General features: G+C 45.7%; 1 protein-coding gene and 4 pseudogenes across 2 annotated transcripts; all 5 read left to right on the forward strand.

Moving 5' to 3' along the window:
* The first annotated feature begins 132,759 nt into the window (after positions 1-132,759).
* Positions 132,760-648,182, forward strand: LOC147668707 (phospholipid-transporting ATPase IC-like). Of its 2 annotated transcripts, none has more exons than XM_086948491.1 (28): positions 132,760-133,015; positions 291,015-291,266; positions 340,899-340,996; positions 346,044-346,157; positions 351,797-351,895; positions 352,032-352,093; positions 364,546-364,618; positions 364,716-364,786; positions 368,640-368,752; positions 377,979-378,137; positions 384,412-384,500; positions 397,814-398,013; positions 416,091-416,299; positions 427,116-427,159; positions 454,367-454,523; positions 454,648-454,836; positions 466,245-466,357; positions 513,465-513,629; positions 521,407-521,518; positions 541,029-541,104; positions 553,801-553,897; positions 561,799-562,087; positions 578,444-578,667; positions 586,444-586,527; positions 605,145-605,390; positions 616,172-616,310; positions 639,796-639,926; positions 645,169-648,182. In XM_086948491.1, exons 2-28 carry the CDS (start codon positions 291,038-291,040, stop codon positions 645,400-645,402), a joined length of 3,816 nt encoding a protein of 1,271 aa, XP_086804617.1. In that variant the 5' UTR covers positions 132,760-133,015; positions 291,015-291,037; the 3' UTR covers positions 645,403-648,182. The 2 variants fall into 2 exon arrangements, with proteins under 2 accessions (XP_086804617.1, XP_086804616.1); XM_086948490.1 differs by having other exon boundaries at positions 132,946-133,153.
* Positions 648,183-935,875: 287,693 nt separating this feature from the next.
* On the forward strand, positions 935,876-937,597 carry LOC147668708 (18S ribosomal RNA; annotated as a pseudogene).
* A 957-nt stretch (positions 937,598-938,554) lies between these two features.
* LOC147668709 (5.8S ribosomal RNA) lies at positions 938,555-938,724 on the forward strand (annotated as a pseudogene).
* Positions 938,725-941,857: 3,133 nt separating this feature from the next.
* On the forward strand, positions 941,858-943,579 carry LOC147668710 (18S ribosomal RNA; annotated as a pseudogene).
* A 957-nt stretch (positions 943,580-944,536) lies between these two features.
* On the forward strand, positions 944,537-944,706 carry LOC147668711 (5.8S ribosomal RNA; annotated as a pseudogene).
* Positions 944,707-947,161: the final 2,455 nt, after the last annotated feature.

A 947,161-nucleotide genomic window follows, 5' to 3' on the forward strand; every position in this document is an offset into this window, starting at 1 on the left:
GTAGTAAAAAACATTCCACAAAGGCTGATCTTCGATTTCGAGACAGAAATTTATTTTATCCTACTCAACACCTGCATAAACCGATTCTTCGAGTTCATCATAATTCTAAGCTTGTCAGACAGAGGTCAATGAAGCACAATTCAGCTCACCTTCTGAAATGTTTAGTGGCCATCGTTAAGAAAAGATGTCAAGAGCTATGTAAGGTCTTGCACAATGTGAGCCCAAGCAAAAAACTGAATCTTAGCAAAGCACTGAAAATTCCCACTCAACTGTAGTATGGTAACAGTAGATTACACCACAAAGATAGCACACTTTTCTTCTATGAGTAAAGTTTAAACTGCTGAGCAAGGTGCTTCTTTTTTCAGATTTTGTCAAATGTCATGGTTTACCCAAGAAGATAATCTCTGACAGAATTGTTCAGTTTGTTTGTAAAATCTGGACTCGTCTTTATGAATCACTGGGCATCCGTAGAGCTCTTTCTTTCAGATTTCATTCAAAAACCAATGGTCAAACCGAAGGAATTAATAAAATGCTAGAAGAATATCTACAATGTTTTATGAATGCAAAACATTCTAATTGGATGACCATTTTACCTTGTATGCAATTTGCCTATAATAATGTTCAGCATTGGGGGGCGGAGATAGCTCGCAACCAAGATTGCTACCTGAGTCGAGAGCTCCCTCGTCTTGAACTCTATCCTGCAAATTCTCCTTACCCAGTGTGGATCAAATGCCTTCTATTTGGGTGGTTGCTGGCATCGGAACCCGGGCGCCACGATCTGGAGTGGCCCTGACCCCACAGACTGGCTTGCGGGATGAGGGAAAGTTGCGGAGGCCCGAGACGTTGAGGCACGCCCACAAGCCGGCTCTCGAGTCAGGAGGACGTCCCGACTGGGACCGACAGCTCGGTCAGCCCTACACGGCGCGAATCCCAACAGTCCCGGTGAGGGGATATCGCCCGCATTGACTACGTGGGCTGAGGAGACCCCGCCACGCCGCGAGAGAGACGAGAGTGAAGAGGCCGGTGACGGTGTTGCTACGGGAGCGGGAGCTCCCCTGCCCGGCGACATACACCACGCACACCCGCAGTGCCCCCAGGAGGGAAACGTGGCACGTCCTGCGGGAGCAACAAGGCAAAAGTAAGAGCTCCTGGACAGATATGGAGGGGCTCGCAGGGCGGGTCTGGGATAATTGTGATGATGGGGGCCTCATCCCTGCTTAGCTCCAGCGCGAGACTAGGAGGCTTCTGCCCCCGCCGGCGGCTGCAAGACCCGGGACACAACTACACACGCCTATACCAAAGCTGCCCCATAGCCCAAGGTGTGTGAAGGTTTTAGAAGAGCGCTCCCCCCCCCCCTTTTTTTGCGCGGCCGGCACCGCAGCTTGCCCATGAGTACAGGAAGGAGGCGGAGGCCGCCATTCTGGGCGTAGGACGAGAGGGCACGTACAGCAAGCCAGTCCGTAGAGGAAGATACCGCTGCTGGGATATTCGGGGCGAAGGCTGGGCTGCTTCTAATTTGCGGTGACTGAGCGCTTCGAGGGACGTGAGTTTGCCTTGCGCCGCAACACCTTCCCCCATATGCACGGGTGGTCACTTGCCTTTGGGAGAGGTTGCAGGGGGCGGCTGGTCGCACGTGAATAGCGGAGGTGCCCCGGGCCTGCTGGGCTTGGCCTTCCCTGCTGGCGTGGACTCTTCAGCTCTGTGAGGGAGATAGACAGGGCACCTACACGGGGCTTGGACCCACAGAGGGGAGGCGAGGCTACTCAACCGGAACATTCTCTGTAGAGGTGTACAAAGACCCGGTGCAGTGCGGGAGGCCCCGGAATGGTAGCCCATACACCAGGCAACACTTTGAGGATACATTTGATTGCGCTTGCCCGTCTCCGCAGCGTGGTAGCGTCCAGGACTGTTAATATGGGACGCACGGACAGATCACAACCAAAGCTATCCTTTGATCCGAAAGGCTCCAAACCCAATGACACTGCTGCGGGCAGGGATGAGGGGGAGCGCGCGCCGGCAGAGGACGCCTCGCCGCAGGATATTAGGGGTCTGCTACTTGCCATGGAAAAGGGACTATAGGGTAGCATAGCTTTGTTGGGTACTAAGATCGATGCCCTCACTTATCGTATGGATCGTATGGCGGAGAGGATGGACAAGCAGGTGGAGCGTATGGACATGGCGGCATAACTCCGCCTTACGGAGGTGGAAGAGGCGCAGACCACACTAGATGCGGACAACAAACAGACGGCCAGAGCAATGCAGGCATTGATGGATAAAATGGAAGACTTGGAAGCCCGCTCCCGACGCTGCAACCTACGCGTCACAGGCCTTCCGGAGACTACGCAGACGGGCAACATGGAACTGTTCATGGAAGGCCTGCTCAAGACCCTACTGGGGGACTCTGCTTTCTCGGCCAGGTTTGTCATGGAAAGGACACACTGCTCTCTGGGCCCACGTCCCAAACCAGGGGCCCCACGAGACCAATAATTGCCAAATTGCTCAATTATAGGGATCGGGATACAGCATTTCGGTTGGCATGGGAGAAGCAACCCTTGCAATATGAAGGCTCATCCATTTCATTATTCCCTGACTTTACTGCTCGAGTGCAGGAAGCGAGACAGCAGTTTGTGCCGATGAAAAGGCAATTACGTGAAATGGGTGCGGACTATGCCATGCTGTACCCTGCGAAACTAAGGGTCAACTGGCAGGGGAAATCCTTGATTTTTACGGATCCCAAGGCCCTGCAAAGAGCGATGAAGGACTGGAGGAAGGACACGAGGCCCACCGTGAATGGAGGCTCAGAGGACACGGGGAGCTCGCTCAATGAATAGGACTGACTCTCCGCCATATAGATCGATATGAGGCGAGACACGACGGAGCAGCTACACCAATGTGATTCTCTTTAGAGATTTCTTCATTTTAGTGACCGCCCGACATCCTGTTGTCGGGTTATGCGGCTGTACCCCATAGGGACCAGACAAGATTCCTGGAGTTGCCAAGATGCCTGGGGGACTGCCCACAGTACATGGTAGGATGTACATTGTTGTTTACAGGCTACGATAACACACAAAATACTGATTATGGAGACGGGGAGGCAGGGGGTGGCTACATGTCTACATACTGTATAAAACTGGACTTCTGCTTGCTACATCGGCCCACGCGTGAACTCCACAAACTTCAATTGACAAGGGTGCGACCCTTAAGGGTTGGGGGGGTTTTGTTTGCATGTTGGGAGGGACTGGGGTGGTGATAGGGGAGCTCGCGACCAAGTTGGGGATGGGCAGGCGTGGGTGGGACAGAGGAAGGGAGGAGTGGAGCCGAAGGGGATTGGGGGGGACGGCCCACTGACTGTTTTGGTTTTTTATAGTTGTTCATACATTTTTGCACAGGGCAGGCACAGATTATTTCAAATCACAACACATGCGGATTCCATTATTACAAGGCATCGCTCGCAGATGACACCTGAACTGACTCCGTTAGAGACAGTTTTAGACACACTGACTTTGATAACGTGGAATGTAAGAGGCCTTAATGACCACAGGAAGGTCAGGAAAGTCCTGCAGTACCTTGCCAGATACGAGGAGAATATAGCTCTGCTGCAGGAAACACCTATTTTGGATAGCCGCATACTCCGATACAGGCGCTTCTCGGGCAATGTTCATGCTGCAGGTTTTACGTCACATGCACGAGGGGTCCTCACATGGGTCAACCCGAAAACACGACTAACTATGGCACCATTGGTGACGGACGCTGACGACAGGTTAGAGATCTGTATAGTTAATATGTATGGACCCAATTATGACCACCCTGATTGTTACTCTGAAATAACAGCCAAGTTAGTGACATACTCAGAGGGGGAGATTCTGTGGGGAGGGGACTTCAACATGACCTGGCACCCTCACATTGACAGATCAGATCGCCCTGATCGACGTCCCACAGCGTCAACCAGAGCACTGGAGGCCCACATGGACAGATTGGGCATGAAAGATGTCTGGAGATACCGACATCCCACACAGGGAGGATATATGCATTACTCTGCACAATTTAATATACACACACGAATAGATTATTGGCTTGCTACACAGTACCTGACAGCCGCAGTACAGAGATGTGAGGTGCTCCCATGCACGTATTCAGACCACTCACCGGTGCTGATATCGTTGGTCACGCCGGAGAGACGAATACCACCATTTGCTTGACGATTCCCACCCTATTAGATCTCTCCTTCAAGGAGGAGCTGGCAACAGCCATTGAATCATACTTTGAGATTAATGAGGGATCAGTGCCGTCGCTGCAGAGTGTTTGGGACGCATTTAAACTGTATGTTAGGGGTGTTACCATATCTAAGCACTCAGGAGTTCTCATAGCAATTAGAGGCAGCCTACAGACTCTGGAATCCAAGCTCAGGGAGCTGGAGAGTAGTCAACTCACCAACCCTAGTAAAGCTCTCACCAGCGAATTGTCCGAAACACTGAACGAATACAATGGAGAGGCCAACTTGGAGGTTAAACACTTAGGGAAGTACGCAACTGCTAGGTCGTACGGGGAAAGCGAACGGCCGGGGGCCGTGTTGGCGCGGCTAGCGAAACGGAATAGGAATAGAGATTGGGTGCCAGAGATGCGCAATGATAACTCGGAAGAGCTGCTCTCAAATGTCCAAGTGACTGAAAGATTCCGGGAGTATTATGCTGCTTTGTATGCCTCCAGAGGCCCCGCTCCTGATGATCGTATCCTAGATTACTTGACGCATATCAAGTTGCCGTGGCTCGCGGATACCGACCGGAGATACCTGGTACGCCCCATAGAATGGGAAGAGATAGTAGTAGCGCTGTCGACCATGAAGTCTGGAAGAGCGCCTGGCAGCGATGGCCTAACGGTAGATTTCTATAAAGCTTACTTAGATCTACTGCTCCCTAAGCTACTTGCCCTGTTCGAGGACATGGCAGACTCGGGCACTATGCCGCCCACAATGAGGGAAGCGATCCTGGTTGCGATCCTCAAGCCTGGTAAGAGCCCGAGCGATTGTGCTTCGTATCGGCCGCTCTCGCTGCTGAATGTGAAAGCGAAAATTTTCACCAAATTGATTGCTAACCGTTTTAGCCCCATGATCACCAAAATAGTGGCCCCGGAACAAGCCGGTTTTGTCTCTGAGCGAAACCTCACCTACAATTTGCATTCAGTTTTCACAGCTTTTCAACACACACGTCCGGAGATACCAGCTGTGGCAGTCTTTCTTGATATGGAGAAGGACTTCGACTCCGTCGAATGACCTTTTCTACGAAACGTGTTAGCTCGCATGGGAGTGGGACAGTTATTTCTACAACTGCTGACTATACTATATACCTCCCCCACTGCTCTGGTACGTATTGGGTCGCTGACTACTGGTACTATTCGGATAGAGAGGGGCACAAGACAGGGATGCCCGCTGTCCCCTCTTTTATATGCCCTGGTGGCGGAGCTCGTGGCTTGCGCCCTGCGTGAATACCATAGTCACAGGGGCATCAGATTCCCCACCTATAACCTGATAGTCTCTACGTACGCAGACAACACGCTATTATATGCTAGGGAACCAGAAACCCATTTACCGGCGGTCCTACGTGAGGTGGTACTGTTTGGATCGCTTTCTGGAGTATGCGTCAATTGGAACAAGTCTCTTATGTTCCCACTGACCCCCGTTACAAAGCAGTTCGACCCGGAGTACCCCATCCAATGGACCACAGACTCAGTGAGATACTTGGGGATCAAGCTACACACAGATCCGGATGTGATCTTGAGGGAAAACTATGGGACTGTGGTCTCTAAATTGGAAGACAATATTGACAGATGGATAACGCTTCTGCTGTCACTCTTAGGGAGGATTGCCCTCATGAAGATGGTGGTACTGCCGCGCCTTCTGTTCTTGTTTTGTAGGCACCACAACTGTCCCAAGCTCTCTGGGAAGGACAGTACTCTCTCAGAAGAGTTCAGGGAAGCTGGGGGGGGTGAAGTACTTTTGTTCCTGGGACTTCTTAACAGGGAGCCAGCTCTCCTCAGGCCCTTGGAGATTCCTTCAAGCAAAGGGACACAGCACAAAGCACAGTCCTTCCCCTCTCCTTGGCAGCAGAGCAACTGCAGGTCAGTCCACAAGCACCCAGCAGGACAGTCTTCCTTCTTCAGTCTTCCAGCCTTCTCCTTGGCAGAGGTTCCTTCTTGATTCCAGGATGATCTAATTTTCTGTAGTCTGGGGTCCTGTACTTATACCCCTAAAAGTCTTTGTTCCCTTTGTGCAGGAGGGCTCAAAGCCCGGTCTGAACCTGTTCTGGGTGTACCTTGAGCACTTTGTTTTCCTGGCCTCTCCTTTGCTTTCAGAGAGAGGGGCAGGGTCGTCAGCCACCCAGCAGGAGGTGGAGCCAGCATTATGGAAGGCAGGCACAGCCCTATTCAGGCCCAGGTGCTACCCCCTCCCACCACTCTAGATGCAGATGGAGCTATTCAGCCCAGGGATGGCCTACTCAGCCTCTGGTAGCCACCCAGCCCATGCCACTCACAAACCAGACAGTCAAATCACAAACAGGCCAAGTCACACAGAAAGGTCAGACAAGGGAACAGCCACTTTCTAAAAGTGCTGTTCTCAAACACAGGGTTTAAAAACCACTGTTCCTAAAAGATGTGCTATTAAATTCTGAGTTCAGAGATACCAGACTTTTATGTCCTATCTTACTCCTATGGGAAGATATGCAGGTAACCACTGTAGCCAGCATTCCCCATGATAGCCTATGGGCAAGATAGCCTTACAATAGTGAAAAACAAAAATGGCTGTATTTCACTACCAGAGTATGTCACCTGCACTAGTACATGCTCTACCTTTCACATACGCTGCACCCTGCCCAAGGCGGTACCTTGGGCCTTCCATATGGGTGATCAATGTGTACAGAAAGGGAAGGGTTAGGCCCGGTCAGTGGGGACACTGACCAGGTTGACATGGCTGTTCACAGACTGCACACAGGCACTGCAGTGGCAGGCCTGAGACACAATTTTAGTGCTACTCATGTGGGTGGCACAATCAGTGCTGCAGGCCCACTAGTAGCATTTGTATCACCAGCCCTGGCACACTCAGTGCACTTTACTAGGGACTTCTTGATGATACAAATATGCCAATCATGGATAACCAATTACAATTATAATTTATACAGAGAGCATATGCACTTTAGCACTGATCAGCAGTGGTAAAGTGCCCAGAGTCCTATTGCCAACAACCACAGGTCAGGCAAAATAAAGGAGGAAAAAGTTTGGGGATAACCCTGCAAAAAGGGCAATTTCCAACAGATACTCTGAGTGAAAATTACCATAAATATTTCAGACAAATCTATTGTTTTACTCGAGGGGCTATACATGCAACGCAAAGTCAGGAATGTGTTTTAAAAAGATAGGAGGTTGAAAGAAGAGGGTAGATATAGCCACTCCAGTAGAACTGAAAGGTGCTGCTGCTGTTTTGATTTGAAAATGGGGCCTGCATTTTTTTCCACAAGCAGAGTAAGAAGCAATATATCAACTTTCTAAATGCAAGGTGTCTGGAATTATTTTTATACTATTCAATTACCTAAATTCTGTAGGCTGTTTTCCCCTCTTATTATATGATAGATGATCACATGTTTCACAACAGTTATTGTCAACTTTTGAATCCTGTTTAGGATCACTATGTTTACTCAAATCCACTGCTAACAAGAGTATTAAACACATACTATAAGATCATTGTATAAGTTGTAGAAAACCGAATATCAAGGATAAATGATCACCTGATACATTACAATGATTACATCAACAGAGGACTTCAAATAGCACATATGAAGAACATGCACATCTCTGGTGCTGATACATCAATCTGTCATCTGACAAGGGCAACTGAGAGTTGGCAAACACTTTTGTGAACTCAGTTCACAAAACCTATATTTGAGATTCACTTATTCTTCATAAACTCGGAATCCTTATTTCTATATTTACTTACAGAGGCAGAATAAGGAACATGAGATACATTACTATTCAATAAACCCACTGGTAGGAACAACCGACGACATTACAACAGTGCACAACCTCGTGCACTTAGGAAAAAGCTGCTATTCAGGAAGTTCCTGCTCATAAGGTGGAACAGTACCAACTTACAGGGCCATTGGTCTGAGGCTGACAATATCACTACTAGTTTGATCTACATATATTATACATTGTTTATAACTGGGAAAACAGAAGTATAGGAGAAAAAAACAACCTCAGAGAAAGCTAACTGAGGGACAAACTCAGGGAAGAGCCAACACAATAAATAGGTGCCACAACATACAATAAAACATCTAATGGGTGAAAAGATAATCAACAAGCACTGATGCATACTTAATTCAAATAGTCTCCATCTGGAGAATCCTATGTTCTCTTTTAAATGCAACAGGATTCTAAAGGATATGCTAGTCTATACTGGGTCACAGAGATCTATGTAGTAAGTAACAAATAACCTCTGCAACCTACTCACAATTTTTGAACAGTTTCTGTGTGGGCAGTGCTCAGGCAGCAGGTTTACATCACCTACAAAACCACTAGACCGAGGTCTGCCAAGGCTGCAGGAACTGAGAAATCACACTAATCGGAATCCTACAAATGTTCAATATCTCAACCGGTGCCCTTGTGGTCTCAAGTGAATCAGGATGAACTTAGGAAATATAAGAGTTAGGATATGAGAACATAGTAGTAATATCAAATGTGTCCATAATATGACTAAAATGACTGTCCATTTCTTGACAAGTGGATCATCTATTGATGATCTTATATCAGGCATTATGGAAATAATATCAAAGAATACTAACATAATAAAAATATTACTTGAAAGGAAACAGAGGTGGGTGCATAGATGCAAAGCCCTTGGATTCATCTCCATTCACTATAATCCTGGATCTAACCTGGCACAGTATATGGAGGCCCAGCAGTAGGCACAGCCCTTTGAGGGTTTCCAAAGCTGTTAACATTCTGTGCCATATGTGTAATCTCGATAGACCACATCCACATGGAGGTGAGGTACCCCTTCCATTCTTTTTTGAGTTCTTGTCTAATGCTTTCCTTCTTACCTGCATTACACGGGAGTGAGTCAATGTCCGACCTCATGCCTAAGAGAGGGGCATTGCGAGCAATATTATGTCTTTGTTCGCAATACATTATAAAGAAGTTGAGCTTCAATCATGCATAAGCTGACATTTTCCACTTTTTCTAAAAATTTCTTGTCTAATGTTTAATCTTGATATCAACTCTGATGGATGCAACTGAAATGTGATCATTTTACTTATTCTTACATTTATTTAGGATAATACGTCACCAGAGATAGTTGTAGGACAGTTATTACCAAAACACTTTCCATAATGATACCTTGTGAAACGTCCCCCTGCCCATTGCTGACATTAATCAATCTATCTTTTGGACTATGTTTCCTAACATCAGCATTGCCAAATAAGCATGTGTCACATGATGCGCACATCAGATGCAACGGGTGCTGCCAACTAAGCAATAAGCATGCATTCTGAGCTTGGCTCCTCGCGATAGTTTGGATTCTGTGTAAACAGGTATATGTAGATGGGCATAAACTCCCAAAGGAAATGATTATTTGTACACCTCCGGGAATGACCAACGCAGTGTTAGCTAACACAAATTGGACTACCCTTCACAGCATTTCTTTGGCATATAGGGTGTAGCTTGGTCAGTACGATTGTGGGGGAAGAAAGGAGGAGCTTATAATTTCCAACAAACACGCTGGCATGTAAGGTTAAATACATTATACTAGGGCAAGGTGCATGAGAGGGGCTTAAGGGGCACTAGAACGTGAGAGGAATGCAGATTTGTATGACTACTAAACGTGGAAAAACACAGCATTTTTTAAACTTACAAAATAATTTAAAGACTTTCGAAAACAGAGAAAGAGAGGGTGTGTATTTGTTTTTATCTGTTTGTATGCGGCAATTCCTGGTGAAATCTGACAGACACCTCACCATGCCTGATTGAAAGCACCCATACCCAACTATTAGGGGGGTGTAACACCCCAAACACCCCCCCACACCCCCTAAGGCTAAGCCCCGCATACTTACACATGTCACATGACGCAAAAGTCACATGCCATGCACGGTGCATAAAATCATGTATTCAGAACCTTCCAAGCCACAACATTCTTTAAATACTGCAGCACACACCCATGTGGTGACTCCAGCTAAGAACAACGATGGGTAACCTAAGGATAATCCTCATCTTGGCACTCTTGAGAAAGCAGGTATTGGGGCTGAAGTAACCAGGGAAATTATATACAGAATGCATATCCGCACACGGTTTGTCTTAACTCCATTAACTCCTCAAACCATGAGGTGCTTTAAGGCATGGGCAAAGTGAGCTCAGGCCCAGGGCCCCGTCCTTTCAGGGGGTCCCCTCATAGAGCTAGCTCTTTTCTGCAGTCTTGTCCTGGTGACCTTGAGTAATGCTTAGGTAGTTTGTTTTATAAACCATTTTTCTTTAATTTAATTTTAATGTGGGTGATGTGTGAAAGTCTATTACAGACATTTTGCAGAGACATGTTTTGTTTATGTTTCATGCAAAATCCATATAAAAATGGAATATGAGAAATCAGAGGGTGACACAGAAGTTATTTGCAGTACCATTAGTGAGCTGCTGCTGTGTTACAATATTGAAAACACAATTTGCTATCCCTTAATATTAGATGTAAACACATTTAGAATTTGCAATAGTGTGCTTGTGCACTGTCAGTGACCTGGCCAAAGGTTGCATGAAAGAGCTTAAATAGGATCATACATTCAAAACTGTTCCACACAGGATCCCCCAAAATAATTTGGGCCAGGGCCCCCAAATCCTTAAAATGCCCCTGCTCAAACCCCTACCTTCTTTCCTTCCATCCGTTTGGCACAGCGTGTGACTATAGGAACGGCAACCATTGTTTCCTATAAAGTGTGATACAATAACAACTAAGGTGAAAGACTGACAATTAAAAACATAAAATTACTATGCGTCTTGATCACCTCTAGTTTGCAGTGCTGTATGTTTAACTAGTTATATTGAATACTACATATATTGTCTGTACCGTCTATGTGATTTTTAAGCAGGATGATACATTTATTCTCCCTGTGCAATACATCATGAAAGTTGTATTGCATGCAGTGTTTGCGGTTTTGTTCATATCTTCATATAATGTCGAACTCGTACTGATAGGCATACCTTTATTACTCCAGGGACACAACCAGGTGCTAGATGCTGGGGCTAAGTCTGCACGTTTTCTTATATACCCTTAGGGCCCGATGTAGGTAGCCCTTTACCGATCTGAAACGGCCGAAAATACCGATTTTCGGCCGTTTCCGATCGGTAAAGGGCTACCGAGATGTAGGGGCACATTTTCGGTAATTTTACCGATTCGGTAAAATTACCGAAAATGCTATGTAGGTAGGCAATGTACCTTCTGCACATGGCTTACAGAATCGGTATTTTACCATGGAATACAAATCCATGGTAAAATACCGATTCCGGTGTGCATGCACATGTGTGCATGCACACCTATGTCATGTGACAGGCAGACCTGCCCTTAGGGCAGGTATGCCTGCCACATGGCACCTGTGCCTGTTTTGGGGGTGCCAGAGGGTGTCAAAGTGACACCCCCTGCACCCTTGTGAATTCTTTAATTACCGATTCGGTAAATACCGAATCGGTAATGCCTAATCATTCCTATGGGCTTCAAAGCCCATAGGAATGAATGGGCATTACCGATTCGGTATTTACCGAATCGGTAATTAAAGAATTGCTAAGGATTCGGTAACGAATCCAGATGTTGGGACCTACATACCATTTACCGATTTTGAAATACCGAATCGGTAGGATTCGGTATTTCAAAATCGGTAAATGGAATTTACCTACATCGGGCCCCTAGAGTCTGCCATAGGGTGCTCTCCCAGCCATTAAAGGCCTGCTCCAGTGTTAAATGCCCGAGCCAAAAGAGATGGCATTTAACAAGGGAGCGGGCCTTTAATGGTTGGCAGAGCCCCCTACAGCGGGCTCTAAGGCTATTAGAGGGGATTGAATTCCCCTCGGGCTCCGTGAGGCCGTTTGTCGACAGCAACAACTGTGAACAGACATTGGAATGTTTGAGCTCTGGTCTTCTACTGGGCATTAGAAGCCCGGAGCACTCCATTGTTTTAAAAGGAGCTCCCAACATTCCAATGTTTTAGTATATGTTATGTTAAAGTGATTTGTAAAGCGCTCGTATATTCAGAGGTGTCATAGAGCTGGCTTTGCTTGAACACAACCAAGAAACGATCTTTAATTATTAAAATGACATGTTTTCAACTCCTTTCAAAAGAAGAGCAGAGAGGGTAAGGCTCTAATGTACAGTGGAAGACTATTCCTGCTCTTTGTTGAGCCCGTAGTAAAGCTTCTTTCTCCCCAGCTCATTCGCTTAAATCTGGGGACCACTGTTTTCATGGCCCTGGATGATTTGAGATTTCTGATGGGGTCGTACCAAACAAATGCCTGCCTCAGAAACTCAGGGCCTTTGTTATGTAATTCCTTATAGGCTATACAGAGAGCCATCAATTGAATGTGATTCCTGACTGGCAGCCAGTGTAGCTTATGTATTGCCTTGGAGACTGAATTGAGCTTAGGCATGCCAAGTAGTAACCTGGCTGCCGCATTTTGTAAAATCTGTAGTTTATTCAGATACTGTTCTTGCTTATTTAGATATAGGCCTTTGCAATAGACAAGTTTTGACAAGACTAATGCTGTGATATTGGGCTTTTTACTGTCTGGTGGAAGAAAAGAAAGCATCTCTTTGATCATTCTCAAGATGAGAAATGAGGATGAAACAACAGTGTTTACCTGATTTCCAAAATTCAGTTTATCATAACAGACCTCGCCTAAGTTCTTACCTGTACCACATAAAAATTACTAAACTGGTTGTAATAGGTCTGGATATAGAGCAGGTGTTACAACATTGCTCCTAATGAAAGCCTTGGAACCATAGTGTCCTGGGAACTGTCTGAAACAAGTCACCGTGTATAGGGATGTACGGACAATATTACCAGTGAACATCCATATGCATTCCTCTTAAACTATATCAAGGACGCGCAATATAAGGGGAAACCAGGGTGACCCTTAGGCATTTTTATCTATATAACCACACTAGGAGAATATCCAAAGAGCCCCATGTGACATGGTTCAGCCCATCCCTGTTTATAGGGACCATAATGAGCCCCGATGATGAAGCATGCCACTAATAGAGTGGGTGAGAGTCTTCAATGACAATTAGAGCATTTCTGTTATACAGGTACCAATTTCCCAACATTGGGATCACTTGTTTGAGTTGTTGGATACCAGTTGTGCAATTGATGTAGTGAGGGAGATAGTATCCTAGATCCTTATAAACCCCCTCTACCTCCCCAAAAATATATTTTTGTGTGTATGTGATTGAGAACATTGCAGTGCCAACAACATTAGGCTTTTAGAGTCTAAGTACTCACCTCCCAGACACTGACGTTTTGATTGATTTGCTGGAATAAGTTAATACTGAAAATATCTATAATATCAGTTGCAATGGGTGCTAAGAAGGCATTTGACCTAATGAATTGTGAATTTATGTTTGAGAGATAAAGCAGCTAAAACGTGCCTGCCATTTCACAAGGTCATTAATATAATTTTACACTGGATCAAGAGTCTAGATTATAATAAATGAAGCATAGAGAATAAGACATAGAATCCATAAGGATCGCATTGGGGCTTGTGGGCGCAGATGGTTTAGGCATGGGCATCAGAGGAATACAGCATGTGTGACCAACCAAGGACTCCGGCAAATGCTCAAGAATTATAGAGGGCACATCAAAACTAAAGTATGCGTGTAGCACTGAGTAAAGGTGAAGTACAGGCAGTGCTTAATTTGCAAAAAATACGTGTCAGGACTCTTGTCAGAAGATCACTGCAGCTTGCACCATACATTGCCCTTGCCATTATACCAATGATAGTAACAACATAACTATTAACCATTACTCTCTTACAAGTGTGACAATTCAGATTATGCCAGACCCCCCAAAACTATAAGGATGGCTTGGGCTGCAGGTTATAGTCATTTTTAGTGTATATTAAATTAATAATTAATGGTTGTGGTCATCTGCAAGTAGCCAGACAGTGTCACCCTGTGGCAAACTGTCACAAGCAGCAGTGTTGACAATTAAGAGAGGGTGTCAAGCACCGGAAACCACCTGCTCAAACTAAGCACTGGGTATTCCCCACCTACTCCTTTTATTCTGCAATACGTTCTTATCAGCTCCATTTTGCATGGTTGTGAAATTGATGAAGCAAGAATGCACTAGCTCTCCAACATTAACATATTTGTGGATGAACAAAGAAAGTGCTAGAATTTTGTCTGATGTACCATACGTGGAGTCCTATTTGGAAGAATGACAAAAGATTTTGATGGGCAACCCAAGTTTCTAGTTCATGCATTAAGATGTTTGTGTAATATTTGGCTTCAGCATCAAGTACTGCAATTAATCAATAGTTATGATGGGCCTGAAAGGGGGCAATTTTAGGTCGAGCCTAACAGACAGTGAAAGATGTCTGACTGCAAAGGACATACTGTCGGCTTAACAAGAAAAGATTGGGATTTGCAGCCCACCCATTACTTACTGATGGCTGGCTTTACTGTCACCCTTATATGCTTGCTTTCTATTGGATGGCTTTCTTTGTTTCAGCCTGTCCATCTATGCCATGGAGCATAGCCTCTTTACCATCTCTTTGACTGGCAGGCCTCTGTGCTTCCTCTGCTCGCTTTTAGGGAACTTCTTGTTTCTTTTTGTTGAAGCACTCAATGAGTATGCAAGTGTTTTCCAGCTGTCTCCCTCATGAGCTTTTCTTCCACCCAGGTTGCTTTCTCTTTTGCCCATGCACTTCTCTACCCCCTCTCCAGTTGCTCTCTTTTGCCCATGTGTTTCTCTCTTTGACCCTGTGTTCTCTCCATTGTGTTGTTTCATCTCCCAACCCCTCCTAAAGTTGCTCATTTTTTTTAACCTTGTGATATGCAGAGACACAGCGGCAGTCAAGAAGAACAATATACACTGGATAGAGCACAGTATTGAGAAAATGCTTTCAATGGTACACAGAAAGCACAAGATGCACTGCGCGGGTAGTTCAATGAGTACTAAGTGGGGTCAAATTGGATTGGACGATAGAAGCACTAGAGGAGTGAATCAACTGGGGGGTGGGGAGTACAAGACATGTTAAGTTGGGTATGGGGAGCAGAAAAATGGTGCACGATGTGTAGGTAGTACAGGGGACTCTAAAATGGGGCACTGGACAGACCTTTTTACAAGGCAAGACATACTGTAGTTTCCCATATACGAACTGGTCAAAAGGCCTGTGCCTCTGGACTAGCATCACGATGCCACCAATGCCAGTTACTTTATAGCCAGGTAAAAGGGGCAGTGGCCACCCTCACTCATGGTAGAGCACTGCACTGCTACCGTTTTCCCCTCATACATTTCAGTAGGTCAAACCTGCCAAAATGTATCTGGTGAACATTGCCTGATAACTATCGGGTCATGATCATTTTGGTGGGTGCATGCTATTTCTATTTTCGGTGACAAACTTCTAAGTGGGGGTTATTTATTGGACCTGATAAACTCCAACCAGATGGAGTTGGATTTTATTGCTGGGTCCATTAAATATCGGCCAAAGAACCGGGCCATTCATAATGAGGACATTGGCGTTTAGTCTTAACTTGCACACTTTATACTAGAAATATTGACTTTCCCAAAGTAAACCTTGGCTTGTGATTTGTGATACTTGGGGTCAAGATCATGCGACGTTATTGACGGAAGAGTTGTCGGAGGTTGTATATTAGCGTGTGATATTCCATCAGCTGCCACTGGTATTTTGTTGAGTTGACATCATGGTTCTGAACCAGCTTTTTGACAGTATTATCACAGCATCAATGACTTATAGTATATAGGATTTTAAATAATTACATAGCATAACCTATGCTGTCACCTGGAACCTCAATGTGTAACACTCCACATTATTGATTCTGAGATATTATGTTGCATATGTATCCCTTGCTAACACCTGTAAGCTAATTTCAACAAGCATTTGCAATGCAATAGGTCTCGCATTTGCAAGAGTTTAAGTTTTTGGCATTGCAAATGACAATGCCTTTTATTTGTATGTTTGGATAATTAACACATAAATAAAAGGCATTGTCATGTACAATGCCATAGCTCAAACTCTTGTAAATGCAAGACCTATTCAAAGAAGCATCCATCATTGGCTCGGGCTGCTTAGAGAGTGAAAGCGCGCATGGCACGCTGAATGTTGCAGGAAAGCATGTTGTGCCTGCAGAAGGAGAAACTATTTAAAGAAAATACTGCTTACAGACTAAAAAAGACTCACTGTGTAACAACTGAAGTAAAAGGGCCAGTCTTAATGGGCGGTTACGAATGAAGACAAAGTGGTACTAAGGAGGGACTAACAAGCCTATTAATGAATCAGAAGCCAGCATTTACGAAGGACAATGACACAAGCCAATGACAAAAATAGGCAGAGAGTTGACGGGGCTTCTATTCCATAGTCCAATACAGCATGGCTTGCAGAGCGGCGCATGCGCTGCCCAGGTTTGACCTATAAATCAAATGTACAGGCAGACATGAATTAGGGGGCAGCAATACATACCATGGCCTTTCATATTCTCGCTGACTTTCTTTGGGCCCTTCTCTTCTTATACATTAAAAAATATTTCTGGTTCCCTGCTATCTTCCTCCACCACTCTCCTCTCCTAGGCTCATATATTTTTTTTAAACTTTGCATCCTGTCACTTCCTCCCAGCACCTATCATAATGGCCTCCAAGCCCCTGTATATTAAGTAAAACTTATGTGTGCCTGCGCTTCGCCATCATCTACAGCAAAACCCTTTCTCCCACTTTCCCACTCAAATATAAAAACATGTCTGGTGCCCTGTCACCATTATCCACTTCCGTCGGCTCCTTTTCATACACTCTCAGCTAAAGGCCATGCTCTCTGCACTCAAAGCACTGGTGTGACGAAACTTGAGGGGCTTTCCTGCAAGGCGTGTGGAGGAGCCCCCTCCGGACTCAGTCATGAGCTATCCGGTCAGAGTAATGTGCTGATGGGGCCCCCTGAAGCTTTGTGGCCTCCTGCAAGGCGGAGGCCTGTGTTATGCCACTGACACAAAGCAAGAGCGACCATCAGGGGAAGCACCCGCGCTAAGGCGGCGGAGGAGCGTCTCCCCACTGCTCTCACAGCAGTGGACAAAGAAAAAAATAAAATGATTATAACACAATGTTATTATGATTTTGGCCCTCGGGGAAGGCCAATGAGCCTTCCCCGAGCGGGACTCAGCAAGACCTCTGCTTGTACTAGGTGTGGCCACGACCCAGATGAGTTCCTCCATATGGTATGGGCTTGTGCCTGCTTGGCGCATTTCTGGGGGGAAATAGAGGAAGAACTGTTGTATGCTTTGTTCTCATGTTTCTTTAACTGCTCCGCGTGTATTAATGTTTAGTTTTAAACCTGCTACTTTAATCTGTTGCTACAGCACATGGAGTTTCATGTTCCAAGCAACAGAAGCCCTGATGATTTTTACTTGGGCAGTCACGTACTGTGCTTTCTGAAAATAAACTAATTTCTTTCATATAATGAATACTTGGACTGGATTACTACAATTTTGGCGATGATTATTACTGGGACTGCTAGGTTTCAACACAGGAGCGACCAGTTTCACTATCCTACGATATCTTTTTTTTGTACAGTTTTGTTTTGGCCGTTTTGTTTTCCGTTTTATTACTGCCGGTTATTTCTACAAGTATCGTCCTACAAGTATCGTCCTACAAGTATCGCGGATTGTGTGCTCATTTTGCAGCTGTCTCCGGCATTACTTTGCCGCTAGTTGAGAAGACGTTGTCAATTTCCAAGTGATGGTTTGTTCTTATAGGTGAGTTCTCTTTCTGCTGGATTTCACCATTGTCATTCTAAAATAACTACATCTCACCAAATCTACTCCAAGGTAAACTGAACCCAAATAGACTGTTTGTTTTGGGTACCTGTTTACCGGCGTTGTGTGGCATTATCCCTCGTGCTCCGTGGGGAGTTTGAAAAGTTTTGCGGATATCACTTGACATCATGCAATTTGAACCACCTTCAAAATTTCTCCAGAATAAAGGAGAACCTCCCATACCGTAGACCAGGTGGAGGGAAGAATGTTTAACCTATCTCAAGGCCATTGATGGAGAAAGGCTTTCTGCTGAGAGGAAAAGAAATATTCTTTTGCACTCATTGGGTTCAGAGGGTCAAATTGTCTTCAGAACACTTCCTCAAGCTGATAGGAGTGGAGATAGTAATGTGTTCGATGATGCTATGGCTCAAATTGAAGCTAGATTGAAACCCACATCGAGTGTTGCATTGAATACATTCAAGTTCTATACTAGAGCCCACGAAAGTGCAGAATCTTTTGACTATTTTCTCACTGCTTTGCGTTATCTTTCAATAAATTGCAACTTTGGTCCTATTACTGATGAGATGATTAGAGACCAGATATTTGTTCATACTAAAAACTGTCAAAGCCATGGAACAGTCCAATAAATGGATCAAGTCTTTAGATAAAGAAGCTAAAGGAAAAGTTGCGGATGTATGGCTGAGATACCCGCCACCCCCTCTCAACACAATCCCCAAGGATGGGAAACCGGAAACGGTTCTGAACTTTTGGAAGGCGGGAGGGAGTGACCCTCCCGGCCGTATTTATTAAAATATGAAACAAAATCAAAACATTAAAATAACAGTTTCATATTATGTACAATTTCATTTCCACATTACGATGTTTGGCTAACCTTAACAGATCTCTAATACAAAGGTTCTCCTAGCCGAACTAACATCCTACAAAACATTTGACTTGAAATTGTACATCCTAACGTTAAGGGCCAACGGCAAGGTCGTAACCGGTGTCAGATCCCTAAACCAGAAATACCACCCTCACTTGTGAGGGGAGCGACCGCACAGAGGCGTACCTCAAGTGCATCTACCAATTTCCCTTGAACTTGACGGGGGCCCCAAATGAACTCAACGCCATTTAACGGTCGTCCGAGGACTCGTGTGAGGTGTCTAAAAGGTAGCGTAAACCCCCTCCCGAACCCCACACAACTTACCCATCTGCCGTCGCAGATGTCCTGGCCCCGGGAAATTCCCCAGGAGGGCCCGTAGCCCCTCCTGTCCAGGAAGGGGCCTTGACCACCTTTCCTTTCCTTCCGGCGGCCTATCCTTAGACGGGACCGCCTCCCCGTTGAGGGGCCAATGGCCACCTCCCCCGAGCGCTCCCATCCGTAATGGGTGACGCCCCCCCATAGGGATCTTCCAATTACTGCTCACCGATCATGACCTTACCGCCCGACCAAAATAAATACGACAATTCTACCTAAATTACTAAATTACAAAACAATCATAATTTATTACAAGCATGATTACTGATCAACACTAGTGCAAAAAATACTTTAGTTGCAAAACATACTGAAAATGACCATTCTTTATTGCATATTCAAAAATTATCACGACAATTATCACAACCTGCAAGAAAGAGAGTTACCACATCAAACTTTATTCAAAACAACTTGCTGTCCTCAGGGGCTGGTGGGTGGGTCAAAATTGGCTCTTCGTTCCGTCTCGAGATCACGTGCAGCGGGGAGGTGCAGCTTCAGAGCACAGGAACAAGAGGATGCTTTCATGACTTGTTGCTCCTTTTATCCGTCTTCAGGGCGGGCGTAAAACCCGCCCCCGCCTGCCTCCGAGGGCGTGGCCGGCCGCGTCAGTGTCTAGGACAACCCACTCCAGGGCGGGAAAAAGGCGCGCCCCGGCTACGCCGCTTCGGGCATACCAGCCGAGACTCGCCTCCCGCCCAAGATGGCTTCCCGGGGGGATCGTGGTACTCCACCATACGTTCGGGGGGACCGAATGGTCGCCCCTTTCCATATGGCTGAGATACCCGCCACCCCCTCTCAACACAATCCCCAAGGATGGGAAACCGGAAACGGTTCTGAACTTTTGGAAGGCGGGAGGGAGTGACCCTCCCGGCCGTATTTATTAAAATATGAAACAAAATCAAAACATTAAAATAACAGTTTCATATTATGTACAATTTCATTTCCACATTACGATGTTTGGCTAACCTTAACAGATCTCTAATACAAAGGTTCTCCTAGCCGAACTAACATCCTACAAAACATTTGACTTGAAATTGTACATCCTAACGTTAAGGGCCAACGGCAAGGTCGTAACCGGTGTCAGATCCCTAAACCAGAAATACCACCCTCACTTGTGAGGGGAGCGACCGCACAGAGGCGTACCTCAAGTGCATCTACCAATTTCCCTTGAACTTGACGGGGGCCCCAATGAACTCGACGCCATTTAACGGTCGTCCGAGGACTCGTGTGAGGTGTCTAAAAGGTAGCGTAAACCCCCTCCCGAACCCCACACAACTTACCCATCTGCCGTCGCAGATGTCCTGGCCCCGGGAAATTCCCCAGGAGGGCCCGTAGCCCCTCCTATCCAGGAAGGGGCCTTGACCACCTTTCCTTTCCTTCCGGCGGCCTATCCTTAGACGGGACCGCCTCCCCGTTGAGGGGCCAATGGCCACCTCCCCCGAGCGCTCCCATCCGTAATGGGTGACGCCCCCCCATAGGGATCTTCCAATTACTGCTCACCGATCATGACCTTACCGCCACAGGCCGGATAGTTGACCGGCTATCCGGACCCCCCACAACCACTCCTGCCTAAAGGTCATGTTTTAAACTCTTTAACCAAGCTATGAGGTCTCCTATGAGTAACTCATTCCCCACCCGGGACAAATGAACCCCATCCCCCAAATACATACTGTCCCCTTTGATACAACCATGCGAAACAGAATGCAGTGTACTTGAACGAAACAATCTACTCACTTTGTTATTTATTTTCCTTACTGAATGATTCAGAGCAGAAACCGAAATGGCCCCCCGCCACACTTTCCGTGGGATCATATGGGACCATGCAATTGTGCACCCTGGAACTCTTCTTGCCAACCAACTTACTGTGGAAAGCATTGCCTCAAGAAGAAGTCGTCTACCAGTGGCCACCAAATCGTTGCCCCCAAGATGGACTATGATTATAGACGGCGGTGACCTTGTCCGCCCTAACAAACCCTCGAAAAAGGATTGAAACTGGTCAATACAGAGCCCGCCCTTTCCGTAGAAGGACACCCTGTACCCGTATTCCCCAGCCACGTGAATCATGTCACCTGCTTTGAATACGTCCGCGGCACGCCTCACGTATGAGTGGCCCACGACCCACACCTCCTTTTTCGCAGCCAGTGATGTCTGACCGCTGGTCCCCAGGTGTCGGGTCGACTGCACAGTCCGCCCCGCCTCGTAGGCTTGCGCAACTGAAAACCAAACAAAAACAAGAAGCGTGAGTACATCATTACAGCTTCACAACATGTGCAACCGCACATACCTTTTATAACAGTTCGAGGACCAACGCCCCACACGTTTTACTTCTTCTACACTCAGACCCCTGGCTGTAGCCTCAGTAGCAGCCCCTATCCGAAAGGAATGGGTCCCGAACTCGCCGGGGTTCAAGCCCGCGGCCGAAATCGACATCGCAAGCACCCGCTGGAACTGAAACCTCGTCAGTGGGGTGGCGTCAGCCTGTCTCAACAAGGTCCCCCCCCATGATTGTGTATTTCTCTACGCAAACAACAGGGCACATGGAAGACCCGGGAATCCTCTGTATGATTATGCAGTCCCCAATCGCACCCTGATCGGTTTTGGACCTGACAAACGAGACAGTCATCGTCTCCCCCTTGACCTGGATGTGCTCTCGGCACAGTCCCCCCATCGTATCCTGCTTGTTCTTCGCCACTAGTTCGCTTACCCGCATAGCTCCATGGAATGCTAGCGCAAAAGCGGCTCGGAATAACACTGTTTCATACTGGGATGAACACGTTGCAGGGAGTACGGATAATAACAGGGCCAACCTATCCAGACCTATCGGGTGCCTCTCATCTGCTCTGCGACCCTCAAGGCGTTGCCACCCACGTAGCGCTTTCTGTACCACGAAAGACGCTGTCGGGTCCTGGATCCCATGAGCCTTTGCCATAAAGGAAATGGCGGCCCGATGCCTCTGGGCCGTAGCTACTGATTTGCCTGCCTGATGCAAAGACAGCAAAAATTTTACGACAAGCTCTTCCTGGCCCCAAAACTCCCCCCTAGCAGAACCCAAAAAGGACCAATAGGAACGGAACGCCCCTTCATATGCCTTCCTTGTCCTGGGTGCTAAACTCTCTCCCACGAGGTTTTGTAGTTCGGGGCACCGAGAGACCAGAGAGCTTCGGGAAAGGGTGCCGCCACCGGGTCCGCTGCGGGCAGAAAGCCCCAGAAGGCCTGCATACGGAAACGAGAAAGCGCATCAGCCGCTTGGTTCAGTACCCCCGGGACATGTCTTGCCCTAAAGAGCACATTCAACTGCATGCACAATAACACAATTTCTTTAAGCAGTCTCAGCATCCATTTGCAACGTGCTGCCTGACTATTGATACACTCAACCACGGTCATGTTGTCAGACCAAAACACCACAGAGTGATCCCGGAACCCCTCGGGCCAAGTTTTCAGGGCCACCAAAATAGGGAAAAGTTCGAGAAAAGCAATGTTACTCGTCAGTCCGCACTCGTGCCACCATGACGGCCATTTTTGAGCCGACCATTGTGTGCCGAATATTGCACCAAAACCTATACTCCCCGCCGAATCTGTCCACAGCCCCAGCTCCTCAGAGGACACCGCCGGTTTGTTCCAGACAATTCGACCATTGAAATCCGCCAGAAATGCCAACCAAATGCGCATGTCCTGGCGAACCTCTGCCGAGAGCCTCGTGCGGTGATGACCCTCCTTCAGGCCGACCATGGCTTGTGCAATCGAGCGGGAAAAGGGGCGGGCCATCGGCATTACTCTCAGGGCAAAATTCAACTGGCCCACCATTTGTTGCAATTGATGCAGTTTTACCTTAGTCTCACTAATACATGTTTCAAGGGATGCCCTGAATTTTAACACTTTTTCTCTTGGTAATCGAAAACAACCTTCTACCGAGTCGAGCTCGATCCCCAGAAACTCGAGGGAAGTCGAGGGACCCACGGTCTTACCTGGCGCCAATGGCACACCAAAATGGTTCATTAAGACACAAAATTCATTTAAAGCCTGTCCACATTCTGGATCCCCGGCTGCCCCCAGGAACAGAAAGTCATCGAGATAATGCATAACATGTTGAAAACCCGTCTTCTTTGTGAAGACCCATTGCAGAAAACAACTAAACTTTTCAAAATAGGCACAAGATATAGAGCATCCCATTGGCATACATCTATCCATGTAATAGCGACCCTGAAACATGAAACCAAGGAGACGCTGATCGTCTGGGTGTACCGGGAGCAACCGGAACGCTGACTCGATGTCTGATTTTGCCATCAGCGCCCCGGGCCCCAGGCGATTCAACATGGCGACGGCCTCATCGAAAGATGCGTACCGCACCGAACACACTTCCGGGTCTATCGCATCATTCACGGAAAGACCACGTGGGGCTGACAAGTTATGTATCAGCCGAAACTCACCCGGGTCCTTCTTGGGGACCACCCCTAGAGGGGAACAAACAAAGTTAGCAACCGGTGGCCAATCAAATGGACCGGCGACACGACCTCGAGTCACCTCCTTCCCAATCTTTACCTGTACTACGGCCGTATGCTGCAAGACCGATAGTTGATTCTTACAGTGTGCTACACCCTGAAAATCCCCCACTGGGATGCGGAAACCATATGAAAACCCGTTTCGCAACACCCCAGCGGAAGCATGATCCGGGTATTCGTTGAGCCAAGGAATCATTGCCATGGTATCAATCGGAGTAGGTAAAGGCGCCCCTCGGACTATTTCAGACCTATTTGGCGCTTCCCCTACCACCGTTATCACCCGTTTTGGCTCTGCACATGGACTCAGGATGGGATGGCTGCCCACACCCCCCACATTCATGTCTGAACTTGCATGACCCCTGGGGCCTCGTACATTTCCCTCTGTTAAAATTCCAACAAATCCCCCTTTTTCCTGCGTTGCCACTCGGCTTCGAGTGATACTCGTTACCTGCACCCGTCCGAAAGGGTGTCCCAGAGTACTGGCGGGAAGATTCACCCCCGTTACTCCCTGACAATGGTACTTTCAACATTCCTGAACTCTCCATTTTTTGCCATGAAATGGAGTCGTAACAATCCCAAGTCAGAATTGGGTCGTGTTCTTTAGCTTTTCTAAAAATATTGTCATAACAGAACCACTGATTGCCCCGTATGCTACGGAATACTCCATGATCCGTGACTGATAAATAGGCAACTCGGTCAGCAACTCGGGCCTGCGCTCCCCCATGATGGAGGTAAAAATGCCCCATGCTCTGCCCCAAGTACCAATGTTTTCGTCGACCTTAAAGGCGGCCATTTTTGCGCGCCAAACACTCGGATGCATGAGCTCCTTTTGGCTCTTAACATGCTCCATCTCGTAATGATCGGTAAGCAAAGAAAAAATGTTCACATACTTATTTGCCCAAATCTTTTCCTTAATTTCCAGTGGAACATGCTGAGCCACCTTCTCCCTTCGTGAAGGTACAGACCCCTCCCCCGCAATCGGCAATGGCCGCTTACCTGAACCAGATACTGCATTTGCCGCCGAACTTGGGCCTGTTGCATTTTCCGCCGCCGGAACTGGCGGGGTAACAGAAGATGGTGCCTTCGCAGCCTCTCTAGATTCCCGCAGTTGTCTCATTACTGCCCGGGCGTCGTCAGCCGTGGTGCCCTTGCTATCTTTTCCCAACCACGCTGCCAATTGCGCCGCTAACTCGGGAGGCATATCTTCCCCGGTCACGGGGGTGACCACTACGGGGATCGGATGCCCCTCCTTCGGAACCGGGGTTGGCTCCTCAAGTGGGGTATCGGGAACCGGGGTTTCCCCCCCCAAGTGCCCCCCTTCTGGACCTCTTGCCTCTCCCACCAGGGACTACTCCTGGCAAAGGTCGCTTCGGTCCTCCCTCCCCGTCCTTAGCCGCCATCTGCTTCTTCAAATCGGCTATCTCCTTCATGAGCATGCGGAGCATCTGATCGGTACCGACCCGCTTTCCGACTTTCTTGCCTGGCATTCTCACACGAGATATCTGTAAGACAAAAGAGAAAGATTACCACGCTCAAAATTGGCTCTTCGTTCCGTCTCGAGCTCACGTGCAGCGGGGAGGTGCAGCTTCAGAGCACAGGAACAAGAGGATGCTTTCTTGACTTGTTGCTCCTTTTATCCGTCTTCAGGGCGGGCGTAAAACCCGCCCCCGCCTGCCTCCGAGGGCGTGGCCGGCCGCGTCAGTGTCTAGGACAACCCACTCCAGGGCGGGAAAAAGGCGCGCCCCGGCTACGCCGCTTCGGGCATACCAGCCGAGACTCGCCTCCCGCCCAAGATGGCTTCCCGGGGGGATCGTGGTACTCCACCATACGTTCGGGGGGACCGAATGGTCGCCCCTTTCCATTTGCTTTGTTAAATCTGATACTCCTACCGCATCTAGTCAACGCAATTTTAGGAAAATTTACTGAAGTTTTCACTGTTTTAGATGTGGAAGTCTAAATCATTGGGCATCTTATCCCAGATGCCCTGCTTTGGGTAAAGAATGCAAAAGAAGTGGTAGGCATGGGTGTGAGAAGTTGGCCTGGTATGTGATGCTCACTAATTCTAGTGATCACCTTGTACCATGCCAAGCAACCCTTATGATGATCGGTTGTAAGTCAACCTTATAGACCAGTTATCCTAGTGGTAACGTGGACAAAGCAGTCTTAGGCTAAACTCTGAAAGGCATGTGAAGCCAGCTGTATTACAATACACAACCCCCTTGAATACCTGACCACTGTGTGGATGACCCTAGACAGACACATACATGCTAGGGACATTTAGGTTTTCCTGCCAGGTTACATTGTGCGTACATTTTAGTTCTCTCATTAGACCCTCTGGTATACTTGTTTTGTAGTATTTCTGTACTGCGCCACGTGCTTAGGCCTCTATTATTATCAATTATGCATCCATGATAGTATTTTTTTTCTGCGTCACGACGCCGTCCCAGGCCTTTATTAACTTATTGATCTTCCTTTGTTTGCTGGAGCTGCAACAGTCTTAACTAAGGAATATTAAGAACCCACATTAAAACTCAGTTTCAATAACTAATCAAAATCTCCTTTTGTTTCCTTCACCAAACATCGTTCAGAAGCAACTACAGCCTATCAAGCAACAGCAATAGAATTCTCTGCAACTTATTGAATATACTTTGACGTATGGAAGCAGAGTTCAAGTGGAGTGGTGAACTCTGGTGGCCACACTCTTTATACGATTGTATGACGTTACAACAAATTCTGTTGCACCGCATGCCTTTACCACGCATGCGTTACAACGGAATTCGTTTTCCACGCATAACCTTTACCTCGAATATTCCTTTACCACGCATAGGTTTACAACGTTTTTGTTGTAAAGTTATGCATGGTGAGGGAATATTCTTGTTAAAGGTTATATATCTCGCCTTACATGCCCCCATCCTCCACTCATAACTACCCCTGCCCTTAACCCTTAATTTATATATATATTTTTTTACTAAAATGCCCCTTACCTTTTAACTCGCCTCCTCCATCTTCTTTGGTTACGTCTGTCGTACGTCGCAAAGAGGAAGCAGAAGTTACTTTCCGTTTCCTCTCTAACGACGCTGATTGCATCAGCTTCGGCTCTTCAGGTTAGTTTTGTTTTTGGGGGGAGACCCCCTCCCCTAGCCCCCCTTTTTATTCCAACGCTTTATTTTATTTTTTTAGGGGGAGACCCCCAAACCCCCTTTTTTTTCTTTTCATTTACCACACATGCCTTTACTAACTATTTCGTAGTAAAGGTATGCGTGGTAAAGCCTCTCGTTGTACCCACGCATGCGTTGTAATGCATGCGAGGTAAATGTTTTCGTGGAAATAGCCGCGTTGTAGTGGCCGTTTCCCCTTTACACAAGGTAAGCACAGTAGCCTAGATCTCCAAAGCCTTTATAGGAATGCATTAGAAATAAGTCGGCATAACAGGCGTCAGTAATGCAGTAGGCACTTCCATATAGAGACCACTTGACAAGTCAAATGTACCAGGTACACTGCACTCGTAAAACTGTAGTGTAACTTTTATTTATGAAAGGAGAGAGGGCCATATTATCAAACGTTGGCAACAGAATTATCGCCACTTTATCGTCAGGAAAGTGGCGATAATGGGTTTGATAATATACTCTATGAAATTCCAATCGAAGCTCATGTTAGATGTGAAGGACATCTGACATGAGCTTCGATTGGAATTCCATAGAGCATATTATCAAACCCATTATCTCCACTTTAGCAACACTTTCCTGCCGATAAAGTGGCAATAATTTTTGTCGACCACACTTGATATTATGGCCCAGAGTCCGTAGTGTACAGCAGCTTCTCTGTAAAATGTTTAATTACCTCCGAGCAGTGACAACAGATAGGTTACAACAGTCTGTCAAACAGATCATCAACCTTATTACGCCACTTTTGAGTCACTTTTAACATAGGTAAAGTGATGCAAAGAGCTAGTAAATCTACTAAGCTTGGCCCGAAAATCCGTTCCGCTCGTGGATTTTGCGGATTTTCGGTAAATTCGCAATCCGCAAACTCTTGTGAATTTGCCGAAAATCCGCAAAATCGCAAGCAGCGGATTTTTTTGCTTGTTGATACAATATTGCGGCGCGCGGCGTTCACTTACCGTCATTCAGTGTTTGCCAAGTTGTTTTTCTCGATATTTTGCGTATGCTGCGCCATTTTGGATCTTGCTGCGGGATCCCGCGGGAGTTTGGCGACCGCGATTACGTCATTGCGGCTTGCTACCTTGCACAACGAGAGTTTGTCAACGCGAGTACACCGTGATCACGTATCGCGGGAGTTCGCAATTGCGAACACGTAGATGCGGCGGGCAGCAACAATCTCGCACTCGCGAAATTGCAAAATTTGCAATTCTGCACAAGAAATCCACCAGCAAGCAGCATAAACCTTCTGAAAATGATGATTTTTATCAGAATAACTCCTCAGGTTAACATTTGCCTGCACTTTTTTTTGCAAGGAGTCCAATTTGGGGGGGGGATGGGAGGAAGGAAGTGCCCCACAGTCTCCAACTTCCTGTTCCTGTCCAGCAGGCTCCTCCCAGTGCTTTCTTCATGTGCTGGTCACTTTCATTCGGATCTTGATCTGGAAGGATTACTTTTTGTGGATGATGCTGGATATTTGGATTTGAGGCCTTTTTGACTTTCTTTGGATCACTTTTGGATTAGAAATTTCACAAGTAGGTTTGTTTGGGGCATTACAGTTGCTGCAACTACAATTTTGGAATTTTTCGATTTTGGGGCTGTTGTTGGGGCCTTTTGCCCAGGGATAGTGAGTGGTGCATGGGCCTAGTCTTTCTGTGGGGTGTCTTGACTTTAAACATCATTGAGGGCATGGATGGCATGGGATTGTGCTTATTTTTGTATGTTTTTCGATTTTTTTGGCTGCTGTTGGAGCCTTTTGCCCAGGGGTAGTGAGTGGTGCATGGGCCTAGTCTTTCTGTTGGGTGTCTTGAATTTAAACATCATTGAAGGCATAGATGGCATGGAATTGTGCTGATTTTTATGTGTTTTTCGATTTATTGGGCTGCTGTTGGGGCTTTTTGTCCAGGGCTAGTGAGTGGTGCATGGACTGAGTCTTTTTTTGGGGTGTCTTTAATGTAAACATCATGGAGGGCATGGATGGCATTGGATTGTGGTGATTTTTGCGTGTTTTTCGATTTTTTGGGGTGTTGATGGGGACTGGCCATGTGGGTGGGGGCCATTTTGAGTGTTGGTACAGGCAGGCCCTTGCCATGTGCTGGGGGGCAAGGGGGCATTTTGAATGCAGGCAGTGTTCTCAGGCCTGCACCCATTTTGCCTAGCTTTCATCCATTATGCCCAGGGGCAGTGAGTGGTGCATGGGCCTAGTCTTTCTGTGGGGTGTCTTGTATTTAAACATCATTGAGGGCATGACTGGCATGGGATTGTGCTGATTTTCTGTGTTTTTCGATTTTTTTTGGCTGCTGTTGGGGCCTTTTGCCCAGGGGTAGTGAGTGGTGCATGGGCCTAGTCTTTCTGTGGGGTGTCTTGACTTTAAACATCATTGAGGGCATGGATGGCATGGGATTGTGCTTATTTTTGTATGTTTTTCGATTTTTTTGGCTGCTGTTGCGGCCTTTTGCCCAGGGCTAGTGAGTGGTGCACGGACTGAGTCTTTCTGTGGGGTGTCTTTAATGTAAACATCATGGAGGACATGGATGGCATTGGATTGTGGTCATTTTTTTGCGTTTTTCGATTTTTTGGGGTGTTGATGGGGGCTGGCCATGTGGGTGGGGGCCATTTTGAGTGCTGGTACAGGCAGGCCCTGGCCATGTGCTGGGGGGCAAGGGGCCATTTTGAATGCAGGCAGTGTTCTCAGGCCTGCACCCATTTTGCCTAGCTTTCATCCATTATGCCCAGGGGTAGTGAGTGGTGCATGGGCCTAGTCTTTCTGTGGGGTGTCTTGAATTTAAACATCATTGAGGGCATGGATGGCATGGGATTGTGCTGATTTTTCTGTGTTTTTCAATTTTTTTGGCTGCTGTTGGGGCCTTTTGCCCAGGGGTAGTGAGTGGTGCATGGGCCTAGTCTTTCTGTGGGGTGTCCTGAATTTAAACATCATTGAGGGCATGGATGGCATGGGATTGTGCTGATTTTTCTGTGTTTTTCGATTTTTTTGGCTGCTGATGGGGCCTTTTGCTCAGGGGTAGTGAGTGGTGCATGGGCCTAGTGTTTCTGTTGGGTGTCTTGAATTTAAACATCATTGAAGGCATAGATGGCATGGAATTGTGCTGATTTTTATGTGTTTTTCGATTTATTGGGCTGCTGTTGGGGCTTTTTGTCCAGGGCTAGTGAGTGGTGCATGGACTGAGTCTTTTTTTGGGGTGTCTTTAATGTAAACATCATGGAGGGCATGGATGGCATTGGATTGTGATGATTTTTGCGTGTTTTTCGATTTTTTGGGGTGTTGATGGGGACTGGCCATGTGGGTGGGGGCCATTTTGAGTGTTGGTACAGGCAGGCCCTTGCCATGTGCTGGGGGGCAAGGGGGCATTTTGAATGCAGGCAGTGTTCTCAGGCCTGCACCCATTTTGCCTAGCTTTCATCCATTATGCCCAGGGGCAGTGAGTGGTGCATGGGCCTAGTCTTTCTGTGGGGTGTCTTGTATTTAAACATCATTGAGGGCATGACTGGCATGGGATTGTGCTGATTTTCTGTGTTTTTCGATTTTTTTTGGCTGCTGTTGGGGCCTTTTGCCCAGGGGTAGTGAGTGGTGCATGGGCCTAGTCTTTCTGTGGGGTGTCTTGACTTTAAACATCATTGAGGGCATGGATGGCATGGGATTGTGCTTATTTTTGTATGTTTTTCGATTTTTTTGGCTGCTGTTGCGGCCTTTTGCCCAGGGCTAGTGAGTGGTGCACGGACTGAGTCTTTCTGTGGGGTGTCTTTAATGTAAACATCATGGAGGACATGGATGGCATTGGATTGTGGTCATTTTTTTGCGTTTTTCGATTTTTTGGGGTGTTGATGGGGACTGGCCATGTGGGTGGGGGCCATTTTGAGTGCTGGTACTGGCAGGCCCTGGCCATGTGCTGGGGGGCAAGGGGCCATTTTGAATGCAGGCAGTGTTCTCAGGCCTGCACCCATTTTGCCTAGCTTTCATCCATTATGCCCAGGGGTAGTGAGTGGTGCATGGGCCTAGTCTTTCTGTGGGGTGTCTTGAATTTAAACATCATTGAGGGCATGGATGGCATGGGATTGTGCTGATTTTTCTGTGTTTTTCAATTTTTTTGGCTGCTGTTGGGGCCTTTTGCCCAGGGGTAGTGAGTGGTGCATGGGCCTAGTCTTTCTGTGGGGTGTCCTGAATTTAAACATCATTGAGGGCATGGATGGCATGGGATTGTGCTGATTTTTCTGTGTTTTTCGATTTTTTTGGCTGCTGATGGGGCCTTTTGCTCAGGGGTAGTGAGTGGTGCATGGGCCTAGTGTTTCTGTTGGGTGTCTTGAATTTAAACATAATTGAGGGCATGCATGGCATGGGATTGTGCTGATTTTTCTGTGTTTTTCGACTTTTTTGGCTGCTGTTGGGGCCTTTTGCCCAGGGCTAGTGAGTGGTGCATGGGCCTAGTCTTTCTGTGGGGTGTCTTGAATTTAAACATCATTAAGGGCATGGATGGCATGGGATTGTGCTGATTTGTCTGTGTTTTTCGATTTCTTTGGCTGCTGATGGGGCCTCTTGCCCAGGGGTAGTGAGTGGTGCATGGGCCTAGTCTTTCTGTTGGGTGTCTTGAATTTAAACATCATTGAGGGCATGAATGGCATGGGATTGTGCTGATTTTCCTGTGTTTTTCGATTTTTATGGCTGCTGTTGGGGCCTTTTGCACAGGGCTAGTGAGTGGTGCATGGACTGAGTCTTTCTGTGGGGTCTCTTTAATGTAAACATCATTGAGGGCATGGATGGCATGGGATTGTGCTGTTTTTATGTGTTTTCGACTTTTTGGGGGTGATGTTGGGACTGGCCATGTGGGTGGGGGCCATTTTGAGTGCTGGTACAGGCAGGCGATGGCCATGTGCTGGGGGGCAAGGGGCCATTTTGAAGGCAGGCAGTGTTCTCAGGCCTGCACCCATTTTGCCTAGCTTTCATCCATTATGCCCAGGGATACTCAGTGGTGCATGGGCCTTGACTTTCTGTGGGGTGTCTTGAATTTAAACATCATTGAGGGCATGGATGTCATGGGATTGTGCTGATTTGTATGTGTTTTTTTACTTTTTGGGGTGTATAACTGATGATCCTCTGTCTTCCATTGCTTTTAGGTGCACAAGAGAACCACCAGTGCCAGGAAGAAGTCCTGCAGCGGTGTGTGTGCAGCATAACGTCACGCGACGTCACTTGTGGCCACAGACAAGACAACTCTGCAACTTGTGCAACTGCGGCCTGCTGTTCTGACATCTGAAGAAGATGGCCCCAAAAAAAGTTCCCCGTAGCTCCTCTAGCAAGAAAGTTGCCAGTAAGGAGCAGAAGAAGCAAGTTACCAAGGAGACTGGTGTGCCGACCGCCACATTTTTTGGGAATAAGAAAAAAAGTACGCCTGCAGCAGCAGCGGGATCTGTTGGGGACCAAGCTGGGAGTAGCACCCCCGCTCCATTGGGCTCAGTGCCACCACCACCACGCCAACTTAAGTCCAAGCCCTTGAGTGCGGCAGAGGCGCTTACTCTAGTTGTTCAATCACCATTGACCAGTGATGTTGGCTCATCGCAAGAAAGTAGCAGCAATGTCCCTCAATCAACACAGGTTGTTGTAACTCATCTGACGAGTGTTCAACAACCACAGCCGCAACAACAACCACATGTGCAAGTACATGTGGAAGGAGAGGCAGCGCAAGGAGATGTGCAACCAGAGGTGCATGGAGGGGCACAAGTGCCCACAATAGTTGTTCCTTCCGAAGTAGGGGCACATCAGGAAATCGACATTCAAGCCGAGCTATCATTTGAGGAAGCCACTCCTCCTGATCATTCATTGTCTTCCACATCCCTAGCAAGGAAAAGATCAAGGATGGTGTCTACATCTTCTTCACGCCCCCTTCCTTCTGATGATATGGATCTAACTTGGGAACCACCACTGCCGTCTGAGAGTGAGGCACACCATGATCTGACAAAGGTAGCTAAGCGTAAAAGGAAGGTCCCCGAAACTCTCGTACTTATGGAGTGCGATGATGACGCTGAAGCAGAAGTGGCGTATACTACTCCTGCTGATGAAGACTCTCACAACGACGACGCAGTCATCATACACGCCACTCCAGCCTCAGCGGGCATGCAGCAAACAGACATTTTGACCCTAGCCCGAAAAGCTGCTGAGCGTGATGTTGTCGACGAGGAGGCAATGGGAACACCCTCATTGGAGTTAACTAGTACACCACCACCTACCGCTTCCATATTTTTTTCTCGCCAGAAGGGACCTCCGTCCTCCTCGACCTCAATTAGTGGTGGTGCAAGTGCACAACGTAGTAAAGTTCGGCAACACACATCCTCCACTTCATCTGGCATTAGCAGCATGACCACTAGTATCGCCTCCTCTGCCCCCCACAAACATTTGAAGTCCACAGTTTGGGACTTCTTTAGTGTTTGCACAACAAGGGAAAACAGCCATTTGTACATTTGCAAGCTTGCAGTTAGTCGTGGTAAGCTTGGTACCAACTATGGTACCGGAGGCCAGAGAGGTCATCTTGAGAGACAGCACACTGTCCAATGGCATGCGCACCTAAAGGAGATCAAGGAAGCCCGAATTGGAAGTCAACAAACTGTATTCGTTGATGTTTCATCTGATGATGACGAGGAGGAAGAAGCGTCAAACATTTCTTCACTTACACCCAGTACCCCTGTCAGCAGCAGCACACCCCCTGTAAGCAACACTAAGAGTGTGGGAGAGAGTGAGACACCAATGCGAAAAAGTTCATCATCACAGTACAAGATTAAATTGTTTGCCACTATCCTCGCCCAGCGGCTCAAACCCCACTTGTCCACGCTGGTTCATCCCGACCAATGCGGGTTCATGCCCTCACGCTGCACCAAGCACTATCTCCGTAGATTGCAATCAGCCTTTGCCCACCAACCTCTGCTCACCCCTTATCTTGCGATTCTTCTTCTAGATTTTGAGAAGGCCTTCGATTCCATGGATTGGGGGTTTTAGAGGATGTCCTTGTCAAAATGGGACTCGGGCCCCGCTTTCGTGCCATGGACAGGGTTCCATGCGCACTTCCTCCGGCTTGTGTCCTGGTGAACGGGGTCCTGTCGGAGCCCTTCTCGGTTTGCAGGGGAACGAGACAGTGTTGTCCTCTTTCCCCTTGCTCTTTGCCTTGGTGATGGAGCCCTTGGCATCCCTGCTGCAGCCACGCGAGCATGTGAGGGAAGGGAGTGGCCCAGCACCGAGCCAGACAAAATTGCACTCTACGCAGATGACATCCTCATCTATTTAGCAGATCCCGCCTGGTCAGGCCCCTATTGTCTCCGCATTCTGAATTCCTTCGAATGGGCCTCTGGCCTCCGGTTGAACCCCAACAAGTCGGTTCTAGTTCCCCTCCACCTGTCCCGCGAATGATTCTATTGGCAATCCAATATACCTCTTCACCGTCAATCCTTCAAATACCTGGGGATATGGATGACCTTGCTCCCTGAGCTCAGCTGGGCCCTTACCGTCACTTCCCAGGTGAAACGGGCCAAGGCAGACCTCCAGAAGTGGCAGTCATTGCTCCTGAACCCCATGTGGAGGGTCGCCATATTTAAAATGATGGTGCTCCCTCTACGTTCTCTTTCCCAGGGTCTGGTTACGCGAACTAGATAGCATTGCCAACAAGCTTTTGTGGGGGAAAGGTAGGGCCCGACTGGCACTCATTGTCTGTATGAGCATCTCGTTTGATGGGGGTCTAGGGATGACCTGTCTCTATTTGTATTACCTGGCCACGTAACTTCTCTCCATACATGATTGGTTCACCGGTTGATGGTCTGACTCTTACAAGCTCGAAGTGGGGGAATTGGGCATCACCAGGATTCAACCCATGTTGTATGTGGCCACTATACCTTTCCGCCTACCAGAGGTGACGTGCTCTGTGTTACTGGCCTGGTGGGCTGCTCTGCAGCACACCAAATGGACACACACACTGACCCAATATACACCCTTTTTGCAGGGGACCTGGTTCAAAGAGGTTAACGAGCTGCAGGATTTCAGGGCTTGGGACCTTATAGTTATTTCACAATTAGGCAATGTATGGGTGGGGATCACATGCGTTCCTTCGGCAACCCCCAAAACAGATACTTCCTGCCTCAATCACAATTATATAGGTATTTCAACAGCGTTACGTCCTCCAAAAGCACCTTACAACAGGTACACGTCTTCCTAATCACAGCCCACCAGAGGCTCAGATTATGTTTGGGTACCTGGGGAAGGGTGGCATCTCCCACATTTATCGCACACTGATCAACAATAACCCCACTTGCCTGGACCAACTGCGGGCTCAGTGGGAGGGTTGGGTGGGCACCTTGGAGGAAGAGGATTGGCGTGATGCCCTTATGGCTCCTAGGATGGTCAACGCATCCGCTAGACTACGCTTGGTGCAACTCTATTATTTACACAATGCATGTCTTACCCCAATGTGCCTTCCCGAGCGGGACTCAGCAAGACCTCTGCTTGTACTAGGTGTGGCCACGACCCAGATGAGTTCCTCCATATGGTATGGGCTTGTGCCTGCTTGGCGCATTTCTGTGGGGAAATCGAGGAAGAACTGTTGTATGCTTTGTTCTCATGTTTCTTTAACTGCTCCGCGTGTATTAATGTTTAGTTTTAAACCTGCTACTTTAATCTGTTGCTACAGCACATGGAGTTTCATGTTCCAAGCAACAGAAGCCCTGATGATTTTTACTTGAGCAGTCACGTACTGTGCTTTCTGAAAATAAACTAATTTCTTTCATATAATGACTACTTGGACTGGATTACTACAATTTTGGCAAAGAATATTACTGGGACTGCTAGGTTTCAACACAGGAGCGACCAGTTTCACTATCCTACGATATCTTTTTTTTGTACAGTTTTGTTTTGGCCGTTTTGTTATCCATTTTATTACTGCCGGTTATTTCTACAAGTATCGTCCTACAAGTATCGTCCTACAAGTATCGCGGATTGTGTGCTGTGCTCATTTTGCAGCTGTCTCCTGCATTACTTTGCCGCTAGTTGAGAAGACGTTGTCAATTTCCAAGTGACGGTTTTTTCTTATCGGTGAGTTCTCTTTCTGCTGGATTTCACCATTGTCATTCTAAAATAACAACATCTCACCATATCTACTGCAAGGTAAAGTGAACCCAAATAGACTGTTTGTTTTGGGTACCTGTTTACCGGCGTTGTGTGGCATTATCCCTCGTGCTCCGTGGGGAGTTTGAAAAGTTTTGCGGATATCACTTGACATTATGCAATTTGAACCACCTTCAAGATTTCTCCAGAATAAAGGAGAACCTCCCATACCGTAGACCAGGTGGAGGGAAGAATGTTTAACCTATCTCAAGAGTTCGCTTTCTGCTGAGAGGAAAAAAAATATTCTTTTGCATTAATTGGGTTCAGAGGGTAAAGTTGTCTTCAGAACACGTCCTCAAGCTGATGTGAGTGGAGATAGTAATGTGTTCGATGATGCTATGGCTCAAATTGAAGCTAGATTGAAACCCACATCGAGTGTTGCATTGAATACATTCAAGTTCTATACTAGAGCCCACGAAAATGCAGAATCTTTTGACTATTTTCTCACTGCTTTGCGTTATCTTTCAATAAATTGCACCTTGGTCCTATTACTGATGAGATGATTAGAGACCAGATAATTGTTCATACTAAAAGCAATAAATCCAAGAACAACTATGAATTATGGGAGATCCTAATTTAAAAGATGTTATCACCACTGTCAAAGCCATGGAACAGTCCGATAAATGGATCAAGTCTTTAGATAAAGAAGATAAAGGAAAAGTTGAGGATGTTTGCTTTGTTAAATCTGATACTCCTACCGTATCTAGTCAACGCAATTTTAGGAAAATTTACTGAAGTTTTCACTGTTTTAGATGTGGAAGTCTAAATCGTGGGGCATCTTATCCCAGATGCCCTGCTTTGGGTAAAGAATGCAAAAAATTTGGTAGGCATAGGCATTTTGCCAGTGTGTGCAACAGTAGATATACCGGAAATTCTAACAGAGGGAAACATTCCTTTTTGAATGAGGAAGAGTGTGGAAAAAATGTGTGTAAAAGAGGAATAGTAGTTTCCATTACTGATGCTAGTAACCAAGAAGGTTCTTTCTTTTCTTTCAAACCTCCTAAATGCTCTGTTCACTTTGAATCTCATGGCAGACTCTTTGGACCATTATCGCCAAAGATTATTTCATTGATATAGTCAAAGGTGTAGTAAGTCCTCAAGATTGAAGAAATCTGATATTATTGCTGAAGCTTTTGATGGAACTGTCATCGATATGGAAGGTTATATAGGAGTTGATATGTCTTTTAAGGGACATGTTGCATATGTTAAGCTATATGTTGCGAAAAAAGGTGTGAATGTACTGGATGGAGAGGCCAGTGGAGTTTGTGGAAAATTCTTAATCCCAGGAACTGTGAGCCTGTTATGGTAATAACAGATGGTGTGCAGGAAGATGATGTCATAAATGGTATCATTGATTAATTTTCCAAAGTATTTTCTAAAAGTTTCGGAATGCTTAATAACTTCAGCCATAAGATAAGGCTAAAAGAAGGTGCTATACCTGTTAAGCAAAACTGAGGAATGTACCAATTAATGTGGTAGGAGAGCTTAAACTTTTATTGCAAAATCTAATTGATGATGATATTATTGAGGAGATAGAATCCTCTGAGTGGGTTTCACCCATTGTTTTGGCACGTGAGACAGATAAAAGTTTGAGGCTCTGTGTGGATTTGAGGGCATTGAATGCTAATTTGGTAATAGATTGTCATCCCCTACCTAAAATAAACGAAGTAGGATGCATGTTAGAAGGGGCGAAAGTGTTTTCCACATTTGACTTGCGATCAGCGTATCACCAGATTGCTTTAACCAATGACTCTAAAGAACTTATTGCTTTTCTGACGCCAGAGGAACTTTTCCAATACAAGAGAATGCCTTTTGGATTAGCCTCAGCGGCGTCAGTTTTTCTGCGAGCTATGTATCACATTTTCAAGAATTTGGATGCTTTCGTAAAATGTTTCCAAGACGACATACTTGTATTTTACCCTAGTCATGAAGCTCATAAAGGACATGTCATGGAGGTCTGCAAGCGGTAGGAGTTGAATGGTTTGTCTCTTAAAGATAACAAATATAAGATGTTCCGCATTACAATTGAATATTTAGGTCATGCTCTTTCCGGGGATGATGTGGTACCCAAGACATCTCTTGTCACCAGGCTAGTCGCTCCCCCCATCCGCCACGTAGCCCCCTGTGGGGTGAACCTCTGTTACCATTTTTGCCGACTGACTGCTCGCTCCCTCTTTCATTCAGTACCCCTGCGCTTGGCATCCAGTGCCACCTTGTTTTTCTTGTTATTTTTCTCTGCCCCTGTGTTTTTGCCTTCTGTACCCCTGTGCTCTGTTGTCCCCCTCCCGCCGTCTTTTCACGCCGTTTTTCCCCAGTTCTTCCCCTGCCGCTGAGCCCCTGTGGCCCGCCCCCTCCATTCCCATTGGCCACCCCGCTCCTACCTCCCAGCTGCTCCTCCCTCCCTCTGCCCTCATATGGAGGCCACAAGGAGGTGGTAGAGAGCGACCTTTGACCCTGCCACCAGGCAGGTCGCTTCCCCCATCTGCCTGCCACGCAGCCCCCTGTGGGTTGAACCTCTGTTGCCATTTTTGCTGCCTGACTGCTCGCTCCCTCTTTCATTATGTACCCCTGCGCTTGGCATCCAGTGCCACCTTGTTTTTTTTTTTTTTTCTCTGCCCCTGTATTTTTGCCTTCTGTACCCCTGTGCTCTGTTGTCCCCCTCCCGCCGTCTTTTCCTGTCGTTTATCCCCGGTTCTTCACCCGCCGCTGAGCCCCTGTGGCCCCGCCCCCTCCACTTCCATTCGCCACCCCGCTCCCACCTCCCAGCTGCTCCTCCCTCCCTCTGCCCTCATATGGAGGCCACGAGGCGGTGGTAGAGAGTGACCTTTGACCCTGTCACCAGGCAGGTTACTCCCCCCCATCCGCCACGCAGCCCCCTGTGGGTTGAACCTCTGTTGCCATTTTTGCCGCCTGACTGCTCGCTCCCTCTTTCATTCTGTACCCCTGCGCTTGGCATCCAGTGCCACCTTGTTTTGTTTTTTTTCTCTGCCTCTGTGTTTTTGCCTTCTGTACCCCAGTGATCTGTTGTCCCCCTCCCGCCGTCTTTTCCCGCCTTTTTTCCCGGTTCTTCCCCCGCCGCTGAGCCCCTGCGGCCCCGCCCCCTCTACTCCCATTGGTCACCCCGCTCCCACCTCCCAGCTTCTCCTCCCTCCCCCTGCCCTCATATGGAGGCCGCGAAGCGGGCGCGCCGCTGGCGCGCCGAAGGCACGCCTAAGACAAGCGCGTCTGTTCCCATCCGCGCCTGGACCGCGCCCAGCGCCAGGACCCCTGGCCCTTAACGACACCAGCCCACCCAACTGACTTACGTCGCCGCCACCCTCCACGCACTCAACACCGGCCGGAACCCCACCTGCCACCGAGCCACCCCGAAACGCACCCACGGACCCTTCACCTGCCAAGCCTGCAAATTCACCTGCCTCCCGACCTGCACCGCACCCGCCAGGCCAGGCACCAGCAACAATCACCTCAAATGCATCCTGCTCAACACCCGCTCCGTCTACAGGCACGCCGTTGAACTCTGGAACCTCCTCGACACAACATCACCAGACGTCGCCTTCCTCACAGAAACCTGGATGAACCACTGCCGATCACCTTCACTTCCAGATACACACCGACCCCAAGACCACCCTCAGAGGCACTCTCATCTACAGACCCCCGGGACCACGCACACAATTCAGTGAAGCCATCACAGACTTCATCAGCCCGTACACCCTCACCTCCTCAGACTACATCCTCCTAGGGGACCTCAACTTCCACCTGGAAAACAACAACGACAACAACATCCACCACCTTGATGGACAACCTCTCCAACCTCGGACTCAAGCAACTGGTGAACACCCCCACCCACTTCCCCGACCACATGCTTGACCCCGTCTTCTCCTCCTGCAAGCACATCTCCTTCAGCCACTCAACCGGACTACACTGGACAGATCACAGCTGCGTCCATTTCAACTTCAGGAGAAACACCACCCACCACCACCCGCAACTGGTTCCCCGAAGAAGCTGGAGCAAGATCACCGCCGACCAGCTCACCACCTCCCTTAGCCAGAACCCTCCCACCAACACGACGGATCCCAACAAAGCAGCCAGCAACCTCACACAGTGGCTCACCAACTGCACCAATGACCTTGCACCGCTGAAGAATCCTCCCAGCAGACCCGGCAGCAAGAAAACCTCATGGTTCACCAACGACCTCAAAAACTCCAAGAAATCCTTCCGTACCCTCGAGATAGCCTGGCGCCCCGACCAGTCAACAGAAAACATCACAGCCCTCCAGAACGCCATTCGCAAACACCACCAGCTGATCCGAACCACCAAAAGGACAACATTCAGAGAACGACTAGACAACAACACCCACAACAGCAATGAACTCTTCAGCATTGTTAAAGAGCTCTCCAACCCCAGCGCCTGCAACAACGACATCACACCCTCGCAAGACCTCTGTGACTCACTTGCCTCGTTTTTCCACCGCAAGATCGCCGACATACACAACAGCTTCGGCGCACAGACCACGCACCCAACCACCGAACCAGGGCCCCCCACCACCACCCTCTGCACCTGGACCTCGGTCAGCATCGAAGACACCACCCGCATGATGAACACCATCCACTCCGGCTCGCCAACCGACCCCTGCCACACCACATCTTTAACAAAGCCGACTCCATCATCGCACCCCAACTCCGGGACATCATTAACAGCTCCTTCACATCCGCCACCTTCCTGGAGAGCTGGAAACATGCCGAGCTCAGCGCCCTCCTGAAGAAACCCACCGTGGACCCCACGGACACTCCATCTCGCTCCTCCCTTTTCCTGCCAAAGTCATCGAGAAGACCGTCAACAAACAACTCTCCGCCTTCCTCGAGACAAACGGATCCCTCGACCCCTCGCAGTCCGGTTTCCGAGCAAACCACAGCACCGAGACCGCCCTCATCGCAGCTACCGACGACATCAGGTCCCTGCTCGACAACGGGGAAACAGCTGCCCTCATCCTCCTGGACCTCTCAGCAGCCTTCGACACCGTATGCCACCGCACAATAATACAGCGCCTCAGCAACACCGGAATCCAAGGGACGGCCCTGGAGTGGATCATCTTGTTCCTCTCCGGAAGAACCCAGAGAGTCCGCCTCCCCCCTTCCGATCCGCGGCCACGGAAGTCATCTGCGGCGTTCCTCAAGGATCCTCGCTCAGCCCCACCCTCTTCAACGTCTACATGAGCCCCCTTGCAGCCTTCGCACGCCAACACAACCTAAACATCATCTCCTACGCTGACGACACCCAGCTGATCCTCTCCCTCACCAACGACCCCGCCACCGCCTGAGCCAGCCTCCAGGAAGGAATGAAAGTCGTCGCAGAATGGATGAAGCGCAGCCGTCTGAAACTGCACTCAGACAAGATGGAAGTCCTCATCCTGGGACCACACCCCTCTGCCTGGGATGACTCCTGGTGGCCCCCTGCACTGGGCACCGCCCCCAAGCCCTCGGACCATGAACGCAACATGGGCTTCATCCTGGACTCCTCCCTCACGATGACCAAGCAAGTCAACGCCGTCTCGTCATCCTGTTTCAACACCCTGCGCATGCTCCGAAAGATCTTCCGGTGGATCCCCACCGAAACCAGGAAGACGGTCACCCAGGCCCTCGTCACCAGCCGACTGGACTACGGGAACACCCTCTACACTGGAACCACAGCCAAACTCCAGAAAAGACTCCAGCTCAAACAGAACGCTTCTGCATGACTCATCCTGGACATCCACCGTCACAGCCACATCTCTGCCCATCTGAGAGACCTGCACTGGCTCCCCGTCAACAAGAGGATCACGTTCAGACTCCTCACCCACGCACACAAGGCTCTCCACGACATGGGCCCCAAATACCTCAACAGCCGCCTCACATTCTACACACCCACCCGCCAGCTCCGATCCGCCAGCCTTGCCCTCACCACCGTCCCACGAATACGCAGAACCACCGCCGGAGGAAGATTCTTCTCCTACCTGGCGGCCAAGACATGGAACTCCCTCCCCACCCACCTACGGCTGACCCAGGACCATCTCTCATTCAGGAAACAACTCAAGACCTGGCTGTTCGAGTAGTAGCGGCTCCCCCTCCTCCCAGCGCCTTGAGACCCTGGCGGGTGAGTAGCGCGCTCTACAAATATGTCTGATTGATTGTCTGATTGATTGTAGAAGCTATAGTGAAGGCTCCTGCACCGGACAACAAAGAAAAACTGTTGTCTTTTGCCGGATTATGTGAGTATCATAGTAAATTCAATAAGGGATTTGCTACCAAAATGGAGGAACTTACTAGGCAAAACACAGAGTTTCTTTTTGTGTAAACAAACTGTGTATCGTTACTGTTGATGCCAGTTTTTAGGGTGTTGGAGGCGTTCTATCTCAGAGAAGCGGTAAGAATGAATGGTACGTTGCGTTTGCTTCTCGCACCCTCAGTGACACTGTGCACGATTCACAGAATTAACGTAAGACAAATTCCTAAACTTACTACTTTTGGTATTCACAAAATGCACTCACTACTTTTGGTATTCACAGAATGGATTTATGACTACTAACTTTACGACCGCACTCGGGCCGGAGCTTCAGGCCTGGATGCGGAGCTTCCAGCTCGGAGGTGGAGCTTCCGGCTTGGAGGTGGAGCTTCCGGCCCAGAGGTGGGGATTGCGGCCGGTGGTGGAGATTTAGCCATGGCCTAAATCTCCACCTCTGGGCCCATATGTTTTTATGGTCTGCCCCCCAGGTGGGGGGGGGGGGCAGATCTCGACAATAATTAAACATTTAAAAGCCCACTAGACCACCAGTGACTAACTGTGGGGAGTGACCTCTTGGGCAAGGGTCACTCCCCATTGGGGGCAATGTTTTTGGCTATCTGCTGTCTGTCTGCCTTGGGGGGCAGATCTCGCCATGTAATGTTATTTTAGATGCCCACTAGACCACCAGGGACTAACTGGGGCAGATCTTGTCACTTAATTACATTTTAAAAACCCACTAGACCACTAGGGACTAACTGTGGGGAGTGGCCCTTGGGCAAGGGTCAGTCCCCATTGGGGGCAATGTTTTTGGCTGTCTGCCCGCCTTGGGGGGCATATCTCACCATGTAATGTTATTTTAGATGACCACTAGCCCACCAGGGACTAACTGTGGGGAGTGGCCCCTTGGGCAAGGGTTGCTCCACTTTTACGGGGTGACTATTTTATTTATTCTCTTAGGCCCACCTATCCCTTAGCTTGGCTGGTGCATATTTGCGTATGTGATTGTAATATTTTTTTCTCCTTTTATTCTAGTGTAAAGCTTTTGATTCTTGTTTGCTGTTTCGGCAGTGGTTGTTCTGCAGTTTAGCGTAGTTGCCTTTATTTGGTAAGAAAAGCATTTTTGTTGTGTTTACTTCAAATGAGTATTATTGTCATGTATGAATTAATGTTTTTGTAAGTGTGTGATAATGGCAGCATATTTAGTTAGTGTTTATAGGTCTTTGTGATAAAGACGCATTTTTGTTTATTACTTATTTTACATAGTGTTTGTTGTTGTTGACTTGTATGACCAGTTACCTTTATTAGTAAGAATTATGGCTAGCCGTTGAATTACTGCTCAGCAGGTGGTTGAAATGCTTTTTGTATCTTCCTCTGACCATGATTATGAGACTGATAGTGAGTCTGAGGGAGAGGAGGGAGGGGAAGATTCAGGCAGTGAGTTTTCTCTCCACTGTGGAATCATTGGATAATAAAGCTACTCTCAGTGCGGACGAAGCTACTCTCTGTGTGGATGAAGTCACTCTCAGTGCGGATGAAGTGCCTATTTCAGAGGAGGGCACTGATGTGCCGATGGTGCAAGAGGCATCTGGATTGCAGCCTAGGGCTGTAAGGCTTCCCATTGGTAGTGCTGGACTCTGGGTTGATCATTGTGCAGCCGGTGTTGCCTGCCTTTAGTAGTGTTGCATGTTGTAGATTGAATTGTGATTTTTTTGCCCATATAGTTTTTTCAGTTGTTTATGGATAATGTATTTTTGGCTGAGATTGTTTAGCAGACTAATTTGTATGTTGTCAACAAAAAGAGAGAAGTAATCTCTCCAGCACAAGGCTGTACTTTAAAGTCAACAAAAAGAGAGAATGCCCCCCTGGTAAACCACTGGAAAGAAAAGAAACACAATGAGACAGAGATAAAATGGATAATATTGGAAAAAATCAAAGAACAAACAAGAATGGGCAATAGCTTGAAAAGACATAAACAACAAGAACAGTGGTACATAATAAAATATGATACCATTAAAAAGGGTTTGAACACTAGAGAAGACTGGGACTTTCTGATTTAAGAAACATGTATGCATAGCATAATATTATCATACATGGAATCGCCCATGACATTACGATCCCTGTATCTTTAGACAGCCCACAATGTTGTGTAACCCTATGTTGTGCTTAAATCCTTTAACATGAGGGACTATAGCAAGATAGGTCAGTAATGAAAAATTATAAAAATCAAAAATGTATTAGGGTAAGGAGTAAGATTATATTAATACCTAGGACCCACCATGCAATTCAAATCATAGAGATATGAATTATGGCAGGATATCTGGAGTAATGAAATTAATATGCATCTGTGGACATATATATGGACTAATAAAATCAAGATGAAACTGTGGAGATATGTCCACGTTGAAACATCCGGAGATGCTCAAAATATTGCCTGATACAATGTCTGCTAAACTCATGAATGATAAATACCTAATTTCAATTATGCCCAAGTAAGACAACTTGTGGAAATAAAAATGGATAGATACGATTAGGTAGTCCAAATAGAAATATGCTAAAATTTTATAATTACTCTCATATGGTATTAGCCCTTAAATAATGTATAAATAAATGTAATAGGAAGGCTTATACGCATGCGTGGCTTATGCCTGACATGGTACCCGCAAATCAAAAAACGAAAATTAATATCAATATAATGTTGGGGATTTAATCAATCAAAAGAAGGTAGGCGCTGAAGAGAATGATATACTCTGAAACGATATCCTTCTAAATCATGCCCCTGTATCTTTTTCGTTCAATATCAGATTACGTCTAACACGAAAAACACCACTTAGTGATGGCGCCCACTCGCAAGGTGGTAGGGTAACGCCTCGACGCGCGTCCTAATTTGCAGAGAAGAGCACATAACTGGACGTACCCGTGGCTGCCCATGGCTCTAAGATAGCAAAGGTAAGCGGGAGGGATTAAAACCCCGTCTTAGCGAGGGATCGCTTTTATCCTATACCGTGCCTATCTTAAATGTAATACTATGCAAGGACTGTAGAACGAACATGATAATTTAGATGTATAGAGAGGGGGGCTTTAGATGCCTGAGTATTCTAACTCTGCAGGAATGAGATCATGTAGGAGTGGTCCTTATGCCTAAGTAGTTCAAAGAGGGGCTATAGCAAAAAGCGAGTCTAAATATACTGACTAAAAAGACAGAAAAACATGTAACAACAAATAGGTCTCCTAGAATAGACACCTAGAATAGGGTTGAAATACATATTATCTTGTGTAGGAATACCGCAGTGCGAGGCAAAATAAATAGCTAATTAGACGAACCTGAAATAGGGCAAAACAAACACATGGAAAGGGCAACAATCTGTAATTTACTTTCCCCGCAGATCTATCGGAGCATCTACAATCCACTACCCGTTATCAAGAGGCGAGTGGAAGCTAAACAAAAGAAAGACAACCACGGGGAAGGGAACACCCTATGTATCTTAAGGTAGGTACACGACTGAGCCAATAGCTAGGGCATATGGAAACCTGAAAATCTGAAAATCTCTACAAAGATGTATATTTGTATTATTCCTTATAGGGGTTATATGTATACAACTGAACAAGATAATAATCAGAAGTCCCATATCCGGAGGGCAATTTCCGACACTTAAGGGCGAGTGAACATCCCTATCGGTAATATACATTAAATATTTTTGTGCTATAATTGTGAATAGATATTTATGTTTGAAAACTTAGAAACGGGAAGTCTGTGATCCAGTAATACATATTCCTGTATACTTTATCACCAGACTCTTCGCAATATCCACCGACAGACCGAGTCTACAGTCCAGTTGGGTGAGGAAACTGTCAAAATCTCAATAGAAGAGATTCAGATCCCTATCGCAAGGTCAGTAACTCTGAGCGAGTGGTATGACTGAGTAAATAGATCTGGTCATCAACTATGTTATAACGGAGGGAGTAGCAATCTAGCCAAAGACTAAATCATGAGGGGAAATCTCTGTAATTAATTGTGTAACATCAGAATATACAATGTCTCTCTGAATGCAGATATGTCCGTAACGCATGCGTACAATCTTATGCTTAGGATTGACATTACCCTAGATAAGAAAATGACATTGAACCACAAAAGTTACCATATATTGATTGATCCTTTTCTAATACACAGGAAGGATATATGTTATAACCCCAAACGATTCTGAACTGTCCTGAGGAAGGTGTGACCATATCCAAGGGCCGACACACCGAAACGCGTCAACGCTTTTTGTCTTATAGAATTCAAGCCCAGGAAATTCTCGATACGTGGCATATTGCAATACGGGAAACCTATTTGAAGTATTGTAAGGGCTGGTGAATCTCAAAATCCGTAACAAAAAGAGGTGTTGTTTTAGAGTAGGGGTTGCGTTTCTTTTTATCTCATCGTAGAAAGTATTTGTCATTCCTTTGTCTTCCTTAATAATGTTTTCTACGATTTTGATAGGATTATGTTGACACTTTAGAATTTGTATTCTCTTTCTCTGCTTGATCACTGTATAAAAATCAATGTTTTAACATTCTTTTTAATTTATTGTACAATATGAAATGTTTTTATTTTACATGTATTATGGAATGTTATGTTATGTTATGTTATCTGTATCTTTTATAGCGCTCGGCTACTCCAAGGAGTGTCCCGGCGCTTTTATTTTTAACCTGTAACAGAGAACACAACAGGGCAAATGAAAAAGAGACCAGAAATCAAAAGAAAGAGCATATCTAGAGAGCAAAAAGCCAAGTTTTAAGGCCCTTCCTAAAAGCTAACAGGTTGGAGGTGCTACGCAGTGACACGGGCAGAGTGTTCCATAGCTGTGGTGCCAGCAGCCTGAAAGACCGGCCCCCAATGTGTGCCCTTTTTACCCGAGGAACCGCGGCAAGGAACAAAGACTCGGATCTCAGGGATCGGGCAGGATGGTAGAAGGCTAGCCTCTTTTGAAGATATTTCGCTCCAGAAGCGTGAAGAGCCTTGTGAGCCAAGGTCAAAGCCTTAAAAACTATCCGCTTCCGGATAGGCAGCCAATGAAGTGACTGCAGGAGGACAGAGGTTCTGGCTCGCCCGTAGAGGCCAAAGATGGCCCGTGCTGCCGAGTTCTGGACCACCTGCAGCCGTTGCAAGAGATACTCCGGCAGGCCGAGATAAAGGACATTGGAATAGTCCAATCTCGAGCCAATTAGGGCCTGAACCGTGATCTTCCTATGATCTTCCGGGAGCAGAGGAAGAAACTTGCGGAGCATCCTAAGGAGGCCAAAGCATGTACCCGTTAAGCCCAGGATCTGTGATCTCAAAGTCAGGCCGTTATCGATCTTGACCCCCAGATTCTTGGCTAGCTGGAAAGAGCCTGCTGGAGGAAACATGTTGACAGGCCACCATTCCTGCCAATCTGGATCAGACGGACAACCGAAGAAGAGTACCTCAGATTTATCTGAGTTGCACTTGAGGCTGTTAAGCTGGAACCAGTTAAAAACAGCCCCAAGGCACCCGCGGATACTCTCTCCGTCAAAATCTGCTCCCTTCCCACACGTAAAGAGGAGCTGGGTATCATCAGCGTAGGATACGATCTGGGCCCCAAAAGACTCCGCCAGTGCCGCCAGAGGGGTCCTAAAGATGTTGAAGAGAGTCGGGCTCAACACTGAGCCCTGCGGGACTCCGACTCCCAATGGCGGCATCATGGCAGAGCAAGGGGAGGCCCAGACCGTTTGTCGGCGGCCAGCCAAAAAAGATCTAAACCAGCTGAGCACCGTCCCCCTCAGACCGATGTCATAAAGTCTGGCGAGGAGACCCTCATGGGGGACGGTGTCAAATGCCGCCGACAAATCAAGAATCACAAGCATAGCTTTGCCTCCTGAATCCAGTACCTCCTTGATTGCCTCCGACACTTCCAAAAGCGCCGTTTCGGTGCTTAAGTTGGTCCGGAAGCCGGATTGGGTGGAATGCAGCAAATTGTGGGATTCTAGAAAATTGGAGAGCACAGTGTGCACATGCTTCTCCAAGATCTTAGCAAAAGCAGGCAGGAGAGAGATGGGCCTGTAGTTGGCGAGAATCTCAGGATCTAAACTAGGCTTCTTGAGTAGAGAAATGATCATCGCCTGCTTCCAAGCCTGCGGGACCACCCCCACACCCAAGGAAAATTGATTTTGTAATGAAATTTTGTATCTATATGTTTTTTAATAAAAAGACTGTGAACGGTATAAACTAGTTTGTGACCAGTGACTTAAATATTACCTGTAGTATTAAGTGTGAGTGAGATAACTTCCCGTAAAATCATCCTTTCCAGGGATAGTTCTTTGACTTTTCATAATTTGTATGTTGAACAGTATTTGAGGGACAACAGTGCCAGACTTAGGCCCCGCTCTAGAGCTACCCAGGGAACTCCCACAAATCTGGATGAGATAAAGTAGTTTTTGGGTTTGACTTTTTTGATGGGCTTGATAAGAAAGCTGTCCCTGGCCTCATATTGGTCCACCAGTCCCTTGATGGCAACGGCCATTGCCACGAGATCACCCTGACTGTGACCATCTTTTTGAGATTTGGCCTGCTCTTGATAACTTTGTAGATCGATTTTCAGAGATCTATACTCCAGGCAAAGAAATATCTATTAATGAGTCTTTGGTCCTGTTCAAGGGCTGTTTGTTTTTTAGGCAGTACATTCCTTGCAAGGGGGCACATTATGGAATTAGGTTGTATATTTTATCTGAGTAGGGCAGGATATGTCTTTAAGTTCCGGGTGTCCACTGGTAAGGATCTCACTATTGACACCCCTGGTTGTCCATCCACTTTAGGAGTTTCAGAGAAAAATGTGTGGAAACTAGCTAGAGGACTGTTTAACAGAGGTCACCATGTGTACCTTGATAACTTCTACACTGCTGTGCCATTGTTTAAGGAATTGTTAAAAGTGGACACTTGTGGCACAATCCGCTCTAACCGTAAAGGTTACCCAAACGAGCTTGTTTGCAAAAAGCTTCAGAGGGGACAGTGCAGTGCTTTCCGTAGTGAGGAACTGCTAGCTGTGACATTTGTGGACAGGAGGGATGTGGCGTTGCTGACTACCATCCATGATGAGAGTACTTCACCTGTGACTGTTTGGGGTCAGGTTGCTGAAGTGCGCAAACCTGTGTGCATTGTAGACTACAATAAGCACATGAGTGGTGTTGATAGAGTAGATCAGAGGTTGGAACCTTACACTGCTGTTCGTAAGGCTTACATTTGGTATTAGAAGTTGGCCATCCATCTCTTCAATTTAGCAACTTTTAATGATTTTGTTGTGTTCAAGGAATTTTGTTCAGTTTCAGGAGTCTGTGATAGGCAGCCTTGTTGTTGTGGAACAGGCAAGTGTTCCTAGAGTTGGAGTGGTGGAGGATGTGGCTAGATTAAAAGAGCGCCACTTTCCCGATTTAATTCCTTCCACGCCCAAAAAAAGCAATCCCTGTAAGAGATGTAGAGTCTGTTTGCGAAGAGGTATGCGGAAGGAGAGTCCTATGCACTCTGTTGATTGTCCTTCTAATCCTGGGCTGTCTGTGCCCACATTTTTCAGATTGTATCACACCCGAAATAGGTTTTGGGAGCAACCATGAGTCTACTAGTGTAGTGACTGGTCTGTATGGTTTTATATAGTTGTTGTTCAGTCTCACTGTTGGCATTAGAATGATGTCTTTAGTTACTGCTGTTGTTTTTGTAGTTATAGTTTTGTATCTAGTTGCAATTTGTTAGTGTTTTTATTCTTGTTAAAAAAAAATTGATGACGGTGTGCGTGGACTGGCGCTTGACTGACTGTGTGCGTGGACTGACGCTTGGCTGACAGTGTGCGTGGACTGGCACTTGGCTGCTTGTGTGCATGGACTGGTGCTTGGCTGGCGGTGTGCGTGGGCTGGTGCTTGGCTGGCGGTGTGCGTGGTCTGGCGCTTGGCTGGCGGTGTGCTTGGACTGGCGCTTGGCTGGTGGTATGCTTGTGCTGGTTCGTGGCTGGCAGTATGCGTTGGCTGGTGCTTGGTTGCCGGTATGCATGGGCTGGTGCTTGGCTGGCAGCATGCATGGACTGGTGCTTGGCTGGCAGTGTGTGTGGACTGGTGCTTGGCTGGCGGTAAGTGGACTGGTGCTTGGCTGGCAGTGTGCATGGACAGGTGCTTGGCTGGTGGTGTGCATGGACTGGTGCTTGGCTGGCGGTACGCGTGGGCTGGCGCTTGGCTGGCGGTGTGCGTGGACTGGCGCTTGGCTGGCGGTGTGCGCAGTCTGGTGCTTGGCTGGCGGTGTGTGTGGGCTGGTGCTATGCATGGGCTGGTGGCGTGCGTGGACTGGCGCCTGGCTGGCAGTGTTCGTGGACTGGTGCTTGGCTGGCGGTGAGTGGACTGGCGCTTGCCTGGCGGTGTGCGTGGACATGAGCTTGGCTGGCGGTGTGCATAGACTGGCGCTTGGCTGGCAGTGCGCGTGGAATGGTGCTTGGCTGGCGGTGAGTGGGCTGGCGCTTGGCTGGCAGTGTGTGTGCGCTTGGGTGGTGGTGTGCGTGGACTGGTGCTTGGCTGGCGGTGTGCGTGGATGGGCGCTTGGCTGGTGGTGTGTGAGTAGTGACTTGCTGCGGGTCACTACACACACTGCTAGCCAAACGCCACTCCATGCAATCCGTGAGCTGGTGTGGTTGCTGTGTCAGGAATGTGGGCGTGTGAAAGTGATGGGCCCTTGAATGGCGCTGTCTGCTGGTGTGAGTAGTGTAATGTGCTGGGCCCGCTGCTGGCGGTGTGAATCGTTTTGTATATGTCACACGTATGAAAGGTGTATGAATGGCCTGTAAAGCGGTTGGTGCCTTGTCGTTGCTTTACAGCTCACAAGCTGTGATTCAATGGTTCAGTTTCTCGCCATTTCAATTATTAACAGTGCATTTCATTTTTGTGAAATCTCTGGTTACTACAACTGTATATACTGAACCATTACTCACTCTTGTGCCAAATCCAACCAGTACGTCTATGTGCTTGAAGAATAGGTGGTTGTGAAGAAATATTTGCCTTTTCTGTGTTTCTCAAGCAGGGTGTACCTTGTCCCTTTTTGTGAATATTGTAATGTGTTGGTTTCGTGCCTGGTGGTGTGAATGGTCTCGTGTGTATCACGTATGAAAGGTGTGTGAATGGCCTGTAAAGTGGTTATTGCCTTGCCGTGTCTTTACAGGTCACGAGCTGCGAGTCACTGGTTCGTTTTTTTTGTCCTTTTCATTATATACAGTGCATTTCATTTTTGTGAAATCTCTTGTTAATAACATTTTATATACTGGCGCTCGTGCCAAATCCAACCAGTATCTGTGTGTGCTTGAAGAGTAGATGGCTGTCCAGTAATCTTTGCCTTTTTAGTCTCTCTGCCAAGGTGTACATTCCATCTAAGAATAACCTACAGTACAAACTGTAGATATTGCTGTAAACTAAACATCCATGGGAGTACATGGTGATGTCTCTCTTTTGGATACCAACACTTTATCTTGCCCACAATGCTCTGCAAACCTCAAAATGTCAGTCACATTTTCCTTGCATTAGTGTGCCAAAATGTTTACGCTGCAGAAAGAAATAACAAATTTACTACCCCCGCCTTTCTACAAGTATCCCACTCGTATGGGAGGTCCAAGTACATGTGACAGGCAAGGACCCACAATGTAGTGAGGCGACATCAAAATTGCCTATCATAAAACAACCTGGGTTTGCAAGGGGAGGGTCACCTGGGTTTTTGGCCCTGTGCTCGGCGGCCATCTAGGGAAACCTACCAACCCCATACATTTCTGAAAACTAGACCCAGGGAGGTATGGCTTGCATGGATTCCTCAACGTTTCCTTTCCCAGAATCCCCTTCAAACCTCAAATTCCGATAAAAATGGTGCCTCACTGATGTGGGAGGCCCAAGTACACGCAACAGACAAGGGCACAAAACGTATTGAGGCAACATCAAAATTGCCTATCACAAAATGTTTTGTGCCCTTGCCTGTCGCGGGTACTTGGGCCTCCCACACGAGTGAGGCACCATTTTTATCGAGAGACCCAAGGGAACGCTGGGTGGTAAGAAATTTGTGTCAGCCTGGTGATGCCAGAACTTTCCAACACAAAAATGTGTGACAAAAGTGATATTTTTTTCAGCTAAATTTGAGGTTTGTAGAGGATTCTGGGTAAGAAAACGTTGGGCAATCCACACAAGTCATACCTCCCTGAAATTCCCTGGGTGTCTAGTTGTCAGAAATGTGTGGGTTTGGTAGGTGTCCCTAGATGGCCGCTGAGCACGGGGCCAAAAACCCTTGTGATCCTCCTTGCAAAGCAGGTAGTTTTGAGATAGGCAATTTTTAGGTCGCCTCACTACGTTTTGGGCCCTTGTCTGCCGTGTGTACTTGGGCCTTCCGCACAAGTGAGGCACCATTTTTATTGAGAGACCTGGGGGAACGCTGGGTGGGTGGAAATTTGTGTCAGCCCAGTGATGCCACAACTTTCCAATACAAAAATGTGTGAAAAAAGTAAATTTGAAGTTTGCAGGGGATTCTGGGTACGGAAACGTTGGGGTATCCACACAAGCCATACCTCCCTGGGATCCCCCGGGTGTCTACTTTTCAAACATATACAATGCGATGAGCAGGTAAAGGACAGGCGCTCAACAAGATTAAGCCAACAGTAAGTTTTCCTTTGTAAGAGATTTCTGCTACAAAGCAAAGAAAAGGAAGGTCACCTTTCTTCCTTACTCTCGTCAACACGGGTACGTGGCGAGTTGTTCTGTTTATAAAAAAGAAAGAAAAGTACATAGAGTTCTTAAGTATCAACCTGCTACACTTAGTATTCAAAATGAATCGCATAACGAACCGGGCAGCTTACCTCCAATGCACAGCGAGTACGCCAACTGGGAACACATTCAGCAGCAAGCGTTCAGCACGGGCGCCATTTTATTTGTACGCGTGTAAAAGTTGCGGAATAGGTCGCCATCTTGTAATGGGTACATTTCTCCTTATCTATATATATATGGAGAATTACTTTCTTCCCAACACTCTATTATCACTAGTATCTATACCAGAATTATGTTTACCGTAGTTAAATACTGACAACACGTACAGCATGGAGTAAAGGTCAAAATCCTAAATATATGCAACCTCAAATGCCCGCGTATGTAACGAAAACCTCTAGTTGTCAATTTCAAGATTGGTATGATTATCGTATACACAAAACATGGATATTATATCAGTGCAGTTATTGTTCGAATCCCGTTAAGACAATTAATAATATTACAAGCGTCCAAATAATTATAACCGGACTTCCTAAGGGAGTATTCGAACCCTGGTCAAAAAAGTAATCTCTTGATGCTCCAATCTATCGTGCCACCGCTGCAGTTTGTAGCCCTAATGTGAAAATGTCATATAGAAGGTACTGATCAGTACATAAATACCACAAATACTAGTGTTATAATACCACATGAACTATGGGATGCCCACCCACGTTCCAGAGTTATAACCTCGAGTATACCTGGAAATCTCAATGAAACGCATACATATTTCTTGAGTTTGTTGGGGGGAGAAGGAAAGTTAGTGGCAAGTCGGGGGTGCCGATGTCGGGCAAAATAGACAAGAACATTTTACAATCAAATGCACTGGTAATTCATCACTCTTCAATACGTTCACTACATGGTGTTGTTATACATTACACATATTGATACTATCTCATTTCTCAAAAACAGAGGATTAGAAGAAGTCTCTTTCTATCTGTGACATCATCCGTCACTCAGCAAAAAACACGCCCCCGATTCCGAAAATTTCGGAGGTTTGCGGCCGCCATTTTTTTTCTTGTTTTCAGTCTTTTCCCTTTACGCTAACATCCCTTTTTCCTGCAGGAACAGGCTTCATATTGTTTGTTGACCTATCACATTTCCACACTGCCAGGGAGGGTAAAGCGGGTTTCCTCTGTGCTATTAATATTACGTTTTCTGGCAGGGGAGAAAGGAGCTCGGGGCCCGCAGCTTTGAGGAACATGGACGAATCCTCTCAAATGTGTAATATTAAGGCGCTGCACATCTGCAATGTCTCTGTTTCATTCTGAGCCTGAATGTTTGTTGCTGGCTTATCTGCTTCCATTTGATTTTACACTTGTTCTAGAATTTAGTATCTTTTAAAATACATCGTGGCACCCTTGTCTTCAGACCGCGCGTGGTATGCTCCCAGTGCACGCACCCTAGTGTGTCCGAAATCTTGGTATTGCTCTTGCAGCTGCAGGAGAGAGTGTCTCGAGCCCGGTTTGTGCGTAAGCGGGGGGCTTGAGGCTGAGCCGGGAGTCTCCGGGGCCGCCTGTGGCTCGCCGCCTTCCCACAGTTTCACAGCACAAAAGATGTATGGCTTCCGGGCTGCTGTGTAGCTGAGGGTGTGACAGGAGGTTCGGGCCAATCCTTCACTCATCGCAGCCATGTCAACTCCTGGGTCTGGCGAGAGAAACCCGAGGCGTGCCTGTAAGTACAACTTTGTATTCACTCCTATCCAGTAACACCGGTAATTACTAATGGGGGCATGACAGGTTCTGACGTGTGTGGGGAAGCAAAACAAACTCCTCTGAAGGACTGACGTTACAACTGTTTGCAAAGGGCGTAGCTTTTAATAGTGAGGCGGGAGGAGTGGCACCGGAACCAAGCAGACCGCGGGCCCACTTTACTCCCTATTAGTGGCTGGATTTTACAATCAACCCAGTGGATGGAGGGTTGGGCTGGGTTACTTCTCACTTGCTACGCCACTGCCTTTTTGAGTGTCCGCTGCACAGTGGGAGGAAGTGTGCTGTCACAGGGGTTCGCGCTTGTTCTTGTACATTGTTAATACGGTAATAATGCGCATCACAATGGGGTGTAATGAATGAAGAGGAAACAGCTAAAGCAGAGCAGAGGAAAGTGGGAGGCTTAACGTGGATTTGTTGCTTTGTTCTGTTGTGCTGTAAGCTGTCAGGCTGTGCTTTCTTCCCTGCCCCCTGGCTGTGCTTGCTTCCCTGCCCCCTTGCTGTGCTTGCTCCCCTGTCTGTGCTTGCTTCCCTGCCCCCTGGCTGTGCTTGCTTTCCTGCCCCCTGGCTGTGCTTGTTTTCCTGCCCCCTGGCTGTGCTTGCTCCCCTGCCCCCTAGCTGTGCTTGCTCCCCTGCCCCCTATTTGTGCTTGCTCCCCTGCCCCCTGGCGGTGCTTGCTCCCCTGCTCCCTGGCTGTGCCTGCTCCCCTGCCCACTGGTTCCCCTGCCCCCTCGTTGTGTTTGCTTCCCTGCACCCTTGCTGTGCTTGCTTCCCTGCACCCTCGCTGTGCTTGCTTCCCTGCCCCCTCGCTGTCCTTGCTTCCCTGCCCCCTTGCTGTGCTTGCTTCCCTGCCCCCCTGGCTGTGCTTGCTACCCTGCCCCTGGCTGTGCTTGCTAACCCTGTCCCCTGGCTGTGCTTGCTCCCCTGTCCCCTGACTGTGCTTGCTCCCCTGCCCCCTCGCTGTGCTTGCTTCCCTGCCCCCTCACTGTGCTTGCTCTCCTGTGTGTGTATGTGGCTCTGTGTGTCTATGTGGCTCTGGGTGTGTATGTGGCTCTGGGTGTGTATGTGGCTCTGGGTGTGTGTGTGGCTCTGAGTGTGTGTGGGGCTTTGGGTGTGTGTGGGGCTCTGTGTGTAGGGCTCTGTGTGTGTGGGGGGCTCTGTGTGTGTGTGTGGGGGGCTCTGTGTGTGGGGGGGGGCTCTGTGTGTGTGTGTGGCTGTGTGTGTGTGTGTGTGGGTGTGTGTGTGTGTGTGGCTCTGTGTGGGTGGCTCTGTATGTGTGTGTGGGTAGCTTTGTGTGTGTGGTTCTGTGTGGGTGTAAATACAATTGGTCATGCATTTGCGAGCGATTAGGCTATTGGCATTACAAATGATAATGCCATTTATTTAGCGATTAAGCTATTGGCAATGTAAATGACAATGCCATTTATTTATGATTTAAAAAAAAAAAGTCATGAGCAATGCCAATAGCTCTACCTTTAATAATGCTGAGACTATTGCATTGTAAATGCTTGTTCATTGTGAAATTATGGTGTGTCCATGTTGCGTTTTGCGCCATTTCATGTCGCTGGCACTTGGTCTAACCATGCAAGTGAAGTACCATTTTTCTTTGAAGACTTTTGGGAACGCGGGGTGGGTGGAAATTTGCAGATCCATGCATATTCCAGAACTTTGCACCACAGAAATGTGTGGAAAATGTTTTTTTTTTAATGTTTTACCTTTGCAAGGGATTCTGGGTAAGAGAACCTGGTGGGAGCCAGTCAAGTCACACCATCATGAATTTCCCTGGGTGTCTAGTTTTAAAAATGCATAGGTTTGCTAGTTTTCCCTATGTGCTGGCACATCTAGGGTTCAAAAACTACAGCTAGGCACTTTGCCGAAAAAGGGTCATTTTTCATTGTGAAATTGTGGTGTGTCCATGTTAAGTTTTGCGCCGTTTCATGTCGCAGGCACTTGGCCTACCCATGCAAGTGAGGTACCATTTTTCACGGACAACTTTGGGGAATGCAGGGAGGGTAAACATTTGTGGATCCATGCATATTCCAGCACTTTCGACCATAGAAATGTGTGGAAAATGTGTTTTTTGAGAATTTGTTATGTTTGCAAGGGATTCTGGGTAACAGAACCTGTTGGGAGCCAGTCAAGTCACCCCATCCTGGATTCCCCTGGGTGTCTAGGTTTTAAAAATGTATAGGTTTGCTAGGTTTCTCTGTGTGCCGGCAGAGCTACGGTTAAAAAACTACAGCTAGGCACCTTGCCAAAAAAGGGTCATTTTTCACTGTGAATTTGTGGTGTGTCCATGTTGCGTTTTGCGCCGTTTCATTTTGCGGGCACTAGGCCTAACCATACAAGTGAGGTACCATTTTTCTTGGAAGATTTTGGGGAACGCTGGGTGTATGGAAATTCGTACCTCCACGCAGATTCCAGAACCTTCCCCCACAGGAATGTGAGAGAAAATGTTTTTTTTTAAAAATCTTTAGGTTTGCAAGGGATTCTGGGCAAAAGAACCTGGTGGGAGCCAGTCAAGTCACCCAATGATGGATTTCTCTGGGTGTCTAGTCTTCAAAAATGTATAGGTTTGCTAGGTTTCCTTAGGTGCCAGCAGAGCTAGGGTTAAAAAACTACAGCTAGGCACTTTGCCAAAAATGGGTAAATTTTCACTGTGAAATTGTGGTGTGTCCACCTTGCGTTTTGCGCCGTTTCCTGTCGCGGGCACTAGGCCTTCCCATGCAAGTGAGGTACCATTTTTATTGAGAGACTTAGGGTAATTCAGATTTGTAAAGCAACTGTTATTGCCTATTGACTTTCAATGCATTTCTGCCTTCCAAATGAAAGACAATATGTAAAAAAGAAGTCATTTTGAAAAATGCCCGATAATTCTCATGGTAGTATGAGTATTCCCAATTTCGGAAATATGCAAATATATACTGTTTCTAAACTCTATATTTTGTTCCCATTTCAGAAATACTTAGGTGGCTTTCATACTGATTTTCCATGTATACATTTTCCCAGAATAATTGTTATATACCCGGTACATAATAAAAAAACATTGCAAGTCGCTGCTCATTTTTTGGCTCTGGGTTCGTCGGGTTCTTGGTGAACGTACAAGTCCTATATATGCCCACAACCAGTAAGGTCCCACAGATGTAACAGTATATTGATTTTAAGGAGCTGTCATACTTAGTAGAAGTTACAGGTGAAAACGTTAACACAAAAGGATGTTTTTTTCAACTAATTTTCAATTTTTCCTATATTTAACTGTTAGTATCTATAACAAAAACTTGAAAAATCTACACAAATGACCCCTTACTGAATTCAGAATTATGTCTACTTTACTAAAATGTATAGCTTTCCAGGATCCATTATTGCTTTCATACCCATTTCTACCATTAACTGGAAGGAGATTGAAAGCACACAAAATAGCAAAAATAGGCTATGTCCCAGAAAAATGCTAAAACTGTGTAAATTATGTTCGTTTTCTGACAAAAGTCTGTAATTCCCTAAAAGCTAGGAAAATCATGATTTCAGCCCCACAAACCCTTTTTTGACACTATTTGCAGGAAAAAACCCAGACGCTTTCATTTGCAGCCCTTTAGTCCAATTTTTGCCAGAAAAATCTAAGTTTAGCTTTATTTTGGCTAATTTCTGGGTCCCCTCCAGGGGAATGCACAAACCCTGCATACCTTCAGAATTCCTATGATGTTGGAAGAAAAGGACGCAAATTTGGCGTGGATACCTTATGTGGTCAAAAAGTTACAGGAGCCTAAGCACAAACTACCCCAAATAGCCAAAAAAAGGCTTAGCACAAGGAGGGAAAAGGCCTAGCAGCAAAGGGGTTAAACAACACCAAGATAAAAATGAAGCTATACCATGATTCCAAATGGAATGTTAGAGATCCTACTTTTGTTGTGGGTGACTTAGTGAGGATACGTAAACCAGGATTTATGGTTAAAGATACTTCCAAGTATGGTCCATCTCGCAGAGTTGTGAAAGATAATCTCAATAGCATTGTCACTAATGATGGAAAAGAATGCAATGTTAGACGTGTTGGCAAATGTCAGAATGGTACAAGTTGTGTTTTTCTAGAAGGTAAAGAAGAAATGTATTCTTTAAGGACCAAATTTCCAACTCGTTCTGACAATCTCAGTGTGAGTAATGATGCTAGTCATATTTTGGTTGATTTCTCTGATAATCTAACTGGTGACAATTCTGTGGCTTCCAGAGTTAAAGTAAGTGGAAGAGTTACCAGTCCTCCTGTGAAATTTAGAGATTATGTTTAATTGTGTTAGTGTTTTTTTTCCTTTGCTTTGTTTTCTCTTATGTGGGGATGTTTTCTGTTACAGGGGTGAGATGTGTTGCATTCTATGTTCTCATGTTTCTTTAAATGCTCTGCTTGTATTAATGTTTAGGTGTCAACCTGCTACTGTAATCTGTTGCTAAGGCACATAGAGTTCCATGTTGCAAGCAACAGAAGCCCTGATGATTTTTACTTGGGCAGACACGTACTGTGCCTGAAAAACTACTAATTTCTTTTATCTAATTACTGCTTAGACTGGATTATTACAAGAACTCACCGAGGTTTTAGGGTGGGAGGTCCCCCATGACCCAAAGCACACGATCCTGGGCATCACTGATGGGTTGGATGGGTCTCGGAACGAGAAGTTGTTTTTCAGTACAGCAATGGCGGTTGCCAAAAGGGACATAGCGACCTCCTGGAACCTCCCTGAACCTCCGAGTGTTGGATGATGGAGGACTGGGGTGGATTGGTGCGCCAGGCAAGAGAAAGTTATGTATGAGGCACGTGGCTGTTCCAAGAAATACCGTAGGGTTTGGGGGAAATGGTTGGGGGTGTAGTTAAGTCATAAATGAAATGTCCAAATTCATATTCTTATGCTTTTACCAGTATCTGTAAACTAGGTAGTGATTTTTTTTATATATCCCTCAGCCCACCCCACCACCCCTGTTCCGAAGCAGACACCACTGGTGAACAGGAATCACTGACATAACCTCAACAGACCGAATATCGACTAGACAAAATATCGATGAGGAATTATCGACTACAAAAATATCGACTCCCAATACTTAACCCTTTCCCTGCTGCTGTCGGTCAATGGCCGACGGCAGCACTACCTCCCCAGTGCTGCCGTCCGCCATTGGCCGAAGGCACTCCACCCGCGCACGAAAACGCCTGCACCCCGGCGGAATTACGGCCGCGGTTAACGGGTTAAACAAGAAATAACAAAAATATCGAAACCACAATATCGATAAAAATAAATCAACTACAACATTATCGACCATCAATATTATCGCATGTAAAAAACATCAACTTGCAATCCTTAACATAAAACATAGCCAAAATATCGACCATCAAAATATAGAATACTAATATATCGAAAGTTATAGAATATCGACTTTACAAAATGCATATAAAATGTACTTTCTAATAAGAAATACATATTACACACATCACAAATATCCATAAACTATTTTATAAAATAAATACAACATACAATAAACATTGCTAACAATTTTTAGAAAACATTAACATCAAATAAACAATTTATAACACATACACAACATTGCAAATAATAAAACATTTCTTAATGCACATTATAAATATTATTTCACTTTAAATATTAAAAAATGCCATTAACCATTGCAAAAAATGTCCTTACCATACAAAAAAACAGTAATTGGCGTCACCCATGTAAGGAAAACAATTAACAAGTAAAAAAATTCAAATAAACCAATAAGAAAAAGCTATCAATTTGGACAACCAATAAACTCTCAGAAACAATTAAACTAATTAAGCATGGGTGAATTTTGCGAATCTGGCGTTCGCGAATTTTGCGAATTTGCGAACTCGCAATCCGCAAAATCCGCGAATTCTCGCGAATTTGCGGATTTTTTTTGTGTGTTCGCAAGGATTTCTGCCAGTTCGCGAGGGTTTTGTACCAGTTCGCAATTGCGAACTTACATGTCGGCTCGCAACGGTCGCGATTATGTTGTTTCTACGTCTGGTTCATCATCACAGGTTCCCAACACCCTCTGTTTCACCCCTGCCACCCTCTGTTTCACCCATGCCACCCTCTGGTACATCAATGCCACCCTCTGGTTCATCATCACTGCAGATTATGGGGGGAAAAAGCAAGCACACCTGCCCTGCTTCAACTGACATGAATTCATTTGGGGTTGATTTATTAATGTGTCACGGTTTTAAAATTCCAGTCCGGCACCTGCTTCCTTATCTGTAATTTGCTTTCTGTTGCAGTGCATTTTTTTTTCCAGGACCTTTGTGGCCTACTTGTAGCGATTCTATGATCCGGCTGTGAGGGTCAGAGCAGGGTCATACAATTGTTGCAACTAGCAACTGAACTCTGGAGGGGCTCCAGTCAGGAAGCACTACAGGGAATGGTTACTAATGATGAATTTGAACTTTTGCACCTGCTGAGTGCTTTCAGTTTAGCAAAACTCGTTTTTCTGCAGAACAGCATTACAGCAACTGTAATGCCCCAAACAAGCTTACTTGTGAAAGTTGATTTCTAATCCAAAAGTGATCCAAAGAAAGTCAAAAGGCCTCAAATCCAAAAAAGTGCAGGCAAATGTCAACCTGAGGAGTTATTCTCATAAAAATCATCATTTTTAGAAGGTCTATGCTGCTTGCTCGTGGATTTCTTGTGCAGAATTGCAATTTTTGTAATTTCGCGAGATTGTTGCTGCCCGCCACACCTACATGTTCGCAATTGCGAACTTACACTGCACGCCGCAAAATTGTATCACCAAGAAAAAAAAATCCGCTGCGTGCGAATTTGCGGATTTTCGGTAAATTTGCGAGCGTTCGCGGATTGCGAATTAACCGAAAATCCGCAAAATCCGCGAGCGGAACGGATTTTCCGCCCATGCTTAAAACTAATCCTGCTAAAATCGCAATCTAAACCACCAAAGAAAAGGAAGGAGAAACTCTGCCGGATTGCTGAAAGAAAAATGATTGACTTCTACCAAAAACCAGCTACACCTATCTAAAGTAAGTACTACCACCTTAATCTATTTCCAAAACATAAATCTAAAACTTCAAACCTGAATTTGAAAAACAAATAACTAAAACATCTCTTTTACTCCTACTCTATTTTCCACAGCTAAAAAGAAAATATTGAAAAACTGCACAACATCTATACTTCAAAGAAAAAAGATAAAAAGTAGGTATATAATTTAAAACATGACTGAAAACCTTAATAAATAGAAAACAAAGTACAAACTAGCTAGCAAAGCACAACAAAAGAAACATAAATAAATGTAACATCTTGTAACACATTTTCTACATCTTAACAGGTACTGAAGAAATACACAGAAAAGAAAAATGTGAAGAAAAGCAACACCTGAATTCAACAAAGAAATAAACTGGTAAATAATGAACATGCAAAACAATGTTATTATAATAGTAAATACATAATTTAGGTACTTTTCTAATAATGTAATGTTTAATCTCTCCTAGCACCAAAAAGCAAACATGACTGAAGGAGCAACATTTGTGTATTCTCAGAAAGGGAAAATGCTTCTTTGTTACATGGGATAGGTATATACTGAAGAGAAACAGAAAGATGTGAAAGTTTTTTGGAAATGCACTAAATATCATTCTAGCAAATGTTATGGTAGAGCTATAACTCAGGAAACTACTGTGACCCACCCAATGTAATAGAAATAGAGATTAGAGAAATGCTTGATTCCCTTAAAGAAGCTAGCAATACTACTGATGTACCAACAACTGCTATTCTAAAACAGCATTTAAGTGTTCTACCCCAACATGCCTCTAGCCAAATACCAAGTATAGATTCCCTTAAAAGAACCATAGCTAGACAAAAAAGCTACATCAACTACTCCCCCACACCTAAAACTTTTGAAGAAGTGCAATTTCCCCCTGAACTCTGTCTAACTCATAATAATGAACCATTTATACTATATGACAACAACTCAAAAGATAAAAGAGTAATACTGTTTGCCACTGCAGACAACCTGATTAAAATAAACCAATGCCAAACTTGGATGAAGGATGGTACTTTTGCAGTATGTCCTAAACATTTTTACCAATTGTACACTATCCATGGTCATTTCCAAAATGAATTCCTATATGCCCTCCTACCAAACAAACAACAATCTACCTACCAAGAAATCCTAACTAAAGTCAAACAACAAACTAATGACTATTTTCCACAAAAAATTATCATTGATTTCGAAAAAGCAATGATAAACAGTATCCTTAAAATATACCCACACACAGCAATACAAGGTTGCTATTATCATTTCAATCACTGTATACGGCGACATCTACAAAAATGTACATTATGGGGCCCATTAGGATGTCCGGCGGATTGCCCCCACCAGGCTGGCGGTAGCCACCGCCAGCCTGGCAGGGGCAATCCGCCCGACATCCTTCCCTGAATCCCCCCCCTGCATATTACAATGGCGGGGGGACCGCAGCGGAGTAAAACACCGCCCGCCACTTTTACGCCCCGGTCGCATTGCGGCCGGGGCGGAAAAGGAATAATATGGTGGCGGTGTCTGACCGCCAGCCATATTATGATGTGCTTTAGGCAATGCCTTTCCGTGGCGGCAAAGCTGCCATGGAAGGGCAGGCGGACTTCACTCTGGGGGCCCCGTGCGGGCCCCTAGAGTGAAGGAGAGTAGGGGGGTGCATACGGGGGGGGTACCTATGGTACCCCCTTGCATTTGCATAATCAAAGCGGCAGGCACCGTGCAGTGCCTGCCGCTTTGATTATGCAACTCTAAAACTGTTTTTAAGCATTGTGGCGGGCGGTGCTTTAGCCCACGCCCGCCACAATGCTTTACATGCAGGATGTGCCCGCCACTGTGGCGGACACATCCTAATACCACCGCTGGGACCCCCGCCCTTATTGCGGGCGGTCCCGCTTACCGACAGGGTGGCAGGCAGACAAAGTCGGCCCGTCATCCTAATGACCCCCTAAGTGTCCAATACGCCACAGATAGCACCTTTGCTTATCAAATAAAAAAATGTATTTCCCTAGCCTATGTTCCTGTCACAGACGTTGCAGAACACTATAACCTATTATTAGACAGCCCCTACTATAAAAGAAATGAAGAAAGGCTAAGGGGCCTATTAAGTTGGCGGGCGGGCTTTGCCCGCCTGCCACCCTTCCGGTAAACGGGACCGCCCGCCTAAAGGGCGGGGGTCCCGATGTGGGCATTAGGATGCGCCCGCCACGGTGACGGGCGCATCATGCAATAACATTGCGACGGGCGGTTTTCACACCAGCACCTGCCGCAATGCTATTAATGCTTGTGATGCATTTGCATAATCAAAGCGGCAGGCACCGCGCTGTGCCTACAGCTTTGATTATGCAAATGCAGGGGGGTACCACAGGTACCCCCCCGGTGTACCATCCTACTGTCCTTCACTCTGGGAGTCCGCAGGGGGCCCTCAGAGTGAAGACCGCATGCCTTTCCATGGCGGCATTGCCGCCACGGAAAGGCATTGAAATTTGGGCATCATAATATGGCTGGCGGTGTCTGATAGACACCGCCACCATATTATTCCTTTTCCACCCCGGCCGCAAGGCGACCAGGGCGGAAAAGCGGCGGACGGTCTTTCCGTCCGCCGAGGTACCCGCGCCATACTAATTTGGCAGGGGGGGAAATGTAGAGATGATGGCGGGCGAATTGCCCCCGCCAGGCTAGCGGTGGCCACCGCCAGCCTGACGGGGCAATCCGCCCACCATCATAATGGGCCCCTAAGCCCTGTGCTTGACTACTTCGAAGATACATGGGTAGGAAGGCTACACCGATCTGGTCATAAAAGACAACCTAAATATCAAATTTCCTGGTGGAATGTCTACCTTAGCACCCTACATAAAGAAGCAAAAACAAACAACGCAGTTGAGGGATGGCATAATGCCTTCCAAGCAACCACAGGCAGAGGAACATCTTCCCTTCACAAATTAATACAATCCCTACAAAAAGAGCAGAGTTACCAAGAGCTCCGAATGGAGCAATCAGTAACCCTGATAGGACCAAAATTAACTAAACAAACCCCAAAAATGTATAACACACTCCAAAGCCAAGTTACCCTCTATCCAAGTACCAGAGGACTTGAATATCTCTCAATGATAGCTAAAACGATTCTATAAAATATATCACAACTATACATCCAACATTACCCACTTCTAAATATAACTGTTCCTACCTTTCTTATATCTAACAAATTGTAATTAAATTATCAAATAAATTTAAAACACATATGAAATGTATTATGATAATTTACTTGCAAACTGTTACATATAATGTAGCAATACAACAAATTAAAACAACTTTCCCACCCCAAAACATTTCTTTATATACTTACAGTTTCCGTCGCTCCTTCAAAAGTAATCCAATGATGAAAAATCCATACCAAAGCGTTCAAAATGTCCATACAATCCAAGGAAGCCCCAAAAAAATGAAAAAATACAAGCAAATCTATGGCGACTCCTCTCCAATGTAATCCACAGGGTATACCCTTCAAAAACCGAAAATAGTAATTTAAAAAAAGAAACGCTCATGAAAAACCCGCAAAACAAAGTATGTGTGTAAAAATAAGAGTATATAATATTCGTCACACTACTAAAAAAAAACGGACCTCCTCCAAAAAATGAAAGGGCGAAGACAACCTGAAAAATAGAAAATACATACCCACCCACACAAATACACCCATACACATATAAAAATACATATTTGTACTAACAACATATCCATTTACTAACATTTAAACATATAAGCATACCTCACACACCTAGCACTAAAGCGCGGTAAACACTAAGGGGCCGATTCCAATTCGGGAAAAACCGCTCCGAATAGCCGTTCAGAGCATTTTCCCCGTACAATTCGTACCCTGCAACGTCCCCTGTACGTACGACGAAGTACGATTCGTACCAGGAGCCGTACTCCGTACGAGTCGTACAGAGACCGTACGAATCTAATCTCCGTACGATTCTCCCTCGGAACCCACTGTACGCGACATCTGTTCGGTTCGCGGCTGGTTTTTACGACCCAGCAACTACGATAAGTGTCGGGTACGCACCGTACGACCCTTTTTCTACAGAGCTGAAAACAGCCGTAAAAGCAGAGTTTGCCCCGAAACAGGTACGGAACGGCCCCCGGGTATGGTGCGTACCCCCCATGATCGCAGGGGTACACACCGTACCCCTGCTATCATGGGGTGTACGAGCCGTACCCCATGTAGGATGGGTGTACGAGCCAAACCCCATGTACGATGGGTGTACGAGCCGTACTCCATGTATGATGGGTGTACGATCCATACCCCATGTACGATTGGTACACCATCGTACATGGGGTACGGATCGTACACCCATCGTACATGGGGTACGGCTCGTACACTCCCATCGTACATGGGGTACGGCTTGTACACCCATCGTACATGGGGTATGGCTTGTACACCCATCGTACATGGGGGATGGCTCATACACCCATCGTACATGGGGTACGGCTCATACACTCCATGATCGCAGGGGTACGCACTGTACCCCTGCGATCATAGGGGGTACGGACCGTACGGCGTGTATGTGTTTGTGTGCTTTTCCGTACGACTCGCCCTTACCTGACGTGGACCGTACGAATCACGTCCTCATACCCCGGTCCGGATCGTACTCGTCGGGTCGTACGGCATGTGTACGAGTCGTACGGCTGTAGTGACCGGGTTTTTGGTTCTATTTCTAAGTGATGGTGACTTTAGCTTGGTACCATCCTAGATCCCTATTCTTAGCTTGTTTGGTCCTTTTCAGGTCTCTTTTCAGACCTAGAAGCATAAACTAGAGGATAGCCGCTTTATATGATGATAGATCCCTTATTTCTGACTCTAATCCATCTATTGCCTATTGGCTTTGACATAATTATGTGTCATTTCATCATTTTCAGGCCTGAAGACCTATGGTAGAGGGTGGATCCTGTAGTTCTGACTTTATATTACCTATTGGTAGGGTTTTTGTATGTACTCTGATAGAGCTATGTGTCTATTTCATCCTTTTCGGGCCTACAAGGCCCAGAACCAGAGATACTCCATTTTGCTTTCTGCCTCTGCAGACTGAGATGTTTGTAGGCCAAGTGTGATGTTTTAGTTATGAGGTGTTGCTCGCTCTTTGCAAACTAGAGAGAACCGTCCGGAGCTGAAACTTATCAAGAAGTGTCCCTGGGGCTCAAGTCTCTAGACGAAACAAGCAGCTGATCACTATGAGAGCGTCTGGAGCAGGGAGCCTGGTACATGGATTTGGTGGGAGGAGGATAGTGGCTGGAACTTTCCACTAAGGGAGAGCATTCCATATTAGCGAAGTGCAGAGAGGTGGAGTTGTCAGAAGCAGTTGTGTTCAGATGGTTTTTGGAGCTGAAGAGAGCGGTCATATGGATCTTGGAGCGGTCAGATGAATCTTGGAATGGTAGAAGGCAGTTGGTCTTTGGAGCCGATGAGAGCAGTCAGAGATGATCCTTGGAGCTGGAACTGTCAGCTGGAGCTGCCAGTTTGTCAGAATGTATTGAAGCAGTTGCCAGTCAGATGGAAGAGCTTTTGGAGCAGTTGGAGCCAGTGGAGTGAAGCCGTGGTGACAGAGGGAGAGAGCCCGGATTCCACCAGAGAGAGAGAAACATTCCTTTCTTATAGGGTGAGGTATTCTAAACTAGTTTGCTTTACACTTAATCATTCACTTTCCTTTATTTCCTAGGCTATATTCCCTACTGTATTGTTGCACTGATTAATCCCTTTTCTTTCAGCGGTGTGCAGTCCTGTTATAATTCATTATTCAGCTATATGTGGATGTGTTAGTAATAAAGCTTTCTTGTCTTCATTCTAATAAAGAGACTCTGCAGATCTGTGTATTCCTTAGATGTACCTATTTCCCTTTTTTTCCGGCTATGTCTAGATTGCTATTTATTGTGATGTTATAATTTGTTATTGTGTAATAAAGGGACCCCAGTTCTTAGTGAACCATTGTGTAACTGTTGTTTTTATGGTAAAGTTAACCTTTCTTCTAGTCAGATGCTGTTATGTGGACGGATGTGTTTCCCGTCCGGGTAAGTGGTAACTAAGCAAGGGAGCAGGGAGCACTTATATCAGAGAATAATCTTTGCATATTGTAATTTGGCCATTCTTGTGTGAGAGGATTGAACTGTCTATCTATAACATAACCTATAATATTGTATATGAGATATCCCTAGTGGTATATAGTGAAAATTCCCCACAGAGAGAGAGAGAGTTAAAGGTATCAATAGGACAGTGATCGCCGCTGTGTAGCGGCGTTAGTGAGAGCACCGGGAGGACACGGTGTGTATACCCACAGGATTGTGGCTTGAGAGAGAGAGAGAGAGAGCACCGGGAGGATACAGTGTGTATACCCAGAGGATTGTGGCTTGCGTGAGCACTGATTCAGGTTAGTGTGTAATGGTAAGTAATCATAACTGCCCCCTTCACTATGAGTAGGAGGGTAGCATAGTCTGGGCCTAAGTTGCCGTGAGACTATAAGGTGAGATCATAGGATGTGACATGGAATTCCTTAGTAATCAGTGAGTATTCCTAGTAATCCTATAAATTTAGTTGTGTTTTTGATGATATGAGCTTGTATATTGCTAATTCCCCATACCCAGGAAGGTACCTAGGTACTGTGGTAAGTAGGCTCCGGGGAGGGAGATGGGTACGTTTCGGCTGGATTGGTGGTGTCTTGGTGAGCTGGTGATATCTGGTCTGAAAATCCGGTTGTTACATCTGGCGTCACGAATCAGTTTCGAATAAAGTGCTGGGGGAGTGGCCCCTGACATGTATGTGGACTTGGAACCCTTAAAATTTGACATCTGGGAACAGTCTGTGAATTGCATGGTGCGGTGTGGTCCCTGACCTATGGGCTTGAACAGTTGGAGTGTAAGGAGATTGCAGTACATCATGACATCTGACTTATGCAGTGTAGGAGAAATGTTTTTCATCTTGGTTTTTGAACTGGCAGACTTGAAGGTTAACAGTACGTGATGAAGCCAATTATATCTTGATGATGATGCAGTTGTAAATAAGTGTATGAAAAACGCTTGTAAATTACCTATTAAATGGATTGCTGCATTTGCTTGTGCTGTGAAATGTGAAATGTATTCAGTGTATTATGACTTGTTGAGTTCCTTGTGAATAGCGCCTTGTATATATGACCTGTGAATGTCTTGTTCCATTGAGCAGGGAAAGGCTGGATCCTTTCCAACTGTTCAGAGACATGTCTTTAAAAAATAAATGTGCACAAGTGTTATGTGATAACGTGAAGAGATAAGTTCTTAGATTCCCCATGTGTCTGCAGCCATCGGGGAACGATTGTGTTTGAGCTGCCAAAGGGTTAATATCTTGATTTAGGATGGCAGTGTTTGTTTCAATATGCTGTTTAATATGCATGGTTACAAGAGCTTACACTAAAAGTCAGTGAATGTTTGGATTAAAGATGGTTTGATTTCACTTTTTAATTAGTTGCCACATTTCTATTTCTTATGCTGAGTGTTAGGTGGAGTTTTTTCTGGCCCTTAGTAGGTTTTGTTTATGTTTTCCCATTTTCTTTCATTTTGATGTTAGTGTTCATAGTCTAGGGTGGACATTAGTGACAGGATAAATTGTTCTATTTTGATTAGTGGTGACTATGACACACTAACATCTTAGTGTAGTGCTATGTGTTCCCTTATATTAGTTTACTTTGCACTTAGTTGTAGGATTCGCCTATGTACTTTGACAGGCTGCTGATGGAAAGGTAACATCTTGCACGGGAAAAAGCAGTGTTCATTAAACATACTGTTTGATATGCGTCCACGAGTCTGTGTGGATTTGCCTTTGAAAACATAATTAAATGTGTCTGATTCAGAGGTCAGAGTGTTATAAATCAACCAGTCAGACTGCGAGGCATACACATGTGTTTTAACCTCATAGCTGCTATTACACATTCCTCCCCAGTGCTGCGCTGTCCATTAGAACTAGTGCTGAATGGACGTTCAATGGTCGTGCGCAGCACTGGGGAGGTAGCGCTGCTGACGACCATTGGCCGTCAGCAGCACTTAAGGGGTTAAATGAGCATTAGGAGAGAATTTTCAGCTGAGAATAGATGGTGCAGAGAGATAAGCAAACCAGTATTTTAGATTAGTGATCACCGGTTGTGGAAATAAAACAGACCCAATGTAGAATGTGCTTGAAAAAAGTGAAATGCAACCGTGTGCTTTTAAAAAAATGCTCTGTAGTGTATTTTGCAAATATAGAAAATATAACTGATTATTCCCCTAAAGCAAGCTGCCCCTTTTGTTTACAGTTCAAATGCAAATGATTCTGTATTTTTGCGCTGATATGAAGCAGAACAGCGTGAGAGAGAAAAATTTGATAACATGTTCCCATTTAGATAGGAAACTAAGGCTATCTGCAGAAATAAATCGGACTCTTTTAATCATTATAACAGAAAAGCTTGCGCACATTTATGAATTCCTGGTTATGCTGTGCAAATTTACATGTATAACTTTTTTTTCCATTGTTTGCATTGATGGTGTCCCAAATGTTATTATGAAAAGTGTCATGTGATTTTTCAATGTTGCTAAACGTTTTGCCTTTTAGCTGCTAATAATGATTAGAGTATTTAGTTTGTTACTAAATGTTTTGCCCTTTAGCTGTTCATAATGTTAGAGTGCTTAGCCTGTTAAGTTTGTTTTTCATATTGCTGTAGACAATTAATAGTTCAGAACTTGCTTAAATTAGTTAGAAGTAACTGTGGAGTGTTTAAACATGAAATGCAGGGTTTGGCTGAAGGTCAAAAGAGGTTAGGTCTATTTCTTGTCTAAAGATGACAGTATGAGGTTTTATTTAAGAACGAGAAGCTTCACAGGCTGTGAACAGCTAGGTTTTGACCTTGAAGAGATAAGTATGCATTCCACAAAGCCTTTTCTCTTCTCCGTGGCTTTTTATGAGGGAGGGGTGACTTATGAGAGCAGAGACACCCAGTTTTTGGCTATGATTCAGTTCTTTCCATAGAGAAATGTTCATAGAAAGGAAGGGTCAAATCGCTCTTCCTTACAGTCAGCCCAGACAGCTTCCCCGACTAGAAGATATGGGATGCTTGCAGATGAATAGTTTTCCCCTCAGTAATGTAAACAGAAAAATTGGCAGACGCTTGGCCCTTGGAGTTAGATAAATACAGTCAGCCCAGAAAGCTTCCCTGGCTAGAGATACGGGACGCTTGTAGATCAATAGTTTTCCTTTCAGTAATGTAAACAGAATAATTGGCAGGAGCTTCGCTTCTGCAATGAGAGCAGTATTGGCAGCGACTCAATTTTAGATTGCAGAAGAGCAGTTCGTCTCCTGCTTGTTATGGTTGAAACTGAGCCAGCCCTGGGACGCGGACATCTCTGAAGGGAGGGGTAAGCTAGCAAGGAGTGAGAAAGTAGTGAAGTTAGCTGCCCAGCCCTTCTAGCTGTGTAAGGAAAAATTAGATTTTGTCCAAACAAACTTAGAGAATATAATGCAAATAGTTTCATTAAACTTTTCCCAAACTTGGAGTAGGATTTTATAAACCACAGGGTTCTTAGAGTGACATAAAAAAAGAAATGTGTTTTTTGAATTGAAGTTTTTCTTTTGCAAGATTGATGATACTTGTCTTTTGTTTTAGGTTGCTGGGATTTGTTGTCGAGGGTGCGAGTGACACCTTTTCGCTGCCCCGCCCTGTTTGTTTTTTTGTCTATTTTTTTTAATTTTTTTTTTTTTTTTTTTTGAAGAATGGAACGATCCCCAATCCTGGAGCCAATGCAGACGGCTGTTAGCAGACGGGTGCTGACGTTCCATGGATGACGAGATCGGATGGGATTCTTCCTTGGCAAAGGATACAGATGAAGATGGAGGGTCGTGGCCTACACGAATGAACAGTTTTTCTAAGAAGAAACCAACAATGGATTATGAAGAAAAATGCAAGCAATATGCTTTGCCCTTTCCTATAGAAGAGAACTTTTCACTTAAATATATTGACTGAACTTTTAAAATTAGTATTAGAATCTACAGTTGGCTGCCCTAGCAGTCAGGTTAAAATTCTATAACATATCTGGATTTCCAAACAAATTTTTTTTTTTTTTTACAAAGCCAATAGTTCTATTTAAATATATATATATATATATATATATATATATATATATATATATATATATATATATATATATATATATATATATATATTCTAAAACAACCCATTTTTTATTCGGTTATGATAATGTTTCCCACAAAAGGAGTCTGCAATGTAATTCCTTGGCCTGCATTCTTGAGTCTTTCATTTTTCCCATGTTTCTATTTCAGATGGACATTCACTTATATGCCCTTTGATGCCACTTTTGCAGTTACCACATACAGGCCCCAATGCCAATTTTATTTTCCAGTCCTGTTCATGGTTTTGATTTTCCAGTTTAAAAGATGCAGTGCCACATTAATGATTAGGCCTTTGGTTCAATGATTCCTTTTGATTTATGTAAATGATACTGTTTGAAAGTCATAGGGTGCAGTGTAAAATTAGTGGGCTGCTTTAGTAATCTGATGCCCATCAATTACCGTCATGATGTTTTGATTTTAGTATGCTACGCTATTCTATCATTGATACAGATTGGCTTTGCACTTGTCTATCTCTTATCTACTTTATAGTTTTACTGTTTTCTGTAAAACAGTTTTGCCAATGAAGGGAAAGCAGTGTTCTGAATGATGGTGCACACATGTGTTCCACAGATTGATACAGAGGGATTAGGTGCAAACTGTTTCTTGAGTTAGATGATTTATGACCTTTGACTATTGCCTTTGGCATGGTCTCCTATCACTCAGTTTTCCAAGTTTAAGTCTATGATTTAACCATTTTGGTTGTAGGGATTTCTGGACAGACTACTTATGTCTGAATTATCTTTTAGAAGAGTATATGCACCACACTTAGATCATTTTTATGATTTCTTGCTAAATATGCATAGTGCTACACCAGCTAATTTGTAGAAATGGGGTTGTTCTTGTTTCCCTACTATTACACTTCCACTTTGATCCATGAACTCTTAATTAGAACAGTGGGATTAGTTCCAAGGGTGGTCACCTTAGACTTTAAGTTATCCTGGGAGGTGTGTCTTTTAGTTATGTTATGTCCTAGATCTATTGGAAATGGTTGCCCAGACTTTGAGGACCCTTTGTTGTGTTTATTTGTCAGATTTTACCAAATCCGTTCTTAAGTTGACCGAAGTAGTTAGGCCTCATTTAGGCCCTTTGTTATTTTTGTTTGACAGACATTTCCCCACATCAATAGATTTCATGAGTTATCACTAGAGGTTGAGGCACATTTAGTTCCAGGGTGCTTTGGTTAGTTTCTGTTGTTATTAGATCAATCTTAGTTATATTTCAACATTCAGATCAAGGGTGCTTTGATTAGTTTTCAATTGGTTGTCAGATTTACATTCCCTACATCAAGTATTAGGTGGTATTTTCTTAGTTGTCATTCACTTTAGGGATTCTTTTTGTTTTAGATTTTGTTGTTGTTTATTTGTTTGTTGTTGTTTACGGATGTTAGCAATTAAAGTCAAGGGTGCAATGTAGTGACCGGGTTTTTGGTTCTATTTCTGAGTGATGGTGACTTTAGCTTGCTACCATCCTAGATCCCTATTCTTAGATTGTTTTGGTCCTTTTCAGGCCTCTTTTCAGACCTAGTAGCATAAACTAGAGGATAGCCGCTTTATATGATGATAGCTCCCTTATTTCTGACTCTAATCCATCTATTGCCTATTGGCTTTGACATAATTATGTGTCCTTTCATCATTTTCAGGCCTGACGACCTACGGTAGAGGGCGGATCCTGTAGTTCTGACTTTATATTACCTATTGGTAGGGTTTGTGTATTTACTCTGATAGAGCTATGTGTCTATTTCAGCCTTTTCGGGTCTACAAGGCCCAGAACCAGAGAGTCTCCATTTTGCTTTCTGCCTCTGCAGACTGAGATGTTTGTAGGTCAAGTGTGATGTTTTAGTTATGAGGTGTTCTTCACTCTTTGCAAACTAGAGAGAACCGGCCGGAGCTGAATCTTATCAAGAAGTGTCCCTGGGGCTCAAGTCTCTAGACAAAACAAGCAGCTGATCACTGTGAGAGCGTCTGGAGCAGGGAGCCTGGTACATGGATTTGGTGGGAGGAGGCTACTGTCTGGAACTTTCCACTAGGGGAGAGCATTCCTTATTAGTGAAGTGCATAGAGGTGGAGTTGTCAGAAGCAGTTGTGTTCAGATGGTTTTTGGAGCTGAAGAGAGCGGTCAGATGGATCTTGGAGCGGTCAGATGAATCTTGGAATGGTAGAAGGCAGTTGGTCTTTGGAGCTGAAGAGAGCAGTCAGAGATGATCCTTGGAACTGGAACTGTCAGCTGGAGCTGCCAGTTTGTCAGAATGTATTGAAGCAGTTGCCAGTCAGATGGAAGAGCTTTTGGAGCAGTTGGAGCCAGTGGAGTGAAGCCGTGGTGACAGAGGGAGAGAGCCCTGATTCCACCAGAGAGAGAGAAACATTCTTTTCTTATAGGGTGAGGTATTCTAAACTAGTTTGCTTTACACTTAATCATTCACTTTCCTTTATTTCCTATGCTATATTCCCTACTGTATTGTTGCACTGATTAATCCCTTTTCTTTCAGCGGTGTGCAGTGCTGTTATAATTCATTATTCAGCTATAAGTGGATGTGTTAGTAATAAAGCTTTCTTGTCTTCATTCTAATAAAGAGACCCCGCAGATCTGTGTATTCCTTAGATGTACCTATTTCCCTTTACTTTTCAGGCTATGTCTAGATTGCTAGTTATTGTGATGTTATAATTTGTTATTGTGTAATAAAGGGTCCCCAGTTCTTAGTGAACCATTGTGTAACTGTTGTTTTTATGGTAAAATTAACCTTTCTTCTAGTCAGATGCTGTTATGTGGACGGATGTGTTTCCCGTCCGGGTAAGTGGTAACTGAGCAAGGGAGCAGGGAGCACTTATATCAGAGAATAACCTTTGCATATTGTAATTTGGCCATTCTTGTGTGAGAGGATTGAACTGTCTATCTATCACATAACCTATAATATTGTATATGAGAAATCCCCAGTGGTATATAGTGAAACTTCCCCACAGAGAGAGAGAGAGTTAAAGGTATCAATAGGACAGTGATCGCCGTTGTGTAGCGGCGTTAGTGAGAGCACCGGAAGGACACGGTGTGTATACCCACAGGATTGTGGCTTGAGAGAGATAGAGAGAGCACCGGAGGATACAGTGTATATACCCACAGGATTATGGCTTGCGTGAGCACTGATTGAGGTCAGTGTGCAATGGTAAGTAATCAGAACTGCCCCCTTCACTATGAGTAGGAGGGTAGCATAGTCTGGGCCTAAGTTGCCGTGAGACTATAAGGTGAGATCATAGGATGTGACATGGAATTCCTTAGTAATCAGTGAGTATTCCTAGTAATCCTATAGATTTAGTGGTGTTTTTGATGATATGAGCTTGTATATTGCTAATTCCCCATCCCCAGGAAGGTACCTAGGTACTGTGGTAAGTAGGCTCTGGGGAGGGAGATGGGTACGTTTCGGCTGGATTGGTGGTGTCTTGGTGAGCTGGTGATATCTAGTCTGAAAATCCGGTTGTTACAACGGCATGTGTACGAGTAGTACGGTTCACGGTTTCAGCCTTGCAATGCGTACGGATCGTGACGATTTGGACGGATTCACGGAATACGAATCGTACTTTGCGATTTGACAGACGGGTACGATTCGTACGGAGAGGGCTCCGGATACAAATCGTACGGACGTTTTTTTGCCCGAATCGGAATCGACCCCTAAATATCGTACACTCGAGCTAACACCTAAAACGCAATCTAGGATCGATAATATAATCCAACTAAACCTAAAGACACCTAACATACACTTAAATTCACTTTACTAACTTATAAAATAAAATAAAAACAAACTTAGCCTCTTCAACGCATCGCAGCATCCAACCACGAACTGTTCCAGTACCAAATGAGACAAATTAACATTACCGGTTAAAAAATAGTGCCTGTATAAGTGAAAAGGCTATTTATTTTTTATTTTCTAACACTTAAAAATTAAAAGTATAGTCTTACATTACATATTTTTTTTCATGATAATTTTTTTAAATAATTATAAAAGTATATATGTTTAAATAAATTATTTACAATGTTATTTAACTAACTATTGAAAAGAAAATATTATTTATATGTGCACTTTGTAATTAATTAAAATGTTAAAATTACTTTTATAATTCACTTTGTGTTAAACATTATGCTTATAAATATGTTAATGTTATTATAAAATGTACCTATAGTTTTAAAATTATTTCTCATTATTTACCTCCGTAAAAGTTAATATTATGAATATTTTCAATATTAATTTTATTATTTTCTAAATTAAAATATTACCATTTTGTAACCAACAAAAATGTTACTATTTTGAAATCTGAAAAAAATGTATCTATCAATGATTTCTACTTTAAAATATGAAAAATTGTATGTACAACAAATATAACAATTATTTTCAACATGTTTATTATTAAAATATTTCCATTGTGTATGTGATTTAAAGTAATTGTTATTAAATAAATTGGACACTATGGGGCCGATTCTGATCTGGTAAAAAGTGCTCCGAATAGCCGTTTGGAGCCTTTTTCCCGTACGAATCGTACCCTGCAAGTCCCCCGTACGTACAATGAAGTACGATTCGTACCAGGAGCTGGACTCCGTACAAATCGTGCAGAGACCGCATGACTCTAATCTCGTACGATTCTCCCTCGGAACCCGCTATACGCGACATCTGTACGGTTCGCGGCTGGTTTTTACGACCAAGCAAGTACGATACGTGTCGGGTACGCACCGTACGACCCTTTTTCTACGGGAGCTGAAAACAGCCGTAAAAGCAGAGTTCGCCCCGAAACAGGTACGGAACGGCCCCCCTGGGTACGGTGCGTACACCCCATGATCGCAGGGGTACGTTGCGTACCCCTGCGATCACGGGGTGTATGAGCCGTACCCCATGTACGATGGGTGTACGAGCCATACCCCATGTATGATGGGTGTACGAGCCGTACCCCATGTACGATGGGTGTACCCATCGTACATGGGGTATGGCTCGTACACCCATCGTATATGGGGCATGGCTCGTATACCCATCGTACATGTGGCACGGCTCGTACATCCATCATACATGGGGTACGGCTCATACACCCCATGATCGCAGAGGTACGCACCGTACCCCTGTGATCATGGGGTGTACGGACCGTACGGTGTGTATATGTTTGTGTGCTTTTCCGTATGACTCGCCCTTACCTGACATGGACCGTACGAATCGCATCCTCATACCCCGGTCCGGATCGTACTCGTTGGGTCGTACGGCATGTGTACTAGTCGTATGGCATGTGTACGAGTCGTACGGTTCACGGTTTTAGCCTTGCAATACGTACGGATTGCGACGATTCAGACGGATTCACGGAATACGGATCGTACTACGCGACTCGGAAGGACAGGCACGATTCGTACGGAGAGGGCTCCGGATACAAATCGTACGGACGTTTTTTTTCCCGAATTGGAATCGACCCCTCTATGAACAGAGGGGCTTATTTACAAGCCCCTTGTGCCACCTTTGGATAATTTTTAACCTGAGAAAAGTGACACAAAAGTGACCCAAGGGGCTTGTAAATCTGCCCCCGAGTGGTGGCTCCGCTCCTTTAAGCACTTCTTATGCTTACGGAATGTGTTCCAGAGAGTATTAGCTGGTGCCAGACGCAAGGGTTGCATCGGCAGGAGCAGGGAGTTCACAGAACACAGCAGTATCAAGGTATTTACAATGAACATTTGATATTAGTTTTGTCAATATTCTGCCTCCTCTTCTGGAATGATTAAAGGCAAGGTGGATGCTACCAGTGGACATACGTAACAATTGAGCACCAAAAGAACCTATTTTGAGGGCGATATCTTACGCCAACAACACACAGTTGATGTTTTCTTTTAAAGATCAGGGAGCGGATTCTTTTAAAAATGATAAAGGCTGCCTGAAGGACATAGCTCTTTGGATGAATAATAACTAACTTAAACTCAATTCTGAGAAAACTGAGGTATTATTCTTCTGCAAGATCCAGCCACCTGCAGCGGATCTGTGGTGACCAACAGATATGGTCACCCAGCCTATTCCAGCAGGCACCGTAAAAAAATTGGGAGTAAAATGGGAGGCTGGTCTCTATTTTCAGCGCAGATACAGCAAGTGACAGCTGCCTTTTTCAGCAAGCTGAGACACCTGCAAAATTTATTCATTTGTTCCCAGAAGACTCCTGCCGGGTCATAGTTCCCGTCATGGTGAAATCTAGGCTGGACTATGCCAACGGCCTTTACCTGGGTTTGCCAGCGTACCTAATCACATAAAGACAGATGATACAGCATGCGGCTGCGAGATTGATTAGACACGTTCCATTTCTTCATCATATCTCTCCGCACATCAAAGAGATGCACTGGCTATCGGTTGAAAAAATAATCGAATTAAAAACCCTAACGTTAGCTTTCCGGTCAGTTCATGGGAGGTGCCCCAGTTATCTGAGACAACGTTTATGTATCTACAGACAGAATCGCACCTTGAGGTCAAACTCTCAAAATCTGCTCTTTATTCCGTGAATTAAGAAAGCTTGACTCGACGGCAGATCGTTTACAGTGGGGGCATCCAAGCTATGGAATTCCTTGCCCAACCGCCTACGTCTGATTAAGTCTGAACCACTATTCAGGAAAGCTGTGAAAACATGGCTTTTCAGCTCAGTTCAAACTGCTCTCTGGACAAGGACATGACACTGCCTGGCTACTCGTTGCTGATTGTTTCTTTAGCGCCGGGACACCTCTGCTGGAGGTAGCTGTTCGCGCTTAACCAATGGCCTTTTTCTTCTTGATATTATTTTTGAACAGACAAAGAAATGTAATGGCATAAATATATTAATGGTTACTATATGGACTTATGTGAAGAACCTCCAAATCTATAGTGACTGTTATTGCTTCCAGTAGTAAGGAAATTTACCATGTTATTTTTAATTCTTTTTTTAATTTATTTCAGTGGTTGGTTGTTTTTTTATTTTTTGTATAAGTTATAGTTGTGCTTCCTAGAGAATCACGGCAGTTGTCAGTATGGCTCTTCCGCCACAATTTCTCTTGGAAGCTGGAGACCCTATCTTTCCATGGAAGAAACTTTTTAACTAATTTCTGATCACTATTGGTGGTGAAAAGTTTTTTCCTGCAAGGAAACAAGGAGTTTTGTTGCACCATTTGGGCATCTTGGGTCGCAAAATCTGCGAGAGCTTAGATGAGCTAGATGAGCTAACTATTGGTAATGGTGAATGTGAATTGAGGGATGTTTTCGAAATGTCCATGACAATTTTTATAGAGACATTTTGGGCCAAGGATCACTGTGGTAAAGGAAAGGCACAGGTTTTTCACCTGATCTCAATGCCAGAATAAGACAGTAGGGAACTATATAGCATCACTTAAGAGCCTTACACGTGCATGTGATTTTGGGTATCATAATGATTCCCTAATAAGGGACCAGTTAGTATGTTGCACAAATGACCCTAGGTTGCAGGAGAGATTACTGGCAAAAAATCCAAATTTAAATGAAGCAGTTGATCTAGTTGAAGGAATGGAACATACATCGGGGTGGGTCAAGGAGTAGTGAGGTAAACCATCTGGTATGGCTGAAAGAGTGGCCAACCTTAATATCAATACAGATGTAAATGGAGAGGCCAATATGGATGTTCATAAACTGAACAGTGGCATGGGTAAACATCGTTTACCATGAATACTTTTCCCCGCAGGGAATTACAACGCAGTTGTTACAACGACCGCATTGTAACAACGCATACAATTACTCTGCAACAGTGGAAGAGCGACTTGCGGAGGGTGGACAAGGTGTTGGATTTAAAATCCAGCACCTTCCCTACTGTTGCACATACTTGAGTTGGAATAGCAAATTATACTATTCGAACATCCAGCGCCCCCCCCCCCCTCCGCAAGTAGTTGTTATGACTTACAGATTAATGGTATGCATTGTTACAACGCAGTTGTTGTAACGATCACGTTGTAATTCCCTGCCGTGAAAAAGCATGCGGATAAAAGCGGTATATCCATGGCATTAGTAAAACAGTTAGGAATGTAATTAAAGGCATCAAGATAAAGTGTTACAGAAGTGATAACCCGAACAGTCTCTCGACAACCCTGTTTGTTTTCCCAAGAATTTGATTTGCAGAAACTGTGGGAAAATGTGTCATCTGGCAAGTATGTGTAAAAACACTAAAGTGCATAATGTATTTGAGCAACTTGAAGTGAATCAACAAGCCATTCTTTGTGTATCTCATTCAAAGTTACCCTAGGTGAATCAGCTGGTTGGGGTAGTGGATGGATGCCGTGTTAGATTGCCTGAATGTGAAGCATTAGGGGGTGACAAAGGGTCATGGTTTTGTCGGACTCTGAATCTCCCTATACACTAATTGGGGGCAAGAATTGGAAACATAAATTTGTCAAGGAAAGCATATAAGTACATGCTCCAGATATCAATCGGGGTGGTTATTGGGGCATGGAAATTGATCTTGTTGGTTACACAGTGATAAGTATCATCATCAAAACCTTTGTTTTGGCTAAAAGAGTACCCATAAAAGCACATCACATAAAATATCACAAAAGTGCTCCATACATTACCTTCTACAGAGTGTACCAAAAGCCAAGAATGAATAAAAATAACAAATATATAAAATAACATAAGCATAGCGAAGAGTACGTTTATATGAAATGTTATATATCTGGCAACTCGGGCTTGTTCAAGACAATTAGTGGACCTCAAACTCCTCTCTCGGGAGATAGGGACTGCAATTACACAAAATCAATATTTAACACAAGCTTTACAAAACAAAGAGGAGCTAAAATAAAAGTCCCACAAATTAATCAAGTCCGCTTAAAAGTGAGTGGTCCTCTCCCCTAAGAAGACATGTGGGAGATTCATACTGCTGGAAGATGGGAAGGAGGAACCTAACAACTAGTTGTGCTTCTTTTCAATGTAGAGTGGTAATGAGAAAACTCTACTTAAATGAATTTAACTGATTACTATCCCATAGGGATGTAATATGAATACAACCACAGTTGCAATCTGACTGTAGATGCTGTTAACGTTTGTATTACAGTTGCTTAGTAATGAATGAATGCTTCTGACCAAACAATGCTAAAATCAAGCTATATATTGCATGTAACTGCTTCCTGATTGATATCCTGCTGTAACACATGTACTGAGCTGAAAACTAATACAAATGTTTCCCAAAAAAAACTGTCTGCCTAAAAGTCCTAACCCAAGGTGAAAAACAACAAAATTACCAGGCACGGCTAAAAATGCTCATAGCTAAAATAACATGCATTACCTTTTGGTTAAAAAAAGGATTTTGGATCTCCCTATACCCCAATTGGGGACAAGAACTGGGAAAACATTTTTGGCAAGTAAAGCATAAAAATATTAGCTCTAGATATTAACCTGGGTGGTTATTGGGACATGATAATTGATCTTGTTAGTTACACAGTGATGAGTACCAATTTCAAAGACTAACAAACTATTGGCAAAGTGTATGTGGCAAGACGTAGCAATAACTTGTTGGGTAGGCGTCACCAAAGGAAGTTAGGTATTATACTCAATCTCAATGCAATTATGAAATTATGTTAATAGCCAATATTAGTGATGATGATGATGATGATGTTGTGAATGAGATTCAGAGGTGTTCAAATATGACCTAGGGATGTTGGAAGGGTTCAAACACCACATTAAATTTAAACAGAATGGGAAACCGGTGGTACATAAAGTCAGAAAGGTTCCTAATCTAATGATGGTACCCTTGAAGGAAGAACTGGGCAGACTGCTGAGATTGGATGTGATTGAAGAAATCAAAACATCAGAATGGTTTGCTCCGGTGGTATTTGTACCCAAGAACCAAGATGAGGGCGTGTGTGGATCTCAGAGGGGTTGTACCAATGTATTTGGGTGGACCGACAACCACTCCCAAATATAGCGGAGACATTATCAGTGTCAAGGGGTGCTCATTTTTAATGTGCCATAGATCTTTCTGCAATACGAAAGGGGATGATGGACGGAGCGTTTGAGCAAATCAAACACTCACCCCCAGTCCACTGATCTGGGTTTAATCCATCATCATTCTTTAGCTCACTCCACCACCCCAGTTCAGACATGGCCATATGCAAATCAGTCTGACCCTGTGCCTCATGGGAACAGTCCAGCCCGAACTGCCAAGCCATGTCTTCCCTGGACCGGAAACAAGCATCCTGGGACCGGTTTCAAGCTAATCAGCCGTCATCAGCCAGACTAGCTTGAATCCAGTGGCAAAGTGAGCAATGGACCAAATCTGGGCATACACTGCCAACTTAGGGCAAACAGAGCGATACCAAAGGGGATGATGGACGGAGCGTTTGAGCACATCAAACACTCGCCCCCAATCAACTGAGATGGGTTAAATCCATCATCATTCTTTAGCTCACTCCACCACCCCAGTTCAGACATGGCCATATGCAATCAGTCTGACCCCATGCCTCATGGGAATAGTCCAGCTTGAACTGCCAAGCCATGTTGTCCCTGAACCGTAAACAAGCATCTTGGGACCGGTTTCTGGCTAATCAGCCGGCATCAACCAGGCTAGCTTGAATTCAGTGGCAAAGTGAGCAACGGACCCACGTCTGGGCATACCCTGCCAATTTAGGGCGAACAAAGCGATACCAAAGGGGATGATGGACGGAGCGTTTGAGCAATTCAAACACTCACCCCCAGTCCACTGATCTGGGTTTAATCCATCATCATACTTTAGCTCACTCCTCCACCCCAGTTCAGACTTGGCCACATGCAAATCAGTCTGACCCTGTGCCTCATGGGAACAGTCCAGCCAGAACTGCCAAGCCATGTCTTCCCTGGACCGGAAACAAGCATCCTGGGACCTATTTCTGGCTAATCAGGCATCATCAGCCAGGCTAGCTTGAATTCAGTGGGAAAGTGAGCAAGGGACCCACGTCTGGGCATACCCTGCCAACTTAGGGCAAATAAAGCGATACCAAAGGGGATGATGGATGGAGCGTTTGAGCAAATCAAACACTCACCCCCAGTCAACTGATCTGGGTTTAATCCATCATTCTTTAGCTCCCTGCACCATTCCAGTTCAGACATGGCCATATGCAAATCAGTCTGACCCTGTGCCTCATGGGAACAGGCCAGCCCGAACTTCCAAGCCATGTCTTCCATGGACCGGAAACAAGCATCCTGGGACCGGTTTCTGGCTAATCAGCTGTCATCAGCCAGGCTAGCTTGAATCCAGTGGCAAAGTGAGCAAGGGACCCACGTCTATGCATACCCTGCCAACTTAGGGCGAACAAAGGGATACCAAAGGGGATGATGGATGGAGCGTTTGAACAAATCAAACACTCACCCCCAGTCAACGGACCTTTCACCAGGTGGCATTGAATGAGGGTTTGTGTCATCTTATGTCCTTTGATACACCACTAAGAGCGTATAGATTAAAAAGGATGCCTTGTGGATTGGCCTCAGCAGCTGCATGCTTTCAAAAGTTATCAAATTGGCTACTAGAAGGAGTTAGCAATGTATCATTCTTCCAGGACAAAATGTTAGTTAATGGTGAGGATAAAGAAACTCATGATGTCACCATGAGACATGTTTTGGAAAGATTGAAAAGCAAGAGGGAGAAGTGTGAGTTTAGAGTTGGACCTGTATCACACCTGGGTCACATTAATTTTGGAGAGGGTATACAACCCAAGGTTAATCTGACAGAATCTATAGTAAAGAATCTGGCTCCTGTGGTCAAGGATGGTGTTCAGTCATTCCTCAGATAGAATGAATACTATTCTAAATTCATGGATGGGTTTGTAAGTGTGTGACGCCTTTGAGATTATGGTTAAAGAAGGAGGTAAAGTTTGAGGGGTCACAGGAGAGTGAGGAAGCATATTCTAAAGTCAAGGAAGAGATTGGAAAAGTCTTCATTTGGGACAATTTGCTGTCACCAAAAATACAATCTTGACCACAGATGCCAGACTAAAGGGTTTGGGAGCAGTCCTGGCATACATTGTGAATGGGGAACAGAGAGTGATAGCATTAGCTTTATGTTCCCTCATTGGAGCAGAGGAGAAGTATTTGGTTATTGAGAGGCAAGCTCTGGCATGCATGTGGGCTATACGCCATTTTAAGTTCTTCCTATCAGGTTTAACCTTCACCTTAATAACAGGCCACAAACCTTTGGCCCAGGTGTTCCCCAGCAAGGGGTTGGAAAGGGCTACTCCGCATATTAAAAGGTGAGTGGAAAGTGTGCCTGGAATTTAATTTCAAAGTTAAATATCATCCTGGTCTTCGTAAAGCAGCAGCTGTTTGTCTCTCCAGATTGTGTTTTGATATATTGGAGTCTCAGAAGATGTTTCCCCTGTTTTGGGAATTAGGGAGCCAGCTTTTGAATGAAGACGAATGGAACAGTGAATGTGTGAAGGATGGAGAGCAGACTAAGGTGATGGAATTTGTGATGTTGGAGTGACCTGAGTGTACTGTGCTTTCAAATGAGGTGATGACATTTTAGAGTGTGAAAAAGGAGTTGCTTCTTAAGGATGGTAAATTATGCTATGGGAACTGCCTGAATCCGTCACAGGAACTGAATGACAAGATCATGAATTTGGCATGGGGGATGTTAGATTAGGGGGTCTCTAGTTGGTAGAGGTAGGTAACTTTGACCAAATAGGGACCCTTGCGTCTAGTCAGGGTAAGGGGGTACACTCCTAAAATAACTCCTGCTCACCCCCTTGGTAGCTTGGCATGAGCAGACAGGCTTATCTCAGAGGCAGTGTGTAAAGCATTTGTGAACACATGTAGTATCCCTGCGACAACACTACAGATGGACACCACACAAGTTGTAGAATAAAAAGAAGTATTTTTATATAGACTTAACACAAGACCACAAACAACAAAAATCCACAATAATGTACTTTAAAAATGGTAGAAATAGCTTAGTTCTCTTTAGATGTAAACTTCGACACTTTGAGTTCAATGTACCTTTGAATACGTAACGCTATACAACGAAAGTGTTGCAGGGAAAGTGATGCGTAGGCTCTTGAGTCGTGCTTCCAGCTCCCAGTGACAAGCAGTCTCTCAGAAGCCCCCACCAAACAGCAGGCACTTCAATTCCCAGCAGGGGAAGACAGGGGAGCTGGTTGGTGAAGTCTGCTGTCCCTGAGACTTCAGTAGTAGGCAAGTTCTATCTCAAGCCCTTGGAGATCCTTTGCAAGTTGATTTGAAAGTAGCACAAAGTCCTTTCTCCTTTCTTTGGCAGTCAGGCAACCACTGCAGGCCAATCCCCCAAACAGCACTCAGCTTAGGGATAGTCTCCTCCTCAGTTTCTCTTGTTCCTCTCCTCAGCAAAGGTTCTTCTTGTTTCCCAAAAGTAATCTAATTCTCTGGGGTCTGGGTCCCCATATTTATACAAGCAAATCCTTTGTCCTCTGAAGGCAGATGGTCCTGTACCCAGTCCAAACCAGTTCTGTGCAGTCCTGGTGCACTTTGTTGACAAGACTTCTTCTTTCCTTTGACAGAGTGGGCCAGGGACATCAGACGCACCACAGGAGGTGGAGCCAGCATTGTGGAAGGCAGGCACAGCCCTATTTAGGTCCCAGGTGCAACTCCTCCAACCCATCTACATGCAGATAGCTCTATTCAGCCCTGTGCTGACTCACCCTGTCCCCTGGAATCCCCCTGCCCCTGTCACTCAAACTCCAGACAAGGAATACACAACTTAGCAGAGGCAGGCTTGGACAGTTAGGCAAGAAAATACCTACTTACTAAGGGCCGGATGTAGGTAATCCCAGTTTACCGACTCTTAAATACCGAATCATACCGATTCGGTATTTTAGAATCGTAAAAAGGGTTGTAGGTAAAAAATCTGTAAAAATGACCGAGTCGGTAACAATCGGATTTCTCGTATCGGTATTTACCGAATCGGTAAATACCGATTCGGAAACAACTGATTCGGTAATACCCATTCAACCCTATGGTACTCCAGGCCCATAGGAATGAATGGGAATTACCGAATCGGTATTTACCGAATCGGTAGAATACCAATTCGGTAAATATCGACTAAATACCGACTCGATAAATACAAAAAGAACCACATTGAGCCTGTCAACCGATCAGGAACACCCACCACACCCCACAACAAAGCAACAGAGGAACCAACTACCCCTCCCCAGTACCTGGAAGTGGCCACACCCATGCAGGTGCAGAGCAACTGAACTGGTTGGAGAGCTGGAGGAAACACAGAGGAACAGGCTGCCCTGAGCATAGCTGAGCTGCATAATGGAGTCCCATGATGGCCAGAAGGATGGAGCTGAGCGTAAGAGTAAGATGAAATTCAGCACGCAGAACTGCAGGTGCTGGTGGAGGAGGTGGTCAAACACCACACCCAGCTCTTTGGCAAGCAGTCTCTGCATGTTGCAAAGTCTGTTAAAAGGAACACCTGGCGGGAGATCCAGTCCAAGGCCAATGCCATTGGGATCATACACAGGGACATTGATGACCTGAAAAAAATGTGGTATGATCTGCGGATCATAACAAAACAAAACTTGCAGCCCAGAGAAAAGCAGCCAGACCCACTGGTGGAGGGAGGAACCGTGCACCAAGACTAACAGACCTGGAGCAGATGGTGGAATCCACCCTGGAGCCAGATAGTATCCATGGGATCGGGGATGCTGACAGCTCAGCCAGAGCTGCACAAAAACAAGGTAAGATGCATGGAAATGAATCCCCACCCTTTTCCCTGACCCCCTTCCCCAATGTGGGTGTCTGCATCACACTCCAGAACTGCTTTTTGGTTTTTCCAGCAATGCATCATGGGAGACGTAGTCATAGGAGCATACATGAATGCAGTCAACATAGAAATCAGCAAGGCATGCAACACACTACATCCATAAGCTGTTGAGGACTAGGCAATTGTGTGATAGGAATGTGATTTAATAATGAGACACAGGTGAACAACACCACTGACCCAATGTTCAGATCTGTCCACAGGAGAGTCATCGCGCAGTACAGTGCAGGAAAGGGAGGAGAGGGCACCGGCAACGGAGAGGAGTGAGAAAACACCAGAAAGAGCAGGTCAAAGCACTGTTCTGTAAGACACACCCACAGTGCAGCCAGACACTACCCTGGAGCGAGCCACCACACCACAGCCTCTGTCACCTCTGCTGTTTGGCTCACAACAGTTGGAACCACCAGCCCTTTCCCCCACACCAACCTCAGAGTCATCTGTGCTGGTAAGGCCAAGGAGACATGATGTGCCCCCTCTCAGGATTCTGGAGTCCTCAGATGAGGAAGATGTGGAGGGTCTTACACCTACAAATCCACCTCTGGCTGACAACGCTGGGCAGTAGACTTCATCTGAAGCTGTGCATGCCGGGGTACGAGGCCGAAGGGTACGGGTGAGAGGCGAAGGCCAGGATGAAGAGGGGGTCTTCTGTGGTCTTGAGGCCACCATGGTTAAAGTCCAGCGCCTGCAAGCAAAGGGCATTTTAGCTGTATGTTATGTTAATGTTATGTTAATAACATTTATTAGGCGCAACAGCTGCCCCAGCAAATATAGACAGGTGCGCACATTGAATACCAGGATGGCCAACATAGACCGGGGGATTGGCTCCATGACAGAGAGCATGCAGTCCATGGCAGAGGTAATGAGGGACTTGACACAGAGCATGAGTGCTCTCTGCGAAAAACTAGATAGTGACCACTCCGAGAGGCGCAGGGATCGACAGTGCATGTGGCAACAGACCAAAGCCATGAACCGGCTTGCCCCAGCAACCTCCCTGCTATGTCGACGCTCTGTCGCCATGCAGGATGACATTGTGTACTGTTGCACGGATTTGTCGAGGGGGATGGGGAGAGTCACCTCTGCCATGGAGCTACTACTCACACACCAGGCAGCCACTCCTGGGGACACAGGTGTCGGGGATACTGAAGACTCCACCAGCAGGAGTGGCTCTAGCACTCCTGTTCCTGACATCCGAAGGAGCAGCAGGCGCCAATCTGCTGACCCAGCCACCACTGCAACCGTTGACACCCAGCCTCGTGCATCACGCACTGTAGTGCGTGGGCGCAAACATTGATGATGCCCTCAACCCACAGGACAAGTCACGGTGAGGTAAACTGTGACCACCCAGTGTGGAATACAGACATTGTAGTACCATGGTGTGGTATCAGTAAAGTGCTGTAGTGACTATTAAACTATGTGATTCAAATACTAAGCCTTACTGTGTCTCCTTACTTACTTAGAAATAGCTACGTGTGATCTCTGCCCGTCTCAATCTCCCATCTGTTGCTGGCGCTGCTCCTGAAGCATAGGGCTCTGCCTGTTCTGTTCCATCATCAATGTCCTCATGATGTGTGATCTCCACCTCTGTGCATTCCTTAGTGGCAAGGTTGTGCAGCATGGCACAGGTCGCAATTATTTTGCAGCAGATGATTGGAGTGACCTGCTGTGCACCTCCACTCTTGTGGAGACAGCAGAACCTGCTTTTTAGAAGTCCAAATGTGCGTTCTACAACGCTGCGTGTTGCTCTGTGTGCCACATTGTAACGCCTCTCACTCCTGGTATATGGATTCATGTAGGGCGTGAGAACAAAGGACCGCAGAGCATAAGCACTATCACCTAGGTGGAAAAGAGAGTGCCATTAGTTACATACTCATGATTGATTCATCTGCATTGGGGCGTGGCTTGGACGCCGATCGGGATGGCGGCGTGAGCTCGCAGCTCCGCGCGGAATCCCGCTACTTCTCCTGTTATTTGCACCCTGGGCGACCCGAAGTCGACGCTCCTACCCTCCGAAGTGTAAGGGGACAGCCGGGCACGATCGGAGAGCTGTTGGGGGACTGCTGGCCCCGAGGAGATCGAGTTGAGGCGACGGCCGAGGTGTTGCCGAGAGTGAGAAGAAAATGGCGGCGAGGAGGTCGGGCGGCCCCGGACTTCAGCTTTGGGCCAAGTTGTCGCCGACTGGCAGGAGGTCCTGCAGCCGATAGATCGAGGCACTAGGACCAGCGGTGCCGGATCCGGAGATTAGGGGACAGTGACTCGCACCGCCCAGTCCCTTGGGGACCCTCGCTGGCCGCCATCTATATATCTATCCTTCCCCCCTCAGGCTTCCGAAGGAGTCGGCTGAACAGTGCTCGCCAAGCTGGTCGTTGATCCTGAGGGCATCGGCACTGACCCTGCCCGGTGCCGGGGAGTTGGCACTGAACGACGAGTGCTGAAGCCGGACGGGCGCTTGGGCCTGTGACGCAGTACCCTGAAATGGCGGCGGCGGCCGGAGGGCTGGTGGCCGAGGAGCGCGCTGAGGGGGACCCGGCGACATCGACTCGGATGGGCGAGATTCCCTCGCCGGAGATGGACCAGGAGCAGCGGCTGAACCGACGTTTGGATGCCATACTCGATGCGATCACCTCGACCAAGGAGGCGCTGCACCAAGACATTGCCCAAGTGGCCACGGGACTGGGGCTATTGCGAGCGGACCACGCAAAGCTGGCGGATAGGGTCAAGGACCATGATCAGCTGTTACTGGACCTGAAGCCATCGGTGGTGACCGCAGAACACAAGATCACGGACATATTGGCCCGACTGGACTCGCTGGAACGACGGGCGGAGGATGCCGAAGGCCGCAATAGACGGAACAACGTGCGGGTCGTAGGCCTGCCGGAACGGATTGAGGGGGAGGATGCGGTGGCCTACATGGAGACCTGGTTCCGCACAGTGGTGGCGCCGGAGGGGCTTACTCCTTTCTTCACTCTGGAGCGAGCCCACCGGGTGCCTGCTCGCCCGCCAGGGCTTGGCCGCCCCCCCCGACCGATGGTGGTGTGGCTCCTCCACTATAAGGACCGGGATCTCCTCATCCAGCGGGCTAGGATGTCGGGCCCGTATGAGGTGGAAAACAGTAAGGTCACGATTTTCCCGGACTACACCCAGGCGGTCCAGAGGAACAGGGCATCGTTCCTAGCGGTGAAGAAAGAGCTCCGGGAGGAATGCATCCAATATTCCTTGCTCTACCCGGCCAAGCTGCGGATCATACTGGATGGCACTACGCACTTTTTTCAGACTCCGGACGAAGTGTGGCAGTGGCTGGAGTCGTATAGAGCAGGGACGGACAGGTCGCATAAAAGCAGCCTAAGCCACCCCGGATCCGACAATCGCAGCGCATCAGGTCCCGCAACAGGCGCCAGCGGGAGAAACGGGAGGCTCAAATGGCGGCGGAGAAGAGGGATGCGCTCGCAGCGACGGCGGCCATCACGGGGTCGCAACAGAACAGTGAACTGGCAGAAACGGACTCGGGCGGGGAAGGCAGCAGAACGGGAGAAGACCTCTCAGAAGCGGAAAGTTCGAAGGGGCCAGTGGTGACCCCCCAGACATCTGATGGGATATTTTGCGGCTGAGACTGTATTGGGACTTGATCGAGACTTCATGGTAGGGTGGTATCCTGTTGGGGATGGGCGGGTTGCCGGGATAGGGGGCTAAGCGCTTAGTAGGGGATGAAGGCGCGGGGAGCGGGCTCCGCTAGCTGGGGTCGGCGGTAACTCACCCCCCTTGGGCCCTTAAGGCCTACTGTGGTGGAGACCACAGGGTAGGAGAATGGGAAGTTGGTTCAAGGTTTGGATGGGGGCTGACATTGGGTTCGTGCGCTCTGTCCTGGGGAGTGGGGTTTGGGGAGTTTTTCTGTTCAGGGTGTGTTCGGGGGGGGCGACTGCTTTGGGGGGGTTGTGAACCTTTGTTCTTTGAATCGGACTGTTCGAGGTTGGTATGGGGACATTACCTAATTTGAAATGCCTTACGTGGAATGTCCGGGGGCTGCGCACTATGGTTAAACGCCACAAAGTACACGCATTCCTGGTGCGTAGGGGGGTTCAGATTGCTATGCTACAGGAAACTCATCTAACCAAAAAAGAGTGCGCTGCATTGCAAAAAAGATGGCGGGCCAGGTGTTCGGCACCACTTACTCAGCGTATGCCAGGGGGGTGCTGATCTGGGTGAGGGCGGGGATACCATTTCAAGTGCTGAATCAAGTGGTGGACCCTGATGGTCGGTTCGTGGCGGTAGAGGGGAGGCTGTATGGAAGGGACGTGGTTCTCTGCTGTGTGTATGTGCCGAACACTGATCAGGCTCGATACTTTGATGGCCTCTCTGGGTCCTTGGCCTCTTTCCTGGCGGGCCCGATAGTGTTAGGGGGGGACTTTAATTCGATCACGGATGTGGCTCTGGATAGGTCCCATCCCCCTCTGGTAGACTCCCCGGTGCGCAGGTTGGCCATGCACAGGAAGGATTGGCAGGACAGGTGGGGGTTGCTGGATGTTTGGCGGGAGCAGCACAGAGACACCAGGGATTATTCCTTTTACTCGGCTCTCCACGATCTGCATGTCAGGATAGATTCGGTGCTCTGCGGTGGGTCCCTAGCCCCATTGATTTCCCATACGGAGTACCTGGCTAGGACCATCTCGGATCATAACCCCCTATTGGTACACATTCAGTGGCAGCTGGAGCGCTCAGCGATACCAACATGGCCGCTCCGGCCAGAGACGCTGGAGGATTCAGTATTCAGCGACGCGGTCCAGCAAGGCATTGTCAGCTATTTTTGCGAGAATGAGGGCACGGCCACGAGTAGATCCACTGAATGGGATGCAATGAAAGTGGTGGTAAGAGGGGTGTGTTTGGGTAGGTTTTCGAATGCTCGTACGACTGTGGTGAATGCACTCATGAAAGCGGAAGAGACTTTGAGGGATTTGGAATGCCGCAGGCCGGCCAGGCCAGACTTACAGACCCAGTTATTGGAAGCGAAGGAAGTGGTCGCCACCGAGACAGAACGGTTGCGGTGTTACGACTACAGGCAGTACGTCGTCAGAGCACATGCAGAAAGGGACATGGTGGGCACCCTCTTGGCCAGACTTGCTAACCCGGAACTTAGGGGCTGCCCGGTCCTTAGCATTAGCACTGCCCGGGGGGAGATGGTGTACTCCCAGGCAGCGGTGTTGGAGTGTTTCCGGGAGTACTATCAGGAATTATACCGAAGTCAGCTGGGTGTGGAGGTCCAGGAAATAGCAGAATATCTAGGGGAGAGGCAGCTTCCGGTCCTAGACGAAGAGGACGCGAAGGAGCTGGGCGGCCCGATCACGCTCACTGAAATACGGGTGGCCATCAAACATATGGCTCGTAATAAAACGCCCGGGGCGGACGGACTGCCGATTGAATTTTATCAACAGTATGTCGACAGCCTGGCTCCCAGGCTTCTGGTGGTGTACACGGAAGCTTATGAGGCAGGGGGACTGCCTGGGTCCATGCGAGAGGCCTTGATTGTACCGCTCCTAAAGCCCGGCAGGGACACAACGGATGTAAGGTCCTATCGCCCGCTATCCATGCTGACGGTGGATTATAAGATCCTGAGCCGAATCCTAGCCACCAGACTGGCCCCACACATGACGGGCCTGGTGCACAGGGATCAGGCTGGGTTTATACCCACGAGGAGCACGGCGCTGAATATTCGCCGCCTGGTGGGAATAATGGACACCATCTTGGATGGGGAAGGGGCTCCAGCGGTCCTGTCTGTGGACATCGAGAAGGCCTTTGATAGCTTAGAATGGTCTTTCCTGGATGGAGTGTTAGAGAGGTTTGGCGTGGGAGAGGGGTTCCGCCGGTGGACGAGGGTCTTGTATACCTCGGCGATGGCGAGGGTGCGCTTGGGCGGTCTGGTGTCTGCGGCATACCCGGTGGGAAGGGGCATGCAACAGGGGTGCTCCCTATCCCCCCTATTGTTTGCTCTAGCGATGGAGCCTTTGGCGGTCCATGCGAGGTCAGGTGACAGATACGCGGGGATAGCCAGTGGCGGGCAGCAGCACTATATATCGTTATATGCGGATGACCTGCTCCTGTACCTCAACGACACGGCGCGGGCCCTGGAAGGAGCGATGGACCTGCTATCGGAGTTTGGCCGGCTATCGGGCCTTAAGGTCAACTGGGCGAAGACCTGTGTGTTTCCGCTGAGAGCGGAGTCGCCCAACCCTGGTCGCGATTTGGGGGTGGTCTGGGAGCCATCTTGCTTCACCTGTCTGGGAGTGCGCATCTATCACGCGACTGCGGATCTATTGGAGGGCAACATTGGTAGATGTGTCCGGGCACTGAGGGGCAGCATGTCCTTCTGGTCGACCCTCCCACTGACGGTTTTGGGTAGGATCGCTCTTTTAAAGATGGTGGCACTCCCCCGCTTCCTGTACTACTTCCGGACATTGCCTATCTGGATTCCTAAAGGGATCTTCAGAGACCTGAGGACAATGATTATTGGGTTCCTATGGGGGCATGGCCGCCGTAGAGTGGCGCTGAGCGCGCTACTTCGCCCCAAGATAGAAGGGGGTATGGCTGTGCCCGATTTCGAGCTATATTATTTGGCGGCGCAGTTGCAGGTCCTCACGCAGAACGTGGCTAGGGTGTTCAGGGGTCCGGAGGAGGACCGAGTCCGGGGGATACAACGACATGTGCTGTCCTATATTGTCATGCAGCAGAGACTTGAGTTACGGGGCCTCACTATGGAGGAACGAACACTCTGGCTGTGCTGGCAGAGGAGCCTTAGGAGAGTGAAGGCGACGCGGCCCTATGCACCGGAGATCCCGATCGGCATGATGACGGCACTGCCGCACGGGGGAGATTGGTCACCATTGCTGGATTGGGAGGAGGCGGGCCTACAGGTGGTGGGTGACCTGTACGTCGATGGGACTCTGGCACCGTTCGAAGCGCTTCGGGAACAGTTCGGGCTGCCCGATGGGGGGTTCCTCCTGCACGCGGCGGTGGTGGCTGCTATACAGAAGCACTGGAAAAGGGGACTCATGGAACCGACCACGACTATGGCGTGCCAGTATGTGGTAATGGCGGCGGGCACGTTCAAGGCTGTGACATGCCTCCATAACAGGATGCTGAATGAGGGACTGGAACCACTCCAGGGGCTCAAGGCTAAATGGGAAGAGAGTGTGGGCCGGCCTATCCCGGACACGGCGTGGGGCCACATCTTGCGGCGCACGTGGAAAGGCACGAGAAATGCGCGCATCCAGCAAGTGCATTTCTATGTGCTCCATAGGACCTACTTAACCCCCGAGAAGATACGGCGGTACTTCTAGGTGCCGGACGCCCGATGCCCGCAGTGTTCATCTCCGGGAGCGGACATGGATCATCTGCTCTGGGGGTGCTCGCACTTGGAGGCCTACTGGGCGGAGGTGGGAGACCTCCTAAACGATGTGACTGATAGGGAAGTGGAATTCGATATGGCGGCATGCTTGTTGCTCTGGTTCCCGCACACCAAACACACCAAGGTGACGAGCAAATTTATTGATCTGGGTCTGATACTGGCGCAAAGAGAAATAACGTGGCATTGGAGGTCCAGGGGTGGGCCGTCACTGCGTAGATGGAAGAATGAATTGCTGCGGTGGTCTGAATGCGAGAGTGTGCTCCGGATGAGGCAGGCTGTTAAGCTTGGGAATGAGAAGGCTTTGGATGTAGCGCGTGCGTGGGAGTTGGTGGTGCAGGCTTTGCGAGATTCTTTGGTGGAGGATGAGGACGGAAGATATTAAGCCAGCGGACACTGCGGGGCGAACGCAAACAGAATTGCACATTACGCTGTAGTGGATCCATCCAACACGTCGGGACGAGGCATACACCTTTAGCAGTTGCCAGGGGGGGGCTTTGGGGGGGCAAGTTAGTGGGAGTTTGGGGTGGGTCGGAAGCCGAATAGCTGGTCGTCTGCTAGGGCGCCTTGAGTTCAGTAGACCAGTAGGGTGCTGTGCGGAGCGAGGAATGGCTGGGGGGAGCGGCCAGGCATGATAGACCCACAGCGCTCGGGGTAGCTCCCGACAGGGACAGTACCACTGATTACACAACAGGGATGGCTGACGGGAGTAATGTTGGGGGTGGGGGGGTAAAAGCAGATACGTAAAATGACATATCAACCATGGTCCCTATGGGACGTGCACTGTGATGTTTTCCTACTGAAGTGGAGTATTACGCCGCCCGGCCTCCGGGATGCGGGCTGAATGGCTGTGTACGATGTACGTTTTACTATTGACCGGGGGGGATGTCACGAGTGGACTGGTTGACTAATTGTATTCTGTGGTTTCTAATTCTGCAATAAAAACAAATTAAAAAAAAAAAATTGATTCATCTGCATTGACTATCAGGGTGTGTCACAGTTATTTACCTAGCAGGTATCCATTCCCGAAATCTCCAGCAACAAGGCGTGTGTATATCCCACTGTTCTGGAAGATGTACAAGTCGTGGGTACTCCCTGAGAATTTGGCCACAATGTCTGTTATGATGTTCCCAGCGTTGCATATCACCTGCACATTGATTGAGTGCGTTGACTTCCGGTTCCTGTAAATGTGTTCTGTGGCTGCAGGTGGACAGAGTGAGATGTGGGTGCCATCTATACAGCCTATGACGTGAGGGAAGTGTTCCAGTTGATAGAAATCTGTTTTGGTCTTCGCAAGTTCCGCAGGTGTGTCAGGGAACCTAATATAATGATGCATTCTCTGCATCATGGCCTCAAGGAACTTCCTGAAGAAACGGGACAGGCAGCTCTGGGACACACCACCTACTGCAGGAATCACACTCTGGTAACTCCCAGAGGCAAGCAGGTTTAGGCTACACAGCACCTGCACATGGGGTGGGATGGCGTACGTCCTTGGTGTTGGGTGATCCAGGAGTGGGGGAAGGTCCCTGTCCAAGTCCAGAATGGTTTGGGGTTGTAGCCTGTACCTTTGCCGTATCTCTGGCTCAGTCAGTTGGAAGAGCGTTATCTTCTGCCTGTAGACTTGCTCCTCCCTTCGCCGTACCCTCTCTCCTGCTGCCTGTAGCCGTAGCCGCCTTGCTATGATGTAGAATGCCGCCATTCTAGTAACACTGTTGCATTTTGGGTCCTTATTTTATAGCCTGCACCTGGTTACCACCTGCTTTCAATCCATGGTAAATACAGACTCTTAAATACCGAATTTCATGAAAATCTGTATTTTTTAGGTTTTATACATCTCGATAGTCATTTATTACCATTTCTTATTTACCGATTCGGTAAATAAGAATTCGGTAAATAAGGATTCGGAACATTCCGAACATTCCGAATCGGTAGAATACCGACTCGTATTTACTGATTCGGTCGAATTTTGACTCCTACATCTCATTTTTAAAATACCAGTCGGTAATGGCCGAAATTACTGAATTTCGGTCGTTACCAACCGGTATTTGGCTACCTACATCTGGTCCTATAAGTGGTATTTTCAAAAACAGAATGTTAAAACCACCTGCACTTATCAATCTGAGTTCAGGCATACTAAACTCGAATTTCTACCTGGTTCCCTTAGTCAGTTAGGATTATAAGATGTTACAATCAAACTTCCCATTCTGTCCTATGGGAAACAGGTAGCCTTACAATAGTGAAAAACGAAAATGGCTGTAATTCACTATCAGAACATGCCACCCACATCAGGGAATGTCCTACCTTTTACATACAATGCACCCTGCCCTTGGACCTACCATAGGGGTGACTAATATGCAGAGAAGGGACGGTTTAGGGACTGGCAAATGGGTGCACTTGCCCAGTTAACATGGCAGTACCAGGCTGCCCACAGGCTCTGCAATGGCAGACCTGAGACACACATTTTACAGGCTGCTTCTGTGGGTGGTAACACCAGTGCTGCAAGCCCACCAGCAACATTTGATTTACAAGCCCTGGGCACATGCAGTGCACTGTAGTAGGGTCTGACAAGTAAACCAAATCAGCCATTCATGGAGTCACTAATCCACTAATGCAATAGGGAGAGCATATGCACTTTAGCACTAATCAGCAGTGGTAAAGTGCCCAGAGTCATAAAACAGCCAACACCTGGTCAGAAAAAATACAGGAGGAAGGCAAAAAGGTCAAGGATGACCCTGCAAAAAGGGCCGAGTCCAACACAGCCCCCTTCCAGCCAAAACGCAGAGGAGACCAATCACTACCCTGATGGGCTTCTCTGATTTGGGCAATGGAACATGGACCCTGGCCCGCAATAGCCGGGGAATATTCCAGTTCTACGCCAATCTGAACTTTTTTGGAACTCCATACTCTCAGGGCTCACCATGCTAACCCATGTGGAACCCTTCTCCTCACCTGTGGACACCATCTGTGCAGCACCTATCCACATATTGCTCACAGGTGTGTCCCACCAGACAGACAGCAAGCCAAAGTGGCCACTGACAGTAGTCAGTGATGAGACCCAGGCCTTATGCCTCTCAGGGCTCTCAAACCTCTGTGGTGTCAGAGAGCGGGGGCAGTAGCCCCAGGTGCTTGGCACCCTTTGTCCACTCTCCCTCCTGTCAGGTCAGGTATGACATTCTGACACTGACCCACCAGCCCCAGGCATGTACCCGGTGGCTGGACAAGAGACTGGGGTGGGCTCTCCCACATCCGGTCTTCCTCCTTAGGGCTTTGTACCCTCCCACCTGAGCGGTACCCCCTTCCAGAATTGTCAGGGTGCCTGTAGCAGGTGTCCTGCAACATTCGCCCACCAGTTCAGGAGTTCTATCCTGCAACTGGGCTTCCAGTTCAGAGGCGACACCTTGAACCTGGCCCTCCAACCTAGTGTCTAAACCCTCCAGTTGAACCGGGGTCAGAGGCGAGGACTCCCTCCCTCTGCGCCCCCTTCCAGAACACTGCACCCTCCCAACTGGAGGGGTGCCCCTAGACGCTACATTGGTCAGAACACTGATTGCAGTTGCCTCTCCCTTCAGGTCAGAAAATACCTGAACCTGGCTTCCCAACCCAGGGACCAATCCCTGCGGTTGAACACTTGCCCCGCGCACCAGGACTTCATTGGGAGAACATATGCCCCCCCCCGGGTGACACATAACTCATGTGTCGTGTGACCGTCTGCCTGGTGCAGATCTCCCGACCCCTGTCCATATGACAGTGCGTGAAGATCCCCCAGGACAGAAGTGGGGTCACCATGGTCATTCACCGGTGACTCAGCCCTTCTGGCTGGCCCCTGACCCACTGGTTCTTACACTGGGGACTCTTTCAGCAACCGCTGAGCCTACTTCCAGGCGAGGTTGCCCCCACTCACCGCTGCTCCTGCCGACTCCTGCCTCGCTCTTTTACTGCTTTGCCGCTCCTGCCTCGCTGCTGCCTGGAACGTCCCAGCCGCCGCAGAACCGCTAATTTCCCGCCGCTGACTCCCGGCGGCCCCGCCCCCCTCCTGCCCATTCGCCGCCCCGCTCCCGCCACCCAGCTGCTCCTCCCTCCCGGCTCCTTACTTATGCCGCCCACACGCACGCGCAGCGTTCGCCGAAGGCGCGCCAAAGGCAAGCCCGTCTGCGCCCGTCCGCGCCTGGACCGCGCCCATTGCCAGGACCCCTGGCCCCCACCGATGCAAGACGACCCAACAGACCTATGAATCCGCCGCCCTCAACGCACTCAATGCCGGCCGGAACCCTGCCTGCTGCCGGGCCACCCCGAAACGCATTCACTGACCCTTCACTTGCAGAACCTGCAAGTTCACCTGCCTCCAAACCTGCACCGCACCCGCCAAGCCAAGCACCACCAGCAACCTCAAGTGCATCCTGCTCAACACCCGCTCCATCCACAGACACGCCGTGGAACTCTGGAACATGCTCGACACCACATCCCCAGACGCCGCCTTCCTCACGGAAACCTGGATGAACGCCTCCTCAGCCCCCGACATCGCCATCGCCATCCCGGACGGGCACAAGATCATCAGGAGGGACCGCATCAATAAGACCGGAGGAGGCATCGCCATCGTCCACAAGAACACCATCCGCATCACGACCGACTCCAACAACACCTTCGCCGCCGCTGAGCACCTCCACTTCCAGATTCACACCGACCCAAAGACGACCCTCAGAGGCACACTCATCTACAGACCCCCGGGACCATGCACACAATTCAGCGAAGACATCACGGACTTCATCAGCCCACACGCCCTCCCCTCCGCCGACTACATCCTCCTAGGGGGACCTCAACTTCCACCTGGAGAACAACAAGGACCGTAACACCGCCGCCCAGCTGGACAACCTTGCCAACCTCAGACTCAAGCAACTGGTCAACACCCCCCCACTACACCGGCCACACGCTTGATCCCGTCTTCTCATCCAGCAAGCACATCACCTTCAGCCACTCCACCGGACTCCACTGGACCGACAGCTGCGTCCACTTCAGCTTCAGAGGAACCACAACCCACCACCACCTGCAACAGGTTCCTCACAGAAGCTGGAGCAAGATCACCACCGACCAGCTCACCACCTCCCTCAGCCAGAACCCACCCGCCAGCACAACGGACTCCAACGAAGCAGCCCGCAACATCACGCAGTAGCTGACCGCCTGCGCCGACAACCTCGCACCACTGAAGAACCCTCCCAGCAGACCCAGAAGCAAGAAGGCCTCCTGGTTCACCGACGAACTCAAAGACTCCAAGAAGACCTGCCACACCCTCGAGAAAGCCTGGCTCCTCGACCAGACCACTGACAACATGACCGCCCTCAAACACGCCACCCGCAAGCACCACCAGCTCAACCACACCACCAAGAAGAAATCACTGAAGGAACGACTGGACAACAACGCCCACGACAGAAAGGAACTCTTCACCATCGTCAAGGAGTTCTCCAACCCCAGCACCGGCAACAACAACATCACTCCCTCACAAGATCTCTGCGACTCTTTCGCCTTGTTCTTCCACTGCAAGATTGCCGACATCCACAACAGTTTCGGTGCACCATCCACGCACCCAACCGTCGAACCAACGCCCCCCACCGCCACCCTCTGCACCTGGACCACGGTGACCACCGAAGACACAGCCCGCACGATGAACACCATCCACTCCGGATCTCCGACGACCCCTGCCCCCACCACGTCTTCAACAAGGCCGACTCCACCATCGCACCCCAACTCCGGGACGTCATCAACACCTCCTTCAACACCACCACCTTCCCGGAGAGCTGGAAGCATGCCGAGCTCAGCGCCCTACTGAAGAAACCAACAGCGGACCCCACCGACCTCAAAAACTTCCGCCCCATCTCGCTCCTCCCTTTTCCTGCCAAAGTCATCGAGAAGATCGTCAACAGACAGCTTGCCGCCTTCCTCGAGACGAACGGATCCCTCGACCCCTCGCAGTCCGGTTTCAGAGCCAACCACAGCACCGAGACCGCCCTCATCGCAGCCACCGACGACATCCGAGCCCTGCTCGACAACGGGGAAACAGCGGCACTCATCCTCCTGGACCTCTCTGCAGCGTTCGACACGGTCTGCCACCGCACCCTAGTTAAACGCCTCAGCAACATCGGCATCCAAGAGAAGGCACTGGAGTGGATCATCTCGTTCCTCGCCTGAAGAACACAGAAAGTCCGCCTCCCCCGTTTCGATCCAAGGCCACCGAAGTCATCTGCGGCGTTCCGCAAGGATCATCACTCAGCCCCACCCTCTTCAACGTCTACATGAGACCTCTTGCTGCCATCGCACGCCAACACAACCTCAACATCATCTCCTACGCCGACGACACCCAGCTGATCCTCTCCCTCACCAGAGACCCCGACACCGCCAGAACCAGCCTACACGAAGGGATGAAAGACGTCGCTGAGTGGATGAAGAACAGCCGCCTGAAACTGAATTCAGACAAGACGGAAGTCCTCCTCCTGGGACCATCGCCCTCCGCCTGGGACGACTCCTGGTGGCCCCCAGCCCTGGGCACCGCTCCCAAGCCAACAGACCACGCACGCAACCTGGGCTTCATCCTGGACTCCTCCCTCTCGAAGACCAGACAAGTCAACGCCGTCTCCTCATCATGCTTTCACACCCTACGCATGCTTCGCAAGATCTTCCGATGGATCCCGACCGAAACCAGGAAGACGGTCACCCAGGCCCTCTTCACCAGCCGACTGGACTACGGAAACACCCTCTACGCCGGAACCACAGCCAAGCTACAGAAAAGACTCCAACGCATCCAGAACGCATCCAGAACACTTCATCCTGGACACCCCCCGACGCAGCCACATCTTCGGCCACCTGAGGTACCTGCACTGGCTGCCCGTCAACAAGAGGATCACGTTCAGGCTCCTCACCCACGCACACAAGTCTCTCCATGACCTGGGCCCCAAGTACCTCAACGACCGCCTGACCTTCTAAACGCCCACCCGCCAGCTACGGTCTACTAGCCTCGCCCTCGCCGCCGTACCACGCGTCCGAAGAGCCACCGCCGGAGGCAGATCCTTCTCCTACCTGGCGGCCAAGACATGGAACTCCCTCCCCATCCACCTTCGGCTGACCCAGGACCATCTCGCCTTCAGGAGACAACTCAAGACCTGGCTGTTCGAGCAGTAGCGGACCCCTTCCCCCAAGCGCCTTGAGACCCTTCCGGGTGAGTAGTGCGCTATACAAGTGTTATGATTGATTGATTGATTGATTGATATCCCTCTCTCACCCCTCAATCCGGGCTACTGTTATGTTATACTTGGCTTGTGGAACTTCCCTACTGCTCAGCTGGTGTGGGTCTTGGAATGCCTGATGACATCATAGAATCCTGGGTGCCTGGCTTATGTGTGGAGTGGCAGTTGATGGCAGGCAGGCTGAGCGGCAGGGAGGCTGCTCCTGGTGGGGTCTTTGTAATCTTTTACTCATCTACTTGAAACTAAACTTGGAACTAAGCTTCATTAAATCCAGCGTGTTTTATTTACCTGGCTCAATGACTTTTTAATTACAACATGTATCTTCCACTTAGGAGTGGCACTGCCAGACTCTAGAACTGATGGAGGCCTGCTTACAGACACTCCCAGTTCACGGAACACTAGGGGATCCCCCTCAACAGTCGGACCCATCAGGACAGCCTAGGTTCCCCACCTGGTGTTCTCTTAAAGAACCATCTAGGCTCTGAGACTGAGTTTCAGGCACCTTGGGCAGCTTGGGACACGCAGCCCCATACTCACTCCGTCCCCACTGTGACAGGATGTGAGCCCCTACACCCTCCCACTACAAGGGGACCTAGCTGGGCTAGCTGGGCTACTCTGAACCACTCCCACCACTCTGGGTTGGAAGATACCTGAGCCACTCCCCTCTGGGTCACTCCCCAATGCCTCCCCAGACCCTCTGGAATGCACCAAAAGTTCTACCTCCAATGTGAGCTCCCTGAGGTCAGAGAACTCACTCTCCAACAGATGTTGGCATAGCTCTGGAAAACAGGGACTTACAATATGCTCTCCCACAATTGGATCACACAGCCCCCCACAGGGGTTAACCAAACTATCTTTCACCTTACCATCTAGTACCTTGCACCCATATTCCACAACACTCTCCTGAGATTTGCAAGACAGTATCCGACTGTCTCTGTCATTCAACCCAAACTCTTCTGGGTGGTCGTCACACTCACACACCAGGACTTCAGCCATGGGGGAACCCCTCTCCCTGCACCTCCAATCTAGAGTCAGTAGAGTGTCCCGCCCACCACTAGGACCATGAACCCCTGGGTCAGTTTACCAATTCTCCTCAGGGACACTGCACACTACTGGAGCTCCCTCATGTCCTTGAACCTCCTGGTGCATGTTAACCCCCTCCTTCAAGTCAGGCACCACATTTCTGGGTATATGTACTTCTCCCTCAGCACTAGATAACCCAATTTTGCTGCCACCATCTGAGCTGGATTCCACCTCCAACCCAGCAAAGCTCACTTCCTGAGCTACACACATTTCTTGTTTTCTGGGCTAAGACACTCATGGCCTCAAGCCTCTCGAGCTCCAAATCAAGCTCCCTCATTCTCAACTCATGCTCAAACGGCATCCTCTTTTTCTCTAGGGCCAATTTCCTAGTTTGCAACTCAAATTCTAACTTCCCACTCAACTTGAGTTTGGTCAGCTCCATCTCATGCATCCTAATCTTCTCCCTGTCCTCCAGCTCTTCTGGGGACATGCCCTTGGCACAAACACTGCTACCTACTGGGGAAGTTGCTTTCCTCCCCCCTGGACCCAATGGCCCTTCCAGCTGCTCCTCTGCATTTTCAACCCCCTCCTCACTCTCAGGTGTATTCCTTGCTTTCACTCAGGCCCTCTGCGCCTTTTGGAACTCATCCCTCTTGGAGAGACCCGTCATAGCAACTTTAAATCTCCTGCAGAAGTGCTTCAGCTGTTTCACATTGTAGCATTCTAGTTTCTCCTCTTCCCAATCAAAATCAACAGATACGATGGATGCTGCTTTACTCATGGTGGCTAAACTTGGAAGTTCTTGGCAAAAATAGAAGATCCCAGGAAAAACAATCTACCAAAAGTATGTGGTTGCGTTTGGTCTCACTAGTAGTGTTCACCAATCACTGTATATGAGCCACAAATGCAAGTCCCGAATCAGCTGACCACCAATGTTAGATTTGAGGGTTTTCAGTTGGCACAGGTAGGTACCTTTGACCAAATAGGGACCCTAGCGTCTAGTCAGGGTAAGGGGGTATACTCCTAAAATAACCCCTGCTCACCCCCTTGGTAGCTTGGCATGAGCAGACAGGCTTATCTCAGAGGCAGTGTATAAAGCATTTGTGAACACATACAGTAACCCAGTGACAAAACTACAGATGGACACCACACAAGTTGTAGTATAAAAATAAGTATTTTTATAAAGACTTAACACAAGACCACAAACGACAAAAAAAGCGCAATACTGTACTTTACAAATGGTAGAAATAGCTTAATTCTCTGTAGATGTAAACTGCGACACTTTTAGTTCAATGTACTTTTGGATGCGTAAAGCTAAACAATGAAAGTGTTGCAGGGAAGGTGATGCGTCGGTTCCTTACATGCAAGAACGGTGATGAGTCGGGTCCCCACTGCTGCGTAGGGGATGCGTAGGTTTTCTCCGCGTGGGGAGGTGATGCGCTGGTTTCTTACTGCGCTTCCGTGGTGATGTAGCCAGCAGCGCTGTGATGCGATGAAGATCCAGTGCAATGAAACAAAATGGCGTCTTCTTCTTGATGCGACATGATGTGTGCACACCCAACGGCTGTGCAGCGACTCAACTAATCTTCTGAGCCAATGACAGGCCCTGCGTCATGCTTCTCCGGTGATGCGATGGCGTCTGCTGCAACGGCGACACTCTTCTCCGGTGACACAAGGCGCTTTGGGTGATACGATAGCGGCAGCTGCGGTACGCTTCTACGGTGATGCAACGGTGTCTGCTGTGATGGCGACACTCTTCTCCGATGATGCAACAACAACGGCTGTGGCGGTGACACGCTGCTTCATCTTGAGTCGCGCTTACAGCTCCCAGCGACACGCAGTCTCTCAGAAGGCCCTGCTCAACAGCAGGCACTTCAATTCCCAGCAAGGTAAGGCAGGCGAGCTGGTTGGTGAAGTCTGTTGTCCCTGAGACTTCAGCAGGAGGCAAGCTCTATCTCAAGCCCTTGGAGATCCTTTACAAGTTGATTTGAAAGTAGCACAAAGTACTTTCTCCTTTCTTTGGCAGTCAGACAACCACTGCAGGCCAATCCCCCAAACAACACTTAGGGATAGTTTCCTCCTCAGTTTCTCTGGTTCCTCTCCTCAGCAAAGGTTCTTCTTGTTTCTCAAAAGTAATCTAATTCTCTAGGGTCTGGGTCCCCATATGTATGCTAGCAAATCCTTTGTCCTCTGAAGGCAGGGGGTCCTGTACCCAGTCCAAACCAGTTCTGTGCAGTGCTGGAGCACTTTGTTGACAAGACTTCTTCTTTCCTTTGACAGTGTGGGCCAGGGACACCAGACGCACCACAAGAGGTGAAGCCAGCATTGTGGAAGGCAGGCACATCCCTATTCAGGTCCCAGGTGCAACTCCTCCCACCCATCTACATACAGATAGCTCTATTTAGCACGGTGCTGACTCACCCTGTCTCCTGGAATCCCCCAGCCCCTGTCACTCAAACTCCTGACAGGGAATACACAACCTAGCAGAGGCAGGCTTAGACAGTTAGGCAAGAAAATGCCTACTTTCTAAAAGTGTTATTTCATTACAAGACCGGAGGCTACCATTATGCATATAACTTTTAATGCAACTCCAAACAGCCGCATATGTCACAAAGCAATAGTTCCAAATAGAACATTCTTGACAAAACAATTCCTGTAAGCACTAGGCAATCAGCCTCTTTTAAATGCGGCTCCAAGCAGATAAGTCATGTTTTTCTCTTGCTCTCTAATCTGACATTGCTAGTCATCTTAATTGTTGTTTGTTGCTATTCATAACACGTATTTACCGTTGCCCTAATGCTGTTACATTTCTGCCAGTATCAATTTATAGTTGTGATGTTTTTATTTAATTTTCTTACTTTTTTAACGTGGGACGTTCTGTTCCCTTCCCATCTTTAACTCGGTCGTTCACCCATCCTCTAATTTATGGCGGTCGGCTCATTTTATTGTTTTTTACAAGACGGTCTTAATCGCGCACTTTCGTTTCCTTTTTCTCTGAACTGTTTTGTAGTCGCGCTCTCCCTTTGCGCGATGGTTTTGTTTCAGTGGTTTTATTTAGATTCCTTTTAAGTTTTGGGGCTTCCGCTTCTACGTTTATTTATCGCCTGGTGTTCCTTGGTTGGATCTCTCGCCTCGGCTCTGCCCGTGCCCCCCTTTCGGTTCATAACTGAGGAAAGGCCCTTAGCAACACACGTGCTGCGTGTTATCATTGCCTGGTCACTTTCCTCAGTCTGCACGCTCACAATGAGCGTCTCTGGGCAACCAGCTGATCGCGATCGGGGAAACTGACAGTTTTCCGACGCGATCAGCTAATTTACACGGAGATATCGTTCCTGCCTTACTTTCTTTGGATTTAAATCCAATCTAACCTTTCTTTGTTTACAAGCCTAAAACGAAGCCTAAAACGAGCTACATTCCCACCCTACTCTCGCAAAAATTGTATTTCAATTGATTATATATTATTTAAAAAAAGGGGGAATTATATTTCAATTGATTATATGTTATAAAAAAAAGGGGGAGAACGAGAGAAAGAATTATTTATTTATTTTTATACCTCTCTTTTCCCATCTTTATCATGTCTGACTCAGATTCAGACCAAGATAATCTTTCTCTCCCCAACATTGACAATGAGGCATTTAAATCTTTAATACATAAAGAAATGAGGTCTTGTATGTTTTCCACACTCTCTAAAGTCATGGCATCTAATAGATCCTTTTCTCCTGAAGAGGAGGATGATTTTCAATATGGATTTGAAAATGATAATGACCTCACTGGATTAAGGGGTAAAAAAAACTAAAAATATTGATTCTACCCCTACGAGCACTATTTCAGGTCCTAGTCCCTCGGGTGTCCCTAGCGGCACAACATCTAAAGGTGTCCCCCGCGGCACAAATTATAAAGGTGTCCTCAGCGGCAAAACCTATCCAAGTGCTCAGAGTAATGAATTCATCCGCCATGATGATTCTAACAACTATGACCATGATGATTATAATGACACTGCCTCAGATTTCCCTGACGAATACATCCTTGACTTGGATGAAGATAACCAGGATTTTGAATCCATTGACGATAATTTACCTTCCTCCTCGAAGGATAGCATTCTAGACCCTCTAGGCTAAGAGATGTTTTCACCTCTTAACATTAGACATCCTAGGAGCTCTGATTGGGTTCCTCTGGACCATGTTAGAAAATGTATTACCAAATGGATCAGGAATCCTCTTGAGAGAGACACTTGCAATCTCTTACGAGCAGAATGCTCAAGACCTTCTATCGAGGGCAAAGTATGCCAAACACCTAATCTTGATCTTCAAGCTCGGTAGGGATCCCAGGAAGGGTGTGGAGAGATCCCTTAAAATTTGTCAAGACCGACTTCTTGATATCTTAGGTCCTCTCACTAAAATTATTGATGCTGCTGAATATAGTCATATCAACGGCTCCACCTTGGACACTGATCTTATTCGTGGTTGGAGTCAAAGGGCACTAGTTCTTTTAAGAAACGCCAATGCCGGTCTCAACTACGAAAGAAGAAGAGTCGTTCTCATAAAATTAGCCCAAAGTTGAGCGACTTAGCCGATAAAGAGCCTTCCCTCAATCCTAAAGGCCTACTTTTTGATGAAGACCTAATCAAAACATTAGGTAAATATGTGTCCACCTTTACAGCCCTGGATAAAGCACATCAGAATATGAAAAAGGTCTTCAACTTCAACAATAATAACCTTTTTGGCATGGCCGGAAGAAGGGGCCAATCTTTTGGCCGATTTAATCGTAGGCCCTTCGGTAGATCTAGAGGCTTTAACACAAGAGGCAGCTACCAAGCCTCCTACCAATCCCAATTTTACCCTCCAAGAGGAAGAGGCTTCCGTTCAAGAGGTTCCAGACCAAGAGGAGGATCTAACGACGCCAACCCACAAAGTAAGTGCTTTGATTCCTTTTTCTCCTCCCACGAAAGTGGGAGGCAGACTAAAATTCTTTCTCCGGAACTGGAAACTTATCACGCAAGATCCATGGGTTCTGAACACTGTTACCGGTTTCACAATAGACTTCATAGATACCCCGATTCAGGTTTCTTTCCCAAGAGTAATGTCTCTCTCTCCGGATCAAGAGAAGATTATAGAAGAGGAGATCTCCTCAATGCTCCAGAAAGGCGCAATCATAGAAGTCCCTATGGAATTTCTGAGGTTTATAAGTACTCTCTTTCTCGTAGAAAAAAAGGACAAAGGTTGGAGACCCGTCATAAATCTCAGGGAACTCAACAAGTACCTTGTTTACAGACATTTCAAGATGGAAGGTATCCATCTTCTGAGAGATCTCTTGTTAGAAGGAGACTGGTTGGTCAAACTAGATCTCAAAGACGCCTATTTTACCATGGCCAAGGAAGATCAACCCTTCTTACAATTTATTTGGAAGAACCGACTTTATCATTTCCAAGCTCTCCCCTTTGGTCTCTCATCAGCCCCTTGGTGTTTCACCAAAATAACGAGAGCAGTTGCATCATCTCTAAGAGAGAAGGGTATTCGTATGATTATTTACCTAGACCATGGGTACTCACAAACTTTCTCTCGGGGGCCGAATTTACAGTGTGGTTTGTGGCCGCGGGCCACATCGGTGGGGGCGGGGTCATTTGGGGGCGGGGCTAAAGGGGGTAAAAAAAGACCACTGCCGTTTCAAAACATTACTAGACAGTGCTGTATTTCCAAAGCAGATTTAACTACATGCAGCACATGTTTATAGTATTTTTTTATTAGCAGTCAGGTGTGGCCAGAAAGAGCAAAACATCCCAATTGTTAGTAATTGTTTGGCATTTCATTGCCCAGTTACAGCTTATTACATTATATAATTCAACAATGCAGCTTCTTAAATATCTATTTGTAGTAATCAAAGATGGGGAGAAGGAAAATCCGTGATCCCACCAAGTTCCTTGGCTTCAGATACTGTTAAACAAAAAGGGGGGGAGGGGGGATCACTTGTCCTGTGTAACCTGGGTACAGTTCTAACTAGAATGACCCTTGTTTAAAAGACCCTCATACACGTGCAATCATGGTGGTATGGGCGGTGTATCTTGATTCTCCGCCTTCGTTTACACGTCTGTGCAGAATCACAGGGTCAGTTGGTATGCACCCTCCACCCGGAGGAGAACACCCTAGGTTAAAACAGTAGTGATCAGTGATTATTGGTGAGGTGACAGTGCTCTACTTAAAAGCAATCCAATCTTGCCGGGAATGAGATAATTTTATTAGCCGGGATTGAATTGGCAATGGAGGATATGGTTGAATACGTGTAAGAGGAATTATTAGGATTCATACATATTCAATCCTCCTGTGTACAAAGATGGTCGACATGTTTCAGCCTTTGTCGCCCAAAGGGTCGGTGCGGCTTTCTTCAGGACCAGGTGAGTTCAGTGAAGGAGGTGGCTTAGGCCTACTCTCTATTGACGGTCAGAAATGGACCTATAAGTGAAAAAGAGGTAGTGTTGCTAGGGTGTGGGTCATGACAATTAATGCAAAAAGAGAAAAATAACGTGGTGTATTTTTACAAATTAAAACTACGCTGTCAGACTCCCTGACTCAGGGGGACGAAAACCACCTACTCAGTACTGGCAAAACAAGTCATGAAAGGGGACTTTAAATGGTACTTCGTTGAAAGGTAAGTGCCAATTTTTACATGCTCCTCCCCTTCGGTACCTTGAGACATAGGTAAATCAGTGGGATATGCAAAGATCTCTGTAAAGAAGGCAGCTACTACAAATTCCCTGCATAAGTTCGGGGTATGCGGGATAATGTTATTGTTAAAAAATGCTGTTTTTTTACTACCCCAAAAAAGCGATAAAACACTCCTCTTAAAACACATACCTTCCGTTAGTTTTTTGGAACTTTCCACGGGTACCCAGAGGCTTGAAGGAGGGGCTCCTACAAAAATATAAGAAGATTAAAGTCTTGGGGCCCAACGGGTACTTAACTCTGTTAGGTTGTTCGAGCCTTCGTTCTAAACGCGCCATACCTTGTAGCTCCACTCGAAAACCTGCAGCTTGTGCTGTCTCTGCCTCTCGCGGTCCCGGATGCGGCTGTAGCCTGCAGTGCCGGGTTAAATGGTCGTATTCCGCGTAGAGGTGGAGAAGAGACTATTGCGAGTTATTTAGTCAATCATTAATAAAGCGTAATGAATGTAAACATAAAAGCGGTGTTTTTTCACAAGGATGTGATATTTTCTTGGAGTATGATATATGTTTATAATTTACATGTGGAAATGAGTGGTGATTTTAAGGAAGGGAATGTCACTGACAGAAAACAGACTTCCGTGTTGGGGTCTGTCTTACGTGTGTCAGAGTTAACCTTTAGTTCTAGTACCCTGATTACTTTGAGGCACTGTTATTAGTATTAGAGGTATGGTAAAAAGGAGGAAGTGTTCTGGGTTCATACATTGATCAGTGGAACCTGGATTACATTCATTTGGTTCTCGATCTTTTGTTGAAATCTTGTAGAGGCATAAGTCATTTGTAGAGGCTCAGCCATGGGACACCATCGTTCAATCCCCATTGATCTGTTCTCAGACGGTGAACCCACCTCTGTTCTTTCTCGAACAAGATGCGCTCAGCATTATGGTCTTTGGTGGTCAGTGTTTCTAAGATGACCCATTTGAGGTCTTCCACGGTGTGTCCTCTCTCCAAATAGTGGTTGGCCATCTTGGTCGTTGCCTTCTTGCATTTGACATTGCTTCTGTGTTCACAGATTCTTTGCCGTATCTTCCTGCATGTCATTCCGATATACTGCATATTGCAGGGGCACGTGATCATATAGATCACGTGACTGGAATTGCAATTCGTGTGGGATTTCATGTACCATTTCAGATCTGGTAACAGTTGGATCGTTCTCGTGGGCGTCGTTAGGGGACATACTGAACAATTCCCACATGGAAAGTGTCCTTGGACAGGTGGAAGGTCCCAGAGGCGTATTTGTTTAGTTCTCTGTTCCAATCGCGGTCTAGTATGTACTAGGATGTCCTTTAAGTTCTGTGTCCGTTTATTAGAGAATCTTGGTTTCGGCCATGAAAGATCTGCCGAGGTGAGGATTCGCCAGTGCTTATTAATTATTTTCTTGACCTGATTCGAAGCCGGACTGTATGTCGTGACACAGGTCATGAGATCTTCTTCTTGGATTCTCGGGTTGGTCTCCAGGAGGCTTTCACGGTTCTGGTTCCGTGCTCTTTTTTTGCACTTCTTAATCACTCTCTGTGGGTAATCTCTTGCTGACAGTTTTTTGCATAGATCGTTGGCTTGGAGTTGGTATTCTTCAATTTTGCTGCAGTTCCTCCGTAAACGTAAGAACTGGCTGAATGGGAGATTATCCCTCAGAGGTCGTGGGTGATGGCTGTTGAACGACAGCAAGCTGTTTTTGGCCGTTGGTTTAAAAAAGGTTTTTGTTTGTAACATGCCATTGTCCACGTAGATGGTGATGTCCAGAAAGTCTAGACTCTCTTTGCTTGAGGTGTATGTAAACTTCAGCCATTGGTCTTGTTCATTCAGCCATTTGTGAAACTGTGCCAGGCTGTCAGCACTGCCTTCCCAGATAAGGAGAACGTCATCTATGTAACGCTTCCAGAAACGGATCTGTCTCTGGAAGGGGTTACATACATTGTTGACAAATGTCCTTTCGAAATCACTGACGTACAGTCCGGCCACACTCGGGGCGAATGTACTTCCCATCGAGGTGCCGTGTCGCTGTTTATACATGGTTGTGTCAAAAAGAAAATAGTTTTCTGTTAACGCCAGTCTACAACACTCCAAAATAAAATGCCTTGGTGTCTTGTAATTCCAATCCATATTGAATAGGATATTCTCCAAGGTGTCCAGAGTCTTTCCTTGTGGGAGACTTGTGTATAGACTTTCCACGTCCAATCCTACAAGGATCATGGAAGTCTCACAAAAAGTTACAGAGGTAAGATGGTTGAGCAAGTCTCTCGTATCCTTGAGGTACGTTGGAGTCTTTTGAGTTAGAGGTTTTAAGTATTCATCCACAAACTGGGATAAGGGTTCCAATATTGAACCAATACCGGACACTATGGGGCGTCCCGGAGGAGGGCTCCTTGCTTTATGTGTCTTCGGTAGAGAATAAAAATATGGTATTCTCGGGGTATCAGTATGTAAAAAATCAGCTTCTTTTTTAGAGAGCCAGTTATGTGCCTCAGCTTCCTCAATCATCAGAGTTATGGTTTGTTGTAGCCTGGGTGTGGGATCCTCAGTTATTATTTCATAGAAGGTGTTATCAGATAGCAGTTCCAGACATTGTTCTTGGTATCTCTTTTTTGTAAGTAGGACAATCCCTCCACCTTTGTCCGCCGGTTTAATTACCAGATCATTGTCATTTTTCAGTTCTTGAAGAGCAAGTTGTTCTCTCTTCGAGATGTTTTGAAATGGTTTCTTTGTCAGAGTTGTTAGGTCATCAAGATCATACATTACTGCTTGTTCAAAGGTCTGTATTTCTATCGGTACCTGTGAATTCAGAGGGCAGTATCTTGACTTTTTCCTGAGCGTGGTGTCTCCATCATTAGTAGCTGTTCCTTGTCCTCCAAAAAAGGCTTTCAGTTTCAATTTCCGACAAAATTCAGATACCTCACATTTGGTTTTGAAAATATCCAGGTTCGGTGTGGGTACGAACCCTAGGCCTTTATTGAGTACCTTCACTTGATCTTGAGTGAGTATCTTTTCTGTTAGATTTACAATCAGGTCGCTGTACTCGGCCCTGCTTTGGCTTTGGTGACACTCCTGGTCTGTACTTGACGTGGTTGGTCGGACCAGGTCACTCCTCTGCCTCTTTGTCTCTGTGGGGCACGGCCTCCTCCTAAAAAAGGACGCTGGTTGAAGTTAGGTCCTAATTGTTGTTGTTGTTGATGGTTTATTGGGGGGCCTTGGAAGAAGGGAGGCATCCAGTTCTGAAAGTGTGGATTGTATGGTTGAAAGGGCATGGGGGGGCCCATTTGGTAGTGTGACCACATATTGTTACCTCTACGGTTGCCTCGTCTGTTGAAATTGCCTCTTCTCCTGTTGTTATATTGGTCATCCCCACCACTGTCGGACCCATCCACGGAAGAGCCGCTGTTGGTGCTGTGATTGGAAGCATTGTCATTGCTTTTGAAATCTTTGCTACTGTATGGATGTATTCGTTCGATGGAGAACCTCTTAAGCTCCTTAGAAAGTTTCTGGAGTTTCTGTTGCGTGAGATATTCCTGGTTGTCGCTCATTTCTTTGTTTATTTCATCCAGCTTTCGTTTGTAGATGCTTATATCTACCATGGTGTTTAGTTTAGTCTCGATTACTTGTATCTTAATCTGTAATTCGTCTGTTAATCTTGTCGCCGTTTTGATTATAAGTACCAGATAATCTCTGGTACATTTCCACGAGATTGATGACTAATCTTTCCTAAAGGCTAAGTCTTTGAGGAAGATTCGTGGGCTATTTGTCACCCAAAGGCCTCTGGGTGCAGCATTGACGCGAAGATATTCAGTCATAATGATACCGTGAACAGCGGTTCTTATCTGTTCTTTTTTTAACTCTGTTAGTTCATCCCATTCATCCTTGTTCACCAGGGTTTGAGTCAGATTAGCGTCCGCCAGGAGTTGGGGTCTGGCGAGTATTTCGTCTATTTCCTCTATGGAATAGCTTAGGCCAAAGTTGGACGCCATGGTAATCTTGGTCCTGCTATTTTAGAGTCCAAAGTTCTTATTGACACCTACAGAAGTAGTGTGTATGTGTAGCTCCCACTGCTGTTCGCAGCTAACACGTAGTAATCAAAGATGGGGAGAAGGAAAATCCGTGATCCCACCAAGTTCCTTGGCTTCAGATACTGTTAATCAAAAAGGGGGGCAGGGGGGAATCACTTGTCCTGTGTAACCTGGGTACAGTCATAACTAGAATGACCCTTGTTTAAAAGACCCTCATACACGTGCAATCATGGTGGTATGGGCGGTGTATCTTGATTCTCCGCCTTCGTTTACACGTCTGTGCAGAATCACAGGGTCAGTTGGTATGCACCCTCCACCCGGAGGAGAACACCCTAGGTTAAAACAGTAGTGATCAGTGATTATTGGTGAGGTGACAGTGCTCTACTTAAAAGCAATCCAATCTTGCCGGGAATGAGATAATTTTATTAGCCGGGATTGAATTGGCAATGGAGGATATGGTTGAATACGTGTAAGAGGAATTATTAGGATTCATACATATTCAATCCTCCTGTGTACAAAGATGGTCGACATGTTTCAGCCTTTGCCGCCCAAAGGGTCGGTGCGGCTTTCTTCAGGACCAGGTGAGTTCAGTGAAGGAGGTGGCTTAGGCCTACTCTCTATTGACGGTCAGAAATGGACCTATAAGTGAAAAAGAGGTAGTGTTGCTAGGGTGTGGGTCATGACAATTAATGCAAAAAGAGAAAAATGACGTGGTGTATTTTTACAAATTAAAACTACGCTGTCAGACTCCCTGACTCAGGGGGACGAAAACCACCTACTCAGTACTGGCAAAACAAGTCATGAAAGGGGACTTTAAATGGTACTTCGTTGAAAGGTAAGTGCCAATTTTTACATGCTCCTCCCCTTCGGTACCTTGAGACATAGGTAAATCAGTGGGATATGCAAAGATCTCTGTAAAGAAGGCAGCTACTACAAATTCCCTGCATAAGTTCGGGGTATGCGGGATAATGTTATTGTTAAAAAATGCTGTTTTTTTACTACCCCAAAAAAGCGATAAAACACTCCTCTTAAAACACATACCTTCCGTTAGTTTTTTGGAACTTTCCACGGGTACCCAGAGGCTTGAAGGAGGGGCTCCTACAAAAATATAAGAAGATTAAAGTCTTGGGGCCCAACGGGTACTTAACTCTGTTAGGTTGTTCGAGCCTTCGTTCTAAACGCGCCATACCTTGTAGCTCCACTCGAAAACCTGCAGCTTGTGCTGTCTCTGCCTCTCGCGGTCCCGGATGCGGCTGTAGCCTGCAGTGCCGGGTTAAATGGTCGTATTCCGCGTAGAGGTGGAGAAAAGACTATTGCGAGTTATTTAGATTTCAACAAAAGATCGAGAACCAAATGAATGTAATCCAGGTTCCACTGATCAATGTATGAACCCAGAACACTTCCTCCTTTTTACCATACCTCTAATACTAATAACAGTGCCTCAAAGTAATCAGGGTACTAGAACTAAAGGTTAACTCTGACACACGTAAGACAGACCCCAACACGGAAGTCTGTTTTCTGTCAGTGACATTCCCTTCCTTAAAATCACCACTCATTTCCACATGTAAATTATAAACATATATCATACTCCAAGAAAATATCACATCCTTGTGAAAAAACACCGCTTTTATGTTTACATTCATTACGCTTTATTAATGATTGACTAAATAACTCGCAATAGTCTTTTCTCCACCTCTACGCGGAATACGACCATTTAACCCGGCACTGCAGGCTACAGCCGCATCCGGGACCGCGAGAGGCAGAGACAGCACAAGCTGCAGGTTTTCGAGTGGAGCTACAAGGTATGGCGCGTTTAGAACGAAGGCTCGAACAACCTAACAGAGTTAAGTACCCGTTGGGCCCCAAGACTTTAATCTTCTTATATTTTTGTAGGATCCCCTCCTTCAAGCCTCTGGGTACCCGTGGAAAGTTCCAAAAAACTAACGGAAGGTATGTGTTTTAAGAGGAGTGTTTTATCGCTTTTTTGGGGTAGTAAAAAAACAGCATTTTTTAACAATAACATTATCCCGCATACCCCGAACTTATGCAGGGAATTTGTAGTAGCTGCCTTCTTTACAGAGATCTTTGCATATCCCACTGATTTACCTATGTCTCAAGGTACCGAAGGGGAGGAGCATGTAAAAATTGGCACTTACCTTTCAACGAAGTACCATTTAAAGTCCCCTTTCATGACTTGTTTTGCCAGTACTGAGTAGGTGGTTTTCGTCCCCCTGAGTCAGGGAGTCTGACAGCGTAGTTTTAATTTGTAAAAATACACCACGTTATTTTTCTCTTTTTGCATTAATTGTCATGACCCACACCCTAGCAACACTACCTCTTTTTCACTTATAGGTCCATTTCTGACCGTCAATAGAGAGTAGGCCTAAGCCACCTCCTTCACTGAACTCACCTGGTCCTGAAGAAAGCCGCACCGACCCTTTGGGCGACAAAGGCTGAAACATGTCGACCATCTTTGTACACAGGAGGATTGAATATGTATGAATCCTAATAATTCCTCTTACACGTATTCAACCATATCCTCCATTGCCAATTCAATCCCGGCTAATAAAATTATCTCATTCCCGGCAAGATTGGATTGCTTTTAAGTAGAGCACTGTCACCTCACCAATAATCACTGATCACTACTGTTTTAACCTAGGGTGTTCTCCTCCGGGTGGAGGGTGCATACCAACTGACCCTGTGATTCTGCACAGACGTGTAAACGAAGGCGGAGAATCAAGATACACCGCCCATACCACCATGATTGCACGTGTATGAGGGTCTTTTAAACAAGGGTCATTCTAGTTAGAACTGTACCCAGGTTACACAGGACAAGTGATCCCCCCTCCCCCCCTTTTTGATTAACAGTATCTGAAGCCAAGGAACTTGGTGGGATCACGGATTTTCCTTCTCCCCATCTTTGATTACTACGTGTTAGCTGCGAACAGCAGTGGGAGCTACACATACACACTACTTCTGTAGGTGTCAATAAGAACTTTGGACTCTAAAATAGCAGGACCAAGATTACCATGGCGTCCAACTTTGGCCTAAGCTATTCCATAGAGGAAATAGACGAAATACTCGCCAGACCCCAACTCCTGGCGGACGCTAATCTGACTCAAACCCTGGTGAACAAGGATGAATGGGATGAACTAACAGAGTTAAAAAAAGAACAGATAAGAACCGCTGTTCACGGTATCATTATGACTGAATATCTTCGCGTCAATGCTGCACCCAGAGGCCTTTGGGTGACAAATAGCCCACGAATCTTCCTCAAAGACTTAGCCTTTAGGAAAGATTGGTCATCAATCTCGTGGAAATGTACCAGAGATTATCTGGTACTTATAATCAAAACGGCGACAAGATTAACAGACGAATTACAGATTAAGATACAAGTAATCGAGACTAAACTAAACACCATGGTAGATATAAGCATCTACAAACGAAAGCTGGATGAAATAAACAAAGAAATGAGCGACAACCAGGAATATCTCACGCAACAGAAACTCCAGAAACTTTCTAAGGAGCTTAAGAGGTTCTCAATCGAACGAATACATCCATACAGTAGCAAAGATTTCAAAAGCAATGACAATGCTTCCAATCACAGCACCAACAGCGGCTCTTCAGTGAATGGGTCCGACAGTGGTGGGGATGACCAATATAACAACAGGAGAAGAGGCAATTTCAACAGACGAGGCAACCGTAGAGGTAACAATATGTGGTCACACTACCAAATGGGCCCCCCCATGCCCTTTCAACCATACAATCCACACTTTCAGAACTGGATGCCTCCCTTCTTCCAAGGCCCCCCAATAAACCATCAACAACAACAACAATTAGGACCTAACTTCAACCAGCGTCCTTTTTTAGGAGGAGGCCGTGCCCCACAGAGACAAAGAGGCAGAGGAGTGACCTGGTCCGACCAACCACGTCAAGTACAGACCAGGAGTGTCACCAAAGCCAAAGCAGGGCCGAGTACAGCGACCTGATTGTAAATCTAACAGAAAAGATACTCACTCAAGATCAAGTGAAGGTACTCAATAAAGGCCTAGGGTTCGTACCCACACCGAACCTGGATATTTTCAAAACCAAATGTGAGGTATCTGAATTTTGTCGGAAATTGAAACTGAAAGCCTTTTTTGGAGGACAAGGAACAGCTACTAATGATGGAGACACCACGCTCAGGAAAAAGTCAAGATACTGCCCTCTGAATTCACAGGTACCGATAGAAATACAGACCTTTGAACAAGCAGTAATGTATGATCTTGATGACCTAACAACTCTGACAAAGAAACCATTTCAAAACATCTCGAAGAGAGAACAACTTGCTCTTCAAGAACTGAAAAATGACAATGATCTGGTAATTAAACCGGCGGACAAAGGTGGAGGGATTGTCCTACTTACAAAAAAGAGATACCAAGAACAATGTCTGGAACTGCTATCTGATAACACCTTCTATGAAATAACAACTGAGGATCCCACACCCAGGCTACAACAAACCATAACTCTGATGATTGAGGAAGCTGAGGCACATAACTGGCTCTCTAAAAAAGAAGCTGATTTTTTACATACTGATACCCCGAGAATACCATATTTTTATTCTCTACCGAAGACACATAAAGCAAGGAGCCCTCCTCCGGGACGCCCCATAGTGTCCGGTATTGGTTCAATATTGGAACCCTTATCCCAGTTTGTGGATGAATACTTAAAACCTCTAACTCAAAAGACTCCAACGTACCTCAAGGATACGAGAGACTTGCTCAACCATCTTACCTCTGTAACTTTTTGTGAGACTTCCATGATCCTTGTAGGATTGGACGTGGAAAGTCTATACACAAGTCTCCCACAAGGAAAGACTCTGGACACCTTGGAGAATATCCTATTCAATATGGATTGGAATTACAAGACACCAAGGCATTTTATTTTGGAGTGTTGTAGACTGGCGTTAACAGAAAACTATTTTCTTTTTGACACAACCATGTATAAACAGCGACACGGCACCTCGATGGGAAGTACATTCGCCCCGAGTGTGGCCGGACTGTACGTCAGTGATTTCGAAAGGACATTTGTCAACAATGTATGTAACCCCTTCCAGAGACAGATCCGTTTCTGGAAGCGTTACATAGATGACGTTCTCCTTATCTGGGAAGGCAGTGCTGACAGCCTGGCACAGTTTCACAAATGGCTGAATGAACAAGACCAATGGCTGAAGTTTACATACACCTCAAGCAAAGAGAGTCTAGACTTTCTGGACATCACCATCTACGTGGACAATGGCATGTTACAAACAAAAACCTTTTTTAAACCAACGGCCAAAAACAGCTTGCTGTCGTTCAACAGCCATCACCCACGACCTCTGAGGGAGAATCTCCCATTCAGCCAGTTCTTACGTTTACGGAGGAACTGCAGCAAAATTGAAGAATACCAACTCCAAGCCAACGATCTATGCAAAAAACTGTCAGCAAGAGATTACCCACAGAGAGTGATTAAGAAGTGCAAAAAAAGAGCACGGAACCAGAACCGTGAAAGCCTCCTGGAGACCAACCCGAGAATCCAAGAAGAAGATCTCATGACCTGTGTCACGACATACAGTCCGGCTTCGAATCAGGTCAAGAAAATAATTAATGAGCACTGGCGAATCCTCACCTCGGCAGATCTTTCATGGCCGAAACCAAGATTCTCTAATAAACGGACACAGAACTTAAAGGACATCCTAGTACATACTAGACCGCGATTGGAACAGAGAACTAAACAAATACGCCTCTGGGACCTTCCACCTGTCCAAGGACATTTTCCATGTGGGAATTGTTCAGTATGTCCCCTAACGACGCCCACGAGAACGATCCAACTGTTACCAGATCTGAAATGGTACATGAAATCCCACACGAATTGCAATTCCAGTCACGTGATCTATATGATCACGTGCCCCTGCAATATGCAGTATATCGGAATGACATGCAGGAAGATACGGCAAAGAATCTGTGAACACAGAAGCAATGTCAAATGCAAGAAGGCAACGACCAAGATGGCCAACCACTATTTGGAGAGAGGACACACCGTGGAAGACCTCAAATGGGTCATCTTAGAAACACTGACCACCAAAGACCATAATGCTGAGCGCATCTTGTTCGAGAAAGAACAGAGGTGGGTTCACCGTCTGAGAACAGATCAATGGGGATTGAACGATGGTGTCCCATGGCTGAGCCTCTACAAATGACTTATGCCTCTACAAGATTTCAACAAAAGATCGAGAACCAAATGAATGTAATCCAGGTTCCACTGATCAATGTATGAACCCAGAACACTTCCTCCTTTTTACCATACCTCTAATACTAATAACAGTGCCTCAAAGTAATACAAGGTACTAGAACTAAAGGTTAACTCTGACACACGTAAGACAGACCCCAACACGGAAGTCTGTTTTCTGTCAGTGACATTCCCTTCCTTAAAATCACCACTCATTTCCACATGTAAATTATAAACATATATCATACTCCAAGAAAATATCACATCCTTGTGAAAAAACACCGCTTTTATGTTTACATTCATTACGCTTTATTAATGATTGACTAAATAACTCGCAATAGTCTTTTCTCCACCTCTACGCGGAATACGACCATTTAACCCGGCACTGCAGGCTACAGCCGCATCCGGGACCGCGAGAGGCAGAGACAGCACAAGCTGCAGGTTTTCGAGTGGAGCTACAAGGTATGGCGCGTTTAGAACGAAGGCTCGAACAACCTAAAAGAGTTAAGTACCCGTTGGGCCCCAAGACTTTAATCTTCTTATATTTTTGTAGGAGCCCCTCCTTCAAGCCTCTGGGTACCCGTGGAAAGTTCCAAAAAACTAACGGAAGGTATGTGTTTTAAGAGGAGTGTTTTATCGCTTTTTTGGGGTAGTAAAAAAACAGCATTTTTTAACAATAACATTATCCCGCATACCCCGAACTTATGCAGGGAATTTGTAGTAGCTGCCTTCTTTACAGAGATCTTTGCATATCCCACTGATTTACCTATGTCTCAAGGTACCGAAGGGGAGGAGCATGTAAAAATTGGCACTTACCTTTCAACGAAGTACCATTTAAAGTCCCCTTTCATGACTTGTTTTGCCAGTACTGAGTAGGTGGTTTTCGTCCCCTGAGTCAGGGAGTCTGACAGCGTAGTTTTAATTTGTAAAAATACACCACGTTATTTTTCTCTTTTTGCATTAATTGTCATGACCCACACCCTAGCAACACTACCTCTTTTTCACTTATAGGTCCATTTCTGACCGTCAATAGAGAGTAGGCCTAAGCCACCTCCTTCACTGAACTCACCTGGTCCTGAAGAAAGCCGCACCGACCCTTTGGGCGACAAAGGCTGAAACATGTCGACCATCTTTGTACACAGGAGGATTGAATATGTATGAATCCTAATAATTCCTCTTACACGTATTCAACCATATCCTCCATTGCCAATTCAATCCCGGCTAATAAAATTATCTCATTCCCGGCAAGATTGGATTGCTTTTAAGTAGAGCACTGTCACCTCACCAATAATCACTGATCACTACTGTTTTAACCTAGGGTGTTCTCCTCCGGGTGGAGGGTGCATACCAACTGACCCTGTGATTCTGCACAGACGTGTAAACGAAGGCGGAGAATCAAGATACACCGCCCATACCACCATGATTGCACGTGTATGAGGGTCTTTTAAACAAGGGTCATTCTAGTTAGAACTGTACCCAGGTTACACAGGACAAGTGATCCCCCCTCCCCCCCTTTTTGATTAACAGCTTCTTAAATATCTCCAGCTAGCTGAAAGTACAAACAAGGAAGCAAGCATTAGCAAAGCCAAAAGGTCTAGCCTTAGCAAGATTGCAATGAATTGAGAGCTTGATGCAGTCTTTGGCCCAGTCACTGAAAGTGCACAGGTGCACTCGCCTGAATTCTCAATGTGTTTACATTTTATAATCATGGCTAGTAACTGTTTCCAATATTGTAACACAGCAGTAGCTCACTAATATTTCTGCAAGTAATGTCTGTGACTCCACTCCTATTTCTCATATGTGAGTTCCTGTTTTGATCTGGTTTAGCACTTAACTTGACAATAAAACAATCCCCTTTTACAGTTCCTTATTGTGATCCACTCCGTATTATTCCTCCCCTAGAATGAAGCAAATGCTACTGCATCTCTATTTTTTTAATTAAACACAATTTGACAAAAGAAAAACTTCCCATCAGAAACCCTGAAACAAGTTTTCAGTTTTGGGCTAGTATTATTTGAAATGCAATCTTTAAAAAAAAAGGAAGCATATTTTTCTTTTACACAGGGCATTTTAATTAAAATAATTTTGGGTCGGGCAGGTGGGAGAGGAGCACATCATGGCAGTATGTCTGGGACATCGTGGGCTGTGGAAATGCGGAAAGGACGTAAGGCGGTCTGGTCTGAATGACAGCGTTTTTCGGTACAGAACCTTGCAATTGTCAAACACCTTCCAACTAAGTCCCTGCTGCAAAAGCCAGTCCTTCCTCAAGAACAAAACAATACATACTGCAAAACAGGTGTTCACCCCTTTTCAATCCATGTCATTTAATTGAGGTCAATGTCAATTATGTCAACCATTCTACCCTGCCACTTTGGTGAATCCACCTTCATGGAAACGTGTTCAGGTGGTTCGGCAGGAGTTGGAGGTATCAGGGCACCCAAGGTGGAATGCAGTTTAAGGTTCTCTTCCCCATCTTCATTTCCCTGCCCCATCTTCCCTGCCTCATCTTCATTTCCCTGCCACATCTTCTTTTCACTGCCCCATCTTTATTTCACTGCCCCATCTTCACTTCCATTCCGTTTTCACCTCTGTTTCCATCCCTCCCCAGTCACCTCCCCTCCCTTTCCATCGCCTCTCCCCTTATCTCTTTCACTCCCCCCCTTGTCTCCCACTCACTTTCTATTTGCTTCTCGGACCCCTGTTCAGCGTGCTTCATTGCTGTGCCGGCACAAATTAAGGTCGTTTGCTTTGTCCCCCGAGCTCAGCTGTAGCCCACGCCCACCCCCAGTAGCTAATCTGCAGGCCACAGGACAAAGGATGCTTCCAAAACGCACGTCTCCCCCCAGAGCCCCTCTAACATGCACACGCCACTTTTCTGTTGTAACACACTGTTTGCTACCTCTCACATTTTGTTTGATTTCCATACTTGCACAAGTGCCACCATTGCCTACGTAACGTTTGTTCTTTGTTCTTGTGTTGGAGTGTCCTCCATTTATTGCAGTATTATACCATGACGTGTACTTTGTACGCTTTTGTAACCTTCACACATGTCACTTTTTCCTCCTATATTGCACCGTTTCCTACCTCTTGTATTTTGTTTCCTCACGATTGTCACTTTTGCCTCATGTATTGTAACGTTTGCTTTTGTTATTTGTTCACACGTAATTGTTCTCATTTATCAGCTCTGTTGGTATTGTGAGGCCTCTGACACCTTCGGGTAAAGTCCGCGCGAGAGAACAATGCATAAATAAATGCCTATCGAGGCAGAAAACTTTACGGCGGTAGTGAAGATCTCGGTGACTGGGGGCAGCGAGGACTTCAGTGAAGATTCTCCCCGGCTGCTCCAATGCGAGGAAGATTCTCCGGGGCTGCTGCAGAGAGGGCCGTCGACGTCACCACGGACACAGGAAGCTCTTTAACAGGCCCTTTAAAAGTCAGCTGTAACAGCACTAGTTACAGCTGACTTTTAAAGGGCCTGTGCTTCGCGCCGGGTGCCGGGGGTGACGTCACAGGGGCGCAGTCCAATCAAAGGCAAACAAAAGCAAAGAAGATGGCCGCAGGAGCAAACGTTGTGAATACGTATTTACAACGTATGCGCCTGCGGCCATCTTCTCCGTTTAACGTTCAACTTTATCCATGAAGGACATGCACAGGGTCCGCGGGCCGCTGGCGGCCCGCGGGCCGTACTATGAGTACCCCTGACCTAGACGATATCCTTATTATGTCTCAAGATTATACTCAAATTCTTCAAGATCTCAAAACTGTTATGGATCTTTTAGAAAACCTAGGATTTATTGTAAACAAAGAGAAGTCAATACTGTCCCCCTCAAAGTCCATGGAATTCCTAGGTTTCACTGTAGACACCACCAATTGCCTTCTCCTTCTTCCTCCAAAGAAGATTTCCAAAATCAAAAAAGAAATAAGACATGTCCTCAAACATCAAAATCTTTCCTTAAGAGAACTAGCCAGACTCCTCGGTCTTCTCTTATCTTCCATTCAAGCTATCTTTCCAGGCCCTCTAAATTATCGAGCCCTTCAAAGGATAAAAGGAAAAGCTTTAAGATCAGGTCTCTGGTACGGAGACCGTGTTTCCCTGAACCAAGAATCCATTTCAGAACTAACTTGGTGGTTAGAGAATTTGGATGCTTGGAATGGCAGAGCGATATTTGGTTCAACACCAGATTTTATTTTGGAATCAGATGCGAGCCTTCATGGCTGGGGTGCCTGTCTCCTAGATCAAAATACTGGTGGAGTCTGGTCTCAAGAGGAGTCTTCTCACCATATAAACTACCTAGAACTGACTGCAGGCCTTTATGCTCTAATGAGCTTCAAACACTCTCTTCAAGGCAGATCAGTTATTCTAAAAATGGACAATATGTCTGCTGTTGCATACATAAACCGCCTGGGAGGAACAAAGTCAGAGGACTTGTCAAATTTAGCCAAAAAACTTTGGATCTTTTGTCTGGAACACAAAATATCTCTAAGAGCAGAATACCTTCCAGGGGAATCCAACCTTTCTGCAGATTGGAATTCAAGATTCCTCTTAGATCATTTAGATTGGAAACTCAACACCTTAGTGTTCAGATCCCTCAACTACTTCTGGGGTCCCTTCGAAATAGATCTTTTTGTGAGCAGGTTGACTTTTCAACTAGATCTTTATTACAGCTGGATGCCCGACCCGGGTGCTCTAGCAGTCAACGCTTTTCTTCAATCATGGGTGGGAGTCAACGCTTATGCCTTCCCTCCCTTTGCCATGATCCAGAGGGTCCTCCAGAAAGTGAGACATCAACTTGCCTCCATTGTCCTGATAACTCCTTTTTGGCCTTCCCAAGCCTGGTTCCCAACTACTCTAGAGATGTCTTACGATCTTCCTTTCCTAATTCCTTCTCTCAACAACCTTCTCACCGACATAGAAGGTCAAATTCACCCTCTTGTTCAAATAGGGAAGTTGAACCTTCTTGCTTGGAGAGTGTCAGGAGATCCAATGATCTTGCAAGGCTTTCGTCAACAGCTTCAACTCTCCTCGGAGAATCTTGGGCCCCTGGAACACACTACCGGTATAACAACATTTGGAAAGTTTGGTTACGTTGGTGCTTGGAAAGGGACTTGGATCCCGTGGAAGCACCTATCGTTGATATAGTCAATTTTCTCGGAGAACAATTTGACAGGGGTCTAAGTTATAGATCTATCAATTGCTATAGATCGGCTATTTCTGCTGGTCATTCCTTGGTCAACAGTAAGACGGTAGGTAAAAATTCTATCATTTGTAGAATCCTTAAAAGTATCAGACTTAGAAGACCTCCAAAGCCTAGGTATCAATCTTTTTGGGATGTTAAATTAATTCTTGAACTTTTCTGTAGTTGGCCAGATAACTCACTTTTGAACGGAAAGAACCTTTCTATCAAATTAGCTACCCTTCTTTGTTTAATCTCATGTCGTAGAGTTTCTGATGTTAGAGCTCTAGATATTTCCTATAGGTCTTATGATATGTTTGGCGTCAAATTTGAACTCCACAGAAGGACAAAGACTATGTCTGATTCCATTTTCTATCCTCGTTTTGATATTTGTAAAAAACTATGTGTTGTTGATTGTATGAAACAATATGATTTGAGAATGCATGCTCTTCGCCCTTGTGGTGTTAATCAGTTGCTTATTTCCTTTGTTAAACCTCATAAGGGTATTTCCTCTGCCTCTATTGCAAGATGGGTCAAAATTGTTATGAATTTTGCTGGTGTTGATCTAAATATCTTCAAACCACATTCTATCAGGGGTGCTATGGCCAGTAAGTCCTTTTGGTCAGGAGGTAAGTTGGATGATATTCTTAAAGCTGCTGATTGGTCGAATTCTAGAACTTTTGCTCATCATTATTGTAAACCAATCACTCATATGTCTGATGTTGTCTTACATGGCTACCAACATGCAAAATGGTAGCCTCCGGTCTTGTAATGAAATTGCGATTCTCCTATTAACAAAACTAGAGAATCTGGATTTCATTAAAGACACGGAGGCTAACATTATCCCTCCAACCCTCCCTGGGTGGTTGATGGTTGATCTTTTGCTTACTGTTATTGTAATATGTTTGTAAATGCAATGGTGAACTTGCCTTGACAATAAACATACTTTAATTAATGGAATGTTTTATTTGAATTCTCAATGTTCCTTGTCAGGATTAATCTTTGTTTATATTTCTGGATTTATTTACACTTTTTTTCTTTTCAGATAACCTCTTGTGAACTCATGTTCCTGATTCCTTCTCTACGGATCTTGGAGATTTCGTTTGTCTTTCATCTACCTTGATTTTGTGAAGTCTCATCGTTGAAGTTTTTATTGGGACATTTCCTTTCTCTCCTTTACTCCTTATTTAAAAGAGGCTGATTGCCTAGTGCTTACTGGAATTGTTTTGTCAAGAATGTTCTATTTGGAACTATTGCTTTGTGACATATGCAGCTGTTTGGAGTTGCATTAAAAGTTATATGCATAATTTTAGGCTCCGTGTCTTTAATGAAATCCAGATGCTCTAGTCATGTTAATAGGAGAATCGCAATTTTCAAACACAGAATGTTGAAACCACCTGCACTAAAAGATGTATTTTATCATTCTGAGTTCAGGCATACTTAACTCGAATTTCTACCTGGCTCCCTGAGTCAGTTAGGATTTTAAGATGTTATAATAAAACTGCCCATTCTGGCCTATGGGGAACAGTTGCCTTGAAATAGTGAAAAACGAAAATGGCTGTAATTTACTATCAGGATATGCCACACACACATCAGGGCATGTCCTACCTTTTACATACAATGCATCCTGTCCTTGGGCCTACCATAGGGTGACTAATATGCATAAAAGGGAATGTTTAGGGACTGGCAAGTGGGTGCACTTACCCAGTCAACATGGCAGTATCAGACTGCACACAGGCTCTGAAATGACAGACCAGAGACACACTTTACAGGCTCCTTCTGTGGGTGGCACACCCAGTGCTGCAAGCCCACCAGCAGCATTTGATTTACAAACCCTGGGCACACGCAGTGTACCGTACTAGGGTCTGACAAGTAAACCAAACCAGCCATTTATGGAGTCACTAATCCATACATCAATTTACAATAGGGAGAGCATATGCACTTTAGCACTGATCAGCAGTGGTAAAGTGCCCAGAGTCATAAAACAGCCAACAACAGGTTAGAAAAAATACAGAAGGAAGGCAAAATGTTCAGGGATGACCCTGCAAAAAGGGCTAAGTCCAACAGGGGGCATCTAGGTAGAAATCTCACCAAGTCTAGGATGAGGGTAAACTTCTGGTGCCCAGGTTTGGACATGCAAGTTGAAATGGTTGTGAGTGATTGTTTTCTTTGGGCCAACAATGACAAGACTAAATTTGTGAGAACTGCCCATTTGTCTCCTGTTGAAGTACCTGATGAGCCTTGGTGCAGGTTTGGTTTGGATATAGTGGGGCCTTTTAATTTGCTGTCTCCAGGTGAAACGTTTGTCCTTGTACTAGTGGATTACCTGTCCAAATATGTGTTTGCATGTTGTGTTAGATCAGGAACCACAATAAGTGTGTTGTAATTTCTAAGAGATGTGTTAGCTTGAGAAGGAGTCCCTACGACCATTTTAAATGACAATGGGGTTTAATTTGTGTCAGAAGAGATGAGAAGCAGGGGTGGGCGGAAGTCGCGTAAGGGACTTTCACGGAGAGGCACGGAGATTGAACCAATCTCCGTGCCTCTCCCCAAATTTCCGTTACGTGACACCCGCCCGCCCGCCTCCCGCCGCCCACCCGATTAACGCATGCCTCACGCCTGCAATATTAAACATTCATTAAACCCTAAAATACGATTTAATAACACTTACCTTATCGTGGGGTCATCTTCCTGGTCTATCGTGCCTTCTTCTTGAAACTGCGCATGCGGGGAGCCTGCACATGCGCATTCCGTCCACAAATGTGCATGCACAGGCTCTCGCGCATGCGCAGTTTCAAGAAGAAGGCTTGATAGACAAGGAAGATGACCCTGCGATAAGGTAAGTGTTATTAAATCTTATTTTAGGCTTTAATCAATGTTTAATATTGCGGGGGAGGTGGGCGGGAGGCGGGCTTTCAACTTCCGTTCCGACCCCGAGTGTGCGGAGATTTGCCCTGTTTCTCCTCCTTCTTTGCGGAAGGCGAAAGGGGCAAATCTTCACCCACTCCGTGGGCGGAACGGAAATGTCCACCTAACCCTAATGAGAAGATTTCTGGCAGAATTATCGATTGAACATCATCACACTGCATTATATGCACCACAGGTGAATGGACCGATTAAGAAAATGAATGCCTTAGTAAAAGTTTGTGCCCAAATAGAAATAGCTGTGGAAAGGAAGAGTTCTCTTAGAAGGGTTTTGAGTTAGAAGTTCTGGGCTCATCACACCACTCCTAACCTGATTACCAATTTGTCTCCATTCCAGTGTTTGAAAGGTCGAATAGCGGGGTCTAAGCTCAATCAATTGTGGTTGGTGTGTGTAAATGAGGTCTCTAGTTGGAAGAGGTTTACACCTTGTCCAACTAAGGACCGCCACTCTAGTTAAGGTAAGCTAGATACACAGTAAAAGATAACCTGTGCTCACCCTCTGGTAGCTTGACACAGAGCAATCAGGCTTATCTAAAGAAGCAATTTGTAAAGTATTTTTACAACACACACACACAGTAACACAATGAAAACATTACAAAAAGATTCCACACACGTTTAGACAAATAGACAACAATCTTATAAATAATCAAGTCCAAACGACAAAAATCTAATGGATAGAAGTCAATTTATGATTTTTTAAACATTAAAAAGAGTTCTAGCGCTTAGAAGCAATAAGAACGTATGGGGGTTATCGGGTCGAACGGGACCAGAGCAAAGTAGTAGTAGTAGAAATTACTTTATTTGAATTCATTTAAATCGTAAAAAGAGCGGCATCACCGCTAAAACACATAAAATTCATGAGTAAGATACAGATTAATTGATAAATTCTAGTTACAATTTGCGATAAAAACTTTTAAAATCAGAGTACAATTGGTTCCTTCAGTCTTGTAATAGTGAGTCTAGCTATGAGATACGTAGTTCTTATACAGGCTGCTGGCTGCTTAACTACACTTTTTCATTATACACGCTTTGCCGGTTCAAGCTCTCTGTCTCTCTTCTCTAGTTTGTTCGCAGCTAAACTCAAAAACTTTATTGCTTTTCATGCCAATTGTACTGTTGAGCCTCCTAAACATTTTATTATGGCGGATCTGCAAGTCCTTATTTGTTCTCTTCTAATTATTGGCCGCAAAAGTTCTTTCCGTGTGGCTGATAGTGCCGGACAAATACAGAGTAGGTCGAGCAATGATTTGTCTCCTTGTCCACAAAGGCGGCAGTCCATTGACACCCAGGTCCGTTTCCATTTTGGGATTAGGTCTTTAGTTGAATAAACTCCCAGTCTCAGTAAAGTCAGTTGCTGCTTCATGCGATTTGCGACGTGTTCCAACAGGCGGCCAATAAAGCTGAGCAAAGCCCCATAATTGCATCTACGGTATTATCATTCCATGTTAATCGGTTTAAGTTGTACAGTTGGGTGAGTTGTGTGAGGGCACTGGTTGGTCGGGAATTTTCTCGAATGTTGGTTAGTATAAAAGATTGAGGAAAGTGGTCGCTATCTACTCTTTTTGTTATTTGAAAGTTCGTAATGAAGAGAAATAGGTCTGGGTCTGCTAGAGTAAAGTCAATGGTTGCTCCTGATTTTGCTGTCACTCTTGTAAAAGCTGCCGGGCCATCTTGTGGGCCTCGTTCATTTAAAGTGTACAATGATTGATTATCCAGAGCAAAGTCAATAGTTCAAGCTGATCGCGATGGAGCACAGGCCAACTACAGGACACACGCAGGCCCCGGTGACCAAAGTACCTTATCCTAGTCGCAACAGCGAGATGTAGGGGGCAGTCGAGCAATGCATCGATGCCTATCCCTCAGGAGTGGCGATGCACCAGTACCATAGAGGATACGTCCAAGATGCGTTGGTTTCAAAGTGCGAGGCGCCAGGTTTCTCCACGCAGTCGAAGGATCCATCGTTCTCTCCACACTGCTGCAGCAGTGAGGTGTGGTTCCGATGTGTTGTGGCTCTCAAGGCAATGCGTTGGTTCTGAGAGCGATGCACCGATTCTACTTTTGCAACATGTTTGATGCACCAGTTCTGGTACATACAGACTGGAGATGCGTTGATTTCCATGATGCAAGTATCTGGGTCCACTTCCAGTAGATCAGGCACTGGAGCAGGGGTAAAGAATTTGATAACTTTGAGTCTCAAGCAACAGGAGGCAAGCCAACATACCCATGGAGATCATTTCAGTGCAAGGCAGAGTCCAGGTCTTTTCAGCAGAGTCAGAAGGCAGTAGGGTAGCAATAGAGAAAAGCAGGTCTTCCTGATCGGCAGTCTAGCAGAGTGTCAGTCCTTGATTCAGCACATCAGTTCTACTGACAGAGTGCAGTTGTAGGTGCAGAAATGCCTGATTTGGTGGGGTCAGATAGCCAGTACTTCTACCCAAATGTACCTTTGAAGTTGAGGGTGACTTCAAAGAAGAGTTTTTGAAGTGAACATAGGTCCTTTCTTGCCAACTCTGCCTCTAGACTATTAATAGGGATTGATCAGAACACTGCCTATTCAGGCGTAAGTGTCAGCTACCCCTCCCCTTCCTGCTTAGGAAGAGCCATCAGAATGCAGCTAAGTATGCAGACACCAAAATAAACACACATCTAAACTTCCTGTGTTTGTGCCTGTCTAGAGGGAATTCACAAAGTGTAGCTGTCACCAACCCCAGACATGTATTGGAGACAGACTGCAGGCACACAGAGCAGTATGAGTAAAGAAATGTCTACTTTCTAAAAGTGCCATTTCTAAGATAGTAATGTATAAATCCAACTATACGAGTAAAAAGGATTTATCATTACCATTCCCAAGAAATAAAACATGAGGCAGCCACTCCTTTCTAATCTGGAATTACAGCTTAAAGGTGTATTAAGGAATTTCCAATGTTAGCTTATAAATGGAGTGGGCCTCACAGGAGTGAAAAAACTAATTTGGTGGTTTTTAATACCAGGACAAGCAAAACCTAAAAGTGCATATCCTACCTTTTTTATTGCACTGCACCCTGTCCTGTTGGCTACCTAGGCCTACGTTAGGGGTGATTTATGTGTAAAAAAAAAGGGGAGTTTAAGGCTTGCGAAGTAGTTTTAAGTGCCAAGTTGAAGTGGCAGTAAACTGCACACACAGGCCCTGCAATGCAGGCTTGAGACATGTTTGAAAGGCCACTTGTACGGGTGGCACAATCAGTGCTGCAGGTCCATTAGTAGCATTTAGGTTACAGGCCCTGTGTATATGGCATACCATTTTACAGGGGACTTACAACTAAACTAAATATGCCAATTGTGTATACATCAATGTCATTATGGTTAGGGGAGACGCATGTGCACTTTAGCTCTGGTCAGCAGTGGTAACATGCTCAGAGTGCTCAGGCCAACAAAAAGAATCATCAAAAAGAGGAGGTAAGCAAGCAAAAGGTTTGGGGTATGACCACCAAATAATTACAGGTCCAACAGTGTGTTTCAAGGATCTTACAGTTTATGACCCCAGGAAGGTGGCTCACTGTTAAAGGAAATATGAAGAACAGTATGACACTAAACATGGGGTTAGTAAAATAAAATGGTGTGTGGGTGAGATGGTGTTTGTGAAAGGACCGAAGGGGGTCTCTAAAGGTGAATCCGGGTTCATGGGACCTTTCGAAGTGATTGATGTCAAGAGGAATGTAGCTGTACAGGAAATGGTGAAATATGGAGAATGTCACGTTTGGTCAAGGGTTTTCAACAGAGACAAAGGTGTGCCTCTGAATTCATGGATGACTCTGTAAGTGTTGTGCGCAAGCCAGATGACTTTTGTAGGGCTGCAAACTCGCCGCCGGTCTCGGTTGGCAAGAATAATGTAGGCATACCTATCAGGAAGAGCTCAACCTATTTGAAGGATTATGCGTTGTGATAGGATTAATTTATTCCACCCCTTTTGGTCTCTGCACAACTTTTAAAGGTGTTATAACATTTGTATTGGTGCAACAGGACTGATAATGTTGCCATAGCTTGTGGTATATGTATTGGTCACTTACCAAGTTTTATTGTATTGCCTGTACTTATCAATATGTTTTTTTTGGGGGGGGGGGGTCTTTCTCTTATTTGTTGTTTTTGCATTTGGTATGTTCTGGGAGGGGGAGATGATTTGCGGCCTACATTTTTCTCCTAGGAACACAGTGTATGTCGTCAAGGGAATCTTGGACGTGGGGATTCTAGGAGAAGAAAAAGAGCTGAGGAGATGACATGCTTGTTGTTCGTAGAAATAAATTCAACTTGCCCTGAACCTGGAGTGAAGTGTATCCTTGAATCATAACAGTGTGCTTAAAGAAAAACTAAATTCCCTGATGAGTGTTGTGGAAGGATACAAAGAAGCTATGCTCCAGGGGACGGACAAAACAAGAAGAGGAACGACAGCCATCCAATAAGAAGCAAGTAAATGAGCATGACAAAAAGATCAACAAGTAGCAGGTAGGTATTGGCATTGTCCACACATTGCAATTGCGTCATCTTGTTCTCTTTCGAGGGAGTGCTTAACTTAAGCAGGTGTTGGGCACTGGCGCTCATTTTTGAGGACTGGTCCTTAATTTTCCTCATCAGACTTTGACCCATAACAAGAGAAGGGTAGAAACGGGAAAAAGAAAATCGAAGAGAAAGATAAGAAAACAGTGGCAAAGGGAGAAATCATGACGGGAAAAGGAGCCTGCAAAATAAAGAGCAGGTGTAGGGCGATGGAAGAGAAAGCATGGGGTGGAATCCTTACTAATAGTAGGCAGCCTCACTATTAGGAACCCGGCTTCATTCGCTTAAGCCAGTAGAGGACTTTTAAGAAAAGCTTTGGGCCCCTTCACTGGTTCTATTGTAAAGCGCTCAGACACTTTCAGGTAAAGTTCGCGCATCGCGAACGCATACATTAAATAAAACACTGTTAACGTGCTTCCATGTTGTTTCTCTGCAGATTTGTGGGCGCCTGTTGTTGTGCTTTGAATGTGTAATGACTACAGCAGGGTTCCTTCCGTCCCGCCCCAGCCTGCTCTTTAAAGCTACCTGGACCCGATATTGGGACTTGAACTCAGCAGCGCATCATTAGCACGAAAGATCCTGAAATTGAGGGAGTGCCTGCACCCTCTTCTTGCACTTCAATGCGTGTTTTGTGCTGGTGCTGGTGTTTTTACCGACGTGTTTGTTTCCTCTGCGTGCGCCTGGCTAATAGGGTAACCTGAGCTATTCAAATCCAGTCGCCGGGATGTAAGGGGAGGTGGGTGTGCCAGGTGGAGGGCTGGGGGTAGGGAATCCCCACGCTGACCTCGCCCTCTGGCCGCGGGAGGGTCACATGACCTGGCCTGGTTCTTTTCCTTGGTGGGGCTCAGGTACAGCTGTGGTCTTTCTTCTTTGTCCCTCCCCCGTGTTCCGGGAGTGAGGTGAGCGCACCAGGCGGGGAGCAGCCGAAAGTTGCCTAACTAGTTGGGCGAGGGAGTGACACGGCTGCCGAGGGGAGGAACCATTCGCGCGGCATGGAGTGAAGTGGGCAGGTGTGTTCCCGGAGCTTTTGTGTCCGCCTTGGACTTTTTTGGGGGGATGAAAATAACTTTCGGCAGGTAGAGGCGCCGACCGCGGGAGAGGGAGTAGGAGGGGGGCAGCAGGCGAGCCCCCCATCGTCCGCCCGAGAGGTAAGGGACCATCATCTGCTCGGCTTCCCACGGAGCTCTCTTCCGGGGCGGGCTCCTCGCCGGCAGTGGGCAGCCTCCGCACCTGGGTTGCGGGGGCTTTCATCCCCTTTGCCTAACGACCCTTTGGTGGTTGACCGCTGTAACTGTTCCCTTCCCTCCACCCCACCCCGTTTTAGCCTGTATAATTGTAATTGCTGTGTTCGCAGACCCTTTCTACTCCCTAACACAAAAGCCCCTCCTAACCTTTTTCTTTCCGAGCCTTTCACCACCCAATTCTTACTATTTCTTTACTACTTCGAAATGCTTTTAAGAAAATAAAATTGTAAAACAAAGGAACGGCTTTTTTTGCTAAACCTATTAATATTTGTTTTTAATGTTCGTTTGGAACACCTATTTTTTGCTGTGCCGCTTTTTTTTGCTTTGAGTCACATTTGCTGTTGGATGGTAGAGGGCTCTTCATGTCAACCCATATCCGTTCACCCACCAAAGTTCATTTGACCCTATTTTCACTACAGTGTTGCCTTATACAGTGACTATTAATTATTAAATGGCTGGTATTGACAGGAACATGCCACCCGAGTTCTGTTGGTGCCATGTATCTCGATTTTTGTTTGCTAAATGGCCATTGTGAACAGGGACCTGGTACCCGGGTTCTCAAGGCATCCTACTCAGGTAAGTGCGTGCCCCTTGTTCTCCGGCACAGCTGCCCGAGCTCTCGAGGTGCCCCGTACCCTGGCTGCTGTTTGAAAATTATACATTTATATCACAAACGAGATACAAGCTGCCGTGTATCATGGCCTTTTTCTATGAATTTCCATTGTTATTGAGGACACGTGACGTTACCCCAGTCCTTATTTTGAGCCGGTGCTAGGCACCTGCAAGTAGTTGTGCACATTCGGTTATTGGCGGCGCTGGCACCTGCAATGTGTGGTGCAAACTGCAGTGGCCTCCTCACGAAGGCCAGGCGCGTATTTGTTTACAAATTATGCGCTGCTTTATCCTTGCTTTTAAGTGTCACAGTTTATGTTTTGTTTCTTAAATGTACATTGCCATTAGAGAATGGTATCCGGGCTCTCAAGGGCGTAATGTGTCGCGGCTGTTGTTTGATAAATGTCTACCGTTATCTCGTGCAGCTATCCAAGCTCTTAAGTTAACCCCACTTTTATTTGTTAAATGCCCATTGTTCGCTGGCACAGCTGCCCGAGCCCCCATGGGGCCCTGTACCGTGGCTCTTCTTTGCTAAACCTCCATTGTTATGACGGACCTGCTACCCGAGTTCTCACGGTGCCCTGAACCATGGCTTCTATTTGCTAAATGCCCATTCTTAACAAGAGCAAGCTCAGACATGGTACCCAAGCTAATGCGGTGTCCTATATTCTTACTATATAATATATGGGATTCTGCAATCCCGGTATAACCTGAAAAAAACAGTTTCTAAATAGGCGACGTGTGACACACCCAGTAGCCTACTATAAAGAAATGACTTGAGCACTCAGCTGTAATAACTAATTACATTTGAGTTTTGACATCACAGTGCCTGCTGCCAGAGCCAGTGAGGGGGAAGCCAGGTCATCATGTTACTGAGCATAAAGAACAAAAAAATGAAACGAGGCGCTTCTTACATCTGCTTTCTTTTGTAGCTGTACCAATCAATCAGTGACACTTATATAGCGCGCTACATACCCGTAGGGTCACAAGGCGCTGAGGGGGGAGGGGGGGGGGGGTGCCGCCACTGCTTGATCAGCCAGGTCTTCAGCTTCTTCCTGAAGGAGAGGTGGTCTTGGGTCAGGCGCAGGTCGGTCGGGAGGGAGTTCCAGGTCTTGGCGGCCAGGTAGGAGAAGGACCGTGACCAACAGGAAGGGTAACATGCTTATTTTTGTTGGAATCTTTCTGCATGGTTCTATATATTGAGTCACTGTGCTTTTATAGTAACTGACTTGAATTAAACGGATTCTAATATTGTTTTTCAACAAATATCTAACAGTTTTGTTAAAGTTAGTTTTGCACTAGCAGGGACATCTTAATGATTTTGGGGGCCCTGGGGCAAACCTATTTTTTTGGGGGGAAGGGGTGGGGATAGGAACCGCTTTGAATTTGTGATTCAGTTTCAGCTCTTTCATGCCCTCTTTTGCCAGGTCACTTTCAGTGCACAGACACTCTCTTCTACATGTGTTTACATCTAATATTCAGGCAAAGTGGCATGTGCTTTCAATATTGTAACACAGGAGCAGCTCACTATTGTTACAGAAAATAATCTCTGTGACACCCTCCCATTTCTCATATGTGAGGTCCTGTTTTGATGTAAAAAAAAAGCCTGTTTTATGACTGTTGCATGAAACAAACACATTTTCTGCAAGATGTCTGTAATAGATTCTCACACATTACCCACATTAAACAATAAATTAACCCCTAGGGTGCTCATGACGGCTCCACGCCATCATGAGTCACGGTAGGCGTGTGCTCATGACGGCGTGCAGCCGTCATGCCGATCCGCCCATGCGGCACTAATTCCCTGCCTCTGCGGGCTAATTAATGATGGGGTCATGATGGCACCACGCCATCATGAGCACTCTCCTCCCATGACTCACAATGGCGTGGAGCCGTGATGAGCACCGAAGTGCCACACCCACCACCTAACCCCCCCACCCCTCGAGCTACGGCGGAATTGGTGGCGCAGGTAAGGGGTTAAAGGAGAAAGGCATGTTTAAGAATTATTCAAGGTCATCAGGGGAAAACTCTGCAGAACATATCTGGCTGTATCAGAGGACCCTCGAAAAGGCTGGGGCCCTGGGCCAGGGCTCACCTTGCCCATGCCTTAAACCATCTCTGTGCCCTAGAGATTCTGTTTTCATTCTTCATGTTTGCAAACATGTTCTTTTTTCATTTAAAGGGGCTACGCACCAAGTATTTAAGAGGTGTGTTGGAAAGGTGTTGGTGGGATGACGTATTATAAGGAATAAAGTACCCCCTGCAATACATGAGGATATTGCAAGTCACCTTGGAGTTGCATAACCTTATAAAGGAACTCTGCCTTCCTCCTCTTTACTCTAAATGGTCATGAAACTCCTCAGTGACTTGCTATATCCACATAATGCACTGCAGGGAGTACTTTATTCCATATGGTCTTTTTTTTAGTTAAATGCCCAGAATCAATAACGTGAGAATCAACTGATATTGTGTGTGTGGGTTTTGTTTGGGAAAAATATTTTTTATATTGGTGCCAGCAAGGCCCAAAGGGCGTTGTAGCACCTCTCATGAGTCACCAGTTTGTCTGATAAAATAAATAAGCATTTGGGAGTTACTTAGAATCATTAGGACAATACTTTTCTAAAGTAATTACAAAGAAGAACAAGCCCGGTTTCCTAGAATTCATCAAGCACATATTTCAAAGTTGATCCTTGAGCTACTTCAGCAAACTATTTAACCAGGGCTCAGTTTGTCCGCATTCATTGACTTTGAGAACAACTAACAAGATTAGTGTTCTGTTAAAACAATTATCACATAAGAATTAGAATATGTCAACAGTTTCCCAAGTAACTCTCTGGGTGCCCCATACCTTTTGGCACTTTGCTGTATCCCTGTAACTATTGGGGAGAGGATGTAGCCTTACGGCTAGAGCGGTCGACGTTGATGCTGGGGAACCAGGTTTGAGTCTCCGCATCGACGCTCAGCATCCTGTGATTCTGGGCAAATAACGTAATCTCCCCGTGCCTAACAAAAATGAATGTGTCCTTGTGTAACGAAACCGGTGCTATGTAAAGCGCTCAGATACCCGATATCTTCGGGTCTAGTTCGCCCTATATAAAACCAGCCGCGGACCGTGGAGGGAGTTCCGGTACGGCAGAGAGGCAGGACGGGTAGGGGCAGGGTGGGAGATGCTAAAAACCGGAATATGGATAATTTGAGGTAAGTACACAATTTAATTTATAAAACGAATTTCGTAGCGGGCGCTGCATCGCATTTTGCGATGCAGGGCACGCTACGAAATTAGTTTTATTTCTTAAATTGTTTACTTCCCTCCAATTATCCACGTTCCGGATTTTAGCGCCCCTCCTCCGCCCCGCCTTTCTGCCCCACCAGAACTCCCTCCACGGGCCGTGGCTGTATAAAACTCAAAAAATAAATATCAAGAGGATACTGGAGAAGCTCTCATACATCCCACGTCATGGCTTCTGTAGCTACATGTCTAGTTATGCCTTGGATCTGACCTAAAATCTCGAGATCACTAGACTAATGGCTGCTCATTGATGTCCAGTGCTGACCTGACCGGTGGTCTCTCGATGGCTCAACTCGGACTGTTGCTTGATAAATTGTCAATTGCGATCTGCCATCTGACATACTTTCTCGCCATGCTTACATTATGGCTATCGATGAATGACTCGCGCTATTGAAACGTATGAAGCTCCCATCATGGCTCTTGCTTGCAATAAGGTAATTTCTGTCAGCAGGTCCATCCTACTGTGAATGTGTTTTAAGTGCCCCTTGCTATCGCAAACATTCAAATGTCCTTGTCCTCCAAAGCATGGTGGTTCTTTACTAAATGTCTGTCTCACATTTTGAAGAGCTCAGAAGATGTCCATTCATGTGTCTGTTCTTCATCACATACTTGCTGTTTTTAGGGGCAAACTAGAGTTTTGAGTGGTTTCTTGTGGGTACTGAAAGGTTCTGTTTCTGATGAGACGTTTCAACCATTCATGGCATTTAGGCCTGAGGTTGGCATTTGGGAGCTTGAAAATGTGAAACCTGAATATGGATATAAAGGCTGAGGTGTTATTTTTAAGGATATGCTTTAGTGAGCGGCTAATGTTTTTTTTTATGTTTCTTGTAATCTGTGATTAGAAAAAAACATAAATTGAAAGCTTTGGATACCTAGTGCAGAACTCTCCGTGAAGTGAGATATGTTAAACTATCCTTGGCTTTTTAGCTCACATCACCTAGAGCTCTGGGTCTTGTGCATTTATGTACCCCATTCTAAATGCTAGTCTACATGCACTGCTGCAGTTGTAAATTCCAGGCAACAAGTACCAGAATCTGTAAATCTCCCAATCTAAATGCTACACTGCGTGCAACAGCACATTTATATGTATTATTGTGAACATGAGCCCACAGGCAGCAGGACGTTTACTGCTCTCGTAGTAAATGCTAGACAGCAATCACCCACATGCAAAGTAGACTGAGATTAAAAGGCCACAACTGGTTGGAGATCACAGGCCTGATATCGAATGCTTGGAGAGCGCTGTGGTAGGGCGATAGGCATGATCAAGAGCTGGGGCCCTCTTTTGTGAGATTTCCTGGCCTCAAGGTACGGACATTAGCAGGGAATGTCGGACCCCAGAATTAATGAGAAATGGACGCCCACTTGTTTTTTAGGTTTCGCCCAGGTAATGCATGCTTTATGTATATTAAACATGCTGTATTTACAATTTGGGTTTCAAGAACCTCCCAACTTTTTTATTTGTTCCTGTTAATGCCCTTCGAAAATGCCTGCTTTTGTTTGGTACATTGCTTAATTAGTCCCTCCTTTTGGAGTTTTGGAACCTCCCATGGAGACTGCATCTGTTACACGTGGTCTTACTCTTTTTGTTATTTATGCTACTTTGTATGCACTGTTTTTTGGTTTGCCTTGGCTTATTTTTGGATTGTAGTTACTTTTTTAATTTACGACTAAACGCATTTATGTGGTGACATTTGTACTTTACTTGTACAATCTTTTTTGAGTGGCTATGTTTGTTTATCTTGTTATCTTTGTATCCTCCCTCGGGCTCGGCAGGCTGTTAATTGGAGGAGGGGGTAGGGTAGAGCCAGGGCTTGTTCAGATTGGTATTTATCTTCAGAGCTCTCTGAGATCACATGCGCTTACCTTCTATGGCTCCGAGCACTAACTGCTCAGTTATATTTTTTGGGTTTAAAAAACACATGCACCGACCTCACTGAGCGCTTTATTAATAGAAGCAGGGAAATTCAGGACCAAAAACAGCGCGCAGTTCAGGGGCTGTTCAGCACGTCCCTCTCTGTTGCTGCCTCCGTTTCTGCAGGCACACTTATTGGAGGAAGGAGCCGGGGCACTCTGTGGGTTTTTTTTTCTCCTACCACTGCTTGTTTTGCTATGGCTGGGTCACTCTAACAGACCTATTGCTAGATCATTTATGTCCATAGAAGGCTCTTTATATCAGACTTACAGGGCAATACTTTGCCCTCTGCGTTTTTTGTCCCCGTTGATGTGACATAGACTCCTCTAGCCTCCATCAGAAAACTATCACAAGGTTCAGCAGTATTCAATTCCTTTAGCACACCTTTAATTGTATCCTGAAATTAGTCTTTTCCCATCTCCTTGGTGAACAAGTTAGTACTTTCTATTTCTTTCACCCTTTGTCTCACACCAATACAGAGGCATAAGGTGAGCGGTAAGTAATGTGCATTGTTTCTAGGCTGTTGGAAAATAACTATATTGTATTATATATATTTAGTGCTTTCTATGGATGGGAGAGGGCTGAATGAACAGCCAGTGTTGGTAGGAAAGCTTCAGTGTGGAAATCATCTTCTAAAGCTGGAGACTCAAAGTCCGCAGGTTTCTTATTCCTGTCACTTCCTAATTTTGAGAGACTGCTTTTTATCTCTCTGATGGTGATACCCTATTTGCCAATCTGTCTTGCCAACACTGGAACCATACTAGAAGTGTCATGGCTATGGTTGGTGTGTAATGGTGAGTATGTAGGAGTAGGAAGGTAGGAGTTTCCGCAGAGCCTGGTCTTCAGTCCCTTCAGTTTGCAGGGAGATTAAGAGCATCAATATGTAGTTCCATTAATTAATGGAGAATTCCAGCTTTCTGTTTGTTTTAAATATATATTTGCTTCTAGTCTGGTGATTACTTGGCTACTTGTATTGTGGTGTCTCGCTGATTAGCCTTACACAATGCATTTGGAGGAATGTTGACTGTTATTAGGCGATTTAGTTCTTTTAAGGTTGGGTGGTATGGTCAAACTTCATCGAGTCTATTTTCAAATGTGCTGCAGCATATCGGCTGTCTTTCAGAGTGCCGCTGTGATGCTGGAAAGTTCCTTTTATGTGAGACAGGTCTATGGTTCTGACAGAAATTCAAATGATAAGCAGGATGACACCATGCTAATATATGCCAAGTTTGCCAACCTCTTTGGGCTTGGGTTGTCTGCTCTCAATAATTTGTCAGAAGTCTTAAGAGTTGGGTCTGGGCCTGTCAAATAACTTATATTGACAGAAACCACCTGATCTAACCTCCTCTACCGTGAGACTAGGATAATGAACAGCTGGAGAAGACTGTCGAGAACCCTTTCATCCCCAGTTTGACTATTTGTCTGGTGCCAGCTTTCTAAAATGATTGTCCAAGTTAATTAGGGTGATTGGCAGAACTTGCTAGGAGAAACTTTGTTTCAGACCATAAAACAACTGACCCCTATTAGATGAACAGACATGGCATAACTCAATCAAGGTTTTTGCAATTCTTTAGCTAGCACGTTCCAGGATAATGTGCTCCATATTTTCAAGGATTTTACAAACCATAACGATTCAATGGGAGTACCCCATTCTAGTCCCAATCTAATTTGCATCAAGCACTTCAATGCCGCTTCAGTATCACAGATTATTGAACTCCTTTCACAGGTGAAAGCTGCATCCCCTGCTGACCCGTGCCCCCCCACCCCCCTCCCCCCAAGATTATTCGTATGGCTTCTGAAGTCATTGCACAATACATTTTTACAGTCTTCTCATCTATGTTTGATACTGGCGTTTTTTCCTATTACCTGGAAAGCAGCATCACTACTTCCCCCTTTTTAAAAACATATGCTCAATCCTCTTGATACCAACAACTATCGAACTATTGCTAGACTCCCTTTTCCGGTGAAACTAGTTGGAAAAGTCATGAACCATCAGCTTTCCTCCTTTTTTGAGGACAACCATCTCTTGGACACCTCGCAGTTTGGCTACAAGGCAAATCATACCACTGAATCTGCACTGCTTACAGCCACAGAGGAAATTAGTTCATCTCTCTACCTCAAGGGAAATGGTGTTTTGATTCTTTTGGATCGCTCTGCAGTCTTCGATACGGTCAACCATGTACTACTGATTGACAATATAAAGGAATTAGGGATAACAGACCTGGCATTGGCTCTGCTTAAATCATTCCTCCCAGGACGGTAACAAGTGGTATCCCTTGGTGACTTTGTTTCAGGTTTTTTTTTCTCCCATGTGGGATTCCTCAGGGATTGTCACTGTCCCCCACCTTATTAAATCTGTAGCCTCACTTGTGGCTGTGTCCTGACTCCATACAAAGACAGCATATCCTCTGTAGTTAGCCTGTAGCCAGGTCAGGGAAAGCTGGATGCCTAGGGACTTCAAGGGAAACCTCTAGAAACTTCTCCCACTTTCCAGAGTGAGGGCACCAGTTATAAATATTCGACCCCGGACACTAACTCAATACGCTTCTGGACCTGTGGTTACTCTTCTAGGAAGAACAGCTGTCCTGCTGAAAGGACTACCAATCTGCTGACCTGTTGCTCCGATGGACTGCTGCCCCACTGTGCTGACCTGCTGCCTTCTTGCCTGGGTGAGAAGGATTGGACCTGCATCTGTTGAACCCAGAACCCCAGAGTGACTCCAAAAGCTAGCTGGCTGGTCTACTGACTTGCGCTTCTGGGACCGAAGGCTCCAACAGCCTTGACCACAGCACCTGGACTCTACCATCCGTGAGTCTACCCTGCCAAGTGTTACCACTCCTGTCTTGGCCCCCCCTGGAAGTGGGCTTAAGGTGCTCTGCCAGCCTCTCTGTGGATCCAGCGAAGCCAATGGCTCACCTGCACAACCCTGAGCAAAACCGATGCATCACTGCTGCTGTGTGGATAGTCTTGTATCGTAAAGAGCCAAATCACAGCCCTTCATCTCATTGGATATGCTTCTTTGGGACACATCTCTTTGCAGGCCCTCCCATCCTGTGTCAACAGCCTCGACGACTCCAAATTGCAGCTCCTCAGAACAGACACATCGCTCCAACTGCATGACACTTCCTTGCCTCCAGGCTCTGTTACTAATGCAAATATTTCCAAATAAAGTGTGGCTTTTAATTTAATCTGTTTGATATTGTGGCATTTTTATTGGATAGTTTATGTACATGGTTATGTGTTAGAATCTTTTAGATGTGTACTTAATCATCCATTAACCATAACATTTTATAAAGCTGTGAAACCAGGAGGGATCGATGTGCTTGTATTACTTCAAACCTAAGTAATACACAGACAAGCCTTTTTAGGCATGTTTTTTTAACTGCTCAGGGCTTTTGCACTGTCTTAACTCATTCCAGAGCTTCAGCGCTTAACTTCCAGCAAGGGACATATTCTCAAGCAACCCCATTAGCACCAGGAGAGCTCAACTCTTTGGCCAGTGCACACCGTCCAGTGGTACAAGTCCAAGGTGTTTACAAGAATTCATTCAAGAAGACAGCTTCTGAATGAGAATCTTTGTTTCAATGAATAGTCATTGTAAAGAAGGCAGGGTTGAGTTACCTGATTACATTTGAATATACCAGAGATGGAATGGTCCTGCATTGCATCTTATGCAGTTTGTTTACCAATCTTTGAAGGCACATCAATAAATGGAGAGCTTTCATAAAAAAACCTTGGGTCCAATAACGATGTGAGCAATGGTAGCTCATGATTGGTAGAATAGAATGGTGGAGCTCGTCAATTAGACAAAGTTAATGTGTGTTTTTGGTGATGACTGTTAGACCTCACATTTTTGGCGTGGTTTCCCCTGACTTTTTGCCTCTATTTCCTGTATTTTTGACGCTGTGCTGGATTTCGTTTTTGCTGGTTTAGATGCCTTGAGCACGTTGCCACTGCCAATTAGTCTCAAAGTGCAAGTGCTCCCTGGGTAAATTGCTATTATGATTGGTTATCCATGATTGGCAGATTTGTTTCATCAGTAGGTCCCGAGTAAAATGCACTGAGTGTGCCAGGGCTGGGGATTCAACTGCTACTAGTGGGCCTGCAGCACTGATTGTGCCACCCACACGAGTAGCCCTAAAAATGGTGTCTCAGGCCTGCCACCGCAGTGCCTGTGTGCAGTTGCTAACTGCCATGATGCCCTTCGCCAGTGTCCTCACTGGCCAGGCCTAACCCTTCCATTTCTGTACACAGTGGACACCGCTATGGAAGTCCCATGGTACCCCCCTTGGCAAGATTCGGTGTATGTGAAAGGTAGAGCATGTACTCGTGTAGATGACCTGCTCTGATAGTGAAAAACCAAATTGGCAGTTTTTCACTATTGAAAGGCTATCTTGCCTATTGGCTAGAATGGTGAATGCTGTGTATAATATTTACCTGCATATCTTCCCATAGGAGCGAGATAGAAAATTGAAGTCTGGTATCCCTGAACTCAGAATCTAATAACCCATCTTTTAGGAAGGATGTTTTTTAAATCCTGTGTTTGAAAACAGCACTTTTAGAAAGTGGCTGTTTTCTTGTCTGACATTTCTGTGTGCCTCTGCCTCTTTGTGAATTGACTGTCTGGTTTGTGAGTAACAGGGGTTAGGGTGGCTCCAGGAGGCTGGGTGAGTCCGCACTAGGCTGAATAGCTTCATCTGCATCTTGAGTGGTGGGAGGGGATAGAACCCTGGCCTGAATAGGACTGTCCCTGCCTTCCACAATGCTGGCTCCACCTCCTGCTGAGCGGCTGATGACCCTGCCCCTCTCTCTCAAAGGAAGAAGGTGTCCACTGGCAGGAAGCACCCTGGACTGGTTTAAACCGGAGAACTTGCAAACCGGAATCCATACAAGGTATCGCATCACCCCCCCCCCATACAATGCAGATTCGAAGCACCCGCCCGCTGCGTGCAGCAGGGTTGTCGCATCGTCTCCCCAAGGTCTCAGGAGTGACACGTCGCTTGTTTTCTGACACTGCAGCTTGGAACTTTTGTCGCATCAACGGGTACATTGGGCTAAAAGTGAAGCAATTGTGGATTATTTTGGTGCAAATCCGTGAAACTCTTTTTAAAGTTTTATTTTGGAACAGTGCATGTTGGATTTTTGTTGTTTTGGTCTTGTGTAGTCTAGATAAATATTCTTTATTTTTCTAAACTGGTGTGGAGTCCATTTGTGGTGTTTTCACGGTTACTGTGAGTATTGGTACAAATACTTTACGCATTGCCTTAGTTAAACATATCTGCTCGTGCCAAGCCACCAAGGGGGTGAGCAGGGGTTATCCACAGAGTGTATCCCCCTTACCCTGACTAGAAGCAAGGGTCCCTATTTGGACATTGGTACCTACCTCCGCCAACTAGAGACCCCCAGATCTAACAATGACATTTACTGGTTCTCATTTGTTTATAAAGGATACACATTTTTTTTCCAAATTCTTTGGTTATGTATGCAGTCTGTGAATCGTGTATTGCATTGTGAATGTGGTTGTAAAGATGGCTTTGTACAACCATGGTAGATGTGATGAATTCTGTTTGTGGCGGCATTTAGTCATTAACTTAATTATTGATGAATATTTATTGTGTCTAAATGTAACATGTGATGACCTGGTGTTTATTTTAGTGGGTTTTGACATCCCCCCCCCCCCACCCCCCCTGTTTAGATATGGGGTTTGACAGAGCAGCTATCAAAAAGACCTATTGCTAACTATATGCACACTGTGTATTTTGAGTCCTCAACTTTCAACCATTGCCTTTTTAGATCCGCCTCTTTAAGCCATTGACTTGAAAATGTGTCAGCCATGTCTTGGTTTACTCTACCCACTCCAATGCAGCAATGAATTACATGAGAGACTACAACTATAGCCCTCTCTGTCTGCCCCTGCTGTCTCCCACTCATGTGTCTTGATGTACAATTGATTCATGCATTGGCACTTAAAACGTAGACCTATTGGCTTTGCCAGTGCTTTTTTATTCATTTGCATAGTTTATTTTGTGTCTGTACTGTTCTTCAAAGGAATACATGTTCAGTAAAAGTTATTACACCACATAAAAATGTTTTCGAACTTTTGTCAATTTAAATGCCCATTTAATGTGGTTCGTATTGAGCTCTTTAGCTTTTTTTGTGATTATTGGAGATTAAAACACTCTATTAAGGTAGAAATCCTTGAACAATGTTGATCGATTCCACATCTTTCAGCACATATTACATCTATGAGTCTGTATTAAATTTGGTTAACCGAAGTTATAAGACAAAGGGATTTAAAAAAAAAAGAAATCCTTAGAAAGTAATCTTGAATACCAGTGACCTGCGAGTCATAGGCTTTCTATGGCACTAAATAACATATTAAATAAATACATCTATATGTTTACCAAAAACATAATTTTATGGGATGTTAAGGTGGTTGAGTGTCAGTCACTACTCCAAAGTGGGTACAACATCAAACCTAAAACAAGTGAAATTCACAACTCAAGGTAACTTAACCATCTGGAAGTCATATGCCATATGTCAAAGGTGAAAATGAGATGTAAAGAGACTGAGTTGACATGTCGGTGAGTCTGTAAGAGTTTGAGGGCTATCCCTTGTAAGTGTGATATGACTTGAAATATAAGCAAACACAATTGATGGACGGAATGCAGAACAAATCAAAACATTCACCCCCTGTCAAGAGATCTTGATTTAATCCATTGTTCTTTTGCTCACCATGCCACCCCAGTTTACACCTGACCATATGCAAATCAGTCTTGACCCTGTGCCTCATGGGAACAGTCCAGGCAGGTCCCCCTCGACCGGAAACAAGCATTCTAGGACCAGTTTTGGGGTTTCATCCCTCATCAGCCAGGATAGCTTGAGCCCAGGATATGGCTATTTGTGTTTCAATATATAATGGTACTCCGTAAAGCCTCCTCGCATTGAGGTAACGCTTCATAGATTTGATGTTATGATCTTGAGGTGTTACAATATACTCTTTTTATAGCCTGTGTTTGATTATACTTTGTGTTGTAGGTAGGGTTCCCTCATGGCCAATTTTCTGCCGGCACCACTGGTATTTTAATGTCCCGGTTGGTACAAAATTGAGCAAAATCATCTAAAGCCAGTGTTTTTTTAGCCTTTACTTGCACATACTTAAAACAACAAATAGAAAACATTTTTTAATGTGTTCTAAAGCTTTATTAACCATCTCTGACTAAAGCACAAAAAGAAAATTAATGTTACAAATAAATACATTTGATTTTGTTGAGTGTCCTACTTGGTGTCATGCCCAGGCCTTTTACACACTACTAAACAAATGGCCCGTATTGTTTGGTGGGTTAAGGGGGGAGGTAGCAACCCTATTTGCATGGTAGTGCTAAACGTTTCGTCATTTAAAAATGGAATTCCATCCATGTGTTTTGATTGACATTGGAGTGTGTTATGTATATGGGAAGTAACTATTCACCATTTTAATTTATTTTGCTCGCAAACCTCTTATTGGAGTTTGTTTCAATTTTGGGTGTTGATTTTTGTTTTTGGTTCATGTTGAGTGTGAATTGGGGTTTTTGATTTTCCTCCAATTTTCGTGAACGCTTTTAAATTGTATTTCTTTGGTGCAAGAGCTGTTGCTGATACTTTGTAGACTCTGTGTGTTACAGGTTCAAGAAATAATCAAGTACATTGTTGCTTTGTGTACACAAACGTTCACTGATGTTTCTTTTTGGAATGTACACCGTGACCTGTAGGTATGAGTTTAAGTGGCCGATGTCAAGACTGCAGCCTTTGCCTGTGGCAACCTTAGCGATGTTGCTTGGTTGAATACCTCCAGCATCTGCTGATGTTTGGTATTGTAACATATTAAGTTGTGACGTGTAGGGTTATGTGGTAAATCTATCAGGTGGTCTTTGCCCATGCTAACTTTAATTGTTTGATGTTCACAGTTTTATATCAGATTTTTATTTTTTTTAACCGAACATAACGTGGAATTTGTTAGTACATTTTGTCAGTCGGGGACTTGGGCCTTCTCAAGCGTCCTGGGATTTGGGTTCCACCCCATATCATGTCTCAGGATTCTTGTTTTCCGGTCCAGGGAGGACCTGGCCTGGCAGTTAGGGCTTGACTGTTCCCATGGGGAGCAGGGTCGAGGCTGATTTCCGTATGGCTGGGTCCAAACTGGAATGGCGTGATGAAGAAAAGAACAATGGATTAAATCCATATCTGTGAATTGGGGGGGGGGGAGGGAGGGCTGTCAGTGTTTGACCATGTTCAACATTCCGTCCATCAACTTCTTGTGTTGCATCTAACTCATTGCAGCCACTTCGTTATGGGTTGGGATTATTGTTTTTTGACTGAAAACAGAAAATCGAGATCTAGGCAGAAAAAAACTCTGGCTTAATTTTGAGTTTCCATGTGCTACCACTAAAGTCACATATTGACTTAAAAACTGTTCGCTGCTATTCTGGTGGAGACAATATGCGAACCTTCAATGTTTACTAAGTATATTTTATTATTTCGAACTTTAATAACTAAAATGCTGCAAAGGCTAATTGATCCATGTTCCGTTCCTCTACAAGTAAAAGGGGCATTCATGAATGGATGCACTGCACTAATATGTTACAAGTTTCAATACCCTCGTTTTCATTTGAGCCCACGGATTAATGAAAAGAAAGACTAGCTCAAAACTAATCTTGACAAAATATGCATCCAGTGGGATTAAAGTATCAAGGCCATCAATTTAAGAATGAAAAAATGCTCAAATTACTCTGTACAGAACCAAAGCAAAATCCTTGTCCATGGATGTACAGAATATTATTTCAAATGACCACAACCCAGAGTGCACCATCACCAACATCCAACAACTTCTGTGACACTATTATGAAACCAAAAAATATGAATCCCCTCTCTGGAGCAAGAAGGCCATCTCAATCGGATCAGCACCATCTCATTTAATGGCAGACCTCTACTCTGCACAAACGTGGAAGGAAATCCAACTTGCACATCTGCTGCCTTCACAGCAAGAACCATTCTCAACAATATGCCAGGTCCGGGAACCTTCTCATCCACCCGCAGTCACAAGTAGAGGACCACATTATGTAGCATGGTTGGCTAATTTATGGAGCACGAATACGAAATGATGTGATCTATTCTGTGGCTACATTCTCAGTTATGCCAATGCTGCAAATATTAATACAAAAAAAGATACCAGACCGCATGCACAATACAAAAGGTATTAAGAAAAAAGTGTATATTTGCACCAGATCCTATTGAAAATATTGATGAAGAAAGAATAGTTTTATCTTCCACAGAATCTCAAATAGTAAAATATTTTATTAACACTGTTCCTAATAGCTCCTAGGGTAGAATAGTGTTACAAGGTTGCACGCGTGGGCTTGTTTTCTGCAGAACACAGCATTGTTTCTTCCCTTATCAGAAAAGAAGTCTAATCTGCACATTTGTAGTAAAAACCGTGCCTCTTCTATTGCATATGCCAGTTCTATTTTACAGCTGGCTTACATTCTAAGTTAACTCTTTGCTTCGGCCTTTTTGATGTCTCTTTCCCCAAGTATACCTGCATAGGAGTATTGAAGATTACTTGTATTTAATGTGTCTCAATTAGATCTACTGTAAGGTTCAATAATATTAAAATGTTGGTGTTTCTAAAACGTGAGTCTAGCTGGTTAGCAATTGAGTGCAGTACATGGGGCAAGCCTCCATGGGAATGTATTGGGTTACTGATGGATAGGGTAGAGCTACTGGAAGGGGTGATAAATCAGCATATGTAATGTACAGTTTCTTGATCAGATGAGTTTTCAGTGTCTTTCTTAATTATCTGGGTTGCATGGGGGAAAAGAATAGATAAAGGGTGATGTGGTCTGATTTCTGCTTCCTCTTGATAAGCCATGTTGATGCCTGAAGAATGCCTTTTAGGGGAGCAAGGGTGGTCTCTGGGATGCCGTTTGCCAGAGAGTTGCCGCCATCTAGTTGAGAAAGGACTAGGGCTTGAACTGACACTCTGGATTCTTGTCCTGGGAGAAATGGGTTCACTGTTTTCACGTGAGTTAGTTTGAATCAGGCTATTTTGGTCTTCTTGATAATGTTATTTCAGTGAAAGGATAGAGCTGAGTGGGAATTGCCCTGTTCTGTTACATGGCAAGTAAATCCCATTCGGTTTAAGTTGGACAACCACGACTAAATCAAAGAAAGTTGTCGTTATTGGAGAACGGGAGGAATTCGGTCTTCATGGGTTTTAACTTCAGGTAGTTGTTTGTTGGCATCCGTTCAAAAACATCGGACTCAAATAAGTAAAATGTTTGGGATTTATCTGTTTTCAGAATGCTTTTTAATGAATGATGCAAATAGAACAGTGACTCCGTCATAAGGTAAATTTGTTTGAAACATGAAACAAAATGTTTTTTTTCATGACAAGGAATTATAACCACTTTATGTAATTTGCATAAAATATGTAAATTCTTTTATTGATGACGACCAAGCCATTCCAAAGTTCAATGACTTCTGTGAAGGCGAGCCAGATGCGTCAGCTATATCCCTCTGGGCCCCCTTGTACCCTGCCACCACAGCTGCCTAATGAGCCAGGAGGATACATATAGGCCTATTATATATATCTATTTTTACATTAAGCACATGTATGTAGAAAAATACATTTTGTTAGTGGCCCTCTGATGTGCGACGCCCACCCCTAAAATTCAATTCTAGAGATGCCACTGCCAAAGTTCGGCAGGTATGGACAGTAAAAATGTCAGATGTTGACGAGTTTACTTTGACAAAATGACTGCTACTTCATTTCTTTCCTAACTTCGGATTATTTGAGATGGAAACATTTTTTTATTGAAATCTACAAATTATGCAGGAAGTAGTTTAATATACAGCAGGTGTGGTAAATCCATAATTAAGCAGAATATCCCACAGATGCGTAACTCGGCTTCCCGCCTGTCATGGATGGTTATTCACTAAAATGCCAAAGTAGCAGAAGTGATTACGCAAACCCTTTGGCCCTCGACAGCATTACTTAACTACCTTACCACCTCAAGCTGTTACCAACTAACTCCAGCTTCTTTATGCGCCGCTAAGGGCATACTGTGAAAAATGAAGAAAGTAAAGAGGGCTTAAGGAGTCTAGTATAATTTAAATATATATATAGCGTTTTTGGATTGCACAACTCTTGCCAGCTATAGGCATGAGTGCACTTTACAGTTAAACAACATTGGAGATCGACAATTTTCTTACAGAGAACACGGAAGCGGAAGCGCTAAAAACCAAGAACAATGGCATGCTAATTAACTTCCGGTGGAGCCATACAAACACCTGTAAAAGAATTGGCAAGAAGGGCCGTGAGGTGTTGAAAGGATGAGTAAGCAGGGATACTATTTGGGTGGGGCGGGAGAGGCTGAGGAGCAAGACTTAAAGCATGCTGTGCGAGCAAAGCAGGAGAAAGATATTTGGGACACAACTTTGGGCGAGGTAACGTGAAACCGACGTGGGACTAGCAAAAAAACGAAGGATCACTGAAATGAAGGTAGAAAGTGAAACGAATAAATAAGAAAACGAGAGTTAGGATTAGGACGGGCTCTGAAGAGAAGTGCAGGATAGTACCTTATAATTAATATTGAGGCAGGAAGTGGAATGTAGAGTAAGAAAATGAAAGATAGTAATTGTGAGAAAATGGGGTTCTGTTGCAATACCCTAACCCCACACTTTTTACCTGGTGTCTGGTGCAATTTCAACTGAAAGTGTGCAGGGTCCCTGCTAATTGGGTCCCCAGCACCAGTGTTCTTTCCACAAAGTGTTCCACAATAGGCCCTTGAGAACCTCCCCTGTAATTCTCTAAATGGTGCCTGGTTACCTAGGGCATTGGGACTGAAGACGGTCCCCTAGAGACCCCTCACCTAGACCGTGTAGACAGAAGAAAGTCGTTGTGGCACGCTGCAATGCCAACTAGCTCTGCCTGAGAGAGAAGTTAGTCACCCCTCTAGCAGACCTTTACAGCTCTAAGGCAGGGTGCACAATTCCACAGGTGTGGGCATGGCTGCATGAGCAGATTTGCCCTTCAATATGGGTCTATTCTTAGAAGTTGTAAATGCCAAGGCAGCCTTGGACAATACATGGGCTGTAAACTCGACAACTCCAGTTACCCAGCACCATGAAGGCCGCCATGAACACAGGAGTGTTTGGTACCAAACAACTCCTCTTAATAAAACCACACTGGTGCCAGTGTTGGATTTGTTAAGCCATGGGCTCGGAGGGTACCATAGAGGTTCCCCCTGAAAACCTTCCAACCCAAGTGTCATGTCTGACTGGCTTTAGGCAGCCAGCCAGCCACCATCAGATATGTTTCTGGACCCCTGGGTGGAGAGCCTCTGCTCTCTGGGACCAGAAACCAAGCACATCCTGGGCAGAGGTGTCACACCCCCCCCCCTTTCCTCCCCGAGAATGGGCACAGTGCTCAAGAGGGAAGCTTCAAAGGCCTGCTGCCTTTGTAATGTTACACCCCACACCTCCACCCCCCCCAGCCTCTGCTGCTAGCTGCAGGTGGTAGCCCCTGGTTTAAATCCCCACTTTGGGTGAGAAACCAGTGGGAAAGGCTAGGAAGAATAAGAGGTGTGCCCAACTCTGCCACATTCACCCCTAAGGTGTAGGAGGTGAGGTGAAGGACATCTTCCAGTCCCCCCCATCTTGAAGATGGAAGAACTCTCCCAATCATGGTTAGGACTAGGTCTCCTCCCACAGGAGGGTGGCATAATTGAGGGTGTAGACACCCCAAGTAAGGTGCTCATTAGCCCTACCTGTTACTCCCTTAAAACACCCCTATAATTAATATTTGGGTGGCTCCCTCAGACCCTGAAACGATTTCTGCCAACTTAAGAAGAATAAGGACACGCTGTGCAGAAGATGACTAAAAACACCTATCGACTTGGCGTCAACCCTACAGGCCTGTCCGCAGCCCTTGAAAATCCTGTAAAGAAGCTACGCCTGTTCAGCAGTGATGGAACTCCACAAACCCTGGGGGGATTGCCTACCTCTGACCACTCTGAACCCAATGCCTCTGGCCTATGTCCTGGTGTTATGCAAGATAAGCACTGCCCACGGTTTTGCACCTTTGATTCAACTTGGAGTAGTCCACCAACTGGACATCACGCTGTGCACTTACAGGACGCCAGGGCGGTGCTTATCTTTCCTACTTGAATTCATGCTCGTAGATCAGTGAGCGTTACTTAATCTACAAGCAGCACCCTAACAAGCCTTTAAAGGAACTTTCAAATCTTGTTTTTACACTTTGGTGTGCATGAACCACCATCTTATATCTATGTGCAGGTGGCCTATCGATTCAGAAAAGGCTCCCCACTGTTCCTGAGTCAAAGTCCAGCGTTGGCTGACCCCCCTCCTGGAATCCACAACCGTGCCTACAGTGTGAATCCAAAGGCTCCAGTGACCAGCAAGAAGAACCTGACATCATAGGAAACCACTGCACCTAAATCCCCTGAGCCTTGGGGAGCTCAAGCAACAGTGTCCCTATCACCCTAAACACCTCACCTTACCTCTGCTGTTGCTGGTTACCTTCATGCAGCCCCCCATTCGGCGCCTGCAACCTGTTTGTCCAACAGAGTTTCTCCATTGAAAAACATTGGGTGTCCAATGCTGTATTTGCAACCTGCATCCGGCTGCCCCTGTGCGGCTGGTGGTGTGTTTGGTGCTGCCTTGTGACCGCCCCGTACTTGCTCTACCCCCAAAGCTTAGCCCATGCAACCAATTTACTTACCTGCAAGCAGCGTTGCTTCAAGCACTTCCAGTCTCCATTCATTTGCATTGGGCCTATTTCTGAATTTGACCACTGCACCCGGGCCCCCAGTGCCGCTGGTGGCACAGACTTTATACTTACCTGAACCCTGCCCTCTACTGACATTATACCCCGAATACCACAAACTGCGGCTGGGCGGCAGATCTTTCGAGGTGCAGTCTTCTAAACCATGGAACTAACTCCCACTCCATCTGCGTCTGCTGTAATCAGAAACTGAATTCCAGGGAGCCTTAAAAACCTGGCTCTCCAGGCAGTGATAGTTGGCCTACACGACCCACACATGAGCACTCCGCTAGCGCTGGGTCACTTCTGCTGAGGTAGCTGTGCGCTCTAGAAATCCTCATTCGCTCATTCATTCAAGATGCAATTTTTTTAGGATGTTGATGTCAGCAAGTGGGGAGGTTTTTTGCTATAAGCAATATGATGGATTACTTCACAAGAATTATGTCTTAGTGGCTTCCTGTATAAATTAAACTGAATTATATCCAGGATTGATTCCTTAGGAACTCTACTGGAAATGGAATGTGGGTTAAAATACATTTGTACAAGCCTTCACAGTTGTTAACAGTAAGCTAAGAAAGACTGGCCTGTGTAAATTAATATATTGGTTTTTCTTAAAAAGCATAAATGCTCATGATTAGCTAGCATAAGTCAGCTTGCATGGTAAACAAAATTGTTTATTTTAGAATTCTGTAGTAGTATTATTCAACAGATTAGAGACTGCTTGAGATATGGTAGAACGAGGTATTTAGGAGCATACAGAGAGCAAATTGTCCAGTTCGTAAATGTAAAAACCAAGGTAGAAAGTAAAGGAAGACCCTGTGCTGTTGGAAAGAATCAGCATGAATTGTAAATTAATGAGTACATTACTGAATAAATTAATATGTAGTTACAAACAGGGCACTCGATTTTTAAAAAGGTACACCACAAAGCTTTAAAAATGACATTTCCCTCAAGATAACTGACATCATTTCCTAGATATATTTGGTTTCCATGGCCAGAATTGCTGCCTTCTGGCAGAGGTTGCCTGACTGTCTTGCAAGTGCCTCTAATGTTTGTGAAAGGTATGGGACTGTGAACTCTTCTTATAGAGCGTAATCTAGGTCTTAAACTTCCTTGATATCAGAAAAGAGTTTTTTTCGGGTGATCCATGTCCCAACCTGTAATGAGTTAGAGAAGTACAATCCAGTTTGGAACGAGGAATTTGAAATGTTAGGGAATACCTGTGCATTTGTTCTGCCCACCTACCATTGGCTGATTTTTGAGAACCCACGAGTGGCCTAGACAACAGACATTTTGTTTTAGGTACATCATGTAGGTTTGATCAACAGAACTGAAGGGAACAGTTGAGTAGCATATGTTCCAACACTTGTTGTCAATCTTTGGCTGTTGAGTGGACGGACTAGAGTTTACATAGTCTGCATCATAAATTGAACTTAATTCAAAAGCACTGCCTTTGTAAGGTTGCTGGATTGCATAGCCCATGTATTGCTTAGCTGGTCTTCACATAACCTGTGCAAGGTATTATAAGAATTACATTTTTACATATGGGAAGTAAAGTTTACTATTCAGTATTTAATTTTCGATTGGTAGGAAAGTCCTAGATTCCTTGCTCCAAACCCCAGTCCTCTAAGGTCACGTAAGACGCATGTGTGACCGACCAGGCTGTCCTCTGTAGGGCGGTCTGTCGTTCCGAGTCTGGCTGCGTCCCAATTAAACCGACATGTCTTTAATAGGTTAATTTTAAGATCTAGAAAAATTTGAAAATGTGTCCCTTACATCATATGGCATTCTGAAAGCTACAAGGTAATTAAATATTCATAGGTGCATATAAATCCTACATTTACCCTCACAATAATGACCCTTCAGTACTAGACAGACTCAGAATCTTGGAGAATCTGAGGTACTTGAGCTCAGTCAGACTAGGGCATAAAATATCTTCAGAATCTAAAGCTCTCAAATGTCCCAGGTCGAAGCTTGAGTAGCTTATCCAGTTGAGTTTCTGTTCTCCAATCATGGCTACATTTCCCAGCCAGCAAACATAAGCCTGACCTGCATCATCTATTCAAGCATTGGCCCTGGAACCATGAGGTCTGTTGTATCCACAGACTTAAGTGGAAAATGCAAAGGAGAACCGAGCTGACCATTCCTGGGGAAAATCGAGAGGAAGTCCAATATGAGGAAGGCTCCTTGATCCAAATATTTATTTTCTTTGATGTAGGCTATCCGGTGTTTGTAAGACTCCAATTCTCCCCCTTCTGCGGCAATTTAAACCCATGTTCTTCCCAATCTTCTCTTTAAATGAATCCTGAGTCTGTGAGCACCAGCTAGTTACTGAAAAGATATTGTGTTTGACCACCCACTATTCTAAAGTTTTTAGTTTGTTTCTAGTAATAACAGTTTCATATATTTTCTGATGGGGATGGAAATGAAAACCCTGAGAAACAAAAGTTTTAAAATACAATTTTTTTGTGGTCAGGCGGCTTTTCCCACATGCCTTATTTTTTTAAGTGGTACTTGACTTGCCTAGGGCAGAATTAATTTATTAATTCGTTTATTTTATTTAGTGGATTTTAAAATATAACGTTTGAAGAGGCGATTTCCATAACTGCTGCCACCCGAAGTTTTTTCAATGAGCTATTCTGCTTGTTTTAGTTGAACTTAAATCTGTCCGCATACAAGCTGTTGCATAGCATTATGTGCCAAGAAGATATTCAATATCACAGGCTTGCCAACAGCCCTAACCTTTCAGGAGACTTACAAAATTCAGATAAGGTAATTTGGAACAGTTGGATCAAAATCATGAGTGACTGGATGTGAAAATAAAAGCTCCATTCACATTCTACGGGATAAAAACTGAGGAACTTTTGTTAAGGAAAGCTTCCTACCTCGCTATCGAATTCAGCCTAAACGATCAAATAACGAATGGAGATGGGTTAACAACACAGAGTGGAGTGTTTTGCTAAAAGGTAAAAGCATGGGTCACCTCACATTGCTTTCGTTAATGACATGCCGATGCTTGTTTTATTTCTGTAACGATCTCCTGAATTGGTGGGTATGTACGACTATTGCAGAATTTAAAAAGAGTTGTAAAAGCCTTTCTTGCCATAGGCACATATGGTATTGCTACAGTTTGTATCGTGAAAAGTATACAGCCACACAAACAGAATGTATACACCACAATGTTTGTATTCTATTTTTAAAGTAATCAGAAACCGAAAATGGAATAGAGGTACACCCTAGGGGTTTTTTTTTTTTTTTTTTTTTTTACGGCCTTCCAGTCAGGGAAAAGTGCCATATCACCTTGCGATTAGTGTCAAAGTCACTAATACTTTTTTCGAGACTTACAAATATATATATATTTTTTTTTACTGCCATTCATAAAAATGTAACTACTTAACTTGCACAGGCTACCAATGCTACTCCATTTGTTAGCATGTGCATTGATCTTTCACTAACTATCAGGTCAAAAAAGTATTGACCATTTTCTGTGAAACGACGCCATATTTCAGTGGCATTACTTTTAAGTTTAGTGGGTATTTAAGACATGAGAACAAGAAGATAAGCAAGATTTGCCTAGGTGAGTTTGGCAGTATTTGTGTGTACGGGTATGTATGATATAACGGTCTATACGTCTATCATATATATATATATATATATATATACATCTCAAAATCGGAAAGAGTTTCGCTCTCCTTTGTTAGTTCAGCTTTTGTTCCCAAAAATTTCTCACGATTATTTCCATATACATAAATTGATCAGGATATTCAATCAATTAAAAAATATAAACAATTTGTATATAATGTTAAAATCATGTAGAAAAAAAATAATATATATATATATGCAGTTTATACATTCCGTGCAAATTCGCTCTGTGAAAATTCGCTCTGTGATGTGCAAATTCCGCAAAAGGAAAACATCATTGATTAAATGGGAACGCATAGTTTGGATCAATTTTTCAAAATTGTGCCCCAGTGGGCATTTGCTGCTACATCTAACCACTGCATCCACAATGCTACAATATGGGTTCAAAGACTGGTGCACTTTAGGAGATTATCATAAATATAATTATGATAAACAAAACCCTATACCTGGTGATTAAAATTGTTGATACTCCCTTCACCATGATTTGGAGTTAAAATTCGGAGGCAGACTATTTACATGTTCGACTCAAATACATTGTTACCCCTTCGGAAAACTGCAGTTACTGACAGACTTAGGCCCACCGGTATGAACAATTAGATCCCTAATAAAGACAAGAATGTAAGTCTTACGTTTGGTTCAAACCATTGGGGGCCTTGGAAATAAGCTCCAAAATATAGCGTGTTTCCAAAACTCTCAATTGGGCCTCTCTGTCACCACCTCTGCGAAGAGGCGGAATCATGTCAATGGCATAATACTGCAGACATCCTATGTCCCCACCATGGCACAGATTTACATGTCTGGCGACAGGGTATGCCTCATCTTTGTTGCTCACTGCCCTGAGGTGTTGGAGAATGCGCTTGTGAACCTGCAGCTTCGTGCTGCCCACGTAGCGCAGGCCACGAGCACATTCCAAGACATAGACCACGAAGTCTGACTTGCAGGTGATTTTCTTTTTAATCGTTCTCCCCTCGCTATTGAAGGCAGTCATGTAGGTAGTCTTGTTTTTACCTATCCTACATGCTTTGCAGACTGCACATTTTAGGAAGCCCTTACTCTTTCCTAGCCAGTTGTCATCGGCTACTTCCGGGCTACTCTTCACTATCATATCGCTCATGGACCTAGCTCTACTGTAAGTTATGGCTGGTCTACTGGCAAGGGTCCCACCAATGACCGCATCTCCTTTAACCACTTGCCAGTTTTTGCGAATGATGTTAAATATTTCTTTGTGCTGTCTGCTATATGCCGTTATCAATCTTGGTTGACCAGACTCCTTCTCTGTGGTCAGTGTAGGCACAGCATCTGTTGTTAGACTATGCCCTGAAGTTGAATTGGCACGTCTCATGGCACCCTCCACCATCGTTCGTGAGTAGCCTCTTTCAATGAATCTCTGCCTGCTGGCTTTCTGTGCTTTCTCACAGCTGTCACTCGTGCTGCAAATCCTTTTGATCCTCAGCATCTCCCCGTAGGGGATGCTTCGAATCAATATATATATATATATATATATATATATATATATATATATATATATCTCAGGATCCCAAAGAACGACCGCAGTGGGCCAAACAAGGGCACAGACTCCAGTTAAAGATGCAATACATTTTTTTTATTGTCTTAGCAGGTCAGGATGACAAGTTTCGACCACAAGCCTGTGGTCTTGATCACATAGTGCACTATGGTGAGAGGCATTCAATTTATAGTGACTTGTGACTTTACTATGTTCATAGTGACAAGGCAAGAAAGTTACACTTTTGCAGCATGTAGTAAAACATCTTGTCATGCAGTGATGACTAGGCGCAGCAATGACATACAATTTTGGTAGCGGGTACAGAGAAAAGTTTACCCCTCTATATGTAGGTGTCGATGGCCAAATGTTCTGTAACATCAGTTGATCACAGCAGATTGGAAGGTAAGCTTGTGTGCTAAATGATAAATCAATGCAATGATTGGGTTTGAAGTTTCCCAAATGTTGTGTGATGGAAAACAAAATTAGACTGTGTCCCTCATGAATCGTGGGTCTGTGAATACATCCTAGAAACCACGACTGCCATGTGGCACAATTAAATGTGGGAGGAATCTGGTGTACCATCATAACTAAGAGGGGAACAATGTATTTAACGCATTCATATTTGTAAAAGCGTGTGGAAGCCACTGCCAAAGTCTATGTATCAGTCGGCGTGCAACTAATTCAGGCAAGAATTATAAGCTTAGTGCTGGTGCGGAAGAAGGGCCTAGATGTTGCTCTAGTTTAATCTTAACATGTTGAGGGCTGAGCCTGATGTATGGAAATCGAGACAACTTCTAAAAAACAAGTCGAATAGGTGAGAACTGCTCTACAGTGCAGTCACTTATGGGTAAAGTTAAATATAAGTGCATAATTGTGGGAAAACGTAGTGTTAGTGCTGTGAGATGTGGTGAAGACAAAAATCCTAACAGTAGCTTAAGGAATAGGCGAGATTGGAGCAGTATAGTTAAAAACTCCAGTTTGTAGTGGATTAAAAACGGAACAGCCAACTTGAAGTCAGCCGACTTAAGAAAATTTCAGATTGGCGAAAGTCACAGAGCGCAAGACTGGAGTGAATAATGTAAATGGACACTATAGAAAGTTGTAAAGGTCTTCACTGATGTTTAATCCTGCTGGGACCTTAGTGTTGAGTTCTATTATGTATTTCGACTCCAGTTGTCTCAACAGTTTCTCTGTTGCCACCACGTCTGAGTGGCGGAATGCTATCAATGACGCAGTATTTGAGGTGGTCTAAGTTGTCCTGGTGTGTCTTTTTGAAGTGCCTGGCAACATGGTATGTAGGGTCACTGTTGACAATGGGTCTGTGTTGCAAAATTTGTAGGTGCACTTGGAGCTTAGTGCTTCCTACATATGAGTCCGCAGCTGCAAGTGAGAATGTACACTGCGAATTCTGTTCTGCAGGTGAGTTTCTGTTGTATCATTATGGGTTTGCTTCTGAATTCTGTGGAGATTTGGGTGGAGTTAACTCCAAATCTGCAAGCGCTGCAACTGCTGCACTTGTGAACCTTTTAGCATTAGTTCATTAGTTAACCAATTGGTGGTATTGGGTATTTCAGAGCTGTTCCTGACTGTAGGTTCATGAATGGACCAGGCTCTTCTGTAAGTGATGTCAGGTCTAGGGGCAACCACGGGTTCTAGTGTGGAATCGGTTTTGAATATATATCTATATCTATATATCCTACTGGCGGTCGCCAGTAGGTAGTTATAGTTAGGACTATTTTCTATAGGAAAACCGCAACATTCTATTGGGACTAACTTTGGCGCCGATTGAGAGATCTGCCTGTAATTTTCCTCAAATTTGCCTCGCTGCGCTCCGCTCAGTCCCTGAAAGTTTGGGGGGGATTCGTCAAGCGGGGGCCGAGATAAAAGGGGGGTCCCAAAACGTGTTTTCCCCATGTTAATTTCCATAGGGCGGTTGGACTCACTTTTAGCCCGAACGGCTGAATGGATTTCCACCAAACCTGGCAAAATTGTAGGGACTGGTAGCCCGATGTGCCTTTGCTATGTCTCAAGATATGTGCTCCAGTGGATTTTGAATGATTTAGGTTCAAAAAATATATATATCTAGAAGCGCGTCCCGGTACGCGCACGGGGACGCGCCCCAGCGCGCTACGCGAGCGGAAAGCTGATTGGCTCTCGGGTGTCTGTCAACATTCCAAACAGTCTGGAGCGGCCGCCATCTTTTGTCTCGGTAGGAAATGACCAAAAGGAGGCAAGGTAGACCCCCCCCCCCCGACCCCCTAGGTTTGATGTGGGGGCCATAAAAGGGCCCCGCGGGGCAAAAAAAAATATTTTTTTCGATTTGCGCGGGGGGAGCGCCGGTACGCTCACTGCGGAGTGTACCATGGGGAAAAAAGACTGACAGAGTTTTTAAAAAATGTAGCATTTTTTTTATAAATTGGAGGTAGTTCTAAAAACTGTTTTTTTTATTGTTTTTGTTGTTTTTAAATTTTTTTATTGTTTTTTGGAACATTTTTTACTTTTTTTTGCTTTTATGAACAATTGTAAATTTTTTTTGTAATTTTTATGGGGACAAACAAAAAACGGGGAATTGTAAACGGCTCAACTGGAGCAAAAAAATCAGGAAAAAATTAAGGTTTCTTTTTACAGTTGTGGTTGTCTCCAGCACGGTTGATGAGTTTAATACTTTGCTCTCCATAGCAAATTGTAGTCCCGCAAAATTTACATTCCGTTTTAAAATCTCCAAACTGGGGTTGGATATTTGGGACCATCTCCCTTGTCTCTGGACCCGATGGAGTGGGTTGTTTACTTTGGGAGCTGCTGGGAGAAGATTGGGGAGGGTTTCTGGTCAGTTCTCTGACCTCTGCCGCAGCATAGTTGTTTGGGTGCCGGCGTTGCATGTGGCGAATCATGGTGGTGTTGCCAAAAGAATACTTTTTGACAGGGTTCCCCCTGGAAAGTACAGTGTCACAGATCAGACATGTAACTTTCGGAGCATTAACTTTCTTTAGGCCCCTTGGGATTTTAAAAAACTCCCAGACAATGTGCTCCTTTGGCGTATAGGGGGTATTATCTTCAGGGAGGAACCGCCTCTCCTCGTCCTCGTCCTCCTCTTCTTCTCCACCACTGTGGTGTTGTGGTGGTCCTTGTGGTGGTGGTGGTGGTGGTGGTGGTTGAGGTGCTCCTGCTGCTGCTTCTACTGTAGCCATTTCTCAGTACAAATAGGCCTCCAAACAGGTCTTCCTCAGTCAAAGTACAAAGTGAGAATGAGAAAAAAGGGTGCATTGCAGGCGCGCAAGTTATAGTGAGTCCAACTAACTATAACGTGGGAATTTCAATGGTTTTATGTCGGTAAAATCTCCAGCTAACTATAACTGGTGTCAAACCTATGGTTTTTTCAGTGAATATATGTATATGTATATGTGTGTATGTGTATGTGTATGTGTGTATATGTATATATACATATACACTACCCAGAGTTCTCTCCTTCATTTCTTGCATAATTAATGCTGCGCTCTAAGTGTATAGTTTGGACTTGTATTGGTTGATCCTTTGTGTCTGAACCAAGCTAAACGTATCTGAGGCACTGTAATGACAACAGGATACGTCTGGGGCTGCGTTTAGCTCCCCACAGCCCCCAGTGACTTGGGCAGTTATGGGTATCCCAGGGCACCCACTTTGAAATAATATTTAGCTCCTGTAGGCACCCAAAATTACTGCGTTGCCCCAACCCTTTTACAAACTTTGCAAATCCAAAGTGGGACCGGGAAAAAATATTATAAAAAAATAATTATAAAAGGGCAGCAGCAGCAACAGCTCATAGTTTCTTTTTTTTTCTATGCAAGTAGTGTCACATAGTGCCCTGTGAGCATTTTTGTAAATTATATTTTTCTTCCTGGTGTCCCCTAAGGAACAGGGTCACCACAACCATTTGTTAATAGTGTTGTGCTGACTCTTTGATAAAGCTAATAGGACTGCTGCTTTTTCTATTTAGTTGTTCTAACTCCTTGACGAAGCCAATGGGTCTACATTACTTAGAATGACACCCTTTATAGTGTTGGTTGACACCAGCTGTGCATGGCAGTAGGGTGGTTGGGCGCTCTCAGGGATTTGCGTGGGCCCTGGACCCAGGCCAGGCCCTGGACCCATCCCAGCACCATGAAGGGCCAGCGGCTTAAAAGTGGGGAACATAGGGAGACCTGGCTCTCTTATCCTGCTGCACCCAAACATGCACAAACTCTTTGCATGCTCTTGTCTTGCGGTACAGACTACCAGTTGATCACACTGTTGTATAAGGCCATGCAAACAAGTGCCCTTGGGCCCCCTCTGCAGTCGCGTGGAACACAGACCTGGATATTGCACTGGATGATGGGTACTGGACACGAGTCCATGACCTCACACATACACTTTCCGTAACTCCCGCTTCAAGCTGGTTCACTACAATTTCCTGCACAGGACCTACCTTACCCCTGAAGGCCTGCACCATATGTCCTCCTCCAAACTGGACAGTTGGCCACAAAGTGGTAACAGTGGGGCAGGCTTTTTGCATTTAGCGTGGCCTAGCCAGGAGGTGCATTTCTACTGGACCGAGTAGTGACAGGTATAAAGAGGACCGTGCACCTTCACCTTGAACTTGAACCTCAGTGCAGTCTATTGGGCAACTTCAAATGAACAAAGGGCAGGTAGGTGGCATAAAATATTTGCAACTGCCGCTAGTCCTGGCCAGTCGCAGGATCGCCATTACCTGGATGAGGCAGAGGGCACCTGAGTTGGACTGTTGACACCGTGATATACAAGTTTTGTCATTAACTGAGGAATCGCACATGAAGCTCAGAACAAGGCGGTTGAGGAACTCTGTCTGAAGGGACCTCTTGCACACTCCTGGACCCCGAGACTGATACAACCTACACAGCTAGCGAAGAGACAGATGAAGATGATATAGAACTTGCATAGAGGGAAGGGGACAGTGGAGAGAGGCTGTCTGCTGGTTGGGCTTCAAGTAATCCTGTATGGGATGATTGGCTACAAATGTGACCTCCCTGGATGTGCCGCATTGCTGTATGTCCCAGTCTCCAATAACTGTGGCTGTCTTGTTTATCATACAACTGAAAAACAAAGGTTTAGAAAAAAAGGGGGGGGGGGGGTACATGACCATAACAGTGTCTGCTGTTTTGGTTTCGAGAAAACAATCAGGTCTCCTTTGAGGGTGCACCTGTGGCTGTGGTATTCAATAGTGTTTGAGAAGCTTTACCCCACTGAAAAACGTGGCCTGGTACACAAAGAAGAGCTCCTGTTATTTTGGGACATTATGTGCCTCATAACAGAAGTCCCAGAACATTTACTGCAAGGTCTTATCACATTTATTTAATAGTGTTTTTTGAAACAAGTGAGTAAAGTTGCGTCTTTGGAAGACTGTTTTATTTGTAAATAATTTACCTTTTACAAAACATTTTCTTTGTTGTGCATTGCTTGGTCTCAGTGCTAAAAAGGAATAGAATGCTGCCTCGGAGTACGAACCCCTTGGACACACTACCTTCTTTATTAAGGTGACATCTAACACTTGGTCCTTGGATACATTCCTTATTGAAGCTACTTGGCCCTGATGAGAATCCCCTTCAACTCCTGAGGATTTGAAACTCGTAGGCCTTTTCGTGCCTAGTGTCTGCCCCTTTTTGTTTTCCCTTAGTGTCAATACACTTGTACACTATTGGTTTTGACATTGTGTATTCATTTTGAAAAAAACTGTGTTATCTGATTAATAGGATTTATTGGAATTATTTCCAAAAGTATTAGTTCACTTTAGAATTTCATGTAAATATTTGTATAGCACGGAGCAGACGCAATACTTGGCCCATTTGTTTATTTATACTCAATAGGGCTGAGTATTTCTGTGTTGCATGTATGAATGGTTGTGGAAAGATTGTGACATGATTGAGTTTGGAATGCATGTTAGATTTTAATATTTCACTGTTTGTGTTCATTTTTCTATGTAATTTAAACATTGTTCTGTTTCTATTTTTTGAACAGTATATGACTAAGATGTACTTTATAAATGATTTTGTTAAAATAAAAAAGCTATTGAATAGCATGACCGAGCTTTGATAAGGATGTCTTTGGTTTGGGAATAAGAAGTTAAACAGATTATCAGTATTGGCATTTCTTTTTTGGTATCTAGTGATTACGGCTCAGCCTTACTGATTAGAGCCAACCCTAGTTGTTTTCAGGCTCGGAGTACGATCAGCACAAAGTATATTTCAATCCAGTTTCTCACATTTCTTAGTGAGTGTATTGTAGTTTTCTCCTCCTCTGATCTGTTATGGAGAAGTGATTCATCATCTTCCTACTTAAACCACAGTAGTGAAGTACTCCAGGAGCACTTTTAAGCCCAAGTATTTCTCAGACCCAGCCGCTCTGGTTGGCATTGTTACTCGTTTAGTTGTTCCTTATTTTATGCCTTTGCTTGTGCATTTTGTTCCATCTTAACCATCCTTTGGCTTGACTGATTTGTATCCTTCCACAGCTCACTTTGTATTTCTTTTCGCTTAAGAGCTGCATGAGAATGCATATTTTTTTCAGTATCCACACCCACGTTCTCCAGGTTTGGATCTCCCTCGTGGTGGTCTCTTGCTTGTGTGCTTCTCTCCTGCACCTCTGTTGCTTTCCCTCGTGGTCAATTTTACCCTTCCCCGCCTACTCCCATTTGCTTTCTGCCCACCTTCTCGCTTCCCCATTGTCTCCCATCCCCGCAGTCTGTTTAAAAAAGAAAAAAAAAAAATGCATTTTTAAGGGATGATCAGGCCACAAATTGCTGCTTTTTTTTTTTTTAATGAAAAGTTTTATATAAGGCTGGCTAAACCCAGAGGTATCAGACGCTTTACATGAGGAGGTACCATTGATTCCAAAACATAGTTACAACATTTTCAGGTACATAGTAACTGGAGAAACAAGAATTACAAAGGCATAGCTCAGGTAAGGGGAAGGAAAAGCAGGCACAGGAGTGAGGTTCGGGTAAGAGAGGAAGAGAGTAGAAGGAAACAAAAAGAGTGAAGGAGGAAAGAGGAGAGGGAGGTGGTAGGAATCACAAAGGAGCGATCAGAAAAGACAGTGTCTGATGATCGGATGGGTAGGTGACGGCCAATAGGGGGAACCAGAGCCAAACTCCTCAGTGGCTGCGTAGGGCAACTCCATCGGCCAAAGGTTAGCTCGGGCGCCGAAGTACATCAGAGGGTTAGGGTATCAGCCTAGAGGAGATCATCAATAGATTTCAGAGAGCGCCTATCAAGGTGTGATCTGCTGGTTTCCCAGCAATAATGCGAACGTTTCTAAAAACTTCACTATGTGGGAATCCATAAACACTGTGGACTCTCTGAGATGAATCTGAGACTGCAGGGCAGGAATGCTGGATCCCTCCCCAACAAGGGGAGAGGCGTGCTTTGGCAAGGGGCACATACATGGAGGTCATTGAGGGACTGGGGGGCAGAGGGGGAGGACCAATCGAGCAGAAAGGGGGAAATGAGAATAGGTTCACTGGTACAGATGCCTACCATCCTAGTGCAGCTAACGTAGAGGAAGTGGGAAAAAGCGAAGAAAATAATAGGTGTAGTCTGCCAAACAGAAAGGGAAAGAAGAGAGGTGGCTGAGCATAATAGGGCCACATCTCCAGCCTCGGGGGTTCGGTGAAAAAGGCTCATCACGGCGAAATAGAGGTGTTCGCCCCAGCAGCGCTGCCAGTGTGAAATCGCTGTTAAGATGTTCAATGTCGGAGGCGTGCAAATGGGACAGTACCATACTGGCACCCTCTGAGAACCTCACTCAGAGCGTCCACTTAGTCTGCAGGAATGGCGGTGCGGTGGAGCATGTCCCTGTCCAAGGGTGAGCTCGAGGAACCAGGATCAAGGAGGCACAAGCTCATCCGACAAAGGGAGGCTCAGCAAATGTGCGGACCGGAGCCCAGTCTCAAAGCCCCGGGAGCACTGCGCAAAGGTCAAGAAAGGACCACGGGGGACCGAGCCGAGCTCTGGTCCGCTGCTGCGGGAGCAGGTCACCACCTCCCCAGGAACAAAACACATCTCCGCTGTCTCCTCAGGCCAGGTGCATACTCCGGACCAGATAAATGAAGAATAGTGAGGGGGCAGTTAAATCAGAAGTCGCAGCGACAATGCATCGCATCTGCGTTGGGAACATCCCGCCGGCTACCCTTAATCAACCTGTCCGCTTTAGTCCGTGAAAAGGCATCGGAGTTGACAGCAGGATTCAGGTAGTGTTTTGCTTGAAGATTATTCTTTGATGATGCAGTTACCTTAAAAAGGGTAGTTGCTTATTATTATTATTATTAAAGAATAAAAATGGCTCCCAATAGAATTGCGTGCTAACTTCACAACTGCTTGTCTCACCCACAAAGCTCTCCAAACTGGTAAACCCACCTATCTAGCCGGCAAACTCAACAAAGCGGGACAGACGAGAAATCTCAGGAGCACCAACGCTCTGCTACTCATCCCCCGAACACCTGCAAACAAAAGACCTTATCTCGATCTTTCTCTGCAAATGCACCCAGAATTTGGAATGACATCTCTGTACATATCAGGACTAGCCCTTTCTTCAAAGAATTCAAATGCCAGCTCAAAGTGATCTTCCTCAATCGAGCTCTCCAGGTATAACAAAGGTCCTACAATTTACTGATCTGATCTGACTCACCTGAGGATCCAGTCACTACGATAAGACCAACTCCTTATAGCATCTTACTTTTACCCAGCACATTACTCTCCCAGACTATTACCACCTCCACTGCTATTCTGCATTCGAATGATACATGACTTGTACAGAGTAATGACTCATCTTTGAACACTTTATGAATATTGCACTCTTTGTATACTCAACTGTTAATCAACAAATGCTGTAAAGCGCTCCGATACCTTCGGGTCAGGCTAGCGCTACATAAAATGCTTAAATAAATAAATAAAACAATGCTTTTTAGGTCTCCATTAGGTTTTTGCTATGCTGACGAAGACCTGTTGTCTGCAGTACTTAGAATAGTCTTTAGGACATTCCCTTGCTCATTGTTGGGTGGTTTTCCTGTCTCTCTCAATTCAGTGCTCAGGACTAGATTGCTTTCAGACCCCTTTAGTTGTCCGCGGAGCAGAAGGGAGCTACTGATCACCCTCCATGATGTTTAATGTAATTTGCCATAGTGTCTTAGGCTCCATTGACCTATGCCTATGCAAACTGGCCCAAGTACAACCCTTTCCACACTTTACTCACAGGGTAATGAGAGTGAGCAGTCACAGGCTTCTCAGAGATGTAGAGTGGAGGACAAGAGATCAAAATCAAGCAGACTCAATAATAAACTGTCCAGCACAATGTGTCTTTTTAAAAATAGTTTTACTCTCACAGTGAAAATAAATGTCTGTCTGGGAGGTGCTGGAGGCACACTGGGGAGTTCCAGCCTGTATTGTGCTGATTAATCGAGGAATTGTTCACTAGACATCAGGGCTGTTTGTTGGGTGATCTCCAAGGACTTAGCTTAGGTAGGGTCCCACAGGGGCACCAGCTCTCGGCAGCAGCTGCCCTCTCAGCTCGCTGTGAATGTCAATTCAGCTGGCAGGCATTGCAGTGTCCAGGGCAAATCCTCGTTATGTGACAAACCAGTTGTGACCAACAGGCCAGTTTGGGTCTCTGGTTGCCATTGGCAACTCAGTCAATATGACCCACAGCAGGATGCTGGGTTATTTCAGTGGCATGCTTCCGGTAAACTTATAGTGCAGTTTAATCATTAATGCATAGAGCTAGACCAGGGGACCCCATCACAGCAAGGATCACTTCTGGATCACACACAAAGTTTGTAAGCTTCCTCCGTTTTCCTACCCAGGTCAGAAACCTGCTTCGCCTCTTCTTCCTGGACAGTTGCTCCTCCTGCTGGGCCATGCACACTCCTTATTTGTGTCAGCATGCAGACTTCTAGGTTTTTTCAAGCAGGTACGCCTCCAGCAGAGAGTAGTGCCTGTAAAGACGTTTCAGCACAGATGCAGAAAACCAAAATACGCATTTTGCGAGTGTCCTCTTTTTCTGTTTAAATTGCATTTGTGTAGCGCCTACTACTCCAGACGAGGCATCGTTGTGTGCACGTGCAATCTAGCCTTTCTGCAGAGCCCGGTGTAAATAAACATCCGTGTGTCAATCAATCAATCAGTCATAGGCATTTATAGAGCGCTCTACTTACCCAGAGGGTCTCAAGGCGCTAGGGAGGGGGGGGTGCTGCTGCTACCCGAACAGCCAGGTCTTGAGCTTCTTCCTGAAGGCGAGGTGGTCTTGGGTCAGGCGCTGGTCGGTCGGGAGGGAGTTCCAGGTCTTGGCGGCCAGGTAGGAGAAGGACCTTCCTCCTGTTGTCGCTCTTCGGATGCGGTGGACGGCGGCGCGGGCGTGACTGGCTGATCGGAGGTGTCGTTTGGGAGCGTAGAAGTTGATGCGGTTGTTGAGGTAGCTCGGGCCTTGGTCGTGGAGAGCTTTGTGTGCGTGGGTAAGGAGACGGAAGGTGATTCTCTTGTTGTCCGGGAGCCAGTGCAGGTCTCTTAGGTGTCCGGAAATGTGGCTGTGTCGTGGGATGTCGAGGATGAGTCTGGCTGAGGCGTTCTGGATCCATTGGAGTCTCTTCTGGAGCTTGGCGGTGGTTCCGGCGTAGAGGGCGTTGCCGTAGTCCAGTCGGCTGGTGACGAGTGCCTGGGTGACAGTCTTCCTGGTCTCGATGGGGATCCACCGGAAGATCTTCCGTAGCATGCGCAGGATGTTGAAGCACGACGAGGAGACGGCGTTGACTTGTCTGGTCATGGAGAGGGAGGAGTCCAGGATGAAGCCCAGGTTGCGTGCGTGGTCTGTCGGTTTGGGTGCGGTGCCCAGGGCGGGGGGCCACCAGGAGTCGTCCCAGGCGGAGGGCGAGGATCCCAGGATGAGGACTTCCGTCTTGTCAGAGTTCAGCTTCAGGCGGCTGGTCGACATCCACTCGGCTACCTCTTTCATTCCTTCGTGAAGGTTGGCTCTGGCGGCGGCGGGGTTGTTGGTCAGGGAGAGGATCAGCTGGGTATCGTCGGCATAGGAGATGATGTTGAGTGGTGTGTGTTTCTCTAACCCGCATACACTGAGGTGTGACCCCTGTGACACAGGTTGCCCAGCTGCACCTTGGTGGTAGATTTGTACCACAGATATCCCCAGTAATAATAAGTGTGTCTGTAAACGCCGACAGCCTAAACACGGGCGGTAGTCATGTTTGCACGTTGAGGCAGACGGAGTGAATCAAGGTTGCATCAAACTCGGTACAGGGGTAACTTTTCCATATGGCCGGGGAGAGTGGTTCAACTAAGTAATACAGGAGATGAAAGCGATGCTGGTGCGGTAACAGAATAAAAACAGGGTCTGAACACAGTCCCCTTAAATGATCAGTCTGTTAGTGTGAACATCAACACCACAATTAAGTTAGAGAGCAATGTGTGCGGTTAGTTTGAATGAAACAGACATAAAATGAAACATCAGAACAAAACATTTTTGTCTATTTTTAAAGCACAGTCGAAAATGTTGGCTTGTGTTCGTCTGGCAGTTCTCTTGCCTTCTTCCAGCAGGTTAGAGGCATGATGGACTGTTGTACAGCATCCCTCTCTGGAGTTTTCATGGTTTCGTTATCATATCCGACAGTAAAACGAAGCTTTTTATGATTAAACGTACACTTCTTGGAGATACGGCCCAAGTGCTGCTGAGTGATGACTTCCGGTTCATAACTCTAATGTTGCAACTGGGACTGTTTCTTCCTGGAGGGTGAACTTCATTTTCCGGGGTGTGTCACTTTTTTCAAACCAATGGCAGAATTTATATACGCCTATAATCGTGCCTTTGCCTGTCAATCACTGCAAAAGTGTTTTTATGAGTATCGCCATTCAAATTAATTTATTGAAGTTGTTTCGAGTCGAAAGCAAAGCAGCTTCAGTTGGAAATTAAGTTCTTCTGTCCTGTGGGGAGGTAAGACCCAAACATGGAAGCCTCCCGCCTGAATTGGGAGGGTTGGCGTGTGTGAAACCGTAGTAACTCCCTTGGCGAGAATTAATAAATGGCTGGACTTTCTTCACGCGTATCAAACTAAAGGCTTTATTTAGTAAGAAAGTAACACGGACAAGCCATGTGGGGAAGAAGAATTACAATACAATTAGTATACTTTAGTAATGACACTGCCCCTCGCCAGAAATGTACCAAGAACAGCAAGCCTTATCTATGTAAAACATTGTAGCATTCCCTGATCACAAGATCTGCGATTCCAGACATCTGGAAACTGCTGGTTTGAGATGTCAACCCCGCAATCTTAGTTAATAAAACTTTTAAACAGTTAAAATCAATCAATAAAATATACAGCACATCTCTGGGCTACATGTTTGTTTTATTTGAGGGGGCATTTGGTAGCTCTCAGTAGAAGCCACCGTCTTATCTGTCAAGGCAACATTTAATGTGTGAAAGTGCCAGCCTCTAGCTATTTAGCCAAAGTTGTAATGAAGAAAGCAGAACTACAGGCCCCATCGTAACAAGCCTGCGAGTGGTGCGCATGGGCGCCACAAGGAGCGATCTGTTTTCAATTATCGCGCACATGTCTGGACACGATAATTGAAAACAGATGTCGGCTTGCGGGTAACGGACACCAATAGGCCATTGGCGGAGCAACGTGACCGCCCATGGCGTGCTGTCTTTCTAAAAAAGACGACCGCAAATGCCAGTACCGTGGACAGAAAGGATTCGCACACGCACAAGTGTTTGCGATTCCAGGGTATGATTTGGAACCCTCCACAAAAGGGCTCTAGCCTGCGCGAGTAGTGCTGCGCATTGCATCGCTAGGGGCTGGCCCTCAAAAGTGCTTGTTTTGTGCTTTTTGCCTTGTGGTAAAAACCATGACCTACACAGGTCCAACTCTGTTCGGATGACAAGTCATTGATCAACAGTATTAATTAGTTTATTATAAAAATGTATGCCAAAGGCAGTAGTCCTAACTTATGTATTGTAAAAAGCATATGTTCAAGCCAATAGGCATTTAAGGGTAGATTGCCTTTACACTGTATTAAAGCCGTTACACCGGTATTGCTATAGAGGTTACCTCACAGATTACCATACTAGGTAAACAGTTTGGTGAAAGAGCTTCGAGAAGAGGATTTCCACTTTGAGAATCCTTACTATGCTGTTTTAGGAAAATTGTATTTTGCTTTGATAGCTGTCAGGGGGTACATATTTGTAATGTTAGGACTGTGTACCGATAGTTGTCTTGTTGGAAAGCTTATTCAGAATACAGAATGCCTGAGTTGGAGCACTTTTGGTGTTGGTTTCCTCTTCTAGCATACCCTGCCGGTAGATTTGCACTTTGATAATCCTTGTTAACTCTTCGAGGAGGTACTGAATATTGTTTTGCAAAATGTAATTTTGTGTGTATTTATAATTGTTTTATGGTAGCCTGAGGGTTACCTTGTGGGAAAGCTGATGTATAATTCAGTAGTTGGTAATCCAGACCAGTTTATTGTGAAAAGCATTTGTTAGAGCTGATGGGTCTTTATATGTAAATTATCTTTCAAGGGTGTGGACGGAATAGCTGGTTACGTGAAATATTAGATTACCATAGTAAGTAAGAATTTTGTTGTTGGTTACAAAATTTGAAGATGTGCAAAGTGATAATCCTGGTTACATTTTTTTCTCAGTGATAGTCTATATGCCTGATTCTAGCTCGAGCTCAATACCAGAAGAAGTCCTGAGAAATGTTTAACTCTTTCTTGCAATAAACTGGGAGTGAAGATTGTAAAAAAAATAGATAACTATAGTAGGCAAATGAGCTGGTGTTGACTGGCAGGCTGTGTAAATATGTGCATATTTGTAATAATATGAATGTATGCTTTTTTTATATAAGCAAAGTTTATTATTTTACTAGTATTCCGATGATACATCAGCCTTATGTCTAACTTGTCTACATCATTTTTTTTATGTTTCCTTCACTTTCACATTTTTATTAACAGTTACAACATTTGAGAACACATTTCTACGTTAATACTTTCATATCATTGTGCTTATTATCAACCACACTTAGTATTCAACTTGACTAGTCTCGAGTTTGGCATCAGTGAGTCTGTTAGCAGGAGGGCAGTCAGTCCCATTGCGTCTCTTGTGTTGTGATCTCACATTACAGTTGTTCCTTCTTTTTCTCATGGGCCTCAGTTTAACTTTTTATGCTTCTTTTAGTGCTCAGTTTGTCTGTTTCATCGCTGAATGTCTGTGCAAACTCCGGTTTTCTGTCCCTCTCTTTGCCTCGGCCTGCAAGAATGCACCCGCGCATGCTGCCCATTTCATTGCCATGCGTGAATACTAGGAGAATATTTTGTGTTTATGGTTATTCGCCACTTGCCTATTGGCCAACAGTAAACCTAGAGGTATGAATCCAGATGTGGGTCTTTTATTCCTGAGATGCTGGCATAGTCCCACTAGAATGTTTGTGGTGTGCCGTTTGAATATCTGTGGCTTCTTTAATTGATTAATGTTGTCCCACATTTGCTCTGTATTAAGCATCTCATATCTTGTGTTAGAAGTCATCTCTAGATGTGTCTAATATTCTTTTGGTTTAACGTTGGAGCCCTGTATGTTTGGGTGATTCAGCATGTACTGCTTTCGAAGTCTGGTTCATGATTGTTTCTATCGCCCATATAGAAAGAAGTGTCCTTTCAATATGTCGTACTCGCCAGTCACCTCCTGGTACGGTCCAAAGGTACTGGCCAAGCTCCTAAGTGTGTTTGGCCTTTCTTTTGTGTCCACAACCTCTCCGAACTCTTTATTTGCCAGAGAGTTATCAGTCCTTGCAGTGGGGCATATGGGATTGTTGTTCATGTCCATCATAGTCTGCATTCTCAGCAATGATTTAGGGTGTCCTCCTGAGTCTTCACTTTGCCAGTAAATTCTGCATGGCCACAAGTTTCCTGACCGGCTCAACAATTTGTTTGGTATATCCTAGGAGCATCGTCCAGAGGGGAACAGTACTGCAATTCTATCTATTTCCTCCGTATTGTGTGCCACTTCTGCCCAGCATCTTATCACAGGGCACACCCATTCAAGATGGAAGAACACAGCCAGCTCAAGACCACTGCATGCACATCACAAAGTTTTGGTGGGGTAAATTCTATGCAGGAAACTGGGAAAACAAAGTCTGTTCAGAAATGTAAATTTCAGCATGCTCTTATACTGCAGTGCTTTCATCAGTCCAGTGGTATTGGTTCCCCCAGATCTACTTCCCATTTGGCAATAATTAAATGATCTGCCAACTCAAATTGCTGTACAGTTTATAAACGGGACTTCAATAATGGAGAAGTGTGGCTCAGGGGTTAGAGGCGGCAGACCCGGAAGCTGAGATCGGCCCTGGACCAGGGTTCAATTCCCCGCCTCGGCGGGTCTTGGGCTAAAAATTCCACGGACTCGATAATTCTCGCTCCGGTGCCTTCTCGACTCACGGGTTCACACTCTGCGACTCTGGGCAATAACTTGCTTAATCTCCACAACGGCCCCTCGCGGCGGGATGCCTGGCTTTCACCGTGTGGATACCCTGCCGGGGTTATCTCACAGGGGAATACCAGGACGGGTTCCCTAAGCAAGCGCCGGGAAACCCACTGCGGGTAGCTGTGCGCTATATAAGCTCAAATACATTTACATTGACATAATTTGTGCCAGTGGTGAAAATTCTGGGGGTTCGTCCGAGGATGCAAGATTTTGTTGCTTTTCCGAGTCTGTAATAATCAAATAAGTGGAGCTAAGTTTTCTCACCTCCCTGTGTTGTTTGAGGGTGAGCAATTTCTGATCAGGGTATAGTTAGACCGGTTTGAGAAAGCCAGCCTTTGCCAACCTTATCTGGATCCCCTTCTCAAGAATGGGGGTGGGCGGAGGTCAGGATTCCCAATGAGCCCCAATTGCAGACCGTATAAGCCCATCAGAAGATAAAGTCCTGATCCAAAAAGACAAATGACATAGGACGGTCTGGATATACTGAAGGGGCATGCTTGGTTTGAGCTTAACTTAGTATGCAAACTATTGTCTACATGATCCATCTTCATGTGTAGGAGTGTGGGACTCTACTCTGTTGATCATACCTGTAAGATGAGAATCTCCAGTTTCAGTCTAGAATTCTTGATGTCCCACACTAATCTGGTAAGTAAATATTTCAATTTAGAGGAAAATGTTTCATCTAGAGGGATGGAGATGTTGTTGAACAGGTATAGGAGCCTGGGGAGTATCAGCATTTAGCCACTTGGCCTGCCATGGAAAGGGGGAGCGTCATTCTATGATCTATTTGACCAGACCAATTGTCTATTCCGGGCCATAGTTATCTCTAATGATCATAATTCCCAAATATTCGACCGAGTTCTCACACCAACTTAGTGGATAATCAAGTTGTGGTCTTCTTGCGTGGAAGCAGCCTTTACATTGCAACTTGAACCATGCTGGACCTGAACGCTGTCCTATACACGGATGCATCTTTTCAATGCATTCCTTTAACACACAAGTTGTTACAACGACTTGCCTTAAGGAAAGTTTGTTGGACTTAAAGTCCCACGCTTTCCCTAATATTGAGTTGGAGAATTCAATTATACTATACCAAAATCCAGCACTTTTCATAAGGCAAAGCATTGTAACGATTTGTGTGGTAAAGAAATGCACTGTAAAGACAGATTTGTGGCTTGGACCACGTTAAGGCAGGAATGATAAATGCCTGTGTGGTTCCAACCTACAACCCTTTGTGTTGCCTTCATCAAGGGAATCTGATTTTCCTCAGTTAATCGATTCCCCAGAGATTTCTCCATACCTCACTAGTTCTTCCACCAGGGGGACCAGCTTCATAGCCGGGCATCTGAAATATAATTTGATGTCATTTGCGTAAAGTGATAATCCTATGTGCTGGAATGGGAGAGTGATAATCCCTGTTGCTGTGGCACTCTTGCTGTCAGGTTGCCAAGTGCTCCATGGCTTAAGAAGACTGGAGGAACAGGAAGCCCTGCCCCGTACCTCTATATATCTGAAGCGCTGTTAAATGTAGTCCCTGATGTGTACCCATGTTGTGGGAACCATGTACAGCTACTTAATAATTTCTTAGATGTTTCCACTTACACCTAGTCTGCGGAGCGTTGCAAATAAGTACCACCATTCCAGTGAGCCGAATGCTTTCTCAGCGTCCCGAAAAACCACCAAAGAGTCAACTTCACGTTGTAGCTGACGTATGAGAATAAACAAAGTTCAGAAGTTATTACAGGTAGCCTGAGCTGGGATAAAGCAGATTGATATAGGAGCACTGGACTCCTCATGAGAGAGAAAAGTGTTTGCAATTATGAGAAAAGAGTTTGCAATTATGAAGGTAATGTTCTTTTGTCCAGCTCAATACGCTTTAAAGGCCTGTACGGACCACAGTTTTGGGGTACTTTACCTGGTTTTGGAATGACCATAAGTAGGGCTTTCTTGACAGTGGGGATTGAGGGTTCTTATCTTTGTCCATAGCCTCCTGGTTGAAGTCTGCTAGACGGTGGGCCAGAATTTGGCCATCAGGCCCTCTCTGCCAGAGCTGTTGCCAGCTTTCCAGTCCCTCAATTGCAGTCCTAATCTCCTTCGCATCAATCCGCTCTTGCAAAAAGTTTGAGCCCTGCCTCTTGTCTTGAGCTACCCCATTTCAGGAAAAATGGGGACCTACTGGTGGTATATAGCTGCTCATAATACTCCCTGAATTTCTTTTAAAATATCCTCTTACCCTTCTAACTTTGCTAGTTGACCTTTTGATAGTATGTATCAGATTACTCGGACATGCCTTCTTTATTAGACAACAGTGGGTCCTATAAGGGAGCTCAAATTCGCCATAGCTACATGCCAGGAATCCCATCCAATATGCAAGTATTTGTTCTTGGCCAAGTCTCTGTATGTATGGAGAGTAGAGCCAAATTCTGCTAGCACACCAGAGTCTCTGTTTCACATGTGTTTTTGTTTTAGTTCCAAGGGTTGCTCTTCAATTGAGTTTGTGAGTAAATTCATTGGAGTACCCTAACTTGCTTGCTGACGGTGAAACCTCAAATGTAGACCTTGAATGTCTCCCAGATCGTGGCGGTGCTATCTACTAACCCCTAGTTTAAAAAAAATGTCTACAGCCTCCTGATTGTCTGTCGGTAAGTATTGTTGTGGAGTGCATTTAAAGTGGCTTGCCATATTCTATAGGGCAAAGGGTTGTCTGGTGCCTCCAGCTGCAGCAGCACCACAAAATGATCTGGGCAGGTACAAAGCAGAGAGATGTCTGTGGCCCACAGCAGCGTGTCGGGGGAGGTCAGCCATAAATCAATGCAGGAGTGCGCATTGTTGACAGATGACTAAAAGATTAAACAGTGTCCGGTCATATCTTTGACCACCAAACATCAAACAAACCATTTTGAGAATTGGGTTACCCAAATGTGATGCCAATGGATGCTTTGCCCTTTTGGGGTTGTTGCTGTCCAGGTTGGGTTGCAAAGTTGGATTAAAATCCCCACTGCATAGTATGTTAATGGCTCTGTGTTGTCTATATGTTGCTACGAGTGCTTCAAAGAAGTCAGGAAAACTCTTATTAGGGGCATATGCATTAATAACCAATAATGGGGAATCATAGATAACCCCGTAATCATTAAAAATCTCCCCTGTATGTCCCTGTAGTTTTTTTTAGCAGCAAATCTACTCCTCTTGCACATGTCCTACTGAGCCACTTACTACATCTTCGGATGCGTACCAGGCATTATATTTTCAATATAAATTCACTCAACTGAAAGTTTTACCAGTGTTGTTACTTATTGGCAACCCGGACCGCGATCATCATTTAGTCAGGACTTTAGCAATCTGTTAGAACCATATCTGGCAAAACTCAATCTCACCCTGTTGCGTGATTTTAATTTTAATTTGGACAAAGCCTCATGTGAAGATACTCAAACCCTCTTGGAAACTCTGGGTTGTCACATTTGGTCTTGAGCCCCACCCATGTGGCAGGACATATATTAGATGGCATATTTTCTAACGAGTTATGAGTAAAAGTAGGAGAGCCCATATCCCTCTCCTGGTAGGACCATTATGCCATCCCTTTTAATTTTCAGACTTTGGTACCAGGTAATGTTTCCGCCAATAACCGGGTAACCAAGAAAAAGAGAAATCTTAACCTTATCAGTAAAGAGGCTCTTCTTAATTTTTTTAAAGAATATCAGGCACCCATGTATTTTGATGCTAACTTAGTGACTGGTGATCTCTCTAATTGGCTTTTAGCAGCCATGAATACCTTGACGGCCTTTAAGGAGCACTACACAGCGAGGAAAAAGCCTTTTGCTCCATGGTTCTCTGAAAGACTTAAAAATTTGAGGCAGCTTTGTCGTAAGCAGGAAAGGTTATGGTGTTCAGACCTAAGTCCTGCAGGTAGAGAGCTACACAAACTTCGCCTGAGGGAATATAAAATGGCCATTATGGAGGAAAAATGTGTATTTTACGCAAAGGCTACTTAACTCAAATCTCCTAGAGAGCTTCTTAATGTTAATAATTTGCTTGTTTCGCCTCCCGCCTCTGATCTGATGTACATATCTCAGGAGCTCTGCGATAAAATTGCAGATATTTTTTCTGCACTAAAATCATGAATATTTACTCCCCATTGGAAATTGCGAATGTTGAGAGGGCCCCGTCAGTTTTCATAAATCCCTCTCACCTTTATTCTAATGACTCCGCAACAACGGAGGAGTTACCTAAGATTCTCCCCGTCCTCACCCCTCCCCATGCCCCCCCTGTCTCCTGAACTCATGGAGCACTTGCTAGGGGGGATTACTTCCGGGTCCCCCCCCGTTGGAGTCATGTCCTTTGAAGATCCTGAAAATGGGGAGGGAAGCTATTGTCCTCCACTTCACCTTAGCACTACATACAGCGATTTCTGTAAGGCAGTACGGTACTCCATCCCCTGGAATACTGAAGTAGTTAACCCTTTTCTGAAACACCTTCTCTGGATTCAGCAGAACTAAGGAATTATCGCCCCATCTCCCTGTTACCAGTTCCAGCCAAAGTGTGGAGAAATATCTCAATTCTCCCCTCGGTTCCTATTTAAGGGAGTACCAGCTGCTTGATGGCTCGCAGCATGGCTTTAAAGGTGAACATAGTACGGAGACCGCGCTAACCTTGGTATTTGTCAACATTCATCTTCAGGTTGATGCAGGACACTAAGCATGGGCGAATTTTGCGAATCTCGCGTTCGTGAATTTTGCGGATTTGCGAACTCGCAATTCGCAAAATTCGCGAATTTGCGGATTTTTTTTTGTGTTCGCGCGGGTTTCTGCCAGTTCACGAGGGTTTTGTACAATTTCGCAAACGCGAACTTACCTGTCGGGTCGCAAGTTTCGCGAACTTGTTGTTTCTACGTGTCCAGCCTGTTTGGGACACTCTTCTTCATCACTGCCACTCTGTCACCACTGCCACTCTCTGACTACTCATGCCACCCTCTGGCCCACCCATGCCACCCTCTGTTTCATCACAGCACCCTCTGGTTGTCCAGTCAGTGTACATTATTGTGGCAACGCAAGCACACCTTCCCTGCCTCAAGTGACCTGAATTAATTTGGGGCTGATTAATGTGTCACAGAATATTTTTTTAGCTGGCACCTGCTTCCTTAGTGCTTCCTGATTAGTGATCTTTTGCACTTGCTAAGTGCTTTCATTGTAACTAATTTTGCAACAACACCTGCCCTGCCCCAACTGACAATAATGAATTAGGGGCTGATTAATGGATTTGAACTTCCAGCCTGGCTCCTGCTTGTCTCCCTTAGCTGTAATTCAGGACCTTTGTGGCATATGTGTAACTATTCTGAGGTTCAGAGCAGGGTCACATAATAGTTGCAACTGGCAACTGAACTCTGGAGGGGCCCCTCAGGAAGCACTACAGGAAATGGCTACTAATGATGAGCCTGAACTTTTGAACCTGGTAAGTAGTTTGTTTTGCTAAGATCGTATTTCTGCAATTTTGCGCTTATTCGCGGGGCGCGAAGTTGTACTGGGAAGCCGCGAACTCACGCGAACAGTGCGAGCAAGCCATAAAATCCGCTGCTCGCGGATTTTGCGGGAGATTCGCGAATCTCGCGGATTGCGAATTTACCGAAAATCCGCAAAATCCGCGAGCGAAACGGATTTTCCGCCCATGCTTACAGGACACGCCACGCTGTTGATTCTTCCTGACCTGACCGCAGCCTTCGTTACCCCATCTCCTCTGAGACTGGGTTAACGGCTCAAGGAGATGGGGATTGGGGTCATGGCCCTCGAGTTACTTACCTCCTTCCTCTGTGATCATGCTCCGATTGTAAAAATGGGTCAATTCTACTCTGCTCCTAATCATTTGGTTTTGTAGTCCTGCAAGGCTACTCTCTGAGCCCGACCTTTTTTTAATGTTGCCCCACTGGCAAGGGTTGTAAGGTCATTTGGATTGGAGGTACTGACCTCTGCTGATGACATGCAAATTATGGTGTCTGTTCCTCACAGCATTAGTGAATCTGCTACGAATTTAGAAAATTGCATGCAGACGGTCTCCTCTTGGATGGTGGAGAACTACCTTAAACTTAATGGGGGAAAATAGAGGTCCTGATCTTTGAAAACCAACAGAACATCTGGTCGAGTGAATGGTGGCCAGATACGCTTGGTTGCTGCCCTCAGGTATCCATGGTAAAAATCTTGGGGTCCTAGTGGACAACTCTCTCTCACTGAGATTAATAGAACAGTTTCCACATGTTTTGGGATCATTGGGATTCTCAGGTAAATCTCCCATTTACTCTCTTTTGCCTCTCGAAAGCAGGCAGTGATTGCCTTGGTGATATCCAGACTGGACTATAGAAATGCCCTCCATTTGGGTATTAACAAAAGCCTGGTTCGTCGTCTGCAGCTAGTGAAGAACGCAGCAGCAAGGCTGGTGATGGATCGTCCAAAATACCACTCGTTTCAGCCTCCCTGAGCAAGCTGAATTAGCTTCCTTTAAATGGAACAATTCAGTTCAAAGCACTATGTCTTACCCACAAGGCTTTTTATGGCCTAGGCCCGCATTCTATTAAAGGGGTTCAAAAAGACTAGATGGGGAGTCAGGGCTTTTTCCATTACCGCTGTAAAGCTATGGAACTCCCTCCCTGGTGATCTCTCTGGACAAATGTCTTACTCTTTTCCGCAAGGCTCTTAAACTGACATCTCTGTAAAAAGCCAGGTCTTGAGTTTCTTCTTTCGTTTCTGTATGATAGTCCCTCCTGCAGTGCCTTGATGCCTCTGGGCTAAGATTGCGCATTAGGAATCTAATATTCATTCATTCACTAGGGGAGGCAAAGTAGTCGACTGTCAGGTTTCTTCAAAGGAACCAGCCGACCCAGTACCCAGGTGCGTCTCTTGAAGCATGACAATCTAGACACCATGCCTCTCCATGTAAGGCAGTCTCTGTCTCTGTTTTTTATGGTTACCTCGCCACTATGTGTTCCAAGTCACTGCTTTAATAGTTCTCATTTCGCTATGAAAAGAAAAGAGCCTTCCTGTTCAGCTGTTGTGCCGTTGTTGCAATTTCAAATAAACACAGATATACATCTAACTGTCCCTGTACTTTGAGCAATAATCCTAAATGCTTTACATTTAAAACCCAAATCCACCTCCCCCCCCCCCCCCCCCCACACTGATCTACCCAACTTTGAGTTCCATATCCTGAAATATTTTAAAGCATTAAGCCCCAGGGACCATCACTGACCATGCCATAGCCCAACTATTATAGCACTCTCTAAACATGCATGCGTACAATCTACAAGAGCATTTTTACTCTTAGATTTGTGTATTGCACCTTCCTACGAGACCGCTATATGTCCCTGACATCCATGGACACCAATAGTGGCTTACTCCTGATGTGAAGCCAAACCTTGGCAAGCAAAACTTGCGGACCCTCCATGCCCCAACATAGGCCAGTGCTCAGTCCGAGTTTCAGCTGAAGTGGTCTTCTTTCAGCTGCAAGAAGAATGAGGATAGGTTTCATGGTCGAATTCATGTAGGGATCCAGTACATGGTGGTTCTGCTTCTCTCCAAGATCTGATGATGATCTTAGTGAACTTCAGGGCATCCTCTGGGTTCCCAGAAACCTGCATGCAGTCATTGGCTTGAACTTTCAGTCAAGCAAGATGCAGCATTGTGTATTTTACATTCTGTGCTCTGATGAGTTTTAGCTTCACCAAAGGCTCTCTTTTTCTCCTGCACAGAAAGTCGTGGTAGAATGAGTTTATCACCCAGGTGTCAAAGGTTTCCCCTCTCTCTCGCTAACCTCAGGACAATATCCCGATCTCTGTAATTTGGTAGTCTGGTGATGATGGGCCTGGGGGCGCACCTGGAGGTTGTCTAGGACAGATGCATCTGTGCGCCCGCACAACTACAAGTGAGTCTGACAAACTAGATCAACCCAACGGCTTACCTAGAAGTGATTCAATACATCGTAATTGTATAGCACTTACTACCCCTTACAAGGTGTTGAAGTGCTTTTGAGTGAGCGGCATGCTACTCCGGAACCCAAAGGGTTAGTGGTGGATTAGTATAGGGAAATATAAATTGTTAATTTGTGCGGTGGTAATGTGATGTTTCTGGTTTCCTCTTGTTTATAGACTCCGGCAGACCTATAATGTGGAAATAATTTCTGTGACCAGTTATAAATCTCCATTTTTCACTGAGAATCTGTGCTGCTCTTGATTAATTATTTTCAGAGTTTTTGCATGTCAGGGGAATCATCTTCTACACCAGAGATTCTGCCCTCATCTTTGTCTAGGCGTTCACTATGTTTGTTAAGCTGATCTTTCATATTATCCATCAACACGTTCAGATGATCAATTTTGGTGTTAGCTTGTAGACTGGATCGTATGTCAAGGATTATTGATTTAGTATGTCTTTCAGTTTGTTAGCTTCACCGGCAGCCTGCGTATTTGGAAGGGAGTTAAGGCATGATTATGTACTGCTAATTTTTTTGGGCTTAAAAATGAGCTCCCCTGCTTGTTATGCATTTTTCCCATCATTGCAGGAACGTAACAGAAAATTACAATGTTCCGAATGTACCTAGTGGAAGCAGTGAAGGTGCCGAAAGGGGTATGGGTCACTGGTTTTATGCCAGAACATCCCTAATGCTGGTAGCTGCACCAGAATTATGTTGTCCATTGCTTAGAGTATCAGTAACCGCATAACATCGAGACCATGTATCTGTTTTTAGGCGAGGGATCGGCTGGTGAGGGTCTATGGAGTCGAAGTTGACCGATCTGGTATTAAGGCCTTGTGCATGGCGTGCTGATGTGCAGCTCCGGTTGCTTTAGAGGGGTGAGTGTTCCACATGTGCCTTTGGTGTAGGGCTTATTGTGCATCAGGACCCCTGTTACCATAATGTCTACTAGCTGGGCCGCCATAGTTCCCACATTGCTGCCGCCATTTTGGGCCTAGTCCGCCAGAGCACCACGCAGGCTTAAAGTCTGAAGGGAACCCTCCAGGTCCGCACCTCTCCCTCTGGTCCTGGTGCGTCCCTGGGTTCATTGAGGACTCCTCACCTCCAAGCTGCCCTGGCAGCTACAGTAGTCCAACAAGAGTTTATTCTGCGTAGCTGTCACCAGTGTGGCAGAATCACATCAGCCGCGATCGATGATTTGTTCATGCCACAGTTGAGTCCACAATGCACCCAATGTTTTGTGATGTTTGTTTTATGGCCAATGGCAAGCGAAAAGGCCTGACTGCAGGCGATGGGCAGAATGTAGGGCCCAGAAACTAGAGTACTTAGCTAGAGGACAGGAGACTTGGATGGGGGCTAGCCACACCCCGTCTTATATTATAATAATAATAATAATAATAATAATAATAATAATAATAATAATAATAATAATAATAATAACTATGCAGTAGTCCATTAAACATCCATCAAGATGAACTTACCGTTTATAGATACCATTAACTTTTCATTCCTATAATCATGAGAAGAGGCTTCTTCGACATTGAATGCCACAAAAATATTATTGTTGCAACAGAAAAATAAACCTAGATCATAGCTCAAAAAGAATCTGATTTATTAATACTTGCCGCCTTATGCTGTTGGACACGGAGTACAAAAAGAACAATTGATGGACAGAATGCAGAACAATGTCATACATTCATCACAGTACAGAGATCTGGGCCTAAATCCATCGTTTTTTTGCTCACCATGCCATTACAGTTTGGACCCAGCCATATGCAAATTAGTCTTGACCCTGCGCCCAATGGGAACGGTCCAGCCCAAACTGCCTGGATGCTGAGTGGCTTTAGCTATTTTAGCATGGTACTCTTTTATTTCCTACCTTCAATAGCCCAATATGATGGGCGGGGCGATCAACCCCTTAACACTGCCTGACCTTAAAATGGCAACCGCACTAGTAGCGCTCGCTCATTACCAGTTCTTTATCGTTTGTGCCCATGTCTAGGTGAATTAACGCTTTAACTCACTCATACCAGATCCATGCCTTTTCGCTTGCCAGCTGCCCATTTGTTATCTGGGTACAATAACGAGCATCCTCATTGACTCTGATCTTCCTGCATATAAGATGGCGCCCGCGTAGTGGAAACCTAACATTCCACATCCACGCACTTCTGACCAGATAATGCAGAAGCCTGCTAAACACCTCCCAATCGCATTGATAGATCGCTCTGAAGTACAGGTACTACAGACGGAGGCATGGAAGACGATGCTTCACGGTACCTCCCCATTGCCGAGATGACCCAATGCGGTGGCTTAATCTTGACACTGGACTTAATGACTATGTGACCCCATCTGAGCTATGGGCCCGTTTACTCTTACTTCCTGGGCCCCTATGAGGTATTTCTCTCCCACTGGCGATCTGCCAGAACTGTTTCGCTTCCCAGCCCCCTGTCCACCCCCCCCCTCTATTCCTCTATTCGGGACTTGTTTCTTCTGTGTTTGACTATTCAATCGTAACTAATGTAACCTTGCTTTCCCAGACCGCTGAGACCTGAGCAGCATGGCTGATGCCCGGTGGAGCTGCTAGACCGCTATAGAGGAGATCGGCCCTTGCGTGCCGCCTCGGCCGTCACCTAACCAGCCGGACATTGGGCACTGTTCTCCCGGTCTCCCCGCCGTGTCTCCTTCCTCTCCCTCCCTTCGACGAATTACTGTAACATTGTGTTTTTTTGCCTATGTTTTACTATGCTCTGGTAACGGATGTAATTTGTAACTTGTAATGCTACGATTCTTCATGTAAAGCGCTCTGATACCTACGGGTCTAGCCAGCCCTACATAGAACTCTTTAAATAAATAAACAAAATTAATAATTCCATTTCTGAAAGTATTCATTTTTGGTCTCATTAATTCGCTGAAAACCTTTGTAAATGGTATCCTATTGAAAGCTGTTCCGAACAAGGGGCCTCAAGATAAGTCTGGCCAGGGCTCCACAAATCCTTAAGATGTCTCTAATGTTGACAAACGAAAAGTTAAACTGGATCCTTTCTGGGCTATGCGAGGTCTGTCTGTGGATTTCGAATGCGTGGACTGGCCTCGAGCTTTACTGAACTACTTTCCTGGGGCCGGGCTGTCCCTCTCCTCTCCTTTCCGTGACACGACCTTTTGCCCTTCCTCTCAGCCAGCAAACTCAAAGCCAGTCCCAAGGCGTACAGGTGCTTTAAAAATCCCAGCAGAGCAGGCTGGGCCCTGAACGCCCCCTCCCCTCCCCCACTTCTCCCCCCCCCGTTTCTGGCACAGGATACAGCCCCTCTGCTAGCTTTGTCTCTGGTTGGAGTAAAACCAAGACATCTGGATTTCTAAATCTCCTGAAAAACAGTCAAACGGGTTGTCATTTGCAGTGTTAGAACAATTTGCCTATAAATGATTGTGTACGTTGCAGGGTGTGGCTCGGTGACATTGCTGTGAGACGGCAGGTGGTGGAGGGCAACTTGTGCTGCTGGGGGGGGGGGGAGGTGCTGCCAGAGCGGGGGCCTACTTGATGTGGTCGCAGTGCGTGTTCATGTAGATCTAAAACTAGCAACATAGGAAGAGAGGCAGAAGCAGGTAGCCCAGGTCTTCATTTACACTGAACTATGTGGAAAGGCTCGACCTGGCTGAGGTCTCGGTTTCCTCCTCTGCCCATATTTAACTGGCTTGTGGTGAAGCCATGCCTTTGTTTGGGACATGGAACCTTATTTACTCTGTCGGCTGCAAATGGATCTGTTAAACAGCACGGTAAATTTGCCTTTCTCAAATTGCTGCAACAGGAGACAGGATGTAAAAGGTTGTTAGCACAAAGGTGTCTTTGAATTCAGCGGCTTATTCAAGTGAACTGTTCTAGTAAAGATAAAAGTGGCACTGTTTTCATCAGTTTTATTTTTAATGAGCATATTATTATACTTACCCATCAAATTGTCATCTACACCCGCACACCTATAAATATTTTTTATGATTTGGCGGTTCTTGGCATGAATTGTGATATTGTACCCTCTTGGGTGAAGTTCAACTATAAGGGTTTTAATCCAATTTCTGGGTAGTGAATAAGTTAGGCAGCCTCTGAATCGCGTTCCATTACTTGATTAGGAAATCTTCTAATGTACCCCTCCATGCATTGGTCACTGTATCCCCTCAATGGCGTGTCCTTGTTCTCCAAACCTATCTTGGTAGCACTAACTTGAACTGCACCAACATTTCTCCCAAAATAACCGTATTTGTCCGTTTATCTTCCCAGATAAAATCCCCTTAGTATTTGCGTCGTACCAGCCATGGAGATCTTCTATGGACGAAAACAGAAAAGGGATCATCCGCCACTAAGCCATTCTCCACTTCAGTGATAACTTCATATTTGCGATCGGAGCAAGAACTCCGCACCAGTCTGTTTACAGTTTTACTCTCAAAGATAAATGATAATATATCACGAACTGCACAGACCTAGTAAATACTTTGGATGCCAGATTTGGTTCTCAGTCTCTCCAGGCTCATGGTGAAGTCTCACAAAAGGAACAGATTTCTGTCAGTATTGAGTAGTGCAGCCAATTAACCAACATACTCACTATTATAATGCACCCCTCTCCAGAACGACCTTAACGTAGTGGTCGATCCCAGATCACCATTTATCATTCCCTATTACCAGTTCAGCCTCACGCACAAGAGATTATCTCTTGATACAGAACATCACTCTGACAAAAAAGTCTAGGCTTCCTTATCTATGGTGCAATTTTCAAGCCACTGAAACCGGTACAATGATTGGTGATGCACCACCATCGATGCCTGGTGTTTTTGAGACTAGCAGACCAGTCACAGCGAGCCTTAAAGAAACTGCCACCACTGTGCATCATCTTGTAAAGTAGTTTGTTCTTTTTACCTGTCTTCCCCTGCTGCTACTACTGCCCTGCCCCGATGATTCATTTTCTCAAGGAAATTTAGAATTGCTACTATAGGCACACAGATAATAGAACCTTTACAATGCATCACACGGGCTTGCACACTACTTCACAGTAATTACCTGTACCTCGGACCACATTATAACTCCACTCGTAGTAGCAATGAATGCTCTGCACACTATCTTGAGGAATCAGTTGACTTGATAACCGTAACCCCCAGTTTTTGATGTGCTGTAGACTACAGGGAGTTCTGTTGCTGATAGCAATTCCCTGGCAACATACTAGTGGTAGAACAAAACATGTTATGTTATGTTATGTTATGGCACGTTCACCCTGGGGTTTCTTGGTGCTGTGTACCGCTGGGGAACCTGTCCTGGCTTTCCCTGTGAGATGGTCCCTATTGGGCATCCCCAAGGTGAAGCCAGGCATCCCCGGCAGCGAGGGGACCGTTGTGGAGATTAAGCAAGCTATTGCCCAGTGTTGCAGCATGGGACCCATGGTTAGAGAGGCACCGAGGCGAGATTTATCGAGCCCACTGACATTGGATCCGTACCCTGCCACGTCGGGAATTGAACCCTGATCCCGGGCCGCCCTCTGCTTCTGGGTCTGCCGCCTCTAACCGTTGAGCCACACTTCTCCACATCCACTTTCTAGTTCAGCACCAGCCCTGTCATGCAATATTTGCTTGCGGTGACTGTCTCATGACTCAAATCCTTAAGGACCATTTCATGAGCACGTTTGCATGTTGAGTTCAAAGCCTGGTGAACCGACTGGTAGGACATCTGTTGCTTTATTCCTGGAGCAGAGTCCGTAAACCAAGACCCAGCTGCTGCCTGTTTCTCAAGTGAACGACTAACTTGGGGACAGTTGACGGACTTCTCATAAGAGTCTCAATGACATAAGTACCTCCGTAGACCATCCTTCACTTTTTTTTGCTGTTTTGAGTGAGTGGGGATATGCTGAGCTGTGGGTCCCCCGGGGACTGCAACTTCATCTATCACTTTCCTGCAGTTTCTTTGTATTTATTTAATTGTCTCTACCTATTGCATGATATCTGCTAGTGATAGTTGACCAAGTCACCTTATCAGAAGTGAGTGGGTCCGAAAAGTAGGCAGACACCACTGTGCCATTTACCAAGCAACTAGAGCATATCTTTCATTCCTCACCGTGCACTGGTCTCACCGTAGCGCTGCCCAAAAGAAAGTCACTTTGCTATGCAGTTGACCTTTCTATCCTTTATGTAGCCCACTTTGTCAAGACATGCATGCTGTATATACACATGATTGCATACTCCTGCCGTCTAGTGTTGGGTCTGGATGTTTGCAAGTGTTTTTCTTCGAAGAAGTCTTGCCCAGTCAGGAAGTAAGGTGACTTCTCCTTTTGGTGATAGTGCACATGGGCATCAACTCCATTGTTAGATTGTTTTTGTACAGCCATTGGGTTCTGACATGTATGGCTGCGCGCCGGTTCGAAACCGTCCTTCGGGTTTCTCTCAGTGCGCACTGTACCCTCGACGGTATTGTTATTGTACGCATTTCCCTATTCTCCAAGTATCGATTCAATGGGGAAACTCCATCTTCTGTCAAACATTGTGGGCGGCCTTCGGGCATAGCTGCGTCAGTCTAGCCTTCTCCCGATGGAACGGACTCAGTTTCAATTCTGTCCTCTGTACCACTCCAAACACCCACGCACCGACCTACATAAAGTCTGCAACGTGTCTCTCACTGGAGCACAAGGAAGAAGATTGAGAGGATTGTCAGTCATTCCGATCGAAAGGCGCTTCGCGATCGTCACGCTCAATGATGAGAAATGCAGCACCAAAGCATCCAACATAATCTGGATATCTTCAGAAAAAAATCCGAACAGGAAGCGGTCGAAATGACAGCAGTGGATGAACAAGCCTTCTCTCACCCAGAAGAGGACGTGTCACGGGGACAGGGTGCCGTGAGTACTAAAGCCTTTTTATCCCATAAACTCTCTTCCACCAAACATAAGGCTTAGGAACCACCTCTGCCTTCGGGCCTTTGTTGGCAACGAGACGATGTTTCAGGCGCCCCACCCTCAGACCCTGCACCAAAACAAACAGCCAAGCATTCCGGCTCTGGCTCGAACGGAAACAGATAGTCTTCGGATCCGAAACCTTCCGCTCCGAAACAAGAGGCCAGTTCGGAAACAAAACCTTCTGCTTCCAAGCTCATAACCGACGAGTCTGGTTCGGCATCGAAACCTTTGGCGCTGAAATGGAAAGAAGACCATACAAAGCCCACGGAATGAATCCTGGACATTATGAAAGAAAGATTAGACCCTAAGCAGAAGAAGCTATACATCAATCCAGATACTGGGCACATTTTAGCTAAAACACTTTCCAAGTCAGTTCAGAGGACACTATTATATTGAAATATTCAAACTCTGCTATTGCAGTTTCAGTCCAATTGATACTTGGCAGTCAGGAATTTCATGCAATTATTAGGAATGATGGCATTATGCATTGCAATAGTGCCTCATGCAAGGTTACACATGTGTCCTCTACAAGAATGCTTAGCACGTCAGTGGAACCAGTCTCCGGGTCCATTAACTGATCTAGTGTTGGTAGACAGCCGCACCCATTGCTCTCTGTAGTGTTTGAATACACAAAACTTATCAAAAGGGCTGCCCTTCATCAATCTGGACCACAGATCGTGCTAACAGCAGACGCATCTAAGAGGTTGGGGTGCCCGTCTCCACAATTTGACAATTCAGGGTCTATGGGATGACAATTACAACAGTCTTCACATCCACTATCTAGAGCTTCTAGCTGGGTGTCTAGCACTCCAAGCTTTTCAGTCTCACCTCAAAGGGAAAGTTGTCCTAGACCACATGGACAATATGACCGCTATGTACTATGTACAAAAATGGAGGAGGGGGGACACTCTCTTCAACTGTCACACCTCTGGTAAACAATTTGGCGTTGGGCAATCCATCACAGAATTAATCTTCTGGCAGACCGCCTCCCAGGAGTGAACAATCAAATTGCCGTCTTCTTCAGCAGGATGCGGCAACAAATACACAATTGGGAACGTCATCCCCAAGTTCTCCTTCCATACTTTCAATAGTGGGGATACCCACAAATAAATCAGTTCGCCTCAGAGGACAACTCAAAATGCCCAAACTTCTCCTCCCGTTTCCCACAACCTCTATCCCAAGTCAATGCCCGATGGTTGAATTGGTCAGGGATATTTGCCTTAGCTTTTCCACCTTTCCTTCCATTTCTGATTTGGAGGCTCAGGCAAACAACACTCAAACTGATTCTGGGGACTCCCACTGCGTCCATCAACCGTGGTTCACCACACCCTTGGATAGTTCCACATCAAAAGCTACATCTCAATTCCAGCCATCTCACTCAGAACCATGGAGAAGTCTGACACCCAAAACCCCAAGGAGCTCAATCTAGTGATTTGGCTTCTGAAGTCGTAGAGTTTGGATATTTAAATTTGCCACCAGACTGTAAGACTATTCCTAAGGAAGCAAGAAAGCCTACCACCAGAGCATTTTATGCAGCAAAATGGAGAAGATGTGTGATATATTGTAACAACAATATTAATCCACTAGATGCCTCTATCCAAAATATTATGTGTTACCTTTTGCATCTACAGTGTGCCAGTCTAGCCTACACATCCATTTGATTGCATCTTGCAGCAGTAGCCGCATATTTTGCAGAACAGACAATATTTAGCTTTGTTCAAGGTTCCAGTAATTAAAGCCTTTTTGGAGGGCTCTAAAAGTGTATGACCACCCGGGGTACCTCCTGCACCAATTTGGAATCTGTACATTGTGCTTACAAGACTTTTGTGTCAACCCTTTGAGCCATCACACAACTGTCTGTTACAGTTTCTCTCATGGAAGGTTGCCTTCCTCATTGCTATCACTTCATTAAGGAGAGTTGGTGAGCTACAAGCATTAACCTTAGAAGAACCCTTCTTTCAGCTACACAAAGTAGAGTAGCTCGCACCAACCTAAAAATTCCTTCCAAAAGTGATTTCTGCTTTTCACATCAACCAATCAGCTGAGCTATCTTTGTTCTTCCCTCAGCCTGTTTTGGTAGCAGAAAGAGCTCTTCACACACTTGATGTCAGAAGAGCGTTATTGTACTATTTTGAAATGACAAAAGATTTTTGTGAAACAAAACAATTGTTTTTTACATTTGGTACACCTCACAAAGGCAATCCTCTCTCTAAATATGGTATTTCAAGATGAATTGTTAAATTAATTCAAACTTGTTATGCTAAAGCTAAAATAACTATCTATACCTCCCAGAGCACATTCCACTCGTAAAATAGGAGTGTCTGTGTGCTTTTTAGGTAACATCCCTATAGCTGACATTTGTAAGGCAGCAACATGGTCCACACCACACACATTTACCAATCACGATTGTGTGGATGTGTTAGAACTTCAACAAGCCGATGTAGGGCAAGCAGTACTAAAGACACTTTTTCAAACAATCTACCAGTTAGCTACCACTTTGGGAGAATACTGCAATATAGTCTATGCAAAGCATTAGTATCTACAGCACACATGCCTCGAATGGATTGTGTACTTGCCCAGTAAGCATATGTTCTTGGCATGTAGAGCTCTAGATTCGCATGCGCCCTCCCACCTCCCCAAGCAACTGTAGTTGTTGCAGTTTTCATTATTTACATTACATATGCATGGACATCTCTGTACTACACTCACTTACTCCATTCTCATTGTCTTGCTGGAAAATAATCTAACAATGGAGTCGATGCCCATGCGCACTGTCACCAAAAGGAGTCCCCACCTTACCTTGTAACTAGGAAAGGCTTCTTAGAAGAAAATCAACTTGCACACTTCCGGACCCAACACTAGATGGCAGGAGTATGCAAAGCATGTGAATTTACAGCTCTACATGCTTAGAACAGATGCTTACTGGGTAAGTAACATAATCCTTCATTATTTTATGTGGCTAGGTGTGTGTGGTGTGTGTATCTATATTTGTCATGTTGATTTGTGTAGCACAATAATTACTTGAGAGGGTATCCAGGCTCTTGGGCAGCTGTGTCGGAGTGTGGTCCCCAAGGTGATTATACCAGGTCTTCAGCCTCTTGCTGAACTCTAGAAGTGAGGAGGAGGCTCTGGTGTTTTTAGAACTCGTTCCATGACTTTGGTGCGATGCAAGAGAATGAGCGACTTCCAGTTTTGCCTTTTGCGGATGCGGGAGTGTGCGAGTGAGGCAGAGCGTAGGCGTCTGGTGGGTTGGTGAAAGTGTATGCAGCTGCTCAGGTATGCTGGTCAGTTGTTGTGTAAGATTTGTATGTGTGCATGAGAAGTTTGATTTGGCTTTGCTACTAAATGAGAACTCGTGGCCACCAACTGGCAGTATTTGGTATTAAAAATGCTGTACATCGGGTCTGTAAATGTTCTATAAAGCTTTTTATTGTAGAGCATAAAGAGCAAAGGCAATGCTACTCTGCCTACCGACTTTGTGTGAACCTCACTTCTTTATCTTCCTGCTGAATAACCTAGTTAAATTTCAAAGTGTTTTATAATATTGGTTTGCTTGGTTGAATTGATGAGAACACGGATGTGTTCATGCAGTTGCTTTGAGGTTTGTGCTGTAGTGTGTGCTTTACGGTCCCCTCCCTGTTTTTCAACGTAGCAATACTGTTTAAGCAAACCTAAATGCTTGTTTTGAGTTTAGCTCATTGAATGAATCATTTCTGTGTTGATTGTATTTCTTTTTATAGAGATCAACACATTTTACTTGAAGGTTGTGTGACCTACTTATTTATGTTAGTGTGTGTTAATAATATTATAATGGAGTACCATCTTGCTCGTGTGAATTCTGTTAAGGAAGTCTGTCGGTCAGTGTCTTTTGTCCAGCTTATGTTAACTTGTTTGCTTTCTGTGGATTGCAGTAATCCTGCATTTATCTACTTTTTGGAGTTTGGTTTGTTCTTAATCCCTTCGCTGCGGGGGTAATTCCCCTGCTGTGCTGGGGGGAGGGGGGCGCGCACAGCGCCTGCATGCTCATGACGAGCTGAGCTCGTCATGAGCTACAGTGCTCCTGTGCTCATGACGAGCTCAGCTCGTCACAGGTGCATTGGCTCCTGTGGAACGCTCAGCACAGCAGGGGAATTCTCCCCGCACCTGAGCGTTCCACGGCCCATGAGGAGCTGAGCACGTCATGAGCACCGGAGCACCGTGCCTCATGACGAGCTCAGCTCGTCATGAGCATGGAAAACGTTAATACTGGCTGGGCAGTATGCATTACGGTTGATGTAAGTGACCAAGGAGTGGCACAACCGCGATGGAGGGAATTATGTGGCGTATACCTCCCATTCTGTAGCCAGTAAGAACGATCGTATTCCGTAGAAGAGTAAGAAATATTGACCTACACATGGGTGGTGCATGCGCTCAAGAGTTGTGTAGGAGTCCTGGTTAACCCTTCAGATATAACAGAAGCCACTTATTTACATTTTTGGCGGTGCAAAAGTACTTTTTAAGAAATCCTCAACGCGATTGGCTAAATTATGTACAAAGAACAATAACAACAAACCTCCCCCTATGGATTAATTAATATATAGGTGGCACATCCTATGATCGAAATAACATCATTGTCCCCCCACAGACAGTATTCTTTTATTGATTATTTTATCAAAACCTTTTTGGCGATATATATTCATTTATAAAAACGGATGGAGCAGCCCCACCATGACATTATACAAAGTCTACATGGACATAGCAACACCACAAACTCGTTGTCTCACACACTCACAGACTCATTGTCAGTGAAATTGCTCTCCCACCCTCGCAGCTCCACCATTAAGTGAGGTGCCGGTGCCCCTGCCCCTGCACTCTTGAGCGTTAGTGATCGAGGCCCTCCTCCACCCGCAGGTTTCCCTGCGCCTCATCCCTGGTGGTCCAGTGGGCCTCTGTCTCCTTTCTCTCACTCTGCTCCTTCACTCGTTTTTCTACCCTTTCTATCTTTCACCTTTCTGCATCTCTGCTCTTTTGTGCCTTATTTCTGCCCATTTTCCCTTTCTCCCCCTCTGCTCCTTCACTCGTTTTTCTACCCTTTCCATCTTTCACCTTTCTGCCCTTTTCTGCATCTCTGCTCTTTTGTGCCTTATTTCTGCTTATTTTCCCTTTTTTCTTTATCCCTTCTTTCCTCCCTTTACCTTTCCCCGCCGCTGCATCGCCCGTGTCCACTCCCCCCCAGCGCGACCGGCCCAATCCAGCTCCTCTCCCCGCTCCCTCCTCCCAGCTGTCCAGCCCTCCCCGACCCCTACTTAATGGCGGCCACTGCGGGGACAGGCGAGCAAGACCACTGACTCATTGTCAGTGAAATTGCTCTCCCACCCTCGCAGCTCCACCATTAAGTGAGTTGCCCTGCACTCTTGAGTGTTAGTGATCGAGGCCCTCCTCCACCCGCAGGTTTCCCTGCGCCTCATCCCTGGTGGTCCAGTGGATCTCTGTCTCTTTTCTCTAACTCTGCTCCTTCACTCGTTTTTCTACCCTTTCTATCTTTCACCTTTCTGCCCTTTTCTGCATCTCTCCTCTTTTGTGCCTTATTTCTGCCCATTTTCCCTTTCTCTCCCTCTGCTCCTTCACTCGTTTTTCTACCCTTTCCATCTTTCACCTTTCTGCCCTTTTCTGCATCTCTGCTCTTTTGTGCCTTATTTCTGCTTATTTTCCCTTTTTTCTTTATCCCTTTCCTCCCTTTACCTTTCCCCGCCGCTTCTGCCCCCGTGGCCCCTCCCCCCCCCCCCCCCCCCCAGCGCGACCGGCCCAATCCAGCTCCTCTCCCTGCTCCCGCCTCCCAGCTGTCCAGCCCTCCCAGAACCCCTTCCTAATGGCGGGCTGTGGGCGCACCGCTGGTGCACCGAAGGCGCGTCAAAGGCAAGCGCGTCTGCGTCCCTCCGCGACCAGCACCAGGAACCCTGGACCTCCGCCCCGCCAACGATACGACCCAGCAGCACTCCAAAACTCAACCCAGGCTGCAACAACAACTGCAAGCTAGCATCACCAGCCGACGCTCATGGACCCTTCAGCTGTCACCACTGCGGCACACCTGCAGCACCGCCAAGAACACAGATCCAGCACAACCCGCCCACAAGAACACAACCGAACCGAAGACCCTGCAATGCATCCTCCTCAACGTCTGATCCCTCCAATAACACGCCACAGAAATCTGGGACCTCCTCGACAGCACCACCCCGGACGTAGCATTCTTCACCGAAACCTGGACCAACGCCACCTCAGGACCGGACATCGCCATCCCCCAAGGATACAAGATCTACAGGAAGGACCGCCCCACCCGCCCAGGAGGAGGAATCTCCATCGTCCACAAATCCAGCCTCCGCCTGAGCACACTCCCTGACGAGTCCACAGAACTGATGGAACACCTTCACTTCAAGATACTGGCCAGCCCCACTGCCGCCCTCCGAGGAACCCTCATCTACCGACCCCCCCCCCCGGACCCCGCGGACCCTTCGCCAACTCCATCACGGACATTATCTCCCCGCAGGCCATCGCATCCACCAACTACACCCTGCTGGGAGACCTCAACTTCCACCTCGACAATCAACTGGACCCCAACACCACATGCCTCCTGGACAACCTCCACAACATTGGACTCTGCCAGATCGTGACTGAGCCCACGCACTCAGCAGGACACACCCTCGACCCCCTCTTCACTACAGGAAACTCCATCACCTTCAGCCACACCACCGAACTCCCATGGACCGACCATCGTTGCGTCCACTTCACCTTCAGAACACCCACCATCCACAGACACCAGCACCTGCTTCCACAAAGAAACTGGACCAAAATCACCGACGACCAGCTCATCTCCTCACTCAACAACTCCACCCCAACCATCGCGGAAAACGACGACCCCAACACCGCAGCCCGAACCCTGCATAGATGGATCTCGGACAGCACCAACACCATAGCCCCCCTCAAGAAAAACAACAATACCCGTGCCAAGAAAGCCAGATGGTTTACCACCGAACTTCGAGAGTCCAGGCGCACATGCCGCCGCCTCAAAAAGGCCTGGAGAAACACCAAATCCACAGAAGCCCACAACAACTTCAGAGCCGCCACCAACGCTCACCATCAACTCATCAGAGAAACGAGGAAAAAAGCGATTAAAGATAATCTCCACCCACGCACACAACAGCAAGGAACTCTTCAGCATCATCAAGGAGTTCGCCCAACCCACCAGCGAGTCTACCGATATCCCTCCGACACAAGACCTCTGCGACAAACTCAACACCTTTTTCCACCACAAAATCAAGAGCATCTACGACAACTTCGACGAAGACAACCAACACACTGAACCCTCACCAACCACCCCCGACACCCGGAAACCAGCGATTGATGACTGGACAGCCCTCACCACCAAAGACGCACTGAAGACAATGAAGTCAATCCACTCAGGGGCCCCCACGGACCCCTGCCCCCACCACATCTTCAACAGAGCCGCTGACACCATCGCACCGATGCTCTGCCACACCATCAACCGCTGCCTGGCGACCGCCTCATTCCCCGACGACTGGAAACACGCCGAGGTCAACCCCCTCCGGAAGAAACCCTCAGCGGACCCCACCGACCTCAAAAACTACAGACCCATCTCCCTGCTCCCTTTCCCAGCGAAAGTCATTGAGAAAGCCATCAACAGCCAACTCGCCACAATCATTGAAGAACACAACATCTTCAACTCCTCCCAATCCGGCTTCAGAAAAAATCACAGTACGGAAACCGCCCTCCTCGCCGCAACAGACGACATCCGCACCCTACTGGACAAAGGAGAAACAGTAGCCCTCATCCTCCTAGACCTATCAGCGGCGCTTGACACAGTCTCCCACCGCACCCTAATACGCTGACTCAACGGTGCAGGAATCCAGGACAAGGCCCTCGACTGGATCTGCTCCTTCCTCTCCGGTAGGACTCAACGGGTCAGACTCCCCCCTTTCCTCTCAGACCGCACACCTACCACCTGCGGAGTCCACCAGGGCTCCTCCCTCAGCCCGACGCTCTTCAACGTCTACCTGGCTCCACTTGCCCCCAACGTCAGAACCTACGTCGTGTCATATGCAGACACCCAGCTCATCCTATCCCTATCCAACGAGCCCAACACCGCCAGACGCAACTTTCGAGAAGGCATTGAAGCAGTCACCAAATGGATGAAAAACAGCTGCCTACAACTAAACACCAACAAAACAGAAGTACTCATCATGGGCCCAAACCCCGACGCCTGGAGCGACACCTGGTGGCCCACCGTCCTCGGAAACCCGCCAACCCCCACAGACCACGCACGCAACCTGGGAATCATCCTGGACTCTGAGCTCAAAATGGACCGCCAGATCAACTCTCATCTTCCTGCTTCCACACCCTCCGCCTCCTTGGTAAGACCTTCAAATGGATCCCCCTCGAACACAGAAAGACAGTCACTCACGCCCTGGTCACCAGCAGACTCGACTACGGCAACACACTCTACGCCGGAATAAACAAAAACCTCATCCGCAAGCTACAGAACATCCAGAACGTCGCCGTAAGGCTGGTCCTCAACCTGCCAAAACACTGCCACATCTCCCAGCACCTGCGCACACTCCACTGGCCCCCCGTCGAGGCGAGAATAACCTTTGAGATGCTCACCAACGCACACAAGGCCCTCCACGGCACAAACCAGCATACCTGAACAGCTGACTCAAATTCCACGCACCCCAAAGGACCCTACAATCAACCCAGATCTCCTACGCCGAGGTCCCCCGCACCTGAAAGACCAGATCGGGAGGCCGCTCCTTCTACTTCCTCGCGGCCAAAGCATGGAACGCCCTTCCGCTCCACCTCAGACAGACCACATCGCTCCCCATCATCGCAAGAAACCTCAAAACCTGGCTCTTTGACAGACCCCCTCCTTGATGGAATGGAACCTGCACCCCCCCCCCCCCCCTCACCCCTAGCGCCTTGAGACCCTTACGGGTGAGTAGTTGCGCTTTAACAAACTCCTGATTGATTGATTGACAAATCACAAGCACGCCAGACATACCATGCACAACTCAATAAAGAAAAACAACAATCCATCCAACGAACCATCAGTACAAAAATAACATAAATATTTCAGAATTCATAATTGAACAACAAACAGGCAGCGCCGACGCACGTTTCGGAGTGGAAATTAGATCAACAATTCCTTCGTCAGGGCGCAGAAGGTACAATTCATGAGGTGGTCAGGTCCCATCCAAAGATCTCGGACATATATTTACAAAGTGGTGTAGGGGGCTCTTATTTTCACACTATATATGTGTGTGTAAACCTAATCTGTGGATGACCATGGAAAAGCATATATAAATATATATCAATACCTAATACATGTAGGAGCTATGGTGAAAATAGACTAGAGAATACAACCGATTTTCCCTGTCCTCTCCCTATATTTTGGAACCCAGGGACCCTCTTTTGTATTTTGAGTAAATTATGTACAAAACCATTAGAATTGGATTTTCAAGTGGAAAATTGGGCAGATGCTGAGAACCAGAAAGCCGATATTTTGTTAAGGCGGTCCTTGCATGTGAGTGGGAAGAATAGTGTGGAAGAAGTGAAGGGAGAGCTTATAGTCTCACTGGAGTAAACTGGTTGATCATGAGTGAAGGAACATAAATGACAGGATACCAAGCAGGAAAAGGTTACACTGAAAGTCATACAATAGGTTAAGACACTGTGGTCTAAGGAACGTTCTTAGTTTGACACTGTATTAGAGAAAAAGGTTTCATGATTATTGGTGTCCTCTGATGGAGCTGGAGGTTCTAGAGTCTGTTGTCTAAAAAGAATTTTAAGTGTTACAAAATGCCACTGCTTGCAGTGAATTTTCTGGAAAACTGTAGGATAGGTTAGAAAGAATTTTTCTGGGTCCTCTACCCAGTAAAAATCTGGGCCTACTGTAAATTGTTTTGCTTTGATTTTAATTGTCGTGATTGGAGGAGGTTAGGCTGTCAGTTTTTGATACACAATTTACATGGATGGGTTGACTAAATATACAGTTGCAAAAAGAACAATTGATGTACAGAATGCAGAACAATGTCATACAGAGATCTGGGGCCTAAACCCATTGTTTTTTGCTCACCGTGCCATTCCAGTTTGGACCCAGCCTAATGCAAATCAGTGTCGACCCTGTGCCCAATGGGAACAGCCTAGCCCGAGCTGCCAGGCCAGGTCCTTCCTGGACTGGAAACGAGCATCCCAGGACCGGTTTCGGGCTTTCAGCCCTCATCAGCCAGAATAGCTTGACTGTAGTGGCATGGAGAGCACGAGACCCACGTCTGCGCATACCTGTCCCATTTGGGGTGACAAATGCAAAAAGAACAATTACAATATACAGTGTCAGACATTGGAGTCCAATTAGTTTTTGCAGGTGTGCAGAAATTATTGAACATTACTGGATAAGTACGTAATAGTTGTAGTCTCTGTCACCATCAAAGGAATGCTGTGGTAGAATGGACTAATAGGCATGTGAGTGATTATATGCATTTGTCTGCTGTAAATGGATGTCTGTATCATTGAGGGGATTGTGGGCCTACCTGTGTGCGCTCTGCACTAGAAACCTAAAGTGTCAAGAATCCTAGTTTGTTATCGGTAGAAAGATATATTTTGAGGAGTTCACTAAAATTGTTCCAAGTTTATTGAAATAGGAAGGGTGTTTTCAAACTACGTTCTGGATTGTGAAGGCGAGTCTTCATATACAGACTGCTGTTTTCAACCAAGCTTTTGAATTTCTTGAAGGGCATGGTCATCTCTTAACTATTGGAAAATAAAAAGGTAGAGGAATTAGGAAATTGTTTTTACAGATGTGAAATTAATATTGCAGCTCATAGGGATACTTGGAGCTGTAGCACTGCTCCATAGTTTTATATTTCAGTGGGATTTTGCGCAGAGGAATGGGAGGGAGTTTGGTGGGAAATCGACCGAAGGATTCATGATGTGGAAAACCTATCTAACTTCATTTGCTTGTAGCCCGCTCACTCGATGTTCTTGACCACTTAGGTTTCTTACCAAGGAGTGTTACATTTTTTCAAGATGTGACCCATTTTTTTGCACATGATAATTCATATGATTGCATTTGATGAATTTACAAGTAAAAACAAATTTCCTGTGAGCATATTTTTTCACTTACACATTTAATAAATACCTGTCATGGTTTTGACTTTACAATCAATCCGTCACTTGCAAGGTAAGATGCCAGTGTATGCTGCTGTCCTGGGTGAGCCCACTTGGCTATTTCCTTTATTCTTCTTATGTCCACATGTATCTCGCTGTTAGCTGGCCTGTCATTCTTCGTTATATTGATACCCGGAGCGGATTGTTTGCCTGCCCTTGTTCTAGAGATTTTCTTTCTAAAGAACACCTGCTTTCTGGAATCGGACTCTTAAGCGACCAATCATACCCAGCAAACCATATAGTCTCGATCAGAGGTAGGGGAATGGCAGCAGCTATTCTTAGTTAGATCAACGAGGACACTGTTCCTTGTTAAAAGGGTGCATGTATGTCATCCAAATTGAGAAGAGAAAGACTAAGATAGAGGAGAGGTAAGAGAAAGGGGGTGAAAGAAGGGAAAGAGGCAGAGGTTCATCTCCAGTTTCAAGGATCCAATCCCGAGGGGAGGGCCAAGTCTTGCCTCTTAGTCGCCCTCACACACCCAGAAGGGTGTCATGCTTCATCATCCGGCTTTTTGTGCTCCTTGTCGGGCTGGCGCTGTAATGCCCGCTGGGCCCCTGAAGGGTCTCTTTCACAGAGATCTTTAAAGAGAAAAGGCTGTGTGGTCAGTGCTGGTGTGGGGACGTGGAAGGAGCAAGAAGGGATCCAGAGAAAAGTGGTGGTGTGCTGCATGCAGGGAAGGATAAAACTACCTTGGGCTGTCCACTGTTGGGTGATTTATTCTTGTGGTACCCCTGGTAGGCTAAAAAAACCAAAGGGTTGGTGATTTACATTAAGGCTTAATGCGCCAGTGTAACTAAACACCACCACTTTTCTCTGGATCCCTTCTCGCTCCTTCCCCGCCCCCACACCCGCACTCACCAAACTGCTTTTTCTCTTTAAAAGATCTCCGTGAAAGAGACCCTACAGGGGTCCGTCGGGCATTGCAGCACTGCCCCGACTAGCAAAAAAAGCCCGATGATAAAGCATGACACCCTTCTGGGTGTGTGAGGGCGACTAAGAGGCAAGACTTGGCCCTCCCCTTCGGGATTCGATCCTTGAAACTGGGGATGAACCACTGCCTCTTTCTGGGGACTCACCGAAAGCCGTTAGGTGAACGGCCAGCATGTCCAGCATGTCCAGGCTCCAGTACCGTCGTGAGGGAAACGGCCAGCGTTACCGGGGACTACAATACCCAGGTGCCCCGGCGGCGGGAGTGACGCCGCACGAGCGCCCGGAGGCGCCTTAAAGTACGGAGCGCCCAGAGCTCCTTGGGGGACTCACCGAAAGCCGTGAGGTGAACGGCCAGCGTGTCCAGGCTCCAGTGCTCCAGCACCGCCGTGGGGGAAACGGCCAGCGTTACCGGGGACTACAATACCCAGGTGCCCCGGCGGCGGGAGTGACGCCGCACGAGCGCCCGGAGGCGCCTTAAAGCACGGAACGCCCCTCGCACCCGCGAGTCGCGCGCGGGAGAAGCCCGGGACAAGGGCGGGGCCGTCTGCGGCCGTCTGCGGCCGTCTGCGGCCAGAGGAGGCTGGGCTGGGCCACAGACTTTGGCTCCTTGTTTCCGGACTATGGACTTAGAGTAAGCCCTGCTTTTTAATCATTGTTTTATGTTTGTTAAATAACTTGGTCTTATTTATTTCTATTTTTCTATTTCTATTTAAAAATATTTATACAGCGCACGTACACCAGCGGTTTCATGGCGCTAGACTGACAGAGAGCTAAACATGGGGGGAGAAGCTGGGGGAGTTAGTTAAGAAATTTTGCAAAAAGATGTGCCTTGAGCTGTTTCCGGAACAGTAGGTACGAGGTAGAGGCTCTGAGCTCCAAAGGCAGTGAGTTCCTGATAAGTTCTTTTTATCACAATCGGGCTTGAGTCTTGCTACCTTACATACCCCACAATTTGCATCTGTAGGGCCTCATTATGTCTAAACTCAGGTCGGCTAAACTAGCGGCAGTAAATGAGTTCCAGACAATGGATAATTATCTTGTTAAGGTTGTAAGCAAAATTAACAAAGATAGGAGACTATCACTAGGTAGGGGTAGTTCAGATAGTTCACCTATAAAGCGGAGTGCACCTTCCACACTGCTGCCTCATATAGACATTGGTTTGCCCGCTCCAAATGATGACTCCTCAATTAATGATGTTTCCATTATAACATCAACAGAGGAGCGGGAAATTGTAACTGAAGCTACCCCTAGTCAGAGATCATCACCCTCCCCAAGGCCCTCACCACCTCAAACACCTGCACGGAGGATAGTGCGTGCTTGCAGGAAGGCACCTGTTAAAAGGGTGGTGGGAAGGAAGACTAAAAAGACGGGGCCCAATAACACATAATAGGGAAGATAGTCCCGAGCCTGCAAATACAGTGGGTGGGAGCAATTTACATCCAGCCCACATTGAACTCTTGGTAACCATCATGGAGACAAAACTAAAGGCATTGATTAGACCACTGGAGGAAAAGATAGATCTAGTTGCCAGTGAGGTCTCTAGACTTGGTAGCCTTTTAGATTCCCACATGACCCGGCTTCCTATTCAGATGAGTCCTCAAATTGGCCCACAAGGTCATTTGGGTAACACTACAGAGGGACCTGTTGGTCTAGTATCACTTAGCTCTAGGGATAATGGCCTAGGGGTTACTGTTCAGGCGCCCACAGTTGTACATATACCGAACATCCCGACTGTAAAGCCACTAATAGTGGCAACACCTATAGTACAAACACCAGCACAACCCCAAGCACCACTAAATGGTACCCAAAACAGCTTAGCAGGGGGAGACACTGCCGGGCGAAGTAGGATTAGGAGGAAGAACACTGTTAACCTCCCACCGGAGTGTGTTCCATACACGGTGGTTCTAACAAATGTGCCTGAGGTGGACTCCTGCCTAACAGACCCTAGGCTAGAAACACATGTAGCCTTAAAAAATAAAACCCTTGCCTGGTTGAATAGGAACTGCGGCTTTCCGTATGCCTTTTCTAACGATATAATATCCACACGTAGAGTGAGTTGGATTGGCAATGGTAGGAAAAATACAAGTGGGGATTGCATTATTGTAAATTTTAAACATCCGCAACATGTTGCAACAGTCCTCCTTAGAGCTGCCTCCTTACCAAACCTTGATAACTCAGTATGTGCTAGACCTCTTGGCTTTTTTTATAATCATCTGGACAGCTCCCAACATCAAGTGCCTCATAACCAAAGGTATCCTGCACATGGGCATGGGAGGGGAATGACTGGTTGTGGGTCGAATGCCCTTTTAAATGTACCACTGCAACACAATAGAGCGGACTCTTACTGTTATCAGGTGGCAAACAGGCAGTTTGATCATAGTTTACCTCTCTATAATAGTTTTTCTGCCTTGTCATCATTAGAGGAAAACGATTGACTGCCTGTTCCGGAGAATTCTAGCCAGATATCAATTCCGTCTTTTAAAATAGCTACATGGAACATTGCTGGCTTGAAGAACAAAATTGGGAATGTTGATTGGCTACAGTCATTGAAATTCTACGATATTATTGCCCTACAAGGGACTTGGGACGAAACAAATAGTTTTTCTTTGGATGGATTTTGCCATTTTTTCATCCCAGCCAGTAGTAGTGTGGCAGGAAGATCTAAGGGGGGCTTGTTAACCCTGTTCAAATTGGACATAAAAGGAACATTAACTCAATGTTCTTCGGGCTCGGAAAACTGTCTGATTGTTGAACTATCTATTCAGGATAAAACCAAGACTATGTTTGTTAATTTTTATAATTCACATGCAAATGAGCATACCAGTCAAAACTTGGAACTATTGGATACATTTTTGTCAACGTATAGTACTAATGTAGATGCCTTTGAATTGATATTACTAGGGGACTTTAACATTCACCCATGTACATTACCTTGTATTATTCATGATGCAGATGGTCCCCCTTTCTCCACACCTGTCCATCTGGAACATACTAGGCGAGGAGAGCTCCTTGAAACATTTCTTGCAAGATGGAACTTACATGAATCAGGATGTGGGGATGGAAAAGATAGGTCCCCTACCTTCAAGGGTAAAGACGTGGGCACTATTATAGATTATATTTTTGTGTCTTCTTATCTGTTACATAATGTGATTAAATACTATACAGAGGTGTCAGTTTTTAGCGATCATAACCCTGTTTTAATTGAAATGAAGCATACGGATTTAATTTCCTTAAAATCAGTAAAAGTTAGAGGAGGACAAAATGTTATGGTGAAAGATCAAAACCGTAGGCTGAAACGGACAAAAAAAGTCCCTGAAACTTTTCTTCAAGAGGTTCTGTCCAAAGTGGAGGATGATGTTGCAATATGCTTAGTGAATAGAATAGAATGTAAGGATGTTATAGCAGCATTTGATAATATCTGTATTGAAATCAATCAAAGTCTGCAGAAAAAATCGAGGCAGCCCCCGCTACAGGGAAAAAGATGGTTCGATAGGAAATGCTCAAAAGCGCATGGCGCACTATTAAAAACTCTGAAAGCCATCCCTAAGAACCATGCAGATATCGCTAATGCTAGGATTGCCTATAAAACAAGCATTGGAAATGCAATAGGTCTCGCATTAGGAAAGTTTGAGCGATTGTTATTGTAAATGACACTTTTTTATTTATGTGTTGGTTTTGAAAATAGCTTTGTCAGTTACAATGTCAATAGTTTTAACTTTCGCAAATGTGACACCTATAGCATTTGTAATGCAATGTGTGTTGTATTTACGTGACTTAGATGTATTGATATTACAAATAACAATGGCTTTTATTTTTGTAAATAATTAATACTTAAATAAAAGTTATTGTAATTTATAATGGCAATACCTTAAACGTTTGTAAATAACTTTTGTGAAGATTATGTTCAGTGTATTTTATTGTGATGAAAATCCAAGAACATTGCATTTGCACCTACACACACAGAGCCACACACACACACACACACACACACACACACACATATAGATGTGGTGGTGGTGGATGTGGTGGTGGTCATGGATGTGGTGTTGGTGGATGCAGTGGTGGTGGATGCAGTGGTGGTGGATGCAGTGGTGGTGGATGCAGTGGTGGTGGATGCAGTGGTGGTGGATGCAGTGGTGGTGGATGCAGTGGTGGTGGATGCAGTGGTGGTGGATGCAGTGGTGGTGGATGCAGTGGTGGTGGATGCAGTGGTGGTGGATGCAGTGGTGGTGGATGCGGTGGTGGTGGATGCGGTGGTGGTGGATGCGGTGGTGGTGGATGCGGTGGTGGTGGATGCGGTGGTGGTGGATGCGTTGGTGGATGTGGTGGTGCATGTGGTGGTGGTGGGTGTGGTGGATGTGGTGGTGGTGGGTGTGGTAAAAGTGGTGGTGTATGTGGTGGTGTATGTGGTGGTGTTGGATGCGGTGGTGGTGGTGGATGTGGTGGTGGTGGTGAATGGGGTGGTGGATGTGGTTGTGGATGTGGTGGTGGTGGATGTGGTTGTGGATGTGGTGGTGGTGGATGTGGTGGTGGATGTGGTGGTGGTGGATGTGGTGGTGGATGTGGTGGTGGTGGTGGTGGATGGGGTGGTGGATGTAGTGGTGGTGGGTGTGGTGGATGGGGTGGTGGATGTAGTGGTGGTGGGTGTGGTGGATGGGGTGGTGGATGTAGTGGTGGTGGGTGTGGTGGATCTGGTGGCGGTGGATGTGGCTGTGGATGTGAAAAGTTTGAGCTTTTGGTGTGTAAAATGTAAATACATTTTATTTTTTGTTTATGGATCTACAGATGAGCACAAACAATGAGCTATGGAAGGAAAGTGCTCTACAGATTAGCACTGAAACAGTTAAGGAAGGAAAGGGCGCTACAGAGGAGTACTGAAACTAGCTTAGTTAGGAGAGGGTTCTGCAGAAGAGAGCAGCATCAACAAACTTAGGAAGCAGAGGGCTCTACAGATGAGCACGGAAACGAGCTTAGGAAGCAGAGGGCCCTACAGATAAGCACAGAAACAACTAGCTTAGTTAGGAGAGTGTTCTGCAGAGGAGGGTCGCCTCAAAAACTTAGGAAGGAGCAGGATCTACGGATGAAACTTGAAATGCACAAAACGGCATGCTAGCACCTTCAGAGCTGAAGGTAAACTACAGTGTTGTATTCGATTTAGCTTGGCTAGGCTTCAAGTGAAGAGTGGCCTTCAAAAATGCGTTTTTTCGGCAACCAAGGATAAGAGACGAGCTAAACCACATGCATGACGTGTTGCGACAACCTAACTGGTCACGTGTGATTATATTAATTTCAGGTTCACAGAGAAATATTTAGGCAGTGCACCCAGGCTTACAGTCGTGATTCGGTGGGGGGACAACAAGTCAAAAGGTTAAGAACCACGGGTGTACTGTATTGCTTGGGTTGTGCATGAAGCAGCGCCCACAGTCTGAACTTCCGACAGCACATACCAACAAAGCTTGCCAGAGGCGCGGCGCCCGTCTCGTCCCCGATGCAGAGGGCTCTACCTCGGTGACCCTTACGACTCAAGCCAGGTGTGCAACAGTCACAAGTGACGCAATTCCAACATTCTCGTTTGAAGAACGAGTCTGTTTAAATTCAGCTACGTACGTGCTATAACGAGGGAAAAGGAGTCAAGTCAAGTCAAGTCAAGTAATTTATATAGCGCACTACATACCCAGAGGGTCTCAAGGCGCTTAGGAAGGGGAGGAGGATTACTTGTCAAATATCCACGTTTTAAGTTGCTTTCTGAATGCTAGGTGGTTCTGGGTAAGGCGAAGGTAAGTGGGGAGTGAGTTCCAAGTTTTAGCAGCCAGGTATGAGAAGGATCTGCCTCCCATGGTGGTCTTGTTGATGCGGGGTACAGTGGCGAGGGCTTGGCTGGAAGAACGTAGTTGGCGGGAGGAGGTGTAGAAGGACAGTCGTGAGTTGAGGCATTCTGGTCCGATGTCGTAGAGTGATTTGTGAGCGTGGGTTAGCAGTCGGAAAGTGATTCTCTTATTGACGGGTAGCCAGTGGAGGTCTCTCAGGTGACCAGAGATGTGTTTGTTGCGCGGGATGTCTAATATGATCCTGGCTGAGGCGTTTTGGATTCGTTGGAGTTTCTTCTGGAGTTTAGCGGTAATACCTGCGTAGAGGGTGTTTCCGTAGTCCAGTCGGCTCGTGACCAGAGCATGGGTGACTGTTTTCCTGGTTTCGGTGGGGATCCAGCGAAATGTTTTTTTGAGCATGCGAAGAATATTGAAGCAGGATGAAGAGACGGCGTTGACTTGTCTGTTCATTGAGAGTGAAGAATCCAGGATGACGCCTAGGTTCCGTGCGTGGTCTGTCGGGGTGGGTGCTTTTCCAAGGGCTTCCGGCCACCAAGAGTCGTCCCATGCAGAGGGGGATGTACCTAAGATGAGGACTTCTGTTTTATCGGAGTTCAGTTTCAGACGGCTGTGTTTCATCCATTCGGCAACTTCTTTCATTCCTGCGTGTAGGTTAGTTTTGGCGGTGCTGGGGTCATTGGTGAGAGAAAGGATCAGTTGAGTGTCATCCGCGTAAGAGATGATGTTGAGGTTGTGTTGGCGGGCGATGGCCGCGAGGGGGCTCATGTATACGTTGAAGAGGGTGGGGCTGAGTGAGGATCCTTGTGGTACGCCACAGATGACTTCAGAGGCCTCGGACTTGAATGGTGGAAGGCGGACTCTCTGGGTTCTTCCGGTGAGTAACGATGTGATCCATTCAAGTGCTTTTCCTTGTATTCCGATGTTTCTGAGGCGTTGTAAAAGGGTGCTGTGGCAGACTGTGTCGAATGCTGCAGAAAGGTCGAGGAGGATGAGGGCGACTGTGTCTCCATTGTCCAGTAGAGTTCGAATGTCGTCTGTTGCTGCGATGAGGGCGGTCTCAGTGCTGTGTTTTGCTCGGAAGCCAGATTGTGAGGAGTCGAGGGATTTGTTGGCTTCGAGAAAAGCGGCGAGCTGGTTGTTGACAGCTTTCTCGATTACTTTGGCCGGGAATGGAAGGAGCGAAATGGGGCAGTAATTTTTGAGTTCGGTGGGGTCCGCTGTGGGTTTTTTCAGAAGGGCGGTGAGTTCAGCGTGTTTCCAGTTTTCCGGGAAGGTGGCGGAGTTGAAGGAGCAGTTGATGACGTCTCGGAGGTGCGGTGCTATGACGGAGTCTGCTTTGTTGAAGATGTGGTGAAGACATGGGTCTGTGGGTGATCCTGAGTGGATGGAGTTCATCAGGCGGATGGTGTCCTCAGTGGAGATTGGGTTCCAGTCGTCAAGGGTGTTCACGGGGGGAGAATGTTCAGCATATGGTTGGGTGGGTAGGTCTCCGGGTTGGTTGTCGAAACTGTTGTGGATGTCTGCAATCTTGTTGTGGAAAAATGAGGCTAGGGAGTTGCAGAGGGCTTGAGAGGGTGTGATGTCGTTGGAGTTGGCCGAGGGATTGGAAAATTCCTTGACAATGTTGAAAAGTTCCTTGCTGTTGTGGGCGTTGTTGTCAAGTCGATCCTTGAATGCTGTTTTCTTGGCCTTTCGGATTAGTTGGTGGTGAGTGCGGGTGGCGTTTTTGAAGGCGTCCTTGGTGCTAGTGGTTGGGTCTTTTTTCCAGGCCTTTTCAAGGGAGCGGCAGAGTTTCTTGGACTTCTTAAGATCATCGTTGAACCATGAGGCCTTCTTGTTGCCAGGTTTGCTTTGACGTTTTTTCAGTGGTGCTAAGGTGTCGGCGGTGTTGGATAACCATAGGGTGAAGTTGGCGGCGGCTTGGTCTGGGTTAGAAGAGTGGGCTGGGGTGTTTAGAAGGAGCGATGAGGAGATCTGGTCGGTGGTAATTTTGTTCCAGTTTCTTTGCAGAGTTGGTTGGGGGTGGTTGATGGGTTTGGGCTTGTTGTAGGTGAAGTGAACGCAGCTGTGGTCAGTCCAGAGGAGATCCGTAGTGTGGCTGAAGGAGACATGATTGCTGGAGGTGAAGATGGGGTCGAGTGTGTGACCTGCGATGTGGGTGGGGGAAGTGACCAGTTGTTTAAGTCCGAGGTTGGCGAGGTTGTCCAAGAGGGTGGTGGTGTTGCGGTCGTTGATCTTTTCATGGTGAAAGTTGAGGTCTCCCAGAAGGATGTAGTCTTTGGAGGGGAGCGCGTGTGGAGTGATGAAGTCCGTGATGTCTTCACTGAATTTTGCGCGGGGTCCTGGTGGTCTGTAGAGGAGGGTGCCTCTGAGTGTGGTCTTGGGGTCGATGTGGATCTGGAAGTGAAGGTGTTCGGAGTTGGCGAGGTTGGTGTCAGAGCTGGTTGAGATGCGGATTGATTTCTTATGGACGATAGCGATTCCTCCTCCTGTGTGGTCGTTACGGTCTTTGCGAGTGATCTTATAGTCTTCAGGGATGGCAATGGTGATGTCTGGGGCGGAGGAAGCGTTCATCCATGTTTCCGTTAGGAAGGCGATGTCTGGAGAGATGGTGTCTAGTAGATTCCATAGGTCAATGGCGTGTCTGTGGACCGAGCGGGTGTTGAGAAGGATGCATTGTAGGTGGTTGGGGTCGGGAATCTGTGGTGTGGTCGTAGCGGAGATGTAGTCGGTGCCGCTGAATTTGCAGGAGTAGCAGGAGAAAGGTCCATGGGTGTGTCCAGGAGCGGCTTGGACGCAGTTGGGGGCTCGACCAGGGTTAAGGGCTAGGAGGGTGGCGGCGTCGTAGGTAATGCGGGAGGGCTGGGCGGGACGGGGGCCAGGGGGTATGGCGCTGGGCGCGGTCCAGGCGCGGAGGGGCGTAGACGGGCTTACCTTTGGCGCACCTTCGGCGAGGCCGAAGCGCGTGGACGCTGCGCGTGGGGGCATTTGGCCATAAATGGATGGTGGGGGGGGCGGAGCGTGGGAGGGGCAGCAGCTGGGAGGCGGTGGCGGGAGGAGGGGCTGACCAGGGGCCAAACAACAACAACAACACAAAATGGAGGGTCAAAGGCGAGCGCAGCCAGGGGCAGAAAATGCTAAGCGAGTAGTAATAGAGCCTAAAGCGCACTAATTAATATCAGTGTAGCGGCAATCAATGTAACAGACTCGGCGAGGACGCGCTACAAAATTAATAAATAATTGTTCAACAGTGCAGCGCGAGTAAATTAATGGATCGGCAGAGCAGCGCTGTAGTTAAATAAATAAATAGATGCGTGCAGCGCTAGACGAGAAAGCAAGCTTGCTTAACAACATTCAAGCATACACAATGCAAGAATTCACATAATTGCCCGAAAATACGCAAAGATAGAAGAAGACGGAGGGAAGGCAGAGAAGGGGAGGGGGGAGGAGAAATGTGACACGGCGGGCAGGGGAGGGGGCGGAGCGGGGAGAGGGTGTGAAAGCTGCAGGGGCCTTGAGTGCCATACGTTGTCTTCATGTCATGTTAGATAGGGGGTGGCCTCCCCCAACCAAACAAGCTTGGTTAATCCTCGAGCTGGAATAAACGCCACACATCCTGTTGTTGCCAAAATATGGCGTTTCTCTATCTCGCATCTTTAACTTGCTACGTACGTGCTATAACGAGGGAAAAGGAGAGTCCACTTGAACAGAACGAACTATGTAAATTAATAAACTGATACAAACTTGAATTCTGGCGAAATGCAGACTGGTGATGGCAGAATAAAACGAGAAAGCAAGCTTGCTTAACAACATTCAAGCATACACAATGCAAGAATTCACATAATTGCCCGAAAATACGCAAAGATAGAAGAAGACAGAGGGAAGGCAGGGGAGGGGGGAGGAGAAATGCGACACGGCGGGCAGGGGAGGGGGCGGAGCGGGGAGAGGGTGTGAAAGCAGCAGGGGCCTGGAGTGCGGCTGAGGGAACGGAAGAAATGCGACACGGCAGGCAGGGGAGGGGGCGGAGTGGGGGTGTGGGAGGAGTGCGCCTGGGGGAGGCAGGCGGCTGGGGGCATGTGCACGCGCTTTTATCTCAATGCGCATGCGCATTGAGCTTGAATTTCACGGGCACTGCAAGGAATCGCCACGATTCCTTGCAAGTTGGTTAAAGAGTGTTTAAGCCCCCATAGTCTCGCAAGCTCGATGCGCATGCGCATTGACAGGCGAGACCTAAAAACTATCCTGGAAAGGAAGAGGGTCCTAAAAGACAACGCTTTGGCCCAACTTCTTGAACCAGAAACTTTAAAAGATAGTGGCCTTTTTTTGGAAAATTATAAACCAGCCACTCTTTTCTGACTAAGAAAACACCCCCCTAGAGGCAAATATCCCAGATGAGGGCTGGATTGAACATTTTAGCCAAATATACTCGGAAGCTAGCAGTGCCACCACTTCTATTTCCATTACAGAAGCTGAGGAAATCATACCATGTACTTCCTTGGAGGCCGTTATTTTTGTAGCTACAGAAGTGGAAAAGGCGATAGATCAGACTTTAAAAAATAAGGCACCGGGTCCCGATGGGGTACCAGGGGATGTCTTTAAAAGTGCCCCGAAATTTTGGTCTATGGTTTTATGTAATGTGTTCAATGCTCTTTCATCTGATAAAATCCCGGATTCCTGGAAAAAATCCATCATTATACCGGTCTTTAAAAAAGGTAACAGGCAAGACCCATCCTGTTACAGACCCATTTCATTGATAGATTCATCGGTGAAAATACTGGGCCGGGTTATTTTATCAAAACTGAATGATTGGTTAATAGAAAATAGGGTCCTATCAAACATTCAGTATGGCTTTAGATCAAATAGGAGCACAATAGATCAAGGCCTTAATTTGCATCTGTTGGTAGAAAAGTATACAAGGGCCAAAGAGGGGTCCATGTACTTAGGTTTCATGGATCTCTCGTCAGCCTTTGATCTGGTAAATTGTGCTAAATTATGGAAAATTCTGCTTGAGATAGGACTAGATAGGGCACTTGTTTGCCTTTTAGCAGATTTACACACTGACCTAATAGCCTCGGTCAGAGTTACCCAGGAGGGGCGTTGCACAAGCCACTTTAAATCAGAAAGGGGGGTTAGGCAGGGGTGTATTTTGGCGCCTCTCTTATTTACAGTCTACATAAATGCCCTGGAACCAGCACTTAGAGAGGCATCCATTGACATTCCACGTATAGGAGAACTGGGAATTCCGGTTCTACTATACGCGGATGACGCCGTCCTGCTCTCGCGTACTGGTGTCGGTCTCCAAAGACTTTTAGATGCCTTTGAGGACTTTATGGGGTCATTGGATCTAAAAATTAATGTAAAAGAGTCTCAAATAATGATACTGGGTAAGGGTACAAAAAATAAGCTAACAAAAACATTTTACTTGTGGCAAACAAGAACTCTGCAGGGTTGCCACCTTCCCTTATCTAGGTATCACTTTTGATGACAAAGGCACTTGGGGCCCCCAGATAAAAAAATAGGAACATCTCCCTTGCCAGATCTTCTTCTGCATTGCAGGGCTTTTCAAAAAAATTGGGAGCCAGGCCAGTAGCAACTCTTTTAAAAAATCTATAAAGCTAAATGTCTTGCCGTTGCTACATATGGAAGCGCTATATGGGGCTATTGTTCCATGGAAAATCTGCAGATTACTGAGAACAAATTTTTAAGAGTCGTTCTCTCTGTACCACAGTCCTCCTCAACATATATAGTTCACACTGAACTTGGTTTAGGTTATATTTCAGACCTGATTAAAGTGGCTCCTGTTCTTGCTTGGCTAAAGACATGGCTGAAGCAAGAAATTCCCCTTAATCATATTATCCTAAAAGACTGCTTGCAGCTGGACAGAGTAAATAAAATCCAGTGGCTAGCCTATATTAAGAACTGTCTTGTTAAAGTGGGGAGATCAGATCTGTTTTTATCCCCGGCCTCTATAACTGTTAAAGACATTGAGCTTATTAAAGGCCTGATGGGAGAAGCGTTAAGGCTGGAAACGGAACAGACAGAGCTCGAAAAACCAACAGTGCGGACTAGTATTATTCTGAGTACTTATGCTGGACCAGAATCATACTTAATTATTGTAAATCAACCTTTTCATCGCTTTCTTTTGACGCGTTTTCGGTTCAATTTGATACATTTAACTCACGGACATTTCTCAACCTGGAGTACTCCCGAAAATGCTATGCCGTGTTCCTGTGAAAATTTCTCAATCCAGAACACTCTACATTTTTTAATGTTCTGTGATCACTACACGGCACCAAGAAGGAAATATCTGATGCCTATCTTAAAGGAGGCAGGTTTTATTCAGGTTAAGCCGGCGCTCCTGTTCCTACAGTTATTACAGACCCCCAGGATTATGTTCCATGTTGCGAGTTTTTTAGTGGGGGCTGTTAGGATCAAGAAAAGGATGTTGTCCGATAATATAACAAATATGACCTCATAAGTGATGAAATCAAATACTGGTAATAGGAAATTGTTTTACTCCATGAATTAATATCCGGAAATGCAATATGTATATATGGTTTTAACTTACTGACCTCTTTTTAATACTTTTTTTTTTTTAATTGCGTCCGTTATATGATAATGTGTTTATTATTTTTTCCTTTTGTAAGTAACTAGAGAATGTAAATTAATTAATATGTGATCATGTATAATTATGTGTTTGTATAAGATTGTATTTTTGCCTGTCTTTTTATGATATTTTATCGAAAATAAAGTATTTTGACTGACTGACTGACACTGCCTCTTTCCCTTCTTTCACTCCCTTTCTCTTACCTCTCCTCTATCTTAGTCTTTCTCTTCTCTTTCAATTTGGGTGACATACACTCACCCTTTTACCACGGAACAGTGTCCTTGTTGATCTAACTAGCATTCGAGGAGCACGGACACTGGACCTCAACGAGCTCCTGGTCCCCCTCTCTTTGTTGATTCTTCAGCTATTATTATTCTATATATTCCTGCTGTGATGAGCAGCTTACCTATACGATTCAAAGGGCGCAAAACTGTAATACGCTTCGGATCAGCAATAACACCGCTCACAATATTTTCTTAATTGTGTATTGTTGTGTGGGTTTCCATAGGAATAAACCTGGAAGTGAGAGGATTAGCACCTGCTCCATTACTGCATTCTGCTTCTTTCTTTTGATTACCTGCCAGCGTGGCTGTCTTTTCCCAATAGATAGTCATCATCACTCAAAGGCAGTCAGACAAAAGGGTTCTGCTGTGTTCGTTTTTTCTAAATTGAGTCTGATTCTAGTACATTAACACTTAAACAACCCTCTTCTTCTCCACTCCCCCCAACCTTCTTTTTTTTAGGGATTCCCAGTCATTTTCTGGGTACATTTGATGGTTTTTTTCACTTTAAAGTCATGTCAGCAGCCTTTAGTTTCAATTAACATGATTTTGACGTAACAAAGAAGTTCTATATTTTATGTCTCAATTTTAGTCCCCTGCCTCTTTATAACAACATGGCCACATCTCTGACAACCTACAACAAGAACGAAACCTCTCCTAGGCAACACAATAGTACATGGGTAATATATCCTTCATTTAATATACATCAACATTGTCCCACAACAAAACTTGTTTGATAAATAGTATTCTCTTTTATTATTAGACAAAAAAGATATATTCATAACACATTAGTGTTATCCAATTTTCCATTCTATATATACAATTCCTTGATGTACATATTTTATTTATACAATGACCCCCAAAAGCAAAATTTCATACATCCATCTAATAGCACCACACATCCTCACATGCATCAAACATACCATGCACAACTAAACCACAATGAAGCAAATTGGACAAGACATCACAATAATCATAATACAGAAAAATATATACAAAACATTGTAACAGAAGGAGGCGCCAACGCGCGTTTCGGAGTAGGACCCGGGTCCACAGATCCTTCGTCAGGGCTGAGTAAATATAATTCTTTGTAGGCGGAGCATTCCTTAATGTTTACAGTTCAATCAACATGATGCAACAAAAAAGGGCGGCTCAATCTTGAGATGCAATCAACAGGATTAGATCATCTGTAGGGGACAATGAGACATGAAATATATAGTTACATGTTTTCTTATTACACAATTCGAAGCTATGGCAATAGTCTGTGGAAAGAACCAACACCAGTGTTCAGGGTGAATCCAGAATGGAAAGTGCTTAAAAAGGGAGCGAGTAAGGAAAATATATCAAAGGAAAAACCTCAAAAGGAGACCTTTTGGTGAAGATGGAGAGTACCATATGCCCCTGAAAAGCAGAAACGGGTGTGAATACCATGCGTAAAGCCCAAATATATATCAAAAAGATGCGATTTAGACATACCACCTGCTCCGCATAGATATCGGAGATGCAAAGTCGATTGCCTGGCAAGTCACTGGCAAGTCGTGCAAAGCACTGGGATCTTAGATATCAAAAGAAAGCCTGATCTGGGAATAAAAACGAAAGTTTAAAAACTGATCTAATATATAAGATCTATCGGAGTTCTACACAAGAGCCTAACTGGACTGAGGGTGCTCACACTTACCGATGCAGGAGCGCCACGAAGCAAAGCGCCCAGCCTTCCAGCACACAACACGCAAGTAACCAGCATTGGTAATGCATTGGGTTCGCCTGTGTGATGACTAATGAGCTGGGCCGGAGTCCGGGTCGAAGGGACGAAGAAAAGAGCTGCTCCTGCCGTTTTGTTGCTTTGACATCCATGGATGAAAGGCTGAGTCAGAGCTGCTTAGACAAAGATGACCGTTATTAACAGGCCAGAATCTGTTGAGGGCAGAATTACAGACACGGCCATCTTACCAGGACCCTTGCCAAGTAGTACAATCATTGAGTCCATGCATTATTAGTATGCAACGCTCCCCACCCAAGTGGCCGGTACATGCATGAGAAAACCGCCAAGAAACAGTTCCCTGTTCAAATAAGCCAGCACCTATAGCACAGCGTACGCCGTGCTTGGTTCACCAGTGTATATTTAATGCAGGATAGTTTGGTGACGCACTATTTTAATTATAGTCTGATGTAACTCAGGTTGGAGTCCTGTTAAAGTAGCTCTGTGGGTTGTGCACTTGCTGCAAACAATGTGAATTTATCCTGCAAGGCAATTCAATCTTTAGTGGTGGTATCAGCACTTCTTTTTAAGTGGTTTGTAATGCAGCTCCATGGCTCAGTGAGATAAACCCTTGCTGCCATAACACGCAGATCCCAAGTCTGATACTTTAGGCTCTGCCTTCCGTCCTTCCCACTGTAGGAAATAAAGTGCCTTTAATCTGGGCAATGCTAAGACCTTTCCTTGAGGGCCCCTAAAAACAGTACCTCTGATGTGAAGTGTTGTGTAAAACATTAGTGTGCTTTATTTTTATGATTCTTATTGTCACACTTCACATCTTACATTTGAACAAATCAGCAAGTGAACAGTTGAGAAATAATTTATTTAAGAAACAAAATTGTGTGTGCTCTGAAAATGTTTGCAGAGGACGGCTGCATTTGTGGTGTTTTGGGGTGCACAGTATACGATCCATTATTAAGATCCTTCAATTATGGGATATGTCTCACAGATCAACCCTATACAATCAATGTATTAATTTTGAATTAATACATTGATTGTATAGGGTTGATCTGTGAGACATATCCCATAATTGAAGGATCTTTGTAATATGCTTTTGATTTAATCAACTCTTGTGAAAATATTGTTTGAAGACCATTGTATTTGAATATTGTTGAAAACCCAGGTCTTTCGACTTTTTGGGTCACCCCATTTCTGATAATAGTTTTCAGTGTATGATCCAGACTTCTACAGCGACTCAGAGCTCCAGACTCTAGATCAACAAGAAATAGTAATCTAAGAGGCGCACTGTTGTTTGTGTACGTGTAATATATTACATTCAGAAATCCCCGAAGTCCAAGTGCAAGAACTTGGAAACAGCCAAAGCTTTAAAACATCCTGCAACAAGAGTATGAACCTTTTAGCCCCCTCTTAAAGGGGTGTGGGATGTCTGACATCTTAAACAGTGCGCCTAGAAATTATTTCCACAGACTGTAAAGGGTAAATTAAATATTCACTTTCAAAACATAGGGATAGTCACTTACAATCATGTGACTGCCAACCAATGTTATTGACATTGAATGGAAGAAGTGGGAATGTTCATAATATAATATTTAATGGCCGCGTGTAAAGTTAACGTGTTATTTATAGCGCGTGGGATACAAAGCCAGCATTAAGTCTGCTTTCTCCACAATAATTTACGTTTAAAAAAACTTGTGTACAAGTGCTGTCCGGAGCTCAAACTCATGAATTTTATTCATGTAAATGTTTGATGTTAAAAGAGAGGGTTGCATGCATTGCCACATCAGCCGGTGTCGTGCTGCTCTACACGCGTGTATGTGGGCCGGTCAGGCGGCACGAGATCTCGTGGTCTATTGGATCCGTAGCCTCTTGTGGCCCCACTAGGCTTTCAGCATGCGCTGGATTATTTCTGCTGCCTATTAGCAGTCTGCACGGGATTCTCACATTCACTTGATCCCCAGCCAGCAGTGGATTCCCATCTCGCACCAGTCCCTTACGGCATGCATCAAATGGCCATTACTCCTTCCCCTATCTGCAATCTCTCCAAATCCTGCTCTACAATAGATTTCAATCCTGCCCTGAGATCCCAGCTTGCATCAGATCCATAATCTGCCCGGTGGGTGATAATGTGCTGCATGGTTAAACACTTACAAGGTCCCAAAGGCGAGACCTATTGGCTATGCCAATGCTTGTTTGAATTGGTAGGGCACCCCTTCCCAAAATAATAACTCAATTTCTGGCAGTATAAGCAGAAATCGCCTGCAGTAAGTACAGTTACACTAATGGAAAATTAAAATCCAATCCAATCCAAAAATTCTTTATTTCAGTCATTTAGACCATAAAAGATACATTAAAACATTCATACATTAAAACATTCATATTAAAAAAGACACTTTCCCTTATATAAAAGACCATTACATAAAAATTAAATTCTTTGGAAATCTGTTCATGGGGGGAGTACATTACAGTTCATATCAATGTTCAGTCTTTTAGAAGTTTATTCCTTATATGCCACATGGCCAGTATGTATTTGGCAACTGCAAAGACTATGTGGGGCAAAGTGCTAGTTTTCAATATTCTGTAGGAGTGCAGATAGCTCCTTATGCCCAGGTTCCTACATAATGGCAAAAGCCAATATTTCCTTGGTCTATTGTAGGCCGGGCAAAAGAACAGGACATGAATTTCCCCCTCGTCTTGATTAGCGCACCTCGGACAGGTTTTATCATCACTCTTTGTCCATTTGCAGGTAAAAGTTTTGATAGGCAGGGTGCCCAGCCTCCATTGGATGAACAGTTTTCTTGCTAAAATGGGGAAGATAATGTCCATAAAACCTTCAAATTGGTAAGAAATTTTGGAATCCAAAAATCGATCTGTTAAAGTGCCGTTGAGGAGTGCAGATACCTGGGTAGATAGGCTTTTTTCCTTGTGTATTTCCACCAATCTTTTACGGGAAACTCTTTGGCAGCCTTGCTCCGGAACATCCCATAACTCCTGAAGTCTCAGGTGGTACAGTTTTTTCTTAATAAAAACCAACCAGGGAATTCTGTCGCATTTATTCAAGTTCATTACATGAATAAGGTCTTGCCTGTAATGAGCGAGCTCATTTGTGGTCCAAAGCCTGTGCCAGAATCTTAAAGGCTTTAATTCCAACTCCTCAGCTATAGAAGGAAGACCCACATCTAGTCTCAAGGGAAGCAAGGGTGTGCCACGGGGTAGGGCTAGAAGACATCTAAGGAAGTTATTTTCCACACAAAGAAGTTCTGTCCCTGCTTTATACCCCCATAGCTCACTGCCATAGGAAGCGGCCGCTTTAGCTTGAGTTTTATACATTTCTATTGCCGGGCTAATGGGTTTAAAGGTAGAAGTGTTTGCAACCTTCAGAATTGCACCAGACAATTGACAAAGCTTAAGCCGGAATCCTACTATTTGGAGCTCCCAGGATAAATTCTCGTGTAGGGTTACACCCAGATACTGGAAAGTTTTTACCCTTTCCAATCTTGCTGTGCCCAAGGATGGGTTAGGTCTGGTTTTAGGGGAGGGGTTAAATATCATGAACTTGGTCTTCTCTGTATTGATTTCGAGACCATGTTGTCTGCAGAAAAGACAAAATCCATCTAGGATCCGCTGGATCCCCATCGGTGTTTTGGAAAGCAGGACGGTATTATCGGCGAACATGATAGCCGGTACCCTCCTGCCTGCCAAAAAAGGAGCGTTGTTGTCCCTAACACTGTCGAGATGGGATATGACACTGTTAACGTAGAGGCAAAACAGGGTTGGTGCCAAAACGCAACCCTGTCTTACCCCTCTAAGGACTGGGAACCTAGATGACAACGCTCCATCCCTCCCACACCTAACCTGTGCAAAATTACTAGTGTGAAGCCTAGCTATAGCGTGTAGTAAATGAGTAGGAACACCCATCCCCTTTAGGACCTCCCACAATTTCTTGTGGGTGACCAGGTCAAAGGCTGACCTCGGGTCCACGAACACCATGTACAGCCTCCCCCCCTCGATCCTCACAGTTTTCCAGTAGAGGAGAACGAGGCGGAAAATCTGATCCATGGTGGACGTGTTTTTCCTGAAGCCCGCCTGGAGGGGACTAAGAATCTCATTTTCCTCCATCCAATCCAGGAGCTGGTCCAAGAGAAGGCGGGAAAATAGTTTTTGGGGAACATCTATGAGGCTGATCGGCCTGTAGTTGGCTGGGAGGAGAGGAGAGCCCTTTTTTAAAGATGGGCACTATCTCCGCCCCCAGCCAAGTACTTGAGATCTCCATTCCCCCCGCGATGGAATTAAACAAAACGAGGAAGTACGGGCCCCATATCTCTGGGTGGTATCTAAAGAGGTCACCAGGCAATCTATCTAATCCCGGGGCCTTCCTCTTCGCCATTCTCTCTATTGCGCTAACCACCTCGAGGGTAAATTCTAATCCAGCTACGGGATTGGATATAACATCCGGGTCCACCTCATTGGCAAATTGTACCAAGATACCTCTAATTTTGTCAAAGTGGTCTTCCCAGACGGAGGATGCAATGTTTGGCTCCACTGCAGCCTTTGGTTCTCCTGTGCCTGTGTTTTCCAAAGACCAACATTTTCTAGAGTCCCTTGCTTCAAGCGCTAGGGAGAGGTCCTGCCATCTGTTCCAATCCCATTCTAGCCTTGCCTCCACCATGGCTACCCTATAGTTCCGCCTAAGCTCAGCGACCTTACCCTTATCAGAGCCTTCTTTTATTGTAGCTATCAACTCTGTTTTAATCTTTCTGCAAGAGGAATTATACCAGTTGGAAGTTCATGTCTTTTTCTTCTGTGGGACTACCAAATTAAAATCTCATAGTATCTTCTGGAGTTAAGAAGTTCAGCTTTTACAGAATAGTGTAAGGGTGTAGCAAGTAGGCGGTTTAGTCAGTGTGTTAGTTGTATAAAGTGCAGTTGCGCTATAGGGTCTGGTGCATAAGTATTGATGGCAATGAAGGATGTAAAAAATGGTGTACAATAGTGCTGATGCCTGCTTAGCCAAGCAATCTTCCCTGAAAAGATGCAGGTGGTGTAGGTAAATGTGGTGTATATTGTGAAGGTGATGTAGGATCTAGTTGCAAATTATTGTATATACTTGTGTGCATTGTTTGGTGTGTCTAGTATTTGTGACAATATAGAAGTTCGTTTTGTGTTTCTCGTTAAGATATGGGTGGTGGTATAAGGTGTAAGGGTCCCAGAGTTTTCACGGCGCGTTTTGGGCATATGGTGATGGGGACTTTAAAACTGAAAAGAAGGGTTATTTGCCGGGCGCACAGCGTTTTTTTGAAAAGTTTTTAAGGTTGTATGGATCTCCAGAGTATCGCCTTCTGTCTGGAGGCGTAATGTACTGAAATAAGGGCTGCACTCTCAACACTGAAAGATGTCCTCTAGGATCCAAAAATGTCCTTGAATCAAGGTTTCACAAAAAGATTATGACTCTACTCCAAGAGTTGTAGTCTAAATGTTTTATTCACATGTGTTCATAGCTTGTTATGTTCACAAGCGTTTGCTGCTGTTCCTGTTCCATTAACATTTTGCACTCATACCATCCCAATGCATTTCAGCATTTCCATTATGCCTTCATCTGGGGATATATTTCTAAAAACGAAGAAATGCTTATATTTTACATCATGTAAAAAATAGTTCATAGGCTGCCTAATAGATACTAAATAATTATACAACAGCGAGTTCATGCAATGCGAGTGGTTAAAAAACTGGTTTGTCACAATGAAGGGTGATATAACGTGAAAGAAAAAGATTATAGTTAAAATAATAAAGTCTAAAGTGCAAGGTGAAAAAACATGTGCGTTAAGTTGCTGACTCGTGCTGGTAGGAAAATAACTTGTGCATTTCAGCTGCTTAACTAAAGTAGACGGAGTGCTGTAAATTATATACAAATAAAAGCGAGAATTTAACATGTGAAACTCCTAAGCTTGACATTAATCAAACACCTAAGTGTCTTACAAATTCAGTGGCTAAGGGAAACGCTTACCGCGAAAGAGCAAATGTGCGTCTGTGATAGTAAAGGCTGTAGCTGGGTTCGGCAAAGGTCAGTGACCCGGAAATAAATATATAGAAAAGGTTGCGTGAGGGCGCGCCCTGGTAGGGACTGTGTTCAAAGTAAAATGCAGGGGTGAAAACGGGTAGGGAGCACGTTAAAAAAGTGGGATGTTTAAGGGTGGTGAAAAAAGCGTGGTGAATGAAAACCAGTGGTTCACTAGAGATCACAATGAATAATGTTACTTAAACTAACATGTAGTATAATAATATCAGGCCCTGTAAACAAACTAATATGATTAAACATGAATTACAAGCTTTGAATGGTGAAATGAAAAAACCACTCTGCGCAGGTAAGGAGTCTTTGGCTGGGGCCCCAGCTCTTCAAAGATAACATAAATATTCCACTCGGTCATTTAGGCCGAATGGTTTCATGCTGCTTAAGGTGAAAATCCAATAATTTTCTCTTTTTAATAATTCCTGATGATTGTCTTTACCCTCTTGTTGTTTCACAGTTTCCAACACGCAATATCTTAGCTGGCTGATGCCATGACCAGCTTCCAAGAAATGTTGAGCTACAGTGGATTTTAGGTGCTTATTTCTTATATTAGATTTATGCTCGGTCAGTCTTATCTTGAGTTTTCTCTGGGTTTGTCCAACATAAATCTTGCCGCATGGGCATTTCAACATATACACCGCGTTGCTGGTGTCGCAGGTTGCTGTAGCTCTTACTTTGATTTTATTGCCCTTCATGGGGTGGTTAACTGTAATCCCTTGGATAACATTATTGCAGTCGTTGCAGTTTCTGCATGGGATTGTTCCTTTGTGTTCCGTGTTGGTTGAGGGAGTTTTTAACAGTTCTCCTAAGTTTCTTGCTCTTGTGAAAGCAAAGGTAGGTTGAATGTCAAAGATTTTGTTGAAGTCAGGCTCTATCCTTAGGATTTCCCAATGTTTTCTGATTATTTGTTTGAATTGGTGACTTGCTGTGGAATATTTGGAAACTATGGTGATTGCTTCTGTATCAGTTGTCGCTGTGTAGGACAGTAGTTGACTCCTGGTTTTGGTTTCCGATCGTTGGATGGCCTGCTCGAGGACATGGTGTGGGTACCCTCGGGCTTTGAATCTCTGTAGAGTGGTTTGCATCTCTTGATGGAATTGCTGGTTTTCCGAGGTGATTCTTTTGGCTCTGATGATCTGACTGTATGGTAAGTGGTCTTTTAATGGTTGTGGGTGAAAACTAGAATAGTGTAATGTGTTGTTCCTGTCTGTTTTTAAAACTGAAGCAGTGGATGGAAGCAAGACTAGCCATGGAGGATGGTGGGGGTGATCATCTATTCACTAACATCCGCCTGTCCTTCCACGCCGTTCTCTGATTGACTGGACGGGTGCCAACATCACCTCTCCGAACTGTGAGTGTACTATCTGCGCCCTGCCACAATACCTTTATTTTCCACTCTTCACCCAGCTCCTTTTGTACTCTACTATCGATCATTCTTCTCTCGGCCCAATTAGTCCCCGTGCCTTTGTCTCCTCCCTTACTCCCACCTTTTCTGGTGGCTGTTGTTGCCCCTGCCTTCAGTGTTGGAGCCTCGCAAACTGGTTTAATTCAAAGCCTGCAAGGCTTCAGGTCAACAGGATTAGATCCACCGAGTTGGGTAACATCTCCAGTGACGTAACAGCCACCAGATACAAAGGATACAATTATCTACAATTGGCAGTCATTGGGGCCAGACATGGAGACCCCAGTAATGAGTACTTAAAGAGTACTTAAATCCTGTCGGTCATATCATGTACTGCCTTTGGCAAACACGAAGAGTAAGGAGGGCCGATCGCCTGTTCACTATGCCACCACTTTCTGGTCGTCCTTTTACTGTGTTTAGTAAATGCACCATTTTGTAATCATTCTATTTACAACATGTGCTCCAGGTGATTGTGAAACGACAGCAGAAAGTGCAATGTTATGAAAACGATAGAGGAACGTCGTGGTTCTGACCGGGGTAAAAGGTGGTGCCGGCCGACCCATACCCTGGTAACTTTCGCGCGGGCTTTATGCTGCGTACGTTGTATTCACAGACTCCAGAATGTTAAATGCATAGATAGTGCACGTCATAGTTGTGTATGAATCTGCCAAAAGATGCTTGTGATCTGTCAATCGTGCAATGTAAATAACTGTTGTGAAACTTTACAAAATGCACAAGACAGCTATTTGTTAAATAAGTGCACGCCATAACTTTAAGTGCACTTTGAGTGTTCGGTCTGGATGAGCGTGAATTCAGCGAGCAAAGGGCGACTCGAGCACAATGCTTTAAAATCCAGCCTTTCTCGCGTCTGTCGGGGGAGAGTTGGGAGTTGTTCATCTTGTTTACACTCTGAAGTACCCGTGGAGTAAATAACCTGCCCATCCTTTCGTACAAGGGAGCAGAGCCGTCCTTGCGCAACCTTTCAATTGCGGGATTGCAATTCTAGGCACGCAGACCATGCCGGGGCTTGTTGGTTTTTATGGAGCGGCTTAGTTCAGGTGGGTGGCGCTTTTTTTGCACCAGATGTTTATCTCTAGCAGCATTTTTTCTACTAGGAAATGCTTTGAAGTGTTCAATGTCTCTTTTTTTATATTCTTGTATTTTGTATTCTATCATATTTAAGTGACCAAGGTAGACTGGGTTTGCTTGTGCTTTGTTACACGTAGGGTGACTGCTGACATTTACACCAGAGAAGATAAAACGAATTCAAACCTTTTTGTTTTTTTGCGTTGTGTTTTCTGTGACTTTGGCGATGCACCAACCTCACTGAAGGGGGCCTGCAGAATTCCCTTGATTACATCTACATAGTAACACCTCCCGCCTGCTGCCCTCCGCCCTGTCTCGGGCTGTAGGAATAACATGAAAGCAGGCAGGCTTGTGGCGGTTCAGCGCTTGATTCATTTGCACGGACTGCAGTGTGAGTTCACCTGTAGGCACAGGACTGTTTTGAACTTAATCTTCATTGCATCGAATGGACCGTGTTTAGAGCTTTGCCAGAAGGCTGTAGAAAGTTGTAAAATAAATAGTGTTTCATGAGCAGAAAGAAAGGTTGGGATTAAGTGGACTCAGAACGAAAGGTGGGAGGGAGGGTATTCCAGAGCTCAGCAGCGATCGAATAAGAGCTGTAGTGAGGAGGGTGTGACATTTGTACCTCTGCGCCTTGCCGAGGAAGAGTGGAAATCCTCCCACTTCCACAGCACACAGATCTAGTGGAAAACATTCATGCAGATTCAGAAAGAGTGCCTCCTAGTTCTCGCTGGCTTTCTTGAGTGATTGTCCCTCTCACATATTCTGAACATCCATTCATCTACAAGGCCCATAAATATAACTTTTCTGTTTCCCATTCCTAATTCCTAAATCTCTTGACATCTTGTGCTCTTTTGTTACCAGCCACACACTATCTCCAATTCCATTTTTTGCTAAATTCTTTCCCCATCCTTCTGCAATCCTAACGATGAGTGCTTTCGCTGTACCTTACCAGAGCGCTCTTTCTTCTGCTTCCAGTAGCAGCCAAAGACTCTTCACAACCAAACACTTCAGCCTACCTTCACCCAAAGAACCCAATCTCTTGCATCGTAACAGAGCAGAAATTGAACTCATTGTGGCGAGAGGTGTAATGGTTCCCTGAGCACAAGCACAGCAACATGAAGGCATAGTTGCCGAATGATGGCTTATCATACGCAGTCATGTTGTCCTTTCACCGTACCAAGTGTACCCATGATGAGAGGGTTGGTCCTTCTGCTGAGGACCCGCCCTCACCACATCCAGTTATCGCATAAATATTGGTAATGTCTAGTCAGACATGTTATCCTCCACCTTGATAGCAGGATAGATAAGGATCGTATTTGCACCTTGCAAATTTGGGTGCAAACTCAAGACTACTCCATGTCTGCTCTGAGGCTGAAATCATAAATTCAACATAATATAAATGACAGTAAAGCATATTTTGCTCAGTTACAGGTGAATGGATTTGCAAAACATTAACAATTTAGTCTTCAGTCAAATAAATTAGACCTGCATCAAAACTTCACCTGAATACAGGATACATTAATAGGATTCAAATAATGCAATTTAGTAGATGCAAATATTGTGTTAAGAGCAGCATATGCAAATCAAGTAAAGCTTTGTTCCCATTATTAAACACCATAATGTAAGCTAAGATTGTGGGCAAATCTGGGAATTTCAAAAGCAGTAGATTGCACCAAATTTAGCATAAAAAAAGAACCAAACGAATGTCCCAATTAGAATGAGAGGGAATGTAGTTGGTCTTGAAAGTAGCTGTATGAGCAAGAAAATAAGGACCATTTCGGTTTCGAGGAAGGTGCGTCTGCCTGCAAAGGTGGACTAGGACGAGAAGTCTAACCAACTTGCAAGCTTCACACAAATAAAATTGTGAAATATCATTAAGTGTTAAATTACACAAGTGCTCACCAAACAACAACCAAACCCAGTGATCTTACTCTACTTGGGGTCAACTTCCTCAAAAATATTGCAATGCAAACTTGTTTGATCATCATGGCCTTCAGGATATCGCACAAAGGAGTTTTCACCTTCTCTCCTCCTGTCCTGCGTGTGCTGGGAAACCTCATCCAAGCTAATTGCTTGCTACTTTACAACTTTTAAAATGTAAGCTAACAAACATTTCCCAATAAGAACACGGTGTCTCTTGTGCCCAAAACAGAATAAAATGTTAAGCACAACAAGCAGAAAAGTAACATTATTTTCAAATGGAGTATGGCAGCTAGTCCTACTCATGACAAACCCTGGGCGTAGTTGGCGAAGTAGCGCTTTGCGTAGCCACGCGAAGTGCACTTCGCGCTACGCGAACTGCGTAGCGCACTGTGCAAAATGCTGTTCGCACTGAATGCACAGTGCCGGATGCTTGTCCGCACTGTGCAATCAGTGCAAACTGCATCTTGCACAGTGCAAGCGGTCATTTTCTGCCGCTAGAGTAGATTTCTACTCGAGCTGTAGCTTTCTCAACGCGGACTGGTAATTTCTCATTGCGAGCGGTCTCGAGCATACGCGACCACTCTCAATGAGAAACCGGACATCCCCACTTTGAGAATCTCGCCGGGAGGTTTATTTTCCACGCTCGAGATCGGCAACTTGATGTGGCTGATCGCGAATGAGGAAAAAGTCTTGCAGGGATGTCATTTTGTTTGCTCACGGTCGCCAACTTGACGTTGAAGACCGCGAGCAAGCAAAACAGGACCGCAGCACTACGCTACGCGTGTTTGCACTGTGCTATGTGCAATGCGCGTAGTGCGAAGTAGCGCAAACTTCGTAAACTATGCGAGCATAGCATAGTGCTTTGCCCAGGGAAACTCATGACCATAACCATGTTAAAATCCACATGTGCTTACTGAAGCTAATCAAATGAGGTGATTAACTTGGTTTACTAAATCTAAATGCAAAATAACATGTCAAATAATTTGTGAAATAATGCATAAATGCTGAATAAATAGTGTCTAAATCATGTAAGCTCATGGTTATGCAGGTTACAGGTTAACATATCATTAAACGCAAAGGAATAATAGGAACACTACGTCATCACCTCCATGCAGTGTATTAATACTTGCAAAAAAATCTGCTGACTCTAAAGGATATCTGTCTCAGACATTACAACCTTGTACACAGTTAATTGTTGATGCCACTTGCAGCTGCATGGGATGCTACTTGCTGTGTCTGTTTGAATGCATTTTTATATCACCGTGTTTGAAGGTTCTTAATAGTGTTTTGTGTTTGGCTCCTAGCCCTGCTTGTGCAAGGAGGTCTTTGCTTCCTCTGCAATTTATTGATCTAAATGGCTTTATAATGATGTGGGACCCATTCATACGTTCCTCAGCGAGGTCCTGTCGTTCTGCAGTTGTTTATCAGTAGCAGCCAGTGTGCTTGGATTGGCAGCTTACACGAGTGCTTTCCTGCTACGGCAGGCGGTCTGATTATACATCTTTAATGAAGGGTAATATTCAATTTGACTTTTTGGCAGGGATCAGCGGCAGCGGGGGCGGAGGTGGGAGGGCATCGCGTCTCATTAATTCAGATCACGGCGTGGCGGGGTTTAAATGTCCGGCAGGAGCTGGAGCCCGAGCAGGGGCCTTCGATACCTGGGCTGCGAAATGCACATTAAGACTGTCCGAAGTGGATGCGTTTTTAGTGATGTAATAATCCTCTGATTTGCTTTGAACCCTTGAAGTAGAAAGAATCGAGGAACACTTTACCCTCTATTTGGTCGATTTCTATATCATAGAGCGGTTTCGCAGCTGGAAAGTGTACAATACTTTTAACTCGAATTATATATGTTTTTATGGTATCCTTACTTTTAGGGGCTTTCAGCCAGCCCTCTGCATTGATTGTGGTGTTCACATTTTAATTCTACCCACTACAGCATGGAGAACTGGGTCCGCCCACTTCAGCCGTTGGCTAATCTCACTTTATGTAATGTCTTCTTTCACATTCACACCAAGTTGTATTTCTTTGAGTGACCGGTGCTACTATGGCAATGAGTGCCTTTAGAGACAACAACAATATTTTTTGTTCATTCAAGGTTTTTAGGATTCACCTGAACAGTGCACAAGAACAGAAGGTACCGTCTGCCGCCCTTCGTGCATCTATTTATGACTTGCATGCTACACACCCGTGCCTGCTGCAGGCACTCAACCCACTGAGCTATCCGACTGGCTAGGAGTATCCTGGCCAACAATCCTCAAAGGATTCCTGAATTTGAATCTACGCATTCAATGACCTCTGAATTTTAAGTCTGTTCCCTCTTCCTACTACATTGTGTTTTGTGGGTCACTCTTGTGTCCATCTGGTTTGACATATACATAGTATAGTCTGACCATACCGCCCTTCTAGTCAGTGAATTAGATTTACGATGATCCCTTAGATGTCAAGGCCAGTGCAAGAAAGTGGAAAGCCTCCTTTCATTAGGCCACTGTACTGTTATCAATGGGTCACATGGCCGGATCCTGGCAGGGCTATCTTGGTCTCTAGACATTTTGCGGTTGATAAAATGAATCCTGTTGATTTGTGTTACAGTAACAACTTCTTAAGTGTTATGTAATAGTGTTGTTATTTTTTTTACCATGGTTATGGTTCGCAAGGCCTCAGAGACCGTGTATGTGCAAAGTGCCTCTTTGGTGCTCCTGGTAGGTTGCAGTTTCAAAATCTGTGTAAATGTGATTTTTACTTGAGTGCTGGTATCAACATTCACCAACCCTATTTCTGAACAGCAGGGTGCTGTCTGTTGAAAATACCTTTGTTTATTTGATCTTGCAAGAAGCCTTTTACTGATCATCTGCTTCTAACCTGTAATTCTGCAGCATAACAAACCATGTGCTTGCTTATGTGCTGTGCACTGTATTCTAAACCACAAAACGCTTTCTATACAGATGTACTCCAGCGCCTGGGAGTGCAGTGTTGGCATGTGGTGCTTTACAGTGACCATCCAGTGAACTGAAAGGAGCCCTTCCCGCAGCCTGTTTTATTAGTAACCAGCACACCCGATATGATGTGTTTCTGTTTTTTGTAACTATCTCGGGATAGGGAGGGGAGTGAGAGTGAGTGAGTGAAGGGCAGCTGAAGAGAGCAGCCAGGTGACCTTGCATGGCTCTGGAGGCCATGGAGGGTTTTGCTGATGTACCGAGCACTGCATTTTAAACCACAAAACACTTACTATATAGTCCAGTGAATTGAAACACGTCCTTCCCACAGCCTGCTAGTAACCAGTGAGCCCTTCATTACAGGTTCCAGTTTTTTTGCATCAAACTCAGGGGACAAGAATGAGTAAGTGAAGCCAGGGTAGCTAAAACGAAGCGGTCAAGTTACCTTACAAGGCAATGGAGACCTTGGAGGGGATTGTGGGCTTTTCGGCTCTCTCTACGCATGCTCTCCTGGTAATTGAAAAGCATGGTGTGGCTTGAAAAACAAGATATGAACATGATTTACAGGCTTGCTCCATCAGTCAGAGTAGCACAGGGCAATCCGCTACAGGTGCTATGGATGGAGTAAGCAACAACAGGAGGAGGGAGATTGGAGGACAGGAGAAGTAAAAAATGCTGAGTGGGGGAGAGCAATTTCATAACAGTCTGAGAAGCACAGAGCAAGCGGACACTGGGATGCAGGATGGAGAAAGCAACAGCGGGAGGAGAGTGATTGGGAGACTGGATAAGAAACAATATAAGAACAGTATCTACAGGCCTATTTACAGAAACAGCGCTGCTCTCGGAGCAAGTGAAAACCAGACTGCTCCTGAGGTGGGGTCTTAAACCAAGAAAAATTAAGTTCCTAAAATGGTAATTAAATGGGAGGAAAGGATGGACAGTAGTAATTGGTCCATGCTCTTGGGGCGGGCTACACACTGGAAGAGGCGTGACTCATTCCTCCTATGGACAAATTGGGGGATGGGGAGGGGAGATTACTTGAGTGACCATGGACTCAGCAAATGGGACGCTTAGGGGCAGGCTGAAGCCCCCAAAGTATAAACATGTCTTTTTGAGGCAATACATGCGCTACCTAGAACTGAGGTCTAAAAAGACTATACAGTATAAATATATGACTAACAATTTAATGCAATAAAGAAACCTACTTCTCTTGAGTATGAGCAGTAAGAAAAGATGGCTGTTTGCAATCACATTGTAGAGGGCCTTTGTCTCAGACTGCTTAACTAATGTACTACTGTTGTTCTACAATTGACTTATTGTCGCTAAGCCTTATGGGAAAATATTTTTTTTTCTTGTATATTTTTTTCTTGTTTTTCTAGACTTCTGCTTTTTAAAACATAATACAAGTTAAGTGAAGCATAAAATGAGCCTCTGGTCTTGCCATAACATTTCTATTGCATTAGGAGACTTCCCTCAGTCATAGCTATGTTTACTGTGCTGGATTACTATAGAAATACTAGAGGGCGTCCTGCGATCACTTCTCTTCGATACTTGAGTGGGACTTTGATTTGGATTGTGATATACACTCAGCAACAATTATTGTTCGACTAGGCTGATCTTTTTTTTTTTTTTTTTTTTTTAAATATATTTTTATTGCCGGAATTAGTAAATCGTTACAATATCGACCAGCATTGTATCATAAGCAATATCAACAGAATAAGATCCTCTGGCCCCCCCCCGTAAGTTCCGTACACAGCCATCCGACCCACAACCCTGGGGTCGGGCGGCGAAATGCAATGGGGGATCAGTAGGATGCTCGAGCTGGTCCGGATGATTCACTGTCCGTCATCTGCTTTTCTAAACAAGCCTATAAACCCAAAAGAAAACCCCCACCCGCAAAGGACTACTAACTAAAAGAAAACCCACCCAACCCCACCACCAGCGCCAGGGAGCTACCGATACAGGATCTGCCATGGGACCCACGGGGAAAGCAATAGGACTATCAGTACAAACGTTTACCGGGACTCGGGGCGAGTCGCTTCTTCACCTTCAGAGTCGCTGGGGGCACAATAATCCCTGAGGGCCTGCACCAACATTTCCCACTCCAACGCGGCCTCCTGCGCCTTCTCATTACGCTGCCTCCAAGCTAGTTGATATCTCAGCGCGCTCTCCCCCGCCGCCCACTTCAAAAGCTCACTGTGCCATCTGCTGCCTGTCGGACCAACCCGTGCCTTCCAGTTCCTGGTCACCTCTCGTTTAGCAAGGAGGAGCCCTAGGTCGACAAATTTACTAGAAATTTTATTCCTGGGGGTATGGGGGAACCAGTGTAGGAGCCCCACCGCCGCATCAAATGATAAGGATCTCCCCGTCACCTCCTCCAGGGTCGTCTCTACTTCCTGCCAGTAAGATGACAGACCTGGACAGGCCCATAACATATGTAGGAGGTCCGCTTCCTGAGCTGGGCACCTAGGGCACGCCACCGAAGTCGTGGCAAAATAGCGCCTGATTTTCACCGGGGTCAGGTACGCTCTATGGAGAACGTAATAGTGGACCAACTGAAAACGGGCGTTGCGTGTGCCCTTCCAGGCTCGTCTCACCAACTGAGACCAAGTCGTCTCCGGGATTTCCCTACCAATGTCCTCCTCCCAGCGGTTTCTTAGAGTGGTGAGAGGAGCCAACCCTTCGTTAATCAACCTGCCGTAGAGGCAAGTGACCGCCTTCACCGTGCCCGCCGACATCATCACGTACTGGCACACCTGAGATAAGGGGGGTTCCTCCTGCCCGTTCTTCCAGTGTGCCTGGATCGCTCGCACAATGGCCGAGTGTAGCAGAAAGTCACCACGGGGGATCTCGAAGCGGTCAATAAGATCCTGGAAGGACAAGAGCGCTCCGTCCTCGTACAGATCCCCAACCAGCTGTAAGCCGGCGTCCTCCCAGGCCACCAAGCGTGACCAATCCCCTCCATGGGGGAGGGCCGTCAGCATCCCCAACGGTATTTCAGGCGCATATGGTATCCTCAGTTGGCCTCGGGCGTGGGCCCGATTCCAACACAGGCGGACAGTCCGCTCCTCCATCGACAAGTCCCGCAGGGCCAAACGTTGTCGCAGCGCTATAAAGGAGAGAACATGCCTGGCCATGCCCGTCCCCCTCCCTTCTTCCGGGCCCCGGAATTCCCTGGCGATCTCCTGGGTGAAGGTCTGGAGCTGCGCCGCCAGATAATATTTTTCAAAGTCCGGCACCGCGAGCCCCCCCTCGTCTTTCGGCCTCATCAGGGTTTTGAGGGCCACCCGACGGCGGCCCGACCCCCAGAGAAATCCGACCACCATGGAGCGTAACAGTCGAAACGTGGCCGGCGGGACGCAGATCGGCAGTGTCCGGAAGTAATATAATAGCCGGGGAAGCGCCACCATTTTAAGCAGGGCGATCCGTCCCGCCACCGATAGCGGCAACGTAGCCCAAAAGGCCATGCAGCCTCGGAGTGCTCGAATGCTGCGGGCAATGTTCCCATCTAGGAGGTCGGGTTGGTCGTGATAAACAAATACCCCAAGGTACTTAAAGCAGTCGGGTTCCCACCTAATCTACCTACTGAGGGCAGGGGCGGGAGTACCCCTGCGTACTGGAAAAAGACAGGTCTTGGACCAGTTCACTCGGAGGCCCGAGACCTCCCCGAACTCTGTGAGCGCCACCGCCGCTCCACGTAAAGCGTCGAGCGGGTCCTCCAGGAAGAGCAACAGGTCGTCCGCATACAGCGAAACATAATGCGGGCCCGCAGGCGTCCACAAGCCCGTATAGTGGGTTCCGGATCGAAGGTGCAGCGCGAGTGGCTCCACCGCCAGCGCAAAGAGAAGAGGGGACAATGAACACCCTTGCCGCGTGCCTCGTTCTACCGGATACCGCGAGGAAATCAGTGGTCCCGCCCGGACCCTGGCCGAAGCAGAGGCATAGAGAACCGTGGTCCACCTGACAAAGCCCTCCCCGAGGCCGAATCTCCGCAGCACCGTGCAGAGGTAGTCCCACTCCAGGCTATCAAAAGCCTTCTCTAGGTCCACCGACAGGACGACCGGGGACGGGGCATCCACGAAAGGTTCCCCTAGCAAACGGAACAACCTGCGAATATTCATAGTCGTGTTCCGCCGTGGGATGAAACCAGCTTGGTCTTCATGCACCAGGGAACTCATGTGTCCCAACAGCCTCGAGGCCAAGATGCTGCTCAGTATTTTATAGTCCACCGTCAACATCGATAGGGGACGGTAAGACCCCGGGTCGGACGAGTCTCGGCCCGGTTTGAGGAGAGGAACCACCAACGCCTCACACAACGAGCTCGGGAGTCGCCCCAGCCTCTTCGCCTCCCTGTATACCACCAATAATCGAGGGGCTAGGAGGTCAGCGTAAGCTGCATAAAACTCCACAGGCAGGCCATCCAGGCCCGGGGTCTTGTTTCTCGCCATCCGCTTAATGGCCCCGCGGATCTCCCCCAATTCAATGTCGGATCCCAGGGCTTTCGCCACTTCTTGATCCACTTTGCGGAGCTCCAGTGGCCGTAGATAATCATCAAGTCGGTCAGGGTCTCGTGCGGATCGACTACGGTACAAACATTCGTAATAATGCCGGAAGCAGCTAAGAATCTCCGGTTGGGTGTGTACCTCGGTTCCGTCTGCCTCACGCATACTTGTCGTCAATTGGGACTGGCGCGTAGGGTTGGCCAACCACGCCAACAACGCGCTCGATCTGTCTCCCTCTGCGATGGACCGGACCGTATAGGCCTTATAGTCAAAACAGCGGAGCCGTTCGACCTCTGCCTCCACCTTTTCCCTCGCCTCTGCCGTTCGTATTTGCAATTCCGGATGTCCCGGGCGGCGAAGTTCAAGCTCGCGGAGTTTCCGATCCGCTGCATCTAAGTCAGCTAAGATAACGCGCCTCATGCCCACCTTCTTAGAAATACAGTAACCCCTCACCACTACCTTAAAAGCGTCCCACTCTAACGCTCTAGTACTCGCGGTGCCGCCGTTGGATGCAAAATATTCCAATATCCTGTCCCCCAGGTCCGCCCTGAAAACACTGTCCTCAAGGATCTCGGGTCGCAGCTTCCATGCGGGCACCGCCGGCGTCCCGGGGAACCAGCGAAGATCCAGCAGGAGGGGGTTATGGTCCGAGATGGTCCTGGACAAGTACTCAGATCGGATCGCTGCCGAAACCAGTTCGGACGACCCAAGAAAGCCATCTAGTCTGACATGCAACTCATGAAGGCTCGAGAAATACGAATAATCCCTAGATGCGGGGTGATGCGCCCTCCAGATGTCCGTCAAACCCCAGCGGGTCTGCCAATCCTGACGACCCTTAGCCGTGCGACGAACCGGAGAATCTGGAAGCGGTGGATGCGAGCGGTCAATGTCTACGTCCACTACAGAATTGAAGTCTCCTCCAAGCAGAAGGGGCCCGGAGAAAAAGTGGGCCAACGAGCCCGATAGCCTGGAAAGGAAGGCAGTCTGGTCCATATTAGGAGCATACACACAGCAAACGTTCAAGTCCCTCCCTCCTAGAGTGCCCGAGATGGCCACGTAACGCCCCTCTGGGTCTATCACTGTTCTCGTGACTTGAAAGGGGACCCCTGCCCTGATCCATATTAGCGCCCCTCTGGCATAAGCGGAGTACGACGTGGAAAAGACCTGCCCCCGCCATCTACGCTGTAGCGCCGCCCCTTCCGCCTTGTTCAGATGAGTTTCCTGCAGCAGCGCCATTTGCACTCCCCTACGCACCAAATAAGCATGGACCTTGTGGCGCCTGGACATAGTATGAAGCCCCCTTACGTTCCAAGTGACACATTTAAAGTTAGCAACATCAGCCATTGTCCCATATTATTCTTGCACAGTCTCCCCATCCGGGTCCCCATAAAGAAAAGACATCATTCCTCCCAGCACTGATGGCGGCCATTTTCCCCAACCAAAACCAAACAACCCAAAAACGAACCAACCCCTCACCCACCCACCCCAGAACAGGACCCAAACTGCACCATCCAGATCCCATCCAAACCTCGCCTTCCATCAACCCAATAACCCCGACTAATCCCACGGTCGCCACCGTAGGAAGGCCTTAAGGGCCAGGTGCGGGCCGGGCGGAGGCAGTGGGCCCTCGACGCTCAGGCCACCAGGACTAACACAAGCCCTAAACAGTGCCAAAACCTCTCGGGGCAGAAACAGGGGCACCCCACCCCTCCCTCCCTCTGTGTCAGCAGCAATGGACGGCCACCGCCTCCCCCCTGCCGGGCCCCCTCCCAAAATAAGGCAGCACACCCCGTTACCCTTGTCCATCCAAAAGGTCCTCCACCGATTTCGGCGTGATCACCGGTGTGTGGGCACTATCAGTCACTGAGTCCTCCGAGTCCGATGGTGCCTCCTCTCCACCCAGGTTTTCTTCCTCCTCAATGGCTTCGTCCCGTGCACCCGACAACTCTGACAATACTTCCAACACTCCCCTCCGCTCCGACGACGTCTCTGCAGTTGAGGGCCCTCCCGTGCGGCCGCGGCGATTCCTGATCCTCCTGGATCGCCGTCTCTGTTCCGGCTCATCTGCCTGTTGGGACGAGGAGCCGAAGCCATCTTTCCCTGTCCTGTAAAGTTCGAGCCAGGCACAGACATCCTCCGGGGTGTCGAAGAACTGAGTTTTGTCATCGACTATGATGCGGAGCCTTGCAGGGTAGAGGAGCGAGTACTGGATGCCCTCGCTCCTGAGCTCGCGCTTGACCGCCAGGAAGGAGAAACGCTTGAGTCTCGTAGGTGTAGTCCGGAAAGATGTTCACCTGACTGTTCGCTACTTTGAATGGACCATTATGTCTGGCGGCATTGAGGATTAAGTCCCTGTCCCGGAAGTGCAATAAGCGCGCCACCACCGGCCTCGGGGTGCGTCCCTGTTGCGGTGGCCGTGCCGGGACTCTGTGGGCACGCTCCAGAGTGTAGAAGGAGGATAGCCCCTCCGGGGCCACCTTGTCACGGAGCCAGGTCTCTAAGTATGTCACCATGTCGCCATCCTCGATCTTTTCCGGGAGGCCCACTACACGAATGTTGTTCCTCCTGTTGCGGCCTTCCGCATCCTCCGCCCTCTGCTCCAGGGTCGCAATTCGGGATAGGGCATCCTTCATAGTCGCAGCCAAGGTTCGCTGCGCCGGCTCCAAGGTTTTCACCGAGCTCTCCACTTCCTTGACCCGGTCCGAAAGTTTGCCGTGGTCCGCTCTGAGGAGGCCTAGGCTCGTCGCCACCTGGGCAATGTCCTGTTGGAGGGCCGATCTCGTGGTCGTTATCGCCTCCAGGACGCGGTCGAACTGTTGTTGCATCGACGCGCCACCAGAACTCTTTGGGTCCCCATGCTCCTCTTTGTCCTGGGCTTCCGAGTCCGAGGCGGTCGGGGTAGTCCCCTTGGCTCCTCTAGGTTTCCCCATGTCGCCGGGGGCACTCCGTGAAGGTCCCGGAGTAGGCGTCTCCGGGTGCAGATGTCGACCACGACCTTCCCGGTTACTGGTCCTCAAATCGAGTGTGGGAGACCTCCTTCTCCAGGGCCTGTGGAGACTTCTCCGCTTCGGCTCACGCCACCGCCACGACGTCCGAGGGCACCGATGAGGGGGCGGAGACAACCGTCGCCGAGTCGGGCAGGCCCGCTCACCCGCTAGAGACCCGGGGTGAGAGTCACCAACTCCACCGGACGATTTGTGGCGACAAAGTGTCACGCCTCCCATGGAAGTGGACTGGCCGGGAAGACGTAGCTAGGTGCGGAGTCGTGAGTCGGGCCACCGCCTGGATCACAGGGCGTCCGCTCCCGGGGTCCCCTATAACGTGGGCATCCGCCCGGTCACCCAACCGAGTGCAAACTCGATGTAAAAGTCCGATCCAATAGACAGCCAGTGCCCAGAGCAGCCGGGGATGGCAAAGTCGGGCGCAAGTCGCTGCTCGCGACGCTCCTCCAAGTCAGTTGGTCCGACCAGGGGGACAAAGAAGTCCGGGCGCCATGTTGGGTCGCACTCCGCAACTCCGCAAACTTCAGTTTTACTCCGGAGCAACCCTCGTCCGAGCCCCACCAGGGGCCCCGGCAGGTCTTCGTCGGTCCGTTCAACAGAATGCGGGGTCTGGGGTGCCCCGCAGCCTCCGATTTACAGGATAATCCCGGGCTCAGTCCCGGAGCCGAGCTCTCAGGCGACCATTGCCATCGGCGCCCAAGCCACGCCCCTCGACTAGGCTGATCTTTATACTCTTACTGCCTGGACAAAGTAATGCATGTTCTTCTCACATGCCATGTTCTTAAAGATCCGCTTACCGGCCCAAAGGTTCCAAATTCCAGCAATGGGGGAAGCTTCGTTTTCAAGCTTTCTAGAAGTATAAACCGTAATTAATATAAAAAATCAGCTGAGCAAATGTACAGTTTTTGTTAGATCCATTAAGTAAAAAAAAAATTGGGTAAGGATCCTTTAAACAAGTGGTCTTTAAACTATGTCGGAACAACCTCTGTCTCAAACTATAGAGTCACAAAGAAATCCAAGTATATTAATAATTCTTCATTGGGCATTGGTCTCAACTAAAGGATTGAGGCTGCCTCTTGTTTTTAACCAAAGCAGTGTCAAAAATAATAAGTAAACGGAACTATTGCATTTTTAAAAATTCATTATTGCTCCATATGCCCTGACCAGTCTTTTAGTAATGGTTAGGAAAATTCACATATCAATTGAGCGAAAATAAGCACTAGTAAACGCTTTTTTAAATACCATTTAAATAATTTGCTCTTGGGCGCATTTTTAACCTTTTGAATTTACATGCAACTTAGGTGTATGTGCCACTATTTGGGGGACATTTTGATATAAGTAATTGCAGTTATTACATATCACCTTTTTGGGCAGACTGTTATGGAGTCCCTTTGAATTTCCGCATCTCTAGGGCCCCTTCGTGAAACAGCTATCATCGATCTAGTTTTGTGTTCGGCTTTTTTTCTGTGGGCTAAGCAATCGTATGAACCTGGAAATAAATTACTTGAGCTCGTCATTTCGGTTTAATTAAATCCAAGTGTGGTTACTGCTATAATATTTTACTGACATCAGTTCCTATTAACATGATTTGTCTGTTTTGTGATTGTATTTTATTTTGCTAATCATTCTTTCTCTAACTGGTTAGTAGGTCTTGGTAGCGCGAGGCAGATCACTGGTAAGTCGCTTAGTATCACGTGACACACTCAGCCAGTCCTGGGATTTTAGTCAACAGTATTTCACAACCTGAGACCTCGAAGGCCATATTTATAACGGAAAACCACTTTTCAGCATTACCCTGAAAGCTGAATGAACCGAAAAATAATCATTTCTAGATCAGTACATCTGGGTATAGGTGAAACACATAACATATTTACGCTCCAAAGGCTGGTGGAATTTGTTCGTCGACGGTCTCATGTCAGACAAGAGGCGGGAGATTCAAAAGTACTCCTGCCAGATGGGAGAAAATAAACGCTCCACTGCCCATGCCTGTGCAGGCAGGCAAACTACGGCCTCCCACGGTTGTAGTCCCCGGGACATCGCAAGTGAGCGGCCCCAGGGGATGGGGTCACCGGGACCATTAAAGGCTCAGGCAGTGGGGCCCTGCCCTTTAAATAGTTTATCGGCCCGAGGGCTGGGGTTCCTGGGACCTTTTGAAGTCTCCTTCTAATTGGCCCACATAGCTTTTTTTGTTTCCTTTGGCCAATCTCGCTCCTACGGAAGTGATTGTCTACCATTAACATGAGAAAAATGTTTGCTGGCAGCCATTACAGGAGTTGGGTTGGACTCAGTCCCTTGTCCTGAAGTTTGGAAAATAAAAGAAGATAAGGGAGCAGGGTAGAGATATCCCAGGCCGATAGGCCCCACGGGAAGACTCCGAGGGACCTTCACCCACCCCCACCACCCCACTGGGCCCAAAAAAACCTAATCTACAGGTCCCGTGGGTCACACGCAAAATTGGGGTGGGGGGGTGGGGAGGGGGTCGGGGAGTTAAAATGGCGGTCCGGGGCGCAATGTTTAATTGGGGGGGGGGGGGGGGGGTGGTGCACAACCTCCGTCCCCGAACAGTTTTCGGCCCCGGGGACCCCATTCCCCCAGGGTCCACTTTAACATTGGGGGCTCATAGCCACCCTTGCAGAGCCATTTTCAGCCCCAGGGTCCCCATCTCTCAGAGCTGCCCTCTCCAGGAGGGAGCAATGGCAGCTCCCGTACCATGAGGGGAGCCAGCTAGGGCCACAGGGGATCCAACCTGCAGCCTCCAGCCTGTTTATGGGTGCCTCAGGTGGTCGCCCACCTATATTAAAATCGGGGGCCAGGGAATGAGTTCCCCAGGGCAAAAAAGGCTCTACGGAGGGGGGCACTTGGTCCTCCTTCCCTTCAAAATAAAAATGGCGCTGGTGGATAGGGTCCCCAGGGCCTAATGAGGCTCGTGGAGGGGCAGCCAGATGGGCCACCTCCCCTTTGAAATAAACACACCCTGTGGGCATGGGGTACCCCTGGGCCTTATAAGAGTCAAGGGAGAGGACCACATATTACATAATGGTCGGCCTCTTGGGATGAGTTTCCCCTGGCCATAATATAGCTCTGGGTGTTTCCTTTCTCCCCCTTTGAAATAAAATAATAAATTACCCCTGGGGATAGGGTCCATGGCCAACTGGCTCCCCCACCCCCCCTTTTGTTTTTTAACTGGCCCTGGGGTGGGGTCCTAGAAGCAAATGAAGGGTTGGTGAGGACTGTATGCCCCCTTCCCGTAATATATAGATATATATTTTTCCCCAGGGGATGGGTCCCTGGGTACCGAAGGCCAACCCTATGCTGTGCATGCCGAAGGCTGTGTGTGGTGTGGGGTTAGCTGCCTGTGGGGTTGGACACAGGCCTGGTGGGAGGCCAAGCCCAGTGGCCAGCCCCCGATGCATATGGCAAAGGCTGTGTGCAGCATGGGGTTGGCTTCTCGTGAGGAGCTAGAAACAGGGCCTGGCTGCATTCTGGCATTGTGGGTAACTCCACACCATGCACAACGAAATAAACCACAGAGTGTCAAAAAACGATCTACTAAAAATAGTGTAAACTCTGTGCAACAAGTAAAAAAAAATGACACTATTTGCTCAAAATAACAAAGGTTTACAGGTGCTATAGACCATACTGTCTGCAGCCTTCATATTGTAGTGAACATTTTACAAACAGCCCATCTTCAAAAGCCAACAAAGCACATGCACATAGGTTAGTACCTGGTGTACATAGGCTTTCATGTTATAATCATCACACTGAGACGATTCTGTCTAATATCTCAAAGCTGCAATAATAAAGTGCCTCCTTTTTGCATGATTGCCCCCACTTGTTGCCAAACTGTTGATGTACTTTGACTGATTGTGCCCTGGGTTCCTGCCAACCAGGTACCCACGGGTTATGGTCTTTCCCTAAACTGCATTAAAACAAAACCCAGTTGGCCCTCTCTAGCCATATGTCAGTCCTTTGTAAATGATACCAAAGGAGCCAAGGGAACTGTGGCCAGGGTAGGCCTCTAAGGGCTGCAGCAGTTATTGTGCCACCCTTAGAGGCCCTGTATGTGTATATATGTGTGTATACTACTTAGGTACTGTTAGCTAAGTAGATATGTATTGTTTATTCAACATTATGAACATTGCTGCTATTCAGGTTTTTTGCAATTTTGCTTTAGTTATTTACCATTCTAAGATGGGGCTCATGATTTGTAACATTATCCATTTTCTATTTCAATTATTATGCCTTATATAACTTCCGCCTTGCCGTCGCCAGCTGACACCGACGAAGGCAAGTGCTGAAACGCGTCTGTTACTTTGATAGTTTTGTGCAATAAACCTAGACAGTTTTAACCTAATGTGAGTGCTGATTTTTGCTGTTTTCGGACTGCGGAGCTTGAATGAATATATATATGAATATATATATATATATATATATACACACTCATATAACCGCAATACTACACTATTTCGGAAGCCCACAGCTGGGAACATTACATTACATGCTGCTAGTTCCCACCCTCAACATTTGATAGCCAGTATACCATATGGGGAGATCTTAAGATTAAAACGCATTTGCAGTGATCATGAAGATTTTTTAGCATGTCAAGACAATATGTGTGCTCGCCTTAAAAATCGCGGATACAGCAACAAAGTGATTGCCAATGCCATTAAAAAAGCTAGTGAACGTCCAAGGAATTCTCTGTTCCCTCAGCCTCCATGTGAGAAAGCACCAGCTAATCAGGTTTCTGATAACCCCAGATTTATTACCACCTTTTCTGGGCAAGAAAGGAAAATCAGAAGTATCATAACTAAACATTGGCCAATTGTTTTGACCGATGTTATACTACAAGAAAGATTGCCCATCACACCTTCTATTACCTTTAGGAAGGGTAAATCTATGGGTACTGAACTTGACATTAATTCTCCAGAAACTAAAAAACCAACATTGTGGCTACACACTAGCAATGGCTTTAGGCGGTGCACTTCCTGTCGTGCTTGCAAATTTGGTTGTAACAAAACTACCTATCCAATACCCTTTCAGACATCCCCAGTTCCAATAAAAGGCAGTTACAACTGTAAAACTGAATGTGCTGTTTATGTTTTGACGTGCACTTGCGGGCTTAACTACATTGGTAGTACCAAGCAGCCAGTGCACGTCAGAATATTGCAGCACATAAGGGCAATATTGCATAACGACCCTGCCTATCCTGTAGCCAGGCACTTTGCTCAATGTCATAATAAGGACATCAACTGTCTGTCATACTATGTTGTCAGCGCCATTCCTAAATCTAAGAGGGGTGGCAATAGAGAGCGTCAACTGCGACAACTTGAAACTAAATTTATATTAGTTTGACAGCAAGTGGCCTCAGGGTTTGAATAACACAGAGGATATGCACACTTATCTTTAGGGTCATAATATCATTTATATTTGCCTGTCTCAAAGAATTTAAAACAGTTGTTCTTCCATTTCAAACCAATTTAATGATATCCTTATTCAACAGCAGTGCTACTGAACAAGTCAGCAACCTTTTCTGCCTTATCTTGATTACTATTTTGCAATGTGCTCATTTTTAGCAATTAAGCTACTTTTGTATAATTTTATCAATTTTAATGTTTTACCCGGACGGAGTATCTTATTATTGATGAATTGTTATACATGCTTGCTATGAATTCGTATATTGTATTTTATAATATTAATCAAGGTTTTATTATATTTATTGCACTGCACTTCTTTATGCTCATTTGCACATCACTGTCTTTTTTGCACTGTCTGATTAGTCCTTTCAATAGGAATTGTCTGCACTACGCACTTTAATCGAGTACTTGGTTGCTTGGATTTATCCGGATATTTTCTCAATATACAAGATGGGCGCAAATTTATCATGTTACATTGTAACATTGATACAAACTTGGATTTATCCAGTTAGAAATGTTTAGTATTGAAATAACTTGACTTTGCAAAAGAACGCTATAATTTATAAAATTAATGTATGTGCAACACATGAACATGTATTGATATTTTATAAATTATTTTAATAGCGACTGAAGCAAGTATTGATGTCAGGTATAGAAGAAGTACTAGGCAGTATATGAGAACAGTCTTTTTTCAATGCCTTTTAATCTTGTGAATCTCACTGAAATGCAACTCAGGTGTGCACTTTCACTAATTGTTTATAAAGAAAAAAATGGCGCAGTTTAGCTGAATGTGATCAAGGGCTGCACAGCCCGAAACGCGTCGTCGTGAGAGGTGACAAATAAAATACTTCTTGCCTGAAACATTTGCTGCTGAGGCCTGAGTTTCCTTCTTCGCCTGGCGTTTGCTTGGAAGTGGTGGGAATCGTCTCGAATATATATATATATATATATATATATATATATATATATATATACACACACACACTCATATAACTCAATACTGCACTTAAACAATGTCTAAGAATTGGCTTAGACACTGTATAGGTACAGGGCTCATGCGCCCGTACCTTTGCCACTGGTATAGTGCACCCAGCTAGAGAGGTGGCTGACCTATGCCAGTGCAGTGGGTTGTAGGCATCGCACAGGGATGTGTCCCATATCGAGTCTTCGCTTTGCTCTGCACCAAAACATGCAGCCTGCAATGGGTATGGGAGGGGGGTGTGTGTGTGTGTATGTATATATGTGTATATATATATATATATATATATATATATATATATATATATATATATATATATTACCTACTGGCTATCGCCAGTAGGTATATATAGTTAGGATAAATTCCCTATGGGATTTCTGAAAATTCTATGCCTAATAACTTTGGCGTTTGAGGACGGAATCGGCTGAAATTTTCAGGAAAATGGCACATTTTGTTTCTGAGCAGCCCCTGAAAATTTGGTGGAGTTTCGTCAAGGGGGGGCTGAGAAAAAAGGGGGGTCCCAAAACGCGTTTTTTCCATTCATTTTTCCATAGGGCGGTTGGACTCACTTTTAGCTCGAACGGCTGAATGGATTTGCACGAAACTTGGCAAAATTGTAGGGACTGTTAGCCCGATGTGCCTTTGCTAGGTCTCAATATATGTGCTCCAGTAGTTTTTGAGAAATTAACGTTCAAACCAAGATATATATCTGTAACAGCGCTCCGGGCAGCGATCCGGTCCGCTTACTTTTCGCGAAACGGAACTTTGCGCGCAGAAAGCTGATTGGCTCTCCGGTGTCTGTCAACATTCTAAACAGTCCGGAGCGGCCGCCATCTTATCTCTCGGTAGGATCGAGAGAGAAGAGGTGAAAAACGAAGGGGGAATTTATTGAAAGGGTGCAAGGTATACCCCTCTTGACCCCCTAGGATTGTTGTTGGGGTTATTAAAGGGTCCCGTGGGGAAAATAAAAAAGAATGATTTTTCACGGTAGAAGCGTTTCCCGGGCCGCGAACTGGGCCGCAAACTGGTAGCGAAACGGGAATTCGCCATTTTGTGCTTCGTTTTAATTGTTTAGAGACAAAAATTATCGCCGCACATCGGCCACAATGCATGAATATCGTTGAAAAGTCAGCGATATTCATGCATTATCGAGCAAATGCTCTTAGCCATGTTATCCACCTTCCATTGGATAACAGAAAGCTGATTGGCTCTCCGGTGTCTGTCAACATTCTAAATAGTCCGGAGCGGCCGCCATCTTATCTCTCGGTAGGATCGAGAGAGAAGAAGAGGTGAAAAACGAAGGGGGAATTTATTGAAAGGGGGCAAGGTATACCCCTCTTGACCCCCTAGGAATGTTGTTGAGGTTATTAAAGGGTCCCGTGGGGAAAATAAAAAAAAAATTATTTTTCACGGTAGAAGCGCTTCTCGGGCCGCGAACTGGGCCGCAAACTGGTAGCGAAACGGGAATTTGCCATTTTGTGCTTCGTTTTAATTGTTTAGAGTCAAAAATTATCGCCGCACATCGGCCACAATGCATGAATATCGCTGAAAAGTCAGCGATATTCATGCATTATCCAGCAAATGCTCTTAGCCATGTTATCCACCTTCCATTGGATAACATGGCTAAAAACCGCTCTGTGCGTGGTTTTTTTTTTTTTTTTTTTTTTTGCTGCGTGACGTTTGTTAACGTTCGATTCGATGGAAATCAGGAAGTGTTGAACACCATTTTGTCACTGCGAGTAAATATTTTGTTATAAATGAATCCTTATTGATAAACATTGTCTGCGCCATCTTGCGTTTTTGTCCAATGCCACAATTTTGTCGTGCACGGCAGCTATTTTAGATGCCTTGACCAGACCCACTCTCTGCACGCCGTCGATTCTCAGCATGGCTCCCCACCCTCGCACGCATCTCCCCCACGCAATGGTCACCCCCGCTCTCTCTCTCTCTCTCATGCATGGGCCATATACTTCCCCCATCTGCGCTGCTCTTCTCTGAGAATCACACCCTGTGCCCGTTCGACACCTCCCTTTCACCCTATTCACTACCGCACCCTCTGACACTTCTCTTCCTCTGTGTCCGATTGTCCAGGCCGGACCTAGGCTATCACCTAGCCCTGCGGATGTAGTGTATGGCTCCAGCTGTAGAGTATCCAGACATGCCAACCCTCCCGATTCAGGTGTGAGACTACTGATTTCAGTGCTAGTCTTTCGCTTCTCGATTCCTGCAAGGAAAAATGCGGGGGCATATTACCAACAACTAGCGGTAATTTTTGTCTCTAACTTGTTTAGAGAAGAGGCGAATTTTATCGCACATAAACCTTGCTATTAGCAAGGTTTATCGCAAATGCGATAAAAAACGGCCGCAATGCATGAATATCGCTGAGAAGTCAGCGATATTCATGCATTAGACAGCAAATGCTCTTAGCCATGTTATCCACTTCCCATTGAACAAGCGCATGGTCTTTTAAAGATTTGTGAAGTACTCGGGGCGGGGGGGGGGCACTGGCACAATTTGCAGGCCAGGCAGTGTTCAACACGTGCATCACCCTTTCTCTGCCTGCTATTGCGCTCCATGTTTCGGAAAGGTAAGAAAATGAACGTGCATTTGAGTTTGAAATGTCCGATCTTGTAGCAGTACACTTGCAAAGCCCACACATGACAATAACCCGATTCAAGGCCCCATTCACCCGATTTTTTAAAAAAATATAGTACTCCAAGACAGTTACATTTTAAAACTTTATTAATATTTAAATATAACGAACGCAACAAAAACTGTAAATATATTTAACCATTTTTTTAAATTAACCAGAACTATAACGATAACAACAACAACAACAATAATATAACTTTTATGTATAAATTACGCAAACATTTAGCTAATCTGCTAAAGGGGGGAGTCGCCATTTCTTTACAATAATCAATAATGAAAAATCCACATCAATAGGGTTGCCCGTTTTGTCGATGCAGCACTATAGTGCAATATACACAGCACCTGGGGTGTCAAGAGTGAACAGGTCTTTCTTTGTTCCTTAAGATGTTATCTCCGAGAATGCTGATGCATTGGTGTCTGTACACTTCTTTGTCAATTCTGTCAAGATGATAACTGCTTTATAAACAGACGATATCTTTGTTTCGTCATTAGTGTTAAGTGTGTCTGAAACTACAGTGCCCTTCTGGTTTTTTTTCTTCAGGCTCTACAGAGTTTTGTGTGTTGTTCTTTTGAGCGACAATTATTCCAGAGGTTTCAGGTTCACTTGATTTGTTCTGCAGTGAGTTAACAGCTTTAGAGAGTTCATGTTTATTTGCTATGTCCTGCTGTTCGTGAACTGCTTCAGAGACGTCAGCCTCATTTTTTATGTTTCAGTAGATCCTGGACCTGCCCGGCCGCGCCCAAAATGGCGCCGGTGTAAATGGGACTCGTAACTGCTTGTTGTGTACTGGTTGCCCAACCTTGATATCACGAGATACATATGCAGTTTTGAAGCACATGGCGGAGGCTTGTCTGCTGTAGTGGGGCGCCCCTTTATCGTTTCAGTCGCCATTCCGCCCGCTTTTGCTACACTGTGCCTCATCCGCCATTCAGCTGTTTACCGCCCGCTCTTACGGCTACAGCGTCTCGCTCACCATGTAGTTGAGTTGCTCCCACTCTTGCGGTGCAGCGGTAGGCGGCTTCCACAGGACTCTTAAAATGGCGGCCGGCTCTTCGGATTTGGGCCTGGTCCAGTAAAATGGCCCTGGGACACCTTGGAACTCGGTCGCTTGTCTGCCAGGGCTTGGGTTCCATTCTCGAAAGCGTCCCCTTAGCCTTGAAGATTGTACAAAAGTCTTGGGGGCCCTCGACTCCCGCAGGCTTCCGGTGGAGAGCGGCTGCCATGATTGCTTGCGGAATGGCCACGACGGAGCTACGAGATGGTGGTGCTCTCATGGTGACGCCAGCTTCAGTCTGAAACATCCAGAAACAAGGTGGGGCTTTTATCGTTTGGGGAAAAAAAATGTTTTAATCCAATGAAAAGTGTTATTTTTAGGTCACATGACCTAGTCTTACATAATTAGGAAAAGAAAAGTAAAATGAACCAATGAAAAGTTTTATTAACAAGTCACATGACCTGTTATGCTTACGTTACGCGCTGCGCGGCGCGCTCTGGATCGTTTCCGGGAAGCTGCGCCTTGCGCACCGGAGCACATCCGGGTGCGCTAACGCGTCGCGTCATATGACGCATTACGCGACAATGCAGGTGCAGAATATAGTCAAAATGTCTCCACCAACCAGCGGTCGGAATTCCACCGCTTTCAGCAGTCCAAAAAGTTCGGTCAAATCTTAAGAGCGGGAGCACCTCAACTACATGGTGAGCGAGACGTTGTAGTCGCAAGAGCGAGCGGTAAAGAGCTGAATGGCGGAAGAGGCACAGAGTACCAAAAGCGGGCGGAATGGCAACTAAAACGGTAAAGGGGCGCCCTGCGACAGCGTGTCTTCAGGTGAAACGGATTGTGGGACAAGGTCCAGAATGAAAGATTCTTCAAAAGGGAAAAAATTCCGCCGGACCCCGGGAGCCGGCCACCTATGCCGGGGGCGATCTCAGGCCTCACCAGGGCAACACGACTTGGGGAGGGGGCAGGAGCCAAGCGCCCCCTCTCAGTCCGCGCCATCTCACCGCCCCTCGGGAGCCTCCGTCAAGCGGTTTAGGGAGGCACCGTATCACATTGTTTTCCAATGCAGTCAGGTCCACAAATGGACCCCACTACTTTGAATAGTGAAGCTGCAGCAGGTGCAAATAAGGTTTAAACAGTGTTACAAGAACTGCTTAGAACTCTGAAGTATGGCACTCAATAACCAGGACTTATGCCATTTATTTAAGGCAGTGACATGGAAGCAACTCTGGGACAAAAAGCATGAACGAACATTCACGTATGAAAATCTTATTTGGAGAAGGGGTAGAATCCAAACGCCCCCTGCCAGTTCGCGCCACTAAACTGTATGTGGAAAATCTGAAGACATCATTCTACAAACTCTCAACGCTTGTTATCAGTGCATGACTTTCATGCTCAATCGATTGAGCTAGCCGGATCGGGCAATAAAAAGTATAAAATAGTTATGTAAATAGTTATTTAATAAAATGTTTTATTCTGTTTCTTTGGTGGTGTGTTGTGTATATTTATAATATTTGCATAGGGTTTGCCGTTATTTTTGGCGGTGTGGGTGGCGGAGTCGAGCTGTTTTGCAGCCCTCATGGTGTGGAGCTCAATTCATTTCACTATTTTCGTATTTCTCATGAAGGGTTATTCCTAATGTTTGTATTTTACCGAGGTTAAAAAGAGATCGAATTAGTGGTCTACTGATTTTGCTCGATTACTTTTATTTTTTTACACGATTTTTCACTATCTGCAAAGACTAAACAGAGTATTGCGACTTTGTGCTTGTTTGTAAATAGAGAATGATCCAAAGAGAACCAATTGTAAAACAGTAAATGCTTGGATAATAATCAATCAAATGGAGAGACAAGCAGGTACGACGGATTACAACAGGGGTAAAGGTCTGCGTTAACTACCGTTCACTATCTGCAAAGAGAGAGTACTACTAAGAGAAAAGAGGGGAGTGGGGGGGGGGCAGCGTTCAAAGCACATCAGCGTGCATAAACACAAAAACGTTTTTACCTATCACGTACTTGACATTTGACAGCTTTTGATGTTTGCTATTAAAAAACCATTGAAATTCACAGAAAAAACCATAGGTTATACTCGATATATAGTTAGGAATTTGCATTTACAAAACCTTGAATATTCAATGAAAAAACCATTGGTTTTAGGCCATATATAGTTAGGGATTTGCATTTAGAAAACCTTATTTTACTCGCATAAAACCATTGAAATTCCATATATAGTTATAAGCGCTAACTATATATCGCGCACCCGCAATCCACTGCTGATGATGTCACATATTACATCATTCATGACATGGTTAGTGACATCACTGATGACATCACTGATGACATCTCAAATGACATCACTGATGACATCACTGATAACATCTCATTTGACATGACTGATCACATCACTGATGATATCATTCATGTGATAATACCATGAACCTCTTCAGACTCTAATATAACCTTAGATACAATCAGTGTAAACAGACAGTCACTCATCCATGGAGTTACTCACACACCTAGTCAGTTATGCCAAAAATCAATCACACCTCCATTTTCTCAACTATACAGTTATACACACCTTACTTATTCAAACATATACTAACACATATTTACTTTACTCTCTTATACAATCTCTGATACATGTTCACAATGATCCATACAGCCACTCACACATTCACTGGCTCTTATGCACAGTTATTTATAGATGTCAACTCTCACATGTACTGTGTTTTACATATGTACTTAATTTGACATGTAGCACTGAGATATCCATTCACTCACTAATACACTCATGCACAGTCAACCGCCCATACAGCTGTTTGCACATGCACTTTTGAATCTATACATATAGTCAATCAACTACTCACACATCTATGTACAGAGTCACACACCTCCCAGCCACCCATACACACACACTCAGTTTCCCATACAAATACTTGGACAACCAATCAATAACCCATACAGTTACTCATATAGCTACTGATCAACATATGCAGCAGTTTGTAGAACAACAGATATAATGATGCACAAATTAAAACAGTTTAGTCATTAACCCATGCACTCAGTGAGACACATTTAATCACTCACTCAATCAGTCAGTCATGCACCTAGTAAATCCTTCATCCAGACACTTATATATCCACTCATTCTTCAATAAGTAAAACATATTTTAACTTTACAGAAACATACAGTCACTGGATGTTGTCATCAGTGATGTCATCAGTGATGTCATTTGAGATGTCATCAGTGATGTCATCAGTGATGTCACTAACCATGTCATGAATGATGTAATATGTGACATCATCAGCAGTGGATTGCGGGTGCGCGATATATAGTTAGCGCTTATAACTATATATGGAATTTCAATGGTTTTATGCGAGTAAAATAAGGTTTTCTAAATGCAAATCCCTAACTATATATGGCCTAAAACCAATGGTTTTTTCATTGAATATTCAAGGTTTTGTAAATGCAAATTCCTAACTATATATCGAGTATAACCTATGGTTTTTTCTGTGAATATATATATATATATATAACCTACTGGCAATAGCCAGTAGGTATATATAGTTAGGATTTTTTTCCTATGGGACTTTTGAAAATTCTATGTCTAATAACTTTGGCGTTTGTGGGCGGAATTGGCTGAAATTTTCAGGAAAATTGCACATTTTGTTTCTGAGCAGCCTCTTTGGGGGGGGGGGGGTCGTCAAGGGGGGGCCGAGAAAAAAGGGGGGTCCCAAAACGCGTTTTTCCCATTCATTTTTCCATAGGGCGGTTGGCCTCACTTTTAGCTCGAACGGCTGAATGGATTTGCATGAAACTTGGCAAAATTGTAGGGACTGTTAGCTTGATGTGCCTTTGCTAGGTCTCAATATATGTGCTCCAGTGGATTTTGAGAAATTAACGTTCAAAAAAAGATATATATCTGTAACAGCGCTCCGGGCAGCGCTCCGGTTCGCGTACTTTTCGCGTAACGGAACTTTGCGATGCGAAGCTGATTGGCTCTCCGGTGTCTGTCAACATTCTAAACAGTCCGGAGCGGCCGCCATCTTGTCTCTCGGTAGGATCGAGAGACAAGAGGAGGCCAAAACAAAGGGGGAAATGAAGGAAAGGGGGCAAGGTAGACCCCTTCTGACCCCCTAGGATTGAGGGGAATATTATAGAGACGCGTCTTGGTACGCGAACCGGGCAGCTAACCGGGAAGCTAACTGGCAGTGTAACGGGAGTCTGAGGAGAAGCTGATTGGCTGTTAACATTGTAAACAGTCTGGAGCTGCCGCCATCTTGTCTCTCTGTGGGATCGAGAGACAAGAGGTGGAAAAAAAAAAGGTGTAAATGAAGGAAAGGGGTAAGGTAGACCCCTCCTGAACCCCTAGGATTGATGAGGGGGCTATTAAAGTTCCCCGCGGGGCAAAAGAAAAAAAAATTGCGATTTTTCGCGGTAAAGGTGCTTCCCGGTACGTTAACCGGGCAGCTAACCGGCAGCGTAACGGGAGTCCGACATATTGTGTTTTTTGAACGTTTGTGATATGTGCACGTGTGGATTTTGTCTAATTAAGGTAAAAAAAAGATATATCTATCTTTAAGCGTGCTCTGGCGCGCTTACGTTACGGGTTTGGTTTGCGCTGCAGAGACGATACGTCACGGTTATGCGATGCATCATGAGGCGTCTCACGGGCTACGTGATACGTCACGTAATAAAGAATATATTTTACAGCTATTTTATATATATATAAGCTATATATTTTAGCTTTTAAAAAACCAATGAAATTCACTGAAAAAACCATAGGTTATAGACCATATATAGTTAGGAATTTGCATTTACAAAACCTTGAAAATTCACTGAAAAAACCATAGGTTATAGACCATATATAGTTAGGGATTAGCATTTACAAAACCTTATTTTATTCGCACAAAACCATTGAAATTCCATATATAGTTAGTTGCACTAACTATATATCGCGGACCCGCAATCCACTGCGAATGATGTCGCATATTACATCATGACATGGTCAGTGACATCACTGATGACATCACTGATGACCTCTCAAATGACATCACTGATGACATCTCAAATGACATCACTGATGACATCACTGACATCTCATTTGACATTACTGATTACATCACTGATGATATCATTTATGTGATAATACAATGAACATCTTCAGACTCTAATATAACCTTAGATACACTCAGTGTAAACAGACACTCACAGACTGTCACACATCCATGGAGTTACTCACACACCTAGTCAGTCATGCAAAGAATCAATCACACCTCCATTTCCTCAACTATACAGTTATACACACCTTACTTATTCAAACATATACTAACACATATTTACTCTCTTATACAATCCCTGATACAAGTTCACAATGATCCATACAGCCACTCTCACATTCACTGGCTCTTATGTTCAGTTATTTATATATGTCAACTCTCACATGGACTGTGTTTTACATATGTACTTACTTTGACATGTAGCACTGAGATATCCATTCACTCACCAATACACTCATGCACACAGTCAACTGTCCATACAGCTGTTTCTACATGCACTTTTGAACCCATACACCTAGGGAATCAACTGCTCACACATCTATGCACAGAGTCATACACCTCCCAGCCACCCACACACATACTCAGTCTCCCATACAAATACTTGGGCAACCATTCAATAACCCATATAGTTACTGATATAGCTACTGATTTAAACATGCAGCAGTTTACAGAACAACATATATAATGATGCACAAATTAAGACACTTTAATCACTAACCCATGCACTCAGTGAGACACATTTAATCATTCTCTCATACAGTCAGTCATGCACCTACTAAATCCTTCATCCAGACACTTATACATCCACTCATTCTTCAATATGTAAGACATATTTTAACTTTACAGAAACATACAGTCACTGGGTGTTGTCATCAGTGATGTCATCAGTGATGTCACTGACCATGTCATGAATGATGTAATATGTGACATCATTAGCAGTGGATTGCGGGTCCGCGATATATAGTTAGTGCAACTAACTATATATGGAATTTCAATGGTTTTGTGCGAATAAAATAAGGTTTTGTAAATGCTAATCCCTAACTATATATGGTCTATAACCTATGGTTTTTTCAGTGAATATATATATATATATATATATATATATATATATATATATATATATATATATATATATATATATATATATATATATATATATATCTATCTATCCTAACACTAGTGTCCTGGCTGAGTGGATGCTCGTCAGATGCCACCACCAGACATGTTTCTAAACCCCTTGGTCGAGACCCTGCTGCTCTCAGGGGGTCTGAAACAATGCACATTCTGTGGTTGGGTGCCAAGCCTCCAGGGTCCACGAAGGAGAAGCTTCAAAAGATTGCCGCCTTTGTGAGCTACCCCAGCCATCTGCTGCTTCCAGCAACTGGCCCCCACCGGTTCTAAATCTAGTATTTAGGGGCAACCCCGAACCTTGACTACTCAGATAATAACCAACCAAAAGCAGGACCAAAAAAGCCGTGTTGAACTAAGAGGAGGATGCCCACTGACTTGGCCCCAGCCCTACCAGCCTGTCCCTACCTCGAACCTGCAAAAGCAGCCATCAAGAACCCATAGGACCTGCCATGCCTTCCAAAACATTGCCTCCTGTGAGCACCAAATTTTCTCAACAGACTCTGGCTCCGGCCAAATCCGCGAGTCTGCACTGCTCTGCACCCGATGCCAACGGCCTGAATTCGAGTGGCTCACACCACGAGGAGGTCTCCCCGGAGATTCAGACCTGAGAACTGGTGATAGCTGACCTGCCTCAAATCTCCAATCGACGTCTGCACCCCCTTTCTTGAGGATCCCCCTGACTGCAACCAGAGCTGGTAAGAAAACCTGACTCCTAAAGACACCCCTGCACCTGACGTCCCACGGCCTTGTGTGGCCCAAACGACGGAGTCCCAGCATTTCCAGGCATCCAAACTTACCTCCACAACCAGTTGTCAACTGCAGGAGATCTTCGTCCCCGAACCTGCAATGTTTGTTACAACCAGAGAATCCCATTAAAATCAATTGGGCATCCAACACCAAAACAGCACCCTGCGCCCAGTCGCCCCTACGGGTGTTCTTTGGGTGCTTACTCAGATCCCACTTTTCCCTGAGCTTACTACCAGGAGCTTTGCTACCACAACCTTGTGGCCTGATCGTGAGAAGCAACCGACCGGAGGCCCCTTGTCTCCCATTGGATAACATTGGGCCTCAGCACTCTGCACCCGGCCACACTAGTGGCTCTGAGGTGTGAATCCTCAATCCTGGGGGAACTCCGGTTCTAACCCCAATATACCACCTCCCACAAATAACTACTTACCTGTAAACCAATAACTGCATTCCCTCCCGTAGGGTTGCATTGACTGCTTTTAAACAAAATTGTTTAGCGTGGAGTTGGTTTGTATGAAAACTTAAAAAACTGCAACTGTACAAAAACAGATTTACTGACCTTTTGTCTGGGAGATGTCTGTGTGATATTTAGGCATATCCCACTGATTAGCAGAAGTAATCTAAAAAGTAACTTACACAGTAATCTGTAAAGTAATTGAAAAGTAATTTCAAACTGTTGACTTACCTGTAATTCAACCAACTGCATTTGAATCTGCATTCAACTGTAAATCATTGCATACGATTTTGCAAAGTAGTATTTCCCTTACCTGCACCAGGCTTGGCTTGGCCCAAGAAATAAAAGAACTAAATAATATTTTTGATACAAACAAATTGGTCTGAGTTCAGTCTTTGAGTGTGACAGAATTTCTTGCCTGAGTGTATGCAACACATGCTTAACACCAGCCTCTTATAAAGCCTTACTGCTTGCCCACACTACCACAAATAGAGAGTAAAGTGCTATCTACTTTTATATCTGCCTACCTTTGGAGTTCCACTGGACTCTGTGCACACTATACCTCATTTTGGTATAGTATATACAGAGCCAGCTTCCTACAGCTGCTTTACCCGGTTAGAAATGTTTTCTGCAGAACCAAAGAACTTGTGTGGAACTTACTGGTCACTAGTCATCAACTCTTATCTGCACACAGTTACTGTCCAGTTCAGAGATTTATAACGTGTTAGATTCCTCTACACACCTATGATGTATTGGGAGTAGATACGTTAAGTAAACACATACACCTATTAGCTGGACATAGTTTGTTTTTATAGTTTACATAGTTGTGGGTAACTACCATATTATTTTTCTACCTTATTTTGGACAGCGTAACATTATTAGATGATGTCATCAATGATGTCATTTGGGAAGTTACCAGTGATATCCTAAATGAAGTCATAGAACAAGTCATGAGTGATGTAATATGTGAGGTCATAAGCAGTGCATGGGGGCACAAGTTATAATTGGCGCTACTAACTATAACTGATGAATTGTGTTTTATTTAGTTCAAAACATTTGTTGTCACTGACATATTCACCTAACTATAACATTACTTTAACATTTTTTTACACAGCTGGTGCGAGTTGCAGGGACGGGCTTCCCCTGTAATAAATTCACCACCAAGAAAAGTTTGCTCCTTGATGCCTGAGGCTTGAGCCGGGCAGTCGCTTTTAAATTGTTCTTAAATCTTGTTGAGATTACTTTCCTGTGTGTCCTACTTGCCCCCCCCCTGCATCAGCGCGCGGATCTATCGCAGCGCGTGTCTCCACCGATTGAAGGTGGAGGCATTCACTTGATTTCATTATTTTAAAATACCATCTGCACCCCCCGAATTCCGCGCTGCACGGACAGCTCCTCAGCCTCCCCCCAGAGCAACCGGCCACTTCAGGGCTGTCTTACCTGGGGCACGGGCGGAATACGGCGGCGGCCATTTTGGGTAGGGCTAGCCACTATAAAAATAGACTGCCATGACTCCGCGCAGCGGACGCGCTCAGCGGGCACGCCGCATTAACGCCGGAGTCAAGCCAGAGTCCCGCCCGTCTGCGCCCGTCCGCGCACAGGCCGGGCGCAGGGCCAGGGACTCTGTTAGGAACATCATACCCAGGAGTTATAATAGACAAGATTTGCTCGCTCTACAAGCAAAGGCCTGCTGTGACTTACATAAACTTGATCCCTCAGACTGGGCAGGCCCGGTGAGTTGCCAGACCTGCCACCGCACTTTTCTGTGGTCTCAAGTCTCGGCCTTCTCAACACCCCATAATAGCCTTAAGGCAGCCCTAATAAATGCTAGATCTGTGCCGAAGCATGCCCAGCATATTCAGGACCTACTGACAGACGACAATTTAGATTGCCTCTTTATCACTGATACATGGCTCAAACTCTGGTGCACCCCCGATGTGGTGCACGCCCTGCCTCCTGGATATGGTATACAAAGAGTAGATAGAGGGAATGAACAACGGGGTGGAGGAGTGGCCATTATACATAGGGACACCCTCAGCTGCTCGGTGATACAACTTCACGAGTTAAATGATGCGGAAGGGATGGGTTTTATTCTAAAAATTAATGATAACTTCTCCTTCACTGGGGCATTGATTTATCGCCCACCAGGACCATGCACAGGCTTTCTGGGGAGCATCGGAGAGGTGCTCAGCCCACTGATACTTGGGTATTCTAATTTTACCTTGATGGGTGATATAAACATCCATTTAGAGTCCACAACAGACGCATCTGCTGCCTCCTATCGGGAAACCATGGAGGTACTGGGCCTCACTATTCGTGACACCCAAGCCACCCATGAGGCGGGTCATACGATAGACTGTATCGCCACTAATTTAGACACTTTAACAACCGACCCCCTTAGACACCAAACTTGGACTGACCATATGCTGATCCCTTTTATGAATGAACATGAGAATGAACGCAGCCAGGCCAAAAGGGATGAGTGGAAAACGATATTGTCCCACCCAGAACTAATCACCATGGCCAGGAACTGTAGCCCCAGCTGGCAGGACCTCCAAATCCCACTACTTTCAGAACATGGATGAATGAACTGAAAGGTACGGCTGGGCAGGGAAAAAATAGAACGAGGCGCGAAAGAAAGAAGACATCCGCACCTTGGTTCGACCGAGAACTCAAAAATAAACAAGGGGAGCTAAGAAGAGCTGAACGAAGCTGGCGGAAAAATTATTGTAGCACAGAACGTAGCCAATATAAAATGATAAAAAGTGCCTATCATGCGCTAATTAAACATGCAAAAAAGAGGTATTTCTCATCGGCGATAGAAACAGCTAACAGCAAACACAAGGAAACATTAAAAATTGTGAATGGTTTTAATAAACGGAAATGTTTAGCGCAGGTTATTCCGCCCTCACAGACGCTCTGTGACAAGATCGCAGACTTTTTTGAGGGAAAAGTACAGGGTTTGACGAAGGACTTTGATGTCCCTATATTAGAGCCAAGAAAAGAGGGTGACATAATAAGGCAAGGGGCTACTCAGTTAACAACCTTCCAACCAATTAGTCTGGAGGAGACTAGAAGAGCAATTTTGGCAACAAAATTTGGATCCCCTTTTGACCCATGCCCTGTTGGACTCCTACACCTCATTGTGGAAATTGCCAACCCAGTAATAAATGCTATTGTCAACACCTCACTGTCCACGGCCAATGTCCGCCTAGAGTGGAAACTGGCAGCAGTGAAACCACTGCAAAAAAAACAACTTTCCGACCCCACCACACTGTCAAACCTACGACCCATCTCACTACTTCCGGCTCTGTGCAAAATCACAGAGTCAATGGTAAACAGCTTACACGCTTCTTGGAAGATAGTGAAGCATGGCACCCTAACCAAGCAGATTTCAGGACCCAACATTCCACAGAATCGGCCCTCCTGTTCACTACAGAAACTATCCGCTCATCTCTAGACCAAGGTAAGAAGGCCGTCCTGATCTTATTAGATCTATCGGCGGCCTTCGACACGGTCTCACATGTCATCTTAATAGACCGGCTAATAACATCTGGCATTACAGGGATAGTACTAGAGTGGATAAAAAACTTTTTAAGTGACAGGAGACAAGTGGTGACCCTGGGGGAATTCTGTTCCAGTGAAAAATCACTGTTGACGGGAGTTCCTCAGGGTTCAAGCTTGAGCCCGACTCTGTTTAATGTTTATACCACACCTCTGATAAAGTTGATATCGTCATTTGGCATAGATGTAATAGCCTATGCCGACGATACACAACTGATCCTGGTAATGGATAAGGATAACCGGGTCTGGGAGGAAAAACTCAAAGATTGCCTAACGGCCACTTTTGAATGGATGTGGCTAAATCACCTAAAATTCAACAATGGTAAAACTGAGATCATGCCAATAGGCCCAAAAAATGATTTCATCCCCAGACTATGGTGGCCAGAAAAGGCAGAAATACCGCCTCATACTACCAACTCGGCCCGCAATCTGGGGGTGTATTTCGACGCTGACCTGTCTTTCAGACAACAAGCGGCTAGAGTGGCAGGCATGTGCTTTGGGGTGATAAAGGGACTGAGAAAGTTCTTTGATTTGTTGCCCTTTGAAGCAAGAAAAACCGTTACGGTTGCACTAGTAACATCGCGCATCGACTACTGCAATAGCCTCTACACTGGTACAAATAAAGCAGTCACACAAAAACTTCAGATGGTGCAGCATGCAGCAGCAAGGCTGGTTCTGAAATGGCCGAAAAGATCATCAGCAACCAAAGCCCTCAATGCATTACACTGGTTGCCCATAACAAAAAGGGTCTTGTTTAAAGTACTACTAATTACTTTTCGAGCTGTTCATGACCTAGGCCCATTATACCTAAGGAAAAAATTTAGTAGATACTGCCCAACTTGAGCATTACGATCCTCAACTGCCAAACTGCTTACCGTCCCAGGTTTCAGACTCAAAACCCGAGGGGGCAAGTCCCTGGCGGTATTGGGTGCAAAAGCGGGAATACTCTCCCCCCCACATCTGAGAATATTGGACAAGGAAACAGACTTTCGTAAACACCTAAAAACCTGGATCTTTAATCTCCAAGATACAACTGCCAGAAGCCTAGTGTGATTTTGGATCTGGTCAAGTAAGCATAGTGGCAACCTAACATCTGGTTGTCCTTACTCGGGCGCCTAGATGCTCCTTGGAGCGATTGTTGCGCGATACAAATTGGCATTTACATTACATTACTCGCACTCCTCCAGGAAATGATTTACAGCACACAGCACTTCAACCATGGTTGAAGTGCTGTGTGCTGTAATGGCACAATGATAAATAAAACCTGCTGAAATCATTTCCTGGAGGAGTGCAAGTATAATTACTTTGGTGAAAAAAAAAAAAATATATATATATATAGTATGCATTTTTTTTAATAGTGATCTGCAAAGTGACTTTGACAAAAAGCTATAGGCAAGTAATACATTGATGATTTACCTTGTGGAATTTGAATATGTTCATAGAAGTGTTGGAAAAACAACGAATGTAAGTCAAGTTCTGCGCTAAAGGTAATGTTCCAGATCTGTGTTGGACATGGCTTTAGAGAAATACGCTTGGTGATAGACGCGCAGGAAGATATTCAACGTATCTCACTCAATAATCGTGTGAATGTTTCATTAGCACTGTGTAGTAATGTGTTAAATTCTTCCCAGTCCAGCTTTCATGAATAATTCAGAAGAGGTACGGTAGCTTAGTTAGCAACTTGAATTATTAACAACGATGGTTTGTGAATGGAATTGCAGGCAGTAATGTTTTCATGGACTACTCCTGCTGTGTTCTTTTTCGTTTGCTTGCTCGCTATCTTTTGGGTTTGGTTTGAAGCTTTGTTCACCCTTTCAATATACTATATACATATGTGCCTGTGTTACAAATAGATTCAGGATTAGAAAAAGTGTAACTGAGGTAGATCATTTGAAACATGTTTAACTAGTGTGTAGTTAATACAAAAAGCAAAAACTAGTTGGCAGAATAAAAAGAAAACACTATAATTGAAGCATTGTAACTGCACCCTTTTTCATAGCCATAAGCAGTACAAATATTCAATATGATAAACCGTACCTGTGTAAAATAGTTGAACCAGAATTGCTTTGGGGAGATCTCTTTACAGAAACAAACAGCAAAAGCAAGGAGAATACCCAAAGAAGTAGAATGGGCACTAAAAAGGGAAAAAAGAGAAGGTTTAATGTTGAGTCAAGAGCAAGACTCGAGAGTTTAATGGTGGAAAAAATTAACAATGTATATGGTTCTTTTTATTGGAATCAGATGACTGCAGCCATTTTAGCCTGTCTCGCCGACAACATTTGCACTTTGCAAACTAAACTCAGATCAAAACTTACTTTTTGTAAGCCCAGTCTGATTCCCGCATTCTGGTTCTTCCATTTATATTCCCTTACCTGATAATCATCAACTCTTCCAACCCGAACAGAGTGTATATTCCATTAATCAAGATTTAAAGCAGTATCTTTTGTTGGTTTAGCAGAAACTGTGACTTTCTCAAATGTATCACTAAAGTGTGTACTTAATTAAAACAACGACACTAAAACACAGCAAATTCATTAGAGTTGTGTTTGCAATACTAAAGGCAACATAAATTAAACAAGGCTTTCCAATTCTTCGGATCTGTCTTGTGTTAATTGTATAAGTAAATGTCATAAAGTGCAGCAGTTCACAACAAGCATTTGCAATGCAATAGGTCTCGCATTTGCGAGCATTTAAGCTATTGGCCTTGTAAACGACCATGCTTTTTATTGATCTGTTTTGATAATTAATAAATAAATATAAGACATTGTCATTTACAATGCCAATAGCTCAAACTCTTGTAAATGTGAAACCTATTTAATTTCAAAGAAGCTGCTGCCATTGTCCCGGGCTGCTCGGAAAGTGAAAGCGAGCATGGCGCGCTGAATGTTGCAGGAAAACCTGTTGATGATCCTCTCGACACTGCCGCTAACTCGCTCCGTGCTAATCTTCAAGCATTGGACCTCTATCAAAAGGGATTCCATGTAACACACAATAGAGGTCATCTTCTCGACACTGTCTTTAGTAATATCAACGACATCACAGTGGAGCCCTCCATCCCTTTACCTTGGACGGATCATTTTGTGATACCTTTCATCTGGCGCACAAATACCCTCCCCTCTGCCCACTGTCTCGCCAAACACCAAGCTAGGAAATGGTCTTCTCTCTCCCTCCCTGCATGGGAAGCTGCTTTGGCTAGAGACCCCCCCGGGAAGGTGATGCATGCCAACATAGCAGCTAACAATTTTGACGGCTGGATCACCTCTACACTTGATATGGTTCTTCCTGCTCAAAACAACAATCTTACCAAAAAACCAAAAACTGCTCCATGGTATACCCCCGCACTTAGGAGTATGAAATTAGCCTGTCGTAAGCAGGAGAGAGCCTGGAGACAGGACTATTCCCAAACTAAGAAGGATGAATATAGAGCCAATATTAGGCTCTACAAACAGGAGCTAAAACTAGCACAAACCTCCTTCTACGACAGCAGAATTCAAGCAGCCGCTAATGCCCCTAGGGAAATTTTTAAAATTGTGAAATCCCTCGTTTCCCCCCCAGTTGAATGCCCCGATACTGAGGGCGCTCAAAACCGCTGCAACGATCTGGCTAACTTTTTCTCTCAAAAGATTCTCACAATCTACTCCTCATTTGAGGACACAAATAACGAGCTGGAACCTTCCACTCCCCCAACCTCCGATGCCTTGGCTTCTTGTAGGCTAGAGACAATTCCTCCTTTGGACGCCCCGGCACTAGATAAACTGACTGCTAAAGTCACCTCTGGATCTCCCAATGATCCAGCACCCCCACACACTCTTAAACTGGCGATGGATACGATCCGTCCCATCATATTGGATGTTCTTAACACCTCCATCTCCTCCAAATCCGTTCCCCCGCCATGGAAGTGCGCAATGGTAAGAGCGCTGCTGAAAAAGCCCAATCTTGACCAAAGTAACATGGCAAACTACCGTCCCATCTCCCAGCTCCCCTGGTTGAGCAAACTGCTTGAGAGGCACGTAAACAACACCCTAACGAACTATCTGGAGACAAACAGTCTCCTGCATGCCTCACAGACAGGGTTTCGTCCGCGACATGGGACAGAAACTGCGCTTCTAGCGGTCACGGAAGAAGCAAGAGCTGTGCTGGATCAGGGTGGGAAAGTCGCCATTCTTTTATTGGACCTGAGTGCCGCGTTCGACACGGTGAACCATGTCACGTTGTTGCAACGACTGACGGACATGGGCGTGTCGGGCGGGGCCCTGGAATGGCTGACATCCTTCTTGACCGACCGGTTTTTCCAGGTCTTTGAGGGTGAGGCAGTATCATCTAAACATTCTCTCAGGTGTGGGGTTCCTCAGGGCTCCTCCCTGAGCCCCACCCTGTTTAATGTTTATATGGAGCCTCTAGACAGGATAGTCCAACCCTTCGGTGTGCGTATTGTCACCTACGCGGACGATACCCAACTGGTGGTCTCTTTAGACCACGCAGAGGGTTCGTCCCACACCTTGGGTCCCTGTCTGGAGGCGGTCGCCAGATGGATGCATTCCTCCTGTCTAAAACTTAATGGGGAGAAAACGGATGTCATTCTGTTGGGGAATTCTTCCCCCTCCGCTTTTACATCCATCTGGCCACCATGTCTGGGTGAGCCCCCGACTCCCAAGCCCCAGATAAAGAGCCTAGGGATCTGGCTTGACCCAGCCTTGAACTTTTCAGTACAAGCCACTAAGATTGCAGCCACCTGTTTTGGGTTGATGAGGATGCTGCGGAAGGTGCTCCCCCTGCTTCCTTTTCAGGCCAGGAGGATACTGGTCCAGGCCCTGATATTATCGCGCCTGGACTATGGGAATGCTCTTTTTTTGGGAGCCCCTTCCTTTGTTATCCAAAAGCTCCAAGTCACCCAAAACAGTGCGGCCCGCCTTCTCTACAATCTGCCTCGCCGACAGTCAGCTAGGGATGCCTTAAGAGAACTCCATTGGCTCCCTATTGCGGCGAGAGTGCAGTTCAAATCTATGTGTATTCTACACAAGGCCTTCTATCACACTGGTCCCGCAATTCTGCAGACCTTGGTCACCCCTTACGTGCCTGTGCGTTCCCTCCGTTCTGGCTCCCTTCAGCTGGCCACCTCCGTCAGAGTCAAGAAGGCTCGATGGGGTGGCCGCTCCTTTTCACATACCGCGGCCAGGCTCTGGAACGCCCTCCCCCTATTTCTTCGGGAAACCACTAACCATCTTGCCTTCAGAAAAACCCTTAAAACACACTTGTATGCAAAAGCACACTGATCTGCCCTGCTCCCGCGCTAATAAAGTGTCAGTCATGAGCGCTACGAGGCCTCCGGGTAGATAGCGCTATACAAGTGTAATTTAATAATAATAATAATAATAAAGTGCCTGCAGAAGTAGAAACTCATTAAAGAAAATAGTGCTTACAGACTAAATAAGACATTCTGTGTAACAGAAGTGAAAGGGAGGTTATAAATGAAGACAAGGTGGTACTAAGGAGGGACTAACAAGCCTATTAATGAACCAGAAGCCAGCCTTTACCAAGGACCATGAGACAAGCCAATGAAAAATATGAATGGAGAGTGGGCAGAGCTTCAAGTCCGTACTCGAATAAAGCGTGCCTCGCAGAGCAAGGCATGCGCTGCCCAGGCTCAACCTAAAAAGCCAGCGCGAGGGGATTAAATCACACTGAAATTGCAGGTGTGAAAAAGCACTGCAGTTTGCAGAAGTGTCAAAAGTAATGTCTCTACCAAAAAGTAGTCCACAGTGTCGCCTGTCAGCAGTACACTAGTGATCGCATACATGGGGAGGATGAGTTACCCCGTTGTGAGCAAAAGTTACTAAAGTGACACTGTTAGACCAATGAATGGAGAGCAGTTGGCGACAACAAGGAGCCTCGTCTTCGGAAATAATGATAGGTCATTTGAACAATTACCCGAGGAGTGTGAATGGAAATATGATAAAGCACCCTAGTTACGCCTTCTACCCAAATGTAGCTATAGCTTGATTCGGATTAACTTCCTAATTTATACTTACTTATGCTGTCAAATGGAACCTGTTGTTCTCAATCATCCTTCCCTTTTAGCACACGATCCAAAGGCAGTTTGCATGGCTGGTCCCAGTTTGAATATTTACCACACCAGAGCCAGATTTAAAATAAATTGTATTTTAGGAACAGAAGCTAAAGTAGTCTGATGTGGAAACCATAACACCCGTTTATGGAGACCTCTCATCTTCTTATGGGTGGAATGTTCTTTTCACAATTTCAGTTTTTTGTTTTTTAGAATTCTTATAGTTTAAAAAAATATATATTTTTTTGCAGGACAGCAAACACTGCAGATTGAATACTGTGTATAAACTGATTTCTGCTTCACAGTGTCCTGTTCCTACGTTTGATAGCATGGTGTCATGAATTTGATTCATAGTGTCCTGTTCCTAATTTGATAGGTTTGCTCAAAATCTCTGGATGAAAATTCAATATGTTTATATTATTACAGTAGTTACAGTAGTGCCTGACCTCTTTGGCCAGTCACAGCTCCCCAGCGCACCTATGCCGTCCTACCACCTGTTGCCTGGCTATCACCGTATTACATTTGCATCTTGCAACACCCTTTATCGCCTCTACCACGCCTGCCCTTTCTCCCCGCCACTCCCCCGCCTCTCCCAGTACTTATTATTATTATTATTATTATTATTATTATTATTATTATTATTATTATTATTATTATTATTATTATTATTATTATTATTATTATTATTATTATTATTATCACAATAATAATGGAGGCTGCAGCGGGATCTCAGTGAACAGTGCCTGAGCTCTTGGGCCAGTCACAGCTCCCCAGCCACATCTCCATCTCTGCCTGCCTGCCTCTTGTTGCCTAGCTACTGCCTGCACAACATTCTCACCTTGCTGCCCCACTTTCCTGTTGCTGCTGCTCACCCCCACTCCTCCCAGGAATTGTAATGGAGGCTGCAGCGCAATCTCGGTGAGCAGTGCCTGACCTCTTGGGCCAGCCACAGCTACCCAGCGCATTTCAGCCTGCCTGCCTCTTGGTGCTTAGCTACCACCTGCATTACTTTTGCCTCTTGCTGATGCCACTTTCTTGCTGCTCCCACCTCCCACCTCCCCCTGGCCCCACCCACCTTCCAGGACTTGTAATGGAGGTAGCAGCGTGGGCACACCAAAGGCAAGCCCTTCTGGGCCTATCTTTTTCTGGGCCACGCCCAAAACCAGGACCCCTGGTCGTACAACAATCCACTGCTACACCATCATTAGGTCCTGGACACCAGACACCATGACAGCTGCTTCACGTCCTTCCCATGGTTGACCAAAGGATCCTTCACCTGCCACCACTGCAGCTTCTCCTGTGACTCTGAACCACCTGCCCAAACTGACCACCTTGCTACCTCCACGCAGAAGACTATGAACAACCAAATACCGTTCCAATACATCCTACTAAACACCTGCTCCCTCTGCAAACACACCATGAAAATCTGGGATACCATCACTACCTACTCCCCGGACGTCACCTTAATCACGGAAACCTGGTTAAAACCTTCCCCAAAACCTGACATCGCCACTGCCAACCCGATGGCTACAAGCTAATACACTGAGACTGCATCAACAAACATAGCGTGGGCATCGCCAGCATCTTCAAGGAAACTACAGGATTCCCCATCACCAAAGACAACTCCATGCCTTTCATGGAACACCTCAACATTCGACCACAGACAACCCCAAAGACCACGATGCAATGCACCCTCTCCTACAGACCTCCGGGACCCTGACTGGCCTTCTGCAATGCCATCTCCAGCTTCAGCGCCCCCCCAACCTTGCCATCGACTCCCTCTGCTATGTCCTGCTCTGCCATCTCAATTTCTACCTCAACGATCCCAACCCAACCTCCTTCCTGGAGAACCTCAGCAACATCGGCCTCAGCCTACTGTTCACTGAACCCATGCACAAAGCCGGACACACACTTGATGCCATTTACACCTCCAGTGGCAGAATCAAATTCACCCATGTCACAGAACTCACCTGGACCGATCATGACCTGGTCCACTTTACCATCTCCTTCACTCAGCACACCATCCCCAAGCACCACAACACCACCACCGTAGCTGAGGCAAGGTAACCAAGACCTAATGGTCACAGGACCTTTGCACCTCACAGCCCAAGCCCATGGGGGACCTTTACCATTATCGACATTCGGCTGTCTGCTGAATCACAGTAATCGTGTTGCATAGTACGAAAGGGACAGTGGTGCGGGGACCTTTGCAGGGGTTGAATTGTCGTGATGATTGATGAATAATATGCATATGTATGAGGAATGCACAATAAACTACATTTTGGAAAAACAAATGGGGGACCTTGACCACGCGGTCTAGAAATTCACTGAATGCGCTGACAGTTGCCCCACTTAATCCATCAAAAACCAGCAACCCCTCCAAGCAAGCCAGATGGTGCACTCCAAAGGTCAGAACTAACACTATTGCCTCCAACTCGCCTCCACATCAAGGTAGCCAAGAGATCAGCAATCACCGCCTCCATAGACATTGCAGCCCACCACATGGAAGAACTCTTCAAAATTACCAAGGAATTCTCTAACCCAACAGCCAGAGAGACCACCATTCACTCCTCCCAGAAACTGTACGACACCCTCAGTCTACTTCCACAGCAAGATTGCCACCAGCAACAACTGCGACTCCCAACCCCAACTCTCATCCTCGACAACCTCCCTCAACCAACAAACACCAGCCACATAACCACCTGCTCCCTGATCAACACTCAGACATGCTTAGCCATCATGTCATCTATCCACTCCAGGGCACCCACTGACCCCTGCACCCACAGTCTCTTCAAACTCCGAACGAACCCTATCGGGACAGAACTCACCAGAATTCTCAACACCTTCATCTCCATGGCCATCTTCCCTGGTGAAAGGAAGCATGCAGAGGTCAGACCCCCCCTCCTAAATAAGCCCCATCAACGTCCAGAATTAAAGACCAATTTCCCTGCTCCCCTAACCAGCCTAAGTTCTTGAGAAAGCCATCACCTAGCGGCTAACAGAATACTTGGAACTAATCCACCTTCTCTACGCTTCACAATCAGAATTTCGTGCCAACCACTGTTTGAAGAAGGCACTTATTGCCGCCACTGACTAGCTCAGGACCCTCCTTGACTTCAGAGAAATGGTAGCTCTGATCCTCCTCGACCTCAGTTTGATAGTCTCCCAGCACACCCTACTTGATAGACTCCACAACATTGGCATTCATCAAAATGCCCACAAGTATATTGCCTATTTTCTCTCAGGATTCACACAGAGCACCAGCCTGCCGCCCTTCACCTCTGTACCCAAGGACATCACATGCAGCGTACCCCAAGGGCAATCCCTTAGCCCCACCATGTTCAACAGCTACATGCACCCTATCGCAGACATTCAGATCCCACTGACTCAACATAATCTCTTTTGCCAACAACACTCAACTGATCTTCTCATTCACTGAGTATTGCCACAATATCAAAACCACCTTCTTCAACACCATGACCTAAGTAGCACAATGGATGAGACAGCTGCTCTAACTAAACTCTGACCAAACAGAAGTTCTGATCTTCGAGAAGAATACTTCTGCATGGTCCTACAGTTGGTGGCCCATTATGATTTAATGGGGTGACCCAAAAACGTCCAAGAACCTGGGTAGTTGTCGATATAGAAAAACAATGGGCCAAGACTTATTCCATTAACAGTTTAGCAATAAGCATTCATTATTTAAAAAGTACATTAGGTATGCATACAACTAGCATAGGTTCATTCATGCACCATCAAATACTTCAATGTGGAAGCATGTACATCTCCATAAGACAAAAAGGTATTCAATCTGGTAGCAGAAGCGCATGTGGCACATATCTGCACCTTCATAGAGGAGGCCGACTACCTAGACCCATGTCAGACCGGCTTCCATCCTGCCCATTCCATTGAAATGGTAATCCTGTCTGTGATGGATGGCATGCGAGCGGAAGATGACAACGGCTCAACCCAGGCACTGGTGCACCTAGCTCTGTCGGTGGCTTTCAAAACTGTGGACCATAACCTCTTGGCAGACCATGCCGAGGCCACTGGGCTGAAGGGCCCAGCACTCAATTGGATCCCCTCCTTAAGAGAACGCTCCCAGTCCCTATGCCTGACTCCGTTTACCTCCTCCCAAGGCCATCTAGACTGCGAAGTCCCCAGGGGTTTTCTCTACCCCGCCCCATCTCTTCAACATAAATATTCGCACCCTAGTTCACATTCTCAAACTGTACAATTTACAACTATGCAGGCGACATGCAATTACTCTTCAAATTAGATAATTCCCCCTGCAATTGGATAAACATCAACCACTTGAAATTAAACGTGGAAAAAACAGAAGTTATTACCACCAAAAATAAGCTTGAATATTAGACCAAATCGTTCTAGCCACCCGAGTTGGGAGCTCCCTCTATCCCTAAAAAAGCAGTAACCAGTCTCCTTAGGAACTACAGAGATCATATATGGTGTTTTAAACGTTTTGCTGTTTTTAAATTTAGTGCAAAAACAGTTGATGGACAGAATGCAGAACAATGTCATACACTCACCCAGAACAGAGATCTGGGCCTAAATCCATCGTTTTTCTTGCTCACCATGCCATTCCAGTTTGAACCCAGCCATATACAAATGAGTCTTGATCCTGTGCCCCATGGGAACACTCCAGCCCGAACTGCCAAGCCAGGTCCTCCCTGGACTGGAAACCAGCATCCTAGGACTGGTTTCGGGATTTCAGCCCTCATCAGCCAGGATAGCTTGATTCCAGTGGCCTGGAGAGCACAGGACTCTCATCTGAGCAAGCTATCCTGGCTGAAGAGGGGAGAAACCCATGAGGCACAGGGTCAAGAATGATTTGCATATGACAAGGTCTAAACGGGTGGCATTGGGAGCTAAAGAGAGATGGCTTTAACCCAGATCTATTGACTGGGGGTGAATGTTTTGATTTGTTCTGCGTTCCGCCCACCAATTGTGTCTTTTGCTTTCTCACCCTAAGTGCGCCAGGTGTGCCCAGACGTGGGTCCTGGGCTCACTGTGCCACTGGAATCAAGCTATCCTGGCTGAAGACGGGTGATGCCCCAAAACCGGCCCTAGGATGCTTGTTTCCGGTCCAGGGAGGACCTGGCTTGGCAGTTCAGGCTGGACTGTTCCCATGAGGCAGGAGTAAAATTGATGGCACTTCATTGGGCACGCAGATCCCAGGCTTACTGGGGCAAGGGCACAGAGTGTTGGCTAGAAATTCGACCAGCATGGCTCAAAAGTCTGCATGCAAATACTTTACTTCCTATGTGATTTTATATCCGTATACGTTTGTGAAGGTCCTCTCTAGGCATACGAGCTCAATTAAACGAGCAAGTAATATGAAAAAATAAGACAAAGATAGAAATGTTTCAAGAAACGTATCTCCTTGAATGCGCGTCACAGGCTTATTCATTTAACGTTTTTGAACCGGGTACATTCCACACCAGAGCAGTTGCACAGGTATGGGTTACGGGACACCGCAGAATGTGAACTCTGGGGAGAAAGCTCTGCAGATTTTTTTTCATCTAGCATGGGTATTATGCCCAGGGATTGCCAATTTCTGGGGACTGATATTTAAAGCCTTGGGGGACATTATGACATTGGTTCCGGACCTATTGGGGTATTCCTTACACTTGCCAAAAGCGGTGGGGCGGCTAATTGATATGGAACTTGTGCCAGCTAGGAATAGGGTAGCGTTTTGTTGGTCCAGTGACCTGATTTCCACTATGGCATGCTGGTCAAAAGATATGGTATACTGCTATACACCGACTATTACAGCGATCTGCTCCCTCGTAATCGTCCCAAAATTTTTGAGAGCTATACCAAACATATTTGGCTACCAAAGAGAATGAGACTATGAACGCTGACACCCCTAAGACATGAGTAAGTACAGTACCGACATGTAGAGTAGCTGAGGATAAAGTGTACGTTTTTAGGATCATCACTGGGTCCTAACCACCGACTGCGGGTACGGATTGTTGCTACTGGTTGCAAAGCGATATATAAAGATGGGTTTGTCTATTCGTACAACAACACTGGAGAGAAGAATGCGCAAATGTGCTGATGTGCTGCTCTGTACCTCAGGATTTATTGTTGTAATGGCAACGCGACGATATTAGATGGTTTTTCACGTGGGGATTTTCTTACAGGACAGCTTGTGACATTGTATGCTTTGTACGCTGATACATAAAATGTATGTCTGTCTTTTTTATATCCATAAAATTCAATAAAAAAAATGGAAATGTTTCTGAATCTGAGACCTGTAGTTTCTCTGAGAAGATCAAGCACCTGATCTCATGACCTCATGTATGTCTTTGTTGTGCAAGGTAAGGGATGTAAACATGAATATCCAGTTACCTTCCTGTTGAGACAATGTCTGGTACGTCTTGTACAGCCGGCAGGTTGAAAGCAGGTCTCGAACAGACAATTCATTTATTAGACAGGGTTGTAGCTGTTTGAGTTGCTTCATAATTTCATCCCTTGGAACTCTGAAGCGGTGATAATGGTTTTTGCCTGAAATGGGCAGACGGGTGTCTCGTCTGACTGGGTGTGCACTGAAATGTGTGCCATACTATGTGGGTTTTAAATTACTTTTGGAGTGGGTCATTGACCAAACGTTATTTTTATCACGATAGGCAAGGGGCCAGTGACTGCATCATCAAACACTGAATGCAGGTTGTATGACGGAGGCACACATGTCTAAGTCACGCATGCCTCTACAACACTGCCTGAACAACGAATGCGCCTGAACAACGCATGCCTTTACCAGGCAATGTCGGGGTAAAAGCATGACTGGTAAAGGGATGTGTGTGGTGAAGATGACACCCCATCCCCCATGAGCCCTAACGCCCTAAACACTACCTGACACCCTCCCTGAGCCCTAAGGCTACCCCCAGCCTAACAAACCACCCCACCCGAGTCCTAGAAACTACCTCAACCCTTTAATTACCCTCCCAAAACCCAGCCCTAGCCTTGCTTACCATAAAGCGTCCTTTTCCAATCCTTCCTCTTCCTGCGCCCGCCCTTCTCAACATCTATACCACACACTGCACGCGTGGCTCAGACCGCGTCTTAAAGGCCGTTTCCTCAGAATGAACGATAGTCAATTCATTAGGACTGTGACAAACTGTATGTCTGTGTAAATATAGAAATAGGCTTTTTGTAAGCCATACACTCCTTTATTACCAATGTGATCCTGGCACTTAAGTAAGTGATTGTAGCTTGACTAATTCAACTCATCAACCGTTTAGAAAAGAAAATAGCTTTAATACTCCTTGACCATTCTTCCCTTACATTATGGCAGACCATAGAATTCTTCTGAAGAAGCTGGATAACTGGGCGGCAGTGTCTGGTCTGAGTTCAATCTTTACTCGCCAATAGTAGACAAAAGGAATAAGGACTAGTTTAGTGTATTTGTCCCCATTACCAGTGTCCTGCTGTTTTACCCTGGGTTATTGCTGTCTTGCTTCCCCCCCCCCCCCCCAAATCAACATAGGGCCCCTCAATGAGGTACTTCAACCATATCAAGTGAACTTCAAAATGCCTGCCCAATTAATTTCTGGTTGGAGAAGCAGTTACAGGGGTTAGGAGACGGATATCTGAAGCCTGAACCATGTGTTTTTAGCGGATCAAGACTAGTTTTCTCTGCATAAATGGAGCTAAAACAGAGTTTATGATAATGGCTGTGGCAGAGCGCAGTTCCACTGCAATTCATCAATCTCATAGCTATTGGAAAACCTCCATCTGGCTCACTTAAAGTAGTCTGAGGATTATCTTTGACTCCGGGGTCTCAGTGCACCATTGTTGTCAAGATGGTCTACATTCAGCCACTCTAAACTGACCTCTAAGGGAGCTCCTAAAAGCTCTGGTTATGGAAGACCTCGATTATTTCGATGTCCATGTCAGAGGGGCTCACAAAACAATTGGTTCAGTTATAAGGGCAACTAAACCAGGCAGACACATTGTTCCTGAATCTCTGCAACTATCACCCTAGTAGATGTGTCTGAAAATGACCACTGGCTCCCTGTGGACTCAAGGATTAAGTTCGGATGTATGACATTACAACGCATGCTTTTACCACGCATGCTTTTACATCGCAACTTTTACAACGCATGCCTTTACAACGCATAGTGTTGAGGGGTGCTGGATATTGAATAGTTTAATTTACTATTCCAACTCCAGTCCCCATGGATAGTAGGGAAGGTGTTGGATAGTAAATTAAAACTGTTCCCTATCCTAAAGCGCCCCCCAGCGCAATGCGTTGTAATGGTTTGCGTTGTAAAAGTTGCGATATAAAAGCACTGCGTGGTAAAAGTTGCGTTGTAAAGGATGTTTCCCATTAAGTTCAGGGTGTCTGTTATGTCCACAAAATCTGTTGGGGGCAGTGACTCAAATAATCTGCCCAAAGGACCAAACCCACACCAACCATTATTCACCAAACAGGAATCTACATTCAGTGACTGCATACTTGATTAGCAGACAAACCTTTAAAATACAAACAGTTGGTTGGGAGTTTACATCCCCAAACTGTGTAATGTCCCCAGTCTGAATCTGGATGCCGCACCAAATGATGAAACATTTGAGAACTTTACTTTTCCAGGCTTGCACTCCCCTTCGATGCAGACCAGGAGTTTGAACTGTAGAACACTGAACAGGTTTCCCACTGCACCCATCAGAGTTTAACTCCTTGTTGCGATGTGAGCTGTCTCAGTTCAGTGAACCTTTAACGGTAGAACCGCTAGATGTTTCCTCTGGGATCCATGCTCTTTATCCCTATTCATCTTATCGCAACATTCTTTATTGTTAAGAGTCTTTACCTATGAGGTCTTCGTTCCCATGTTTGGTAAAAGGGTTTGTTTATCCCCATTTAAAATCATGGTAGTGGTCCGTGGCTGGAGGAGCGACCAGGGATGACACCAGAGGAATTGTGAAGGTACCGCACACTAGAGTCCACATTCGTGGTCTATTTTTTGACACGTCTACACAATCATTGGTAAAAATGTTACACTTGGCTTTTTCAGATTTCTGTTGTGCACCACAGAATTGGCTAAACGCCTCAGATCACATATTTAAGCTGAGATAAATGCTCCATGATTACACTTTCGTTATTGACCGCTGAAGACCATCCTTACTGTAAAGATATTATTTCTTTGTGAACGCCCTCTATGCGGCAAACCAGGATTTTTCTTCACCAGAAAACTTCTTTATCAATAAAACCTTACTTTTGGATTTAGCATTTGAGTTTTTTTTCCTTTGCAATCTTGTTAAGTATCAGGCATGCTCCTTCCTTCAAGACAAATCTGCAGTGCTACATGAAGCCTTTAATTCCTGAAGGAGCTAGTGAAACATACGCTGAGGAGAAGGAATGTTATGCAAGTCATTGGTCTCATGTCCCTGACTCTGAGCCAAAACTGTCTTTTGACTAAACTTTTATCCAGCTCTGCTGACCGTACCCAGCTCTGCGGACCTTACCCAGCTTTACTTACCAACTATTACTAGCACCTGCTAGTTTGCTAATGTGATAAACCCTGCTCCAGGCAGCCCTTCCTATAGACCTGATCGATCCTGACAGCAGACTGCAGTAATGTGAAGCTGCCATCTTGTAGCCCTGGCAAATCATGTCATTTAATATTTGATACTTTTATGGTCTTCAGAGGAGGGTCCCAAATCATTTAGTCGGCCCAAAAATCAAATAAAGAGAATGTATTTATTCATAAAATGATGGATGAGATATGTGGTGCTGTAATGGGAACCCATATATTGAAAAGCTTCATGCAGATCAACACGCTATACCAAACGAAAAAAAATAAGACGCAAGCAAAAATTTATTCTTAGCCGTATTGATGACCTGCATGTTAAGTTCACTTGCCGCTTTCTGCCCGTCCCTCAGTGCTGTCAGAAGCCAGAGCCAAAGGCTATCATGGCTTCAGTGATGGTATGTCAGAGGACCAAGGTATCAACCCTTTTAGCATCATGAAATTTACAACTTAATTTTTCAGTATCTCCTAAACAGGGAGTTCACAACTCTTAGCCAGTTAGAACAGCGATTAAGAGAAGTGGAGCATTTGAGATGTGATGAGTGTACAAACACAGATAGTAGATATGTGTTATCTGATCATAAAAGCAGAGTAAAGTGTGGAGTGGGTGGAGTCTTGATGGCCCCAGGGCTACACCAACCAATGGGCCAGGAAGAATTAAATGTCTACCTATAGAGTGGGGAGAGGGGACTGGAAAGTGCACTTCTCTAGCAGTGCCGCATTATTTCAGAAATTCCTCGCAGTGTTGGAGGAAGTCCTCTATCTCTTAAGATTATGTAAAGGTTTCAGCTGTCCTCTATGGCGGCTACTGGTTTCCAAAAATAGAATGGGAGCCTTAGGGCAGGTTTTTTTTCCTGTCCCAGTAGCTCAGGGCACAGAGTGGTGCCAGCCTGTGTTGTGGTAAAAAGCGCCCCTAGTGTTAAGTACCAGATACTTGATAAATCAACCAAAGTACCTCTACCTGGCGCCTTTCAAGTCCTGAAACTGGACACTAACATTTCTCCCCCAAAGACCAGACCCATGTGAGTCAAACACAGTTATGGAATGCGATGCTATGGTGACATGCTGCAGTCTTTCTGGGAAGAGTAAAGTAGGAGAATCCATTTTGGGGTATGAAGGTAATAGGCTAACCCTAACCTTAAAGAAAGAAGACTAAATACCTACATTCCCCTGAACAGTGAGTAACATTCACTCAGTCATCACTATAATGGCTGTGGCTTCAACACACATGAAATGTGCAGCAAGGTGATCAGGGTAGCACCTGATCCTGTAAATGAATGTTTCTGTGGGCTCCCGATGCGATCTTCGTCCTAGTCCAGTAGGCACAGGGGCATGGAAGCATTACTCCAGGAAGGGCAGTGGAGGCCTGTGTCTTTGTATGGGAGAATCTCCACTCTCATCCCTCTTCTGAGATAACCAACATGGTGATTGGGCTACAACTCTTATCCTAGACTTCCCAGGGCCTCAGATGCCATATTACGAGGAAAGCCAACTCTGCGCAACCAAGACAAGATGGTTGTCTTGGTTGAGCAAGACAAGCCAGAATACTCCCACCTACCCAGAGAGTTAAACATGTTTAGTTCCCACTAATCCGTAGGATCTGCGTGTTTGTTGGACAACAAACTTTAGGTGATGTGCCTAGACTGATTTAAAGTACACTTGCAGGATATGTTGGCCTAGAGAGCAGTTGACTCACAGTGCCACCATAAGCCCTCCTAACCCTACCAGGGAGCGAATGGTTTCTGGCAATCACTGAACATGACAAACCTGATCCCTCAGGGATCGCGATAACAGATCAGAACCTCTCGCTCAGTCACTCTTGCTCTTTTGTTCTTAGAGATGTACACATGGGCATCCGCAAGGAGGGGCGCTTGCCCCCTGCTGGAGCGACCCTCCTTGCCCCCCCTGCGGACGCCCATGAAAACCGTCACTTCAAGACGGAGTTCTCACTCTCTTTCCTCTTCCTTTCTTTTATTTGCTTCCCTGTGAAATGGATCCAAAAAAGAAAGACGCTTTTGCTGGAAATGTCATATTTTTCTGACATTTTAATTCTAAGGTGCAGCATTGGGAATAAAAGGCTAAAAACATGAAAAAATAGATAAATAAGTAAATAAAGTAAGACAGGGTGGTAGCAAACTGGCCAAACAGATTTTATTCACACTGAAACACAGTAGCGCCACTTTTACAGAGTTTGCCAGGGAAGTACAGAGTTTGCCAGTGAAGCGCTATTTTTGTTTTCTTGTCTTTGTTTTCCCTGGACTTGGAACTAGTGCACCTATCCTGTAGGTACGGCAATCTGTGGATTGGAAAACAAAATGTCTGCTGCTGCTCTGCGTCCAGGGATGTGGCCTTTTTACCATACTGCTTACGTTTAGTAAGGATATAAGCAATGGCCATTGAAAAGGGTCCATTCAGGGCCCTATAGTCGTGTCCTTAACTTTTCAGGCAAAAGCACCCACTGATTTCTGAATAGTGAGTGTAAAAGCTTTACGGTAACCATGTTGTTCCTGCTTACATTTCCCATGGTTTGCTAAATTTTGCATTCCCTATAAGTGTTTGCTTTTTCCAGGATGTTGTTACTTTTTTTTTTTTGTAGGCCGCATATTGCTCTTGTCTAGTGCATAATTTAAATTGAGCCGCATCCAGGTGTTTATAGCGGGCAACAATTGGGTTGTAGTTGAAGACAGTGTGAGTTTTTCTCAGTGGGGCAGTACGCTGTTCAGTGGGGGAGAGGATGTTGCACTATGGTCAGACCTGCTGAATTTGGAACTGGGAACCAGGTTCAGCTTTAATAACCAATCCACCAGACCACTCTCCTGTGAGAGCACAATCACATGCTAGACCTTAGAAGGCTTCGCAACACCTTAGATGTCCTGGTGTCTTCGCACCAGCAGGTGGACCCTAGCATAACAAGTGTAGGTTAACCTTCAAGGCTTGTCCACCACTATCCATACTGAAGTTCACCTCCAGTCTGCGGGCAGGCCTATGAAGCAGCACGCCCTGGAACAACAGTCACTAAGGTCACAGGACCCTTGAGAAGGGCCAGCTCTAGGGCAGTGCAACCAGTGTGACAGCACCAGGTGCTGACTTTAGGTGGAGGCATCAGGTTTGCAAGTACATTATGGTTTTAAAAACTCTTGCTGCCTCCTTCCTGGCCTCCAGCAATTTTCAGCAACAATAAAAATGTCATGATGACTCTGGAGAATAATGTTCTTCCTAGAGAGATCAGAATTTTGTCTAGTGGAAGTTTTGACTCGTGGAAAGGTAGCTCCGAGGGTTAATGTACCGGCTGCAAAGAACATGCGCCATGCAGATCACAAAGTGCACATAATGTAAATAGGTCAGTGGGCTTCTGCTTTTGTCAGAGAGATCCTTTTGTTACTTGCAGTTTATAAGTTAAAATCCTAACTTAGAACAGTGAGCTATTAACGGTCATCTAAGAGCTGCATACAAACTGCAAGGTATAAATTAGAGCGTTATGTGACCCCCCAGTCTTTGATTATCCAAATGTCCCAAAAAGTGTTCTTTTGGACAGAAATCAATTCTGATTATTAAGGAAAACCCCCACCATGGTATTACGTTTTAAATTCCAGGTATTGTGTTTCTCCAGACCAATCAATATAAAACTATACGGTCTACTAGTATGGTTGTCATGTGACTCCTACACCTTGTAGTCCTTAGTCTTATGTAACATTTTCTATACAGTGATTTACACACATATTGATTGTCTCTGTGTAATGTGTGTGATGTAAAGTGCTCTGACACTCTACAATGGTATGAGTGGCGCTGTAAATCAAATTAAATGCATCTGAGAGAGTGGTTATGGAAAATGGGGGGCACAGTTAAAGGGTGGTAGTGAGGTAATCCATGGCAGAGGTGGTCATTGGGGGGCACTAACAAACATTAATGCACAGGACACCACCAGTGCTGTGGCTGGCCCTACCCTTGAGGCCAGTCTACCTCAACCATAGGTACCTCCATTGGCCTTGTTTCAGCAGTAGTAGCTGCAACTCAGCAGGGATTGGCAGGGCAGGATTTGCACGCACACCAAACTAAGTTAGCAAACTGACAGTCACCCAGCTTCATTCACAAGCACTTTTAACATGTGCTGCCTGCTGTGGGGCCACTGGGATTAATTATGCAGCAAAGGATGACATTATGCCGTAGTGTTGACTAAATTATGCATTAAAAAAAGGCTGCAGCGTAATTCAGTATATTTTCAGATATTTTATTATTTTGACATGTGTACACATGCTAACAGTCTCTGGAAAGATTTTGCCTTATTTGTACCAGTGTAACATACAAAGGCACCAGTGAGAAAGGTGACCAGTCAACCTTTACAATAGGCCATCCACTCCGCAGCAACACAAGTCACATTTTATATTAACTTTTGATATGTTTGAGCTACAAACAATTCATTCGTTTAAATGGTCAGATCATGCAGCAGATCTTGCACTATGAGGCAAATATGGCAGACCCATCATTTTAGAGAAAACATTTGCAAACTAGGATATTTTGCCATTCATGTCTGAACTGCTGTTGTGGAAAAAGGTAGTAGTACTGATGACAAACTCCATGGCTCGGAGACAAAAGGCTTGTGTTTGCACATTTTATCGTATTTGGTACATTCTTTGATTAGAAGCATATCCCACTTTGTGAATATATTTTAATGTCAATAACTTATTATAACCCTAAATAATCATGTGTATCCATTGGTTGATTAAACTGGGCAGTGAAATGCCAAACAAATACAAAAAATTGGGATGTCTGCGCATTCTGGCCACACCTCTGGCTCCACCCACAGATCCAATCCTTGGGTTATTCCTGCCCTTTTATTCTCCGCCCACTGTTCCCCTACTTTTTTCCCCCACTTTGACCACGGTGTAAGACTCAGCATCCCTGGACCTGTGATGTGCCGCCACTGCGGGCACCGCATGTGCCACACATTTACGGTGCCAGGCTTCCGCATAAAGGATCTGGCCATTATTGTATCCCTAAACGTGGGCACGTTGTCAGCTTGACATTGACTACACGTAGAGGGGCTCTAAGTTTCCTTTAAAAAATATAGCTAACATTTGGACCTATACATTTTATTTGTATAAACGAATTGATTGTGTGTAAAATTTAGCAATGCCCGGGGAATTCTAGTAAAGGGAGCACCCATTGGCGAATCACTAGCGTGTGTGATTGCTGAATTATTTATTACTAACTTTGACGTTGTGCTTTAACTTTGGATAAAAGTTATCATGAATTCTAGCACCAAGAAGCCAATATTGGTAAATATGTGTGCTACAAATAATCCCTAACATACACTTTGTGCATACAATATATTTAATCTGGTGCTTTAAACATAGGCTGTTTTAAAGTATTCTGATAAAATCGAATCGTGCTGAAGACCGCTTTGATTGGTGTTGGATCGAGGACCCGGAAGTCTGCACACCTAGCACACAGAGATAAAGCACCTTGTCAGAAAGTTTAGCGTTTTCCCTACAGGTGGTGTTTGTTGGCCTGTGGCAGGGTCAGTCACATGTCCTGGATTCCTGGCATTTAATTGAGTCTATCCCAGTTCTGCGCCCCAGTGTTTCTTGTGGCCCACGTGGCACACATGTTGGAGGATGGTGATGATGTTAACATTTTGCCCCCCCCTGGAAAAATTTCTGCGGACGCCCATGGATGTACAGAGAATACACACTGGGAAGTTTTCAATATATTTATTGAACCAACGTTATTCTTGTATAAAACATGTGCTGGGATAATCAATTTCATCTGCTTCTGTCTAATGATTATCATCATCAAAAGAGTATATAGCAGGTGGTGCTAAAACGGTGTGTATAAGAAGGCACATAAAGAATGTAGTAATCTGGCGTACTCATGGTATGCAAACCCTACTCTGTGTGTGTCCAGAGTGTATGTATTTGTAAAGCCAAGAAGACCCCCCAAGGGATGATCCAACCCCTTTACCTGGCGGGAGAGAATGTAGGACCCTGTCTTGGTCACGAACTGTAAACCCCCCACGGAGATATCAGACAACTGCATGGTGATGTCTCAGCAGGCAGGGACCCTCTGTGTCCGCTAAAGCGCCTCCTCCGCTAATCTTACGAGATGCTGAATATTTATAATAAAAAGCATCCTTGTGATGTATGCATGAATTAGCAATGTTATGGATATGTAGATAGCCCTGCCGCCCTGTGGATACCCTGTGGATAAACATAGAACAACATTTGTGCATTCATGTGTAAAGGCCTAGTACTTGGTGTTGGAGGCATTGTGATAATGTTATACGAAGTTAGATGTGCAAACAGAAGTAGTTTCAGAAAAATAAATCCAATATTGTCATTCAGAATTGTTATTGTGAAAAACAGGACAAGGTAAGAAATGAGCAGCTTCGCTACATGGGCCTAACCCGGGCACATAACAAACATGTCTTGTTCAGTTACTGTTTGTTGCTTGTCCCTATATGCTCTCAGAAGGCATATCCATAGGTTATCGTATCCTCAGGGAAACTGTGCATGGAACCAAGCTATCCATAGGTAGCCTTCCATTGGATCAGTATCAACTTGATGCTCTTGGAATCCCCTTCTCAGAATAACTCATCCTTTGGGCCCTACACAGTTTGGGCTTTATCCACCTGAACACTGCATGGTAGTGGGCACCTGTCTCCGTTCACCGAACGCTTCAACACATTTTTCTCTACTTTCTCATTCACACTAGAACATTCTTGCCACCAGAGAGGTTGCATGCTCTCATTGGGCACGTTGGCAGCCTGAATCCACCCATGCTGTCCATTCCAGACCATCCCTTGACATAGGCTACATTATCGCTTTAACTCGCCTCCACTAGGTCTTGCAAAGCGGTGCCACCTAAGAGATTGAGCAGTATACTCTAAGCACGCACTCTCCTCCAAGTGACAACATCCATGTACTTATTTATAGCAAGAGAACTCTACATCGCATTCTTTCTGATATGCACCTTTTAAGGTTTGGCATGTTGTTTACTTACTGATGTTGATGAGTACTCTATATTATCGAACAGGCTTGTGCGCTGCAGCACCCCCCAAAATAAGCCGCTGGAGTTCAGGAGGTGAATGATTGCTGCTAATTCTTTTATCATGAAAAAAAATTGGAGTTTACGTTTCTTTCTCTAATTGTGAAGCTAGAGCTTTTTGTAAGATGGAATATCTGATCTTGTTGGGGTACATAGAGTGTGAAAGGAAAGTCTGTAGGATGTCAATTATTTCTTTAACACAATAACATTTAAAACCAGTTAATTAACTGCACAAATAGTTCAAATTTTATCAGCAGTTAGAAATACACAAACGAAACACATTTTTTTGTAATTATGAAGTGTGATGAAAACAAAGATTTTAATAGGTTCACAACATTTCAAGACACTTTACTTCCTGATGCGTTACTGAGGAGTATTTGTTAAAACCCGATTTTCACATGGTATCATTTGTGCGTTGTGGTTTTATCAGTAAAACTGCATGTCGGTGCAAATTTTGTTACCATTTTATTAGAAAATCTGCAGTCTGTATGCTCCAAAATGCTCCCCCGGCTGCATGTCACACACACCCAATTGCTGCGCTCCACCTGAATGGGCGTGGCTCATTTGCTATACTGCTTGTGGAGGGTTGGATTTTGCACAGTCCCTATGACCTCAGTGATGTAACATTGATGGCAGCACCCCCACTCTGGACCTCCGAACATGGCGGTATTATACCGTTTGTTTGTAAAAGTTAGTTTGGGGTTCTGTAAATTGACATTGCTGAATTACCCAGAGATCCGAAACACTCTTGTTCCTGTAGTATGTGTCCTTTCTCCTTACTATAAAACAAGGAGATGACATTCGGTTTAACTCCTTCCATGGAAACCCATGTAGAAGGTCTGTTTTAATTTTCTGTGGTCACCACGCATTGAAATTCTTTTGTTTGTGTTCAGTGGTGCCTAAGCGTTTTAATCTTAGCTCGTTGAACAAAAGTTGCTTTGTGAGCGTTTCCCTTTTCTTCATTTCTTTTGTCTGCCAGTGAATTGCCAGGTTACACAGGTGCCAAGCGCTGATTAGATTATTTAAATTAGCAATGCTGATTACTACCTGGCTGAGCCGTGTGGCCGTATGCTTTAATGAGTCCTTGCAGAGTACAGTAAGGGGACATCATCTACTCCTTTCCAGGTCTCTGAATCCGCATCCTGTAGTAGAGAAGCGGGCGGTTGTCGCTGCTCCCTCCTATTAATTCAGGATTACCGCATGGCCCAAGGGGCTTAAGAGCAAAGAACAAACATTTTAAAATATGTGGTTTCTCGATTCTTCAAACATTATTTACTGTTGTAAACATCTCAATTATATATCTTGTATGAATATGCACTTTTAATTTAAGACGTAGTACTAGTGTTTCATAGGCACGGGTAGATACAATCTGGCTATTTTGTTCTGTAACCACATGCATTCCATAGCTCTATAAAACTAACCAGATTTTTATCGTCTTTTTAAATCCATTTGTGACTAGGTATCTGATGGTTGCTCAGGTATTACTGGTGGTAAATACACCTGTTCTGTTATATTCTGGGCAAAGCACTAGGTTTAACTGGTCAGTGATCCGCCTGCACCTTTCACCAGGTCCTGTAAGGAAGCGGACAGCATCCAATAGTGCTATATATAAGCCCACTGAGTTCGTTCATCGCGCACACACTTTTTTTTTTTTTTTTTAAGTAGGGAGTTTGCAAAATATTCTTTGGCCGTCAAATTAGCTGTAGTAATAGAAAGAGGATTAGTTCACTATTTGACAATACTGAGCTTTTATGGACAGTTACAGTTTTTGGCTCTGATAATTGCATTTCTTCTAAAGTTCATTTGGTCTAGGCACTTTTTGTATTGTCGCCTTGTTATTAAAGCTTGTCCAGATTCTCAACAGTGCTACAGAACAACTCTGGTGTGTTAATTATTCAAAGAGCTTTTTCTTGCACAGTTGTTTAGACCATGATTAACCAACATTTTACATATCTTCCCATTTTGCTACTTTGGGTCTTGTTCATCCATAATCAGTGCAATTGGTATTGTGTAGGGTAGCGATTTTGGTGAACTTCATGCATGGTCAGGATGTTTTGGAGAGCCAATAAGGCTTTAGACAAGGTTTCTAGACTTATGTTCTTAGAATCTCTAACTCATTCTTTGGACTTCACGATTTGAGTGCTTCTCACCAATTTTGAGGATGGAAGATAGAAGGGCACGCAGTAGTGATCCAACCAGTCATTTGGGATTGGCAACTCATACTTAGTAGCACTTTCCTTACAATATTAGATCCAAAACAGAGACCTTTTTTATGATTAGGAGGATTGAGTAAGTTTATATCTGTCTACGATTCTGCCACTTCAGAAACACAGATAACATTGTGGTATCCTCAGTGTTTATCAAAGCCCACTAGCATGGCATGGTTGGGAGAAGAGGGATGGTTCTTGTTATTTCTGCTAAGAGGAAAAGGATGATTAGGATTAGTCAACCCTCAGGATCTTTCAATTGATTGAGTTTCTGAAAATAGTTGCCACTTACTCACTAGTGATCTTGTCTAATGATTGAATAGCTTTTTTTATGAATAGATCTATTGCAGCCTAAAGCATAGCTTCTGGTAAAATTGTATGTCTAAATCTTGGTTAGTAATCCAGCTTCCACGCGGATTGCAGTCTACTGAGCAGATCGCTTTACCGATCCAGGATCCCGGACGGCTGTTAACCTTCGCCTCCACGGTTTCCACATCGGGAGACAAGCAGTGGATCGCCTGACCCTGCTGCGCTTATTCCAATTAATTATTCATCAAAGCCAGGACGGGGATCCGTTCCTGTGCTGGATTATTTTCCCACTCTGGGACACGGGCAGCGGATCACTGGACCCTGCCTCAGAAACTTTGATATTTCTTTCCCTTTATCTATTCCAGAATGGGGCTCTGTTTTTTGGACCCATTCACGCCTCCATTCACTGAATCCTGTGACTGTACCTCTCCTCGACTGTCTCCACCTTTTGGTTCTCCCATGGCCTAACGGGGCTCCGTTACTGCGCCTATGCCAAGATCACCATCGTCAATCCGCAACCTGGTCCTGATGAAGACCCTAATTCAATAGGATCGAAACGCCGTCGACTCACAATACAGCGCAACTCATGGCGCAGCACTTCCTCTGGTTCCCAAACGAATTGTAAATACCCATTCACTAAAGAGGAACCAGCAACTCTGTATATATTTTTTATCTTTGTCAATTGTGTCCTTTACTGTTTTTTACCCATATGTCACTTGCGCCGTCACCGTTTGTCTCACTATCACGTAGCACACAAAGCCCTCTTGGGTTGCCAAATGCATTATATGCCTCCAGTGCTGATATTTAAAACTGTTTCCTAATTGTCTTTGTGTAAATATGCCTTTAAATATATGATGCTATATGCACTTCTAAATCAATTGAAAGTCCGAGTCTCTCTTTAGTCTGTCCAGATCTTTTGTAATGTCTTTTACATTACAAAAGATCTGGACAGACGAAAGAGAGACTCGGACATAAAAACGTTTCTGTTACCAAAGTGAATCCAATTAAGATATTGTTGTTTTTTACATAAATCTTGGTTAGTGATAATTTCCGCAATACTTAGTTCATGACTAGAAGCTATTTTACAGTTCTGCAAGAAACTATTTCAAATGCATTGCCTTGTTTTAGCTCATTTTTATCGGTTCAGTCTCAAATCTAATCAGATTTTTTTTTACATTGTTGGTCTTTTAGGAGGGATCTGAGCTAACTTCTTTAGCCTAGTATCCAGATTTACCGAGACTCCTTGCAGTGTACTTGTTGCTGTTTCCATTTTAGTCCTGTAGGAGAGGTTCTGTCTTACTCATTCAGAAGTATGATGCATTTTTCGGTGGCAAGATTCACTAGTTCAATTGTTATGATGGGTGAGTCGGATGGGGGTGGAGGGTGGGGAAAATGAGCGAGGTGTGATCAAAGTACGCTATGGGTGCTGACCTATTCATACCCTCTGTGCAGTATGGCCGTCGCCCACCACTATTCATCTCTCCAGCTGACCTGAAACTGAGTAATTCCCGGTACCACAGCCATCACCACCTGGCATCTGTCGCGCTGAAGTTGGCTCCGTGGTCGGCAAATCATCAGTGATTCGTGGACCCTGGTCTCCATCTTCAGGTCAGGCGGGTACCTCTCCGAAAGGCTCCTCTCCTACTCTTCCATGGTTTCTCTCCCGCCTATGCTTCCCTCTACCAACTGAGATTCGACACTTTCCACCGCAAAGAACTGCCTATCAAATCAGCATTTCCTGTGTGAATATTCTCTCCCTTCGCCTCGTTTTTCCCAAGGGATCGCCATCTTGGGGTCAGGAAAAGTCGATATGTTTGTTCTGGTGTCTGGCTCTACTATTCATTTTGTCTCCCCAAATGTCTATCGGGCCCATTAATTAGGGCCACACTTACGGCAGGCATTGCGCTTTGCATGCGCAGGAATGCACTCGTAGCTGCATCGCTGGAGCGATCTTCCCCGGGCCCTCCCACGGCTCGCCTTCTATGACTGTGTGCTCCCGGGCCCCCTTGTACGCCGCGGACTGCTGGGATGTTGTCAATAGACTCACAAAGTCAGTCCTCCTTACCTGCAGCCCCACGTCCGCTGTCACCGTCTGTCGATATTTGTGCTGATTACCAGGTCCTCCGGCAGGCTCAGTCCTCCGTCTCGCGGATGTCTTGCTTTTACTGTCATGGTGGTAGGTAGGAATCAAGTATAAAAATTTCCAAGAGGAAAGCGAGAACAGTGAGCCATCTCTGAACGTTTCTTCCCAGGTATATACCTTATAAACAAACTTGTGACGACTCAACAACACTATCCAATAATTTCCCCTTGTCTAACAAGCAAGCTGCACACCTCTCTGGATCAGCTGTCCAATACCCCCAATACTGAAACAATGCAAAGATCGCATCCCATAATTAATTCACTTAGTCCAGAATTAAAGCTTCAGACGTCTTGATCAGTTTGCAATAAAGTGAATTCCTTTATTGTTCTTAAAATATTTAGCTAATACAGCACAAGCTTCTTCAGGGTTTATATTCTAAACGTGTTGTCCAAGAAGCTTGTTTATTGTTCATACATCAGTGAAATTGCCTCTATTGGCACATTCCAATGGAATGTCCTTCAGATCTGTAGATAATTATGTAGTGTTCCACGTGCAAACCTCAAATCACCATTCTATTGGGCCCATGTCAACAAACCAGGCAATCAGGACATAGAGGGTCATCCATGTACGTACAATAGTTCGAGAAGCCAAATGTATCACATCATGGGCTTTAAAAAAGGGTTTCAAATTTGCCTCACAGTATTTTTGAAAGCCACATCTTTGAGACACTGGAGCTTTCTGGACTGTTGTAGTCTCTACATGGATGACCCTTTACGCCTGATTGCCTGGTTTGTTTATCAGATAGGGAAGCATCCCCTAATTGCTAAGACAGGAGGTAGACTTATGAAGCGAGGTAAGAGTTAAGGTTGGCAAAAATATACATTTAACTTGTGGCTTTAATTGTACTGTAGACCTGGCACATGATAGATCGCACCCACCCCATATAGATTCCACTTGCAAGGCAATTCAAAAATTGGCAGCAGAGGTTGGGACTTGTGAAGATGTTCACATCCAGACTCTAGGGATATCTCACATTACTTAGGGATGCATGATCTACGTGTGGATACATTTTTGGGCCACCTGAGTGTGCATAGTTAGGTACTAAATGGTGAGTACTTGGGAAGGACGGTTCAGATCATAATCCATTTGTGCTATTGTTGAGGTGGAGTAGAGAGCGGCCTGAGATACCAGATTGGTGTTTGCGGGTAGAGACTATTTTGTATTTTTTCACACTATCTGAGAAACTGTGCAGAACTACTTCCTAGATAATTAGGCTTCGACAATGTTTCCTTTGATGGAGTGGGATGCGTTCAAAGCAGCAGTTCAGGTGCGTTGTAGAACAGTGGGTGGGCGAGGCACACTAGTGAGCGATATTGAGATGCATGAGAAGGTACTGCAGGAGCTGGAGTTTTCTAGGCCATGTGATATGGTTATGATACAGCAGCTCGTAGATACCAGGGAACAACTAGCAGTTCATATGGAAAAATTAAGCTGTTTTGAAAAGAGTATATGGCCTGTGTGCATGAAGAACGTAATAAGGCAGGTACTCTGCTGGCTGGATATCCCAAAAATATAAACTTTCAAATCTTCGAGTTGGACTCAGAGGATGGCAAAAACATCTATACACAGGAGGGCATCAGTAGTAGATTTAGGGACTATTATTAAGTGTTATGTGCACCACATCTGATGTTACATACTCCGTTTATTTCTGGGTTTTCTAGACCCTGTCGAATTGTCGATTCTTCTCCTGTGATGAACCAAGAGAACTAGGTGGAGAGATTACCATTCAGAAAGTGCAGGATGCCATAAAACCTATGGCAAGAAGGAAGGTTCCTAGGACAGATGGCTTATAATAGAATTTTATGCAGCTTATGCTGAGGAGTTGGCCCAGAGACTTGTTACCCTAAACTCTGCAGCCCAAGAGGCGGAATCCTAGCCCTCCACAGTGGCTGAGGGATTATTAATTCCGTTGTTATAGCTAAGAAGGCCTCCTAAGGATATATGGGATATTGTCTAAGGTCAATTCGGATTACAAAATCCTTAGTAGGAGCCTAGCAACAAGCATGCCACCATTAATGCCCAAGTTAATACTCTCAGATCAACCTGGGCTCATCCCATGGGGAATACAGCACACAATTCAGGAGGGCTCTGGCGAATATGGAAGTAGAAATTGAAGGATAAGAGAAAGCGGCAATAGACCTCGAAAAAGCCCATGATGCTCTTTGCTGGGATTGAAATGGGGAAATGAAATGAAATAAAATTAAATGAAAGCAAGATTTATAAAGCGCATGGCTGCCCTGGAGCGTCCCAGCGCGGGAAGAAGAGTTGATTTGTCCAATGGACTAAACTACTGTATTTAACACCTACTGTCAGAGTCCAGACTGGAAGGTATATTTCATAAAAATGTGTGGTGGGTGGAGGAGTGCGGTAAGGCTGCCAGCTCGCCTCCTTATTATTTGCTATTGCAGTTGAACCATTCACTTGTAGCATAAGAGCTGGTGGAGTCTACAGGGGACAGGGCATTGTGCATTACTCTGCTCTCGATGCAGATGATACGTTTTTGTTTCTTAGAGATTCAAATGTAGATTTGCCACATTGACAAGAAGCTTGCCCAAAACGTTCAAGCAGATTTATCACATGCTTTATTAGGAGTAAATCTCACCTGTGCCCATTACTAAAAGATGTACCTCAAACTGAGGATCTAGAGGGCTACATGGGAGGAGACATTACCTCTGAGGGTAAAATTGTACCTTGAACCTCTGACCTATTGGAGGGTAACATTGGTGTGACCACTATAAGTGTAGAGTTCTAGAAGACACTGCTGCTATTGGTGGGTGGGTGTTTAGCGATAGCAAAGATGGTGGCACCCCCCAGATTGCTTTACTGCACTACCTATAGTGAAACCCTGTAGAAACTTCCGTGAACTGGATTCATTATTGATTAGCATTAAATGGGGAACGGGTAGGTGCAGAGTGGACGGTGCAACATCTAGCAATTATGGGAGGAATAGCAGCTCCAGGTTTTGAGGCCTATTTGGCGTCACAGTTGCAGTGGTTTGCTCAATGAATCCATTCCCAAAGATTTTCTGAGGAGTCAAATATGGAGTTGTTACCAAATCTATGTATTCTATACTTAATCCTTCTGGCTCTGAAGAGGCCTGTTCAGGAGACTCGCACTGCATTGCAGGTTGCTTGACAATGTTGGTGTTGTGCTCTCCAGTGAACTTATGCTCCTGTGCCCATGGCCCGGAGATCCCATTGAGCAGTTTGGAGCAAATTATTCCTGGTGGAGGTTTGACGGGGCCTAATGGAATGGTCTATCCATGGAAGTTTTAGGGAGCCTAAAGGAATGTTCTATCCATGGAGTGCGTAGAATAGGAGATCTTTATAGAGATGGGAAACCTCTTTCGTTTGAGTAATCCGCTTCCTTTTAAATCCAGAGAGGGAATCTTTATTGCTTTGGGTGGTAGTAGCCTGGGTGCATCTTCATTGTAGAGCCTCAACAACTGGGTGCTTGCCAGGTGTTCTGTACTATGTCTGGTCGATTTAGGGCAGTGACTTATCTTTACCAAGCATTATGGAATGATAAGGTAACACCTCTAGTGGGACTTGGAAATGGAAATGGATTTTGCACATCGTATGTCAGAGGCACATTGGGCACAAATACTTGCTTGTTCATATACTCTATCTAGGAATGTTAGATTTAAGCTGATTAATTTCTATTATTTACATAGGGCATATTTGACTCCACTGATGTGGCATGTCCTTGATGTGGTGAACTGGGAGTAATTATGCTTCACATGGTGTGGTCTTGTCCACTATTGGTGGATGTTTGAAGAAAAGTAGTGACCTGCATTAATGAGTTACACAGAGATTAATTGATTATCCTCCCTTTATTTGTCTTCTGGGGAGATTTTCTAGATCTGCCAAGTGCAAAAATATATCAGGATTTATTGACTTTGCCCTGATCCTTGCTGGTCGCGGGATTGCAATTTATTAAAAACTAGTATGGCCCCCAGGTTTGAAAAATAGAAGGAGGAGTTGATTTGGTGGGTTGGCTACGAGAGTGCTGTGTTACAAAGAGAAGAGAAGTAAGGTAAGGAAGGATATCAATTGACCGGGCTGAAGCATGGGGTCATTTATTAGATTGTGTAGTAGGCTGGCCTAGTATTTGGTGCTCACTTATGTAAGTGTAGCACCCTGCACCAATCCAGACAACCCTTATGGTGATTTTAGTGGTCTTAGACAACATTAGAAAGCTCTCTAAGTGGTAGCTGTGGAGAGCAGTCTTCAGGCTTAGTCCAGGAGGAGTGTAAAGCAGCTTGTTTTACCAGTACTTAATCTTATGGTATAGGTTAAGTGAAAAAGAACCATACAGTGTAGTTTATACAAATAAGTATGTATTACTAACACTCACTATTATCATGAAATATCTTCTACCCAGAGATAAAAACACAATTATTTGTCAATATAATATGTAAGTCTCCAGGGAGAGATCAAACCATACACTAAAATAGTGGAAAGCAAACCACGACCAAAGTCGAGAATGGACCGAAAAAACAAAGAAGAGCTGGGAACCCAAAGATCCACCCAAGGTGATTATCTAGGAACCCCATGGCGGTCGTGTGTAGAGTGGGAATACGCCTGTGTGCCCAATAGAAGTCAATGGGTAAGTCGTGGTTGCAATTTTACAGGACCCTTCCCAGAGCACCCTGAAGAAACCCTGTGGAAGATGGAAGTTTGGAGAGTCACCCCACCCATAGATACTCCATGAACCAGGATACCTACACCAGGGAAGCCCAGTGGATTGGTGCAAAGTGATGTTGGAACTCGCGCAGACCACAATGGTGGACTTGAGTAAAGATGCCGCTGGCGAAGAAGGGGGAAGAGTCCGGTGGAACCTAAAGGTGGATTCAAGATGAGAGGTACCTGCAAGCAAAGGGGACAGAGTCTATGCCATTCTGGAGTGACCAGGAGGCACAGAAGACGAATTCCCACCAATGTTGGAGATGCAGGAGAGATGACCGTGCCCATGAAGTTGCAGCTGTGCAGACGGTGTGAGGGTATGATTCTATGCACTGTAAAGCTCCTCCCGGAGGCCCTCGGGGCTCCCGGTACCAGTCTTCAAGACCCGGACAGCAAACTATAGCTGCTACTGAAGAGAGACACTGTTCTGCCCTCCTGCTGCTGAGTCAAGCTTGAGCAGGGGAAGACCGGACACTAGGTTTCCTGTAACAGGACTTAGTGTTTTGGGACAGGGAGGGGACGCTTGCCCATAACAAGGTAGCTGCTGTTCGAGCTGATCGGCTCACGTTTTAGACATTACATACATGCAGCTGCAGGCCAACGGAGATTCTGGCGCCTTTAATATTGCACTGTAGGCATGATTTCAGGCACTTGGAAGAATTCCGATTCCAGAGAGAAAGAGCTTTTGCAGATCCTGATGTGATATAATCCTGCTGATCTTGGAGGTATGGGTTCCCCCACATAAGCCTAAGAGACCTTCTATATTTTATAAAACCTAGTTCCTAGCAAAGGAGGGTGATATACTAGGTGCTATAATACCTGTTTTCACCATCATTGTAATATGATTTCTCCTTATGTGTTTTATGGAGTTGTACAAATGCTGATCATATTACTTCTAATCATATGTCTCCCTATGTTAGCAATGATATTGCATCTTAGAGCATGTCGTTAAAATAAATATTTGAACCTTTCCCGTCTCTATTTTTACTCCTGTTGTGGACTGGTATGAGAGTATAACGAAAGAGTGTTCTTGTTTCCCACCATTCCTGAGTATAGCCTAAGTTGCATGTTCTGGGTTGTCTAATCTTTGCTATAGCACAAAGAGCTAATGTGACACTGATGCTAGCTGGTTAGGGTTTCTAGGTACTGAGGTGAGTTCTTTTGGTCCACCACAATTCACTGAGGTCCTGGGTCCCTGGGCACAGTTCTGTGTAGCCCCTTCACATTTGATTTTCAATATCCTTGTAATCCAATCAGATCTATGAAGCAATACATGTATACTCTCCAATTTCTCATTGCAATGAAGATTTTTTTTCCCTCCAAATTTGAACCATTCCTTTTCTCGAACTACGACTTTGAAAAAAGTCATCTTATTTCTGTTCTGGATTTTTAGACATTTTGACGCCAGCACGTTTTTACTTGGGGTCAAGACAGAAACAGCCATAGGTTTGTAGTGTGCATTCAGTAAAACTTACTGCCTTCTACATTATTAACATGGTCCCTCGCCATGTTGTCCTGTGTTGTGCTGTTATCTAGAGTATAACAGTTTTTTTTCTTCTTGCATATATTATTGCTGATTTACGTAAAGAGATCAGTATATAGAAAATATTTGATCGTGTAGATTGCCTGTTCTGCATTATGGAGGTTTTTCATTATTATGCGCGTTTGACAATGTAGCTGCAAGCTTATTGCAACTACATCCTGCTTTAACCCTTTAATTGCTGCCGACGGCCAACGGTCGCCACAAGCGCTACCTCCCCAGTGCTGCGCACGACCGTTGGCCGTCGGGTCAGCATTCGTTCTCCGAACGTTCAGCACTGGGCGCTGAACGTTCGATGCTGGGAACGGGTTAAATAGAATGTCTATGTATGTTTTAAATATGATGTTTACTTAACTTCATATAATAGTATTCCAATTGTATTTTTGTTTTACCTGCATATTGCTCGATTAACTGTAAAATCTGTAGATGCCACTATTGAGTCAGGAAATATTTACCTTGATGAGTTTTTGGTACTATGTGCAATCCGAAATATATCCTCAAGCAGCAGTTGGTATGACTCACAGAGCTAACTGGTTCTTTTTGTTACATTTGAAAGGTCTTCACCAACCCTAAGCAGATATGGACCGGGACTTCAGTGATCCAAATATGAACCCGGATTTCAGGGATTCAAATATGGACCCGGACTTTGATGCAACGTTTGATGAGGAGTCCCAAGAGCCCAACGATGAGGTGATGCCATATAGTGATGATGAAACGGAGGATGAGTTAGACAGACCGGAGTCTGCGGAGCCAGGACAGAATGAAGCCAACACAAAGACAGAAGAGCGACAGAAGACTCTGACTAGAGGTATGTGAATGACCCATCTATTCTTGATCGAGGAGTGCCAGAGAAGGCATGTGTTGTACATTTTGGTTACTTATCTCTATTTGGGTTATTGCTACAGTATGAGCAGTTTAGATTTGACTCCACTACAAACCACCTCAGGAGCATGGATGTCATTTAGGGGTGGCCGCTTTGACCTGTCTTTAGCTTGACCCCTGGCTTGTTGCTTGCGCCCCCCCCTGGCTTGTTGCTTGCGCCCCCCCCTGGCTTGTTGCTTGCGCCCCCCCCTGGCTTGTTGCTTGCGCCCCCCCCTGGCTTGTTGCTTGCGCCCCCCCTGGCTTGTTGCTTGCGCCCCCCCTGGCTTGTTGCTTGCGCCCCCCCTGGCTTGTTGCTTGCGCCCCCCCTGGCTTGTTGCTTGCGCCCCCCCTGGCTTGTTGCTTGCGCCCCCCCTGGCTTGTTGCTTGCGCCCCCCCCGGCTTGTTGCTTGCACCCCCCCCCCCGGCTTGTTGCTTGCGCCCCCCCCCCCCGGCTTGTTGCTTGCGCCCCCCCCCGGCTTGTTGCTTGCGCCCCCCCCCTGGCTTGTTGCTTGCGCCCCCCCTGGCTTGTTGCTTGCGCCCCCCCCCTGGCTTGTTGCTTGCGCCCCCCCCCTGGCTTGTTGCTTGCGCCCCCCCCTGGCTTGTTGCTTGCGCCCCCCCCTGGCTTGTTGCTTGCGCCCCCCCCTGGCTTGTTGCTTGCGCCCCCCCCTGGCTTGTTGCTTGCGCCCCCCCCTGGCTTGTTGCTTGCGCCCCCCCCTGGCTTGTTGCTTGCGCCCCCCCCTGGCTTGTTGCTTGCGCCCCCCCTGGCTTGTTGCTTGCGCCCCCCCTGGCTTGTTGCTTGCGCCCCCCCCGGCTTGTTGCTTGCGCCCCCCCCTGGCTTGTTGCTTGCGCCCCCCCCTGGCTTGTTGCTTGCGCCCCCCCCTGGCTTGTTGCTTGCGCCCCCCCCTGGCTTGTTGCTTGCGCCCCCCCCTGGCTTGTTGCTTGCGCCCCCCCTGGCTTGTTGCTTGCGCCCCCCGCTCCAGCGTGTTGCTTGCGCCCCCCGCTCCGGCTTGTTGCTTGCGCCCCCCGCTCCGGCTTGTTGCTTGCGCCCCCCGCTCCGGCTTGTTGCTTGCGCCCCCGCTCCGGCTTGTTGCTTGCGCCCCCCGCTCCGGCTTGTTGCTTGCGCCCCCCCCCCGGCTTGTTGCTTGCGCCCCCCCCCCGGCTTGTTTCTTGCGTACCCCCGGCTTGTTGCTTGCAAACTCCCATCTGCTCCCCCCTTGAAGCAAATAAGTCCATTGTTGACTGGAGTCCCCGGGTGTTGGTTTCAGTGCCCCATGAGGTTGCACCACTGCATAGTAAATATTAAAATAGTACAGCACGGTTTTGAAAGTTTAATGAAGTTTGGCCTCACCGTTCATACTCTGCAACACTTGCTGCAATTTAACCAGTGAGGCGGCAAAAATCAAACTGTGATAGACGAAGGTGAGCGAAGGTGGGGCCTGCTGTTCCGTTCTGTCAACAGTGGTGAGGTCGCATTTCACAGTATGGCATTTTGTCATGCATTGTGGAGTGTTGTGGCTCACTGGTTAGAGGCTGCAGACCCGGAAGCAGAGGACGGCCTGGGACCAGGGTTCAATTCCCGATGCGGCAGGGTCGTGAACCAGGGTCAGCGGAATCGATAATTCTCGCCTCGTGCCTACTCTAACCAGGGATTACACTCGGCAACTCTGGGCATTAGCTTGCCTAATCTCCACAATGGCCCCCCACAAACGCCGGGGATGCCTGGTTTCACCTTGGAGATACCCAGGAGGGAACATTTCACAGGGAAAGCCAGGACGGGTTCCCCAGCGGGCTATAGCGCCAGGACGCCTGCGGGTAGCAGTGCGCTGTACAAGACACACACATTTACATTCACTGACCGACATCGTGGGCAAAGTTGTTTATGGAAGTCAGCAAATGAACCCCAAAAAGGAGCACTGTGTATTTGCACGTTTGCTTGGGGACGATTTAAATTATTTTGTTTACTTAATAACCGAATCGGACTACTACAGCAACAAGTCTGGAAGCAAATTAATTAGTGCACCATAACTTGGAGTCCTTTTTATAATGACGTTTAAGTACTGAAAAGCTATTTAGATTGTTGTTTTGATACCGGTGAGAGCCTTTGATTATCGGGGTTTGGGTGGAGCGCCAAAATGACAACTTCTGTAGCATTTCTGTTAAGCAATTGAAGTGAATAAGTTTCTATTTTCCGGTTTAAGCATGCGGGATAGGGAAATAGCCATTGGTGCACTGTTCCGAGTGCCAGCACTTGAATGGAAGTAGAAACAATATGTGAATGAGCTGCAAAGCTCTCCAGTTGTCCCATAACTTGCGTATGCGCAATTCGCCGAGTCCCGACGGGTTGTTTTACTTTAATACCTCTACTTCTGCATTTAAAATGGGGGAAATTTAGTTACTAGTGACAGAATGCTAAGCTAAAATCCGGATTAATGCGAGTCCCGCGCCAAAGGACGACTCCAGACTTCTAACTCCCACAGTTCTATTTTCCAGTAACTGCACGTATACATCGATTATTTGTGCGATTTTCTGGTTCTATACATGAGATATTCACATATTTAGGTCAAATTAGGTGCATTTTAGAGCACTGTGAAATGCAACAGTTCTGGATTTATTACTGCTGTCTGGATGTTAAAATCCCAAACTAGTTTGACAGCCCTTCAATGTAAAAATAGAAATGATCCACAAGGTGATGGAACTTGCTGATACTAGAGCCCTTCTACCTAAAACCATTTCACCCATAGACGGGGAATTGACAGTCACCAGTTGCAAAGGGCCAGTTTTGTCAATGCTTAGTTGCATTGCGACCTCCAAGCTGAGGGTGGGAATGCTCTGCGCTGTGTGCTTGTTACCATGCTGAAACTAGAATTGCCACAGGAACTAGAGTTGCATCAGGTGCACTCCAGTGCATTTCTCTATCAATCAGAAATGCGTAAGATTCTACACTAACCTGATCAATGTCACACCCTATGATTGCAATGTTTTTGTGGAACAAGATTCTGTGCACAAAATGCATTTTGCTCCTGTGTAAATCATGCTGATTTACAGATGCGCAAAATAAAACCTTTTTTTAAAAATCTACAGTAGCATAGTTCAGGTACAAAGAGTCTAGAGACAACAGGCTGGACATAAGGGTGCAAGAGCAATTAGTACCCACAAGAGAGTTATCCATGTACATAGGTTATAGGGGGCTTTGTGTTCACAGATGAAAGGGGGTTGATGGGGTTAGCTCCACATAAAAATGAGGTGTACATTGCTAATGGAGACATAGTGAAAATTGACCTTGTAGTCATTGGCACTTATAGGTTAGCAGGAGTTATATACAGTTAAGTGGGGCGAAGTGGACACATGATAGACAAGGGCTATGTGAGAAGGGGTAGGTGAATAAAAGAAAACAGTATGTCCAATTTAAGTGAGTTGTTTGGGTGTGGTTCTGTGCAACAGCCGTCAGAGCCATCAGGATACAATGTTTAAGGTTGGGCATGTTTTGGGTGAAGGAATTATATGTGCAGACAGGTGAGTAATGTTATATGGATGCAGATGACACAAGTAGTTACACACAAGTAAGAGATCTAGGCACACCCACATGAGATGAGACTAGGGAAATACAGGTGAGATTATGGTGTACAAGCACATACTTGAGAAGGGGGCCGTACATATATAGTGGTAATATTTGGCTTAGTGAATGCAGGTGCCGGAGACATATGTACACATAACGGCTGAAGTGTATAGGTGCACATATGTGAGATAGTGTGGCAGGGTATGCTCAGACGTGAGTCCCTTGCTCACTTGGTCACTGGATTCACTGGATTCAAGCAAGCCGGGCTGAAGACGGCTGGAATGCCAGAAACCGGTCCTCGGAAGCTTGTTTCCGGTCCAGGGAAGACATGGCTTGGCAGTTCGGGCTGGACTGTTCCCATGAGGCACAGGGTCAGACTGATTTGCATATAGCCATGTCTGGACTGGGGTGGCAGAGTGGGCTAAAGAACGGTGATGGATTTTGACTGGGTGTAAGTGTTTGATTCAGATGATCTGTCCATCACCACCCCCTTTTGTACGGCAGATAATTTTTTGGGGCACAAAATGAAATGAAAAGACAAGAAACATGCCGCTACTTAAACGTGATGACCGTACGCTTGAAATCAAACTTTTAATTAAAGATCTAAAAGACCCAAAAACTGCTGTAATTTAGAACGTGTACTAACATGTTGATAATTCGATTAATGAACTGTAGCAGTGCAATAAATGAACACATTGCTCTAATTATCTCATTACTACGAAGGACTGTTTATAGTGGCAAAAGTTCATAAGAGCAAAAAACTTAGTAGTTCTTTTTGCAATTGTAATTTTGCTCTGGTTTCTTTTCACGTTGTCTGCTGGCTCTGGTGCCAGGCTTTGTGACGTTACAACTAATGTGTACTAACCTATTACAGTAGAGTTACTTTGTAATTTTATTATTACGGTTGCTTGTGAAGTACCAACTGCAAGATAATATGTGGGATAAAATATGACCTGCAGTACATTACAAGGGTATTGCAAGCCATAGGAGATAATCAAATAAAGTAATGAGGCAGAAGGCAGAAAAGGTTATAGCTAATCAACTCCGAGGTCCTTGGCCTTATATAAGGCCATTGACCTCCAAGGTGACAAGCTATAACCTTTTTAGTCCGAGGGTATTTTATTTCTTATAACACATGGTCACACCTTCACTCTTCAAACAACCCACTAAAATTCTTGGTCTCCTACTCTTTCACATGAAAATGAAAGTATGGTTGCAGGCAGGAAAGAATAAAAGGGAAATCTGTAGTGTAAAATTAAACACCCCAAAAAAATGGAATTTGCTGCAAAAATATTAGAATCAATTTATTGTAGGTCCGATTAATCAATTCTGTAGCTTGGAAGGTGAACATCCATAGAGCTGATGTTTCCTATAAAACCAATGGAATACGAAATAAAAAAATTCCCATACATATCTCCTTTCTGTAGATGACTGTTCATTTTAGAACAACAAACAAGAAGGAAAAGCTGCTTCTTTTATTTTTTTTTTATTTTTTTTTTTCATTCAAAATATAGTTGTATTTATGCTCTGTGACCTGCCAATGGCTGCCATTAACATTGGCTCACTCTGGCAGCAGGCATTATAGCATTTCTTATATCGTCAATTTCCACTACCTCTGAGGCGGAAGCCGGAGGCGATTTGCACTCGTGTTTTTAACCTGTAAATAACTTGTGATTTGTGTTTTTAATACTGCTCCGACCTCACCCCGAGCTCCTTTCAGGCACAACGCCAAGCAGGCACCCCATAAGCAGCGGAGCTAGCGCTGCTTAGGGGAACAGTTGTTTTGTAAGCCGCCCTCGCTGCACACGCGAGGCCACGCCCACCTGATAGGCCACGCCCCCCGCCTATTAGAAGCGCTGAGTGATAGCGCGCTCGTCAATTTCCACTACCTCTGAGGCGGAAGCCGGAGGCGATTTGCACTCGTGTTTTTAACCTGTAAATAACTTGTGATTTGTGTTTTTAATACTGCTCCGACCTCACCCCGAGCTCCTTTCAGGCACAACGCCAAGCAGGCACCCCATAAGCAGCGGAGCTAGCGCTGCTTAGGGGAACAGTTGTTTTGTAAGCCGCCCTCGCTGCACACGCAAGGCCACGCCCACCTGATAGGCCACGCCCTTCCTTTCCCTAAATGTGCCAACCACGCAAGCGCAGCGGACGAGCGCAGCGGGAGCGCCGTTTGCGCGCCGAAGGTGCGCCTAAGGCAAGCCCGTCTGCGCCCGTCCGCGACCATACGCGGCCCAGGACCCGTCCCCCTGGCCATACCACCTCAGACCAGTGTGGGACGGCAACCTACACGAGGCAGGCGTTACTACATCTGCGCAAGGTGCTACCGCCGGAATGCGAACACACGCTGCACGTGGAGCAATGGCCCCCGAAGTGTGATGGTTGCGGCTATACTATCCTCCGAGACCAAGAGACGAGTAAGGAAGGTAACGATCTTTCTGCCTTGCTACTGAACTGTCGCTCGTTGAAACGTCATAGCCTGAACATTTATGACATGCTGATAGATGACAACCCTGACTTGGTCTTCTTGACAGAAACATGGTTAGATGAGCAATCCCTCCCTGATATTATAGAGGCCCTTCCCTCCGGCTACAACATTCTCCAAATCAATAGGGGGATTCAGAGGGGGGGGGGGGGGGGGATAGCTATTGTCCATAAAATCGAGCTGTCATGCTCTCTTGAACCGACTGCCATTAAGAACTGTGAAGCTGGACTATTTTCCATCTCGATTGGCCCTAATTGCACCATTAAGGGCTACCTTATCTATCGCCCGCCTGGTGCGGCGACCGCGTTCATTGAGAGCCTCCTGGAGGCTCTAACGCAATCTGCTTTACGCCACAATAAGTTCATGATTGTAGGAGACCTCAACGTACATCTGGATGATGTCAACTGCAGAGAGGCTGTATCCCTGATTAATGCACTTAGAGCACTTATGTTTGTTTTGGCCGATAACAGAGCCACCCATCAAGCGGGGCATTTACTGGATCCAATTTTTGCTAATTGGGAAGATATAAGCGTATCTGTCCCGATTAAGATCCTGTGGTTGTGTTACTGTCAATTTTAGCGCCAAGAAACTAATCAGTGTTAGCGCACTTTATAAGTGACTTAATAACATAACATAACATAACATAACAGAAGATTGCCCAAAAGGGGGCCTATACAGAAACCCCCCGCCATTAGGCGCAGGGACTGGAGGAAATTCAGTCATGATGCCTTCAGTCAAGCCCTTGGACAGGAACCCCCTAAGATCAGCGGCAACTTAGCGGAGGCGTGCAGGATGTATGATGTATGGGTTGAGGGTGCACTGGATAAAGTTGCCCCCTGGACTCAAAGAGCCATGGCACGGAGCACGAAATCCGCTCCGTGGTTTACTGCGGAGCTACACGCCGCTAAAACCAAATGTAAGACTCTGGAGCCTAGATGGAGAGTGGAATATGCCCCCCAACTACGTGAAGTCTATAAGAGTGAACTAAGGTCTTATCACAGTCAGATTAGGAAAGCTAAAAGAACTTACTATAATAAGAGGATTGACCGTGCAGAGAATACATCTAAAGAGCTCTTCATGATTCTGAAGGAACTCTCCGCCCCCCTAACCAGTCCAGGGGAAGTCCCCCCCTCAACAGAGTCATGCAATGAGATTGCCGACTTCTTTGTAGGGAAGGTAGAAAAGATCTATGCTTCCTTCCAGGTGAATCCTGAACCCACTGATTCGCCAGACCCTAACTGTGATAATCAGGTTATGATAAAACTTAGGAAGTTTGTGGTCCCCCAAGCAGAGGAGCTAATTAACATCGTATCGGACATTCACTCTGGCTCTCCCTTAGATGCGATCCCAGCGAGGATTCTTCGCAGTCATCTTCCCCTGGTAGCGGAGCACATAGGTAACATGGCTTCTCTTTCTTTCCATGAATGTCTAGTTCCGGACATCTGGAAACTGGCCCAAGTTGTCCCGATAAAAAAGAAAGCCCATATAAGCATAACTCAATTAGACAACCTTAGACCAATCTCCCTTCTTCCCTACTGTGCGAAGGTAGTAGAGAAATTGGTTAACCGACAACTGGTGAGCTTTGTGGAGGAAAATAAGCTCCTCCACTCGTCTCAGTCGGGATTCAGAGCCAAACACTCGACCGAGACCGCTCTCCTCCTATCGACAGAACTGCTGCGGTGTAGGGCGGATGAGGGTCACACGGCCGCACTGGTCCTGTTGGACTTAAGTGCGGCGTTTGACACCGTATCGCACTCAGTATTACTGGACCGTCTGAGTATGAAGGGAATAACCGGGCCTGCCCATGAGTGGTTGGCTTCCTTCCTTAAGAACAGGAGATTTCAAGTGCATTGTCCGCCATGTAAATCCAGTATAAGATGTCTTAGACAAGGGGTTCCACAGGGCTCAATTTTGAGCCCCACGTTATTCAATCTGTACATGGAACCCCTTGCCAAACTGGTGGAGTCATACCGTGTTGACATAGTCTCCTATGCAGACGATACACAACTGGTGATCAACTTGTCCCGTGATCCAGTTGTGGATGCTGAGAATTTCTCGGCCTGCTTGGTGGCACTTGATGGGTGGATGAAGCATAACTATCTCCGCCTCAATGGTAATAAGACGGAAGTTCTTATCGTTGGTCCCTGTCCCTCCATCTGGACATCTGCCTGGTGGCCCATAGAACTGGGATCTGTCCCTGCCCTGGTGGACACAGTTAAAAACCTTGGCATTCTTCTTGACTCCAATCTAGCCTACACTAATCATGTTGGTAATGTGGCCGGTAAATGCTATGGCATTTTGAAGGTCCTGAGGAAAATCCTGGACCTACTGCCCCCCAGCACCAGGAAAACAATGGTACATGCCTTGGTCACCTCCCATTTAGACTATGGGAACTCCCTACTCTGTGGACTCAGCAAAAAAGGCCTAGCACAGCTGCAACGCGTCCAGAACGCAGCTGCCAGGCTTGTCCTGAACCTCCCCAGGAGGGCATCTGGGAAACATGCATTACGTTCCCTGCATTGGCTCCCAATAAAGGAACGAATTAAATTTAAAACTATGTGCATCACCCATCGTATAGCTCACAAAAAAGCTCCTCCATATCTCCAGAATTTGCTCCCAATCTATCGTCCTTCTCGCCATCTTAGGTCAATGGGCAGCATGCTATTAGTGGTTCCGCGGATCCACAGAGCAAGGATGGGAGGACGGTCCTTTAGACACCTTGCCAGTAAAGACTGGAATGACCTACCCATCGAATTGAGGATGGAACCATCTGAAACAAGGTTCAGACAGAGGCTGAAAACCCATCTCTTCCCCAAAACATAATCAATACTGTTTCCCCTACTCCTGAGTTCATCCTCTGTGAGCTAAGCTGAAGAGATGTTTAGTGGGACTGTCAGCGCGGGGACGCACTGTTCCTTGTGCAACCAGGCGCTTAACAAATGCCATTAAATTAAATTAAATTATATACTATCTTATTAAAATAGAGCAGCCATTATTACAGATGATTAGAGACATCACAACTCTACTGCAACACAATTGGAGACAGACTTTTTTTATCACCCTTTTTTACTGAAAGTTGTCATTAATTTTAAAACAGTACATACAACATGGTTTTACAGATGTTTCAGAAAGGTGAGTAGAGTTTGAAAAACGTACAGCTATCGTCACTCAAGTTTTGATGAATGTTGAAAGTCTCTAGGTGAGAGGCACAGGCTTTTTATACAGGGACTGTAGCTTCTCAAGTATTATAAGAAAAATACACAGTTTAAAAATATATTATAGGCCACCATGTAGCATATAGCACTGTGTAGGCGTTTTCAAAACACTTATGATCCCAGAGTTTTAACCTCGTTCCTGCAGCTCTTTGATTGTAGGTTTACCCACCCATTTACAAAGATTTTACTGTCAATAGGTTATCTCTTCTGTGCCCCATGTGACGTCACATAGGACTATACTCTTAACACATATACTACGACAGAGAAGGTGTGGATGATATTTCTTTGCCCCGACCGTCCCATTCTTGTTTGAAGTTGTTGTTACTTCAGTCATTTTTTGTGAGAATAATAACAAGACACTCCAGATAAATCTTTCCACTACAGGAGACTACTATAGTAGGAGCAAATAGATGAGTATTCAAACCGGTCGCTGTCCTTCATGGTGCAACGCTATTTCCCTTCCCCTTCGTGAAATGTAAATATTCCTCTAATATTTCTTACTCTGTTTTTAAGCCTTGTGGTGTTAAAGCTGATGGCTGGTTGTCTCCAGCTACAAGTAAAGAGTACCCCAAGAATTACATTTTCAGTGTAGTTTGCAAATCAGATGGCCTGCTATATTTAGAGTAAATTAGACTAAAGAGTAATGGGTTAATTATAGGACGTACACTTTGAAAGAAATCTAGATCAGGTATAATTAGATGAAGATATCCCATTTGTAGAAAAAAGATCCTTGAGTTACTTCATTAATATGAGCAACAACGCAGAGATTAGAGTCCATAATCGCCCCAGGATTCATTACTTTGTAGTTGAACCATGCTCTTTAGGCCCTGTGGGATACAGGTTGTCATTGGCTAAGTTACCACAAACTATTAGCTCAGTTTTATACACGCTTAGCTTGAAGTAGTTAGTTAGCCTTTTAAAAGCAATATCCTGTGTTGTGGGAATTGAGAAATGGTGGATTTCCAGTTACTGGTGTGAGTAGGTGAGGTGGCGTGCAGGTTGAGCCTTTGGGATTCCGGTTTGGAGGAGAAAGGTAATCAGGAGAAAAGGGAAAGGGATGTGTTGAGAACTTTGGTAGAGAGGAAGAGACAATCCACTAAAGGACAATACCCCATATTCCTATGTCTTCCAGTCTCTAGTAGTGCAGCCTGATGGATGGTACCAAAGGCAGAGGAGATGTCTTGTGATAAAAGATATGGAATGAATTTGAATAAATTGTGGTTTGTTGCAATCAATGCAGTTTCTTTTACTCTGCTATGACAGACATGGTTTTTCCTTCAATGAATACTGATTGACAGAAGGCACATCTTTTAATGAGGTAAGTTAGGATTGAGTTTTCCAAATTGATAATTGAGCTTGTTCCTATTTAGTGTAGGTTATAGATAGGAGTACTTTAGTCAGTTTGACCAGTGGGGCAGTTTAGTGAGATTTGATGGGGAGGGGGGCGATCACCTATTTTAAATATATTTTTACTGCACGCACGCCTCCTCATCTCTACTGCAAAGGTGAGGACTAGAAACATGGAGCCCTGCACGTGGACAGAGCTTCGTGTTTCTAGCCCTCACATTTTATAAATCATTTTATCAAGTGACTGATGGCCCATGTGCGAAGGCTGAGTCTCAAATAGAGGGAGTGCAGGCATATTAACAGAGCAAGAGACCAGCCAAGTGTCAGGCTTGGCTCTAAGAGTCTGTGCACGAGCTGAACCATGAACATGTTTGCCATGTATATCGTGCAGCAAACCTAATGTAAACATATGATGCACTTTTTTGAATTTTGAAGAGCTTGTATTTCATTAATATGCAGAATCATTTAACCATAGTACATCAGATTAGAACACTGCATAGACAGGCATTTGATATTGATATTTTCACCTTCACACAGGAGTGGCTCGCTTTTTCCTTCTGGAATCGCAGGGATTCTCATTTGCATAAATATATTTATATAAAATCATTCAAATGATTGATAATGCATTTTACATTTAAGTGAAGAAGCAGTAAGGTTAATGCGTTCATTCTTGCAATTTTAATCATTCGATGTAAGGCCTGCCCTTTTCAAAATGAGGAGAGTGCATCTCAACTGGGTTCAGACAAATAGAATTGTCAACTTCCTGGGATACTCTGAGATCGAGCAAAGCTGAAGCTGTGGGTCATTCACCAAGACCTGCTCTGTGCCATTGTCTGGCTTGTGGTGGATTGTCTGCTGCACACGTTCATGCTTACACACTCTCACCTTTGTTGTCCCCACTCTTTTAAAAACTGTTGCTCTTCTCCTGTCCGATCTGTTTTTGGAAAACGAAAAGATGAGTGGCTTGGTTTTAGCTATAGGGGGTGAGCCGCTACATGGAAGTTTATTTTGTATTTTTTTTTCTGTCGTTATAGCCCATCTCCATGGTGTTATTTATCTTTTATGAGGATTATCCCCTGCGCCCATGTTTTTTCTCCTTTTATTGGGAGAAGTCGGGCAACTGGACTGTTCTTCTCACTGAGTACCATGGTTTGGAATCCTGCAATGTAATGCAGGGAGTGAAATGATCAGCCATGTGGTGGTGCGTGGCAAGAGGGCCACATACCCTCTAGTTAAATTTCCCATTTTTAGGTCGAGTCTGGCCACCGCATGTGCTGCTCTGTGAGCCATGTCGTATTGAGGTAGAGACTTGAAGCTCCACCCACTCTCTGCCCACATTTTTTATTGGCCTGTCATTGTCCACTGTAACCTCTGGCTGTTGTTTGGTCCCTCCTTAGTACCACCTGGTCTCATTTTGTAACCTGCCATGGCGAAACTCCCGGTTACGTGTGTTGTTGCTCGGGAGGCTCTAATTACAGCCTCCAAGCACTATTTTCTCAAATAGCTTTGTCCTGCCTGCTGTTGCAGGCAGGACACGCTTTCTCCTAACGTGCTTTTTACATTTTTATAGCACGCATTTGCAATGTAATAGGCATGGGCGTAGGAAGTGTGGGGGATGCAGGGGACATATCCCCCCCAGATTTTGTAGTGGGGGGACGAGGGGACAAAAGTATTTCCAATCTCTCTTCTGTCTGGGCCATTGGTATGTCAAAGAGCGAGTGCTTTGACGTGCTAATGGCTCTGTACTTGACCTGTGACCTTCCCTTTTGTTCGTCTGAAAAAGCTACAGGAATGTTTTCACACCTCCCTTACCGCACCCACTGCCTGCAGTCTGCATTTCATTTCCAGTTCAAGGAATAGAGGTAGTTTGTTGATTGCGGACTCTGCAGGGCTGGCTTTAGAGTGGGTGGCGCCCAGTGCGACCATCTCTGTGGGCGCCCCAACAAACGTGTTAATTTTGAGTTATGCAGGAAAACAATGCTGGTGTAATGTTTGTTAAGGGACTCAGATGTACGGCGCTCTGAGCACATGAGATGTAAAATGTGCTATTTACTGCTTTCCTGAAAACAATAATGGTATTTGGACTAGAGGCACACAAAGTAAAGGAATAGAAAGAAGTGCCAAGAATGCAATCGGCACACACCAGACATGCCAACCCTCCCGATTCAGGCGTGAGACTACCGATTTTAAGGCTAGTCTGCCGCCTCCCGATTCCTGCAAGCAAAAACCAGATTCCTCGGAGTTTCAGCTGACAGGGCTCGGTATTGTGTAAAGTGCTAATTCTTCCAGCAACAGTCAGAGTGGCCATGCAGGGGCTCTAGAAGGGGTGAAAAACCAACAAAGCGTCATTAACAAGGGAATGGTCTTTTAAAGACCGGTGAAGTACTGGGGGGGGGGGGGATTGCGGCTGTGTGTGTGCACAGGAACCTGTTTCAGCCCGGGCTGTCACACAGGGGGGTAGGGGGGTGGGATCATGCACTGCCAGCAACCTGCCAGGCCAATGCACAACACTTGCATCAGCACCACCCTCTCTGCCCCCCATTGCGCTCCACGCTTCTGAAAGGTAAGAAAAAAACGTGCATTTGTGTTTCAAATGTCCAATCCTGCAGCAGCACACTTCCAAAGCCCATACATGCCAGTAACACGATTCAAGGCCCCATTCTCCCGATTTCTCTTTTTTTTTTTTTTTTTTAATCCCCCTCTTTGCTCCTCTGAAATGTTGGCATGTATGACACACTGCTGAAAGGCATTGTGCGGCACACACAGTGGCAGGTGCAAAGCGACGTGAAGCACAGCTAGTGCACGGTGCTTAAACCAATGAGACTTCTAGAATGAAATGCAAACAATTGACATCTGATGCTCTATAAGACACGAAGACAAAGTATTAGCAGGTTAGGCCAGGGTGTCCACCCACCATTTTATCCACTTTTGTAGTTTTCATATTCTGCAAACTTGGCCGAATGGGACCACAGTGCTTCATGTGAACACCATATTATAGTATACAAGTCAGATTCATGTTTTTTCCATGTATGGGGAAATTAAATACTTTGCCCAGAGTCACAGCATAGTGAGCCAACGCCGGGATTTTAGCCTAAGTGCCCAGTTGCAAAGTCAGAAGCTCTATGCGTTAGGCCACATCTGGTATCCTAGCCACTTGAATTCGTCAGATGGCAGACTGTATATGCATGGAAAGCGGTGTAAAGAAAGTCTATACAAGACTGTACACACCTTGACAGAAGCGGAAAACTGGTATGGGGCAGACTGTACACACCAGAACAACACAAGCCACAGCAGTGTAAAGAGGATCGAAAAATAGACTGCATATAAGGGGTAGCAGTTTAGACACACAAGTAGGATGTACACCAGAATAGTAGCGTAAAGAGAGATGAAGGCATACTATACACAGCACACGGGGTCGCTGGGACCCACTGGCCTAAAGGGACCATTTTCTTTCTTGCACTGGGGTCCATGACACACCGATAGGCCTCTGGTAGCAGGAAAGCAGTGAAAATAGGCACAGGCATACTGTCCACCACTGTAAAGTAAGACGGTATGGATCATAGCAGCAGTGTAAAGCGGGCAGGCTGTAAAGTAAAAACATTAACAAGCAGACTGTTCACAATAAAATGTAAAGACATGAAAAACGGCGAGACAAGGAAGGCTTGTACATACCAAACGACAAGAGCTGTGTTTTCAGCCACAGTGCTTTGCCTCAATTTCCTGTGATGGACGCTCGGGTGAAGGCCAGTGCTGTTCCTCTCCTGTATCTCAGGGTTGCTCCTGCGAGAGCCCTCTGGCTTGTTGTCAGAAGCCTAAGGGTGCACAGCTGCTTAGACTAGCTGTTGTTGCACAGCACAAGCACTGGTACAGTGGTGGACACGGGGCCCAGCAGCAGCGCTTGCTGCATGTGCAGCAGCAGAGGAGGCATCCTCAGAGGGTCATACTTATTGTCCGTGTACATCCATCCGCAACCACGTGAGCGCATTTGTCCATCTTCTATTTTCACGATGTTGTGGAAATGAAAGAGGACAGTGCATGCATTTTGGTCAGAGGCAAATGACGCCACCTGAGCTTAGTGCCTGGCCCAGTGGCACCGGTCGCACCACCCTAAAGTCGGCCCTGGCTGACAGCATACTCTCCCTCCTCAGCCCAGACCCCATCTCATTTGACTGTTTCACACTGCGAAGTTCAGCCACTCAAAGCCTGATGTTTTGTTGGAATGTTTATTTTGAGCAGTTGAACCTTTCCCTGGAACATAAGAACAAGTAGCATCAAACGCAGTGTAAGCTATCTTGCATTATATTGTGTCATTATATTGTGTCAAAGTGCTGGTCTGTCCTAATATTTACACAAATAACTATTTAAATACCACTATTTTGTCTTATTTCTTTTATAGCGCTACTCAACCCAATCCAGGCTGTTGGAGCGCTTAAAATAACACATACATATTATACATTCAAAATAAACCAAATGTGTGTAAATCAATTTACAGAATGTGTTACATAAGATAGTGAGGGTTACAAGGTGTAGGAGTCACATGTCCTTTCCTTTATAATTCGTTGTGCTATATTATAAGGATTACAAATCATGAACTGCACATAAATAAAGGATATCTGCGTTAAAAATAACACATAAAATAAATATTCGTCATCTGTATATCACATTATGTGCTTTGCGTGAGACATTTTAACCCTCTACGCTACATTGATTCAAAACTGGGACTAGACAAAACAACTGTCTCTCCAGCAAGAGCATTCACCTCCAGAGTTATCTTACCATTATTATCATTATTTCCTGAGATTTACTGGGTACATAAAGAGCACTGCACCAGGTGCCTTAACCCCATAAGATATTTAAAAATGCAGAATTTCTAACCAATTAAGCAGAACAGATATACAGCCATGTTTCTCCTTGTTGCCAATTTCTTACTGGCAGAGTTTTAATAAATAAATGTATAAGTGGAGGCCTAGTCCTTGCACCGGGGTTGCATCACTTTTTGGCACAACTTCGACGCAAACTCTAATTTGTTAAATATTGTAATGCGCTCGAATGTACTCCTGATAGACCTGTTTAACATATGCAAGGTCTTAGAATCTGATGTGATTTTTTGTGATATCATTTGCAGTGAGGTCATGTGTTGTGATGTCATGTTCGATGTCATGCGCTGTGATGTCACTTACATACTGCCTAACTTGGTTAGTGCCCCACTTCTTTTTTTTTTTTTAGGACTTGTGCCCTGTTGGGAGAAGTATATTAGAGAAGTGGTGTTGGCGGTTGTGGGAGGCTGGCTTAGGATATGGTGCACATTGCACATTCTCAGGAGTGATGCACTTTGCACTAATACAGGCAACCCGTATGGTGATTATAGTGGTCTTTGATAACTATATAAAGCTCTCAAAGTGGTAGTTGAGTAGAGAAGCCTTCAGGCTTATCTTAAAGGAGTGTAAAGCAGCTTGTGTTTCTACATTTAATTAACAGTGTAGATTAGATGAAAAAGAACCACACAATGTTTATAAAAAAAAGGCTTTTTATTATGCAACACAATCACTAAAAAACTGGTATATCTTCTACCCAGAGATATCAACAATACACAAAAGAATACTTCAAAATAATTAGGTAAGTAGCACAAATATACACTGGTGTCCAGAGGAACACCAAACCATATGCAAAGAAAGTGCAATGCAAACTTCAAGGAGAATGGGACTTGGACCAGAAAACTCATAGGAGATGGGACCTCAAGGGGCTGTGTGCAGAGTAGAAACACAGCTGCATGCCTGATGGAAGCCAATGAAGAAGTTGCGGTTGCAGTTTTACAGAAGAAGGACCCTTCCCAGAGGACCCTGAAGAAACCCTTTGGAAGTTCGGAGGGTAGGAGAGTAGTCCCACCCATGGATGCCCAGGAAACAGGTTACCTTCACCAGGGAAGCCAGGTGCATAGGGGTGAATTGATGTCGGAACCTACCACAGATGACAAAGGAAGACTTCAAAGAAGGTGTCCAGTGGAATCCAAGAATGGATTCTTGAAGAAAAGATCCTGCAAGCAGAGGGGATAGAGTCTATCTCACTCTGAAGTGACCAGGAGGCACAGAAGCACGTTTTCCACCGATGTTGGGAGGTTCAAGAGTGAAGACGGTGTCTGTGTTGCTGCAGCTGCGAGGACCAGAAGATGCTGAGGCAGACCAGGAGGCATGAACAAGCTGTCCCATATTGGGTGTCGGTGTTCAGGTGGTCGGTGTCTAGCACGAGGACCAACAAGCCGCAAATGGCATGGAAAGCAAACAGATGCAAACATTGGGACCAGTAAGATCCAAGCGACTCACCAAGTGCAGGAGAGTCGGAGCAGGACCTGAGCAAGCAGGAGAGCCCACTGAAGCAAAGGAAGACCCTCAAGAAGACCCACATGCCGAAGAAGTCACAAGAGGACTTCAGGCAGCTCACAAAAGATGGAGGCCCACAGTGCAGAGGATGCTGATCTTTGAGGGATGAGGTTCTGAAGGGTCTTGTAGCCCAAATATCTCTGGAGTGCAGATCCAACAAGCCTTGGCAACAGCAATTTATCGCAGTGCACATGAGTGGTCCCAGAGGCTTCGATGAGATATACTGACCTCAAAATTGCAGAGAAGACAGGTCAGGCCTCTAGCTGCTGTAGAATCAGAACCTGTGTTGCTGGGTCACGTGAAGTCCGTTGGATGACAGGAGCAGCAGACCGGTCAGCTTTGTTGGGGTGCCTGCAGATGCAGGAGAGTGACTCCTTCATGACAAGGGAGATTGCTTCGGATGTCCTTGATGCCCACAGGCCTTCTGGAGAACTTAAGTGATGCACAGACACAGATGACACAGAAGACTTGAACAGCGAGACCAGGAACAGGAGCCTTCCATGATGCAGTCTCGGGTCAAGTCAAAGTTCGACAAAGTCCAAGTGCCCAAACGGTAGAAGAGTGTCTTGGTTTCAAAGGTGAGTCTTGTTCCAAGAAGAATCTGAGAACCTACCCACGGGGGAGGCCTTAAGTACTCTATGGAAAGGGTTGGAATGACGTTGGGGTCCCTCCCAGAGGAGGGCCTGGACAGAGAGGAGGATACTCCCCTTTTCTTTGTCCATTTTTGTGCCAAAGTGGAAACCAGGGGTTCCTGAACTGTCTCAAACAGAAGTATGCAAGACAGACACAAATGTGGGCCTTCAAAGTAGTCTGGTGCCACTGGCAAGCCCCCCCCCCCCCAGCCCAATATAATAAGTCCTGTCTGGGAGGTGGTCACACCTCCCTGTAACAGGAAACCTATTGTTCTACCTTCCCTTGCTCAAGTTGAGCTCAGCAGCAGGAGGGCAGAATCGTGTCTGTGGTCGGCAACACTAGGTTGCTGGCAGACCCTGAAAGGCTGTTACTTGGAGTACAGGGGGGGGTCATCTAAGGAGCCCCCAGTACTTGGAGTCATTCTTCTAGCACCAGAGTCAGTGTTGGGGTATGATTCCAACACGTTTGATACAAAACATGACCAGGTCCAGTTCAGCCATTATTTAGTTAGACCTCTCATTATAACTGATGTCCACTATATACCTTAAAATGGCTGATCGCTCTTGCAAAGCCTGGAGAATCAACTCCGGGGCCTCTAGGGGTGTCCTGCTCATGCAGGGGCACCCTCATATTTGTAACCAAGCATCCTGCCTACCATAGGAGTGACATCGTTTTTAAGTGCAGTGACCTCAGATATAAGGAACTTTAATCTGTTGTGAGAGGTGCAAGCACCATCTCACACAGGCTGTAATGGCAGGCCTGTAGTCAAGTTTAAGTGGACTCCTACTGGTGGCAAAATACATGCTGCATACCTTTGTGGCATATACTAGTGACGTATAATGTTACACCAGTAGCCAAATTGATGTACCAAAGTACTTACCAGCGCCAATTTAGGGCAATAAGCACAGTTGCTGGCATACTGATTAGTAGGATCCCAGCAGACTACAGTCAAAACACACTGGCCCCAGGAAAAAAGTGGTGGTAACCATGAACGCAGATCCTACTTTCCTACACCCCCTGCCCCAAACTTAAAGATGAGGCTAACCTTGCCCATTCGAGGCTTCTTTGTCTTAGTTGAAATATCTGGAAAGTCCATCTTTGTTGCCATGGTTACTCCCAAGTCTATGTTCCACTGAAAAGTCCATCCCCTGTAGGGAAATGGACCACCTCAGAAGTTTGAGTTTTTCACCCTTCATCTGTTTAAGCCATAAGAGGGGCTTAAGGTCTGTCTGAACAATGAAGTGAGTGCCCAACAGGTATGGCTGATCAAGGCTTCTCCCTGAGGGTCATCTTTCTGCTTATAAAATCTACTGATTGACCCTGGCCCTCTGCATTAAACAGTGACAATACTGCACCTATCCCTATCTCAGAGGCATCTGTATGGACAATGAATGGTTTGAAGTAGTCTAGACTTTGCAGAATTGAAGCAGAGCACAATGCTTGCTTCAGGTTATCAAATGCCTTCTGACAGCTAAATGCTAGATATGCTGCACTACAAGCTTCCAGACCTGTTAAGACTTTATTCACCAGCCTCTGAAATGTGGTAGGTGCCTATTTTAAACCAAAAGTCATCACAATAAATTGATAATGTCCACTGGGGGTCGAAAATGCTATTTTAGGTTTGACATCCTCATTTAGTCTGATTTGAAAATAAACAGCAGTCAAGTCAAATGTACTGAGCTATTTGGCAGGGGCCAAAGTATCAATCAGTTCATTTGCCCTTGGAATTGGATGGGCATTAGCCCTAGTGACTGCATTGAGACCTCTATAGTCATCACAAAAACAAATTTCTTTCTTACCATGCTAGCTGTGAACTTTGGGTACAAGGACTACAAGACTAGCCCGAGGGATATCTGAAGCCACAATGACTCCCAACTCTGGCATCTTTTGGACCTCTGTCCTGATGCAGTCTCTGACAAGGTCAGGCTGTCTGTGCATTTTACTCCTCACAGGCATGCTGTCACCTGTGTCCACTTCATGGGTACACTAGGTGGTTTGACTGGGTGTCAGAGAAAAGAGACCAGAAAACTGAGAACCTGTCTACAATTAGTTTGCTGTTGATCAGTGATACTGTCTGCCAAGGTTACTCCTTCAAATGATCCGTCTTCAGGGTCCTGAGAGAGGAGATTAGGGAGAAGATCACTCTCTTCCTCCTGTCTCATCAGTGGCCATGAGCAAGCTCATGTCAGCCCTTTTAACAAAAGATTGAGCGAATCACATGAAGTACCCTGTGGGGACTTCTTGGAGTACCTAGGTCAACTTGGGGCCACTCCACTCGTCATAGAGATCGGCGGGGGGCACAGGCCCCAACACTCACACTTTCTGTCCTGGCCAGTAAACAGTAAGGACAGCCTTTTGGTCATATCAAGCTTTCTGAAGCTCCTGACTGGCCTCAAGGTTTTTGCTGGCCGCCTTCATATGCTCAGCCATGTGAGAAGGCAGGCCCAGAACATAGTCTGTCTTGTTCAGGAGGCTTGAGAGGTTGCTCCCATCCTTCTTTGACCATCCATAATGGACCCCTAACTGTATGCCCAAACAGAATTTAAAATGGGATGTAGCCCACCCCTTCTGAGGAACCTTTCTGTAGGGAAAGAGAAGGCACAATAGTAAGACATCCCATTTTCCCATCAGCTTTTCTAGGAGTCCCACGATCATACCTTTGAGGGTCTTTTTGAACCTTTCAACAACCCCATTGCCCTGTGGATGCTAGGGTGTGGCAAACTTATAGTTCACACCACACTCTTTCAACAATGCAGTGATGTAGCTAGACATGAAGTTTGTACTTCTGTTTGACAATACCTCCTTAGGGAACCCAACTCTGAAAAAGATTCACAGGAGAGGCCTGGCCACTTCAGGAGCTGTAGTGGTCCTAAGGGGACTAGCCTCTGGATATAAAGTGGCATGGTCTACCACCACTAAGATAAAACTTTGTCCAGATGCTGTTGGAGGGTTTAAGGGACCTGCAACGTATATCCCTACCCTCTCAAATGGAACCCTAACCACTGGCAGAGGGATTAAGGGGGCCTTTGTAGTGCCACCTGACTTACCACTGGCTTGGCAGGTGACACAGGGCTGACAAAACTCCTTGGTGTCCTCAGACATGTGGGGCCAATAAAAGTAAGGGACACGCCTGTACCAAGTTTTGCTTTGCCCAAGATGTTATGCAGGGGGAATGTTGTGTGCCAGAGTCAATAAGAACCCCCTGAACTTCATAGGTATGACCAACCTATTGGTAGCACCAGGCTTGGGGTCTCTACTTTCAGAAAACAGGAGCCCTTCTTCCTGATAAGTCCTGTGGGACCTACTGAGATGTCCTGCTTCCTCAGTAGCAGCTTGATGATGGAGTTGTTCAAGAGAGGGGCAGGCCTTCTGCGCCAGACTGAAGTCTTCCCTTGAAGGACCCCTAACCCCAGTTGCTCTGCCTTGTCAGGCCTAAGCTCCTCTAGTACAGCTCCTTCACAAGTACTGAGATCACCTCCCTGAGGAGGCTGCTTCTCATTGTAGGTGTGAGAGAAGGATACATCTGTATCCTTCTTGCTCGTTCTCTTGGGATCTGGTTGGTCCATTTCTTTAGGATCCAGGGCTCCTTCAGTGCCTAACGTCTTGGCCTCAGCCCTAGAGACAACAAAGACACTGGCTGAAATTCCCATAATTTCTACATGAGTCCTGAACTCCACTTCAGACCAGTCTGAAGTTTCCAAATGATTGCCCAGTAGACAGTCCACAGGTACGTTGGGGGGTGCCACAACTCTCTTTGGGTCAGTTACCCCCTCCCCAGCTGAGAATGACATCAGCCATGGAATGATCTTTCCTGGTATTGTTAGCATCGGTCACTTGGTAAATCTGTCCAAGTAGAATGTGCTTGGTAAACGCACATTTTTCTTTCACCATAGTGACACTGGCCCTTGTGTCCCTGTATACCACAGCTTCCTGACCACTGATGAGAGGCTGTTGTCTGTATTTGCCCAAGTTAGTGGGACTTAGAGTAAGGGTGGGGAGCTCAGTGCCACCATCACGGACTAAAACAGCCTGAGTGGGTGTCCTGACTAGGCCAGAACCCAGTATAGTACACAAGGTTAACCCAGCTAAACTCTTGGGGGCCCTACTACAACCATTGCTATTGCTAGTGGCACTAGGAGGTTTAGGAGTAGTAGTAGCACTATTGGTGCTAGACTTAGAGCAATTGGCATCCTTTGTCCTTTTACGTTTTTCCTTACACAAATAGCACCAAGGTTCTTGTTAGAGTAGGAAAAGGAATGGGACCTTCCCCCAGAGAAAGATTTTGAGGACCTTCAGAAGACTCTTTTCTTTAGATTTCTCGCCACCTTTCTCTTGGACCTTAGAATAATCTTGCTTCTGGTCAGCTCTACCATGAGATCTTTCTTGCACTCTGGTACAGACCCACTTTTCTGCCTTCTTTCCCAATACTTGGGGAGAGGTCAGATCCAAGTCCACCATATACTGGTGCAGTTGCTGATTTTGACAGTTGTTAAAGATCTGCTTCCTCACAAGTAAATTGTACAGTCCCTCACAATCATTCACATGTCGCAAAGAACATTCAGTTTATTCTTCCTTTTTAGTCCCATCTTTGTATGCTTTGTGCATGAAAGTGTAAGATTCAAAAACATGTTTTTTCACATTTGGTCTAATTACTTTGTGAATCGAAGCATACTTGCAAACTGTGACTACATGCCTGCCTTTTATCAATGTTTCACTACAAAACGATGCAATTGTATTCTTTTAACGGAGTGTACGGTTCCAGACAATGTTCGATTTGTATCGGGACACTGGAAAGTCCAAAAGGTTGTCCCTGCCCCCCCCCAGAAATGTAGTGTTTCCTACGCCCCTTGTAATAGGTCTCGCATTTGCAATAGTTTAAGCTATTGGCATTGTAAATGAGAATGCCTTTTATGTATCTGTTTATACATAAGAGGCATTGTCCTTTACAATGCTAATAGCTCAAACTCTCATAAATGCGAGACCTATTGCATTACAAATGCATGTTCTTTCTTCCCACCCTCCTTGTCTTGCTTATACCTTTTCCAGAGGCACATTATATATGCTGTGATTTTCCTTTGTGTTCTTAAATAAACCCAAACTGTAGATGGACTAGATCGTCAGACTTGTGGGGTTGTATTCTAGAGTGTCTTTTTACCAAATAAGTGATACTCTTAATTATGGGCTGCTTACTTAGCCAATGCCATTATTAAATTATTACACTTTAGAAGGATAAAAACCTTGTTTGGGGTGAGAAGATCATAGAAGCTGTTGAATTGATTAGTTTGTTCTATGGATTTTGTCTGAAGGTATGTTTGTTTCTATCTGTCCTGCTTATGTGAAGGAGGTGCAATTTCTTTGTGAGCAAATTACTATGGAGGTACAGTGTCTGTTTTTTAAAACCTTTTTACAGTTGTCTTCTGGAGATCCTTTAATGGGTAGGTAGCTTCTGAGATTGTGAGATTTTAATGTGATCTTGGGAGAAAATGCCAAGCAAGGTGAGAATAGTTTAGTAAATCTAGAATTGTACGTGGGATTGTCTGCATACAGGACGCAATGAAAATATAACGGTTGAAGTTAGAGTATTATATGAGTAGAGCTGTACATTCTGGAGCAGTATCCTTGTATATAGATTAGGTAGGTTGAGAGTTTTTGTTGACAATGTCTAACCCTCCAGCTTCCCAATAGAAAGGTGAAGTGAAAAAGAAGACAAAGGGAGGCAGTAAGATGAAAGAAGCAGGGCCATTTAAGGTTTGACATGGAGCCTCATGTGTACAGCAAAGAGTGAAGGAAAGTAACAGGTGGTGGAAAGAGCAGGGAGTATTTACAGAGATGAATAAAATGAACTGTGATGGGATTTTTTGTTATTTAAATGTATCACATACGCACAGACCATAAGCCCCTAACCAAGATCCTGAGCCCAAGGGGTGCTGGTAAGGGATCGGCACGGTTAGCAAGACTGGAAGCCCGGATGCAGGAATACAGATACAAGGTGACACACATACCGGGATGGCGTAATGCACAGGCAGACTGATTGTCAAGATTGTCCCTATGCAAGGAAATCGATGTGAGCGCAAAGAAAGATTGTGAGCAAGAAGTGGCTGTAGCATACTTGTGTGATGTGGCAGATTGTATAGGGGGCAGTGACTGCAGAGGAATGGAACTCCGGAATGGAGCAAGATTTGGTTCTCAAGGAGGTGGAACGGATGTTGGTCAAGGGGTCAAGAAGGGAAAGTGCTGTCTGACCCAGTGTGAGACCATTTATTAAAATCATAGACTAACTCAGTATGAGTGAATCCAAAGTGCTTATTAGGGACGATAAATGTATCCCTCCCTATGCCATCAGATCGGAAATTATCGCGTTGGTCAATGAGGGTCATCTGGGCCAAACTTTAACAAAGAAACGCGTTAGGGAAAACCTCTGGTGGTCCTGTATGGATGAAGAAATCAATGAGTGTGAGCTGTGTGTCCAGAGCGAAAAGAGAGTCAAGACTGGTCCCAAGGCAAATGTTGGCCATATTGAAGATCCAGGTCTGCTTGGAACACTGTTTGTCTGCATTTTATTGGTCCTATGCATGGCGTTGAGGAGCACATGAAGGATGCCTTAGTTATGGTGGATGTGCATTCGAAATGACTCATTGTAAAGTTCATGTCTGAAGTCACAACGCAAAGTAGTATCGAGGAACTTAAAATGGTCTTTCAGGAGGAAGGACTTCCTTGTGTCAGTGTTACTGATAATGGGACTCAATTGGTTTAAAAAGAAATGAGAAATTTCTTGAACAAGTGCGGCATCACACACCACCGCACTAGTTTGAACAACCCACAGGCTAATGGTATGGTCGAGCGGGCTAATAGTCTTGTCAATGGAACTATTTCCATGACGGTACAGAGCCAAAAGAACGTTAGAGGCATGGTGAACGAAATGGTGTGGGCAGATCCTACGACTGTGCACAGCTTTACAGGGGTCTGCCCTTTTGAGAAAATGCGTGGGAGGAAAGCAGGAACAAAGCTTGGACCAGCTTGGCTTATGTCGCCCAGTTCACCCTTTTGGAGCGAGATAATGGCTCAAATGATCACACATCAAGTAGCTGTATGAGTGACTTAGTTAAAATCAGACCTGGTAGGACAGTACGTGGCATGTCAAAGTTTTGGGGGCCATTCAAGGTAAAGCAAGTATTCCAGAACTATGTAGTTGTTGAAAATGGCAACAAATGGAATAAGCGCAGGGTCGCGCTATATTGCAAAGGAACAGTGGCTAAAAAGAAACCTGATGGGACTAAGGTTGAAAAATCTGATGCATGTTCTAACGAGTTTTGGCTTTTTGAATGATGTGGGTGTTGACACTAAAGAAAGTTGAGGAGGGAGTGACGGTAGTGGGGGGCCCATCTTTGGTAATGCTAACAACTCTCTATAGGGTACCTCTGCTCCCTCCATTGCACCATCCTTGAGGATTGACTCCTCTCGGCCATGACGTAACCGCAAACCGCCTAGTTATTCGGCTGACTATGTACTTACCTGATTTCCGTTTTTCCTACTTTATTGATTCCCTCCTCATCCCTTCTTCCTTCTCCCCTCTTCATTTTTTTCTTTTTCAGGGTGAAGGGAGGGGTGTGTGTAGTGATGTGACTTGTACCTTTTTGGACTAGGCTGCGTCCAGGCCTTTGTTCAATGTTTAGAATGTTCATGCCATAGTGTTCTCTGAGCGTCAGTTGGTGTCGGGCTGGTGTTGTGTGACGCTCGCTTGTTGCTCTGAGGAAACAGTTTCTTCTCAATAAACATCTGTTCCTGTTTACCGCTGGTGTCCGGTGTCATCACTACAATGGACTAGTTTCAGGATCTGTTTGAGTCCTCTATTGCGACCAGAGCACAGCGCGAGGAGAAGTACACAGGGGCCATTACCTGCAGAGACGCTGCCCAGGAGGAAATCGTTGCGAAGACCGCGAGCACCAGGCACGCCACCGCCGCCTCGGGACTACAGGTCCCGGCAGCCTTTGCGGCCGAGGCGCGTTCCCTGACGCCGATCCTAGGCGCCAGGAGGGGCTACAAAAGCATCTAGCCCTCGGTGAAGCGGGGGGAGTCCTCTATTGCGACCAGAGCACAGCGCGAGGAGAAGTACACAGGGGCCATTACCTGCAGAGACGCTGCCCAGGAGGAAATCGTTGCGAAGACCGCGAGCACCAGGCACGCCACCGCCGCCTCGGGACTACAGGTCCCGGCAGCCTTTGCGGCGGAGGCGCGTTCCCTGACGCCGATCCTAGGCGCCAGGAGGGGCTACAAAAGCATCTAGCCCTCGGTGAAGTGGGGGGGAGTCCTCTATTGCGACCAGAGCACAGCGCGAGGAGAAGTACACAGGGGCCATTACCTGCAGAGACGCTTCCCAGGAGGAAATCGTTGCGAAGACCGCAAAACCAGGCACGCCACCGCCGCCTCGGGACTACAGGTCCCGGCAGCCTTTGCGGCGGAGGCGCGTTCCCTGACGCCGATCCTAGGCGCCAGGAGGGGCTACAAAAGCATCTAGCCCTCGGTGAAGCGGGGGGAGTCCTCTATTGCGACCAGAGCACAGCGCGAGGAGAAGTACACAGGGGCCATTACCTGCAGAGACGCTGCCCAGGAGGAAATCGTTGCGAAGACCGCGAGCACCAGGCACGCCACCGCCGCCTCGGGACTACAGGTCCCGGCAGCCTTTGCGGCGGAGGCGCGTTCCCTGACGCCGATCCTAGGCGCCAGGAGGGGCTACAAAAGCATCTAGCCCTCAGCTCAGCGGGACGCGAGCGGGACGCCCGGGGCGAAGCCCGGGCAAAGGGCGGGCCCTCTGAGGCCCTCCGAGGCGCGACTAGGCCAGGCTAGGCCACCCCCCTGAAGACGACTACGTGGGCTTGAGGTACGGCTGTTTGGTACCTTAATGTGGGAGTAAACTTCGGCCATTAACATAGGTTTTTGTCAATTTCTTCGAGTCGGCCACCTTATACAGAATTACCCGTCAAGACCAGCAAGTTATTCAGCTAAAGTTTAGCCGACAGCGTGAGTTTATGACTCTACAAACATTATTTTAAAATATGGGTAAAAAATTGGTTCCTCAACCTTCCGAGGCTGTGAATACCCTTGATTCATACCTAGTTCAAGTGGTAACCAGCATCAACAGCAAGAGAAGGCAATCTCTGGGCCTAAGTCAATCACCAGTGCTGCTTGCAGATAGCCCGTCCACAAGCACAGCTATGTCCGATTCCCTGATAGGAAACGCACAGTCTATTGCTGTAGATTCTGGCCCTAACTCTCCGATCAACCACATTGAAGCCACTGAAAACTCGACTTCTGATAAGGACAGAGCTGATCTTATAGATTTAGCTGATGACTCCTCCACCGAGACAAGTATCCAGACAGACGTCATTGATGAGGTCCCTCAGCTCCAGTCTCCCCCTAATCGTGCTGTAAGAGCATGTAGGAAAATGGCAGCCAAGAGAGGGGGGAAACAACAGGGGAGGAAGAAGCCAGCCACCCCACCCTCCAGAAGGACGGGTAACTTCACAGACCATGAGTTAGATCTCGAGTCTAAGCGCATATCTGATGATGATCTCTTCAACAGGATCAAAGAAATGATGGATATCAAGATCAAAACTATTATAAAGCCCCTGATCGGGAAAGTGGACAAATTGACCGCTGAAGTTAAGAAATTGGGAGGGGTTCACGGTAACTTGGCTAAGGAACTAGAGAACCTTTCAACCCTCGTCGCGGATTTAATATCTACGGATGAGGATGTTCCCTCTACTGACAGTAGTGCGCAGCCCACTCAATCAGACTTGCCACACCCACCCCCATCCTTAACATCAATAGCCCCGAATCAGAGTGCGGCAACTGGGGGCCCTCAAGTCACCACCACTGACGCAACAGTGGCACGTAATCAAGAGACCAGCCCAGTTCAGTTTATAGCGGAAGCCTTACCGCTAGTCTTGGTATTAGCCAACGTACCTGTCTTGTCACAAGATAAAACAGAGTCCAACCAGGATCTCAAGGACAAAGCCCTACATTGGCTCTCTAACAACATTTACATGGCGCAAGAAGGGTTTGATAAATTGGCTGGTGCTATAGTTTCGACCAGGAGGGTACCTTGGATTGGCAACAAGCCGAAAAAGTTTCAGGGAGACTGCGTCATCATAAACTTCACTAACGCAGATGTTCTCCCCGAAATCCTGATCAATCTTTTTCCGCCTCAACGACGTAATGGATCCATAGTCCCGTTAACACTCAGATTTTTTAATAACGAGACCCAATCTGCTACTTTAGCCAACACCAACAGGCCAACTAAGTTTAGGAACAATAGCAGCTGGGGAGGGGCAATGGGTTCCCGATTCACTAGCCATCGGCCTCTGCCTGCATCGCAGCAAATGCCAGGAAGAACCAACTACCCATATGAGCGGATCATCCCCCCGGCTCACCCGCAAGTGCTGGGACTTAACGGGTGGGTGAACGGCGAACCCGGTCTTGAATACAGTGCACGGGGTATCAGGCCAACACGGTGGCAGAGAATGGACCCGGCCATGGGCCACCCAATCACACCACATCATCAGTGGAATCTAGCCCATGCTGGTCAGATCCACCCAGGCACCCCTTCTGCTTGGGGCTTCACCACAGGCAATAGGTTTGGCCCCTTATCGGACCTTAACACCTGTGATTGACTTGCATTAAGATCTAACCCAAACAATTCTGGACAAATTAATTCGAACCCACGCAAAGAGGGCCAAAACACCGACGATCTCCAAAGTTCTTATAAGTTTAACGCAGTCATAGAGCCACATATACCCATCACTCGTGGCCAGCAAATACTTTCATTTGGGTCAGATGCTGGTCCTGATATGGGCACTATTAGAGGGATGACACAGCATCGCTGTCATGTGAATTCTACTAGGGCCACATTAGCGCAAGTTTCAGAGGAAGGCGACTCTGGGAGTGGCAGTGAACCTACGACCATTAGGGAGTCATGTAGGATTTTAAGCTGGAATGTGGCAGGCCTAAGCACCAAACGCCAGGACCCAGAATGGTGCAGCTTTATTTCAAAGTATCACATCATTGCACTGCAAGAAACATGGGACACTTCCAGCAATATCTGGTGGGATGGGTACACCAGTTTTGCAAGTTCCGCTATCCCTAGTAGAATGGGCAGAGCCAAAGGTGGCCTGGTGCTCTTATTCTCCGTGGATCTAAAAGGAAGTTATAGACAGATCAGGTCTGAATCTGATAACATATTGATCGTAGAAAGGACTATCAATAAAACCAGCAGGACCTTATATGTCAACTTCTATAATTCAAGTAACTGTGCTTATAATGGTCGAAATATCGCTAATTTAGATAGCATTTTAAACTCAGTCCTACAGAATATCTCTTTTGTATTTGAGTTAGTTTTACTAGGTGATTTTAACATTCATTTATGTAATTTAGCCTGTAAGGGAAGAGTAGCATGTGATGGTGAGGACGATGCCTTGGTTGCGCCCCACTTCGAACATACCACAGAGGGACAGGAGCTTGAAGACCTACTGGCTAATCATAATCTTTATGAACCCAATTTTGGTGCTAGAACGCCAACCTTCAATGGCAGTCTGAATGGCTCTGTGATAGACTATATTTTCGTTTCTCTTGGTATTCTATCTTTTATTACGGCATATAGGACGGTGGCAACCCACTTCAGTGACCACAACCCAGTGCTACTTGAAGTGGCGTGTGGCAGCAAGATGGGTACAGCACCATCAATCGTATACTCAGCCTCCTCTTTGAGGACTACAGATCAAGATAGAAGAATTAAATGGGCAAAGGTGATCCCGGAAAACTTTTATAAAAAATGCTTCCCTAAGATTAAATTGCAGACTGAGTTGTGTCAGAATCCAGATACTCAAGGGAGCCTATTGGTTTCAGCCTACGAGGAAATATGTGCACAGGTCTCGAAAGATCTTATAGCTAAACCTCTTTCGGGAACTCAAGTTCACAAGCGTTGGTTTGACACTGCATGTTCGAAGGCCCACAGAGATCTGTTGGCGGCTCTTAAAATCGTTCCAAGACCAAAAGAGGAAATTGCGAGGCTAAGGAAAATCTATAAGTCAGCAGTAAAGAGCCGCAAGGACTCCATTAAGCGCGAAACATGGGAGGAACTCCTCTCAGCGGCGGTGCTTAAGGACAGCAGAAGATTCTGGGAAATTATCAAGCACCCTCTTTTTTCGGAAGACGACAATCTACCAATGGACTGCGTGATTACTGAGGAAAAATGGCTATCCTTTTTTAAAAACGTGTATGGGGGCAATGCAGCCGTAGAGGACACTAAAAGTCGATTACCTTCTAACGGGAATGTTAACCCTATTGTTTTTAATCCCCAAGAAGTTGAAAAGGCGCTTATGGAAACCTCCAAACATAAGGCTCCGGGCCCGGACGGAGTCCCGGCCGACTTTTTTATGTTCTCTCCTAAAATGTGGTCGAGAGTGTTGTCTAACGTGTTTAATGCAGTAAACTTCAACGCAGCACCCGCCTCATGGGCTAATTCCACTATCGTTCCCATTTATAAAAACAAAGGACAGAGGGACGACCCAGCATTTTATAGGCCTATATCTCTGTTGGACTCCACTGTAAAAATTTTGGGGAAAGTTCTTTTAGTAAGATTGAGGGAGAACGTTGAGGGATGTGGCGGGCTGTGCGATCTACAATACGGCTTTAGAGAGAGTAAAGGTACGATCGAGCAATGCATTAATTTGTATCTACTCATCTCTAAGTATACAATGGCTAAGGAGGGCTCGGTTTTTCTGGCCTTCATGGACCTTTCGTCGGCCTTCGACCTCGTCAATAGGTCTAAATTATGGTCGATTTTGTTAGATATGGGAATTGACGAAGCCCTAGTCATGTATATGGCCTCGTTACATCAGGAGCTTTTCGCAGCTGTCCGAGTGTCCAACAATGGTAGGTGTACCTCCTCATTTAAATCCCTCAAAGGAGTACGCCAAGGCTGCATCCTGGCCCCTACGCTTTTTACCATTTATATTAACGGTTTGGGGGCACACCTGAGGGGCAGGGGCACGGACGTACCGCGCGCAGGAGACACCCACATTCCGGCACTCCTGTACGCGGACGATGCCGTGTTGATAGCACGCACGGGTGTTGGCCTGCAGATTCTTCTCGATGCCTTTGGTTCCTTCATGGAAAATCTGGACCTAAAGGTCAACGCATCTAAATCCCATACCATGGTCATGGGTATAGAGGGTGCAAAGAGAAGACATAAATCATTCTTCTGCAGTGGGACTCCTGTGTCCGAGGTAACCACATTTCCCTATCTGGGAGTGCTGTTCGATCAAAAATGTACTTGGGGCCCACAGATAAATGCAAAGAGGTTGGCAGTAACTAGATCTTCCTCCGCACTCCTGGGCTTTGCCGGCAAATTGGGTGCCAGGCCCATGGAAGCGATGTTGAAGATATACAAAAGTAAGCCTGTTGCCATCGCATCTTATGGATCATCTGTGTGGGGTTATGTAAACCTCGACCCCATTCCGAGAGCAGAAAATAGATTCATAAGATCTCTTCTCTCTGTTCCCCAATCAACCCCCACCTATTCCATTCACAAGGAGGTTGGGTTGCCATATCTGTCGGACCTATTAAGTGTTGCACCACTGACCTTGTGGTTGAAAATGTGGTTAAATGCTGATTTACCTCTGAACCATAAAATCCTGAGGGACGTCCTATCACTGGACAATCAGAACAAAATTCCTTGGCTGGCCTACCTAAGTAAATCATTCTCAGACCTGGGTCGCTCAGAACTTTTTCGCTCCCCAGAGAAAATTACGACCCGTGACATAGTCCAAACAAAAAAAGCCTTTATAGAAAGGAAGGAAGCAAGCCGTGAGGCAGTCGAGCTTCAGAAGCCGGCAGTAAGGGCTCACTTTTTATTGATGAGCGATTCTCAATTGGCCCCTTACCTCCGTTTCGTAACTATCCCTTACCATAGGTTTTTATTAACTAAACTAAGGTTCAACCTTATTCATTTTCACCTAGGCTCTTTCAAGGGTTGGCAGAAGCCAGAACTAGCCGCCCCTTGCAGCTGCAACCATTTTTCTGTGCAGGACACTATGCATTTCGTCATGTTTTGTAGCCTATTCCATGAGCAGAGGAAAAAACACTTGCTCCCCTTACTCAAAAATGCTGGGTTCACACAGGTGAACTACCTACAGCTTATGACCAATCCATGCACAGCATTTGGTCTTGCAAATTTTCTAGTCGCGGCAGCTAGGGCGAAAGTTGCTGGCCAACCTCCGTCCTAAAAGTTTACAAAATGTATGAAATTATATCATAGGCACTGTTTTATATATATACATACCTTTTAATCATGTGTAAATAGTATTTAAAATGTGTATTGAGTTAGATGTTTTTAAATGTCATGATCGCAATGGATACTTTTTAAACGTGCTGTTTTAATGTTTTAATGTTTTCTTTCTTTGTATGACTTTAATTAAGTCGAATAAAGATATTCTGACTGACTGACTGATCTGTTTGAAAGAAGTAACAAAAATAGTTGTGGCAAGTAAAAAACTGTAGTCCGCTAAAGCTGTTGATCCATCATTTTGAAATGTTCCAAAATAGAGCGACCATAGTAAACCTCTTAATTTACTGGTTAAATGATTGCTGGCATTGTGCAGTTCATCTTAGACCAGAATCTTCACACACTTCATAATAACTTGTTTTATGTTTCTTTCACCTTCCACCTTCTTTTTTGATCTGTAATATCCGTAGGTTAGATCAGTTAATCGTTTGCTGATCACAGGAAATCCTGGTGCAAATCCTCTGTTGTACGCACAATATCCTAATAAAATGTTGTTGTTCTAGTGTAAATGGCTTTGCCATGGTTCGTAAAGGCTACTTGGAAAGATCCGACAACACTTTCTTAAGCTCAGTCTCTGTCCAGTTTGCTTTGCATTAATTCCGTAAAATTGTAAGTTATGGAAATGTAACTAGTCCTTGTGATTACAACCTGTGTTTTTAGCGATCATTTTAGCAAGTCTGTTCTTTTGGGAACATTAACTTTGGTAGTGCTCACTCGTCTCTATTTTAAATCGTGCTTTTCTATTGATTCCTTTTGTGGACCTTGAATAAACGTGCTCTGTGCTTTCTGAAAGGCTCTGTCACAAGGTTTCTTCTTTCAAAGTCCATTCCAGGTCAAAGCATTGTTGTATATTATACTGTAATGGGACGATGTTACGTTAGTATGTTTTCCATTTCTATTAGCAGCGTCATACACGTCACCTTGGAATGTTAGGAATGTATTTATATGACGTCATCTGAGCCATTTGACAGATGACAGCTGCCGTTGTTGACACCAGTTGTTTCCCGCTACCGCGGGCCCTTGTGATTAATAAATACTTAAAGAACACTTCATCCATCTGTGTTCTGAATGCTACAATTGGCGACGAGGGTCTTGTCACTACAAGGGTCGGCGGAGATAAATGACGGATTCACCGATGATTGAGGATCGAGACATCCATGAAAAGTAAATGCGGGAGATAAAGAAAATAAACTGAAGCAACACGGAGTGAGTACTAAGCGTTGGAATTAGGCGCTGATTAAGGAAAGCTTGCGTGAATAGACAAGTGGCAGCGTGTAACGTAATGCTTCAAAGGAACTTAAATTTAACAAATAAGAATTGAAGTGTAGCGCGGATTGGAAGCGAGAACCTTGTCTGACGGCCACGCTGAGTAATCTGAATCGTATGAGAGGATACAAAGCAGGCGGCGGCGGTGTGTGAAATTGACGAGGAAGTTTTCGCGCGTTGCGATGGCAGCGCTCAGCTGAGGCGTCAGTCAGTTACCTCAGCTGAGACGCGTGAAGCATGCTGGGAGCGCGCTGATTGGAGCACAGCACGACGTAAACAACGTGCGGCCATTTTGTAAAAGTGCCGATCACCGGCTGTTCAAACAGGCCAGCTGAGGCATTTGTCACACGCGCAGGAAAGTGAATGAAAGAATAAAACTAAGAGTGAGGAAAATAACACAAGTAAGCCACAGAATAATAAATCGGAAGCAGGAAAGACATACTTTAAGTGAAAAAACAAAGTGGGAATATCCTTTAAAAATAAATAACATGGCTGAATGCAATAATATATGTGCTCCTCCACGTTTCTTGGATGAGCCAGGAAAACCCACCATGAAGTGGAAGAAGTGGGTGAGGGCTTTTGAAAACTATATTGTCTCTATAGATGGAAAAAATTTCGATGCAGAAAGAAAATGTTCTTTATTATTCGGACTGTTGGGCAAAGCAGGTCAAGATATCTTTGATAGCCTGCCTGAATATGAAAGTCCACCTGGAACATTTATTCCCCTGAATGAATATCAGGAAGCATTAAAGAGATTGGAGAGGCAATTTGATGAGGAGAACAACATTATGGTTGCAAGGCATAAGTTTGCTCAGAGGAGACAACAAGAAGGGGAATCTGTAGAAGACTATGTTGCATGTTTAAGAGTCTTAGCAGTGGAATGAGAGTATGAGGAAATGACTGATATATACATCAGGGATCAGATTGTATTTTATTGTTACACTAAAAAGGTGCAAGAAAGACTGTTGGCATGCAAAAGACCAACTTTACAGGAGGTCATAGATATTGCTAGAGGTATAGAGAGGTCATTGACTTCCACTAAAGAAATATCTTCTACAGGAAATAATTCTAATGTATTGTATTTGCAGGAAAAGAAGAAGGGTGATGGTAAGACTATTGAAAGGTACATGAATGAGAGAAAAATGGGAGGTAAGCAGCTATGCTGTTTTAGATGCGGATCGAGTGACCATTTAGCAGATTTTAAAAATTGCCCTGCTGCTGGGAAGAAATGCATTAAATGCAAGAGGTATGGCCATTATTCTACACTGTGCAAGACTAAGAGAAGTAGCGGTAACACAAGTATTAACACAGTAGGAAATTTTGATGAGGAAATGTGTGCGAATATTGTTTTGTACATAGAAATGGAAGATGGTAAAATAAAGGGTCCTATTAGTGATGTCAAAATTGGGGAAGTAGAACTTAAATTTACAGCTGATTCAGGTGCCCCAATCACTACTATATCAGATACCCTTTTTGAGGATAGGTGGAAGGGTGTGGAATTGACAGAGTCCGACATGAACCCGAAGGCATTTGGAGAAAAAGACATAAATATGTTGGGGTATTTCATCGACACGGTAACCTTTAAGGGGAGAGTGATTGAGACAAAGGTCTATGTTGCAGAAAAGGGAAGGATACTGGTGGGATGGAGAGACTTAGCCCAGCTGGGGGTGGTTTTGGTCCCGGGGGCAAAAGATCCAGTAATACTGAGGAAAGAATGGATGAATAGTATTAGTGAGGAGAGTGAAGACATGGATTTAAATACTGTTTTTCAAAAATATGAGGATGTGTTCAAAAATGTAATTGGATGTGTAAAGGGGTTCAGTCACGACATAAAATTGAAAGGGAATGCAGTCCCGTGTAAGCACAAGGTAAGAACAGTGCCCTTATCCGTAAGAAATGAGCTAAGGGAGGCGCTAGAAAAATTAAAAGAGGAAGGTGTAATTGAGGAAGCAGAGGAATCTGAATGGGTTTCTGCTATCGTGGTGTCCAAGAAGAAAAAAACAGGGGACATCAGATTATGTGTGGACCTGAGGTCGCTCAATAGGAACATTATAATAAATTGTCATCCCCTACCAAAAATACAGGATATCCTTCAGTCAACAGCTGGGTCAAAGTACTTTTCGCTCATAGATTTGAAGGCCGCTTATCATCAGGTGTGTCTATCAGAGAAGTCTAAATCGTTAACAACTTTCATCACGCCGTTTGGAGCATTTAGATACGTAAGACTTCCCTTTGGCCTGGCGTCATCTTCAGGAGTTTTTCAAAAACTCATGGATGTCTTGTTTGGAAAGGTGAAAGGGGTAGAAGCCTTTCAAGATGACATTTTATTACATTCTAAAACTGAAAAGGAGCACGTAAAATTGATAGGAACTGTTCTGAGGATCTTGAGAGACAAAGGCATGACAGTTGCCAGAGACAAATGCAAATTCATGACTAAAGAAGTGGAATATCTGGGACACGTCCTGAATGCCGATGGGATTTTACCAAAGGACGATTTGGTTCGTGCAATAAGGGAAGCTCCAGAACCAAGGAACAAGGATACTCTCAGGTCATTCCTTGGCATGAGTGAATATTATGCAAAGTTCGTCAAGAAGTACGCAGAAATGGTGAGTCCACTCAGGAAGCTACTTAAGAAAAATGTGAAATACGAATGGAATGACGAGCAGGGTGAGGCTTTCAGATTGATCAAGGAGGGAATGGCCAGAGCGCCAGCATTGAAACCGTACGATCCACAACTGGAGAATATAGTAACTGTGGATGCAAGCAACGAAGGGATAGGAGCTGTGTTTTGCCAAAGGAAAGGTCATGAAGAAAACACTATAGCTTTTATTTCAAGACAACTAAATGAAACAGAAAGACACTACAGCACTATTGAAAGGGAGACGTTGGCTTGTGTGTGGGCTGTACACAAGCTCAAAGACTATCTATGGGGCAAGAGTTTCAAACTGATAACTGATCATAAACCGCTTGTGCACATGATGGACGGCAAGGGTCGTGGCAATGGCAATGCAAGTTCCAGGCTAATCAGACTAATGTCGAAACTTCAAGAATTCAACTTTGAAATAGAGCACATTAAGGGAGGAAAGAACAGCAGAGCAGATTGCTTGTCCAGACTGCCTGTGAGAGAAGTAAAAGATGAGGAACAGGACGACAGCGAATGCATAGTTGCACACATCGATGCAACGGTAATGTGTGAAGGATCAATAAGTAAAGATGAATGGGAAGATAATGCGAAAGAAGATAATGTGTTGAGAAAAGTGAAAGAGTATGTGCAATCAAAATGGCCACATGTGAGAAACATGCCTAAAGAACTAAGAAATTATCAACAAGTGAGTGATGAGTTGACCCTTGAGAATGGGTTTTTGAAGAGAGGTGAAGTCTTCATACCACCATTTGGACTCAGACAGAAAATTATTCTAATGGCTCACAGAGGGCACCCTGGCACCACGGCCACTAGGAATGTCCTGAGAATGCACTATTGGTGGCCGGGGGTGGACAGCGAAGTCAGGAATCTTATTGACAAGTGTGAACAATGCTTGAAATCTGACAAACACTGGAGAATGGAGAGAAATGAATTGCAGATGGTACAAATCCCAGATGGCCCCTGGGCTAAAGTAGCAATAGATTTTGCAGGTCCTTTCAACATTTTGCCCAATGAGTGCAAACATCTGATAGTTCTTATGGACTACTACACCAAGTGGGTGTGTTACAAATTCGTGGAAGTAGTTACTACAGAGGTAGTGATAAAGTTCCTAGAGAAGATTTTTGAAAGAGAGGGGCAACCAAAGGTCATCGTATCCGATAATGGATCACAGTTAATATCACGAGCTATGGTCGAATTTCTGGATAAGCGCGGAATAAAACAGGAAAAAACTCCACTGTACAGTCCCAAGAGCAACGGACAAGTGGAAAGGGTAAACAGGTTCTTCAAAGAAGGAATCCAAATGGCTGTGGCTAATGGAGTGAATGTGAAAGACTTTATTAAAACCAAGATCAATGCGTACAACAATACGCCAAAGGAAGCAACGGGGTTTACCCCGTTTTTCTTGATGAGAGGAAGGGCATGCAACAATGCCATGACGCCAAAAATAGGTGTGTGGGAGAAAACAGCTGTTGAGGCGAGACAAATATGCGACAAAGAACTAAATGTGAGGGAAAACATAATATGCAAGCAAGCACAGAATAAAATGTATGCTGACAGGGTAAACCGAGCTAAGGATAAGGTCATCACACCTGGTGATTGGGTACTAATGAAAAAGCCTGGTTTAGTAAGCAAAGGAGAGTCGAGACTCAGCAGACCAATGAAGGTTGGTAAAGCGTCAGGAGGTGCGGTGTTTGTTGAAGGAGAAGGATGGCGCAGTAAAGATGACATAGTAAAACTGAAACCAGGCCAAGAACAAATCATTATGAGAGAAGCTGAAGAGGGAGACGGATGTCTTGATGAAAGTGTCCTAGAGTGGGATGATGTGTCTAGTTGCTCAGAGGTATTTCATTCAAGTGCAAGTCGAGGACAGATGTTAGATTCTAATAAGAACTTCACCAGACTCTCCTCTAGCCTGGAGGGTACTACTTTTGTTCAGGAGGATTCAATGATAGACAATGAAACAGAAAGGAATGGAATTACAGTAGCCGGTATGAGTGAAGTTGGCAACCACCCTGGTGGGGAGCAAACTTCTAGAACGGGCAGAGTAATAAGATTGCCCACCAGACTGAAAGACTATGTTATGGAATAAATTCAGGTTTTGTGTTCATGGAGGAAGGGAGATGTTGTATATTATACTGTAATGGGACGATGTTACGTTAGTATGTTTTCCATTTCTATTAGCAGCGTCATACACGTCACCTTGGAATGTTAGGAATGTATTTATATGACGTCATCTGAGCCATTTGACAGATGACAGCTGCCGTTGTTGACACCAGTTGTTTCCCGCTACCGCGGGCCCTTGTGATTAATAAATACTTAAAGAACACTTCATCCATCTCTGTGTTCTGAATGCTACAAGCATACATTGAGAATTTAAATCTTAGTAATAATACCGCCTCTACCCTCTTCTTTCTCAGTAACCACTGTTTACCTCTGGTTTGAATGGGCACTTTATGATCGCTGTTAGCTTTACAGCCTGGATAATCTCTCAACTTGGTCTTCCTTTTATTCCAGAGCTGCACAGAAAGAACACCTTCACTCAAGCTATCTACAGTGCTTTGCATACATGTCTGCACAGAGCTGGCTTCCTCGCTCAGAGGAAGCTGCTATTAATTATGCAATTGCATGTAAAACACCTTTCTCAACTCCGAACAGCAGGAGAGTAATTTCTGTATGCATGGGAATGAATATTTCTAATGATCATTTCTCAGTATTTGCTGAGTCATTTACAAAAATTAAAATTTACTCTGAATCGTTATGACCAGGGGAGCACAGAATTATACGTTTTAATACTCATTCAAACGAGGATTAAAATCAAATCTTTGACCTCTTCTACAATGAGCTTTCAGAATAATTAAATTTTCCTAAACATAATGTTGAAAAAATTATTTACCCATTTACAGTTATAGCTCCATGGGCGGTATGTAAAGTCGATATAGTTGGTAAGGTACAAGGTAGTGTATCGTTTTCGAAATATAAAATATAGACATGAAACGAAGCCAAATATTAAACATCTGTTACAAGTGTGAGTCAGTCCGGCCATTAGGCTTCATGGAAGGATGTGGAAAGTCATTGAGGTATGTTTTATGGGTGAAACATATGATGTGAAACAAGTTGTGTAGGTGATAGAACATTTTATTTAAAATATCCAAGATGAGGAGATTTAAGGAAAGGATGGTTGTGATAACTTGTATGTAGGAGTGCAAGTGGATGTAAGGAGATTGGGGTTTTGCAGTTGTGTATAATTTAAAGAAAGTGGCTTGGTAGAGAATTTAAAATTTGTTTTTCTGACAAACTAGGTGAGTTGTAAAGGTTCATCTAGTATTTAGAAGTATATTTGGATGGCAATTTTTAGGATGCTCAAGCAAGGTTTAGGCCTAACAGAAGTACACGTCTGTTAATACAGTTTGATTGTCTTTGCCTAGCGACTGATGTGGACAGTGTAGCTAGCTTGGTTTTATTAGATCTTTCAATTGCATTGGATACTGTCCAGCACACTCTTCTTATAAATAAACTCTGCTTAGCTGGCATTTGAGGCACTGTGCTGATGTTTTTCTGAACCTTCCTCTCCGAGATATTAATGAATACCCGTTGTATTTCCCAGGGTTCTATGCGGTCCCCTTATCCATTTATTCTGTCTCTTCGACTACTTGCTTTACTCAACTACTCTATCATTCATCGGTTATATTTTTTGAGGATGGCGCCCAAATATTTAGATTGAGTGACCTCCTTGGAGGTGATTTCTCTTCAGCGATATTTCTCTGAAGTTAGAGCCTGGATGGGCCACCACGGGCTCAATTTAAATATAGAAAAAGAAGAGATTTGTCAATAGTGTAAATCCCAACCTTTGGCATCCATCTCTCTGGGCCCTAGATTTTGGACCCCAAAGCTCTGAAGAGTGTGGGAGTAAAGACTGATTCTTCCCCCTTATCTTTCTAAAGACTGTTGCTGTGCTTTCATCATGGCATTGAACTCTGCAGTGATGCCTACCTAGTTATAAAATCTGCCCTGAATCAGTGCCTTTGGCACATAGAAAATCAACAAGCTCATATGGAAGCCTAGGCACCTTGGCTTGGACGCGTCTATCTCTGTTCTGGTTGCCTATCCAAGCTTGTTTCTGCTTTAACGTTATATGTTTAACTGACTGCCACGTCATTTGATCTCTAAATTCTTGGATACAGGCCCAGCAGATCACCTTGTCCTCTTAACTTACTTTCCTTGTACACATTATGGAAAGCACATCTGGGTGGCTGCACCTTATTAGTTTCGGTGCCTTCACTGTGGAATTCTCTGCCACTGAGTGTTATACTCATTACGGCGCATCTTTGCTTGAGGTAAGAGTTATGTTTCTTTTTAACAAATATCTTGCTTAGCAATTGTCTGTTCCACTGATTGACTGACTTTATTGGCAACAAACTAGACTGGCGATAATGCACTTTATAAATCATTAATCACATAGCACGACATGAGGGGAGACATTCATACCAGGCCCTTTCTTTACTTACAATTTGAATCATAAGCAGTGTTGGACTCTCTGCCAGTGCAGTACATGCTAAGTCAATGATTTACTAAATCAGGTGTCTCCAACCAGCCCATCGTGAGCTACCAGTAGGTTGCAGAAACCTTCAGAGTAGCTCACCGCCTTGAGTTCGTTTAACTAAGAACTGCAATAAGTAAGTGTTGCGCTTTTCCTATTAAAGTTAAGGAAAGGCTATTTTTATTTTAAATTATCAGGCTTCAGACAGTAGTGTCTGATAATAAGCAGATCTCAGTCGGTTTTATGACCCATGTAAGTCACAGAGGTTCAGAACTGAAGCACTGAGTTATTTAACTCTTATAAAAATCCTTATCTCAAAATTGGAGCATGAGAACAAAATTATATTTCTGAATGCTTTTAAATGATAGAAAATTAAAATGAAAGCATTTACAACAGCAGCAATCCTGCTCTCGTTGGCTGGTAGGCACAATGCCATATTTTTTTCTTTTAAGTGGGAGAAATCTTTAAGGTGAAGAAATATGTTTTTGTGAAACGCTCTTAATGTTTTACGTAACTTTACATTAAGTCAGTTAAGTCCTAATGTTTTATGAAGCATGTTTCTTCACTTGAAATTTCTCGCATTTAAACAAATGACTGTATTTTCCTATTATAAATATGGCATCATGTCTGCAGGCTACCTGGAGTAATATGCATGCTTTTTGTAAAGATACCTTGACTTGGGGAAAAATAAAATAAGTTTAATGAAGTGCACATATACATAAAGTTAACTGTTCAGTCAAATTTTAACAAATTTCAAAGTGTAACATTTACAAACAGCAGGCATCTTGTTCCCAGTGACTGGTAGATACGCGGCCATATTTATAACTGAAACATACAGCCAGATTTTTTTTAAATGGGAGAAATTGCAAGTGCAGAAAAATGTTCCATCAAGTGGAGAAATATGTTCCTTATTAGGAACATTTCTGGAAAACATTTTACTTTTTATTTCTCCCGTTTAAAAAATATAAATGGTTGTATGTTTGTGTTGTACATGTAATCTTGCCACATATGAAAAAAGGTATGTCCGGTGTCACAAGTACCTACGACACTGTCTCTGTCACCCACCCATACACCTATCACATTCATCCACACACATGCTCATACATCCTCACAGACCATGCAGTCACTGACGTGTGATAGGCAGCCCTTTCATTGTACCTCTAGTCACAGTATTTTGTTCAAACCATAATATCAGGCTCCATGGACATTAGGTGTAAAGTCATTGAATCTGGATGAGGTAGCATCTGGTAACCATGCACGAGTTACATGGCCTTTAGTAGCTCACGACTATTTACACTGATCAGAATGAGCTCTCATTACAGAAAAGGCTGGAGACCCCGGAGGTAGACAGTAAGGGGGAAAACGAGAGTAACACGGTCAAACTTATCAAGTGTCTTGTAAGAGAAGGTATGTTTATAAAGAATCATCAAGCATGTTCGGGTTGCTAAATGGCTGCTTTAAGAGAAGACTGACGTGAGTTTGTGCTTTGGTTGGCGCAGTCTAAATTAAACTGTGTGGGAAGAAAATCTTCCTTTACCGAAGGGCACATATTTGATCGAGGCTTTGAGTAAAGCCAAGTGTGGTGTTGTTTTTTTTACTTTAAACTGGATTAGAGAGCAGCCTAGCATTGGATGAATTTGGATGGACAAACTCACCATAATATAGTTTTATTCACATGACGTCGAGTTCTCAAGTTTGTTGGATGTCATTTGGATTAGTATCTATGTTGGCTGCATTTCAGCAGTTGATTTTTGTATCTGCTCAAGTACATAAAAGAAGTAGTAGCATTCTAAAATGGTATTTTGTTTTTTGGTAATGTGGGAGAAGGACATTACCAGAGTATGGAAATTTATGTTGAGGGCTTTAGAGAAACATGTTACTTATAGCAGGCTTATGGGTTTTGTTGTGAATATGTAAACTGGAGTATTTGAGTCTAATCTTGGTAGTTGCAGAGCTTTGCAAAAGCCCAGTTTCTAAAAGAGGAAGAGCCACTAGTCTAATTTCTCAGTTGGTGCCAATTTCATGCCAAATGTTTACCCACTTTCACATAGAAAATTAAATGTTGTAGGTGGCTCTGTAAGAATGCAGAGGATTTTGGGTCAGAAGATTGTCAGATAGTTTGACTACATAAAGTTTGGAAATGCAGATGTACCTGCCTTCAACCATATGTTGCAGAGATTGGGAGTTATGCAGCACTCATGCGAGTTTATATCAAATATGAGTTCAGCTTTTGTAGTTTAAGGGACGTATTGCATCTCCATGATGCAAAGAGAATGGCATGATCAGCCTGAATGCAGATATTCTGTTAACTTCCCGATGTTGGCGTTTGTGGATCATTGAAAATTTCAAGGTTTTTTTGTGAATGGGAAAGCTGAGGATTTAAAACCGTTCTTGGGGGGTAAAAGTACAATCCATTTGGTGGTTTCCTAAGTAAGAAAAAGATCTAGGAAAGATCAAAGACTGCCAGGCCTAAATGTTTGCTACTCTGTTGCTACTTGAGTTCAATCTTAAAATTGAATATAATCCTTCGGAGGGTGGTGCAGTGTGAGTGCAGAGGGCTTATCAAGAATGACAACCGGCTATAGGAGTGGGTGGAGTTTGTCGAAGGAGATGAACCGAATTAGTTATGGGAGCATTAGTGTGTCGACCGAGTTGGCCAAGTGTAAAGAAGGCTTTTTGGACTGTAGTAGACTAATCAACAGTAGTATATAATGTGCTTAAGAGGGAAGACCTGCTTAGGCCAACTTAAGCGTTGAAGAGGAAAACCATAGAAACTATTCATAAGGGTCATCAATAGATGTAGAGGAAAGTTGCCAGCAGACCGTTGAAGGTTTGGGATGGATACAAATGTGTAGTGTACAATTAAGTGGTTTTGTGGTCCAAGTGCTATCATATATCACAAAACTGCTTACGAAAAGATACATACGAATCAATAAATATAGTCCTTTGAGTGAGTGCAGTGTTGCTGAAGGATACAGTAATGACCTTATTGTAGTCTTTCCACAGCATAGAAACTGAGGCTAGGATTAAAACACCTTTTAAACTGTAGTGTGGTAAAATGGTGTTTTCAGTTGTTCCGCGTGTGAAAAGAATTTTAGCCCCATGGAAGTAGGTCATGAATGAGACCTGGGTGGATGAAATTGATGTATGATGGCAAAAAAGGTGTAGGCATTCCAAAATTGCGAGCTGATGTACATTAAGTATTCCGAGGAACGGGGTCTTCTAATTTTAGTAGTCTGTGTGTGCTAAAGTGAAAGGCAATGCTGTCCGAGATTTGGTGGTGGAATGCGGAACCCCTTGTTAAAATCTTAGATGGCGACTTGAGATGTTGGTACTTGAGAGGAGGAGTACAACAAACTGGGGCAGACCTACGCCCCAGAACCTGGGGGCAATCAACAATATTATAGCAACAGTTGTTCAAGAAAAAATGTTTTTTAACAAATTTCTCAAAGCACAACACATACATGTAACAATGAATTAAAAGAAAATTAAACCCAATGAAATAAGGTTTCCACAATAATTATATAAAAAAGCATTTATAATCGAAAAATATTCCAAAAAGATAAACCCTATATACAAACATTCAACTGGTGCTCACAATGTTGCACAGAACATACATAATAGAATAAAACAAAATGCATTGTAAACAGAAAGACCACAGCAGAGGGGAGATAAACACAATAATGACAGAACAAGACACAATGTATGCTTCCTCCTAATTCGCCAAAGTAAGGCGTTGACGGTGTTTTGACCTTTGTTAATTCATTAGGTCATCATCAGTACAAAAACATTGCAAGCAACCATCAGACTCCATCTAGAATTCAAAACACGGGGATTTAAGGGGGTACCAAATTTCATAATATAAACAACTAAATTAAGCCTGACACAAGACAAATCACCCGGGTGTCATGCATAACCGAACCATCACCAACCTATTAGTTAGTTCAAAAGACAATTGAAACAAGCATTGGCATAGCCAATAGGTCTCGCATTTGGGACCGTATAGGTGTTTAGTTATCCAGCACAATATCCTTGGTGCAACAACATCAACTGTTGCATGGCTAAACACTTATAAAGTCCCAAAGGCGCAACCTATTGGCTATGCCAATGCTTGTTTATTCTGGTGTTGAGATAAAATTCAATAAAAAGATTTAAAAAACAAAATCTATGTTACAAGTGCAGCACGAAAACAACCTAAACCAGGAATGTTTAAAACATTATTTTTAACAACATCAACTTTGTAGTCCTGATCATGTGCATTAATTCTTTGTTTCATGCGTTTTATATTTCGCTGTCCTGGAAATGCAGAAACGATGTAATTATATTAAGTTGGGTTAACATGCAGAAAAAAAATAAGAAAGGTACAAAAAGTCAAACTGCAAGGACTGAAAACCATCTAATATAACCATAATCCCACTGTTGTTGCTGTGCGTGTGTCCTTTGATGAGTAATAGCTGCCCTTAAGACATTTCAGGCTATTAGCTGAGATCATTAGCAGTCTTCACTTAAACGTGAAATGGCTGCCTCGGTAAATGCAGACTAAGAATAGATGGTTAAAACAGGGGATTGAACAGCAGGACATTTAGGAGAGATGTTTCAATCTATTTATGCATAGGTACTGGACTGATGCATCTATATATCTTTATACAACATAACGAAAAGCAGTAGTGCTGTCGTTGCAGCACACAGAGAATAAAATGTATGGGCATTTGTAGAAGCCACAACCATAAGCTACAATGTAGAACTCCATACTTTGCCATTTGTGCAGGATAAAAAACATGTTTTGAGGTGATATACTCATTACAAAATGAAGTGGTACCTGTGGTGAAGGATATTTAATGGGAGGTGTCTATTTATCCGCGACCGGCTAAATGGAATTGATTATTTCATTTTCTGCCGGCAGTCTTTTGAATAGCAATGGTTATTTACAAGCCGCCCAGCCTCTGTCTGAACAGAATTACCTAGTTACTATCCAGCCAGTAGTCACCTAAATAGTTATGATTATTTAGTATTCAGCTGGCAGCCATATAAATGACCATCGTATCAAACACCCCGCCTCACGTGACAAGAATGTCGCATCATATCCTGAGCATCTTCTCTCTGATGACTCACATCAGGTGAGGACACATAGTTACATCTGGGGACTCCGTACCGGAGAAAGTCAGCATGCTGCCTGGGACATCGAGTAGATTGTGGGGGAAACACGCAAGCTGGAAGAGAGTGGAAAGACTGCCAGGAAGCGAGGATAGTCTAACAGAGAGGGTACAGGGAAAAGGATGAGCAGGGTTAACAAACTGACTAGGAGACGAGCAGACATACTGTGAGGAGAATAGGCATATGGAAATAAAACAGAGGAGAAGCGGCAGGCTGAGTCAGAGATTGGGTAGGCTGAGCACAGATCAAGTAGGCTTACTGGCGAGTGGGGGAAATAAACCGACTGGGAGGAGAGAAGGAAGGCTTTGATGAGAAATGGCCAAACTGAGAGGAGAGTGGCCACAGTGCAAGAATTAAGGGTAGGCTGGAGAGAGTTGGCTGAGGAGGTGAGCACGAAGAAGAAACAGACCGGGAGGACAGGGCTTCAGTGCTTAATTAAAAAGAAGAAAAAACAAGTATTGGCCACGTGGCCCGTGAAAGTGCTGCGCGACCTGCGGAAGTGAAATTGATCGCAATCAAAGACAGATGACGGCAGCGCGCGTGCACGCTCATGTGAACGCAAGCACTAGGCCAGCCAGTAGCACTTTGAAAACTCACATACTGAATGTCTCTCTGAACAGCAGATGCGCTGGCTTGGCAAAACCTAAAAAGTGCTCTGAGGAATACCAAAGTAAAATATCCTTGGAGTCACTACCTCCAATAAAACATCCCCAGTGCAAATAATAAGTTATGTTATGTAGTGTCTTTTATAGCACACGGCTACCCCAAGGGGTGTCCCGGCGCTTTGGCAAAGAGAACTGAGGAAGAAAACACAACACTGCTACTCGCAGAGGCCGCAGGAGATCATACAGAAAAAAGCCAGGTCTTCAACTCCTTTCTAAAAGAAAGGAGACTGTTGGCTTTCCTTAAGGAAACAGGAAGCTCATTCCAACCACGTGAAGCCAAATATCGGAAGGAGCGACCACCAAATCGGGCCAGTCTGATAGGCGGGACATCGGCTTTGGCTAGCAAGGCCGACCGTAGGGTCCTCCTTGGTGCATAAAAGGCCATGCGCTTCCCGATATATTTAGGGCCAATTGAATGAAGGGCCTTAAAAGCAAGGGTCAGGATCTTGAAGGTAATTCTTTTAGAGATAGGCAACCAATGCAATCTCTTGAGCAGTTCGGAGGCTTTTGCCCTCCGCGGAAGACCAAAAATGGCTCTTGCCGCCGAATTCTGCACAATTTGCAGACTGGCTAGCAGATATTTAGGCAGCCCTAGATAAAGGGCATTCGCGTAGTCCAATCGCGATCCTATTAGAGCCTGAACTACGATTTTTCTGTGTTGCAGAGACAGCAGCGGAAGAAACTTCCGAAGCATTTTCAGAATGCCAAAACATTTCCCGGACAACCCGATAATCTGAGGTCTGAAAGAAAGGCCGTCATCACACAACACACCAAGGTTTTTAGCTTTTACAGAGGCCGCATCAGGAGGAAACATATCCTGGGGCCACCAAATTTTCCAGCTGGGATCAGGCGAACAGCCGAAAAAAAGCAGCTCCGACTTGTCGGAGTTGCATTTCAGACTGTGCCGCCGAAACCAGTCAAAAACCGCACTCAGGCAGTCTTTCATCCTCCTACCATCAAAAACCTCTCCCTTCTTACACGTAAAAAGGAGCTGGGTGTCATCAGCATAGGATATGATCTGGGCACCGAAGGACTCCGCTACCGTCGCCAGAGGGGGCAATGTAGATATTAAAAAGGGTGGGGCTCAGGATGGACCCCTGAGGGACCCCCACCTCTAGCGGCGGCATTTCAGCGGAGAACGGAGGTGCCCAGACCACTTGTTGGCGGCCGGTCTAGAAGGATTTAAACCAGTCCCACACCGTCCCCCGAGGTGTGATGAATACACCTACTTATAAGTACAAGAATCCGTCCAAAAACAAGAACCAATCTTAAACACAAATGCCCATGGTCCCTAAAACGAGGCCTTCTTTAATTATAAGCACCCAAAGGTCATTAATTATAAGCACCAAGTCAAGAGTAAATCAGTTACACCAGGCACTTGAGGGTCCAGGCAACAATTATTATAAGGTACCTCCTCCGAGTTGCTATCACCTTCCAGCATAAAGATATTAGAAAAAGGTAGGCAATTTAGTTCGACTGCCCAAAGGCCATTACACTAATTATAATCCATCTAAGTTGCATGTCCATTTACCTTTGACACATTATCCTTTAAATATTGTAACTTAAGATGTGGACAATGAAATCCCTGCAGTCAGCTAAAAACCTAAAAATAAATTGTTTTTAGGCACGTTTGCTTTCTATTTATCCTCTTCATCAAATATCTAACTTAATTTTGTATAGCTAAGGTTTTAAACTGTTTTCTGGCAATGGCTGTGGTAACGCCTGCATTTTAGTGCTCAAAGTGATGATAAAAAAATTCTTTACAAAACAAATAAAGTATGTAAAGGTCATATGCGGGTCTGCACCTTCCTGAATAGCATCCGTGTTAGGTCTTTTAAATGGTCCTATGATATTTTAAACCATGCTTTTAAAGTTCTGTTTTTTAAGTAAAAATATGAACTAATTAAAAGGCCAGCTAAAGACATACATGTTTTAATTGTTCAAGATCATGGTAAACCTTTGGTCTTGGCTAGTGACAAACCAGAATTTCTTTTAAAACTGCTTTAAAGTCCATGATCTTAAACTGTTTAGTTCAGTTATTTAAGCAATTTACTATGTGGATCTGTTAATTGAATCTAGAAATTCTGGTTGTTTACCATGTCAGGCGGCTAACTTAACTACATGGGAGTGCCCAATGGCTCTCCTTCTGTTATGTAATGATTGGCCAGAGTCACACAGGTTCTGTCGCTGTGACTGATTGATGAGAGGATTGTGTGAAAGTTTGAGATGACCCCGCCTGCTTCTTGAATGAATAATGTGAATGAAGGTAAAAGGTAGCTCGATGTGCGACTGGACGGCATTTGACTCCTTTGGTGTAGTGGTTTGGTACATACGGTGGGGAGTAAGTCATTTTGCAGTTGTTTGTGTTGCTATTATATTCTGATGCAAGATGGCAAGTCAGTCCAAAATTAACATGACCTAAGCGACTAAAGGAAAAATAAACATCTGTTTGAAGTGCAGCTTGTTTGCCCAGTAGCAACTTTATGGTAGCTGCTTGTCAATATTTCCTGTATATCCCTGTGTTGAAATATGTAATTATCCCACTTCTCCCCACCCCAAACGTGTACAGTGCTGGCTACAGGGCTGTGTATGGTGCCTGTGTTTATCTTTGCTGCTAGCAGTTAATGGGCTGATGTTTCTCCTGCTCAGTTGCGCTAAGCATTAATTCTTTCAGTAGTTGGTGAGTGCAGGATGTCAAAGGTGTGCATGAGATCCTTTAGAAGTAAGCATTGGGCCCATTCCTGGCTTAGTAATCCTCTTATAATAAATAAAAAATAATAATGATTACTTTTGTAGTGGTCATTACCTCAGAGATGAAGGACTGTATTCATTTTCTCCACAGATTAAGGGGACTGAGCTAATTAATATATTGGTTCATGGATTCTTATACCGAATGGTTTCCCCTAGGCTATTGTGGGAGTACGTTTCGGTGTTTCCTGTTGTGGGTGCACTCATATTAAGTAATTGAAAGTCCTACAACATCCTTGGCTCAGTGAAAAGAAGTAATGTTTCCCCTTCCAATAGTGCAAGAAAGGTCAAAGATGGAAATGCTGATGAAAGAACTGGCTGTTCAATTTTTCTGGGCTACACCTGCCTGTTCAAATTTTCTGGGCTACATCTGGCTGTTAATCGCTTGTGAAACTTGCAACTACACTGGCACACACATATGAAATATAGATGGTAACCATAGCTGGTGTTTTCTTTCTTTCATTATGACCTACGAAGTGTTTTGCATTATTGTACTTTAGACCAGCAGAATATGGTTTCCCTCCCCCAGGTACACTGTACCACAAGCATTGTACATGTGTCCTCAATATGCATGCATAGTTCACAATTGTGTTTTCTTGAATTTCCAGATTGCTCTTGGCAAGTTCGTGCAAATGACCCCTACTTCTACAACCTACCAGAGTTTCAGAAAACAACGTATTTGTGCATAAAGAAGAGCAAATATTCAGTAAGATTACTTTTTTTCTTTGTACTAAAACCACGTGTCATACCTGTTTTTGACCAGAAACCCTGTTTCTCAATTATTGTATGTTTGGATGGTTTGTTATGGTCTATTTTACTTTAGCTGAATAACTTAGTGGCTCACAGTTCAAAGGTGTCATCTATTAAAAGCCAATAACTCAGACCATTACATGATTCTGCACCCCGACACATCCAGCAGTGATTCGTGCGTTATCAACCTCCTCACACCCCGTGCTCTAGTGTTGGTCTTCTATGAATGCAAACATTTGGAGGTTGTCCTTTGAGCCACCTCTCTGCCAAGCCATGGAATCATTTGAAAGCTAATCATCGACAAAGAATTTCCGATCTAGATTTCAGGAAAAATCTATATACCCATCTCGTCCAAAATTGACTTAGTGTTGTCCGTCTAACTGGTGTTGCAATTTAATGGCAGAACACCCTTAGTTGGGTAACCGTTGATCTCTGTAAATTATCATTCATCATTTAAATGTGGGACCATTAAGGATATCATTTAGATATTTAGAATATGTATCAAGGGAGTCCTACCTATCGAGTATTGTTTGCTCTAAAGAACTACCGGACAAGTTCATAAAATTCAGTCTGTGCTATTCCTTGGATGTACCCAGTATCTTAATGACAGATGTTGAGTAGTAGGTAATAGAAGATGAGCGAGCAGGAACCTCTGAAGTAGATCAGAGTTGTGTGTCATCCCAAACAAGTCTATTAAATGATCACGATTGAGTAAAACTACCTCTGCCTTACGTATGTGCACATGAAGCGGTAGCGCAATAAACGCCACATGGTTAATTTGTTACAGCTTTAAAGAGTAATTTCCTTGGCACCAAACAGCATGCAGCAGCCTCACAAATGCTACTAGATATAATGCTGCCACCGAGCGTACCAAGGTCCTCCATGTCGTTTGAATGGGAGGCTATGGAAGGTTCTCTACCTTAGATCACAGAACACATAAGGTTCTTGTTGCCCAGGAGCTGTATGAGGGTAGTCTCTTCTACAGATCCTCACTTGGGGGCGGGGGGGGAGGAAGGGGGGGGAAGGCAGGGGGGTTGCGGGTTGGGCGCAATACACTTGCAGCCAAAGAGCCTCATATTTAGTAGAAAAGTCAGTTGATTTTACTGAGATTCCTAAGGAAATGTATAGCCTGAAGTGTGCCAGATTCTGGATCTGCATACTTATGGTACAATTGTCTCTCCAATGTATGCAATTGTATCTCTCACCAAACATTTTGTACTGGTCTACTCCCACCTTAGAATTGGCTGTTCCTGCAACACATTGATTGTCTACCTAATGCATCACCAGAGGAAGACGCTCCTAGATGCACTAAATCATGACCTGAAATGCAAAGCAAATATGAGGCCAAACCACCAGCTTCTTCGAACAGCTATCAGGCTGGCAAAAAAAATCAAAGGCGCAATCCTACACATCATCCAGGACCCACAATTGTAGGGTTGTTGGAAATGCCAGCCTATTCAAAAAAATGTCCACCAGTGGCTTTCTATGTTAATATTTAATGGTTAGGTTTTAAGGTCTTTAACAACTGAACTAAATTCTATTTTTTATTTATGTTAACAAAGAATCCTTAAACAAAACTTGATGGAAGAGAACGTTCCCTACCTCTTTTCTGGTTGTGTAACCTTTAGGTCAATCCCACAATTGGTAAACTACACCAGACAATGCCAGATAGTGTTTCAACCTATATTTATTATTAAAGTGATGAGGAGGGTGTTGATGCATGAATTGTTTCTCTTGTGCCAGACTACTTGTGCCATGTTGTCCAGAGTTTATTCGTTCTAGTATCTGGGACCACATTGTTTGTATCAATTATTCACCCAGGTCCCAGCGACTTTCTGGGTTAACCCGTGTTTTTACAGCATGTTGTCCAGAGTGTCACAGCTTACCTTTAAGCTTCAGAGTTATCCATTCTTGCTAGCAGACTGAGTTCCACATACTCTTGAGAATGTTATCAATCCTTTCCCCATGTTCGGCTTGCACTAGACAATGCATCTTTTTGTGAATGTATAGAGACGAGAGAGAGATCACACCAATTGCTATCTTTTTAGGGTTTTTTCCAACATTTGTATCCGTTGTTGGGGGACCTGTTCCAATATGTCAACCTCTGAACCACATACACTAAAACCAAATTGTTTACTGTTCATTCAACCCAAAATGTGCTTTGTGTGAACCTAACCACACACTTTATCTCCTTGCCCTCATTAATGTGATTGAACTGGATTGCTCCAAGTTACATTATTGATCTTTATTTGTAATCGATTGTGAAGTTGCACATTTGTTTTATTTTAAGCGACTATTTTCCCTTTTTGCAAAGGTCTAAAAAAACTGTAATAATTCTTCTGTATTGCAGTCTTTCATGTCAGTAGGAGTTTTCGCATTTACATATTTGGGAATCTGAAACTCAATAAAAAGCTCTGAAGTAATATAACAATTCTGTATAATCAATAACATATTCAGTTTTTATACTAAATTACCAACCCCTCAGCCAACTCCAACGACATCACTCCCTCTCAAACCCTTTGCGACTCCCTAGCCTCGTTCTTCCACGACAAAATCGCAGACATCCACAACAGCTTCGACAACCAACCCGGAGACAAACGCCCCAACAATTCTGCCGTACCCTCACCCCCCTTGAACATCCTCAACGACTGGAACCCTATCTCCACCGAGACACCATCCGCCTGATGAACTCCATTCAGTCTGGTTCCCCGATAGACCCATGCCCTCACCATATCTTCAACAAAGCAGACTCCATCATAGCACCACACCTCCGGGGCGTCATCAACTGCTCCCTCAACTCCGCCACCTTCCCGGAAAGCTGGAAACACGCCGAACTCAGCGCCCTTCTGAAAAAACCCACAGCTGACCCCACCGAACTCAAAAACTACGCCCCATCTTGCTCCTACCATTCCCGGCCAAAGTCATCGAGAAAGCTGTCAACAACCAGCTCGCCGCCTTCCTCGAAACCAACAAATCCCTCGACTCCTCACAGTCCGGCTTCCGAGCAAAACACAGCACTGAGACCGCACTCATCGCAGCAACAGACGACATTCGAACTCTACTGGACAATGGAGACACAGTCTCCCTCATCCTCCTTGACCTCTCCGCAGCCTTCGACACAGTCTGTCATAGCACCCTCCTACAACGCCTCAAACATCGGAATCCAAGGAAAAGCACTGGAATGGATCACCTCGTTCCTTACCGGAAGAACTCAGAGAGTCCGCCTCCCACCATTCAAGTCAGAGGCCACTGAAGTCATTTGCGGCGTGCCACAAGGATCTTCACTCAGCCCCACCCTCTTCAACGTATACATGAGCCCCCTCGTGACCATCGCACGCCAACACAACCTCAACATCATCTCCTACGCTGACGACACTCAACTGATCCTCTCACTCACCAAAGACCCGAACACCGCCAAAACCAACCTACATGAAGGAATGAAAGCAGTAGCCGAGTGGATGAAGCACAGCCGTCTGAAACTGAACTCAGACAAAACAGAAGTCCTTATCTTAGGTACCTCCCCCTCCGCCTGTGATGACTCTTGGTGGCCTGAGGCCCTTGGAAAAGCACCCATCCCAACGGACCACGCACGGAACCTAGGCGTCATCCTGGACTCCTCACTCTCGATGAACAGACAAGTCAACGCCGTTTCATCATCCTGCTTCAACATTCTTCGCATGCTCAAAAAACATTTCGCTGGATCCCCACCGAAACTAGAAAAACGGTCACCCACGCACTGGTCACGAGCCGCCTGGACTACGGTAACACCCTATACGCTGGTACCACCGCAAAACTTAAAAAAACTCCAACACATCCAGAACGCATCAGCCAGACTCATACTAGACATCCCGCGTAAAGACCACATTTCTAGCCACCTGAAAAACCTCCACTGGCTCCCCGTCAATAAGAGGATAACATTCCGCCTCCTAACCCATCCACACAAAGCACTTTACGAACTTGGACCCGAATGCCTCAACACTCGACTTTCCTTCTACACCCCCTCCCACCAGCTACGCTCCTCCAACCAAGCCCTTGCTACTGTACCTCGCATCAACAAAACAACCATGGGAGGAAGATCCTTCTCCTACCTGGGTGCTAAAACCTGGAACTCACTTCCCATTCACCTTCGCCTCACTCAGAACCACCTACATTCAGAAAGCAACTTAAAACTTGGATATTCGACAAATAATTCCCCACCCCTCTTCAAGCGCCTTGAGACCCTCTGGGTATGTAGCGCGCTATATAAATTATTTGACTTGACTTGACTTGAATCCCCTGAATAGTATTTATTTAACTTCTATCTTATGTTGCTGAATACTACTACGATTCAGGTTTGAGTTCTACAATACAAACCACAAATACTCAACTTCGTTTGAGAGAAACTTTTTTTAAAAGGTCTGGAGCTCCAGCACTCTTAATGCAGCACTCACCTGAGCTTTACATGTACTAAACTTGCACAATTTAGAATCTCAATTCATAGTGTGTAATCTGTGAATAAACCTGGTCCTGTGGAGCAATGCTCAGGTGTTCCTAAGACGAGTACTGCATTGCCATCAATGCTGAGCCTCTGTTCTTTTTCTTCTCTGAGAAACTATTTTACACGCTAGAGACTGCAGGTCATCAGCACTAAATTAGATCCTAAAATAAAGGGTATGCCCAGAAAACATTTACTATTTAAAATGATACTTCTTTCGTCTTCCCCATCAATGTACTTGCTGCAACAAAATAGGTTAGATAAGAGAATGAGTAGGGCTAGGAATTATGAAGATTAACAGAAAGATAATCGAAGAATTAGGATTTATCACAGTTCTTAACTGTACTGTGAGGCCCGGAGTGAGCAAGAGAATTAATGCTAACTAACCTGTGCATTGAATGTGTCAAAGTAGAATTGGGGTAAAATAATTGTTCTTCATATAGTTAGTAAAATGTCCAGATATGTTGGACTAAAGTTGATTGAAATGTTATCTGGAAACACTCACGTATGTTATTTTTTTTTTAAATAGGGAAATGCAATTAAGACTTCCAAATACAACCCAATCACCTTCTTACCCATGAATTTATACGAACAGTTTAAGAGAGCAGCCAATGCTTACTTCCTTGCCCTGCTTATTCTCCAGGTAAGTTGTTGATACAGACACACAGTAGGTAATTGCTTTGATTTCAGAAACTGTATCTTCCCAGTAGACAAAATTGCCCCGAATGATTTAATAGTAAGGTATAGAGTATTTTTCACAAGAGACTGTGGTGTCCGGAAACTTATGATGAAAGTATGCACAACCCCTCATAATCGATATCACTGGTGTGTAGCATGTGCTGTATGTCAGAGATGTTTCTGTTTTTTATCTTGTGCAGAGAAGTAGACATAAGCGTAATGGTACTTGTTGTAAAGGCATTCTCCAATAAAAACACTTTATGATATTTAGTTTTATGAGAACTAAAACAATTTTTGAAAGGGAAATTATAATGATACTTTTGATTTATTATTAGAAAGAGCTCTTGTATCCACATCGGTATCTTGAAGCTAAAGAACACTGAGATCAGATAGAAAATGAAAACTCAGGTCATGACTCCGTAATAACATTTTTAAAAGGCTAGAAATCTGTAATAGAATAAATGCATTTTAAGAGTTTTTGTAAAGGTGAGGTGGAATTGACTCGCTTTAAGGTATAACAGAAGGTTATTCCAGTGGAGGGTCAAGCAGACGAAGAGACTGACTTCCTAGCTGGCAACACCTATGGCAGTAGAACCAAAGTAAGAGCAAGGAATTAAAGCCTTGGCTCTTATGTGATTTGTAGGGACTAAAATGTTTGCGGAAACCAGATTTCCCCCTTGCATAGTATACTATTGGGCATAAAGCTGAGCACCTTATATTTAGTTGTCTGCCAGTCCTAGCGACTCGCAGTTGAATTTAGCTTCATGTAATCTGAGTGGATATTACAGTGGTCAATTTAGATGCTACTTTAGCGTGGAGTAATTGTGGGGAGAATGGAAAGATTTTTTCTAGGAGCTTTAAAGTGTGGAAGTAGACAGATGAGCCTGCATATACCTGCACTGTGAAGGCAGTGCTTGTCTAGGATAATCCCAAGAGGCCACGCTTAATCTGCAGGCAGAGGAACAGTGTCCATGGCCAAAGGCACTTCTGCCATCAACCTTTGTCATTGCGTATCACAGAAATGTTGATTTTGATTTTTTTCAGTTTAAGAAACTTCCCTGACGGGACCCCAAGCAAACTTTCGTTCGGGTTGGTTGTTTGCTGTCTTTTATGGTTGGTGATAAAGGTAGATGGTGAATTGTGTACGCTGTGCATAAATCTAGTTGCAGCATTCTAGAAGTAGGCAAAACCAAAGGGGGTGATGGACGGAGTGTTGAACATTGCAAGCACTCACCCCCGTTAACTGATCTACTGATCTGGGTTTAATCCATCATCATTCTTTGCCTCACTGCGCTACCCCATTTCAGACATGGCCATATGCAAATCAGTCTGACCCTGTGCCTCATGGGAACTGTCAAGCCTGAACTGCCAAGCCATGTCTTCCCTGGACCGTAGACAAGCATCCTGGGACCGGTTTCGGGTTCATCAGCCAGGCTATCTTAAACCCAGTGGCAAAGTGAGCAAGGGATCCACGTCTGGGCATATCCTTCCAATTTAGGGCGACAAAGCAAAACCAAAGAGGATGATGGACGGAGTGTTGAACATTGCAAGCACTCACCCCCAGTCAACTGATCTGGGTTTAATCCATCATCATTCTTTAGCTCACTCTGCCACCCCAGTTCAGACATGTCCATTAGCAAACAAGGCTTCAGTTGTTTAAAGCGTACGAGTTTTCATCTAGCAAAATACATGATTTGTGTGATTAAATTATCGGGGAGACCTTAGATTATAGCTTTCCTGATCTTTGGAACCTACAACAAGAGTCAGCAGTTGTTGTACTGGGGGAAGGGTCAGTGCGAGTCCCAGGAGGTAGAATAGAAGAAATCTTTGTTGCTAAGGCTATGTCCATCACAGACTGATTCTGGCAACCAGCCCGACTCGCCAATGGCACGCTGCTGTCAATTGGCTTTACTTCTGATGCAGCAAAAGAAAATAGCAGTATGTTCTCTCAGAAGGCTATGCGCTTGACTGTTTTCCTATGAAGCATTAGGCACCCTAACTCTCAGTAGGGTGGTGGCTGATCATTTTGAGGTTGGTTTTTTATTGTTCCGTTTTAAATTTTGACGAAGGGTTCAAGCCATGCCATTCTTATATCTTATGGATCAGGGCTGTAGATTATCCTGCATGAAAAACTGTGGGAACCTTGCTGAAGCATTCCTAGGGGTAAGCAGTACCTCGTCCCAGCTGTAGAGCCTTTCTACTTTGCAACAGTCTCTGCCAGAGGAAAGAAGCATACACCTGCTGCCTGGCTGAAAATGAAAGGATCATTTATTATGTTTCAATATTGGAGTTGTGGACCCTTTTACCCGAAAGCTGCCTCAAATCGTTGAGAAAAATCAGAGCTTTGGTAGCTGTAGTGCCTCCACACCTCAGTCGAGCAAGATTTGCCAAATTAATTTTAAAGTCTCATGGAAATAACAGCTTAAGTGCTCAAAGAAACCCTCAATCAATCAATCCAGCGTTTATTAAGCGTAGACTACTTGAAGGTCTCAAGGCGCTGGGGGTAGCAGGCCCCAGTGCCTCGGGGGGAGGGGTGGGAGTGTAAGTTGAAGAGCCAGGTTTTGAGGTTTCTTAGAAGGTGGGGAGCACTGCTGTCTGTCTCAGGTGGAGCGGAAGCGCGTTCCAGGCCTTGGCTGCGAGGAAGGAGAAGGAGTGGCCTCCCGATCTGGTTTTTCTGGTGCGTGGGACCACTGCATAGTGGAGCTGGGCTGATCACAGGGTTTTTTGGAGTGCGTGGAAATGAAATCTGCTAAGGTAAGCTGGTCCGGTGTCGTTAAAGGCCCTGTGTACATGTGAGAGCATCTTGCAGATGACTCTTGCTTCAACAGGGAGCCAGTGCAGTGTGCGAAGGTGCTCGGAGATGTGGCTGTGTTTTGGCAGGTTGAGGACCAGTCTTGCGGCGGCGTTCTGGATATTCTGAAGCTTGCGGGTGAGGTTTTTGTTTATTCCGGCATAGAGTACATTGCCGTAGTCTAGTCTGCTGGTGACCAAGGCGTGCATGACAGTTTTTCTGTGTTCTGGGGGATCCATTTGAAAGTCTTACGTAAGCAGTAGGACATGACTGAATTGATCTGGAGGTCCATTTTGAGCTCTGAGTCCAGGATGATTCCAAGGTTGTATGCGTGGTCCGTGGGGGTGGGGGTTGTCTGAGGGCGGGAGGCCACCAGTTGTCTTTACAGACTTTGGGGTTTGGTCACATAAGTAATTCCGTTTTGTTGGTGTTGAGATGAAGGCAGTTGCTTTTCATCCATGTGGCAACAGCTTCCATGCCTTCTCGGAAGTTGTCTGGTGGTGTCGGGTAAGTTGGTTGGGGAGAGGATGAGTTGGGTGTCGTAAGTGTATGACACTGTTGAGTCCGTAGGATCTGATGATGTTGGCAAGCGGCACCATGTAGACGTTGACGAGGGTCGGGCTGAGGGAGGATCCCTGGGGGACTCTGCAGGGGTTTGGAGTATGGTGCGATGTGAAAGAGGGGAGTCTGACTCGTGTGTTTTGGCAGAGAGGAAGGAGTTAACCCTGTTATTCTTTCAAATGCCTGTTTTGGAATAAGATAGAGCATCATATTGGCACATCCTAGCTAACACTAAGAAAACAACTGTTCAAGAAATGGCTGTTTGGTGTCGTTCTCCAAAATAAGACAGAAGACTTATTGAGCAGAGAATCAAATCATTCAGTTGATTTCAACCCATTTTGAGATGAACTTTGAATAAAAACATATGAAGGTGTAACTAATATTTAAACATTAGGTGTTAGACCTGGCATTAATGGCATAGTCCCACCCCCCTAACTTTTTGCCTTTAACCCTCCTGTTTTGTGGACTTCGTTTTTGCTGGCTTTAGGACGCTGCATACTTAACTGCTAGCCAGTGCTACATGACTTGTGTTCTCTCCTCCAAACATGGTAAAATTGGCTTATGCCTAATTGGCATATTAACTTGTAAAGTGACACTACCTATGCCCGGTGCCTGTTAACTAAATTAGACTAGTGGGCCTTCAGTACTAATTATGCCACCCACTTAAGAAGCCATTGAGATATGTCTCTGGTCTGTCACTGCAGCCTATGAATTCAGTATTAAACTGGCATTCCTACCTGGCAAAATAAACGTCTTGCCAGGCCCAAACCTTCATTTTATTACACAGAAGTCATCCCTAACATAGTCTTTAGACAGCCCAGGGGGCAAGGTGCAGTGCATTTTAAAAAGTTGTACATATTCTTATAAGTTTTATGTGTCCTGCTAATGAAAAAAAATCTATATGTATTTTTTATGAAATTGGAGTCTTAATAGAAACCAGTTTGTTTGGTGTCTTTGGAATTGTAATGAATACTCCTCTTATGGTAAAGCCCGGTTTTAAATTACAGTTTTGAAAATGCCACTTTTAGAAAGCTTGCATTTTCCTGCCTGCTGTCTGTTTCTGGGTCACATGGCTTGATGTAGACAGCTGCACACAATAGAAGGCATAGGTGTACTTGGATGGGCCATAATCAGCAGGATAGGAGGGCCTAATTGTCTAATGGAAAGTACAGGTAGCACATGAACTTGCGTGGACACAATGTGGCCAGTGGGTAATATTTCTAGATGTCCGGTATGGTGAGTGCGTGATCACTGCGTATCCTGATTGGCTATATGTTAATTGTGGCATCTGATTTCATGATTTTTTTAGGAGCGCGCATACCCCTCCAGCCATGTGTGTTTTATTCGGGCCAGTTTCCCTGGACCATTTTCGTGGTGATTCACCTATCTGTGTGATTGATGTGAATGAATGTATAATTTTTCATTTTAGCATCGACTTTTTCCATATTAACCATTATCAGCATGGTCGCCACCTCTAAGTTGTGTGTGTGTGTGTGTGATACATATTTGCTCTTCATATCACACATGCATTTTCTTAGAGATGTAAACCTTCCTCTTTCTGGATTTAATTGTGACCTTGGAAGGATAGAATTCTGAGTTAGCCTTGCTAGGAATGCACATCGCAATAGAGAAGCGTTTAACTCCTAGAGCCATCTTGACTGCAATAAAAGGCTGTATGGGCCAGAGTCTGGGGATAATGGGAAAAGGGAAGGCAATGTATGCATTGGTGGACTTACTGAGCTGAGCATACAGGAGTCTTACAGGACTTCATTAGAGTCAAAAAATATTTGGCACCATTAAGCATGCAATCCTCACCCTAATGCCCCACCCCATAATAGCATCACCACAAACCATGTTTCTTCCCTTCATCATTACCAGAGCCATCCTTGCTTTGTACTCTGTTCCGGGTCTTCCCCTCACACAAGTGCCTTTACAGTGTCAGCTATGCTCGGCATGAGTAAGTGTGGATCATGGCTGGCACACCCTGTGACCAGGAGTGTCCTAGGGTAACTATTACTCAGTAAAGTGAATCATATATTGTGACAGCCTTTAAACCTGTTCCCAGCCCAGAGTCCTCGAACACACTAGTTCCTATGTGTGCATACTAACTACATTTATCGGTCTCATGTTACCTTAAGCAGGGGCAGTGTGTTGGCCAATTCGAATTAATTTTCTCACCCTTTGTACCTGTGTTGTTAATGAGTGTTCAAACTTAGTTCAATAGAAACGTTTTTTTTTTATAAATCTTTTAGGCTATTCCGGAAATCTCATCTGTGTCCTGGTCCACAACCTTGATACCTTTGTTGCTGGTGCTTTCGATAACTGCCATCAAAGATCTTGTCGACGACATTGTAAGAAGCTTTTTGTCAATGTTTGTCAATGTTTACAAACTGCTTTGTGCATAAAGTTATGTTGTGATATATTGAATTTTTTTTAATTCACAATGTAGACAACAAACTTTTTTTTTTTTGTGTAATACACCTTCAGGCCCGTCATCGAATGGATAATGAAATCAACAACCGGTCGTGTGAAGTTATTGCGGATGGCAGGTATAAACCTTTTTGCTGGTTTCCCTACTGTGTTATGAAACATTGGTGTCCATACGGACCTGATCATTTGTCTGTGCATAATTTCTAGACACATCTTTTTGGAACACTAGAACTGTGTGCCCTGTAGCGGATTTCTAAATCAGAAACACATTTTAGAAATTAATCAGCTACTTGAGTTTATTACATGATTACTTCCTCTTAGAGGGAAGAGTGTGTTTAAGGGAGACCTTCATACAACCTACATGATAGGGTAAGGACTGGGTATTTACTGATTTCCGCCAATGCGTTATTCTTTCAGACTATATTGAATATCTCAATATGCAGCAGCAACACCTTAAACTGCAATTGTTACAAAATGCTGAAACCAGACTTCTGTCAGGCATATCTAAATTTAAGTCGTTAAAAACTGAAATCAGAAAGCTCCATTGGCTCATGGTACTGGCTCACTTCTTCTCAGGCAGAGATTGAAATGGTATATTCCCATTAGAACACTTGGTTCTCTGGGAACCAAGACCCTGGTGGTTCCCAAATTGAAGAGAACCAACTGGGGGGGCCGTAGCTTCTTTACCTGAACAGCCTATGCCTGGAATCTGCTCCCCTCTCACATACTTTCCTCCTCCCAACCTGATCACTTTCAGGAAGGATTTGAAAACATGGCTATTTAACAGATAGGTCCAGTATTGTCTTAGTCCTCTTTTTGTCAGTTGTTGTTGAGCAAGTGCTAGGACACCTTCGGGTAACCATTGCACTCAAGTCATATAACATAACATGACTAGGCCCCAACACCTGCAGCAAAAGACCATTTTTATATTCTAATCTAAGTTTAAACAAGCATTGATAAATGCTTCTTCACCCGTCTTTTGATAGTGATATAAATGTGTTTTCGAAAACCACTGGATGCTATTGATTTTGCCTGCTCTGGGGTTCAGGATGCACATGGTTATAGCCTGTGTTTGTGTTGGTGCTTTAACACTGTAGTGTGTGACTGTAGTGTTGCTGTAAAGTTGTAGATGTCAAGTTATAGTGCTGGGGCATTAAAGCTGTAGAGATTTAGCGTCTGAGATGTAGCATTGAACCGATTCAGTTGTTTTGTCGGAGAAGTAGAATTATAGTGTTGGGGCTCTAACCTGTGAGGAGCTGGAGCTCTAGGGCCAGATGTAGAGTTGTAGTGTAGGAACTGTAGTTTTGTAGATGTAATGTTGGATGAGCAGAATATGTATTGTTGTGGAGTTGTATTGTTGTGGAGTTGTATTGTTGTGGAGTTGTATTGTTGTGGAGTTGTATTGTTGTGGAGCTGTTCTGAAGTAGAAGCTATATTGTTTTTGAGCGGGAGCTGTTGTGGAGGAGGATCTGTAGTGTTTGAATTGTAGTCCTGGAGCAGTTGTGTAGCAGTGTGTGGCAGTAGTGTTGGTACTAGAGCCTTAGTATTGTAGCAGCTGCCGCAGTAGCGTTGGGGGTCTGGAGCAGTTGTAATATAGAGCTGCACTGCTGTAGGGCTGGAGCTGTACTGTTATGAATTGGAAGCAGGGGGGGGCGGCCACTCCACTTATCATAGCGCGGGGACACGCCGGTGGCGTAACCAGGTGCTCTACAAATGTCCAATAAGGTATAGGGCTGTGGTTGTGTGCTGCTGTAGTGCCACTGGGCCTATTCATTTTGTCTCACTTTATCTCCTTACTCTACAACTCAGATTAATTTACTTGGTCCTCCAATCGATCTTAAATCGTGCCGAGAGGGTTATAGGGGATCTAATCCAGTTATCCAATGAGGGCCATGCATTAGATAACTGACCTATAAACTTGTAATTAAATTCATATTCAGAACTTTCAAAACTATGCTATACAAATACAGGAATATTATAGCTAGACCAAATCTGAAGAAATCCAGTCAGACTAGAATCATGCAAACAATAATTCTGTTAGAGCTATGCAAAATAGTAACATGAAAATCTGTTGACCAGAGACGTCTCTGTTAGAATTCCCATCCCTCATTATTACTACATTGTAATGCACAATCAATTATTGGAGACAAGTCATGGAAAGACAAACCGGATTGAGTTAAGATATGGTTTTAAATGCAGATTTTAGAATAGTAAATAAATCCATGTCGGAGTTTACATTTAGAAATGCAGAATAATCAAATTATCTCTTGTGGCCCATTAATTACCAAAGTTATAGAAATGTTCAGGAAACAGCGTGAATCATATCAGTTCATTAGTTCTCTCCCAGTGAGGGATGGGAGTCTGGGAATAGCGCACATAGCTTATACGTCAGCCCAAGAAAAGCCGGTACAGTCCGCAAGAAGCGAAAAACTGTCTTTCAGTCCACAAAGAACAAGATGAAGAAATAGACTACCATTTTTTTTATATATATTTTTATTGCAGGAATTAGCCAAAGTTACATATCAGATCAGAGACACATCACCTGTATCAATCATAAGAAAGAAACCCCTATAGGGGAACACCCCTTGTACACAGCCATTCAGCCCACATCCCGGAGGTTGGGCGGCGTGTGCGGTGAGTCCACGGATGAGGGTCTAGTAGTCTTCTGGTGCCGATCCGAATAAGTGAACGGTCTTCTTCTGCTTTTCTAAACAACTTGAAAACATCCCTTTCTTCCCACCCGACCCAACCCCCCCAGAGGACCAAGAACTAATCACACGGTATGAGAAACAGCAATGTCAGTAAGAGTATTCTACGCTTCCCTCTATCTCTATCCACCACCAACCTCCCCCTGCCCCGCCATCGGTGTGCTGTGTGTGTGTGGTGAGAGCTTGTGGAAGGAAACCATTTCCTGCTATATAGAAGATCGTTGTGACACATTTCTACTAGGACTGAGGCTGTAAGAAATAGACTACCATGACACTCTCTCTCCCCCTCCCTCTCCCTCTCCCTCCCTCCCCTCCCCTCCCTCCCCTCCCTCCCTCCCCTCCCTCCCCTCCCTCCCTTTCCCTCCCTCCCCCTCCCTCCCCCTCCCTCCCCCTCCCTCCCCCTCCCTCCCCCTCCCCCTCCCTCCCCCTCCCTCTTCCTCCCTCTTCCTCCCTCTTCCTCCCTCTTCCTCCCTCTTCTTCCCTCTTCTTCCCTCTTCTTCCCTCTTCTTCCCTCTTCCTCCCTCTTCCTCCCTCTTCCTCTCTCTCCCTCTCCCTCTCCCTCTCCCTCTCCCTCTCCCTCTCCCTCTCCCTCTCTCTCCCTCTCTCTCCCTCTCTCTCCCTCTCTCTCCCTCTCTCTCCCTCTCTCTCCCTCTCTCTCCCTCTCTCTCCCTCTCTCTCCCTCTCTCTCCCTCTCTCCCTCTCTCCCTCTCTCCCTCTCTCCCTCTCTCCCTCTCTCCCTCTCTCCCTCTCTCCCTCCCTATTTTTCAAGTTCCAGTGTGACTCCTCCTGGGTCACCTCATCTGGTCAGACTACTTAATCTATTGGTCAGTTCGTACAGGGTGATTGTCATGCAGCACAAAGAAGACCCATTCCTCACAGTAGATGTTCCCAAAGTAGCGAATAGTCCTAGTATGTACATGGGAACTCTTTTTATGAAACCTAGTTTCATCTCACGTTGCGAGTTATAAAGCCTTTCTGTGAGAAAAAAATCAAGAAAAGACAATGCAGGCCTAAATTGAATTCTAGTTCATGAAATACAAGATATAAATTAATAGAAATATATATTGCATTTTAGAGTTTCAAAAACTTTATATTTTTCTTCAATTTATGGTACTTATAAAGCATTTAAGTTTCTTTGAAATGAATAGGTGTAACTATGACATACTACTACATTTTCAAAGTACCAATGTATAAAATCATTTCAAAATATAGAATATTAATGTCTTTTCTAGTAATTCTCATTAGTACAAAACTTTTCAATAAACATTTATAGTGTTATCTATATTAAATTTAGTTTAGTTAATTCTTCACATACATCATTTAAAGGAGAATGGTTAATGGAACCTCTATAATATGCAAGTCATCACATTCACATTTCTATTCCACTTTAAAGAATACACCAGTGTTATTTAGGAAAACATGGTCCTATGTTATTCAAACAAGCATTTTCGTCTAGTCTACACTCTTCTGCATGCTTTTATGATGCAGTAACTAAGTCTTTCTATGATCTATTTCTCCAGGTTCTCCAATGTCGAGTGAGCACAAGTTGTGCACATTTGTCATTTTTCTCTCAAAGGTGTGAATATCGGTTTTATGTGTCCACTAAGGGATTTAGCAGTTTATTTACCTCACCAGCATGCAACAGACAGCAGAAGAATAGCTAAAGAAAGAGTAACCTATCAAGGAAGACATTAAGTATTTTGAACTGAAGATCCTTTAACTCTGTTTAATGTGACAGAAAATGCACCAAGGCCATAATACATACAAAGTCATTGTAAGGGAAAATAATTATTGACGCTAAATGTTTGCTCTGTCTGCCTCGGCTACTTTTTACAAAGCGCAAGGCAAAAGTGCACTCTTTAATGTGGTAAACAATATTTGAGTATGCAAATAATGCAAGTATGTGTGTGTGTGTGTGTGTGTGTGTGTATATATGGAAGAGGGAAGTTCTTTTAACAAAGCAAGAACTGGGGTATTTGAAAGTTGATCATCCTTTGACCCCTACCATGTACTTAATACCCAAGATTCATAAACAAGTGTCTCCGGTCCCAGGCCGACCTATAATCTCGGCCCAAGGTAGTCTCATGGAACCAATGTCTAAATATGTTGATTTCTTTTTGCAGAATTTTGTTGTTAGTTTACCTTCCTACATCAAGGACACTGGGCACTTTTTGTCTAAACTCAAAGAGGTGGAATGGAGAGAGGGATATAGTCTGGTAGCTCTCGATATCAGCTCCCTTTATACCAGTATCAAGCATGCAGATGGTCTTAACGCTGTACAGCATTACCTTAGTCAACGTAAAAAAATGTACAAGAACCATAATGAAATGTTGATTACTATGATCAGGTTGTGTCTTATGAATAACTACTTCTTATTCAACAAGGAGACTTATCAGCAGTTAAGAGGAGTAGCTATGGGGGCATGCTTCTCTCCAACCTATGCATGCTTGCATGTAGGGTGGTGGGAGGAGCATGTCCTCAGGCATCTCCCAGAATTCGCCAATAACATCGTCCATTATTGGAGATTTATTGACGACATCTGCATGATTTGGAGAGGGGATGAGAAATCTGCCATTGATTTTGTCAAAAATATCAACATTAACAACTTGAATCTTTCTTTTACTAGCCAAATCAGTAAAACTAATATCCAGTTCTTGGATGTTGACATTTACATCCTGCACAACACCTTAGCCACCAGACTCCATCGAAAAAATACGGCGGGCAACTCAATTCTGCACGCGTCTAGCGCGCACCCCAAACACCTCATAAAAAGTATTCCTTATGGGGAATTTATACGGATGCGCAGAATCTGTAATCTAGAGTCTGATCTGAAAATTTGCCAGGAAGAGGCAATTCAAAGATTTGTAAAACGTGGTTATATTATGGATGATCTTCTAATGGCTAGAGATAAAGCAAACAAAGCTAGTATTGATGTTGTCAGAGAAGAAGGTTCGGAGATTGCCAGTGAAGATATAGAGAATGCCCCTAAACATAACATTAATACGGTCAGCTTAATTACCACCTTTAATACTGAGGAGAGAAAAATAAGGGGCATCCTAAAGAAACATTGGCCTATTCTCCACACCGATATTAATCTGTCTCCCCTACTACCCATTGAACCCTCCATCATATTTAGGAGAGGACCCTCGATGAGAGATCACTTAGTAAAAACCAGCCCAGAAGTGAGCAATAACATAGTCAGAATTTCCAACAAAAAGGGTTTTCATAAATGCATTTCATGCAGAGCGTGCAAGTTCGGGGTAAACACGGAGGAATTTCAATCCCCTTTCAATCCGATGCCTACACCCATCAAAGAGCTGTATACATGCCGTACAGATCACGCTGTATACGTTTTGGAGTGTACGTGCAAACTCAAATATGTGGGAAGCACCAAGTTACAGGTGTTTAACCGCATATTGCAACATCTAAGGGCAATAGTGAACTCCGACTCCAACTATCCTGTCGCCCGGCATTTCGAACTTGTACACGCTAAAAACTTGAACCATCTTACCTACTTTGTTATTGACTCCGTCCCTAAAAACATCCGGGGGGGGGGATCGTGAAAAGATTCTGAGACAATTAGAGAGCAAGTATATTGTCCTCTTAAATACCAGAATACCCAATGGGCTTAACAGGGGGGAAGATTTACAAGTTTTCCTGTAAATATACCTTTGAATCAACCCCTCTTGTTGTAAACTTGATTGGAGTAACCACTGTTAGTAATCTTTGTTTTCCCGCTGTAATTTGTGGAATCTATTCTTTGAATGTTAGCCCAATTTTCAGTAGATATTGTATAGTTGTAAAAAGCTTTGCAAACTTATTTGATTTATTTACAATGGTCTTGGGCGTTTAAACTTTATTTAGTCACTATGGCTATAGTGAACGTTGAGCATCAGCAGTAATGCCTATTTTGTTTTTAACTGTGGAGGGTTTCACAACACTAGCGCAGGTACATTGTGTTACATGACATCTTTGTGTCATGATGTATTGCTTTTATAGCATATATGTACTTACTGCGAAAACTTTATGAACTTCGGGCACTTGAGCACTTTTTTCCTTGATAACATAAATGGAGGTCGTGTATTATGTTTTTTAGGACATGCTACGATAATATTTTGCACACATGTGTTGACTGTCATAATATTTGAAATTAATTCTATTCTCTCATTTGGCATTAATGTATATACCTTGTAAATACGGTTATTAGATATTGCACTAGCACTTTATTTTTCATGATATTGTAATGTCCATTTGAGTATCTGTATTTTGTACATATGTGCAGAGCGGTAGTATTTTTTTCTATGTCCTTGACCCCCTTGACACACTGTTATCATTTCTACCTCTATGTTTGACACAGTATTTAAACACCCCCATTGGTAATTTGAGGCCATGTGATCAAGGCCGTTTTGTGACGGCCGAAACGCGTCATGCCGATGGCGAGGGAAAAATAAAGCCACATCTTGAATAATCTACCTTTGGTGTTTCGTGATCTGTTCCACGGCGGTGCGAGGAGACGCATTGCAGGACCCTTTGTTTTGATACAATTCAGGCAGAATACGGCCGTTTCTGTCTAAACGGATCCTCTCTCCTACAACGAGTTGCTGTACGGATATGGCAGAAACCGCGCATGCGGATTGTTCTTTGACCCGGAAGGAGTAATCTTGGCAGCAGCTCCCCGTGCAATCTGGAGAACTACGCGGCGAGCACTTCCAGCGAGAACGCGGCGTTTCCAAGTAAAACCATTGGTGAGTCGAAGGACCCCCGAGGGATTACAAGGACTCGTGCGGTAAACTGGTGAGTGCATGCCGCTGCTCATTCGAGCTCAAAGTTATATAGCACGGGTGGAGAGATATTGTAAACACCGCATAGTTTGCGCCCTCAATTTTGAGAAAAGAATTCGTCTTTGAAGGGCGGTGGCAAAAAGAATCTATTTTTCCCTCCCAGTATGTCTTCATCGGCGGAGGCAATGAAAAGCCGGGAGGCATTGGCTGATGCCATGTTCGTAAACCTGCCAACAGTCAGACCAGTTGCAGATAGCAGAAATAACAATAACCCCAATGTTGATCTCAAGGGGAAACTGAATAAATTGGAAAAACTTTTAAAGACCGAAACCACAAAATGGTGGGAAAAGCGATCCCTTGAAAAATATCTGGAAGTGGGAAGAGTCCCGAGGGGGTTAAGGGTACTTATAGCGCCATCATTTGAAAACCCTAACCCTCTCATGTTAAAAGAATGGTCTACAAACAACTTGGAGGCATCCAAAAATATGATTTGCATTTTGATCAAGTATGCGGAAATCGACAATTGACATTCTCAAAGAAATAGAAACACTTAATAATGAATTGGATGCTCATAAAGAAACTGAATACATTAAAAAATATCGAGAAGAAATTAACACTCTCCTCAACAAGCACCAAGAAACCATTAGCTTGCGCAAACAATACAAATTCGCCAGAGACAAACAAGATTATGAAACTGGGAGAATTTTCACGTTTGCAAGGAAATATGACACCATGAAAAGACAGGCAATGACACCAAAAGCCGTTTCCCCAGCAATCAATGAAAGTGGTGAAATAATTGTGTCAGAACAAGAATTAAGTTCCAATGCAAGTAGTGGAGGCTCAGATGACGAACGAGCAGCGGGTGTTTCTTCTTCAGCAGTACCCACTCATTATGCACCATCGGAGGAATTGGGTTTTTTAATCGAGGACAGGTTGAAAACTCTACGGCCAAAAACCCAACAGCAGCGGAACAAAAACGCAAATGCAAAAACCGCAAGTGCCACGAAAGAAGGAAATGTCGCAGGGAGAGGTTTCGCAAAAAGAGGGAGGGGCAAGAAATGGTAACTGTGTTAGAAACTAACAATGCCTCAAGTTTGCCTACTAACCATGAATCTGGCAATACAGATATCATGGACAGCGAACCTACTACCAGTCTAGATAACACTGTAATCAATTTATCTGATGAAGTCCTTTCAAAAGCAGAGATACAACTTTTGTCCTTGGGCCTATCCTTCTGTCCCAAGAATGGTTACAACTACGTACAAACCAGGATTGATACATTCAAATTTATCCGTAAATTGAAGTTAAAAAAGCATTTTAAACTTGCTCATGCCCAGGAAAAAGCCACTACCATCAGTAGCTCCTTACATCCCTCCTCCATGTTCCAAGTAGCGGATATAGGGGCATTGCAGACGGCCCATGAACTGGCATTAGATGAGAGTGTCTCTAGCATCAGTACTCAGACTAAATGTGACAGAATGGGGGTGAGTATCAATGCACCGAGTGAAACCCCATTTAAACCCAAATCCACATTTATGCCCCTGATGCCAAAGGATGCTATCAACACTTTTAATGATATGATCACAGAGGACCTGAAGGCTTTGCAAATTAACACTGCCAGGAAAAACAAAAGACTAAAATATATGGAAAAACAATACTTCAAGTTAATGAAAAAATTGCGGAATAATTCAAATTTGATTATCAACAAGGCTGATAAGGGAGGCAATATCGTTATCTGGCCAAAGGATCAATACCTGACAGAAGCTGATTGCCACCTCTCAAACCCTTCCTGTTACCGTAAAGCGAACTTGGGGGAAGTACGTAATCTTAAATAAAGAATTCACAAAGAACTTAATCAATGGAAGAGGGAAGGTCTTTTAACAAAGCAAGAACTGGGGTATTTGAAAGTTGATCATCCTTTGACCCCTACCATGTACTTAATACCCAAGATTCATAAACAAGTGTCTCCGGTCCCAGGCCGACCTATAATCTCGGCCCAAGGTAGTCTCATGGAACCAATGTCTAAATATGTTGATTTCTTTTTGCAGAATTTTGTTAGTTTACCTTCCTACATCAAGGACACTGGGCACTTTTTGTCTAAACTCAAAGAGGTGGAATGGAGAGAGGGATATAGTCTGGTAGCTCTCGATATCAGCTCCCTTTATACCAGTATCAAGCATGCAGATGGTCTTAACGCTGTACAGCATTACCTTAGTCAACGTAACCTAATGTACAAGAACCATAATGAAATGTTGATTACTATGATCAGGTTGTGTCTTATGAATAACTACTTCTTATTCAACAAGGAGACTTATCAGCAGTTAAGAGGAGTAGCTATGGGGGCATGCTTCTCTCCAACCTATGCATGCTTGCATGTAGGGTGGTGGGAGGAGCATGTCCTCAGGCATCTCCCAGAATTCGCCAATAACATCGTCCATTATTGGAGATTTATTGACGACATCTGCATGATTTGGAGAGGGGATGAGATCTGCCATTGATTTTGTCAAAAATATCAACATTAACAACTTGAATCTTTCTTTTACTAGCCAAATCAGTAAAACTAATATCCAGTTCTTGGATGTTGACATTTACATCCTGCACAACACCTTAGCCACCAGACTCCATCGAAAAAATACGGCGGGCAACTCCATTCTGCACGCGTCTAGCGCGCACCCCAAACACCTCATAAAAAGTATTCCTTATGGGGAATTTATACGGATGCGCAGAATCTGTAATCTAGAGTCTGATCTAAAAATTTGCCAGGAAGAGGCAATTCAAAGATTTGTAAAACGTGGTTATATTATGGATGATCTTCTAATGGCTAGAGATAAAGCAAACAGAGCTAGTATTGATGTTGTCAGAGAAGAAGGTTCGGAGATTGCCAGTGAAGATATAGAGAATGCCCCTAAACATAACATTAATACGGTCAGCTTAATTACCACCTTTAATACTGAGGAGAGAAAAATAAGGGGCATCCTAAAGAAACATTGGCCTATTCTCCACACCAATATTAATCTGTCTCCCCTACTACCCATTGAACCCTCCATCATATTTAGGAGAGGACCCTCGATGAGAGATCACTTAGTAAAAACCAGCCCAGAAGTGAGCAATAACATAGTCAGAATTTCCAACAAAAAGGGTTTTCATAAATGCATTTCATGCAGAGCGTGCAAGTTCGGGGTAAACACGGAGGAATTTCAATCCCCTTTCAATCCGATGCCTACACCCATCAAAGAGCTGTATACATGCCGTACAGATCACGCTGTATACGTTTTGGAGTGTACGTGCAAACTCAAATATGTGGGAAGCACCAAGTTACAGGTGTTTAACCGCATATTGCAACATCTAAGGGCAATAGTGAACTCCGACTCCAACTATCCTGTCGCCCGGCATTTCGAACTTGTACACGCTAAAAACTTGAACCATCTTACCTACTTTGTTATTGACTCCGTCCCTAAAAACATCCGGGGGGGGGATCGTGAAAAGATTCTGAGACAATTAGAGAGCAAGTATATTGTCCTCTTAAATACCAGAATACCCAATGGGCTTAACAGGGGGGAAGATTTACAAGTTTTCCTGTAAATATACCTTTGAATCAACCCCTCTTGTTGTAAACTTGATTGGAGTAACCACTGTTAGTAATCTTTGTTTTCCCGCTGTAATTTGTGGAATCTATTCTTTGAATGTTAGCCCAATTTTCAGTAGATATTGTATAGTTGTAAAAAGCTTTGCAAACTTATTTGATTTATTTACAATGGTCTTGGGCGTTTAAACTTTATTTAGTCACTATCGCTATAGTGAACGTTGAGCATCAGCAGTAATGCCTATTTTGTTTTTAACTGTGGAGGGTTTCACAACACTAGCGCAGGTACATTGTGTTACATGACATCTTTGTGTCATGATGTATTGCTTTTATAGCATATATGTACTTACTGCGAAAACTTTATGCACTTCGGGCACTTGAGCACTTTTTTCCTTGATAACATAAATGGAGGTCGTGTATTATGTTTTTTAGGACATGCTACGATAATATTTTGCACACATGTGTTGACTGTCATAATATTTGAAATGAATTCTATTCTCTCATTTGGCATTAATGTATATACCTTGTAAATACGGTTATTAGATATTGCACTAGCACTTTATTTTTCATGATATTGTAATGTCCATTTGAGTATCTGTATTTTGTACATATGTGCAGAGCGGTAGTATTTTTTCTATGTCCTTGACCCCCTTGACACACTGTTATCATTTCTACCTCTATGTTTGACACAGTATTTAAACACCCCCATTGGTAATTTGAGGCCATGTGATCAAGGCCGTTTTGTGACGGCCGAAACGCGTCATGCCGATGGCGAGGGAAAAATAAAGCCACATCTTGAATAATCTACCTTTGGTGTTTCGTGATCTGTTCCACGGCGGTGCGAGGAGACGCATTGCAGGACCCTTTGTTTTGATATATATATATATATATATCTCAAAACAATTCCCTTGCAGGCATAGAGTGACGCATAAATTATGCAAAAAAGGATAGAACTATGGGTAGTTCCCAAGTTTAGGTAGAAGGCAGCTCCTGTATAGAGCACCCTCAACACCAGCGACACTCTTAAATTTGCTCACCTCAAATGTCTGCTTTTGTATCAATGTTTTTAAGCATAGGATTAGAACAGTGCTATCCACGCCGAGATAGAAATGGACAAAGTCTTTTGCCATTTGTACAGCAAAGTCTTTAAGCATAGGATTAGCACAGTGCTATCCACTTAGCTTTCAAATTAAACAGGGCAGATGACCTCTGTACACCACCTTAACAACATTGGTAAAAAAAGCAACATTTTTAAGGAACAATTGCCAGCTTGACCACATTCAGTTATCACATTGCTCTGTGTCCCGTGTACCACATTTTGGAAACTTTTAGAAATTATCTAAATTCTGGTGTTTGGAGTTATGAAAACCTGGGCGTTTACTTTCACTAACTTAATTATACTTATTTCTAAAAGGCAGCAGGTATTACAACTGTGGATGTTCTGGAAGTATATGAAGCGTCATCAAATGTCTGTACTAATTGTAGTAACTGATTTTCAGATTTAAAAAAACCAAATGGAAGCATATAAAAGTGGGAGAAATAATTCGCCTGAAGAAAAATGACTCTGTACCTGTAAGTAAACTATGTGTTGCTTGCGCTTTGAGGGTTTGGGATTTGTGAGTTTCAAAAAAAATCATGATGTATTACTTTATCTATTTTTCATGGATAGGCGGACATTCTCTTGCTAACCAGCTCAGACCCGAACAGTCTGTGTTATGTTGAAACAGCAGCACTGGATGGGTAAGTTTGAAACTAAAGTTCACAAAATATATCTTTGCTGCTGTATTTATTTGTTTTTGTTTGAGAGGGTTGGAGGGGAGAGGAATCATTTGGCTGTGTTGTGCCTTACTCAACTGAAGATGTGTATGTGTGGATTGCTTATCAGACCTACGTAAACAGTCTGAGCCATATAACAGCTTACTTTTACCTTTACTAGAATGATGTCATATTAATATATAGGGGCTTTTAGCCAGCAGTCTTCTTCATTCATTGGTCCAGTGTTGTAATTCACAGTTTTCTTCTACCCAATACAGCACTGGGCATTTTTGCCTTTTCCTGACTTCACTACGAGTGCCTGCATTCCACTCTTTCACATGGAGCACATCTGCTCACAAATTATCCCTTTCCATTGAAAGATATTACAGTGCAATGTTTGCTTTTTGAGACCAAAACAATTGTTTTGCTTTAAGCCATTTTTTTTCATTAGTGAGGGCCGAGCAGTTTCCTTAAGCAATACAGTTTTGCTATACTACGCCTATTGTATTTATAAGTATTTGTTGTATTTAGTTTTTTCCTTCTGCCTGGATGTATATCCGTTCCTTCTGGCAAATACAAGTGTGAATAACTTTATAGATTCCAACTATGTCAACCCCATTAAGCGAAACTCAAATAAAGGGCTTTTCAGCTTCCAGAATAAAAAAGAATCTTTATTATGTGTGAAAAGAGTTTTTTTTGTAGGATAAAGTGAATCTTTATTTTCATCAAAATTACAGTATTATCACTAATCCAGAAGTCTGTTTTGGATTTCTGAGCCTTTAGTGGTAAACTAACCTTCACAAACACCTCAGCCTACCTGCAGATCTTTGTCTGTAGGAGGATTGCACACAATTTTTTTTTGTTATGCGGTTTTTGAATCATTTAAAAATAGTTTCTAGCTGATCCTGTTTGAAAATTAGCATTTATTATATGTCAAAAGTGAGTTACTGCTTGTTGATTTCAAATCTAGGTCATATACACAATGGTATTTTTCTTGCCCTGTAACTAATAATTTTCTCAACCATTGTTAAGACCTGAACAGCAAGACTTAATAGAATGATCTGACCTTGTTACAACATTCTTGTTAAAGAATACAGCATATGAGAGTAAGCAGCACTGCTTTAATTAAAGAGGACATTTTTATAAGAGAAAAGCGTAGCCTTTGACAACGTTAACACATGCTACCATGAGTGTTTTGTGGGCCACAAGACCTAAATGTGCTGGAACATTTTGAGGAGTCCCAGTGAAGGACTGGGTTCTTTTGGACCCAGCGGTGCCAGGGCACAACACCTGAAACCTTCGTGGGTAACCTGCTCCGGCGTACAAGTCACAGAGACACGGGACACTTCCTTCGGCGTCAAAGAGTCAAGGTTTATTTACTGCAGGGAACACAGAAGTCACAGGAAGTACATCGAGTGTAGTTCGGGGAGACTGCTTCAAATTGGTTTTGTGGATCGCTCCTTTTATACAGTTTCTACCCATAGGCTAACATGATACACAATAGTTTACAACCCGGTTCCCACATTTAGCTCTCAGAGGGGTCGCTTTGGTCACTTTGAAACACATAAGGTCCGGAACATAAGTACGGAAACATTTGGCGGTTCCCAACTGTAAAAACCCATCTTCCCACCATTAGCAAATTCCAATCAGCAATAAAGTAGATCGAAATAGGAACGAAGACAGGTGCAGAGGAAGACGGAGACAGTGGGGAGATCGGAAAGGGTGTAAAAGGGGAGGTAACGAGAAGCACGAGATACAGGCATCAAAGGGACGTGCCTAATGAGATGCACGGCTGAGACAATAAGTCCGTGCGGCGAGATGAGCCTCGAGCGGCGCCATCTGCCTTACAGTAGCAACCCCCTCATCATAAAGACACTTTCAAAGAACATGTGTCTTCCGCAAATATCTTGGGAGTCCCAGGGTCGCGAAGCGGACAGCGTCCGTTCGCTGACTACTTGAGGGCAAGAGACAAAATGGATGCCGTATCTAAGATGGAACCCGTGGGTACAGATGAGAAACCCACATAACAAACGAACGGTTTAAGTTAGCACAGCGAAACTGCGCACACTTACTAAACTCGTCATTTGCGGTTCATAGATACCAGACTCGACCATATTCGTACGAGTCGAAAACACCACTTACAATTGTCACGGAACCTCACCAGGATGGTCCGGAGCGATTGGGCTCCAATTCTGACAATTAGAGCTTTTTACCACTGACATCCTGGGATTCTGCCTTACTATTGAACCCAAGTACACTCCTTTAGCATTAGTGCAACAGGATAGTGAAGGCGAGCATTCCAAAGGCCTACTCGGTGACGTTAGGGCAGAAATCTGGAGCTCAGTGAAGTGAAAAACCCTAGTCAATTGATCATCGTCTAGCAGTGCTTTTTCTTAAAATTGAAACTTACTTTAATTCTACACATACAATAATATTCTAAATAAAATATCACTATATGGGAACCCACTAGTATGGTGTAGGTGAACCTTGTAGCCTGATGCCGCCTGCACGCCTACCTGTGTCACCTCAGTAAGGGTGACCAGAGAGCTGGTACTGGCTGCCATGAAATAATTCAAACTTTTCTGCTTAATTCTTTTATTTAAGTAGTCTTCCCCTCCGTTCTCGCTTGCTCCAAATGGGAGTGGCCATTGGTGAGCAAGTAGTAAATAGCCTATTATATTTTGTCCGAGTGGGACGTGTTTGAGGGACTACTTTGCAATGTGAGTAGCTTCACTCCCAATTCTTTCACAAAACAGCATATGTAAGTCATGTAATTGACAGCAAAGCACCTGGGGATGGAGGCATGATCTACCTGCAAAAAGATTGTATTACCAGACCCAGGAGTAGATACTGTCTCCATGGCACACCCAAGATGGGAAGGTGGATTCCACCAGACAGTGAAAAACTTTCTTTGTGGGAAGGATGGTTCAGTTGCTGTGTGTTCTTGCCCTCTGCATACCAGATTGCAATCAAGTGTCTGGGAAGAGGGCAGTCAAAGATGAATATGCAACCTGGTGCTTTCACTCCCTCAAGATTACTAGCAACTGTTTGTGTTCCGTCAGAGGTGGTAAACTCAACTGCAGGAGTGACCTATCTAGACAGGTCGACTCGATATCAAAGTTTATATTGATGGAGACGAGGTAGTCTGTTCAGGGTATAGCATTACTGGATAGAGGTAGGGCAGTCCAGTAATGTTCACAGTAGGGCTCCAAAGCTTAGAAATTGGTAAATACTTTTCAGTTTTTTTAAACCGGCAGAAAAAACATTCAGCTTGGAAATGGTAATTTTAGTCGCAACATGTAATGCGCGCAGTAATAGGTGCAGTGAAGTGTCCTGCTGTTGCTGGAACATTTTCCTGTTCATTTTGTCTTAACTATTAGAATTGCATCAAAACGGAATGTCTGATGAATACAAAAATATATATGTATCCCTTTGCCAGCATTTGATGAGAATATTAGTTGGCTTGGTTTAGTTCACACTAAAGGTTTCATCTGACAATTCTTATGCACTGATTTCCTATGTTTAGCTCCCACCACTTATGTGCAGGTCTTTTCATGAAGTGTTACATTTTTCTGTAAAACATTTTGTTAGGCAACTCATTCATTTCGCAGTGAACATAATTGATACATTTTATTTGGCCCTAATCCTTTATTCCCAAAATATTGAGTTCCATGTGGATTAAAGGTCTGGTAACATGCTTGTACATTACGCTGACTCACACAAGCTTCTTTCCATTTTTAGCCATTACAACTGCCTTGCATCTCAAATTCAATCAAGTCTTTCTTTTTCACTTTACCGCCCACTGACACTAATTGTTTTCTGAAATCTTTCTTTGTAGAGAAACAAATTTGAAATTCAAAATGTCCTTGGAAGTGACAGATAGGTTGCTCAAGGAAGATGGCGATGCCGGTGGATCAATTAAAGAAGAAAAAAACTTGGCCGATTTTGATGGTTGGTGCGACCATAAACATTATCTTTTGTGCGATGGGACTATATGCTTTACAAGTGTTGATGGTAATGTGCTTACGGACTTTAGTATATTGATGAATTAACAGTAGCCCATTTTTTTATAAATCTGGCCAGAGCTCGGTCCACGGAGTCCAAATTCGCACACTCCTAAACATGGTTGAATGACAGGTAAGCTAACTGAACGGACTGAAGGACACAAGGCTCTCTGTGGAAAGACAGCTGTGGCAATTATACCTTTTCCTAAATTGTTCTGATTTGTTTTTTTTTATTGCTGAGGATCATTTAATTCCTAGTGAAAACATATCATTAGTTGTTCTGTCACGGCTGAGTGAAGTGTAGTCATAAGTACTTGAATAAACACACCTCTTTTCTGGCTGGAATGAGCATCAAAGTACATACTGTACTTTCAAGATTTTCTGTGCTTGGCTTTTCCATAGGTTTTCCCCACCCTGCAAACGTTCCCAAAATTTAGGCTTGGTTTAGAATTACAAGATACCCACCCTCCTCCCATAGCTATGAAACTGTGTTGGTCATTGAAGTGCCTGAATTAGAAGTCAGTGTAGTGATCCTCTGTGGCAGGCAGTGACTGCAGGTCTACAATTTCGGGTGCCATGCAGTAAAAAAGAGGAAGCAAGTGTATCAGGGGAGAGCCATTTGGGGGCTAATGGCATGCTAGTATGGCTCAACTGGGGTATTTGCCACTGTATCCAACAGTTGTTGTCCAAGTGTTGACGTTCCCAAGGAATTGGTTCTTTCTAACTGCACGAATGGGAGCCTTGGTGAACAGGGGCACATATTGCAGCCGCCCTGCAGACCCAACAGTAAGTGCCTGAAGGACAAGTTGTCAAAAGAATGCATATAGATGCCCCTGTTTTAGGACTGTTTACAATCTTCCCAGTTATTGGACCTGGAAGGGATGAAGCCCAACCAGCGAAGTTGAAGGAGACCTTGCAGGAAAAATAAGAGAAAGCATTAGCTGGGGTGTAGGTGACTGATCATACATGCAGGAGTGACCGTGGGAGCAGATTGTTAATGCTGTTCACCATGGGTTTATGATTAAGATGAATTCATGTTTAGTTATGTTTTGTTGCAGATACATTTAAAATATGCCTAAAACGTTATATTTTTATCAGTGCAACACTCAGTGATTCTAATATGTGGTATGAAAATGCATATACATACAAGAACAACCTCTGATAAATTTTTACAAAGAAATACATCCATTTTTTGGGGCATAGGTTTGCAATTATTGGTTAATTTACTATCTCATAAAAAACCTAAAGTAATCATTTGATACTAAGTGTCACAAGTCATCTGTGTCTGAAATATCATTTGACAAGCTCCTTCAATCCCCCCACCCCCCAATAAATTTGCCTCCAAATTCATGGACTTATTGTGATGTCATATATGTCTAACAGTTGTTAGATTAAAAAGCTTCTTCATCCTATTAGCAAGCATTAGCAATGCCAGCAGGTCCGGCTTTAAAGAAATGTTGTATGGCAATATGAAGCATTACAAGTAAATAGCCCAGGAATAAATATGTATTTGTATGGAGGTGTTGGACTTGACCCTTTTTGCTGGGTCATCCCAGAGCTTTTTGCCTTTCTCCTGTATTTTTTCTGACCTGTTGGTGGTGGTTTAATGACTCTGGGCACTATATCATTGCTGATCCCTGCTAAAGTGCATGCGCTCTCTTTTAAACTTGGTAAGATTGGTCTACATCTATTTGGCATCGTTAATTTACCTAAAAGTCCCTTGTACAGTGATATCCCATATACCCCAGGGCCAGTAAATTAAATGCTACTTGTGGGCTTGCAGCGCTGCTTGCGCGAACCACCCAAGTAGCCTTTCAAACCGGTCTCAGGCCTCTGCCACTGCAGGTCCTGCGCATGCAGTTTACTGCCGCTGCAACATGGCATATAACGTGCTTGCTGTGTCTGCAACTCCCCTTTTACTACATATTAGTCATCCCTAAGGTAGGCCCTAGCTAACCCTATGGGCAGGTATTGGTGTAGGTAAAAGGTAGGACATGTGCCTTAGCTGTGAGGCATGCATTGGTAGTGACAAACAGCCTATTTGGTTTCTCACTGCTGTGAGGCTACCCTCTCATAGGTTTGTATTGTGAATTTCCTGATATGTACTTCAGTGGCAATTCCTGACATGAGGTGCATGTTTGGAATAGTAGTGATAAATCCTGTTAATTAGTGAAAGCAGATTTATTATTACTATTTTAGAAATGCCACTTTTAGAAGTGGACATTTCTGTGTGCTATGTGTCTTTGTGCCAGCCTGGATGTGTATTGACCATTGGATATTTTGACTGACAGGGGAAAGGGGCTGTGCATGCACTCCAGCTAGTCCCTGGGGTGAGGGGTTGCTCGAGGTGTGTCCTGCCCTGCCTGGATGGCTCTGCGTTATGCTGAATAGACCTTGGCTGAATTTAGAGTTGCAGGAGGAGTTGTCCCTTGCACCTGAATAGACCTGGTCACCATTTGGAGTGGTGCTTTGACTTGCACCTTCCCCTGAATAGGGCTGTGCCTGCCTTCTACAATGCTGGCTCCACTCTCCTCTGGTGTGGCTAGGGCCTGGGCTGAAAATATGAATGTGGGTGTTGTGCACTTGATTAGTGTTTGAAGTGCCCCCAGATCAGACATTGCACTAGAAGTACAGTGGATGTGACCCCATTATTGTTTAGAAGACACTGCGTGGAATTTGTTGCCAGATGCTGCTGGCTCTGTATACTACTGGAGGACTGCTGGTTTATCAGGGGGAACCACCTGGGGTCTTCGCCCCTCTAGGGTGCTGACCTGCTGCCTATCAGTCTGAAAGGAGGACTGCAGCTCTGCACTGAGGACTTTTGTGCTGGCCTACCAACCTGCTCCTTGCTGGTGTGCCCCCAGTGCTCTCCCAGGTGTGCTGTTATGCACTTTGTTTTGATAAACTAGAGTGCTTGATGAGTGCTAAACTAGAGCGCTTGGTGAGTGCTGTATCTCCCTTCACTGTGAGGCCAACAAGCGTGTGTGAAGTGATATAACTGGTTCTCTTGCAAGAGAGCATATGGAGGGCTGCTCCCTGCCTTTTCTTATACCCAGTTCTAAAAGAGGGGTTCGCATCTTGCCCTGCCAGATAGGCTTCACGTGGACATGCTGGGACGCTGATTGATTTCCTTAGGTTGTAGAAGCCAGCCCGGCCGTCCTCTGCCCTTTTGTAGATTGTTTCCTTTACAGTGCCACCGGGGTCCCTGCAGGGATCTACTGGAGTGATTCCATCCCAACGTGCACTCAGTAGTTCCCCCGGGGCAGAGTTTGGCATCTGCTCTGGGATTCTCCCATGTGCCTTGGAGACCAGCGTGCCTCATCCTCCAGACCTGCATGATCCCAAACGGTTGGCTCTCCCTACTCCTCGCACCAGGAGAAAAGGCTGAATCAAGACGCCACAGTCGGCGGTAGTGCTCCGAGACAGAGGAGCCGTCCTGGAGCTTGTGCGCCCTGAGCAGTGCATGTGCTTCTGTTGGGGACACCTCCCCTTCCGAGTGCTCATCGGCCCGAGATGGGGGGGGGGGTGGGGAGGGACGCAGGGTGAGAAGTGAGTGCTGAGATTCCCCTGCTGTGCTGTGGTTGTTGGGTTGCCGGCCAGGCCGCATCGTCCTCCATGCGGTCGGGGTGGGTTTCCACCCTCAACGTGCTTTGTGCGGCTGGCCCGTGCCTGCTACACACTGCATTTAGAGGTGAAATTGAAGGCCTAGTGCCGGGGGTGGGGGAGGGGGCATGCGGATTGCCGCATTACCTTCAGCAGTGCCAATTACCGTCTACACCGCTAGGAGCAGCGCAAGTGCACCATACACAGGGAATACCTACACAACCAGGAAGGTCCCTGGTGATTGGTGACTACTGCATGGTTCTTATACCCTGAGGTGGTGCTATGGGTCGTTTCAAACCCTGAACTATAAATATATGTAGTGGTATGTCCTGTGTGGAAATGGCCAGTTCCATAGCCGGATACTGCCTAGGGACTCCGGATTGCGTATGATGGTCATCAGTGATGATTCATGGGCCTTATCTTGCACACTGTGCCCTAATGTGAAATGTTGTTACATTGCCTGTGTTCGCCCCATGGATATAGTGTTGTGATAGTGGTAGGTACAATGTCAGCAAGGATATCTCCATAATGTGTGCAAGTTCACTAGTATTTACTATATTGCACTGCAGATGTGGTTTATGCATAGTGTTTTACGTTAAGTGCAATCCTGCCAATAGTTACTGGTAACCCTATCTGTAATGTTTGACAGTGGCCCGATTTATGTAATGCCTGTGAAGTCATGAAAAGTGCTTAATGGCACAGTAATATGTGATTGTGTACTAATGTGTTGTTTTTTTTTAAATCATGTAAAGGATATTTTTATATAATCTTGTGTGTGGTTTCTTTTGTGGTGTGCCTAGTGTGTCACTGCTGTGTGTTGCGCAAACGCTTTACACATTGCCTCTGGGATAAGCCTGACTGCTATGCCAAGCTACCAAGGGGTGAGCAGGGGTTAACTTCGGTGTGTAACTCCATTGCCCTGACTAGAGTGGTGGGTTCTGCCTGGCTTAGCTGCATATCCTAGCCAACCGGAAGCCCCATTTCTAACAGGAGGAAAAGAACTCTAGAACAATAATGGTGTAAATTATAAAGTTAGGTGACGGTTGCACTGTCACGTTAGGCCTGAAAATCCATTTAGGGTAATGACTGCTCTCCTATTATCTGTGCTGCTTCTAGAGAAGATCAAACTTAATACATTATCTAGTTATCTGAGACACCTTTACAACATTACAATGTCATGTGTGTGCCCCTGAAAGTTCAAGCTCAGTCAGCTGGCTAAATAAAATGATCACCCCTGCAGTGAAGGGAAAGCCCTTTTTCGTGGAAGTACACAACGTCTTACCAATGAAAACATGTATACTGGGATCCCAACATGTGGGAAGAGCCACTGTCCCTCTCTAGTGATGCTCACATATTGTCTGGTGACAGCTACGCTGTCAATCAAGACCATATAAAGGAGATAAACATTTAATTAGGATTCATGTTGGATTTGAGTTGTTTCCAAGAGTTATTCTTACCTTATTAAATAGATATTTGGTTGCATTACTTTTAATTTCTGAATTTGTGAATGGGAAGTTATTGTTTCCGATTACCCAATTGTCATTTCCTTTATTTTGCTAAAAGTGGGTTTATTGCATCGTTAGTCTCAAAATTGAAAATCTCGAGCTCCTGACATTGAATAAGAAAAATAAACCATGCTAAGCTATTGTAATGCTTTTGCATTACTGTAGTACAGAAAGACTAAGGAGATGCTAATGCTGTATTTCGACCTGGTTATGGAAACTGCTGTCAGGAAAACAATAGCATCCAAATATCCATCTTATACCTAACCGAGGAAGAGTTTAGTAGCCTTTAGAGCAAACTATATCACATCTAGAAAAAAATGCTGACATGAATGACCTGGCCAGTTACCCCCACAATCACTTATTTCAAGTCCTTGACTTACTAGTCCCTAATAATAAGGAAAGTCCAGAAGAATAGAATCAAGCACCAAAAAGGGCCCTTATCGGTAGAGGCTCATTTTGTGTGGGCTTCCGAATGACCGTAAAACCACTGCATGAAAATTATTCATGATAAAGCAGGGTTATGAATTGACACAGTCTAAACATTAAAAAACTAATTATGACTAATGGACTTCATAAACTCCTTCAGTGTTCGTAAATTCTGAAGAATGATGGAAAAAAAACGCCTATCTGCTAAACCTATAGTCCTTACATGGCGAAAATCAGCATATCTGCTAAACCTATGGTCCTTACATCGATCAACATTTGGACTCCTGTGCTTGTCTGTGATTTCACGTGTGACTCTGGCAGTTTGTTGCATTGTTTCTATATGCACCACTTTGCTGCCAAGGAGAATCAGAGAATTGAATTCTTTTTACTGACACCTTGTGTGACCTTCAGGTCACCAAGACAAGACGTACATACCATTCTATCGTCCTGAAGTGAATAAATGCATACCCTTACATTTAATAATAGTAACATCTTATATATACTGCACTTCAGTATCAAGCAATATCTAAAACAAGTTCTAACTATACTTTGTAGTTCTTATTTTAAATTGATAAAAACCTTTAGCCCTTTGTTCTTTAATTTTAGTTGTCAAGCTTAAATATTCATATTCTCATGCAGCCAGTATAGGGAAATACTGTTGCTGCTAATACATGGACACCTTGCATGTATGCAGTATTTTAAATACACATACATACAAATGGGGTAATGCTGTAGTCCAACATATCTGTAATTTCAGTTTTTCTTCTATTACAAAACTTTAAATTGTACTTTGCTTGATCTGTTATGTTATTTACTCTTTTATAGTGCAGGAATCACCCTGGGGCATCTCGGCGCTGCCTAGAGAAACATCACTGGTAGCGAGGGCCTGAGCTATGGTACTTTAATAGAGGAAAGCCTTAAGGTGTTTCCTGAAGGTTCCATATGACTGAAAATCCCTCCGGGCCTTAGGCAAGCTGTTCCAGTACTTGGGCGCCAGATAAGAGAAGGCTTTGCCTCCTGTACGTTTAAGACGGATACGAGGGATCTTGAGCAAATGCAGGGAGCCAGATCTCAGATTGTGGCCTGGAATGTATTTTTCCAATTTCTTTTGTAAATAATAAAGGCCTCGTCCATTTAACGCGTTGAATGACAAACAGCAAATTTTAAAGATGGATCTTTTTTTTACCGGTAGCCAATGCAGGTCTTTTAGCAGAGGTAGAGAAGGGGAGCCTGCTGGCATATTTAAGATCATTCTGGCAGCGGTATTTTGGATGACCTGTAATTTATTTAGTAATGTCACACCCAACACGGCCAACAAGGCATTTCCGTAGTCCAAGCGACTGATCACCATCGCTTGGACCAACGTTCTACGATGGGCAGTCGGTATATAAGGGAGGATTTTACGAAGCAGTCGTAAACTGTAATAGCAGGAGCTTGTGGTAGCTGCTACAGGATCTTTCATTGACAGTGATTGATCCAGCTTTACGTCCAAGTTTTTAACACTCTGCTTGGGGACAGGGGCGACACCCAGCCTCAGGGGGCCACCACTCATCAGACCAAACTGCCGAGGCATTTCCCAATAGCATGACTTCCGTTTTTCCGGGGTTCAACTGGAGTCAGTTGTTAGTCATCCAGTTGGATATCGCCATTATACCCTTGGCGAAGCGGAGCTTGTCGGATTCTGGATTAGGGCCGATGGTGAACAGCTGAGTGTCAGCGGATGAGATTGTTTCAAAAATCAGGGCTTCTACTGCCTTAGCCAAAGGGGCCATATAAATGTTAAAAAGGGTTGGGCTAAGGCAGGAGCCCTGAGGAACACCCTTGTCCAGTGGTATTTTATCATATTGGAAAGGGCCCAAGATGACTTGTTTGAGATCTATCCGCCAGAAAGTTCTGAAGCCATTTAAGGGCTAATCCCTGAATGCCACAGGAAGTTAACCTCTCCACGAGCTTTGTGTGGCAGATGGTATCAAAGGCCGCGGAGAGGTCAAGAAGGATCAGTATAGCTGATCCGCCTGCATCTATTGTCATCTTCAGGGAGTCCGTCACGGCTAATAGAGCAGTCTCCGTACTGAAACCTGGATGGAACCCTGATTGCGAGGGGTCCAAGATAGTATTGGTTTCAAGGTAGTTACTCAGTTGCCTGTTAACGATACTTTCCAGCGTTTTGGCCAATAATGGAAGCAGGGAAAATGGGTGATAGTTGCCAAGGTCGGGTGGGTTTGCCAAGGGTTTCTTAAGAGTAGGGCGCACAAATTCTTCTTTCCAAGCTGTGGGTATAATCCCAGATTGGATAGATGCATTAAACATTTTTTGAATGGCCGGGGCACAGCTGTGGGCCAGGAGATCCATAATTTTGGGAGGGCAAAGATCTATGGGAGAGCCTGATTTGGCCGAACATAGTGCTTTAGATATTTCTTCCAGTGAGGCAGGTGCAAAGCAATCAAGAGAGCAGTCTACCATTTTTGTGGGTCCTTCAGGGCAGGCTAGAAGTCGCAGATTTCGCATGGCCGACGATGGAAAATTATAGTAGATGGTTGAGATTTTTTCCTGAAAGAAGACAGCCAGGGAATTACAGAATTCTTGGGATTCCAGGGGAGTTTGTTTACTTGAGGTGAGACAGTTTTTAACAATGTCAAAGAGAGCTTTATAGGAATTGCTGGAACGCTCAATTTGATTCAGAATGTACAGGCGTCTTGCTGACTTTAGGTTATGATGGTAACTAGCCAGAGCTTGCTTGTACACCAATCTGTTCTGGGAGGTTTTACTCACTCGCCAGCGTCTCTCTAGTTGTTTGCAGGAAGATTTTTCCTGTCTTAATTCTGTAGAGTACCACTGTGTTGAGATTCGATTAAGGGTTGAGCCAAGATTGGTTTTTTTAAATTGGAATTGTCAAGTCTAAGGCTCTCACAAATGCCTTGTTCAAGGAGGCCAACATTTTAGATACTTCTAGTTCGTTTGTTTGTGGTTCCACATGGAACACTTTATCGAAGGCCTCTAATGAGAAATTGCGCCAGGGTCTACGAGCTAAATATCGCCTGCTCGCAATCTGAGGTATGCTTTTTGAGCAAAGGCTAGGGATGGAAAACTTTATCATGGAGTGGTCCGTCCAAGTGAGGGGCCACAAAGGGTCACAAATCAGATGGTCAACGTTGGAGAAGATGAAGTCCAACGTGTGGCCCACGAAGTGTGTTGGGCCATTAACTCTTTGGGTATGACCAAGCTGCTCCAGACCAGAAAGAAGTTTATTTACCTCCTGTGTTTCAACAGCACCACACTGCTACATGGAGTTCTTTTAGGTACTTACTATGCTAGCTGTTGGGAAGGGGTAGTTGATCAATATTTAGTGCACATGTCTGACATTTGTTCTTTATGCATGGTTATCAGCTTTTCTGTTGAAGAAACCAGTGTCTTATTTACCGAACAGTGTTAAGTGGGTACCAGTAAATAGACTATGTTGCATGTAGTTTTTACGCTTGGAAGTGAATGTTTCTTTTCTCTATTTTATGGTATAAATTAGACACTTCATAATTTTAATTTTGTAATCCCTAATTAAAATTATGCATTTGGAATGGTATTACTAGATTTTTAACTATAACATTTGATAACATGAAAAATATTGCTTTTGTTTTGCATTAGGGGTGGTTGAGTGTGAAGAGCCCAATAATCGACTAGACCGTTTTATTGGCACTTTAATCTGGAAGAACAGGAGCTATGGTTTGGATGCAGATAAAATATTACTACGTGGCTGCACGATCAGGAACACAGAGGTCTGTCACGGGCTTGTCCTCTTTGCAGGTATGGGCATTACCAAGTTGCAGTTCATTTATGTTACAGTTCGAATTGTTTTATATCTGCCTTTCAACTGTACCCATGTTTTTCATTATAAACTAGAAATATGATATTGGGTTGTACACTACATTTCATTTTAAACAATTAAATATGGATGGATAGTCAACTTTTGTTTGACATTCCCCTTGTATACGTTGTGCCATTTTCTCCTTTTTCCCTAAATATTTATTAGAAATAATTGCACCAGTATGTCATTAACAATGTGTGCTGCAACACAACACCTATTTTCTGTCCGTTAGAGCCACCAACATTTCAACCAGATAATATTGGTCATCTATCGTGCTTGCCTCTATTTTTATCTATTGCCTTTCTTGGATCTCCATTTTTAGTAGTGGGAAAAATGCCCAGAACATGCAGGTGCAATGTTCTCTTTATATTCCTGGAGGTATATTTACTTGCTGCATTGTGCTAGACTTCCTGTAATATTTGGAACGTTTATTTCTTCTCAGACCTATCATGCTACAGTGAGCTCTGTCTTTTGCCTTAATCATAGCATGCACCACACCAATAACCATTCTATATAAGTGAAGTAGTGTGGCTCACTGGTTAGAGGCGGCAGACCCGAGAGCAGAGGACGGCCCGGGACCAGGGTTCGATTCCCGACGCGGCAGGTTTCTGGACCAGGGTCAGCGGACTCGATAATTCTCTCGCCTTGGTGCCCACTCTGATCAGCGATCACACTCGGCAACTCTGGGCATTAGCTTGCCTCATCTTCACTAACGGCCCCACCAGACCGCCGGGGATGCCTGGTCTCACCCTGGAGATATCCATTAAGGGACCATCTCTCAGGGAAGCCAGGAAGGGTTTCGCAGCGGTCGAAGCGCGGAGATACTCCTCCGGGAGCCGATCCTAGCGCTATATAAACCTGCAATTAATTAAAAATTAATTAATATTGTGGTTGAACCGGGTATACTGAAAGTGGTTTGCCAAGAACCCCCAAACCACAGGATTGCTTATTGTTAATGAGTGCCAATTCGCATGAAACACGTGTGCATGGATATCACACACTTCCTGTTCAACAAGAGGTGGCAAACATTTGATTTATTGTGAATATAAACAATTTTGAGGATCTATCAGAATGCACTAGGGGCTGTTGCAGGCCACTGTTTAAAGTCCCTACATGGTGGCTTGATTTTCACTTTCAATGTTCTTACGGCCTTCTTATAGCCATTTGTTTTAGAGTTCATGTTGCAGAGTACATGGCTTTGATCAGCTTCAACAATTCCTTTTCTACTGTACTATATTTTCATTTATTTTGCAACCCTTTACCATTACATGCCTTGGAGGTGTCTCAGCAAATGGATCTGGGTCAAGAGAAACGCTGCCCTCTTTTGTTGATGTAAATTAGAAGCGTGGCTAGGTCAAACCTCGCGCATTACCATGGATTATAATCTAAGTACCAATATTATCTGATGAGTGCTCAAGGGAACCGTTGGGGCACTACCGCCCACGTATCCCGAAGTCCTCTGTGACCAAAGGTACACCAAGCGTAAAGTACAAAAGAAGAACCCGTTCCCGAGCACAATGCAAATTATTATCACAAAAGTTAATGCAAGAAAATATCAGTCCAAATGTTATATGTTGATAGTCTTCTTTATTCTCTCATCCTATTCAGAACCGTAGATGTATTACATATGGCTCCTGATAGCAAAAGGGCGTAGCTGGTATTGCTGAGATGTAGCCAACACGTGTTTTATCTTGGGTATATCACCCATCGACTTTCTCAGGGCAAATTTGAATTAAAGAAAAGTTCCGCCAGAGTCGAGCAAAACCTCTAAGCAGTCCCATTCAGCATGGGTCTTGGTGGGGCTTGTATATTATATATTATAACGATCTACAATCAATCTGGTTCCCACAGTTTCCAGTTTTCGTATTTCACTTTCAGAGATGACCGTATTGGGAGCTGAACTCATACCTGTGATGCAAAAAATAACTTGCCTGCAGGCCGCCTTGATGGACATGGAGAGGTAGCTAAATTATTTTACCCAGTGGGATTCTTGCAGAAAGTGCCTATTGGCTGGCATGCATCCTCCTGCAAGCTCCTCCATAAATAACCCAACTACAAAAGTTACTTGTTACCGCTGTTCTTAAGCTGTAGAGTAAAGCCATTGTTTTCCATGTATCTTCCTATAGTATCTGCCAGTTAATTCATGTGCTAACCACATGTACCTTTATGCTCAGGGGATATACACAATCTGGTTCGCAATGGTTCTGACATCTTCTACTGTGTGCAGATGGCAGTGGGATTGCAAATTGTTGTTTAGGGATTCTAACCCAATACCTCTTCACAAGTGCATTCAGTAGTCTTTCGTCAGCTACTTGTGATCCTGCTATGGAGTGGAGTTGGTGGAGTACCCTAAAGATGTGCCACAGTCATAGTGTCTGGCCAGCAACGCACTGTGATGTACTTTTCTGTCAACAAAGGATGAGTACAAAACATGTGGAAGTAGTCCATTTATGTTTTAGGTCGAGGACTGTTGCACTGCGTAGCAGTGGAGTGAGCCGAAGATTTTATGTTTCTTAGAGGGGGCTGGAACCCACCCTTCTTCTCCATTGGCTGGCTTCCTAAACAGAGGCCAGCCATTGGATTCAGGGGCATGTTTTTTGCATTCTTTCTATCTGTGACGTCATCAGTCACTCAGCAAAAAACCCGCCCCTGAATCGCGGAAGTTTTGGAGCTTTGCGGCAGCCATTTCTGCCCGACCTGCATATGAATCGGTTGCGTAGTATAAAGCGCTCTAATACCGCTTATCTGCTGTTTTTGTGCCCCCTAGCGCTTAGGAGCGATTTCTTTTAAAATTGTGCTTAGCCCCATATTATTACTTAAAATACGGGTGCTCACCCCTTTCTGATCCCTCATCTACCGGGTGCCTACCCCGGATTGCTGCCTGAGTCCACTTTTCTCCCTCCGGGCCGCCGCGCTGCCTGCGACGACCGGAAGTAGTGGGCAGAGAAACCGGAAGTGGACTGGAGCCTATCCAGCGATCCGGTGCAGAGGAGTGAGGCAGGAAGCGAGCAGGTGAAGCCGCGGGGCTCCCGTGTTATGGTAGAGCACCGCCTGCAGCCATGAGGAGAAGGAGCAGGGACACAGAGAAGCCGCCTGTTCCGCATCGGGGCTCCCGGGTGAGGAGGAGAGCCCCGTGCCCTGCAGCTGCTGTGTCCATGAGGCGGAGGGGGCCCGAGGCACATTACCGGTGCCTGCCCCCACCACAGTGGAAGGAGACGTGCTGCAGGCCCAGGAAGCCGGTGAGTAAAAGCCGGCTGGGGGGAGGGAGGGGGGGGGAAAAGGTGCGAGGTCGCGTACCCGGGCGGTGCCTTGACCTGAGCAGCCCCGCTCTGCAGAGGGCTGCTCCTACATTGCTGTTGGTGTCTCGTGCGGCCCCATTTGGCAGTGGGCAGCGCCTCTGTGATTTGGGGGCATTTTTCACTTCAGAGTCCCCCGAGAGGGACTCCCACAGCTGCGGGCAATATTGACGGTAGAGCGGCCCCAGTGGGCAGCGGGCCACTCCCCCAGCTGGCAGTGTTGTTTCTCGAGCCCATTAGGCTCAGAGGGGGCATTTAGTTTCTTGAGGACGCTCAGATTATCTTTATGCCTTAACATCTAAACGTAATTTTATTTTTACTTAACTGGCTTCAGCGGAGCCCCTTTTTTTTTTTTTAAGTCTGGACAGAACGCGAAGGGTACTAGTACTAGTTTGAGAAGTTTTATGGGCAATATCTATAAAAAAATAAGATTTGGGGTGTTTTCGTAACAGACGGGTGCCAGCTTTCTCCTTTGTGTCTGCTAGCTGGGCCTTCCCAGGGAGGGACAGGGGCAGAGGTAAGTCACACTGCACGCGACTGGGTTCTTTCACCGTTACAGCACACTTGGCACCTGGGCGGCAGTCCCGACCTACCTGTGTTGCAGTATGGGCGACACCTTTGAGTGATGCTGTTCGGGGTAGCCGCTTTCCGACAGGAGAGCCCTCACACCTCTTTCCCGCCCCCTCTTCCCACTGTGAGAGGATTATAAAGAGGAAACAATCACGTGCTAATTAACCTGGTAAGTACCACCAACCCAAGCAGCACACACCATGAATAACAGGAGTGGGAAACAAATGCTTGTATGTTTTTAGGGGGAATTTATTTTTGATATGCTGTGAGAATTTATGATGTGACTTAAGTTTGCGTTCCACAACCCACTGGAGCTGCATTATTTATTTGGAGGGATACATGGGCCCAACACTGCAAATTAAAAGGCCTTTCGGCATTTTTTATGCTTATCTATGCTCAAATTGTTTGCTTACAAGTAGGTTGTTTTAAGGCTTTGTCATGAGGAAGCCCCATTCCCCCATTTTGGCCGCACCCCCACATCACCCAAACTAGGCACCAATAGCACTTAAAAGGAAAAACTTGGTTTATGATGGAGCAGCTTTATTAAAAATTGGCAAACCACACTTGTGAAAAAACAGTCATAAAAATTCAAAGTGATAAAAGGCATGTGAGTAATGAAAGTGATCTGGTTTTTGTGCCTATGTGCCCTGCTTGTGATCCGGTTTGTGTGCCTCTGTGCCCCCCTGCCCCCTCGTTGCTTGTGCTTGCTCTCCTACCCCTGCCCCCTCGTTGCTTGTTGTGCCTCTGTGCCCTGCTTGTGATCCGGCATTTGCGCCTCTGTGCCCCCTGCCCACTCGTTGCTTTTGCTTGCTGCCCCCTCGCTGCTTGTGCTTGCTCTCCTGCCCCTGCGTTGCTTGTTGTGCTTCTGTGCCCTGCTTGTGATCTGGTTTTTGTGCCTCTGTGCCGGCCCTGCCCCCTCGTTGCTTGTGCTTGCTCTCCTGCCCCCTCGTTGTGCTTGCTTTCCTGCCCCCCGTTCCCTCGTTGTGAGCGTTTTTTCTGGCCTCTGTTCTCTGTGTGTGTGTGGGGCTCTGTGTGTGTGTGTGGGGCTCTGTGTGTGTGTGGGGCTCTGTGTGTGTGTGTGGGGCTCTGTGTGTGTGTGTGGGGCTCTGTGTGTGTGTGTGGGGGGCTCTGTGTGTGTGTGTGGGGGGCTCTGTGTGTGTGTGGGGCTCTGTGTGTGTGTGTGGGGCTCTGTGTGTGTGTGTGGGGCTCTGTGTGTGTGTGTGGGGCTCTGTGTGTGTGTGTGGGGCTCTGTGTGCGTGTGTGTGTGTGTGTGTGTGTGTTGGGCTCTGTGTGTGTGTGTGTGTGGCTGAGTCCGCAAATACTCTCTACTACTCTTTAATGCTCACCTATTGCCATTGTAAATGACAATACCACTTATTTATGTTTAAAAAAAATAGTCATGAGCAATGCCAATAGCTCTACCTTTAATAATGCTGAGACCATTGCATTGTAAATGCTTGTTCCAATTGTTCTGGAGTTGTTTTTCTTCATCCAAAGCTGAAGCATAGCTGAACAGTCTATTAGGAGTGGCCTGAGAGGTGCTGAGGGGTAAAGCGCATGAAGTTACATTGGTGGGGTAGTTGCAAATCGTGTTTTTTTGTGTTGTCCAAATGATACACAATGTGTCGGTTCTCTGATAGGTACTGAGAAGTCAAACAGCTGCAGTGTCATGTCATGCGTCCAGTCTCAGGTTCCTAACATCCAATCCAGAATTTGAGGTCTAAGATCTGCGTTTTCCTCAATATGCATCACACACTTTTGTGGTACATCTGCTGTAGACTGTTTCTACAGGAATGATGTACTATATCTGCCCAGCTATCAGTACCTTGATGTGCCCCCTCCTAAGCAGATCGCACAAGCTTCCTGCAGATTACTTGGCACAATCTGCTCGTCTTGAAGGGGCATCTTTGAGTATACACACACATGAGATGGGCATACGTTGACCCAGTGACAAAAAATGGATGAAAGATGCATTTCTGTATTCTACTTTGTATATAAAAATGCCTGTGCATCAAAATGCAAAGCCAGCTCCAATGCTCCACATCTGGTGGGTGCATTCAAGTCCAAAACCTTCTCCAATTTATATCATCTGGCGGAAAGCCTACAAAAAGGTGGGTGAGCAATATGAGTGCATGCTCACTGATCGGAATTGGTTTGTAGCAGGCTTTACAAACAGTTTTACTTAATTGCTAAAGGCATTGTTTTATGTCACTTTGCTAGGTTCCTTGGGATATTTTCATCAGTTGTTTATACGAGAGAACCCAAAAGCGGACTGCCGTTGTTTATACTTAATTGATATACAGAGCAACTAACACATAATGCATTGTAATTATATTTCATTTTTTAGGCGCTGATACGAAAATCATGAGAAACAGTGGCAAAACTAGGATGAAACGGACCAAAATTGACTATCTGATGAATTACATGGTGTATATGGTAAATATAGTGAACTCGATATGTCCACTTGTTACTTTAGAGACAGATAAGTCTTCATGTTAACTTTACTTTGAAACCCCGCTTTAGCAGGAGATATTTCATATGGTCTATACTTTATTTGGCGTTTTTGATCTGTGCTGACATAGAACTACGAAATTGTCTAAAACTGGGAGCTGAAAATACATAATATATTTCATCCCCAATAAAATCCAACTGGCATTCTTCATGACCCCATTCACTTGCTATGCATTTGTTTGTGTTTTAAGTAAGTTGCAAATGCATAATCAGGTCCATTCTTTTTAGCATAGATCACTTGGGGAGTTATCATTTATAATCATGTTTTTTATCAAGCAGAGCCTTTACCACGCAGCCTTTCTCATGCATGCAATTTTTGGTGCCTTTCTCACGTATATCTTTACCACGGTATTTGGTATATTTTATTTATTTGAGTTTTATATAGCGCTAGCTAGACCTGAAGGTATTGGAGCACTTTGCATGTTATGCAAAGATGTTTAATAGATTCTCACCAAAATGCACAACAGCTTTAGGAGGGAACACACAGCTCACCGTCCCTCCAGACTTCTGTTCTGCACTCGCCACCAGTTTCCGGTATTTATTTCATACTGCCAACACGTTTCAAGTCACACAGACTGTTCTTCATGGGCTGTTTTCAAATGAAGTACTAACTCGATTTCCTGTTTGTTTCCTCTTTTATAAACAAACAGGAAATTGAGTTTGCTTCTTTTCACCACAGCCTACTAAGGTAATAATTAAAATGAAATACAAAGAGAACACTTGAACTTACTATAAGTGCAATGGTACCGCTGCAGGGCTTTGTGTCCCATCATTCTGCACAGAAAAGAACTGCACTATGCAAATTGCCACTAGAGGCTGCTGTTGTAAAAATGCCGGGAATAAAAGGAACCGGATTCAGAAGCAGTGAGTGTTTCTAGCTTTCTTTTTGAGCCCATGAGGCAGGGGCGATGGCCCTGAAACGCGTTGGCAAAAGCAAAATAATGGGGTGCAAAGAAACGGGCTGCTAAATAAAACCGCATGGTTGGGAGAAGTCGAGTGCGCTCCGATGCGCAACGGCACATTAGTTTCAATATAAATAAATATACATTTAAAAATATCTATATCTATATCTATATATATATATATGTAAATATATATAGATATATAGATATATATATATATATATATATATATATATATATATATATATATATATATATATATATATATATATATATCCACTCGTGTCACAGTCACCTTCTAGCGGCAGTAAATCGCGAACATCAGCTTGTATAAAGGTAGCCTTTTATTCAGCAAAAAATTGTTCGGCAATCTTACTCTATGCGTTTCGGGAAAGTGTTCCCTTGTTCACAAACTTTCCCGAAATGCGTAGATTAAGATTGCCGAACAATTTTTTGCTGAATAAAAGGCTACCTTTATACAAGCTGATGCTCCTGATTTACTGCTGCTAGAAGGTGACGGTGACACGAGGGGATTTTGAGGTTCGCCACCTCTTTACGAACCACTGTCAAGAAGTGGCTGGAGCATGGCGTTGCTCAGCTGACACTGAGCACAAGGAGCTTTTAATATATATATATATATATATATATATATATATATATATATATATATATATATATATATATATATATATATATATATATATATATATATATATATATATATTTATGTAACATATAATACATTCAGTCAAAATTCTTTACTTAGATAAAAGAATTAATAACAGATACATGCAATAAAATCAAGGTTTAAAAAGTAAAAAAAAGTTTAAAAAACAGAAATACAGCCCTGAATTATATGAAAATTTGACATGCTGCTTATGGTCATACCGGAATCTCATCGGAATCTATCCTTAGTCAGTCTCAAACAATCGATTTGCCAGATGACTATTTCTTTTCCTTACTCTTAATGCCTCAAAAATAAAAAATAAATATATATTCACAAAAAAAACTAGGTTAACATAACGTTCTAGTTAGGTGACTATGTCCGTGACAACGCTAATGTTTTGAACTAAACAAAACACAGAAATTCACCAGTTTTAGTTAACAGAGGTAATTATGCAGTGTGCCCTGCCATGCACTGCTTATGACCTCTCATATTACATCACTCATGACATGTTCTGGAAATCATTTGACCTCACTGATTAGCATTTTTATGGCTCCCAAAGGCTGGGAGCGGACTGTGTTTCTCCCGTTTGGTGGGAGATTCAAAAATGCTTCCTCCAGATGGGAGCAAAAACGCAATAAAAACAAGAAGCAATAGATATACAGACTGATTATACAATGTGGCGCAACAAGGAACCTAATACATCAATCTAAATCTAAAAATAAGCCAAAGAGAAAAGGCAATAATAAAAAATGTACCTAAAGAGAAAATAGCATTTTATGTTTTTTTCTTTTCAGAAGGAGTATAAAAGAAAAATAAATAAAAGGAGAAAAGAAAAAGTAGGGGAAAGAAACAGAGAAGGGGAAAAAAGGGAAAACTGGAAATATAATAACATCTTCATCTAACATAATATTGAAACGTTAATCTTATAATAATGACATTGGTTTCCAAAAACATTGTAATACCTATACGTGTGACATATGACAAAAAATAAACTAAAAGAAGGTAATCAAATATTCATAGAGGTTGATTAACCAAAAGATCTGTCTCGATTACATAGCGCAGATGCAGATAAGTAGTTAGTGAGTGGAGACCAAAGGGCTTCTTTATGAATAAGTTGTTGAGAGGTTTTGGAGGAAGCTCTGTCTAGTTTGTGGTGATAATAAAGAAGATTCTACCAGGCGAAGAAGGAAACATTGGATGCATCTTTCCAATTAGAAGTGATTACCTGAAGGGCGATAGTAATTAACACGTCTACAAATATGCCTATCTTCCGAGAACGATACCAATATGAGGAGTTACTTCCTTAAAATATGGAGTATATATCAACGTGAAAATTAATAGTGCAAATAGAGGAAATTGACTCACACGCTCTAGTCCAAAAAAGGGCAATATTAGGGCAAAGAAAAAAGGAATGCATAACAGAACCGGGAGTAGAAAGACATACCCAACAATTCGGGGATAAATGTGAACTATATTTGGAGAGTGATAGTGGAGCTAAAAATAATCCATGATAAAAATAATAAAGGGTCTGAGTGGTACTAGAATTGCAAGAGGTATGATGTATGCGTGTCCAAATGGAGTTCCATGTATCAACTGAGAGGGAATGTTGAAGATCAGACTCCCATAAAAGCTCAACTTTATTTTTAGGACGGCTTGGGTTAGAAGAGAAATGTAGATATTTCTAAGTTTGGGAGGCTTTAATGTAAGGGGAAGAGGGTAAAGGTTCTAACAAAGGATCTTGAGGGGGAAGAAAAGAACCAGAGAGTCGAGAAATATGTTCCGTTAGAACAAACGTAGAGATTCATATCTTGATAACGAGGAAGCAGGTAAGTCAAAAGCGGACCGAACCTCTTGTAAGGATAGACAACGAGAATCCTGTAGCAATTGTTTAACTTGAAAGATCCCTTTAGCAACTCATGTTTTCAAAAAAATAGTGCAATTGGACAATTTGATGTGTTTGTTATGCCAAAGAAGTGAGTCCAAAAATATCTGCAAGGGGCTTTGAGATTTACATTTAATAGGATAAAAATTGGAAATAAATTTGGAAATCATAGGGTAATTTAAAGAACTGGGAGGAATTGTCGAAAATTGGGAAAATGGACACCACCCAGATTCTTAGGAGCAGAGAGAAAGGCCAAAGAGATACAAGCTTTCTGACCATTCCAGAGAAATTAACAAAAAATTCCCTTTCTTGTTTGAAAAAGTGTTAATGGTATTTTTACAGGTAACATGGATAAATAAAAACTAATAACTGGAAGCAGCATCATTTTAATGGCTTCTAATCTACCCCACCATGACAAAAAAAGGAGAGACCATCTAACAGTCATATTTTTAATAAAACCTCATCCAAATTAGACTGAATTTTTTCTAGGGTGAAAGAATATTTAAGCACGTAATATTAGTATTCCATTTAAAATAAATTCCCTCAAACATGCTTCGTAAACAGTTTTTATTTAAGGGGAGCACTTCAGATTTGTTAAAATTCAATTTATAGCCTGAAAAGGCAGCATAAGAAGAGAGAAACATGTAACATATCAGCATAAGCCATAAATTAAATTTCAACAGATTTGTGCGTAAAACCTCAAAGCGGGGGAGTGTCGTAAAGAGTGAAGAAAGGGCTCGAGAGCAAGGATAAAAAGTAATGGGGAAAGAGGGCATCCCTGACGAATACCTCTTTCTAAAGGGAAATAAGAAGATTGAGAGCCATTAATGAAAACTGAAGTAGTTGGAGAGGAATATAATAAATTAACACGGGACAATATAGAAGGACCAACACCATGCCATTTAAGAGCGCGCATCATAAATTACCAATGAACACGGTCAAAAGCTTTTTCTGCGTCCAATGTGATGGCGGCTATGGGGAAGAACTCTTAGATGCTAGATAAATAATATTGAGGAAAGTTCTGGAATTATCAGAAATAATCCTACCTTTAACAAACTCTGTTTATTCATAGTCCATTAAATCTGGAAGTACTTGATTATTACAAAGGGCTAAGATCTTGGCAAATAGCTTACAATCAAGGTTAGTCAAGGATACGGGACGATAGTTGGCGCAACAGGAAGGGTCTTTATCTTTTTTAGGAATGAGACAAATCATAGCTTCAAGAAAGGAAGCTCGAGCCGCTCCATTAAGAGCGATATATTGAAAAAGATCAAAGATGTGGCAGAAGAACAGACGAAAAGCAAGAATAGAACTCCGCAGTAAGTCCATCAGGACCAGGAGCCTTATCCTTAGGTAGAATGGACAATCCGGAATAGGGGAAGAGTGGGGATGTAACGAATCAAAAAATGAGTCTGATTAGCATCAGAAGGGGATGATTCAAGAGTATAAAGGGTTTTATATAAATCTGTAAAACATGCTAATATTGCTTCATCTTTAAAATGAGGAATATCATTTTCATCAATAATCGTAACCACTCTAGCTCTTTGAGATTTCACCTTCAAATAGTTTGCTAACAACTTACCGGCTCGGTTGCGACTGCCATTAAATTTAGAGTTTATTTTTAGAAATGTCCGGGATGCCTCTTCTGTGGATTTCCTACTAAACTCAAGCCTTGCCTGGACCAAAGAAGTGAGGGAATCAACTTTTTTAGTTGAAAAATACGTGTGTTCCAATTTTTTCATGGAGGAGAGCAAAGAAATTGATTCTTTGCAAAATGTTTTCTTTTTGGTAGCTACATAATCAATAATGAAGCCTCTTGTGGTGGTTTGAAAGGAATCCCAAATAGTATGAAAGGATATATCAGGAGTAGAGTTAAGAAAGACTTCAGATTCAAAATCTTTAATATGGCTTAGAAAGTTGGGATATTTTAGAAGATCATTGTTAAAACGCCAACGTTGAGATTTTGAGGACAAGGAAGGAAGATCTAAACTAATCCGAACAGGAGCATGATCGGAGATAAGAATCGAGCCAATCTTTGCATGAATGAGGTTGGAAAGAAGATGCGGACTTAGAAATATATAATAAATTCTAGAGGTAGAATTGTGAGCAGGAGACTAAAAAGTGTATTCTAAACTATCAGGATTGAATATTCTCCAAGCGTCTACTAGGCCTCTTGCAGATATGGTCTTAGCAAAGGTTTTTTTGCATTTTATTGGGAATGTACTTAACGGAGGATTTCCTATCAATGATGGGATCCGTGATCTGATTACAATCGCCACCCACTGTGAGATTAGAACTAGAACATGCATGAAGACTGTGGGACATGGATTGACAAAATAGTGAACACATGCCTGTGCGACCATAAATGTCCAATAAAGAAACATGAGAACTATTGATAATATTGTGAAGAAGGAGCCAATGACCATTTTGATCCTTCCCTCCTTTTTCTAATGTGAGGGATAAGGATTTGTGAAAGAGTATTTTCATGTCCTTGGAAGGGGAACAATATACGTGACCCACCCATTGCTTCCTAAGGGAATTGACATCACTCTCATTAAGATGGGTTTCTTGTAACATAGCAATTTTACATTGGAGTTTAGAGAGATGGGTATGTACCCGTTGCTTCATAACAGGATTACTCAATTCTTTTACATTCCATGAGATGATTCTAACATTCAGTCTTTACAATACAAACAAGACAGTAATATTATTAATGATGATGTACAATACAACATAATTGTACAGAACAAAACCAAGAAAAAATTGAGAAGTATGCGATTGAACATAAAAATAGCGATTAATGCAATTGAGGAAAAGAGAATAGGCATGAAAAAGAAAATGAATGAAGTGAAAAATTGAAAAAACAGGATAGTAAAGGAGAGGAGAAAAGAGGGAAAAAATAAGAAATGCAAGTAATGAATTAAAAGATAAATCCAAAAAGGGTGAAAAAGGAAAAATCGCAAAGCGAGAAAAGGAAAGGAAAGTATAAAAAACAAGTGATAGAGAAAGATAAGCTGACTAGAAGTCGGGAGACTTCAGTCAATTGAGAAGAAATACATTTCCATGGTGAAGAAAATAACATAGGGAAGCCGGAAGCTGCAAGGGAAGACAGATGACAAAACCGATACGGACAACGAGATCATTCTAAACTAAAGAAATATAATATTTAAATAAAAGAAAGTAATTGTATATAGAATACTAGGCCAGGGAGATCAACTACATAACATAGAATAACATAGGCGGAAAAATAGCGACCAAAGAAAGACAAAGCAATGAAAAACTCAACACTTACCAAACATAAGGGATGACCGAGGAGTCTAGGGTCAGGATGGAAGGGCATGAGGTGGGAGACATCTGGGTAAAGGATCGGTACAAGAGGAGGAACAGCTACAAGAAAAACAAGGAAAAGTCACAATATGAAGAGTTCATTGAAGAAGACCTCCAAGCCATTAAAGGCAAGGGAAAACAACAACTACAAATCATAAACCACAACAACATAGAGGATAAGAATCCTCAGAACAATTAAAGAGAAATAATAATCTCAAAAAACAAACACATAACAGAGTAACAGTGTATCTCAGGGTCCTCCAAAGTCCATATCGTCCCCTTTATGGCAAGAGATGAATTGTCTCAAGTCTTCAGGACGATCGAAGGAGTAGGACCTCCCTTTATAAGTAACCTTGAAAAAGCATTAATGTACTAAACCATATCTGGTGTTCATGGATCGAAGGATCGGATGGAGAGAAAGCAATTCTTTGCAACATGCTGCAATTGCGAGGCCACATCTTGAGAGAAGAAAACTTTTTGACCAGACCACAGCATCTGCTTCCTAGACTTTGCTGCTGAAAGGACCCCCAACAGTTCAGTGTATTCCAAAAACAAAATAACTATCCCTCTAGGATAATTTACTGACTAAGGAGAAGAATCTGCAGATTTAGGACCTATGCCATGAGCGTGCTGTAAGTTGAGAGTTGTGCAGTCTTTGAGACCAACAATCTTGGGAATATGTAATTCTAAAAAGGCCAGCATGTTGGACCCTTCCTCTCCCTCAGGAATGCCATAAATTTGAAGGTTATTGCGTCTGTTACGATTTTCTAAGTCTTCTGTTTGCGTTTTGAGGAGAGCAATCGCTTGAGAAATGGCCGCCACCTGAGGTAACAAGTCCTGAGTATCCCTAATCCTCTGTTCCACCGCAGACATTCTTGAATCCAAGTTAGACCATTTCTCATCCAACCTCTGAAGAGTAGCGTTAATATCAATGACAAAAGGTTTAATCAACGTAATCTCTTCCATAGTAATGGGTAGTGGCGACTTGGTAGGCGAAGTGGGTTCCTTCTTATGTAGTTTAGGAGGAGCGGCCAGATTAGAATCTTTGCGGAAGGAAGACATATTTGTTAAAGTTGTTTTCTGACCAGGAGAGGGAGAATGCTCCGTATAGATAAGAATACTGAAAAGTTGAGTTTTAAAAATACGCAGCGTAAAAGACACTAAGTGATATTATACAGCAGTCATCAAATTCTATTTCTTTGTATCAACAAAGCTGAAGTGTGGTCATTGACTCGGTCAGCATGTCATAGTTAAATGAGGCATAGCATATTAAGTCTATCCAATGTAGAGACTATTTAAGTATAGAGTTGAGTGTCGCACGTAGGATTTTCCTATGAACTGTTTTCTGTCAGAAAATTTTGATATATAACAGATTTTGAGGAGGCAAGATTCAGTCATAAAAAGTTATCACATAGGCAAAATCAGGTGCATAACAATAACCTATGTATTGGAACAGTAAAGCAACGAAAAGCTTCCATTTATGCGCACAATCTCCTCAGGGAAAGAGAGAAGAAACCCGGTGAGGAGAAAACCAAAGATAATGCATTTTATTTGCACAAAATGATGGCGGTCGCGATGTATGCATGAAATGCGCCGCATGTTGTAAATGCATTGCAGGCAAAGTGGTGGTAAAGTCAAAATTTTAAAGGGGTCAGCATCCACTTCACATATTTAGTGGGAGCGGCGTACCTTCAGTGTGCCTGTTGCTGAGCTGAGATGAAGCTGCGTTCGTCAGAGCGCACCGCATAGTAAAGCCAAATTTCAGAGGAATACAGGATCACGGCAATGCGAAAAAGGTATCCTTAGTCTCAGCGGACACTCATTCACCTGAATCCACTGTCAAATTCCACCTAGAAAGCACTTCATCGGCCGCCCTGCTCAGGAATCTTGATCTCGGTCCGGAGCGAGATCAACCCACTGCCATCTACGTCGGCGCTCAAGCCACGCCCCCTCAATGTCTGTGTTCTGAATGATCAAACCGACAACAAAACACTGTACATACCAAAAGAACAGTGAATAGGGGAGCAAAGCCCATTTTTAGGTGCAGGGAATAATCACCAGTGCTGGTTCTGATTTTCCCCCTCCAAAAAGAATCGTATAGACTGTTCGTTGGTTTGCACATGCAGCACTTTGAAGAGGCAGTCCCCTTCCCTCAGGAAGCATCCAAGATTTCGCACTCATTAGATGTCTCCTATAATTTTTTTACCTTTTGACATATTATGTACCATGTAAAGTTTAGAGTGAAGTACTTTTTTAAAACACTTTGATGGACTCTGAATTATTACCTTGTAATTGTTGGTTTGCTTAGTTCCAACTCATTAACCCAGAATATCCTCCGTGAGTAAGATTTGGGCTGCTTGACTCCATTATCCTGAGGGCAAAGGTCTAATGGGTTCTATATGCTGCTCAGGTTTGGGTTCAGCAGTAACGGTAAGACCTAGAACACTATAGATACAAAGCTTGGTTTGTCTCGATCTGAGCCATGTTGCCTCGGTCTGCCCTGGAGCCCCTGATATATTTCCAACAAGGGGTGTCTTGCTGGAATGAATTAAAAATTGCAATTAACAGCCAAAGGGGTGAAATTATATTGCTCTGAGTTGAAGAGCTTTTAGATAGTCTAGGGTAAGCGGTAAATGTATGAAAGGCGCTCCTATATTAATTCTAATTACTATGGTACACCTATTTAAAGGAAACAAACGTAATCAAGCTGTGCTGAAGACAATTTGTAGATATGTACATAATGTATATTTACTTTAGACCATATTAATAAAGGTGAATTCCATAATGTGGGTTTATGACAAAATCTACCTGTTTTACGCCTGGAAGGAATTCACATAAGGGTGCATGATGGCAGGGTTAACTCAATTTACTAATGCCTACATCTACCCCAAGAGTGCAAAGTTCTCCACCACTCTGAATCCCACTGGACTGGTTCAGATGGGGAAAAGTGGTGTTTTAAGACATTCCACAACAAAGCATGGTTATGTTTTGACATTTGTGAATGCCTTCCAAAAGGTAGGTTTCGGGGATTCATAGATTACTTTCAATCCCCTTTCTACCAAGTCATGCAAGGCATGGGTTGACGTAAATCTTTTCCAAGGTGATAAAGGATCACCTAAATATTTGCTGGTGGTGTAGTGGAAGCCGGTTTCTCCATATCTCTATAGGGAATTGTGTTTTTCCACAGTGAGGGAGAAAAGGTGTGTTCACATAAGAGATCCTATTTATCTTGTGGAATGCTGCACAGAAGGACTATAAGCTTGTAGAAATCTGGCTCGGTATCATGAAAGTGGTCTGGTCCCTATCATGTGACCTGAACTCAAACGTGCACAGCACTTTTGGTTAAATACTCACTTTGTTTTAGATTTATCTCTGATTAATAACTCAGTCGTCACTTTTCTTTTTCATATCTATTTGCAATTTATTCTTCATTGCATGATTTATATCAATCCAATACAATTTTTATTTTTCTAAACATTAATAAATGCATCTATAAATTAATTGATTCATCATTGATTTGACAATATACGTATTTTCTGCGGCCATTGAGTGTTTGTAAGTTGAGCCCCTATTGCCATGAGAATAGTTTGGCAGCCAGCCTAGCTGACCATTTAGAGGCCTTTTTAGAACTTGCTTTTCCATGCAATTGTATCTTGATGAAAGAATGCACTTTGAATGTGTTTCTTCCCGAATAATTAGCATAACATATGCAGCCAGCTTTTAGTTTTGACCATTATTTGATACATTTAGTTTTCTAAAATACACATAAAGTTCAGTACTACAATGTTGCGTAAAAGTTGGGAGGATACAATGCTGCTTTTACATATGTAAGGTCGTGTTTTTTTATGAAATGTCAGTTTTCTTTAATAAGGTGAACACTATGAATAACATTGTGGCTTTATATGAGTTTGAAATGGTGAAGTACCCATTGTTCCATATATTTTACTACAGCTCTGCATTGTATAATTTCTTTAGCCTTATGTAGAGCCCATTTTCACTCCACACCCATGAAGCAGTCAGTGCAGGATCTTTGATATATGGATAACCTAACAATTTATAGTTATATATTATTGCGTGACCAGAGGCAAAGAATTATGCAGCTTTGCATATAGTCCATTTGTACTCTTTAGTGCTCAGATAAAACTATGTATGGATTTGAACATTATCCTACAAGTAACAGCTTGTCCCTATTTGTGTTTTTTTTCTGTGTACACATTTTGTATTAATGAATAGCACATATAGTTTTATAATACACAGATCTCAATTAACAACTAAACACTCATGGAATCATTTTCAATAACCGTGCAAACCAATTCAACATTACAGGATGGAAAAACAAGTATCTAATTCCCATTATGTCTATCCACTTATGGGTGGCATCAGTAGTAATGCATAGCATGTATCTACAGCACAACAAAATTATTACAACTAAAACTAACTTCTAGAAGTTGCTGGTGGGCTTAAAGATTTCTTAACCACAATCGGGCAGAGTAATGCAGGGATAGGTGGGTTGAGGCATATGCAATATCATATGACAAAAGTTACAATTAAACATTATACAATTAAACAAAGGTCACTTTTTTAATTCATTTCAATTTAAATTATTTATTTCGGCCAACAGGGCCATAAAAGCACACACCATATACAATAGATACAATGTACAGCATAATTAGAAACCATTGCAAAAATGATCATATAAAAAAAATATCAGCCAATAAATAAAATCTATACGAAAAGAAAAATGTATAATTGATTATCAGATAAAACAAGCAAAAAATGAAATGCACTCAAATAGTGCATGTCAAGTCGAAAGGTGTCGAAGGGCTTTACCACAAATCATCCACATAACACCTAAACATTTTGCAACAGAAATGGCCATTACAGGACGAGAGTCTGATCCAAAGATAGGCAGGGCTTCCTGATAATTTTGTACACCTATTAGTCAACAGATGGCTACAAGCCAGGTATACTGAGCAGATGGATAGGATGGACATGCAAAAAAACACAGGAGACACTTTTGCTTAGGTGATCACAAATCGGTCATGTGGTACCTCTTTTACCAGTCCATCCTGCTGTAAAGACTCAAAGCGGTAGGGTGCCTATGCGAAACTGTAAGTAAAGATTCCTATGCAGTGGTACAGGCACTATGTCCCAAAATAACTCCAACCTGCAGATGGGCTTAAAATCCATAAAATTGCCAGTTCGCTTGATGGTGGCAGCGTTCTGCAAATCCCCAGTCATCAGAAACCAAGACCAATATAACCATTTCATTGCAGCCTTTGAAGTAAAAACAGATGTCAGGGTGATCTCACAAATTGTGGATCCCTAACAAATATAGGGTTAGCTTAATCATTTTGAGCCTAGGGATTTTGTTAAAATAGTCTGCCTTCATAACATCCAGCAGGGAGTCTGTGTCATGGGCAAGTACGGGGTATTCCACCCATGTCTCCAAAACAGTACAAGAAGCAAGCGTATTTATCCAAAACCTTGGCGGTACCGAAGTCACTAAACAGAGGATATAATGGGATGCTGGCTGGGAGAGATACAGGATTCCTCAGGAATTTGTTCTCATTTCTTGTAATATCGTCATATTTTGAAAGCCCCACAGTTCAGCCACATACAGGGCTGACCTAAACCCTTGGCCTCATAGATCTTTAGCGCAGGAGAAATAGGTTTAATATGTGATATCGAGAGCTCTTGAAGTATTACTCCTGAGATCTGCTTAAGCTTCATGGTTGCCTTAACAATATGAAGATGCTAGGTCATGCCCCAGGTATATATTCTACCTTCTCTAAAGGAACACCTCACAAGGTCAATTTTCCCTTAAAAGATCTATGCTGATTTCAAGCCCCGGCCCTCACAGAACTCATTAAAGTGGAGCTAAGGTTTCTGGAGTCCTGAGGAAGCCTTAGAAATCCACACGGTATCATCCGCAAAAAAAAGGGTTTGTGTTTTAAGTCCGGACAAATATGGAGCATCTGCTTCTACTTGGGACAAAAAGGATACAATGTCTGTAATATATAATGAAAACATGGTGGGAGCCTAAACACTGCCTTGGCAAACACTTTTAGAAACTGGTACCCTTTGTGTCAGCTGAGCCTGTTCCCTTCCCCATCGTATTCATGCATAATTATCTTTATAGAGGCAGATTAGAAGAGAAGATATCAGAAGGCATACCTGGGACAACTAAAACACTCCAGAGTTTGGCTCTTGGGATCCGGTCGAAAGCTGATTGTAAATCAACAAAGACAACATAGAGACTGCTTCTGCTAATCAAAACGGTTCTCAAGTAGATCATAATGGTTCTCCAGTTTATCTTAATGGTTCTGCAGTCGATCACTTATTGAGTTGAATTTTAAAATGTGATATTAGCTTTTTGTTAAGTTCAAAACATCAACTACTAGATTTCTCATTTCTCATGCTGACTTGCTTAACAATTGTTACTGTTTTTTCCTTCCAGATTTTTATACTCCTGATCCTTGCTTCTGCTGGTCTTGCAATTGGAAATTCATTCTGGGAAGCTCAGATTGGCAACTATACTCTGTCATGGTACCTTTATGACGGAAAGAAAGCATATTCTTCATCCTATCGTGGATTCCTTGCATTTTGGGGCTACATTATTGTATTGAACACCATGGTTCCCATTTCCCTTTATGTGAGGTAAGTTCAATTAATCAGCTTGTACTATTCAAATGAAATTAATTTTGGCACCCTGGGAAAATATATAAAATAAATCATGACAAATTAAAGTGCAAAAAACAAGGGTATACCCCGCCACCCTATGAGAGTATTTATAAAAAGAGTTAGGAGAAAATTAAATACTACTAGGACAAACCTTACTCCTCTGGGCTAATGGCTACTCTTAACATCCTGGTATTGAGATTAACACTCATATACAACGTCCTCGCTTACCCCTGCATCCCCAGAACTTGCTAGACTTTCCCTCTCCGACCTCATTCTCTTCACCTCCAATCAAACAAGAGATCCACCATTTCCTGACATATTGTCCACTCTCACCTCATTGTCAGATTACACTCTTCTTCAATATGATGTTACCTTCCTCCTGTTCAAATGCTGCCGATCACTCAAAATCATATGCAGCCCTCTAACCTTTCTTAGAGAACTTGGAAAGGCCAACACATTTTCTTTCAAATCGAATTTTCACTAAGTCCCATCACCTTATGCGCTCTTTCTCTGTGCCTTTTTTCTTTATGCTTTCTTATCCCTTTTTTTCTTCCACCAGCTTTCTTCCTGCAGTTTGCCAGCCACCCATGAATGAGCTTAGTCCTATCCTCTGACGATATAGTGCACCACACCTTCTCTTAAACTGTTCTCCTCACATTCCATTTATCATGGGACCCATTTTTATGAAGCTTTTACTCTGTCTATTAGCATGTTGAGTAGTCCCATCTGCGGACTGCGGATTGTACAGTTTCACTCTATATCTTCTCTATCTTCTCTAGGGAGCTTGTATTTCATATGCAAACCTTTTCTCATCCCACAAACAATTCATATTTGCTGTAATCCCTGCTTCCTCTGGATCTTCTTTTAATCAAGTGCCCACATACAGTTCTGTTTATTTTCAGTGTTCTATTTTTACAATCAGGGCAACACTCCGCCCACTGCGAAAAATCATAGTCTATCCTTTGTTCATCCTCTAACACCACTTTTTCTCTTTTTCTTTTATGATTGTCTGGCCCAGATGGCCTAATTTGCCAGCTGTGTTAATGGTTTACCTACCTTTTCAGGTGGTACAACTCTCTCTCCTTATAGCAACATCCTGATTATCATGCTGATGATTTCTCTGACACTTTAATGGACAAAGGCACAACGTTTTAAACCCACCTTTCTTCTTCCAGCCCAATCTCACCAGCCCTTCTACTTCTGCAACATGCTAAAATACATTGCCTTATTTTTCCCCTCCAAATGTTCTTCTACTTTTTTACTTTCTTTAATCAAAGTAACCATACATTCACCCAGGCAAAATTCCTTTGACCTACAATGCGTATTGCTCCACCTCAAAGGCAAATATTTCAAACAATGTGTGGGTTTCTCCAACCGACCACGTGCTTCACTACATACTAAATCTCTTGTTACCTAGAAACAAATATTGCCAGCCTATCTGACCATTTGGCAAAATCACAAGGTCACCACTGAACAATAAGAGCATCCTTGTATTGTTTAACCCCTTTGCTGCTAGGCCTTTCCCTCCCCCTGTGCTAAGCCATTTATTTGGCTATTTGGGGTAGTTCATGTTTAGGCCCATGTAACTTTTTGACCACATAAGGTATTAACGCCAAATTTGCGTCCCTTTTTTTCATCAACCTGTGGATTCTAAAGGTACCCAGGGTTTGTGGATTCTTTTGGTTTTTCTTTGTTCGCCATAAGTTGGCAGGGTATGCTCAGACGTGAGTCCCTTGATCACGTTGCCACTGGATTCAAGCAAGCCGGGCTGAAGAAGTCTGAAATGCCAGAAACCGGTCCTCGGTAGCTTGTTTCCGGTCCAGGGAAGGCATGGCTTGGCAGTTCGGGCTGGACTGTTCCCATGAGGCACAGGGTCAGACTGATTTGCATATGGCCATGTCTTAACTGGGGTGGCAGAGTGGGCTAAAGAACGGTGATGGATTAAACCCAGATCAGTTGACTGGGGGTGAGTGCTTGTATTGTCAACGCTCCGTCCATAATTTTTTTTGGTTTTGCTTTGTTCGCCATAAGTTGGCAGGGTATGCTCAGACGGGAGTCCCTTGCTCACTTTGCCACTGGATTCAAGCAAGCCGGGCTGAAGAAGGCTGAAATGCCAGAAACCGGTCCTCTGTAGCTTGTTTCCAGTCCAGGGAGGAATGGCTTGGAAGTTCGGGCTGGACTGTTCCCATGAGGCACAGGGTCAGACTGATTTGCATATGGCCATGTCTGAACTGGGGTGGCAGAGTGGGCTAAAGAACGGTGATGGATTAAACCCAGATCAGTTGACTGGGGGTGAATGCTTGTATTGTCAACACTCCGTCCATCATTTCCTTTTGGTTTTCCCTTGAGGGGACCCAGAAATTAGACAAAGTACAGCTAAATGTTAGTTTGTTTTTTGAATGGGAAAAAGGGCTCCAGATGAAAGTGTCTGTTTTTTTCCCTGCAAATGGTATCTAAAAAGGGGTTGTGGAGCTGAAATCACCATCTTCCAGGCTTTTAGGGTCAAGCAGACTTTTGTCAGAAAACCAAACCAAAATTTTTTACACAGTTTTGGCATTTTTCTGGGACGTAGCCTATTTTTGCGCTTTCAACCTCTTTACAGTTAATGGTAGAAAAGTAGACCCAATTATGAATTAAGCAAGGGGTCATTTGTGTAGATCCTTCAAAGTTTCTTCATAGAAACTAACAGTTAAATATAGGAAAAATTGAAATTTAGTTGATAAAAACTAGCCATTTGTGTCAACGTTTTCACCTGTAACTTCTTCTAATTATGACCGCTCTTTAAAAGCAATACACCGTTACATTTGCTGGACCTTTCTGGTTGTGGGGATATATAGGACTTTTAGGTTCACAAAGAGCACGACAACCCCAGAGCCAATAACTGAGCAGTGTCTTGCAATGTTTTTTTTATTATGTAACGGGTATATAGCAACTATTTTGGTAAAATGTATACATAAACCTATGTTTTTCTGAAATGGTAACAGCATATAGAGTTTAGAAACAGTAGATATTTGCACATTTCCGAAATTAGAAGTACCCTAACTAGCATGAGAATTATAGGTCATTTTTCAAAATGACTTCTTTTTTTACCCATTGTCTTTCAATTGGAAGGTAGAAATGCATCAAAAGTCAATGGGTAATAACAGCTGTTCTACAATTCTGTGTTACCCTAAGTCTCCCGATACAAATGGTACATCACTTGTGTGGGTAGGTCTAGTGCCCCTGACGGGAAACAGCTCAAAACGCAAGGTGGACACACCACATTTTCACAGTGAAATATGACCCTTTTTTTTGCAAAGTGCCTAGCTGTAGTTTTTGAACCCTAGCACTGCTGGAACCCAAGGAAACCTATACATTTTTGAGAACTAGGCACTCAGGAAATCCAGGATGGGGTGACATGACTTCTTCCCGCCAGGTTCTGTTACCCAGAATCCCTTGCAAACCTAAATAATTGTCAAAAAACACATTTTCCTCACATTTGTGTAGTGGAAAGTTCTGAAATCTGCGTGGATCCACCAAATTCGACCCACCCCGCGTTTCCCAGAGTCTTTCAAGAAAAATGGTACCTTACTTCTATGGGTAGGCCTAGTGACCGGAAACTGCCCAAAACGCAAGGTAAACGCATCACATTTTCACAGTGAAAAAAGACCCTTTTTTGACATGTGCCTAGCTGTAGTTTTTGAACCCTAGCTCTGCCGGCACCTAAGGAAACCTAGCAAACCTATATATTTTGTAAGCTAGACACCCGGGGGATTCATGGGAGGTATGGCTTGTGTGGATCCCCCAACGGTTTCTTACCCAGAATCCCCTGTAAACCTCAAAATTAGCTGGAAAAAAACTTTTTTTCACACATTTGTGTGGGAAAGTTGTGGCATCACCAGGCTGACACAAATATCCTACCGAAAGCGGCTGATTACGAGCGGAGATAGCAGACGAGGAGCGAGGATTATACCCTATGAAATTGAAACTTGATATATAATAAGAACTTCTGGATAATAAGTTAATGCTTTGACGACCTGTACAACGAACATATGACACTATAAATAGCCTTGAAAAAGCCCCGGCGCAAATCGCCACAGGGGGCGAAACACGTGTCGGCTGTTCATGTTTTAAATATATTTAATAAAAGAACTTTTTCTACATCACTTGGACTCCGGACTCTAATTATAAGAACAAGGATTTAGCCTAAGGATACCTGAAATTTGATCAAACGCACTCATCACCCCCTTCAAAGACTCAGCTGTTACAAAACTCAAGCGGTCCAGAGTTTTTTGAGTGTGTTTTTCGTCAATACATGAAACGTGAAAACTGACATAGACTTGGGATCCCCTGTGGACCACTCTCTTTCCCTAGAAACAAATATCCTACCTCCGAGCACTCCCCAGGGTCTCCAGATAAAAATGGTGCCTCAGTTGTGTTGGAGGCCCAAGCAACAGGCAAGGGCCCAAAACTTATTGAGGCGACATCAAAATTGGCTATCACAAAACGAAGTGGTTTTGCAAGGGGGGGGGGGTTACCTGGGTTTTTGGCCCCGTGGTCAGCGGCGTTCTATGGAAACCTATCAAACACACACATTTCTGACAACTAGACATCCGGGGGATTCCAGGGAGGTATGGCTTGCATGGATCCCCCAATGTTTTCTTACCCAGAATCCCCTGCAAACCTCAGATTTAGCTGTAAAAATCACTTTTTTCACACATTTTTGTGTGGGAAAGTTGTAACATCACCGGGCTCACACAAATTTCCTACCACCCAGCTTTCCCCCGGATCTCCTGATAAAAATGGTGCCTCACCATTGGGCCCCCTTGTAGGGGGCCCAAGTACTGAGACAGGGTAGGGGCCAAAATGCCCCCATCTGCACCCAGGGGGGGCTTTGGGGTACCCATAATGGGCAGCCCCCACCCTTAATTTACATAAAATAAATCCCTGGTTTCAAGTGGGCTTTCTGCCCAGGGGGGAGGAAGAAAGACTGGAATTTTGTGAGGGGATGGGTGGGGGCATTGGCATGCCCATATTGGGCAACTCCACCCTAATAGCATATGCAACAAAAAAATTCCTGGTGTCAAGTGGGCTTTCTGCCCTCCTGTCAGAACCCATAGAACTCAGAGCGCAAGTGGCGTCAGTTACCCACGGTAGATCAAGTGAAAGATCGGCAAGGCGCTCCTGGTCCGAGCTAATGCGAATTCGGCATTCTAAGATGGCCACCGGGTTCGCGCTCGGGTCAGCAGTCTAGTCATGAAGTGAGGTCATCGTCTGAATCCAGGTAAGGCGCACGCTAGATTGAAGCTGCGCAATTCACCGAGGATCCTGATCTGAGAAGAAGCGCCATTGGAGTTCGGAGTAAATTCAGTCATAGTTTTAGTCTAGAGAACATTTACAGAGAAAGTGACAGTATGAATAACTTTAGTAGAGAAGCTGATACCGGTGTGCAGAGCTAGTCCACAGAGTTCGTCTCTCGTCAGCAGTCGTCATTCAGCAGGTAGCCGGTTCGTGTATCTGTGAAGAGATAACGACAACGGACATGAGCTAAGTCATAATCTACGAATTAAATACTTGCCAGAGAATATTCATTTACAGAAAAAATACATTTAAAAATACTTACCTTGTATTAGGATTTGAACGTGTAAGTTGCGCAGATAGAAGTCAATGCAATATTGTTGTTGAAGATATCCTAGAAAAGAAGCGATAAGTCCACTGTAAAAGACCAGCACTGATAGCGATATAATAGCAATAGGATAATACATCAGGAAATAAAAACAAGAAAGAAGAAGTCAACATCAGATAAGACTAATAGTGAGTAAAACAATAAGAGAATAGTAAAATTGTCAAAGGGTTTATCGAAGGTGTGTAAAATAAATGTTACTTGCATGTGCAGAGTTATCCGACTAGAAGGAAGAGAGAGCCATTAGAGAAAGAGGTTGGCCACACAATATCTCCACTGTGAACATACTACAGCTGGTTGCAAGTGGTTAGTGGTTAATGTGAACAATAGAAGAGAAGCAAGTCCTTGGAAGTAATAGGTGGGTCACTAAAGAATTAAATAAATAATATAGAAGGGAAAGAGAGTTAAGGAGGAACAGATTAGGAGGTCTCAGATGAATGTGCTTATTCCTTTCCAGGTTCCCGTTCAGAAGGTCTGCAGGACAGACTGAAGAAAAGAACCAACCAAGACTGCCTCTTCTCTTCTCTCTCTGTTTGTTATTTTATCCAATATCCCCCTTCCCCCCAAAGATAATAATTTGGAGACTCGTTGCTATCGAGCTCTGGGTTGTTGTCTGGGTGGATTCGGGACTGAGCATCTCTGTTCCTGTGCTGCTAGAGATAATCGAAGTTTCTTCAGTTCTGAAACCTCCCAAGGGGGGCAGGTTGGGGGCTACTGCTCCCATCTGCCTACCGGGGGGAGGAGGTCAGAAAGGCTGTAATGGTGGCGGGGTGGGGCCATTGCCTTGCCTGTTTTGGGCAGTCCCCACCCTAATTATATATGCCCCCAAAAATCCCTGGTGTCAAGTGGGCTTTCTGCAAGGGGGGGCAGTTTGGGGGCTACTGCCCCCATCTGCCCTCCCGGGGGAGCAGAAAGACTGAATATGCCCAATTTTTTGGGGGGAGCAAAGGCCCTTGCACAAGGGCTGCTCCCGCCTCCCTGGTGCCTAGTGGGTGGATCCCTGCTTGGGTATCGCCCTTCTGGGGAAATCCCCAAGCATGGATCGACTAGGGAGATATTCCCCTTTCCAACAATACCTCTCTTGACTTTCTACGTGCTCAGGGGGCTGAGATATCCCCATGAGTATGTAGAAAGGGAAACTGAAATGAGCCAAGAGGCTCATTTCAGTTTAATTTTCATTGCAATTACATCAGTGCGCCATGTGCGCGATCGGCATTGCAAAGAAAATGTAAATTGGCCCTGAGCGGTTTGGTAAGCTCTTCTCCAACCTTCTGAGGCCAATAAAAAAGGGGAAATCCCTCTGCTGTTTACAGCAGAGGGATTTTCCGCCCCTGTCCTCATGACGGAATGGTTCCGTCATGAGCACAGGATTACCGGTGCTCATGACTGGACTATTCTGATATGAGCACCGTAAGGGTTAAGAGTGAGGAACTATCAAAGACCATGTTTGGGTTAAAACTACTCGGATTTACAGAGAATCTAAGCCATGGATAGCCTTTCTTGGCCATTCAGAGGCAACTACTAGTTTCATAATTTTGTTCTTCTCTCCACAGACAGGTTCATCTGACAAGAACCTACCCGAGCAAACCATTGGCAGCATCCACCATAAAGACTATATGAGCATCATGTCACCTAACCTTTCAGCATTGCTTTTTTAATGGTATTTGTTTTAATATGGCAAAAATTTAAGGAAATTACAAAAGCACCACAAACTCCCATGCTTCTAATCCAAGAGTCAACGGGTCATTACAGTAATACACATTTAATATATTCCCTCCAACCGTTCCATACGCAGTAGCTGTTCAAGTTTCCCTGAGGGGTAGGGGTGAAACTGAGTGTGTCAGAAACCCAGGCTATCGTCCTACTTTGTCTCCCCTTCCAACTCTGATGTTTAGGGGGATTCAGCGTGCCGGTTTGTTGCACATCTATGAGTTCCTGAATTGTGATTGTGCCCCTGTTGCCAGATCATCAGCTACTTTCTTATCTCTTCTAGATGCTCTGACATTTGGCTTCTCGAATAAAGCACACTCCTAGGTAACCCTGAACCATATGTTTACAGATGGGCCACAAGTACAGGGCCAGCCCATGGCTATTTGCTGTTTTGCCAATACCAAAATCAGTAATGCAAAACGTGTACTGCATTTAGCCTTCAGGTTTGGGGCACCCCTAATAAACTTTGTTTGGGAGAAACTTCCAACTGAAGGTCCCTTCAGCCTCATGAACACTCACTACCAGAACTATGACACTTTATCACACAGCCATGTGTTATGCAGAAAAGAAGTCTCCCCAACCCCACACTTTCAAATTCCAAGCAATAAATCTTTCTCAATTTTACTGGTGTCAGATTTGTGTGGTGTAAGAAGTTAGTGTATTAGTCTGAATCTAGCGTTCCATGAGATCCCACTTACCAGAAAGCATGACTCATCTCACTCCCTGTCCAGGAATATGTTCATGAAAGTTGATCTCTCATATCTGCATGCTCTTCGGTGGTGACTTGGCCCTACCTGCCTGTCCCAAAGATTTCACATGGCAATCTGAGTCCAGCTGCAGAATAACCTTTAATATGCAGGTGGCAAATTCAGAAAGTCACTCGAGATCTTCCTGGTGTACTGCAGGAGTTGATACAGACGCACCTCAAACTTTTTCTGGGAAGGAATGAAGACCTCATCAGGATTTAAGTCTCCCAGTGTATAGCATAGCCGCATTGGAAAGGTTGTAAGGCCCGTAGATCCAGTTCCCTTACCAACGGCTGTCTTTTCAGGATTCTTTTGCCTACCATTTCCCAGATATTTCTAGTCTGATGTGTTAGTGTACCTATTGGTCTATACGCATTGAAAGGCTCTAATGTTTCAGGCAACTAGAAAATCAGTGAACAGTAGAGTTCTACTGAAAAGTGTCATTTTCAGGTAACTTCCCCTTAGGCCTTTTTTATTCCTTCCAACATTATCTTAGATTCCAACTCTTCTACAATAATCTACATGCACCTTGGAAGTCTCATGCTCTCCATATATCTCACAAGGTCAGCGAAGCGGATCTTACACTCCCATGAGGCGGTTCTTGTCATTCCCGCCCCTGGCAGATGGCTTATTCTGTCCCCATGTTCCAACCAATCCCAAATCTTTCCAGGTGAGTTGAAGTGCGATTTTCCCTTCATGTATTGCTCGCAGTTTGTCCAGGGAAAGGGAGCATGTTGTTCAAGTTCATAGCCTGTGGTTTTGCTTCACTAGCTTGCAGGACCTTTGGAATTACTGTACTCTGAGTGTAATCTTTAAATATTCTAATGACCTCTGCCTCAAGCCACCTCTCACTCACTTTTCTGGCTTTAACAATAGTTCAATAATTTGGCTACGATGGCTTTGGATTAAGGACTGGAAGGGATATGAGGGGGTTTGCACCCTAGGCACTCTCTCCTCTATAAAGCACTTTAAGAGTTTAATGGGCTGGATAGTGTACATTAGCCAGCTTTCCAAGAACGTCTCAGAATCTTGTACCTCTGTCTTTTCTGGAAATCCTATGAACTGTAGATTGAACCTTCATGACCTCCCCTCTGCTTCCTCCTCTGTTTATCAGCTGATTGGCTAGTTCTAACCGGGATTGAAGTGAGCTGAGTTAATTTAATTCAGCTTTTAGTTCATACACTGCCCTGGAGACCATTCAGTAACTTTATCTGAGTTTGTCCAAAGTGGTTTGATCTTAAAAGATATGGCGTCAATATTTTTCTTTAGTGTACTACTGTTTCTTTCAATTGCGGGAAGAATTTAATCCCCAGTAGCGTTGCCGGTGCAGCCACCAACTCTTGAACCAGCTGTGTACTGGTTAATTTTAATTCGCTGGGTTACTTTAGGGGCTTTGTCCCTTATGTTGAAGATGGTATTATGATGATGTGCTCAGCCAGTTAGGTCCTAATGCAAAGAGGTTCCTTAACCTTACTAGCAGAACAGCGAGATCTCAATGAGTGGTGTCAAGAGCAGCAAAGTCCAACTACCCTCTGGTTAACGGTCCAGTAAAGGGCGACATTAGACTCCAGGTCCAGAAGGATCCAGTCCAATAGAGGTGCAGTAGATGTTGGATCCATCCAGAGAAGCCCCCCAAGTAGGAGCCAGAGGGCACAAATAAGGGCGAGGGCCAGGTTCATGCAGGAGGGGTGCAGCCCAGGCTACATGTCCGCCCAAACGGGCCAAGGTTTCTCAATTCCCCACAACTGGCCCCTCTGGCCTGGCACAGCCACCACCCAACAGTAGAAATCAACTGCAAAACCTGAGTTTCAGGTGGAGCCGAGAAGCAGGCCAAGGAGCACAATCCAACGAGCTTGTCAGCTTCGCAGGATCAAGAAATGTGCAGCATGCCCAGGCTGCTCACACGCCACCCTCCAATTGGAGTCTCACAGCAAAACTAGAGCTCCAAGGGGGAACGGCAGTGGATCACTCATTCCATTCGCCATCTCATCCATTCAGGCCCCCACATGGGTGGGAAGTGCCATCCCAGAGGCAGGCCTCTAAGGACGGGCCGTGTGGTGCCACTATGTTTCTCAGTTAAGAAAGGAGTGCTGGGCATTTGAACCAGGAATGTGTAGCATTCCCTTGGGTCAGCAGTCTTCTGGGCGAAGAGAGAGCACCTACTTAATCTTCGGAGCACTCCAGTAGCTCCCTCACAAGCTATCTGGGCTCAGGGTACTTAAGAATAACTTTTTGGCTTTAGGAGCCACCGGTTACTTAGTGTTGCCGGCCATATTGCTTGGCCACGCCCAATTAGCATTGCATGGAAGACTGCTTCTTGTATGCGAAATGTAGCTAGAAAGATTATGGTAGGATGAGGACAGTGGAAAGAAAAAGTGTATATAAAAGCAGACTATTCAAACCTAATTGACAACCCCTCCCATCCTTCACCCCCTCCCTCCCCAAGCCCCTGTACTCAAACATCGTGTTCCGGGCATGTGGCGGCACAATCCTTTGTCAGTCCCCCCGGGAGACTGTAAGCCCCGTGATCCAAAGTTAAATCTACTATTCCGTACCTCCCCTTCCATCCTCGCTTGCCCTCTGACCCTACTTAGCATTATGCCCTTATTAACTTGATCTCCTATGGGAGCTGTTATCTTTAGCCCCTCTTCCCCGCGCCCTCCCACCAGATGGTCGTATCTTTGCCAGTCATATATAAAAAAGGAAAAGGATATGCTGTTGATTTAGCCTCTTTGGCATCGCCTGATGCCCCGTTCGGCTTGTCTTGATTGCTCCCAGTCTCTTGTGGTTGAAATGTTTTGGTACACCTCACTAGACCAAGAGCAGTGTTGCATCAGCTTTGATTAGTTTGAGGTAGACACGCTTGGTCCTTAAATTGATTCTTGAGGTAAGTACATGCTTCCTGAGGTAGGTGTGTTTCTTTCTCCCTGTGGCAAATGCTGCTTTGACTCTGCTAGTGCACGTGTGCGCTCTTATGTAGGCAAGTTTCTTTTGCTCCTATGGTAAATATGTGTGATCTGCGTTGGTTACTGTTTAGTTTCTGATTGTGCTTGTGTTTATTCTCGGTCTTCGTTCCTCCTGCTTATTCCACCCTTCGTTCCTGTGAAGCTCTTCTCTTGCTCGACATTGCTTGCGAGGTTTCCATTTTATGATGTAGTAGAGTATGCTGAGGAAGCCTCGCCCACTCTCCTACCATATTTTTAATTGGCTGGTGTCATTGTCCTTGGTAAATGCTGGCTTCCTATTCAATATGAGGCTCGTTAGTCCCTCCTTGTTTCTGCCTTGTCACCCATAATGACTGGACCTTTTACTTTGTTCATGGGCACTTATGGGGGCAATGACCGATGCAATTTGTTTGTATTTGTATTCTCAGCGCAGCGTCCACTTCTGGGACACGGTGCTCTGTTTATTTGTTGGATTTTTGGGTGGGAGGACTTTTATAGTGAGCGCTGTGCCTGCTTCAAGGACACTGCGCTCAGCGTTAAAGTAAAAAAAACAAAGGGAAACAAGCATTGGAAATGCAATAGGTCTCGCACCATTAGAGTTAGTGCTTTTAGAATTGTTTATGGGTTTTTTTGTAAATGTTTAGCATTTTTGTTTCCTGTAGCCAATGCTAAAGTATTACAAATAAAAAAAGCCATAAACATTTCTAAAAGCTCTAACTGAAATGGTCTGAGAACTATTGCACTGTGTGAGGGTGAGTGAGGGTGAGGGTGAGTGAGGGTGAGGGTGAGTGAGGGTGAGGGTGGGTGAGGGTGAGGGTGAGTGAGGGTGAGTGAGGGTGAGTGAGGGTGAGTGAGGGTGAGAGGGTGAGTGAGGGTGAGTGAGGGTGAGTGAGGGTGAGTGAGGGTGAGGGGTTGAGGGTGAGGTGTTGAGGGTGAGTGAGGGTGAGGGTGAGTGAGGGTGAGTGAGGTGTTGAGGGTGGGTGAGGGTGAGTGAGGGTGAGGGGTTTTGGGTGAGTGAGGGTGAGGGGGAGTAGTTGAGGCTGAGTGAGGGTGAGTGAGGGGTTGAGGGTGAGTGAAGGTGAGGGTGAGTGAGGGTGAGGGGTTGAGGGTGAGTGAGGGTGAGTGAGGATGAGTGAGAGTGAGGGTGAGGGTGAGTTTGAGGGGTTGAGGGTGAGTGAGTGAGGGTGAGTGAGTGAGGGTGAGTGAGTGAGGGTGAGGGGTTGAGGGTGAGTGAGGATGAGTGAGAGTGAGGGTGAGTGAGTGAGAGTGAGGATGAGTGAGAGTGAGGATGAGTGAGAGTGAGGATGAGTGAGAGTGAGGGTGAGTGAGGGTTGAGGGTGAGAGGGGTTGAGGGTGAGTGAGGGGTTGAGGGTGAGTGAGGGGTTGAGGCTGAGTGAGGGGTTGAGGGTGAGTGATGGTCAGGGTGAGTGAGGGTGAGGGTGGGTGATGGTCAGGGTCGGTGAGGGGTTGAGGGTGGGTGATGGTCAGGGTGGGTGAGGGGTTGAGGGTGAGTTTGAGGGGTTGAGGGTGGGTGAGGGTGAGTTTGAGGGGTTGAGGGTGGGTGAGGGGGAGTTTGAGGGGTTGAGGGTGGGTGAGGGTGAGTGAGGGGTTGAGGGTGAGTGAGGGGTTGAGGGTGAGTGAGGGTGGGTGAGGGGGTGAGGGTGAGGGTGAGGGTGAGGGTGAGTGAGGGTGAGTGAGGGTGAGTGAGGGTGAGTGAGGGTGAGTGAGGGTGAGTGAGGGTGAGTGAGGGTGAGTGAGGGTGAGTGAGGGTGAGTGAGGGTGAGTGAGGGTGAGTGAGGGTGAGTGAGGGTGAGTGAGGGTGAGTGAGGGTGAGTGAGGGTGAGGGAGAGTGAGGGAGAGTGAGGGTGAGGGGTTGAGGGTGAGGGTGAGGGTGAGGGGTTGAGGGTGAGTGAGGGTGAGGGTGAGGGGTTGAGGGTGAGGGGTTGAGGGTGAGTGAGGGTGAGTGAGGGTGAGGGGTTGAGGGTGAGTGAGGGTGAGTGAGGGTGAGTGAGGGTGAGTGAGGGTGAGTGAGGGTGAGTGAGGGTGAGTGAGGGTGAGTGAGGGTGAGGGGTTGAGGGTGAGTGAGGGTGAGGGGTTGAGGGTGAGTGAGGGTGAGTGAGTGAGGGTGAGTGAGGGTGAGTGAGGGTGAGTGAGGGTGAGGGGTTGAGGGTGAGTGAGGGTGAGGGGTTGAGGGTGAGTGAGGGTGAGGGGTTGAGGGTGAGTGAGGGTGAGTGAGGGTGAGGGGTTGAGGGTGAGTGAGGGTGAGTGAGTGAGGGTGAGTGAGGGTGAGTGAGTGAGGGTGAGTGAGGGTGAGTGAGTGAGGGTGAGTGAGGGTGAGTGAGGGTGAGTGAGGGTGAGGGGTTGAGGGTGAGTGAGGGTGAGGGGTTGAGGGTGAGTGAGGGTGAGGGGTTGAGGGTGAGTGAGGGTGAGTGAGGGTGAGGGGTTGAGGGTGAGTGAGGGTGAGGGTGAGTGAGGGTGAGTGAGGGTGAGGGTGAGTGAGGGTGAGTGAGGGTGAGTGAGGGTGAGGATGAGTGAGAGTGAGGGGTTGAGGGTGGGTGAGTGAGGGTGAGGGGTTGAGGGTGAGTGAGGGTGAGGGGTTGAGGGTGAGGGTGAGGGGTTGAGGGTGAGTGAGGGTGAGTGAGGGTGAGTGTTTGAGGGTGAGGGGGAGGGGTTGAGGGTGAGTGAGGGTGAGGGGTTGAGGGTGAGGGGGAGGGGTTGAGGGTGAGTGAGGGTGAGGGTGAGTGAGGGTGAGGGGTTGAGGGTGAGGGGGAGGGGGAGTGAGGGTGAGGGGTTGAGGGTGAGGGGGAGGGGTTGAGGGTGAGTGAGGGTGAGGGTGAGTGAGGGTGAGGGGTTGAGGGTGAGGGGGAGGGGGAGTGAGGGTGAGGGGTTGAGGGTGAGGGGGAGGGGTTGAGGGTGAGTGAGGGTGAGGGTGAGTGAGGGTGAGTGTTTGAGGGTGAGGGGGAGGGGTTGAGGGTGAGGGGTTGAGGTTGAGGGTGAGGGTGATACCAGTGACTGCCATACTAGGAATGAAAATATCAGGGAATTGCCTGGTAGACGAACCAACTAACCACGCTAACAGAAAAATGTGTAATCTGAATTTCTCCATAAAAATTTTTAAAAAGTGGGTCTTTGCAAAAAAATCCCATCAATGAACCAGTGGACATTACCCACGCAACTATCATATCTTCCTGCCAAGTCAGGCAAGCTCTTGCCACACTACACATTTCGTTTCCAGGTCCATATCTCTGAAAACAAGTTAGAAAAATCAACAGCCCCCCGGATATACAATACTGTAGGCTAGCAGGTCAAACACGGTGGATTTCAAGAGATTGTACCAACGGCTCATGCAGCGAGACAAGTCGATGAACGAAGGCTTTAAGAGCCAACTTCTTGCTTTACAAAACGTATATGGATATCTACAGCAAGTGGAAAGAGCAAGACGCATGCAGACGACGGGTTCAGTGGACTGCGACTGCTCCATGTGCGGGATGGGCGGTACCTGAAAGAGTCTACGCAAAGCAGGGTAACCTGACCCAGGAGGGGGGAGGAGGGAGGAGAAATGCGTCTCGGCCGGAGCAGGGGGCGGAGCAGGGAGAGCGGGCTTCACACGGCCAGCCGGTCGTGAAACTGAAAGCATGGCCGGCCGGCCGTAAGACACAAGCAAGGTGGCGAATGCTTCTATGCAAACTAACCGGCATCCCCGTATAGGTTAAACCACGTTTTAAAGGTAAAACGAACCAAACCACTGAGATCGGCCGAGTGAGGGGAAGGCGGCCAAGATGAAAATGAAGGTCCGGGAGGGCTCGCCAGTGGAAGACCATGGAAATGGTGCGACAGCTGTGACGGGTTCAGTGGACTGCGACTGCTCCATGTGCGGGATGGGCGGTACCTGAAAGAGTCTACGCAAAGCAGGGTAACCTGACCCAGGAGGGGGGAGGAGGGAGGAGAAATGCGTCTCGGCCGGAGCAGGGGGCGGAGCAGGGAGAGCGGGCTTCACACGGCCGGCCGGTCGTGAAACTGAAAGCATGGCCGGCCGGCCGTGAAAGCCTTTGATGCCGCAGGGGGTGGAGCGGCACCAGCTGGGAGAGTAGGCAAGGCAGGCGGCTGGGGGCATGTGCACGCGCATTTAAGCTCAATGCGCATGCGCATTGAGCTTAAATTTCTCGTGCACTGCAAGGAATCGCCACGATTCCTTGCAAGTTGGGGATAAAGAGTGGATAAGCCACCATAGACTCGCAAGCTCGATGCGCATGCGCGTCGACAGGCGAGACCTAAAAAAGAAACCAATCGTCGGGCTCAGGCTTTAACTTAACCATTTGCAATGCAATAGGTCTCGACTTTACGCAAGTTTAAGCTATTGGCATTGTAAATGACAATGCCTTTTATTTATGTTTTAAAAAACAAATAAATAGGCATTGTCATTTACAATGCCAATAGCTTAAACTCTCGTAAAGTCTAGACCTATTGCATTGCAAATGCTTGTTATAAATTGGTGTGGATCTTCTTATTGAGTCTTGTCTCCTTTATTGACTATTGTGTCTACCTATAAATGGCATAAGCCACAGCTGTCCATGAAATCAAGTCAATAGCTTAGCAAAATATAGCTAGTCACTGAAGCAGCCCCAGGGGTGTACTGATCATTTCTCTTTTATGAAGAACATAAGCCCAAAATCAGTACCTGACTGCTAAACCACAGCACTTATGGCTTCATAAAAGGTGCTTACTTTTGTATTGGGTGCTGGTGAAGGTAATTGCACAACAGCAGCTGCAAATTCAAATCTACATGGATGACACCATTCTTCATAACTCTATAGATGCTAATCTGCGAGTATGAAACAAGATCACCACCTGTTGAGCCATAAGTACCAGTGAACAACCTGCAAGAGGTCTCTGAAGACCTTCTTCTCCTTCCAAGAGTAATTTGTTACTGTTTTGTCCTGCGCCATTTCTAATGCCTGCAAACACTCCCAAACTACACCTAAACCATGTATGAAGATCTTTTGCACTGTTCTTACTATACAGTCTTCACTGCCACAAAACTGACTGGCGTGCCATAATGAAAACACTATCCATATGCTCAGCGACAATCCAGAGGTTTACAAAACACCTCATTAATTTAATAAATGCGTGTTAAATAATTGATCCAGGGAAAGATAAATATCTATCTGTTCTCTCATTTCAGCGCTTCTTCTCTTTCCCAAAATGGCTGCAGTAGCCTAATCTTAAAGGGTCTGAGATAGTTATAAGTGAGCCTTTATTTCTGCCAGTGTCTGACTACCATTTGCTTTAAAAAGCTGTCAGGGTTGGGAATACCCAATTAATGAGTCCAGTATTAAGATTTTAACTGCTCTCTTGAAACATTCTTAAATTCTAAAGAGGAGCATGTTTTGTTCCATTTTCCACATCTTCCGAGGTTCTATGCAGGATCTTTACTCCTGTAGGCATATGCACTTAGCACATAAAGCATCAGACTGTCCTTACTTTTTCTTTTTGGCTTTGCTCATGTCTGTCTTGGTTATGTTATGTTATAGATGATTTGTAGCGCGCACTAATACTCTGGAGTGTCCTGGCGCGTAGGTAGGCTAGGCTGTAAAAAAAAAAAAAAAAGAGTAATTCGGAGGAGGACTTCTGATCCTATTTCTAGAATACCCAGCACAGAATTCACAAACCATCTTGCTCCAAAACGCTGCAAGAGCCTTCCATAAGATATAGCACTCTCCTCCCTAACTATCTTCATCAATGCATTAAATAAACATCTATTCAGAAGATGTGATTTTAAAAAGTTGATGTAAGTGGAATCCTGTGACACTGCCTGCAAACCTGGAGATTGCCAATCAAAAAATCTGATGGTAGCTAGGGCAAGAGGACTTTATCTCCAGCCCTCCCCATTCTGAAAGAACCATCCCTAAAATAATATAGTATACGATTTCTCGAAGTAGCCTGCACTGGTCATTGGAGAACCCAGTTTTAAGGTCGAATTTTGTTTGTGATTTTTTTTTTTTTTTTGCTTCTAAAACGTCTTTAAAGTACTGTGACTAAATTTAACGTGGGTGGAGTAGAACATCTGAAAGATGTCACCAATGTGTGAGGCATTACAGAGCACTCTACAATGCAGGTGTCTTAGTCACAGAAGGACCTTCTTGCACGGACTTTCGTTGGTGATGCTCACAATGAAACTATGAAAGACAACAGGGGCCTTATTTATGAAGGCCTTGCGTCAGTTTTGCGCCGCCGGTGCGTCACTTTTTGTGACGCACCAGCGGTGTAAAAAATGTGCCTTGTTCCACCATATTTAAAAAGTGACGCATCTAGGTAGATGCGTCACTTTTTAAAACCCTGCGCCACATTATACCTGCGTCAGGTATAATGTATGCAGAGGGGGCGTTCCCCCGCAAAAAGCCTTGTAATAGTGACGCAGTGAAATCTATGAGATTTCACTGCGTCACGTTTAGGACGCTGTTGCGTCAAAATCTTGCGCCTGCCTCACAGCAGGCGTAAGACTGACGCAAGCCCTTTCACATGGGGCTTTTCCCATGTGAAAGGACGCATTGCTGGAGTTGCGTCACTTTTGTGACACACTCCAGCAATGCGTCACTTTTGCGCTTACAGATACGTCAGAAATACTGACGTATCTGTAACCCCTTGCGACATGATGCGTCATACATTAAATATGACGCATCAGGAATGTCTCAAGGAGTGCGCAGTGAAAAGTGACGCATCGCTGTTTTCACGCAGCGATGCGTCACTTTTCATAAATGAGGCCCTAGGTTTATTGTTTCTGCCCTGCCTTTACCGCGCAAGATGTGCACAGCATGAGAATCTGCCTATATATGCCTCAACACTAAGGTGATCTGTAACTAACACTTTTCTGTTATTGTAGTTGGTCATGGAGGATGACCATGACCAACTACTTTAAAACATGACCTGTATCAACACTAACTTGTAATTACAGACCATTTATAACAACCTACTCATGTTTTTCTTTTCCAGCGTTGAAGTGATTCGTTTGGGTCAAAGTTATTTTATAAACTGGGACCTACAAATGTACTATACTCCGAAAGATACACCAGCAAAAGCCCGAACCACAACTTTGAATGAACAGCTCGGACAGATAGAGTATATCTTCTCAGATAAAACAGGAACACTCACACAAAACATCATGCAGTTCAAAAAATGCTCTATTAATGGAGAGACATATGGTAAGTTGTAAGCATTGGTTACATTTAATCGGCAGTGCCAATTGCAATCATTAACTTTTCATTTTTGTGTGTATTTATTTTTATGCTTGAGAAGGTAGTCTGGCATAAACTTGTCAATAGTATTTTTTTAAAGTAGTAGTTATTCAACTTATAAATGCGTTCAACTGAGTTTTAACCCCTTTAGTGCTGCCGTCGGCCAACGGTCGTTGCGAGCGCTACCTTGCCAGTCTCCGCACGTCCATTGGCTGACGCGATCGCACCCGTTTCTTCGAACGTTCAGCACTGGTGCAGAAAGTTCGAAGCAACAAAGGGGTTAAAAAGAAATAGTTTGAATAGGTGCAACATGTTTCTCAGTCTAGAAAAAGCAGCCATGTTGGTATTTCCCCCATTTCAAGTCATAGGTCAACTACCAAAAATGTCTGCTCTGCTATACAAGAAAGTCAATAGACTCTACTAGAGGCCTAGCTGGAGAAAATCTTGTGACAATCTACGATAATGCAACATTTCTGTCATGATAGATAGTGATCATTTTAGTTTAGTCATCATCTTAAGGAAAATAGGTTGGCATAATCTTTTACAATGGCATATGTTGTATTGCTCTTCTACTTTGCAGATGCCTGATCTCTGACACACAAACCAGACTGCATATAACAAGGTGCAGTCCCATCCTTTAAGAGCAGATCCTCTAGCACTTGAATTTGACACTAAAAAGTGTGGCCAACATGTCTAAACTGTGTCAGCACTGTGCTCGACTCAAGGCTCGAGATTCTAAGCATCAAATTTGCAGGCTTGAGGGAGTGGTCTGCCGTGCTGCGGAATGGCCGCTCTGTGAGCTAGCTCCGCCGGCCAAGACCTCATCCTGCATAAATCCGAACAAAAAGGAAGTAGAGGTCATGCTGTGCATGGATCACTTGTAGCGGAATATATGCTGTACTGAGCGGCGACACCCTTGCCTGTTTACCCTGCTCTGGCGACGCGCTATGAGCCCTGCTGTGTGGACAGCGGCGGCGGGGGCGCATCCGGGTGCTGGGGCAGAAGAGCGGCCTGAAATACTAGAGACCGCGGCTTCAACAGTGATGCAGTCTCAGCGGGAACATTCGTTGAGAAACCTGGAGCCTGTCCGCCCTCTGCTGCAGTGCTGGATGAGCCTGAGGTGCCGGAATGCTCCGCAGTGCACCCTTACAGACACACACTTTACCACACAGGTAAGCTAAGGCGGCAAGGGATTTGCGGGGTGCTCTGGAACACGAGGGCGTCATTTTGGGCTTGCGCAATGTGCTCCCTGATCACAACTTCACCCAGTGCGATCAGACTGGAATTACCATCTCAACCCCCTGCGCTTGATAGGTGGCAGATGCCACAGCGGACCCTGTAGATCAAGGTCATCCTCAGAAAATAACTACTTGCTGGCCTGCCTCCGTCTGCAGTTGCGGTGTGCTGGGCCCTTCTTGCGCATATAGAAGAGTTGACGGAACGCTGGGCTGGTGCCTTTGGGAAGAGCAGCTGGAGGCTGGTGATTGGGGGACAGAGCCCTGGGTGAACTCTCTACCACATTGTACCTCTGCTGACGAGCAACCCTAACTTAGGGCGCTATATCCCACGGGCCGGCCCAGTGTGGTGCGGACTTTGATTGTGTTGAGTGCCCAGCTCCACCTTTTGCAGGAGGAGAATTACACAGCTTACAGAATCAGACCCGGAGCATGGGCCTTCGGGGACTGCTGAGGGAGACTAGGGAGAAGACATTTGAAGCTCATGCTGGAAATGAGGTCCAGCCTCTGCAATATTGACGCCAAACTGGATACTCTGACGACCCAAATGGAATCTGTCAAGACTCAGGTGGGAGCTCATGAGCATCGGCTGGATGAGCTAGAAAACAAGCAAACAGATTTCCATGAGTTCCAGGTGGAGACGAAAGAGCAACGGTTACAAATGGATAAGTTATTGGGTGTCATACGTGCCAAAAATAAAGATTTGGAGGTGAGGTCCCGCCGCAACAACTTATGCATTACCTATATTCCGGAAACTGCGGCCATCTCCAAAATGGAGTCGGGAGTGACTGATCTGCTGCGAGAACTCTTTGATGCACACCTGTCTTCACAATAGTACCTTGTGTCCTAAACCTCCAGTGGGAGCCACCCCCCCGGCCCATCCTGGCAAGACTCCTCAGTTATCAAGACCCAGGATATGATTTTGCGATTTTGACACAGGCATGTGAGATGGGGAAAATCAGGCATAAAGGGAACCAAATCTCCTTTTATCCAGCAGTACAGTTGGCGAGACGCGAGTTCTTGCCTGTAAAACGGATCCTTATGCAGGCAAACATCCCCTACTCGCTGTTATACCCCGCCAAGCTTAAAGGGTCACATGATGACTCTTCCCACTTGTTTACTGACGCCAAGTCTGAGCTTAAGTTTGCAAAATATATAGGAGGTAAACAGGCAAAGAGAAGCCCTAGATTGGAGGACTCGACTGAAAACCAGCTAAGTGACAATGATTGAGGGCACGCTGAACTTGCTTTGTATATCGCTCAGCTTTTTCTCCTATTTAGTGTGTAAATCTATGGGTTCTGCTGTTTGATAAATCGTTCCTTGCCAGATTATTTGACAATTACTGCTGGTTATAGCTCTGCATTGGAAGCTTCATATATCTGTTCCGTGATGGCCATGCACGAGATGGACAGATGACCCTGGTTGTTGTGGGGAAGGGTTGATTTCTCTGCTATTAATATAGGGTAGGATGCTAATGGTTGTCCGCTATCTTGTCATGCTGGAATTGGTGGGGTTGGGGAGCCGTGGAAGCAACTCACAACATTTAGCCGCTATCTGGTTCTCTTGTTAGGCAGCAGACCTAGCTCTCTGCAGTTTCTTGGCCACCCTGCCACAGTAGGGAAGTGAGCCGGTGCTCCCACATCCCCATGGGAATTTTCCTGAATGTAAGTTGTTTCCTTCTATGTTGTTGGGTGGGTTCTCTTCAACCTGATTGAGGGGTTGGTGTGGGTGGGGGGTGGAGGGTTGGGAATGTTGATATGTTTTGCCAGTATACCTGCATGCTATTGGATAAATTACACAGCCAGGCTTGCGACTACGATGTGTTGCCCTGGACACTGTGCTTTAATACATATTGCATTCTTGTATATCACGATAACAGCTTGAATTTCCTGACGTGGTACATTAGAAGTTTAAATGACTCTTAAAAGACTCTTCATCCCGCTGCTAGCAGGGTCTTGAATGCCATATTTGCAGATGGCAACTTCGTTGACATCTGGTGCTTGAGGAACCGCTTGTCTAGGGAAGGCACTTGCTTCTCTGAGCATCACAAAGCCTGATCCCGGTTGGCCTTTTGTCTGGCATCTAGGGATGGGGCCAGTTGGATTGTGGATGTGTTGCACTTGCCGCGGATTGTCAGATCACGCCCCATGCATACTGCGCCTGATACTCCCCGACTCCGTGAAGCGAGCGTTTTCCTGGCTAATCCCTCCACATGCCTTATTGGACGAGGTCTTTAAGGAAGAAATACGGACTGACATAACTGGCTATTTTACTCTTCATGCAGGATCTGTCGACACAGTAGCCTCTTTGTGGGAGGCATTCAAGGTGGTTATTATGGGTCAATGTATCGCTGCCAGGCGGGGGTGCTGAAAGCCATTAGGAGCATGCTGACCTCATGTGAAGCTCAGATCAAAGACCTTAAAACGCAATGTTATTCTACTGATACACCTGATACTTTGGCTCTCTTGAACACCAAACTGCTAGACTATGCCGAAGAAGTGTGTAGATATGGGGAGGGATACAAACCGGGAGGGACACTTGCTGTTATGATTCGTACCCCGCCGTCCACTACTTATATTCCCGAGCTGATTAACGAATAAGGAGGTACTATTGGGCTCCCTGTAGCTATTTCTAATGAGTTCTTCTCGTTTTACTCTTAGTTATATACGGCCACTCAGGAAAATTGCCCGTAGAGCATGCCGGCCTTCCTTGACTGCTTGGAGTTCATTTGGTTCAATAACAGACATAGGGAATACATGGACATCTAGTTTACTGTGAAAGATGCCGCTCAGGTGATTAAAGATCTGCCCCTGGACAAGGCCTCTGGGACGGACTGGTTGATGACCGCCTTTTATAAAAACATATGTTGAGGAGCTAGCGCCTCGTCTGTTGGCGGTATATGTGGAGACCCAAACTTTGGGCATACTGCCCCAAATGATGTGGGAGGCGATCATTATTACTATGCTAAAACCCGAGAAACCTAGCACTGAGCTGGATTCATATCGGCCTTTGTCGCTAATTAATGTAGATGTTAAGTCTGGACCAGTCTGGACCAATCTGGATTCATCCCTGGGAGGTCCACCTCTCATAATCTTCGGACCGTTTTTTCGGTTCTGCACTAACTACACCCGGATGTGCAGGCTGCAGCAGTGTTCCTGGAGGCCACTAAAGCCTTCGACACACATGAATGGCCCTATCTTTTTGCATGATTAGCCAGGATGGGGTTTAGTCCCATTTTTATTAATTTGATCCGGTTATTGTACACTAGGCCAGCCGCTCGGATACGGGATAATGGTCTACTGTCAGATCCGTTCCCAATCTCACAGGGGTGTCCCCCTATCCCCCCTGCTCTTTGCCATTGCGATGGAACCTCTAGCCACACGCAACAGACATCATACGCCCAGGGGTATCGGGTTCAGTACTAGAAGCCTCCTTATATCGCTGTACACGGATGTACACTCTGTATATTACAGACCCCGCAAGGAATTTAGACATCATTTTAAGAGAATTCATAACATTTGGAGAGTTAGCTGGCATATCCATTGGGCTAAGTCAGTCATGTTTCCCCTGACAGACAACACTAAGGCTGTGATTTCTGAGTTCCCGCTGAAATGGGAGGCTGAGAAGGTCAAATATTTGGGCATCTGGATTAGTCGTGACCTACAGGAGGTATGGAATTTGAATTATGGCCGAGCCATAAATTGGCTGGAAGATAAAGTTACACTATGGGCTAAACTTCCATTATCTTTAGCCGGGAAGATAACCCTGGCAAAAATTGTAGTATTACCTAAATTCCTGTACCTTTTTTATTAATTTGCCGATCATACTTACGCACGCCTTTTTCAAAACATTACGTTCTCTACTGATCTCTGGTGTGGGCGGGTGGGCAGGCTATAGTGTTGTGGGAACTACTGTCCCATCCGTTAAAGCAGGGAGGTATGGGTGCTCCGGATATGAAATTATGTGCACTCTGTGCGCAAGCACAGTTTTTACACTATTTGGTTCACCCAACACCATTTCAGCCCCACATGGCAGTGGAGACAGACGCTGTGGTGCCAGTTCCTATCCGGGTGCACTATACCTGACATATCGATGCAAATTCAACGGTTGTGGGATCCGGCATTGCCCGTTTGGTCAATCCTGCCTCGTTTCTCATGTGCAATGCTTATTTGGTGCGGTGTCCGATTCACATGGTGTGACCCTCAGAGGTGAGGACACACCAATAATGGTGCTGCATTCTACCTCATGTGGCACTGCTGAACCTGTGCTTGTGTCTGTGACCCGAATTGCGTTGTGTGTGACTTGTATCAATGTGCACCGGACATTGTACCTCATGTCCAGGGAGGTACTAAGCATGCAACTCTTCGTTGTGTGGGCCCACAGTTTTCTGATGCATATCAGTGCACACCAGATGTTGTGCCCAGATTGCCTGGGTGCGACTTTGATCGACTTGTGCTAGGCAAGGTGTCTTTCTTCTGAAAGGGGCCCGCTACATTCCCCATTCATCGCTTGTTCCTTTTGGGCCCTCAGTGTGGCGGACCAACTGCCCTCTCCTCACCCAGGCCCCTACGACATTGGGTGGCCAGGTATTATTGCTCAGATCGGGCCTGGGTGATGCCGTGAGGCGCCTAGTAGAACCATTTTGAGTGACCAACTATTGCCTTCTTCCCACTTCTGCTCCGCGTCCTGTGGGTGAACTTCCGGAGTGGTGGCCAAACCCCCCCCTGTTTGATAACTGCTTCCTAATTAGTCCTACTACCTACTTCCCTGGGACCCTGGCTAAGTGTGACTTCCGCCGTGTGTGGCCTAGTCTGGTGGGAGGGCTGGTTATTTCCAATCTGGGCAAAAGGTAGCCAGGGTGAGTTGGAGGATGGAGGAAGGCTTTGGCCACAGGGTCTGCTGTGTGTTACCAATTGACTGGCTGGATATCTGTTGCATTGCACTGCACTACAGTGCTTTGGGGGTATTTGGACTTGCCCGATATCCATTGCATAGCGTATTTTGTGTATCTGTGTGTGTGTATGAGAGTGATAGTTGAGGACTGCTTGTGATTAATGGCACTGGCCAGCGGAGTTGTTACAGGTTGGTTTCTTGCCAGAAGAACACTGCCTTTGACATTTGTTTTATCCATGTGGCCTTGGCCCACAGTGCTGTTTAAAAGTGTTATAATTGTATTTATGTACATATTTCTAATTTCGTAACCTGCGGTGCACACTATGACTGTTTGGTATTGTATTAGAGAATTGCCATGGTAGGCCTAGGTTTGACAACGTGTTGCACCGCATAAGGGTGCTGGGAGGGGGGGTAGAGTAGGATCTTTACCAAGTGAGCACACTACTAATGTAATTTCATCACAGTTCGACCTAGTACTGCTAGTAATTGTGTGATTTATGGCCAGAAATACATGACGTTCATATTGTGTTGATTTATTGTGTGTTGAATACAAAAATCATTTACACACATCCCGTGTGAAGTCTCTTTTGTGACGCTAGGTATATTTTTTGTGAATGCTTTACACATTGCCTCGGTTTTAAGTCTGACTGCTTAGTGCAAGCTACCCAAGGGTGAGCGCAGGCTATACAGTGAGTGTTATAACCCAACCCTGAAGGGAGTGGTAGGTTCTGCTTTAGAAATGTGAATCTGGCAGAAGAGAGGAGGCTGACCCCTCCCACCCCCCGAGCCCCCCCCATTTTCCATTGCCCTTTAGCACCCGAACAGGAGGGAAAATTAGCTAGTCAGGTAGGCATGCCCACCCCCAGGCTAGTACCACCCAAAAGTTGTCCGACCCAGATGTGGGTGCAACTTTTCAGAAATGGCCATCTTTGGGTAGGTACAGTAAGGAATTCTGGGACAGGGGTATGCCCACTACCCTATCGGCTACTACCCTACACTCCCCTAGCGCCCCTAAATTTTGTATTTAGGGAAGCCCCTGGCACCAGAGAATCCTATCCTGGTGACCTATGAAGGACACGGAAGAACAGCAAAAGCAGAAGACTGAGCACCAACCCAGCCGATCAGTCCATTTTTGACCCTAGACCAAAGACTTCTTGTCCTGCAACTGCTGTGCCTCCAAAGTCTGGGTTGACAGTCTGCCTTTAACAAAGACTCAAGAACTCCGATAGAGCTGCTTCCCTGCATCCTGCAGGTACCCCAAACGAACTGTGAGAGTCTGAACTCCTGACGGAAGACTATGGTCTGCTGACGGGGACAAAAATCTGACACCCCGAGCCATCACTGCACCCGTACTCCTGAGACAGAGCTAAAGTGGGCCAACAGTGTAAGGCACCATGGGTTTGCCCACTGTGAACCCTCCAACAACACCTGCAGTATCTGTATGCGGGCCCTCTCTACTGTTACCGGTGATGAGAATCCGATGCCACCAAATGACTCTACCCCTGGTCTTCTCAGCCCATGGAGAAGAGGACCAAAAAGGTGTCGACACTCATCGCAAGACCTGAAGCCACTTGGTGGTTTCCCTGGGCTGACCTCTCAGCTCCCCTCCTCCCCTGCCCCCATAGCCTCTTTCTAGCCCCATCAATCTGCATTGGGCACCTGACGGTGTTTGTAGCACCAGACACCCTGCTCTAGTGCACCTGGAGGTGTTCTGCTGATGCTACCTTGGACCATGTCCCTCTTGGTCCTGTAACCCGAGAGTCTTGTCCTGTAAGTTGCTGCAGAGAACTGGTAAATCGCATATGTTTTTCCTTGTTCAGGTTAACATTGCAGCCTTCATATATTTAATTAAGTATTGACTTTTCGAACTCAAGAGTATTTCTACTCAAAAACATATTTACCTGAACGCCTTGATTCTGTTGCTAAAACAAATACAAAGATACTGGTTATTTTTATAAATTGATGTGGATCTCTTTGAGTTGTGTCTCAGTAATTGACAATTGTGTGTATTTGCAGACATCTTGCAGTCCTCTGTGATAAGCCTACGGCTACTCGACCTCCTAGAAGAGCAGCTTGGGAATTCCATACTATGCCCCTGTCCACTCATAAGGGAAACCCAGGACTCTTACACAATATATCTTATTTTGATATATCCTAGAATAATCCAGCTTTCTACAACAAGTGTTAAGGACTATATAACCCCATATGATAAGATGGGCATATTTATCACCAGAAAGAGATGTGACTGGACCTCTATTGTTCTGGAATTGTCTTGTCGTACAGTGCCGCCATACTACTCTTGGTCTAACCTCCCATTTATCAGTGCAACTCAACTTAAACTCTCCGGTCTCATTACTGTCACTTCATATAACTATTTTTTGAACTTTGCATAATTGTTAATCACTTCCGTCTCCCATGCCCACTTCAAAACCTAAAGCGAAACTGTTTGTATCCCAAAGGGTCAGAAGGATGCCATGAAATATAATGTATGCATATTCATTAGTCCTACCATAATAGTGCAAAGATTCTCAAGATGTACCACATAACAGAGAATGCAATGAAGCCATTGAAAAGACTTTGACTCAGGTGGGGTTCCAGCTTGTTTGTGTGTCTGTGTGTGTATGTACACAGGTGCCAAGGGGGGGGAAGAGATCTCGGAACTCCATTCCAACCTTGAACTTTTTAGGATTCCTTATGGAGCAGAAGTGTCCATTATTATTTCTGACCTCATATAATTGTAAGTTGTCAAAACCAATAGGCATCTCCTTTCAAAATTGTTTTCCGAGCTATTGGCTTTGCAACTACTTGTTAAAGCAGGCATGGCCCAGAAAAAAAAAAACAATTCCTAGATGGCTGCTGGTGCAACACAATGCATACACATGCATAGCCAACTATCTTTGAATAATTTATCTTTTATAAAAACTCATTCCCTAGATTGTTGTCAGTCTGTCACAATATATGCACAACAATTGGTGTCTGATTTGGGCATTGTTTAAGAGAAAAATCATACCGAAATGTCTACAGCTGTGTCCTCATGCTTGCATGTAATTGTTTTCCCATTAAAAAGAAAGCATTTCAAGGCTGGTACACAGGTGTGCACATGGTTCATGATGCACCAGCAATCATTTTGGTATTTTAAAAAAAATGTAATTTACTTTTCCAAGATAGGAGACTGCCAATAGTAGTAAATGCCCCAGTAGCAGTCTACAATTGTAGTGCCCTGAACAAAGCAATTGTATTAATTTAATGTAAAAAAATAAACAATGTTTGCGGTATGTGGAGTGGAGAAACAAAGAAGAGGTAGAAAAGGGAAGTCTTGAGGGAGAATTTAGGGGCAGGCATGTGAGGTAGAATGAGCAGATGGTAGACAACCCAAGGAACCAAGTAAAAATTATGCAACTTGTCCATTCAGAAACATAAAGTAGAAATGCTTCAGGGGCAAAATAAACACAAGGATTGCTCTAGTTTAGGAAAGAGCTGATGATTTTCTTTACCAAACACTGTCGCAAATAAGTAACCGTGAACTTCTGCTCCCAGAACACAGCTTCCTCATCAATCATTTTTTGGCTATATCTTTGAATTTGACCATGTACAGCTCTTTAGTGCCTTAATACAAACATACACACAAGGATCGGAAGGAAACACATTGAATAAGGAGCAGTGAACTGGGATAAACAAGCCATCTACTCATCAACAAGGGGTTGGCACAAAACCAGCTCATGTTTCCTCTAGTGTATCCTCAAATATCATTTGTCTTGAAGAAAGTTTGAAAATATTTTTTGAAAATCTGAAAAGAATAGAGATTGTAGTTTAAATACTATGGTAAGGTATACCTTGGCACAAACGTTAGGCAATAAAAAAAGCCTAAAGGAATAGAAAAGGGGGGACAACAGACCAGAAACATAATTAAAACAAATGGTGCTAAAACAATAACCAAGTCCCATGGTCGGTGGACTGACTGGCCAAAGACCCAACATTTATAATTGCATGCAGAGCCCAATGAAGCCCATAGCCACTCAGAGGAGTTTAAATGAGAGATTGAAAAATATCCCAAGGCTTTAGTAGAACAGCTACAAAAAGATGCATTCTATGGCAGCTAGCACATTTTTGAGTGGCATAGTGTCTTAGCTACTAATACCGAAGGGATCCCATGCAAGAGTACAAGCAACAACTCTAATAATGGCAAGGTGTCCTCTGAACTTCTCTTGTCTTTTGATACTTCCATTTCTGAGAGTCAAATTTGTACTTCGCCTTCAACATTCCACTCCTGGCTGTAAGAAAATGGATATGTAGCAAAGGAAAGTTGTGCCATAGACATAAGTAACTTTCTCAAATTTTAATAGAATTAAACTCAACTTTTGGTTTAAGATTGCTTAGCCACAATTTTGAGTACATTGAGCTTGCAGTGATACATTATGTTTATTAAAAGGTAAGCAGTATTCTAATTTCATTTATTTGCATAATTAACCAACTTAGTTTTTAAAATTTAGATTGTTAGATAGTTTATTAGGATTTTATACATTTTGTGTTTGATTGTACACATTTAGTCTAAGTTATCAACTTTGATTAGATACTTCAAGACACATACTGAACTTCATATATCTCAATCAGCAACAGTGGATAAATTATGTTTTTTTTAATGATTTTACCTTTAGGAACACAGAGGGATTTTTCAGGACATAAAACAGGAAAAAGTGGGGTAAGTAGGCGATGTTTGCAGTTTTGAATTCTAATATATTGTTTATACACAGGTAAATAGCCATGCATGACCATAGACATCTTCCAGAACAAGATGCAGCTTCTTTTTATTACCCATTAGATCATATTATGCAACATGTTGTCAGAATTGCGTTTAGACTCATAACAGTAGCCTAATCATTAACATAACCTCCTTTAGAACATATTTTAATATATTTTAATATTTTGATATAGAATTCATGAGGTAGTCAAGTGGAGGAACTAACACTTCAAAGTTCCTGAGAAATGTGTGATGGAAAACAAAAATGTAATCTGTGTTGCAGCCAGATAGGTGGTTTTTGCCTCCTTGTACGTTAAGGGTTTTGCTACAAGAGTAAGGGGTGACAATAGTCTTTGACAATATATGAGATTGCCCTGTAAAAATTAACATTGAGTGAACCACTTCTTGCTGTACTGGACATGTAGGGATTGAAAGTTGATACATAAGAAATCTTAGTAAACACAACATGATGGACGGAGTGCTGAAACCTTTCAAACACTTACCCCAGTCACAAATCTGGGTTTAATCCATCATTCCTTTGCTCACTGTGCCACCCCAGTTAGGACCCAGCCATATGCAAATCAGTCTTGACCCTGTCTCTCATGGGAATAGTCCAGCCCGAACTGCCAGGTTAGGTCCTCCCTGTGTCATGTAGTTCCTACTAGTCCGTAGGTCCTGTGCATTTTTTGGACAACAAACTAGGGGCTTGGTGAAAAAAACTGATTCTGAACACCCGCATGATATGCTGGCCTATAGACCAGCTAGCGCTCAGTGCCAGCGTAACCCCCCCCCCAACTTACCAAGGAGCGAATGGTTTCTGACAACCAAAGAACATAACCCAGACCCCCAGGGATTGTGGAAATAGTACAGAACCTTTTACTAAGTCACTCGTGCTTACTTATTCTCAGAGAAGTATACAGGGAAGACACAGTGGGACATTTTCAATATATTTATTGAACCAACGTTATTGTTGTGTATATAATACATGTGCTGTAATGATTCGTAGACAGAAGAAGATAAAAGTGATTACAAGAACCAAAATTGTGAATACTAGATCTAGTTCTACCATGTTGCTAAAACAATGAACATATGCTGGCATATAAAACCATTTAGAAAAGGGGGTGGTGATGAACAGAGTGTCTGAGTTAAACAGACCACTCTTACCCAGTCCAAAGATCAGGGCTTGATCCATCACCGTTATTTATCTCACTGCCCCATCCCAGCTCAGAACCTGGCTATATGCAAATCAGTCTGTCCCTGGCCCAGTGCATCATGGGAACAGGGCAGACTAAACTACCAAGCCAATTCTTCACCAGAAAGGAGACAAGCTACCGGGGACCGGTTTCTGGCATTTCAGCCTTCTTCGGCCCGGCTTGCTTGAATCCTGATGGAGCAGTGAGAAAGGGACTCATGTCTGAGTATACCCTGCCACACCTATAGTGGCCAAAAACGATTTAGAAAACCCCTTTTTGTGGCATATAAAACCAGGCAGTTATCAAAACTACTCCTACAATGCGAACCCTACTCTAAGGGTACCTAATGTGTGTGTAGGTGTAGAGCCAAGAATCCCCCCATGGGACGATCCAACCTCATTACCTGGAGGAAGAGTGAAGGACCCCATCTTGGTCACGAACTGGACACCCCTCATGAGATAGCAGACCACTGCTTGGTGAACTCTGGAAACAGACAGTGATGCAGAGGAACTAATACATATATACTTCTATAGGGGGAAAAAACAAATTAGTCCCTATCAATGAGTCCTCAATGTCTACAATTAGTTCCTTTATACCAATATACACTCCAAAAACGGTTGTTAAAGGAAATATTTTATGTTTTATGTTGCTAAACACACATAAAGATACATACAAAACATGAACATAAATACAAACATTAACAAATCCTTCCTACCCATTGTCTTTACATACGGATGCTAAAAATAAACAAAAAACGTAATTCAAAAACAGCAATCCTAGATAGAGGGAAGTAGTCCATTACACACTCGAGGAAATCCATCAACCCTCCACTGGTACAAGAAATGTGTAATCACAATCTTTTATGTATTATTCATAATCTGTCAGACTCCTCCATGATGCAAGGTCGATGCATTTCGCCCCATTCATACGGGCCTCATCAGGACAGAGGAGACAAGAAATGGCAATGCCTAGGTACTAACTGAGGAAAAATCAATCAAAAATACTCTCGATCTAGGGGTCTTCGGTATGTGCAGAAAACAGTAGGAGCTCCTCTTTAGGACTTGTCACTGAAAACTATGGAGTTATGAGCGTGGAGGTCCCTGCACACTAAAGAGAAATATCCACTTATATTTTTTATTTATTTTTAACTTATAAGGCGCACAGCTACCGGCAGTGGGTTTCCCGGTGCCAAGGGACAGAATAAGAGAAGTAAAAGAGAGCAACCGTAGATCATTGCCAAAAGAGCCATGTCTTGAGTCCTTTGCGGAAGCAGAAAAAGTTGGTTTCAGTTTTCAATGCAGCAGGCAGAATGTTCCAAAACATAGGACCTAAGTGGGAAAATGAGCGGCCACCCATTTTTACCAGCCTAAATCTGGGAATTACAAAATCACCTTTGCAAGAAGATCTAAGAGAACAAATAGGGTAGTAAGCTTGAATGAGTTCCTGTAGGTATGCAGGGGCCGTGCCTTGTTTGATCTTGAATATGTAGCAGAGAGCCTTGAACTTAATTCTGCTGGCAATCCTAAGCCAGTGAAGGTCATGAAGTGATTGGGAGATAGAGGCTCTCCACGGAACATGGCATAGGAGTCGTGCAGCCGCATTCTGCACAACCTGAAGTTTTCTAAGAGTTGCTTGATCAGCTCCTAAATAAAGAACATTACCGTAGTCCAGGCAGGAAACAACTAAGGTCTGGACCACCGTCCTCTATGTGGAAACAGGGAGCATCCAAATAATTTTGTGGAGCCATCTTAAAATAGTAAAGCAGGTGGAAGCCACCTTTACTACTTGCTGCCGCATAGAGAGATTCTCATCAATGAGAAATCCGAGTTTGCGGACCTGGGCAACAGGTTGGGGAATAGCACCCATTTCTTTAGGCCAATGTTGAGGGCCCCATGAGCTCTTCCCTTTGCCCAGGATGACAACCTCGGTCTTGTCCCCATTAAGTTTTTAAAAGTTGTTACGCATCCTTTCTGAGACCTTAATCAGTCCTTGTTTAAGAGCTGAGATGTTGCCATCTTCCACAGTAGAGAGAGAAACGATAATTTGCGTATCATCGGTGTACAAAAATAACGTAAGGCCAGCTTTCTCCACAATAGTGGCAAAGGGTCTAACGTAGATATTAAACAATAGAGGACTCAAGATAGACCCCTGGGGTACACCGTACGCTGAAGAACACATTTTGGAAGAGGCTTTCGCAGAAAATACCTGGAAGGTGCGGCCGTTTAGGAAGGAGGCCAGCCAAGCCAATGCAAGGCCCTCAACTCCCAAAGACCGAAGAGATGCGAGAAGGATAGAATGCGACACCGTATCAAAGGTCGCACTCAGATCGAGTAATATGAGTGCAGATGTTTCTCCGCGATCAATAAAGTGAAGCAATCTCTTGGTAACTCCCAAAAGAGTTGTTTCAGTGGAGTGATTGGCCCTAAAGCCAGATTGAGAGGGATGTAAGAAGCCCAAACTTGCCACAAAATGGGTAAGCTGTTTATTAATAGGTCTTTCCAGAACCTTGGAGATAATAGGCAACAGAGAGATAGGCCTGTAATTTGATAGTTTAGAAGGGTCAGCTCCAACCTTTTTTAATAGTGGAATGATCACTGCATGTTTCCACTCAGGTGGTACAAGAGCCTTTCTCAAAGAAGATTTAAGAAGCTCCTTCAAAACACAAAGGGAGTCCAGACTGAGTTGTTTCAGAATTTTGATCGGCAAAGGATCGCGCGGGCAGCCCGATTTAATACTTTCCAGACAAAGAGCAAAATATGTCATCCAAAGGAGACCAGACAGCAAGTTTAGCTGCGGAGTCAGACACGCTACTATAAATGGGTTTGGGGAGCAGAGTGGATTCCCCTGGGGGGACGGAGGAGCCCAGAGAATCCTAGATAAGCTCAACCTTTGCAATGAAGAACTCCGCAATTGAGTCACATTGCGCCTCATCTAGAATCGGTGGAGTAGGGACAGTGTCAGAGCCTGTCAACTTCTTTACACCTGAGACGAGCGTACGGGAGCAATTTTGGGCGTGTGTAACAGTATTAGCAATATAGGTGGCTCTTGCCAATTTGCACAGTTTATGATATTCTCTGAGGGTGCCTTTATAGTCAACTTCAAGGGCAGGAGAATAGAAACACCTCCATATCCTCTCCAGGACCTTACATTTAGATATCATGGCCTTTAGGTTCTCTGAAAACAACGGAACTGGGAGACGGTGAGGCAAAGAGTATTTGGGCACCAGAGGAAGAGAAGTATTAACAGCAACAGTAAACCAGTTCGAAACAGCCGAATCGAACAAGTGTAATGACAAACTGGTGTCTGGCAAGTTCCTGGATAGGAGAGCATTTAAATCTTCAACGTTGAGCTTGCCCCAACGTCGAAAGCTCTTATGAGTATCTGCACAAACTTTTTTTCCAACCCCCGGGAGTGACTGAGGAATTGAACTGCAAAATGGCCAGACCACTCTAGGGGGAGAGCAGAAAAACAGTTAAACAGGAGATTGGAAAGAATAGGGTCCAGTAAGTGCCCTGCCATATGTGTAGGTCCTGAATTACATAGGAAAATATTAAGGGCTTTTAAGTCGGATAGAAAAGATTTACTAATATTACATTGCGAGTCGTCTAAATGTAAATTAAGGTCACCAAGAATGGTGAAATTAGCAGCTTTTAACAGAGGGACAATGGCTTCTATAGGGCAAATGTCCCATATGTAGAAGTTAAGACTTCATAAAAAATCTTCAAACTCGCTCATCCTGCACCATGTACTGTTAATTAAACAACACAGTGGGTGGCTGCTGAAGTACGAAAGTGCTCTCGGCGGAGTCTTCCATGCTTTCAGCTGCGCCCTCCATATCGGAATATTCCGGGGTGAACTCTCAGCATGCACGGACCTCTGGTGTCAGCTGGAGTGCCTCCTTTGCTAATCTATTGGGATGCTAATCTTTTAATCTAATAGGTCCGCCTGCTCCTCCTCTAGCCTCAGTAATGCCACATTGGACAAGATCTCCCCTATGAGGTCCCCGGCATCCCGCTATTTGCTTTAGTGTAGTTCTGTATAGTAATCTAGGAACAACCTATTAATTCCTAGTTCAGTGTACACCGACCCTCCCGTTGGGGTTGTCAGTCCCAATATAGGCGAGCCCCGGGGATTTCGGTTAGCTAGCCATGCCAATAAAGGGCCCGCTTTGTCCACGTCCGCATGCACCCGTGCCAGATAGGACTTGTGGTCAAAGCAGCGCAATTGCTCCACCTGCGCGGCTACTGCCTCCTTAGCTTCCAAAACTTCCCTTTGTGCGCCCGGAGTCTACGGGCGATTCCTTTCGGCTGTTCGCAAACATTGTTCTGCTGTCTTGATATCATGTACAAGTGTCTTCCGTACCCCCACCATTTTAGTGATATAGGCCCCGTGTTACCACCTTAAAGGCATCCCACTCTAGTGCCAATGTTGTTGCTGTGCACTAGTTCTTATCAAAATATACTGGGTGATGCCTACCCTAATTTCCCCACGGAAGACAGGGTCCTCCAGTGCCTCGGGTCGTCACCTCCATGTCGGTACCACGGGTCTCTCCCGGGTCCAACGTATAGTTACTAGTAATGGGTTGTGGTCTGAAAGTGTTCTCATGAGGTATTCACTGTTGCACACTTTAGAATGGATGTCGGAGTAACAGTATTGCGTCGAGTCGCACATGCAGCTCGTGCAGAGCAGAAAAGTAGAAATAATCCTGCTCTTCTAAATGATGCGCGTGCCACGTATCCACCAACCTCCATCTCTCTTGCCCTTCACGCCTAACCATGGAGAATCTATGTATAGGTGCGTCGGGCAGTGGGGGGGTGGGATCTATCCATCGTGGTGTCCGCTATGGAGTTGAAGTTCCCTCCCATTAATAGTGGCCCAGTCAGGTCTGGTGCTAGTCTCCCAGATAGATGACTAAAAAAGGGGACCTGATCCTTGTTAGGGGCATATATACTACACAGTGTTACATCCACGCCATTAAGGCGACCCGCCACTGTCACAAACCTCCCTTCCAGATCCACCACACTGTTTGTCAGTTGGAATGGGGCTCCTGTTCTTATCCATATTAGCGATCCCCTTGCAAAAGCTGAATATGCCGTATAAAAAAAGTTGCCCTCTCCACCTGCGTTCCAGCGCCATTCCCTCTGTTTGATTTAAGATGCGTTTCCTGGAGGAAAGCTAGATGAAACCCCCTACGCACCAGATAAGCATGCACCTTATGGCGTCTAACCATCGTGGTAGCCCCTGTACATTCCAGGTTATACATTTCAAAACAAATAACGCCCCCATGTCGCATTCCAATTCTCTCAGACGACCGCCCACTCCCAAACCACTTATAGGGTAGTTCTTCTGGACCCAAGTTAAGTAGGGGCCAACATCCTCAGAAGCACCTGTGGTTTTGGGTTGCCTGCCCTGGTGTATCCAGGTGTAGAGGTGCTGGTAGCAAGGGTAGCCTTGAACGCTACAGCTGAAGTCTATGAAGAGACCTGTAAGCAGAATACTACTGCAAGTGGGGACTTTGGGGCAAGTCTGATTAACCCCAACGGGGGTTCAGTTCTTGATGGTCTCTGGAACAATGGTGCACCGTCGGTAGGCTCAAACGTAGGGTGGGGAGGCTCGGGTGCAGTGATGTTTCGTCTGGCTAGTCGCTTGCGTTAGGGGCTCTCACTTTTAGGGTCGACCTGGAGATTGGGGCAAAACAGGACAGTAGGGCCACTGTCGGTGCTGACTTTGGTGATGCTGAAGTCCCTAGTCAGTAGGTCAGTCTTGTTGGTGTCCGGGCTGGATACTGAACACGCCTTGGCTGCTTCAAGGAGTCTGGTATCCCAGGAATTAGTATAGGGTGGCTTCTAGGGGTCCTGGCATCTCCAAACTTGGATGGGGAGATGGATAGGACCTCCATTAGCATGGTGAGCAGGATATCTGCTGCGTTAGTGGACCAGGTGGTCAGCAGATAAGTGAACCGGCTGTTCTGGTCTGTGGCTGCAGGGAAGCGGCTACTCCACTGATGCAGATGCTGATGGGTTGGCAAAGTGTTGGCAGCTCTTCAAGGCTTTTAAAGGATGCACAGATGCAGGACGAGTCAGGTCTTTGCAATTGTTGATGCAGGCAGGCTTGGCACCAAGTCCACAGCTAGCCTTCGGTTCTTGCAGTCTTCAGCTCTTCTTTGTCCTTCTCCTTGTCCAGGTCTGGGCGAAGCCAAGATCACATATTAAAGGCGGCATGAACATGGAAGTCCCTGGCCTTGATATGCTAAACCACTAGCCAGCTGGAGGAGGTGAGAACGGCTTCCTCTGGAACAGGCTTTGTTTCTAGCCTCAGAGTGTGGGCTCTCACCTGCAGGGGGTCAGAAACCTGTCTGTGGTGGCAGGGTGGACAATACCAGTCAGCCAGCACACTAGTAGGTTTCAGGGGGTACCTATAAGATGCCCTCTTGGTGCAGGTCATAATAAAGCAAATGCTGGAATCAGTATGGATTTATTAAAACAAGGTGTTTAACACCAAACACCGTAGGTTTCAGGGAAGCCATCCTGTAGCTGGGGATCTCGTAATGACCAGTGGCTAGTACATACACTTAAGATAGCTTCCCTGTCCTCTTGTATCATCTAGTAATTGAACTAGATAGAACAGGGACAAATCTGCTACTGCTATTGTGTCCTCATCCATAATATAATGCACCCTGCCTTAGGGCTACAAGGCCTGCTGTCGGGGTGACTTGCATATATCCCATGCAATTACCTTTGCATACACAAAGTGAGTGTGCCATGTCGTGCTTTCCATCATGGCTTGCACAATGGCATGCAGCCTGTAGTGACAGGCTGTAGGCAATTTGTATGGGGGTCCCTTATGGTGGCATAATACATGCTGCAGCCCTTAGGAACCCTCTTTAGTACCCATGCAATAGCTACAAAGGTACCACTTTCTAGGGATTACACAGGTGTTAAAGTGTGTCAGTTGTGTGACATTTAGACCGTTTTACCTTGTTTTAGGGAAGGAACACTGGCAGGGGGACATGGTTAGCAGGATCCCAGTGCACATCAGTCAAAAATCATCGGAACCAATGACAAAAAGGGGCACTTTTCTACATCTATTCCAGCAGTTTGGCAAATCTTCTTCAGCACCCTAAATGATAGAGTTGCAGTTGAGTGGGGTGGACCTAAGAACCTAACTAGAACCTCACATAAGAGGATTAGGATCCTGGGAATCTGAGCCAGAACTGTCCCACTGCTGCTAAGAAGCTGGTGGAGGATTACCTTGGGGGGCACATTTTTAGGCCTGGGCGGAGCTTGCGGAGTTTCACTCCGCAGAATTCCACAGAGTGACTGAAAAGCTGCTGAATTCTTCATACCCGAATGCTGTGTAGGGCTTCCTTTATAAAAACTGCCATGAACAACCAGCAGGGGGAGTTGTTGCAGAAGGAAATATTAATCCATGGCAGCTAGAGAAGTGTTTTTTGTTTTTGTTTTTTTTGTTGCCAGGTTGGTACCATCACAGCAGAGTTCTGTTGCTGAGGGTCAGATCTTTGTACACAGTGAGTGTCACGGAGGGTTCTACCGTCCTGATTCCTTCGGATACGGTCGCTCCCCAACGCTACTCCCTGCCCTGCGAGATCGAATTTGGTATCGTAGCTGCCTGCATTGACCATCACCGCATTGCTTATTGCGCTAGATCGCCTTAATTGGCAGCTCTTCTGTTTAGCGCAATATCGCCGATTTCACCAGCTCATTTACATAATAACGCGTCGCTAGTGCCAGTCTGTTGCATAGACCATTACTGCATTGCTTGCTGTGCCAATTTGTTGCCTGCACTGACCATTACGGCATTGCTTATAGCGCTAGATCGCCTTAATTAACAGCTCCACTGTTTAACGGTGTTCTGCCGTTTTGACGAGCTCATTTGCATATTACCGCGGCGCTAGGCTGCAATAACGCGCTGCTACGCTCTGTTTATCTGTGTTGCCTGTGCTCTGTATTTTTGTGCCTGGTTGTGCCCTGTGCCGGCTCCACTACCTTAGTGATAGCGTTTTTATGATCATAGTGTGCCCCAACCCGTTCTTCGAATTTGGGCTGACTGCCATTTTGTGTCTTCCTGTTGTTGTTGTTGTGCCTCCCTGCCTTGATCTCCGCCCCGCTCCCGCCTCCCAGCTGCTCCCCCTCGCCCCTCCCCCTCCACCTTCCACTTATGACAGTAGCTCCCGCGCGCAGCGTTCACGCGCAGCGACCGCGCCCAATCCGCGCCGAAGGTGCGCCAAAGATAAACCAGTCTACGCCCGTCCGCGCCTGGACCGCGCCCAGCGCCAGACCCCCTGCCCCTCGCGCTCCCCAGCCCTCCCGCATTACCTACGATGCCGCCACCCTCCTAGCCCTTAACCCCGGTCGCGCCCCCCAACTGCGTCCAAGCCGCTCCTGGACACACCCATGGACCTTTCTCTTGCTACTCCTGCAAATTCATCGGCACCGACAACCTCTCCGCTACGACCACACCACAGATTCCCGACCCCAATCACCTACAATGCATCCTTCTCAACACCCGATCGGTCCACAGACACGCTATTGACCTATGGAATCTACTAGACACCATCTCTCCAGACGTCGCCTTCCTAACAGAAACATGGATGAACGCTTCCTCCGCCCCAGACATCACCATTGCCATCCCTGAAGATTATAAGATCACACGCAAGGACCGTACAGGCCACACAGGAGGAGGAATCGCTATCGTCCATAAAAAATCAATCCACATCTCTACCAGCTCTGACGTCCACCTCGCCAACTCTGAACACCTTCACTTCCAGATCCACATCGACCCCAAGACCACACTCAGAGGCACCCTCCTCTACAGACCACCAGGACCCCGCGCAAAATTCAGTGAAGACATCACGGACTTCATCACTCCACACGCGCTCCCCTCCAAAGATTACATCCTTCTGGGAGACCTCAACTTTCACCTTGAAAAGAACAACGACCGCAACACCACCACCCTCTTGGACAACCTCGCCAACCTCGGACTTAAACAACTGGCCACTTCCCCCACCCACATCGCAGGTCACACACTCGACCCAATCTTCACCTCCAGCAATCATGTCTCCTTCAGCCATACTACGGATCTCCTCTGGACTGACCACAGCTGCGTTCACTTCACCTACAACAAGCCGAAACCCATCAACCACCTCCAACCAACTCTGCAAAGAAACTGGAACAAAATCACCATCGACCAGATCTCCTCATCGCTCCTTCTAAACACCCCAGCCCACTCTTCTAACCCAGACCAAGCCACCACCAACTTCACCCTATGGTTATCCAACACCGCCGACACCTTAGCACCACTGAAAAAACATCAAAGCAAACCTGGCAGCAAGAAGGCCTCATGGTTCAACGATGATCTTAAGAAGTCCAAGAAACTCTGCCGCTCCCTTGAAAAGGCCTGGAAAAAAGACCCAACCACTAGCACCAAGGACGCCTTCAAAAACGCCACCCGCTCACACCACCAACTAATCCGAAAGGCCAAGAAAACAGCATTCAAGGATCGACTAGACAACAACGCCCACAACAGCAAGGAACTTTTCAACATCGTCAAGGAATTTACCAATCCCTCGGCCAACTCCAACGACATCACCCCCTCTCAAGCCCTCTGCGACTCCCTAGCCTCATTCTTCCACAACAAAATTGCAGACATCCACAACAGCTTCGACAACCAACCCGGAGACCAACCCACCCAACCATATGATGAACATTCTCCCCCCTTGAACACCCTTAACGACTGGAACCCAATCTCCACTGAGGACACCATCCGCCTGATGAACTCCATCCACTCAGGATCCCCCACAGACCCATGTCCTCACCACATCTTCAACAAAGCAGACTCCGTCATAGCACCGCACCTCCGAGACGTCATCAACTGCTCCTTCAACTCCGCCACCTTCCCGGAAAGCTGGAAACACGCTGAACTCACCACCCTTCTGAAAAAACCCACAGCGGACCCCACCGAACTCAAAAATTACCGCCCAATATCACTCCTTCCTTTCCCGGCCAAAGTCATTGAGAAAGCCGTCGACAACCAGCTCGCCGCTTTCCTCGAAGCCAACAAATCCCTCGAATCCTCACAATCTGGCTTCCGAGCAAAACACAGCACTAAGACCGCCCTCATCGCAGCCACAGATGACATTCGAACACTACTGGACAATGGAGACACATTCGCCCTCATCCTCCTCGACCTCTCTGCAGCCTTCGACACAGTCTGCCACAGCACCCTTTTACAACGCCTCAGAAACATCGGAATACAAGGAAAAGCACTTGAATGGATCACCTCGTTCCTCACCGGAAGAACCCAGAGAGTCCGCCTTCCACCATTCAAGTCCGAGGCCACTGAAGTCATCTGTGGCGTACCACAAGGATCCTCACTCAGTCCCACCCTCTTCAACGTATACATGAGCCCCCTCGCGGCCATCGCACGCCAACACAACTTCAACATCATCTCTTACGCGGATGACACTCAACTGATCCTATCTCTCACCAATGACCCCAGCACCGCCAAAACTAACCTACACGAAGGAATGAAAGAAGTTGCCGAATGGATGAAACACAGCCGTCTGAAACTGAACTCAGATAAAACAGAAGTCCTCATCTTAGGTACATCCCCCTCTGCATGGGACGACTCTTGGTGGCCGGAAGCCCTTGGAAAAGCACCCATCCCGACAGACCACGCACGGAACCTAGGCGTTATCCTGGATTCTTCACTTTCAATGAATAGACAAGTCAGCGCCGTATCCTCATCCTGCTTCAACATTCTTCGCATGCTCAAAAAAACATTTCGCTGGATCCCCACCGAAACCAGAAAAACAGTCACCCATGCTCTGGTCACGAGCCGACTGGACTACGGAAACACCCTCTACGCATGTACTACCGCGAAACTCCAACGAATCCAAAACGCCTCAGCCAGGATCATTAGACATCCCGCGTAACGAACACATCTCTGGTCACCTGAAAGACCTCCACTGGCTACCCGTCAATAAGAGGATCACTTTCCGACTGCTAACCCACGCACACAAATCACTCTACGACATCGGACCAGAATGCCTCAACTCACGACTGTCCTTCTACACCCCCTCCCGCCAACTACGTTCTTCCAGCCAAGCCCTCGCCACTGTACCTCGCATCAACAAGACAACCATGGGAGGCAGATCCTTCTCATACCTGGCTGCTAAAACATGGAACTCACTCCCCACTTACCTTCGCCTTACCCAGAACCACCTAGCATTCAGAAAGCAACTTAAAACGTGGATATTTGACAAGTAATCCTCTTCCCCTCCCTAAGCGCCTTGAGACCCTCTGGGTATGTAGTGCGCTATATAAATTCTTTGACTTGACTTGACCTTGGCGTGTGATCCAAGCAGGATTCAGACCATAACAGTGCACACTATAGACAATGCACTGTAATCACATGCAAGGCTCTGCCCCACATAGGCAGAGGCAACTGCTATGTAGTGTGCCATTTACCCTGCGTTGCCCCCTCCAAAACACGTCATCATAATTTTCTCACCTACATGACCATTATTTAAACCCCCATCTCTCCTGTGTTTCCTCTGGTATTCTCCCCCTCCTACCACTGTCTTCCTCCTCTGCTCTCTTTTCACACTCTAAATCTCTCACCTACTGCTGTTGTCTTGTCCCTCTTCACTATTATCTCACCAAGGGAGCAGCCAGACAAAATAAATACCCTCCACAACTTGGACCGCATCCAGAATGGCTGAGAATATGATCGTTTCTCCCTAAAAAGGTTATTCTTTCATATTTTCCACCTTTTCTCTATTCACCCCCTTCTTCTAGGGAGCCCTTCCTTTAATCCCCCCGTTTTTCATCTCTCCTCTCCCTTCCCAGGTCTCGCTTCTCCTTTTATCGGTCTTCCCTCTTCCATTTACATCCCTTACCTCTTTCTTTAGACTTACTCCACATTTTTTTACAGCTCTGTCCTGCCTACCCCTTTTTTATTTACAACTACCACTTCTTCTCTCTTCCCCTCCTGCTTATCTTGCCCAATCTCTCACTTCCAATCACTCTTTCGCCTCGCTCCTCATATCTCATCCATCTTTCTGTTCCATTTTTCTGTTCTCTTTTCTCACCTGTAACGCCTCTTCCCATTTCTTTCTTTTTATAGCACCCCTTGGGGGGGGCGTGGCTTGCAAGCCATGTGCACGGACGTGTGCCGCTAGAGCTTCGGCGCTGATCCGGGCAAAATCCTGACAAATTTGCCTTGGGGACCCCTAATTGGACAACCGGAGGTGTGCTTCCATCCCCTGCCTCCCTTGACACCGACCGGAGTGTGGAGAAACGGCTTGCAACACCGAGCCAGTAGCGGTGCGGCCCTAGACGGAAGTGCGAAAGGGGAAGCCGGGACCCACAGTGCGAGGTGCAGCCGCCCGGCCTGCAGCTGCGGTCACCGGAAGTGTCGGAAAGCTCCCGATCGAGACCCCACGGAAGGCGGTGGAGGACTCTATGTGCGACCGAGGATCCTCGGAGGGCCCCCCCCTACCCCCCCCGGAGGTGACCACGTGCAGAGGTTAGGTGCGGCGTGGCCGCCACCGAGGGGACATTCGGGCCGCGAGGCATACGGAGACGCTGACCACACGGGGACGCCGGCGGGCGGTGCCCCGAGACATAGGGACTGACTGCCGAGTGGAGCTGCAGAATCAGTGTTGGAGGTGAGGGGGCTCCCCCTCCGTATCGTCACCCTCTGGCCCTGAGATCTCCATTGGCCTCCCTGCACTGAGAGGACACCGGGGGCGCTCCCCGGTGGGGGGTTGATTACTGAGACTGCACGTGGGCCCAAGAGGTCCTGATTCACCCCCTGGAGGGGGGCGACGCATAGGGGGAGCTGGGCATTGCTGGACACAGACGGAGGAGGCCACTGGAAGGAGATTTTGTTCTTTCTCCCCCCCCTCATATATCCTTAGGAGGTGCACAGGACGTGGTGCATTGCGGCATTGCCGCCGCGCGTCCCTGTGACGGCCTGTGGGGGAGACTGCGTTCGAGGCCGACATATCTGCTGCGACACCCCTCCGTCCTGCGGACGTCTGGCCTAGCGGCCCCCACCTGGACTCTGTCTGGCAGGGAGCCGCTGAGGTGGACCCTTCCCAGAGGACTATACACGGGAAGACGCACAGGGCCTATCACTGAGGACTACATATATCGCCAAGCATTGGGGACCGAGACTACTGTGCCAATGGCCCGTAAGGGGGTGAAGCAGGCAGAGAACCCTGGAAGATTTCCGACGGCCACCACAATGCCACCAGCCACCGAAAATGGGGCGCCGCAGCAGCCTGGGACGGAGCGCCAAGCGGAGGCACCTCACTTAGATAAGTTGGCCATTATCCTGAAAGAAATCAGGGACTCCAGAGCGGTCCTGGAACAACAGATGGGCACCCTGACGACAAACTTATCCCTTCTGAGGGTGGACCATGGTAAATTGGCGGACAGAGTCATGGTTAGGGCCTATCCGTTGGCGCGCTCATGCCAATGGTGGCGGACCATACGGTCTCCATACAACCGCTCCAAACTCAGATGGCCTCTCTCATGGACCAGGTGTAGGCCCCGGAGGGCCGTAACCGCCTGAATAACATCCGCGTTATAGGCCTTCCGGTGAAATGGGAGGGCCCTCAGGCGGCGGATTTTATAGAGCAGTGGTTTCGAGATCACGTAGCGGAGGATGGCCTCTCTCCGCACTTCTGCGTGGAAAGGCGCACAGGATTCCGACTGGCAGGCCAGATCCCGGACGACCACCGCGCCCATTGATAGTCCGGATTTTTAACTACCGAGATAGGGATGTTCTGCTGCAAAAGGCCCGGGAGAAGTCCCTTATCCAGTATGAGAATCACAAAATCTCCCTCTATCCGGACTACACTGACCTGGTTCAAAAACGTTGTTCCTCCTACCTGGACGTGAAGAAGAAACTACAAAACGCCAACCTCAAGTACGCATTGCTGTTTCCGGCCCGTTTAAAAATCCTACACGACAGGAAAACGCACTTCTTCGAGAGTCCTGCAGATGCTGAGGAATGGTTGGAGGTGATGGGCATAGATGGGAGGAGGGACCCTCGCAGGAATCTTATGTCGGGCGAGTGAGGAGGTCTCGAGACAGGAGTGGGACGGAGGTCCCCAAACCACGACAGAATGGAAGGAGCCACGGCCCGTCAAAGACTCAACAAAAGGAGATACAACGGGACGCTTTGGAGGTGGCAGGCACATTTAGAGAGGACTCCCAGAAGATATTGACAGACTTGGAGGACAGCACGATCCACTCGGACTCGGACCACAGTGTACTGCTGTCCCCCAATGTCATGCCTGGCACTGCAGACGATGTGATGGACAATTGTGGAGGGGAAGACCGGGCCGACAGCAGCTGAACGGCCTAAGAACCGTATCGTATTCCCTACTAGTTTGTTCATCTGTTGTATTATTGCTGATGATGGTTTGGAGAAGGGAGGCAGAGGTAACAAACGTGGTAGACACTGTTATTCGCAGAATATATCCTGATGTTCTAACTGTATGGTCGCGACCACGTGTAAGGAGTAGCTGCAACACGGGCGACTTGATATTCCAATTTCTTTGACTATTGGTAACATGGCCCCTTGACGGCAGCCGTAGAGCTTGCGGAGCCCATTGGGCTGAAGGTACAGATATCAATGGCGCTCGACCACCCCCCCCCCCGACGGCGAACGCACGGGATTCTTGGTCCTATTACGCTTTGTTACATTGTTGGGCTCAGCTTGGTTTTTAGGCTGCGCCGTTAGAGTTCACGGTTTTTGTATTTTGGGTGGGGGGAGGGTAGTTTCCTGGAGACGTTCATATGGGGTTCGAAACGGAAGGCGGTTGAGGTTGCATGTACGGTACACATATGAACATGGCTGACGCGGTGGGGAAATATAACATCACGACCTGGAATGTGAGAGGGCTGGGGGTGGTTCAGAAGCGACACCGAATTCACGCATTTCTGCTGCGTCACCACACGCAGATTGCATTTATACAAGAATCCCACCTCACGGCCTCCGAAGCTCTTAAAATGCGGAAGAAATGGAGGGGTACAATTCTGACCACGACGTATTCCGCTTTCTCTAGGGGCGACAATATGGATTAGACACGGTACACCATTCCTCGAAGCAGAAAGGAGAGTAGATGACCAGGGATGGTATATCTTAGTGAAGGGCACACTAGACCATACACCAGTGGTACTCTGATGTGTATATGCTGGCGCTAGCCGACTGGACGGACACCCCCTGGGTATTAGGGGGGGATTGGAACATGATCATGGATATCGACAAAGACAGGTCACACCCTCCCCTACAAATGGCAGGTGTCTCCAAACTGACGGAATTGTTTTGCACTTGGGCGACTGGCTGGGGCCTGAGGGACGCATGGCGGGCCTCCCACCCGGAAAGCAAAGAATACTCTCATTACTCGTGCACACATGCCCTTCATACAAGGATAAACCGGTTTCTGTGCTCTGAGGCTCTGATTGCTAAGATTGATAGTCCAGAATACCTAGCAAAAAACTTTTCTGATCATAGGCCCCTAACGCTCACCATTCTTTGGGGCAGAGTTCCTACCCAGGTTCCCACATGGCGGCTAGATCGCTTCTATTGGAGGATGGCCCTTTTAGAATGTCCTCGTCCTAGACGCTGGATAAATACTTTTTAGAGAATTGGGACACCGCCTCCTTGAATTTGGTGGTTTGGGACGCCATGAAGGTAGTGGTTCGGGGGGCGTCGATCGGACAGTTAGTGGGAGCCCGTCAAGAAACCCTTAGGAGGTTGCAGGATGTAGAAGATAGATTGAAGAAATTAGAAAGTGAGGTGGGGCTAGACCCTACTAAACGTGATGAGTTACGGCTGGAGAACATAGAACATGCTGACACACTTGAAACACTGTGAGTCATAGACCATAGGGAGTACCTACGCCGACAGCACGCTGAGGCGGACAGATCGGGAGCATTGCTGGCTCGTTTGGTAAGGGAGCACCCGGACATCTCGGTGATAACTAGGATACGAACGCGGGGTGGACACGTAGTAGGTATGCAAACGGAATTTAACCGCGCATTTTACGACCACTTGACTGCTTTATACACCCAGCCTGAAGTAGTTGACACAGACCAGATCGCCGCCTTTTTAACTGACCTCCCATTCCCTGTCCTGACCGCTGATGCCCAAAAAGATCTCGAAGTTCCCATAACGCAGCAGGAAATTCGGTCGGCCATTAAATCTTTGAACCGCAATAAGACGCCGGGCATGGATGGACTCCCAGTGGAGTTCTACGCGACATACTCGGACATATTGGTGCCAATATTGGAGAGAGTGTATCGAGTGGCACTGACGGAGGGCCATCTGCCTGATTCCACGATGCAGGCACTCGTCGTCTCCCTGCCAAAACCCGGGATGGACAGCCTGGACTTGACGAATTATAGACCATTGTCCATGCTTGCCACGATAGCTCGGCTATTGCAGCAGTATCTCCCGACTCTGGTTCACAGAGACCAATGCGGGTTCCTACCAGGTAGGAGCACCTCTATGAACACACGTCGGCTGCATGCGCTTATGGCGTCCACTCCACATGACCTGCCTAGGGCGGGTTGCTTAGCCTTAGACCTCCGACAGGCTGGTGATTACCTAACCTGGTCGTTCATGTTCTCGACCTTGGAGAGGTTTGGGTTCCCGGCCTCCCTCCTGGCATGGACCAGATTGCTCTATACCGCTCCCACGGCTAGGGCGCGAACAGGGCGGAATATTTCAGATAAATACAATTCACCGTGGCACTAGACAAGGGTGCCCATTGTCTCCGCTGTTATTCGTGCTGGCACTGGAACCCTTGGCCATTGCCCTAAGGGCTGGGATGGAGTACAGAGGGATACCAAGTGGTGGCGATTTACACCTACTGTCCATTTACGCGGACAATATCTTGTTGTTCCTCAGGGACCTGGAGGCAGATCATGCCCCCATATACGAAATCTTTGAGAGATTCTCTGCAATTTCGGGCCTAACTATAAACCCCGGGAAGTCAATCGACTTCTATTTCAGGGTCACTCAGGATCCAGGTGTACTATGGTTCGGCACCAATGTTATCCCGATAGCTCCTGACACGTTCAAATATGTGGGGATTCAGGTCTACAGACAGCAGGAAGATCAGATAGAAGGGAACATCAAGAAAGCCATAGCAAAACCTCGAGCCTCTGTGGGGTTTTGGACGACGCTACCCTTATCAGTTATGGGCAGAATTGCGATCTCCAAAATGATAATGCTCCCCAGACTATTATATTTCTTAGTTAACATCCCGGTGCTTCTACCACAATCTATCTTTGACTGCAGTGAGGGAACACTGCTATTGTTGATCGCCCTGATTTGGGGGGCGGGAAGGCGACGGATAGGGCTACGTAAGCTACAACTGGGGACTAGAGCCGGAGGGATGGGAGCTCCGGATTTCCAGGATTACTATTATGCTAGCCAGCTCCAGTGGCTCTCCTATTGGATGGCGGGACGGAACCTTCACGAAATAGGTTACACGACTGACCGACTGAGACGCGGGGAGCTACATGCCCTGCTCCTCCCCAGAAGCCGCATTCCAGCGTAATGTCACCCGCTTCTTCACACGGCGCTGAAGATCTGGCAAAAGACCCTAGCATACACGGCCTCGGTGGAGACATATGCGCCCAACATTCCGTTATTGGGCATCCTGACGCCGCATGGTAGACTTACAGAGTGTTAAAACGTGGCTAGAGTCGGGCGTGGAGGTAGTGGGCGACTTTTTTGGCGATGATCATCTCACCCATGAAGCCTTCTTACAGGCCACGGATGCCCCCCCTCCAATGTACCTACTGCATGCTACAGTCACACATTACATACCACACAGATGGGCGCCTCAGCGCCTGCAACCCCCACAACATCAACTGGTACACTTAATGTACCTTATGGGATTGGGAGGACATCTGGTACGTTGGCTGTATACAGGAGTTAGGGCTCACGCTGCAGTGTCACTCACTACCCTTCAGCACATTTGGGCACATGATACAGACCGGGCCATCTCAGATAAAGAATGGACCACAATATTGGAACATCCGAGGCGGGTCTCCCGTAATGTCCGGTTCAGATTCATACAAGGGATGGTCCTGCATAGAGCATATCTGACCCCCTCTTGGCTACATAAAATGTTCCCGAATTCTCCCCATACCTGCCCACGCTGTGATGATGAGGCCGGGCTCATTCACATGATATGGTCCTGCCCGCGACTCTGGGGATACTGGATGGAGGTGTGCCGGAGGCTGAGAACAGTCACGACCCTCCCGGTGCCAGAGGAGACACAGTACTGCCTCCTGGGGTTGCGCAGAAGGCCCAAAACACTGAAGGCACAACTGAAATTACTAGATCTTGCTCTGCTACTAGCAATTAGAACAATAACAATGAGGTGGAAATCACGTAGACCACCTGGGACACACCTCTGGCATTCGGAAGTGCTTAAGTGGGAACGGGCTGAGGGGACGATACTTCGGAGGGAAGAAACAAGAGGCCTTAGGAAGTTCCCTATATCCCTGGAATGGGAGGCTATGCTCATCACAATGGAGGGGGAAGACCGAACACAAACAGGGGACAACGGGCAGGAGGATTAGATAAGAATGGTTCCACTCCATATGCCAAGTATGCCCCGGCGCCACTCACATTCACTCACGCTAACTTTCACCACAAGTCATTACACCCCTCGAGCTGGCACATATTAGCGCCTACGCTGACCGGAGATGAACTCATTTTTGATTTTCCTCTTAGACGATTGCCGATAATGGACGGCCAGGAAATTACCAGTTTCAGTATGGGAGAGGGTGGGGGGAGGTGGGTGGACGGGGGGTTGATTGATTGATATATCATTACCTCGTGATGGGGATATTGTGACACTATGAGACACAAGTATATGTGACTTTTTAATTTTTTACGGTAATATATGAATGTCACTGCTGTAAGATATGGACGTTTGTGTTGGGGTGAAAATACGAAACACTGCTGTTGCATTGGAATTATTTACTGTAATGATTTATCTGATGGCAGTACAGCTGTGAATAAAGTTCTTAAAAAAAAAAAAAGAAAAATAGCACCCCTCCATTTGGCCCTGTTTTCCCCTCATCCTTCTGTTTTCTTTTATCTCTCCCTCCCATAATGACTGTTGAAATAACAATAAACATGTTTTCTTTTGGTCAGTGTGATAGCCCTGTTTTGTGCCATATGTTAACAGATTTGGACTAAAAAGTAATGCTGTTGATTAAATAAAAGCAAGTTAAACAAAATAATGGCATGTTTATTTTTCCTCCATAAGGGGGATGAGTAATATAAATATGAAATATTCGTCTTGACAGGTACAAATTAAATTCAAACACTTTCTACAGTGAGCTATATGCATTTCTGGTGTTAAAAAAGTGAGTGACATAGTTTCTGCATTCCTAAAATCCTGGTAGTCAAACACCTTTTAGGTCTTATTCCCCCTTTTAAACTTAATTACGCAAGTCTAATTTTAGTGCTTGGAGCAGAAATATATTTTGAGCCTAAAGGAAAAAGGTTGGAAGTATGTGGGTCAATTCTTCCAGATGGACAAAAATCGGCGGCTGCCGCGGGGGTACCGCCCTCTCATCCGGCCCCTGGCTTGGTGGCTGCCGCGGAGGGGCAGGGCGTGCGGCCCTCACACGTCTGGTGAGGCTTGGGCCCTGCGTCTCCGGACCCACGACGTGCCACTGGTTTCCAGACGAGAGACTCACCATGCAGAAACGCACCCGCCCCCTGAAGAACAGGACATCACATCCAGTATGAAGGTGAGCAGTGCCCCGTCATCCCCTTCCCGCCCAGTAGCGGGAGAGACCGGGGAGGCCTCACACACAGGCAGGCTGTGGGAGTATTGTGGTGAGGCGAAGGGGAAGTGCAGATCCGCTCCACCCTGGGATCGGGGGTCGGATCGTGTCCAGGTAGCGGCTGCGGGGAGTAAAGAACAAGATTCCCTCCTCCGGTCCCACGCCGTACATGATCTGCCTGACCAGGGTGTGGTGGCCTGGGGAAACCCAACATGGAGTCAATCTGAAATAGTCTTGCGGTGAACCAGAGAGTCTGCACCAGACCACCTCGCTCCAGGCTCGGGGGTCAGATTGGGCCCATCCAAGGTAGCAGAGAATGGAGAAAACGACCGGAGACGTAGTGTATGCGCACAGAGGATGCGGCACACCCAGCGGGTTCTTGCGCAACACGGCCACTCCCACATGGTGCCTAGACAGCACTGCCTGAGAAGCATTGGGTCCGGGGGTCAAATCTGGCCCAGGCCACAACTGCATAGCGGAGGAGACGAGCCCCATCACCTTGCAGACACAAAAGACCCTCCCTCCCCCAAGACAAGAATAGAGGAACTGCCACAGGGGTGAGCGGCACCCCTTTATTCTCACTCTTCTCCACCTCCCCTCTCGCAGACTGGTAGCAAATGCTCCAAAGTGAAGCAGCAAGGCAGTGCAGGCCAGGCCTGCCCTGGACTTGAGTCAGACCTGGCCAAGACCGCAGCCCGAGGAGTGGGTGCAAGGCCTTGGGCACCATGGGAGCGCACAGAAGATGCAGCCCCTCCTATATGTCCTATAAGCGCAAGATACACCTGTGGCAAGAAGCGCACAACAAGGGATAAGCAAGTGGTGCTCACGCCCGTCCACGCTGTTAACCACATACCGCAGCGGGGACGCAGCAATCCCATAGATCGTTGGGGCCACAACCAAAGTATTACACCCCACGTGGCACACACGGCAGCCACGTTTCTCCAATGAATGCCAACAGTACAACAGCTAGTAATGGGCCGCCTACGCACAAACACGCAACAACCCAATACGCGAAATGGCAATTCGGAGCTGGTGCCCACGGGAGGCGGGAACACAGCAGGGGCACGACACACACAGCACTCACTGCCAAACTGGACTCCGTGCTGGCAGCGGTGGAAAAGATCAGATTTACTGTGGGCCAAACAGGCTCCTCACTGTAGGCCAAGATTGACAGTCACCTCCGACGTCACCCTACTACATGCCGATCATCTGGGAATATGTGCATCTGCAAGAGCAATCACTTGCGTAGCTGAATCCCATCACACAAAGCCACACCGCGGCCTTGCAGGACCTCATAGACCGCGTACACACCATAGAGGACAAAATGCAGGATGCAAAAGGGTGCTCACGCCGTAACCATATCCGCATGGTGGGCCTTCCAGAGGGGGAAGACTGATACAACCCAGAGAAATATACCGTGCGCTGGCTCAGAGAACTGCTACTACCTACTGGAGTGCTATCGCCCCAATTCGTGGTCGAGAGTGCGCACCATGTGCCAGAACACAACACCCTGACCGAAAATCGAGCCCTGCTAGATCCTCGGCCTCCTGTGACTCTACACCCTCCAGACTTGACCCTGAAGATTACCAGCTACCAGATGTTACGCCGCAGACGGCAAATGGCTCCATATGACTCTTTATGAATCTGCTGAACTATATAGAAGCCAGTGCATGCAAGTAACCAGCAGCCCAGCAAACGGACTTATCATAGCCAATCAATTGTTTGCATGTCTATTACAAAGCAGTGCCACCCCCATACACCTTCATGAGCAGCGATTAAATGGTATCGAGATCGAAGGCACACACACACTCTCCTCACACAATAGAATGCCTAGGAAGACATACAGTTGGATCATAACACTGAGGGACTAATCAACCCCATCTAGTCTCACGCCATACATACCCACACTAAACGTCGCACTGACACAGTCGTTGCCATAGTTGGGCATCCCAATTCTGGACGAACATCCTATTGTTACTCGCCCTTGACACTTGGGTATTGTTTTGTTCATACTTGTGCCTTTTTTTTTAAAGTTATTATTTTGGAGCACACCCACGTACACCATGATCTACCACACCTCACTTGTCCTAAATCGCCCTGGCCAACACAATGTCTGGACATGGCACAAGTTAACTTAGTTACATGGAATGTGTGCGGCATGCACACCCCAGAGCGCAGGTACTCCATCTACGCTTACTTGCACCGCAGGTCTGCTGGCATTGCGTTACTTCAGGAAAACGCACATGTCCCAAAACAGAGCTAGAGCACCTGGGTTGAAGATGGAGGGCAAAACACACAAGATGATGGACGGAATGTTGCACAATGGCAAAACATTCACCCCAGTCACAGATCTGGGTTTAATCCATCGTTATTTTGCTCACCGAGCCACCCCAGTTCAGACATGGCCATATGCAAATCAGTCTTGACCCTGTGCCTCATGGGTACAGTCCAGACCGAACTGCCTAGCGATGTCTTCCCTGGACCGGAATCAAACACCCTAGGATCGGTTTCTGGCTATCAGCCGCCTTCAGCCAGGATAGCTTGACTCGTCCCTGCAAACTGGGACGCAAACCTTATGGCCCTGCAGCAGGGCGTAGGCGCACTAGACCCATTCCCGCAAGCAACCAATTCGGCAGTATGACATTGCGCATATGAGCCGCACTTCCACACTAACCCAAGGCACTCAGCCTGAGACCATGTAATACACAGTCACACTTCAGCACAAGCTCTCGCAGATATCCACGTGACAGGGAAGCAGGCATGGGTAGAATAGGTGAGGCCCGCACAGGAGGGTGGATGGGATTATCCAACTCCGCTCCTAGTTTTATGTTTTCTTTCGTAAATTGTCAGTTGTGCTATTCAATCATTGTTACTTAAGCACTACTATTTGCTACATGTTACTCATCGCCAATAACAGCACAAGGTAGCCCAGTGATTTTTCATACATGCTTAAACCGTTATGGCGATTTGCATCATGTTAAACTCCTGGGTGCCATCGCTCAGTAACACCTCTGGTATAAGTAACTGACACTGTAATTACTAAAAAAAACACATATGATGCAACAATGATGCTACTGGAAACTAATGTACGATGTGCCAACTGCAGTTGTTAAAGATGGAAAAAGAAATAAAATGAGGTTACAAGCATGTAATGCTATCCTCCCTCCCTGACCTTTTCTTCTCTCGTACTCTTTAATTGCCCAGTGAGTGTTAACTTCACTCGGGGCTCCCAGATTATGGCTTCAAAGCACTTGAACTCTTCCTAGATTAAGGCACACAGCCCCTGTCATCCTGTGCTTGCATCCCCTCTTGGCAAACAGAAGGAGATGAGGGATGGAGCGCTGAAACTTTCACACACTCTCAGATCTGGGTTTAATCCATCATCATTCTTTAGCTCACTTCGCCATGCTATTACATACCCAACTATATGCAAATCAGTCTTGACCCTGTGCCTCATGGAAACAATCCAGCCTGAACTGTCAAGCCAGGTGTTCCCTGTACCGAAACAAACCTCCTGGTACCGGTTTCAGGGTAACACCTCTCATCAGCCAGGCTATCTTGAATCCAGTTGCAAAGTTAGCAAGGGACCAAAGTCTTGGGATACCCTGCCAACTTAGGGCAAACGAAGCAAACACTAAGCGATGATGGATGGAGCGCTGAAACTTTTCAGACACTCACCCCCAGTCACAGATCTGGGTTTAATCCATCATAGTTCTTTAGCTCACTTCGCCACCCCAGTTCAGAACTAGCTCTTCATTTTTATTCTGGCCAATTATTGTACTTCTGGCCTGCTTGGAGAGTAGAGGTTGCCTGGCAATCGCGAATATGCATGGCAATTGGCAGGATTTACAAAATAGTGCACGCTTTGCAGGGAGTTAATTACTTGTTAAAGGCTTGTCTGCTTACGATGCTCTGCTGGAGCCTGTAAACTCCACCACGTGGTGGAGTCAGTTTTTTGCAGAACTCAATTCTCCAAGCGGAGCACGGAATAGCAAAATTTAGCAAACTCCACCCGCGTAGTGGAATTTGCCACCCACCCCTAGCTATTGTCTCTTCATCATATCCTCTTCTGATACTTAACTTATTGTGATCGGCCCTACATCAGAATTGCTGCTAATGTTACATTAGGCATCACCAGCTCATTAAAAAAAACAGTAATAACATATTCACTGTTAAGGTCCATTGGTTGGGTTTAGGATTAAGGTAAGGACACCATATTAAAAAATATATAGTTAATTAAATTACAAAAAGAGTGTATTCAGTTGGTAGGATTATAGTGTGGGCTGGAAATAACAATTAATAATACCATTTTTCTTTTTTTTTAAATAAAGGTAAAGTAATTGACATTAATGTAATTACTTTTAATGCAGTTTAATATTAAACATGAATTATTGGTATACAATTGCCATTGGGCTAAAGGTCTTCTAACTAAATGTTTATTTGAATTTCTTTAACTCGCATAAGTAAAAATCAGTGGGTATTAGGTTTGGAGTTCATTATTGTATTTTAAGTAAATATTATTTATAAAAGATAGTTCATTTTATTGGTTAACCTTTGAGTGGCACCAAGAATAGTAATGTAAAATATTTAACACAGATTAGGGCTAATGTCAGGATTTGGAATACTCTTGAGTATAAGATTTTATTGTATATTAATGAAAAAACACTATTTGATGCTAAATAAAAATATTGGTAACGTGTTGCATGTATCTGGCTGTGGGAGGTGACTGGGTAGTGAGCAGAATGCTAGTGGTGTCATGGACATAAATTGAGGGTAGAGGCTGGCATCATCCATGAGGATCAGAAATACTGAAGTGGTGATCACTGAGAAGGGGTCTTTCACCAATTACCCCACCCCAAGAAGATTCCAGTCAGCCGCCGTAGCAGTAGATGTCTGAATAGCAGTTAAGGCACCTCTCAGCTGGCCTTTAATCCACCAACAGGTTGATTATATAGGGCCCTGATCAGGGTAGCCAGTGAAAACACTAAAACATAAGAGGGAAATGGGACAACCATCCACTTGGAAATAGCAGCTCCTAGTTAACCTTCGTGATCAATGTCCATATTTATTCATAGAATGGCTGGTATCTTGGTAAAGTCCCAGTCGAAAAACTTCCAGGTAAGTCCACCTTAGTCTAAGTCCTTGTTAGATAGCTAGTCCTGACCTCTGCAACTGCTGCAGTCCAGCAACATTTTGCGGACTGGACCTTCATATCCAAGAAAAGACCAGATTGAGGATGCAGATAAATGATTTACTCTGAGGTCTACGAATAGTACTAAAGACACTACCCCCATTAAAACTGCTAACATAAGGACTCTCCCTCCAGTTGTGATCTTAAAATTATATAATGTGCAAGAACCTACACCTACCTCCAGGAGCTATAGAGCACTGGTTCAGTAATACAGTAAAGGTAAAAAAGGCAGACAAAGTAGATCAATTCACCAACCCATTGTCAAATGGCAACTGCGGAAATTGAACTTGGTCCAGTCATTGAAAATACATTTAAGAGTGGGGAAAAAGCTTTTAAATAGCTTTCTTTTCTTAATGACCAAGGTATGATGTGTTGCTGGGTGAGCAATCTGCTGTTTGGATACCGCAGTTATTTCTGGCCATGACCGGAAATTTAATATAGTGCTTTAGTGCTAGGGAAGAGGTGTGGCGCTGCGGCCAGGTCAACTTACACTGGAAGCTGGGGCTCACGGTTCGATACCGGGCTCCGGCGGCAGGGTTCTGCCCAGCACCATGTGACTCTGGGCAATAGCTTGCTTAATCTTCCAGACCGCCCACAGCGTCGTGATGCCTTCGGGTAGCTGTGCGCTTTACAAATACTAGATTTACATTTTTCCATTTACATTTACATGGAACAAACTGCATTCTTGTAAACCGTAATCTTTCAGTTGATTAAAGCATTATAATGAAGTATGGAGAATTAGTATGTACCTGAGCATTTGAAAACGGCTTGTGCTACTTAAAAAATATTTCTTCTATCTTAGTTGTATTGCAATGTCTGTGGATATTTATAGTTTGATTTAATTATTTTACTATTCCTGTGTGTATTATCTTTCAGTTTCTGGAAACTGAAAATCCTATTTATTTGTCTTGCTTTTGTATTTCAGCAGGTTGATTTTAGCTGGAACATGTATGCAGATGGTAATCTTACATTTACTGATCATTACCTAATTGAACAACTCAAGTCTGGAAACGACCCCACTGTTCAAATGTTTTTTAAACTGCTCGCCCTTTGTCACACTGTAATGGTGGAACGCACAGATGGTAAGTTTTTTTGAGCTAAAGGTCCAAACAAGGCATCTAAGAAACTTTTGGTAAAAATAACTTTTTCCAAGTGCTCTTCTCCCTAAGCCGTGTTCTTGTTTTCTTTTTTTCAAACTTAAAATAGGAGACCTAACCTATCAAGCTGCCTCTCCTGATGAAGGAGCATTGGTAACGGCAGCGAGAAACTTTGGCTTTGCCTTACTCTCCCGAACCCAGGATACGATCACAATAAGTGAGATGGGAACAGAAAGAAAATATACTGTTCATGCTCTTTTAGACTTCAACAGTGATAGAAAACGCATGTCTGTCATTGGTAAGTTTTATTTTATTCTCCAAATAACTACAAAAGTAATGGGAGCATGCTCTAGAAAGATAAACGGGGCAGATTATTTTTTTCATTAGGATTTCGTATATGGAACAGTGACAATAGTGACCGCTTCCATTAATTTGCCACACCCACTTAATATTTTCTTTCATAGCTATATTCCCTGGACCCATTGTGCCAATCATCTTTTCCATTGGATTTATAAATGTGAATTTGCCCCCTTTCACTAGCATGTATTTAAAATAGGAAAAATACACAAAGGAAAAATATCCTGTATACTTGCATACAATTTTAACTTGATTAGAAGCACATCAGCATTTGCTTGTCTGACTAGCTATTGTTAACTTAATGCTCACACATGATAAAGACGGGATATACTAATTCTTCACAAGGGGGAATGTATCTGAAAATTGTAGTTGATTTAGGTTTTTTTAGGGCCCGAGGGAATAGGTAAATGGTAATGAGACAATTTGTCTTGTACCTTCATTTCCGTTAACCCAGTGTATAGTTTTCACACAAATATTGATAATTTTCTAGCTGAATTAAGAATATTACCTTTCTTGTGTGAGTTTGTAGTACCTATCGAATAATACTTAAGAGATGAAATTGTTGTGAATTGTCATGATTACAAGGTTCAAGAAAGAATTTTGTGTTGCAGGAACCCTTCGTTAGTAGAAACATTAGAAATTGCCATAGGAATTGAGCACTTAGTTTCTGCATCCAAAGAATTAGGAAAAGCTAAGGCTATTGGTACTGAAGCAGTAAATAAAATCACACAAAAACATACTTCTAGTTCTCTTCAAAATAATAAATCATTAAGTAATAAACCTGATATGAATAAACCTGACGGGAAGACTGAGTGTTTCAAATGTGGGTCAGTCTCATCTAGCCAATGCCCCTAGTTGACCAGCCATTGGTAAAACATGCTCCAATTGTAAAAAAAAAAATTGACACTTTGCCAAAGTATATAGAAATGTTGCTAAAGTAATGGGGTTAGATACTCGAGAAGATCAAACTACGTCAAGAGTATACAATGATGTTGATGATAAGAGCATTGTTTTGTCTATAGATATGGTACATACTGCAGCACAATCACATTATGATGGTGGCGATCCAGTATGTGATAAGATTGGGAACGTTGATACTAGAGTTACAGTAGACTCTTGCTCTCCTATAACATCATTTCAGATACATTTTTTTATAAAAGATTGGGATGGCATTAATATACTTCCACCAGACATTCGTATAGTAGCTTTTGGAGGCCAAGACATTGACATGATTGGTTATTTTCCAGAAAGTTTTCAATTCAAAGATAGACTCATTCATTCAAAACTCCATGTAGTTAAGAAGGGTTGCAACATTCTGGGTTGGAGATATCAAGGGAAGTGTTGGAATGGGTCTGAGACCTGGGACGGAGCACCCTATTTCTTTAGTGGATACTGTGCAACAGAATGTGAATTCTTCAGACGATGTAAACATAGATTTGTTTTTGAGGACAACTTAGGAGTGGTTAAGGGATATGAGCATAAAATGATTCTTAAACCAAATGCTATCCCAGTTGTCTATAAAGTCAGACATGTTCCTTTGAATATTGGAGAGAGACTGAAGGAACTTCTTCAAAAGTTATGCTCAGATCGAGTTATTGAGCTTCGAGATTCGTCCTTATGGGTTCCTCCCATTATTGTAGCTTTAAAAAGGAAATCTAAAAAACTCAGGCTTTGGGTTCACTTGAGGTCTTTGAATAAGAATATTCAAGTTGATTTTTTCCCCCTACCATGGATCCAAGACATGTTGGCTCAACTTACCGGTACTAAGGTTTTTTCTAATATTGGTTTGAGAACTGCAAACCACTGGATAGAATTGAACGACGACTCTTGAAACCTCACAGCCTTTAATACTCCCTCTGGAGCGTTTTGTTTTCTTAGAATGCCGTTCATCCTTGCATCAGCTGCATCAGTTTTTCAGAAGCTAATGTTCCAGTTACTAGGAGACGAGAAAGACACACTTATCAAAATGATATCTTAATTTCTTCCATCTCAGTTCAAGAACATTTGGTTAAACTTGACTGTGTTCTTGGTATACTTGAAAATGAAATGAAATGAAAATAATATTTCTATAGCGCACTAATACACGCGGGTGTCTAGGCGCTGCAGCTTCATGAGGGGAGAATAAACTGGGTAGCAGCGCCAGACAGTGGCAAACTGCCAAGTAAAGAGGTTGGTTGGATCTAGTTATTGAAAAGCCAGGTTTTTAGTGCTTTACGAAAAAGGAGCAGATTACTTGAGGTTTTTAGTGCGAGTGGCATGATGTTCCAGAGTTTAGCAGTGGTGACTGCAAAACTCTTTCCTCCCCAAGTGGTCCTCCTAAACTTAGTGACGGACAGTTTTGCCTGGGAGGCTCATCTTAAGTTTCTCTTCAGGCTATAGCGATGAAAGAGTTGCCTAATGGAAGCAGGTCCTTTTGAGTGGAGAGCTTTGAAGGCTAAGCATAAGGATTTGAACATAATCCTTTTCTTAACCAGTAGCCAGTGAAGTGAGGGAAGAAACTTGGATACCGACTGATATTTTGGTATCCCTAACAGAAGCCTAGCTGTCGCGTTCTGGACCAGTTGCAGTTTGTCTAAGGCTTTCTTGTGGGCCCCCGTCAGAAAGAAACCATTCCAAGACTAAGCTAGCAATCACTGCTTTCCGCAGGTTCAGAGGGATGCAAGGGAAAATCTTCCTGAGGGATTTAAAGATGAAGAAGCAGGATACAGTAATAGCATTAGCATGTCCCACAAACTAAAGTTTTCCATCAAATTGAATGCCCAGATTTTTCACCTTTCCCACGGGAGTGGGAATTAGACCCAATTCCTGAGGCCATTAGCTGGGGCCCCAGAGTGATGGATTATTGCCAAACAAAAGCACCTCAGTTTTGTTGGAGTTTAGTTTTAAACAATTTGTGGACATCCAGGTCCCGATCTGCAACATGCAGTCATGGAAACAGCTGGCTGTGTTGAGGTTATCTGTGACTGACACCACAATCTGTGTATCGTCCGCATAGGAGACAACCAAAAAGCTTAGGTCTTTGATTAGTATGGCCAGAGGTGTAATTTACAGATTAAAAATAGTGGGGCTCAATGAAGACCCTTGTGGAAACCCATAGGGTAGGGTGAACAGAGCGGATCTGTGGTCGTTGCATTCCATGAACTGCGTTCTTTCCGAGAGGAAAGAGCTGAGAAGTTTGAGTGCAGTATTCCCTACACCAATATCTAGCAGCCGGTTGATCAACAGTTGATGGTTTATGGTATCGAACGCTGCCCAGAGATCAAGTAGAATTAAGGCAGCATTCCCACCTTGGTCTAAGGAGGCTGACCTAGTCTTAAGCTGTAATAAGAGCAGTCTCTGTACTGTGTTGACATCTGAAGACTTGGTGGCAGTGAATTCATGCTCTAGAGTCCTGTGGGTTTGGCCCCAGCGCTCACCCGATTTCTGAACTGTTATCAAGGATTTGCGAGTCTTCATCGGTACATATGCAATTGCCGCATTACATTCCGGCTGTGGCCCTGCCGTTAGCTCACAGGCTTATAAAGAAGTTATGGAAGTTGGGTGTGGCCTTGCGGTATTCCTCCCAATATCATCCCGAGAGAAATTTGATTGTGGAAAGGACAAACCGGGACTTGAAGCAATGCGTAACAGGGGTCCAGTGGGCACTAAACAACATGCCAAGAAGTTCCCTGGGGAGCTGTGGTTCCGTAGATTCTGAACCCGTTCAATAAAGGTCGTCGGATATAGACGATTTTGGTGTCAGCGGACCGCAAATGACGAGTGCGGTATGTACGAGTGTTTTCGTTACAACCAATCAATGAGAACACTACGTATTCATAGATTTTGTTCGAACCTTCGGGTTCCATTTTGTGTTCGGCAGCCATTTTGTGTGGTTGCCCTCACATAGGCCGATGACTACGGCCGCACAAGTCTTTGGGACATGTACGCCTTAGTTGACTTCTGAGTGACCTGACTGAACTGACTCCTTGCCCGAGGTTGACCTCGTTGAGCCAGTTCCTTGTTAAGCAGCTGGTCAGATAGAGATCAAAGAGCAGGACATTGCTGAGTTTATGGTACATGCACACACCCTTTTATCGTGCTCATCTGCTTCTGTTCCTTCCTTTATGGCTTAATTATTGATTGGGTTGAGGTCTTTATGATGGGTCCGTCCGGCCTGTTCAAACAGGAATGTTGAATTTTGCTTGGTCATTTCTGGTGGGCTGGACAATGGAAAGTGGGATTGTCGTCATGCGATATGTTTGAAATGTCACCCTACGATTGGTCAGTTTGTATGTAATCGATGCTAGCCAGGAATGTGATTTTTAGCATAAAAGACGATGCTCCGCTCTATGAATTTGTGCAGTCTCTAGCGAACCACCCGTGTTGTGCTTCGTAGACCTCTGTTCCTGGTTGCAGCCAATAAATTTGGTCTTTGACATCATCAAGAAGTGTCCCATGTCTCGGTTTGCCAAGGCAGGGGAATCCGAAGACATTGGGCGTTATCCCTGGCGCCGCTGGGTTCTAAAACCTTGTTCTTTAGGGCCGTACTCCATATAAAGTCCTATTTGGTATAAGAGTGTCGTACCTGACCTAGACAGTGGCGGATGAAAAGTCACTTGACATCAATGATTGCTAGGCTGTTTTACAGGAACTCCATGAATTCTAGGTATTACAAAGCAACGTCCAAGTAAGACGCACCTCCACTAGGGAAGTGAAACCTGTTCCTGCAAGCCCTACCTGGGTCTCGATGATTGGGGACCCATTCAGAGAAAAGATGGTGGACAAAAAAGAATTTGGGCCATCTTACAGGGTGTCTGTACCTGCCCTGGCTGTCGAAGGAACAAGAACAGTACCTCTTTCACCTCTTTGCCAGCTGCAAGGACAAGAGATTTATCTCAATTGATCTGATCAAGCCACACTATATGACTCATCAATAGTAGGCCCAGTGGGCTCCTGGGTAGCGACAGATCTCCTCTCACTACCATACAGTAAGTTCAGATGGAAAGATTAATAATGTTTGAAGATTCTACTCCACGAAGTAAAGGAGTTACAAACAATGGAATTCAACTTGTACTTGTTGAAATTGGACAACATTAAACTACAAATGAAACACCGATCTCAATTCGGCCTAACACAGACGTCTATGTGAATGTCTCGGAGGCATCGAACAGTTCCACAAAACCTGCTGAGCCACCAAAACTAGATTGAACTGCGTCTGGCTACTTCATCAATTTTGACAATTTCCTTTTGGATCCAAGTGAACCTGAATAACCGCCACCGCCTGTTCCCCACAAAAAATAATTTTTGATTTCTAACTTTGGCTCAAAAAGACTTACTTTGTTTTTCCCTGGCTACAGCGCTGGGTTGCAATTGGTCTACTGTTCCTACTCCTTTGGATCAGTATAGTGACTGTCTTTTTCATGCTCCTGAAGAGACATTATCTCCCAGAACTCTCTGCAGTACAACATATTAACTTGGTCCTAAAACCACATGCATCATCACACCTTGAACAGGGGGACCTGTCTTTTATGAACATTACACTTGTAGTTTTTCTATGATTTATATGGTCCTACTGTACTATTAAGAATGGAGCATTTATTTAAAATTTCTCTTAGTGATATCATCACCTCTATTACTCTCTCTGATGATTGGGACATTGACACTGTGCATACTATGCGATCTAATTTAGAACAATCTACTGCATTTTGTAATGATGCTGGTGCATATAATTTTGACACCATGTTTTGCTACCAAGACTGTGGACACCATTTATCGCACAAAGCAAGTATCCTACGTGAAGCTGAAAAGTGGTTCAACAACCTTTGTGCAGAAGTTTGCTTATTTTTCTGGGTCTAACATTTCAGACCAGACTTCTTATTACTATAAGCTTGCACATACATCTGCAAAGAAAAATATGCCTACTAATACTAAGCAGATATACTCTGCTTTATATCCTAACTGCCTTTACAGGGTTTCGACTTTTGTAGGGACACTAGAGACTTAAAAATCTGTCTGCGGACTAAAGATTGGCAAGTTCAGGGAACTGAGGACAAAGTATGCCTCGTACCCGATCAGATGATTTTCCTGAACAACACAGTGCAACAGACTCTTGTCTTTGGCAAGCCAAGTCAAGGATTTGAACTTGCCTCCAAGTCCCTCACTAACACACTTTGGCAGTTTTTTCTGGACTGTTCCCATGAGGCGCAGGGTCAAGACTGATTTGTATAAGGTTGGGTCTAAACTGGGGTGGCATGGTGAGCAAAAGAACAATGGATTTAACCCAGATCTCTTGACTGGGGTGAATGTTTGATTTGCTCTACATTCCGTCCATCATCTGTGTGTCTTTGTTTTCTTGCCCTAAGTGCGCTGGGTATGCCTGGACGTGGTCCCGTGCTCACTGCTCAAGCTATCCAGACTGATGAGTGGTGATGCCCCGAACCCAGTCCCAGGATGCTTGTTTCTGGTCCAGTGAGGACCTGAATTGGAAATTCAGTCTGGACTGTTTCCATTAGGCACAGGGTCGAGATTGATTTGCATATGGCTGGGTCTAAACTGGGGTGGCATGGTGCGCAAAAGAACAATGGATTTAACCCAGATCCCTTGACTGGGGGTGAATTTTTGATTTGCTCTGCATTCCGTCCATCATCTGTGTGTCTTCTGCTTTGAATTTTAATTGCATTTTTTTAAATATGCCAATGTTTTAGATGTTTTTAGACAATGGTTTTATGGCCGGGTTTTTATGCTTTTTAGCAGGAATTCTTTTAGCATTAGTTGACTTTATCGACCTTCGGATGAGGAGTGGGTGTTATGTACCCCAAACTAGGCCAAAGTAGCAAACGACCGTTCACCTACATTTGTCCTACCTTGCTCTGCATAACTGTGCTAGCACTGACCTTTTACCCAGTTATGTGCTGAATAAATGTTAATCAGTTTCTTTGAAACTAGTCTAATTTATTATGCATTAGGATTCTTTGAAAAGTCCCTTGCACAGGACGTACATAACCGGATTAACATACTCTGTATGAAAGTCATGGTCATCTTAATCCTAGGGCGATAGAACTACTTTGCATAATTGCTGGTATTTAGCTTCATTTACATAATCATATTCCCAACAGATCAATTGTGGTAGGAACCCCAAGACTATCTTTATGGTATAAAAAAACATACGCTGACACAAAACACTGGAGCCTGTTGAAGCTTCAGTCTGACATCCCTTGTGGGGTGCCCAACTCTTGACCCAGTTGGGGTACTTAGTTTCTGTCTGATGGCTGTCGCAGCACACATGTTTTATACTATAATGACCTGGTTTAATGTTTATTTAAAATGTCCCCAACGTTTATTCTGTGTTTCTCTCTGAGACTAAGGAAGCACAATTGACTGAGCGAAAATTACTGTACTTTTTCCACGATCCCTGAAGAGTCAAGGGTTGTCATGTTCGATGGTTGCCATAAACTATTTGCTCCTTGCTAAGTTTAGGGGGCTTATGGTGGTACTGTGAGTTAGCTGGTCTATAGGGTGACATATCCTTTGGGGGGTGTCCAGAATCAGTCTAGACACCAACTCCTTAGTTTATCCACAACCAAGAGAGTTACACAGGCTCCTAACTTTCCCCACCAGCAACACCTCGGTTTTATTGGCGTAAGCTGGAGGCAGTTGGAGGTCATCCACTCCGCAATTGCTGACAGACCACTTCTATACTTGGAAGCGTCCTGCATAGAGTCGTCGGAGAGGGCCATCACCAACTGCGTGTCCTCAGCGAAGGAGACCAAAGTAAGGCCTTTGTCCGTAGCCACCGTAGCAAGGAGTTGAACGTACAGGTTAAAGAGTACAGGACTCAGAGCAGAACCCTAAGGCACCCCCTGCCCAATGCACTGGTCACTGGAGTGAGTCACTTGGAATGCTCTCCCTGACAGGTAAGATTTGAATCATTCCAAGGCTGAGCCAACCTGGCACAAAGGAGCCAGAAGCACAGAAAGGGAGTCACTGAACTGGGTGGGCTTCAAAGGATCAACCAGGTAGCCCGATTTAACTTTACCACACAGCAGTAAGAGCGCTTCCTGTGAGATGGTAGTGATAGTCTCCAAAACATAAGAAGGATGGAGACCCGTGAGAACAGTCAGAACAGAAATTTGTAGCCGAGGCAACAGACTGCAATACATTTCAGGACTTCTTTCTCCAGAAAGTCAGGGACATTCTCACTGAGATAGATAACAGCCCGACAAATCAGGCGGCCCTGGACCCGACTCTAGCCCAAGTGCGAAGCTCACCGTCTTACCAAACTTAGACTTGGCTCGCATAGCATGCCTGATGAACCGCATCAAATCGGGCTGCCCTATAGATCCCTGTCCACTAAGGATCTTTCGTACGGCCCTTCCCAGGCTAGAAAGAGATTTCCTCTCTACTCAATCACTCCTTCGAGACAGACTACCTGCCCATTTGCATGAAGGAAGCCAGGGTCACCCCACTGCTGAAGAAGCCAGGGGCTGATGCGGCCAATGTTAAAAACTGTAGACCCATCTCCCTGCTCCCTTTTTTAGCAAAGGTTATTGAGCAACACGTCCTCTCAATACTTTCATCTTTCATGGAGGAACACAATTTACTCCAAGTGCAGCAGGCTGGCTTCAGGGCTCATCACAGTACTGAACTTGCGATGTTGGCTGTGCTCGACAAGCTCCGAGTCAGAGCCGATAACAAAGATGCGAGCGCCATGATTTTGTTAGATCTGTCAGCGGTGTTAGATACGGAAACCATGCACAACACCTGCTGCAAATTGCCAATTTGGGTATTTGCGGGTTGGCCCATCAGTGGATTGAGTCCTTTTTGCTAGGGAGGTCTCAAAAGATTCAATTGGGTGATCAAACGTCCAATAGGGGTGATTTCACCACTGGGGTTCCCCAGGGCTCAGCTTTATCTCCCCTTCTTTTCAACGTGCATCTCCAGCCATTAGTGGCAGCACTAGTAGCCGCTATGGATTGTCAAGTATTTAATTATGCAGACAACACCCAACTTATTCTGCAGATTAATAATTCCCCTCAAGCTTAGTCTTGCGTACAGTACATCCTTGGATACACTGTGAGTTGGTTGACCGCCAATTCATTAAAAGTCAATCCAGACAAGACTGAGATCCCGGTAATTTCTCCTAGAGGTAACCCCGGGAATGACTTTTTTTGGCCACAAGAGCTCTGTACTGCCCTTAGGCCAGTGCCTGTTATTAAAAGCCTGGGCATTAGAATCAACGCCAACCTCTCCCTGACCAATTAAATGTCCTCGGTGGTTGGCACCTGCCTGGGCATAATGAGACCGCTGCGGAAGCTGGCCCCCTTGCTCTCACCTACTACTCTGCAGATCATATTGGCCACGATCGTGTCCAGGTTGGACTATGGCAATGCCCTCTATATCAGCCTTCCTGAGAAACTAATCCACAAGGTGCAGGTTATCATGAATGCTGCAGCTAGGCTGACATTTAGGCTCACCAGAAGGGCTCATGCCACCCCTTTGCTTCTTAAGCTGCATTGGCTCCTGTTCAAACAGAGAGCCAAGTTTAAGGGTCTTTGCATTGCCCACAAAGCCATCTTTGGCTATATTAAGGAGCGCCTGATGAAATGTGCTCCAGGACGCACACCGCAATTGTCCACCGCCGCCCTTTTTTGCCAAAATGGCATCGAAAGGTGGCAGAGCTTTCTCTGTTTTAATTCCCCAAATTTGGAATGAATTACCGGAGAACCTTTGTAAGGAACCCGCCCTCCTCCTCTTCAAGAAGTGTCTTAAGACTTATTTGTTTAAGGAAACCCTGGCTAGAGTCTAATACATTGGGTTGGTGCCTTTCTGGGATGGTAGAAGCTATCTGAGCTTGCTCTCCAAGTTCTAAGAAACCTGCAGGTGATTACGCGCGATATAAGCTACAATTAACATAACATCTGATCGGAAACACTTGGGCGTCTGGATACACCGCGACAGAAGTTTTGATACGGGCAAGCTATGGCACCACACTTGCCACGTTCATATAACACATCTCTAGGTGGATATCGCACACAAAGTCCCTGGCAGGTTGCCTAGGACTAATCAAGATTATGTTAATACCAAAACTACTCTGCTTATTTTACAATATAACACACCCATTGACGGCCACATTCTTCTCGGAACTCAAGGCACAGACAGTCCGCTTGGCCTGGTTGGTAAACAACCACAAATAGAATGGGAGACCCTCGCATTGCCATTTCATAAAGGTGGGTTTTGAGGCGACCTACTTGAACCGCTATCATTAGTGTGCTTAGGTTCACATTCCATACCACAAGTACCAACTCACACCTTTCCTTTCGCACTAAGCAGAATTCTGCGAAGAGGTGCTTTCAGCCATGGCCAAGATGATCGGCGGTGAGCTCACCATCGATCTGTGCATAGACCTTCTAGGCAACGTCAAAAATGTTAAAGCGTCATACAGGAAAATGGTGGGATTGGGCCTCCTGTTGGCCAAATGGCAGGTGTCGGGCAAATGGGGTAGGGAACGATCCTTTAAATTCAAGCAATGTCTTACGCCCATATTGCAATGAGCAACTTGAATTGAAATGCTATCCCCCTTCTCAAGGCCATGGACATACGGCAGCCCTTTAGAACTTATCTCCTGCAGCAATCCATGGATTTTGACACAGAGGATGCTTGAATCTGTCAGTGGTGATGGAGGGTCCTGAACACCTTGCGAGTAGGATGCTGGTCTGCTTCCTGGTTGTATTACTGTCACATAGACTGTAATACCACACTTGCTCCTCATTGTAATCCATTTGATTTCTCCATGCAACGCACAACTAACTGATAGACTACTGTGTATGTTCCTTACCGCCCTCAAGATTGTTATGCTTATTAGCAGCATTGTATATGATGCCTCGTAATGTTGGTATGGAATTTGAGATAAAAATAAAATTCTTGATTTTAAATTTTTAAAAAAAAGGGGAATGGAGGCGCCAACCTTGTAGGATTTTGTGTAGAATGATTAAGAACATGGAACAGATTCTTTATTCCACATGCAGTAGGTGAAGTTGAACGAGAACTAGGATGATGTGTTCTTTGAGAGGACATTTAAAGATTGTACGAGCTGTGGCATTCTGAATAACTTGAAATCTATTGAGTCGTCTCTTAAGTAATGCCAAGTAGCAGAAGTTAGCACAATCCAGGGGTAATTGGTTACACCTAGTTTATGAACAATAGTTGTAACAAAGTAGAGTTATGCTGCTTAATGTTTAAGTAGAAGTCATTGGTCACTGGGCCTTTTTTCTGTGTAACGAACATGATGGATTCTGTGTAGTTTATGAACCATGATACAGTTGTAATTGCTAATACATCTAAACTCTGTTTTTTTAAATTATTTTTTAATAGTAACTGAACCTGAAGGCAAAAAAAGACTGTACTGCAAAGGTGCAGATACTGTCATTTATGAGAGGCTGAGCCCTAATAATCCCTTGAAAGAAGAGACGCAAGTAGCACTAGATGTAAGTTTTCTTTTAGAAATCTGTTTACATGTAATGACATTTCACATTTAAGGGGACATTTTACGTTTATTTTACGTAGTATTATTTGATGTGTAGCGTATGCAGTTTTTCTTTATTGCTATGATTCACATAACCACGTATCACTACAACAGTTACTTTGTGGCAATGGTCCATGAACATGGATCAGAGATTGTTTAAGTGTTTTAAAACAAAGGAGTGTAATAATAATTAGACCATTTCCTGCCTTTAATCAAAGGTTATTAGTCACAGTACCTAAAAAATAAACCTAGATATGTATTTAATAAAACCTCTTGATACTATTAAACTAGGTACACAAGCAATTTCCTTCAAAATAAGATCAAGAATATCAATGACAGTATTTTCCCCAGTGCTTAATTTCTAAAAAAAAGTGCAGGTGCTGAAAATTTTGCCAAGGAGGCCACCACTCCCTTCTTCCTCCGATGACCCTCACTTTCAACACTCTCACTGCCTCAGTCTCTATCTTCTAACCTTGATATGTTGTCTGTCCCCAAGTCTTTACTCTAAGAGTCTATCCTCTCACTTCTCTAATTGTTTTCTATCACCTTTGTCACACCCTGTATTTCTGATTTTCCCACTACTCATTTTAGCCCTGCCCTTTTTAGGTCTCGCCTGTCGATGCGCATGCGCATCGAGCTTGCGAGACTATGGGGGCTTATCCACTCTTTAACCAACTTGCAAGGAATCGTAGCGATTCCTTGCAGTGCACGAGAAATTTAAGCTCAATGCGCATGCGCATTGAGCTTAAAAGCGCGTGCACATGCCCCCAGCCGCCTGCCTTGCCTACTCTCTCTCACAGCCTCCCCCAGCTCCGCCCCCTCACTTCTTGATTGCACGGCCGCTAGGCCGTGCCTCCCCTACTCTCCTCCCCTCCTCCTCCTCCTACTCTCCTCCTCCTCCTACTCTCCTCCCCTGCCTGCTGTGTCGCACCTCTCCCGCTCTGCCCCCTCCCCTGCCCGCCGTGTCAGCTTTCGGGAAAACAGCATCTCAGGGGCTGCCTCCACTTCTATGCAAGTCAACAGAGAAAATAATAGGAAACAAAGCGTGTCAACAGTGGCGTTTCGTAATCCCTAAAAAAGGTTCAAAAACATTGGCCGCCTCTGCATTATTGCTAATCAGTCGCTAGGTCTTCATGCCCCGATCTTATCACTTCACAGATAAGAGAAATAACGTTCTGGGTTTTTGTCTAGTTTGGAGGGAGCTGTGCACGTGCCGCTGTAACTGGAGAGCACCATTGTTGGGCATGCGCGCTACTGACCCCTGCTGGTGGCGCGGAGGAACTTGTGTGTGCATACCGCTCTATTTGCCCGAGACCTCCCTTGCCCTGTCGGCGGCTGGGTTTAAATGGATTGCGTGACAAAACTGTAATTTTGGACACGGTTTACCCAGAGCTTTATGATTCGCTTTGGTTCGCATCTGTTGAGCCTACACGGTTTCATGGCTTTACCGTACACGAGTGCACCTTTTAAGGCCTAGACTTGAAACATGGCGTCTATTAGACTATTTGGTGAGAAATTATTTATTTTATTTGGTCGTTATTTCTCTTATCTGTGAAGTGATAAGATCGGGGCATGAAGACCTAGCGACTGATTAGCGATAATGCAGAGGCGATAAATGTGTATAGAAGCTGGCACTCAGTTGAGGACAAGGTCTGGAAGCTGTGCGGGAGAGTAATACTGTGCAGGCCAGGGCTAAGCTATAGGCCGCCGTCTGTGTAATCTCCTGTCATCGCCATCTGTTCCCCCTCCCCAGCCGCCAGCACCTCCCCTCTCTCACCCCGCACAAAGCCTTACTCGCATTTCTCCTCCCCCTCCCCAGCCGCCACCAGCTCCCCTCTCTCTCCCTGCACGATGCTTCTACCCACATGCTAGTCGGTTGCTGCCCATATAATTAAACCATCAGGAATACATTTTGCCCACACACATAATCCCACACACACACACACACACACAACCCCACACACACACACAACCCCACACACACACACACACACACACACAACCCCACACACACACACACTACCCCCCACACACACAACCCCACTCACCCCCCACATACCCACTCCACCCCCACTCCCACCCCCACACCCCCACACACATACCCCCACACACACACACCAAAAACATCACTATGTGCTACCACAGCATCACTGAACGCCACAGCATCAGTCGCCACCACAACAACTGGCACTTCTTGGATTGCCTTGTCCTACAGCTAAATTCGACCTGTTCTGAACTAGTCTCATAATTTTCACAATTTTGCAGTAAAACGATCAAAGAGGTACTAACTTAATTTCGACATCATTATTGAAGTGCAGTTTATCTTGTCTTCCTCAGTACTTCGTACATCTCCCTAGAGATGTGGCATAACGACCAGAGCTGCCATCTAAGTCACGTAAATACAATACATGTTGCATTACAAATGCTATAGGTGTCACATTCGCCAAAGTTATAACTATTGGCATTGTAAATGATAAAGCTATCAATTTAGCTATTTTAAAAACCAACACATAAATAAAATATATTGTCATTTACAAGACCAATAGCTCCAACTTTTCTAATGCGAGACCTATTGCATTTCCAATACGTGTTTCTTTTCACTTTTATCCATGCTCTGCTCTCTCCCCCCTCTATCATGGCTCTTTACTATCACTCTTTAGCAGTGATTAGCTGTGTCTCCGTTTTATCATTTGTCTGCTTTTTTCCTCTGTCCTGTCCTCCACATCCTTTCATTCTATCTTCTCTCTTCTTAATGCTTCTTCACATGATGGCTGCTTTCTCTTTGTATCTGATTCGCTATCCTCCTTTTCTTCTACTTTGCTCTGTTTTATCTCTCGCCTCTCTTGTTGCTTCTTCTCCTCTTTACTCTTGCTGTCTCATCTCTAACACTGCTGCTGCCTGTGACCCCTGTCGTTAGCCTGTACATGTCCCTCCTATTTTGAACTCTGCGTTTTTCGGTTGTCATTCCTAAAGAAGTGGAAGATGACGTGTTTTACTTTCTTACATACACTGAGTGCAAAAACAAAATGTACACCAAATGAAAATGCTTTTTTGTATATATTAATCAGTGTGGTATGACTGGCTTTATTGCGGAACAGGGGGATCTGCTTGAGCACAGCAGGTCATGTCACTGCTAGTGCTGCCTGTAATTAGTAGGTTCAGGGATATCGACGGCATCGGCATCCACTGCTCAGCTTGCTGTGATCCTGCCTGTTACAGCACAGGCATTGTCCCCAGCAGTAATGCTGCCAATGCCGGTAAGTATGGCTGTGGTGCCTACTGGACTCACTCACGCTCAGCAATTACCACGCTGCGGTGCAGCGCACAGATTCTACTGGTGACGCCATGGCACACAGAAGTTGTGTTGGGCCTCAGCCGCATCAAGCACATTGAGGATAGCAGTAATGCAGGGCTGCCGGATATGCTACTCTGGCTAAGCAACAAGTGGAAAGTCCACACTTATTTTCATTTTTTCTTCCTCAAGAGCCCCCACTCCCAAGTTCCAAATGCCCTCTCGCAGCTTCCTTGCCTCAACTCCGTCATGAGCCAGCCCCCAGCTACAAATATTCAATGGGAGGTTTAGGCTCAGGCAGTGGCAGGGTGCAGCAGACTATGGGAATAGAATGCAAGCCATAGTTTGTCAATGACGACTTGGATTTGTGATCAGTGTGATGCCATCATCACTAACGTGATGTTACACAATCATGCCTGCCTGGACAGGCGTATGCCAGCCTGCCTATGAACATTTACCAGCCAGTCACCATGCAATGTATGTTAATCTTTTTATTTTGAATTGAACAATTAATATTGAGACCACCACCTGCAGATTTAGAAATTGTAGCCCCGGCCCTGTGAAAGAAGTGCAGGAAAGCACTTGCTCAAATTAAGCACTGAAATTTTCCCCATGTTTTCTTACCAAACAGTGCTTGTATTTTATTTTGTAGTTCTACATATATGACGCTAATATCATCTAATTTTCCACTGGATCGCCATCTGCTGTCAAAAGTTAATTATTTCAGTCACTCAAGTTCAAAGTATATGTGAAAATGTATTTATTTGTGGACAAAGATTGTTACGTTAACTATGTAGCCTCGATGAAATTCAGATTTACAAAAGGGGGTGGTGATGAACAGAGGGTCTGAATTGAGCAGACCACTCTTACCCAGTCCAAAGATCAAGGCTTGATCCATCACCGTTATTTATCTCACTGCCCCATCCCAGCTCAGAACCTGGCTATATGCAAATCAGTCTGTCCCTGGCCCAGTGCATCATGGGAACAGGGCAGACTAAACTACCAAGCCAATTCTTTACCAGAAAGGAGACAAGCTACCGGGGACCGGTTTCTGGCATTTCAGCCTCTTCGGCCCGGCTTGCTTGAATCCTGATGGAGCAGTGAGAAAGGGACTCATGTCTGAGTATACCCTGCCACACCTATAGTGGCCAAAATCGATTTACAAAAGGGGGTGGTGATGAACAGAGTGTCTGAATTGAGCAGACCACTCTTACCCAGTCCAAAGATCAGGGCTTGATCCATCACCGTTATTTATCTCACTGCCCCATCCCAGCTCAGAACCTGGCTATATGCAAATCAGTCTGTCCCTGGCCCAGTGCATCATGGGAACAGGGCAGACTAAACTACCAAGCCAATTCTTTACCAGAAAGGAGACAAGCTACCGGGGACCGGTTTCTGGCATTTCAGCCTCTTCGGCCCGGCTTGCTTGAATCCTGATGGAGCAGTGAGAAAGGGACTCATGGCTGAGTATACCCTGCCACACCTATAGTGGCCAAAATCGATTTACAAAAGGGGGTGGTGATGAACAGAGTGTCTGAATTGAGCAGACCACTCTTACCCAGTCCAAAGATCAGGGCTTGATCCATCACCGTTATTTATCTCACTGCCCCATCCCAGCTCAGAACCTGGCTATATGCAAATCAGTCTGTCCCTGGCCCAGTGCATCATGGGAACAGGGCAGACTAAACTACCAAGCCAATTCTTTACCAGAAAGGAGACAAGCTACCGGGGACCGGTTTCTGGCATTTCAGCCTCTTCGGCCCGGCTTGCTTGAATCCTGATGGAGCAGTGAGAAAGGGACTCATGTCTGAGTATACCCTGCCACACCTATAGTGGCCAAAATCGATTTACAAAAGGGGGTGGTGATGAACAGAGTGTCTGAATTGAGCAGACCACTCTTACCCAGTCCAAAGATCAGGGCTTGATCCATCACCGTTATTTATCTCACTGCCCCATCCCAGCTCAGAACCTGGCTATATGCAAATCAGTCTGTCCCTGGCCCAGTGCATCATGGGAACAGGGCAGACTAAACTACCAAGCCAATTCTTTACCAGAAAGGAGACAAGCTACCGGGGACCGGTTTCTGGCATTTCAGCCTCTTCGGCCCGGCTTGCTTGAATCCTGATGGAGCAGTGAGAAAGGGACTCATGTCTGAGTATACCCTGCCACACCTATAGTGGCCAAAATCGATTTACAAAAGGGGGTGGTGATGAACAGAGTGTCTGAATTGAGCAGACCACTCTTACCCAGTCCAAAGATCAGGGCTTGATCCATCACCGTTATTTATCTCACTGCCCCATCCCAGCTCAGAACCTGGCTATATGCAAATCAGTCTGTCCCTGGCCCAGTGCATCATGGGAACAGGGCAGACTAAACTACCAAGCCAATTCTTTACCAGAAAGGAGACAAGCTACCGGGGACCGGTTTCTGGCATTTCAGCCTCTTCGGCCCGGCTTGCTTGAATCCTGATGGAGCAGTGAGAAAGGGACTCATGTCTGAGTATACCCTGCCACACCTATAGTGGCAAACCGGGCCGAAGACGGCTGTAATGCCAGAAACCGGTCCCCGGGAGCTTGTTTCCTTCCCAGTGTAAGAATTGGCTTTTGTAGTTTGGTTTGCCCTGTTCCCATCATGCACTGGGACAGGAACAGACTAATTTGCATACAGCCAGGTTCTGAAACTGGGATGGTGCAGTGAGCTAAAAAACGGTGTTGGATCTAGCCCTGATCTCTTGACTGGGTGAGAGCTTTCTGCTTAATTCAGAGACTCTGTCCCTCACCACCCCTTGTTGTAAATATATCGATGAAATTCAGGGCTGAAATACCAGATGAGACTGACTGATGTCTGTTTGGTGTACCAAAATTTTTATTTATGCTTAATTGATTAACGAGTTCCCAGGAACCTGTTTTGATGTGAGGAAAGAGGAAAAAAAGATGTTGGCTGTGTTGTGGTTTTCGGCTGGTAATTTGGCAGCATAACAGACCAATATCGGTGTCCCCACAAATCCAATGTCAAAGGCTTTCCCTGTTTCACTTATTTTTGGAGACGAGAGATTAAAACGCAGGTAAAATAGATCTTTTTTTGCTTAGAGCACCACCAATTTATAAAAATTCGCAAGGATCTTTAGATATGTTTAGGCATCAGAAGACCATCGTTCAGATAAGTACATTTTTTAATATAATTTCTTTTCAGTTTAAAAAGTGGACATAGTGCAATTTTTTAGTTCTGCAATGTATTCCTATGTCATGACAAACAGGTTCTCTAAACAAGTACAGTACATAGACTTACAGGACCAACCTCTGGGAGTTGGGGTGAGTCATGGGCAAGGTCCAAGACAGCACAAACAGTACACCACTAGCTGCAAGAGGGTGGCCGGGTGCAGGGTATAAACCAGCATAAGAAGTTCGATAACTTTCAATGGAGATCGGTCACTGCCGAAAGAGGCTGCAGGCTCTGACTGGGAGACCAGTCAGGGTGAACCAGGGGTTGGAGGGGTTAAAGACTTGCTATGCTATGCTATGTGATGTAGGGACACCAGGGGTCCTCTTCTCCATGGCCGGGATCGACGGATGCAGAGGTGTCTTTAGGCATCTTGGTTCCCTTACCGGGAGCAGTCGAGGGGGTTTGCATGCAGAGGCTGATGGCAATGTGGGGGAGTCCACAAGGAGTGACACCATGCTGGACTCTGGAGTACTGGGGAACCTTATTGGTACCGGTGGGCCACTTTAACTTGGGCCAGAGGCATCGGGTGCAGAGGTGGCTTTGGATGTCTGTTCTTTGGCAGTTCTGGAGGCCTCCGTGTCTTTTCTTTGTAGTTTCTTTTGTACAGGTCCTCTGTACATAGGTCTGGGTCTTTATTGGAGGCAGGCAGTGCTCCAGATTCTGAAGGCTCTCCGCTGCAGGACGAGTTGACTTTGGCACAGGGTAGATGGAGAATAGCAAACAGGTCAGCGGGACTCGGGTCAGATCCAGGTGCTCTCTTCTGCTTTCGTGGCTCTTCTTGTCGTCCTCCTTCATAGGTCAGCAGGATCTGCCTCTCAAGTGCCGGGGACTCACCTAAATACAGAATCTAGGGATGTCAGAGGATTGTAGAGTAGTAGCCAATGGGCTACTGATCCTTGGGGTCACTACACCCCCTATATAACCACTTCCAAAGGGAAGTGTTCATAAGCCTGTCCCAGATTTTCTAAGCATGAGATCACATGGATGGCTACTTCTGAAAAATTAAATCCACCTTAGAGTAGCCCACCTTAGGGATGGGTTTAGCCCTGATCTGACAAGCTAATTTTTCTACCTGTCTAGGTGCCTAGGGGGTCCTGGACAAAGGCCTTTGAGGCTTGCTGCCCAAGAAAGGCTAATCAGCAGGTCCACCTGTGAGAGGGGTGGTACACCCATTTCCCAGTCTTTTTGTTCTGGGTCTCCTGAGACAAAGTATCTCTCCCTAGAAGGCCAGAACAGAATCTCGGATGACAGGCGGGCAGAAACCAGTCCGCAAACACACTAGAGGCTGGTAGGTTTACAGGGGGCACTCTAAAGTGCCCTCTGTGTGTATGTATTGGTAAACCCAATACTGGCATATGTGTGGGTTTGCCAATATGATAAGTTTGATAACAAACATCCCTCTTTTTAGTGAAGCCATCATGTAGCTGGGAAACTCGTATTCACCAGTTTCCAGCACATGGCCTAAAATGGCTTCCCTGGTCACTTGTGCGGTCAGTAATATAACCGACCAGGACAGGGCATATCTGCTCATACAGGTATGCTCTCATATTAGTACTAAGCACCCTGTCTTAGGGCTGTCTGGCCTGCTGTAGGGGTGCCTTACAAGTATCCCATGCTGTGGTAAGGGACATTGGCACACAGGTATGTGGGTCATGTCATGTTTTCACTTTTGTCTGCACCAAGACATGCAGCCTGTAACGGCAGCCTTGCATGTGCTTGGTGCGGGGTCCCTTCGGGTGGCTGCCTTTGGGGAATGCTCTTTAGTACAACAGGCCCTAGGTACTAGGGTACCATTTACTAGGGACTTACAGAGGGTGCTAAAGGTTTTGCCAATTAGGGGAACAATTGTACAGTTTTGGGCAAGAGCTCTAGCAGTGGGCACTTGGTTAGCAGAAACCCAGTGCACTTTCAGTCAAAATAGCAACATTTACTAGGCAAAAGGTGAGGGTGAACCTGTCAAAAAGGGGCACTTGCCTACATGGGCCCACGCCCCAACAGAAGGGGGTGAAACTAATCTTTCCTAACAGTCTTCATCTTTTTGGTGGAAGAACCTTGAAAGGCTGTCTGCATTGGTGTGGTCAGTCCCAGGTCTGTGTTCCACTGTAAAGTCCATTCCCTGTAGGGATATGGACCACACTAAGAGTTTGGGGTTTTCACCTTTCATTTGCATTACCTCTCTGAGAGGCATGTGGTCCGTTTGAATAAGGAAATGAGAGCCATGCAAGTATGGCCTCAGCTCCTTCAGGGACCAATCCACAGCAAAGGCTTCCCTCTCAATGGCACTCCCAACGCTGCTCTCTGGGGAGTAATTTCCAGCTAATGAAGGCAACAGGTTGGTCATGGCCAACATCATTTATTTGGGATAGGACTGCTCCTATCCCATGTTCAGAGGCATCTGTCTGCTTGGCATAAACTGGTGCTTCTTGAATGGGTGCCTAGCACAGCTTCCTTCGGGGTATCAAAAGCCTTTTGAAAGCCCTCTGTTCAGCTTGCTTTCTTTGACATATTCTTGGAGGCCAGCTCAGTGAGGGGGGGTCGCAATGGACCCATATCCCCTCACAAACCTCCTGTAGTAACCAGTCAAGTCAAGGAATGCCATGACTTGTGGTTGGAGGTACTGAAGGAAGCTGGCTTTGTATATGATATTGCCACTAGGTGGTAATACCGTGCACAGAGTCCAAGGGTTCCCCAAAAGTGTACAGGGCTCAATGTAAACCCCAAAGTGCTGTATTAGTGGAAGTATCGGCGAGCTGCCTTAGGCCGAACACAGAGGAGTGAAAGACATTTATTGCACAAAAGTGATTAATAATGGACACACGCCTCAAGAAGGAGATCCAGACCAATTTTTGAAAAATGTCATTTGGATTTTATTTTAAGACCAATCAGGTAAGTACTTTTTTTAATTAAGAATACTTTTCACATTGAAAAATCAACATTTAAAAATGTCAACACAATCCATTAGCATTCTGTGGGAAAACAGTATCACGGTTATACAGGTAAGTACTGCACTTCCAATCCCAGTCTTCGGAGACAAAAGTCGGCAAGGGCCAGGTGAGTACCAAAACTGCACCACCAGCGGTACAGGGACAGCCGAGTGCAGAGTGCAATTTTGACGCTGGGCGCCCAATGCTTTTCAAACTGGGGTTCTTCCGGTGAAGAGGCTGCAGGCATGGCACCGGAGGTTGCAGGAGGAAGACCTACGACAGCAGAGGTAAGTAGAGATGTAGAGGGGCATAGTCGGTACAGCTCACCAAGGCCCAGGGGCTTTGGTGGCAGAGGTGCTTTTGGACGTCTAGTCTTCTTACCCGAGCTGGTCGCAGTCAGGGGAGCCCCTGGATTCACACTGCAGTCACTGTTGTGGAGGGTAGCAGAGGTCAGCCAACAATGGATACAAGGTCAGGATCGCTGGGGAGACTTCGCTGCACAAGTGAGCCACTCAGACCTGAGCCATGGGTATCTGGTGCAGAGTGGACAGTGAAACATGAAACATGGATTTGCCGGGATGTGGAGTCCTTGGAGTAGGTTTAATCAGGACAGGTCCATGGGAGATTATAGTCTTTTTTGAAGGCAGCAGTCCTCCCAGGGGTTTCAGAGGTCACTGGTCACAGGTTCGCAGAAGTTGGAGACATGCCGATACGGCTGGGGCCAAGGCGGTCGTGGTCTTCAGTCCTAACTACAGGGTTGTCTTCTTTTTCCTTAGGTCATCGCAGATCTAGTTTCTAGGTCTAGGGTGCAACCTAAATATTACATTTAGGAGGTGTTTTAGGGGAGTAGCGTGTAGCTCCAATGGGCACCTTACCTGGGGTGACAACACCCGCTATCATGCCACCCTCCTGTAGAAGGGGGGCATAGACCTAGCTGTGATTGGAGGGGTCTCCCCATCTTCAAGATGGCACGGACTGAAAGTTGTGCTTCACCTCGCTTCCCCGACCTTAGTGGTGGGGTTGGCAGAGGTGAACACACCTCCTATTATTTTGAATTTTTCCCACCCAAAGTGTGGGTGTAAATCAGGGTTTGCCATCTGCTGCCAACAGCAGAGGCTGAGGGTCACATTACAAAGGTGGCAGACCTTTGAAGCTTCCCTCTTTGAGCACTGGCCCATCCTGGGGGAGGAGGCATGACCCCTCTGTCCAGGATGTGCATTGTTTCTGGTCCAAGAAAGCGGGGATCTCTATCCAGGGGTCCAGAACATGTCTGGTGGTGGCTGGCTGCATGTCAGACCACACCAGGGTTGGTAGATATATCTCACACTGGCATCAGTGTGGATTTACTGTAAGGAGTAGTTTGGTACCAAACATTTCTGTGTTTAGTGAAGTTATCATGGTGCTGTGGAACTAGAGTTGTCAAGTTCCCAGCCCATGTACTCTCTATGGCTTCCGTGGCACTTACAATATTAGGAAAATGGACCCCAATGTTGTAGGGGCATATCTGGTCATGCAATATGCCCTAACCTGTGTTATGGTGCACCCTGCCTTAAGGCTGTGAGGCCTGTTAGAAGGATGACTTACCCATGCCTTCGGACATTGTTAGCTAGCTTGGCACTCAGGCAGGGTGCCATGTTGACTTTGTTTTCTCCCTCCCAGGGGCATGCAAGCTGTGAGGGCAGTGGCATGGTCCCTGTGAGGGGTGTTCCAAGGGACCCTCTTTAGCTCCCAGGCACAGGTAACCAGTGTACCATTTACTAGGGACTTACATGGGTTAGAAGTACCAACTGGGGATTTGTTTTTAGGGAAGAAGCACTGGCACAGGAGTCCTGGTTGGCAGGGACCCCGTGCCCTATTTTTGAAATCACATCGAAATCAAGCAAAACGTGGGGGGCTAACCATGCAAAAGGGCACTTTCTCACTACAAGATGGCCCAAGTATACAACCCTGTGTGTTCCTATTTTTGTCATTTTCTGCTGAGTGTTAGTGCAGTAAGATTAGTTTGGATCTGTTTGGATCAGAGGGATGAGTATGTTGACTTATGACCCTTTATTAAGATACTCAAGTAGAAAGGCTACATAGAGCTTGGCCTCTACGTCTATTAATGTTATGAGTCTGTCATTTGTTGGCAATAATGGATTCCCACTTCTAAAGATAGTTTGAAAAGTTTTGCACGCCCACTAGAAGGGAGCCTGCCCTCCTTTGGATTACTTCGTTTGGATTATCTGTTTTTTTTTCTTTGGGTGCTGGTTCTGTGTACATTTCTCGGGCATGTGCTTCCCATGTGGCTGCGTTGATTCTGGTGTTTTGATGTCTGGTCTTCCCAAGAGTCCGTTCATTTATCAGCTGCTAGATTTGTTTGCTATTCAGTTGTTTACTTGCCAACAGAAGATTGTTCTAAAACACAACGTGATGACTTATTTTTGCTTTGTAACAATTTTTCTTGTATTGAGTTCTTGCTTTTTGTCTCCTAAATTTGTCTAATCTTTGTCCTTGTTTTGACAGGCTTGCCATTGTTCTTATTTCTTGCAATATTTGAAGTTTTTGCTTGTGTAATTTAGTACTGTACCAAGAATGATTACCAGTATCACCATTATATTTCATACAGAAGTTGTGCTTAAATGACTGTTTTTTAACAGGGAATTCTTCCAGTAAGATGGTATTTAGGGTTTCCCAAGCCATTTGTCACTCACCTTCTTCTGGTTGAGTGAATTTGTGTGTTCCGGATTCATTTATTATTGCTTCTTTGGTCCCAACGTGAAGGTGGGCCTCTGCCATCACCTTCTCTATCCCCGTGCCCTACCATTTCAGACTTTTAAAACTGTTTGCAAGGGAGCAGTGTATTCCTTGGATGGCAGTATCAAATCAAACCTGTACGCTATTCAAATTATTTGGATAAGGTGCTCTCCGTGCATGGGATTATTTCAAATTTACAAATCTGTAGTATTGCGCTGAGCTCTTCTTTCCGCTTAAAGTAATTGATGCTGGTGAATCCTCTGTTGTATTCCCGTTCAGATGCCTTAGCCCTAGTTTTTCCAGCTGACATCTGAATCTGTTCCCACTTTGCTGGTATTTCTTCTGATTTTTGCACAGTTTTTTATTGAAGTCTCCTGTGATGATAAACTGCACCTGATAGTATTGACTCTGCATTGTTTTTATTATTTCATACAGGGGTTTCATATGCTCCTCTTTTGTCTCTTTTCTAGGTTGAATGTAGAAATGTATTCATCATCAATAATTATTTATAAATATCATTAAAGTACAGACATACACATACATTATGGCAATGAAACACTAATATTTAAAAGGGACGATTTGTAGCTATTTCATGAAGTAAAAAGTGCACAATTAAAAGACAATAAAAAGCACATATATCCAAGTTTAAAAACAGGGTATTTAGGCATCTCTCAATTATTAGCAATGGTACAATACAAAGATTCAATTCCAGTAGGCTCAAGCATTTTTGTAGTTTAGCGACTTAGAACGGCAATACCAGGCACTTGATAAATATTTAGCTACTCCGCATACAACAACTAGAGAACTTGTATCCGTTAGGAGGATGCGAAGACAACTCTAAAGTCTCTGACTCCCAACATCAAGCATACCGGTTTCAACCATTTTGCTCTCGCCTTCTTGTATGCTTTACATCCAAACAAGAAATGCGGTAAGGATTCGTTTTTACATGGGCAGCATGGGCAAGTGCCATCTATGGCCCGCCTTCCTTTCCAACCCTCCACAATTTTGTTGAGTGGAAGTGTCCCGTATCTCATTTTGAAGAAAATGGCTCTATCTTTAGGTTTTTGGATGAAATCTAAGAGGGGTTTAAACCTCATGATGGGCTTATGCTCTAGGAATTGAGCAGTTAGAGCTCCCTGTGTGTTCCTGAGTTCCTCAGTCTGGCACCACTCCCAATAAATTTTCTTAATTACTTGTTTTGGCGGAGGGGACTGGTAGTCCAAAATTCCGCCAAACCAAGATTTGTGACCATCTGTTTGAGTTTGGTTAGCCACTGGATCTTGTTCGCACCATTTAATGTGATAAGTTCGTCCATTACCAAGGCGTAGTTTGCTAGTTCTGGGGTCCTTCGAGGGCGCACCCAGAACAGCAAAGGACGTAAACGAACTATATCTAATATCGAGCGTTTGCCCATATCATAAAATAGAGGCTTCAAAGGGGTGGAGGTGGGTAGAGAGACTAAGTCCCTTAGAAACTTATTTTCCGCTCTGGTCAGATCTATTACATTTTCACTACCCCAAAGTTCAGATCCATAAACTGCAGACGCCAGTGCTTTCCCTTCGTAAACTGCAAGCGCAGGGGCTATGGGCCTGCTTGCAGACATGCGCTGGCTCCTCAGAATAGCGCCAGACACTCTTCAGATTAATCAGCACTCGCTTGCACTGAATCCCTGAGGCGGAAGCCGGTGAAGCTCTTCTGAATTTTTTAAAAACTGTTTTATTATTGTAAACATTGCACTCGCACTTAACCTGTTGCCGCGATTTAAGCCGCACAGGTTCCTACGTGCCCTGCGCTTCTCTCTCACTGCCGCAGCTGAGTTTAGGCTTCTGTCAGGTGAGGGGTCGCCAACCTGGACGAGGAGTGGGTCTGCAGACTAGTGCTCGCCCCTCCCGCCAATCCCCAGTACAAAAGCCCCGTTAATTCACACACGTGTTACTCGCTTGCACTGAATCCCTGAGGCGGAAGCCGGGGAAGCTCTCCTGAATTTTTTTAAAGTTGCCTTTTTAGAAACTGTTTTATTATTGTAAAAATTGCACTCGCACTCTACCTGTTGCCGCGATTTAAGCCGCACAGGTTCCTACGTGCCCTGTGCTTCTCTCTCACTGCCGCAGCCAAGTTTGGGCTTCTGTCAGGTGAGGGGTCGCCATCTTGGAGGAGGAGTGGGTCAGCAGACTAGTGCTCGTCCCTCCCGCCAATCCCCAGTACAAATAGCCACACCTACCATGAAGCGCAGCAGACGAGCGCGTCACGTCTGTGCCCGACCGAGCCCTGGGCCCTGGATCTCTGCAACATCAACACCACTCCCAATCAGGTACTCCCATGAAACCCTCCTTCAGCTAGGGAATATCACTCCTGCTCCTTGCCTCCATACGAACTCCCCAGAAGAACGACAAACTTGTTGCCTTCATTGTCCATACAGACTGACGCCACGCATCCCTCCCAAAAAGCACTGGATCAAGATGGCCCTACTTAACTGTAGGTCCCTCCCTAAACACAGCGCAGAGATCAATCTGTTCCTGTTGGAATCAGAACTTGAGGTACTTTTCCTCACTGAAACCTGGCTCAACACAACATCGGACCCAGACATAGTTCAAACACTGCCACCTGGGTACCAGGATAGACTATCCGGTATAGGGGGTGGAGTCGCGATTATTTTCAAAAACAATCTGTCATGCCATTTTAAGGACAGTCCGATTCAGGACTGTGAAAGTTCGCTTCTCTATCCAACTATCCCCCTTAAAAACACTTTCGGGCATCCTAGTCTATTGCCCGCCAGGGCAGCAAGGTCAATTTTGCAATTCCCTAGTGGAAACTATCTCTTCCCTCGCCTACCTATCCCCCAACTTTACCGTCTTAGGAGACCTAAATATCCACTTGGATGATCTGGCAAACAAAATAGCAGATGATCTCAAGGAAGACTTAGGCTCCTTCAACCTCCATTTAAAAATTAATCGGCTGACCCACTCTAAGGGCCACTTGTTGGACCCCATCTTTACGAACATCCCCGATTTAGTAGTGGGCGAGCCCCTCCCTATGCCCTGGTCAGACCCCACCTAATCCCTTTCAAGCATCAAATCTCCACTGAAGCCCCGGACAGACCTCCCCCCGCATCCCCGCCCCACCCCCCCGGCGCCATCCCACCCGTGGCCAAAATTAGATACGGTAGCCTGGTCACATGAACTGGCAACCACTGTTCCTGATATAGACTCAGATCCATCCCTGGTGGAGCTCCAACTCCAAACCTGGATCGAACAATCCCTAGACTCAGTCATCCCCAATAAACCACTCCCCAGCAAGAAGGGAACTTTTAAATCACCCTGGTTCACACCAGAGCTGCGCGAACTAAGAAATAAATGCAAAAAGCTCAAACGCCTTTGGAGAAAGGACTGGGCTACAAAGAGTAAAAGTGAATATAGGTCAGCTATGAAGGACTATAAAACCTGCATAAAAAACACTCAAGCGGCCTTTTTCGAAGGAAAAATATTAGCCGCAGAAAACTCCACTAAAGAAACTTACCGCATTGTCCGCCTGCTGACAAAAGCCCCGGAACCACAGCCCACATTGGATCCGTCGGGCGTCAGATGCAATCAACTAGCCGAGTTCTTCTCTTCCAAAATTAACAATAGTCTAAAAACACTCCCCACCACAGCACACTCCCAGACTCACTGCCCCCTCCTACTTGCCCTGAGGCCCCTCACCTTAAGGCCTTCTCCCCGGTATCCACAGAGTTGTTTCTGGCCACTCTACATACTGTGAAGAGTGGAGCCCCTACAGATACAGCCCCATGAACAAGTTAAAACTGGTAGTCTCCACGGTGTCTTACCCCACTTACCAAACTAATTAACGAGTCTCTCACCCAAGGCATTGTCCCCACCAACTGGAAAAAAGCAACAGTTTGCGCGCTACTTAAAAAACCTCACCTCTACCCCGCTGACTTTTCTAACTTCAGACCAATTTCACTCCTCCCGGGCATTAGCAAGGTGGGTGAAAAGATCGTAAATCACCAACTCTCCACCTTCCTTGAATCCAACAACCTCCTTAGTCATTCCCAGACAGGGTTCAGACCAGGACAGGGCACGGACACCGCACTCCTGGCCGTGATCGAAGAAGCAAGAACCATCCTAGATGCAGGAGGATCAGTGGCAGTGATCCTCCTGGATCTGAGCGCCGCTTTCGACACGGTGGACCACGCCATCCTTAACCACCGTCTTAACATGGCAAGAATTTCTGGTACCGCCCTGACCTGGCTCAAGTCTTTCTTAGAATACAGAACCTCCGATGGTTCTGTCAACTCAAGAGTTTTCCCTCTTCAGTGTGGGGTCCCCCAAGGCTCCTCCTTGAGCCTCACACTTTTTAACGTATACATGTCCCCCCTAGAAGATATCGTAACACCTTTTGGCATAAAGGTAGTCATGTACGCTGACGACACCCAACTGGTCGTCTCCATAAACCAGTCGACCAAATGTATGGATAACCTGGCCACTTGTCTCCAGAACATTTCAAAATGGATGTGCGACTCTCGCCTCCAACTTAACGGAGAGAAGTCCGAGATCCTTCTACTTGGTGACCCACGCAAACTCCCCCCCCTCTCTCTCATGGCGACCCTGTATGGGGTCTCCCCCCACCCCCAAAAAAGAAATCAAGAGCCTTGGCATCTGGATGGATCAAGACCTCAATTTTAAAGTCCAAGCAAGAAAGACCGCCGGTACATGCTTTGGCCTTATACGGACAGCACAAAAAATCCTCCCCCTAATTCCCTTCCAGTCCAGGAAACTGCTAATGCCCCCCGGATCAAGTAGGCCGAGTATCAGCGCTGGGACGCCCGTGGGTAGCTACGCGCTTTACAAATCTGAATCAAATCAAAATCAAATCTTGGAAATGTGCGAGTCCCACTTCATTTTATTATTTAACCTAATTCCCAGGTAGTCCAAATTCTCCACCACTTCCAGGGGTATCCCATCAAGAGTAATGTTAATTTTAATTGCCTTTTTTGAAGGGGGCAGGACCATTAGCTTAGTTTTAGATCTGTTAATGGTCAGCCCACATTCCTCACAGAACAGACTGAATCTGTTAAACAGTTTCCGGAGTCCTGAGGGGGTTTTGGAAAGCAAGTGTATTGTCTGCGACATTTATTAAAATGATTATCCTCTATACTCTGAACTACGCTTGTTTTCCGATTTTCCAACCCATTTTAACCCTGTTTCTAACTTTTCTATTGACCAGTTGAATTTATTAAAAAAAATGTAGGCAGGCCCCCTTTTAGAGTGACAAATGTTGATGATTTTATTGTGGTTTTGTGATAATCTGTTTAACCTGTGATGTCTAGTGAAGTTAAGCTCCATGTTTCCTGCATCATGATAATATCGTAATTCTGTAGGTATGAGGAATACCATGACCTCGTTTTTTTGTAGCAGATTTTCTAGCCTGATAGTCTTTCAAGAGCATATGTTGATATTAGTTAGATTCTCTTCTGATCTTTTACCCATATTGTCAGGACTAAGTTTTGACTTGATATTTGTAAGGCCATGATTCATCTTCATTTTTTACCCGGTTGCACTTATTCCTGAGAGTTCCAGCCGTGGGGGCCCTTACTTGAGCACTGGACAGTTGTTAGATTTTCAAAGGTTTTTTTGATTGATTCCAGTGCCGATAGCACCCCTCAGGACAAATCCCCTCCCTCTTTCTTTTAATGGAAGCAGAGGTCCTGGATAGCATGGGGAATCGACCTTTTGTAACTCTATCCTCATTACTTAAACTTTTAGTGATTCATCAATATTTTTTATTTTTATTTATTACTGATTTGTAGAGCGCATGGCTGCCCGTAAGCGTCCCAGCGCTAATGAAAGAAGACAAGATGGGGGGGAAGTGAGTTTTTAAGGAAATAGCCATGTCTTGAGAAGTTGACGAAAAGAGAGCAGATTCGATTCAGCCCGAATGTCCAGCGGGAGAGAGTTCCACAATTTGGAGGTGTTATAGGAGAACAGACGGCCTCCAGATCGGGCTCTCTTGATTCTAGGCACTGAAGTAAGGTGAAGATGGGAGAATTGGAGGGCTCTGTTGGATGTGTGGGGCATGATAAGATCCTTCAGAATGGGAGGGGCCTTATTGTGCAAGATCTTATGTGCGGTGCATAGGGCCTTGAAATGCACTCTTTGTTGGATGGGCAGCCAATGAAGGACCTTAAGGGAGGGTTTAGCTGAACAATGACTATGCGTGCCCGTGAGAAGACATGCCGCTGTATTTTGTACGACCTGGAGTTGTGAAAAAACCTTTTTAGGGGCTCCAATGTAAAGGGCGTTACCATAGTCTAGGCGAGACAGTATTAATCCTTGGATCAGGAGTTTTTGGGAATGGGGGGAAGCAGAGACCAAATTTTTCTAGAGGTTCGTAAGAGGCCAAAACAGGTGCCCGCTGTTTTTTCCGGGCCTGGGAGGAGAAGGTGAGAACCTCATCCAACCAAATCCCCAAGCTCTTAATTTCATTTTTGGGAGATGGAGGGGGTCCCATACATGGGGGCCATAAGGACTCTGGGCGGAAATGGGATTGGTTTCCCAAAATCATGATCTGTCTTTCCGCTGTTTAGCTTCAGATGGGATCTGTCCATCCATTTAGTTATCTCTCCAAGACAGGTATAGAGGTCAGGGGAGGGATGATTTTGCTGACTGAGATACCACCATCTGGGTGTCATCCGCGTAGGTGAGTGACTTAATCTCTGACGCGGTGACAATACTTTCCAGGGGGGACATATATACGTTAAAAAGGGTTGGGCTCAATGATGAGCCCTGGGGAACCCCACAATGTATAGGTATATTTTTAGAAGTGAAGTTCCGTCCTTCCAGGTGGCAGAAGGGGTCACTTGAAAAAGAGTTGAGCCAAGACAGGGCGGACCCTGAAATTCCCATCCCCTTAAGCCTGTGAATCAGTATGGAATGGTTCATGGTGTCGAAGGCCGCGCTGAGGTCCAGGAGGATCACTGCCACTGACCCTCCTTCAACCTTGATTTTTCTGGCTTCTTCGACCACGGCCACCATTGCATTCTCAGTACTTTGGCCTGGTCTAAAGCCCGCCTGAGAAGATTTAAGTAGGCTGTTAGATTCCAGATATATATATGGTCTGCTACCTCTGAAGAGGCCCAGTTGGTTACTGTTGCCTCTCTGATGTTCATAAATGGACGTGGTTTAAATTTGACCGATAACAAGTCGGAGGATTTAATGTAGGCAACATCCCTTATTTCCTTGATCAGTCTTATGATTGTGCCTCTGTTTAAAATATCAAAGGGCCCTCTCGAAGTTTAGTTTGACATTACCAAATGTTTATTTGAATGGATCCTCTTTGTGTGCTGTCTCTCTGGGCAGATCTTAGTTAAAGAGTGGGTGACTAGTTGTGCCTGCATTCTTCCGATTGCCAATTGATTTTTTTGCTCTTGTACTTGCAGTACACTTTCTTCGTGTTGCATTTGTATGAATCTCTGATTCGGATCTGCCTTTGGGCTCTCCTTCACTGGATACACTAGTTCTAATACTTTGCACAAATCATTTTCTTCCAGTCTTTGTTGTAAGATGTCCAAACTCTTGTACTCCTTAGTTTGTTGTATGTTGGTGGCACTACCCTGGAAGACTGCAAGTCCAGATCTGTTGGTCTTTGGTTTTTACTATGGAGCTTGGGCTTGTTTAAATGTTTTCATTTGATTTAATTGCTGATGTTTCTGCCTGTTGAGCTTCAGGTTCCAATGCTGTTGTGTTCTTTTGTTGGGAAAATAATTGCCATATTTTGTTGTTGAGTTATTTTCCCTTTTCTTCACCACAATGTTTTCCTTTTTTGAGACCACCCGTTCCGCTTCTGCTATGACTTTAGCTTCTTTTTTTTATTTTTTATTCTTGTATTGGAATTGACTTGCCTAATAAGAATACTGATATTTGCTCTTATTGTTTTATTATTTTCCAGAGTGGGGGTTTGATTGATGGAGACGTTGTTCTTGATTCTATTTGTGGCAATTCGAATATATCATTTATATTTATTGACTCTTTTCCTTCATATTCTTGGACTCAGTGGTCTTACTGCTTCTGAACTTACTTGGACTCCGTATATCCGAAAGGATTGATGATGAAATTTGTAGGTTGTCACCTGCCATTGTGCTCTGGCATATGACTTGCTGTGTATACTTATACTTTTGAACTCTCAAAATCATATCATCCAGTGCCTGTAGCTTCTTATCGATACCCACTATCTAAGTTGCCATGCTGTTTAAAAGGTCCACCTGGAAGTCATGTTTGTCTGCTTGAGGTGAGATTGCTGTCGAAATTGAATCCAATGTGGATAGGAGTACCCCCCCTATGTGCTAGATGGAACTCGCTCTTCTGCATCCTTGATTTTGTTGATAGTTTTGGGGGAAGAATTGTCTACTGGATGTTGACTCTTGTTTCTCTAATGAGGCCAGTTTGTTTTCGGTCTTCCTTATTAAGATGGTTGGGGATGTTTTCTTGAAAATGGATAGTTTTTTGTCTGATGTTGCTTTCAGCCACAAAAGGACTTGATTCAGTTATTGGTTTGTCCAACTGAACCCCAACCTCACCCTGCGAAGTTAGCAATGAAGCTCGTGGATGATTAAACAATTGTTGGCTCATCTTGTGTGGGAGTGGTAGTGTTTCCAATAATTTAATTAGAGGTTGTTCAAGGGATTCTGGGGGTCCTATTGGATTCTGTTGGTGTTCCGAGCCTGAGGATCAAATCACATAATCCCTGCATCTGAGGTTTAATGAAAAGAGGGAATCTCTCGGACTTGAGTTATAAACTTCTGCTTGTGGTGTTAGTGTTTGTTATTACTGGACTTTGCAAAATTGGGTCATATTATGAATCTTCATGACCTTGACTGCTCATCCAGGTAGCACATTCACTTTCTGCTGGTGCTTTACCATCTGTTTCCAGATCTGATTGTGCAATTGTTATGAAGTCTCCTTAGTAGGAAGCTGGCTCTGCATATACTATACCAAAGTGAGGTGTAGTGTGCAGAGTCCAGTGGATGTCCAAAGGTAGGCAGAGGTCAAGTTAGATAGCACCTCACTCTCTATTTGTGGTAGAGTGGTCGAGCAGTAGGGCAGTATCAGAGGACAGTGTTAAGCATTTTTTGTACACAGTCAGCAAATGAATTCACACACTCAAAGACTGAACTTCAGACCAATTGTTTTTGTATAAATATATTCTTTTAGTTATTTTATTTCCTAGAACCAAGCAGGCCTGGCCCAGGTAAAGTACTTTGCAGTAAATATACAGATTGTAACACAGGTTGGATTGCAATTGTAAATGTACTTTGATTTGATTATAGTAGTGTTACTGGTAATGCAATGCTCTTGAGAATACAGTACATATACTTTGAATGGGATTTTCAGTAATTTACAGGTAAGTTCTTTGTTAGAGTACTTTTCTTGAACACAGTAGTATACCTGGATACTACATTGGGACATTTCCTGTAAACAGGTAAGTAAAATCGTTTTTGTTAAACAGTACAATTTTAAAGAATTTCTTTAGGTTTTCAAACTCCACACTTAGAAACTTTTCACAAAAACACAGTCGGTGTTTTCCTATGGAGGAAAATAGTGTTATCGGTTTTGAATTGAGTATTTAGTAGTGGGACTTGAGGTTCTGGGGGTAGACTTAGGGGTCCCCCAGGGTCAAGGATGCACTTTTAGTTACACCCACAGCGGCACTGGGGTGGACGGGTGCAGAGTTATCCAATGGGGGAAAAAGGGCCTCCAGTTGGTGGCTGCTGACGAGCAGGCCACTGGGTTGGGGGAGCAAAGCTCCTGAACCTAAACTTGGGGAAAATGGAGGTCGTTAGAAATGGGATTTCTGGTTGGCTAAGGCTTGTGCCAAAGCCTTGCAGAAACCTCCACTTTAGTCACGGAAAGGGAGTTACATGCTGAAGATAACCCCTGCTCACCCCCTTGGTAGTTTGGCATGAGCAGTCAGGCTTATCCTAAAGGCAATGTCTTAAGCGTTTGCGCAACACACACACACACACACACACACACAGCAGCAACAAACTAGGCGGAACACAAAAGAAACTCCACACAAGGTTATATAAAACATAGCCTTTGTATTTTCATAAACACATTAGAAACCTAATCACACCTTTACACTGTGCCAAATGGCATGGGCAATATTCCCAGGGGTTTATGTACAGGACCAGGCCAATCGTGCCTCGGTCAAAACCATCAGAACAGGTAAGTAAATCTAAAACACAACTAGTAACTACTGGTATCATAATGACCTAAGCATTATCACATTAGCATTAAACCCCATCCTGAAATAACATAACATGACATTAGGCAATAAATCACATTAAGCTCAAACCTCATTAGCTTAGCTACATTACTCGCTAGGCCATACCAGCATGAACACAGTATGCCTAAACACCCTATACATAAACACATTATGTCATAGGCATCACAAGCATAAATCCCATTAGTCATAACTCATGGTGCATAAATCACATTTCCTGTGCACCACATAAATCACATTGGGCCTGGCGACCTATCCATCTAACAGCCCGCCTGGCCTTCTCAGAGGGCTCAAACGTGTTATGTCCCAAATGTCAGGGCTTGGGCTGCTAATGCAGCAACATCAAAAGGGTGCAATTGTGCAGGCCTAAATGTTGCAGCTGTCACTAATTGCTGTATAGCTGTGAAGGTACTGGGGACGCTGGCGCAAATCGAAAAGGGGCACTGCCACCTCTGTGCCCTATGGACCCCCACTGGGGCCTTGCTGACAATATGCCCCCCAAACGTTGCAGCTGACTGCGCTCTCATAGGGCAGCTGGGATCAGCAATGCAAACACAGGCACCACTGTGCCTCTGGACCCCCACTAGGGCCCTAAGAAAAAATTGTGGCCACTGTTGCGGCTGCCCCTACTGCGGTGCGGCTGTGAGCAAACAAAGAGCAGGCACAGGCACCTCGATGCCCTCTGGGGCCCCACTGGGGCCCTAGGAACAAATATGCCCATGTTGCAGCTATCCGCTACGGCGGCACAGCTGTGACAACATCCATAAAGGGTATGAAATAGAAGGGGGTTCCCCTGGGCAAATAAATGATATAGCCAGGAAAGAAGGGGAAAACACATAAGCAAATAGAAAAGATCACCCTGCCAGGGAAGATAATAAATGGCCCCAGGTGTGGTCCAGTTCTGGTTAAGGGGGGAGTAATATCCAATGAATACCTAGGACCAAGAAAACAGATGGACCGCAGTCAATTCATTCTTTATAGAAAATATATATTTTTTATTTTATTTGTTTTGGTGCTATTAGTCATATTTACAAAACAATCAGGAGATAACGGGTTCAAAAATTCATAAAACCATCAGTACTGTTCATCATTTCGACTTAGACACTGTAGGGGTACAGGGCTCATGCACCTGTACCCTCACCACTGGTACAGTGCAGCCAGCTAGAGGTGTGTCTGACCTATGCCAGGGCAGTGGGTTGTAGGCATGGCACACAGATGTGAGCCATGTCTACTCTTCACTTTGTTCCGCTCCAAACACGTTGCCTGCAAAGGCAGTGTGTGAGTATAATGATATACAGGACCTCTAAGGGTAGCACAATAAGTGCTGTTGCCCTCAGAGGTCTTCTCTGGACACAGTGCTCTGCGTACCTAAGGTACCATTTACCAGGGTCTGACCTGTGGCCAGAGATGCCAATTGGGTTTAGGCTTCAATGCAGTTTCAGGGAAAGAACATAGGCCCTGGGTACCTGATTAGCAGGAAACCAGGGCACACTCGGTCAAAGCACATCAGCAATTAAGCAAAAAGTGGGGGCAACCATGCAGAAAGAGGGCACTTTTTCACATCCTTGGATTGCTGTTTCTAGTGCGAGACTTATTGATGAAGCTTGTTTTAGTTGTTTTAACTAGGCCTTTTGTCGTTAAAAAGTCTTATCTTATACCCCTCTTTCCTTTTTATTTCGACCATCCTTGCGTTTTTTCATGGCTGCAGTTTAAGGGGGTGATTTCTTTTCATTTGTATCACCAAAACATACAACTGACTCCAATAGGGAGTCCTGCTTGCGGGAATCTTGCCTTGATCTTTTCTTTTTCCCCTGACCTGACCCCCTCTCTGTTTTTCCCTGAGGGCATTGTGTCCCCCTTTCTCTCGTTCTGTTGTGTGTTGATTTCGATACCGTATATAGATTTCCCGATTTATGCCCTTATATAGGTACAATTCACATAGCCCTTATTTAGGCTTAGAAAGCCAGCCCTTATTTAGGCATTGCTCATGCTACCCAAATACAGGCGTGATCAACTACATCGGTCTATTCTCGTCACAACGAGTTCTTGGAAAACCAGACTCTTAAGCCTTTAGGACTTCCCCTTGCTTGGATATTGATTTCTCCAAGAACTCATGTATTCTGCATGAACATCTATTCCTTAGGGGTTCATTCAAAGCGATGTGTACGACACATAAGCTGATCAACGGATCTGGCCCGGCGATCCTCAGCAAAATGATCACCCCCTACACAGCTACCAGATCCCTACGATCCCAGAATGAGAACCTAGCTAGCATTCCTAGATTCGAAAGAACCCGCACAGGAGGACGACAATTCTCCGTTCAAGCAGCTACGGGATGGAACGCTCTTCCCCGCTCCCTCAGACTTGAACCTAACTACCTAGCATTCCGCAAGAAACTAAAGACTCATCTGTTTCCTAAATGAAGTCCCCTTGACTGTCTCCCCTCCCTCTCCTCCCCCTCAACAGGATCACAATTCTTATAGCGCGGGGATGCCCTTGGGTCACCAGGCGCTCTAGAAATCGTTATTAAATTAAATTAAATTCATGACGTTCTTATGCCCGACTTCTACGTCAATACTGGCATTCCTAAACACCTTCAAGGTATAAATATACCTTCACTCACCATGGCAAACCACGGTACGGTTCAGCTGCCTCCTTGCACGACGCGGCTCGCCACGGCAAGTTCCGAAGGAAATCAAGTCCCCAACTGACACACTGACAAGACGCCGTCATCCTCCTCGCAGAGAATCCAGCTCCAGTGTTTCTGCCTTCCCTTGCGGGGTGTTAGAGATCGAGACCCGGAAAGAGATTCCAACCTCACTCATTCTAAGGTATGGTGCGGACTAGAACCTAGAGAAACTTTTTGCAACTCTTGGCTAAACTAGACTATAGCTAAACAGCAGCTACTTCTTCCCTCATACTACACTTAGGTTAGGTACACTGGAGTAGGATTATTTTAAAAGCACCAGATGAGTATTTTAGCCTGTTATTTATGTATGTATTTTTATGAATTTATGACATAGCTACAAACCATGCTATTACAGTATTATTTTATCTTGCTGCAAACGCTGTACATATTATAGTTTGCATTCTGTCTTACGATTGTAGCAGTTCATGTCTCTTTCACCAGAAATAAGACTGTTCAATAAACCCTTTTTATTGAAACGCCCATCTCCCTATTTCTGTGCAAACTCTGTAGAAATGAAGCATGCATGATTGACTGAGTGAAACTTATCTATTGTTTTCACGATTCTGAGATTGTTCCGACTCTAAGAGAAACAAAGTTGTCATGTTTAAGCGGTTTAACAACAAGGGGTGGTGATGGACAGAGTCTCTGAATTAAGCAGAATACTTTCACCCAGTCAAGAGATCAGGGCTAGATCCAACACCGTTTTTAGCTCACTGCACCATCCCAGCTCAGAACCTGGCTATATGCAAATTAGTCTGTTCCTGTCCCAGTGCATGATGGGAACAGGGCATACCAAACTACCAAGCCAATTATTACACTGGGAAGGAAACAAGGTTCGGGGACGGTTTCTGGCATTTCAGCCGTCGTCGGCCCGGCTTGCTTGAATCCTGATGGTGCAATGAGCAAGGGACTCACATCTGAGTATACCCTTCCACGCTTAGGGTGGACAAAATATTTAACAACAAAAGGGGTAGTGATGGACAGAGTCTCTGAATTAAGCAGAATACTCTCACCCAGTCAAGAGATCAGGGCCAGGGACAGACTAATTTGCATGTAGCCAGGTTCTGAGCTGGGATGGTGCAGTGAGCTAAATAACGGTGATGGAACAAGCCCGGATCAGACTCTGTTCATCACCACCCCCTTTTCCGAATCGTTTTTGGCCACTATAGGTGTGGCAGGGTATACTCCGACATGAGTCCCTTGCTCACTGCACCATCAGGATTCAAGCAAGCCGGGCCGACGACCACAAATGCCAGAAAGCGGTCCCCGGTAGCTTGTCTCCTTTCCAGCGAAGAATTGGCTTGGTAGTCTGGTCTGCCCTGTTCCCATGATGCACTGGGCCAGGGACAGACTAATTTGCATGTAGCCAGGTTCTGAGCTGGGATGGTGCAGTGAGCTAAATAACGGTGATGGATCAAGCCCGGATCTTTGGACTGGGTAAGAGTGGTCTGCTTAATTCAGACACTCTGTTCATCACCACCCCCTTTTCTGAAATGTTTAAGCGGTTGTCAGAAACTAATCCCTCCTTGTTTATTCGAGAAGTTTCTAGTGACCTCTAAGTTAGCTGGCACACACAAGTAATTAGGTTTAATGTACTCGATAGAGGCATACTGACCTCAGTCCTATGCCAAAACTATAGTGTATATTATTCCAATGCGCAGAGCCTATCAGGGATATAGGAACTACACTACAGTTCCTCCATCAAGGTTTCCTTAGGCCATGACTTCTTCCCTATATATTTGTGGTTGGTTTGATTTCATTTCAGTTTGCTTTGTGTGTTTTTAGGCTCTCATTTTTATGACCAGTTCATGGTACGGTTGTATTTCTTACGACTCTTCCGCGGCTTCTCTTCTGTGTATTTCCTTAGGACCGCCTCCTTCCAGGCTTCATTCACATTGATTTGTTCTGCTCTGAAATGAAGAGTGCTCTGGCAACACACCTCTGCTAGGTCACTCAAATTCTTTATTCCTCTGTCTCCATCCTTCTTTGCCACTTTTGGTTTCAATTTAAATGTTGAGTGATCTTTTGGGTCTCTTCCTCTTTGTCTGCTTGCCACTAATACACCACTTTTGCACCACTGGATACCGGTTCTCGGCAGTGCTTTGCTGTTAAGCTCCCAGGTCTATTGTGACCTAGTGCTGCTGCAGAGAACGCTTTGCCATGCCTTGTCTATTGAGGTATTGAGGGGCAGTTGGGGTGAGGAATGTTTTCTAATAACCTGCTTCTAATCCCCTCTGGCCACCCCGAATTTCTCTAATGTGGCATGAGTGAACAATCTTGCATCTAGCTTCTGCCGCTATGCTGTTCCTAAATACTGACCGCACTGCTGCTAAATTTATTTTGTCTCTTGTGCTAGATGCTCTATGGCAGCCCTTTGATGACTCCTCTACCCCTTTTTGTGTGGGGACACCTCACCTCTGGGTTCAGACGATGAGTGGGATCTCCTACTGCAGGTTATCTCTGCTGTTTATAACTGGTTGCAATGCAGCTGCTCCTGCTGCCTCTGGCTCCAACTTGCTCCGCATCCTTTTTTGGTTCTGTACCGGGGAATTGAGTTTAGCTTGGGTGGGCCAGCAGAAGCTCACCAGAATGCCCGCAAACTGCACCCAGCCTTGATGGGCCATTTTCGCTGGAGGACCTGGATACGACCTCTGCGGATGGTGGCTAATACTGCCACCAGGCTCTGGCTTTCCTGCCTTGGTCTTGCTGTTTGTGCTTGATGTGCAGGCTGTACCGGAGCAGCTGCGGCGGCTGAGGCAGCAATCAACGTTCGGGCTGAGGCAGCTGAGACTGCTGCACCCCCATTGGCCTGGGCTACTTCAGTCACTCTGTATGCTGAGGGGGAATGAGGATGCCCCCCCCCTTCATACCCAACTGCCTGGATTTACTCCATGGCTCCCCCACTCCTCAGCTCGACTCCTCAGCTGTGCTCTTGCTTCACCAGGGAGGAACCAATAATAGCAGAAGGCACTGAACTGGCCGGGTCTGAGCGGGGCTCACTGCACTTTCACAAGCTGCACCCAGACCTAGCTTGGCTGCTTTTGTGGACTCCTTGGGGCCCTCTCTCTGCTGCGGCTCACTATGACTGCAGCACTCGTACCCACGCTACTCTCCTCTGTCCTGTCTGGGGGAGGGGGGGAACTGTTGGCGGAATGGGGAGAACACCAAGAACAGCAGCAATCAGCGACCAGGACTGGGACGGTCCCGCCCCAACAGGTCTGCCAGGGCTATTTAGCTGGCAGGTACCTGATCCGAGGCTCACATGATGATGGGCCGATGTAGGTCAGCTGAGCTCCCCCGAGTCCCCCGACAGTTGCTGCACTGAGTGTGCCGTCCGCTGTCTTCTTGCTGTTCTTGGCCAGTTCCCAGCCGGCACTCGCCACCGCTCCTTAACTCCGCCCTCCGGTTCCATGTCTCATGATTGCAAAAAGCCTTCCATCAGTCTGCTGTTGGTCAGTGAGAGTGCCATGACAAGACCACACCTTCCACTTACCCATTTTTGGGGTTGTTTGAGAAGAGGTCAGGGGGAGCTGCACTCTCTGCTTCCTGATATTCTTCTGGCTGAAGTGACCATTTGCATAGTCTCTTCAACCCTTTCATGATAGGGTTTATAGCGGCTAACATGGATGACCCTCTTGGGGTTCCTGCAACTGCCAAGGTTCACCAGATAGGTGACCTTCCCTTTTCTTTCTAAGATAGAGAAGGTCCACCTCATTTGTCCTGGAGAGCAATCGGAGCCACAGGCTCCAACACCCAAACCTTCTGCCCTGGTTGGAACTCCACCATGGCAGCGTTTTGGCTATACAAAAGCCTCTGGATCTTTTGTCTGGCTGCAAGGTTTTTATTTGCTTTTTCCATGTACTGCGCCATTCTGGAACGTAGGCCAAGCACATAGTCCACAATGTCCTGTTTAGGCTCTTTGAGAGGGCTCTTTCATCCTTCCTTTGCAAGACACAATAGTCCCCTTACAGGATAACAAAACTGAAGTTCAAAGGAAGAAACCCCTACTGCCTTCTGTGGCACTTCCCTGTAGGTGAAAGGCAGGCATGGCAGTAAGCCATGCCATCTCCTTGTTTGTTTTTCAGGGAGTCCACCAATCATACCTTTCATGGTCTTGTAATCTTGGAATCTCTCAACAAGGCTATTTCTTTGGGCGTGACATGGGGTAGTGAACTTGTAAGTCAGACCACGTTCAGCCCACATGTGTTTTAGGTAACCAGACATGAAGTTTGTACCTCTGTCTGACACCACCTCCTTTAGAAAACCCACTCTGGTAACAATACCAATGAGCACCTTAGCTACTGCAGGAGCAGTAGTACTCCTTAGGGAAATTGCTTCAGGATAACCTGATAGCATGATCCACTGCTACCAGTATAAGTCTGTTTCCTGAGGCTGTTTTAGGGTCAAGACGACCAACATTATCAGCCCCCACCCTTTTGAAGGGAACCCCAACCACTGGAAGTGGAATTAATGGGGCCTTTGGGTGGTGGCCACCTGTCTTGCCACTGGCTTGACAGGTGGCACAGGAGTTACAAAACTCCTTTACCTTCTGGGACATACCTGTCAAGTAGAAGTGGTTCTCCAACCTACTTTAAGTTTTAGTCTGGACAAAATGCCCAGCTAGGGGGGTGTCATGGGCCAATGTGAGGAGAAACTCTAAACTGCTGAGGCACTATCACTCTTCTAGTGGCACCAGGTGTGGGGTCTCTGACCTCAGTGTAAAGGAGTCCCTCCTCCCAGCAGGTCCTGTGGGAACCACTGATATCTCCCTTTTCCTGATCAGCAGCTTGCTGTCTCAGGGTTTTAAGAGCAGGACAGGTCCTCTGCCCCTGGCATGGATCTTCCCTAGAGGGTTCCCCTGGGCCCAGAGCTCTGCAGTGTAAGGCCCAAGCTCCTGTGGTCAGTTCACTCTGGGCTGACAGCTCTTCTCCCTGAGGGGGGGGGGGGGAGACCTGATCTAGTGTCTGTTTAGAAGCTGGTTTCCTAGTCTTCATGCCCTTTCTCTTGGATGGTTGAGCCATTATCCCAGTCTACAATTATTTTTGTTCACCCTGGGCTCTACACTATGCTCTGATTTTTACACACACCCATTCAGGTATACCCAGCACTGCTGCATGGAGTTTTCTTTAGACTTAAGCCCATGCTGAAGACTCCAGTTCATTGCCTCGTAAACACTGTACAGGAATTGCAGAAGATTCCACCACTCTCTTGTGGTCAGTAATGCCTCCCCATTCTAAGGGTGCCATGGAAAGTACCTCAGCCTGATTGTCAGCATTGAGGACTGTATAATTCTCGCCAGTCAAGTATTGTTCTGAGGACTCTAGTGGTTCACCCACCACTGGCCCCAGTGTCTCTCGGTGCCTCCACCCTCATTCAGTTTATTTGTGACTGTTGTCTGTATCCTTTCAGAGATATGAAATCAGATAGATAGGGCAGCTACATCCACCTCGCCTTCTGAGACTAGAATTTGCGGGTTTCTAACGCGCTAGAATCTACTGCCGAAGGAGTATCTCTGCGCCATAGACCGCTGTGGAACCCGTCCTGGCTTTCCCTGTGAGATGGTCCCTACTGGGTATCTCCAAGGTGAAACCAGGCATCCCCGGCGTTTGTGGGGGGCCGTTGTGGAGATGAGGCAAGCTAATGCCCAGAGTTGCAGAGTGTGATCCCTGGCTAGAGAAGGCACCGAGGTGAGAATTATCAATTCCGCTGACCCTGGTCAACGACCCTGCCACGTCTGGAATTGAACCCTGGTCCCGGGCCGTCCTCTGCTCCTGGGTCTGCCGCCTCTAACCAGTGAGCCACACCACTCCACTCCACTATTTGCCTCAGTAAACTCTATGACCTAGTCGGAGCTCACCTGAGATCCCATCTGGAGACTCGCTATTGCATTTGTTGCAGGAGCATACTAGAGGCAATCTTTCTGTTACAGCTAGGGTCTCAAGTTCGGGGTCCATGAGCTCTACAATCATGACACAAAGCTTTTTTGGGATCCCAGTTCTTAACTTGGAACCCACCCTTAAACAGTGTGAAGTTTTTGGGACCACCCTCCTGAACAGATTTTTGGGGGGCTTTAGAAGACTTTGTTTTTATCTTTTGTTTGATCACCATCATCTTTCCTTTGTAGGGAGGGGGGTCTTTTTGGCCCTTTTCCTTTGGTCACCCACACCGGTGGTAGTTTTGGTCACCCTTATTTTGATCCAGTTATCCGCCTTCTTCCCCATCTCTTGAGGCGAAAGTGGATCTAGGTCTACCAGGTACTGACGTAATTTCTCTTGATAACAATTATTCAACAGATGCTCTTTCAACAATAAAATTGTAAAGCCCCTCATATCCATTGAGGTTCCGTGACAATTGTAAGTGGTGTTTTCGACTCGCACGAATATGGTCGAGTCTGGTATCTACGAACCGCAAATGACGAGTTTAGTAAGTGTGCGCAGTTTCGCTGTGCTAACTTAAACCGTTCGTTTGTTATGTGGGCTTTTCATCTGTACCCACGGGTTCCATCTTAGATACGGCATCCATTTTGTCTCTTGCCCTCAAGTAGTCAGCGAACGGACGCTGTCCGCTTCGCGACCCTGGGACTCCCAAGATATTTGCGGAAGACACATGTTCTTTGTAAGTGTCTTTATGACGGGGGGGTTGCTGCTGTAAGGCAGGTGGCGCCGCTCGAGGCTCATCTTGCCGCACGGGCTTATTGTCTCAAGCCGTGCATCTCATTAGGCACGTCCCTTTGATGCCTGTATCTCGTGTTTCTCGTTACCTCCCCTTTTACACCCTTTCCGATCTCCCTACTGTCTCCGTCTTCCTCTGCACCTGTTTTCGTTCCTATTTCGATCTACTTTACTGCTGATTGGAATTTGCTAATGGTGGGAAGATGGGTTTTTACAGTTGGGAACCGCCAAATGTTTCCGCACTTATGTTCCGGACCTTGTGTGTTTCAAAGTGACCAAAGCGACCCCTCTGGGAGCTAAATGTGGGAACCGGGTTGTAAACTTTTGTGTTCAATGTTATCCTATGGGTAAAAACTGTATAAAAGGAGCGATCCACAGAACCAATTTGAAGCAGTCTCCCCGAACTACACTCGATGTACTTCCTGTGACTTCTGTGTTCCCTGCAGCAAATAAACCTTGAATCTTTGACGCCCAAGGAAGTGTCCCGTGTCTCTGTGACTTGTACGCCGGAGCAGGTTACCCACGAAGGTTTCAGGTGTTGTGCCCTGGCACCGCTGGGTCCAAAAGAACCCAGTCCTTCAGTTGGCGCCCAACGTGGGGCTGCATCAGTGGTACCGGTCCAAGCCCGACGATCGTGAGGAACTTCGTGTGAAATCTCCGAGGGAAGGTGCACCCCGCTTCATCGATCCTGTTGTCGAAATAAGTGGCCCGAAGACTTTTCCCGCGAAGATTCCCGCCTCCTGACGGCTGCGACGGACTGCTGCCCTGACTGTAGACCTGTTTTGGCGCCTGGCGTAGACCTTTGTATAGCGAGACGACTGACGGGCCTTCCTGAGGACGCCATCGATCTTTGAGTTAAGTATTTGTGGGTCGCTCCCAGAGTTCTTGGTTGTTGACACTTTAGCGAGTGTCTTTTTTGTTTACGCTGTGTGAGTGTTTTTGTCGGTGACACTTTGCTAGCGTACTTTGTTGTTGTATTATTTGACGACTGCAGCCGCCAAAAACCGAGGGTTTTGTTCTTTGCTGGGACTTGGTAAATCCCGTTACCCTTGAAGTTTGTGAAACTCGGCTAGTGTGCAAGATGCCTGGTCGCAGTACTTTGTTCAGTTGTTTTAGACCTTGTGGTGCGGATTCCCTGCTGGAGGACTCATGTCCGATACCTCCGGTTGGAACTCCTACTTATGACTTATATAGCAAACATGGGCTAGGCCCGATTACCTTTAACGATTATTGGATAAAATATACAAAGAAAGACGGCGACCTTCGTTGGCCACCTCACGGTAGCTTTGAAGCGTCGATCTTAGATAATTTGGAAATAAAGTTGTTCGAACGTAAATCAAGGCCGGCCATGTTTGATGCCTTTCGGTTGTGGCGCAAAGAAGCCCGACAGAGAGAGATCAGACAAAATAAACGTAGTCAGCGAGATACTGTTACTACCATAGTAAAGAAAGCTGAGCAGTTCCAGCGTGATAAGGAGGATAAGGATAAGGAAGTGTTTGAGAGACTACAGCGTATGACCATAGATAAATGCTATCCCGTTTTGCCTACGGAGTCAGATAATAAGGAAGAGGCAGTTGAGGATCCTTTAATGTCCTATCTTATGAAGTCGCCTCCTCCGTACGTACAGGGTACCGCAGCTCCTGTGGTCCCTGCCGTACCTGTTCTTCCACCTATTGTTCCTCCACCTGTTCCTCAACCTGCACCCGTTCTTCCGCCTGTTCCTGCTCCTTTGTCTGTTTCTATTCCTACTGCTCCTCCGCTTCCACATACTCCTGCTCCCGCTACTGCTCCTGTGTTGTTAACCCCTGTTGTTGCTACTGTTTCTACTCCTTCTCTTGTTAGTCCTGTGTCTTACTCTTCTCCCTCTACCCGTAATCGTAATTCTCCCCTTGCGACAAACTTCTTTCAGTCGCTCGGACCTGTTTTTGGGTCCGCTGGTTCTGATGGTCCTCAGAGACGTAGTCAGCTTCCTGGAAACAGAGAACGTGTTGCGCTATATAATATGGCGATGGGTTGGATGGTAAACCCCCTTAGAAATCCACCCCGTGTTGTCCTCGAAACATTTAGTCAATTCAACATACCAACTCAGAGATATGTGTTTGACGAAATGTGCAAGTTTCTACATGATCAGATAGTGGCCGATGCGCCTGACGAGGTGCTGACCGCCCTGTCTGAACTTCGGCTTCAGTTCGCAACTGGACTGATAGTGGATACTAATGTTCGACGTGCTATTGAGCGGTTGCTATCTCTTCGTCCCGCTCCCATACCTCATGCATTGTTCGTTGAGGATATTGAACAACAAGACGAGTCTGGCCAATATCCTATGCGTGAAGTTCCGCCGGTTTGGATACCAGCTGATCCTAATGCTCAACCTCATCCGATAGTGGCACATTTTGAGAGAGTGTGGATACACCTCCCATGGAAACGATCGGAAGTGCTTCAGGTGAAACAATCTCTGCCCGATCCTCGTAAAAATCCTACTGGGTATTATAAGGAATTATCGCAGCTCGTAGATGCTACGGTAATGAATCTTGCCGATATCGACATGTTGTTTGGCAACGTCGTACCGCAACCGGTATGGGCTAAGATTCGTCACCAAGATCATGCAAATGAATTAGGTGGTGATTGGGCTGCCATTACAGCGGCAGATGCTGGACAAGTGGCTGCTACTAAACCCGATCAATTGATTATTGCTCTTCCTCAGCGAATAATAACATTAATGAAAACGCTTATGCCAGCCATGAGAGTCAATTGGGACAAGTTGTCAGCCTGTAAGCAGAAGAAAGATGAGAGTGTATCAGACTTCTTTACGAGGTTTGAGGAAGCATTCATTGATCATAGTGGACAGGATATGGGTACTGAGGGTGGACAACGGTTGTTTGTGGATAAATTCGTGTCGAACTTGTTGCCCGATTTGAGCAATAAATTAAAGAATTCAGAAAGTGCATGGGCCGTTTCTACCTCAGCTCAGATATTGGCTACGGCACAATATTACGAGAATAGAGAGAAAGAAGAAAATGACCGTGCTGACAAAAAGACGAAAGAACTAAAAACTAAAGTGTTGTTGCAACAAGCGTATCCGCCACGTTCTAATCAGAATGCGCCTCAACAGAATAGATCGCAGTCGCAATCGAATCGATCGCAGCCACGTAATGATTCCTCTTTCCAAAGATCCTCGTTAGGGTACAATCAATGTGCTTATTGTAGACAGGAGGGACATATTAAATTTGATTGTCCTGCTTTAAATGGACGTAATAACGGTAATGCGTCTAAAGGAGGTCGTGGTGGTTCACAGCACGCATCACGTGGTAGAGGTCGTGGTGCTCAGAATGATCGCTCTGACCATTCATCAAATTCTAATAATTGTTTCGATCAACGTGGATCATCGCAAGGACGATCTGCGCAGTACAATGTAGACGATTATTACGTCGATCAGGGAACTGACGACAGTAATTACTAGGACAGCCAAAGACAAGGAGAGGGAGTGGTATCAGTTCCGGTTGATCAGAGAGGGCCTTACGTCGCAGTTGCTACATCGGGCGTCGTTGAGCCTTTTCTGTTGGACACTGGTGCAGCGAAAAGTTCTATCATGCATTCGAAACTCCCTGGCGCACCTTTGTCTGGCTTAATCAATGTTTCCGTTGGATTCTCTGGCGCCCCCGTTAGCAATCCAGTTTCGCGCCCTTTGCCCCTTCAAATTGGGCCACGTGAGCTCGAAGCTCCGTTGATTTTGACTACTGGTTGTGGTGAGAATCTATTGGGTCTGGATTTGCTTAAACGTTTGTATGCGACTTTGTATTGTTCTCCTACGGGTGTAAAGCTTACGTTAGGAGAGAGAGTAGTCTCTCCCATGTATTTGTCCCTCGATAAGCTACCACCGGAATTGAGTTCTCTTCCTGCGTCTTTGTGGGCGACGGGTCCAAATGACGTGGGCCTACTTGATATCTCCCCTTATGTTGTTCAGTTGAAAGCTAATGTGCGATTGCCACGTATTCCCCAGTATCGTATCTCCCTTGATGGTGAACGAGCTTTGTTAGCGATCATCTATGACTTGATCGAGAAAGATGTTATTGAAGAAACTCGGGGAAACGTGTGCAATAGCCCTGTACTGCCCATTCTTAAACGTACTGATCCTACCAAACCGCCTGTTTATCGTTTTGTTATCGATTTACGGGAGGTAAATAAAATTGTGGTTCCTCAATTCCCTGTTGTGCCTGACATCACGGCGCTACTGACTCTGATTCCAGCTACTGCATCATGGTTTTCGGTGATTGATTTGAAAAATGCGTTTTTCAGCATCCCGATTGCCGAAGAGAGCAGGGACCTTTTCGGTTTCTCTCTTGGTGGACGTAGCTTCCGGTTCAAACGCGCTCCTCAGGGCTACTGTGAAAGTCCATCGATTTACAGTCAAGCCTTGAAGGGTCAACTGGATGCGTTTAGGTTGCCGGTTGGTGCGGCTTTAATCCAATACGTCGATGACTTATTGGTGGCTGCCGATACTCAGGACATTTGCAAAATTGCTACGGTGTCGTTGCTGCAACATCTCTGTGAGTTAAATCACAAGGTGTCACCTTCTAAACTCCAATATTGTTGTCAAGAAGTAACCTATCTAGGTCACTTATTGTCAAAGGAGGGAAGGAGACTGACCCCTGAGAGAATTGCAGCGATTGCGCGAATGGCTGTGCCACAAACCCAAAGAGATGTGCGTGCCTTTTTAGGTATCACGTCGTACTGCAGGCAGTGGATTCCTAATTTTTCATTGCTAGCGAAACCATTAGTGGCTCTTACGTGCAAGGATGTTTCAACTCCTTTACCATGGACGGAAGAATGTCAGAAAAGTTTTTCTGAATTACGTGATTCATTGTGTTCGGCTCCTGTGTTAGGTACCCCTGATTACAGTAAGCCGTTTACGCTATATGTTCACGAGAGGGAAGGTTGTGCTTTGAGTGTTTTAACGCAACCTTTTGGTGGTAAGCAACGTCCATGTGCATATTTTTCCTCGACCTTAGACCCAGTAGCTAGAGCATTGCCGAGTTGTTTGAGAGCAACTGCGGCAGCTGCGGTCTCCATCCGACAATCAGCAGGATTGGTCATGGATAATATGCTTACGGTGATGGTTCCGCATGCAGTTGATACTCTGTTGAATCGTACGAAAACTCAGCACTTGACGAGTGCGAGGTTGTCTGGGTACGAATTGACGCTCTTGGCAAGCCATATTCAGATAAAGCGTTGTAATGTCCTAAATCCGGCAACTTTGTTACCAATTAGTGCAGAGTCAGATGAAGTAGCAGAACACGACTGTTACTTGCGGACGGAAGAGGAAACGAAAGGTCGAGTGGACCTTAAAAACACCCCATTGGAAGACCCGGATGGCACTCTGTATGTGGATGGGTCATGTTTTAAGTTGCCGAATGGCGATGTGACTACTGCTTATGCTGTTGTAACATTGAATACTGTTGTTGAGACTGCAAGATTGAATCAGAATTCTGCCCAAGCTGCAGAGCTGATTGCTCTCACTAGAGCATGTGTGTTAGCGAAAGGGAAACGTGTGAATGTGTACACCGATAGCCAGTACGCTTTCGGTGTAGCGCATAGTTTTGGACGATTGTGGCGAGAGCGTGGTTTCTTGACGTCGCATGGCACGAAAATACAGCATGGCCAGCTTGTGCACGATCTTTTGGATGCATTGACTTTGCCTGCACAAGTTGCGATTGTTAAGTGTAGTGCGCATCGTAAAGTGATGGATGATGTTGGTCGTGGAAATGCGTTTGCAGATGAGATTGCTAAGGAGACTGCCCGGAACCTTAGCACTCGAATGTATGTGACGAGTTCGGTCAGGTGGCCTACAGAATCGAGTATGTGTGAAGATACCATAGAGAGCGTGAAAGCAATTCAGAATGGGGCCACCGACACTGAAAAGACGAAGTGGTAAGAAAGTACGGGAAAGTTGGATGCGAATGGTTGTTGGATTGATTTGTCAGATCAGAAAAGATGGATGTTGCCTGATGCGTATGTGCTGGCCGTTGTGACAATGGCACATGGGTTAGCACATATTAGCGCGAAAGGTATTTGCAAGTTGTTGGCTGCTGTGTGGAAGAATGATGGAATTACGAAATGTGCTGAACGTTTGGTGAAGAATTGTATGGTGTGTATAATGTACAATCCTGGCAAAGGAACCCCAACTCCCCCTGGCAGTTTTGCTCCTCCTTCGTATCCCTTTGAGGTGATCCAATTGGACTTCATCCATATGGAGCGATGCAATAACCTGAAATACGTTCTGGTTGTGGTTTGCGCATTCTCCCGATGGATTGAGGCCTATCCCCTCAAAGACAATACTGCTTTGTCTACTGCGAAAATCCTACTGAAGGAATATTTTCCTCGGTATGGAATGCCTAGAGTCGTGTGGTCAGATAACGGAAGTGAGTTTGTTGGAAGTGTGATGAAGAGTGTGTGTAAGGGCCTTGGAATTAATCAGAAATTCCACAGCGCCAATCATCCTCAGTCAGCTGGATTGGTTGAGGGGTACAATGGTACCCTTAAACTAAAGCTAGCGAAGATTCAGGCTACGACTGGACTTTCGTGGCCTGATGCTTTGCCTCTAGCACTACTGTCAACTAGGGCGACTGTACACTCCCGAATAGGGCTTAGTCCCTATGAGATAGTGTTCGGCCGTCCTGCGAATGTGTGGGGGGTTCCTAGGCCAGGAATATTCTCTGATCTTGAGTATCCGATGTTGATTGACTACTTACATGACTTGACTGCTAAACTGAGGTTAATTCACCAACAGGTTTACGACGCCTTGCCGACGCAGACGGAGGGTCCAGGCCACCAGCTCCAGCCCGGGGACTGGGTGGTTACTCGTAACTTCTCACGCAAGAACAATCTGGACCCCCGATTTGTCGGACCTTACCAGGTGCTCCTGGCCACGAGGACTGCCGTTCGTCTTGAGGGGCGGAAAAATTGGGTTCATGCTACCCATTGTAAGCGAGTCCCTATTCCTTTGCCGGCAGACCCGTGGGTAAGGAAAGGCATTGCGTCAACAGAAACAGAAACATTGCCGGCGTTTGTGCCTTTCAGTGACGCACAGCTTGTTGGAGAATCCTCAGCGCAGCAGAAAGCCACTGTTGAACACTTGTCAGCAAAAGACTCAAGACCAGATCAACCAACTGATCAGCAGGACGCTGTCTCTTCAACGGATCCTTTGTTCGACGAGCAGACACGTCCCGGGAAACATCGATATTCTTTGCGATCTCACACTAAGGACAAATAAAATTTTCTTGCTTTGCTGAAATTGATAACTGCAATATCCTCGTTTCCCATGATCAATTTTGAACATTCGTATCATTGAAAATTTTTTTGTGCATATATCAAGCTTCCTTCCTTGTATCTTTTTACTTCCACAGCTGAGAGACATTGTGCTAATATATATACATATTGTGTATTGAAGGCCGTAGGGCCGCGCGCGTACTTCCTTCTGGACAGTAGGTCTTGACGCTAGGTTAAAGACCGTCGGTTCCTAGGAACTCCTGGGGATTGACTATTGCTGCACAGAACGGAGTGCGTCAAGAAACGTTGCGGACGGTCATAGGGAATGGCATTTTCAAAGCTGAGTGATTTGGAAGGAGCTCAGGCATACAGATTCAAGCTGCAGCAACTCAGTCGTACCAAATGTTTCATATGTCAATTGTTTGTGTTGTTTTTGACTGCTTCTGCATTATTGGCGGGTGGGGTGTATTACACTATGTCTTACTTCTCACTTGCTACCCCTACTCCTACTCCTTACCCTAACCTTACTTCTACTGCTTCTCCCCATTCCTTTCACATGTTACCGGAACACGAGCAGGCTAGACGTGTAGAATTCCGCAACAATTCCTTTATTCAGCTCCTCCATCAGCATCAGTTAGTGGTTAACACTACTAATTGTTGGGTGTGTGGGTTGATGCCACATACTGCGGGTAAGGGAATTCCATATCTGGTGTTACCGTATAGTTCCCAAGGGTCAGCTCGAGCATTCCAAACAATGTTTCGAAGCACACTGGGTTTCCACCCCATTCAAGAACAACGTTCCCCCAACTCTGGTCCTACCTCGTATCAGAGGCTGCTATCGATGGCAATAGAGGATATGGAAGATGAGATCCATGATCCTTTTCTTATCCCTAAAGAGGAGGTACAAGCCTATAGGGTCCTAAGTAGAGGGGAATATAGTATGTTCACTAATGAAAAGCAGCTTAAAAGCTCGCCTCCAATATGGGTCGTACCCCACACTGGTAATCTTTGTCTTGTGGGTCGTGGTTCGCAAGCCCTACCTGGAGCAAGTGCTTGCACTGAAAGTTACGTTCTGCCAATGTTCTCGTCCCCTGTGTTTCTGGCTGCCAAGGGTACATACTTTATCTGTTATGATCGTGCATACACATGGTTGCCCGCAGACTTTATGGGCTCATGTTTTATTGCAAATCTGTTGCCTCCGACGTTCACTGTAGATGCCGATTACCATAAGACTAGAGTTGTACGAGGCGTAATTAGCGAAGAGGACACTGCCGGTCAAGAGGCAGGAGACTTTTTCAAGGGTTTCCTCCCGTTTTGGGGACCTATGGTTAATAGTAGGAACCTGAGACAGTTGACTCGAGTGGTAGAATCGACAGCTAATATTACTGCCAGTGCCCTTGGTAATATCACCACAGAACTTCAGGCGGAGAGACTTATGACGTTACAAAACCGTATGGTTTTAGATGTCGTCTTAGCAGATCGCGGTGGGGTATGTAAGGTGATCCATTCGAGCTGCTGCATTTTCATCCCAGATAATGCTCCTACTGTCTATCAAGCCATCTCGAAGTTGCATAAGATCTCCGAATCCATACACGTGGATGTAGGGGATTGGACGCTACTTGGATGGTTTTGGGGCCTGATATCGACTTGGGGTTGGAAGATTCTGATGATCATCGGAGTTGTGGTAGTGTTCCTGTTCACGTGTTGCCTTTGTGTGCAGTGTGGTCCTGCCTTATGTGGCCTCTGTGCTACAACGTGTATGAGACAACCATCTGTTACCAAGGGGACTCGATTGGACAGAGCTATGCTACAACGACATCTTGATGGTCTGATGAATATCGAATATGATTCCGACTAGTGCTTGCCTACATGAGGGCAAAAGGAGCGTCTGAGGTTCCGTGACAATTGTAAGTGGTGTTTTCGACTCGCACGAATATGGTCGAGTCTGGTATCTACGAACCGCAAATGACGAGTTTAGTAAGTGTGCGCAGTTTCGCTGTGCTAACTTAAACCGTTCGTTTGTTATGTGGGCTTTTCATCTGTACCCACGGGTTCCATCTTAGATACGGCATCCATTTTGTCTCTTGCCCTCAAGTAGTCAGCGAACGGACGCTGTCCGCTTCGCGACCCTGGGACTCCCAAGATATTTGCGGAAGACACATGTTCTTTGTAAGTGTCTTTATGACGGGGGGGTTGCTGCTGTAAGGCAGGTGGCGCCGCTCGAGGCTCATCTTGCCGCACGGGCTTATTGTCTCAAGCCGTGCATCTCATTAGGCACGTCCCTTTGATGCCTGTATCTCGTGTTTCTCGTTACCTCCCCTTTTACACCCTTTCCGATCTCCCTACTGTCTCCGTCTTCCTCTGCACCTGTTTTCGTTCCTATTTCGATCTACTTTACTGCTGATTGGAATTTGCTAATGGTGGGAAGATGGGTTTTTACAGTTGGGAACCGCCAAATGTTTCCGCACTTATGTTCCGGACCTTGTGTGTTTCAAAGTGACCAAAGCGACCCCTCTGGGAGCTAAATGTGGGAACCGGGTTGTAAACTTTTGTGTTCAATGTTATCCTATGGGTAAAAACTGTATAAAAGGAGCGATCCACAGAACCAATTTGAAGCAGTCTCCCCGAACTACACTCGATGTACTTCCTGTGACTTCTGTGTTCCCTGCAGCAAATAAACCTTGAATCTTTGACGCCCAAGGAAGTGTCCCGTGTCTCTGTGACTTGTACGCCGGAGCAGGTTACCCACGAAGGTTTCAGGTGTTGTGCCCTGGCACCGCTGGGTCCAAAAGAACCCAGTCCTTCACCATGCACATTGTTAGCTTTCAACCAACCACCTAGTGTCTTTACTGAGAAGTCTACAAAATCTACCCAGGTCTGACTCTGGGTTTTTCAAGTCTCCCTGAACCTGTAGTCTTCCGTGATGAGTCCAAAGCCCTCAATCAGGGTATCGTTTATGAGGTCATAAGATCCACCATCCTGCTTCATTCAGTGTCCTGAGCCTATCCATACGCTTCCCAGAAAACCGCTCTCAGAGAGAGAACCCCAGTACTTGTTGCTGGGTTTCCTCAGTTGACAAACCCTCTCAAAGCCTGTAAACCATTTTGCTATATCATCACCTCCTTCTGAATATTTTGGGAAAATCTTTCTGTATTCTTCATTCCTTCTCTGCCTTTCTTTTTTCTGTCTCAGTCTGACGATGTAATTGAAGTCCAGGTCCCCAAAAATGAGTGCAAGTGCCCATCACGTACACAAAATGGGCAAGGCTGTTATTAAACAATATATCAGTCTATTGTAACTAACAGCCATTATACAGTATGATTCATTCATAACATGAACACAACCACATTCAATATGCACAGAACATTTTGACTCCAATCAGTGACAAGCAAAGAGCCGCAAAGAGGACACCCACATTCAAAATTCGACATCTACCATACAAATATTAGAAATAAGCTATTTGAAATAAATAGAAGGGTTGTTTTCTATGTTAATAGTTGCAGTATTTGTTGTAGTTGTAACGGTTTATGAATTTTGGAGCAAGGACCATCAATTAATTTGATATGTTATATCACTTGACTTGGATGACCATTCCTTTTGTGTATACATCAATAAACCATTCATGTTTTCTGCAATTTATGAATGCTATAGTTTAATGAAGTATTAAATAGGCACTTAACTGATGGTGAACTTACCGCTTACTATGCATTCACACAAAACAAGCACTGGTGTTGGTTGCAATGACAGTTCTGTTCCTTTATAGGTCAGTCTATTAGAAACTTGAAACATATGAGCTTTAAACCTTTATCTGAGCGACCAACAACTGTACAGACAGCTGAATTTTACCCGTTAAAACAGAAACTTGTCCTCATACTTGGCATTAAGCATGTTTAGACCCAATGACCTAAAAATAGGGAACATATTTGTATACTGTATGCATAGATTGCTATAGAAAACATAAACCTAAAACACTAGCAAAACCAACTCCTAAAATGCCCTTCTATAGATGAGCTTACTCAAATCACTATTTCCATGGACGCAAATGCAACATGTGGGAACAATAAAATGGTTTCTGACCCTAGTTTTTGTTGATAGCTTTAATAATGTGTTGACCAATACCAAAATGTAACCAGACAAAATGCAACAAACTTAATTCAACGTGAGTAACTGAAATGTTTAACGTATGTTGTATCTACAGCACAGTAATGTCTATATAAAACACTGAAGTGCATAAGACGCAGCAAAAATAATAAAGTTGGGTCATAAGATAAAACACAAACTTGTCTGTATAAATTTCTCCAACAATCCGAACGGTGGAGCAAAGGAGCAGTTAATTTTTTCATATGATCTTTATGCATTGTCATGCTCAAGTTTTACTGAGTTATTCTACCAACAGCGTGTGAAATCTCGACTCTGTATACTACTGAAGATGTAGGTGAGCTTATGTTTTTGCTCCCAATACTAGCCATGTACCAGTGTTTCCTATTTTTATAAGCATGTGGTCTGGTTTTGTGCAGGCCCAAAAGTCTATTGTGGAATGTTCTTACCACTAAAGCAAAAATCAAGAGAGAATCAAACTTCCGTAGTCCTGTATTTGTAAAGAGCGAACCACTCGCCCCTATGGGTCTCAAGGCGCTGGGGGCTGTCGTGGAAATCAAGTGAGCTGTTGTCCAGAGTCACATGGTGCTGAGCTGCAGCCGGAGATCGAACCGTGAGCACTGTGCTCCGAAGTCAGCTGCCTTGGCCGCTGCACCAACGATCCAGTCTCCCCAATTTGACATTAAAAACTATTAAAGATAAATTTAGGGAAACTAAAGAATAAGGTCCTATGGCTTGATCAAATGGTTTGTGCTTAAGTGAAAGAACATTAACCAGGGATGTTTTCTACTTTTTCCTATGTTTATTAATATTTATAAAAACCAAACAGTAAATGAAGCCCTCATTCAGAATTGATAACCAAGAGGGTACGTGAGAAGTAGATCTATAAAGCATACAATCTTGCATTATAAAGATTTACGTATCCCTGTTGACACAACAAAAATATTCCCATGTCTGTGCCTGATGTTGAGGGTCCTTTTTCATGCTTGAGAATAATGTAGGGTTCATAAACCAGATAGTAAGGTGAGCTGTAATGGGATCCATAATGATAGCATTTATATTTGGTGTTAGAAAGTTTATCGAATAAGACATTAAGACTAGAGTTGTACAGCTGCTGAGGGATTTCTTAACATCATCAAAAGTATCTCCACTCCTTCTTACAGGGTTTTCAGTGGGTGTTTCTGAACACACTACAGTCACTGAAAAGTATTCTTTTGTATGCACCTGCTCTTGAAAGAGCTGCTTATTCCTGCTAGGGCAGCAGGTTTTGATCCACAGCATCCTATGGTGCTGACGGTAATAGCATGGCTAATGACATCAAGCTAGACCCCAGCCAGTGTGGACTCTATCTCATGCATTGAATGAGCTCCAGATATTGAGTGGCCAGATGACCCTGGAGCTCAACTTGCTCCTGTAGTTTGTCCATAAGTATGTATGAGAACAATAGCAGGACAGCAATAGAATGTTACTTTTATATTCTAAATACCTCGATTATTGATCTTATTTTTAGAAGAAAGGTTATTTTACTGTTTTTCTAAAACTTAAAAATATTTGAAAAAACAAGGAAAAGGTAAGTGATGAAGGCATTTTTTATTTTCACCATTCACCAAATCTGATGTAGGTTGGGGCGCAGTTATAAGTTGACTGTATGTTATTGGCATCCTTGAGCATTGTGTAAATTGAGAATCTTTCTGCAATAAATAGTGACATTTGAAGATTGGCCCACTGTGTTCAGGGTTGGTGGACCTGAGATAGAGGTAATGGTACCATGCATAGTGCTTTCTGATCTTGCTGAAAAAATATTAAGGTTTGTCATAAAAAAGCACCAAAGGAATTCACATAGAACAAAGTCATTATGAGGAAACTAGAACATCATTTTTTGTGATTAATTCAATTTGATTTCTGAAAAGTCTGGAAACTAGATATCAAAGAGTGCTACATATGACTGTACGGAGTTATTGGAACTTACTGTTGGCTTCAACTTAGGTTGTTTCGTTTAGAATCCCTGGTAAATATTGGTTTACATTTTGGACTCTTGGTACACTTTTTAGGGCATGATTTATTGTGCAGCTGTCTGCAAAAGGTACTATTATTAATGCTTTAAAATGTAGATCGGGCCTTGGACCAGTGGAATATATCTCTCCTCGTGATGTTGGCCGTTTGTCCTTTTGCCTCCATGGAGGACTGCTTTACATCTACAAAGTAGACTGAATCATCACACTAACTTCTTTACATCATAGATAAACTGTGTAAAAAAAGCAGTGGTTGTTTGTGGGGATTTTCCTAAACAGTCTTTTTTTTATTTTTTTTTATTAATGTTTTTGCAGAACTAAACATGCAACTCAGACCTATTTGCCAGTGCTTGTTTTTCATGTGATAACAGGCAAAGTGGTGAGTGGGTTTCAGGAATTGTCACCCAAGTGCAAGCATGCTTTGTACCCAAAGATGTTTCTCAATGTAACTTTAATTGGTAACCATCTTCTAGCACGTTACTGCCACTTTATGCATCTAGGGTAGAGGAGAGACTTTACAGGTTAGATTCTAAGAGGACACTTGGTTACTAAATGTCCGAGGTATCAAAGTACAGAAATGACACATTATTTGCTTTTTTGTGAATGGGTTTGCAAAGGCAAATAAACAATAAAACAATATCGTGGTGGATTGTCACTTGTGTTAATGAATGCTGTTAGGCTGCCATAAAGACTACCTGAGAAGGGCAGAAGACTGCAAAAGCTTTCATAAGGGTTGTGTCTTTTTAAAAGAGTTGTAAAGAGCTATTTGGTCTTCTCAGCATTAATGGCTGGACACTGAAACTATACTGGAGGCTTGTTTGGGAATTTGATATTTTTGTATTTACCGTACTCTTGCTTAGGCTTTGCTTGAGAGGTCTTTAAAAGATTAGTGTGCAAGTGAAATGCTATGCATCAGAAGCAAATATTGGGTACCTTTCAGAGCACTGGTTCTGCTAATAATCTCTTTACTCTGCAGAGTTCTTCTATGGCTGGTCATATTTTAAACGGTGGGATAAGACTAGGTCTATGTCACAATGTTTGTGTTGTGTGAAGTTGCAGAGTTTTTTATGTTAAATTCTCTTGAACTTTTTCAAATAAAGTACTTGCAAAAAAAAACCTTCATGTGGAAATTTTGCTGAAGAAGGAATCTAACTCTCCGAAACTCCTATTTTTGTCAGACAACTTTGGTGTAGATTTTTTTATATATTAATTTCTGCCTACAGACAACGTTTTTACCACTTCACAAATTTCACAAAAATGTGAAGCAGAGCAAGTTATTAAAACTTTGCATACAAAATTATTGTTTTGCAGTGAAGTAGTGTGGCTCACTGGTTAGAGGCAGCAGACCCGAGAGCAGAGGACGGCCCGGGACCAGGGTTCGATTCCCGGCGCGGCAGGTTTCTGGACCAGGGTCAGCGGACTCGATAATTCTCTCGCCTCGGTGCCCACTCTGATCAGCGATCACACTCGGCAACTCTGGGCATTAGCTTGCCTCATCTTCACTAACGGCCCCACCAGACCGCCGGGGATGCCTGGTCTCACCCTGGAGATACCCATTAAGGGACCATCTCTCAGGGAAGCCAGGAAGGGTTTCGCAGCGGTCGAAGCGCCTTGGGACCCTACGGGTAAGTAGGGCGCTATATAAATGCCAATAAATTTACATTTACATGCTGTCATCTTCTCCTGCTGTCCTGGGTAGTTCAAAAATGGATGGCAAACAGTATACATCAGTCAAAGTTACAAAAGGTTCACAACTAATATTTCTTTTAAAGTGTTTACCTGGTGAAATGTGTTTTATTATCATTTTTGCATGATGAATACCAATTTAAAATTTCCATTGTTTCTTAAACATGACTGAATTTTATTGATTTTGGCTTTAAGGGTTTTGCAAGTGACACATTACGTACGTTATGCCTTTGCTACAAAGATATCAGCGAGGAGGAGTTTGAAAAATGGGATGTGAAGTATCAGGCAGCGTCAGTGGTATCAGTAAACCGAGATCATGCTCTGGATCAGGTTTATGAAGAAATTGAAAAGGATCTCATTGTAAGTCATTTCCTTTCATATGTTTCTGTACTTTGTAAAGTGTAAGCTATAGAACAGTTTATCCATGTTACACAATTGTATCTTAAGAGTTGTGGTCTTAAGTTTGAGATATTGAATGTTTGTTCAAATGGTTGCTCTGCAGTCTTGGTGCACTTTTATCTGTTATTGTTTGTAAATTACATTTTTTATGTAAACCTGATACTGACTCCTGTGTTGAGAGAACCCAAAAGTTGGGGTACTGCTGTGCCTTTTTTTTTTAGATTAAATCTATGCTGGTTGTCAAAGGGCCAGTGTTGGCTCAGGGCACATGCTTTTGTTACAGCTTTTCACATCCTCAAGTATCACAAATTAGCACCTGTAATTATCCGCACTATCTCTAGTCATACTTTTTTTAAATTCATCTTAGATTTAGGCATGTATGTCTACCTAGTGGATGGTGCTGGTGCACCAAGATCTGAAACGGATAACTAGACCTAAACGTGTTACGAAAAGGAGCAAATATTGTTTCTTAATGTACAGGATCAGGAAGAACGGGGAGAGGTCATGTTTTCTTCGAGTACCTCCCAGGACTACAGTAAAAATGGTGGAGGTAATTTAGTTACTAAATGTTTTAGAATTTTTCAAGAAAATGATTGACTTTAACTGCAGATAGTGTCTAATTTTCCCAGGCATCCTTAGTTTTCCCTTACACTACTCCAGGAAGACACCAAATTACTTGCACTGTACTTATTCATTTGCAAGTACTGGAGGGTTCATGTGTATGAAAGTAGGATCTGCTTTCATGGTCGCACTCACTTTTTGCTAGTGTCATTCTGTTTTTCTGACTAGTCTGACTGGGTTCCTGCTAATCGGGACCCAAGCCTCTGTGTTTCCTCCCTAAATTAGACCACTGTGAGTATTTGGGTACCCCCCAAATTGGCTACAGGTGTACCCTTGTAAGAACCTAGTATATGGTACTAAGGTACCCAGGGCATAGGTACCTCAGGGTCCCCCATGGGCTGAAGCATATATTATGCCACTCATGAGCGACCACTCAAATTGTGACCACATGCCTGCCACTGCAGCCTATGTAAACTGGTGCTAGCCCCACTTACAACAGATATAAGTTTTCTTATATCTGAAGTCACTACACTTAAAACCTATGTCACCCCCTAAGGCAGGCCTTTCCATCCTGAAGGCAGGGTGGTTGATTATAAGTGTGAGGGTGCCCCTGCATGAGCAGGACACCCTGCAATTACCGGAGTCCATTCTCCAGGCATAATTGCATCAGCCATTACGATCCATAGGGTGGCCATGCGTCATTATGCGGTGGCTAACTCTAAACTGGATGTAACGAACCTTGGCATGTTTGCTATCAAACATGTTGGAATCATACCCCAGATTCCATGCACTGTGGGGCCCTCCCGGGAAGTCCTCTGTGCTCCCCTTACCAGTCTTCCAGACCCGGACAGAAGCTACGGCTGCTGCCGACCAGAGACCCGATTCTGCCCTCCCGCTACTGAGCCAAGCTCAAGCAGGGGAAGTTGGGACAGTAGGTTTCCTGTCACAGGAAGGTGTGACCACCTCCCAGACATGACTTACTTTATTGGGCCAGGGTGGGAGCGCTTGCTAGCACCAGTAGACTGCTTTGACGGGGACATTTGTTGCCCTCCTTGCATACTCCAGTTGGTACCAGTTCAGGGAGCCATTGGTTCCCGCTCTGGCGCAAAACTGGACAAAGGACATTGAGCAAAACTAGACAAAGGACATGGGAGCATCCTCCCTACTGTCCAGGCCCTCCTCTGGGAGGGACCCCTGAATCGTCCCAAGCCTTTCTTTAGGTAACTTAAGGGCTTGTCAGTGGGTGGGTATTTAGATTTGTTGTGGGACAAGATTCAGATTTGAAACCACTTCATTTCATCTTCAACTGTCCTTGAGACTTCATTGGACTTGGCTTTGGGAACCAAAACTGCATCTGGAAGACTCCAGCATCTCCTGGTCTCGCTGTCCTGCCAGTCTTCAGAATCACCTGTGCTCCATATAGGTTCTTCTCCATGCCTGTGGGCATCCAAGACACCCGAAGGAATCTCCCTTGAAATGAAAGGGTCACTCCCCTGCATCCGCAGGCACCGCAACAGCTGATCGGTCTGTTGTTTCTGAGCTTCCACGACTCCGATAGGTTCAGCAACATGGGTGGTAGTACTGCAACTCTCTTGAGGCATGCACTGTCTTCACAGCAAGTTTGAATCCAGTATCCTTCATCTGAACTGCTGAGCGGTACCCCTGTGCACTGTGTCAACTTGCAGTTGCCAAGATGTGTTGACTGTCTTCTCCAGTGCTCTTCAGTCTCCTAGAAGCTCCAGCCACCAGCATCTCTTGCTACCAAGATCTTTGCCCTCACCTCCTCCTCTGCACCGCAGGCCTGCATCATTGGTGAGCTGCTTTAGGTCCTCTTGCGACTCCTGTGCCTCAGGCCTTTAGGTGCTTTTGAGGTAGTCTTTGGCTTCAGTGGGCTCCCCTGTTTCCTCTGGACCTATTCTGGCTTACCAGCTCGTGGTGAGTCCCTTGGACCTTGCTGAACATTGCACCTTTTTCGTCTGCCATGTGTGTTGCCGCATCCAAGGCTTGTTGGTTCTTCCGTCGGACACCGACCCCCCCCCCCCCCCCCTTCCCTCTTGACATCCGACGTGGGACAGCTCATGAACAGCCCCTGGCCTTCCGCAGCGTCGCCTGGTCCGCACAGCTGCAGCACAAAAGTCACCGTCAACTCCCTTGCATCTTCTGTCATTGGTTGACATTAGTCTTTCGGGCCTCCTGGTCACTCTTGAGTGGCACACACACTATCCCCTCTGCTTGAAGGTACCGCTCTTCCTAAATCCACCCTTGGATTCAACCGGACTCTTCCACTGTCTTCACCAGCAGCATTTTTACTGAAGTCCTCCATTTAGGTCTACAGTGGTTTCAGAAGTCACTTAGCACCTATGCACCCGGCTTCCCTAGTGTAGGTATCCTAGTTCCTGGGGTCTCCACAGGTGGGGTAACTTTCCAATCTTCCACTGGGTTTCTTCAGGGTCCTCTGGGAAGGGTCATTCTTGAAAACTGCAACCTCGACTTACCTGTTGACTTATATTGAGCCTGCAGTCGTGTTTCCACTCCGCACACGGCCTCAGTGGGGTTCCTAGGTACTTACCTTGGGTGGCTCCTTGGGTCCCCGTCTCTTCTAATTCTTCTGGGTCTAGTCTCAACTGGTTTGGTCTCCCCCTGGAGACCACTGTGTATCTGTGCTACTTACATGTTTTATTACTGAAGTATTGTGTGTATTGTGATTATATCTCTGGGGAGGAGATATTGCAATGTGTTAGTGAGTGTTTATAATAAATACATATTTTTATAACTACACTGTGTTGTTCTTTTCCACTTAACCTACACTATATGATTAGTACTTGTAGAACATGCTGCTTTACACTCCTTATGGACTAAGCCTTACGGGTGCTTTCTATAGCTACCACTAGATTTTTATGTTTGTCTAAGACCACTAAAATCAACATAAGGGTTACCTGGATTAGTGCATGGTGCTTCACTTGCATAAGTGGGCACCATATACTAAGCCAACCTCCTACATCATGAGAAAGATGTGTACCAGTTAAGGACTTGCTGGTAATCCACAACATGGCTAATTTATAGTGTTTGAGGAGTCCAAGTGGGGGTGAAGAGAAAGAGGATCTAAACAACTTGGCACAGCTTGAGCCCAAAAGGGTGGACTGTGAGGGTGATGCCTGAGCACAAAGCTGAAGACATAGGCTTACAACATGACCAGTAGGAATGTAAATCTGTGACCATAGGGTTCAAGGAGAAGGGGGCTTCTAGACAGGGCTTCTCATATCTCTGGTCTTTAAAAAATCCGTTACTAAAGGATGCTATTTGGCCAAAGCAAATTTCAGGTGCAGGGTATGGACAGCGGCCAAGAAACAGGGGCAAGGAGAGAACAAAAAAGTACAGTGCTGTCTTCTTTGGCCAAATAAGTTCTAGGGTAGAGCAGAAAACTCGTCACCGAGCATTAGGGGCATTCTAAAGGTATGAATTTCCCACTAATAACTGTTCCTCTGAGTTTAATAAATAGAGTGGCGCTCCTGGATGGGAAAGCTAGGAGCTTGGAAGGAAAGATGTAAATAGCGGACCAGATGGGGTGAAATAACTGCTGCTGTGCTAATAAAAATGGTACAGAAGGTAGCACTGAGGAGGGGCCACCAAAGCCTTAACCATTGTTACAGAATAACTGGAGAACATAAAATGAACTAAGGTCCTCTGGTCTCTCTTCCATTGTTGTTATCACTTTTTCAATGAAGTTTCTGAACCCCTAGAGTTCTGTATGAGTAGAGAAACCAATCAGAGCTGAGGGTGTAAACTAAGCTGATCCTCGGGATAACAGACTTGAGGGGCAGTGTGAGAATTCTGAAACTGGTCCTGGAGTGTAATTTATTCATAGATCTTGATGTTCTCAGACCTATATGAGGAATAGGTGTTTGCTGTGTGATAATGCAGAAATCTCAGGGTAATCTCTCATTAGAAATTTAGAAAATGTGGCAGCATTACCTTTAATTACCATTATTCTGGTTTCTGCGTAAGGTGATTGCTCTTGGCCACAGTGTTTTGACCAAAAGAACTCCTTCATAAACATGGGCAAATAATCAAATGCAAATAAACATTTTTTGTCAATGAGAGTTGTAAGTAGTTTTAAAGCGATTTATTTTCCAATCAACATGTAAGATTCTTCGACTCTTCATTCATTAGTCAGCTCTCAATCAGGTTACTGAATTGATCATATTCTAAGAAAGTGAGTTATAAATGATGTTAGTCAGAACTCATGTAGAAATTCAAATTAAAGCAAGAGTGAGATTAGCATGAAGCTAAATTAATAATTGCAGAATCTCCCATTAAGAGAAATAAAGCGTAGAACAAATACGCCTCGGCAAAGCCAGTTAGTCAAAGCATAAAGCTTGGGGATTTTAATAAAAGTCAGAATGTAACCAAGCCTGCATCTAATCTGCCTTCACCTGCCTCTGTCTGCTCTCCATCAAAGTCTACCACCTCCTTCCCTGCATCTGCAAGTCAAATCTGCTCTGCTACCTTCAGTTCTGCATTTAAGTCTGAAACTCCTCTGCAGCCTCCCATCTCTAAATCTGTTCGAGTCTACCTCTCGCAAAGGTCTCTTCAATGGTTCTGAAACTCCTATCATGAATAATGTTACAAAGCATGTGGCGTAATTTGCGTTCTGCATCCAACTAAAATCCAGCATTCTCCAAAAGGACACCTCCACCCCTCTGCTGTCTGTGCACTTCAGGCAGGCGAAACCCTTCCCAAGACATATTCTGCATCTTATTTAATATAACTTCATCTCCTAACGTTCTTCAAAGGAACCCTTTAATTTTTAACTAAACACACATTAGCTTTAAAAGAACTTATTAATTAAGCAAGAAACATTCAACATACCATGGTAATGCACTTTTAAAATACGTGTGTTTACTATTCTCTCTAAAGCAAAGAATGAAACGTGGTTTTGTTTAAACATTTAAAGCAACTAAATAGATATGGCTCAGAGGTTACATGCTGTAAATTATGCCAAGAATACTACTTTCTCACGAGAGAAAAATTCCTTTGCTTATCTCAAAGGCCAATTGAAGCTTTCAGAGCAAGTGCTAGATCATGAGCTGTTTCTGTGTTCATTTTAAAATGTTAATTCTAATGCAAGTTATTTTCTACAAATGCACACTTTAACATTTTTACAAATTAAAATCACATTCTATAGTGAGAACAAAGTCTAAACTAGCGATATTAAAATTAAGCTATGAATTGTGAAATGTTTTACATGGACTGCTAAGTGGAAAGCATCTGACTAAAGCCCATGAATATCAAAGTTTTTTGTTTTCACTTTGCAGCACCAAATGTCTGCGTGTCACTTTCTAAAAGCAGTTTAATTTCTGAAGCTCAAGGCAGATTTGCAATTAGTGATTCTAAATTTCATAGGAATGTTTACGCTCTTTCATGAGTAATATTGAGAATGATTTTCTAACTAGGAAGCTTTGATTGAACCCACTCTATCCAGTTAGACTGTCAGTGGTGATGGTTACAACATGTTTTACTGGATCTTGGAGCACAGAGGTGTTATGAAACCAGTGTGTGGGAGGTATGGGAGGAGATGTGCCTGTGTGAGTCTTTGCTTTAAGTGGCTGTGTATAAGAGATAAATGTAAAATGAGACTTTTGCAGTCCTTTGACACTTAGCAAGCAAACCCTAGTATGAACAATTGTATTTGTTTATGGGATGTGAAAGAAGAATGAGAGAATAGAAGTTTTCACTTTGGCAGGTTTGCATCATTACAGTGGGAAGGTAGTTGCAAAGAAGCTTCACATTTGAATATGTGGTTACTCGATTTAAAATGGGTTCGTGTGAAGGGAAAAAAATATGTAAACAGCTGGGTGTAAACTTGAAGTACGTTGTCCATGGAGAAGAATGAGATGATCACAGTTGCTTTAAAAATTGCAAGAGTTGGGCAGGAAAAGTCAAAGACTAGATCAATTATATGTTTATAGGAAAATCATGAAATGGTGCTAACTTGGCCGGGTTGATTGAGGCGTTATGATGCTTAACTGAGTGGTTCAGTGATTGGTGCAGAGGAGAGCAGAAAAGCAAGTAGTGGAAGGAAGTAAACAGGGAACCATTTGATTTGAGCACAAATAACAGAACTGGATCATGGAAACATAAAGCAGTTTTCAAGTGCCTCTACCTTTATGGCACGATAGGATGGGCTTGTTCTATTGAAGAAACAATTATATCTGATGAAAATGATTGACATGCATACATATGAGATGGGGAAATAAGCAGTAGAGAGAGACAAGTTCTGAACAGCATGGGGGCATGGACTCTAGAGCCAAAAAAGTATGGGAATTGACTAAAGGGGCGAGTTAGTAATCACAATTGAGGTATTTGTTTGCTTGGAAGTGTTTTTGTTAGATGTATAAGCCAAGGATGTTTTTAAATCCTAGGTCACGCTCTGCCTCATTTAAAGAAGACTGGTGTGTGAAAGTTTGTGTGTGGGTCTTTCGTCGTACTCCTCAAAGCCTGTCATACTGTCCTGGGGTTGCATACATTGTTTTTGAAGATGACTTTTTCTCTTTGTCAAACTGCAATGTCTTTAAGAAGTAATTATATCAAGGAAAAGATCCATGATACGTGGCTTGTCCTTTTGATGATTCGTTGAGAGCGCAAGATCAGCCATTAAGTGTTTCTCTCTTATTGTTCTATGAAATATCATTGGTGCTGTAATCTTCCTTTTATTCTCAAGTGACTCCAGTCCTACTTCTCTGATGAAGGATGCCCTAGTTCTACTTGCTCAATTTTCCTAAAACTGAAGAGCTGGATTACTCTTTTGAAGAGTAATTGGTAAGTCTTGGAAAGAATTAAGCAAGTTGGCAGATGAGCTCTAGTATATGACAGGCAGACATTTGTTTGACCTTTTTTCCAATTTTAAACCAAGGAATCTGGTGCCAACTTATGCTGTCAAATATATGCTGAAGCTATGGCTTCAAATAATTGGAGAACAACCTCAAAAGCATCATATTAACTTTTTGTGATTCTTTACCATACAGTCCTTCTTTCTTGATATTTACCTTTCCAGTAAACTGAAAATATAGAACCTGACACACTGCCACTATTGCTGTTGCCTCAGAATGCTGCATTAGGGACTTAATACTATATTAAAAACATTAATCACAATATTTGTGTGTTAAATATATTTCAGCTCATTGGTGCTACAGCTATAGAAGATAAACTGCAAGATGGAGTTCCACAAACAATTTCAAAACTGGCGAAGGCGGACATTAAGATTTGGGTGCTTACTGGTGACAAAAAAGGTAAACATAAAATATACTGTAAGGTCTAAAATTCCCACTTTGGGCCAGTACAATGCATTTAGTAGTTTCATTGCTCCATGTAGTTATTTTCAATGCATCTTTTATATAGCCCCAAAGGCATCAACCAGATGAGTATCTTTTTGCAGACATCCCTGAATGCCTGATTACGGTTATGCAAAAACCTTACCAGCTTGCTGTGACCCTGTCCCCAAATGGAGAAGCGGTATACTGACAGCCAATTCAAAACCCCTGCATGTCATGTCAATATGTAACAAGTACCACCTAATCCTATATGCAAAAGTAAATTTCATCCTCCCCTTTTCGGTCTGTTAAACTTGTTGTTGCCATGCAAATATCCATATAATTAAGGAGTGGGAGGCGATTTATTAGTTCAGAGTCGTAACATCATATATCTGTCAGCAGCCTGGGACCCAGTACAGTCTGGTTTTAGATTAGTGCATAATGTGGAAACCGCGATCATATCCACTGTGGACGATAGTCACTGAATGCTTCACAAAGGCAGCAGAGCAGCCCTTATTTTTAGACCTCTCAGATGCCTTCAATCATCTGTCATTATTTGAAGCATCAGACTATGAATGCACTTTTCGTGGTGCAGCTTTAGACTGGATCCAGTCGTACATCCAGGACAGAAGTCGGGCATCAAGATGTCATCCTTTGTGTCTGATTTTAAATCAGTGAGTCAATGGGAACCTGGAGAATAGTCCCCAAATCTCACATTGTTTAACATATATGTTACCTGTTTCACCCACCTAATTAGACCATTTATACTTGTGACCTATGCAGCCGACATGCCGTTTATCCAGTTAGTTGACTTATCAGGGTGAATAGAATCAAAATGTAAAACTTGTTTTGCAGAAATAGTCTTTTTAAATGATACATATGCACTCAAGCTCAATATTGATCAGACCAAAATGCTTATTTTTGGAGTTACAAAGATCGACTAGTCCCATGGTTGGTGACCTTAAGATTTAGGGACCCTTTCTGTTCCTTTCATGTCAAAAAAGAATCTGGGTGTAATAGTTCATAATTACCTTTCTTCAATACCCCATTTAACAAGATTACCTCTTCATACTTTCCCAGTTCTAATAAAGTAAATCTGCTCTCCTTCCATTACCTTATCCGAGGGTTTTCATTAAGGCCACATTAAGTATTCCCAAGGGGGATTGTGGTATCTCCCTCCTCTGTCTCCCCCCCGGCGGCTACGCGTGTGATGGTTGCTGCTCGCGGTGACATCACTTGGAATGTCACCGCGACCAGCGTTCCAAGGCGAGCGCCGGGGACACTCTGAGGCGACAGCTGCAAGGAAGGCTGTGGCTGAGGTCACAGGAGTTCGTACTTCAAATAAATCTTATAGTTCATTCACCACCCTTTGTTTCGTGCTTCTTTGGTGAATGCCACACTGGCGACGAGGGTCAAGAGCCTGTGAACTCAACACGCCAAGAAGAATACGGCCGCAGGAAGGAAAAGGAACAGCAGCAGCTGACTGGAAAAAACACAGCCGGCCGATCGTGAAGGAAATGAGTCACGGTGTAACTGTCTAAAAAACGAAGGAGTGACAGATGAAAGGAGCAGCCCAGAAAGAGGACGCGTCGTCTACACGGAGGAAAGTGGAGGAATTGTAGGTGCCTGGGGAAAGACGTGAATACTCACTAAACGACTGTCATCCCGGAGGTGAGGTACAGCTGTCTGAAGTCCCAGCGCGCAGGTCCCATACCTCCTGCTCACACGATGTGTGGCGAACTTTGACCTAGACAAGCATAAGGTCAGGAAACCCTCCGGTTCATGTCGGCCCCTACCAAGTGCCAATTATAGCGCCACCGGAGCTGCGGATCTAGCGAGAACCAGGCGCATAGTGTCCAGCCCTGCATTCGAGACTTTCACCGCGCGCACCCCCTACCTTCAACGGGGCAGTTGGTTGTCTCATCGCCACTGGGGTGTGTGTAGCCTGGCCTTCCGTGATTGCATCCTCCCTGCCCGGACAGCGGTGTGATACATCAGGCGTCCTGATAAGAGGAGTTTGTTCGCACAAGGGCAGCGCTAGAAGTGAGTGTGGGAGGAAGCACTCTCTAGAAGCAAAGCGTTTTGGGCTGATGTGCGCTCTATTTGCCAGCAGCAGGGCGGTGTTGAGTATTGTTGGCAAAGGGGTGTTTGAAGTCTGGCCTCGAGTGGTGAATTCTCTCTGCTTCACTGCCCAGAGCCCCTGCGTTAGTGGTGCGTGGTTTTCAGCACGCAGGTGTGAAGAGCACTCACGGAGCAGCGCAAGTAGTGAACATTAAAAGTATAATCCTGTCGTTTTGGATGGTGAAGCAACGCGTTTCTGGGCTGTTGTCAGACCTGAACTTGCCAGGGCTGCAGAGAAGCTTGAGGCGTAGTGGCTGTTTAAAGGAATATGAGTGGTATACCCAGGGGCCCCTGAGAGTGAGACGTGGAAGGTGTAAGGGGCCTACGAGCGCAGCGGAGTAGCGTTTCTCTGCCAGACTACCCATCCTTGTGCCTGAGTGACTGTGGGTCCTATTGTCAGAACGGCGAGGAAAGTGAAAAACCATTTTGTGAACGCACTTTTGGGAGCACTGCAGTGAGACCATTTTGTTTGGAGTACTGTCCTGACATTCTTTACCAAGCATCCCTATCTTGTGACTTTGAGAGCAATGTATTGAAATGTATTGAAATTTTGGAGGGGCAGGTTTTATCTTTCTTCGTGTACATTTTGGCGAGTGGAAGGTGTGCAAGGGTGGTTGGACCTCTGTTCTTTTTAAGTGTCTCCACTGGTGGTTTTATTCCTTCTCCCTCTAGTCACATTAAGTCAGCTCAGATTTCTGGTTCTCACTGAACGCAGTTTGATACTCGAAGGGTAGGTGCCTACCTGAAGGTTAGAGTTTCTTTCTGCCCACTGTGTACTAAACATGCAAAGTGTGACCCCTCCACCCTTTTTCCTGACCAGCCCAGGGGATCCCACCATTCTGTGGAAAAAATGGAAAAAAGTGTTCCTTAATTATGCTACTGTGTGTGGGCCCAACTTGGGTCTAGAAAGGAAAGTTGCATTACTGGCCTATTACTTGGGCGCAGAGGGGGAGGAAGCCCTAGATCATCTCCCGGATTTGGGGGCACAGGAGGCAAGGGGTCTGAATGAATTTGAAATTAGTTTAAAGAAGTTAGACTTGCACTACCTCCCCAAGACCAGCACAATTATGGAGAGGTATCATTTTGGTAAGAGAGCACAAAAGGATGGGGAATCTATAGAAGATTTTGTGTCTGAGTTGAGGAAGTTAGCTGCAACGTGCAAGTTTGGGGGAGCGAGCGAGGAGAGAATTAGGGACCAGTTTGTTTTGACCTGCAGGATGGAGCGTGTGCGTGAGGAGCTTTGGCTTAAAGATGACCCGCCATTGAGAGAAGTCCTCATCATAGCCAAGCAGGTAGAACACATGTTGCAGTTTGTCAAGGAGATTAAGCAAGATGCAGGGGAGAAGAAGAACGAAGACAAGACCAATGTCAGCGAGGTGGTGACCGAATGTGAGACTGTGTCTGTAGTTAAGGGTCAGAAGGCAGTGGGCAAGGAGCAGAAGGAAAGCAGACCGGGTGGGTCATTCAAAGGTACCTGCTACAGGTGCGGGAAACAAGGGCACCTAGCCAACGACAAGGAGTGTCCCGCCCTCAGGTTCACATGTAACAGGTGCGGTAAGAAGGGCCATTTCAAGCAATTTTGCAAGAGTGGGCAGGGGGCTAGTAGACAGAGTAGAGACAGAACAAATGTGGTGAGCGACGAGTTTGTTGTGCAAGAGTTGAAGGCGCCAGGTCCCAGAAACCCCTTATGTAAGGAAGTTACAGCACAGGTTGAAGAGGAACAAGTTGATAGTCCCAAGGACATCATAAAAGTTGGGAATGTTGACCTAGATGCATTGTTTGACTCTTGTTCCCGAATAACCATCATTAATGCCAAGGAGTTCTCACGTGTGTCCAAAGGCAAGATAACCTTGAGGAGGTTAGACCTGAGACCAGGAGGGTATGCAGGGCGCCCCATCTCCATGAAAGGGTACTTCCTGAGTAAAATTGAGTACAGAAACAGGTCTACTGTGTCCAAAGTATATGTGTCCACTGTAGGGGACAACATTTTGGGGTGGCGTGCTCAAAAGGGGTTAGGAGTGTACCTCAATCCCAACAGCAGTCCCCAGATCTTGATTCAGGAGATACAGGAGGGTAAGACTAACATAACAAGAGAATTCGAGGAGGTGTTTAGGGAAGAGCTTGGGTGTTTGAGGAATTACAGTCACAAAATCAAATTGAAGAAGGATGCCAAGCCTGTTGTGGCAAAAGTCAGAAGACTCCCCATAGCAATTCAGGAGGAAGTCAGAATGGAACTGGAGAAACTGTGCAAGGCCGGAGTTATCGAACCTGTAGAAGCGACCGAATGGTTGGCTCCAATCGTGGCAGCCAAAAAAAAGGATGGGTCAGTCCGGCTCTGCATTGATTTGAGAGCACTCAATAAAGAGGTCGTCGTTGACCGGTACCCCTTGCCAAACATCACCCAAATGATGAGCATGCTGGAGGGTGCCAAGGTGTTTTCCACCCTCGATCTCACCTCGGCCTATTTCCAGATAAAACTTCACGAAGAATCTCAGGAACTTACTGCTTTTGTGACACCCATGGGTGCTTACAAATTCAAAAGGATGCCTTTCGGTCTAGTCTCGGCGTCTGCCGTCTTTCAAAGAATCATGGGCAACATCCTGAAGGGCATCCCTGGCGTCATGTGTTACCAGGACGACGTGTTGGTCTTCGCTAAGAACCAAGCTGATCACGATGAGAGACTGAGATGTGTTCTGAGGAGGTTTTTGTCCCAGGGCCTTACTGTGAAGAAGAACAAATGTGTTTTTGGCTGTGACGAGTTGGATTTCCTGGGTCACAAGATTACTGCAGAAGACATACGTCCCAAGATCGAGCTGCAGAACACCATTGTAAACCTGTCACCCCCCAAAAGCAAAGACGAGATCAAATCATTCATGGGGATGTTGGAGTTTTATGAAAAGTTCATTAGAAACTTAGCAGGCAGGACTTACGCCATCAGGCTGTTGCTGAAGAAAGAAAGTGAATTCAAATGGAGCCAAGAATGCCAGAGCGAATTTGAGGACGTAAAGAGAGCTCTTGCGGAAGCCCCTAGTTTGAAGTTGTACATGCCCGGCCGGACAACGATCCTCACCACTGATGCTAGTGCAAAAGGGTTGGGAGCGGTTCTTACCCAGAAAGGTGTGGAAGGAGAAGAAACCGTGGCCTTTGCCTCAAGGTCACTCCAAAAATCTGAGAACAACTACTCAGTTATTGAAAAAGAGGGACTGGCGGTATCCTGGGCAGTAGGAAAATTTAGGGACTTCCTGTGGGGTACGCAGTTCACCCTCCGAACGGACCACAAACCGCTAGTAGAAGTGTTCAGCAAGAAGGGTTTGGATGCCATCTCCAGTAGGATAAGACGCTGGGTGGTCAGCCTCCAGGAGTACACATTTAAGGTCGAGTATGTCCCAGGAACACAAAACCTTGCAGCCGACTGCCTGTCCAGACTTGTCAGCGATGCGGAAGCAAGCGAGAAGCAAGACAAAACCGATGAAGACGAAGAAGGATTCATGGTGGAGAATGTCTGCACCATCCAGAGGGCGTTGGGTGAAGAAACGTGGAGAAAGGCACAGGAAGAGGACAAAATCATGGAAGAAGTATGCAGAAGAGTGAAAGAGGGGTGGAAGCACGGAGACAAACGTGATGAAGACCTGCGGCCTTTCCAGGCCGTCAAGGACGAGTTGACCATCGTTGATGGATGCCTGTTCAGGGGAACAAGACTAATACCACCAGCTACTGTGAGAGACAACCTGATCGAGATAGCGCACGAAGGACACTTGGGTATCACCAAGACCAAGCAAAGACTCAGGGAGAGCTATTGGTGGCCGAACATGGACCTGACCACGGAAAGAAGAATCAGGGAGTGCATCCCGTGCTGCAATAGCGACAAGGTCCTGAAACAACAGACACCTCCCATGGTGTGTAGGCCGCCCCCGTCCGGACCATGGGACGAGTTGGCTTTGGACATCCTGGGCCCAATGTCTGGGGAACTGCGTACACCCTATATTTTGGTGCTCGTGGATCTGTATTCTCGGTGGCCGGAGATCAAACTCGTCAGCGAAGTCACGACCAAGACCGTTATTGGGTTCTTGCAAGAAGTATTTATTCGTGAGGGGCTTCCCAGCAACATCCTCACTGACAACGGAGTGCAACTATGCTCAAAAGAGATGGAAGACTTCCTGGAAGAAAGAGGCATCAAGCACAAGCGATGCGCATTATACCACCCAGAAACCAATGGCATGGTCGAACGCTTTAACAAAACCATCAAGGAGAGCATCCAGCTGGCTAAAGCAAGTGGTATAAGTTGGAAAGAAGAGGTGTGGAGGCGTCTGGAAGCATACAGGTTCACGCCTCATCAGACGACGGGCGTCACTCCGTTCGAATTGCTCCGCGCCCGGACACCAAACACAAAACTTACCCCGGGGTGGATGGAATGGCACAAGGGGTGGTCTGACCGTACCAAAGAAAAGGAAGGTGAAAGGAAACATGAACAAGCCATGAGGGTGAGGAAAGAAGGTTACGACCAACGCAATGCTGCACGGGAGGTCGGTTTTAAGGTTGGAGACAACATCAAAATCAGAGCTCCCACAGGGAAGGTGAGTTGGTCAGAGTACAGCAGTCCCACGAAAACCACAAAACTATTCAAGAATGCGGTCAAGACACAAGAAGGAAAGATATGGAATCTAGGGAGAGTTGTAAAATACCACCCTCCTGTAGTAGTCCCAGAAGGTGCAGGGGGGGGGAAGAGTGGTCGAGGACTAGATAGCGGCCTCGCCAGCAAGAGGCCGCCTGGTGTCCCTCTCCCAGGTCTCAGGCCCAGCAGGAGAGTGATCAGGCCTCCTAGACACTTTGACCAATATGTAATGATGTAACTATTGCCATTCTGCCTAGTGTATGTTTCCTCAAATTTTTATACCTTGGTGTATTCTATTCTATGTTTTCTATTTCTGCAGGGAAGGGGGATGTGTGGTATCTCCCTCCTCTGTCTCCCCCCGGCGGCTACGCGTGTGATGGTTGCTGCTCGCGGTGACATCACTTGGAATGTCACCGCGACCAGCGTTCCAAGGCGAGCGCCGGGGACACTCTGAGGCGACAGCTGCGAGGAAGGCTGTGGCTGAGGTCACAGGAGTTCGTACTTCAAATAAATCTTATAGTTCATTCACCACCCTTTGTTTCGTGCTTCTTTGGTGAATGCCACAGGGATCTTCCTAAATTGCATAAGCTGCAGAATTTGCCAGCACATTCTTTACTAGGACTGTATAGACATATCCAGATGCCTCCAGTTTTGACTATCGATCGCTACTTGTCAATAAGAAGTGTACCTTAAAGAGTCTCTGATTTTTCCATCTTTAGTGTTATTGATTGAGGCTTATATATATTGAAGAAAGGGTTACACTTAATGTCCAAAACAGATCTATTTGATCAGTGGCTACTGCTTCATGTAAGGGCCCACAATTTAGAAAATCTAGGATGGATGGCCCTAATGTTTGTGGTTATTGCTAAACAGTGGACCCCTCTGCCCATTTGCTTTGGAACATCACAAAATCACTTGGCTTTCGGAAAAGTAATAAAGTTCCTCTTCAGCGTATATAACCAATTTAGTACATCCTTAGCAGTTTCCATACTTCGAGTTGTGATACCCTCTGGGATAACTGTTGCGGTCTAAAAACAATATAAAACTCAGTTTATCCTGTATATTTCTCGATTGTTGTAGCTTGTAAGAGCTGTGTTTTCTTATTCTTTATGAGGCTGCTAACCGTAAATTCCCATCTGCAGTTCAAGACATGAAGCTCCCCTGGCACCCGAGGTGAGGTTTCTTGAGGAAGTGATACTTCCGTAGAAACGAAGCTTTCAAGGGTTGTCTGCTCTCACTCCCATGCCCTCCACCCTGCACCTGCTTGCACTATTACTGAAAACCTTTAGAGATGTGGCAGTCTATAGAATATTCTGTATTGAGGTATAAATGTGTTTTTCACAACCTCAACTCGTTAGCAGATGCTGGGGATCACTGTCTCCGTTTTCTTGAGCTTCGCAGTTCTTATAATTGCATTTTCCAACTCAAACAAAAATGAGGCCAGAATTTTATGCCATACATCTTACCTCCACCAAATCAGCAAAAGCCTAACTGCTTCATCCATAATTTTATTTAAGCCTCCTCTGTTCCCCAACCCATTGAATTGAGAGGATATTTAGCTCCTCTTTGAGTCAGTGCAACAAAGGTTAATCTGAGTCCACAATAGCATTGTTTCGAAATGTTGTGTGGTTGCTCTCCTATCGAGCCATTTTCTAGGACTTTTCACGGATGTAAAAGGTTTGACATCCGTTTGACTAGCAGCCTTGCACTCACCTGCGGGGTTCTGCTATCTAAGGGGCTCAATAGTTGTAATTGCATGCTTAATTAGGTTTGGTGAGGCAAGGGCATTGGCTTTGGCAAGGAGGAGTTCACAAGTACCATGAGATCAGTGGCAAAAATTGTGTAAAAACGGGGGCGTGGCTTGGCGGGCGAAGATGGGGGTCGCAGCCTTGTAGAGCTCCCGTCGGCCCGGACTTAATCCGTTCATTTATCCTGGCCCCCGAGCCCGCAGTTGGTACCCAGTGACTGGCACCGATCCGGTGGCGTCCCCTGCCTGCTCCGGTGTATCGATCCTGCGCTTTTATTTCTCCTGAGATCAAGCAGAGGCGACGGCGACGTGCGGCCTAGTGACCGGCTGGAGACCGGGGTCCTCAATTTTCGAGACGCCCGGTGGCGTTTGCGGGCTCGCGGACGGTGGTGGCATCCACTGCGCAGCTCTTGGCTCACCTCTACTGCTACGGTTGCTCACAGATCACAGCGACGCCACTCATTCCTGCGCCTTGGGCGGACACCCGTGGGCGACAAGGCGTGTTGGAGGCCTGTCCCGCCCTGGTGAAGCCGGGACCTCGAGTTTCGCGACCTCGGGCCTGTGCCGGCCTGCCCACTTCCTTCTTGGGGACTCCTCTATCGCCGCTCCATCCCGGGGCCCGGGGCCTCCAGCGCTCGTGGCAGTTCCCAGGGGTTCCTGAGCCTTGACGGGAGTGGTGCCCGCCTTGCCCAGAGTGCGGTCCCGGTGAGCCCGCGATCGGCCATGACCAGGGTTGGAGGAGGCGGCCCGCCTAAGCATGGCCCTATCGATATATTCACGGGGCCTAGTGGTGGCTCTGGGGCGGCTGGTGGCAGCGGCGGCCCTGGGCCGGACAATGCAACGATCCTGGCAGCCATCACCCAATCCCGGGACATGCTTGATGCTAAAATTGGGGCGGTAGGAGCGGACGTTACACTGCTGCGCCAGGACCTCCGCAATGCGGTGGAGCGGATCACCGAGGCCGAATCCCGAATCACGGTGACTGAAACGGACATTGGCACCCTGAAGAAGAGGATGGCGGGGGTGGAGTGTGTCCAGAAGACGCTGGCGGCCTGAGTGGAGGACGCCGAAGGGCGCGCACGGAGGAACAACCTCCGCTTCATTGGTTTTCCGGAGCGGTGCGAGAAGGACGACATGGAGCGGTTCTTGACCCAGTGGCTGGAGAGCTGGCTCCCCGAAGGAGCACTGTCCACGTGCTTTGTGATCGAGAGGGCGCACAGGGCCCTGACCCAGCGGCCGCCGGAGGGTGAGCGTCCTAGGCCAGTCATCGCCCGGCTGTTAAACTATCATGACCGCAATGTTATACTGCGGGAGGCGAGGAACAAAGGCTCGCTCACCTTTGAAAATCATACCATCATGATCTTCCCTGATTACACAAAATGGTGCAGCAGCAGAGACAATCCTTTGTGGCCGCTAAAGCCAAGCTGCGGGGCCTGAAGCTCCAATACTCCCTCCTGTATCCGGCCCGCCTGCGAGTGGTGTACCAGTCCCGGACACATTTTTGATTCTCCCGAGGAGGTATTCCGTTGGACCGACGAGGCGGTGCGACTCAGGCCACATGCCCAGCCGGGGCTGGACCCGGGCAGGTCCCAGGGATCGTCGCCGGAGCGGACGAACCGCCCGAACCGAAAGGGTCGACACCGGAGGTCTCGATCGCGGAAGAGGTCGGCCTCCGCCAGTGCATCGCAGACGGATGGTGCGAGGGACTCGGAACACTCTGATACCGGCAGCTGAACATAGATGGGGACTGGACCTTGTTTGCCGGGTACTGAGTTGCCCTACATTGGCTGGTGAGACTGTTCTGTTATGACTTCTTTATGCCAGTCTATACACATCTGAGGAATCCTATGACTTTTAGCGGGAATGCAATGGGGCTCGGGAGGCGCCTTCTGGGGGCTTCAGACCCTCACGTTGTGGGTGTTGTGGGGGGGGTGGTGAGTGTGTGGTAATCGAGGTGTTGGGATCCATTGGTATGGCGGGCCCTGGGTTCTCCGTTTTGGACCCGGGTCTCTCCATGCCGCGACAGATACTTCAATGTTCTCTGAGGTATTGGGGTGGGGGGAGCGGGGCGTGGGGGGGTGTTCTTCTGTTGCTGATGTTTGGGGGGGTTTGGGTCTGGAAGGGTCTGTTGAGTGTTGGGGTTGGGGGGGTGGGACCACACGTGTATATTGCTTTTGATTTTGTTGATTTGTGGGGTGCGCCGGGGTGGTGCGGAGGGCCGGGTGCTGGGCACTGTGTTGATAATGGCTGATCATACGACTGTGTCTCCTTATAAGACCCTTCGTGTTGTGACATGGAATGTGAGAGGGATTCTGGATAAAATCAAGCGTGGGGCTGTGCTACGTTGGGGGAAAAGAGAGATGGTGGATGTGCTGCTGCTTCAGGAGACCCACATGCTGGGCTCTAAGGCCCTTAGCCTCCAGAGGTTCGGCTTTCGGCAGGTGTACCATGCGGGCTTTACGAGGGGGCTCGCGGGGGTGGCTATCTTGGTCCATCGCAGGGTGGCCTACGTGCATGAAAAGCAATGGATTGACCCTCAGGGCCGATATATTCTCATCAAGGGCCTGCTGGGTACCGAGCAGGTGGTTTTTGGTAGCGTGTACGCCCCCCCCCCCCCCCCCCCCCCCTCCCCTTCAATGGGCCTTGTCTTGGCGGCTGTTTGCGTTGTGGGACGAGATTCCGGAGGTGCTGACCCTGGTAGGAGGCGATTGGAACGAGGTTATGGATGCGGGCTTGGATCGCCTGAGGCGGGTGCCGGTTGTAGTGGATTCCCCCCCTGCTGCTGCTCCCACCAAACTGCGTGCAACTGTGAGTGGCCTGGGCTGGGTCGATGTGTGGCGACATTTTCATCCTGCTGCGCGTGAATTCACATATGTGTCGGCGGTGCATGGGTCCTTCTCGAGACTTGATTATCTGTTTGTGCCGGGTGCCTGTCTGAGTCGAGTCAAGGATGCTGTGATACTCCCTAGAGGTTTGTCTGATCACTCCCCTGTTCTGGCTACCATAACCCTCCCCTCAAGGAGACAGCCGTTTCGATGGCGGATGTCGTCTTGGCAGTTGCAACAGCCTGAGTATGTGCATCACCTGCGTGAGGCGATTGATCACTATTGGCGAGAGAACCTAGTGGGAGATGTGGATGCAATGGTGGTGTGGGAGGCGCAGAAGCCTACGTTGCGGGGCATTGATATCGCTTGGTGCGTGACTGCTCGGCGGAAGCATCGGGAGGCCATTGTGACCGCCGCCGCCCGCGTGGAAGAGTTGGAGCAGCGTGGCCGTGTTGGGGGCGACGAAGGCATAGTACGGCAGCTTCTGCAAGCCCAACAGTTGTACGCCTCTGTCCTTTACGACGAAGCCCGGCAGGCGTGGCTCGCCACGCGCAGCAGGGTGTATCAGTGGGGCGACAAGTCCTGTACTATGCTCCACAGGTTGTGCCAGGCGACCTTCCAGCCCCTTATGTTGCCGGGTCTTAAGGCGGAAGACGGCTCGGTTATGACCGACCCGGACTTGCTCGCGGCCAGCTTTGCCCGCTATTACGAGACGCAATACGCCCCCCGTGATCACCTGGAGACGGGTGAGATCTCCACCTATCTTGATGACCTGCTACCGCAGGCCGTCCCCGATGAGACCAGGACCGCTCTGGACGCCCCGCTCACAGCTGAGGAACTCGGGGAGGCCCTTGGTCAATTGAATACTGGAAAGGCGCAGGGCCCGAGCGGCTACCCATGCGAATTCTATCAAAAGTTTCACCTCCAGCTGGGGCCCCACTATCGGCGCGCACTGGAGGCGGCGCGGACCCAGGGGGAATTGCCACTGGACTGGTGCCATGCCGAGATCGTGGTCTTCTTGAAGGGCGCCAGACAGGCACGACTCCTACCGGCCGATTTCCCTTTTAAACATCGAGGCCAAGATTCTGGCCAAGGCCTTGGCGAACCGCCTGTTGCCCCACATTGCCGACCTGGTCCACCCCGACCAGGCTGGATTCATGCCTCGTAGGGCCACTCGGCATAATATCCGACGGGCGCAGGCAGCGGTAGATGCTATGTGTACTAGAGATGAGCAGGCGGCACTCCTACTGGCGGACATGGACAGAGCCTTTGATTCTGTGAGCTGGGCATACCTGTTTACCCTGCTAGCCCGCCTGAACCTAGGTCCGGTTTTCTTGTCGTACGTCCGCCTGCTTTACACTAACGTAACGGCCTCGGTCCGAGTGGCCGGAGCTACCTCTGGGCGCTTCCATATAGGTCGGGGTACTCGACAGGGCTGCCCTCTGTCCCCGTACCTATTTGCCCTTGCCATGGAGCCCCTGGCGTCGCGGGTGCGAGCGGATGCCCAGCTGCGTGATTTTGTCTGGAATGAGGACCTGGTGGATAGGATCGCGCTATATGCGGATGACGTTTTCTTTCTCACCGACCTACGGCTCTCGGGTCCCCGGGTTCTGGAGATCATGCGTGCGTTTGGCGAGGTCTCGGGTCTTCGACTTAACCTTAATAAATCGACCCTGTGGGTGCTGGGTGGCGGAGTGGTTGCTGACCCCTGGGCTGACGGGTTGTGAGTGGCGACGACTGGCCTGAAATATCTGGGCGTTTTCCTCTCGGAGTCGCGGGTCGTGGCCTGGGCGCGTGGAATCCTGCCAGTGTGGGAACGGGTCCAGGCCGATGTCAAGACTTGGTCCAGGATGCCGCTCACTATCTTCGGGAGATCGGCCATCTTCAAGATGGTGGCGCTTCCGAGTCTCTTATACCAACTCCAGAATTTCCCATACCCCATTGGCCAGGAGTGGTTCCGTCAGGTTAACTCAGTGCTGGGCCGCTTCCTGTGGGATGGCGGTGCAGCCAGGGTGACATTGAAGACGTGCTTTTTGTCTACGTACTGTGGTGGCCTGGCCACCTCGGACCTCCTCTCCTACTACCAGGCTTCCCAACTGCTTGTTCTTAATGAATGGTGGTACGGCGATAGGGGAGACCCGGCCTACGCCCTGGAACGATCGCTCATGGGCGATCGCACGCTCCACACCATCCTATATTCGGCTCGCCTGCGCCGTGGGTTGCCTTCGGTTACCAGGGTGGTCTTTGCTGTGTGGCGACAGGCACTGCACCGCATGGGCTGGTGGGGCAAATTGACGGCTGAAACGCCGCTTTGGCATAATGGTCTGCTTCCGGAGCTGGCGGCCCTGACCGGCTTTGAGGGCTGGGAAGCCATAGGTGTTACACAATTGGGCCAGGTCATGTCCGGCACCACCCTCAAATCCTTTGAGGAGCTCCGCGCGGAGTTCCAAATGCCTCAGTCCCAGTTCTTCCGCTACCTCCAGCTGCGCCATGCCCTCGATGCCTTGCCGGAGTTTAGCCCGGTCGAAGCTTAAGTGTTTATGGGAGATCTGGGGGACAGAAAGGTCTCCAGGATATATCGGACGCTAGTTATCCACTGCTCCTCTACCTTGCACTCTCTTCGGGCGGCGTGGGAAGTGGACGTTGGCCCTCTTGATGAGGACGATTGGAGGGAAGCGCTGGAATCCCCACGTGGAACCGCCATTGCTGTCCGGCTCCGGCTCATCCAATTTAAATACTTGCACCGCGCCTACTACACGCGTGAACGACTGTGGAAAGCTGGTTTGATTGCATCTCCGGAATGCTTGCGCTGTGGGTCGGTGCCTGGGTCCCTGATGAATACTGTGTGGACGTGTGGCCGGCTGACTGGGTTCTGGAGGGGTGTGTGGAGTTGTCTGTCCGAGGTCCTGGGCTGGGACCTTCCCCGTACCCACCGGCTAGGACTACTGCACATTATGGAGGGGGTTGGGGGATAACATATATAAACGCCACTTGTTGCTCTTGGGGCTGGTCGTGGCTAAGCGGGATCTGGCCCGGGCATGGAAAGCGGTGAGGGCCCCCCCCTGTCTCCATGGAAGGCTGGGCTGGATTATTTCATGGGTCTGGAGAGGCCGATCTTTGAAGCGAGGGGCTGCCCGCGCAAACACTACAAAATATGGAAGCGATGGGCCGACTACCGGGGCCTGTCCCTGGATCCCCCGGCGGAGCGAGAGGAGGACATTTGACCACAGTGACATTGTTGGCCCAAAGCACTACACCTGCTTATTTTTCTCTATTGCTTTCTATACACGTGTGGTATGGGGGGTAGGAGGGGGGGGGTGTTTGGGGCTGGGGGGAGTGGAGTTGTGGGATAGGGTGGGCCACTGGGGGGTTTCTATACTGAGCCTATTCTTGAGTCTGTTTCATCATATGCTGCCTGCGTGATTTGCTGTATTGATATTGTCGTGGTGATCTTCGGTTTCGGAGATGCCACATTCTCACTGCTCATTTGCTCAATAAAATTGGTTGTGAAAAAAAAATTGTGTAAAAACAATTAACAGTAATGTTTTTACCAGTTTATCTAAATATACCACCTTGTCTGATTGAGGTAGATAACTGTGGTTGTTGTACATGTGGGTATAGACAGATTAACTGGATTACTCAGTCGTCCAGTACGGCCTCTTGGAACTATATTATATTTTACGTTTCACCTTGATTGGATGTTTTATATATTGATACAGTTAGCAAAGTAGTGCCGTGCAATAAACTTCCTTTATTCTGAAAGACTTGACTGTCAACATTCAACAGTTTTTTTTCTGGTGTGCCAGGTTGGCAAGCTTGAAATGGAACCATTTCATAGCAGCTTTTCTCCCAGATTGAGTGTTTTATTTTTATTTTTTTGAGGGGGTAATGCTATCAAGCTTTTTTGTGCTGATGCAAACCAATTCCAGTAGGTTCTGTAGGTTTTTTCTCTTGTGATTTCACTAAGACTGAGATGAACATATGGTAGATGTTGCTTTCTCGGTTTGTGTCTGAATGGAATGGGAACTATCGGAGCTTTGGGCCCACAACAACATTTCACATTTGCTAGACGGATGCTGATGAGCTTATGGGTAGATCATAACTTGGTTGCACTGCTACGGTCATTACTTCTATCTTGTGTTTGGATGCTAGATCCAAATTGTGGTTGGGTATGTCCTTGGAAACTTTTATTTATTGTTTTAGGCGCAGAGCTTCTTGGGTCTTTATGGTTAGGTTTTAGACTGCAATAACTGGGTTTGTGAATCTAGTGTGAGCCTAAGAATATCATCCTAAAGGAGATATGGCAGATCACTGTTGTAGGATTAACAATGCATTACAAGACAGTGGTATGCAATGTATTACTGTGGCACAGTGAACCTTTATCATGGTTCCTTTGCTGGAATTTGTTTGTTTTCTGGATGATTGCGCAATTTGTTAGAAGCAAATTATTGTTAATAATAGTTGAGCTTTTTTTTAATTTATTTTATTTACGTTCATAGCAGACAAAAAAGAGAAAAATAAAGCATAAGTTCCATAAAGTTAAAGCAATATTATAACAATATAGCAGATAACAAACAGAAATACTATCCAAATGACAATTCAAAATGTTGGAGCATTGGCTGCCATATCTTCAATCCCTGTTGTTAGTTGAGCTTTTGACTAGCACATTTACACAAAGCTCTGCTTGTGAAACATTTTGTAAGTTGTTTTTCAGGTGTTCAATGTTTGTGGGCCTAAGTGTCGACCTTGCAATTTCTGTAAATGTGTTGACTACAGGAGCAAATTAATTTTTGGTGTCTGGCTTAATCAGGACATTCTTATTCTGGATACTTATGAAAAATAGGGGTTCAAGACTGGGAGTTCAAGACTTGGATATCCTTAGTGCACTGTCCTTGCCCTAAACCTGGCTTTTCATTATCTTTGTGTCTTTCTTATGTGGGTTCCAGTCTTTATCAGGAATGACAGGACCTCATTAATGGAAGCGACCTTAGAATCCCCATATTCTCTCATTGAACATTAGTGTCCATAAATTATATTGGCTCCGTATAGAGGTTTACTACTAATAAACTAGTGTGTTTTGCTTTCCCATCTGCTGGGGTGGATAGGTATAGCAGAGAAAACTGTTCTTGGCTCCTAATTGCCTGGTTCGATCTTGTACAACATGGTTGCCTGTTATGTGTGTATTTTCCTGTAATGTATCAATGATAATGTTGGGCACTGTGATTCACCTGTTTCTTAGTTGTAGGAGTGCTGTAACACTTTTTTTATGTTGGTGGCATTTGATCCGTGATTTCCCTGGAATGATGCTGGCCACCTATTAACAGGTTTGCCTGTCCATAACTTGTTGCAAAGTTCATGATTAGTTATCTGTAGGATGAGGTGGTTAGCGAAATGATTCGTGCTGGGGTTCCACCATAGACAGGACAAACAAAATGCTACATGCATTTTACAGTGCCATATTTAGTTAGCTTACAAGTGTTTCTGACTGTCTAGGCAAAGTCTGGGCAGTAATGTGTACAGACTTCACTCCATTTATTTTGTAGCTTTCCAGACTTCGTGGCTCTTGTTCCTGTGGTGCAAACCGAGGGGACCTTTCTCTGCTTTTAGGGTTATATCTGTTCAAATGATATCCCTTGTGGTAGGGTGTTTCTTCTTCTAAAGAATGTTGGATTGGTTAATGTGTGATTCTGTGCCTTCAGCTTCATATCGGACTGTATGGCCATGCATACCTCTACATGTCCATATCTCTTTTCGCACATAATGGTGCTGTACCTTCGGGGGGAAATTTGTATTCTCTTGAGTAATTTTGGTTTCTCGACCAATTTATGATCACTATGCTCTCTAAACCAAGTGCCAGAGAGCTGCCAGAAGCTTGTTCTGGTTCCCTTGATGAGAGATAATCTCTGACTCGGGTTGATAGGGACGTCACCCTGGGTGAATTCAACAGCAATGATAAGAGTTCGCCGAAATGTTTACAATTAACATGGCTGTCATTGATATTATTTTTACCAATATCCTCAGTATTGTGCGTACACTTGTCATAGCAATACATCAATATTGTCTTTACTGCTATTGACATTATGAGTGCATAGATTATGGCATACATTGACATTGTTTCTACTGATATCGACATTGTATTGTTATGCACCCATTTAATGGCGTTCATCGACATTGCATTTATTGGTATTGCCATGGACGGGCCTGCATATATCATGGTGTGTAACGACCTAATTAATGTTCACCGATATTAATATTACTAAAACAAAATGCATTTGTTTATGTACATGTGCGTACAAGTACAGAACAAGCTTCTGGCAGCTCTCTGGCACTTGGTTTAGAGAGCACAGTGATCATAAATTGGTCGAGAAACCAAAATTACTCGAGCTAGTTTTTTCTTTATTTTTAAGCCTTCCATAGGAGTGGTGTGTGTACAACTGAGACGGCCTGAAAACACAAGTACTCCTATGGAGTGCTTAAAAATAAAGAAAAAACTAGCTCCACAAACTAGGAGCAGTGTAAGAAGATATGTACTTAGTCAATGTGTTATGGGAGGTCCAAACAAAAGTGTAGGGCATTACGCAGAGGCGCAACCAGAACCAAATTTACTAGGAAAAAAATTCGGGGGGGGGGGGTTGATTATTTAGGCAAATGGCAGAGTGGAGCTGCAGGGGCTCTAAGAAGGGGTGAAAAACATCAAAGCCTCCTTAACAAGCAAGAGGTCTTTTACTCTGGTGCGGCTATGTGTGTGCCTGGGAAGCTGTCTCATCCCAGGCTGACACTCAACGGGGGTGGGGACTGAAGCCCTTTGAGTCCAATGGGCGTTGCGCGCCTGGCATTACGCGGCATGTTATTACAAGTGGCATCAAAGAAAATGAGAGCAACGCTGCAGTATACCAATTGTAGAAGATGGGCTGCATGTGCTTTATTACATAGACCTAAAATGGACTACCTCACCGTTCAGCTTGTTTCTGAAAACTGAAACTATGGTGATCCACACACAGTAACCCTTTAGTTCATGCCATTTTTAGAAGAAGAAAATATATTTTCTTGTACAGCACTCTTTACCCAAAAAACAAAAATGTAGGTCACTTATTTTCTCGGTGCCCTCCAAGGGAATTCCCGAACATGGGTACTTTAAGAATCCAAGAATGCTGGAAAAAGAGAACATACTTATGGTATTGATCCCTTATGTGGATAAAAAGGTTATGAAGGTGTAATCCCGCACTACCCCAAATGTATATAAGGGATTGACACTGAAGATGGAAAAAACTCTGCACTTAAGGGGTTAATACATTTGTTGTCTAAGGTATTGCTATCAAAATTGTTTACTTGTTCTTTTTAATCCTATTTCCATGCTTTCCTTACTCCACTGTTGCTCTCCTTGATTATTTTCCATTACAAATGGAATTATACAGTTTTAAGAGATGCAAATCCCAAATGAAGCACATTAATTACTTTAGTTGCAAAACAGGCCTGGGTGTGAGTTTTGACCTTTTCTCTCATTTTTGTTTTTAAAACTGGATGAAATGTTTGAATACTATTTTATTTTAGAACTCATAGTGTAATGGTTAAGAACTCTCAAGTTTGTCTGTATATCATTTGTTATATGTTTTGATTTGTTATAAAGAATCAAATTGTGGGCAACTCTCTCCAACCATGAGTGAATTTGAAAAATAGATGGTCCAGGTGGAGCCCCATGAATTGTCAGAGTCCAGAAGGGGCACTTAATTGTACTAGATTGAATAGGAAATGTAAAATCAATACAATATATGAAATAGCAGGCAAGACTGTGAAGATATTTATATTCCAGCTAGTACATTCACGTTTGTTTATAGGGTTAGTTCAATGGCTTGTGAACAAATAAAATTGGATTGTCTATTAAACTGATTAAGCTCCTGAATTTTTTTTTTTTTTTTATCAAGTTTTTGACTTGAAATACATTTGCATTGTGTGGGACGAATACACTGTGCCATTTTTGTTAACCCTCCCTCACTGATTAAATTAAAATGGAGTAACATTTCTTTTGATTATACATATATAATATTATAGGTTCCTTTTTTTTATGGTGGGTTGAAGTGAGCATTAAAACTGTTTTTTCAAATGGGCATAGGGGAGGAGGCTATTGTGTTGCGTAAAACATGTTTAAATTCTAGCAAGAATATTTACTATTTTCTTTTGTTACAGAAACGGCAGAAAACATTGGCTATTCCTGTGAGCTTTTAGACAATGATATGACTATCTGCTATGGAGAGGATATTAAGTAAGTAGACAAAGAGAGTACCTCTCAATATTTTTTAGTCTGCATCACCTTTCGTAATGTACATTTTGTCGAGGATCATCTATACTGCTAAATGATTTGGTGAAATGCCGTCTTTTAGTTATCCAGTGGCAGGATTATTGTGCCTTTCTGTGTTCCATTTTTGCATTTAACAATTTTCTCACTTTATTGTGGAAAATTGCAGTAGTCCTCATGTACAGATTATTCTGCTGTTGATCAGGCCCTTGTGCCAGAGCTTCACTGTGTCAAGCCGGTTTATTTTGAGTGACTCTAATGCTGTATTAGAAAACATTCTATTCTAGGTATTGGTAGATCCATATACAGTAACTAACTTTCAATAACTGTGTAACCAAAATAGCACTCCTGGCAATAAACTCAACTTTGTTACTAGGGCACTAACGTTATGGTGCCTTAAAAGTTGGGATTGTCTGACCTACTAGGTACTGAAAAGGAGAAGTAATGATCCATGATCTGGGGCTTTTAGCCTCAGAGTTGAATGTAGGGCGTAAACTATCCTAAAACTGTGTACTTGGTGCCATGGTTCCACATGATCACCCAGTGAACATTGGTGTGCATGGAGCACCATGATGCCCAAAGCTGATGAAAGATCTAATAGCATCCAATTTTTAATCTGCGTAGCTATTTTTTACTATCCACTTATTCAGTTTTGGCTGCTGTCCTGTTGCTCTTCTAAATCCTCAACACGCATATTGGAAGTGTGACAAGATGATGCATTAAAAAAAAAATCCAGTTGACTCTGGCACTTTATCTTGGACATTTCTTCACGTCTCAGTGTAGCATATGATTTGGCCCTTCGGGTAGTCCTGCCATCTAAGTCAATTCTGGGTGTTACAAAACAATAGATGTCAAATGTCAAAGGCTTTTGTATAGCGCAACAATTCGCCAGTAAGGTCTCGGGGCGCTTGGCAAAATGAAGGCATCAACCTTAAAGGGAGCAAAAAATGGTTGGGAGGGGAATTAATTGGAAAAGAGCCAGGTTTTCAAACTCCTGCGGAACGCTAGATGGTTGGAGAGAGACAGCAGATGGGAGGGCAATTTGTTCCATAATTGCGGTGCCAGGTAAGAGAAAGCCCTGCATCCATTTCTGGAGGGTGATTAGGTGATTAGATAACTTAATTTGTTTTGAAGTAAAGTATTCAGTGGCAGCCGGCAACGGTCTGGGGTGGTGGGGCAGTGGGTAAGAAGTTGTAAAGAAAGAAAGACACTTATCTCCTTGCCACTCTCTCCCATGTTGTCTCCCCTACGCGTTGCCCAAACCGGAAGCAGTGAGGCTCCCCTGAGCTAATCACAACTCTGCAATGCTACGTTGAGATTGGTCTGAGTGCCGTAGTTTGGCGCTCAGCCGGTGATTGTGGGCATGGGCATGTTCTCCACCCAGGCTGTAATGCAGCCTGGGTGAAGAATATGCGAAGTCTGCATGAATGTTTGGTCATCTCAAGATGTCCAGCCAAAGCATCATGCACACTTCAGTGTGCCACCACTTCTCCCCTGCACTGCTCTGAAAGTAGAGCAGCCCGCCCCTCCTCCATGCTGCCATAGCAGGAAAAATAGAATGATAATATCAAGTTATCATTTTATTTTTCCTTTCTTTCACTGCTGCAAAGCAGTGGGGCGATGCTCCGCCGCCTAAGCAGAGGAGCCGCCACTTAAACTGCTGAGGATAAACTGGGCACTACCAGTGGATTTTGTTTGAATATCAATATCCTAAGGAGTAACTTGTCTGGTAGTATGTGCCCTATCAAGGTTGCACATGCTACCAGAGCTACAGTGAGTGGTTATTACTATGCCTAATACTAGGAAAGACACTGCAATACAATGCAAACCAGTTGCAAGATAGTCTCACCTGCATTATCACAGTGAGCGTGCCCTAAAGGTGGTGAATGTTGGTGTGCTTGGTATCTGGAACATACTATTTATCAGTTGCAGCACAAGGATGCTACTGAAGATGGTGAAGTTAGGGGTGGTACCTAGGGGATGGGAAGCAAAACTGTGCCACAAAACAGGAGTGTGCGTAAAGGCCACTTGGCCCACCGCACATATGATGGAGTGAGATTATTTAGATTAGAACAATGGTCTAAGAACTCTCCCTGTGCAGTGCTGAAGCAGCAGTTGGGAGCAGACCGAAGGATGTAACAGCTAAAGGTGTTGTTGCCTTAGTAAATGGTCCATAACTGCTATTCCACATGAAAACATAGTCTGGCAAAATATCTTATCCAAATAGATTCCAAAATGTAGACTTATAAAATCTCGGCATTGCATAAATATATAGTAAATAGTTTTCCCCCTAAAGTCCTCAACTTCAAACAACGTTGCCCATCTTTTTTTTTATTTAGCAGCAGTGGAAAGAGTTTGATACATTGATTAAAATGCAAAACCTGTCATAGCATACAGTATTTGGATAACAAGTGCAATTTCACTGTACCCATCCTTCCTCTGCCCTTTTATTTACATCTGATGAATACATTTCACCATTGGGGCACAATGTGCAAACTGTGCCAAGGGCCGCCAAGTATATAAAATTATTGGTTTTTAAAAAAAACTTTTTTTATTAGTTCAAGAACAACATAACATGTTAGAAGGGCATCATTTAGCCGGGCACACTGGTGGATAATCCCCTGCACCCAATCACTTTCTCAGACAATCGCTGTTATATACTTGCAGTCCAGCCCTAACAGTGATGCATCAGTTGCCGCAACAAATTCTATTCAATTGGATGTGTAGAAAAGAACTCGCTTCTGTCTTCTATAAATTTGTCCTTATGATGCCTGTGCGGTCCCAATTAGAGTGCTATTCTCTTCTGTATGAAAACCTACAATAGTAGGTCCTTGAGTAAAAAATATTACAGTAGGTTTTCAAGATGGAATACTGTGCAAACCTATTTCATATGCTCTTCAAACAAGGATGAACTGGGATATGTGCCAGTATAACCAGCAATAACACACTATTTAGATATTTTGGACCTGTTTTAGATTTTGGCAGACTGGTTACTCTATTACAACGGTGACAGACATGCGGTCCACCAAAATAAAAATCCCATTGTATCCTACGTGATTTATGTTTTGGCGGACAGAATATGCATCAACATTGGGTCTGACAATCTCCTCTACCAAGATCTAAATCAGGCCCTCTATCAGTTGTGAAATCAAATAGATTCATAACCAATACTGACGTTCTTTGCGCTTAGACATGATCAAAATGCTATGTGTCCTGAGCAAAGACTCTATGCATAAGTCTTGGCTGGTCTTGCAGCATAACTAGTCTGGCCATTAACTAGACCAATGTAAACTTTGCGACTCCAATAAATTAAGGTTAACAGAATATAGTTTGAACAATTTGGGAGAGGTTTGCATGAGTAATAGAGATACTTTGAGAAAGAATATATGAGCTCCGCCCCGCCTTACCAACATGAAAGGTACAACTTGATTTTTTTTTTCTCCTGTTGATGGATCTTGAATTCTTCAGATGCTACTATACATGATTCAAGGATTCAATGATGGTGAAACTGAAGGTTATATTTGTCATTTGGAATGTCTAAAAGTCTTAAACCGATCTGGAAGTAAATAATCATTCTAGACTGGAACATAAAAAAAAGTAGTTCAGTAACCTTATGGCGCTACAACAGATATCGGTTATAACCTTACATTTAATATGCTTGGGATTTTGAAAAAGATTAGTAGAGTTAATGTAGGAAAGTGCCCCTTTTTGACATGGTCTCCTCTGCTCTTTGCCAGGTAAATGATGCTATTTTGGCTCAAAATACACTGGGTTCCTTCTAACCAGGTCCCCAGTGCCAGAGCCCTTTCCTACAAAAGTGCAATTGTTCCCCCAATTGGGAAAACCTTTAGCACCCTCTGTAACTCCCTAGTAAATGGTACCTTTTTTTACCTAGGACCTGAGGTACTATAGAGGGCCCCTAAGGGCTGCAGCACAAATTGTGCCACCCTATGGGACGCCTCACCAATCACATGCTAGACTGCCATTGCAGCTGCGTGTCTTGTTGGAGACAAAGTGAAAACACAACATGTCGCACATCCCTGTGTGTCTTGTCACCTGCCACTGCATGTAATATTTGTATATCACTCCTACAGCAGGCCTAACAGCCGTAAGGCAGGGTGCTAAATATTACATGCGAGGGCCTACCTGCCTGAGCAGATATACCACTGTGCTGCCCATTCCTATTACTGCCAGTACAAGTGACAGGTGAAGCCATCTTAAGATGAGCTGGACAATGTGAAAACGAGTTCCCCAGCTACATGAGGGCCTCACTGAAAATAAGGAAGATTGGTATCAAACATCCCCTTTAGGTAAACCCACACTGATATCAGTGTTGTATTTAAGAATATATGTTCACAGAGGGCAGCGTAGAGGTGCCCCTGAAAACGTTGTCTCTGGTGTCCTTGTGACTTGTTTCTGCCAGCTTGCCACCCGCGATGCTTTCCTGACCTCCCTGGGTAAGAGCGTTTTGCTCTCCTTTGTAACACCCCCTCCCACAGGATGACCTCCTGATTAGCCTGTCTGGGCTGGCAAGCTTCAAAGAGCTACTGCCGTCTTTGGAATGTGAATGTGGCTCCCCTCAGAAGAGGAAGCTGCCTCCCTTTGTTCAGGGCCCCCTTTGCACCTAGGCAGGCAGGAAAATTAGCTAGTCAGATAGGCCACCTCCAGGCAAGTACCCTCCTAAAGTGGGCAACTGTGAGGTGGACTCGCCTTTTCAGAAGTAGCAATATTTGTGAAGGCACACCTAGAAATTCTGGGACATTGTTCTGCCCACTTCCCACAGGATGTGGTCATATAGGGAGTGTAGTGACCCTAAGGGTCAGTAGCCCATTGGCTACTACCCTACACTCCCCTAAATTCAGTATTTAATGTTCCCCTGGCACCAGAGAAGCAGATTTTGATGACTTACAAGAGCCGCATAAGCAGAAGACTGAAGAGCACACCTGACTTGGCCCCAGCCCTTCTTTCCCACTGTTCTGCTGCTGTTCTCTGCTGAACCAGCACCAAAGACGACTCATCCTGCAGCTGTGTGCCTCCAAAACCTGGAAGGACTGCCTGCCTTTGATAAAGACCAAGACCTTCTGAAGAACAGCAGAACTGTTCCCCGCACCCTGTAGAGACTTCAAAAGAAAAGACTTGGAGGCCTGCGGAACTACCAAAACCTGATACCTGTAGCAACCACTGCATCCGTAGCCTCTGGCCTGAGTTTAAGTGGGCCACCGGTGTCAACAATGTCCCCTATCCCTCCAGAGCTAGAGTCTGTCGTGGTTTCACCCCTCATGGACTTCCTGACATCACCTGCATCTTTTGCAAGGATGCTTCCTCTACTACTCCTGGTAAGAAAACCTGACTGTTAAAGACACCTCTGAATCCATTGCCCCTGGGCCATGGAGAAGAGGACCCTGGGTGTCCCTTTGTCCGTATGCAACGCAATTCTTCCCCCCGTTGGTTCACCCCTACTGACCTTCCAGCCAGAGCCTGCAGCCTCCTTTAACAGGGACTGATTTCCATGGAAATCTAGTGGGCTCCCAATGCTGTTTTGCACCCTCACGCGGCTGCCCTCATTCTGTTTGTGGTGTCCTGCTGGTGCTGCCTTGGACTTTGCCCACCACTTGGTCTTGTAAATTGTTGTACTAAACCTGTTGCTGAACTTGTTATTCCTTTCATAAGATAACATAGCAAAACTCAGAAGTATAAAGATACTTGCTATTTTTATAATTGGTGTGTATCTTCTTCTTGAGTCGTGTCATTTATTGATCATAGTGTGAATTTGCAAATGTGTTGCACTCGTCTTGGTTAAGCCTAAGGCTGCATGATCACACTACCCCTAATGGAGCACCGTGGGATTGCTAGAGCAAGCCCCTTCCACTTATAAAGGAACCCCTTGACTCTTTACAAGGTATACCAGACTATTGATAAAGATAAACAGCCAGCTTCCTAAAGAAAAGTAGAAAGAGACTCTAAAAAGAATTGAAATAAACATCAATAAATGTAGGACTGTAGGCACAGTTGTATTAATGTAATCGTGATATCAGGGAGGACCATTAATGTGCCAGAAAATTAACTTGTTGCAGTTGTAACAAGCACTGGTATAGCCAATTGGTCTAGCTTTAATTTGCTGCACTCTGCGTACTTAAAAGCTTGCTGCATTAACATGGGCACATCTTTCATCCTAAAGTCATGCAGACACACCACTAGCTCTGCACTCACACCTCTTAAACAGCACCTACGAACTGTACACTCAGCACTCCTACACTGTTTACCCTGCACTTTCCTGTAGTCTGTCCGTCTCTCTCTCACACACAGTCATCCACCGCTCAATCTGTAATAATACACTGCTCTTTCCATGCACTCATAGACCACTAAAACAGCAGTCTCTAAGCTAACCCTGCACATACTGTTCACACGCTACTCATTCACTGCTTGCTCTGCTCATGCACTCGCCTCTCACATTACATTCACCCTCTACTCCCATACCACTCACCTTGCACCCATACACTGCTCGGGCTGCGCTCAGACTGGTCACATACCAATTCCCCCAAACACACTTGTACTTCTCACCCCCCACTTTCGTACTATACTATTACTGCTTCCCTACACTGTCGTCCCACTCCCCTTTCACTGTCCCATTCACAAACTGCTTACCCTGTACTCCTCTATCTCCTGTAGTCCCACTGTTCTCCCTTGCACTCGCACTACTGTCCCTGCAAACACAATGCTTTCCCTGCACTCATACCACTTTGCCTGCCTGAAGAGGGGTGAAACCCTGAAAACCGGTCCTAGGATGCTGGTTTCTGGTCCTGGGTGGACATGGCTTGGCAGTTTGGGCTGGACTGTTCCCATAAGGCACAGGGTCAAGACTGATTTGCATATGGCCAGGTCTAAACTGGGGTGGCATGGTGAGCAAAAGAATGATGGATTTAACCCAGATCTCTTGACTGGGGGTGAATGTTTTGATTTGTTATGCATTCCGTCCAACTGTGTGTCTTTTGATTTAAAATGCTTGCACTGATAGACATAGACTCTTTGCAGTGCTTCATCCAGTTAGGGAAAATCAACAGGAGTGCAGCCTCTACTATTGCAACATAATGAAGAGTTCCCCACTTGAACACCACCACACCATTGCTTTGGAATGTGATAGACCTATTAGTTGTGCGGAACCCTCCTCCAGCCAATAAGATCAAAATACAAGTACTCTTTAAGAGGAGACACACTAGTTTTTCCTAATCAAGTGATGTACACAGGACAATCAACATCTGGATAGAGCCAAACCCTTTTTTCAGTAGTACTTCTAGAAGCTCTTTTTCTACTCATCACATAAGGACTGGCAATTATTTCGCTGTCAAGCCAGACCTAAAAAGCAAAGATCACCACAAGCCACCTTGTAAGACCAAATAAAAAATGTAATGACAGTGTCAACTCTTTTAAAGAAAGTCTGGCAAACATACATCTGGAGAGCCTGGAAGATATAAAGCATCTACAGTAGGAAAGTCCGCTTGATTAATCCTTCCAATCAACATATGGCTTCTTTAAGTGTTGCAAATATTTGAGTTATCATACGACTCTTGAATTTTGAAAACATTTCCGTAGAATCTGCTTCTTTTTCCGCTTGGAAGCCAAACACACGAGCTAGCATCTGTAGCTGAGCTAGCTTGGGTAGCATCAGTAGTTGTACCCAGCACACCGTCCCCATAGCTAAGAACTTTAAGTTGCTCTGAGAGCAGAATGGATGAGAGCGAGCTTGGAAGTGACACCAGAAATGCCTCACTATAATGAGCATAGAATATTGGAGGAATAGAGCATCATTATCGAGTTCCCCAAGAGATTTCAAATGGACCTGAGAAATGTCAGTTGCTTGTAACCATTGCATGAATTGGTGTCCCTTCCCCTAAATACAGTCATTCCACCTGATCAAAGGATTTTTTCCCAAGCCAAAGCAACTATAGGTTTGTGTAGCATCTTAAGTCAATTAAGGCAGCCAGAAATACTGTTTTTAACAGTCCAGACTTACTGATTGCTGCTGCTTTTTTCTGCTATCCCCATTTCTCCTCCTTTTCCTGCTATTGGATGGGACATTCTTACCTTTCTCAAAAGTGGATGCACTGGATCGCATCCGTTGAACATGGTTAGAACATGGCTATTGATTCCCATTCCCTGTAACTAAATGTCATTCCACCATTCATATTTGAAGATTATAATTCTAAATTCAAATGATAATAAATCTAAAATCACCAATAAGATGAGAAAAAACAGTTATATGCCTATCAGCAGTCAAACTCTCACATGTTCATTCAGTATCAATAAATGCCTTTTAAGGAAGAAAAACATTCTAAGAAATCAAACCTAACCATCCTATGCAGCACTGAGGCAGTGGTTGAGGATATGCTCAATATAACTTCAAAAATATAGACTGCTAAGAGCTTGAACTTAACCTTGCATAAATATCTCTCTAAATGTTACTCCTCAATTTTCTAACCAAATTTAAACAAACCTGCATCTTTACATATGTTGGGACATGGTTAGTTTAGAATTCTAACTCAATTCTTAGTTGTTTTTTTTGGGGCAGTGCTTGATAGTGAGATTAGGTACAGGTCAAACATTTAGTAGGGAGATATTTATATAAGGTCATGATTTCTATTGGCTGTATTTGAATCGGTTTTTACATGACTGTATTTTGCAGGCTGTTTTATCATGCTACCTAAACTAGGAGAATGTTTTTTGTTTGTTACGCATAGTATCTTGGCACAAAATCATCAGAGGGGCCTAAATACGCCACAAATCTTGTTTATTGAAGTTGAGTGAGCAAATAGAGAAATATTTGTTATGAGCCACCCCCAAAAAAACCTAAAAAGTCCAGTGATACGAACAAAGATCATCAAAGACAGCCCAAATTGAATCCTTCTTTCACAAATCCCTATTTCTAAATTCATTGTCTGTACTCTATTATAGCATAGCATGCCTCAATATATTTTCAATAATTATGTATTTCTTAAAAGGCGAACAATTGTAATCATTCTTGTGATGTTTGGTACGAAATGTCCTATATAGTACAATTCTCTGATCATTTAACATAAATCAACTGTTTCATGTTGGGACTTCTTCAGGGCATGGATAAGGGAGGGTGGGAGGAGTGATTGAGTATAATTGTATGCCCATAGGTGCAGTCTGCTTGGGAATGGGTTTATCTCTGCAACTGCTGCAGCGGCTGTGTCTCAGTTGCGTGAATCTATTTTAGGCGGATTGGGCTCTGCACCTCCTTCACCATCTGGTTCCCCTTTACCCAGGGGTCCCCCCCTTTGAGGCTGATGCTCGAGATCACCTGGGACCCCAAACCTATCCTCCCTTCCTTTTACGTACCACTGCCCTGGGAGGACGAACACTCACTGGTCAGCTGCTGCCACTGCTATTAGTTGTAGCATTGTTTTGATGGTTTATTAAATCAAATTGAACATTGTTTGCTTATGATCCTGTCACAGAACCCTGTTCTCTCACTATTATGCTCCTGCGCTCTGCCAGCTGTAGTTGTATTGCACATGGTTGAAGTTCCCCAAGACTGCCAGAGGCCCACTGCATTGTTAAACTATTCTGTATGCTTATGGCATAATGTTAGCTGTATTGTGCGTAGGGACTCTCTAGTCCATGGTATTGATGTTGGGGCAGCTTGAAGGAGAGTATCTCTCTGTACGCAGATGTTTCAGACTCCATTAATATATTTCAACTTTTTGGAAGTTTTTCAGGGTACCAGATAAAGTGGGACAAGTCTCTGGTGTTTCCTTTGGCCGGCTTGATCCCCCTCTCATGTCCGTTCGTGCTGGTACAGTGATAGGAATGAAAATATTTGAGTATTTGGATCACCAAGTCTGAGGAGGATTTCATGGCCTTGAATCTGCAACCACAACTGGTGAGATTGTGGGAGGATGTGGCCTATTGGCGATGGCTCCCAGTCTTTCAAATGAGTTGGGCAGACTTGTTCAAGATGATAGCCCTCCCTTGCCTGTGCTACAAAATACTATGTATCAGGTCCCAAATGCGTTTTTTGGGCGATTGAGGGAGAGTTTTGCGGCGTGTTGTGGGAGGGAGGTAGTCCGTGCATAGTGTTGCATACATTTCAACGAGGGGTCTATGAAGGTGGGCTGGTGGTTCCTGATATCAGGAGTTACTATCTGGCATCCCAGCTCATTACTATAAATGACTGGGTCTTTACATCACACACCGAACCAGCATATCAGATAGACCGCTATTCCATTGGAAATGGTGGCTACCCTGCCGCACTATATCGCAGGAGCTGCAAGAAATCTCTCCCAACGCACACGCAGACGGTGGTACATGCCTGGCAAGCAGCCACAAAACTACTGTGGTGGGAGGCCAAATTGACCAACCAAACCCCGCTCTGGGAATGCGACCTGTTGAGCGAGGTGGGGCACCTCTAGGGCTTTGATGGGTGGAGCCTCATTGCAATAGAGATATTTTGCAAAATAGGGCCATGATCAATTTCAAGGATTTACAAACCGAATATCAGATGATCGATAAGGCACGATTCTGCTACCTGCAGTTAAGGTGCCTTGAGATGTCACATACCGGACCAACACAGATTGGGTCGACTCTGACCAATGCTCTAGGCGTTGTTGGTAGGTGGGCTCCTTTTTCATACTATCTAGGCCGGCCCCAAATTTCAACACTACTGGACTGGGGTGACCCAGTCATGACCAATGTAGTGGGGCTTCAGGTTTTGGTGGAAGTATGGTGGCACCTACTGGAAGTGACAGGGGAAGTAAACTGGCCCAGGCACATTACATCTTGGCTCATGCTGGCCTCAGGGGTGGCAAAGAGGAACATTACGAGAATGTGTGGGATTGCCACTCCCCCAAATATTATGGACTGGGAGCATGGCCTAGATTGTTGCCAGCAGGAGGAGAAAGTGGTCTATCAGAGTAGAGCGTGCCCCAAAAAAAGGAAGAAGATTTGGAACCCATGGGAGAAATATAGGAATTAATTATGTAGGACCGGATAGATGCTGGAACAGAAAGGGATTGGAAATCGGTGCTGCAGCGATAAGCTACTTTAAATTCTGTATGACTCTTTCCTGCTCACTATTGCCAGGGGGCATTCTGTCTCGGTATTAATGCAATGGTGTACTAAGCAGTTGTTTAATGAAGAGAATGTTTTTAAAAAATGTTGGCTGTATTGAGTTATATGGTCCTCATTTTTGTGCTATTACTATACGTGCCATACTGTGGTATTTTATACTGTGAGATAGCTGAATAAAAACAAATTTTTAAAAAATGTACTGATGTACAAACTTTTTTGAATATTTTCAATTTGCATCAATTATGTTTGCAACGTTGTAACTATAAAACCTTTCTTTATTTCTCAGTCAGTATTTTTACATGGGGTAATCGCTTGTGATAAATATTGTAGTTAATAATTGTCACTAATTTAAATTGTTAGCCTCCATAATATAATCTACATATTATTGTTACAAATAAGTGACTGATTTTTGTATGAAATGAGATTTTGTATCAGAACATGCCATGTGTAAAGTATGGCGACTCATATACTGCATTGTTTTTTCATTTAGTGAGACAGTTGCATAGAAGTTGATAGTCTGTGAACTCCTTTTGTTATGTACGAATATCTGGAAACAAATAGCCTCTGTAATTGTTTCACACCAAGTGACACAGGTTGTATACATGTGTGGTTTATGCTCTTGCTTAACATTATCACTGGTGCTTTCCTTAAGGCTTATTGTATCCTCTTGTGAATGGTATGTCAATTTTTGACCACAGTAGGTCTGGAAGAATTTGTAGAAACCATAGCATTACTTATCTGTTCACTTCTGCATAGATGATGTGCTATGGCCCACCTAGTTTCCATCCTGCTAAAAGAATTATTTCTAAATTTTAAATATTGTAAGTGGGTATTGGAGCGAGAATCCGTATTTTGTTATTCAAAGAACAGGTGACAAGCTCTACTAATGAGTATCTATGCCAGAGCTTCTCCAAGCTCTCGATCTCTCAGTTCTGGATGGCAAAGGGGCATGTCTGCGAGTCAGCAAACAATAGAAATGCAAGTGGCCTCCTATATTTAAGTAGTGTGTATTTGCATGCATGTCACAACATGCATGACATCCGTTCATGTTTGTGCAAACAAGCTCAGACCCAGGAGATAGTTATGGTTGGGATAGAGTAGAGGTATCAACCTCTATTTGGAACACAAAGTGGATGTGATCAGCATAAAGTGCCATTTAAGTACAAACAATTATGTCCAATGTAAGATTCCCGCTCTAGAAAAGCTACCCGAGGAATGTGTTAGTAAAATGAATAAACTGCATTTCTGAATATTAATTTAGAGGTTGAACTGTATTTGATGATGAGACACTTTATGGTATGCATTTTTGGTGTCATTTAGATAGCTGTCCTTTGGGAACAGAACCATGGAAAATATATAGGAATACCTCAGAATGGTCTGTAAATCTTGAAGTGTGAATTGCAAAATGAAATCCCAAGGGGTATTGGTAGAGCATGACACCTACTGTTTAGAGGATTTCTGAACAGCTCTATGGTACATTGTTACTGTTCCCACAGTAGCATGTGATGCAAAGTTAATAGATTTAAAATTAACACCAATGACAAATATATCTCTTTGGAATCTTTTGTTTTTTAGTGCTCTCCTTCAGAAAAGAATGGGGAACCAGCAATATCAAAATGAAGGGAATCAGGAATTGAACAAACGTGCTCTTATCATCACCGGTTCTTGGTTGGTATGTAAAGCTCTGCATTTACTTGAGTAAGACCTTACTGTACAGTTGCATTGAATGCTGTAGCTCCTTTTGCAATTTGTTCTTGGTCATAGGTTACTGTGATGAATACCTGTTTGTGGTTAACAATGTTGATGCTAAACAGTGAACTTTATGTAGCTGTTGGTCGAATTGTTATATCAAAATCTTCAAAAAAATTAGTTGTAGCCAATATGAAATTATTGTGTTAAATATTATTGATGCAAACGTGCAAAGATGCATGTCTACTTAATCTTTTCAATTTGATTTAGGACTATTGTGATTGTTATGAAGGTAAATTTGATTTTCATTAAATGTATTTGTAAATTTGTTTAAATAATTATGAAGCACAAGTACTTCTTATTGATACCTGATCTTTCTGCCTAGTAGTCATTGCTGAAGAGTGGATGGGATTGGCTAGACTGCATTGACCAATTGAAAATGAACAAACTACCATGAGTTGCACACCCCATGAATTCACAAAGTTGTGAAATAAAGGGTCTCATTTTAGGTTTGACAGCCCAGCTGTCAAACCCCTATTGTGTTGGAGACAGGACATCTGCCATACAGTCAGCAGCTAGAGCTGATCAGTTCATAGGCATACCCGCTTCAGGATTAAAAGTGTCAGCAAATCCACTATGTCAAATTACTCTCTTATATCCTTACACTGTCTCTAGTAGCTGTTACTTAAGAATGTTTTGTTAGATACCTAACAGGATCTTTCCACTTTTGTAGTTAAATGAGCTCCCACCATAAAGAATGGAAGTGTAACAATGGGGCTCAAACTAGCTCTTGGTGTGAAGAGCAGTTAATCTACGAAGCCATGTTGAGGGCAATTTCGACAGGCCTGTGAAAAGATTCAAATGAAAAAATAAACTATGGTGTACCATCAAATCTCATCTTAAGGGTGGTCTCACCCTGAACTTTTTGTTTTACTACTCCAATTTTGCTGATCTCGTTTTTGTTGGCCTTAGGAATTGGTGCACTTTACCACTGTTAACCAGTGCTAAAGTGTGTGTGCTCTCGCCTTCAGGGATGGTGAAATTGGCTCACACCTAGTTGACATATTTAATTTACTTGTAAATCCCTAGTAAAGTTGTACCACATGTACCCAGGGCTGTACATTAAATGCTACTAGTGGGCCTGAAGCACTTATTGTGGCACCCACTTAAGTAGTCATCTAAACAGGTCTAAGGCCTTCCATTGCAGTCTGTATGCACAGTTTTCAAATGCCATTTTGACCTGCCAAAGCAAACCTTTTGCCAGACATAAAACCTTCCATTTTAATGCATATAAGCCACTCATAGGGTAGGCCCTAAACATCCAGTAGGGCAGGGTGCAGTGTATTTAAAACGTTGGACATGTACTTTAAATGTTCCATGTTTTGTTGGTGAAAAACTCTTAAATTCATGTTTTCACTGTTGCAACGCCTACCTCTCCCATAGGATCAAATTGGGTCAACGTATTACATTTATTAAGTGATAGTTGGCAATTGGGAGCATGTCAGAATGTCGAATTTTGTGTCTAAACACATGTAAAAAAATGTAACACATTTTATTGGATGTTTGTATTACATAGTGGATGGAGCCAATTACTGAGAGGCAAGTAGAAATCTGTTACAACAAGGTACCAGTATAGCAAGCATCAACATGAGCCTGTAAAATGCAGGCAAACAAAACAACTATGGCACAGACTGTACACTTTGCTCCCCAACCTCGAGGGGAGGAGGGAATGTAAACGTTCTCTTATATAGCCAAGACTGTTACACAAGAGTGTCGGAAACTGGTGTATATGTTTACTGATTTATGATGGGTCTATCGGTTGTGTAGGGGATAGGTCAATGCCTCTTTATGTTGCCCAGCAGGACCCAACCTTTTTATGTTTCTGTGGGCAACCTCATGTCTTGAACACGACTATCTCTGCCCCCATACATGTGTCCATGGTGCGCTTCTAAGCCCCAATTGAATGTGTAGCAGTCCTTTTCCAGAATTTGGCAATGTGCCTCTTGGCTGGTGTGAGACCCAGGAACAAGAGGTGCTGTTCTGTTTGAAGTGGATCCCGTCTGTACTGTGTAGTAAATATAACTTGGGCGAGATACCAGGATAAGACCCTTTCTAGGCAAGCGAAAACCTTTCACCGATATGCCTGAAGAGACCTGCAGCCCTATACCAGGTGAAAGCAGGTCCCCTCCTCGTCACTGCATCAGAGATATAGGGGACGGTATAACTCCCATGCACTAGAGGCTTGATCATGTATAATAAGGTATAGGCACATATTTGAATTGAATCCAACAGTATTGTGTCGCAATAGCTGCACCCCGGGGACTTTCTAGGGCCTCCGTCTAGTCGTCATCTGTGAGGTCCAGGATATCGGCCTCCCACGCCATACGTGTTGTGTTTAATGTTGTATGATTGTGTATGATTAGGGTTTGATAGACTTGCCGGATTTTGTGTGCCCCAGATCCCCCATTAGCAGGCACCCTACCATTTGGTGGAATTCCGGCAACCCCTCCAGAGGACGGATCACTGGATTCAACGCATGCCTAAGCTGTAAATATCTGTAGAATTGGTTGCGGTGGAGGTGGTACTCCGTTTGTAGCTGTAGGAAGGTCTTCAGGACTGTTCCCTGGATTATGTCACCCAGTGAACCACCCATACAAGGATAAATTTAAGGTAGACCACCTCTTCGTTTTGTCTTGCATACGGGAGAGCAATGGGTGGATATTAGCGGACTTGCTTGAACAATATGCCACGGTATTGGAAACCCTCTGGGTCATGGGAAAATTGAGCTGCCCATGTTCTTCTTCCCTGGTTTCTGCAGACTGGGAACAACACTGACTTCGAGAGATTCGAGCCCAGACCCGATGTTTCCCAGAACACACAGAGAATTTGTAGGATTCTTGGGCCGGAGAATCCTGGATCTGTAAGGAAAAACAGTGCATCATCTGCATAGAGTGCAATTATGTCTGATGCCTCAATTGACCAGTCGAATCCCCGCTCCAGGGGGGTCACGCCTCCCCCATGTTGCCAGGGGTTCTATGGCCAAGGCAAATAACAGCGGGGAAAGTGGACAGTCCTGTCTTGTTCCCTGTCGAATTGATAGTTCCCCTCGATCATATGCCCACCACTTGGACAGAGGTTGTGAGATCGGTTTGGCGAAGTTGTGTATATGAGAGGAAGAGCTGCCCGAAATGAAGCTCAGAGGATCTGGAAGACATAGTCCCAACTCAGGAAATGCCTTGTCGATATCGGCCAACAGAAGGGCTGCTGGACGTCTAAGTTCTGGGGCCTTCGCAATGGCATTGTGGACTCTCCTTGTATTGTTTCTAGTGGATCTGTGAGGCATAAAGCCTGCTTGATCCAGATGGACAAGTTCATTGATGTGCGTGTGGAGGTGATCTGCAAGTACTTTGCCCATTAGTTTAGCTTTGAAGTTTAAAAGAGAAATGGGGCGGTACAGGGAAGGCTCCTTACAAAGGGCAACCTGGTTTGTGGAACACCACAATTTTTGCATGACTCCAATCCTTGGGAAGAATCCACTGTTCCAGGGCTTCATGGAGTACATTTAAGAGATGTGTGCCCAGGAGGGACATATTAGATCATAGGAACTCACTTTGGAACCCGCTGGGACCCGGTGCTTCCACGTATAACATACCTGTCACAATGGTGTAGAGTCCACCGGAATCGGACCATGTTTTGGACACCCTGTAGGGAACCGTACGGTGTATGACCAGTCTCAAGAATGCACCTAGTTTGATTTTATCCGGGACCCCACAGACATTCCAAGTCAGGATGTTAAGTCCACCCATGGGAGAGTTAGTGGTGTGCACAGCCATCTATGTGTCAGGGGGGATACCAGAAGCAAGGCTAATGTGGAGGAATGACTAAATGTATGCCTGTGCCTGAACTGTGCAAACATTTATATAAGAAAACCTATTCTCTTTGCCCGCACCCCAATACTTCCTCAAACGTGAAGTATCTGTCGTAGCAGTAATTCTTACGGGTCCCCAAACGGGGACTCTGGATAGTTTCCGCTAATGGTTCCCCAACTTCCTAATGTCCTCAACCATGTTTGTTAAGGGTGTGGTGGAGGATTTAATACTAGTCTCCAAGCCTGATGGTGATCCATGGGTGGACCATGTACTCTGAACAAGCGAATGTCAGTATCTGGAAAGCATAGCTGGTGTCAGCCACGTTTTCCCAGTGGTCAAGACTCCTCACCTTGTGCCCGAGGTTGCCAATTGGATCGTGATCTGTGCCATGGAGGTGAACTTTTTCGGACGCGTTCGTTGGTTACCTTGTGAGGAGTTAGATTCCAGTAGAGTTGGAGTGTGTGGCTTGAGATGGCCAGCCTCGTCTACCAAGCAAAAATCACCTCAGGAGTATCAAAGAACAGTAATTAGGACTTATAAATGACTAGCATGTGGGCCGGGTATAGTAACATGTACTGTATGTTGAGCTCTCGGAGCTTGTGCTTAGCCACGGGTAAGGGCTGGCGTTGCTGCTGGACCAGTTGAGTATAGTTGGGGAAAAGCATGATGGTGTGCGAGTTATAGACTTGTTTCTCTTTGTGACCCCCCTGGAGAACTCAAGGATGGTGTCCCGGTCCATAAAGTTCAATAGTTTAGCGATAAAGGGGCGGGGCATTTCCCTGGGGGGCCTCAGTCATTGCCCGTTGGGCCTACTCCACAACAAAACAGGGGGATAAGTTGTCATCTAGCAGGATGGATTTCAGCCATTGTGTAGGTGAAACGTTCAATGTAGGTGACTTCGCATTCCTCCAGGAAGCCAATCAGGCGGATGTTATTTTGCTGAGAGCAACCCTCGTATCTTCCACCCAGGAGGCCAGTTATTGCACCACCACTGTAAGTTTGTTGACCTTTTGTTGTAGAGTTGCAACAATATCTTCCTCATCCGATACCCTGGTCTCGACTTCAGTAATGCTGTCAACCGCTTTCCTGAGGTCTTGTCTTAAAAATTATATTTATGAGCCCACTGCACTGATCTTTGCATCCAGTGTGTCACGGGCCTGAGAGATCACGGTTCGCAGGTCTGCATTGTCCATGATGGGGCCCCACTCTCAGCACTGACCGCACGGCCAGGGGTGGCTATAAACTGATCTAAGGTGCTCTGCTTTTTTGGTGGTGCCGGAGGGCTTATCCTTCATCATGATGATTAGAAGAGCAACTTATGGGCTAGGTGTCACCATTCCCTGCGCGCACCACAAGCGTGTCCCCTGATGGGTCCGGTCACCACTCTGGTAAACTTGAGGAGTATATCTGGGTAAGCTACTGGGGGCCAGGTCTCATGGAACCAGCCCACCCCAGGCCACAAGCTGCACTGGGCCTAGCCCGACCGCCTCTGCAACCCAGGGATGGACCACCAAGTGGGTTCCCTACTGGGGCCTTAGTCGCTGGATCCCCAGCTTACAGAGTCAACCCATGTGCCCTCCTGTTAATGTAGACTCCGGTGCTGCCAAACGCTCTCAGTTATACGTTTGGGAGGCAGACAGGCCTAGGGTCCTGAGATATCCCCCTGCCCAGGAAGGTTCCAGGTGTCTCTGCCACCTAGGCCCAGTCCGGGATTCAACCCCAGGCTCCTCCCGCACCTCGGGAGGAGTGGGGTTCAGCAGCGCACCCAAAAGTTGGAGAAATCCGCGCCACACTACGGGCCTACCTCACTGCAGTCGGGTCAGCGCCTCAAGGAGGCAACAAGCCCCAACTCGGGCACTCATGGTTAAAGGACCATGATCCAAAGATGTAGGCGAAGTGGGCGGGGTGTCCGCTTCACTCCCAGGCTAAAATCCAGCCCCAAGCGTCACTACAGATCGGGAGTGTGCAGGCCCTGGCACTGCAAACCCTCCTCACCTTGGCCAAGTGCCGCCCGAGTAGGGGAGATTGGGCCTCCACCCTGGGCTTCAAGGGGTGAAAGGCTAGGGCCAGTGAGGTAAAGCAGATCTGCCTACTATCACGCAGCTTTCGTTGGCTGCTGCTGGGCCCAGCTCCACTTAGGATGGCCCGCAGCGCTGGTGCGTCGACATTCCAGGTTGTGCATGTGCCGCACCACTGTGCCACATGCGGCCTCGCCACGGGAGCCCTGGCTGTGCAGCGCATTTCTCAGCCTCTGCTCAGACCAGTTGAGCCACACCTTCCGTCTTTTGCGCTTGCGACCACTGGGCAGCCGCGAGGCAATGTAGGCCCGTCGACCACGGGCAGCCCACGAGGTCGGGCCGGGAAGTGCTGTGGCTCGGTGCGCCGCCTCCCTGGCATCAATTTGGGGATCGAGTGTGTGTCTGCCGGATCTACTGGTCTGCCCAAAGGGGGGTTAAAAAACGATTTGGGGGGGATTTTGGGCTTGATGGGACAGAGCTCATCTAACAGACAACCACCATGATGTCTCTCCAAGCCACGCCCTAAATTTGAAGCCTTCTTTATTGGTAAAGTTGGATTTTAAGTTACATTTCTAAAAATGCCTTTTATTAAGTTGGCATTTTCGTGTCCCAACGACTTGGGCCTGTAACCTGGGTCATATGATTAGGTATAGCTGACAGTTGGTCTTTGTGTATTGCTCTCAGACAGTGAGACAAAGGGGAATAGTAGCTGGTAGGAGGGGCCACCTCTGACCTGATGTGGGGAAGTAGCTGTCACTTACCACACTTGCACAAAGGCTATGCACAGCACACTCGCAAATCTTTTTTTGACCCTAGTCGTTTGTGACCATCGACAAGGCAGGCAGGAAATTCCAAACACTTATGGGGTTGAAAATCTCCATTACCTTCTCCTACTTTAGAGTAGGGTCCAGGTATAAATAACGGACCCTCAGACCCAACTCTTCAGGACGCCTTAGGACCTGTGGAAAACATGAAAGGACAGCTGTGCTACTCTGCAAAGAGAACTGCTAGTCTGTTGCTCTGCTGCCTGAGGGAAAGGACTGGCCTTCATCTTGGTCACAGTACCACTATAGTTACTCCAAGGGCTTGTTGGCTGATCAGGGATAGAAAAGGCTCTATCCATCTTAAACCCAACACCTGGCGTCTACTTGCTGTGCGTCCTGCCCCCCCACTGGGTTTGCCACCCCAGTCCTGGACCCTTGGAAGTGAGCTGCAAGGTGCTCTGCCAGCCCAGCTGTGGTCCTGTGAGCAGAACTGAAGCAGCATGACACATCTCTTTGCAGCTGCTTCAGAACCGCCACAGCACAATGCATCCACAATGCAGGACCTTGCATCGCAGCAGGATGGTTCCTTGGAACTGGTGCTGCATGATGCATCCTGGACTGACCCCTTCACGTCGTGAGCCCTGCTGCGTAGCATATGTTCGACGCAGGACTTTGCACTGAAATTCCCTCATCGACGACTACGCATCACAGCCTCACAGCTCCTCGAACCCTCCACTGGACAACACATCCCCAATATAGGATCACACAATGCTAAGCAAAACAGGATTTTAGGTACTTTGTTCTGCAAGTCTAGCTTGGTCGCTGTATCTGGCGTACGCCCCATTACGTGCCTGGAAGTTAAACCTGACTGCTTGTGCAAAGCTACCAGATGGTTACGCACAGGTTAATTTAGGGTATGTTTGTGACTTTACCATAACAGAAATTGTGATTACTGCTTGAGTAGGATTTCACCCCCACTCAATCAGTAACCAAATTTTCTAGCAAGTATGTTGTGATGCGGTTTGCTAAATTGTATAGGTTGCATGTGGAATGTATGGTTTAGGTTACATATAAGTGATACACATATTTTAAGCTCCAGTGTACAGGAGATTTGGTAGTCTCAGAGTTCATATTATTTTGAAATGTTGCTGTTGCATAGTACATAGTTAAATGTACCTGTAAAGTTGTTAATGTCATTGCACACTAATTATATATCAACGTTTTATGACACAGAATGAAATTCTTCTGGAAAAGAAAAAGAGAAAAAAGAAACGATTGAGATTAAAATTTCCGAAAACACAAGAAGAAAAACAAAAAGAACTAGTTGACAAAATGAAAGCAGATGCAATAAAAGAACTGCGGCAAAAAAGCTTTGTAGATTTGGCTTGTGAGTGCAATGCAGTTATCTGCTGTCGAGTAACTCCAAAACAGAAGGCAATGGTTGTCGAACTGGTTAAAAAGTACAAGAAGGCAATAACACTGGCTATTGGCGATGGTGCAAATGATGTTAACATGATAAAAAGTAAGTTTCTTTTTCCTATAAACTTCATATAATTCATCTGAGATGTGAATGTAGCTTCAGAGGAAAGCTGTAGAATTACCATGTGTATTTATTCACCTAGACATTGTTGATCCATTGTTCATGCTCTACAGGTTTGATATGCTATTTTTTACTCAAAACCACACAAAGAAACAAAAAGTAAATTTTATTTGAAACAAAATATTTACTGTATTATTACAGGAGAAGAAGCATAGTTCTTTTTGAAACACATTATTTTCAACTACTTCTTTGCCGCTACTCAATAGCGAATTGTGTTTATTTTCCTGAGAAACCAGCCCAGACTGTGGCCCCCCCCAATCCAGTCCAGCGTGAAATACCTTAGTTTATTGACAGCTAGACCCAAGAGTAAAACTTACCTCGGTGCAATTGCTATGTGTAAGCAAATAAGCAGTACAGATGCAGCAATATGGTAATACATAAAGTGACAGTAGTCACACTAAATTTATGTAAAATATTAGTTACATAAGAAAAACACAACTAAAATTAATTAAAAAATGGTTAGACACGAAGTCAGTGAGAAAAATAACACTAATAAGCAGTCAAAGGTGAGACTATTGCCTTTTCCAAATTGAATTGAAAATGAATGAGAAAAATCTGTTTTAAAAAATTGGGGAGAACAGTAAAAAAAAAAGTGAAGAAAATGATTTATCGGTGTATAGTCAAACGTCCATTTTAGGAACATTCTGTTAAATGAGTAATTTTCTTTGTTTCAGTCTTGCAGACTTTTTCTACCTTCTTTTTCTAGATTGTGTGGTAATTAAGAGAGGTTTTCATCATTGAGGCATTTGCAAACTTCATCCCTACTCCTGTATGCTCACCAAATAAGAGTCTTGCAAACAATGGCCTCGAGTATATTTTTCTTTTTTATTTGATGTGTGAACATGCCATTGACTTTAAAGAAACACATCTAGTTCAGCCCAAGTTAACCATGAAATCTAAAGACAAATGGATATGCAGGCTCTTTAAAGACTAAAAGCTGGGAACTAACATTAACAAGGAAACATAGGACCCTATTGTAATATACTAGTCTAACAAAATATAGGTAACGATGTTCTGTCCCCTACAAATTATTTTCACCCCCCAAAAGGGCTCAGTGCTTCATCATTAGTAAAATAATACTTCATTTTATTTGAAAACGTTTAAAGGGGTATTTTTTGTCAATGTTGCGGAATGTAGTGAATCTTCAGAATTCCTTTTTTTTCTGGAAATTCATGTTCAAGACAGTCCTTCAGGTCTCAATCCATTATCAAACCCAGGAAAAGAGAAAAGGTCATTGAGACCTTTTTCCAATTCAGTAGTGTTTCATCTTTCTTGTGCCCCTTTTTTAATTTAATCAGACCCCCTTTAATGTGAATGATGCTGGTAAGTTGAAAACTCTATTCAGGAACTCTTTTGTTGTATAATGTAATTAATGGGTTAAATAAGGAATCTAGACCCTCTCCTTCTCGGGTTTCGCAACACAAAGGAAGGGGTAAACTTCGCTCCTCTGATTGTTTCGCTAAATGTATTGGCTTCCCCCTCTTCCTCTATGAGAATTCAATGGAAAAAATGAAGATAAACTTGAGAATGGGAATACCATAAATGTGACCAAAGCGTAGGCATCCTTTTAGAACACTTCTACTCACTCTTGGCTGGATTCAAGATGGGACTTTTTTCATAGTGAAGATTTTATCTTCAAATTGTCAATCTTTTATCGAGTCAAAAAATGATGGTCAGGACTACAATGGGGGCTGTGTATGTCTATGGATCCATAGGCCTGAAGGAGGTTTCAATCAGTCGACATACTAGAAATGAAAAAGCTCAATCAATCATACAGTATTTGTATTTTGTGGCTTATCACCTCAAAGGGCATCCCGGTGCTGAGGATCTGCGGCCTTAGTCGAAGAGCCAGGACTTGAGCCCCTTCCTGAAGCTGTGAGCAACTGGTAGGTTCGCAGGTGAAGGTTGTTCCAGGACTTGGTGGCGAGGTAGGAGAAAGAACAACCTCCACTGTGGCTTCGGTGGAGGGATGTGTGCAAGGTCGAGGGAGGCGGAGAGAAGGTAGCTGGTGGGAAAGTGGAGCACCAGATGGTGGTTGATGTAGGTGGATCCGAAGTTGTGGAGGGCTTTGTAGGCATGAGTCATCAGCTTGAAATGACATCTCTTCTGGACAGGGAGCCAGTGGAGGAATCGAAGGTGGGGAGTTGTGCTGATACATTTGGGGAGGTTGAAGATGAGAGGCTGTGGTGTTCTGTATAGTCTGGAGACATTTGATGAGCTGTTTGATGGTTGCAGCATAGAGTACGCGTCTGCAGTTAAGTCGACTGGATTCGAGGGGTTCGGTGACTGTTTTCCTAGTGGTGATGGGGATCCAGCGGAAAATCTTACGGAGCATGTAGAGCAGGGGTCTCCTACATTTTCTATAGTAGGCGCTCCTTCTGATCAGTGAAAATTGTCATGAGCTACTAAAGGCCATGTAACTTGCACATTGTTAGCAGGCACTCCCTCACCCAGCTTTAATGACTTTAGACCTAATGTCCATGGAGGCTGATACCGTGGCTTGAACAAAATACTGTGACTAGGGGTCCTATGATGGGGCTGGCATGCGGGTCAGTGAGTGCATGGTCTGTGGGGATGTATGAACAGGTGTGTTGGGATGTATGTTTATGGGTGATTGAGCCCCTTTAACCCTGAGTCCATTTAACAATATATGGCATCGTTACATGTACAACACAAACATGCAAAAAAAAACATTTTTTAATTGGGATGAATTGAAAAGTGTAGAAAAATGTTCTCCAGAAATGTTCCTTATAAGGAACATATTTCTCAACTTGATGCAACATTTTTCTGCACTTTAAATTATTCCCAATTTAAAACATGGCTGTATTTTTCAGTTATAAATATGGCAGGGGGTCTAATAGCCCCTGAGTGCTACCTGCCTCTTGTGTGTAAATGTGGCACTTTGAAATTGGGGAAAATGTAACGGAAAAGTTAACTTTGTTTGTATGCATTAGATTAAACTCATCATTATAATTTTCTCCCATGTCAAAGTGTCTGTACAAACAGCAGGCATAAAACTCCAGGTGGCCGGTGGGGGGCGGAGCTAGCTCACGACCAAGATGGCCACTTGAGCCGAGAGCTCCGTCAATCCGCCACTCTATCCGTCTATTATCCTGCAGCTGCACCACTTTTATACCACTCAGCGAAGACTAGCGAGCCCCTGAGCTATCGATTGCAGGAAGACTGACTTGCCTACTGGATGACGCTGCGGTCTGCTGATGATCCTGGGCCGGCTGCGCTCTGGGAGTTGGTGTGGCGCGGAGCCTGCTGAGTCCCGGAGACCTCCTTTCCCCTCCTCAACTGGGGTGGGTGGCAACTGGCTGCCGAGGTTGACCCCGCTGTGCCGGCCATGAGGAGAAGATACTGCTGGTTTGGTGGCTTGTCCATCTCTGGCGGCATCGGAGATGCAGCCGTTTGCTGGAGAAGGGGTTGGCTGCCCCGGGTTGCCTTCAGAGTGGCCCTACGAGAGTGCGGAGAGCGGCACCCGGGTGAGAGCGGAGGCTGTGCTCTGCTGAGTGTCCCTGGGGCTCCTGATATGAAGCTGGCGTGCAGTCCTCAAGTGATCAGAGGTCTGCAGTGAGGCCCTACTGAGTCCCGTCGGGGAGGTCTGCAGTGAGGCCCTACTGAGTCCTGTCGGGGTGCCCTGATGAGGGGGGAGACCCCCCTTCTTGGACCTGCAGCCTCTTCCAGAGGCCCGCTCAGCGCGTTGGGATCGGCCCGGCGCTGCTAGGCATTACAGCCTCTGCACATATTTGGCTGATCTCTGCTGCCACTGGTGACTGGCGGTGACGGGGCTGACTGCCTCGAGAGTGGGACCGATCGACTGGGCGATAATCTAAGGCCCGGTGCCCTGGGAGGTGAGGAGACCGAACACACTGGAAAACTGGCTGGCTACTGAGGCGGCGCTGGTGAGTGAACCCCAGGGGGGGATCATCAAGGCTAACTGAGGGGGCCCTTTAACTCTCCCCCATTCTGGACTGGCTACGTGTAGTGACTCTTCCCCCCCCCCCCCCCCCCCCCTCCTTGGTGGCGTTATTGATCGTGGCAGAACACTTGGCCGAGCATTGCGTGCCGCACTGTGCCCCTATCAACCTGGTGTCATTCACAGCCAGGTTGGTTCATGCCGTCGGATATTACTGCTTCTGTGCTGCTTGTCGATGAAGCGTTGAATTGGCTACAGAGCGCAAAACACTAACTGGTTTTGAAGACTGGTTTGCAGGGGGACTATAGGTTGTTATGGGAGACATTTGAGGCCTGCTGCATTGGGCGCCCCTGGTGGATCCCTCTGGAGGGGACCTCCTCCCCTCCCTCGGCGACCAGTTGCATTCTACAGGGGAAGGATGGTGCGAGACCTACTGTAAATGTGCCGCGAGGCGGGGGCGCGGAGTGCCGCCATTTTGAATACCCTGCCGCCGTATAGCTGAGTGGGGACCCTATCATACAGGGAAGATCGGCCCGAGGTGGGACTGGACGGCCTCATGGTCTCCCCTGCGGTGGCTGTGGCTGAATCGGGTTGCTCGCCACACAAAAAAAAACACGAGTCTGCGAGTGTAGACCAGATGGGGCGAGTGGATAGTACACAATTTAAACTGTTTGACCCGAAGCGATCCAAGGCTGTTGAATCCACCCCTGAGGATCGCTTTGGTGAGCAGGAACAGGTCATGGAAGACCAACGCCAAGACATTTGCGGCCTCCTGTAGACAATGGAAAAGAACCTACAGGGCGGGATATCCTCCTTGGGCACCAAGATGGATGCCCTAACTTACAGAATGGACCACATGGTCGAAAGACTGGACAAGCATGTGGAAAGACTCGACATTCGGTCCCCTTTTGGAGAGACATACATACAGTGTGACAAAGATATACGTATTGAAATATATTTAAAAATAGATTAAAAGAATGTTGGACCCGGCCTCGTGGCGTGGTCCCACTCCTCCTGCATGGCGGGCCCTGGACGACATCGACCCCTGTCCTCTGGCCTGAAGCTACCCCCTCCAACCTTCATGAGAGCCGCCACTCCGGGCGACCCCCGGCTCTCCCTCTCTAGAACATGGCGACCCCTACTCGCCCCACGCTGCTGGTCCGACCCCTATCCCGGGCCACCCTCTCCGGCCCGACCACGTCTGGGCCCCGTGGCCTCGGCCCGACCTCGGCCCCAGCGAAGCCCCGACATTGCGGCACCAAGATACGAACAGGTGGTAAAACGGCCACTTGACGGATCAAGGAGGAGGAGAGTTTCGATGGCCCTCCATCGTCCCTGGACGCCTGGTTTCGATCGCCCTCCGGCCTCCCTGGGCGCTGGCTCCACCCCCCTGCTGGGTGTCTGGACTCTCTCATCCCGGTCCCTCTGACCCCCGGGTGCGAGGGTCCGGACATCAAAGGACTCCAGACCTATATCTGGGGCAGCTCTGAAATGGGTCAGCAGTTGTATCCTGGAGTCAAGAGCCCTGAAGGTTGAACCGCGGCTGACCCTGAGACGAACTCACTACGGAACCCTGAACCCTATTCGGAGCCCTGCTGGCGCTGCCGCGACCCAACCTCGCTGAACCATCTTCGGAGCCCTGCCGCGGCCCGACCTCGCTGAACCATCTTCGGAGCCCTGCTGGCACTGCCGCGGCCCGACCTCGCTGAACCATCTACGGAGCCCTGCTGGCACTGCCGCGGCCCGACTTCGCTGAACCATCTTCGGAGCCCTGCTGGCACTGCCGTGGCCCGACCTCGCTGAACCATCTTCGGAGCCGTGCTGGCACTGCCGCGGCCCGACCTCGCTGAACCATCTTCGGAACCCTGCTGGCACTGCCGCAGCCCGACCCCGAGGAACCCCCCAACTCGAGGATTGAGAGCTGAGCGCAGGGTATCCCTGTACCAGGCTGGTACCAAGACTGTCCCGCTACCCCCTTCCCACCGTTACCGAGATCCTAAGGATCCCTCGATCCATTTGTACATATATTGCTGAGATAACCTGCCTTGATTGCTGATAAAGACTTTAAGAATCTATCCTTGTGTGGTGTCCATTTGTAGTGGTGTGATTTCTCTTCTGTACGATTCTAGGAGAGGAACCTCGCCAGGAGGCCTCTCGACGGTGCTCGGCCAACTCCAGAAGGAGAGGTGGGTCTCAGGGTGGTCGGCCAGACAACCTCTGCCTCCCCCCTAGGATCGCCTTTCTAACAAACAACAAGGTCAGTGATTTTAGCTTCTTCATATGTCTCTCCAAAAGGGGACCGAATGTATAACCGATTGGCATACTGTCATTACAGAACTGTCATTTTTAATATGTTGTTTTTCTTGTTATGTAACTCTCTGTGGCTGTGTCCTAACAATCAAATCATTTGTGACATTATGTTGTGGGCCATCTGTGCAAGCGGTGTACTTGTTGTTCTTTTAATCTATTTTTAAATGTATTTCATTATGTATATCTTTGTCACGCTGTATGTATATTTATGTTAGTCTTTTGTAATTGTTACAGCCCTGATGAAGTTCCCATGGCACTGGGGAACGAAATGCGTTGGCTGTGTGCTGGTGTTTTTTTCCAAGAATTCAATAAAAAGAAGAAATTTGTGAAGTATTTACTTGTCACTTGTCCTGACTTCTATGCAATGCCTTTCCTTTTGTTTTTAATTCTTACTGTAAATAGGCACCTTTCAGTAGCGGATGCTGGAAGTTGTTGCACTTATTCTGATTTATTTTTTGAAACCCAAGGAGTTTAGGTACTTGACCTAAGTCTGCTGCTGTGTTTGTACGTGTTTCTTGTTGATCCAGGGAACATGGAGGTCTTCATCGAAAAACTCCTGAAAGCACTACTGGGCGACTCCTTTTTCTCCAATATGTTTGTAGTAGAGAGGGCACACCGCTCTCTCGGCCCGAGACCAGCACCGTGTGCACCACCCAGACCGATCATAGCGGAACTGCTAAACTACATGGATTGGGATGCCGCACTCAAACTAGCTCGCGAGAAGCAACCACTGCGGTACGAGGCATCGACTATTTCACTGTTCTCAGACTTTACAGGCAAGGTTCAGGAGGCGCGGCACCTCTTTGCCCCCATGAAGAGGCAACTCCGTGAACTTGGGGCTGATTACGCCATGTTATATCTGGTGAAACTTAGAGTAAACCGGCAGGGGTGCTAGCATATTTTCACTGCTCCGAAGGCCTTACAAAAAGTGTTGAAAGACTGGATGAAAGAGAAACGACCCTCCCAGGAGCGACAACTCCTGGATGAAGCGTCGGGAGGTCTAATGTACGAGCAGGACTGAACACAACAGGATGACTAATCGTTGAGTATAGCTTGGTGTCACTTATGGACGGAGAAATGGTTATGTTGGGATTGTATTTGAGGTGAGACTTACACAACCCCTCTGTCTGAGTCCTCCTGCTACCTAGCATAGTGTTGGATTGCTTTACTTGTATTATGTAGAGAGCGAGAGTCTGCTCCGGCATAGGGAGGGTATGCACTGAGGAGCCTTCCATGCACTATCTTGTCTCTGCATTAGTTTGATGAGCAAACAGGGACAGAGATTGATCTGCTATGCTTACCTTGATATGAGCTTTTATTTTTTTGGGGGTTAGTTCAAAAGTAAGGTCCACTATGCGCTCATGACTTTGAGGGCCTCGTTAAGTTGTTCCCTACTACACTATTTTGCAGCTGAGAAGTTTCCCTTAATTCTATTCTATTCTATGATTTTGGTAAAGCGCAAAATATACAGCTGCCCCAGCGAAGAGGCGTCCCGGCGCTTAATGGCGGTGTAAGGAGAGTGGCCCTTAGAGGTCACACACCCTTATATTCTTGCGAGCTACATCCAACCCTGCGTGAACCACACTTGGGATGTGTTTTGTTGTTTGAGAATGGGCGGGGTTTTCTATTTGGGAGGGTGGGATGGTACCGCAGCCAAGTTGGGGTTGGGCAAGCGTGGGAGGGGATCGAAGGGGGGTTGACTGGTGCACTTCCGCAATGCTTACTGCTACTTACTGCCTTGGCGTACCACTGTGTTGTGAGATTACTGTTACAAAGTACACGACGACCAGTATCTGCACGAGTTGGGGATGGACACTTGTTGGGAATGTTTTTAGACGTATCGATTGTTGTATTAAGATGCTTTGTGCAGCTTTGGCATGACGTGGTTCTGATGGGACTATCCTTGTTACCTCTCAACTACATATTCCCAAATGCCTGACACACTGCTGTCTGATACTGTGGACGCTCTTGACTCGCTGGTCCTGCTTACTTGGAACGTGCGCGGCCTTAACAACCATCATAATGTCTGCAAAATCTTAAGTTACCTTTACCGACATAACGTTGATATTGCACTCCTACAGGAGATTTACCTTCACTCGGATAGCCCTACCTTATGCACTAAGAGTCTGCTGGAAAATGTCCACACCGCGAGCTTTACTTCCCACGGTAGGGGGGTCATGCCATGGGTGAACCCAAAGACATCGATAACACAGACACCCTTAGAAACGGACGTACAAATGCAGTGGGAAGGGACTAGAACTTACCATTTTAAATGTCCGGCCCTAATTACGACCATCCAGACTGCACACCTGACGACTTTGACGCAACCATATGCCCTAGATCATATACGGTTGGGGGGATTTTAACTTTACTAGGCACCCCAGTATAGACACATCAGACGGCCCCGACAGACGCCCCTCTGCATCAGCTAGAGCCGTGGAAACGTCACTGCTGAGGTTCGATATGTGTGATGTTTGGCGACATAGACACAAACGCCATGGCGGCTTCACACATTATTCCGCACATCACAATATCCACACGAGAATAGACTACTGGTTCGCCTCACGACCCCTACTGCAACATGGTCGCACATGCATGATCCTCCCTTGTACCTACTCTGACCATTCATCACTATTACGAACACTTGCTTCTCCCAAGAAACGCATTCCTCCATTTTTATGGTGCTTTCCGCCATACTCTCTCCTTGACGTGGTCTTTAGGGAGGAGCTAGCCGTGCCAATTGAGATGTTTTTCGAGGCAAACATGGGATCTGTTGACTCCTTCCAAACTGTCTGGTAGGCTTTTAATGTATATATGAGGGGGCTCACTATTTCCAAACATGCTGGGGTTCTTAAGTCGATACGCAGCAGAGTAGCGACCCTTTATGCAGATTGAAGGGCCTTGAGTTCTCCCACTTGACGGACCAGAGTGAAGGGCTTACTCGAGAACTAGCGCAGACACTTCGGGAATATCATGAGGAAGCTGGCTCATAAATAAAACACTTCAGGAAATATGCCACCACCGGAACCTATGATGAGGACTAACGGCCAGGGAAAGTCCACGCTCAAATCCTTAAGCAACGCAGAAACAGAACTGCGATACCAGACATTAACCTGCAACCGGGAGACCCCCCGCTTGAGGAGTCCCAGGTAGCGGAGAAGTTCAGAGAATATTATGCTCTACTCTTCTTGCGGCTGCAGCCCAAACGAACACATACTAGACTACCTGATCCACATTGAACTCCCATGGCTCTCCAACTTGCACAGTGAATTCCTAATGCGCCCGATCAAGCGGGAAGAGATAGTCCTGGCCCTTTCGGAGATGAGAGCGGGGAGCGGGCCCGGGATTGATGGTCTTACTGTTGCTTTTTATAAAGCATTCCAGCATCTCCTGCTCCCGCACTTACTTACACTGTTTGAGGATATATGCACCTCTGGAACGATGCCGCCTACTATGCGAGAGGTGAACTGGTAGCCATACTCAAACCGGGGAAACCCCCGGATGAGTGCGCCTCGTATATGCCTTTATCTCTCATGAACGTGGACGCCAAAATATTCGCGAAGCTGCTTGCCAATTGTCTTAGCCCGCTTGTCTCTACTCTGGTAGCTCCGGAGCAGGCTGGCTTTTTGCCTATCAGAACTTAACTTACAATCTGCTAACTGTTTTTGCTGCTATGCAGCATACCCGTCCGGAGGTCCCTGCAATTGCGGTCTTTTTAGACCTGGAAAAGGCCTTCAACTCCGTTGAATGGCCTTTCATGAGACAGGTCCTTAGCCGAATGGGAGTTGGGGCGGTATTCCTATAACTTCTTTCGATACTGTATTCCTCCCCCACGGCCCGCATTCGGATCGGATCTCTGGTCACTGACCCCATACAGGTTTGCAGAGGTACGAGACAGGGCTGCCCCCTGTCCCCTTTATTATACGCCCCTACGGCGGAGCCCTTCGCTTTCACTCTAAGGGAATACCACGGACAGTGGGGCATACGATTCCCGAACTACCGGATAATTGATTCTAGGTATGCGGACGACACTGCTCTTTGTTGGAGACCCTGGGACTAACCTTTCCCCGGTTCTACGCGAGGTGGTCCTGTTCGGTTCCCTTCCAGGTATAAACGTCCACTGTAACAAGTCCATTATGTTCCTCCTCACTCCGGCTATGAACCACTTTGAACCGGAATATCCTCTGCAATGAACCAGAGATGCATTGCGATGCCTAGGTTTTCATCTGCATACGGACTCAGAGGTCGTTCTGTCGGAGAATTACGGAGTTGCCATCTCCAAACTGGAAGATGATGTTGACAGATGGATCTGCCTTCCCCTATCCCTGATGGGCAGGGTATCTCTCATGAAAATGATTTTTCTACCCCACCCCCTCTTCCTCTTTACGAATATACCCATGGTCCTGTCCAAAACATTCTTTCACCGTTTGCACTCACTAATGGTTCGTCTGGCTTGGGCGGGAAAACAGCCACGAGTTGCCTGGAAGATACTGACGCTGCCATATACGATGGGGGGCCTAGGAGCTCCCGACTTAGAACTATACTGTAGAGCTGCCCAATGCTCTCATGCATATTACTGGATGCATGGACCCTCTAAGGTGCCACACAGCCAGATTGAAACCATAGTCTCTGACCCCAGACCTCTCCCAGCCCTACTATTCTTGCCTCGTGACAGACTCATTGGCATATTGGACTCTTTGAACTCAGTCACCCATGCTTGGCATTCTTTACTAGATGCTCAAGCCGGTAATATACTGTATGCGCCACTGGTTCGTCTTCATTGGTGTCACTGGCTGTCTCCATGTAGAGACAGGGGAGTCATAATCGCATTGTGTACATTGGGTATACATACAATAGGAGACCTCTTTGCAGATGGCACCGACTGCCCCTGGGGGGATGGAGTACAGTCACCTCTGGCAAAATTCCAGTATCATAGAGTAAGACACACTCTCAGGGATCAACTTGGGGAGGATATGGCGGAACCTCTAGAGGTCCTGACCCTGACCGCTCTTATTAAGGCACAATCGCCCGCCAAATTAGTGTCTAGACTATACCGCATTACGCTGTCAGCTAGGGAAGGAGAATACACCAAACCACGTCTGGAATGGCAGCGCGTTCTACAGGTAGAACTGACGGACGATAAGTGGCTCTACTGCTGCCTAAGTACCAAACAAATCTCGCTCAATGGAAGTCACTGATTGGTCCACTTTAAATTCCTCAACAGGGTTTACTATACACCATAACGGTTATATCGATATGGCTTGCACGAGAGCCCTCAAAGCGAAAGATGCGTGTATTAAATGCGGACTTCTTTCATCTGGCATGGGACTGCCCGGGGATTGCCCTTTTCTGGGGGGAGGTATTTGCTGAAATTAACTGAATTACGGATATGGCGTTATCACCAGACTCGGTACTAGCTATACTGGGCTACTCCAAATCACTCCCTAAGACACTCAGACGCCTAGTAAATATGGCTTTCCACTTAGCGAAGAGCTGTGTTGCTCTTTGTTTGCTACTCGGTCCAACACCTACATTAACACAGTGGTCCAGGGACATGCTGTACTGTTACACTCAAACAGAAAACTACAGCGAGTTACTACCACCTCGCAGCAGACCCAAAAACTTCTGGACCCTATATATATGACTAGGAGACCCACCCCGACGTCCCCTGATCATGGTGAAACTACCCCACAGACGGTGACTAATCACGACGATTTAGGATCTAAAACATAAATAGTCCCTCATTTCCCTTCTGCCTACTCCCCTCCACTTGAGTACCAGTGTGGTGATTACAGGGCACTACATTGTTCCGTGAGCGAGACCACCCGAATACTTGATGCTAGCTGCTTTAACCACTTTTTCTACAGGAAGTAACTACGATGCATGATTACTGCACTGCTACATGTGGATGTTATATCTGGGACCATGTCAATGTCTGTACTTCATTGTCTTGTTTTATTATTGCGGTTTTCAAATGCCAATAAACATATTTACGCTTATAATCTTAAAACTCTTCTTTTCACTCAGTAACCCTTTCACCGCCCCCTTTCGCCTGACTGAGGAACTTCCAGCGCCGGGACACTCTTCGGAGTAGCCGTGCGCTATAGAAATCCACTGTATAACATAACATATTTTTTTTTAAAGACTGCATGTGGCCTATAGACATGGTACAATATTTATAACCGGAAAATACATTCATTTGTTTAAATGTGAGAAATTAAGTGATGAAACATGCTTCATAAAACATTAGGACTTAATTGGCTTAATTTAAAGTAGAGAAAAACATTAAGACAATGCTTCATAGAAACATTTTTCTTCCCTGTAAATTTCTCCCATTTTAAAAGACATTTACTGTATTTTTCAGTTACAAATATGGTACTGTCTACCAGCCACAGCCAACAAGATGGCTGCTGTTTCTAAATGTGACAATTTGAAAAGTGAGAATTAAAATTAAGAGTTAACCAAATCATTGTCAACACTTTCTTTTTAATTTTCTCTAATTTAATCAACACTTTCATTTTCTCCCATTTAAAAGCATTCAGAAATATCTTTTTGTTCTCATGCTCCAATATTGAGACGAGAACGACTTTTATTTAAGAGATAAATATCTCAATGCTTCAGTTCTGAACCTATGTGACCCACATAGGTCATTAATCTGACTGAGTACTGCTCGTTATCAGGCTCTGCTATCTTTAGCCTGATAATTTAAAATACAGACATGTGCTGGAGTGTAGTTTCAAAAGACATGGCTCGTTTGGTATCATATTTATTCCTACCTCTAGTCGGTATGGTTAAACAAAAGGGGGTAGCGAGATTGGGAAAAGAGGTTATTATGTACCTGCTTTCTTAAAGGCAGACATGTTTCAAGCCATCTTCAAGACATCAGAAACGAATTCCCTGGTACCACTCCTACTAGTTCATTGTGCGTCTAGTGTAAACACTAGGACCAGAGAACTAATTTCCTGAGGTCCTGAAGAAGAGCCAATATGGGTACAGCTTGAGTTACCTACTAGCCAGGTATTTGTAAACTGCACTCCAGCACAAAATATCCCCCACTCCCATCTTCTTTGTCATTGTCTTACATCATGAAGTACTCCCACATAGTCCATAGGTCGCATCATAACCCCATCCGTTGTGGAATGGTATAGACCCGGTGATGCAGCATGCTACCAAGGGGTAGCCCTAAGGGGTGAGGGTTTCACTCAAAAAAACTTGTTTTTCCTCAGCAGAGTTGTTTGGTGTGACATTGCTGAGTTTCTATTCTTTGAATGAAATACTTGTTCAGGAGGATGAATCCAAAATATCCACTTACTCCCCCCTTTTTTTGATGTGACTCAACATTGTTCCTCAAAGGCATGTACAATTAGTGGAAAAGATAAGTACATTCTGTCAAGCAGAAAGATAGGACACAGAAAACCTCTTTCATGGAATGCCTCATGAAAAATCCCAAATAATTTCCCAGAAAGTGAGCAACCATGGAAAAATACAAGGAGACAGTAAAAGATGTGGTAAACATGCTAATCTCCACGGAAGAGACAAAGACATGCTGGACAGCCTAAAACAAATAAAGCAAGCAAATGTATGTTACAAACCACAAATCTAATGGTGAACAATGGGTGGAATGTGTTCCAAGTAAAGCTTGTAGTATGTAACTAAAATGTCTTTGCAACCAGACCTCTGCACTGCTTAATAGGTTTCGACCTAAAAAAAAAAACAAATATGGAGGAGTTTGGCTTTCTTTTTGCTTGCGAGTGCTAAAACCGCTATAATGCAGAAAATAAATTGCAAAATGGCATTTCTCATTCTAATCCAACAGGAGTCCGTTAAAAGTATATAATGTAGACCGTACTAATGAAGTAACACAACGAAATCGAACTACTCCCTTTTAGTTAACAAGAAATAAGGTAAAGGGTGTTGTAGGAATCTGGAAAATGTAGGGTTTTATCTACTAAAAATAAAGTTGGCGTAAGTTTCAAATATCAACCTCTTGCACCTTTCAAAGAAAAATTATAAATATTGAGGTCATAAATTAAATATTTGTATTTTACACTCTGTACACTATAGGAGGTATTGCTTACTGTCTCAGTTGTTCTCAAACACTAGTTTCATATATTAGGCATTATTACCAAGGAGAATTATTGTTAATAATAAATAACATGTTTTTTTAACCCTATGCTCTTTATGCTGTCAATATATTTCAGAACAATAACCAGCTTAATATGGGGTATTTATGGTTGGATCCAAGGGTCAGAAAGGCTGCAATCTTCTCTTCTGTTTCAGAACGGGTGCTTTATGGTGGCTAACATTGTGAGTCACCTGAAAACAATCAGCAATGTCAGATATGCTAATGTCTGAACCTGTTTTGTGGTTCTGAGGTTCCCCTTTGTACAGGAAACCCCAAATACCTGTACCAGTTTATCTGGGGATGAAAGGGGAAACCTATATTGCAATGTAAGCAGATGAACCCAAAGGCACATTTTGAATTTCCTGAGCATATGAGGTCTATGCTCAGTGTTTCCTAAAGTGCCTTACTGCTGGTTATCGTAGACTGCTAGATACACTTCAGATTCATAGTACCTAGTCTCAACAAATGAGATGTGGTAGTGGCATAGCATGCTCTTCTATTTCTCAATGGTGTTAATTTTAAGAAGTTTGTGTTCGTCTGGACCCCCTTTCCTGTAATGTATGTCAGAGAAAACAGTTGTTTATGGTTCTCCGCTAAAATAGTTATGTGCAGTGTACTGTATCTAGACATTATTCATTTCAGAGAAGACGCTCCCACTAAGGACTTTGGTACCTTGTGCCTTTAATAACAGATTTACTTAGAGAATCTAGACAAGCTTACAGTCATTGACGCTTGAGAAATACCTGCTGAACATCGGTGATCAAGAGAAAGAGTGACAGGAGCAGGTTTATTTTCCAAATAATTCTGTATATTTCAGAGTTCAACTTCTGCAGTTGTAATAAAGAAGTATTGCCTGCTGTCCTCTCTGATGAACAGAGACCAATATTTCTATGTCCAGAGTTGTATCTGTGAAGTTGGTTAGATTGATAGGGCATTAAAGGATGTGGCCCTGATTCTGTACTACTAATAACACTGTTGGGAACTTCGTCAAGGTTCATGGCCCAGGAAGTGGAAAATGTCTAATAATTGTTCCCTATATGAACTAATACTAGATCATGGCTTTTTCCGTTCTTTATCTGATAATCTACAACACAGAAATCAGCAAATAACAAGATGATCCCCTGCCAAAGACTGGAATAACACCTTTCTTACCATCATGAATGTGTCCCTTTTAATATACTTGCGAATCTGTGATCCTAGCGTGGATAGAAAATGTTGACATTTCATGGTAGTAAGATGTACCAATGATGCAGTCCTTGTAATCTAGATAGGTAGCCTCTATTCATCCCAATATTCAAGACAACCTTTAATTTTGAGCATGAAAAGATGGTCTGAAATATGATACTCAGCGAGGCACGTTGGACTATCTCTGAGCTTACAGAATGCTATATTAGATATGTATGCAAATATAAGCCTATGTATAGCACATTGTGGTCATGAAACCAAATGTTTGATAGTAGCAGTGACAGCCTGCCATATCCATTTCAGACCTGTAGATGTTTTTATCAAATGATACAAAAAGATGTGGGTGAAAAATGATTCTTCTTGAAGATAAACAAAAATGGATTACCAGCATAGTTTCAGATTGGCAAAATCCAGGTCAGATTTTCATAAATCCCACTTTCGATAAATCTAATTACATTTAATATATAAATTAGACTTGTCTACAATTTTCAAAATTATAAGGAAAGCCAGTCATGGATCAAGATTTGCTTTATACAACCCTGATCTAAAACATGTCAGAAACAAAGAAAATGGATCCTGAACTAGAATGTGTGTGGTTTATATTGGAGAAATACCTTAGATATGAACATACAGTGGATAATTTATTCTGTTTTTTATGTAACAAAGTTGTAATTTTTAGGTTTTATAGTGTAAATACTTTAACCAAAATATGTTGAACATCATTATTACTTTTCAGCTGCTCATATTGGAGTTGGCATAAGTGGTCAGGAAGGAATGCAGGCAGTGATGTCCAGTGACTACTCCTTTGCGCAGTTCCGATTCTTACAACGGTTAATTCTTGTTCATGGAAGGTGGTCATACATAAGGATGTGCAAGTTCTTGCGATATTTCTTCTACAAAAACTTTGCATTCACCTTAGTGCATTTTTGGTTCTCATTCTTCAATGGATTTTCTGCCCAGGTAAGCTCTTCTACATGCTTGCAATTTGTAAATACATTTGAACTAGTGCAAGCATTTCACGTTTTCATGTATGATAGATTTGAGCACAGAATTAAAAATGCAGACTTTTGTATAAAAAAGATATTTGAAAAGTAAGAACTTGAGTAGCTTACTACTATCCAGGTCCCATCTGCAACGTACATAGATGTATATGTAAGATACAACAGTCACCATTCTCATTGTTAGCGGTGAAATGCACTTGTTTGTTCCATCTAGCTTTTATGTGTGGGTAAATATTGAATATTGAGTTCTCAAACTCCTAAACCTGTAGGCCAACAGTAATGACCATGCTAAATTATAGAAGTGAGCAGTAGATATGTTTTGAGAATTAGATGTGTACATTCTTTAAACACTATATTACTTTGTAAACAATTAGAAAAACATAAACACTACTTTCATTTTAAACGATGCCTTTTTAAAATACAACCTTCCAAGTTTACTCTTTAATTTGTGTTCCAAATATTTAATTACTATTTATTATTTTTTGATTAATGTAGCTAAAATGATGTGGCTGAGGAAGAGTCCCAAAGGTTTGCAAGCAGTATTGTATGTTTTTAATATTTAATCCATAGAATTGTGTATAGAGTCCAAAAATATCTACTTGCCATTACTACAACCCAGCTGCGAAACCCATATCATAAGCAACATAGTTTCACATTGAATTAACGCTACTGCTTGCCATATTTATGCTTCCATGTTCCTCACTAAATTGTTCCCCTTCTAGGCTGAAAGTCAAAAAGACCTCTAAATTAGATGGGATTCATAGAAATTCAGGCACCAAGTATATTCTGGGTCAAATCAGAAAAAGGCTTGATGTTTTCTTTAGATAGTTTACAGCTGAGAAATTAAATTCATACATTGTAAGGCTGCCAGAAGGCAGTATGGTGTAGAGTAGAAGTCTTCCAGAAAAAATCATGAATGTTGTTCCCAGCATTTGAAGAAAACAAATAGTGGCATGCTCATTTATACTATTGATACTCCTAAAACCTTAACATAGCAGTTTTGTCTCTTGGCAGTTTGCACAATGCTTAGAGAGTGAGTTGCACTATGCCTGGACAGGGTGATAAACTTGTGTTTATTGATAATGATTTTGGGCAGTGTTTCAATGAACCTTTATCAGGTGAAAAAGGCAGAGCTCTATAAGGCTTTTCTCTGCTCTACTCCTACCACATAAGAGAACTATGTAAAAACTACAGCAAGTAAGGGCTTGCTCCCACCATCCACCTGGGAAGAGGTGATCGCCTTGTTCTTGAAGACCGGCACACCAGATGATCAAAGTAATTCATAATGGCCTTAATAGGTAGATTAGAGGTTCTTTCCCTTTTGACTTCTGTGGATCCCCACAGTCACTAATAGTGCGCTGCTCTTCCTCCTAACATATGGATATTACTTGGAAGAAGCATACTGCAAATAGATGCCAATCACAGTGTTTAAAAGTAATTGTATTAATGGAAAGAAGCCAGTAGCTTGTAAATTGTAGTAATGCAGCATTTGTGCGACTCATTGTTTAGCTTTCTGTTGTTCCTTCAGAATATGGTCATTACATTTGCAGACACATTGGGCTTAAAAAAGAATCCTTAAGTGGGGAAGCATCTAAAAAAAAAGAAAAAAATACGAATGGTCTGATCAACTATTTTGTACTAGGGGGTTGACAGAGGTGTTTTTCTGAAATTACAAGGTGGAGTCTTAACAATATACTGGTACACAATAATAAATACAATTCTAATTCAGGAGAAAATCAGTATTTGGGAACCAGAATTTCAACTTTGACTGTGGAGGCACGTTTAGTAGAAGCAGTGATGAAAGAATCTCAGAAAATTAAGGCAATTCACAAATTCTAGAGTTGTGTAAGGAAGAGTGGGAACCCTTGGGCCAATGCATGCATTCCTGTAGTATATAATCTGAAACACCCAAAATGGACTGAATGAATTTCTATTTGGAACATCTGTTTCAAATTCTCTTGCATAGAACAGAAAAAGCAACTCAATGACTGTAGGAAGCAGGCTTTCTATATAGTGTACCAGAACGAGGTACACTGGGCAGAAAGTCCCTTATTTGGTTTACAGGGGCTTGGTTTAACAATTCCAAAGTGGTATCTTTGTGGCAGTGTGGTCAAACGGCTTTAGGTTTATCATAGGGGAGTGTTGAGCACTTGTTCACACAGAATCCAAAAATAAGAGACTCGCTCAAAGAAGAAATTCGAGACCAATTTAGAAAAATAATGCAGATTGTTATATTAATTAGACCCTGAGATCTTTGGGATAAGGTAAGTACTTTTCGAGTTAGTGATTTGCAGAAAATAGTAAAATAGCTGTCCGATTCGAGGCATGAGCCTCGAACGCAGTAATGTATACTTGGAAACAGTTGTTAGGGTTGTTCTCCTGGACTTAAGGTACTTTGGGACCAAGTACCACGAATACACCAGCAGTCTGGTTTTACCTGCCCTGGTCAGTCCAATTGCCGAAGTGCTGGTCGAGTTGGTAGCCTTGAGTGCTACCCGCAAAGCCAATGTTGCAACCTATAACAAGTTAAGTCCTGTAAGTGGGGACTTGGGGACAAGTCCGGCTGAAAACCACAGGCACTTGGCTTTCAAGGGTCACTCGTGCTGTAGGACTCGGGTGCAGGGGCGTTTTGTCTGGTGGGTCACTTGCGTTGGAGGCTTTCACTTTTTAGGTCGACTTGGAGATGGTCGCCCTCCGACACCCAGAAATCAGATTCATTTACTGGAAACTTGCAGCAGCCAAGTCTTGTGTGGTGTCCAGCCCAGACACCAACACTGCCAAGACCGATCTACTGATGAGGGACGTGTTCTAAAAGGAGCCCATCATTGAGAGGGGCTGTGTTGCCCTGATTTGTGTCTATCTTATGTGATGTTAAGCTTATAGAGCGCACAAACACCATAAGGTGGAGCTAAGGTAGTGGAAGCTGCAACTAGCAGCCGACTTAGCCATAAGCTTGTCTCAATTGACAGGTTTTTAAGAAGTTTCTAAATCCCTCTTAATTGGCTGATTCAATGTCAGAGGGAATAGTGTTCCAGGAGTGGGGAGCTGTTTCAAAGTCATCCTTGTGCCCTGCACATCCCCATTTTTTGCTTTCTGGTGGTAATTGACTGACGGTCCCTGGACTTTGTCTAACCAGGGCCAGTGCTATGATTAAAACAGAATTGGAATACAGTGAAAACACCTACATACACTAGGGTACACTATAGGTTAGGGAACCCCTATGATTGGCATGACCTCTCCTATAAGGCCATAGTACATAATAGGGAAGAGGGATCGAAACTAATTTAACGTCCTTGGTATATAATAGGGAATGGCAGTTTAGAGGCCCTTTCTGCACTTGCATGTCTGCACTGCTGAGGCCTGAGGTCAGTTTAGAAGCAGCTCTGTTTTGCAGGACCACTTCTAACATGTAAATTTTGCCCAAACTCGACTCTGGTGTTTGGGGAACATAACAATTAATAAACTACAATATTTTGGCCTATTAGGTACCCCCACGGTCTCATTGAGATGTCCAATGGTAGGGGGGAGGTCAGGTACTTGTAAGAAGGACCCTTATAAAATAGGTTTTATATACCTTTGGTTTTATGAAATTGCACATTTTACTTCCCACATTGTAGTAAAGTGCTTCCCAAAATATACTTTTGTTGCAGAAGCACCGTGGAGTGATGATCCGAATATGTAAAAATATTACAGAACCCTTAAAGTCCCCCCCCTAGGTGTTCCAGGAGTGGGGGGGTCTTTTAGAAATAGGCAGGGCTCTAGCAAAATATGTTTTATAAGCCCTGGTGTTGGGTAAAATTGCCCAGTGCGTTTTCCCCATTGCAGATCCCTAGCCACATAGGTATACATGGCAAGAAGTTATTAATGAATACATCCTGCCCAAGAAACGCAGCAAATGGCATTTACGGACTCTGTAGAGTGGTATTTCAATATCCAACAATATGGTATTGTTAAATTTATCCCAGAATGTACATACATAAAGTACATACACAAAGTTATAAGACGTTCCTGTTTGTAAGCCAACATTCAGACCTCCAGTGCTCTGCTCTGACTTGCCAGTTAAGTGGATTAGCCAGGCTGCTTTGAAGTGTTAAGTGGGACCTGGGATGAAGAGCCATTCTGGGAGGAGAAGGTTCTGCTGCATAACCATGCCAGAGCAAGGGGAGGGGGTTGTAAACCATGATCTTCAAAAGAAGGAAGGGACAGGCAGAAGAGCCCAGTTTAATTTAGTCCCCTATTCTCTGCCCCAGCCAGATGGCAGGCTTAAGGAAGGAATGTGCAGAGGCTAGGGGGAGGGAGATTATGGAGTTGAGCCATCCTATCCTGGAGACTGGTTTAGCCTGCTCTTCCCTTGCTGAGACTTCGGCCATATTGAATTTTAGAGCCATAGTGCTCTCTGGAAGACCATTGTGCCATACTTTGGAGGAAATGGTCATGCTCTGCGGTGTTGCCCTGCACCTAATTCAGGGACATCTTAAGGAAGTTGGGACCCTGGGCCAAACGTATTTTAGGGGCCCCTGTTTGGAACAATTTTGAATTCATGATCCAATTTCAGCTCTTTCGTACCCTCTTTGGTCAGGTCACTGGCACACAGACACACTCATTCAAATTATAGATGTGTTTACATATAATATTCAGGGATATTGATGTGTGTTTTCAATAGTGTAACACAGCAGTAGCTCACTGATATTACTGCAAGTAATCTCTGTGACACCCTCCCAGTTCTCATGTGAGGTCCTGTTTTGATGTTAAAAAAAACTTGTTTTTATGAATGTTGCATGAAACATAAACACAACATTTCTCTGCAAAATGTTTGTAAAAGACTCTCGCACATTACCAACATTAAAATCAATGAAAGGAACCCTGTAATTAAAACTATCTGTTTAAGAATCATTCAAGATCCTTAGGGAAAGACTGCAGAACAGAGGTGGCTCAATCAGAGAGTCCCCTGAAAGGCTGGGTCCCTGGGCCAGAGCTCCCTTTGCCCATGTCTTAAAACGTCTCTGACCTCATTGGACAGGAGTGCCCTCCTATGTTACCCCTGTGTGGCACCAGAGAACACCGAATAAGTATCTGAGCGGGGCAGTGCCTTTCAGATCTGCCGCTTGAAACCACAGAAGGGTCCATGCTGAAAGTTTGATTTGCAACAACCAGGCCCTTCACTCTGACTGTAGAGGAAAACAGTTTCCCTTGGTCAAATGTCTAAAGAATTGAAGCCCAAATATTAATTCTGGACACAGAACTCAATTTGATACAAACATAAACATTAACAACACTATATGTAAAAAGGTAGACAATTTTATTAAAACAAAATTTTTCATAATTCTAAAAAACACATACACAAAGCTTAAAATAGAGTTTCTCACTCTTTATATAACTCATTTAGACATTCTAAAATAATGATCCTACAGTACAAACACAATTTATGTAGACATGAATGTTGAAAAAATGTATAAAAGAGACACCTATAAGTATACTCTAATTCATACAATGTACAATGAGAGGGGAGGGGAGAGAAGAAAAGACAAACATTCACAGTTTGTCATATGATAGTGCACATTATATCCCTCTATGTTACTCAAACCCAGACTTGTCTTTCTATCAATATTCGTGGGGTGAGTTGGGTTATTAAATTGTGCAAGAATGTGCTGGATCTCTGGTTCACCTGTTGTAAAGCTCCGAAGGTCAGACTTCTATAGGTTTGACCGGGAGCTGGTTACAAGGCAAGCCGGCGAGCCCTCACTTAATCCAGACTGACTGAGAGCTTCTAGGTACCCCGGGGAAAAAAAGCTCCAGAAAAGTTTCGAAGTCAGAAGGTAAAAACTTTGATTCAGACCCACCGCGAGTAGAAGCTGCGCAGGGCTCCATCACAGTTGACCTAGCTTTGTCTTTGTCTAGCACAATTAAATGTCCCAATAGGTGCTATAGGTTTCATTGTGCTATATAGTACTAAATCTTAAAATATTCGCATCTCCTGCTCCCTACATTGGATTTTTTTTTGTTTTGGTGTCACTTTGAAGATAAGATTGTTTCCTAATTTTGTAAATTGGTGTTGGGTTTTTATTGTGTTATGTTCAAATTATTTACTGAATTTGTGTTTTCAAATGCTTTACTTTCCATACCTGTCTCTGTAGTTAAGCCTGCCTGCTGGCAGCCAAGCTACCAAGGGGTGAGCACGGTAATAATTTTCTGAGAACTATTCTGAGCCCTATAATGTGTTAGTGGCCTTATTGCCAGTGTTAGATATATATTTACCTCTACTAATAATCCACTTTCCATCAGGATCCAATACAGAAAATCTGACCTCTCCTAGCCTCTTTCTTATAATTGTACTACGACCTAGAAGTTTGCTTCCAGTTTGATCTAAAAAGTGAGTCTCCAACGCAACCGACCCGCTGAACAAAACACCTCTGCACCAGAGCTGCTCCAGAGCCAGAGTCTGAGCCGAGTGATTGTGTCCCCTTACCCCAGTGGCCCTTCAGAGCCAATCCCCCATTGGGTTCAGCCAGACTTGTGTTCACTGGCATCACTTTTCTTGGTACAGTTTTATCCATTTACTTTCTCTGTAGCATACGAGGCTACCACTACGAACAACACTTCTGCACCTGGGAACACCATGGCAGGTTCCATCTTATTGTTGGTGATTTTGAGGACCTTGCTCCCTAAATACCTTAAGTCCAGGATATCAACCTTAATAACCGCTTGAAAGCATACCTTTGCCATGTATGTTTCTCCCGTAGGATAACATTACCGCGTTCAAGGCTCATGTCTCAATTCTGACAGCTCCGTATGTTACTCTTTTCTGCACAGTCACTAACCCGAAGCCCTTACCTGATCCCTAAGATCTTGGGGACTAAATTTAAAAGTGTGTTCTTTCCCTAAATTGGTCTTGAACTTATTCTTGGAGTGTGTCTTGTTTATTAACTCTGTGCGTACAAGTGCTCAACACTCCCCTGAGAGAAGCCGAAAGCTGCTTGACCACACTACTACAAATAGCACTTTGGGATTACTAAATGAAGCCTCTGTACAACAACCAATTACCACAATATATAGAGCAGCAATGACAGATATTTCTGACTGGGAGTGAGGAAAGCATGAGAGGTTAACCTGGGCAGGAGATAAATACCCAATAAATGACAATTGTTGCTCACAAAAACACAATTTCTGTGTACCCACAGATGCCTGCATTTTAAATTAATTCAATGATTTTCCTACATTTGAGATAACACAAAATGGAATCTCAGCACTTTTCCACACAATCGGAGTCTCATCAAATTGTTATCCAATTGACATTAAACGGAATATAATGTATATTTAAAAAAATACAAATTGCTTTTCAGTGTGTTTCATTTTGCAGCACATTCTGCATTTTATTAGAGAAGATGGATAGAGGTCAGACAGAGAACCGAATGAGTGGTATATATTACAACTTGGCTGTTTGTATTTTTACGACAAAGATTTGGATTTAGACATGAAGTTCGCCTCTACAGGTACTGACTATTTTGAATGCCAACAGATATGAATTACCTTTTCCTCTGAAGGTGGTCATCAGGCAGAATATGCCACCAGAGCATACTGATGTATAGTAACTCCTGTTTCTTTGGAGATAGGTGTTGTGGGCACTTGTCAAGCAATAGGACTTTATTTGAAAGCACATTAGATAATTCATACTTTGGAATTCGTTTTTTTGTAAAACTCTGTCACTTTTAACATTGACACCTAATGTTTTTTCCAGCCCGTGTATGAGGATTGGTTCATCGCACTATACAACGTTTTGTATTCTAGTCTTCCAGTTCTTCTTGTTGGCTTGCTCGATCAGGTATGTCACATGAATTGGAGTTTTTGTATTTTCTGCTGTCTACTGCGCAACTAAGTTTAGATGGTAATCCCCATCTTGACTATTAAGCTTCAATATAATACATTATTTGTTTCCTTAGATGCAGCAGTAACTTCATCATTGGTCTTATTGGGGAACTACTAAACTCTTCAGCCCACCCAATCATTATTGTATATATGAGAACTGTCTAGTTAAACTATAAGGATTTAATGACATCTTTTGTTTTTACAGAATGTCAATTTTCCCAAGTTCCTAGCTGCCAGATACTCTCCCAGCTTGTGTTCACTCTTCATTTCTTTAATTTCTCTTTGGTGGGTTTAATCACCCCAAATTCAAGTAATCTTTCCCTGCCTGCTATGTTGGTTTCCTTCTATTTAGTGTGTCATTCTGATCTACAAACCTGTCGCTCTTTCCCTATTGCTTTCCTGAACATCTCCTATCCTTCAGGCATACCTCACCTATATCTGGTGTTACCTCTCCACTATTATAAATGTGATTAGTCTTCCTTAGTTAGTCGTATTGCTGTCATGTTATACACCTCAGTGATCATTCCCTTAGTTTCACATTTTTCAGTTGACTCCATTTCCACCTTGCTTTTTCTTCACTAATTTTTTGTCACCTCAGTTTGTCATTCTTCTGCAGTACCCTCTTACAATTCTGTTTCACCAGGACCAGCACCTCTGCCTTTATTTGTTAATAAAATAACCTACATATGTCTATGGGATTCACAGAAAACCAGAGGAGTATTGTGGTGCTGCTGACATACAACAGTTTATTATAGCCGAATGACTACTTCTTTGACACTTTTCTTCTATTTCACTTCTGTTGTCTTCAATGGTTCTCTTCCATGCCCATATGTTGTCCTCTCTTAAAGTCTCATTTTACTTTAATGTCTTGTATTCTGCTAATGACTAAGCCACCGGTGAAGAGCTTGGTTTTATTACTGACAGTTAATTGGCCACATTTCCTCAGGCTGATTATGGACAGTACCTCAGGCTCTAGTTTACTATGTTTAAATTAAGTTACTTACCAGATACCAGGTTGTTGCATTACCCTCCATCAGGGCAGTCTCTTGTCTAGCCTTCTTGAGCTAAGGGGAGATGCAGATGGCACATTTCCTGTATGGTGAAGATCCATACCTCACATATTAGTCACCCACTCTCAAACCAACCCACAGTCGCCCACCTACTGTACATTTTAGACCTTGTTATTCCCTCACTGTAATGTATTAAATGTGCAGATTGCATAGGTAAAACTAAACGGGACTCTCTCTGTTGCTGGCCCATCGGATGTGCTGGAGTGGTCTGCTGTCTTTGGAGCACTCGTGAATCCGGGACACCCCCCTCACCCCCCACCCCGACGCATGGGGAGCTCTTCAAACAGAGCTATTTCGGAGCACTCAGGAGGCCGGGACACCTTCCCAGCTAGAGCGGAGGAGCTTAACCATCGCAAGAAATCATCGCGGATCCCAGAGCTGTTCTCTGATTGCAGGCACCGGAGCGGAGCACACAGAAGCTCAGGAAGCTTTCCCGGCTGAAGAGGAGGAGCGCAACAAGCGAGAAATATTGTAGCGGAGTCAAGAAATCACGAAGGCAGCACTAAGGTACCCGAGACCGCCCGATCTAGCGCTCTACCACGACTCCCTCCCCCCCGTTCCTTTCCCCTCCCCTGCCGTCTTCAGCGCAAGAGAGACAGACTTGCGAGTGAAATCAGAGCGGCCCCCCCGGACCTCCTCTTGACAATGGAGTGAGGGATGCTAGCTCTGATCAGAGACCAAAAGACAATGAGTCTCCTATAACGCGGTGATCCCAAGGAGCTCAGCAGGCATACTCTGAGCTCACCTCCACCCATCGATATGTGCAGAACGAGGCTGGCACATAACGATGCCACGTTGCCAAGCTCATTCTAGGGGCCACTTGCGCTACTCTGACTGAAGGCAAGCAGATTCACTTCAACCAGATGGCCATAATCTATGAATTCCCTCCCATGAACTCAAATTCCTGGATAGGGAAAGATGTCTACTACCTCTACCGATCACACTAAATAGATCAATAGGTTAACAAAGAAAAAGACTTCTTCCCATGAGGTCCTTTAACTGAAATAGACAGAGGACTTTCTTGCTAGCACTGTTTTACCCAGTTAACAGAGCATCCACCTTGGACTGACTCCACTCACAACCTTGTTACACTTTCCCCTAAAGGACAGCACCTTACTTATACATCTTCCCATCTGTCTACCCCAGCAAATCTAGTGTTACCTACACTATGGTGCGCACCGGTAACTTCACCTACTCCATTACTTACCCCCCAAACCTTTCAAAAAAAGCAGCTAAAGGTTTCAAACACAACTTAATAAAATTTTAGCCTGAAACCCCTATCTCTGACCCATACTTCTTAATGAACAAAGGGCTCATTAAGAATGACATCATCTTTTACACTAAAAGAAGAGCTCAATGGAGAAAGCACAAAGTATCCTAGCCGCCAAAACGTGTTCCGTCTTTAGTGGTATAAGCCACAGACTTCCTCAGGGCTATTGCTAACTTTATATTTCTATAATGACGCACAAGTCTCTAAATTATTAATATGATGGAATATAAATATTATTGGATCTGAAGGTTCGTAGAAAAATGGATCAACTCCATGAACAAGTATTCAAAATGACGATAATTTCCAGCGAGCCACGGACGCAGTGTAGTCCGGCATGAATATTCAAACAGTGGCTTCTAGAGACTCCTGCGTCATTCTAGAAATATAACGTTAGCAATAGCCCTGAGGAAGTCTGTGGCTTATACCACTAAAGACGAAACGCGTGTTGGCGGCTAGGATTGTTTGTGAAGAACTACAATGCAATAAAGGAAGATAAGAAGACCATCTTGACCGTGATTTAGTAAAGGACTCTATGTACTTTTTGCTACAAGCTCAGGATATACCTTGTGTTTTGACTATATATGGTATATATTTCTCTTTACCTTTGGCTGATGGTGGATGGCCATCACCTTATCCTTAGAGCTACTCATATTGTGATCTCAAACTTTGTCACAACTCTGCGCAATTTCCACCCAGCCATCCTTTCTACATTGTACTCAATAGAGAAAAGCCTTTCTCGCTCTCTTTAAGGTCTCTCTCATGAAGAAAACAGTGCACGGATTTACACTGTCTATCCTACCTTCCCTATTCTTCAATGCAGCAGCCACCGTCAATATCTATCATAATGGAATCATCCTCATCCAATCAACCGACCGCAACCTCAATATGATAGATCACATATTTCCACTCAACAAGGAGTCACTACAAAACACCCCTCCTCTCCATCCAATAATATAAAAATTTTCAACTCCCATCCTGATCCCAAAGTAATTCAGGATTTCCAGCTTTCCCCATCTGCTCCGTCATTAACCCTAGACTTCAACAACACCCCACCTAACATCTCACTCCAGCTAATAACCTTTGCACTCCTTAACACTATCAATACACTAACTATCCCCCCTCACCCTGCACTACCTCCCCCACCCTCATTACTCCCAGCACCTCCCATCAGCCCCACCTATACCCCCACTGATCCTGGCATAGCTGTCTCTGTCCCCTCACCTTGCACTACCCCTCCCTTCGTCCCCCTCACCATTACTCCCAGCACCTCCCATCTGCCAGTCACCCCACCTATACCCCCTCTGATCCTGGCATAGCCGTCTCTCTGACCCCTCCCCATCCGACTTGCTCACTCCCCCCACTCCATTGACATACACACAGAAAGAGCTCTTTTCATGGTCCCCAACCTAGACTCCTCCCCAAATGACACTAAAGAGGCTGCTACCCCACCTACTCCCTCAGTCCATCCTTCCTATAAGTACTCTCTCACACCTGACCCCAGACTTCACAAGCCCTTCAGCAAGTCAAATCTGATATCCGAACCCTACACGTCCTTATTATACAGCATCCAAGTTCACTCGCAATAAACAGGAATACAGTTCTTTTCCACACTCCAAGAGCTCTAATCGCACCCAACATCAACGTGCAAGCACCCTGGCTCAGGGGTCTCCACGCTAGAGCACAGTTCCGCACCCTAATGCCATATCCCGCCCTATCAGGATGAGCCATCTATCTGCTATAGAATTAGGGGCCCTCTTTCGCTCTGTGGTAAATTTTAATTACCTATACGGAATTTATGCGGTAAAGTTCAATAAGAATAACTCAGTCAAAAATGAAGAGGCAGAGTCCGTGGCATCTGAGGTTTAAAAGGGATTTTATTCCTTAAAAAGGAATTGGTTCGAACCAGGTAGCATGACCCATCGCCACGAGGGTTCAGGGTGGGAATTGCAATGGACATGTACAATGATTTATTAACAGGAAATCATATATATAGTCAATTCATACAGTAATATTGAATGCAGAAGGCGTAACAGCAGAGAGAAACGAGATAAGAACAGAAATACGTAACAGAAGGCGTGCACTAGGGCGTACACGGAGGTGTGTGCTAGAAACGTCACATAAAGGTGTCATAAGTGGGTGGATCCCTAGAAGGATCCTGCAGAGTCAGCAAAAACATGTGGCAGAGATGCGCGCGCAGCAGCATGACGTATGATTGACGAGCAACTGGAGGGTGAAGGGGACTTGACATTTAGCCCTACATGTGGAGACAGAAGTCTGGAGTGTCAGAACAACCTAATCCCAAATCATATCTAATATCTTGTGTTTGAGGAACTGTATTATCTAGAAGGAAAGGTCTCTCGGGCAGAGGCTATTCTATACTGACTGCTAATGCGTGCATATGCGACTGCGTGTCTACGTGTAAAGCATGGGGGCCATGGGCCTACCATGGTAACGGAAGCTATGAATTACTTGCATGGAGACAGAAAGGCCGGGCCCTTTGCTCTGCAGCTGGGAAGGATGTTTACCTAAACTACTAGACAGGAATGGATTTTTCGAGGAGCGGAGCAGATAACTTGAAGGCTGAATACAGTCTTGGCTGGCCGGCGGGCTGAGCCAGGCACCGCTAGCCGCGCAGGGAGTAAGTGAAAGGTCATGGATACAGATGCAGGTCCAGGCTGCAGCTTCTAGAGGCAGAAGGCAGGAAAAAGCTTGAATGGAAAAAAACAAGGCCCAACTCGCCAGGGCCAGAAAAACGTGAAAGTGCACCATGTAAAGACGTTGGCAAGGCACACTTAGGAACTGAATATCGGACCCATTCATGGTGGATCTGAAAGAGGACATGTTAACGTTGGACGCACATGTATTTGCGTCTTCATAGCTGGTTGTGGAGGGAACTTACATGTACTAGAAGCACGTACATGGAGCCGTTGGGGTCTACGATAGGGGACACAATTGACCATAAAAATTCATATTACCTCAGCTCTTACGAGCTACCTCTCCATCCACACAATGCTGGGCTTCCAGTTATCTAACATACAAACTCCCAAATACAATCTATTCGGATCAACACTTGCAGAGCCTCCAGACACAACTCCAGAGGCCTAGTTGAAAATAGCCTCACTAGAATCCCCGTCACAATTGAACCCTCAACAGTATCCAAAAAGACGCGGCTAAATTGTATTCTCCTAAACTGCAGATCCGCATCTAGACATGCAGCTGATATAGCTGACCTACTACTCTCTAACGAACCAGACATTCTAATCCTGGCGGAAACTTGGTTTAAATGAAGCATCTACTCCCATCATGGACATCTTGCTACTACCTAACTATGACATCACCAGACTAAACAGAACGGACAGGGCAGACGGTGGGATAGCCTGCATACACCAGATCAGCCTAACAGTGACCAACTCCAATGCCCCGCTTTATCCTCATGTGAATACCTCTGCTTAAACATCGCCAATAATAACAAACAAATATGCTCTTTACACACTTTCTACCACCCCCCTGGAGATAACCTCACATTCATAGAACACTTCATGGATATTCTAGCATCAAATGACAGCCAACAAAATAAGCAAATATTCCTGGGGTACTTCAACCTCCACTGGGTTAGATCAGAACGACTATGAGGTAAACAGCCTCAAAGCTTTCCTCGCTGACCTTAATCTTAACCATATATGTAACAGCCCTACACATGACAAAGGCGCAATTCTCGACCTAGTAATCTCTGAAGTGGACTCCACACAGCTCGATTCGATCCTCCCCTGCGACTGGTCTGACCATCATGTCATTACATTCCAAGTCTTGGAAACTGTTAAACGACTCCCAACACAACCCTTGAGAACTAAGATCTGGAAGAGAAACCTGAAAAACGTTGGCTCTGGCCTCATAGCATCAGCTACTTCAAACCCTCTATATCCCCGGAAGACCTAGCCGATGTCCAGGGGCTGACCAATCACTACTTTCACTCCATGAACAACCTACTAGACAAAATAGCCTGCTTCAACTGAAAATAACTTCCACAAAAGAATCTAAACTTTGGTATGATGTGAGGCTAAATGAAGATAGACGCTCTCTAATTGAACGAAGTTGGAGAGCCGCCCCCTCAGCTGACTACCTCAAGCTTCAAAGAATATCCAGAAATGCTTATTTTAGAAAGATCAGAAAATCTAAAACCGACTTCTTCAGGACTCACTAGACGTAGCCAAGAACCGCCCCAAAAAGCTATTCCAAACCAAGAGAGTACCCAGTATCCCTAATGCTATCCCACTTACTCTACCCAATTGTGATGAATTTGCCTCCTTCTTCGTTTCTAAAACAATCTATAAAATCAGATCTACTCAAGGACCTCCTATCCCTCGCAGACATGAAAAAGAATTAATCACTGCCTCCGGCTGGTGCCCAAGCTAATGACCTCCCAAAATTCAAACTCAAAAACAACGCAACTTGGTCCCACTTCAACACCCACAGTGAAGATACCATATTATAGACGCTAACCACTCTGAACCCCTTCAATCATTTCAGAGACCCGCTCCCGGCTAATTACTTAAAAGACTTCATTCCTCTGTTACTACCCCTCTGGACCAAGATCATAAATAAGTCCCTCCTTCAAGGATCCATTCCAGACATCCTGAAAACAGGTCAGGTTTTCGCCTATCCTAAAGAAAATAACAGCTGACCACTCGGACCTAAATAACTATCGTCCGATTTCTAACATACCTATGCTAGCCAAACTCTTGGAAAAATGTGTTAACCTACAGCTGAACAGTCACATTGATCAATTCAACCTGCTTAACAAATTTCAATCAGGCTTCCGAGCAGGTCATAATACAGAATCAGCCATGACAAAGGTAATAGACGATGCTCTAAAAATCCTGGACCAAAACGAAGCCTGTTTACTAATCCTACTCGACCTTTCATCAGCATTTGACACCATCAAACACGGCAACCTGCTAGAAATCCTGAAACACAGAATAGAAATGTCTGGAACTGTATTTAACTGGTTCGCCTCTTTCCTCCAAAATAGATCCCAAAGATTCAAGGTCAACCGATCCCTGTCCAACCCCATGCCAGTCACATTAGGTGTTCCGCAAGGCTCCTCCCTCTCACCCACCCGTTTCAACCTATTTATGGAACCTCTTACCGATCTTCTCAGCCTCGCCAAGATTCACTTCCACATATATGCAGACGACACCCAAATCTACATCGAGATCCACTCACTGAATGACATCAAATCGCTCAACACCACATTTCAAAAAACCCAAACCTGTCTGGCTGAAAACCATTTGAAACTAAACTCCCTTAAAACGGAATTCCTCTTAATCGCTCCCCGTAACAAAACTTCCACTATCCTGGACTAGCTTAATAGCTCTCAAAGGACAACCTCTCATCGTAGACTCAGCAAAATTGCTAGGTGTAACACTTGACAGTAACCTAAAGATGCAGAAGCATATCAGCGCCTCCACAAAAGGAGCTAACTTCCACTTGAAGACACTGCGAAAACTGAAACCCTTTCTGCCTGCCTACGATTTCAAACAAGCGGTTCAAGCGGTTCAAGCCCTAGTAATCCCTCAAATGGAATATGGGGCGGTAACCTTATGCGGCCTCCCAAGGTCTTCAACAGGAGCGCTAAGAGCCACTATCAACTCAGACTCATCACGGGTTCAAAGAGAAACTCTCACATATCTCCAGAACTGAGAGCCCTCCAGTGGCTACCGTTTGAAGCTAGAATTCATCTGAAAATCGCTTGTATGACAAACAAGGCGCTACACCACAACTCCCCGCACTACCTAGCTCAGAAACTGGTGCTCTCTGTGGGCATCAGAGCCTCCAGGAGTGCCAAGACTCTTCTTCTAAAACCACAACGATTTGCCAAGAAGAAAACCTATAACCGATCCTTCTCTGGTATGGCTCCTAGGATCTGGAACGATTTGCCTATTGAAACAAGAATGTACCCTTCCACTGCCTCCTTCAAAAAAGAAGTGAAAGCGATCCTCATGGCTAAATTCACATGAACTCTGACTGTTTACTGTATTTTATTACTAGTTCTGTTCTTGTGCTCCATAATCGTCCTTTGTTTTTGCACTAGCTTAGTTTTAAGATTATGAGCTTTTTATACCTATTTCACCTATATCTTTGTATACTATATCTTGCTTTCTGCATATGACTTATAAAGCGCTGTGATACTTGCAAGGGTCTTATTCGCGCTATATAAAACCTTAAAAATAAAAAAGATAATCCACATGGCCTCCTTGCCCTTCACCCTACGAGACCTAGCAGAACTCTAATTATTTGAGTCCTCTTAAGCACCCACTTAGACCTGATCTACAAATCTACAGGTACTAGAAAGGATGTAACTGAATCTCTGACCTCATCAGCTCTGCCTCCTATACACTCGCTCACACTCACTCTCTCACACACTCTCTCTCTCACACACACTCTCACACACTCTCTCACACACTCTCTCACACACTCTCTCACACACTCTCTCACACACTCTCTCACACACTCTCTCACACACTCTCTCACACACTCTCTCACACACTCTCTCACACACTCTCTCACACACTCTCTCACACACTCTCTCACACACTCTCACACACTCTCTCACACTCTCTCACACACTCTCACACACTCTCTCACACACTCTCTCACACACTCTCTCACACTCTCTCTCACACACACTCTCTCACACACTCTCTCACACACTCTCTCACACACTCTCTCACACACTCTCTCACACACTCTCTCACACACTCTCTCACACACTCTTTCACACACACAGAGATGCAGAAACTAAGAAATGGAAAGACTCCTTCAACACTCTCCTCATATTCTTGGTCATCTGTTAAAATGTTACCAAACCTACAAAAGTGTGACTCGCCTTCTAACGCAGCACACTGACAGCCGAATTGTACAGGTCTCCGCTAGCCACTGAGGCAGAGTTGGAAAAAACAGTCATTTGGGAAGAGTGTTCATCTGCTAGCCTCGTTCTCAGGTCAGTCAGATCAAGCTGTTTGCTGGGGAGGAACTCCCATCCATTATGGAATTCAGTGGCTAAGATTCTACCTCCAGTTCTGGAGAAAGTATCGGCTCAATTTGGCACAGACCATTCAAATGGCTAGGGCATGACAGACTGCTTGGACAGAACAGTCAGCCAAGCGTGGTGATCTGGTGGCACGCAGGGAAGAGATCAGTGGGCTTCTTGGGTGACATTCAGGCATCATTCATTGATATGTTTTTTGACAGTTCTCACCTCTTTGGCAATAAAGATTGCACCCTGGAGTGCCTTAAGGGAGTAAAGTTACTGCATGCAGTCCTTCCACGCCGGCAAGGCCTAACATCAGCAAGTTAGCTCCTTTCAAGGCATCGCTAGGGGTTTTGTCTAGAATAAACATCCGGGCCCACCACCACCGCAAGACAGCCCAGTCCTTTCGGAGTTGAGTGGCAGACAGCATACTGACCTGCATGGGCAATGAACAATGTTGTCCCAGTCCTTCTGGCAGCAGCCTCAAAGTCAAATTAGTTTGTCCTTGGCTGTACATGACCATCATGTGGGAGGCAGGATCACTCATTGTCTCCACTAGTGACAAATCATAATATCCGACAGGCTGGTCCTGCAGATAAAGCAGGGCTTCGCCCTGCCATTCTTTTCTGCATGCCCCCATTACACCTTCATCAGAGCAGCTTTTAGGGGCCCAGTTGCCCATTTTACATCAGGAAGATCAGTCTCTTTTGGAGAAAGGAGCCATAGAGCGGGTTCTGTCCTTGGAGTTCGGAACTGGGTGCTACTTTCCAGTGCCAAAAAGGGCAGATGTCTTCCTCCACTAAATTAGTTCTTTGACCCCACGATTCCATTCTGTGGAAGGGCAAATTCAAGATGCTCACGCTGGCTTAATTTATGTCTGCCCTGGATTCAGGTGACTGGAGTGTGGTGTTGTGCCTGCAGGGTGCCTATTTCCATATCCCCGTCTTGCAGGCCCAGAGTGGTTACCTGTGGCTCAAGATCAGCATGAAGCATTTTTAGTTTGCAGTGCTTCTATTTGTTCATTGGGTGAAAGAGATGGTGATGGTCACAGCACACCTTTGGATGTCACCAATTGTCCCATAACTCGAAGACTGGCTTTTAAAGGAGCTCGCTACAGTGAGTCATAGACCACCTCCTAATGACGGTGAACCTCCTCATATTATTTGAGTTCACTAACAACAAGCTGAAGTCACAGCTGACTCCTCCACAGAAGCTCCCTTTCATCAGAGCCAAAATGGATACAGTACATTTTCGAGCCTTCCCTCTGGGACATGTTCAGAACATTTGGGCTAAGGTCCCGATGTTTCAGCCTCTGTCCTGGGTCTCATGAGGATCGATCAGAGGCTTGTTTGACTTACTGGCTTCCTGTATCCTGCTCATGACCATGCCGAGTGGCATATGCGTGCTCTGCAGTGGGAGCTGCAGTCTCAGTGGGCCCAGGATCAAAGGTACCTGTCTGACTCCATCCAGGTATCGCAGGAGACACCAAAAAACTACAGTGATAGCTGCTTGATTGCGATTGGTGCAGTAGCAGACCCTTTTTCCCTATCCCACTTAGAGCTGATGGTGGTGTCAGATGCATCACTGCTTGCTTGGGGAGTTCATCTGGGAGAGGTGGAGATCAAAGAACTCTTGCCTCCGGTCGAGACCCAACTGTACATTGATTTGTTGTGGCAGTGGACCATTAATTTGGCACTGAAATCCTTGCTTCCATCCTTTAGGGGAAGCAAGGATTATGGACAACACCACTGCAATGTGATCCTGATACAATCGGGGTGAGATTGGAGCCTGCGCCAGATTCCCCTGCACCTCTGGACCAAGCTGTATTGTCAAGGCATCTTCTTGATCATGCATCACCTGAAAGGATCTTTAAACACCAGTGTTGGAAACATGGCTTTTGTTGCCGTTATCCCCCCACTTTTTTCACCCTTTTTAGCTACTAGATGCTGATTTTCAACTCTGGCAGTGCACGGAGGCCTGCTCACCAGCCCTCGGGCCAGTGCTCCTTTCCCCAAAATAAGGTGTTTTCTAATTGTGCTACGACTGGGTAAGGGTTTTAGCAAACTTTTAAGTCCCTAGTAAATGGTACCCCAGGTAGCTTGGGCATGTGTAGGGAAGTGGGTTTTTTAATGCAGTAACTCCCCCACATTTTGCCTGATACCTGATGCATGTTTCCTTGGTGTGCCCGGGATCCCTGCCAATCAGGTACCCAGGGCCTGTGTTCCTTCCCTAAAAACTGCGCTAAAGCCTAAACCCAATTGGCATCTCTGGCCACATGTCAGCCCCTGGTAAATGGTACCATAGGTACCCAGGGCATTGTGACCAAAGAAGACTCCTAAGGGCTGCAGCACTTATTGTGCCACCCTTAGGGGCCCTGCACCCTGACACACACACACACTATGTTTGCAGGCTGTGTGTCCGGTTGCAGAACTAAAACAAAGAGTCTACATGACACACATCCCTGTGTGCCATGCCTGCAATCCCATTGCCCTGGCATACATCAGTCACCCTTCTAGCTGGGTGCCCTATGCCAGTGGTGTGGGCACAGGTGCATGAGCACGGTGCCCCTACAGTACACAGGGCCATTCCTGGGCACTGTAAGTGCAGTGATGCCATTAAGAGTATATGGTGCTAGGGAGGTTGCCATTACGAACTCCACAGCACCATAATGGCTACACTGAAGACTGACAAGTTTGATATCAAGCTTCTCAGCACATTAAACCCACACTGATACCAGTGTAGGACTTAATGTAAAATGCACTACAGAGGGCATCTTCGAGGTGCCCCCTGAAACCTAACCTACAATCCACGTCTTTTCTGGGAGGCTGTCACACAGCAGACATGTTGCTGGACCCCTGGGTGGAGAGCCCCCTGCTCTCCTGGGCCTGCAACAATGCACATCCTGGGTGAGGTGCTAGGTCTCCTCCCCCAGGATGGGCAGGGGGAAGCTTCGAAAGCATGAAACCTTTGTGAGCTTCCCCAGGCCACTTGCTGTACTCAGCAACTGGTCCCCACCGGTTCTGACCCCCACTCTGGTGGGAAGACTGGCGGGAAACCCTACGTGAGGAAAGGGGGTGTGCCAGCCTGTGCCAACTCCACCCCTTAGGTGGAAGAGGCGAGGTAAAGCACAACTCCGGGCTCCTGCCATCTTGAGGAAAGGGAGCCCTGTCCAATCAGAGATGGGCTCCTGCCCCCCTCCCACAGGAGAAGATCAGGATAGGGGGTGTACTCACCCCAGGACAGGAGGGACTTATTGGTCCCTGTCCTTCCCCTACCTGTAATGCACCTACATTTAGTATTCAGGGGCACCCTGAACCTTCCTTCCTCTGATCCTGATTTGAAAACAAGAAAGAAGACATGCCGTGCAGCTGCTAACAAAAAGACAACACCAACTGACTTGGCCCCAGCCCTTCAGGCCTGTTGATCCTTGAACCTGCTCCGGGTAAATCCCGGCGTCTCCTGCAGACAGCAACCTCGAAAACCCAGGAGGACCTGCCTGCCATGAACCTCTTAAAGACTGGGACTCCCATGTGCAGTGGTTCTGCTCAAACAGCAATATCACTGGTGCAAACCAGGAACCGCGAATCCAGCACACTCTGCACCCGCCAAGCCCGGCCTGTGCCTGGGTGGACAAAGACCCTGAGAACGTCCCCCCGGTGATTGTGACCTGGAATCTAGTGTACAAGTATCCTCCTCGATGACCCAGACGAAGCCTGCAGACTCACAGCAAGGGACCCTGTGACCAGCAGAGGGTAAGATTTCCCGATGTCAAAAGACACCGCTGCACCCGGCGCCCCACGCCCCCTGTGCCCAACTCCTGGGAGCCTACCTATCCCCCAAGATCCTAACTTACCTCTCGAAGCGTTGGTCGCTCCTGAAGAATCTCCGTCCCCGAGCATGCAGCCTTTGGTCATCTCCCAAGATCTCCACTGAATAACATTGAGTACCTGACCGCTCAAAAGCACCCTGCACCCAGCCGCCTGAGTGCCCCTGGCAGTGCAACCTTTGTCCTAACCTACTCCCCCATTTGCCCTTAGCAAGGGACCAGGAGCCCAGCTCCGACAGTTGCAGGGCCTGCTTGCCAGCAGCCACCAACTGAAGGCCCCCTGCCTATCATTGGATAACATTGGGCCTAACTACCTCTGCACCCGGCTGCCCCTGTGCCGCTGAGGGTGTACCAACTGTACCTACCTGACCCTGGGAGACCCCTGAGTCTATGCCCATAACCTTAACTGCCAGTCGAGTACTTACCCAAAAGCCGATAACTCACTTTTCTTCCATAGGGTAACATGGACTGGTTTCACTTGAAGATTCTTCTAAGTGTGGAGTTTTGAAACTTTAAAAACTTTAAAAACTTTATTCATCTAAAATCAGCCGAACAATTAATTCAGATTTACTCACCTGTTATCACCTGTTATCAGGAGATAACCCAGTGCTGCATCTGTTAGCCCAGCACTGACCCTGAAAAGTTATTTTAATCGTACTTGCCAGTAACTTGAATTTCCTTTCATAGGATATCATTGCCTGCTTTTTGCTGAAAAAGTTTCTAAGTGTCGATTTTTTAAACTTACAAATATTCTTTAAAAATCGTGCCAACGATAAAAACGTAATTACTTGCCTGCTTTTAATAGATGTCCCAGTGCTGAACCTAGGAGCCCAGCACTGGATTACAAAAGTAACGCAAACCTACTTTACCTGCAAATTTAATTTCCTTCAATAGGATAACATTGGTAATTTCACCTGGAAAAGTTTGTCAACTTTTAAAATACAATAATATTCCTTAAAAATCACTACTGTAACCAAAACGCTTTTACTTAGCTGTTTACAGGATGTGTCCTAGGACTGAATCTAGGATCCAGTCCTGAGGTTAGACAAGCAATCTACAAAGTAACTAATTGCATTTAGCTAGAAATTCCCATTGAGCTCAATGTTGCATTGTGTTTAAAATTGTGTTGCCTATTGCAACAACTGTAACTATTGTAATCAAAAAGTCTATTGCCTATTTGAAAATTATTTAACCAAAGTAACTCATCCTGAGAACGTATATTTTGATACCTTGTTGGTTCTAAAATAAAACAACTATATCTTTGATACAAAACAAATGGCCTAGAGTTCAGTTTTTGAGTGTGTGAGACCATTTGCTGACCGAGTGTGTACAACAAATGCTTTACACTGTCCTCTGATACTGCCTTACTGCTCGACCAAGCTACCACTTTAGAGAGTAAGGTGATATCTAAATTTAGCCTCAGCCAAACCTCTGGAGACTGTGGACTCTGTGCACACTGTACCTTACTTTGGTCCAGAGCCACTTTCTTACAGCATGATTGCCAATGAGGATCCCAAAGGGCTGCAGCATATCTCATGCCACCCTAAGGAACCCACACACAAATTCGACACAGACTGTCATTGCAGGCTTTGTGACATTGTACAAACCATGAGTGAAAACAGAACATGACACACTTCTGTTTGTCATGCCAAAGTCACTGCATTTAATATATGTAAGTCACCCCTACAGCAGGACTTTCAGCCCTAAGGAAGGGTGAATTATATTTTATGTGAGGGTATATGTATGAGCAGACATGCCACTGTGATGTCTAGTTCTGTTGCTGGATATTGCAAGTGAGCAGGAAAGCCATCTTAAGGTATGCACTGGAAACTGATCAAAACAAGTTCCCCAGCTACATACTGGTTCCACTGAAACAGATGGTATCAAACACCTAGTATTAATAAACCAACACTGATTGCAGTGATGGATTTATTAGTACAGGTACGTGGTGGTATCTTTAAAGTACCCCCTAAAACCTTCGAGCTCTCTAGTGTGCTGGCTGACTGGTCCAGTTCTCTGCCACCACATATGAATTACTGACCCCAACAGGTGACAGTTAACGCTCTCGGGAGGTCCCGATTAATGGCTGCTCGGGAGGGAGGTATGTATTTACACCTCCTCCAGGAAGACTGGTAAATTAGCATTCGGAGGCAGGGAGCTTCAAAAGCCCACTGCCATTGGTGTGCAAATCTGGCTTCCCTCAGAGGTGAGGGATGCAAACCGCCCTGACCAGGGCCCATTTGGCACCAGGACAGACAGGAAAATTAGTAGTCAGAGAGCAGTGTCCATCCTCAGGCTAGTTCCACTCCTTAGGTGGGCTACCTAATATGGGCATGACATTTAAAAGTCTGCCTTCTTGGTGATGGCAGAATTATGAACTCTGGGTTAGGGTGATGCCCATTTCTCACAGGAAGTGTTCATATAGGCGGTGTAGTGACCTCAGGGGTAAGTAGCCCATTGACTACTACCCTACACTCCCCTACCTCCCCTAAATCTAGTATTTAGGGAAGCCCCTGGGACCAGGGAATCCGATTCCTGCCACCTAAGAACACTGAAGAGCCTCGAAGCAAGGAATGTGGAGAAGCAACTGACTTGGCACCAGCCCTGCCCGCCTATCTGCTCTTTTCTCCAGATTGCGCTAAAATAGTCTAGTCCTACAGATACTGTGCCTATATAAGACTTGGCGGACTGCCTGCCTTCAACAAAGACCCAGGAACTCCTGTAGAGTAGCAGAACTGCTTCCCTGCATACTGGGGGCACTCCAAAAGAACGGCGAGGAATCCGGACCTCTGCAAACCGGACACCGGAAAGCACCACTGCACACGTGCCCCCTTGCCCGGGTTGAAGAGGGCCAACGGTGCCAGCATGTTCTTCTGACCTTCCAGACACCTTGCCCTCGTTGGATCTGCCCACACTGGACTCACCGATGCCGCCTCTTAGTGCTGACCCCTCTCTACAACGAGTGTCTCAGGTGACAAACTTGACGCCTCAGAACACCTCTGCACCCAGTCACCCTGGCCTGAGGAGAAGTGGACCAAAGGTGTTCCCACATCCCCGAGCATCATGAGACCTGAGCCCCCTTCTTGTTTTAGACTGACTGGTCTTCCAGTCCCAGCTTGCAGCCTCTTTGTGACTGGACTGTTCCCATTAAAGTGAAGGATGCACCCAACACCTTAAGACACCTCTGCATTTGACGCCCCAGAGCCTCCAGAGGAGACCTGTTGATGTGGCCTTGGATCTTGCCCCATACTCACCTTAAGTTCAGGAGATTGGTCCCTTATGTCGCTGTGCAGTGCTGGTAAGTAGTACATGTTTTTTCCACACAGGAAAACATTGGGTCACCCGACGCTGAAAAGCACTTCTGCACTTTGCTGCCCCAGTATCACCTGAGGTGACTTGTTGATGTTTCCTTGGACCTTTCCCCATACGTGCCTTTAGTCCAGGAGATTGGTCACGTACGTTGCAGTGAAGTACATGTATGCAGTATGTCTTTCCAGCATAGGATAGATACCATTACCACTTCAAAAATTGCACTGTCCTTTTTTTTTATTTTTTTTTTGAACGGTTAAAATTCGTAACTCTAAAAGTACTTGCCTGTTTCCTATGATCTTGGTATCTAAATTCATATAAAAGTACGTGTTATTTTTATAAATTGATGTCGGATTTCTTTGAGTGTGATCTCACTTACTGCCTTTGTGTGTGCAGTAAATGATTAGCACCACCCTCTGATATGCTTAACTGCTCGCGTACTCTTAACACAAAAGAGCATTTGGGGTGTCATTTGTGCCTCTTTAATTCCTTTGGGGTTTGCCTTGACTCGTTACACAGTGTACCTCTTTTTGCTCCATATTATTAGGCGTCCACTTCCTACAACCCGTGCAGACAAACTTAGCTGGTGACGTCTGGCAGATCACGAATAGTATCTACACCTGGAAGTGGTGCAGGCTGTCTTCCACTAGTAGGAAGAAGATGATCAAGAATGAATGGGCCCAAGCTACACTGGTGGCTCCAGCTTAGGCCAGGAGAGTGTAGTACTTGGAACTTGTGGGCGTGAGCATTTGTCCTCTGCTCAAGCTGTCTCTTCTGGAGGATCATCTATTTCAGCAGCAGGGCAAGGTCCTGCAAATGGACTCACAAAGTAGTTGAAGTTATCATGGCGGCTAGGCATTCTACAAAACTGGTTTACACTGGACGCTTGGCCAAGTTTGGCCAAGTTTGTGGTTTGGTGTAGCACTAGTGATATGTACCGGTTTGTTCTGTCTTTGGTGTAGCAAGGAATTGCAGTAGGCACTGTTGGGGGCTTTTTAATCAGCCCTTTCTGCCTTTTCACATTTGCAGGACATTTTGGTCTGTCATTCTACAGACCAACTATTGGGTGAGGTACTGCTTTGGTATCTATTTTCAAGGTGAAGGGTCTGCGGTAGAAGTATCAAAATCAAGCTACTTACCTTCTGTAACACTTCTTCTGGTGGATACACACCTTCCTATTCTGTGGAAACACCTCCATCTCAACAGTTCTTACAATGGAGAACTGCTCACTGGCACAAATGATTGGTTTGGGGCTCTACATAAGAGGGTATGGAAGATGTCCAGAAAAACAACTGCGCTGGTAATGTGACTTCAGTCGTCACTTCTGGGGTGAAGCTTAGTCGATGAGGAATCACAGGATGCAGCCTACTGATGCACAGGGGCTATACTGAGAACTTCTAGATTCCATCTGACGCCTGGGGATATTTAAAATTAAGGAGTCTGTGGTTACATTGATTATCCACCAGAACGAACATTACTGAAGGTAGGTTACTTGGCATTTGAGGATCATCACAGGCATAAGCCTATCACTTGCAAAGGTGATTTTGTTTTTTAACACTATGCCTCAGTTTATCCAAATCAGACATACACAAAGAGAATGCTGACATACATCACATCTCCAGGAGCACATACTTTTAGTTGGTCTGATTCATATATTTCAAGTGATAAACGTATTCAGAAAGCGACACATACACACAAGTCTTTTAGTTGGACAGCATGTGGTTAGCTGTTATCCGTCAATAGTACCGAGAGGACTCCTTGGGCGTGAACATGAATTTTATAAATATAACAGTTACATTGCTATATATTTTTTGGATTCATATTGGAGTTTAATTTTGAAGCCTGTCATTAAGTTAATTATAAATTGATTTTACGCTGTCCTGCATTTTTCATTATGCTTCTCATACCTTAAGGCTTCTAAATATCCTATGATGCCTTGGAAGTTTAGCATTTTACAAATAATTGTCAACTTAGGCCGGAGCTCGAGACCAAAATTAGTTATATTGTGTGCTGTACAAATCTTCTTTTACATGCAGGCCTTTAATTGAAATGCTTTTTCTTCTCCAAGGATGTGAGTGACAAACTAAGCCTTCTTTTCCCGCGGCTTTACATCCCTGGGCAAAAGGATCTGCTGTTTAATTACAAGAAATTCTTCGTAAGTCTGTTCCATGGGATTGTCTCTTCACTGATAATCTTCTTCATACCATATGGAGCATTCCTGCAAACCATGGGACAGGATGGCGAGGCACCCTCCGATTACCAGTCTTTTGCCGTTACAACAGCCACTGCTCTTATTATCATTGTAAATCTACAGGCAAGTATTAGTAATCTTGAATACCTGTTATTTTCAAAATTAGTATCATATTGACTAATAAAATGAGGGTTGATGAATGTTTGTTTACATATAATTAGCGGCTTCACTCGAGTTCCTTTTGCAGGTCATGTGCAAGGGCACAAAGTACACCCTGCTCTCCCAACGTCTGCATGCTTAGCTTAGGGACTATATAGATCTGTGAGACCGTCCGCGTTAGTGAAATTTTATATGCAGCTCAGAAAAGGATGTGTTGAACCCCTCTTTACTAGATTATGTGCGTGTGAAATTGCAATGCTTTTAGTACCTTAGGAAAGAACTCAGTGATTATATTATAATCCATCAATCCGCTGTTAATAGTATGCATAAGCATTGTGCCTTAACTAAAAATTCTGTTCTTTTTTCCTAACTTATTTTTTGGGGGTTTGCCTCAAATCTGGGCCTTATTGGCCTGCTTACTTATACAAAACATTATGGAAAATCCTGTGAACAGTTAGAACACATGAACCTGTGCATTTCTACCCAAACCCCCTCCCCCCCATCAATTCATTAATGATTCCCCTGAGGAGATGTTACACCATTCCCCATCTCAGTCTCCTGTGATATACAGCCACATTATCTTATTTCAACATCTAGTTGAGAGTGTATATTGTGAACAGGGGCCAAGACTATACCCCTGTAATCCACCAAACGTAGCCATATCTTCCGATGTTTTTGTGGGCAGCCCCTACCCTGGAACATTTCCACCTTCCAGCCCATACAGTGATAAATCCCTCTCTTCTATGCCCTCACTGATGGTAGTGTGATCGCTTTCCACAGCTTAGCGATCTCTTTGCAAGTGTAAGGCCGTAAAAATAACCGGTGTCTTTTGTAGCAGTTTCCCCCTATACTTTCTGTGCTGTGTAGTAGAATTCATTTGGGGTCTAGTGGAATATCCCATGCAAGAACCTCCCTAAGAGAGAACGTCCCCGCTCGCCAGAAGCCTGACCATGTCACACAGCTCCAAACCGTATGAAGGAAGGTACCTCCTCTGCCTCACAACGAAGACAGACCGGGGAACCAATAAGTTCTATATGCCACAGACCACTCCTAGTATGATAAACTCTGTGTGGGTATTTCCACTGGAAAAGACGGAGCTAGTAAGACACTGCTGCCTCCTGAGGGGCTTCTAAGGCTTCAGCCCAGTCATCCTCATCTATATTTTCAATGTTCTCTCTCCATGGCGCCCTAAGGGCTGGCAGTGTATTCAAGCTATTTGTAACCAGGGATTGATAAATCTGACTAATCTTGTGGTTATCGAGATCCCCCAATAATAATTGTCCTCTAACGGGCTAAACTCTGGCAAGTCCTTGAGGTCTCGCAGGTAAGGAGATATGACATGCTACGGCTGTAAGTATTTATAAAACTGGCTACATGCAGCTGGTATTGGATTTGCATTTCCTGAAACGATTTAAACACTGTGCTTTGCATGATCTCACCTAGCGTGGAAATGCCTACGGCGTCGCATTTTTTAAATCCCCTCAACTGGGCCTCCTGACAGAGGTAAATGCCCTGCCATAGCAGTGTCTCTTGCCTAAGTCTCCCCCACCATTCCATCCTACGGAGGGTTCTTCTCCATATGTTAATCACTTAATAGCCAGGGAGGAGGGTGGAGGGGAGGGGCGCTGTCATGTCCCTCCCCCAGTATATAAATGCGAGCACAGAGGTATCACCCATCATTCTGTGGCTTTGACTAGATCCTCACCACCAATCAATCTGTAGGTGAGAGGCTGCATAGTAGGATTGAACATCTGCAGCCGCAATGCCCCCACAGTATGTGGACTGAAAACCAGTCTGGAGACCTATATTTGATGCTCCAAAAAATGACTCAGAACTGCATTGACCTGTCATAATGACGATTGAGGGATAGCGCAGGGGTGGTTCTAAAGTTAGATGCACTCTTCAACAGGGCCGGACTGGGAACAAATTTTTCCAGACCAGCCCCCGTCCGGCGCGCAGCGAGCGAGCCCTACCGCCACTAGGGGAGATTGGGGGGGTTCTCCCCCTCAAGAAAATTTTGGAAAACGTCAGACCAAAATGGTGAAATTTACAGCACATTTTTGATTACATATTCAAATTGTATCAACTTTCAAAGCACAGAAAATAGTAGATGATGACCTTAAAGAACATCAGGTTACCCACCCAGTCATATGCACCCGTAGGACATTCTTTCAGAGAGCACCAAAAATAGACACAAGTAGTGAATCGGAGAGATCAAAGTGATACCAGCCCCCACACGGTGGGTAGCGAGCAAGCGCAGTGAGCAACCACTGCTAGGGGGAGTTTGGGTAGTTGAACTTCTCCCCCCAAGAAAATTTGGGAGACAGAAATGAAAGTTAGCAATAACCGTGAGGATTATAATGCACTTAAGAGTATATGGTATGGCGATATCATAGAGGCACCCTCTCACACAAAATCAAGCACTCTGCCTCCAAGATTGTTAAGGCCTGCCATAGGAGTGACTTACAGGTTACTATGTGTCTATATATAAGTTAGATATAGGTATACTATATCTAAGCAAAGGGTGATTACACCACCTTGCCCCAGCTGAGTGATCAGCCAGTTGTGTCAATTTAGGAAGGCCAGCCAGGGGTGGCATAATACATGCTGCAGCCCCTGGTAGGCCTTAGGTGCACCTATGCCCTGGGTACCTAGGGTACACTGTACAGGGACTCACTAGAGTGACCCAATATCCAATGTGGCATGTACCTAAAGTACATGGTATCAATTTAGAGAGTACAACAAAAAGGAGTTGCCGGACTGTTCCTAAGGGAAAAACTAACTGGCGTGACCAAAGGTGTAAGAGTAACACCCTGGGGCATCCATTTTGTTGGATGGATTTGCCTCACACACCCAGAAGGGTGTCATGCTTCATCATCGGCGGTTGCTCCTCGTCGGGGAGGCGGTGCAATCCCCGACGGGCTCACCTCAAAGAGGGGCTCTTTGGCGGAGATCTTTTTTCCAACAGCCTTATGGTGAGGTGTGGGTGTGTGGGCAGGATGGTGTGTGGTAGTGAAAAGGGATGTTAAAATGTAGCTAAGGGTACCGGAATTAACTTTATTCTGGGGGTCCCCTGGCTGCAATTAAAAACAGGGGGCTAGCTCACTAGGTGTCAACGAGTAAAGTCAGGTGACCCTAGATGGGGCTAGGGGTGAAGATGGTCGACATGTTTCTCGCAATGGGTAAAAGTTACCCGCGATTCATCAGGACCTATAAAAAGGTGAATAACAACATGCTGGTGTCATGTGTGAAGTGGTGTGTGTATTACCTCTGTGGGGTTTGTCCTATGCCTCTAGGTTAAGAACTAACAGCCACCAGAGGGGTCGGCGGGATTAGACATCAAGGATGAGTCCCTTGGTTAAAACTCCAATCTCTTGTGTCCTGGCTTCTTGACCTACCCTTCTCCGCCGAGCTCGAGTAGATTGTATTCTCAGATACGGGCACACGCTGTGACTGGACCTTCCACCAACCTGAGTGGTAATTAGTGTCCATTGATCAAATGATCACCTCTCCTCCCTCTTTTTGACAAAAAAATCAATTTAGAGAGAGCACAGCTGGGCTGTGGGTCTGATTAGCAGGCCCACAGACACACTAAAGTCGAAAACCAGTGGAACAAAAAGTGGGGGTGACCATAGGAAGCAGACCCTGCTCTCCTACAATAGAGATAGAGAGAGGGGGGAAAGGGAGGAGAGGGAGAGAGAGGGGGTGAGAAATACAGGGATCGAAAAGAGGGAGGGATAGAAAGAGGGATAGAGAGAGAAAGGGATAGAGAAAGGGATTGGGAGTGAGAGAGGAACCAAGAGAGATATGGGGATAGAGAGGGAGAGGGGGGGATAGAGGGAGGGAGAGAGATGGGGAGAGAGTGAGAGAGGGATAGGTATAGATAGTGTGAGGGATAACTAGACAGCGCGTGAGGGACCGAGAGAGAGGGATAGAGAAATGGAGAGAGAGGGAGGGAGCAAGAAAGTGAGAGAGAGGGGGAGGGAGCAAGAAAGTGAGAGAGGGCGCGAGAGAAAGAGTGGGAGGGAGAGAGAGACAGGAGAGAATAGAGATAGAGAGGGGAGGGAGGGGGGAGAGGGGGGAGAGAAATGCAGGGATAGAAAATAGGGGGATAGAGAGAGAGAAAAGGATAGAGAGAAAGGGATAGAGAGTGAGAGAGGAACTGACAGATATGGGGATAGAGGGAGAGAGGGGGGATAGAGGAAGGGAGAGAGAGGGGAGAGAGACTGAGAGGGGGATAGGAATAGAGAGATTGAGAGGGATAAAAGAGCGTGTGAGGGAGTGAGAGCGAGGAATAGAGGGAGAGGGAGGGAGGGAGAGAGAGAGAGGGAGGAAGCAAGAGAGGGAGAGGGAGAAAGGGAGAGAGAGGGGGTGAGTGTGACCAGAGAACATGGGCCGTTCTGGCAGGTTACTTGCAGTTTAGTTGCATCTCAGTACTGGTAGATTAGACATAGATACAGGCCAAGTATTGCAAGCCGTTAAATACATTTCCGTTCCAGTTGTTTTGAGAGGGGAAGTAGGAGCTGGATTACACTGCACTTCCATAGCTGGGACTGCCAGTTGAGACAGAACATGGGCAGTTAATGACATTTCAGTTCTAGAGGACTTTTAAAAATGGTCGTGATAGACAGTGACTGTGGATGCAAAATAATCTCTGATAAATCAACAAACACCATAAGGCAGTATTACAGAAAATCTAGGAAGTTGCACTAAGAAGAAAAAACACGGGTCAAATAAATTTGCACACATTTTGATGCTGGTCCAAATAGAATATAAACAAAATTGTCTCCGGTTAACAACACAGAAAAACACTGTTCAAGCAAAACCATTGAAGAAACCGATTCTGAAACACAATTACCACATCCAGAGAGTTTAAGTGCCATGATACTCCACTGGTGATAACTATGTTCTATTGGAATCCTAGGTGACATAATATGGCATCATTGTAACACATTTCAACAAATGGAGTTAATATTTCCGAACTCAGTCAGTTGACTTCATACAGATGAAAGGCGGACTCACTACTTAAATGCTTCAACTCTAAAGGGACCCGCTAAATGCTGATCTATATTACCCAGTGGGATAACAATGAAGTCAGCTAGGCTAGTTCCTCTGACTGTCAGGCTTGTTGTGGTAGAGGCTGGACTTTGAAAAGGCTGGCAGGGACTTGAAAAAGTAAGTCGCAGGCCCGTGCAGTTGAAATACCAGAAGGCTCTGGGTGGAGTCAGTTAGATTAGTCAATAATGTGAATTCCTCCAAGTTGAGCCTGGTATAGAGTTAGTCCCATAACTGGCGCTTTTTTTCTGTAAACTCAGGAGGACAGTACGGTGTCTGTCGCATCTGAAAGAACAGCGGGGCTTTGAAATTGCAGAGCTCCCACGTTTTCCAGTTCCAAGCGTGATTAGCTCATCCTGTCAGGCATTCTGGGAAGTGTAGTTCTGGTTCTATAATTGATTAAACAGCACTGCAAATCACAGGCAGTAATAAGAAAACAGAGCTTCACACCCACAAAACTAGAGATCTTAAAAGATCTGAAAGTCATTCACATGTCAAGTTTATTTATGATAACCGAGAAGGTCTGGGGGTTTTGTCAGAAACTCAGAGGCCTCCAGTTTTTCATCACTCCTCATTTACTTTTTATTCCCAACGTCCAGTCATGCATGTACTTTGAAAAGCAAATGTACGCATTTCACAAGGCAAATAATGTCATAAAATAGGACTGGGTAAGCTATGTGGACGCCTGATGTGTACAATGATTGGAGAATTTGAGCAATAAGGACCAGGAGCCGAGTGACTAAACTGTTATAAGCGAAAAATAGGGGTGGAAAGAGGGCTGCTATTAACATAGGGTGTGTTAATGAAGGACTGGTGTGTCAGTGAGGTAAGGCAACCTCTCTAGACTGATAACAGGAATAGGTAGGTAGGCAGGCAGTGCTAGGATGAAGGTGGGCGTGAAGTGAGTGCTAGGTGTAATGTGCCAGATTACTGCCCATTCCAGCTGTGCTCCATAAATCCCTAGTGGCTCCCCCACTAAATGCACCTCAAGACCCACACACAGGGCGTGCCTCAGCACCCCAACACCTCTTGCCCATGAGCAGTCTGGTACTTTGAACAATAGAGGTAACCCTTTGCCGTGGGTGCCAGGCTGCTGGCGAACGAGAACCAGGATGAGCATGTCCAGTCCAAACCATGGCAGTCAGTCATGCAATGATATGGGAGCTATAGGTGGAAGAGGGGAAAGAAAACAGAAGACGAGGGCTTTCAAATAAAATATTTTTGCCAAACAAGCAGGATAGCTCGGAAGGTTAAGCATTTGCGACTGAGACGTGCACTAACATTTGAGCCACTGGTTCGAATGAAGGAAGAGCTAGTTTAGCTTTTCATTCTGCAAATGTTGAATGTCGATCAATAACACTGCAGAAAAAACAGTGGAGCAGTAATATGTGCACCCCTCTACTCCGACTTCACGCCAGATTTACAACTGGTGCCTGTGCAAATATCGAACAAGAAGATGCTGTGTTACGACTACGGACGGACCGGACAGTAATCCTTTAATCTACCTCGGAAGGGAGCCAGCTTGGGGGCAGAGGAGAGGCTGTGCCATTGAATACACAGCAGCTGAGTGATACACCAGTGGGTACAGTTCCTGATGAAAAGCTTTGCTATTGGATGTGCAGAACCTGGGCTCGAATAGACTGTGGTGACAAATAAGTATCAGCGGGCAGGCACAGCTTACATCTCACCTATCAGGGCGGTAGTAGGACTTGTGAAAATCAGACACATCCCATGAGGGTGCCTCCTAGCACTAGCAAGAGGGCGGAGACACACACAGTCACATACTTCAAGAGACAGGTTACTGGAATCACATGACGCAGGCCAAGGGAGAAATGTGGCCCGCCCCACAAAAGCCTCCGACATGCCTGCTGCCTGCAGGGTGTCGTGACTCGAGTGGTGAGACGTACAGATAATTATTCTCTCTCTGGACAACTCGGAAGCCTTTGAAGTACCGAAGGCTCTGCTCTGCACAGGTGCTCAGGCCCTCTCGGGGACCGGCCGGGCCAGAAAAACGGACTCACCTCAGGCCTGCTGACTGCTGTTGTGATGGTGGCACTGCAGACAGACACAGGGGGGTCGTCGGGCTAGGCGCGGCGGCGCTAGCCAGTAGAATAAAAGTAAGGCCGCTCAAGTACCGTGCGCACCTCTGCTCCTCTCGTCACTCCAGTAGGCAGTCATGCGCAGTTATTGCCCAATGCGCATGCGGGCCGCACCCTACAGCGCGCAGACGCCGCAGAGGAGGAGACGGGGCATAATTCTGCGCGCACAGGCACCTCCTCTTCCTGAAACTTTTGTCTAGGGTTAGGTTGCACAGTCGAAGGTCAATCAGGCTTGCTGGCGGGTGGCTAGCATGACATCATGACTACGAGTACACAACACCTGGACCTGGTGCCGGTGGTGACTTCTTCTTCTCCCTGAACTAACTACTGTGAGTGACGCTGTAGTGTTGTTGTGCCTGGGGGCCGATTTTCAGTCCGACTGTCACAGGCTGTGACGGTCGGACTGAAAATCGGCCCCCAGCCACAAAACCGGCCCCCTTTTTGAAAACCAGCTCCCACCCCTTCCAGCCTACCGGGGGATTGCCCGGTGCCGGACTCACCAATCCGGCCCTGCTCTTCAATACTGAAATCCCAAAACTCCCGGTGTATGTGGTCCTGGACCTTCCCAGCCCCATTACATTTCCTTGAAGAGTATGAGAGGGCGACAGATGGGGTTAGCACTGGGTGCAGCTTTACCGAATATCTTGATGCATTGGGGGACAAATATTCCTCCTACGTATGTGGGTTTGCTCCATCGAATACGGCACATCATTGGGATGTAAAACATTTCTGCCACACTGAGTGGCTCGGCTGCCACATTCCAGAAAGTATGGAGTCAATTTTTAAAACTGCTTCTAGCAGAATTCAATGAAATCACTCAGCCCAAATACCTGAGGGTGTTGCGACTCTCTGACCTGGGGTCAGAGCTGCAACCTTCTTTAACTGTGTGAGGGAAGCTGTCTCTATGGTGAGACAAGATCTGGACAGTCAGGGGCCAAGGGATATCGGACGGGTCCGGGGGGGGTGGTTCGTATTTGGTTTCATATAAAAGGTGGTGTCCTCTACACTGCAATGTTCTCCTTGCCTTGACATTAACACGAATGTCCAATATTATCTGCGAGCAACATGCCCAAATGTATGTATGACACATTCTTCTGCATCTCACCGCCAACATTGTTGGAATGTTTTCAGTTTTTAAAAATGTGAATAAAAACATTTAACCATAAAGTTGGTATACCATAAGATGCAAGGATACCATTTTGAAAATAGCCAGTCTACCTTACTAGGACAGTGGCAGCGGTGACCAGGCCTTCACCTCCTCCTTCACACGCTACAGTAATGGGGCCATATTTTGGGTCCACAAACCCATCTGGGCCGGAGAGACTAATATCTCCAAATACTTAAACCCATAATTAGCTAGTGCCAAGCCTGATGCCCGCTCCATGTCTCCAGCAGCCACACCTATGTGGAATAACACAGACTTACCTGCGTCCATATATAGACCGGAGGTGTCATCAAAAACCTGCATAATTTGTAAAATAAGGGGCCCGAGGTCACCGGGTCCATAAGGAAGAATACAACAGTCCCCATACAAGGCTATCCTGCCAGACAGCCCTACAGACATTCACATCCCTGGACCTGGACATCAATTCTGACCCAATTAGCCAAGGTATCCATGGCCAGTGCAAACAGAAAGGGAGACCTCCCTGTCTGGTACCCCAACATATCTGAAAGGGAGCAGAAACCACGCCCGCCACCTGGACTGAAGCAGCGAGGTCAATATATAATAGCCTGACGTATGAAAGTAACCTTACTCCTAGATTGATGCGCTTAAGTAACTCGAAGAGGTAGCTCCAGCTAACGGAGTCAAAGGCCTTGTCTATGTTGGCGAGAAGTATTCCGGCTGGCTGCCCTAATCAGTCGGCCAGAGCGTTGTGGATGCATCTAATATTGTGACATGTAGCCCGGTCAGGCACAAAGCTGGCCTGATCAGAGTGGACCAGGTTAGGCATATGTTTTATTAGCCTATTGGCCAAAGTCTTAGCTAAAGGTTTTACTTCAATATTCAGAAGAGAAACCTTGCGGTATGATGAGTGTACGTATGGCGGATGACCTGGCTTAAGTAACCTATCAATTTCAGCATGACCTCTATCTGGTGGAAACCGTTACTCATCAAGCGCAGTATGCATCACCCCAACAAATGTTTCCCTAGTTGTGGAATATATGTTTTAATAAACTCACCCGGGAAGTCATTGGGCCCCTTGGCCTTTCCAGGCTGCTGCTTTACCAGAGCCACCAATTAATTCCTCCTCAGTGATCAACTCATCCAGCTATGGCAGCATCAGGTAGAGATCTGGTAGGGCTAGCCTGAATGAAATTGATTAGATAGTCTATTTCTACCACATCTTGTTGGGTGTACCACTCCCTGAAGTACTCATCAAAACTTTGTGCCACAGTCCAACATCAGCCCCCACCCAATGCATTCTGTATCACTGGTACCAAGGGATGGCCACATATGCGGCCTGGCAAAGTCGATGCAGCATCTTACTTAATTTGACCCTCCATTAATATATGTGGCTCTGTGAAGCCTGCCATGCTTGTTTAGCATTGTTTGGTAGCAGTTGGTGATATTGCTGTTGGATCAGGCCTAGTTGCCACTGTACCAACTCACCCTCCCGCTCACTGCCACATTCTTTAAATGTATGCATTTGCACCTCAAGTTTGTGAATGTGAGGATTCAATGCCTACATTCTTCCACGCAAAAACTGATCACCCCTCGTCCCCAGAGGGTTGCTTTAATAGCCTCCCATTATATTGTTTTGCAGGACACCACCTCTGTATTAGGGGAGAAATATTCTGTAATGGATCGTTACAAAAGTGCTCTATACGCCGGTTTCCGAAGATGCCAGGGCAAGATATGCCATCGAAAAGGCGGACACTCCGAGCCCATGTGGAGCTTAAGTACACCCTGGGAATTGCCGGAAAGCCCTCTGGGCAATATATTGACCTCAGATAGTCTGTGTGTGAATACGGCGGGTACCAGCAAATGCACCTTTTGAGTGGAGACTGTGGCCTGTTATCAGCCATCAAAGTATAGTTAGTTGCTTTTAAATATTTTTAGATCTAGTATTTTAGGTTTTTATTAAGACTGTATTTAAAATGTTGAGTGCCATGATTCACTGTGCAATATATCACACAAAATGTTAAACTAATGTTAAGGTTAGACCTCCAACACATAAGTGATGCAACTCAAATTTTGAAATGTGAAAAACTTAATTTCCTTTCCTGTTTATGTCCTACTTAACATCCAGTATGAATGTGGTTGAAAAGTCTAGTGCTGATATGCTTTGTCGGGTGCACACTGCACTTCTGAAAATGTTCAAATTTTTAAGGCTCACACATAAATTCCATGGGGTGCAAGAACCACCGGTATATCGTGTAACTGGTTTGGAGCGCCTCTGACTGTGTTACGATATGAGTAATGTGGGAACCACGACTGAAAGATTCACTACACCAAAACATTTCAATTTCTAGGTTTTCAGGTTTGTCATTTTTAATGATTGTACTGTAAAATGATTTGAATTCAGATATATTCATAAAAGATATTAACTGGCTAACTTTCTTCTTACCATCATATTCCTTTATCAACAGATTGGCTTGGATACATCTTACTGGACATTCGTAAATGCGTTCTCTGTGTTCGGAAGCATTGCCATTTACTTTGGCATTATGTTTGACCTTCATAGTGCAGGAATACATGTTCTATTCCCATCCATGTTTATTTTCACAGGTGCGTATGTGATACAAAAACCTACATGATTACACTTTAGAAACCCAAATAGAAGATTTAAATGTCTTTCTGTAACTTGGTTAATCTCTTGTGTGTCACTACCAAGTTTGTGGTTCATTTCTTGACTTGTTTGAAAACATAACCATTGCTGGTTCAGAGATCCGAATATTTGGAGTTCAGGGTTGTCAGTAAACCCATGCAAGGATGTGTTAAATCCATCTATATAAAACATGTGCTCGCATGAGACCCATTTTGAGGGGCTTCAAGTAGACATTCATGGCACCTATTAAAACAAAAGCTCCTTCAAAAAACCATACAGTCAACCTTGTGATGAGGTTAATGTACATGCTTAGGTCTGTTGTATAGTAGATGTAGAGCTCCAGCATTGTCTAGATGAAGGTCCTTTGATTTTGAGTAGGATTTCCAATCAGACGAAGAGACAGCAGTATGGAAGGAGTGGGTTGACTCGGGGAAGGTTGCAACAATGTCACCTTCTCTGAACAGTGAGTATTAGCAGATTTATATACGATGCGTCCTCTTTGAAACATAAAGACAGACTGCTTGAGAATACGTTAAGATCCCTGCTATGGACAGACCATATCACTCTGAAATTTAAGGGGTCTTTCCTCTTAGTCAACACTTTAGTGGATACTTATTTGAACTTTAATTGCCTTGACAATGTTTGTTGATAGATGACTTAATTGTCAAATGGCAGATTTTAATTAACAAGCAAAAACAATGTTCAAATAATATACTTATGATGAGGGACACAGACTCACTCAAACAATCCTGTTTTTTTATCTGCCTATATTTGAAGGAAGTATAGGCTACTTAATGTTAGACACAGGACTATCCATTAAAGTCTTAAATGCTTGAAAAATACTGTTCGGCATGTAAGAATACACTACAATACATTTCTAGAGCGCACAGCTACCTCACATAGGCTTCTTGGCGCTAACGGAAAAGATCACCCACAGCATCCTAGAGAACCCTGGAGCACTTTTATCATAGATATATTGTCCCTTGCCACTTGTTGCTGGTTCCAATATGATGAGCAGCACCCTTAGGAGCCCATTAAAGGTGACATTTCTACCCGAGTGTCAGATTGGAAATAACTAATTGCAAGTCTGCATTGCAGCAATTTAGTTACAAAAAAGGTAGCTAAAATGCAGGCTTATAGGCCTAAATCGAAAACCTGAGAAAGGGTATTCCGTCCCTTAGGATTACATGCGCTTCCGTGAATAAGAGCACTTGAAGTTTAAATCCTTTATTTATTTTGTTTTACAAATTGTATTCATCTCTAAAGTCTTTTCACGGTCACTCAGCATTTTTTAAACCAACATAAGAAAAGTGATGTTTTTTCTCTATAATCTGCAATCACTTTCTAGTCAGAATGCCTTCTCTATTTAAGAAATGCCCTCATGTGGAAGAAAAAAAGGCAGTCGCAGACCCACCCAAGGTCTCTGTGTAGCATGCTTCACAGCCTTCACATCTTGGTACATAATGTGACACTTGCCTAGAAATCCCTAAAATTACAAACAAAGACCGGGAGGGTATAAGAATCGGGAAGATTGTCCAGGGCATGAGGGGAGTAAAAAAAGAAAAGGATTGAAGCTTCGCCCCATGCACCTTCTGGAAGTAAGATGGCTCCTGAAAAGGACTCTCAAAGGACAGAAGGCAGAGTGGTAAAAAATACCTTTGGCATAACCACTTAACGTTGCTCAAAATAGATGTCAAAGTTAAGAGCGTCAAGGGTATTGGAGCCAATCTGTTTACGATCGAAGGTGGGGTCAATACATTGCGGCAGTATTTATTTGTTTATGTATTTGCATAGCGCAACTAATACCTGAAGGCGTCTAGGTGCTGACCTCCTTGTCTCCATCTGGCCATGAGTCATCAAAGAGAGAAAAAAAAATGATTACATATTAGGGGACTGAAATAGCCAGGTCTTTAGGCTTTTCCTGAAAGATATTGGGTCGGACAGTTTTTCAGTGGAGGTGGCAATTGATTCCACAGTCTGGTGGTGTTGTAAAAAAAGCTTTTCCCTCCCCAGTTGGCCACACGCGCCTTGGGTACTTCGACCAGCCGGAGGGATGCCGACCGCAGCATTCTTGAGGGAGTGTACCAACAGAAGTGGTCGATAAAATAAGCGGGACCTTGCTTGTGCAGCGCTCTGAAGGCAATGCAAAGGGCCTTAAACTTGATTCTTTTGTCCACCGGGCGCCAGTGGAGTGAATTTATGGCCACCGTTGCGGACGCATATTTTGGAAGTTTGAAAAGCAGGCAAGCAGCGGAATTCTGCAAGACCTGCAGTTTGGTAAGAAGGGTTTTGTTTAAATCAGTCCGGAGGCCATTGCAGTAGTCCAGCCTAGACAACACTAGAGCTGAGACTACTGTTTTCTGAAGGTCAGACGGTATAAAACAGAGGATTTTTCCTTGGATTTTTAAGATGAACCATATGGATGATGTGATTGAATTCGCATGATTAGAAAAAAAGTGATTTGTGTCGATGAGAACTCTCAGGTTCCTGGCCTTGCCAACTGGCATGGGCAAAGGGCCAAGTTTACTGGGCCACCTGTCGGAGGACCAATGGGAAACATCCCTGCCAAACCGAAAACCCCCCGCTTTATTGGAGTTCAGTTTGAGGCAGATTTCAGCCATCCACTTACTCACCTGTCTCATACAGGCATAAAGGTTGTGGATGGTGCTTCAATGGTCCTCTGAGATGGACACTATAATCAGCGTGTCATCGGGTTATGACACCATAGAGAAACTGAAGGGGAGCTACATACAGGTTAAAAAGGGTTGGGCTGAGGGAGGAGCCCTGTGGAACCCCGCAGGGAAGAGTAAAGCTCTGCGATCTTGCACCATCCATTTATATAAATAATTCACAGCTAGAGAGGAAGGATTTGAGCAATTGTAGGTCGGTGCCAGCAATGCCTATTTCTTGAAGGCGGCGTAAAAGGAGACCATGCTACATCATATTGAACGCTGCCGATAGATCAAGAAGGATCAGTGCAGCCATGTCTCCTTTGTCCACTGTCCGCCTAATTTGCTCTGTGGCCGTGATTCATGCAAGCTCCATACTATGGCCGCCACGAAAGCCGTACTGAAAGGGGTCAAGGATATTATTTTCTTTGATAAACCTAGTAAGTTCTTGATTCAAATATTTATCGAGGACCTTTGCTGGCAGTGGTAGACGCGCACTAGAGACCAAAGACATTGGTTGCCTATGGATGGGATGTTGCTGCACAAAGCACATCGATCAGAGAAAACTGAATCGATTCACATTTACAAAGACTCCATTGCTATCAAAAAGACAACGACAAACAGATTTGTCTCATTCACCTTCTCCATTGACGTCTAGAAAATCTCCCTTGTGTGAGAAAGTGCCCTCTTTCTGCATGGTTACCTCCACTCTTTGCTGAACAGCTGACGTGCTTTGACTGCGTGTGCCTTGGGCTCCTGCCAATCAGGTACCCAGGGCCTATGTTATTTCCCTAAAACTGCATTGAAAACAAAACCCAATTGGCATCTCTGGCCACAGGTCAGGCCCTGGTAAATGTTACTACAGGTACCCAGGGCACTGTGACCAGGGAAGACCTCTAAGGGCTGCAGCACTTATTGTGCCACCTTTAGAGGACCTGTACTATTATACTCACACACGGCCTTTGTAGGCCGCGTTTTTTGGTGCCGAAAAAAGTGAAGAGTTCACATGGCACACATCCCTGTGTGCCCTGCCTACAACCAACTGCCCTGACATACAGTCCCCCCTCTAGCTGGGTGCACTATACCAGTGGTGAGGGTACAGGTGTATGAGCCCTGTACCACTACAGTGTCGAAGTCCATTCTTAGACATTGTAAGCGCAGTGCTGCCATTAAGAGTATATGGTGCTGGGATTCTGTCATTACGATCTCCACAGCCCCATAATGGCACACTGAAAACTGAGAAGTTTGGTGTCAAACTTTTCAGCACAATAATCCCACACTGATGCCAGTGTGGGATTTAATGACAAATGCACACTGATAGCATCTTAGAGATGCCCCCTGAAAAACGACCTACCTTTAGTGTCCAGGCTGAGTGGTTTTCAGCTGCCACCACCAGACAGGTTTTTGGACCCCTGAGTTGAGAGCCTGCTGCTTTCGGGGAGGCCTGAAACAATGCACGTCTTGGGACGAGGTGCCAAGCCTCCTCCCCCAGGATGGGCAGGGTCCCCCAAGGGGTCGCTTCAATCAATCAATCAGGGGTTTATAAAGTGTGTTACTCACCTGTGAGGGTCTCAAGGTGCTGGGGGGAGGGGGGCGCCGCCCCGGTTTTGTCAAAGCCGGGTCTTGAGGTTCTTCCTGAAGGTGTCCAAGGTATAGCAGCATCTGATGTTAACTGGGAACTCATTCCAGGTCTAAGCTGCGACATAGCAGAAGGCTCTTCCGCCTGCTCTGTTTTTGAGAATGCGGGGGGGGGGGGGGTCTCTGCCAGGGCGAGGTCGGTGGAGCAGAGGTTCCTTTTGGGTACGTGGAAGGAGACTTTCTCGTTGAGTTATTTGGGTCTGATGTTGTGGAGGGATTTGTTGGCATGGGTGAGTAGTTTGAAGGTTACTCTCTTCTCAACGGGGAGCCAGTTGAGGTCTCGTAGGTGTTGGGTCATGTGTTTGTGCCGTGCAGTCCTGAGGATAAGTCTGGCTGCAGAGTTCTGGATGGTTTGGAGCTTGTGTAGGAGAGTTCTGTCGATTCTGGTGTAGAGGAGTTTGCCTTAGTCCAGTCTGCTAGTTATGAGTGCGTGGGTGACAGTCTTTTGGTATTTGGCGGGGTATCCATTTGAAGGTCTGGCGGAGGATGTGGAGGCAGTTGAAACTGGTGGATGTGACGGAGTTGATCTGGTGGGTCATGGTGAGAAAGGAGTTGAGGATGATGCCGAGGCTCCGTGCGTGGTCTGTCAGGGTGGGTGGGCTCCCGAGGAAGGAGGGTCACCAGGTATTGTCACAGGCGGAGGTGGAGGGTCTAAGGATGAGGACCTCAGTCTTGTCCGATTTGAGCTTCAGGTAGCTATTTTTCATCCAGGCTGCGACGTCCTTCATTCCTTCCTGGAAGCAGAGTCTGGTGCCTTGGGGTTCTACATGAGGGAAGGTTGAGCTGGGTATCATTGGCGTATGTTATGCTGAGCCCATGCTGTCTGACAATGACAGAGAGGAGGCCACGTAGATGTTGAATAGCGTGGGGCTAAATGATGATCCTTGGGGTACTCCGCAGATCATCTCTGTGGGCTCTGAGAGGAAGGGAGGGAGTCTGATCCTCTGGGTTTTGCTGGAGAGAAAGGATTAGACCCAGTTGAGGGCAGTTCCTCATAGCCACAGGGTTGTAAGGTCTGGTTGTGAGAGTGCTGCGGAGAGGTCTAGTAGGATGAGGGCCGCGATATGGCCCTGGTCAAGTAGCATGCGGATGTCATCAGTGGCGGCCAGGAGGGCCGTCTAAGTGCTGTGGTTGCTGCGGAATCCGGACTGGGAGGAGTCTAGAATGGAGTTCTCTTTGATGAAGACGGTCAGTTGAGCGTTTACCAGTCTCTCCATGACTTTGGCTGTGAAGGGGAGGAGCGAGATGGGCCGGTAGTTTTTCAGGTCCGTCTGGTCGGCTGTGGGTTTCTTGAGGAGGGGTTTGACCTCCGCCTTCTTCCAGTCATCTGGGAAGAAGCCGGATTTGAAGGAGGCGTTGATGGTCCTTCCTATTTCGGGTGCAATGGCCGCGGCACTGTGGTAGGTTCAGCGGTGGCCAGGGATCCTTTGGGGCTCCTTAGTGGGTGTTTTTCATGATCGCTGTTGTCTGTTTAACGGTGGCCAGATGCCAATTTGTGACGGTTGGCTCGTTATCGTTATCGGTGGAGGGGAGGGGAATGGAGTCCGTAGGCTGTTCGCTCAAGTTGTCGTAGAGGGCCTTGACTTTCAGATGGAAGTAGGGGCTGAGCTTGTTGCAGAGTTCCTGGGACGGTGTGACGTCCGTTGCTGTACGATGTTGCAAAGTTCTTCAGCGTTGGTTGCATTGGTGTGGATTTTGTTCTTGATGAAGGTTCTCTTGGTGACTCTTATATGTTGGTGGTATTACCTCTGGGTGCTCCGGTAGTTGTTCAGGTCTTCTTTGGTTTTCCGGTTCCGCCAGGTTTTCTCGAGGCGTCTGCAGGAGCGCCTGGCTTTTTGGAGTTCTGTGGTGAACCAGGCAGCCTTCAGGGGGTGTTTTTTTGACGGGGTGGTGAAGGGGTGCAAGCTTATCGGTGCAGCTGGAGAGCCAGCGGTGGAGTTCATTGGCTGTGGAGTTGGTGTCGGTCATGGCGTAGGGGGGTCTAGGAGAAGGGTGGTGTTGGGGTGTTCCTCTGTGATATTGCTCCAGTTCCTTTGCGGCGGGCGGGTTTGGGTGCGGTTGTGGTGTTGAAGGTGAAGTGTACTCAGTGGTGGTCCTTCCAGAGGGGCTGCGTGGTGTGGCTGAAGTGGATGTTTGTCCCTCCTGCCAATATGGGGTCGAGGGTATGTCCTGCTCTGAGAGTGGGGGTTATGACGAGCTGCTTCAGTCTGAGGTTGGAGAGGTTGTCAAGGAGGGTGATGGAGTCGGGGTAGCTGTGATTGGTGAGGTGGAAGTTCAGGCCTCCGACTAGGATGTAGTCCTTAGAGGTGATGGCTTGGGGTGCGACGAAGTCGGCAATTGTGGTTGCGTACTGGGTGTGAGGTCCAGGGGAGTATGTAGGCGAGGGTGCCGAGTAGTGTGGTCCTGGGGCTGTTCTGGATCTGGACGTGGAGGTGTTATGTGTTGGAGTGGCGGTCGCTTGTGCTGGCGGATGAAGGTCTTGTGTGTGATGGCGAGGCCTCCTCCTGGGCGGTGAGGGAGGTCCTTTCTCTGGAACTTGTATCCGTCGGGGATGGCGGTGGCGATGTCAGGGCCGGAGGTGGTGTTGGTCTAGGTTTCGGTGAAGAAGGCGACGTTGGGCGAGAGGGTGTTGATCAGGTCCCAGATCTCTATGGCATGTCTGTGTAGGGAGCGTACATTGAGGAGGATGCATGTCAGGGCTTTGGTGGTGCCGGCTTCCGGTGAGACTTAGGTGGTCGAAGGGGCGCTGTTGGTGGTGAAGGATAGTCAGCAGTGTCTGCAGGAGAACTGTCCATGGGTGGTAATTGGTGAGGATGTTTGGCAGTAGTGTCTTTCGGAGATGAAAATACAGAATACCTAAGCACACCAATATCATTATTTCCACACTGGAGGGCGCATAGGTACTACTTCAAACAAGTCAGCAGTTTCTCAACGCCCTGTATCCAGTAAGTCCATAAATATCTCAATAGAATGAGACAAAAAAGAATCAAATAATCCAGTCAGATCTTCTGTCTTGAGGTCTGTTTTTTAATTTCCACAAGTTCACAAGAATCAACGTAACAGCCGACGCGCCTTTCGCCCACAGGGCTTTCTCAAGGCTGCAAGGAAGATATTTGTACATGTCCATCAGACACTGTATCAATTTCAATCATATTAAAACGTTTAACCATCTATTGGCATGCAAAAATCCCTTGTGATAGGAAATGATCAACCAAGTTGTTACTCATAAGACAACATTTTTTTTATATATAAACACAATACACCCTTGTGGACCGTGTCTCCCAGAGACAGTCTGTTTATGTTGGTGGAAAGAATATAAATAAAAGGATAGTTTTTTTTAAAAAAAGGAGAGAGCCTAGTGCATTTCGAAAGGCATAATCTATGTCTATACAGTGGTTCATTGTTAATACATTGTGAACTGCGTCCAAATATATACACCATATCCATCACCTAGTGCAATCCACATGCACCTGATCTTGTGATATATCTCACCTTAGTATAATGACTCAAAGACCTGGAAGTAGTGGAATTTTTCATAGACACTGTGTCCCTTGACGATAAATAATAATCCAATTGTGCGCAAACAATGGGACACACTCGTAGGTCGATAGTGACTGATCAAGCTTCGAATCGTTTTCTGTAAGAATGGTAATACCATGTTTGTAGGTGTGAACCAATAATATTTATAAGTACATTCAGTCTCTCTATCCATTAATATGTCTCTATTTCCATTTAATACCGGCCTATATGTCACTAGAGGTGTTCTGCATTTTAAGCCATGAACCACTGCGATAGTGGCCAATTTTATTTACCCACATGAATCCACTTTGTTGTGCCATCTATTAGTAAGCTCTACGATTCTATCCACAATGAAGTTACAGCATGATAATTCCTCTTTTATATAAAGAGACATGATTTTGATTAAAAAACTGTTTTCAAACATTATATTAATTGCCATAAAAAACGAATCTTCATATTTTGCCACATACTCATAGTATTGCCCTATTCCTTAATAAGTTTAAAAGGAGCCTTACCAGCAAAGCAATTGTTGTAATGTCAATAGGTGAAATCCATTCAGGCTTGTTAACCGAGCCTCATCATAATAGCATCGTGTTTAATAGGATTCTGATAGATCCCAAAGTCTGCCGACCGACATTAAGGAAACGACCATCATTGTTCCGGCATAGGTAAAGGGAGACAAAAAATATATATGCCCGCATTAGCCGAATTTATGCTAGTTATCCCCAAGTTTCATCCGTGTAAAGCGGATGGAGTTTCAGCATGCAAGTGATATCTATCGTTTAAAGTTACAGCGCTGACTCACACCGAGAGTGGAGACGCAATATTGAGTCACCCTTCGGTGAACTCGTAATGCCAGTAATATGTGCAAATCTCACCTTATATTTTATAAACTGTTGCCCATGGTCTGTCCTCGACGATTATTTTCTTGTATCTGTCGACCCACGCGTTTCCCAGTGGTTTTTTTACAGTCGGGAACGCCATTATTTGACAGAGAAAGCGGACTTGAAGTGTATACTCACTCACTTCCCGTCTATACGCTGGGAAAGACAGGCGCCATTTGTACATGTGTTATTGATGACTGTGCCTGAGGTATGAATGTCATTTACTCCCTGATTTTCACCTATTATCAGATTACTTCGAAAAGTTGAACAAAATTTCGATGAATCATATAAACCCAGTAGAAATCCGTAATTATCAACTATTAGATTATTTAACTTCCGTGTACTATCTAAATTGTCATAGACGTATCACCAGTCATGTCCCTTATTGAGGTAAGAATGAAGTATCTCTAAGCTACATTATATGTATTAATATAAAAAATGTATATGCCGCCCATGATAAGACCTACTGAGTCTAGATGTATTCAATTCTACATCTGTTCCACCAACATAACATGCGGGTCCCTAGGATCCCATATCCACTAATACAATTTAAGTAGGAGAACATTATTGTCCCTATTATGGAAATTGAGAGAAAATCTTTACAAGCAGTGTCATATTCACCTTTGTGTATAAGTCCAATTCTTATCAATATTTCATTTGTACAATTAAAATCACATTAAGTTACAGTATGTTGTATGTTCTTGCCCATATCACTAAATGCAAGACAGTCCTTTTTTTAAATTTATACATCTGCATTTAACCATTATAGGCTCTCAATTGCATGCTTATCATTATGAATATGTGCCAATTACAGAAATTCATGAAGATCTTTTGCAATGTTAATACCATGTTCTACAGCACTTAACCTGATAATCCATAAGCTTTCTGTCTTACGTAAGCATGATATTTTATCCCCACCTCTTGGCCCCATGTCAACACTCTCTAAACCATGCATTCCAAGCTTATTTAGATCATTAGGGTTATGCATGTTATTGAAGTGTACTGCCAGTGGATATTGTGTACTGTTGTCAGGGCCGGAGGTGGTGTTTGTCTAGGTTTCAGTGAAGAAGGCGACGTTGGGCGAGAGGGTGTTGATCAGGTCCCAGATCTCTCAGCATATCTGTGTAGGGAGCGTACATTGAGGAGGATGCATGTCAGGGCTTTGGTGGTGCCGGCTTCCGGTGAGACGTAGGTGGTCGAAGGGGCGCTGTTGGTGGTGAAGGATCGTCAGCAGTGTCTGCAGGAGAACTGTCCATGGGTGGTAATTGGTGAGGATGTTTGGCAGTCGTGTCTTTCGGAGATCCAGGGTCCCTGGGCGCTGGCCGCAGATGGGCTTGCCTTAGGCGCTCAGCGGCGCACCCCTGCGCGCTTCTGGTACGTGACCGCACATCGGTCGCCTTTAAGTAGAGGAGGTGGGAGGGACGATCAGCTGGGAGGCAGGAATCGGGCGGAAACAGAGGGGTGGGCAGGAGGGAGTGGGAGCAGGAGAAGGACGAATGGGCACAGAGATGAAAAAGAAAAATACAATGCTATAAATACAGTATAGTACAGTTAGCAACAACAATGCCAGAAAAGTGAAAATACAATGCCACAAATACAGTACAGTACAACTGCCAGAATACAACAATACAAATTACCAGGTGACTCGCAGTTATGAGCAAGGAGGCAGTGACAAACGACACACAGGCCTACAGCGGCCGCGAACACCTCGCAGGAGGGGCCGGAGGGCTCAGCGGCAGGGAATGTAGACTGGAGCTGTTGGGGAGAGAGCAGGCCAGGGACCGAAGGTCAGTGGGCTTGCTGCCTTTGTGAGCTTCCCCATGCCACTTGCTGCCAGCAGCAACTGGTCCCCACTGGTTTTGACCTCTACTTTGGGCAGGAGAACTGGTGGGAAAGACAAGTGAGGAAGAGAGGTGTGCTCACCTCTGCCAACTCCATTCCTCAGGTGGGGGAGGTGAGATGAAGCACAACTCTCGGTCCCTGCCATCTTGCAGATGGGAGGATACAGCCAACCATGGGGTGTTGATTTTCCTTTCAGATAATACAGAATCTCCCACACAGTGGAAACCCACGGTGAAGCAGGAGACATGAAACACAACTAACACCTTTAGAAAATGATTACATTTTACAAAATGCAAAGACTCTTTTTAGAATAAGGCTTAGGGTTTTATTTTACACAATGCTCTCTAACAGAAAGGCTTTCTCAGATGCCAAATGCACAACATTCAAATACACAGATATATATATTTATATATGTATATATATATATATATGTATATGTGTTTATATGCAAGCAATAAGATCACCCTTGGTAAATACAACAGTTAAATGCATGAATAATACCATGAATAATAAACAAGCAGCAAATAATGATATAAGACTCCAACAAATATAATATGCTGGACGTCCTGCAAGAGATCAAAAAGATACATATACACTAGATATATCAAATGATTACTTTGGATGTGCACCTCACTCAGTCACACTTCACAAAGAAAACGCCTCAAATAACCACAGCAACCATGCATCACAATTCACTAGTCAGAAATAAATCACCTCACCGATCGTTCACTCGACATCCCTGCCAATTCTCGCTGGGGGGCCAATTCACAGCTGGCTTGGACTGTCAACCGGGACTCAAGTTCCGTTTGTCTTACAGCAGTACGTCTACTCTGTAAGTGAGCACCAAACTCAACTGTCTACAAACACCAGCTTTATGGTCTCAAAACTCTCATTAGAAGGCTCGAGAAACCTTCCCCCCGCGCCGGAGGAATCTTACCAGGACTGGCCAGCTTCCAAGCAAGCATTCAATGGCAGGAAGGAGTTCCCACGTTCCCTCTACAATCTTGCATGTTCCAGCCTAGATCTTGACAAAGCTAACGAAAGCATTCCAGGGTACATTAAACAATCTCTCGCAAAAACAATCCTTGAACGTGATTAACCCAAACAACTTGCAAGCATTGCTGTTCGCGCAGATAAACCTCAAGCCAGGCAGAGTCAGAATTCATGATGACATGAGGCCATGTCAAAGCCAATAGTGAGAACTTCATAATACTTACAATGTACAACGCAATGCACATTTGTGCACCACTGCTCATAACACTGCACTTCAAGACCAAAAAGTACATTCCACACCTCTCTCGCTCTCTCTCTCTTTCTTTCTCTCTCTCTCTCATGCTTTCAAATGCACATCCCACACGTTCTGTTCTTGGCAAGGCTGTTCTACTCTGTGACCGCTCCCATTGAAAGACAGCAAAACTACAAGAAATAAACCTGCAATAGAAGCAAGGCATATGCTGGACGTTGTACATTCAGGCAGGATAGAATAACACACCAAAGTCAATTAAAATAATGGAAGTCAATGGTCATAACAGGGTGTCAGACCACTCAGGGATAGGCTTTTGCCCCCTCCCACTGGAGGGTGGCATAATAGGGGATTTACCCTCACTAGGAAAGCAACCCATTGGTCCCAATCTTTTAACCTACCTATAACCCCCCTAAATCTAGTATTTAGGGACACCCCTGAAACTTGCTTCCTCAGACGAGAAACAGAAGAAGAAAAGACGAACCGAACAGCCGCGGTGAAGCGAACAAGAGGAGGATGCCTACTGACTTGGCCCCAGCCCTACCCACCTGTCCCCACCTCGAACCTGCAGAAGCAAAACCCCGGTGTGTCTTGCAGCCAGCAGCCTCAAGAATCCCAAGGACCTGCCCTGCCTTCAAAAGAAGACGGTCTCCCATGAACACTTGGTTTGTTCACCAACAGACTCCACCTCAACAGGATCCACAAGTCTGCACCACTCTGCACCCGACGCCCACGGCCCAAATTCAAGTGGCCCAACACCAAGACGAGAGCTCCCCCGCGATCCTGACCCCAGATCCGGTGACCCCTGACCTGCCTCAAGCCTCCAGCTGACCCCTGCAGCCTCAAACCGGAAGGTAGCCCTAACCGCCATTAAGAGCTGGTAAGAAAATCCGACCCTAAAAGGCACCCTTGCACCCAACGCCCCACGGCCTTGGGTGGCCTAACCGACAGTGCCTAACCAACCCCCAGCATCCCAACTTACCTCTCCCAGTGGTGGTTGCACCCCGAAGACCTTCGTCCCTGAGTCTGCAGTGTGTTTGCAAACCGGAGACTCCCCATTGAAAGCTACAGGGCTGCTGATGCCAAAAGTGCACTCTGCACCCAGCCGCACCAATACCGCTGAGGGTGCACCATTTGTGCTGGCTCAAACCCCCATTTGCCCTGAGCTTAAGTTGAGGAGCTTTGCTCCCACAACCCAGTGAACTGCTAGTCAGCAGCCACCAACCGGAGGCCCCATGTCCCCCACTGGATAACATTGGGCCTCGGCGCTCTGCACCCAGCCGCCCTAGTGCCGCTGACTGTAACAAGTACTCCCACAACAAAGTACTTACCTGTTAACCGATAACACTATTTTCCTCCATAGGATAACATTGAGTGTTTTTCTATGAAAAGTTTCCAAGTGTGGAGTTGGAAAATCTATGAAAACCTTTAAAACTGTAACTGAATAACAAAAACGTTTTTACTAACCTGTTTAACAGGAAATGTCTCAGTGCAGTATCCAGGTATTACTGCACTGTGTAAGAAAGGTAATCTGTAAAGTAATCTACTTGACATTCGACTAAAAAGCCTATACAAAGTATATGTACAGTATATCAAAAGCATTTCATTACCAGTAACTCAACTGTAATCGAATCAAAGTGCATATATACAATTACAATTCAAACTGTTGACAAACTGCATTACTACTGTAAAGTATTTATTGCTTCCATGTGCCAGGCTTGCTTGGTTCTAGAAAATAAAATAACTAAAAGAATATTTTTATACAAAACCAATTGGTCTGAAGTTCAGTCTTGAGTGTGTGATATCATTTAATCATTTAGTGTGTTCAACAAATGCCTAACACTACCCTCTGATACATCCTTACTGCTCGACCACACTGCCACAAATAGAGAGTAAGGTGCGGTCTCCTTTTACCTCTGCCTACCTTTGGGGTTCCACTGGACTTTGTGCACTCTATACCTCGCTTTGGTATAGTATATACAGATCCAGCTTCCTACACCACTCCATCAGTGTACATAGCAATGTCTGTGAAGGCTTAATCTGCGATCTCTATAGACTCATCCAGAGCTCTACATTCTCCAATGATTTAATAATGTCCAAACGTCATAGAAAAAGAAACTGAAACAAAAAGCATTTTCAAGACCTCCTTAGCCTTAATCAATGCTGTGGATCCACATCCTTTGCAGTTTGAGACCTATCATTCCATTTGAGGACCCTTTGCTAGAACCTTTGTACCAACAACATCACCAAGCAACAGTCCAGTAGCTTGACTGCATTTGTCGCCTTGTCCATTGGCTTTAGATCCAGTGGCCAATTTCTTGTGCCACTTGTTTAGCGAAATGCACCGTTCACAGCACAGTCTGCCCTCATTGTGGCTACTGACTGTATCCGTGCGCAGGTTGATCAGGGCATGCGGTACAACAGGGGGTGGTGATGGACGGAGCATCTGAATCAATCAAACACACACACACTGTCAAAAGATTTGTGTTTAATCCATCACCGTTCTTTAGCCCACTCTGCCACCTCAGTTCAGACATGGCTATATGCAAATCAGTCTGACCCTGTGCCTCATGGGAACAGTCCAGCCCGAACTGCCAAGCCATGTCTTCCCTGGACCGGAAACAAGCTTCCGAGGACCGGTGTCTGGTATTCCAGCCATCTTCAACCCGGCTTGGTTGAATCTAGTGGCAAAGTGAGCAACTGGGGTGGCAGAGTGGGCTAAAGAACGGTGATGGATTAAACCCAGATCTTTTGACTGGATGTGAGTGTTTGATTGGTTCAGATGCTCCGTCCATTACCACCCCCTTTTGTACCGGTTGATCAGGGCATGGCAGCAGTTTAGACAATGCTAGACCTATCAGCGGCATTCAACACTGTCTCCCTGGCGCGTATGGCTCAGCGATTGGTGCAAGTGGGAACTGCTGGGAATGCCTTGCAGCTTCTCCATTCATTAATGTCAAACGGGCCCCATATCATCAGCTGTGGAGGCCTTAGCAGGGCCGGACTGAGACCAGCATCCAGCCCTGGCAGGTTGCTTCTCCACCGGCCCTGGTAATGGGAGGGGAGGAGGTTGTTACCTGCAAAGCACTGCTACCGCTTTTCTTACAGAGGGCCGAGTTTGCAACGCTGCTACAAAATCGGCACTCTGTAAGAAAAGCGGCCCCTTGCGGCCACAAAACTGGCCCCCACCCCTCCAGCCCACCGGGGAAATGCCCGGTGCCCGCAAATGCCAGTCCGGCCCTGGGCCTTAGAGCCAAGTCCTTTAGTCTATCTTGTGGGGTGCCCCAGGGTTCGTCCTTGAGCCCCACTCTTTTCAATCTTTGTGTCTCCCTTGGCCGATTTGGTGCGGTCCTTCGGTTTTCAGGTGCTATCCCATATGGCAACACGCAAATTATCGTCTCCATCTCGAATGGCCTACAATCCGTATCGGAGAGGTTCAGTCAGTGTTTGTCCAGCATTATTTGCTGGATGAAGGAGAATTCATTGAAGTTTAATGCAGACAAGATTGAAGTCCTGGTATTTGGCATGCAGAATTCCAACTGGTCAAACTCCTGGTGGCCGGCACTCTGTAGTCCTCTCCACGGTTAGTACTTGTTTTTATATTTTGAGGATTTTGAGAAAGGTTTTGCCTCTTATTCTGTCCCAACTGCACCAGCCCATCATCGCTCTGGTCACCTCTTGGCTAGATTATTGCAATGCTCTATACCTGAACATCAATGTGGTCTCCCTTAATAAGCTTTTAGGTGGTACAGAATGCATCAGTGCGGCTGATTCTTAAAATTCCTAAGCATCAGTCAGCCAGGAATGGTATTTCCTTCCTGCATTGCTCCCCTTCAGGAAACATATCTGTTTTAATGCTCTGAGTATGGTATTCAAGGCCATGCACAGTAAGGGTATGCTATGTTTGAAATCTCTTTTTTAATGGTACATCCCTGGGAGGCTCCTGAGATCCTCCTCTCAGACACAACTTGTGATTTCCAGTTTTCGCAGGACCAGATGGGGTGGCGGCTCCTTCTCTGTAGTAGCTGCCAAGCTATGGAATTCTGTACCCATCTTTCTCTCCAACGCAGACTCTTATCTGGTTTTTAAAAAACATCGGAAAGCCTGGCTTTTCTCATCTTTGGCTTTTGCAGGTGCACTTCTTTCCTTTCTCCTCGTGTGTTTGCTATAACGCATTGACACCATCTGGTATTAGTACACTTTAATAAATAATGTTCTATTCTATAGCCCTGCATTACGCTAAGATTCTCCCTTTCATTTTGTTTTCTGTATATTCTTGATAGCAAACATCTATATGTAAAGCGCTCTGTCGCCTTTCAGCTAGATTTGTGTTAAATACCACATACAAAGGTAAAAAAAAGATGGATGACTAACTGATGTCCCATTGCAGAGGTGTCCATCTTAGGTTCATAAAATTTGGTAGGGATCCAGCACTCCTGCAGTAAATAGGGAAAGTAAATGATGCTTACTCTTAAGTCAGAATTTCCAAGTACAGAACCAATATAGAAAGGTGTCTGGTAACCTGTAAAGCAGAAACATTTCAACTACATTTCCCAGCATGGCTCTGTAGAATAAAGCATCCGCAATATCTGTAGCATAGTCTTTCTATAATTATGTCAAGAACCCCAAGTGTTTGCCTGATGGGGTCACCTCTTTGGTGCAATATTATTGGAAAGCCAGTGATCATGCCTATAACCCATCAATATGGACTTCAATCCCATAGAGTGGGAGCAATTTTCTGTACAAAATTATCTGTAATATAATGCACTTTTACATTGTTAATATAGTCTGTGGCAACACCCCTCCCACTCTTGGGGCTATTGTAGTTGAGTCTTTTCATTGACTGACAAAAGGGTGCAGAGGTCGACCATCTAAACTGTTCAGAATCAGATGAATTGTTTGCCAAAAAGGCCAAACGAAATGAGAATTTGTTAGCAATATGGAAATTTCACAGGACTTTTAGGAATAATTCTAGTTCATGTACGTCACAAAAACAATCTTGTCTTTATTAGAAATAATTTACTCTTCTCAAGGCCTACTGTTGGACACTGCCTCACCCCAACCATAAAGTGCCAGTTCTAAGTCAGGCAAAACCTACCACTCCTGTCAGGGTTAGGTGATTACAGTCACTGTACAACCTGTGCTCACCCTTGTGTAGCTTGGCACTGAGCAGTCCGCCTCATCACAGAGGCAATGTATAAAGCCTTAGCACAGCATTTTCACACAAATACACTGAGCGTCACAAAAGAGACTTCACATGAGGTGAATGTAAATAAAGATTGTACTCCACACACACATTAACACAACACGAAGATCATATAATTCTGGGCATAAATCACACTTGGAAATATTACCAGCAGTACTAGGCCCAACAGTGTTGAGAAGACATCAGTATTTTGCAAATCCTATTTTACCCCAGCAACCTTATGTGGTGTGATACGTTGTCAGAACTGGGCCCAGTCTGGCAAATAACATGAGGAATAGGAAAATAAACAATTAATAGTAATTCTATTACCTTTTAAAATGCAGAAAAACAGACATGCACAAATTATTGTTTATATACAATCTCAAAATTAAAAATCTTGAATGAATAAAAACTTTGTTGAAAAAGCAGATTTGTAAGTTGCACTATCATTACTGCTGAACTTACTTTTTTGGCCTTAGGACAGGACTTTGCATTTTACCACTGCTAACCAGTGCTAAATTGCTTGTACTCCCTTCCTTTAACCCCTTCCATGCTGGGCCGTTTCCGCCGCTGTGCGGTAAACAAAAGAACAGGGCGGGGCCGTGACGAACCCCAGCCGTCATCAGCACACGAGCGCCGCAGAGCGTGACGGCTGGGGTTCGTCACCAGCATGGAAGGGGTTAACATGGTTACATTTGTTTACACTTGAATGGCATGTTTAATTTACTTACAAATCCCCTGTAGAGTGGTATCCATTATACACACGACCTTCAAATTCAATGCTACTAGTGGACCTTCAGCACATATTGTGCCACCAATTTAAGTAGCCCCTTAAAACATGTCTCCGGCCTGCCATTGCAGCCTGTGTGCAGTTTTAAGCTGCTAATTCGACTCTGCAATATAACCCCATTGCCAATCCTTAAACTCCCCTTTTATTGAATGTACATCACATCTAAGGTAGACAGTAGGTAGTCCATAGAGCAGGGTGCATTGTAATTAAAAGACTGGACATATACTTTTAACTTTTACACATCCTGGTTTCACTACTGTGAGGTATACCTGGCTGTGCTGACTGTTGATTGGGAATTAATAAGCATTTCATGTTTGGTATCTATGAAATTGTAATAAAAAATCCTCTAATGGTGAAGTCTGATTTTAAATTACAATTTTGAAAATGCCACTTTTATAAGGTGTGCTTAAATGAGCCATCTGCAGGTAGAAAGGAGGGAGCACAGAGCTGGGCACAGCCCCACTTGTAACTGAATTGGCTGCACTCTGCCTTCACATAAAGGGCCTGTCACCTCCACACTTACTTTGCGGCCAACTTGGAGACAGAGCAGGGGAGTTGGGAAATTCTAAGCATTCTAAAGAGAAACCTCTAGAAACCTGTCCCAACTTCAAAAAAGGCACCAGCTATAAAACAAAATAGGACCCTCATACCCACTCTTCAGTTCACTTTCTGTGCCTGTGGATGAACTCTCAGAAGACTGCCTGCTGCGGTGGCCTGCTGTGTATTCCAGACTGCTTTGATGCACATAGAAGAATGGATGTGGTGCCTGGAGCATGCTGTGAACCCTCAGATGTCATACCTGTTGTTCAAGCTCTGAATCTTCACCTGAACCCAGGACTACCAGAGTGAATTTAAGCATTAGTTAGCAGGCCTCCTGTACAGAACTTCGGGATATAAAAGTCTCCCAGCATCTTGAACCTGCACTTTGACCTGACCTGAGAGCCCTGAACCCGGAAGTGGTGTCCCTTCAGTCCTGGACACTTGGCTGTGGTGCAATATGTGCCCAGATAAGCAAAATCCAAAACTTCAGACTTTTTTTTTGCTAAAAACTGCTCTGAGAGCAGGGGAAAGACCAGGACCAACCTATTAGTCTATCTGCCCTAAGTGCATTGCTGGTTGGCCTGACTTTGCTTCTGCTCTTCTCTGCAGCAGAAAATCTATTTCAGCAGTCCTTTGCCAAAAGGGTATCTGACCTCCTGAAACTGTCTTCTTCTACAGCATCCTGCAACGTCCCACAGGAGATTTTTGACTTCCAAAAAGTCATTAAGTCAGAACTTAGAACTCTTCACCACGACTTCGTCCAGCAGCTTTATAATGACGAAGCTCCTTCCTCTGACACCTCCTGCACGCTTACTCAGCTGAACCTTTACCGTTTTTCTTAAATACTTTCAAGTCGGATGGTAAGCACTGAGATAGCTCAATACACGTCTTGCAAATGCGCTCTGTTGCGGTGGACCATATTTTTTTTACTTTGAACCAAACTCGCACGCTCAGATACCTACAGTTGGTGCTTTAATCTTGTAGGCAATAAAAGTGTTATAATATGGGCAGAGAGTGGTAGGGGAATCCAGTGCATACCCCACTACTGCATGCCTCGCAGAACGAGCTGTGCATGCGCGCTGCACTTAGGCTCGACCGAAGAAAAGGGCCAGGCAGGTAATGCTGCACACCTCTAGCTTTTAAAATGCGCTGGAACTCATTGGCCATAATTTATCTTTAGCATAAATTCAGCATTATGCAGTATATATTGACTATTTATGTACAGCTTTGCATCCCTTCATTCTGAAATTATTTATAGTTTCTTTAACCTTGCGAAAACAATCACCGCTTGTTTCCTTAGTGGAACAGGCAACACTTTTCAGCAGCTCAGCTATAGCTGTCCATTAATTATTAAAAGGGGTTGCTACTATCACTTCAGGTCTTTGACACTTGGAGGATGTTAACTTTATCTGGTTCTTGCCTGCGGAGGTGTTCCATGCGAGTCACTTGATGAGCTAGGTTGGAATCTTCACACTTGGTTCTTTGCAATGCACAGTCTTGTTTAATTACTATCATGTCACATCATTGTGACCATGAAGAGACCAGTAGCTGGACAAATCTAACTACAAAGGGGAGTAGACTTTGAGGTAGTTCCTCTTGTTAGGGTTTTTTTTTCGGCTGGGGCACCTAGGATGTTCGACAAACTCTTTGGCCAGCTGCTAAACATAGAGTTGGGTAATGGTGTGCACCCATGCAGCAGCACACCGTTTCAGATGAAATGTTCCTAGTTAAACAGCACCTTAGCATTATTGGCACGTGCCTTTAAGGACGGCATGAAGAGTGGAAACAAGCAGAGGTACAAGGCCATAGCGGGAGCATGCTCCAGTTTTCACAGGCGATACATGAGGGAAAAGACTCCAGAAGACTGAGGGATTGAGAAACAAAACTGTGCCATAAAAGTGCAAGTGTGTTTAACTTCCCACTGGCTGTGTTTCTGATTTGTAGCTATCGGCCTCTGAAAGCATGAATAGATGTAATATGTGATGTCATAAGCAGTGCATTGCAGGGCGAAAATTATAGTTCGCTCAGGGAGAATTTCTATGGTTTTGTACAAGTGAAATCTGAGCCGAACTATAACTACAACGTCCCTGTGACCTTTGTTTTTTTTCAGTAAATGTCTACTTTTTTTAATTGTATTTCCTAACTGTACCTGTAAACTGAGAGTGGGTGTGTGAGTGGCTGTATAGGTGTGTGAGTGGCTGTATAGGTTAGTGTGTGAGTCTGAGTGGCACTGTGGGTCTGAGTGGCTGTGAGTCTGGGATTGGGTGTGTGAGTGCCTGTATGGATCTGTGTGTGAGTGTGTGTGTGGGTCTGAGAATGGTGCAATTGGTATGTGAGTGGTTGTGTTTCTCTTTGAGGGGGTGTGGTTGTATGGGTCTGTAAGTGGTTCTGTAAGTGGCTGTGCGAATGGCTGTATGAGTCTGTGAGTTATTGTGCGAGTGGCTTAATGGGTCTGTGTGTGGGTATGTGAGTGCCTGTCAGTCTGTGAGTGGGTGTGTGCGTGGCTGTGTGGGTCTGTGACTGGGTTTGTGAGTGGTGCTGCGGGTCTGTAAGTGGCTGTGTGGGTGGGTGAGTGGCTGTATGGGTCTGTGACTGGGTCTGTGAGTGGCACTATGAGTCTGTAAGTGGGTGTATGAGTGGGTCTTTGGGTCTGTGAGTGTGTGTGTAGGGGGGCTGAGTGGGTGTGTAGGTGCCTGTGTGGGTCCGTGACTGGGTTTGTGACTCAGCAGTCACCATGAGACAAAAAGAAAGAAACCAATTGTGGCAGACACTACAGATCAGGTTGTGCCCATTAGATCAATGAAATTTGTAAGTGCTTCCTGTTGAGGTTTAATTTCTGCGACATGCACACCTGGGCCAGACTGAAACCTCATTTCTTTCCTGAAAATGTCTACCCAACTACAGTACTTTCATACTTGTTGGATAAATGTCCCATGCATATTCTGTTCTACGGCTGCATGAAGGATCATGGAGTAATGTTCCCAGTGACCTTGAGCGCATGGTCTTTTCGACAATATGATTGTTTCTAGAGCGTCTTCATCCATAAATCTGTTATAATGTGAATCCTCGTCCTGAGGAGATGACTAGAATATAAAGAGGTGACTCGCCACCAAACAGATGCACTTCCTCTTGACTAAATTAGGTAAGTGCTTCTTTCGATCTCGACCCGAAGACCCCCATCACCAGACCTATTTGGGCCCCAGGGACCCCATCCCCTAGGGGCCTGGCCACAATTGAATATGGAAGAGGGGCTGTGTGGCTCCCCACCCAGAGTTATTTTGACCTCTGGAATCGCATCCCCCGGGCCTGGCCTTGTTATGCTGGGTGCCCTGGAGCCCAGTCAGTGCACCCAGTCTGACCTCACAATCCCTGCTGGCTACCCTTCTCCAGCGATAGCAGGCATTGCTTCCATACACAGGGAGCTGCTATACCTTCAGCTCCCTCTGTGTGGTAGCAATCCTTTTATCAGTTTCCCTGTCTGCATGACAGCGCTCCAGGAAATTGTGGAAAACTCCTCTCCCAGCAAGCAGGAGCAGTTTGACAGCTCCATGCTTGCTGGGAGCAGAGTTAGTGTTTGCTCTGACTTGGAGGGAGCTGTAGTCGAAGCAAACAGTAATTTCCTGGGGGTGGGCACCCCGGGACATAGAGAGTCCGCCCTGGTGAGTGGCCGTCCCAGGGGCCATTCACCACGGCCCCCCTTTAAAAACAAATAATAATTTGTCCCAAGGAGAGCCTTGGGGGCCAACAACTCCTCCATTTACCTCCAGTAAGTCCCACACACTGCCGATTGCTGAGAGGTCTTGAAAGGCCACACCCCTTTTCTTCACCACTCTGCAAATGGACCTAATGGTGCTTCACTGGTTGGGAAATGAAGTCCACTTGGCTGCTGATGATCCTTGGGGGCCAACAAGTACTCATATTACTTCTAGTAAGTCCCACACAGTGGGATGCTAAAAAGTATTTGGAGCCCATGCTCCCTTTTCCCACAACTCTGCAAACGCGCTTCTTGGTGCACTACTGGTTGAGGGATGAGGCTTGCTTTACTCCGGAGTGTGCTTGTGGGCCAACGACTCCTTATGTTACCTCCAGTAAGTCCCACATAGCTGGATTGCTATGTAGTTGTCAAAGGTCACGCCCCCTTTCTCCACCACTCTGCAAGCGCACCTCCTGGTGCACTACTCCACTTTGGTCCTGACACCCTCAGCAGTTAAGACGAATTCATTCCGCAACCAGTAGTGCACTTGGAGGTGCATTTGAAGAGTGGTAGAGAAAGGGGTGGGTCTTCAAAGACCTCTCAGCAATCCCGCTATCTGGGACTTGGTGGAGGTAACATAAGGGGTTCCCGGCCACCCATGGACCCTCGGCATCCAAGGGGACTTCATCCTGCGTTTGTAGAGTATTGGAGAAAGGTGAAAGGGCCCCTGGCAATTTGCCTATCCAACATATCTTTTTTTTACAGGAGGAGGGCCGCTTAGTCCCCATCCGACAGGGCCACGCTTTTTTAAAAATGGGGATGAGGTGCACCCCCGCACAGGGCCTATTTTGGCCCCATGGACCTCAAGGCCCGACCTACTTTTTTTTTTTTTTTTAAAGACAATAAGCAGTGGGGAATCATGTGCCCCTCCCCCTTCCCGGGCCAATTTCGGCCCCAGGGACCCCATGCAATCATCTGAATTCATCAAATCTTTGCCGCCTTGTCTACAAACCAGGAAGCGCTCAGCTGTATGGGAAAGGCCCTGCATCAAAATGGGTGCGCCTTCTGATATAAATATAAGATTGTACATGAATATAGGTATCTGAATTTATATTTTCTAATTTCATTCTCCAATAGTTTATCGCTGTTTTTTTTTTAAGACGTTTCACTTCATATTTAAAAGCTGTTGCTGAGCTTGTTTAGTTTTCGCTGTTGCTGATGGATGGCTAGATCTTTTGTTTCGGCATGCCAAAATATTACAATGTAATTCTGATTGTAGATTTAGTTTAAAAAAAAATTAAAAGCTGAAAAGGGGAGAGTTGCAACGTACAATCAAATTCCACTTGATATTTTTAGCACTATTTTTCTCATTTTACCATCGAAAAAAAGAAACCAGAGTTGTTCCTTAAATGTTCTGTTTCTCTTTTATTTATTTCCTCAGGAGCAGCTCCAAATGCTCTACGGCAGCCATATCTTTGGCTGACCATCATAATTACAGTTGCAGTTTGTCTATTTCCAGTTGTGGCAGGGCGCTTCCTGATAAAGACAATCTGGCCTTCTGAAGGCGACAAAGTAAGTTGAAACACAAACTATCTTTAATCCACAAGAGTGCATTTTGAATTGGAACCTTACAGTTGAATGCCATGTTATGCATCATCCTGCCTACTTGTTGCTAGACTAAGGAAAGCATCTGGTTTATATGGTTGAAGTATTGCACAGTATTATAGCATTTAGTAAGCGTGACAAGGTCTCAATGGTGATTAGGTAAACGAGGAGCCCTTTAGATAAGCATGATAGCAAGTGACAGGCTCTGTGGACAGATGATAGAGAGAGCATATATATAGGGACTCAAAATTCAAAGTAAATTACAAGCAGTGAGATGAGTGAGTGGAAGAGGAACAGGGAAAACTAAAGCAATACAAAATGCAGTGACACTGTGCAAAGCAACTGATTAAATGCAAATCAGACCGCTAGTAGACCAGGGGAGTGAGAGAGTTGGGAATTTGAGGAAAGAGAATGGTAAAGTCATATATACAATATATCACTGTAATAGGGAAAACCTAGCTTAAAAAAATTGGATGATTATTCGGGTTGGGTGACTACCACCTCTGGAAACAATCGCAACCATTCTGAGTGTGACTCCTTAGAGCCACTAAATTAAACTGAGCTCAGCCCCCTGGTAGCTATGGCTCTGAGCAGACGGGTTTAACGTAGTGCAGTGTGCAAAGTAATTATGGAGTAGCAAAACGGTTATAAAGTCAGAATGCAAAACAACAAAAATAAATCCCAACACAAATTCGAAAAATAGGATAATATTTAATAAACACAGTGGCAGCAAACTGGCAAACAAGGGGAACTGGAGTTATGAATTTTTTAATGTGGGGGAAATTAGCAACAAAGAAGCACTAAGTGCCAAGAGGAGTCTATGGTTACTGTAGACTGGGACCTAGGTGCAATTTGAGGCTGACCACTATGTATCCTGGTCAAAGATATTACCTTATGAGTGAGTCTTTTAAGCCTAAATCCACCACAGGAGTATACTTCTAACGCCCCACAGGACCTGTGTGGAGGCACTTGGAGACTTGCAAGGTGTCAGGCAGAGGCTACCAGCAGGGTCCAGTCCAGGACCAGTTGCCACTGGTCTGCTGGGCACTTCCAGGAAAAGGCCTCTTGTTGCCTGCTGTGTCCCTGTAGCTTGAACAGGTCAGCCTTATGACCATTGGAAATCACTTCTTTGTCCTTGGTACAAGATGAAGTAGGTCCAGTCCTTCAGGGCTCCCCTCGGGTAACAGAATGTTCGGAAGAGGGAGCTAGTAGGTAGGAACTATTCCTGGGCATGCCCTAAACAATGAGGTAAATCTTTCCAGGCCTACCCCACCCACTTTGGGCATTTTCAAGGTGGTGAAAATCTTCAGCTACTAATCATTGGCTCTGAGGGCTGCAGGTGTGTTGGGAGTGTGCTATAGAAATCCTAGCGTCCTCCCACATCTAGGACTAAAAGTCAGTTTGAGGTATCCACTCTACCCACGATAGCCCTAGACATAAATCTGGTAGGGCAAAAGCAGAGCCCTTCAGAAACAAGACACCGGATCCACCAGAATGGTTGTGACATCCTGTACTCTTTCCCTTTCAATTGTGACCCCGAGAGTTAAATATGAACCCAGCAGACCTGTCAAGCAGGATGTGACATGTAAGCAGGATTTGACACGCAAGCAGGATTTTACACAACCTACAGCTTCCCTCCCTGGCATATTCTGTGGGGTTTAGAGAAGTCATCTCTGCCAAAAACCGGTCCGCCTACTGTTAGCATTGAGTGAAATGCTTCTCAAAAGCAAACTACTGGCTGTGAGAAGCTATAGAGCCAATGCAAATTAGCAGCTCGAAATTTCAGGCAGGGAAAAGCATATTTTACTTAAATATTTATGAAAAATTGTTCTGCACCATTGAATTGGATTGTAATTATTAAAAATCTGAGATAACGGATTAGTATTTGAATGTGTACTCTGGTTTTCAACATAAGACAGCGAGGCCTCATTCAACAGTCATAATGTCTTTTGGGATATAGTCACAGTAAGGACATGCTAACATTAATTTGCTACATGTCCTACACTTAAATACCATGCCTGCTACCTTGTGAACTACAAGGCCTGCATAGGGTGATCTATTTGTACTAAAAAACAAAGTTTTGACCAGTCAAAAGTTTTAGGTTTTTTGACAGGCTGAATTGTAGTTTTTACACTGCTGCATTCAGGCTACATTGATATACCTCAGGCTATGTTTGCACTGCCACTGTAGTGGATGGCGCAATAGGTGCAGCAGTCCATCAGAGGACATACCGATTCTGGATGCACCTTGTACCATATACTAGGGACTTAGAGGTAAGTTAAATATGACCATTCCACCATGTTTAAAGGGGGGGGGGGGGGGGGGGCGCCCACAAGCACTTTACTACTGGTGAGTAGTGGTTAAAATGCACTAAAGCCGGGAAACATACATGGTTGAACAAAAGATGAATAATCCAGGGGGACTACCTAGAAAAGGCTGGATTCCTACATGAATCCTAACGATGAACAGTTGCAGGCAGGTGTGGTGCTGCTCAGAGATTCAGCAAAAACGTTATATAGAGATCTTAGGGTCACTTCTCATAGACTATGATCCACTTTCTCTAAGGTAACCTATTCACCATTTCTTAAAGAAATTGCACAAGACACATTATTAAGGAAGTCTCTTGTTGTGTACCTAAATATGCTCATTAAGAGCTAAATAGCAGCTAACTCTGCTTCCCTCGATGGATGCATTATGCTGTTTGCAGTGGTGTAACGCAGGCCTCTGCAGCTCCTGTGGGGTAAAGGGGCCCCAACCCTTCAAGGTGTCCCTCTTCAGTCCATGGTCAATGCATATCTTTGAGACTTGGGTGGTGCCCTCACCACAGTCTGCGGGGGATGGAGGGGGGTGGGGGGCGTCATTTTCTGTTACACCACAGGCTCTTTGGTTTGTGTGATAGGTCTGTGTTCCTCTAGTTTTCTGGTTATCGCGTCTTGGTGTATTTTATGTTTCTACACAGAGGTCGGTATATGGTATACCTATGGTAACACATCAAAATAACTTAACAATGAGGTGAGGGCACACCTGGACTACACTAAATGTGTTAGCGGAGTCATTGTTGGGCACATCTCTCTTGAGTTGCCTTTGTCCGTAGATCATGTAAGGAAAGACTCACTCGATCTACAATATGATTGTAATAACTAGAACAGATTTATTTATTTCCAATTTTGTGTGCTACACATTTTCATGGCCTCTGAGCACTGCACAAAAAATCTGCCGGGGCAAAGCACGTGGAAAACATTGTTACAAGAAAATACAGATAGAGACTGGGTACCTAGAGTAAATTAACAATATAAACAAGTGCTTGTTAAGAATACCCTGATTAGAGCCAAGGAGGATCAATAGTTGTTACTTGACAATATATACAGAGCATTAACGATATAAACATAATGTACCATAGATTATGTAGGACTGCAGGAATAGTAGACTCCAATTTTTAAATGGTCACAACATGTTTAATAATAAAGTTCAAAGAAGAAACTGAACAGTGGAGGACATTCAATATCTTTTTTTCAAAATGGAGCAAAATAGATTATGTAGAAAGAGAAAGATCTATTACCAGTACTGTTCCTGCGATCTGTCCATTAAGTTTGAAGAGCGTGGTGATGGTGAGGTAGGTATGAACTCTATCCTTTACTATATCTCAGCCGTTTATTCCAGTTTTCTATTTCATTTGAGCCCACATTTGTCTGCGTCTATCACCTGTAAGTGAGAGGGGCCATGTATCTTTACACAAATCTGAAATGGTTAGCAGAGAAACACTGCATGCGATTTTAAATTGTGGTGTTCATTTAAATGCCAGTGTAGCAGTGTGCTGGGCGTCAGTTCCACCTGTGAAAAAAAATCTCCTTTAAAATTTTTGACTCTGTTTCAGCAGTTTAAAAACGATATGCCTATTTCCCTGTTACTCCTTTTATCCAAGGATAGGATCTCATCTGGAAGACAGGGCTTGGGAACTTCTATCCTTGCACTCAAGATCTTGTGCTGTCACAACGCCTTTTTGAGTAAACCTAAAACCCTTTCCATTTGCACATGGTGACAAGTGGCAAGCGACTACTTGCTCTATTTAATGTTGTATATGTTACTTCGCGGGCACTGGTAGATTACCTTTTCTTAAACTGTCTTAAGATAGTATTCTGAGCTTCTAGAGCGAGTTCATTTCATTTATTTCGGATGGTGCAACGATGATGGTGCTCTGGCGAATGTCTACTCAAACTAGCAAACTACCAAGGGTAACAAAGCTTTCCCCAGTGTATCATGCACACATGGTGCAGGCCCGTGTCCTTAAATTTATATCAGCTCTTCTTCAAACAAATTTAAAGAGCAATTCATTCTAATCCAATGTAACAGTAAAACTTGACTAAGTTCAAATTGATAGACTTTAGTGTTTCTTTCAACGCAACTCTTGGGAAAGCACCAAATACAAAAGATGCCCTATAATTACGACACAGAACCCTTTCAGAAAGAAAACATTTAGATATATCACTCTGAAATAAAAGTAGAAAAATAATTCTTAAAGAAACAAACATTTAAGTCTTTCATTCTGGATTGAAAGAATTTTGACTACATTTTATATTTATATCAAATGAATAAAAGAAGTGAAGTCTGTAGATCCACATACTATGCGCATGACAGCAACATGTGAAATCTTCAACACCTTCTGCATATTATTAGCATGGTAAATGTCTTGCCTTTTGGATTCTTCAATGTTCAGCGTGTATGCTGTTGTTGGTAATCCGAATAAGGCCGATGTTCTAGATCGAGCACCCTTCAATCTTCTTTCTTTGCAGCAAATATGATGTGAATTGATTAAGATGGTTTACACTGTAAATGATAACCTTTCTTACGTCTTGGCTGAGGTTAGATTGTTTTCTTTGCACTTTCTTTTTGAGACAGGGCTGTAAACTCGAACTGTGCAACCTGTCAGTATTTAAGCCAGCCCGGTAGTGCACTATCCCTCCCTCCCGTTTTCAGCGACTATGGCTGCGTTCTATCCATCCTACATTATGCTTTCCTTATGTACTTTTTCTCTTTTCGAGTTCAGATACTGCTGTGTCCAGCTAGGCTATTACAATAATTTATAAGGCAATACAGTAGTAACATTTAGTGTAGAGATTCAAAATCAGAGGAATACTTTGTATCAGATTTAGATTTTATGGTACGTATTAAAGTATCTAGGTCTTACTGACCATTATGTAATTGTTTTTAGATTCAAAGGGCCCGTAAGGACTATAAGCCTGAAGAAGTGGAGTGGAAACCGAAGGAAACTGTTTTGCGGAGGGGGAACGCAGCTCGCCGTTCTGCTTATGCTTTTTCACATCAACGTGGATATGGTGATCTCATTGCTTCAGGACGCAGCATCCCCAAGAAACGAGCCACGTTGGATGCAGTTTTGGGCACGAGTGCTGCAGAAATAATGCAGTCTTCTAAGAGCACAAGTTGATTTTACAGTTTCCATCCCACGTTATTTTTATTGTTCGGATTGCACAAGCAAAAATATATATATTTTTTATGGAGGAGTTTTTTTTCTCAGGATTTTTAATGAAAAAAAATGTTGATGAAGTTTTGAAGGCATCACAATTCTTCTAACACGATCACTTGGTGGACACTATGGAACAATAATAATGCCAAGAATGGGGGTTTTAAAGTTTATAGGTTTGAGGTAAAGTTTAATTGTACTGGAAGTTTTCTGGTATTTCTGGCAGTTAATCTTGGTGGTAACAGCTTTCATCAAACTAAAAGAAAAAGTAAAAAATGGTATAATAGGGACAAAGGGAATACCAATCTTTGAGTCTAGGACACCATAATCAACTAACTTTTAAGCCACGTAGTCCAAGTAAATAATGTATTGGAAGAGATTCTGGTTTCAGTATTTATTAACCACTTTTGTGCACCCCAGCACTATATTTAAATCTGTTTAAAAACCTCCGATGTTTTTCATTATCACCTATTTATAGCAGAAGAATATTTTCATACAAGTATGTTTCTGTACCTTTTTGGGTCTTCCATGGTAACACAATGGTCTACATGGCTTTGTACCCCTGCCATATTACCTTGAATTCTATAGATTCCTTTTAAATTGTTGTTTGTATTTGTTTCTCCTTTTCTCGTCTTGCAAAGATACTGTTCGTCAGCACGGGAGCTGCATTTAGATCCAGGTGCATAGGGCACCAAACCATTTTCAAAAATAAAACCAGTTCAGCTTGCTTATAAGCTTCAAACCTACATGCAACATAGTTGCCTGTTACAGAAGGGCTGATCTAAAGAGTAATATTTGTTAGTGAGGATAGGTCACCTTGTGTTACTGTAGGTCTACTATGGAGTATTTACATTCGCTTCTGGAGTCCTCACAACTAAATGTACTCATGTAAAATTAGGATTGCATATTACTTTGTGATACTTTGATGCAACCCTGGAAAATGTACAAGGAAAATAGACATGTGAAACGTAGTATATCAAAATATAAAATACGTTGTTACCTTATTTTTTAAGTAGCGTATTCATATTTAATTGTTTTATTCAGAGGTTAAGGTACGTTTTTTTAATGGTTTGCTCTCTTCTCCAGCTACTCACAGGCTAATGCTGAAACCTATGCAAACAGAATACAATGGAAAATCGAACTTTTTACCAGCCAACGAATAACCTCCTTTGCTATCTAGAGTATGTCTAGTCTACAGTATGTGGGGGATATAATTTCTTCAGCTTGCAGAGAAAAATGGGCTTCAGGTGGCTTAAAATCACGACATTTACCAATGCAATCTCTGCACCTTTCCTTCCTTTTTCACCATGCCACTAAGTTTAGGGATGCTTTAAAACGAGGTTTTCCTAAGTGGGTATAAAGTCCACATTTTGACTGTAAAATTGTTACTTGTCCTTGGCTACTAAAATGCACGTGCCTATGCACAGTTTTTTAAAGCACCTTATTGGAATGAGTTAGTAACATTTTCATTTGTATATGGTTGTTTTGTCGTCGAACCAAGGAATGGCTGTGTTTCTTCTCTACAGCAGGTGCACTCGATTCCCTTAAACCAACATTCCGTGCAGTACACTTTCCATCGCTGAAAGAGATCAAAACAATTACAAAATGAAATGGGAACAAGTGCAGAGGGATCCCTAGATTGTTTTCCAAATGTTAATGACCTGAGATTATGAGAGGTTAGATGTACATACAGACTTGGGAATAGATTCATAGTGATTTTTTCCTCGGTGATAACATAGTTAATACTACTTACTAAATGTAATAAACACTTTGGTAAAACACTGTGTATCACTAAAAGATGTTCTTTCCTGGTTTAAAACGTATGATTTTCTCGAACTGACACCTAGTTTACCTATCGAGCAGCAACATTTTTACCCTTAAATTCAACCTACACATTATGATTTACTTTTCGAATATGTATTAATTTGAAAAAAGCTGCATAGTTATTGACTACATCAAAATTGTGCAAAATAATGCAACAAGATTATACAGTGTGATTAGGATTACCATGGTATCTGTACATCGACGAGATCCATCTGAGGATTTAAAAGCTTTATACCACAACAAGCCCAGCTGTTTGGTCTGCTCTCTGCATGCTTTTTTGAGTAAAAATAGTGAGATGGATGGCCTACTGCCTACTACATGGTTACCGGAAGCAGCGGTTGCTGATACTAGAGTACTTCCGGGGCAAACTCCAGTTTACCAATCTCTCCCAATGAATGGGTCCAGTTGCTAGCATACGGGTTTGCACATATGGTTAATTTGCATAGAGGCAATTATAATGGATTCCAGTTACATATCGTAATTATTTATTGGTGTCTAGTGGTGTAGAAATGATTCGGTCAATATCTAGCCAGAAACATTGCCCTTATTTCACCTGGTTAAATATAATACAGTGGCGATAAATAGAAGTTTGGTAGTTGGCTCAAGCAGAAACCGTTAGTAACTGGAGTTTATACCAGGGCTGTCCACTCCATGAGATTATATTTTAGCTAAACACAACCACAGAAAGATCCCCAATGTTGAGCTATTTTTGATAACTGTTGGTTAATCTTAACATGCAAAGTTGTAAAATGTATTTTGTAATAATAAAATTAAAGTTGCCATATGCTGACACCGACACATGGTGGCAGCACTGCCCTATTATATGATGGTTGAATTTCTGCAACCTCCAGAGTTCAGTATTTTTCTGAATCTGCTCTTGAAAGTCAGCTTTACAAATTAATAAAACATTTCTATTTAAACCGTTGTTGTTTAACATGTTATTACCCTTTGGATAATGAATGGTGTATCTATATCAGGAGTGACATCAATGAGAGGACCATTGTACAGAAATAATCCATATACTTGGGTGTCTTAGAAAGGGACACCAAATCAACTCCTTCGTTATGTGACAATATACTGACTGAATTCGTATTGGTGTGTTTGGGTATGCATGTTTTTTTTTTAATTTCCGTGTATGTAGGCTTTTTGATCATCAGATTAAAGTATCTCAGTTTTCTGTTTTGCCTCAGTACTGATATTCATCTCAATGTTTGCTTTTCATCTTATATTTACCGATCTCTTTCTAGTAAGGTGCATACAGGGCCGGTCCTAGCCATGGGCGGTATGGGCAGCTGCCCAGGGCCTCGGGCTCAGGGGGGCCCCGCCGCCAGCCCCGCAGTTGTCGGGAATATTAAATGATGATGGCCTGGGTAAAAGCACTGCGCAGTGGTGAGCACAGCACAGTGCATTCTTCCGTCTGTCTAATAATATCGAGAGTGTGTGTGTTTATCAGGGGGGCCCTGCCGCCGGACCTGGCATGGTGTTTTATTCATGTGTGAATTTCAAGGTTTGTTGAGGGATGGGGGGATAAGGGTGTGTGCGCGCGCTTACGCTTATGTAAATAAACAAAATCACATCCCTGGCTTCCTGTCCTGAATTTTCTATGAAAGTACATACACGTGCAACAAACCGCGTCATGTTGGTTGTAAGCTTTCAGTGAAAGGCTCCTTTACACCTAACAGTGCACTAAATGTACATTGGTGTTTGTTTCAAGCTGACGTATCCAACTTTAAAAAAAAGGCAACGTAGAACGGCCAACTTGATCCGGGTAAAAAAATACACCTTTACACGAATCTTTCGTTTGTCGCTGTTGCTACCTCATTAATCCTAAAGGATGTCAGGCAGAGATTCTAATAGCCGTGAGTGTTAGTACCGTGGTCAGTTCCAAATTGTATTGATTAATTGATCGCCTTCCTCCTCCAGTTGTGAATTATATTAGTGCTGGCTTAGAGTGGTTGGCCAGAAGAAGCCAGGCCCCAATCTTTTCTGGGAGACAACAAACAGCTCGGTCTAGTAGGTGATAGCAGCAAGGCCAGCAATGATGCCGCCTCTCCGGGACAAGGGCGGGGCAGCACCTCTGTTAAAAACCTTGTCTGCCCTTTGTGTATTCCGTTTTCCAGCAACAGAAGGCTCTTTTGTGTCTAGGACTAGCTGGACATTAACAGGTAAGGAGAGGTGGCTGAGGGGAGGAGGGAGCATCCAGATCAGACTGGCATGGCACAGTAGTACAGTGTTAAGAAAAGTGTCTCGCTGCTGCTTTGAGGCACAGGGGAGGTTTTTTTCCATCCCATGGGCCTCGAAGCACTCGATCAGGTTACAAGGCCATCTGTGGGGCCCATTTCACTGGGACTTGGTCCATTATCCAGTGCTGCGAAGCCCAGAGCAGGTGGGCCTCGCAGCATTCCATTGGGGCCTATGCTGCAAGGTCCTGGTGTCGGGCCCCCTTTGCAGGGCGTTATATCCATTTGGCAGTGCTGGGAGGCCCAGGGCAGGGTTGCAAAGATTTATTTTCTATAGTCAAGTTTCTTTTATTTTGCCAAGTCTTCTTTTCTTAATTTGCACTCATACTTCCTTTTGTTTTTGCTTGTGGACACTGTTCTCAAAAGATGAGGATTATGTTATTGCAAAGCAATATTGTTTCTTTCTCATGTGCATTTTCAGAAATTATGCTTTGACACATAACTGTGCAGTACGCCCCAATCCGCCCCACTCCAATCCGCCCCACTCCAATCCACCCCACCCCAGCTCACCCCACACCAATCCATTCCACTTAATACAATCCACACCAAACCAATTCACCTCACTCCACCACATTCCAATCCTCCCATCCCAATCTGCCCCACTACAATCCATAACAATATGCCCCACTCCAATTTACTCCAATCCAATCCAAAACAAGCTTCCCCACTCTAATCCATAACAATCTGCCTCACTCCAATTTACCCCACTCCAATCAAAAACAATCTGCCCCACTCCAGTTTACCCCACTCCAATCTAAAACAATCTTCCCCACTCCAGTTTACCCCACCCCAATCCAAAATATTTTGCCCCACTTCAATTTACCCCACTCCAATCCAACATATTTTGCCCACTCCAATTTACCCCACCCCAATCCAAAATGTTTTGCCCACTCCAATTTACCCCACTCCAAAATATTTTTCCCCACTCCAATTTACCCCATTCCAATCATAAATATTTTGCCCCACTTCAATTTACCTCACTCCAATCCAAAACAATCTGCCCCTCTCCATTCTGCCCCACTCCAATCCACAACAATCTGCCCCACTCCAATCCACAATAATCTGCCCCACTGAAATCCACAACAATCTGCTCAATTCCAATTCAAAACAATCTGCCCCACTCCATTCTGCCCCACTCCAATCCACAACAATCTGCCCCACTCCAATCCAATCTGCCCCACTCCAATCCAATCTCGGTCACTCCAATCTGCCCCACTACAATCCACTACAATCCACCCCACTATAATCCACCCCACCTCACAACATTCCACCCCACTCCATTCCAGTCTAGTCCACCCTACTCCTGTGGACCACACTCCTGTTCACCCCACTCCACTCCACCCCACTCCACCCACCCAATTCAGTCCACCCCAATCTGCTCTAATCCATCACCCCGCCCCAGTTAAATCCAACCCACTAAATCCAATCCCTCCAGCCCACCACATTCTAATTCACCCCAATCCAGTCCAATCCACCCCACTACACCAGTCCAATCCACGTCCTCCAGTCCAATCCAATCCACTCCCTCCAGTCCAGTCTAATTCACCCCACCCCACTCCAAACCACCCTACTCTAGTCCAATCTACCCAATCCAATCCACCCTACCTCAAACCAATCCAACACACCCCATTTCAATCCATCCCTCTACAATCCAATCCAGTCTATCCACTCCAATCAACCTCACTCCACTAAATCAAATTCACTCTACGGTCCAATCCACCCCTAACTTCTCCAATCCAATCTACACACTGTCTCAATCCACTCCAACCCACTTCACCCGATTCCAACCCACTCCACTCTACGGCACTCCACTCTATTGTACTACACTATATGACACTGCACCGCCACTGAACCACTGAACTCTTCTCACCTCTACTCAACTGTATGACACTGTACTCCCTCCTACTCCACTCTGCAACAATCCACTCCATCAAATCCAGTCTGACACTCTACTCCCACCACTCCACTCAAGGTCACTCTGTGCCACTAACTTTTAACCATGTGGAACAGCAGCCACGCTAATGTACAACATGCCAAATACACATTGCCACATTGCCAAAGCCAATTGCTCTTATAGGCGAGACATATTGTCTTTGCCAATGCTTGTTAAAGGTTATGTTATTCTGAGCCCTTGCCAAGAATACCATGAAAAGATGCACACAACACATTGGGTATTAACACAGTAGTGAAACACACAATACCTATGTAATGGTGTGATAAAGGTATTTTTAGCTGTCATTTGAATTACCACTACCATATAAAAGTGTTTAATTCCACTTTTTCTAAGGAGTTGCTATTATACTATATAATGACGCTCACATATTGGATCCTGGAAGGATGATTGTCCAACACATAGATTCAAACTACTGATCTGCAGCTATACAGCCGTTATACAGTTATACAGATGGGTGCAACTCACAAAACTATTCTGCTATCATCTGTGAAGATACAGAGGTCTTTGCTTGCCTCCTCTCCAGGCTTTGTTGGTCAACAGATTTACTATCCAATCCAGTTACTCTATTAACAACCACACACAAGGATCTAGGCCTTGCACTTATTTAGCCTTGTTTGTTGCATGTACTGGGTACAAACACACTTTACGGAGCGGGGAGAGGGAATGAAATAAAAAAAAAAAACACTTACCTGTTTGCCGCTTGCCATCACTGCTGCCTCCTCTCGGTCCTCTCCCCCACTTCCAGGGCAGGAAGCAGGATGCATCCCACTCCTAGCCTCCTGATAGTGGTCTGAGCACCATGGATCGGCGCTCAGCCAGAGAATGGGAGGCTGGGCATGTTCTCCATGCAGGCTGTAATGCAGCCTGCAAGGAGACCATGCAAAGTGCGCATTAATGTTTGGCCAGCCCCAATGGCCGGCCAAACGTTCATGCGCACTTTAGGGAGTGCAAACCACTCCTTCACTCCCCTACTCTGTCAGCAGAGCAGCCATGCCCCGTCCCTCCTGCAAAGCTGCCGCAACAAGCAAAAAATAAAATAATAACTTAGATATTATAATTTCATTTTTTCTTAAGTGACACTGCTTAAAAGCACTGGGCGAACCTCCTCCGCCACTGGATGACGGTTTTCTATGATGTCACTTCATGTGATGTCACATGAAAATTAGAGGGGCCTCGCATCTTCCATTTCGCCCAGGGCCCCACAATTCCTAAGACCGGCCCTGGGTGCATATGTGTAAATGTGTTGGGCTGTACATAACAGCAATCACTATTCCTCTATATAAGACCCCTCTCTCTTCCCTTGTCTTTGTCTGTCTGTGTTGGGTCAAAATCCCATGCTCAGCTTGGAAACCCCATGCCGTGCTATTGTACACACTTTTGTCTAATTAGCCCTGCTTTTTCCTTCGGAATCTCGACGAACTGGTGAGTCCACTGTGGAATGGTCATATTTCTATTTGGATGCTTCACACCTGCACTGATAATCTGTATCCCTGCCCCGTGAGTCAACGTGGCTACTGATTATTAATCATCATTTTGCTCCGCAAGTCGCGTTACTTCTTAACTGGCTAGGATTATGGGCTGAAAAGGCAAGATGGTGGATGTACCTCAGGAATGCGCTTCCTGCAGCCCTCTAAAAAACTGCAATAGTTCTTTGGTGATAGGTAAAATACCTTGCAATTGCTGAGGCCCTGTTGGGGGACCTACATCTACAAATCTATTGAGTTGCCTGCCGAAACAGTATTCCCGATGAAATTGAAGGACTGTATAGCAACGTAACTAAAGGCACCCGTCTGTTGATTCAATAGACTCAACACACCTTGCCTTTTGAAACCGGTTTCTCAAAACAGAAGACCTCTGCTTTGGATTTTCGAATCTAGATTCTCCTAGTTCCCTCATTTCAGTAAACTTGACTTTGGATTTTCTCCAATTTGATGTTGCTGTTTTTCTTATTCTTCCACTCCTTGCTGACAGCTTTTTTCCACAAATTGTCCCACCCCTTGATGAAATATATCCAAAACCCTTAATAAATACCACTTACTTCACCAATTGATATTATTAGTATGAGGATTAAGATTAGCTTGTGGACTCCTTCGCCTACATTTCTAAACTGCTCATCTACCTTTACAAATCCTCTACCAATTAAACTGGGCAGAGAAGCTATTACCTCCCATGCACTAGTCTCCTCTAACTCGCAGGAGTGATATTAGTTATGCTAAGACTGGATGGAGGAATTTGACATCTTAAGCCCATACCAAGCGGGTTTTAGAAAGAATGTATCCACTACGGAGCAGATCTTTCGCTTAACCCTGCTTTATTGGAAAACTGTTGGGATTGAAGGTGGCTCACTCTACACTGTCTTTGTCGACCTTCGTGCGGCCTTCGACTTAGTCCCACGCCGGAAACTGTGGAGTGTACTTTCGGAGTTGGGCATTCCTCCAGCTCTTTTGAATATAATAATCCGACTGCACACAGAGAATTTCGCACAGGTTAGGTGTGGGAAAAAAGGTTCTTTGTCATCTAGATTCCATGTTGGCAGGGGGGTAGGACAGGGGTGCGTTCTGGCGCCCACCCTGTTATGCCTTTTTGTCAACGGGGTAATCTCCCATCTGAATGCGGTCCTTAACAGTGATGCCCCAAGACTTGCTGGCGTTGGTATCTCCGCGATTATGTTCGCGGATGATACCCTATTGCTCTCTAAGACCCCAATGGGCATCCAGCGAGTCTTGGATGGTTTGTGCTTTTCTGCCAGGACCGGGGGTTGGAAATAAATACCATGAAAACTAAATATATGGTTTTCAACCCCCCAACAACAACTCGTCCAAGTCCTATGATAGGTGGAGTCCGCCTCGAAAGAGTCCAGATCTTTGAGTGCCTGGGTTTAACCTTAAACGAAAATATGACATGGGGGCAACATCAAATAAAACTGCAACTTAAGCGGGGGCCATTACCAAGATCCGAAATAAATCTACTGTTAAACCAATTGGTCCACCCCAGGAAATTTATAAACTACAGGCACGAGGGGCTGTAATTCATGGTGGCGAACTGTGGGGTCACAAGTGTGCTCCTGCGATTGCCGCCGTGGAGAACAGATTTTTAAGACAGTTGGTAGCACTGCCTCAGAGTACCCCACTGCTGCCGCTCAGGCTGCACCTGGGCCTTAGACCCTTAAATGAAGAACTAGGCCTCAAACCTCTAACTTTCTGGAGGAGACTCTGGGTTACCCCTGAGGTAAAGATCTACAGGCAAGATCTTTCGGATGTTTTAAGACTTCTGAATGCTCGGAAATTTCCATGGTTAAAGTACATAAGAGAAAAATTTGAGAGACTAGGTCTTGCGCCCATGTGGTCCGATCCGGAGCACGCTTGCAGTAATGTATCGCGCAAGTATCTGGCCAATCTGTACCATGAAACTAATTTAACTGCTTGTCTAGTGAACGCCCACATTTGTACTCTGTCTGCCACGTTTTTAATGATTAAAGACTGTTATAAATTTGAGTCTGTTTTCGACGATATTACCCAAGTTGTTTTTCCAATGGAGACACGGCTCTCTGCCAATCAGAGATTTTACGAGCAAGTGGTGTCCATCGTCACTTAAAAATTGCCCTGGATGCACTGCGGAGCTTGAAAGTGAATTGCATGTCATGTTCTTTTGCCCTATCTACCAAAAAGTTAGAAAGAATTGGATTATTCCACTGTGCAAAAATCTGGGCATCATGCACTGCCTGCATGCATACAGAATACTTAAAACGGATCTTTCTCCTCTAACTGTTTTCGCTGTAACAAAATATTTAACATCCATGTGGACAGTTGGAAGGAAATATGTGAACTCTGTTTGAAGTAGGATCCAGTAGAAATAATGGTACTGTTGCTAGGGGGATTGATCTCTGATTTTAGACGGGCAGGGATTATTTGGTTGACTATGTATTCATTTATGTTGATCCGCTTTTTATTGGTTCTAATGAAATAGCTTCCTGGTTATCTGACCACAAAGATCTTAGATTGTATTTTTGTAGTGTATTCGGATGTAATGTCTGAACTTCCTTTTAAACTGTTTAATCAAATGTATTTTATAATATTGTCGAAATAAAGATGATGATGATATGCTAATCACAACCTGTTCACCCCTAATACCGGGTGATTTTGCATTATCCTGCATCTCATACCAACTAATTCTTTGTTAATGGCTGTTAGTGCCCCTACTCTGTTAGTAGCAAGCCTAGTCAACTAAGATAATGTTCTTGTCGTCACATCGTTCATGGCTACTCCAACAGAAGGTATTAAAGCGCCAAACAAATCTCCCAGCACCTGTTTAAAGCTACTCCTGCTCCTCCTTAAATTAGTAGCATTCCCTCAACTCAAATCATCTGTATGGTATATTCTTGGAAGGGCTAAAGCCACATAGTAACTTCCCACCGAATGACATGGTATCTAAAAATATTAAGTTTTATGACAAACTTAATATTCCTTTTATATAAGCTACCTGCCCTATGAGTGATTGATCCCTCACCAAATAAATCTGGTCATAATTGCTCCAGCCCACCATTTCTGCATTCTTGTACTCTTCTCTTTAATGAATGACGTGTTTCCTTTCTTTGCCAAATCCGAAGTTTAACCTTGGATGTATTTCTGCCTTTTCAATCTTTGCTTTCTCCTGTTCTGACTTACACTTCCACCCGTCATTTGAGTTTTCCCTCTCCTTCCTTCTTCTTTTGTTAAGTTAATCTATAAAAAAAATATTTCGGCATGGTTACATTTTACATGAAAGCTGCTTGCACTTGTGTTAGTCTTATTAGTTTGAAAATAAGGTTGGAAATACTTAATCAGGTATTCCCTTTTTTTCACCTTTCCATATGCTTTTGAGATGCGAGAAATCGGTTTAGTCATCCATGTATACATGTTTGAAGACCTAATGATGGGTGCTTTCTCTAAAGGTGATTAATTATCAGAATAAAACAGATTGATGGTGTTCTGGTGATCAAACAAATTCAAAAACACACTTCAGGCGAATAAATATGACAAACGATGATGTAAATTCGTAGCACCCTCCTCTGCAGATTTATTTTATTTATTTATTTGCAAACTTGTACCGCGCTAGGAATCGACTCCCTGAGGAGTATCTCCGCGCCTTTGGGAGCATCTAAGAACAAAAAAGGCCCTCTCATATATTTTAATTGCCCAACCAGAAACTAGTAATTAAAAAGGAAAGTTTTTAATTTTTTCCTAAAGGGAAAATGTTCCTTACATAGTCTAATTTCATTAGGAAGTTCATTCCATAACTTCGGGCCTGCTACTGATAGAGCCCTTCCCCCTTGTCTTGTCTTCCAGAACCTGGGGACACATAACAGTTCTCGATCACCAGATCTCAGGGATCTAGAGGGGACGTATGGAATGAATTTTTTGGTTAGGTAATCAGGACCTTTACCAATAAGGCACTTATGGATGATGCAACAAGTTTTAAACATCACCCTCTGTTTCACTGAGAGCCAGTGAAGTTTAACTAATAAAGGTTTTGAGGGAGTACGGGCCGGGACATTGAGAACAAGGCGTGCAGCAGTATTCTGCACAACTTGTAATCTAGCAATAATCCCCTCATTGGCGGCTAGCAGCAAACCATTACAGTAATCCAGCCTACTCAGCACGAGCGACTGTACTAGTGTTTTTCTGGTGGTACCAGGTAACAGGAGGAATACCTTCCGGAGAAGCCCAATGACATGGTAACAGGAGCTGGCCACTTGATTGGAATGTTGTTTAAGGGCGAGCTCCTGATCCAGTTTAACTCCTAGATCTTTCACTACCGCTTTGGGCTCAGGGACTGGGCCTAGATCTTGAGGCCACCAGTCAGGAGTCACCAGGCGTTTGGCTTCCCCAAAGAGCATCACCTCAGTCTTAGAGACGTTACACTGCAGGAAGTTTGCTGCCATCCAATGTGCCACTTCTTTCATCCCCCGGGCAAAGGAGTTACGTACTTCAGGAGTCATGGTTTTAAACGGAAAGAGGAGTTGAGTATCGTCTGCATACGATACAGGGATGAACCCGTGGGATCTCATGATGTTAGCTAGGGGTGCCACGTAGATGTTAAATAATGTTGGGCTCAGAAAATAGCCCTGTGGCACCCCCTTAGAGATCTCCACCTCCTCTGACTGGTAAGGACCCAGTATGACTCTTTGAGTACGTTTGGTGAAAAAACTCCTTAGCCAGGCCAGCGCCTTGCCTCCCAGACCGATATCAACTAGTCTGGAGGTCATGATGTCGTGTGAGGCAGTTAAATGAGAATACATGTTTTTACTTTTACTTTCATTAACCTTGCGGGTTCTGCTAACATTTTATAATAAACATTGTAACTTTTTTTTAATATCATTTTTTATTTGTCAATGATTGGGTAATGTATAGTACAATCAAATACATCAAAGCAGTATCAATACTGCATATAGCCAATATCAAAACATGCTATCACAGATAAAGCAATGAAACAAGGAGTACATAAAAAATAAATACCAAAATACATACTAGAACCCACTTATTTACACCACGTTAGGCATCCTCGAATTTCCAGAAGATTATCTAAAGCCAAGACCCCCATATTTTTTACATTTAGCAACTGAGCGCCTCTTGACTTGGCTAAAGCCTGTTCCAGATCATATATCTGTTGGACTAAAAGCCACCAATCCATCACATTTGGAGGCTTTGGCGATAACCATTCTCGAGCAATAATCAGCCTTGCCGAGACTAACAAAATAGTTAATAGGCCACTGCTTTTAAGTCCAACATCACTACGGCCCAGCAAAATTTTCCCTACTGTCAAAGGCATTTCTATCCCCAATTACTGGTGGATGATATTCTGAACATTCTACAAAAATGTTTTTAGCTCTAAACACGTTACAAACATATGTTTGATATCTGCCTTATACATATCACACCTTGGGCACTTCATCTTATCTGTAATTATATTTTCACCGCCCACTTGGCTATCCTCTCGGGTGTGTAATAGAGAAGACAGATCGTCCGATGTTGATGCAATCTCAAATTAGTAGAATGCACTACCTCTTTTATAGTGTACAATGCTTGTACTATAGTGCTAATCCCTACATGACTCTCCAATATTTCACTCCATTGATTAGCCAATCTTTCACAATCATCTGCTCTGTTGCTGCTCAGCCATTTATAAACCTTGCTAATAATAGATTTCCTTACTTTTTTATATATAAAATCCCAAACCTCAGACCCAGTTATATTTGTCAACTTCAGGTGCTTTAGAAGATAATCTCAGGTCTGATAATATTTTAGCAGCATATAATTTGGTAATTTATATATGAGTTGTAGTATTTCAAAAGCAATAATACCATTATAATCATAGAGATCACCCAAACATCCCACTTCCAATCTGTCCCAATTTTTCCCCACCCCCATCGTGAAATATGCTAGGTCAGGCAGGGTTAGAATACAGAGGGAATTTATAATTATATGAAGATATATTGCCTTTATTCAAAATCGCCCGCCTGATATATATGCTGTCCCGAGCGGTCTTGAATTTAACCCTTTTAAAATAATTAGGGTCCGTTATTCTATACAAAAACATCTTGCTTTCTTCCCCCAGTGTAAATGTATGAAAAAATAGAATACTCGCAGGATTAATCAAACTACGGAGGCGACTAAAAAACATGACCAGAAATAAATCTTAAAATCCGGTAACTCCAAGCCTCTTTGACCAAATGGTAATTTTAAGCTTTCGATCGCTCGCCTAGATTTCTTGTATCCCCATATAAAGCTACCAATTGCCCCTTCTAATCATTTAAAGGAGTTGGGGACTCGTAGTGGAATGGAGCGAAAAAGGTATAAAAACTTGGGCAGGGTTTTCATTTTTATTATATTAATGCGACCTATAATGCCTATCTGTAGCTTGTGCCAATTTTTAAATGATTTGATTGTATCCTTCAGCAGCTCCTCATAATTCAGAGAGATAATTTTCTCTATTTATGCTGATATCCGCACCCCTAGATAAGTGACTGGACATACCCCCTGTATAACATCTAGCGGTTTGTGATTAATATTTGGGTCTTATTAATATTTAGTTTGTACCCTGATATCTGACCTGACCCGACAGCCGCCCCTGTTATTTCCCCTAATGCTCACCCTGGGTCTGTGGAGAATACTGCCAAATCATCCGCATTAGCAGTGACCTTTAAAGAAGTTGTTCCATTACTAAAAGCACTTATTCGATTGTTTTGTAAAGCACAGATGAATGGCTCTATATATAGAGCAAATAATAGGGGGGAGAGAGGGCACCCCTGGCACGTGCTACAGGACACCGGGCAAACAGATGATAATTAAACCTAAATATGCTAATTTAGCACTGGGCTTCTCATATAGGGCTTGTACCAATTTCCGATCCTGAAGGCATCGTTTACAGCCGAGAGAAACTCTCACCCCACTCGGTCGAACGCTTTCTCAGCATCTAATAGAATCATACCGAGTGGGGTAGATGTAATATTTGCCACATCGAACACTGTCACTGCTGTATTTACATGAGTAGTTGTATCTCTATTTTGCATAAACCCATGTTGTTGGGGAGAAACCAGACTAGGCACCACCGGAGCAAGCCGGTTTGACAGTATTTTTGCAAATATGAATTTGGTCTATATGACCCGCATTCCTCTGCTGGTTTATCTTTTTTTAAGAAGACTATTTTTGTCATATTCCAGGAATCTGGCACTTGCCCATTAACACTGATAAACCTTGTCGTCTGGCTAAAAGGCAGCCTCAGGTCATCCTTAAAGATTTTATAAAATTCTAAGGGAACAGAATCTTCCCCCGCAGCCTTACCCAAAGGTAAAGCCCCAATTGCCATTTCAATCTCCTCCCACAGGATCTCTACATCCAGGGACTCCGCGATCTCCTCCCCTACACTTAGCAATAAACATCCCTAAATATACTCATGAATATCTGCCTGCCTTGGCTTTATTGTTGAAGTATACAGTGCTTGATAATACCTCACAAATTGCTATAAAATCTGCTGTGGATGTTCATACATTCTACCTGCAGGCCCCCTAATAGTTGTAATATGGGTGTTGGCTCTCATCAGCTAACTTATAGGTCAGAATGTTCCAGATTGTTTCTCCATACTCACTGTATCTGCCGATATTTATTAGATTTGACCATTCTCTTTAAGTGTTTTCTTGAGACCCAATCTAAGATTAATTACCTCATAACACAATTGTTCTGATTTAACCCGCCCCCTTCAGAACTGCATCCGCATGTAAATCTTCAGCCATACGGATTGCAGAGTTTGTCTCCTTCAATATCCCCCTATTCATTTTATTTTGGTGCCAGATATGATGTTGGGTGTGCCCCCTAATAATGGCTTTAAATGTATCCCACACCACAATGGGAGTAGCAGTCCCCGTATTCTCTTTAAAAAAACTTTTGATTTGTTCTCTGGTACTAGTGACATAATCCGCATCTGATAAAAGATACCTAGGGAATGAAAAAGATCTTGGTGGCCTTTTTTCTGTATTGACTTTAAAAGTAAGACAATAGGATTATGGTCTGATGTAACTTTCGGGCATATATTTATTTCTGCAGACCATAATATTTGTGCAGACACCCAGGCCATATTTATTCTTGGGTAAGATTTATGTGGGTAGAGAAATAGGTATACCCTGGTATGCTTCGGTGCAGTGCTCTCGAGGCATCGCTAATAGCCTGTATTCGACCCAGTTCCCGGATTGCCCTATGTGTTTTCGCATCCTCTGATTTACCCCCCTTGTAGTGTAGTTCCTATTTTCTCTATAGGCCCTGCGCATTGGAATAACATAAACAGCAGTGTAGACGTAGAAGTGCGGTCTTCCAGGTCTCTACTGACTATGCTAAACTTAATTGGGTTTGTGCCAACTAGCTCAGAGGTCACTGGTAACTTTCTTGACTGAATAGGAAGTGATCAGCTCCCCTGGCTTAGACAAGAAGGGATTCAGTTTTCCAACAACCGCATAAACATGACAACTTTGCTCCTTTAGAATAAGAGTCAATCTCTAGAGTCGTGTGAAACAATAGACCGCTATTTCACTCAGTCAGTTGTGCAGATTACTTTCACCAAGATGCAGAGAATAGAGAGACGGGCGTTTTCAATAAAAAGGTATTATTTATTGAACAGTCTTTCTTCTCATGCAAGAGAAATGAATTGCCACAATTGCAAGACTTGTTACTATAATAAGTGCGTATAGTAAAAGGAGGATTGCGAATAAATAATACTGTAAAAGCATTGATATGGTTTCTTAGCCATACAATGGTTATAATGAATAAAATATATACATTCATATATACAATTAGCTAACATACTCAACTGATGCTTCTAACTACGCCTACCCCAGTGTACCTGAACTAAGCCTAATACTTGGGAGGGAGTAAGTAAGTAGCAGTTTAGTTAAGTTGGTTTTGCCAAGGGTTTGCTTCAAGAATTCTCTCTAAGGGTTTAATCAACACTGTACCTCTGGAATAGAATGTTGGAGGTCTGGTATCTCCCCTCAGGACTCGATATCCCAGTTACCCGCAAGGGTAGGCTGGAAACGCCGGAGCTGGATTTTCTCGGCAGGAGAAAAGACAGCGTCTTTCTCAGCGCGTCAAGGAGGAGGAGGGGCAGCGTCAGTGGGCTTCTCGCATCTGCCGGGCTCTGCAAGGTACAGCTGTAATGCTCCTGTATTCTCTATCACCACCACTGTGTTTGCTTAAGGCAACATTGGTAATATTTATACCTGGAAGGTGCCTTGTTTGACGTAGGTTTTTGGACATAAGACGTCAAAGATGTCACTAAGAACCGGTCGTTCTTACAGTGCTCATTAGAGTTCTATTACTAATCAAAACATAGCAAGCGGGGCTTTCCCAGGTTGCTGGGGGTTTTATCTGTTGAAAGAACTTGGTGTGTAATCTAGGAATCTTAGATAGTGGCTTCTGCTGTGTCATATACTGTAATGAGCTGCTGAGACAAGTTTCTGAAATATGGCTCTGATCGTTTATGCCATTATAGGGGTATGGATTGATTTTAGCCGTATAGGGGCATAAGGTCACAATATTGATCGGGGTCATAGATAGAACACGACACCCACTCCACGAATTTATGTCCATCAAATTACTAAAAACGAAAGCAATAAGTTGCGTGTGTAATACTTCCCACCCCAAAATACATATTGCATTTGAAATGGCGTATTTGAAATATATGAAAATATAGGTACTGTACGTCTTTAAGCATAGAAATCATTCAAAAATTATAGCATATGTAAACAGTTGAATGTTTTTGTGAAAACATTACACATGAAATATCTCTTTATACAGGAAAGGGCGAGATTATTTCAACACATATAAATGCATTTGCTGTAAAATGTTGCTAGAGCCTGAGGTAAAGTTATTTTGTCTCTAGATTTACTAAAAATAGAAGTTCTGTTCTTTATGAATAGTTCTACTTTAAGCAAAGGTTTTCATGCCAGAAAAAGGGAAATATTTTGAAAAAGTGTTCAATTAAAAAAAATAAACATTTCATGGTGAACGGGGGAATAAAGTTCCAAACGCTTTTTAGTAGTTTTTGTTGATCAAAACTGAAGGCCAAATTCAGAGTTCATGGGAACGCCATTTGCGCTGGAATGTTTTTCCAAAAATTCATTTTTGTTCAGGGGAGAACATCCTATCAGACAGGCTCTTAAAGAATATGTCTACATATTCAGGTGACAGTTCGACCAAGTTCGATAATGCTGTAACTTGGCAGGTGTGAGAATGATTGCTATCATCGATGTTTGGATCAGCAATGCTCACGGAAGGCCGTACCTGGGTGATGTTGCTTTCTTGTATCGCTTCACTGCCGCCACCTAGTCGTAGCACAGGAGTCTCAACGAATGCCCTCATCAGGATTGGTAGCCGCTGGGGACAGCACGATGCATGAGCCGTTAAGGACTTAGCAAAGTATCGATATCCATTGGTACTGCTGATGGTAGTGCAAGACAGGTGTCTAACACGCATTCTTCTTCGCATAGCATACATCGAAGCACAGGTAAGATGCTGGTCTGCCATATAGGTCTGAATGAAAGAAACCAGGTCATGTTCAGATCTCTCAGCCTGGCCAATCCAATGACTCTAGTTATGCGGTCCTGGTAGCGTGCTGCTAGGATCGTTTCTTCCATCCTTGCCGGAGTCATGTCTGTGTTTTGGCTTGCCATATCGGAGCAGGAGGGTCAAAAATAAAATGCGTGCTACAAGTCCCAAAGTCAGGGGTATGCCGCCAAAGACTGAATGGACAAAATTAGGAATAATTCCTAGGATTGCTTTGAATGGTTTTAACAGTCCACGAAAAAATGGTCTTAAATACGCCTGAGATACCTATGGCATCTGACATATTTCGAATTTGGCTAAGCATTTCTGTGAAATGCACGGGGCAATTTGTTGATAAAAGGTCATGTATCTCTGATGTTGTCCTTGCAACTTGGAGATCATACATCTCTTTTGATGACATTATGGGCACTGTTGTCTGTAAAAGCACAGACTTCATTCTGCTTAAAATATCAATTCGTATAGAAGAGACATTCAAAGGAGGCCAAATCGGCATCTCGGAATCTTCAGGGCCGTTTGGAAACAATGCTTGCATGCAGCAAGTGACCATGGAAGTTACGCTTCCGAGATATGCTTTCCCTGGCATCAAGCCACAACAGCTGTGCTGTGATCCGTTATTAGAATGTAACTCCCGTTAGAGAGTTGCTTAAAGAAAGGCTCTATCTGCGTTGCAGGTGTGACATGTTGTGGCATGAAAGGTTGTTTGAAGTTCCTTCACAGGCCCGTGTAAATAAATACCCTGGCACAAAAGTATACCGCTTAGTGAATGTTTGCAGTTTTCACCACTAAAATACATTTTTGTTGTCACTATAACATGTGTGTGTATATGGTAATTTCCATGCAGACTTAATATATCCTTTACCCAATCGTTCATACTGGCCAGTCGGTATATATTCAAGGCAATTTTTAAATTGGAAAGTTGTTATCGGAATTGTGATAATCCTGTGTATTATCCATTCAATGACAGGTCTTTCTGACATTGTCAATGGTAATCTCTCAAGTTTTTCGATGCTCAGGATTGTATAGTCTGCTCCTTTCTGTGCCAAGCTGATTTGTTTATCAGTAAGGTTAAAGATGGAAAACAATGACGTTGTGTTGATTACACGCCATGGCACAAAGCCTGAACGAAGCTTTTGCAGCGTCCAGCCTAGCTGTACAATAGAACGCAATTGCGACTGGCCATGCTGTAAACATTAGCAAGTCTTTATCTATTATATCGATGGCAGATGATACAATACTGTCCAGTGAATATATTCTGGAGGACAGAGTCATTAACCCATTGTCCACAACAGAAAGTGATTTTTCCAAATTAAAACGATCAATTTCTCGTATTTTTTCAGCTGTTTCAATTTGTGTTACTTTCCAAGCCTCGTTGTATGCCGCATATATACTTGCCGCTATGAAATGTTTCTGACGCGGTTTGCGTGGTCCCATAATGAAATCGCGCAAATCAGCACCATCTTTAAGTAAAGATAAGTGTTGCTTAATTTCTGCCAGTGTGGATGTTTCTAGCCATTCGAGGCAGAGTTTCCCTACACTGTATGTTGTTACTATCCCTGGATGTTGTCTCTGGGAGTATCTAGGGTCTGGTCTGGTCATTTGTAACCCCTGTGTTTTGTTCAGGAATCTATGTTGACAGTTATTCGTGTCAGTAGGCCAGATTAACCACTTTTTCCAATCAGGATGTGTTCTGTTTAGATGTAAAATTTTAGATACGTCTATTTCAACTTCTGTTGTTGCATTATCAGGAATTGGCTTTGGAATAGATGGTTTGTTAAGGTCTTTAATCTTAGCTAGGCCAAGACAGGTTGTTTGGTGAATTGTGTCATTTAAGAACATTATTTGTTCTGGGATCATGCAGGCTCGAAATAATGCTTCTAGGCCTTGTACCTGCCAATCTTTTGTACCCCAGATGGTTTTTGTTTCAATGTTATTCTTCCAGAAATCAAAACCAAATGTCATCATTTTTTCATAAAATGCTTCTGAATATATCAATTTAGTATTTGTCAGCATTGTTTTCAACCCTGTTTTATCCAGCAGTTTATAATAAAATGTTTCTGCATCACTTGTATTAAACCCTGAGAAGTACTGGAATTTCTCATAGAATGTTTTAGAACTGCTTTTAGGTGGAGTAGCACAATGTTCCCATTGGTTATATTTAAAAACATTTCTAGGTTGTGCAGATTTATGTAAGTAATGTACTGCTTCTCACATTACGGAGACCATCTGTTCATAATTAGACGAACCTTGTAAATAATCATGTTCTGTGAATCTTGCTGACAACACTAAATCAGACATCATAATATTTATACTTTCAAAATCCCAATCATCAGAAAATGTACTCGGTTTTATAAAGTCACTTAATGAAACCTTGAACTGGTGAGGATATTTCAGGATTTCCACCGGGCCATATACTTCATAGTCAGTCTTGTCCCATACTACCCCCCCGGGTATTGGAATGGCTGTGACATTTACTGATGAGATAGTCCTCTTTTCTTCACATGAGATGTTTTGTGTGGTTTTAGAACTAAGTTGATGTTCTGACTTGCTGTGTCCATTGAATTGTGATAACTTTTCCTAAAATTAAAACCAATATTAGGCCTAGTAGGAGTATAAGTACCCCTGATATAATCCAATGCTCAATCAATGGTGCATCCAGATATACTTCTTTGATTTGATGAAAGAGTTCTGTTGCTTTTTCTTCAAAGTCTCTGTTTCTGGTCTCACTTCAGGGTCGTTTTGATCTTCAGAAAAGGTATCGAAGTTGATGAAGTAGCCAGAGGCAGTTCTGTCATTTGTTGGAATTGTTTTCTCAATTTGTCTTTCGGTAGCACATTCTGATGCCACATCATTGTAGACTGGTGTTTCATGACAAACTGTTTCAATCTGTGTTTCAAGAGGTACGAGTTCCATGGCATTATTGCATAGTCCCTCTCTGTGCACTGCAGGTTTATCAGATGTGATTAGTCTTTCAGTTTGAACCTCTTGGATTGGTGCAAATTTGGGTATTCTGTTATTTCTTGGGAGTCCACTTGGCCTACTGTTGATTATAGGCCACATGCTTGTGGTTTTACCAGGTCGATTGATACAACTCGGTTCTCCTTTTTACCAGCAAGAGGTGGTAGTACTACTGATCTTGTTCCGTTGATTGCCAAGATAGGTACAGCTTTTCTGTAAGAAGGCCCAAATTCCTTCTTCACTGCTATTTTCTCTCTGACTAGATCCCCAATCTTTGGAATCCAGACACGTCTTGCTGGGACAGATGGTGTGTCTTCAGTGGTAGTTGGCTGTTGCTTTAACTTTATGTTGCTTAAGGATTTTCTTGTTTCATTCAAGTCCTGTAAAACAGCCAAACTATCTTTGATGTCAAATTCTTTATTCTTATCTTTTACCACTGAAGCCTGACTATCGAGGTCTTGAACATGCATTCTAGTTCCGAACAATAGTTCGTACGGGCTGAAACCTTTTAGAGAATTTCTTGGCAAATTATTTAGACTAAGTTGGACACTTATTAAATGTTTGACCCACCCATCACCCGAACCTAATACCTTCGCCGTTATAGATTGCTTTATGTCTCGTTTTTTTCTTTACACTACACTGTTCCCCTCAGGGTGTGATGGACAAGAGTATCGCAACCCAACTCCCATACTGGCCATGGCCTCCTTATAAGCTCGAGAGCTGAAAGCAGGACCCTGGTCAGAATGGAGCATGGCAATTGCGTATGTGCCGATAAAGACTTGCAGATCTTTTATAACAGTTTTGGCGTCAGCCGAGCGCTGGGGCCACATTTTCTAAGTGAATGTAGTCTTAAATAATTAATAGGACGCTGGATTGCATATAGACAGCATTACCCTGTCTATAAACGGTAACTGGGCAACAGGCTGGACCGGTTCATTACTGTGATCCCTGTCACATTCGGGACAGTTCTTTACATATATTTGATGTTGCTTGCTCATCCCCGGCCACCAGTACTCTGATTGTAATTCAGTCAGAGATTCCTTCATCTGTTTGTGCCTTGGACCTTCACCCATGTGTGCGTCTGCTATTAATAACTTTCTCCGGTTCATGTTTGGAATTACCCTATCCCCCACTCCAGGGATTCGAGCAAAAGAAACGGAGTTTGCATCAATTACGTATGCATAATTGAGTGGATAGTTCACGGGTAGTGCTGCACAGTCACTTTTTAAGGACGTTTTTACTGCCAGCATGGTTTCCCCATCTATGTATTTTTCTGAACGCTTTTTTGTGGCTACGGAAGCCGGTTTAGTTGCTTCTGCTGTGGCTGTAATAGCCAATGAATTCCCTGCAACGTGAACGCCATCACGTTGATGACTCAGAGTGTGTATCACGTGAGTCTTTTGTAGTTCTTTCTGTAAAAGAACTACCCGTTTCCAAAGCATTTTATGCTTGATTGTGGCACCTGTGTCATCTTTGTAATTATTTTGAATCCAGCTTTGCAACTTATTATTGTAAGAGTTGACGCAAAAATGCGAATCGCACACGATTAGTGTCGGGAATTCACGTTCTGCATTTTCAACCGCCATCTTTAAAGATCTGATTTCAGCTCACTGAGCCGAACAGTTTCTCAGTGATTCCGTTTTTGTTATTTTTGGTCTGAATTTACCGCAGAGCCAGCGACCTTTAACAATCGCACAGGCTGCATCGTAGGATTTATTTTCTACATTGTAGTGCTGTACAAATCTGTCTGTGTAGATTATACATGAGTATTGTTGTAGAGGAAGAATTTCGATTGGCAGAGGATATTCTTGTTCATAAGTTAAATCATTCAGTTTTTTCATGTGTGGGGCGAAATAGTATTTCACGTCGTACGCAGCAAGAGAATCTACACACTGTATCCATTTCGGATCCAGTGACACTGTAGGCAGGTTTACTGGGCTGAATAGCGCCTCGAAGGCGGATTCCGCTGTGAGGACATTGATCTTTTTGCCATGTGCTAGTTCTCATTCTTTAGCTATAGCAGTTTGCACTGCTTTCACAGTACTTTCTGTGAGACTGAATGTTTTTTCTGCTTGTGTGTACAAGTGAGATTTTTATGCAATTGGTACCTTTTCTCCCGCATTACAGTTCAGGTACGTGAATCCGCTTCTTCCTGGGATGACTCGGATTACAAGAATTCGTGTATTGTCACGTGTATCTAATTTTGTTTTTGCTAACATGTCTGTTTGCAATGATCTCAAAATTTCTGTGTGTTTTTGAGTCCAGTTGATTGGTTTAAAATCATGTTTAATTAGTTCGTAGAGAGGTTTAACCCTCTCCACATAATTTAGAATGTAAGTTCTTCGGAAATTCAGGAAGCCTAGAATCGATTGTAAGTTCTTCAGCGTTTTTGGTGCTTGGAGTACAGCGCACTTCTCTAAGAAATTGTCCGCCAGGCTTTTTCCTTCACTTGATAATTTGTATCCTAAAAATAAGACTGTCAGATGGGCAATTCGAGACTTTTTAAAGTTGAATCTGTAACCCTCTGCAGCGAACCCAAGTATTATGGTGTTCAACCTTTTCAAGTGAGTCTCCAAGTCGTCGTCTGTGAGATAGAGGTCATCGACATAAGATACTGCCTCATCATCATATATTTGTAGTAACTGTTACTCTGGCTGAAAATAGTCCTGGGCTGTTCTTGAATCCCTGTGGGAGCCTACAGAAATTTTTCTGAGACCCCATTACTGAGAAAGCGGTCAAGTACCTGCTTTCCGGTGCAATATTTTGACAAAAGAAACCATTAGATATGTCTAATGTTGTTTTATATTTTTTGCGAACTATGTTATTCATTAGTGCAGCACTATGCGAATGTTGTACCGCAAATGTTTTGCAACATGAGTTTAGGTGTCTGTAGTCCAAGACTAGACTATATGAATCGTCTGGTTTGGAAACAGGAAACAAAGGATTGTTCATTTGAGAGGTGCATGTTTTAATCACCCCCTGGTATTTAAGTTGATCTAAAATCTTCCTGACTTGTTTTTTAGCTTCTTGCTAAATTGGATACTGCCTTTGTGCAGTCAGTTGACTTTTTAACTGGATTTTGTGAGGAGAGTCCTCAGCCCATCCTACATGGTTTTTATATAATGCTGGTGCCTGGGCTACTGCCCATTTTCTTGCATATATATATTTAGTGTGAATCGGAATGTGATTCGAGAAGGCAGGCATAATTATTTCTTCGCCACGAGGGCACTCCCTGACAAACTCCGGTGGCCAATCTTTTTCAGCTAACAGCATGTCATAGCCTTTTGAGAGTTTATCCCAGAATAGACCCCTTATTTTCCTAGTCTTATCTCCCTCTATACGCAGTGTTATTTCGTATATCTTATGAGGTTCGCTAACTCTGGTGTCGGCAGTTTCTACTTGAATGTATTCATTCGTGTCCACTGTTTCCAGATGACTCATCAGGATCTTGCGAGCTATGGTGATTTCTGCTGCACTGTCTAGCATTGTCTGTGCCCACTCCTCGTTTTTCAGCTGTGTCCTCAGTATTCTCGGCATGTTCGATTACTCTAATACTGGCTACCTTCTTTCTTGGAAATTGTGATTTTTTACTTTGAGCAGGTTCCTTGTCTTTGGACTTGGTGTGCTCTCCTGGGTCTGACCGTCCTCTTTTTTCCGATTTCTGCGAAAAAGATCGAGAGGGACGTGTATCAATACTTTGATATCTATCAGGCTTCTTCAAGTTATCCCTATTTCTAAGGTTATATCTTTTCTCAGAGGGCTCCCTCTGGGGAGACTGGTGTTCTCAAGTCGGAGTTCTTTCCCTCCGTCGAGGAGACCTTCCTCTGGACTGGAATTTTGTTTCCTTGGGAGTGGATTGTTTATTTCCATCCCAGCTCTTTTTAGGAGTGTTTGAATTATTTTTAATAAATAATTTTTCAGGATTTTCGAGTAGTTGGGGTTTTACTGGTTTCCCACCCAAGCTGTCTCTACCTAATTCTTCATAACATTTTTATATAATTCTGGCAAGCTCAATTGGTTGATCTGTTATATCGGTTTCCTTCAATTTCTGGCGGATCGCCACAGATGCTGCTTCTCCTTTTATATTGGCTAGTAATATAGCCGAGACCTGCTTGAAGTCTTTCAGTAATTTCATACCAAGAGTTAAAGCAGGTTTATTTATTTATTTAATTACTTGTTAAGCACGGCTGCCACCCAAAGGGTATCCTGGCGCTGAGACTGCGTCTATCCTGCGGGCAAGCTACCAATTACATTGCTCTAGGGAACAAAAAGGTCTTAAGATCCTTTTTAAAAGGGATAAAATCTTGTCTACCCCTCAGTGTCAACGGGAGGGTGTTCCAGAGAGTGGCGGCCGTGAAGCTAAAAGCACGTCCACCCATCCTCACTCTATTGATCCTGGGGACCGTCACCAGAAACGCGGAGGAGGATCTTAGGGGTCTGGCAGCGCGATACCAGGAGAAAAGGTTTTGGAGCGGTATCGGCCCCTGTCCGTGCAAGGCCTTGAAGACCAGACAGAGCGCCTTGAAGGAAATTCTCTCTTGGATGGGTAACCAATGAAGGTCTGCTAATGCGCCCGAGGAAGAGGCAGATCGAGGACGGGATAGGGCCAATTTCGCCGCTATATTTTGGATCCTCTGAAGTTTTAAAATCAAGGTTTTTGGTGCTCCCAGAAGTAGTGCGTTGCAGTAATCTAATCGACTAAGAATAGAACTGCGCACTACCTCTGCCCTTGCCTCCTTGGGAAGAAGCGGTAGGATCTTGCGTAGGGCACAGAGTACGCCCATACAGCCCGCTACGGTTCTGTTCAGAGGTCTCGAGCTGCAGATTAGATTCAAACAAAACTCCCAAGTTGCGGGCCGACTCAGCAGCCTCTACCGTACCTGGAATAGATGTAGGCCAAAAATTTTCAGGAAGGGGACGAGGGGTACGGTCTAAGGAGCAATGGAGAACCTCCGTTTTGGATCCATTAAATTGAAGCGAGTTGGCTCGCAGCCACTCTGCTGTAGCTGCCATGCAGCGATGGAAGGAGTCTCTCGATATTGCCCTGGTACCCTCAAATGAAAAAATCAATTGAGTGTCATCGGCATAGTTAAAGTCATTCGGCATATCCGTCATTATCAGGGCAACCAGAGGTCGCAAGTACAGATTGAACAGGATCGGGCTGATCGCCAACCCCTGGGGGACACCCTGACCCACTTGCTGCATGGCAGAACGAAAAGGTGGTAATGCCACTGCCTGCTGTCTGTCACTGAGATAAGATGTTATCCATCTCAAGGCCAAGCCAGTTACTCCTGTGCTCTGGAGACAGTCCAGTAGTACTGCATGGTCCACCGTGTCGAACGCGGCCGACATGTCAAGCAGCACTAAAAATGCTGACTTGCCCATGTCGACTCGCGCTCGTAGATCGTCCAACACGGTGACCAAAGCAGCCTCTGTGCTGTGGGCTGGCCTAAAGCCAAACTGTGAATTATCCAGGCAGGAGTTTTTATCCAGAAAGCTGGTTAGTGTTTTCGTGACCCACTTCTCCACAACCTTTATTATAAAAGGCAGAAGCGAAATAGGCCTATAATTGGCCGGGCTTGAAGGGTCCAAGGAGGTCTTCTTCAGTAATGGAGTAACAATTGCCCTCTTCCAGCTCTTAGGAACTACTGCTGTGCTCAGTGACTGGCAGCAAATGGTGTGGAGTGGTGGAAACAGCTCAGTTTGGAAAGCCTTCCAGATCTTGTGGGGCATAGGATCAAGTGGTGATCCTGAAGACACACTGTTCGCCAGGAGGCAGAATTCCTCCAGGGAAGGACTAGGAAAACAGGACAACTGGGTCTCCGCGGGAGGAGGTTCTGCGAGGAGAGGCAGAAAAGATGTAGGCTGACCAGAGATCTGAAGTCCACTCAGGATTTTCTTAATCTTCTCCTCAAACGCAGTGGCCACAGCGTCACACAATTTCTGGGAGACGGGGATGGCCGGAGCAGTACAAGATGGTTTGGCTAGGTTGTTGACCACTTTAAACAATGCCTGCGATTTGTTAGGGGCCTTGGCCAACGTGTCTGCCAAAAATTGAGCCTTAGCCTTCTTCAGCTGGATCTTGTATTCCTGCAAGGTCGCTTTATACGCTACCTTATCTGTCTCCCTATAGTCTCTCCTCCAAAGTCGTTCCGCCTGTTTACAGCGAAGTTTGTGCTGTCCAAGATCCTCAGTGAACCAGGCATTAGTTCTTCTAGGTCTGTCCCTCACTTTCCTTAAAGGAGCCAATTGGTCCAGCGATGTCACAATCTGCTGGCAGAGGACCTGATAGCTTTCATCCACCCCGTCCTTCACCGTGAATGGGCTGGGCAGCAGGATGGGTCTAGTTGGAAGCTTCAGAAGACGAGACCATTGCCTACTAATCTTAGTGGCACCTGGATCGCCTATCCTTAGAGGGCCAGGCAGAGAGATAGACAGCGGAACCAGTGCATGATCAGTCCAGCATTGCTCCGTGACCTCTCCCACTGCGACTAGATCTTTGTCGGCAAATACAAGGTCTAAAGTATGCCCTTTAACGTGGGTAGGTGCTGAGACCAACTGTGCAAGTTGTATATTGCTACATGCTTGGCAAAGTTCTCTATATGCCAGATCTTGAGGGCCAGAAGGCCAGAGGTTAAAATCACCTAACACTAGTAATCTAGTATGGGAGTTTGAGAGGTCGTAGATAAGATCAATCAGTGGCTGAATGGCCGTGGCGGTAGATACGGGAGGCCTATAGCATAATAGTCCTGATACCAGTGTACCACTCGGGCCGTGATGGAAAAGCCCATGGTCTCAAATCCCGGTACGTCCTTCACCTCCAATTGAGTGAAGGAGATAGAATCTCTAAATATGTATCCTATACCACCCCCCTGCCAGTTGTTCGAGGGGAGTGTTTTATAAGATAACCCGGAGGGCAGGCCGACCCAAGTTCCACCGCACAGTCAGACTTAGTCCAAGTTTCGGTAACGAAAAGGACATCTAGATGTAAAGAGTCTATCAGAAGAGCAATTTCCGCATGGTGTTTTACCAGAGATCGCACGTTCAGAAGACCACAAGAAAGGACCAAGATAGGAGAGCAGTCCTTACCCCTATTTGTGTCCGGTTGGTGATTTTGAGAAACTGCGGGAGGGTCCGACGTCCGGTAAGTGTGCGAGCTAGACGCACCGAGAGCGCCTGGGACGCGAACGGGCGCAAACAGGCTTACCTCTGGCGCACCTCCGGCGCGCACCCGCTGCGCATCATCGCTGCGCTCCGACCGTCTACCCATAATTTATAGCCCTACACGTGGGAGGAGTGTGAGGGGAGGAACTAGTCCCCAACAAAGATGGCGCCCGTAGATCGGCTGCCACGAAGCCCTCTCAAAGATGGCGGCCGCAAAAGCCCCCCGGTCTCGGTCCCTAGCTGCCCTGATTCCTGCAAGTGCAGGGTGAGGAAATCACATTTAAAGTGCAGGTAAGAATCTTGCTAGCGCTCTAAGCTAAAAGTACAAGGTACACGGCGCAATAATAGAATGCGGCGCAAATTATATGTTTAAATGGCAATTAAAGATTTTAAAAGTAGCAGCAGCCAGCGCGTTACAAACAGCAGGTCTGGACCGTATTCATTCTGAATCTGTTTTAGAACATCTGGTATTACCGCCATTGACGGAACACCATGTGTTTTTGTGTAAATTGAAGCAAAGACTGTACCCCAAGTGTCACAGTCCTCCACGTGTGGTGCGACCCCCATTGGAAGGCAGATGGTCAGAATTCTGTGTTTCTCAATAGGGGTAGTATTCGGAAATACTGCCTCTATTTGAGTAATTTTCTGCGCTAACCAGAAAGGAATTTGTTCCCGTTTTATGGGTGTTTTAACAAGACATGATTGTATGTTCTGTGGTGTAATTTTATTTGTGTTCCCCCTGATGAGGGGTCAGCTGTGGGACATTAACAGCTGTTTGGACTGTTGCAGTCCGCATTACATATTGGACTAACTGTCTATGTATTTTAATTAATGTTTTTAGCTGTGCTAAAAGTTCTTCTTTCGACATTTTTGCAATGTCCGGATGTGGTGTGTAGCTGGCTAGAACCGGCCACGTTGCTCCTGGTCTACCTAGTGGACTGAGCCTGGTAATATGATCATTGTGTTTTAGGGCGCCTTTAAACCAGAGCAGATGCTCTTGGTATTTTAATGGGATTTCAATCTCCTCGAAAGGAGCGTACTCTTCCGATGGATCCTCTATTTTGTAATAGTGGAACTCGTGTGTTGCAGCGCTTGCCGCTGGAAATTTTATCCAAGAATAGAATACCTCTGTCTGCCGATGTTCGTGTGCCTCTATCACGAAGACGACTGTGCCACCTTGTGTGGTCAGTCCTTTTTCTATAAGTTTTAACGTTATAGTTTTTCTTATGTTGATCGGGATGATTATTGCACCCCGTTCATTAATTTCATCGGGACCCTGCTGAGTCGCATTTACTGTGGCATCAGTGGTTCCGTTGTTCCCGCCTTCTCCTGGCATTTTACTGTCAGGAAGGTCTTTTGTTGCAGATCAGGTTTCAAGGAAACAAAGATTAGGTGCACAATATTATGGAACACTGTATCCTTCAACGTTGAATAAACCAGAGCTTTACATAGGAATCTCTTCCTACTAAGTTCGGGCGGATTTTAAACTTTCACCCACTCCAGACGTCTATTGGAGTATTTACGGTAGAAAGGGTCTGTGTGAAAAAGCACGACTGAGTTACTCTAACGTCTTGCGTTAGTTCTATCGCCTTACCAAATGTTGGGCGCCATGTAGTGTAGTTCCTATTTTCCCGATAGGCCCTGCGCATTGGAATAACATAAACAGCAGTGTAGACGTAGAAGTGCGGTCTTCCAGGTCTCTACTGACTATGCTAAACTTAATTGGGTTTGTACCAACTAGCTCAGAGGTCACTGGAAACTTTCTTGACTGAATAGGAAGTGATCAGCTCCCCTGGCTCAGACAAGAAGGGATTCAGTTTTCCAACAACTGCATAAACATGACAACTTTGCTCCTTTCGGATAAGAGTCAATCTCTAGAGTCGTGTGAAACAATAAACAGCTATTTCACTCAGTCAGTTGTGCAGATTACTTTCACCAAGATGCAGAGAATAGAGAGACTGGCGTTTTCAATAAAAAGGTATTATTTATTGAACAGTCTTTCTTCTCATGCAAGAGAAATGAATTGCCACAATTGCAAGACTTGTTACTATAAAAAGTGCATACAGTAAAAGGAGCATTGAGAAATAATACTGTAAAAGCATTGATATGGTTTCTTAGCCATACAATGGTTATAATGAATAAAATATATATATTCATATATACATTTAGCTAACGTACTCAACTGATGCTTCTAACTACGCCTACCCCAGTGTACCTGACCTAAGCCTAATACTTGGTAGGGAGTAAGTAAGTAGCAGTTTAAGTTAAGTTCGTTTTGCCAAGGGTTTGCTTCAAGAATTCTCTCTAAGGGTTTAGTCAACACTGTACCTCTGGAATAGAATGTTGGAGGTCTGGTATCTCCCCTCAGGACTCGATATCCCAGTTACCCGCAAGGGTAGGCTGGAAACGCCGGAGCTGGATTTTCTCGGCAGGAGAAAAGACAGCATCTTTCTCAGCGCGTCAAGGAGGAGGAGGGGCAGCGTCTGTGGGCTTCTCGCATCTGCTGGGCCCAGCAAGGGACAGCTGTTCTGCTCCTGTATTCTCTATCACCACCGCTGTGTTTGCTTAAGGCAACGTTGGTAATATTTATACCTGGAAGGTGCCTTGTTTGACGTACGTTTTTGGACATAAGACGTCAATAAAGATGTCACTAAGAACCGGTCGTTCTTACAGTGCTCCTTAGAGTTCTATTACTAATCAAAACATAGCAAGCGGGGCTTTCTCAGGTTGCTGGGGGTTTTATCTGTTGAAAGAACTTGGTGTGTAATCTAGGAATCTAAGATAGTGGCTTCTTCTGTGTCATATACTGTAATGAGCTGCAGAGGCGAGTTTCTGAAATATGGCTCTGATCGTTTATGCCATTATAGGGGTATGGATTGATTTTAGCCGTATAGGGGCATAAGGTCACAATATTGATCGAGGTCCTAGATAGAACACGACACCCTCCTTATAGTATAAATCCCATAATCCATAATACAATTCAAATCACCCATCACCACCAGATCCCCCTCGCAGTTCAAAAGTTCCATATTTGTTATCCACCGCAGTAGGATCGTCATTATTAGGGCCATACACTGCACTGAACACATTTCCTCTCTTTTAATATAAGCTGTGAGAGAGCCCAGCTACCTCCCTTATCGGATATTGTAATGTAATGTAAGATACATTTATATAGCGCTACTACCACTCCAAGGAGCATCTTGGCGCTTGATACCAGCCTAGATGGAACAGGTTGGTTAGCTGAAAGCAGCTCGGTGGACACTACACCTTTTATACCAGAGCTTTACAAGCGGCATCAGAGAGAGAGAAAACCCAGGTCTTCAGGGCTTTCCTGAAGTGGCATTCTGTTGAGATTTGCCGAAGCTGTGGTGGCAATTTGTTCCATGCCCTGGAACCCAAGACAACAAGAGATTTCCCACCTTTAGTGACAAGCCTGAATTTTGGGGTTACTAATAAATTCTGGTTAGAGGACCTCAGGCTCCGAGCAGGTAAATAGCATATAAAGCCATTTGACAGATACCTGGGCCCTTGTAAGTGAAAGGCTCTAAAGGTGATGATAAGAATTTTAAATAGAATACGCTTGTGTATTGGTAGCCAATGAAGGGCATTGAGTGCAGCCGAGGCAGATGACTTTCTGGGCCAGCCAAGGACCAGGCGGGCCCAGAAAGTATGCTGGACCATCTGCAGCCTGTGGAGCACAGATTTATTCGCTCCCGCATACAGGCTATTGCAGTAGTCCAGTCTTGATGTTATAAGCGCAACCGCTACCGTTTTCCTTGCTGACAGTGGGAGAAGATCAAAAAATGTCCTAAGAGTTCTGATGATATGGAAGCAAGTGCCAGCCATGCCCATTGCTTGTTGCTTAAATGACAGTGAGTCATCAAACTTGATGCCCGGATTACGGGCAGAGGAGATGGTATGCGGAGGGGCTTCAGCATCTTCGGGCCACCACTGTTTGGGAGAAAACAAATTTTGAGGACCCAACGGCAAAATTTCAGTTTTCCCCGAATTGCATTTGAGATGGTTTCTCTTCATCCACTCAAATGTGGCAGTGAGGCAGTTTTTAAGATTTTCTTCTGCTTCAGGCAGCTCCCTGTCCAGCATGAGCTGCGTATCATCAGCATAGGATATTGTGCTGATCTGGTAGGAGGAGATAAGCTCAATCAGGGGGACCATATATAAATTGAAAAGTACAGGGCTTAAACTAGAGCCCTGAGGGACCCCTGTGCTGATGAGTTTTTCTTCAGAATTAAATTCTCCCAATACCGTGACTTGTCGTCTTTAGCTGAGAACATTTTTGAACCATGTCAACACTGCTCCTCCTATCCCTGAGTTAAATAGATGGTCAACCAAGATTGTGTGTGAGACCGTATCGAAGGCCGCCAATAGGTCGAGTAATATCAAGACTGCCTTCTTCCCTTGGTCCATAGCGGTTCGTAGGGTCTCTGCCGTAAACAGGAGGGCGGATTCTGTTGAGTGTTTGGACCTATCTCCTGATTGGTGTGCAGGATGTTATTATCTTCTAAAGATTTCGTAAGTTGTTTGTTGACGAAGGATTCAGTCAGTTTAAACACCAGTGGGAGCAACGAAATGGGACGCAGGTTAGCGAGAGTGGTCGGATCAGGTAGAGATTTTTTCTGAAGGGGCTTAACGGCTGCTACTTTCCATTCACAGGGGATCTCAGCGGTGGCAAGTGACGAGTTGATAATGCCATTAATAATAGGGTTTACCACCTTGACCAAAGCTTTTAAGAACGAAGGAGGACAAGGGTCAAAGGGAGATCCGGATTTGCTTGATAAGATGGCCTGATGTGACTCCTCTAAGGAGATAGGGGCAAATGCGTTTAAGCAGGTCATGCTAGTATTATTCTCCCTGCCTAGCCCCACCCTTTCCCTATCTGAGTCTATATCAGTTGGGAAAATCCTTAGCAATGTCTAGGATTTTTTTTTCGAAGTAATTAGCAATAGAGTTGCAGAGGGGCAGGGAAGGTGGAGTTTCCGGTGAAAATGCTCTAGGGTTAGTGAAACTATTTACAATCTTAAAAATACCTTTCTGTCCGTTTTCAGAGGAGGCTATTGCCTCTAGAAAGTAAGCTTTTTTTCGCCAGCTCAATTGAGGCATGGTACTGCCTTCGGGCTGCTTTATAAATATTACGGGCATTGGCCTCGTAATTCCTATGCCACCTCCGTTCCAGTGATCTCATTCACCTAACTCCACTTTCAGGGCTAGTGAGAAACATGGGGCACTCTTTTTATTTTTGATACCACCTGAGTTTTTTTACACTCGTTAGGTCTGAAGGCTTACTTAGTATCGTAATCCACTCATAAAACCGCTGATTGTCTGTCGAGGTGGGACCAGTTAGTGTTGGGTAACTCTCTCTTACTTTCTCAAAGAGATCTGTCCGGGTAAGTAATTTTTGCCAGTCTGGTTTACAGCTGCCAACTCTTCTTTTTGTGGCTTTCATTGGGACATTATGTTTTAATGAAAGGTCAAAGGGGATAAATTTGTGATCTGACCAGGTATGGACACAGGGGGGTTTGATTGTCAGGATATCTGAATTAGAACAAATACAGTCTAATATATGACCTCCTATATGTGTGGATTCCTGCGTCAACAGGGTTAGGCCAAGGACGCTAATTGTATCCATAAAACAGGTTACCCCTGGTTCTCTAGGGGAATCTAAGTGGAGATTAAGATCCCCTAGCACCGTAAAATGGACAATTCTGAGCGTGAGATCGCTCAGTACATCCCCAATGCTCTCCAGGATTTCTTTGGGTTGACCCGGAGGGCGATATACCAGGGCGCCAGAAAACGTGAAGGAGTCATGGATATTTAAACAAAAGGCCATGGCCTCTGCCCCCTTGAGATCTGGCAGCTCATACGTGGTACATTTCATAGTGTCGCAGTAAATAATAGCCAGCCCCCCTCCCCGATGCTCCTGCATATCCAATCGCTGGATTAGAAAGCCTTGCGGGAGGGCCACTACTATATCCGGATTGCACCAGGCCTTCAGCCAGGTTTCCGTGATGAGGAGCCAGTCTAAGTCCCCCTCCGTAATCAGGTCATAGATGTGTTGTGCATTCTTGCACATTGACCTTGCGTTTATGAGCCCCCCTCGTAAAACAATGGGTCGTGACTTCCCTTTGGGAGCTAGCTCAGGGGTAAATGTCACCTTACAATGATGACAGCAAACCGGGTCATCCCATGTATCCGGTTTCAAGACATCATGGCAATGAGTAGAGAAGTTATTAAAAGAAAGTAGCCATGCCCTGGACAGGCCTGGGCCTCTGTTTAGGGGGACATTATGCCTGGCCCCTTGCGCCTCCTCGGCGCTGACAGGCGCAGACGGGCAGGACTCTGGCATGACTCCGGCGTGATTATGGTGCACCCTCTGCGCGCAAACGCTGCGCGCATGCATGACTGGTTTAAGTAGAGGTCTAGCGTGTCCGCCAGAGCACTAGAACGCTCCCCAAGCCAGCCAGACATCCTTTCCTAACCCCAAGAGGGCGCAAAATATCATGTGCACCAAACTGAGGACCCGCTAAAGCAGCGGTGAGCGTGACAAATTAGAGTGCAAGTATACGCAAATATCTAATTTAAAAACAGGGGATAAGAAATACATTTTTAACATAATACAGCAGAAAAGGGAATAGTAATAAAATACAATAGCGTTCACGAATTAACAGGAGATGAAAGCGCGAGATGCCTAAAGCGCTCAGCGTAACAAAGGTGCCTTGTCCAAGGCTGACCCACCTACAATGACCGCCTTAAGTAGAGGTCTAGCGTGTCCGCCAGAGCACTAGAACACTCCCCAAGATGGCGCCCGCCAGACGTCCCTTCCTACCCCCAAGATGGCGCAAAATATCGTGTGCACCTAACTGAGGACCCGCTAAAGCAGCGGTGAGCGTGACAAATTAGAGTGCAAGTATGCGCAAATATCGAATTTAAAAACCGGGGATAAGAAATACATTTTAACATAATACAGCAGAAAAGGGAATAGTAATAAAATACAATAGCTTTCACGAATTATCAGGAGCTGAAAGCGCGAGATGCCTAAAGCGCTCAGCGTAACAAAGGTGCCTTGTCCAAGTACATCATAGAGTAGTTTAGGTCTTTGGCTCGCAGCTCCTTTTTCACGTCTTACATACTGTTGCCCTAAGCCGTTTATTCTTTAATATTGCAACTCCACCTATAGAAGTACTTTGGGTAGAGCATACTATAACCTCAAATCCTAGATGTTTTAACCATCCCCGGTCTTTATACGAAAGATGTGTCTCTGTTAACATAACCACACTAGGATTATACAATTTTAGCTCTTCTGCCACCAGTCGTCTCTTTACTCTGCTATTTAGCCCTGCAACGTTCCATGCAAAGCATTTAACCCCTCCATATAAAATAAGATACCTACTCTTTTTAGTAACCGCCTTACTTATCTGAATACTTTTATCATTGCTTTTTACCGAATCATTGACCTTTTCTCCTTCAAACCCCCAACCCTTCCCTCCCTCTCCCCCAATCTCTATCGGAGATTGGCCCTCCTCCAGCATCTAGAAGGAGGAATCATCCCCTTTCTCGAAGCTGCCGTTGACTTTGGAAACCCACTAGGAGTCCCGATCTCAAAGGTTCCAGAGGCTTCTAGTTTTCGTTGCTCAACACAAGAAAAAGCAAGTCATAAAACAGAGGGAAGCATGAATGATACACAATAGATCCCTTCCTTACAGAGATAAAAAAAAAAGGAAAAGCGTTAATGTAGTAACTTCTACTGTATACCTCTCATAGATTCTACTCTCACTTAGATAATGAATCAAAAAATTACTTTAGAGAGAGAGATACATTTTTCCCCCTTTTAGCCTGTCCCCTCTTTCTGCCATCTGCATAGAGCCTTCTTTGCCTCAGTTTCTGAAAAGAACATATACGATTGACCCCCACAAATTACCTTTAGTCGGCCTGGCTCTTGCAGATATGCCTGCACACCAGCAGCTTTCATTGGATCAATCAATTGTCTGAGCTGCCATCTTCTGTCTATTGTTACTCTACAGTAATCAGAGCAAAAAAAAATTGAGTTACCGTCAACAGACCTAGGCGACCTTGGGCCAGCTTTTAAATAGACATCCTGCCTCAATAAAAAACTGCCAAAATAAATCAAAAAAGGTCTAGGATATCTGCCATCTTGTCTCTTTTGGACCATTGGCACCCTATGAGCCCTTTGAATCTGGCAATCCCAATCCCTAAGGTCAGGACACAATTTCTGCAGTATTTGCACTATAAATGTTCTAGGGTCTGTACCCTCTTGTCCTTCTGGAATGCCAAACATCTTCAAATTCTGTCTCTGCTGCCTATTCTCCAGATCTCCCAGCTTAAGTTGCATCATGGCCAAAGCTTGGTCATGCTTCTCGATTTTGCTTAAAGTTTTCAAAGCTGTTTCGTCCGTATCCGCCACTCGCTGTTGAAGTACAGCCATCTCACCCGCCAACGATCCTACTTTGGTAGTGACTTCTTTTACTGACTGCTTGAATGCCCTGGGTATCTGATCGCACCTGGGCAAAGAGCTCTCTAGTCTCTTCTCTTTGATCGTTAAGATTCTGGAGAATCAGCTAGAGCATCTTTGTTTTGATTCCCTGTTCCTCTTTACTTTCCAGATCCCCAGATAGTTGCTGCAGGCTCTTTTCTTCCGATGACATCATTAAAGCTGACCCAGGGCCAAATCCTAGGTCACCTGAGCCTTCTGCCACCATATCCATACCCCCGCCAGCTTCATCAGTCGTGTCAGTCTCTGATAACCTTGATGCTGTATTATTCACCCCATCTTTTACTTGTACCCATCGCCATATTGAGTTATCAGCTGTAGCTCCCTTTTTCCGTTGTTTTGCCCTCTCATCTCCTACTGCCTGATCCTAACCCCCAAAAGCATTTTTGAGCTCCTTCACTGCTTTCAATTTTAGATGTTGATTTTGCTGTTTCTTTTTAACAATTACGGACCCTGAAATTTTCTTCTGTTGACCGCCTTGAACTTCCCAGGTGAGTCACGAACAGTCACTGGTTCAGCAGGGTTGGTGAAGAGGTTCCCATGCTCCGTACCCACTTCGATCAAGCACCTATCCAATCCGGGGCCCTCCCATTATCTAGGCCTTCCTTACTCTGAGGTTGAGGCTGAGGAAGTCCCTGAAGCGATTTCTGAAGCGATGTCTGCGGGTTATTTGAAACAATGTGTCCTGAAAAGGTACCACTGTGTTGCGCCCCAATTGCCTGACTCACAATAGCTGCTAATATCTTGCCATTGTTGAAAGTATCTGCTTCCGCCACAATATCAGAAGAAAAGACTTCCATTGATTTCCTTGATTGCAAGAACTGCAACACAGGTTTTCCCACCTTCCCCAGTCCAAAAGCTGAGCTAGGAGAGTCCACCCTCTGTATGTCCACACCTTCAACATCCATATTACTACCCTGAGTCACTGTACTCACCAATGCCCTGTTAGTGGCACGGGTACTCCTGACCGTCTTTTCGGTGGGGTATTATCCCATTGGAGTAAATACGATTTAGCCACTGAGCATCCGTGACTACTAGCTTGCTAGCTCTTTTGTGAGCTCTGTGCGCGTCGTTGGGCAGCCAAACACTCAGCTACCCTAGTATATGGCAAGCGGCGAAAGCCAAGCCTTACTGTCTGCATTCAGCTGCATTCAACTCCCCAAGCTCATCTGTAATTTGTTGCATCTGTAATCCATAGCCGCCACCAGCTGCACAGGTTGCCAGAGCCAGAAAGCACCAGAGATCCATCAAAGACTTCTAACAGCCATCCATTTCGGGATTTCCACTAGCCCGTCTGCCGTTTTGCTTTTTTTTTTTTTTTTGCTGGTCTTCTTGCCGATTTTCTGAGTTTTCTGCTTCCCTGCACCAGAGGAAAACAAAAGCACCAATACGACGTTTTCTGTGTCTGCCTCCATGGAAACAAAACAAAAGTACTAAAGCTGCGATGTTATTTCATCAGCGCAGCCTCCACCAGCTGCACAGACCGCCAGAGCAACAGCAAGCACCAGCAAGTAAGCCAAGCCAAGCCTCCCTGTCGTCAGAGCACCAGCAAACCTATATCCATCAGAGATCTGTCAGAGATTGACATCAAATTTCGTCAGCAATTCCAGCACGATAAACAACATTCACTTCGGGCTTTTCCATTTGCCACTTTGCCGTTTTTTTTTATTTTTCCGGTTTTTCTTGCAAGATCTCTGCGTTTCTGCGTTTTTCCACGAGGGTACAAGAAGCACTGAGTCCAACCATCCAACTATTCATGCTTTCACGCTTCCCATTACAATATTTTCATTAGTGTAGCTTAAGCCTCCTGAGCTCCGTGACCCAACTCTCCTAAAACGGCGTCAATCCGCTATCTTGCTCCTCCTGTATGGGACTAATCACATTGTAACTCGAGATGCTTTTAGAATTTTCCTTGTGTGTTAATCTTCCTTCTCTTTACTAGCGTCTGATTTAATGTATTCATAGGTGAGGCATATCCATCCAGACAATTGAGGGCCACCAGCAAGCCAACTACTGAGGTTACTAAGGCAAATGCCAAGACTACTAGGACAATTTAGCAGCACACTTATGCCTTAAATGCCATGTTAATCTCATTACAGCTCAATGCAAAAATATCAAGCCTAGCTTTCCTGCAGTCCTTATTCCATCTAGACTCGAAAGTGACAGTCTTCAGCTGGATACCTCACCTTGGCTGCATTGAATGTAGGCTCTTCAAAATCACTTGTCGGCGTCCTCTCTCACAAAGCAAATCCATTCTGGGCCCAAGTACTCCTTGTTCGGTTTTGTGAATCTTTCTGGTCTTTTGACTTCTTGCTGTTGCTATCACTAAACTCCACCTGTTCTCTGTCCTCTTGCTATTCTATCTCTTTCTTCTCTAATAGTCTTTGGCCCTCTTGAGCTGATCAGCACTCTTTTTTCGTCACTTAATTTTTTGGCCACTCGTGATGCATTCTCTCCATTGAAGTACTCATCACTTTTGATTCATGGAGCACATTGTCTTCGAGGTCTGGATTCACCCCTGCTACTATTCCTGCATTGTCTTCAACTGGCAGTGCAGAGGTTTCTGACTGACTGATCTCTGTTCTCCAATTAATGTCATCCCCCACTACTTCTACTCGCCTCATTCTCTTCATGTGCAAGGTACGTATCCAGGTGATCCTGCACATTTCACAGCAGTGTTGGTCACAAGGATTACTTGCTGAGGTCCTCACCAAAGGGCTTCCAGACATGACTTGCACACATGCTTCTTCACAAGAACCCAATTACATGGGTTCAGATCGTGGTAAGGTTCTGGTATTGCTGCTGTAGTCACTAAGTCAACCTGAGGAGAGACAATACACCACATCTACCCTTGCTTTGCAATAGTTGTCATCTCTAATACTCAAAAGAACAACTGAATGAAAGGAAGGAATTCTCATGGCCATTCCCCCTCAACATTTAATTGGAGGATTTTCCTGTTCTTTTGCAGGGGATACTCTGGATTTTTGTAAGTACCGGCAGGAATGCATCTGGCTATTTAAGAGATGTGGAGGAATATGCTTTTGCTAGTTTAGCTTTAATCGTCCAGTTGACCCTTGCTACAACTCCTGATGCTTTGTCTATAACTACAGTGAAACTTCTGGCCGATGTCAAGGGCTGCACAGAACAGCTGCAGCACCTCACTTTTTAAAATTACTCCCTTCATCCGATTCAAGATAATCAGGCCTATCAAACCTCTGGATCGACTCCCTGAAGAGTAGTTTGGCCAGGGTCAGACTATCGCACCTCCTACTCTGAAAACCTATACCAAGCGTGAAAACAAGCACGCTACTACGACACTATGTAGCAGCTCGTTACAGCGGGCATTTCCCTATGACTCATGGTCACAATAATCTTTCTCAGTGCATTTACTTTCAGGCACACACTACATTTTTGGTAGTAGCAAAAAACCAACAGCGGAATCCAGTAGCCGCACTTCTTATCTATGTTACCTTATTATGTTGTCACAGTGTAATAGAAGTTGGTGTGCACAATCAGCTCCTGCACCTGCCATTGGGAGATGCAAGCTCCTGGGCAGATGTACAAGACTTTGAGAAAAGGTGGAGAGGGGCACTCCCAGGTTCCTCAGTTTCAATAATAATGAAATAACAGGTCCTTTGTGAAAAGTTAATTGTTTATTTCGCATTCCAATAAATGGTGAAAAAAGCCTCTGTGCTTTCACTACTCCAGGTTACACATTGGGCCCTTATCAAGGAGGCTCAGGTTGCACGTGGAGTCACTGACTGTTACGTGACTTCACCTTCATCAACACCAATCCTGTACCTGACTTGGAGATTCGACCATTTCCCCACCTTTCTATCCATAGACCACAATTTGCCCATCTATAGCTGTGCCCTGACGAAGTTCAATTGTTTGATCGAAACGTGCTGGCTGTGGCTTTTCACAAAGGACCTGTTCTTTCATTATTATTGAAACACACTACATTTTTAACGTAAGTTCTCAGCCGTTGCATGGAAGTGTGGTTGTAACAATACTGTTCGAAAGGTCTTCACCATTCCATCTGTCAATGTGGGGCGGGTCATATAGGTGTGGAACCATAGCTTGCTCCATGGAATCTGGCAGAACTGTTTTTTCCATCTTTAGACACCCAGACCTCGCTGGTATCTTTCACACAACCTGCCCTTTACTGTTTTTCTTTCTCAATCTCAGGCACCTCGTTTTAGGTTCACTAAGGGTCTGCACAGTGGTTAATAATGTAGTGTTGGGCCCTAGGCCCGCATTATGCTAATCAAGGAGACACAGACACCAGGATAGTGGGCTGGTTAATGAGCCACGACCACGTGCGCTTGGCCCCCTTTATTGACCGGGTCACCTGACTCGTGACGCCGGTGGTGGATGGGTGTATAGTATAGGTTACAAGTTCTGAAAGACTAGAACGTGTCCAGCAGGACACTACATTCCTCCCAAACTTTAATAAAAATTAAAGGAACAAAGTCCGAAACTGCACGAGGAAATAAACACACAATTTACTGTTGTCACAATTTTATAAAAGTCTCTTTAGCTGCTTGATGTATGACGACGGTGGAAACTTGCAGCTCGAACTACTAGTTCACGTAAGCACGACGTCCTGGTGCTCTGTGGATGTGCTCTTCTGGACTCTCAGCCTCGCTCTTGTGGTGGTGACAAACAGATGACAAAATTATATATTTGATGGATGTTGTTTTCTACCATTCAGTCCTGGTTTCTTTAGTGTAGGCAGCGTGGCTTCTCTTTGCAAAGGAGAGAGTAGTTGAAAGACATCCTTCTCACTAGGACGCCACTCTCGCGGGTGTCCTCCTGCCACAAGATATCCCGGAGGCCCTCTTCATCAGGTTTCCACTGGGCCGGGTGGTTTCTGCAGCTTTGCTCCAACTCCACAGTCTGCGTGTGAATGGAGGAGACGATGTGTCACCACAAAGTCCGTAGCTCCACCTGGAGGGTGGTTGTTGACTCCTGCCTTTGCGCACAAGTTCCTCTTCTTCCCGGGACGTGCAGGGTAGACGGCGATGGATCCATCTCTCTTGTAGGGACCCTCAGCCACCGGTGTCCCTGAGGCCTTTGCCCCTTGGATGTCCACGGGCTGGTGTGGAGTGGTCAGTTCTCCCTCTGCCGGGCATCTGAGCGCTCTCCCCATCAAGGCTTCCGCTCAATCCCAAAGGTGGGTGTTGCTAATGGTCCAGCCTGTTCATTCCTGCAGTCGACAAGTTATCAGAGGACTTGTAAGTAGATGCCTGTTCTCCTTGTACCACCAATGATCTCCTGGACATGTATGTCAATGTGCTCCATGTTGTGGCCCGTGGCACCTTCTCTTCTGGTGTGTGGGTTGACCTGCCACACCTCTTCTCATCTTCCTGGACGTTGCTGTTTCTGGTGGCACCATGCCCTTCGATTCCTTTCCTCTTTTCTTTTCTTTGTGGCGTCGTGCCACCGATGTTCCCCATCTTCCTGGATGTTGTTGTTTCTGGTGGCGTCATGCCACTCGACTCCTATCTTCTTTTCTTCCTCACGATGCAGTCTGGTCATCTTGCTGCTCTTGTCCTCCTGACCAGGCTTTTTCGAGTGGTGTGCACTCCGCCCGTTTTCCCTCTGGTCTTGTCCTGGCTCTAGGGCACGGTCTTCTTTCCACTCTGTGACTGGACCGGTCACCGCAACCTTCTTCCTTTGACTGTTTTGCTTCTGGTTCTTGATGGGTGTTGCGTCCATTTTCTTCTGGTCCTCCTCATGGATCCCTTGGGGTCCTTTTCCGGAGATCCGCTCCACGGACTTCTACTTCCCTCTGATCAGACCATCTTGCTGGTCGGATCCTTCTTTTCTTCACGGGCGATCATCTGGCTTTATCTTCCTTGCGACCAGACTGGGTGGTGTGCTTTCTCTTCTTTGCGACCAGACTGGGTGGTTGGATTTTTTTCTCTTTGCGACCGGACCGGGTGGTCGGCTGTACCTTCCTTGTGACCAGACTGGGTGGTGTTAATTCTCTTCTTTGCTACCAGACTGGGTGGTGTGCTTTTTCTTCTATGTGACCAGACCGGGTGGTCGGCGTTGCCTTCCTTGCGACCAGACTGCGGTCGGCTTCTTTACCCTTGCGACCAGGCTGGGTGGTCGGATTCTTCTCCCTGGCACCCAGACCGGGTGGTCGGTGTCTTCTTCTCTTGATACCAGACTTTGTGGTCGGCGTTCTCTTCTCTGGCGACCAGACTGGGTGGTTGACGTCCTCCTGGTGAGTTTTCATGCTTCCGGTGATCTGCGTGATCACTGTTCTTTTCTGTTGCAATGCTTTTGCTTTTTGTGCTCTTTGGGTGCTTCTCTGTGTCCGGAGGGTTACGCCACCGCTCCTGTGACTTGCTGGGCGACGTGACATCTGGCCTTGTGTTGCTGTTGTTGGGGCGCCTGGTGCTGTGGTGGCCTGCCACGTGGGGTGTGCGACTCCTCTCTTGCCGATCTTGGGTCGCGGTCGACGCCATCTTGAGGCAGTGTGAAGGAGGAGACCGTGGGTGGTCAGGGCTTCACTGTGGCAGTGGAGATGTGGCTGCCCTCCTACCTGCGATCAGCAGTGTTTCTGTGTGGAGAGGTCTCCTTCTTGGATGCGGTCTGTGCAATCAGGTGCACTGGCGCGGCTTCCTGCGCTCTTCTCGCTTTGCGTGCTCTTTGCGCACTCTGTTTTCTTCTTGGATGCTTTCCTGGCATGTGGGATGCCTGTGTTCCGGGAGGAGCAGATGACACGATGTCAGAGCTGCTGGTGGTTGCGTTGAGAGGCCACGGGCGGTGCTGTTCTGCACCAGTCTTTCCTTGCGCTGTCGTTGGGGTATTTCCCTTGAGATATTGCTGTCTTGGCTGGTTGTCCACTCTTGCTAGTAGGGTTGTCTTCGATGTTGCTGCTTGTGTTTCTTGCAGTTCCTTGCGGGGGTTTGTCAGTCACTCCCCGTACTTTGCAGAGGTGGCAGGCGGTGCTCTTGCCTCTGTGATGCTGTTTTGTGCTGGCGCAGCTTGGGGCACCTCAGGGCTCCAGTGTGGCATTCACCTGAAGACTTCGCTATCTTCACAGGTGTCCTGGCAGTGTCTTGTTGGATGTGGCAGGCTGTACAGTGACTGTGCTGCTGTGCACTTGCCTTGTTCTATGGGCACTTTTCAGCCTGTTGTCCTCTGCTGGGAGTCTGCTTTGCTTTCCGCAGCCACAGTTGCCTCAGTGCTAGTCCTGCGCTGCTGTCAGTCACTGTGGGGCAGCCTGCTTCTAGCTGCTACGTGTTTCCATTGGTGCTTGAACTTCTGTGTCTTAGTGTCTTTCACGTGGTTGCAACTATTGCACTGCTTACTCAGGCTGCTGGGTGCGATGTCGCATTCTGACCACTTGGTGGTAGTGTTGCTTTTTCAAAGAAACCTACGGTATCTTAGTGCCTTGGTGCAGTTTCTCTCGGCGAATTTCTTTAGCGAGTAACTCCTATTTACACCCGTCCTTCCCAGGTTTGCCCTTTTCCACTTCAGGATGCACACGCCGTGCAGCACAGCTCCCTGAAGCTACAGGTTCGACCCTTCGACACCCCCTTCGTAGCAGTCCTGCTTTTCACTCCTTCAAAGGTAGGATCGCTTGCTTTTAGAACTTTTGCCGCACTTCGCGGGAGGCCTTTTCACTTGCTGGGCTGTGCAGGGGTGGGGGTGCTGAGTCCGTTCAGCCGCTAGATGCGGACTCCTCTCGCCTATCCCCGCCCGCAGCAGCCTCTTTGCTCACACGCTGTGCGGGGGTTGGGTGAGTTAGTGCTGCTGTGGGGGGGGGGAGGGGGGGGAGGGGGGGGGCGGGCCCTGCTTACTTGAGTCTCCCGGTAAGTTCACTTATCTCAATATGTTGCCGCTGTGGTGAGTGCGGGTGGGCTCCGCTTTGTGTACTTTCTCATGGGGCTGTGCGCTATCGGTAGTCACGCTCTTTGCTTACCCCTCATTTCATTGTGGTAGCGCTGGCCGGGGCGGCCTTCAGTCTTTCACCCCGCTGCCGCAGCTCGCCTGACATGCACACGCTGCGCGGCGGGGAATGCCGGGCCCCGGGGGAAGCACAGTCGCAGACTAGTCTTCCCCCGGGGTCATTCGCGCAGGATAGGGCAGGCATGGGAAGGGGAGGAGTTAGGGGGTGGGTATATAGGCGCAGGGGAGGAAGGGAACTTCCTCTTCCTGCGCCTGGCACCATCGGGAGGGAGAAAGAAAGGGAGTCCATTGCAGGGCCTACATAGATTTAGTCCAGAGCGGTTAGTGTTTTAGGGGATTGTTGGTATCGTCGGGGGCTGTTTCACACGGCAGCCGTTCTTCGTCACACGCCGGAAGCGTGACATTTGGCGCGATGTCGGGCGTGACGTCCGAGGAGGTCCAGGTGGCCTTGCTGCTGCTCGCGTGGGCCGGTCGCGAGGACCTGCTGCAGCCAGGTGTGTTGGGGCAAGCGTGGGTGGGGGCCACCACGGGAACGCGCGTGGCCTCGGCCGTGGTTAAGGCTGCGGTTGCCGTCTGTCAGGAGGACGAGTCAGATGATCAGGTGCATGAGAGCGATCAGAGGGGGGGCGGAGCACCCAGGGACCGGGCGAGGGGCGGGAAGCGTAAGAGCCTGCCCCCGCGGGCCTTCCCTCCGATCGAGATCTTGCCTGGGGCCACAGGGGCTGTTGTGGGGGTGCGGCCCCCCGCCCCAGCTGCTGGGGCCTGTCCACGCGTCGGCCGGCGTAGTGGTAGGGGAGGAGCAGGGGGACAGCCTTACGCAGCCCCCTTTGATGTCTGAGGGAGCTGCGGGTGGGCACAAGGCCCTAGAGTTTGTAGGGCAGTCCGTTGACCCCCCCCTTGGGAGGGACATTACTGGAGAGTCAGTGACTGTGGATGAGGGGCAGGGGGAGGAAGCCCCCATCGACCTGTCCACCAGCTCCAGGGCGGGCACCGCTGCCCTGGCGAGGCAGGAGGTGGCTAGGGACCCGGGGGATCGGGGTGGGCCGCCTGCCCTGGTTTCCATGGGAGGGGGGCCCGGGTGGGCCTCTGGGTTGCCACAGGGGGGTTTCTTCCCTCTGGGGCTGATTTTTACGGCTACTGCCCGCCCCCGCAGATCTGGGGCGCTGTTTCCTGGGAGGACAGGGCGAGGGGGGAGAGGATCCTGGAACAGATTCGGGAGGTTAGGTGGGCAGAACAGACCAGGGCCAGAGTGGGTGCAGTTTGGGGTCATGAAGTTGAGGACCCCCCCACCCCGACCTCTGAGGAGGAACGGGAGGCGGAGCTGGAGGTAGAGCTGAGGAGAGTCAGGGCCAGGAAGTCTGTGGAGGCCCCCCCCCCCCAGAGAGTTATGGCGGAAGTGGGGATGGCCAGGACGGCTCTGAGGCCCGATGGTGCTGGGGCCCACTCAGGCTGGAGCGACCTGAGGGGCGGGAGGGGATCCAAGCCGGCGGCTGTCGGCAGAGCCCGGGGGGTTGCAAGACGGCTCCAAAACGCAGGACGGAAGCAGCAGGGCAGTCTGCGGCGGCTGTCCCTCCACTGAGGGCTCGGGCTCCTGCGGCACGTGTGGAGACTGGCATGCGTGTGCAGGGTGGTGTGCAGAAAGGTGTGAAGAGAGCGGTGAAGGAGGTGGAGAATGTGCGTGTGGATCTGGAACCAGTGCTTGAGTTGGATTATGGCACGGAGAGTGATGAGCTGGAGGACGGGGAGGTGCGGGATGACTTAGAAGGCTTAGGGGGCGCTGCGGACAACAGCGACCTTGGTGTTTTGCAGGCCCCGGCGTCGACGAAGACCAAGGCTGGAATGGCGATGGTCCAGGTGACAGTGCCCAGAGGACGGCCCAGGGATCGGAACACGGCACTCACAGGTGAGGGAGCCTGGTGGGCAGCCTGGGATGACGGTCCCCGGGGGGGGGGGAGGGGAGTAAGGACTTGCAGGTCGGTGGGAGTTAGCGATGGTTCAGTGCGGGAGGTGGAGAAGCCATCGGGCGGTCCACCTGAGGATGGTGAGAAGGTGGACGGTAAGTCAGTGACTTTGGGGGTGCAGACGGACAAAGGGGAGGGTAAAGAGGAGAAGGGAGTGAAGGTGCCGAAAAAACAGCCATACATGGGGCTGGCTATGCCATTGGGTTAACCAAAGAAAGTGCCTCCAATATCCATTAGAGGCATCCCTCGGCGCTCCTTTCTGAGAAAGTTCAAATCAATTCAAATAAAGATCCATGTAACGTTTGAATTCTTGTATTGTATTCAACAAATCAAAATTTTCTTTTCATAAACATCCTTTCATTTCAAATGTCAAATTCTTTGAGCGATGTTTCAAATAACACATATCACAGTCCAATGCATTTCGGGCTGTCTGCCCTTCATCCGGGACAGTAGCTAGAAGTAAGACGAAATATAATCTATGAGTCTCATGCATTGTATGTTATCACTACGTAAAACACATGAAGTAACACGATCATAGTAACGGCGTAAACAAGTATAGTGCTCTCCCATAAAGTGCGTGCATGCAGGAAAAACAACATTAAATAAGAATCTCACGTGTTATTCTTGTTGCTCTCTGTGTTAAACAGAATCCTGTAAAAATAAAATAGAATAGGGAAGCTATTGCCTTGCGCTAATACAGGGAAATGTAACTGAGTGAAATAAGGGAATATAGAAACGGTCAGGCTGAGAATTATTGCTTACTTATCGTACGCGGAACGCGTTCGTGCAATGTTTCCAAACGGGTTCTCCTTCGGATCTGGCGCGAAAAAAGTCTAAAGAGATAGCAACCAATCACAGTGTACTTAATAAGATATGAACTAAACTGGGTAATAAGGCATTGTTTGATACGCTAAAAGTTCCGATCACGTGGTCGGATTCCCACCAATCTACGGTGGGTGGTGTGAATTGTTTACATAGCGAGCGTATCGATGAAATCAGACACAAAGATGCTGTCTTACCTGAAAAAACAAATATAAACGTATCTAAACATAAAAGTTGAACATCGCACAGAGATGCGTGTTTAAACACGTATTGCATGTAAATAATGAATCGGAACAGATCAACCCATACGTACTGTCCAATACAAAAACGTCAAAAGGTAATATCAAGATATGACACTAGAGATAACACAGAAATTCTATGCGATCATTAAGGCCATAAGGCTTGCTAGAATTAAGTAAATAAATCCAGTGATTTTCTCGTTGCAGGAGAAAACGATTATTGTCTCTGCCTTCGATTTTCTCCACTGTTTCAAGTACCACATATTGAAGTTGAGAGATATTGTGGTTGGCTTCTAAAAAATGTGTGGCTATGGTAGATCTCAAATTTTTTGTCCGTATGTTTGACTTATGTTCATTCAGTCTAGTCTTGATTTTACGTTCTGTCTTTCCGACATATGTCTTGCCGCATGGACATTTGAGCATATATATCAAATTGGAACTGTCGCAAGTTGCATTGACTTTTAGACTGATTTTGTTTCCCTTCATGGGATGGGTTATTTGATTGCCTCTTATTATGCTATTGCAGTTCCCGCACTGTAAACAGGGACGTGTACCTCGGTATTGTTTATGATCCATTGTAGTGCTTTTTAACATTTCACCAAAATTTCTGTTCCTGGTAAATGCAAAAATGGGAGGGTTTTGGAAAGTCTGTTGGAAATCAGGTTCAGCCTTGAGGATGTTCCAATGACTCTTAATGATCCTTTTGAAATTAAAACTCGCAGTGGAGTATTTAGACACAATTGTCATTCTATCTTGTTGAGGTTTCTGTTTGATGGTTAATAGATCTTTTCTTTGCATATTTTCAACTTTTTGTGTAGCTTCCTGGATCAAGGGTTCTGGGTAACCCCTTTTGCGAAATCGCTCTCCCATTTCTCTGATGTTGATTTGGGCTTTTGCAGGGTTTGATGTGATGCGTTTGGCTCGCATCATTTGAGATACAGGTAGATGTCTCTTTAGTGATTCTTGATGGAAACTGTGGTAGTGAAGAGTGTTGTTCTTATCTGTACTTTTTCTGTGCATTTCTGTTTCGATTCTTCCTTCATTTAGATTAATTCGAACATCTAAGAAGGTCAATGATCTTGTGGAGCTTTCCCAAGTGAATTGGATTCTTTCTTCTTGCCTGTTCAGTTCTATTAAAGCCTGTTCCAATGATTCAGGAGTGTTCTTCCATAAAATAAAGACGTTATCAATATAACGCACAAACATTTTGAGATTGTTCTTCCACTGTGCATTATTCAATATGTGTTGAGTTTCATAAGATTTCATGAACAGGTTCGCGTATACCGGGGCTGCGCTGTTTCCCATGCTCGTTCCAATAAGTTGTTGATACCAAGCGTTGTCATACTTGAAGTAGCTGTGGTATAAAGTGAAGATAGTTAGTTCCATAAGAAAAGTTTGAAGTTTAGGATCATAGTCTGTTGAAAGGATAGCTTCTTCCATAGCTTCAATGCCCGAGCCATGCGGGATAGATGTATACAAAGACTTAACATCTGCTGTGCAAAGTATCAGAGATTATTTGTCATCCAGATTTAAAGCATCCAATTTAGACAAAAAATCCGTGGTGTCTCGGATGTATGTGACCATGTTTTGAACTGTGGGTTGCATTAGTCTGTCGATAAACTGGCCAGTTGGCTCATGGAGGCTGTGTCTCGTTGATACAATAGGACGTAGAGGAGGGTCAAGTACATTTTTATGGACTTTGGGCATCATATAACATGATGGACTCTTGAGATGCGTTGTTTTCAAAAACGTACTCGTTCTTTCGTTGATGACTCCTTCACTGTGAGCTTTGTCGATTAGATTAGTGAGTATCATCTGATATTCGTTGGTTGGATTGTATTGGAGAGGTGCATAGGAATCGATATCGCTGATGTGTTCCTGCACTTTTTGTTTGTACATGGTGACACTCATAATAACTAATCCTCCTCCCTTATCAGCTTTTGTGCATATGATATTTTTATTGGCTGACAGTCTTTTAAGGATACTCAAGTCTTTGTTCGTCACATTGTTCTTATGCTTCTTCTGACAATTTATCTTAGATAGGTCTTGTCTCACCAACGTTTCAAAAAGATCAAGTGCTTTATGACTCGTAGGTGCCATGAATGTACTTTTTGGTCTCAAACCTTTAAGTTGATCTTGATCTTGAGTTAACGGTTTGTTAGATACTTGATTGAAAAAATGTCTCAGTCTTAATTTTCGCATTAGTTTAAAAAAACGAATTTCCAGTTCTAGAGCATTGGTTCTGGTAGTTGGAACAAAAGATGTACCTTTCTGTAATAGTTTCAACTCTTCTTCTTTCAGTGTATAGTCTGAAATATTAATGACTAATTGGTGTTCGGCTGTTTCTTCTTCTCCTTTTCTTTTGTATCACTTTCTCCTTGTCTTTGGAAGTCACGCTTCTGGTGAGTGGTCCTTCTTTTTCCCCTCCTGGGTCTTCGGGGTCTTGGGAACCTTGTTCTAAAAAAGGAACTTCCGGAACGTTGAGAGTATTCGATGTTGATGGTTCTCCTTCTCTATGTAATTCACTTGTAAGGTTAGATTGCTTCTTAGTGACTTGCTTTCTGTTGGAAGCTGGTCTATTTGACATATCACTCCCTGAAGAGGAAGTATCGGTATATGAGGTATACGGACGATTTCTACGTCGTTGGGCGAACCTGTTCATGAAATCTTATAAAACTCAACACATATTGAATAATGCACAGTGGAAGAACAATCTCAAAATGTTTGTGCGTTATATTGATGACGTCTTTATTTTATGGAAGAACACTCCTGAATCATTGGAACAGGCTTTAATGGAACTGAACAGGCAAGAAGAAAGAATCCAATTCACTTGGGAAATCTCCACAAGATCATTGACCTTCTTAGATGTTCGAATTAATCTAAATGAAGGAAGAATCGAAACAGAAATGCACAGAAAAAGTACAGATAAGAACAACACTCTTCACTACCACAGTTTCCATCAAGAATCACTAAAGAGACATCTACCTGCATCTCAAATGATGCGAGCCAAACGCAACACATCAAACCCTGCAAAAGCCCCAATCAACATCAGAGAAATGGGAGAGAGATTTCACAAAAGGGGTTACCCAGAACCCTTGATCAAGGAAGCTACACAAAAAGTTGAAAATATGCAAAGAAAAGATCTATTAACCATCAAACAGAAACCTCAACAAGATAGAATGACAATTGTGTCTAAATACTCCACTGCGAGTTTTAATTTCAAAAGGATCATTAAGAGTCATTGGAACATCCTCAAGGCTGAACCTGATTTCCAACAGACTTTCCAAAACCCTCCCATTTTTGCATTTACCAGGAACAGAAATTTTGGTGAAATGTTAAAAAGCACTACAATGGATCATAAACAATACAGAGGTACACATCCCTGTTTACAGTGCGGGAACTGCAATAGCATAATAAGAGGCAATCAAATAACCCATCCCATGAAGGGAAACAAAATCAGTCTAAAAGGTAATGCAACTTGCGACAGTTCCAATTTGATATATATGCTCAAATGTCCATGCGGCAAGACATATGTCGGAAAGACAGAACGTAAATTCAAGACTAGACTGAATGAACATAAGTCAAACATACGGACAAAAAATTTGAGATCTACCATAGCCACGCATTTTTTAGAAGCCAACCACAATATCTCTCAACTTCAATATGTGGTACTTGAAACAGTGGAGAAAATCGAAGGCAGAGACAATAATCGTTTTCTCCTGCAAAGAGAAAATCACTGGATTTATTTACTTAATTCTAGCAAGCCTTATGGCCTTAATGATCGCATAGAATTTCTGTTTTATCTCTAGTGTCATATCTTGATATTACCTTTTGACGTTTTTGTATTGGACAGTACGTATGGGTTGATCTGTTTCGATTCATTATTTACATGCAATACGTGTTTAAACACGCATCTCTGTGCGATGTTCAACTTTTATGTTTAGATACGTTTATATTTGTTTTTTCAGGTAAGACAGCATCTTTGTGTCTGATTTCATCGATACGCTCGCTATGTAAACAATTCACACCACCCACCGTAGATTGGTGGGAATCCGACCACGTGATCGGAACTTTTAGCGTATCAAACAATGCCTTATTACCCAGTTTAGTTCATATCTTATTAAGTACACTGTGATTGGTTGCTATCTCTTTAGACTTTTTTCGCGCCAGATCCGAAGGAGAACCCGTTTAGAAACATTGCACGAACGCGTTCTGCGTACGATAAGTAAGCAATAATTCTCCGCCTGACCGTTTCTATATTCCCTTATTTCACTCAGTTACATTTCCCTGTATTAGCGCAAGGCAATAGCTTCCCTATTCTATTTTATTTTTACAGGATTCTGTTTAACACAGAGAGCAACAAGAATAACATGTGAGATTCTTATTTAATGTTGTTTTTCCTGCATGCACGCACTTAATGGGAGAGCACTATACTTGTTTACGCCGTTACTATGATCGTGTTACTTCATGTGTTTTACGTAGTGATAACATACAATGCATGAGACTCATAGATTCTATTTCGTCTTGCTTCTAGCTATTGTCCCGGATGAAGGGCAGACAGCCCGAAATGCATTGGACTGTGATATGTGTTATTTGAAACATCGCTCAATGAATTTGACATTTGAAATGAAAGGATGTTTATGAAAAGAAAATTTTGATTTGATGAATACAATACAAGAATTCAAACGTTACATGGAGCTTTATTTGAATTGATTTGAACTTTCTCAGAGTGGAGCGCCGAGGGATGCCTCTAATGGATATTGGAGGCACTTTCTTTTGTTAACTAACTGGTCGTCCTTGACAAGAGACGCCACCTGGGCTGCAAACCTCACTAACATTGACTACTTTTCTCACACTTGTTTGCTGTGCGACAAACCAATCATTCTAGTCATATGCCATTGGGTTTGCATCTCTCAGAGAAACTAAGGGCTCGGATTTGGAGGCATGAATTTGTGGATGTCTTTAAGTTACTACATAGGGAGGTGCAGGCAAAGGAGGGGTCCAAAGAGGAGGAGTGGGAGCTGACGAGGCGCCCTAGGGTGGGGGTGACGATGGAGAACTGGACATCAGCTTTCTTGATTTATGCCAGTATTTACTGCAAGAAGTATTTGGACAGGGCGATTGCGCTATTCAAATAATGGACATCATTCGCAAGGCCCAGATGCAGTTCGGGGGTTTTGCCTGGCTGAGCTATGACGAGTTTAGAGCCAGGGTCAGTGCGAATCCTGAAAAGAGTTGGGGGGGAAGTTGATCAGGAACTCTGGGTTCAGTGGATGGTGTCTACGCACTCCACTGCGTCCACACACACGGCCAGCGGCCTGCCGGTTGTGTATCGGTCCTATCCCCCGCGTCCCACCCAAAGCGGGGCGGGTGGAGGCACGGTGCCCAACACCATCGTCTTGGGGCAACAGTCCAAGCCGGGGGGATATTCCACGGGGGCCTGTTGGAGCTACAATAAGGGGTATTGTTCCCGGTATCCCTGTAAGTTCAAACACGAGTGCTCAAAATGCGGCGGGAAACATGCCCTTACTCAGTGCCTCACCCTCACCACACCCTCGGCGCAGTGGAGGAACACCAGAGGGCTGGGCCACCCTGGACAGAAGGGCGCCTACACCGGTTAGGGTGGAGGCGATGGCCCAGTGGCTCTCGTGCTACCCGGATCAGGCTCTTCTGGGGTTTCACGGAGGGTTTTAGAGTGGGCTACCAAGGTCCCAGGGAGCGCCGTTGGGCCGACAATTTGAGATCTGCGAAGGAATTGCCGAGTGTAGTGTCTGCTAAGTTGAAGAAGGAGGTTGAGGAAGGAAGGATGGCTGGCCCGTTTACTGACTGGCCTTTGGAGGATCTGATCATCTCTCCATTGGGGGTGGTGCCGAAGAAAGAAGAAGGGGAGTTCAGGATGATACACCATCTATCATGGCCGGAGGACCAGTCAGTGAACGACTTTATTGCAGAGGAAGATTCTAGAGTGCTCTATGCGTCGGTGGACGATGCGATCCGTCTGGTGAGGGTGTGTGGGACGGGAGCTGAATTGGTGAAATGCGACATCAAGTCAGCCTTCCGTTTACTGCCTATTCACCCGGCGGATTTTTCGCTCTTAGGCATGCAGTTTGGGGGCCATCTACGTGGACAAGGTTTTGCCCATGGGGTGCGCCATCTGCTGTGCTCTTTTCGAGCTATTCAGCACTTTCCTGCAGTGGGTCATGGTGCGAGTCAGTGGGTGCCGTGAGGTCACTCACTACTTGGATGATTTCCTCTTCCTGGGGAGGGCAGATTCCGGGGATTGCGGCAGGGCCCCGTCGCGATTCCAGGAGATGGCCCTTCAGTTTGGGGTGCCTCTGGCACCGGAGAAGACGGCTGGTCCCAGCTGTTGCCTCACGTTCCTGGGGATCTAACTGGACTCGGTGCAGTGGCTGGTGCGCCTCCCTGAGGCCAAAGTGGCAGAGATACTGGCATGTCTGGACTGGGCGGTTGGGGAGAAGCGGATTCCTTTGCGAGTGGTTCAGAAACTCCTGGGTTTCATTAACTTTGCGTGTAGGGTAGTGCGTGCAGGGCGGACGTTCTGTAGGTGGCTCGGCATGGCCATGTCGGGGGAAGTGCTTCCACATCAGAGTCAGGATTTCCATGGGAGTGAGGGCAGACTTGAGGACCTGGATTACATTCTTGCAAGACTTTAACGGTGTGTCCCTGGACTTTGATGAGGAGAGGGCGGTCTGGCAATGCCAAATTTACTCTGATGCAGCTGGGTCAGCAGGGTTTGGTGTTTTCTGGGACGGAAGGTGGTGTGCGGAGAGCTGGCCGGGTCCATGGCTCAAACAAGGGAGGAGCATTGCTTTCTTGGAATTCTTCCCTTTACTGGTGGCACTGGAGATGTGGGGGGGGACTTTCGAAACAGGTCTGTGCTCTTCCATGTGGACAACATGACAGTTGTGGAGCTGGTGAATCATCAGAGGGCAAGGGACCTGAGAGTGCTGCGGCTGTTGCGGAGGTTCATGTTGGCTTGTCTGCGGTTGAATGTGGTGTTTCGGGCTAAGCATGTCCCTGGAGCGAATAATGACATTGCGGATGCTTTGTCTCGTTCGCAGTGGCAGCGGTTCCGGCACCTGGCACCGGGAGCGGATTACATGCAAGACCGAGCTGCCGGCCGGCATCTGGGCCTTGGGGGAGTGAGGATGATTGGACTGGGCGAAGGTTCACTTGCAGAGACCACGAGGAGGACGTATCGTTCGGCATGTTCTGAATTTAGTGCTTTCATGGGCTGGAATCTGGATGGTATCATGGGTGTTGAGTCTGAAGTGGAACAAGGGCTGAGACGTTTTGTGTTTGATTGTATTGACAGGGGTTTGACTGCGGATACGATTTCTGGTAAATTGGCAGGAATATCCTTTTACTGTGTTCTGTTTCTGGGTTTTGATCTGACCAAAGATGTGATCGTGAGCAGGATGTTGCAGGGTTGAGGCAGGGGACGCGGGAGTGGGGGGGGGGGTGGGGGACGGGGCAGGCTGCGGGAAGCAGTTACTTTTGAGTTATTGGTCCAGCTGGTTGGGGTGTTGCCGGAGTGTTGTTAAGACCTGGTTGAGGTTGGCCTGTTCCGTTTGTGTATGGTGTGGATGTTTTTCGGGACGTTCAGGGTGTCTGAGTTGTTGGGTACAAGGAGAATGGCTGGCAGGTTGTTTGAGGAGATTCGGGTGGATGGATGTCGCCTGGGTATTTGGTTGCGGTGCTCGAAGACTGATCAGTTAGGCAGGGGTAAGTGGGTATGGTTGAATGAGACGGAGGGCGGGGCGGTATGCCCTGTGGTTGAATGGCGAACTTTCCTGGGGACGGTGAATGTGGCGCGTGGGGGGATTTTTTGTCACGCATCTGGCGCAAGAGTGACGACAGGCCAATTATTGGCGGTGTTGCGCAAGGCTTTGAGACGATTGGGCCTGGATGCGTCTGGTTTCGGGGCTCACTCTTTCAGAATCGGGGCTGCGACAGCTGCGGCCAGGTTGGGGTGGTCCTGGGATAAGATTAGAAGGATTGGGCGGTGGAAGTCACGCTGTTGCGAGAGGTATGTGAGGAAGTGAGGTGGCCCCAGGCAGGACGTTGGTTGATTCATGTTGTTGTTCCTTTTTCTAACATCTTTTTCTTCGTAGGTTGCGTGGGTGGACTGGGCAGTAAGACGGTGACATGGATTGTTGGGCACTCCTTCGTGCATTGGGCGTCCAAATATGCGGAGCGACAGGTTTACGGCCGTAACCTGGGACTGGAAGGACATTTGCACGAGGTACAATGGTGGGTCAAAGGTGGCATGCGATGGGGGGCACTACTGCCCTGGCTCGCGAAGATGATCCCGCAACGGGGATGCCCTGATTTGTTGATAATACACCTGGGAGAAAATGACTTGGTGCAGCTGTCAGGCTTGGCGCTTTTACAGCTTATGCAACGGGACCTGGACGTGTTAAAATCTAGGCTTGCAGGGACCTGCATTGCCTGGACAGAGTTGGTCCCCAGGAAAGTGTGGAGAGGGGCAATGAAGCATGGGGCAATCGAAAAGGCACGAAGGAAGCTCAACAGGGCAATGAGACTTTACTGTGGTGACAAGGACAATAAAGTAATTGCGCATGGAGGGATTCGACTCGAGGAACCTTTAGTTTTTAGCGACGACGGGGTGCACTTGTCCCAGCTGGGCAATGCTTATTACATGATGGAGATGAGAGATGTGGTGAGCAAGTTATGGAATGAGGCTATCTGGTGTCGCAGGGAATGAATGCGGGTGTGCGTGGTGCGGACCTTGGAGGGGGGGTGGGGCAGTGAACCGCCCTACAGGGGGTTCACTGGTTGGCGGTACTTTGAAGGGACTGGGGGGTCAAGAGCGGGCACACCCATCCCTTGGGGGGGAGTTCGAATGGCGGATAGAAGTATGACTGGAAGGACACAAGGAGTGGGCTGGATGACAAGTGATTGAGGGGCAGGAATAAAGCATGGTATGGAGCTTCTAGGGCTTTGTGATGAGGTGGAACGAGTGAAACGAATGAGAGGGGAGTGTGAGTGGGGGTTTGATGTTATTACCTGTTTATGTTTATTGTTATGTACAGATTACGCAGTTCTGGTCTAATAAAATGGCCTTTTATGCTGACACTGCGTGGTCTGTTTATTGCGCGATGCCGGGCCCCGGGGGAAGCAGAGTCGCAGACTAGTCTTCCCCCGGGGTCATTCGTGCAGGATAGGGCAGGCAGGGGAAGGGGAGGAGTTAGGGGGTGGGTATATAGGCGCAGGGGAGGAAGGGAACTCCCTCTTCCTGCGCCTGGCACCATCGGGAGGGAGAAAGAAAGGCCACCCACCCACCCGGCAGCTGGAGGTGTGTTTCGGGTCGGTCTATAGCGTTGCCAGTTTAGGCCAGAGCTGCTTTAGGCGGTACTTTGAAGGGACAGGGGGGTCAAGAGCGGGCACACCCATCCCTTGGGGGGAGTTCGAATGGCGGATAGAAGCATGACTGGAAGGACGCAAGGAGTGGGCTGGATGACAAGTGATTGAGGGGCAGGAATAAAGCATGGTATGGAGCTTCTAGGGCTTTGTGATGAGGTGGAACGAGTGAAACGAATGAGAGGGGAGTGTGAGTGGGGGTTTGATGTTATTACCTGTTTATGTTTATTGCTATGTACAGATAACGCAGTTCTTGTCTAATAAAATGGCCTTTTACGCTGACACTGCGTGGTCTGTTTATGGCGCCAGTGGAGTTACTGCCTCTTGGTTGCGGGAATAAAAGAGCGGGGTGAGCTCCCGCTGATTCACGCCTGCACGGGGTTACTTCACTTCCCCTTCTGTTCGCAGCCTCTCACCTTCGGCCGGCGGGCCTTTCCTTCCACGTTGGTGGGCTCTGCTTCGGCTCTCACTCTTCGCCCCATGCAGGGGGGAGCTCACGCTGGGCACGGGAGGTGCGGAGTAGACTCCCGGTCACCTCGTGGTGGGGGCAGTCAGTTGCGGCCGATGCGCGTGGGCTCTGCTCTGCCTTCACACGGAGGGGGTCACGCTGTCGCGGCCGACGCGGGTGGGCTCTGGTCGGTCCGCTCTTTACCCTTGGGGTACTCTCACGGCGGGGTGGCTCACGGCAGGCCCGAGAGGTGCGGGGTAGGCTCCCGGGCACCTCCGGTCGCGCTGCGGGGCTCCGTCCTGCCCTCAGGCTTCTCGGCACATTGTGCCTCAGTACGGGGGTGCCCTCTGCGAGGGCAGCTCTTTCCCCCATTTCTCCACTGGCAAGCAGTAGCTGCACACGCGGGAAAGACCCACCTCATCGCCAGTGTAGTGTTGGGCCCTAGGCCCGCATTATGCTAATCAAGGAGACCCGGACACCAGGATAGTGGGCTGGTTAATGGGCCACGAGCACGTGCGCTCGGCCCCCTTTATTGAACGGGTCACCTGACTCGTGACGCCGGTGGTGGGTGGGTGTATAGTGTATGTTACAAGTTCTGAAAGACTAGAACGTGTCCAGCAGGACACTACAAATAACATGTTCGAGCCCATTTCATTTTCATTATTGCATGGTTCATCCAAGTGACGTACTCGCATCGAGTACAATACTGGCCAATATCATTTGCATAATGATTACCAGTGGTGAAAAAATCATCACCCTTCTTGTGGACAGCATACTCAAGACTGCTGTTGCCCTGCAACTGGACTGTGATCAACAAATTCATGACACAAAACTGTTTCAAATAGGGGAACGAGAGGAGATCATGAAACCTCTCTGCGACAATAGCTGCCTGACCGTACACCATGCCTAATTGATACTGGCTGTGAGTATTAATGCTAACCCTCAGCCTGTCAGACATGCAGCATGCCTTTGCTATTGCGATCAATTCATCTACCTGAGAGGAGGTTATATTGCACAAGTGAGGTGCTTCCACAAACAATTCATGGTGCAAACTGCATATGCTGCTCTCAATTTCACATTTTTCCAGCAAGAGCCATCTAAAAATTGTGTGTGATCAGACTCTTCGAGTGGTACATCCAGAGTGTCTGGTCTCAGCCTGGTGCATAACTCGGTTATATGGATTCAGCTATGGTCAAACTAATTCTATTCAGAATCACTATCTGGAATGGGCAAAAGAGTGGTGAGATTGAGCATAATGCCTCAGTGACGCATTTACAGCTGGCAAAATCACCTGTTTATCCACAGTTTGGTGACTACTTGTCACGTGTGTTGAGTTTAAGTGCAAGTCATAATGATTTCAGTTAAGTACGGGACCATCACTTTGTCCTCACTATGCTGCATGCTCTGACTGACAGCGGTGACTGATTTGATTAGACAACCAGAGAGCAAGACGGCCACGGAATAGAGTGTAGCTGAAAAATATGCCACTGGTTGTTTCTGTTCCACATCGGTCCGTGCCAACACAACGTGCACCCATTTACTTCATGACTGTACAAAGTAAACACCTTATTGTAGTCTGGCATTACCTAGAGCAGGTGCATGACAAAGTAAGTTTTGTGTCATTAGAAAGGCTTCCATGCACTCCTTGTTAAAACATACGAGGTCACTTAGGGGCATATGTATCAACTGAATTTTTTGTTGCAAATGCTGCGAGTCGCAAAAAAGCAGCAAATGCGACTAAAAATTTGTTAAACAGGATGTATGAGGGAACTCGCATTGCAAAATTAAGGAATCGCAAAATTTGCGATTTCAAATTAAGAAATCGCAAATTACCACCAACTTGAAGTTGGTGGTAATTTGTGATTTATTTCACAAAAGCACTTTTTGGCATTTGTGAAGGTGCCATGTGGCACACATACATTCCCTTAGGGTATGTATGTGCGCCGTATGCGCACACATGTTCATTTCAGGGTGCATCAGGGTATGCTAATGACACCCTTGCACCCTTGAAATTATTCTCAATTTGCGATTCTCAAATTGCGAATCCCATTCATTCCTATGGGCCTCCTGGCTCATAGAAATGAATGGGAAAGTATTCCTTAATTGTGATTTTGCAATTTGCTAATCGCAGTTATAGAATACCAAGAAATCGCAAAAAAAGAGCGGTTTTTTTTGTACATACATCACTGTTTGCTGTTCTCAAATAGCGATTCTCAAAAAATCGCTATTTGAGAATCGCAAACGGGGACTTTCATACATATGCCCCTAATATCCTTGTGCATGAGACTGTAAGGGCTTCGTTACTAGGAACAAATTGGGAATCCACTAGCAACAGTAGTCCAATATTCCCAAAAACCATCTTGCATCTCTTTGTGTGGAAGGGTGCTTAATTTTTAGGTGAGTGGAGATGTGCTTGTGAGACACACTCCTCGCTCCTTTCTTTAATTTGGTGCCCTAGATAACAGATTTGCTTCTGATAGTATTGCAAATTGTTGTGGGAAACATTCTCAGCAAGATAGTTGAGGAGGACAATTGTGTCCTGCCAGTAAGTGTGTTTGTTCACAGATGCCATGAGCAGATCATCAATGTATGAGAAGCGTGGCTCCATGGTTAGAGCGGCAGACCCTGATGCAGAGGTCTGGCCCGGGACCAGGGTTGAATCCCCGCCTCGGCGGCTTTTGGACTCAATCTCCCCGGACCTAATAATTCTCGCCTCTGTGCCTAGTCTAATCATGGGTCCCACTCTGTGACTCTGGGCAATAGCTTGCTTAATCTCCACAACGGCCCCAGCAGCGCTTAGATGCCTGTCTTCACCTTGGGGGTGCCCAGGAGTGGACATTTCACAGGAAAGCCAGGAAGGGGTCAACAGCGGTACGAGACCTCAGGGTAGAAGTGCGCTATATAAATACAAACACATTTACATTTATAATGTATTCTACCAATCGCGAACTGCCGGATCTCCAGATTTTACTTCAGTATCTTTTTAAAGAATGAAGGACCTTCTGTATATCCCTGAATAGTAAACTCCACACAAGAGTTTTGTCTTGGAATCTGAACACAAAAGGTATTGGCTGTCCTCATGTAGAGGAATGCAAAAGAATGCTCGATACACATCAATGACTAAAATCACCCAGAGAAGGGTAGATTTGGGACCTCAACTGCCCTAACGGTTGAGCGGATAGCTGCAGTATCAATCAAAAATTATGAGTTGGCCAGTCACCTTACCTTCTACATAGGGGCCACTCTGATCCACATCAAAAATTGTGCCAAGCACGAAATCCTCCTCCCTGCCCCGGGCACTGTCATTGTGACTGATCGAGTCCAATGGGGGCTTTCAAACATCACAGGGACCAGAGAAGTATTATTTCTAACCATAAATGAATTCTGGGGTTGTGGAAATATACCTTTTTAGGGGTACACTGGTGCAGGGTCACCCTTTTGCCCACGGGTTCAAAAACCAACAAAGTATAGATCAGCACTGGAGTAGGAAATAAATAATACGTTTATTAATCACTCATGAGTGGGACCACATCCACACAGCACTTTCAAGTGCTGCCTGAAGTAGTACACTGGCTTCACAAACCAGTGCCCTCTTCATACAGGTTTTGTGCAGTGTAAGCACGTGAACAGATATGGAAAGAACAGTTTTAGAAATAGTTATCAGCAAACAAGGGCAGAAATAGTTATCAGCAAACAAGGGCAGATAAAAACTACATAGTCAGCAAAGTGGGAGGGGGAGCATGAGTGCTTATGGCAGCAAAAATGATTGTTTAACAGATGTTCTGGCAGCTACGACTCTCAGCATGACTGTAGGGGGGAACCCCTCCTCCCCCCTACGCTACTTTTAGGTCCAAGAGGAGGGGGGAAAAACAAAACCAAAAGGTTTAGGGAACCTCTATACCGACCTATTTAATTTTCAAAAGACCTGCTAGGTTCTAATATGCCACAACACCCCAACTATGATTATCAACCTTGACAAACTTCAGAACGTTATATTATGTCAGAATTGTTTTTTTTAGAAATGTAAAAACCTTTTATTATACATATGATTATGTTTATGTAATTGTTTTGTGTACATACATTTCAGTAAAAGTTAATACAAAAATACATATATTTGTGTCAAATTGTATTGCTACATTTTCTGGAAATCATTTCTTTTGAGTATCACATAATTATATGTAAAGTCAGACATCCCAAAACAAAAAGGAGCTGTATCTAATCATTCATTACCAATATTTACACTCATTCAAACCACATTCTTACAACTGCACACTACACATGCAGCACAAAAGGGAAAAGCGATTCGACCCTGTGGAGGGTCCCTTGTTAGTTATGGGAGAACAGGTTGAGTTGTTGCAAAACACCCACCTTGATGGAATAGCCTCCCAGGGACCTCTTCTCAAAGACAGTTATGGTCTATGCACGTTTCTGTGGGGGAAACCACCTTCCTCAGGACCAAGATGAATGGAATCTCTATAGAGAGACGTGGGATGTCTGAAAATGAAACAATGTTTTTAACGATAAGGGTGGTGGCGAAAGGATTTTTAAAAAATTACAATTACTTTGCCTCTATACTCACAGCGGTGCATTACTAAAAAGTGATATACCTCAAAATCCCCAAAAAGTGAGTAAAATACCACAGATTGGAAAAAGGGCTAACTTGTGCAGTAAAGAAAAGAAAGTAGAGATTTTTACGTGCTACATAACGGCACCTCCGTGTTGGAAAGTTCGTTAGAAAGGGTGGCATTGCTTAGCTGATGTGTCTGATGCAACCTTTGAAGAAATGAATTGTTTCTCAGATTTGCTGGTTCCCTGTTCATGCTGCGGCAAATCAAAATGATGGTGCTCTTTTGCAGCAAGTGATGTAACGTAATGTTGGGTAAGGAGGCTCCAGGCATTACTTCTTGGACCACCCACATTACAGTAGCGATGACGGCAACAGTCAAAGTTAGTCCAAGGATGCAGATTGTACAGCCATTGCACATTCTTGCTGCCATCTCCTCCTTCTTAGGCAAGCTCATTTTCATCGGCAAACAACAAAACAGATGATGCCCTTAGGTTCTGGGGAAGCGTTGTTTTTGTCACAAACTTTGAGATGAGTAGTCACTAATAGGCTTATCCCCCTTTGTAGTCAGTCTTTAACCACCCAGGACAGTGGCTTTCTTCCTGGATCGAAGCTGATATCTAGATGTATCCGGGATCGTGGGATCCGGGAAGACTTCCTCCGGTCCTTCAGGTGACGCAGCTCGCCCTTTCTCGGTAATCAGACTGTCCCGGTGATCTGTCAACGTAGCTGGGCATACGAGGGCATGCGGCATGGAATCGCCAGGCCGCAGATTGTGACCATCACCCTGACTGGAGGAACTTCCTATACCTACTGATAAATAGAAGACAAGCTGTAAGTTAACTGAGACAAATAGTCCTTCATCAGCACGTGGTGTACATCATGTATAAGGCGAGGCTTAGGGATCTCCCAAATATTCATGGGCCTCCCAAAGACTAGTTCATGCGGTGTAGGGCCAGACTGTATATGTGATATCGATCTGATTAAAAGCAGAGCTAGGGACAGTGCATCAGGTCATTTCATTGACGTGGAAGCCTGTATTTTAGCCAATTTCAATTTCAGGTGGAGGTGAAACGCTCCACCATGCCTGCTGACTGTGGGTGAAAAGCGGCATGAAATTTCTGCTTAATCCCCAACCCTTTCATGCCATATTCTACAACTTGCCCAATAAAATGAGGTCCGTTGTCCATTTACAATGCCTCGAAAGGTGCAGTTGGTGTTGCAAACCCTCCTGTTGAAGTTTGGGTTTACTGCCCAGGATTATACTGGAGACAGACCAGGCAGGACTGGACTATCTTTTTTAGCAGTGCTGGCAATATCCGGATGATCCCAAACTTGCAGAAGTTGTTTTACTAATGAGGATGCACCAACATGTCCTGGCCCATGTGCCATGTGAATAGAGGAATATAAGTAGGCTGTGGGTAACTTCCATTTGGTCATATCTTTATTCTTCCAACAGCCCTCATCATCCAGTGTTCCCTCCTTAGACCATTGGTATATTTCATCAGCAGAGGCAGATTGTTGCATGTCCAGCACTTCCTGCCTGGCATCATGCCAACGTTTAGCTTGTGACTTCACAACATACATGGAGGTGGTACTTCGCTGCATTGCGGTCTCACAGGCTGTGTGATCCGCAAATGCATTTATCTGATCCTATTTTATCAGTTACTTTCTTGTGTACACTACATTTAACAATTGCTACTTTCTTAAGATAGGTTAGGGCAATAAGAAGATTATGCACTAATTCTCCATACACTATTTGTGTCCCATGTGAGGTGAGAAATCCCCTTTCTATCCATAAGCGGCCAAAATTGTGTGCCACCCCGAAAGCGTACTGGCTGTGGGTAAAATTACTGACAAGTAAGTCTGTACTAAGCTCACATGCTCTTGTTAGTGAGTGTAGTCTGGAGTTCCTACTACTGGTGCAGAACAAAGAGCTTGGCGTGACTATTGGAAGGCGTTCTGGCACTCAGCAGTCCATGGGAGGGGCAAAAAGAAAAAAGGCCAGCAAAGGTTTAATAATGTGCGAAAAACTGCCTTAAAAGAAGTGAGGCCAATCCGTGTACAAACATTCTAAGTGCGGGGTACAGGAGTATCTATAATGATCTGAATGCGGTTTGGTATGAGTGCAGGTTCCCCCCCTTGGACAGGAGGTGACATAAATAGGTAACCTGCTGTCTACAAAGTTGTAATTTCTTTTGCGAGACTTGGTGATGATGGGAGGCAAGAAATGATAACAATAACTGTGGTCCTTCTTCACACTAGGTAAGGAAGCCAGAGTGCCATTCTCATTGATAAGATAGATAGGATCTCTCAACCATTGGATAATTGTTATTTAAAATAACACACACCTACCTTCTGGAGAAAAATGTATTGTGGCAGGAAAATATTTAAGCACTAGCAGCCCGTCCCGACCTTGTCCGGGAGCAAACAGGCTTCAGGGCCCCCGCCCGCCCCGACATTGTCCGTGGGTCCCCGGAGTAGCAGCCCGTCCCGACCTCGGCTTCAGGGCCCCCGCCCGGACATTGTCCGTGGGTCCCCAGGAGCCTTACCTCATCCGCCGCACCTCCCCGCGCTCCTGAGTTTACCGGTCTGCTGCTCCTCGCCGCTCCTCCCCTTTCCTCCCCGCCGCTCCTCTCCGCTCCTCCCAGCCTGTCCGCCGCTCCTCACCGATCCTCCCCGCCTGTCCGCCGCTCCTCCCCGCGCTCATGTCTGCCGCTCCTCCTCGTGCTCCTGGACGTCGCTCCTCCCCGCGCTCCTAATGTGAGCACGCACGTTGTGGCCGGCGCTACTTCCAGGGGACTACTTTTTTATTTCTCGTAATTTTTTAAATAAGGTATATTTTTTTTATTTATATAGCCTATGTCCATCTGCACACCCTGACAATTTCAACGATGTATCGGGTGTGTGGATTGGCGCTGTGGTTCCCGAGTTTACCTGCCTCAAAGGTTCAAAGTTCTTCCTTTATAATAGTAGTATAGATATCGATACCCACAATGTTGTCCGGCGTGTTAGGGGAAAAACAAAAATGGACGGGATGCAGTGAATTTGTCAAGTCTGAATTCAAGTGGCTGTGGAAGTGGACTAGGTGTAGGTGTCCCATCGAATCCTATTGATGTAATCATTGTGCCAGACAGGGGAGCCCTAGGAAACAGTTTTTAGACAGAGCACTACAGGGAGCCCCTGTGTCAACCAGAAACTGATCATTAGATCCTAAGAAGTTTGCTTCAACAGAAGGACCCATTTGATCTACTGGCACCTTAACCGGTTTCTTACCCCCATCCTAGGCATCCTTATGCGTAATCAGAATCTGCAAGGACCTTATCAGAATAATCAGATATTTGATCTTGATTTCGTCTATCAAAAGTATTAGAGTAATTTGGTCCTTGCTCAACTGCTTCAAATCTGGGGCGAGTTGCTGTACCTCCCCTGTTTCCTGAATTCCCTGGGTGTCTTCTCACACTACTGTTTCTCCATTGGTACTGCTGACTTTGCAAAAGAGTGCACTCAGAATGCCAATGCCCAGTCTCTTTACAATAAGCACACTGATTAGGTGACACATTTCCTCAAGGGCGAGGGGGCACCACAGGTGTACACATTGCAAGTCTACCTCTTCCACTTCCCCTAATTGGTAAACCATATACTTGTGCCAACATAACTTTTGATTCTTTTAACCTGCTTTTCCTCCCTGCCTTTCGCTTCATGTCGCTCATAATATTGAGCCTAAGTCAAATGGGAAACTGGTGAAGACGTGGTCCAAAGACTCTCGCTGGCTTTGAAGCGACTAGCTATCTTCAGTAACATATTAGCGACCAATTTATCAATGAACTAATGCCTACCCGTATCATCGGCCAATGACTGACTACTAAAATCATGGAATGTTTCCTCAAACCTTGAAAAGAAGTCCGAAACTGACTCATTTGTTTTCTGTTCACAGGATGCAAACGTACTTCAATCTATTTTCTTAGGGAGTATGAGAGTCTTTAACTTAGTCACAATAGCTTTAGGAAGATCTAATATCTCTTTCTGAGGTTTTTGTGCAGGCTCCCGTTCTGCATCTATTTCTTCTAAATATTCCCAGGTATCACCATATGCTACATTATCATCTATATTTCATATTGTTTTCCACATATCACGGGGCAAAATAAGCCCAAAGAACATATGCAAGAGGCCATAGTGCAAGAGGTAATAGCTCCTTCCACTTTATCATAGATGGCGGTGGGATTTGTCCGTGATCAGGCAAAGCAGCTTTAAGAGCCATCACGTCAGCTCTACTCCAAGGAGTGTAAACCCAAATATATATAAAATATCCCTTTGCATCATCCAAAGTTTATTTTTTTGTGTCCTCATTTCACCATTAAGCATTTGCAGATCTTACATAATGCCGTCATACCAAACAGTGCGCCCTACGACTACTGCATTCGCTTAGGTCAAACCAGACCAGCCCCTTTAACGTTGGCTTGGTGTAATCATTGGACCGGGAAGTGCCAGAGGGGATTATATCAATCTCAAATCCAGGACCCAGATCACTAGAGCCTGCCAGATGTCCCAAATATTACCAGAGAAATATTATTCATATTGGCTTTAAAGATGCCACATAGTACATCCCCCACTTCTTACCAATAAACTCTAAGTTCAGGACATTCATAAAAAATGTGTATGTCGTTCGAGTTAAGAAGATTGCGTCTTGGACATTTGGGGGAAGAAAGAGCGGCAAACTTAGCAATTTTAGCAGGTGTGTAGTTAAATCTGTTGATCACAAAGAAGTGGTTCTTCTTTAAACTGGCCGGTTAACATGTTTATACAAAGGTTTCAAGGAGGGTTCATAAATAAAGTTCAAGTTCAAGTTTAGAATTTGTATAGCGCACTACTCACCCAGAGGGTCTCAAGGCGCTTGAGGGAGGGGGGGTACGTTACTTATCGAATATCCAGGTTTTTAGTTGTTTTCTGAAGGAGAGGTGGTTCTGTGTAAGGCGGAGGTGGGTGGGGAGAGAATTCCAGGTCTTGGCCGCTAGGTAAGAGAAGGATCTTCCCCCCCATGGTGGATCTTTGGATGCATGGAATTGCGGCGAGGGCTTGGTTGGACAATCATAGTTGGCTGGTGGGGGTGTAGAAAGACAGGCGCGTGTTGAGGTATTCGGGTCCTAGGTCGTAGAGGGCTTTGTGTGCGTGGGTGAGGAAACAGAACGTTATTCTCTTGTTGACGGGGAGCCAGTGGAGGTCTTTCAGGTGACAGGAAATGTGAGCTTGGCGGGGGATGTCTAGGATGAGTCTGGCTGAGGCGTTCTGGATGCGTTGGAGTTTTTTCTGTAGTTTGGCTGTGGTTCCGGCGTAAAGGGTGTTTCCGCAGTCCAGTCGGCTTGTGACCAGTGCATGGGTGACCGTCTTTCTTGCTTCGGTGGGGATCCAGCGGAAGATTTTTTTGAGCATACGTAGGATGTTGAAGCAAGATGATGAGACGGCGTTGACTTGTGTGGTCATCGAGAGGGAGGAGTCCAGGATGAAGCCCAGGTTACGTGCGTGGTCCGTTGGTTTGGGTTCGTTTCCCAGGGCCGGTGGCCACCATGAGTCGTCCCAAGCGGAGGGGGATGAACCTAGGATGAGGACTTCCGTTTTGTACGAGTTCAGTTTTAAACGGCTGTTCTTCATCCACTCGGCCACTTCTTTCATCCCATCGTGTAGGTTGGTTTTGGCGGTGTTTGGGTCTTTGGTGATGGAGAGGATCAGCTTGGTGTCGTCTGCGTAGGAGATGATGTTGAGGTTGTGTTGGCGCGCGATGGATGCGAGGGGACTCATGTATACGTTGAAGAGGGTTGGACTGAGTGATGATCCTTGTGGAACGCCGCAGATGACTTCAGTGGCTTCTGATTTGAAAGGGGGGAGGCGGACTCTCTGGGTTCTTCTGGCGAGGAACGAGATGATCCAGCTCAATGCTTTTACTTGTATTCCGACGTTGCTGAGGCGTTGTGTAAGGGTGTTATGACAGACTGTGTCGAAGGCTGCGGAGAGGTCAAGTAGGATGAGGGCAGCTGTTTCTCCGTTGTCCAGTAGAGTTCGAATGTCGTCTGTTGCTGCGATGAGGGCGGTCTCGGTGCTGTTTGGCTCGGAAGCCGAACTGTGAAGGGTCGAGTGATTTGTTGGATTCGAGGAAGGCGGTGAGCTGATTGTTGACTGTTTTCTCAATGACTTTGGCAGGGAATGGGAGGAGCGAAATGGGGCTGTAGTTCTTAAGTTAGGTGGGGTCTGCTGTAGGTTTCTTCAGGAGGGGGCTGAGTTCGGCATGTTTCCAGCTTTCCGGGAAGGTAGCGGAGTTGAGGGAGCAGTTGATGACGTCTCGGAGATGGGGTGCGATAATGGAGTCTGCTTTGTTGAAAATGTGGTGGGGACATGGGTCGGTTGGCGATCCTGAGTAGATGGAGTTCATCAGGCCGATGGTGTCTTCGGTGGTGATTGGGTTCCAGGCGCAAAGGGTGTTGGAGGGGGGTTTTAGATCAGAGGAGGGTGGGGTGGACTGGTCGCCAAAGCTGTTATGTATGTAAGCGATTTTGTTGTGGAAGAACGAGGCTAGAGAGTCGCAGAAGTTTTGGGAGGGAGTGATATCGTTGGTGCCAGCGGTGGGGTTGGTGAACTCTTTGACGATGTTGAATAGTTCCTTGCTGTTGTGGGCGTTGTCGAGTCGATCCTTGAATGCTGATTTCTTGGTGGATCTGATCAGTTGGTGGTGTTTGCGGGTGGTGTTCTTGAAGGTGATCAGGTTGTCAGTGGTTGGGTTTTTTCGCCAGGTTTTCTCGAGGGTGCGACAGGTCTTCTTGGATTTCTTAAGGTCATCATTGAACCAGGGGGCTTTTTTGCTACCTTGCTTGATTTGATGGTTTTTCAAGGGTGCTAATTCGTCAGCGCTGTGGGTGATCCATTGTGTGAGGTTGGTGGCTGCTTGATTTGGGTCCGATGATTTGGCAGGAGGGTTTTGGTGAAGCGATGTGAAGAGCTGGTCGGTGGTGATTTTGTTCCAGTTTCTGCGGGGAATTGGTTGTGGGTGGTTGTGGGTCATAGTCTTTATGTAGTTGAAGTGAACGCAGCTGTGGTCGTCCAATGGAGAGCAGTTGTGTGATTGAAGGAGATGTGCTTGCTGGAGGTGAAGATTGGGTCGAACGTGTGCCCGGCATAGTGGGTTGGGGTGTCAACAAGTTGTTTGAGTCCGAGATTGGCGAGGTTGTCCAGAAGGGTGGTGGTGTTGCTGTCGTTCTTTTCCAGTGGAAGTTGAGGTCTCCCAGTAGAATGTAGTCCTCGGAGGGGAGGGCGTGTGGGCTGATGAAGTCAGAGATGTCTTCGCTGAATTGTGTGCGGGGTCCTGGTGGCCTGTAGATGAGGGTGCCTCTGAGTGTGGTCTTGGGGTCGGTGTGGATCTGGAAGTGAAGGTGTTCGGCGGCTGCGAGGTTATCGTCGGAACTGGTCGTGATGCGGATGGTGTTCTTATGGACGATGGCGATGCCTCCTCCTGTTTGGTTGATGCGGTCCTTTCGGATGATCTTGTAGCCGTCTGGGATGGCTATGGCGATGTCGGGCGTTGATGAGGCGTTCATCCAGGTTTCTGTAAGAAAGGCGGCGTCCGGCGATGTGGTGTCGAGTAGGTTACAAAGTTCAATGGCGTGTCTGTGGACCAAGCGGGTGTTGAGCAGGATGCACTTCAGGTGGTTAGTGTCGGAGCTCTGGAGTTTGTGGATTTGGTGTGGGTCCTGATGCAGTCGAACTTGCAGGAGTGGCAGGTGAAGGGTCCATGGGGGTGTCCTGAGGCGGCTTGGTGGCAGTCTGGAAGTCGCCCGGGGTTGAGAGCTAAGAGGGTAGCGGCGTCGTACGTTATGCGGGTGGAGTGGGTTTTACGGGGGCAGGGGGTCTGGCACTGGGCGCGGGCCAGGCGCGGACGGGCGTAGACGGGCTTACCTTTGGCGCACCTTCGGCGCGCATGGGGTGCGCCCGCAGCGCGTGAACGCTGCGCGTATGTGCATCTGTCATAAATGGATCGTGGAGAGGGCGGAGCGAGGGAGGGGCAGCTGGGAGGCGGGAGCGGGGTGGAGAGACGGGCTGGGAGTCACAACAACAAAATGGCAGTAAGCCAAAAGTGAAACAGGACGAGATTGGGGCACAATTCAGAACACTGCAAAGATGTGGGTAGAGGCACCGGCACAATCAGGCACAATATAAATTAACCAGCAATGCGAGGTTTCGAATACAGCGCCACGAGGTCACACAAGCACAAGAGGCAGCACGCGCAATGTGGGCTATGCAACAAAGCGCTATAAAAATAAGTCGGGCCACAAAGCGCTGTGGAAATTAATGCGAGGCAACAATGCGCTATGGAAATCAATGCGAGGCAGCAAAGCGCTATGGAAATCAATGCGAGGCAGCAAAGCGCTATGGAAATCAATGAGAGGCAACAAAGCGCTTTGAAAATCAACAAATGGAGATGGTAGCAGTGAGCAGCAAAGCGCTACGATACCAGTCAAGCAGGGAGCGTGGGGAGCGGCCGCTTCTGAGCGAGTCAGGACGGTCACAGCGTTGGAGCGTACAGGTCAGCTCCTAACTTCCAGTGGGAGGGAGGGGCAGCTGGGAGGCGGGAGCGGGGTGGAGAGACTGGCTGGGAGTCACAACAACAACTGCAATGTTAGACTCAAAAGTAGACTGATTCCAAACCTCATGTTGCGGGGGCGTTTCCACGTCGTCCGCTTCCATGAGCTTCCTATACCAAATAGAAACTTCTTTCTTTTTACAATGTGCTGTTTGCAAGAACTTTGGCCAGCGCAGCAGCAGTGGGGGCAGGACTCTAAGCCCCAGGAACCTGCGGGCCGGTAGCAGGATAAGCAGCCCCTCCCCCTCGTTACTGTGGGTTCTTTTACCTCTTGCGACTCCCGCTTCGCAGGAGGCACGTCGCACTTTAACTAGCGCAGCAGCAGTGGGGGCAGGACTCTAAGCCGCAGGAACCTGTGGGCCGGTAGCAGGATCAGCAGCCCCTCCCCCTCGTTACTGAATTGAATTGAATTGAAACTGCACTTGTATAGCGCTATCTACCCGGAGGCCTCGTAGCGCTTATGACTGAAAACTTACTTAGCGCGGGCTCAGGGCAGATCATCAGGATTTAGCATACAAGTGAGTTTTCAGGGCTTTCCTGAAGGAAAGATGATTAGTAGTTCCTCGAAGGGATAAAGGGAGGGTGTTCCAGAGCTTAGCCGCCGTGTGTGAAAAGGAGCGGCCTCCCCAGCGGGCTTTCCTGACTCTGATGGAGGTAGCCAGCTGGAGGGTACAGGATCGGAGGGAGCGGGACGGAACATAGGGAGTGACCAAGGGCTGTAAAATTGCAGGGCCAATGCGATGGAAGGCTTTGTGTAAAATACACATGGCTTTGAATTGTACTCTAGCCGCTATAGGGAGCCAGTGAAGCTCCCTTAGGGCATTCCTTGCTGACTGCCAGTGAGGAAGATTGTAGAGTAGACAGGCCGCACTGTTTTGGGTGACTTGGAGCTTCTGGATGGCAAAGGAGGGGGCTCCCATATAGAGGACATTCCCGTAGTCCAGGCGAGATAGTATAAGAGCCTGGACCAGGATCCTCCTTGCCTGAAATGGAAGCAGAGGGAGCACCTTCCGCAGCATCCTCATCAACCCAAAACAGGTAGCTGCGGTCTTTGTGGCTTGGACCGAGAAGTTCAAGGCTGTGTCAAACCAATTCCCCAAGCTTTTTATTTGGGACTTGGGAACGGGGGGCGGGCCCAGACATGGTGGCCAGATGGATGCAAAGACAGAGGGAGAAGGATTACCCAATAAGATGACATCTGTCTTCTCCCCGTTAAGTTTTAAACAGGAAGATTGCATCCATCTGGCAACAGCCTCCAGACAGGGGCCTAAGGTGTTGGACGATCCCTCCGAGTGGTCTAAGGAGACCACCAGTTGGGTATCGTCCGCGTAGGTGACAATACGCACACCGAAGGGATGGACTATCCTGTCTAGGGGTTCCATGTAGGCATTAAACAGGGTGGGGCTCAGGGAGGAGCCCTGAGGAACCCCACACCTGAGTGGATGTTTAGATGACACTGCCTCACTCTCAAAGACCTGAAAGAAACGGTCAGCCAGGAAGGATGTCAGCCATTCCAGGGCCGCGCCCGACACGCCTATGTCCGCCAGTCGTTGTAACAGCGTGACATGGTTGACCGTGTCGAACACGGCGCTGAGGTTTATTAAGATGATGGCGACTTTTCCACCCCGGTCTAACACTGCTCTTGCTTCCTCTGTTACCGCTAGGAGGGCGGTTTCAGTCCCATGTAAAGGACGAAACCCTGTCTGAGAGGCACGCAGAAGGCTATTTGACTCCAAATAGTTCATCAAGATGTTATTTACGTGCCTCTCAAGCAGTTTGCTAAACCAAGGGAGCAAGGTTACTGTGGGTTCTTTTACCTCTTGCGACTACCGCTTCGCGGGAGATGCGTCACACTTTGGCAAGCACAGCAGCAGTGCGAACAGGATTAGCAGCCCCTCCCCCTTATCATCGGGGGGGTTTTAACCGCCTGCTGACTCCCAGGACGCGCGCGGGTGGGTGCCCAACTAAGCCCGTGCAAAGCGCGGGCCGTCTGTGGCCTTAAGAGACCGAAAGAGGCCGGGCTGAGCCACCCCTCTTCTGTTTCACCTACACCATGGGTAAGCGGAAACTTCTTTCCTCCCAAGACCAGGAAGGGGGGGGGGTTGGGGGGGGTAAAAGCGAAAGCCCCCAGGAAATCAGCCACAAATATTTCGTATTTAACTTCGGCTGTGGGAGCATTGAACACAGAAATTGCCAATGCAGAGAGGGAACTTGGGTTGGACTCTATTGATGCACAAGTAGCTGGGGCCTCCTCTTTTGATACTACTCTGAAAAATCCGGTCCCCTTGGAGCCTCTTGTACTTTTACATCTCCAACTAGTGCTCAGAAATCGCATCATGATGTCACAGAGGTAGTCGACCTGGTTCTTGCAAGTAATACCCCCTCTCTAGGCCAGGTAGCGGCTCCCCAAGGGCAGTCTAATAAGCCAAGCCCTGTGACAAAGAGACTAACGGGGAGATCGTGTAAGCGGAACAATGTCACAAAAAGTTTTTCTTCAAGCCAAGGGCTTGTCCCTACTAACTCCCTCGAGGTAACTGTACGGGACATGGTGGAGGAAATCTTTACCTCTCGGTTGGAGACGGCTTTAACCAGTATTGCCAAATACATTATTGACACAATGGACATCTGTGTAGCTGGCATATTAGAAGAATGCGAGCGCATTAACTCGATTCTTACTATGTCTAATTGTGTACCCAGTTCGATCAAAATATCTGTGCCCCCCAAGCTTAAAACAGGTACTGGGATAATTATGGGGGAGGAAGTAGGGAACCCGATCTTAACCCCCCCCATTGGAAGAGAAATCTGAGCCTGGGGCTCCCAGAGTAAACTGTTGCTATGATTGCATTGGGGATAGGGAGAACCGGAGTAGTACAGTGAAGAATCCTGCGGCCAAAAGGACCCCGCTCAATTCAGGTGTAGTGGGAAGCCTATAGTCAAGCAGGATAGGAGTAAAATAGTCACACAACCCAATATTAATCTCCCCCCTGAAGCAGCCCCTCTAGTTGTAATTCTGGTAAGGGTACCACCACTGGCGGTTGGAGACGAAGAATCGACAAAAGCCCTGATATCTGAAACTAAAAAATGGTGTGATCTTAATTGCTCTGGCGACACTGAAATTTCCTCTAGCATCATAATGGCCAGGTGGGTGGGGTGGTTAGGATACTCCGAAAAGGAAGTAAAAGGGGACTGTGTTATAGTTAATTTTAATAAACCTGATGTTGTTGCTAGACTATTGTGGGATGCCTCAGATGTGAAGAGGGGTGAGGGGAGCATTAGGGCACCAACACTGGGTTTTTTCTACCCCCCTCACAGATGTTCAAACGTAGATGTTAAACCCACTCAGAACCAACACCTAGGAGATTACCCCGGGCCCCCTATAGTGCCTTAAACTACAATGAAATAGAATCTCATTTTGATTGGGCCAGTCCAAGAGTTTCATTACCACCCCAAGAAGTTAGTATTCAGGTAAACCAGAGAAAGGAGATGCTAGCCTTATCCAATAGGTTCTCCCCTTTGTCTGTCTAGAGCCATTGGACACTACCTCCCGGCTCCCCATTCCCAATCTACTTAGCCTTGATGCCGAGGTCGGGGTTAAATTTAAGTTATTGAGCTGGAATATTGCAGGGCTTCGGTCTAAAAGGGATGACCCGAATTGGCTAAAGCTTATTAGAAACTTTGATATCATAGCTCTGCAAGAGACATGGGACAAGGAGAGTAACTTTTGGGTAGATGGTTTTAAATCTTATTTTCGGCCTGCCCGCTCAACGCCGGCAGGTAGAGCAAAGGGAGGGCTGATGTTTCTCTTCTCTGTAAGGTTAAAAGGCTCACTAATGATGTTGGAGGCAACTTCCCCTAATTGCCTAGTAGCGGAACATAACACCAAGAACCATCCAAAACGTTGATAATTAATTTTTATAATTCAGGGGAAAGTGAGTATAGTAATGAGCATCTTTTCTACCTGACATGTTTTTTAGAAACATATAAAGCGCAGCAAACCACGTATGTTCACATCATTCTTATGGGTGATTTTAATATTCATTTGTGTAATTTTAACTGTTCAATCAATGAGGTTCATGGCCCATCTCACTCATCGCCACCTCACTTTGAACACATTTCTAAAGGGGAGGCTCTTGAGGAAGTTCTTCTATGCGCTGATCTCTATGAGCCAGGTTTTTATGACACCAGTGAGAGGGTTGCAATGTTTAAGGCCAGGGACAGGGAGACTGTTGTTGATTACATATTTCTATCTTCCTCTCTACTAGGGCAAGTAGTTTTTTATAATGCCACACGCTCTCCCCTCAGTGATCATAATCTGGTTATTCTAGAGTTGGAGAAGGGCTTCTATCTTTTGGAAGTCTCAGTCAACACTGGGGGGCCTATTTCTGTGATAACCAAAGATCAAGGGAGGAGGTTAAAATGCGCAAAAGTAGTTCCTGATCACTTTTTTGGTAGCCTTTGTTCAAAGGTTAAAGACGACACCACATAGTGTGCGGACTATTCTACTCCGGCGGATATAACAATTACAGCCTTTGAAGCTATCTGCAGACAGGTTGCCACAGACTTAACTATTATAACTAAGTCAAAACTAAATCAAGGGAAAATATGGTTTGACTCTAAATGCTCTAGGGCTCACCAAAATGTAGTAAAAACACAAAGTTAAACCTAGAGATAGGGCCTAGATAGCTAGGCTTAGAAAATAATATAAATTAATGGTACTGTCCCATAAAAATGAAATAAAAACAGAGGCTTGGGACGCTTTAATGTCTGAGGAAGTCTTAAAGGATAGTTCAAAGTTCTGGTCTATTGTTAATAGCTCGCTACTTTCAGGGGAGGAAAATGGTATATTGGAAATTAATATCCCAGAAGATGAGTGGTTAAATCATTTTGAAGGTATCTATGGGAGTAATGAGGTGTTTGAACCCTTTTTGGCCCCCAACACTAGTAATGCTTTCCTTCCATTGGTTTTTAAAGAGGAAGATGTTGAGAGGGCAATAATTGAATCCGCAAGCAATAAGGCTCCTGGCCCAGACGGCGTCCCTGCCGACCTTTACAAGGGCAATGTTAAATTCTGGGCCAAAACCTTAACTAATTTTTTTATTTCTACAGCTGTCCAGGGGTTCCTTGTCTCATGGTCCCACTCTATTATCATCCCTGTCTTTAAAAAAGGGCAGAGAGTGGAGCCTAGGTGCTATAGTCCCATTTCACTGACAGATTCTTCCGTTAAAATTTTGGGCAAAGTGATCTTGGCCAAGGTCTCAGAGTGGGTCACAGAAAATGAGATCTTGTCCAATCTTCAATACGGATTTAGATCAGGCAGAAGCACCATGGACCAGTGCCTTCATCTGCACTTATTAATAAACAAGTATACTGTAGCATCCAAGGGGTCCATTTATTTGGGCTTCATGGATTTATCTACAGCCTTTGATCTTGTGAACAGATCGAGGCTATGGTCCATTTTGCTTGACTTGGGGATTGATCCATGTTTGGTATATTTTTTAGCTGATTTGCATCTGGACCTGTTTGCGGCCGTTAGGGTGACCCAGGAGGGCAATTGCAGAAGGCATTTTAAATCCGGCAGAGGGGTCCGTCAAGGATGTATTTTGGCCCCTCTACTTTTCACGTTATAGATAAATGCCATAGATAAAACCCTGGACAATACTAGTTTGGACATTCCGCGTGTAGGAAACAGTACTATCCCGGTTCTCCTATACGCGGACGACGCGGTTCTACAAGCTTGAACCCCCTTAGGTCTTCAGAGATTACTGAATTCCTTTGGGGATTTCATGAACTCCATGGATCTGGTTGTTAATATTGCCAAATCCCATGTATTGACCATGGGACAACGTAAGAATAAAGTTAGAACCTTTTATTGTAATGGGGCTGAGGTTACAAGGGTGAAGGTTTTTACATACCTGGGGGTCCTGTTTGATGATAGATGTTCCTGGGTGCCCCAGCTTATAGCTAAAAAAAATGCTGTGGGTAGATCATCAGCTCTACTTTGTTTCGCACGGCGATTAGGAGGTAAGCCCTGTGAAGCCATTCTTTCCATTTATAAGGCGAAATGTTTGGCAATTGCGACATATGGCGCAGCTATTTGGGGGTATAAGCAAGCAGTGGGGGGTTCAGAAGGTTGAAAATACAAATATTTGCTCACTTTTGTCCATCCCCCAATCGACTCCAACTTTTGCCACCCACCAGGAGCTGGGAATGGGAAATGTGTCTGATCTGGTGAGCTTGGCTTCCCTGGTTTTTTGGATAAAGACCTGGTTGAACTCGGAACTTACGTTGAATCTCCGGATTTTAAAAGATTGTGTCACTCTAGAAAGAGCTAGTGATATACAGTGGCTGTCTTATATTAAAGCAATGTTTATGAAACTTGGGCCCCCAGAAATTTATCATGTCCCAGAAGGAATTGTGAAAGCTGATATAAAGTGGGTTAAAACACACTTTCTGAGCTTAATGGAGCAGGAACGGGAGGGTGAGGAAATAAAAAAACCTCTGGTTAGGGCCCATTTTTTTTACTAATTTTATCTCCATTTATAGAGCCCTACCTAAGAATAGTCACAAAGCCCTTCCACAGCTGGTTACTGACTAGATTTAGTTTCAACCTGATTCATTTCTCATTGGGGAACTTTCAAGGTTGGAGCAAACCAGAGGATTCAGCACTCTGTAATTGTGATTGTAGCTCAATTCCGGACACTACGCACTTTATATTATTCTGTGATTTTTATACTGACATCAGAAAGAAGTTTTTAATTCCACTTCTGAGAGGCAAGGGCTTTCTACAGGTCAAACTAGCCATACTGTATCTCCAATTATTGGATAACCCTTGGAATATTTTTAATATTGCAAGTTTTCTTGTACCTGCTGCACGGATTAGGAAAATAAGATCCTCAGGAATGATTGAAATATGAATTTTATTGGAAACTTAAAAAATTATGAAATTGTTTTATCTGAGATATTTTCTTGCTTTTTAACATTTTCGTTCTCACCCAATATATATATTATGGTATGCGTTTTCTATGTGTACTTTTATGATTTTAATTAATCGAATGAAGTGGTTTTGACTTGACTTTGCAGGAACTGCTCAGTTTCCCAATTTCCTTTTATGTCTCCCTTTTCCGCTGTAAACCAAGAGGCAAGTTGCAGGTATTTAAACCTGGAGAAACTACACCCCACATTTGCCCTTAATACCTCCCATGGATGAAGTCCGTCTTCAGAGACCAGCTGTTACCCGCCCTTTTTATTGGGATTGCAAGACTATCCTTCATCTGAAGTTTTGTCCTCATTTGTTCCTGCCCCCTTTGGAGGAACAGACAGGGGTGCAGCTTCATAGCACCTGTACTACTAACAGGTGCAACCTCATCCACCAGGGCATCGACTTCCTATGCCGGGGATTGAACTGTTTCTACATCTTTCTGTTTTCTGGCTAATTCTTGTTCATTCATAAACACAATGTTGCGTCTCGTATTTTAACCACTCGTCTAAACATATCAGATGGGTTTGAAAAAGTCCCCTCTGTTAATCGTTTGTAATCCGGATTTATATCAGCTGGCTCTAGTTCTTAAGAAATTTGTCTATAATCAAATATTACCTCTCAAACTGACTTTTCTACAAAATAAAATTGCTCTGTATTTTTCCACTGTTGAACCATAGTTACAATGATCGATGCAGCGTGAGGCCGGTGAGCCTCCTCCCTAGCAGCGGTTTTTAATTTATTTTTGTCTGCTTTAGTCAAAGTAGAGCGAGTCTGTCGCCTATCTTGTTTATCTTGTTCTTTTTCTTCTGAAGACAAATGCTTGTTGTCAGAAACCTCATCATGGGCCGTTGGAAATTTATCAGGGGTGGGGGGTGTCCTAATAGGATGCAGTCATCCTGAGGTTCATTGAGTATGGGATAAGGAGGGGTCCAATAGGGTACTGGACATTTACATCTAATCGACATTCACTATCTTCGTTCTTTATTTTTTTTTAAGTTCTAGCACTTTTTGATATATCGTTTTTCGATGTTCTTTTTCTGCTCTCTTCACTCGCTCAGGTACTTCTTTCTCCCACATAAACACAAGCAAACATATCCTGTCTACTTTTTCTTTTAATTAAACACTGCTCAACATATTGAATCTTTTTTAAATCAAATGACCCATTCACTGGCCATTGTAGATCAGAATCTTTTTTGTGTGTATTTATTCCACAGTGGACCGTATATTATGGAAGAAATACCATATTTGACATACATGTCTCTATTGGGTGTCCCCTTTGGGGGACTGGCTGACTTTTTTTCTAAACTTTGTTTTGGTACCACCTGAACAGCAAAACCACCTACGGAGTGTGTTGATAACCGGTATGCTTCAAAAATATATATAAACTATTACTACTTCAAAATATCTAAAAAGGAGAAAAATCTCCATATTACCTGCCTTCAAAATTTGCAAAGATTGGATAACAGATTCAAACAAAAAGCCCAGGCTTAACAAAATCAAGAGTGCCGCTTTATCGACCTTATCAGACAGAAGCCTCCAACTCCCACCTGCTGATCTCCGGTCGACCTAATGGTTGCTACAAAAGTGCACCAACGAAAACCCCAGTTGAGACAGGCTACCACCTGGAGGGTCAAATCAGGAAAACCAGAAAATTCACGTTAGCCTGCAAAGACCAAGGTCTTCGTGCAGTGCACTGCCTCAGCAAAATTCCAATCCTCCATCAAGACCACTCCTTTGAATGGCCCCGTCTCCAAATGGGGCCCATGACGGGCGCCAACTGTGGAAATATACTTTTTCAGGGGTACATTGGTGCAGGGTCACCCTTTTGTTGACGGGTTCAAAAACCAATAAAGTAGTGATCAGCACTGGAGTAGGAAATAAATAAGTTTATTAATCACTCATGAGTGAGACCACATTCACACAGCACTCTCAAGTGCTGCCCGAGGTAGCACACTGGTTTGCAAACCAGTACCCTCTTTATACAGGTTTTGTGCAGTGTAAGCATGTGAACAGAAATGGAAAGAACAGTTTTAGAAATAGTTATTAGCAAACAAGGGCAGATACAAATGACATGGTCAGCAAAGTGAGCAGGAGGGCTTATGGCAGGAGAAATGTTTGACAGTTTAACAGATGTACTGCTCAGCTCCGACAGCATGTACATTGCTTTTAGCTGAGTCAGGAAGTCCACTGCAATAGATAGTACAGGCAGGAAAAGACGAGCAGCAGAGGACGGGAGATTTACGAAGGAAAGGAAATGGACATCACAGCCACAATGGCTGCTGCTTATGCCAAATAAAATATTACACATATTCCACAGGATGGGACTAGGAGTTGTAACCCTTCATTCTACATTTGCAGTTGCACCATGGGTGTTTGGGACAGAGTTTGCCTCGTGCTTCTTACGTTCTGCATATTGGGCATAGCAGCCTTCAGAATTGGGGCTGCTAGCTAATTGCATCGCCCTCTCTAGTGGCATGACATTCTGCATTTGAGCATCAAAATGCACTACATCAGGATTCAATCTGTAGTATGACTTCCAAATCCAACTTTACTGCAGAAGTGGTAAGGTATTACCTCCTTCAAAGCACTAGGACTCAGATCAACATTTCCTTTTCCTCTACCCTGTGGGACTACATCACCTGTATGCACATCCTATATAGCAACTCCTTGCATATGCCTATTCACACCAAGTGCAGGATCAAGACCTGCATCTAATATCACTGAACAAATTGGTACACTATTAATCCTGATTGATTGACATGGGCACTAAGTGCCCATAAAAGTGACTTGGATGTGGCAGGGAGCTAAAAACACAATCTCCTGTATGTCGTGACCACCACATGCTACTTGGGGCCTTGTCTGTCAGCTATCCTTAGACAGAGTGAAATTACCCCTCCCCCCTCTTTCTTCCGGGCATGCTTATGGAAGCAATCGCATGAGTGAGGACAGTTGTTTCGCATCACGCTTTTTAAAAAAATTATATTTATACCACGTCTATGGCACATTTACAAAGCCAAACATGCAATTAAGTGTACTCATTTTATGGATTAGGATTGATTAAACAAGTCATTGTCGTAATACACTACACCAAAACCATATGATAAACAGGAAAATCATTTATCTATGCTTTGTTCTTAAGTCTGTGATCTATTTGGTCGAGTATAAGCAGTCAACTAAGCTTAACCCTATATAATATCCCCATGGTGCCAAATCTCATATTTTTTCAAACTGCGTATACAACAAATGTCGAGAATTCTAACATATAGTGTGATTTGAGACAGACTAGAGCAATACCCACTATGTTAACATCTGAGCCTACAAATGGGTGAGCACCCACTGACATATTCTTGATGTGGACACTCTGAGGTGCCTGGATGCATGTGAGAGGGAAAAATCGCTTTCAATAACAAACACTGACTTGGACTTTCCAAGTGGGATGCCTTCACAGATACCTGCATTTGACAGAATGGTCAACTTTGTGCGAGGAGCCACTGGAAGACTATTGTAGGTGTGGTGATAACACTGGCTGGTGGTCTTGTGGGAGTGCAAGTGGGATTCTGAGGGGAGTTGAAAAGTGATGTAAGACAAGGGGGGGGGATGTTTCCTCTGTCATGAGCGGCTGGACAAATACATCAAAATACCATCAGCCCTGAGCAACACAGCAGCATAAGTCATGCAAGTGGGCCCAGCTAACTAGACACCTTAAACAGACTCAGAATTCACAAGTCATCCACCGAGCTATGTAGCACACTGCAATGGTTACAAAAAAATGGGGAGGTTGGTATACATTAAATATTGCAATCCCACAACAAGACGTGCAAAACGTGTTGGGTTGCATGACTGAGATAAAGGGTTGCTTCTCAGAACTAGAAAACAACACCCAGAGACTCCACACTGCAGTCTGAAAAAATAGGCACATCGCTTTCACTGAAGAATAGAATAGAATATTCAGAATGCTGAGCGTACTGGAACAACCTGAGAATAATCTGCATTCCAGTGTGAACTTAAGGAAGAGTCCACACAAATGTCCTAAAGAAATAGATGTGCACACTAATTTCACTTATGACCTTTGTAGTAAAGGAGGATGAAGAGTCCACTGTAGAAGATAGGTTCCTTTATTGTAAGTTCCTTCCAAGATATAAAGTACAGAAGTTGATAAGTAGAACCCCACCAGGAGCTAGCTGTTAGCAGCTCAGCCTGAGATGACCAACTGCCACAGACAGGTAGATAGAGACACTGTGAGCCAGAGAGTCACCCAGGCATTCTATTATGTCACAGATGACATAGGACAGTCTAACTAGTAAAGAGCACTAGAGAGGACATTTACTACACACTTTCCTCCAGCTTTGCTATAGACAGAGCTCACAGCTCTTTAACCAAACAATCGCTGATTCTGCTCCCCCCCTGTAAAATTTCTCAGCTACTGAGACAGATTTGTATTAGTAATGGTATACTCAACTGGCACTTAAACTTGAGTTATCCCATGTCATGTTTTTCTCCGACTATAAGAAGTTAGCACAAGTTCAAAGGAAATCCTTTGAGGATGTCAAGAAAAGAAAATACAGCCATGCATGAAGAATGCATGCTCTTCTTCCTAGCCCAACTGAAAGTGATCCACAGATAGGAAGACCTGCTGTCGGAAGAACAAGATCCATCTCGATGAAGCTATAGTCTTCGCATGGGCTTCCACTGTCCATGCAAGGTGGGCTTGATAGGAGGAATGAACACTGACTCAGCAGAAAACAACAGTATAGATTCTGACACGTGAGATTTGATCAACACACAGAGTTTTATAACTTTCTGAAAAGAGATTGAGACTAACGTGTTGTCTGTTATTTGCCCACTCCAAAATATTACAGGGTGGGTCCTAAAAACATCAGTGTATAGGGATTGTTAGAAATTGGGTTTCTGGTTTGCTGAGGTATGCACCCTTTTCAAGCAGGAACTACAATCCTAGTAAGGGCAAGTCACAGACACACCTAAATTAACCTATGCTCACCCGCTGGTAGCTTGGTGCAGAACAGTCAGGTGTAACTTAAGAAGCAATACGTAAAGTATTTGTACAGCACCACACAAAAAGATACCACACCTGGTTAGACATGTATAGCCTAATTTAATGAACAAAATAAGACCAAAATGACAAATTCAAAAAGTATAACTGGAGTTCAGATTGTTTTAAAGAATAAACTGAAATGTATTGCTTAAAAGCATATAGCACCAACCAGGGCTGTCTGGTCACACTAGACTGGGTCAAAAACAACAGTTCAGGCTGACCAGCATGGAGTGTGGGTTGGATTCAGGGACCAAACTTGTCCCGCAGCAAAGTACCTTGTCATTGATGAGGGCCCAATGCATGGAGATGAACCCTCACTGCCAGGCAAGAGGGCAGCTGGTTCGCACAGCAGAGGAGTCCAGCAGAGTGGCAGTCCCTACAGCTGCACAGCAGTCCTTCTTCCTCGCAGAGTATCCATGGGTCCAGAAGTATACTGAGTTGTTGGTGTAAGAGGTCCAGTACTTATCTCAGTTGTGCCTTTGAAGTGGGACAAGATTTAAAAAAGAAGTGCAGAGTCCCTGCATTTGCTCCAAACTCACCACAGGGAGTTTGCAGCCCTTTGTGTATATGCAGGACACAGCCTATCCAGGTGTAAGTGAGGCAGTCCTTAGCTCCGGCCCCCCATCGAGCCAGTTAATGGCCCATCAAGTCACACCTAAGCTCCCAGTGTCTATTGCTGTCTAGAGGGAATGCACAAAGCCAAGCTGTCTCCCACCCCAGACGTGTGTATTCAGAGAAAGGCAGCAGGCACCAAATGGCTACAGTTAGGAAAATGCCAACTTTCTAAAAGTGCATTTTAAGAATTACAATATAAAATCCGACAATACGTTGTTTAAATTGTGATTCCAAAGACACCAAACTTTGGGGTCTAATCTCTGCCCAATTTAAATTACACTTATAAAATGAGATAAGGTAATCCCAATGTTATCCTGTGGAAGCAATAGGCCTTGCAGTAGAGATAAACAAATTTGAGTTTTAACTATCGGGACATGTAAACCATAAAAGTGTGTGTCCTACTTTTTACATACACTGCTTCCTGCCCTTGGGCTGTCCAGGGTCACCTTAGGGGGCGACTTATGTGTATTAAAAAGAACGTTTGAGCCTGGCAAGAGTGTTTACTTATTAATACACATGAAAGATCAAAGGGAGAAGCCCCCAGGAGAGAGGGTACTACTCCCTATCTAAATTGCAACTCACTGAAAGTACGTTCTCAAAATGTTTTTGAAAGGCATCATTAGGTTGTGAAAGGGGAAACCATAGAATACAGGGTCTCCTAAGAGTATTAAAGATATAATAAGAGGGCCAAGAGGTTATATGTCCTGTCTCTGATGAGGAGACACCTTTCTAAGGACGAAAACCTTCACTCACCCAAGGGTGACATGCTTCATCATAGTGTTCCCTCCTCACACTAGGATCCCTTGCACGACCCAATGATGTCTTTCAATAAACTTTTTGAGAACATACTTTCAGTGATTTGCAAGAGGGTTAACTTGCCTGGTCGACATGGCAGTTTAAAACTGCACACAGGCTCTGCAGTGGCAAGCCTGTGACGTGTTTAAAAGGCTATTTAAGTGGTTAGCTCAATCAGTGGTGCAGACCCACGAGTAGCACTTAATTTGCAGGCCCAGAGTGCATGTAGTGCACCTTACTAGAGACATTAGTAAAAATAAGTATGCCAATTGTGGATAAGCCAATATTACCATATTTTAAGCTCAAAGCATTTGCACTCGATCACTGGTTAGCAGTGGTAAAGTGTCCAGACTCCTAACCCCAACAAAAACAAATTGAGAAAAAAGGGGAGGAGGAAGCAAAATGTTTGGGAGTTACCCTGCAGAAAGGGCCATTTCCAACAGGGATGAGTAATACAGACACACATTGCCTATATCACACTTTACTGTGTTTCGTAGGGGACAGCTTCCCTACAAAGTCACATTACGCTGTTGATTTACATGCACATGTAGTGGTGGCTGGTTGAAAATCTGCAGTACGGAAAAGTGGGACTTTGGGATTTCAGGGGGGTAATAAACTGAAAGCACATCAATCAAGGCCAAACTGATTTCAGGATTCATGAGGGGCGGTGAGTATATGATTACAATAAAATCTACGGAACGTTGCGGGTAAGGAAGTGCTAGATGTAGGGAGACACTTAGGCTAATGGTTTGGAATATCAATGGTCTTGGAGACAAGATGAAAAGAAAGCTTGTGCCCAGAACTCAAACCATAAAACCCTGATAGGGTTCTCTTACACAAGAGCTATTTATTGGATTCTGAATGCACATTTCTTTGGAGGAGGAAATGCATCTCTGTGGCACACTTTGGATGTACTATTGATTCACAAGGGGTGACCATATTAGCCAAAAGGCCTCCTCCCTTTAGAATCATACATTCCTTCCTTTATACTAAAACATATCTGCCTAGACCCAAAGGAGTGTCAAGGGGTTGTTCACGGGACCTGTGAAGAGCAAGCCACCATGACTACAGACCGTTACACTGGACAGGGTAAGACCATTACTACTGAAGGTACCACTGTCCATACACATTACAGGAGAATACTTTAATGAAGTAATGATAATGGACACGGATAGATCCATGTTCCCTGCCTCACAGTTTGCCCTACACAGACAGGCCTTGAAACTATCCGAGGTCTGAAGGCTGCAAAATAACATTGATCACCAAAATCCTCATTTTACGAAGTCTTTTCAAAATAATTGACAGTTTTTTTCTTCAGGCAAGTGAAATCGAGTACTTGGAAAGAGGAATATCTAAAAACTTATTTTTTGTGGTGACTCGTGGCACACAGAAAAGATGTGGTGCTACCTCGAGCCTTGATGTAAGAGAACTTCGGACAGTGAAATTGTAGTTGCTATCATGGAAGACATCACCACTTTCGTTATCGACAGCCTGGCATTGGTTCAGTTGGCTGTTCCAATTTAGGAAGTGTAATTAGAGAAAGGGTTGAGACCAAGGTTCATTACAAGAAACAGACTAGAATTGAGAAGATACTGTCTATTGAAGAGATCGTGCTAGAGATGAAAAGGTAAATACACAATTCCCCTTGTGACATAGATATCCAAATTGACATTATTTTGTGCAGAGTCCCACAATGAGGCGGACAGGTGAGCAAGGGCCAGGTACATAAGCACACATGAAATTAGTGGTTTGTAAAGTGGGTCACCTACTGGCTTTTCGTAGTAACTGCAAAAAAAGATTTGGCGAGATAGGTTGGCAAAATAGTTGGGACAAAGAAATAGGAGAGGCCTTTGAGAATTATTATGTAGACACTGCTAGAGAGGCTTGTGGTGGGCTCTGAAACTTGTACCTTCCTGGCTAATTTACCCTTTCTGGGACTAATTGCAGATTCTGTCCTTTACAGTGACATGACATTAGAAGAAGTGATTGACACCATCCAACAGATGCAAAGTGGTTAAGCCGTGGGATGTAACAGCCTTAATGTAAAACTTTTTAAAGACCTGGCTTCTCTAATATGTTCCTACCTGCTTGACATGTTCAGGAGGCAGCAACAACAGAGAAACTGCCTAGTGATTTCCAATATGCTGTTAGGATGAGAATGTTTTCTGTATGGAATACAGTTGTGGTTCCCTGCCTGAGTGTCTGACTGTCAGTATCTGGTGTCCTATTTTTATTTTTTTATTTTAGGGCCCACTCTCAAATTAGTCTAGTGTGTATGCGGAGTCCTAGGCCTGTTCCTTCACATGAGTGAGGTCCTGAACCTCTTCTGTGACCTGAAGTGGCCACCAAGTGTGCCCTCATTTACTGACAGTGGATCGCTGAAGTTGTTAAGGGTTTAGAATGTAGAACTGTGCAGTGTTTTGTGCATCCATAGTGTGACCAGACTTTTTTTTGTATCTGTCACTGGAGTAGAGGCCGGTTGGCCCACTTGTGAAAAGTTTATCTTCTATGCGCCAATCCAGATCCTGGCACTAACATCTCAAATCTGAGTGATGTGTACATACATTGTGAGTATAAGAGAGCCAGAATGATGCCATCCTGTCAGTTCCATTTTGGAAGCCCCTGACATGCTCCCGTGCACAAAATGATGCCCAGATTGTTTTACCAGACAGTGGAAGTATATTACTGGCATTCCTGAAGCTGGTGTGTGGAGACCTACACGCACAAATGTAGACAAAAGAGACCAGGTTACTGTAGAAATTCAATTAGGGCTTTTGCTAAGTGAGGCTGCTGATCAGACTTCTTGTAGTACCACTGTTTAGTAAAGGGGTGGACTCCAGTCTATTGTTAAGGTTAAAGTGACCCAATTAGGGAAGCCAGCCTTTTCTCTTCCCTAATCACTGCTCGGTGTGGTTGTTGATAGCCAGGTGCAGAAAGCTCACTCCCCCTTGTGCCTCTGTGTGTGTGCCCCAGTCTGGAGACTACCTTGCTGTGAGCAGCATCAGCATAAGCTAAGGCTGTGCCTGGAATGACCTACCTATGAACTGGTTCTGAAAGTGCAATAGTAAATCTCTTGACTGTTTTCACTGTATAAAAGGAGGACACACTGAACAATCTATTGTTTCAGGTTCTTTGACCAAGGAATGACTCAGAGGACATTTGTGCAATAAGACCTGGAGTATGCTTGGCAGTCAGCTTCCCAGAGGTGAGGGACACATGACGCCTTGCCTTGATCGAATAAGCAGTTCTCCTGACCCCAGGTGCCTATAAGATAACCTGCCTGCTAAGATAGGGAAAGAGCCTGCAAACCCTGCAAGATTTTTGACTGGCCAGAGACTGTCAAAAGCAGTTTGACCCGCAGTTGTGTGTATGTCTGCCAGAGAAGACTATTGAGAGTGATCTGCGTTCCAGGTGGGAACCACAGCCTAAGAGCTGTTCCTGAGGCAGACGTCCAACAAGCAGTTGATGACGAACTCCAAGATTTGCTGAGAGCGGACATTATTGAGAGATCAACTGGACCTACAGGGTGTCGCCAGTGGCAGTCGTGCCAAAACGGGGACACGAGAACAAAGTACGCCTGTGTGTGGACATGCAAGCCCCAAACACGGCTATAGAACGAGAGAGGTACCCAGGACCCCACATCAGTGACATGATCACTCGCCTGAATGGAGCAACAGTTTTCTCAAAGTTAGACCTCAACAAAGGATATCACCAACTCGAACTCCATGAAAGATCCAGATACATCACCACATTCACTACGCATCAAGGACTCTTTAGGTAGAAGCGCCTCAATTTCGGTATCTCCTCAGCAGCAGAGATCTTTCAAGAGGCTGTTTGGCGAGTAATTCACCACATCCCGAACTCATTTAACTGCAGTCACGACATTCTTGTCTTCGGCGCCATGCGCGAAGACCATGACACAGCCTTGGATCGAGTGTGTCATGCCCTTCTCAACGCCAATCTCACCCTCCACAAAGACAAGTGTGAATTCCACAAATCCACCCTCAAGCTCTACAGTCACATCTTCTCCATAGACAGCATGAGACCTGACCCCGAGAAGGTCTCGGCATTGGCTGACACGCCACAACCTCATGATATTAGTGACATTTGATCTTTCTTGGGCATGGCCAGTTATTGCGCCCGATACATCAAGGACTATGCGACCATCAGTTACCCACTGCAAGAGTACACGAAACAAGGGCATGTCTTCCAATGGTCCACTGCATGCGCGATTGCTTTTACCAAGATCAAGACAGCTGTGAGCTCTGCCGCACACCTGACATACTTTAACCTGAGACGAAAGACAGAAATTACTGTTGATGCCAGCCCTGTCGGGCTTGGCGCCATCCTAGCCCAATATGATGACGAAAGAGGTCAACGTCACATCGTGGCCTACGCCAGCCGCAGCCTCACCGACATGGAGAGAGCATACTCACAGCCCGAGAAGGAAAGTCTGGCAGTTGTAAGGGCATGTGAGCATTTCCACCTGTTCGTGTACGGTAAACACTTCACTCTCATCACCAACCATCAAGCCCTCATCACCATCTTTAGCAACCCAAGAGCAAAAATGTCTCCACGGATCAAGTGGTGGGGGATCCGCCTACAAGACTATACATACAGCATTATCCACAAACCGGGGAAGGCGGAGAACCCGGCTGGCAACATATCACGCCATCCTCAAGGATCAACACAAACACGTGCCTCAGTGGCTGAAGAGTACCTCCACTTTGTCATTGACCACGCATGCCCACCTGCTGTCACACTGGAAATCATTAGAGAGGTCACCACCAATGACGCCACACTTCAAAAGGTCATGCAACGCGTCCGCACCGGCTACTGGAAACACCTGGAGGATGTGCAAACAAATACCGCCACCAACCAGCAAGAACTCTCATCTTTCAGACACATCAAAGATAATCTCACGATCAGTGCAGACAGGCTACTGCTAAGGGACAGAAGACTTGTTATGCCTCACCAACTAAGACAAGAGACCATCAATCTAGCACATGATGGCCACAAATGCGTAGTGGCCACAAAAAAAGCACTGCGAGAGAGGGCTTGGTTCCTGTCTCTTGACCAGATGGTGGAATCCACGCTGCAAGACTACCCACAGTGCCAACTAGTCAGGCGTGAAGAACCACCTGCTCCGCTGCAAATGTCAGACCTCCCAGACAACGTATGGCAACAAGTAGCTGCCGATTTCTTTGGCTCCCTGAAGTTCGGCAAATATGTGATCGTCATCATGGATGAGTACTCACGAGTCCCCATTGCAAATCTACTCTCATCCACAAAGGCGTCCACCGTCATACCCATCCTTGACAAAGTATTTGCAGCCTGGGAATCCCTGAAGTTGTGAAAACTGATAACGGACCACCATTCAATGGACGTGAATTCACAGAATTTGCAAATCACCTGAATTTCAAGCATCAGAAAATTACTCCCTTATGGCCCCAAGCCAATGGAATGGTCGAACGCTTCATGGCCACCCTGAAAAAGACAATACAACAAGCAGAACTGTCTCAACGAGATGTCCAACCGGCTCTCAATGAAGTGTTGCAAGCTTACAGGACTACGCTACACAGAACCACCAACAGATATCCCGCCACTCTGATGCCCGGGAGAAACCTGCACACTCGGATACCGACCTCGGATGCAGTTGCACGGTCTAGGCCCCCGGCATCAGACCATGAGACACTAGTGAACATCGACAAGGGCAAGAAAGCAAGGATGAAGAAATATGCTGACGATCGCCGGCACGCTAAGGTGTCTGACATCCGAGAAGGAGACTGGGTATTGGTGAAGCAAGAGTGGAAAACCAAAGCTGACAGTCGCTATCATGCTCACCCGCTCCAGGTAACAAAGAAAAGAGGGACAATGATCACAGCTGCCTCTGCAATCGAGAGTACCACCAGAAACATTTTGCACATCAAAAAATGTAACCCAGAGGCCTACAGTCGAGAAAATGAAGCAAACTATGACACGGACACATCAAGCCCAGAAATGGATCAGTGTGAAGAACACCCTTGCACCACCGATGTGGGTGAAGCCCGAGCACAGAGCTTGTCCCGTCGGACCCAGAGAATCATTGGGAGACCAGTTCAGCTCATTGAAGAACTTTAAGAGAAGTGATAGAACTGGGGCCATTGCCAAATCAAACCGGGGGAGATGTTGTGTCGTCTTGCCTGACTCCGTTGCTACATCCGGGTCAGGCATGATGGGAAGGAGAAGGGAGGGGCAGCGCGAGAGAGTGCCATACTGGGAAACAGAAATAAAGAATAAAAGAAGTGTGGATCTCCACTCCGTGTCTGCGTGTTTATTAAAAATGGGAATACCGAGAAGTGGGAGGCCTCAATCCTGATCCAAGGCTCAGTAGCCTAAGCACTAGTGCAGTAAATGTACCTGTAGCCTATTCTTTGGAGCATTACATTTTGAGTGTGCATTAAAGTACTTTAAGGTAAAGCATAGGGCTGAACAATCTGGTATTGTGCTGCTGTGTAATTCTTGAGTTCTGAGCTTGCACACTCCCACGCCACCTCCTAGAGAACATGGGACTGCTCACAATTGCTACCACTGAATTGGTTGTATTTGACCCTGTTCGCAGAGCCATAGTAGGATAGACCCTGAGACCTTAGAGGCAAACAACCCTAGGCCCTATGGCTGAGCCCAGTAGTCCTCGTACCCCCCACGGAAGGCTGTCTGACAAATACAATCAAAACAATACACAAGAAATGGAAATCAAAAACAGACTGCTCTTTTTACCAGCTGAAGTCAATCTTTAAGGTAAAGGTAAAAGTACTGGCAAAACGAATACAAAATATGATTCGAACACTGAACCACATAAACAAGTCAGACATTATGTTGCAAAGGGTCACCAGAATAAATCTACAGCAGTTATATCAGCAGAAAGATGAAACTAGAGGTACTGATGAAACATTAGAGATCCTATCTCTTGATGCCAAAAAAGGCATTTGATTCTATTGACTAGCAAGTTCAGACCCTATTCCTGGAAAGGTTTACATTTCACGCAAGATATGAGCTTGGAAAGGGCTACTGTACACAAGTCCATAACTTCAGTGGGAGTGGACGTGGAACTGTCCGAAATTATTAAACTGGGTAGTTTATTACCGAAGCACCCCCAAATGCTTAGAGAGTACTATCCCTCTAATATACTGCTGTTGCAATTTCAGCAATGAACACCGGGCCCATTAAAGAATAAGTGGGAAACCTCCAAAAGAATGCAGTCTCCTGTCTAATGGGACATTTTATGTTAAGTTGTACAGGTGCGTGGTCAGAGTAGGTGCATGGGAGGAGGGCGCATGCTTCAACCTGGGAGAGTAGGATCTTGGAAATGAACCAATCGTCAATTTGAGTATGCATGTCATGGGGGGCTGAGTAGTGGGTAAACCCTGCAACATCGGCAGAACGCTGTCGCCAAACATCCGACAGATCCAATTCTTCAATTAGATCTAGGATGGCTCCAGCTGCTGCTGAGCGGCGGCAATTGGGACCCTTAGAACGATCTTTAAGTAGATCTAAGGGTCCCAATTGAAATCCACACCTAACATTAATGGGGTGTTCCTGTCACGCATCATATTAGCCCCCAGCATTTGAAAGAATTGGGGGTCATCATAATTGGGACATACACATTCACCAGTTTAATCATTAACCCATCTTTTTGGCATCTCACAGTGACATATCTCCCATTGGGATCCACCTCTATTTCTTGTAATGAGATCACTGAACAAAGTTTCATCCATACCAATACCCCTCTAGAATGTGACGTAAATCCTGCTGCACAGAACCTACCCTGGAGAAGCTTTTGCGTAAGCATGTTACTCTGAAGAGATTGGTGAGTCCCCTGTTATAAATACTAGGTGCCTCTTGAGGTATCCAACGACCCTCCTAACCTTTCTGTGATCGTTCAGCCCATTAATGTTCCATGTTAAACAAATGCACAGTGCTAGCCATTATTGAGGTTGCTACGGGCTATGTCAAGCACGCCACTGACCCCATCCAGGGTAAGCATGGGCGAATTTTGCGAATCTCGCGTTCGCGAATTTTGCGGATTTGCGAACTCGCAATCCGCAAAATCCGCTAATTCCCGCGAATTTGCGGATTTTTTTTTTTTGTGTTCGCCCGTGTTTCTGCCAGTTCGCGAGGGTTTTTACAATTTCGCAATTTGCGAACTTACCTGTCGGGTCGCAAGTTTTGCGAACTTGTTGTTTCTACGTGTCCAGCCTGTTTGGGACACTCTTCTTCATCACTGCCACTCTGTCACCACTGCCACTCTCTGACTACTCATGCCACCCTCTGGCCCACCCATGCCACCCTCTGTTTCATCACCACACCCTCTGGTTGTCCAGTGTACATTATTTTCGGCAAAGCAAAGCACACCTTCCCTGCCTCAAGTGACCTGAATTAATTTGGGGCTGATTAATGTGTCACAGAATATTTTTTTAGCTGGCACCTGCTTCCTTAGTGCTTCCTGATTAGTGATCTTTTGCACTTGCTAAGTGCTTTCATTGTTGCAAAATTAGTTACAACACCTGCCCTGCCCCAACTGACAATAATGAATTAGGGGCTGATTAATGGATTTTAACTTCCAGCCTGGCTCCTGCTTGTCTCCCTTAGCTGTAATTCAGGACCTTTGTGGCATATGTGTAACTATTCTGAGGTTCAGAGCAGGGTCACATAATAGTTGCAACTGGCAACTGAACTCTGGAGGGGCCCCTCAGGAAGCACTACAGGAAATGGCTACTAATGATGAGCCTGAACTTTTGAACCTGGTAAGTAGTTTCAGTTTTGCTAAGATCGTATTTCTGCAATTTAACACTTATTCGCGGGGCGCGAAGTTGTACTGGGAAGCCGCGAACTCACGCGAACAGTGCGAGCAGTGCGAGCAAAATCCGCTGCTCGCGGATTTGCGGATTTTGCGGGAGATTCGCAAATCTCGCGGATTGCGAATTTCCCGAAAATCCGCAAAATCCGCGAGCGAAACGGATTTTCCGCCCATGCTTAATCCAGGGAAACCATGGAATTACATGAATGCCACAGACTGTTACTGTCTTTCAAACCAGACAACCACCCCCCACCCATGCTATGCAAACCCCACCTGCACATAGTCGATACCACCCTGCCCCACCCGCTAAGTTACCCTCGTACAGTGAATAACAAGAAAGAAGTATATTCTAACTAAAATATTTTTTTAATGAGGCACTCCCTTTGTGGTTCACACTCTGGGGCAGATGCCCGGATCAATTCTCACCACACTTATGCCATAGGTATAGTAAAATGACCTCTTGGAGTAACAGCTTGCGTATATCATTCTCAGTGAGGTCCCTATAATTTTGGAGGAAAAGGACATGTAAAGAGAGAAGCTTTGTGTAAAGCACCTAAAAACATTGGGGCACATTTATGTTAACTGGCGCATCCCCAGGGATGCGCCAGTTAATGTGCGCCACAGTGCGACACAGCTCCGCCACCCATGGTGCGCTGCATTTACAATGAGGCGCACCATGGGGCAAAAACGGCACAGCAAGGCTCGGGGGTGCCCCATCTTCACAATGCTGCGTCAAGACCTACGCCTGCTTCAGGCAGGCGCAGGGTTTTGACGCAGCATTGGCCTGAAAGTGACTGAGTGAAATCTCATAGATTTCACTCAGCCACTTTCAGGAGGCGTTCCTGCGCAGGAACGCCCCCCTCCCACCCCCTACGCAGGAATGCCTCCTTATGGCGCAGGGCTTTACAACGTGACGCATCTCCTAGATGCGTCAGGTTGTAAATAGGGCGCATTGTTTACGCCGCCGTTGCGTCAAATAAAGCGACGCAATTGCGGCGCAAAGAGGCGCAAGGGCCTCATAAATCTGCCCCTTACAGTTCACCATATTAGATTCTGTATAGAGTTAGCCCTCCAAAACAAACAAACCATCAGGTGGCATTCTACCAAATGATATCCCAGTCACTGCATAGCGGCTTACTTTCACACCTCATGCAGGATTCAACAAACCAGGAAGTGTGCCCATTACATTTCAATTAAGCTCTGTAACTTAGAGTTCCCAGTAGTACATAGGAAGCAATGAGTCCCTATTCTTCTCCATGTGAAATCTCATCCCTGCTGTTCGCCTGAGGGCCCCTCCAGGAGCGACCGGCATCTCTCCGTTTAAGAAATTGCATCACTTGTGATGGATCTGTGAAGATATGCATCTTTCCATCAGCTTTAACTTGCAACTTGCTAGGATACATAATGTTGTAGTCCAGTTGCAGCTCGTGGAGCTTCCTCTTGACTAGTGCAAAAAGTCGACCTGCACTTGTTGCGTAAAGTCCAGAAAAAGAGAAACTGATATTTGCTCAGAATGAAGTTCTTGCAATTCTCTGAGGAGAGCACTGTCTAGGTCCCTTTAGTTAAGAAGCCTTGCTATGATTGGGCTTTGCGGAGCCCCTGGTACTGGTCAGGGGGCAAGCGAACGGTGTGCCCTCTCCACCACGAATATAGCAGACAAGCAGTCTCTTCCCAGCATTGTGGTGAGTAGTTGTTCCACAAAAAGCTCCATGTTAGGAATGTCAGTGGGCTTCGCAATATCCACCAGGCTAAGGTTATTGCGTCTTGAGCGGGCCTGCAAGTCCTCCGCCCTGGCCTGAACCGAAGTTGTTTGTCAATGGCGGAGTATGAAAGGGATGTGGAGTTTAAAGTGCCCTCTGCGTTAGAAACCCATTTTCTACAGCGTCTAGACACTCTGAATGCTTGTCTAGCCTTTTAGACATCCTGTCCATCTAGACAGTTAACGCATCAATTTTCCCATCAATCTTGTTCAGACTGTGCTGCATAGCTACAAATATTTGTTTTAAGTCTGAGTCAAGGGAGAATCGCTAGCCTCCGAGCCCGATTCTGAGGCGTTTTTTTTCCCATGTTCCCCCTTCCAATGTACTGTATACTTTGCTGGCGCAACCATAGCAGAGGACCAATCCCACCTCTCTCTAACTTGCTATGATTAGACACAACCAGACATCCTACTCTGGTTCCAGTGATAGCGGTGGAAACTTCATGGATGGTCCCCTCTCGCTCCAGGAATACCGCCAGTGGTGATGCGGGGCAACAAGTTACAGCCGGCATAAATAAGCAAAGCTCTCGCAACCACAATTTACAGTATAATCAAAAAAGTGTCTCAATGAAGTTAGTGACAGTTTGGTAATAAGCAACAGCAGATCTTTGTATCTTTATCCTTTAGGAAGGTTGTTTAATTGGTCCACATTCAGCCGACACGTGTTTCGTCGTGTTAAAGTTGAGTCAACACGACTCTTTAGGGCTAGTGGTGTGACCCACTGGTCAGTAGGTCGGAAATAATGGACACTTTAGCTTCGGGTGGATAGTTCCGTATGTGATGTTAATGAACGTTGGAATATAAGTAATGATTCTCCGCTCTGAGTTTAGAGCAAACGGTTTTTCATCTGTATGTAAGTTCTCCAAACCAAGTATGGTGGATGAACACAAAAGTATACTGGATACGTGTGTGTACCAAGCCGTACCGGGAGGGGATCCAATTTAAAGTTCAAGAAAGTGGTTAAGGTTCGATCCCTCTGTGGATTGCGAACAAGGTTGTGGTATCCCATTCCCTCCTCTGTGTGTTTCCGGTCGCCGTGTTTCGAAAGACAGACCAATCCCACCTCTCTCTAACTTGCTATGATTAGACACAACCTGACATCCTACTCTGGTTCCAGTGATAGCGGTGGAAACTTCATGGATGGTCCCCTCTCGCTCCAGGAATACCGCCAGTGGTGATGCGGGGCAACAAGTTACAGCCGGCAGCTTCAATTACAAGGGTCTCCTTTTGCGACCGGGTCAGGAAAGCAAGTGCCAAAGGCTCTCACTTCGGAGGGGGCGCCGGATACAGCATGGTGGCACATCAGCAACCCCCAGACACTGGGCCGCAATTGCACCCCAAGCACACCAGTAGGGCTCAGAGTCGACCGCCTGTTAAGCAGTCGCAACCAGAAACACGCAGCCATCCACAGGAGGGAGAAAGGTGCTCTAGACCCAGGTCATGTCGACAAGAGCCGTGGCAGCAGCCGGGCCGTCAGTATGCCTGCCACTCTCACCTGGATAGTCGCTGCAGCTCGGCAGAAGAATGGCTCCCAGCAGTGCGCTCGGAGAACAGAATCTCGGCAATAGATCTTTTGGGGCCCAACAGTAGGGGGGGAAGCACTGACCACCGACACAAAATTGGTGTGACAAAGGCCACTTTATTGGAAGCAGGGGCACCATAAACATTCCAAACATAGGCCTGTGCCAAACAAAACTATACCTCACTAAATATTGAACTGCCTAACAACCCCCCAACCCCACCCTAAATGGTTCCCCCAAAATTGCAACATCTAACAACATCCCACTTGCAAAAAGCCCCCCTGCCTAACTAACTATGAACTTGACCTCAGTGTTCCTCACCACCTGCCAAACAGCCCAGGCCTCTTGCAATGCCCCCCCTTTTAAACTAGGAGAAGCGCCACTCTAGCACAGCACACCAGCACCTGTTCCAGCGACACAAAACAACCTTAACCCACTACCAGCAGTCCTCCAATGCACCAACTTCCAAGAAAACCCCTCAGAGCCACAAAATCCCCCTCACACCAGAGAAAACATTTACCAAAAGGGAGGGAGGGTGGGAAAAAGCTTGCACCCCAACCGTGCCAGGACCGGCTGCTGTGTCACTACACCAAAATGGTGGCTAGTGACAGAAAATGCCCGGTCATATAGGACCCCAGCCCAACCAGCCCAAAAGAAGCCCAACGCCCCGCCGCCAGCCCAACCAGCCCAAACAACTTCCCGCTGTTTCCTCTGTGTCCCCCTCCCTCCTACGCCCCCAAAAAAACCCGGGGGCGGCATGCCTCCCGATGGTCGACCGCACTGACCAGAGACACAAAATTGGTGTATTGGATTCAGGTGCACCTTAAACATCCCAAACTTTGGCCTGTGCCGAACAAAACTATACCTCACTAAATATTGAACTGCCTAACAACCCCACCCTAAAATGGTTCCCCCAAAATTGCAACATCAAACAACATCCCACTTGCAACAAGCCCCCCTGCCTAACTAACTATAAACTTGACCTCAGTGTTCCTCACCACCTGCCAAACAGCCCAGGCCTCTTGCAATGCCCCCCCTTTTAAACTAGGAGAAGCGCCACTCGAAAGCCGCCTAACGACTTTCGACCCCCCATAGGACTCTTGCCCCCTCAGATACCTGCACACCCTCAAAGCCACATCCAGAGCCTCCTTCACCTGAACAATGTCTAGCTCCATCCCATACCGCGATAGGTGGACCCCATCCTCCATAAAGAAGTACACTGCCCCGTATCTAAGCTCCGGATGCTCCTTCCTACCTATGCCCTCTCTGGCACAGAAATCCCTCATCTCCCTGTTGGTCTTCGGCCTCGTCCTATCTATGGCCGCTGGGAGCTCAGCTCCCCTCCAACACCTCCTGGGGATGAACTCGGACCAAATCACGTGACATCCTGACCATTGCCTCCTTATCTCCAATAAGTCCCGCTTCATCTGCTTGACCAGGGCCAATCCCTTACACAACACCAGGTCATTCTCGCCCCAAATGAATTAACACCACATCCGGGCACACACCCCCGCACCACATTGTTCAACAAGGGCATCAACCCATGCCAACGTATTCCCCCCTTTGCCCGCCAATGACATCTAAACAAGCGGTCATCCAGCTCCAAGTTAAGTTATCCATGCTTGTCCCACTCATCTCTTTCTGCCCGCTTGACATAAGGAGTGTCCCACAATGTAAATGTCCAGCACCGCCGCAGCAGCACCTGAAAAGACACACATGTAAGAGGGTGAAACAGCAATTCTAAGCGCCCCCTCCACCTCCCGCATCCTGACGTACGTCCAGTAGCAATCCGACTTCCACCGCCCCAACCTCTTAATCTGCTCTTTCCCCCAGCCTCTCCGTGCTGCCTCCGTCGCAGCCCCAATCCGAAATGAATGCGTCCCAAACACCTTCGGGTCCTCACCCATACATCGCAAGACCCCCAACACCTTAGACGCCGTCACTCTGCCGCCAACCTAAAACCTCCTCCCCCCAACACTCCCCGGCCGACCGCCAACCGCCATGTCGCGGGACACACCCCCTCCACATCCCCTGGGCCCAGCACCACCCAAGTCCCTTCCCCCCGCTGATCCGTCTTAGAGCAGCGCAAGAGCACCGCCACCTCCCGGGCCCGCACCTCCACATCCTCCCACAGGATCACCGGCCCCCCTTTGTGACCCACCCACTTGGAAATCTCCAAAAAACAACCAAGACATGAGCGTCGCGAAAAACGCGGTCTCCTCCCCATTCCGGCACACCGACGGCAGCACGGATAACACACCCCCCAGCAAAAACACCGTAATGGGCCGACGCTGCCTCACCCACGTTCCCCTCTCCCTCGCCCAACCTTCCAACAATCGAGCCCCCAACTCCCCCGCCGACGGCGGATACCCCCACCAAAGCTTACCCATGAAAGCCACCGCCGACAACTTGCCCGCAATCGTCACCCTCGACAAACCTCTGTCCATCAAGGCCAGCATGAAGCGTACCACCTGCTCCTCCCGCTGCCAACGATCCCCGTGCCTCACCGCGCCAGACCGCCAAAACTTCTCCCAACCTTGGACATACGCCTTCCAAATGGACTCCGCCACCGACGCCCTCACCAGTTGAACGACCCGGCGTCTCCCACCAACCAAAGCTCCTCCAGGACCGGCATCTTTACCGTCTCCGCCTCCCTGGCTAGCCCATGGAACCTCTGCCACTGTGAACAAGACAAAGCATCCACAATGTCATTGTCCACCCCTGGGACGTGGCGAGCCTGAAATAGAATGTCATTCTCCAAGCAACACATCACAAACACCCTCATCAGCTTCAACACCTGCGGGTCCCTGGCCGACTGCCTGTTCACCACCTGCACCACCGACATATTGTCAACCCTGAACAAGACCCGCTTGTGTGCCAAATCAGGCGCCCACACCGTGACCGCCACCACCAACGCGAACAAATCCAGGAATGCAATGCTGCGGCCCCCCGCCTGCCACTGCGGCGGCCACTGCTCCGTACCCCAGCGGCCCGCCCAGTACAAACCGAAGCCACCAACACCCGCCGCATCCGAATACAGCGTGACGTCCCATTCCCAATCCTCCGGCGGCGCCATGGGAACACCATTGAACCGCCCAAGGAACGCCAGCTACATCCGCAAGTCCTCCTTTGTCCCCGCCGACAGACGCAAATGGTGATGTGGCAAGATCAATCCGGACAACGCCAACCCCAAACACCTGTAGAACGTGCAACCCGCCCGCACCACGTGGCACGCGAAGTTCAGATGACCCAACAGAACTTGCACCTCCCGAACCGTCACCTTCCGTTTGTCGAGCATTCCGCTCACCAATGCCACCATCGCCAACCTCTTGTCCTCCGGTAGGCGTGCTTCCATGGCCGCTGAGTCGAGCTCTATACCAAGAAAGGACAACACCGTACGGGGACCGTGCATCTTCTATGGTGCCAGAGGAACACCGAAATAGCCCTTGAGGTCCGTAAAACCGTCCAGCTGCCGCTGGCAGTCCATCGAACCGGGCCGCCCCACCAGAAAGAAGTCATCCATGTAGTGCGTCACCATCTCAGAGCCTGTGCGCCTGGAAAAAGCCCACTGCAAAAAGGAACTGAACTGCTCAAACAATGCACAGGAGATAGAGCAGCCCATCGGCAGCGCTTTGTCAACAAAAATGCCCCGTCAAACTGGAACCCCAGCAACTGGAGATCCGCAGGGTGCACCGGGAGCAGGCGGAAAGCCGACTTAATGTCACACTTCGCCATCAGCGCGCCTGGCCCGACCGCCGCCACGAGCTTCCGCGCCACGTCCACGGCGAGTACGACACTGACGCGAGCTCTGCCGAGATGAAATCATTCACCGACTCCCCCTTTGGCCGCGACAAGTGCTGTATCAGCCGGAACTGCCCCGGCTCCTTTTTGGGCACCACCCCAATAGGGGAGATGATCAAACCTGGCAACAGTGGATCAGCAAAGGGGCCCACCATCTGGCCCTCCGTCACCTCCTTGAACAATTTGTCCCGCACAATTCCCGTGTGCGCATGCACCGACTTCAGATTGTCTGCCCAGCGCGCAATCCATGGGCCTTCGAATCCTAACCGAAACCCCCGTCGCAACACGGCCGCATCGTCCGCCCGCCGTTTTGCTGCCAGTCATGGTTCCATCCGCTCCAGCCTAACCGGGGTACAAGCCTTTTACCAGAGACCCTGTCCCCCCTCATCCCCCCGTCACCCGCTCTGTGTCCCCCCGCTCTGAGTTGCCGCAGCCTGCTGCCCTGGCGGGCCTCCGACACCCCAGCAGCGAACCACTGGGTGTCGCCTCCCACACCTGGAGCACTCGTGCCGGAAACGGCACACCTGCCAGCCACACGCCCCTTTGTTAAAATCCCTGCAGGTCCCAACTGAATTCTGCCCGGGAGACTCTCCTTGCCCCACCCCTCCGTGGGTGGGGCGGGTCGTAAAGGGGGTCGGCACCAGCAGCAAACCGCTAGCCGTGTAGACGGTGCGCCCAAACTTCGCCCCGCCCATAGTCTGCTGGTACAAGTCAGAATCCAGCTCCCCCCACTTAGCCTCCTGGTCGGCCGCCATTGGGGCCCAGAATTCCTCGTCATAGTGGGACCAGGCGTATACTTAAACAATGCAATGGACCGGTCAGGAAACTTTTCACAATATACGCTTGCGTACATGAGGAATGCCGCCGACCAATTATTGATCATCAGGGGCACTTTGGGGCGCCTCGCCAACTCCTGCTCCTCCTCCTTTGACCCCTCTTTAGAAGTCAGCTCCCTGTGTAACAGCATTAAAATGTCCACGTACTCCCCCTTCCATATTTTCTCCTTCGTAGCCAGCGACAGATGTGCCTCCAGAGGCTTGGTCACTCCCATGTACGGGAGCTTGCGCACCGGCACCATGCAGCTCTCCTTCCCCCCGACCGCGGACTCCCCTGCCTTCGTGCCACCGGCCGCCAGCAACCCAGTCGCGCCCGACCCGACGCCAAGGGGCACCGCACTTCCCGACGGTTCCCCCCCGTCCGTGCCCACCCCTGTGTCTTTAACGTAGCAACCTTTCACCAGCCGCCCCCCATCTTCTTCCCAGCATCCATCCCCACCGTCACTTGCGCGCAGCGCCGCTTGCCCAAACCACACCCCGCTCAGTCCCCAACCTTACCTGGCGTCAAGGTCGGCGTCCTCGCTGGGTCCTGCCACCTAACCAGTGGAGCTGAGGGGGCCGTCACTCTGGGTGCGTTGTGCCTTGCGCGTACCTGTAAAATACTGTCAACAACATTACTGTTCCCCCCACTCCCTGATCTCCCCCTCGTTCCTCTGAATCCTCTACACCCCCAACCCTAGCGCCTCGCAATCAGCTCCTGCCAAGGGAAAAAAGTGGAGTCCAGCATGCCAGTGAAAAAACGCTCCACGTGCCCCCCCACCCTCCGCTGCCTCCCCAACCCCACTGACCCCCCCGCCCCCACCCTGCCGAGTGACCCCCTCTCCGTGCAAGGCGCCCCTGGCCTCCACCTGTGCCCCCCACGCCCCCTCCCCCCAACCCACCCACCACTGCACCTCAACCCCCCACCCAGCTGCCCCCCAAACCGCCTCCCCCTCCCTTCCGCACATCCTGATGCCCCCCCTCAGCCCCCCACCGCCGCGCAACTGCCCTCCCGCTGCACCAAGACCCCACGCCGCCCCCACCCTCTCCTCAACCACCCCCGCACCCCACCCCCACCCACCCCCGTTCCCTCCCCAGCTACGACCTGCTCTTGTGCAGCTGCAAAAAAACTGGAAATGGGTGAGTGAAAAGATTAGCCGCTGTGCAGCTCAATGCTAAAATGACAGATGGATTTATTTATTCATTTTAATTTCAAATATTTGTACAGTTGCGCTGCCACATTGGGTGCCATGTTATCCGGTTCCTACGAATTAAATAGTACTGTGTATTTGGATAACATAAACTTCAGAATATGGGAACTCAGTTCAAACATATCATCAGGAAATGTTGGTCTAAATCCTAGCTAGCTCACAGTGCCCCATCTGAACTCCTAACCTTACCAAGGTAACAGACGGTATTAGCAATATTGAACATGACCACTCTTTATTCCCTAAGAAATTGTGTAAACAGGTCTACCTTTTTGTGGTTAATTTTGCATGCCCAAGGTAAACACACAAAAAATATGCATCTGGATTTTCAAGCATTTATTGAAATAATTGTATTCTTGAATAGAAAGTGTGAGCTGCAGTTATTAGGCAGATAAAATAAAGCATTGTAACCAGCATTACAAGAATGGTGAAAAAGATAAACAGTTCAACCCTAATAATATTACTATGTAATTATACTCCTACCTAACACTACCTATACTATTGAGAGCATAGTCGGAGTACCCTCTGCCAGATCCAGTGGGATAGCATAACTCCCCATACCAGGCATGATGTGCCATGCAGCTGATCTGATGTAGAGTAGGCTATCGTCCTTTGCAGGATAAAGGTTAGAGTCACACGGCTGCATCTCAGTAACAGTGCCCGCATTCCAGGACAATCCCAGCAGAAGAGCTCCTCTGCCAAATGAAACACAGAGGCCGTTTATATAATAAAAGCATTGTTCCAATTGCACTGTCAAAGGTGCAGAGCTGATGTGATGGTTTGCCTGGAGCCTTAGAACTGTCTCCAACAGGACAACGTATATTGAAGGGCATTGCACCACTGCGTTTCGTGATTGTAAGCGCTGGGATGCATCCGGGTAGCCATGCCCTATATAAATGCTCTTTACAATTACAATTACAATTCGATATGCCTAGCATTGTACAGTGGGTACGAACAACATGATAATAATACTCATTAACCACTTCGCTGCTAGGCCTTTTCCCCTCCTGTGCTAAGCCGTTTTTTGGCTATTTGGGGTAGTGCGCGCTTAGGCCCATCTAACTTTTTGACCACATAAGGTATCCACGCCAATTTTGCGTCCCTCAGTTCCAACATCATGGGGATTCTAAAGTTACCCCGGGTTTGTGGATTCCCCTGGAGGGGTCCCAGAAATTAGCCAAAATACAGTAACATTTTTGTTTTTTTTCAGAAAAATGGGAAAAACGGGCTACAAATGAAAGCCTCTGGGTTTTTCCCTGCAAATGTTATCAAAAAAGGGTTTGTGGGGCTGAAATCACGATTATCCCAGCTTTTAGGGAATGAAAGTCTTTTGTCAGAGAACCAACATGTTTTACACAGTTTTGGCATTTTTCTGGGACATAGTCTATTTCTGCTATTTTTAGTGCTTTCAACCTCCTTCCAGTTAATGGTAAAAATGAGTATAAAAGCTATAATTGTGTAGATCCATCAAGGTTTCTTTATAGAAACTTACAGTTAAATATTGGAAAAATTGAAAATTAGTTGAAAAAAACAGCCTTTTGTGTCAATGTTTTCAACTGTAACTTCTTGTAATTATGACAGCTCTTTGAAAGCAATATACTCGTACATCCACTGGACTTTCCTTGTTGTTGGGATATATAGGACTTGTAGGTTCACCAAGAAGTAGACGAACCCAGAGTCAAAAACTGAGTAGCAATTTGCAATGACTTTTTATTATGTACCGGGTATATTGCAATTATTGTGCGAAAATGTATACAAGAAAAAATCGGTATGAAAGATACCTATGAATTTCTGAAATGGGTACAAATTATAGAGTTTAGAAACAGTACATATTTGCACATTTTCAAAATTGGGAATACTCATACTAGCATGTGAATTATTGGTCATTTTACAAAATGACTTCATTTTTACACAATGTGATTCATTTGGAAGGCAGAAATGCATCAAAACTCAATAGATAATAACAGTTGCTTTACGAATCTGAATTAACCTAAGTCTCCTGATAAAAATGGTACCTCACTTGTGTGGGTAAGCATAGTGTCCATGACCTGAAAGGGCTCAAAACGCAACGTGGTCGCACCTCAATTTCGCAGTGAAAAATTACCCTTTTTTTGCGAACTGTGTAACTGTCATTTTTTAACCCTAGCTCTGCTGGCACCTAGGGAAACCTAGCAAACCCATATATTTTTGAAAACTAGACACCCAGGGGAAACCCGGATGGGTGGATTTGACTGCCTGCCACCATGTTCTGTTACCCAGAATCCCTTGCAAACCTAAAGAAATGTCAAGAAAGCCACATTTTCCCCACATTTCTGTGGTGGAAAGTTATGGAATCTGCTTGGATCCACACATTTCAACTTACCCTGCGTTCCCCAAAATTTTTACGAGAAAAACGGTACCTCACTTGTGTGGGTTGGGCTAGTGCCCACGACAGGAAATGGTGCAAAACGCAACATGGGCACACCTCAATCTCGCAGTGAAAAATGACCCTTTTTTGGCAAAGTGCATAGCTGTAGTTTTTGTACCCTAGCTCTGCTGGCACCTAGGGAAACCTAGAAAACCTATACATTTTTGTAAACTAGACACCCAGGGAAATCCAGGATGGGGTGACTTGACTGCCTCCCACCTGGTTATGTTACCCAGAATCCATTGCAAACCTAAAAAATTGTCCAAAAAAACACATTTTTCCCACATTTCTGTGGTGGAAAGTTCTGGAATCTGAGTGGCTCTACAAATTTCAACCCACCCCGCGTTCCCCAAAGTCTTTTGAGAAAAATGGTACCTCACTTGTGTGGGTCGGCCTAGTGCCTGCGACAGGAAACGGCACAAAACGCAACGTGGTGCACCTCAATTTCGCAGTGAAAAATGACCCTTTTTGGCAAAGTGCCTAGCTGTAGTTTTTGAACCCTACCTCTGCCGGCACCTACAGAAACCTAGCAAACCTATACATTTTCAAAAACTAGACACCCAGGGGAATGCAGGATGGGGTGACTTGACTGCCTCCCACTAGGTTTTGTTACCCAGAAACACTTGCAAACCTAAAAAATGGTTTAAAAAACATTTTTATCCACATTTCTGTGGTGGAAAGTTCTGGAATCTGCGTGTATCCACAAATTTCCTTTCACTCCACATTCCCCAAAAGTTTCCGAGAAAAATAGTACCCCAATTTTGTGGGTCAGCCAAGTGCCTGCGACAGGAAACGGTGCAAAACGCAAAGTGGTCACACTTCAATTTCACAGTGAAAAATGACCCTTTTTTGGCAAAGTGCCTAGCTGTTGTTTTTGAACCGTAGCTCTGCCGGCACCTAGGAAAACCTAGCAAACCTATACATTTTTGAAAACTAGACACCAAGGTAAATCCAGGATGGGGTGACTTGACTGCCTCCCACCAGGTTCTATTACCCAGAATCCCTTGCAAACCTAAAAAATTAACAAAAAAACAAATTTTGCCCACATTTCTGTGGTGGAAAGTTCTGAAATCTGCGTGGATCCACAAATTTCCACCCACCCCACGTTCCCCAAAGTCTTCTGAGAAAAATTGTACCTCACTTGTGTGGGTCAGCCTAGTGCCAGCGACAGGAAACGGCGCAAAAAGCAACAAGGTCGCACCTCAATTTCGCAGTGCAAAATGACCCTTTTTTGGCAAAGTGTCTAGCTGTCGTTTTTGAACCCTAGCTCTGCCGGCACCTAGGGAAACCTGGCAAACCTATACATTTATGAAAACTAGACACCCAGGGGAATGCAGGATGGGGTGACTTGACTGCCTCCCACCAGGTTATGTTACCCAGAATCCCTTGCAAACCTAAAACATTTACAAATAAAATAAATTTTCCCCACATTTCTGTGGTGGAATGTTCTGGAATCTGCGAGGATCCACAAATGTTCACCCACCCCGCATTTCCCAAAGTCTTATGAGAAAAATGGTACCTCACTTATGTGGGTCGGCCTAGTGCCTGCAACAGGAAACGGCGCAAAACGCAACGTGGTCGCACCTCAATTTCGCAGTGAAAAATTACCCTTTTTTTGGCAAAGTGCCCAGCTGTCGTTTTTATACCCTAGATCTGCCGGCACCTAGAGAAACCTAGCAAACCTATACATTTCTGAAAACTAGGAACTCAGGGGAATCCAGGATGGGGTGACTTGACTGCCTCCCACCAGGTTCTGCTACCCAGAAACCCTTGCAAACATAACAAATTGTAAAAATGTAAAAAAAATACACATTTTCTCCACATTTCTGTGGTGGAAAATTCTGGAATCTGCGTGTACCCACAAATGTTCTTCCACCCCGCGTTCCCCAAAAATGATACCTCAGTTGTGTGGGTCGGCCTACTGCCCGTAAGAGGAAACGGTGCAAAACGCAACGTGGTCATACCTCAATTTCACAGTGAAAAATTACCCTTTTCTGGCAAAGTGCCTAGCTGTAGCTTGTGAACCCTAGCTCTGCCAGCACCAAGGAAACCTACCAAACCCACACATTTCTGGAAAGTAGACACCTGGGGGCTTCCAAGGAGGTGTGGCTTGCCTTGATCCCCCAATGTTTCCTTGCCCAGAATACCTTGCAAACCTCAATTTTAGCTGAAAAAATCTATTTTTTCACACATTTTCGTGTGGGAAAGTGTGGCATCACCAGGCTCACACACATTTCCTACCACCCAGCATTCCCCCAGGTCTCCCAATAAAAATGGTACCTCACTTTTGTGGGAGGCGCAAGTACCCGCGACAGCAAGGACCCAAAACATAGTAAGGCAACATCAAGATTGCCTATCTCAAAACCACATTCTTTTACAAGGGGGGTGGTGACCTGGGTTTTTGGCCCCGTGCTCATCGGCCATCTAGGGAAACCTACCAAGCCTACACATTTCTGAAAAGTAGACACCCGGGGGCTTCCAAGGAGGTATGGCTTGCATGGATCCCCCAAGGTCCCCCTACCCAGAATCCCTTGCAAACCTCAATTTTAGCTGAAGAAATCAGTTTTTTCACACATTTTTGTGTGGGAAAGTGTGGCATCACCGGGCTCACACAAATTTCCTACCTCCCAGCGTTTCCTCAGGTCTCCCGATAAAAATGGTGCCTCACTTGTGTGGGAGGCGCAAGTAACCGTGACAGGCAAGGGTCCAAAACTTAGTGCCCCCAATCTGCACCCACGGGGGGCAATAAGCCCACTAGATGCCAGGGATTTTTGGGGGGCAAATTTGAATTAGGGTGGGGGCTCCCAAAACGGGCATGCCCATGCCCCCACCACCTCCTCCGCAAAAATAAAAGCCTTCCTGCCCCCCTGGGGGGCAGATGGGGCAGTAGCCCCCAATTTATCCCCAGGGGGGGCATAAAGCCTAATAGACGGCAAGGATTTTTTTGGTCAAATTTTAATTAGGGTGGGGGCTGCCCAAAACAGGCATGAAAACTACAGCACATTGTGTACAAAAAGAGTACCATTGTTTCTATTTGTTCTAATTGTAAGTGACTATTCCTTAAATATTTCCATTTTAGATTTTTTGGGACCACTTCACAAAGGCATTATAGAGTACTACTGGCATGCTGTTTAACATACTTGAAAATGCCTTTCTGAATAGGCTTCTTACAGTCAATCAATAAATCAATCAATCAGTACTTCTAGAGTGCAGCTTATTACCAGCGAGGGTATCAAGGCACTTGGGTTGCTGCGCTCAGTTGCAAAGCCAGGTCTTGAGTCTCTTCCTGAAGTCAGTCAGTGAGGGAGATGTCCGGAGTTGGAGAAGGAGGGAATTCCAGGACTTGGCGGCGAGGTGGGAGAAAGAGCGGCCACTGCTGTTGTTGCGGTAGATGTGCAATGTCTGAGCCAGGGCAAGAGAGGCGGAGCAGAGGTTTCTAGATGGTTGGTGGAAGGTTAGGCGGTGGTTCATGTATGCTGGTCCTTGATTATGGAGGGATTTGTAGGCATCTGTCAGTAGTTTGAATTAGCATCTTTTTGACAGGAAGCCAGTGGAGGTCCCCCAGATGCTGGGTGATATATGTCAGTTTGGGCATGCTGAGGATCAGTCTGGCTGCTGAATTCTATATTGTATTGAGCCTTCTCATGAGTTCAGAGGTGGTACCTGCATACAGTGCGTTGCAGTAGCCCATATGTCTGGTGATTAGGGCTTGCGTGACTGTTTTACTCGTGCTTATGGGAAGCCATTTGAAGAATCTTTGGATAATGCGGAGAGTGTAGAAGACTGTTTTGATCTGGTTGCAGTAAGTTCAGCTTGTGTGTGAGTGAACTCCAAGCTTCCCGGTGCAGCCACCTTATGCCACCTTTTTCTGGGACAAAATGGTTTTGAGGATCAAGGTGGCCTTTTAGCCAAAAGTTGTTACTGCTTTTCACGTTGGGCAATCCATCACTCTTCCAAAGTTATTTGCTCTACCTCATCCCTAAAAGAGGAGAGATTACATTTGCTGGACCCCAAGAGAGCTTTACGCTTTTACTTTGATCGCACTAAAGAACCGTGGGAGGACTCCCAGATCTTTTTAGGGTTCTCTGAGACAAAAAAAGGCAAATTAGTGCGGAGAAGACTATGTCAAGGTGGATAGTCCTCTTCATCAAGATATGGAATGCACTGGCTAAGAAGAATACCCCCAGACGGACTGAGGGCACGTTTTACCAGGTCCATTGCTGCTTCCACTGTGATGATACGTGTAGTGCCAGTCCTAGCTGCGATGTGGGCATCAGTTCACATGTTCATGAAGCACTATTGCCTTGATAGCCAGGTTGGATGGGAACTGCATCTTGCCCGTTCGGTCCTGCAGGAATAAGCCATTCCAGAGACTATTTTGGTATCTATTTTAAAGGTGGTAAATCTGGGGTTAGAAGTATCCGTCAGAAGGACAAGTTACTTACCTTCAGTAATGTTCTTTCTGGTGGATACTCTAAACAGAAGATTCCCCACCACCCACCCTGTTACACTTTCTGAAAAATATTTTTTTACCCCTCTAAAATATTCCAAACTTAGGCATCTGCAAACTACTACCTCTATTTTTTCTTGGACTTGTCATCCAAAGGTGCAGGATGAATCAAGAAAGAAACTGATGTTTAGATGCAGGTGCAGTGCTTTTATGTGGCTCCATCATCATTTCTGGGGCAGAATGACTTCAACTTGGTGCTGCAGTGAGCAGGAGTCACGCTAGTCAAATATTCTGAATCTAGACTGGTGTTCTTTATTTATTTGTTTATTCATTTGCAAAGTTTCATATAGCGCTGGCTAGACCCGGAGGTATCAGAGCGCTTTACATGAGGATCAGCGAGTTACAGGTTACATAATTACATAGCCAAGTATATACATAGGAGAAAAACATGAGATTACACAATAATGTGAGTTATTAGCGTGTATTATTGTCTTATGGGGAGTGAAAGGTAGAGAGGGAAGGTAAACAGGGGTAAGGAATGCAGGTAGGAAACACAACGGGAGGCGAGGAAAAACAATGTCCGATGTCCGGCTGGGTAAGTGACGGACGAGGGGTGAACCAGAGCCAAACTCCTCTATAGCTGCATAGGACAGCTCCACCGGGCATCGGCCAAGTTTGCTCGGGCACCGCTGAAGGTACAGACAGTTATGGTTTCTGCCCAGGGGACATCGTCATGTTTTCATCGAGAACACCGGTCAAGGGGTTGCTGGGAAGCGCTGTCCGCCTCATCCTCCAGCTTGCCCCCAGGTCTAGAGTGGTGAGAGGAGAGGTGGAAGGGACAGTTCCTAACTCTGCAGATCTTACCCCATTCCTAGCAGCAGTAGTGAGTGTTGGGCATTTGAGCAGGATCCCAGTGGTAGGGGACACTGGGTGCCTCCGGGTCAAATAGTGATGCCGCTACCCGGAAAGGGGTAGGCCCCGTTAAAGCCTCCTTGCCTCCACCAGGAACTGGGGTCTCAGAGCACCCAGAGGTATAAGAGAGTATAAGTGGATAGCCTCTCCCTCCCACTCCAGTACCTCCAAGGCGGTGTCCTTCCCACGTGCAGCCAGCGCCATCTTGGGGTCAAACATTCTTCATTGAGATCAGGGGTCTTAGTCAGACCTGTTCAGGGCTGCAGCTCATGCGGGTGCTCCCCACCGGGTGGGGGGTCTCAGCGAATCCTTTCACTTCACTTCAGGTTTCCCCACCCAGCAAGCAGCCCCTCGGCCGGTATTCCTGCCACCTTGTCTCCAGGAAGGTGGGGCATCTTCGCCTGGCAAGCACACCTTGGCTCTGGCTTCTGTCCTGCCTCTGCCCCCACCTACTCATCACTGGGCAAGCGGTGAGATTCTTCAGGGTGGTCGCCGCCTCTTTCTCCTCAGGTCTCCGGGATATTCTAAAGATAAGGAATCTGCGGTTATATAGAGTATCCACCAGAAAGAGCCTTACCAAATTTCCATTTTATTTCATTTGTATCGCGCATAAATCACCCAAAGGTCTCAGAGCGCTGGCAGGTAGCAAGGATCCTTATTACCAACTGATCCAGGAAGTAGGAGGGCTCAGCTGACTAGAAGAGCCAGGTTTTTAGTTGTTTTCGGAATTTCATGTGATCGGGCTCTACCCTCAACTGAATGGGGAGGGAGTTCCATGCTTCTGGGGCAGTTTTACTGAAGGCTCTATCTCCGTTCTCACTGTTCGAACTCTGGGAACGGAGAGAAGGGCTTTACTGGAGGAGCATAACGTCCTGCTTGGGACGTGGGCCTTGAGCTTCTGTTCGAGATAGACAGGTCCATGGCCATTAACTGCTTTATGGACTAAGCAGCAGAGTTTGAACTTTATGCGTGTTTGTATGGGGAGCCAGTGCAGAGTCCTGAGGCAGGCTGCTGAGGGGGTGCGAGGAGGTAGATCTAGTACTAGCCTAGCAGCGGTGTTTTGGAGGACCTGCAGTCGATTCAGTAGTGTTAGGTTGATGGCTGAGAAAAGGGCATTCCCATAGTCCATCCAAAGGTAAGTAAGTTGTTCAATTTGCAGACTGTCCATACAAATGCAACTAGATAATAACAATTTAAGCAGTTCATCCTAAATACTCAAATCAATCATAATCAACAAAGGTGTGAAGGAATACAATGAGCCTGAAATATCCTAATGGGGCCTGGGTGAGCCTGTTTTACTCATCCCACCTGGTTCCTTTTCAAGGTCCAGTTACGTGTGGCCAGAACCAGAAAAAGATCAGAGATCTGTTCTCCTAAGGGTATCAGGGCAGAAAGCGAAGGAGTGTTTAGGCATTTAATCCTTTCCCTACAGAATCACAAACTTTTAACATGCTGGTATGTACTTGTACAAGCAAGTGACGAAATATCGCGCCCATACTTTTGATATGATCCCAATGCACCACCAGGTTTTCATCATATAAATGCAATTTTCAATGCACAATCCCCCAGCCAAAATCCAAATTAGGAGCCAGAAAGACCGAGATAATTCTAATAGTAGTGGAGAAAGGGCCTCCACATCACAGACCGCCATTGTACTGACTGCACCTTTGCAACTATTTGTGGAAAAAAACATGCACCTGAGGAGGATATTGTAGCTTAAGCAGTTAGCAGCGCTAAATGCGTTTCCCATCTGGGACAGAACAGCTACCATGAACTCCAGAAATTCACTTAGAAAGCACCCAAAGGTGCTGGAGCACAACATAAGGTCAGCACAGAATTTAGCTACAGCAAAGAATTTAGCTCCCAAGGTGAAAAGTAATCGTAGTCTGTCAGTAGTGGCAGTTTTGGTTTGACTCTCCCAAGCCAAAGCTTCCCTCTAGGTCTTCATGGTGACAAGGAGAGACATGCTCACTTCTGGAGACCGTACACCACGGTATCTGATTAAATTTACAAGTAGAATGGCATTAGAGAAGCTTAGCAGCCTGCTGACAGACTGCACATGTCAGATCCGTGTGTGTGTGTGTGTGTGTGTGTGTGTGTGTGTGTGTGTGTGTGTGTGTGTGTGTGTGTGTGTGTGTGTGTGTGTGTGTGTGTGTGTGTGTGTGTGTGTGTGTGTGTGTGTGTGTGTGTGTGTGTGTGTGTGTGTGTGTGTGTGTGTGTGTGTGTGTGTGTGTGTGTGTGTGTGTGTGTGTGTGTGTGTGTGTGTGTGTGTGTGTGTGTGTGTGTGTGTGTGTGTGTGTGTGTGTGTGTGTGTGTGTGTGTGTGTGTGTGTGAGAGAGAGAGACACACTCTCTACATTTCTTCAAATAGTCTTTTTGTCTTCTTGCACTCCCTTCTTGGTGAAATTGTCGCTCGTTCCTCTTCTTCCACTTTGAACTCCTTGAAATGGGAACTGTTTCTTGTCACTCTTTGATGGTCTGAAGCCGCAGTCACCATTGACCCTTTTACGTCAGTCACAACCAAAGGGTCTTTTGAGAATGGGCTGTCTGACTTCCTTTGCTGCTTTTGTCTCACTACCACCAAATCTCCTTCATTTAGTTGGTGTTCAGATGCATTTCTTCTTTTGTCAGCATTTTCTTTTTTGCTCGGTGATCTCTCTGCAATTTCTTTTCTATTCGTACTTTCTGCTGCTTCAAGTTGAGGTAGCCTTGTTTTGCTTGATCTCCCTAACACCAATTCTGCTGGGCATCTACCAGTGGAGCTGTGAGGGGTATTCCTATAGTCCCTTAGTACTTGACAAAGTGCTTGTCCAATTGAAATTTGTGTCAGTTTTGTTTGTGTCAGTTCTGCCATTCCGTTAGCCTGTGGCCACAACGGAGTTATTTTCCGATGCTTGATCCCCAGATATTCCATGAATCTATGGAAGTCTTCTCCCGAAAATGGAGGTCCATTATTTGTTTTCAATGTTTGTGGTGAGCCCCAGGCGGCAAATACGTCATCTAGCACTGGTAGAGTGGCACTCGCTGATGTTGAAGATACTTCTCTCACGATGGGAAACCTTGAAAATTCGTCGATGACCACTAGTAGATATTTTCCACTCTCTAATGGTCCATAAAAGTCCGCAGCTAGCTCGGTCCATACTGCTGGTGGTAGTTCCGACATTTTCAGTGGTGTCGGCTTGGTAGGCGGTCCTGTTATTTGACAGATCTGACAATGTGATATCTCTTCCTCCACCATATTGTCCAATCCTGGGAACCACACCTTTTCCCTCAACATCTTTTTTGTCGCTACGATTCCTCGATGTGATTCCTGAGCTAGCTCAACTGTTCTCTTTCTCAGTCGACATGGTATTACAATTCTTGAGCCTCTCATCAGGACTCCGCTTTCTGTTTCAGACAGCTCTTCGCTTATCTTTTTAAATGCCAGTAGTTCTTCTTTATTGACTCCTTCCTCTGTCGCAGTGTTGCTGTGGATGTGCTTCCATCTCTGCTGCCGCACCACCGTTCCAATGGCCTTCATTGTCGGGTCTCTTTTTGTTTCTCGCTCTAGCTCTTCACTTGTTATTGATGCCGGAGTGTTCTGTCTCACGATGAAATTGAGATATTCTTCTGCCATTGTGGTGCCACCTTTTTGATAGGGAAGCGGGTGTCGTGACATGTAGTCCGCTGGATTTTGGTCTTTTCCCGGTTTATGGACAATCTTGAAGTTGTAATCCATCAGCCTTATTTCCCATCTTTCAATTCGTGGTGGTATCTTGGCATTTGGATTTCCATAGATGGTCACTAGTGCTTGGTGGTCGGTTACTATCGTGAATGGTTTTCCATATATGAACATGTGATAGTGCTCACATGCCCATACTACTGCCAAGCTCTCCTTTTCTGGTTGAGAGTACGCTCTCTCAATGTCCGACAGGCTCTTGCTTCCGTAGGCTACTATCTGTCGAGGTGAGTCTTTTCCTGGCTTGTGTTGGGCTAGTATTGCCCCCAGACCTACCGGGCTGGCGTCTGTCAGTTCGGTGCATAATTTTGGGTCAAAGTATGCTAGGTGGTCTACTGCTGTTACCGATGCCCTTATTTCTTCAAATGCCCTTTGGCACTCTGTGGTCCATTCGAACTTTTGGCCCTGCTTCGTTAATTCCCTCAATGGCGTGCTCACTGTCGCAAAGTCTTTTATGTATCGCGCGCAGTAGCTTGCTAGGCCGAGGAATGAGCGCACGTCAGCGACATCTTTTGGTTCCTTTGTTCTTTCAAGGGTGTCTATTTTGCTGCGATCTGGTCTCATCCCTTTCTTTGAAAAGATGTGTCCGAAGAACACTAGTTCTTCTCTTCCCAGTTCACATTTTTTCTCATTTACTGTTAGGCCCACCTCTACTAGCTGTGAGCACACTTCCCTCAAAGCCTTGTCATGTTCTTCATCACATTTTCCAAAAACCGGGATATCATCACTGTAGTTCAAACTGTTTTTTATCGGCCTGATGTTCTGCTTGATCGTTTCCTGGAATATTTCCGCTGCTGACGATATTCCAAAGCTCAATCTTTTGTAGCGAAACAATCCCAGGTGCGTTGAGAAGGTAGTTATATATCTGGACTGCTTGTCCAGCTCCAGTTGATGATACCCTTTGCCTAGGTCAAGCTTGGAGAACTTTCTCATTCCCGTCAGGCAGCTGATCATGTCATCTAGATGAGGCCCTGGATGTCGTTCTCGTTCGATGGCTGTGTTGGGAATCCTCATGTCCACACATATTCTAATTTGTGCAGTGTCCTTTTTTGGTACAGCCACTATTGGGGACACCCATGGCGTTGGCCATTCTGCTGGCTCAATGATGTCCTGTTCTAGTTGTGCCTTTATTTCTTCTTCCACCTGAGGTTGCAGATGGATAGGTACCCTACGGTGATGCTGTGCTATTGTCCTGACTGCTTCGTTTATGTGCAGAGTTATTTGTCTTCCTTTAAGCTTTCCAAGTCCTTTCGTTAGTTTTGGGTATTCTTGCAGTATGTTCTCTTTGTCCGACATGTGATACATCATCTTTAGTAGACCCATTATTTTCGCTGTTACATTACTCAGTAGACATGGTGCGGGAATGTCTCCTCGGAGCACATGTATTTCTTCTGTGACAGTCTTGCCTTTATGTGTCATGGTGTCCGTAAACTTTCCCATATTCGTTACTGGGTTTTGTGCACCCCAGGTGAACACTCTTACATTGGATGGTTGTAGTGGTGGTTTCCTCTTCATCTTGTCATATTCCGTGGCACACATGATGTTGCACGTGGCCCCACTGTCCAGCACAAATTCTGTTTGGTGAGGTCCTACGTCTATGGTCACCCAATCCGTCTTTTTGATTGACTTCCTATCCACCAATCTGATGTGCTCTTCTACATACTCCTCATCTGTGGACATAAGGTATAGTCGTTCTACCTTTCCAGTTGTTTCTTCGTCTTCTTCCTCTTCTCCCGACTCCAGAGAAGAGCTCCTGTTAGTCGCTTCCATGTGCCGTACATGTCTATTTGTTGTTGTTCTTGCTCTCCCTGGTCTTCCTCGTTCATTTTTGAATTGCGTTCCTTGGCACATGGTGGCAAAATGGTTGCTTCTGTTGCATTTCCTGCATGTTTGACCGGACGCCGGGCATGTTCCTCTGTGTGGAAATTCTAGACCACATCTGTAGCATTGGGAGCCTTGTTTCCTTGTCGCTTGTTCCTTTGACCCTCTCTTCCAGTTACTCGTCTTGCTTGTATCTGTCATTCTGTGTACTTGTTCTCCTCTTCGGTCCATCTGCCTTGCTTGTATCGTTGCTCTCGCTTCCACTCTCGCTAGATCTAAAATCTTTTCTAAGGTGATCGGTTCTTTAAGTAGTCTTGTGCGAAAGTCTGTGTCGCGACAGCCTTCTATTAGTCTTAGACGAAGGGCCTGTTCATTGTCGTATATGTCGAATTCGCAATAGGCCACTAGTTTCCTCAGCCTTGTTGCAAAATCGTCCATTGACTCCTCCGGTTGTTGAAATGCCATGTTGAATCTGTATCTTTCAAAGTCAATGTTTCTTTGAGGGTCGAACTTTTTTGTTAGACATTTTATCAATTTTTCATAGGTCTCCGTTTCGCTCGTTGGCAGTGTTATAAGGAGGTCATCTACCTCGTCCCCCACTAGGTTTAGGAATAATCCTAGTTTCTTTTCTTCTGGTACATCAGTCACCTTCATGTATCGCTCAAACTTTACAATCCGATTCTCCCATCTTATTCCCACTTGTGGTTCTGATACACTGAAGGGCATTGGTCTGCGATATTGCGCACTTTGCTTTGTTTCGGGCTTTTTCTTTCTTTTCCTTTTCTCTTTTTCTTTTCTGCTTCTGTTTTTCTTTGTTTCTGATCCTCTGTTATTTTACTTGTGTTTTATTCCTCCTTTGTCAGTAATTCTCCTTCTTTCTTGCTCCTATCTCTTTGTTTGTCTTGCTTCTCTGATGGCTGCTCTTTGCTTCCTCTTATTCTTTCCTTTGTGGAGCACTTTAGTTTCTATTGCCCTTTTTATTTCCACTTTTGTGTCTATTGTCCTTGTATTTCTTGCTTCTTTCTCTCTATTTCACCTTTTTCTGTGCTTTTTCATTAATTTTTTGCTTGCACTCGAGTCTTCGCCTGTTTTCAAAATGGCCGCTCGTTTTTCCTTGCTTTCTATTGGTCTCTGCGCCTGACCTTAATATGGCCGCTCTATTTTCTTGCTCGCTTATTGGCCCAGACCGCCTGACCCCAAAATGGCCGCCGAGACTCTCGCGAGAGCTCGCGCCAATTTTCACTGTTCGCGCTCTTCAGCACAGCGCTTACCGGGTCAGTTCGGTGGTCTCGCTGCCAGTCGGGGTGAGCTCCCGCGTCGCCGTGTCCCGTTTGGGGCCGCTCCTTCTTACTTTTCTGTGATGCCGATCCAGGGTGGGCTCCTGGTGTTCTTCGGCTATGCTATCTCCCGCGATGAATACGCGTTGACTCTTCAGCCACCTCTCGTCGCCAGTTGTCAGATCCCTGTGCCCCACGATCGTCAGTAAGTACACTGGACACGGTGTGGATGTTGGTACTCAGCTTTATTGGCATGTGTGTTCCGCCGCACGAGGCACGTCCGCCCTCGTCCTTGTTCCTCACTAGACTGCCCACTTCCTGTCCATCCCCAGGAAGTCCTCTCCAGTGACCTGGTCACTGCCCTGACCCGCAGGGTCCTAGTGCCCTATATCAGTGGTCACCACAGCACAGTTAGTGAAATCAGTGTCAAAGTTGTTAGTGATAGTCTAAGTTATCTGATAGGGAGTTTTCCGAACGAAAGGCAGAAATTATGAGACTTCTTAATGAAGTAAATGAGAAGCCCAGCACAAGGTTGACTAGTGCAGTTCTTACATTTCTCACACAGGCAAAACTGGGAACTAAACCAATGCAGAAACAGTTTACTACTGAAGCAGCGCAGGATGGAGTTTGCACCGTGCAATTCTATGTCAGGACCGGGGGCGAGGATTATGCTGTAACTTCCTTTATTCCTACAGCCAGCAGGGTTCAACTCAAACAGATAAACAAAAAACTAGCACTCCGAAGGTGCTCTGGGCAGTCCATAATGTCCACCAATCAACATGCTCCATTATCCCCGAAGGTTTGTGCTTCCTGGATCACCTCCTCTTTCTTTCCTGTATCATGCAGTTAAGTTCGTTTTTCTTGTGTCTCTCTCATATTTCATGTGTTAGGACTTTGATATAAGGCTATAATGCTTTATTTATGATTGTATTACTCAGAAACAGTGATATTGCTTACATTTGTTTTCTTTTGTGCCAGTGATACCATTTGCTGATTGTATTTCATACTATTTCAGGTTCTCACACAAGCGTGTGTTTTCTATTCGCGTGGCCTAGTGTATTCGGTGGGCACGGTAGTGGGGATACCCGCTGAGGTACTGTCTGCCGGCCCGCAGTGGCTTCCCTTTCACTTAGGTGCGACTTCCTCTGTTGAGCGGCGCAGATGCGCGATTCTTCGATGCTTAGTATGCTTTGACGGGCTGCGGGAGCGCTTGCTGTAAGCTCCGCTCGCGGACCCTGCCTTCACCGCATTTGCACGTCACATCGCTGGGGGGCGCGTGTGTTGTCTCGCTGGTCCGTGTCGCTTCCTGTGGTGGGGACTAGCAAGTTCAAGCACGCCCGTGGTTCAGTGAAGACGCAGAGCAAATTGGCAGCCGAGGGTCTGGGACCTTGACACCTGCTTGCAGGTTGATTGATTTGGCGATAGATCCACAGCAGGACACCCTTTGGGGTCAGACCTTTTGTCGTGAGACAATTTGCGAGCAGAGCACATTCCTGAAGCTCGCTTGCTGTGGTAAGGGGCAGGCCCAGACTTTGGACACCCGGTGAGTGCAGGGTGAGTCACCCCTTGTTCTGATCAGCTGCCGGGCGGCACAAAATATAGCGCTTCACGCCTTTAAACCCTGCTTTCCTGGCCCTGTATTAAGGGAATTGTAGCATTTCCTTTGACAAGAAGTCCCTACCAAGCGATGGAGGCTGAGTATTAAGAAGAGGAGACCCTCCAAGTCATTCCTTTGGATGACGAATTTTGTGATGCCTTGGACACATCCATTCATAGGACTGTAAAGGCGGCAATGGGGCCCTTTGAACGCTGCATCATGATCTATGCTTATGTTGTCCAAGCGGAGCAGCTCCGAAACGCTGAGAAGCGGAAGCTTGCCAAGAAGCCCGAAAAAGGGGCGTTTGAACTTCTGAAGACAGTGTTTCTGGCCAAAACTCAGCATTTGGAGCAGGATTTGACCCTGGAAATCCCGGAGGAGCCGCAATTTGCTGGTGAAGGTGATGAGGATTCGGAATGGGACTCCCTGGATGAGGCAAGCCCGTCCACCTCATGGTATCCCAGCGTTCCCCCATCAGAGCGTTCTGCTCAGCCCGAATGACCCGCAGACATGTTGGTCCCGGAGGACCTGGTGCATCCCCGTTCATTGTCGTCCCTCTCCAAGGGTGACGGCGTTTGTGGCGAGTTAGCTTTGCAAACCTCTTGAGAAGGAGGTTAGGGCCTGCCTTAGGGCTGAGCGCCCCAGACCAGCCTTGCCGGGTAAGGTGGCCTCTACGCCAGAGGTTGACCAGAAGATGGCGACTTTCCTTCAGAAATACGTTAGAGACCCCAAAAAGGGTATCAACAGGTCCTGGAAGAACTGCCATGACAAACTCCTGGACTTGACTGGCCCCCTCACAAAGATTCTGGAATTAGTGGAGTAGACCAAGGCTTCGGGATCTGCCTTGTCGCCTGATCGCATCTCTATTTGAGTTCAAAGGGCAATCGTTTTCTTAGGAAACGCCAATTGCGCCCTCTCTACTGAGAGGCGCCGATCCTTCTTGCTCAAAGTGGATCCCAACCTAGGAGACCTGGCCTCTTCGGAGGCGGGCACGATTGTAAATGGCGGCTTGTTCGGGGACCCTTTTATAAAGGAATTGATGAAATTCGTCTCTACATTTACATCTCTGGATAAGGCGCAGACTTCAATAAAGAAGGTGTTCTGCCCGCGTGTTTTTGTCAGTGCCGGCCGTGGCAGGGGCCGCTCTGCAGGCAAGTTTTACATGCAAGGCTCGCAGAGAGGCGGAAAGAAAACCGCAGATCCAGGACGGCATGAGTTATTCCAGTCCTGCTGGGGCTCCAGAGGCAGAGGTGGCAGAGGCCGAGGCCAGCAAATGGACCGATTCAGGTGAGTGCCTTTCCTCTGTCACACTTCGGGGTGGGGGGCAGGTTGGCTCTTTTCAAGAGCAATTGGAAAGCCATTACCTCAGACGTCTGGGTGTTGCAGAATGCCTCCGCACGACTCATCCTTGACATCCCCCGACACAGCCACATCTCCGGACACCTGAGAGACCTGCACTGGCTCCCCGTTAGCAAGAGAATCACGTTCCGTCTCCTCACCCACGCACACAAGGCCCTCCACGACCTGGGCCCGCCTGACCTTCTACACTCCCACCCGCCAGCTACGATCGACCAGCCACGCCCTCGCCGCCGTTCCACGCATTCGAAGAGCCACCATGGGAGGAAGATCCTTCTCCTACCTGGCAGCCAAGACTTGGAACTCCCTCCCCATCCACCTCCGTCTTACCCAAGACCACCTCTCCTTCAGGAAGCAACTCAAGACCTGGTTGTTCGAGCAGTAGCGGACCCCCAAGCGCCTTGAGACTCTCCGGGTGAGTAGCGCGCTATACAAATTTCTTGATTGATTGATTGATTGACCATAAAGGGCTTTCATGTAGAGTTTTACGGAACTCCTGTGCAGGACATTCGACCCCGACCGCTGTTTTTCGCACGATACAAGACCACTCTCGTAGACAAAGAGGTGGCAGACCTCTTGTGGAAAGGAGCTGCTCCCTGCTCCCTTTGATCCACATGGTTTTCTCAGCAACATCTTCGTGGTGAACAAGGCAGATGGCGGTCAACGCGCCGTCATAAACCTCAAGGAATTCAACCAGTAGTTGGTTTACCTCCACTTCAAGATGGAGGGTATCCATCTGCTGCGTGAGCTTTTGCAACCCGGAGATTGGATAGTCCGTTTGGATCTGAAGGACTCGTATCTGACGGTGCCCGGTTTTGCCCCCACCAGCATTCCCTGCAGTTTATGTGGAGAGATCAGGTCTATGAGTGTGCGACCCTTCCCTTCAGCCTTTCGTCAGCACCGTGTTGCTTCACGAAGGTTCTCAAGCCAGTAGTGGAAACGCTACGAGGGACAGGCCTGCGCCTCATCGTCTACTTGGATGATATTCTGTTGTTGGAATAGTGCCCAGAGCGGTAGGCCAATCATCTCATAGAAACTACAGAGTTGTTGCAGCATCTGGCGTTTGTCATCAACAACAAGAAATCCCTTCTGGTTCTTTCAAGGCAGGTGACCTTCCTAGGGTTTACCATTGATTCGGTAGCTCGGACCCTAAGCCTTCCTCCCAGGAAGATCATCAAGATCCGCAGGGAGCTGCGGCGTACTCTGGCCCGCCCCTCCACTTCGCTGTGGCAGATAGTGAGAGTGGTGGGTCTCATGTCCTCGTCCATTCAGGCGATTTTCCAGGGGCATCTCCATTACAGAGCTTTTCAGCACCTCAAGGTATCGCACCTCCGCAGAGGACTCCAGTATTCAGACCAAGTCCCACTCACGGAGGAGGTGAGCAGGGAAATGAGTTGGTGGCTTGACCATATGGAAGCCTGGAATGGCAGAGCCGTCTTTGGTTGTGATCCGGATTTGGTCATTGAGTCCGACGCCAGTAAGCTGGGTTGGGGGGCTCGCTGCGGGGACTCATCTACAGGAGGAAAGTGGTCCGCCGCCGAAGGCCAGTTGCACATCAATTGCCTGGAATTGAAGGCCGTCTCTTTTGCCATTCGGTGTTGGACCAAGGACAAGGTCTCGTGCAACGTCCTGTTAAAAATGGCCAATGTCTCGGCGGTGCGTTACATCAACCACCTGGGGGGGACTAAGCCCAAGCCATTAGCAGATCTGGCCAAGGATCTGTGGACCTTTTGCCTGTCCCACAACATCTCGGTGTCGGCGGAGTACCTTCCGGGAGTCGCCAATGTAGTGGCGGACCAGTGCTCCAGGAGTTGGATGGATATGAGCCTGTGGCAGCTTCAACCAGGGGTTTTTCAGCGCCTCAACAACACGTGGGGTCCATTTTCAGTGGATCTGTTTGCTTCCAGGTTGGACCATCAACTGCCGAGGTTTACAGTTAGAAACCGGACCCTCTAGCAGCAGCCATGAATGCTTTCCTACAGGATTGGTCTGCGGACTCAGGCTATGGTTTTCCCCCATTCGCAATGATCATGCGACTCACGACTCGGGTTCGCAGGCAGCTAGCGAGAGTGGTCTTGATTACCTCGTATTGGAAGTCTCAAGTGTGGTTTCCAGGTCTTTTGGAACTTTCTTGGGATTCTCCAATCCTACTACCCCATGATCCTTTCCTTCTGAGGGATCCCCAAGGTCTCCCTCGCCCCCTTCTCCAGCAAGAAAGGATGCCCCTCATGGCATGGAGGATCTCAGGCATCGCTGGAGAGTCGGCAGATTATCGCAAGATGCTCAGAAGCTATTGGGAATGGCATGGGCAGACAACACCAACAAGCGATATAAATCTGCGTGGGCTAGATGGGTCGATTCGATTGGTGTGTTCGGAACAACCAAGATCCCATGGAGTGCAAAGTGGTAGCCATCATCAATTTCTTGGCGTCCCTGCTGTCTCAAGGCCTTGCCTACAGAACAATTAACTCTATCGGTCAGCGATTTTGGCGGTGCATATGCCGGTCCAGGGCATTCCCGTGGGAGAACACCCGATGGTTTGCAAGTAACTGAGGGGCGTTCGTTTGACACTCTCTCCGGAACCCAGGTATTCTTTTTGGGACGTTAACAAGGTCCTTTGTCTGTTTAAGTCTTGGCAGGCCAACAGATACCTGTCCAGGAAAGAGTTTTTTTTTTAAACACATTTTATTAATTTTTTACATTTCTGAACATATACAGTCATGCCCCATCCGTTGATAACTATCAAGTTATTCAAGGTAGTACATCTTCGAGTCATACTTAACATGTATATAAACAGTACATGTCTGCTTCCCATCACTTATTGTACATTTTCTTACATAGTGCGTTTGTAGTTCGGTATTACAAGGCATTACATATAACTAAACCCCTAACATTTCCCCAACTACCCCCGTCCCCTAAAGGTCTCAGTCTCTATCTGCCTATTACACATATACAGGGACATATAGTGGCCAGTCACGCCGTTATTTGTACACAGTCCATACATATAGAAGTGTGATATCAAAGAAAAGAAAAGAAAAACAGCACTAAAGTCTGTAGCGCACATATGGCATGGGTCACATTTCCATGGAATCCCCCACATACTAGTCTTCGGAGTCCGAATCATGAGATCGCAACCCCTCTAACATGACTTCCCATTCAAGGGAGATAGGGGTTTTACGTAGGCCTCTAATTTCTTCTCTACGCAGCGCTGCACTCTCTGCACCGCCCCAGCGCAATAGTTCTGCATGCCAAGCTCACACTTCAGGGGGTTTGCGAGATTTCCATCGCATGGTGATGTTTCGAATAGCCAATGTAAGTGCAAGGTTTATAAATCGGTATTGTACCTTGTGGGTAGAGGCGCGGGCATGTAGACCCAAAATGCAATCCCCCAGTCTGTCAGTAATAGCAAGGTGTGTGGCTGCCCCAGTCATGTTTCGGACTGCATCCCAGTATCCCCTTATCCTCGGGCATTCCCACACCATATGTATGAAAGCCGCTCCTTCTAGAAGGTATCTCGGACATGAATGCCGCGTTTGGGGAAACATCCTATCTAGTCTGTTCGGAGTTAAGTATGCTCGATGTAACACCATTGTTTAGATACATTTGAACTTGGCACTTTCCTGGGGTGCTCCAATATTATAGACCTTTCCTTATCTGACAAGTCTTTTCCCATGTCGACCTCCCAGAGGGTCTTCAGAGCCTGCAGGGGTGCTCTTGTATGGGCGCTAATACCAGCGTACAGCCACTTAATCAGATGGCATTGACTACCGATATAGTATACCATTTTAACCAATTCATTTTCGGGGGGTGCTCTCCTCTGTGGGGTCCAATGCAACTTAATATATCTAGTCAGAGCTGCATGCATTATGTACAAATGCGCTGGGTCACCAGTCTCAGTTATAAACGTGTCGTGATCTATTAGTGTCTCCCCCCCAAACAAGTCCACCACAGTGCTGATGCCCGCATCCAACCAGGGTGTCAGTTTGCCTGTCCAGGAAAGAGTAGTAGGCAAAATTAGCAATGCTTTTTTGCCTGGTTTCATGTAGCAGGGCCTCAGATGTTCGAGCCTTGGACATTTCAGCTAGAGTGTATACTCCTCAAGGAGTTACCTTCCATATCATCAGGAGGGCGAAATGAGATTCTAGGACCATTTCTTATCCATCATTCCCCTAAGCTCTGTGGGGTCAGATGTCGTAAGGAATATGAAAATATGACTGAGGAGAATCGCCCGCCGGGCGAACGTCAACTACTGATTTCACTTTGTAAGCCCTTCAAGGCAGTTACACCACCAACGATAGCACGTTGGATCAGATGGGTGATGCAGGAAGCGGGCATAAATGTCTCGCAGTTTGGCACCCATTCTATGCGAGGAGCCATGGCGTCAAAGACCTTCTCCCTGGGAGCCAGGTTGGAGGATATCCTGAACATAGCAGACTGGTAATCTGACTCGATGTTTAAGAGATTCTATTTTAACCAGTCGTGGATATGGCCTCGCTGGTGGTGGATAAGCTTTGAACGAGCATAATCCTCGCCTCCGGTCCTGACATAGGCTGAAAAATTTCCTAGTACCCATGACGGAAAGCTTCAATTCTATTAAGGACGCGGAGGCGAGGATTATTCCCACCCAGGGCTCTAATGAACTCCTGTCCCCGCCCAGGATTGAGTTTCATAACTTTGCCTTCTTTTGAGTGAGCGAGGCCTCGTATGGTATAAGTATTCTTTTATATTGGTTGTTTTAGACGTCTTCCTTGTGTCATCCTGCTTCTAATGTTTATTGGCTTATTGATTATCTTTAGGCTGAAGAACAGACTCATGGGCCTCTGGTTCTTTCGTTCAGGATCAGATGGAGCCAAGAACGCGTGACGGGTTGGAAATTGGTTCTGGCCGCAGTCCCGAAAGAGGAGGTGATCCAGGAAGAACACGCATTCGGGGAAGACGGGGAATGCTGATTGGTGGACATTATGGACTGCCCAGAGCACCTTGGGAGTGCTAGTTTTTTGTTTATCTGTTTGGGTTTTACACTGCTGGCTGTAGGAATAAAGGAAGTTACAGCATAATGCTCGCCTCTGCATCCTTAATAGAATCGAAACTTTCCGTCATGATTTCTCAGAAATTTTTCATTCTTCGGCGATAATTCAGGTACAAGTTGCACTTGAATGGATGGCCATTTGTCTCGAATTGAGGCTTAACATCAACAGTTCAACAATATATCATTGACAGTAAAGCAAATTTTGCCTCACAAGGATGACGGAGAGTACTGGATTTGCAAACCATGACGGTTTATCAGCAGATTATCAAAGTTGCAAACTTAATTCAATCAAATTAGTCAAAGTTCAAAAAGTACTTTATTCGGTTAAAAGCAAATAACCATAAAAGCAACAGATAAAAAAGAAATACATTTACAGTGTTGAATTGTACAGTTGTTGGTAAAAGGAGAAGCAAAGTTCATGTAATTTCATAATATATACAATGCTAAAATTCATCTGAACAAATTGATTTCCAATATTTAAAAACTTGTTTAAAAAACTCAGCTAATGAAGCAACAGTAAAAACATTGTCCATTTTTTGCAGTTCTAAAAACGCTGGGCGACATCTATACAAATTCATTTCTTTTAGGATAGGGACAATAAGTTTCCTACGTGGCAGGGTATAAAATTTACAAAAAAATAAAACATGTATATTGGATTGTGCAGATAATTCATCGCAAGGGCATACAGGCAGCTCATTAGACCAAGAATTCATTTTAGGGAAAGTGAATAATCTAAAAACAATATTAAATCTAAAACGTGTTAAAAGGAATCTATCAAAATTAGGCATATGCAGGGTTAAGTATGACTGTAATTTATCTCCGGTTAGAGTTAACTGATGCGAAGAGACAGTCTTTTTTTTATTTTCATCAAGTAGTCTTTTTTCACTCAGATGCTCCATACATAATTTTTTCAGTGTTTTTCTGGAAATATGTGCCATAGTAGATGGATCTTCATAGTATTGTGGGCAATCAATTTCCATCAGAAATGTTCTGATGTAGTTTAGCCATTCAAGTCCATTTACTTTTCCAAGTTTCAGCATATCCTGTAATATGGCGCGATTTAATACACATTCATTTACAGTCCAGGCCCTGTGCCACAAAAGAATGGGCTGTATTCTAAAAATGTCTGTGATATACGGCACCCCCAGCTCAGCATGACAAATAAAAGTCGCTGTACTTTCTGGTATTGAGAGGATGTGCCGTAAAAATTTCTTTTCAACCATTTGAAGTGATTTTATATTAGAATAGCCCCAGAGCCCTGCTCCATACAATGCCACCGATACACACGTTGCGTTATAAATAGTTAAAATTTCCCTGATCGTTTTTTTCCCTAGTTTTCTTATGAAACTTTTTAGTGCCATTATTGTCTTGGAGAATAGGAGCATTCTTGCCTTCACCGCATTTGACCAAGTGCCTGTCTCGTGAAACAAAATTCCAAGATACAGGAAGGTGGGTGTTCTTTCTAAAGGGGCGTTGTTTATATACATCGTTTTCATTTGCTTTCTGACGCGTGTGCCACAATTCATAGCAAAGGTTTTACTACAATTTATTTTTAAGTCCAAACTGAGCATAAACTGGTTAGAAGATGTTATCAGTTTTGCAGGGCCATGGGGGTAGGGACCATTAAAACTGCGTCATCTGCATACAACAGTGCAGGGATAAATCTTTTTCCAATCTTAGGCATATCCCCACACTCTTGCAGCAGACAACTTTCGAGGCCATTTATATAAATGAGGAATAGAAAGGGGGCCAGGACGCACCCCTGGCGTACACCGCGCTCTATCCCAAAGGGCCTACTACATTCCCCCCCTTTTCCATAACGTACAATGGCAGTGGCTCCTGAATATAGCTCCCTTAAAAATTGAATTATAGATTTTTCTACACCCAGCCTTGACATCAGGTCTCATAATTTAGAGTGAGACACACAATCGAAAGCCAATGTAAGATCAACAAATATAAAATACAAACGCTCCCTTTTTATCGTAATGTATTTCTGTTGGATCAAAAATAGATTTAAACCCTGCTCCGTCGTTCCTATGCCCTTTTGAAATCCAAATTGTAGGTCGCTTATTACCCCAAACTCCTCTGCCCAGTTTTGTAATTTGGCTAAAATAACTCTACCAAGGATCTTTATTGATGAGTCAAGGGGGGATATTGGCCTATAGCAGGCACAGTTTTGTCTGTATCCCTTCTTGTAGATAGGTACAATGACTGATGTGAACCAAGATGGACTCAGTCCCTTTGCTAGCGTTGCGTTAAAAGTTGAACAAGCATCGGACCCCAGATTTCGCTGTTCTCCTTAAACAAATCTGCCGGGATCCCATCTGGACCAGCCGCCTTACTGCCTTTTGTGGCTTCCAAACTTGTTAAAACCTCGGGTAAAGTTACAGTCAATTTATGGACCTCATCTCCTGACACATCTAGTGAGTTTGAACCTGTATCTTGTACCTCATCTATAGACATATAGAGAGTGGAAAAATGTGCAACCCAGTCCTCCTCGTTAATCGCAATTTCCATGCGAGCTTTGGTGTTTTCATAGGGCAGTGGTGCATTTACCACCCTCCAGAAGGCTGATATATCTTTAGTTTGTGAGGCTGCACATAATTCTTCCCAAGCCACCCTTTTAATCGCATTCTTCCTGTCTTTTAGTGCCTGGTTGTAACTTTTCCTTAGGTTTCTTATCTGGGCAGTATCTCGGGGCACCTTATGTATTGCATGTTTGAGTTCTGTTAGGGCCTTAATACAGGTCCTGTCAAACCATCTTATGCTATTCTTGGGCCCCTTCTTTGACGCTAATTTCAAGTTCTCTTTGATGGTGGATGCAATAATATTAAAGTGCTCTATTATGCTTTCACTATCAGAGTCTTCACCCAGGCAGATTTTAAAACTGTCGGCACAAGTATTTACTAACTTTTTAAGAATTCTTTCGGTACCACCTTGCTCCACTTGAGGGTATACCCATTTTGCCTCCCCAGTGCCACATCTGGGGCGACCTGCGCTGGGGTATGATCATTCCGTCGTGCTACAAAAAGGTTCTCAATCTCAAGTATTTGAGGTAGGTGTTCACTTATTGGTGTGTCCAAAACTTTAAAACTACCTATCTTCTGCCCATAACCATTTGAGCAGAGGGTAAAGTCAAATGTAGGTGTTGGTTGCTGAGTCATTTAATTCACAAAACCCAAATCGTAATTAAACAATAGTTCATTCAATAAGTCCCCAGTTTGAGTGTGTTTAAAATGTGAGAGGTTAATATCCTGCTCTAACATTAGACCGCAAATGCCTTTTTGGCCTTTTGTACATAATGGACAATTGAAATCACCCCCCCCATAAAATCATTACTTCCTTCTCCTTGGTGTCTAATTCACATTGTAAATCGTTGGCTAACAATTTCAAAATATCCAGAGGCATATTACCTGGGATATTATTGTAGAAATTTATAATTACAAGACAAAGACCAACTTTAGTATCTATCACTAATTTATGGTAAAAATCACATTTCAAATAAAAACGTACCTTCTCGTACCTTTAATTATTCGAGATGTACGTAATTAAGCCACCCCTAGATCTCCCATATGTGCCACCTACTGCAGGAGTGGAAAATGTTTTGTAACCATTAACATGTATGGGTCTATGGCCCAGGTTTCTTGAAAGGACATGATGTCTAAGCCATTTGTAACGGTATCCCATGCAGGATTAGTAATTTTTTATTTCAAACCTGCCACATTCCAGAACATCAATGTACATATATCTTTATTTAAATCCATGCCACCATTATCTAGTTCCCTTTCCTGATTTACAAATTTGCTATTTCTAGTGGTATTGATGACTATGTCGGTTTGCTCTCCATTGGTCCTGGTGTCTATTCCATTATAACTTTTATTCTCCCTCCACGAAGTAATAGTCACATTTGTGTTTTCATTTGGAGTCATTTGTAGCCTTCTATCCCTTTCCTTCCTTGTGCTCGTGTCAAGGGGTAGTTGATTTCCACTGCAATCCAGTAACTTGGTGGGAGTAGATAGGGATGGAAAGGACTGTTGGGACCCATTTTGTTCTGGATGTCAATCCACTGCCTCCAATTCGCTAAACCGATTAAAACAGGGGATGGTAAAGGGAACATAATGTGGATGCATCCATTCAGTGTGTCTATATCGATCACCATGATGTGATCTCCCTACCCTTCGGTGTATTGTAGTCCAGCCATCATTTAACCCTTCTCCCCAAGTATTTTGATTTGGCTCCCCGAACATTTCATGGCAAATTAGTCATAAATCAGTAATCATCTTATGAAGGCATTCTTTCAGTATAATCCAAAGCTTGAATCAAAATATCAAATACAAAGGCAAGTTATTTAACGATTGTCATATGCAAATCAAATAAAATTCAGTTTCCCTGAAGGGAAATTCCCTAATGCTAAGCTAAAGATTCAGATGAAGTGGGGGAAGATAAGCAACAGGTGTCAGCAAGTAAATTACCTTAAAGGCAGAACCAAATGAAGGGTATATCGGACAGAAGAAATAGATTTAATCAATAGGTTAACTCTATGAGCGGAACAAAGTAAGCATAGGGTCTCAAGGGAGAGAAATGGGTCATCTGGCTCTCGAAAGAGTGGATAGGAGCATCTGCATCTAACTAGCCCAGCAATTTATAATTAAAACATAAGATTCAACAAACAGTTACACATCCTACAGGTCCCAAGAAGTAGGGACCAATCAAAGTTCAATATTTCCCTGTCAAGGTGTTGTATCCCTATTTCCCAAGTATCTCACAAAGGGGTCTTACAGCTGAACGGCACTCAGAAGATATCTTATGCAGGATGGTACATCACAGTCAGGCCTTCCCAGGCCCAGTGGAGAAACAAATTACTCAGTTACAGTGAATCTAACAATAAAAGCTGTTCTCATACAGGTTAAAACTGAAACCGTTCATTATTCAAACTACAGCAGTTTGAAGCCTGGCTCCTGAAACAAGAGAAAAGAGTGAGACAGTAGCCAAAAGCACAGTTTCAATGTTAACATTAATTATTTAATTGAGGTCTGCTGTAAATGATTCCTATTACATCATTCTCTCTGTGGTTACCCATATACTCCGCCATGATTTCCCACCCATCTTCCAGACTACCTGCTTGTATTCTATGTTCTATGTTCATGTTCTATAATGTTCAGTTGGGAGTTTGGTCTGCAAGCTTTGGGTTCCTAGATCCTGTGCTCTTCAATGAACTACTCCAGTTTAGCAGCTGCAATAGCACACAGGGACTTAGGGATACCATACCTTGAAGATTCGATAAAGGTTAGGCCAATCTTAGCCTGGCTTAAAATCTGGATAAACCCAGAGGCGAGCCTAAGCAGGGAAATATTGAAGGACTGCTTGGGCAGAGAAAAATGGTCGCGAATCCCGTGGCTCAGTTACGTAAAGTCTGTATTGGTTACCCTGGGCCTAGGGAATCTCTTTACCGATCCGACAGCGATCCTCCCCCAGCATAAGACAATTGTTAAAAAAGCGTTTCTTCCACATAAAGTCGCACAGAGAACAGAACAAGAAAGGGCTAAAACCACGGTGTGTACATATAACCTTGTAAAAACCACAGAAGGAATGGAACCTTACCTATATCTGTTACACAATGCACAGGAAAGGTTTTTTATGAACCGTTTTAGGCTCAATTTTTTACCATATTTATTAGGATCACCATTAGGGTATTCATCTACTATTGAGCAAAAGGGAACCTGCGGCTGCGACAATAGGTCTCCGCAGGATTCCCTTCATTTTGTATTGCTATGTTCATTTTATTCTGAACCCAGGCGTAGATTCTTGGTAGACATCCTGAAAAAATCTAATATAAAACGTGCTAAAGAGGCTTTGAGTTTTTTGCAACAGGCGAAAGACCCCCTCACATTGTGCTGTGTTATCAATTTTATTAAAGTAGCTGTTCGATTAGGAGCAACTAGGGGGGGGGGGAAATGTGAGACTTTCGTGACTGTTTTTAATGGATTATAATGATTTATTTAATTCACTGGGACTTTGTTGTTGTACTTACATTAGGATTCATGTTAATTTGATGGTTTGTTTTTAAAAAGAAATTAATTGAATGTATATTGAATGTTTGTACTTTTATGGTGATTTTTAATCATCGAATAAAGAATCCAATGAAAATGAGTGAGACAGTAGCCAAAAGCACAGTTTCAATGTTAACATTAATTATTTAATTGAGGTCTGTTGTAAATGATTCCTATTACATCATTCTCTCTATGGTTACCCATATCCTCCGCCATGATTTCCCACCCATCTTCCAGACTACCTGCTTGTATTCTATGTTCTATGTTCATGTTCTATAATGTTCAGTTGGAAGTTTGGTCTGCAAGCTTTGGGTTCCTAGATCCTGTGCTCTTCAATGAACTACTCCTGTTTACTTACTTGAAGTACCTGAAGTCTTCTTCTACAATTTGGCGACGATCCTGGGATACAAGCTGATCAGACTAAAAACAGCCCTGCTTTCAAAGAAGTCTGATTGTTTTCTACTTCGCTCCCAGCCAAAGAATTCACAGAGAGCAGAACCCTTCGACAAACGAATCCACACATCGAAAAAAAAATCATCATGACGAGGCCCATCTCCCTCCTGCAATCGGCGGAGGAGCAAGATTTCAGGAATTTGAATTAGCGATCCGAAATTCACAGTGGTGGATTCCTGACGTCAGCAACTGTGAGTTAAACTGCAGCGCGCGTAATCTCGAAGGTGTTACCGTCTCTAAGTAACACGTTTCCATGGCTACTGTGGCGTCAGTAAGCAGTGCGCATTAGCTACAAGCTGTAGCGTCATCTCACGTTGCCTATCCCAGAATCCTCCTTGGCACCATTGTTCTCCACGGCTTCAACGCTGTGTTCCAAGCCTTATACGTGAACGCCGGTGGCCATTTAAAAAAAAAAAACCATTGCTAGCGTCAAATGAAGCCCGCGTTAATGAACAACTTTGCTTGCATCCTATCGCACAGTGTAAATGTGGTGATGTGCTCTTTTCTGGAATAAATTTGGCAATTTTAAAAGTGAAACAACAGTGATCTGCACAAACGGCATATTAAATTGAACAATTTCATCGGACTTGAGGTAATTAGGGGAACTACACGTATTCATTCTTAGTGCTTATACTACGATGATACGCACATCTTTCCCATTAATATAACGGTTATGTTCATTTGTTTTTTCATAATTTTTGCGCTTTAATTTTATTATGTGCTCTACAACCACAGTTTTTAATAGCAAATTTGTACTTAATCTAACTTATAGCTTAATAGTGCTAATTTCAAAGACTGTACAAGTGTAAATCTATATTCATGACACAAGTGACCATCACTCTTCCCCCACCATTCCTAAATGAACCTGGCACTCCCCCAATACCATGGGAAGATTGGCTCATTATTTTTTATAACTATTTGGGGGCTCTGGACGGACAAGAATTTTTAGGGAAGCGTTACTTAGCACTTTAGGTAAGGAAGGTCAGCAAGTATTTAGATTCCTTCCTCAAGCACTACAAGCAAATGGGCAGGCAATGTCTGATGAATATAAGATTGGAGATTGGAGGTGCGATTTTCTACAGATGAAAATCTAGTAATGAATTGTTACAAATTCTATACTCACCGCCAAAAGAGTGATGAGTCTATAGATGATTTTGTAGCTCACCTTAAAGAGCTATCAGTCAAATGTAAATTTGGAGCTATGAATGATGAACTCATTAGAGACCAACTAATGGTACAATGTAATAACAAAATAATTCAAGAAAGGTTGTGGGCCGCAAAAAACCCTTTCTTGAAAGTGGCCATTGATCTGGCTAAAGTAATAGCGTAATCTAAAAGCTGTATGAAAGTGATAGAGACACAAAAGAAAAACAATTCTCGACAAGATGTATCTGAAGTCTCTGAAAAAGTTTGTAGTGGAGAAAGTGAACTATCTCATGAGGAATCAGTCACAGTTGTAAAGAGTAAATCTAGATCTTTTAACAAAAAGAATTCACTTCAAAATAAGTGTTGCTCCCGCTGTGGTAGCAGTGGTCACACATCAGAAGCAAGATTCTGTTTTGCATCTAACAAAGAGTGTCTCACATGTGGTCAACTAGGTCATTTTTCTATAATGGGCAAAACTAAAACTCAACAAAAAATAGCAGTAGTTCATGATTATATGGAAGAAACTAAACAAGAGAGAGACAGACTACTGGCGATTGATGACATTTATGTGGTTGCAGAAGATGACAAAAGACAAAATAGACCTAAAGCTCTTTTCACAATTGACAGTCGAGAAGTGTCTCCCATGGTTGACACAGGTTCGAGATATACCATCATTCCTCAATCCTTCATGGACGGTGAATGGCGTAGTAAAGTCTTGTGCAAGAGTGACATTTCTCCAAGGGGTTTTCAGGGAGAAACCATTGACATTTTGGGTTACTTTGAATCGATTATTTGTTTTCAAAACAGGTCTACTCTGGTAAAGTATATGTTTCAGTTGATGGACCTCCTATATTAGGTTGGGTTCATCAATATGATTTACATATTATTATTAATCCAAGGGCACCCAATCAGTTCATGGTTATTGAAGATCACTCCTTAGATGACATTTCACTTGAATCTAGCACTGTATTCAAAGATGAATTGGGTGAACTGAGAGGTTATTCACATTCTATTCAGGTAAAACAATAGCAGACCATTCCAACACAAATTAAGAAGGAGTCCCCTCTCAATTAGACATGATGTAAAAATTTTATTGAATGAAATGTTACAGAGTGGGGTAATAGAACCAGCTGAGGCATCCTCATGGGTGTCTCCGGTTGTAATCACAAAAAAATCGGACGTAAAATTGAGATTCTGTGTTGATTTAAGATCACTCAACAAATGTCTAGTTGCCAACACTTTTCCATTGCCAAACATTGGAGAATTGGTGTCCACTCTACAGGGCGCCAAGTTCTATTCGAAGTTAGATCTAAAGAGTGCATACCACCAAATAAGACTACATACTGACTCCAAACACCTCACTGCATTTATAACTACAGAAGGTATTTTTTCAGTTCACATCCTTCCTTTTGGCTTAATTTCAGCAGCCAGCGTGTTTCAACGTATGGTCACAGAAATTTTTTAAGGTTTACAGAAAGTAATATTTTTCCAGGATAACATACTTGTGTTTGGCGACTCTATGGCTGATCATAACCTGATGCTCAAAGATGTTTTGCACAGAATTATGGATGCCAGCATTACTTTGCGTAAAGAGAAGTGTTCTTTTCTTGTGCAGCAAATAGAGTATCTTGGTTATGAAATATCGGCATTAGGAGTTAAGCCCAAGAAGAATCTCTTGGGAGCTATTCGTTCTGCCCCGTGTCCTAGTGACAAAGATCAACTTAGGTCATTCATGGGTCTGATAGAATACTACTCAAAATTCGTAAAAAAAATCTCTGACAAGACTGTACAACTGAGGCTTTTATTCAAAAAGGGAGTACAATTTGTGTGGGGGAATGATCAAAATTCATGTTTTACTATAATCAAGAAAGAAATTTGTGAAGCCAATGTCCTAGCTCCATTTGACACTAAACGTACCTCTGTCATAATGGTTGATGCCAGTGCCACTGGACTAGGTGGTGTTCTTCTCCAGAAATACAATGATGGGGAGCGGACAATTGCATTTGCTTCTCGCACCCTCACCTCCTCTGAACAGAACTATTCGGTTATTGAAAAGGAAGCATTGGAAGCTGATTGGGGCATTCAGTATTTCCGTACATATTTGTGGGGCACGAAATCTCTTCTTAAAACTGATCACAAATCCTTAGTTCGCATTCTGTCCCCAGTTGGTGCGGGTAAGGGTTCCCCAATGTTAGCCAGATTAGCAGCCAAACTTCAAGAGTATCAATATGAAATTTCACATGTTCAAGGTTGGCGCAACTTTCAAGCAGATTGTCTGTCTAGACTTTCAATCAAAAGAGAAAAACTCGATGATGCTTCACTTAATCTAGAAAATAAGGATGAAGCCATTCCTTGGGTCAATGATGTCTTAGCAGTTTGTGAAGGTACTTTTACACATGATGAGTGGTGTTAAGCTATGGTTAATGATCTTACACTTCAAGAGGTAATTTGCCTGGTTAAAATGGGTTTCAGATGTGAACGTTGCGTACATGTCTCTGCTCGTCCATTTCTTAAGGTGCTTGATGAATTATCTACGTGTGGTGATAATATCCTCATGCGTGGTGACATATTCATTCCCCCTTCTGAGTTGAGAACCAAAATTACTCAACATTGCCCATGAAGATCACCTGGGACAAACTTTGACTCAACATAGACTAAAAGCTAATTTTTGGTGGCCTGGTATGGACTCACAGATGTCTTCTTGGATTGAAAAATGTCTAACATGTAAAGAAGGGGAGAAAAGACTCCAAATTGCAGTTGGTTCTTCCATGGGTCATGTGTCTACTCCAAATAGTCAGTGGCACAGTATTTGCCTTGATTTCATTGGACCCATGGAGGACCTACCTCTGTGTCAACGGTTTGCCATTGTTTCCATTGATGTTTTCTCTAAATGGCTCACTGTTGTTTTTGTAAAAGATATCACCACTGAAAGCATCATAAACATGTTTAAATCACTTTTTCAAGAAGAAGACTATCCTAATGTTCTTATCACGGACAATGGCACACAACTTTTTCCCATGACATGCGTTCTTTTCTATCTACTTGTGGAATAACGCACCATCGAACATCTTTATATAGCCCACATGGTAATGGTTTGTGTGAAAGAGTCAACAGACTTGTTAAAGGTATACTTCAGATGGCTTGCTCGAAAGGTGTCTCAGCTCATGACATGGTCCAAGATATGGTCTGTGCTTATCGCACTACAATACATGGTTCTAATGATAAGTCACCTTTTGAACTTATGCGTGGTAGACTTCCTGGCACAAAGCTCCCTCCTTCGTGGATCAAAGAATTGGTCTCTAAAGGAGGTCAATTAGACACTCTACCTGTTACTTGTAAAAAAAATATTCCTGGATCTCACAATTCAAAAGGTGGCTATGTTAAGGTAAACATGGTAGGGGTTCTAAAGGTTTATCCAAATTCAGAGGTCCTTTTTGTGTCAGTGAGGTATTTCCTCATTATATTGTTTTGACAAATGATGAAAAATGGAACTTATGAAGAGTTGCCTTATACCAAAAGAAATCTTCAGTTCACAAGGATAGTATTTCACATGAACCTCTTCATTCTCCTTGTAACAGTGGGAATAGTTATCTATCATGGAAGACTCTACATTATCTTCTTTTCTGGTTGGCAGGAGATGTGATGGTGGAGGTGATGCCTTTGATTCAAGCAGGGCTTGTCATTCAAATAATGGTACCACTAATCCTTCCAATTCTCAGAATGAATCTTTGCCTGCTAATACCAGAATTGCAAGGTACTGTAGACCACCAGCTTACCTGAATGATTATTGTTGCGAATAGTTTGTTTAGCTTATTTGTGTTTGTGTTTGTAAATTATTCCTATTACATCATTCTCTCTATAGTTTCATATATAATCCTCCATGATTTCCCTCCCATCTTCCAGAATACCTGCGTGCATTATATGTTTGAATGTATAATATTATTCCACTGTATTTCTCCCCGCAGGGAATCACAACGAGCGACCCTTGACCCTGTCACCAGGTAGGTTGCCCCCCTCAGCTGCCACACGGTCCTCCTATGCCGCTGTCCCGCTGCCGCTACCCGCTGTGTCCTGAACTGCTTGGTTTGCCTGTGCCTGTTATTTCCTGATTCCGACCTTTAATTGTGCTGCCATTGACTGTTTTCTTTTTACTGTTTTTAGCTTACTGGTGCCCTTTGTGCCCTCTCCCCACCACCCCCTTTTGCCTTCTGTATCACCCCCCCACCCGCTCCCCTCCCTTGCACTTTCGCGACGCTGCCTCCCTTGCGGCCCGCCCCCCTGGTGCCCCATTCGCCGCCCCTCTCCCGTCTCCCAGCTGCTCCTCCCTCGCACAACCCCTCATATGGAGGCCGCGCGGTGGTGAAGGGAGCGACCCTTGACCCTGTCACCAGGTAGGTCGCCCCCCCTCAGCCGCCACACTGTCCTCCTGTGCCGCTGTCCCGCTGCCGCTACCCGCTGTGTCCTGAACTGCTTGGTTAGCCTGTGCCTGTTATTTCCTGATTCCGACCTTTAATTGTGCTGCCATTGACTGTTTTCTTTTTACTGTTTTTCGCTTACTGGTGCCCTTTGTGCCCTCTCCCCCCCACCCCCTTTTGCCTTCTGTATCACCCCCCCACCCGCTCCCCTCCCTTGCACTTTCGCGACGCTGCCTCCCTTGCGGCCCGCCCCCCTGGTGCCCCATTCGCCGCCCCTCTCCCGTCTCCCAGCTGCTCCTCCCTCCCACAACCCCTCATATGGAGGCCGCGCGGTGGTGAAGGGAGCGACCCTTGACCCTGTCACCAGGTAGGTCGCCCCCCCTCAGCCGCCACACGGTCCTCCTGTGCCGCTGTCCCGCTGCCGCTACCCGCTGTGTCCTGAACTGCTTGGTTAGCCTGTGCCTGTTATTTCCTGATTCCGACCTTTAATTGTGCTGCCATTGACTGTTTTCTTTTTACAGTTTTTCGCTTACTGGTGCCCTTTGTGCCCTCTCCCCCCTGCCCTCTTTTGCCTTCTGTATCACTCCCCACCCGCTCCCCCCCTCGTGCTTTCCCCCCGCTGCCTCCCTTGCGGCCTACCCCCCGGGTGCCCCATTCAACGCCCACTCCCGCCTCCTAGCTGCTCCTCCCTCCCACAACCCCTCATATGGAAGCTGCGCCGCTGGCCCGCCAAAGGCAAGCTCGTCTGCGCCCGTCCGCGCCTGGACCGCGCCCTGTGCCAGAACCCCTGGCCCCCGCCAAAACCAAGAAACCCGACGGAGATACAACACCACCACCCTTCATGCACTGAACACCGGCTGACCATCTGCCTGCTACCAAGCCACCCCGAAGCGCACCCACGGACCCTTCTCCTGCCAAGTCTGCAAATTCACCTGCGTCCGATCCTGCACCCCACCGACAGGACCAGGCAACAACAACAACCACCTCAAGTGCATCCTGCTCAACACCCACTCCGTCCACAAGCACGCTGTCGAACTCTGGGACCTCTTTGACACAACAGCACCAGACGTCGCCTTCCTCACAGAAACCTGGATGAACGCCTCCTCAGCCCCCGACATTGCCATAGCCATCCCGGACGGCTACAAGATCACTCGAAAGGACCGCGTCAACCACACCGGAGGAGGAATCGCCATCATCCACAGGAACAGCATTGGTGTCACGACCAACTCCGAAGATGCCCTCACCACCGCCGAACACCTACACTTCCAGATCCACACCGACCCCAAGAACACCCTCAGAGGAACCCTCATCTACAGACCCCCGGGCCCACACACACAATTCAGTGAAGCCATCGCCGACTTTATCAGCCCACATGCCCTCGCCTCATCAGACTACATCCTCCTAGGGGACCTGAACTTCCACCTGGAGAACAACAACGACAACAACACCACCACCCTGCTCGACAACCTCGACAACCTCGGACTCAAGCTACTGGTGAAAACCCCAACCCACTAGGCCGGCCACACGCTCAACCCCATCAGCAAGGAATTCTTCAGCATCATAAAAGAGCTCTCCAACCCCAGAGCCAGCAGCAACGACATTACACCGTCGCAAGACCTTTGCAACTCCCTCGCCACACTCTTTCACCGCAAGATCGCCGATATACACAACAGCTTTGGTGCCCAGACTCCGCCTCCAGCCACCGAACCAACGCCCCTTACAACCACCATCAGCGCTTGGACTCCCATCAGCACTGAAGACACTGCCCACGCTATGAACACCATCCACTCCGGCTCTCCTTCCGACCCATGCCCTCACCACATCTTCAACAAAGCTGACACCATCACCGCACCCCACCTACGCAACGTCATAAACAACTCCCTCGTGTCTGCCACCTTCCCAGAGAGCTGGAAGCACACAGAGATCAATGCCCTACTAAAAAAAACCACAGTGGACCCTAAAGACCTCAAGATCTTCCGCCTCCTCTCTCTTCTTCCCTGCAAAAGTTATCGAGAAGATCGTCAATAAACAGCTGACCACATTCCTCGAGGCCAATGGCTCCCTCGACCCATCCCAGTCCGGATTTCGAGCCAACCACAGCACCAAGAACGCCCTCATCGCAGCCACCGACGACATCAGGACCCTGCTTGACAACGGAGAAACAACCGCCCTCATCCTCCTAGACCTCTCAGCCGCCTTTGATACAGTCTGCCATTGCACCCTAATAACCCGCCTCCACAACGCCAGGATCCAAGGTAAAGCCATAGACTGGATCACCTCATTCCTCTCCGACAGAACCCAGAGAGATCGCCTCCATCCCTTACGCTCCGCAGTCACCGAGATCCTCTGTGGCGTATCCCAAGGCTCATTGCTCAGCCCAACCCTCTTCAATACCTACATGAGCCCCCTCGATGCCATCGCACGCAAACACAACCTCAACATCATCTCATACATCGACGACACCCAGCTGATACTCTCTCTCACCAAAGACCCAGCCACCGCCAAACTCAACCTCCAGGAAGGAATGAAAAACGACACGGAATGGATGAAACTTAGCCATCTGAAACTGAACTCAGACAAGACGGAGGTCCTCATCCTCGGACTATCCCCATTCGCCTGGGATGACTCCTGGTGGCCCACAGCACTGGGCACCGCACCGACACCCACTGACCACGCAGGCAACCTGGGATTCATCCTGGACTCCTCTCTCACGATGACCAAGCAAGTTAAAGCCATCTCATCCTCATGTTTCAACATCCTGCGCATGCTCCGTAAGATCTTCCGGTGGATCCCTACCGGAACTAGAAAGACGGTCACCCAGGCCCTCGTCACCAGCCGACTAGACTACGGGAACGCCCTACACACAGGAACCACAGTCAAACTTCTGAAAAGACTCCAGCGCATACAGAACGCATCCGCATGACTCATCCTCTACATCCCTCGCCACAGCCACATATCAGCCCACCTGAGAGACCTGCACTGGCTCCCCGTCAGCAAAAGGATCACGTTCAGGCTCCTCACCCACGCACACAAAGCGCTCCACCACATAGGCCCTGAATACCTCAACAACCGCCTCACGTTCCACACTCCAACCCACAAACTCAGCTCCGCCAGCCTCGCCTTCGCCACCGTCCCACGGATCCGCAAAACCACCACCGGAGGAAGATCATTCTCCTACCTGGCAGCCAGGCGTGGAACTCCCTCCCCACCCACCTACGACTGACCCAGGACCACCTCACCTTCAGGAAACACCTCAAGACCTGGCTCTTCGAGCAGTAGCAGTAGCAGCACCCCCCTCCCTTCAGTGCCTTGAAACCCTTACGGGTGAGTAGCGCGCTCTATAAATGTATGGATTGATTGATTGAACGCGGTTGTTACAACAACCGCGTTGTGATTCGGCATACCATTACTCCGCGAGTCGGAAAAACAACTTGTGGAGGGGGCGCTGGATGTTGGAATAGTATAATTTACTATTCCAACTCCAGTCTGTGCGGACAATAGGGGAGGTGTTCGATTTTAAATCCAACACCTCCCCCCCACTCCGCAAGTCGTTGTTCCGAATTGCGGAGTAATGGTATGCGGAATTCCAACGCGGTCGGTGTAAGGACCGTGTTGTGATTCCCTGTGGGGAGAAAGATTAGTGGTAAACCTTGTTTACCACTATGTTCATGTTCTATATTATTCAGTTGGGAGTTTGGTCAGCAAGCGTTGGGTTCCTAGCTCCTGTGCTCTTCAATAAACTATTCCTGTTTATTTACTTGAAGTACCTGAAGACGTCTTCCACAAGGTCTACATAAATTATGGCTTATTTAACATGAACACACCTTAACTATCGCCAACTAAAACGAGAAAATCACTAACCATAGTCAGACAAAACATGGAAATCAGACTTACATAATGTGCATTAGTATGTTTGTTAAGAAAAAATGAAAAATAGTGACAAGGTGAGTTTTTGATTCCAATCCAACCCTGCTTTTGTAAAGACACTTCTGACACAGTGAAGATTGAAATCCTTTCTTTGTAGAGAGCAATGAAGACAACACACCAGGAACTCACAACGGTCACTCAACTGACATCGGAATCAGCTGCCATTCTAGAATGCCAGCTGATTACATCACAATGCTGGCGCGAGCAGGGTGCTAGCACGACGGGAGAGGGGTGGGGGACCTAGGTGGGACAAAGCTATGGGAAAGGCAAAGGTAAATGTGAACACAACACATCTCCTTCCCAAGGAGGGAAAAGAGGAGCAGGAGCTTTTGTACATGCGAAAAGGTGCACAAAGAAAGAGATCTAGGCGACCTGCAAAGTGTAGAAACATGAATCATATACAAAGTCTTTAAACTTGCTAGGTTTAACAAGAACATGTCCAAACCTGCCCGTAGTACCACCCTCTGTTACAGAATCACCTGCGGGATCATCTTCTTCTGACGAAAACTTGGCACTACTCATGCATGGTACATCACTAGAATTGCTACTATCTGGGGTAAGGTGTTCACCTATAATTTCGGTGCGCCCCTGAGTGGAGCGGACACTGGCACCGGTGGACTGGGAATGCACAGAGGCTCTGTTGCTATCTTCCTCTAATCCTGACATATCGTCTAGCAATCAATTCGGGCTATGTAGCCCACATGCAGTGACACGTGCAGCACTCTGCGCTCGAATAGCAATGTCCTGAAATACACCACTCTCACCCACAGAAACATGCCACACTTTGCTGTTACTAAGTAGGGCAGAATTGCAGAAGATCTTCCCGACAACGAGGGGTTGTGAATATCGATTCTGTCCCTTTTCAATGAATCCACCCCTTCTCACTCTCATTCCGTCTCCCACCTTGAGACTATGTGGTTGGCACTTATGCTTGGAGTCAAATCGCTTCTTGCCCTTACTCTGTGCATCTTGAACAATCTTCCTTACCACATCTGCAGACCACTCTGCTTTCCTAGCTGTTTTAAGCCAACCAACATTGTCTTTGGACATGGGGGTCCTGCCTCTCATCAATTCAAAGGGGCTAAAGGATGTATTCACACTGGGGGTGATACTATATGCCCATATAATTTTGTTCAATTCATTCCTCCAACACAACCCATTATTGTTGGCTAAATGTATGGTGCCTTTTACCACCCGGTTAAACCATTCCACAGCTCAGTTTCTTGCTGGATGATACACGGATGTGGTCTTATGGGTGATATAATTCCTTTCTAAGTACTTATTCAAAATTTCAGAGGTGAACTGTGTACCATTGTCACTTACAATGGATTTCGGTAAGCCTTCTCTCATGAAAACACCGGCAAGAAATTTGACAATGTTGCTGGCTTCAGTCTTGTGGAGTATATCTATCTCAGGCCACTTAGAAAAATGGTCAACAAGTACTACCACATACACCTGCTCACCCCGGTCCTTTGTGGGCCCCATGATGTCAATGCCAACCTTTTCCCAGGGCATGCCAGGACAGGACAAGGGTTCCAACGGGGGTCTAAGGGTGACCTGAGACTTGTCCGAGTTTTCACACTGCACACAATTCCTGACCTTCCTCTTAATTTCTAAGTCACAACCTGGCCACCAGTACCAATATCTAACTCTGTCTTTGGTTTTATTAATACCAAGGTGGCCTTCATGGCAAATGTCTATAATACTTTCCCTTAGTGCTTCAGTAGGTATAATCTTCCCTTGCCTCAAAATGAGTCCACCCTCCACTGACCACTCATTTCTAAGTTCCCAGTATGTCCTCAGTTCATTATTGACGGTTTTCTTGTTAGGCCAACCGTGAAGTATGAGTCTCCTTACATTAATCATCACCACAGTCGGGGATGGGATAAACGGCTAAGAAAATCAGCGACTACATTCTTTACTCCAGGCAAGTACGGTACTTCATAATTTAAGTCTAACAATCTTACCGACATGCGTGCCAGTCTGGGTGACGCAGCATTCAACCCTTTCGCAGTAAGTACTCTGGTGAGGGGTTTGTGGTCACTCCATAGAATGACTCTCTTGCCCCAAATGTACTGACGGTAGTGTTCCAGGTCCCATACACACGCTAGTGCCTTGCGCTCAATGACGAGTACCTCTCTTCGGTGAGAGTAAGTGAGTGCGAAGCAAACACAATGGTTACCTCCCCACCTGCCTCACTAGCTTGCGTAAGAACAGCTCCGATACTGCTCCCACTGGCATCTATAGTGACCACACTGGTAAGTTCCGGGCAAAACCTTGAGGAGGAGGGGCATCACACGTTTCCTATTTGAGTGCTCTGAATGTTTTTTCACAACAAGGTGGCCATTCAAACTTGTTCTTTGACTTTAACAATTGTAGGATGTCACATGTCTGATGAAAAATTCCTCACAAACTTGGACTAAAATTCCACCAGGCCTAAGAAGACTCTCAATTTCTCTTTGTTCTGTGGCACCCTTGCATCACGAATGGTGTTCAGTAGCTCCCTCTTGGGCTTGATGCCTTCCGGTGTGATTTCATGCCCAAGGTACGTGACCTTTTACTCAGCAAACCTGCATTTATTGTACTCAGCAGTCATACCACAATGTTGTAAAGTATTGAGCACTTGGAATAGCCTCTGGTCATGGTCACTCTTGTCCTTGACCATTACTAAGATATCAAATAGGAAAATTGGTGGTTGGGTTATATTTGCGCTGGGTAACAGTGATAATAGTCAGGATAAGAAAATATATGAAAGCTCCAAGGACAAAGTTTAGACCACCAATCTAAACACAACAGGCATGAACCAGTCAATGCCCTGATACACAACACAACAGTAGTCCTGAGCTAATACGAAAATTCACTTTTCAGCCAATAGACAAATCACAAATCACTGTTTGTTTTCTTCTCTTCTTTCTTTTATTTCATTCGTTGATCGTTCATAAAACCTCCTAGCCGACACGTGTTTCGTCTGATATGGCGTTAATCCACAGACTTCTTCAAGGCTAGAACAATGTAATTTTACAGTTTTTACAATCTATACATATGTATATTTGTTTACAACATCATTATTTTTCACGAACTCAGATTTTAAAGAGTCCCCTAATAAAGTGTTGAAGGTTATCAACATCAAAGAACAGGTGCAGTGTCACCTAGAGACCACACAAGGTGCTATGAAGAGAAAGTTTTTGTGAGTGGTGATCACCAATTAAAGAAATATATACTAAAAAGTATAATAGAAAAGAATCCCACCACCGTGCGCTCTGTCCTATGTGTCATTTAAGTCAACACATAGTCAGACTTTCAATATTCATAAGTGTGAGTATAATGTTGTGACCAGAGAGATATAGCCCCGCACATCAACCTGACGTGCTCAACCGAAATTATGAATCAGTCATAGGTACCTTAAAATGAATAAATTCGGCCTCTAATCTCCTGTTTAGCACCCCTGCCACACCGTCAATGGGGTTTAGTTGTCCTCTTAACTATCAATAAAAAGACCGCAATTCAGAACCTGTATATCGTTTCTCTATATATACATCATAGACCAATCTTAATTGCAAAGTGTTTAGTACTCACTCTATTTTCGGTAGTATTGGCCCGTAGGTAATGGGTAAAATCAGTCTCTCTCCAAACAGTATTAGTCGGGTATTTTCCTCCTGTAGTCAAATTAAAATAAATGGAATTCTCCTAGTTTAGGAAATATTCGTTTCCGTCATCAGAGACATTTAGATTTAGTGACGAGGGTCAATCTTTAGGTGACCCACACTTTAGACTTAGTGAGCTGTAAAGGTTAACCCACTTAACTGGCAGCAAGTTCTAATCATTTTAGTTGCGCGCACTACACGACCCATGTCCATTAAAAGGCGCCGCAAATCGTGCCCGGCAAATTAACGCCGCCACATGAAAGGATCTATGTATGCGTAGGGTCTCACCTGTGACGATATCTCGTCTTCTCCAGAGTCGGGTTCCTGGCGTTCAGCACTTGCGCCATGTCGGAGTGTCTACAAATACACACGTCCGGTATCGGACATAGAAAAGGGACCATTCGCATATGGTGCGGTTTCCGAGATGGAAATCCGCGCCATCTTTGAATATATAAGCCGATATCTTGTCTCTGCCATATCTAATGTCTACTCTGGGTTATTTACGGATATATGTGCACACCGAACAAGAAAAAAGAAAAAATATAAAGAAAAAATAGAGACACAGAAACCCAATGAAAATTTCCATCACCAGGTGTCGTTTCTTTCAGTTTCATTATTAACATTATGACACTACGTTTTTCACAAAGTCTGTTGCCGGTACATGTAACATTCTTGAATTACGTTAGTGCTATAGAAATTTACAGAAAAATATAAAGACAGCATCCTTTCTCATAAATATACTTAAAAGTAACTTTACCCGATCATAATGAGATCATAAAACATGATTAAAAACATGCTTATCAAAATCGTGTACATTTGAAAATTCAGCATATAAACACAATAGCTGTTCTTTGGATCATAGGTTTCAAATGAGTCATATTCAAATGATTTACACAGGTTGGCATTTAGAGTACTCCATCCGGAGTTTGTCGTCAGTTAATTTCCCAGAAAGAATTGAAGCTCGTCATCAAAGTTGAGACCCCTCTCTACTGCATGGACCTGCATTATCCATCTGGCCTCGAGTTGTCTTAGTCTGAGCTCCGTGTTACCTCCCCTCACATCTTGGGGCATTATTTCAATACCATGGAATGACATAGCTAAATGTTCACTTTGTGATCCGCACTCCACAGCATGCGCTGTTAGGGGATGTCTCAAATCTTTATTTTTTAATGCTCTAAAATGTTCCGCCATGCGATCCCTGAGTCTGCGTATGGTGCTACCAATATACACCTTGTCGCATTTACATGTTATCGCATATACCACATAAGTGGTGTTGCAGTCAATGTGTGATCTTATGTGATAGGTTTTGGATCCATTGTATGTAAAGTGTAGTGTTCCGTGTCGTGACATTCTACACATGCTACAGTCACCGCACCGGAACGAGCCCTTTGCAAGTAGGTGTAACCAATTTGGAGTCCTCTCAGTTAATTTTGGGTAACTGGGACTAATCATATTTTTTATCGTCATACCACGTCGGTATGATATAGAGGGTCGTGAGTTAATGTAATCTTTTAAGGTTTGGTCAGAACTCAGTAGGAACCAGTACTTTTTCAGTATTTGGTAAACCTTAGATGACCATGGATTATAGTTGGTAATCAATCTCACCTTGTCTTTGTTACTATCGTTGTGATGAGATTTGGCATTCAGAGTTTCTTGTCTATTTAATTTGAAGACTCTGTTTTTTGCTCTACATAGGACATCTGGTCCATATCCTCTCCTAAGGAATCTCCCTTCAATGTCTGTTGTACATTCTAGAAAATCGTCATCCTCACTGCAGTTGCGTCGAGCCCTATATAGTTCTCCATAGGGGATTGAGGTGACTGTAGACCTTGGGTGTGCACTGTCATTGTGTAGAACTGCATTGCAGGATGTAGACTTTCTATAGAGTTTACTGCACAATTTGTTGTCTTTTACATATAGGGTTAGATCTAAAAAGTTGATTCGCTTTTTGGAATGCTCTATAGTGAAGGTCATATTATACACATTGTCATTCATGTAGGCAAAAAAATCCAAGAGTTCAGCCTCACTCCCAGACCATATAAGTATAAGGTCATCTATGTACCTTCCATAATAGTTAATGTAAGAGTGCCATTTCGCACCGCCCCGGCCCCAAATGTGTACCGCCTCCACCCACCCCATAAACAGGCAGGCAAACGACGGCGCAAATTTAGAACCCATAGCGGTACCACAGGTTTGTTTATACCATTGGTCTTCAAAGAGAAATACATTTTCTTCCAGAATCAATCTCGACATCATTAAAATCATATTCGTGTGCTCCAACAGTTCAACCGGTCTCCTATGTAGGAAGAACTCGAGGGCCTTGAGACCCAACTCATGATTGATATTTGTATATAGGGAGCATACATCCATCGTGACCAATGTCATCTCTGGTTCCCACTCAAAGTCATTCAAAATATTTAAGATGTGCTTAGTATCCCGGATGTTAGAGGGTAAGTTTAAAACATACGGTTGGAGGAAAAGGTCTACAAATTCTGCCAGTTTTTCTGTTGGCCCGCCTATTCCCGAAATGATCGGCCTCCCTGGTGGAGACAGGAGACACTTGTGAACCTTTGGCAGTGTGTAAATGCAAGGAAAGCGAGGTCGATATACAGTAAGATATTTAAATTCTGTATCATTCAGAAGGGTAGCCTGATGCCAGGTTTTTAAATAGGTGTTAATCTTGGCTACAACTGTATATATCGGGTTGTGTGGTAATTTAGTATACCAGGCTTCATTGTTAAGTTGCCCCATAATCTCCTCATTGTACTTAGTCCTATTCATTAGAACGACATTCCCCCCTTTATCCGCTTCTTTCACTACAAGAGAGGTATTTTTAGATATTAATTTGAGGGCACTTCTTTCTTTAGAGGACAAATTATCTTGAGGGTATGGGGGCTTGATATCCCGTATCTTATTCTCAAGAATGTCTAGTTCCTTGTTTACACTTTTATAGAATGCATCTATATTACTGCCACTCCCCAACTGTGGGGTCCATTTGGATTTCTTTTTGAGCCCGCTATCCTCACTCAAATTAGTGCAACATTCCAAATCTTGTAAAACTTGGTGCAAAGTTATGGGGTCATTCTCTTGTTCTGTTATTGATAACAGAATTCTAGTAGCATGTACATCTTGAATAGTAATATCACCAACAATTGGGGGTGGTTGACAACTTGGGGCTGAGACATTTGCAGAGAAAAATTTCTTTATTTTCAATTGACGAACAAACTTATAAATGTCAATCTTTACATTGTTGATATCAATTTTATTGGTAGGACAAAAATTCAGGCCTTTGCATAAAACAGACGATACATCCTCCGTTAAATCAAAGTCTGATAAATTAATCACTTGAATATCATTAGTGCCATTTACTTCCCTTGGTTGGCCTTCCAGTAACGTGTTTGGTAGTGTGCCCTTTCGTCTGGTTTTCTTGCCTCCCCTTTTTCCTCTCTTGGTTTTGACACCATGTCTACTCTTTGATCTCGTTGTCTCGAATTCCCCATTCTGATCATTTGGACCTCTTTTAAAAAAGATGATGAAGTGTTGCCTAGTCCTTCTGTATTGGCATTAGTTGCCCCCTCCTCTCCACTCACTGATACATTACTGGAGGACACCGTATCTATACTGCTCATGGATGGGGTCTTTTTGCTGTTACCAAGAGTATTATTGCTAACCAGGGCATCGAATCTTTTAGCAAATGTAAACACCCTCCCAGAGGTATAGTCTTGTTCATCGCGCTTTAGTTTGCGCGCTTTCCTCTGTTTGATGTCCTCCTCAAATTTCTCCAAGATATTATTCAAGATCTCATAGTTCTTTTTAGTTCCCTCCGGTTTATTTAAGTCTGATATCTCCTTTTCTAGAGCATCTACTTCTACAGTTATCTTCAGGACTTTTCTTTCAGAGTTTTCTATTAGTAGATTCATTAATCTCATGGAGTTACCTGTTACTTCCTTCTCCCATATCAACATCAGATCTTCCTCTAAGTCATCATATGTGGGGAACAGTTGAGATCTTAACCCACGTGGAATTCTGTCTATTCTCTGATATTCCCGGAGTGTTGCTCCATCCCACCATTTACTAATTTCAGATTTTTTTAGGCGTTCCAACCGGATAAATTTCTGTTTTAAACCTTCATTTGGTTTGCTTGTCCCTGATGAGACTGCTCTATTTACTGATGCACCTGCATGTAAGCTCTTAAAGAGATCATCTGCCACCTTGTGTCTCTCATTCCTAGAACACATTCTAATTGTCAAATAGTAGCCAGGTATATTACCCAAATCACCACCCCGCAGCAAACCCACAATAAATAGCAAATAGGAAAATTGGTGGTTGGGTTATATTTGCGCCGGGTAACAGTGATAATAGTCAGGATAAGAAAATATATGAAAGCTCCAAGGACAAAGTTTAGACCACCAATCTAAACACAACAGGCATGAACCAGTCAATGCCCTGATACACAACACAACAGTAGTCCTGAGCTAATACGAAAATTCACTTTTCAGCCAATAGACAAATCACAAATCACTGTTTGTTTTCTTCTCTTCTTTCTTTTATTTCATTCGTTGATCGTTCATAAAACCTCCTAGCCGACACGTGTTTCGTCTGATATGGCGTTAATCCACAGACTTCTTCAAGGCTAGAACAATGTAATTTTACAGTTTTTACAATCTATACATATGTATATTTGTTTACAACATCCTTATTTTTCACGAACTCAGATTTTAAAGAGTCCCCTAATAAAGTGTTGAAGGTTATCAACATCAAAGAACAGGTGCAGTGTCACCTAGAGACCACACAAGGTGCTATGAAGAGAAAGTTTTTGTGAGTGGTGATCACCAATTAAAGAAATATATACTAAAAAGTATAATAGAAAAGAATCCCACCACCGTGCGCTCTGTCCTATGTGTCATTTAAGTCAACACATAGTCAGACTTTCAATATTCATAAGTGTGAGTATAATGTTGTGACCAGAGAGATATAGCCCCGCACATCAACCTGACGTGCTCAACCGAAATAGACAAGAAACTCTGAATGCCAAATCTCATCACAACGATAGTAACAAAGACAAGGTGAGATTGATTACCAACTATAATCCTTGGTCATCTAAGGTTTACCAAATACTGAAAAAGTACTGGTTCCTACTGAGTTCTGACCAAACCTTAAAAGATTACATTAACTCACGACCCTCTATATCATACCGACGTGGTATGACGATAAAAAATATGATTAGTCCCAGTTACCCAAAATTAACTGAGAGGACTCCAAATTGGTTACACCTACTTGCAAAGGGCTCGTTCCGGTGCGGTGACTGTAGCATCATCAATTTGCCATTTGGCTTGAGGGCTACGACTAGGGGCGCGACCCACTCAGACAATTCTGTAGGTTCTATAATGCCAGCTTTGAGTAGTATACCCAGTAGTGCTTTGACTTATTCTCTTAGGGAGAAGGGGATATGTCTGACTTTGCGTATGCTTGGTACAGCGTTGGCTTTAAGTTCAATTTTGTGTTGAAACCCTTTCAACTTACCAATAGTGCCACTGAATACTTTGTGGAACTTACTTGAAATGGCAGGTCCTAAAACATTTCGGGTTAAGTCTATAGCACAGGTTCTGGACTGTTGGGATTAAGAGTTATGCCCAATTTGCCTTGGTTTTTCCATCCCAATACAGAGGGTCCCATGACAGAGGTATAAAGTATGCTGGTGGTTCCCTGTTCTTAAATACAAATGTGAGTTCCCTGTACCCAACCAAGTCTATGGGTTCCCCTGTGACGGTTTTTAAAGTGACATCATGGGATTCCATGTCTTGACCTAGAGCCTGTTTGAATTTCTCAGCCCACACGTCTCTGTTGATAATAGTTTAGGGTGAGCCTGAATCAGCAACAATAGTAATGCTCACCCCATCATGGTTACCGTGCACATGGGTTTCTTCTTGTTCCCCTTCTCATTCACATTAGTATCAGCAGCTTGTGCTTCTATTACATTATGTACACACAAATTACATTCGGATTCATCAGATGAACTTAAACGTTCTGCTCAACAATCTTAACTCTACCGGTCGATTTTCTCTGACATGCTTTCTGGAAGTGTCCGATAATGCCACACTTAGTACACTTTTGATTTTGCGCCGGACATTTCCAGTCATTGGCCAAGTGTCTGTGCCGGTATCACAACTGCGGGCTGCTTTTTTGGCCAGCCTGGTGGCCATTTTGGGCTGTGTCTGTGCAGTTCAGATGCCATCACTGGTGCATTCGGAGCCTGAGCGGCTTTTCTTGAGGCAGATGGGCCTCTTTCACCACCCTTTTAACAGTGGGGCAAAGGTGTCATTCCCAGTCTCTCGCTGGGCCAGCCCATTAATGTATGCAGATTGTGCAAGGGCAGGAAGCCTGAGCAGAACCTGCCTCACTTATATTCATGTGTGGTTCACCATTGTGAAGTTATCCGTGCACAGGGGCCTTGCAGTTTTTGCATTTTATGTCTTAGTGAAGTTAAGAAAACGTACCTCTTTTATAGAAACCCAAGTCTTTCTTTTTATAACACTTAAAACACCGGAGCAGCATTTTGAAAAAAGACGTAGTCCGCAAATGTGGGCCACTTTTTTTTAGAGTGCCCAGGCGAGATTTTGATCCCAATCCAATCCGGGTCTTCAACACACCTCAACCTTACTTCCTATATAGGCATATATCAGTACATGTTCATACAATAAAAATGGATCACTGACAGAATTTCGACCTCAGAAATATCGACCTACAAGAATATCGAGTCAACAATATCGTGGGCAAAAATATCGACATCCTATCTACAACATGGTAAGTACAAAAATATCGAAAAAATAATATTGATGTAAAAAATATCGATGTTAAAAATATCGTTTTTTTTTATATATATAAATGTAAAAGTAAGTATATAACACTAATAAATAAAATATACATATTTAAAAGTATCTAATAATGTTTAAAATTAATAAATAATACATATATATTAATAATACATTAATTAAATATATACAGTAAAGATATAATATATATGTACTGAACAATAAGTATTATTAATTAATTTACTAATTTATAAATTAATGAAATATATTCTAATTTACTAATACATTTACAAACATAAAACAATAACATAAATAAAATGTAAGTGATATAAAAAATAAAATAAACATGTGATATTTTAACAATTAATTATATAAAACGTTGGATAGCGTAAGGGTAAAAATTACTATTCCTACTCCAGAGAGTGGAACAGTAGGGAAAGCGTTTGATAGCGTAGGGATAAAATTACTATTCCCACTCCAGAGAGTGCAACAGTCGAGAAAACTGACCCTGAACCCAAAAAACACCCCTTTACCCACGAACTGAAAACTGACCCTGAACCCTAAAAATACCCCTTTACCCAAAAACTGAAAACTGACCCTGAACCCTAAAAATACCCCTTTACCCAACAACTGAAAACTGACCCTGAACCCTAAAAATACCCCTTTACCCAAAAACTGAAAACTGACCCTGAACCCTAAAAATACGCCTTTACCCATGAACTGAAAACTGACCCTGAACCCTAAAAATACGCCTTTACCCATGAACTGAAAACTGACCCGGAACCCTAAAAATACCCCTTTACCCAAGAACTGAAAACTGACCCTGAACCCTAAAAATACCCCTTTACCCAAGAACTGAAAACTGACCCTGAACGCTAAAAATACCCCTTTACCCAAGAACTGAAAACTGACCCTGAACCCTAAAAATACCCCTTTACCCATGAACTGAAAACTGACCCTGAACCCTAAAAATACTCCTTTACCCAAGAACTGAAAACTGACCCTGAACCCTAAAAATACCCCTTTACCCATGAACTGAAAACTGACCCTGAACCCTAAAAATACCCCTTTACCCAAAAACTGAAAACTGACCCTGTACACTAAAAATACCCCTTTACCCAAAACCCCAAAAATGACCCTGAACCCTAAAAATACTCCTTAACCCAAAGTTAAATAATATTATTTAATTAGCAATTAATAATTAATTACCAATAACAATAAAGTAAATATATTAGCACATAAGCTGTAATTAATATAATTTAATAATTAATATCATATTTCCCCAATTAATTAATTAACAGTAACTAAAAATTATATATAAATAAATTACTCTAATTAATGTAATTAACTAATTAATATTATTTAATTACCAATTAATTACTAATTTAAAATATGTAAAAAATTATATTAATTAATTAACTAATTAATATTAATTATTTGCCAATTAATTAGTTATAAATATTTAAAAACATATATTAATTAATTAATTATTATTAAATTACTCCCCACCCTATTCCCTTATAAACCCACATCCCGCTACAGAAAATATATATCAATTAATCAATTCATTATTTCCCAATTAATCAATATTAATTAGCAAATAATTATAATTAATTAATTAATCCTACTAATTATTAATTAACTTACCATAATTAAATTACTTCCCACCCTATTCCCCTATAAACCCACAACCCGCTCCGGTACTAAAACATCAAATTTCCTTATAAATTTATATATTATTATAGAAAATGTATACACATATAATAGTAATTATTTTAAATACTTAAATTAAACATATAACACATACATAATAAAAAACTATAAAATAATACAAATATCGATATTAGTGTCATCGAAATTATTAACATCGATATATTTGCTATCGATATTACTAACTTCGATATTACTTACATCGATATTAAGTATTTCGATATTACTTACCTTGGGTCGATATTCTGTCCTACGATATTCTTGCCTTCGATATTATGCTCCTTCGATATTTCAGACTCGATATTATGGTAGGTCGATATTTCCAACTCGATATTTTGACTGTCTACCAATAAAAATGTCACGCTAACTCTTCCTAGAATGTGATAATTTTGTCTAGTGGAAGTTTTGACTGATTATAAAGTAGAGCAAAGTGTTAATATGCCTGCTGCTAAGTACGTGTTCCATGCAGATCACGGAGTGCATATATTGTAAATAGGGCAGTGCTTTGTTCTAAAGAACCTTTTTTTACTTGCAGTGTATAAGTTAAAATTACAATATAGAAGTGTGCTAATAACTGTCTTAAAAGAGCTGCCTGTAAATTGCAAGGTATAGATTAAAGCGCTATAATTTTTTTCCCCAGTTTTTCATTAAAATGTTGCAAAACGATTCATTTTGGTAAAGAAAAAAACAGTTCTTAATATTAAAGAGAACCCCCAACCATAGTGTAATGTTTTAAATTCTGAGTTTGTGTTTCTCTAGACAAGCACTCAAACTATACTGTGTATCAGTATGGATGACATGTGACTCTTACACCTTGTAGTCCTCTGTCTTATGTAACATTCATATACATTGGTTTACACATTTTGATTGATGTCTCTGTGTAATGTGCGTGTGATGTAAAGTGCTCTGACACCTTATACTGGTATGAGTGGCACTATAAACCTAATTAAATGCATCTGAGTGAAAGAGTGGTTATGGAGACGTAAGGGGCACTGTTAAAGGTTGGTAGTGAAGCAATCTGTAGTGAAGGCGGTCATTGGGGGAGTCAACAAACAAACAAGCCAGGTCTAGATATAATAATATATACGTACAGCTGACAACAAGCAGAGTGCTCTTCTGCAATGGCCAAAGTCATACAACTAAATTTAATTACCTCCTTTCTTAGTGACTCCACTGCTGATTTAGCGTTCGTCCAGTATTAACAGGCCTGAGAGCAGCAATGAGCGCCCTGGCTGGCTGTAACCTATGTGTGCCTCAGCCTCACTCTCCTGAGGCATGCTCGATGCAGAGTGTCTTCCACTGACTGATCAGTTTACAGGGGCAATAGGTTAGATGAGTTGGCCTAATGGCTACGGCGGTCGACCTCGAATCTGTGGAATTTAGTTTGAGTCTTGGCAATGACTCTGAACATCCTGTGATCCTGGGCAAATCACTTCATCTCCCCATCCCAAAAGAAATGAATGTGTCCTCATGTAATGCAACTGTAAAGGGCTCTGATACCCTATACCTTCGTGTTAAGTTTGCGCTATATAAAACACAGTAAAATAAAAAAAATAAGTTAGCGCCCTGCCATTCCTGGTGCTTTGCATATATGTTTTTCGATTTTAAGAGTTTCTCGTTGCTCAATTGGGTGTTATTTCTGATAATTGTAGATTTCCCTTGTCTTCATTGATTGATTTTGCTCGTGAGAATGTGTCTTCATAGTCGTTTAAATATCACTCATAATTCCACCGAAATGATGAAAATGTCACACATAGCAATCTGAAAACGTAGCAGCTATGCTAGCGTGCAGTGCCCCGATAATCAAAATTGGATTCATTGCTTCCTCCTGATTCACGGAGTGGGATGAAATGGCAGGCATATCCGTGTATGAAACGGCAGCGGGTAAAGGTGTTGGCAAGATTTGCAGGGTCCCCGGTGATATCCGCTCAGCCTTCACTCGGTTTCGTGTGCCGACAGGTACGAATATAATTTCGCAAAATTATTTAAGTTCAAACGCTCTCAGCTGAGTGGCAAGGTGCGCACTTTTGGCTGCGGGACGTGGTGCCGTTAATCGTACGTCCAACAACTATACGTCCGTGAAGGCGCGTGCCGCGTGCGCGCGTAGTAGGTTAACCCCGAGATCTACAACCCGAACCGACCACCGCTGAGGACAAGTGGAGGACGACAATGTCGCGCAGTGGACGGCAGCCGACGGCCGGCCCCTGTGCCTTCTTTTTGTTTCTGACGCTTTTAATCAGCAGCGTTTCAGACACCAGGCCCACGCCGACCACCGATCTTTGTGAGTGAAAGCCTTGTCCACGTGTCCTCGTCTTCCAGGCTGACGTCGTTTACCTAACCTCCATATTCGTAGTGGTGTGGTGACGGCCGCTTGTGGCATTGTGTTGGGGACAGAGTAGTATATGTGAAGTACGGGGTAGTACTCAGGGCTTTAGGTGGGATGAAAAAACTGGGGGAATGGGGCCCTCTCAGAGGGGCGTGGCGGATGTGATTAAGGGCGTGGCTTAAGAACAGGTGAAACAAACATCTGTGCTTAGCATAATGCCCCCCCCCCCCCGTCCCCCACCCACTGGTATTTTACTGCTTTTTTCATTACATCCATTCAGGGCTGGACTGGGAACAACAACCTGCCCTGGCAAAGTGCTCGGCCGACCCTCCCCCTCTTCCGGGTTGGGGGTGCCGCCGAGCTCTTTGCTGGGGCCTGTTTTCGGCAGATTTTGGTACAGGGCCGACTTTTCAGTTGTGCTGCAAAGACGGCCCTGTAAGAAAAACAGCCCCCAGGGACCCAACACCGGCCCCCACCCGTGCGGCGCACTGGGGGATTGCCCGGTGTCCACTATGGCCAGTCCGGCCCTGCATCCATATAAATAATACAAGTAGCATTACAACTGGTGTGCACCTGTTTCAACGCATTTTTTACAACGCACTACTTTTACAACGCATCCATTACAACGCGGATACTGTTACAACTCATGTTTTTAAAACGCATTTTTTTACAACGCAGGTACCCTTACAACGCATACCATTACAACGTAAGTATTGGTAAGTATATGGTTATATTTTAAATGTTATATGTTTGGGGTTAAGGGGTATTTTTAGGGGTTAGGGTCAGTTTTGGGTTTTAGGGTTAAGGGGTATTTTTAGGGGTTAGGGTCAGTTTTGGGTTTTAGGGTTAAGGGGTATTTTTAGGGGTTAGGGTCAGTTTTGGGTTTTAGGGTAAAGGGGTATTTTTAGGGTTCAGGGTCAGTTTTAGGTTTCAGGGTAAAGGGGTATTTTTAGGGTTCAGGGTCAGTTTTGGGTTTTAGGGTAAAGGGGTATTTTTAGGGTTCAGGGTCAGTTTTGGGTTTTAGGGTAAAGGGGTATTTTTAGGGTTCAGGGTCAGTTTTGGGTTTTAGGGTAAAGGGGTATTTTTAGGGTTCAGGGTCAGTTTTGGGTTTTAGGGTAAAGGGGTATTTTTAGGGTTCAGGGTCAGTTTTGGGTTTTAGGGTAAAGGGGTATTTTTAGGGTTCAGGGTCAGTTTTGGGTTTTAGGGTAAAGGGGTATTTTTAGGGTTCAGGGTCAGTTTTGGGTTTTAGGGTAAAGGGGTATTTTTAGGGTTCAGGGTCAGTTTTGGGTTTTAGGGTAAAGGGGTATTTTTAGGGTTCAGGGTCAGTTTTGGGTTTTAGGGTAAAGGGGTATTTTTAGGGTTCAGGGTCAGTTTTGGGTTTTAGGGTAAAGGGGTATTTTTAGGGTTCAGGGTCAGTTTTGGGTTTTAGGGTAAAGGGGTATTTTTAGGGTTCAGGGTCAGTTTTGGGTTTTAGGGTAAAGGGGTATTGTTAGGGTTCAGGGTCAGTTTTGGGTTTTTGGGTAAAGGGGTATTTTTAGGGTTCAGGGTCAGTTTGGGTTTTAGGGTAAAGGGGTATTTTTAGGGTTCAGGGTCAGTTTTGGGTTTTAGGGTAAAGGGGTATTTTTAGGGTTCAGGGTCAGTTTTGGGTTTTAGGGTAAAGGGGTATTTTTAGGGTTCAGGGTCAGTTTTGGGTTTTAGGGTAAAGGGGTATTTTTAGGGTTCAGGGTCAGTTTTAAGTTTTTGGGGTACAGGGTAAAAATAAATTAAATTTAATTATAATTTAAATTATTTATTAGCAAATAAATTAAATTAAATTACTTTGCATTATTTTTGGGGTTGTGGGTCAGTTTTGAGTTTTTGGGGTACAGGGGTACAGGGTAAAAATAAAGTAACATTAATTTAAATTTAAATTAATTTACGGAAATTAAATTATTTAAAATTACATTAAATTATACTTTTAAAATTAAGTTACTATTATATTATTCTAATTAATATATACTTACCAATACTTACGTTGTAATGGTCCGCGTTGTAAAGGTACCTGCGTTGTAAAAAAATGCGTTGTAAATACATGCGTTGTTACATGACCCGCGTTGTAAAAACCGCGTTGTAACAGTATGCGGAGTAAAAGTCCGCGTTGTAACATCATACATCCATTACAACTGCAACAAGCCAGGAATGTGTTATATTCCATTCATGCTTAGTTATTTAGTGGAGATCTGTAGTGATTCTATTTATGGAATCTCACTGTCTCCTAGCAACATGTAAATGATTATTTCAAGGAAAGCGGTTGATGTGAGTGGCTGTGTCTACCTCTTTTCATGTAGCCTTAATAAATCTACAGTAAACTTCACCTGTATCCAGCGTATTACTACAAAATTATTGGCAACAGCTTTAGGCTACATCTCCCTCGCGTGTGACTTCTATCAATATAAGAAGCATTTTTCTACTATCAAGAATTACTCCTCATGTCAACGATACTTCATTTGGCAAGCTTCTAAACCTCTCTTCTATTTTGAACCACTCAAGACGTTACTCTCTGAACCTTGCAACCTCCCTGTTTTCATCTTAAACATGGTAAACTAGGACTCTTCATATTTTCAACTGGACACAGTAGGAAATTTTACTTTCTTTTGAGTGTCACAAGACAACAAGTATTTACTTTGTGCTTTTACGATGTTGCTGACACTCGGAGAGGAAGGTGTATGCCTGCTCGTTTAACCCCTTGCATGCTGATGACAGCCCCCAGCCGTCATGCACTACGGTGCTCGTGTGCTGATGACGGCTGGGGGCCGCCATAAACCCGCCCACTCGCGATTCTGCCGCACAGGCGCAGAATCGTGGCCACATGGAAGGGGTTAAACTTTCCTAGTTTTGACTTTTCCTTTGTCGTGTTTGGGAGAGTAAGACAGTACAGACAGTACAGTTTGCAACATTAATTTTATCTATTGGTTTACAAATTTGGGAGGAAGCTGTATTTTTTCTGCCAGAAGCTACCAATGTTCATGGTGAATTTTACAAGTTTCAAGAATTTTTTTTTTCCTTTCCTGTTTTTTTCCAATGAAAAGTCGGAGCGTCTTTTGAAAAAAAAAAACGATTTCACAACTGTTGGCGTTCGCTTACCTCAAGTGCGTTTGTCCGAACCTTCTTCTTTGTTGAGATTCTTCGTTTCCACAGCCTCGTTGTGATTTTTGTCCAAGCCTCTTTCTGGTGTTATACGTCATCTCGTCAACGTAGAGACCATTTTGGAACAGTCATTTTCCTACACGTTTCTTTCTAGCAATACAAACTATTTTCCAAGCCGATTTAAATGCTTCAGTGACACGATCACTGTATGTTTATTTACTTGACACTTTTCCTGATTTCCAAGCACCAGTTTCTCCTGTGGCACGCACACTGTTTTTACAAGAAACGCGTGTCATTTCTGTGACACGCACACAAACGCTGTTCTCTGAGGATCTGTTCTTTCAAGGATATACACTGTGTATTTACTTCTGTGACACACACGTTATTTTAAACGTGTGTTTCCTCTATGACACGCACACTATTTCCTAAACGCGTGTCATCTCAGTGACACACACTTTGGTTGTTTTCTTTTGTCCTATTTATTTTGAGCTCTATTTTTTTTTACTTACTGCACATGTTAAGTATAACTGTATTATCGATTGGTTTTCAACTTATGCTGATTGAGTGACACATGCATTTTTTGTGTATTGTATTTCAACATTTCATTATGGTTTCCATTTAGTTAACTCACTATTTGTTTTTGGTTAAGAAGTAATAGGGAATGTTTTAAACTGCATTATCATTTCGTTACATTACATTTCACTACTATGTCATCTTCCCTATCTAATAATCCTCCACCTTATTTTTTGGACTCTCCAGGCGATCCTCCAATTCGTTGGGAAATTTGGTATGATGCCTTTGAAATCTATTTAGGTGCTATTGGAGCTTCTCGCTTTGCAGCTGATCGAAAAAAATGTTTATTGCTTCATTCATTGTGTTTTGAAGCCAGATCAATTTTTAAACATCTACCATCATTGACTCAAGATGAATCTAGTGACTTGGAGTAATATCAACAAACTGTTTTAAAATTTAAACACAGGTTCGACAAACAACCCAGTCTCATGGTGTTACGTCATACATTTTTTAAGAGGAAACAAACAGAATCCGAGGATGTCGATACCTCTATCTCCACTTTACAAAGACTTGCTGCAGACTGCAAGTTTGAAAATTTTACTGACCAATTGATCTGAGATCAATTTGTGTGCCATTGTAAAGACATCAATACTTCAAAGTAGGGATTAGTGCACAGCTCCAACAGTTATTTGAAAAGTTTGTATCCGTTGTGGGTGCTCCGTAGGTGGCGACCAACGTCCCTGGGCACCTGATTGTAATTCGCAACTCATGTCTTTAAAGGAACATTAAAGACATTCCTTTGGGCACACCTTTTCTCCTCAATATGAAAAGAGGATTCCACACAATTATTCCTTTTCTTGTGTACGTATTTTTTTTCTTCTTCTTTCATTTCTCGTTTGTTGCATTAAACATTATGATCATTGTAAATCTTTTGTCATGTTTATATCAGTGACAGAGTTAAGTTTCAAATCCAATGCATTTCGGGCGTGTCCATACCGCCCTTCATCAGGGAATCAACACTACAAACAAAATATAACAACCATGAGTGAATGTACTGTGTGTGCACCATGTTCAACTAAGCAGTGTCCAATTCGTGAGGCGAAACAAAACTAAACCTGTGAGTGTTTTATCGACTTCACCACAATAACCTTAAATGCCCGTGACTATAGAATCGAGTATTGCCTCTTAAGATATCACTTACGTGTCGCTATATTCATACTCCGTGTTTATATCACTGCAACAAAAACCAATACAAACTATAAGGCTCCCTGTTAGACAAAATCTTGGTAAAATCAAAGGCTTTAAACACAAGATCGTTGTTAAGGAAGGGGCTATTCCAGTCAAACACAAGCTCAGAAGAGTTCCTTTTAGTGTTAGAAAAGATTTAGAAAGTGAACTACAAACTCTTTGTTCTAAAGGTATCATTACTACTGAGTCCTCTCTCTGGTTGTCTCCCTTAGTGGTAGCCAGAAAGAGGAATGGAGATCTTCGTGTGTGTGTGGATCTCAGATAATTAAACAAGGAGATCTGGATAGATTCACATCCTTTGCCTAAAATCAATGACCTGTTGGCTTCCACTAAGGGAGCGTGTTATTTCACCAAGTTGGATTTGGCCAGTGCATACCACCAGGTTGAATTAGATCCCGAATCTCGCCATTTGACCTCCTTGACGTTTTAGTCTTTCAGGACGATGTTTTAGTGTTTGGGAGAGATTTGAATGCTCACAACGTGACGTTAGACAAAGTTCTTTCTCTTTTTCAGAAGAATGGTGTGCCTCTAAAAGAAGAAAAATTTGAATTTCTCAAATCTAGTGTGGAATATTTAGACCATGTGGTTTCGAAGGATAGCGTGAGCCCAAAGTCAGGTTTACTTTCAGCATCATAGATGCTCCTTCCCCTAAGGATAAGGGAGGTGTTAAATCGCTGTTGGGTCTTTGCTAGTATTATTCCAGATTTATATCTAATTTTGCTACTATCGTTAGACCAATCTTCTTGAAAAAAAATGTCAAGTGTTTTTGGTGTGAGGAATGTGAAGCTGCCATTAACAAAATTAAATCAAAAACAAAATTAAATCTTCTCTTAATAAAGATTCGTTTCTTAAGCCATTTGATGGTAACCTTCCGTGTTGCATCACTGTTGATGCAAGTCAGGTAGGTTTGGGTGGCATGCTAACCCAAGTTGACAGAGGTACTGAGAACACAGTTGGCTTTGCTTCCAGGGTTTTAAAATCAGCTGAACTTCAATAAGTTTCGGTCTTACGTATGGGGTAAGAGGTTTTTACTACAGACTGATCATAAGCCTTTAGTCTCTATTCTGAGTGGTGGTTTGAGTAAGTGTTCTACTCCCAGGATTTTACGTATGGTCTCGAAACTTCTTCAATACCAATTTGATATTCAGTATGTACCAGGTGGGAAAAATGGTGGTGCTGACTTTTTGTTCAGGTTTCCGGTTAAGTCTACAGTCTCTGATGGAGTCAATTTAAGGGAACTGTCAGAAGAAGATTGTGAAGACTGTTTGGTTGTAGCTTTAGAAGTTTCTAGTTTGAACTTATGCTTTGAATGTGAATGGTTAAAAGCCATCTAGTCTGATTGTGTTCTTAAAGAAATAATTTCACATGTAATTGAAGGTTGGCCTAGAGAAAAGCTGTCAATGCTCTTCTTCAACCTTTCTGGAAAGTTCAAGATGAACTTACTTTTGAAGATGGTTTACTTCTTAGAGGTGACAAATTTGTGCCTCCTCAAGTTTTTTGTCCTGAAATTATACGTAAAGCCCGCGAAGAACATCTTGGGTCTACTCTCACGAAACGTCGAGTGATAGATACTTATTGGTGGCCCAGGATGGATGCTGAAATTCAAGATGTTGTGTCTAATTGTCATATTTGTGGTACTTCTGACAAAACTTTCAAATTATCTGTGCCTCCTCTCTTACCTATTGAGTGTCCAGATAAGCTTTGGTTAAAATTAGGCATAGATGTTATGGGTCCCTATGTCAATTTGCAGTATGGTTTACGTTTTGTATTAGTTCTTATTGACTATACGTCCAGATGGCCTGAGGTTAAACTAGTCAGAGATGCTAATACTAAAATTATTATTTCTTTTGTTAAAGAGATATGGTTGAGAGAGGGTTGTCCTGAAACTCTTATGTTAGATAATGGTACTCAATTTGTGAGTCGTGAGTTTCAAGATTTTCTTTCTGAATCAGGGGTAAAGCTTTGCAAAACCTCTCTATATCACCCACAATCCAATGGATTGGTGGAAAGGATGAATAGGGTGATTGGAGAGTGCATAAGATGGGCTAGATCCGGTAACCATGATACTGAGAAAGCAGTTAAGTCTTATTTGGTCTTACAGGACCACACCTCATTAGCCTACCAAAGTTAGTCCTTTTGAATTGCTTAGAGGAAGGAAGGCCAATAGTAACTTTAGACCTGGTTGGATTAACAAATGGATAAGGTTTCATTCTGATATCAATAAACTGATGCCTACTGTGTTAGAAAATGTAAATGAATCACAAATCAAGCAAAGAAAAATGGTTTGATGTCAAGAAGGCTACCAAACTGGTTGTTCTTGTGATAGGTGACATCGTTAGAATTAAATCTCCTGTGTTCACAAAAAAGGTGTTTCTAAATTTAGTGAACCTTTTAAGGTTCTCAAGATTGTAAAAAATGCAGTTAAGGTCTCAAGTGGACATTGGTGGAATCTTAATAGAATTGTGAAGGTTTGTGACAGTATCAATCTGAGTTCTGGTCAATCCTCTGGAATTTCTAGACCAATCTTCCAGAATCTAATGTGGTCAGACGAAGTCGCAGAGAAATTATTAGACCTGCAAGATTTAGAGATTAGGTTTTTTTTTGGTTTGTTTATTTTTTCCTGTTGTTTTCATGTTTGTTAATTTAAATTTTGCTTGTTATAGGTATGCTCTATATTGTTTGGGAAAGAGGAAAGATATGTTATATTCTATTCATGCTTAGTTATTTAGTGGAGATCTGTAGTGATTCTATTCATGGAATCTCACTGTCTCCTAGCAACATGTAAATAATTATTGCAAGGAAAGCGGTTGATGCGAGAGGCTGTGTCTACCTCTTTTCATGTAGCCTTAATAAATCTACAGTAAACTTCACCTGTATCCAGCGTATTACTACAGACTGTTGACTTTGTCAGTGGTTGTTAGTTACATAAGATAAGTAAGCAACAACTATGGCTTTGGTGTATGTAATATTGAAAATGGTTCAGTTCTGAAATGATGAGATTGTAAAAGAACTACAATGAGTCTCTTTAAAGGTACATCAATACAAGGAAGGATGGAACAGCTCCAGAGTTCCGATTTTTTTTCTTCACCTTTTCACCCTAAAGCCTGATAGGGACCCGTCTCAACACCTGCTATTTAGAACTGCCGGTGCTGAGCACTGGTAGCACCTGGCCCACTTAAAGCCTGTGCTGGAAATTGGAAAAAGTCACTCTTGAATCCTTTATATTGGGGGGTGGGTAAAGCATGGCAGCAGAAAACGCATGTGAGGTAGGGGAAGCTAAGAGGTTGGGTCTTCAGAAGTGGACTTTGACATTATATATATATATATATATATATATATATATATATATATAAACTCAATCCTGTGTTCACACTTCTTTGAAAAACAGGCACCGACTCCGTGGGATTCCAATCAAGGGTCTTTATTGACAAGAAAAACTATCAGACGCGTTTCGACGGACAGGTCCACCTTGCTCAGTACATCTGATTTCACCAAGTGCATACAAAACATATATAGTGTATACTGAAAACCCATTGGTTCAATATGAAACGACAAAACTGACATGTGACACCTTAATGGAAATGAAAAAATTACATTTAAATGCAGAGTCATGTTTCCAAAATTGAAAATAAAACTTCTATTTCTTTCTAAATTAATTGTTTAGTACAATTCATATGCGGTTTTTAGGACTACAACATAATTGTCAAAAACGTAGTTTTGCAGTTTATAAAACAATTCTCATTATTGTCCTGGAAAAGAAAACATATCGCAAGGAAAGAAACTTCGGTTTATGTGTCAGTTGACATAAAAGAAAGTAGGGTTGCACTCGCTATAAGAGCTGACAGCGCATGACTGCTCTGTAATTTTCCACCCATGTTGATGTTTGGGCCTCGTGTTCGTGAAAACAGGTATGGATGCTTGTGCGGCGTTTTGCTAAGCTGCGATAATTGGATTCTGAGTGCGTTTTGGAAACCTGATCCCCAAGGGCTAGTATTAATATTGAGAATGTCGATTGTAAAATATGCGCAGGTAGATTAATTACCTGATTTAGCGCTGGGTCTTTAAATAGCAGTGCCACACTTAAGTAAACAACGAGGGACGCTTAAACATGCAGAATACTCGGATGGGTGCAAGGGTATCTGATAACTTTCATGAAAAGTGAGCGGGGCTCTCTTCACAGATGAAGGCGGTTAATTGAAAAACGTTTAGTACAGATTTGATAGAAAATGTAAAGTGCCGTTTATGTACATTGGTCTACAATGAGTGGGTAATGCGCCCATGAGGCTGTCGAGTTGCTCATGAGTGGTGTATTAACAAAAAACGCAGCATCACAGACACACAGAAAACTTCTGTGTGATCCAGTAACTTAATTAGTCTCACTCGATATATATATAAATATATTTCTGAAATACACAGCATGCCGTGGACACAAGTTGGTTGTTTCAAAAGCGGTGTTTATTTCTTACAGGTTAGACCACCTCTACGCGTTTCGGGAAAACAATCCCTTGTTCAAGAGTACCGTGTCAGTTACATCACTAGGTTAAATACGTACATGGGACCGCACCACAGTGGTCATTGAAATCAGACTTTCACTTTTAGTGCTACTTCACTCTAAAAGGAATTTGTTTAAATGACAAAGAAAATGTATACAAACTGTTACATTTGGTGTGATTGCCCTTTGTAAATTATACATATTAAATACAAAAATCTTTGCAAGCACACAACGAGTGTCACAATGGTGTGAAACAAAATGTATTTTAATTAATACATGATTGTCAGCATTGACTTCCCTCATGAATGTCAGTTTTGCTATTGGCCTACCCGCATTTGATTATATTCACCAAATGGCTTTAATTTCACGGTTTGTTTCACACACCATTGTGACACTTTAGCGCGTTCAGTGCTTGCGAAGATTTTTGTATTTAATATGTAAAATTTACAAAGGGCATTCACACCAAATGTATTTATATATATATATATATTTTTTAACTCCGCTACTAAGACATTATTAGCTAGGATAAACGTGATAGGTTTCATTTACTTACAGGGTCATAAGCACGCTACGTTAAAAAAACAGATCTTACTGAGTCAAAGCACCAGATGCATTTATCTATGCATACCCAGCAAGTTTTATGTTCTAATATTGGTGACCGGTACGATAACTAATGATTAATGCAGTTGTTTGGATGATCTGTGTGCTAATTAGTCTCAGGTCGGACTCTTAAGGGGGGAAAATGTTCCTGCTGCAAACCACAGCAAGCAACAACATGCTGATCACAGACGTTATGGACATGACTGAATGGTTTAGTGCTTTTTTCCAGGAATAATTGTTTTGCCTTCAGGTCACAAGGTACAATCTATATAGCTTGATACATCCTGTAGCATCCTTCCCATCTCAGGAGCATGCAAACGAACATGCCACACATGGAACTCTGTAACAGATGTCTTTATTCCTCAGCTTAAGATCAGTGTTGCCATATTTTGAGACCTATCCCAATCCCAAAGACACCCAAGTATAAGCCCACATTTAGCCCAGTGCAGAGCAGTGCCAACTCAAAGTCAAAACTCTAAAACTTTGCAAAAGTAGTCTTCAGAAAGCATTTTAAGGATGAATCTAAATTCTATTCAATATACAGGCAATGGGAGGGGATTAACTGGGCACCTGTGTTAACAACTACTCATGCTCAAGACCAGTCCTCCCTTTGACTTTTCATCTTGAAGTCTGGCACCACAGATCCAAACCTGAACCTGACATTCATGAATTAACTCTATAAGAGCAGATTATAACCCACTTTATGCCTATGAATAGGAACATCAATGCTATTTCAGTAATGTGGCTTCAAAAAAGAAAAAGTTATGCAGAATTAACATCACACAATCATCCACATATTAAAAAACATCTCTTTGTATTAAAGTAATTACAGCACAACTTGTTAGGCACCGTTTACATTCTATGTACTTGTCTGAAGATATTTAACCAAAAAAACTCCTTTGCATTGACCGAATGGGAAAAGAGCACAAATAAACATCGCAGCAGACATCTGAAATGCCGTTTTCGTGCAAAACAATTGTACGTAAATGTGAAGCAACAGTGCGAAAACTGAGGGTTGCTACAGTAAGACGAGAGTTCCACACCTTTCCAGTTAAAATGTAAGAAGAGGCCAGAAAAGAGACAGTCACCTATTAAGACTGATTCACTGCCCTCCGTTCTGAAGTCCTTCACTGTGACCATTTATTCTGGCACTAAAAAGTATAGAGGACAATGTTTCCATTGTGTTGCAGCAACCACTAGATTTAAGCTCCTAGTCTTGGAAAGCAGCAGATGGGTTTGTTTGGGGTACGGATGAACGCAAGGCTGTTGGAGCAGAAAGGAAAATTACACATTTTCCCAGAACTTTTGGCGACACCCTCAATACTCACACTACCTCAACTCTACTAATACTGTCATCACTTCGTGTCCCATCCCACTCTATTCCCTTTCATCATTATAGCTGCCCCACTTCCATACCACCATTTGCCTGGGCCATCTCATGAGGCTCCTTTACACCTATCACCCAGCCAGGGCTTAAATTATTCTTGCTCTTAACTATAAATTCTCAACAATGACTGTAAACACCCAATGGTAATCTTTGTCAGCAAAGCAGTCCATGCTTACATTTCATGTGTTATACTTCATGCAGTGTTCCCTATGCGTATTTAATTTTTCCAGATGTTGTGTTTTTCTAGTTTTATTTTCACAAAACATACTTACAAATTGTGAAATGATTCGCCTTCAGGTCTGGGTGAGTTCAGACTGTGTGTAGACATTTATCATTGGTTCGATTGAGAGTCCCGTGGTGAAAGACAGTACCGCTTTCTCACAGTGCCTGCCACTGGGTCATAAAGTTATTCAGACTATATGCATATCCAATCCTTGACCTCTCAGGAGAGGGCGTAGAGCGATTATATAAATTCTTATTGTAAATTAAAGCACTACTCTTCATGTGCACAATGATGGCTACAACGTGTAGTTGAGTCATATATCATGCGCACTGGTAGGCATTATATATTAAGAGCTCTTGGTGTGTAGAAACACGAAGTTAGGATTAAAGAGCTATGCAGTTGTTGAGAGTGCTGCTAATACGTTTTTATTATCCCAAATCACCCGTTTTAACAACCTTGGAATAAATAAAGATTGAGGATAAAAACACAGTTCTAAAGTAATGCCTTTCAGTTTGCATGCAGTTTACTTGATGTCGGGTCATACCTCAGTGTGCTGTATTAGAAGGATTGAGACATATTAGCTGAAAATAACAAAAGGATCTGTGTTAAAAGCAGTGGTGCCGGTAATTTTACCAGGAAAGAGGGTAGGGGCCACACATGAACACATTCACGTCACTTACACCCATGCATTCACACATGCTCAAAAACTTGTTTACAACACTAACAAATACACATACATTCATACATAACATGCATGCGCCAAACATACAAAACACATAAAACTTTCCTTAGCTGCAGCTCCCCAAGAAGGAAGCCTCAGAGGTGCCAGTGGGGTTAGGACTGCTGCCTTCCTCCATTGGCTGACCTTAGGGACCTTAGCGACCTTAGGTCAGCAAATGAGGGAAGGCAGTAGTACCAAGCTTTGGTGGTCCCAGGAGGGTTGGGACAGCTACCTTCCAAGGTCAGCCAATGAGGGAAGGCAGCAGTCCCAACCTCGTCACAGAGTGGGATGGGGTCAGTGAGACTGCTGTACCCACCGCACTCTATGACTAGTTGCCACTGATTGACACTCGACCCTGGGCACTTCAGGGCTTAAAACTGAAGCACCCAGGTCGGAGGCAATTGGTGATGTTCCCCCTCATCAAGAGGGGGAGCATCACCAATTGCCCTTGCACTTTTAGCAGACTGAAACGGTCACAGCTCAGGTAGCTGGAAGTTGCGCATTTAGCGCATTTCCACCTCCTGCCTGCCAGTCTGTCAGGCTGACCTTTGTTCAGCCTAACAGCCACTCTTCTTGCCTGGTAAAAGTTGGAGGTCAGTTCCGGATTACTAAATAGGCAAACTAGGCAGCTACCCATGGGACCAACTCCTTTTAGGGGCCCAGCGTTAACAGGTCAAAATACAGCTTTAAGTGCATAAACCAGAGACATCAGGTTCTATGTCAGGACAGGAGGCGAGGATTATGCTATTCTTTCTTCACTTTATTGAATAGCAGCCATTTGTAGTCAAACAAAACAAAACCGCTATTCCCATGAACCATAGGGAATAACAAACAAAACAATAGAGAGTCCATGGCTAGAGTGTCCCATCCTCTGCACCAATCACAGGCTCCCTTGGTGCTGGTAGTCCCATGTCCCTCTCCATTCCTCCTCTTTCTTCGCTGCTTGCAGCCAAGATAAGTCCAACTTTTCTTCTCTCACAAGTTTATGCTTTGTACTGTGGTTATATGGTCTTTTCTGCTGTATTTTACTATTGCTGCGCTTTGCTCTATTTAATGCCTTTGTTACTGTGTGTATTTCTATTTTGCCTGAGACGCATAGCGCTGTCTTGATTTCCGTGCCGTTTACTTCATGGTGGTGTGGAGGCGGCGCATGCGTCGGGGAGCGTGCGCCCGCCTCGGGTTTCAGGTCTGCGTGTGTTTTGTGGTATTACTTCTATTCCCTTTCAGGTCCTTTTTTCTTTGGCGAGTCCGCTGCTACTTGGCGGCTCGCGTTCGGCCGTGGGAGCGTCTGGGCTCCCTAGCGGTGTTGGTGCCTGAGACTCGCGATGACCGCGCCACCTCGTTAGAGGGCGCTTGGGTCTCGCGCTTGACGCAGCATGCGAGCTCCGTATTCCGCGCATTCTTCAGCGCGTCAGGATCCAGAGCACCACTGAGTCTGGTCTGGACCTTTTGCCTGGATTTACGCCCGACCCGGGTCGGTAGCATGTTTTTGGGGAGTTATCCCGTGTGTTGTCGTTAACTATAGGCCCCAGAACGCCTGTAAATTCGGGTCAGTATCTGCCGTTAGGTAGCTAGCAGCAGTTCTTACAGCCTTGTGGGTCAATATTACTAGGCCAATAACGCTCCGGTTTTGGAGTCAGTATTGCAGAGAGTGCCTGCTAGGGACTCGTTTTTTTCCTGCAGGTTGCCCTCATAATCCATTGGCACCAGGGCTGTGTGGGTCCAGGGCTTGGTCCCTTGTTATTGCGAGTATTGCCCTCCCTTTCTTAGGCTGACACCCAGTCCCCCTGTATTCTGAGGTATACCACCTCACAGCGGCTGAATCACTGACTCTGTCTGACTTTCCCTGGTGTTTGGGTTTTTCACCATGGATGAGTTCCAAGATGATCGGTGGGAGCAAGATCCCCTTTCGGCCCTTCAATGGGACAATGACTTTTACGACGCAGTTGACGCATCCATCCATAAAGCAGTGGAGTAAGCCATGACACCCCTTGAACAAAGGTTGACTCGTAAGATTGACCAAGCCTGTGATCGGCTGGCCAAGGCCTCGCAAGGTTTATCTACCGCCCCCCCCCCCCCTTCTAGTGCCCCTTCGGTGGACCCGCAGCCTCCGGTGAACTGCTCCAAGCCAGCTGCCCCGGCCACCGATGCCTTTGACGTTTTAAGCAGGTGTTTCTGGCCAGCACTGCCACTCAATCAACCCCTCCCTCTATCCCCCCCCGGTGCCCCCTGTTCCGGAGATGATGCGCAAGGGGATGATGATGATGATGACGATAATGATGATGATGACGCTGCTGGCCCATCTCGTCCTTGGTGCCCTTCTCACCCAGACCCTTCTTCGGACGGGCAGAATCTCTGTGCGGATATGTTGTACCCAGATTATATTCTTCATCCTCTGACTGGGGCCCCTCGGACAAGGTCGCCAAATATGTGGTCAGTCAGATCCGCTGCCCGCTTGAACCTGCAACTCGTAAATGCCTTAGGGCAGAATGTCCTCGCCCCTCCCTGGAGGGGAAGGTGGCTGGCAGCCGGACATTCACCTGAGAATGGCCACCTTCCTTCAGAAATTCATCAAGGATTCTAAGAAGGGCATCGACAGGTCCTGGCGGGCGTGCCAGGACAAGCTCCTTGATATCCTGGGCTCCGTTACTAAGATCCTAGACATGGCAGAGGAGGCAAAAATGTCTGGTTTACTTATATCTCCAGAACATCTGTCCTCTTGGGGTCAGTGGCGTAGGGCGGCCTCTTTGGCGAACCCTTTATAAAGGAATTGGGGCGATTCGTCAATACCTTTACCTCCCTGGACCGGGCACAGTCCTCCATCAGGAAGGTGTTTCCCCCTCGGTTTTTCAGAGGGGCCGGACGAGGAAAGGGCCGCTCCTCCAGCCGTCCCAATCAGCACAGGGCACAAGGCTCCAGTAATGGGCAATACCACGACCACTTTGGCAAATTTTACCCCACCCAAGGCCGGCGAGTCAAAAACAGAGGAGGAAGAGGCGGCGGCATCTCCAGTTCTTCCGGTGAGTGTTCTCCCTTCTTCCCTTCTAAAGGTGGGGGGCCGTCTGGCGCGTTTTTTGCCAACTTGGAATTCCATCACTGAGGACACCTGGGTCTTACAGACAGTGCTGGGTTTCCACATAGAGTTTCTCGGGGCTCCTTCGCAACCCGTGCCCCCCGTCCGCTTTGTTTTTCTGAGGCAGACTCTGCTCTGGTCGATCAAGAGGTGCACTCTCTGCTGGACAAAGGGGCTATTGCAGAAACCTTGCCTCATTCCAATGGTTTCCTCAGCAACCTCTTTTCAGTGGACAAACCGGACGGGGGAAAATGTTGTGAGTTCACGAGTGGTTAGTCTATCGCCACTTCAAGATGGAGGGCATCCATCTGCTACGCAATGTTCTTCGCTGGATGGCGCATCTCGATCTCAAAGACGCTTATCTGGTGATCCCTATCTTCCCGCCTCATCTGTGGTTTCTATAGTTTCCCTGGCTGGACAAAACTTCCGAGTTCACCACTCTACTCTTCTGCCTGTCCACCGCCCCTTGGTGCTTCACCAAGGTCCTTCGGCCAGTGATCAAACGCCTGCGAACGTCGGGCACATGACTCATCGTCTACCTAGACGACATTCTGTTGATGGCTCAGGATCTCAGGACGCTCTCTCGTTACCTTCTGATAGCGGTCGACCTTCTTCAGAGCCTCGGGTTTGTGATCAACAAGACCAAATTTACCCTGGTCCTGTCTCAGACTGTTCTTTATCTCGGCTTTGCAATAGACTCCGTGGAGTGCACCCTCAGCCTTCCCTCTCGCAAGATGACAAAAATTTGTCATGAGATTCGGAGGTCTTTATCCCAGTCGCAAATATCTCTCAGGCAGCTGGCTCGCATTGTCGGCCTCCATTCAGGCAATTTTTCCGGGCCCTCTCCATTACAGAGCCCTCCAGTGTCTCATGGCTGCACACCTGCGCAAAGGCCGGTCATATTCTCACAAACTGACTCTCAACAGACACCAGGGAGGAGCTCCAATGGTGGTTCTTGCACATGGAGGCTTGGAATGGGCGAGCCATTTTCGGTTCCAAATATTGTTATAGAGTCCAACGCGAGCAGGTCCGGCTGGGGCACTAGGTGTGGCGATTTCGCCACGGAAGGTGTGTGGTCTCCGTCGGAGCAGAAGTTACACATCAATTGTCTGGAGCTTTTGGCGGGCTCGTTCGCGATTCAGTGCTGGACCAAGGACTCGATCCGGTCCTGCGTCCTTCTGAAGATGGACAATGTGTCGGCGGTCCGGTACATCAACTATCTAGGGAGCACGCAATCCAAAACTCTCTCGGATCTTGCAGCAAATGCCTGGATCACCAGGTCTCGGTCACGACCGAATACCTGCCGGGGCAGGACAACCAGGTGGTGGACTTCCAGTCTCGACATTTCCACTACATGAGTCTCTGGAAGCTTCATCCGGGTGTGTTCGCGGATCTCCAAAGCCTTTGGGGTCCCTTCTCAGAAGACCTCTTTGCTTCCTGTCTGGATCACCAGCTTCCCCGTTTTTTCAGTTGGAGGCCGGATCCCTTGCGGAAAGGTCAGACGCGTTTCTACAGAATTGGAGGGAGGAAGCGGGCTATGCCTTTCCCCCATTTGCCATGATCACACGGGTGATAACCCAGGTGCGGCGTCAACTGGCGGACGTGGTACTCATTTTGCCGATTTGAAGATCGCAAGTCTGGTTTCCGGTTGTACTGGAACTTTCTTGGGATTTTCCAATCCCGCTCCCCCTGTTTCCAACTCTTCTGCTCGATCCGACAGGGAATCCTCACCCTCCTATCGAGCAGGGGTCGCGGACCCTAATGGCATGGCGGATTACAGGGGACGATGGGCTGTCCCAGGCCTTTTGGAAATGGCTGCGGCATTCATGGCCAGAGCCTGGGCAGACAGTACTGTAAAAAGATACCGGTGCTCCTGGGGACGATGGTGTAGTGGGTGTTTGCAACGGAGTTTCGATCCCGTTGCAGAGGATGTGGCCTCCATTTTGAACTTCTTGGCCTCTCTGGCCGGAAGGTGTTTGGCGTATCAATACCTTTCGCTCCACTATATCTGCTGGGCATACCATGGTTGATGGCTCACCGGTCGGGGAGCATGCCTTGGTCTGTCGCTTGCTCCGTGGCATCGTCTTTTGTTGCCTCCTGAACCTCGTTATTCCCAGTTATGTGATGTTAATAGGGTTTTGAACTTGCTGCTTTCCTGGCAACCAAATAGATTCCTTTCTAGGAAGGAGCTTTCCACAAAGTTAGCCGCGTTACTATGTCTGATCTCTTGCAGACAGGTCTCGGATGTTAAGGCCCTGGATGTCTCGGGTAGGATTTTTTCCCCTACAGGAGTTACTTTTACTATTCGTAGACACACCAAATGTGGGACGAAATCCATCTCTTCTCCCGCGTTTCCGGACTCCCCTAAACTCTGTGTGGTTTCTTGCCTTAAAACATATGAGGCGATGTTGGAGGAGTTTTCTCCTTCTGGGGAACGCCAATTGCTAATTTCGTTTAAGAAGCCTCACAAGGCTGTGTCTTCCCCCCACGATTGCTCGTTGGGTAAGGTGGGTGATGCAAGAAGCCGGGATCGACTTGCGTGCTTTTGGAGCGCACTCTACTAGAGGATCGATGGCCTCCAAAGCATTTACCCTGGAAGCACGTCTGGAATACATCCTGAATGCAGCAGATTGGTTTTCAGACTCTACCTTTAGACGGTTTTACTTCAAACCGGCGATTAATATGGCTCAAGTGGTGGTGAGAAGCTTTAAACAAGCGTAATCCTTGCCTCCGGTCCTGACATAAAATGGAAAATGTCCTAGCTATTGTAACGGAAAGTTTCAATTCTATTAAGGACTCGGAGGCAAGGATTATGCCACCCAGGGTACAAGTTCCTTGCTATTCACCCCGCCCTCGTATTGGAGTAAGTAAAGTCTTGCCTTATTTAATCCGCTTTGTTGATGGATTTTAGTGCTTATCTTGAAAGCTCTCTCCCACAGGGGGTAATCCTCAAACATTTCTGTTACTGATGTTCTGCTTTTGATCCTTGCAGGCGATTCCAACAAACAGGATTCTTGAAGTGTCCGATGTGGCTTACCGAGCGACGAAAGAGGAGGAATGGACAGGTACAAGGGACTACCAGTGCCATGGGATCCTATGATTGGTGCAGAGGATGGGACACTCTAGCCATGAACTCTCTATTGTTTTGTTTGTTATTCACTATGGTTCATGGGAATAGTGGTTTTGTTTTGCTTGACTACAAATTGCTGCTATTTAATAAAGTGAAGAAAGAATAGCATAATCCTCGCCTCCGAGTCCTTAATAGAATTTAAACTTTCCGTTACGATAGCTAGGAAATGTTTCATTTCCATGCCAGTTTGTCTCGCAAAAGATCATCTTCTGGCAGTTGTCAGTTGTAAACACATCTAATGCATTGGATATTTGGAGATAATTTGCAAGGAGGGCCCTGAAATTTCGACTGCCTATGGGCCTCCACAGGGTTTAATCTGGCACTGGTGGCGGGTGGGGCCCCTCAGCTGGTGCCGACAGGCCTCTGCTAGTTAAAAGTTGTAACTTATTGAGTGATTTACATACAATACAATAGAGGTGGGCAAGCCTAGCCTGAACTAAGCCATGAACATATCTGCAGTGTACATCATGAAACAAAAATCATATTAGAATAAGATAAGGTGTCTGAAAATTAAAAAAAAGTGTATTTTTAACACATGGAAGTATTTTATTTTAGCACATCACCTTATACCACTGCATCAGGATGTATTTATTAAATGTGAATGTTTTTAGACATCAACTAGGAAACATCACTGCCCCCGCCCTGATGAAAAATGCTGTTAATGAACTAATATGTAGCATAAATCCTTACTATAGATAGTGCAACATAATAGGCAATTACATTGAACAGTGGATCTTTGTACAGCTTACATCCTGTACTTGTGTATGTGACAATGAACCAAAAAACAGGAGGCTCAGTGAAATACAGTATGTGTCCAGGATCCTACAATTTGATCAAGCATGAATAGGACTACTAGATGGGTATCTATTTACACCATCAAACCATAATAATTTGCTGTAACTCTAGGAGGATGAGATTAGAGCGTGGATAACCAGTAGAATCTAATCTAATATTGTCAGTAGTCCATATTTTACCATGGCAGTTTTACATAGTGTGAAGCTGTTTCCAGGACATGAGATCAAGCACTTCACAATAGTCAGAGACTACATTCAATGTTTTTTGACTAAAGAAAAAAAGATCTTTCCGGCAATATAACTAATCTTATCATACCTTAATAAATCTGCTGCGCACCCAGGGAGACTCCCACGTACCAGAAGCAGGCTACAGGGGAGGCCAACCAGCCCCTGCCTTGACACTCCTGACTACTCGTCTCAAACTCCACAGCACTCCGTGTCTGCACAGCAAAAGGCAATGATTCAAAACTACAAAATAATTATGATGACAGACCTGCCCCTTGTAACATCATTGGTCCCTTCCCTCCGGTGGCCGGTCAGCAGGGCTGTCATAATAGTATGTTCGCGCTAAGAATGACTGACGGCCCTGTTATGAAATCGTGGTCTGCGTAGAGCCTAAGGAGTCTGTATGAAATTGCAGAGCATATTCGGGCACCACCGATACTACAAATATTGGGCACAAAGGTAAATGTTGCGCAAATTTACACAACCCACCAGGGGTGTTTTTTCCCGCACAAATGGGAAAAATATTGCCCATTTGTGCAGGAAACAGCCCATTCTGGCAACACTGCATACGAACACACACTGCACTCTCATTGGCATCCTAACCGTTAATAACACCTTAACACAATGTGATAGAGAATGGTGTACGACCAAGGAAGCCGAGGTTTCCAAGATGGCGCCCGGCTGGACACCCTATGAGGGGAAGTTGAGCAGTCTAGTTGCCCGAGAGGAGTAGGAGACAACGTCACCAAAGGAGGACGAGGGAGACGATGGTTGGAACAGGAGGACGGACTCTGGTGATTGGAAAGAGAGAAGGAGGGAAGCGGAGAGGCGGAAAGAGGAAGAGGACGGAGAATGCAGGACAAGCGAGTGGGCCCGAGACCCGGGAGACACCGGCGGTAGAAGCGGAGGGAGCGGCACAAAGGACCCAAGGGAGGATTCCCCAACAACCACTGCGCTCGTATGCGGTAGTCCCTCAAAGTAACAGGACACCGAGAAACCCACTGCTACGGTCTAAGGGGACCGTAGCCCCAGGCAAGTGACGTGGAGAGAAGGGTGGAGGAGGTTGGCGGGAAAGGGATTGTGGGGACTGTGGCGCAAATAGAGCACTATATTATGAGAGTGTTGATACATACCCAAAACCCTCACTTCCCTTACCCTTCCTCCAACTTTTGACTATATTACACTAACCTCGGTGACCCCAGGTTTGTTGGTGACGGGGAGCACATGATAGAGCCATAAGTGTAGCAGACTGTCAGTGACAGCAGTGTCCCTTTGTTTCTGTTTGCTTTTTGGGAAGCACCGGTCCTGGCTGCAGTACGGGAGGAGGAAAACTGGAGAAGTCGAAGACAACCTTCCACTAAAGGACTGTGTACCTAGCCTATGTAGTTCTTTTCCCAAGTTCTATTGTGAGACACTCAAACTGTTTAAGACTGCTAAACATAAATAAAGAAGCATACGTTGTGATACTACAATTGACTGACTGATAATTCCGGTTTAACCCTACAAGGGAAAGGTGACAAACTATCACACACCCCCCAGCAGGTTATGTAATTCCTCTGTCGAGTCCGTCCAGAACCACACAGGTCCTAGTGCACAGGAGTCTGAATGCTGCCTCAATGTCGTCTTTCGCCAACCAAGCCACCCTCCCTGCTCTCCTGATGTCTATGGCCACGTCTAGTGAAGAATAACATACAGAACATGCATCCTCCGCTAACCAGGAGTTAACAGAGTCCCCCTCTGGGAAGGATAGATGATGGATGAGCCTGAACGCACCATTTTCCTTCTTATGGACCACACCTAAGGGGGATACCACGAAATCCGGAAGGGGGAGGAGGTCGACCGGGCCTGCAACCCTCCCTAAAGCCAGTTCTTTTTGGATCTTTTCAGACACTACTTCGGGGAGGTCTCTAGCAGATTTAAGTTCTCCGCGTCCCTACTGACTCTCGGCCCCAAATAAGGGATTTTGAAACCTTCTAAAAACCCTTCAGACAATGTAGCCCTGTCTTTCGCATTGGGATATGACCTCAACAGGGGCAGGAGGTTGGGAACAACAATTGGGGAAGGGCCTTTCGAATGGAGGGAACAAATATTTGTGGTAGCCCGGACATCTGAGGTGGCTGCCCTGACGGTTTGTAACCGAGGGTCATGAGGAGGTGCAGGAGACTGGTCTGTTGGCAGTGGAGGATTGGCTGAAAAGGATATGTCGGGCTGCTACTTATCTTCTTTCTGCTGGCCCCCAGCTGTATCCCGCTTGTCGCATGATGAGGCAGGATGGGCGCAGCTGCACTTGCTGCATGTGTGAGCGAATCTACAAGCCTTGCCCCACGTACAGTTCCCCGCATTAAACAACCTGCATGTTCCAAAGAAGGATCTTTTACCACCCCTGTTGTTGCCACCTCCTCCTTGCCCACCCCGAAAGGATGACCTTTTTTTGTCTTGGCTCTGGCCTTTCTCTGCCTCCACTTTCTTCTCAACGGAGCTGGCTTTAGCAGTGACTTCAGCCTTACCCTTGCCCATGTACTGCACCCATAGCCTAACTTCCATTTGGTCCCAGTCCAGTTCGGGACACACTGACATCTTTTTTCTAAATTCGCAATCGTAATTGTACCAACCCATGCCCCCACTTGATTCCGCCTCATTGGTGATTACGCTTGCGTAATGAAATAGGCCCTGCGCCTGCTCTGGGAAACGCTCTGTGATGACAGCGGCTAAGATAGAGAAAGCCTGCCTCCAATTCTTGATAGTTTTCTCAGGCCAGGCCTGATAGCGTACCTTCTTCTCCTCATCCTTAGCCCCCATCTTCCTGATGTCCACCCCTTCAGCCCCGATCATGAGGAGGGAGAAAATATCAATAAATTCCCTCCGCCAGATGCCTTCCTTTGCCGCCTGGGGTACCTGCCAAGCTAAAGAGCACTTTCCAGAAAGCAAGGGAGCCATGGATATTTGCGTTGCTGCTGGTACGCTGGGTGATGATGTGCTTGCCAAAGGGGTGGGTGCTGCAGTTGGCGCAGGGGGCACCTGAACGGCGGGGGCCGGAGGAGATAATGCTGGGATGAGGGGTGCTGGCGCAACGCTTTGCTGCTCGGCAGGGGTTGGAGGGGCCGGTAAGACTGCTGGCTGGGGGACCGCGACGCTGCTTCTGATGGCTCCTAATTGGGAGATTTCGCTTCCCCACACTTGTGTAAAATTTGCTTCTGCTGCTGGCACAAGAGCAGGTGCTGGTGCCCCTGTCCCGCCCCCCACCACCACAAGTTCGCCGGCTGCTGGCTGCCCAGCTGTCTTAAGTCCTGCTCTAATTTCAGCCATAAAGTCTGTGAGGGTGGTGGTGAGCTTATCCAACTCTTCATGTGTAGCAAAGTTCGTGGGTGGGGCCACCGCTGCCACGGGGGGGAAGCCCTGACCACAGATGGGGGGATGCCGCAGCATGGACAATGACATTCCTGGCTGGCTCTGTGTTGCGGCTTTTGGCTGGAGCCGGTTCCGCAGGAAAGCCTTTGCATATGGTCTTCTTCAATCTCTTGGGCCTTGTGGACCCAGTGTCCTCTGTTATCTCAGGTTCCGCCGCAGGTTGCGACAAGACAACCCCAGAATCCCCGGGACCGTTGGCACCCAAACACTTGCTGGCCCAAGCCACCCCTCTGGCCTTTATCAGGTCCATGAGTGCCTTCATTTGTGCATCCTGAGAAGGTCCTGCTTGAGACTCGTCAACTTGGGACATCTGGGAGAAGAGCGGGGAGGATCCCTGGCTATCCATTTCGTCTCTTCAAGCTCGAATCCTCTAAAATATCCCACGAGAAGCAGTGCGGATGCGTATGCGAATGTTTCGGTACGACAGTCGTCTGTACTTTTGTAAATGGCTGTGTCCCTACACGCCCAACACGTCACCTCCTTCTACACCAGAAACAGAAGAGACCATGAGCACACGCAACGACAATTCTCTGCTGAAATTACAATGCATGTACTTAACAGACTGTCCCTTTCCGCCCTGTGCGTTGGCGTGCCGCCCACTCCTTGGCTACTGATAGCTTCTATACCATGTTGGTAACAAAACGTGTGAAAGAAATTGGGAAATTGTCCGCAAGATCTGCGCTTCCCCTGATCCCAGTAGCCCATGGCCCCAATAAAGCATTGTGTGTGTGTGTGTGTGTGTGTGTGGTGGGCGGGGGTTTCTTTTGCCCCCAACCGGGCCCCAGATGCTCGCATGACACCGCAGGCACGGGCCACAACATCCAGCCCTGCGAGACGATATAGGAGGCCGCCCCTCCCTCCTGCGAGATGCGTCGACGGGGCCCTGTAATAACTTGTGGCCAGCCGGAGAGGTTAATGAGCTGGCACCCGGAGGATCTACTGCGCGCACGGCAGCCGTGCCTGGTGCGGTCCGCGCTAAATCAAAACTCCCCCCTTTCAGCGCATGTGGACGGCAGCATGACGGGACAGGATGGGGCAGCCGGGGAGGTGCACACGACGAAACCAGACCGAGGCACGAGGCCCGCCACAGCCCCCAAGCGCCAATGAGCTGTAGGAGTGTGCCACGCATGTGGCCCGGCCCGGGGCTGCTGCGGGATGCACCAGTGCCAAAGGCCAAGACCGGAGAACGAGGACCACCACAGGCCCCCGGCGCTAAACCTGAAATGCTGCGCGGCAGCAACTAAGCTTGCACCACCTATTCGTAGAACATCGCGTTTACCATGCGGCTTGACGGCCGGCCCCGCGACACAAAGAGCAATGACGTTACATAGAGCGGAAGCGGCCTGGTCACTAATCTCGGCCGCCAAGATGGCCACCGCCCCTATTGGATTTCCGGCGCTGCGGCCATGAGGGGAAAAGGGGGCGAACCAGACAACACTAATGGCTATACAATACTGTGCATCAAAACGGCATAGCTAGCCCCCCCCCCCGATCACCGACATTGCGAATGACATCGCGCCCCCTGCCCCGCTCGGCACAAGGAGCAGAAGCGTCACAGGGAGCAGGGGCGAGCTAGGCATTACAGGTGATCCACCATATTGGCATCCGCCATTTATCTAATTTCGGTGATGGCCCGAGTCGGCTAGTGTTCGCACGCTGAGCATGGTTGAGAGAGGGGCGGATACTGCCACTGATATTGCCCTCCCCGGGATACAGGCCGCAACGGACGTGCCCCGCACACGGAGTCCCTGACATCCAAACGAAATGCTTGATCGACTATGCTAAGATGAGCGTGAGGGGGTGGTGAGTGATGGGGGGGAGGGGCTGTTGCTTGTCCTGCCCGCCCCCGTATACTGCGAACACCCGGGGAACTAAGAGCCATCGGCCCGGATAGAATCTGCTGTAATCCTTTCCGTCTAGTGCACAACCATTCTGCAAGTACGGCAATTGCCGCGATTAGGCACTCAAGCACAACAGATCCAGGTGCCCACACAATGATAACGCGACGGCCAGGCTGCCGAGCGACGCGATGGCGTGTGTTACCGGTGGGGTGTACGGGTGCCAGGGACCAACCACCAGACCCCTAGTTAAATGCAATTCCAGGGACGCAGGCAATACATGGGTAGCGATACACCACGCCGAGCCCACCCCGATGACCCCCTTGCTGCCGAACACGAGGCGGGCAAAGGGGGGGTGGGAGCCCGTCCAACCCCTTCCCCCCGCAACGGCCACAAAGACCCATAATGCGGGCTTGATGAAGTTTTGCACCCCTGCCTCCACAGTGGCCCGCTAACTAAGCAGGCCACCTAGCCCCGCTCAACCTCCGAAAAGAGGGAGTAGGCGGAGGGGGGGTACCGGCCAGCTAGGCCCTCACTCACCGGAGGAAAAGAGTGTCCACGTAGCGACTGGAGGCGTCCGGGGCGGCAAAGAGGCCTCTAAAATGGCGAGGGGGACTTAAATACCCCTCGCCATGCCCACCGCCCCGAGTGCACGTCACTGGCCCAGCCTTCTTCCTGCCTGCCGAGACTCCTCCTATACCAGAGGAGTGATTGGCAAGCGAGACAGAGGGCGGGGGGGAAGGCCCTCTGTAACTACGTTGCCGCCCTCTTAATGGCCTCCGGGTGGCCTTGGGCAGCCGCAGGCTCTGGCGAGTACTCTGCAGTTTGTAATGTCTTATTTTCAGGACTGAGGTGTGTGGGACACGCCCCGCCAGTAATCCACCAGTGAAGAAATAAAACTGTGACTTCCTTGCGCTTCAAGAAAAGTGTGCTGCCTTGTGGACAGCTGTCTGTTGTGAAATTGTGCAGAGGTAGAATCAAGGGCGAAGCTTGGGGGGAGGCGGGGGGTTTCAAGGCCAAGCGCCTCAAGGCACGGTCTTTCCACATAGCGACTTGAGCTTTAGAGGAATGCAGACAGTGCAGAAAGAAATACAACAAATTGTAAAGTTGCTCCAATCAGTGGAGCAATAAAGAGACAGAGCAAAGCTTAGGGGGAAAGATTCACTTTATTTTTCATTCACTCGCAGGAAGAGCGTCCTTTCGCGCCGACACTCCGTCTGGCGCGCATGCGCGCTCGCTCCGTGACTGGCGTCTTCGCGTGTTGCGTCGTGACGCAACCCGCGAACACTAGAGCGCAACTCTACATATCTCCCCTTTTTACACACATTGAAATTAGTCCACCAAGTCCCCACGACTTAACATTTCCCCAGTTCTAAGTCTCTGAAATGTTGGGGTTTGGCTACCACTCTGCCCACGCGTGTGCGTCTTACCGGCGTGGAGACTTCTTGAGTGCAGTTCTCAGCAGGGCTCACCATACTATCTCTCTGAGGACTCCGCTCTGCTCTTTCCGGAGTCACCATCTTCTCTATCTGCGTTTCCTCTACCACTGGGACCAGATATCAACGGGGCACAGAGTTGAGCGGAGCAGAATCCCTACCAGCTGCACACGCTGTTGGTCTCCCTGCCGCCGTCTCTAAAACCTAGAACGGCCGCCGCAAGGGGAGACTACAGCTCCCAGGCATCTACATTGCACCGCCCACTTCCGCCCTGCAAAGCGCACGGAGGCGCTTAAACATCGAACGCTCCCTCGGCGGAGCGGGGACCATATCTCAACGGGCCCAGAGTTGAGCGGAGCACAATCCCTACCAGCTGCACTTGTTCCCTGGGCTACACACGCTGTTGGTCTCCCTGCTGCCGTCTCTAAAACCTAGAACGGCCGCCGCAGGGGGAGACTACAGCTCCCAGGCATCTACATCGCACCACCCACTTCCGCCCTGCAAAGCGCCCGGAGGCGCTTAAACAACCAACGCTCCCTCCGCGTCACGGACGCGCGCGGGCGGCGCCGGGCTGAGCCCGGGCAGAGGGCGGGCCGTCTGTGGCCGTCCGTGGTCGACAGTGGTCGGGCGGGCCACTCCCCTAAGCAGTGACAAAAGGTGAGCCATCCGTAAATTATTATGGGGAAACGGAATAACACCACCTTGAGCCAGGCTACTAAAACTCCCTTGGTGATACCTGCCTCAATTGAAAGCATGCTGGAGAATGCTTTTAACTTAAATACCACTGAAACTGTAAACATTGAACGAAGCATGTCTATGGGATTGTCAAGTTCACATTGGGAAGTGTCTGAAACTCTGCCAGCTTGTATGTCCAACATTCTGCCACTTTCCCCAGTGGTTACAATTATCAAGACTGTCCTGCCACCACCCATACCTCTCGTCTCAACAGTAGACAGTAACATTAATACTATCACTGACTCACAACAAGATCCCACGGACCTCATTGCCGTTCTCTCCATGGCTCTGAGTGACAAAACAGTAGGGGAGAAAAGGAAGCGAGGTTCTGCTAAACCAACATCTAACAAGAGGAAACAACCTGCGCGTAATAAAGGGCAATCTACACCACAGAGCATGTGGTCCAGTGGAAAAACGATACCTAGTGGCGGTCCTGACACAGAGCCCGCACCTTTGGCTGTTACTAACGCCGTCACTGTCACTGATTCTGTCACTGATTCTGTACGTTTTGAACACAACTCTGTTTATACACAGACTGAGCAAACCATGAGAAATGCCTTACAGGACAAACCTAATGGGAATTTTATTGAAACTATTGTAGACTCAATTTTTAACCAGATGAAAAGTCAAATGGATAAACAGTTTAATAAGATTTTTAAAAGGCTATATAGATTAGAGAGTATGGTTAAAAAGGAAGACGCAAAAAGGAAAGGTTCTATTAGCATTGATAAACTAAGGGGAGATCGTTTCCTGAAAGACATGGAGTCAGCCAACAGGGGCATTATGGGGGAAAGCAACACCCATGTTATATCTGACATTAGGAGTGTGAGTAGTGAGAGCCCTATAGGGAGCAATAAGCCTTTGCCTGCACAGGGCACCATCTTGGCCAAACCATCTAAACCAGGGTCACGAGTACTAGACAGGCAGCCCTGTTCTGCCGAAGGGGCCCTCGGAGTTGAAACGGGGTCTGTCTCTGAGAAAGTGGGGAAACCAGGTAAGGTCGCTCCCAAAATCGGGCCAACCAATGACTCCCGGCCCAAAAAACAAACAGGGCCGGTCCTCTACTTGCCCCCTGAAGCCTGCCCTTATGTTTTAATCTTAGCAGGAGTCCCCCCTCTGAAGGAGGACCAAAGAGAGTCATGGGTTCAGCTGAAGAATAAGTCTATTGATTGGCTGTCTAGGCATAAAGGTGTGGGACCGCAGATCTCTAGCGAAATTCTGACAGTAAGAGGGGTAGATTGAGTGGGCCCCTCTGCTAAGAATATTAATGGAGACTGCATTGTCCTGAATTTTAGGCATCCCGCAACAGTAAGCCACTTGCTAAATAGTAACAACACCTGCTTCAGCCCATCTACTGCTGTGACCCCCTTACCTTTGGGATACTTTTATAGACCTCCGTTGAGACCATCCTACCCAGTTACTCCAATTTTCCCTTTATTTAACAGATTTAGTGCCTTATCAGACCTACAGAGCCAAGGTTGACCACCAATGGAAGACCCAGATGTCACAATAAGGACTATGTCTGATGATAGTGTTCCCCAGCATAGTAATAATTTTGGCACATTTCCCATGACGCCTAAGTTTCATTTGGAGGTCGCACCACCCGGGAACTCAAATTCAAATATAAGTGATTTTGTTCCTTCTGCTGCCACGCCAGAGGATGGTTTTACTGTATTAAGCTGTAACATTGATGGGTTAAAAACAAAAATGGAATCTACCGATTGGTCTGAATGGATTAAGACCTTTGATATTTTAATGTTTCAGTAAGCGTGGTGTACCAGTGGTCTTCTCTTTGAAGGGTACACTTGTCATAATTTTATTGTACCTTGCCCGGCGGTGGGACGACCCAGCGGAGGTTTATCTATATGGGTAAAGATCACCACTGGTGGAAATACTAAAATTGTGGACATACATGATGAAAATTTTCAGGCTATCATCTATTCAGGCAGAATTAAGCTATGTTTAATCAATTTCTACAACAATGATTTTTCATCCCAACCCAATAATAATTTTATAAGGCTGTTTAATTTTATTGATAATATCGTGGATGGACAAATTTATGGCAAATTCGACGGGATCATACTGGGAGGCGATTTTAACGCCCATATCCACAAGGGTAATTCCAACTTACTCACCCCTTTTAGGCGGGTGCTACCTTGTAAAAGAGGGGAAGAATTGCTTAATTACATAGCTACCCATGACTTAACCAATGTCATGGAGATAGCCAGCCGCACCACGGGCGAAAGACCTTTGGACACATACATAGGGCATGGCTGTTCTACTACCATTGACTATGTCTTTATTTCCTCTCTACTTGTGGACTGTTTAATAAAGGCAGCTGTCCCCAGTACTATATATAGCGATCACAACCCTATCCTGACTATTTTCAATTCTATTACAAAACTGGACAAGCGACAGGAAATAGGGGCAACTAATCTAAAGGTATCAACTGATAAACTCAGAGTAATCTGGAAGGGGATTGATAAAAAGGGGCTCCTATCATGCATTTCGAACAAGCACCCCCAATTAATAGACACTTGTCTATCTACCTATCCCCCAGGCACCGAAATTATAGCTGCCTTTGTCCAACTGTGCGTGGGTTTTAAAGAAGAGATTTCCAAACCAGTCAAACGCTCCAATAAAGATCCCAGGTGGTTTGACAGCTCCTGCTCGAAAGCAAATCGGGAACTAAGGGAGGCTCTCTTAGCAAAACCTCGAGACCAGCCCCTGGTACAATTACTAAGAGCACGTTATAAACAGATCACAAAAGCCTGAACAGAAGAAATTCTGAAGAACAAGTGGGAATCTCTCACCTGCACAGCCGCCCTAAAATATGTTACTGGGTTCTGGGGTGAGGTTAAATCTCTAAGGAACTTAGGATCAAATATTTCCCCCATTAACTGTAATATATCAAGTAAAACGTGGGAAGACCATTTCTCACATATTTATGCGGCACTGCGCGTATCATTTGACACTTATCCAGTCATGCCTCTCAAATTTTCGATAATGGAGGTGGAAGAAGCCATAAATCAGAATGCAAGCAATAAGGCACCCGATCCCAACGGGCTATCTATTGACCACATTAAATCAGAGCCCGAATTTTGGTCTTCCCTGTTGAGTAATGTTTTTAATAATCTGACTGACTCCCCGACCCCGGATACCTGGCATAATAGCATCATCGTCTCCATCTTTAAGAAGGATGACAGACTCAATCCTAGTTGCTATCGCCCTATATCTTTAATTGACAATACTTTGAAGATTTTAGGCAGAGTCAATTTTAATAAGATCAGGGCCTGGGGTGAGGAGAACAGGATTTACACCCATGTCAGTTAGGCTTTAGAAGCAATGTGGGGACTGTGGAGCAATGTCTGAACTTGAGCCTAATAATGGGCAAATACATTATAGCTAAAAAGGCCCCCCTGTACTTAGGATTTATGGACCTAAATTCAGCATTTGATTTTGTTAATCGCTCCAAACTATGGGGAGTGCTTTTAAATTATGGGCTGGACAAAGCACTTGTATATTTTCTTGCCCACTTGCACAGCGACTTTAAAGCCCGCGTTAGAGTAAATAGTGAAGGGGAGGTCTCAGAGGACATCTTAATTGGCAGGGGGGTCAGACAAGGTTGTGTCTTGGCCACACTGCTTTTTATTTTGTATATAAATGAATTAAGTAGCTCATTGTCCAAGTTAACTAGCGATGTACCTAGTATTAATGGAACCTTACTTCCCTGTCTCTTATACGCAGATGATGCGGTTCTTATGGGCCGCACCCCAAAAGCACTGCGCATTTTAATAACGGGCTTTGTCTCTTATGTAGTGGACCTTGGGCTAAGTACCAATTTTAATAAATTGTACATAATGTCGTGTGGGCCTAAAAGATATGACATTCAGCGCATCGTTTCGGGGAACGATGCCCTAAAAAGCACTTGCACGTTTCCTTACCTAGGCTTAATGTTCTCCAACACATGTTCCTGGCAGCCCCATGTGGCCCATGGGAGGAACAAACTGGGTAAGGCAATTAATTCCATAATCAGCCTTCGGCAACCTAAACGTGCTGAAGTAGTAAGCCCCCTACTGCAAATCTATAGAACCCAATGCTTACCAACGGCAACTTATGGTGCGGAGGTATGGGGGTACTCTAATAGTGCCAATATTCAGATTGAAGAGAATAGATTTTGCAGAAAGATTCTGGGGGCTTCTATCTCAGCACCTACTTACATTTGCCATAGTGAACGGAATCTTTTTTATGTGAAGGATTGTATTAGGTCAAAACCTGCATTATTCTGGATAAAAATATGGCGGAACCCGGCCGCTTCTCTGACTCAATAAATAATCCAGGTCTGCCTACGGTGCGATAGGGCACATGATATACCGTGGCTAAGGGCTGTAAAAAGCAGTTTATCAAGTGTGGGTATGGAGTACTTATTTTCTTCCTGTGAAGCCACCGAACAAGTGCAACATAAATTAGTAAGAGGGGCATTGTATAATCAATACCAGAAAGAGCGAGAAATATCTGAGAAATATAAACCTGCCATCACAAGATATATTCCCCTCCTGGTACAGGGTAGCAGGCCTAATAACATGCCGCAGAGATACCTTACAAAAAACTTGGGGAGGTGGAACAGACGCTTGCTCTTCCGCCTTAGGGATGGTAGTATCAGATTCTCCTTATCATTTCCATTGGGTTTTAATAAAAACTTAGAAATTCTGCAATGTCCCTGTCACCGTGGCTGCAAGCAATCTTTGTTGCATTTTCTGTTCTTTTGTGGTTATTATGCTAGATATACAAAACTCTATTTAATCCCATACTTTAAAGAACATGCCATGACGGATTTTAATCTAGCATTCAAGGAAATATTACTCTTGAACTGTGATGAAGTAATTTTTAGAGTAAGTTGTTTTCTCCTATCAGCCACACGTTCTCGCACAACTATGAATATGCCTTGAAAATGTAATTATCTGCATGATAGTGTGGCTTCCACTAGTGTTTGAATATCTCTTTGCACCTTGCACTTTATATCTGTTCGCAAGCATATTGTTAATATCTTGCATATAGCTGACTAGTGTACGTATTGTTTATATTTTATACTTAGCCCATCAAATTTATACCTTTGTCTATAATCATTCAGCGTTAGCCCAGTTTTAAAATGACGTATTTTTATTATCATGATCGATGGTCCCTTCAAATTTATTTGCCAGCACCCATCTCATAAATCAATTATATATTTTAAAGTGTTTTATAATGTTTTTAATCATTATTATGTGGATTGTGTGATAATTCTGTACTTTTATGGATGTTTATATATATCCGAATAAAGATCCTTTGACTTGACTTGACTCTACCACGTGCATATCTTGATCTCTCCCTTCCTCATAAGATCCCTCTTCTCTTCTGCATTCTTCACCTGCTGCAGTGACTCCTTCACATCCTCTTGCTCCTTGATCTTGTAGCAAACACAACAGGTGATGGACCGAATGTGGATCAATGTCACACACTCAACCCAGTCCAAAGATCTGGGCCCAAATCCATCGTTATTTTGCACTCCACACCACCCTGGGTTAGACAATGGCGATATGCAAATCAGCTCTGACCCTGTGCCCCATGGGAACAGTCCAGTCCGAACTACTAAAGCCATGTCCTTCCCAGAACGGAATCAAGCATCCGAGGACCGGACCGGTTTCGAGGTAACACCTCTCATCAGCCCGGCTAGCTTGGCTCCAGTGGTGTGGAGTGCCTGGGACCCACGTCTGGGCATCCCCAGCGCACTTAGGGCGGAATATGCAAACACAACAGGTGATGGACCGAATGTGGATCAATGTCACACACTCAACCCAGTCCAAAGATCTGGGCCCAAATCCATCGTTATTTTGCACTCCACACCACCCTGGGTAAGACAATGGCGATATGCAAATCAGCTCTGACCCTGTGCCCCATGGGAACAGTCCAGTCCGAACTACTAAAGCCATGTCCTTCCCAGAACGGAATCAAGCATCCGAGGACTGGACCGGTTTCGAGGTAACACCTCTCATCAGCCCGGCTAGCTTGGCTCCAGTGGTGTGGAGTGCCTGGGACCCACGTCTGGGCATCCCCAGCGCACTTAGGGCGGAATATGCAAACACAACAGGTGATGGACCGAATGTGGATCAATGTCACACACTCAACCCAGTCCAAAGATCTGGGCCCAAATCCATCGTTATTTTGCACTCCACACCACCCTGGGTTAGACAATGGCGATATGCAAATCAGCTCTGACCCTGTGCCCCATGGGAACAGTCCAGTCCGAACTACTAAAGCCATGTCCTTCCCAGAACGGAATCAAGCATCCGAGGACCGGACCGGTTTCGAGGTAACACCTCTCATCAGCCCGGCTAGCTTGGCTCCAGTGGTGTGGAGTGCCTGGGACCCACGTCTGGGCATCCCCAGCGCACTTAGGGCGGAATATGCAAACACAACAGGTGATGGACCGAATGTGGATCAATGTCACACACTCAACCCAGTCCAAAGATCTGGGCCCAAATCCATCGTTATTTTGCACTCCACACCACCCTGGGTTAGACAATGGCGATATGCAAATCAGCTCTGACCCTGTGCCCCATGGGAACAGTCCAGTCCGAACTACTAAAGCCATGTCCTTCCCAGAACGGAATCAAGCATCCGAGGACCGGACCGGTTTCGAGGTAACACCTCTCATCAGCCTGGCTAGCTTGGCTCCAGTGGTGTGGAGTGCCTGGGACCCGCGTCTGGGCATCCCCAGCGCACTTAGGGCGGAATATGCAAACACAACAGGTGATGGACCGAATGTGGATCAATGTCACACACTCAACCCAGTCCAAAGATCTGGGCCCAAATCCATCGTTATTTTGCACTCCACACCACCCTGGGTTAGACAATGGCGATATGCAAATCAGCTCTGACCCTGTGCCCCATGGGAACAGTCCAGTCCGAACTACTAAAGCCATGTCCTTCCCAGAACGGAATCAAGCATCCGAGGACCGGACCGGTTTCGAGGTAACACCTCTCATCAGCCCGGCTAGCTTGGCTCCAGTGGTGTGGAGTGCCTGGGACCCACGTCTGGGCATCCCCAGCGCACTTAGGGCGGAACATGCAAACACAACAGGTGATGGACCGAATGTGGATCAATGTCACACACTCAACCCAGTCCAAAGATCTGGGCCCAAATCCATCGTTATTTTGCACTCCACAGCACCCTGGGTTAGACAATGGCGATATGCAAATCAGCTCTGACCCTGTGCCCCATGGGAACAGTCCAGTCCGAACTACTAAAGCCATGTCCTTCCCAGAACGGAATCAAGCATCCGAGGACCGGACCGGTTTCGAGGTAACACCTCTCATCAGCCCGGCTAGCTTGGCTCCAGTGGTGTGGAGTGCCTGGGACCCACGTCTGGGCATCCCCAGCGCACTTAGGGCGGAATATGCAAACACAACAGGTGATGGACCGAATGTGGATCAATGTCACACACTCAACCCAGTCCAAAGATCTGGGCCCAAATCCATCGTTATTTTGCACTCCACACCACCCTGGGTTAGACAATGGCGATATGCAAATCAGCTCTGACCCTGTGCCCCATGGGAACAGTCCAGTCCGAACTACTAAAGCCATGTCCTTCCCAGAACGGAATCAAGCATCCGAGGACCGGACCGGTTTCGAGGTAACACCTCTCATCAGCCCGGCTAGCTTGGCTCCAGTGGTGTGGAGTGCCTGGGACCCACGTCTGGGCATCCCCAGCGCACTGAGGGCGGAATATGCAAACACAACAGGTGATGGACCGAATGTGGATCAATGTCACACACTCAACCCAGTCCAAAGATCTGGGCCCAAATCCATCGTTATTTTGCACTCCACACCACCCTGGGTTAGACAATGGCGATATGCAAATCAGCTCTGACCCTGTGCCCCATGGGAACAGTCCAGTCCGAACTACTAAAGCCATGTCCTTCCCAGAACGGAATCAAGCATCCGAGGACCGGACCGGTTTCGAGGTAACACCTCTCATCAGCCCGGCTAGCTTGGCTCCAGTGGTGTGGAGTGCCTGGGACCCACGTCTGGGCATCCCCAGCGCACTTAGGGCGGAATATGCAAACACAACAGGTGATGGACCGAATGTGGATCAATGTCACACACTCAACCCAGTCCAAAGATCTGGGCCCAAATCCATCGTTATTTTGCACTCCACACCACCCTGGGTTAGACAATTGCGATATGCAAATCAGCTCTGACCCTGTGCCCCATGGGAACAGTCTAGTCCGAACTACTAAAGCCATGTCCTTCCCAGAACGGAATCAAGCATCCGAGGACCGGACCGGTTTCGAGGTAACACCTCTCATCAGCCCGGCTAGCTTGGCTCCAGTGGTGTGGAGTGCCTGGGACCCACGTCTGGGCATCCCCAGCGCACTTAGGGCGGAATATGCAAACACAACAGGTGATGGACCGAATGTGGATCAATGTCACACACTCAACCCAGTCCAAAGATCTGGGCCCAAATCCATCGTTATTTTGCACTCCACACCACCCTGGGTTAGACAATGGCGATATGCAAATCAGCTCTGACCCTGTGCCCTGTTCCCAGAACGGAATCAAGCATCCGAGGACCGGACCGGTTTCGAGGTAACACCTCTCATCAGCCCGGCTAGCTTGGCTCCAGTGGTGTGGAGTGCCTGGGACCCACGTCTGGGCATCCCCAGCGCACTTAGGGCGGAATATGCAAACACAACAGGTGATGGACCGAATGTGGATCAATGTCACACACTCAACCCAGTCCAAAGATCTGGGCCCAAATCCATCGTTATTTTGCACTCCACACCACCCTGGGTTAGACAATGGCGATATGCAAATCAGCTCTGACCCTGTGCCCCATTGGGAACAGTCCAGTCCGAACTACTAAAGCCATGTCCTTCCCAGAACGGAATCAAGCATCCGAGGACTGGACCGGTTTCGAGGTAACACCTCATCAGCCCGGCTAGCTTGGCTCCAGTGGTGTGGAGTGCCTGGGACCCACGTCTGGGCATCCCCAGCGCACTTAGGGCGGAATATGCAAACACAACAGGTGATGGACCGAATGTGGATCAATGTCACACACTCAACCCAGTCCAAAGATCTGGGCCCAAATCCATCGTTATTTTGCACTCCACACCACCCTGGGTTAGACAATGGCGATATGCAAATCAGCTCTGACCCTGTGCCCCATGGGAACAGTCCAGTCCGAACTACTAAAGCCATGTCCTTCCCAGAACGGAATCAAGCATCCGAGGACCGGACCGGTTTCGAGGTAACACCTCTCATCAGCCCGGCTAGCTTGGCTCCAGTGGTGTGGAGTGCCTGGGACCCACGTCTGGGCATCCCCAGCGCACTTAGGGCGGAATATGCAAACACAACAGGTGATGGACCGAATGTGGATCAATGTCACACACTCAACCCAGTCCAAAGATCTGGGCCCAAATCCATCGTTATTTTGCACTCCACACCACTCTGGGTTAGACAATGGCGATATGCAAATCAGCTCTGACCCTGTGCCCCATGGGAACAGTCCAGTCCGAACTACTAAAGCCATGTCCTTCCCAGAACGGAATCAAGCATCCGAGGACCGGACCGGTTTCGAGGTAACACCTCTCATCAGCCCGCTAGCTTGGCTCCAGTGGTGTGGAGTGCCTGGGACCCACGTCTGGGCATCCCCAGCGCACTTAGGGCGGAATATGCAAACACAACAGGTGATGGACCGAATGTGGATCAATGTCACACACTCAACCCAGTCCAAAGATCTGGGCCCAAATCCATCGTTATTTTGCACTCCACACCACCCTGGGTTAGACAATGGCGATATGCAAATCAGCTCTGACCCTGTGCCCCATGGGAACAGTCCAGTCCGAACTACTAAAGCCGTGTCCTTCCCAGAACGGAATCAAGCATCCGAGGACCGGACCGGTTTCGAGGTAACACCTCTCATCAGCCCGGCTAGCTTGGCTCCAGTGGTGTGGAGTGCCTGGGACCCACGTCTGGGCATCCCCAGCGCACTTAGGGCGGAATATGCAAACACAACAGGTGATGGACCGAATGTGGATCAATGTCACACACTCAACCCAGTCCAAAGATCTGGGCCCAAATCCATCGTTATTTTGCACTCCACACCACCCTGGGTTAGACAATGGCGATATGCAAATCAGCTCTGACCCTGTGCCCCATGGGAACAGTCCAGTCCGAACTACTAAAGCCATGTCCTTCCCAGAACGGAATCAAGCATCCGAGGACCGGACCGGTTTCGAGGTAACACCTCTCATCAGCCCGGCTAGCTTGGCTCCAGTGGTGTGGAGTGCCTGGGACCCACGTCTGGGCATCCCCAGCGCACTTAGGGCGGAATATGCAAACACAACAGGTGATGGACCGAATGTGGATCAATGTCACACACTCAACCCAGTCCAAAGATCTGGGCCCAAATCCATCGTTATTTTGCACTCCACACCACCCTGGGTTAGACAATGGCGATATGCAAATCAGCTCTGACCCTGTGCCCCATGGGAACAGTCCAGTCCGAACTACTAAAGCCATGTCCTTCCCAGAACGGAATCAAGCATCCGAGGACCGGACCGGTTTCGAGGTAACACCTCTCATCAGCCCGGCTAGCTTGGCTCCAGTGGTGTGGAGTGCCTGGGACCCACGTCTGGGCATCCCCAGCGCACTTAGGGCGGAATATGCAAACACAACAGGTGATGGACCGAATGTGGATCAATGTCACACACTCAACCCAGTCCAAAGATCTGGGCCCAAATCCATCGTTATTTTGCACTCCACACCACCCTGGGTTAGACAATGGCGATATGCAAATCAGCTCTGACCCTGTGCCCCATGGGAACAGTCCAGTCCGAACTACTAAAGCCATGTCCTTCCCAGAACGGAATCAAGCATCCGAGGACCGGACCGGTTTCGAGGTAACACCTCTCATCAGCCCGGCTAGCTTGGCTCCAGTGGTGTGGAGTGCCTGGGACCCACGTCTGGGCATCCCCAGCGCACTTAGGGCGGAATATGCAAACACAACAGGTGATGGACCGAATGTGGATCAATGTCACACACTCAACCCAGTCCAAAGATCTGGGCCCAAATCCATCGTTATTTTGCACTCCACACCACCCTGGGTTAGACAATGGCGATATGCAAATCAGCTCTGACCCTGTGCCCCATGGGAACAGTCCAGTCCGAACTACTAAAGCCATGTCCTTCCCAGAACGGAATCAAGCATCCGAGGACCGGACCGGTTTCGAGGTAACACCTCTCATCAGCCCGGCTAGCTTGGCTCCAGTGGTGTGGAGTGCCTGGGACCCACGTCTGGGCATCCCCAGCGCACTTAGGGCGGAATATGCAAACACAACAGGTGATGGACCGAATGTGGATCAATGTCACACACTCAACCCAGTCCAAAGATCTGGGCCCAAATCCATCGTTATTTTGCACTCCACACCACCCTGGGTTAGACAATGGCGATATGCAAATCAGCTCTGACCCTGTGCCCCATGGGAACAGTCTAGTCCGAACTACTAAAGCCATGTCCTTCCCAGAACGGAATCAAGCATCCGAGGACCGGACCGGTTTCGAGGTAACACCTCTCATCAGCCCGGCTAGCTTGGCTCCAGTGGTGTGGAGTGCCTGGGACCCACGTCTGGGCATCCCCAGCGCACTTAGGGCGGAATATGCAAACACAACAGGTGATGGACCGAATGTGGATCAATGTCACACACTCAACCCAGTCCAAAGATCTGGGCCCAAATCCATCGTTATTTTGCACTCCACACCACCCTGGGTTAGACAATGGCGATATGCAAATCAGCTCTGACCCTGTGCCCTGTTCCCAGAACGGAATCAAGCATCCGAGGACCGGACCGGTTTCGAGGTAACACCTCTCATCAGCCCGGCTAGCTTGGCTCCAGTGGTGTGGAGTGCCTGGGACCCACGTCTGGGCATCCCCAGCGCACTTAGGGCGGAATATGCAAACACAACAGGTGATGGACCGAATGTGGATCAATGTCACACACTCAACCCAGTCCAAAGATCTGGGCCCAAATCCATCGTTATTTTGCACTCCACACCACCCTGGGTTAGACAATGGCGATATGCAAATCAGCTCTGACCCTGTGCCCCATGGGAACAGTCTAGTCCGAACTACTAAAGCCATGTCCTTCCCAGAACGGAATCAAGCATCCGAGGACCGGACCGGTTTCGAGGTAACACCTCTCATCAGCCCGGCTAGCTTGGCTCCAGTGGTGTGGAGTGCCTGGGACCCACGTCTGGGCATCCCCAGCGCACTTAGGGCGGAATATGCAAACACAACAGGTGATGGACCGAATGTGGATCAATGTCACACACTCAACCCAGTCCAAAGATCTGGGCCCAAATCCATCGTTATTTTGCACTCCACACCACCCTGGGTTAGACAATGGCGATATGCAAATCAGCTCTGACCCTGTGCCCTGTTCCCAGAACGGAATCAAGCATCCGAGGACCGGACCGGTTTCGAGGTAACACCTCTCATCAGCCCGGCTAGCTTGGCTCCAGTGGTGTGGAGTGCCTGGGACCCACGTCTGGGCATCCCCAGCGCACTTAGGGCGGAATATGCAAACACAACAGGTGATGGACCGAATGTGGATCAATGTCACACACTCAACCCAGTCCAAAGATCTGGGCCCAAATCCATCGTTATTTTGCACTCCACACCACCCTGGGTTAGACAATGGCGATATGCAAATCAGCTCTGACCCTGTGCCCCATGGGAACAGTCCAGTCCGAACTACTAAAGCCATGTCCTTCCCAGAACGGAATCAAGCATCCGAGGACCGGACCGGTTTCGAGGTAACACCTCTCATCAGCCCGGCTAGCTTGGCTCCAGTGGTGTGGAGTGCCTGGGACCCACGTCTGGGCATCCCCAGCGCACTTAGGGCGGAATATGCAAACACAACAGGTGATGGACCGAATGTGGATCAATGTCACACACTCAACCCAGTCCAAAGATCTGGGCCCAAATCCATCGTTATTTTGCACTCCACACCACCCTGGGTTAGACAATGGCGATATGCAAATCAGCTCTGACCCTGTGCCCCATGGGAACAGTCCAGTCCGAACTACTAAAGCCATGTCCTTCCCAGAACGGAATCAAGCATCCGAGGACCGGACCGGTTTCGAGGTAACACCTCTCATCAGCCCGGCTAGCTTGGCTCCAGTGGTGTGGAGTGCCTGGGACCCACGTCTGGGCATCCCCAGCGCACTTAGGGCGGAATATGCAAACACAACAGGTGATGGACCGAATGTGGATCAATGTCACACACTCAACCCAGTCCAAAGATCTGGGCCCAAATCCATCGTTATTTTGCACTCCACACCACTCTGGGTTAGACAATGGCGATATGCAAATCAGCTCTGACCCTGTGCCCCATGGGAACAGTCCAGTCCGAACTACTAAAGCCATGTCCTTCCCAGAACGGAATCAAGCATCCGAGGACCGGACCGGTTTCGAGGTAACACCTCTCATCAGCCCGCTAGCTTGGCTCCAGTGGTGTGGAGTGCCTGGGACCCACGTCTGGGCATCCCCAGCGCACTTAGGGCGGAATATGCAAACACAACAGGTGATGGACCGAATGTGGATCAATGTCACACACTCAACCCAGTCCAAAGATCTGGGCCCAAATCCATCGTTATTTTGCACTCCACACCACCCTGGGTTAGACAATGGCGATATGCAAATCAGCTCTGACCCTGTGCCCCATGGGAACAGTCCAGTCCGAACTACTAAAGCCGTGTCCTTCCCAGAACGGAATCAAGCATCCGAGGACCGGACCGGTTTCGAGGTAACACCTCTCATCAGCCCGGCTAGCTTGGCTCCAGTGGTGTGGAGTGCCTGGGACCCACGTCTGGGCATCCCCAGCGCACTTAGGGCGGAATATGCAAACACAACAGGTGATGGACCGAATGTGGATCAATGTCACACACTCAACCCAGTCCAAAGATCTGGGCCCAAATCCATCGTTATTTTGCACTCCACACCACCCTGGGTTAGACAATGGCGATATGCAAATCAGCTCTGACCCTGTGCCCCATGGGAACAGTCCAGTCCGAACTACTAAAGCCATGTCCTTCCCAGAACGGAATCAAGCATCCGAGGACCGAACCGGTTTCGAGGTAACACCTCTCATCAGCCCGGCTAGCTTGGCTCCAGTGGTGTGGAGTGCCTGGGACCCACGTCTGGGCATCCCCAGCGCACTTAGGGCGGAATATGCAAACACAACAGGTGATGGACCGAATGTGGATCAATGTCACACACTCAACCCAGTCCAAAGATCTGGGCCCAAATCCATCGTTATTTTGCACTCCACACCACCCTGGGTTAGACAATGGCGATATGCAAATCAGCTCTGACCCTGTGCCCCATGGGAACAGTCCAGTCCGAACTACTAAAGCCATGTCCTTCCCAGAACGGAATCAAGCATCCGAGGACCGGACCGGTTTCGAGGTAACACCTCTCATCAGCCCGGCTAGCTTGGCTCCAGTGGTGTGGAGTGCCTGGGACCCACGTCTGGGCATCCCCAGCGCACTTAGGGCGGAATATGCAAACACAACAGGTGATGGACCGAATGTGGATCAATGTCACACACTCAACCCAGTCCAAAGATCTGGGCCCAAATCCATCGTTATTTTGCACTCCACACCACTCTGGGTTAGACAATGGCGATATGCAAATCAGCTCTGACCCTGTGCCCCATGGGAACAGTCCAGTCCGAACTACTAAAGCCATGTCCTTCCCAGAACGGAATCAAGCATCCGAGGACCGGACCGGTTTCGAGGTAACACCTCTCATCAGCCCGCTAGCTTGGCTCCAGTGGTGTGGAGTGCCTGGGACCCACGTCTGGGCATCCCCAGCGCACTTAGGGCGGAATATGCAAACACAACAGGTGATGGACCGAATGTGGATCAATGTCACACACTCAACCCAGTCCAAAGATCTGGGCCCAAATCCATCGTTATTTTGCACTCCACACCACCCTGGGTTAGACAATGGCGATATGCAAATCAGCTCTGACCCTGTGCCCCATGGGAACAGTCCAGTCCGAACTACTAAAGCCGTGTCCTTCCCAGAACGGAATCAAGCATCCGAGGACCGGACCGGTTTCGAGGTAACACCTCTCATCAGCCCGGCTAGCTTGGCTCCAGTGGTGTGGAGTGCCTGGGACCCACGTCTGGGCATCCCCAGCGCACTTAGGGCGGAATATGCAAACACAACAGGTGATGGACCGAATGTGGATCAATGTCACACACTCAACCCAGTCCAAAGATCTGGGCCCAAATCCATCGTTATTTTGCACTCCACACCACCCTGGGTTAGACAATGGCGATATGCAAATCAGCTCTGACCCTGTGCCCCATGGGAACAGTCCAGTCCGAACTACTAAAGCCATGTCCTTCCCAGAACGGAATCAAGCATCCGAGGACCGAACCGGTTTCGAGGTAACACCTCTCATCAGCCCGGCTAGCTTGGCTCCAGTGGTGTGGAGTGCCTGGGACCCACGTCTGGGCATCCCCAGCGCACTTAGGGCGGAATATGCAAACACAACAGGTGATGGACCGAATGTGGATCAATGTCACACACTCAACCCAGTCCAAAGATCTGGGCCCAAATCCATCGTTATTTTGCACTCCACACCACCCTGGGTTAGACAATGGCGATATGCAAATCAGCTCTGACCCTGTGCCCCATGGGAACAGTCCAGTCCGAACTACTAAAGCCATGTCCTTCCCAGAACGGAATCAAGCATCCGAGGACCGGACCGGTTTCGAGGTAACACCTCTCATCAGCCCGGCTAGCTTGGCTCCAGTGGTGTGGAGTGCCTGGGACCCACGTCTGGGCATCCCCAGCGCACTTAGGGCGGAATATGCAAACACAACAGGTGATGGACCGAATGTGGATCAATGTCACACACTCAACCCAGTCCAAAGATCTGGGCCCAAATCCATCGTTATTTTGCACTCCACACCACCCTGGGTTAGACAATGGCGATATGCAAATCAGCTCTGACCCTGTGCCCCATGGGAACAGTCCAGTCCGAACTACTAAAGCCATGTCCTTCCCAGAACGGAATCAAGCATCCGAGGACCGGACCGGTTTCGAGGTAACACCTCTCATCAGCCCGGCTAGCTTGGCTCCAGTGGTGTGGAGTGCCTGGGACCCACGTCTGGGCATCCCCAGCGCACTTAGGGCGGAATATGCAAACACAACAGGTGATGGACCGAATGTGGATCAATGTCACACACTCAACCCAGTCCAAAGATCTGGGCCCAAATCCATCGTTATTTTGCACTCCACACCACCCTGGGTTAGACAATGGCGATATGCAAATCAGCTCTGACCCTGTGCCCCATGGGAACAGTCCAGTCCGAACTACTAAAGCCATGTCCTTCCCAGAACGGAATCAAGCATCCGAGGACCGGACCGGTTTCGAGGTAACACCTCTCATCAGCCCGGCTAGCTTGGCTCCAGTGGTGTGGAGTGCCTGGGACCCACGTCTGGGCATCCCCAGCGCACTTAGGGCGGAATATGCAAACACAACAGGTGATGGACCGAATGTGGATCAATGTCACACACTCAACCCAGTCCAAAGATCTGGGCCCAAATCCATCGTTATTTTGCACTCCACACCACCCTGGGTTAGACAATGGCGATATGCAAATCAGCTCTGACCCTGTGCCCCATGGGAACAGTCCAGTCCGAACTACTAAAGCCATGTCCTTCCCAGAACGGAATCAAGCATCCGAGGACCGGACCGGTTTCGAGGTAACACCTCATCAGCCCGGCTAGCTTGGCTCCAGTGGTGTGGAGTGCCTGGGACCCACGTCTGGGCATCCCCAGCGCACTTAGGGCGGAATATGCAAACACAACAGGTGATGGACCGAATGTGGATCAATGTCACACACTCAACCCAGTCCAAAGATCTGGGCCCAAATCCATCGTTATTTTGCACTCCACACCACCCTGGGTTAGACAATGGCGATATGCAAATCAGCTCTGACCCTGTGCCCCATGGGAACAGTCCAGTCCGAACTACTAAAGCCATGTCCTTCCCAGAACGGAATCAAGCATCCGAGGACCGGACCGGTTTCGAGGTAACACCTCTCATCAGCCCGGCTAGCTTGGCTCCAGTGGTGTGGAGTGCCTGGGACCCACGTCTGGGCATCCCCAGCGCACTTAGGGCGGAATATGCAAACACAACAGGTGATGGACCGAATGTGGATCAATGTCACACACTCAACCCAGTCCAAAGATCTGGGCCCAAATCCATCGTTATTTTGCACTCCACACCACCCTGGGTTAGACAATGGCGATATGCAAATCAGCTCTGACCCTGTGCCCCATGGGAACAGTCCAGTCCGAACTACTAAAGCCATGTCCTTCCCAGAACGGAATCAAGCATCCGAGGACCGGACCGGTTTCGAGGTAACACCTCTCATCAGCCCGGCTAGCTTGGCTCCAGTGGTGTGGAGTGCCTGGGACTGATGAGAGGTGTTACCTCGAAACCGGTCCGGTCCTCGGATGCTTGATTCCGGTCTGGGAAAGATATGGCTGTTGTAGTTCGGACTGGACTGTTCCCATGGGGCACAGGGTCAGAGCTGATTTGCATAAAGCCATTATCTGACCCAGGGTGGTGTGGAGTGCAAAAAACGATGGATTTAGGCCCAGATCCTTGTACTGGGGTGAATGTAAGACATTGATCTATATTCTGTCCATCAAATTGTTTTTTGTAATTTTCTCCCTGAGTGTACTGGGGTAGCTCAGACGTGGGTCCCAGAGCCTCCACACCACTGGAGTCAAGCTAGCCGGGCTGATGAGAGGTGTTACCTCGAAACCGGTCCGGTCCTCGGATGCTTGATTCCGGTCTGGGAAAGATATGGCTGTTGTAGTTCGGACTGGACTGTTCCCATGGGGCACAGGGTCAGAGCTGATTTGCATAAAGCCATTATCTGACCCAGGGTGGTGTGGAGTGCAAAAAACGATGGATTTAGGCCCAGATCCTTGTACTGGGGTGAATGTAAGACATTGATCTATATTCTGTCCATCAAATTGTTTTTTGTAATTTTCTCCCTGAGTGTACTGGGGTAGCTCAGACGTGGGTCCCAGAGCCTCCACACCACTGGAGTCAAGCTAGCCGGGCTGATGAGAGGTGTTACCTCGAAACCGGTCCGGTCCTCGGATGCTTGATTCCGGTCTGGGAAAGATATGGCTGTTGTAGTTCGGACTGGACTGTTCCCATGGGGCACAGGATCAGAGCTGATTTGCACAAAGCCATTATCTGACCCAGGGTGGTGTGGAGTGCAAAAAACTATGGATTTAGGCCCAGATCCTTGTACTGGGGTGAATGTAAGACATTGATCTATATTCTGTCCATCAAATTGTTTTTTGTAATTTTCTCCCTGAGTGTACTGGGGTAGCTCAGACGTGGGTCCCAGAGCCTCCACACCACTGGAGTCAAGCTAGCCGGGCTGATGAGAGGTGTTACCTCGAAACCGGTCCGGTCCTCGGATGCTTGATTCCGGTCTGGGAAAGATATGGCTGTTGTAGTTCGGACTGGACTGTTCCCATGGGGCACAGGGTCAGAGCTGATTTGCATAAAGCCATTATCTGACCCAGGGTGGTGTGGAGTGCAAAAAACGATGGATTTAGGCCCAGATCCTTGTACTGGGGTGAATGTAAGACATTGATCTATATTCTGTCCATCAAATTGTTTTTTGTAATTTTCTCCCTGAGTGTACTGGGGTAGCTCAGACATGGGTCCCAGAGCCTCCACACCACTGGAGTCAAGCTAGCCGGGCTGATGAGAGGTGTTACCTCGAAACCGGTCCGGTCCTCGGATGCTTGATTCCGGTCTGGGAAAGATATGGCTGTTGTAGTTCGGACTGGACTGTTCCCATGAGGCACAGGGTCAGAGCTGATTTGCATAAAGCCATTATCTGACCCAGGGTGGTGTGGAGTGCAAAAAACGATGGATTTAGGCCCAGATCCTTGTACTGGGGTGAATGTAAGACATTGATCTATATTCTGTCCATCAAATTGTTTTTTGTAATTTTCTCCCTGAGTGTACTGGGGTAGCTCAGACGTGGGTCCCAGAGCCTCCACACCACTGGAGTCAAGCTAGCCGGGCTGATGAGAGGTGTTACCTCGAAACCGGTCCGGTCCTCGGATGCTTGATTCCGGTCTGGGAAAGATATGGCTGTTGTAGTTCGGACTGGACTATTCCCATGGGGCACAGGGTCAGAGCTGATTTGCATAAAGCCATTATCTGACCCAGGGTGGTGTGGAGTGCAAAAAACGATGGATTTAGGCCCAGATCCTTGTACTGGGGTGAATGTAAGACATTGATCTATATTCTGTCCATCAAATTGTTTTTTGTAATTTTCTCCGAGTGTACTGGGGTAGCTCAGACGTGGGTCCCAGAGCCTCCACACCACTGGAGTCAAGCTAGCCGGGCTGATGAGAGGTGTTACCTCGAAACCGGTCCGGTCCTCGGATGCTTGATTCCGGTCTGGGAAAGATATGGCTGTTGTAGTTCGGACTGGACTGTTCCCATGGGGCACAGGGTCAGAGCTGATTTGCATAAAGCCATTATCTGACCCAGGGTGGTGTGGAGTGCAAAAAACGATGGATTTAGGCCCAGATCCTTGTACTGGGGTGAATGTAAGACATTGATCTATATTCTGTCCATCAAATTGTTTTTTGTAATTTTCTCCCTGAGTGTACTGGGGTAGCTCAGACGTGGGTCCCAGAGCCTCCACACCACTGGAGTCAAGCTAGCCGGGCTGATGAGAGGTGTTACCTCGAAACCGGTCCGGTCCTCGGATGCTTGATTCCGGTCTGGGAAAGATATGGCTGTTGTAGTTCGGACTGGACTGTTCGCATGGGGCACAGGGTCAGAGCTGATTTGCACAAAGCCATTATCTGACCCAGGGTGGTGTGGAGTGCAAAAAACTATGGATTTAGGCCCAGATCCTTGTACTGGGGTGAATGTAAGACATTGATCTATATTCTGTCCATCAAATTGTTTTTTGTAATTTTCTCCCTGAGTGTACTGGGGTAGCTCAGACGTGGGTCCCAGAGCCTCCACACCACTGGAGTCAAGCTAGCCGGGCTGATGAGAGGTGTTACCTCGAAACCGGTCCGGTCCTCGGATGCTTGATTCCGGTCTGTGAAAGATATGGCTGTTGTAGTTCGGACTGGACTATTCCCATGGGGCACAGGGTCAGAGCTGATTTGCATAAAGCCATTATCTGACCCAGGGTGGTGTGGAGTGCAAAAAACGATGGATTTAGGCCCAGATCCTTGTACTGGGGTGAATGTAAGACATTGATCTATATTCTGTCCATCAAATTGTTTTTTGTAATTTTCTCCGAGTGTACTGGGGTAGCTCAGACGTGGGTCCCAGAGCCTCCACACCACTGGAGTCAAGCTAGCCGGGCTGATGAGAGGTGTTACCTCGAAACCGGTCCGGTCCTCGGATGCTTGATTCCGGTCTGGGAAAGATATGGCTGTTGTAGTTCGGACTGGACTGTTCCCATGGGGCACAGGGTCAGAGCTGATTTGCATAAAGCCATTATCTGACCCAGGGTGGTGTGGAGTGCAAAAAACGATGGATTTAGGCCCAGATCCTTGTACTGGGGTGAATGTAAGACATTGATCTATATTCTGTCCATCAAATTGTTTTTTGTAATTTTCTCCCTGAGTGTACTGGGGTAGCTCAGACGTGGGTCCCAGAGCCTCCACACCACTGGAGTCAAGCTAGCCGGGCTGATGAGAGGTGTTACCTCGAAACCGGTCCGGTCCTCGGATGCTTGATTCCGGTCTGGGAAAGATATGGCTGTTGTAGTTCGGACTGGACTGTTCCCATGGGGCACAGGGTCAGAGCTGATTTGCATAAAGCCATTATCTGACCCAGGGTGGTGTGGAGTGCAAAAAACGATGGATTTAGGCCCAGATCCTTGTACTGGGGTGAATGTAAGACATTGATCTATATTCTGTCCATCAAATTGTTTTTTGTAATTTTCTCCCTGAGTGTACTGGGGTAGCTAAGACGTGGGTCCCAGAGCCTCCACACCACTGGAGTCAAGCTAGCCGGGCTGATGAGAGGTGTTACCTCGAAACCGGTCCGGTCCTCGGATGCTTGATTCCGGTCTGGGAAAGATATGGCTGTTGTAGTTCGGACTGGACTGTTCCCATGGGGCACAGGGTCAGAGCTGATTTGCATAAAGCCATTATCTGACCCAGGGTGGTGTGGAGTGCAAAAAACGATGGATTTAGGCCCAGATCCTTGTACTGGGGTGAATGTAAGACATTGATCTATATTCTGTCTATCAAATTGTTTTTTGTAATTTTCTCCCTGAGTGTACTGGGGTAGCTCAGACGTGGGTCCCAGAGCCTCCACACCACTGGAGTCAAGCTAGCCGGGCTGATGAGAGGTGTTACCTCGAAACCGGTCCGGTCCTCGGATGCTTGATTCCGGTCTGGGAAAGATATGGCTGTTGTAGTTCGGACTGGACTGTTCCCATGGGGCACAGGGTCAGAGCTGATTTGCATAAAGCCATTATCTGACCCAGGGTGGTGTGGAGTGCAAAAAACGATGGATTTAGGCCCAGATCCTTGTACTGGGGTGAATGTAAGACATTGATCTATATTCTGTCCATCAAATTGTTTTTTGTAATTTTCTCCCTGAGTGTACTGGGGTAGCTCAGACGTGGGTCCCAGAGCCTCCACACCACTGGAGTCAAGCTAGCCGGGCTGATGAGAGGTGTTACCTCGAAACCGGTCCGGTCCTCGGATGCTTGATTCCGGTCTGGGAAAGATATGGCTGTTGTAGTTCGGACTGGACTGTTCCCATGGGGCACAGGGTCAGAGCTGATTTGCATAAAGCCATTATCTGACCCAGGGTGGTGTGGAGTGCAAAAAACGATGGATTTAGGCCCAGATCCTTGTACTGGGGTGAATGTAAGACATTGATCTATATTCTGTCCATCAAATTGTTTTTTGTAATTTTCTCCCTGAGTGTACTGGGGTAGCTCAGACGTGGGTCCCAGAGCCTCCACACCACTGGAGTCAAGCTAGCCCGGCTGATGAGAGGTGTTACCTCGAAACCGGTCCGGTCCTCGGATGCTTGATTCCGGTCTGGGAAAGATATGGCTGTTGTAGTTCGGACTGGACTGTTCCCATGGGGCACAGGGTCAGAGCTGATTTGCACAAAGCCATTATCTGACCCAGTGTGGTGTGGAGTGCAAAAAACGATGGATTTAGGCCTAGATCCTTGTACTGGGGTGAATGTAAGACATTGATCTATATTCTGTCCATCAAATTGTTTTTTGTAATTTTCTCCCTGAGTGTACTGGGGTAGCTCAGACGTGGGTCCCAGAGCCTCCACACCACTGGAGTCAAGCTAGCCGGGCTGATGAGAGGTGTTACCTCGAAACCGGTCCGGTCCTCGGATGCTTGATTCCGGTCTGGGAAAGATATGGCTGTTGTAGTTCGGACTGGACTGTTCCCATGGGGCACAGGGTCAGAGCTGATTTGCATAAAGCCATTATCTGACCCAGGGTGGTGTGGAGTGCAAAAAACGATGGATTTAGGCCCAGATCCTTGTACTGGGGTGAATGTAAGACATTGATCTATATTCTGTCCATCAAATTGTTTTTTGTAATTTTCTCCCTGAGTGTACTGGGGTAGCTCAGACGTGGGTCCCAGAGCCTCCACACCACTGGAGTCAAGCTAGCCGGGCTGATGAGATGTGTTACCTCGAAACCGGTCCGGTCCTCGGATGCTTGATTCCGGTCTGGGAAAGATATGGCTGTTGTAGTTCGGACTGGACTGTTCCCATGAGGCACAGGGTCAGAGCTGATTTGCATAAAGCCATTATCTGACCCAGGGTGGTGTGGAGTGCAAAAAACGATGGATTTAGGCCCAGATCCTTGTACTGGGGTGAATGTAAGACATTGATCTATATTCTGTCCATCAAATTGTTTTTTGTAATTTTCTCCCTGAGTGTACTGGGGTAGCTCAGACGTGGGTCCCAGAGCCTCCACACCACTGGAGTCAAGCTAGCCGGGCTGATGAGAGGTGTTACCTCGAAACCGGTCCGGTCCTCGGATGCTTGATTCCGGTCTGGGAAAGATATGGCTGTTGTAGTTCGGACTGGACTGTTCCCATGGGGCACTGGGTCAGAGCTGATTTGCATAAAGCCATTATCTGACCCAGGGTGGTGTGGAGTGCAAAAAACGATGGATTTAGGCCCAGATCCTTGTACTGGGGTGAATGTAAGACATTGATCTATATTCTGTCCATCAAATTGCTTTTTGTAATTTTCTCCCTGAGTGTACTGGGGTAGCTCAGACGTGGGTCCCAGAGCCTCCACACCACTGGAGTCAAGCTAGCCGGGCTGATGAGAGGTGTTACCTCGAAACCGGTCCGGTCCTCGGATGCTTGATTCCGGTCTGGGAAAGATATGGCTGTTGTAGTTCGGACTGGACTGTTCCCATGGGGCACAGGGTCAGAGCTGATTTGCATAAAGCCATTATCTGACCCAGGGTGGTGTGGAGTGCAAAAAACGATGGATTTAGGCCCAGATCCTTGTACTGGGGTGAATGTAAGACATTGATCTATATTCTGTCCATCAAATTGTTTTTTGTAATTTTCTCCGAGTGTACTGGGGTAGCTCAGACGTGGGTCCCAGAGCCTCCACACCACTGGAGTCAAGCTAGCCGGGCTGATGAGAGGTGTTACCTCGAAACCGGTCCGGTCCTCGGATGCTTGATTCCGGTCTGGGAAAGATATGGCTGTTGTAGTTCGGACTGGACTGTTCCCATGGGGCACAGGGTCAGAGCTGATTTGCATAAAGCCATTATCTGACCCAGGGTGGTGTGGAGTGCAAAAAACGATGGATTTAGGCCCAGATCCTTGTACTGGGGTGAATGTAAGACATTGATCTATATTCTGTCCATCAAATTGTTTTTTGTAATTTTCTCCCTGAGTGTACTGGGGTAGCTCAGACGTGGGTCCCAGAGCCTCCACACCACTGGAGTCAAGCTTGCCGGGCTGATGAGAGGTGTTACCTCGAAACCGGTCCGGTCCTCGGATGCTTGATTCCGGTCTGGGAAAGATATGGCTGTTGTAGTTCGGACTGGACTGTTCCCATGGGGCACAGGGTCAGAGCTGATTTGCATAAAGCCATTATCTGACCCAGGGTGGTGTGGAGTGCAAAAAACGATGGATTTAGGCCCAGATCCTTGTACTGGGGTGAATGTAAGACATTGATCTATATTCTGTCCATCAAATTGTTTTTTGTAATTTTCTCCTTGATCTTGTAGGGCTCTCCCTTCCTCCGTAGGCCACTGTAGGATCTTGTTGATTTTTGCCATGCGGTCTTGGCACCACACATTCCCGTCACTGAGTAATGCCGCCCTGTCGTATATTTCTTCCACTTGCAGAGGCGGGCTGTACTTGATCTCCCCTTTCTTTCTCAGCACCGCCAGATTGACTCTCACCCACTCCCCTCTTTCAAGGGCTGCCTCTTTCACGCTTTTTCTCCGATTATAATGTTCAGTATATACTTTCTGAGCCTTCTCCAGGTTGTGTTGAACCACTGCCAGAGACCATTTGCTGGTGATGGTCTTTTCCCTCCAAACCACATTGTCTTTGGTGAAGGGGTGCCTGCCTCTCAGGATCTGGAATGGGCTGTACCCTGTTGATGTGGGTGTAATACGGTAAGCCCATATCATGCTCATGATCTCTTTTTCCCAGTCCTTGCCCTTCATGATGGCCGCTTGGATGGACCCCATGATGACACAATTGAATCTTTCTACCTGTCCGTTGCTCGAAGCGTGGTATATGGAAGTGTGCTTGGTTTTGATCCCATTCCTTTCCATATACTTGTATCACTTCTCGGAGGTGAATTGCGGGCCATTGTCACTCAGGATTGTTCTCGGGATCCCTTTTCTCAGGAAAATCGAGGTGAGAAACTTTATCACCGTTTCAGAGTCCATTTCCTCTTGGATGTGAACCTCAGGCCACTTGGAGTATTTTTCCACTAAGACGCATACATATTTCAGCATTCCTTGGTTGTCCAAAACAGGTCCCAAAATGTCCACTGAGGCATCCTCCCATGGGTTGCGAGGTTGGTCGAATTTGCCCAAAGCTGGCCCTAGGGGTTTCAGAATTTTGTCAGCTCCTTGGCACTGATCGCAGTCTCTCACGTGCCTTTCCACTTGTATGTCCAGTCCAGGCCACAAGTACATTTGCTTCACTCTCATTTTGGTTTTCACTATGCCGAGGCGTCCCTCATGTAGCTGGGCCAACAGGTGCTGGATCAGTTTCGTAGGAGGCACCACCTTGTCACCTCAGAACAGGAAGATTCCCGAGTCACTCACCGACAGTTCTTCCCGGACTTCATAAAATTTCCGTAGCACCTCCTTTAACCTTTTCTTTTCGGGCCAACCGTTGATTATGTACTCCTTGACCTCACAGATTTCTGCGTCTCCGTCATACGCTTGGGCCCATTCTTGCTGGCTAATCACCCTTTCTGAGTCCTCTATCAGTATGGTCTGACCTAGGGGATCATACCCTTGGAGTGGTACCGCCTGACTTATGTCCCTTTTTAACTTTTCAAACTCCTTCTGTGCTTCTTCATTCCACTTGAATGCTGTCTTGTCTCTTATCAGCTGCTTCAGTTGATGTGTTTTGGTGGCAAAGTGCTGGACGAACTTGCTGTAATACTCGGCCATCCCAAGGAAGGATCTCACTTCTTCTTTGCTATTGGGAGCCCTGGCATCGCAGATCGCCTTCACGTTCTCTCTTTTCTGCGAGATCCCGTGTCCTCCTATCTCATGCCCAAGGTATGTGACTGATATCATTTCCAGCCGACATTTCTCCCATTCTGCTGTCAAGCCATTCTTATGGTCTTTCTGGTCCATCCCCATCACCAAAATGTCATCCTGAAAGTACTGGATGCCCTCGATGTCCTTGAACAGGCATTGCATTAACTTTTGGAACACCGCTGCAGCCGAGGTAAGACCAAAGGGCATCCTGCGCAATTGATAGCATCCAAACGGCGTTATGAAGGATGTGGAGTGGTGTGGCTCACTGGTTAGAGGCGGCAGACCCGTAAGCAGAGAACGGCCCGGGACCAGGGTTCAATTCCCGACGCGGCAGTGTTGTGGACCAGGGTCAAAACGGACTCGATAATTATCACTTTGGTGCCTACTCTAACCAGGGAACACACTCGGCAACTCTGGGCATTAAGCTTGCCTCATCTCTACAACGGCCCCCCCACAGACGCCGGGGATGCCTGGTTTCACCTTGGAGATACCCAGAAAGGGACCATCTCACAGGGAAAACCAGGACGGGTTCCCCAGCGGTCTTCAGCGCCAGGATACTCCATGGAGTCACAGTGCGCTTTACAAGTACACCCACATTTACATTTACATTTACATGTCAGCTTCCGGCTCGTTGGGTGCAGGTCTATTTGGTGATAGGCGGATGTGAGATCGATGGTGGACAACCACTTTACTCCTCTTGTTTTGGCTAACATTTCCTCTATGCGAGGCAGCAGGAATTTCTCCACGAGCAGGCACTTATTCAGTTCTCGAAGGTCCACACACAGACGCACCTTGCCATTTGGTTTTCTCGCCACGACCAAAGACGCCAGCCACTCCGAACTGTCCATGGGTTCGAATATTCCCTGCTCTTCCAATCTTCGCAGTTCCTGTTGCACCGCTTACTTTACTGCTAGGGGGACATTCCTCACCTTGTGGGACACTGGATTGGAGTTCTTGAGCAGGATTTTGTTTGCCGACCTTCCCTCCGAACACCTTCGGGAAGTCCTTTTTCTTCTTCTCCAGGTCCGGCCAGCACTCATGGTCTGTCATCAGCACTTGTATGTCTCCCCCCGGGTCCAGTTTTATCCCCAGGTCCCCTTGATCCATCCACCCTAACACTGATGGACCCTTCTCCGCTACGTACAGCTTGCACTCCTCTGTTCTTCCTCTGAATTCGAACAGTAGCGTCCTATACTCCACCATGGGGATGGGGTTGTTTGTGTATGACACCGGCCGTATGTCTATAGGTTCTAATCTGGGTCCTAGGCTGGGCTCGAACTCTTCCTCCCATACCGATCTCTGGACTATAGTGTACGGGGAGCCTGAGTCTATTACAGTCTTGATCTTCACTCCTCCTATCAGCATGTTGAATTGTGGTTTACGAGAACGTTTGTTGTCTATTCCCAACACTTGTTCCTCTATGCACAACACAAGGTCATCTTCTTCCAGCTCATCCTCTTCTCCTTCTTGTTTGTCTTGTGCTACGTATTTCACCACAAGTCTCTTAACTTTCCTGCGACACACCTTTTCATTGTGGCCTATTAGACCACAGAACATGTATTTCGCCCTGAACGCCGGGCAGCGTTTATCTTGGGCTGAGTGTGTCGGGCTTCCGCACCTGTAGCATGCAGTCTTGCTTTCCGTTGCCTGTTTTCCTGTCTGTCCTGGTTTTCCTGTCCATTTGCTTGCTCCTTTACCTTCTCCGGGTGCCGTTCTGTACCTTCCTGAAGGTTCCGAATCTTCCACTCTGTTTACCATGGTCCTCTGGGCGGTCTCCCTTTTCGCTGCTTCGGCTCATCGTTTTGATAACTCTGCTTTCTTTACCATTGCTATGACCTCCTTCAGTGCCGCTTCTCCGTGTGCCCACAGTTTATCTTGTACAGTCTTATTGGTCGCGCGCATGACGATTTGATCTTTTATGAATTCGTCTTGGAGGACCCCGTACTTGCATGTTATCCCCAACCTTTTCAAAGCTGCGACATAGTCATCTATGGATTCACCCGCTTCTTGCTTCCTTTGCTGGAAGTTTTAGCGATCAATGGAGACACACACCGCTGGACGGTAGTGATTGTCCAGATCCTCTATGGCATGCTTAAAGACGTCGACGTCCGCTTGTGGTCTAAGCGTGGGCACCAAGTTAGTGAATACTCTTATCCCTTCTGGGCCTAGGTTGTGCAGGAGTATCCTCCTCCTCCTAGCACTGGGGAAGGCTTCCCCATTTTCATCTTCTAGGGCCTCGAGATAATTCTTGAAATATTCCCTCCAGTCTTCCCATTTCATCTGGGGTTCCCCTGGTTTAGGCAAGAATGGGATCGGCGCTGTAAGCGATGATGACTGCGTGCTCATCCTGGCCTGCTCTTCCAGTTCCGCTCCCTGGTTCCTCGGGCTACCCTGTGGGCTTGCGTTCCCACCTTGTGTCGGGTTCTGTCGGGGTTCTTCTGCACCCCCTTCTCTGCCGTCCTCCAGTTCCGCCAGGGACTCTGTGGGGTCTTATCAATCCCCTACCATGCTTCTCCTCCTAGCTGCTGCCTCTTTCTGGCACTGGTGCACTTGGTGAGTGCTCACCACTCTTTTGCACTTCTGCCGCGCTCTCCCTGCTCCTCCAGCAACTCTGGCCGTCCTGTTTTCCTTTGTTGTACCCCCCTACAAGGTGGGTCAGTAAGGGAGGATGTGCCCCTTTGTCTGCTGCTGTCCCTTCAGTTTTTTTTTTTTTCAAGTTTTTTTTTTTCGTGTGGGAGATCCCACTCCTCGTCGCCACTGTAAAGTTGCTCCAAGCGGTGGAGCAATTAGGAGACAGAGCTAAGCTTAGGGGGAAAGATTCGCTTTATTTTTCATTTATCCGCAGGAAGAGCGTCGAGCGTCCTTTTGCGCCGACACTCCGTCTGGCGCGCATGCGCACTCGCTCCTTGACTGGCGTCTTCGCGTGTTGCGTCGTTACGCAACCCGCGAAGACTAGAGCGCGACTCTACACAAATTGGCGCACAGCTCACTGCATTTCTCTTTGTGTCGAAGCCGCTGTCTGATAACAGTGCAGGGAGCGACTCCTCCCAGCTCATGTGTGTGTGGGGTGGAGCGAGAGAATATGGCCAGCTAGTGCGTGTTGTGGTCTCCTCGGACCAAACGGACACGTGCTTTGGCCCGACGGCCTCGGAGGCTTGAGTCCGCTCTGTCCCGGCTAACACGGCTGGAGCACTGGAATGATATTCGTTAGTATGTCCTTAAATGAGTAAGCAGAGGGAGGCGTATGTCCTTAAATGAGTAAGCAGAGGGAGGCGCGTGCCTCGCATGGCAGCAGGGGGAGAGGAGGGGGCAGGCGTGATTCTCTTGCGCAAGCGATAGTTGCTACCATATGGTGGCGCTCGCTCCCGCAAGTGAATCGCCCACGTGCATGCACTGCCATTGAAGGCAATGGAACTCAATAGAAATAGATCATTTTGGCAAGGCCTAAAAAGGAGGATATTCAAGATGTAGTCGACCTTATGTCCCTGACCTTTGTTGTGATTGACTGACATTTTATCTTGTAGTTATTTTCCTATGTTTTATGGGAAAGATAGTTTTAAGTTGCATTCTGCTAAAGTAATACAGGAAGAAAGTTTTGAGCACATAATCCGCATAATCCTCTCCTAAGGTCCTGACATAGAATTGGGTATAACATTTATCAGACCTAATGTCGATAACATTGAAGTGACTTTTGCTAAAAGAGTTATCTGAACTCATTCTATTAAATTAACAAATTGGACCTATTATGTAAGAGTGCAGAATGCAACATGCATTCAGTAAGCATCAGTCTTGATGCCAGTTGTTTGTTGAATGTTTAGATTGGTGAAAGTTTTCTGTACAACCTGTGTATGTGAAATATAAATCTTTTGAGATATTGAAATGTTATGTGCATATATAATCTTATGATTCATAATCCAGAGGACTATTTTCTATTTCAAGCTCTGAACCAATTCTTGGCTCAAATCGAGCTATAGGTTCACTAATCGTCTTATATGTATGGCGTGAACCATTGTAGATGGTGGACAAAGGGGCAGGCATTAACAGAATAAGCACTCACAAGCCATACTTGATAAAATTAAAAAAGCTATCAGGATTCTTTGGACCTCACTAGCTAGTGTTTCTAGTTAAAACTTGGGGAGTACTATGTACTAAGATTACCCAATTTCTTTTTTGTTTTTTGCAGCTAATAGAGACAAACACAGAAAGCCATTCCGTTTCTTTGAAGACCCTCAGCGTAGATTGAGCCTAGTGTTAAGAAAATCTAATACCACTGGAATGGTTTGTATAACGTTACTTTGCAATTTGAGCTTTATTGCCCTGTTTCATTTGATATCTGTAAAGTTTTCCAGTTTCACTATTGAGGCCCATGGTGGACAACTATTACGCTGGACATAGCAGTGTATGGAAAAATGTGAAATATCTGATAAGTTTGAACCCTGACATTCAGATTTTTGCAAAGTTCGGCCAATAGTAAAGGATTAGAAACTGTGCTGCTAATTCAAAACAAATTTGGAGCAAAAAAGCTATGGGTGTAAAAGATTTAATTAATCTGAATAACTAGTAATTATTGTGGTCATACAATATAGTTGTTTTTAGCCTTTCTGTCCCACCACAGTAGAGAAATTGTAGTAGGCTGGCTTAGTACACGGTGCACAATCTAAGGAGGGATTCACCTTGCACTAATCCAGGTAACCCCTATGGTGATTTTAGTGGTCTTTGATAACCATAGAAAGTTCTCAAAGTGGTAGCTGTGGAGGGCAGACTTCAGGCTTATCTTAAAGGAGTGTAAAGAAACTTGTTTTACCACATTTAATTGACAGTGTAGATTGGATGAAAAAGAACCACACAGTGTTTTATAAAAAATAGGTCTATTTATTATGCAACACAAATACTAACACATAGGTATATCTCCTACCCGGAGATATCAACAATACACACAAGAATACTTCAGGTGGAGACCAAACTATATACTAAGAAAGTGGAATGTGAACTGCAAAAGAGAACGGGACTTGGACTAGAAGACTCTGAGGAGCTGGGGAAACAACGAACCATCCAAGGTAAGTACCCAGGAAACCCACGAAGGCTGTGTACAGAGTGGGTACATAGCAGAGGGCCCAATAGAAGTCACTAGAGAAGTCTTGATTGCAGTTTTAAAGAAGAAAGACCCTTCCTGGAACAGGCAAGGTTGGAGAGCCGCCCCACCCGTGGATGACCCAGGAACCAGGTTACCTGCTCCAGGGAAGCCGTGTGCATAGGGGTGAAGTGACGTGTGAACCTGCCGTAGACGACAATGGAAGACTTCAAAGAAGATGCTGTGGAGAAGCCTGCGAAGGATTCCAGTGGAATCCAAGGCTGGATTCTTGAAAAGGAGAACCTGCAAGCAGAGGGGACAGAGTCTATGCCACTCAGAGGTGACCAGGAGTCACGGAAGTATAATGCCCACTGATGTTGAAAGTTTCAGGAGTGACGACTGTGTCCTTGTTGCTTCAGCTGTAAGGACCGTGCAACACTGAGAAAGGCCAGGAGCCGTGCACAAGCAGTCCCACATCTGATGTTGTGTCTAGGTGGTCATTGTCTGGCAGGAGCACCAACACTTGGTATCCACAATTCGCATGGAAAGTGAAATAATTCAAACATTGGGACCAGCAAGGTCCAGGGGACTCACCAAGTACAGGAGAGTTAGAGCAGGGCCCAAGCAAGAAGAAGAGTCCACTGAAGTGAAGGAAGATCATCGAGAAGATCCAGAGGCCGAAGGCACAAGAGGAACTCAGGCAGCTCACCAAAGATGGAGGCCCATGGTGCAGAGGATGCAGTGAAGATGCTGGTCTTCAAGGGATGTGATGCTGGAGGCTGGAGCTTCTTGTAGTCCGAAGATCTTTGGCGTGCAGAGCCAACAAACCTTGGCAACTGCAAGTCAACGTGGTGCACAGGGGTTTGGTCATGAAGGGAGTGACCCGATTACAGCCACCCGGGTCACTTGCGACCACCTCTCAGCCTTCTTCACAAATGAAGAGTTGGTCAGACAATAGAGAATACAAACCAAAGGTATTTATTGAACGTACACTCGAGTGGAGTCTGGTCTGACCAGCCTCCTTAGATTGCTGCAGAGGGACTGTCTTCTACCAACAGGGTAACATGTAATGTACATTTTCAGAAATAATAAGACACAGAGAGACTGGAAATTTCAATTTCCAGTTGGTGGCTGGTGAACAATGGATATACAGAAGGATGAGTTGCAATCCCAGGACTGGGTACATGTTATATCAGTGTCAAGGTTACTCTGTCTGCTCCCTGCCGCTCTAAGCGTGGGAGCAGGCCTATCTAGTGAGAAAGGTATGCAATGACAAAAACAGTCTGTTTATTAGCACAGCAAAGCTCAACCTTGGAGAAATACATGGAAAAAATAACATAGCAGCTGCTTTAGCTGAGGCAGACATACGAGTGAGACAGAAATTAGTTTCGATCATGGCTCAAAATGGCAGCGCAGCTTAAAATGGTGCAGCAAATGCTAACTTTACATAGACCAATGCACTAGCAAAATGAATGCATAACTTATACATTTTAACAAACTCTCCTTTTAGCATGAGCTAGCCATTGAAAGTTGAGAAAGTATAGAGAATGCAGCATAGCATGTATGCAACAAATAATCTTCAAAATTTGGATCATTACATGTATTCAGCATCAGGAGGAAGATACGCCTTCAATTATACCCTCGTCTATCTGCATAAAACTATCTATCTCCTTCTGAGACATAATTATAGCATTAGTATCATGAATGGTCGACTTCTGCTTTGGGGTGAGGAGTGTGATACAATAAGAGCAACAGGCTGGGAGACATTGTACACAGAGGCGGCAGGTGAGGAAAATACCAGCGCCTACCCCTAGGAAAGCATGGATCTTCCAACCCCAGGACCCAAATATGCCCGCAAACCATCCTGAGAGTGTCCAAGTACCATTTTCTTGGGGTATGTCAGATGAAATCCTGTGCAACTTCTGTATTGCAGCATTGTAACGGGGTGTACACGAGGTCCCCAGTCACCGGACCGACACCACCGCCTACAACTACCAGAATGCATTGTGACAAGGGGGACTCTGGGGATGAGGACAGCAATATACTTTTACCATACTCCCCTGTCTCTCTCCCCTCTCAGGACACTGAAGCCGGTATTGCCGATAATGCTGGCGAGGACTGGCCCTTTAACTCATGGCAGGAGGCGGACTGGGAGGAGTCGGCATACTACGCATTTCCGACAAAAGGACTCCGCCCCGAGGCACAGGTGTGCTTGATCACCCGGAGGACGGAGGAGGAAGGAGAGGAGCGGACTGAGTGCGAGGAGAATACGGAGACCGGAGGAGAGGACGGCGAGAGAAGAAGGAGATCGGAGGAGGCAGTAGAGAGTAAGAGAGGCGGAGGACGAGAGCGGCGTGGAACATCAGAGGCCGGGGGAGAGACGGAGAGTCACCTACAGGAAGCAGAGTCGGCGCCTGCTACGGACGGAGAGAAGCCAGGAGGCCACCATTCCCGCGAGTCGCCCAGCCACTCACCCAGGGGAGGTGCGTGGCTTTCACAGGTGCGTGACCGATTGCGGGGCTGGGTGGATCTTAGAGGTACATTAGGTACCAGACCACGGGAAACCTAACATCCCGGGACCCCTACCCTGTGCACACGCCCCTCCCATTCACGATAGTGCACATTTGTGATTCAGAGCACCGGTGGTTTCCCTCACTCCCTTACCCTGACATCGAGTTCTAATACAGATAGCTGATACCTCCCCTGTTCTCTTTTTGCCTTCTGGGGAACGAGAACCCTGCATTCGCAGCGACGGACTCAGACGAGGAAGATTCACCCCCTCGAAGCCCGGAAGGGGTCCGAGAGAAGGAGAAGGTCACCCGACGAAGGCGTAGCAGGAGTAGATCCCCAAGGAGATTCAACCCGATTAGGAAGAGTTGTACTGATCACTGGTTTACTTCAATAAAACCTTCTTTACCACGAGCCCGCCTGTTGCCAATAACTGAACCCCAGCCGACCCCCAGCGTCACAGTGGTGGAGAATGCGGGCACTATAAACCTCGATACAGAGATGGAGACCCTCATACAGCAGCTGATCAAAGGACAGGAGAAGCTTGGATGGGTGGCCGAGCAACAGCTAACCTCGGCACAGGCTGACCGAGAGATTCTGAAGAAAGCCCTAGCCTCTAAAGAGGAAACCCAGCAAGTATGGGTGAATCCGGAGACTACCGGGACCGTCAGAGAGGCGCAACCTATACCACACGGCACCTCAGCGGTGTCCCTTCAGAAATACCGTCAAGGGGATGACCCGGATTCCTTCATACTCAATTTTGAGAGGGCTGCCAGAGCCTGTGGGTGGCCCATCAGCAAATGGCCTTTCTTTTTGGCTCCGCTCCTGTCTGGAGAGGCCCAAGCAGCCTACCAGGTTGCCAACCCAAACAGGGATACTCCCTATGAGGATGTACAGAAGATTATCCTAGACCATTTAGGAGTGGACCATGAAGCATATAGGCTCCGGTTTAGGAAGGAACGAGGTGCTCCAGGGGAGAACCCCAAGACGCTATTTGTACGATTGAAAATGGCTGCGGACAAGTGGTTGACCCCTGCCACAAGCACTAAGGCGGAAATCATGGATAGAATATATCTCGAACAATATCTCGAAGCGCTGCCTTTCGCTACCCAGAGGTGGCTCAGGCAACATCCCAACCTGACTACTACAGAAGCAGTCGACATGGCAACCAACTTCACGAGGGCCCAGCCCCGCTCATCCGGCTGGGAGCCGGATCGTGTCCATAAACCACCGGTAAAAACAGACAGGCGACCCCCTCCGTCCCGCCCTGTGGATCCCCCGAAGCTCCGAGTTTGGAAACCTGAGACCCCCACCTCTGCAGGGCCACAATGTTTCGAATGTGGTAACTGGGGGCACATTGCCCGGTTTTGTCCCACCAAAAGACCTCCCGAGGAGCCTATGGAAGTGGGATATTTGCCCCGGGCCGTTCTCTACTCAGCGGAGATGGGGAGCACGTACAGAGTAAGTGTACAGGTGAACGGGTCCTCCATCCAGGCACTGCTAGATTCAGGCTGTAGGCAGTCGGTCATACAAACGAAACACGTAGCTAAATGCCAGTATTTACCCCGACAAGTAGTAGCCATCCGATGTGTACACAGGGATGTCAAAACCTACCCTCTGGCTCAGGTCCCCATTCACCCCCCCAAGGGCCCCCAGCAGTTAATACGGGTAGGAGTCCTTAGCACCCTTCCTGAAGATTTAATCATAGGGACAGACAACCCCCGGTTCCTCCATTGGTTTAGACACAGTTTACAAAAACTCGAGATCCCCTCTATGTCCCCCAAACCAGCTCTTTTGGCACCCGAGCCCTGGGTACTAGACCGGAGTTTTAAGTTTGCCCAGATCAACGATCCCTCCCTCTGCAACGCTTGGGAACAGGCGCACCAGGATGGTGACAATCCCCAACCAAGGTATCCCCGTTTTGTAATCCGTCAGGACCTACTGTACCGACAGGGTAAAGAAGAGGAAGAAGGCCAACTCCTGGTTCCCCTCTCCTTCCGGGACCAAATACTCTTCTTTGCACATAGTCATCTAGTGGCCGGCCACATAGGATCAGAGAAGACGACGCAGAACATACTGCGATATTTCTATTGGCCCGGCATTTATAAGGACGCTAGCCGATACTGCCAGGAATGTAGCGTATGCCAGAGGAAGAACATGACCAGACCCCAAGCAGTACCTTTACAGCCTCTTCCCATCATCGGCAAACCATTCGAGAGAGTAGGAATGGATATCATCGGCCCGTTACCCAAAACCAAGAAAGGATTCCAGTAAGTATTGGTGGTTGTGGATTACGCCACGAGGTTTCCTGAGGCCTTCCCACTAGCAGCCACTACTACACGACAGGTCGCCGACAAAATGATAGAATTGTTCAGCCGAGTGGGGTTCCCCAAAGAAATCCTGACCGACCAGGGAACCCCCTTTGTATCACGATTGATGAAAGAAGTGTGCAAAAACCTGGACGTCCATCAAATTAGAACCTCCGTATACCACCCACAAACGGATGGGTTAGTGGAGAGATATAATCGTACCATAAAGACCACCTTACGAAAAATGATGGAAGTCAACGGCAACGAGTGGGATCAACTACTTCCTCTGGCTCTCTATGTCATCAGGGGACAACGGCAAAGTAGCCTAGGAGTATCCTCCTTTGAACTTTTGTATGGACGACAGCCCAGATCGCTGATGGAAATGACAAAAGACGCCTGGGAAAATGAGATACCCGAAGAAACCTCTTCCACCCTGGAATATGCCCACAGTCTCAAAAGCAAGTTGGGAAAACTGAGAGACTTGGCCTACACCCATCTAGAGGACAGTCAACAAAGACAAAAGAAAGCATACGACAAAGGAAAGAAGTGGAGACAGTTGAAGGAAGGAGACTGGGCTCTGGTACTCCTGCCATCATCGACACAAAAGTTTAAGGCTTCCTGGGTCGGACCCTACAAAGTGGTGGGGACGATAGGTAAAACCACCTACTCCTTACAGATCGGCACAAAGAGGACACAAACATACCACATAAATATGCTTAAGAAATGGCTCGGGCGACCCCCCACGGATGTACAGGTGGCCCTCAGTACTCCTGGGGAGAACAACACCACCAGAGAGCAGCTGAACGTAAATGAAGACCTAACCCAAACACAAACTGACGACCTAAGACAACTCCTACAACGACACGAGAGCCTGTTCTCGGATCAACCCGGATGAACGACGATGGCGGAACACTGTATCAAGACCATTCCTGGAAAAACCATACAGATGAAACCCTACAGGGTCCCAGAAGCAAGGAGAGCAGCCATCCGGAAGGAAGTGAAAGACATGTTGGACCTGGGGGTAATCAGACCATCTACAAGCCAGTGGTCGAGTCCCATCGTGATGATCCCCAAACCCGACGGAAGTCGACGATTTTGTATGGATTTTCGGGCGCTTAATGAGATTTCGGAGTTCGATGCATACCCCATTCCGCGCGTCGACGAAATGGTAGAAAAACTGGGGGAAGCAAGATACATCACGACCCTGGACTTAACCAAGGGATATTGGCAGGTGCCCTTGAGGGAGGAAGATAAAGAGAAAACCGCCTTTAGTACAGATACAGGGCACTACGAGTTTACTGTCCTACCTTTCGGGCTACATGGGGCCCCTGCTACATTTCAGAGACTCATGAACACTGTTCTGGCCCCGGTCTCTTCCATCGCAGCAGCCTATTTGGATGACATTGTGATACATAGTAAAACCTGGGAAGACCACCTACAGCATCTGCACCGGGTCTTTTTGGCTTTGGAGAATGCCGGTCTCCGGGTCAACGCAAAAAAAATCTAAGATCGCTTTCCAGAAAGTGAAATACCTCGGGTACATGCTGGGCCACGGTGTGATAGAGCCTCAAATTGAGAAGGTAAGGGCCATTACCGATACCCCCTTCCCGACCACCCGAAAAGAGATGAGGGCGTTCCTGGGCTTGGTGGGGTATTACCGTAGGTTTATACCTTCGTTTGCAGACATAGCAGCCCCCCTTACGGACGCCTTACGGAACCCAGGTAAATCAGGTACCCTTATACGCCCTACTGACTCCATGTACACTGCCTTTCAGCAATTGAAACGCCTCATCACCTCCACCCCGGTATTAACTTCCCCCGATTTCTCAGTTCCCTTTATCCTTCATACCGATGCCTCGGAGTATGGGATTGGGGCGGTGTTGTCTCAAAAAGGGGCGGATGGTCTAGAGCACCCCATTGTTTATGTGAGTCGTAAACTGTTCCCGAGGGAGTTAAAATATGCGACTATTGAGAAGGAGTGTTTGGCGGTACGGTGGGCAGTTGAGAAGCTTGCTTATTACTTAGAGGGGCACCCGTTCGATCTGTACACAGACCATGCTCCCCTTTTGTGGATGGCCCGTAATAAATCGAACAATGCACGGGTAATGAGGTGGTTTCTGGCGTTGCAGCCCTACTCATTTACCGTCAGACACACAAAAGGAACGGAGAATGTAAGTGCGGACTTCCTCTCGCGGCATCCGCTCCCCGATCGGGAGCATCCTAGGGGGGAGGTGTGTAACGGGGTGTACACGAGGTCCCCAGTCACCGGACCGACACCACCGCCTACAACTACCAGAATGCATTGTGACAAGGGGGACTCCGGGGATGAGGACAGCAATATACTTTTACCATACTCCCCTGTCTCTCTCCCCTCTCAGGACACTGAAGCCGGTATTGCCGATAATGCTGGCGAGGACTGGCCCTTTAACTCATGGCAGGAGGCGGACTGGGAGGAGTCGGCATACTACGCATTTCCGACAAAAGGACTCCGCCCCGAGGCACAGGTGTGCTTGATCACCCGGAGGACGGAGGAGGAAGGAGAGGAGCGGACTGAGTGCGAGGAGAATACGGAGACCGGAGGAGAGGACGGCGAGAGAAGAAGGAGATCGGAGGAGGCAGTAGAGAGTAAGAGAGGCGGAGGACGAGAGCGGCGTGGAACATCAGAGGCCGGGGGAGAGACGGAGAGTCACCTACAGGAAGCAGAGTCGGCGCCTGCTACGGACGGAGAGAAGCCAGGAGGCCACCGTTCCCGCGAGTCGCCCAGCCACTCACCCAGGGGAGGTGCGTGGCTTTCACAGGTGCGTGACCGATTGCGGGGCTGGGTGGGTCTTAGAGGTACATTAGGTACCAGACCACGGGAAACCTAACATCCCGGGACCCCTACCCTGTGCACACGCCCCTCCCATTCACGATAGTGCACATTTGTGATTCAGAGCACCGGTGGTTTCCCTCACTCCCTTACCCTGACATCGAGTTCTAATACAGATAGCTGATACCTCCCCTGTTCTCTTTTTGCCTTCTGGGGAACGAGAACCCTGCATTCGCAGCGACGGACTCAGACGAGGAAGATTCACCCCCTCGAAGCCCGGAAGGGGTCCGAGAGAAGGAGAAGGTCACCCGACGAAGGCGTAGCAGGAGTAGATCCCCAAGGAGATTCAACCCGATTAGGAAGAGTTGTACTGATCACTGGTTTACTTCAATAAAACCTTCTTTACCACGAGCCCGCCTGTTGCCAATAACTGAACCCCAGCCGACCCCCAGCGTCACAAGCATATACATTGAAGGCGTGGTTTGTATACAACAAATAATCTTCAAAATTTGGATCATTACATGTATTCAACATCAGGGGGAAGATACGCCTTCAATTATACCTTTGTCTATCTGCATAAAACTATCTATCTCCTTCTGAGACATAAAAATAGCATTAGGATCATGAATGGGCGACTTCCGCTTTGGGGTGAGGAGTGTGATACAATAAGAGCAACAGGCTGGGAGACATTGTATACAGAGTCAGCAGGTGAGGAAAATACCAGCGCCTACCGCTAGGAAAGCATGGATCTTCCAACCCCAGGACGCAAATATGCCCCCGAACCATCCTGAGAGTGTCCAACTACCATTTTCTTGGCGTATGTCTGATGAAAGCCTGTGCAACGTCTGTATGGCAGCATATACATTGAAGGCGTGGTTTGGGATGTATACACAACAGCTACTGCCAATGACACAACAGGCCTTTCCCCGGTTGGCAAAATGACGTCTAACACCATCCGGTTTTGTAGGGCAACACGCTTCGTAGCCTGGAGCTCAGCTGTGATATTCATCAAAATCCCTGCTGTCCCATGAATGACCCTTTCTACAACACTTGTGAGCCGATTAATATTAAGGCTGTTGTACATGGGGCCCAAAAAGGGTACAATACCTTTCATGGCCTCTGTGAACTGTTGCAAAGTGGTATCTGTCTGATCTATATCCTCTGTGTTAATAGCCCTTCTAACTTGGGGCACATATGCACTCCTACGCCGTAATCAATGGTCCTTATGGTAATTGGACGGTGCAATATACACTGGGGGAAGAAGAAAAGAGAGGTAACATATGCCTGACCGCCCCCTAGGAAGCCAAACATAAGCTTGGGATCCACAAACAAAATAGACATTATGTGGTGGGAGCAAAGGCGGGCTACTAATCTTACTCAGCTTATATGTGTAATTGCAATTACTCTCTCCCACTTTCACCTTCTTAATTCCCTGAACACAGAAACCAGCTGTTGTGTTGACAACTGACACTGGCATCGCTCTGTATTTAGTAATATTGCGTATTTGGAGAGATCAGAAATATTCAGTAGCACTGAACTTTAGAAAATCCAGCATTTCAATTATTCAAGTATTTATAGCAGACAATCGAAAGTGATAATGCACTATAGTAAACAGTTCAAACCACCCCTCGCAACTTCCGCGATAGGATAATGGCATTGATAATAAAATATCACTCTTATGTGTAACTGAGGGGAGCAATCCACAGATCCAGCTATTAGTTGCATTTGAAGTATCATGGGCCTGATGCAACATTTGTAAAAATACATTGCGTGAGTCTTTCTATGTTCTCCTTTGTGAGGGGCTAAAATATCAAACGTGTTCAGTGGGGACGGGTGTTGTCCCAATCAAAGAGCGTGCAGAATACTTTTCCTCCAAAAACTAAGATATCCCTAACATAAATATCAATGCAATTGCAACTATAGATGCGAAAATTATTTTACATTTTGCGGAGGTGCAAATAGCTGTTCTTCCTCAGTAATGGGCCGACTAAACGGATACATTGTGTAACCAGAGAAAAGGGATGCAATAAGACTAATAGCAAAAAAACAAGAGTTTGCAGTGTTTGTTAGAGCCTTACTGGCAGACTCCTATTGTTCACCAACATTGGCGCTTTTGAGCACTGGCAGTGGCTCTGTTTGATCCTAGCTCTTGAAGAAATCCCACGTTGTCCAGCATACCATACCCCCCTCCAGGGAAGCATGTTCAATCTATCCTGTCCAATGTCCAAACAGTACACCAATTGCCTCTCCCTAATCTACTGTTGGTAACATAGGCAAGGTACACCCTGACTTGTGCAGTCCATCCCTACCAATCTGGCTTCTCCTTTGGTACACTGTACCTCCGTCACAGGCGCAAATTGTACCTAGCTTCCTGGACACCGAGGGGTCACTAAAAAGGTTTTCAGACACAGAGGGGCAAGTAGAAAGGGGCTCTTGATTGCTTTAATCTCCAGGTGCACTGCTGCATTTAGCACCTCATCATTCTCAGCCTCTGTTTGTGTCCACGTGAGCTTGGCATACAAAAAGGGGACAAATCGTGGGACCTGTTCCCACTCCGAATCTCCAATTCCTTAGTTTACCCATTAGTCTTAGGGTAAGGGAAGAGGCACTCTGTGGTAATGCTGACAATTAACCCAGTTATTTCGGCCAGTGACTTTGATGGCAGTGCATGTTGCAAGGAGCACTTGGACCACCTCGGCTCTGAAAGTTACAAATCAACACATAGTCACCAGGACCAATGTCATTGCCTGGCCCCTCGGGTACTGGCGGAAGTGAATCCTGGATCTGTTGAATAGAACACAAACCTTTAGTCAACTCCTACAAATAGTCCACCAACAGAGGATATTCAATTTCTGAGAACCGACGAGGGCGAGGGACGCCTCAGACATTTCCCGGGCACCCAAACACGTCCTCGTAGGGTGACAGTCTTGTTCTAGAATGTGCTGTTCGTGTGGACAAAAGGGCTAATGGTAAAGCATCTTGCCACTGCAACCCTGTGCTCTCCTGAATCTTTGCCAATTTCAGTTTGAGAGTAGCATTGTACTTCTCAACAAAACCTGTGGACTGAGGTGATTTGCAGCATGAAATTTTTGCCTGATATGTTGTCCCTCACAAACTAACTGGATGACTCTCCCGTTAAAGTGACTTCCGTTAACCCTCCAAATCAAATGAGGAAAGCCAAAGGGAGGAGAGAACTCCTTCAGGAGCACTTTTGCAGTCACTATGGCTGTATTTCCTTTGGTGGGGTAAGCCTCAACCAATTTACTGAATGCACAAACAACCACTAACACATATTTCAAATTGTTGACCTGATCCATTTCTATATGATCTATCTGGAGGAACTCAAGAGGTAAAGTGGGAAGTGCAAAATTACCAGGTGGTGTAGGGGTACCCTTTTCAGGATTGTGCATCATACACACCATACAATATTCAACCAAATGAGCAGCGGTCTTCGGGATGTTATCATTTATCCACACAGTGTCTAGCAACTTAAAAATACCTTTAGGACTGATATGAGCTTGTCCGTGGGCCATGGTGACTACGGGAAGAACATATGCATCTGGCAGCATCCATCTCTGTTTTCCTGACTTATCGGTCCAACACCCATCCTCATCCCAACGAGCTGTGATGTCCTGCCATATCTCTAATTCCTTAGTAGTTGCCTCACATTGAATCTACTTGACATTTTCCAGCATATCCTCAAACATGGTGACCTCGGGCACCCACCTAGCAGGACCGGCGACAAACATCCTTTTCATCTTTGTTTGGGCTGTCTCCTTAGCTATCTGGTCTGCAAAGGTGTCACTCTTACCTACATTATCAGTGATTTTCTTGTGTGCACTACACTTCACTATTGCTAATCTCTTGGGGAGTGTCAAAACCGACAAAAGCCTATGCGTAATGGGACCCTGCTGGATCTTCATCCAATGGGAAGTGTGAAACCAGCTCTCTCCCCTGAGCCGTCCAAAATTATGGGCAACTCCAGAGGCAAACTGATTGTCAGTATACATATTGACAACCAGTCCCTCACTCTGCAGCTTGAGCTGACTTATAGGGAACTTGTGACATCTCAACTACCATGTACAGTGTCGTAATTGCATATGAAGCTGTTGTAGTGCCATCTGGTAACTTAAAATGAGCCATTAACATATAGTTTTTCGTGAGGGTCAGATAAGGGAACATCAGTCAGGTCTACCCGTCCTTTCGTCTCTTCCTCTGTACGGAAGATACAATCATGTTTATCAATTTCCTCACTTTCAGAAGGGAGGGGTAGCAATGTTACTGGGTTCAGAGTGGCACATCATTTGATCGTGACATGCTGTGCAGAGAGAGTTAGCTCATAACTGGTCAGACGTGCACTGGTGAGGTGCTACGCCTTGGTCTTATTCAAATGGGTATCCACAGCATAGGGCACCATGACTGTGAGGTCAGTATCAAGTATGAGCCCAGCCGATTGTCTTATTGAGACGGCCAGAGCTGCACTCGTTCTAGGACAACTAGGGAGGGGTCTTGCAACAGGGTCAAGAAGCACAGAAAAATAAGCACATGGCCACTGCTTACCTCAAAAGGCCTGTGTTAAAACAGAGAGCACCCAACCAGCCTTTTTGTGTATGTACAGCACAAGCGGCTTCACATAATCTGGCGTACCAAGCACAGGCGTAGAGCAAAGCGCAGCTTTTAATTGCTCAAAATACGGCTGAGATTCAGGCGTCCAATTCAAGTGTTCATGCACATCTTTAGTTGTTAATGCTAGCAAAGGCTTTGTTAGTGTGCATGTACAGACAAGTACAAATCATTGCGGATTCTTTCTTTTATTTTTTTCACGATTTCAGTATTTTTCACGTTATATAGATTCAAAATCGGGAATCTTTCCTCTTTCTTTTTTCGATCGTGCACCTTGTTTCAAAACTCTAGTCTATTTTCCATTTCCAACATAGCATGTGATGCCGTGTGAAGGACCCGTAGAGGTTTTTAATCAACGTGTGGTAATGGCAGATGCTTTACTTCACGGAAACGGTGAAGACCCTTTCTTTCAAATTTAGGGTACGCGTAGTTAAGGTTTGTGGTTTTCTTTTAATTGACTCAGACGACATGGATCGTTTACCACATTCTTTCATTTTACAGCCGACTTTGTGCTTAAACACGCCAATCACGCAATGCAACGAGCCCCGTAACATTACACAGAGTTTTCACCTTTTAAACTTGCAACCTTACTCGCCATTTGAATTGAATTGTTGGCATTCTAACATTGTAATAATGGCTCCCAAATTTCTTTATCAAGTTTTATATTGTTAAAGTTGGAAACAATATCTTCCATGATAAAACATGGATTAGTGGATAGGAAGTGTAAGCAATGATCGCTTCGTTCAAAAATTTGCTACTCTATCGCCTGCGGCGTCCTAGGCACTTACGTCGATCACTTTTCCATATATCACGGAGCACCACATATTTATTAACTCAATTTTGAGTTCTTTCACGTTATTCTTTGTTTCGTTTTTATTGCATGATACATGATATCATGATTCACCATCTTGTAGTATACTGTAAACCACCAAATACATTACTTATCCTCTGTTTACAATAGAAGTAATTTGTATTAGATCATTTTCTTGCATGATTTACTATCCTTGGCACAAACTTTTTTTATTCTTTCTATTTTCCACATAAAACTTTGAGTCATGGACCCACGCTAATACAAACCAAAAAATCACGGTAAAGAGTCTATATTCCGGGGTTATAAGGTACCCAACCTGATATTGAATGATATTATATATTGATCGCACAGGCAAATAAATCAAAAAGTGTTTTTCCTCTATGTTTGCCTATTACAGATAATAAGTCCCCTGAGGAAGGGCAGAGGCCGAAAAGCATAGGGCATACCATATGAAAAAAACATGATGGAAATAATCATTGTTGAAGATGAAAGATTTTAATAAATTAATTGAAGAGAATGCACAGGAGGCAAGATGGGGACCGTGTAGTGGCGGTTGAGTGCAGCACTAGCAGTGAGAGCAGGGAATTTGGATGATACCCCCCGATTGATGTGGTGACCACATTCGGGAGCCTCTGTCTTCCAGTAAGCAAAGATCGATTTCCAATAAAATGAATGCCAGCTTTGGTTACCTGCATGCTGATCTGGGTGAGGGCGCCGTGCTCCGCGCTTGGGTTGAGACAAGCGGCCGGAGCTGCTCTCTCCAGAGTGGCTAGCTCGGTCCGACGTGGGAGGCGGATCCGCGGAGTGAGCCGGAGGAGCTTAGCAGGGGCGCTATGCCTCCGAAAGCAGTCACCGGGGCGAAAGCAGTTGCGGCGGCAGCTCGGAAGAGAGCAGAGCTGGAGGACGTGGAGGCAGGCAAGGGGAAGCCACGCAAAGTACGGACGCCCCACTGGAGCCCGCGAAGAAAACAAAGCAAACCACCGTAAAGACCCGTCAGGCAGTAACTTCAATCGCTGAACTGCTATCTCAAACCAGTAAGGAGAAGGGGATGAAGACCGTGACTGGAGCTGATGTGGGAGGAGAGGCTGATGGCTGTGAGACCTCGGGACTGGGGCTGGGGTCAGACCGAAAAGTGGCACAGTTAGTAGAAAATGAAATGGGGTCTGATCAAGATGTGCCCCATATCCAGGTGAATATCATCCCTGTATCTTCCCGAATAATAGATCTGGAGGCACCGGAGACCAGTGTAACGGGACTGGGCGGTGAACTAGTACTCTGCAGGAAGACAAAAAAAGACCGTATAGCGGCAGAGGCAAAGTTGACACACATCAAGCAGAGATAAATGCTGCTACGACTCTCATGGTTGATCAGGAAATCCAGGAAACTATACAACTGGATAATGGCAAAAGGCTGGAAAGAGGGGAGACCGGAAATACAGGCTGTCTGGATGCTCTGGGTAGCAAAGAAATTTTGGAAGAGGAGAAGGATAAATATCCCAGTGAATGCTTTTTCTCTGTCTCGGAAGGAGCAGAATGGTCGGAGGACTTGGAGCGGACTCAATATCAGGGGATACCAATTTGGAGTCGGAGAGTGACCCTGAACAAGAACCACCGGGGACAGCCATAAGACATGACACCTCGTCAAAAAGGGGGAGGCCTCAGCAAGATCTAAGTTGGGATCACTCTTCTTCAATGCCACTCCAGGGTAGTCCTAATGCGGAAATTTCAACAACCCAACCCCCACTTTTGGAGGTGATCCATCAGGCGATTCTTGCTCACAGGGAGGAAGCACGCCAGGACAGCCACAAATCATAAGCAGCAATGCAGAAAATGCAGGGCGTTGTGAGGAAATGATCTAAAGCCTGTGTTAATGTGGGGGGCAGGGTTTCGAATCTCGAAGAGATAATTGTTGCAACAGAGTCGGAGGCGGCAGCAGCTACTAGTAAGGTGGATTCTCAAAGTGCCCAGGTTATCGATATCCAGTGGAAGCTGGAGGACATGGAGAACAGACTTAGGAGAAATAATCTTAGGGTGCTGGAAATCCCTGAGGGAACAGAAGGGGGAGATGTTAGAGCTTATATAATCAAACTATTTGAGTCTTCTTTCCCTGAGCTTATGGGCTGGAACTGGGCAGGAGAAATTCAGAGGGCACATCGAACCCCTTTCAAAATACGCCGCAACACTAGGGAAGGCGATAAACCAAGGGCAATCTTAATTTTTGTTGGAAATTTCCTCTTGCGGCAAGCTATAGCTGAAAAAGCGCGACCAGATGCAAGAAAGTCTAACGATGGAATCACATTCTTTGTTCGCCTGGATTATTGCCATGCTACGGTCGAGAGGTGCGGGCGGTTGAGGCAGTTGATCAAACCTTTTCAGGACAAAAGAATCCAAGTATACCTCGTAAATTCAGCGCAACTCAAGATAATAAACGAGGTGCGGACATTGTACTTTTCATCAGAAGTTAAAGCACAAGAATACCTGGACACCTTGGGTAGTTAAAAGGATGCCTCTTTGCCCTGTATTCTAGGAAGGGGGAGAGGACTGCGTTTAGTTTTCTCCCTTTATGCCTTTTTTTTTTCTTCTTTGGTTTCTTTCGTATCTGGTCACCAATGTAGGTTTTCTGATGTAAGGTTGTAAGGGTGTCTTTGTGGATATTAGAAGAAGATTGTAAGAAGTCCTCACTGTAAATGCTGCTTGCGTCATATGCACAGACCAAGGTCTGAGCGCCTCAAGAGGGAGGGTGCAGGGGCGAGGGAGAGGTGGAGTGGGGCAGAGGGGTGGGGGTTCAAGGGGCTGGGAAACGGTAGGAGGGGTCACAGTGGGGGGAAATGTAAAAAAGAGATTCTATGGCACAAAATAATTCCATTCTTGGTTATGTATTGTCTATTATGGATGGAACTTGGTTTGGATATTCAGTTTTGGTGGCCTAAAAAGAAGGAAAAATGTATACAGAAAAATGACAAAATTTAGTATATGTTCCCTGAATATTGGGGGGTTGAACGGTTGGAAAAAGAGGGGTAGACTGGCCATGTTTGTTAAAACAGAGCAGATAGATGTCCTGTGTTTACAGGAAACGCATCTGCCATGGGGAAAAAAGCATCTGTTGAATATTAGGGGGTACAAGATCTTATCCTGCACATCTCAGACTTCCACAGTAAGGGGGGTAGCCATTCTGGGGAAGATAGGATTAGGGGGTGTAAAGCGCTCCATGGCCGATACACTAGGGAGGTGGGCTCTGATCGAAATGGGCATAGGTATTACTATTTTCAGAGTATATGGGTCTAATCAGGACGGCCCTGAGGTCTTTGAATTTTTAGAAAAGGAGCTGGTTGGTTGGCCCACTCCAATTGTGCTATGTGGGGATTTGAATATTTTAGCAGATTTTGTGAATAGAAATGTATATTTAGGTAGGAAGCCCAAGGTAATCCGTGCCCTTTCCTCGCTGATGCAATCACAGGATCTGATAGATGTGTGGGGAAACAAGGAGCCTGGTAATACCGGCTTCACCTATTTCTCTAGTCCATTCCAGAAGTATACAAAATTGGACTATTTTATGAGCTCAACCACTGAGTTTAGTAAGGTGAAGATACGGAAACTGCAAAAATATTATCAGACCACAACCCGCTAATTCTGACCCATGACTGCATAACGCCATATAGAAAGTATAGGCCTTGGACTTTCGAGAGGAAGTTCATAGCAGACTGTATTTTTGTGGAACATATTAAGAAATGGACACAGAGATATTTTGAAGCAAATCGATTTAGTGCATCATGGAATAGCGTGTGGGTGAGGTTATTAGCTTTGTTGCTCGATCTAGGAAAAAAAGCTCCTTGGAGAAGCAGCTACTACTAGGCCAACTGATAGAAGCTGAGGAGCAACATGGGAAAGACATTATGCAGGGTAAAGAAGGGAAAGAAAACCTGTTAAAAATAAGCTCCATCAAAGCAGAAATCCACAATCAAATGGCTAAAAAGGCAGCTTCAGAATATCAAGTATACAGAGGCCGGTTATATGAGACGGGAGAGCAAGCTGGAAGGGCTCGCACACTACGTATTAGACAGGCCACCACTAGAAACGTAATAACTAGTATTCAAGAACAGGGTCAGGATTATGATGAACCCCAGGATATCCTGAAGGTCTTTAGGAGCTATTATCAAAACCTATATCAGGAAGATTTAGTCCTAGAAATACCACAGGGAGTGTTGGTGGAGGAAGGTATTGAACTGGATCAGGAGAAGAGGGAAACCTTGGAAAAAGACCTATCCATGGGGGAAATATTGGAAGCATTACATGAGCTGGCGCCCAGGAAGGCATCACGGCCTGATGGTATCCCTTTAGAAGTATATAAGTGCGTGTCAGACGAGATAGCCCCAATGCTTCTTGATTTATTTAACGGGATAATGAATATGGGTAAAATACCGGAGACATGGAAAGATACAAACATAGTGGTCTTTCATAAGAAAGGGAAGCCGAAGGAAAATCCTGGTTCCTATAGACCCATCTCCCTTATAAATGCGGATAATAAGATCTACGCAAAAATCCTGGCAAAACGCCTGGGAAGGATCATTGGGGGTCTGGTCTTGTTGTATTTCTATCTAGGACCCTAATTTGATATTCCCGATTCATGCCCTTATGTGGTTATAACTAATAATATCCTTATAAAGGCATAAGAATCATATCCATATTCAGTAATAGCCCATGCAGTCCAAAACACAGCACGGCTACTCCCATAGACTCCTAGAAAGCACAACGCGTTCTTTAAACAAACCAAGCCTCCAGCAGCCCGGTAAAACCCCCCTGCTCTTGATTTGATTTGCACAAGAACTCCTAGAGTCCAGAAAGAACTGTTAGTTCTTATTGACGTCTTATGTCCAACCTTACGTCAAACCCGGCACCTTTCAGGTATAAATATACCAACGTTGCTTTAAGCAAACACACTGTGGTTGGCAGAAGAGCGACGTTCTACTTGCCCGGGAGCCCAGCTGTTATGAGAGCTGACGGAGACCGCCCCTCCCCTTGACGCACTGAGAGAGACGCTGTCTTTTTCTCTAGCCGAGAAAATCCAGCTCCGGTGTTCCCAAGTCACCCTCACGGGTTGCTGGGAGATCGAGTCCTGAGAAGCGAGATACAAGACCTCCTTCATTCTATAACCAGGGTACAAAGCTGATTAAAAACTTAGAGAGAATTCTTGATTCCGATACTTGGCAAAACTTAACTTAAAAACTGCAAACTTACTTTCTCCTTCCCACGTATTAGGCTTAGGTCAGGTACACTGGGGTAGGCGTATCTAGAAGCACCAGTTGAGTTCGTTAGTCAATGTTTTTATGTATGTATATGTTTTATCCATTTTAAAGTATCATATGGCTAAGAAACCATATCAATGCTTTTACAGTATTATTTCATAATACTACTTTTACTTTACGCACTTTACTTTACAATAAGTATTGCAATTGTGGCAGTTCATTTCTCTTGCATGAGAAAGAAGACTGCTCAATAAAATAACACCTTTTATTGAAAACGCCCGTCTCTCTATTTTTCTGCAATCTGGTGGAACTAAGCATGCACGATTGACTGAGTGAAATAGCTGTCTATTGTTTCACACAACTCTGAAGATACACTCTTTATTCTGGGGGAGCAAAGTTGTCATGTTATATGGTTGTCAGAAGCTAATCCCTTCTTGTCTAAATCAGGACGGTTAACCCTTTCCAGAACATTCGAGAAAGTTTCTAGTGACCTCTGAGCTAGCTGGCAAAACTAATTAAGTCTAACATAGTCAGTAGAGACCTAGATGACCTCAGTCCTACGTCTACACTGCTGTTTATGTTATTCCAATGCGCCAAGCCTATTGGGAATATAGGAACTACAATACAGTCTCTCCCTGGCAGCATGGCTTTATTCCAGGCCGGGGAACTACCGACCATATCAGACGAGCAATATCTTTGTTTGATGTCCATGCTGCAGGGGAGAGGGGGATGGCAATGATCCTCCTCGACGCGGAGAAAGCGTTCGATCGCGTCAGGTGGGAATATTTGGTGGGGGTGCTGGAATCTAGAGGGTTCGGAGTTAGATTCCAGACTGCTATAAAAGCAATGTATTCGGACCCAGTTGCCAAAATCCAACTGATGGGTGAAAGCTCAGAGAAAATCTATATAGCAAGGGGGACACGGCAGGGATGTCCCTGCTCACCCATCTTGTTCGCACTTTACATTGACCCACTGATACAGAGTATACTTGCTGCCACAGAGATAAAACCAGTCATCACAAATGGATTTGAGACCAAAATTCTGGCATACGCCGATGACCTGGCAGTCCTCTCTGTGGAACCACACTCAGCTTTAAAGGCATTGGTTGGAATCACTGAGATATATGGGAGGTATTCAGGATATCGGCTAAATGAGGGGAAAACTCAAGTAATCAGTTCTCAGAATAATTTGGTTGAGTCTGATTCTAGATTCGTCAGTTCGGCAGTATATCTAGGAATAATGATTAACGCCTCACCCGAGTTTATTATTAGGGATAATTTTACTCCAGTGCTGAATTCGATGGAGGTTGAGCTTAAAAGAATGGACTCATTACATTTGTCAGTAGTAGGGCGGTCCAATGTCCTGAAGATGACATTGTTCCCAAAAATTTAATATATGTTTCGGGCCATTCCCTTCTTAATAGAGGAAAACATTATTAAATCTATAGAAGCAACATTCATGAGTTTTATATGGCATTATGGTAAAGTCAGGTGCTCGTTAAAATGTATGTCCCTCCCACAGGAGAGGGGAGGCCTGGGGGTTCCTAATGTAAGGTACTATCCCTGGGCCTGCTTGCTAACCCAAATGGCAACCTTATTTGACTCTGACTGAAATAAATCAAATGCTATATATGGGAATGAAAGCCTCCCCTCATATATAAATTAATACTAGGTCGGGAGGCAACAGGGGTATTACTGAGAAGGACAGAGAGGCGGTACTATAAGAAAATGTGGTACAAGACAATGGATAGTGTCTGGGGGCTATTCAAAAGTTATTAGGAATTCCTAAGAATAACTATCACACCCCTCTGTGGAACTCAGGACACTTGTTTGCTGCCAAAACCAAGCGCATTGTTGGACTCGCGCTCACCTGCCGCACTTGCACTCTGAAGCTTGCCGCACCAGCTCCGCGGGTGCCGCTTCGCCGTGGATCTTGTGCTGACTCTGCCTGCTTCCTGTGGGGGCACCCCGGATTGGACATCGGGACCTGTCAAGCTACAGGGCTTCGAGCGTGCAGGGACTATCTGACCCAGGTGTCCCTGCGAGACCGAGCCCACCTTCCGGTCCGCTCTCCCTGTAGCTCTGCCCCCCGCCCATCGGAGGGCCGTTAAAACCAACAGGTCTAGCCCTGGACCCTTGGGACACTTGTTTGCTGCCAAAACCAAGCGCATTGTTGGACTCGCGCTCACCTGCCGCACTTGCACTCTGAAGCTCGCCGTGGATCTTGTGCTGACTCTGCCTGCTTCCTGTGGGGGCACCCCGGATTGGACATGGGGACCTGTCAAGCTACAGGGCTGCGAGCGTGCAGGGACTACCTGACCCAGGTGTCCCTGCGAGACCGAGCCCACCTTTCGGTCCGCTCTCCCTGTAGCTCCGCCCCCCGGCTTTCCAACTACTATAAACAGTGTTTGTTCTCCCTCAGCGCGGGACGCAGCCCGGGGCAAAGACCGGGCTAAGAGCGGGCCGTTTGAGGCCGTTCGAGGTCTAAGAGGTCTGGGCTGGGCCACATCCCTTGGCTGAACTGTTTATCATTTGTGTTTATTTCTATTTGTGTCACTGTTCCTTGTTGTTTTCCATCATGTGTACACGGGGCAGTCGCAGTAAAACTGCAAATGGCCTTAACAAACCTAGTGGGACCCTAGACGATTTCCTCACAAAGACCAATCAGGCCATTGATGCGGAAATCAACAAAATGCAACATAGGGTTTCCCTAGAACTAGATGCTGCGCGTAAACTTTCTCTTAATATGGCTTCTTCCAAGAAATCATCTTTAGGTAATCTTGCTCTAGCGCTAACCCCAGAGTGTATATCTGGCCCTCGGTCCTTGCTTACAGTGGTTGACATACACCACCTCTCAACCACATCCCCACCCGAGCAAGTTAAGGAATCCATATTAACACCTTTTGAGGAGATTGCACCACCTACTCTTGTGGTTGGTATAAGCTCCCCAGTAAAAATTGTAATGCCCAAGATTGCAGCTAATGCTAAAAAGGTTGCCCTACAGCAGAAGAAAAGTCTTGCTAGATCTACTTTTGCTCGCAAAAAGGCTAAAATTGCGAGATCTAATTTAATAGTAGACGGCCACTGTGCACATTTGGGGTTGGGGAAGAAAAAGATAAAGCCAACACAGTTTTTTTAGGCAGCGACACCATCCATGCCTCAAGCGGTGTAGTGCTGGATCCCCCGGTGGTAATTCTCCCCGACAAGAGCAAGGAGGGGTCAACAGAGGGTGGATTGAGTGTGGTAGAGGGAGATAGGAGGGGGGATGAGGAATTCCTAAAAACTGTCTGGGACACACTTAAAAAGTTACTTACCCCCCCTGGAACTTAGACTTTCCAGAATGGAAAACCATCTGTTAGAAATGGATAGGACTATAGTCACGCTGGCGAGCCTTAGTCTTAAGCAAATGGAAACTAGGTTTTCCCAGGGTGAGGGTCCCACCTCCCAGGCACAAGAGTCAGAAGCCACGGCCCCTCCACCTCCCAGACCTAAACCTGTACCAAAACCCCGCACAAAAGTTGGGGACAACGCTACTACTATTTCAAATCTTAGCGTTTGTCTCCCGTCCCAGGATCTAGCATCAACCAAGCCCAGGCAACAAGCTTGCCCCGCAAAGAATACAGCACAATCCAATACTAGGGCTCAAACTTGTCCACAACAGAATGTAGCACGTTCTAAACCCAGGCCACAAGCTGTCGTACAACAGCCTAATCAATTGACAAACAAGAACTTGCCATCTTTTGAATCTAGCCGACCGAATTTTCGTGGTGGGTATATTGACTTACCACCGGAGGCTAGTCCATATGTCATTGTATTAGCTGGTGTGCCCACTCTTGACCCACAAACTAAAGAGAATCATTGGTCTCTTAAAAATAAGGTCATTCATTGGCTCAACACGAATAGACAGCTCCCTAACCACCAAAGAAGTCGGGTACTAATGGTGCGAAGAGTACCTTAGGTAGGACCCACTCACAAAACCATCACTGGTGACTGTATAGTGGTGTCATTTGCTGACCCCAATACGGCACAACATCTTTGTTCATGGGCCCCTTGCGAAGAAGACCACTCAGTCGTTGTTAGACCCCTCACTTTTTTCTATCCTCCTCGACGACAGCTTGGAATGGAAGGGTCTTGGACGACAATCCAAAAGCCTAGGCATAGAGGACGTGGGAATGGTGGGCATAACCAGAACATCTGGTGGCAAGGGGTTCCTACTTCAAATATGTTTGGCTGTTTGGATGAGGTTGACTGACTCGGGGGGTGGATGCTTCAAAACATTTAGTAGATTCTACTCCGTCCACCCTGTCAGTACCCGGTATGGCATGTTCCATGTCACCATCAGGCCCATAAATAACACTGGACAATGTTTACAATTCAATCCAGGCTGAGTTAGGTGTTCTGGGACAACTTGAGACCTCCAGCCCTAGTAAACCAGATAATGAAATCAAGGTGGCCTCATGGAATATAGCAGGTTTATGGGGTCGCCTGGACAACGATGATTGGGTAGATTATATTACTACACATGACATCATCGTTTTCCAGGAAACTTGGTCAGTTGATCCCCTGTTTAGAGTAGGCTTCCTAAATTATTACAAACCAGCAACACAGGGCTCCAGGGGTAGGGCTTCGGGTGGTCTTACCATATGGATAAAAAACTCACTAGGTTTCAGCGTCAGGGAAATCCTGGTGAAGAATGCTGATCTCCTTTGTATATCCCAAAGTAAGGAGAACTGTAAGGATATTCTTCTTATTAATATCTATGCCCGAGGTTGTCAGGGTGGTAGGAAGCAACCTATCCTTAATGACTTGGAAGATCTCCTAAATGAGTATAAAAGTGACCAGCTTATTTTAGTAGCTGGTGATTTGAACTGCTCATTTGAACCCATCATGAGTCTTGCCGAGGATGTGGGGATGGATGAAGATATTGTCTGGAATATCCCCCCGCTAGCAATAACTAAGGGTGTCAGGGGTACAGAGGCTGCCCTCCACTGGCTTGGGCTCTGCCTGGAATGGGGGCTCCGGGCGGTGGATGGCCGTAGCTTGTCTGACAAGGCGGGGAAACCAACCTTTGACAATGGGTCTAGTGCGAGTCGCATCAACTACATACTGGTCAACATAGAATCCTGGTCTAATGTAATTGATATGTCAATAGAGACCAGGCCAGAGAGCGATCATAACCCACTCTCACTTGGACTCAGGGTCCCTGGTCTAGGGCTCCCCCAGACGGAAACAGCTTGTATTACATCGGACCTAGTCCTGTGTGATAATAGAAGACAGGTCAAATGGTCAAGGGTTATAGCTGATCAAGAGCTTGTCTGTCAAATTGAAGAACTGGTCCTAGACACTAGAGATAGGATGACTGCATTATCTCCGAATGGCAGGGTAAAGCACATTATTGTCGATCTCCATGAGGCATGCTTTGCGGCTATTAGGGAACTTCTCACTAGGCCATGTAGAAAACAGAAAGCGAAGCAATTCAAAGGTTGGTATAATAAAAATTGCAGAGAAGCCCACAGCATTCTAATTGCTGCTGTTAAATCTAGAAATACTCCAGACATCAGGAAAGCGAGACTGACTTACAAACGCAATATTTGGGAAGCTAAAAGGGAATGGGATGATTCGTACTGGCTTGATCTTCTCAAAGCCTGTGAGTCGTCCAACCAAACTAAATTTTGGGAGTTTATCAGATGGGGCAGGGATTCGGACTCCCTCACCCCTGAAAATCATGTTTCCGCTGCAGATTGGGTGGAATTTTTCTCCGCTCAATTTAAAGATCCCAATATCGTCCAGTTGGCAGGTGAGCCCTTAGCGGGGACTGCATTAGTATCTTTTGGGGACAGGCTTACCTTTTGTACCTCAGACACCGAACATGCCTTGGGTTCTATTCAGTCTGGGAAAGCCCCAGGTATAGATGCTGTACCAGCGGACCTTTTTAAATTGAATTTAGATCTGTGGGTCCCTTATATAACAACTTTAGCAAATTCTATTGCAGCAGGGGCAAGGGTACCACAATCCTGGAAAGGGGCTGAGATACTTCCAGTTTATAAGAAAGGGGATCGATCTTCACCGAAAAACTATCGCCCCATTAGCCTGATCGATACTATACAAAAAGTGGTATCAAGAATGGCCCTGGCTAGAATACAGGGGTGGATTGAGCAGAATAATATACTCTCCCCCATGCAGGCAGGGTTTAGATCAGGCACCAGCACCCTAGATCAGGTGTTTCGTCTTACCATGCTGTATTGGAAGGTGGTTTTCTTGGGCGGTGGTGTCATCTACGCCGCCTTTGTTGATCTCAGGTCGGCATTCGACCTGGTTCCCAGGGCAAAACTATGGGAAGCCCTTAGACTTATGGGCCTTCCACCTGAACTATTAGAGCTGGTCAGGCGCCTACATGAGGATAACTTTGCCCGAGTAAGATGGGGGAAACAGGGTCAGGTGACCGCTAGCTTCCCTGTCGAACGTGGGGTGCGGCAGGGTTGCGTGCTGGCCCCTACCCTGTTTCTCTTGTTTATCAACCGGGTGGTTGCATTCTTTAGTGAAACACAAACTGATGCTCCCTCCCTGGGGGGATCAAAATATCCCATGTTAATATTCGCCGACGACACCCTGCTCCTCTCCAAGACTCGGAGCGGCTTACAAGCAGCTCTAAACAGATTTGCTGAATTTTGCACAAAAAATGACCTTCAGATTAATGCTGATAAAACAAAATTTATGATTTTTAACAAAAATAAACCAATCAAAAGCTCGTTTTTATTAGACGGTGTCCCAATCGAACAGGTCAAAGTCATGACATATTTGGGCGTGACCATTGACCACCAACTTACTTGGAACCCCCAGTTGGAGGTTTTAATTCTTAAATTTGTTCGCCTTGCAGGATGCTTGCTGAAGGAACAAAAAAAAACCTTGATCAAACGCATTACACCAGCGTTAAAAATCTATGAGGCCAAGGTCAATGCAGCTACCCTGTATGGTGCGGACATATGGGGTTACAAAGGCTTGTCAGAACTAACCACTGCACAGAACAGGTTTCTTCGGAACTTAGTGGGGCTTCCACAATCATCTCCCATAAAACCATTGCTTTTAGACTTAGGCTGTAGACCGCTGAATGAGATGGCACAGTATCGTCTTGCAGCTCTTTGGCGTCGCCTCTGGACGACCGAAGAGCTTAGTCAAGTCAAAGTCAAAGTTTTTTATTTTTGTTACGGTACTCTTACGAGGACCACAAATAAAATATACATTTATACATTCCATATTAATACATTTTCAATGAGATTTTCAAAAACTTAAAAATTCTGTAACAAACGAATTCATTAGGGGGGCTTTTACATAGTGATAAAAAGTCTTGTGAGCTAGTGATCCTGCAGGACCGGTAGATGGGCTTAAGACATGTTGACCTTGCATTTACAATTTCTGCATTAGGGCATATAAAAAATAAGTGTTCCAAATTTTGGTTGCCTCCTTGACAAAGGGTACAAAGGGCAGAGCTGTCGGGCCTCCAAGAGGAAGTAAAGGTTTGTACAGGAAGTGTTCCAAGGCGCAACATCATAATTGCACGCCTTGCGCCATGTTGAAGAGTATACTCTAGGTAAGGCTGACGTTGTTTGTATTCCTGCAAGGCTACATAAAATTTGTATGACGATAGTCTATTACAATGAGAGTGATCAATCTCGTAGCTCAATTTGGGAGTGAAGTTTTTTAGAAAAAGTTTGAGTTGAGCCGGTGACCACGTAGACAAAATTTCCACATTGACTTTTGCAAGCTGTAGAGCCTCTCGCATATTTTTAGTAAAGGTAGTATGAGTAGAGCTGCTCTCGAATGTCTCTACTTTTAACAATCTTCTTAAGGTACCTTCTTTTGAAAGAAGAAGATTATGGGCCCACCTTATGATGCTCGCTATAGCTGTAGCATATGCGCTCGTGATGGTACATTCCAGTCTCAATGCCTGTACTGGGGTAGATGTTGAAATCTTCAGTAGTTTTTTCAATATTCTTCCTTCTGTTAAATCCATATATGACCATTGATTTAGAGGAATATATTCCGATGCATAGGACAGGACTGGTGTGATTTTAGCTCGATAGACTTGAATCAGTGCAGAAAAATGTCTATGTCCAGTGGCCGAATATAAACGGGACAAGGCCCCAGCATGCAGATCACTTTTCCTTTTCAGGTGGTTGATTTGATTGATGTTGCTCATGTTTTGTGAGAAAATTCTACCCAGATATGTATACTCCTTTACTTGTTCTAGTTTCTCACCTCCCAGCTTCCATTCGTACCGTACCCTTTTCTTCTGATTTGAAAAGGCAACCACTTTTGTTTTGTTCGTATTTGGAATTAGGTAATTTTTCCTTGAGTACTTATATAAAATATCTAAAAGATTTTGTAGTCCGAAAGGTGTTAGGTCAAACATGACTATATCGTCTGCATACAGCAGGGAATGGATATATTCGGTGGCTATCTTAGGAGGAGTACATATCCCTTGCTGCAGTTGGGAAGGTAGGTCACTTAAATACAGTGAGAATAAAATTGGAGCCAAGAGGCACCCTTGTTTCAGGCCATTTGATGTTCGTATTACCTTCGATAGGCCCTTGTCACTTCCCATTTGGACGCGGCACCAGGTGTCACTCTGTAGATTCACTATCAGATGTAATAGCTGCTCCGGGATCCCCATTATTCTCAATTTTGACCACAGGGTCGGTCTATCCACTCGATCGAAGGCTGTCGAGTAATCAATGAACGCTGCGTAAATAGTTTGTTTTTTCCCTGTTGCGTACTTATCTAATATAGTTTGGAAGATTGCTACATTGTCAGTGACAGAGTGGTGTGGGCGAAATCCGGACTGAAATTTAGGAATTAGACCTAATGAGAAAGCCCAATTTTTCAGCCTATCCAGGATTTCTGCTGCAAAAATCTTCCCAGCAGCGTCCATGAGGGCAATTTGCCTATAATTTCCCGGTGTGTTTCTTTTTCCTTTTTTGAAAATCGGGATTATGATACTTCCTTTCCAGGAATTTGGCATTTGACCACTGTCGAATACATAGTTAAATAGCGGCGAGAGCACCGTTCCCCACTCTTTATGGTCTATTTGGTAGACCTTGACAGGTATCTGATCGGGGCCAGATGCACCTGTGCTCCTTGCCTTCCTGATATTCATAGAGACTGACACTGCCGACGTTTTGTTGATCTTAATATCTTTAGTTTCCACGTTTTCTCCTCCCACTTCTTCATTTTTAATATATTCATTCTGTTTGTATAGCTCACGTAGGTATATGTCCCAGTTTTCTTCTGATACAGGTGTAGCCTCCAGCTTTTTTTTGGATCCTGTCATTGTTGCGATCAGTGACCAATATTTACGTTGATTATTATGTTTAGCTGCTAGCTGGATTTCAGTCCAATTAAAGTCCTGCTTCAGTTTTTTCTGTCTAGTTTTTTCTCGTCGTATTTGATTCTTTAATCTATTGATTTCCTTTTTGTTTACTGACGAGAATTCCAGATACTGGGCACGTATCAGTCTATTGATTTGTTTTACGACTGGTTGTTTCCAGTTTTTATTCTTGTTTTTCCATTTTCTTTTTGCTGGTCTGTGGTATTCTAGCTTACTTTGCAGAGCTTGTTTGAGATTATTCGTTAGATGTTCAAAGTTCTTTACAGGATCATCTGAATATATGTTGGTCAAAATATTGGTTTCAGTAATTAGTTGCCGCAGATATTCCAGATTTTCTGTCCCCCAGTAAATGCGACGCCTAGTTGTGTTTACTTCCGTTTTTTCTGTAAGAAATAGTGGCTGGTTATAAAAAGAGGACGGTGCAATCCAGTGGGTTGAAAGGTTTAAAAGAGCGTGATCACTTTCTGCAGGGAATATTATCGAAAGTTGACTCATTTGTTCTTTTCCTTCGATCCCGCATATAAAGTAATCAATAGTTGAAGGAGTTCCATTTCCTTGCCGTGTGTATGTTGCTGGTATATCACCATTGATGTTACCATTTAATATTATCCCATTAATGCCAGAGAGAAAAGCTAGTAGTGCGCGTCCCCTCTTATCCGATTTAGTTCCTTTTGGGAATTCAGGGAGTGATGATTCCAGAGATTCCTCTTTGAGGAGACGAGCCCATTTCTTTATCTCGCAGTTAGAAATTTTAGCATTCAAGTCCCCCATTATGAGGTATGGCAAGTGAGATTGATCATCAATTATATGAGTGATAATTTCCATTAGGCGGTCAAACAGCAAATCGTTATTATTACTGCTTGGAGGTGCATAGATATTGAAAAGTAATATTTTTTCTAGTTTGGCTGAGGCATGGGTTCTAAGGGATACTTTTAAACATTGTAGATTGTCTGTGTTTGTGTTAATTATTTCCTGTGACCAAGAGTGATCTTCTTTTAATAATATTGCCAGACCACCCTTGGCGTGTCCCCTTCTTGATCTTTTTGCCAATGTTTCGTATACATAGTATCCTCTTTGAGTAAAGGTATTGATTAACCATGTTTCCTGGAGGGCGATGATATCAGGGGAGTTTTTTATTGCATGTTTCATTTTTATATCAGTTTTCCCTGCCAGGTTCCAGGACAATAACGTCAGACCTTTGCTAAACTTCGCGTTGTTGTGAATTTACCATTTTTTTGCTGTTTAAGGTTTCTGATAACCATGCCCATGATTTTATTGAGTTCTCAGTGTTGTTAAAGGTGGGATTCCGAGACCAGACTGACCTCTCTCCTTGAATTACTTGTATTTTAAGTAGATCTTTCCTCATAGTACTTGATGCTAGGTCTCCCCAATTAGAACTGTTGTTTTCTTTTCTTCTGTGAGTTTGTCCAAATATACCATTATTTGAGTTGTTGGTTTTAAAATCTTCCACCGAGATTACATCATAGCCATTTTTGTGAAGAATTTCCTTCTCTCTGATTATTATTCCAGGCAAGACCGGTGAATAAAAGGATACCTGTACTAGTTTGTTATTTTCTTTTATTGGAAACAGAACTAAGTCAATTTCTTTGCTGGTCAGAGAATTCAAGGATGGAATTTCTTGTAATAGATTGATGATTTTACCGCGATTAAACGGCTCCTTATCTGAAGGAAATAGCTCTTCAATAGTTATGTGTTTGGATGGATTTATTTCCCATGATTGGAAATTATTGTCATATGGTTCTTTTATGTCCATGTTATTTTGCGATGTAGATCTATTTTCTATCGGAGGACAAAATTCATCTGCTTCAGGATTTAAGGGTTTTTCTGATGATGTTTTTTGAATTACTGGAGTGTTCACCAGGTTTACAGGAGTAAATTTTTGGAATTTGAGCCTATTCCCTTTTTTCCTCTGTATTCTCCTCATAGGTTTTCTCTTCTTCTTCCCCTTTACTTTTTCCCTAGTATTACTTTTTTCAGACTGTTCTCTTTGGTTGAAATCCTGTTCAGCCGTAACTCCCGATAGCTCAGTTTTATTTTTTCCGATAATCTGATCGCGATTGTTGTCGGATACTTTATTCGAAAAAATCGGATAGTGTTTGGTATTGTTCTCAGCTTTGATTTCCAGTTCTTCTTTGAACAGTTTTTTAAGTGAATATGTGATAGGAGGTTTTTCTTTGTTTTTTGATCCATTAGTTTTATTGTTGATTATTAGTACGTCGTTCGTTTGTGTGCTTGCTTCCTGTTGTTTTGGGGTGGCACTTCCATTTTTATGAGATTCATCTGTTTGTTGTGATTCGACTTCTCCGGTTTGTTTTGATGAGACTTTAGTTAGATCTTTTTTCTTTTTTTCTTCAACCAGGAATTTAAGTATTCCTATTTGTACGTCTAAAGTATCGTCTGAGTTAGCTAAAATGTGTCCAAGATGTGTTAGTACTGAATCCAGAATTTCTTGCAGTGAGAAGAGTGCTTTTGATATGGGAGAGGCAGTATTTCCAGAGTTTTGGTTTATAAAATTTGGGTCTGATAGATTGGTCAGATTAGAAAAAAGGTTAGGTGATTTTTCTGGCGAACTGGTTTGGGGATTTCTTTGACTTAGCAATATTTCTTTATTTTCTTCTTCGGTCTTTGAATTATGATTTGCGGATACGTCGAAAAATAAGTCGTTGTCCTGATTTTTTATAGGTGTTATAGTTGTTATTTGAGACACAACTAGACGAGATTTTTGACATTCTTCCGAAGGAGAGTAATTTGCCAAATTACTCTCTATTGTTATTTGACCTTGTTTGTTGGATTTCTGGTCAGAAAAATGTAACGGATCAAGTTCAACCAACTTATTTTGATCATCATTAGAGTTTGGGGAAAGAAACTTTTTCTTGGAGAGGGTAGAGAAGTATTCACTTATAGCAGGAGTGCTTGATATTTGTCCTGGTTTTAGTGACTTGTCTACAGATTTTCTTACAGCTGCGTCCGTCCCCATTCGCCTCATGTAGATTGTCCGTGAGCGTAGTTTTTTTAGCGCCCTCATACTTGGGGACAGAAATCTGTTTTATAGATGTAATGTATAGTATTATTAATATGCTGTGGCTTGTCTTAATCACACTATCTCAGTTGATCAGTAAAGTAATGAGGGTTTTTTACACGTATGAATCAAAAGTTTAGTTGAATAGTTTCCTCTTGTAGTGAGCGTTAGTGGGGTGGCCCGTCCCGTCCTCGGTCGTCCCCGGACGGCCACAGACGGCCCGCCCTTTTGCCCGGGCTTATCCCCGCGCTTGGTCCCGCGCGCGTCCCGCGTCGCGAGATGTTATCTATATACGTTTCGTTGGGGGCGTGTCCGTGGGCGGTTCGCCTGGGGGAAGAGGAACCAGGTGATCTCCGCTAAGGATTCTGGTCCTCGCAGTCCCCCAGGCTAGGTGCTCTCGCTGTTTGCACCCTGGCCTCAACCCCTCTGACTCCAGCTGGGAGCGACAGGCAGAGCGTGCCGAGTGCAGCTCACGCTCACACCAGCGAGTCAGGGGGAGGCAGCACCACGACACAGTGAGGAATCAGCGTCAGCTTCAGACAGCCAGCACAGGCTGCAGACGGTAAAACAAGTTCTCTTGCTCAGCAGAAGTAGAAACAGTAGATCAGCAGCAGTTTTGAGCTCCTGTGAGTGGCGCCCGCGAAGCGGGTGTCACGAATCTTTAACCAGGTCGTTGGGGGCGTGTCCGTGGGCGGTTCGCCTGGGGGAAGAGGAACCAGGTGATCTCCGCTAAGGATTCTGGTCCTCGCAGTCCCCCAGGCTAGGTGCTCTCGCTGTTTGCACCCTGGCCTCAACCCCTCTGACTCCAGCTGGGAGCGACAGGCAGAGCGTGCCGAGTGCAGCTCACGCTCACACCAGCGAGTCAGGGGGAGGCAGCACCACGACACAGTGAGGAATCAGCGTCAGCTTCAGACAGCCAGCACAGGCTGCAGACGGTAAAACAAGTTCTCTTGCTCAGCAGAAGTAGAAACAGTAGATCAGCAGCAGTTTTGAGCTCCTGTGAGTGCTTAGTCTTTTCGCTCATGAATTGGGCGAGGTTAGATCATTGTGGGGTGCTCACAAAATTCCATGGCTGCGGGAGGTTAAACAAATACTGTATTCTATGGGCCTCCCTGAATTATGGCTACATCCCGAATGTTCTAGGTTCCCATCTAAAGTGGAATTTAAAGAGCAATTTTGTGCTGCAAAGAAATCTGCACTGGTCTCTCTTTCATCAGAAAATAGCCTAACGGGACTGTTCTTAACACACAAGATAACACCGTCCCTTGAGCCCTATTGGGACTTGATATGCAAAACGCTCGACCGTAAGCTGTATCATCAGTTTCGGGTGGGTACTTTGCCGATCAACTCCTTTACTGCAAAGTGGGCGAAGAAAACAAGCTGCAAATGCCCTTTTTGTCCTGACCAGGTTGAAAGTATCGGTCATCTGTTTTTTGCATGCCCTGCATATCGATTGCCTCGACAAAAATGGTTGAAACCTATTTGTAAAACCTTAAATTGTGGGGGGAATCGTGTAGCCCTGTTGAAATTACGCGACTTACGTACTGAAAAATCTGTGATTTGTGTTGCTAAATTCTTGGGGTGGATGTGGCTGATTCGCGCAAAGAAATTGTAACCCCTTTTAAATTAATAATTTTAAAATTTATGCACATTGTCTGAAGGTAAATTCCCTTATTTCTCTGGGGTTCCATTGTATGATGTTGAAAATTGTGACATTTTTTTATGTCTGCTGTCTTTTATGAATTTTATTCGAAATAAAGACCAAATGAACTGAACTGAACTCAGGACTATTCCCAAATTTGTGTATGGATGGCATGTGGAAATATTGGGAGAGGCAGGGAATCTTAATAGTCGGGGATATCATGGAAGGGAAAGAACTCAGAGGTCTGGGGGATATACAAAAGAGTTACAATATTGTTACTAATCAAGATTGTAAATATGCCCAAGTTGTCCAGACAATTAAATCTAAAAGACCACGTATCGATTCAGGGAAAAGGTGCAGCATATTGGATTATTTGAGAAGAGGATTAAAGTTATCTATAAATCCTTAAGGGCTGAGATTCAAGACGACTTGGAAAAAAATGAAGTCTCTTGGGCCACAAAATTGGAAGATCCAGATGTGGATTTAGATAAAGCTTTATATCTGGATAAAAGGTTATTGTGTTCCTCCAATATAAAAGCCCAACATTTTAAAACACTTTTCAATCTTTACTATACACCTGCTAAATTGTTTGAATGAGGAAAAAGGGAAGATAATAGCTGTCCTAGATGTTCGAAAGAGCCAGCTGATCTCCTACATATGTTTTATAATTGTGATAAGTTGGGCGCAATCAAAAGGGAGATCGAGTTAATTTGGGAGGGGCTGCCTATCCCCAACCCTAATGATCTTGGGAAACGAAAGTAAGCTAGCCCTAAAGGATATAAAAAGTTTTTTATATCCGTTGCAGTCCTTCGCATTCTTATTTCAGCTGCATGGAAGGATACAGACTCCCCGTCCTTCCAGATGTGGCTGTCCAGACTTCTGGGCCTACACAATCTGGAGGCTGCCCTATACGAGCTTAAGGGTAGGAGGAAACGGGATATGGGGCTAAAGATCTGGGCACCAGTGAAAAATTGGAGGGAGTGCAAGGATGCAGCAATAAACTATCCAAGCCTTCTCTTTTTAAGAAAGTATTTATTGTGTATTTATTACATTATGATCATGGATGAATCTGTATGTTTTTACTGTGCCTTCTGTCCTTTTATGTGGTTAGTGGTAATAATGTTGGATAATATGTGATTTTTCGTTTTTGTATGATCTTGTGCCATTTGAAATCTCAATTAAAAAAAAATGAAGACAATGCACTGAATAATTGTCTCTAAGTCATTGAAATCATTTTTTGACTGCATCCTGGGGACGTTTCCACTAGAAGGGATAACGCAAGTCTTGGTACATTTACTACCCTCATACTCAGGAGGGTTTACCAGGTTTCACCTACCTACCATCTCACATTGTCTACCTTCATTCACCAGGTGTGCGATTGCCCTTAAATCTACTGGAAAGCTATAGATGAGAAACCATGGAGGGAACTTGTGAAAAGGGCCTGGAAGAGTATGCCAGATTCCAGCTGATCCACTTCTATGTTTTACAATAGGGCATACCTCATTCCGAGTAAGATTAACAAGTTTTTTAATGTCTCGGCCACTTGTCTGCGATGTAAAATGGAGGGGGCGGGGTTTTTACACATGTTCTGGGGTTGTCCAAACTTGGGAGATTTCTGGAGGGGGGTAACTGCAGTGCTGGGGACAACAACGGAGAGAGAAGTAGCACTGACCCCAGGGTGCTGTCTACTACCCTGGTTCCCTCGCACAGCCAGGAACAAGGTCACTAGCAAGTTCATAGACTTGGGATTGGTGTTGGCTAAAAGAGAGATTACTAGCCATTTAAAGGCCAAAAGTGGCCCTAGCGTGCCAAGCTGGATGAGGGAATTTGTGAAATGGGCGGAATGCGAGGGACATTCAGACTCCAAATGGCCCAAAGAATGGGGAATGAGAAGACATTGGAGGTTCAAGGGCATGGGTGACATTAGTGGAACTCCTGTGGCAAACGACTGAAGAAGGAGATGAAAACCTTGATGGGGAGGGCCCTAATGTGGGCGACTGATTACTTGCCATGCCTGGTGTCCCTGACTGCTGGTACCACAATGGGCCTGACTGATATCACACACGCCCCACACTGCTCTACCAGTGGTTCATGCTAGACGAAGTGGCACATAATTCGCAATATGGGGTCAGCCTAAGACCCCACGTAGCTGACCTGATCATAAAGCGGCATGCCTGTGGGGTGGGGAGGGTGGGAGTTTGAGGGGTGGGGGTGGGGTAGAGCTATATTGGGAGCACTGTGCTAGAAGAAGAACCTCGAGGAGATTCATAATTGATATATTATGATGACATATCCTTGCGAGTTGCGGTATGTGGGCATGACAACATGTAAGATGAAACAAAGACTGTGTGAACATAGAAGTAACATAAGATGTGGGAGAGCCATGACTAAAATGAGTGAACATTTCCTTCAAAATAATCAAACAACGAACGATTTCAGATGGACAATCATCGAACAGGTTAGATCAGGGAAAAATATACAAGAGATCCTGTTCAAAAAGGAACAAAGGTGGGTCTACCGCTTGGGCACACACACGCTAGGACAAATTACAATATTCCTTGGGGAACAGTATTACGACGCTAGCATCCCGTCCCTGAGCTCCTCATTTCCTCTGTAACTGTGAAAACTACGCCTTGTCTCCTATTTTACAAAACACCTGGGAATAGAATTATGACAGAACTTTCTAAAACCTGGGAATTTAAGTAAGACAGAACTTCCTATGACACAACGTGTCATCTTGGAACAAATTCCCTTCTGCACTTGACAATTTTCTTCCTGCTTCTCTGTATCCACTGCCCTGAGGCATTTAGAATTGAAGCTACCCCCCACCCCATTTTGTTTGTTTTAATCTTATGTTTTTCTTACTAGTAACTACCGTTTGGGGATTTCCCTTGAGTAGATTTATCACGCAATACCTTTTGATGTCTGTTTGACATTGTGCATCAATAAAGTTTTATTCGATTTAAACGTATAAACCGAACGATCTAGTCATTCCTGTCCACCGGCCAAGTACAAGATTCTGCCCGATAGAAATACACAAGTGGATCCCTGGGTACCTTAATCAAGGGAGAGGAGGGCAGGGAAAGAAACAAAGAACAATAACATCAAACCTCTCCCGATTGGTGAATTAGCTACTGGTGCTACATCCTAAATAAGACATAACATCATTGTCCCACACACAGAAATTCTTTTTATATTTCATGTATCAAAAAACTCTTTCTATATTTTTATACGGAGAAATCATTTCATTATCAATTCATTATATGAAAACTTCATTGCAAAACATCCATCAGATAAAACAGCCCCACTAAGACCTAACACACAAGGTGAAATGGCAATGAGACACCACACAACACATACATACCAACCATAACATACCTATACTTATAGACAAAAACACAACCAACACAACAGCTTATATCCAAACAAATACCAAAATACACAATTCAAAAATCATATCAAAAGACCGACGCACGTTTCAGAGTGGAACTTTATCCCAACAGTTCCTTCGTAAGGGCGCAGAAGGTACAATCCATGCGGTGGCCAAATACAGTCCAACAGTAATAGCCATGTATTAGAATGTGGTGTGGGGGGCTTCTTGTCACAGTTTATTCAGTTTTTAACACATAATTCGGTAGCTGAGGACTCGTAGATGCAAGACCTCGAGCAGGATATCATAAAAGCAAAGTACTGTCCGATATACTAATAATAAGAAGCAGGACTAGGAATCAGCGAGGGATTACTAACTCCAATTACCCTGTGGTATTATGGCTCACATGTAGGCTGGAAATGGTTAGTGATCAGTGTTGGGTCAAATAAAGAGGAATAAATGTTGCTGAGTGTTTACGAGGGTCCCGGGTGAGTCATGGCCACAACTCAACGGGTTCTATAGGTTGCATGAAACAAAGAAAATTATGCTAAAGGTTTAGGGGCGTCCCTGGTGGAACATGATCAGAGCTTCGAAGTTCTTAACGGCAGCATAATCAAATGGAGTCACAACTTCGGGAGGGTGTCACAGCAAGATTCTGCCCGTTACACCGATTGGTTTAGCTTTCCCAATGATTTAACACACGCCCCGTGATTGGCTGCGTTTGATGCAGCGTCTCGCACTCAGACGCAATGACACGCATAGACACACCCACGGCCTCACCGAGGTTGCGTCCTATGGGTTTCCTCATTCCTTTATTAGACCGCTAGGGAACCGGACCAGCTATCCACGGGTCGGGTTTACAAGGGCAGAAGCAGGTACTGAGCGGGTGCCTGGCAGTGACGGCGTGAGTGAAGATCTTGTGCCGACACAAGATAAGTAACCTGTGTGTCACGGGGACACAGTATTGACGTCCCTCTTTTATTTCCACCTACAGGGTATGCCATATTTGCCATCACCCCCCTTCCGAGACCCATGGTGTGATAAATTATTACACCTGATGTGAGGCATTTTGTGTGTTGTGTGCAGAACACTTACCAAGCCACACTGGCTCACACATTAAGAGTTGAATAGCGTTGTTCACAATATCTTTGATATCACCAAACACCCCAGTAGGCGTGCAGGTGAAATAGCGCTATTTATGCAGTACCTACACAACTTAAGCTGGCTATTCTGCTAAACTGCAATTTAAGTGCATGTTACTATTCACCACAGTATACATTTGCACTCTGAGCTACGCAGTAAGTGCACTATGAAGAGCACCTGAGCATGAGAATTCTGTGCTAACAGACGCGCAATATAAATAATAATTGTTTATCTTTTCTCTTTGTGTGTTTGTTATTGTTCTTTTTCCTATTACAGGTGCAATCTGGTTTCTCTAAATTGAGCAACCCTTGATAATTTTAGATTGCATTTTTATTCAAATTATTCACATTCACGTCCTCTGGTCAGGGTGGGCCTTAGCGCGCCCACACCGCTGAGGTACAGGTCGTTGGTCCTGAAGAATGCCTGGTAAATAGCACCTCTTAGGCAGAAACATGTCGACCCTACACAATGGGATATAGCTGAACAATCTATCCAGCTTTTCCATCCCACACTATGTTTTTAGCGTGAATGATTGGCCAACTAATAAAGGCTTTTTTGGACACAATCTAGACATTCTAACCACCACACATTCACTTTCACTTGTCACCTAATCAGATAATCCTGCTCCACAGTAATTCTGGCATTAAAGCACACGGGAGAGGCACTCGGCCTCTCCTGGTGGGGTTCAATGATGAAGCATGTCACCAACTAGGTTGGTGAGTGAGGGCTTTCAAAATAATCAAATACGATTCTTCATGCCTGCTCTTCTCGTAAGAAGGCACACTCTTGTTGTTTTCATTAACTTGACTAGGGGACCAAAGGTGCTCCTTAACATTTTTTCCCTCTCTCTCCTGTTGATATGAAGGACATACAACAAGGGGCCGAGATCTAGAAGACAGTCCGTAACTATGGTGAATACTACTCTCCTGTTTCACTAGAGAGACTGCTGGACAATTGCAGTTGGAACTATTAGTGGTATTATATTTAACTGCTGCAGGATGCATGGAGGGGCTCACGCACAATCCTAATACTATCTGTGAGTTGTTTACATAAGTGACTGGAAAATCAATAAAATCTGTTTAAAAAAATAAATAAGGTATCCACGCCAAATTTGTGTCCTTTTCTTCCAACTTCATGGGGATTCTAAAGATGCCCATGGTTTGTGGATACCCCTGAGGGGACCCAGAAATTAGCAAAAATACATCCAAATGTTTATTTTTGGAAAAATGGGGAAAAAGTGCTGCAAATGAAAACATCTGTTTTTTCCCTGCAAATGGTATCTACAAAGGGTTTGTGGGTCTGAAATCACCATTTTCCCAGCATTCAGGGACTGACAGACTTTTGTCAGAAAACCAACATTTTTTACACAGTTTTGGCATTTTACTGGGACATAGCCTACTTTTGCTATTTTTTGTGCTTTCAACCTTTGTCCAGTTAATGACAGAAATAGGTATGAAAGCAATAATGGATCCTGGAAAGCTATACATTTTAGAAAAGTAGACAAAAGTCTGAATTCAGCAAGTGGTCATTTATTTAGATCCTTCAAGGTTTCCTTATAAAAAGTAACAGTTGAATAGAGGAAAAATTGAAAATGAGTTGGAAAAAACATCCATTTGTGCCAACGTTTTCACCTGTAAATTCTTCTAATTATGACGGCTGTTTTAAAGCAATATACCATTACCTCCACTGGACCTTTCTGGTCGTGGAAATATATAGAGGACTTCTAGGTTCACCAAGAACCCGACGAACACAGAGTCAATAACTGAGCAGTGTCTTGCAATGGTTTTTAATTATGTACTGGGTATTTAGCAATTAATTTGGGAAATTATGACACATATGTATTTCTGAAATTGGAACAAAATATAGAGTTTAGAAACAGTAGCTATTTGCACATTTCCGAAATTGTGAGTACCCATACTAGGAGAATTAAGGACATTTTTCAAAGTGACTTCTTTTTTACACATTGTCTTTCATTTAGAAGGCAGAAATGCATCGAAAGTCAAGTAGGTGAAACTGTTGCTCTACAATTCTGTGGTTCCCTGAGTCTCCCGATAAAAATGGTACCTCACTTGTGTGGGTAGGCCTAGTGCTTGCAACAGGAAACGGCTCAAAACACAACGTGGACTAACTTTATTTTTAGAGTGAAAACTGACTCTAGCAATGTGCCTAGCTGTAGATTTTGAAGCATAGCTCTGCCGGCAGATAGGAAAACCTAGCAAACCTATACAGTTTTGAAAACTAGACACCCAGGGGATTCCAGATTCTGGAATCTGTGTGGATCCACAAAGTTCCACACACTCCACATTCCCCAAAGTTTTCTGAGAAAAATGGTACCTCACTTGTATAGATAGGCCTAGTGCCAACGACAGGAAATGCCCCAAAACGCAACGTGGGCACACCACATTTTCACAGTGAAAACTGACCTTTTTTTTGCTAAGTGCCTAGCTGTAGATTTTGAACCCTAGCTCTGCCGGCAGCTAGGTAAACCTAGCACACATATACATTTTTGAAAACTAGACACCCAGAGAAATCCAGGATAGGGTGACTTGACTGGCTTTCACCAGGTTCTGTTACCCAGAATCCCTTGCAAACCTCAAACTTTGTCAAAGAAAAAAAAAACATTTTCCTCAGATTTCTGTAGTGGAAAGTTCTGGAAGCTGCGTGGATCCACAAAATTCCACGTACTCCACATCCACATTCCCCAAGGTTTTCTGAGAAAAATGGTACCTCACTTGTGTGGATAGGCCTTGTGCCCACGACAGGATATGGCCCAAAGTGCAACATGGACACACCACATTTTCACAGTGAAAACAGACCCTTTTTTTGCAAAGTGCCTAGCTGTAGATTTTGAACCCTAGCTCGGCCGGCACCTAGGGAAACCTAGCAAACCTATACATTTTTGAACACTAGACACTCAAGGAAATCCAGTATGGGGTGACTTGTCTGGCTCTCACCAGGTTTAATTACCCAGAATCTCTTGCAAACCTCAAACTTAGTTAAAAAAACACACATTTTCCTAACATTTCTATGATGGAAAGTTCTGGGATCTGCATGGATCCACAAAATTCCACCCACCTCACATTCTCCAAAGTCTTCAAAATAAAACTAGTACCTCACTTGTGTGGGCAGACCTAGTGTCCACAACAGGAAATGGCTCAAAACGCAACGTGGACACACCACATTTTTACAGTGAAAACTGACCCTTTTTTTGCAAAGTGCCTAGCTGTAGATTTTGAACCCTAGCTCTGCCGGCACCTAGGGAAACCTAGAAAACCTATACATTTTTGAAAACTAGACACCCAGTGAAATCCAGTATGGGGTGACTTGTCTGGCTCTCACCAGGTTCTGTTACCCAGAATCCCTTGAAAACCTCAAACTTTGTAAAAAAAAAAAACACATTTTCTTCACATTTCTGTGGTTGAAAGTTCTGGAATCTGCATGGATACACAAAATTCCACCCACCTCGCATTCCTCAAAGACTTCCGAGAAAAATGGTACAGCACTTGTATGGGTAGGCCTAGTACCCGCGATAGGCAAGGGCCCAAAACCTATTGAGGAGACATCAAAATTACCCCTCACTTGTGTGGGTAGGCCTAGTGACCGCAACAGGAAACGGCCCAAAACGCAACATGGACACACCACATTTTCACAGTGAAAACTGATCCTTTTTTTGCAAAGTGCCTAGCTGTAGATTTTGAACCCTAGCTCTACTGGCACCTAGGGAAACCTAGCAAACCTATACGTTTTTTAAAACTAGACTCCCAGGGTAATTCACGGTGGGGTGACTTGTCTGCCTTGCACCAGGTTCTATTACCCAGAATCCCTTGTAAACTCAAACTTTTTGAAAAAAATAACTAATTTTCCTCACATTTCTGTGGTGGAAAGTTCTGAAATCTGCATAGATCCACAAATGTCCTACCACCCAGCGTTCCCACAGGTCTTCCGATAAAACTGGTACCTCACTCGCGTGGGTGGGTCAAGTACCCGCGACAGACAAGGGCCCAAAACGTATTGAGGAGACTTCAAAATGACTTATCACAAAGCAACCTGGTTTTCCAAGGGGGGTCACCTGGGTTTTTGGCCCTGGGCTCGGCGGCCATCTTGAGAAACCTACCAAACTTACACATTTCTGAAAACTAGACACCCGGGGGAGTCCAGGGCAGTATGGCCTTCTTGGGTCCCCCAACGTTTTCCTACCTAGAATCCCTTGCAAACCTCAAACATTGTAAAAGAATCCACATTTTCCTCACATTTCTTAGGTGGAAAGTTCTGGAATCTGCGTGGATACACAAATGTCCTGCCACCCAGCGTTCCCCCAGGTCTTCCGATAAAACTGGTACCTCACTCGCGTGGGTGGGTCAAGTACCCGCGATAGGCAAGGGCCCAAAATGTATCGAGGAGACAAGAAAATGAACTATCACAAAACAACCTGGTTTTGCAAGTGGAGTGACCTATGTGTTTCCCCACAGGCTCGGCGGCCATCTTGGGAAATCTACCAAACCCACACATTTCTAAAAACTAGACACCTGGGGGAGTCCCTCAAGGTATGGTTTGCGTGGGTCCCCCAACATTTTCATACCCAGAATCCCCTGCAAACCTCAAATGTAGCTGAAAAAAGCACTTTTTTTCTCAAATTTCTGTGTGGGAAAGTTCTGGATTCTGCGTGGATCCACAAATTTCCTACCACCCAGCGTTCCCCCAGGTCTTCTGATAAAACTGGTACCTCACTCACGTGGGTGTGTCAAGTACCCGCAACAGGCATAGGCCCCATACATATTGAGGAGACTTCAAAATGACCAATCATAACATAACAGGTGTATTTGTAAAGCGCCCGATTACCCGAAGGTGTCCTGGTGCCAATGTAAAACACACAAGATGATGGACGGAATGTTGCACAATGGCAAAACATTCACCCCCAGTCACAGATCTGGGTTCAATCCATCGTTATTTTGCTCCCCAAGCCATCCCAGTTCAGACATGGCCATATGCAATTCAGTCTTGACCCTGTGCCTCATGGGAACAGTCCAGCCCGAACTGCCAAGCCATGTCTTTCCTGGACCGGAATCAAGCATCCTAGGACCGGTTTCTGGCTATCAGCCGTCTTCAGCCAGGATAGATTGACTCCAGTGGCTTAGTGAGCAAGGGACCCACGTCTGGGCATACCCTTCCCACATAGGGTGAACAGAAAGACACACAAGATGATGGACGGAATGTTGCACAATGGCAAAACATTCACCCCCAGTCACAGATCTGGGTTTAATCCATCGTTATTTTGCTCACCAAGCCATCCCAGTTCCAATGGTACTAATTTTATCAACCTCAAATGGATGAAAGGCTGAGTGGACCCACCGGGATTAGAACCTGTGACCATGAGGTCGACACAGACCCCTACAGTGGCTGCTTTAGGCTACTGAGCCACCAGACCCGGCTTAACATAAATAATCTGGTTTTCCAAGAGGGGTCACCTGGGATTTTGGCCCCGGGCTCGGCGGCCATCTTGGAAACCTACCAAACTCACACATTTGTGAAAACGAAACACCTGGGGGAGTCAAGCGGGGTATGGCTTGTGTGGGTCCCCCAACGTTTTTTTACCCAAATTCCCCCGCAAACCTCAGATTTAGGTGAAAAAAATCACTTTTTTTCTCAAATTTCTGTGTGGGAAAGTTATGGAATCTGCGTGGATCCACAAATTTCCGACCGCCCTGCATTTCCCCATTACTGCCGATAGAAATGGTACCACACTTGTGTGGGTGGGTCAAGTACCCGCGACAGGCAAGGGCCCAAAACTTATTGAGGAGACATCAAAATGACCTTTCACAAAACAACCTGGTTTTGAAAGGGGAGTCACCTGGGTTTTTGGCCCAGGGCTTGCCGGCCATCTTGGGAAACCTACCAAACTCACACATTTCTGAAAACTAAACATCTGTGGGAGTCAAGCAGGGTATGGCTTGCGTGGGTCCCCCAACGTTTTCCTACCCAGAATCCCCTTCAAACCTCATATTTAGGTGAAAAAAACCACATTTTCCACATATTTTTGTGTGGAATCACCATGCCGGCAAAAATGTCCTACCCCACAGCATTCTCCTTAGTCTCCAGAGTATAATGATACCTCACTTGTGTGGGTGTCCAATGCAGTATTTGCTAATAACTTATTTAAAAAAAAAATTGGCACTTAGAATTCTCGGTGCTATACCCTTAATCCCTATGTTTTGGGCTCTTCCCATTCACCGGCCCTTGCCCGACCCACACAAGTGAGGTATAATTTTACTCGAGAGACTGAGGGGAACGCTGTGGGGTAGACATTTGTGCAGGCACGGTGATTCCACCCAAAAATATGTGAAAAATGTGGTTGCTCAGCTAAATTGGAGGTTTGCAGGGTATTCTGGGTAGGAAAACGTTGGGGCATACATGCAAGCCATACCTCACTAGACTCCCACGGTGTCTAGTTTTCAGATACGTGTGAGTTTGATAGGTTTCCCAAGATAGCCGCGAGCCACAGGCCAAAAAACCAGGTCCCCCCTGCAAAACCAAGTAGTTTTATGATAGGTAATTTTGAATGATTTGGGTCCTTTCCTGTTGCAGCCACTATGTCTACCGACACAAGTGAGGTACCACTTTTATCTGGAGACCAAGGGGAACGGAAGGTGGTAAGAAAGTGGTGTCAGCCTGGTGATCCCACAACTTTCCCACACAGAAACGTGAGGAAAATTAAATTTTTTAGAGCAAAACTTTCAGCTAAATTAGATGTTTGCAGGGTATTCTGGGTAGGGAATTGTTGGGGGATTCCCACAAGCCATACCTAATTGGACTCCCCAGGGTGTCTAGATTTCAGAAATATGTGAGTTTTGTAGGTTTCCCTAGATGGCTGCTGAGCCCTGGGCCAAAAACCCAGGTGCCCCCTTGCAAAACCAGGCTATTATTATTATTATTATGTTTCTTATATAGCGCCTGAATCGACCCCCGAAGGGGTATCTCCGCGCTTGCCTTGGGAACCCGTCCTGGCTTTTCCCTGTGAGATAGCCCCTACAGGGCATCCCCAAGGTGAAGGCCAGGCATCCCGCCGCGGGGGGGCCGTTGTGGAGATTAAGCAAGCTTAATGCCCAGAGTTGCAGAGTGTGAACCCATGATTGGGTCAGGCACCGAAGCGAGAATTATCGAGTCCATGGACATTTGAGCTCAAGACCCTGCCGCGTCGGGAATTGAACCCTGGTCCCGGGTCTGACCTCTGCTTCAGGGTCTGCCTGCTCTAACCAGTGAGCCACACTTCTCCACAGGTTGTTTTGGTGATAGGTAATTTTGATGTCTCTACAATACGATTTGGTCCCTTGCCTGTCGGGGGTACTTGACACACCCACACAAGTGAGGTACCATTTTTATCTGTAGACATTGAAGTATGCGGGGTGCATGGAAGTTTGTGGTCCCACGCAGATTCCAGAACTTTCCATCACAGAAATGTGGGGAAAATATGTTTTTTTTACAAAGTTTGAGGTGTGCAAGGGATGCTGGGTAACAGAACCTGGTGCGAGCCACACAAGTTACACCATCCTGGATTTCCCTGGGTGTCTAGTTTTCAAAAATGTATAGATTTGCTAGGTGTCACTAGGTGCCGGCACAGCTAGGGTTCAAAATCTACAGCTAGGCGCCTTGCAAAAAAGGGCTCCGTTTTCACTGTAAAAAAGTGGTGTGTCCACGTCACGTTTTGGGCCGTTTCTTGTCGGGGACACTAGGCCTACCCATACAAGTGAGGTAACATTTTTATTGGAAGACTTTGAAGAATGCGGGTGGGTGGAGTTTTGTGGTTCCACGCAGATTCCTGAACTTTCCATCACAGAAATGTGAGGAAAATGTGTTTTTTTAAACTAAGTTTGAGGTTTGCATGGGATTCTGGGTAGGAGAACCTGGTGGGAGCCAGACAAGCCACCCCATCCTGATTTCCCTGGGTGTCTAGTATTAAAAAATGTATAGTTTTGCTAGTTTTCCCTAGGTGCCGGCAGAACTAGGGTTCAAAATCTAAAGCTAGGCACTTTGCAAAAAAAGGGTCAGTTTTCATTGTAAAAATGTGGTGTGTCCACATTGCGCTTTGAGCCATTTCCTGTTGTGGACACTAGGTCTGCCCACACAAGTGAGGTACTAGTTTTATTGGAAGACTTTGGAGAATGCGAGGTGGGTGGAATTTTGTGGATCCATGCAGATCCCAGAACTTTCCATCACAGAAATTTTAGAACATGTGTGTTTTTTAACTAAGTTTGAGGTTTGCAAGAGATTCGGGGTAACAGAACCTGGTGAGAGCCAGACAAGTCACCCCATCCTGGATTCCCCAGGGTGTCTCCTTTTAAAAATGTATAGGTTTGCTAGGTTTCCCTAGGTGTCGCAGAGCTCTGGTTCAAAATCTACAGCTAGGTACTTTGCAAACAAAGGATCAGTTTTCACTGTAAAAATGTGGTGTGTCCGCGTTGCGGTTGGGCCGTTTCCTGTCACGGGCACTACGCCTACCCACACAAGTGAGGTGTCATTTCTATCGCAAGACTTTGGGGAATGTGGGGTGCGCAGATTTTTGTGGATCTGCGCAGATTCCAGAACTATCCATCACAGAAATGTGAGGGAAATGTGTTTATTTTTTTTACAAAGTTTGGGGTTTACAGGGGATTCTGGGTAACTAACAGAACCAAGTGAGAGCCACACAAGTCACCACATCCTGGATTCCCCTGGGTGTCTATTTTTAAAAAAATGTATAGGTTTGCTAGGTTTCCTTGGGTGCCAGTTGCGCTAGGACCCAAAATCCAGAGGTAGGCACATTCCGCAAAAAAGTCTGTGCCTAGTGGGCTTTCTGCTGCCCTGGGGAGGTGGGAAATCGGGGGCTATTGCCCCGACATGCCCCCATGGGGGACAGAAAGACTGTGGCCATTTTGTTTGGGTGGGTAGGGACATTCGGATGCCCATTCTGGGCAGCCCCCACCCTACGTATAAATAAAGCCAACATAATCGGTGGCGCCTTGTGGGCTCCCTGCCCCTCCCGGGGGCAGATCATGGGCTACTGCCCCCATCTGCCATCTGGGGGGGACAGAAAGACAATGCCATCTTTTTTTGGTCGGGGGCATTGGCATTCCCATTCTGTGAATCCCCAACCCCTTAATTATGAAAAATATTTACCTCTGGTCCCTACGTATATATATATATATATATGCTTTATCGAATTAAAATTCTTACCTGAAGTCCCCGCTGTGTCCCTCCAGTTCTTTGAAATTCTTGGAACTTTTCTGGCATACAATTGCGTGCTGTGTCCTAGGCGCACTAGGAGGAGACCTGCCTCGCAAAGTGGAGAGAGTTACAGGGACAGCTTCGGCATCTGTTGTTTCATCCAAGGTATTGGATACTCCAACCAACCGTATCCCTTTCCAGAAGTAGCCGCTGTGAACTGCAGTCCGTGAATGCACGGAGGATTTTCGGGACATTGTTTCCGTCATTTCCTGGCTCAACAAGAAAAAGGGACTGCTACGGTTGAGGCGTCTTGGGGGCTTGAGGTGAGAAAATGACATTCGGGGATAACGCTTTCCAGAGCACAAGTGCCCCGTTCTGAAACTAATTCCAGGACCCAAGGATGGATACATGTACCTGGTTTATGTCACATTCCCACTTTGTTGTGAGAGGAGCATTCTGGGTACTGTAGTTTGCGGACGTACCTGCAGTGCTCTAGTGATTTAACCTGGTTCACCTGGACTGCTCATTTGATGATGGAACCAGGGGAGGTATTTAAAGTGCCCTGGCCTAAAAGGCGCTATTGAAGCAGGCATCTGAGGAAGACATGTTGAAACGCGTCATGCCAATGCTTTATCAAATTAAAATTCTTACCTGAAGTCCCCACTGTGTCCCTCCAGTTCTTGGAAATTCTTGGAACTTTTCTGGCATACAATTGCGTGCTGTGTCCTGGGCGCGCTAGGAGGGGACCCGCCTCGCAAAGTGGAAAGAGTTACAGGGACAGCTTCAGCATCTGTTGTTTCATCCAAGATATTGGATACTCCAACCCACCGTATCCCTTTCCAGAAGTAGCTGCTGTGAACTGCAGTCTGTGACTGCACGGAGGATTTCGGGACATTGTTCTTGGAACTTTTCTGGCATGTATATATATATATATATATATATCACAGCAACGATCGCTGAAAAACAGCAACCAGAGGACACAGCGGGGGAAAGGAAATCCTTTTAATGAACACCTCCAGCAGAACAAACACCTCCGGCATAATGCAATTCGGCTCATAGTCCTTCCTCAGATGCCGCTAATGACGTGCAGGTTACACCAACCCCTCCCTTTGAGACTCCACCGGCTCTCTCATTGGTGAGAGTTCAGCTGCTCCCACTTAAATGTTAATATCTCTGCTGTAGTCTCGAGTCCTGGACTACAGCTCCTAGCATGCCACTGGCCGGGAAAGGGGGGGGGGGGAGGGAGTCTTATTCCTTCTTTTTCTTATAAACAAGCATTCCATACGGTACAGTGAGCATTTCGCTACAGATAGATAGCATTCAGTGCGAGGTTCGTGAGGCAGTATCTTGTGATGCGATTATATGATAACAGTTCAAATGGCAATATCGTGTCCTAGGCCTATACAGTTCTCCAATCCATATACATAGGCATATCAGATGTATGTAGATAGCATAATTACATCATCCTCACCTCATTTTACATTAGTGTACACTGTTTTCATTCCTGGTGACTCTCAGATTTAAAACATTATACAAGCACATCCTTACCGCTGTTGAGCAGTCATACCCCAGTGTCTGCATCCTGGGCAGTGCCTTTCCTCTCCCTCTCAGGACTAGCCATCCCTGTGCATAGAAGATAAGTCTGTAGGGGCCCCCAGATATCTTGGGGCTAGATGCAAGCGGCTGAATCTCTGTGTAGATGGCGGATTTGTCCTGACAATATAAAATGTCCTGTAGCCATTCCTTAAACTTTGGGGCTCCCCCTCTCCCCCAACGGCATGCCAGCCTTCGTTTAGCCAATAGTAAAGTTATGTTAAGAAATTTTCTACAGCTCTTAGGGATAAACACAGTATGTCCCAGTAGCATGATCAGGGGATCTCTATCAAATGTGATTTCTAGCATTGCCTCCAAGGCTGCATGTATCTGTGATCAGTATTGCCATGCAGCAGGGCATTCCCAAGCCAAGTGATAGAAACCAGCACCAGAATGCCGACATCTTTCACATCAATCAGAGAGTATCAGAGAGCTGGAACCTGGAGCTGGAACCTGAACTTTCTCTCAGGAGTATAATAGATCCTTTGGAGAAATTTATAATGAATAACTTTAAATCTGCAACTAGCTGATATATTGTGTGTTAGTTCACAACAGTATCCCCATTGCTCGTCCGTAATTTCTATTCCCAAGTCTGTACCCCAGCGTTGACGAGCTGAACTTGCTATCTCTGTACGTTGTGTCCTTATACTATTATATAAACCAGACCCCATGTGCGTGCCGTCGGTGGATTGTAAAAGGACAAGTAACGGAGCCAGACTTTCAGGTTCTTGGGGGAAATCTGGTAAGATAGCTTGCATACCCTGTCTCAGTTGCGCGTAATAGAAAACTTCCAATGGCGTGGGACTAGTTGCTTTAAAAAAAGACTCCATGGAGCAAAACGCCCCATCTGAGAACAGATCTCCCCATGTGGCAATTTGGATACGTTTGCACATGTTTTAGAATCCAGTTTCCTGCAGGAGCTCCAACTTTGGGTGGTATGTAAGTGGCATACGCGGGGTATATAGTAGTGGAACCTGTAGGATACGAGTAACCCGCCGCCAGGCATCAATCGTACAGGACACCGTTGTAGGAGGTGTCTCCACTGTACCATCAGGCCCGTGTATAATACCGCTCAGGGGATATGGTCTAGCGATCCAATCCTCTACAGCAATTTGGGGCATAAATGGCGTGGGTGGCAACCAATGATAGGCGTGATGCGCTTGTGCACCCACATAATAGACTTCAAAGTCAAGAATGTCGAATCCCCCCTTGTCGTAGGGTTGCGCCAATACCTCCCATTTTAACCTCAGCTGTTTCCCGCCCCAGACCTGCCGTATCAGCTCCGATCGCAGAGTTTTGAAAAAAAAAAGCCCCTGGGTAGTCCGGGATGTTAAGAAAGAAATACAGGAAGCGAGGTAATATTACCATTTTGATGAGTGAAGCTCTGCCAGCCATTGACAGGGGTAAGGATATCCAACGAGTTATGGTGGCTGCCAGCTTCGTAACAGCGGTGCCATAATTCAATCTCAGCGTTTTTTCCCGGTCTCTAGCCACCAGGATGACCAAGTACCGCAAATCTGACTGACACCCGTCTAAGAAAAAATCGAATGGAAATTCTAACAGCAGGAGTAAGTGGGAAGAATTGTGACTTTCCCCAATTGACGTTAATCCCAGATAGTCTGCCAAAAACTAAAAACTTTCGTAGTAAGGCATTCAGATTTCATTTAGGGTCTGTGACATATAATGTCACGTCATCAGCAAATAGTGAGATGGAGAACTGTTGTTGGAGGCACTGAAAGGCACTCTCTCGATGTAACTGACGCAATCTACAAGCCAGGGGCTCTATCACAATCGCGAAAAGGAGCGGGGATAGAAGACATCCCTGCCGGGTGCCCCTTGTTATGGATATTGAAGATGAGAGACAACCATTTATCAGTACTTTAGCAGTAGGTTGGTTGTATAGCAGTTTCAACCAAGAAAGATAAACGCTCGGGAACCCCATTTTTGGCACTACAGTAAATAAAAAACTCCATTCCACAGAATCGAATGCTTTTGAGGCATCGAGGAACAAAGCAGCTACTGGGAACTCTGGAGCCACCGTTTGGATAAGGGAAAAGAGAGTACGCAGGTTATGGGAGGTGGCCCTACCTGGGACAAAGCACGATTGATCTGGAAGAATTATTTTCGTCATCAGCAACAATAGCCGATTCGCCCATACTTTAGCCATGATCTTCACATCACAATTCATCAAGGATAAAGGGTGGTATGAATCACAGACCTCAGGAGTTTGCCTGGCTTAAGCAATGAGGTGATCAGAACTTCGCGCATGGAAGGAGGTAGTATCCCCCGTCTAAAGATTTTTCGAATACCTCACGTAACACCATGGCCATAATGTCTATGTTGGGATGGGGCAGTGAGATAAATAACGGTGATGGATCAAGCCCTGATCTTTGGACTGGGTAAGAGTGGTCTGCTTAATTCAGACACTCTGTTCATCACCACCCCCTTTTCTGAATCGTTTTTGGCCACTATAGGTGTGGCAGGGTATACTCAGACATGAGTCCCTTTCTCACTTCTCCATCAGGATTCAAGCAAGCCGGGCCGAAGACGGCTGAAATGCCAGAAACCGGTCCCCGGTAGCTTGCCTCCTTTCTGGTGAAGAATTGGCTTGGTAGTTTAGTCTGCCCTGTTCCAATGATGCACTGGGCCAGGGACAGACTGATTTGCATATAGCCAGGTTCTGAGCTGGGATGGGGCAGTGAGATAAATAACGGTGATGGATCAAGCCCTGATCTTTGGACTGGGTAAGAGTGGTCTGCTTAATTCAGACACTCTGTTCATCACCACCCCCTTTTCTGAATCATAATGTCTATGTAACACTTATAAAATTCTGCTGGTAGCCCATCAGGTCCCGGCGCCTTACCATTTTTGAGTGACATTATCTCTGCACGTATCTCATCGAGCTCTAGGGTTGCGCTCAAGAAGGACCTATGAACATCACTTAACCAGCATAAAACAATCTCCCCTAGAAACCCTTCCAGGTCTGTGTCGCCAGAACTACGTGAGGTGTAGAGGCGTGTATAGTGTGAGGTGAAAACATCAAGTATGCAAGCATTGTCTCGGCATATCCCACCCTCTTGACTGCTGATTTCCAATATGTTGGTGCTACCACGAAAATGTCATGTGACCTCAGAGAGGGCCTTCCCAGGCCTTTCGCCTTCACCATATTTATGAGCAACCCAATACCGACCACGGAACCCATGTGCCCGTGTAAGATGCAAAGTGGGTGCCTTTCCGCTGCGTGGGATGTGAGTGTCTCCAGCTATCCACCAGATTCCCCTCCTTCATGATATCCAGTACAATCTCCCTCGCCTTCCTATTGTATTGGGTTCCTCCATCTGCCCTGTCTAGGGCAGGCGTCAGTGTCACATTAAAATCCCCTCCCCAAATGATATGCGAGGACCCAATATCCACAATCTTACCCCACAATACTGTGAAGAATTCTGGCTTGTCTACATTCGGGCCATAACAGTTGACAATGGTAACAGTTTTGTGACCCAATCTGCCCCACAGGATAACATACCTCCCAGAAGGATCCAACAGTTGTCCAAGTATTGTAAATGGTACATTCTTTTTAATCAGTATCGCCGTCCCCCTAGCATATGACGAGAAAAAGGAAAATAACCTGATAGTCGCCCATCTGCCTATAAATGTAGTATGAGAGTGCGGGTGTATATGTGTTTCTTGTAAAAGTAGAATCTGTATACATTGCCTATCCGCATATGCCAGTATCTGTCTACACTTTCTAGCATCTCCAAGTCCTCTGACATTCCAAGACAATATCCTAAGATTCGTTTCAAACTCCTGCACTGCCATGACCATATAGGAAACCTGTAGAACACTGCTGCAGTATGGTAGACATTACTCACTGCCTCCCTCACTATGACTCTCATTGGCATCTCAAAACGTGTGTCTCCGTATTTCTTGCATACCCCGACCCTCAATCCCACCCACCCCCTCCCATTGAAGCATCCCAAACATGCCAGTAACATCCCATCACGCCCCCCCCTTCCAAAACTCAAATAGTGCATAATGCAATAGGGCTATTCCTATTGGGGTGTTAATTTCCAGGTGGCACACTTAAAACCCATCTCCAGGTAGGAAACCAGCTACAAGAGCCAGCCTCCAGTAAGAGGCAAGGGTTTCCTGTATGGTTCAGTCATGTGTTGCTCAAGTTCTCATGTTAGACGGTGAACAGGTAACTAGTACCCTGTATGACAAATCAAGACAACAGAAGCAAACGCGACCATGTAGGAGGTCAATATAAAGGTAGGGAAAAATAAAGCACTACCAGGCAAGCAGGGCCCTCATTTTAATACATGTTGCTGCGCCAGGTGATTTCGCATCACTCCACATCAGAGAGTGGCGCCTCCTCGACACCCTCCTGTGCCTTAGCCTGTGCATTTCTCCGCCGTATTGTCTTTAGAAATTTCTCAACATATTGAGGTGAGGTATGTATGGTCTGCTTCCCCTGATGTGTCACTCGAAGCCACGCAGGATATAGCAACACATAGTCCACCTGCTCCTGCTTGAGCTTTTGCTTAACACCATTGAATTTCCTCCTCTCCTCCTGCACCTGCATAGTGAAGTCAGGGAAGACAGTGAATGAAACTCCCTCGTAGGTGAGCTGCCTCTTCTCCCTGGCCACTTTCAAGACCACATCCCTATCATGATAGTTGAGAAGACGGGCAATAATGGGCCTGGGGTTGGCCCCAGGAGGCGGTCTCGGAACCAATGACCTATGTGCCTGTGCCACTATAAATTGAGGAGATAGCATCCTTTCTCCAGTGTTTGCAAGTAGCATCCTCTCGACGTAGTGCTCCATCCGGCCCGTGTTGGTACTCTCCGGCACGCCCAGTATTTGCATATTATTGCGCCTGCTACGGGCTTCGATGTCCTCATTCTTGGCATCTATAACGCGCATTAGTTTATCCATTTGCGTCATAGCATTTTTGAGTTGTTCCGTAACATCTTCTGTATCAGATATTCTTTGTTCCGCTTCTTTAAGCCGAGTGTCATGAGTATCTAGCCTACAGGCGATGGTATCTATACGACTGGTAAGCGTGTCCACTTTGTCAACGATTGTGGCAAATCCTTGTCGCATTTCTGTGAGGATAGTTTGCATGTCAGTACTGCCCTCCACCACAGCTGGCTCTCCTCTCTCCATCTCCGCAGGCCCTTGCTTAGCGCCTCTCTTGGACTCAAACGTGAGTCGCGGTTGTCGGGCGTCCGGCTTGCCCATATTGTGTTGCACTGCACCGCATGGTGTGCGCCAGACGCAGGAACTAATTCTAGAACAGGAATGCCCCGCAGAAAATTACACCTCAGGAGGTTGCGTTGCAGCCGTTCTGTGCGACTAAGTCAGCGTACCAGGACCCCTGGGTGCATCCACCAACCAGTTTGCTAGGATTATGGCACTCAAAGGTCGTCCATATTGCCAATGTGTTCCCGCCAGTAGCGTGGGCTTCTGCAGTGTCCCTCACCCACACAAAACCGGCAAAGAATTCCTCAAGGAGCAGGAAACAGCAAACCACGGGGTGCACACGTCCTGCACTATTGAAGTATATGTGTTTCAGGGCGCCGCAGCGCTGCAATATCGAGAAGTAGTGGCTGCCGGTAATGCAAGCGCCCCGAGAGTATTCGTCATTCGGCGACCCAGACCACTCAGGGGTAGAGCACACCGCTTCCCAGTCTGTGCGAGGCCAAACAGAGGCTCTTCACACTTATCCACCGCCAGGCAGTCTGCAGGCAACAAGGTCACTATCGATGTTCAGAGGGATTCAGTGCCTCAACATGGCCGCTGCCATTTTGTGGGGAGGTCGGAGTGTGTAAGCGGAGCCGCCCCGTACATGTCAAGCCGTGCGGCGCCGGAGTAAACACCAACCTTCTGCCCTCTTAATCACATCGTCGTCAGGGCGCCGCCTAATGTCAATGTTGCATTCACCGCTGAACTTCCCCCAGCAGCGCTGGCAATCACAGCGGCGCGGCCCGGTCACCACGTGGGAGCCACGGGTCCTGCGTAGCACCCGTATCTGTCCACAAGCTCCACGCCTCCTGGTAGCTCTCTTCGCAGGATCCTGTCGGCAGCCGGACAAGTCGCAGCCCAAGCATGAGAGAAGTCAGACTCGCACCACTCCCATCAGCAGGTTTACAGCAATCAGCAGCAGTAAATAAAAGTTGGTTTGAAGCTTGGTAACACAGGATAAATGTAGGATAGTATACCGGACTATGGGAGCCTCACATTGCTGCGGCCATTCCACAAGTGCGCCACCTAGCGCCCCTCAAGTCTTATTCCTTCTTTGGGGGGTAGGGTTGGGAAATTGGCATGCCCTTTCTCGGCAGCCCTTACCCCTGGCCTATAAAAATAAATCCCCGGCATCCAGGGTGCTTTCTGCAACCTGGGGGGCAGATTGGGGGCTACTGCCCCCATCTGCCACCCAGGGGTGGGGGCAGAAAGGCTGTCTGGCAAAATTAAATTGGGGGAGTAAAGGCCCTTGCCCAAGGGGCCAATTCCCCCTCCCCCCTCCCTGGTGGCAAGTGGGTGGATCCCAGCATTCCCCCAGGTCTTCTGATAAAACTGGTACCACACTCGCGTGGGTGGGTCAAGTACCCGCAACAGGCAAGTGCCCCAAACATATTGAGGAGACTTCAAAATTACCTATCATTACATAACAAGTGTATTTGTAAAGCGCACGATTACCCGAAGGTGTCCTGGCGCTGAATAACAGATGTTTATTATTACCCAACTCAATGGTACTTCTTTTTTTTTACCTCAAATGGATGAAAGGCTGAGTGGACCTACTGGGTTTAGAACCTGTGACCGTGAGGTCCAACACAGGCCCCTACAGTGGCTGCTTTAGTCTACTGAGCCACCAGACCCGGCTTAACACAAAATAACCAACCAAGGGGGATCACCTGGGTTTTTGGCCCAGGGCTCGGCCGCCATTTTGGGAGACCTACCAAACTCACACATTTCTGAAAACTAAACACCTGGGGAAGTCAAGCGGGGTATGGCCTGCGTGGGTCCCCCAACGTTTTCCTACCCAGAATCCCCTTCAAACCTCAAATTTAGCTGAAAAAGCCCACATTTTCCACATATTTTTGTGTGGAATCACCGTGCCGGCACAAATGTCCTACCCCACAGCATTCTCCTTAGTCTCCAGAGTATAATGATACCTCACCTGTGTGGGTGTCCAATGCAGTATTAGCTAATAACTTATTTAAAAAAAATGGAGCACTTAGAATTCTCGGTGCTATACCCTTAATCCCTATGTTTTGGGCTCTTCCCATTCACCGGCCCTTGCCCCACCCACAGAAGTGAGGTGTAATTTTACTCGAGAGACTGAGGGGAATGCTTTGGGGTAGGACATTAGTGCCAGCACGGTGATTCCACCCAAACATATGTGGAAAATGTGGTTGTGCAGGTAAATTGGAGGTTTGAAGGGCATTCTGGCTAGGAAAACGTTAGGGGATACACGCAAGCCATGCCTCACTAGACTCCCAACGGTGTCTAGTTTTCAGAAATGTGTAGGTTTGGTAGGTTTCCCAAGATGGCCGCGAGCCACGGGCCAAAAAACCAACCCTCCCCCCCTTCAAAACTAGGTAGTTTTATGATAGGTAATTTTGAAGACTCCACAGTACGATTTGGTCCATTTCCCGTTGCAGCCACTATGTCTACCCACACAAGTGAGGTACCACTTTTATATTGAGACCTGGGGGAACGCTAGGTGGTAGGAAAGTGGTGTCAGCCCAGTGATCCTACAACTTTCCCCCACAGCAACGTGAGTAAAATTTCATTTCGTTTCAGCTAAATTTTCAGCTAAATTAGATGTTTGCAGGGGATTCTTGGTAGGGAATCGTTGGGGGATCCACGCAAGCCATACCTCATTGGATTCCCCAGGGTGTCTAGTTTTCAGAAATATGTTAGTATGTTTCCCTAGATGGCTGCTGAGCCCTGGGCCAAAAACCCAGGCGACCCCCTTGCAAAACCAGGTTGTTTTGGTGATAGGTAATTTTGATGTCTCTACAATACGATTTGGTCCCTTGCCTGTCACAGGTACTTGACCCACCCACACAAGTGAGGTACCATTTTTATCTGTAGACCTTGAAGTATGCGGGGTGCGTGGAAGTTTGTGGTCCCAGTTTGAGGTGTTCAAGGGATGCTGCGTAACAGAAACTGGTGCGAGCCACATAAGTCACACCATCCTGGATTTCCCTGGGTGCCTGGTTTTCAAAAATGTTTGGGTTTGCTAGGTGTCACTAGGTGCCAACACAGTTAGGGTTCAAAATCTACAGCTAGGCCCCTTGCAAAGAAGGGCTCCTTTTTCACCGTAAAAATGTGGTGTGGCCACGTCACGTTTTGGGCCATTTCCTGTCGGGGGCACTAGGCCTACCCATACAAGTGAGGTACCATTTTTAATGGAAGATTTTGAATAACGCTGGTGGGTGGAACTTTGTGGATCCACACAGATTCTTGAACTTTCCATCACAGAAATGTGAGGAAAATGTGTATTTTTTAACTAAGTTTGAAGTTTGCATGGGGTTCTGGGTAAGAGAACCTGGTGGGAGCCAGACAAGTCACCCCATCCTGGATTCCCCTGGGTGTCTAGTTTTCAAAAAAGTATAGTTTTGCTAGTTTTCCCTAGGTGCCAGCAGAACTAGGGTTCAAAATCTACAGCTAGGCACTTTGCAAAAAAAGGATCAGTTCTCACTGTAAAAATGTGGTGTGTCCACGTTGCGTTTTGCGCCATTTCCTGTTGTGGGCACTAGGTCTACCCACACAAGTGTGGTACTTGTTTTACTAGAAGACTTTGGAGAATGCAAGGTGGGTGGAATTTTGTGGATCCATGCAGATCCCAGAACTTTCCATCACAGAAATGTTAGTAAAATGTGTGTTTTTTTAATTAAGTTTGAGGTTTCCAAGGGATTCTGGCTAATAGAACGTGGTGCGAGCCAGACAAGTCACCCCATCCTGGATTTCCTAGGGTGTCTACTTTTTAAAATGTATACGCTTGCTAGGTTTCACTAGGTGCCACAGAGCTTTGATTCAAAATCTACAGTTAGGTACTTTGCAAACAAAGGATCAGTTTTCACTATAAAAATGTGGTGTGTCCACGTTGCGGTTGGGCCATTTCCTGGCAAATCACTTAATCTCCCCGTGCCTGAATGTGTCCTTGTGTAACATAACCGGTGCTCATGTAAAGCGCTTTCATACCTTTGGGTCGAGTTCATGCTATATAAATCTGAATAAAAAAATATGCGACAAGCATGCTACTGGCAGTGCTCTGCAGAACGAGCATTAATCCCTTAGGCTATTTGATGAAAAACACATCTGACGCAGAACTCTGCAGCAAGCATGTTCACCAGCCGAGTGATCATGCTTATTTTAGCCCACAAGTTGCTGGTTACATGTAGATCTCTGCAGCACGTTAACACTCGTAGGTATCTTAAAATGAGGCAATTAGGTAAGGCAGGTCAGCGTTGCTCTGAATTTATCCTGTTGTCATTTATTAGGTGGAAATGAATGCATCTGTTCTGGCTTTAGGCTGACTGTCTGGTACTGACGGCATCTCTCAAAGTGTCCCTTCTGTTCGCTCGTCCTCTCTGTCCTCCACTAAAACGCCTTCATTTTTCGAATTTCCATCACTAACAGCCCTGCTTACGTGTTCCCAATCCATGCAAATACTGTGAGTTATCTAAGTTATAAAAATAAACATACTTGTCTGTACAAGAGGCAGCCCTGTCTTATCCCTCTATGCACGCTTAATGGACCAGACTCTAGCCATGATGATGTTAGTAGGCGCTCATTACCCAGGTCTTGATTTTGTGGCCAAGTCCTTATTTATTTAATACCTCCTGTAGAATAGGCTAGTGAGCCCCATCAAACAAGGGAGCGGGCAAGCTTATCAACAATGTATAAAATGCTTTTTATGTTGTCGCAGCTTCCTCTCTATGGGATGAAGCTGGTTTCATCTGTGTCCCTTTGTACCTGCATGTAGGAGCCTAGCCATCGTGCAAATCGGTCAGTGAAGATCTTGGTGTTTATGTTGAGCTGTGAAATGGGGCACTATGAGGCACACTGTGTACAGTCTTTATCCATTTTATGAATCACCATGATTACAGCTTCCTGGAGAAACTCTACTTTATGAATTGGAGTATAGACAGACAAAAGTGTACTTGTCAAAGGAAATGTATTAACTTCAGATTTTTTACTTCTTTTTATGCATTTCCCAACAAAGTGCAAAAAGTATGGTAACTTTGGAGCAGTATGACACAATAATAAGGCTCTTTGTAAATATCTTTAGCATGTTGAATGCTTGCTGGCAAAAAAAGTACTTCAGGGGCTTCTTGTCACAGTTTCTGGTAGAATTATATTATTTTGCCAGATCTGTCAATAGTTTGAATATCTTGGCTACACACTTTGGCAAATCCTAGTTCAAATCTCGGATGGTATCCTCAAAAACCCCGAAAAACCTTTAGAGTTCCTTTAAGGTATTTGATCCTGGTCATGTTCAGAGTGTTTTCACTTATGAAGGATCATCATTCCTGCATTCTTCTGATATTTTATGTCCGGTATATTTCAGGCTGTTAAAGTGAAATTGGCATTCATCGAAAGACAGATTGAACCCTTGTACTATTAGTATGACTAGCACCTTCCAGCATTCTGCCAACACACAATTATGTCATCAACATACACCAACCCCCAACAAAAGATTCAGGTCATCAACAGTCTTTTCCAAGAAATACTGGAATGTTGCGGGGGCACTAGAAATGCATTGAAGCACATGGGTGAATTAAAAAAATCAGTAGATAGCTGAGAGTGCCATTCTCCTTATCTTGCACATTTATGAGACTATGATAATATCCGCTCCTAAGTTGTAGAACAGAAAGTCATTTATTTCCTGTAGAAAAGTCAATATGAGTACTGGTTAGGTACAGTTCTGCAGTTAAGTATGTTGTAGTTAGTACAAAATATCAAATCGCCATTTTTATTCCTGCACCCAAAAATTGAAGTAGGGTAGAAACTTTTGGATTGCCTGACAATTCCAGTTGACAGTTATCTTTCCAGGTGTATTTGCAAATCCACATATAATGTATTGAGTATTGTGATCCTTTTCTGAATGGCGTATTTCCTCTTCCCACTCACATGGTGAGAGCTTCATGCAGCCTTTTTCGGTCTTAGTTTCTTCATCTGCGATTGTGATAGTGGTGAACATTCAAAGTTGAGCTTTACAAGATCCTACCCAGCAAAAAACCTTTTGAATGCTGGAATATTGAGATATTCTGGAGGTCAGTTGGGATTTGGATGCCTTGGTTCTTCCAGACAGATGGATCTTATGGCTGGTAACATTAATCATTGGAACATAAATGGTCCTGTATCTTGCTTTAAGAGTTGGTAAGAAAGTACACTCTGTCAGTATACCTCCTGGTAAGGTTTCTCCTACAAGTCCTTCCTTCCACCATTAGCACCCTGTTGTACTGTTGTGTACTTCCTATAAAACCTATATAGGATCTGCACGTTTAGACAACATACACTGTAGGACTGGTGTCAGACTGATTCTAGACACCCCCACCGGGTATTTTTGGCCTGTGTACTAGCTAGCTCATAGTGCCACTAGAAACTCCTGTTATCAGTGAGAGAACAGTTCTTGGCAACTATCAAACATGACAACCCTTATCCCTCAGGACCGTGGAAACCATGTACTACTTTTCGCTCAGTCACTCGTGCTCACTTAGTCTCAGAGAGATACACAGAATAAACGGTATGGATGTTTTTCAATAAGCATTTATTGAACAGTCGTCATTCTGGTGTAAAATAGGTGTGCTGAAAAAACCGTTAGACAGTAAAAGAGATAAATTAATAGAAGCACTAGGAAAGTAAAAGGATGGTAGATTTCTACCATTTTGCTATAACCATAAATATAGGCAAGTATATAAAATACATGACAATAAAATGCGTACTCCTACGGTACTACCCTAACTAGATGTACCTAAGTGTACCTAGCATGTATGTAGGTGTTAAGCCAAGAATCCCTCTAGGATAAAGTCAACTCCATTACCTGAAGTGAGAGGCTGTGGGACCCTGTCTTAGTCTTGAGTTGGGCACCCCGCAAGGGATGTTAGACCACTGCGTGCTGGAGTATCTACATGCAGGAATCTCAGTGTCTCACGTCAGTGTGTGTCGGCAGGAGAATCCTGATCTCCTCGATTTGTCTCAGCAAGATGTGATGTTTATATATCCAAAGGTCTCCCCGGGGGTTCTACCTTGCTGTGCCACTTGCCAGACTTAGGATGAAGTCGGGTATGAACTTTATACATAGATATTATACTGGAGATGGTAGTCCTGCTGAGTTTCCAAGAATCCTCATGCATAATGTTTGAGGCCTTTACCAGGGAAAATCCAGTGTTCTGCGTGCAGTGTCGTATCTAGCTAAAAGGTCAGTCCCTAAGAACCGTTATGTGTGTAAAGTAGGGAAGAAAATAGGTGAAGGGTTAGGAAATTACCTGAGCCTATATTGGGGTACCTCTATGGAATATAACACCCGCTCCTCATCTGACTGGACGACATCATTGAATTCAAACGTACTAATGGAATTCAAACGTACTACTAGGCTCTACGCAAAAAACTATATTAAAACAATAGTTTTGCTAAAAAATTTAAAAAATTCTAAAATATGAAAAAGGAAAAAAATAATTGTAATTCAAGCAATAGCTCTAATGTGTCCGTATTAACCCTGGGCTAAGTACTGCGCTACGCCGACGGAATGGGCGTAGTGTTGCCTACTTCGCCCTTTGCGAAGTAGGCATAGCAGGCAACACTACGCCCACTCCGTGGGCATAGCGAAGTTGCCTGCCACCCGCCCTCCCTAAATACTTAAATTAACTTTTAAAAATGAATAAAAACCACTTACCTTGTCCACTGCGTCCCCGGGGCTCCCTCTTGTAATCGCGCCGCCGTCTCGGATACTAATGCGCATGATCGGCCGCCCGCACATGGGCATTTCTCGCGAGAAATGCGCGGGCGGCCGCGCATGCGCATTAGTATCCAAGACGGTGGCGCGGTTACGAGAGGGAGCTCCGGGGTCGGAGTGTACAAGGTAAGTGGTTTCTATTCATTTTAAAAAGATAATTTAAGTATTTAGGGAGGGCGGGAGGGAGGCGGGTGGCGAGTAGTGGGGCTATGTAAAGTGCGTTGGTGGGCGTAGTTTCTCGACCACTTCACCTAGCTTCGCGTAGCCCCACTACGCATACTACGCCCAGGGTTAGTCCGTATATATAGTTCAAACAACTACAAGCATCGGAAAGCCATGCAGGTCATAAAAAAAATCAATTGTTTTGGAGTTCCAATTTTGAGTTTTGTTTAAAGAAAGTCTAATTATTCCCAGCACAAAGATGAGCCAAATGTTTATGTGTCCTGGCTGGTAGACCCAACATCGCTGTTGCCTGCCATCTCAGACGACGACCCTTACAACACCTCGCAGATATTGTCAATTGAGCACAGATTATCTTCCTTACTGCCTGCAGCCGATGCTGGGGCGGCCAGTGTGCCATTCAAGGCCTGGGTGTCAGTGGAGGAGCCGGTATCCATTCCAACAGAAGCAGATACTACCTGTGGAGGCTACAAGAATGCCGCCATCAACATAGGAATACACTGAGAACACTGCAGAACATGGGCCCTGATGGACGTGTCAGACAGAAATGCAACACACACTGTTCCCTGCAAAACAGGCATTTGAGAACAGGTAGGAAGCAGTCCATCCAGACTGGTCTAAATTACAGTTCCCGTAGGCGAGGTGTGCCCAAATGTTGTACCATGCAATCACGGTATTTACGCTCCAGGAGTGCTTTTCCATCTCCTTAGTGACTGGGATGTCCATTGCGTAGCAGAAAATTACAATAAGAATACCTGCTATAGAAACAGGATCAGCGGAAGTCCTCCTAAAATGGTTTCGAATACAGAGTGTATAAAGTTTGGTATCACTCCGAGGTCCGTCTGAAAGGTGCTTAACAGTCGCAAACCTATGGTCTTAAATAGGTGGACTATACCCCTTGTATCAGACATGTTTAAGAACCGATTTATTATTTCTGTAAAATGGAAAGGGCAGTTTGTAAGTATAAGTGCCTGTATGTCAGCCGAGGACCATGCGATCTGGAGATCAAAAGTCTCCCGGGCGGAGGTTAAGGGCAGGGTTTTCTGTTGAAGCATTGCTTTCATTCTGCTCAGAATATCAAACCGTATAAAGGAAACATTCAACGAAGGCCATATTGTCGCCTCCCTGAATGTGTGTTTCAGTGGAAAAAATACTTGCATACAGCAAGTAACCCTGGAGCTCACGTTGACTAGATATGCGATGCCCGGAAGCATCCCACAACAACCTTGATCGTTCAGCATCAAGTAACTCTCATTTGAAAGTAGCTTGAATACCGGGGTAATCACGGCTGCTGGGCTACCCCTCAGGTGACAGGATAGGTTCACTACTGAACCATTGCAGGCCCCATGCAGCATAATATCCTGGCATATGAGAGATCCACTTAAAGAGATCTCGCAGTTTGTCCTGCTTAGAAACACTTCCAGATCCCCACTCCTGCATTGGAATCTGTATGGTAATTCCCAAGATTCCTTGATGAATTCCCTACCTATTTCTTCATTTCTGCCTGCCTGTTGTTGTTCTACACAGTACTGAAACTGGAAAGTTGTGACCGGTAATGTTGTATGGCCATGGATCAACCATTCTGTGGGCGGTGATTCTGCCACAGTAAAAGGCAATCTGTTCATTTTTTTAATAAGCAGCATTCTATATTTGGCTCCCCTCTGTGCCATTTTCATCTGTTTTTCCATTAGATTGCTTGCAGGAAACAGTGACGTACTGTTGATATAACGCCAAACGCATAACCTGCGCACAATGATTGCAGCATCCAGCTCAATAACATAATAGAACGTAATTGTGATGCCTGTGCTGTAGTATGGACAAATCTTGCTCTAGTACATCAGTAGCAGGAGATACAATAATATTTACAAATAGTAGTGGTGGTCTTAGTGGCAGCACATCATTCTCTTTGTGCATCATATATAGACAGCTTCAGTATTGGTGCCCCTCAAGGTTACAGATCTCCACCCCACTACCTAAGTTGTCAACCCACTGTGGTTCTGATCACCAAACGTCACACCCAAATCTGTGTATCCAGCAATAGAGGGGTCACCATAAGCTTTATAACTCCCTCACAGGCTTAATAAAGTCCCTAAGCTGTGGTGTATCCAAGTTCTAAAATATTTATACCATCATAATCCACCCAATGTGCAAGAAAAAAGTGTGGAGCGGAAAGGAGGCACCTCACGGTCGTAACACCAAGGGGACTGCTGGCTGGTACTCGTCAGCAAGTCCACTTATCATCATCGGTTACCACCTTTCCGTTTGAAAAAAGGAAACGTGTGTGTATAATTTAACAGAAACTCAAAACCATGAACTCAAGAAAAACTAAAGACCTAAGTGTGATAAGATGCTAATAACATGTATACCCAATGGACCCCATGAGGATATAAACAGAAAATCCTCACCACTAAAACTTGGTGAAGCTACCTAGCTATAACTAACTTTATTTGATGCTGGTAGCCTCCCAGATTAAAAATGGTTTCCTTCAAACCATGATCAATTAATCTACGCCGACATGTTTCGTTGCCAAGGGAACATTTTGGGCAACTTCTTCAGGGCTGCTGGGGTTCCAAATTAGAATATCATGGTAGGTTCACATCAAACCTATGATGGTATATAAAAACAAGAGAAAAATGCCAACTGTGAACACACTCTGCTTAACACTGATTTAATGTGTTGTCAATCATAATATCATACACTGCCTTTACCATTTGGTTGCGTCCATCATGTATACCTGCAACCATGCATAAAAAGGGGGATCTAATATGCGTCAATGGATCTCGTTTCCCCACGATAGGACCTTTGGGCATTCACTGTGTGGGGAAATGTGGTTTTCTGGAGGAGTTTGAGGTCAATGTATGCTACAAGGGACTTAATTTAATGAAAGATGGATCTCAGTTAGGAGTTGTACAAATGTATCGCACTCCAGTGTATCAACAAGATATCACACTTAAAGATAATTGCTAGAACACATCAAGCAAAAGGAAAGATAAAAAACACGGAGGAGGTGAATCGTATTCAAAAAAAGGTTATTTTATATTGAATGACAAAGCATCAAATGATAAAGCTGGGGAGGCAGATACACAGAAATCAAATTAAGCAAAACAGTTATGAACAGAGGTATAAATAACATCAACTCATCAGTTCATAACTAAACATCATCTCCTAGTAAATATCACAGACAACCAAATTCATAAATAAACTATGGTTGTGTGTTGGTGCCAACGCAACGCTTCTGGAGATGATGTAAGTGTCGACGTTTCGGTCTATTATGCAGTCGTCAAGAAGACCATCATCAGGACAAAATAGTTCGTTGCTGGGACAACCCCCTGAATTTTCCACATGAGCTTGCTTCTCGTATCAATACACGGCAAGAGATATGGGACTAAGGATCCACTAAAATAGTTGGGATCTGTAGTATGGCATATGTAGATTTGGTATTAGGACCACTAATCGTAAGGTACTAGGCGTAGTTGTAAGAGTATTCACAGCGTCTTAGTTGACTGGTAAAGTGTGACCTGCAAAACGGCGTATATCCGCTTGGATCTGAAGGCACTAGTCGTTAGGCACTTGGCGTAGTAAAAAGTTTTGAAAAGATCGCAGTCAACAATGTAGCGTATACGTTAGGCACTTGGCGTAGTAAACGTTTTGAAAAGATCGCAGTCAGCAATGCAGCGTGTACCCTCAGCATGCCCGGTCATCAAATGACGAGAAAGATGGAGGAGTGGCGCAATATAACAAATGACAAGTGGGTGCTAAATATTGTCAAAAATGGATATCTACTACGTTTCAAGACTCCTTCTCCTTCCATCCCTCCGAGGGAACTCGGTTTGTGTCATCCCATACTTCAAAAGGAGGGATGCAGTCTTCTGGTAAAAGAAGTCATAGAACGTGTCCCAATTCATCAGAGACGCCAGGGCTCATACTCTCGTTAATTCCTGGTCGAGAAAAAGGGTCCTTCTATAGAGGACAGGCCTATTCTGGATCTTCGCATCTTAAGCAGATACATACGAAAGGAAAAGTTCTGGATGGTGGCTCAACACCAGATCTTCACCCATTTCCATCAAGGAGACTGGATGTGCTCCATAGATTTGCAGGACGCTTATTTCCACATTCCAGTGTCCAGGAAACATCGAAAGTTTCTCCATTTTCAAGTGGCTCGGCATCATTATCAGTTTCGAGTTCTGCTATTTGGTCTCAAGTCAGCACCAAGAACGTTTTCCAAGTGCATGGCAGTGGTTGCGGCTTTTCTGCGCAAATGAGGAATTTTCATTTACCCATACATCGACGACTGGCTTCTGAAGAGTTCTACTCCATCTCTGCTTCAGTCGCATCTGCATTACAGACTTCACATTCTGAACAATCTGGGTCTACGAGTCAATTTCAAGAAATCGATTCTCAACCCCACTTAGAACATTCACTATCTGGGATCGTCACTGGACACTGTGGAAGGAAGCGTGTGTCCTTCGGAGGAGAGGTTCATATCTATCAAGTGGAAGTCTCAGGAGCTTCTTCAGACTCTTCTCCCTATGGTCAGACAAGTGTCCTCTCTTCTGGGTTCCATGGCCTCGTGCATCTTCACTGTCCCCAATGCTCGATTGCACATGCGTCCTCTTCAGCAGGCTCTGAAGGATCAGTGGGCACAGGCTTCAGGGAAGTGGGAGGATCGGATTGCACTTTCCCAGTCTGCCAAGGACTCCATCAGGTGATGGACAAAGAGATCGAATCTTCTGCAAGGGGTTCCCTTTCACCAAGAGACTCCAACACAAACTATTGTGACAGATGCCTCTCTGCAAGGCTGGGGTGCCCATATGGATCACCTCCATGTGCAAGGTCGGTGGTCGGACACAGAGAATGGTTACCATATCAACTTCCTGGAACTGAGAGCGGTCCAGCTAGCTCTCAAGTCCTTCTTCCCATCTCTGAGATCCAATTCCCTCTTGGTTCAGATAGACAACACCACGACAATGTTTTACCTGAATAAGCAGGGAGGCACCAGATCCAGAATTCTGTCCCAGGAGGCGCAAGCAATTTTGAAGTGGTTACTGGCAAGACATCTGACCATCAAAGTAGTTCACGTCCCGGGTGCCCTAAATGTTCAGGCCGACTTCCTCAGAAGAGAGTTTGTAGAGGCGCACAACTGGGTGCTCAACAACGATGTTGCTCATGGCATTTTCCAACGCTGGGGTTTTCCAGACATAGACTTGTTTGCAGATGCAACAAATGCCAAATGCCCTGTCTACGCATCCAGGTTTCCCCAATCAGGTTCAAGTGGGAATGCGCTGCTGATAAGCTGGTCCCAGAACTTGCTCTATGCCTTTTCCCCACTGCCTCTCATTCCAGTGGTGATCACCAAATTCTACAAGACCAAATCCAGGATGATACTGATAGCTCCGGAGTGCCCGCGCCAGTGGTGGTACACGGACATTCTACAGCTTTCCGAAGCTCCACCCCAGAGGTTACCTTGCCGTCCGGACCTGTTGTCCAAGAGCCAAGGGAGGGTATTCCAACCCTGCCTTCCTTCGCTGCGGCTGACAGCATGGTTCCTGAAGTCTTGCAATATGGGCACTTACACTTGCCAGATGACTGTATGGACATCCTCAAGGAAGCTAAAAGACCTTGCACTTCCTACGCTTGCAAATGGAAGCGTTTCTACATCTGGTGTTTGAATAATGGACATGACCCAGTCTCAGGACAGGAACAGGTCATACTGCCATATTTGTTATATCTGGCTAAGTCGGGCTGCAATTTTCCTCCATCAAGGTACACTTAGCAGCCATAACAGCGTAAGAAAATCTCCTACACAGGGTTCTCTCTTTAAGATGCCAGTGGTGAAGGATTTTTTTGAAGGATTAAAAAAGGTGTATCCACCAGCTCGAGCGCCTTCTCCTCCGTGGGAGCTCAATGTGGTCTTGACCAAACTGATGGGAACCCCTTTTGAACCAATACATAAGTCTTCTTTGCAGCACTTATCTTGGAAAGTGGCCTTCTTGGTCGCAATTACCTCTGTTCGAAGTGAATTGCAAGCTCTGTGCTGTAAGAAACCCTACAGAGTATTTCATGCAAATAGGGTGGTTCTTAGAACTCATCCTAGTTTTCTGCCAAAGGTGGGTTCAGAGTTCCACATCAATCGGGGAATCACGTTACCCACTTTCTTTCCTAATCACTCTACGCCCCCTGAAAGGGCCTTACATTCGTTAGACCTTAAGAGGGTGTTGAAGTTCTATTTAGATAAAACTAAAGATATTAGAAAGACGGACAGGTTATTTGTCAATTATGGTCCCATTATTAATGGCTTAGCAGCCTCTAAGCGGTCCATCTCAAGATGGATAATTTCCTGTATTTCCTTAGCCTATCAGTTAGCTAATAAAGTTCTTCAAGGAAAGCCTAGAGCGCATTCAACCAGAGTAAAAGCCTCAACTACGGCTCTCCTCTGAAATGTTCCCATAGCAGAAATTTGCAAAGCAGCCACATGGCGATCTGTTCATACCTTTTCTCGCCATTACTGCTTAGATTCAGATACTCAGGCAGATGCTCAAGTAGGTCAAGCATCTCTGAGGAATCTTTTTGGTTGATTATTCGTACCTATTACTTTAAGATTGGTTTTATTGCTAGTGCTACATTGCTAGTCCGCTAAGTGTGGGGTATGGGCTTGCTATTCTATTCACTGCTTATGACTTTTGATGAGAATTCCCTGGAAGTAAAGGATAAGTTACTTACCTGTAATCCTGGTTCTCTTCCAGGGGTATACTCATCAAAGTCATAAGCACCCCTCCCCAGACTAGCAATGTTTAGTACTGGTTTTAGGTGGTATTTTATACGCCTTTACAAAAAGAACTGACCTAACTGTCACCTGTGGTGCATGCTGGGAGCATAGGGCTCTCTGAGGGTCTTAAAGGTAAAGTACCTAGATACTTGGAAGTCTTAAAGGCGAGGTGCCAGTTTTCTTTTCTGTCTCAGGATAGTAATTCCTATGCAGCCTATGGGCCAAATTGCCTTCAAATACTTATGTTTTTTTCCTTGTTCTGGAAAATAAAGAAATTCTTGTATGAAGCCATTTGGGTGTATGGTCTCTATTACAAGTTTTCTTAAGTAATGTATTACTATGCAAGTGTGGCTGAGTTATTTTGTGGCTGTTTGTCCCTCTTTTAGTTTGGATTTTATAGGGCTGCATAGTTATTTATTATATGTATATATATATATATATGTATATATATTGTTATAAGCTCTGGGGTACCGCATATGGGCGGAGATAATTCACTGCTTATGACTTTGATGAGTATACCCCTGGAAGAGAACCAGGATTACAGGTAAGTAACTTATCCATCTAGTGTAACCCCTTTCAGTGATGTTAAATTACCCTCGGTATGTGTTGGTGTTGGAATCCGATGTGTTCAAATCCTTATTCTTGGCTATTCCAAGACAGGAAGTCTGTTGCACAGTATTCTTTAGAAATAGCAGCTGCTGAGGAATAAGGCATGCTCTAAATAGCACTTCTGTAATGAAGGAAGCAGAGTAAATCTGTTTGGTGTTAGTCAGCATATTTTTCTGTGTGGATGTCGTTCCAACCCTATAGTAATATGAGATTGGGTCTGAAACATGAAACCCTGGAAAAATTTGAAAATCTTTGTGCGAATGTTTTCGAACTACTTTTCAATGGTGTAGGGCAATGTTCCCATTGGTGATATGTGAAAACATTCCTAGGTTTACTGGATTTGTGTAAAAAAATTATGACCATAATGTTGATAACAATACACTGTGTTAAAATCGGATGTGTCCTCTACCATTTTATTGCTAGAAAATTTGGCAGATTGTTCCAAATCAAACAGCATATTGTTCACAGTTTCAAAATCCCAATCATTTGAAAATGTACTATAGGTAATGATATCATTTAAGGAAATTTGTTTAAAAATGAGGTGTTTTTAAAAGTTTGGTCAGACCAAATATATCATAGCCCACCTTGTCCCATAAAGTACCATCAGGTATAGGAACAGCTGTAATGTTCACTGATGGCAAGTCTCTTTATTCGTGATGTGATGAAACATGAGGTATCAAGATCAAGTTCACTTTTGATGCTGCAGAGCTTTAGCGCAGATAAATTCAATTAATAAGCAAGCAGAAAACAGTTACTAAGCCTTTACAGAAAAGAAAGAAAAGTATCCCGGTGCTTATCCAAAGTTCTAGCCAAGCTGACAGCAGGTAAGTCTTTTTAAGAAAAATGAAGAAGCCTTTGATTTGTTGTTTACAAGATGTTGAGGCTGGCGTTGTTTCAGGTTCACTCGGATCCAAGGAAAAGGTATCGAAGTCGATGAAATAGCCAGTTGCATTTCGATCTATTTTGGGTCACTCTGCAGGTTTTGCTGAACTTCTAGATGGCTCTTGTTGACGCATATTTATGTAGACATCATTGTCAGGTCAAATTGAAATTTGTCTTCCATTTTGATTTTGAATTTCTGTTTCAAGAGGAACGAGTTGTATGGCATTGTTGCACAGTCCATTATTCCATATAGGAGACTCTTCAAACGTGATGAGCCTTTCCATCTGAACTTCCTGTATAGTAGTGAGAGGAGGGAGTCGGCTACTCGAGAGCCCACTAGGCCTACTATTCAGTATCGGCCACGTAGTGTGGTTTGATCAGATCAATGGAGATGAATTTCTTCTCTTTTTTTCCAGCAAGAGGCAGCAGAGGTACAGTACTTGTTCCTTCGATGGCCAGGACAACTACAGGCTTTCTATACGATGGCCCAAATTCTTTTTTGCCACTATTTTTTCCCTGACCAGTTCCACGACTTTAGGAATCCAGACAGGTCTGACCAGTTCCACGACTTTAGGAATCCAGACAGGTCTTGCCGTGACTGACTTGACTTCCACAGTGGTGGTCCTCTTTACTTGCACATTGCTCTGTAGTGCCCTGGATTCATTCAAATCCCGTAAAGCAGCCAAACGTTTATTGATGTCAAAAGGTTTTTCATCCACCACTGTGCCTTCACAATCGAGATCAGATACCCACATTCTTATCCCAAATAGGACCTCATAAGGAGTGACATCCCCTAGAGAACTTCTTGCTATTTTATTCAAGGTCTGCTGTACCCCATGTAAATGATTGACCCAACTGCCACCCGCGCTTAATACTCTAGCTGTTAATAATTGATTTAAGTCTCAGCTTTTCCTCTCCACAACCGAGTTTTCCTCGGGATGGTACGGAGAGGAGTACCGCAGTGCAACACCCAAACTTCCGATGGCTTCCTTGTAAGCCCTGGAGCTAAACGCGGGGACACAGTCAGAATGTAATGTGCCAACTGCGTATGTCCCTATAGAAACTTGCAAATCTTTGATAAAAGTTCGAGCGGCAGCAGAGCGCTGAGGCCATACCCATAGGAATCGTGAGCAGGAATCCACTGCAACCATGATGTACTTGTAAGCCCCATCAGATTGTAAGGGGCCGCAGTGATCCAAGTATAAACACGCAAGTGCCCTGTCTGATATTAACAAAGGAGTCTGCGCTGTACGTGTTATGGTGGAGCCCTTCATCTGTTGACATATGTTGCACTTTAACACATAATCTTTGGTCTGCTTTGTTAACCAATAGTGTTGTTTCAGTAAAGAAACTGTAGCCGTAACTCCTGCGTTTACAGAACCCAACCCCTCGTGTGCAGCTAATATTAAGCCTAATCTGCAATCCATGTTTGGTATTACTCTATCCCCCACATGGGAATTGGAGCAAATGGAACGTTATTTGCATATAACCTGTAGGAGTACTTGAGTGGAAAACCTTTTGGCAATGCCTTATTGTCTTTGTGTGAAGCAATGACAGCTACCATTATCTGTCTGTCTATTCTCTTTTTTGAACGAGGGATTGCCGCTACAGATGCAGTTCGTACTGCCCCATTTGCGGCTTCATCAGCCAATAAATTCCCTTCAACGTGCACGCCATCACGTTGATGACTCAGCGTGTGTATCCCATGAGCTCTTGGTAGTTCATTTTTCAACTCATCTACCAGTTCCCCTATTATTTTGTGCTTAATTGTGCCACCTTTTAAGTCCTTAAACCCATTCTTACCACAGTAGTGAAGATATTCATTGTATGACTGTACACAGTAAAAAGAATCGCACATGATTAGAGTGGGGAAATCTCAATCTGTATTTTTCAGTGCCAGTAATAGAGCTTTTAATTCTACCAGCTGAGCCGTGCAGTCTCTTGGATGGAACTTTCCGTCCTGCATACCACCTATTACAATTGCACATGCAGCGCTCTATCGTTGTTTAATTCCATTTGCCGGCTGAGCAGATCCGTCAGTGTAAATTACGTATTCATACTGACCTAAAGGCATTATTTCATTCGGGAGAGGATATTCTTGTTCATATTGCAGAAATGTGTGTGTTTTTAGATTTGGGTCGTATCTGTATTCTACGTCTGATGCAGTGAGAGAATTAGCCCATTATATCCATCTCGGATGTAAGGCTTTAGCATTTGGAACGCATGCCTTGGTAGCAGCCTCTAAGGCCAGTACTGGAGTCACGACAATTATGAGTTTTCCCTGAGCCAGAGCTCTTTCTCTCACTAAAGCAGTTTGTACTGCTGTCAGAATTTTTTCTGTAGATGCAAAATGCATCTCAGCGTTTGTATATAAGTGTGATTTGTAAGCTAGGGCTACTGTTTCGCCTCATTGAAGGTTAGGTAGGTATACCCGGATTGACCCGCTACCACGAGGATCATCAGATTACATACGTTTATGCTTGTCTGCAAGTGTTTTGATGCTATCATGTCAGCTTGTAGGGAACGAAGGATATCTGTGTCTCCCTGTGTCCAATGCCTAACTGAGAAATCAGGTCTTATTAGGTCATAGAAAGGTTTTACTCTTTTCTGCGTAATCCAAAATGTATGCTCTACCAAAATTCATGAATCCCAGTATAGATTGTACATTTTTCAAGGATTTGGGAGGTTGAAGTAGTGCACACTCTTCTAAAAAGTTGGCTGCCAAGCTTTTTCCTTCACATGAAAGCTCATATCCCAAAAATAGGACATTGATCTGGGCTATTTTTGATTTTTTGAAGTTGAATTTGTAGCCCTCTGAGGCGAATCCCAAAATTATGGTGCTCACCCTGGTCAAGTGTTCCTCTAGGTCATCATGCGTTAAATAAATATCGTCTACATAGGACAATGCCTCCTCATTCAGGTTCTAAAGTACCTCAGTTACCCTGGCGGAAAACAACCCCGGGCTGTTCCTATACTCCTGGGGGAGTCAACAAAATTGCGTCTGGGACCCCAAGGCTGAGAATGTTGTAAAATATCTGCTCTCAGGCGCTTTATTTTGGCAGAAGAATCCATTTGAGATATCTAGTGTTGTTTTATATTTTTTCCACAAAATGTTATTCATCACTCCAACACTGTGTGCATTTTGTACTGCAAAAGTTTTTGTGCATGAGTTTTGATGTCTATAGTCTATAACTAGATGGTATGAAGTGTCAGGATTATTCATTGAAGAGGTGCAAGTTTCAGACACACCCTGGTATTCAAGTTGATCTAACATTTCCCTGACCAGTTTTTTCGCTTCTTGTTTTATTGGATACTGTCTCTGTGGAGCTGGAGTAGATTTTAATCTTATCACGTGGTGGGTTGAATCTTCATCACACCCAACATGGTTGCAATATAGTGCAGGATCCAGGGCCACCGCCCACTCCCCCGCGTATTTGTGTTTTGAGTATTGGGTTACAAGGTCAGAAAAAGCCAGCATAATTACTGTTTTTCCCTTTGGGCAATCCATAACAATAGTAGGCAGCCAATCTCTTTCAGCTAAAAGAATATCATAGCCAAAAGTCAGGTTCTCCCAAAAGAGACCTTTAATTTTTCTGGGCTTGTCCCCCTCCATTTGGAGTGTTATTTCATGTAACCTATGTGGGACACTTATCCTAGTATCAGGCGTTTCCACCTCAATATGTTCACTCAACTCCGCTGTCACCAGAAATTCCGTCAGGTTCTGACAAGCTATTGTTACTTCTGCTGCGCTGTCTAGCATCGTCAGAGCCCATTTCCTGTTCAGAATTCTGGGCATGTCTAGATTTGAGACCCGCTACTTTCTTTTTTTTTAATCGAGGTTTTGCTTTAGGCTTTTTTTCTTTTTTGGAAGCGTAGTCTGAAGTGTGTATCTGGACTTTATACGCTCTTCTTGTCTGTGCTCAGACCGTCCTTTCCGCTCTGAGTTTTTGATGAACCCTGAAAGGAACAAGAGGAACGTGTATCAGTGTCCTGATACCTGTCAGGTTTTCTAATGTTGTCCCTACTCCTAAGGTTATGCCTCCTTTCTGAGGGCTGCTTTTGAGGACGCCTACCTCTGGATTGACATCTATTCTCTTTATTCTTTTGTTGTTTGTTATTATCCCATTTCTTCTTTGCAAGAAGCAGGTGTTTGCTTAACCCTTTCCATGCTGATGACGAACCCCAGCCGTCATGCACTACGGTGCTCGTGTGCTGATGACGGCTGGGGTTCGTCACGGCCCGCCCCTGTTCGTGCTGTTTAAAGCACACCAGGGGAATCGCGGCCGCATGGAAAGGGTTAAAGGTATGCTTTTCGGGACTGCCCATCAGTTGAGGTTTTATTGCTCTAGCCCCCAAACAGTCTCTGCCCAATTCGGCATAAGCAGAAGAAGCAGGTGTTTGCTTAAAGGTATCCTTTTCGGGACTACCCATCAGTTGAGGTTTTATTGCTCTAGCCTCCAATTTGTCTCTGCCCAATTCTGCATAATCAGTTTCAATTATTTTAGGTAATTCATATTCCTGTTGTAGAGGAGTGAATTCCCTCAGACAATGGCTTATTGCCACTGATGTTGCTTCCCCTTTAATATTTGCTGATATTATAGCTGATACCTGGGCAAAATTACCTAGTAACTCCATCCCCAAGTTCAGAGCAGGTTCTGCTCCATACTCGTTCTGTATTAGTCTTAATACATCTGGTATTACTGCTAATGACGGGATACCATGAGTCCTGGTATATATGGCAGCGAAAACTGTACCCCAAGAGGTACAATTCTCTATCTGGGGGTGTTATTCCCATGGGCAAGCAAATTGTTAAGAGTCTGTGTTTTTCATGCAGGCTGGTGTTTGGAAATACCGCCTCTAGCTCTGTTATTTTTTGAGCCACCCAAAATGGCATTTTTTCATGTTTAGTGGGCATTTTACCCATTACCGCGTGGAATGTTTGTGGTGTCATTTTAGTTGTTGATGTTTGAGTCGGACCTGTTGGTGTAGTCGTTGTTGGCTGAACTGTGAGTGTCCTCATCACGAACGGTGTCAAGTTTCGCTAAAGGTTTATTCATTTTTATGAAGTGTAAGTAAGTCTCATCTTGGCATCGTTTCAATGTCAGGATGTGGCGTATAGGCCGCTAGTACTGGCCATGTTTCTCCGTCTCTTCCGAGCGGACTGAGTCTTACTTTATTTCTTGTATGGGGGGCCCCAGGGTGCGGGAGCCCCAGTCCTGTGTCCTGCCGAGGGTCCATGTGCCCGGCACGGGGGTCCATCGGGCCAGGGCAAGCCTCCCTCGCTTCGCCTGCGTGTCAAGGTGCCTGCGGGCCCGGGGTCAGAGTTCTGTTCAGGGTCCACCCTCGCAGCCCCGTGCCTGAGACCCAGCTAAGGACTCTATTTGGCCCATGGGAACGAGAGCCCTCCAAGGGCGGGCTGTAGACCTTCCTTTAAGGCCCAGGGAGGGCTGATGACAGTCCTTTGGGTCCATCTGGTTGCGCCGTTTCTCTCGTGGCCATCTGGTTGTGCGCAATGCTTTCCAGTGGGGCAACCAGATGGCCGGGCTGCCCTGGAAGTCCCAATGGGGGCTTGTTTGCCTACCTGAGTACCTTAGGTCGGAGATCCGTTGGAGACCCCCATGCGCAGCCCTGGGCCAGAGACCCAGCCGGGGTCTCCGAGCCCCCGGGACGCACAGCCCCCAAGCCCTTCAACGGGCAGGCAGGAGCCCTCCCACGAAGGCTTGGGGTGGGCAGATTGGCATCCTTTGGGCCTGGCCATCTGGTTGCGCCTTTCTCTTCAGCCATCTGGTCTAGCACAATGCTTTCCAATGGAGCGACCAGAACGCCGGGCTGCCCTGGAGGTCCCGATGAGGGCTCGCTTGCACCGTGACCCCAACCAGGGCTCCTGGAGGTCGGGCGTGACTGCGCCTTGGGTTCCCTCTGTCTCCAGAATGCTAGGGACAGGGTACGCTGAAACCACTCGAGGGCTGGGGGCTGTCAGCCAGCGACCAGATGGGCTAGGGCTGGGTAAAAACCTCCCTCCCCGTCCAGGGCTCCGTCCTCTGACCCGCTGCGTGGCATAGTGCCCGGTATAGGCTCCATCGGGACCGGGCGGTCCTCCCTTGGGCGTCTGGGCCCGAGAGCTCTGGCCAGTCGCTCCTTACCCTGGGCTCCGTCTTCCGCTCCACCATGGACCCAGGGCCCATCAGGAGTTCCCCAACTCAGCTTGTGTTCAGGAGCTCCGGCAGGGTCCCTAGGTGGCCATGAGGTGGAAGGTGCCCTCCCCACCTCGGGTTCCATCCTTGGGCCTGCCACGTGGCTGGGCGCTTGGGTTGTGGGCCTTGGGGAGGCCTCCCCTGGGCATGCCGGCCCTAGATCTCCGGCCGGGCCCAGGGGACTGGGCTCTGTCCCCCTTCTCCACCATGGTCCCAGGATTGGGGTCCATCGAGCCTGGGCAAACATCCCTCCTGCTTCGCCCGCCTGTCAAGGAGCCTGGGGCACCCCGGGTCGGAGGTCTGTCGGGGGCCCCTGTCCGCAGCCCCGGGTCCGAGTCTCAGCCTGGGTCTCCGAGCCTCCGGGACACAGAGCCCTCGAGCCCTCTAAAGGGCAGGGGGGAGCCCTCCCGCGAAGGCTTGGGCAGGCTGATTGGTGTCCTTCGGGTCCGGCCATCTGCCCGCACCTTTCTCCTCAGCCTTCTGGCCACGCGCAATGCTTTCCAAAGGGGCGACCAGATGGCCGGGCTGCACTGGAAGTCCCGACGGGGGCTCGTTTGCTTACCCGATCACAGCCAGGGCTCCAGGAGGTCAGGCGCATCTGTGTCTTGGGTCCCCTCAGTCTTGTGGTTCGCATGGGCTACCAGAAAGGGGGTTCCCTTCCTCCGTATTACTAGGGCAGGGTACTCCGGAACCCCTCTCGGCCTAGCGGTCCTCAGCCGGCAGCCGAAGGGGCCAGGACGCCACCCCGCAGTCCGGTGCTTCCTCCCCAGCCCAACATGTGGTGTTTTGCCTGGGATGGGAGCCCCGGGCCCAGGGAGGCTTCACCTGTGCCTGGGAGTCCCAACGGGGTCCAGGGGCCCTAGGCTCAGTTTTCTGGTCTGCCGCTCCGCCAGGGGCCTGAGACAGGGTTCCGCCAGGCCTGGGGAGCCTGCCCCTGCTTGGCTGTGTACAAGAGCTCTGAAGGGCGCCTTCCCCACCCCGGGCTCCATCCTCGGCCTGGACTTTGGGCATGGGAGCCCCGACAGGATCCGAGCCCCGGGCAGGGCGCTCCCACCCTGGACACTGTCTCCCGGTTTACCGCTCCGCCAGGGGCTCGGGACAGGGTTCCATAGTGCCTGGTGGGCCTGGGAGCCCCGGCTTTGGACCAGGGGCCCGCTGGGCCCAGGTGATCCAGTCCTGGGCCCTGTCCCCCGGTCTGCCACTCTGTCAAAGGCCCAAGATGGGGTTCTGTCATGCTTGGGGAGCCTCCCCCTGATTGGCTGGGTTCAAGAGCTCCAGTCTGGGCCCCAGGGGAGGGCCGCCTCCCCGCTCCGGGCGCTGTCCATGGGACTGCCACATGGCAGGATGCCCGGGACAGGGTCCCACAGGCCCGGGGAGGTTTCCCCTGCACCTCTGGGCCCGGCAGCCCCAGCTGGGTCCAGGGGCCCTGTCTCGGGTGCTCCAGCCCTGGGCCCAGTCCCCAAGCCTGCCTCTCTGCCAAAGTCCTGAGACGTGGTTTTGTTATGCCCAGGGAGCCCCCCCCCTGCTTGGCTGGGATCAGGAGTTCCGTCTGTGGCCCCTGAGGGCCCTGGGAGGGTGCCTCCCCAACCCGGGCTCCGTTCTTGGGCCTGCCGTGTGACAGGGTGCCCGGGACAGGGTCCCGCAGACCTGGGGAGCTCCCCCTGCACCTCTAGGCCCCTGTGAGCCCCAATGGGGTCAAGTGCCCTTCCTGGACCCAGGACAGTCCCTTCCACCCTGGGCCCTGTCCTCCGTCCTGCCGCACCACCAAGGGCCTTGGACGGGGGTTCGTCGGTCCCTTGCAGACACTTTGCCTGCTTGTCAAGGTGTCTGCGAGCCTGGGGACGGATGGCCCATCTGCTCCCCCTCATAGCCCCATGGCCTTCGGACCCACATGCCCCGGCACCCGCTCACCCTTTCATTAGGGTACAGAGCGTCCAGATGGCCACCCTTCGAGCCCTCCCGCCCAGGCGGGTGGGCTCTCTCCCAGCCGGCTCCCGTGAGGGGATGTGCAAAGATGTTGGTCACGGGATGGTACACGCGGCTGAACCCACCCTGTCAGCAGGTGCGGCTACCTGGTTGATCCTGGCAGTAGCACGGCTGGTACAGTGAAACTGTGAATGGCTCAATAAATCAGTTATGGTTCCTTTGTTCGCTCCATCTGGTACTTGGATAACTGTGGTAATTTAAGAGCTTATACATGCCGACAAGCGCTGACCTCCCGGCATGCGTGCATTTATCAGACCAAGACCAATCCAAGCTCGCCCGCCGCTTTGGTGACTCTTGATAACCTCGGGCCGATCGCACGTCCCCGTGACAGCGACAGTACATTCGGATGTCTACCCTATCAAATTTCGATGGTACTTTCTGTACCTACCATGGTGACCACGGGTAATGGGGAATCAGGGTTCAATTCTGGAGAGGGAGTCTGAGAAACGGATACCACTCCCGACTCGGGGAGTTAGTGACGAAAAATAACAATACAGGATTCTTTTGAGGCCCTGTAATTGGAATGAGTACACTTTAAATCCTTTGACGAGGATCCATTGGAGGGCAAGTCTGGTGCCATCAGCCACAGTTATTCCAGCTCCAATAGCGTATATTAAAGTTGCTGCAGTTAAAAAGCTCATAGTTGGATCTTGGGATCGAGTTGGCGGTCCGTCGCGAGGCGAGGGACCGCCTGTCCCAGCTCCTGCCTCTCTGCGCCCCCTTGATGCTCTTGACTGAGTGTCCTGGGGGTCCGAAGTGTTTACTTTGAAAACATTAAAGAGTTCAAAGCAGTCTGGTCGCCTGAATACTTCAGCTAGGAATAATGGAATAGGACTCTGGTTCTATTTTGTTGGTTTTCTGAACTGGGGCCATCATTAAGAGGGATGTCCGGGGGCATTCGTATTGTGCTGCTAGAGGTGACATTCTTGGACCGGCGCACAATGAACCAAAGTGAAAGTGTTTGCCAAGAATGTTTTCATTAATCAAGAATGAAAGTTGGAGGTTTGAAGACGATCAGATACCGTCATAGTCCCGACCATAAATGATGCCGACTAACGATCTGGTGGCGTTATTCCCATGACCCGCTGAGCATCTTCCGGGAAACCAAAGTCTTTGGGTTCTGTGGGGGAGTATGGTTGCAAAGCTGAAACCTAAAAGAATTGACAGAAGGGCACCACCAGGAGTGGAGCCTACGACTTAATTTGACTCAACACGGTAAACCTCACCCGGCCCTGACACGGAAATGATTGACAGACTGATAGCTCTTTCTCGATTCTGTGGGTGGTGGTGCATGGCTGTTCTTAGTTGGTGGAGCGATTTGTCTGGTTAATTCTGCTAAAGAACTAGTTACGCGACCCCCAGCGGTCGGCGTCCAACTTCTTAGAGGGACAAGTGGCATTCAGCGACACAAGATCGAGCAATAACTGGTCTGTGATGCCCTTAGATGTCCGGGGGCTGCACGCGTCCTACACTGAACGGATCAGCATGTGTCTACCCTTCACTGACAGGTGCGGGTAACCCGCTGAACCCCGTTTGTGATAGGGATTGGGGATTACAATTATTTCCCATGAACATGTAATATAATTAAGTACATGTCATAAGCTTGCGTTGATTAAGTCCCTGCCCTTTGTACACACCACCCGTCGCTACTACCGATTGGATGGTATAGTGAGGTCCTCGGATCGGCCCTGCTGGGGATGACAACGGCCCTGGCGAAGCACCGAGAAGACAATCAAACTTGACTATCTAGAGGAAGCAAAAGTCATAACAAGGTTTCCGTAGGTGAACCTTCGGAAGGATCATTAACAGCGGAGCAGCCTGAGTGACCGACGGCACCAGCTTGCAGCCCTCGGCCTCCTCCTGCAAGCACACCGCAGGCACAAGGCCTGGCCCTGCCCTGGCGAGCTCCGGCAGGCGGAGCGGTCCCTGGTCGCATGTGGCGCTTGGGTGAGGCCCGGGTGCTTCGGCGGGCCTCTTCCGCCATGGAGGACCCGACCGACGCATGAGGGATCGGAGACAGGGGTAGCTTTCCGGGAGGGGCACAGCGTTAGGCCCTCCCGAGATGGAACCCACGCTCACCCAACATGACCCCATGGGGGAACCGAATGGCAGTGCCTCCCCGGGCTCGTACCCCCCCTCGAAAGGCCCGGCTGCCACCTGGGCTCTCCTGTGCCCGAGTCCCGGCCCGACCAGGTTTCGGCCAACCGAGGAGCGACCCTTCTTACGTGGCAGGGCCGCCTGGAAGAGAAGGAGCTGAAGGCCAGCGAGGGGATCCCGACTCTTCTCGGTGGGAGGCGTGTGGGTTGGGGAGCCGCCTGGCTCTTCCCTTCTGGCACTTTCGACCTGGGCAAGGGTGTGGTGGGCTAATCACCAGCCCGCCAGCACAGCTCGGGCCCGCTCAGCACCGGACAGCTGACGTGTAGGTGGGGCAACCCTCCCTCATTGCCAGGTACCCGTCTCGACCCGGTCCTGTGGGGCGAGGGGTTTGAAGACTTGCGTGGTACCTCCTGGTTACTCAGGGAGGGACCGGCAATGGTGGGGCTGCCTGCTCTGGGAGCCCCCCCTGGGTGGGTGGGGGAATTCTCGGGCTGAACTCCTGGTAACGCTTTTTTTCTCCTAACAGTGCAGTCTGACTCCCAGAGGGGAAGCCTTGAATGGGGCGCCCGGGCCTTCTCGCCGCGCTGGCTGCAGACTGACGGCATGCCTTCCTCCCACCTCTGCTGCACCCGCAGGTGGGTGAACATTTTCGAAAAGTTGCCTGTGACTCTTGGCAGTGGATCACTCAGCTTGCGCGTCGATGAAGAACGCAGCTAGCTGCGAGAATTGGTGTGAATTGCCAGACACATTGATCATCGACACTTCGAACGCACCTTACGGCCCAGGTTGGGACGTTCGATCGTCAATCGCCTGGGGCTTCCCTGGGATACGGCTGGGGGCATGGCGGGGTTATCTCCACTTCCCTTTGTCCCCCTACAACCTCAGACCCCCCGATCGCCCCAGGCAGGCTCCCTCACCGGGTCCTGTTGTGGTGGTATGCCACCAGCGCACCTAGCCCCGCTTCACTGCCTCAGCAGGGAGGGGGGCCAGTTCCCGGTCCCCCCACAGGCTCGAAATATGGTGAACTATGCCTGAACAGGGGAGAAGCCAAAGGAAACTCCGGTGGAGGTCCGTAGCGGTCCTGACGTGCAAATCATCATCCGACCTGGGTTTAGGGGCGAAAGACTAATCGAACCATCCAGTAGATGGTTCCCTCCGAAGTTTCCCTCAAGATAGCTGGCGCTTGGAGCCCCCACTTTTATCTGTGAAAGCGAGGATTAGAGGGCTTGGGGCCAAAACAATCTCATCTAATCTCAAACTTTAACGGGGTAAGAAGCCCGGATCGCTGGTGTGGAGCCGGGCATGGAATGCGAGTGCCTAGTGGGCAAATTTTGGTAAGCAGAACTGGCACTGCAGGATGAACTGAACGCGGAGTTAAGGCGCCCAATGCCGACGCTCATCAGACCCCAGAAAAGGTGTTGGTTGATCTAGACAGCAGGATGATGGCCATGGAAGTTGGAATCTGCTAAGGAGTGTGAAAATGGATGGCGCTGGATCGTGGAGCGGGGGCTAAGCTGCGATGAGTAGTAGTGCGCACGGAAGCCCAGGGCGAGGGCCCGGGTAGAGACGCCGCAGGTGCAGATATTGGTGGTAGTAGCAAATATTCAAATGAGAACTTTGAAGGCCAAAGAAGGGTTCCATGTGAACAGCAGTTGAACATGGGTCAGTCGGTCCTAAGAGATGGGCGAGCGCCATTTGGAGGTGATGGCAATAGACTCCATTGCCCTCAGCCAATCAAAAGGGAGTCAGGTTCAGATCCCCGTACCCGGAGGCGTGTGCCGTGGTTGGACGAGGCCCTGCCCTCCGGGGTGGCAGCAACTCTCGATGTGAGCCAGGCCCTTCCTGTGGATTACTCCAGCGGCGGTGGTCGTCACTCCTCGGGCCCCCTCCTTGGGCCGGCGTTCTGCCTCGGCTGGTGCCTAGCAGCTGTCTTTGAACTGGTGCGGACCAGGGGAATTTGACTGTTTAATTAAAACCAAGCATCACGAAGGTCCGAGGCGGGTGTTTACCCAATGTGATTTCTGCCCAGTGCTCTGAATATCAAAGTGAAGAAATTCAATGAAGCGAAGGTAAACAGGAGTAACTATGACCCTCTTAACCTATTGTCAGTTGTAGTGGCCTTTACCTCCCAGTGGTCCCGCTGGTAACTGCCTCTGTAAAGCTCGACTCTGCGTAGAGAATTCTATAGAGACAGCCCACACAAGGTTCTATCATGGCGGCGAGCGTGATAGTGAGAAATGGCGAAGCAAACAAACCCAATTCCAGATGGGGTAGTTCCTGGAGAATATAAACCCTGTTAAGATGGCGTAAAGGGGTGCTGTATTTTCCAGAAATCATTAACCTCCTCACCGAATTTGACAATCCAGCACCCGCTTCAAACAATGTAACAAGCAACAACGATTCAGATCACGATATAGGCCCTAGTTCACCCTCTGTAGCTGAAGACACAAAAGTAGACCTCAGCGAATCCATCGAGTTTGAGGCCTTCTCTGCCAAGAATGACATTGGTACAACAAATTTTGAAAATCTTCCCGATGTGTACGAGGTCAGCAAAGATGTAATAACAAAGAAAAGTGACTACACAAAAAGTCACTTATTGGAAATACCCAAACAAAAAGTATAAAAGTGACTTTTGTGGAGACATATTGGGAACTTTTAAAGAATTGAGAAAACATATCTCCAACAAGCACAGAGGCTTCTACCTCAAAACGTATTGCTCAAAATGTGATAAAGAAGCCGAGTACCACAATATTGCATGTCATTATGCCAAATGTAAAGGAAGACCTCAAAAAGGAGACTGCCGTTCCTGTGCAGCTTATGTGACCTCAGATTTGGAACACAGATTGGGTTTCACAACATGCTCGGCATGCTCATCCAAGAGGGCTCCATCCTCGGCCTGGACTTTGGGCATGGGAGCCCCGACAGGATCCGAGCCCCTGGCAGGGCGCTCCCACCCTGGACTCTGTCTCCCGGTTTACCGCTCCGCCAGGGGCTCGGGACAGGGTTCCATAGTGCCTGGTGGGCCTGGGAGCCCGGGCTTTGGACCAGGGGCCCGCTGGGCCCAGGTGATCCAGTCCTGGGCCCTGTCCCCCGGTCTGTCACTCTGTCAAAGGCCCAAGATGGGGTTCTGTCATGCTTGGGGAGCCTCCGCCTGATTGGCTGGGTTCAAGAGCTCCAGTCTGGGCCCCAGGGGAGGGCCGCCTCCCCGCTCCGGGTGCTGTCCATGGGACTGCCACATGGCAGGATGCCCGGCACAGGGTCCCACAGGCCCGGGGAGGTTTCCCCTGCACCTCTGGGCCCGGCAGCCCCAGCTGGGTCCAGGGGCCCTGTCTCGGGTGCTCCAGCCCTGGGCCCAGTCCCCCAGCCTACCTCTCTGCCAAAGTCCTGAGACGTGGTTTTGTTATGCCCAGGGAGCCCCCCCCTGCTTGGCTGGGATCAGGAGTTCCGTCTGTGGCCCCTGAGGGCCCTGGGAGGGTGCCTCCCCAACCCGGGCTCCGTTCTTGGGCCTGCCGTGTGACAGGGTGCCCGGCACAGGGTCCCGCAGACCTGGGGAGCTCCCCCTGTACCTCTAGGCCCCTGTGAGCCCCAATGGGGTCAAGTGCCCCTCCTGGACCCAGGACAGTCCCTTCCACCCTGGGCCCTGTCCTCCGTCCTGCCGCACCACCAAGGGCCTTGGACGGGGGTTCGTTGGTCCCTTGCAGACACTTTGCCTGCTTGTCAAGGTGTCTGCGAGCCTGGGGACGGAGGGCCCATCGGCTCCCCCTCATAGCCCCATGGCCTTCGGACCCACATGCCCCGGCACCCGCTCACCCTTTCATTAGGGTACAGAGCGTCCAGATGGCCACCCTTCGAGCCCTCCCGCCCAGGCGGGTGGGCTCTCTCCCAGCCGGCTCCCGTGAGGGGATGTTCAAAGATGTTGGTCACGGGATGGTACACGCGGCTGAACCCACCCTGTCAGCAGGTGCGGCTACCTGGTTGATCCTGGCAGTAGCACGGCTGGTACAGTGAAACTGTGAATGGCTCAATAAATCAGTTATGGTTCCTTTGTTCGCTCCATCTGGTACTTGGATAACTGTGGTAATTTAAGAGCTTATACATGCCGACAAGCGCTGACCTCCCGGCATGCGTGCATTTATCAGACCAAGACCAATCCAAGCTCGCCCACCGCTTTGGTGACTCTTGATAACCTCGGGCCGATCGCACGTCCTCGTGACAGCGACAGTACATTCGGATGTCTACCCTATCAAATTTCGATGGTACTTTCTGTACCTACCATGGTGACCACGGGTAATGGGGAATAAGGGTTCAATTCTGGAGAGGGAGTCTGAGAAACGGATACCACTCCCGACTCGGGGAGTTAGTGACAAAAAATAACAATACAGGATTCTTTTGAGGCCCTGTAATTGGAATGAGTACACTTTAAATCCTTTGACGAGGATCCATTGGAGGGCAAGTCTGGTGCCATCAGCCACAGTAATTCCAGCTCCAATAGCGTATATTAAAGTTGCTGCAGTTAAAAAGCTCATAGTTGGATCTTGGGATCGAGTTGGCGGTCCGTCGCGAGGCGAGGGACCGCCTGTCCCAGCTCCTGCCTCTCTGCGCCCCCTTGATGCTCTTGACTGAGTGTCCTGGGGGTCCGAAGTGTTTACTTTGAAAAAATTAAAGAGTTCAAAGCAGGCTGGTCGCCTGAATACTTCAGCTAGGAATAATGGAATAGGACTCTGGTTCTATTTTGTTGGTTTTCTGAACTGGGGCCATCATTAAGAGGGATGTCCGGGGGCATTCGTATTGTGCTGCTAGAGGTGACATTCTTGGACCGGCGCACAATGAACCAAAGTGAAAGTGTTTGCCAAGAATGTTTTCATTGATCAAGAATGAAAGTTGGAGGTTTGAAGACGATCAGATACCGTCATAGTCCCGACCATAAATGATGCCGACTAACGATCTGGCGGCGTTATTCCCATGACCCGCTGAGCATCTTCCGGGAAACCAAAGTCTTTGGGTTCTGGGGGGGAGTATGGTTGCAAAGCTGAAACTTAAAAGAATTGACAGAAGGGCACCACCAGGAGTGGAGCCTACGACTTAATTTGACTCAACACGGGAAACCTCACCCGGCCCTGACACGGAAATGATTGACAGACTGATAGCTCTTTCTCGATTCTGTGGGTGGTGGTGCATGGCTGTTCTTAGTTGGTGGAGCGATTTGTCTGGTTAATTCTGCTAAAGAACTAGTTACGCGACCCCCAGCGGTCGGCGTCCAACTTCTTAGAGGGACAAGTGGCATTCAGCGACACAAGATCGAGCAATAACTGGTCTGTGTTGCCCTTAGATGTCCGGGGGCTGCACGCGTCCTACACTGAACGGATCAGCATGTGTCTACCCTTCACTGACAGGTGCGGGTCACCCGCTGAACCCCGTTTGTGATAGGGATTGGGGATTACAATTATTTCCCATGAACATGTAATATAATTAAGTACATGTCATAAGCTTGCGTTGATTAAGTCCCTGCCCTTTGTACACACCACCCGTCGCTACTACCGATTGGATGGTATAGTGAGGTCCTCGGATCGGCCCTGCTGGGGACGACAACGGCCCTGGAGAAGCACCGAGAAGACAATCAAACTTGACTATCTAGAGGAAGCAAAAGTCGTAACAAGGTTTCCGTAGGTGAACCTTCGGAAGGATCATTAACAGCGGAGCAGCCTGAGTGACCGACGGCACCAGCTTGCAGCCCTCGGCCTCCTCCTGCAAGCACACCGCAGGCACAAGGCCTGGCCCTGCCCTGGCGAGCTCCGGCAGGCGGAGCGGTCCCTGGTCGCATGTGGCGCTTGGGTGAGGCCCGGGTGCTTCGGCGGGCCTCTTCCGCCATGGAGGACCCGACCGACGCATGAGGGATCGGAGACAGGGGTAGCTTTCCGGGAGGGGCACAGCGTTAGGCCCTCCCAAGATGGAACCCACGCTCACCCAACATGACCCCATGGGGGAACCGAATGGCAGTGCCTCCCCGGGCTCGTACCCCCCCTCGAAAGGCCCGGCTGCCACCTGGGCTCTCCTGTGCCCGAGTCCCGGCCCGACCGGGTTTCGGCCAACCGAGGAGCGACCCTTCTTACGTGGCAGGGCCGCCTGGAAGAGAAGGAGCTGAAGGCCAGCGAGGGGATCCCGACTCTTCTCGGTGGGAGGCGTGTGGGTTGGGGAGCCGCCTGGCTCTTCCCTTCTGGCACTTTCGACCTGGGCAAGGGTGTGGTGGGCTAATCACCAGCCCGCCAGCACAGCTCGGGCCCGCTCAGCACCGGACAGCTGACGTGTAGGTGGGGCAACCCTCCCTCATTGCCAGGTACCCGTCTCGACCCGGTCCTGTGGGGCGAGGGGTTTGAAGACTTGCGCGGTCCCTCCTGGTTACTCAGGGAGGGACCAGCAATGGTGGGGCTGCCTGCTCTGGGAGCCCCCCCTGGGTGGGTGGGGGAATTCTCGGGCTGAACTCCTGGTAACGCTTTTTTTCTCCTAACAGTGCAGTCTGACTCCCAGAGGGGAAGCCTTGAATGGGGCGCCCGGGCCTTCTCGCCGCGCTGGCTGCAGACTGACGGCATGCCTTCCTCCCACCTCTGCTGCACCCGCAGGTGGGTGAACATTTTCGAAAAGTTGCCTGTGACTCTTGGCAGTGGATCACTCAGCTTGCGCGTCGATGAAGAACGCAGCTAGCTGCGAGAATTGGTGTGAATTGCCAGACACATTGATCATCGACACTTCGAACGCACCTTACGGCCCAGGTTGGGACGTTCGATCGTCAATCGCCTGGGGCTTCCCTGGGATACGGCTGGGGGCATGGCGGGGTTATCTCCACTTCCCTTTGTCACCCTACAACCTCAGACCCCCCGATCACCCCAGGCAGGCTCCCTCACCGGGTCCTGTTGTGGTGGTATGCCACCAGCGCACCTAGCCCCGCTTCCCTGCCTCAGCAGGGAGCGGGGCCAGTTCCCGGTCCCCCCCCAGGCTCGAAATATGGTGAACTATGCCTGGACAGGGGAGAAGCCAAAGGAAACTCCGGTGGAGGTCCGTAGCGGTCCTGACGTGCAAATCATCATCCGACCTGGGTTTTGGGGCGAAAGACTAATCGAACCATCCAGTAGATGGTTCCCTCCGAAGTTTCCCTCAAGATAGCTGGCGCTTGGAGCACCCACTTTTATCTGTGAAAGCGAGGATTAGAGGGCTTGGGGCCAAAACAATCTCATCTAATCTCAAACTTTAAATGGGTAAGAAGCCCGGATCGCTGGTGTGGAGCCGGGCATGGAATGCGAGTGCCTAGTGGGCAAATTTTGGTAAGCAGAACTGGCACTGCAGGATGAACTGAACGCGGAGTTAAGGCGCCCAATGCCGACGCTCATCAGACCCCAGAAAAGGTGTTGGTTGATCTAGACAGCAGGATGATGGCCATGGAAGTTGGAATCTGCTAAGGAGTGTGAAAATGGATGGCGCTGGATCGTGGAGCGGGGGCTAAGCTGCGATGAGTAGTAGTGCGCACGGAAGCCCAGGGCGAGGGCCCGGGTAGAGACGCCGCAGGTGCAGATATTGGTGGTAGTAGCAAATATTCAAATGAGAACTTTGAAGGCCGAAGAAGGGTTCCATGTGAACAGCAGTTGAACATGGGTCAGTCGGTCCTAAGAGATGGGAGAGCGCCATTTGGAGGTGATGGCAATAGCCTCCATTGCCCTCAGCCAATCAAAAGGGAGTCAGGTTCAGATCCCCGTACCCGGAGGCGTGTGCCATGGTTGGACGAGGCCCTGCCCTCCGGGGTGGCAGCAACTCTCGATGTGAGCCAGGCCCTTCCTGTGGATTACTCCAGCGGCGGTGGTCGCCACTCCTCGGGCCCCCTCCTTGGGCCGGCGTTCTGCCTCGGCTGGTGCCTAGCAGCTGTCTTTGAACTGGTGCGGACCAGGGGAATTTGACTGTTTAATTAAAACCAAGCATCACGAAGGTCCGAGGCGGGTGTTTACCCAATGTGATTTCTGCCCAGTGCTCTGAATATCAAAGTGAAGAAATTCAATGAAGCGAAGGTAAACAGGAGTAACTATGACCCTCTTAACCTATTGTCAGTTGTAGTGGCCTTTACCTCCCAGTGGTCCCGCTGGTAACTGCCTCTGTAAAGCTCGACTCTGCGTAGAGAATTCTATAGAGACAGCCCACACAAGGTTCTATCATGGCGGCAAGCGTGATAGTGAGAAATGGCGAAGCAAACAAACCCAATTCCAGATGGGGTAGTTCCTGGAGAATATAAACCCTGTTAAGATGGCGTAAAGGGGTGCTGTATTTTCGAGAAATCATTAACCTCCTCACCGAATTTGACAATCCAGCACCCGCTTCAAACAATGTAACAAGCAACACCGATTCAGATCACGATATAGGCCCTAGTTCACCCTCTGTAGCTGAAGACACAAAAGTAGACCTCAGCGAATCCATCGAGTTTGAGGCCTTCTCTGCCAAGAATGACATTGGTACAACAAATTTTGAAAATCTTCCCGATGTGTACGAGGTCAGCAAAGATGTAATAACAAAGAAAAGTGACTACACAAAAAGTCACTTATTAGAAATACCCAAACAAAAAGTATAAAAGTGACTTTTGTGGAGACATATTGGGAACTTTTAAAGAATTGAGAAAACATATCTCCAACAAGCACAAAGGCTTCTACCTCAAAACGTATTGCTCAAAATGTGATAAAGAAGCCGAATACCACAATATTGCATGTCATTATGCCAAATGTAAAGGAAGACCTCAAAAAGGAGACTGCCGTTCCTGTGCAGCTTATGTGACCTCAGATTTGGAACACAGATTGGGTTTCACAACATGCTCGGCATGCTCATCCAAGAGGGCAAAATGAGGCTAGACTAGCAGCTCTAGCAAGCAGCAAACCGTCAAAATTATGGTCACAAGAAGAAATACTGCTATCAGCTGAATTGGAAAGTGTATGAAAACAAAAGAAATAATAATGCGCTGATGGTTCTACATTTTGACAATAAAAACAGAAAACAATTTGCAGAAAAAAGAAGAGATAAGAGCAAAAAATCAGCAAATGATGTACTGCAAGCATCAAATGTTTTTGAAAATGACTCTAGCGATGAACCAGAGGTTACAGTGGAAGTAACAACAGAAAGCGCAGAGACTTTATCAATTTCAAACGTGCGCAAAAAATACGAAGTTGGAAGATAGAATCACATAGATCGAGAAGTACACCCAAAACGTGCAGTAACACGATGCTGCTATGGATCTTTTGGATGAG

This window comes from Lissotriton vulgaris, unplaced genomic scaffold (genome assembly GCF_964263255.1).
Source record: "Lissotriton vulgaris unplaced genomic scaffold, aLisVul1.2 SCAFFOLD_736, whole genome shotgun sequence".
In the NCBI taxonomy this organism is placed as follows: Eukaryota; Metazoa; Chordata; class Amphibia; order Caudata; family Salamandridae; genus Lissotriton; species Lissotriton vulgaris.

Excerpts from the sequence above, each read along its gene's own strand:
- LOC147668707 (XM_086948491.1), top strand. The coding sequence starts at position 291,038 with ATGGACCGGGACTTCAGTGATCCAAATATGAACCCGGATTTCAGGGAT. Across the intron at positions 291,267-340,898 it reads ACAGAAGACTCTGACTAGAG|ATTGCTCTTGGCAAGTTCGT; the intron begins GTATGTGAATGA and ends TTGAATTTCCAG. Across the intron at positions 466,358-513,464 it reads AGACGCAAGTAGCACTAGAT|GGTTTTGCAAGTGACACATT; the intron begins GTAAGTTTTCTT and ends TTTGGCTTTAAG.